Below are 1,153,433 nucleotides of genomic sequence, written 5' to 3' on the forward strand. Positions count from 1 at the left end.
CGAAATTCGTACATTTTACAGAAAATTGGGAAGGGTTGGTAGGTATGCATGAACAATCTTTCTTTTGATTTGTTTATGCCTATGTAGCCAGACCACCCATTTACACAACAGAGACCCAAAAGGTCCTTTCTCTACTTAGTAGGTATGTATGACTAATCGATACAGAATCTAGCCCTTTCGGTCTTTGTAGTGCCAATATAACAAGCCTTCTTTCTCGTGCATAGTCATGCTGTGCCTAGGAGTGCCTTCTTTAGCTGTAACATGTAATTCACCTAGGCTGATGCCATTCTTTTGCTCGGATGCCAGTGACTCTGTCCACATGTAACAGCCGATCAAAGTTCTTTGAGGCCGGTGACAGTAACGACGCTGTCTTGCTTGCAAATGCATCAGCTGGCTCTCCCTGCAGGCGTTAACTTTCACACCCATGCTTTTTGATACACCCTCTTTGAGCTGGTCAGCTGGCAGGATTTCCTCAAACGCTTATTCATCGCTTGAGCCTAGCTCAGCTTCTGTTGCTGAGGCTAGCTCTTTTGCTACTTCTGCTGGGAGCGGCTCTTGCATTTTCAGAAAGAAGCGATGCAATTTGACGAGCTTGGAATTGCGTCAACGCCTGTACTGCGCTCCCTCCAAGTTTCAGTCCCTTCTCACGTGATAACTGATCCAACCGATTCGAAAAAGAGTAAGGTGACTGCAGCAACAAGAATTTGGTAACTGCAGCCTCGGTAACGAGCTCCCCAAACGGCCCACTGATTTTCACTTTTGCCATCGGCAGACACATGATGTGTTCTTCCACAACCTGCTTAATCCACGCTATTTCTCTGGTGAAGTCATCTACGGTCACGTAAGATGGATGGACAGTGTTTATGGTGGTGGCACTGTCTCGTAGCAACCAGCATGGTTTTCCATTAATATGCAGGTCGTGATATTGGCTTAAATGTTCCATGTACTTGTCTCTTTCATCCGTGTAGGAAAAAACTATGCTAGGCTTCCCACAGTTTGCAGCAATATGTCCGAGTTTGTAGATCTTATAGCAGTGGATTGGTCTAAAAGCTTCGAATTTCTTTTTCTGCTTTTTTTGTGCAGTTTCGTCATTTGATCTCCTCGCTCTTTTCCGACACCCTTTTCTCTGCGTCTACATGCTTCGGTCGTTTCCAGCGAAAATTGTTTCCAAGGTCCATTTCGATCGTCCAAACTTCCGTCCTCGACGCTCAGCTTTCTTTGCGTTGCGTACTCTTCGGCTAATTCGGCCACCCTTTCCACAGTGTCTACGTTTTCTCTGTCTTGCACACACAGCTTCAGAGATTGTGGTATAGTTTTGTAAAACTGCTCTAGACACACGCACTCAATAATCATGTCTCTGCTCTCGTACACCTCCATGCTTTTCAACCACTCGACAGCAGAAAGACAGCAACCTCGGTGGCCATATACTTGAAGTGATGTTCATCTTCTCGAAAGTCTATTCAAAATTTCTTGGGAACAACCCTATGTCGTTCCTGACTTCAAATGGCCTTTACAGCCTGTCCATGCGGTATGATTCTGCCACACTTGATCATTCCAGAGACCCTTCACTCACTCGAGACAACTCCAAATGTTTACTTTCAAGGTCAAGTTGCATTTTTTAAAACTTGCTATCTCTCTCACGATCCTCTCTGTCCTGTTCTCTCTCTCTGTCCCGTTTCTCTCTTTTCCTAAAAAGTTCTAACCCAATTCAAATGTCCTCCTTACTGGCTTGTTCAGAAATTAGCTTTAATATTTCCGATTTCATTATTTCTTTGTATACTTCTAGGCCCTATTCCTCACTGACAACCAACAATTCATCTCTCAGCAGTGTCCTCAAATCTATGATTACTGCTTTACTGCCTTCGTCCTGCTTGCTAAATATAACTAGATAAACACAACCTAGCCAACAATAAACAATCCAGTTTCCCTACTGTTGTAAACTGAACAACCACGAAATTAAGCCTAGAGAGTCAAAGCAAAAACCAAGCACTCGCCGCCGACACAGCACCACGTCGCAAAGTATATCCCACCGCTGCCACTAGTTGTAAGAGTTGGGGTTGGACATGTCAAAAGGGGTAGCTGGTCCATGCCACCATCCGACTCATCCACACTAAGGACGTTGTTGAAGGGAAGAATGTGTTCTCATCGAGGACAAGGAGTAATGGATTTATTTACAACATCTACATGAAGAGTGGAGAATGTTACATCTCATCAGTTTAGCATGACTGAAAATGAAGCACACCGAGGTGTCAAAAACGGCTGTTTAAAGCTCCCTCTGTCCTCCCTAGATCCCCAGGCCAGAGAAATTGCTGCCCAACCTTCATCCAATCAGGGCATCCAGGGTCGTCGAAGGACCCGCGTTGAGGGCAAGGGTTCACAAAATCACTCCTGCGCCTTTGTTCACTGTACAGACAGAAAGGAGGGGAGCTTCATAGACAGGAATTGTCACGCTTGGCTCAGGCTGGCACGTCTTGGTTCCTGGAATGAACCAGCAATTAGCTGGAACATATGCCAAACGATCGTGGTGGTTACTGGAGTCTGTGAGAAAACATCGCAGAACACCCTTTCCCAGGAGTTTCTTGCTCCCATTGGTCTGTGATGGCGACAGTGAACCAACAAACCACACTCGATCCGCCAAAGGTGTCTCACCTTGCTGGCACCACAAGGCTGTCCAAGGGGGACGCATTGCCAGCTTCACGAAGCGATTTGTTGCGGTGTCACTATTCCTGCTGGTTGATCACAACACAGTACCACAAAAGGTGCTGAAGTCACCCTTGAAACAAAATGTTTTTTTTTTTTTTAATTTAGACAGAGCCAAGTACTCATACTAAATTATCTCTTCGACATTTCCGTGTACAGCCAGTTCTGTTAAGCAGTTTTTCCCAAACATAAACACTCTGCTACATTACATTCGCTTGTGCATTTAACAAGTCTATACAGCGGGCGTTGTCCTCTTTGCTCTTTTGCTATAATATTTATTATCCTTTGCTATATTATTTATTATCCTGCCATTTGACATAAATATGGGAGTGTCCTTACTGTTGCCGACAGTTCAGCTGACTCTTGCTCTGAAAATAGAGGCGGGTGGTAGCCATGCCAGGTTGGCTTTATTGCCATCTATCAAACCCCGTTAGTAAAGGACCACCACCAGTTAGGGGGTGACATGGCCGGCCAACTACAGCTCCTGTGTAAGAAAAGAAGGGGGTCTCCATAAGACTTATGCAGTCAGGGCTCCAGCCCCTACTAACTCCTCACCTGATGGGCACTCTCCGTTGCTGACAGGTCGTCCACCAGCTCCAGCTGCAGCGAGCCACTCACCAATGGCACCTGCAGAGATGCAGCATTCAGTGAGTTGCAACTGTGGTTGCGGGTGTTTTGACAGACAGTAGGGTGTATTCATGAGTCAAAGCCTAGACAAGCAGTGGCTATGCAGGGTAGAAAAGAAACCCACTTTACAGGGATATAATGACAGGCAATGTTTTGAAAAAGATGTACTGTAATTTCTTGAGGATTTCTATGGCTGACATTTCCTTCACATCCTTGTTTTGAACATTCATTTACATTCACTTTAGAAGCCTGCTATGCTCTCTACTTTGTCAATCTCTACAAGCTTTGGCCAAACTTTCAGTACTGGGAAATTTAAAAGCATTCAGTGCAAATAAATGTTAAAATTAAGACCCATGTTGCAACAAGTGGTGCCTGCTTTGCACCTCCATAGAAATGGCTTCCTCATACTAATGGAAGGTTATGGAACATATAATCAACAGGACGGAAAAATAAATGCAGGAATGGCTCTCCATTGCACCATGACATGCTTGGAGTAGCAAAACATGCCAGGAAGTGACATGTAGGCACTATGTTTTCATTAGATGCTTCCAAACTTTATATGACTGCAACAAAGTTTTAAACATGGATTAGTGGTGTATGGCCTCTGAGACATTCTGCTGCTGCGACAGCATGGGCCAGCATATAGTCTTGAAGGTCATTCCTTTGATACATAGGAATGTCATATCTTGTATTCTGAAACGTAGAACACACTGTGCACAATCTAAAATGCATGAAAAAAGCCAAGTTCATTCTTTCAATTGAATTCAGAGCATCAAAGGTGCGGACAGGTAGTGACAAGCCAGCTCTAAAACACCTACATGTTGCTGTCCGCTCACATAACACAAAAAAGTGGGTGCCAGAAACCAGACGAAACAAAATTTCCAGCATTTTTGGACACCACTGATGTCATTGGTTGTGGTCAGCAAGTTGCTTTGCTATTAACACAGCCCACAGAAGTCACATAACAGCCACGACAAACCAAAGACAATTCATCTGCTTAATTAACAAGCTTGTTTGTCAGTTCTTATAGGGAACAAGAATATGGTTTAATGGCACACCCAGCAAAGTGCATGTACGTGAGTTTTGCATGGATGCCACAAGGTGGCACTATTACAAGGCTAAGGCTATTAGTACTGCATCCCTTGTTTTGCCACTGCCAATTGGCCAGTCACCAAGAATTCCCCCCCCCCCCCCAAATGATCCATGCCATGACGAGTGGATGCATAGAGGAGATGAAGCAATCAGTCACAATCTCCACACATGCTAGTGATCAACGAGGATGCATTTTGTATTTTTTGTTGTTTGACTAAGAAGCTTTTTAGCAGTTCAGAAAAGGAAATGCCTAGAGGTATGTTTTCAGATGCAACAACCACTGGGAGTTCTGGAAAGAAATTTATGGAATACTTATGTCACTGGAACCAAGCTCCAGTGACTTTAGCTAAGGTAGCCTGTCGATACTTTGGCCACCTGGGCTGAAAGGTATCATGATATCATGAGAGGCACATGACCGCTTGATACTGTGCTAGCATGAATGTGACCAAGGGTTTTTTTGATGTCCCTAGTAGCTCAGTCAAGTGCTTCGGTGATCAGGCCAAGGACCGTGCAGTTGGCCAGCACCTTCAGCAAGGTTCAACAGGGTGTCCCAGCTCACTTTGGCCAGAGTTTAAAAATATGCAAATGCTATGTAGCTGGACAGAACAAAGATAATGTTTGTTGTCGCTTGGAGATACTCAAACAATTATTTTTCATCTGCCTAATTAGATGATCAGTTTTAATTAATCAACTTCTCAAATATTATAATTAGATGAAAAGTGTCAATGAGAAAATTGTAGAGCAACACGAAAAGCTCCCAATACAGCTTTCTGTTCCTCAATACTTGCTACACAAAGGTGTTTTTGCGAGTGTGAAAGAAGCCCGCGAATACACACAAAGTGCCTCAAGCAGCCAGTCGCGCTGCAATTTTGCGTGCATTTGTGGGCTTCTTTCACACTAAGAAAAACACTTTTATGTAGCACGTATTGAGGAATAGAAAGTTGTATCAGGAATTTTTCATGTCGCTCTACAATTTTCTCAACATTTTTCATGTAATTTTAATATTTGAGGAGTTGATGAATTATTTATGACTAATCTAATTACCCGGAATGAAAAATACAGTTTGAATATCTCCAAGCGACAGCAAACAAAATGACCTTTGTTCTGTCCAGTTACATGGCACTTGCACATTTTTAAACTCTGGCTAAAGTTAGCTGGGATGCTCTGTATATTGAGTGCTTACATTGACAGGTTGGCTTCAAGAGAAGCGCATCTTGATAGCGAAGGTGTGTTGACACAGATCTTACAAAAGATTACCAGCTTTTGGAGGGGTACTGAGATTATATTTTTGTACCATTAATTTTTTTAAACGTTAAATCAAGGCCCAAGGTTTTTAAACTCTAGAAGAAATAGTGACAAGCATCAAAATGCCATAAACAATTTATTATTGTAACGGAGATACGAAAGGCAGGGATAAAGAAGGGAGGACAAAGAGAAGGAAGAGCTTTGGAGGTCGGACTGCATTACCACCATCGTCCATCTCCCATGAATAAAACCATTTCGTCACAACTATTCGTAACAGTTGTGGTGGAAGGTGCTGGGTAATCGACACCTGAAGACGGAGGCTGAACCACAAGTTCTTCGACAGAGCCTTCGCTTTGCCGGACTTCTACTGAAGCCACCAGGGTTGAACATGGCCAACGATGCAGACAAACAATGGCCCATTCTAACCGCTGTGCCGGCCAGTTCCATACAACAACAAAGAGATGCGCTTCCCTTTCTTGGAAGACCAGACAAAGACGTTGAGGAATGGCTCATAGATTATCAACGGGTGAGCGCTGCCAACAAGTGGAACAGCGCTTCTCAGCTTTCAAACATCGTGTTCCTTCTTAACGGATACTGCAATAGTGTGCTAGTGTGCTTCGACAATCACAAGAAAACGTTAACAACTTAGGGCAGGTTTTTTTCCGAAATCAAAGAATGATTCTGTGATTTCATGACGAAAAAGGGCAGAACAGACACTACTGGAATGCACGCAAGTGCCAGGTGAAACCTGCATGACTGACATTGAGGCTGTAATAAAACTGTAGGATGATGGACTCTGGAATGTCTGAGGAAGACAAAGTCGGGCACATCCTAAAAGGTGTCACCTAGGAAGCTTACTGCTTCCTCATCGCAAAAGACACCCTGGCTTCCATTGCCAACATCATTCGGGACTGTCGCACTTTCAAATAACTTAAGACAAGGCGCATCACGCCGAAGTTTGGCAGGTTAGCCAATGTGGTGACAGTTGCAAGCATAGATAGCAACCAGTTGCTCGATCTTGCATCAATGATCCAACAAATAGTTTGCCTGCACATGCGAGTGACACACCCAAGCAAGCATAGCTCCCGCTTGCCATTAGACTTTGAGCCAAACATTGCATTCTTGTCCTCGTATCCTGGGGCGAGGGGCATTAAGGATTATGAGCTCTCACCTCAACCACAGGCACGTCTCTAGGACAGGGTTCCTACTTATGACGCTTGGCCCCCCCCCCATAACAAATAACAAGAACAGCCGTACTTTTACCTGCAATACTCTGACTTATGATGTCAGGCCATGACAAGAACAGCACCGACCCTACCACCCTATGACCGGTACAATGGATTCCAACGAGCAGCAGAGACATGTTAACCACCTGACAACAAACTTTCTCGTTGCCCACAATGGCCTAGCATTCATTTTGAGGAACATGCTGTGCACCGCAACCCTCCCATGTGCTACAACTGCGGTTCCACAGGCTGTATAGCTCGGTATTGTAAGCAACGCCGTCAATCATCACCAATGTCCTTGCCACATGGAAGCCATACTTCATATGACTTGTGGACGACTGATTTGATTCCAAGGAAGTGTTTCTCGCACAAGACCAGACATCGCGTTCTGCCAGCATCCCAGCGGAGTTTGACAGTACCCCGTTGCTCTTCGTCCCTTGGTGCCGTTCATCCTCACTGCCGCTGGGAAATAGCATCTGTGGCCAATGGATGTGAGGTCACTAGATGGTCTTTGCAAGGAATACCTCTGCCTGTTGTGACGTTCAAAAGCAAAGTGACTGTGTTGATTGACAGAATACCGACCATGGTGATAGTTTATACTGGGGTGACTGTGTCAGTGATGAGCCTCGCTTTCAAGAACTGTCTAGGACATAAGGTTCTGTTTTCTTGGAACGACGCTATTACCTTTCGTGGAGTAGGCAGCGAGCGGCTTTATCCACTTGGTGTTTGTGCTGTGAGTGTTTTGTTGGCTGGGAAATTGTTTGTCGGAATTCCTTGTTCTTTCTCGTTGTTCACATGACGTAATTCTTGGTATCACTTTCTTGAACAATGCAACACTTCTGTGGACTGTGGTAGTGGAAAAATACCATTGAACAAGTTATTTATACCAGCACTTTCCGAACAAAGCCCGCATGGCGAAGACAGGGACACACTCAGTGTTCTTGATAAAGTGATTGCACCATTATGGTAGCTAACGCCTGTTCGTGTATCTTCAACTACCACTGACACTTGTGTTGACCTTGAAGATAGGCCTCTCAGCATAAACTGTGCTAAAAAATGTACTTGTGCCCTGCTCTGTCGTACGCATGACGAAAGCAGTTGCCACATTATGGGCGCTGAACTGTTTCACCGCGCCGGTTGTCCTTCCTCATGGTATGAAAATTGCTCTCTTCGATGAAGCCTCATGCAGTTCAATAGCGGCACTAATTGCGGGCCTCATTACAGCTTGCTCTCCTTGCGATAATTGCCATTCTGAAGAGCTAATGCTTGGTATGATTAGCAAGGCTCTCTGTACATCGGAACGGCAAGCACTAGCAGAGGTCCTTTGCAGGCATGTTGCTGCATTCTACTTCACACATGGACATGCAGCACTTCATTTACCATAGTTCCATGCTCGCCACAGAATAAATACCAGCTCAACAAACCCCATCCGCCAGAAGCCCTACCAAGTGTCATCGTCCAAGCACAGAGTTATTGCAGAACAAGTCAAGGAGATGATGAACAAAGGTGTCATTCAAGGGTCGTCTAGCCCATGACACCCCCCCCCTACAGCACCAGCATTGCTGGTTTGAAAAAAAAAAAGAAAAAGAAAAAAAAAGGGCTCATGGAGATTCTGTTTGGATTACAGACGTCTAAACACAGTGACGAAAAAGGATGTCGATCTGCTACCACAAATCGATGACATCACTGATTGCTTACATGCTGCTTTTTATTGCTGAACACTTGATTTGCGATCAGGCTACTGGCAAGTATCTATGGATAACACCTGATAAAATACCTGATGAAATACCTGATGCCAAGGAAAAGACTGCTTCAGTGAGTCCAGATGGCCTATTCGAATTTAATGTTGTGCCTTATGGCCTTTGCAATGCTCCTGTCACCTTCGAAAGATTTATGGACGCAGTACTATATGGCCTAAAGTGGAAGATATGCATGTGTTACCTTGATGATGTCGTAACCTTTCGCAGTACGTTTGAAGAACATAACGACCACATCAGCCTTGTTTTCGACTGCACTGCAAAAACTGGACTGGTTCTGAACTAAAAAAATATGACAGTTCGGTGAACGTTAAACACTGGTCCTGGGACACTTAGTCGACAAGGATGGCATCAGACCCAATCCTTGTAAGATTGAAGCAGTCAGCTCCTTAAACCCAGCACAGTCAGCATGAGAACTTCATTCATCAATTTGCCTATGTTCGCATTTTCATCGTTTTGTTGGCTAGTTTGCTGACATCATTTACCATTGATAAGTATTCTGTGGCAAAAATGCGGTCTATCATTGGACATCAGAGCGTGACGCATCATTCTCTCAAGTGAAGTTTATACTAACGTCAGCACCCAGGGTGTCTACCAAGTTGACATCTCCAAATGCCTTGAGTTTTCCAGGTATTCCCCGAGTGGCTTTGCGAGATTCCCTGAGTGATGCAGAACTATGTTTTATGTCAAGATGAGCTGAAACCATATCGCCCGATGCTGTTACTCTCCAGTAAGCATATGAAAAAAAAAAGACTGCTTAATCCAATTTGAATACTAAGGAGTAGTGTTTATGTTATTCAAAAAGAGAATAGAAGGAAGGGGTCAGTAAAATGCACAACAAATAAAATGTCTTCGAAAAAAATTGCAAATCGAGTCGGACATTCTCAAATACGAATAAAAAAGGAGATGCATACAAAAGCAAATATTTTCGAATATGAGCTATTTCTATTAACTGATAGCAAGCTCAGTGGTATGAGGCCCAAACTTTGTCACAATTGAGATTCTCTATCAACAGCTCGTAAGTAAACCTCAACTGACCTGACAAAACAAAAACATTTGTTTTTTTAAACACAACACAGAGGCATCGTGCGCGGGCCTCAGTGTTGTGTTTCACTGCTTTAAAGAGTTTATTTTGGTTTGGATGAGGGACACTTGCATCTCGGCATCTGCCAACACCTGTTTTTTTTTTTGCTCAAGCTCCTTCAAAACGGCGGCAGCACGCTTCCTTTCCCGTTCATTCCTCAATGCATAGGTCCTTTCTGTTCTTGCACTCCCTTCTGCCACTCGTTCGCCCCATGGACAATTTGAAACATCTTCTTGGTCAGTTGCACAGTCCACGTCCGAGTTTGCAAACTCCTTAGGGGCCGCGAAAATGTACGAAAAATCGGCCTGTTGGAAAAAAATAAATGCATGTGATTTACTGCCCTTAAGGGCTCAAACCTCCACAGGCACATTCGAAAATGCTCTAACTGCCGGTTGGTACACGTATGAGGCATATCGGTGCTTGTACTGTGACAGGAAATACCGGGTGCACGCATGTATAATTAAAGGGGTGGAGACATAAAAGTTTTTGTTCATGTGTTCTTCAATTCAAGCGTTGCGTACTGCTTCAGGAAGCACGATACACACTGCAGGATTCATATATACCCGAAAAATAATTTAATAATAGCATTATTATACCGAGCGATTTTGGTTTCGGTTTCTGGACTCCGGGTGATGGTATGACATCATAGGAGAGGAAACGCAACACGGCTTGGTCATGTGGGTCACAAAAATAGTGACGGAAAACTATGCTGCGTCGTCTGCTCGCACATACACATGCTCTACCAGCAGAGGTAAAAAACTGGCGATTCGAAGTGCATGTTGCGATTATTATAATTATTGCGAAGAGCGACAACAACGGTAAGAAAATATTGCGGCTTGTGAGAGTTGGTGATTCATTCGGAAGCGCCGTAAGCTTTAGCTTTGAAGTGAACCGGAAAAGGCCTAGCGACGATATCTGCGGCGCCGAACGATCAGAGGCGGTGAGGATGCCGTCAGTGCCAGAGTGACCACTCATCGGTCGCCGCTTTGCCGTACGGCTGCCACATAAATAGATCCCGGGCCCGTCCTCTCTACATCAAGGAAATCTCGCCATTCGCGAGCAAAACCGCCGTCGCACGGCGGCCTGCAAACGGCGTGCGGCGAGTTTCCGTACCCGTAATGTGGACGGGCCTTCACAAGGCCAAGCAAACGAGAGACCGCTCCGAGCTGCCGAACTATGCGACTATGCGAGGAGCAAAGCGGACAACACGAACGCCGCATATCCTAGTCCCTTTCGGAGTCGGCCAGCTAGTGCTACACTCAACATGTAAAGGCCCGTCCGCATGCAGTTTGCCGTTTGCAGGCCGCCGTGCGGTGTTCATGTTGTCCACTTCTCTCCTACTGTGTCCATGTCTGCATGCCTTACCCCTTCTTTGCATTAAGAAAGGGTTTCTATATGCCTGTAGCTCGGTCATAGTGGAGGCTATGCTCGGTCGCTCGGCTCAGCAGGCTCCGTAATCGGCATTTCATCGCTACTCATCATATGTCACATTTTTGTGCTAGTGTGCTATGACGTCAATATTTTCATTTCACCGCTGTGACGTCATAACTGCCGCGCTAGCGATGGGTCTCGACCACGAGAAGGCGCTTTTAATGACTATTTAGAGCTGAATTAAAATTATTTTGAAATATTTGCAGCGCCCAATACCTCGTTGTGGGTGTCCTTGCATACGAAAGCAGCCTACAACATACCTTTATAGCCTCAACATTTGGTGTCCCAACCATTTTATGGAATACATACTGTGTCCCGTGGCAATAGCCCCTTGCCGCGCTTGTTATGCTTCACTGCAGTACTTTTGCGTATGCTTTACCAAGTAACGTTTCTGTACAGAGGCGAAGCTGACTTTTGGAAACCGGCATTATGCAACACACCAGGCTTTCCAAGCTTCTAATCCTATTGCGGGGACAGCAAAGGCGGAGTCCGTGCCATTGCTGACAGCAGTGAATTCTTTCAATAAAAAAACATGGCACCCAACGGCAAGAAGCTTCATAGCGAACATCGAAGCAGCTAGGCCTATTGTTGCTGCAGGGATGGCTATGGCTGCCAGCAGATCTGCAAGCAAGCGCCGGTTTCAGGCGGCGAGGTAATCAAAATGGCAGCAGTGGTGGCTTTGATTAATACCGTTTCGGACCGGTCAAGGTAAAATGTCTGGAAAATAGGACGGTGAAGAGTTCTTGCGTGCGAAATTCCAGACGTTCTGATACGTCAATTCTATGGGGTACGTGGTGGTGCCGCGAAGTCGTCCAAATTATCGGGAATCCTGAAAGTCGGTCGTTGACTGTACACTGGCAACACCTCCAGCCGACGACAGGACGTCAAAGATGATTCATTATGATTCCTGTCTGTTACTCGAGCCAGCATTACCGTGACTTTCGAACCTTTCAATAAAATTACAGCTAATTTTCCCTGACAGAGGAACAAATTCCGTTTTTCCTGAGTTTTTCCAGACTACTCAAGATCCCTGAGAATTCCCGGTTTACTCGGTTGGTAGACACCCTGGGACCCCTGTTGCGTCACTTCGATCTATCATGCTCGACTGATGTTCACACTGGCATTTGTGGAATCGGAATAAGTGCGGAGCCTGTAGAACGTCACAGTGGCACAGAACATGCGCCACTGTGACGTATAAGTCAGCTTTTGTCTAAGCAAACCTGAGCGCAATTATGCAGTTACGGAACAGAAATGCCTGGCAGCTGTTTTCACCATACAAAAGTATTGCTGTTGTCTTTATGGTAGACCATACAAGATAATCAGTGGCCATCATTCTTTATGCTGGCTGGTCGGTTTGCGTGATCCCTCTAGTCGCCTCGTCTGCTGGGTGCTGCGCCTTCAGGAATACGACTTTATGGTGTGTCAAGTACATTCTTTATTTTGGGAAATTCTCGGCGCACGCACACACATGCAGTCTGCGTTCCGTTCGCCACACCGCATGCTGCCGAGCCAATAGATAGGTCTATAGAAGAATGCAAATTGTTATAGATATTATAATAAGTCGGCTCGTTTTTATTGAAGAGACATGTACCCATGTTTACTAAAATGCTCTCTATCAATCGACCTCTCGTGGTGTCGCATTGCGAGTCTCTCCACACCGTGTGGTGAGCCTTAAAATCTCCCACGAGAATGTAAGGCTCGGGAAGCTGGACAGTAAGGTTATAAAAGTCTGTTTTTTCGAGATGATGGTTTGGGGGTATATAAATGGAACCATACAGTGATTAATTTACTAAAAAGAATGGCCCGAACTGACACTGTCTTAAGGGGCGTCTGAAGGGCGACGTGTCGGCAAGCTACAGACTTGTCGGCTACTATTGCTACACCACCAGAGGCGTTAGCCTCGTTGTGGTACTTTCGAAATATGAAGTTTTTGCGAAGACAATTAGTTTTTGTAGGTTTCAGACGTGTCTCTTAAACACACAGCAACTTTGGACTGTGTTTGTGTAGTAGTTCTGTAATGTCGTCAATGTTATGAAGAAGTCCTCTAGCCTTCTATTGTGTCTCCATGATGATAAATGTGTTTTAAGAGATGGAAATTAGCTCACGGGCCCTTTCCAGGCGGCGTGACGCGAGTTTTGTCTTTTTTGGAGCGATCGAAAGAGGCTCGCCGCTCCTTAGGCGCTGGTGACGCCGTATGTGGTGATTCACGCCAAACAGAGCGCTCTTCCGAGCGCTCTGTTTGGCGTGAAGGCCTCGGCACGCTGGACAGGACCTTTGAGGCCACCTGCCTGGAGGTGGATGGCCCCTTCTGCTTGGGTGGCGGAGCAGCACTAGCTGCAGCCGCCGGCGGAGGGGACAGATGGCATCACCGCCGGCTCACTGCATGTGGGCCGGACAGCTGCTGGGAGCCATTGTGGCACCACCCCCTCACGCACCACTTCAGCAAAGCTGTTTGCTGGCAGGTATGACAGCTGCCTGCGAGCCTCCTTAAATGTTGTATTTTCCTTTACTTTGATTGTGACGATTTCATTTTCTTTTTTCCATGATGGGCAGGATCACGAGTATGCGGCATGCTCGCCATCATAGTTGACACACTGTGGGGTGTTCTGGCAGGTTTCAGAGGAGTGTTCATTTTCACTACACTTGGCACAAGTCAGTCGGCCTCGACAGTTCTGTGAACTATGGCCGAACCTTTGACACTTGAAGCATCTCAGAGGATTTAGCCCATATGGCCTAACACAAATCTTGAGGTACCCGGTCTCGGTGGTCTCAGGCAAAACACTAGAACTGAAAGTAAGTATTAGATGTTTGGTCTGAATTTCTTTTCCTTCCCGCCTCATCTTAATTTGTTTTGACACTGATGACGTTCTGATCCCTCCAGCGCTCCAGGAGTTCAGCTTCTGATAGCTCCAGCAAATCAGCATCGGAGACAACAACACAGGTGGTATTCATGGTACGATGTGGGGTAACTGTCACTGGAACATCCCCAAAGGACACTAGATTAGGTAGTTTTTCATGCTGTTTCCGGTGGCGGAGCTCCAGTAGCAGATCGCCACTTGCCATTTTCGATGACTTGTAACCTGGTCCAAAGCCTTCAGTCAGAGATTTCGAGACAAGAAAGGGTGAGATCATTCTCACTATCTTTCCAGATTGATCAGAGTGGCCGACGTGAAAGCAGGGAAAGTTGTGTGTTCAGTTGCCTGAAAATTGAAAGACTTGTGCACCCTCGTTTAGGAGGATGATCAGGAAGTGGGGGAAAAGAAGTTTCCATGAATAAACATAAAAATATGGCAACAGTGCCGACCGCACCACCACGGAGCCCAACGAGGGGACGCGGCAGAGCTTGCATAGAAGTCTGCACGACGCCAGTCGTACGCCGTCACTACAACCAAATATGGTGTGCCCAAGGTTGGATAGCCACACAGGGTTAACCTTTGCCGCCAAGGAGGAAGGAAATAAATGGAAGAGAGAAGGAGACAGGAAAGGCCAAAAAGTGGGAGAGAGAGACGAATATTTGAGAAGAGAGAGATAGGAAAAGGCGACTGCCAGTTTCCTCCAGGTGGGTCAGTCTGGAGGTGCCGTCTATGTGAAGCAGAGGCCAAAGGGGTGTATTGCCTCCGCCGGGGGGCCTTAAAGGTCCAAACACCCAGCATTGACTCAACCCCCAGGATCCCCCTTTCCCCAGACACAGCTAAGCTGCACACAGCTACATGTGGGAGGGTCCAACCCTCGTGTGCTCGGATACGTGGTGTCGCCACACACCAAACGCCTGTTGACGCAGACGCCCCTGCGGGGTGGAAACACTACGTGTTAACCGATATGTACGCAATAAGCTGGTATGGTTTATGTAGATACAAAATGTATTATGTTCAATGGTCACTAAGTTGCGGATTTGGCTTTACTACTTTAGGACAAAACTACTGTTTAAGCGGGTACAGTTTAACAAGGTTTTATTTCTGTACTTAGTGGAGGGTGAAATTTCACTCTTGCTTTGATTTTAACCACCAATCAGATAACTTCCATTTGGTTATTTCTACTCGCTTAAAATCTATTTTTTCCTCCACTGTCCCTAGACCCAAATGCATTGAAAAAGTCCACCCCGCTGCTTTGAGCTGCAGGGTGAAGCCCTTTACAGAAAAGTATCAAGTGTTCAGCTGTTTGCTCTTCCTCTCCACAAGCACCGCATAGCAAGCTGGCGGCTTCAATGTGTGCCCAGAATTATATGCTGCATGATCTGCTTTGTTTTGAAGATGTGGCCTAGTTGAAATGTTCAAGTGAGGGAGAGCATAGCGCATACACTTTAGGCAAGCTTTCCACTTCATGCTTCTTGCTCCTTGACCTCATTATTATTGCGACAACAAATAACCATCAAGTGAACACTGATCATGTGTGTTTATATATATTATAGGGTTTTACGTGCCAAAACCACTTTCTGATTATGAAGCACGCCGTAGTGGAGGACTCCGGAAATTTCGACCACCTGGGGTTCTTTAACGTGCACCTAAATCTAAGTACACGGGCGTTTTCGCATTTCGCCCCCATCGAAATGCGGCCGCCGTGGCCGGGATTCGATCCCGCGACCTTGTGCTCAGCAGCCCAACACCATAGCCACTGAGCAACCACGGCGGGTCTCATGTGTCTTTAGGCCTGTTACACAGCGATTTAGTCAGTAAGTGGACATTTACTGCAATTTACACTGTCCATAAGACTACAAGACTATGAGCTTTACTTCATGTAATAGTTGAATACTTTGCTATCTCTATCAATCTCTCTATATCTCTTTTGGGCAAAACTGCACCTTATTTTGGTGACTTTGGACCGTATGTTCTCCCAAATAGTGTGTTTTTTCCCAACATGCATGAATGAGATTTTACTTATGTGGGTAAATCGAGGATAATTCATATCTACTCACGGTGTTTATTCTGTAAATAAATATAAATAATTCCCATTATTTATTGCATCAACTTGCCAAATAGTAGTGCTTTGCATCTATGGGGTGTTTGTGAGAATTTGCGAATCCATTGTAAAATGGAAACTACTGCAATTATTCATTGTATCAAAGCAACAATGAATAATTGCAGTAGTTTCGTTACAGCGCTGTCAGGTGTCTCAGTCATGTCAGTTAAGCTTGACTGCCAAAGAGAACACGGTCAATGAGAGGACCACAGCATTCAGATCTGGTATGCAGAATTTGCGTATGAAAAGGCACACCTCTTGTTTGGGCAGGGCTGCCTGGCGAAGCACCTGGGCACTGAATCCACGCACCTTGGCTGTCACCGTGAGTATGCCTACCTTCCCGAGGGGCCGCAACACCTGGAAGTCTGTGCCAAGGCGAATGTAAACCTCACCATTCTGCACAATGCTTATGCATGCTTTATATTGTGTTCATCTGGTGTGGTTGCAGATGATTGCTCTTATGCAAACGGTTGCGCTCGTGCAAACAACCTGGCCTCCCACAAATTTCAGCAGCACTGTGATTGCGGACAATTTAAACAAGCGGATATCAACACCTGTTTATGGGTCATCGTAAGTGCAAAAGAATGAGGTATCATGATGAAGTTAGAAAATTTGCAGGCACAACTATGAAATCAGCTAGCACAAGATAGGAGTAACTGGAGATCACTGGGAGAGGCTATTGTCCCGCAGTTGGCATAAAAATAGGCTGATGACGATCTTGAGCAATACTACTGTCATTTTAATGCATCATAGTTGTCAAACAAGTTGCTTTTAAAGCAGTGAAATGGCCACCTATTATTCCAGCTAACTTCAAGCATATGTGCATGCAGCAATCCGTTGACATGCTTAGGCTTCATTGGATGATTACTTTTAAAGATACTTTCACTTCTGTGACATTTTATGTGTCTAGTACTGGATACATCAACAGACAATAGCATTCCCCCCTCAGTGCCAAGAATGCCATCACACGTAGTCGCCAAGGCATCTGATGCTAGTCATGCGAAACAATTACACAGTTCACGCTCTCGGATGAGGCTGTTGTAAATGTCTATTTTCAACATACAGTATTGGTAGAGCACACTAGAATGGGGAGGGGGTCCACAGGAGGCAGTGGCAGATTGAGCAAGTGAACCCAGAAAGTTGAAAATTTGCGGTGGTGGGTGTTGTCATCAATGATGACACAAACTATGGTGCTGCGCATGCTTGTTTTGAACTAAAAGAAATGTGCTCCATCAGAATGCTTGAATAGCTCAAAGCACCAACACTCAAAAGGCAAAAATCAGTGTAGCCAGAACAGTTCATGACACCATTCTATTCGCATTGGTAGCAATCTTTGAAAATTATTTCCTGTCATAAGAACATAAAACCACAGGAGCAAGGACTGCATCCCAGGTAAGACACGAATATGGCAAGCATTTTTATTCTCAAATGACAGTAAACATAGGGATCTTTCATAAACCATAGCATCTCCGAGCATTAAAACACACCAATAAAATTTGTTGTAGAGGCTTGTAGATTGCTGTAAATTAGCCCTTCAAACTCTAGGAGTTGAGCAATAAACTAAAAGGGCTGTAGCAATTTTAGAATGAGTACCCTCTCGTGGAGCTAAAGGAGAGTTTGAACAAACCCTTAGAAGTGCGGCGGTATCCAGCCGAGCCATCCACATGGCTGGTGACGTCTCTGTGGCTGTCTAGTTGGGCTAGCCTGTAGTCCGACAGCTCCCACAACACGTCCAGTGAGCTGACATTGGCCAGTCGATGACCACCGGCTTCTCGCACGACGAGTTCCAGCTCAATGGGACCCCCATAGCTCACAACCTGTCACAACATATTGCACTAGGTTCTTCATACTGCAGGAATGCGCACGCTCAAGTGCCTTGCAGCGGCACATACCTGGTTATTAGATGCAGATGAACTGAGTCGAAGTTCCACTGATGAGGGTGTCACACATGCAAACCTGCAGAGGCTTCTGCTTAGACATGCCATGATGAATGGACAGAGAACTGGGACAAGCAAAGAAAACAATTCACCAAGGCCTGAATGAATTGAAACACCAGTAAGAGCACACAAAGAGTGCTTGTCATGGCATGCTACTAAAATTTCACAGCTAAACAGTGTTTGCCGAGACAAGGAGACAAGCATGCAGATATTTAATACATAATGTCAAAAGTTGTTATGTGTGTCTTGTTATGAAATCAACGGAGCATTTGTCTTTTTTAGGGTGACGGCAGTTAAGTGCTTGAAATTTGGTTTGCCTTGTCCATCCATTCCGTTACACCGACGACTAGCTTGTTGTTATTGGCGACACATAGTGATAATTTCTGTCGTCATTAAGCCACCTCGTCATCGCCCCCAGTGTTGGTACTGCTGCAGCATCAAGAAAAAGAAGAGTTTTCGATAACCACCTATCATTGGGATTTGAGCCAATGGCAGTGAAGCCATTTGCATTTGGAAGTCAAGTGCCCTAACCACTGAGCTACTGCACAACAAGTGCTGGGCTATTAGTGGAAGGCATTATTCTACACACAGGCTCTGTGAGAAGTGGCAGCTGGCATCTATTTTGGAGGCCAGAACATGCATTGGTGTAGCGGACGAGGATTACATTATGTCGTATTGCATAGGAATTGTTCTTGACATGACAGCGGTGTGTTTACGTGCAATTCTCTGTTGCCATGCTCGTGAAAACAATGTCGGTGGCACAGAGGAGGCGTACATGACAATGACAGTGAAACATGGCACATACCCAACATAAAGGATATGCTGAGAATAAAGTGGTTGCTGAAAAACAATGTCAACAGCAACAATGCAGTGACAAAACCCCACTGTATACACAGGATTCACAGCTGCCAAGTGCTCTACAGAGCAACACCGCAAATCTACAGAGAAAATTAAATCTGTCAAATCTCGTAGATGGCATTAAATTATTTCACTTGTGATAACAGTTGCAGTAGAAGTTTTGGCCTCAAACCCAGTCAGGAATCTTAAAACGAGTCATCGAACTGAAAAAGCATGCAGCCTTTAAAAGGTCCCCGGAAACATTTTGGATAAAAGATGAGTGGGGTACAACTACAGTAAAACATTAGTGCCACAGTTTAAGTGAAGCGTATCATATTAAAAAGCTACAAACAGTTACAAGTTACCCTCTTCCTTAGCCATGCTTTTTCCCCTCAACTTGTTTGCCGAGTGATTGGGGCTAAGCTCCACCTTCACTGGCTCTGCGTCATGATGTAACGTTGTGTCATCAACTTCCAGTTGTCTTGAAGCGAGCGCATGATGCCTATCCAACCTCTCCACTAGCCGCCTGGTCGTCGATCCCCTACGAGAGCTATGCAAGTAGCATGCATCCTATTGCAGTGCAGAGTGTGTCCGGTATTCCGATAACCAGAGGCGAGCTGGGTGTTTTGACAGATGGGTGGAGGCGTAAACTAAAGCTCCTCCAAACTACTGCGGCTGGGATGAAGGGACTTAGCGCAAACGCGAGCGGTCTCCACGGTGTAGCCAACTGGTGACGCAGAGCTTAACCAGCCAAACACTGAGCTAGTATTGCTGTAAACAAGTGTAAACATTTCAAACATTTAAATAAACAATGTGTTCACAATGACACACCTGCTAAAAATTTACACCAGCAACAAAGTACAACACACTTGGTTAATGCTATGTTAGCTCTGTGTTTGTCTGGTTGAGCTCTGTGCCACCAGGTGGCTGCGCCGTGCAGGCTGCTAACATTTGCACCTCTGCTCAGCCAGTAAAACGTCCAGGCCCAGTTCGCTCCCTCTTGCGCTTACTCAAATACCGGATATGCTAAATCTCTCTATTGTGGTAGCAATCCTCCAGTGTGAAGTGATGGCCGCAACCACGTAGATGCTGGTGCTGACCGGATACTGACAACCCAATGTGCTGCAGCCACACTCATCAGTGGCATGTTGCCTTGCAGAGGGATGCAATGTGGTAACTTGACATGTCGCGAATTGCTAGGTTTGCAGCCCACAATGTAACAATGTAACAAGGGCAATTCATGGTCCTTGAAAAAGAAACCTCAAGAGTAACACTGACCACGCAGCTCATGTCAACAAGAACATTGTAACACAAGCAGACGACACTTGTTTGCAGTGGAAGTGCTAGAATTTAGTGATAAATTGCTCTTCTGTATTCTCTTTCTGTTACTCTTTCATTTTTAGAAGCAAGTTAAACAACATTCTAACTCTTATGGACAGCATTTGTTCACCACAAATAAAAATTATCGATCACGCGACCTTGGTAGCCAATCGGATAGCTTGAACAACTAACTATGTCAACCGGGAGGGGGTGGCTGAAAACATGGGAGAGTGGCACCGCTGCAATCACTAGTGATGCACATTTTGAAAACCTCCTAAATTACATGTTTTACGTGAGAAACACAGGGATGGCAGGAGATGGAAATTCAAGATGATGAGCAAAACGACAGCAAGTTAAATGCAATAGCCAATGTTTTGACAAGTGGACTTTCTTTTTTCAAGGCGACATATGCTTTCCTCGGCACAGTATATATAGGCAGGCTTTTTCTAAAGGGGATAGGCGGTAAAGCAGGTGGGTGTGGCAATGACCGAAGGTGTGTTCTCAGGGAGGGCGAAGAATTGAGAACAAAGGAGTGCTATGCACAAGGCCAACCAACCAGGTCATAACTTTGATGTACTTACAGTCTTACAGTCAATCTTAGTCAAATTTCCGTTCTGAACGAGAAAGAAAATACAGAGAATTCGGTATGCTAAATTTCAAGCTATAGGCAATAACACTTAGTTTAGTAGCTTAGCGATTTCTTTTCCTCCCTTTTTTCCTTTCTTTTTTCTTTTATCTATATATTTATTCCATTTCAGTAATTTTTTATTATTATTATTTTTTTCATGAGCAGCGCTTTCTGCCACTCCTTTTATTATCTCTTTCAGAGACACGATAGCCCACGACCTCCAGTGAAGCAGATAAAGGAGGGGTGCTGTGCAGATGGCCGTATCACCGACCTTGTGCACAGCACTCCTTTATTCAGAATGCTACACCCTCGCTGCTAACACCTTCGGTTGTTGCTGCACCCACCTGCCTTACAACCCCCTCCACCCCCCCCCCACACCCTCCCGTTTAGAAGAACCCTACCTATATATATTGTGCCAAAGAAAGCCTATGTTGCCTTCAAAAAGACAAGTCCACTTGTCGAAATGTTGGCTACCGATTTCACCTTGTTCTCGTTTTTCTCAACGCTTTATGTGGAGCGCTCATATGCATCACTTAATGATCACAAGGACCTACCATAATAATTCAGTAAGCTTGTACAAGATCATCAAAATCATTTCAGGGTCCCTTCAATAAAGCGACTGCCTCATCACCTGCAGCCTAAATATTGATTTACAAGAAAACTGGATTTAAAAATTGTGTAAAGAGATGAAGTTTGAAGTTCATCTCGAATGACATGATGCAATCACATTGGGCAGGTAGGTACTCCTACTAAATGAAAACAATGAAATGTGGTTGTCTTAAACAAGACAAACGAAAATAAACCTCATGAACCAAGATTATCGAATCCATTATTTTAAATAGTGAAATGTAGAACTTCCTCAGAGCAAAAACAAAAAAAAGCATAATTTTTTTACTCAGCAGCTGCACACAATACGTTGCATAAAGCTATGCATTTAACTGAATAAATATATCTCCATTGTACAGAGGGAGTAAGAGTGGTAAGGAATATCTATCTGTGTAATTCAAATTACATAACATACATTACTATGTCATAGAAAATGTGAGTTGCCTACATCCCAAAGGACAAGTCAGAACTTTATCCGATTCACACTGTTATTTTTTTACTATCATGTAAATATATTACTGTTTAAAATATTATAATACATTTTTTTCAGATTCTTACTTTAAATTAATAGGTTTTTGTTTGAGAACAAGCCAACCTCCAGAAAGTGTGTTATAGCCTCTGTGTCCTTCTCCTGTACCCCGTAGTACGTTGAAGTGGTCTGCTCCAGAAGAGTCATAGAAGATGATGAGGGATAAGAAGAGGAGGAAGAAGATACAAGGGCGGAGAAGATTAAAATGGGGAATGACACCCGTCTCTTTACACATGGGTCTAAGCGAATCACTTTAGGAACGTTACAGTTTGGCACAGCCATCGAAGCAAACGTGTGTTTGACTTTCTTTGTTGACTCAAAGTCACGAACGGGCATATCCTTTAGCTGTTACTAAGTGCAAGGTGAGCCAGCGAAAGACCTTGCCTGGGACGTCACAATGGCCAACCTCGTCGAAGTGACACTGGAAGGAGCTTCTACGAGCCGCGAAGAACTTCTGCAGACGGGATCTGTTAAAAGTGGGCCTGCAGCTGCAGGAGCTTGTGGACTTGGTCCTAGAGCCTTCACATTGACATACCGTTAAGCATGAAACATCGGCAGAGGCGAGCCTTATTTTGAATGTCATCGAGCAACAGCAACGACAGATGATGCATCAGAGTCAACTTCTATCAACTCTGCTCAGGTTGGATAACCTCGAACAGAACGTTGTAGAACCGGATATATTCGTCGAAAGCTTTGCGAGTGCCAACTAGTACTGGCTTTGGTTTTACGAATATGCATGTGAGAAGAATGGGCGGCTCTTTGATGATGAGAAGATTCAGAATATGTGTTGCTACCTCGGTGCCACCACTAGAAAGTGGTATGACATGCAGTTTTTGGATAAGCTACCAGCTCGCTGGAGCAATTGGAAAAGAAATCTTTTGGCGGCTTTCCGTCAAAACCCTGTTGAAAGTTGGGATGCAGCCCTACGCTTTACATACCGATGTGGTTCTTTACTAGAGTACTTACTCGAAAAATGCCGTTTGTTGTATGAAGCGGAACCTAAGCTCATATCACTGGCCGTTACAGTTTCAATTACACAAGGGCCATCTGTAAATGTACGAAACCAAGTTCAGATAAAAGCACCAGTGACATTTGAAGACCTTTCGCAGTGCATGCAATTCTTGTTATCAACAATGGAATCGACGAAAGAACTAGAGGCCTGCAGAACAAGAAATATTCCTAATTCAAGTGAACTGAATGCAAAAGATGGGTATACCGCCTATCAACGAAGGGTTCCTCCACTCAGCCCAACACATAACCTAAAAGAAAGTTCGTATCCCCTTACCACTTGTGTCGAGGGGAGTAGTCAACATGCCACACTAAAGGATCCGACTATGTGTCAATTGTTGCCACAGAAACAAGTCAGTGTCGATGAAAAGCCTCAAATGTATGATACCGTGTACATAGTGTCCACTTGCTTGCGTCGCGTCCCTGTCAAGGTCGATGGCACTGAAATGAAAGCACTTCGACACAGTGGAGCCTCTGTGTCCATAATAAATAAGAGTATAGTGCACGTCAGCCGCCTGCATAGTAGCAGGGTCCTGCATGTTAAGACATACAATGGGACTGTGAGCTCACATAATGAGTGGGCGAGTGTTCTTGAATTTAAAGGTCACAGCATTCAGACAAACGTATTAGTGTTGCCAGATGTAAGTTGTGACTTTCTGTTGTGCCGTCCTGATAGGAAAATGTTAAAGATGAACATCTACTGGGATGACAAAGTCTTGATTGAAGAAAACTTAACAAGAACAAGCTAGAGGTATCTGAACACCTAAAACAAATTTGCTGTGAGGATGACATAAAAACACCATTCCTAGAGTTTTTCTGCAAAGGGAACTACCCACCAGCGATAAAATCTCATGCGGCTCCTTTCGACCTCGCAGCGAAAGCAGTGGTTAGAAGAACTCCATATGATATGTCATGAGAAAAGAAGATATGGTTGAAAGCAGACCTACAAGCGATGGTGAATGCTGGCATCATTCGACCGTCGGTGTCACCATTTGCACTTTGTTACTATCACGTAAATATATTACTGTTTAAAATATTATAATACATTTTTTTCAGTTTCTTACTTTAAATTAAGTTTTTGTTTGAAAACATGCCAACCCCCAGAAAGTGCATTATAGTCTCGGTGTTCTTGTCCGGGACTCCGTAGTATGTGAATCTGATTATTTAAGGAAGAAATAGGCAACGGAAAATAAGACGACGGTCTTCACTGTAGAAGAATGCTGCTGTCAAGAAAATGAGTTCAGAGCCAAAGGAATAGCTAAAGTCTGCCATCTTCTTTTCTTTTTCTTTGCAGGTAAAAAAAATACACAAATATAAGACATGTGCAAGTCCAAAACAAAGTAACACTGGGAAAGTTAGGAATGGCTAAGTATGATGTCATCGCACCAAGAGTAAAAAGAAAGCTGCATTGCAAAGTGCATCACATTTATTGTCCTGTAACATATACACAATCTTATTACTTTTCAGCAATCAACGAATTCTGTCTATTGAAAATTTAGTTTCAGCACATTTCTAGCACCATAAGCATCATTAAAAGCGTACAGCAAACATAAAATAAAATAAAATAAACAGGGTCCTTTAAGAGCATTCTTAAGAGGTGAACGGCGAAAGCGTACTCTTCCTCCTCTTATCATTCGCCTCTTTCTCTTTGCCTCTTCTCTTTTAGTCATTACTGCTCACTACTAAGCATTTTTAGTCATTTGTTATCAACTGTGGTCATTACAAGCCATCGTTAGACACGTTGGTTATACCATGTCATTAGTAGTCATTTCAGTCATTATTAGCCATTACTAAGTATATTTAGTCATTTCTAATCAACTGCAGTCGTTACAAGTTGTTGTAAGACATATTAGTCATTTCATAGTCATTAGTAGTCATTACAAGTCACTTCAGTCATTATTAGTCATTACTGCTCAATAGTAAGCATTTTTAGTCATTTGTAATCAACTGTGGTCATTACAAGCCATCGTTAGGCATATTGGTCATTTCGGATTCATTAGCAGGCCCGGGTGTCTACCAAGTTGACATTTCCAATTTCCCTGAGTTTTTCAGGTTTTCCCTGAGTGCCTTTGCAAAATTAGTGACACAGAACTTCGTTTTATGTCAAGACGGGTTGACACCATGTCGCCTGATGCTGCCACTCTCTAGTAAGCATGTTAAAAATTTTTTTCAAAACCCCACTTTGTAGCAATTGCTACGAAAGGGTGGATGTCCGATTTTCCCTTTATTAATCCCCACTTAATACAGTTTGAATAGAGGGACTAATGTTTATATTATTCAAAAGGAAAACGGAAGGGTGGGGTTAGTAGAATGCACAGCAAATAAATATCTAAATAAACATCACTTACTATAAAATAAGTGACATTCACTCTCAACAGTTGGTAAGTAAACCTCAACTGTCCTGACATACTCTCAGCCCATGCACAACACCTCAGTGTTGTGTTTCATTACTTTAAAGAGTTTATTTTGGTTTAGATGGAGGTGTTCCATTGTTTTTTGAGCTCAAGCTCCTTCAAAGAAGCCGCAGCTCACTTCCTTTCCCCTTCATTCTTCAATGTGTATGTCGTTTCTGTTCACATCCTCCTTCTGCTGCGCATTCGCCCCAAGGACCATTTGAAGCTTCCTCTTAGTTGTACAGTCAACGTCTGATTTTTAGGACTCCCTAGGGGCTACGAAAACATCTGAAAAATGAGGCAGTTAGAAAAAATGAATGCATGTCTTTTACTGCCCTCAAAGGGCCCCTACGCCAGGCCACATATCAAATTTCGGTTATATACTGGAAGTTATGTGCCCTCTAGGGAGCGTTCTGCTGCAAAAAATTTTCAAACTGGTTCATCAATAGTCGAGATAGAAATATTTCAGTGCTGCGAACCCATAATTTCAGGAGGTGAGGGCCATTGCCAAGAGAGACACTCTTTTCACTTGCCCTGTCTAGCCTCCGCAAGCAAAATCGTTTTCCTGCATTCTCCCATACCGGAGCTCAAAGATTGCGTGACGCATACGTCACGGGCCCACCTTCATTTTGTTTTCTCCTTTCTTTTTTCACTGCGCGGTGCACTTCTACTGACTGTGTCGCACGCGAGCTGTTGCACTTGTCTCGTTTCGCGCAGCACGTGATTTTGCGTGCTGCACACGAGAACACCTGACTAGCGGTATAAGCCAGTGCTACGCAAATACTGAGGAAGACAAGCGGATCTGCGTGGTTCGAGGCAGCAAGGTAATGAAAATGGCGGCGACGGTGGTGGCTTTGATTAATGCTGTTTCGGAGTGACAGTCACGGCAAAAAGTCAGAAAGCTCGGATGGCGAAGGGTTCTCGCCTCCAAAATTTCGGACGTTCTTATACATTGACTCTATGGGGGACGTGACGCTGCGAAGCCATCCGAATTGTCAGCCGTCCGGAAAGTTTATCGTTGACGGCATACTGGCAACTCCTCCAGCGGATTACATGGCGTCAAAGAGGATTCATTACAATTCCTCTGTTATTTGAGCCAGCATTACCGTGACTTTCGTTCCCTTTCAACAAATTTACTGCTCATTTTCCCCTGATAGAAGCACAAATTCCTCGAGTTTTCCCCGAGTATCTTCAGACTATTCAATATCCCAGAGAATTCCCGGGTCTCCCAGTTGGTAGACACCCTGATTAGTTGTCATTAAAAGTCATCAGTAGTCATTATTAGTCATTATTAACCTCTACCAATCTCTATTATAACGTTATCATTCACTAACTGTCACTAATAACAATTTTCCATTCTTTAATCTGTCTCAGCATCTAAACACTGAGAAATTGTTTACACAGAAGAACAATATTGGTCGCTTCTATGGCTGGGCAAATATATGAAGTTTCGTATATAAATCAAATACTACACATTAACTATTTGTATTCGAAAAGGAACTATTCAGTATTTTCGAATATGTATTTAGAATTGACATAATATTTTGCAACAACTCAATGTTAAAGCCTGGTTACTGTTCTCAGTCTGCCAAACAAAGTACTGCAAGTATTCCCCCATTTTTATTCATGATTTGCATGCTAATCTTGACACTAACCTACAGACCGATGCTATTTTTCAAGACTATGTAAAAGCGTTCAACAATGTTCCTCACAAATGTCTACTACTAAAACTTTCATATTTGAACCTCCCCTCTAATATCTTTATATGGATAGAACAATTCTTGACTAACCGCTCACAGTACATCACCGTTAACAACCTCAACTCCAATCCTATCCAAGTAACGTCGGGTGTCCTGCAAGGGATTTGCCAACACATGTCTCTAGTAATATTCGCATGTTCACAGATGATTGTGTAATTTATCGCAAGGTTAATAATGCTTCTCACCAAACATCTTTTCAAGACGACCTTGACCACATTCAGGAGTGGTGTGCCAATTGGTTAATGGAACTTAACCCTCAAAAATGCAAAATCTTGTCCTTCACGCGTCGCCGTAACCCACTTCATTTCCCATACGTCATAGCTAACGTCCCTGAACAACCGGTTCTATCATACAAGTACTTAAGCATTACCTTGTGTGGAAACTTGTCCTGGAGCACGCACATTACGAACATCATTTTATCCGCTAATAAAACACTTTGGTTTTTAAGACATCTCCGCCAAGCCCCTAAACATATGAAGTTATTAGCGTACAAATCCCTCGTCACGCCAAAATTAGAATATGCCTCACCCATTTCAAACCCGCACCAAACTTACCTTATAAATGCACTCGAATCAGTCCAAAACAGAGCAGCCAGATTCATCCATTCATCATATTCTTATGACATCAGTGTGTCAGATTTGAAAGCTGAATCCGACTTATTGCCCTTATCACTTCGCCGCCGCATTGCCAGCCTTTGCTTGTTTCATAAATTTTTCCTTAGTTCACTAGGCCGCGCACCCTACATCGTCCCTCCAGCCCGCATATCTCATCACACTCGTCATCCGCTTCAAGTTTCCCGACCTCAAGCCTGAACTACCACCTTTGCTGCGCCATTTTTTGCCCGTACTGCAGCAGAGTGGAACGACCCACCCGACGACATCGCAGCCATCACATGTTCATCCAACTTTGCCAATAATGTTACCAGTCATGTTTTGTTGTGTTAACACTTGCTCACCAATATATATGTACCCACCCCTTATGTATTACCCCTCGTGGGTCTTTAAGGTAATAAAATAAAAAAAAAATCATCAGAAGTGAGACAACAGTTTTCAAAGCAATGCTGAAACAAAATGAGTAATGCAGGCTTCTTTTCTTTTTTTTTTTGGTTTTACGGCAGAAGCCCACGTGACAACCAGGGGCGCAGCCAGAAGGGGGGGTGGCTTATGGGGCTTCAACTCCCCCCCCCCCCCCTCCCGAAATTTTTTCGTGCTGTCCATGCACCGCCAACCAAAACAACCCCCGGCACCGGAAATCATTCTGGATTTTGTCTAGAATGTCTTTTTTACACTCGAAAAGACATCTCTTCGGGTAGATACCGAACTAGGGCTGGGTTTTGTTGCAACGCCCATGCACCGGAAGTCGCATAATGCAAGGAGCCCCTTCCGAGCAAAGTTTCAAGGGCGTTTTGATGAAGAGCGGGCTCATCGCGGCATCTCGTGGAGGCCGCAGAATCTATGGAGCACATGGATTTCAATTCCGAAACTTTATGAGTATTATGTTCTCAAACTTCTGATACGAAAGGTGCATTGACATTTCTAAAGTCGTGCTTTAGATTTTCGATTGCGGAATGTTGTGGGTTTAATGTTGTTATAAAGATTTGACGCCAAAGGTGCATTGACTTCTATAAAGTCGTGCATTGGAACATAACAACAAGACAAGCCAAATCAACCCACTACAGAGAAGTTGACAAAGCATGCAGCGAGGTGCGATTAGACGAAGCGTTGTGGTGGTTCATTTATGCTGTCATGTCACAGAAAAGAATATTAACATTTTTTTTTCACCTGTGCCAAAGCACCTATGTCAAGACACTAAAGCCAGCAAAGGTAACTACGTTCTTGTTTATTTTTATACTGTGACTTTTATTCGCAAGGGCACATTGAGCCTCTTCAGTTTTCTTGTTCTCGCTACTCATGCGCTGCCAGAGCCAGCAAGAGCGCATGCGTTTTCCTCGTGTTTCCCCGATCACCACGCAGCGCACTTCTGTGCACGTTCCTTTTTTTTTTTTTGGTCGAGTGGATTTTCACCTGACAGTGTGTGGGATGCCTTCTGACTAGCAAACGAGAAAAAGAAACAATGGTCGCTCGCTGTCATCACCGTGGGGACTCGACGTATTGCAACGCATTCCCTTGAGCGCAACCTCTCCGGAGAGTCTTGTCTCACCGGTGTACGATACCGAGCAGTATGCGTATGTTTCACTGTGGACCAAGCGTCTCAAGTTTTCTTCAATATATATTCGGTAGCCACATTAGGTGCCCAAAGTAGGCATTCGATTGTGGCCAACATCTTTCCTTTGCGTTTCTTCATTTCGGTGACTCAGCCCTACAAAAGAAAGATTTAAAAAAAAAGAAGACATTGCGGCGCAGTGAAGTGTCTAATGGTGAAAGTAATGGGCCACGGGCTGCTTCAGTTGCTGGATATTCTGATTATATTATTGCGATAGCAATTATATGGACACTTCAAGCACATTCCTGCTGTCCATGTTGTCCAGATTGTCCACGTTGTGCAGTTAAAACAGTACTACAGCCCCTAATAGGCAATGTTTTCAGCAGCTTAGTCAGTTTTGTTTGTTTGTTGTTGCTTAGTGGCTTGTGACTATACCACACACCACAGTGATTGTGACTATACCGTATGTTTTCATCCTGCGCCCTCTTGGGCCTTCTCACATCAAGCCTATGCTGTCTATTTTTCTTTTTTTCTTGGGAGGAGAGGTAGTACTACATGGTGTGGCAGACTAGGAGACTGAAGAAGAGGAGAACAAGGTTCCTCTTGGCACTGCACGCTGATGCTTACGCTCAGTAAAGAGATAATATCTGGAAACTCACCGTGTGCTTTAACAGGGCATAGGCAACAATATTGTGCAATTGTGCAGTGAAAGCATGTGCATTGTGCACTGACTTCATGTGCAAGGGTCTGTGGTGTCTCAGCACACCAAACGCCTGCTGATGCACATGCCCATGTGAGGCCAGCTCCTCATCAACGTCCATTTTAGGTGCTGCAAGTGAGCTTAACCATTGTAATGAAGCCAATCCAGCAATACATCACTCACAATTCGCTTGGTCACTGGCAGCCCCAGCAGGAAGTAGAAATGCATTCATTTTTTCGACACGTGTTCAACTATTTTAAAGCAAAGCTTTCTTTGCCTCTTACTACTTTCCCACTGCTGCTGCTGCTGCTGCTGCTGTGGTCCTGCACACCGTGAACACCAGCCACATTGGAACGTGTTTGAGATGTGGCCATGCCACAGAAATATAAAAGGCATGCACTATTGGTGTTTTGTTTCGTGACATTTGTTTATGAGCTGTCATTCTCAAAATTCCGAGGAGTAACTTTGTCAAGAATGTAAGGCAAGGTATGAGCCACGTGGAGGGCCTGCACTGTTGTGTTTCAGAGAGATTATTTGCCAAACGATGCCTGCTGCGCCAATATCAGATTTTTTTCAACATGGGGCCCTTGACGTTATCGTGTTAGTACATTAAAGGAGTGTGGTATGAAGGAAAGATGACCCGAGAAGCTTGCATCATTTACACTGCGTCATATGTGCACAATGCCCTCTGGACGCTGTAATTAGATGTAACCTCCCCACAAATGTAGTGCAGGAGTAGCCACACTTGTTTCCGTGTTCACCCACAACAGCAATGACAATAGAGAGAGGAGGTGAGGAGAATGTTAGAGAGGGAATAATGAGAGAAAGGAGGCAGTTTTGTGAGCTACAATGCTACAACCCAGAATGGCGCTGAAGCGTGCACTTAGTGCCGAGAAGCGAAGGCTCGCATAAAGCATCGAGCAGAGCAAGAACAACAAGCACAATCAGGGTAGGCACAGTAACATTTCACATCACGTCACGACTGTCGTATGCTGTCAATATCACCACCAAATAACGTCAATGAACGCAAACAGCAGACAAAGCATCGCTTACATCGATTCCCACAGTGCATGGGATCTGCAATTTTTTTCAACCTGTTAAGCTTAAATCACTGCAAGATTCTGCGAGAAGCTGGATTAAAATTTTCATAAGCAAATAAAATAAGTATAAAATCATGTTTAGCTGTCTCCTCAAAAATGTTTGGTAGCAAGTGCCCAGAATGCCATATTGGTATACTAGTGGTGTTGATATGATTTAGAGCTTGCCTGATGGTGACTGTGCTGGAGGCTGGGCTCGGGAGACTGGCTGAGACATTGTTGCCCACAGACAGCTTGAGAACCTGCATCATGGGGCAGCTGCTCAGTATTTCATTTCATTTTCCTGTACTATTCACTCACCAACTCCCCTATTGCCTGGCACAGCACCTGGAACACATGCAGGTCTCCTGCACAATCAAATGTGCTTGTAAGCTGCACTACAGTCTGCCAGGGGCAAGTACTTACTATTTCTGCGATGGGGGTCCACAATGCGCATGACGCTCACGATGTCAGCCACGTTTGGAGACACTGCATGGCAGGCCATGTGGCGTTCAGCGGGTATTGCAAAGGACATACAGAATGCTGCTGCACAGCTCAACAGCTGATTGTAAACCTCAAAAGCAGATGGTATACAGCCGAAACTCGCGGTAACGAAATCCCGCTACAATGAAATGCTCATGACAACGAAATATTTTTCTATCCCCAGCGAATGCCCATAGGATTCAATGCATTTTGTACCTCTCAACAATGAAATGTTGCTGTTGTACAATCCTGCATCAACGAAATTTGCCGGAACGTGACCTTGCATATTACCTACTCATGCAAGGCTAGCAGGCTTGCATTTGCCTGCTAGGACTAAAATTGCGTAAACTACCACCACATTACACTTGCGTGGGTGCCGCCATTTTCCAAGCGCCAGAAGTGATCACATGCGCTGGAACCATGTAATGGCTGCCATCTTGTTTGTTGATCGCCCCTTTGAAGCGGCACGCATGTTGCTACCGACACGTGATAACGGCATTGCACAAATTGCAATGCATAATGTGTGCCTCGATGAGAAAAATGCAGCAAGAACAAGGAAATCCATGTACCACAGACGTGGAAGTGTTTATGGCACTTGAGATGGTGGTTGCAGCATGGAGCGCCATGCATCGGGCCGTGATTGAGCGATCGTCCAGGAATACGCTCGTTTTGGTGCCACCCGGCAGGCATCACATGTGGATTCTGCCCTGGATGTATATTTGTGCGAAGGGGCTGTAATCTCGATCGAATGCTTTTGGATAAATGAGATACGAACCCTTTTGCACTCGGTACTGGATGAGTCGGCACTAAGGGCAACAGCATGCGCTGGAGAAATGTTGCTGCACACAAGGAGCGCTGCTGCTCTGCGTGGGTGCCAAGTTACGCGAACTCTCACAAAAGTGATCGTATCTCCGAAAGCAACTGAACGAGAATACTGTTTCATGGCAGTGCTGCCACTGCTGATAGATATATGCGGCGCACTTTGTACTATCAGCAATGCGGTTCTATATCCTCGAGCAAGCTTGCCAAGGTAAGCTAACAGAATTTTGACAGTAAAGTTTCGTTTTGTGACACATTGCCTATCTGTGCTGTCTCATTTTGCAACAACAAAATTCTTGCGAAAGCGAATTTTTTCACGCTTCCCGCTGATTTCGTTATTGCGAGGTTCAACTGTATCACGCAACTGTGGTTAACCATGTGCAACAGAAAAGCCCTTGTATGACAACAACACTATCCCTTGTTGTTCCAAACTGTATGTAAGCTCTCTCAGAGCGAGTTCTGCATGGGTTCTTGGCCTCTTGGGGGCGGCACTCCAGTTCCCGTCCACGTGGAGATAAGTATCTGAAGTGGAGGAGTTTCATTTCGCCACCACTCCTACAAAGGATGCCAGTCGTGGTAGCCCTTAGCAAACTTGATAGCAACTGTCATTAGAAGCACATAGGTTTTCCTTACAATGTAATTTTACTTTACCCGTGAAATGACAGGACACGAAGTTGAGCATAAAAAGGTTCTACAGTAGGAGCAGGGTTGAGGAGACACAGCCCCCTCCCCATTTTATACACTTGCACTATCCATAATGCAGCAAGCCTTGGCAATTCAAGTTGCCTTGAATTCAAACATGGAGGCAATCCGGAAGTCGACCATGTAGCTTCATCGTAAGCTATCTCAAGTAGGTAGCCTTTTAAATATACAGTCGACTCCCGTTATTACAAAGTTCACGGGGACTGCAAAAAACTTCGAATTAAACGAACTTCCAATTAAGCACAAAACACAAAAAACAGCACTTTATTTGTGGCGAAATCGAGTATTTTCTCTAAGAAAAATAGTCGGTCATCTTGCTTTGCTTCTTCTTGCCGAATCGCGCTGCTGAAAGCAAGTTCTGCAGGCTGTAGATGTGGCGGAACACTTCTTCCGCATTACCTTCAGCGGCAAAGAAGCGCTCCGCAAGAGCAAGGCCCGCAGCTACATAGGCAGCCTTAGGTTGCTGCTCGCCTTCAACGTCATCGTCGCTTTCCTGGGTCGCTTCCTGGGGCCGAATAATCTCTACAATTTTGCTTTTCGGCACCGCACCGCACATTTCGACCGCCTTGTCTACAGCGACGCAATCTTCAAAATTGACGTCCCCGAGAGCATGACCAAAATCACTGCCATCAAGCTCGCTTGTTGACGCTTCCTCCGCTGAAATTTCAGAGGCATCCTCCGAAGAAGCTGCCACAAAACCGCAAGCCCTGAAGCAGTTTGCGATTGTTTCTTGCTTCACACGATCCCATGCTCGCGCCAACATGTGGATGGAACTAAGCAGGCTCACCTCGTACTTTGTGGAGCTATCCATACACAAAATCATGCGCTCGAGGAGGTGCCGCCTGTACACGACTTTAACATTCTTGATGATGATGATGCCTTGGTCCATTGGCTGCAAAACAGCCGTTGTGTTTGCAGGCAAAAATGCGAGGCGTATTGCACTCAAGGCTGGCACATTCACGTGAGCACTGCAGTGATCGACAAGGAACAACACCTTGCGGTTCGAAGCAGCAAACTTGCGGTCCAATTTGCTTATCCAGCTCTTGAAGATTTCGGCCGTCATCCACGCTTTTTTGTTCGCCTCATAGTCCACAGACAGCGTCTGCACGCCTTTAAAACATCTCGGCTTCGCAGCTTTCCCGATCACAAGTAACCGACATCGTTCCGTGCCAGTCATGTTTGCCACGATCAGCACCGACACTCTCTCCTTGCTACGTTTGCCCCTAGCACAGTCGTCGTCCTTGAATGTCAGGGTCTTCTCTGGTTGAAGCCGATAGAAGAGTGCAGTCTCATCTGCATTGAAGATGTCTTCCGGTCTGTATTCGGCGAGATATTCACGCAGCTTTCCGTCCTTCCACGTGGCACATGTTTCCTGGTTAACGGACGCCTTTTCACCACACACGCTCTTGAAAACCAGGTCATGGCGATCTTTAAAGCGCGTCAGCCATCCATCTGACGAAATGAAGTACTCGATCCCCAACATTGCTGCAAGCGTTCGGGCTTTCATCGCAACGATGTCTCCACTGAGAGGAAGTTTGTTGCTCCTGGCCTCCCTAATCCAAACCAGCAGAGCCTTCTCCAACTCTGGGTAAGCGCCGGTGCGCATTTGCTTCCGAGAAGTCTTGAACTTGTCGTTCTCAAATGCATCCATTATTGTGCGCTTGTTCTTGATGTAGTTAGAGAGCATGTTCGGCTTGATCCCGTACTTCCGCGCTATGTCTTGTTTGGCGGCACCTCCCTTCTCAACTTCCTTCAAAACCTCGACTTTCGTTACCAGGTCGAGCGTGCGATAAGAGCCACGGTTTGCCATGGCTATAAACTGCGCGACTAGGCACAGTCTATTCCGAATCACTCGTGGAACAACCTAGCCTACGAGCTTCACGCACAAAGGCGCTCGGCCAACACACGCCTCGACATATGCTGCGCACGCTGCAAGACTAATCTTGCACAATCTCGCCACTGCCAGTATGCAGCGCTGCGTGCACCTATGGCACCCGCGTGGCCTCCGGCGGGAGCCGCTTCGCCTCCCGCCGGAGTTGATCGCGAAGGCCACGGCAGCCGTAGCAATGAATAATCGTGCCGCTCCAAGAAGGATGGCATTGCGGGTGGCTGCGGTGGCGATGACACCAATGCGGAGCACGGAACTGTTGCAACACTTGAAAAATTGCACATTCTACCAAAGAATGACGGTCACCTCAAGGATCCCGGCTGAAAATTAACTTCCAGTAATATTAAACAATATTACTGGATGAGGACTTCGAATTATCGAGCGATTTCTTCTATAGGATTACATGCAAAACTGACGGGACCAGCACTTCACTTCTAATTAACCGAAAATTCCAATTAAACGGCTTCGAATTATCGGGAGTCGACTGTATGTGCACAAGTTGATCAGAAAAATTCGGCAAGCACACTTAATGCTGCTTACGTGTAGGAATGTGAAAGAATTACTGTCCCTTTGGTGAAATGCTTTTTTTTTTTTTTTTTCGCACATTCCTTGAGCACACAAGCTCTCGCTTGCGTTGTAACTGCACCTTGGTAAGGCTAAATCAAAACAGGCCAAGCCTCTCAATGTACTCACTTGCCTGCGGGGAGTTCATAGCTTGAAAGATCGCTCAATAGCATTCAATTGGACATTATTGCTTCTTATTTTACACACTCATGACATGGCACCACCTCCTCTCCATTGGCTGTGCTGTCACATGCCCAAAGACACACAGAGTAGGCCACACCTTTAGTCAGACAGATGACTGCGACGTGACTTGTGTAATGACACATGCACCAGGTACACCTTTAGTCAGACAGAACCATGGAGCCGCCGAGGAAGCGCATCGTGGAGGATAGAGTTCGATTCCCACCCACACCGAAATGTACCAAATTTTCTTTTCAAGGCCATTATTTACTTTGTTTAAAGAAACCTTCCAGAGAAATTTGGCATCAGTCCAAGGCTTTTTTATGTGTTTTAACTCTTTGCACCATCAGGCATTTTTGGTACTATCATTCTGTCATGCTGCAGAGTAAGACGGATTTTCATGTAATGGAGTATATAATACTTTCGCATTAAAGGGAGACTAAAGGCAAATAAGTAGACGTGGATTGCTCAAATACCATTCCAGAAACCTCGCAATGCTTGCTTCGTGTCAAGAAAAGACTTAGTTCATGAGGAAATTGCATCTGAAGGCTCTGAATACCTTTATCACAATTCAAATCTCCCGGCTCCCAACCGGAGAGTGGTGACGTTGCATATGCCATCACCACCATTTTCTGCCGTCAGTGAGTAAAATGGCGCCCAACAGAAGGAGGTACCATTTCTTGCACAAAACGTAAATGCATGGCCATGGAGAAACCAAAACTAAGAGCGGTGGATTCACCGCTGCAGCTGCTTTTCGTCAAGTAGCGTCGGCCATTCGGGCATCTGTGACATCACATGGAAGTGGAATTCTCTTCTACTTTCAGTTTGTGTGAGTTTCACGAGCCAGAAAAACCAACGCAGCACTGTGTGATAAAGAAACTACCGAAACGCGAAAGCTTGGGTGCCGCAGAATCGAGCGAAAACAACACATTTCGACTGCCCGTGTCGTTGTCAAGGGTAATGTCAATGATTTTTTTCTACAAATGAATATAACTAGACAAGTAGCATTCTCTTTTGTCTTAAAATGCAATACAGTAATGTTTTTATAATGAGTGTTTGGGTACTAGAGATAGAATTTAAATGAGGAGTGCCTTCATCATCGGGCAAGTACTTTAATGTCCCAGGAAAGTCTCTACTCGTGTCCAGCATTTACCTCAATTTCTTGCTACTAAGGCAGGCTTCATGATAATATTGAGGCCTTATAAATTCTCGAGCACTAACCTATCATCTTAGCTTGACTTAATATTTGCATTTAGTGTCCCTTTCAAGGTAATGTAAGGTGCAACCACATGCACACAATTTTCGAGCGAAAAGTTTTGTCGTCGTGGAAGGTGATCTGTCGCTGTCACCTGTCACATCGCTGGTTTTTGAGCAGCCAAAAAATTTCACTTCTCGTCCGGAAGTTGGCACGGCAACTTCCACTGTTTTCAAGCTGAGGACAAAGTAGTGGCATTGTCTTGTCGTTATTAGTGAGATCAGTTATTAGTTTTGACAGTGTTAAGCCTGAGACGCCAACAATAGCTGCAAAAGACACTGGCAGCATGGGATGGATTTCTCCTGGCCATGACAGCATAATAAGGCTATTTCTAATACACCTTGGTTAAAACACTAACCTCGCGGTATGCTTGCGATATGTTTATGGGTGCACAAGTACATTTACTTGAACAACAATATAAATTTGTAGCTACTTTTTCTCGCGATGTCGCATCCATGTGGCTGCTCCACGCTGTGATGCATCAGCTCGAGAGGCCTGCCTGTTGCATTGCTTGTCGCTTGAATATAGCGTACCTATGGCTGCCGCTTCATTGAATGCACGGAAAAAAGGAACTAAGTAGAATACTGAATACTCCATTTTGAAAGTACTTGCATAGAATAATTACTAAAGAAAGTATCATGTTGCTCAAAAATTACTTGCAAGTCACTCCACAAATTCCTAGGAAGCAATAATTAAATTAAACGTTATCAAAACTTCATAATTGCACTGAAAATTATTTTTTCTTTTGTGCCCTGTCTGTTGTAAGCCAGGAGCCCAGCAAGCTTCCATTAGAAAAACTCAGTCAGATGATTGTGTTTCCGCTGCCCATACACACAGGGAAGGCCTAACATACACTGCACTTGGTATCCTGCAGGAAGCATAGGCCATGGCCGGGGGCCCCCCTCGAAAGCCACCTCCTTGAGAGCCCCGTAGGAGACTGCCACTGCCTTGGCTGGGTGCACCGCCTGCAAGGACGTTATTGGGTTGCCACAAGCGGTGTGTTTCCCAAAAGAGCTAATAGCTGGGCATGTCAAAACAAAGCACAAATAGTGATGAGCTCGAATTTGCAACTTCAGGAAAACTCACACACAAAGAAGCCAGTTTCATACGTACTTAGAAATGCAAGCAAAGGGAAGGCAAAAAAGACAGCAGACTACAGCGATTCCCTCTGCTCTTGCTTACTGCGACAGCAGCATTCTCCCACAGTGAAGACAGCCATCTTATCGCTCGTCAGCTTTTTCCTCAATTAATTGTGCTCATAAACTATGGGAGACTGGCCCTGATACCAGCTGTTAGAGGGCTGTCAGTTGCAGGATGCAGTCAAAGAAGATCAATGTATTAACTCCAAGTAGGAATTTGAGAAAAACAAAGACTTTTGAGGTGCAGTGAACTCTCATTAAGACGAACTCAATTAAGCCAAATTCTCGCACATAACAAGCATCATGGGAACGTTTGTTTGCTTTTCCACAGACTCAATGCAGAAAAAAAAAAGAAAAAAAAATCAGCTTAAAACGAGACGCCTCAGATGTGCACTTGGGTTAAGATGAACATTCGGAGTGACTGCCACCGCCACCAATCCTGGAGGCTAGGGTGCCTGGATGCGCTGTGCCCGGGCATGCGCGCAAGGCACCCTACTGGAGGCCTGCGGTGCACATCGCCTGTGGATAGAGGCGAAAACAAAAACAGGTAACAAAGAGACAGCAACGTTTCACTTCGTGAACGCGAGTGACACGCAAGCCTATGCGTGCTATAGTGCATACAAAACTATCGGCCCTCGATGCGCCCAGACTGCCTGCATCATAGTTCGTATTCTAGACACGGCTCGCATGGCCACACCATACGCAGCAGCCACCAGAGTAGAATGCCCCCTTGTAAACAGTTGCTTACGAACTAAATTCACAAGCATCGTATCAGCGCCCAGAGGCAAGCATGAACACATCACACTCGATGACCGTGGACCTCTCTGTCAAAATGCTGGCACGAGGTATTGCAGCAGCAGCAGCAGTGAGCGAAGTGAACTTCGCGCTGTCTATCGCTTCAACACAAATTGAGTGGCAAGAACAGCATATGCAAAGCTACAAACCTTTGGCCCACCTAGACTGTGCCCCCAAAGCATATCATGTTCAAGATAAAGCCTGTGCGACCGAAGTACAACACCCGCTCCCTCCACTCCCTGTTGACATGCTTGTGACACTCCCCGGTGACATGGTTACATACCAAAGTAACTACGGAAATCCGTGGGACGTGCACCACGAGTCTGAATGCTCATCCATCTAGTTATCCAACACAGATGTCCTTTGAATTGAATTCTGTGGTTTTACGTGCCAAAACCACGATTTACGATGCATGAGGTAGAGTAACTTCTTATCTGTCGTGTTTGGGTCGGCTCTACAACGGGCCATGTCCTCGGCAAACATTGCAACAGTTTCATTGAGTTTCTGAACCCGTAACTCAATTAGCTGGCGGACACGGTCCCGTCGGTCGACACTCACAAAGGTGTCAAGGAGCTGCTGGCGGAAGTTATTCCACGTCGATAGACTGCCTTCTCAGTATTCATACTACGTTCGAGTGCTATTGCCAAGAGCAAAATAGACATTGGTGAGCTTTTGTTTAGAACTCCACTCACTGATCTTGGCGGAGCGCTCAAACTGATCTGGCTGTCTTCGACGTCTTTAAAGGCGCCACAGTGAAAGCGATCCGGAATCCATGGTAGAAAAAGGGAAAAAGGGAGCAAGGCTCAACCCCCGAGCTCAACCCCCTGCAGGAACCTTCGTCCAGACTCTGCCCATCGCCATCTTTGTTTGCAAGGCCTTGCTCCAAACAAAGCCAAATATCAGACAAAGCCGGCAATATCATTACTAATATGGATGAGGTAGTTCAAGTGACTGAGGAGTTCTAAAGAGATTTATACAATACCAGTGGCACCCACGATGATAATGGAAGAGAGAATAGTCTAGAGGAATTCGAAATCCCACAAGTAACGCCGGAAAAAGTAAAGAAAGCCTTGGGAGCTATGCAAAGGGGGAAGGCAGCTGGGGAGGATCAGGTAACAGCAGATTTGTTGAAGGATGGTGGGCAGATTGTTCTAGAGAAACTGGCCACCCTGTATACGCAATGCCTCATGACTTCGAGCGTACCGGAATCTCGGAAAAACGCTAATATCATCCTAATCCATAGGAAAGGGGACGCCAAAGACTTGAAAAATTATAGACCGATCAGCTTACTGTCCGTTGCCTACAAAGTATTTATTAAGGTAATTGCAAATAGAATCAGGAACACCTTAGACTTCCATCAACCAAAGGACCAGGCAGGATTCCGTAAAGGCTACTCAACAATAGACCATATTCACACTATCAATCAGGTGATAGAAAAATGTGCGGAATATAACCAACCTTTATATGTAGCTTTCATTGATTACGAGAAAGCGTTTGATTCAGTCAAAACCTCAGCAGTCATGGAGGCATTGCGGAATCAGGGTGTAGACGAGCCGTATGTAAAAATACTGAAAGATATCTATAGTGGCTCCACAGCCACCGTAGTCCTCCATAAAGAAAGCAACAAAATCCCAATAAAGAAAGGCATCAGGCAGGGAGATACGATCTCTTCCAATGCTATTCATAGCGTGTTTACAGGAGGTATTCAGACCTGGACTGGGAAGAATTGGGGATAAGAGTTAATGGAGAATACCTTAGTAACTTGCGATTCGCTGATGATATTGCCTTGCTTAGTAACTCAGGGAACCAACTGCAATGCTCACTGACCTGGAGAGGCAAACCCGAAGGGTGGGTCTAAAAATCAATCTGCAGAAAACTAAAGTAATGTTTAACAGTCTCGGAAGAGAACAGCAGTTTACGATAGGTAGTGAGGCACTGGAAGTGGTAAGGGAATACATCTACTTAGGACAGGTAGTAACTGCGAATCCGGATCATGAGACTGAAATGATCAGAAGAATAAGAATGGGCCGGGGTGCGTTTGGCAGGCATTCTCAGATCATGAAGAGCAGGTTGCCATTATCCCTCAAAAGAAAAGCTTATAACCAGCTGTGTCTTACCAGTACTCATGTACGGGGCAGAAACCTGGAGGCTTACGAAAAGGGTTCTACTCAAATTGAGGACGACGCAACGAGCTATGGAAAGAAGAATGATAGGTGTAACGTTAAGGGATAAGAAAAGAGCAGATTGGGTGAGGGAACAAAAGCGAGTTAGTGATATCTTAGTTGAAATCAAGGAAAAGAAATAGGCATGGGCAGGACACGTAATGAGGAGGAAAGATAATCGATGGTCATTAAGAGTTACGGAATGGATTCCAAGGGAAGGGAAGCGTAGCAGAGGGTGGCAGAAAGTTAGGTGGGCGGATGAGATTAAGAAGTTTGCAGGGACAACATGGCCACAATTAGTACATGACTGGGGTAGTTGGGGAAGTATGGGAGAGGCCTTTGTCCTGCAGTGGGCGTAACCAGGCTGATGATGATGATGCTCCAGAGCTCACCTCCCCCCCCCCCCAAAGGAACCTTCGTCCAGACGCTGCCCATCGCCATCATTGTTTGCAAGGGCTTGCTCCAGAGCTCAGCCCCATGCAGGAACCTTCGTCCAGACGCTGCCCATCGCCATCATTGTTTGCAAGGTCTTGATCCAGAGCTCAACCCCGTGCAGGAACCTTCGTCCAGACGCTGCCCATCGCCATCATTGTGTGCAAGGCCTTGCTCCAGAGCTCACCCCCCTGCAGGAACCTTCGTCCAGATGCTACCCATCACCATCGTTGTTTGCAAGGCCTTGCTCCAGAGCTCAACCCCCTGCAGGAACCTTCATCCAGACGCTGTTTATCGCCATCGTTGTTTGCCTTGCTCTAGAGCTCATCCCCCTGCAGGAACCTTCGTTACTGCTGGGGGGCGAGCTCTGATCGACAGCATCTCTGTGAGTGTTCAGTTGAGACGTTCTGTAAGACCGTTCGTTTGTGGGTGGTAGGCGGTGGACAGCTTGTACTCAGTGGCACAAGAGTGGAGAAGGTCATCCACAACTCGAGACAAGAACGAGCGGCCGCGGTCTGTCAGTAACTGTCAAGGTGCCCAACGCTGGAGAATGACGTCGTCAAGGAGAAAATCGGCGACATCAGTTGCGCAACTAGTCGGCAATGCCTTTGTTATCGCGTAGTGTGTTGCGTAATCAGCAGAGATGGCAACCCACTTATTCGCTCTAGCCGTCGTCAGAAAAGAGCCAAACAGGTCAAGGCCTATGTGAAAGAAAGGCTCAGAGGGAACTTCAATTGGATGGAATCATCCGACAGGTGGTAGGGGAGGTTTTTTCCGGCGCTGACACAATTAGCAAGTTGAGATATAAGGACGCACAGAGCAGCAGAGACCTGGCCAGAAGAACCGGCATCGAACGCGGTCATTATGTCCCGAGAACTACCGACCCATCTCATTAACCAGCATTCCATGCAAACTCTTGGAACACGTAATATATTATCACCTAATCGATTTCCTGAAAAGCAACTCGTTCTTCCATCCATCTCAACACGATTTTAGAAAAACTTTTTTATGCGATACTCAACTTCTTTGTTTCACTAACGATTTGTTTGCCACCTTAGATCAAGGATTCAATATTGACTGTATTTCTTAGATTTTGCCAAAGCTTTCGACACCGTATGTCATAACCTACTTATCCATAAACTTAATCAGCTTAATATTGACCCAAATGTGTTGTCTTGGATTAAACAGTTTCTTTCTAATCGAACTCAATATGTCACAACCAATAACTCTTCATCTGCTTTATCAACAGTTACATCCGGAGTGCCACAAGGTTCTGTCTTGGGGCCTCTACTCTTCTTGATTTATATTAATGATCTCCCTAACTGTGTAAAGTCATCATCAATTAATCTGTTCGCTGACGATTGCGTAATATACCGAAAGATCTCTAACCCTGATATTTCAGATAAACTGCAAGGAGATCTTCACCATGTATCACTCTGGTCTAAAAAATGGCTCATGAAACTTAACGCTAACAAGTGTAAATCGATGCACATATCACGTAAAACCAGCAATAGCAATCAGTGTCGACATGTACTGAATGACACTTCATTAGCATCCGTTAACGCTCACAAATATCTTGGCCTTCACATAACTAATGATCTTTCATGGAATATGCATACTAATTATATTACTGCTAATGCGAACCTATGTTAGGATATCTTCGTCTTAACTTTTCCACCGTTCCTACTTCGGTAAAATTGGCACTCTACAAAACCCTAGTTCGCTCGAAATTTGAATACGCATCTGCCATTTGGGATAACAATCAAGCATCACTAACCCTAAACCTCGAAGCAATTCAAAATTGAGCAACTCGCTTTATTTTATCTAACTATTCTCGCCATTCCAGTGTTACATGTATGAAAAAAACCCTGAATCTGCCAGATCTTTCTTTACGCCGCAAATGTGCTCGTCTTTGCCTATTTCACAAGGTTTATCACTCTAACCAGGTGCTCAAGAATCAACTTATCACCCCACCTACCTACACTTCATCCCGTCCTGACCACAGATATAAAGTTGCCGTCCCATCCTCCCGAACGAACAAGTATCACGATTCTTTTTTACCCTGCACAAGTGTCGACTGGAACCACCTTCCTGCTTCCATCATTCAGATCACAGATGTATCTTCATTCAAAACAGCAGTCTACCACACTATCGCTTAACTTTGCCTGCATACCATTGTCTGCCTATTACATTGCTTTGTTATGTACCACTCCTTTCTGTAGTGCCTTAGGGCCTTGAAAGTATGTATAATAAATAAATAAATATGTACACAAAACTCCAAGGTGTCTTGCCATCAGTGCATCGCGAAGTTGTTCGAGAACAACGGATCACAGATGACGAGGAAGGGCAAGGAGCAACTCAGGGCCGTCAGGGTTGATATTGCGGGGGTAGAGGATGCCGTCGTGCAGCATGAACATGCATCACGAACATGCAGCATGTGGTGTCGGTGCTGCCAGATTGCCCTCCAGCGATGATGGACAACGCACGCATGTCGGTCATGTCAGTAAAAGCCATCACGCAGGTCACCGGATCATGCGCAGAAGGACCAGGAGGATCCACGGAATGATGAGAGAGGCAGTCAGCGTCCTTGTGCAGACGTCCAGACTTGTAGTTGACAATAAATTAGAATTCCTGGAGCCGCAAAGCAGAGCGACCAAACCGTCCTGTCGAGTCCCGGAGGGAAGACAGCCAGCAGAGGACGTGGTGGTCTGTAACAAATGAAAACATGAGGCTGTACAAATAAGGCTGGAACTTGGCGACAGCCCAAACTAAAGCCAATCACTCCTGCTCGGTGATGGAATAATTTCTCTCAGGAGGTGACAGCAGGCAGCTGGCGTACGCTACCATGTACTTGGCCCCATTCTGCTATTGGGCGAGAACAGCGCCGATGCCGTGGCTGCTTGCGTCAGTCTGGACTTCAGTCGGTGCAGATAGATCAAAGTGGGCAAGTATGGGAGGGGTGGTCAGAAACCCGATGAGAGCAGCGAACAGATGAGCCTGCTCCAGGCCCCATGAGAATGGCGTATTCTTCTTTAGAAGATCTGTCTAAGGCCGAGCAACGTCGGCAATGTTTTTGACAAAACAGTGAAAGTAAGAACACAGGCCGCAGAAACAGCGCAAATCAGAAGCAAAACGTGGCACAGGGAAACTGCGAACGGCGCAAACTTTTTCCGGATATGGTTGTACACCGGATGTGTCAATGAGGTGTCCCAACATAGTAATCTGACGGTGCCTGAACTGACATACCATGGAGTTCAGTTGGAGGGCGGCATTTTGGAAGACTGCAAGAATGGCAGCGACTCGGGTAAGGTGGCTGCCGAACGTGGGAGAAAAAGCAATAATGTCGTCAAGGTAACAAAGACAGGTGGTCCATTTGTAGCCTCGCAGAAGAGAGTCCATCATACATTCAAATGTCACAGGAGCATTGCATAAGCCAAAGGGTATAACTTTGAACTGATATTAATCATCAAGCGTGATGAGGCCGTCTTCTCGCGGTCCATTTCATAAACTGAAATCTGCCAGTAGCCGGATCGAAGATCGATGGATGAGAAGTATATAGCTCCGTGCAAGCAGTCCAAGGCATCATCAATGCGTACGTGGTAGTGGGCAGATGTCTTTCCGTGTGATCTTGTTTAAATGGCGATAATCGATGCAAAAACGCCAGGTACTATCTTCCTTTTTCACAAGGACGACAGGCGAAACCCAAGGGCTGGCTGATGGCTCGATGACTCCTTTGCGGAGCATGTTGCCCACTTCTGATTGGACGATTCTACGTTCAGCATGCAATACACGATAGGGACGCCGACGATTAGGATTCGTATCTCCAATGTTTATATGGTGGTGAATCACAGATGTTTGGCCTAAAGGCCTGTCGCAGAAATCAGAGGTCACTGTATGATTCGAGCAGGAAATGTATGTCCGTGGCCTGTGCAGAGCTGAGGTCAGGTGCAATCATTTTCGCAAAGTCATCTGTTAAGGTACCAGAGCTGTGAGGTACAATTGGCACTAGTAAGCCACTCTCAGCATTCAGACGCTTAATGTCAAATTCAGAAGTACTAGAAACGCTGGCCAAGAACATGCCAGCTGGAAGCACTTGAGGGCACACGCTGAAACTCAGAAGCGGTAGACCGCCGTCGTTATTAGTAACCGTGACCAGCGTATGAGAAACAGCAACGTTCAAAACCCCATCGATGATGGGGCGAAGCACATATTCACCATCAGGAACTTGTGGCTGTGTGGTCAAAGTGACATAGGTGACTGCATCAGGTGACATACGTACCTAAAGCTGTCTTCACTTGTGTTTAGTACTAAAGGTTGCGTAATCCGGAGTTCCGGTGACCCGATCGAGCGAGAGGCAGACAAAGCATTTGCTCCCCACTGCGGCGCTCTTCAGGATAGCATCGTCTCAGTGCGGGTGACACTATCATCTGCAGGGACAGAGAGCATGTGAAAGCGTGGCTGGCTTCGCTTAATTCGTACCACTTATAAGGTATCGTTGACGTGGCATGAAACCGCACAATTCGTCGCCGACTCCCAAATTCATCAAAGTGAATTGTTTTCTCATACCAATTTACTTTTTTCGATTGCCCGACAATTTGGAAAATCCTGCGGACCTTTTCCGTGTAAGAAAAATCAATCGGTGACTGTACTTATTTGCATAAAAGGCAGAATTTAATTATAAAGAAATTTCAATATAACGAAGCAAATTGCTGATTTTACTTCGTTATATCAAAGTTTAAAAGGACACTAAAGGTTACTATTAGGTCAACGTGGACTGTTGAAATACCATCCCAGAAACCTCGAAATGCTTCTTTCATGCGAAGAAGAGGCTTATTTAAAGAGAAAATGCATTCTGAAGTGTCCGCATACCTCTAGTGCAGTTCAAATCGCCCTCGTTGAAATTGTACGCAGTGACGATGTCCGAGGTGTCAAAGTGTTTCGCGCACACACGCGTATACTTCGATTCGAAATTAAAACCGCCACTTTCCTACCGCGGTATGGCCCGCTTCCATTTCTCGCGCTGCTCCTTGTTATTAGGTAAACAGAACAACGACACCTTTTCGGTCGTGCCCTTGTAGCCGGAACGGCACCCAGGCACGCAACACGTGTTCGGCATCGTTGTCCCACCCCGCCACTTCAACCAAACAGCCCAGCACTCGAAAAATAGCGCAGCACATGCACATAACACACCCGATCACTCAGCTTGCCTCGCACTGCGCGCGCGTTTCGGTGGCACATGCCCTCTGTGGCACAGTGGCGCCGCGTCGCGGCACCTTTGGGCAGCATATGAACCTCTCCCATAGCGTGACGGCGGAGTTTCGTGACCAGAAAAACATGGAAGGACTCTGGCTGTAGTAATCCTGCTGCCCTTGTCGGTGGTGTCTTGCGTCGCTGACAGTCTCGGCATGTCTTGACGTAACGGGCGACGTCGGCGATCAGACGTGGCCAGTAATACCTTTCCTGTATCCTCGACAGCGTCCGGGAGAATCCAAGGTGCCCAGCGGTTGGATCGTCGTGTAGGGCGTGCAGTATTTCTGGACGCAGCGCTGACGGTACAACAAGAAGGTAGCTGGCGCGGACTAGTGAGAAGTTCTTCACGAGCAGGTTGTTTTGTAGCATGAACGAAGACAACCTGCGCTTAAATGCCCTAGGAACAATGTCAGTGTTCCCTTCCAAATACTCTACGAGGCCATTTAGCTCCGGGTCTGCTCGTTGCTGTTTAGTGAAGTCTTCCGCGCTTATTCCAAGGAAGGCGTCATCGTCCTCATGTTACGGCGGGGGATCGATGGGGATGCGTGATAAGCAGTCGGCGTCAGAGTGTTTTCTTCAGGACTTGTATACTACAGTGACGTCATATTCTTGCCGTATGAGGCTCCACTGCGCCAGCCGTCCTGAAGGGTCTTTTGAGTTAGCTAGCCAACACAACGCGTAATATTCGCTGACGACTTTGAATGGCATACCATAGAGGTAAGGGCGGAATTTAGCTGCAGCCCAAATAATGGCAAGGCATTCCTTTTCAGTCGCAGAAAAATTGCCTTCCACTTTTGACAGTGACTGGCTAGCATAAGCTATCACGTCTTCATGTCCATCTTTTCTCTGGATTAGGACGGCACCGAGGCCTAGGCTACTGGCGTCAGTGTGGATTTCGGTATCGGCGTCCTCGTCAAAGTGTGCTAGTACCGGCGGCGACTGCATGCGCCGTTTGAGTTCTTGAAATGCCTTGGCCTGCGGTGTTTCCCACTTGAACTCGACGTCACATTTAGTTAGCTGTGTCAGCGGCTCAGCGATGCGTGAAAAGTCCTTGACAAAGCACCTGTAGTAGGCACACATGCCAAGGAATCTATGCACTGCCTTTTTGTCGATGGGCAGTGGAAACTTGGCGATGGCAGCTGTCTTCTGCGTGTCTGGGCGAAATCCAGACTTGCTGATGACTTAGCCTAGGAAAAGAAGCTCATCTTAAGCGAAGAAGCACTTTTCTGGCTTCAAAGTGAGCCCTGATGACTTGATGACCTCTAGTACTGTCCCAAGCCGCCTAAGGTGATTGTCGAAATTTCCGGCGAAGACTACGACATCAATCCAAGTAAACAAGACAGGTCTGCCACTACAATCCTGCTAACACTGTGTCCATGACACGCTGGAACGTTGACTGCAGCGTTGACTGCAGCGTTGACTGCAGTACAGACGATTTCGTCACCGCGTACGACTATCTCGTCACTTGTGGCCTGCGCACAGTGGAAGACATCGTGGAGGATGTATCGCCGCAGCCTAGAATTTCGACCAGTGATGAAAAAGAAGACGAGTGCCAAAATGGTGATGACCAACCACCGTCGGCAGCCGAAACTATGCATGCTCCCGGTATTCTGTGGCGAGCTGTGACATCCGAGACTGTGCGTGAGAACACTACAGCCCATTTCTTCAGCTTCGAAAATTCTCTGCTGGCCGACCTTGCAGAGAAGAAGACTCAGAAGGACCATATGCGACTTCTTTCCATGTAAATAAATGTTGGTGTTTTTTTTTGTGTGTGTGTGTGTGTCTCATGGTTTTGGGACGGATTTCGCTCGTTTTTTGGTGATACATTTCGGGTGATACGAATATTTTCGCCTCCCCTTGAGATTCGTATCACCGAAATTCTACTGTATTTTACTTTTGTAAGGCTTACTGTTTGAATTTACTTGTAACCCACTCCCCTTTGTAAAGCCTTCACAGGCCTTGAGGGTACCATAAAAGAAATGAAATAAAATTCCATATGCCTCAGTTTTAGGACCTTTAAACCATCTCTTACTTCAAGCTCTGCCCAACCTCCCTGCTCTTCCTGTAAATAAAATCTCTCTGAAGCTCTGCAGCACTTCATTGCAGTCAGCAAATACATCCCGATGGAAGCTCTTTTAGACAACTTCTCCAATTTGTGACCTTTTGTGTATTACTCCACAATCTGCATGCAGGAGGCTGTGAGCAGAGGTGAGGATTACATCATCGGCTAAGTAACTCTGAAACAAGGCACAGGTTGGTTGTCTCTTATAAAGAAGTTACTATTGCATCAACCCAGCATTATAATGAAATTTGTGATGGACATCTTCTCTATATCACTGAAACATTGGCAAATTTCCATGTCCATGGTCAGCGAGAAAGAAAACCAGTGTTGCACTTGCATGCAAACAAAAATCCATTTCTTAGTACGACAGCCCAGGGAAGTGGGTCACAATGACAGCAGCCACCCACCCTCAAGCGCTTGTAGCAGCCGAGCAGCACAGTGGATCGCAGTAGCCCATGGCTCAGGTGCAGGCGTGTGTGCCCAGCCGCCTGGCACTGCAGCCGCACGCTGGTGCAGCCACTTCTCATGGGGGGCCCCCCTGAGCCTGCATAGTGCAGAGATTGCAGTTTGTTTTTGCACTTGGCACCAGTAATCACCAAATAAGGTGCCCTCAAGCTCTTCAGGTTGGAAAAAGGAGAAAGGCGAATGAGGATGCCAAGACAATTACCATATAGAAAGAGCGGCTGTTGACAGCGAGAAGCAAGGATTCCCCTATGCAAGAGTGACTGACTGCTAGAGCATGCAAATTTCGCACAACCTTGCAGATGTCAGTAACTGTTTCACACCACAGATGGTGCTGGAAAAAATAACCAATACATGATTGACCACATTCGATTGCAAACTTCAAGTACTAGCACAGCACACTGATGGGTTCAGATTAACAAAGGTACCAGTCACTTCTCAAAAAAGGGCAATCATGTTGTGCAAGATGAAACTGGATGATTTACGAGGGCGAATCAGAAAGTCCTTGCCCCTATTATTTTTAGCCAAATTACGGTTGTAAACGCGAAGTCAATATATCCATTCCCAGCGGTGGACCTTTCTAGGACTAACCCAGCCTTATCTGCCAGTAGCTCTGCGAAACAGCGCTGCTGTCAGTGGTTGAAGATGGCGGTTGTGCTTCACATGTCCCCAGTGAACAAGCAACAAAGTATGATCCATTTTCTATGGAACAAGGGACAAATGCCCATGGAAATCCACAGGGAAATGCAGCACATGTATGGGGAAAGGTGTCTTGCTTTGAGAAGTTTGAGGTGGTGGTGTTGTGAGTTCACAAAAGGCCGTAAAGACTTGCACGACAATGAGCGTTCGGGGAGGCCGCATGCGTTGCTAACTGCCCTAGCAAAAAAAAAACTGATAGAAATTTCTACAAGTCTCTTAGGAATATGTATAGGTTGTACGGGTCCTAATATGAGTCTGATATATATCCCTACCTGACCCATAGAACTCTTTACCAGACTGGTAGGCAGCAGATAAATCTCACTGTGCTGCCTACAAGACCAAATAGGATGATGTATCAGTCTTTTAAACCCAGATAACGATCATCATACAACATACAGAAATCTAATTGAGGCACTAATAAAGCATCTTTGGAATAGCACACACACCGGTGCCCACATGCCTGAAGAGATGTTTTTAATATGAACTGAATATACAACCCCGAACGCATTGCCTGCCACGTGAACAGATTAACAAACACAGTTGGGATATTAGAGTATCAAATGAAAACGAGCTGTGTAAACTGTGCAATTATCAAAACTTTTTACAGCTTGTATGCAGATATATTATCCTAAACATGTTTCAACGTAAATTAAAGCACACGTTTTCAAAGCACAGCAGCGTTACTTAGTCTGTGAAACTACATTGGGGAAGTTGCATGAGAAAAGTATCGGTCCATTTTTGTAGCAGGTGTGCTCCAGTTCTTTTAATAAAAAATTGCATTTACAAATTTTTCGACGGATGTGCAACATTTAATGCATATCCAAAACAGGATTACTGTTGCAATAAAGCTTATTTACAAAGGCAAAACAAAGCACTTTCAGGACTGTGGATACCAACTGCAGCTCTAACATGTCAGGCTGAGTTTGTGAATGCCATAAATTAGACACTACCAACGTGATTTCATTAAAACTTCTTTCTGGGCTAGTTGCATGATGCATACATGATTTGAAAATTATAACAGCGTTAACACATGCATCCACAAAGGAACAAGGACGAGACACAAGCGACATGACTACCAACATATGACTAGGGTTTATTTTACACTCCATTAGCTAAACAATGAGCAAGCAACTTTAGCCACATTTAAACAAACACATAAGAGGAAAAACACAGACTGAAGTACCAACATCACCATGCACATTTGTGCTTACAGATGCTGCATAGAATGCCATGTCTGATTGGCACATGTTTTTATCATATTCCAACTTCATATCATGCTATTTTCTGCAGACTATGCACTTTTGCATTCGTCCCAAAAGTGTGATATGTGACAGAACACAAGTGAGCTTGTGCAAAGAGAACAAACTGGCATGGCACGCTGACAGGAAGCAAAGAAACAGGAGAAGCATCACTCAGGGTGTCTGCCAAGTTGACATTTCCAAATTCCCTGAGTTTCCCAGGTTTTCCCTGAGCACCTCTGCAAAATTTCCTGGATGAGCCAGAACTTTGTTTTATGTCAAGACAGGCTGACACCATGTTGGCCAATGCTGTCACTCTCTAGTAAGCATGCATGTTGAAAAAAAAAATGAATTAATCCAGATTGAATAGTAAAGAGTAAGATCTATTTCATTTAAAAAGAAAACGGAAGGAACGTGTTAGTAAAATGCACAGCGAAAAAAATGGTAAAACCCATTTCAAATTGAGTCAAACATTTTCAAATACGAATTAAAAGGAGATGCATACATAAGCAAATATTTTTGAACACAAGCTATTTCTATCAACTGATAGCAAGTTCATCGGTATGAGGCCTGAACTTTGTCACAACTAAGATTTTCTGTCAGCAGCTGGGAAGTCAACCTCAACTGTCCTGACATACTCTCAGCCTGTAGACAATATCTCAGTGTTGGGTTTCACTGCTTTAAAGAGTTTATTTTGGTTTGGACGAGGGACACCTGCATCTCGGTGTTAGCAAACACTTTATTTTTTAAGCTCAAGCTCCTTCTAAGAGGTGGCGGCACGCTTCCTTTCCCAGTAATTCCTCAGTGCGTCGGTCCTTTCTGTTCTCATCCTCCTTCTGCCACGCTTTCACCCCATGGATCATTTGAAGTATCCTCTTGGTCAGTTGTACAGTCAACGTCCGATCTTTCGGACTCCCTAGGGGCCGCAAATACATCCGAAAAATCGGGCAGTCCGAAAAAAATGAATGCATGTCTAACTGCCCTTAAGGACTAAAATTGCGACAGGAACGTCCGAAAAAGTTATTAAGGCCTGTCAGTACACTTATTAGGCATATCGGTGCTCGTACTGTGACAGGAGACGTGTGTGCACGCGTGTACTGTTCATGCGTGTATAATTAAGGAGTACATACTGTGTCTCGTGACAATTGACCCTTCCCACGCTTGTTATGCTTCACCGCCTACCACTGCTGTAGTGAGGCAAAGCTAACTTTCGGAAACTGGCGTTACGCGACGCGCTGTGCTCTGCGAGCTTCGAAGCTAATCGCGAGTATTACAAAGGCAAAGTCGGTGCCATTGCGGACAGCGACGAATTCCTTCAATGAAAAACACAGAACCGCACGGCAAGAAGCTTAACAGCGAACGTAGAAGCAGCTAGGCCTAACGTTGCCGCGGTGGTGGCTAAGGCTGCCAGCGGATCTGTGTGCGAGAGTGTCGGTTCGAGGCGTCGAGATAATAAAAATGCCGGCGGTGGTGGCTTTGATTAATGCCATTTCAGACCTGCAGGCAGGGCAATATACATTGAATATATGGAGTACGTGGTGGTGCCGCAAAGCCGTGCGAATTATAGGGCATATCCGAAAAATCGGGCGTCTGGAAAATCGGTCGTTAACTACTCTGGAAATACATCGTGCCGATGACACGGCGTCAATGACGATTCGTTGCGATTCCTCTGTTACTGTAGCCAGCATTAACACGACTTTCGTTCCATTTCCGTAAAGTTACCGCTAATTTTTCTTGATAGAAGCACACATTCCCCGAGTTTTCCCTGAGCATTTCCAGACTATTCAAATTCCCTGAGAATTCCCGGTTTTCCCAGTTGGTAGACACCCTGAATTCCCTATTGGTGCAAGATCTACAGCAATACACCAAAACATGACAATACAGCAATTAATATTATTTAAGCAAAAGTGACTACAAATCTGAGAACTTATTCAAGTAAGAACATGGATATACCATTTTTAAAATCACATATTTATGAACAAAAAGAGCCAAACATCAAGCACACATATGGCAAAATCAGAAGACAATTCTTCACTGGGTGCTAGTTCAACCACTGCACGTCGAAATGTATAAAAGCAGTTTAACCTGTGTAGCCTTCAGCACGCGACAGCAAAGAAGATTATCAGCAATACGCTTCATATATACGCTCCTGACACTGCCCAGGCGGCGCGTCCGAGCAGCGATCGTCAGCGCCTCTTGCGGCACCTTCCGTCAAAACTGACACTGACGGTCCACGCTACTCACGCTGCCCATGCGGATCTGCCAACGTAATCGCATGTTCATGCTTGTTTTGAAACGAACAAATGGCGCAAGTTTTGCTATGTGGTTTCAGACCAATCTCAAGATTACACGGTCGGATACGCCCTGCCATTCGTCGTAAAGGGGAAAAGCTCTACACTGCCGGGCACGTTCACAGCGTGAAAGGAGTCGCCGGTGAGACTGTGCTTGCGAAGTGTCACTCCCAGCAAGGCGAACACAACTGCAGCGTACCTCTGGCTTGAGTACACTCAACTATAATATTATGCTCTGATCAAGCAGCTCAATTGAGTGTGCAGGCATGGCTGAGCTTATTAAGCGTTAGGCATAGGTGTTCTTATCCAACCATTTGAGTTACCGCAGACAAAATGCGTCCTTCCATGCTGCTGTTGTGACACGCTTGCAAAGCCTCATTTGCCAGGGAGGATGGGCACCATATGTTTTAGAATTATTAAAAGGCTCTTTTAAACAACTTGCACAAAAATGTTACTAGACTGCTATGTTCTGCCAAGCAACTGCAGTACTTTGTTTACACTCTAAAACAAAATTACACCCTTTGGGTTGTATCTTGCCACACAACAATAAACGTCATCTGTCTTGTCCTGCGCTGCGAGCCAGGTACTTCCCAGTAACGAATGGCATGCACGTTATCAGCATGACATATCATTCCTGATAGGAAAGTAGCGGGCGCGGCGTTTTCAAGAAATGAAACACAAACAAGGCAGATGACGATTACCGTTGTGTGGCAGATATACACCCTAAGGGGGGCGGGGGCAGGGGGGGTGTACCTTTGTCTAAGAGTACACAACTGCCGAGGCACCGGCACGACCTTGAGCCGTTCCGGCCGCCAAGACTCGGGTGATCGTATTCGGCAACCTGGACCCAAGCAGAGTCACACAACGTGAAGTGCTCAGCGACTCGCGCAAGCCAGAACATCTGCAACCACGACGCAGTGCGCTTCGTACAGCAAAATAAATAGCTCTAAAAGATATGGACAATTTGCAAAAATATGTAAGTCGGCTGCCCCGCAAGACTCTTTCTCGACCAAAAACCTCAGTCTACTGACTACAATAATTTCTAGTGCGATTCCCCAGGAAGGAGCGCAAGCACAAAACCACGGCCGGCCAGGAAATCTGTACAGTCGGAGAGCAGGCAGCCTTAATTACAGTCTTTGACGCAGCAGTACCGCCGTCCCCACGCTATTTCTTCCTGGGCTGTTTTCGATGTCTTGCACATATGCCATTGTAAAACAGTGGTATGAGAACGTTTGCCCGCAGGACGGTGGCACACGTGGTTTAGAAGTTTCGAATCACACGCTGTAATAACAACAATACGTGCGCCAGCTAGATTCTACGTCATCGACTGAAGTTGTATCAGTACCAGAGTTGCGCTTTCGACACTACAGGTGGCACGGCCGTCGCCGGGAAACTCCACTGTCAGGAGCCTATAGTGTTTGGAGTCTTTGATTCAAACCGTAATACACTGTTAAAATAAAATTTTAGAGTTTACTTGTTTCGTTCAGAAAAAAGACAGTGTCTTGGTCATGCCGCCCCAGTTGACGGATAATCTTGCACCAGCTACATGTAGTCAAAGGAGAAAATAACCAAGTGAGAAAGACAGATGCATGGTGTGAAAGTGACGCTGTTGTATCAAGTAGCACAACTGCTTACTTAAAGGGACCCTGAAACGCTTTTGACGATTTTCTACAAACGCGTTGAGTCGTTAGAGTAGGTCCTTCTGATCATTAATTGACACATCTAAGTGCTCCGCGTAAAGCGTTTAATTTATTATAAGGTTTTAAATATGCACATCGCTGCCGATCGCAGCACACTGCTCGGCAGAATTTTAAGCCGCCCCTACCCATACGACCGAAATCACCCATACGACGTCAGTGGGGCGAGCTATCCGATTGGCTGACAAGGGCGCGTGATCGATAATTTTTCCAATTTTATGGTAAACAAATGATCTTCATAATAGTTGGAATGTTAGTTAATTTGTTTTTATGGAAAAAAAGTAACATAAAGAGAATGCACAAGAATAATTTTTCAGTACACTTAAGCACTTCCGGCACACAGCGTGTGTCGTCTGCTTGTGTTACAACGTACTCCATTTTGAAGAGAGCTCCGCGGTCAGAGTCGGTCTCTGTCTTTTCGCGAGCACTATGACTCGACTTTGTTGCCTTGTGGACTGCAAACGTAGCGACTGGCAATATGTCAAGCTGCGACATCGTGTCCTTCTGCAAGGCAGCGTACGAGCGAACTGGCTGCTGCGCATCGGACTGCCGCTATCCGATCGGCGCCAGGATTTGCGCGTTTGTGGCCGTCACTTTACACCGGAAGATTACTAACGCAATAGCGTTTCCCGAGTCCGGTATTAGGGAAAATGCAAGCGCAAGGGGACAGGCCGCTTGACTTTGCCGTAACGGGATGAGCCATGAGATGAGCAGAAGGGCAAATACGAATGGTCTGCACGGTGCAGCCACCTGGTGGCACAGAGCTCAACCATACACAGTAGCAGCAACGAAGTGTATTCTTCTTTGCTGCTGGTGTGTATTTTTCGCAGGAGTGTAATCATGAACACGTTGTTTTTATAAATGTTTAAAATGTTTTACACTTCGTTAGAGCAATATTAGCGCTTTGTTTGGCTGGTTAAGCTCTGCACTAACAAGTGTATGGACCGTGCAGACCGATCAGGCCGCTCACGTACGTCTACGCTAAAGTTCCTTCATCACCTTGAGTTTATGCCTACAGTCATTTGCCGAAATGACCAGCTTGCCTGTGGTTACCGGAATACAAGACACGTTCGGCGCTACGACAGAATGCTCGCAACGCACGCTGCTTTGATAGCTCTCGCTTGGGGTCGACGGCCAAGCGGCTAGCAGAGCGGTCTCGCGCGGGCGGGGGCGGGCTCCAAAACAACCGGAAGTGGACGATGTGACGGCGCATCGTGACGCTGAACCAGTGAAGGCGGAGCTTAGCCCCGCTCGCTCGGCGAACGAGTTGAGGAGGAAAAGCATGGCTAGGGAGGAGGGTAACTTCTAATCGCTTGTAGCTCCATTAATACGTAACGCTTCACGTAAATTGTGGTGCGAATGTTCTACTTAAGCTGTACCCTACGCGTCTACAAAATTTGTCCGAACCGTTTCAGGGGCCCTTTAATTCAGCTGCTTTACATGCCTCTGCATACAGACTGAGAAGTGCTACCTCTTCACCATCTGCTAGTAAAGCACTATTTGTTCACTGTGATCACCCACTCAAGGCAGTCACTTGGTGAAGTAGGGTCCTTCGCTACATGTAAGGACACCAACCCGAAACCATGCATAAGTCTTGTAAAATATTGTCATGTTTTGGGTACTGCAACTGTTCATCAGCAGCTGCATCACTACTGCCAACATGCAGACCATGCAATCCCCCAAGCACCTGCTCAACAAGAGTACAATAATGAAGAGTGGCAAATTGGGCTAGCTGGTTCATTAGGAAAACAAGAAGCTATTGCAAGAAAAAATAAAAGCTGTAGAATTTTGATGGCTCTGGCTTGTTTAATATATTCAAACATCAAAAAGCTGATTCTTACAGAACGCCAGAAAGCATGGTGCGCTGTTACCAACTTCTGTTTTTTAAAGCTATAACCTGTTACTACAAGACATTCATGTACCACGGCTGGAGACATACTGTTCATCGTTACCATGTCTTGAGCATGGGAATTAGTCTCTTTCATAAAGGTTTGGTATTGTCGATACAAAAATATTGTGGTCTATTTCCATAAACACACAAAGGCACATAACTTCGCAGGGTGTTACATAAACTAGTGGCTCCTCTCTTCTGACGCAGACTGAAAGGTGCTTTACATGGAGAATTTCAACAGGAAATAGTTTCTGGCAGTGCGGACTTATTCAAGAATTCGCTCCAGAAAGAATTCTACAAATGAGAAAAAATGCACCTGGGAAACTGACAAATGCACTGTTGTTAGTCTTTGTAGTCCGAGTGTACTAAAGAGAGTGGAATGTTTGTTGGTTGATGACCATTCAGTAATATTCAGTGACATTTGTTGAGTCACACCCACGGTTGTGGACTATAGCCTGTTTTTCACTTTCATCCAATTTCAGGCACAGCTTTCCATTGCCTAACAAAACTGTCTGATGACCAGCCCTCCTCTCCTGTACACCAAGAAAACTGACTGCTTCTGGTGAAAGATTTAAACTAGCTTTAGCTGCCCGCAACTTTCGAGCAAGTACATAACATTCAGATATTTGTAAAGGAACACCATTAGCTCTGCTGACCAGTTTCACAAGTCCATTTCTGCCTTCAAATACAAATGAAGAATGCAACCAAAGAGGTCCTAGTTTAGCCACACTTTTAGGAAGATGCAGCATTCAGTGTACATTGTATGTCATTGCACCCAATCCATACAAAGACTGTGCTCTCATAACAAACTCTGAGAGTGGATTGGATGATCTCATTATGTCACCTGAAGTGACGGTGTCCAGTAGAAATATATAGGTGCCCTCCACAAACTGAAATGTCTGACATTTTTATCTGGCAAACAGCCATGAAGACATGGTATTGAATAATGAAGAACCCACCACTTCCATTCACTAGCTTTCCTGATTGTGAAGTCTGATAACCTTCGTGGTGTATGTGTGAACAAATGTGTTGGGTTGATTGCCAATAACCTCCTTTTTGAAGAGGCTACACTTTGTTGTGAACCAATGGAATCATCTTTTCTCTTTTAAAGGGAAGCTGAAGAGTCTGTTGGATTCAATAAGACGCTCATATACGAATGCGGGAACCTTATAAACCATGTAGGTAAATTTTTTTTTTTCCAATTAGGAGCGACGTAATCGCTGGTTAAAATTGCGCTGTAGCTCCGCTCCCCGTCGAATGCCGCGCGCTGCTGCTGACGCTGACTATGCGAGCGGAGACCGGAAACCGCGGTGTTGTGACGTCAACACTAGTGTTCCGTTCCTTCGCAGCCTCCGCGACCGTGCCTGACCGTGCTTGTTTCTGCGTGCGTGCCATCGTAATTTGCTTCGATCGACCCTGCATTCCTTTGTTGGTGCGTCTGCGTGTATGTAGAGTGGTAGTCAACGTGCGCAGCATCAACTGAAGTGGTGGGCCGATCATGCCGGCTTTCTGTGCAGCCTACGGTTGCACAAACACCAGCGGCCACGACGATGTTGTCTTCCATTACTTCCCACAAGACAAGAAGCTTTTAACAAAGTGCTCAAGAACAACAGTGCTGTGCTCCAACCACTTCCGTGACGACTGTTATCACCAGAATTTATCATTAAAACATGCATTGGGTTTGCCAGTCAAGTCGGCTCGTCTAAGGCCCGGCGCAGTGCCGTCAATGTTCGCGTACACAAGGAGCTCGTCACCGCTGTCAAGGCCAGCTTTCGCGAAAAGAAGGACGCTTGAGGTAAGAACCTGACTGCGTGAACCATTGTTCAGTGTAGTTTAATACGTGTAAGCTAGTGATTGCTACAATGCTTTTTTCAGATAAATGGAGTTTGAGCTGGTGTACCGGTTTTTGGTAACAGTGAGGCGTTACGCCTGAATTAAATGGCGCTTGTACGAGAACGGTAGCAAACGGCACCGTACTAAAAAAGCGTTTCAAAGTTAGGCTTGTGCGCAGCTCTCCCATCATATCACATATCGAGACTGCGGCTACGCTATGTGAAATTCGCAACCGGAGACTGCGTACCGCACGTAATTCTACTCAGAAAGCTCATACGTATGAAGACGTGATACGTAGACGCGTTCGCTTGGTCCTATTTAAGTTCAAGCATTGTAGGATTCATGTGTAGTCCTCTGTGGCCAAAATATGTTAGAAAATTGGCGCGGCACCTTTTTCTTCGTCCTCAGAGCGCCGAGAAAGCGTTTGCCTCGAGAAGGCTTCCGGCTCCTGGCAAATAAAACAAAAAAACTTGCAGCATCGAGTGGCATATTTCAAAATAAAGATGAGGAAATCACTAGATCGGCGAAAGATCGGCGAGATCACTAGATCGCTTTGCAAAAAACATACTCACCAAAGAGCATTTCCAACACGAGGAGATCCCAAGACGTCGCTTTCGTTCGCGTCGAAAGCACTGCTCGCACCAGCATCGTTTGCTTCTTCGAGAGGCCGGCTCTTCGCAATGGGCTCGTACATGTAGGGAGTAACGCCGAACTCCTCAGAAAAACGCAGTCTCTCTAAATTTTCCATTACCGTCTCAGAAAAACAGCACCAAACTACCTGGCACCGCGCTTCATGTGTAGCGGCAGCGGTCGGTTCGGACGAACACTAGTGTTGACGTCACGAGGCGCCCGACCAATCACAGGCGGAAACGAGACGCGCGAGCTGGGCGTGTCCGCTGCTGCACTTTTCGTCGAAATAAAATATATTTGCGCTTTCTTTCGCTCAATTTCGATACGATATTCGAATTCAGAGGGTTAAAACCATTATGTACAGATGTTCACTCATTTTTTCTGGAAAACCTTTCAGCTGTTCTATTTAAGCTGTTGTATGGTGTATATTTGTTGTTTAGGCTTGTTCCAATAATTCTTCCTTTGCAAATCCTGGGCTTCATATTTGATTTATATGCATTGTCTTTTGTGATAATAAAAATACATTATTTCTGGCTCATCTTTTGGGCAATAGAGAAAGCTTGCTTCTCCTCGAAGCACATTACACCTATACAACACACATAGCTACTGACAGACTATAGATCTGGCACACTAATATTAATGCACTATTACACTAATAAAAAGAATACACTAGTAGACTTGTACAAGCAGAATAATGCAGATACATCCAGAATGGAACTAAAATGAATTTTATCAGAGTATCAGTTGTATTGTTTCATAATGCAATAGAAAAAACTGATAGAATTTTTATCAGTTTATCCTATAAGATTTTTTGCTGTGGATGTAATGGTGAAATTGGATCGGTGTGTGCACCTCAAGGAGATTTCCTGGGAGCGTGGCATTTCATATGGGAGTGTTTACAACATCATTCACGGGTCCTTAGGGTACTGGAAGGTTTCATGTTGGTGCCTAAGCAGTTGGATGACATGATGAAAGGCAAGCGATTGCTTTACTGAATCATCTGCAACGGTATGCTGAGGAAGGTGAAAGTTTCCTGGACTGCAATGTTACTGGCAATGAAACGTGGATACTGCATTTCATGCCGGAATCAAAGTAGCGGAGCATGATGTGGAAACATCGGGGTTCACCTGTGACAAAAAGATTGGCTGCAGCTTAGCTCAGCTAAGCATGGACATGCAAAGCGAAAGCTCGGTTTAGCCGGGCTAGGTCTTGGTTTCACTTGTTTGATCCTTGATTTAGCTGTAATTATTATACTTAGGTACACAACCATCGTTAAGCTAGGTATGACGGCTGTGCCTAGGTCGGTGGCTAGACATGACTGTGATTAGGCTTGGGTAGACACGCATTATTCGATGGTGCGATGCCTGTTGTGCCACAGGGAAAGCGCAAGTGCTAGACATGCAAACAGACGTCGTGAACATGCGCAGCGTCTAACCACAAACGAACAGGGCACAATTGCGGTCGCTGCACTAGTCTTGACGGTGCGATGCCTGCTGCATTGCAACCCTCTCCAATGAAGCAGCTCACCAGGCAATAACTGCGGGGTGGTCAGACGCCACTTGGCGCCGACGCCTCAAAGCCTCCCGCTCCCACGCAACGCTCAAAGACGGCCCGGCCTCGCTCTCATCCATGGCCAAGTTCGCACTGACTAGGCGAGCGCGGCGTTCCTCTTAACCAGGCGCGTCACGTGGTTAGGCGGCGACCCGGCATGTGCCTCCGGCATGATGCGTTTCCAAGGCTACGGAACAGCTGTGATCAAATGAAGGTCAAATTGACGGCGACGGTGAAACTTAGCTCGAAGCGGTTAGTAAAAATTCCATTCACTGCCATCTGTTGGGAAAGTGATGTTAATGGTCTTCTGGGACCGCTGAGGACTGCTCGTTCTGGATTTCATGCCATAAATTGCAACCATCAATGCCGACACTTATTGTTCCACAGAGTCACGTGTGCTGGCTGCCATCAGGCAATAATGCCAAGGGATTCTCGATGTGGACAACATGGTTGTCCTCCACAACAATGCAAGGCTGCATGTGGCAATTAGAACTGCCGACAAGCTCCAGTAATTTCCCTGGGAGAGTCTGGACCACCCACCATAGAGTCCGGACTTCACCCCTAATGATTTCCACGTTTTCGGTCCACTGAAGTTCCTGGCAGGACAGCGATTCATGTGCAACGATGAAGCCAAGATAGCAGTTCACGACGGTGGTTCCACAGTCAGCCGGATTAATTCTACCACAGGCGCGTCTCAAATTTAGTGCTGTGATGGGACAAATGTCTAATACCCCTGTCCCACGGGCACCCATGAACTCCGTTGAGCATGAAACTCCCTAATGGAGATTAACGGCAACAGGGTTTCGGCCGTGCTACCGGCACTGGGCGAGCGTTCGACGGGCACTGTGCAAGACAGAAACAACGCTGCTGCGCTTACTTCCACATGCAAGGGTTCACATATGCAGCCGCCGTTAAAGGAACTATAGGTAGTTTTTCTTTAATGCCGCGTGGTAATCCAATAAAATCCCAGCGAGAAAGTGCGCTGTATGTTACCGCAAGGGTTTTGTTTTCCAAGCATAGCGAAGTTAAAAGTGATGCTGGCCACACTGCTCTCTTGCTTTCGTGCATGGTAGAGTGTACTAGAACACGGTATAGTGCGTGGTCAGCATGGGCACTTGGGTTACATTGTTCGACCGGCACCTTAAAACAAATAAAACGGTGCCTTAGAACCGGGACCTTAAAACAAATTAAAAACTCACAGTACATTTCGTACACCACCCTGTGGGGATTGAGGTGCCTTGCTGCATCTCATCCTCCAGCTTGCGCGCTAGAGCTAATTTCTTGCGAAAACCCTGATTCTCCCTCCCAGGGTCGAATCGCTGCGCAAGCGTCACTGGGACACACCCTGATTGGCCTCTCGAGTGGTGGCCTCCGGGCGCCCATTCCACCTGAGCTCTCTTCCGTTGAGCGCTTTATCGCCACTGCAGATGCTCACAGGCCCGCAATGAGTTGGTTACATGGGGCCTTTGCTCCCGTGGCTTCTCGTTCTCATGCTTCGTGGACTGCTTCCTAACTTAGTTAGCCCTAGATGGGTGTACTCGATCAGCTTTGCAGTGAGCCTTTGCCTGTGAGCGCTGCAACTGTCGCACTGTGCTGTATCTTGGGTGAATAAAGCTGTGTTGGCAATCTGGCTAAAGCCTTCTCTGCGCCGTGTCAAAGAGACGACGAACCCTGCCGTATGCCTCTGTGTGTTGCAGAGTGCAGGAACGTCGTGCTCTTTCCTGACTGTGGATCGTAGGGTAACTCTTGTGCATTCTCATCTCCCCAACCCAAGGCAAAAAAATATATATATTGTAGCGAATAAGACAGGCATGTGCTTCAGGCGCATTGTTAATGCCTCGCTCGAGAACAGAGCGAGCGCACTCGGTGCCCGACGCTTGATCAACAGACCTGCCTGTGTATCGTGCAACATTACGGCTTGTTAATTAAAATGCCTTACATATTTGGTGGAAGTTGCTAGGTTTTTCCCAACCCTGGAACTCTGCAGTCGGAAGTTGCCACCCATCATGCCTGAAGACGAAAGCCAAACACCACCACCGGCCTCGCCCACACTTCTCTGTTCAGGATCACTGTGTCAACGGGATCCAGCCATCTTGAGTGGTTCCGACGAAAACGATGTCGAAAACTAGCTCTCATCCTATGAATGCGCGAGTGCCCACAACAAATGGGACGATGCTCACAAGTTGAACAATGCGGTCTTCTACCTATAGGGTGTCGCGAAGGTGTGGTTCCACAACCACGAATCCGACCTTCTCACCTGGTCAGACTTCATGACAAGCTTCACACAAGTTTTAGTTAGGCCTGCGGTGCAAAAGCTTCGTACCGAAGAGCGCTCGCACAACCGTTCCCAGCAGCCCATTGAGAACTTTACCAACTACATAGAAGACGTCATCTGTCAGATAGGCAGACAGATGCTCATTGTCTCATGAACAAGAATGATCCTTTTTAATGTACCTTCGTGAAATATATACTCATTCAGAATGATCACATGGCTTCTGTGAGAATTTGCATTAAAAAAAATGAAAGCATAGCGCTTAGCGCGTGTCAGTGGCACAAGCGCGCACAAAGTGTATCTGGATGACATCAGGTCATCAACCTTTGCAAGTGCGTCAATACAATGACCGAATCCGATAAGATCCGTCATATTTTGAAGGGCATCGAAGATGACACCTTTCAAATGCTCTAAATGCTCCCATCGAAAAACCCGCAGACCATCATCGAAGTTGCAGATCTTTGCCAGAGTTATGATGAACTCCACAGGCAGTGCCTCCTGACCCGGCATTCTTCCATGCAGGATATCTCTGTTTTGAGCTTAACTGCAGTTCCCGACCACGGCCCCCTGCTCTGTGAGATCAAAGAGCTCATCCATTCCATTCCATTCCTTTATTTCAGCATTCATCTTTAAATGTACAAATGCTAGGACAGGAGCAAAAAGCCGCTATTTTAAGCGGCTTGACAAAGGCCCCTGCCCCTACAGTATTTGGCAGCAGACAGTTTGTGAACACTTTTCACGCAACAATACACCGATACATGAAATATATTTTGAAAAACATTGCTAAGGGCATGATAACATGCGTTTTTGAAAACACATTATAACCAACATTTTTTTTTTTCCAGCAATACACGCCTTTTCTTAACAGAAAAAAATACAGATTTATGTAACGTGGTGGAACAATACATTTTTCCAGGTACATAACAATATATGAAAGCACTTTCACATACAAGACAAATACAGAATAATTCTACACTCAAGTTACAATCAATAAAAGGAAATGCATATACAACATACACTAATCTAAATGAAATGAAATATTCTTTCTAATGAAATATTCTTTCAAAATTCGACGTGAAACAGTCCTAAGATCAATGTTTTCTTTTTCAAGACTGTTCAGTAATACCGATATTCGGCACGATAGTCGGTCCTTTCCATGATTAGTTCGTGAAAAAGGCACGGCCCAAGTTTCTTGCTCGCGAATGTCGTATGTGAGGGGATGAGGTTTGCTTAGATTACAAAGATCAGTAAATCCCGTGTGGCCTCGTTTTACGCTTTCTTTATATTTCATAGCAAGATTAAACTGATAATTGTAATGAAATGGAAGAACATGAAACTTAGAAAAGAATGTACTTGTATGACTGCCGTAAGAAATACAAGCAACATGGTGCAGTGCTTTTTTTTGTAAAAGAGATAATGTCTGAATATATATTTGTTGACGTTGTCCCCCATACAAGACAACAATAGTTTGCATGAGAAATAAATATGGTGTTATACAGCAATAGCCATAGTTTTAACGGAAGAACATCTCGAAGCCTACAGAGTGCACCGCATGCCTTTGCCATACTTGTTGCCACGCGTTCCACGTTTTTATCCCACCTTAAATGCTGATCAAAAATCACTCCCAGTGTTTTCACGTCCGCGGTGAAGTCAATTCGTTCTGAACGATAGAATATGTTTAGATTACGATTTACATATTTTTGGGCGGGTGCAAAAAGAACAGCTTTGGTTTTTCTAGAGTTAATCTGTAAAGAATTTGCTTTGCTCCACAAATATAGTTTATCAAGGACGGTGTTGCTAGTTGTGATAAGTTATCAGCATTGCATGATTTGAAGAAGAGACTGGTGTCATCTGCGTATATTATATAGTGTGGTAGGTTACTGATGTTTGTTAAATCATTTATATAGATGTTGAACAGTATAGGTCCTAATATGCTCCCTTGGGAACACCAGCTCCTAAATTCAGGGGGTCTGAGTGTTCTCCTGAGATGTAAACGCATCATTTCCTATGGGTTAAGTATGACTTTAGGATGTCCAGGGGTAATTTACGGAATCCATAATGTTCGAGTTTCTTTAGTAGAGTAATATGATTGATCCTGTCAAATGTTTTGGAAAAATCGATAAATACACCTAACGTTAATTTTTTCTCTTCATAGTCGTACAAGATTAAATCCTTCTGTGTTAGCAGAGCTAATTCAGTCGATCGGCCCTTACGAAACCCAAATTGATGCGGCAATAAAAATTGATATTTTTCACAAAACGACATAACCCTTTTACAGATAACCTTCTCTACGCGTTTTGATATGACAGGGAGCACTGACACCGGCCGATAATTTGACATGTCATTTCTGTCCCCTGATTTGAACAGAGCAGTAACCCTTGCCTGTTGCATTTTTTTAGGGAAAGCACCACTAAACAAGCAAACATTGAATACGTGGGTGAAAGCGGGCACTAACAAGTCTATTGCAAATTTAATTGGTTTAATCTGGAGACCATCGATGTCACGTGCCTTACTGTTCTTTAAGGATATAAAAGCAGAGTAAACCTCGTCCGGTGTCGTAGGCTAAAAAACGCTGTATTTACGCTAGGCGCACCCAAAAAATTGAGAGTGTCTATATGGTGAGCGCTAATAACTAAATTTGTAAAGTGTTCATTGAGACGATTTGCTAGTTCTATACCCTTTAGCTGTTTCCCATTCTCTGTAATCTCGAGCTTTTCATAACGACTTCTCTCGCGATTTAGGAGCTTATTAAGCGCACGCCAAACTAGGTCGCCTTTGGTATCAGCATTACTAAATAGCTTTTCCAGATACTCTTTTTTTGTATCTCAAAGAAACTTAGTTACGAAGTTTCGGTATTTCTTAAATGCAAAAAGATCATCCGGGCTTCTAGACTGCACAAAGTGAGAGTACAAATGGTTTTTTTTACGAATTAGCTTTTTACACACTCACTTGTTAACCAAGGTTTTCGTATCTTTCTAGATGTTTTTACCTTTTTTAGTTTAAAACAACTAGTGTATGTATTTTTAATGATATGCATGAGCGTATCGTAGGCCGTATCAGCATCGTTACACTCGAATACGGGTGCCCAGTTTACACTTCGAAGTTGGTTTCGAAAGTCATTCATTGTTTTTGGATTTATTTCTTGCATGACGAAAGATTTAAATTGGTTTCGGCTTGCCTTAAGTTTGTTAATTTGTTTAGAAAACATGTATATCCGCAAGTGATAACCTAAGTCGGCGGCAATGATACCAGCATTGAAATCTGGCATTGGGCTGTTCGTAATAAATAAGTCGATAAGGGATTTAGACAGGCATGTGACTCGAGTGGGTGTTTTTATCACGTTCACACAACCGAAAGAATCAAGGAGTAACATCAGGTTGCGGCAAACTGTATTCGATTGCAGTAAGTTTATGTCACAGTCACTGCCTATGTTTATGCACAGTCTATTCTGTTAAGTATAACACAGTAATTGTTCTAAAAAGACAGGAAATCTTTCACTATTACCATCAGGTGGTCGACACAAAACAGCGAAAACATAGGATCCACATCGTATCGTAAGCACTTCATAGTCTGGCGTGGTTTTTGAGAGATCTGCAATCAAGTCACATGAAAGCCTTTCTGACACCATCTGCATCACACCTTCGCCACCGCGGTTTGGTCTATTTAGAAAGAAGCTTTGGTATCCGGGCAAGGAAATGACATCATCTTCTGAGTTGTACAATGTCTCACTTATCATTATTATGTCAAACCTGAATGTGAATTCGTTAAGAAATGGTTCTATCTGATCGTGTTTATTACGGGCAGACTGAACATAAAAATGCAAAAAGGTAAGAGAGTCGGCGTAACCAGGACGAACAAGGTTGTGTGGCCCGATCATAGCAAAATAGGATACAAAAAGTGTTCGTTGCTAATCGCCACTAGCAGATTTTAGCTAGGTCTGCCTCGCATGTAACTTTAACAACACTAGACCCTTCCGTTTTTCGCGCGAATACTTTTCCGTCCCTCACCCATACAAAGCACTATTTCATTTCCTTTTTCTTTGCCACAGCCATGCCAAACAGTTGCTTTAGTTGAGGGCACAAATGCTCGTTCACGAAGACAGACTGCTTGGAAGAAAAATTGATGTCTTCTGAGGTGATCTTTGCTTTTCGTGCTTTTTTGATCACAGCATCACGTTTCGACCGACGATTGAAAGACACTACTATGTTCTTATCAGTATCAGAATTCCGCACAGGAACGCGATGGCACGCATCAATATCTTGCTCAGTTATCGGCACGCCAAGCACTTCCCTGACCTTTTGCAGAACGTTTCCAAGGTTCTCATTCTGCAAGCAAGGAACACCTTTCACCTCAATGTTCCTATTTCTTGAATATTGATCCTGTGTCACTATCTTTAGTGAGTTCTGACACACTTCCTTTCTCAGCTGCTCAACCTGTTGCAGAAGAGGCTCCTGTGCTGCTTTTAGGCCGGCATTTTCCTTTCTAAGTGCTTCACATTCTATTTTCAGAGACTCATACTGTTCACTAGTGAATTCTACACTCTGCCTGAGCTCTCGAAGTTCCTTACGGAACTCGCGTTTGAGATCCGCAATTTCCCGTTTAAGTTTGTGATTTCCCATTTTGAGCAACTGCAGAAACACACGGCAAACACGCAAAAGTACGAGTACCTCAGACAAAAGTTGGCAGCAGGGCAGCAGAGCAGAAAAGCAGACTATAAGCAATACAAAAAAGATGATTTCCAACCTGCAGGATAGACGAAACGTAAATGTCAGCTCCTGCTGCTGCCTCTGCTGCCAAATGATGGCGAAGGGCCAGCAATGCTCCTTATAAAGGGCTTGCAGAGCAACCGGCGTGACGTAGATCCACGTGGTTCCCGCAATCAGGTGTAGGCAGTCCAGGCAGTCCAGGCAGGCAGCGATGCAGCCGCTGGGTGCAGTTGCACTCAAGGTTTAGATGCAACCGCCCACCGTCTTCTTGAAGGTCGTTGAGCGTCTGCAGAAATCTGCAGAATAGACGAAACGTAAGTGTCGGCTCCTGCTGCTGCCTCTGCTGCCAAATGATGGCGAAGGGCCAGCAATGCTCCTAATAAAGGGCTTGCAGAGCAACTGACGTGACGTAGATCCACGTGGCTCCCGCAATCAGGCGTAGGCAGTCCAGGCAGTCCAGGCAGGCAGCGATGCAGCCGCTGGGTGCAGTTGCGCTCAAGGTTACGATGCAACCGCCCACCATCTTCTTGAAGGTCTATGAGCGTCTGCAGAAATCTGCAGAATAGACTAAATGTAAGTGTCGGCTCCTGCTGCTGCCCTGGTGCCAAAGTCGCTCGGCAGCTGTCTCTATTCACTGCCGTTCCAAGCTCTACGCCACATTTGACTCCAAACCTGCGACAAATGATACAGGAGCAAGTATCTGAGGCTATTTCGTCCCCGCATGCACCGCCGCCAGCACCTGCACCTGTAACATACGCTGAAGTTGTAGCGCGAACCGTGCCACCGACGTTATCGCCACCACAACCCGCTGTACTATCACGCTCGCCAGCGTTTCCCACCAGGATACGAGCCAACACTGGACTATGGCGCATGCCTGAATACCGCCCAATATGCTTCTACTGCAGCATGCCTAGTCATGTGGCACGGTTCTGTCGCCGTCGTTCATGGCTTCCCTGAGCTGACCAACCTGTGCCACCATACACCCCTCCAATTCCGTTCTCGTCGCCTCGTGAATCACACCCGACTTCTCTATGCACCGCCAACCCTGCCCACGAGCGCCACTCGCCATCTCTCTGACGCAGTTCCTTTTCGCCAATGTGTCGTCGTCCGACTCCTACTGAACAGGAAAACTAGTCGTCGCAGTTCCCAAGACAAGAAGTGCGTCTGTGTCGAACAGCACAAGGCCTCGCTATTCTCTAAAGAACATTAGAAGTAACTGTAGATGGAATCATTGCACTTGCGCTTGTCGACACGGGAGCTGCCGTTTCAGTAATTACCGAAGAACTTTGTCGCTCACTCAGAAAAGTAATGACACCCTTGTCTCCCCTGTCGCCCCGTACAGCAAGCGCACAGCACCTTACCGCTGTTGCTACACGCACTACCCACATCACCATTAGAGGACTCATGTACACAGTCGAATTTGCTGTTCTGTCTTCATGCTCATACGACACCATCTTGGGGTGAGACTTCCTTTCCGATCACAAGGCCGTCATTGAGCACTCTCGCGCCAAAGTCGAATTTTCGCCGCTTCCTGACATCCAACTTGATGGTGCTGATGATTCCGGCACCAAGCTGGTCGTTGCTGACGACAATGCGATACCTCCGTACTAATCTGTGACTGCAACTGCACGCTCCAACGGTGTTACAGGTACGACTGCTCTTTTTACACTGTCGCATATTATTGTGCATCGACGATGTTCTCTTCCCTTGACTGTCCTAACTGTCAATGGGAGCTTCACTGATATGCTTGTCTCCAACGATTATGCCTCACCCCTCACTATGCGTCACGGTGAGTATCTTGGATGTATTGAGCACATCGACTCTATGACCATCTTCGATGCCCCTCTTCATGGCACCTGCTCCGAGATCAGTACATTGGCTTGTAGCCCTGCTTGCCCTGTTTCCACCGGACGTCTTCGACAGTTCTATGGATATCAACCTGAGCCCCACAAAATTTTCCCAGCTTCTCAACCTGCTTCGCAAGTACACCTCTACATTCGATTATCAACAAGCGACTCTGGGCCGCACAGCGATGGTGTATCACGAGATCAATATGGGCGCCCACACGCTGCTGCGCCAGCGACCTTATCGTGTGTCACCCACAGAGTATTGGTAGAACATCGCACGCGAAATGCGAAGGTTGTGGGTTCGGCTCCCATCTGCGGCAAGTTGTTTTTTCATCCACTTTAATTTCCACTAATTGATCGTTTCTTTATTTCATTTATTCAGCACAAGTAATTTCCCCATTGTTTCCTTGGTGTCAGTGTTTGTTGGCTTCTCATGGTATGACTAATAAAAATCGGGCCCCTCGGTTAACCCCCTTTCTTCTCGTTTATTACTTAACGAGGGTCTCGAATCCGGCAACATTGATGCCTTCAGGTAGCATACGTGGGTTTATTGACCAGTTGCCTTCACCCAAAAGATCACGTTCTCGTGACGCCTGCGGCAAAAACAACGTTCCACGTCCGCCGCCAAGGTCTATGAGTGGTGGCGCTGGCTAACACTCCCAAAGTTCTACTAGTACACATAAATATCTAAGAAAGTGGATGGGAAAACGCCGCCACGGTAGCTTAATTGGTAGAGTATCGCACGCGAAATGCGAAGGTTGTGGGTTCGGCTCCCACCTGCGGCAAGTTGTTTTTTCATCCACTTTAATTTCCACTACTAATTGATCGTTTCTTTATTTCATTTATTCAGCACAAGTAATTTCCCCTATGTTGTCCTTGGTGTGAGTGTTTGTTGGCTGCTCATGATATGACCCACAGAGTACCGTGCTATTGAAGACAAAGTCAGTGATATGCTTCAGCGCAGAGTTTTCCAACGTTCTAACAGTCCCTGGGCGTCCCCTGTAGTCACTGTGAAGAAATAGGATGGGTCCAGCCGGTTTTGCTTGGACTACCGCCATCTTAACAAGATAATGTGCAGAGATGTATATCCTTTGCCGTGCAATAACGATGTCCTCAATTTTTTGCAAGGCGTGGAGTACTTTTCCTCACTCAATTTACGTTCTGGCTATTGGCAAGTGCCCATGGCACCAGCCGATCGCCCAAAAACAGCTTTTGTAACACCAGCCGGCCTGTATGAATTTAGCGTCATACCATTTGGTCTTTGCAATGCGCCTGCTACTTTTGAACGGATGATGGACAATCTCCTCCGTGATCTAAAATGTAAAAATGTGCTTAAGTTACCTTGATGACGTGGTCCGTCTTTGTTTCTGACTTTGCCTCTCACCTGTGCCGTATCGAGCAGGCCTTGCAGTGCTTTACTAACGCAGGCCTCTAACTCAATATGAAGAAATGTCGCTTTGGAGCCAAGCAACTAACGATACTCAGACAGGTGGTTTGCAAAGATGACATTTTACCCGATGCTTCTAGACTTTGCACTGTCACCGATTTCCCGAAACCAACAACTCCGAAGAAATTTTGAAGCTTCATTGGGCTCTGCTCATACTTTTGTTGTTTTATTAGGAATATTGCTTCTATCATTGCTCCGTTAACCCAATTTCTGCGAGCTGACACCGGCCTTTCTACCTAGTCCCCATCTTGTGATGACGCGTTTACAACATTGCGCTGTCTGCTCACATCGCCACCCGTACAGTGCCATTTCGATCCAATGGCTCCCACAGAAGTTTACACGGATGCCAGCAGCATAGAACTTGGTGCTATCCTCACTCAGCGCGAAAGTGGATACGGCGAATACATGGTAGGCTATGCCAGCAGGACACTAACTAAGGCCGAATGTAATTACTCCAAAACTGAAAATGAGTGCTTAGCTGTCATTTGGGCCCTTGGAAAATTTCAACCATACCTGCACAGCCGTCCTTTCGATGTCGTTAACTACCATCGCACCTATGTTGGCTGTCGACATTCAAAGACCCATCTATCGGTCTGGCCGCAAACACACCGACGCGGATGCTCTCTCTCGTTCCCTCACGTCAAGTGACAGGACTTGCCTTTCTGCCATCGACTTGGTGTTTTCGTCACCAGCGCTCATCGATATGGCTGCGGAGCAGCGCAAAGTTCTGTGGATTGCAGCTCTTTTGGATTGCCTATCTGACCCCCCGGCAACTCACCCTTGCCGTGCTCTCTGCCGTCAATCTTCTCATTTAACAGTACGGGATGGACTGCTTTATTGCCGCAACTACGCTTCAAACAGTTGTAAGTGGTTGTTCATCGTCCCTCTGCACCTCCGCACAGATGTGTGCTTCGCTTTCCATGCAGACCCACAATGCGCCCACACTGGCCTCTTCAAAACATACACCAGGCTCCGCTTGCACTTTTATTAGCATGGGATGAACAGTTTTCTGCGGAAGTACATCCGCTCATGTTCACAATGCCAACGCCGCAAGTCTCCTGCTTGCCACCCTTGTGGTCCCTAGCAGCCAATCCTATGCCCCCCTCAACCATTCCAACACGTCGGAATCGACCTCTACAGCCCTCTACCCTGTACAGTTGCTGAGAATCAGTGGATTGTTGTTGCCATAGATCACCTCATGCGTTATGGAAAAACAGCTGCGCTGCCAACCACCACAGCCCATGATGTTGCGTCCTTTCTCTTGCAACACTTTGTACTTTGCCATGATGCACCCAGGGAACTTCTCAGCGACAGAGGACGTGTCTTCCTTTCCAAGGTAGTTAACGCACTTGTTACTGCATGGCATACTATCCATCGCACCACTATTGTCTATCACCCGCGGGCTAATGGCATGACTGAGCGATTCAATTGCACTTTCGGTGATATGCTATCCAGGGGCCGTATTCTGTAGCGGTTCGCTTTGGAACCGGTTCGGTCTGGCTGTTGCCATTGGTCGGCACTTCGTTGTCGTCATCCCTGGTGGGCGGGACGACAAATTTTGTTGACGTCACACAGGTTGCCAATCATCTGGAAAGGAACCGGTTCCCTGCTACGAGAGGAACCGCGGAGAAGTGGTTCGCTCGAGGGCTGCGCGCGGTGGCGAGCATGATGTCGAGGGTTGCTAGGGCAACCGTGGCTGCCGGCTAGTCTCGTGCCAGCTGCAAGCCGGCACCTAGATGATACGAGACAGAGAAGGCAATGGCGGCTCCTTTGGTTGTTCTGGCGAGCGCTGAAAGACAACGACGCAACGTGAGGCAATGACGCGACACGTTTGGCATGGCCGAAGAAGAGTTTCGAAGGCATTTTAGGCTCTCCAAAGACATAGTGCGACATCTTTGCGATGAGCTGGAAGAACATCTCGGACCTCAAAGATTTCGTGGTGTCGACACTACGATGAAAGTGCTGTGCGCGCGGTGGTTTTTTGCCACCGGGAGCTTTCCAGTGCATCGGGAATGAAGAAGCGATTGCACTGTCGCAGCCTTCGGTCAGCCGGATCATCACAGCCGTCGCCAAGGCCATTAAAGTTGTGGGCAAAGAAAAAGGATGGGTTAGATTCCCATCCACGGCGCAACAGAAAGCCGCCGTCAGCTGCTGGCCCAACACACACGACGCCTTTGCTAGGTAAGGATGCTCCTCGACAAATGAAACGAGTATTTCGCACTGCCTCGCTGAAACATGAGGACCCAGCTGCCTGTTTTTGTGCGACGACATCGTTTCGATTTCGGCGCGCGAACAAGTCCAAAACGTGAACAAAGCGAGGCAAGTTGTTTGCATAACGTATGGCACACCACTTAGCGACTAAATAAGAAAACAACACAAATAAAATTACAACTCACAGTAGCCGTCTGCGCCGCAAGCCCACATTTACTACTGAAAATTATATTTGCAAGTATTCTATACAAACACGTTTTTTATCAAACCAGCAACATCCTTCAATTGCTATACCGTCTCCCAAGTACAAACAAAAATGATGACGTGATCTTCCGGCAGACCACCGCTTGTTGATTGGTTCCCCTCACGCCGCCCCGTTCCACTTTTTCTCTGAGTGAAGTAATCCAGACGTAACAGCCAGACCGAACTGGTTCCAAAGAGAACTGCTACAGAATACGGCCCCAGGTACATTGCGTCCAACCACACCAACTGGGACCTCATTTTACCTTACGTGACCTACACATACAACACTGCCTCACAGGCTACGACAGGCTTTTCCCCATTCGTCCTCGTATATGGTCGTGAAGCTTCCTGCACCTTCGACACGATTCTCCCCTACCGACCTGACCCATCGGAGCGCATGCCACTGTCTGAAGCTTCCAGATATGCCGAGGAATGCTGCCAGCTAGCCGCTCTTTTATGACTGAAGACCAATGGTAGCAAAAGTTCCGTCACGACGACGACCGACCCACCAGCTCCATATTAACCAGACTCCTTAGTCTGTCTCTGGATCCCTTCCACCATTCCCGGTCTTTCCTCTAAACTCCTAGCCAAGTACCACGGTCCCTACTGTGTCGTGCAACAGCCGCCTCCTGTCAATTACCTTGTCGAGCCTCTCACGCTGTCCGCTGACTTAAGACGCTGTGGAAGTGAGACGGTGCACGTGCAGTGACTCAAACCTTACTATGACCCTCGCTCTTAGCTCCTAAGCCTCGACCAACGCCTCGCTCGAAAACAGAGCTTGCTCGCTCAGTGCCCGACGCTTGATCAACAGACCTGTGTATTGTGACACATTCTAGCTTGTTAATTAGACCCCCTTACAATATATTAAACAATAATGCTAAAATTTGTAGGTGAGTCAGTTACAACGATTTTATTAGGGATATGAACTGTGCTTTGCACAAAGGCTGATAAACCAGTTCCATTGAACATGTGGGCTTTCTTGACTGTTAACAGGTGCTTGCGCGGCAAGGAAAAAAAATTACTTATGTTTCACATTTCAAGACAATAGCAAAGCAAGAAATGGAACATCAACATGAAATTTGAGGCTTTTGTTTTGGCTAGGGTGGGTGAACACAACAGTCAGAGCTGGCACACTGTGAGGTCACTGGTACAGAGGACAGTTCAGCAGGTGGTCTCACTTTCAGCTTTGCCTCTTCTGTTCTCACTGCTTATACAGTGCATGTGCCTGAGATGCTCACCAGATGACCACTGCTGGTCTGAGCACATTGAACCCCCATAGGGTGCCGTGTCCGTGCCCGCTCCACTCCGTGTATTGACACACCACTGCGCACACATGTGCTGTGGTGTGTGTGGTGTGCTGTGGATTCTTCTTAGGGACTTATTTCTAAAAAAATTTACTGCAATTTTTCTAGGGTGACCTTAAAGCGAGAAAAAATATTTTGCGTTGGTATATAGGTACTCTTCATTCATGAATAACAATAAAAAATGAAATAAACTTATAAGGGTTATAAATTTGATGCATTTTTATACACATAGTTCAAGGCCTTAAAAATGCACACACGAGAATATTTTGCAGGACTCAAATGTTCCTGCCCTTACACTAACATGTACATCCATAGCGTAATCGAACTGCGTAGGTGCGCGCACTCAAGAAATATGTGTGGTTCTGTGCCCGTCAAAAAAGCATGTGTGACAAACTTCCGCTAATCTTAATCTTATCGCCAACCAGAGGCAATTAGCATTCGCGAGTGTCAAAAAAAGAAAAAAAGAAAGCAACGGAAACGCATGCACGGTGGCATCCTTCCTATGTGCACCCCTGTGAGAACTAAACGAGCGAGAAAGAGGCAGATGCCCTATGAGCGATTAGTAACGAGTTAGCCATCAGTTTTGCAAATGCAAGAAACCGACACCACCCGCGGAACAAAAGCCAAACCGCCGCCCGCCCGTGCGTGCACCAATGCGCCAGCGTTAGCATATAGAGGCGTGGGAGCAACCTAGTTCTAAAACAAACCATGCAACGAAAATAAAGAGAGGGAGGCACGCGAAAAAAATTCCCTGAATTCCCACATATAGTGGCAGCACATGACAGAAATGAAAAAGTTAGGAAATTGGCGCGCTTTTTAAACGTACAGACAGCGCCGTAAATATACGGCATCGACCATTTTGGGACTTGTTTGTGGCGCCGTATATTTACGTCATTGACCCTCAAAGGGTTAGTAAGTGCTTTTTTGTGCAACTGTGACGGGCGAAAACATATTGCGAAACGAAACTAACAAAAAGAAAGTGCCTCCATGAACTACAATCACTGGCAGGAAAACAGGTTTAACTACTGGGCAACAATTAAAATACGGGAAATGTTGTTTGTTTCATGTTGATGTGGTCACGTGCCCACTGTATATTTGTTCACTGGCGTGGCTGGGTCAAGGGTCAGTGCGATCGACGACTACATAAACCTTCATTGCGCCGATCTAGCGAACAAGGCACTCGAGCAGCATGTAACTGAAGCAGCATTTATCGTTTTGTATGGAGGCCAGCCCACATAGTAAAGATGGCATTTTCTTCCCAGTCTAAATTCTGTTTATTAAGCTAGAGTTAATCACATTCAGCTAGCCAAAAACACACTCAATTCCCTCTTACTTCCAAAGAACCGTGGATAAGCTACATATCTGTGAAATGTGAAGCACACATTTACTGCAAAAAAAAAAGAAGAATGAAAGAAGAAGAAGAAGAACAAGAAGTAGTAGTTTTGTTTATGTACCAACAATGAGAAGGCTAAATTTACATGAAAACTGCCAGAAAGCGGGGTGACAGCCAAGGGACAGTGCTTTAATACTCGCTGTTATCCTGTCCAGATGGGAGGCAAGGACATGGAGGTCTTTGCAAATGCAAAGGCATCGCGGAACTATACTGCAAGCACTGCTACTTTGACAAGCTGTGCCACAGTGAATTTATTCTTTATTTTATTTATTTGGTTGTATTTATATGGTTGTCACAATGATTGGAGCAAAAGGTGATCGAGGGCGAGTTTACCTGGTAGGTGCTTGATGATGCGCTTGTCCACAAGTTCCACGGCAAGCGTCACCTGGCTGCAGTCATCAAATGGCCTCAGCTGCTGGTCGTTGGCTGAAGAGGTCACAAAGAGTGTCACAGTGCTTGACTTCGATGTGAAAACAGCCAAGGACACATTTTCAGTCAATCACCTTCAGTGTACAGCGACCGGCTAAAGTCAACATATGTAATGAACTGAAAGGCACAGTTCCTATAAGCATTAGAATTAATGTATCATCATTATCAAGTGCCCATCACTCCAGTGTGGCCGCGTGTTGGAAATTATGGCATGCAAAGTGAGTGACTGATGGAGAACATGCCTCCAGGCTTTTATCCCCAAGTAGTATGGGCAGTTATCAGAAAATCAGGGCACATATGAAATACCCTACACATCCAGAAGTTGAGGAAAATATATATAGCTATAAATATCACAACTATACAGTATGTGCACATTTCAATGGCAGTAAAAGGACCCTGTGCTATGATTGCGCTTGAATGACTTGATAGCTAACTTTATGCTGTTACTACAAAGTGAAGACAATTATGTTGTCATACCTACCAGCCTATGAACATTAAAAGCCATAATAAGATGCAGACCCAGCACAGTGTTAGAATCTATATAATGGGAAGCTTGTTTCAGTCAGCGAGGTAGCAACAGTAGTGGATGATATGAGCACAGTTTTGCCGCTAGTCACTGTTAGCTGCTTGCGTCCCGAGGACAAAGGTGGTGCACAATTCTTGTCGAGGGAAACTAGAGAGAAGGGGAAAAGCAAACATATAGACCAAACGTCATTTGCTACTCTACACAGGCAGAAAGGGCTTAAGGGAACAAAAGAGGGAAAGGAAGGAGAGCCTCACCCCAAGTGTCGAGGGAAGAATGTTTTGCTCTGGCGGCATCAGCATGTCGTGCCGCAACAATTCTTGCCTAGTGGGCACATCAAAACTTCTCACCAAAATGCACTGCCCGAAGAAGCTGCTTACTCAGCTCCAATTCGAGAAGCACAAACGCAAGCTTGCCAAAGCTGCAAAAATGACAATGAGTGTCTCGGGTCACTCGAACCCTATCTGCTCAGAGCATGTTGGCTTCTCATACGGCAATGATTTGCACAATGCTACATACAGTAGAACCTTGTTGATACGATCCTGTTTCATACAATATCCTAGCACTAACGTTCGCAATCGAGAACATAAAAAATGACCCACGAGAGTTACGCATCTTTTTTTGGCAGTTGACGTTGACACTTGCATTTGTTTATCTTTCTACTGGGGACTGTATTTCAGCCACTGTAAGGAGGTTTATTTACAAGCAGAGCTATGCAACAACAGCCTTGGCCCAAGAGCTTCGGTCGCTAGCTTTCGCTCTCCAGGCTGCCAGACTTTATTGTCTTCTCTCAATAGTTCCTGGCTCTCTTCCCCTCTACATTGGCCTTGGCAGCGAAGAAGAGCCATCCTAGAAACTCAAGGCGATGCGAGCACAAGAGGTTTGTAGTAGGGCTTTAATTGGCTCAAGTGGACTGTTTCACGACCACGGCAGTGCCTGTTGGTGGGAGGTGTCACAGGCTCAACGATGTAGTTCACTGGCGACGTGCATTGAACAATGCGGTAAGTATTGCGATATTTCACTGCAAACTTGCAGGAGAGACCAGGGGTCTGGCACGGAACTGAAAGCCACACGACAGAGTCAACGGGAAAGATAGGGGCAGGTTTAGCGAGGTCAAGGCATTCTTTTTAAGACTTTGTGTCACGGAGGTAAATGAGCATGCTAGTTGGCGGCACTCTTTGGCACATTCAGCGAGTTCTGAGGCTGGGCGGCATTCAAATGCATCCAGGCGGTATGGGAGTATAGTATCCAGTGTGGAAGTAGGCTCAGGTCCATATAGTAAAAAGAAAGGGGAAAATCCAGTGGTGGCTTGAGTGGCTGTGTTATAGGCATAGAAGCGTAGACTGTTGGGCCAGTTGGTGAATCAAGTAGTGTTGTTAAGCGTATGCCATGAAAGGAATCATTAAGACCCAATTAGAATGATCAGAGGCTATGCACATGGAGAGAATATTGTCACGTGGTGGTGACGTTCAAGAACACAGTAGCAATACTGTGAAAGACAAAACTAACTTTTATTGGGCGAACCTGTGCCCACAAAAACAGGCTACACTTATAGCACAGCGATAGCGGCGAACACGGTGGCGATCGTCGAAAATCTCATCAGCGGGTCAAGCGCGTCTGCTTTTATAGATCAGTCGTCGAATGTTCCAGACTAATCGTTGGGACCCGCGTGCTTTCCACAAAGTTCTACACCATTCGCGTCAGGCGATGAAATCAGATAACATTAGGTTCGGCGACAACAGAAAGCGGGTAGAAGCATCTATAACTTTCCAGAAACTTCGGATACATGCAGGCACGTCCCGCGCTGTGCGATAACATTTGTTAGGCGGCGAAACGTGGTCGCCGGATAGAGATAAGTACACGTGCCAATATCACCAAGTATTCGGTTAAAGCGCTCCGTCAAGACATTAGTCTGCGGATGATAGCTTGTAGCGGTGCGATGAATAGTGGTCACACTGACTGAGAAGCTCTTAGACAACTTGCAAAAGAAACATGCGGCCTCCGTCGCTAAGCAGCTCGCGTGGCACGCTGTGGTGAAGAATGAAGCTGCGCAAGATGAACAAGGCAATATCACAAGCAGAAGCTACTGGAAGAGCGGCGGTTTCGGCATAACGAGTAAGATGGTCGACGGCCAAAATAATCCACCGATTTCCCACAGGGGTGGAAGGAAGGGGCCCATAGAGGTCTATGCTGATTTTATGAAATGGGCGAGCTGGACACGGCAAAGGTTGTAATGGGCCAGGTGTGACAAGTTATTTTCCGGCATTGACACTCAATGCAGAAATGAATGTACTTGCGGATGTATGTGTACATTCCACACCAGTAGAATCACTGGCGAAGTCTGTCATAAGTTTTCAAAATGCCAGCGTGCGAGTTGTATGGGTCTGCGTGGAAGTGCATGCACAGGTCGGAGTGAAAATTGCAAGATGTAACAGGAGGCCGTTTCTGACAATCTGGGTGATAGTTGCGGTGGTACAACATGGTGTCCCAGAGCACATAATGAGGTACTTGGCGACAAAGGGCGCAAAAGAGCTGTGGGGATGGTGTCAATGAAGGCGTAGAGAGAACAATGATCAACGAGGTTATCCAAGGATCCTTGTGCTGTTTCGAAGGCATGTCAGTGATATTCATGTTAGTGAAGGAAGTTCTGGAGAGGGAAACGGGTGCAACATCAGAAGGCACGGCGAATGGGAAAGTGCGTCGGCATTGGTGTGCTTGATCCCTGAGCAGTAAATGATGCGAATATTGAATTCCTGTAAACATAGCGCCCAGCGTCCAAGTCAACCCGATGGATCCTTTAATGAAGCCAGCCAACAGAGCGAATGGTGATCGGTGACGACATCAAACAAATGAGCGTACATGTAAGGGCGAAATTTCTGCAGTGCTCAAGCGATTGCCAAACATTCCTTCTCGGTAACCAAGTATGTGCACTCTGCCATAGTGAGGGCACAACTCACATATGCAGCTATGTAATAAGAGAAGCCTGCTTTTGTTGGGCAAGTACAGCACCAAGTCCGATCCTGCTGGCATCCATGTGTACCTCAGTTGGAGTGCTAGGGTCAAAGTGTCTTAGAATGGGCGGTGAAGTTGGGAGACAACGCAATGTTGTGAAAGCCTCATCACACGCCGGCGATCAACCAGACAGATAGCCATCGCCGGTGAGCAGCATCGATGGTGCTATTATGGAAGTGAAGTTCTTCACAAAGCGGCAAAAGTATGAGCACAGACCAAAGAAGCTTCAAAGTGCTTTCATGGTGGAAGGTTTCAGAAATTCAGCAACAGTACGAAGTTTCAGCGGATTGGGAAGTACGCCATTCTTTGAGGCTATGTGGCCCAGTATGGTGAGTTGGCAACCTCCAAACCAGCACTTCTTGATATTAAGCTGAAGTCCTGCGGGCGTCAAACAGCTCAATACTTCGTAAAGATGACGGGGGTGACGATCAAAATCAGGGGAGAAAATGACGATGTCATCAAGGTAGCACGGCATGTCTTCCATTTTAACCCACACAAGACACTATCCATCATCCTTTCGAATGTTGCTGAGGCATTACATAAGCCGAAGGGCATAACATTGAATTCGTGCCGCTCGTTGGGAGTTACGAAGGCAGTTTTTGGGCGATCGGATAGTGCCATAGGGACCTGCCAATAACCAGACCTTAAGTCTAGTGATGAAAAGAATTCGGCTCCCTGCAAGCAGCCCAGGACATCATCGATGCGTGGCAGAGGATAAACATCTTTACACATAATTGATGCAGAATTGGATCGAGCCGTCTTTTTTCTTGACAAGAACAACAGGAAACGACCATGAACTGCAGGACGACTGAATGATGCCACGCTGAAGCATGTCATCCGACTTGTTCTGAGATCACACAACGCTCAGCAGCAGATACATGATAAGGGCGCTGTCATAGAGGCACTTGGGAGCCGATGTCGATCGGATGGAAAACAGTGTGCATTTGGCCTAATGCCGTCTTCTGGCAGTCGATGGCGGAGCAAGACATAATTAAAGGTGGGCGATCCGGCATACCAGTAGAAGGTTTCAGGGCACTAAATTGCAAGTTATTCACATTGTTAAGGCAGAAGATGGAGGATACGTCGAATTCCTGAATGGTGTCTATACACTCTCTATGGAGTAAGGTTGAGGGAAGTGGCAACGGATTCGTGACAAACAAGGATGTAGCGCTGTTGGGCATGTCGAGAACGGCAAATGGCAACGCGAGATTCCTGGGGTTTGAACAGACTCGGAGGTTGTAAATATAACCTTGGAATCACCAACACCGGCACAGGAGATGGGAACAAGGGTTGTACTACTGGGTGGTATGTTCGTATTGTTGGCAACAAACAACTTCACCGATGTAGGTTCAGAGGACACGGAACACGCTGCAGAGAACGCCACCTCGGGATGAGTACAGACAATAACTGCACGATGGCAAGAGAGCAAATCCCAACCGAGGATGACATCATGCATACAAGTCGGTAGCACAAGAAACTTGATGGGATACACAACATCTTGAATGATGAAGTGGGCTGTGCAGGCGGCTGATGGCTGAATATGGTGTGCGCTGGCGGTATGGAGGGACAATCCCTTTGACATCGCGGTGACCTTCCTAAGCAAGTGGCAAAGTTTTATATCTATCACTGAAACGGCAGCACCAGTGTCCACAAGCAAAAGGGTACGAAAGCCATCCATAAAAACTCCAATGAGGTTTGCCGGAGAAATTTGAGGACTTGGAATTTTTCTATGACGACGCAGTTTGTGCGTCAGGAACTGTGGCACAGTTTTCTGCATCAGAAGGGCAGGGTCGACGGCGCATAGGTGACAGAGAGTGACGTCGGGATGGAGATTGACGGCTAGCTGAGGGCAGACATTCAGATGAAGAGGATTGTTGTAGCCACGCTGCGATGTTGAAACATCAAGGATTGTATGCAGACAGGCGCATGGCATCAGCTTGAAAAGGAGGGCGACGGCGACAGAAGCGTACCACATGTCGTGCATAACTGCAAGAATAACACATAGGGCAATTGGCCGCAATGCGACATGGATTTGAAAACTCCACTTCTTCACTTCACTTTATTACCTTAAAGACCTCGGTTAGGGGGTATTACATAAGGGGTGGGTTTACAAATCAAGGTTACAGAGAGTGATCTTCATGAGAAACAAATGTAGTTAAGTTGTCCGCAAAAGTTGACGAACACGTGATGGTTGCAATGTCACGGGGAAGGCCATTCCAGTCTACTGCTGTGCGAAGAAAAAATGAGGCTGCAAAAGTAGTGGTGCGAGCACGTGTGCGTGCGATTGAGTAAGGATGGGACGTACGGGGAGATATGCATGCCGGTGGGATGATATACGGTGCTTGATTGAGGGGACTGTGAAATAATTTGTGAAACAAACAAAGACTGGCGATGCGGCGACGCACAGAAAGATTAGCAAGATCAGTTTTACGTTTTAGGGATGATATGCTTATGTCATATGAATATGAAGAATGGATGAACCTAGTGGCACGATTTTGCACAGATTCTAGTTCGTTTCTTAAGTATGCCTGGTGCGGGCTCCAGATGGGCGCTGCATATTCTAGTTTCGATCTGACGAGTGATTTGTACGCGATAAGTTTTATGTCTGGTGGTGCGTGACGCAAATGGCGCTTTAAAAAACCGAGGGATCTGTTCGCGGATGATATGATATTGCTGTTTTGGGCGTTACATGAAAGGTCAGAGGATAAGGTGACGCCAAGATATTTGTATGACTGAACTTGTTCCACAGTGGAATGGGAGATTAGGTATGAGAATGATAAGGGATTAAGCTTGCAATGAAAGGAAACGAGCTTGCATTTAGTAGGATTAAGCTTCATTAACCAAAGATCACACCACTGTTGTACAAGGTTAAGGTCATGTTGGAGTGCAGTTTGATCAGAAATCTTTGTAATTGTGCGATAGATGACACAGTCGTCGGCAAATAAACGGATATGGGAGGATACATGTACAGGCAGGTCGTTAATATATATGAGGAATGCGAGTACAGATCCTTGGGGGACGCCGGATGTTACAGGGAGGGAGCCGGAACGGCTACTTTTAATTAAAACAAACTGGGAGTGTTTGTTGAGAAATGCTATGATCCATGCGAGAAGGTTAGGGTGTAAATTCAGCTGGGAGAGTTTTAGTATAAGGCGTTTATGTGGTACTGTATCGAATGCTTTTGCGAAGCCGAGAAAGATTGCATCGGCCTGAAGGTTGAGGTCGATATTAGAGTGTAGATCATGAAGAAATATAGCAAGTTGGGTTTCACAAAATAAAGATTTACGGAATCCGTGCTGGGAAGGATGAAAAAAATTGTTAGTGTCAAGGAAGTGCATAATGTGAGAGTATATGACGCATTCCATGATTTTGCATGGGGCACTTGTTAGAGAAATGGGGCGGTAATTTAGGGGGGATTGTTTGTTACCTGATTTGTGGACTGGAATGACCTTGCCCTCTTTCCAGTCGTTTGGTAAGATTCCTGTTTCTAGTGAAAGTGAGAAGAGCATAGAAAAATACACTGCAATAATTTCTTTAGTATTTTTTAACAGTTGTGAGTTAATATCGTCGATACCAGCCGATGATGAAAGCTTTAATTTGTCAATGAGTGATGAAATGCCAGCGACAAAAATTTCAACAGGGGCCATCATTGGTAGTGCCGCAGTAGGTGGCGTAGGAAGAGGCAAGTCGGCTTCTTCAGTGGACACGGATGAAAATGCGATGTTAAAGGTGTCAGCACAAACAGCGTCGCTTATAATTTCGTCTTTATTGCTTGCAAGTGTGACGTCATGTGTTTGTTGCGGGTTTATGACTTCCCAAAATTTTCTAGGGCTAGTTATTAGAATTTTAGCTGTCGCTATGATAAAATGTTTCTTTTGCTTTCCGAATTGATGTATAATAAGCGTCTTCCACAGAATAGTACCTGTCCCATGCGCTCGGACTTCCATCACATTTCGCAGTACGAAAAAGGTGCTTTTTCTTATTTTCGAGTCTTTTAAATTTTTACAGAACCATGGTTTATTTTTATTGGCAAGAAAGCTCACCGTGGGGATGAATTTATTAGTCAGGTCAGTAATTTGTCCTTAAGCACTAGCCAGTTGTCATTGAGGGAACGGGAACCGAAATTGGATTGGAAAACAGGCAGAAAATCTCGTAATTCATTATTAATTGCTTCACAGTTAGCCTTATCGTCCGAGTGAATTGTTTTGCGGAAGAAAGGACGTGTTTTGGGGACGAAATTAAAAGTGGTATGAATGACTTTGTGATCGCTGATTTCTCCTAAATATACAATAGATTTTAAGCTTTCGGGGTTATTCGTTAGTACAAGGTCTAGAATGTTTGAGGATTCACAAGTGACGCGCGTCGGTTCTGTTACTTGTTGGATGAGGTCAAAGTTGAGACAAACATTGATAAATTCGCTTGCTTCAGTATTTCCTGAAGTTGGTAAAGCCTGATTGAGCCAAATAATGCTAGGGAAGTTGAAGTCTCCATAAAGGAGGATGTGTGCATTGGGGTGTTTTTTAGTAAGCTGGGATAATGTTTCATTAAGTTCGAGGGCGAAATCTGGATCAGTTCGAGGGGGCCTGTAGCATACCCCGAGTGTTAAGGCTTCGGGAGGGGCACGACACATTACCCATAGCAAATTTTCTTTTTTTTTAAGCGATTCCAGTTGTGAAGAAGTACTGATTAGAGAGCATGATAGTCCTTTGTTAGCCCTTTCGCTGTCGGACCTTTCTGGCCGTGATGCACCCCCAGTGTCGGCTTGATTTCAGGGAACGAGCATAACAGGGAATGAACATAGCAATTTACTTTTGATTATGATTGGTATACAAATAACATAGTCAATGCAATATGCACATTTCAGTGATCTGCAGCTGTTGTTAGTAAACATCATCATCATCATCATCAGCCTGACTATAACATCCATTCAACATGCGAATCTGACGATGCGGAACTCATCTCTTCCTCGCATGAGACGCTGTCCGAGTCCAAATCCAAGCTCGGCTCGTATCCTGAATCAGAAGAGCCACCGCTCCAAAGAGTAGACGAAGGTCCCGCGGGCTCAGCCATCCGAAAGTAACCGCGCGCAGGGAGGATGCGCTTTCAGTCGCCCGCACAACGGAGAGAAATGGGAGGTTGTGTGATCAAGACAGAGGGAGATGAAAAAAGGCTAAAACAAAGTTCGAAGGGCTTTACGTTTACTGCTGCAAGTCGGAAGCGAGGGTGCGGCGAGAGAGCGAAAGCAGCAATCGAGTCACTCTTTTCGGAGAGGCAACGGCACGTGCGCCTGAACTTTACGTGCCGTAGCACACACACCAACAGAAGAAAAATAAAAACCTTCAAACTAGCAGAGATGGCAGAACAACCCTTGAACCCATAAACACACGTGCGCAACGCATGATCCAGCGAACGCGGAGCCACCACGCCACTCAGCAAAGAGAAAGTGGGGAGTAACAGTCGCACCGTGCTCTTCAATACATGGATTAACACAGGTCGGGGCGAAAATACGAACTTGTAGAAAGAGTCAACAGATGGCGTGGCCAGTCTAGGAGCGCCAGCTTTGCGCTCAGGTGCGAAATTTTGAACGCACGATAGAGAACGTACCGCTACGTCAATGACGCTGTGGGGGGGGGGGGGAGTAGCGCGATGACGTACCAGTACGTCCGTGACAGTGAAAGGGTTAGTGGCGATGAGTACGCCCCCGCCACGTGCATTTTTGCGGTCGTGGCGAAAAATTTTAAAGTTCGGCAAGTCAGCCAGTGCCTCCGTATCTGAAATGTCATCAGTGAGCCATGTTTCTGTTCGTATCAGTATACTACTCCCGGTTGATTGTACTAGATTAGACAGGAGCCCGCGTTTGGGAAGAAAACTACGTATGTTAGTAGAAAGTACAGAAAATGAAAGATTCGCTCTTGTACATTTATGGTGCTGATGGCTTAGTTGCTGACGGCGACATGATCCCTTTGATCGGCTTTGACAATTCCTGCTGCAGTGTCAAAGATATATCGCTGGGCTCCAATATGCAATGTGCAAAACGTGGGGACTGGTGGGCTTAACAGAACTGGTGGTGGCCAAACGGGTGCCAACGTGGAAGGATAGGTTGGTTGACAGGGCAACCCGGCAGTGACGACTTGCGTGTACGACAAGGGTGCAGACACCAGAGGTGGCGGACGAGCAAAAGGCAAAGCGGCAGTGACCTCTTCCTGTGTTACTTGTTGCGTGACTGGGGACAAATGTTGTGCCTGTGCTGGCTCGAGCGTGCTCGATAAAATGGAGCTGTCAGGTAACCTCCTTATACGCTAGCTGCTTGATCTCAATCAACAGGGTATCCTGGTCACCCAGAGTCAATGCGAAGATTGAGTCATTCTGTTCCAGAGGGCATCAAGTTTGGGCGCGTTGCTTGTGTAGTTCATTGAAACTCTCGTACAAGCTGACAACATCCGCAACGGTTTGTGGGTCTTTAGCCAATAACATTTGAAATGTGTCATCAGCTATTCCTTTGAGGAGGAGCTTGATTTTATCTGACTTATGCATTGATGGGTTTAGACGCTTACACAAGTCAACGTCTTCAATATAACTGGTGAAGTTCTCACCGGGTTGGTAAGCACGTTCACGAAGTTGCTGTTCTGTGTGGAGCTTGCATACTGCGGGGCAGCTGAAGATTTCCGAAAAAGTTTACTAGAATGGCACCCAGTTATTAATCTCCGCTTCGTGATTCCGGAACCAGAGACTGGCAACGCCAGTCAAGTAAAATATTACCTTGGTCAGCCTAGTAGCATCGTCCCATTCGTTGATTGCGCCCACCTTCCGGTAAGTTGCTAACCAGTCCTCGACATCTTGGTCGTCAGTCCCGTTGAATATAGGCGGGTGATGCTGAGGTAGCATGCCGGGACAGACGGTGGCTTGAGTCTGGGAGCCTTTTGTGGTGGTTTCTTCTGGCATCGCTGAGGCTGAAGGTAAGGTACGGCTTCGTAGTTCCAGGTTGGGAGACTGGGACATTACCCCCCATGTTTCACCAAACTGTAAGGGGGTTTATTTACAAGCAAGGCTAAGCAACAAAATCCTTGGCCCAAGAGCTTCGGTCGCTAGCTCACCCTCTCTGGGCTGCCAGACTTCGTCTTCTGTCAATAGTTCCTGGCTCTCTTCCCCACTACACTGCTAACTATTTAGCGTTGAACGAATTCTGGGATTGTACGTGCTGAAACCACAATATGATTATGAGGCAAGCTGTAGCGGGGGACTCCGGATTAATTTGACCACCAGGGGATTTTTAACGTGACCCCAATGCACAGGACACAGATGTTTCTGTATTTCGCCCACACTGAAATGCACCCACATCGGCCACTGTGGCCAGGATTTGATCCCACAATCTTGTGCTTAGCAGCACAACACCACAGCCGCTCCGCCACAACAGCGGGTGTACAACTGGCATTGTACAGCTTATGGCATTTTTCACTGGTCGATCTTGAGCGGCCACCGAAATCCTGGAGCGAGTACTCGGATTTCCCCAATCCAAATCTACCAGTGAAGAGCAAAAATGCTCTGCAGTGGATCACACCGGAAGTCTCTGCTCAGATGCCACACAAACCGACTTCGCTCTGTATGATTCTCGTCCTATTTCCGCCCGAATCCATGCCTCGGCAACGAAGCAAGTGAGAGCGATCTGGCGCCGACCAAGTTGAATTGAAATGACCAGTGGAAAGCTCGAACCCACTCTAGATCGATCAGTGAAAAACACCATTAGTGTTATCCCTCAGCGCAAGATGCACCAAGATTATTTGGAATTTACAATGCTACTGTTGATTCTATTTGTTGTGTACGTTCTCACCACACCTTGTTTAATTAGGTGGTATGCACGACCCGAATTGTGCAGTACTCTCTGGGAAGCACGTGGGCAGTAACGATTATGCTGGAACCTTCGACGAGTCATGTATAAATGTTGATGCGCTTGAAGCGCAGATCATATCTTCAACAATCACCAAGTTTGCTCACCACTATCGTTGTGATTGAGTGTTACTTGCCTTGCTGGGCACAAGTTTGCTTAATAAAAAGTCAAATTTGTAACTCACATTTCTGACACTGTCATTCTTCACCGTCACTATGTGACATCTAGTTAAGGTAATTTTGCATTCATGTGCCAAACACCCCTACAATGCCATGATTTAAGCCCAAACCCCGAAGACAGCATAAACGTTGTCCCAGACCACCAAGTTAGCCTCAGGCTACAGAACCTGTCCTCGAAGTTCAGACTTCTACCCGTGACAATGAGGAAGACCAAGACCAAGTAGGGAATTATGATGACGAACCAAGCACCTCAGCAGCCATTGTACCTCTCCGCCAATCAGTGGAGTTTTCAACGACCGTCCCATTTACTGTCACCAGGCAACATGGTCGCCGCAGTACCAACCGTACACTGGCCCTGTTCACTGACTCTGTCATCAGCACGCCCTTAACTGCCAAATTGAGGAGAGTAAAGACTGCCGGAAAGGCCCTCTAATCCGGAAAGCTGGAGGACACATCATAATCCTAACCAGAATCTAGACAGCACGAGTTCATGTTCATGACTGGACTTACCCTGCGACCTTCGTCTTCCTGCAACAATGCTTATAGGACTTTATTCTCGGCATGGACTTCCTGAGCTAACATGACGCAGTCATCAACTTTAAAGTCCAAGTTGATAACTCTGTCTAGAGATCAAGTGATACAGCCCGAACAGGACTCTCAATCATCATGCCCAAAGTGTACTAGAAGATCAAGTCAGTATAACGCCTCGAGCAAGCATCATGATTTCCATCACCACAGAAGCAGCTGGCGACATTGAAGCCATCATCGAGAGCGACCAACAGCTACTGCTCGATCGCGAAAGCAGCATTGCAATGGGTATCGTCCAGTTACGCCAAGGAAAAGCACAAGTAATGGTGATGAACTTCAGCCAGTAATATAAACACCTGAACAAGGGCACGAAAATAGCACACATGGAAGAAGTTACAGAAGTCAGCGATGAGCTTGTCCTCTAGGATTCTACCTAAGCTATATCACCGGTGCATGCTCCCAAACCCCTTTTCGATATTACGGTAAATTTTGACAGGACCATGTGCGCAACAGGGAGACAAAGAAAAAGTGGTAGATTGTAAAGAAGAAGTGGTAGATTGTTTCCTGGAGCTGTGACCTTTGTACCAGCCTGCACAAGTACCCCAAACTCCTCCTTATGTTTTGTATATATTTGTGCACCAGGCTTGCTCTTCGTAATATTTGATGGAGGTGTGGAGCAACAATTTAGAACAGAGCTTCGCAGTGGCCGCCACTTTGCTTATACATCGATTCCGCCTAATTCAACAACGCCTGTGTTGACTGTCATACTTACACATCCACGTGATCCAGTAACCTTTTGTGGCACCAATAGCGGCCAACCTCGACGACTGGCTGGAAATGTATGAGCAGATGAGCAGTCAAAACAAATGGGATTCCACAGTGATGCCGGCAAACAAATTTTTACTTGGCAGGAACAGCACAAGTGTGGTTTAACTACAAAGAACTCTGTGACTGGAATATCCGCAAGCAGAAGCTGCGAGATCTCTTTGGAAAACCACTGCGTCGGAAGGTCGTCACCAGGAGAGAGTTTGCATCATGAGTTCAGACATCCACTGAAGGTTACGTTGCCAATACACAAGACGTGTTGGCATTCTGCCGTAAGGCCTACGCTGAAATGCCGGAGCCTGAAAAAGTCAGGCATGTCTTAAAAGCTATCGCTGATGGCACCTTCAATTTACACATTTGTAAGAACTGTACATTGGTTAATGACATTATCACAGAGTGCAAGCATTTTGAGCAGGTGAAAAGCCATTGTCTCTACCACTAATTTGCACAGCTTTCCCATACACCTCTGTACCCACCTGTCAATGATACATGCACTCCTATGGTTTCTCTTGTTCAGGCTGTTGTGCGCCAAGAACTCGCCAATGTCTGCTTGCAGTCAGTTTGCACCGTGGCCAGTTCCCGGCCAACCGAATGTCCTTCGCTCATGCATACTCAAATCAATGGGTCCCTTGAGGTTCTCACAACATGGCAGAGTGGCGAACCCGTGATTACTGACCTATTTGCTTCAGCTGTTGCCGCGTTGGTCAAATCACTTGATACTGTCGCAGCCACTGGTCCTCGATGCCGTTCTCGAACAGCCATCATCTAAATGGCGTTTTTCACCATAACCAGCCAAAACCCAAGCCGAACCTGCACGCCACTGACAGTAGACCGCATGGCGCTGTCAAACATCGTCGCAGAGTGGCCACCAGTCTCGTTCATCGCAAAGTTGTTGCCCATCGTCTAGGTCACCCCAGTCGCGTCGCCTGTAGCCATCATTCCGACCTGGGCCCATACCTTCGGAAAGCTAAAAGATGCAGCTCCCGGAGGCGACGCTGCATTGTCAGCATCTCCGGCAAAACCTTTCATCCTGCCGACCAGATGCAACATAGTTGATCTAGAAGTTGCCGGTGTATTTGTTCCAGCGCTTGTTGATACTGGAGCCCATAGCTCGGTGATTAGCAACCACCTTCGTTGCCGCCTGAAAAAAGTCCTTACATCTGCTGCATCTCATGCTATTTGGGTCGCTGATGGAGTAACACCCATTATCCTTGGCATGCGCATCGTGCAAATAACTGTTCCTGCTTTCAACACTTCTGTTTTATTTGCTATTCTGAAATGGTGTTCCCATGACTTGATCTTCGGCCTCGACCTTTTATCGGACCATTCAGCAAGGACTGACTGTGCCGCTGGCCTCCCCCAACTCGAGCTGCCTATTCACTGCTGTCCTCCAGAATCAGCCAAGCCTCATTTACATTCTGTAGACTTTGTATGGTTGCTGCCTCAAGCCGCCATGTATGCCTTTGACGTGCTTCCCATCTGTTCTTGATGGTGACTATGTACTGACTCTCAATGTCAATGTTCCCCTGCTACGCACAGTTGCTGTTCCTCATGCTGTTGTGACTATCGCCAATAACCATGTATTTCTTCCTGTTTTAAATTTTGGTTTAAGTATGGAAGTTATTCCGAAAGGCATGTCGCTCGGCAATGCTTCTCCCATCGGCGATACCGCCATCAATGTATTAATGCTCAGTGCACGTCTGCAGCCACTGGCTGTCTGATAATCGCTCAGGACCTGCTCCCTGAACAGGCTGTGGATCTTTGTTGTGTCCTGTGTCTTATAGTAATGTCTTTGACTTTGAGGATGGCCCGCTGAGACAGACTTCCATTGTGACCCATAATATTGACACCGGCGATGCTAGTCCTATCTGCCGACGACCTTATTGCGTGTCCCATGCAGAACGCCATGTTATCCAAGCTGAAGTAGACAAGATGCAAAAGTATAATTGAGCCCTCATCGAGTCCTTGGGCATTGCCGGTTGTCTTAGTCAAGAAGAAAGATGGTAGCTGGCGATTTAGTGTCAGCTACCATCAATTGAACCAGATCACGAAAAAGGATGTGTACTCTCCCTCGTAGATTGACGACATTCACAATTGCCTTCACAGATCGAAATGCTTTCCTTCAATCGACCTCTGACCTCGTTATTGGCAGATTTCGGTTGATGAGCTCGACAGTGAGAAGACCACTTTCATTACACCTGATGGCCTTTACCATTTTACAGTTATGCCTTTTGGACTTTGTAATGCCCCAGCAACTTTCGAAAGAATGATGGACTCTCTCCTTCAGGGCTATAAGTGGTCCACCTGCTTATTTTATCTGGATGATATCCCATTTTCCCCTACATTTGACAGCCACCTCATTCACGTGGTCGCTCTTCTTGAAGTATTTAGGGAGGCTGGCCTTCAACTTCAACAACAAGGGGCACGACACCTACGCCGAAATGGGGCACTTACCGCTGCTGTATTTACAGGCTGCCATTTTATGTGGCGTACGTACTTCGTCCACTGGATGCTGGCTCCCGCCTTCAAGTGCTCTACTCGCATCACCGCCTGGATCTCCATTCAACCCGCTAGACTCGGAGCGCTTCCATGGAATGGGCTGGCAACATGGATCTTGCACCGCTATCATCACAGCGCACGACAGGGGATATAAGCAGCGTCCGTTCACGGCTCGCTTTGGGCACGACACCTACGCCGAAATGGGGCACTTACCGCTGCTGTATTTACAGGTCAGTTACCGCCCTGGCGCTTCATGTATTAAGACTAATAACTATTGCCTCATTGCGGTGTCGTGCCCCGAAGTGCTTTCTGATAAATTTTGCCTGGTGTCATTACTCTTGTCGAGCATATGTCCTTCCATAGGTAGCTGGTTGATTTTACTTTCCGGGGATGTTGAACAAAACCCGGGCCCTGACACAAATGCCATCATGCAAACGCTTGCTTCTGTACTTGAGACTGTGCGCAGACTTGAAGCGGGACAGTCAGCTATTCTAAATGAGCTTAAAGGTGTCAGGGAACGGCAGGAAGCCACATATGCCAGAGTAGATTGCTTAGCTGGAAGGATAGATGCACTCGAAAACACGGTTGCATCTCTCGATAGTGTTCAAATCTCGAAGTCAAATAACGAGTTACGCAGTTTATGTGACCAACTTAACTCGCTCACTTCAAGATGTGATGATACAGAAAACAGAATGCGACGATGTAATGTACTGTTTTTCGGTATTGATGATGAGCAAGGCGAAAACTGGGCTGCATCTGAACAAAAAATAATACAGTTTTGCTCTGAACAGCTTGGCCTTACCATGGTGAACGAACAGTTTGAGCGCGTGCATAGATTGGGGCGTTTTTCTTCTGAGAAACGTCGGCCCATCATAGCACGATTAGCACTCTTTAAAGACAAGCAGAATATCCTCGCACTTGCGCACAAGCTAAAAGGTACTGAGTATTCCATACGTGAAGATTTTTCTTTGTCCACAAGGCAAGCAAGGAAAAAATTAATTGAATTTACCAAAACAAGAAAACAGCCTTTCAAACTTACAACAGATAAGGTTCGTATTAATGACACCACTTATGTTTATGACCGCGCTACCGACACAGTTGTGCCGTCAATCCTGTAGCTAAAGAAGGCAACATTTGCTGGTATAGCTAAGAAATCGCAATCTTCCTTAACGTCAATGCTGTCGTTATCTTACACGAGCATTCGCAGCCTACTAAACAAGCGCGATGCATTGAGTGCTTATTTGGAAGATGGCGATCCCGATATCGTAGCTTTAACTGAGACTTGGTTGCACACAGACATCACTAATGAAGAACTTCTTTCCAACAGTAACAAATACAACATTTACAGGCATGACCGTAGTGGGAAGAGGGGTGGTGGTGTTCTGATTCTATAAAAACCTGCATTTCCTCCTTTCTTGTAGACACGAATTCCCCAGCTGAAATAGTTTGGGTCGCGTGCGCAACAGCCTCTGCCCGCGTTCTAGTGGGTGCATGTTATCGGCCGCCCGACACTGAACACTCGTTTCTCGATGTACTGCGTGAAAGCATTACACGTGCTACTCAACAATGTTCCACGGCTCTTGTTTATCACCTGGGAGACTTTAATTTTCCACTTATTGATTGGCCAAATCTGTCATCATCATGCCACTCCTCTGCTGAATTTATTAGCTTAACGCTAGATTACAATCTAACACAGACAGTCGATCAACACACCCGTGGTCCCAACGTCCTAGATTTAGTATTAACTTCCGCACCTGATACCGTTGGGCCTATTGCTTACATTGATGGCTTGAGCGATCACAAAATTCTTGAATTAGACATTAATATTCCACAAACTTTCTATAAGGTTCAGACTAAAAGTATTAGAGATTACAATAGGGCTGACTATAAGAATATTAATGCTGAATTGGCTATTTTCCTTAGTGAAGTGTTTCTGCCATTCTTTAATTCAAGACCTGTAAACGACAGCTGGGAACTTTTTAAGCAAAAATTAACAGCTCTTGTAGAAAATTACGTGCCAAAAATCGTTATAGCAAATGACAGATCTAATCCTTGGTTTACAAAGCACCTTCAAACACTAAGAAACAAGAAGAAGCGCCTGTATCGGGCGGCCAGAAGGGACAATGAAGCCTCATCTTGGGCAGCATACAGTGATTTTCTAAAATTTTACTGCAAAGAGCTATGCGCAGCCAAAGACAAATATTTCTCACGTGACCTGCCATCTCTTTTAGTCAACAATCCCAGAAAATTCTGGCAAGTCATATCACCAGGTAACACTGTCCGCAATATTGTCCTACATGATGATGGTGAAAACCCTCTGTCTGACGCTGGTTGTCCAGTAGCGTTTAACAATTTTTTCACCTCTGTTTTTACACAGGAAGACTGTTCCACTGTTCCCATAGTTCCCGACTTTGAATATCCTTTTATGGAACCAATAGATATTACAGCAGATGGCATTTCGTCTTTAATAAATAATCTGAAATTATCCACATCTTCCGGTATAGACAATATTAACTCAAAAATACTAAAAAATACAGTTACAATTTCAAGCCAAATTTTGTGTCATATTTTTAGGAAATCCTTATCATCTGGCGAACTACCCCTGGACTGGAAAATCGCAAAGGTTATCCCTGTATTCAAGGGGGATAACAAGTACTCTCCACGAAATTACCATCCCGTCTCATTAACATGCATCTGCTGTAAACTAATGGAACATATCATAGCATCGCATATCTACTGCCATTTAGAATCAAATGACTTTTTTTATTTTAACCAGCATGAATTCAGAAAAGGCTTATCTTGTGAAACTCAGTTGCTTGAATTTACAACAGAATTACATTCCAGCATGAATAACAAACAGCAGACTGACTGCGTATTCTTAGATTTTTCCAAAGCATTTGATCGTGTCGCTCATTGTCGCCTCATCTCAAAAATATCCGCGCTCCGGCTGGATTCATTAACTTTATCTTGGCTCCGAAACTTTCTCTCCTTGCGGCAACAGTTCACTGTTGTTAATAACCACTCATCGCTTACTTCTGACGTTACATCTGCCGTACCGCAAGGCAGTGTCCTTGGTCCTCTTCTTTTCTTTTCATTAATGACCTTCCACAAAACATATCATCGCAGATAAGGCTTTTTGCCGACGATTGCATTTTATACCGTACAATAAAAACATCTGATGACCATTTAGTATTGCAGAACGACCTTAACCTTGTCAGTTTCTGGTGCAGTACGTGGCAGATGACCCTGAACTCAGACAAATGTAAAGTTATGTCCTTCTCGCGAAAACATTCAAACTCTCACTTTTCTTACTTCCTAAAAAACACCGCTGTACCTCCGACATTGTCCTACAAGTACCTTGGCGTTGAACTTACAACTCATCTTTCCTGGAGTACACACATAACAGCTATCTGCGCAAGAGCTTCGAAAAGTCTGGGTTATCTTCGACGGAACTTGCGTAAATCCCCTGCTACAGTTCGTAAATTAGCATATCAGACTTTTGTTCGCCCACAGTTAGAATTTGCGTCATCAGTATGGTCACCACATCAAAATTATTTAGTTGATATGCTAGAAAAAATTCAGAACAGGGCATCACGCTTCATCGCAAGTAACTACGACAGAACTTGTAGCGTGACCAAGATTAAAGCAGATATTTCGCTCCAGCCACTTGAAACTCGTCGCACGATAAGTCTCCTTTGCCTTTTCCGTAGATACGTCCATGGTAATCGACCTCATGTGCTGCCGCTTGAAGTACCAGCGCGCACGTCACGTCGCCTTAACAATAGCCATAGTTTCATGCGCATATTCGGCAATCCACTGTCATTTAACGCCTCAGCACTGCCACGTGTCATAACCGTATGGAACAGACTTCCTGATAACATTGCGAGCATAACAGATCGTGACGCTTTTCGCGAAGAATTTCAAAGTTTCCTGTAGAAACATTGTATAAGGATGTTATTTACCTGCTTTCCTTCCCTGTTTCTGACATTTGTATTTTTTTATTTTTGTATGCATGAGTATATTAGTGTGTTTACGCTCTCTAAACTTTAGCCTAGACAAACATTTATTGAACTTCGCTTTACTTATCTTGTGAATGGCTGTATTGATATTTATATTGTTTACTCCTATACTGCTTTACTTATCTTGTGAAAGCCTGTATTCATGTTTATATTGTTTACTCCTGTTGAAACACTTACTTTGTGTCCCCCCTTACCCAATGCCATTAAATGGGCCTGTAAGGTATTTTAAATAAATAAATAAACTCTTCTAAATGCCATTTTGGACAACGCGAAGTCCAAGTTCTTGGCCACCTTGCCAGTGCTGCCGGTCTACATCGTGATCCTGATAAGATTCACACGGTGAAGAACTTTCCTGTACCCTGCTCAGCAAAAGATGTATGCAGCTTTGTGGGCTTATGCTCCTATTTTCCTTGGTTTCTTAAAAATCTTGCGATTGCTACCCGGCCACTGATGACCTTCTCAAGAAGGACACTGCATTCTTTTGGGGCCATGAACAAGCCAACACATTCTACACCCTCATTTGCTTGTTGACAACGCCTCCAATATGAAGCCGCTTTGATCCATTTGCACCAACTCAAGTTTGCAGAGATGCCAGTGGCCATGGCATAGGTGCTGTCCTCATCCAACAGCAAAACTGAGTAGAGCGCGTTACTGGCTACCCCAGTCACTTCTTGTTGCCTCACAGCGCACATTTTCTAGCCCCAAGCGTGAGTGCCAAGCTCTGGTGCGGGCAGTGGCTAAATTTCACACTTACTTGTTTGGCCACCCATTTTCTGTCAACACTGACCACCATTCCCTGTGCTTGTTATCGTCATTGGAAGACCCGACTGGCCACCTTGGTCGCTGGGCGCTCAGATTTCAGGGCTATTCTTTCGTTGTGATCTACAAGTCCAGCCGCTTACATCTGGACACCGACAGCTTGGCTCTACATACTGTCCATCCTCCTGACAACAAGGAATAGTATGCCGACACTTGCCTTCTGGCCATTTCTTACTTTCGTGACATCCTTACTGAGCAGTGAAAGGACGACTCTTTCTAGTTGATCACTGAACGCTTGATTTCTGGGCAATCAGATCACTCAACTAGAATGTTTGTGCTCCATGACGACATTTCTTTATCAACGCAACATCAGCTTTGATGGACCAGATTTACTGCTAGTTGTACCTCGTCATCTCCATTCTACTGTTCTTGCCGAGCTCCATGACTCACCCACTGCCGGACACCTTGGCACCTCCTGCACTTATGACAAAGTTGGACGTTGCTTCTTCTAGCCAAGTCTTCACCGCTCTTTGTGATGTTACGTTGCAGCTTGTGGCCTCTGCTAGCGGGAAAAGAGGCCATGTGCGCAACCTGCTGGCCACCTTCATACAATCAATGTTCCCAAGGAGCCTTTCTTCCGTGTCAGCGTGGACCTTCTTGGCCCCTTCCCCACATCCATAAAAGGGAACAAACGGAGAGCTGTTGCCACAGACTGTGCTATGTGCTTTGCCATTACATGTGCCCTGCCCACCGGCTGTGCTACAGATGTAGCAGACCTTTTTTTTTTTTTCAAAGGCGTGATTCTTCACCATGGCGCGCCAAGGCAGCTACTGACAGATCGTGGCCGATACTTCCTGTCCCAAGTTGTTGAAGATATACCGAACACAAGATCGCAACTGCATTTCACCCATAAACGAATGGACTGACCGAACGCCTGAATCGCACCCTTACAGAGATGTTGTCGATGTACGTTTAGGCAGATAATCGCGTTAAGAACAGCACTTTGCCCTACGTGACATTTGCATACAATTCCACATGTCATGATACCTCCGGTTTCTCACCTTTCTATTTCTTGTTTGGTCGCCATCCCACTCTGCCTTGCGACACCTTGCTACCTTCGGTGTTGTACAATTGATCATTTTCAATAAATTTTGCAGTATAAACGCAACAATTCTAAGTAAATATGCACGTGTGAAAGCTTACCACCTTCATATATGCAGAAACTTATGATTTCTCAGAAATTCAGAAGATAAAGCACAACAACAGTAACCACATTTCCTTCTTAGTAACTTTGGAGGGAAATTATGGCCATTTCTGGGTGATGAAAGGCCTTTATCTAGTGAAGCATTTTTTGCGTACAGCACCAAGCAGAATTTAAAGTGTCATTTTACTAATGCTGTTGCAGTGTTATAATAAAGAAGCACTTACACAACCATAGTCACACCTTGGGATCAGTCAAGCCAAAATAATTTTTGTTTTACTTTTCTAATACTAGATGAAGACCTACAGTGGTAAACCTTACACATTATTGAGCTTCAAGATTATTAAGGTGCTTATGGATTACTATGTTCTTGGGTCAACTTACGATGACGCCCATACATGGCCACAGCCACCAGCAACTCTCCATCGGGCAACTCGGCTTCGAGCACTGGTGAGCCCAGGGCCTCCAGTTCTACGATGGGGGCAAGTGACACCTGCATACTGGCTGGGGCAAAGTGGCCATCGTGTGCCACCAGACGAACTTGGCCAGGTCCACCTCTTGTCACCAGGGTCGCCACAGTGCCTGCAGCCTCGACATCCGCCCACACTGGTGCTGCCTCTAGCTGCCAATGCACTGGGGCTCCACTGCCCCCATGAGCATGTGCGTGCAATGTGTACACTGGCTCCTTTTCTGGGTCCCAAGGAAGCCATACTGTTTCAGGCTGCACCGACAGTGGCTCCTCAATGGAGACCTCCTGTTCTCCTGATGCCGTGGCACGCAACAGTGCACCATCCTGCAAGGAACTGGTTCTTGATAAATGGATACGGAGGCAGTTCGTTCTAACAGTTTTTTCTTGTCTTTTTTTTTTTCAAACATGCCCAACTGTGCCATGCACTTTACAAAACCAACGAATAATTTTTTTACTCGCATGCATGTCGCAAGTACAATGGCTGGGAACAAAGTTTCCACCTATGACACTATGGCCGGTGCACTTGTGCTCCATCGAAATACAAATCATTAGTTTTGCAAGAAATGTTTTGCTGCCAAGGACAATGTCAAATCTGCCAAGGACAATGTCAAATCTGTTGTAGGCAACAAACAATAAGCGTCAGTTAGTGACAGTGAGGGGGCCAGTTTAGAGATGAGATGGTAGTAGGTAGTAGTTCAAGACTGCGCCCCTTGAGGGCTCAAGTGCATAATGGCAGTGCAGAGGAAGAGCCAACGTCTGGAGGAGGAAAGCATTAATTTCTCCAGAAGCAAACCATCTGCCGGGGCTGCGCACAAATGACACCTCCCCTCTCTCTGCGAGCGCTCGTGTTTAAAAGCTCAGTCTAACTACCCTGAGCCGATCTCAGCCCCCTTCAGCAGAGTCACATAACCACCCAAAAAAAAAAAAAAAAAAGAACAAGTATGCACACATTCTTTGACTGTGCTTGCTTTCTACTGTCCCAACAGAAGCGACACAACACTCCATCACACCCCCCAAGCATTTCAATTGTGCACAGCCGGCAGCCACTGGTCATCGCATGCCTGAGAAGCAATTATTGGTCCCCTGCAAAGGCTCAGGCTGAAAAGTAACACTCAACAGGAATTCCTTTTCCCCTAAACAAGATCCCACAGCCACAGTTTGCCTCTACTAAGCACGCTCCCAAACATTCTTTGTAATCGATCTCCGGAGTGGTTCAGGCAATGGCTTCACAGCAACATAATTTTTTTTTACAACCCTTGTGTGCATCACTGATTGACATCAGCACCACTGCAGCAACAGCCAACACGATGAAGCAGCTTCTTAATACCATTAAAGAATACATTGGGAACCACCGTAACAGCTCCATCCCATAAACTCCCATACAGGCTGTGACGCTTCGTTGAAAGGCTCCCTTCATTGGGAGCTCTGGCTTCATTGTGTGGATGCTTTAAACAGCTGTAATTAACAAAAAAAAAAAAAATAAAGCTCCTCAATTCCCCTTGTTCTTTCTCCCAACAAGAAAGTGTGGTTTGAACAGTGCCGAGATGAAAAAAAATTCATTGTAAAGGAGCGCAAACAAACTAGCCCAGTTCTCTACTCTGACATGAAAAAAATTGTAAAGTGGCCAGTCCTTCAAAAATGTTTGAGAAAAAATACAAGCTCCATTTAATGCTGCAGTTTCTCTGAACCATGCTCAAGCTTACAAGAGTTCAAAACAAAGACCTGAAACTTATTTTTGTATTATTATTACTTACAGTGCACACTAAAAACATGGACAAAGAAGAGAGATGAAACACAAACGCTGTGTTTAAACTTTCTTCTTTGTACGTATTTTTAGTGCACTCTGTAAATAATAATGCAGATGTACTGATCCGCCCAGCTAGCTGCCATATTACAATTACTTTAATAGTCGACTCTCAACACTGTTGCCGAAAGCAATATGCTAACAAGAATGCAGCACTGTGCCATCACATTGTGCCATCTCGCTGTGAAATAGTACACCATCTACTCTCCCAGGTGCATGGTGTAAGAAGCAGCTTAGGTGACCCAGTGACGCGGGCTGCGCGCTAAGCAGAGGGAAGGCTTGGAGTTCTCCTTTCTCCATGTGTCAAGAGAGGGCGCTGGAAACTAGCGCCCGCTGCGTCCACTTTGAGCGTGCCGAGATCACTGACCGGTTGCCGCTGTGTTGTCACCACGTGTTTTCTGCGCACCGTGTTTTGTCAACGCATTTTTTACTTGCCTGTCAGGTATGTCTCATCCTTCGAACTGTTTCATGAGCCTGCATAATAGGAAAGTGTTTCGTACCGTTTTGCAACAGTGGTTACAAGTCTTGCAAACAAAAGTGCTCGCTTTTCAAGCCGCCAAACGAAGAAGCAAGACTTGAAGCGTGGAGACAAGCTATACCTCGCAAAGGCCGCATACTCCAAAGGACAGATCGAGTTTGTGAAAAACATTTCGCATCTCATTTTAACCTGAAGATATGGTCTGCGGAAATTGACGGTCATATCCTGATGTCTGGAACAAGAAGAGCGGGCCTTTTAAAAGACGCTGTGCCGTCAATTTTCGAAGGTGCTCCAAGCTACCTCTCCAGGAAGATTAAAAGCCCTCGAAAGCAAGTGAGACGGCCAAGGCTTCCCGCGGGTGCTTCTGTGAGTAACTTGAGCAGTGACAACAGCAGCGTGCCGACGTCAGCAAGCAACATAGATGTTTCTCCAGCAGACACCACGGAAACGTCTTCCGACGATACCACTTGGGGCGCAAAGTCCAGTGAGAATGACTCATCTCATTCATTGTTCGAACAGCTTTTCAGTGCAGTATCTTGCATTAGCCTACCACAGCCTTCAGGGGCAGCACATCTCATCGATGTAGTAGGAGTGAGGGACGTCGTGTTTATTGACGCTGCGGTGGCACATAGGACAAGCGATGGAACGTCGGTACTGTTTAACAGGAAGGCACTCCATATCAAAAGTGACGTGACAGTCCAAGTCTACATCTTAGACAAGTTGATAGACTCTACTGCAGTGGGGGTAAGTCCCTTCACCACGTCAAGCCTTGAAGTTGAATCCATGTTGAAAGTTATAGACAGCACAGATGTGTGCAGGGGAGGGCCAACTTTAAAGGACTTCTCTGATGTATCCCCTGAATGTGCTTTTGTCAACTCTCAAAAGACCTGGAGGCACAACAAATGCCTCTTGGTAAGGCCTCAAGGTGCAATATGTTGTCTGTGTTCTGGCCTTGCTGACACCCTTAGGATCCACGCTGATCGCCGAGCTGCGCGAGCCAAGCAGGAAATACCTTTCAAGGGTTTCAGACAGTCGATGGCACGTGCCCAGCAACAGAAGCTTTCTGCTTTGCGACATGCAACGTCAGCACTTCAGCGGTAACAAGCACGACTGGCAAAGCGCAACAAGCTGCTATTGGGGCAGATGCAAGTGGCGATGCAGCAGCTAACAGATTTGCAGGAGCAAGAACTCAGTGAGAAGCTGACAGGACTTGATATACAGCCACCACAGCTGCTTTTGATACAAGAGTGTATATCAGCGGCTAGGTGCGCATCAAAAACAAGCAGACGGTATAGAGACGACTGGATTCTGTTGTGCCTTTTGCTGCACATACGAAGCCCGGCCACATACTCTTTTTTGCGAAACAATGACATATTGCCTTTGCCGTGCGTCACCACAGTGAGAAAATATATAAGCATGGTTGCACAGAAGTGTGGATTTGATGAAAACTTTTCCAAAGCCCTCAAGATAAAGGTTGCCGCAAAGACCATGTTCCAGCGGAGGGGAATCCTGATCCTGGACGAAATTCAAGTAAGAAAAGAAATGGCTGTCAACTCGCAGACAATGACATACACTGGCCTTGTTGATCATGGAGAGCAAAATAATCGAAGTAATGAAATGGCAGATCATGGCCTCGTCTTCACTTTTGCTCCGTTCGGTGAAGCCTACTTACAGCCAGTAGCCGTATTTCCATCTAAAGGACCAACTAAGGGGACGCTGCTTTCTCAACTCCTGATCCAGTGCATCGTACACCTAGAAAAAGCCGGAGTGTTCGTCAACGGAGTAGTGTGTGATGGTGCATCCACCAACCGCGCGATGTGGAAGCATCTCGGCATCACTGGTGCACTGGGTGAAGTCCACAATTCCTTTGAGCACCCATTCGATAGCTCTAGAAAAGTGTATGTACTGTCCGACACTCCTCATCTCTTCAAGTGCATCAGAAACAGGCTTCGGGATAAAAAAGTTCTGAAAAAAGACGGAAAACTGATAAGGTGGTCCTGTTACGATGCCCTGTTCATTGCGGACGGCAAGAAATAAGCAGAGCTAAAGGTGTGCCCCAAAATAACATACAATCACGTAAACCCCTTCAAGATGCTGAGGATACGGGTAAAGCTTGCCACTCAGATATTTAGCAACTCCGTGGCTAAAGGAATTCTTTTCTACACAAACATAGGCGCGCCTTATTTAACTAATGTTGAGCCAACGGTCGAGTTCACGCTCTTTTTTAATGATCTGTTTGACGCTTTAAACCGGCGGTTCCCTGCAGAAGGATTAAAACTGGAATGCAAGTATTTCTGTGTTCTAGAATCCGTATCCGAATGGCTGGACTCGTGGGAGCAACAGGTCGTGAGCGGCGAAATCCACAAGGACCTTAATTTTGACGCAGTCAACCACTGAAGGCCTACGCGTGACACTGAAATCTGTGCGCGAACTGTCAATTTACCTGCTGAAGGACTGCGGCTTCAAGTATGTATGGACAGCGAAGATGAATCAAGACCAGCTGGAGTGTTTCTTTGGCATAATCCGGCAAGCTGGTGGTCAGAATGAGCACCCAACGTTCCCCATGTTCCTACAGCTGTACCGCATGCTGAGCTTGTATTCTTTGGTAAAACCGCCAAAGTTTGGGAATTGTACGGTGCCTGATTAAAGCCAAGCCGCCGTTGTGATTCTGACTGATAGCAGAGAGATATATAAGGGGTCAGCAATGCAACGTGCACGAAAGTTGCATGAATTGAAGCAAAGGCTTGACGGACTAATCGATGAAGGAAGCTGGGAGTGTGACAACGTTTTCGATTTAGACAAGCCTGACACAGTCGCAGCTGTAGTAGACTGCATTGTCTACTATGTTACAGGGTCCGTGTCAAGAAAAATTCGCAATGGAACAACCTGCTCCATTTGAAAGGATGCTCTTGAGGGAAAAAAAAGGTCTCACAAATGTGTCTGAAGCCGATCTCGTGAACTGCAAAACTAGGGGCTCGCTCACGCATCCAAATATGCACCTCTTTGACTTCTTCAAATACACCGAAGAAAAGTTCACTAAGTATGTAGGTCACAGGGATGCATACGACAAAAATTATGATGCCGTGCTGGACAATTTCCACTTCACGTTTCCTTGCATTACACACAAAGAAGAAATGCTGGCGAAGTTGCTGCATTACTATATATGCCTACGCATGCGTCAGTGCTGCAGGCAATTGAAGAACAAGCATGATGCAAAAAAGAGCCACGACTTGCGCAAAATGTCAAAGCTTGTGTAAACACGACCTCTTCAATGAAATGAGCATGAACTTTCTTGCTTTTATGCATTTTGTGTGCTTTCATCAAACATATTGTGACTTCTTCTGCTATCGCTTTTTTACTTATGATTCTAATATTCAATCAATAACTGACAAGAAAAAACATGTGTTGATGTGATCTTACGCTAAATATGCGGGGAATAGCAAACAGATATGACTGAGGCTTTTGAACAAGTGGTGTGAAATAAAGTTGATTAAAATATTACATGCGTCATTAAAAAACGTTGTTAGTCTGTATCATCACGCGATTGCAACAGCCCATGCGATCGCACCAGTAGCTGTTCCAAAGTCCTGTAACATCATGTTAATACCACCGTATTGCTCAGGCCTTACGTCATTCAGGCAATATATATTTATATGCAGCCTCCAACAAAACTAAAACACAAGCCGGCAATCATTCCTCTACCTGATTTGTTTCATACTGCATGTGAACTGCAATTTGGGGGATCACATTGATGCCATCGTATTGCTGAGGCCTCGGCTTACGTTATTAAGAAAAAGTAAGTTATATGCAATCTCCAGCGAAACAACAACACGCCGGTACCCATTCCTACACCTGGTTTGTTTCATACTGCACGTGGATTGCAATTTGGGTGTGAGACTTTGTCGGCACAGTGCAACTCATTATTAACATTGTTCAAATGCCTAGACCTCACAGTAAGTACAACCCGTTCGAAAGTCGTTGAAAGCGCTGTGTTGAAATGGAAAATTTCAATGCCTTGAGCAAAGTGCTTCTAACGCCATGAGCGGGGCGCAGTGACAGGGCGTGCGAAAAGCAAAGTCAAAAGGGCGTCAGTTTCTCGCGCCATCTATCGGCACTTCCTAGAAGCAGAGCTTTACCACGGCGCGCCCTGTGACGGCGTCTTCTCACCTAAGCTACTTCTTACACCGTGCCCAGGTGTACACTCAATCCGAGCTCTTGAGCTGGTGATAAATTTCAAAACGGGGCCGGCATTGATGGGAGCCATCAACCAACTGACTACTGTTGTTGTCAGCATCCTTCCTTGGTAAAGTAGAGACTTGGGCTTGGTGTACAATGACAAACAAGACAGTGCACACATGAAAGTGGGTTCAGAGGCAGAAACAGCACTGCAGTGTCATCTTTGCCTTTGTCCTCCTTTTCAGTGTGCACTACTTTTCAACCTATACAGGGCTTTCATGTCACCCTGCCATGTATTGAGGAACACACACAAAAAAAAAGGAAGAGATTCAGAGAGCATATAAACAGGAAAGAAAACAATAAAAAATACACATATGCTTCTGATACACATTTAGGAGAAGCGAATAACATAGCTGTTAACTAGGAAGCTGAAAGATGGGTGACCATCTTGAGTTTGAGCCATTCTGGTGGTGTAAGGGCCAAACTGAATGAATGAATGTGTGTGGTTTAGTGGCGTAAGGGCCAGATATGGGCAAAGAGCGCCAAGACGGTGTTAGTGATTTCGCGGTGGAATGATGAGTTCTGTGATGAAGATGTGACTTGGCTGTAAAGTGGCCTAAAAATAGTCGCTGTAAAGTGCGTAAAATCTACGTGCTATAAAATTATTGCGATGACTAATGACAAATACTATGAACATTAAAATCCATCGTAAAAGAATGACGCAGAATAGAAAATATATGCGATGGTAAAATTACTTGGAGCACTGCTGCCTCGCCAGAGCCCTTGAAACACAAGGGCCTAGAAGCATGTGCTATACCAAAAAGCTATCACAGAGGCATCCTCTGAAGAGAGGACCCGCTACGAACATGCGGGGCTAAAAACATGCAGGACAACATCTTTCAGGAAGCTTAGAACTGCGTTGGTATCGAATAAAGGTTCTGGGCCGAGTAGCATTACGGGATGTAGGGGGATGTGCTGCCGGTATGCTAGGGAAAAATGTTTCCTTCTTTCAGACTCGGCTGCCCGACACTCCAGGAGGACGTGGAGGACGGTCAGCCTCTCCCCGCATCTACCGCAGGTTGGAGGATCATTTTCAGTGAGTAAGAAGTTATGCGTGCCAAATGTTTGTCCTATTCTGAGGCGACAGAATAGGACATCTGTTCGCCGCGATTTTGTTACGGAGGGCCAAGAACCTAACTGTGGCTTTATCATGTGCAGTTTGTTATTTACTTCTGCGTCCCACATACGTTGCCAGTGGCTTCGCAGTTTTCTTCTTAAGAAAGGCTTCAGGTCTGTGACAGGGACCGAAGCAGTAGGAATAACTGAATGCAATGAAATTGATGCGGCCATCTGGTCCGCTAGAACGTTTCCCTCGATGCCCCTATGTCCAGGCACCCAGCATATAATCACAGGTTGGTTGGATATATATGCTTTACACAGTACGGAGTAGAGTTCATTAATTACTGGATTTTTGTGGTTACAGAAAGACATCAAGGCTTTCACAACACTAAGGGAGTCCGTATATGTAACTGATTTCTGGAGTTTTGATTTATTTATATGCTTTACGACCGACAGCAGTGCGTAAGCCTCAGCCGTAAAGATACTAGTTTCCAGACGCAGTACGTCGGATTCCGAGAAGGATGGGCCGACGGCTGCATAGGATACCCCCTCGCGTGACTTTGATGCGTCTGTGTAGAACTACGTGCAGAAGTACTTGTGCTGGAGTTCCATGAAATGCATTTGTATTTAAATCTCTGGAGCCTGTTTTGTAACTTGCATAAAAGATATGTCGCATTGTATCAGCTGCCACTCCCAAGGAGGTAGCAGCTTGGCTGGATGCATTAGGCGAAGCTCGAGGAGTGGAACATGCATTTCATGACTAAGCTCCCTCACACGCAGCGAGAAAGGCTGTCTTACGGAAGGACGATTGCGAAAGAGTGTAGCATGTGTTATATCGTTAACGGTATTAAAACACGGATGTTGAAGATTTGAGTGGACTTTCAGAAAATATGCTTGGCTGATGTATGTTCTCTGCAGATGAAGTGACCACTCATTCGATTCTGCATATAAACTTTGTATGGGACTCGTTCTGAAAGCTCCTGTGGCTAAACGGATACCTAGATGGTGAACAGGATCTAGCATCTTTAGCGCACTCGGGGCGGCAGAATGATAGATCACGGCACCATAATCTAATCGTGAACGAATCAGGCTCTTATAGAGATTAATTAAGCACTTCCTGTCACTACTCCACGAAGTATGGGATAGAAGTTTCATTAGGTTCATTGTTTTCAGACATTTTTCTTTAAGATGTTTAATGTGGGGGACGAAAGTGAGTCTGTAGTCTAGTATAACACCTAGAAATTTGTGCTCTTTGTTTACGGGTATTTGTTGTCCACATAGTTCTAAGGAAGGATCTGGGATAAGTCCTCTCTTTCTTGTGAAAAGAATGCAAGAGCTTTTGTTAGGATTGATCTTAAATCCATTCCTGTCTGCTCACATTGACACTTTGTTCAGGCCATGCTGTACCTGTCTCTCGCAGACTGCGAGGTTACAAGATTTGAAAGCTATTTGTATGTCATCCATGTAGACAGAATAAAAGATTGCCTGTGGTAATGAAGCGCGAAGCGTGTTCATCTTCACGATGAAGAGTGTGCAGCTGAGCACGCCACCTTGGGGTACACCCGTTTCTTGCGTAAAAGGACGTGAGAGTGCATTGCCGACTTTTACCCGGAAGGCACGATTTGACAGATAGCTTTCTATTATGTTAAGCATATTACCGTGGATGCCCATTTCTGACAGGTCTCTTAAGATTCCGTAACGCCCTGTTGTGTCATAAGCCTTTTCCATATCGAGAAATATAGATAGGAAGAACTGTTTATGTATAAATGCGTCCCGGATATTCCCTTCAACACGTACGAGATGATCGGTTGTGGAGTGCCCTTCTCGGAAGCCGAACTGATAAGGATCAAGTATTTTGCTCTGCTCAAGGAAATGAATGAGTCGCCGATTTATCATTTTTTCGAACACCTTACAAATGCAACTTGTGGGGGCTATCGGGCGGTAACTTGCCACTGAGGAAGGGCCTTTACCTTGTTTCAAAACAGGGACCACAATGGCTTCCTTCCATGCGGTTGGAAGGTACCCTACATCCCAGATGGTGTTGAAAAGTGTGAGTAGTGTAACTTGCGTGTCATTGTGTAAGTTTTTGAGCATTTCATACATGATTCTATCAGATCCTGGTGCGGAGCTCTTGCATGCGCTCAGGGCAGCTCTCAATTCGGCAATACAAAAAGGACGGTTGTAAGGCTCATTCTCTCGACCTTTTCTTGTTAATGGCTTACGTTCCTCTATTTGTTTATATTTCAGAAAGGATTGTGTATAATTTGTTGGACTTGACACGCTCTCAAAATATTCCCCAAGTGAGTCTGCCTGGTCTTGCAGTGTACCGCCCTGTGTGTTTACCAGGGGGAGTGGATATGTTTGCCGCCCTCTAATCCTATTAACTCTGTTCCAGGCTTTGGCCTCATCCCTAAACGAGTTAATACTCGATAAAAACTTGTGCCAGCTTTCTCTTCTGGCCTGTCGGCGGGTTCGCCTGCCTTGGAACTTTATTTTTTTAAAGTTCATAAGATTCTCTGCAGTGGGAGAAGCGCGTAGCAACCCCCACGCCTTGTTCTGATTCTTACGGGCGATCCTACATTCGCTGTTCCACCACGGTACACATCGTTTGCATGCCAGACCACTCACTTCGGATATGCATTTTGATGCGGCTTCTATTATGAATGATGTAAGATATTCTACAGCAGCATCAATTTTTAAAGACATATCAGCCCATGAGATGCTAGTGAGAGTTCGAAATTTCTGCCAGTCGGCTGTGTCTATCTTCCACCTAGGAGCTTGTGGAGGATATTGGTTTTCTTTAGACGTTCTTATCAGTATGGGGAAGTGGTCGCTCCCGTAAGGATTCTTCATAACTTCCCATTCGAGTTCAGGCAGTATACACGGGGAAACTAGGCTGAGGTCAATTGAAGAAAATGTTCTGTTGGCGAGAGAATAATATGTGGGTGTCTTCTTATTCAGCAGGCATGCACCAGAAGAAAAAAGGAACTGTTAAACAAGACGACCTCACGCATCTATACGAGAGTCGCCCCACAGGCAGTTGTGCGCATTGAAATCCCCAAGTACAACATAAGGTTCGGGCAATTCATCTATGAAGGACTGAAATTCATGTTTGCTTAGTTTGTAGTGTGGGGGTATATAAATCGAGCAAATAGTGATAAGCTTGTTTAGCAAAACAACTCGAACCGCCACTGCTTCAAGGGTCGTTCGTAGCTGTAAATGTTGACATGCTATGCTCTTTTGGATTACAATTGCAACACCTCCCGATGATGCGATTGCATCATCGCGATCTTTGCGAAAAGTAATATGCTGTCGGAGAAAGTTTGTCTGTTGTGATTTTAGGTGTGTTTCCTGTAGACACAGCACTTTTGGGTTGTGTTTGTGTATAATCTCTTGCACATCATCAAGATTCCTAAGAAGACCTCTGACATTCCATTGGATGATTTGTGTATCCATATTTAAAGAAAATTGGTGCTGTGTTTACGGAAACAGAAAGGATGCCTTAGATTACAGAGCCCTTTCGAGGCTCTGTAACAGGGGTTCTGCCCTTTTTGAAGCGTTCGAGCGAGTCTCGGCGCTCCTTAGGCATTTGGTGCGCCTTGAGGACAGGTGTAGTGTCCATTGCCTCCTGTGAGACGCCGGACAAGCGCTCTTGCGAGCGAGAGGTTTTCCAAGAGAGTCCTGCCCCGGAAGGCAAGACCCCTGCGCCCACCAGCCCGGAGGTCGATGGGGCTCCTTGAGGGATTTGGCTGCGCTGGCCGTTGCCAGCACTGGAAGGGGCCTCGGAGGTTGGGGCAGCCTCGGCTGCGCCCACCTTCGGGGTTGATGGCCCCGCCTGCTGGGTTGGCGGAGCAGCGCTAGCTGCAACCGCCGCGGGGGCAGATGGCGTAACTGCCGACTCACTGCCTGTGGGTCGGACAGCCGCCGGAGGCCGTTGTGACGCTGCCCCCTGACGCGCCACATCGGCAAAGGTTTTCTTGGGCAGGTATGATACCCGCCTGCGTGCCTCCTTGAAACTTATATTTTCTTTTACTTTAACTGTTACAATTTCCTTTTCTTTTTTCCAGGATGGGCACGACCGCGAGTACGCGGCGTGCTCCCCATCACAGTTTACACAGTGGAGAGCATTCTCACAAGCTTCAGATGTGTGTTCGCGGGCACTACATTTAGCACAAGTTTGGCGGCCTCGGCAGCTCTGCGAGCTGTGGCCAAAGCACTGGCATTTGAAACAACGGAGTGGGTTGGGCACGTACGGCCTAACACGGAGCTTGATGTACCCGGCCTCGATTGACTCGGGCAGGACACTTGAACCAAAGGTGATTATTAAGTGCTTCGCCTGAATCTCTTTACCATCTCGCCTCATTTTTATTCTTCTAACATTGATAACATTTTGCTCACTGAAGCCCTCAAGGAGTTTCGCTTCAGTCAGCTCAAGCAGATCATCATCGCTCACAACACCGCGGGTGGTGTTCATTGTACGGTGTGGCGTTACTGTTATGTGGGTCTCCCCGAATGACACTAGTTTCTGTAGTTTCTCATATTGCTTCTGGTCGCGGAGCTCCAAGAGGAGGTCACCGCTTGCCATCCTGGACAACTTGTAACCTGGTCCAAAAACGTCAGTCAAGGACTTTGAGACAAGGAATGGTGAAATGTTTCGCACTGCTTTGTTTGGCTTTTCAGAGTGAATAACGTGGAACCGGGGGAAATTCTGGATTTGGTGTCCGAAAAACTGAAATACATTTTCGGTGCGCCCTCGTTTCAGAGGGCGATCAGGAAGTTTGGGGAAAGAAGTTTCCATGGAAATATATAAAAATTCGGCAACAGCGCCGACTGCCCACCACGGAGCCCAACAAGGGGACGCGGCAGAGCTTGTGTACAAGCCTGCACGACGCCAGCCGTACGCCATCACTATAAAACAATATGGTGTACCCAAGGTAGGATATCCACACAAGGTTAACCCTTGCCGCCATGGAGAAAGGAAGTAAATGGAAGAGAGAAGAAGACAGGAAAGATATAAAGTGAGAGATAAAGACGAAGGTTTGAGAAGAGAGGGACAGGAAGAGGCGACTACCGATTTCCCCCGGGTAGGTCAGTCCGGGGGTGCCGTCTATGTGAAGCAGAGGCCGAAGAGGTGTGTTGCCTCTGCCGGGGGGCCTTAAAGGTCCAAACACCCAGCATCGGCTCAACCTCCAGGATCCCCCTTTCCCCAGACACGGCTAAGCCGCGCACGGCTACACTCGGGAAGGTCCAACCCTCGTGTGCTCGGGTACGTGGTGTCGCAACACACCAAACGCCTGCTGACGCAGACGCCCCTGCGGGGAAGGGCCTAACTGGCAGCATTCTGTCTGAAGTTGCACTCCTGCGGCTAAGCTTCATGGGTGGGCACAAATAAGCAAACCAGCCACATCAACCCAATGGTTCATTCATCTCGAGGCCGTGCTCTTGCCACTACACTCCATGACATCAGCAGGCGCAAGTGAGAAGATCAGCTGTGCCAACACGACGCTGTCTTCACTTTTGGGCTCAGTCACGGGCACATCAGAATTATACCCGTGTCACACGGGCGTTTGGAAGGCTTTTCAACCGATAGTCAGTTGACTCAAAGGTCAAGTTCAAGCTGTTACACAGGCGGTTTCGAAGGCCACAGAGTTAATAGTCTATCGAGTCAACGGAGCACCCTACAACTCTATCGAAATCTCAATGGCCTTTAAGCAACGGAAGCGGAAACAGCGCGAACATGCTCTTTCGTTCACAGTGTGCTCGTACTCACAGTTAGAAATAACAAATCCAGGGCTTCTACCAAGCTGACATTTCCAAATTCCCTGAGTTTTCCAGGTTTTCCCTGAGCACTTTTGCTAAATTCCCTGAATGAGCCAGAACTTTGTTTTATGATAAAACAGGCTGACATCATGTTGCCCAATGCTGTCACTCTCTAGTAAGCACGTTGAAACAAAAAAATGACTTAATCCAGTTTGAATAGTAAGGAGTAATATCTATTTTATTTAAAAAGAAAACAGAAGGAAGATGTTAGTAAAATGCGCAGCAAATGAAATGGTAAAACCCATTCTAAATTGAGTCGAACATTTTCAAATATGTATGAAAATGAGCTGCATATGTAAGTAAATATTTTTGAATATGAGCGATTTCTATCAACTGATAGCAAGCTCATCGGTATGAGGCCTGAACTTTGTCACAACTAAGATTCTCTCTCAGCAGCCAGCAAGTCAACCACAACTGTCCTAGCTGACATACTCTCAGCCTGTACATGACATCTCAGTGTTGGGTTTCACTGCTTTAAACAGTTGATTTGGTTTGGATGAGGGACACCTGTATCTCGGCGTCAGCCAACACTTTGTTTTTTGAGCTAAAGCTCCTTCAAAAAGGCGGCGGCACGCTTCCTTTCCTGTAAATTCCTCAGTGCGGCGGTCCTTTCTGTTCTCCTCCTCCTTCTGCCACGCTTTCACCAAATGGATCATTTGAAGCATCCTCTTGGTCAGTTGTACAGTCAACGTCCGATTTTTCGGTTTCCCTAGGGGCCGCAAAAACACCCGAAAAATCGGGCAGTCCGAAAACAATGAATGCATGACTTTGCCCTTAAGGGCTAAAATTGTCACAGCCACGTCCGAAAAAGCTTTTAAGGCCTGTCAGTACACTTATTTGGCATATCAGTGCTCGTACTGTGACAGGAGATGGGGGAGCACGCGTGTATAATTGAGGAATACATGCCGTGTCCCGTCACAATTGCCCCTTCCCACGCTTGTTAAGCTTCACCGCCCAACACTGCTGTACTGAGGCGAAGCTAACTTTCGGAGACTGGCATTCCGCAATGCGCTGCGCTCTGCGAGCTTCGAAGCCAATGGCGAAGATTACAAACGTGGTGTTGGTGCCATTGCTGACAGGGGCGAATTCTTTCAATGAAAAACACGGCACCGCACGGCAAGAAGCTTAACAGCGAACGTAGAAGCAGCTAGGCCTAACGTTGCCGTGGTGGTGGCTACGGCTGCCGGCCGATCTGCGAGCGATAGTGCCAGTTCGAGGCGGCGAGATAATCAAAATGGCGGCGATGGCGGCTTTGATTAATGCCATTTCAGACCTGTAGTCAGGGCAATATACGTTGACTATATGGAGTACGTAGTGGCGCCGCAAAGCCGTGCAAATTATCGGGCATGTCCGAAAAAGCGTCTCGAAAATCGGTCGTTAACTACTCTGGCAATACATCGTGCCGATGACACGGCGTCAATGACGATTCCTCGCGATTCCTCTGTTACTGGAGCCAGCATTAACACGACTTTCGTTCCCTTTCAATAAAGTTACAGCTAATTTTCCCTGATAGAAGCACAAATTCCCTGAGTTTTCCCTGAGTTCTTCCAGACTGTTCAAATTCCCTGAGAATTCCCGGTTTTCCCGGTTGGTAGACACCCTGAAATCAAACCAAATGCTCTAAAAATACTATATGAGTGTTACTCATTATTCAATAAAGTGTTTTTGCCACTTGACATGTGCGAACACACACGAAAACGGCAGCCGCATCGAGTGGCGCAAACGTTGCCGCAGTTTCGCTACTCAACAACTTAATAACTCAACATATATGTATGGCAATGTATAAACAAATTTTTTTATGTATAAACAAACATAAAAAAATTATAGTGCTTTTAAATGGTTTTAATGTTGTTTAACTTTTTGTGAGATGAAAACAAAAATAATGATCCGCAGCGCCACACAATTTTGTGAGAAACGCCTGAACCACTCAACGGCCTTTCAGAAATGCCGTGTTTCAAAGTGCGACAACTCCTTTGAGTCGATAGAGTTGAGGCCATAGAGTTTCTCACTATAACACCTAGAGGGTAATCTGGCGCCACCGTCTATGGGAGTTTCTTAAGGGGGCACCGTGCCGTCATGGGAATGACGGTATATGTGTCTGCGAGGCTCGTGTTGGCTGGTGTTGTAAGAGGCTTCGTCTAAAACGTGAATCATCATCATCATCAGCCTAGTTACGCCCACTGCAGGGCAAAGGCCTCTCCCATACTTCTCCAACTACCCCGGTCATGTACTAATTGTGGCCATGTTGTCCCTGCAAACGTCTTAATGTCATCCGCCCACCTAACTTTCTGCCGCCCCCTGCTACGCATCCCTTCCCTTGGAATCCAGTCCGTAACCCTTAGTGACCATCGGTTATCTTCCCTCCTCATTACATGTCCGGCCCATGCCCATTTCTTTTTCTTGATTTCAACTAAGATGTCGTTTACCCGCGTTTGTTGCCTCACCCAATCTGCTCTTTTCTTATCCCTTAACGTCACACCCATCATTCTTCTTTCCATAGCTCGTTGCGTCGTCCTCAATTTCAGCAGAACCCTTTTCGTAAGTCTCCAGGTTTCTGCCCCATATGTGAGTACTGGTAACACACAGCTGTTGTACACTTTCCTTTTGAGGGATAGTGGCAACCTGCTGTTCATGATTTGAGAATGCCTGCCAAACGCACCCCAGCCCATTCTTATTCTTCTGGTTATTTCAGTCTCATGATCCGGATCCGTGGTCACTACCTGCCCTAAGTAGATGTAGTCCCTTACCCCTTCCAGTGCTTCGCTACCTATCGTAAACTGCTGTTCTGTTCCGAGCCTGTTAAACATTACATTAGTTTTCTGCAGATTAATTTTCAGACCCACCCTTCTGCTTTGCCTCTCCAGGTCAGTGAGCATGCATTGCAATTGGTCTCCAGAGTTACTAAGCAAGGCAATATCATCAGCGAATCGCAAGTTGCTAAGGTATTCTCCATCAACTTTTATCCCCAATTCTTCCCACTCCAGGCCTCTGAATACCTCCTGTAAACATGCTGTGAATAGCATTGGAGATATCGTATCTCCCTGTCTGACGCCTTTCTTTATAGGGATTTTGTTGCTTTCTTTGTGGAGGACTACGGTGGCTGTGGAGCCGCTATAGATATCTTCCAGTATCTTTACATATGGCTCATCTACACCCTGATTCCGTAATGCCTCCATGACTGCTGAGGTTTCGACTGAATCAAACGCTTTCTCGTAATCAATGAAAGCTATATATAACGGTTGGTTATATTCTGCACATTTCTCTATCACTTGGTTGATAGTGTGAATATGATCTATTGTTGAGTAGCCTTTACGGAATCCTGCCTGGTCCTTTGGTTGACAGAAGTCTAAGGTGTTCCTGATTCTATTTGCGATTACCTTAGTAAATACTTTGTAGGCAACGGACAGTAAGCTGATCGGTCTATAATTTTTCAAGTCTTTGGCGTCCCCTTTCTTATGGATTAGGATTATGTTAGCGTTCTTCCAAGATTCCGGTACGCTCGAGGTTATGAGGCATTGCGTATACAGGGTGGCCAGTTTCTCTAGAACAATCTGACCACCATCCTTCAACAAATCTGCTGTTACCTGATCCTCCCCAGCTGCCTTCCCCCTTTGCATAGCTCCTAAGGCTTTCTTTACTTCTTCTGGTGTTACCTGTGGGATTTCGAATTCCTCTAGGCTATTTTCTCTTCCACTATCGTCGTGCGTGCCACTGGTACTGTATAAATCTCTATAGAACTCCTCAGCCACTTGAACTATCTCATCCATATTAGTAACGATATTGCCGGCTTTGTCTCTTAACGCACACATCTGATTCTTGCCTATTCCTAGTTTCTTCTTCACTGTTTTTAGGCTTCCTCCGTTCCTGAGAGCCTGTTCAATTCTATCCATATTATAGTTCCTGATGTCCGCTGTCTTACGCTTGTTGATTAACTTAGAAAGTTCTGCCAGTTCTATTCTAGCTGTATGGTTAGAGGCTTTCATACATTGGCGTTTCTTGATCAGATCTTTCGTCTCCTGCGATAGCTTACTGGTTTCCTGTCTAACGGAGTTACCACCGACTTCTATTGCGCACTCCTTAATGGTTCCCATGAGATACTCGTTCATTGCGTCAACACTAAGGTCCTCTTCCTGAGTTAAAGCCGAATACCTGTTCTGTAGCTTGATCCGGAATTCCTCTAGTTTCCCTCTTACCGCTAACTCATTGATTGGCTTCTTGTGTACCAGTTTCTTCCGTTCCCTCCTCAAGTCTAGGCTAATTCGAGTTCTTACCATCCTATGGTCACTGCAGCGTACCTTGCCGAGTACGTCTACATCTTGTATGACGCCAGGGTTCGCGCAGAGTATGAAGTCGATTTCATTTCTAGTCTCACCATTCGGGCTCCTCCACGTCCACTTTCGACTAACCCGCTTGCGGAAAAAGGTGTTCATTATCCGCATATTATTCTGTTCTGCAAACTCTACTAATAATTCTCCTCTGCTATTCCTAGAGCCTATGCCATATTCCCCCACTGACTTGTCTCCAGCCTGCTTCTTGCCTACCCTGGCATTGAAGTCGCCCATCACTATAGTGTATTTTGTTTTGACTTTACCCATCGCCGATTCCACGTCTTCATAAAAGCTTTCGACTTCCTGGTCATCATGACTGCATGTAGGGGCATAGACTTGTACCACCTTCAATTTGTACCTCTTATTAAGTTTCACAACAAGACCTGCCACCCTCTCGTTAATGCTATAGAATTCCTGTATGTTACCAGCTATTTCCTTATTAATCAGGAATCCGACTCCTAGTTCTCGTCTCTCCGCTAAGCCCCGGTAACACAGTACATGCCCGCTTTTTAGCACTGTATAAGCTTCTTTTGTCCTCCTAACCTCACTGAGCCCTATTATATCCCATTTACTACCCTCTAATTCCTCCAATAACACTGCTAGACTCGCCTCACTAGATAGTGTTCTAAAGTTAAACGTTGCCAGGTTCAGATTCCAATGGCGGCCTGTCCGGAGCCAGGTATTCTTAGCACCCTCTGCAGCGTTACAGATCTGACCGCCGCCGTGGTCAGTTGCTTCGCGGCTGCTGGGGACTGAGGGCCGGGGTTTGATTGTTGTATTCATATAGGAGGTTGTGGCCAAGTACTGCACCAGGGTGGCCAATCCTGCTCTGGTGAGAGAGTGCGTTACCGGTTCTGGTCACCGGGATCAGGCCGCACTCTAGGCCTGTTTGTGCAATTTTCTCAACACACGTTTTTTTTTTTTTTTTTGTATTTCCCGGTGGAGAATTGCGCGGCACCGGGATTTGAATCACGGTCCTCTTGCACTGGAGACGGATACTCTACCGTCCCCGCAGGAGTTAAATTAAGAATTGAATTATGGTGTTTTGCGTGACAAAAACCACTTTCTGATTATGCACGCCGTAGTGGAGGGCTCCGAAAATTTCGACCACCTGGGGTTCTTTAACGTGCGCCTAATTCTAAGTACACGGGTGTTTTCGCATTTCGCCCCCATCGAAATGCGGCCGCCGTGGCCGGGGTCCAATCCCGCGACCTCGTGCTCAGCAGTCTAACACCATGACCACTGAGCAACCACGGCGGGTCCCACAGGAGTTGTACGCCTCATTTAACCTACAGTGGTGCCCTATTTGATCAGTCAAGGTGGACCAATCTGAGCTCAGTTATACCGCATGGATGGCACTCGGCTAGAGAACCTGGTATTTATGACCTGCACATGTGTGGCCACACATAATTGAGGATATATAATTTTTTTTTTTAGGAGGGTTTCCGTACAGTGATAAAAGGAAGGAAAATACATTAAAAGGGGAAAAAAAGGGAAAAAAAAGGAACATAACATGTGATTTGAACTCGTGATCCTTCAATGTTGCCCGGAAAGGTAGCTCAGTCGGTCGGTTCGTCACGCCAACGGTTACTTTCAAGCGCCAAAGCTCCTGCTCCGAGCCTCATACTTATGTGGAAAGGGACTGATGTTGTCCGCGGCAGTCGATTTTTGCTGATTCTGAGTGGTTGGAAGGCATAATTTCTTGGAAAAATGGCCGCCAGAGGAGCAGCGTGAACTCGAGCGGCTTTATAGACTAGGAAAACTGCCTTAAAATATTTAGACTTGAGGGGAAGCTTCGTTAACAAACTATAACACGGCAATCAGCACTCGTATACGACGAGAGAAATTATTGAGACGTGGAAAATTCCCTTGAAATAAATCTGGTTTGCGAGACAAATGCTTGTATGTATTGAATCTCTTAAAAGATGAGGGGGGAAATATGCGCTCACCGAGAGGGCATCGTCAGCACGAGACCACCACCAGGCGCCTTACGTGAATATGGCTACGCAAATAACGCGTTCTCAAAGTAAAATCTTCATAAAATGTTTCCATTCACGCATATTACATCTTTACTCACCCACAATGCATGACCAAGCGAAGAAAAGCAAGAACAGACGACCAACTGTTTCAAAGCGAGCGCGAACCTTGTCGTCTGTCCTCCAACTTTAGCGGCCCGCTGATACTTTTTACGTAACATGTAGTCGTACACACAATAACAAGTTCTGATAGTTAAACAAAACATGTTTTCGCGTAATAATAAAGTTAAAACAGCTTTTCACGTGCTGTTTTAGTAGAAAATGAATCATTGTGACAGACGGAACGGTACTTGCCAAGCTCGTCTTCAAGGTGTCCTGTCTCTACGAGAACGATGCCAATCCGAAGTCACAATATACCAGCATTCCCATGCATACCACGCGCAGCAGCGCCAGATTTCCCTCTAGGTAATGTAGTGAGAAACTCTATGGTTGTGGCGTTTCAAAGGCCGTTGACTGGAAGGCCTTCCAGATGTGCCCGTGTGACACAGGTATTAGTGACACCAGACCAACATTACAGCTTCAAGCTGAGCTACACAACATCAGAGTGAGTGACACCGAATCAACTATACAGGTTCAAGGAACTTTTGGTAAACGATAGTAACTTCATTCCTATCAGTTTTCTTTTAACCGAAAAATCTCAGCTTGCAGTACCATGTCAAGTTTCGAATGTCAGTTGTCTTGTATGTCTGTTGTCACTCTTCAATAAGCATGCTACTTCCAGTGTCCCACAGCATGCTGGCCCGTCCCCTCTCTTATTCCTGGTATTCAACAAACCTTACCAACAAACATAAAAGCTAATCTTAAACTAGTTGCAGATGACTGTGTCATTTACACGACCACTCAAGCCATGACGCTGTCATCACACTTCAGTGGGTCAGCGGCACATCAACATGGCACTTGATGGTACATGCTCCTAAACGTTACCAAGCACGAATTAATGACCTGCTCCCGCAAAACCTAAATTTATTGGCGTACTTATTGGCGTACTTACTCGAATGTAATGCGGCCGCAATTGTAATGTGAGGGTCTACTACTGGAAGAGGAACTTGGGCGAGTTGATGGTGATTCATGTTTTGTAAATTAACAGTGCAAAACAGACAAGGACGAAGGAAAAGATGAACATGACACTGGCGCTGACTCACAACTGAAGTTTGTTGGGAATTGCGAAACATCCACGGCAAGTTTTGTATGTTTTGTTTCTAGCGCTCTGTATGTTGAATGGAAAAGGAGCACATTCTTACAGAAGTCAGGATTTGTATAGGGTCGACAATGGCACCAGCCTTAAGACATATTTTCTTTAGTCAAGTTGATAATTGCATTGCCAGCAATTTAGGAAGCTTGGCCCTGAAAGGCCCCTCACCAGGCCCCATAGCAAATTTTGGTTATACGCTGGAAGTTGTTACGTGTCCTCTAGGGAGCATTCTGCCACAAAAATTTTTCAAATCGGCTCATTAATAGTCGAGCCAGAAATATTTCAGCGCCGCGAACCCATGATTTCAGCAGGCGGGCTCCACTGGCAAGCAAGACGCTCTCTCCACTCGCCCCGTCTAGCCTATGCAAGCGAAATTTCTTCCCTGCGTTGAGCATAGCGTGACGCGTACGTCACAGGCCCCGCCTTCATGTTTTTTTTTCTCTTCCTCGCTTTATTATTTTTTTTTTTTTTTTGGCGCTACGAAGTTGCGTTGAAGGCGTCGTGTGCGAGCTGTTGCCTCGTTCGTGCAGCAAACGATTTTGCGCGCTGTGTACAAGGAAACATGACTAGCGGTATAATTCAGTGCTACATGAATACTGAGGCAGAACAATAGGATCGCAGAGCGTGTCACGTGCTAGAACACGGTATAAAATGGCATAGTTTCGGTACCTGCACACGTGACCGTACGACCGCTGGAACAAGCAGACGAAGCGGAAGTACATCTCTCTTTCTTCAGTGCAAAGTACTAAAACAAAAGACATGCAGACATTCTGTTTGTGTGTTTTATTATTTTTCTAAACTTCAATTTATCAATTCAAGCAACACATTGCACAGATAACAGATATCGTCTTGAATAATTCTCGAAGTCACGTGTCACCACAAGCGACGTCACACTGTGGACACGATTACGTAGGCGCAGGGGCACGATTACGTCAATGTCCGGCTTGGAGCGTGGCGGCCGTTAAGAGAAAGAAAAGTGGCGTTCGGTTTGAAATTTCAGATCTTTCCACGGCGCGTAGCGATGTAATACTTTGCAGACACAATTTTTATCGGGCAATGTATGCTCTGCGATTGTCAGCTCAATATGGCTAGACCTGGTGAGGGGCCCTTTAATGTCTTTAGGTACGTTAATGATTTCTTTATCGTCACAGAAGTAGAGAACCTAAATAGCAAAGTAGCTGGCATTTTAAAGATATTTCAGGAATGCGGTAAAGGTTTAAAATTTACTTTTGAGTTGCCTGCCAAGGATGAGATTCAATTCCTGGATATTAGAATGAGGTTTTGGGAAGACCATTTCTGTTGGGTATATAAGCCTCGTTTGGCAAAGTCGCTTTTAAAATTTTCCTCAGCACACTCAAAAACAGTAAAAACCGATATTGTTTACGCCACGCTGCACAAGATGTTACAGAAGACATGTGAGCATTCATTGAGGGAGGGTTTGCTTGCCCAGATTCAGAGATTACAAAATGCTGGATACCCAGAAAGTGAGATCTTGAGGGCATGTCATAACCTTATTAAGTGGGTAAAGGGTACTAATAAGGTAAAGAGAAAAGCAAGAAATTCCATGTGCAATAAAGAAAGACCAGTGGTGGGGCCATATTTGCACAAGTTTTCACATTGCTTGAAGAACGTGTCTAGTAGGTATAGGTTATGTGTGGTCATGTCCGTGCCCAACAAGCTTGGTACTATTTGTTCTCGTTTGCACCAAGTCATTGGACCATGTCAAGGAATGCAGTTTCTGTTCCGAGAAGTTAAAAAATACATATGTTATATGTAGATCTTCCATTGTGAAAAGGTTGCCTCTCTTATGCGGGAAGGGTTATGTGGGCCAGACCGGCCGCTGCGTGAACGTTAGATTAAAGAAGCACTTCTGGCTGAGAGGGGGGCTTCGAACCGGCCACGGAGCTTCATGTCTCAGTAAGGTGCCTGGTGTAGTCTCGTGCGGACGCCATCCTCTCAGTAAGCGCGGAGATTATCGTATATTTGACGTAAAAATTGTAACAGGGCAAACACATGCAACCACAAATTGTAACAAGGACGAGGCACAAGCGAGACAGTGCTTGTGTCTCGTCCTTGTTACAATTTGTGGTTGCATGTGTTTGCGCTGTTACAATTTTTATGTCAAGTATGCACCAACTTGCCCAGAAAGAAGTTTTAATGAAGTATCCTATATTCCTCATCTTTTTAAAATTGTTCAATACTTAGAAGCATTTCTCTCGGAAACCATACTTAGTTCAAGGGCATTTTTCATGTCTCAGTAATTTCTCTGGTTGTATTCGAGTGCTGATTGCCATGTTATCTGTTGATAACATAACGCTTTCTGAAGTCTCTAAATTTATTAAGGCAGTTTTTCGCGTGCGTACCATGGCCATGCACGTTTATATCTCCTTCCATTTCTCTACCGCTAGTGCGCTTAAGAACCACAGCGCTGCAATTATGCTTCAGTAATTTTCCTTTTCCTTTCTTTTTTTTTTTCCTCCCTTATACTCGCTCTCTTAACTACTACACGCAGAAACAAATGAACAGCATTCACATTCGATCCCATAAATGAGAAATATATAGATAAATATATATAAACAAAATTATCAGTCATAGCACTCGTAGTACATCCCTCTGGGCCATTCTCTCTCCAAAAGTAGTCATATTAGGGTTATTATAATTAGACAAAGGCATTTCGCTCTCGTGAGCAGCAGTCCTTGGGATAGTTACTTGGGCTAGCTTCCCATGCTAAGCGTGTCACGCTCGGCCCGCACCTGCTTAACCTTTTCCTAGTCTCTAGGGCCGCTCGAGTCCACTCGATTTGAACTAAACAATGACCGCGCAACCTCGGGCGATCGGAACGCACATGATCTATGCCCGGCCGGCTGAGAGGGGGGCTTCGAACCGGCCACGGAGCTCCATGTCTCAGTAAAGTGCCTGGTGTAGTCTTGTACGGACGCCATCCTCTCAGTAAGCGCGGAGATTATCCTATATTCCCTCATCTTTTAAAATATTTAATACTTAGAAGCATTTCTCTTGGAAACCATACTTAGTTCATGGGAATTCTCCATGTCTCAGTAATTTCTCTGGTTGTATTCGAGTGCTGATTGCCATGTTTTCTGTTGATAACATAACGTTTTCTCAAATCTCTAAATTTATTAAGGCAGTTTTTCGCGTGCGTACCATGGCCACACACGTTTATATCTCCTGCTTCTCTACCGCGGGTGCGCTTTAGAACCACGGCGCTGCAATTATGCTTCAGTAATTTCCCTTTTCTTTTCTTTTTCTTTTTTCTCCCTTATACTCGCTCTCTTTACTACTACAAGCAGAAACACATGAACAGCGCTCGCATTCGATCCCATAAATGAGAAAAAAATATATCTGTGTATATAGAAAATTATCAGTCTTGCACTCGTAGTACAGCCCTCTGGGCCGTTCTCTCTCGGAAAGTAGTCACATTAGGGTTATTATAATTGGACAAAGGCATTTCGCTCTCGTGAGCAGCAGTCCTTGGGATAGTTACTCGGGCTAGCTTCCCACGATAAGCGTGCCGCGCTCGGCTCGCAGCTGCTTAAGCTTTTCCTAGTCTCTAGAGCCGCTCGAGTTCCCTCTCATCGATGGGCGGCCATTTTTTCCAACATAGTATGCCTTCCAACCATCGCGGACAACCATCAGACAAAATCAGACAAAGCAGACAAAATCGACCATCGTGGACAACATCAGTCTCTTACCACGCAAGTACGAGGCTCTGGACAGGAGCTATGCCGCTTCAATGTAACCTGGGGCCTGACGGACCAACCGGCTGAGCTATCTCTCCGGGCAACATCCAAAGGTCACGAGTTCAAATCCCCTGTTCTCCTCCTTCTTTTTTTTTCCTTTCTTTATTTCTTTTCTTCTAGTTCATCACTAAAAAAAAAATTCTACTCTATTATTTATGGCCACTCATGTGCAGGTCATAAACTACCAGGTCTCTCCAGATGAGTGCCATCAGTGCGGTTTAACAGAGAACAGATTGGTCGACCTTGACTGATCGAAGAAGGCACCACTGTAGGCTAAATGAGACGTACAACTCCTGCGGTGGCAAAGAGGCAGAGTATCCACCTCGCGTGCAAGAGGACCATGGTTCGAATCCCGGTGCCGCGCAATTTTCCACCGGATAAAAAAATCCACATGTGGAATGTGGATAAAATTGCATAAACAGGCCTGGAGTGCGGCCTAATCCCGGTGACCAGAAACGGTAATGCACTCTCTCAGCAGAGCAGAATTGGCCACCCTGGCACAGTACTTGGCCACAACTTCCTATATGAATACAACAGTCAAACCCTGGCCCTCAGTACCCAGCATATGCAAAGCTACTGACCGCGGCGGCGGTCAGACCTGTGACGCAGCAGAGGGTGGTAAGAATATCTCGGACCGGGCAAGCCTCCATTGGAATCTGAACCTGGCAACGTTCAACGTTAGAACGTTATCTAGTGAGGCGAGTCTAGCAGTGTTATTGGAGGAATTAGAGGGTAGTAAATGGGATATAATAGGGCTCAGTGAGGTTAGGAGGACAAAAGGCATATACAGTGCTAAAAAGCGGGCACGTCCTGTGCTACTGGGACTTAGCGGAGAGACGAGAACTAGGAGTCGGATTCCTGTTTAATAAGAATATGCAAAAGGATAGAAAGTTGGGCGAGTTGGTACGGTACCAGGATATAAGGATATACGGTAACGGTAATAAGGATATAGCTGGTAATATACAGGAATTCTATAGCATTAACGAGAGGGTGGCAGGTCTTGTTGTGAAACTTAATAAGAGGTACAAATTGAAGGTCGTACAGGTCTACGCCCCTACATCCACTCATAACGACCAGGAAGTCGGAAGCTTCTATGAAGACGTGGAATCGGCGATGGGTAAAGTCAAAACAAAATACACTATACTAATGGGCGACTTCAATGCCAAGGTAAGCAAGAAGCCGGCTGGAGACAAAGCAGTGGGGGAATATGGCATAGGCTTTAGGAATAGCAGGGGAGAGTTATTAGTAGAGTTTGCAGAACAGAATAATATGCGGATAATGAATACCTTCTTCCGCAAGCGGGATAGCCGAAAGTGGACATGGAGGAGCCCGATTGGCGAGACTAGAAATGAAATAGACTTCATACTCTCCGCTAACCCTGGCATCATACAGGATGTGGACGTGCTCGGCAAGGTGCGCTGCAGTGACCATAGGATGATAAGAACTCGAATTACCCTAAACTTGAGGAGGGAACACAAGAAACTGGTAAATAAGAAGCCAATAAATGGGTTAGCGGTAAGAGGCAAACTAGAGGAATTCCGGATCAAGCTACAGAACAGGTATTTGACAGTAACTCAGGAAGAGGACCTTAGTGTTGAAGCAACGACAATGTTATGGGCATCATTAAGGAGTGAATAAAGGGAAAATCAGACATCCACCCGTTCGTAGCAATTGCTACGAATGGGTGGATGTCCGATTTTCCCTTTACTCATTACTTCTCTCCACCTTGCGGGTTTCCGCAGAACTACTACGCCAAAATCATTAATTGGTGTGCAATAGAAGTCGGTGGTAACTCCGTTAGACAGGATACCAGTAAGCTATCGCAGGAGATGAAAGATCTGATCAAGAAACGCCAATGTATGAAATCATCTAACCCTACAGCTAGAATAGAACTGGCAGAACTTTCTAAGTTAATCAACAAGCGTAAGACAACTGACATAAGGAACTATAATATGGATAGAATTGAACATGCTCTCAGGAACGGATGAAGCCTAAAAGCAGTGATGAAGAAACTAGGAATAGGCAAGAATCAGATGTGTGTGTTTCTTAAGAGACAAAGTCAGCAATATCATTACTAATATGGATGAGATAGTTCAAGTCGCTGAGGAGTTCTATCATGAGAAGCCAACAAACACTGACACCAAGGACAACATAGGGGAAATTACTTGAGCTTAATAAATGGAATAAAGAAAAGATAAATTATTGGAAATTAAAGTGGATGAAAAAACAACTTGCCGCAGGTGGGAACCGAACCCACAACCTTCGCATTTCGCGTGCGATGCTCTACCAATTGAGCTACCGCGGTGCTGTTTCCCAATCCACTTTTCTTGGGTATATTTGTGTACTAGTAGAACCCTGGGAGTGCTAGCCAGCGCCACCACTCACAGACCTTGGCGGCGGACGTGGAACGTCCTTGTTGCCGCAGGCGTCACGAGAATGTGATCTTTTTTGGGTGAAGGCAACTGGTCAATTAACCCACATATCCAGTTGTTTTTTCATCCACTTTAATTTCCATTAATTTATCGTTTCTTTATTCCATTTATTAAGCACTAGTAATTTCCCCTATGTTGTTCTTGGTGTCAGTGTTTGTTGGCTTCTCATGATATGACTAATAAAAATCGGGCCCCTCGGAGAACCCCCTTTCTTCTCATTTATTACATAATGAGGGTCTCGAATCCGGCAACATTGATGCCTTCAGGTAGCATATGTGGGTTTATTGACCAGTTGCCTTCACCCAAAAAGATCACGTTCTCGTGACGCCAGCGGCAATAAGGACGTTCCACGTCCGCCGCCAAGGTCTGTGAGTGGCTAACACTCCCAGGGTTCAACTAGTACACAAATATACCCAAGAAAAGTGGATGGGGAAACAGCGCCGCGGTAGCTCAATTGGTAGAGCATCACACCCGAAATGTGAAGGTTGTGGGTTCGGTTCCCACCTGCGGCAAGTTGTTTTTTCATCCACTTTAATTTCCATTAATTTATCGTTTCTTTATTCCATTTATTAAGCACAAGTAATTTCCCCTATGTTGTCCTTGGTGTCACTGTTTGTTGGCTTCTCATGATATGACTAATAAAAATCGGGCCCCTCGGTTAACCCCCTTTCTTCTCGTTTGAGAAGTTCTATAGAGATTTATACAGTACCAGTGGAACCCACGATGATAATGAAAGAGAGAATAGTCTAGAGGAATTTGAAATCCCACAAGTAACGCCGGAAGAAGTAAAGAACGCCTTGGGAGCTATGCAAAGGGGGAAGGCAGCTGGGGAGGATCAGGTAACAGCAGATTTGTAGAAGGATGGTGGGCAGATTGTTCTAGAAAAACTGGCCGCCCTGTATACGCAATGTCTCATGACCTCGAGCGTACCGGAACATTGGAAGAATGCTAACATAATCCTAATCCATAAGAAAGGGGACGCCAAGACTTGAAAAAGTATAGACCGATCAGCTTACTGTCAGTTGCCTACAAACTATTTACTAAGGTAATCGCAAATAGAATCAGGAACACCTTAGACTTCTGTCAAGCAAAGGACCAGGCAGGATTCCGTAAAGGCTACTCAACAATAGACCATATTCACACTATCAATCAGGTGATAGAGAAATGTGGGGAATATAACCAACCCTTATATATAGCTTTCATTGATTACGAAAAAGCGTTTGATTCGGTCGAAACCTCAGCAGTCATGGAGGCACTACGGAATCAGGGTGTAGACGAGCCATATGTAAAAATACTGAAAGATATCTGTAGCGGCTCCACAGCCACCGTAGTCCTCCATAAAGAAAGCAACAAAATCCCAATAATGAAAGGCGTCAGGCAGGGAGATATGATCTCTCCAATGCTATTCACAGCATGTTTACAGGAGGTATTCAGAGACCTGGATTGGGAAGAATTGGAGATACAGTCAAACCCAGCTATATCGAACTCTCAAAAGAACGCCTATAAGTTCGATATAGAGCATAATTCAATATAAGCCTGCTAAATAATTGGATGTCATAAAAGCACATACCATTTATAAGATCATTTTATTGGTGAAACTAGCTTAGTTTCGCACGAAGTAGCCCTGCATTTTCTTCTGCTTGGGCAATTTCGCTGCCTGCGACGCACGCACTTTTCCACATGGTCAGCGTCGGAGCAGCTGAGGCCGCAACCTTCCGCATTCGCGCAGAAGCACCAACTAGCGCGAGCGCACCAATCATTTCAGAGGATGTGGGCCAAGGACCGGCGTTGTGTTCCTCATTGTGCCCACTTTCACTTGTGCTCGGTACGATGTCGGCAATGTAGTCTTCGTTTTCGGGCTTTCCTGTGGTCGCGACACCATCATTTGCGCTCACAAACTCGTCCACCGTTGATTCGTCAACAGTTTCCTGAAATTCAGACAGCTCGCTCCGAACTTTGGAAACATCGGCAACGGCTTCTTCGCATTCATCAGGATTTAGTCATCACCGAGCACGCAAAAGTCGGCACGGCTGAAGCAATTTCAGATGAACCACTCGCACACGGCCCTGCGTACGCGTCGGGCGCCACGAGCACCGGGTCGCGAGTTTGGCCGCTTTAGCCGTAATCTCCCGCTTCAAGATCGTGCCGAGAGTGCCCCTAGGAATCTTGTACGCTGCGGGGACATCTGACTTCTCATCGCGTTCGATCCTATTTATAATTTCGAGATTCACGACAAAAGGCGAATTTTGCCGCTTCATCACGGCAACACAGCGGGAGACGGCCTACAAGGCGCACACACAATGAACCAGAAAAGCAGCGAGACAACTCGCACTTCCGCCATCCTGCACGACGAGGGCACAAGAGCCTCTGATTGGCTGTCTGAGCAAGCGCTGCGGGCGGGCCAGGATCATTTTTTGCAGGGGAGTGTCGACGGCTCATCCGAGGTAGGGCGTTCACTGTAGGGAGAGCGGTTGGATGGAGCTGCGCCGCCGAGTTTCTCTGCCACCGTGAGGGAAAGCCAACTTCCGGGGGCACTTTCTGCCGCTTGACGTTCGATATATCGGGAGTCGCTGCTTTTTTTGTTCGATGTAAGCGTAATTTTTGCTATATATACTCATTGTAACTATACCGTGTCCAGAAATTGTTCGATATATAGAATAATTCTATGTAAATGGGTTCGATATAGTCGGTTTCGACTGCAAAAGTTAATGAAGAATACCTTAGTAGCTTGACATTCGCTGATGATATTGCCTTGCTTAGTAACTCAGGGGACGAATTGCAATGCATGCTCACTGACCTGGAGAGGCAAAGCCGAAGGGTGGGTCTAAAAATTAATCTGCAGAAAACTAAAGTAATGTTTAACAGTCTAGGAGGAGAACAGCAGTTTACGATAGGTAGCAAGGCAGTGGAAGTGGTAACGGAATACATCTACATAGGGCACGTAGTGACCACGGATCCGGATCATGAGACTGAAATAATCAGAAGAATAAGAATGGGCTGGGGCGCGTTTGGCAGGCATTATCAGATCATGAGCAGCAGGTTGCCACTATCCCCCAAGAGAAAAGTACATAACCAGCTGTGTCTTACCAGTACTCACGTATGGCACAGAAACCTGGAGCTTAAGAAAAGGGTTCTGCTTAAATTGAGGACGATGCAACGAGCTATGGAAAGAAGAATGATGGGTGTAACGTTAAGGGGTAAGAAAAGAGCAGATTGGGTGAGGGAACAAAGGCGAGTTAATGACATCTTAGTTGAAATCAAGAAAAAGAAATGGGGCATGGGCAGGACATGTAATGAGGAGGGAAGATAACCAATGGTCATTAAGAGTTACGGACTGGATTCCAAGGGAAGGGAAGTGTAGCAGGGGGCGGTAGAAAGTTAGGTGGGCGGATGACATTAAGAAGTTTGCAGGGACAACATGGCCACAATTAGTACATGACCGGGGTAGTTGGAGAAGTATGGGAGAAGCCTTTGCCCTGCAGTGGGCGTAACCAGGCTGGTGATGATGATGTCATCACTAAATTGTATGGGGGCTTAACACTTGCCTTTGCATTGTAGAGAATGTGGGTGCCAACCGTGAGCAGAAGAAACTGCTTGTTTGTTCCAATATAAAGATCAAACCACAAGGGAGATTATGGAAGCTATTCATATTGATAGGGAAAGGGAAAGTGCATCAGCAGACCGTGTCGTCACAGGTAGTGAAAAAGAATTGAGATATTTGGAAGAAAGTGTTTCACGGTAGATTGTTGTTAAGTTTGATAGGGAAGTTTTCTATTGGGTTTATGGTTTTTTATGTTTTGACACATTGGTTTTATCCACGTAATGATGCACTGATGTTTTCCACACGTGTTTTGACAAGTCCCCAGGATGGCGCTGAATGCGCACGAACAGTCGCTTAGTTGTTGACATGTTGGCCTGTGTATATAAATGTGACTTTCCTCAAAATAAACTTCAATGGTGAGTTGCCCTCCATTCAGTTCTTGCTGTCAACTGACAGATGGCAATGCATCCACAGCCCCATCTCCCGTCAATCTCACCTGTCTCAACCGCGCATGGCACAACACTGGATCCAACGTCATCGACACGTACCCGACGGGACATAAAAGCGACGCACCGGCCAATCCTCTTCAGTGGGTCTGGCAGCGGCATGGCAAACGGTTCTTGGAAATATGTGTGTTTCATTTTGCAGGTAGGCCACAATTGTGCTTTCAAATGTTATAGGAATGATAATTGTTTCTTATTGCTGCTTCCAGACCCGCAGCACTTTGTGTGTATTTTTTCTTGCGCACTGCATTCCTTAAGAATTTTGTTGCAACTGTCTGGCAATGTTGAGACTAATCCAGGCCCAAAGTCAGAGGAAATTCTAACAGAACTGTTAGCCAGACAAGCACGAATGAGCGCAGAGATTACCGCACTCCTCTCTCGAATGGCTTCTTTTAAACAGCGTGTTATGCACATAGAGGCATTGGCTTCAACTGCAAACGACGCTCTTCAGCATGTTCATGATCTTGAGAAAACTGTTGATAATCTTAAATATTTCATCACCAAACTTGACCGCAACAACTATGACCTGGAAAACCGATCTCGTAGGAATAATTTAATCATCTACAGCATGGGGGCCATCAAAAGAAACTTCTGAGGGGCTATTAGCTTCTGTATCGAAGTTGCTGTCTTCCAAACTTGGAATCTAATGTGAAGGTATTGAACGCTGTCACAGGCTTGGCACGCAAAGAAATGAAAATACAAGATCTGTAATTTTTAAACTGCTAGACTTTAGAACCAAGCTTTCCATCCTTAAAAACGCCAGAAAACTGAAAGGATCTGATACGTACATAAGTGAAGACTTTTCTGCGTGTGTACGGCAAATTCAGAAGGCTCTCTGGGACAATTCGGATGATATCCGCAAAGAAGCAGATAAGTATAGATTGCAGTACGATTCCCTGATAGTCTACAGTGTTCGTTACACTTGGGATGATGTTTGCAAAAGGCTTGTTAAGGCTCCATGTGCTGCAGTGTTTACGAACACAGAGTGACTCGTTAATGAGCAGAAAACTAACTCTTTTGAACATAAATGCTCGAAGCATGCTTAATAAGCTTGAAGATTTAAATTGGCTTGTAGAGTGCTACAGTTCGTCAATTATTTGTGCAACAGAAACATGGTTCGACAACTCTGTACCAGATGTAGAATTTTTGCCTCCAGATTACTCGGTTATCAGAAACTTATTTATTTTATTTATTTATCAATACTGTAGGTCTTCTGCAGACCCATACAGGGAGCGGGCTTACATCATCATAGGCATGTAATAAGATATAACAAGTTCTCAAAAAGACAAGAGGTAAACATGAGGTAGATCAGAACACTTTCCAACAACAAGTGCATCAATATTATATTACCTACAAGGTTACGCTTCGCGAACGCGAAAACAGAAAATCTAGCATTATGAATCGTATGCTATACATGAGAAAAATGTACACACGAAAATAATACAACACTACAAGATACTTTCTGGTGTTTTACAACAGGAAAAGTAGTTATACAGGGTCCATTAGCTGCTCCACTAGAGAACAAAACTGATCTAAATTTGGATTATTTACAGCTTCGCTTGGTAGCGCATTCCAAGCGTTCACAGCGCGAGGGAAGTAGGAAAACTTAAACGTATTGCAATGCGTATTAAATGGCCGGACGCACTTATCGTGGTTTGTCCTACTAGACCGACGGCCAGGCGGATGAATATAGTCGTCTTTTCCGATTTCGATGTGTCCATTAAAGAGGAGATAAAAAAAACTTCATAGATGCAACATGACGCCGGCAGGAAAGAGTTGCCAAATGCGTTTGATTGCGAATGTCCGTTACACTGTCGTGCCAAGAATACTTTGAACAGATAAACCTAAGAGCCCTATTCTGTAATCTTTCAAGTTTTGATGAGGGTCCCACAATATGCTTCCGTATTCTAATATAGGTCGGACCAGAGTTTTATAGGCAGTTAATTTTACGGCCTGAGGTGCTTTACTCAGTCTTCTGCGTAGAAACCCCAATTGCTTGAATGCCTTGGCGCATGTATCGGTGATGTGCTTATCCCATTTTAAGTCTTGCGAGAATGTGACACCTAAGTATTTTACTTTGTCGACATGTGCCATATTCAAGCCCTTAAGATTGTACGTAAATGATAAAGGTAGTTTTTTCTTGATTAGGCTGATGAACGCTGTTTTAGAGATATTTATTTCCATCCCCCACGTATTGCACCATTGGGCAATGTTTTGTAAAGAAGAATTAAGCTTTAGTTGGTCGTCAGTACTACGAATTGCAGTATAAATGACACAATCATCTGCGAAAAGTCGCCATGTTACACCTGGTTCTGCACAAGAAGAGATGTCATTAACGTATATAAGAAACAATGTTGGCCCTAAAACAGACCCTTGGGGTACACCAGACAAGACGCTTAGGCAGTCAGAATCTACATTGTCTAAACTTACATACTGGGTACGATTTGTAAGGTAAGCCGAAATCCATCCTATTACTTTGCTATTAATGCCAATCGATTCAAGCTTGGCTATTAATTTAGAATGAGGTACGCGATCGAATGCTTTTGCAAAGTCTGTGAGTATTGCGTCAGCTTGAAGTTTAGAATCAATTATGCCAGCGAAGTCATGAGTTATTTCCGCGAGTTGCGTTACCGTGAACAGCCCTCTACGGAAGCCGTGCTGTTTAGGGTACAGTATATTCTTAGACTCTAGGTAGTCCATGATGGCTTTGTTGAGGATATGCTCCATCAATTTGCAACAACAAGTAGTTAGTGATATGGGTCGATACGTTTCCACAGAAAGTTTGTTACCACTTTTATGAATTGGGGTTATTCTAGCGCGAAGCCAGTCTGTCGGAACTGCACCATTTTTCAGGGAAAGCGTAAATATTTTATGCAAAAAGGGGGTAAGTTGTTCTGCATAACGCTTAAGAAACGCATTTGGGATTTTATCTGGGCCCGGGGATTTTTTAACATCTAGTTGTAGAAGCAGGTTCAAGATACCTCGTTCGGTTATCTCGATTTCCGGCATAGCCGAGTCACGTTGAACAAGCGGTACTTGGACTGGGCATGCTTGGGTGAATACGGACTGGAAAAAAGAATTGAATGAGTTAACTATTGTGTGCGTATTTTCAGTAATGATGCTGTAGATTTCCATCTTACGGATTGGACTGTCCGGCTTAGCAAGGTAACGGCAAAATTTTTTCGGTTGCTTGGTCATGAAATCTATTAAGGTGTGTGAAAAAAAGTAATTTCTTGCTTGCCGTAACAAGTTTTTAAATTCGTGGTAATATTTAGTTACTACTGTTGGATCGCATTTACGCTTCCGGATTCTTTTCAGTCTCCGTTTCATATGAATAATTTCTCGCGTTATCCAAGGATTTCTTCGCCTTGTCCTCTTACGTTTCGTAGGTATATAAGTTTTTTCACAGTGAAAAATTGCCGCTTTAAATTTTAGCCATAAGTTCTTGACATCATCGGAAGGTTCAGCGTAAAAATCGTCTAAGTTCATTGCCAGGTAGCCAATAATGCTTTCATCGTTTGCCCTGCAATAATCTTTAATAACTATATGTGAATTTTCAGTGTTACTTTTTGCCAGGCTAAGATTAGGAAAATGAATTAGAATCAATTTATGGTCGGATATTCCATCTTCCACCTTAGCTTCAGTGTCTACTGTGCAGGAAATCAAAGCAAGGTCTAAAATATTAGAAACAAGCCCTTGGATGCGTGTCGGCTGCGTTACGCGTTGGGATAAAGAAAAACTTAACATGGTATCAAAAAAAAAATTACCGACGATTACGTTACTTCTTAAAGCGAAATTTGAGCGCAGCAAATAAGCTGTTTCACCTTTTCGATAGATTGAGGCAAAGAAATCGAGCAACACATGTATGCGCTATCAGAGAATTTTTTTTTTATTTTTCACACGTATTCCTTTAACAAAGACTCCACAAGGTAAGCTTCTGCTTCGGCGGCACGCACCTCTGGATTCTGACGGCGACGGCGCTGGGCCTCTGCTCTGGCAGCTCGTTTAGCAGCAGCAGCAGCAGCAGCAGACGGAGGACTTCCATCGGTCGTCTCACTCATGGCTCAGAAAGAACTGGCAGATAATTTCGCAGTGGCGAACGGCAGCGGCAATTTCGGCTCGGGCGGTGCACATATACAGATCCGCCGCCACCGATCTGGCTCTCTGATTGCCACCGCACAGGGCGAACGGCAGCGGCAATTTCGGCTCGGGCGGTGCACATATACAGATCCGCCGCCACCGATCTGGCTCTCCGATTGCCACCGCACAGGGGTTGCATTGGAGGAGGAGCGAAGAAAGGAATTAAGTTCGAGCCGGCGCTTTGACAACCGGAGACTCGCAGGAAGAGGGGGGAGGGGGGCGGCGTGTACACCCAGCGGCAAACGATGGGGGCAGAAGCGCGCGCAGCAAGCGGACAACACGATAAAGGGAGGAGGGAAGAGATAGCAGCGACTGACTGATGCCGCTGACGCCGATAGTGAGTCAACCCCAGCTGCGGAGTTGGTTTCAGGGACAACGCCGCCGATGCCGACACAAACAATATGATACCCTCGCTTCCGCAGCGCTAAGAACCAGGTCTAGCCGTGGGAAGGTGGTCACGTATTCGTCGACGTGCCGGGGCCTACGTGAAATAACCGGCGCGTCGGCAACTGAAGAGCACCCTATCCGCCACACAAGAACAGGGGGGGGGGACCCTTTCCTCCTCTTTCTGCATGGCGGCGACGGTGTTCTATGCAGTCACGTTATCTTGACTCTCTAGCGGCGTCAGCGGCATCCAGCGGTATCAGTCGGTCGCTGCTAGCGCTGGGGGGATGAAAGGGGGGCGGAGCTGGTTACGAGGCCGACGACAACGCCGACGACAACGCCGACGACGACGCGAAACCCAGGAACGGACGCCAAAGAGCTGCGCTCTAAAAGTCGTTCGCAGCTGTTTACTTCCCTATTGCTGACGGTCAGGTTACCCCAGTCAATTCCTGCCAAGTTGAAGTCGCCAACAAGTACTAGCTTCGTCCGAGCATGCATTTTCTCGAGGAGATAGTTGTGTAATTCCGTAACGTAAGTTTCAGGTGCCCCAGGCTGTCTGTATACTCCACCTATTAGTGGAGGTGTGGTTTGAAATGTGACTGTGCACCAGAGTGCACCAAACGACAGACAGTTTGCTAAAGGAGGGGGTGTAGCTTTGTTTATTAGAAAAGGCATTGAAATTTTTGTATTGCCAGAACTTCCCAATACTGAGTCTGTTTGGTGCCGGATAAACATCTCTGGTTTCGTGACAGTTGTGTGTGCTCTATACCGCCTGCCCGGTTTTGAAAACATTTTCTCGCACATTACAGAATACATAGCGGAACACAGGCTCCATAATTTTAAAATGATCATTACAGGTGATTTTAATACTCCTTGTATCGATTGGAACTTGTTAATTTCAACAGGTCGTGACAACACTGTTTGTGAATCCCTCATTAATATGGCTATATCATTTGATTTAACACAAGTGGTTGAATGTCCAACTCGAGTCAACTCTGTTCTTGACCTTGTTTTTGTTAATGAAGAGTTGTTACAGTGCGGTTTTCAGTGTGATGTAGTCGACAGACTGTCAAATCACAAGGGTGTTTTCATGAAATTTAACGTGGTTTGTGAGCCCCATAAGACAACATTCAATATGGTTACAGATTTTACCCGTGCTAACGACCATGCTATTGTTGAACTGCTAGAGTCGTCTTTCAGAGATTTTGTGTCTGGCAGTGAAACGTGCAGTGTTGATGTTTGTTAGAGCAGTTTCACAGTTTAATACATAGCTGTGTGCTTCAGTTCGTCTCTACAAATGTGCAAAACATAACCCGAAACATCCATGGTACACAAGAGACATAATTAAACTCATAAGACGCATCAAGCGTATGCGCAAGCGCAGCTGGTCACAAAATGAAAACCGCGACTCACTACTTCTTTAACACAAGTCTGAGCTAAAAACAAAAATGACAGAAGCTAAACATTTTTATTTCAACACAACACTTTCAACCTGCATAAAAGAAAACCCATTGAAATTTTGGAAAACAATACTACCCTCTTCCCATGACTCTGTATCCTTCATTATCAACCTTATCATTATCATCCTTGCTCTGATCCCGTAACCATTTCTGAAGCCTTTAATAGCTACTTTCACTCTGTCTTCCATCTTGATGATGGTACCAATCCTCCTTTCACTTATAGCTCGAAACACCAGTTACCCAACCTCGAAGTAAGTTACACTGGGGTTTACAATCTGTTATTAAAAATTGACAACTAAAAGTGTGGGACCAGACACCATACCTAATACGTTCTTAAAAAGGTATTCGGAATGGAGTGCCCGTTATCTTACAGTCATATTCAATAAATCATTGGGCACATCCTCCATTCCCCAGGCTTGGAAAATTGCCAATGTGATCCCTGTGTTTATATCTGGTGATAAACAACAAATTAGTAATTACCGACCGATCTCCCTAATTTCCACTTGCTGCAAGCTTCTTGAGCACATTATTCACAAGCACATTGTCCAGTATTTAACTTTTCATAATCTACTGTCCCAGTGTCAGTACGGTTTTCGATCTGGTTTTTCCACTGTTACTTAGCTCATCTAATTTACTCCCGACATAGCTTCCGCATTAAATATACGCAATCAAATCGATGCAATATTTATAGTTTATTCCAAAGCATTTGACATGGTCTGCCATAATAAGCTTCTTCATAAACTATGTATCACACTTAACGGCAATAATTTACTCAACTGGATAACCAACTACTTATACTTAAGATTCCAGTTCGTCACTTTCAACCATGCACAGTCATCGTCAGCCACTGTAACTTCAGGTTTGCCCCAAGGATCGGTGCTTGGGCCTGAATTATTTATAATTTTTATTAATGATGTAGAAAATGTTATTATTGACACCGCAGTAAAGTTACGCCTATATGCCGATGACTGCATGCTTTATCGTAACGTTGCTAATGCCCATGATCAACAGGAACTAAACAAAGTGTTTTCACTGTTCTGTGAATGGAGTAACGCATGGCAAATGAAAATTAATTTTACTAACACAGTTGCAATGACCTTTGGTAACAAAAAGAATCTGCTGCATTTCTCTTACAGTAATAACGGTAACTACTTGACCCATGTCACCGAGTTCAGTTTAAGTTCATATAACTTAAAGTGGAATGCTCATATTAATAACATTTCTTGGAAAGCACTTCGCAAACTTGGCTATCTCAAACGAACCTTAAAAAATGCCATGAACGAATGTAAATTATCTGCTTACAAATCACTAGTTCGACCGATCCTGGAGTATGCCTCAACTGTTTGTTCCCCTCATCACGTGCACGACATTGACCGTTTAGAATCAGTTAAAAAAAAGCAATACGATTCATCTTCGGCCGGTAAGATCGCAACTTTTCACCTTCTTCACATATGCACACTTTATCTTCGCAAACGTTAGAACATAGGCGCACACGTGAACTTATCATCATGCTGCACAAGATCGTTGACACATTATCTGGCATTCAGACACCCTTCTCATTTACCCGCCGTGGTTGCTCAGTGGCTATGGTGTTGGGCTGCTGAGTACGAGGTCGCGGGATCGAATCCCGGCCACGGCGGCCGCATTTCGATGGGGGCGAAATGCGAAAACACCCGTGTGCTTAGATTTAGGTGCACGTTAAAGAACCCCAGGTGGTCAAAATTTCCAGAGTCCTCCACTATGGCGTGCCTCATAATCAGAAAGTGGTTTTGGCACGTAAAACCCCGAATATTATTATTACCCTACTCATTTGTGCCCTTAAGTGCACATGCAACCCGACGGAACCAACCATTAAACATTGTTTCTTTCAAATCACATATAGACTGCTTTAAATTCTTTTTTCCCGCTAACTGTTGAAATTTGGAATCGATTGGACAGCTTACTTAACGCATTGCCAATTGAAGAGTTCGTTGTTCAGCTGCCAAACAATTTGACCTGTTGATCTGTCTATAATACTTCTGTGTTATCTATTTCTATGCTGCCCATGTTTTTTGTTTTTACTGATGTATGTACCCACTCCTGCTATGCCTCCCTTACGAGACAGCTGTATTTGTAAATAAATAAATAAAAATAAGTTGCTTCCCTCTAGTGACGCCACCGTGAAATCCTTGCGTTGTTTTCAAAATGTGACAGCTAGTGCATTTATTATTTTTTCTCATTGAAGAGAAGTGGCAACACAGTGCATTGCTACACTGCTTGCTTGCATATTGCATTAATGCCATCATTCATTGTGACATGGGTTCTGCATTTTTTTTAGGCGCTGGTGTTAACACTCGAGTATGCATGCATGTCGAATTCTGTCTTTGGCCCATGCCAAACATTTTCTTTCAGACTGCATTCCTAGTAAATATCTGTGTTCATTTGTGCTCTGGCTTATGTCCCCTCTGTTTCTTTCCTTTCTCTCTTTTTCGCTTAGCAGTACTCTATCTGAATTGCCAACATGTCGAAAAACAAAACAATCGAGATTTAAAAGTACAGTACTTTGCAACAGTCATCCCAAAGGAACTTGAAAGATGCTTGCACTATACGAACCAGTCGCTGGCACCCCTGCAGCTCTGCCCTAATCACTGTCCTTCCCGTCCGGAGTGGGCGCACCTGGTAGAGGGTGCCATTCTCTGTGGAGCTGAGCACGTCAAAATACAAAGCTGGTAGGTGGACCTGAACCTGCAGGCCCTGCGACAACCATGCCCTAGACTGTGACAACCTTACTTGTGCACACAGAGAGGCCACTCACCTTGCCAGCGTGAACCTGGTGGTGGTGCTCATCAAACAGCAGCACCAGAACCTGGTATATGCCCTGGCGCTCCAGCACCCAGGACTTCCCTGGGGACACAAACAAACCTGCCAGAAGAAATGCCAACGTATGCTGAAAAAATATTTAAGCCTCCAAAACCTTTCGTGTGCCATTTACCTGGAAATACAATTACTTCAGAATCAAGGTAGGTGCCAAGTTGCAACAAAATTTAAATACATTAGCATAGTTGTCCAACAGACCACATGCAAAGACGAGAAGGTCACGTAATGGTGGAAGGAATTGTTGCCTTTGTCGCCATTAGGAGATATTACCGATTTGCCACCAATCTGCCAGCAAGGTAATATGAAGACTTTTTTGTCAGGCAGCAGTATCCCCACTCTGGTCACACGATGACCACCTGAGCTCAAATGATGAGGTGCTACATTTGACAACAAACCCATCACTTGTGAACATACAAGAAGTGCAGGCATGACATATACCATATACTGCACAACCTTTTAAATTGCATCTATGGTTCTTTTCCTTACTAAAGTGCTTCATTTAATCTAAGCATACCTTTCTAAAACCTAGTAGCACATGCCAAACATTTGTGGCATAGTCGCTGGTTTTCTGTTTGCTTATGACATCATTTTTTAAAAGCATCAAACTGCTCAGACCAGTCTGAACGCTGAAGCATGTGATCCAAGCAACAGGAAAATGGAAAGTAAAATGCAAGCAGGGCGGCTCAGCACAGAGCCCACTAAAAGGGTTTCTTGATAACGAAGTTCCAAGCTATGGCAACTTTTGCTCCGATGTTCACAGACTTGGCATGAGCAGGACAGTAGGCAGACAGCATTTGATTGTTTTATTTGAGTTGAACTTGAAACAGGGTGAAAATAAAGTATTTTTCTTCGTTTCTTAATGTACTGCTTGTGGCAATGACAAGCACATATATATTGCATAGTAGTGAAGTAAAATGAGGTTTTCACGCTTAAAACATAATGCAAATAGGAATAAAAAAAGGTTTTCGACGAGTGAAACTTGAAAATAGGCCATAAAATAAAAAAATTAACATAAGACAACTTTTGGTCATAACAATGTCATAACAATGAAACGTTTAACGGGCCCGGCCCCTCACTAGGTCTGACAATTTTCAGCTAATGATCATGTGTGCTAAGTATTATATCCCTGCGCACCGTGGAAAGAGCCTAAATTTCAAACCAAATGCTGTTTGCCCTTTGCGGGCAGCATGCTCCCAGCTAGAGTGTCTACGTTTATTGCACAAGTGCACCTACATTCATGGCAGTGCTGTGACATCGCTAATAGTGGCACAAGACTTTGAAAATTATTCAAGGCAACAGAAGCTATTTGTTTGATTTTTTCCTTCAACAGATGAATTGATGCTTAGAGAAATAATAAAACCTGCAAACCGAATGTCCCAGTGTCTTTGTTTTATTTCATACCATAGCAAGAGAGACATACTTCCGTTTCATCTGCTTGTTCCCATGTCCTGCAGTCATGCGCGCGGAGAGCGAAACTCTCTCATCTTCTAACATGTTCCACCGTGCGACCATGCTTTGTGATCTACTTCCGTCTGATTTAGTGATCGTGTAGCACTGACTTGTACCGCTAGTCAGGTGTTCGTGAAAAATTGTGCACTGTGCGAAATAAGACAAACGCAACAGCTCGTGCGAGAGACCGTCAGCGAAAGTACGCCACGCAGAAAGAAAGTAAGGGGAAAAGAAAGCCAAGGCTTGTGACGTATATGTCACATGGTCCTACAACTCCAGTATGGGAGAATGCAGGGAAGGAATTCCACTTGCCGAGGCTAGATGGGGGCAAGTGCAGAAGGCACTATGTTGGCAATGATGCTCGCCTTCTAAAATAGTCGGTTCATGGCACTGAAATATTTCTATCTTAGATATTAATGAACCAATTTGAAATATACTTGCGGTGGAGCACTCCTTAGAGGGCACATACCTTCCAGTGTATAACCAAATATTTTATATGTGGCTAGGTAAGGGGCCCTTTAAGGGGTTAAAATCTCGGACCACTATATTGACACATGTACTTTTTTACCGAGTGACCATGTTTCATCGTTTAACAAATGTTATCGCTCAGCACAGGACGCGCCTGCATGTATCGGAAGTTTCTGGAATGTTATCGATGGTTTTATCCACTGTCTGTTGTCGCCAAACCTTGTGTAATCTTATTGCATGCATGCGCGACACGAATGGTGTAGAACTTTCTGGAAGACACGCGGGCACCAGGGATTACTCTGCAACATTCAATGGCTCATGCTGTTGAAAGTCGCAAACGACCACCATACATTGTTGCACCCGTGGTTGGGGGCCTGACGACGCAAGCGAGAGCGAGCGGGTGAACGGGCGAGGGGCGCCCCCCTGCACCGCGTCCCAGCCGGCACCTCTACCCGCAAGCTGATCCGTTCCACCAGCTTTTCGGCGAACTGCCTACTGAGTGCGAGGCGCCGGCGCCCCCGACAGGGACAAAGGCGTCGGTGCAGCCAACAGAGAATGTGGACTTTGTGTTTCATCTCTCTTTCCTTTCTCCTTTCTTCGACCTGTATTTTTTAAATAAACCAGTCTCAAAACAGATCCCAACGAGTGAAGTTCTTTCCTTCGAGGCTCCTGCGTGCACGGCCAACGCCGTCCAGCTTAGTTAACGCGCAGTCGTCCAAGAGCGACAGCAATTAGAGTCAGCCCAGCGGCGCGAGCATTCATTCACACATGTACAAAAGCCAAACCGCTTGAACTGCTGATCAGATTTCCACGACCGCCGGCCGTGTTCACCACTATCGTTTTTTTTCGAGTACAGCCTCTTTTTGAGTGCACAAGTTCGCCCAATAAAACGCTAGTTTTACCATTCACAGTTTTGCTCCTTTCTTTACAATCACTACCACGTGACATCTGGTGGAGGTGCTTTTTCTTCAGGTACCAGACGTCCCTGACAAGCCATGATCCAAGCCCGGACCACAAAGACAACACAAACGTCGTTCCGAACCATCGAGCAAGCCGCCAGCTACAACAAGTGCTCCCAGAGCACAGACTTCTACCTGAAACGACCAAGATTGTGGCCAAGACAACCCCAATGGCAGCTGCAGCATCTGCCATCGTTCTGCAACAGCCCAGGGAGCAACCGACCTTGCATAGATCGTCGTCTGAAGACCTATGAACGAATCGCGACTTTTAACAACTGGGACTCTGACGACAAGCTGCGGTATGTATACTTCGCCTTAGAGGCTGCTGCCAGAAGGTGGTTTAAGAATTGGACGTTGACCCTGACAATGTGGGACCTGTTCCATGGCGGCTTCCTGCGGACATTTACAAGCCTCGTGCACAAGGAAAGGGTTGAAGCTGTGCTAGAAGCCTCAATACAACTATCCAACAAGACCATAGCAATCTTCACCGAGGAGATGACACACCTGTTCAGCCACGCCAACCTGGATATGCCTGAAGAGAATAAAATTCGGTCCCTCATGTGTGCGGTAAAGCAAGAGCTCTTCTCCAGATTGATACGCAACCCGCCCAGCACTGTTGCTGAATTAGTTTCCGAAGCCACAACCATTGAGAAGACGCTCGATATGCAGACAGGGCAATATAACCACCGAAACTATGCCGGTGTTCAAGTACTCGGCAGTGACAACATGCAAGAGACCATCAGAGCAGTTGTTTGTGAGGAACTGCAGTTCTTCCCAAGGTCACAGCCTCAATCACTGACATCGTCAAAGAAGAGGTCCACTGATCACTTGGGGTTACTGAAGTGCAACCGCCAGCGCCACAGCCCCAGGTGGAAGCGATGACACATGCCGCCATCGCCTGTCACCAGATTCCCCCTCCGCGGTGGCGCCAGGGCCCCATGACGCCGTGATTCCATCGCAAGACGCCGCCAACGCCGCCACCCTGCCCACCAGTTGGCCAGCGAAACGCCCCGAGGAAGACAAACATTTTCGTGCTCCTGAACACTGCCTGCTTTACTACAATTGCAGGGAAGCCGGCCATGTGTACCGTCGATGCCCATACCGTGACTTGGGACAGCAAGGGTTTGCTGTCCATGCACCACGTCCACAGCTTGGGGAGCACCCTCGTGACATCGCAGATTACCATGCCGCCACTCAGTGGAGCTCTCGATGACCATCCCGTTCACCATCACCAGGACGCTGCAACGCTACCTGTCGCTGCAACGCTGATCATACACTGGCCCACAGCCTGAGGCCGGTCTGCAAGCCTATATCCGGAAAGCTAAAAGCAGCAATCAATGGAAGTGAGGTTGCTGTTCGTCGAACTGACAAAGATCTTCTGCCACTGCCAAAGACTCCAAAAAGGCTTTTTCGACGACATATCAACAAGCCGCCACCATTCTAACGAAGCCTAGAAGCAAAGAATATGTCGACAAAAGAAGACCTGACAATGTGACGTTTCAGCCGCACATCAACATGACGCAGCCGTGATCCGACGTAAAGATCAAACTGCAACACATGAAAAAGAACCACCGACCTCGATGTGCTTCTCCATGGCCACGCAGTCACCGTTTTAGTGAACACAGGAGCCGACTACTCCGTCATGAGTGGACCCCTCACTGCCAAGTTGAAGAAAGTTAAGACTGCATGAGAAGGCCCTCAAATTCGGACAGCTGGAGGACACCTAATAATGCCAACTGGAATCTGCACTCAAGAATTACCGTTCATGATCAGACTTACCCTGCCAGCTTCATTATCCCCCAACAGTGTTCACGTGAAGTCATTCTCGGCATGGACTTCCTGAGCCAACACGGCGCAATCATCGACCTGAAGTCAAAGTCGATAATGCTATCTGAAGATCAAGTGAAACCGCCGGAGAGCTCTCGTAGTCACCCCGCCTTGAGTGCACTCGAAGATCAAGTGAGCATCCCACCGCGCTACAGCATTATTATTTCCGTCGGCACCGAAACACCCGCACACGTAGAAGGCGTCATTAAGGGCGATCAATGCCTACTGCTCCATCGTGAAATCTGTGTCGCAAGAGGGATCGCTTGACTGCATGGCAGAAAAGCAAAAGTGATGCTGACCAACTTCAGCCAGAAATTCAAGCACATCAACAAGGGCAGGACGATTGCACACCTCGAGGAAATTGTGGAAACCAGCAATGTGTTTGTCTTCTTGGATTCTGTCGCATCTAGCCCGACAACCATAGTTTCCGAACCAGTCTTCGACATAAACACAAGTCTCCTCTGAGTAAGCAGCAACAGCTCAGAAATTTCCAACGATACGACTTCTTTTTGACATCCTTGAGGATTCGACAAACACTAATCACAAAACATCACATAATAACCAAAAAGTGCGCTCGACCACTCCGCCAGAGCCCTCACCAAGTTTCAACATGAGGATGTGAAGCTATAAGGCAACAATTCAACGAAATGCTGCGCGACATCATCTAGCTGTCGAAAAGCCTGTGAGCATCTTCTGTGGTCTTGGTGAAGAAAAAGGACGGAACCCTACATTTCTGCGTCGATTATTATAGACTGAACAAGATCACGAAGAAGGATGTAAACCCTCCCCCACAGATAGACGACACATTGAATCGGTTCTGCAACGCAAAATACTTCTCGTCGATGGATCTTAAGACTCCTTACTGGCAAATAGTAGTCGACAAGAGGGATCAAGAAAGAACAGCCTTCATCACGCCAGACGGCCTCTATAAGTTCAAGGTCATGTCATTCGGTCTGTGCTCAGTGCCTGCAATGTTCCAGTGCGTGATGGAAACTGTGTAAGCAGGGGTGAAGTGGAAAAGCTGTCTTGTCTACTTGGAAAATGTCGTCTTCAGGAATTTCGACGATCACCTTAGGCAGCTTGCGACAGTACTAGAGGTTATCAAGTCATCAGGGCTCACTCTGAAGCCAGAAAAGTGCCACTTCGCTTACAATCAGCTTCTCTTCCTGGGCCACGTCATCGGCAAGTCTGGAGTCCACCCCGACCTGCAGAAGACAGCTGCCATCGCAAAGTTCTAGCAGCCCATCGACAAGAAGGCAGTGCGCAGATTCCTTGGAATGTGTGCCTACTACAGGCGCTTTGTCAAGGACTTTTCATGCATTGTTGAGCCGCTGACACATCTAAATGTGATGTCGAGTTCAAGCGGGAAACGCCGTAGGCCAACGCATTTCAAGAGCTCAAACGACCCATGCAGTCGCCACCAGTGCATGCGCACTTCAACGAGGACACCGATACCAAAATCCACAGTATGGGTACTAGCTGGTCGCTGTCAAAAGCGGAAGGCAATTATTCTACAACCGAAAAGGAATGCCTTGCCATCATTTGGACTACAGCAAAATTTCCCCTTTACCTATATGGCAGGCCATTCAAAGTCGTCAGCGACCATCATGCGTTGTGTTGGCTAGAAAATATAAAGGACCCTTCAGGACGGCTGGCAAGGCGGTGCCTCAGACTGGAAGAATCTGGCATCACTGTAATCTACAAGTCCAGACGAAAACACTCTCATGTCAACTCCTTATCACGCGCCCCTCCAATGACCCTCCACCGCAAGACATCGAGGAGGACGACGCCTTCCTGGGAATAATAAGCGCAGAAGGCTTCGCTGAACAGCAACAAGCAGACCGGGAGCTTAAAGGCCTCGTAGAATATTTGGAAGGGAACACTGATGTTGCCCCTAGGGCATTTAAGTGAGGATTGTCTTAACTTTCGCTTCAAAACAACTTACACGTAAAGAAGACCTTCTCACTAGTATGCGCCAACTACCTCTTTGTTGTTCCCTGAACACTCGGTCCAGAAATACTGCACGCCCTTCATGACAATCCGACTGCTGGGCACCTCAGATCCTCCCGTGCACTACCGAGGATAGAGGAAAGGTATTACTGGCTGCACCTGACCACCGATGTCGCCCGGCATGTCAAGACATGCCGAGACTGTCAGCGATGCAAGAAAAAGGCTAGCGGGGTTACTACAGCCGATCAAGCCTCTTGCCGACCACTTAAGCAGAACGGGATGGATTTGTTGGGACCGTTTTCGTGGTCAACATCCAGAAATAAGTGGATTGTCATGGCAACGGACTACCTCACCTGTTACACTGAAACTCAAGCTCTGCCATAAGTTAGCGCAGCCAAAGTGGCGAAATTCTTTGTCAAAAGCATCCTATTGTGACATGGTGCCCCAGAAGACCTCATTACCGACAGAGGAACAGCCTTTACAGCAGAGCTCACCCAAGCCATTCTGCAATTGAGCCATACAAGCCACAAGAAGACAGCTGCCTGCCAACCGCAGACGAATGGTCTGCGAAAGGCGCCATCTTACAGAGCGCCTCAACAGGACCCTCGTCGACATGCTAGCAATGCACGTCGACGCCGAGCACAAGACGTAGTATGCGGTCCTGCCATATGTAACCTTCGCTTACAACACAACAGTGCAAGAAACAACACAGATCACTCTGTTAAAGTTAGTTTACGGCAGGACCCCTACGACAACCCTCGATGCCATGTTGCAGCATGTCACCGACGAAGAAAATGTCGACCTCACCGCCTCTCCAGCTCGCCGAAGAAGCCCGACAGCTCACCTGCCTGCGCGTCAAGAACCAGCAGAGGACCGACAGCCAACACTACAGCCTTTGACGACGCTACATCGAGTACCAGCTCGGCAACCGTGTTTGGGTTTGGACCCCAATATGCCGACGAGGACTTAGAAGATTTTATGCTGCTATTTCGGACCCTACAAGATCATCCAAATGTGATGTGTGTAGTGCGCGATATGGTGCGGTGGTTGGAGAGAGGGAGAGATAAAACTTTACTATGTCCTTGACGGGGTTAAGGGGTGGCGGGGGTCGGGAGACTAACCCCCAATCCCCCCCTTCCTCAGACGGCGGCCAGTCCTTGCTTTCAGCGGCGTCTTCGGCCATCCGGACGGCCCAGAGCTGCTCCTCTGGGTCCAAGATGAGCAGCAATGTCTCCCACTGCTCGGCCGTAGTTATGATGCGTGTGTTAGTGCGGGAGGTGTTGGTGGGTGAGGCTTTGGGGCATTGCCAGATAATATGATCGAGGTCAGCGCGGGCCTTGCACGCTTTGCAGAGTGGGGAGTATGCATCGGGGTACATGCGGTTGTGAAGCACAGGGTTCGGAAAAGTTCGTGTCTGAAGGAGTCGCCAAGTGGTGGATTGAGACTTATTCGATGTTTTGTGTGCTGGAGGGTAGCGTAACCGCTCTCTGAGGCAGTGCAGGAGAATTTCTCTGAACGTAATCATTCAGTCCCGCGCGTGATCGCGATGCAGAACAGAAGGCTAGTCGGGATCGGAAGACGCAGGACGTGGTTGGAGAGGACAAGAAGCAGACAAGTAGTGCGTGCGCTCAGGCGAATTCCATGCTGGATGGAAAACTACAACGCCAAAGCATGTTCTGCAAGCGTGTTCTGCAGAAAAGAAACAAAGAAAGAAGCCAACCCAATCAGGAGAAACCACAGAGCGCCAAACAGCCAATGAACAAATAAAGAATCGGCCAAAGCGGCAGCAAAGTGAGGCGCGCTGGCAGAAGCGGGGGAGATGCAGGGAGAGTTCCAGGATGCGACGCTAGGAGAAGGTCAGCCACCGGACAGGGAGTTGACAGCCCGTCGGGTTCTGGACCCGAGCCGCCAGGACTTCACCCGACCGGGGGCCCCGCCAACCCGTTCCTTTGCATCACCACTCTACCCAATTGTGAACTGCTGCCCAAGGCCGGTGAGCTTCTGCGCCTGTGGGAAGCACGAGAGCAGTTGGGCTACGGGCCCGAGTTCTACGCCCAGCTGCCTGGCCAGCACGCCGCCGCCATCTGCTTGTGCTGCCAAGCCGCATGCCTTCCTCTCCAAGCCAGAGCTGGCATGCTCTGGTCGCCCGATCAACAGTCCAACACCCCGACCTTTGATGAGACCAGTGCCATTTCTCTCGTCATCTTGTCGCCGCTTCTACATGTCAAGACTATTATGCACCCTTGCAGTCGTGGTCAGCCCAGACTTGCGTATGGTTAACGCCACCCTAGCCCTAAGTGTGCTTTTTGCCGTGATGTCTCCGAGTGTTTATTTTATGTTTTATCCTCTTTCTAGTTGCATTAAAAGTTTGTGTGTGTGTTTTTAAAACAAACGGCTTCGTCCTCAATTGGGTTTTCGGAGGCGGACTGTCAGAACCTTGAACACAAGAACCTGCATCACAACGTCGCATTGGTGCCCTGGAATATGAGGTCGTGCCACACGGCATTTCGCAATCACAGCGCCGCTGCTCACGACCTGAAATAGTCCGTGCTGTGCGACTTAAGCCATTTTACCAGCGCTAGAACTTTGGGACTTTGCACAGCTGAACATTGAATTTCCTTTGGACTTTGTTTCTTTGTTTTGTTAGTTCTTTAGTATGTGTGCTTGTTTTTCGCTTTCCTTTTATGTTTATAGCCTCGGGACGACGCTTTTTAAGAGGGGGGTATTGACACATGTACTTTATCGAGTAACCGTGTTTCATCGTCTAACCAACGTTATCGCTCAGCGCAAGACACCTGCATGTATCGGAAGTTTCTGGAATGTTATCGATGGTTTTATCCACTGTCTGTTGTCGCCGAACCTTGTGTAATCTGATTGCATGTACGCGCAACGCGTATGGTGTAGAAATTTCTGGAAGACACGCAGGCACCAGCGATTACTCTGCAACGTTCAATGGCTCATGTAGAAAAGCCAACACGCTTGACTCGCTGATTAGATTTCGACGACCGCCAACCGTGCTCGCCACTATCGTTTATCTTTGAGTACAGCCTGTTTTTGAGTGCACGAGCTTGCCCAATAATACGCTAGTTTCACCATTTACAGTTTTACTCCTTTCTTCATTGTCACTACCATGTGACAATATTTAGCTGTCATAAATAGGTAGGAGAACACATGGCATTACAATAAACAACATGAACTTGGATGAGGACAAAAAGTGAATAAACATACAGGACAGGTGCTAACCTCTACTCAATTCTATTTTGAGAGGGCACACATTTAAAGAAATTTACAAGATGCACATAATTGCCTAATGCATAGTGAAGGAATGATATACATACGACACCAAAACTTCTTTGGAATAGCCTATACAGTCGACTCATTACAACGGACCGTGACAATCCAACAAAAAAGTCCGTTGTATCCGAAGTTCATAATATGTGAAAGGCCTCACTTCCGAAACTTCCGTCACGATGTCTAACAACTTTATTGCAAAGAGTGAGCAACGAACTTCCAAACTAAAAAACAAGAAAAAGTCACAGTTTCACCCAAAAGGCGAAGTGTCGAATGCAATAGCAAATTAAGCAAAATAAGCGCGGCAGCAGCAGTGAGCGAACTGACCTTGATGCTTTCTCTCGCTTCAATGTGAACTACACATCGAAAGCACCGCACATACGAAGCTACCAGTACTGAGCGCACTTTGTCCACATCGCAGGTCGCTTTCAAAATACGGCGCCCACACAGGCGCGTACTCTGTCCGCATCATAGGTCGCTTTCAAGATACGGTGGCTACGTAGTAAGCAGCAGCCACAGGAGTAGAACCCCCTTTCTCTCTCGCCTCACGCACAAAAAAAGATGGCGCATTTCTGCCCCGCCTTCCCCTCACACGTTTGCGGTATTGAGGTGCAATTGTCGGCTGACCCTCGCAAGCCAGTTGTCAGCCCGTGTCAACACAGCAAAAATATGTTTTATACACCCGTTTTTTGAAAAAATTGCCGCTAATTATGCCGCTGTAGCGCAGTAAGTTAAAAGCGAACTTCGTTGCAATAAATAGAATAGGCAAAACAAATTAAGGCTGAAATATGATCCGTTATATCTAAAAGTTTGTAGCATGCGGGTCCGTTGTAATGAGCGTAGACTTTATGACCAGCCTTTCCTGAAAGAATGCTTCAGTTTCCCTCATAATGCAAAGCAGCGATGCGATAGCTGACGTAATATTGTATGCGGCAAGTATTGCACTGTTTCGTCGGCATCGGTTCAAGTAAACATTCAAAGATGTGTGCCAGTTTTGAAAAGGAACAGCTTTCTTCAATGTAGATTCTAGTTTTGTTGTCTTCCTATAAGAAAGGTGACTACTCGATGCTAGTTTTAGCTCAGCTGCAGAGTGTTGCACCAGCCAATCTTCATTCTCCAGGTGCATTATTCATCTTTGCTGTAGCATAGGCAGAAATGTGCAGCAAGTCATGCCCAGCTTTCTGCAGTATAGGCTGGAGGTAGGCGGTAGCATATGAGGGCTTATTGGCCAGCTGCCTGCTAAATATTCCCGTGCTACTATGTAACGCCAGCGGTCAAAAGGATGTGCGACATCCACTGCCACTTCCATGAATGGTGCTCACTAACACTTCCAGGTTCACATCTTGCACATATTGTCACGTAGTGGTGACGTTGAATAACACAGTAGCAATACTGTGAACGACAAAACTAACTTTTATTGGGCGAACCTGTGCCCACAAAACACGCTACACTTATAGCACAACGATAGCGGCGAACACAGCCGGCGATCGTCGAAAATCTGACCAGCGGGTCAAGCGCGTCGGCTTTTATGCATCAGTCGTCGAATGTTCCAGAGTAATCGCTGGGACCCGCGTGCCTTCCACAAAGTCCTGCATCATTCGCGTGGCGCACACATGCGATCAGATTACACAAGGTTCAGTCAGAGACAGCGGAAAGAAGCATCAATAACATTCCAGAAACTTCGGATACATGCAGGCGCGTCCCGCGCTGTGCGATTACATTTGTTAGGTGGCGAAACGTGGTCGCCCGATAAAGATAAGTACACGTGTCAATACCCCCCCCCTCTTAAAAAAGCATCGACCCGATGCTGCATACAAACGAAATAAGAAAAAAATTACCGACGATTACGTTACTTCCTAATGCGAAATTTGAGCGCAGCAAATAAGCTGTTTCACCTTTTCGATAGATTGAGGCAAAGAAATCGAGCAACACATGTATGCGCTATCACAGAATTTTTTTTTTATTTTTCACACGTATTCCTTTAACAAAGACTCCACTAGGTAAGCTTCTGCTTCGGCGGCACGCACCTCTGGATTCTGACGGCGACGGCGCTGGGCCTCTGCTCTGGCAGCTCGTTTAGCAGCAGCAGCAGCAGCAGCAGACGGAGGACTTCCATCGGTCGTCTCGCTCATGGCTCAGAAAGAACTGGCAGATAATTTCGCAGTGGCGAACGGCAGCGGCAATTTCGGCTCGGGCGGTGCACATATACAGATCCGCCGCCACCGATCTGGCTCTCTGATTGCCACCGCACAGGGCGAACGACAGCGGCAATTTCGGCTCGGGCGGTGCACATATACAGATCCGCCGCCACCGATCTGGCTCTCTGATTGCCACCGCACAGGGGTTGCATTGGAGGAGGAGCGAAGAAAGGAATTAAGTTCGAGCCGGCGCTTTGACAACCGGAGACTCGCAGGAAGAGGGGGGCGGCGTGTACACCCAGCGGCAAACGATGGGGGCAGAAGCGCGCGCAGCAAGCGGACAACACGATAAAGGGAGGAGGGAAGAGATAGCAGCGACTGACTGATGCCGCTGACGCCGATAGTGAGTCAACCCCAGCTGCGGAGTTGGTTTCAGGGACAACGCCGCCGATGCCGACACAAACAATATGATACCCTCGCTTCCGCAGCGCTAAGAACCAGGTCTAGCCGTGGGAAGGTGGTCACGTATTCGTCGACGTGCCGGGGCCTACGTGAAATAACCGGCGCGTCGGCAACTGAAGAGCACCCTATCCGCCACACAAGAACAGGGGGGGGGGGGGGACCCTTTCCTCCTCTTTCTGCATGGCGGCGACGGTGTTCTATGCAGTCACGTTATCTTGACTCTCTAGCGGCGTCAGCGGCATCCAGCGGTATCAGTCGGTCGCTGCTAGCGCTGGGGGGATGAAAGGGGGGCGGAGCTGGTTACGAGGCCGACGACAACGCCGACGACGACGCGAAACCCAGGAACGGACGCCAAAGAGCTGCGCTCTAAAACACCCGTAGCAAAGAAAACAACAAAATAAGGAAGTTCGTCAGCGTCCGTAAAAGGGTTTCAGACGCACCATGTGGACCACTTCAGATCGTGCGCGGCGCCGCTGTGAATGCGAAATTCCGTCTGGCACGACCTCATAGTCCAGTGCGCCAATACGTCGAATGACCTTGTAGGGTCCGAAATAGCGGCGCAATAGTTTCTCACTCAGTCCTCGTCGGCGTATCGGTGTCCAAACCCAAACTCGGTCGCCGGGCTGGTACTCGACGAAGCGTCGTCGGAGATTGTAGTGTCGGCTGTCGGTCCTCTGTTGGTTCTTGATCCGCAGGCGGGCGAGCTGTCGGGCTTCTTCGGCGCGCTGGAGATAGCTAGCGACGTCAACATTTTCTTCGTCAGTGACGTGGGGCAGCATGGCGTCGAGCGTCGTCGTCGGGTTCCTGCTGTAAACCAGCTTAAATGGCGTGATCTGTGTTGTTTCTTGCACCGCCGTGTTGTAAGCAAAGGTTACGTATGGCAGGACCGGGTCCCACGTCTTGTGCTCGACGTCGACGTACATTGCTAGCATGTCGGCGAGGGTCTTGCTCATGCGCTCCGTGAGACCATTCATCTGCGGGTGGTAGGCAGTTGTCCTCCTGTGGCTTGTCTGGCTGTATTGCAGAATGGCTTGGGTGAGCTCTGCTGTAAAAGCCATTCCTCTGTCGGTGATGAGGACTTCTGGGGCACCATGTCGCAGCAGGATGTTCTCGACGAAAAATTTCGCCACTTCGGCTGCACTGCCTTTCGGTAGAGCTTTAGTTTTAGCGAAGTGGGTGAGATAGTCTGTCGCCACAACGATCCACTTATTTCCGGAAGCTGATGTCGGAAACGGTCCCAGCAAGTCCATCCCGATCTGCTGAAAAGGTCAGTAAGGAGGCGTGATCGGCTGTAGTAATCCCGCTGGCCTTGTCGGTGGTGTCTTGCGTCGCTGACAGTCGCGGCATGTCTTGACATAACGGGCCACATCGGTGGTTAGGCACGGCCACTACACTTAAACCTTGATATAACGAAGTTGTCAAAAGCTCGCAATTTTTCGTTACATGCAGGTTTCGCGTGAAGGCTCGTACGAATGATGCAGAAACGAAACCAAATAGCTCAAGATATCCGTGAAGGTGAACTCACTGTTCAAGGATTTATTTTACGCCAAAAAACTGCGTAATTTCCGCTTGCCTCTTCGGCACGAGTGAAGGCACAACACGCCGCTCCAAAGAAGCTAAATCGTGTAGAGCTCCTTCATCGTCCAGCGAGCCGACGAAACGACACATAACGTCCATTGCAATCATCACCTCCTTTGCAGCAGGCAGGTCACACGGACCGGCCTCACAGGCACCACCATCACCGCCATCGGGATTTTGTACGCTTTCAGCTACTGCTGCATCAGACATTTCTTCTGTAGCCATGGCAGCGTTGTCGGCAAACAAAAAGTCAGTCAGTTCAACGTCGTTGGGTACACCACCATTAGTACATAGCTCTTTCCCCGCTTCAGCCACATCAGACGGAGTAGAAAGGTCTTCCTCCTCCTCCTCGTCGGCACCAGCCCATGAGTTTTTGGCTATTCCGGCCTTTAAAAAGCAATTCACGATAACTTATGCCCTGACCTCTTGCCAGGAGGCAGCAAGCATCTCGACTGCTTGATAAATGTCTATCTTCATCTCCCGTTCCAGACGGATGTCAAGAAGTATGTTCAGGATTAGTCGGTGCGGTAACAGCATTTAAAACTGTTAATGGCCCCTTTGTCCAGGGGTTGTATTAAGAACATGCAGTTGGCCGGGAAGTAATGCAGTTCGATATTCGACAGCTGCAGGCCCTCGACGTGGTGCGCCGAGCAATTGTCCAGCAGTAGGCAAACTTGACGGCCTTGCCGCTTGATGTCCTGATTAAATTTCTTTAACCACTCAGAAAATATTGGCAGAGTCATCCACGCTTTGGAATTCGCCACATACATCACGGGCATACGCTTCGTTCCCTTAATACACCTGGGACGGGCACTTTTGCCGACAACTAGCGGGATTCACTTGTCTGTGCCATCGAGGTTGGCACACAGCAGAATCGTTATGCGGAGCTTGCTCTGGCTTTTCGCCGTGGCAGTCATCACCTTTCAATGCTAGCGTGCGGCCCGGAAGCATTTGATAAAAGAGAGCTGTCTCGTCGGGATTGTAGACAGCCGCCTCGAAGTGACTCAGGATTCCAGGCAGCTTGTCAGCCAACCACGAAGCAGCAGCATCGCTGTCTGCGGAGGCAAATTCGCCGCTGATTACTCTTCCGACGACACCGTGCCAACTCTTAAATCCCTGCAGCCACCCATTGCTTGCCTTGAAATCATCATGGCCCAAGATACACGCAAAATCCTTTGCCTTCTGTTGTAAGATTGCGCCACTTAAGGGTACATTTCTGGCTCACGTGTCCAAAAACCATGTGAACATTGCCTTGTCCACATCAGTGTATGGGGACAGCTTCAGTCTTTTTTTTCTTCGGGCTTGTTCCCGACTCCACTGCGTTTGTGATGCTGTGTTCCGCACTCAAAATCGTTGATAGTGTGCTCGCTGGAATGCTGAAACGGTCGGCAATGTCCTTCTTCTCGCCCGCGGAGACTGCATTTAAAATTTCGAGTTTGTCTTCAAAAGACAGAACTTTTCGTTTTCTGGCAGTAGAACTCATCACGACCAACCGACAACGCAGTTACAAGCGGAGACGCACGACTACATGCCGACAGGCAGGCCTAGCACCTACAAAACAAGTCGGACAAACCAGTAGTACCAGAGCACAGTTGACACACGCACACGTGCAGAACGCAGGACAACACTCAAAATGGTGAATGCAGCGCATCCATAGAGAAAGAAAAAAAACTGACGCAGTGTCGTTCATCATCGTCCCTCCCCCTCTCCCTTCCCGCGCCCTGGCAATGAAAGAACCGGCTATCAGCATTGCTTTTCAAGTGAATTCTTACACATAAGTGTGTCTAAGCCGTTGAAACAAATGAAAATCACAAAATAAGAATGCTTGTCCTCAAATCCATACGAAACAAAACAATTCTGCAAGAGAAATCAGCTGCCGATACCAATGCCACCTGGTGTCATGCTAGACAAGCAAAGCCTGAAAAGACTGCTACGTTAGGCACGGAGCGGCGCTAGTCGCCGCCGCCGCCATCAGCATCATCATCATCGCTAACTTTGCTCGGTCGCGGCAATCCCTGGCGTTCGCGTAGCTGCTGGCTCCTTACAGTATTAAAATTCAATAATCTAGAGCATTTCTTTGGCCGAATTTCGCTTAAAAGTGCAAAAAGTAATGACTGATCAGCTTTGTGAGTTCGTTACATCAACGCTAACTGCCGAAACGCGTTCGTTACATCAAAGTCGAAAATACATTGGCTTCAATGGGGGCAGCGTTGGGGAATTCAAAAACTTCATTAAATCCAGGAATTCGTTACATATAGGTTCGTTACATCCAGGTTTAACTGTAATACCTTTCTTGTATCCTCGATAGCGTCCGGGAGAAACCGAGGTGCCCAGCGGTCGGATCGTCATGTAGGGCGTGCAGTACTTCTGGACGCATCGCCGACGGAACAACAAGAAGGTAGTTGGCGCGGACTGGTGAGAAGTTCTTCACGAGTAGGTCGTTTTGAAGCGTGAACGAAGACAATCCGCGCTTAAATTCCCTAGGGACAACGTCGGTGTGCCCTTCCAAATACTCAACGAGGCATTTTAGCTCCGGGTCTGTTCGTTGCTGTTCAGCGAAGTCTTCCGCCCTTATTATTCCAAGGAAGGCGTCGTCATCCTCATCATCTTGCGGCGGCGGGTCTATGGGGGCGCGTGATAGGCAATCGGCATCTGAGTGTTTTCGCCCGGACTTGTAGGATACAGTGATGTCGTATTCTTGTAGACTGAGGCTCCACCGCGCCAGCCGTCCTGAAGGGTCCTTTAAGTTAGCTAGCCAACCCAACGCGTGATGGTCACTGACGACTTTGAATGGCCTGCCATATATGTAAGGGCGGAATTTTGCTGTTGCCCAAATGATGGCGAGGCATTCCTTTTCAGTCGCAGAATAATTGCCTTCCACTTTTGACAGTGACTGGCTAGCATAAGATGTGACCCATTCATGGCTGTCTTTCTTCTGGACTAGGACGGCACCAAGACCTAAGCTACTGGCGTCAGTGTGGATTTCGGTATCATCGTCTTCGTCGAAATGAGCAAGCACCGGTGGCGACCGCATGCGTCGTTTTAGTTCTTGAAATGCGTCGGCTTGCGGTGTTTGCCACTTGAACTCGACATCAGATTTGGTTAGATGCGTTAGTGGCTCAGCGATGCGTGAAAAGTCCTTGACAAAGCGCCTGTAGTAGGCACACATTCCAAGAAATCTACGCACTGCCTTCTTGTCGGTGGGCTGCGGGAACTTTGCGATGGCAGCTGTTTTCTGCGGGTCGGGGCGTACTCCAGATTTGCTGATGACGTGGCCTAGGAACAGAAGCTCGTTGTAAGCAAAGCGGCACTTTTCTGGCTTCAGAGTGAGCCCTGATGATTTGATGGCCTCTAATACTGTCGCAAGCCGCCTAAGGTGGTCGTCGAAATTTTCAGCGAAGACAACAACATCATCCAAGTAAATAAGACACGTCTGCCACTTCAATCCTGCTAACACCGTGTCCATGACGCGCTGAAACGTTGCAGGCGCCGAGCACAGTCCGAATGGCATGACCTTGAACTCGTAGAGGCTGTCTGGCGTGATGAAAACGGTCTTTTCGCGATCTCTCTTGTCGACTTCTATTTGCCAGTAGCCAGACTTGAGGTCCATCGACGAGAAGTATTTAGCGTTGCAGAGCCGATCCAATGCGTCGTCTATCCGCGGAAGGGGTATACGTCTTTCTTCGTGATCTTGTTCAGTCGACGATAATCGACGCAGAAACGTAGGGTTCCATCCTTTTTCTTCACCAGGACAACAGGAGATGCCCGCGGGCTTTTCGACGGCTGGATGATGTCGTCGCGCAGCATTTCGTCGACTTGTTGCCTAATAGCTTCACATTCTCGCGTCAAAACTCGGCAAGGGCTCTGGCGGAGTGGTCGAGCGCACTCTTCAGTTATTATGCGGTGCTTTGCAACTGGTGTTTGTCGAATCCTCGATGACATCGAAAAGCAGTCTTTGTATCGTCGGAGAAGACTTCTGAGCTGTTGCTGCTTGCTCATGAGGAGACTTGGATTTACGCCGAAGTCTGGTTCGGGGACTATGGTCGGCGGGGTAGATGCGGCAGAATCTGAGAGGACAAAGGCATTGCTCGTTTCCAGAATTTCCTTGATGTACGCGATTGTCGTGCCCTTGCTGATGTGCTTGAACTCTTGGCTGAAGTTGTTTAGCATCACTTCCGCTTTCCCTCCATGGAGTCGAGCGATCCCTCTTGCGACGCAAATTTCACAGTCGAGTAGTAGATGCTGGTCACCCTCGATGACGCCCTCTACGTCAGCGGGTGTTTCGGCGCCGACGGAAATAACAATGCTGGAGCGCGGCAGGATGCTCACTTGACCTTCAAGCACACTCAAGTTGTGGTAACCACGTAAGCTCTCCGATGGTATCGCTTGATCTTGTGAAAACGGTATCGATTTCGACTTCAGGTCGATGATTGCGCCCTGTTGGTTCAGGAAGTCCATGCCAAGAATGACGTCTCGTGAACACTATTTGAGGATAACGAAGGTGGCAGGGTTTAGTCCGGTCATGAACAGTAATTCTTGCCGTGCAGATTCCAGTCGGCGCAATGAGGTGTCCTCCAGCGGTCCAAATTTGGGGGCCCTCCCATGCAGTCTTAACCTTCTTCAACTGGGCGGCGATGTGTCCACTCATTACAGAGTAATCGGCCCCTGTGTTGACTAAGGCAGTGACTGTGTGGCCGTCGAGAAGCACGTCGAGGTCGGTGGTTCTTTGTCTGGCGTTACAGTTGGGTCTTGGCGTTGGATCACGGCTGCGTCGTGTTGAACTGAAGCTGGAACGTCGCGTCGTCAAGTCGTCTTTCGTCGGTGTAGTCTTGGCTTCCGGACTTCGTCGGGATGACGGCATGTCATCATTAGGTCATCGAGATGGTTTCTTCGTCGTCTTCGTCGGCGGTGGAGGATCTTCGTCAGTTCGACGAACAGCAACCGCACCTCCATCGGTTACTCCTTTTAGTTTTCCGGATATGGGCTCGCAGAGCGGCCTCGGGCTGGGCCGGTATATGGTCGGCGCTGCGGCGACAGGTAGCGGCCTGGTGACGGCGAACGGGACGGTCGTCGAGGGCTCCATTGAGTAGCGGCGAGGTAGTCGGCGATGTCACGTGGGCGCTCTCCAAGCTGTGGACGCGGCGCATTGACGGCGAACCCTCTCAGTCCCAAGTCGCGGTATGGGCATCGGCGATACACATGGCCGGCTTCTCCGCTGTGATAGCAGAGCGGGCGGTGGTCAGGGGCTCGCCAAATGTCCGTCTTCCTCGCGTAGGTGCGCTGGGCGACGGGTGGGCATGCTGGCGGCAGCGGCGGCTGACGGCGGAATTGCGGCGTTACAGGGCCCTGGCGCAGACGCGGAGGGGGGCCTTGACGGCATGTGACGGCAGGGTAGGTCATCGCTCCTGGCTGGGACTGCGGTAACTGAGGTTGCACCTCAGGAACTCTAAGCGATCGCTGAGCCTCATCTTTCACAATGTCGGCGATCGAGGCCACTTGAGGCTGCGACAAAGGCAGGACCTTGCGCAGTTCTTCGCGCACAATGGCCCCGATGGTCTCTTGAAGGTCGTCGGAACCCCGTCCTTGGACGGCGTACTGTGGCGTGAGCCCCTGGCGCTTATATTGCCGGGTGGGCATCTCCAGAGTTTTCTTGATTGTCGATGCCTCTGTAGAAAACTCAGCTACGGTCTTCGGCGGGTTACGAATAAGTCCGGCGAAAAGTTCTTGCTTGACGCCCCGCATCAGGAAGCGGACTTTTTTCTCCTCCGACATTTCCGGGTCGGCGTGCCGGAAAACACGGGCCATCTCCTCCGTGAAGATCGCGATCGTCTCGTTTGGCAGCTGCACTCTGGTTTCTAGTAGAGCTTGGGCTCGCTCTTTTCGCACAACACTTGTAAACGTTTGCAAGAAGCCGCTTCGAAACAGGTCCCACGTCGTTAAGGTGGCTTCAAGATTCTCTAACCAGGTCCTGGCAGCGTCTTCCAATGCGAAATAGACATGCCGCAGCTTGTTGTCGCTGTCCCAACAGTTAAGCGTAGCGACCCTCTCATACGTCTCCAGCCAGCTTACCGGGTCCTCAAATGTGGAACCGCGGAATGTCGGTGGCTCCCTGGGCTGCTGCAGAACTATTGGGGCTGCTCCGGCTGCCATTGAGGCTGTCTTCTTGGTCGTCTCTGGACAAACTTCTCTGACGACTTCTTTTCTCTGTCTTTGCGGTTGAGGCTTGGATTACGGCTTGTCGGGGGCGTCCGGTACATGAACATAAAGCACCTCCACCAGATGTCACGTGGCCGTGACGTTGAATAACACAGTAGCAATACTGTGAACGACAAAACTAATTTATATTGGGCGAACCTGTGCCCACAAAACACGCACACTTATAGCACAATGATAGCGGCGAACACGGTCGGCGATCGTCGAAAATCTGACCGGCGGGTCAAGCACGTCGGCTTATACATCAGTCGTCGAATGTTCCAGAGTAATTGCTGGGACCCGCGTGCCTTCCACAAAGTCCTGCATTATTCGCAAAGCGCACACATGCGATCAGATTACACAAGGTTCGGTCAGAGACAGCGGATAGAAGCATTGATAAACTTCCGATACATGCAGGCGCATCTTGCGCTGTGCGATAACATTTGTTAGGTGGTAAAACGTGTCCCCCGATAAAGACAAGTACACGTGTCAATATACATATATACCCAAGAATGTGGACGTGAAACCAGCTGTCGCCATAGCTCAATAGTTCGCATTATGCGAAAGTAATGGCTTCAGCTCTCAACAGCAAAAAGTTACCTTATTGTCCATTTTCATTTGTCATTGTTATGCTTACATTCTACTTAAAACAACAAAAATTTGCCTCAATGCTTTCCTTGACTTCATTTTCTGCTGACTTCATATTTTCATGACAAGCAAATAATTTGTGGGGCCGCAACATTCATATAAGGACGGATTACCAGCAAAGCTGTTTAGGCTGCATACATGGGCTGCATACATTATGAAATCATTCATTTTTTTAATACAGCACCCCACTATGCCAACAGAAGTGCTGTCGCAGTAACCGTACCTCCCATGCATATGTCGCAACCGCTACTGCAGCTGCGTCAGACATGCCGATGTGGCAGCTCCGATGCACGTGACGTTATATGACCACAGAAGCCCACACAACATGGACAGGCACCGCCGCCACGCTCTTTCCTCCTCTCATTATTCGTCAAACAAAGCGCATAAGGCCAACTTGCTAGACTAAGTGCACTTTCTAATATATATATATATATATTGTTTCTCTTACAACGCTAAATTTATGTGGTTCTATTTGGACCCAAGATAAACTTACATTTAAAAGTTGGAGTGCTTGAAGCCTGCTTTACCTCCACCGCAGGTCGGCCCGGTATTGCATATTCTCCGGCATCAGCCCATGCATTCCTGTCCACGCACCGTGATACGGGTGTAAGCCTGCCAGGGTGTACCCTCTGGGAACACATGGCCGGTAGTGAACTATCTCTGAAATCGGCGCACACATTCCTGTTTCCTATACGGTCATAAGCCAACCAGGGTACCTACTGGGGAATGCATGCCCGGTACTGCATAATCTCTAGAATCGGTGCACACATTCCTGTCTCCTCTACGGTCGTTAAGCCGCCCAGGGTACCCCCCTGGAAATGCACGACCGGTAGTGCACTATCTCCGGAATCGGCGCACAGAGTCCTGTCTCCTATACGATAGTAAGCCGACTAGGATACTCCCCTGGGAAAGCATGCCCGGTACTGCCTAACCTCCGGCATCAGGGCACAGATTCCCGTCTTTTATACGGTCGTAAGCAGATCAGGGTACCCCCCTGGGAAAGCATGCCCGGTACTGCATAATCTCCAGAATCGGCGCACACATTCCTGTCGCCTATACGGTCGTAAGCCAGCCAGGGTACCCCCGTGGGAATGCATGCCCGGTACTGCATAATCTCTGGAATCGGTGCACACATTCCTGTCTCCTATACGGTCGTAAGCTGACCAGGGTACCTTCCTGGGAACGCATGCCCAGTACTGCATAATCTTCTGGATCGGCGCACACATTCCTGCCTCCTATACGGATGTAAGCCGACCCGCACGGGTGCCCCTGGGAATGCATACTCATGTGGAACTATGGCGTACAGTAGCCGCAGAATAACTCGATTCCGTCGACATAATTGAGAAAGGCTTTTAATGGGCCTGATTCCGCCCATGAAGCCCTGTTGACCGAAGGGAGTCCCTGTTTTTCTTCTCTCGTGCTCGCTGACTCTTCTCTTCCAGGTCCGCCCGCGCTTTCAGTGAAAACATTCCCGACTGCGCAGTGAAATTATGCATGGAGTTCAAGTGGGTATAGCTTTCGGATAGGCCTTGTTATATTAAGACCTCCTTGTTTTTCTGAACTTCTGAAGACTTCAGTCACCCTGGCGAGTTTTCATAGTTGACTGCATGAAGTCTTGGAATGCACGATAATGTCATCTTCCCGGAAGTCTATGGCTGATCGATTGGCCGCGAAATGAGCATATTGTAGTTGTAGTAGATATTCTTTTCACCATGGCTTCCAGAAGTTTTTGGTTAGAAGCTTTTCCATAGGCATGTCGACGAATGGTGTCAGCTCCACCTTGAGTTGCTGTCAACTTCAACAGCATCATAGGGTATAGCAGTTAGTCGTCATCCAAGCAACAGGTCGGCTGGAGTCAATGTGCATGGTTCTCCTACGTCTGTCTCAACTAAAGACCTGGAGTTGATTACAGCTTTGACCTCTGTCGGCACTGTCGTGATTTCTTCGAAATTGAGGCAGGCTCTGCCGAGAATTTTGCGCAGAGAAGTCTTCGCAGATCGGACCAACCACTCCCACCATCCTCCCCACCAAGGACCATTTGGCACTATAAAATTCCACGAGATACCAGTGGAGGTGAGGTGGTTCGCCACATCCTTTTCCGGGAACATGTCAAAGAGTCACTTTAAATGTGCTGACGCTTCTTGAAATGTCCTAGCATTGTCCAAATAGACAATGTTGGGTCGTCCTCTTCGGCCGACAAACCGCTACATGCACAATATGAATGATTCGGACGTCATGCTGGAAACAAGTTCGAGGTGGATTGCTCCCGACATGGCAAATGCGAAAAGTGTAACGTAGCACTTGGTGTCACTATCTTGTGTGCGTGCTAGGAGAGGTTCGGCGAAGTCAACGCCAACAACTTTGAAAGGGTTTGTCGGCACCACCCGGTGACTTGGTAAAGGAGCAGTCGGAGTACCTCCTGGTCTGGCGGTGAAATGTTTGCACACATTGCAGATATGTATAACCTTCTTGGCCAGGACATGCGCTCGACAAATCCAGTAGTGCTCTCTGATCTGGGTAAGAGTTTACACCTCCGTGCAAGACTTGCTGATGAGCTCTTATGGCCGACACAGTGAAGTAAAGGTGATTTGCAGGGAGAATCATTGGGTGTTTCACTCCTAGCGGTAACTTCAGAAGTGACAGGTGTGCACCGACTATGAGGATTCCGTCGGCGTACATAAATGGGCGGAGATCGGCATTGCGCGACGTGGGTTCTAGTGGTCGTCCTTATGTTATGCAGTTGGTCTTCATAGAAGTTGTTTTTGGACGTATTTAACCCAGTGGCACCCAGCCCGAATTACTTGTTGCTTTCAGGTGGCTAATTTCTTCTGTCTTGTTTTGACAACGGTTTGTGAACCTGAACACCCAAGCTATTATTCGCAGTAGGTGCTGAAGCTTGATGAAACGCTCAATACAAATGACTGGACTCTGCACATTTGCTGCTATTACTTGAACTGCTGCTATCTTACTTCTGACAGTGCCGTCCAAGTCCAACAAAATGGACAGTTGGAGAGGCCACTTGTCCATCGATCCGTGTAGCCAGTCAGGACCATGCCACCATCTTGAGCACAAAGTCACTTTGTCTAATGTCCCTCCCCGCATTAGCAAATCAGGTGGATTCTCCAATCCTGGGCAATATCTCCACCAGGATGGTTCTGTTCTGCATTTAATTTCCATGATATGATTAGCCACAAACGGTTTCCATCTTATGCAGTCTCCTCATATCCTGAAGGTGTGCTGAAACACAGTATCTTTTTCAAAGTCTTAGTACAAATTGTCCCCCTTCTCAAGACACTCGTTGAGAGACCTACTACCATTTTCATGCGATGATGCATCAAAAACCACCCGAACTTTTGTGGTCAACACCTGTTTTCTGATTACTTCTTTGTGTGGAATGTAATACATCTTGCCTTGCTCAGGAGGGAGGTCATCAAATATTTTGGCATAGCCTGCTCGTGCATACTCACGTATGATGTCATCGTATATCCGCAGCAGCCCTCTCTGCTTCGTTAGTTGATTAAGAAGCTTCTGCAGCCTTGTGACAGCAACCTGTTTCTTGTCTGAAAGCTCAAATCAGTCTTTCCAAGGCAGTGCCACTTTATATCTTCCGTTTCATTGCCTTAACAACGTAGAACATCGCCCAACAAGAGTCTCCACATTTGATCAGCGCCGATCAGCATGCCGATTCCACTTTTCGTGATGACTGATGCATGTGCCAGTCTACTGGCTATGTCTCTTTCCAGATTCTTAAATAAAGCAACAAAAGACAGTTCCATTTTAGTTTCTTTTATGTCTTGGCATGTATGCGAAATCTCATTGGCACTTAGCACAACCTCGATGTCAGAAAACTTACTTCGTAAGAGCAGCTCCACTATTCATCAGTTTTCTGCCACCTGGTCTGGCGAATGTGTTGAGAGCTATCTTTATCGATATAACACACTTGAGGCCCAGGTATCTTGACAAGTCTTCAGTAACAAATGTCCGTTGACTCCCACCATCGAAGACACCTTGCACATAGCAGCAAGTGTTGTCGATTACTGCCCAGGCTCAAAATTTTTGCAGGAAGAAGCAAGTGTATCCATCGTCGCTTTGTTGTCACCCCTTACCGATGTGCAAACTTTCTCTGTCATTCTTGAGGCCTTGGTACGAGCTCTGAGGGATTTTTTGTGGGTCGCACATACTTGAGGCATGGTCACCTTTGCCCCTCGTGCAAGAGATCCTCCGTGTGCAGTCAAGTGCCCTATGACTTTGGCTGTGCATCGGAAGCACCGTTTATCCTTTGATAGCACTTCCTTCTTCTGTGTCAGAGGCATATCCGCAGGGCACGCTTCTCTGGGGTGCTGTCTTGATGTGCAAAACACACACATATCCTTGCAAGGTTGAGACCCACGAGCTGAGTTCGTGTGGAGGACCGACAACACAGGCTGCTTCAAGTAGCGACTGCGGGATGGCTGGTTTGATGAAAGCTGACCATCGCTGTCACACATAGTCGTCCTCATAGTCACTCTTTCTCTCGTCTTCCCAGTTCAACCGAAAGGAACTTGAGTAGACCATCTAGTCTCAAAGAATCAGCAGCATTGTCCACGGTAGCACTCTGATTTGTGCAGCACATGCACAATGTTGACTGCAACATCTCAGGGTAAGGCCCTAATGATTATGTTGCAGAGCATGGAGGAAAACGACAACCTTTTCACACTCAATGACTCCAGGCCTCGGATGTTGACAAGTACATGGTCATATAGTTGTCGGAGGGCTCTTTTGTTGCTAGATGAATGAACAAGAGTCAACTGTCATAATGTTGCGAAGTATTCCTGCTTCTGGCATGTCTTGTCCCCAAAGCATTTCTGCAGCCTATGGCATCTTTATAGCATCCTTCCATAGTTGGAAGACCTGCAACCGCTGAAGCAGCGTTTCCTTTGAGAAATAGCCACAAATAATGAAACTTCTCAGTGGTGGTAAGACTCGCATTGTTGTGAACAGTCTGGACAAATTGCTTCCAAAATACCGCCCATTTACACAGATCTCCAGAGAAGGGAGCAACCATGAGTTTTGATATCTTGGCTCCCTTCCTTTCTGATGGTGAAGCAATGGTATGGGTAGCCGGCGTCAAACCCTCGGCTGCGCGCGCAGTCGCACTTGAAATGAGGTCCCGCCTACTCATCAACACAGCGAGGGCACACGTCGTGTTACCCTCATATATTCCACGAGTGTTTCGTACTCTGCTTGGAAGTCCTCATCCATAATTAGGCTCTTTAGCTCCACATTTATCTTGTTTAGTTTGTCATTATTTGCCTTCAGCCTCTCAGAGACGAAGTCGAGTTGCTCATGTGTTGCGGAGTCTCAACAAAGAAGCGCACTTGCCTCGTTGATGATCTGACTGTTCAAGGATTGCTGTGAAGTCTGCTTCGCCTTGAGCTTCTCCACTTTCATGCAGGCAACTCATAGATTTCGACTGGTCTATCCTGGGTAGTTTGGCACCAAATTTGTAGAATTGCGGCATACATCAGCTGCAGAATAACTCGATTCCGTCAATATAATTGAGAAAGGCTTTTAATGGGACTGATTCGAGCCGTGAAGCCCTGTTTACCAACAGGAATCCCCGCCTTTCTTCTCTCATACTGACCGAGTCTTTTTCTCCTTTTCCTGGTCAACCTGCACTTTCAGTGAAAACAACAAACAACAACCCGGTATTACACTATCTCGGAGATCGGCACACAAATTCCTGCCACCTATACAGATGTAAGCTGGCCAGGGCAACCTACCCCCCCCCCCCCCCCCCCACCCACCCAGGGAACGCATGCGGGGGATGCATACAGGAGCTAGAGGTAAACAGCTTTGCTGTAAAATCGGGCCCCTCAGTTTTACCCCCTTTCCTCGATCAGTTGGAGTAAACATTTGCAGATGCATGTGGACCAATCTCTTGTCGAGAAGACGTTCATTATAAATTCAGGACAACATTCATTTGGGCTAGATGGTGCATACTTGAATTACGAAGGAACAGTGCCAACGAAGACTATCACAAGTGGGGAAAACGACACAGGACAAGCGCCAACTCCATCTATCTTTATTCACCGAAAATTCAGCAAATATAAGAAAAATCACAGACATGGGCACAATGACCATAATGCATCATCTGCCAAACCGTTCAAGATAGGACATTTCGCTTTTGAAGAGGGTCATGGAAGTATCACTAACACAGTTTTTTCCTCTTTTCTTTATATGGAAGGCTTCCAAAACCTCACGTGCCTTTGTTTCCCTGCTTCTGCCAAGAATCTTTATCTCTCTGAACCGTGGTTCACACTTCTTGCAGTACTGGCATTGTTTTCGTGGCGAATGTTCTGCGGCTCGGTCACACGCAGTGCAAGTTGAGCAATGTTGTGAAAGATGCGCACCTCCTTCTTTCAGCGACCGCACATGTTCAGCTGCACGATCATTCATGCATCTGCCCGTTTGGCCCACATAGGTTTTCCCGCAGGTCAAAGGTATTTCATATACCACACCGGTGCAGCACTTTACAAACTGCTTTCCATGTTTTTTGGTGCAGTTGCTCCTGGAACCCTGGCTCGCGACGCGGGCGCAGAGCTGAGCTTGTTTTCGAGGAGCCGAAAACACCACTGGGACGCCGTGTCTGTTTGCCACCTTTTTCATATTGTGGGCTATCCTATGTATACGGAACCACTTCCGGCTTCGCAGCTAGTTTTTCTTGCGCGCACGGTTTCTTAACCATGGCACCTTTGATTTTTTGCAAGATCGCTTCAGCCACTGCTGTGATAACCGTGCTTGGGAACCCTGCCGAAACCAACCTATTAACTTGCTTGTCAAAACTCGCACGCATTGCATGGTCACATGATTTCACAAGAGCAGACTCAAGACAAAGTTTTGCAATAGAACGTTTTACTGTTTTTGAATGCGCCGACGCATAAGGAAGAAGCTCCTTTTGTGCTCGAGGTGCGTACTGCCAACATACATGATCTTCACCCAAGGTAATGTTAATGTCTAAAAACTGTAATAGCCCCACTTGTGATCGTCTTCGTTGGCACTGTTCCTTCGTAATTCAAGTTCATTATAAAGGCAGCATTCCTCCGCAGTGAAGTAAATTTCTTCCTCTTTCCTGTTTTGCATTTCTCATTTTAATGCAACCTTCATTTAAATTCTTTCACCTCAGTGCTGGGTCATCCCATCACAGCAACTCACGACTTGATCACGCTCTCTAAGCATAGCTTTTTTTCCTTTCTGTAGCGTCGGTGGAGTGGCTAAGATGCAAAACCCGGGATAGCTACTCTGTGAAGCCAGAGCTCTTCTTTATAAACTTACAAAGAGATAGATTCCTGTGATAGACATCAATACAACTTTGGGAGTGAGCAAACAACAGCAATTGCTGTATGACAATCCCACGCCACTGCACGCTACGACGAATACCATTGATATAACAACAAACACCCTCTTTTTGATATGAAACGCTTCCATAAATTCACGTGCAAGCAGGTTACCATGGAACGCAATGACGATGAAAATGAGTTGGCTTGATTTTCTGCCAATGGCTCCATTGCCCCCTTTTATTGCATGTGAGAGAGTTTTGACATTCATATTGCACAACTTAAGTCAGCTGCATTTCACTGTTCAGTTTTAGCTGTTGTGTCTGAAACATCCTTCAGAAGATGGAAGGTAAAAAGGGAACAGAGCCAAAACTTAAAACAAAAAGGCCCAATGTGGTTCCGTGTGTGTACAGTTTCACCTAACATGGAAAACGAGGTAGATATGCACAATTCACTTTTTCTATACCCCGTTATCCCTAGCAGTGTACATGGCGAGGGAATGCTTCAGTCTTCCCTTCTTTCAATTCACAATGTGCGCTTTATCTGTTTTGCTTCTCTTTACCATCATTGTATATGTATTACTGTTATTTCTTGCAGATATGTGAAACTGCATTTATGTTGTTTCTTTTGTGACTCTTCCATCGTTGATTGTGTTGTTTTATTACATTAGTGAACTTGTAATTTGTATTTCTATCTTGCCTAATTTCATCACAATTTGTGTATGTTACATTGTACGCTTAGGAAGTGTAATTTCAAACGTGACCATGTATTATGCCTTTTTTTTTTTTTTTTTTCGTTATGTAACTGCTCCGTGTATAGGGGCCTACGGCTCTGTCAAGCTGTGATTCATGACAGCTTTTACTGCAGGTCTCCCGTGTCTTTTATTTTTATGGGACACAAATAAAGACATTATTATTATTATAAAGTACCCATTGTCTTTTGCACACCGAGCAAGCTAGCAGGGCTGTGCCCATTCATTTCAGATCCACTCAAGAAGTCCCCGTGCAAGAAAAAACAAGCAAGGCCTTATGCTTCCAGCAGCTCGCATGCAGAAGGGTCCATATCTGCTAGACAGGCCACTGCAGTGATACCCGAGCATACGAGCATGAGCTGTCGGTCAAAGTCACATTTACTGACACTGCGTGTCCTACGTGTGAGCCTATGCTTCTAGCATATGAAATTTTGGGAGAACCGGTGACATGCTTGTGTGTGAAATAATGGAAGCGTTTCACATTAAAAAGAGTGATCATGGGTGTATTACAGCTACCCCTGTCACGGCGTGCAGCAACAATGATTCTTTTATTGTGAAAGCAATACTTCTCGCACTTTCGGCCCATCGGTGGTCGTGGCGCCTCCTTACACAGCTGCGCGTCACATGACCGTGTGACGTCACGCCAGACCAAGAGACGGGGCCCCAGCTCGCGGCATCGATGGTGGAGGTGTAAGAGTTGAGGAGGACTTTGGGATGAAAACTTGGGAGGTTTATTTACATTATTTACAGTGAGAGTCAATTAACAGTCTTAAAGTCATTACAGGCAGGCAGCAACTCGGACGCTGCGGCCCGTGGCAAGAAGTTCGAAACAGATGAATCAAGGAATCTCTAGGAATGCTCTAGGAATGCTCTCTTGCTGCTCCCGGTCTGCGTCTTTTAAGCCCTTTGGTGTCTGGAAGACACGTCACGTTCGGCCAATGGGGGAGCCCGCTCAAGTGTCATCATTTTCGGCCAATGGTAGGCGCCTGTGCGATGGTGTCACACCCGGCGGAGAGGGTCGCTGCACGTGTGTTTGTCCGAGGGCTTACTTCTTTCTCCCTGCGGTCTTGCCTTGCTGACTTGCAATGCGCCGTCACAATAGGCGGATGGGGCAACATTGCCAGGTTTTCACGACGCATTACAGCCATCTAGCTTTGGGACCCACTTTACCCGCAACAGTGCCAGGCTCTCGCTTCACTTACGGGAAGAGTCAAGCAGTGAATAGCTCCACCTGCGGCACACTAAGTGGGGGCCGCCAACTTGTTTGCACGTGCTGCGCCTCAGGAATGTAGTATCTGTGCTTCTGCTCTCCTTAATTAGCTGTGGTGCGATTCGATGTGGTCTGGTGAACTCGAAGTAGACTCAAGAAACGGTCCCGTATCTAACAGAGGCAAAGCCTTCCACGCCGCTGCTGCGGCACTACCGAGAGAGGGTGCTCGCTGGTGTGACGTCACGCTAGGAGGATAAATGGGCCTACAGCTCGGCTCCTCGCAGTGGTCGACGCGCTGCCTTGCGCTATGTCGGATGATGTATAGCCATAAGTTTAACAAAGGGCAACCATGTCCACACCATCAGCCAAACCAAGGCGCAGCCAAGGGTATTGCTTTCGCAATCTTCCAGGCTTAACAAAGCTAAGCCTACAGCCATTTCTTTTTTCAGGAAATCCTATTACAGTGAATACTGAATATAACGAACTTCAGGGGACCGCGGTAAATTTTTTGTCATTCTGAAAGACTGTCATAGTGAAAGCCACAAAATTAACCATTCTGCCCATCAACCCATCAGTTCATAAGTTGTCACCACATGAGCTATCCACGAAAACGTCCCTGTTGGCTCTCGGCACGCACTGCTGCTATTTTCCATAAATTCCGCTGCCATGCACCACCGAAGCACCGTATAATAAGAGTGACACGCACATAGAACAGACGCTGAGGCCGAGAAATCTAGACAAAAGGTAGCGTCTTGTCACTTCTAAAGTAAATGTTTCTTGCCTTTTGTTTGCTTTTCACGTTTCTTGCTGTGGACATTGCAACTGGCTTGCTCGAGACGGACGCCTGAACTATGTCGCAGTGCAAGTGTGCTTAAACGACACCATCTGGAAAGTGCAAGGTGCAACCCTGTGGCATCCCTGCGAGTATGGAGGTTACATTTCACCGCGAGCATAGCTAGCATGGCCGCAGAAAGAAGAGCAAAAGAAAGAGGCGTGTGCAGAAAGTAGGGTGAAAGAAGTAAGAGACGCGCCTCCGTTGCTAGAGGACACTTTTCTGGGCAGAACATGCCCTCGCAAAACCTGATGTGTCGTCGCCTCCGCTTGCCCGAATTCTTTTTTCTTTTTCTTTTTCCGGGTGTCGTCTCGGGTTTTCCGAACCCATTTGCTGCGACATCCACTGTCTGTGCCTTGTCTTCTGCTAGCCTACTGTTTTGGCTGCCGTGGATGATACATGAAAATCTAAGAATCCCCAGATTTCAGAATTTGTAGTACTGAGGCGTTGTTAGCATCACAGAGAAACTGAATAACGATCGTTATTCTGAGAAGTTCGGTATTCTGAAGTTCGTAATATTTAAATATTTTTGCATTGAAGCTATAAGAAGTCAGCAGGGGATCTCTGAAAAGTTTGTTAACCTGAAAATTTTGTTAATGTGGTGTTTGTAGTAACGAAGTTTTCGCTGTATAGGCTACCACAACAAATGTCTGGTCATTCTTTTACCATGCACCTGGCCCATTTCTTTGCGTCTGCTTACAGTAAAACTTGGTCATGAGTAATGCCTGTTCCACATGCCTCTTTGCCCTCTGTGTTAATACAATGTTGTTCTTTCCCAATATGAACTAAACAACATTGACTAAATGTTCATTGCTCTCTTCCTTAAGGTGCCGTTTTTTCTGACAGTAATAAAACAGCTTAGGAAACTGTATGGAAGCGTTTCATTTTCATTAAGTACTGTCCAACTTCATAACACAATGAAGGTCTATGCATACAACAGCTTCACATGGCAAAGCGACATTACTTTCAGCTGTTGCTGCACCATAATGCACCATAATATTTGAGCTGGCGATTTCAGCAGACTTGGATACCATCGCTCGACCACCATAAAACTGAAACGCAGTGTCTACATATAAAATCATCAACAAGAGCTTAGTATGTTCAACTGCAATAAATTCACGATGTCTAAGGCCATGGAGTCAATAGAACTACAAAACTACAAAACAAACTGATGTCTGCTTGGCCTCCATATTCCAGTCTTGGACCAAATTTACAGGAATTTGATGCAGCACTGACATATAATTTTTGGGAAAGCAGAACTGGTAGCAATATATTTGTGCCAAACAACCTTTTCAAGGCAACTTGAACGAATGTAAGTCTACATATATTGCCTCATCCTGCAACAGTGACTCCAACATAGAGTGACTTTTTGTGTTGAGTTTTCATATTTCTTTTGTAACATAAAAAGCGATTTTTTCCATTATTTCAGCATTTCAATGTGAGGTAAATAAGCATTGTTAATATTTTTTTGTACCCCTGAGCAAATTAATGTGCAGTGTATGCCAGTTTATCATCCTGAAATTTTCCATTTTTTCTGAAGAAAAACATTTTTTTTTAAACCATTGAATATATCTGGATATTTTGTGTTTATATTTGTATGGCTACTCATCAACTTCAAAGCTCTCCAATTTGACTGACAGCGGTCGAACAAGAAACCTCTCTTGTAATTGTAATTGTAAGCAGCTAGTAAGACAAGGGCCGTAAACAATTTATTAGTCTTATTTATATTTTATTGCAATGGACAGGCAGAGCTTTCCTGGTGAGCTGCTGAATGTAACTACGTGTTCTCCCAAGTGCTCGCTCATATGGTTTGCCAATTTATTGTGTGCTTATGGCATCCATGGTGATAGAGGTGCCGCAACAAGACAACTGCAATAAAAGGATCAAGTGGTCTGTATAGAAATATACTAAGTGCTTACACTACACTAAGTTCGGTGCAATAATCTTTAACCCTTTTTAGGTTTTTGCCGTACATGTGCAGCATCTATCTTTTATTTGATATATCACATTCATTTCATTTCATTTCATTTTATTACCTTAAAGACCCCTTGATAGGGGTATTACATAAGGGGTGGGAATACATTAGTACAAAATTTTCATAATACATAAGTGAACACGCAAACAACAACAAAAACTGCATGTGATAAAGGGTTACATACGTCAGCGCAAATACATAGAACTAAGTAATACAAACTAAAGTTGCACGAGCATATAAGTCTATTAACACAAGTCATTTCTATTCTGAAAAGTGCGCAGTGACACTCTCCATGAATGTACAAGGGCAAATGATGGCGGAGATTTGGTGGGGCAGATTGTTCCAATCTGTAGCGGCATGGCAAAAGAATGAGGCGGAAAAGGTAACAGTGCGCATGCGAGGGCGGCCCACTTGAAAAGTGTGGCGTGTACGACGAGATGTTCGGGCTGCGGGGAGGATATAGGGTGGTTGATTAAGCGAACTGTGATAAAACTTATGGAAAAGTGCAAGGGTTCCAGTGCGCCGGCGCGTACAAAGGGGAAGTAAATTCAATTCTTTCTTTAAGTGAGACATGCTCACGTCATATGAATAATTAGAATGGATGAACCTTGTGGCACGGTTTAGAACGGCTTCGAGTGCGTTAATGAGATATGTTTGGTGCGGATTCCATATGGCGGATGCATATTCCAATTTTGGTCGGACTATTGACTGGTAGGCCAGTAGTTTAACAGGTTTGGGGGCGCGTTTTAGATGACGCTTGAGAAAACCCAGCGATTTGTTAGCAGATGAAATGATGTTACTGACGTGTGTTCGCCAGGATAAGTCGTTAGATATAGTAACACCTAGGTACTTGTAAGACTGCGTAGCACACACGGGAATGTTATTAATTGTGTATTGGTAAGGAAATGGGTCGCGCCGACGAGAAAATACCATCAAGTTGCATTTCTTAGGATTAAGTTCCATTAACCACCGGTCGCACCATTGCTGTAAACAGTTAATGTCCTCCTGAAGTAAGTCTTGATTAGATGTGCTAGTAATTGTTCGATAAATGACGCAGTCGTCTGCGAACAAACGAACGCCGCAAGACACGTGCAAGGGTAGGTCATTAATGTATATTAAGAAGAGTAGGGGTCCAAGAACAGATCCTTGCGGTACACCGGAAGTCACTGGTAGGTAGTTAGATGCGCGGTTGTTAACTGTAACGAACTGAGATCTGTTTGTCAAGAACGCTTCAATCCATCGCAAAATGTCGGGGTGAAGGTTCGCAAGAGAAAGTTTTAGTAGTAGACGTTGGTGTGGTACCTTGTCAAACGCTTTTGCAAAATCTAGGAATATCGCGTCTGTTTGGAGGTTAGAATCTAAATTAGTGTCAACAGTACTGGTTGTTAAGCAGTGATGCCCTCTCTATGGAGTCGCACAAACTACTCATTGGAAATTACGTTTCCACTCACCGAGGCACACTATGCAACTTATTTACTTTCAGGTACTTCCTATCATGGTCGTGCGTGTCATCTCCAAGGCATGCATGGAGGTGATGCTATTGTCTTCCATAGTCACCGCTATGGTGTTTCGAGTAACTTAAATTTAGCCCCATGCAGTCCAAAGTTCAGAGTTTTCTTTTTCTTTGCCATCAGTTGTTGATCCCCCTTGGGTTATGGTTCGTGTCCTGGCGTACATTGGCCTGCCGTCAGTCGTGGGTTTAGTATGGCCGCATGCGGTGCCTCTTGCGGCAACTGCTCAAGAGTTTCTTTTATTTATGTCTAACATATCTTCAGCCATAAACTTCACTGTAAACATTCGTCTCAATCTTTTACCGTATAGTGTGCGTGTGCCTACTGTTGGTGCATGTAAAGCATTTCTTGATAGAAAATGTTATTTGCAATAAATGTTTTTTGTATTCACGTGTTTCCAATCATTTCCTACTACTGAAAACTGTAATTTAAAAAAAATTACCATGGAGGCACGTTTTTTGTGAAAAGGAACAAAAATAAACTTAAGATAATCTGTTTCCTTTCACTGTAGAACTGGCACACACTGACTAGTGGCATAATTTGACAGACATCTTTTTTCACACCCTCATAAGCGATGTAAATAAGCAACAAGTTGTGCAACAAGGTGTCACCAGTAAACCGCTTCTCCATTAGAAAGGGTAGCCATGATTAGAAAGAGGCTCACGAAGGTAGCTTGGTCTGACTACGTGCACATCGGCAGTCCGCAGATTGATGGACGAAGCTGGAAGGCACAGTCAAGGTAGCACCATGGAATGGGCAGAATGAGGTGCTTCAGTGTCAAAGGATACAGGCATCGGCAAGCAGCAGCCGGGTGTGGCCAAGCCCTTGGGCCCAGACGCATGTCCCTTCCACACGAGCCACCTGGTCATCCTCCGTGCGCAGGGAATATGACTGCCCAGGTGCCACTGCAGCTGCACATAGAACAGCACATTCCACAGGGTGTTTGCATAGTTACTGCCACAAAATGGTGCACACTGGCATGCTGCTGCCAAGGTCAACACAAGCTTTAACAAATTCAGCCTAAACAAATTGACTACAAGCGTGGATATGCAGCCAGCAATGAAAGCAAGCAGCACAGCATTAAAGCGCTGCAGCTCTATAATGAAAGATGAAAGCAACCATGTCAGGGTCACCAGCTCCTGACCTGGTCTACTAGCTCAGTGCTGTAGCTCTCCGCTGACAAACTAACTGGGAGGCTATGAGAAAGAAATGGCAAGGTACGTCACAAGTGCTATCAGAACATGTTTACGATAGGGCACAATGGGAGGGCCACAATGAGTACCTCCCAGCACATACACACACCAGAAGTGAAAGTGACACCACACGGTTTAAGGAGGCCATTTACCTACCAAACACATCTAGAGGTTATGGTGCCAATAGAAAGATACTGTTTCAATATGATAGAAACAAGCATAGTTGTATCGCTTAAACAATAAATATTGTTACGTGTGGAAAAACACAGATAAAAGAGGCTATATACAGTGTATTTACACTGCAGCCAGACCACCAGGCCGACACTCGCCAGCGCCAAGGGCACAGACCCACTTCATCGTCGTTCTCGCGGCGGCTCGTCCCTTGAGCATCGCTCGATGATATCGTAATACTACCCCCGGCGGCAAAAGCGCCGTCATGGTGCTGTTAAATATCCAAGGCGCGTGGAGAGTTGTAGGGTTTGAGCGGGGCGACTTGCACTACGTCACTGGTTGTCACAATGGAGGACGTAGTGGGCGTGGCTAGAGCGATTTCGTAGGTGACATCGGTTACTTGGCGAAGCATGCGATATGGGCCTGTGTAGCAGGAAAGCACTTTTTCACAAAGGCTAACTTTACGCGATGGTGACCAAAGCAACACAAGGGTGCCGGGCACAAAATGGACATCACGGTGACGGAGGTCGTAGCGTTGCTTTTGTTTGCCTTGAGAGACTTGTAGACGAGTGCGCGCAAGTTGGCGAGCATGGTCAGCATGGGCGATAGCATCACAGGCATAAGCGCTAGTTGAAGCTGTGGTGGACTGAAGCACAGTGTCCAGTGGTAGTGTCGGTTCATGGCCATACAAGAGGTAAAAAGGCGAAAAGCCAGCAGTTTCGAGACGGGAAGAGTTATACGCAAATGTAATGTAAGGTAGAGCCTGGTCCCAGTCATGGTGGTCGTCTGAAACGTATTTAGATAGCATGTCTGTAAGGATGCGGTTCAAATGCTCAGTGAGGTCGTTCGTTTGAGGGTAGTAGGAGGTGGTAAATTTATGCTGTATTGAGCAGGCACACATGATGCCGTCAATGACTTTGGCTAAGAACGTACGGCCACGGTCTGTTAGCAATTGACGCGGAGCACCATGAATCAAAATGATATCATACAGGAGGAAGTCCGCAACATCAAGTGCGCAACTGGTCAGAAGAGCGCGGGTTACGGCGTAGCGGGTTGCGTAGTCCGCCGCGACGGCAACCCACTTGTTTCCTGATGTAGATTCCGGAAATGGGCCGAGAAGGTCCAAGCCGGCACGATGGAAGGGCTCGGCAGGGATGTCGAGCGGCTGCAGGTAACCAGCGGGGAGCTGTGAAGGCTTCTTGCATCGGCAAAGTTCACAAGCGGCGATGTAACGTCGTACGGAATGGGCAAGCCCCGGCCAGAAACAACGGCGACGTACACGGTCATAGGTTCGAGATAAGCCAAGGTGTCCTGCCGTTGGTGCGTCGTGGAGCTCTTCTAGAACGGTTGAGCGGAGGTGTTTACGTATGACAAGTAGGAACTCAGAGCCGTCCAGATGAAGGTTACGACGGTACAGAGTATCATCATGGAGGACGAAGTGGCGTAGAGTGGCGTCGGCTGGAGAGTGTTCAAAACGGTCGATGAGTGCTGTGATGTAGGCGTCATGACGTTGCTCGTCGGCGAAATGAAGAAGGTGCGACACAGAGAATACACAAGCAGCACTGGTAATATTCGAGGAGTCAGGGTCGTCAACAGGGTAACGCGAAAAGCTGTCAGCGTCTTGGTGCAGGCGGCCAGACCTCTAGACCACGGAATACGAAAATTCTTGTAGTCTCAAAGCCCATCGACCAAGCCGGCCTGTAGGATCTTTTAGGGATGAGAGCCAGCAGAGAACATGATGGTCAGTGACTATGGAAAAAGGGCGACCGTAGAGGTAAAGACGGAACTTCGCAACCGCCCAGACTACAGCAAGGCATTCTCGTTCCGTAATGGAATAGTTGCGCTCCGATGGTGTGGGGAGGCAGCTCGCATAAGCAATAATGCGATCCTGGCCATGCGGACGCAGGGCTAAGACGGCACTTACGCCATGACCGCTGTCATCTGTACGCAATCCTGTAGGGGCCTCAGGGTCGAAGTGGGCGAGAATGAGTGGTGAGGAGAGAAGAGTGACGAGACGAGAGAAGGCAGCGGCTTCTGCAGTAACCCACGAGAATTGTACGCCTTTCTTCAATTAGTGAGGGGTCTAGCAATTGCCGCAAAATCTTGAACAATATGACGAAAGTACGAGCATAGCCAGACAAAAACTTCGAACGTCTGAGGCTGTCTTCGGAACCGGAAAGTCTCGGACAGCGCGAGTTTTGTCGGGATCAGGCTGTACTCCGGAAGCGTCAACTAGGTGGCCCAGAACAGTAATATCATCAACAGCAATCTGCCAGTAACCAGAACGAAGATCAATAGAAGAGAAATAGCTGCAACCGTAGAGGCAGTCAAGGGCGTCGTCTATACGTGAGAGCGGGTAGACGTCCTCCTTAATAATGTTGTTCAGATGGCGGTAGTCTACACAGAAGCGCCACGTGCCATCCTTCTTCTTAACCAACACTACAGGTGACGCCCAGGGACTCGAAGAAGGTTCAATTATGTTTTTGTCTAGCATTTTGTTCACTTCTCTTTGAATTACTCGGCGTTCCGACGCAGCAACTAATACAGTCGTCGGTGAATAGGAGTAGCATCGCCAGTAAGAATCCGATGCTTGACCGCGAGCGTCTGGCCTAAAGGGGCGATCGTCGAAGTCGAAAATATCTTTGTAGGACGATAATACTTGGTAAAGGTCTTCAGCCTGCGCAGAAGACAGGTCCGTCGCAACCATTTTCTGTATCTTGGGATCGGCGGCCGAGGGTGGCACAATGGGCCAGCTAAGCTCACAAGAAGCATCGGTCGATAAGGTTGCCACGTGATGGTCGCCGAGACAATCAACGTTGGCAAGGCAAACCTTGCGGTAGAATTTGCTTTGCCAATACAAAGTTAAAGATAGGCATGAAAGTGCGGTTCGCAGTAATAGTAATTATACTGTGAGGCACGGTAACGTCATACTGTAGTGGAATGTCGGGCAGAGGAGTGACGAGGTACTCGGCCATCGGGGACTGGTGGGGAAGACAAGAGTTCAATATAGGCTATTGATTTTGGCGGCAGGCGAATAAAGCCGGTGGGGCATCGGCGGCACTGGGGTGTGTCAGAAGGTTCTGCGAGAATCGGCAACTCAAGGCGAAGGGTACTGGCACAGCAGTCAATAAGAGCAGAATGCGCGGAGAGAAAATCGAGGCCGAGAATGAGGTCGTGGGGGCAATGAGCAATCACAGTGAAGAGGACAGGAGTGTGGCGGCCGGCGATGCAGACACATGCCGTACACATGCCGATGATAGGCACAGTACTGCCATCCGCAACGCGGACGTCGCGTGCCGACGCTGGGGTGAGGAGCTTGTTCAGTCGTCGTCGGAAGGTAGCACTCATAATAGAAAGATGCGCACCTGTATCAATTAGTGCCGTGACAGGATGGCCATCAACGTCAACGTCAAGAAGGTTTTGGTTCGTGTGTAACATGAGCAGAGGATTTGAGGGCGGGGTGGACAATGCAGCTTCACCTCCAGAAGCTCCAGTGCCTATTTTTCCGGCTGGATCCAGGAGGCGGTAGACGACGAAGAGAAGCGACGGGGTTGGGGCGAACGAGACTGATGGCGTCGAGGTGAGGGAGAGCGGCTGTAGCGAAGGTTTGAGGCAGGAGCATCAGCGGCAATGGGTTCATGGCGGGTGGCATAGGGAACAGAAGGTCCAAAGGGGCGGGAATGAGCGGGGGCGTATATCCGAGGAAGTGGTGGCCATCGGTTGCGGCAGTGACGAGCGACGTGGCCAATGCGACAGCAGTGGAAGCAGATTGGTCTGTCATCAGGGGTGCGCCATTTGGACGGGTTGCGGAGAGATGTGGTAGAAAAGGACTGTCGGGGACGAGGAGGGCCGGTAGAGAACTGGGGAACGCTGGGTTGAGATGTTCAACACACGGAGTTCAGACCCATGTTCTCAAATTCATGTCTGACTACGGCCTGAATCATGGCAATCGTGGCTGCTGGCGGATCGGGAGGCGTCGCGGAGAAAGCTGGCGAACAGGCGGCCTCGAGCTCGTGGCGAACAATACGGGGGACGTCGTCACAGGTGGTGGCCTGACGCGGTCAACCCTCACATGTCGACATAGCAGCGGTCTTGGGTAGCCGCGTGATGTGGTGTGTGATACGGCGGCTCTTAGCTTGTTCAAGGCGATGGCATTCTTTGATGATGGCAACGATAGTTGAGACGTGACCGAAAACAAGCAAATTGAAAGCATCATCAGCAATGCCTTTTAGCACATGCGACACTTTATCTGGTTCAGACATCGTATCGTCAGCTTTGCGGCAGAGAGCCAAGACATCAAGGATGCATGAAACGTACGGCTCTGTAGATGTCTGAACACGAGACGCAAGAGCCTTTCTCACGGCAGCCTTGCGCCCAATGGGGTCACTGAACAGTTCCCTGAGCTTTTCTTTGAAACTGTCCCAACTGTTTATCTCGTCGTCATGCGTTTGGTGCCACACGCGTGGGGTGCCGCCGAGATAAAAGATGACATTGGCGAGCATGATCGTTGGATCCCACCCTGTTATTAGCACTGGCGTGTTCATAGAGCTTGATCCATTCATCAACGTCCTCTCCCTCCAGGCCAGAGAACACACCAGGGTCGCGGTGTTTGGCAACAGTGATGATTGGAGCAGTCAGACAAGCCCAAGCCGTTGCAGAGGCTGTCTCGTCACTGGGAGGCATGGTGACAAGCTCGATGTACCGACGACTCCGGAGTTCCGTGGTGAGGACGGGGATCGCTGACCTCCACCAGAATGTTACGTGTGAAAAAAAGATGAAAGAGGCTATATAGAGGGTATTTACACTGGAGCCAGACCACCAGGCCGTCACTCGCCCGCGCCAAGGGCACACACCCACTTCGTCGTCGTTCTCGCGGCGGCTCGTCCCTTGAGCATCGCTCGATGATATCGTAATAATATCTTTAAGGCACCACACAAGGTTGTGCAAAGACTACAAGGGTCGTTGCACTAGGGTGAAACATTGTACTAACGAATAACAGATCAACGGAAGCCTCAACCTGGAGTTTCAGAAAGCAGACATGTTTTCCTGAGCTAAAAGAAAAGTATAAATGCTGGCCGAGGACCATTCTCTTGCTCATCCATGGCTGTTCACTTCAAGTTTCCAGTTTATCTTTGTCTTGATTGAATCAATTAGGTTTGTGTGTGTACGTAACCGCGCATGCACAGCTACATGCAGTTCCTTGCCAATAAGCACCTTCACACCATGCATCACTGCATTACTTGCTACATGCAGCCTTGTGCTCATTACATTGACTACCTGGTGCTTCAGCTTGCACGTTTCCTCTGTTCGTTTTCTTCAATACTGCCCTTTTAAGTGGTGTCATTTCCATTCTCTTCTGCTGACAGTTTTCTTAGAACATCTGTTAGAAGCAGGCATCGTACACCACAAGGGCCACACTTTCCCGACACTTGCATCCCGCTTGTTTTTCCACTATGGTTATCCACATCAAATCGCAAGTTCCACCATATGCAGGGTGAGAAACAAGACAAGCAGAGAAGGTGGGAAGATGGACCATTTTGAATGCCAAAGTGAGCAAGCTAACAAAGAACCTTTGCTATCCAAGAAGTTGCATCCCGACTGTTTTGCATCTCGGCTGCAAGAGTAGAACAGGTGTGCATATTGACATGCAGGTACACAGCAGTACAGTCACCTTCCTAGTGGACATCAGGCCTGCTGTCTCCATACTGTTGTACACCAGCTAAAAGGAAAAAAATTAAAGTTGAATGCCGGAGTACTATGTGGCAAAACCATGATATGATTACGAGGCTTGCCATAGTGGCGGACTCCGGATTAATTTTGACCACCTGGGGTTCTTTAACATGCACACAAAGCACGGGCATTTTGCACTTCGCCCTCATCAAAAAGCGCTGGCTGCAGCTGGGAGCAGTGCAACACCAAAGCCACTATGCAACTACAGCGTGTGCCAGCTACAAGAAGCTTTGGTCTTCTGTTTCACTACAATTCATGTCCGCTGCGCTGTTTTACTTCTCACACCACTGTATCATTGTTCAGGGTTGTTTCATTGCTCCAGTCGCATTTTGTTACTGTCAGGCTACCCTGCTACATAAGGTGGTTCTAGAAGGGACTGACATCCTGGGCGAAGATGTCATGGTAGCCTTGCATCTGCAAATCAGTGGTGGGCCTTTGCATTGTTTTCACACCTGTCAAGTGCCTGATGGCAATGCCTACTGCCTTAACTGGCCACTCATTCATTGCATGTCTTTGAGGGCAAGCATAATCTCACTAAGAACTAGGTGCATAAAGTCAGAGTCTGTGAAGATTCCAACCCTGTTGCTGCTAAGCTGTGCCGATTACCATTCTCAGTGAAGGACCGGGTAGCAGAAGAATTGAAGCGGCTTGAGAAGGATGTCATCAAGAAATAGATAACTCCCAGTGAGTCCCTCCAACAGAGGTCGTGCAGAAAAAAAATTGGCAGCTTCACCCGACGTGTTGAAAGCTGTGGAGATGGGACAAAGAAAAGCGTACACCGATCAAGTAAAACTTATTAAAAGACAAGATGTTTCGGCTTCCACACGGAAGCCTTGTCCACAATCTGAAAGTAAAACATATTAAAAGACAAGATGTTTAGGCTTCCATAGGGAAGCCTTGTTCACAATACGATTGTGAACAAGATTGTGAACAAGGCTTCCGTGTGGAAGCCGAAACATCTTGTCTTTTAATAAGTTTTACTTGGTCAGTTTATGTCTTTCTTTGTCATGTCTCATCCCAACCAGACAGGCTTTCGTCGAACTATTGATTACTGCAAAGATGGGTTTGAACAAGGCTCACCTTATGAGTAACGGCCAGGAAAAGGCCTGACACTGCTCCACTTCACAACGCATAAAGGTGCTACGGCAGGGTTTGTAGACTCTCCGACACGGTGCAGAGAAGGCTCCGGAGTCAGATCGCCAACAGACACTGGTTTATTTACCCAAGATACAGCACAGTGTGCCAGTCACGGCAGTTACAGACAAAGACTCACCCACAAGACCGATCAAGTGTGCGCCCGCTACGCTAGGGCTAACCGGGTAGCAGTCCACCAAGTGTGAGAACGATAAGTCACAGAAACAAAGGTCCCACGTAACCACCTTGTTGTGAATCTGTGAGCATCTGGCACAGCGATGAATCGCTCAGCGGAAGAGAGCTCGGGTGGAGAGGACGCCCAGGGGCCACCACTTGGGAGGCCAATCAGGCTGTGTCCTAGTGGCATTTGCTTACGCGGCGACTCGATCCCAAGAGGGAGAAGCAGTTTGCACAGGAAATTAGGTCCGGCACGCTAGCCATATCTGCCATGTTGCCGTTACAGCAGCGGTTCCCGGAGATCAAGCTAAGTACAACGCACCATCTACGAGATGAGGCGAGGGAATGCACCTCGATTCCCACAAAGCGAGATGGCAAGGTTTAACATTGCACTTGAACTTCTTGCACAGTGCACAAGCAAATAATGCACAAAGGTGACATGGTGCAACTCAGCACGCAAGACTACTGCTGCTGTGCAGAAGCAACAACGACCTATTAGGCACCCGGCATGTCCTAACATTGGCACAGTGACCTAGTAGACACCAGGCATGTCACAACATTGGCACGGTGAGAACGCCAGCATTGGCATTACCGCTGTCGCAACTCAATGTTGTCCCTCGATGGTACACGAGATGGGACCAACAAAAAGCATCAGCATTTGTCAGTGCCCAATAAAAATTATGAAATATGTTTAGCTTGACATGTACTGGGCGTTACACTTAAACCAGTGTATACACCACAGTGTGGTATGCACACAGCTACTCAGCAGAAGCCCTAATGTGTGTGCGCACAACTCATGCCAGCAGCAGAAATCAGGACGCTGCCATGGCTCAAGCAGTGCCGAATGAGCAGAGTGTCCCGATGCGTCTATTTGGCTTCGTCACTTTTGCAGCCAAACACACTGCACATCTCTAAAGACCTTCTGACCTTCCATGTGAAAACCGCCCTTGTGCATTGACACCACGAGAAGACAACATAGGTGGCACCAATTGCATGAGCGCACCTCTAGTGTCCGTATATTTTCTATTGCAATAGGAACGGCACCGCCCTTGTGCATTGACACCATGAGAAGACAACACAGGCGGCAGTACAACAGTACAACGCCTGTGTATTATATTGTGCCATTTTCTATTGCAATAGGAACGGCTCAATAAGATCCATTGTTCATTCACACAAGCCTAGCAAGGCAATGACTGATTAGTTTGCACTCGCACACACTGAGCAACTGTTGAATAAGCACCACAGAGCGATGTATGTCTCAAAACTGGATTTAGTCGCACGTACCCTCAGGTTGTCCTCACCCCAGAAAGTATGGATCTGATGACTTTTATAACAGGCCGAGGTGTCTACATGTTTAAGCAGGCGTGTTTTGGCACTGCCGTGACACCATCCACATTCCAAACAAAAGACCAAGTAAATTCTGCATGAGTGCAAGGAAATGCTCTACCAACCTGACAGCAGTATTGCGTCTGGAAGCATACTTTAGTGAACTCCTGCAACAAATGCATTTTCAGCATGACCAAACTGCCATTTATGTAGTAGGTGACAAAGTAGGTGACAAAGATCGCTGCCGTACAGAATGTACCTGCACCAGTCAATAGAGCCACCAGCCACCTCAGTCATTTTTGGGAATGTCCGGTGACAAAGATCGCTGCCATACAGAATGTACCTGCACCATTGAATAGAGCCACCAGCCACCTCGGTCATTTTTGGGAATGGCCTTAAGGCTATTCATTATACATATTGTCGAAGTTGTTGAGCCACTCTGAACAGCTGTGAAAAGATATGCCTTTCAGCTGAAACAAATACAAATATCTTGGTACCCATATTACAACAAACTTATTGTGGAAGGCGCATACAAATATGTTACCGCAAAAGCATCTAGCACAATTGGTTACCTAAAAAAGACACCTACGTGAAACCCCTTCAGCCACTCGCGAAATAGCACACAAAACCTTTGTTCGTCCACAGCTTAAATTCGCATGCACCATCTGGTCGCCACATCAGGAATATTTTAAATTTAGAAATAAATTTAATGTAATTAATTTAATTTAATAAATTCTGTTGGCTTCAAGTATATCTAGCTCGTGACGGGCTCGTGAGTAGGCTTGTACACGAGATCAAGTGTCCCTTGAGTTCACTACTCTTTACCTCTTGTATCATAAAACGAGCTAAATTTGTGTGCACATCTCGAACATGTTTCGTAGAAACACGTGCACAGTAGCTCCCACAAGCAAAAGAAAGCCAGTTCTTTCAGTCTAAGTGTTACAGCACTTGTAGCAGGCTCACCTCGAGTAAACAAAGGCAAGCAGTCGAACCCTTGAGCCGTGCCAGGCAAAACCCCAGTTGTGATTTTGGCGGCAACTGCTAGAGGTGCTCTTTCAACTCAGAAGAAAGACCCAGACAAGGTCCAATGCACCTTTAGCTTCAAGCTCCTCTTATACACCGTCTAAGGTAATAAATAAATGAGCCTGAACTGTGAGATGTAAACAGTACTTGGCTTTCTGGTAAGACTGACTGCCTGCTAAGAAATAAAGTACACATCGCAAATGTCCACTGTTTTCGGTGGAATGCAGAGTTTATCAAGTTCCCTGACTGCCCCTAGCACCATCGCGTGGCACAAGGTGGGCTAATGCCCCTACTCACTGCTCACACCATGTTCCTGCTCGAGGCTGAAGCACGCCTGGCAGCCAATGAGCAGGAAGACGACCGATGGCTTGATTCGTACACTGTCCACCACTCGCAGCTCCAGCTGTTGGGGCACCACATGTGCATAGGCTGCATGGGTGGGCTGCACAGATAGCCATGCCGTGCCCACTGCTTGGCCCTGGACAAGGACCGCCCATCCGTGCCGACCATGCAGTTTCACACCAGCTGGCCCACGTGGCCATTCCAACACAAACCTGCAGCACACTCTTGTAAGTCCGATTGACAACCATCCCCAACATACTCTCAGTCATTGGAATTCCATGAGATCTGCATATACGTGGCAGCCCATTCATGTACTGGGCGTTATTTACCATCGCAAAGCAGACAGGCCATTTCTTGGCAGATGCACAAACCAGATTTTACCTGACACAAAGCCATAAGGTGTATTGAACACAAACTCTTGGTTATCTTTTAAGCAGTGCAGGACATATATATGCCGAGCATTTCACACTTATTTTCTCTCAAGAAGTCCTTTATGCAACAGTCATAGTGTCAAACAATGGTAAAGTGCGTTCAGATAAGCACAGTCAGAGGGGGGGGTTCAAACTATTCTTAATTTCAATTATAGTTTTATATGACATACCAAAGTCCCTCCTCACATCTGAATCAAGCAATTTTTTTCAGCGCATGCCTTCGTTTCAGCATGATAATATTTTAGCCGAGACGAGGTGGAAAATGCGACTTATGCAACTGCACAATGTTCCAAATTTGAAAAAGCAACAATTTTCATAAAATTTACTATGCTTTTATCATTTTTCATACCCGATTTAAATAAACATGTTAAAGTAAATACAATAAAAGCAATTGAATACTAGAAAACAAAAAAAAAATTGGCAAACTTGTCTTTTCATCAAGAGGCTAGAAAGGGGCCTTCTCTGGCAATTTCTACACGTGTTTTTTTAATGCAAGTTTCTTTTGAGATATTTTCTGTGCATACTTTGCTATATGCTAAACATGCAGCAAAGTATTTCATTTCTAATCTGTACCATTATTTTTAATTTTGGCAGCAAATGTTGAAACATTAAAGAAATTTAAAACAATTGACAGCTGTGACCTCACATAATCATTTCTGATTATATATATTGTTACGTGTACAAAGACACAGACGGAAGAGGCTATTTACAGGCTATTTACACTGGACTGGAGCCAGAGCGCCAGGCCGACATTCGCTCGCGCCAAGGGCACAGACCCCCCTTCGTCGTTCTCGCGACGGCTCGTCTCTTGAGTATCTTCCGATAATATCGTAATACTACCCCCCAGCAACAAAAGCGCCGTCACGGTGCTGTTAAATATCCAAGGCGCGTGGAGAGTTGTAGGGCTTGAGTCAGGCGATGTGGTCAATGTCACAGTGGAGGAAGTAGTGGGCATGGCTAGAACAATTTTATATGTGACATCGGTCACTTGGCTGAGCACGCGATATGGGCCTGTATAACAGGAAAGCAGTTTCTCACAAAGGCTAACTTTACGCGATGGTGACCAAAGCAACACGAGGGTGCCGGGCACAAAATGGACATCACGGTGACGAAGGTCGTAGCGCTTCTTCTGTTTGTTTTGAGACACTTTTAGACACACGCGTGCAAGTTGACGAGCATGGTCAGCACGGGTGATTGCATCACGGGCATAAGCGCTAGTTGAAGCTGTGGTGGATGGAAGTAGTGTTTAGTAGTAGCGTCGGTTCTCGGCCATACAAGAGGTAAAACAGGGAAAGCCAGAGGTTTCGAGACGGGAAGAGTTGAACGCAAAGGTAATGTAAGGTAGAGCCAGGTCGCAGTCACGGTGGTCGTCTGAAAGTATTTCGATAGCACGTCTGTAAGGGTGCAGTTCAAACGATCAGTGAGGCCGTTCGTTTGAGGGTGGTAGGACGTGGTAAATTTATGCTGTATGGAGCAGGCCCGCATCATGTCGTCAATGACTGACATAAAACGTACGGCCACAGTCTGTTAGCAATTGACGCGGAGCACCATGCATCAAAATGATATCATGTAGACGGAAGTACGAGCATAGTCGTACAAAACTTCGGACGTCTGCGGCTGTCTTCGGAACCGGACAGCGCGAGTTTTGTCGGGATCAGGCTGTACTCCGGAAGCGTCAACGAGGTGGCCCAGAACAGTAATTTGGCGGCGGCCGAAACGACAGTTGGACGAGTTAAGTTGCAGCTCCGCCTTTCGAAATACATCAAGTATAGCTGTTAGACGCTCTGGGTGAGTGTCGAACGTGGGCGAGAAGACGATGACGTCGTCGAGATAGCAGAGACATGTGGACCATTTGAAACCTCGGAGCAAGGAGTCCATCATACGCTCAAAGGTGGCAGGGGCGTTGCAAAATCTAAACGGCATTACTTTAAATTGGTATAGTCCATCAGGTGTGATGAACGCGGTTTTTTCTCTGTCCATATCGTCAACAACAATCTGCCAGTATCCAGAACGAAGATCAATAGAAGCGAAATAGCTGGAACCGTGGAGGCAGTCAAGGGCGTCGTCTATATGTGGGAGTGGGTAGACATCCTTCTTAGTAATGTTGTTCAGATGACAGTAGTCTACACAGAAGCGCCATGTTGTCAGTGCCCTCAATGTGACGTAATATGGTTGTGAATTCCGAAATGTAGGAACGGTAGCAGCGCTCACGTGGTATGTAACAGGATGATGGACGACTCATAGCGTGCACAAGGGGCTTGTGGTCTATAAAGACTAAATGGGTAGCCCTCCAGGTAATAACGAAAGTGGTGAACAGTGAGATAAACAGTGAGTAACTTGTGGTAAACACGCTGTAGGGGTTCTGTGCAGGCTTCAGCTTCTTGGAGAAGAAAGCATGTAGCTGCCATGAACCCCCACTGAACTGCTGCAGAATGGTGCAGAAGTGTTGGAAGCATCAGTTATGATGGCAGCAGGTGCGTTGGATTTTCGGTGTCTGGGCAGTCTGGTGGTAGTGGTGAGGGCAGACTTGACACATGTGAAAGCTTGAGCAGCCTCATCAATCCACAGAAGCACTTTGTTACACTTGGAGCCAAGCAGAACATCTAGAGGAGTCACAATTTGGCATAATCTGGAGGAAACTGTCAGTAGAAATTCAGGAACCCGAGGAATTGCCAAATTTCGTGCTATGGTTGGCCATGGAAAGTCTCTGATGATGTGAATCTTGGACGGCAGTGGTTGAATGCCATTGGCGTCGGCCAAATGTTCAAGGAACTTGAGATCAGGATGACCGAATTGGCTCTTGGCAGCGCTAACTCCTTGACTAGCAAGATGAGAAAACAACTGCAAGTGTTCCAGATGTTCTTGAACAGAAGAACTTGCGGTAAGGAGGTCATCAATGCCTGCAAGAAGGTAAGGCACGCCTAGCATGACGAAATGAATGAAACACTGAAACGATTGGCCAGCATTCCATAGGCCGAAGGGCATCAGGATAAATTAAAAGAACACAAATTGTGAGGTCAAGGCAGTATTAGGGATGACCTCCACAGTGATAGGTATGTGGTGAATGGCCTAATCGAGTTTCATCTTAAAAAATATTGTCGCACCATGCAGCACTACCTTGAGTTCAAGAATGTTTGGGGGTGGATAGCACTCGAGAACCGTTATGTTATTTAGTGCCCGGTAAACACCACATGGGCCCCAGTAGTCAGTCTTCTTAGGCACCACAGGAAGTGGAGGAAGGGCAGATGATGCCAAGTGCGAGCACGTGTTCAAACTCTGTGCAAGCTATTTTTAGTTTTTCTGGAGACAAGTGACGGAGACAGAAATAGATTGAAGGGTCGAAAGCGACGATGTGGTGGCATACATTATGTTGTACCAGCTGTGTCCAATCTGGCAGTTGCAACAAGCAGGGAAACTTGCGGAGCAGCTCAGCAAACGGCGTTTCCACCATGGCAGAAGTGGGCGCAATCAGTGGTGTCGTTAGATAAAGGAACGCCAGGAACGATCAGCTATGTAACAGTCTGTGAGATGGCGGCTCTTTACGTTGACAAGGAGGTCATAGTTGTGCAGAAAGACTGCTTTAATAAGGATACGTCAGACATCCGCAACTAGAAAAATCCAATGAAGCGCTCATCGAAGGCCAAGGGTTAGTGTGACGGAGAGTGAGTACACTGGAATCATGGTGCCATTAATTGCTTGCAAAGATGACGCAGGAGTCACTTTGCGGTCGGAGCATTGAGCGTTACATCGGCTCCTGTGTTGATGAGAAACTGCTGTCCTGTGACTCTTTTATGTAGAAAAGGAGACTCATAAGTTGGTCCAGACACTCATCACCATTACAGGTTGGCCGGCCTGTTTCCTAGCCAACCACAGGATGAGCATCGCTTCTGAAACAGAGATGATAGAAGCAAGCACCAGAATTTGTTGGCGAGGTTGCACAGATCATGTCTAGGTGTCGGGATCGGCAGGAACTACAGCTGTGTGGACGACGAGATGGCGCGAGACCCTGTTCCACTGCATAGATGACATGCTCAAGGTGGTCACACAGAGAGTTAAGAGGACATTGTGGTGGCAAAGAGCAGGCAATGATGTGCTGCGCAGTCATCTAGAGACGATGTGGCAGTTATGATGTTTTGGGTAGCTACTTCCATGACTTTGCCGGTCAACAAGGCAAGTCCGGTCAAATCCATAGGGTAAGCTGTCGCCAGGACCATCTGCACATTAGCCAAAAGCTGTTGCAGGAATAATTCGCGTAAAAGCGCGTCGTCCATGGAAGTCTCATGGAGCAAAGAAGTTGACTAGGGCAGCGGTCCTCGAGTTCTTCAGCTGACAAAAGCTGCTGGATGCAAGAATGCTGGGAAGCTGCTGTGCATTGCAACAAACTTACCTTGAGATTGTCATAGGCAGTGGCAGATAGATTCAACAAATTCAGCACTTCATGCTGAAACAGCGTAGTGAAGCTTTTTGGCTTGAGAACAAATGCCAACAAATTGAAACTGTGATTTGACATGCAGGAACCACGCTGAGGGATGCTGGACCCAATATTGCAGGAGGCGGACGGCAAGGGTCGAACAGGACGAACTGCATTGCTTGGGAGTGCCCTAGCCTTAAAAATTTTTAGTGTCGGTTGGGTCCATGGTCGTTGGTGCCACAAATGTATGGTTCGGATCACGTCTGGTTTCACCTAACTGTTGTGACGGACGACAGTGTGAACTTTTAAGTGTCGACAGGCCTTTGACGAGGGCATACAGGACCGATCAGCGATGTCTCAGACTTCGTTTAATCTGCTGAATGCTAGTCAGTGCTGGCGCGTACCGAACGCAGTACCCGCACTAGAAAGGATGCAAACATCTGCTTGCATCCATGCAATACCAATTCTAGACTTGCACTAAAATACGACATCACAATAACAAGCGAAATCATTCACAGGAACATGTAAAGACAGTGAGCTGCTCAGAACTCATATGACAATCTCATCTACATTCTCACTGGCAGACATTATTCATAGACTTATAAGGAACATGAATAAAAAAACGACACGTTTGGCGATCCCTTCTTTGCATTTTAATCTGCACTTTCTTTAACAACAGAAAAGTACCGACAGTTAACATGGACGTGCTTCGCAAAAAACGTGATGCTCTTCCTTATCTTACAAGAAAGTGCTGACGTATGTTATCCCACACATTTTGAATGCCTCTCTCCATGCCTCTCTCTCTCCACCTGTCGGACGTTTCATCCTTGTCTGTTGTCATCCTGTTTTATGCCTTATGATATGCGGTCTTGAAATAAAACTGAAGGAATACAAACTACTTCAATCTGCCACCCTCCTTTGCCAGTAACATAGTTAGGTGAACGTCCTCTCAATGTTGTAGCGACCACTTGCAATGCAGAGCAACCACCAGCTCAGCATGAATCGTCTTGGCATCTTGTCCTTTCAAATAGAGAAAGCGGATCAATGCACATGTTTCAATTTTCCCAATGGGTGCTGCCATTTTCGTGCCCTAGCGGTGTTGCGCGGTACTATATAAACACAAGTTTTATGTTGCGCTAAAACGACACAGACACACACTCATTTTGATGCATATTGTGCATGCCTTCTATAAATCTATGGCTGCGATAATACAAACTTTATGAACACCCCTTATAATTAGAGTAAGAACATCTGCTTCTGTATAACATAGTACCCCACCTGTACTCACTAGTCCAAAAAAGGCAGCCAACTATCAAGGGCAAAGAATCAGTTTTAAGCACAACATCACTAATTGTCATTCAATAACTGCACGAACTGCCTCTCAGCATCTTCACAGCCAGGCTACAAAGAAGCTTTTTAAGAATGAATGGCTGCTGTGTGGAGTGGAGCTTTACAAAAACACTAAAAAAATTGTTGCAGAAGAAAAATCAGAAGTATGGAAAAATATTAAAATAATAAAAGAATTTGGTGAAGGACTTATGTGCCGCAAGCATGTGTAGCAGGGCGGTTGCAAGAAAAACGCTAACTGAAGCGCAACAGATAAAAAATGCTACATGACTCGACAGAGTGAAACACTAAATGACAGACTACAAGCAAAACTAGCAGATTTTTATATAGGCTGCCATCATGAAACTGAAAACAAAATTTGCATTACCTATTTTGTTTCTGCATTTTTTTAAGACTCTTGTCGTCATTTCACTTCTCAAATTGTGATACTTTGTTTATCAGACACAGAACAGTAAAAAGGCTCTAACAGACAATTGTTGCAAAATATTGTGTTAATTTCTAATATTTGAAAATACCAAACATTTCTTTATTGGATATGAATAAAAATAGGTAGTGTGTAATATTCTATTCATATTTAAAGCTTAGAATACTTTTCCACCCCTAATAATATATATCTTAACCACTTGTTGACAATGGGTGTGTTGCATTCATTAACCCCTGCATTTATTATTCTTGTTCCCAAGAAAACAAACTTCGGGAAGACATGCGGTCTAACCCAATTTTCATAAAACTGGATCAGAGAGCAAAAATTTGGAATTTTTAGTTTTATCCAATAACAAAGGCACTAACTATAACCAAGCTCGCATACGCTTATTCATGAAATACATATCGAAAGAGCCTAGCTCCAGGTCGACTCTAGATCTTGGAAGAGAACTTAGAATACTCTGCGTGTGTGCGTTTAACTACAGAGCAACACTGCAGAAATGAAAATCTTTTTTAGCTATAGTTGGTCGGGTCGTGCGATGACCAACATAGATTCCGTGCATCTCAAGTCAGCCAGTGTTCTCAGATGTTTGAGGTAAAATTTTGTGACTAACCACATCTTTTTTTTCAAAAATTATTGAATATATTCATTTTTTGCACCACTGCAAGTTGCTTCTTACTGAATGCATCAAGCAGCAACCTAATCAAACACAACGCCGCCATGCTACAACAGTACACACAAGAAGCGACAATACTCTTTGCATTTTGAAGAGCTCTGCAACCACTGCCACTCCCTTTCATGCAGCAAAATTTAAGGCATGATACATGATTTTACAAAAAGAATCTATTAGTTTCTTTATTATTTATGGGTGAATGCTTCACAAAACCTTTTCACTGCATCAAAGCAACAGTGGCGCTATGAGAAGCACCGCAGTGAAAGGCTGCGAATACCACATGCCCCAATTTACGTTTAGCTAAATCTAGGTACCCAAGTATTTATGTTCTGTGTTCCTTTTTTCCTTCCAATGTACAAATTTATTTGTTTCTCCTACTATGTAGTTCCTTTTTCTGCCTTGTCATTTTTCTGTAACCCTCCCCTCTACCCAATGCTCCCCCAAGCCTGTAGGGTAAATTGAATAAATAAATAAATAAATAAATAAATAAATAAATAAATAAATAAATAAATAAATAAATAAATAAATAAATAAATCTGCAAGGGAATACTGTACAGCCACTGTGGCAGGCAGATGAACCCACAACATCGTGTTCAGCAGGGGAGCACCGTATCCGCTGAGCCACCATAGTTTGAGCTACTCATGGCTCTGTATTCCATATAAAAATACCTGTGTTCCTTTTGTAACCCTTGAGGTCGTTTATGCTTGCATGGTGCGACATTCTAGAAGACATTAGTAGGGTGCCAAACGCTGTTATTCATTGCTTTCTTTTGGACTTGGAATAGAATAATGGAACATGGTTATTGCATGTAACACATAAGTGATGACAAGTCATAGTACTGGTAAAATTTGAGCGAAAGCAAAGATACCTTTTTTATTTCACTGTGAAAACTATCAAATTTACAAAGTTTTGTGATAGTTAAAATTTTTCCACAGGAAATGAATATACCAGTACATGAGAGAGATTAAATGCACTTTGCGCATGCTTAGCATACAGAAAAGCATGCACAGAAAAGATCTCAAAAGTAACTTGCATTAAAAGAACACATTACGAAATTGCCAGAAAAGGCTCGTTTTTAGCCTCTTGTTGAAAAGACATTTGCCATTTAAGTCATGGGTTTCCCCAGTCAATTGAATTTTCATTACCAAGTTGTGTGGATCAGGTATAAAACTATGAAAGCATAGGAAATTATATGAAATTCTTTAGCCCCGTTTTGTACCTTGTCTCAGTTATGATTTTTTCATGCTTAAATAAAGGCATGTGCTGAAAAAATGAAGTTGGTTTGAATGTGGAAAGAAATTTTAGTATCTCATTTCCAAATATCAAAAAAATAATCAGGGCCCTTGATTGTACTTACCTGAACACGACCAGTAGCAACTTTTTGAACCATACGGAAGCTGTGAATGTTCCCACGTGCTGAACGAGGCGAAATCATGCATCGCTTACACGCACAACCTCTTTTAACCCTGCTACACTGCAAGGTATCTCACAAGCAACACAACCTAAACGCCAACAGCCAATCATGATGATGGAGAGGTAGAGGGGCTCTATGAGGAGACAAAATTAGTAATGAGAAAGGTCAAAGCTCAGTACACTGACATCATACATGATTTGAGTCAAAAGTGGGCAAAAAGCAGGCTGGAGAACAGGCAGTCAAGAACGAAGACTAGTAACAGTAGAGGATATATGTTTGTAGAATTTGCAGGAGAGAATTGTTTAGAAATAATGACTACATTCTTTCAGGTACAAAGTAACATGGCATCCCCGACACATTTCTGGCTCTGTAATTGCTTTTGGTGCATGCAGTTAAGAAAAAAGTATGGCCTTCAAGATCAACTTCTTTTAACCAAAGACAGCTGCCTCTGAGGCCTGGATATTGACGCCACCTATTGAAAGTAGAAAAGCCCACACAGAAAAACAACAAATGAAATGAAATAGACTTACTTTGCACATGGACATATCAGGTAGCATAAAGTGTAGTGATCACATATTAGTGAGGCCCATGGTTATCTTTAATTTGAACAGAGAAAGGAAAAAGTGGTCTGGAGAAAGCAGGCCAACCTGGTAGCAGTCGGAAAAAAAGCAGGGAAATTCAGGCTCTTGCACATGAACAAATATAAGACTTTAGAATATGAGGCTGAGGATAGCCTATAGGCAATGAAAGATATGCTATAAAAAATTTCTAGAGAGAGCTATAGCTGGAAGTCAGGAGTAAGGCACAAAGGCACGAAACAAGCAAGGTGCTTTGAGCAACACGGTATGTTATAAAGAAACAACAAAGCATTGAGGTTTTTAGCTATAGATATAGAGGTCAAATTGAACTGATAAAGCAAAAAATAAGTGCCACTCACAATTAAATTATTGCAAAGACCATGGTAGCAGTATATAAAAGTATAGCAGTACAAAAGTATGGCACTAGCATGGAGACTTGGGTTTACACGAACAAGGTGTATGCAGTCACAAATACACGAAGGTAATGTCATCAATTACAGTGATATGTGAGGGTCATATTAAAAGTAATTAGCAACTACGTACGCCAAAAACATTTACAATGCGTAACTCAAGCAAAACTCGGTCATTTGGTTTTTCAGACCACAGTTCATTTGCACACATGGTTGTCCAATTTCACTGCATATTTTATTGTCTACATATTTTGCCTACTAATAGGGAAATCTGACGCCACCCCTCCCAATGAACTCCACTGCAGCCTTGCTCTACTGCGTGGATTGCCACTGGTGTTTCGTATCGATGCACTCACATTTGATTGCATTTGAGTAGAGTGTGGGTTACGGTGTAAAACTTACAGTGGAACCCCATTGATATGTTCCTCGCTGTTGCATTTTCCCGGCTGCTATGTCATGTTTTCATGGTATTATGTTATGTACTATTTTGTATTTTCCTATGTATTATGTTCCCATTTACTACAGCGCCATTCTGTAATGTTTCCGCATCTTACATTGCATTTGAAAGTGGCTGCCACATAAGCATAACAGTGCAGAGATTGACTCTCGCATGTTGCAACAAGCGACCAAATTGTTGCAACAAGCAATCAATTCATTGCAAAAAACAACTGATTCATTGCAACAAGCTACCAATTCGTTGCAACAAGCAATCGAAGTTTGAAATAAAGTTGCACAAACTGGGCGCTGCACAAAAATTCGGAGAAAGCAACACACAGCAGTTCGCGAAGCATCAGAAAAAGTGTACATCGATTAAAACCTACCGGGAACCACACCCAACAAGTACAGGAGTACATTTATTTTGGGGCCTGCACGAGTCTTATTTGCATTACAAAATTGCCGGTTCTCTTTAGTCAGCATCAACGCAGTAGAACCGTGTTATGCAGTGAAGCGTGCACAAAATATTGCGGTAGGGACCACTGTCACGGAACACCGTACGTGTCCCTTAATTATACATTTGCGCATCTGCCGTTCTTAGTCACAGTACAAGCACTGAGACATCTGATAACTGCACTAGCAGCCACTCGGACTGTTTCTGACATTGTGCTGTAGCGATTTGTGCCATTCCTCACAGTTACGTTTTCATAGCTGGTGCGCTTTGCTTCCATGGTCCCCTTAAATATATATCAATGGGGTTCGACTGTATAGTACTCTTTGGGAGGAGACACTTCTCAGCTTGCTTGCAAGGCATGGTCAACTAGCTAAAGTAGCAATAATGTGCATCAATCGCTCCAGTGACAGCAGCAGCTTAGCCACCTATCAGTGTTACAACGCAACTTCAAGACAGAAAAGGTTTAATTTCCCAGTGGTATAGGTACAGGCGCTTCCCAAGAAATCTGATATGATTGAGGGCCACATGAAAGTAGGTCACTGAGGTGAGGGGCGAGGGCATCGACGGAGCAGATACGGCGACGCAATGCTATGTGCAGATGTTGTTCTCTGGTTGCTCGTGTTAGCCAAGCATTCCTTGTTCGTGCAAGCTCTCACCTGCGTTCAAAGTGAAGTTGCATTGTCCCGTTGCACACATCACCAGACCGATGAACGCGTGCAGTTGCTACTTTATCCGGTCTGTTATGCCTCGCGAGTGTCCTCACCTAAAGAGTAGATATATTATACCATGGTGTGGATGCACTTGCCTTCTGATTCTGCAATTCCCTCCCCTGTTAAATCAGAAGTGTGAGGGTGCACGCTTTCATGCTGCAAGATTATTTTGTCATCTAATGAGCAACAGAGCTTTCACAGAGTTTCAACATATCAAGCTGCCTTTATTGTCCAGGGTGTCTACCAAGTTGGCATTTCCAAATTCCCTGAGTTTTCCAGGTTTTCCCTGAGTGCCTTTGCAAAATTCCCTGAGTGATGAAGAATTATGTTTTATGGCAAGACGGGCTGAAACCATATCGCCCGATGCTGTCACTCTCTAGTAAGCATATGAAAAAAGCTAAAAAAACGACTTAATGCAATTTGAATACTAAGGAGTAGTGTTTATGCTATTCAAAAAAAGAAGAGAAGGGAGGGAGGGGTTAGTAGAATGCACAGCAAATAAAATGTCTTTGAAAATAATTGCAAATCGAGTCGGAAATTCTCAAATACAAATAAAAAGGAGATTCATACAGAAGCAAATATTTTCGAATATGAGCTATTTCTATCAACTGATAGCAAGCTCAGAGGTATGATGCCCGAACTTTGTCACAATTGAGATCCTCTCTCAACAGCTCGTAAGACAACCTCAACTGTCCCGACATACTCTCAGCCCGTAACGACACCTCAGTGTTATGTTTCACTGTTTCAAAGAGTTTATTTTGGTTTGGATGAGGGGCATTTGCATCTCAGCATCAGCCAACACTGTTTTTTCAGCTCAAAACAGTGGCAGCATGCTTCCTTTCCCGTTCATTCCCCAATGCGTATGCCCTTTCTGTCCTTGTCCGCCTTCCGCCACTCGTTCGCCCCACGGACCATTTGAAGCATCTTGTTGGTTAGTTGCACAGTCCACGTCCGATTTTTCGAACTCCCTAGGGGCCGCGAAAACGTCCGAAAAATCGGCCGTTTGGAAAAAATAAATGCATACCATTTACTGCCCTTAAGGGCTCAATCCGCCACAAGCACATTCAAAAACGCTCTGCAGGCCTGTCGGTACACGTATTAGGCATATTGGTGCTCTTACTGCGACAGGAAATACCGGGTGCACGCGTGTGTAATTAAGGAATACATACTGTGTCTCGGAACAACAGCCCCTTCACACGCTTCTTATGCTTCACTGCAATAATTTTGCATATGCTTCACCAATTAACATTTCTGTAGAGGGGCAAAGCTGACTTTCAGGAACCGGAATTATGCAACGCACCGTGCTTTCCAAGCTTCTAAGCCAATCACGAGGACCACAAAGGCGGGGTCTGTGCCATTGCTGACAGCAACGAATTCTTTCAATAAAAAATGCGGCACCCAACGGCAAGAGCCTTAATAGCGAACGTCGAAGCAGCTAGGCCTAGCCTTGCCACAGTGGTGGCTACGGCTGCCAGCGGATCTGCGTGCGAGAGCGCCAGTTCGACGCAGCGAGGTAATCAAATTGGCAGCAGTGGTGGCTTTGATTAATGCCGTTTTGGAGCTGCGGTCACGGCAAAACGTCCGAATAATTGGATGGCGAAGAGTTCTTGCGTCTGAAATTACAGGCGTTCTGATACATTGACTCTATGGGGTGGTGCCGCGGAGCCGTCCAAATTAATGGGAATCTGGAAAGTCGGCCGTTGAGTGTACACTGGCAACTCCTCCAGCCAACGACAGGGCGTCAAAGACGATTCGTTCCGATTCCTGTCTGTTATTTGAGCCAGCATTACCACGACTTTCAACCCTTTCAACAAAATTACAGCTAATATTCCCTGTTAGAGGCACAAATTCCCCGAGTTTTCCCCGAGTTTTTCCAGACTACTCAAAATCTCTGAGAATTCCTGGTTTTCCCGGTTTTCCCCGTTGGTAGACACCCTGTTTTCCAGTAACCTTAGCTCGCAATCATCTCCTAAACAGCACTGTGCCTTATTTTAAACATTTTTGCTGTTTCGCATATTATTACTCACATGTTTTCTTTGACGTGTGCATCAATGTTATTTTTGTTAGCTTCAGTCATGGCAGTCCTAGGGCAACCATTCAGACACTGAATTTCTATGCTGGCCTGGCTACCTTTAATAAGCTTGACCCATCTTTGCACACTACTCAAGCTCCTTCATGCTTACCCTAGGCACACTGAAGCTTATGAATTTCTGAGGCTGAAATTTGCTCTTCCACCAGAAATTCTATCACTGCATATTGATGAAACGAGACACTGTGAGCTTCCATTTGGTTTAGTTTACTAATAGCTAGATCGTGCCCCTAGTTGATGTGAAATTGCTCGCCATGGTTGCAATAAAGATGGTAAGTATCGCATACCACCAAACACTCATTTTTGTAAACTTTCTGATTTGCGTAAAAAAAATAGTTGAGCATTACTTTCAGTATCGCCCTCATAATAGGTGCAGTAGAGAAATGACAATTGTATAGTGCTCAGAAGGGTCACATGGTTGCAATTAGACACAGCAGCAGTTGTGATATGGAAGCATTGTTGTCACAGGTCATAAAATAGTAGTAGGCTTTTGCTTGACAAATGGGAATCTTTATACTTTCAAAACAGGCATTTTAAACTAAGTTTTTGACGGCATGGATCCAGAACTTATAATGTTAATTCTATAATGAGCAATGTGTGCCGCTATAACATAATACAATGACTTCCAAAATTCTTGGTGCAGGGCACTGTTCGAATAACCTCACCACCGCATTCGGAAAATCTCGAATACTGCAACTATTAAAAAGACGCCTTGTTTCAAACTTCAAACCAGTTTTGGAAGGGCCTCAGATGATATCTGGTACCTCAAGTCTAAAGTGTTCAGTGTGTTTTAAACTGTGCATAGGCTACCCCCCTCCCTTCCCGAAAAGAAAGGTAAACAAAAAAAACACATATCACGCAATGTGGCGCAGTAAAAGTTGATCGCGCTTTACAATGATCTATTGAAAAGTTGTAGATTAATGAGCCGATTCGAATTTTTTTTTTCGGCAGAACGCTCCATAGAGGACCATGCAACAACTTCCACCATATAACCGAATTTTGTTGTTTATCTCGGCAAGGGGCCCTTTAAAGTGGTAAATTTTGCTATTGTTTTTTTTTTGTAATCCATCAAAAATCAGTAGAAACCAGAGCTTTGGGGGGGGGAGGGGGAGTGCACGCTGATGCCTTTGTGCAGGCATTCACTGTCATCCGTATGCCTCACCCTTTCCACCCACGACAGCTACATGTTCCAGAGGAACGGGCAACATGCACATCCCCACCATGACCAGCTGCTTTATGCAGCTGCCAGCAGGCTGCGATGCATGTTTATGCTTGCGCTATTGCAGCAGCAGCTTGAGTTTCCACAAACGAAGGCAAATTAGCACTTTTTTCTTTAAAACCAGGCAATTAACCATGCAAAGTGTTGTACTGAATGACATGGGAAGGCGGCACTCGTGAAGCCACCATCTTTCTTGTCTCACCCTCGCACACTTTCACTCACACCTAAAGCACAAAGTGCACAGGCAGCCATAGGACCTCATCACGCTTGGACTTCATACGGAACATGATGCGGCTCCACTTCGGCAGTTGCTGTTGTCATATTGCAAGCGATTTGAGCAGTGTGTTGGCAAGCAGCTGCTTGTAAACCAATCATTTGACCCTCTGCATCTGCAGAAGTTTCCATTTATTACCTCGGCATTCCTTTGGAGTGCAAGAGAAATTTTGTTATATTGAAATTGCATATAAAGACACTTCATTATATTGACGTTCTAAATATATGGTTTTCTATGGAAGCAAGGTAATGAAAAGTTAAATACTTCGTTGTACCGAGAATTTCATTATATTGAAGTTCGTTATATTGAGGCTTAACTGTATATACCTCTATCACGTGACTGGCTTCCCATACTTCACATACACGTTTTTCCACTTTGACACTCCTAGCACCAATGCATTAAAGGAAAAAAACGTCAGGAAATGGAAGTCACAGCAAAAGTCTTCAAGTAACATACTTATTAGCAACTTCATGTGCAACTTGACCTGGGATCTTTTCAGTATGTTCTTCGGCAGTGTACTCCGTACACAAATTCTAGATAACACTTCGATTCCACACTGGAAAGTGAATGTGCACAAGCCCCAAATGCAGAGATGCACAAAACATCCCACATTCGCATGTGCTGAAATGAAATAGTCTGAACTGGCATAGTTCTTGGCCTGCAGAAACAGTCTCTGATGCTGACCTCACGTGTGAACTTGAAAGACTTCGCTCAGAGAAAAAGCCATGTGTCACGTCCTTTGCATGTGCCTTCTTCCACTAAGATTTGGATGCCACAGGCAAGCTTAGACAATGTAGTCAAGATAGGTCAAGCTCAAGGCCATAGCTCAGCTTCAGTAGAATCCATTGTAATACAGTAGACCCTCGTTGATACTATCCCACTACGTACGATTTCCTGACGCCAAAGTTCACGATTGAGAACACAAAACATGACCTAAGAGAGTTACACTTCTTATAGCGGAGCTGTTATATATGCTAGGTTCTGGCAGTTTGTGTGCGTAGGCAAAAAGAATAAAACAGTTTTTTTTTCTATTAAGTATTAGTATTTTTCAGGTTACTGTGGATGCCCGCAAAATACAAAAGGACACCACGTGACATGCCCCCCTGCGCATCGTGATTGCACTGCTCCCAAGCGTTCCGGGTACAAACAAACATAGCATTTAGCCGGGTGTGCTGCCGCTGTGTCTGCTTATCACTATCATTAACTGCCGCGAGGAAAGCACATCGCTGGCGTAAATCACACAGCCAACACCTTCGTCACTGCCGTCACCTTTTAAGTGGCAGCACGCACTGCTAGATGCTATGTTCATTTGTATGCAGAGAGTTTCGGAGCGCTGCAATCATGGCGTGCAAGCAGGTATGTCACGTGGTATTTTTTGTAAAAGCTTGGCAGTTTGGGCGAGTTGGTATGTCATGACTGTTTTAGGCTTGTAGTGCAGCTCAGAAAGAGCAAAAAATAAAGGAGGTAGGGGTAATCAAAGGAATGGAAAACAGAGTGAGCGCTCACTTCCAACTGATGGTTTATTTCGTGACAGAAAAGGCTACTTATACACTCGGCAAACCATGTGACCATCAATAGATTACAAAGAAACGAAGCAACAAAACCAATAATAACCAAGTGACAACATAATCAGACAGCCTGTGGCTGCAGTCGGAGATACGCCAATTCATTGCTTGATAATGATAGCTTACACATGCATGGCCAAAACCAATGATAGCCTTTGCTTCGATGATTTCTCTTGTGAGCTGATAACTACGACCTAGAATGACGCATTGCTCTAAGACAGGTTCGCAACCACATGTTTTGCAGTGCTGCGCAAGAAACCCCCCAGCTGTAATACAATTCTTAGCATTGTAACCATGTTCGCGCAGCCTGTCATTCAGACATCGGCCAGTTTGACCAACGTAACATTTTCCACACTTGAGTGGAAAACAACAAACAACACTATGTGTGCAATTAACAAACTTATTTTTGTGGTTCTTATCACAGCTAAGAGGAGCTTCCTTATTCGGATTAGTGAGCTTGCAAATCCTCATAAGCTTGTTAGGGGCAGAAAACACTACACGAACATTCACTTGCTTGGCGATTTTCTTAAGATTATGTGAGACGGTGTGAATATAAGGAATGATGCTTGTCCTACCCGAGTAGTTGCAGGATTATCTACGTGCTGGTTGTCTTTTTTAAACTCTCTTAGAATTCGTTCTACTACTGACACTTGTAGGGACACGGGATAACCAGCCTGCGAAAGCCATTCGCACTGAGAGGCAAAGCTAGACAAAACACTATGGTGGCACGACTTTTTCAAAGCATTATTAAGGCAAAGGTTAGCAATGCCTCTCTTGACCAACTTATAATGAGCAGAATGAAACAGAAGAAGTGGTTTGTTAGCACGAGGTTCATAGTACCAACAAGTATGAATACCCGAACAAGTTAAACACATATCCAAAAACCGGATTGTATGATCCTGTGGGAGCTTGTAGGTAATGTCAAGGGGTGCAAGGCATTCTTTGACTATTGGCACTAACGTGGCAACCTCAGTCTCAAGGTTAGCCGGAGAACACTGAATACAAAACGAAAAATTGTCCACCATAACGAAATATTTTTAAAATATTAGTCTGATTAAGGGTCACTGACATGGCGACGTTTAGGCGAGCTAAAAATAAATCACTGAGGAGCGGAGCAACGCACTAACTGATGCATACTCCGTTTTTCTGCAAAAAGATGGTGTTATTCCATGATATGAATATTGATTACAAATAAAAGCTCAAAAGTTCTAAAAAGTGATTACTAGACAGCCCAGCGCAGGCTTGTGTTGTTTTAGGCTTGTAGCGCAGCTCTTTCTGAGCTGCGCTACAAGCCTAAAACAGTTATTTTTTGCATTTCAGGGGTGTCTGCAGTAAGCTGAAAAACATTAATACTTAACAGATAGAAAGTTAGAAACTGTCTAATCTGACGTTTTGCAACGCGCTCTACAACTTTCTAATTGTAATTTTTCGCCTAACTTCGTTGCTACAGAAGTTGCTTAATGAAACTTGACTTAATTATCTAATTAAGCAAAATAAATAAAATAGCCTGACACACTACATACAAAAGTGAGCAACATGCATTTGGTTGCGTCATTTTAGAGTGCATCAGCATATTTTTAAACTCTGGATAAAGTTAGTTGAAACACACTGTATGCATCCACTGGTCATCCACCTTCACAGAGTGAAACGACTCCGGTTCTTGTTTTTTTTTTTCTTTTTTTTTTAGCCAGCGCCTACATTCATGGAAAAGAAAATTTTTTGGCACCAACTTCAGTACATCGCCTAACTGCAATCGTATGATACCTTTGCCGGCCACTAGATTCCATGCAAACAAGAAAACAAGCAGCTTCGCCGCAATACTCGCCTATCCGTCTCGCGTGAGAACGCCGGCGTGAACTCAGTTTCTTATTCTGGTAACAGCAAATCACCTCTCATGTCGTCGCATGCCGCGTTCACAGCTATCGCCTCCAACCCTATAACGATAAGCATTTTCGCCTATCTGTTTCGCAGCGCCTTGTGCTGTAAGTGTACTTCACGCTTTTAAGAAACGATAACCCAAGCACGGCACCATTCCTTGCTGCATACTGTGATTGTATACGCTTTCCGGTCGCTAGACATTTTGTAAACAAGAAAATTATGTAGATCCCACGCACTGTGGGAATCTATGTAGGCGAACCGTACCATGCTGGATGCTTTGTTTGACGATAATTAGCGGTGATGTTGACAGTTAAAGCTAAATTTCTTCAACGTTTAGGCTAACACGAGAGTGGTGAGTTGATGTTAAGCGTTACCTTGCGTGCAGCACTGCTGTTTGTCTGCGTAGTACACAGAACACATAGGGAGAGAGGTGTTTGCTTGAGGCGTTGTTGTGTGCCACATTTTATAACCTATGAGACGGTTTAGCATTATCACTGCCTCACATGGCACATCGCATTGTGGCGGAAGTATTAAAGGAATTGAATTATGGGGCTGTACATGCTAAAACCACACTTGCATTGTGAGGCACGCCGTAGTTGCAGACTCCGGATTAATTTTGCCACCGTGATGTTCATTTAATGTGTCCCAAATCTAAGTGCACGTGCATTTTCTATTTTGCCCCAGTCGAAATGCAGCTGCCACAATTGGGATCAAATCCACAACCTCTAGCATATCCACAAAGTTAATGCGACGGGCACAGAAGTGTTGATTTGACAGTCGATCGCTTCCGTAGTGTCTCCTGGACCCTGTGGTGCGCTTTAATTAATGTGGCTCTGCTGCTGCATACCCTGTGCAAGTTGCCCGCTTGACATATTTGCATGGCGTTTATTTTTCAGAAATAGCAGCAACGTACTGTGCCGCACCTTGTACTTAGGCTTACCCTGTTTCCCCGCAACCGCTGCCGTATACAAGTGGGGTTTCCTTGCCTTCTCACGTCACCTCCCCCCCCTCTCTTGTATGGGAACTGCCTTCTCCTCCCTCTCCTTTTTTTCTCCTCTCTACAGTTCTATCTGTGTCCCTTCTGGCCTCTGCAATGCTCCTGAGGGGAGTCACGGATAATTACAGCTGTCAAGCGGCTACTGTGGCGACGGCCAGGTAGCTCCAGAGGGCATTGTGCACATTCGACGTGGTGAGGTGAAAACGAGTTTCTCCTGTCGCCTTTACTCTCAGACTCGCACACACTCTGAACCAGAACCAGCCCTCAAGGTGGTGTGCGTGACAGCAGCAGACCACAGCAGCCCACAGCAGCAGTGGCAAAGTCGAAGGAAGAGGGAAGGAAAGCTTCACTTTAAAAAGCACCAGGCGCATACAATTGATTGAAAACAGTAGTCGCACACCGCATCAGCTTCCCCGCAATACTTGCCCGCCTGTCTCACATAGGTGAAAACACCGGCAAGCAGTTTCATACTCTAGTACAAGCAACTCTCCTCACGGGGTCCTCGCACACCACATTCACTGCTATCGCCACCAAACCTCTTGCAATAGGCATTTTCACCTATTTGTTTTACAGTGTGTGGGGCGTAGTGCACGCTTTTCTTTAGTGGGCGATAATACGACCCGTCCCCCCATTCCCCACTGCAGGCAGCGCTATGTGAGCGTCACGTTTCGCATTAAGCGTAGCACACCAGCTCTATTTCGTTTCGGTTTCCGGTTGCAGTCTTTAAACACTGCTCAACAGGAAAAGAACAAAATGTCTCTCAGGCCGCGGAAGCCCCACCAGCTCGACGCGCATACATGTGTCATGCCTGCCTCGTGCACGCTTCGCTTTACGTAGTTGTCAAATACAAGTGAGTCTGTCAATTCTTTTTTTAGTTCAGATCATACATTTTCTTAGTACGTTTTTTCTTTCTTTCTTTTTTCAGAACATATCAACGAAGTTTTACTGTATCACCAGGATCTCGCTAATGGTTAGCTTACATCACTTAGAGCACAGGAAATAACACTCAAATTGACTTTCTCCATCATGTGTTTTTCAGGAAGCATGCAGTTGGTGCACAATTTGAAAAACACTGAGTAAGAAATCTGGATTCAAATTTTTGAAAGCAAATGAAAGACGTACAAAATCATCTTTAGTGTCCCTTTAGGACATGACCTTAGAGCAACAGCATAGTGATGAGATTTGCAGGAATATCAGTGAGAGAGGCTTTCACATGATAACATTACAAGCACCAGTTGCTACTCTGCCTTGAGTGTTGTTTGCTGCCAAGAGCTGCAGACAAACATTCAGCAGGTCACCATGGCTACGCAGTGGTAATCGACAACAAACAGCAGCATCAAAGAATGGAGCTCAGTACAACGTCCGCTGCTTTTCTGGCACTCCTCATAACTGAAGCTTATGTGCACACATTTCCATGGACTTGAGTCTCAGAGAGTGATGAGCTGATCCGAAGCGAAACTGGCAACAATTATTCGATTTAGTGACAGCCAATGAGAGTTTCACATTGTGAAGAACAGGCCAGAAGACCGAGACAACCTCGAGCTGAACAGGTGTCAAAAGGTAGCACAGTTTTTGGTTGGAGGAACACTACACCTCAGGCTCGCACATTTACACAGGGGCACAGGGGCACGGCCGCACCGCAGTGAGCATGGCGCTCACGAACCACTTCATCTTTCTCGTCCAGGTCCTTGGTTTTTTGTTGCCCCACAATGTCTGCAAACAGGCTCACGGCCCGGCTTCGCTGCTTGATCTTCCGTTTGCCGAAATCCATGGAACACAGCGGATGCGCACCCTGTCCGGCGCAGCCATCGACGAGATGGACTGGCGGGAGAGCGCACCCTACCGCTTCACTTCTACAACTGAGATGGCAGCGATACCAACGGCGTATAAATGGAGCAACTTGTCGATCGTCGGCATTGGGCATGGCCGCACCGCAGTGAGCATGGCGCTCACGAACCACTTCATCTTTCTCGTCCAGGTCCTTGGTTTTTTGTTGCCCCACAATGTCTGCAAACTGGCTCACGGCCCGGCTTCGCTGCTTGATCTTCCGTTTGCCAAAATCCATGGAACACAGCGGATGCCCACCCTGTCCGGCGCAGCCATCGACGAGATGGACTGGCGGGAGAGCGCACCCTACCGCTTCACTTCTACAACTGAGATGGCAGCGATACCAACGGCGTATAAATGGAGCAACTTGTCGATCGTCGGCATTGGGCATGGCCGCACCGCAGTGAGCATGGCGCTCACGAACCACTTCATCTTTCTCGTCCAGGTCCTTGGTTTTTTGTTGCCCCACAACGTCTGCAAACAGGCTCACGGCCCGGCTTCACTGCTTGATCTTCCGTTTGCCGAAATCCATGGAACACAGCGGATGCGCACCCTGTCCGGCGCAGCCATCGACGAGATGGACTGGCGGGAGAGCGCACCCTACCGCTTCACTTCTACAACTGAGATGGCAGCGATACCAACGGCGTATAAATGGAGCAACTTGTCGATCGTCGGCATTGGGCACGGCCGCACCGCAGTGAGCATGGCGCTCACGAACCACTTCATATTTCTCGTCCAGGTGAGGAAGGATTACGGGAAATGTTTTCGTAGTAACAATGTGTTTCTCGTGGTGCTGCCGTGCCCATGGCAAATGTGTTCACTTGTTGCCAAGTATGGTGTTTCCTTAAGAAATTTATTACTCTTGTCTGGAGACATAGAAAGTAATCCTGGTCCTACTATGCAAGAAGTCATGAACGAAATACGCAAAATGGCTGCAGATCTTAACAACATTAAAAGCGAGAACAAGGCGGCTTCTGAATCCTTAGCAACCATTCACGTCAAACTGGATGGGCTGTCGCATATCGAGGGTAGGGTAGGTGACGTAGAAGACAAAATTATACGATTGGAACGAACCGTGACTAACCTAGCACGGCAGGTTGACGACCTCGAAAACAGAAGTAGGCGATCGAACCTAATCGTTTACGGAATTAAGGAAGAGGAGACTGTCGAGCGCCTTGAAAATGAAATATGTGTGAAACTCATTCAAAATAAACTTGGTGTCACTATTTCTGGAATAGAGAGGATTCACCGCCTTGGGGCCACAAAAGAAAACAAGACACGTCCTGTCATTTTTAAGCTGCTTGATTCCAGAGATAAAACTAAAATATTTAAGAACTGCACCAAACTAAAAGGTACCACCATATCAGTCAGCGAAGATTTCTCGTTAAGGGTGCGTAATATTAGGAAACAACTATGGGATAGCTGCAAGACCAATCGAGAAAATAAGGATAAAGTAAAATTGATTTTTGATAAAATTAAGGTTAATGATGACGTGTTCGTTTGGGACGAAGAAAGTGGTGACAAAGTACCATTAAACAGAAAAAAGCAGAACTATGCAAAAAACGGGAACAGCCTGACCAACAAGAAAAGCTAACTATAGTGAACATTAATTCCAGAAGCGTTGTAAACAAAACCGAAGAATTAGAAGCATTTCTTCTGGAGCACTCTCCGTAAATAGTCACAATCAGTGAAACATGGCTGTCGTCACGAATTCCAAGCAGCGGTATCTTTCCACCCGGCTATATTGTCCTGCGTAAAGATAGATGCACCCGGGGGGGTGGTGTTGCAATTTTGGTGAGAGACGACATTCCAACGATGCCCATGCCTGACGTACATGATATAGAAGCACTGTGGTGTAAGATTACTGTCGGTCAATTTGTATTCTTCGTCAGAACTATGTACCGGCCCCCAAACGCCGATTGCAGTATACTTCACGCACTGGCTGATTACATGCAACGTCATCTTCAGGATACTCATAAAATTATACTCACGGGTGACTATAACCTACCCTCAATAGACTGGGCAACGCTCGACGGTGGGACTGCCGATCCTTCCTGCGCAGAAGCACTGCTGGAAATTGTCTTTAACTTTAGCCTCAAGCAGATTATACATGCACCAACATGTGTAACCACGAAAACCAGCAATATATTAGACCTCACCTTCTTAAGCGACAATATTCCCGATAACGCAATCTCTTGGGAAACAGTCAATGGCATTGCAGATCACAAAGCAACCATATGTTCATTAACAATACATAACCGGCCGCGAGCGCGAAAGAAAAAGACTCAAATATACGACTGGACAAATGCCGATGACGTTAGTGTTCTTGACTTCCTAGAAGATCTTACCCAGAATTCCTTCGTTGTTTCCACGATGGAAGCATGCCAACTGATAACCCATGGGTGCTTTTCAGGGCTAATGTTGATCACTGTCTCAGAAAATTCATTCCTAAGAAAATAAAAACCGTACGCAAAACGAACCCATGGATATCAAGAGAGATTATACATTTTAAAACGCAGAATTGCAAGGCTCAGAAAACTTAGAAACAAAAGAACTTCTTTCATCAATTGTACAAGAAAAATTAGCGAACTTTCTCACGCGTTGAAGATAGCAGCGAAAACTGCTAAACAAAAGTACTTAGATGAAACCTTAAATAACTTCATTAAAAAATCCCCTAATAAATTTTGGCACTATCTCAAATCTAGGGTTCCGAAGAAGAGCAACTTATTGCCAACAGAAGCCTTAACCAAGGCTACCCAATTTAATCAATTTTTCCAATCAGTTTTCACAGTAGATAATAACACTATCCCAGACAAGATCGCACAGAGAAGTGACATAGGTGAAGTACCATGTGAGCTAAATATAACGGAAGCGGGAATTCTTTCTTTATTACTTAATCTTGATATAAAAACATCCAGCGGCCCAGATAACATTCCAAATACTTTTCTCAGAAGGTACGCTGAATGGGTTTCCAAATACTTATTGCTAATTTTTACAAAATCGTTGAAAACTTCTGAGGTTCCTCAAGAATGGAAAATTGCAAAAATTATTCCGATACATAAATCAGGTGACGCTACAAGTCCTTCCAACTTCCGTCCTATTTCATTCACTTGTACAGCAGGGAAAATTTTTGAGCATTTAATATTAAAACACATCGTAACTTTTGTTGAAAATCATTCTCTAATTAACCCTGACCAACATGGATTTAGGAGTGGTTTGTCTACAACAACTCAATTAACAGAGACTATTCATGACCTAGCATTAACAATCGATCAGCGAGGACAGGTAGACATAATTTTTCTAGACCTATCAAAAGCTTTTGATCGGGTATCGCATCCAAAACTAATCCATAAGCTGCAAGGAATTCTGGGACACGGTATTCTTACAAAATGGTTAAAAGAATATTTGTCAGGACGTCAACAATTCGTTCATTTCGAAGGCCAATCCTCAGACTACGTTGAAGTTTTATCCGGTGTGCCTCAGGGCACAGTTTTAGGTCCCATTCTCTTCCTTCTTTTTATTAACGACATCGCAAATGGCATTGACGCAACGGTACGCATGTTCACAGATGACTGCATTATTTATAAACCAATACAGACCAAGGATGATCAGGTTGTTCTGAATGACGCACTTAAAAATATAGCAAAATGGTGTCAAGACTGGCAGATGACGCTAAATGCAGAAAAAACTGTCTGCATGACAGTAACGAGAAAGAAAGAACCACTAACCTTTCCATACGAAATTCAGCAAAGAGAACTACATAGGGTACAAGAATACAAGCATTTAGGTATAATTATTTCTTCCGATCTAAAATGGAACAAACACGTGTCATACGTGGCAACAAAATCACTCTCAGCACTTTTTTCCCTCAAATGGTCCCTCAGATATGCTTCACCCAACACCAAACTACTCGCGTACACGTCACTCATTCGCTCCGTTATAGAATACGGCGCCATATGCTGGTTTCCATACACTAAATGTGCCATAGCGAAGTTAGAGAACGTACAAAGAAAAGCAGTAAGATTCATTTATAATAAATACCGTCGTCATGATTCCCCAACTGAACTTCAACGCTTAGCCGGACTCCCAACAATTAGCGATCGTGCTAGATATCTCCGACTAAAATTCCTGTTTATGCTCCAGAGCAATGCCCTAAAAATAGACAAAAATAAGTTTTTAGTACACTCTAACGCTAGAATTACAAGAACGAAACACAATAAACAATTATCTGAGTATAGGTTTCACAATGACACCTTCAGATATTCATACTTCCCGCAAGCTATCAGAGGATGGAATATGTTACCACAAGAAGTTGTCGATTGTACATCTATGTCGATTGTACATAAGCTGTCTAACCATATCTTTGTTGCTACATGATGAAATGTGGTTTTTACATTATGTTCTATTGTCACCATGAATGTGCATTGTCTATATCACTGTACGTGAGTACGTATGCATAAGCTTGTTTTTAAACCAAAGCCAAGGCCTCTTGTAAACGATTATCGTTGAACCCTGTGTGAATGATGTATTTACCCTTTTATGAATGTACCCTTTCCTGCCAAAGCCTTCGTTAAGGCTAGCAGTATGTACCAAATAAAAATAAAATAAAAATTTACAATGGACAGTCATGGCTGGTATCAGGTGTTCCTTTGCTCTGCTCTCCCATGACAACTTTGAATGACTACATCAGCATTGCCGTACCTGAAACCTGAGGGTCCTGAACTGTGGAGTGTGCACTTTCTAAAATTTTGGAGACGCATTTGTGCAGATCTGCCCTTGACATTGCTTTAACTGTGTTGAGCGACTCCAGGCGAAGTAATCAAAGGAGGCAAGCTGAGATAAACGAACACCAAGGTGCTGAGCAGCATAGAAAAGCAGTGGACAAATAGGGCAAGAAAAAGCACCTATAGGCCCACAATGGTTTTTGGCAAATTACACCGCAGAGCACCTGCGTGCCACCAACCTGAGCACAGGCTCCTGCTGCTGCAGGCTCCAGTCAAAAGAGATGCCATCCAGGGAGGAGAAGGTATTCCCTGTGCATAGAACCCTGTCAGCCCCACACATGTGCACTGACATTGCACGCACCTTGTCGATCCTGTCCAGTCACCTGGAGCAGCTGTGGTGAGTCCTCCAGCAGAATCTGTGTGGCACCAACCAGCTTGAGGGAAGCCAATTGGTCAACAACCACAGCACAGCGCAATGCCTCATCCGTGCCTGCATTCAGCATACAGCCCGCTTTCCACCCTTGGACTCGCGATGGAACACCCATTCACACAATAACTGACCTTCAATGAGCATGCTGAACAGTGCAGTGACCAACACATGGCACACTTGAGATACAATGACCAATCATAGATTTAGAGCATAGTTGGAAATAACTCTGAAACCACTTTTCTTGCAATTTCAAATGTTATAAGCATCTTCGTGCCATTTGCAATTGAAACCACAAATGAATTTGCCATTCTTAGCACTTCACTTCCAAACAAATAGTGCATCTCTTGGGTGATGGGTGCAATGCAGTCTTCCTTGGGTCGTCACAATTGGTCATGCTTTTATTAAGGCAAAAGCCTTAGACAGCTCACGAGACAAAAAATCCGATGTCAGGCATTATGGCACCAAAATTCATAGGGAGTCGAACCCACTACCTGTGTCGTTAAGGTGAATTTAATTAAGAGCCTCGACCTATGGCGGGGAGACGAACCCTCGACTATTGGTGGGAGTCAAACGCACCACCTTTGGTTTTAATTAAGGCAACCGAACCTTTGCCCTTTGGTGGGACCAAAATTAAATGGCACCAAAATTGATGGAGCCACCTTTTATGGTAGAACCGACGACCTTTGGTGGGAGAAAAGTAATAGGAAGTAACAACATGTTCAAATGAGAATGTCAAGTAATTTAATGAATGTCTCGTGAGCACCCAGACTTTCGCCTTCCTCTTCAGCATATGCTAAAATGACTATCAACATTTTTGTGAATGTTGACTAAAAAAGACACAAATACAAGCACACACACACACACACACACACACACACACACATATATATTTATATTGTGATGTCACAGTAAAGGATGACTTTTACTGAGCCCGAGAGACAACAAAGGACCCTCGGCACAGTCCACACTGATGACATGGCCACACAAGCGATGAAGGTGAAGGGCATAGATATGATGATAATGTACATATGATGAAGAAGTGCACAATAAATGCCCTCACTAATTTCCCTGAACTAGAGTGGCCTTCCTGGCAGCAGCCTAAAGGTACAGGAAACGTCGCATGAAGGGCTTCATACCAGAAATGTGAACCACTTCGGTAGAGTGGCAACAACAGTCAGTTGAGGCAACAACAACGGTCATACAATAGCTGATGGGAGGTCATTTCCAGGACCATGTATAGGCTAATAAACCAGAATATAAATTTCTCACACAACTCAGGAGTGTGAACTGGTATTCAGAGCAGTACTTCAATGCCAGGCTGGTAGAAAACTATGCGATGAGATGCGTCATAACGATCCTTGCAGTTCTATTGTCTGGCCTCGGTGTTGATGCAGGCACGCTCGTGACAATGGGCGAGGTGGGAAACATAATGTGTACTTGTTCATCTTTACCGGGTGACCGCTTTTCACCGGCTAACAAACGCTGAACATTATTGCTCAGCACAGGAAGCGCATGCATGTAACAGAAGTTTCTCGAATGTTATCGATGGTTTTAACCATTGTCTGTTGTCACCAAACCTTGTGTAATCCCATTGTATGCGCAATGCAAATTGTGTAGTACTTTCCGGAAGACAAGCAGGCACCAGGGCTAATACTCTGGGACTTTCAATGACTCATGTACAAAAGCCGACACCCTTGACAGGCATATGAAGTTTCGATTATTGCCGACTGTGCTCGCTGCTATCGTTTGTAGGGTCTCACACATGCTCTTGAGGCAAAGGAATGACAACACAGTAGTGCAAGTAATCACAAGGGCATTTATTGAACCTTTTATATACTAATGCCTCCTAGCCAAATTGCTATCTACAGTACACGCCGATGGGCATGCAACAAATGGAGGAAGTCTTACTCACCGCGATAGCAAGCGAATGTGTTCACTCCTATGCTGGACACCAACGCCCAATCGTTCACGTGCACGGTCATGAGAGCTATGGTGAATTCAAACAATCATGTTCGTCCATTCTGGCGTCATGCTCCTAAGCCTTTCTCAGGACAATCCCACGAAGCATGCATCAGCACATGCGCGGAGCCTCCGCATTGCTTGCCAACCATAAGCCAAAGAGGAAGAGCCTACTCCCTGCTCTGCCCGAGTAACCCCCCCAATAAGTGACGTTAGCAGTGCAACACTCATGCCATCTCTCGTAATATGCTGCAACCACACTGACCGCCGCTGGCACTTAGCTATGGGAGAAGCCAAATTACAGGAGACACGAGAGTCATGCGGGGAAAACAACACCAGGGGACACGTGGGAGGCGAGCATCCCCACACATTGTACTTAAGTGCAGTGTATATTTTTGTGGGCACAAGGTTCACCCAATAAAGAGTTGTCTTGTCATTCACAGTTTTGCTACAGCGTCTTTGACCATCACTACTACGTAACATCTGGTAAAGGTGCTTGCGGGTTCATGTACCGAACGCCCCTACAAAGCCGTGTTCGAAGCCCGAAACCCGAAGACTGCAACACCGCTGTCCCGGACCATAGAGCAAGCCTCAGGGTTAAAAACCTGCCCCCAGAGCATGGACTACTACCCATGATGACCACAAAGACCAAGCCCAGAGCCACAATGATGGAATCAGCATCGTCAGCAGCCATCATACTTCCGACAGCCCAGGGAATAAATTCTACAGTTTTACGTGCCAAACCCCCGATTTGATTATGAGGTAGGCCATAGTGGGGGACTCCTAGTTAATTTTGACCACCAGGAGATCTTCAATGTGCCCCTGACGCATGAGACACGGACGTTTAGGCATTTCGCCATATCAGAACGGGGTTGCTACAACTGGTATTCGATTCCACGACCTCGTGCTTAGCAGCACAACACCATCATAGCCTGTTACACCATAGTTGCACCAAATGTAACTGCACCTTGGTAAGGCCAAATCAAAACGCGCCAAGCATATCAATGCACTCACTTGGCCATGAGGAATTCATAACTCGAAGGGCTGCTGTGTGCCGTTCAATTAGACATTAATGATATTTATTTTATACACTGACTTTATACAATCATGATGTGGTGCCACCTCCTCACTATTAACTGCGCCTTCAGCCTTCACGTGCCCAATGATACACACACTAGGTCACACCTGCAGTCAGGCAGGTGGCCGCAACATGTTGTGTGTAATGACGCGCACACTAGGCACACCTTTAGTCAACCAGAACCGTAGAGCCACACTGGTGTCAGAGAAACTAGCTTGTCTCACACCCCAGAGGCCCTGGTCCGATTCCCACCGTGACTGAAATTTAGCAAATTTTCTTCACAAAGCCATTAATTTACTTTGTTTACAGGAACCTCCCTAAGAAACTTAATGTCAATCTGAGCATTCTTCTATGTGTTTTTACTGTTTGCACTGTCGGCCATTTTTGGTGCCATCATTTGGTCACGCTGCCAAATATAACAGATTTTCACGTAATGGAGCTGTAGTGACAAATACGGGCACCAGGGGTGCGATCGGAGATGGTTGTTTGGCGCGTTTGTTCTGTTACCGACGCGCGCGATTGGCCTACTCCGCGCCGACGACGCCAGCCGCGGGGCGCGGCCACGTTTTTGGTGACGTGAAAATGACGACACGCTCCTGTCAATCATCCTCTCCCACCGAGCATTTTGTCTGCTAGGCGCCGAACCCGACTGGAGCTGGGAAGTTTGGAGCGATCATACGGCTTCGCATGGCGCGTCTGGTGGATTGGATTGGATCCAACAGGCGGCTGCGACATGGCATGTTTGAATCCAATCCATAGTTTAATTCAAGAAAATGGCGCTTCCGTTGGGAACTTAGGTTGTTGCGCTGGCGTTTCTAGAGGAAGGAGGAGGGCGGGTGGCGGTGCGAAACACGTTTGAAGAAATGGCAGAAAGTGAATTCCGGCGTCGTTTTTGTTTCTCGAAACAAATAATTCGTTGGTTGTACAGAGAAATCAACCCCATCATCGGTGCCAGCGAGCCACTGGAATGATGTTGCTGCCTCTTGAAAAGTGCGCCACTCTTCCCGTCACTTTTTTTGTTTCTTTTTTCTTCTCGCTGTGCGCGACACCACCTAGGGACGACGCAAATAAACTAATATTTATAAATTGCAGTAGTCACACGTACTACTATTTGAAAACGTGTTTGGGCTTGAGAAGAAAAAATACATTTTTTTAGATAAAGATTTCATTCATTTGGAAGACGAGAAACATTTTGTTTTGTAGTATACTGTCTGTAAGCAGACGAAAACGATGGAAGTAAACTTCCGGGGAGGTCACCACTTCCTGATTGGCTGCTCTCTCCGCCCCACTGTCACAAATTTTGCATACTGCAACTTTGTGACATTGCAGCGACTGAACAGAATGCGTATTGAACAAAATATCTCCGATCGCGCCCCAGGAGAAGGCTAAGAAGAAAATGGTGGTCGTTGCTGGTGCTCGCTCGGCCGTTGCCAGTTTCTGCACATTCACATAAAACGCTGAGTGCATCTAGCCCTAAATGCGTATTATAAATTGGTGGAGCGTGCTGGTTCCATTCTTCATCCTGGAACTCCATACCTGGACTCTATACCCAGCATCCGCAATGCATGCCAACATACCACAGCAAGGTGCTGCTGCACTATTGATGGTCGCCAGCTCTGGAGTACTAAGACAGCAAGACCCTGTCATTTTCAACAGCACCTACAAGCACGACGTTGAGGACAGGCTCACTACGAATGAGTGGGTAAGCGCCCACGATAAGTGGGATGACAGCGACAAACTCAGCAATGTGAATTTTTACCTGGTGGGTGTGGCTCAGCTGTGGTTGCACAACCACAAAGCTGATATTGCCAACTGGTCATCCTTTAACACTTTGAGGGTCGAATTATTTTGAAAAAAGCTTTCCCAGGTGGTCAAATTACTTTATTGCGGATCTTGAATGTACAAAACGTATAAAGTCGGGAATAAATACTAAAAAATAATTAGGAACAGCATTTTGGTGCCGGCATCACTCAGAACTGCAAAACGTTCAATTGTATTTCCGAGCGTGGTACTCCTTGAAACACGGGTCTACGCACAGCGCCTTATCGCAGTCTGCACACCTAAAATGTGTGTCTGTTCTCTTGGAGCGAGGAGTTGTGTTGGCGCACACATGACATCTCTGTGTGCGGCTGCCTTGGGCAGAGGTCTGATGCACCCTGTCGCGCAAGCGCGTTGCCGCAGAGAGCGAGAATACCTCGTGAGCGGTGGTGATAAACAAGCTAAGACGTTGGTGATAAACAAGCTAAGAGCAGTGACAATCAAGATACAAATCAACTTCCGCCACCCCTGCGAGAGCGTGCCGACAAAGAGAAAAAGCAGCCTCCGCTGCGATCACGCTGCGGAACCGAAACCGCGTTGCCACTGAGAGCGAGAATACCTCGCGAACGGCGCTGATAAACAAGCTAAGAGCAGCGCCAATCAAGATAGAAATCAACTTCCACCGCCCTGCAAGAGAGTGCCGACAAAGAAAATGACGTTTCGCACGCCTCCGTTGCGATACACGGCGAAACCGAAACCGCCAAGCGACGCGCTGAAGCTTGCAATCAGTTCTGTTTATCTCCCCAAGAAGGTAGCGCAAATTTGAAACGCTTCTTGTAAGTACTAAGAGGTGGCAGCACCTCTCGGTGAGCACGCATCATCATTATGGCGCAAAATGTCAAATGGAGGTTCAGAACCGTACCCGTACGGCAAAGACCTTGCGGGACAGAAAACCGCCGTCATACATGTATGGCAAAAACCTTCAAAGGGTTAAAATGAGCTTCGCGGAAGTTGTTGACCGACCCACTGTTCACAAGCTGCTCCTGGCAGAACAGGGCTTACGCAGTTGCACCTGGCAATCCGGTGAGAACTTCACATCCTACATTAAGGATATTGTCAACCTCTGCCATCGCATCAACCCTGCTATGCCTAAAGCTGAAAAAATCACACACATCATGAAGGAGATCGAGGACGACGGCTTCCAAATGCTCATTGCCAAAAATGTCTGGAGTGTCACGGACATCGTTCAGTATGCCGGAGCTGTGACGAGTTGTGGAAACAGCGCATTCCTACATGCCTCCCGAGTTGTGATAAGGCTAACATGTCAGCATTAACTGTAGGCACCGTTTCTACTGACACCACAATGTTAATGCAGCAAATATAGCAGTTTGTCCAAGAGGAAGTGGCACAACAATCGTCCCTTGTTCCTTACATTCCAGAATCCATGCAGGCGCTTGCTCTGACGCTACAGCAAGCCATAGAGGAGCAAATTTCTGAGGTGCTAACGTCCTACCAGCATCTGCCTGTTTCTGCTCCTCTTACCTATGCTGGAGTCAAACGCAGGCAGTCACCAGTAATGCCACTCGGTACTGATCCTGGACGACCAGCAAATGCCTTCTACGCTGCACATGCACCTGTCTGTCGTCTCCATATCCTTGGCGTACCCCGGACAACAGGCCTATCTGCTACTTCAGTTGTCTACCTGGCCATGTCACACATTTTTGTCGTCATTGTGACTTCCGTACTAGTGCGGGCGAAGAAAATCAAGGCTATTTACATCCTGAGCCACAGCACTCAATCTCCTCCCACTCAACGATGGACACCTGCTCACCGAATTGACGTGGCTATGACACATGTCGGTCGCCCTCACCATGTTGCCGCTCACTTTCCCCTATGGTTCATAGCACCCCACACGTTCAAGCGGAAAATAGCCATCGCAGTTCCAGAGGCAAGAATTGTGCTCGTGTCGACAACTTGAAGGCCTCAATTTCTACCTGCGAATGAAACAACCATGAATATTGAAGGTGTTTCTGTGCAAGCACTCGTCAATACTGGAGCCACTGCGTTTGTTCTTAGTGGGGAACTGTGCCACAAGTTAAAAAAGATAACGATTCCGCTTTCCAGCGTCTCCCTGCGTACCGCAACTGTGCATCACATTCAACCTTCAGTGGCATGCACAGCTCACCTTGTCATTCAGGAATTTCATACATAGTCGAATTTGTCATCTTTTCGCATGTTTACACGACATTATTTTGGGTTGGGAATTTTTTGCTATTAACCACACCATTGTTGACTGTGCGCATGCAGAACTTGAGTTGTCGCCGATGTGTGATGCCTCATCTAACAAGCCACCTTCTTCTCGAGCGGCTGCCGCTGCAAACACTTACCTCCTATGTCTTTTGTTTTTGCGTCACTTTCTTGTGGCTATGCTCCATCTTCCACTGCCCTGTCTGCACCCTCCGAAGCCTTCACCTTTCGCAATACCTTCATCCTCCCTTTTGCAGTTCTCACACTCAAAAACTCGGGAACTGCCATTTACGTCACGAATCGGTTTTCTTCCCCAGCCACCTTCTTCCATGGTGAATGTATAGGTCGGCTTGACGATACTGATTCCGTCTATTCTACTCAACTGCCTGATGATACATTAAGTTTTCTCATCGACAGCACTACTCCTGTCACCACTGCCAATTCATCCTCCTTAGAGGCCTTCCTTCCGTCAATTGATTCCAACCTCCCGCCTGCCCAGTGTACCCAACTCTTGGAGCTCCTCGACCGCTTTCAGACGTCATTTGATCACGCGCAATCTTCCTTGAGCAGCACATCTACCATTGTTCACCACATTGATACTGGCACCCATGCACCCCTATGCCAGCGTCCATGCCGACTTTCTCATGCTGAACACTATTTCATTGATGAACAAGTCAACAACATGCTTCATCTTGGCGTTATTCAGCCCTCACACAGCCCTTGGGCCTCCCCAGTTGCACTGGTGAAGAAAAAGGACTGCAGCATCAGATTTTGCTTTGAGTATAGGCACCTTAACATGATCACACAAAAAGATGTTTATCTGCTGCCCAGAATCGACGACACTCTCGAATGCTTGCAAGAAGCAGAGTTTTTTTCCTCTTTGGACCTTCGTTCTGGGTACTGGCAAGTCCCTGTGAATGAAACTGACCATCCCAAGACTGCATTTGTAACCCCAGATGGTTTATATGAAGCAGGGTGTGAGACCAGGCTAGTTGGTATTTCATGCTGAAGTGACTAGCGCAGGAGTGGGCACAGGGCACAAAAGGGCAACAAGGACAAGCGCAACTTCCAACTGGTGTTTATTGCAGAAAATGTTATGAATATATACTCTCGCGCACTTGACCGCAATCAGTTGTGCACGTGCAAGACAACATGGTCATCACAAGCAGACAAGAGCGCACCATGGCAGGGACAGGGCTTAAGGCTGTCTGCCACAGACAGTCCCCAGAAATGCAAATTCTTTAGCGGTCAATGCTATGGATGGTTTGCTGAGGCAGTTGCCTTCTGCAATAGCTGCTGTCTAAATGAAGAGTCTAACGTTTTCCTGCCTGTGGGTTGCTATTATTTCTGTTCTTTTCAAAGACTGGCTGACATGTCCACTCCTGCAATAGTCACTTCAGCATGGTTTATGCGAGTTTAATGTGATGCCGTTCGGCCTTTACAATGCGCCTGCCACCTTCAAACGTCTCATGGACAACATTCTTAGAGGCCTTAAATGGCACACGTGTCTTTGCTACCTGGATGATGTCATAGTCTTTTCAAAGGACTTTGGCTCCCATCTGACTCTTCTTGCAAGCATCCCTACTTGCCCTTCAGACACTGGATTGCAGCTTAATTTGAAGAAGTGCCACTTTGCCGCCCACCGGCTTACCGTTTCAGGCCATGTTGTCAGCAAGGATGGTGTCCTTCACGACCCTGCAAAGCTTCGAGCCGTCGCAGAGTTCCCCAGGCCGTCTACACTGAAAGAACTCCGTAGCTTTATAGGCCTGTGTTCGTACTTTCGTCGATTCGTGCGTAATTTTGAGTCCATAATCGCCCCCTCAACGCAGCTACTTGCCAACAGCCAAGGCATCTCGGTATGGTCTACCTCTTGCGAAGACATGTTTGCCACATTACGCCATCTGACATCCCCACCTATTCTATGCCACTTTGACCCGGACGCTCCTACAGAAATCCACACAGACGCTAGTGGAGGAGGCCTCGGCGCTATTCTTGCCCAGCGTAAGTTGGCTTCAAAGAGTGTGTCATATCTTACATCAGCCACACTCTCACCAAAGCAGAAACAAACAATTCAGTCACTGAAAAAGAATGTCTTGCAATCGTTTGGGCAATCATCAAATTTCAACCTTACGTATATGGCCGTTCATTTGATGTCGTGACTGAACACCACGTCCTGTGTTGATTGTAGTCATTAAAAGACCCATTTGGTCGCCTAGCTCATTGGGCGCTTTGTCTACAGGACTATGACATCCGTGTTGTCTACTGGTCAGGCCATAAGCATTCACTTTCACGCTCCCCACTGCCCGTTGAGTATGGTGCTCCGTCTGTCTCCAGCCACGATTCTTTGTCTCTTACATTCGCCGACATGCCAGCAGAGCAACGCCGGGATCCTTGGATAGCCTCTCTTCTAGAGTATGTCTCAACCATGCACCACCGACCACTCACTTCGGCGCACTGCTCACCACTTTGGCATCCGCGAAGGACTCCTGTACCACCACAGCTGCCTACCCGATGGCCATAAATGGTTGCTGGTGATTCCTCGCCATCTACGTTCTGACATCTGTGGCACTTTTCATGCGGATCCGCAACGTGCCCATGCCAGTGTATTAAACAGATATGTACATCTACTGATTTGATACTACTGGCGAGGAATGTACCGCTTCGTTCGGCAGTACATCTACTCATGTTCCAAGTGCCAACGCTGCAAGAGCCCACCTCATAAGATAACAGGGCCACTCCAACCATTGGCTTGTCCCTCCCGACCTTTCGACCGTATCGGCATTGATTTGTGTGGCCCTCTACCGCACACCTCAGATGGCAACTGCTGGATCATCGTTGCCGTGTACCACCTCGCATGCTATGCCGAAACTTCAGCGATCCTGGCGGCAACAGCATGTGAAGTCAGCTTGTTCATCCTTCGCAACCTCGTTCTTCAACACAGTGCGCCTCGCGAGCTACTGAGTGACCACGATCATTCATTCCTCTCCGAAGCTGTAGAAGCCCTCCTTCATGAATGAAACATTGTCCATAAAACTACAAGCGCCTATCATCCGCAAACCAGTGGTGTGACTGAACGCTTTAATCGTAATCTCGGAAACATGCTCACCGCGTACATTTCCGCTGACCAGACTAACTGGGACTGCATCCTTCCCTTTGTTACGTATGCTTACAATAGTGCCACCGAGTCTACCATGAGATTCTCTCCCTTCTTTCTTTTTTATGGTCCCGAACATTCCTCGTTTATGGAAACAATTCTTCGACTCTATCAAACAAATCAGACAAATTTTCGACTCTATTCGAAGCTGCCACTTATGCTGAAGAATGTCGTCAGATCGCACGCTCACTTACCACACAGAACAAGCCAGCCAGAAACATAGTCATGACACAAGCTTGCCTTTTCCATCATATTCAGCCGGAACGCTGGTATGGCTCCCCATTCACTCCTCTACTTCCAGCCTGTCTACAAAGTCTAGTTCAAAGTATGACGACCCTTACCGGGTTCTTCAACAGACGTCCCCCATTCAATTACATCGTTGAGCCTATTCAACGATTTATGGACCAATGGCGCCACAGGTGCGAAATTGTTCACTTCGACGAACTGAAGCTGCACTACGACCCACCAGTGCTCCCTGTTCCATAGGTTGCCAGGATGGCTCCTTTCTCGCTGGGGAGTGATTGTAGTGACAAATACGGGTGCCAACAGAAGGCGAAAAAGAAGATGGTGGTTGTTGCTGATGCTCGCGCTCGCTCTGCTCGGCCGTTGCCTGTTTCTGTGCATTCATAAAAAACGCTGAGCACATCTAGCCCTAAACGCATACTATCAGGACATATAATGGTTTTGCATTAATAAATGCAAAAAAAAGGACAAAGTGAAACAACAAACATCAACATACCAGAAGGGCAACAAGAATCTCTAATATTAAAGTGATGTGGAAAATACACATTTAGCTCCATAAATATGGTGTATATTATATACCCTATACAACCGTTAGTGAATGCATTCACTAACTGTTATAGCTAACAGTTACATATGCTCTATAATATATATACCTGCACTCACTGAAAGCGTCAGTGAGTTTGTCAGCCTGACTGGGATATTAGTAGTCATAACTGAGACAAACGAATCAACATTGTCTCTCATGGAATGCTTTTAAAAAAAATTTTGAATGTGTGCTATATTAAAACAGCTACAAGCGGTAAAAAATACCCTGCTCTTAAGCCAAAGCATTCTTCCTGAAATCGTATTCTGTGAAGCATGTCCCACCTCCTTTGGCACAAGATCGTCCTGTAACACAAGTTTAGTACCTCCAGTTAGTCTGAACCAAGCGTGTTCTCTTTCTGCTCAATTTTTTATCATTACAGTGGTAACTGTGGATTCTACAGCAAGCAGTTGCTGCAGTGCACACATCTGCAATGCAGAGATACGCAACCGCTGTAACCCACCAATCGCCGTCCACAGGGTTAGCATCCATACAGCCCCTTTCACAGAGCCTGGCAATTTAGAATAAACGCTTCACGCTGCTCCTTACCTTACTCCCAAATGCCCGCATGCAGGCAGCTGCATGTTTGAAAAATTGTAAAATGTCTGTTTGTATCTTTTCCATCATTTCATCGATTTTTTTCATCATTTTTCATTTGTGTTTATGCCATCTAGCTCATCTACTGTCTGTTTTGAATTACCTGCTGAAATAGACCACATGCCGGAAGTCACCTTTTGTGTCGATGGTATCCGTAAATTATTAAAAGATGTGAACCAGGTTAAGGCATGCGGCCCTGATGACATTCCTGCCGCCATCATAAGGAATTGTGCGTACCATGTTATGCTTTTATTTCACTCGGTTGTTCCAGAAATCCCTCAATGAAATCGACACGCCTCATGATTGGAAATTAGTGCGAGTCGTGCCCATACATAAGAGCGGGGTGCAAAACTCCGTTCAGAACTATAGGCCTGTTTCCTTAACTAGTATATCTAACCTGCAAAATTATGGAGCATTTAATATACAGTTGCGTTATGGCCCATTTAACTAAACATAATCTCCTAAGCCCCAGCCAACATGGTTTCAGGTGTGGTTTATCTTGCAATACACATAGAATTTATTCACGATTTAGCCTCTGCAGTTGATAAGCAACAAGTTGTGGTCTGCGTTTTCTTAGATTTCAGTAAAGCATTTTATGTAGTCACACACAGTCTCCTACTCTCCAAATTAAGAGCATATAACTTGGATGGTAAAATAATAGCATGGATTGCCTAATATTTGTCATTGCAGAAACAGACTGTTGTTCTGAATGGTATATCCTCGCAATGTGCATCAGTTACGTCGGGAGTTCCCCAAGACTCTGTGTTGGGGCCACTATTGTTTTAGCTGTATAGTAATGATATTTCAACTGGTATACAGTCTCCATTCAGGATGTTTGCCAACGATTGTGTTGTTTAAAGTCGTAGATGCCATTTCCGATTCACAAATCCTGCAAGTCGACTTAAATACTATAGCAGACTGGTGTGTGCGTTGGGATATGTCATTAAATATAAATAAGACTGTTCACGTCACCTTCACAAGAAGACGAGACAATCATCTGTATAGGTATAGAATAAATTATTTAACTCTAAACGTAAGCAAGGAATTGAAATATCTAGGTGTGTTTCTTACTTCTGATTTACGGTGGAACAAGCATGTTAACTATATTGGAAATAAAGCAGCATCAGTTTTCGGATTCTTGCGGCGCAATTTTAGTCATTTACCGAGTAACTTAAAAATGCAGTTGTATTTCAGTCATGTACGTTCAATACTTGAATATGGATGTGTTTGTTGGGACCCACAAACATCTGAGCTTAGAAAATAAATTATAAAAAATCCAGAATAGGGCAGTTAGATTTGTTCTTGGTAACTATAGCCGGCAGCTTAGCATGACAGAAAGCAAACTTAAACTTAAATGGCAAGAGCTGAAGGATCATAGAAGGCATATCAGATTAGAGAGAGAGAGAGAGAGAAATAACGTTTATTTGCACCCGCAAAAAGAGCCCCGAGGAGGCAAGAGTCTTCCTGTCTCTTCGGTTTACTCCTCCCCTTTCAGCTGGCTGATGCTCCTTGGAGCTCAGCGGTGTCCAGGGCCATGCGGATGACTTCTTTTTGGTCATCTTCCTTCGAGCTGGTCATTAAAGTCTCCCAGGATTGTCTATCCCTATCTGGTTTATTGTACCTAGGACATGTCCATAGTATGTGGATCATGTCCGCCTTTGCCCCGCAGTGTTTGCAACTCATGTCCTCAATGCTATTATGCCATCTCTTCAGAATGTAGGGGTTGCAGATCACCCCCGCTTGGAGTTGCCTCCATGTTATCTCTTCTTGCTTACTTAGTTTCTTATGCACCTCTGGCAGTGTTTTCCTTCCCATTCTATAATAATCGAGAATTTCGCTGTAAGTGTTTATACCTTCCTCTTTTTGTAGGGGCTCCCTGGCTGTAGAGGCTGCATTGGTGTACCGGTAAATAAGCTCTCGGGCCAATGCATGCGCTTTCTCATTGCCGGGCAAGCCTTCGTGGGCAGGAGTCCATATAAGGTTCACTAATTCTTCTGGAATTGGTCCTTTCTCCAATATGTTGAGCGCCTCCTTGGAGATTCTCCCTGCGGTATAATTCCTGATAGCTGTTTTGGAATCTGACACTATGATTTTCACCCCTTTTTGAGTCAAAGCTAGGGCTATGGCCACCTCCTCTGCAACCTCCACACTGTTTTGCGGGGTACTGCAGCTCTTTGAGTTCTCACCGTTAGCCTGTGTCGTCACTGAGACAAAACCTGGTCTGCTTTCATATTCTGCTGCATCCGTGTAGAACACCCCTTGCTGTTTATCTAGTGATTTTTGTAACGCTTTAACCCTGTCTTTCCTCCTGTCCTGGTGGTGACTGGGATGCATATTCTTCGGGAGTGGTGGTATGCGTATCCTGTCTCTGATTTGTGACGGGATGGATCCCGTGTTTCTTACTTTGTTGTTAGTTTTGTATCCTAGTTTCGCTAGGATTCTCAGACCACCTCTGCTTCGCATTAGTCTCTGTTGCTGGGAGACTAGTGTGGCTTCGATCAACTCTTCTAGGGTGTTTGAAATGCCCATGTTTAGTATCCTCTGCGTAGATGTGCATGGTGGCAGGTTTAGGGCTGTTTTAACTCCTTTCCTAATGAGGATTTCTATTTTGTTTTTCTCGGCCCTTGTTAGTTTAAGGTACGGTGTTGCGTATGTGATCTTGCTGATCGCGAAGGACTGTATTATCCTTAATAGGTTAGCCTCCCTCATGCCTGCCTTCTCGTTGGCTATTCTTCGGAGGAGTCGGCATGTTTGGCTTACGCTCATTTCAAGCTTTCTAATCGTTTCCGTATTTCTTTCATTGTCCTGAATGTGCATGCCTAGCACACGTATAGCTTTTACGTTTGGAATCGCGTCCCCATTAACAGTGAGTTTTATCCCGTGGTTAGGGATTTTCTTTAGCATTTTCTGTGGACTGATGAAGAGAGCCTCCGACTTCGTAGCTGAACATTGAAGTCCGGCTTTTTCTAAGTGCTCTTCAATTATATTGATGGCCTTTTGCAGCGTTTCTTCTATGTGGGCGTCACTGCCTCTATTTATCCATAGGGTGATGTCGTCCGCATAGATCGTATGTTCTAGCCCCTGTAAGTCCTTAAGTTTGTGCGGGAGTCCAATCATTACTATGTTAAAGAGAGTGGGTGAGAGCACAGAGCCCTGCGGTGTCCCCTTATTACTGAGCACTATCCCTTTCTCCTCGTTACCCCCTAGACTGACCGTTACTGTTCTGTCAGTCAGAAAGTCCTTTATATACTCGTAGGTACGTCTCCCTACGTTTAGGCTATTCAATTGTTCTAAGATTGCCCTGTGGTCTACGTTGTCAAATGCTTTGGCCACGTATCAGATTAGAATTTTTCCACAATATTTATTATTCTAAAATAGGTATAAACTGCGAACAATATATTCAGGCACCACACTACATATCTAAGCGACTTGACCACTGTTTGAAGGTCAGGGAATTTTCTTGTAGGGGTGACATCTTCCATTATTCCTTTTTTGTTAGGACTAGTCAAGATTGAAACAGTTTGCCACCAAGCGTTGTATACATGACAGAAAATGATGCTTTTTTCCCCGCATTGAAATAATTTGTTCATGTATTTATTCAAGTCTGTAACCTCTCTGCTGTAATGCCCGATGGGGCGATGCGGGTAACTAATAAATAAATAAATAAATAAATAATTCAAAAGGACAAATTATACTATGTGTATACCTATACTTTCAAAACATTAGTGCAACAGCATCTTTAAAGCATTCCCAATGGTGTCACAAAAGACATAGCATGGACAGGGGCGGCAGACAACATACGGAGAGGCATCACTTCGACCAGTAGGGCTGCAAGATTATTAAAATGCATTTAAATATTACAGGGCTTGTGCAGGGAATATAAACTTGGCCATTAATGTTCCCAAGGGCTTCCCCTACCAAATTATTGCGTTCGTGCACGAGCAAAAACCGTAACTTCAAACACGGAACACAGTAAAACACTGCATTACTCTTCTCGGTCTTCAACTTCTAACAAGAACAAAGATTTCATAAGTGGGTAAAAGTGCAATCAGAAGACAGCACTGTGAAGATATTGCACCAGCTCACATCATGCATAATAACCTGTTATATGAAAATTGTTTATAATTTTCGTATTATAAACAATTAATAACAAAGTTAATAATTAACTAAGTACATCATGCTACAGTTCAATGAATGACAATTCATTGCGGCTACAGCAAAAGGAAAAGAAAAAGCCACGGAAACTTTTTTTCGTGAACACTGGATGTGACAGGCCAGTCTTGCCTAGGCGAGGTGCATGATAACGGCAGGGCGAGGAGGGAGGGGGGTGCTTTCCTGGAGCAGCACAGAAATTTGAGGGGGGGGGGGGGGGGGGGCTCTTGCATGGATGGAGGTGCTTCTGGAAATTTTATGACAAATGTAAAAAAAAACGTAGAGATGCATGCCCCGTTGTTAGGTGAATTACACACACACACACACACACACACACACACACACACACACACACACACACACACACACACACACACATCGCTCCCCTTTGCAATAATCACTATCAGTGTGAATCGCTCCATGTGTTGCAGGTGATTTACACTCAAGTTTCGTGCACGCCATTTGTGGGTATATAACATACTTTTGGAAAGGGCGACCCAACAGGCTAAATACTAGCCGACACACAACAGCTGCATCTCATGCAGACACAGAGAGGCACCCACGTGGCTCACGTGCCACCACAGTGGCTTCCTGGCGGCTGGCCTGGCCCCACACGGCAGACACGCTGGCGTGCTTGGAGCAGGGACCTCCAGTGGACACTGCAGCCACATCAGGCCGGCTCGACTCCCTGCACATAGATAAAGGGGGTAGCTGGTGAAAAATTCAACTGCCTCCTCACTTTCTGAAAGAAATGCCATGGCGACAACACAGCTGTGGCTGTCACTGTGCACACACCGCCAGGGAGAAGGTGGAAGGTAAAATGACCACAAGAAACACATCTGAAACATTACTCTTCCCTTGCAAAGTATCATACTTTTGCATTGCACTGTCCACAAACAGATAGACTGCCATTGTAAACTGAACTTGACCTGAGTGATCCGAAGAAAACAACATTGCGACATGTGGACATCCAATGCTAGGGAAGGTGGTCTATCGTACCTATATAGAAAAATTTGTGGGGCTGCAACATTCATATGGGGACGGACTACAAGCGAAGCTGTTTAGGCTGTTTAGGCTGCATACATGGACTGCACACAATCTGAAACCATACATTTTCTTTTTCATACAAGTGCCACCACTGTCACCACACCTCCGACGTGCATGACATTATAACCACAGAAGCACAGGCCAAGTGCACAGGCGCCGTTGCTACTCTTTTCCCCTCTCATTATTCATCAAACAGGATTTAAAACAAATTAAGCACGTGTTGGCCAACTTGCTACACTAAGTGCACTTTCTAATATATATATAATGTGTGTAGTGTTTCTCTTGCAACGCCGAATTTATGTGGTTCTATTCAGACCCAAGATAGTAAACTTATTTTTGGAAGTTAGCGGAGTGCTTGAAGCCTGCTTCACCTCCACAGCGGGTTCGCCCGATATTGCACTATCTCCGAGATTGGCCCACGCATTCATGTCCACGCACCGTGATATGGATGTAAACAGGCATCTTTTAGAGAAGGCACTGATTTAAGCAACAAAAGGATTGGAACAAAATGACAACAGATGCACCAATTTAAAAAGACTGTTTTAGCTCAGCATATCTAACACCTCACTCCAAAAAAATTACAGTGCATTTACAGAACCATCACAGTTGCATCAACATTGGTCTTTGCATGGATACATCCGCGAAAATCTGTATTCAGAATCAACTGGGGCTTATTACTTTGTATCACCTACTTTCTTCAGCCTTGCAGCCAATCAGCCACTGGTTGTGTTCTCGCCAGAAGGCTCACTGGGGGCTTAACAAACTCAAATGCGAGATCTAAAGTGCTCTCGGTAACACAGGAGGTAGCTGTGCAAGCGTACAAAAATAGCATATAGTGCTCCTTTTGTACAAGAATGCCAGCTTGCCAAAATACAAGGAATACAGACTCCACAGTGGACCATGTCAACAAATCGCAGAAGTTTGACTCAGCACATGAGCAATGTTCACCCACATCGGACCAAACCCAGTCATTCCCTGGTACGGTCCCACAAACAGAAGCGGGCCGAACAATCATGTTCAGCCATGCCGGTGTCGCACTTCAAAGCCTTTTGCGGAGCAGCCTTACAAAGAGCACCAATGAGCACACGGTCAGTCCACACACGACGCATTCCCACAGACCAGGAGGAAAAGGTTAGTATCCAACCTATCAGACGGTGCTAGCATAAGAACACTTGCACCATCCCTCGTCGTACTGTGTAGTTACTGCATCGACTCCCTCCTCCACGAGTATGCTGAGCAAGGAAGCCGAATGCCAGGAGGGGTGAGAACCTTGCAAGGAGAACATCAGGCGATGTGAGAGCCGGGCATTCTCACAGGCTCAATAAAGAAAATGGTGTGTTCGATGATGGAATTCAGCGACAAGCAGCTTCCTCTTGACATTATGCTGAGCGACCGGTTAGTTTTTGGAACGTTCCACAGCATAGCATAGCAACGCTTGTTGGCCGAGAAGAACCTGGCTTCTGAGACTGCCTACTATCTAGCAGTCAAAGCCAAGTCTGCTGCAAAACATCGAAGAATTATGGGAAGTCAGCGTCAGGAAGGCCTTGACATAACAGCCGAAACAGACATGCAACATCATATGTAGTAGCATAAGAGAGGGCAGGATGAAAAGGCTTCAGGCGAGCAGTTGGAACAGGGGTGTTTTCAGTGCTTGGGCAAACATGCTGCATACCACTGCAAGTTCATAAGCACAGTGTGCTTCAGGTGTCCGGGAGAGGACACTTATTTATAGTACCCTCAGGGCTTGCATAAAGCATTACAGAGGGGAGGTGTTAATAAATACAGATAACCATACAAAGAAGAAAACACAGTCAGATAACAGTGCATCGTCCAATGTGAAAATAATGCAAGTTAGAGTGACATAATAAGCATATCATAAAGGTGCAGACGAAATATAGATGCGTGGTATACATAGTGATAGAGTGAGAAGATAAGCACATATAATACACACATCATATACGCACATCATAATACAAAGTATACTGTTTGCAGATTAGGTAGGTGGTACTATGGAAATGACTTATCAACACTACTGGTCAGAAGAAAGCAGAGCTACTCAACACGTGCCAATATATTAAAGTCAAGGTATACTAGCTAACATAAGTAAGTGCCTTATGTCATCAGTGTTAGTAATACAGACTAGTGGATCCGGTAGGCAATTCCATTCCTGGCATGTTTTTGGATGAAACGAGTTACTATAGGTAGACGTTCTGTGGGATGGGATGTCCACTTTATGACAATGGTCCAAGCGTGCAGAAGTAAACGAGGCTGGTTCGATATAGCGTGATTTGAGCGTGAAAATTGAATGGTATATTTTATGGAACAAACAAAAGTGAGCAATTTTCCTGCATTTGGTAAGGGGATATATCTTAAGGGTAAGTTTCATGCTAGTTATGCTAGCTGTGCACTGGTAATTGTTAAGAATAAAACTAACAGAATGATTCTGTACAGCTTCTAAGGTGTTAATTAGTGCTAATTTATGAGGGTACCATATTGACAATGCATATTCTAGGTTAGGTTGAATGTAGGTGACATATAGCTGATGCTTTAGAGCAGAAGGTGCCAGCTGGAAATTGTGCTTCAGGTAGCCCAGCATGCAATTAGCTTTGGATGTATTATGTTCAATATGTCGCTTCCATGAGAGATTATTTGTAATGTGCACTACGAGGTACTTACAACATGATACTGATTCGAGTGAGATGTTAATGTAGTAATTAAGAAAAGTTACTTGGTTACGTGAGATTCTCATGAATTAGCCAAAGCATGCAGGAAGAAAAGAAAGGGAGTGGGCAAGCAAACCAGCAGTTAGAAGATATCTCAAGTTCAGCGCGAACTGAGTATGATTACTTGCTAAGTATTAGCCAAGTGACCAGCGGTTGCCCCAAGTTTATGGTTACCGTGAGCATTGGCAAAGAGTGTCCATGGAAGTGGACTCAGGAGCAGCTAGATCAACTATCAGCCAAAATGCATTCAAGAAAGTGAAGGCGGCAATGAGCATTAAGCTTGAAGAAGCAGACGCTCAGCTCATAACCTGGATTAAGGAAGCACTGGACGTCGTCGGGAAAGCCACTGTTCCAGTCAAGTTCAAAGAGCAAGACTTCCAGCTGCCGAACAATGGTAGCACACCTTTGGGCCGTGATTGGTTCAAGGTTTCGAACATCAATGTAACTGGGCTGCACAGCATCAGCCAAAGTACAGAAGCCGTTATCGACAACTTTCCAGACATCTTCAGCGACAGATTTCCAGGTGCCGCCCTAACGCCAGTGCACATCGAGCTGAAGCAGGACGCCCAGCCAAAGTTTCTGGTACCAGCAATTTGTCGTGAATGATGCTTCAGCAGCGCAGGGTTATTACAGGTAGCTGCATATCTTGACAACATCCTGGTTGCCAGTGAAACGGCAGAGAAGCACCACAAGGTCCTCACTGAGGTGCTCAACCGACTGTCAAAAGTGGGACTGCATGTTCAAGGCACCAAGTGACAGTTCTTCAAAGAGAGCCGGGAATATTCGGACCACCGGACAGATGCAAGGGGCATCTACCTGTCAAAAGCTAAGGTCGATGCTATTCCCCAAGCACCTGCACCACAGAACAAGAAGGAACGGCAAGCCTTTCTAGGTATGGTAAATTTTTACAATTGCTTCCTAAGGGGTCGTTCCGAAGTTGCTGAAGTGTTGTACCACCTACTGGGCTGCATCAGTACGTGGAAGCTGGGCGAAGAACAGCAGTGAGCCTTCGAAGGGCTAAAGACGCTGCTCACATCTGAGTCACCTTTAGTGTGCCTCAATCCTGATGCACCATTAATTTTGTCTTGAGATGCATCACCCGTGGGAGTGGGAGCTGTATTAGCTAACAGCAATGCTGAAGGTCGCAAGCACCCTCTTGTTTATGCATGAAGAACACTCACTAAGATGAAATGCAATTATGCCCAGATTGACCGTGAGGCTCTGGCTATTGTCTATGGCATCTGTCAATTTCACCAGTACCACTGTGGGTGAAAATTCTGCATCTTTACTGATCATAAGCCACTCCTAGGCATATTTCAACAAGAGAAACAGATCCCAGTGGAGCTGTCACCAAATATGTTGCGCTGGTCATTGATGTTATCTGCTTATTACTACAAGCTGGAGCATAGAAAGAGGCAAGATCATGGTAATGCTCACTGTATGAGCAGGCTACCAACACCCAGAGATCGGCAGGACATCGAGCCTCCAGGCGACATCCTTTTGCTAGAAGCAGTGGAGTACCCTCGTGTGAGTGCAGACGTCGCATCAGCCACTCTGCGTGACCCATGTCTGTCCCGTGTCAAGGAATGGGTCATAGCCGGCTGGCCAGAACAAGGTGTGCCTCCAGAATATGCCTCCTCTCAGGTGAAGCATGCAGGAGTATCTCTTCACCACAACTTCCTCTAGTGAGATAACCAAGTAATACTGCCAGAAGAACTGCAAAAAAAAAAATACGTTCTCACCACTCTGCATGCAAATCACCCTGGCATATCAGCCATGAAAGCATTGGCAAGGTGACACGTGTGGTGGCCAAAGATCGATGCCTGGATCGAAGATTTCGTTTGTCATTGCAAACCATGCCAAGACAACAAGCAAAGTATACCCAAGACGCCTGTACATTTCTGGACAAAGCCTGAACATCCATGGAGCAGAATTCACATAAATTTTGTAGGGCCTGTTAAGGACGTTTTCTTTCTTGTTGTCATGGTGCTATCAAAATGGGCAGAGACTGAAATCATGCCATTGCTTCATTCATCAGCAGTGATTGAAAAACTATTAAGAATGTTTGCCTTGTATAGATTGCTGAAGTTGGTGGTGTCTGATAATGACACAGCACTTCAAAGCAGAGAAGTGCGATCTTTCTTGAAACAAAACAGTGTCCGGTACATGTATACAGCGCCATACCATCCCGCAACCAATGGAAGGGCCAAGCACATGGTTTGCAAGCTAATGTGCACACTCCGAAAGCAGAACCAGGGCACAGTAGTGTATAAAGTCTCGCTTTTTATTCAAAAAGCACTTCAGACCACACTCTGAGACCAGGAGAATGCCAGTAGAACTCATGCTGGGCAGGAGTCTCCGTTCTGCCTTATCAAGACTGCAGCCTGACGTTGACAACTCCAGGTGTACTAAGCAGCCACCCTTGAAGAAACTCCAATATGGTGATCCCGTGTACACACGGAACTTCTCTCATGGTTTGAAGTGGCTAGTCACATAGGTGCTAAGGCACTTAGCCATGTCGTGTATGAAGTACAGACTTCGGACAGTTCTGTGCACTGACGTCATTGCAACCATGCGCGGAGAGCATGGAAGACTCTACCGCGAGCCAATCACTCTAACCCCTACTTCAAGCTTCCAGCGACACAAAATACAGTGCCAAGATCACCTGTGCCAGAAGCTTCGAAAGCATGCCACCGGTCTACCCATGAACATCGACTTGTGCACAGTTATGGCATTGACTACTAGAGGGGAAGGAATGTGATAACAGCATGAATTGACTCAGCCGTTTGTCCACCGCACATGTTTTTTTTTGGACCTATTGCAAGCGTGCTGGTAAGCAAAACGTAGTGCCTACATAAACTTGCGTTTTTTGTACAATATAGTTATCTTGCAAGAGCTGCTGCTGTGTCCTTGTAGGTTATTACATTATGAACTCCTCGCGGGCAAGTGAGCATTGTGGGGATGCGCGACACTCATGTGTCCCCTGATATGTTGTTTTCTCACATGGCTCCTGTAATCCGGCTTCGCCGCATGGCTTTACTGCGGCGGTCAGTATGCTTGTACAAGTGTCAGTATGCTTGTACAAGCTCTTGTACAAGTGTTTGCTGAACTGCTAATTTGAAATGCCTTCTGAAGTGACAAAACTGTTGAAAGATTTTAAACAAGAAATGCGAGATATGTGCAGTGCACTCGGGAAAGAACTTCGAAAAGAATATAAAGACCTGAAAAAATCCGTAGATTTCTTTAGTGAACAGTTTGATGCTATGGCTGAGCGCAGTGCAAAATTGGAAAAGGAAAACTCAGCGCTAAAGAAAGAAAATGCCGCACTGTCACAGGAATGCAACGGATTAAAACAACAACTATCTGACCTTGAAGACCGGGTGACAAACCAAGAACAGTACTCGAGGAACCGGAACATTGAGATTAAAGGTGTTCCGGTAAGTAACGACGAGAACCTGCCTTCAATTTTGAGCAAGCTAGGCGACGTGATAAGTGGACCCATTTCTGATTCCGATGTAGACATATGCCATCGTGTGCCAAGGAAAGACAAAAGATGTCCTAACATTGTCGTGCAGTTCCGCTCTCGTGCGAAACGGGAAGCGGTGATTGAAGAGGCCAGGAAGAATCGAATTTTAACCTCTGATTTTGGTTACCAGAGTGCTGATGGTTCCAGTTCTCCCCCGCTATTTATTAATGAACACCTATGCCACGCCTTGAAGAAACTTCTTGGACAAGTTGTTGAGCGAAAGAAGAAAAAAGCATGGAAGCACGCGTGGACAAAGGGCGGCAAAATTTTCGCGCACAAAACAGACACTTCGAATGTACTGCGCATATCTTGCGTTGCGGACATTGATAAGATGAAATGAGGATCCAGGAATACGAACATTTCTTTCAACCGCCATTCACATCGATGGCTAGTAAATCGCTGAACCCTGCAGATGTGACTAAAATTTATCGTAAGAAAACATGCACATCTTTTTTCCTGTTAAACACTCGGTCAGCGCGCAATAAGTCTGATGAGCTGTGTGCCTTGCTTTCATGCTCTGGCTTTCCATTCGATGTCATTATGCTCTGTGAAACATGGTACCGACACGAACACGAAGTAATACAGATACCGGGTTACATAAGACACTACTTAAATCGCTCAGTCAAGAATGGTGGAGGTACTCTTCATGGCCAGAGAAAGCTTCCAGTGTGATAAAATCGACGACTTTACGGCGGTCACACCGGACTTTGAAATTTTAACCGTCATTCATAAGAAAAGCATATTGTCTGTTTTATATCGCCCTCCAGGCGGGAACGTGGCAAAGTTTTTTACATATATGGAAAACTTCTTATCCTGGATAAATGAAAACATTATGAACTTGTCCTGGGCGGTGATATAAATATTAACATGTTGAACAAAACACAGCTGCGTACCGATTTCACTCGACTATTAGAAGCTAATGCATGTTTTAACACAATTACTGCTCCAAGTCGCATTAGCAACGACTGTGAAAGTTTGCTTGATGTTTTTATTACAAACATTGAATCTCGAACTATTAACTCCGGAGTAATCAGCGCTCATATTAGCGATCATTTGCCAGTATTTCTTCTCTTGGAATCGTATGTCTCGGCTAAACAACCAAAGCAGTGTCCCCCATTGACTATTCAAGATATTAATCCGTCTACACTTGATGAATTCCGCACAAAAATATCAAAAATAAATAGGGTCGAGGTGTACAATCAGTCTGACGTAGATGCCGCGTACGAGTCATTTTTGCGTCTTTTCAAAAAGGCTTACTCGAAATCTTTTCATCCTAAAACACTGAAGCCTAGGAAAGCTAGAAAACCTTGGATAACCAATGCACTTCTGAATCTAATCAAGCAAAAAGATGCTCTATTCAAACGTTTTTTGGACACAAGAGACACATGCCATCTATCCGAATTTAAGAAATTTCAAAATAAGTTAACTGCTACTCTTAGACAAGCCAAGAAAGAATACCTTCACAGGTTGTTTAATCCTGAACCTATAAAGCAAACGGATATCACGTGCAGAAACCTTAGCACAGTGCGTAACATTGGACGTCAGCATTCAGAGGGCGTACGAGAATTGATAATTAACGGGGAACGTTCATCAGGCACGCATTTAGCAAACGCTTTTAATAATTATCTTGTGTCCCTCGTAAATAGTTTCCACGATCCACGCTCCGCAGAGTACCTCAATTCCAGAAATTGTGATAGTGCTTTTTTACTTCCAACTAGCGCCGAAGAAATTTATCTCACGTTCTCCGCTCTGCGAAATAGTAAAAGCTGCGATATTGATGACCTGCAAATACGCCCCGTAAAACACGTTTTAGATCTGATATGCCCAGTTCTTGAGCATGTGTATAATCTGTGCTTTGTCAACGGTATATTTCCCAAGTGCATGCAGCTCGCAAAGGTTACAGTGCTCTTCAAAGCCGGTGATAAAAACAAGCTGTCCAACTACAGACCAATATCCATTTTGTCTGTATTTTCAAAATGCCTAGAAAAATTAATAACACTGAGAATGACCGCTTTCTGCGAAAAACAATATTATTACTGACTGTCAGTTCGGTTTCCTGAAGGGTCGCTCGACAGAGTTAGCTCTACTAACACAAAAGGAACTAAACTACAAGCATTTGAGCACAATTTAGTGACACTAGGCGTTTTCATCGATTTTTCAAAGGCCTTTGACAAAATTAACTACACCACTCTGCTAACAAAACTTGAAATTTACGGTTTCAGGGGCCCCTTCCTTGGCTTAATCAAAAGCTATCTGCAGTTCAGGTGTCAAAGGATTTCAATAAATAACTGTATTTCCGATAACTTACCCATTCATTCTGGTGTACCTCAAGGAAGCATTCTTGGACCCTTGTTATTTAACATTTACATAAACGACATAATTAATATTGACACCACTGCCCGATTCATCATATACGCTGATGACACTAGTCTGTTCTTTACATCTGGTTGTGCAAGGGACCTGTTGGCTCTTGCGAACGCTACTTTAAGTGAACTTAATCGATGGAGTTCATTGAATTCCCTGTCTATAAATAATAACAAGACAAAGGCTGTACTTTTTCAACCTAAAAACAAAAATGTCCACATTGACAGCCATTTGCTAATGGGTTCCTCGATTATCAACATTGTGCCATCTATTAAATGCCTCGGGGTCGTATTTCAAGAACACTTACTTTGGAATCTTTATACAGACTCAGTTGCTATCAAAATCGCTCGTGTTGTGGGAATACTAACGAAACTTCGATTTTTTCTTCCCTTGAGCGTCAAAAAATTGCTTTATAACTCTCTCTTCCTGTCCCATCTGAATTACTGTCATTTAGTCTGGGGAAACACCACGATGTCTAACATCACAAAACTTATTCTCTTGCAGAAGAAAGCAGTGCGCGCTATCGCCAATTCTTCATATGACGCTCATACGCAGCCCCTTTTTAGCGCCCTTAATTTACAACCGGTCACCTCCATATATCGTAGTATTTTACTCGAGCGTTTCACTACTTCGAAAAAACAGAACACGAAATTTTTCGAGCATTTATCTCTATTGACAATGAATTCTAACATTTACAACACACGTCACAGAGAAACATGGTACGTTCCTAAAGCGCACACTAACTACGGTCAACAAATGTTACGCCACACACTGCCATCTTTGTTAAACTCATTGGAAACTCAATAGACACCTATCTCTCCTTTTAATAGGCTCATTGTGTATTCCTTTTTTTTTTCTTTTTGCTCTGGTACACACTGACGCCATGAACGCTTAACCAATTTTCTCTGCTTGTCAATAACTTATCATTTATAGATGTGAATTTCAAGGCTGTATTATTTGTGTCATTTCATACTATTTCGCTTCCTGTAATACAATTTCTTGCAGCATTCTATCGTTGATTTTTTTTACCCGTATGCATTTCTGTTATACAATGTTCACTAATGTTAACTTTTTTTTTTCTCATTTATCCATTATTGTATGTTTTTGTTCTCTCTATTGTGCACAGTGCCATTTTTGTAGGGTGTACAGACCCCGTCAAGCCGAATTCATTTGGCTTTTTGTCTGTACTCCTTTTTTTTTTTTTTAATATTTGGGGTTTTACGTGCCAAAACCACTTTCTGATTATGAGGCACGCCGTAGTGGAGGACTCCGGAAATTTTGACCACCTGGGGTTCTTTAACGTGCACCTAAATCTAAGCACACGGGTGTTTTCGCATTTCGCCCCCATCGAAATGCGGCCGCCGTGGCCGGGATTCGATCCCGCGACCTCGTGCTCAGCAGCCCAACACCATAGCCACTGAGCAACCACGGCGGGTGTCTGTACCTGTAAATGTATAGATGCAAATAAACTTGAATTGAATTGCAGGGTAGTGCAAGAGATGGCACGAGTGTTGCTCTGCTAACACCACCTAACGTCGGGGTTACTTGGACGCAAAAATGAGAAGGCTCTTCCTCTTTGGCTCGGGGTCGGCAAGCGGGCGGATGTTTTGCGCATGCGCCAATCCATGCTTCTGCGGGACCGTCTCGCGAGACCTACCATGGAATGGACGAGCACGATCGTTCGAATGTGCCACCGTTCACGTGACCGTGCAAGCAAACGACCAGGTGTTGGTGCCCAGCATGGGACGAACATATTCACTCGTTATCCGATTGCGATGAGTTGGACTTCCGCGATTTGTCGCACGCCCACTGGTATGTTTTGGGGTCAGCAAAACTCAGCTAGCAGGCATTAGACTACGAAAGGTGCAATAAATGCCCTTGTGATTGTTTGCACTACTGTGTTGTCGTTCCTTTGTCCCAAGAGCATGGGTGAGAAACCCACAGCGTGTAGAGATGCTTGCTGCATTTTCATTGGACCTTACCAAGGCACAGTTAGAACGCAGGCAAGAGCTTGCACGGACAAGAAACACAGGCATCTCAGAGCAAAAGCAAGGGTGACATGGTGTGGTGGCACCCTCTCCCCTCACGCAACACCTGGCGCACTACTGCAGCAGCAGGTGTTCCCTCTCGCCCACTCTACTCCATTGAGGCGCACTCGTACCATGGCGTAGCAGCCAATGAGAACTCCATGGAGGGGTGCTCATGACATGGCGTCGCAGCCTTGAGAATTTAGGTGCCGTTTTGCTGCTACAGACAGGACATCAGCTTTTTCGCTCCGTGAGCCATTTGAAGCTTTCGCATCAAAATGTCACAAGATGTGCTCCAACCATAAGGCCACAGGTGCAGGCTTCTAATGCACAATTAATTTCCAGCTTTAACACTCTTCGCTCGTGACAGCAAGTGTCTGATGCTTAGAAACACATGAATGCACTAAAGACTCACAAGGCGACATTTCTGCATGGCAGTACCTGGTGAAAGTGAAATTCCTGAATTGAATATGAATACTCAATAAAGACCACCTTCAAATATTGAATCAAATGCCGAAAACGTTCATTTCTAAGCAAAATGGAATATAAGGTTCATGGGCAGACCCCTCAGTAAAGAAAAAAAGGCTTACTTAAACGAGTTGATTGGTGCATATAATGCCTTTCCTGATATAATAAACTGAGGAGCTCATTAGTCAGTTATTTGGTGCACTGCGGCAATGGCACTAATGAAAGAAGGGAGTAGTGCGTCACCAGATGTGCATGCTGTGTTTGTTAATGGGATCAGTGATACTACAGCTACACAAAAAAATATATCATCATGACTTGCGCATAAAAGCAAGTAATGGTTAATTCTTACCATTGCTATATAGAAGCTAGCGCTCCCTGAGGAATTCTCAGTTGCACTAGTAAAGCTATAAATATTGACAAGTTTAGCAGGTCAAAACAATGCTTCACTTACATCAACTTCCATGGTGCATGAAATCTGCATCTGTTTTTCTGCTCCTATTTCATCCCAGCCAGGATGCATGAGTGGATAATGCACCAAGTACTGACTAGTGCAAAAATTAGCTAAATATCTGGGACAGTTAATTAGTTTTAAACATATCACTAATTGTCATTAAGAAAACATCATTGATTACAGCTTAAGATATAGAGATCTTACATGAATATTACAATTAGGAAGGAACAGCTCCAACTAAGACGATCACAAGAGGGAGAACGACACAGGACAAGCGCCAACTTCATCTATCTTTATTCACCGAAAAATCTGCAAATATAAGGAAAATCACAGACATGCGCACAATGACCATAATGCATCATCTGCCAAACCGTTCTAGATAGGACATTTCGCTTTTGAAGAGGGTCACGGAAGCATCACTAACACAGTTTTTTCCTCTTTTGTTTATATGGAATGCTTCCAAAACCTCACGTGCCTTTGTTTCCCTGCTTCTGCTAAGAATCTTTATCTCTCCGAACCGTGGCTCACACTTCTTGCAGTACTGGAATTGTTTTCATGGCGAATGTTCTGCTGCTCGGCCACACGCAGTGCAAGTAACACAATGTTGCGAAAGTTGTGCACCTCCTTCTTTCAGCGACCGCACATTTTCAGCTGCACGGTCATTCACGCATCTACCCGTTTGGCCCACGTAAGTTTTCCCGCAGGTCAAAGGTATTTCATATACCACACCGGTGCAGCACTTTACAAACTGCTTTCCACGTTTTTTGGTGCAGCTCCTCCTCGTACCTCGCTCGCAACGCGGGCGCAGAGCTGTGCTTGTTTTCGAGGAGCCGAAAACACGACTGCGATGCCGTGTCTGTTTGCCACCTTTTTCATATTGTGGGCTATCCTATGTACATTCGGAACCACTTCCGGCTTTGCAGCTAGTTTTTCTTGTGAGCATGGTTTCTTGACCACGTCACCTTTGATTTTTTGCAAAAGATCGCTTCAGCCAACGCTGCGATAACCGTGCTTGGGAACCCCGCCGAAACCAACCTATCAACTTGCTTGTCAAAGCTCGCACGCATTGCATGGTTACACGATTTCACCAGAGCAGACTCAAGACAAAGTTTAGCAATGGAAGGTTTTACGGTTTTATAATGCGCCAACGCATAAGGAAGAAGCTCCTTTTGTGCTCGAGGTGCGCACTGCCAACAAACATGATCTTCACCCAAGGTAATGTTAATGTCTAAAAACTGTAATCGCCCCTTCAATGAATACATACAATGAATACGCCCCTACATGAATAGACCGCCAGAAACACTAAATGACAAAATACTAGCAAAACTCAGGCTGTCATGTGGGCTTCCCACGTGATGTCAAAAACAAAACATGTATTATCCATATGTTTCTGTGTTGCTTCAAAAACATTTGTTCTTTCATCATCAGCCTGGTTACGCCCACTGCAGGGCAAAGGCCTCTCCCATACTTCTCCAACAGCCCCAGTCATGTACTAATTGTGGCCATGTTGTCCCTGCAAACTTCTTAATCTCATCCGCCCACCGAACTTTCTGCCGCCCCCTGCTACGCTTCCCTTCCCTTGGAATCCAGTCCGTAATCCTTAATGACCATCGGTTATCTTCCCTCCTCATTACATGTCCTGCCCATGCCCCCCCCCCCCAATTTCTTTTTCTTGATTTCAACTAAGATGTCATTAACTCACATTTGTTCCCTCACCCAATCTGCTCTTTTCTTATCCCTTAACGCTACACCCATCATTCTTCTTTTCATAGCTTGTTGCGTCGTCCTCAATTTAAGTAGAACCCTCTTCATAAGCCTCCAGGTTTCTGCCCCGTAGGCGAGTACTGGTAAGATACAGCTATTATACACTTTTCTCTTGAGGGATAATGGCAACCTGCTGTTCATGATCTGAGAATGCCTACCAAATGCACCCCAGCACATTCTTATTCTTCTGATAATTTCCGTCTCATGATCCGGATCCGCCATCACTACTTGCCTTAAGTAGATGTATTCCCTTACTACTTCCAGTGGCTCGCTACCTATTGTAAATTGCTGTTCTCTTCCAAGACTGCTAAACATTACTCTAATTTTCTGCAGATTAATTTTTAGACCCACGCTTCGGCTTTGCCTCTCCAGGTCAGTGAGCATGCATTGCAGTTGGTCCCCTGAGTTACTAAGCAAAGCAATATCATCAGCGAATCGCAAGTTACTAAGGTATTCTCCCTTAACTTTTATCCCCAATTCTTCCCAATCCAGGTCTCTGAATACCTCCTGTAAACACGCTGCGAACAGCATTGGAGAGATCGTATCTCCCTGCCTGACGCCTTTATTTATTGGGATTTTGTTGCTTTCTTTATGGAGGACTACGGTGGCTGTGGAGCCGCTATAGATATCTTTCAGTATTTTTACATACGGCTCGTCTACACCCTGATTCCGTAATGCCTCCATGACTGCTGAGGTTTCGACCGAATCAAACGCTTTCTCGTAATCAATGAAAGCTATATATAAGGGTTGGTTATACTCCACACATTTCTCTATCACCTGATTGGTAGCGTGAATATGGTCTATCATTGAGTAGCCTTTACGGAATCCTGCCTGGTCCTTTGGTTGATGGAAGTCTAAGGTGTTCCTGATTCTATTTGCAATTACCTTAATAAATACTTTGTAGGCAACGGACAGTAAGCTGATTGGTCTATAATTTTTCAAGTCTTTGGCGTCCCCTTTCCTATGGATTAGGATGATATTAGCGTTTTTCCCAGATTCCAGCACGCTCAAAGTCATGAGACATTGCTTATACAGGGTGGCCAGTTTCTCTAGAACAATCTGCCCACCATCCTTCAACAAATCTGCTGTTACCTGATCCTCCCCAGCTGCCTTCCCCCTTTGCATAGCTCCCAAGGCTTTCTTTACTTCTTCCGGCGTTACCTGTGGGATTTCGAATTCCTCTAGACTATCCTCTCCTCCATTATCGTCGTCGGTGCCACTAGTACTGTACAAATATCTATAGAACTCAACCACTTGAACTATCTCATCCATATTAGTAACGATATTGCCGGCTTTGCCTCTTAACGCATACATCTGATTCTTGCCAATTCCTAGTTTCTTCTTTACTGCTTTTAGGCTTCCTCCGTTCCTGAGAGCATGTTCAATTCTATCCTTATTATTCTTTCTTTCTTTCTTTATTGATACTGTCAGCCCTTTCTTTAGGGCCATTACAGGAGTGGAGAAAAATAATAAAACAAGCAACGTCAACACATCTGATTCAGGCAGGGCGTACAATACATCTGAATACAACGTACAAAAAGAAATTACATTACATATACATTGTAATAGGGCAAGCAGAAAAAAACCAGTCAATATACCTTGAGGCATGTAACATAAGAACAACATACACAGATAATAACAAAATCATAAAATAAGATGATTCAGAATGTCAGATCATTAACGGACCACGCTCTCGGAATAAATAATGGCATGCAAATGACTCAGAAAACTATTTAAAGAGGTAGACTGAACTATGAAGTCGGGAAGCATGTTCCACTCTTTTATCATTCTTGGAAAGAAGCTATATTTAAATGTGTCATTATGGGTTACCGGAGGGAGAATATACATGCTGTGGCGATGTCTAGAAGATTCGTTATTAGAAATTTCAAAATAGTTCGTCCTATTAATTTTTATTTCATTATGAATAATAAGGAACAGGAACGTCAGCCTATCATACTTAGTCCTTAATTCTAAGCTGGGAAGATTTGCAAGCTGACATAGTTTTGAAGGGGAGTGAAGTCGACCATATTTGTTGAAGATGAATCGAGAAGCTAACCTCTGAATCCTTTGCAGTTTCTTACGGTTTTTCTCTGTGTAAGGATCCCAGACAATTTTCGCGTACTCAATGATTGGTCTGATCAGTGTTCTATAGGCCACGTTTTTAATTTCAGAGGTTGCTGTGTGTAAATTTCGTCTTAGGCTCCAAACTGCGTTATTCGCCTTCTTACTTCATCTACATGCCTCTTCCAGCTTAAGTCACTTCTAAATAATAAACTCAAATATTTGTGCTCCTCTACCTTTTTAAGCTTGTTGCCATGTATACTATAAGGAAATAGCAGGATCTTCTTTTTTCTTGTAATAGACATGCTTACTGATTTAGTTGGATTTATAACCATTTGCCAGTCAGAACACCATTTCATAATGTTATCAAGGTTGCATTGCAATTTAATTTGGTCACTGGAAGATTCTATATTATTATAAACAACACAGTCGTCAGCGAATAGCCTTATTGGAACAGAAATGTGATGTGTCAAGTCATTAATGAAAATAAGAAAGAGAAGAGGACCTAGGACACTTCCCTGAGGTACTCCGGATAACGCCGCTTGAAGACTGGACCTATGCTCGTTTACTTGAACGTACTGCTGACGGCACTGTAAGTACGATGTAAACCACTTTGTGAGGTTAGGATTCTTAAACACAGTATTAATTTTGAACAAAAGTTTGGAGTGGGAAACTTTATCGAATGCTTTGGCAAAATCCAAATAAATGAGGTCCATCTGTCCACGGGAATTTATTGTTTGTGAAGTGTCATGAACCAATTCAACTAATTGAGTGATCGTAGATAGTCCTTTACGGAATCCATGCTGCACAGAGGATAACAAGTTATGCATTTCAAGGTATTGTCACAAGTGTTTGGATATGATATGTTCCAGAAGTTTAGAGCATGTACTTGTGAGGGATATTGGTCGGTAATTGCTAATGTCTGAAGTGTTCCCAGTTTTATGAACTGGTATTATTCTTGCTAGTTTCCATGTGGTAGGGAAAGACCCATTCAATACTGAGGAATTAAATATTTTTGTAAGGAACTTAGACACCCATTCAGCATACCTCACTAAGAATTCGTTAGGATTATCGTCTGGTCCAGGGCTCTTTTTAGTCTTTATATTGAGTAAAAGGTTTAGAACACCTTCCTCAGTTATCTTAATATTCGAAATGGGAGGGCGGACAGAGAATTCACATACACCTGCTTCATCATCCTTTTTATAAACAGACGAAAAGAAAAGATTAAATTGATCAGCCCTTTCAGCATCATTAATTTCGGAATTAGAACAGCACTGCTTATTGGGCGGATTGACATATCGCCAAAACTTAGCCGGTGCTTCTGAGAGGAACTTCGTCAATGTTACATTGTAAAATTGGTCTTTCGCCTCCTTAATTAGCCGCTTCAATTCTTGCCTCATTTCCCTAATTGAAGTTTCGTCATCTGTATACTTCTTTTGAGAACATGCTTTCCGTTTTCTTTTAATTTTTCGTTTTGCCTGAATGATTTTTCGGTTCATCCAAGGATTTGTCTTTCCACATTTTTTATTCTTCTTAGGAACAAATTTATCCATGAAATGAGTTACTACACTGTAGAAGAAATTCCACAAATCATCAATGCTCACATCCGATTGATGCAAGTAGGTAAATGCATCAAAGGAGCTTTCGAGATAGTCTAAGACACTCGCATCATCTGCGGATTGAAAATTCCAAACTCTTTTTCTTGGGGTTACCCAGTGAGGGGGATGGAGACATACTGAAAGTAGCTATTGGAATCTTGTGGTCTGATATTTCGTCCTCTACGTGGCAATCCGTCAAAAGCCCTACCAACCCATGCGACACTAAAATAGGATCCAAAATAGATGAGATTGTACCACACACTCTGGTGGGTTCTCCTACAATTTGCTCTAAATCATAAGAGAACGCCAAGTCCAAAAGCTGTTCACAACTAGCCACGTTTACCTCCCCGGGTGAGTATGAGCTCCAATTAATTCCCGGTAAATTAACGTCGCCCAGAAGAATGATATTGTCTCCTTCTCGAAAATTTCTTTCCATAAGTTCCCTTAGGCTGTTCATTCCATCAGGTGAAGTATTTGGGGCCCTATATACACCTCCAGTGTAAACTGTTCGATCAGCAAGCTTAGTTTTAATCCATACAGCTTCGATACTATCCGATTGTTCAAGGGTAGTACACAATATGCTTTGCTTAACCAATATGGCTACTCCTCCACCTCTTGCTCCTCGATCCCTTCTAAATGCTTTGTAACCAATTGGCACGACTTCGGCGTCTCTGATATTGCTATGTAACCATGTCTCCATTATGACAATAACGTCAGGTTCATGTTCCAAAACCACAACTTCCAATGCATCGGTTTTGTTTATTATGCTACGCGCATTTATGCTTATAATCTTAAAGCCATCCTGTTTACCTGGTTGGAGTCAGTTGCCAGTTTCAATTACCCTCGAAATTTGGTACCTCAAGTTTTTATCCTGATCCCATCCATACAATATATTATTCATTTTCAGTTTATCAAAGACAAGTTTGGCCCTACGACCTTCTTTTCTTTCCTCGGCACACGAGTCCCACAGTTTCTTCCTAATTTCTACTACAGGTTTGGAGTAATCTTCGCTAATGCTTATCTCTGTATCTTTAAGCTTGGTACAATTGCTCAAAATCTTTACTTTCTCCCTGGAGTCCGCTAGCCGAAAGATGATTGGGCGGTTTCTACCAGGTGTTTTCTTTCAGAGCCTGTGAATTCTTTCAATTGAGCTTACTTGCACCTTCAGAATGCCTCTAAACACTTCAGTGACATTTTTCATCAGTACAACCTCTTTCTCCTGCACGCCTTCTTGCATGCCTTCTCCTAGAACGGTTGTCCAAATCATCAACCTGTCTAACAAGGCTCGTCGCGCTTTCATCCCACCTGTCAACAAGCGCTTCAACGTTTGTGAGCCGGAGCTGAGTATCATCAAAGCTTTGTAGTTTCTGTTCAATTGCAAAAAGTCGTTTTTGCATTTCAAGCATTCTCGTTTCAGAGCTAGCCTGATTTGACTGAACCTCAGTGAGTTTCGACAGGATCTCTTTCTGGTTCTGGATTACATTTGCAAACATCGCTTCCGTTACCGGTCCAGGATTTTCTTCTACGTCGCCTGACAGCTTAAGCAGCAAACCCAATAACGATAGACACACAGAAAAGTTGCATAACACAGTGTGCGGGCACGGCAACACTATAAGACAAAGGTCGTCACTACGGAAACAGTATTTCGTAGTACTAACCTGCACTAAGAGCGGTATGTTGGGTGACATAGTCACGGCTGTGTTGCCGTGCCCACTGAAGCTGTCCCTCGGTGAGCTCCAATTTATAGGCAGCAGCAGGTCCTTGTTGTGGGCGGATACCGTGGTCATTGTGCTCGACGAAGATGCGCAGAAGGTTGCTTCCACGTGTGGCGTTGGCAGCAGTACCGTGCAGCTTTCCGTGAACGATGTAGCGTAATCGCTGTCCGGGTTCATGTGCGTCGATGCGATAATGCCGCAGCGAAGCTCCAAGCATCCACCGTCCGAGAGGGATGTTATCCCGTTGAAGACGAAGGCATTGCACGCATACAAGACCTGCACAAAGAGCGGTATGTTGGGTGACGTAGTCACGGCTGTGTTGCCGTGCCCACTGAAGCTGTCCCTCGGTGAGCTCCAATTTATAGGCAGCAGCAGGTCCTTGTTGTGGGCGGATACCGTGGTCATTGTGCTCGACGAAGATGCGCAGAAGGTGGGTTCCACGTGTGACGTTGGCAGCAGTACCGTGCAGCTTTCCGTGAACGATGTAGCGTAATCGCTGTCCGGGTTCATGCACGTCGATGCGATAATGCCGCAGCGAAGCTCTGAGCATCCACCGTCCGAGAGGGATGTTATCCCGTTGAAGACGAAGGCATTACATGCATACAAGACCTGCACAAAGAGCGGTATGTTGGGTGACATAGTCACGGCTGTGTTGCCATGCCCACTGAAGCTGTCCCTCAGTAAGCTCCAATTTATAGGCAGCAGCTGGTCCTTGTTGTGGGCGGATACCGTGGTCATTGTGCTCGACAAAGATGCGCAGAAGGTGGATTCCACGTGTGGCGTTGGCAGCAGTACCGTGCAGCTTTCCGTGAATGATGTAGCGTAATCGCTCTCCGGGTTCATGCGCGTCGATGCGATACAGCCGCAGTGAAGCTCCGAGCATCTACCGTCCGAGAGGGATGTTATCCCGTTGAAGACGAAGGCAATGCACGCATACAAGACCTGCACAAAGAGCGGTATGTTGGGTGACATAGTCACGGCTGTGTTGCCGTGCCCACTGATTATACTTCCTTATGTCAGCTGTCTTACGCTTGTTGATTAACTTCGAAAGTTCTGCCAGTTCTACTCTAGCTGTAGGGTTAGAGGCTTTCATACATTGGCATTTCTTGATCAGATCTTTCGTCTCCTGTGATAGCTTAATGGTACCCTGTCTAACAGAGTTACCACCGACTTCTATTGCACACTCCTTAATGATGCCCACAAGATTGTCGTTCATTGCTTCAATACTTAGATCCTCTTCCTGAGTTAAAGCCGAATATCTGTTCTGTAGCTTGATCTGGAATTCCTCTATTTTCCCTCTTACAGCTAACTCATTGATCGGCTTCTTATGCACCAGTTTCTTCCGTTCCCTCCTCAAGTCTAGGCTAATTCCAGTTCTTACCATCCTATGGTCACTGCAGCGCACCTTGCTGAGCACGTCCACATCTTGTATGATGCCAGGGTTAGCGCAGAGTATGAACTCTATTTCATTTCTAGTCTCGCCGTTCGTGCTCCTCCACGTCCACTTTCGGCTATCCCGTTTGCGGAAGAAGGTATTCATTATCCACATATTATTCTGTTCCGCAAACTCTAATAATAACTCTCCCCTAATATTCCTAGTGCCTATGCCATATTCCCCCACTGACTTGTCTCCAGGCTGCTTCTTGCCTACCTTGGCATTGAAGTCGCCCATCAGTATAGTGTATTTTGTTTTCACTCTACCCATCGCCGATTCCACGTCTTCATAGAGGCTTTCGACTTCTGGTCATGATGACTGGATGTAGGGGCGTAGACCTGTACAACCTTCATTTTGCACTTTTTATTAAGTTTCACAACAAGACCTCCCACCCTCTCGTTAATGCTATATAGAATTCCTGTATGTTACCAGCTATATTAGTAATCAGGAATCAGACTCCTAGTTCTCGTCTCTCCGCTAAGCCCCGGTAGCACAGGACGTGCCCACTTTTTAGCACAGTATATGCTTCTTTTGGCGTCCTAACTTCACTGAGCCCTATTATATCCCACTTACTGCCCTCTAATTCCTCCCATAGCACTGCTAGACTCGCCTCACTAGATAATGTTCTAGCGCTAAATGTTGCCAGATTCATATTCCAATGGCGGCCTGTCCGGAGCCAGGGATTCTTAGCAACCTCTGCTGCTTCGCAGCTGCTGTGGACTGAGGGCTGGGGTTTGATTGTTGTGTTCATATAGGAGGTTGTGGCCAAATACTGCACCAGGGTGGCCAATCCTGCTCTGGTGAGGGAGTGCGTTACCGGTTCTGGTCACCGGGATCAGGCCACACTCCAGGCCTGTTTATGCAATTTTATCAACACGCAGATTTTTTTTTTTTTAGTCCGGTGGAAAATTGCACGGCAACGGGATTTGAACCACAGACCTCTTGCACGCGAGGCGGGTGTTCTACCTCTATGCCACCGCTGCACTCTTTGTTCTTTCACTTCAGATAATTTGCGATACTTTGTTTAGCATATGGAGAACAGTAACAAAACTTTCACAGTCAGTTGTTGCGAAATATTTGGTTAGTTTCAATATTCAAAAGTACTGAATTGTTAGTTTTCAAGTACAAATATGCATAGTTGGTAATTAATAGTATTTGATTCATATTCAAAACTGAACATTCAGCCACTTAATCAAGCTTAAAGGGATACTAAAGAGAAAAATGATTTGTTCTGCATCAGCAAATTACCTTTCTAAAACACCTAAAACACCAAAAACACCACTCTTACCATGATAAGAGCCTTGGTAAATAAGAAAAAGCGCAAGAACGAAAGACTGGTGGCGACGCCTCCTTGAAGTTCCCGCAGCTGGTCGCTGTGACATCACGGATTTTGATGGCATCTTCTACGGCCTACTGAATTATATAGCGGTACAGACTGGACCACATTGTGTTCTAAAAGAACCGAATATCAAACATGGTAAGTTTTGGGAACATTTACTCAGCCAATGTGGCCCAAATGCGAAAACATACTTTGGTATCCCTGACGTCACACTGTCGTACAGGCGTCGGGGTTTCGGCACGAAATTCAAATACTGATACTTCGACCTTTTCTCATCTGAAGCATAACTGCGAGTCGGCCTAGTTGGAACATATTCATATTTATACTTTTTGTGCGCAAACAAACAGGGACGAAGAATAGGGGCAACACAAGGACGCGCGCTTGTCCTTGTGTTGCCCCTATTCTTCATCCCTGTTTGTTTGCGCACAAAAAGTATAAACTTTTCTCATCTAACACTCACTTATTTTGAAATTACTACCTGCAGGGTTCTGTCTGCCTGCCCGCAGGGCTTTATTAGTCTAAACTGATTTATTGTTTCACTGTAGTGTCCCTTTAAACAGAGTTAAAATGTGCTTACTCATGGCATCAAATATGTATTGTTTTTGAATGTACAGCATGTCAAAGGTACTCATTATGGTGTTAACATCTGAATTTTTACTGCGTGGCTTATTTCCATACACCACACTACACACCATTTTATTTAGAATACTGTTTAAATGTTCCGCTTGTAGGGACAGGCCTAACAGTATATTTTGATATTTAAGGTTTGTAAATTTTAAAACAGTAAGTTTTGATGCTCTTTGTATGGACTACAAAAATATAATGAGTGCATTTTTGACCTGTTAATGAATATATGGTTTTCGTTAGTTTTTTTTTCACCCACCAGTACACTTCATCATAGAACAAATGCACTAAAAACAAACAGGTGCTCAGAAAGTGTAGTGATTGCATTTTTAAACACTTCTGAGCAGGTTATGGAAATGACGTGCTTAACATCAAAAATCAATTAAAATAAACAGATGAAATTATAGTTGAATAGACTAGTCCATGTACATGTCAAATATAAATGGCCCAGCACAGAGAACTTTTCAAGATAATGCCGAGTCAATTAAGCAGGCATACCTGTACAGAGGAGGCAAAAATTCAGCTATAAAAGCAGTGCACACATGCGTAAGAGATCGAGAGTGCGCAGGCGTATGTGGTGAAAGGTCCAGCAAAATCTGCATGCCCATCGGTCATGTTCTGAAATGCCAGACAAATCGTGGACGTGCAAAGCTTCCAAAAAGACGGCACAGCCGCAGCACTCAGCAGTTCTGTGGCTGTGCTATATTCGAGCGCTATATTCTGCAAGCCTTTAGGGAGCACGTTTCAACGTCTTGGGGAAGGGTATCAAAGAAATACGAGAATTTAGGTGGTGACCCTATCAATGCCCTGTGTAACCCTTACCCACATTTTTATGACATTTTCGACAAGCAAATGAAATGTGATAAGTTATGGCTGTTAGCCATTCTGTTTATTTCTTACATAGAAGTTTGGCTTAGTGGCCTTATGACCCTGGTAGGAATTTGGACAACAGTCAGCGGTCGATACTCCTAGCTCGTATGTGTACCACGCTGTCCCTTGGCAACAGTTAAATCACGGACATGGCAATGTATGTTGGCACACATACTCCATGCAGCGTGCGCCTGCGTAGCGACTTTTGTGAAATAATTGGTAAGGTTCCGTAAGTGCCTCTACGCAACCCTGGCGACATCTGCTTGGGTGACCTAGCCCCGGACACGGAAGATGCCAAGCCCGTCTTTCGAGGCACCCTACGGGCGACCATCAATTGTCAATAATGTTTGCAGACAAACACAATGCAGCTGCACTTGATACATCGTAGTGACTGCTCGCTACCGAACCACACAGCGCATACAAGAGAAAGTGGGAAGCACGTGCACGCACCATTCGTAGCAACTACTTTCGTCCGTTTCTAGAAGGCTCAGGGTGCAGTTGCTGGCAGCTTCGTGGCGGTAAGGTAGCAAAATTCGAGTCATGTCCAACCTTGCCCCTTCTGCCGCGCACAACACTACCAAGATAAAAATGCGGGGCGACATGCCCGTCACCAAATGCATACGCGCCATGTTTCGAATTGTCAGCAGGCCCCGCACACACGACCTACTGGAACTCCAAACCTGCACAGATATCCGCCTTCTATGGGAGCAGCTTGCGCCCACTTTCGTTCAACCGATGGCCGTAGGTGGCGCTTTTATAACCTGTTCGTCTGCTACGCGGTGGGCGGCTGTGCGGCGTTGAAATTAGTACGGCAGCTGTTGTGTTGTGACGACCTGCTTCTCTAGTTGATGATTTTTGCTAACGCAGTGACAGTGATGTCACAAGGCTTTGATCGGTTACTTGGCTCCAAAAGTTGACTGCCCGAACCTAGAAAATGTCGGAGCGTGTAGTCCGCTGCTCTCTAAAATAGCGTTAAATAGCCGCTCCTATTGCCTTTTTCATGCAGATTATTATAAATCACATTGTGTATAGAGTTCGCAACGTACACAACAGTTTCATTGTACACCTTGTAAAATTCGCTTCTGCGCTCTTTAGAAACTTGAAGCCACCGTAATGTTCGACGGCAGAACGATTACCACTCATTTTACCTCTTAAAACTTGTCCGTGAATGCGTCGCGAGTTGAAAATGTGAATTATGCACACAGCTTCACTGCGTACGTATCTTGAGCACCACCGTTATGCTGCCGCCGTACCACGCAGAAAAGCTAGCTTTACAGTTTGAAAAGAGTTCCGTGACACGATTTTTAAGGCCTGCAGTGCAGCACGTTTTAAAGCACTGGGATCGCTTAATTTCTTGCAAGCTTTCTACTGAGCTAGACGTCCAACGACATTAAAAACAAGATGTGCTCACCTTCCCTTGAAACAGAATCGATCAGCCTATTGCACATATCGGGCGGAGGACTTATTCGTGAATATATTTACTATACTTTTACCAGATCATCTGCCTTTCACTACTGCACACAGCAGCAAATCCTAATGTCATCTACGACATTAGGCTGTCTGTAATCAACTAAAGAAGGCTAGATTATCCTATGAATTTTTTAAAACAATTTTTCCAGTCTCTTAAAGGGACACTAAAGGTTACCAGAAACTCAAGTTAAAGTGGTAGAGCAATGTTCTAGAACGTCTAAGTCGTCAATATAATCGCGAACAGAGCTTTAGTAACCGAGAAATTGAGGTAAATGCATGACACGATTTGAGACCCCCCAGCGACATTCCGGTACTAGCCCGATGACGAAAGGTCTCCTCATAATTTGTGTTACTAATACTCAACTACTCGTATTAAAAATATCATTTCATTCGATTATAAGCCGGAAAAAATGCTACTTGTCTACGTCTATTCGATTCTAGGAAAAAATAACATTTTGACGTTACCCTTCAGTAATATGGGTGTTCGAAAGGTTTCGTTTTCGCTCGACTCTGCGCCGCGCACGCTTTGGAGTTTCAGTAGTTTCGTTATCGCGTCGTGCTGTGAGGGTTCTGCTCGCGAAACTTTCATTTGGAACAAGCAGCGAGAATGCCACGTCCATGTGATGTCGTGGGAAGCCCTCGTTGCTTTCCCGCTCCGGAGAGCCGGTGTCGAGGCCGCCGTCGTAGTACGCAACGACGCCGGCAGTGCGAGCCCTCAGAAGCAGGTCGCGCTCGTCGGTGCTCAAATCGCTGAAGTTGAGCCCACCATCGCGAGCCAATCTGTCGGTGTCAGGGTCCATTGCGACGAGCGTCGAAGTTAGCGTCATAGAATGAAGTACCAGCTTATGGGCGTCTTGCGCTGGAGTGTGAGGTATAGTAGCGGCGCCTGGTGGCGGTGCGGGAAACGACATCTGGGTCGTGCCAGCTTGGGTCGTATTGAGCCCTGGCTGTGGCGAAGCACGTTTCTAGGCCGAGTTTTCCGTCGATTCGCACATTTTTATGCCCTGTTGCGAGTGCGAAAAGGCTCGTCGCTTCTCATAGACCACGCCGACCACGCTGCGAGCTCGCTGCAGCCTATAGTTTAACGAAAACGGACTCTCCGTGTGCCGTGGGACGTAACGTGGGACGTAATTCGTTTCTCCTTCCGCTAGCCACCATACTCCCGCTTTCGCTCTGCTGTCGGCTCTGTCTTGGCTCTGTTTCTGGCCGCGCGTTCGCGTTTTGCGCAGAAAAGCCGTAGCGCCGTCTGCGGACGCCGTTCTACTCACCGATGGCGCAACGTCACTATGAGACCATGATGTCAGTTCTCCTCGATCGGAGGGCGGGCGATTTGAACTGCGCTAGAGGTACGCGGACGCTTCAGAACGCATTTTCTCTTAAAATAAGTCTCTCCTTGGCACGAAACAAGCGTTTCGAGGTTTCTGGGATGGTATTTCAACAGTCCACGTTGACTTAATAGTAACCTTTAGTGTCCCTTTAAGGAGGCTAGGAAAGGGAAATTTATGCTGTCGATCTAGCATTGCAGCGGCCACCTATGCTCGTTGTTTACATTTCTTGCACCGCTCCTCCTCTTCTAGTTTCACTATTAAAACGCAAAGCATTCGTAAATATGTCTTCTTTTGTATATTTGTGAATTTATTCATTTACCGCCAATAGAAGCGCTTTGTGCCTGCCGAAATGGCAAGACAAGCGCTGAACAGAACGCAGAAGCAGACGACAGCGAACAGGTTATAACTAGCGCCACTTTGCTCGTACGTTCTTTCCCTAGCGGCAAAAGGGGCGAACTAGACTAGGCGTGCTGGAGGAGGGAGATCTGTGCAGGTCTGGAGTTCAGTAGGTCGTGCCCGCACACTCTCAAGTTCCAGCGATCGCCACAGAGGGCGAAAAATCAACCGAAGCGCGTTCCAGCGTTCCAGCATGGTTCCAGCTACTGGCGTTGCGTCTGTCGTACAAAAATCCCCCACGAGACCTGATCCTGGGTGCCTAGGGACAGGATCGTTTATGTATTTTTGAGAAGGCACGATAGTGGCATAGATAGTGGCGCCGAACGGCGCCGTGGGGCGTTCGTCCTCGGCGTGATCGTTCTCTGGACCGTGCGCTGTTCAACATTGCTCATGCGATTGTGCTTGCGTTGCTTGTGTGTTGGTTGTAGGTTCTGTGTTACTTGGCGGAAAGCCGTGAGTAGTGGTGGTGCGGCTTTGGCCTCGGTGAGCTTTGGTAGTACAGAATCTGCGTTTTGTGACCCGTGCTTCCTTGAGAACCCCCGCGGTGGTGACAATTGAAATGTCAAAGTGGCCTAGCGCCTCGGCAGCGAAGGTCTGCGATCCGTGATGTGGCGTCGCCGTGTCCGACTTTGCTTAACGGATATCGAGGGATGTGCTGCTCGTTACAAGTCATGTAAATGCGACTGCGTCGACCGTCCACTCTTCGGCAGAGTTCCGACCACGACCTACTGTATAAAGGGCGACCTGCGCATCCCTTGGTCGCCTACGGCAGCGCGCGGCCGAAGAAATACCACGTGATCATTGAGTAGGGACCAAGCGTGCCGGTAGAGGCCGCCAGTGCTCACCTTCATCTTCATTTATGAAGGGCTTAAAGGGCCCCTGAAACGGTTCGGACAAATTTTGTAGACGCGTAGGGTACAGCTTAAGTAGAACATTCGCACCACAATTTAAGTGAAGCGTTACGTATTAATGGAGCTACAAGCGATTAGAAGTTACCCTCCTCCCTAGCCATGCTTTTCATCCTCAACTCGTTCGCCGAGCGAGCGGGGCTAAGCTCCGCCTTCACTGGTTCAGCGTCACGATGCGACGTCACACCTTCCACTTCCGGTTGTTTTGGAGCCCGCCCCCGCCCGCGCGAGACCGCTCCGCTAGCCGCTTGGCATCGACCCCAAGCGAGAGCTATCGAAGCAGCGTGCGTTGCGAGCATTCTGTCGTAGCGCCGAACGTGTCTTGTATTCCGGTAACCACATGCAAGCTGGTCATTTCGGCAAATGACTGTAGGCATAAACTCAAGCTGATGAAGGAACTTTAGCGTAGACGTACGTGAGCGGCCTGATCGGTCTGCACGGTCCATACACTTGTTGGTGCAGAGCTTAACCAGCCAAACAAAGCGCTAATTTTGCTCTAACCAAGTGTAAAACATTTTAAACATTTATAAAAACAACGTGTTCATGATTACACTCCTGCGAAAAATACACACCAGCAGCAAAGAAGAATACACTTCGTTGCTGCTACTGTGTATGGTTGAGCTCTGTGCCACCAGGTGGCTGCACCGTGCAGACCATTCGCATTTGCCCTTCTGCTCATCTCATGGCTCATCCCGTTACGGCAAAGTCAAGCGGCCAGACTCTGTCCCCTTGCGCTTGCGTTTTCCCTAATACCGGACTCGCGAAACGCTATTGCGTTAGTAATCTTCCGGTGTAAAGTGACGGCCACAAACGCGCAAATCCTGGCGCCGATCGGATAGCGGCAGTCCGATGCGCAGCAGCCAGTTCGCTCGTACGCTGCCTTGCAGAGGGACACGATGTCGCAGCTTGACATATTGCCAGTCGCTACGTTTGCAGTCCACAAGGCAACGAAGTCGAATCATAGTGCTCCCGAAAAGACTGAGACCGACTCTGACCGCGGAGCTCTCTTCAAAATGGAGTACGTTGTAACACAAGCAGACGACACACGTTCTGTGCCGGAAGCGCTTAAGTGTACCGAAAAATTATTCTTGTGCATTCTCTTTATGTTATTTTCTTTTGATAAAAACAAATTAACTAACATTCCAACTATTACGAAGATCATTTGTTTACCATAAAATTTGAAAAATTATTGATCACGCGCCCTTGTCAGCCAATCGGATAGCTCGCCCCACTGACGTCGTATGGGTGATTTCGGTCATATGGGTAGGGGCGCCTTAAAATTCCGCCGAGCAGTGTGCTGCGATCGGCAGCGATGTGCATATTTAAAACCTTATAATAAATTACACGCTTTAGGCGGAGCACTTAGATGTGTCAATTAATGATCAGAAGGACCTACTCTAACGACTCAATACGTTTGTAGAAAATCGTCAAAAGCGTTTCAGGGTCCCTTTAAGGCAAACCTGAGGGAGGAGCAGGAGAAGCGGGTAGCACTGCAGGCGAAGGTTGAAAATTTCGTCAAGGTGGAGGCGGCCCAGGAGGCGGCCAGAGGCCGCCAGTGATCACCTTCATCTTCATTTATGAAGGGCTTAAGGCAAACCTGAGGGAGGAGCAGGAGAAGCGGGTAGCACTGCAGGCGAAGGTTGAAAATTTCGTCAAGGTGGAGGCGGCCCAGCCAGATCGTGGTGTGCACGGTGCCGGAGGTGCCTGTGCGTGACAGTCACGTACAAAGAGCCGTAATGGCTGCCAATGAGGCAATATGGAAAATGAGCCGAGAGAAAGGCTTCGAGGTTGTCGAAGTAAACAGGGAAGTGAGAAGTCGTGGTGGTTTTAAACGAGATGGGATCCACTTCAATTACAGGCTAGCACGAGAAGTGGGTTGGCGACTTGGGGGTCGCGCTGTTGCTTTTTTTTTTAGGGGGGCCGCGAGCGCTCAGGAAGCCGGAGTAGATAGTAATGAAGAAGGTCCCCTAGGGGAACCTCAGAAGAGCATGGCCGTCGATAACAGAAAGAGGAGGAAAGCAAGAACAAGAGCTCGCCATGCAATTGGCTACATAAACATGCAGGGCGGCAGAAGAAAGGAGAAGTGGGCAGATATTGAGGAGCAGTTAAATAGTGCACAAATAGGGGCGTATGCGGCTACAGAAACGCACATTAGAGAGTCGGAAGAGCCGCCAGTGATTGAGAATTATGTTTGGGAAGGGGTGCAACAGAACTAAGTCGGAAAGAAAGGGAGGGGGAGTCGGAATGCTCATCCATCAGGGAGCCAAATGGAAAAGAGTAAATTCACAATGTCAAGAGCATCTTTGGTTATCAGGTACAATGAGTGGGAAAGAAACTTGGCTTGGAGTTACGTATTTGTGGACCGGAATAAATTGCACAGAGAAGAATAAAGAGTTAGTGGAATGCATAAGCGCTGATATTAGGGGTTTCGGGAATGGTGCTGAGATAGCCCTATTAGGTGACATGAATGCCCACATACAGGATTTAGATGGCTATACCCACAATAACGGGAAGTCAATGCTAGACCTTTGCGAGCAACATAACCTCGTGATCGTGAATACAGGGCCTAAGTGTGAAGGACAGATCACGTGGGAAGTGGGCAACCGGCAATCGACCATTGATTACTGTCTGATCACAGAAGGAATTCATGATAAGTTGAGAGAAATGGTCATCGATGAGGAAGGTTTTAGCAGCATAGGGAGTGACCATAAACGCATCATTTTGAAAATGGGATATGTAGTTGGGAAAGAGAGCAACAAAAGCAAAATGGCCAGTCCAAATTTGAACGCTGAACAAATAGCAAATATAGTCACTAGAGTGGAGGAAGAAATTGGCAAGTCGCCAAGTAAGGGGTGGGAATATGGTGAGCTTCTAAGTGTAGTAACGACAGAAATACGGAAAGAGAAACAACATGTTCATTGGAAAGGAAAAAAGAAACCGAAAATTTAAGCTGGTGGAACAAGGAGATACGAGAAGCGATCGCCGAACGACAGAAAGCATCTCGAGAGCACAGGCAGGCAAAGAAAGCGCAGTTGCCACAGGATGAAGTAACCAGTAAATGGGAAATATACCGGGAGAAAAAGTCTATGATACAAATACTGGTGCAAGCAAAATTAAAAGGTGAAAGTGAAAGTTGGTTGTCAGAAATACGTGAGAAAAAGAAGGCCGCACCTAGAATATTTTGGAATCACATAAAATTATTAGGCAGGAAGTCAACAACAATACAACAACATATCCTAGACGAAGATGGACTGGAAGGAGAAGCAGCAATAAATTACATCCAAAAAGTAACAGCCGAATCTTTCCAAGGCAAGGACGAGGTTCTACTTGAAGAAAAAAAAGAGCATGAAAGAGACCCAAGGGGGAAAGGAGCTAGTGCTTACAAATTTAAACTGGAAGAAAGCGGAAGAGAAAATTCCTAAGCGCACAGCCACAGGGCTAGACGAGGTTCCCGTTAGGCTGATAAATGAACTGGGACCAAAAAGTAAGGAAGCTCTCGTGAAAGCAGTTGAAAAAACTTTAAAAGATAGACGAATACCAGACAGTTGGCGACAAAGTAGAAGGAATTTAATTTATAAAGGTAAGGGGGAGAAAGACAGAATTCACTCGTATAGACCGTTGACCATTACATCGGTAATATACAGGCTGGCAATGCAGGCAATCAAATTAAAGCTTCAAGCATGGGCAGAAAATAATGGCATTTTGGGAGAGCTTCAGAATGGCTTTAGAATAGGTAGGCGTTTGGATGATAACTTGTTTGTTCTTACTCAGTGTATTGAAATATCAAAAGCAGAAAGCAGACCGTTGTATGTGGCCTTTTTGGACATTACAGGAGCATACGACAACGTAGACCGCAGCATTTTGTGGGATATTCTGGAAGGGGAAGGCTTAGGTAACGATTGTATACAGCTTTTGAGAGAGATTTACCTAGAAAATACTGTTTGCGTTGAATGGGAAGGGATGAGGAGCGCGGAGAAAGTTCATATCAACAAGGGACTGAGGCAGGGGTGCCCTTTATCCCCGCTGCTGTTTATGATGTACATGGTGAGGATGGAGAGGGCGCTAGAAGGAAGTAATATCGGGTTTAATCTCTCATACAAACAGGCAGGTACAGTAATAGAGCAGCAACTCCCAGGTTTATTTTATGCCGACGACATTGTGTTGCTCGCTAACAAGCAAAGTGATTTGCAACGTCTGGCTAATATCTGTGGACAGGAAGGCAACAATTTAGGTTTGAAATTTAGTGTTAGAAAATCAGGTGTTATTGTATTCAATGAAAACAGTGAACAGACAGTGGAGATACAGCGCCAAGAAATACCTCGGGTAACAGAATATAAATACCTTGGTATATGGATAAACGAAGGCAACAGATATATGGAAACACAGGAAAAAACCATAACAGTCAAGGGGAAGAGAAATGCAGCCATAATGAAGCACAGAGCGCTATGGGGATACAATAGGTACGAGGTCCTCCGAGGTATGTGGAAAGGGGTAATGGTTCCAGGACTTACTTTTGGAAATGCGGTTGTTTGCTTTAAATCAGGGGTACAATCAGGACTCGACGGGAACCAAAGGTCAGTGGGTCGCCTCGCATTGGGCGCTCACGGGAAGACTACAAAGGAAGCTGTGCAAGGGGATATGGGCTGGACTAGTTTTGAAGTGAGGGAAGCTCGCAGTAAAATTGAGTATGAAGAACGGCTGAGGAATATGGAGGAAAGTAAATGGGCTGGGAGAGTGTTCAGGTATCTGTACAGGCAAAACATTGATTCACAGTGGAGGAAAAGAACTAGGAAGCTTACCAGCAAGTATGCGGCCTGTGGGGTGGGCAACACAGCAACAAAGAAGGTCAAGCGGAAAGTCAGAGAGGCTGAATTAATCTCATGGGTGGCGGCAATGGAAAAGAAACCTGCCATGAGTAACTACTTAAGGGGAAAAAACGAAATTAGGAAAGAAACCATTTATGATAACTCAAAGGGAAGCTCATTACTTTTCGAAGCGAGATCGGGATGCCTTAGAACACGCACCTATAAAGCGAGATATAAGAAGGAAGAAGAAGCATGTGCTTGCTGCGGTAAAGCTAGGGAAACAACGGAGCATATTTTATTAGAATGTGAAGACGTCTATCCAGCGGTCGATTTAGGCACCACTGGCCTCCTTGAAGCCCTTGGGTTCAGCGGGAGCAGTGGTAAAGCAAACAGGTCCGCAATAGACATCAGTAAGAGGCGATTGGAGGATTGGTGGAAGAAAAGTAGGGAAACGACAAAAGACGGAGACGTACAAAAGCACAGTTCGCAATAGGGTATCAGAAAATTTGGACGTGGTAGTTCATAGTGTTTTTTTTTTCATTGGTTAATCTAGGTAGGATATTAGGCAGCATAGTAGCAAGAGCTTGGTGGCGCAAGCCACCGCCCCGTTCCAAAGGGGACGCTCATAACATCCATCCATCCATCCATCCACAGCAACGCCCGAAACGCTCCGGCCCTGCCTTTAGGAGTACGGCGATGACGGTAAAAATTCGCAGAGGAGCTGCAGTAAACTCGGCATTGCACATTATTGACAGGGTGCGGCTAGAAAAATCCGCGTCGATACATGCGATACATGCCCCAGATATTTGGTATCTTTCGCTGTGCAGTGCAATGAAATTTTAAACTACGTTGAAGGCGCGGCCGCGCGGCTGCTAGGATTGAAATAGTGTAATCCCTTAGAGCTTTTTTTTTTCCCTCATTGTCTGCTAAAATGTTGGTTAGTGCTGTGGTGCCAATAAGGTCTGGTGCGCACTTTCCGCGCTAGCCGAGGTCTGAGCGCGCCCGCACTTCATTCTCCCGTAGGTTTCGCTAGTCCCGAGCCGGACGCAATGAACGCACTACGTACCGCTTTGCAGGGCCCACGCGTTCCTTTGCTGCATTCGGCAAGTTCACTGAAGTGACGTGCCGTTGAGAGTGCGGCAGAACGTGAGCTGTGAGTGCATGCCACAATCGTAAAAATGTGCTGTTATTGACGTATTTATTTAAGCCACTTTACCAAATGATAACGAAAGTCTACCTTGAAAAATTCCAAGGGCGCTTTATTGTGCCATCACACAGATAGTCACTACACTTTAAGCACTTTTCTGGAGTTGGGCTTTTGAAACGAAAAGCTTCGCGCGAGCCGGCGTATGTCGGAATTGGCTCCGTAAGCGTGTTCGGAGTCGGCGCAGGTGGCCACTGCCGCGCGCTATGCGTCGTCGTTTGACGTTCGCCGCAAGCGCGTGTTTATCGCGGAGGCCGACTATATAACCGCTTGCCAGAGAACAGGCGTGCGCATTCAACATGGAAGGAGAAGAGAGTGACACTACCGATACAGAGAGCTGTGTTTATGGCTGTACAGAAATCGCAAGACAATGTGCCCAACAACGATGAATAAGGAAGATTAATAATCCTGCATAACTTATGGTATATATCATTCATAAGCAATTTGCATCACTACACAAGGCGAACGTATAGCATAACCATTAGCTTACCAAAGCATATCCATAAGTGAAACCATAAGCATATATAACCATAGGCTAAAGCATATGCTAAACCGTAAGCCATATCCATAACTTAAACCATCAGCATATCCATAAGTTAAACCGTAAGCATATTCATAGGCTAAATCATAAAGCATAACCATAAGCTAAACCGTAAGAATAATCATAGGCTAAATCATAAAGCATAACTATAAGCTAAACCATATATACAAGGATCACCGAACCTTTTCGCTTCGAGATATCCAGGCTTAACCTTAGCTAAGCCCCAGCCATTTTCTTTTTTGTTCAGGTTTCAACCATTGGTTTCTAATATCGGTCACGGGGAACTCATGAAATGAAATTCCTCTTGATGCTCGGCCGCTTGACTTTCACAACGGTATGCAGAAGTAAACCATCGTACATGAAGAAGCCGCAAACGCGAAAGCCGGCGCCCACAGGGCTGAGAATCACAGTGTCACTGAAACAGAATCTGGTAATCAAGATCTAGCGACACCAACAGATCACCAAGCACTCAGCTAATCGATTGTTTCGCGCGCGTGCGTTTGCGTCAATCCGTACTCTCGCTGAAAATGCTTGCTGCCCGTGCGTGCGGCCGGCCACGGGGTGGGGGTAGGGGTGTAGCCACCCTAGCACAATGCTTACGCATAGTCTACCTCCCAGAGGAGTTTCTGCGAGATTTTTTGTTGTTGTTGTTGTTCCTGGTCGTTTAATATGCGTCGTGTATGGCGCCAGCGCACTGCTATTGTTTCTGCTGGAAGAGAGATAGTGATGTCAATAAGGAAGCTTGAGCGCAGCGATGATGTGACTCGTGGTGCGAGAAACCCTCCATGCCCCACGATTATCCCAGCTTTTGTAGATCGAAGCGCCTCGCACACCACAACCAGCATTCTTATCACATCCCTTTATCCCCTTATCCAAAGTGAAAAATTTCGTCCAGTGTTGCGTCAGCGTCCGCACGCAACTCTTATTTCGAAGCAGCCTATAGGCGGCTTGTTTTGAAACACCTATTACGACAGCTGGGTGAGCAGATTGTGCGCCCAGGCACAACATCTCCCTAGGCCCACCAAGTACCTACAAGAATCTAGGGCGCTCACCGTGAAGCTTTGGGGAAGAAGTACCTAGAAACGTGGTACACGCGAGCAGCGCATGGCGGCTCAGCGATCGAGCGCTGGGCTTGGGCGTAAATAGAAACACGCCTCCAGCGTGAGGACTGCATTAACAATAAGACACTCAGAAACCTAGACGACGCTTCCATCACAGCCCTCACGGACTTTGCGAACGGGTGTTGGAGAGAAGGAAAACTCCCAGCGTCTTGGAAACATGCCATCGTTAAATTCATCCCAAAACCGGGCAAAAAGCTCACGCTCGAAAACCTCAGACCTATTTCGCTTACTTCTTGCATAGGAAAACTGATAGAGCACGTCATACTAGACAGACTGCAGTCCCACATGCACAAAGAGAATTTATATCCAAACACTATGGTCGGCTTTAGACCACATTTATCAACACAGGATACGATGCTCAGACTAGCAAACGAGGTCCTTTCTCAGGAGTAAGAAAGGAGCACAAGGGCAATCCTAGCTCTAGATTTAACCAAAGCATTTGATAACGTCAAACACAAAGCAATCCTAGATTCTCTTTCACCGTTGAATGTAGGCGAACGAACGTTTAACTACATCAAAGACTTCCTCTCCGATAGAACGGCTAAAATTCAAATTGGCACAATCAAATCCGACACCTTCACTTTAGGAGACAGAGGAACGCCGCAAGGATCGGTCCTCTCCCCCTTCTTATACAATCTAACCCTCATCAACTCATCAAAATGGCACACGAACTCGCCAAAATCCCTGACCTAGAACACTCCTTGTACGCGGACGATATCACCCTTTGGACAACCAAGGGGAGTATCGGCACGATACAAGATACGCTACAACAAGCGGCAGATGTAGTAGTAGAGGAGGCACAAGCCGCGGGACTTGGGGCACAAGCCCCAAAAAATCTGAACTCCTCATCCTACACCCAAAGCGTCAAAGAAAAAATAAAGCGCCTGAGATCAAAATTTACGCGGAAGGGGCAGCCATCCCAGAAGTGGAAACCCTAAGAATCTTGGGAATGCTGATACAGTCAAACCAAAAAAACGACACACTAATTAAGAAGCTGAGAAACACCGTCAACCAAATCTCCTTCCTCATCAGACGCATCGCGAATAGGCGAGGAGGAGTTAAAGAAGCCGAGACCAGGAAACTAATTCAGGCTTTCGATCTTAGCAGAGTCATCTACTCTACACCATACGTCACCCTCACAGTCAGAGAAAGGAACGACGTGGATTCTCTAATTCGACAATCCTACAAAATTGCGCTCAACCTCCCTCGTCATACCCCAAATGAAAAACTAATACAGTTAGGAATTCATAACACCTTAGCGGAAATGATGGAAGCACACCTCACCGCACAATACGAAAGTCTATCAGGAACTGAAACGGGACGTTTCATCCTAAAGAAGGCAAGCATACAATATGAAGGAATCCGTGCACACACCTTGCCGATTCCAAGAGACGTGCACGAACACTTAATAGTCCATCTACTGCCCAAAAACATGCATCCACAGTACGATACAAACAGAAGAAAGGCTAGGGCACAAAAACTTCACGAAAGATTTTCAGTTCAGAAAGATACGGCGCATGTGGACGTGGCAGAACATGCGGACAGAGACGCCTTTTCCCTGGCAGTTGTCGATCATCGAGGTTCTCCCCTCGCATCAGCGACAATCGATAAAACAAAATTTCCAGAGGAGGCTGAAGAAGCTGTCATAGCTTTAGCTATTACCTCCACCACTGCCAAATACATCATCAGCGACTCTAAAACCGCAATTCGAAATTTTTGCAAAGGAAGGGCCCACTCAGCAGCCATCAAAATATTACGAAAAATCTCCAATACCCGCCAGATCACATTGATCTGGGTCCCCGTCCATTCAGGCCGTCCTGGAAATGAGGCGGCGCACCAATTTGCCCGAGGATTCGTAGTTAACCGGGAGGTGCGTTACCTCGAGCTCAGGTCGGCCAAGGAGCGAATGACGACCTACAAAGAAATTACTGCCCACTTTAAGAAAGAAAGACAAATCTTCGCAGAACCACATAGATCTCTCAGTAAAACACAACAAGTCAGTTGGCGACAGCTCCAAACAGACACTTTCTTTAATCCGTACATATACTCCATATGGTTCCCAGAGCAGTTCAGCCCCGTCTGTTCTCTCTGTGGGCACCATAAGGCAGACACACCACACATCCTATACTCATGTAATCAAGACAAGCCGTCGAACAGTCTGCAGCTCTCTACCCAATTGCAGTGGGAGGCCGCGCTGCTCAGCTCGGACCAGGAGGTTCAACTCCGAGTCGCGGAGCGGGCCGAAGAGGTCGCCGAACGACATCGTCGGTCGGCCACCTGGCGTCCGGCCTAGAAGAGGAGCCCACTGCGGGGAGGGGAACGTCACCCCAACCCCCGCCTAAGACCCCTTCTATAATAAAGTTTCTCCTCCTGCACGGGGTGCAGTTTTGTCCTCGATGTTGACCCTCCGCAGTGCACCACCGCGGTGCAAAGCGCACCATTCTGGTTTCGGGGCAACCCCGGGGCAAGGTGATCGAGGACGCTATTACATTTCTCGCGAAACCACGCCGCGTTGCGCGTCACCTGCTGGGTGCTCGGACGCGCGCGCTCGGCAGCAAAAAATATTAAACACTCGCGATGTCTCATCGCATTACCGTTGCCGAAATCATGTTGAAAGAAGTTCATAATGAATTTCGCAAATTGGGCCGTGAAGTCGAATCGGCTGCTTTTACCGGCTTTTCTGAAAATAAACAAGCCTTATAAGGCGCCAGCCAACTGAACTGTTCTCATCAACCGCAGGTACCAGCCGCAGCCCAGTTCTTGCGTGTTTTTTAAAAAAAGGTCACCTTTATCGCTGCCTTCTACTTTTCTCTGATTGGGCGTCGTCGGGCTCTCAGTCGGTCTTGCGAGCTAGACGTCTGGCGATACGAAAAACATGTACGCATTCTCACTGCACTGCAAGAACGCACTGGAGACACGTACGACACACCGACTCATTTGCGATCCATTTGGAGTTTATGAGCACAAACACATTCTCACTTGAGGAATCGTCGTGCGTTATTGAACAAACTTCGGGTGGCCGCGCATCACTACGACAGCGCGCCGGCGAGGAGGCGGAATGTCATTTCTGACTCCGCATTTCGACTCGTTAATTGAGGTGCCAATTTTTACCACGGTAAGTGAAGCTTCACGGAACCAAAGTTTTGTGATAGCTGGCGCACGGTGCAGAACACTACGCGCGTAGAACCGGCCTACATATGCGACCACGTAACACCCGTTTGATGTTTTCGCAGTCGTACGTTTCGTAGAGCCTTGCTGACTCTTGCAGCGCATCCGCTAACCTTCATTTCCCTGCGCTTCTCGCGCGCACAGATAAGATACGCCTGCGGTAGGGAGGATTCGTTCCTTAAGTCAAAGCAGCTGGTCGCTTCTTTCCCATCTTCCAGAATGAAGCGTCGGCTGGCAGGCGCACGGTGCCGAGCGCAGTAAAATGCACATATTCTGCGTAAGGCTCTATATCAGCACGTACATTCAGGTATACCTGCGCAGGTGTGTATGAACCTCGAACGCGTTCTGCTTAAAATACTTCGTGCTGTCGCGAGTACTGCAAGGAACAAGCAACAGTTAAGCAACATATCTGTATTAATATGCACAAAAGCAAGTTGTTACTGAACACGAACTATGCATTCATAACGTACGTTCTACGTACGTGCCGCAAATGCACCATATGCGCTGTCAAAAGCAGGAATCACCGACTGACCTGCAAAGCGTTCATTGTACAGATTCTGAAACGCATCAGTTTCGGCCTGCGATGGCACGTTAGCATGCCTCAAATGAACGTCTCGTCGCCCCTCGCAAGACCTCAATACGCCTCGTGCACCGCCTATAGAGGCGCCACTGAAAGCCACCTAGCGGACGCTTCCAACAGTACACGCGGGAGCAGTAGCAGACGACAACCCTTTGCAGCAAGGTTGGCTGAAGTTCGCGGCTGCGATTTCTCCTTTGTTCGGGTGCCAGGCTGCTTCTTCTGCGGTGACAGCTGTACGGAAGATGCTGACCTCTGTGCGAGCGGGTATAAACACGATATTACCGGTGTTTGGGACAACATGGTCCACATACGTGCAAGGTGTGTCCCGCAGACAAACGCCATGAACCCCATTTACACGACGTGGAGCTCATGTTCACTAGCCGTTAATTTTGTTGAGTGATATGATCTCTCGATGGTTTTTTTTTATTCTACCCTTGCCGCAATGCTGCTTCTGTACCTGACTAATAAGCATCCGTCGTTAGTGCGGACTTATATCAAACAAATCCGCACGGTGCAACCTCTGCATATGCCGTTGTGATTTTTCTGCCGATGAATACATGTGACATCGCCGAATAAAAGCAGTTGAAGTCGCCTCAAGAAGAGTAATTGCCAATTTATTGATGGAAACGCGTACACTAGCCAACGAAGTCGCCAAACACACAGGTTAATAAAAGCGCGCGTTAGTGCTGTACCGCTGATGCAATTCTGCTGCATACGCCGATGATCTACCGTTCCCGCTGCAGTTTGTGCAATTTTAAATTCCCCAAAGGAGCTGCTTCGAAACGTACAAAGCTAAAGACTGACTAACTTTTCAGTGCTTTTTTTATTTTACTAGAGAGAGGTGCCACATGATATATTTAAAGGCCAGTCAAAGTAGATGAGCGCTGGCGGCAAGGCCCTGTTTAGTCGTCTACAGCGTAAGTGTAAGAAAGAATTCAGTTGAGTACAAAACTCGCATGCAAGAAGGGACTACGTTGTGAAACAAACAAATCACAAATCACTGGGCGTGTTAAGTTTGCACAGGCAGCATCGAGGTGTGATGACTTCCCATTCCCAAACGGGACGCGAACTTTTCAGCGAGAAATGGAACAAAAATACCACATGCAGCAGCTATTAGCAATTCTCGCCCTGAAACGGTTCGGTCAAATTTTGTAGACGCGTAGGGTACAGCTTAAGTAGAACATTCGAACCACAATTTAAGTGAAGCGTTACGTATTAATGGAGCTACAAGCGATTAGAAGTTACCCTCCTCGCCAGCCACGCTTTTCCTCCTCAACTCGTTCGCCGAGCGAGCGGGGCTAAGCTCCGCCTTCACTGGTCCTGCGTCACGATGCGACGTCACATCGTCCACTTCCGGTTGTTTTGGAGCCCGCCCCCGCCTGCGCCAAACTTCTCCGCTAGCCGCTTGGCTGTCGCCCCCACCTGGGAGCCACACTAGGCCTACCTGCCCTAACTTCCTACCCGGCAGTGGCAAATAAAGTTGTTTCTCTCTCTCTCTCTCTCTCTCTGTCGACTCCAAGCGAGAGCTATCGAAGCAGCGTGCGTTGCGAGCATTCTCTCGTAGCGCCGAACGTGTCTGGTATTCCGTTAACCACAGGCAAGCTGGTCATTTCGGCAAATGACTGGAGGCATAAACTCAAGCTGATGAAGGAACTTTGGCGTAGACGTACGTGAGCGGCCTGATCGGTCTGCACGGTCCAGACACTTGTTGGCGCAGCGCTTAACCAGCCAAACAAAGCGCTAATATTGCTCTAACCAAGTGTAAAACATTTTAAACATTTATAAAAACAACGTGTTGATGATTACACTCCTGCGAAATATACGCACCAGCAGCAAAGAAGAATACGCTTCGTTGCTGCTACTGTGTATGGTTGAGCTCTATGCCACCAGGTGGCTGCACCGTGCAGACCATTCACATTTGCCCTTCTGCTCATCTCGGCTCATCCCGTTACGGCACAGTCAAGCGGCCAGACCCTGTCCCCTTGCGCTTATGTTTGCCCTAATACGGGACTCGCGAAACGCTATTGCGTTAGTAATCTTCCGGTGTAAAGTGATGGCCACAAACGCGCAAATCCTGGCGCCGATCGTATAGCGGCAGTCCGATGCGCAGCAGCCAGTTCGCTCGTACGCTGCCTTGCAGAGGGACACGATTCGCAGCTTGACATATTGCCAGTCGCTACGTTTGCAGTCCACAAGGCAACAAAGTCGAATCATAGTGCTCGCGAAAAGACTGAGACCAACTCTGACCGCGGAGCTCTCGTCAAAATGGAGTACGTTGTAACACAAGCAGACGACACTTGCTGTGTGCCGGAAGTGCATAAGTGTACTGAAAAATTGTTCTTGTGCATTCTCTTTATGCTACTTTCTTTTTATAAAAACAAATTAACTAACATTCCAACTATTACGAAGATCATTTGTTTACCATAAAGTTGGAAAAATTATCGATCACGCGCCCTGGTCAGCCAATCGGATAGCTCGCCCCACTGACGTCATATGGGTGATTTTGGTCATATGGGTAGGGGCGGCTTAAAATTCCGCCGAGCAGTGCGCTGCGATCGGCAGCGATGTGCATTTTCAAAACCTTATAACAAATTAGACGCTTTACGCAGAGCACTTAGATGTGTCAATTAATGTTCAGAAGGACCTACTCTAACGACTCAGTACGTTTGTAGAAAATCGGCAAAAGCGTTTCAGGGTCCCTTGAAGTACCTATTTTCTAAACACATTTCCAAAAACGCAAACAATATCTAAGATGCCCTCGGGCGAAAAGAATAAAGCTGTTAAAGAAGCACTTCCTTGGTATCATGAAACTTCGCAGCTCAAAAGAATCGACAAGAGTTATGCATGGAGCCACGCATAAAATAGATGTAAAAACATGAAGTGCGCGACAGCTGGTGCGAGGATTTACCGCGCCACATGAAACCAACAATTTCAGTTCTTGCAAACTTCGGTAGCTTTAACATAGAACGCAATGCACTCGTGCAGTCGTGCTGCCTAGCTAGCGCAACGCGGCAAAGAAGCGGAAAGCAATATAAGCGGCAAACAGCATTCCGAACTTCAGCGAAATGCCTTTAAACCTCATGCTGCACTGCAGACGAACTTCGTTGCTCACGCGTCTAACTATGATCGAGTGGGAAAAAACACCGACGAGACAAAGGAAAGGATGAGAACAGGAAATTTCCCCTCGAAGCGACGATCCATTTTTGCTACTGTTGCTCCCGCTGATGAGGCTTTGCCGGGAATGATTAGAACCGTATCACCGGCACGCCTTCAGCGGTATTTGAGCCCCCCACCCTGCAACAATTCTTCTTCGACATTCCCTGAAGCTTTGGCCACCCCACACGTGCGAATGGTGTTGCCTATCTTGCTCTGAAAACGTGAATAAGACAGAGAAGCACGATAAACGACAGAACAAACTACGGTAACTACGGTGCGCGCCAGGCTCCTCTCCCGCGTGTTCTGCGCAAGGCCGCCACCAGTGGCGCGTCCGTCGGCGTGCACGGCGCCTATAGAGGAAGTCGTGGCACGTCGTGGCCCCTCGAACACATCATCATCATCAGCTTATCATCATCAGCAGCAGCACCATCTAGTCTTCTGCCGTCCTCTAGACATGAGCACAAAAATGTTTCCCTTCCTCACTTTCTCTCAGCTCACGCATGCACTGCGACCACGGAGCCTTGGGGGCGACGATGCTCTCGAACGTTATTAGTTCGTGTAAAAGGCATTCATATACCTTCGGCAAATATAAATTGCAACTTTTCTACTCGTGAAAAAAAATGAAGAGCAACCGCTAACATACGGCGAAGCAAAATTTCCGTCTGCGCGTCAGCTAGCATCAATCGGCCCATGTGGAACTGTCAACAAGTAGCTTCAGTTCCTTACAACACCACAGAAATACGCGCCGGGCCGAAACAAAAATGGTAATCACTTGAAAACCTCGTTTCGTCCTACAGCTGTTTTAATAAGGATAGCGCTTGTTTCTTCATAACGACTGCAGAAAAAGTGTGCTTACCTCTAGCCCGCTGGGAAACGGGAAAATTTCGCCCTGCTGTTCGTCCCCGAGTCGCCACACCACACAGCGGCGCAGCACGCCTTGTGCCCTTTCCTCAGAGTTTCCGACATTGCCGGAACGTTCCGGGGGCACAGAAAGAAAATGTTTCACTGCAGAGCATATCGAAAAAACGTGTACGTGCACGGAAAGCGGCAGGAGCAGACGAACAGAATAGCAACCGAAGCGATAAGAGCGACAGCGCCGCCCGTAGGCGACTAAATAAAGATATAGGATGCCGAAAAAAGAAAATAGCCAAAAGCACATTTTATTTCTGCACATCATTGCATCACGTTACTTTGTGCTATGTAGGTTGAGAAGATAGAGCCATATATGCAAAAGTCTTTTCCTTTGGCTTCCAGTGTCATGGCGACGTTTTGTTGCCGATACCGAAACCGTGTCCGAAACTAGCCCCGACGCGCGCGGCGCCGGTTGTTCTCCTCGGATATCCTCAGAACATGCGCAGAACGACCCACAACTTGCGCGCCGCTTTGAACGGCTGTCCATATGGGCTGTCTGCGATCGTCAGCGAAGCGGCGTGAGCGCCGTTCTTTCTTCGCGCAATGCATTGTTAGTCGGCGCCACCAAGGCGCGGATGAAGAAAAAGAAATCTCGACGTCAGCCACGTACGTCGGGCTCCTTGGCCGCGTCCGGGTGCATATGGCAGCGCCAGTGCGTCGAACTATACGCTGTTGCTCTCGCCACCGTGACGTAGCGTGTGCGCACGCTCACGCTACGTCGAACTATATATTTAGCCCTTACGAGGAAGCTTTAGCTCGGGTGCTCCTATCTAAATACATGTAAAAGGAGAATTCGGTTTTCTCGGCAACCACTGCACCAAAATCTGACGGGGTTTGTTGCATTTAAAAGAAACATCTAGTAACTGTTATGGTTTCGAATTTTCGTTTTAGGTCGTCAATTCTTTATTAAATATTGTCAAAAATCGCAAATTTTCGGACAACGAAACTATCAAGTTTATAACTCCGTAACTCAGCAAGAAAGAACGATATCGCAATTCTGTGAATTGTATCTAATAGCACATCTAAAACGGACAAATTTGATATGTTAAACATGAACCTAAAGAAATCTAGTAATATGAAAGTATAGCTTTTGCAAAAACGTTGTACACATCGTAACAGATTAATGTTAACACATGACTTCAGATGGAACTCCCACATAAATAATGTTACAGCGACTGCAATGAAACGCCTTTTCTTTCTTGGAAGACACCTCCGACTAGCACCACCCGATACAAAACTTCTGGCTTACAAAACTTTCGTCAGGTCAGTCCTTGAGTACGCAAATGTTATCTGGTTCCCATACACTAAACAACTCATTAAAAAACTAAAAGGTGTACAAAGGAAAGCTCTACAGTATGAATACAATAAACATAAATTAACAGACTCGCCCACCGAACTACTTAAGAAAGCCGCAATCCTAACAGTAAAAAGCCGAGCTATACTAGCCCGTTCTAAACTTATATACCAGCTCTTACACAACAAGCTTAATATTGATACCTCTAGATACATCTCTAGAAATGAAACACGGCCAACGCAGCATAAAAACATGCAAACACTCAATGAGCATTCCTTTCATACCAATTGCTTTAAGAATTCATTCTTTCCTTTAGCCATAAGAGAGTGGAATAAACTGAGTGAATCCATTAGTAACAGCTCCTCATTAGATATATTTGCTAATTCAGTGGAAAACCATCTCCTTGCCTTACAGCTCTGATTTACATACTCAGGTTTGCTACCGATCTTCATAGCCTAACACTTTAATCTATGAGTGTTCTTTTTGTATGATGCATTATATGCATGACTGCATCCTGTTTGTCATGCTCATTAGGTATTTTATATTGCATGTGTTTTCAGGTGTTTTATTTCTTTTTCTTGTTTGGTTTCTTCTTTTCTCAGATTATTCTTCGTTACAGTATATTGTACCCAAATATAGCATTTGTGATCGAGTACTTAATTCTTTTGTTTAGCCAAACCAAAACCTTTGCAATAACACACTTATGATTATATAATATATTTATATTCTTTGTTCGCAGATACTACCATATGTACTTGCCCTTCCTGTTACCCACCGTGGTTGCTCAGTGGTTATGGTGTTGGGCTGCTGAGCATGAGGTCGCGGGATCGAATCCCGGCCATGGCGGCCACATTTCGATGGGGGCGAAATGTGAAAACACCTGTGTGCTTAGATTTAGGTGCACGTTAAAGAACCCCAGGTGGTCGAAATTTCCTGAGTCCCCCACTACGGCGTGCCTCATAATCAGGAAGTGATTTTGGCACGTAAAACCCCATAATTTTTTTTTTTTGCACTTCCTGTTATAATCCCATGAGGGATTGACAGTATGTGAAATAAATAAATAAATAAATTCACGTAACACATAAATTGACATATCAAATTTGTCCGCTTTCAATGGTCTAATGGATGCTGTTTACAGAACCGCGATATCTGTTCTTGATGCAGAGCTATGAATTTGTAAACCTTATGCCTCTATTTTTTTTTAAACTTTCGAATTTTTGAAAATCCTTTTCATAGAATTCAGGCCCTAAATCGAAATTCCACTTCCAACAGTCACTAGAATTTAACTTTCTCTCTCAAATGCAACAAATTTCATTAAAATCACTCCAGGGGTTATCCCAGAAAAACATTTTTGCATTTTACATGTATTTGAATAGGCCACATCGGAGCTGGGCCCAAGCTAAAGCTTCCTCTTAAGTGGGAGAAAAACATATCACATTATACTAGGGAGTATAGTCCTAGCGAGGAGACAGGTAATCACCTTTTGCCTCTTTGTGTGCATCTTCTGAAATGTCCGAATAAAAAAAAAGTGAAGAAAAAATGAGATGAAGTTGTGGTAATCTGTAAACCTTGATGTCCATGCGCCAAATGCTTAGCACTCGATTCTCCAAAAATAATACATATCTAAGGCTGCAATAGTGTCGCCACACAAACTTCAGCTGCAAGTTGACTACCTGGCATGTTCTAAATAAAATTTTTGCTATAACAGACACTTTTTCATATTCTGTGTCTAACTTTCATGAAACATAGCTTCCCAAACTAATAAAATCATGGGCAATATTTCAGTCAATGCGCATTGTGCACAGTTTGTGCACTTTACTCAATTAAAGTTGTAAACATGACTTCCTTTATAAAATTAGCCAGTGCAATTATGTGCATGCACAATCCTTGTTTCAAAGATGACTGATGCTAAGAGTGCTGGCTAGTGTTGCTGTTAGTCGGGCAAATATGAATGTGTTGATGCACATGTGACGAATAATTCACAAGGGTCTATGGGGTGTGCTGGCAAAAATATACTGTTTTGCATGGTTCTCGACAAAAAAAAAAAGGCAGCACAGAACCATATCTGTCATGAATTTTTAATTAGTAACACAATAAATTATGGCCTTTTTTAAACAAATGCACTTCATGAAATCACTGTTCCAACAAAAATATAAAGAACACATTCATGCATAAGTCTGCTGTCACAGTTGTGACATAAACACGCACATAACCTTAACATCCACAGCAGTGCGTGGGGAAAGGCTGATAAACACATTTAATACAACCATCTGAATGCAGAACCATCACAGTGCTTTTCACTTTTTAATGCTGCAATTGAGACGACTAGGGCGTTTTCCAAACAACACCTAACGATGGGTAACATTGAGGCGTAAATAACAAAAGCACTGAACAGTGGTTCTGGACACAACCTTCCTGTTCTGACAGCCCAAACTTTGCTTTGAGGACGGTGGTGATTGATGAAACACTGCACACACACACAAAAGGAAACCATAAAAAAAATGAAATTGGTGGCTATTCCATTAGCCTGGCACATTGTGAGCAAGACATGAAAGGAGTGGGTCCCCTTTTTCCTGAATGTCTTGCACGGTTGAATATATATTAAAAAAATTCAAAGAGAGAAAAGAACCTAGGAACTGTCACTGATGGAAGCGTCACATTAAAGTTGCGTTGGCGCAAACTGGAAGGGCTGCATTTGTGGCTGTTGAGCATCCACAAAGCAAAAGTGTTGCTTTGTAACCACAGAACACTTTCGGTGAAACAAATGCCACATTTGCCTCTTGCGGAAAAACACTGGCCAGTCTGGTGCATCTCACACCTGGCACAACACAAAAAGTACAGCCGGCTTGTGCAGTAAATTGTGTTCTCAAAAAAAAAAAAAGAAGAAGTGTCAGCTATGTACAGGCTATCACGTGTACACACACTCACACACAAACACACACACATGCACACACAAAAACACACGCGCTGTCACTGGGACGAAAAGGTGTCCTGCACTGCCAGTCGCAAGCCTCAGCAGAACGATTCTCGGCCATCCACTGCAGGCAATGCTGATGAGCTCTCCAATATTGCTGAATGCACATGCGTTACACGAGACGTCAGCAATCCGTGCTGAGGTGTGCTGATGGTTGACAGGGGTGCTTGGCCATGGGTATGGTTGGCCTGCCGTCAACCGGTTGCAGCCTGCACTTAACACGGTCGCCTTCAAAGACCGCCATTACAAGCGCCGGATCGGCAGAGGCGAGGTCCATGGCAGGGTCTGTTTGCTGGTGGTGGTGGAATGCGTGCCGGATAAGAGGCCTTCGGTCGCAGCCCAGGCTCGAGCCTGACTGGTGGCTACTGGCATCCGAGCGGCTTCGCGAGTGGCACTCTTCGTCGAGACCCCGATTGAGCACATTGAAGCTCGGTGCAGGAGGCTCGTCCTGGTCGATGGTCTCGTAAATGTGGTCCAGGTACACGTCTGGGCCGCGGTACTGGCCATACGGCGGCGGATGTGGCTCGTTGCCGTCGCAGTCGTCCGCCATGGAGCCCACCTCACCGCCGCCGTTGTGCCGTGAAAGCACCAAAATGGCATCGCGTGCCCGAGGAGTTGTGTGCGTGTCGAGGGCCTGGCAGGCAGGCATTCTTGTGGATGGACGATCTGAGAAGAGTCAAGACATTTCTTCATTAATCAGATGCAGGGTGAAGTAGAAAAGAAAACATGCAAGGTGTACAGTTTCACAAGCATGACTGCAAAACACTGTCTGAATACAAAATTTCTAAGTGACATGCATGCTGCATCATGGCCTCCAAGGCATGCTGATGCAATCTCGGAAACCGTGGCCAGAATCAGAAAAATAGGTGGTGTCAACCTCCCTTCTGTTAGGATGGGCAGAATTGCAGAATTTTCTACAAAAATTGCTAGAGAGAACTCTGGCACTGGCGATTGAATTTGTACTTGCGGCTCCAAATGTTCTTGTGATTAGGCTTTATCGTTATCAATTTCCAAGCACTCATATGTTTCTAAACATGGCAAGGCATGCGCGTGCATAATCATTGCAAATAGTTGGGCTTACAAGGCAATATGTGGTCGAAAATAATGAATTTGCAAAACTACAAAGCCATTTGAAGACTGTAAGACACAATTGAAGTAAATCTATGTTTCGGTTTGCCATAATTGGCACTTCTGGTAAATTAATAGAAAATTTTATGGATAGAATAGGAAGGTGTCAAGAGCACAGCACTATAGTGGGTAGTGACGCATTTCTTCTGGAAGAAGCGGGGCTAGGGGAGAACCCTGCATCATGAGAGTTTGCTGTTGGGCCATAGATGGCACATGGTATTTAGATGGTATGTAGAATGAGATAAGACAGACAGACATAGCACTGTGGCTAACACTGACAGTATATAACCTTCTGGGCACTCAGGTGCTTGCGTGCATGACATGGGCAAATTGCTCATTTAAGCCTAATGAAATGACTATTTCCCATAATCTCTACATGAAATTAAAGTAGCAAGAAAGCCACTCATACCGTGAGAGGAGGCTTGGTAAGCCAGGGAAAGAAAATACAAATGCAGAAATAAAGAGTAGGTGGCAATGCAAGTTCCTGTGCCATCTTGCCATAAGGTTTTGAAGTTTGAGGGTGTCCACTTGTGCACAGTCAATTTTATTAAAAGTTAACACAGACTATACAATTTATTATAAATGACTGAACTTTTCAAGAACTGTGCCACAACAGCCCAAACATGAACATATACATTGAAGTTTGCGACATTAAGCTCAGAGTACCAGTGCTGGAGTTTCGGCAGAAAATAGAGTAAACAAGTAGAACTTTGACGTTTATTTTCTCTTGTAATAACAAATGAAAATAGAGTTTCGAAAGAATGATTAACCAGGCTAAATGTTAATTAGCATGGGGGAAATACGTACGGGTCTAAGGAAGCCAAAAATCGCTATAAAACTGACTTTTTAAAGCTGATATTTTCAAAATTCATCTCTTTTTACACCAATTTGTAAAGTTTCTCGCTTCATGGATCAATATTTTTGCCGACGAGTAGTAGCTAACCTCATTGTATCTGGTGCAGTTAATGCTGAGTAAAACGATTTCACATATTTAAATGGGAACTCCTGAGGTAATGCTTCCTCTTGAAAATACACGAGCAAAGGACACTGTCAGCTGCTAAAAAGTAAACCCAAATTAAAGGTCAAGCACCACAGTACCACAATGAGGTCAGATTCAAGTGCATAACTAATAAATGTGACGTTTGCCTTATTACAGCACTCCAGTATGAATCAAGACCTTTCCTTGCATGCTATAGTAAACAATACTACATTGGTGTCTTCTTTCACTCATTCCTTATTTGCATATCCAATCAAACTTTCTAAATAGGTTCCGTGCAGTGTGGCATACCTAGTGTGGTCGACCTGACTGAGGATGATTGCGTAACAATGGAGTCCAGATTCTTGGGTGGACACCAAAACTGACTTCCAAGCTGCAAAGGAAAAAAAGGAGGAATTGTGGTGAACATGGTTGCATAACACAAAGTTGCAGAAAGCTGAAACTGATTCTATGGTGGCCTGCATTCTAACACTCATAGCCAACAAGACAATTAACACTGGTGCCACTAAGCCTTTGTTTACAACAAAGACATAGTACAATGTACTTTTGCTAAAGTGTACAAAAACACCTAAATACATAGGGCAGGCAAGACATTTAAGTGATTCTTTTTGGATAACTTCAGCTGCACTGCTAGACATTATTATGTAATAAGACACACAATTAAATATATGCTAATTAACTTGTATGCATATAGGAGGTTGTGGCCAAGTACTGCACCAGGGTGGCCAATCCTGCTCTGGTGAGGGAGTGCGTTACCTGTTCTGGTCACTGGGATCAGGCCACACTCCAGGCCTGTTTATGCAATTTTACCAACACGCGGATTTTTTTTTATCCGGTGGAAAATTGTGCAGCACCGGGATTCAAACCACGGTCCTCTTGCATGCGAGGCGGATACTCTACCTCTATGACACCGGTGCACCTCTCACTTTTTACGCTCCCATAATTGTCCTTCTAACCTGTACTATCTCCTAAAATCCTTCTTAGAGAATCACGTGGTCACTTTCCTATCACAGGCTGGTGAGGTGTCTGCCACACCTACATTGGGCAGCCCTTAAGGCTCACTCCTCACTCCACTGCTGTGGAATATTGTTATTTACGGATTATTTGACCTCCCCTTTCCCCCGGACGTGTTTGCGCAGGCCTACGCCGATGACACTGTTATCGCGCTCTCTGCAGCCAATCGTCGCGCCTTAGAACCTAAAGCATCTCTCACTCTCAATCTCATTTCAACCTGGGCAAAGAGCACTAAACTCACTATCAGTACTGACAACTCATATTTCCTTTACTTCACCAACAGTTACTCCTCTTCCTCTTCACGCACCCGTCTTCCCATTCGCCTTAACGGTATCGCCCTCAAATCTCAGTCTAGTATTAAAATTCTTGGTGTCATCCTTGACACACATCTTACCTTTAATGCGCATGTAACATATCTTCGTACCAAAGCAGACCTTCTTTCTTCCTGTGTTCTCCTGTTCCTTAGAATGCACTACTCGTTGCCTCCCTCTGCTCTTTGTCTCCCCTATCATCAGGTTCTGCTTCCTTCCATAACATATGCTTCTCCTGTCTGGTGGCCAACTTTTCCTACGTCACAGTTTAAACTCAATATTACCTCTATACAACATACTCTTCTCACAATCACCGGCACTTTTCGTACGACGCGTACCTCGTCTCTCCAGGTTTTGACTGATGCTCTACCGCTCCCCATTAAGGCAGGGTGATACGATCTCTCCAATGCTATTCACAGCTTGTTTACAGGAAGTATTTAGAGACCTGGATAGGGAAGAATTGGGGATAAAAGGTAATGGAGAATACCTTAGTAACTTGCGATTTGCTGATGCTTAGTAACTCAGGAGACCAATAGCAATGCATGCTCACTGACTTGGAGAGGCAAAGCAGAAGGGTGGGTCTAAAAATTTATCTGCAGAAAACTAATGTTTAACAGTCAAGAGAACAGCAGTTTACGATAGGTAGCGAGGCACTGGAAGTGGTAAGGGAATACATCTACATAGGGCTGCAGGTAGTGACCGTAGATCCGAATCATGAGACTGAAATAATCAGAAGAATAAGAATGGGCTGGGGTGCGTTTAGCAGGCATTCTCAGATCATGAATAGCAGGTTGCCATTATGCCTCAAGAGAAAAGTGTATAACAGCTGTGTCTTACCAGTACTCACGTACGCGGCAGAAACCTGGAGGCTTACGAAAAGGGTTCTACTTAAACTGAGGATGACACAACGAGCTATGGAAAGAAGAATGATGGGTGTAACATTAAGGGATAAGAAAAGAGCAGATTGAGTGAGGGAACAAATGTGAGTAAATGACATCGTAGTTGAAATAAAGAAAAAGAAATGGGCATGGGCAGGACTGGGGTAGTTGGAGAACTATGGGAGAGGCCTTTGCCGTGCAGTGGGCATAACCAGGCTGATGATGATGATAATTAATTAACTTCTAAACTGGTCGAAATAGACACTACATTGTAATAAAAGATATAGCAGTATCTGTGTATAATGCATACTTATATTTAGATTAACAATACAGTAAAGGTACTAGTTAATTGCCTTCGACACAATGGCTTTCAACAGCAAAGCTGTTGCACGAGAAATGCAACTGTCAAGCCTGAAGGAAACACCCCTTAGTGATGTTGTCAGCGGGCCACAACTATGGCAACCAGAAACGGTGGTCAACTAGCGGTAAGCTGCAAAATGTCACTGTCACTATTCTCTCAGTTGCCAAGCCACAGCTGTGACAGTGTCTCACATTATCAGTAGTTGTGCTGTTCATACTCCCACTTTTTGTCTGGCATATATAATATTGAATGTAGAAAATATATGCTTGGCCTACTTTTAGATTTTCGCAAGGCCCTTGATTGCATACATCCTGATACTCTCCCTTAAGAAGCTTTGCGACTACGGGGTTCGTGGTATTGCGCTTGACCTGTTGAGAAGTTATCTGAGTAATAGGTCCCAATATGTACAAACAAATAACATCTCCTCCAATACATAGACAATAATACACGGTGTCCTGCAGGGATCAATGCTAGGGCCCTTATTATTCATTACATACATCATTTACCTAGCCGATATACATATAATTCTCCAGAACTGGTAATGTATGCTGATGACACAAATTTTTTTCTTCCCGCTCATTACCCGCCCTCCAAAGTATGGTTTCAGTGTGTCTACCAAGTTGACATTTCCAAATTCCCTGTGTTTTCCAGGTTTTCCCTGAGTGCCTTTGCAAAATTCCCTGAGTGACACAGAACATTGACGTCAACACAGGCTGACACTATGTCGCCCGATGCTGTCACTCTCAAGTAAGCACACTAAGAAACGACTTAATCCAGTTTGAATAGTAAGGAGTATCATTTATTTTATTAAAAATATCTGTAGCGAGGGGTTAGTAAAATGCACAGCAAATAAAATAACATTGAAAAATAATGGTAAAACTCATTGCAAATCGAGTGGAAAATTCTCAAATACGAATAAAAACGAAATGCATACATAAACGAATGTTTTCAAATATCCAGTTCAGTCACGAATTATGATCGACTGTTGATACATATGTGTGAAACATAGGTGGTGCTTGAGACTCCACTGAAAGCAAATCAAGGTGATAGAATGACTCTTTGAGCATCTTATGATGAGTCATTATAATTACAGAGCAGCTAAATATTTGAATATGGTAAAGTCAGTCATGCTATGTTTCTTCATAAAAAGGATTAAATCCCCCGCTTGAATTACATGCACAGGTTATTTATTAGCCTCAAGCGTTTCAAGAAAGAAAAAATATATATGTATTTCAAGGTTGCTACCGACATGGCCCATATCAAGCGTCACATAAAACATGGTAATGCCATGACCAAAGTGATACTCTGTAATGATACATATCACTCAGAAGTAAAATGGAAGTAATTTAGATTAACAGAATGTTCAATTTGCCGTAAGCTTGATGTTCATGATCTATTAATTCCTTGCTACCACTGCACAGAAATGGCAAAAATAGATTGCATCTACATATGTGCACGCGGTGATTGAAGGTGATATGAGCTACTTTTATCAATTTATAGCAAGCATTGGTGTGAGGCCCGAACTTTGTCACAAATGAAATTCTTAAGAGCTGGTGTGTCAACCTCAACTCTCCTGACATACTCTCAGCCTGCGCACAACACCTCAGTGTTACGTTTCACTGCTTTAATGAGTTTATTTCGGTTTGGGGATGAGGAAAACCTGCATTCCAGTGTCAGCCAACACTTTGTTTTTTGAGCTCAAGCTCCTTGAAGAAAGTGGCCGGCAGGCTTCCTTTCCCATTCATTCATCATTGCATAGGTCCTTTCTGTTCTCGTCCTCGTTCTAACGCGCATTCACCCCTTGGACCATTCGAAGCATCTTTTTCGTCAGCTGTACAGTCAACGTCCGATTTTTCGGACCCCCTAAGGGCCGCGAAAATGTCTGTAAAATCGGGCAGTCCGCAAAAACGAATCCATGTCTTTTACTGCCATTAAAGGCTCGAATTGCCACAGGCACATCCGAAAAGGCCTACCAGCACGCTTATTAGGCATATCAGTGCACATACTGTGACAGGAGATGGCAGATAACGGTTGGCAGACACCCTGGGTTTACACTTATTTACTGAAGCTTCGTGATTGGTTACATGCAAATAAGCTTAGTTTAAGTATAAATAAAACAAAATATATTCTTTTCAAGGCGATCAACATTGTGGAACGTTATTCTGTACAGATTCGTTAAGATAATACAAAAATCAGTCAGGTTTCTTCTCAAAAATTTCTCAGCCTCAAAACTTGCTTCTGAACTAAGCAAAATTGTTGGTCTGCTTTTTAGGATTTCTAAACTCTTGCCTGTTTGGTTAAAGTTGTCAATGTATAATGTCGTATTGTAATCTCGTGTGAGGTATGACCACGTTTTCAAATTACCATAAACTACTACTGCTACAAAAAAGAGCCTTGCGTGCTATTGGGGGCTATTACGGCGCACCACAAAAATTACGTTCACAACCCTTGTTTGTTGAGCATCTCATACTACAAGCTGACCAAGTGTATTATCTACGACTGTTGCAATACATTCATCAAAACCGTTTGTACTCTGTTACTGACAGTACCATAAATTACAACCTTCGTGAGGTAAAACTACGAGTTCCGCGAGTGCCCACGAATTATAGTAGACAAAAGCTAAATTTTCAAGTACCCAACGCCCTAAACAAGCTTCCCTTTACTGATGATTTCTTTTTATCTGAAAATGTGTTCAAGAAAAACACGAAATGATGTTTGATTGAAGGCGAAATTCAAATGCAAAAAAATGTAATCTACCGTTTGTTTATACATATGTTTCTCTCTATCTATCTTTGTTGCGGACAAGTACTGTACTCGCATTTTTTGTGTCTTAATTCACCAGTCATGTATGCAATGTATTTGTACGTGTATGACTTTGAGTGCTTGCATATTACCTTGCACATGTTTGTCTTTTTCCCTAATTACGTTTCACTATGTGCATTGTAGCGTTGTTTTGACATATTTGTCGCACCTTCTATGTACATTTTTTTGCCTTCATATTATTGCTGCCAACTGTATGGGTACCGGGGCCTTGTCAGGCCTTACCACCTTTTGTCCTGGTCCCCTCTTTTCCTTGAAAAGAAGAATAAACTTCGCTTCACTTCACTAAAATATATATATATATATATATATATATATATATATATATATCAAATAAGACAGAATTAATCATACCAAAAAGTAGCTAGTATCATTACTATATTGTAAATCTAAAAACAGATTCATAGCACATTCTGACGATGCTATAAGTTTTCAGTTACAGAGGTATGACAATATAGTAGATCTTGAAACCAAGTTGAAAATGAATCATATGCTCTTCAAATAGTTTTCAAATATATAGAGACAACTTCTTTCAATGCAGCACTAAATTTTCCCAAGGTTTTACTTAAAACACTTAAATTTCCACCAACAACAAGAGAATTTTAGGGCACTACGCACTGAAATGAGCTCCTATATTACAGTGATTATAATATTTGAGAAACTGTTTTGTTACTACCTTTTAAAGGGACTGACAAACAATTTCTAAGGACCTAGTTTATTATGGTGTGATGCAAAGCTCACCTTTGGTAGTGTTTACATCTGCAACGGTTACTCCGAAAAGCGTGTAGATATTTAGTAAGAAGAATGTTTAGATCTGAAAAGCCTCTAAAAAGTAAGAGTCCCTCCTCCAGCAATGCTAAGAAGTGATAGCGATGTTGACAGCGCGCTTTGCAAATTGTGAAAGCTGCCCATCCTTCTGCTTTCACAGGAGTGAGTGTAACTGTGGTTAACCACCAATGTTTTGCCCTTTTCAACCACTTTTGAAAATAAAAAGGTGGTGCAATAGGTTCGCGTTGTTGTAAACACATTTCTTATATTTGTACTGTGCTTTTCCCCAAAGTACATGCCTACGTCATGGTTGGCTGGCCCCCGTCATCGTTGCTCTGTCGATAGAAGAGCCAAGCCAACTCAACGAAAATGAGGGTGAGAGCAGCGCCACTTTTCTGCTCACTACAAACGAAGGCTTATCTGCACACTGTACATCAGGAAAAACTTATAATAATAAAAAGTATACTGCATTTCAATACTAATAAAGAGACCAGGAACCGCATACACTAGTAGAAGGTCATAGGGTGGACCTCTTATGCAGCTTCATGTTTTTGCCGCGTGGGGCACCAAAGGTCATTTTTCGTGACTTTTAGTGATGGATTAAAAACATAAATCTACATTTAATGAGAAAAACATGGCTTGTTTTAGCCACTACGATAGGGAATAATTCTATCAGCGGCGTTATCTCGATTTGTGTTGTCTCGACTCATTGAACATAATGTTTAATAAAATGGTAGCATTACGAGCGAAGTGAAAGAACCAGTGTACTGCCAAGAGCATTTATAACAGAAATCTTTTTGATAGAATGTGACAGATAAGCCAAGCTTCTAACCATGTGATAATAACATCAGATCGGTGGCACATGAGCATTGGTGGCACATGAGCATTGGTGGCACATGAGCGTCGGTGTCGCATGAGCATTAAGCAGGAACATTGTCCCAAGGCCATTACTGTGCCCACAGCTCCATTAAAGTTTGGGCTGTGTGCTAGACATGTGTACTAGTCAAAGGACGAAAAAAAATGAACCCCTTGCTGTTTCAGTTTTTCCTTTTTCGAGTGCTTGCATGTCGGTGCTGATTATCTGTAACAGTTTGATAAATATTTCGTGTTTCAAATATATCAACTACATATATTCAATTCGAGCGCTGAATCAAATAGATATACAGTCGACTTTCTGTGACGTTCAATTCCCCACGTGTAAGAGGCAGACGAGAGCGAACAACCAACCGACACAGACTCTGGTGATCAACTGGCTTTATTCCCATTCGCACGCTCTGCGAACCATGCCACTAGCCAATGAGATGGTGCGGTGTCGCCATCTTCAGTTCCCCTCTGGAAGCACTACACTCCTCCATACCCACACAAAGAAGGCGAAGGTCTCACGGCGAATAGTGCAGAACGGATTGCCTAGCCCTTGAGCTTCTTTGCACGGGCGGTGTGTGCGGCTGAGAAATGGAGAGTGCTGGAACATCCGGCACGTCCACAGGTGAACCCTCGCTAAGTTGAGCTTCGTGCTGTGCAACTCCGTCCTCACCGTTGGTGCTCAGATGCGGTTGTCCGGCAGGTTTGTGTTGGCCATGTGAACTCCTATCATATGAGCAGCCCTGCGGATTTGCCGCAGCAGCCAGAGGCCCATCATGTATGGCGAAATAAGGGTGCAGGTGCTCTTGATGTCGCCTCCAGGATCGACTATAGGGCACTGTGACATCAGCGATGTGGTCGCCCAATGTAGCAGTCACTATCGCTAGAAGCCGGGGTGGACTGTATCGAAAGTTTTGTGCATTAGACAACGTCCCCTGGTTGCACGAGCGGCGTTAAGCAAGCTACCTTCTCGAGCGCCACTTTCTGCTTTAGTTACCTTGTCAGGACTATCGACCTCATGTCAGGATGCAGTAGAGTCAACACTGTCTTCAGCCTGCTTCCCATCATCAGCTCAGCCAGTGAGCATCCCATAGTCTCATGCGGCGTTGATTGGTAGTTCAGAAGGATGCAGGCAAGCTGGCACTAAGAGGTCCCATGTACTGCCTTCTTCAGCTTCACTTTTGTTGTTTGCACTGCACACTCCACAGAACCATATGATGCCAGGCGATACAGTGGCGGAATCTTCGAAGAACGCCAACATAATCTTAATCCATAAGAAAGGGGATGCCAAAGATTTGAAAAATTACACACCGATCAGCTTACAGTCCGTTGCCTACAAAGTATTTACTAAGGTAATCGCAAATAAAATCAGGAACACCTTAGACTTCTGTCAACCAAAGGACCAAGCAGGATTTCGTAAAGGCTACTCAACAATAGAGCATATTCACACTATCAATTAGGTGATAAAGAAATGTGAAGAATATAACCAACCCTTATATATAGATTTCATTGATTACTAGAAAGCGTTTGATTCAGTCGAAACCTCAGCAGTCATGCACGCATTACGGAATCAGGGTGCAGATGGGCCAATGGGTAGCGAACATGGTCTGCAAACATGGAATATGGTAGCATCTGCCGAAGGTGTACTCAAAGGAATGACTTATATTCATTCTGAATAGGCGTCAGTCACAATAGTAAGTACCGATTTTGGACACTGCCGGCAAAGTCAATGTGAATTTGTGACCACAGCCTCTCAGGAAACAGCCATGGCGTCATTTCTGCCGGCCGCATCGTCCTCTGGTTCTCCTGGCACACACAGCAATGACGCACCGCATTGGTGATGTCTTCATCCAAAGTATACCACCAGACGTGGCTAAAAGCCACTGTTTTCATATTTTCAATACCAGGATGGCCTTCATGGAGTAGATTCAGCACTTGCGGTTGCAAGGTACTAGGAATCACCACTCGTGACCTGAGCAGGATGCAGTCTTCTTGTACACTCATTTGCGTACTGCAATGGGCACGAGGTATTCGTGCAGGGTCCCGTAGGTCTTTTCCAGCACACAGCGCCTCTTGAACTTTTGCCAGCACAGAGTCCTGGGAGGTTGCTTCAGCCACTACAGGTGGCATCAAGACCTGAGGATAGGCACCCTCAAGCATGAATACTTCTGTTGGCTGCTCGACGATGTGCACAGGAACAGGAAGGGGCAGCCAACTCAAACAGTCAGTGTTCGCGATGCTGGATCTGGGTCTGTATTTGAGCTTGTAGTTTTATGTGGCCAGCATCAGTGACCAGCGCAGCACTTGCGGGGAGCATGTCTCAGGCACAGGCTTGTCAGCGGTGAGCAAGCCAAGCAAAGGCTTGTGGTCAGTGACCACCTCAAACTCTCGGCCCCATGCATGCTATCAAAACTTCCTCACTCCAAACACCAGAGCAACAGCTTCTTTGTCCAAATGACTGTGGTTGCACTCAGCTGGTGCAAGACTTCTTGATGCGAATGCGATTGGATGCTCAGCACCCGTATCCACACGGTGCACCAGCACAGCTCCCACTCGATAAGGTGGCACATCCCAAATCAGTACCATGGGCTTCTTCGGGTCATAGTATGCCAAAACTGCAGTGGACACCAGCAATTCCTTGCTTTGCTGAAACGCGCTTTCTTGATCAGCACCCCACATCCCCAGTGTCTTCGCTCCAAGCAGCTGATTTAGTGGATGAAGCACAGTAGATAAGTTCGGCAGAAACCACGGGTAGAAATTTACCAGTCCCAAGTAACTTTGCAGTGAGTGCACATCGCAAGGCCTTGGGGCCTTCAGGACAGCTTCAGTCTTCTCAGGATTGGGGTGGAACCCAGTCGACATGAGAATGTGGCCCAGGTATTCTACCTATGGATCCATAAAGGCGCAATTGTTGAGCTTCGGCTTAAGTCCAGCTCCTTTCAAGCGCTGCAATACTAGAGACAAGTTTTCAAGGTGATCCTCATCATTGTGCCCAGTCACCAGGACTTCATCAAAATACACAGCCATGTGCTGTAGCCCTTGTATCAAGTTGTCCATTTCCCTCTGGAATATAAATGGTGCTGATGTTACGCCGAAGGGCAGGAACGTGTATCAGTACAGCCAAGTTGGTGTGTTGATGGTTAGCAGCTTCGAGGATGCTTTGTCCACTTCCACTTGTAAGTAGGCATCTTTGAGGTCAAGCTTGGTGAATTTTTTACCGCCACTGAGCCTGGCGAAGAGGTCCTCTACATGCGGAATTGGATAGTTCTCGGGCATAGTCACAGACTTCACAGTGACCTTGAAGTCACCGCAGATTCGGATCTGTCCGTTGCACTTAAGAATAGGCATAATGGGGGCAGCCCACTCCGATGTTCTCACTGGCTGCAGCACTCCAACGTGTTCCAAACGGAGCACTTCCTAGTTAACACGATTGATTATCACGAATGGCACAGGTTGAGACTTGAAAAACTTGGACTTGGCGTTGTCTTGTATGGTGATTTTTGCAGCAACGCCTTTGAAGGTTCCAAGCTCGTTATCAAAAACACTGGAGTACTCGTCCAGTACATCCCGAAGCGACACTGCATTCAGCACCCTCGAATTACACAACTCTATGCCAAAGTCCTTTATCCAACTGTGCCCCATGAGGGTCGGGCAACCCCCAGAAACAACGTACAGCACATCATCACACTTGCGGTCCCCAAGCTGAACAGTCACGGGCAGACTACCCAGCACAGATGACAGCTCACCGGAATAAGTTTTCAACGTAACGACTGATGGCTTCAGACATGCTGATGGAAAGACATGACGGACATATTTACTTCCGTGTCAACTTCCATCAGCAATGACGTCCCGTTCACAGCGATTTCCACATTGTACGGCTGAGTCACTTCTGCAGAGCCTTGCAGAGTCTACATTTCGTACACTTGGGGCGCATCCAGCCACTTTGCAGTCTTTTCAGTTTCGTCATACCCGCTGTCACTCATGGCATGCACAGATTTTTTCTTCACAGATGACGGCGCTAGTCCCTTATTGGAGCTCAGTTTTTTTTTTTTTTCTTTACACACACGAGAGAGATGGCTCTTCAGCCAACAGTTGTGACACACACTGTTGAGGCGCTGGCACTGCAACGTTAGATGCCTGCCACCACAGCAAAAACACACAATGGGCGCTTCATCTTGCCTCGCAGAGTCATGTGATACAGCATTGGTTGGCGCAATGAATGACACAGGCGCCATCGAAAGCACTTGTGAATCCTTGCTGGCTGCCTCCATTGCGAAAACGATTTTCTTCGCTACGTCCAGCGTCAGGTCCGGCTGCTCCAGCAGTCGTCTCTGCACAGCTTCATTGTTAATGCCTGCAACGGTATGGTCATGCAGCATTTTGTTACGAAATGTGCTAAAGTTGCAGTCGTCAGTGAGTTTGTTCAATGAGGCAAAGTAGTCCGCAGCCGTTTCACCCACCTGTCGTATTCTTGAGTTGAATTTGAACACGGTAACACTTCCGATGGTTTTGGCGAGAAATGCTTCCCAAGAACATCTAAAATGGTGAACAAACTTGCCTCACACAGTTTCACGGATGCCAGCAGATTATGAAGTAGGGTGTATGTGGCCAAGCCACAACATGTGAGCAAAACAGCTCGTTGCATGTCATCCGGCACATTGTTGGCGATAAAGTACTGCACAATCCGCCCTTGGTATTCTTCCCAGCTCATCTGCGCGTCGAACGGCTCCAGCTTGCCTACGCTCGGCATTTCCGAAGTACAGGAACACAGCCCAGGGCAGCAGTTGCACTAGAAAACAGCCTCCAAACAGCTGAACACATCTTCCTTGTCGCCACTGTGACGTTCGATTCCCCGCGTGTAAAAGGCAGACGAAAGCGAACAACCAGCCAATACAGACCCCAGTGATCGACTGCCTTTATTCCCATTCGCGCGCTCTGCAAACTGCACCATTAGCCAATGAGATGGTGTGGTGTCACCATCTACAGTTCTCCTCTGGAAAAATGACACTCTCGTTACAACGGACTTTGATAATCCGACAAACAACGTCCGCATTATCCGAAGTTCATAATATCCAAAATGCCTCACTTCCGAAACTTTCGTCGCAACATATTCTTGGTATTTAGCGTGAAGTGACACAGACGAAGACTAGAAGAAGGCAGGACTGTCTTCTAGCCTTCGTCAGTGTCACTTCGTGCTAGAAACCAAGAATATCATTATATTGTTTTGTGCGATGTTTTTTGGAGTGAACATTCGCAGATGCAAGTGAGCAACCTCCTTTCAAGAAGTACTTAAAGAAATGCGAGTCATATTCCTTTGTGAAAGGTGCACATTGCAGTGGTGAAGTGGAAAATCTGGGCTTTTCTTCCTTCTCTTACCTACCCGGACTTAGCCAATGGTCTCTACTAAAACAATACTCTAGCTTCTTGGCGCTGGATTCGTTCAACAGATCATCCATCCAATGTGATGTAGCCGCGGTGCTCGTCACGCTTGACAGCTTTGCACTTCGTCAAAATTATTGTTTGTCGTAACCGCTGTGGACGAAACCACGGTCGCTATCGGCATGATCATGGATGGCGACTATGCAATGTTGAGGACACACAGCTGACGCATGCACCAAGTCAAAAGGAAACTACTGTTTGCCACAACCACTGCAGATGAAACTATAGTGTACTAGATTAGGGGTAGTGGGCCGTGGGAAGGCTCCGCGGTGAAGCAATTTTCCCAGAAACGTACAGGTGGCGATGCCGCGCCTTTTATCTTGGCCCTTCATGCATGCGTACGCGTCAAATGTCTCCTCGCCTGGCTGGAAAAACACATTTCAATTCGCTCCACCACGTTCTCTAATACTATACAGAAGAGAGATAAAGAGGGCAAAGAAACCGAGTTGCTTCGTTCTCTTTTCTTGTTCTTTTTTTCTAGGAAGGACACGAGCTCAAAAAGTTTCATTGGTACATGGGAGTCCAAGCACGCACCGGTGGCACCAGTGGCACCAGTGGCTTATCAGAACCTGCACTGAAATGAAAACATTCAGTGTACACACAGGTTTAGTTCTGCAGACAGCGCTTTAGTTATACATAAAAAAATGGGCTCCAATCCATTCTGTGAACGTGGTTGGACAGCGAAGCTGTAAACGACAACCAGACTGATTACCCTTTGCGACGCTATAGGTTGAAATTATTCACGTGGCAGCATTCACATGCACTTTACCTAATTATTACGTTTCGACGGCCTAGCTGCGACTTGGCTTCTGCCGTTACTTCATGCACTACAAGAAATGAGCCAGAGATAAGAGAAATTCGCCGCACCTTGTATGCACGCTGCTCTTCAGGAGTCCTCATATTACATGTGCATGTCATAACACAAATCAGTTGCTAGATGGGTTCTTCTTGCACGTACGAAAGTGTAGTTACATCACTCCCTGCTTCGTATGCAAATGTCAAGCCAGTCAAGCTGCCGTCGGCATGGCAGCTTGCGCAATTGTAATCCTTACAGGGAAACATATGCGGGGAGCGCTACGTGCTTTACATTGCATGTAGGCGTAGGAGTGTCTTATCACCAATTATGCACGTGGTTCGGATGCTTGCCTTAAGCTTGTTCTTCATTAAAATATACGCTGGATGCAGGAGGAGGATGGAACTTTATTATTGCAGACATCGTTGCGCGGCCTATTCTTGGGTGGTTCCCTCTGACAGGGCTCCACTGGCGATCGTGGCTTGCAGGGTTTGGTCGAGGGTCACCAGTTGGCTTCCCAGGTCCAGTTCGGTGAGTCTCGCCTCCCAAGACCCCGTAGTGAGTGCGTGTGCTGTGACTCATGGCAAAATTGCATCGCCCGGACGGTCGGTGCATTCGTGTGTTATGTGTGCGAGTGCCGCTGTGTGGTTGCGACACTAGGGACATGTCCGCGATGTATATCTGTCTGGGGAGATTTTCTGTATGTTGTATGCGCGATTCCAGAGAATGTATGCACTGTTGGCTTCACTTTGCTAAGTGCTCGTATACCCTCTGCCTTACGGAGGTATGAGCCATAGATGATAATAGTTTTCTGTCGATGTTACACCACGAAGAAATCCCAGGATACTAGCCATAGACAGCTTTGCTGTACAACAGGACGAAGACAGTCATGCAGCACCTGCTTCGCTTCTGCCATGGTATGCAAGAGTGGTTCTGATATTGACGTGCAGCAAACATATGTCCGGAGGACAACGTCGCCTTGTGCGCTTCCGGAGTCCATGAAGAGAGTCTATTCGATCATGACAGCATCAGATTGACTGTTAAAAGAGGCGCAAACATAAGCGCAGCACCACCATGGTTGGAAAATTTGTGAACAGCCCACTGCTCTGTCGATTGAGACACATTCCATAAGTCAAACGGCATGTACTGCATGCACGTCAATTGCCGGCCCATCTCCGTTTGAAGCCCATCAACTTGCAAGCAAGGTTTCTTAGACGAGCCACACACTGCAGGTTCTGTGCACATCTTTTATTATTGGAGGTCTTTCGCGTGCTGGCACCTTCGACAGGTACTTGGGAACATTCGGCAGAATGGGCAATACTGCGTCCCGTGAAAGCAAAGGTTTTCCACATGGTATCCACACTGCCTTTCCATCAATGACGTGAACATAGTCTCGAAATATGTACTTTTCTTCGAACTGTAGCTCACACAAAGCGTCAGTCAGCTCCAGGGGCTTATCAGCACGGTGAATGTTCAGATTCCAAACACAGCGCCTTTTGTCGTCCTTGGGGACACCAAACAACTTCGGTGTGTTCTTCGTGCTGCTATACCCACTTCTGCAACCGGGAGCGAAGCAGTAGCTCTTCCGACGAGGCTTCATCATGTCACCTCATCGGTCAGAGAAAAAACTGCACCCGAGATAACAAATGTGCACACAAACCCCAGAACAACACAAATACGTGGACGAGTGCAGGCGCCAGGCCAATGTGCGAGCATGGCGAGCCCCAGGTGAAAGGCTCCATAGCGCCGCCTCGCGGCCGTAAATGCTTTCCTTATTTTCTGCTTCACACCTGCGCATTGCCCGCGCCCCCCCCTTGGCCCACTACCCCTACTCTAGTACACTAAAACAAAATCGCTGTCGCTATCGATGCCATCATGGATGGCACGACTACGCAGTTTTGAAGACATGCAGCCAGCGTACACGCACCAAGTCAACATGAACTGCTGTTTGCTGCAACCACTGGGCCCGAAACCGCGGTCGTTATCGACGCGATTATGAAATGGTACGACTGTGCATTTATGAAGGCACGTGGCCATTGCAATGTTATGCACTGCAGTAAATGCAAGAATAAAGGATTTAGAGACACAAATAGGCACAAGGCATTCCTGCGTTGTCGTCGCACAGAGTTTCTCACTATAACACCTAGAGGGACATCTGGTGTTACCGTCTATGACGGTTTCATAAGGGGCACTCTGCTGTCATGGGGATGACGGTATTGGTGTCTGCGAGGCTTTTGTTGGCTGGTGTTATGAGAAGCTTCATCTAAAACGGGGATGTGGCTACACAAATAACGCGCTCTTAAAGTAAAATCTTCATAAAATGTTTTCATTCACCCATATTACATCTTCCAATGAAGTTTCCTCACCTACAATGCATAACTAAGCCAAGGAAAGCAAAAACAGACGACAAACTGTTCCAAAGTGAGAGCAAATGTTGTCTGTCCTCCAACTTCAGCTGCCCGCTGATACTTTTTATGTTTCATATAAATATAATTGTACATCTAATAACAAGTCCTCATATTTAAACAAAACCTGTTTTTGTGTAATAATAAAACTAAAACAGCTTTTTATTGCTGCTTCTGTAGAAAATGAATCATTGTGACAGACAGAACGGCGCTAGCCAGGCATGTCTTCAAGGCGTCCTGGCTGTCCAAGAACAATGCCAATTTGAAGTCACAATATACTGGCATTCCCACGCATCCCATAATGCAGCTGCACCACATTTCCCTCAAGGTAATATAGTGAGAAACTCTATGCTGTCACACGTACAATTTCTGCTGTTGATTATGGTGATGCGGAATCCACCGTTTCATTTCTGTTGGACGCTAGTGCCTATTTTGCTCTTTTGCATCGCACATTTGCAACGCTCGCCGAGCTCCGAGAGTTGTCAGATGGGGGGCAAATATGTTCAACTTAACGAGAGTGTGATTGCATTAATTAATGCATATGCTTGGTGGGACCACAGGAGCAATCCGAATTATCCGATTTTCGGAATTAACAAAGGTCAAATTAACCAGGGTCGAATGAGGTCTTACCGTATAACGAATTCACCTGTACAATGAAGAAATTCAGGCATCCCCGATGGTTGATTTGTTGCTTTCAGCGAACGTTCATGTAGTGGTGTCACCACTGCCCTCCAGAAATTTAACCAAGGTGTACTTTGCATGATAGCGGTAGCACTGGCACTAGTGACAAACTAGAAGAGCATGGCAATGTCAGAAGTAGTCCCATTGCACTGCTCTAAGAATCGCACAACTCAACTCGTACTCAACTTCTTGTAGCGAATCAGCGTGTGCGACAGCTAACAAATGCATTGTAGTTGACAACAACAGTGATGTAATCGCAACGGACAATCAAGAGTGTCTTCAAGCCAGATAGGGCAGAAAGGATGCGAATGTCAATGAAGGCAACAGTGATGAAGATCCGGTACACGAACAAAAAATTTTGATGACAAGGGAGGCGATAGCAGCATTGGACAATCAGAAACATTAATTTTCGTGGCTGCTGAATTTCGCTGCAGGGCATGCTGTGAACCTTAATGCAATTAACTTGACTGCAGTCATACATTCTGTCAGCAAAAGTGTGCACAAAAGAGTTAGCAACTTATTTCACTAAGTATCTCTTGAATTTATGTTAAAGAAAGGTTTTCTCTTGTTGAACATGCTTAGTCTGCTCTGGTGTGAGCGGTACGGTGTGAAACCTTTATAATGAGTTTACGTGTATAAAAGAGGATTTTGGAGGCCCAGTGCACTTTGTTATAAAGGCATTTGAGTGTATATAGGTGTGCCTTGTGTAATTCAACGTAAGTCTCATACCTTCATGTCACAAAACATGACATCATTACTACATGAAATCTGTTGCAAATCTGAACCTATCAACCAGCAACGAAGCAGAGGGAGACAATTCTGTGAACCAGCCACAGAACCACAGAGTAGCCACAGAGTACCACTTTCACTTGTGACTAATGCATAGTTTGTCACATTCTGGAAGTGCAAACGTAGTGTGAGATGGTGAGAGAAAAGAAAAAAAAAACTCAATTTGATGCAACTTCACATCCACAGGTTGTAGTTGCAGCGTGGGCTGTTGCCTCTTGGCCAAGTGTGGCGTATTTCCTTGTAAATATACTTCTATATAGCTTTTCGTCTGCGTCTGCCTACGTAACATATCTGGTGGAGGTTGACGTTCCCTGTACCTCGTCACGGAGCTTCGCAGTGGACAGTACGTCGGGCCTTCCTTCATGGCTCCCGGCAACGACAACTCGACTCCGCCGGCTCCTGCACCTGCTGCCACTTCGACGACCTACATTACTCTCCCCGCTCCCCGTGATCCTGGCGTGTTCTCGGGCAAAGATGGGGAAGACGTCGAGGACTGGATCAGCCTGTATGAACACGTCAGCCGCAATAACCGGTGTGACCCTACTATCATGCTCGCCAACATAGTCTTTTACCTTGGTGGCACACCTCGAGTTTAGTTTCGCACGCATGAAGATGAGCTCACCAGTTGGGATCCGCTTAAGCAAAAGCTCCGAGACTTGTTCGGCAACCCATACGGTCACCAACTTGCCATGCAGAAGGCATTATCCGGCTGTGTGCAGAGACGTCAACAGAGCCCTACGTCACGTACATTCAGGACATCTTGGCTCTGGGCCGCAAAGTTGACGCACATATGACTGAGTCAGACAAGGTTTCCCACATCCTCAAAGGCATTGCCGATGACGCCTTCAACTTGCTCGTTTTCAACAGCATGGCGACGGTGGATGCAGTTATAAAAGAGTGCCGCCGCCTGGAACTCGCTAAAAGCCGACGTATCAACCAGCAGTTTGCCCGTCTGCCCAACACCCCAGCGACATCTTCCTGTGCCGACGGTCCTCGTCCCAACAACACTGGCGATGTTACCAGGATCGTCCGGCGTGAGATCGAGGCCGCCTATCCAGCTGCCTTCGACTCCAGCTCCTCCAATGCACCTGCAGTCACGGTTTCCCCGATTCAGGCAGTTGTCCGCCAGGAGTTCGAAAACATGGGTCTTCACACCATCTGCTCGGCCCATCGCCCTGATACCCAGCACCTCCACCAGATATGTTACGTAGGAAGATGCAAACGAAAAGCTATATACAAGTATATTTACAAGGAAATACGCTTCACTTGGCCAAGAGGCAACAGCCTGCGCTATCCTCCAATCGTTATCGCAAATACTGTTCCGTAGCAATATCAAGCAATTATTCTATAGAAAGCATAGCAAGTAAAAATAAACTGCACTGCAAAATGCACAGAGTGAGATTTCTATGACTACACTACTTGCATATATTTCACAGCACTGCCTGCTATAATCAAAATAAATTTCAAGTCTGAAGACACTAATGTCAGGAAACCCCCCGTCTACAGATACCGAATAGTTTCTAAGCAGAAAAGGCATCTTATTTACAAAGAGTGAAAAAAGGCATCTTAGCATGTTGGGGATGCAAAAAGAACTTCACAAGACATCTGTTGAAGCAGTGTGCCCCATTTATTCTTTGGTGAGAGGCTAAATATGCAAAACAAAAATGTTAAAATTCTATTATACAAATATGCAGGGCTGTAATGAAAATAAAAGCTGGTAAGACCTAGTCTAAAACCAGCTCATATGCTTTTTCAATATTTTTCCCTCGTAACATTTTATCGCTGTCATGTGTATGCAAGTGCGATACAAGGGATGCTACACCAGCACCACAAATCCCTGTGAAGAAGCGTACACAGCAATAACTGCGGTTAAAAGTTGAGTCTTAAACAGCGACCCATGGCTTAATTAGGCAATGTGCTCATATGCATGAGCACCTAACAAGCTGCGAAATAAAATTTCGCTATTATTTTAACCATTGCACCTAATGTCGACATGTGTGTGGAAAGTATATAGCCATGGCCTACATACATATTATAGTGGTTTTATTTTCTGTTACGGCATTCCCACATGTCACATGAAGCCCTTGCTAGACAGACACTGCCTCTCCCCTCACTGTCTGCAATTATACACCTTTCTGCCTAAATCAGTACGCACAGTATGAGGTAGTCTGCCACAGGATGGTGCTGAGTGGCTCGTGCCATTGGAGTGCGTGAATGAAGGCCGCTCTGAGGACGCGCATTTCTCGCTCCGCAGGCATGATGGCAGCCACAAGCAGTGGTCCACCAGTTGCTTGTACTCCTTGCGTACCTGGGTACAGGGCAACTATCAACAACAATTTTCAAAGCCTGCACACGTACAAAACATACAGACCATGTCTACTGTACGTAGGCATGTGCATTGGTTGTGAATACATTTTGTAGTTTTAACTGAACTGTAGAAATGATAAGCTAGAGGGCAATAGTGGAGCCGAACCCACAACCTCCGCATTACGTGTGTTGCACTACTAATTGGGCTATGACAGCAGCTGCTCCCACGTAATAATCATGGGGTATTTATGTGTGCAAGACTTTGGGAGTGTTACCCTCAGTGCCACTTAAGGCCCTGGTGATGGACGTGGACATCCTTTTTTGACCGATGGCATCATGCAGTATGTGAACTTTCTTTAGGAGCAGGCAGCTGACCAATAAACCCTCGTATGCTGCCTGAAGGCTTCAACCTGCTGGTGTTGAGACTCTTACAATGCTGTTAGCCACAACCATATGAAGCCAATAGATAACAGATAGGACTGGTGACATTGGTCAATGAGGTCTGGTGCAGACTCTTCGGAATGTGTACTAGTTAATAATGAGCTAATTGCTAGTTAATAATTACTTAACCCTTCCCACATTACCAGCAACTTCACTATCACAGTCTAGTTACTTGAGCAACTCTATGTAGTCTTACACAGGGATGCATGCTGTCCCCTCTGGGGCTACAAGTGTGGCCGTCTGACTGCTTTCAGCAGACCACAAGCTTTTCGCACTGTGGTCACACAATTGGTGGCTGGAACCTTTTATGGACGAGGTGGTATCAAAAAGTTCACGGACTGGGTCTACAGAATGGTTTATTGTTTCATAGATCAGCTTAGGTTTAGTGTGCTATGAAGCAGTCCCTGAGGAACTGACTGCATCTGTTGCAGCGCATTTGCCAGTCTTCTAAAACTTTCTTGATGTTGTTTTGCATGAAGTTGTTGAGGACCTTCTGCACTTCTCCTTGTATGATGTCGATCGTGTCAAAGCAATGCCCTTTGAGCTTCAACTTCATTTTTAGAAACAAGGCAATGTCACAAGGGGCCAGGCCGGGTGAGTAGGAAGGATGGGGTACAATTGCCATGGTGTTCTTTGTCGAAAAAAATGAGTACTCCTGAGGGAGGTGTGACTGGGCACATTGTCATGATGCAACAGCTAGTTTCTGTTGCACCAAAGTTCAGGTTGTTTTCACAGGCGCCGTTTTGTAGTCGTCACGGGATGTCACAGTAGAAATCTGAATTAACAGTCTGCCCTTTAGGAAGAAATTCGCTGTGGACTACCCCTTTTTGCAACAAAGTGATGAGCATGGTTTTGGTAGCATTCCTTACTTCCCTTGCTTTTTTGGTCTCGGTGAACTTGGACTCTTCCATCGGGAAGATTGCTGCTTCGTTTCAGTGGTCATACCTGTAAACACACGGTTCATCAGCAGTGATGACTGTCGATGAAGGTTGCGTCACGTGCAGTGGCATGAAGCTCCATGCACACATCAACATGCTGTTGCTTCTTGTTGGCAGTCAAGACTCAGTGAATGAAGTGAGTGGCAATGTGGTGTATTTGCAGATTTTCATTAAGGACTGCTTTCCACTGCACGTAACCAATTTCTACCATTTCACACAGTTCATCAATGGTACGGTGACAATCATCTCGAATCAATTCTGCAATTTTCGTAACATTTGCTTGGTGTTGCACTAGTTTGCGGCTGTCCTGAACGCTTGCCAGCTTCCAATGATCGAGATTTGACTGCCCTTGAACCACAAATGTTACCCAAAACACTGGCAGCGTCCCGTAACAGCATCACTGTATGCCTGATGAAGCATTTTCAGAGTTTCCGTGGTGGATTTACCAAACTTCACGCAAAATTTCATGCAAGTCTGCTGCTTATGTTCTTCGTTCATTTTTCAATACTTTTTCTGACACTTTATAACTCTAGAGCACGTGGTCAGTGAATGACTTCTCCTATTATCCCTGCCACTTGATACATCTACTTGTGTGATATGCTACGTATAACGGCACAAGCATTTACTTTTCTTATTTCCCACATAATGACACAAGTCAGGGAACTTTCGGATAACACCTTGTACATTGTCATGTCTTGACATACATACAGCTTCGTCCATTTCTTGTGACACAGGATGCATATGTAGTCATGTAAACAAGGGTACATGTGCTTTCACTGGCTTTCATAGCAGCATTCAAGCTCGCACTGCTGTAGTGAATGTTGGTCAAGGTGAGCACTGCAGCCACCCACTGTGGTGTCTCAGTGACTCACAGGACTGTGCTGCTGAACACAGGTTTGATGATGCTCAGCTGCAGTGGCTGCATTTGGTGGGGTCACATGAAATGCAAAAACGCTGATATGCTCAGATGCATGTTAGGTGGTCACAATTCATACAGAGCAGTCCATACATAACATGCTTCTATTTGTAAAGCTTTAGCAAACAGCAGTGCAAATTTAGTATGTGTAAGGAAGAAGTACGCCGTGCAGAGCTCCTCAGCCGGATCGCCAGCGCTACTGAAGTGGGGCTCGGGCTAGACGCTGTGTGTCGGGTTAAGCCTACGCTGTTGCATCTTCCTGTCAGCGTCCTTCGTGTTGTCGACAGTTGTGTTGGACTTCTTTGCCATATATGCTACATTCTAATTTTCACTAGGCATATTTTTTTGGCGTTTTCTGGTCTCTCCATGGCTCAACATAACTGAACTTCGTTCTAGTGAAGTTGCATCTAATATTTGTTAAAAGCATACTGATATTGTCAAAAAACGTTTGTGATTAGGGCTATACGAAATAAACGTTAACATGATGCCTCTGATGGGACAACAAAAGGTCTCCTGTCACTTTTGACGGCCCACTGATTCATCTTTACAACTTATTGTGCGCAAACAAACGGGGATGAAGAATAGAAGAAACACAAGGACGAGCGCTTTCTTCTATTCTTCGTCCCTGTTTGTTTGCGCACAATAAGTTGTAAAGATGAATTTGTTCCAACTAGGCCGACTCGCAGTCTTGCTTCGGCCCACTGATGTTGTGTCTACATCTAGCACTTCAACTATGCTATAGTGCGAACATGCTTTTCACCATTGTTATATATGCAACCATGCAATTCAGGTGATAGCACAAGATCAACACATTGGCTCACTGGCTGCGCTCCAGCCAAGTGAAGCCATTGGCCAAAGCACACATGTGCATCAAGAATGTGTTGTTTCAAGTTGCTCTTGCTGGATACTTTGTGCTACCAGAACTCATATTTTGTGTGCCAGGTAAACAAATAATTGTTCCACTGCAAATGATATTGTCTCAATCGGATTTGGATTTTTGGTTTCATTATAGTAGCAGAATATTCACATGGCCAACTCCATTTTAAGTTTACTTCGTTATGTCCATGCTTGTTATATCAATTTTCAATTGTACTTATTTTTCAGTTACTATAGCCTTAAAGTTATAAAGATATTGCAAAAAGGTGGGTACGAAGGGTAGTGCAACTTTTAACAAGAAAAATTTTATGAGCAGAAGAGAAATACTACAGGAAAATATGTATTGAGCTTCATGACAACCATGCAAGTAGAAAGCATAAGACAATATAAACAAGGGACAGAAAAATTTGGAGGATGCTTAACCTTTGTCTTTAAGAGTGGAACGTGATAGCATTCAAAGATCCCTGGCTGCTTTTCACACTTTCCCGGCAACTGCAGCGTACGTAACCATACTGTTTACCAGGAAACGCTCGTGGTGAACTCTATGCACGAAGGCGGGCTCTCTGGTTGAAACGTGGCCTCTTGCATGGGCCACAATGCGCCGGAGGCGAGTGCCATCAGGAAGTGTTTAAAGGAAGTGGACGCACCGCTCCATGGACTTAAGATATTTATGCACCGGCGTGCGCAAATGGCGGACGCCGTCTCCGGTCTATGCATTGTAGAAATGCTGGAAAAGGGGTTTGTTTGAATTGCCGTGTAACAGAATTATGTTTTCTCGTATATTCAAATAACAATCCGAGAGCGTCCATGTCTGCAGGTTGTGTGTAAGTCGTAGTTGACGATTTTTCCACGCATTTTAGCTTGAGAAATTCGATTAGTTTAGTCAATTCCTTGCATCACAGAAAAGACATGGGTATGCATGCCGAAACAACGTCTGACACTGGATGCTGAAATCATATTTTCTGCGACATGGGCTTCTTAATGCTATCGCATTAAAGTTCTAAATAAGTACTGCAGTTGTAGTCGCTTTTAAGCAAAAGGAAAAGTGAGGGCCAATGGGTTTAATTTCAGTGACAGGTCATGTTGGAAACATCGTAAAGAAAGGTACAGCAAGAAATGTGTTTGGTGGTGCTGGACAGTAGCCATCAGAAGGACCCTGCACATGGGGCTGTACTATTGAGAATGAATAATGTGTGGCAACTATCAGATTTAATTTCTCTAAAATTGTTGGCTTTTTCCCAATAGGTAGTAATTTGTGATATTCTTGTCATGAGTAGCCAGTGTAGCCTGCCTATGAACCTTACAGCAGGCAGCATGAGCACATCAACAGGGTGAAAAAAATAATGGCAGGAACAATCTATGATGTTTATCTAAGTTAATTTCAAAACATTTCTGAATACTAGAAAGATGCGAATGTAATGTAATAAAATTTTTTGCTCCTGAACCTCTTCTTTCATGGGTGGTATGGTACTGGTCTCTTCTTTTGACTTTTGCACTGCTGCTGCTGCTGCTGTTTCCTTGCACGCCATGTCGGGGGCGGTTCAGAGTGTAGGTATACATGACAGAAGCGTGGCTGACATGATAGGGGACGGGAGAAACTTGTTTAGACCTTTGCACTGAATAAAATGTGCACAGAGCCCTCTGGAGCTTCCTGGGCGTCACCACGATACCCTCTTAATGACAGTAATTATCCGTGACCCCTTGCAAAAGCATTGCAAAAACTGCAGTACTTACATTTCTACTGACGTGCAACAATTCACAGGGGAGATATGTAGAATGGTAGAGAGGAGGGGGGAGAGGAGGCAGAGGAGGCAGAGAATGGGCAGAATTGACGCAGCCTCGAAACTCATGGCCCTCTTTGCTTAAAACTCGCATACATGGGGAGAAGGCAGGAGAGAGAAAATGCGATGTGAGGAGGCGAGGAAACACCACTACTTGGGTGCCTTGATGCATGTGCTCCCAAGGTACACTAGCTACTACAATAGGCACGACAGCGATTGCGACAAAATGGATAAATTTAAGTTTTAAGGTATGGTACGGTACATTCCTGCTATTCCTGAAAAAATAAACACCATGCAAATTTGTCAAGGGGACAATTGATGCACGGTGTGCAGACTCAAAGCCGTCTTAAAGCATTGTTGCATCTAGGCAACATCATAGCACCACAGAGTCTAGGCGGTGCACTTCAATTCAAAACTTCTGTGCCCACCGTGATAACTTTGCACCTATAGCATTGCTTGAGGTTGAGGGTTCGATGCCGACTACAGCAGCCACATTTTGATGGGGGGTGAAATTCAAAAAACACATGTACTCAGGTTTAGGTGCTCGTTAAAAAAATCCCAGGGGGTCAAAACTAATCCATAATCTGTCACTACGACGTACCTCATAATCCGATTGTGGTTTTGGCACGTACAGTCCCATAATTCAAGTAAAGTTAACACTTCTGCCCCGATGCAATGTGCCGCATGAGGCAATGACAGTACTAATCTTCTCGGAGGTCACGAACAATGGCACACAATGCCTCAAGCAGACACGTCTCACAGTGTGGTCTGTGTACTACAAATACAAATGGCAATGGTGCATGCAAGGTAACATTTGCCATCAGGTCACCACTTTTGTATTGCATTAAACGCTATATAAATAATACATTAGCCATCAACACCACTATTAATTATTGCCAATCAACGTAAACAGCACAGAAAACTACGATTGCGTTGATTCCCACAGTGCATGGGATCCGTATAATTTTTAATGAGAAACTGCAACAAGATTCCATGTCACCCAAACTGTACTTGCTATGTCTTTGTTCGCTACATGCAGCCGTGACGCTATGTGAGTGTGCCTGCACTTTTTATGAGAAACTGCTGTGAGATGCTATGTCTCTGCAAGTGCAGTTTCATCTCTTTTTTACGAACAACTCGTGCAGATGGTTTAAATTTATTGATATATTCAAGGCCTGTGCACATAACCTAATGGTTAAAACACTTGGCTGTTGAGCATGGTGTCACTGCATGGTTCAATACGTGCCACCACCAAACCATGGTCTTTTTTTTTTTTATGTGTGAGCCATTCTATTCGAGCCCAGATCAGGTCAGAATTGGCTTTTCTGGTGCAAGTAGGCAAGTAAATGCTTGGCATTTAGAAATCTCAACTGAGAATCATACATGTTTGTTCCAGCCTTTAAACAGTAACACTGAAACAATGGAAGCCAGTATCACAAAAATTAAAGTGGAAGAAACAAGAGGCACACAGAACATATTATAACTGGTTCAGTTGTGGGAGCAGCACTATAAAAGCAACTTACAAAATGTAGAACAAGCCATGGCAAAACACTGACTGCGCTCTGCAACAGATTCTACCAATAGTGGCGCTGTTTGCAAATGCCGTGGTGGCACCGGACGATAGCTATACGGGGCAACAAATGGCTGCCACTTACTGAACCTTATTGCTAAAAGCTCTGTAGGTCCTGCTGGCATCACACAGGTGGAACATAATGGACTCCATTGGTAATTGTACACTCTAAATAGAACCATTAGGGCCCTGATAACTTACTTAGAGTGCCCCACCCCCCCAAGTCTCACTGGACCAATATAAGTGTTCTACTGGTGCTTTAAGCAAAGCAATGTTTGCAAAAGCACTCACCTTGTCATTCCTGAGGCAGTGGAACACAAAGATGAAAAGGCCCTGTAAGCTGTTCAGGAATGTGAAGAGGTATGCCATTACCACAGATTCAGCATTGAGGTAAAGCAGCCCAAATCCCCACGTCAGACCTAGCAATACCACAAGTACTGCAGCACTGCGAATCCAAACACTGCAAAAGAGCAGAAGACATGTCCCATCAACTCTAAGAAAGGAAAACGAAAGGCAGTTTTCATTTCAAGTAGTCAAATCTACACACCTTGGTGTTACAATAAATATTAAAGATTTGTTGGATCAGTGCTAAAATTCAATATACTGAAGACACAATGTCAAGGCTAAAAATTCCAGCTATCACTACCACAATCACTATCACTATCACTACCACTATCACTATCACTACCAAGGGGGAAAGCAAAGGTGAAGCAGTGTTGATGAAAGCATAGGCGTGCACAAGGTCACCCATAAAGGAGGGGGGGCAAGGCCCATTACTGCCCACCTCTTCTCAAAGTGAAAAAAAAAAAAATAACTTAGCTGCATTAAAGTTGATTGAAGCTACACACACTCGGCCAGGTGTGATGCACCTGTAGCAGAAAGGTAGCCAAGGTGGTAGCTGGTGTCTCGGTTGTAAAAAAAGCTTTGCGGGGAAGCCTATTTCACAACCTTTGCAAGTTATTCATTTGCACCCCTGCCATCCTCCTCCTTTTCTTTTGCACCTGCCTATAGAGGAAGGCACAATACACTCAAGAACATCACAGCCTTTTGCATGTAGCTTCAAAAGGACCTATGTTGCAAGTACTAAATAATAACCGAAGTGCAAAAAAGGGAAAGTATGTGCATTTGGGCAGTATCACTGTGTTGCCCACCTGAGGTTTGCCATATTGGACTGCTCTTTATTCTTGATTGAGCTGGCTAGGCTGGAATGACGGCACATCATGTACACAGCAATGCTGAGAAACACCAGATTTGCCTGTAAAGATGGACAAGAGAAAAAAAGAATGCATCAATTCGTGCAGTGGTATATGTGCATGAGTGTCTCAACAGAGTTGACTCTAACTAAAACAATTAGCTCATTTATAGTCAACTTATCATCAGCTGCAAGATCCAGCTGATCCAACACCATAAACTGGTTCAATTGTGGTACTGTTCATTGGCTGTATATTGGTAAAAACATCTGAACACTTTCTAAGGTTGAAGCTTGGGCGAGTTAGTATGGCATACTTACTTGAGAAAAGTGCAGTGAATCACGTAACATAAAATAATGTAACATGTAACACCACATACACAGACTGCTCTATGTGTGTGTGTGCATGTTCTTCTTTTTTGGTATTAGGCGATTCAATGTGCTTTCTTCTAGCAAGTTCATCTTCTTCCAGAAAGTTTGTTTCAATTTTCCTCTTACAATGAGGAACCTAGATTTGATAGAAAGTTAATTGAGTAGTTTTAGTAAATTTTGATCACAACTGCCACATCTCACTTGTCTGATGTCAGCCATTTGTGACATTATGACTCCGAAAGAGGTCTAATTAAGGAAGCATTTTAGTTAACATCTTTGTTGATATGCCTGGTATATACAAGACTGCTTGCACAATGTAAGCAGGATTTCAAATATGAATTATCAGTTAATGTGATGACCTTCACTTAAAGGGGCCCTGAAACTTTTTTATCTAATTCAAGAAATGCATTTGAACTTAAACTAGACTATTTCAGAAATACTTTGCAGCAACAAATACTTCAGTGTGTTCAGTTCAGAGTTAATGGCAATAAAAGATCACCCTGGATCCCCTTTGCAGTGATCCCACTCCTTCTTCAATGCCTTGCACTGCGAAGGCTATGGTGGAGTGGGACGTGCAGTTCAAGTTTGAAACAGAACGTTAAATAATTGAAGCATATTTTATAAGGAAGGCAAGTGACAAGTGTGTCAGCTGTTTGTCTTTGGCACTGCACAAAAAAGAATCAACATTTCCTTTGAGGCATCTAGGCACGTGAACTGATTGATCATACAATTGTATGCATGAACCGATTGACTTACACAATCTTTTGCATGATGATGTGTGCATGATGTATCTGATGCGCAGTGCACAAAATAGATCATTTGAAATTAACGCCAGTTGGAAGTTCAGCGCCCGTTCTGTCGTATGTGCTCCTTTCGTCTTCATTTTTAGCGTGCTTTTATAGAACCCCTTCTTGGTTATGTCCGCTATCAGCCAATAGCAGCCATCTCTTGGGAATCTTGCATATGACGATATATGCAAGCCACCGGCAGCTTCAAAGAGGGTCAGGAGAAGGTGTCATGTGAAAAGAGAGCATGAGAGAAATATGCGACTTTGTACTTTGCCTGTGAGATCCACACATCACACGACTATAAAATTTGGCCGAGATATTCAAAGCAGCACATGCTATCCACGGACTTCACTTTTTCACCATGCTCGAGGGGTGGCTCAGGACCCTTTTAAGTACAGACTAACCAATAAGGGCTCAATTCTGCGTACAAAGAGTGGAGTAAATTTTCCTCACATGATGCAAGCATTGCCTGCACTACCACTGTGCCCTACCCTTACCACTGATGTGATGTTTTGCACATTACCACTGCATTGTTGGGCACTCCATACAATAAGCTGTCCAGTGTACAAATGAAAACAGGTACCACAAGAATTAGTTGTTGGTTCCTAAAAAAAAATAAAGAAAAGAAACTCATCTTGGTCTGGGATGGACCAACCCTGACAAACCCTGCACAAACCATCTTTCTGGGTTCACCCCTCCGGCACATCAAATCAGGTTAGGTTTTATACTATTTCACACAACAATATTCCAAACTCTGTATATTTTTGTGTGAAATAAAATACAACCTAAATTTTGCATGGCAAGTCTGAAATAACTCATAGAACTGATCTGCCATATTCTGCGTCTCTGTGCTTTAGTTGTTGATTGCCTGTGTTCTTGAATTCCACAAGCAGCTCTGGTAAGCGCTTTCTTCTTGTATGCTTGTTTTTATCCCCGTCCCAGTACTTTTTTTAACACACTTCCTATTCCCATCACACTTGCACAACACCACTTGCTCTGAGGGCTCACCAAAAGAATGGCAACCACAGGGCCGATGAAGCTGAGTATGAAGTAGTTGTCGGCACGGAGCCAGCAATGTTGTGGCGTCCCATAGCTTGCTGGGTCAATGGCGGCTGCCACAGCCACCACGACAGCAGGCATGCCATATGCGAGTGCATAGTACCAGCCGAGACGAGACTTTTCCGAGTCGAATACCTCGATGAGCATCACGTAAAGCTGGAAGCCTTCAAGAAACATCCACAGAAAGGCAGCCAGAAAGAAGTAGTGCAGCAGGCCTGCGACAACGCCACACAAGGTGCGCTGTGCTGTCTGGGAGATGCCAGCCACGAACACCACCTCAGCCACCAGCAGGCACACACACAGATTCTTGTGGATCACCATTCGCTCGCTCTCCAGGCTCCTGCCATGGTGAAAACCATATCTGTTAAGGTTGACCATTCATTAGCAAGTTGCATTTCTTTTGTGCAAACCATGTCTTGTTGATGCCATAGATTTAGTGGACCTTTAAAGCTGCTGTTTATTTTATTTCTTTTTACTTAAGAAGCAATGAAGTGCCTATAAACATAATCTTCTACTCTATGATGAACCAAGATATGCGAGTTCACAGAGCAAATTCAGGGGCAGACATGAAACTGCTGACTTCAAGTAAAGGTTTTATTCAAAAAGGGACGTAAATATACGAAATGACATTCAAAGCAAAGATGCTAGGTGCAGGCTTAAACACGTTCATGAATTTTCTCCAATAAAGGTGGCATGCTCACACAGTGAAGATCTAACCTAGCTATTTCTGCTGCTGCGGTGGTGAACCAGGTGACATTATCTCTGCTCTGCAACAAGAAAGCTTGTCTAAAGACAAGCGCTTGCACACACAAAAGTGGGAGTGTAAAACTAGCCAACTGTCACATGCTTTCTTTACATTGTTGCACTACTCTTCGTTTGTGCAATTCAGAGAGTGCATGAACTTGAAAAAGGGGGTACCAGCGAAACACAAAGGACGCACACACAAGGAAAAGGTGTTAGACACGGACGAGAGTGCCTTGTTTGCCCCGAATAATATTTGCCACAGGGAACATGATTTCAATGTGCAACACCTGCTATGCATTGTAAAAAATTTTTTTGCCATTTCTTGCAACCTCGCATTTCGTCAGTCACTGGAGCTTAGACAATGTGCACAAGACTGGAAGAAGCCCCTTAGCATTGGCACATTCAGCACTTGGGGCTCGTCAATAATGTGCACTACAAAACAAGCAGCAAGTGTAAAGGAAACACGATTGTGTGCATTCCTTGTATTCATCTGTTTAGTGCTTCAGCATACCATTTTTAGGTTGTGCAAAATGTTATGCAAGGTGCAAGTCATCCTTTTCTAGTTGAAGTATTGGTGTGATCACGTGAACTAAGGTAATTTTTTTGTGACATAAACGTGCAGGGAGTACCAGCTCACAAGAGATGAGCATGCTCCCGAAAGAAAGCTGTTTATCATAAACAGGCAGTTTTCTCAGAGCATCTTGAATCATTGTTCCTGAATTTGGTTTAGTTTGTGCATCACACCTTTGCTTTCAGAGTCATGTCTGGGTGTGTGTATTTGTGCTTCATCTCAAATAAAATTAATTGTTGAAGTTAGTGCTTGTGCTGTGTCCTTCCTGCCCACCCCTGCATTTTTTCTATAAGCCACTGACGCAAACTGTCCAGGTTGCTGCCGCATTATGTTTGCCGATTTCGGCGCTTCTGAAGACCAATCCTTGTTCACATCTAACCTTTTATTTATAATGTATTAAACTGGTACAGCCCTTTCAAGATGTCTGCTTCATTAGAAAAGTGAGCCCTCAGCAGCACAGGTGCTAACTGCCGTCGAAGTGAGCTACTGAATGTAAATTCTTCCTCACGTTTGCACAGAGCCCATAAAGCATTCGCTAATTTGAGTAGACAAAACAGCATCAAAGTGCAAGTTTTCAAGAACACGGCCAAAGATCCTTTTAAACATATGCAGAACCACAACATCTTATACGGCACTGAACTCGTGCTACCCATCTCCAAGTGGTCAGTATAGTGCAATGATTGAAGCAGTCTCCTGAAGAAGAGTCATTAAAGAACTGCTTGTGAGCAACGAAGCAAACCATACAAAGGTCACTCACACGACAAAAACTGAATGAAAACCGAAGGTAACTTTAAGAGCGGTCCCCAGGGAGAGCTGTTCAGAGAAGAGTTGCGCTCCTCCGCTTCAGTTAGTTAACGTTTCTGTTAATTTGTGCACCATAGCTTCGACTTCGACATCTTTGTCCATTGTCCTTTGTCCGACACTATTGACTTAGCGAAGCATAATTGCATCATTGGTCTACAGTCGAAACCTACGATAACGAAATCCCACAACAATGAAATATTTTCATATCCCTGGCGAATGCCCATGAGATTCAATGTATTTCGTACCTCTCAGCAACGAAATGTCATCATCATCAGCATCATCATCATCAGCCTGGTTACGCCCACTGCAGGGCAAAGGCCTCTCCCATATTTCTCCAACAGCCCCGATCATGTACTAATTGTGGCCATGCCGTCCCTGCAAACTTCTTAATCTCATCCGCCCACCTAACTTTCTGCCGCCCCCTGCTACGCTTCCCTTCCCTTGGAATCCAGTCCGTAACCTTTACTTTACTTACTAGTAAACTTTACTTTACTTTACTTTACTTACTAGTAGTAAGTAAACATTACTTTAGTTTTCTGCAGATTAATTTTTAGACCCACTCTTCTGCTTTGCCTCTCCAGGTCAGTGAGCATGCATTGCAACGAAATGTCACTGTACTACAATCCCGCATCAATGAAATTTGTCGGGGTGTAACCCCGCATATTACCTACTCGTGTTGGGTTAGCAGGCTCCAATATGTGCTCAAATGCATTGTTTTGCACTAAAATTGCGTAAACTGCCACCACATTACACTTGCGTGGGTGCCGCCATTTTTGTTTACAAGAACAACCAAGCGCTGGAAGCAATCACATGCGTTGAAAACACGTCATGGCCACCATCTAGTCTGTTGATTGCCCGTTTGAAGCGCATGCATATTGCTACTGACATGTGATGACGGTTTTACGCACCTACTAGGCGGGATCGTAGATTGTTGTTCGTAATGCACATTCAGTTTGCCTTCCCCGCAGCTGACGACTGGGCGTGGCCTAGGTCAATTGCGTGAGGCGGAACTGAGCACAAACTGAATGCACATTTCTAACAACGATCGCCGATCATGGCAGTGCACTGCGTAATGCGCGCCTCGGTGAGAAAAATGCAGCAAAAACAAGGAAACCCTCGCCCCACCGACATGGAATTGTTTATGTCTTTTGAGATGGCAGTCACAGCATGGAGTGCCACGCTTCGGGCCGTGATTGAGCGATCGTCCAGGAATATGCATCCCTTGCATCAAGAACGCTGGTTTTGGTGCCACCTGACAGGCATCGCATGCGGACTCGGCACCGAACGTAGTTTTGGCCAAAGGGGCCGTAATTGCGATCATTTGCCTTCGGGTACACGAGATACGATCACTTTTGCGTTCGGCACCAGACGTGTCGGCGCCTAAGGGCGACAGCGTGCGCTGGAGAAATGCTACTGCATGCGCTGTTGCTCTGCTTCCGGTGCTGAGTTACACAAAATCTCACAAAAGTGATCATATCTCTGAAAGCAATTGACCGAGAATATTGCTCCACAACAGTGCTGCCATTGCTGATCGACGCATGCGGCGCACTTTGTACTGTCGACAATGCGGTTCTATATCCTCGAGCAAAGCTTGCAAAAGTAAGCTAACGGAATTTAGACGGTAAAGTTTTGTTCTGTGATGCATTACCTATCTGTGCTGTCCCTTTTTGCAACAACGAAATTCTTGCGAAAGCGAATTTTTTCGTGTTCCCTACTGACATCGTTATTGCGAGGTTCAACTGTATCCACAAGAAGCCCACGTTGTCATGGTATTACGTAGGGAAGTACTGAATAGAATGCATTTTTCTTCTGGTAAAAGCATGCATCAACGGCATGAAAGCAGATGCGGCAGTTGTTGTGGCAGTGACAACTCCGCCAAACTGTGCTAGCTGTGCCTGGCCAAGCACACTGCATCGCAACACACACAGAACGAGTGTTGAAGTGAGGGAAGTGTGCATGAGGCTGTTCAGTGTGCTTATGCACAATTTATCCTAATGTGAAACATGCCAAAACTATAGAGATACGTCGGACCATACATTCCTGAAAAAGTAAATGCCACGTCTGTCACATACCTGTAAAAATGAAGTTGAAATGATATGTTGTATGTACCTTTAGTCACAGCCATAACAGTTATGCTATATTTTGAAAAGTGTGAGATTTAAGCTAACATAGAATCACATGGTGCACACTTAGTTGAAGGAAAATTTGTCCAACTCTGGGATTTGAACCTGGGACCAGGATGATTTATTTCTTCTACCGAAGAGTGCTTTCTGAGAAACCAGTAGGGCTTTCCTTTGCAGCTTCTTGCTACAGTTTGGGTGGGTGAGTTCCTCTTTCATTAACCTTCCTCCCCCTTGCAGGCTTCTGCAGAGGTGATTTGCCATATGATATGTACATATACAGTATCTCTAGTTCTATGTTGTCCTTTTGATGTCCTACTGTAAGGTCGATGAGAGCTAACGCTTTCTGCTTGGACATAACACATCAAGTCTAAATAACACAAAGATGGCAGTGTGTACGTTTCTGAAGCAAACACAAGCGCTGACCTGAAGAACTGGAATGTGATTATGGTGAGGATGAGGCAGACAATGGATACGAAACAGCCAGCATAGGTGATCACTTGAAGAGCCACTTCATTTGAATGCGTGAGCTGTCAAAAGAAAGAAAGTAACAAAGAATCAAGTACAAAAAGACAAAACAGAGCATTGTGAAAAAAAAGACGTCTTGCAATCAGTCTTGCAGTGCAGAAATTTGGACAAGCATGCACAAGGACGCAGCCCATGCTCACCTGGAAGTGCAGCATAAATCTAGAGTAAAACTCATGATTGTTTGCAGACACTGTGGCTGGTTTGTGCTAGATCATATTGAAAAAAAAGAACTGACAGTGTACGTGACTAAACAGGGAGTGGCATTATAGGAGTACTGGAACAAACTTGGTTAAAACATGTTGGTGAGCTAGTTTGTTTGAGTCCATGATAGAGTGTGCAAGCGACACTGAACGAGGACATAGAAAGAAACAGGTGCACTTTGCCTGTCTGAGGCACTGAGTGCTGCCTCTGTGTATCTGTTTCTTTCTACATCCTCGTTCAGTCGCGCTTACACACACTATACTGGGAAAAAAATTTTTAGGCTCCATTTTGTATACTTAATAAGTAGCTATGCTGATCCAATAAGCATGGTAAAGAAACTCATTTGCTCCAGTATGCGAAGATTGTTTAGTTATATGCTCCTATGTTATGACCAGTGGCTGTTTTGATTTCGATGCCAACTTCGTGCCTGTGACATATGAGGGATGCTTGGAAATGTGAGCACAAAGACTTGTAATGCATGCTGGCGCACCGTCCACCGTGCTAGCTGTGCTCCTGTTTTGTCTGCTAGTTTGGGGGAAATCTGTGTGTTGCTACACCACCATGTTACTTCATAGGGCAGAAGTCAACTACACAGTATGGTCCTGGCATTAGAGAGTTTTAGCATATTTACAAACTTCTTACCGCTTGGGGTTTACTGGGTAACCAGGGGGGCAACAACACTGGTAGTGACATCTGGTGACACAGTTGCAAACCAAAGAGCCCACAAAACTAACACTGCAATTTACATATTCTACCTAACTGCCACTGTAAAGCATCGGTAGCAACATAATTGTTAACTTGATGCATTTTTATGACTTCCCTTCAATAAAACTCACTTGACAAAAAAAAAATCGGAACCATTGTAGTTGGACAAATCATCACAAGGTGGTGTTGCCAGCTTTGCTACTGCCAGCCCCAACCCCAGTAACCTGGGGATGTATTCTCGGACAGTAACTTTTGGAGATATCACTTTCAGCACATGCTGTTTGGCTTGTTCAGCAAAACTGGTTGTGCTAATCAGTTGCTTCAGCAAAGCCGTCCAAATCATCCAATGTGTCTTGTACAACATCGTGCGAAAGTGACAGTGAAATTTTTGTGCTGTCAGTGCAAGACACTCTATGCAAGCAGTCCTGAAATGCCTTCTGAACGGTGAGACAAGCCAATGACACAGCACATCACGGAAATCAATTAATGAAACTTGTTACATAATATTGTGTGCAAATGGGATCTAAGCTGATGACTAGATTGATAGGTGGTGCACTTCAGATTCTTCACTTGAATGAACTTCAGAATTTGTGCCGAGCTTGTTCCAAAGTTCATTCCACGCTGCATTGGCTATTGATACTTTACAGATGATACCAATAAGCTAACAGCAATGAAATCTACCAGTTATTTCGAGTCTAAATTTTATGTATCTATTTATTTGAAAGGAAATCATTTTTATTTCTTAAAAACAAGCAGAAACAGTCACTGGGCACATAATGAAGTGGACAGAATGGAAAATAAGGTTGTGATGTCGACAGATCTATGCTAAAGTCTCTGATTAGAATGCCAAGAGGAACACCCTGCATGGCCTCCTGTGCAAGCCAGAGCACAAAATTTTGCCATTATAGTAAGATTTCGTTTTTCTGGAGCTTGCTGCTATTGTATCAGACCGATTCCAAATTTATTTTCAATATTACCAAAAACCTTACAAGTGCTCATGGCAATAATAGTCAATCCAGTAGTCAATTAATCAATTTATAGATAACCTTTTTAGTGCCAGTGGTCGAGGACAGAAGGTAGACGTTGATAACACAATGCACTAACTTCAATGTTAGAGTACCAACTTGCCAACATACAGTAATCAATCAATTGTTTATTTAACATACCCAGGAACAACCATAAGGTACAAGTGCTGGCGCACGAGTAAAGAAAGTAATTAAAGATAGAAATACAAAAAACACATAAGTACACGAAATTCAACCGACAACTGTGAGAAGGCCTAGGTTACGATCAAGAAAAGACAAGCTGAATTCACAACAGAAAGCTGTAGAAAAATACAAAGGATGAGTGAGGGTCAATAAAAAAATTCAGAGCCATCGCAACCTGTGAAAGTGGATGACCGCGGAGCTGTATATAACTATACAAAAAGTAAATGTTGACCATGACCATACAGGGCTTGGCCCGAGCAAGCAGTATCGTTTAGGGTAAATTGCCCATTTTGACATGCGTCATACCGGCCACCTTGCCTGTGCGCAAACACACTTGTCGTTGGACCTGTATTCGAGGTACACATCAACTGCTCTAGCGTTGTGTACGTCTCCCACACCCTGTAGGGCAACATTCGTGTTGAACGCATTGACGTCCTTATTGGAGTAGAAGAGCTGCACAGCACCACCGGGTGCAACAACCAAGGCTTGATAGGTGCTGAAAAATCGACTCTCAATGATGCGCACCTCTTTCGGTTGGAGGGCCCTCCCATCCCCAATTTTCATAAGGATTGCTGAGAATGCGGTGTCCTTTTGACGCACAACCTGCTGCAACAGGAAGTAGGAGAGATGCCCGATTTCGTCAGATATGGGCCAACTCTGGTGCGGTGCTTCCTGTATCGAAAGCAGTTGGATGTATGTTATGTGTGTGGCAAGCTTGGACATCGGGCGGACGTCTGCCCAGCCCCCGATTGTTTTGAATGCCGAGGATGCGGGGCTCAGAACCCTGAAGAGGATCACAACTGTGTGCCTTGTTGCAAGCTTTGTGGCGGACGACACCTGACCGCGGATAAACAATGCAGACAACGATACCAGCTTCCCTACGTCGTGCGTGTTCGACGACAGGAGAGAGCCAGGGCGGAGCTAACGGCGGAACAAGAGGCAGCCGAGATGGTGCAGCTGGTGAGCGCCCGCCAACGCTCTAAGGGACGCTCGCGCTCTAGGAGCCGCTCCAGGTCGAGGCAACGGCCATCTTCTGGGACTCGTACGACCAGGAGCCGATCCGTTTCTATGGAGGCGCGGGTGCGCTTTCCTGCAGCTGGTGGCGGCGGCGGCGCAGCTGGGAGCCAGACCACCTGGGCTGACAAGGTCAAGGGTGGCATCAGCGCCGGCCGAGCGCCCGAGCAGCGCCAGGAGCATGTGGATGGTAATAAGGATAGGGATAGGATTGCGCAATTGGAGAGAGAGAATCGTAGTTTAAAAGCAGCCATTGACGGGCTTATCAAAGAGATAGCTGAACTTAGGAATGGCTTACCTTCCGGTAACAACGATAGCTTAAGACAGACTGGGAAACATGATGACTCTGTTGAGGTACCAAGGTCTGTGGAGGTCGCAGAACAGAACATGGCGGACGAAGAGACGCCTGCTCCGAAAAAGAGGGCCTTATCCTCGACCGTACGGATTCAGGGTAAAGTCGGTTCCGAGCTTAAAGCAATGATGGCGACATTGCAAGAAAGTGTAAATCAGATCATTAGTAGACTGGAGCGGATAGAAGAACGGGAAAATATCACGGATCAGAGATTAGGCAAAATTGAAATATATCTAAACGAGACAGTGGTCCCTGTTATGGAGCGGGAGTGCACTCGGCCGCTAGCCCAGCAGGGTAAGTCGCCGAGTGGACTTGAGCTCAAAACTAGTTCACCAAATTTCCGTGGTCAAGATGGCTCTATTAAATAGTTCATTTAGTATTTGGCAGTGGAATTGTAGAGGGTTCAATCATAATAAGGCGTCTCTGCAGCAGTTTGTTAGAACGCATGGTGTCAAGCCTCAAGTTATCATGTTACAGGAAACACTGACGTCTAACGTGACCTTAACGAATTTCAAAGCGGAAGTTAAGGATAATGAACAGGGCAGAGGACTCGCTATTCTCATTAATAGGAGGTTGGCGTATATTAGACATGATCTTCACATGGCAGATTGCAAGATTGAATATATTATGGTGGAAGTAATCTTAGGTCGGCAAAGGTCATGTCAGAGGAGCGTTTACCTGCTTAACCTGTACAGTAGCCCCCGGGACACGAAGCAGAGTTTCAAATCTCTCTTGACCAAGGCAACCAATCTGGCTAAGGATGCACCGTTGCTTATTGGAGGGGACTTCAATGCACCATATCATGTGTGGAAGTATGTTTATAGCACTATTAAGGGGGAGAGACTATGGCAGCAGGCACTAGACTTGAATTTAACTCTGATTACAGACCCCTCGTATCCCACCAGATGTGGCACGTCGACATGTAGAGATTCGACACCTGATCTCACTTTTGTTCAGGGGGTGGTGGATTCGTCCAGGTCCAATTCTAATAAAGATTTTGGTAGCGATCATTACATACTTATGATTACTTTGGCAGTGGCTAATAAAAAGGAGCGCACATTCAGGATGGTTGACTGGGATGCATTTAGGAAAAGAAGAGCGCAGAGAATCGATGATGAAGGAAATGAGTTGACCTTGGAACAGTGGACTAGTCAGCTGAAAAGTGACGTTGAGGCGTCCACTAAAAAGGTTCAGACCGATATTGACACGGAACACATGGATAGTCGCCTGGCACATTTGTTGGAAGCAAAGCAGTCGATGTTAGCGAGATGGAAGGGTCAGAGATTAAATAGAAGGCTTAGAAAGCGTATAGCAGTGGTTAATCAGGAAATTCAAGACCATTGTCGGGTACTGTGCAAGCAGCAATGGGATGAAGTGTGCAATTCTATTGATGGTCGGATTAAGAGGGGAGGCGCATGGAGTTTGCTCAGACATTTACTAGATGAGACAAACACTAAGTCTAATCAGAGGACTGTGATAGGTAAGCTGGTCCATCAGGCGTGTCGGGACTCCACGGAGCAGGAGTTGCTAAAGGATTTGGCTCAGAGATACCTTCCTTTGGAGACCTGGCACGATACACCTGATGTGGTTTTGGAATATAGTTGAGACGAAAATGCAGCTATGGACGCGGAATTTACTGAAAGTGATATCAGGATGGCGCTGCAGAATCTTAATGGTCGATCGGCATCAGGGCCGGATGGCATTACGAATAAAATGCTACGGAATTTAGACGATGGGTCAATTGAGTTCCTTACGCGGCAGATCAATTGCCTATGGAAGGAAGGCTCTTTCCCGGAAGAGTGGAAACTGGCAACTACTGTTCTGATACCCAAACCGGGCAAGGCCATAGGGCTTGAAAATCTCAGACCCATTTCCCTGACGTCGTGTTTGGGAAAAGTCGCTGAGCATGCCATTTTAAATAGGCTAACGCGTTATGTTGAGGGCAATGGGGTCTTTCCGCATTCGATGATAGGATTTCGGCCCGGCCTCTCGACTCAGGATGCTATGATCAGGATTAAGCATCAGATCCTTGACCGGCGAACAAGGGATACTAAGGCACTAATTGGACTTGATGTGGAAAAAGCTTTCGATAAAATCCGACATTCTTTCATTCTACGGGTGCTATCGGACTTGAATATGGGGCAGCGGCTTTTCAATTTTGTCAAGGCTTTCCTTACGGATAGAAAGACATGTCTCAGGTTTGGGGAGATAAAATCGGAAGTCGTTAAATTGGGTTTCTGTGGTACTCCGCAGGGATCCGTACTCTCGCCTATGTTATTCAATCTGGCGATGTCGAAGTTGGCTAATAGACTGGACACTGTCCAGGATATTGGCTATTCTATCTACGCGGATGACATTACTATATGGAGTGTCGGTGGTAGTGATGGAGAGCTTGAGGCTAGGCTGCAGCAGGTGGTAACGCTTACGGAGGAGTACCTGGGTCTCATGGGGCTCAAGTGCTCCACTAAAAAGTCGGAGTTGTTGATCTTCAAATCTAAGAAGCTAGGTCGTAGGCCGAGGGGTTGGGTACCGGAAGTTGAGCCTTGCATTAAAATTCATACTAGGGAAGGGTCGGTGATACCCAAAGTTGAAGCAATCAGGGTCCTGGGTTTTGTACTTGAAGCGAACGGATCGAACATTAGAACCATTCAGCGTATTACCAAGAAAACGGAGGAGGCCATAGGACTTATAAGAAGGATCTCTAATAGGCATAGGGGTTTAGGAGAAGAAGGTGCGATGCGCTTAGTTCACGCATTTATTATGTGTCATTTCTCGTATGTGGCAGCTATGCTAAATTGGAATAGGGGGGAGAAAAATAAATTGGAAGCATTAATCAGAAAAGCCATCAAGGCTGTGCTTGGTCTGCCTATGACTACGTCAAACGATATGTTGTTACGACTGGGTTTGCATAATACTTTAGATGAAATTGCTGAGGCTCAACGTACCGCACAGAGGGAGCGGTTGCTAGGTACACCAGCGGGTAGGTATATATTACAGTCAATTGAAGAATCGGTGGCTGTGTCGCACGATAGGGCGCCCCTACACGAGTTGAACGTGAACCTTAGGGCAAATATCATGGTTCGTCCATTTCCGCGGAATGTGCACCCCGTGCACAATGTAGGGAGGCGGGTCGCGAGAGCTAGGGCTTTGTTGCGAGAGGCAAAGGATCAGGAGGAGGAGTCTGCGTTTGTTGACGCCGCATGGATTAATGGTAAAAATGCTTATTCGGTGGTGGTAGTAGATGGCAAAGGGAGCGTTATAAATGCTGCTTCCATTTATACCAAAGACCCGGGGGTTGCTGAACAGGTGGCTATTGCTCTAGTACTAATTGATTCTAGAAGAGTTTTGGTGTTTAGCGACTCGTGATCTGAGATTACAGCCTTCTCGAGAGGACTTGTTGCGGAACCGGCTAACAGACTGCTGCAGGGTCGGGATATCACTTCGCATACCGTTACTTGGTTCCCGGCGCACGTGGGGACAGTGGAGGGAGCCCCGCGTAACCTCAACGAGGTGGCGCACAGGGAGGCACGAGGATTAGTGTGCCGTGTACTCCCTGAAGGGGCTGGATCTCCCGCTCCTGAGTACAGGGACCAACTGTTAACCTACAACGAAATCACCAAGCACTATTACTTAGGGCGCAGGGCATTCCCGTTGCCACATCCTCAATTAAGTAGGTCGCAGGCGGTTACATTAAGGCTTCTGCAGACACGGACGTACCCTCATCATGAATAAAATTAATCCGGACTGCGGGGTTTCAGTCTACTGTAGTAAGTGTGGGGGTTTGCTCGATTTACAACACATGCTGTGGCGCTGCTTGGCGTTGGCCGGTGATGGTTCTCGAGGTGAACAGTGGTGGCAGCGAATGCTGCACAGTGAAGTGCTGGCGGACCAACTCAGGGCTGTCCAGAGGGCCCGTGTGATGGCAGAGGGGCTCGGCCTCTCTGTACCGACGTGGGAGCGGCCCGCATCAGTCCCAGACTGATCCCTCAGGACCTAAATAAAGTTCTTCATACCATACCATACCACTTCACCTCTAGGCTGAACACCTTCTTGCGACCACAGGCACGCCTAACGACCTTATTAGCACGAACCAGGGACAGTTGCCATGGATTGCCACACATTATGATGTCCAGACCGCTGAACGACTCATTGTACTTGTATGTGATCTGTACATCATTTGCCTATAGAGTCATACCCCCTACAGGCTCCTACCACCTTAAGCAATGGCTCATACCTCTATAAACGCAGCGCACATGATGATAGTTTTTGTACACGCACGTCATGAAATGCTGAAAACTAGCCTAAGAGAGCTCCACTGTAAAACTAATTAATCAATCCAGCCTTTAGATTTTGTGGCCAGGAAAATCCATGAGGTTTTGATACTGGCACACAGGTAATCGAACGAAAAGATAATGTACGGCTCAAAAAACGAAAAGGATACAAAGGCACAGGGATATGAGGTAAAGAAAAAGAAGGAAAATATGCATGTACAGAAAAGCCATTTGGGCGCAATACTGAGAAAGAAGGGACAAGGAATGTTGTTAAAACAAGCTCTTATTTATTGACATAATAATACTAATAATAATAATAATAATAATAATAATAATAATAATAATAATAATAATAATGTAATGAAGAAAGGAAGAGAATGACATCCCGGGCTCAGCGATCATCATCAAGAGTGAAGGGCATGACACTGGCGCTCGAACACTGCCATCTTGTTCTCCCTATGTACTATTCCGAGCTACCGCCCGTTTGTTGGACTCGTACAATAAATCTCTTTACAATAATAATAATAATAATAACCCGCCGTGGTTGTTCAGTGGCTATGGTGTTAGGCTGCTGAGCACGAGGTCGCGGGATCGAATCCCGGCCACGGCGGATGCATTTCGATGGGGGCGAAATGCGAAAACACCCGTGTACTTAGATTTAGATGCACATTAAAGAACCCCAGGTGGTCTAAATTTCCAGAGTCCTCCACTATGGCGTGCCTCATAATCAGAAAGTGGTTTTGGCACGTAAAACCCCATATATTATTATTATTAATAATAATAATAACACAAAAGGTTTGAAGATGCACACACACATAAAAAAATTAGTTGACTCTGGTATTAGCTCCTTCAGAACGGCGGCAGCAAGCTTCCATTCCCGTTTATTCCTCAATGCGTAGGTCATTTCTGTTCTTGTCCGCCTTCCGCCACTCGTTCACCTCAAGGACCATTCGAAGCATCTTGGTCAGTCGCACAGTCCACGACCGATTTTTAGAACTCCCTAGGGGCCGCGAAAACATCCGAAAAATCGGCCAGTTGGAAAAAAATAAATCCGTGTCGTTTACTGCCCTTAGGGGCTCAAACCGCCACAGGCACGTTCGAAAACGCTCTGAAGGCCTGTCGGTACATATATTAGGCATATCGATGCTCGTACTGTGACAAGAAATACCGGGTGCCTGCGTGTATAATTAAGGAATACATACTACGTTCCGTGGCCCCTTCTCACGCTTGTTATGCTTCACTGCAATACTTTTGCGTAAGCTTCACCAAGAAACATTTCTGTACAGAGGCAAAGCTGACTTTCGGGAACCGGCATTATACAATGCACCGTGGTTTCCAAGCTTCGAAGCCAATCGCGAGGATCGCAAAGGCGGAGTCCGTACCATTGCTGACAGCAGCGAATTCTTTCGATAAAAAACACGGTACCCAACGGCAAGAAGCTGCATAGCGAACGTCGCCGCATTGGTGGTTACGGCTGCCAGCGGATCTGCGTGCGAGAGCGCCGGTTCGAGGCGGCGAGGTAATCAAAATGGCAGCGGTGGTGGCTTTTATTAATGCCGTGTCGGACCTGGGGTCACGGCAAAACGTCCGGAAATTCGGACGGCGAAGAGTTCTTGCGTCGGAAATTTCACACGTTTTTATACGTTGACTCTATGGGGTACGTGGCGGGGCCGCGAAGCCGTCCAAATTATCGGGAATCCGGAAAGTTTGACTGTGCACTGGCAACTCCTCCTGCCGACGACAGGGCATCAAAGACGATTCATTACGATTCCTGTCTGTTACTCGATCCAGCATTACCGCGACTTTCGACCCTTTCAATAAAACTGCCGCTAATTTTCCCTGATAGAGGCCCATGCAAATCCCTGAGTTTTCCCTGACTTTTTCCAGACTACTCAAAATCCCTGAGAATTCCCGGTTTTCCCGGTTGGTAGGCACCCTAAGATGTAGTTGGGCCACTTTCTGTGACAGAGACAGGGTACCGGTAGATACTAACTATATATGTTACGCCCAGCCACGAAGTTTCCAGCAGCGCTTGCGCTGCATGAGGTGACGTTGGAGAGTGTTTTAGATTCGCTATTGTTGATCTTTTTCTGAGTCGGCTTCTGTTCCGTGATCAAGGCAGTGTACTCACAAGTGTCCTCACCATGTCATTTCTAAAGCGATGCAGCATAAAAATAGTGCACAGCTCAATTCATCATCCATAGAGCAACAGCTTAGGAAGGTTGCATTCCGTTCTCAAGCGCATTCTTAGAGGATGTTGTTATGAAAATAAGCGCGACTGGGATATAACTGGGATGCACGCCTACAAGCGGCATTTTTTGCTTTGCGGTCAGTATCGCATGAATCCACTGGTTTCAGCCCCGCCAAGTTGGTTTACGGAAGGGCACTGCGCTCACCTTTGCAAATGGTGCGGGAAACGTGGCAAAGGTGCAGAGAAGACACTACCGTGGTGGAGTTTGTTTTGAATCTGCTGGAGCATCTGTGTAATGCTAAAGAACTTGTGGAGACCAGCATGAAGTCAGTTCAGGCTTGATCTAAAGTGTACTATGATAGGACCGCCCGTCAGAGTTCGTTTCGTATCGGTGACAAGGTAATGTTACCAAGAGCCTCAAGGCAAAACAAGCTCTAAGTACAGTGAGAAGGACCCACTGAAGTGGTTGCAAAGCTCTCTGATGCCAACTATGTGCGCACCTCTGCGCACCTCTTTACGCACCTCTTTACGGAAACGTAAAGAGGTGCGCATTTATCATTGTAACCTAATGAAACCTTATGTGCCAAGAAAGGCAATGGCAAATATGACTCTAAACCTTCTTGAAGAGATGGAGGACAACCTGGTTTGTCTGAGTGGAGGGGGAAGTAGCACTCAAGAACCCCTGAAGAGGACTGAACAGAGAGAGGAACTAAAGGAATCCCAGTTGTCCGATCTCGGCAAAATTATAGCAGAGTTTGATGAATGCCTTGTTGACAGGTCGGGTAAAACTGATTTGACTGAGCACGATATTGAGCTGACGTCTGAGGAGCCAGTGCAATCAAAGGGTTAATTATAAGATCTCTCCTAGGCAGTGAGAAATTCTTGACAGAGAAGTGAAGTGCATGCTCGAATTAGGAGTAATTAAGCCCTCCAAGAATGAATACGCTTCACCTATGATCTTGGTGGAAGCTCCAGGTAAAGACCCAAGACCCATAGTAGACTGTCAGAAATTAAATGGTCTCACCAAGGATCAAGCGTATCCAATTCCGAATATTGAGGAGAGGGTGGAACAGGTGAGTTGAGCAGCCCATGTGACTATGCTAGACCTTACTCAAGAGTACTGGCAAGTACTGCTCACTGAGTGGTACTTGCCAGTCATTACTTGCCGTAATTTGTCGTGCCAGCAGGCAGCTATCAATCGACAATGATGAGCTTCAGACTCCCCAAAATGCTTTTGTTTTTCAGATCTCATGGATAGGGTTCTGAAGGGTTGCGAAGCATTTGCCGTGCCCTACTTAAATGACATCGTAGTCTTTTCTGATTCATGGGCAAACCATCTGGTGCATCTCAGAGTGGTGCTCAGCCGTTTGCATCAAGATGGGCTCACTGTAAAGGCTGAGAAGTGTTCTCTTGCAAGGGCGATTGTGGACTACCTAGGTCACCACATAGGTCAATGCTTTAGGAAACCTAGTGAGGTGTTAAAATATTAGCAGTAGCAGACTATCCTTGACCAAAAACTAAGATGGACATTCGGGCATTTTCGGGGCTCACTGGGTATCATAATCATTACATCCGAGATTATTCAACCTTGGCAAGACCCCTGACTGATGCGTTCCATGGGACAGAAGACAAACGTAGTCTGGGATGAAAAGAAGGAAGCTGGCTTCTTAAGCCTGAAGGCGGTATTGATTAGCCGTTGGTATTGTGAGAGAATTCACAGTCCAGTGCGATGCGAGTGAGCGAGGACTAGGTGCCATTCTCTCCAAGATGGATCACGATGGTAATGAACATCCTGTAACATCCATCTGAGCCGTAAACTGAGCTCTCGTGAGATGGCATACTGTGCGTCGAAAAAAGGATGTGCATGTATTGTGTGGGCCATTCAGAAATTGCAATGCTATCTCGGGCGCACCAAATACACCGTAGAGGCAGACTATTGTCCCCTGGCCTTGCTGCAAACTGCGACATCAAAGAGCAGTCACCTCCTGAGTTGGAGCCTCATTCTACAGCAATATCATGTTGACATGAAGTACAAGAAGGGCAAATTAAATGGAACTGTGGATGCACTTAGTCACTCTTTCTAAGTGGTCCAGGGTTCCTCTTCGCCATTTCTCAAAATTGCTACTGCAGTTTCATTTGTTTGTGTGATTGTGTGTGCAGATGCGTAATGTAGCACACCTGGTTTATCACTACAAGTGAGTCCAGAGAGTTTTGAGTGCATGAATTTTACAAACAGCTACTAAAGAAAAATTGATCGTCACCCCTCTTTTGACCTCGTTTGCTCAGAGGGGGCTGAGTGCTTGCTTGCGCACGTGTTTGAGTTTCAGAGACGGCTCAAAGAATCTGGTCGCCTACATACCCGACAATGTGGCAATCGATGGCAAGTTTCTGGCATCCATCTACAGAAAATGAAGTCGTCTCTCCATGCAGCAGCAGTGACTGCTACCCTCCGTGACTATTTTGGTAGGGACAAAACTGCTATGACTGCAGCAGACAACAGCTTGTTTGTCATGTGCAGGAGTAGCACGTGAGAGCCACGTTGGGAAGATAGTCGGAGGGCAGTTGCCACACGATGCTGGGTGCTGCTATTTTCCTTTAATGAGCTCCCCTTGTTGGAGAAGAAGCTCCACAAGGGGAAGAAAGAGTTGCCACTTCAGGAGAGGCCAAGACGATGTGAAGGGCTCATGGACATTTCCCGGAAGAAAGCTGCCCCGAACTGGTTCTTGCCCTATACTGAGAAGCAACAGAGAGTAATAAATCTCCTCTCCCATTCCCACAGCCGAATCCTCTCTCAGCCTTTGCGCCAGCTGGAACTTGGTGGGCCTTCCGGTTCGATATTCCTTCTGCAACAGTGTTGTTTCTGCTTCGATTGGCTGTCATCCTGGTGGGTTGTCACCCGTGTGTGATTGGCTACTGCCAGGAGAGAGGGTTAGAACAGAGGCGTTATAGTGACTGTACAGAGAGAACACAAACTGCTCTGGGCCATGGAAATGAGGCCCATTCAGTCACTTGTTGCTAAACACTTCACTTTCTTCTGTTTTTCCTATTGAACAATGTAAATAAGTTTTGTTCAAGTGCCAATAAACCTATTGGTTTTCGATTTTCCGACTTCTGAGCTTCTGATTTACAGTGAAGCTGTAGACCTCTACCGTCCAAGGAAATTCGTGGCGTTGTGGTAAGCAAGAAACTCCCCATACGTGAGCCGATCCCGGAGATAGTGCAATGCCGGGCCGACCCGCGGCGGAGGTGCAGTTCACCATTAAGGGGCGCACATACCCAGCTTCACTGGTCATCCTTCTTCGCAAAGTGGAAGAACACAGATTTTTTTTCAACCTGAAACCTCCGCAACACTACCATATGGAGCCGGGTTCGAGATAACGTAGCACCGCAACAGTGCTCATGATTTCAGTAATGGTGCTTCTGGGGAGTATGCACAGAGAAAAAATTAAATTTGTTGCCCTGCCTGTGCAACGTTTGGTTCGTGTACAACACTGCTTGATGTCAAAATATTACCTGAACAGATCTGACATCCATGAGGACAGCGAAGTTTGTGAGGTGGTCACATGCACACACAGTGTGGGTCTCATTGGAAGCTTCAACCCAGCAGCCACGCTCAGACCAATCCCTGAAAAGGCACAGTATAACACACTGTAAGAACATCTGTAACATTGTTTATTATTACAGTCAGCATCTACAGTTTCGTCAACTGTCTCTATACTATATCGATTTGTTTACAAGATGCTTGACAACTAAGTATCGAACACAGATGTTTCGCAATGTAAAGACACACTGTTTGAGCAGAAGCATCAGAATTGTAATATAGAAACATAGCATTTTACTCTAAAGAATCCTCATATTGCCACGAGATGCGCTTGCTTCGCTTTATTGCAAAGCGTGAGCAGTCATGTTGCCTGCATTTCTGCTGTACTTCGTGTGCTTTTGAACCTATACTGTTGTTGCCCTATCTGAGTGCATTCCGAATCTGATGTGTCTAGGTAGCTCCTAAAACATTCACTGTGCTACTCGTGGTTTATCAAGAACTTCCTGCAACACCTAGTAGTCGGCCAAGAGCCGCTCAAATTCTGATTCGACAATCGCTAACTGCGCTCGCTGCTATCACCGCCAACACTTTAGCATTGCTCGATTTCTGGGCACAAGCTTGCCTGATAGACTGTTTACTATTTACAACTTTGTAATTTCTGTCTGAGTGCTTCTTCACTATTGGTTCACCACAACAGCATTTAAAAAGCTTCACTTGTAAGTATTTATCAGGTCGTCAGACCTTTAGATGTCTTGCTGACCAGATATGTGAAAACTAATAAGTTTGAAGCAAGGCATATTAGGCATGTGTGAGAGCATAAAAATTCTACACAGTGAAAAATAAGATAAGTATTTCTAGGTAACCTTTAGAAGCTCACCTTTTGCTGAAGTCCCAGAACACACACTGCGGATCGCTAACATTTTCCTCCTAAAATTAAGAGGCAATAATTTCACACACGACATTGCATGAGAACAAGACAAGAAAGTATGCATGCTATCAGCAACTTTGCAAGCTTTGTTTCATATTGAGAAAAAAGCACATTTGAAGTTGCAATTCCTTTCACATGCTGCCACTGTGAAGTGACTGTAGCTAACAGCAACACCAGTAGTGAACATAAGGAAGGTTTCGAGTGATACAGTGGACTCCATTTAAACAAAACTTGAAAGGACCGAAAAATATGTTTTGTTTATCCTAAGTTTCATCTAGGCAAAGGACATAAAAATCACTAAGAATCATTTTACTAGAAAGGTGCCACACTGTTTTGATAATACTGTGGTGATAAAAGGTGACTTTACAGTGCTCTGCTTCTAATATTGTAGCTCCTTTTGCACAAGGTTAAAGTCCTCGCATTAAAAATATCTCTGCAGATTTTCAACTGCCTCTCTTGCCATCTGGGGTGTGATCAGAGATTGTTATTCGGAGTGCACTTTTGGTTACGCCGCACGTGACTGGCCTGGGCCACGCTGTCGTTGTCAGCCGCGGGGCGTGACCAAGTTTCTGGTGATATCAGAACTGCAACACACTCATGTCAATCATTTTGAAACCGAGCATGTCGTCTCCTAGGAGCAGAATGTGACGAGAGGTGTAAAGTTTGAGCGGTAAAGTGTTCGTGTCGAGACCGGCTTCACATGGCACGTCTGGTAGATTGGATTGGATCCAAATGATGGCTGCGGCTACAGAGTGGCACGTTCGAATTCTATCCATAGTCTAATTCGAGAAAATGGCCCTTGCAATGGAAGCTTTGATTGTTGCGTTGGCATTGCTCGAGAGTGAGGCAGAGTGGTTGAGGGTGCCAAATGCATTTAAAGAGATGGGAGGAAAGGAATTCCGGAGTCACTTTTGTTTCTAAAAATGATCAGTGCGTTGGTTTTGTGTTGAACTTGACCCGATCATCGGGTGCCGGTGAGCCAGTGGAATGTTGTTGTTGCCTCTTGAAAAGCGAGCCACTGCACCTGTTGTTTCTTTTTTCTATTTCGCTGTACGCAACACCACCTAGCGACCACACAGAGAAACTAATAGTTATAAACTGTAGTAGTCATACATATTACTATTTGAGAATGTGTTTAAGCTTGAGAAGAGAATATGCATCTTTTTATATAAAGATTTTCTTCATTGGAAGATGAGAAACATTTAGCTTTGCAGCATACTGTCCGCTTGTAGACAATAAACGAGGCACGTAAACTTCTGGGGAGTTCACCGCTTGCCGAGTGGCTGCTCTCTCTCTCCCATTCTCACAAATTTTGCATACTGCCCACTTTGTGACGTTGCAGCAACAGAACGCTTCTTGAACAAAGGCCTCCCATTGTGCTCCTGGTACAAAACAGTAACACGCACTGGAAGAGTATAATATATATATATGTTTTTGTCCATAAAACTATAGCCTTCACCATGAACTTCAATAATATTTTCAATTTTCTTCTCAGAGAAGGTAAAAAGGGCATCATCTGGTGTCTCTTACTCCTGGCAGAGGGAATGAAGTAACAGTGGCAGTTTGACTCCAAAATCTATACCTACTCCATAGTGCTCTCTTCTTCATCAGGGATCATTACTTGCCTAGCAAAGTACTCATGATGGAAACACCTTTGCAACTTTGACATCTTCAATTTGCATTAAATTTCGAGCAACTGCCTGATGGATTAGATATTCTTCACTCTTCATAGCATCACTAGTATTTCAAATGTTTGTTGGACTTTTCTTGTTCCATAGACTGATGAGGTAAGTGGTACTTTTGATTAAAGTTCCGTTTACCTGGAGTTCAAGAAAGGTTGTGTTTTGCTTAATACCAGTTTATTAACACTGTGCCTATGGGTGGCCAACCAAAGTTGATACCACTGTTCCGTTTATCTGAATTTCCGTTTAAGCATGTTTCGTTTCTCTGGAGTCCACTGTATTTCAAATCAATTAAATCCAATCAAACTTTATTCAAACATTCGGGATGCTGAGGACTGTGGTCAAAAAGCTGCTACACGGGCTTGACTAGGACCACAACCCAGTACAAATGGCAGGAACAGGTACATACAGCAACGTAAGAATGTATCTAAGACAAAAAATAAATAAGAAATTACGCATAATAAACCAAACAATAATCTAAGACATATTTAAACCAGAATCAATGAAAAGGATAAAAAAAAAAGCTGTATCCTAGTCACACAAACTGAGGACTTGAGAGTGGTTGCTGATTTATGAGTATTAGCTCACTCATACATCATTTGATCAAAAGCTTAGGCACCCAAACAAAGGTGCAGATATTATTAGGTACAAAATGAAGAGTCATTCTGGCTTTTTTGCAGAACATATTGTGTTATGGATAAATTACATGGCTTCAAAGGGAAATAAAAAACAGCGTGTCACACTGTATGAGCATGCTATGCTTCTCACAGGCATCAGCAAAGATAAGGAAATCCACACATGAATGGACCAAAGTACTTTAAAGGGAGACCCTGCTGGAGCCAAAAATTGTCCAAAATATCTTTTTTTTTTTTTGCATTTATTTGCTTGAGGTTGGCATAGAGCATTTATTTCTGCTTGACTGTAACTCTGTATCATCCTCAATTGACTTAGCCTTTGCCATAACCACCACGAGCATATCAAGAAATGTTTTTCCTCATTTTCTCAAAACAGCATTTTTGGGGGTGTCACAATTTTAGCGTGACGACATCTCTGGTTTTACTTAAGCTATCACAATATCATTTTTTTCACCAAGGTAGATAATTAGGGAATGCAACAGCCCTATAATGTAAACAAATATTATTGCAGAAATTCTGAAAAAATAATAATTTGTTATGGGTGTTACTATGGGTTCTTACATTAAAAACTTTGACATGCTATAACTTTGCTTCAACTCAGTCTAGAGCATTCATTGTAGTAGCATTCCATACTCTGACCATTCAACATCATTTTTATATGCCAATCTTCATTACCTCATATACTAAAGTTTAGTAAATAGCTCACCTCTAAGCAAGTTATGCAACAAACAGAATGTTTCTAGTTTATCAAATTTACTTACTCAGCAAGGAAACTGATTTTATATCTTAAATTAGCACACTGAAATACATAATTAAACTCAGTGAGTTTCATCAAAATATTCCCAGAAATAAAATAAAACTTAAGGGACACTAAAGCAAACAAATAAGTCAGTTTAGACTGAGAAAGTAGTCTTTGTAAACTCTATATTCATTAATTTCACGCTAAACGGTTGATTATTAGAAGAGAAAATAAGAGTGAAAGTATTATTTTCAATTTGGTGGTGGTATGACAGTGTGATGTTACTGACTTCAAAGCAACTTTTCGTATTTGGGCTATGCGAGCTCAGTTCCTGAAACTTGCCACATGCAATGTTTGGCTCCTTTAGAGCTCAATCAAGTAAACCTAAGCAGATGGCGGCAAAGTCCATGACTTTGCCGCCATCTGCTTAGGTGTACTTGATTGAGCCACCTTGAATTTCCCACGTCACAGCGAGGTGACGTGGGAACTTCAAGGTGGCCCACCCTTTTTTTCTTTTGCCAAGAGTCTTTTCATGGCAAGAGTGGTGTTTCCTGTATTGCAGAAGAGTACAGGTGAAATAATTTTTTGCTTTAGTGTCCCTTTAAGTATGTCTGCACCCTCACAGTGAAAGTGAAATAATTTATAGCTACAGTTGGAAATGCAGTGCAAAACTAAACAGTACCTGGCTGTGCTTGAGTGTAACCAGAACTGGTTGGGAAAGACCGAGGACTCTGCGCCTTCCTAAGGCGGCTGCCACCACCCGAGAGTTGACCATGCGTACAGTGCTGTTTGAGGCGGTGTCAGCAGCTGCCATGCTTGGATTGGAAGCTGACAGAATGGATTCCATTTTGCGGTAGGAGAAGAAGGCCACCTTCACCACTCCTGTGGGAAAGCCACAAGCAACATCCTGTTTAGTGGCGTGCTACTTAATTCCATGACATGACATGATTAAACAATGATACTTTAATTTCATGGATTGAGGCCTACCTTTCTTACCAAAATCAAATGGTTACTGTCAATAACACATGCTCTCATTCACAAGTGGTGAAGTCCGGAATTCCTCCAGTGCTTGAGGCACTCTTCTTAATTTTTACTGACGACATCCCTCACGATATTCCGCTTACTATTAGGTTATCTGCAGATGACTGCATCCTATACCTAGAAATATGCAGTCCACATGACCAGGCTCTTTGAAACGCAGCTTTAACAAAATGAAGGTTAACAAAAAGAAAACGGCGGCTATGACTATAACATGTAAATGACTCGATCCTTTATAGTATGAATACTCTACTAATGGTCAAAAACTATTGTTTGTTAATACCTATAAATACTTTGGTGTTGTACCCAGCAAAGACTTTAAGTGAAATAAGCATGTTGCCTATGTTGAAAAAAGAGCTATGGAGAAATTGGGATTAGTAAGAAGGTCCTTGTGTAGATCCACCCCACAATTGAAGATAAGTGTGTACAACTTTCATCCACCTAATCCTCGAGTACTCATCAGTGGTATGGGATCCCCAAAGCCAAGTAAATATTGTCACGAAGAGGAAGCCCAATGCACAAACGTATGTATAACTATTTACATAGGAAAAAGTTAGGGGTTAACGTTCAGGCTCACAGCCCCCCACCAGTAGACAGTCTACCACTTTCTCTTTGTCTCCCTCTTGTGCACATGGTCCTGCCCAAATGCACTGTAACACAGCCTCCGGGTGCTGGAGCACCATCCCAGTGCTTGTTAGAATGATATCGAACTAAATGAACAGTGTGGCTTTAGGCGGGACACATGGACGACGTCAGTTCATAGCTGGGATGACGATGGCAGGTCTTCAACAAGGGAGATTTCGTAGTTTATGTCAGTTAATTGTCGTGATACCTAGTACGGCTTGGTATAGCGTGACAGCAATTTTTCGGACAGGCTGACGTGCCGAATTGGAGTCCACAGAAGAACGAGCTTTCCGGGAGAGAAGTCAAGGTTTTGGTGTCAATTGTTGAAGCGAGTCTTTTGTGATGCCTGAGCCGCTGTAAATCGATCATAGGCAATCTGGCGAGCCATACAAGACCAACCAACGGCATCATGAGCATATATTGTGGTGTGTCGCGACACTGAAAGTAGCAGGGTGTCAAAAGGCAGAGTGGGATGGCGACAAAACAAGAGGTAGAATAGCGAGAAAATGGTGGTATCCTGATGTGATGAATTGTATGCAAATGTCACATTGGGCAAAGTGCTGTTCTAATCACGATGGTCTGCTGAAACATACATAGACAACATCTCTGTAATGGTGCGATTTAGTCGTTCAGTCAGTCCATTCATTTGTGGGTGATATGCGGTTGCGAGCTTGTGTTCGGTGAAGCAGGAACGCAGTATGTCTTCAACAACTTGGGACAGGAAGTAGTGGCCACGATCTGTCAGCAGCTGCCTTGGCATGCCATGGTGAAGAATCACATGCTGAAGTAAAAAGTCTGCTGCATCTGTAGCACAGCTGGTAGGCAGGGCATGTGTAGTAGCATGGCGGGCCGTATAGTCTGTTGCAACAGCTGTCGAAGCCAACAGTCCTTGGATGATTGAAGAAGGCAGGAGAAGCTGCACAACTGGCTGGGTGGCACTACATGATTCTTGGTCCTCCATGTTAGGCCCGGTTGGATGAGCCCCCACTTGTCAAGTACGTTCTTTATTTCAGGAAATCCTCGGTGCACGCACACACATGCAGTCTGCGTTCCTTCCCGCCGCACCGCACGCGGCTTGCTCCTCCGATTACTTAACTCACTCAGTTCGTTGCCGCGCGCTCACCGCATGCCGACCGCATGCACATGCCGTCCATGTTCTCCCTCCCCGCCACACCATAGAATAAAGAACGAGTGCCTCCTCTATACTTATATAGGAGGCACTGAAAGAACCAACCGCCACACACTGTTGCCTACCGTCCCATGCCTGCTCGTTTGCCTGCTACTCTACACAGTTGCCTACCGTCTCGTGCCTGCGACTCTATGCCACCTGGCATCAGCCCGGTACCCTCACAGCATTTTAAAGAGTGCAGAGCGGCATCTTATGTAGGAAGCTTTAATATAACAATGCAGTCAACTTCCGTTAATTCGACCCTGACGGGGTTAACGAAATTGAACAAATTATCTGGTTGGTCAAATTAAACAAGCTGCAGAAATAATGCCAAAGCACACCACTGAATCATTTGGCAATTTTTTCCTGATTCTGACATGCCCCCAAAACAAATGTACACCCACCACTTTCTGTGCCCAAAGCAGAACTGATGTATAAATGATATATATTAAAGTTGCTAAACAAAGTAGAAATCTAACATGCACCTAATTTTTTGTAAGAATAATGGGTAAAGGTCTAGTAGAGTGTTTCTCAAACTTTTCTAGTATGTGACCCTTTAGTATACTAACTGTGAACACCAACTTGATAGACTTCTGAAAAATTTACTTCTTTCAATAATGCATATACAGACACATTTTAATTTATTTAAAAGAGACTATATCACTACAGAGAGGTACAAAAAATTCCTGTTAATGTTTTTTATCATAGATTTAATCACGTATTTCAATGAACAGGATGTTTGTTCATACAAGCAAATCATTATGTGGGTCTGTGTGGTTCAAGGCACATTGCATGTCTGCTTCAGCATCCAACCTGTTTCTGGCCTTTGATATGATTACTATAACAGTCGAGAAACCACTTTCACCGAGGTAAGCTGATGAGAAAACAACCTTCAAGGTGACTTTGTTGGTCGTGGAGAAAGCACTTTGGCCCAAGAGTGGCTTAATTGTTGTTGTTCCTGGAACTACTCTTTGGCTGCGGTGTTGCTGATGAGTTACAAGAATTCCTCTTGGGAAAACATGGGGAAGGCGTGCGATTGAAATCTAAGACGATGAGCGAAATGAGAGCAAGGTGAAAGCTCTTGTATGTCATCAGTAAGCATGTCCACAGCACAATGGAAAGGATTGCTGGCAAGTTTCAGCTGTAAATTCTCATGTGCATTTATATTATGGAAATAGTGTGTGAACTCTTCTTGGAGGCTTGATAAATGTTCCTTGATGTCTGAAGTGGTTTCTCACCAAACACCTCATTAAGATGTTGAAAGGAAGCTACATTTCCCGTCTCAACTTTCCTTTCCCAAAGAGCTAGTTAATCTAAGAAGGCTTTAATGGCATCTGTGTGCATTATTATGGTGGTATCTGGGCCCCATAGTTGCCAGTCCAGTCTATTCAAAGCTTAGAATGTCTGCCAAATAGGCACGATTACAGTTAAACGGCTCTTGAATGTGCTTTAACAACTGCTCTCCCTGCTTCCTGTGAGCTGCCAGATATAACTGCACTTCATCAAGGAGCTCCAATACACGTGCCATAACATTGCCTTTTGATAACCAGTAAACAGATGTGTAGAAGAAGAGGTCTTAGTGGGCAGATATCATGTCTTCACACTACTGGTGAGACAGCAATCCATCTTGTGGCCACAACTAACATTACATTTTGCAGGACAAACATCCTTCCAGAGGTGATATATATATATAATGCTCGAAGTGTCATTAATAAAATTGATAAATTAGAAGAGATAATCATACTGTATAGTCCAGATATTGTAATAATTACCGAAACGTGGCTACATGCCCAAATGCATGATACTGAAATTGCGCCTGCCTCATATTCATTGATACGCACAGATTGTGACGGCCGAGGAGGCGGCGTAGCTATTATGATAAAAAGCAGTTTAACACTTCAAGAAGAGCCTGGAATAGTTAACCATGAAAGTGCTTGGTGCACAATTCAGTTTGATAATACGTCATTGTTAATAGGCGCTATTTACAGACACCCTGGAGTGCCTGAGGAATACCTTTTGAAAGTGCATGATTACCTACACAGCAAAATTAATAACCGTACAAAGCTCTTATTAACTGGGGATTTTAATCTAGCTGGGATAGATTGGAATAAGTTAACTATCGGCAACAGAGATGCAAGAAACTGTGAGCGCCTGTTTGACATAATGTTTAGTTTTTCTTTATCACAGATTGTTAATGAACCTACGCGTGTCCAAGGAAATGCCTGTTCAGTACTTGATCTTGCTTTAGTATCGCAGTCGATAACACCACACATACGCGTTGAAGAAGGGATTTCAGATCATAAGATGCTGGTTCTAACATTTTTTACTCTGCGTATGAGCGCTGGGTGTAAGACCAAACCATCTCGAATAGCTTTCAAGGACTATAGCCGAGCTAATGATGAGAGCGTTATTGACTACTTAGAGAAAATCTTGGATGGTTCTCAGCTGAATACTGCGGAGGCGTTAATGGCCTTTGGATAAAACTAAAGGAGGCTATAATGCATTGCGTAAATAATTTCATACCTACAAAATTCAAAAGAACTGAGCGGAAAACACCGTGGATCACGCGGAGCATAATTCACCTAAAACGAAAACTAAAAAGACATCGAGGAAAAAGGATAAATTCTGCAGAGATAATAGAGCTCGCATGCAAATTGAAATTAGAAATAAAAGTTGCAAAAGACGACTTCTTTTCAAATAAGTTAACAAATTTCATAAGGAATCAACCGCAAAAGTTTTGGCACTACTTGTCGAAGCCAGAAGGCGTGAGCAGTAAAATAGAACTGGCAGGTTTGGTCATAGAAGACATGCGCGTTGTAGCAAATACATTTAACACCTATTTCCAATCCGTTTTCACACGCTGGCCAATATCGAGTGCGCCCGTGAAAGCCGCTGACACCCGGATGGGCGGAGTTGTGATAACAGAGTCGGGCATTTTAAACTTGCTTTTGGAAATAGACACCAAGAAGGCGCCGGGGCCCGATAATATATCAAATGTATTTTTGAAACGATACGCGCAGCAGCTGGCTCCCTTCTTGAAGATTATATTTTCTGAATCACTGAGTACAGCCTCTCTTCCCAAGGATTGGCTATGTGCCAAAGTAATACCCATTCATAAAGAAGGCAATAAATTACACGTGGAAACATATAGGCCAATATCACTAACCAGTTGCTGCTGTAAATTAATGGAACATATAGTAAGTAAAGCCATCATGACATACTTACAAGAAAATAACATATTATATCCTAAGCAACACGGTTTTAGAAAAGGCTTGTCAACTATAACACAATTATTAGAAATAACACATGACTTCGCATCAATAATTAACTCCAAATTCCAAGCTGATGCTATATTTATTGATTTTTCGAAGGCTTATGATCGCGTAGTGCACTGTAAACTAATCGAGAAAATAAAGTCAATCGGAATTGAACACAATGTCGTAGAATGGATAGCAGCCTATCTGTCAAACCGAACTCAATATGTTACTATAAATAATTATGACTCGGACCAACTCGAAGTTTATTCAGGGGTACCACAGGGGTCCGTATTGGGGCCATTATTATTTCTCATATACGTCAACAACATCGCTGATTGTGCAGAAAATGGAGTAAAATTGCGGCTCTTCGCCGATGACTTGGTAATTTATACAAGCGTACAAGGAATCGAGGACCAGCTTAGACTAAATACTACACTAAGCAATATAGGCCGCTGGTGTGACATGTGGGGAATGGAAATTAATCTTAAGAAAACACAGTATATTACCATAACTCATAGAAAGTCGATCTTTAGGTTCAATTATACAATAATGGGCAACGATTTAATACAAACTGACACAGTAAAATATTTAGGCATAACCTTTACAAGCACGTTAAAATGGAATACCCATATCGATAATACATGCGCGAAGGCCTTCCGAACACTCGGTTTCTTGCGAAGAAAATTAACTGCAGCACCATCCTATGTGAAACCAACAGCATATAAAACTTTAGTAAGACCAATTCTTGAGTATGGTAGCATAGTGTGGAACCCGCACCAGAAAGGACTCTCACAGAAATTAGAAAGTATCCAAAATAAAGCCTTGCGATTTATATACCATAAGTATTCTCGACACGAAAGCGTAAGTGCTCTTAGAAGCCAGGCAGCACTGCCTACCCTTGTTTGTCGGCGTCGTGTGGCTGTCATGAAATTTCTTTTTATGCTATGTAATGACAACATTAATATACATAAGCGAGATTACGTGCAACCACCACACCGACACTCTAATAGAACCTGCCATAATAAACACATCAGGCAGTATCCGACACAGTGCGACACATTTAGATATTCATATTTCCCATGGGCAATTGAAATCTGGAATTCGTTGCCACAGGAAATTATAGAATCAGATTCTGTGGATGGCTTTGTCGCAAAATTGGAGCCATATTTTGGCTGTTCATGAAAGTATTTGAGTGCGTAGTTCAAAGGTAATGCATTGGTTGAGTGATTGGACACTAGTGCACGTGCGTTTGCATACTGCCTTATGATTTCATATGTAAATATTGCAATGTGCTGAATAGTGGTGTTTTATAGATCCACGACAACTACAAGAATATTATACGACTAATATTGCAATTGTTTTTTTCCCTGATTCATGTGAAACAAGAAAAGTGTCTTGTGTTGAATACCAGTGCTGTTGTATGGCAGTTTTTTTTTGCTTTATATATTTTGTTTTTCTTTTCTTTTTTCCTGTTTTTCCCATGCTCATGTGTATATATTACAATCCACTTCTTGTTTGGGCCTGTGCAAAGGCCTACAGTATTGTTAAAAAAAAAAAAAAAATATATATATATATATATATATATATATATATATATATATATATATATATATAGGGGTTTTCTTCAAAGTTCAGCACGCAGGACCCGACGTAAAATACGCAGGAAAGAGACGACGAACTTTTTGGGAGACTTCTTTTTCTTACTTAACGTTTTCGGCTGGTGGACCAGCCTTCGTCAGAGTACAGTAACGCATGGACAACACATACACAGCTTTAAAGGCACCGTATCACGAGCAGAGGGCGCGCTATCTACACTGACTAGACCATACACTGCGCATCATAAATCATTATCATTGCGCATTATAAATGATTGTACATGACACGCATTTTGGAATATACAAAAAATGAAATGCAGATGTGTTCACGATACAATACATACAAACATGACTCTCAAGTAAGTGCCAGCGGTTACAATGGTTATGTGTAGTGAAAACAAAATGACTTACACGTGCAGATACAAAGGCGTGATGTTTGACACATGGCATCTCTAAGTGCAACCTCGAATTATCTAAAAATGTAATATGTTAAGCGTACAACTTCGAGCCACAGCGACATACGTCAAAAAAGCCACATGTAAAATAAGAGACAGAAAAAAGCGCTGAAATCATGTCTGTACACTGTGCGGGAAGTGTATATTTGTGCTCAATCTAAAGTTAGACAGGTTAGTTTTCCTTTGTTTTCATTTATTCCAGACGAGACAGTGTTAAATTTGTGAATCAGGTAAGATTCGCGAAGCTCGCGGTCATGGTTGGTGCGGAATGCAGATTCGAGTATTGTTACTTTGAGATTATTAAATGAGTGGCCCGGCATGTTAACATGTTTCGAGAGTGGTAGATTTGGTTGGGATTTGGCATGTGACCTGTGGTTGTTAAAGCGGATCCTGAAAGGTGTTTCAGTCTGGCCTATGTATTGCATGTGGCAAGTGCCGCACTCGAGCAAGTACACTACGTTATATGAATCACAGTTGAAACTGCCTTTAATAGTAAACATGAATTGGCTGGCTGTGCTGGTGGCAGTTAATGTAGGCGTTATATGAGCGCAGACTTTGCAACGTGGTTTATTGCAGCGGCTGCAACCGGTCGGGTTAGAAGTGGCGATTTTTGAAGACGTTAGTATGTCACCTATGTTTTTCGAACGTCTATACACGACACGAGGTGGCTCAGGAAAAATGGCTTTTAACCTGTCGCTTTGGGTAAGAATGTTATAGTGTTTGCGGAGTATGCCTGAGACCTTAGGGTTAGATGCGGAATGTGTGAGTATCAAATTAGTCGACTGGGAGCCACTGGGCTTGTTCCTGCCTTTAAGAAAGTCCATCCGGTCATATCCTGCCGCTCGGTGTATCGCGTCATCGATCATCTTCTCTGGATATTTACGGTTGAGAAGTTTCTTTTTGAGTTCCTGGCAACAAGAATTAAAATCGCCTTCTTCGGAACATATGCGCTTAAAGCGCTGTGCCTGGCTATATGGAATCGCAGTCTTACAATGACGCACGTGGCTGCTTTCAAAATGAAGAAATTGATGATTATCAGTTGGCTTTTTGTAGAGTTTTGTGATTAGGCGTCCATCGGCAATGGTAATCGTCACGTCAAGGAAGTCTACAGATGACGGTGAGTAATGATGCGTGAATTTGATAGCGGGGTGTGCCTGGTTGAATTCCGCAATGAAGTTTAGGAGTTCCGTTTCGCTATGCGTCCAAATACAAAATATATCGTCGATGTAGCGCTTAAAGTAGATCGGTTTTAGTCGTACACTATTAAGGAACGCGTCTTCGAGCACTCCCATAAAAACATTCGCATAGTTGGGGCCTATTTTAGTTCCCATCGATGTCCCACTAATTTGTACGTAATGAGAATTATTAAATTCGAAGTTGTTAAACTCGAGAACTAACTTAAGCAGAACCTCGAGGGTTGAGCTATCATATATATATATATATATATATATATATATATATATATATATATTATATATATATATATATTTTAGGAAGACAGCCGTTGAAAGAGCATGGGATATATATATATAATATATATATATATATATTTTAGGAAGACAGCCGTTGAAAGAGCATGGGATCTGGAACTGAAAATTCATTGTTGTTTCCACAAGAAGACTGTATATATACTTATATAGTTAAACCCTCCATGAACCGTAGTTTGAGAAATACTGCACTAGAGATACAATAATTATGTGGAAAATGTCTCACCTTGATCACTTAGAGTTCCTAATGCGGTGCAAAGAAAGCAACGTAAATATGGCAGGGGTACCAGTACCAAGCACCAGTGCCTCTCGCTCTCATCCATTGTGGGGTCTTCCAGTTCCGCACAAGTTGTACCAAGCAGAATGCATGTGCACTTGCACCGGCTTTACATTCTTACGTAGTGTATGATTGTTTCTAAGATGGGAAGTTTGCGGGGTGCACGCTGATCTGCCACAAAAAGTGGGTTACATAGTCCATCTTAAACTGTATTACTCAACAAATTCAAGGGATCTCAAGGGAAAAATTAATTCTAGGAACTTCAAGGGCCTTGAAAACCTAATTTTCAATTTCGAGGGTTTTCAAGGGTTTCAAGAACCCAGGCACACCCTGACTGTGTCAAGTGTTACACTGAACGACGCAGACTCTAAAAAGCAATCTTTGTGCAAAATTTGAGCAAAAACAGTGCAGTGCCAGTAAGCGCAAAGTATTTTATTTTTTTAACTCTTTAAGCAAAGTATGCATGTCCCTATTGATATTCATTGGATTATATTCAGGCTTATAGTGTGCATGTTTGACTAAGGCAAAGACAAGCGGCGTGACTATAATGCTGTATTATAAAAATTGAACAGCACACAAGCAACTGGGACCTAAGAAAGACGACACCACGGTGTTGAACTTACAACTATCTTACTGGGAAGTGCAGTACATATATACATGCTCATGATCATGAATCCCCATCTCAAATAGAAGCCTAAATGATTCATAGATTAGGCGAGCAGTGTGTTAGCTCAATGTCGGTTTTCTTACGTAATTATGAACTGCAATTCCTCAGATCAAACAGGCATTAGGCTACAGACATGCGTCATTGGTCCCCATTCTTGCTTGTGTGATGTTTTATTTTCATAATGCTGCACCAACAAACCCAGGTTTCCAGTATCCTGGAGTGACTATAACACCTTTAGTTTTTACTTTTAAACAACTTAATGCATATTTTTGAAATGAACTAAAGCTTGCAGGAGCAAAAATGTTGGCACCCAAATGCTGGTGTTTTAGTACGCCACACAGTTACCATTTCTGGCGCTTTCCAGGAGTGTCTTGTAGGGGAGATAAATGGAATCTCCTGAATCTGACCAAGATGTTCCCCGAATGACAGAAGGGTCAGGAAAAGACATGTCTGTGACACTCTGAATGCTCAGGACTCTGACTGCTGCCACTGGAAAAAACAAAAAAGGGGGGGAATTGAGGTAATTTGCACCACTTCTTCGTTACAGAACTGGCATACTAACAAGAGCAAATGAAACAAACATGCATCAAAGGACAAACCATATACAGGTTGGGGCTAGCCTTACAAAGTGGGAAGTAAGCTTCATCTTAACTTACACTGAACTTTAGAGCTCAAGTCGACCGAAACAACATTCGGTGTACCCTTTTATACTCAAGAACTTCTTTACGGCAATCAGCCCCAAAACAGCTAATCTTGAGCCTGGTGGATGCGAGTGGCACATACATATGCACAGCATGTTTTCTACTCATCTGTTGATAATTTGATCGCATGCAGCATTTTCACTTTCATTTGTTTTGCAAATTTTGTTCCCTGTGCATTTGCATCTTGTTGCACTGAAAGTGATGATTATCAGTCACTAGGTATCAGCTAAAATAGCTTACTGAGTGCTTTCCATAGAGAAAATGTGCCAAACAGCCTCAAATTGTTTTCAACAGAGGAAAGCAAATCACAGAGTTATATGGTACTTACTTAACAAATGGGCAACTCAGGGAGATATTAACAGGTATCACAATGACTGGGAGGATGGCCTACAACAAGGTTTGCAATTCATGGCTCTAAAATGTGCTGTTAACTTCATGTAAGCTTTCCTGTGGATTTTTTTCGTTCTCATCAAAGAAAGTTGGGGCTTACTGATATTGTTCTGAACGCGGCTGTAGTTCAGGTTGTTGCTGTGGCTCTTAACCATGAGCATGGCATTGCGCTCGAGCCCCTCGAGAAGTGAAGATGCTGCAGCCCTCTGCTCCATGGGTGGCAAGTCACCCCAGGCACTGCCTTGGTGGTGCTCCAGAAGGTTGCTGCTGAAGTCCACCACCGACTGTAAGCAAGTGCACATCAGTGGTTTATTCTACCACAAAGAATTGCTCAAGACAAGATGAGATGAGACACTGAAGGAAGACACCTCTCCATGGCAGCAAAGTTTAGACAGGTTACAAAGGAAGACAGTTCAAGTAAGGAAGCACTGCTACAACTGTATACACAAAGCACTTTAAGCAAAAGACTTCCTCCATTTCTGAACACATTCACTGTGACAGAAGTTACAACCACCAGCACCCTTGACTTTGTGTGAAACTCCTGCTATCCTGCGGGAAGTCTACCTACTGTATGAAACAGCAATGACAATTATGTGACAATGATCAACATTAATGTAACACTATCGATGGTAACAATGACAACTACAGTGGTACGACAATGACACTTCACTGAACAATGTCCGAGACAGAGGAGAGCCATTTTTACAAAAGGAACAATGAGAATGACTGCTGCACCAAGCTTCAATGCAAAAGGCTCTTACAGTGGGCACTACCATATTTTCAAGAACTGCTACTCGATGAGCATGTCATTGCTATAGTGTTGTGGTTCAAGCCAACATGATGCAGATGAATCACCAACATTAGACAATCTTGTCACTAGCCTGACTGGTGCATCAGTCTTCTCAAAGTTTGACTTAAGCTAGGGACATCACCAAGTGGTGCTACATAAAGATTCAAGGTACAGTTGAACCCGGCTATATCGAACTCGCAAGAAAAAATGCCTATCAGTTCGATATAGAGCATAATTCAATATAAGCCTGCTAAATAATTGGATGTCATAAAAGCACATACCCTACCATATATAAAATTACTTTATTGATGAAACTAGCTTAGTTTCGCATGAAATAGTCCTGCGTTTTCTTCTGCTTGGGCAATTTCGCTGCCTGCGACGCATGCACTTTCCCACATTGCCAAAAGGAGTCTGAGCAGCTGAGGCCACAACCTTCTGCATTTGCGCAGGAGCACTGAACTAGTGTGAGCACACCAATCACTTCGGAGGATGTGGGCAAAGGACCGTCGTTGCTTTCCTAATTGTGCCCACTTTTATTTGTGCTCGGTGCAATGTTGGCAATGTTTTCGGGCTCTCCCGTGGTTGCGACACCATCATTTGCACTCACAAACTCGTCCACCGCTGATTCGTCAACAGCTTCTGGAAATTCTGACAGCTCGCTCCAAACTTCGTCAACACCAGCAACAGCTTTGTCACATTCATCAGAATTTACAATCATCCCTGAGCATGCGGAAGCCGGCATGGCTGAAGCAATTTCGTATGGACCACTATACACGGCCATGCGTATGCGTCGGGCGCCACGGGCGCCAGGTCACAAGTTTGGCCGCTTTAGCCCTAATCTCCCCCTTATTCTTCAAGATCGTGCTGAGAGTGCTCCTCAAAATCTTGCACGCTGCGGGGACATCCGACTTCTCACCGCATTTGACCCAATTTATGATTTAGAGCTTCAACAACGAAAGGCGAATTCTGCCGCTTCGTCATGGCAACACTGCAGGAGAAGGCCCACAAGGTGCACACACAATGAACCAGAAAAGCAGCAAGACAACTCGGACTTTCACCATCTTGCACAATGAGGGCACAAGAACCTCTGACTGGCTGTCTGAGCAAGTGCTGCGGGCGGGCCAGGATCCTTTTTTTGCAGAGGGGGTGTCGAAGGCTCGTCCAAGGTAGCGAGGTCATGGTAGGGAGAGTGGTTGGATGGAGTGGTTGGAGGGAAAGACAACTTCTGGGGGCACTTTTCTGCCGCTTGACGTTCGATATATCAGGAGTCGCTGCTATTTTTGTTCGATGTAAGCGTAATTTTTTCTGTACATACTCATTGTAACCATACCGCGTCCGGAAATTGTTCGATATATAGAATTATTTGATGTAAACGGGTTCGATATAGTCAGGTTCAAGTGTACATCACAATGCTTACAACACCCATCAGACTGTACCTCTACAAATGCCTGAATGTTGGAAACTATGCTGCAGCAGAGTTATTCCAAAACACAATAAAAAATATGGACACAAGGTGATTTCAAATTACACGCGTTAGCCACCTCCTGTGTCCGTCCAGTTGTTTACTGCTACCTGCGAAAGATAGCGGCAGTGAAGCGGGCAACACAAGCTCACAAGGCATGCGCAATCGGAGCAGCATGTCATCAGTGCGGGACACGAGGGAAGACGAAGAGGTGCAGGACTCTTGCAAAAAGACTGTGGACGTTGTAGCGAGGCTCTCGCTTAGCTGTTTGTTGGGCACAAGTTCGCCCAACGTAATGTGATTAACGTAATATCACTCAACTGCGCATTACAATATCTAGCAAGCATTTCATGAGTGAACAACATAAGTGACAAAACATTCTTATATACGGCAAAACAGACACATAACACTATGACTGTCTGAAGATGGTGCTGCAATGCCTTGAGGGCTATGGACTCTCACTCATCCCAAAGAAAAGTTGCTTCTCTAAACTCGAGTTAACATTTTCTTGGCCATATCATCCCAGAAAAAGGCATCAGACCAGACCCAGCAAAGATCCAGGCGACAGACATGTCACAGCCAAACAAACAGAAGCAAGGAGCCTCCTGGGCATGATCACCTACTGAGGCAGATTCATTCCAAGCCTAGCAAACATGACAGTGCTTCTTCGTAACCTCAAAAGAAAAGACACTGAATGAAGGTGGACTAACATACACCAAGCAGCTCTCAACAAGCTGAAAGAATCCCTGACAGGTAGGCATGCTCAAGCCTACTTCAACAGCAGCAAGTCAACCCATATCATTGTTGACACAGGTGCAGAGGGTCTAAGCACTGGCACAGGAGAATGATGACAACATCCAAATTATAAGGCCTATGCAAGCTGCACACTCACCAATGCAAAGCACAACTACTCCCACATCAAAAAGGAAATCTTGGCTGATGTGTGGGGAATAGAAAATTTCAACATGTATACTTGTACAGCACTCACGTTATGCTTCACAGTGATCCTAAACCATTTATCAGCCTCCTGTCCGATCCTTCTGCTTGAACATCTGCTAGTAGAGCGCTTGTGTCTCAGGATAAAACTCTATAGCTTCTCCTTGCAGCATTAGAAAGGCAAATGAAACCCATCTAGCTACATGTCACATCACCCATTCAAATTTCCTCTGAATGGGGACCTTGTGTGGTGCCATCAGGCATCACACAAGGCACCCTTACTGTCAACCATTGCTGTCAACTAAGAAAAGGCAGTCAAGCTGAAGTTAGGAGACAAGCCCTGTGAAGTGGCTCAGCATTAAACCCTACAAAAATGTCAAGTTGAAGCTTTCATTGTCACATGACGGCCTCTTTCTTCAATACAAAAACCTTCTACTACAAGCCAGCCTGCAACAACATGCAGTGGAGCTTGCCCAGAAGGGACACAAAGGAATTGTAAAAAGCAAGCAACAGCTCTGCACTTGGGTTTGGTTTCACATGGGCAAATTAGTAGAGCTGAGAGTGCATGAATGCATCCCATGTCAATCCTCAGTGCCAAGTTCTCAATGTGATCCCGTGGAGCCAACTCACAGAATCTTCTGAAAGGACCTTGGAAAAACCTAAGACTGAATTTTGGAGGCCCATTCCCCAAGGCAAGTACCTTCTCATACACTATGACTATATTCCCACTTCCCTGTGTTACAAGCTGTGTCATTAACAAATGCAAACTCAACAACTCATGTACTAAGATGAATATTTGCACAAATAGGTGGTTTTCACCAAGTGAAAGGTGATAATGGATCACCCTTCAATTAATTCAATTTTAAGCTGTTCACTACAGAGTTTGGTTTTCCACATCACAACATAACACCACTTTGGCCTGAGGCAAGTGGTGAAGCAGTATGGTTCATCAGAATGTTTACTAAAGTGATCAAAGCACTGCACGTCGAAGGAACAGGCTGAGTTCAATGCATGGATGGCTTTCTGATGTGTTACAGAGAAACTCCACATGCAATGTGAAAGTCTCCTTATGAGCTACTCTTTGACAGGCAGGTCCAGACAGTGCTATCGTGACCTGCATCTGACCCATTGTAAGTTTGTGATGGCGAGGAAGTGCACAAAGAACGGTACTCTTGGGCAATCACTTTTGGAGACAATTTCACTTTCATGAGACTCATCATTGGATGCAATGAAGTACATATGGCTTGCAGTGTTCTTGCCACTGTGTGAAGATAGTGAGTCTAGCACAGTGTCAGAAACGCTGTCAGCTGTGCACATGGATGTGTCTAGTGCCGGGCCTTCTGAAAGTAAAAGAACTTCTGAAAGTGATCGCCAAAGAATACCACCCCAGGATGGCTAAACTGCAAAACTGAAATCCAAACGATATGCAGAAAAGAGGCGCCACAACCAGCCACACAAGGAGACCGTATACTAGCTGTGCTATGTACTACACCATACTATGACCCTGACACCAATATTGTAACAGATGTACAAGGATCCAAGGTCACTGCAAGTAGGCAGGGTATGAAAATAACACAAAACACAAGCTTTTTTAAGAGGGCCCCTTGTGAACATAAGCTTCAAGAATCAGATGATGATGAAGAATCCCTGCTTCCAATGAATGCAGCTCTGGAGGAGAGAACCTCATCACAAATTTAAAACAGTGAAGTGTTGCAAATGGGTCGCAAGCCCCAAGGGTAGCGTTGGCCTGGAAGCCTGGGGCACAGCTGAAAGCATCCGAAGGTCCTGGTAAAGGATGAGTCGACTGCTAACAGAACAACTTGTTTATTCTAGCATCGCAAAAGAGCGGCCGGTCAGGTCGACCGAAGTGGAGAAACGGGAGACCACATTACTCGACTGAATAAATCGAAGCTTCTCTCTTGGCGTCCGGGGGCAGCTGCTTTTATACTCTCGGAGTCGAGGGCAAGAAGGAACGCCTCGGAAGAGGCGCACGTGACGGCGGCGCACGGACACGTTGTGACAAGAAGTGACGTATCCGCCGGTCAGACCTCCTCGCTTCACAGTTTCGCTTCGCTTCACTCCTCTCACCGGCTGCCGCACTTTTACAAGCGTGGGCACCAACATGCACGCACGCACGCACGCACACACACACACACACACACACACACACACACACACACACACACACACACACACACACACACACACACACACACACACACACACACACACACACACACAAAGACACGTGGCATTGAAACATGCCTGGACGCGCTCAGCAGGAGGCGTTGGGACAGCGCTGAACTGGCCAAAACGTCCGCCGCTGTGAACGAAGCCCCGGCGTCCGTTGCATCCGCGCTGTCTATACAGCACGTCGGAGGTGAAACGTAACAGAAGAAACCCAGGAGCAACGAAATCAAGCACAATACCCATCAGAATGTCAAGATGACTTAAGCCAATGTGCTACAGACTGTATGAGTAAATTAAATCCCACTGTTATTTTTTTTCTTCCTCTCATACACCCTGTACATTCTTCAATTTTGTTTTGGCATGTTTGATAAGACAAGGAGGAATATAGCGTCATGGATCAAGCGATGACCAATACAGAAGCCAGCAGTAATCTATGGCCAGAGTAGAAAGGGGACAATAAAGGCATTTTGCAAATAATGGTGGTGTCCATGGCCTTCCCCTATTCATAGTATCGAATCTATAGCTGAGCAAATCAATCTTCATAACCTGCAGTATTAGCTTCTGTGCTGTCTAAAATACACACTTGCAAACCAGAGAGGGTCGAGACCAGGCTGCCACTCACATTCATGAGCTCTTCCACAACTTGCTGCCGCTGGTAACTGTCTGATGCATGGTCCAGCTCATCCTCCATCTTTGAAAGGAGCTGCTGCACTATGCTGGTCGTGTGCAGCAAGTCTCCACCATACAGCGACTTGACACGTGTTTTCTGTGAGAGCTCGCTGCCAAGATTTACCACAGAAGTGCCGCCCTGAATCTGAGCAAGAAAGGAAGAACCAATTTTTTCATATCCTGGACTGCAGTAGTGTGCATCATCTTAACCAGTTAAGTTCTGTGACATACGTACTGGTTTAATATTATCAGATGCAAGAAGTGGTTGTGCACACGTAAAGCCTAAATGATGCAATGAAAGAAAACTGGCTTATTAGTATTCTGATTGTTACTGATATGGCAAATATATGGACACACCAGCGGCAATCATGGCATCAGCAAATGCACGCATGCATGCATGCATACATACACACATGCACAATATGGCGTCCTTGAACATCGAGCCTAATGTAATGCTCCAGGTGGCAGATGAAGCAGTGGAAGAAGGATGATGTCATTTTTCCTACTAGTTCCTTTGACACTATGTGTATATTGTTAGCAGGCAAATGTTTACAGCAATTTATAATGTCTATAAAGCAACCAGTCTTATGTTTTACTCTAATATATTGCTATTACTGTGAATGCTTCGCCCGTCGAGTAAAACTGTGCCTTTCTGTCTCTAGTAAATGTGCTTTCCTGGTCTCTAGGCTACGCAGCAGAGAGAAGTTAATTTGGCATTTTGATGCATACTATAGACATGTTTCTGTTTGTCACGCATATTTTTAGCTATGGTGTCCATGCTGCTGAGGAGATATAACGGTTCTATCACTAAAAATTCATAAAATGAGTTTTGTTAGCATGAAGGCGTCCTTTATGATATCTTATTTATACAACATGCAGTCCTGACACCACAATGGGCCACATTGTTATACTACATTTCAGATATACTGTCAGAATTTCCCAAGAACATTTAGTGCATGATAAATGATAAAAGCTGTCAGCCCTTCCAGAAAAGCTGTCACGTTGCTGGCTGCCTGTGTCTAGCTATGGCACTTTCTGGTACAATGATGTACAACAATTGGTGAAAGGACAAAATCTACTCCAAAAAATAAAGCAGTTCACTGTGCCACTATTAAATCCCACACAGACACTCCATTCATATACAGAAAGTAAACTAATGATAATGGCTTCATGCAATATTTTTTCATTATTGTTTAAGTTTAGGCATAATGATTTGCAAATTACTACATTATGAAAATATTTAAGTCATGTTAAGTTTCTCACCCTCTGTTCCAGGTCACCAACCCAGAAAGAATTGCAGCCACTAAGGTCTGGCCTATCAGACAACCATTTTACAGGATTCACACCACACTGCCACCTTGCATCACCTGAAAGAACAAAGCATGAATTAAAGAACATTAAACCCCATCTTCAACAACAAAACCATTATAGCTATGGTTTACAGTGCTTTTGATTCTTACTTTCTTTTAATTTGAGCCTTTACGTTCGAGACTTTGTATCCTACACTTTTCTGTTTGCAAAATAATGAAATGTCACAGATTCTTAAAGGGACCCTGAAACGCTTTTGACGATTTTCTACAAACGTGTTGAGTCGTTAGAGTAGGTCCTTCTGATCATTAATTGACACATCTAAGTGCTCCGCGTAAAGCGTGTAATTTATTATAAGGTTTTAAATATGCACATCGCTGCCGATCGCAGCACACTGCTCGGCGGAATTTTAAGCCGCCCCTACCCATATGACCGAAATCACCCATACGACGTCAGTGGGGCGAGCTATCCGATTGGCTGACAAGGGCGCGTGATCGATAATTTTTCCAATTTTATGGTAAACAAATGATCTTCGTAATAGTTGGAATGTTAGTTAATTTGTTTTTATGAAAAGAAAGTAACATAAAGAGAATGCACAAGAATAATTTTTCAGTACACTTAAGCACTTCCGGCACACAGCGTGTGTCGTCTGCTTGCGTTAAAACGTACTCCATTTTGAAGAGAGCTCTGCGGTCAGAGTCGGTCTCAGTCTTTTCGCGAGCACTATGATTCGACTTTGTTGCCTTGTGGACTGCAAACGTAGCGACTGGCAATATGTCAAGCTGCGACATCGTGTCCTTCTGCAAGGCAGCGTACGAGCGAACTGGCTGCTGCGCATCGGACTGCCGCTATACGATCGGCGCCAGGATTTGCGCGTTTGTGGCCGTCACTTTACACCGGAAGATTACTAACGCAATAGCGTTTCCCGAGTCCGGTATTAGGGAAAATGCAAGCGCAAGGGGACAGGCCACTTGACTTTGCCGTAACGGGATGAGCCATGAGATGAGCAGAAGGGCAAATGCGAATGGTCTGCACGGTGCAGCCACCTGGTGGCACAGAGCTCAGCCATACACAGTAGCAGCAACGAAGTGTATTCTTCTTTGCTGCTGGTGTGTATTTTTCGCAGGAGTGTAATCATGAACACATTGTTATTATAAATGTTTAAAATGTTTTACACTTGGTTAGAGCAATATTAGCGCTTTGTTTGGCTGGTTAAGCTCTGCACTAACAAGTGTATGGACCGTGCAGACCGATCAGGCCGCTCACGTACGTCTACGCTAAAGTTCCTTCATCACCTTGAGTTTATGCCTACAGTCATTTGCCGAAATGACCAGCTTGCCTGTGGTTACCGGAATACAAGACACGTTCGGCGCTACGACAGAATGCTCGCAACGCACGCTGCTTCGATAGCTCTCGCGGGGGGTCGACGGCCAAGCGGCTAGCGGAGCGGTCTCGCGCGGGCGGGGGCGGGCTCCAAAACAACCGGAAATGGACGATGTGACGTCGCATCGTGACGCTGAACCAGTGAAGGCGGAGCTTAGCCCCGCTCGCTCGGCGAACGAGTTGAGGAGGAAAAGCATGGCTAGGGAGGAGGGTAACTTCTAATCGCTTGTAGCTCCATTAATACGTAACGCTTCACTTAAATTGTGGTGCGAATGTTCTACTTAAGCTGTACCCTACGCGTCTACAAAATTTGTCCGAACCGTTTCAGGGGCCCTTTAAGAGGAAGCTTTAGCTCGGGCCCAACTCCGACGCGGCCTATTCAAATACATGTAAAACGCAAAAACGTTTTTATGAGATAACCCCTGGACTAACTTTAATGAAATTTGTTGCATTTTAAAGAGAAAGTTAAATTCTAGTGACTGTTGGACGCGGAATTTCGATTTAGGGCTTGAATTTTCTTTAAAAGATTTTCAAATATTTGACCGTCTGAAAAAAGAAATAGAAGCACGAAGTTTACAAATTCAAAGCTCTGAATCAAGAACTGATATTGCGGTTCTGCGAGCGGCATCCATTAGATCATTCAAAGCGGACAAATTCGATATGTCATTTTACATTTTACGTGAACTTGTTATGTTGGTTACAAGGGTTCTGCAAAAGTTGTATTTCCCTATTGCTAAATTTTTTTATACTCATGTGTAACATATCGATTTTGTCCGCTTTAAATGTACTATTAGATGCAATTTACCGAATTGTATTATCATTTTTTGTTCTTGAGTTACAGAGTTGTAAACTTCATATAGTCTCGCTTTTTGAAAATTTTCTATTTTTGCCAATTTTTAATAAAAAATTGACGACATAGCTCAAACATTCGAAACCAACAGTCACTAGATTTTAAGTTTTTCTTTAAAAGGCAACAAACCTCGTCAAATTTGGTGCAGTAGTTGCCGAGAAAAATGAATTCTCCTTTTACATGTATTTAGCTAGGAGCACCCGAGCTAAAGCTTCCTCTTAAAGGGTTCGTGAAACGGTTTGGACAAATTTTGTAGATGTGTAGGGTACAGCTACAGTAAAACGCTCACATCCCAATTTGTACAGAGAGTCTCATATTAAGCAAGCTGAAAAATGATTACAAGTTACCCTCCTACATACCCATGCTTTTTCTCCTCAACTTGTTCACCGAGCGATTGGGGCTAAGCTCTGCCTTCACTGGCTCTGCCAACGTTTTTAGACCTTTCAGTCTACAAGCTCCCAACGAGCCGCGCACGAGAAAGCGGCCCCCTTCCGTTTCCACTCACCATGCGGCGCTGCGGTCACTGTCGGCCCGGAGAGCTCGCGCTCGGCAGCGGCTGCGGCAGCCATCTCCGCCGGATGCGCAGAATTCAAATTTGTTGGCCTTTTTTTAGTTGTCACGTAGAAACTGAATTCAGTCTCATGGTTAAATAACTGTTTGGCCTGAGCAGTAAGGGTGAGATAAAGAGCAGGCTGAAGCAAGATCGCGAAAAACTGCGATCGTTTACTTGCTTCGCGCTTTATCTATCGCATCGTATTTGCGATGTTTATCCTGGATAGTTTAGTGCCTGTTGGCGTAACGCTATCAATAGTTCTTGTGAATAGTTCACGAACCATAAAAGACGATTTAAAATAGCCATGTTCCGTTCTGTTTCTAGAACAGTCACGAAATTCTGAGCTCTGTTACCGACGTACGGAGCACACACAGAGAGCAGGGTTTTTCACGTTCACTTTGAGCATTTATTTAAGTGCACACAAACAAACACTGAATGCAGACACACCTGATGCGAAACACGGAAGGAATGCCTACAGAAGACGGGCTTTTTTATTTGCAATGGTGACTTTTTCTCTGCTTTCCAGCCGGCGATTCACATCTCTCGTGTAGAAGTGCTTGCGTGTGACAAAATTCAACACCTGGCATGTAAAAGAGGCCATATGCTCTGCACATCCAAGCCGCGCAAGGTTTCTCAATTCCAACTCGTTCAACACCTCCCAAAACATATCCGCGGAAAGTGGGCCTTCTTTCAATGAAATTGAAACTGCTCTGTTTACAATATTTGTAAACTCTAACATCTTTTTGGTAGGGTGCTTTAGGCAGCCTTGCTTGAAGCTCCTGTACACCGTGGGTATGAGTGACTGCCAACAACTGGCACTGGAGAGCTGATATCCTCTATGCAGGAAGGCATGTTGTACTCTTGCTGAGTTTATGCACCACATAGCCCGAAAAGTAGTAGGAGGTGCTTTCATCTACTTCTCCCTTGGAGTAAATGTGGTCACTGCCACTGTGCTAGGGCAAGTCATTAGGTTCAGAGGCTAACTCAAGAATTCTGGATTTAATCAGGTCATGCAGGTGTGCTTCTCTCGATTTCTTCAGTGTGTCTTGAACTCCTACAAGCACAGCACTCGGTGCACCCTCGACACTTCCACGAAGACCGGTCTTTATAGGTGTGTACAGACTAAGCAGTCGGAATATTTGTGTGAAATTCACGACTGTACCACACAGCGTAAACACGCACACGTGAAAAAAACCACTGCTTTCTACTTTGACAAGGCGGCTGCAGCGGCGGCGACGATAGGGATGGACCGGGCCGGTCGGGCAAACACTGTGGCGAGCGCCACCGCGCGGCAGGAAAGAGAAAGGCGACACTCCGCGCGCCGGAGCTTTCAAACTGAAAGAGAGCTAAAAACGCCGGGCTCTGCATCGTGATGGGACATTATGTCTGCTTCCGGTTGTCTTGAAGCCAGCACCACAAGCCTCTCCAATTGCTCTGCCAGCCACCTGGCAGTCGATCCCAAGGGAGAACTGTCGAAGCAGCATGCACTGCGAGCATTCTGCCGCAATGCCGAGCGCGTCTGGCATTCTGGTAACCACAGGCAAGCTAGGCATTTTGATGGATGGGCGGAGGCATAGAGTTTCTCACTATAACACCTAGAGGGTAATCTGGCGCCACCGTCTATGGGAGTTTGTTAAGGGGGCACCGTGCCGCCATGGGAATGACGGTATATGTGTCTGCGAGGCTCGTGTTGGCTGGTGTTGTAAGAGGCTTCGTCTAAAACGTGGATATGATTGTGCAAATAACGCGTTCTCAAAGTAAAATCTTCATAAAATGTTTCCATTCACGCATATTACATCTTTACTCACCCACAATGCATGACCAAGCGAAGAAAAGCAAGAACAGACGACAAACTGTTTCAAAGCGAGCGGGAACCTTGTCGTCTGTCCTCCAACTTTAGCGGCTCGCTGATACTTCTTACGTAACATATAAGCGTACACGCAAAAACAAGTTTTCATAGTTAAACAAAACATGTTTTCGCGTAATAATAAAGCTAATACAGCTTTTCACGTGCTGTTCTAGTAGAAAATGAATCATTGTGACAGACGGAACGGTACTTGCCAAGCGCGTCTTCAAGGTGTCCTGTCTATCCGAGAACGATGCCAATCCGAAGTCACAATATACCGGCATTCCCATGCATACCACAGCGCAGCAGCGCCAGATTTCCCTCTAGGTAATGTAGTGAGAAACTCTATGGGCGGAGGCATAAACTAAAGCCCCTACATACTACTACTGCTGTGATATCTTTAGCGCAGACGTATGCGAGTGGCCTGATTGGTCTGCACAGTCCAGTCACCTGGTGGCGCAGAGCTTAACCAGCCAACCAAAGAGCTAATATTGATGGAACCAAGTGTAAAACATATTAAACAATTAGAAAAACAACATGCTCACGATTCCTCCTAAAGTTTACACCAGCAGCAAAGTAGAATACTTTTCGTTGCTGCTATATTATTTCTGTGTTTGGTTGAGCTCTGTGCCACCAGGCGGCTGCACCATACAGGCCTGTCATGTCTGCATCACTGCTCATCCCATAAAACACCCAGGCCCACTCTGCTTCCACTTGCGTTTACCGGACATGCGAAAAACTATTGTGGTGCGTAGTAATCCTTTGGCATGAAGTGACGGCCACAAACGCGTAGATGCTGGTGCCGATAGAATACTGACAACCAGCGCTGCAGCCACTATGCTCAGATGTTTGCCTTGCAGAGGGACATAATGTTGCAGCTTGACATGTCGCCGATCCCTACATTTGCAGCTACAATGAAAAGGCAAACCATGGTGCTTGCGAAAAGAGAGATCGAGACCAGCACAGACCGTGCAGCTCGCATCAACACAGAGCATGCTGTAACACAAGCAGACGACGCTTGCTGTGTGCAGGGTGCTTGAGTGTCGTGATAAATTGTCCTTGTGCATTCTTTTTCAGTTACTTCCTTCTTGACAGAAACAAATTAACTAACTTACCAACTATTATGAACAACATTTGTTCCCCATAAAGTTGGAAAAATTATCGGCGACACGCCCTGAGCAGCTAGTCGGATAGCTCGACCTACTGGCGTCTTATATGTTCACCTTGAATCACTTGGTCAAGGGCGGCTGAAAACACAGGGGAATGGCGTGCTGTAATCGATAGTGATGTAATTTTTAAAAACTTATAATAAATTACATGCATTATGTGGAGCACTTAGATGCATTAATTAATGGTCAGAAGGACCTACCCTAATGACTCAGTACATTCGTACAAAACCATCAAAATTGTTTCAGGGTCCCTTTAATTCCTATCCAAAACTGCAATATTATATTATATTATGGGGTTTCACGTGCCAAAACCACTTTCTGATTATGAGGCACGCCGTAGTGGAGGACTCCGGAAATTTCGACCACCTGGGGTTCTTTAACGTGCACCTAAATCTAAGCACACGGGTGTTTTCGCAGTTTGCCACCAGCTAAATGCGGCCGCTGAGGCCGGGATTCGATCCCACGACCTCGTGCTCAGCAGCCCAACACCATAGTCATTGAGCAACCACGGCGGGTTTATCCAAAACTGCAAAGTCATCATGCTAATTCACCGTACTTGATATGTGTTATACTATGGTATTTCGAATAACCCAGGCAAATATTAAAAACTAACAGTGCTTAGTATTGACTGACCTTTGGAGCCTCCAGGACAAGGATAGACTGCTACATCGCCAGCACGAGTCCAGTTCCAGAATATGTCTCTCGCTATGAGTGGCTGGCAATAGTCCAAGAGCAGATCCAAGGCTGTGGATGTTTCGAATGTGGCCGTTTCCATGGCAGCACTTTCTGTGAGAACAGCTGCACAGCAGTCCAGAGGTGATGGCACACACATATATGAAGCAGGAAAGGCATTCTAACTACTATACTGTGAAAGCAAAACACCATCACAAAAAATTGACAAGCACCAAATTTTATGAGCTAAATGTGGGCTAAAAAAACTACTCTTAATCACCTCGAGAACAAAAAGCAGTAAACGGTAGATAGCAGTCACAGGTATAAGTTCAATGAGCACGAATGTGTCAAGGGTGAAAGAATGTATTGAAAAAATTTTGGCTTTGGCAGTGACAAAGATGTTTAGCATAGAATGAAAGAAGAAACAAATAAATGTCCAGCTCACAATGACGGTCGACGATAACGTGATTAGCATTCAAGCAATCTGCGACACACCATGATGTTGAAGTCACACTTATTTAAAACCTGTTGTCACGAAGAGAGTGCACCGTGGGTACCTTTTTTTTTTCCTTTCCGCGAGTGTTGTGGGTTTGTCAATGCGGGGGAAGCCTTTGTGCAGGAATGACTGTGACAGCGCCTCAGGCATGCGCTCCCGCCCGGCCGACGCTGCTGTACCTGTCACTTTGCGCACGTGTCGTGCGCTGTTCTCACACTAGGATGTATCGGGGGGCAGAAATTTATTAGTTATGGGCAACTTTATTGTGTGTGCAGGCTGCCTTTGCGCCCATTTTTAGCCTCTTAAACTATCTATGGCCCTTATTGGATCCTGTTGGCCTGCCTGAGTGGTTGGAGTAGGTCATTGGCGGAGATGCCTGCACCTCCCGCCGGTCCGTGGGTCACTTGAATGCTGTAGAAACTCATTTAAGGAAGAGTCTGAGTAGTTTTGGAGAGCAAGGAGACTGCAGCACACGGTGCCATTTCACCACGGGAGACCAGGCCAGTCAGGCAGGCCGTTGACAATGGGTATGACATTGTTTTGTATGTAAATATGTGTACAGTGGCCAAGTTAAATGCCAAGTTAATAAACCTAGTTATTCAAATGACACCTCTCATCGTCTTCGTACCTGCAGATCTGCGCTTGCCCCTGCTGGAGCTCATCCCCCTTCATCGTCGTCTCCCTGGGGAGCTGATGCGTCAGCACACTAACAGCTGCGTCACTTTGCTACAAAGTGGTGGAGGTGCGGGGTAACAAAGTCCATGCTCTAATATCATGGGCCATGGCAACAAACCTCGGGAACCTAGCTCTAACAGCTCAACTATGACCAAACCCCCTACTGTTCTCGCTACCATGTCCACCCCTTAAGCTAAGCCTTTTGTCGGACCGCCAGTCTTTAGATGCATGCCAGAAGAATCAATCTCCAAGTGGTTGCTTTGCAACGAACATGTAGCCTCCCTAAACAACTGGCATGAAGGAACGAAAGTAAAATTTTTGTATCTGGCATTGGATGGAGATGCAAAAAAGTGGCACACAACTTAAATTTTAATGGGGCCCATAATACATGGGAAGAGTGGGCGACACTCCTCAAAACGTCTTTCACAACTCGTCGCTCAGTTGAGATCGCCCTTTTGCAGCTGCAAAACCGAACGCGGCTACCATCAGAGTCCCCCAAGCAATGTTACTACGATGTTGTGCAGCTGTGTGCCAGAATTAATCCATCTATCATGGAAGAGGAGTGGTTGCGGCACCTCATATGCGGCCTGCGTCCGGACGTGCAGGAGAAAATAATCATCACAAACCCGGACATTTGCTCAACATTCCTGCAAATTCTGCAGCGTATTAATCAGACTGCTTTAATGACCCGTGCGTACCAACCACAAGCTATTGGCACCCACTTCTCTGCTGGCCAGCATTCGAGGTATCCATACGCCTCGGCACCTCTCACTGGAGTGACACCCCCTTTAGTAGCAATGCCAGCCGCCTCTGACATGTCTCACTACCTGCGCTGCAGCACAGCATCATTGCCCGCAAGAGGCCACTGAGTGCGATAGGGACTTGAGGGTGATCGCAAACTTCATAGCCTCATTATCGGACCACCTGAAGGCTATTGAAGAAGGTGTACGTCGTCCTCCAGTGCCTCGGCCAGCGAGAAATTCCTGTGCCGATGACAGGCGTCCATGATGCCAGCTATGCCGTTGCATTGGTCATGTCACGCACCAGTGCTGAACACGGTTTCGAGATGACAGAAACCAACAGAGAGAGCCCAACGATAATCAGGGTGGGCAGCCATCCTGATGAGCCTCGGCTCATTTCCAGCGAGGGACAGGCGGAGGGGGGTCATGTTGCGTTACTAGGTTTAGAGTTAACGGGAAGTGATCACTTCCAAATGAATCTTTAATTATAGACCATTCTAAATCAGGGAAGATAGAAGCAGAGCCGATAGGCAGGTCTATTGACGAGTATGAATTATGATGTGTATTATAATATGTCGGTTCTTTCTTATTGAAGAAGCACGCACTGGAGGTTAAAAGGAAATTTTCAATGAGTCGACTTCTCGCGTCCCATTATGAGTCTCCCCACATCGTGCTATGAGCTTCAAAATCTCCCACAAGTATGTAAGGCTCGGGAAGCTGATCAATGTTGTTATAGAAGTATGTTTTTTAGAGATTCTGGTTCGGTGGTATACAGTATAAATGGAACACACAGTTACTAATTTATTAAAAAGAATGGCCCGAACAGACACTGCCTCAAGGGGCGTGTTAAGGGCGACGGGTCGGCAAGCGACAGATTTAAGGGCTACTATTGCCACACCGCCAGAGGCAGTAGCCTTGTCGCGGTCATTCTGGAAAATAGAGTAATTACAAAGGAAATTAGTTTTAGTAGGTTTCACATGTGTCTCTTGAACACACAGCAACTCTGGATTGTGTTTGTGTAGTAGTTCTGTAATGTCATCGAGGTTATGAATTAGCCCTCTGACATTGCACTCTAGTCTCTGTGTATTTATTGTGATAAATGTGTTGTCTGCTGTGTGTTTGAGAGACGAGGATTAGCTCATGGACCCTTTCCAGGTGCCGTGACGCGAGTTTTGTCTTTTTTGGAGCGATCGAGAGAGCCTCGCCGCTCCTTAGGCGCTGGCGGCGCCATCTGACTGGCGGTTGTGTCCATCGCCTCTTGTGAGGCACTGGACACGTGCTCTTGTGAGCGCTGCGGTTGACGTGAAGGCCTCGACACGTCAGACGAGACCTTTGAGGCCACCGGCTAGGAGGTCGATGGCCCCTTCTGGGGTGGCGGAACAGTGGTAGCTGTAGCCGCCAGGGGGGACAGATAGCCTCACCGCCAGCTCACTGCATGTGGGCAAGCCGTTGTGTTGCGGTCCCCTGATGTGTCACATCGGAAAAAGTGTTCTTGGGCAAGTGCCTCCTGGAAGGTTATGTTTTCCTTTACTTTTATTATCACAATTTCTTTTTCTTTTTTCCGGGATGGGCACCACTGCGAGTACACGGCCATCACAGTTTATACAGTGGAGAGTGTTCTTGCAAGATTCAGAGGTGTGTTCATGGGCACTGCATTTTGCACATGTTTGACGGCCTCAGCAGCTCTGTGAACTGTGGCCGAAACGTTGCCACTTGAAACACCTCAGGGGTTTAGGTACGTATGGCCTAACATGGAGCTTGATGTACCCGACCTCGATGGACTTGGGCAGGACACTTGAACCAAAGGTGAGTATTAGGTGTTTGGTCTCGATTTCTTTGCCATCCCGCCTCATTTTAATTCTTTTGACATTGACATTATTCTGCTTGCTGATGCCCTCCAGGAGCTCAGCCTCTGTCAGCTGGAGCAAATCACCATCCAAAACAATGTCACGGGTGGTGTTCATAGTACGGTGTGGGATTGCTGTTAACTGGGTCTCTCCAAACGACACTAGTTTCGGCACTTTCTCATACTGCTTCTGATCACAGAGCTACAAGAGGAGATCACCACTTGCCATCCTCGACTCCTTATAACCTGGACCAAATACTCCAGTCAAAGACTTTGAAACAAGGAATGGTGAGATAGTTCGCACTGGTTCGTCTGACTTTTCAGAGTGAATAACATGGAAATTGGGGGAAGTTCTGGGTTTGATGTCCGAAAAATTGGAAGGCATCTTTGGCGCGCACTCGTTTCTGAGGGTGATCAGGGAGTTTAGGGAAAGCATTTTCCATAAGTGTAGATGGGGTTTTCTGCAGTGATGCCAACCACCCACCATGAAGCCCAACATGGGGATGTGACAGAAGTTCCTGTAAGGGAATCCCTGCAAACGCCAGCCGTACATCGCTGCTATAACCAAATACAGCATAACCAAGATTGGCTAGCCACACAAGGTTAACCCTTGCCGCCAGGAAACTCGGAAGTGAGAAGAAGTGAAGAGAGGACAGGAAACATTAAAGGTGCGAGAGAAAGACAAAGATTGGAGAGAAGGACAAGAAAAGGCAACTGTTGATTTCCTCCAGGTGGGTCAGTCTGGAGGTGCCGTCTATGTGAAGCAGAGGCTGAAGAGGTGTGTTGCCTCCGCCAGGGGGCCTTAAAGGCCTGAATAACTGGCATCGACTCAACCTCCAGGATCCCCCTTTCCCCAGACATGGCTAAGCCGCATATGGCTACACGCGGGAGGGTCCAACCCTCGTGTGCTCAGGTATGTGGTGTCGCAACATACCAAACGCCTGCTAACACAGACACCCCTGTGGGGCTGCATACACCAATGCGTGCAGCGTCTGAAGAATGCAAGAATTGGGTTGCCTTGCGTCTAGTGGCTTTTACACATCAGCGATTTGAAGGATCTCGTGGATGTAAGTTTGACTGTTGTGAACAAATGCGTCGAAAGCGCTTCGTCCGGGAGACTTCTGCACAAGGCGGCTATTTAGACAAGACAATAATTTTGAGGTACTAACAGACATTTCATTCAAATTAAATAAGGTTGGCCGGGGTTAGGAAATTTCCAAGCAAACATTTTTGTGCATACACATTTGCTACTGCATCATATAGATATGTAATAAGAAATTTGCGAAAATGTATCGAAGTATCGAGATAAAAATAGAAAGTATCGCATTGGATACAATAATTGCGGTAGTGTCTTGTATCTGTGCCTCAAGTACTTATGGCTCGAGTATCTTGTATGGTATCATGATACAACTGCAAAAGTATCTTCGGCCGGCCCTGTCCCTCTGGCGATGCTGATAAAGCTAAATGCAACATGCATCAGATCACTTCACAGCATGCATGGAGCAGCCCTCGAATAGGTAACGGCGACAGAGCAAACTTGACTGAGCCGAGAAACCCAACGGTGATTTGGCTCTCCACCGTATCGCGAAGTGATTCACCCGGGCAGAGGGAGCGCTGCGGGCACGGGCGATATATGATCACGTGATACGCTATCCGCAAGCTTGAATCGACTTCCTCGCTGTGTGAATATAGCTTCATAGAGAAAGGATTCAACAAGAGCGGACACTCCCATTGAGTCCAGTGGCCAAATTGACTGCAGCGCACCAAGCCACCGGCGTTAACACCTGAGCCACACTTCCGATTTCGGTTTTGTGCGCACGTGTTTTGAATGCTAGCTGGTACGAGTTATGCCAACTGTGCTGATCGACTCTTTTTTTTTTTTGCTTTTACAGCTCAACCGCACGCAGTCTTCATGCGAACCGGCCACTCAAACACACTAATGAGCCAGATGATGAAGCTAGAGTGACAGCAATAGAGCGACCATGACGGCATCACGATGACAATAGAACATTGAATGCAATACAACTGAATGATGACGACAGCATGATGAGAGTTGGATCATAAAGCTAGAAGAATGACGATGCAATGACCCCGATGGCATCATGACCTCGAACACATACCTAGTGGCCCAAGTTGTTAGACATCTTGGGCCACTGGGTCGGCATAGAAGGCGTGACGATGACAGCATGACAAGAATCAGATGATGACGACGGAATGACCCCAACGTCATCCCTACCAAGAGCACATGCTTAGGGCCCCCAGCTGGTAGACAACTTGGGCCGCTGGGTCAGCATAAGAGGCTAGATAGATAGGCTCAAATGCCTGAAGTATGCAAAGAATGCTAACAGCATTAATAAACAGCACGACTCTAGTGAAGGCAAAGTTAACAGTAGAGCAACCAGTCTGTGGTACAAGTAGAGGTCATTTCAGCCCTGGCACATTGAGTGCGTCAGTTTATAACATTATGACCTTCACTGCAATTAATATCATTGGTTGCAATGAATATATTAGATATCGAATATAGTGAATTGAGTATTGAATGCTTTTTCTTGTAATAATCTCCTTTTACTTACTGTTACCTACATTGTTTGTTTTTGCGAGCGAGTCAACCGCTGCTATTATCACAACTGCGGGGTACTTCGTAGCTTTCAGGTAATCTGCATGCTGCCGAAAGCTAGCCTTCACTGAGAAAATGCAGGCCCAGCATTTGTGCCTCCTTGACTTTTTTGTGCTGCCTTTACAGACTTTGTAACATGTGCCACCCATGTAGTTTGCTGGTGCTAGGCACACTGTTTAGGTAGCACTACAAACTATTTCTGTACTGTGCAGCTCCATGCTTGCAAATTGCTCTGGTGACGACTGACCCGTGGTGGTGCTACTGGAGCCTAGTCCTTGCTTATCTGGGCTCTGGTAGATGGCTGGCAGCGGTGGGGGCGTCCTTGGTACTGCATTGTCTGCCTGCTGCTCAGAGGCTCCACCCAGCATCGGCGGCAGCAGGTCTCCAGCTCGTGGGTGACTTGAACTGGATGGCGTTGGCCACATGGCACTGCTGGGCGTTGTTAGTTCGGCTGCAGCAGCAATGAGAACACAGCCAAGCACAGACAAGGAGATCTTAAATTTATTCACGGCAATGAGGAAGGTTGAACATAAAATTGCCTGCATAATGCCACTTAACCTTTAGCACAAGTCTCAGGTGGTTAAAATTAATACTGCATCTACATGTACGTGTATCTCTTGCAAATAAATAAATATGCAGAAACCATCGATGATGGTACTCAATGTAAGCAAATAGCCTGGATGAATCAATGAGTGAGCGAGGCGACACTCCCTGCTACTCGGTTGCCCAAGAGCATGTGACCTTTCACTTGATGCCTTTCTGGAATTCCTATGTGGCAGTTGTAGAGAACGGACGCATCCCCTTCTTCCCGTCCCTGGAGCATTGCCCCCACCCCTTCGCCCCGCTTCACTACTTGGTTGGCCGAGGACACACATCTTTTTTGTCAGTGCGTTTCCTTGCCTTCCCTCATCCAAGTATCATCAACATCATCAGCCTGGCTACGCCCACTGCAGGGCAAAGGCCTCTCCCATACTACTGCAACTACCCCGGTCATGTGCTAATTGTGGCCATGTTGTCCTTGCAAACTTCTTAATCTCACCCACTCACCTAACTTTCTGCAGCCCCCTGCTACGCTTCCCTTCCCTTGGAATCCAGTCCGTAACCCTTAATGACCATCTGTTATCTTCCCTCTTCGTTACATGTCCTGCCCATGCCCCCCCCCCGTTTCTTTTTCTTGATTTCAACTAAGATGTCATTAACTCGCATTTGTTCCCTCACCCAATCTGCTCTTATCCCTTAACGCTACAGCCATCATTCTTCTTTCCATAGCTCGTTGCGTCGTCCTCAATTTAAGTAGAAGCCTTTTCGTAAGCCTCCAGGTTTCTGCCTTGTACGTGAGTACTGGTAAGACACAGCTGTTATACACTTTTCTCTAGAGGGATAATGGCAACCTGCTGTTCATGATCTGAGAATGCCTACCAAATGCACCCCAGCCCATTCTTATTCTTCTGATCATTTCAGACTCATGATCCGGATCCGTGGTCACTACCTGCCCTAAGTAGATGTTTTCCCTTACCACTTCCAGTGCCTCACTACTTATCGTAAACTGCTGTTCTCTTCCAAGGCTGTTAAACATTGCTTTAGTTTTCTGCAGATTAATTTTTAGACCCACCCTTCTGCTTTGCCTATCCAGGTCAGTGAGCATGCATTGCAATTGGTCGCCTGCCCAAGTAACCACGGATATCCGTGGGACGTCCACCACAAGTCCCAACGTCCATCCATCCGGATATCCAACACGGACGTCCATGGGACGTACAGGAGAAGTCCATATCCTGTTTTGATGTCCGAAGGATATCCCCACGGGATGTCCATGGGACATCCCGTTTTGAACGTCCGCTGGCTGTCCATAAATAGGCATGTCCTGGCTAGTGAGTTATATATAAACTAACATAAAAATATTGCCGGAAATTTTAGTCTGTTCGTATCATATTTCTTTATTTTTGTTGTCTATCGGACACAGTCCATTACTTGTTCAGAGCAAAATAAATATCTTTCCAACTTGATATATATTCTGCCCACTTTAACATCATAGTATTAAAATACGTTTTTTTTTTCTATCAGGGGGTCATACAAACAATTTGTAGTTTGCTTTAAAAAAATGCTTGTGGATGACTAGCAGAATATATAAGCGCCCATTTGAAGCCACTTGTTCGACCTTGAGGCAAGCACTCAAGTTATCCCTCAATATGAAAAAATCCTGATTATAGAGTTTGGTCCTGACCTCCGAACATGTAACTGGGACTTATACTATGTAGGTTCAGGTTTATCATTGAAACAGGAAGTAAAACACGTTGTTGGGCTAGTTCGTGCATTGTATTAAAAAAAAACAGCAAAAAAAAAAAGACGGACACAGGAAACATACACAAGACAGGCCTCTTCCAGCCTCTTCCCTGTCTTCTCGTATGTTTCCTGTGTGCGTCTGTTTTTGGCTGGTTTTTTAAAACAGGAAGTAGTCTACAGTGTTCAAATTTGCATACAATAATATCATTGCAGATAACAAAAACAAATCTCGAAGGCTACCCTTTTGGTGGCTGCGTGCGTTGAAAGCGATTACGAAAGCTATACTGCGTCAGAGCCGCCATGCATTTACAGTAATCTCACAGGCTATGTTTTTTTGCCCTTAAGGCGCCGACAGCGTTAGCAGAAACTAAAAACTCGAAAATCAGATACCTAATATTCCCAAAATAAGTAAATATTTCACTGTGTAATAATACAATATTTTAAAATATGCACGTTGAAGAGTTAGAACCTTGGCAAAGCAGAGAATGGCAGAGCGCTGCAGTGATCCAATCCAATCCAAGCTCTAGCCATCGTCGCCACGCCATTAGAGCCTAACGCCGTTTTTTATTCTGCGACCATTAAAGGCAGCGGAGCGGCGTTTGTCACTTTCTGTTGCTGAGCTACCAAGGTATGTCAGCTACATCGATTTCTTTTTTAATTCGTTTGGGTATTGAAATATGTTTTCTTCACAGGTGCCAGCATGCCTAGACGACTGCGGGAGAAGCCGTACGCGCGAAAGAGAGCGTCGCTGGAAACAAAGACGATATTCGAGGACTTCGGATCGCACCGGCAGCCATCAGTCAACGGCTCGAGAATTCGCAAGTCTAGAACTGTGCAGTGGCGCATATAGGCCGCACACATGCATTAACATGTGCGGTCGTGCTGTCCCTGCGAACATTTGTACGCCTTGTGATGCTGGCCGCTGCCCCGAGGCGACATCGGAAGTTCAGGACGCTGGTTGTGACAGTACGCGCACTAAGGACAATGTGCCTTGCTTCCCTGATGGATCGACTCTACAGGACACTTCGGATGGTTCACTTCGCTGTGAGAACGGAACATGATCCCTTAGGAGAGGTATACGCACAAGTCAATGCGGGTTCTCTGGTAAGCAGGACCCCGGAGCCTACATTTGCTTTAGCTACCGCGGACTCTTCATCGGCGCGCTTTGATTTTGCTGAAAAACTGTGCATTTGGGCCATTAAGGAAAATGTTGGCATACAGCGGTCACATATGTGCTACTTTGACCCCTCATCTCCCCCAAGTGACGCTCGCACTTTGCTCTCCATGCCCAGGGGTACACAATGTGCACCTGCTTTAACTGCAATGGCTCGTGAGCAAAAAACACTTTTGCTTGCAGTGCTGACTAGAAAGTGCCTTGTCGGAAGCATGTTTTAAGGGCAGCCATGTTTCTTTGTTATTTAACATGAACGGACTGCCAGTTTCAAAGAGTTCTACAATGCAGTTATGGTGCGCATGGCAGAGTTCCCCCTTTGTAGTCGGCATTTTTGCTGGCCCATCAAAGCCCGTTTCAGCAAATGATTTTCTGAACCCTCGTGTCAGTGATCTACAACAGCTTCTTTCGCATGGAATGGTTTTTGAGCAGTGAGTAATTGAGGTTTCGTCAGCATGTTTTGTTTTACGTACACCAGCACAGTCGTTTGTTTTTCGAATTAAAGGACACACTGGGTATTCTGCGTGTCCAAATGCACAGTAGAGGGCACATACAGGAGCAGCCGACTCAGTTTTCCAACAAGATCCTCCACTTTGCGCACTGATGATTCATTCAGGCGTCTGATTGACCCTGACCATCACCTAGGCACCTCAGTCTTGACGCTGCTTCTCATAGACTGCATTGTCTCTGCACCCCTTGACTACATGCACCTTTTATGCCTGGGCATTATAAAAAAGTTGCTTAGCGCTTGGTTAGGTGGTCGTTTACAGGTCCGTCTCGGACCTACAGAGCGCAGACAGTTGTCTGACTTTCCTTCTTTAGCATCGTATATTCCTAAAGAATTTTCTCACAAACCTAGAAGTGTAGCAGAGGCTGAGCGTTGGAGCGTAGTCAAGATTAATTCCTTCATGTCATTTCTGTTGCTTTCGCAGCTTAATAATGCTAATTGATGTCTTCTTGCTCTTTTTTTTTATTCCATGCTGCAAACTCAAATGTCCAAGCAGGGTGGGCAATAATAATTTTTGTTCTGCTGTTCTCTAGCTTCAGTTGTGCTATTGGAATTGCAAATTTTCTTTTTTATCAGTGTATTTATTAGTTCTTTGAACAGTATGCATATATCTGCTTTTTGGTCTTTATATGTATATGTATAAGGAGACAATAAAAGTTTAATTGTATTTGGAAGTTCGTGTAGGTTCATTTCTTGTTTATTTAAAACAAGAATGCATTCAAGCACTCGACCAATGTAATATATATAATGGTCGGGTGCTTGAATGTGTCCCGGCCACTACTGTCGCTTCAGGGTATGTGTATATCTGGAATATCCCCGGATACAAACACACACACACACACACACACACACACACACACACACACACACACACACACACACACACACACACACACACACACACACACACACACATATATATATATATATATATATATATGTATATCCTGAACGTCCCCTGAATATCCATGCTGGATGTCCGCGTCGGACGTACTACGGACGCCAAAACGATTACCTTTGGATTTCCCAGGGACGTACGTCGGACATTCATGGATATCCCACGGACATCCCGAATATCCAGAAAGGACGTCCGTCGGACGTCGCCTGGATATCCGTGGTTACTTGGGTGAGTTACTCAGCAAGGCAATATCATCAGTGAATCGCAAGTTACAAAGGTATTCTCCATCAACTCGTATCCCCAATCCTTCCCAATCCAGGTCTCTGAATACCTCCTGTAAACATGCTGTGAATAGCATTGGAGAGATCGTATCTCCCTGCCTGACGCCCTTCTTTATTGGGATTTTGTTGCTTTTTTTATGGAGGACTACGGTGGCTGTGGAGCTGCTATAGATATCTTTCAGTATATTTACATACGGCTCGTCTATAACCCGATTCCGTAATGCCTCCAGGACGGCTGAGGTTTCGGCAGAATCAAACGCTTTCTCGTAATCAATGAAAGCTATATATAAGGGTTGGTTATATTCAACACATTTCTCTATCACCTGATTGATAGTGTGAATATGGTCTATTGTTGAGTAGCCTTTACGAAATCCTGCCTGGTCCTTTGGTCGAGAGAAGTCTAAGGTGTTCCTGATTTTATTGGCCCATTGTATTCCATATCCAAGTATTTTTCTTTATATATATATATATATATATATATATATATATATATATATATATATATATATATATATATATATACAGGCCGCCATTGGAATCTGAACCTGGCAACGTTTAACGTTAGAACGCTATCTAGTGAGGCGAGTCTAGCAGTGTTATTGGAGGAATTAGAGGGTAGTAAATGGGATATAATAGGACTCAGTGAGGTTAGGAGGACAAAAGAAGCATATACAGTGCTAAAAAGCGGGCATGTACTGTGTTACAGGGGCTTAGCGGAGAGACGAGAACTAGGAGTCGGATTCCTGATTAATAAGGAAATAGCTGGTAACCTACAGGAATTCTATAGCATTAACGAGAGGGTGGCAGGTCTTGTTGTGAAACTTAATAAGAGGTACAAATTGAAGGTGGTACAAGTCTATGCCCCTACATGCAGTCATGATGACCAGGAAGTCGAAAGCTTTTATGAAGACGTGGAATCGGCGATGGGTAAAGTCAAAACAAAATACACTATACTGATGGGCGATTTCAATGCCAGGGTAGGCAAGAAGCAGGCTGGAAACAAGTCAGTGGGGGAATATGGCATAGGCTCTAGGAATAGCAGAGGAGAATTATTAGTAGAGTTTGCAGAACAGAATAATATGCGGATAATGAACACCTTTTTCCGCAAGCGGGTTAGTCGAAAGTGGACGTGGAGGAGCCCGAATGGTGAGACTAGAAATGAAATCGACTTCATACTCTGCGCGAACCCTGGCATCATACAAGATGTAGACGTACTCGGCAAGGTACGCTGCAGTGACCATAGGATGGTAAGAACTCGAATTAGCCTAGACTTGAGGAGGGAACGGAAGAAACTGGTACACAAGAAGCCAATCAATGAGTTAGCGGTAAGAGGGAAACTAGAGGAATTCCGGATCAAGCTACAGAACAGGTATTCGGCTTTAACTCAGGAAGAGGACCTTAGTGTTGAAGCAATGAACGACTATCTCATGGGAACCATTAAGGAGTGCGCAATAGAAGTCGGTGGTAACTCCGTTAGACAGGAAACCAGTAAGCTATCGCAGGAGACGAAAGATCTGATCAAGAAACGCCAATGTATGAAAGCCTCTAACCCTACAGCTAGAATAGAACTGGCAGAACTTTCTAAGTTAATCAACAAGCGTAAGACAGCGGACATCAGGAACTATAATATGGATAGAATTGAACAGGCTTTCAGGAACGGAGGAAGCCTAAAAACAGTGAAGAAGAAACTAGGAATAGGCAAGAATCAGATGTGTGCGTTAAGAGACAAAGCCGGCAATATCGTTACTAATATGGATGAGATAGTTCAAGTGGCTGAGGAGTTCTATAGAGATTTATACAGTACCAGTGGCACAAACGACGATAGTGGAAGAGAGAATAGCCTAGAGGAATTCGAAATCCCACAGGTAACGCCAGAAGAAGTAAAGAAAGCCTTAGGAGCTATGCAAAGGGGGAAGGCAGCTGGGGAGGATCAGGTAACAGCAGATTTGTTGAAGGATGGTGGTCAGATTGTTCTAGAGAAACTGGCCACCCTGTATACGCAATGCCTCATAACCTCGAGCGTACCGGAATCTTGGAAGAACGCTAACATAATCCTAATCCATAAGAAAGGGGACGCCAAAGACTTGAAAAATTATAGACCGATCAGCTTACTGTCCGTTGCCTACAAAGTATTTACTAAGGTAATCGCAAATAGAATCAGGAACACCTTAGACTTCTGTCAACCAAAGGACCAGGCAGGATTCCGTAAAGGCTACTCAACAATAGACCATATTCACACTATCAATCAAGTGATAGAGAAATGTGCAGAATATAACCAACCGTTATATATAGCTTTCATTGATTACGAGAAAGCGTTTGATTCAGTCGAAACCTCAGCAGTCATGGAGGCATTACGGAATCAGGGTGTAGATGAGCCATATGTAAAGATACTGGAAGATATCTATAGCGGCTCCACAGCCACCGTAGTCCTCCACAAAGAAAGCAACAAAATCCCTATAAAGAAAGGCGTCAGACAGGGAGATACGATATCTCCAATGCTATTCACAGCATGTTTACAGGAGGTATTCAGAGGCCTGGAGTGGGAAGAATTGGGGATAAAAGTTGATGGAGAATACCTTAGCAACTTGCGATTCGCTGATGATATTGCCTTGCTTAGTAACTCAGGAGACCAATTGCAATGCATGCTCACTGACCTGGAGAGGCAAAGCAGAAGGGTGGGTCTGAAAATTAATCTGCAGAAAACTAAAAAATTTTTAACAGGCTCGGAAGAGAACAGCAGTTTACGATAGGTAGCGAAGCACTGGAAGGGGTAAGGGACTACATCTACTTAGGGCAGGTAGTGACCACGGATCCGGATCATGAGACTGAAATAACCAGAAGAATAAGAATGGGCTGGGGTGCGTTTGGCAGGCATTCTCAAATCATGAACAGCAGGTTGCCACTATCCCTCAAAAGGAAAGTGTATAACAGCTGTGTGTTACCAGTACTCACATATGGGGCAGAAACCTGGAGACTTACGAAAAGGGTTCTGCTGAAATTGAGGACGACGCAACGAGCTATGGAAAGAAGAATGATGGGTGTGACATTAAGGGATAAGAAAAGAGCAGATTGGGTGAGGCAACAAACGCGGGTAAACGACATCTTAGTTGAAATCAAGAAAAAGAAATGGGCATGGGCCGGACATGTAATGAGGAGGGAAGATAACCGATGGTCACTAAGGGTTACGGACTGGATTCCAAGGGAAGGGATGCGTAGCAGGGGGCGGCAGAAAGTTAGGTGGGCGGATGACATTAAGACGTTTGCAGGGACAACATGGCCACAATTAGTACATGACCGGGGTAGTTGGAGAAGTATGGGAGAGGCCTTTGCCCTGCAGTGGGCGTAACTAGGCTGATGATGATGATATATATTGTCACGAAAAGACAATAGACGATGTACCCGGCGTCGGCGAGGGAGGCGGTTGAACAAGATGGCGTGCAATAATTTAAGCCGGCGTCCTCAGCTTCTACCTCTTCTACTTCAGCGCCCGTCTCTTGCTGAGCGCGTGTTCCAGTCCCAACTTCTTTTTTTCAGCGCTGGCTCGTGACACCTGGCGGCATTACTCCCCCGCCAAAAGAAAGGCATCGACCCGATGCTTACTAAACTAGAAGGAGGAAGTGTGGAATTCGTATGATATCGGATTGGCGTCGCCTTAACGCGCGAAATACGGCTTGAGGCGAATAACATGCACTATCTCTGAGTGGGTGGTGGTGGTAACAACTTTATTGAGATTCTGCTCAGTTATCTGGCAGGCCCGAGTCCTAGGATGGCCCCTCACGAGGAGCGACCCTTTCGGCCCAGGCAACGAGGGCTTTTTGTCGTTTTTCATCCGGCGTTCTGAGCAGCTCCTCCCACGTCTGTTGTGAGGGAGCTGGCAGGAGCGACCTGGGAGGGGGTAAGCCCTCGCACCCCCAAAGAATGTGATTTTGGGTAGCCAATGTTTGATTTGTGCAATTTTGACATATTGGGTTCCATTGCCCGTTGGTAATTATGGATAGCCAATGTGGGTTGGGGAACGATTTAGTTTGGATTCGACGCAGGATCGAGGCTTGCGCTCGCGTGAGGCTTGCGTTTGGAGGCGGGTAAATTCGCCTTTTTTGCTTGTAATAGTTTGTTATTTCCTGGTATGTCGTCGGTGCCTCATCCATGGGATCCGAGTCTGAGGGGCACATCTCCCGGTTGATTAGACCTCGGGCTACCCAGTGCGCCTCCTCATTCCCTTGATTCCCCGAATGGGCAGGGACCCATACGAGTTCAACAGTGTTTTCATTATTAAAGTCCCGTAGGACTCGCGCTGCACATACGCCTATGCTGCCTCTCGAAAAGTTGACTATTGCCCTTTTGGAGTCGCTTATGATTGTTTGCACGGAGGGATTCATGATGGCCAAAGCAATGGCAGTCTCTTCCGCTTCCACGGTGGACGCTGTTTTTATGGTCGCGGCGTTGAGGATACTTCCCTCTCCGGTCACGACGCTCACTACGTAAGTTTGGTGATTTTGCTTTGCTGCATCGACATAAGCGGTGTGCTGGTTGTTTTGGTACCTTTCCTGAAGGGCCTTGGCTCTGGCAGACCGCCTCTTGTCGTGTCTCCCAGAGAGCATGTTCTTGGGTAATGGTTTTATAACCAAACGGCTTTTGACCGCACCGAGTAATGTTGTTCTTCCTGCTGAATTCATAACGGGATTCAGCCCGAGTTTACTTAGAATAACTCTGCCAGTTGCGGTGCGGGAGAGTCGTTCACGTTGGGCTGTTTTATGGGCCTCCACGAGTTCGTCTAGGGTATTGTATATACCTAGCTCAAGTAATCGTTCAGTGTTCGCATACCTCGGGAGACCAAGGGCAGCTTTATGAGCTGTGCGAATGACGCTGTTAACCTTTTCCTTGTCAGAAAGGCGTAGGTGGTAGTAAGGGAAGGAATACACGACGCGACTGATCAGGAAAGCCTGCGTCAAATGGCAGATATCAGCCTCCTTCATACCGCGGTGTCGTGTGGCTACTCGTCTGATTAGGCCACATATTTGGCGGGCTGTCGTCCGTAATCGGACAATCGCCTCAGAATTATGGGTGTTATGTTGAATTAACATCCCCAGGACTCTTATAGTCAGTACGGGCGGAACTGGGCCGTCTTCCATACTGACTCGTATAGGGAAGGTGGCGTCCCTTTCGGAGGCGTGTTTGGTTGATTTATCACGGATGACGAGAAGCTCCTATCTCTGAGCGGTGCTGTCGACGCCGAGGCGACGCGGCACCGTCGGGAATGACTTCATAGTTCACTTCACTAACGCGGCGTATCACTTTGTAGGGTCCAAAGTATCTACTAAGGAGCTTCTCAGACAACCCCTGGCGACGGACTGGAGTCCACACCCAGACTTGGTCACCTGGCTGGTACTCGACGTGCCGATGTCGAAGGTTGTAGCGTCTTGCGTCTGTACTCTGTTGCTTCGCGATGTGTATGCGCGCGAGTTGGCGAGCTTCCTCTGCGTGTTGAGTAAGTTGCTCGGCGTCGGCAGTAAGTGATGCGTCGGTGTCGTGCGGGAGCATAGCGTCTAGCGTGGTCTGGACCTCGCGCCCGTAGACAAGGCGGAACGGTGTGAAGCGTGTGGTTTCCTGAATGGCGGTGTTGTACGCGAATGTAACGTACGGCAGGACTTGATCTCATGTTTTATGCTGGACGTCCACATACATAGACAGCATGTCAGCTATGGTTTTGTTTAGCCGTTCCGTCAGTCCGTTGGTCTGCGGATGATAGGCAGTCGCCTTGCGATGCTGCGTGCAGCTCAGCTCGAATATGTCCTCTATAAGTTGGGCTGTAAAGGCAGTGCCTCTGTCGGTGATGACATGTGAGGGGGCACCATGTCTGAGGACTATGTGCTCGATAAAGAACTGGGCAACTTCGTAGGCCGTGGCACGTTGTACAGCTTTCGTCTCGGCGTAGCGTGTTAGATAGTCCGTGGCGACTATAATCCACTTGTTTCCGCTGGCTGACAAGGGAAAGGGTCCCAGAAGATCCATGCCGATTTGATCAAACGGCGCGCTAGGTGGTGCGATGGGTTGGAGTAACCCCCCGGGCTTCAAAGACGGCGACTTCCGGCGTTGACACTCCCGGCAGCTTTGCACGTAACGCTTCACCGTGGTAGAAAGTCTGGGCCAGTAGTACGTTTGGCGTACTCGTGCAAGAGTGCGTGAAAATCCCAAGTGTCCAGACGTGGGCTCATCATGGCAGGCTAGGAGAATGTCATCACGAAGGGCGGCAGGTATTACCAATAGATACTCTTTGTCGGTGGCACTCGAGTTTTTCTTGTAGAGGACGCCCTGTCGGAGGCAGAAGGTCGAGAGACTGCGAGAAATATGTCGTGGGATTGAAGCATTCTTGCCTTCTAGGTGATCGATGAGAGGGCGTATTTCGGCGTCCTCGCGCTGCCGTATGATCAAGTCTGATGCGGTGAGGGCCCCAAGGAATGCGCCGTCTTCGTCCATGTCCTTGTCGCAAGTTGTGACGGGAGCGCGCGACAACGTGTCGGCATCTTCGTGTTTTCGGCCCGATTTGTAGACGATGGTAACATCGAACTCCTGCAGACGGAGACTCCATCAAGCAAGTCGCCCGGACGGGTCTCGTAAGTTGGCTAACCAACACAGGGAATGGTGGTCTGTCACCACCTTGAAAGGGCGACCGTAGAGATAAGGTCGAAATTTCATGATGGCCCACACAACCGCTAGACACTCTTTCTCGGAGGTGGAGTAGTTGATTTCGGCGCGTGAAAGTGTGCGACTGGCGTAAGCGATGACTCGCTCGACGCCTTCCTGGTGTTGAACGAGTACAGCGCCAAGACCGATGTTGCTGGCATCGGTATGCACCTCGGTGTCAGCGTCCTCGTCAAAGTGAGCGAGGACAGGTGATTCCTGCAGGCGTTGCCGTAACTCGGTGAAAGCTGCGTCCTGCTCATCCGCCCAAACAAAGGGTGTGTCTTCTCGCGTTAGGCGTATGAGTGGTTCAGCGATGTGCGAGAAATTGGCGATGAAGCGACGATAGTACGCACACAGACCGAGAAAGCGGCGTACTGCTTTCTTGTCACGAGGAGTCGGAAAAGCAGCAACAGCAGATGTTTTGTCTGGGTCAGGCTGGACGCCGTCGGCGTTCACGACATGCCCGAGGAACTTCAGCTCTTCGTAACCGAAGTGACACTTTTCTGGCTTTAGTGTGAGATTAGCGGAGCGGAGCGCCTCAAGTACCGCCTCTAAACGCTTCAGATGTTCTTCGAAGGTCGCCGCAAACATGACGACGTCATCTAAGTATACTAAACAGCAGTGCCACTTCAGACCCGTCAGAACAGTGTCCATCATTCGCTGGAATGTGGCCGGTGCAGAACACAGGCCAAATGGAAGTACTTTAAATTCGTACAGTCCATCTGGGGTAACAAAGGCAGTTTTTTCGCGATCTCGTTCGTCAACTTCGATTTGCCAATATCCGCTCTTCAGATCTATGGATGAAAAATACCTGGTTCGCCGGAGTCGATCTAACGAATCATCGATCCGCGGAAGCGGATAAACGTCTTTTTTTGTGACGTTGTTCAACTTTCTATAGTCAACGCAGAACCTAAGCGTTCCGTCTTTCTTTTTGACGAGGACCACCGGCGATGACCAAGGGCTTTGGGATGGTTGTATGACGTCATCGTCAAGCATTTCTTTCACTTGTGCATTAATCACGTTGCGCTCTTTCGCCGATACGCGATAAGGCAGTTGTCGTTGGGACGAGCATCGTCATACGTGATTATTCGGTGTCTCGTGATGGACGTATGGCGTACCTTAGAAGAAGATGCGAAGCACTCCTTGAACCGAAGGAGCAACTCACGCAGCGCTTTCTGCTTTTCCTCCGAAAGGTCTGAATTGATGTCAATATTGCTGAGTGTCTGAGCTGGGTTCTCCTTCGTCACAGACGCACAGCATTCAGCAACGTCTGCTATGGGCTCAGCGAAAGCAATAGTAGTACGACGAAATAGGTGCCGATGTTCCTGGCTGAAATTCGTCACGAGGAGCGCCGAAAGTCCACCTCGAAGCATAATCAGACTGCGGGCTGCACATACACCGTGTGTCAGCATAAGGGAGGAATTGCCTTCTGCAACAGCTTCGCCGTCACGCAGATCGTCGCATACGACCATTACCATGACACTTGCGCGTGGTGGTACCGTTACACTGTCGGCGTAAACTCGAAGCGCGTTACGTCGGCAATTGTCGCGGTTGTTCGCTGCTCTTTCTGTCGAAAAAGTCACTGTGCGCTCCCGGAGGTCTATAATGGCACCATACTCTCGCAGAAAGTCGACGCCCAAGATAAGGTCCCGAGAACAATCGCGGAGTATAAGGCAGCTGGCAGGAAACGTGGACCCACGAATTTGTACTCTGACCGTGCACATGCCCAACGGTGTGACGACATGCCCGCCAGCAGTACGAATTTGCGCTCCAGACCAAGGCGTGATAACTTTTCTAAGTTCCGTCGCTAGTTTTCCGCACAAGATTGAGTAGTCAGCCCCCGTGTCCAATAAAGCACTAACGTGGCGGCCGTCGAGCACAACAGGTATGTCGAGCGAGAGTCTGTCGCTGAGTTCGGCTGCTGTCTTCGTTGAATCGTGCTGAATAGACCGTGCTGGCGTCGATGGGAGGTCTTCGGAAGGGCGATTATCAGCGGCCTCGCCCCCGAAGGTCGCTGTTCTTAGTTTCCCCGGCGAGGGCTTGGCGATCGTCCCTGCGCTGCCATTGGAGGGCTTCTAGGAGCGGGGGAAGAACGCCTGGGGGATGGCGAGCGCGACTGCCGCCGCGGGAACAGTGGCATACTCTGCTGGGTCAAGTATTCTTCAATCGCCCTAGGCCTTTCACCATATCTGGGCCTTGGTGAATCCGCGGCAAAACCTTGCAGTCCGAGACGGCGGTATGGGCACTCGCGGTATATGTGACCGGCTTCTCCACAATGATAGCACAGAGGCCTTCTGTCCGGGGTACGCCAGACGTCAGATTTCCTTTCGGGTGGGCGACGATCCTCCATGCGTTGGATTGGTTGCACAGATGGGAGCGGCGGGACGTATGACGCGGCGTAAGACGTGGCGGGGTCGAAATGGGTCGGAGCTTGGACAGGGACTCGCCTCAAAACTTCCGCATACGACGGCCGCTGCAACTGTGCTGTCACAGGCGGCGCATTGTTGTTAGGAACGGGACACCGGATCGCTTGCTGCACTTCGTTCCTCACAAGGGCAGAAATGGAACCTAGCGTGGGCTGAGGCGGGCAGGTGAGCCGTTGAAGCTCATCACGCACCACAGAGCGGATAAGATCTCGGAGAACGTCCACGTTTCCAAAGGCAATCGCGTCCGTCAGTGAAGCAGCGTTCGCGTGCCTGTCATACGGGGCTGAGCGCTGGTCCGAAGGTGAAGTTGGGTTCATTTGCCTGTCATAGAAAGTTGAGCGCTGGTGTAACATCTTTTCCATCGTGGTGGCTTCAGTTAAGAATTCAGCCACGGTCTTCGGCGGGCTGCGAACAAGGCCAGCAAATAGCTGTTCCTTAACTCCCCGCATTAGATGGCGCAGCTTCTTTTCCTCGGACATGGTTGGGTCCACCCGACGGAAGAGGCGCGTCATATCCTCGACGTACGACGTCACGCTCTCGTTCGGCAGATGAATGCGGGATTGGAGCGCCCGTTCGGCTCGTTCGCGGCGATCAGCATTGGTGTAGGTATCCAGCAAGGCACGACGGAAATCAAGCCACGATTTGATGAGCCCTTCTCGGTTCTCGTACCAAGTGCGGGCACCGTCCTCCAAGCTGAAGTAGACGTTCCTTAACTTCGCCACGTCGCTCCATTCATTTATCTCGGCAACGCGCTCAAACTGGACCAACCAGTCTTCTACATCCTCGAAGATATCTCCGTGGAACACATTCGGCACTCGGAGATTCTGCAGCAGATACTGCGTTGCCGTTGTGGCCGTACCTTGCCTAATGGTCGGTAGGGACGTCGACGTTCCTTCCATACCGGTGTGTGGGGGCGTCGATGTTATTGCGGAGAGATGATCAAGCTCCGGAGGCAATCCTCGGATTCTCCTGCTTGCCCGGTGAACAGGGGTGTCCACTAGGATAGGGCTGGTACTCCTGCTACCAGGAGGGGTTTGTGGCATCGGATAAACCGTACCCCGCACCTCCACCAGTTTTGTCACGAAAAGACAATAGACGATGTACCCGGCGTCGGCGAGGGAGGCGGTTGAACAAGATGGCGTGCAATAATTTAAGCCGGCGTCCTCAGCTTCTACCTCTTCTACTTCAGCGCCCGTCTCTTGCTGAGCGCGTGTTCCAGTCCCAACTTCTTTTTTTCAGCGCTGGCTCGTGACACCTGGCGGCAATATATATATATATATATATATATATATATATATATATATATATATATATATATATATATATATATGTGTGTGTGTGTGTGTGTGTGTGTGTGTGTGTGTGTGTGTGTGTGTGTGTGTGTGTGTGTGTGTGTGTGTGTGTGTGTGTGTGTGATTCTATATCCAGGTATGACCACTGTCAAACTTGGGCACAGACAGATTAGAGACACAGATAGATATATAGGCAGACAGACGTTGGAAAGTGTGTGAAGTGTCCCAATGCCAATTGGATTAAAAGAGGTGACACGCTAAGCATTGTACTTGCAGCACCCACTTTGTACGTGTCCGTATAGACAACCTGAGTCAGTGGGTATGTGGAAATCGGTACATACAAACTGTGTATGTTTCCACAACATTGACAAGTACAGATGTGTCTTCTCTCTGTCTGCACACTTTGTGCAAATTCAAAACCATCTGGCTTGACAACAGAGTAAGATGGACAGGAGTGCCAAATCTGCTCATCTACAAGGGACGTACCATAAAACGCTGATGAGCGATTCATAGCACACTGGCGAGTGGAGGAAGAAAGCAAAGTGGTGAACTAGATGTGCAGTGTCAACATCTCAGAACTGGTCTTGGCAATGGCAATGTAAAAAACATTACAAACCATAGAAAAGCTATGCAATCCAGAGTGTACACTAGAGCAACAAAAGCAGTGATGGAATCATTAACCAAGTAATCATTGTAAGGAAAGAATAAGACATGATTGAGCCGTTGACAGAGGCTAATATCAAACGGAGATGTGTAACGACAGTCTACCTCAGAAACAGTCACAAACGACAAATTAATTTGTATTCAAAATAACTGAAATGCTCATATAAATGCGATATAGGACAAGAAGTGACATCTATGTTATTACATTTAAGCATGTTTAACAGGCGTGGTAAGCGATGGTGCAACATTTGAAGAGCACAGTTGGTGCGAGGATGCGGCACATACCAGTGTTCAGGCGACCGTGTACTGTATTCTGTTCTGTTTCTAATCAATTGCGCTAACGACGTGATGCATGACTGGCTTTGTTTTACTTCTTTATGATAGGCTGGTAACAGCCTGAATTCTAACAGAGAATGCAGTGTGAGTAATTTCAACTGTTTGAATAGAGGCGCAGTGTGAGCGTCTACTGGAGCATTATAGATGCTATGTATTACCTTTTTTTGAAGCAAGAATAACCGGTTTATGTTTGTAGCAGACGTGGTACTCTACACGAGACAGCAGTAGTGTATGTGACTCAGGAAGAGAGCGTTGTGCAAAATAAGTTTGACCTTGCGTGGCAGCGGTCTTAAACTGAAGAGCTCCCCAGTGACTTGTGCAAGTTTGCCTCCAAGGAAGTCGATGTGATCAGTCCATAACATATGGCTGTCAAAAAATACACCTAGCGTCTTCACAGACTGAACAAGCTCAATTCTTGAAGAACCTATTATAGTGATGGTCTCTAAGTTTACACCTTTATTTTTTGGTTGAAATAAAATAGCTTTTGTTTTGTCAGTGTTAATATTTAAGCCATTATCCTGTGACCATCTCTGTATTTTTTCAAGAACAGAGTTTGCGGTTGAAACCAGCTTTGCAATGTTGTTTGATGAAAAATGCACCGTAGTATGATCTGCATAGATGATGTATTTAGGTTCACTATCGGCAAGAACAAGGTCATGTACGTATATATTGAAAAGAAGGGGGCCCAATATGCTCTCTTGGGGAACACCAACTGTTACTTGCTTGAACTGGGAGCAGATGTCATTAATTTAAACGAGTTGATTCCGCTGATTTATATAAGATTTCACTATATCCAATGCAATACCACGAATACCGTAGCCCTCTAGCTTCTTTAACAAAAGTTCATGGTTAATAGAGTCAAACGCCTTACTGAATTCCATAAGAACCCCGAGCGTGAGCAGCTTGTTTTCAAGATTTCGCAATATTAGTTCCTTCTGTGCTAGTAACGCGAGCTGGGTTGACCGTCCCTTTCGGAAAGCATATTGACAGTCAGTGAACAGGTTATGTTTTTCAAGAAAATCTCAAATACGCTGAAATATTATTTTTTCAAGTCCTTTTGAGAATACTGGAAGTATAGAAATGGGTCTGTAATACGATATCACAGTTCTATTGCCTTTTTTAAACAGTGCAAGTACTTTAGCTGCCTGAATTTTGGCAGGAAATACCCCAGATGTCAGGCAGAGGTTGTAAATGTATGATAAAACAGGCAATATAATGTCTAAGACGTGCCTTACAGGTGTAATCTGTATGCCGTCAATGTCACACGACGTGGTATTATGTAACTCAGAAAATAAATGGGCTAGCTCAGATTCAGTAGTAGGATATCAGAAAATACTATCGGGACACCTGACCTGAACATAGCGGACGGCATTTCTATGGACACATAAACCAGCTGCATTAACAAAAAAATTATTCAAACAATCAGGAAGCACTTCATCCGGGATGATAATGACATCTTTAAAAATCTCAATATTTGCATGCGACAACGACGCTCGATTTAGCCTAACATTTAGTTTTTTCCAAGTTTTGCGACTATCATTTTGACAAGACATGAAGTATTCATATTCATAAGAGGTCTTCGCTTTCCGAAGCTCACTTGTTAGCTTAATGCGGTAGCGTTTAAATATGTGTAGATCGGTTATATTACGCAACTTAACAAACTTGTTATACGGCATGCTTTTAAACTTTATTTTGCGAAAGAGGTAGTCCGTGATCCACGGTTTGTGAATGTGCGATGATCGCTTGTGTCTAGTTCGCAGAGGAAAGTTTTCCTGGTAATATGTGCTGAAAATACGCAGAAATTCCTCATATGCTGATTGGGCACATTGTGTGGCATATACATCGCTCCAGTCAAGTAACTGAATCTGTCTGCGAAACGTTTCAAGACGGTTTGGTGTAATCACTTGGCCGGGGAAAAGACGCTGTCCGTTCTTTTCGGTGCATCGTTTGAGACAGAAGAAAATGGGCACATGGTCGCTCAGGTTACACGAAAGAACGCCGGCTTTTATGATAGCCGTTGAAACATTGGTGATAAACACGCGGCATAGGTTACTCGCGTTGGGACGGAGATAACGCTTGAGCAACCATGCGAGTGAAGCAAGATATCAAATTCCCGAGTTAAGCACTTGTCAGCTAGGAGATCAATGTTAAAGTCACCCCCCCCAGATGACGTCATACTTATACGTACAGACATATGCGAAGAAATTTTCGAGAAAACTAAAGAAACGTGCAATATTGCCTCCAGGTGGACGATAAAACACTGAGTAAACACTTCTGCCGTTGAGAATGGACAGAACTTCGTAATCGTCCGTGACACATAAGAACTCTTCGATGTAGTCGACATTAATATTGTCACAAACAAGTAAGCTAACACCACCACCAGAAGAGGTAGTCCTAAATTGGTTGAAACATTGATAGCCAGGTAGATGCCAAACAAGAGAACTGTGGTTGTACCATGTCTCAGATAACATAACGAAATTGAATTTAAAGTTAAGACTACCAAAAAACACATCTAGCTCATTATGTTTGTTTCAAGCAGAATGGCAGTTTAAATGAAAACATTTAGTGGATAGCCAGTGTTCCGAACCGATGAAGTCGAGTAATTCTGTAGGCCACACCCAATCTCCACTTGACATGGTGAACTGACGATATACAGATTGACTCGTCATTTTAGACTGTTTAGATCAGCTATATTCTTTACCCCATGGGCGCTATCTCCTTCTTCCTTCCTAATAAAGATCTTGCCACCACAGAGCTAGACAAAGCGGAAGTCATTTGCTTTTGTCCATTCCTTAGCCTTCTTAAGTAGAGCCCTGTTATATGTTGTCAAGTTTTCCATCACATGTAGGCCAGATTGAAGAGCCGGAAACAATTTTCTTTTCTCTAACCACTTATCTCGAACCGACTGATTCGCAAAACGTATCAAGACACCTGCAATTTTATCCGCTCTAGCTGGCAGCCTGTGGATTGCCGAAACTGACTGATCATTCAGCATGTCTAACTTGAGTTGGGATGCGATAGCGTTTACTTTTGTAAGCAGGCATTCGTCTTGAATGTGCTTAAGACCATGAACTTCGAGGTTCAGCTTTCTGCTCTGATACTCAATGTCATTTACAGAAGAAGCAATGCGCTGCATTTCGGCACCAGAGCCATCTGTTTTTTCGAGCTTTGAAACCTTAGCGGTAAGACATTTAATCTCAAACACGGTTAACCGGTTAACTACACATGGTTAACCCTTGCTGCCTGGAAAACAAGAAGCAAAATTAACTGAGTAGAAGACAGGAAAGATAGAAAGTGAGAGAAAGACAGGTTGGAGAAAAGGACAGGAAGAGGCAACTACCACTTTCCGCCGGGTGGGTCAGTCCGGGGGTGCCATCTACATGAAGCCGAGGCCAAAGGGGTGTGTTGCTGCTGCCGAGGGGCGGTAAAGGTCCGAACACACAGCATTAGCTCAACCCCCAGTATCCCCTTCTTCCCGGACACAACTAAGCCACGCACGGTTAAACGCGGGAGGGTCCAACCCTCATGTGCTCAGGTGCATGATGTCGCAACACACCAAACACCTGCTGACGCAGATGCCCCTGCGAGGAAAGTTTAAGATTTTTGTTGTAAGGTGTTCTCATGAATGACTGGGGAAGGGAAGAGAAAACTTAACAGTTGCTGGTGGATACTACTCTAAGCAGAGAAGTTTGGGAATGTTTTCTTCGCACTAGACAAGGTAATCCGCAGTGCTCAAGGAAGTGCACATCTTAAGGAGGTCTGACTGTGGGCTATGGTATTCTGGCTATGGTAGCTTAGCACAAGGGACACAAACAAAACAACAAAACAGACAAGGACAGTCATAAAAATGTTCAGACTACAACAACAACAACGAAGATAACAACCAAAGCATGCACCGAGTGGAGAAAAATTGGAGGACGCTTAAGCTTCGCCTTCAAGAGTGGAATGCGATAGCGTTATCACACCCTGTTCGTACCGCCCACTCAAAACTATCTACGCAAGCCAAACGTCACGATCGGCATGGACAGCCGGGCCGTGACATGTGTCGGGGCAGCGCCGTACATTGCGAGGAAGGGTCTTCTGTGTTTGCCGCAAGATGACTCTACGTGTGCGCAGAGCGCAGAAGAAATCTAGCGGAAACGTACTTCGCTACTCGTGTAACTGCGACGTCTGTAATTTACATGCTCATAATTACCGATATAAGGCAACACCGCATTCACTAGGGGCGCTTTTGTCCCGCTTTGAACTATCGAACTCATGGTTGAGTGGTAGCGTCTCCGTCTCACACTCCGGAGACCCTGGTTCGATTCCCACCCAGCCCATCTTGCAAGTGGTTTTTTTATTTATGAATTGCCTTCCGGGATTTTTCGCTCGCGGCCAACGCCGCCGACGCCGGCTACACAGGCTTTTCTGCGATACGAGCTCCTTAACGCTGTCGTGTTAAAAGGCGGATTCCCGAAAGATATGTCCAACGAAACAGGAACATCTTTGTTGCACTGCGAAGCGTCGTACACAATGTGAGAATTTGCTGGATCGTAAATGCGAAACATGATGATAATGGTTGGTGGCCATGAGCAGCTAGGAATGTTGTGAACATTACATCAACAAGCGTTACACAGATGTTTAGCAGCCATTGTCAGTGAGTATTCACTTTTTCTCCACACATCTCTTTTAGCTGGTGTGAATGCACATTTGTTTATGGAATTTATTATGAAAGAATGTTCTGTATAGGGCCTGCTACAAGCGCTGTGTAAAATTTAGCTCTATATCTCACCAGGAATGCACTGGTAGTGGGCTTCCAGGTACTTGAGGGTGCCTGGACAAGGGTCGCCAAATACATCTGTCGATGCCGGTAGCGTACAGCCTTTCTTGACGTCGCAACTGAAAGACAGCAGACCCAAACGGTTGGTATACATAAAGTTGTCGAATAACAATGCTGCAAATTTCGCATTGTGATCCTGGATGCCTTGCCATCTGAATGAACTGAATTTTGAGGAGACAAAAGCCATGGCAAAGAACATACCTCTGCTGCATTACCCGGAAGGAGCGGGGGGACATGCAGTCGACGCTCCAGTCAAGCGTGCCATGCTCATTGCAGATGGAGATGGAGAAGCGGCCGTAGTTGGCGCGGATCAGCTGCACCAGGTGGCCCGCATCACACGAGATGCGCAGTTGGGAGCCCTCGCACGCGTACGCTGTCCGGTACCGTGGAGGGTCTGCTGCGCAAATTACCAGAGCAAGCAATGTTTATATGTACAAGAAATATTTGAAGACACACAAATCGCTTGTACATAGAGAAATATATTTCACACAAGTTACACAAGCAGCAGTTTCAGGTTTTTTCTAAAGGCACAAAAAATCTGTAGAGGTAAATATATCTGGATTAATATTATTTCAGTTAATAGGTGTTTTAACGTATTTAAAAACATTGAATTTGGGCAAGTTGGGTATAAAAACATCAAGGTGATTTCTGTGGGAAGATCAAGTGGTTGCAACTAAAGGCTCGGTTCAAATATTAACTGTCTTTTACATGGTATTCCAAACCGAAGAAATCGGAGCTCCTTCTCAACAGCCCGAATAGAAAGGGCCGCAAGCCACAGAACTGGAAACCCCCCACTGAAATCGACATTAATCTCTACACCAAGTGCGGAGGTCCGATTCCCAAAGTCGTGTCCATTCGAATCCTGGGAATGACAGTCGAAGGGACGGGCACAAATAGCATCACCATTCACAAACTAGCAGAGAAGACGGATAGCGTCATCGGTCTAATCAAGCGGGTAGCTAACAGAAGGAGAGGCCTGAGCGAAGAGAATCTGATAAGGCTAGTCTACGCTTTCTTGTTATGCCATTTCACGTACGTAGCGGCCATGCACGTCTGGAAGAGGGCCGAGCGAGACAAGCTAAATGCCATGATAAGGAGGACGATCAAGAGCGCGCTCGGACTACCAAACTACACACGCACCGACCGACTCCTACAGTTGGGTGTTCATAATACACTGGAAGAAATTGCAGAAGCACAAGAAAGGCCGGGCACAGATTCTCAGACTCTCCGGCACCAGGGCGGGCAGACGACTCCTAACAGAGATTGGCATCCCCCTGGCCACTTTCGAAGACGCCTACCAGGGCCTTCCGAAAGAGCAGAAAGACAACATCATCATATCCCCCGCCCCGCGCAATATGCACCCCCAGCGCAACGTAGAAAGAAGGAATTAAGGCCAGGGCGGTGCCGCTCCTACGCCGCACGACAGAACTCCCTGGCGGCCGCTGCGTCGTTGACGCGGCCCAGTATGGCAACAGCAACAATTTCACGGTAACGTCGATCAACCACAGGGGTTCGACTGTTAACGCCGCTTCGGTACGAAGCACGTCGTCGCGTGCGGCCGAGCAAGTGGCCATTGCCTTGGCCCTCCTGGACGACAAACATGCCAATATATTCAGCGACTCCAGGGCAGCCATCCTCGCCTTCAGCGTTGGCGACGTGTGTAAGGAAGCCTGTCGCATCCTCGACGGCAAAAGCATCGCCTCCCACACTCTCACGTGGTTCCCCGCTCACATGGGATCCATCATGGGAGGCCTCACAAACCTCAACGAGCTGGCCCACTCCAAGGCGCGAGGTCTCGCTTTCCGCGACCATAGAGAACTCCGCCGCCGGCCCGCAGTGGTGGAGAAAAGAGATCAACTGACCACATACAATGAAATTACGCAGCACTTTTATCTCGGCAGGAAAGACTTTCTCCTTCCTCACAAGAAGTTAAATAGAGCGCGGGCATTGACCCTCAGATTATTGCAAACAGGCTCGTATCCCAGCCCGGCTTTATTCCACAAGCTTTATCCCGACACTTATGCCACTAGTTCTTGCGGGCACTGCGATGACTTCGCTAGCTTAGACCTTATGCGCTGGCGTTGCCCCTCGTTACGAGGCACAAATCAATGAGGACAAGTGGCTCTCCGCTATCAAGAGCGCCGATGCCGGGGCGCAACTATGGGCAGTCCAGAGGGCCCACGATGCGGCGGTTGGGCATGGCCTGACTGTCCCAACGTGGGAGCGGCCCGCAGCGCGCTGAGTCGCGTATCTCTGGACCTTAATTGAAGTTTTGCATCCATCCATCCATTGCACATGGTAGGTACAACACCTTAATCACGCTAGTTTTCTACATGTAGCAAATCTGGGATATGTGCCTAGTAAGCAACTCAGTAACTGTTCCCTAGTCATATTTCACATAGATTACCTAATCTTGCGGCAAGACAGTGTGGTTACTCTAACTTACTGATGGGCTCATCAACAATCCTTTTTTATTTTCTTCTATTTTAATATTTTCGTCAATGATACCTTTCATTTTCTTGTATAGTGTTGTTAAAGGGACACTAAAGCGAAACAATAAATCAGTTTACACTAATGAAGCATTGTTTGAGAACCTTGCAGGCAGTCATTTGAAAAAAAATAGTTTGATTATTAGATGAGAAAATGAAAGTCCAAGTACTATCAGTATTTGAATTTCGCGCCGAAACCCCAGCGCCGGTACGTCAGCGTGACGTCAGGGATGCCAAAGTATGTTTTTGCATTTGGGCCGCGTTGGCTGAATAAAGGTTCTCGAAAGTTGCCATGTTTAATATCTGGTTCCTTTAGAGCACAATGTAGTCAATCTGTACCGCTATATATAATTAGTAGGCCCTAGAAGATGCCATCAAAATCAAAGACGTCACAGCCCCCAGGTGCGGGAAGTTAAAGGGACAGTAAGGCGAAACAATAAATCAGTTTAGACTAATGAAGCATTGCTTGGGAACCCTGCAGGCAGTCATTTAAAGAAAATAGTTTGATTATTATATGAGAAAATGAAGGTGAAAGTATCAGTATTTGAATTTCGCGCCGAAACCCCAGCGCCGGTACGTCAGCGTGACGTCAGGGATGCCAAAGTATGTTTTCGCATTTGGGCCGCGTTGGCTGAATAAAGGTTCCCGAAACTTGCCATGTTTAATGTTTGGTTCCTTTAGAGCACAATGTAGTCAATCTGTACCGTTATATATAATTAGGAGGCCTTAGAAGATGCCCTCAAAATCCAAGACGTCACAGCCCCCAGGTGCGGGAACTTAAGTAGGCGAAGCCACCCGTATTTCATTCTTGCGCTTTTTTTGGCTTACCAAACGTCTTATCGTTGTAAGAGTGGTGTTTTTGGTGTTGTAGAACGGTAATTTACTGATGAAGAAGAAATCATTTTTTCCTTTAGTGTCCCTTTAAGCAGGCGTCGCCACCCGTATTTCGCTCTTGCGCTTTTTCTGGCTTACCAAACGCCTTATCGTTGTAAGAGTGGCGTTTTTGGTGTTGTAGAACGGTAATTTACTGATGCGGAAGAAATCATTTTTCACTTTAGTGCCCCATTAAGCTTCATTTTTGAAATGAATGGTAAAGATTTCCTATATATAAAATTTAAAACGTTGCCTCAGTGCTTTGCATAAATGATTTTTACAAATGAACATTTTGCCATTGTTATTCAGAATACAGTCAACTTCCACTAATTCGACCCAGATGGGATCAACAAAATTGGGAAATGTGTACAGCAGACCACATTGAACAAGTGGTAGAAAAAACAGCAAAATGCATCGTTGATTCATTTGGCAGTATTTGCCTTGTTTCTAACACAGCCCCGAATCGAAATGCGCACTGACTTCCTATGGGTTCAAAGTACAAACTAATGCAAAAATGATGTTACAGTTCCTAAACAAAGTACAAATTGAACGCGCACCCGATCTTTTAGCAAGAAGAATGTAGCGTGCGTGCCTCCAATTCTGGCAAAAAACAAAAAGAAAGAAAGAAAAGAAGAAGAAAACTAGCATTATCACCATTACTCTCAGAGAGCATTTCACCGCTGTCTACGAAGAACCACATTTCATCCTCCGTACGGTCCATAGCGCGGTTAATATTCCACATTTATCAAACAGACGGCTCAGCAACAACTGCAAGTGGCTGGTATGGCTGGCCGAGATGGTGGCCCACTCAAAAACATGTGACGTGACCTGCTGCTGCTAACTTAACATGTTAAATAACTTTTTTTTGTTCGATGGGTTTGCCGCAAGACATGACATATCATATGTACAAAAAATTTAGCAAGAGGCGTCAAATAAATGAATGCAGCCCTGTTTGGTGCGAGTACTACACCAATGAATTCGTGCACTTGTCAGTTATACCGCGAGAAATGCCAACAAGTGAAATAACTTGTCGTTTTAACGTGTTTTCGTAATCAGAGTACGAAAACACGTTAAAGTGTTGAAATGTTGAAGCGATAAAGCAGTGCGTCGTTGTAACGCTATGCACGAACTCGTTGCGTCACCAACCTAACCATGGTCCGATGGATATTGACATGTGTACTTGTTTGTCTTTATCGGGCGACACGTTTCACTGCCTAACAAATGTTATCGCACAGCACAGGACGCGCCTGCATGTACCGGAAGTTTCTGGATTGTTATCGATGGTTCCATCCGCTGTCTGTGACATGCAACACGTGCAAAGAAACTTCTCCACATAGTGCCTAGGCAGAGTCAGATATTCAAGGAGCAAAGGCCCCAAGATTTTCCCTCTGGCATCCGCTCTTACTCGAGCCTGCGCAGAAACGCCACGCACCGCTGTACTTACTAACAATTGTAAAAATGCAGCCGGGATTCGGCCGTCTACTTTTTAAATGGCCATGGGCGTTAGCCCGATCTTCCACCGAGCTTTCTTTTTGCTTGGGGCTTGGGTGACGCATGGACGCGATTAACAGCAGCCGCCGCAGACAGACCTGCGCTCATGCAGCGCTTTGTTTCCATATATGGTACCGGTGGCGTCATCGGTGACTACGCGCGCTACTCTGGCGCCACCTCGTAGTGGTTCGCTTTTCTTCTCACGCTTTCGCCATACTCTCCTCCCCATGCTTCCGCTCCACCCTCCTCCTCCGCGTTCCACCTCGCGCTCTCATCGCTATTACCGTATTTCAACCCCCGCTGCGCTCCGCCTTCGCTCTTTCATCCTTCGCAGTGCTCGTTCGTTCGGTCACGCCGAGGACGCCGACGCTCAACGCAGGAACGGGCGCCTAAGAGCTGCGCTCTAAAAAGGAATACACGCTGACGACGAAGTGGCGATGCTAGGGTACCAACCCGTTCTTTTATTCCCTTACAGCGAAGCTGTATATGGCTAGCCGATTCGTCCGTCCGTCTGTCGCCTGTACGCCGAAAACTCATCCGGCGCCACCCCAAGCGCATGCGCGAAAAAAAAGGAAAGTGAGGTACGCGATTAGCTAACACCACTTATTTAGCCCATAGATAGCCTTTTACTTAAATCCATGACGTTACGCTACCTCGCCTGAAATTTCAGTTGACAAGGCTGGCGTGAAAGCGGTGACGTCAAAATCACTGTTGCCTACTGGGAGCATCCCCATTAGTTTCTATGGCAGTCGGGCCAGGTAACATGGCGTCATGGATAGGAGTAAAAAGTCATTGTGCTATCTAGGTGGCGTTGGATTAGCTGCGCCAGTAATGACGTCTTTGTTCTCCGTCGCAGCCGAGCGCGCGCGCAGCAGTTTCTCTCCGGCTCCAAAATAGGTCGGCCACGCGTCAGACGTACTCCTTAGGAGCAGGCAGCTTTCGATCAGCGACGCCGCGAGCAGAACCGGGAACGAGATCGTCTACGCCGTGCCGATGCTGCAGCCCGGGCACAAGAAGAAGCTCGCGCAGCCGAGCGCAAGCAGCAGTTGCGTGCCGAGGATCCGGCAGCCTACCAAGCCGTCGTTTAATGAACTGTCGGGATTACCACAGTGAAACGCCGGGGTCGCACGTGTCAGCTTCGCTGGTTAACCATCTGTGCGGAGTACAAATGGTTAACCATCTGTACTAAGATGGGCAGTGACTTTTATTTATGTGTGATCCGTCTCAAAAACTGTTCATGCATCTGTTGCCTAAGCTTTCCTTTTTGATTGCTTGTTTTTTTACCCCTCTGTTTTTTGTTGGGTGCATTTTTCATTAACTTTTATGTGACCAATCCTCCTTGTGGGTGTGAGGCCTGGTTTGATGCAAACACCAACGATTGGACCCCGTCTGTGCAAGACGACGTCAAATGAGCGGGCAACGTGTGGCGAGCACGTGGTGGATATGCTTGGTAGCGCGGCACGCGGCCAAAGAACATCAGATCAAAGAGAGCAGGCCAAAGCGTCGGACGCTATCGATCAAGATATCGGGGGCAATGCGGCGGTCCATGGAGCTCTTTATGCCCTTCTTACATAGTAAGCACGCCAACTGGTCATCCGTCAGAGCCATGACCAACCCGTTCATGTTGTTTACGCAGATTCTTCTATCCGCTGCGACAGCGATAACCGGCAGCCTTCAAGATACGACCGACAGCGTTACCCCTGCACTCCCTTTCATACTCTGTGGAGACTGCGCAAACGGACCACTGCCTCAGCTGGATTCTTGGGCAAACCTTCACCGGAAACCAGCGCACTCAGCTTCCGTTCCACCCGACTACTTAAACATCCTCTTTCCCCGGGATACTCTCAGTGGGCACGCCAGCTGGTCAACCGCCAGAGCCATGACCAACCCGTTCATGTTGTTTGCGCAGGTTAGTAACACATACTCCTCCGTCAAAACGTCTCACCGCTGTCTAGTCCAGCTGGCGTGCCCTTCCAGTGTTAGTACGGTATGTATGTTCGTTAAAATTTTTTTGCTCTCGCTGCTGCTGCTCAGTGGGGATACTGAATCCAATCCTGGGCCCAGTGCTGAGGAAAATTCTTGATGGACAAAAGGGTATGCAGAAGCGATTAAACAACATTGAGTCTAAACTTGAGAACGTGGAAACCATAGCAGTCAAATATGCGGAACTCGGAGCACACTTCGAGAACATGCAACGAACCATACAGAATCTAGAAAAGAAACGAACTGATTTAGAAAGATAGGAGCAGACGAAACAACCTATTAGTCTTCGGCTTTAAAGAAGATGTGAACAAAACACCGGATTCGCTATTGACCACATTAAATGAAGAATTATATTTAAAGCAGTTAGGTGTTCGAGTATTTTCCGTTGAAAGACTGCACAGGATGGGCCGTAAGCAGGCAAAGAAGCACCGGCCTATCATTCTAAAATTTATAGACCACCGAGAAAAGGAAGAAGAAGAGGTGGCCGAAGAAAGCAGATGCACTTCACGTTGGCTCCGTCTTCGTTCAATGATTTTGCAGGGGCGGTGGCTGCCGCGAGCCTAGGCCTATAGGCGCACCTGCGAAAAAAAAAAAGAGTACACGTGGCGCGCGCCCACGCTCGCTCGCAGACGGAAGAAATGGGGGTTCTCATGCAAGGGGAGAACATTTTCCAAGAAGAATTTGAGGCCGGCACGGGCTGGAGTACCGTCGGCTCGAAAAAGCAAGCCGTGGAGAGATCCAATACGAGCAGTTTCGGCGCCCACCTCAGCACCGGCGGAAGGAAGCAGAAGCGCGAGCAGAAGCTGAAACAGCAGTTAATCAAGGCCAGCCGCATGCCATATCTACCAAAGGGTGATTTCAAGATTATCATCCGCCCAAAGGGACGCCTCAAGATTGGCGAATTAGGAGCGGCCCGAGTAGCCTCGTGCGTCTACCAAGCTGCTGGCATACCCGGGGAGCACAGGGAAGACGACACCGTGTGCCTCAACGTACAACAGAACATTATCGTAGTGAGTACCCCCAGTGAAGCCAACGCAGACCGATACCAAAGAGCCGAGCGCCTCGTGGTCAACGGCCAGGCCTATGAGGCCAACGCATATGAATCGGCACCCGACTTAACTTCCAAAGGAGTCATCAGGGGTATACCTCTCGAAGACTCACCCCGGGACATCACCGCCCAGGTCGTTACCCACAAGAATCCTACGGCGATCGCTGCGAAACGACTCAGCAATACTACCACGGTTATCGTGCTGTTTTCCGGACTGAAAGCTCCCTCCTTCGTCCGCTACGGAGGCGCACTCGTCAAGTGCGCGTTGTACAGAAAGCAACTTGACCTAGCTGTGCTTCTAATGCGGCAGACCGGGCCACCGCATGGACGTGGGCCCCAGTCCGCAGGACCGCATCTGTAGAGGCTGCGGCACGGCCAACTCAGGTCTCGACCACCAGTGCAACCCCCTTTGCCAACTTTGCGGGGGTGAGCACTTAACGGCCGATAACAATTGCAAGGCTCGCTTCAAGGCGCCATATATAGTCAAGAGACGATGTTGGGACCCCACGGCATAGCCCCACGCCCCGCACGGAGCGTGGGGCTATGCCTATATGAGAGCCAAAGGCAAGGCTTTATGGGAGGATATACAGGAAACAGGCCTGACCCTCATCACCGACCCCAGCTCCCCCACCAGAATGGGAACAGGGCTGACAAGAGACACCACGCCCGATCTAACATTAGTGAAGAACGCAAGAGGAGCGAGTTGGAATAACATGTTCGAAGACCTTGGTAGTGACCACAGAATTCTCGAAATTATTGGAGAATTTAAACATCGAACCCAACAAAACCTTCAAATGGACGGACTGAGACCAGTTCCGCAAGAATCGAGCCGGAATGACGCAAGCGCCCATCACAGATATTCAACAATGGGCCGAAAAAGTGATGGCTGACGTCAATGAAATAACAAAGACCGTGACGCCAGAATTTCCCGTCGAGAAGATCGACAGCCATCTGGTGCACATGTGGGAGACCAAACGATCGTTTCAAGCCAGGTGGCAGAAACAAAGACACAATAGGAAGTTGAGGAAGCACATAGCGTTACTCAACAAACAAATAGAAGAACACTGCAAAACTGTTAGTAAACAACAATGGGATGAGATCTGCAACGAGATGGACGGACGGATTGGCACCGGTCACACATGGCGCCTGCTCCGACACCTGCTAGACCCGACCAAGACAAAGGCAACACATAGGGAAACCATGCGCAAGCTAATACACACACACGCCAAGGATGAGGAAGAAATCCTTTCCTAACTCTGCGACAGATACGCCCCGCATAGCCCGACTATTCAACACGGGAAATACACGGGAAAAGCCAATTTCTCTCTGGACAGAGACTTTGGCGAGGCGGAAATCCGGGCCGCTTTGCAAAAGCTCAACAGCAAGTCGGCCCCGGGACCGGACGGCGTAACTAACAAGACCCTTCGTAACTTGGACAACGAGACCATCTCCGAACTGACCAAGTACATTAACGATTGCTGGACCCGAGGATGCATCCCCGACCTGTGGAAAAGAGCAAAAATGGTGCTCATCCCCAAACCAGGGAAACCCCCAGATCTGGCCAACCTTCCACCAATATCCCTTACATCGTGAGTCGGCAAGTTGATGGAGCACGCCTTCCTCACCCGGATGAACGCACACTTGGACGACGTGGAAGCGTATCCAGACACCATGCTCGGGTTTCGAGCTCATCTCTCCACGCAGGATGCAATGTTGCAAATCAAGCACCAGATAATCGACAACAAGACAAGAGGTCAGACTCATACACTCCTTCGTTATTAGCCACATTACCTATGTGGCCGCCTACCACAACTGGTACGCGGCCGAATATGCCAACCTTAACACCCTCATTACCTCATTAGAAGAGCACACAAGATGGCACTAGGCCTTCCAGACAGCACCAGCACGGAACTTCTGCTACAGCTGGGCGTCCACAACACGCTTGAAGAGTCGATTGAGGCCCACCAAATCTCGCAACTCGAGAGACTAGCGAAGACACGAAGGGGCAGGAGCATCCTGGACAAACTCGGGATAAGTTATCACAAGCAGCACGGCGACAAGACATCCCTTCCAAGCGCGATCAGGGAAAAGCTGCAGGTGGCTAATATACCTAAGAACATGAGCCCCGAATTCAATCAGGGTCGAAGAGAGAGTAGAGTCAAGGCTTTACTCCAAGCCTTCGGTAGGGACAAGGAAGCGCTGTACGTAGACGCTGCAGAATACAAGGATCGACGTGCTTTTGCAGTGGCCGTCTTCAATACCGACAAACAATTGGTAAGTTCTTGTAGCATACGTGTCAAAAACCCTGAGGTAGCGGAAGAGGTGGCGATAGCCCTAGCCATCATTAACCCCAGTTGCAGATACGTACTCAGTGACTCGCAGACGGCGGTCAGAAACTATGCACAAGCCAGAATTTCGCCGAAGGCTGAGGCTATACTCAAAGCCAACGCGAACTATGCCACCTCCGAAGAGACGGAGGAACGACACATTATATGGTTCCCGGCTCACACGTCCCCCGACACCACCGTACCCAACCTCAACGAGGAGGTCCACCACGTAGCGCGAGGTCTCACATTCCGCGCCCGCGAAGAAGCATCCTCTCTTGGGGTTGGAAATCCAACGGAGGCACGGACAGAGAGGGCCAGAATGACCAGGTACTGTGATATTACAAAATTTTATCAAAACTCAAGGCGTGTTTATCCACCCCCTAACCCCAAACTCGATAGGGTCCAAGCGGTATACTGGAGGCAGCTACAAACAAAGACCTTCCTTAACCCCGTCCATCTCAGGAGGATATATCCGAGATTGTGCGGATTGCTTAACCCAACCGACGGACACAAATGCGAGATAAACTGCGCCTCGTGCGGGGAGGCCCACCCAACCGGTGACCATTCGTGCAAGCAGCGACTCAAACCGGTTCGACCCCGACCCACACCATCATCAGCCCCGATGAAGTCGAAAGCCCCACGATGGTTCGCCTCGGAAGACGAAGAAGAGACCTACAGGGCGGACACTCGCGGCCGGCCGGTCAATACTGAGGAACGCTCCCGCTCCCAATCCCGCTCCCGTTCCCGGTCAGCGAGCCGCGAGCATCGGGCACCACCGACACCCAAAAGGAACCCGTCGCCTCTGGCAAGGAAGCAGAAGCCTTCACACGAGGTAAGCTGGGCGGAAGTCGTCTCTCCCAAGCCACGAAACACATCCACACCGATTGCACAAAATCCAGAATACCAGAGAGCCATTCAGGAAAATAGACAGCAAAAACAGCGTCTAATCGACTACGAGCACAAAATCGAAACTTTAATGAAAAGAGTAGCCATGCTTGAATCGGCACACGCTGCGACCTGTGAGCGATCGCCACAATCTCAATTACCACAGCTAAGCACTCTCACCGGACATCCGCCACTACAAACACAACTGCTCCCCTCCCCCCAAACAACACAGCCAAAGCAGCCTCAGGCGCACTCACCGTCTGAGAGCAACCTGGTAACCCATGACCAAATGCAACAAGCACTGCAACAATCACAACAACAAATAATACAACAAATACAGCAACAATTTCAACAGTTCTTTAAGGAATTCCAAGAATTAAAGAAATACGTTAACGAATCCCTAACCAAGGAACCCAAGCGTAAACGAAAAAGTAGCAAAATACCCTCTCAGACAGATGACGGTAGCATGCTAACTTCCGACACAGACAGCACTATACCCTCTAAGTCCCATCATGGCCCGTAAACCTCAAATGGAAACCGAAAGCATCACGATCTGGTCTTGGAACTGTAGGTACATTAAAAGCAAGCACGCATCCCTCTCGCTATACGTACAGGCGGCGCTAGTACCCCCGGATATTATCTGCTTGCAAGAGGCGGGAGAGCAACCGAAGCCAATTATGGGGTATAAAATACAGTACGACCCCAGCTACCGTAGGGTGGCCACGCTCGTCCGCAAAGATTTGGCAACAACCCTCACAGTGCTCCCCGGTGAGGAAATCCCACATCTCATCACCACGATATGGCCTGTCAAGAAGGGAAGACCTAAACAAGTCGTATGCAACGTATACAGTCCCCCCCGCGACAGAAAGGCTGACTTCGCGTCATTGTTCCGGCACCTACAGGGAATGCTGGAGCACCGCGATCGCCTAATTATAACCGGAGATTTCAATGCAAAGCACAACACGTGGGGCTACTCGACAGCAGACACCAAGGGCGCCAAGCTCTTAGAAGCCATAGAGCGCCACGAATACACACTAATTACAGTACCAGGTACGCCTACTCGAATAGGAAACAGTGCCAGCAGGGACACGACTCCTGATCTCACCATCACCAACGATACCGTGGGAACAAGCTGGAGGGTCCTAGACGACTCACTGGGTAGTGATCACTACATTATCGAAATCACCAGCGCCTCGGCCAAACTACGCCGACCCCTAGGGAAGGGCAAAATTACAAATTGGCCTAAGTTTAGGGAGAGGCAACAGCTCGATTTAGATACAAGTCTGCCCTTCCCGGAACATCAAGGCCGCTTAACGACGATCAAGGAGTGGGCCAAACGCATCAAAGAACTATATGACGCCAACACTGAAGTGTACCAAACCGATACCGACACGCCGGCAATCGACAACCATCTAATACACTTATGGGAAGCATGCAGAGGCCTCACAAGAAGATGGCGCAAACAGAAGCTAAATCGCAAACTTAGACTTAGGATTTCAAACGTCACTAAACAGGCCAACGATTATGCCCTGAAGGTTCACAGGGACAATTGGCGCACGTTCTGCGATTCGCTTAAAGGCACGCTAAGCACCAAAAAGACATGGAACATACTCCGCAGCATCATCGATCCTTCAAACACCAAAACAGAAACAAACACAACCCTACAAAAACTCGTTGGCGAATATCCGGGAACCGAGGATGAACTCATACAGGAACTCCAGCAAACGTACACGGGAATCCGGACCGGGCATCCGAAACCATACCCTCAATATCCGGGAGCTCCGAACGAGATACTTGATGCACCCATCACGTATGCGGAGGTATACGCGGCAGCACAGAGCTTCAAGAAAAACACGGCACCGGGTCCCGACGGGATCACCAACGCCATCTTGAGAAACCTAAGCGATGAAACCCTGCGAGCCTTTACAAAGCAGCTGAACGAAGAAATATGGGCACCGGGCGGAACATTACCCGAGGAATGGACTACAGCTCACATAGTCCTTATACCCAAACCAGGAAAACCGCGCAGGCTCGATCAATTACGACCGATCTCGCTTACGTCTTGCCTAGGCAAGCTTCTTGAACGAATTGTACTCACTCGAATGGAACAACACATGGAAGAACATGGACTACACCCCAATTGCATGTACGGATTTCGGAAAGGCATGTCATCACAGGATGTCTTCCTCCTCCTCAAGGAAGAGGTCCTCAACCCACAACCGGGCAGCAACAACAACATACTCCTAGCCCTCGACGTAGAAAAAGCATTTGATAATATAGCACACGAAACCATCCTAGATGGCCTCGCCGCCATAGGATGCGGAGAGCGAGTATACCATTATGTCGTGGCTTTTCTCAGCCACCGCAAAGCTCGCATCGGCATAGCAGGCGTACAATCGGACATATATGACCTACCGCAGAAGGGTACTCCGCAAGGGTCAATATTATCTCCTTTCCTCTTCAACATCGGACTTAGAAAACTTGCTTTACAACTGGAAAACATCCCAAAACTCGGATGTGCTTTCTATGCCGACGATATCACTCTATGGGCAACCAAGGGTTCATACGGCGACAGAGAAAACACGTTACTCACAGCTATCGGATACATCGAGTCATACCTAACCACAGCAGGAATGAGGTGTTCCCCACACAAGTCGGAGTACCTTCAAGTCCGGCCTAAGCAAACTAAGGAACATCGAGCCCCGCCAATACATCTCGAGATTGCCGGGCACCCTATAAAGCGCGTCCCGACCGCACGCATACTAGGTATGCACATCCAGGAGAACAACGGCATAAAGCTAGCCTCCGAGAAATTAAATCACGTTATAAGAAGCACCTCATCACTCATCGCCAGAGTAGCGCGCAGCAAAGATGGTTTCACAGAGGACGAAACCTTAAGACTGGTACAAGCCCTCGTCATCAGCCGTGTCACGTACGCGCTACCGTATCAAGTCAAGCGCAAAAGCGAGACAGAACGCATGGACACTCTTATAAGAATCGCGTACAAAACGGCCTTACAGCTACCGTCAAGCACAAGCACAAAGAAATTACTAGCGCTAGGCGTATACAACACCTTTGAGGAGCTAGCAAGTGCCACGCTCATAGCGCAGAGGGAGCGCCTCAACAAGACTCAACAGGGAAGACACCTTCTTCAACGGCTAGGGTACCCGCTGACACCTCAGTACTGCAAAGAAGAAACACAACTCTTGCCTAACCACATTAGAGAGAACATTGTAGTAGACCCTATCCCCAAGAACATGCACCCCACCCACAATCAGGAAAGAAGAGCAGCGCGTGCCCGCATGTTGCACAAACGTTGTTTCAGAGACCCGGATACGTACTACACGGACGCTAGCCCGTATCCCTCGTCGCCACGTTGCGGGCTCAAATACACAATCGCGGTTGTCAATCAGGGGAACCTGGTAGCCTCAGCCTCCATCCGCGCCACATGCAGCGCAGCAGCAGAAGCAGCAGCAATTGCTCTCGCACTTCGCGACGCTGAGAGCAAGGGAAGGTCCGCCCGTGTCCTTACTGACTCACAAGCGGCTTGTCGTTTATACCTGAATGGAACACTCCCTATACAAGCCATTCGAATCCTGGGTCGCACACTACAATGGACCCATGGTATCGTCTGGTGCCCCGGGCACGAAGGCCTGCGGGGCAACGAAGAGGCGGACTGCGCAGTTCGAGGTCTCACTAGCCGAGCGGCAGACCACACCGTTCTTCAGCCCCCGACAGACCGACGAGCGACCCACGAGTTATTAACGACAGGTCAACAAATACTACAGGACCAACGGCTCGGAAGAACGCAATACGCTCCCCCACACAAAGCTCTCAATAAACTCCAGGCAAGGGACTGGCGCCGCCTGCAAACTAACGCATACCCACACTTTTCTCGTCTACACGCAATCTACCCAGACAGTTATACGTCCCGAACATGTCCCTGGTGTAGCAACCACACAGCGACACTCGCGCACATAACACACGAATGCACCGACCGTCCGGGCGACGCAATTTCGCCACGAGTCACAACACACACACTCACTACGTGGTCTTGGGAGGCGAGACTCTCCGAACTGGACCTGGGAAGCCAACTGGCGACCCTCGACCAGGCCCGGCGAGCCGCGATCGCCAGTGGAGCCCTGTCAGAGGGAACCACCCAGGAATAAACCGCGCAACGGTTTCTGCAATAATAAAGTTTCTCCTCCTCCTCCTCCTCCGGACATCTACTCAGACGGTAACTGCAAACTATGCGGCAGGGCTCACGCATCTCTTAGACACATTCTCTGGGAATGTGAGGTTATATGCAGAGAAAATGCAGTTTCCTCAGATGAAGCTGCGGTGCGATGGACGGCCGCGTTGCGCGGCTCAAACCTCGAAAATCAACTATGGGCCATCCAGCAAGCCCGTGAGGCGACGAGGAGACAGGATCTCCGGATCTCCTCGGGGGTGGCCTAGGCCCAGGTCACGAATTTGCCGGATTGTCAATAAAGTATAAATAAATAAAGAATAAACACTGCAGTACGCTACTTGCGGGTGATTTTAATGTTCCTTCTATAAACCAGAATAACGATTTCCCTGAGCCCCTCTCAAGTGCTTCTGAACCTTTCGTAGATATAGTAGTGCTTCACAACCTTTCACAGCTTGTCAAAGAACCTACCCGTATTCAAAACAATACACTATCAATTCTGGACCTTTTCCTGGCAAGTACTGCCGTAGTCCGCCGCAACCCGCAAATTCAGGTTTTCGAAGGTATATCGGATCACAAAATGGCGTATCTTACGTTGGAAGTGAATTTTGCTCCACAGATTGAAGAACAAGGAAGAATTAATTGTCCCAGATTTCTTCCGTGCCAGTGATATTGATGTATTCGACGCCCTCGATGGCGCTTTTTCAGAATTTCATGTCATGTGTCAATCAAACGAACATTCTATTGATGATATATGGGGCTACTTCAAGTTCCTGGTTCTGAAGTGTATCCGTGATTTTGTACCTGTGAAGCGAAAAGTGGTGCGGAAGCACAATCCTTGGGTAACAAAAGAAATAGTACGAATAGAACGGAAGCTGAAAATGGCAAGAAAACAACTCAAGCTGCGCCCAGCTGTTCCCGCAAGCGGTCAGCTTCTTGGCTTTCGTATATTATTAGCTGATAACTTAAAGAAAGCAAAAGAATACTATAAAAAATAACACTAAAAATTTGCTTGTCTAATCCCCAGGAAAGTTCTGGCAGCACCTATCGCCAAAAAAGAAAGCTGCACCCAAACTCTGTATCGGTGATAACTTTTTAACCGACAGCGCCGAAACCGCAGATGCGCTCAACCGATACTTCTGCTCACGCGTGTTCACGCGTGACGACGGTATCAGCCGGCACTTCCTATAGCTATGAACACATTCTGCCGATTGGTGATGCCACAATTACTGAGGAAGGTGTGTTAGCACTCCAATGCTTAACCTCGACGCTAAAAAATCGCCCGGAGCTGATGGAATCTCGAATGCGTTTCTTTCCCGGTACGCCGAATGGTGTTCAAAGTATTTAACCTTAATATGCGAGAGATCGCTGTCATGAGCGGAAATCCCAACTGACTGGAAGTACGCGAAAGTCAACCCCCTACCAAAAACAGCAAATCCGTCTCTCCTCACATCATACAGGCCAATATCTTTACTCTGCACATGCGCAAAAACCCTCGAACACATAATTTTCCAGCACATTTCTGCCTTTCTTAACAACGCAATAATCGAAGCAAGACAACATGGTTTCCGGCGAGGTTTTTCTACCGTAACTCAGCTCGTAGAAACAATTCACGACTTAGCGATAGACAAGGCCAAATTGGCTTAATATTTCTCGATTTTGAAAAAGCATTTGACCGCGTCTCTCACTCCAAACTACTGCTTGAACTAAAACCCATTTTAAAGAACGACGCCTTAGTTACCTGGATTAAAGCATACATTTTATTACGGAAAGAAAGTCTTCAAGTCAACGATGCTGCTTCGACACTCGAAACTGTAGACTCAGGCATTCCACAGGAATCAGTGTTAGGGCCGCTCTTCTTTCTTGTCTTTATCAACGACGTCAACAGTGACATTCGCGTCAAGATAAAGGTTTCTGCAGATGACTGCATTTTGTACAACGAAATACGCAATTCAAATGATCAGAATGCTTTAAACACCCCGCTGGCTACAATACAAACATGGTGCTCGGAATGGCAGATGTCTATTAGCCTCAAAAAGACTGTTGCAATGACCATTACTCGCAAAAAGTATCCCTTAACCCCTACTTATAGCATTAACAGCCATTCTTTATCCGTCGTGTCTACGTACAAATACTTGGGAGTAGCAATAACATCGGATCTTAGGTGGAATGAACATGTAACATACATTTATAATAAAGCAATGAAAAAACTAGGCTTTTTAAGGCGATCAATAGAAAACGCTTCACCTGACATAAAACTTTTAGCATATAAAACATTCATCCGACCCGTTCTAGAATACGCTGCGATTGTTTCGGATCCGCACACACAAACAAATATCACTAAAATTGAGAAAGTCCGAAGAAAATCAGCCAAGTTTATTTTCAATTCGTACAGCGGGCGCACATCCCCATCATCTCTTCTAGAAGCTGCATAATTGGAAAACCTTGCAATAAGGCCTTACCCGGACAGAATGAAATTTTTCTTCTTACTCTATAACATTCAATTAGGTACAAATAAAACATTATATATTCTACCGGCTAGCCACCGCTGCACGCGCTCTTATCACAACAAAAAGGTAAGATTTTTCCTGCAGGACCAACGCATTTAAAAATTCATTTTTCCCGCGCAAGATTTCCAAACGGAACGCTGCAGTATCTGCCACAACCGTTGACTGTCCAACGGTTTCATCCTTTCTTTCTGCAACTGCCATGGTTGCTCAGTGGCTATGGTGCTGGGCTATGGTGCTGGGCTATGGTGCAGGTCGCGGGATCGAATCCCGGCCACGGTGGCCGCATTTCGATGGGGGCGAAATGCGAAAACACCCGTGTGCAAGTTAAAGAACCCCAGGTGGTCGAAATTTCCGGAGTCCTCCACTACGGCGTGCCTCACAATCAGGAAGTGGTTTTCGCCCGTAAAACCCCATGATTTTTTTTCATTCTGCACTTTGTGAATAAACCATAGCGTTCATCCCTTGTCTTTACCCGTCAAATTATGATTGTGAAACTGTTTCTTTTATGCTGTTTGTCATGCGCATTTTTGTTCAGTGTCTGCTATCTTGCTTGATCTTATTTCATACTTGTTTTTTTGTTCCAAATGCCCACTCCTGCCTAAGGCCTGGTAACCAAGGCTGGCAGTAATTGTAAAAAAAAAAGTAAAAAAAAATAATATAAAATATGGATGGAGCTATATACCATGCAAGCGATAATTATCCGTGACCAAGGCGTTCGCCAGCACGAGTGTCACGCCTCGAGTTTTCTGTCAGATATTCTCCAAAGTGGGTGAAAAATCTTCGTCTACAATGTGAAATGCGTCGCCGATGGTGGGAACAACACAGCAGCCGCATGCCACATGTACTACGCATGCTTCTTTCGTTAAGTCGCTCTTTGAAACGTCTGGCGCGTTCGGCACGTTTGTCGCATCCTTCTCTCGCTAGCGCTTTGACAAGACGGCATTAGCAGCCTTCGGAATCGGCCCACAGATTTTGTGACTGCACCGTCTTTCGAACCGACCGACATTTTCTGTATAGATAATGGATAGTTCCAAAGTGAGTGAAGCATATATAACATTCTCGCATTAAAGAGCGAAAAAATAAATAAATAAAAGAGTGTCGTTTCGTCGTTTGCGCCACCGCCAACCATGGATTTCTTTTGCCCCAATTTACTACTTTTGTGAACATACATTAAGCACAGAGTAAACCAGAGCTAATTATTGTAGTTTAGCCGCTGCAGTTTTGCCCAAATACACGGTTCAACCGATGCCGGATATTTGCTACAGGAAAGGCGGTTCAAGTGTAGCATCCGAGATGAACGCACAATCTCCACTGGACGAGAGAGGCCCGTAGTGTACTTGACAGGCCGCTCGATTCGAATAACACAGAGACGGGGGACACGCATGGCCTGCTTGGAAAACAACAGAGAACTTCGCGGAGGTCGAACTTTGGACGTGCAGCCAGCGACAGATGCGCGTCCTACGCGAAGCCATCGATTCCGCGAGGAAGCGCGCTCTCTGCTAATGGCACGGCGGCGCAGTGCTGCTGGGGACAGCACGGGAGAACGCTGTGTATATGGCGAGCAACAAATCGTTTGCGCGACCGTCGTCTCCGCGCTGCGAGCGAAGGGGCCGTGCGAAGGGAACGTCTGTCGCTGTTCGTGTCATGCACAGCCAAACTTAATTCGCGTACGTAAAACAGAGACACGATCACCAGCAACGTTTCCTTTGCGCACCGGCCGCTGGTCCACGACCGGCACAAAAATATTTATTCTTTTAAGGAAATGTGGCGGCGCTAGGCCCTTTCTTCAGCGGCGTCCCAAATTGGCTCTGTATTAGCGAGCGATATCGCTGCGCGTAAATGCACTTTCCTAGTGACAAAACGCTGCAACGCATTTATTCAGTTTTCTATACAAAATCCATCCCCGTTACGCTGTCAACCCCCACGAAGCGCTATCCTAGTAAGCGCTAATCGTCCACGCAGTAATACTCGCCACCGCTGGCAGAATCGCCAGATCTATTGAACTCAAGCAAATTCCTTGCGCAGAAATCCGTACATGAAACCACCAGGCTAAGAGACAGCAGAAGAACATAAATTCAAGGGCAATTAGGTATTCCTACGTAGATGAATGCAAAACATTGCGACGTCTCTCCGATGACGCCTCACACTCGTTCGCATACTTGCATGGACGCCCAAAGGAACTTGGCGCAGCTAGTGACTGCGAAGACTCTAAAAAGAGGAATTGCTATGACGTGTTTAGGTTCCGCACTTAGAAAGTCATGCCGCCACCTCTCCAATCTGAGCTTTTCGCAACAACTCAATCGTCTAGAGAAGGCCGGTTTTCCAAAATCTATTATCGTGTCAATATGTGAAGGGCTAGTGAAGAAAATAAAAAAAAGGGGGAAGCACCCGAAACACAGATCGAAAAAGTTATCGGGGCAGCTCGGGGCAGCTCGGGGCAGCTTGTGGCATGTTCGGTAGGAGTGGTCTACGTCATTCCACTTTCGTGCGGCAAAAAGTACTTTGGGCAGACAAGGTGCGATCAGGAATGAAACAGGTTCTAATTTGGCCACGTATTGTAGAGTTTGCTTATGCAAACCTATGTTTGAACAAACGGAAATATTGTATAAAAAATGTGAATCAAATCAACCGCGGGATTGTGGAAGCTTACTTCATGCATGTAAACGCAGCCGCATGCGTCAACCAGACTTCTATCACTCTTCAGAATAAAGAAACTGATTTTTTGAATGGCAAGATAGGCTAACACCATTGTAAACGTCACTTTACACGTGTTTACATTTTCTGTATGTTATAGCCCCTTGTTTGAAAAAATAAACCAGTTGTTAGTCAGCGCTCGTTTTGCGTACTTCCTCTCGTCTTTCGTCCGGGTTGCGCTGCCCACCCATAGGAACATGATCGTCCTAGCCGCTGGCCCAGCACGCTGTCGCCCCTTCGAGCAACAGAACAAAGGCAGAGAGCTTTGCGTTGCACTGTCCCACTGCAGGTTATAGCAATTGCGCTTGGAGAGAAACCAAAACTGCCAAAAAATACTTGTAGACTAGTTTGCCAGTCAACAGAATGCTAATCCGTAGCCTGTACTTCTCACCATTCCCATGATGGCTGAACGATCGCAGCGCCAGATTTCCCTCTAGTTATACTACTATGAAACTATGCCCTCACAGCCTTTCACTCATACGGAACCTGACGGCGACGCCGACGGCAGAAATGCGCCTGGACAGTCCATATAATTGCTATCGAAAGAAAATAAAGGAAATCACTCATGCACCAGCGTTGTGTTGCTAACCTCCAAAGGAAGGACTTGAATCGCGGAACTTTGGCAAGAGTGAGTATACCGCTCGTTACACAATGACAAAAGAAGTGGCTTCAATTCCCGACATAGTAGGCCTTCTCGCACATTATCTACACATACACCGCAACTCACATTCAAACCCATCCCCGCTCTATCGCCCACGTATCAAGAATAAGCGAACGGGCTCACTCTCGAGTCAATGCGCCGAAGCATGGGTGACGGACTACACCGAGAGTACGCGAATGTTCGAAGCTTAACGTTTTGTGACGGTTCACAAAAGCGAATGACCAGCGATAATACGTTTTTGCTGCAAGCTATTACAAAGTACAGAATATCTATACATGTTCCAGGCTTTGTGCGCGACAAGAACACCGCAACTGAGCAGACCTGCTAGCAATTGGGCAGAAAGTGATTCCTGCAGTGAGCGCACCGAGGAACGTTACACGCTGAGTCAGAAACACGACAAGCCGCAGCTTCCAAGTGATTTGCAAACAAAGAAGGAAGAGCAAAAGACGCCGATCCTGCTTTAATTCACGAGCGGAAAGTCTGGACAGCGGACAAGGCGTATAATGAGCTCCGAAAGCGCTCACATCCTCCTCCGAGCGTCGAGTCGTTCGCCCGGCCAACGTCTACGATATGCGGCCCAAAACAGAGGCTGAGCCGCATCCGGGCATCACGCACCGCCAGCACGGAGGCAGCTGACGCAAGCAACAGGCGCGTCACCACAAGATCAAACATGGCGGCGCTCATGGTATCGGCGTGAAAAGGGGTTTATATATGAGCAACAACACATACGTCGTGAAACTGGTATCGGCCGCATCATTTCTGTACTAAACCTATACAGGCCTAGTGCACTCGCCGGCTTCGATTCAAGACAAAAGCGGCAATTCTACTGATTCGAAAGTAATATGGTTTAGTTCAATAAATAATTTACAGAATATTATATGACGCCTACTGCTGCGAACCACCTGCTGGCAGGAATATAACCTCTTATCTCGTCGTTATCTTAGAACTACTTGAGTTCTTAGGTGAAACCACCGCTATAATATGCGACTATAGCCTGTAGCAATTGTGATAATTTCCATGATTCCCTTACTCTTTCGTTTCTCGTAGAGAAGCTTACAATAACTCAGTAAATAAGTAACACAAGGAGGACTCGAGCAAGCAGGAGTGCACGAGTAATAAGGTACAGATGGAAATACGCCGAAAAGAGAACTGGTCTTGGACATTCTCGTTGCATTTTGGACTGTACAGTACTTGCTCAGCATATCGACCAACCATTCCGAAAAAGGTGCACACTTCTGGAACCGCAGTGATTTCAGAAAAGGGCAAGAGAGTTGAGCACCCGAGCAGGCTCCAAACCTCGTCGTATGCACATACGTGTTCGATTTTCGGCTACCTCTTTCGCTGCGCACACTTTGATTCAGTGGTTTCTTGCTGCCGACGAGCGCTGGACTCTTCGGTGACCGGGATCACAGGCTAGCTGCGCACGACAGCGCAGGCGAGTGGCGAGCAAAAAGCCGCCGGGGTCGAGGACCCTCCGCCAGCTCACGCCAGCGCTGGGGTGTCAAAAAACCGTGCAGCGCTTGGCGAAGCTGCGAGGATTGTGCCCAGATAGCCAATAAAACGCGAGATAAACCGGGCCGGAAAGAGAGAAGGAGAGGCAGAGTCCAGGGAGGTTATAACTCTGTGCAGTTATTTAAACGTATACGGATGCGAGGTGAAAGACATGGAGAGAACGCAAAATTCGGTTATGCGCACAGTACAACGGGCAAGGCACATATTTTTCAGGAACTGACGAAGCCCTCGTTTGCCTTTCTCGACTGATGAGTGAAGTCTGTGCAGCACCTTAGCTGCGGGAAAAGGCCGATCGTCCGGTCTGCTTAAGAAAACCGACACGGTGCTTCGAAAGCGTTTACGCGGGTCGCTACTGCAAGTACATTACATAGCAAAGTACTGGAAGCCGGGCAGTGAAGCCGTCCCGACCGTGCACGTATATACGCTTGGAAGTGGTGAAGGCAATGTGTCTTCACTTGAAAACCTATACAAGGACGTCGCTGATTAAAGGTAGCCAGCCGAATTGCGATAAACACGAGTTATTGAAATCGCAAGCGTCTAAAACGGCGTTCGGTAAAAATGCACACAAGAGCACTTGAGCGTTACACCGATGAGGTTCCAGTGCCGTCTGCCTATTGCAGTAAAGGTCGTGGAGAAGCATTCTGTCGGAGCGATACACGACGCCAGTATATATGCGTCAGCCAAAATGGCGAACTGGGCGCGATGGTCATTGTTATAGGAAGGGTCAAAGACGACTCCTGTCTGGCCCTTCCCGCCAGCAATGGAGAGGCATGTTGCGCACAGACCTTCCTAATGCTCCTTCGCATAGGCCAGAATTCTGAGCTCTATATCCTGCAGACCGTGGCTTCTAGTTTGTTTTGTCGCAGGTTGTTGAGGCGGCGGCCGGTACAGATATACGTACATAATTCTCGAATTGTCTCCACGACTTAGTTCCTGCCGGCCGGTGGCCCTATACAGCGCGATGATTCATCGACATGCTTCCGCCCTCAGGCTCTCACGGCGCAGTAGACAGAGCAGTCGTCTCCAACTTCAAATGCCCGCCAGTAACAGAGCTGAGGCATCAACTGCTAGAGCGGCTAGGGAACAGTTTGCGCGTAGTTTGGTTACGGGAGGAAGAAGACGACGACGAGCGATAGGCTCGCTTCCGAACGCCCGTCTGTAATTTTAAGTCTTTTTTAGCAAGTGTAGAGTTCATTTTTACTCTGTGCCTCTCTCTCACCGAACGCCGGTCTGGGGGTCACCGTCCTGCGAGAGAAGCACAGCAAGCGGCTCCCGAAGCGCACCGGACCGAAGCAGCAAGGCAAGCCTCCGCAGTCGGCCGCCCTTCGTGATGCTCTGATGGCATCCATCGCAAGCAATCAGCAATCAGGTCAGCATGTTCCTTCTGTAGACCACAGAGAAGATGAGCAAGCAAGGAAAAGGCTACGTGAAGATGAGATCGACACAAGGGAATCCACAGGAGAAACGAAGAGATGGACCAGACAGCTTTCACTGTTGTCTCTTACAAAAAGAAAAGAGCCGCGGGTGTTCCTGTTATATTCAGGTCAACTCAGCCTGACAGCAGCTTATGGAAAGTAAACCCAAATCTTCTGGCATCTGCGGTCGTGACAACAGCCCAAGAAAAGATACTCAGCCACCGTCTCAACAAGGATGGCAGCCTCATAGTGACATTGTCTACACTTCCTGCAGCCAATCGCCTCCTCACAGTGACAGATCTATCGGGTATTCCTGTAGAAGCTCGAGTTCCACACTCCTACTCTGCCAAGTACGGGAGGATACAAGACGTTCCTGTTGAGTACTCGGATGAGGACCTCAAGGAGTATTTGAGCGAACAAGGAGACATATCTGCTAAAAGGCAAGTTTTGTACGTCCCCAACGAAGATGGCGTAGTAACGGAAACCCGAACAAGCTCGGTCATCCTGGAATTCTCTAAGGACGCCCCTTTACCAAACCGAGTGTCGCTTGGATTCTGCAGTTATCCCGTCACGGAATACATGGGGTCTGCTACTCAATGTTTCAGATGTCGAAGACATGGACATATAGCGAAATACTGTAAAGGCCCCATCCGCTGCAAAATATGCGCTGGTGCACATGCGCATGAGTGTACATCACGTTTCCAGCCTCGGTGTGCAAAATGTGGAGCTGAGCATGCTGCGTCATACGGAGGGTGTCCTAAAAAGAAATCAGCCACGCTTGCACGGTGTTACGAGCGGCCCGCTGAGGTGCAAGTTTTGCCAGCCAGGTGCGAGAGCAGCATTGATTTTTCCTGGAAAGCCACCGCAACCCTCTAGCCACACGGCGTCACTAAGTTTACTGTGTGCGGATGACAATGCCGCGTCCTCGACTCTCCGTCGCAGGAGCCGAGATGAGTTCGACGAACCTGGATTTGTGGCGGAACACGCCACCGCCGACCCGGTCTGCTGTGAGCAAGGTAGTCTCCGAAGGAAGGTAGTTGGAGGCCCCTTCCCACGCACCATTCCTGACGTAAGCCTCGAGTTCTGCGAAGACCACCTGTCCTCGGTGGGGTCCGTGAAACTGGTGCAGAAGCGTGTTCCGGACCGTGAAACCGGTGCGGAAGCCCTCCCGCTGAAAGGCGGCTCGTCTACTGGTCGAGCGTTACCCTCACCTAGTGACCGAGGGAGGACCGAGTGTTTATAAACCGCTGTTGTGCGGCTGCTCAGTGTACTTTCTCTCGCAGTCATGCTAGACTGATGAACTGCAACATCCTTATGTAGATACTGTAAATAAACCCATATTCCTCGTTCTCGATGAGAAGCAGTCCTTCCCTTCAACAACGTGCTCAGCGTGGATAAGTTGGACGACGGCATAGGCCAGCTACCATCTAATTCATGCCCGACTCCAATCCTGACAACTGGTTACGAGCGGTGGGATTGACCTCACACTCCTCACAACGGACAATGGAGCAAATCCAAGGAAAAGTGCGGAAACGACGAGAACCACCACCGAATCCGGATGTGATATATACACCTCCAAACCAATTCCATGAATTGTTGGGGTTGGGAAGAACAGACCTATTAATTTACGGTTCTGCAATTTTTTTCTTCGTTTTGGTAATGTAAGGGGCATAAATTGCGTTCTAAATCCCCTCCACGGACACGCCCCCGTCGCTTCCCGGAGTGCCGGGTGAGGAGGCAGCCGGAGGAGAGAACCGGCGAGAGTGACGTCATTCCCGGGGTGCGTCCCGGCGGACCGACGTGCCGACATGTGCTTGCGTGTTTCCGTCCTGCGCTTTACTAAACGACGCTACGAGAGATCTGCCGCCGCTGACGTTTGCTCTCGTTCGCGATTTTATTGAACTGTGCTTCCTTTCTGTGCTGCGTGAGTGCCTACAGCCAAGGGCGTCCAACATGCCGTCGTTCTGTGCAGCATTCGGATGTGCGAACACAGGCGGCCGAGACGATGTGGTGTTTCACATGTTCCCGAAGGACAAGAAGCTAGCAGCGCAGTGGGTCCGTGCGGTGAGGAGAGAGAATTTAGTGCCGACGAAATCAACTGTGCTGTGCTCAGACCGTTTCCGCGACAGTGATTATCATAGGAGCTTGACAACGATGCGGGCAATCGGTATTCCAATTTCGGTGTTCCGGTGCCCACATTGATGCACTCGAGCAATGCGAACATTTGCAGCCATGGACGTCTGGTAACACAGTTTTAGCTTAGCCGGATAGCCTTACGACCAATGCGGAAACGCGTTGTTGCTGGCGTTGCTAGGCTTGCCTAGCTACATTCGACGTACGGTTGCAGTTGCCCTAAAGTTACCGCGTTTACAACACAGCGATGCTAAAACTGCCTAATATATGTATGTCAACACTAGCATGCAGCACGCATACCGATTCTTGATCGAGCCACAATCGCAAAGTCGTCGAACCATAGTCTGAATATTGCACATATAATCGACCTGCAGAGCCATCTCGATCTGGATGCGTATGATGAGCAACTTCCCTGACTGTACCTCGCAGCACTGTATGTGCGCGCTTTGAAACGCAGTACTGATGTTCGCGATCGTGTATCAACACGCAGAAAAAAAAACCGAACTTTAGACAAGCAGCGGCAAGGTGCTTGACATCGCGGAATTGCACCCGTGTTTACAATCTAATGAGAAGTTACTGCTTCGGCATTCTTCCAGCAGCAAGTTCCCAGTGACAATTTAGCGCGTTTTTTCTCCTGCCATTGCAACGTGCAGCTACATGAAAAAAAAACATACGTACCAGCTAATATTTTCAATGCGCGAGAAGGTGCACACATCGTTTTCGCTGTTGGCACAGTCAACATCGTCGTTGCCGCCATCGTTTTCTGTATCGGCTGTCGGTTCGAACATGTAAGGCGAAAATACAAGCTGTCCGAGACAGCGAGAGCGTTCCGTAATGCTTACAACTCATCTGTGAAGTCAGACCAGAACAGCGTGCTACGCTCTGAAACGACCGCGCCGACCGGTGATCCCCCGTGAATGACGTCACAGCGGTCCCGACCAATCACGGGCAACAGCGGCGATCGCGCGATGCCCTGAGGCGCTGGTGCGCGTTTTCTTGCAATAAAAAAAAAGAAACAGCCGCTTGCGTTTGTTTCCGCCCTTCTTAAACTAGATATTTGTGTTCAGTGGACTAAAAACTGTAGAATGCCGCAGGGAACTCATTTTTTTTTTCGAAGTGTTTCAGCGTCCCTTTAAGCATGTTGCGCGAGTGTACCAATTCCCTTTTATGGTCATTTCCGAGTCTCGCGTCGACGAGAAGTTTAGGATAAAGAGTTATTATTTTCGTCATTAAAGGCGACAAAATGGAATTAGCCGACTGTTCGTTGGATTTCGCAACGACATGCCTGCCTCTGCGATTGACGTAGTACCACATGACAAGAATGAATATATTTGCGCAAGCACAGTGATTGCATCCGAAATGTTTACCCTGATCGGCGTCTACTTGGAACCAGGCTCACCTTTCGACGTGACAAGATTGGAAAACTTATTGACAAACACTCAATCTCCACATATTATTTGTGGTGATTTTAACGCACATAACGAGGTGTGGGGCAGTTCACATACATGTGCTCGGGGTGCTAAGTTGGCGAAGCTTCTTGCAAAATACAATATAGAGCCCTTGAACAATGGCAGCATAACATACCTGAAAAATCCGAAGATTGTTAGCTGCATTGACGTCACATTCGTATCAAGTCAAGTGGTACCTACGTTCGGGTGGTGTACAGATTTCGAGACTCGAGGTAGTGATCACTACCCGATCCTAATCTCTGCCCTTCATTTTCGGACGTCGTCTAGAAAAGTGAAACTGAAGTCGGTAGACTGGGAAGCTTACACAGCAGCCGTACACAAAAAGATCACAGCCCCGACTACGAATGCAGAATTAATACCGACAATAGCTCATTGCCTCAAACAAAGTACCCGCTCTTCCACTAAGCATTGTAATGTACCAACTAACGACGAGGAATTTGAAAGGTTATGTGCCATTCGAAGGCGTGCCGAAAGGAAGGCTCTACGTACCAAGAATATCGAAGACCTCAGAGCTTGTCGACGGGCACAAAGACATATACGGCGTTACGTCACCAAACTGAACCGAAAAAGGTGGAGGGACTTTTGTGGGACACTGGACATACGACAACCGCTGAGAAAAATCTGGCGAGTCGTCAGAGGCATTCGCAAAGAGCCACAACAGCTTTATCCTTTTATCGCCCTCTCCTTACATGAGCGCGCATCCCTGAGACAGGTGGCAGAGCAGTACTGCAGGCTCCTTTCCAACGGGGCGCAACCTTCTCGGCAAATTACAAGTCATCAGCCTCGTCCACCTCGAGCCACCTTTCCTGATATAGAATTACCATTAACCATCGAAGAGCTCACGGCAGCAATCGGCGATGTAAACAAGCGATCATCACCTGGCCATGACTGTGTGAGTTATCAAGCGCTCGCAAATCTATGCCACACATCTCGCCTATGCCTTCTGGAGTACTACAACGCCTCATGGATAACTGGGGAGGTTCCTACGGAATGGAAGCTTGCGAAAGTTATTCCTATATTGAAGCCAGGAAGGCAGCCAACAAATTACGCCTCCTTCAGACCCATATCTCTGCTGAGCTGCGTAGCGAAGCTATTCGAAAAAATGATCTACAAACGACTAAATTGGTTCCTGGGAACTACAAAAGTTTACCCGGAGGAAATGAATGGCTTCCGGCAAGATAGGTCCGCAATTGATAATGTCATTGCCTTGGTCTCATCAATTGAAGGGGAATTGGTCTCTGGAAACGTACCTACTGAATTATTCTTGGACATTAAGGCAGCATATGATTCGGTCTATCATAAAGCAATACTTGACGCTTTGGAAACCCTTGGTTTTGGAGGAAGACATTACGCATGGATTGAAGACTACCTTCAAGGACTACCAACTTTTCATGTGTACCTCGGATGGCCCCACGGCGCTTTATGACGTCGAGAAGGGAGTGTCACAAGGGGCTGTGTTAAGCCCGGTATTATTTAATTAGGTCCTCATCCATCTGAAAAGAAACCTGCCCCGGGGGGTCAAAATCACATTGTATGGGGACGACATCTGCACTTGGAGCACGGCGCGTTCCCGCAATACCACCCAACAACGTCTCCAGAGAGCGCTAGCAAATATATCGGCCTACCTAAATCCAAGGGGTCTGAAATTGTCCCCCGACAAAAGCGTTGCCATGGCTTTCACGCGGAGGTGTATGGAAAAATACTAACTAGTGTTGGGTGGTCGCACCCTTCCATACGCCAAGACGCAAAGGTTTCTTGGAGTGACAATCGATAGGAACCTCACATGGTCGCCTCAAGTGCAAAAACTGAGTGAGAAGATTTCGCCGGCGTCGCACGTATTCCGATTTTTAGCCGGATCACAGTGGGGCAGCAACTGTCGATCAATGGTGCTCGTCCATAAGGCCTACGTCGACGGAACACTACGATACTACCTCCCGATCCTGCACAAAATGTCTCCCACAAGCAAGAGAAAACTTGAGGCAGCACGAAAGAACTGCCTTCGCGTATGTCTTGGCCTTCCGAAGGGGTCGTCCCGCTCAGGAACTGTAGCAGAAGCTGGATGCCTGCCTCTTGAAGTGCTATCTTCGCAGGAGACACTTCGGATTCACCTCCGCCACGTCATTCATACGAAAACTCACTTTTTAAAGGATATTTTTAGAACCCGTGCTACGTCTAGCTTTGGGCAGGCCGTCGGAAGCATATCTATTTCGATTCCTGCTCAAGCGTCACAAATTATGCCACGATACATTTCACCATGGACACTGTCCCCACTGGAAATCGTGCCATATATACCTGGAGTTAGTGCGAAAAAGAAAATGCCTCAAGCAGCGACTTATCAGATAGCTCTGGAATATATGCACAAATAATACGCAGCCGCAACGCACATTTTCACAGATGGCTCTACAACTCCACATCGCTCATCGTGCGGACTTTTTGTTCCCTCTACAGGGCAACGATTCTCGTTTCGTCTTGAGCGTGGGACATCATCTACTTCAGCGGAGCTATATGGCATTAAGGAGGCCCTTGTGTATGTACTTCGACAGCAGCCGCCAATGACATGGGTGATTTTCACGGATTCAAAAGCAGCCCTACAAAGTATGTGGAACAGGCACAAGCGTTGCAATAATCAACCTGCAGCATTTGACATTGCTTATCTTCACCACAGGGCTAAGATTGACAGGGCTAAGATAGATGGTCATTACATAAAGTTCCAGTGGATACCTGGCCATGCCGGCATTTCGGGCAATGAAAGAGCGGATGAAGCTGCCAAAAATGAACTCCAATACCGCAAGTTTAAAAGCCCATTTTTTACAATATCCGACGCTTCAAACATGGCAAAAAATATGCCTATCAAGAAAAAGACAGCATCTGGAATCTGCCGCTTCACCAAGATAACTTCCTACGTTACATTGACCCAGAAATGAGGCCGGAAATTCCACGACCAATTCCTCGACACTTAGAGACATTGTACCATCGTCTTCGACTGAACGTGGCATACACGAACAATTATCTGTACCGCATAGGGCTTACCACTAACCCATACTGTGATGACTGTCGCAACTTAGAGACTATGGAGCACGTATTACTAGAATGCCCCGCGTACCGCGACGAGAGGCAATTTTTTGAACAACAAATGGACATGATTGGCCACGAACCGTTAACGTTACCGAGCATCTTAGGTCCTTCCCGGTGCCCGGTCCTTCAAAACAGCGGCAGGCTTTAGATTTATTGTTCAAATACTTGTCAGAGATTGGTCTAATAGGAAGGCTTTAAAGATTGCACACTTCATATACAAAAGCCTAAATTTACCCACCATGTCACCTGTAAACATTAGTATCAGGTCCTCTCGGACATTTCATATTTATTTTTATTCTCTTTTTCTCTCACTCTCCTCTGGAATCTTTTCATCCCATTCTCTATCCCTATACAGAGTAGCATGCCAGCTGTTATAAACGCGCCTGCAAAATTCTCTGTTTCTCTAATAAAGAGCCCTCTCTACTGTGGTTACGATGACGTTGGCCAAGACGTATAGGGATGTCTTTCAAAAAATATGTCGCGGCGGCCACATTTTGATGGGGGCGAAATGCAAAAACGCCCGTGGACCGTGCATTGGCTGCACGCTAGAGGACGACAGGTGATCAAAAGTAATCCAGAGTCCCCCCACCACGGCGGGCCTCATTATCAGATCATGGGGTTGGCACGTAAATACCCCCCAAAAGTAAATAAAAAACCACGCAGAAACTCCTACGGGAGTTGTCTAAGTATGCGTAAGCATTGTGCGACTTGCTCATCTCCACGCAGCCTTACGTCATTACGAATGTTAGGAAACTTGATCCGACCAGTATAAATGACAGCGCCGCGGCGACACGCGAACCGCTGAGGACGGCGGTGCAAGGTGAATTGATGACGCAAGCAGACTACTGCAGGTAGCGGCGCCAGGTGCACTGACGACGTTCCGATCACTGTAAGCTGTTATCGCTCTCTAGCGCCTTGTCCATCCGGGCCGAAGCGTCATAAAACTTGATCAACCGCACTCCGGCGGCGGTTGATGCGCGGCCTGTATGCGCGGCCGCGCCATACACGGCCGCCTGTGTTATCGCCGCTTAGCTCGTGTTGAAGCGAGAGGCAGCACGAAGGCGAATTCGCTAGCTGCTGCGGCCCCTATCTTGAGAGCGATCGTGTTTCGTGACGGACGGGTTTCCTCGATCGTTGGAAGTGCTCACGCATTTAAAAAAGTGTCTGCACGGAAAAGGTCCTAACGAGGCTGCAGGAATTCAAAGGATCGTGGCTCGGCAAAGCGCCCGCGATGCACTCAGCCAGTGCGCACGCGAGCTGAGAAACGGCGCGCTTCAAGTTTCCTTCTGTGGGACGGCGGCGGACACAAAACGCTGTCCGAGCATTTCGCGAACGTCGCTTGCTAGGTAAGCGGACGGGATCGTGTGTCGCTGCTGACGCGCTCACTGCGGACGCACCGACGAGATATCGGATCGCGAGAAGATGCGCTGAATCCTCTCGCAGACTGCTGTGCCTTTTTGCCGCCGGCGCCTCCTGCCGATCTCGCTCGATTTCTTTCTGTGCCCGAAACGAAATGCTTCCACGAGATATGTTCCCGCCGTTTGACGGCTTTGTCCCTTTGTTCGGTCACGCACGGAGGGTGCGCAGAATTCTGAGGTCGGAGTTCCAGTGTTAAGTCCGAGTATACAGGGTAATGTACACCAAACATCGCACTAGAAGCGGGCCCGGGAACAGTGGTTAATTGCAGTGCTCACGGATTACACGCAGCACAACAGCGTTCTTGTGGTAGCAAGCAAGGACGTTCTGCTTAAGAACTAGAAAAAGAATGACCTTCCACAGGCGCAACACCTCGTGTTCCCAGAGGGTCAGTTAGAACCCGCAAATCTTCTTGCATTCCTAAGAGAGACTGCTTCAAGAAAAAACACCACTACAAGGACGTGGACTAAAATAACAACATGTACGACGGACAGGCGCTTCACATCAAGCTTCTGCTGCTTCAGAGAGACTGGTTTGATGGACATGTGGTGACATACCACAATAACGTTGTAAGAGACGCCCAGACGGAGCAATGGCCGGCCCCAATCGCCAGGTTAAACGCTCCGTTTGCTACTGCTCACCACCACAAGGTTGCGGTTATACTCATTGTCACGACTCTAGCGGTCTGCGTCCAGCGCAGCGCTTCCTTGTTGCTGGGAGAAGGGGGCCAGTGAAAAACTGAAAAAAAAATCGTAGTATATGTGATTCCCTGACATCAACCCAACGGGACTTGGCCTACGGTTGGTAACAAGTCGGGAAGAAGTCGGCGGCCAGACAAGCGAGGGCCATGGTCCGCTCATGCCGGCCCTATTGACCACGTCGGCAGAAGGTGGGGCCTCTTTATGCTTCGCCCATCGCCTTAGGGCGACGGAGTGGCACGGGCTGCTCCCGCAGGTCGGTAAGCGAGCGTGGGCCAACCTCGTTATGAGGTCGGGTGCGGACCCGTACGCTCACGAATATGAAAAACTGCATAAGTTCGCAAATAAATAAAAGTGCTCGCCGGCCGGATTCTAAAACTGTACCACCAATTTGATGATTGATACCTCAACAGGTCGCGTGTAAGCCAGCGCGTCGAAATGTTGCTACATGATTTAAAATAGGTCGGCAAAACTTCATCTGAGACTTTTTCATGCACGCACGGAACTTGTAACACGTTCCTTGGTTCCTGGGAAAAAGATAGATCAATGTATAAACTGGCGGAGTATTGGATAAATTCTCATTAGGATTGCTCTCGGGAAGTTTTTAAGCTTTGTTTGCCGTAGGTTTAACGCCTAACTTTAATTCTGCACTTCATGGCCCTTCATTTTACTGCACTAGGGCTGCTGCTGCTTAAGTGCGAAACCTTGGCAGTCGCGGCGGCTGGTTCGGTTAGCTGGCATGCCAGCATCACGGACGCTTCTGCGACGCCGCACCGTTCTCCCCCTCCACAAAGACACGTGCTCTTGAATGAAAAAGAAAGATATGTTCAAGCGTTAACAAATTCTGATTTGATCGAGGGGCCGGACGCGCGCGTCATCCTGCAGCTAAGCTAGAGACACCGCGGTGTTTTCAGCAAAGGCTGCTTGCGGTGTGATTCCGAGTCGCGAAGCGTAGCATTTAACGCACGTACTTACGTATTATCGGGGACAGAACTGTCCAGGACGCGGCTCCGACCATGGAGGAAGGAAACAAAAAAAAAAAAAAAACTAGGAGGGAGCGCCACGTGATTCTACTAGCCTTCAGCAAGCCAACCTCGTCTGAAGCCGCCCCTCCCGTTCGCCGGGGCCTTGTGCGCGGTGTCTTTTGGGTAGGGATAGCTTTTGGGTAGGGTAGGGATGCTGGACCATTTGTGTTTGTCCGGTACGTGGTAACGATTAGTGGCTTAGCGGCGCCCGCCGTCCAAGGCATAGAGAGAGAGAGAGAGAGAGAGAGAAAACTTATTTTTACGCCAGCGTCCGGCGCTCGACCCGTGTCGGTCGGCTAGCAGTCCTCACCTAACACGTCTCTGACGTGCTGGATAAGCACCGGCAGGAGAATGTTAGTTGCATGGGGTGGTGGAGTGAGCCAGTCCGTCCATGACCGTGGCTTGATGTTAGTGGGAATGGTGGAGAGGGCTGACTGCAGTTTGGGTTGAGTGCGAGGGCAATGCCATAGACAATGCTCTAGGGACGGATATTCCATGCAGTCCGGGCATTTCGGTGGCCCAGGAAGCCTAGAGTTTGCTATATGGTCAAAGGCACGGAGGCGCGTATAGGAAGTAGAACGCGTGGGTTTCTGCTACCACGGGCTCCGTTCTTCGCTTCAAATGCGTTGCCTTGAAACGCGGAGAAAGACTGGGGAGCCAGACACCTGGCGACAGCATTTTCAAAGCATCACTTGCACTTACCACTGCAGTTACTCGGCGCTCTCACATCGAAACCCGTCCAGAGCGTGGTCTATTGTTTCGTCAAATCAGATGTTGTGTACCTGAAACTCCGGTGCGTATTTTCTTGCTAATTTCTGTTCTGCTGTGTAGCGCCTATATAGGATGAGACGAGATCTTTCGCCGGATAGTTATATGTCGCGTGTTTGCTTAGTAAAAGGTTCTGCTGTGGGTCTTTCGTTATTTGTGAAATAAATAGAAAGCATTACGCTTCACTCTAAACGCCGAAATCGTCGTCTTTCCTTGAGATTTACGCGCACTATTTTGTAAGACTCCGTAGTGCGACGTCCTTACGCTTTGAGGCGTGCCTATTAAGTTCTCGCCCGTCTGTTGAGAGGCAGAAGGCACTGAGCAGAACGACGGCGTCGACTGGCACCGTCTGCCATAACAGTGAGCCGGCACGGCATCAAATATGGTCGGGGTGCCCGGCTCGCCAGTCCATCGTTGGGCACAAGATGGGACGAATTTTTTTCACACGGAAAAGCAGTCGCTGCAAACCCTGGACGCTCGCTTGAGCGCCTGCACATGTTTGCAGGGGGCGAAATACATCATATTGTTTCCCAGGAGATGCCCCCAAACGCGACGGATCGCCGTCGGAAGGGCGGCTTGGTTGCCTTCACACGTTTGCAGGGCGAAAGGTTTCCTTCGTTTCCCCGAAACCACCCCGAAACGCGACCAGTCGTCCTTTAGGTGGTCGTCGCGGGTCGTTGGGCATAATGCCGACGCCTTTGTTCGCTACTGCACGCCTGTCTGCTGCTTGCTTAGTACGTAAGACAGACTAGACTGCTTCACACACTTGAATTCCTTCACTCAACCCCGGCGTGCGTTTGCAAACCGACTAATATAAATATTGTAAGCACTATTAACGTACTTCGTCGTTTTCATTTGTACATAGCCATCATCATCTTCCCTGTTCTACTTCGACGCGCGTGAGCTGGGGCCGTTGCCTTTCTTTTGGAATAAACAGCGCTGGACAACTTGATCAGTCTCGGTATTATAAAGTGGTGGAGGTACGTCAAGACCCCGACGTCCTCTCGCGTTTCCGTCCTCCCTGGAGCTCCGTTCCGGTCGCCGCCTGCACCCAGCTACCCCTACAACAATGGACACTTTCAACCCCGGCCCTTCCTGCGCCTCTAACCCTACCACACACACGACCCCGGCTGCGGCGGCCTCTTGGACTGTGACGAGCCCTCAGCGCGATCCCCCTGTCTTTGCGGGACTCCGCGGTGATGACGTCGACGATTGGATCGACCACTACGACCGCGTGAGTTTTTGCAACAAGTGGAACGACACCCAGAAATTGAGGCACGTCGCCTTCTACTTGACCGGCCTTGCAAAGACGTGGTATTTCAACCACGAATCCGACATCGCGGATTGGTCCACGTTTACCTCCAAGCTGCGGCCAATTTTCGCTTCTTCGTCTGGCCGTGCAGAGGCCCCCAAACAGAAGCTGGGAACGCGCCGCCAACTTCCCCAAGAGTCCTACACCTCATACATAGAGGATGTCTTGGCTCTGTGCCGCCGTGCGAATCCTAGCATGACGGAAGCCGAACGCGTTCGCCACATCTTAAAAGGCATTGGGTCTGTCGCGCTCAACGCCTTAATCGTGCAAAATCCGGCTTCTGTCCAAGACATCACTTCAACGTGTCAACGGCTAGACGAGCTGCAGTCTATTCGTCTTCCACATGACAGCAGCGATCCTCAGGTTCTCCATTCTCCAGATCGACGTGCTCTTATCCGCACCATCATCTGCGAAGAGCTTCAACTACAAGACCTAAGGCGTCCACCTGCTGCCTGGGCCCCAACCCCCACCTTCGACTTGCGCGAGGTCGTAAAGCAAGAGTTGACAGCGATGACTACACCCACGACGCATCTTGCTCCGGTAGCGCGCCCCACACCTACCTACGCGGATGTTGCTTCGCTACCCACCCCTACCGTGACCTCCGTGCCTACTGACGTTTCGTATGACCATTTGGCTTCGATGGGAACCACAGCACTTGCTGCGCCATCGTACCCTCAGTGGCGTCCACCTCGTCCGGTTTGTTTTTACTGTGTGGTATGCCCGGCCATATATCTCGCTTCTGCCGCCGTCGCCAGCAGGATGAAAGACGAGGCTATGCTGAGCACGAGAGAGACCGCACTCGCCGATTAGACGCCTACTATCCCGGACCGTACTCGTTCCCTCAACAGCTTTCTCCGTCTCCTTCAGCTGCTCCCAATCTGCCCTATAGTTCCCGTTGGGCCAGACGTCGTTCTCCGTCGCCTTACGGGCGCTCTACATCACCGCTTCGCCCCACTTCCCATTTTGTCGACCAGCACTCGGAAAGCTAACTGTTGCAGTTCTTGGAGGGGGAACTGCTTCTTATCGGTCTTCAAAAATTCCTCCTGTTCGCCCGGCCAACATGCTTTCTGTAACTGTCGAAGGTGTTCCCGCGTCAGCTCTTATCGATACCGGTGCCGCCGTTTCTGTTCTTCGGAGTGATCTGTGTTCCCGGCTCCGTAAAGTAAAAACGCCTTATTTTGGACCTATTTTGAGTGGTGCTAATAATGCATTCATTCACCCCGACGGACAGTGTACTGCTCGTGTTCTAATCGACGGCATACGCCACCACATTGAGTTTGTCATCCTTCCAACGTGTATCCATGAACTTATACTGGGTTGGGACTTCCTACATTCTGCTTCAGCCGTCATTTCATGTAGAGAGGAAGTTGTCCACATCACGGATACAGAGCTTGAACCTGTTACGGACTCATCACTTTCATGCGTCAACTTGACCATCGCTGCACCTGCTTCCTGGTCACGAAGACGTTGTAGCCGTAACATCCAGTCAGATTGCCGACGGAGACGCCCTAGTCGCCCCTTCTTCCCGCTGTACTTCTCGCGGAATTCTCATTGCCACCTGTCTCGTCCGGTTTTCACGTGGCCGCAATCTTCTGTCTGCTTGCAACACGACCCCGGATCCTGTGATGCTGCCCAAAGGGATGACTGTGGCAACCTTGGCCGACACTCAACCTATCTCTATAGTCACGCTTTGCCCTTCTTCATCGCCAGCACCAACCTCAGATTTATTCTTTCCCTCCTCCAGCCGTTCTTGGCTCTGACCTAACAGCCGCGCAGTCCGAAGCATTAATAGTGGTCTTGGCAAAGCACAAAGCCTGTTTCGATAGCTGTTCCCCTGTGTTGAGCCAAGCTCCTGCGGCTACACACCGCATCGAAACCGATGGTTCCGCTATAATACGACGACGCCCCTATCGTGTATCGCCGTCCGTACGAAATGTCATTGAACAAACAGGTTGCTGACATGCTTGCGCGGAAGATAATACGACCTTCATCTAGCTCACGGGCTTCTCCCGTGGTCCTGGTAAAGAAAAAAAGATGACTCCGTTCGGTTTTGCGTGGATTATCGGGCACTCAATAAGATCACACGCAAGGACGTATATCCAATACCTCGAATTCACGACGCTTTGGACACACTACAAGGGGCGGAGTATTTCTCCAGCCTCGATCTTCGATCAGGATATTTGCAAATTCCGATGAACGAGACTGACAAAGCAAAGACCGCATTCGCTACACCGGATGGCCTTTACGAATTTAACGTGATGCCTTTTGGCTTTGTAATGCTCCTGCCACATTTGAGCGCATGATAGACAGCGTACTTCGTGGTCTAAAATGAAAGACCTGCCTCTGTTATCTGGACGATATTGTCATCTTTTCGTCTGACTTCAGCCAACATCTTCATCGATTATGCGAAGTTTTCAAGTGCAAAATGCAAATTTGCAAGCAAGACTATAAAAGTAATGGGTCACGTCGTCTCAATAGATGGTATACAGCTTGATCCCGAAAAGATTAGTGCCGTTCTCCAGTTACCTCGCCCCCAGCAACAGAAAGATCTACGTAGTTTTCTCGGCTTGGCGTCATATTTTCGTAGATTTATACGCAACTTCGCAGCAATAGCAGCTCCTCTACACAAGCTACTGGTTACCAGTGCTTCTTTCACGTGGACTAGCGACTGCGAGTCGGGTTTTCAAGCTCTTAAGCGGCATCTTACTTCCGGACCAGTGCTTCGCCACTTCGATAATCGAGCACCCACCATACTCCATACTCACGCAAGCGCACAAGGTATTGGTGCAGTACTTCTGCAACGTAATACAGCATCTAAAGAGCAAGTCATAGCATATGCCAGCCGAACACTTTCTCCAGCTGAGCGGAACTACACCATTACAGAGCAAGGGTGCCTGGCTATCGTTTGGTCGATTCAGAAATTTCGCCCATACCCAGTGGCGTAGCTAGGTCGTCTGGCACCCGGGGCCCATAGGTCTTCTGTCACCCCCCCCCCCGGGTGTAGCCGGTGGAAAGAGGGGTGTCTTCAGACGATATGACACCCCCCCCCCACCCTACTGGCCCCTCGCACCCGGGGCCCACGGCCCCCCGGCCCCCCCTGTTGCTACGCCACTGCCCATACCTTTACGGCCGCCACTTCACCATCGTCACCGACCATCATGCTCTGTGTTGGCTGTCATCAATGAAAAACATGTCAGGACGCTTAGGGCGCTGGATACTCCGCTTGCAGGAATATGACTTCACTATAACGTACAAGTCTGGAAAACGCCATCATGATGCAGACGCATTGTCTCGCTGCCCACTCTCACTCTCTCCCGGTAACGCGCCGTTGTCTTCCCCACCACGTCGTTCCGATGCTACGCCTGCCTCACACCAACTCTCGATAACGCCCCTGGACCAAGTTACGCTTTCATCACGCTGTGATTTGGTCTCGCTTCAGCAGGCCGACTCATACTGTCGAGCTCTCATGGATCGCCTTAGTGGGTTCGCCGAACCACCCAACAGCCGCTTGCGACGCCAACTTCGACAATTCTGCCTTCAAGGTGGCGTGCTACACCGTTAAGTTTACCACCCAACAGGTCACCGGTGGGTCCCAGTTCTACCTCGCTGCCTTCGCTTGCGGGTATTAGAGGCACTTCACGACGACGTATCGGCTGGCCACTTAGGCTTCCACAAGACTTACGACCGCATAAAGTCCTGCCTGTTTACTACAACCTCTCCCTTGCCTGGACGCACCTTTTGAATTTGTTGGTATTGATTTATATGGTCCCTTGCCGTTGGCAATCTCTGGTCACCATTGGAATGTCACTTCGGTCGACCATTTAACAAGATATGCCGAGACTGCCCCTCTGCGATCCGGCACCGCTTCTGAGGTCGCCGACTTTTTCTTGCGCGCCATCGTCTTGCATGCGCCACGGGGCTCCTCGCGTTCTTCTCAGTGACCGTGGCAAGGCGTTCATTTCACAAGTTCTCGAGGAAGTTCTTCGGGCCACTAATACCGTCCACAAATCTACTTCTACTTATCATCCGCAAACCAATGGCCTTACTGAGCGCTTCCACCGTACGCTGTCTGACATGATTTCCATGTACATCCGTCCTGATCACACTGACTGGGATAAAATTCTTCCTTTTGTGACATTCGCATATAATACTGCTATTCAACGGGCTACCGGCTACAGCCCTTTCTTCCTTGTGTATGGACGATCTCCTTCCACCATATTCGACAGAGAACTATTTTTCGCACCTTCTTCGCCTAACGCGTCGCTTCCAGAAGATTTTGCTGCCCGAGTTGCACATTGCCGTAAATCGCCCGGCAAAGCACAGAAGCTACCCAAGCTGAGCGCAAGCGTTACTGCGACAACAAACGCCCTGACCTACGTTTTCACCCTGGAGACCAAGTCCTGCTTTGGACTCCAGTCCGCACCCCAGGCCTCTGTGAGAAGTTCCTTCCACGCTACATTGGCCCATACACCGTTGTGCAGTAAACATCTGCAGTGAACTATCTCGTCCGCCCAGTACACTCCGTCACTGGCCGGCGCCGCCGGAATGCCGAAATTGTTCACGTCTCGCGGATGAAGCCCTTCACTCCCCGTTTAGATAATCTCTAATCTGCGGCCAGGCTGGCCGCTTCCATGACGGGGGGAAGTTAGTGTAAGCACTATTAACGTACATCGTCGTTTTCATTTGTACATAGCCATCATCATCTTCCCTGTTCTTCTACTTCTTCGCGCGTGAGCTGGGGCCGTTGCCTTTTTTTGGAATAAACAGCGCTGGACCACTTGATCGGTCTCGGTATTATAATATATAAAAAAGTGCGCATATTCCAAAATACCCGCAGCAGAAGAAACCAAAGCGAGCCGACTAAATATACCGCATGCCTGTCTCGTGAGGGCCTATTTCCTATCCTCCCATTCCTCTAAATTTCTGTGACTTCCTACTTAATGACTTTTATAGGCTTGAAGATTCTCACGTGACGCTCCCTCCCAGTATTTTCCTTCCTCCATGGTTCCAACGGCCGGAGCAGGGGAAAAACTAAGGTTCCGGGTGATGATGATGATGATGATGATGATGTGGAAATGGAGGAAGGAAAGAGATAGGAGGGAGCATTACCTCACGCAGCCAGCCTTGGCAAGCAAGCACTCCGTGAAGCCACAGTGGCGGCCAGTGGCGTAGCCAGAAATTTCACTCGGGGGGGGGGGGGGCGGAGGGGCTCACTTTGTAGCTCGGTCTCCTCCTTATAGAAGTTGTCCAGGGATTAAATTCATTAAACATTAATTATACGTGCGTTGCCATTGCCGAAGATGCTGCAAACGAATTCTTGAACGCTACGCACTGTAAAGACGAGTAAAATGTGTATTTGTTCATAAGAGAATATACACGTATGTCTGAAAAATTGTGCCGGAAATAACTGATATCAATGCTTCCATGTTTTCTGTATATTTAATACGTAAAGCAAATATCACACGAGCTTTAGAACTATATAAGTTTCAAACCAGCAAAACAGTGTATGCCGCTGATATGAAGAATGTAAAGGCCATGAAATGAACAAGTTGAGGACAAATATTTTTATAAAGCTTTATAAGCCTCCCTGCCTTTCTCTCAGTTGCATCTCTCTCTCTTTCTCTCTCTGTCATTCAAGAAGCTTGTTTACATTTTTGTACATAAGCAACGACCAGGGAAAAATCTCAATGACGCTGTCCTTTGTTCCAATGTGTTGTGCAGAAGCAGCTGTCACTGGTCGTGTATTGTGTGTAATTGCACCAAAATTATAGTCTCAGCAGAGAGAACATATAGAAAGCATAAGTTCTGCAAAATGTATGAGGGCGACGGAAATGAAAGTGAGCCAATGCGAATATATAACAAACAGGGTACTTTATTTAAAAGTAGCCCCCATGAGCGTTTAGGCATTTGTCCCACTGACTAACTAGTATCGTGATTCTAATAAAACTCCTTGGGTTGTTGCTTCAAAATGTCTCTGACTATTTCACGTCATTGTCCGACACGAATATGGTTCCCTTGAGCTGTTTTTTTTTAATGCTCCAAAATGTGGAAGTCGCAAGCCGACAGGTCTGGGCTGTATGGCGGATGTTGCAGCGTTTCCCACTTGAACTTTGCTAGTTCTGTATTAACCACACCAGCGACGTGGGGACGGGCATTGTCATGGAGCAAGATGACCCCACTCCTCAATTTTCCACGGTGTTTGTTCTTGATTGCGACACGCAGCCGATCCAACGTTTCATAACATGGGAAACGATTGATAGTCTCTGCAGGCTTAGCAAATTCGATGAATAATGGCCTCTGACGATCGAAAAATGAAGTCAACAACACCTTTCCGGCAGAAATGACGGCCTTTGCTTTCCTTAGGGGTAGTGAATTCAAATGTTTCCACAGTAAGCTTTGCCGTCGTGTTTCAGACTCGTAGTAGTGGCACCATGATTCGACCCCGGTCACAATTGCCGACAAAAAGTCGTCACCCTCATCATGATACCGGATTAGATGAGTCAAGGCAGCGCCGAACTTCATCTTCTGGCGGTGGTTCAAAATCTTGGACATCCATTGCGCACACAAAAGCTGATAACCGAGATGTTCATGAATTATGGTGGGACCCGAACCGTGACTGATGTTCACACGCCCTGCCAATTCTTCGATGCTTATCATCTGTTCTTTTCTAATCAGCCTTTGCAATTGTGTTGGAGGTGATTGCACGGTGGCTATGGCCCGGTCTTGGATCGCCCTCGCAACTTTCCCGTCTTTCTTTGATCCGTTTGCTCCAACGCTTTACAGTGGCCAATGAAATGCAATGTTCAACGTACACGGAAGCCGTACGGCAACTAATCTCTTTTTGGGAAACATCTTAATCTGTCACGAACCTCACGACACCCCACCGTTCAACTTTGGAATGTCCATTACGTGACGCAACCATGTTCAACCTAGTGTATGAGAGCATTAAAGAACCTTGATCCTCACACCTGTGTATCACTTTTGTAAATGAGAGATGCCTCTGTACCTCGCGCATGCGTCGCAGATAACGAACCGAGTCATTATTGCGCAGGGTGAGTTGACTCACTTTCATTTGACTCGCCTTCGTACATTAGAAATACGAAGATACAATGGAATACACAAATGCGAAGATACACCTTGATAAATGACAAAAATGTGTAACTGGAAACAAAGTTCACTGCACATATACATAAAACCTCGCAATAAGATATTTAAATATACGTATAACTATGCAATAAATCTACGTATATAAGCAAAAGTCACTATATATGATGCGTCAACCAAGGCAAATAAACATGTTGCGCAACCACAGATTCAAAGATCACCGCCCCCTCCTCCCTCCAATCCCCCGATGTATTGTGCGCGACGGAAGGGGGCGCGCTTCCTCCACGATTTTCTCCCTTGCACACACAAGACTGAGCAACCATCGTCGGCTTACCTATGCCGCCCCCCCCCCCCCCACCATTTCGCCTTCACTGGCACATGCAACATGCCGAGCGCGGTCGCGCTATTATCGCCTTTGAACTTCATAGAGAACATGAGTTCGACGACGACGACAGGAATGCGCCTGGAGTTTCCATATAACTGCTATCGCAAAAATATAAGAAGAGTACCCGGCAATTGAAGCGTCCCGTGGCCCTTTATCCTCCGCAAAAGAAGTAACGAAATCGAACTTTCACCATGCGGCAATTCGCTGCGCCGCAACAATGTCTTTTTTCCTTTGTGCGGCGCAGGCACCGAAATGAAAAAAAAAAAAATAACCGACGCGAAGGAAAGCATGTTGGCCACAATCGAATGCCCACTTTCGGCACCTCATATTGCTACCGAATGAATATCGAAGAAAACGTGAGACGCTTGACCCACAGAGAACCATACGCATACTCCTCGGCATCCTACACCGGCGAGACAGGACTTTCCGGACAGATTGCGCTCAAGCGAACGCGTTGCAATCCGTCGAATACCCACTGTGATGGTGGCGAGAGACCATTGTTTCTTTTACTCGTCTGCTAGCCAGAAAGCGTCCAAAACTCTGCCAGGCAAAGAGCCACTCGGTCAGACAAACGAGTACGCACCGAAGTGCGCCGCGCGGTGGTCGGGGCAACACGAGAAAAACGCATGCGCTCTGGCTGGCTCTGGCAGCCCGCGGGTAACGAGAACAAGAAAAATGAAGATGCTAAATGTGTACTTGCGAACAAAAGTCAAAGCCAAAAAATGAATAAGAACGTAGTTATCTTCGCTGGGTTTAGTGTCTTGACATGGATGCTTTGGCGTAGGTGAAAAAAATGTTCATATTCTTTTCTGTGACATAATGGCACAAATGAACCCCCACAACGCTTCGACTCATCGGACCTCGCTGCGTACTTAGCAAACTTGTCTGATAGTGTGTTTATTTGCTCTGTCTCATTGTATGGTCCGACGTACGACTTTAGAAAACTTAATGCACCTTTGGTGTGAAATGTTTATAACAACATTAAACCCGCAAAGTTCCGGAATTTAAAACCTAAAGCACGACTTTGGAAATGTCAATGCACCTTTCGCATCAAAAGTTTATGAGAACTTTATACCCATAAAGTTTGAGAATTGAAATCCAAGCGCTCCCTGGATTCCGCGACCTCCGCGAGATGCAGCGAGAAGCCCGCTAGCCATCAAAACGCCTTTGAAACTGTGCTCGGATGGAGCTCCTTGGGAGGGGGGAGGGGGGGGGGCGCTACGATGTGACTCCCGGTGCATTGGCGTTGCCGCGAATTCCAGCCCAATTTCGTAATGGTCGCGCTGAGTGAAAAGGACACTCTAGACAAAATCGAGCATGATTTCCGGCGCCGGGGGGTTGCTTTAGTCGGCGGGGCATGACAGCACTAAAACATTTCGGGGAGGGGCTGAAGTCCCATAAGCCCTTCTCATTGTATGGTCCCCCCCTCCCCCTGCTACGCCGCTAGTGGTGGCCCAACACGCCACCTCTTGCGTCGAAGTCAGGGAGCAAATTTAATATTTGCCGAGACGTTTTGTTACCGACAGTTCATATTCGCTGCGTACTCGGCTGGCGCCTGCTAGCTGATCAGCTGCTCTGCCTGTATCTTGGTCACATTTTTCTCTGAATGCTTGTTCCGCTTCGGTCATTTCCTGCAAGGCATATGTTCTGCACTTTGGGCGAGTTGTGAGAGGTTCACAATCCAATGTCAGCGCATTTAGGCTACAGGCATACTTCGGTCGAAGTAAACAGACCGTTGTGAGCGATAAGCGATATGTACTCGTCACATTTTTGACCGAGGCCTTGCCCGTGTGTACTTTGCCCTGTTATGCGATCTTTATTGATTTGCATTGTCGCTGGATCAGTGGCATCTTACGCATGAGGGTTTGCATGCATGCGATTGATCGCACTGCGGGAGAGGAATCATCCGTGCAGGCCAAAGTCGGTGGAGCTTATTGCCTCATGTGACGCTGACTCCTGCAAGAAGCGGCGAGTTGCATTTGCTACGCACGTACTATGCTGTTTTCTCCTGAAACGCGGTGCGTTGTCAATTAATCTGCTCCCAAGAAAAGAAGCAGCAACTGCAAACAGTGCTTGTTCCAGCTTTCGGAGTTTTGAGACCCATATACGGCAGGGTAATGCGGTATCCGCTATGTTCCCAAGCACTGGCCCTCCTTGGAACACCGCGCGCTGCGAACACGAACAAGCGGTAGGTCATCGGACGCATACGATCTTATTACAAAAATGTGTGGGGTATTACGTGTCAAAACCACGATCTCATTATGAAGCAGGCCGTAGTGGAGGACTCCGGAATAATTCGGGCCACCCGGAGTTCTTTGACGTGCACTTAATCCAAGCACACGGGTGCTTTCGCTTTTCGCCCCCGTCGAAATGCGGCCGCTGTGGTGGGAATTTGATCTCGCGATCGGCTTCGGAAAAGGTAAATCGAGGTAAGAAAAAAGAACACCAAAAGAAAAACACTGATGGGCAGTCGTTGGTGCACGTCCGCAAGTGCCGCTCGCCAGCATTCGAGGCGCCTCTTCGTCTGCGCGACTGCGGCTCTGTCTACTCTGCATGCACCGTCCCCTCCACTAGTCGGACCGAAGTCAAGAGAAGCCTCCAGGGACTGCGCAACAGATGGTACAATGCTCTCACACCGTAGCACCACATGTTCAATGTTTTCGTCCTTTCCGCACGCCCGACACCGCACATCACTCACATCGTTGCTTAAGCTTCGAAGGCGCACAAGTGTACGGAGCGCATCAGCTATTGCTTCAAAGAGCAACTTACTCCCAAGGGAATTGTCACGCGCACCTTGCCAATAGTGTTCTTATGACATCGGTACACAGCCAACGTCGACTTCGCTGCCATATTTCGTATCCAACGTCGTCCCGCACTCGTTCCCGCGCCTGTTTTACCCAATCCGCCGGTGAATGTGCACTGATAAGGGAGCGAAACAGGCCGTATTTACTTTCGATATGCGGTATAAGCGCCTCACCCACGGTGTGCGCATGCATGTCGCTGACAAGTAATCAAATACATGCACGCCGCGTCCACCGCTCTCGAGGCATGTCGAGCAGGCGGCCACGGTATGCGATTTTACTGAACACCTCCCGAGCCTCAAATCTCGACCAGCCTAGGTCGTTGGCCAGCGCACCATGGCAGCCGAGAGCTATTCGACCTACCTCTCGCTGGCGCCGCTCCAGCCACTCCCGCGTAGGCGCCGAGAGGCAGAACACAGCATTTGCGAACGTCAGTGCCGGCACGTGAACGATTTTCCATAGGTCGAGAACCATCACAAACCAGTTGCAGCCCCACAGACATCGGCGACCGTCTAGTGATGGTTCGCCTGGTTCCAGATAAAACTTACGTCTCCTAGCTTGCGTGCAAGCGTGTACTCGCTGGCTCCTTCACGCGAGTTGCTGTTCGCCCAGGAACCTTCCGCTAATGCCGCTATGTGGGCATCGGCTGGGAGCGTGACCTGCGTGCAATCCAGTTTATAAACGCACGGTACATGCGGCGTTATTGGCAGCCTCATTGTTTGCACCACTTTCCCATTCCGGAAAACCAATGTTTGATTGTCTGGGCACCGAATATAAGAAGAGACGCAGTCAGCGCCAAGGAAAAAAAAAATCGTCGCCATTCGATGCACGCATGCTTAAGAGGATATCGCGCCCGCTCGGCGAAAGCAATGACAAGTGCCTTGTCACCAGCGCTGCAGCACGCGCAGCAGACGCTTTGAACCGGTGCCGTCATAGCGGCATCTCGCGCAAGGTTCGTGCACTGCATCCTTTGAGTCCTATCTTGCCACACAACGATAACCGCCATCTGTCTTGTCCGCATTTCCTTTCTTTAACGCTGCTAAGCCGGCACTTGCAAGTCACGAACGGCATCCGCGTTTTCAGCACGAGAGAGCATTCTGGACAGGAAAGTAGCGAGCGCAGGGTTTTCTAGAAAGGAAACGCAAGCAAGGCCGATAACGATTATCGTTGTGTGGCAAATATACACCCCAAAGAACGTATATTCGTCTAATGGCATTTTTCACTGGTCGATTCGGAGCAGGATTTATCGCTCCGTGGCAACGAATCCGAATTTCTCTGGTCGATCTGGAGCGGGTTCGCGCTTTGCACTGGTCGTTTCGGATGAACTCGCTCCGCGCCGGATCGTTCTCACTTGCTCCGCCACCGAGGCGCGGATTCGGGCGGAAATAGCTGGCGTCACTTCCGTCTTCAAGAGAAATCGGTCGGTACGCACAACATTGTCTTGCTTCGCAAAACGGCCGCGTTCGGTGCTGCTGTAAAGCTTGCGTTTAGCGATGAGAGCTCGGACGACAGCGATTACGAGGTGACGCAGGTGCTGCACGAAGCCTTCTATGTACGCTGTCCATGCACAATCATTGCGGGCGCGACATGGAAATGACGGACTCTACGACTGCCGCGGTCAAATTACGCACGGGGGGACGGCGACATTGGTTGCCGTGGAAACGTACAGAGCGGAAGTCGGACATAGTTTCCGGAACCGGTTTGTGTCACGTGTACACAGACTTCCTGTGTGACCGCTCGCGAAGCGTTCTTGCGCTCCGCTGGCCGATTCGGATTTGTGAAACCCGAGCGCTCCTTCGATGATTTTGGCGGCCGCTGCAGATCGACCACTGCTCGCTTTGAAGGCTCCAGCCAGTATACACGCTTTCTGGCAAGCTAGCACGCGCATGCGCTCATTCTTGACCTCGAACCAGGTGAGTCATCATTATAGATAGCGCAGCAATGCAGTTTTCCCATGGAGAAAGAAATTCAACAAGAGGGGACACTCTTCAAAAACTGGCAACAGGAAACACGTCACGCCTAGTTTCAACTCCACCCGTTAGTTGACGCGAGCATCAAAAAAAAAAAAAAAATGTGAAATAAACTTCCAGACAAAGTTTTATTTTTTTATTCTTTCCCACTAAATGTGAAAAAGTTTTGCGCGTAACTGAACTTATACTTTGCGACTTATTTTTCTTGCGTTGCCTTGCAGCGGCACGCCAGGCGCGCGTGCATACGTCATGTGCCAGACAAGCCGCAGGAGTGAGCGAGGCCGGCTGCGCATGCGAAGCTCGCGTGCTCGGCGACCCGTCCCTTTTGCATGTAGCCCGTTTTCTGGGCTCGCGGCGTTCTTTTGTGTTCCGTCTGCATTTTGATACAGCACCGCTGCACTACTGGACTACAGCAAGGTGAGGAATCTTGTTTGACACTCTGCGACGCACTTCAAGCACATTTAGGCTTACTGCACAAAACTACACAGTTATCGAAAAACAGCTCCGCCGTCCAAGCCTAGTTAATTTCAGTTAATTACTCGTACTGAGAGATGTTTGCGACGCTTTCTATGAGCCCAAGCATAATTATAACTTATTTCGATAATTTTTGGGCATGCACACCGCACCGGCTTTGTGACGAAAAGCACCTTGGCCGTGTGATGGTTTCGCGTGTACTGAATCTTACCGGGACAAGTTTTGGCGCTTTCTCTGACCGCAGACATTATTGTAACTAATTTCGCTACTTTTTGGGGTACTTTTCAAGCACAGTGGCCTCGCTCGGCGTAGTGGCGCAGTTGGCGAAAAGCAGCTCGGCTGTGTGCCGCAGTTAGTTTCGCGTGTACTGAATCTTATGGTATCTTCGACTGGTCGCCTGTATGCCCCGAAGCAGAGTCGGGTAGATCGGTCGTTTCCCGAGCTCAAAGGTAGGGGACAAGCGCGCAAGCCGAACGTGCGACTCGCTCTCGGAGGAGGAAATTGCTGATGCGAAACCACGTGACAACTGCCAACGTCCGATGTTTCGCCTATCCAAAGCTCCCGGCGCTGCCGGAAAAACCGGCGGACGTGCCGGCGGGACGAACGTTCGTCGAGACGCCAGCACGCAGTGGCCTAGGTTGCCAAGGTTACGGTGGGCCATCGCCAACAGCAGCGACGCGGCGCTGCGATGACGTTTCAGTCTCGATGACTGCTCCGACGACAGGGCTCGGAGCGCCTCAGAGCGCTCCAAGATAGAGGAGAGCAATCGAGAAGAACCAGCCGAACGCAGGGCGCGCACCCTCTTTCAACCAGCAGAAGACAACGCCGCTCGAGAGAGCGCTCCAGAGTGCTCAGAAACGACCAGCCGAAGATAGCATTAGTGGTAGAAGTTCGTGACGCATTCTCTGACCCGAAAAAGTATTGTAATTTATTTCGTAACGTTTTGGGATATCTTGAGGCATGCTCGCCGCGCCTGGGGTTGTGAAGCTGTTAGCAAAAAAAGCAAGCAAGCCATAGTGAGTTATACCCCTGTCACACGGGAACATTTAATGTCATTCGAATCGAATGGCATTCGATGCATCGAATGCCATTCGGTCTCTTGCGGTGGTACACAGTAAAATATAATGTCATTCGCAAATGATAGCAATGACAATCTGGAACAAAATTTGTGAAATTCGAATACATTTTGTGTCTATTAAACGCGTTTAAGAACTTTTGCGATTACGTTTAAAACGGACGAACAATTATTCACAACTAGAAGCACTTCGATCAACACATCCCATATGGCTGAGCGCCGCAACAGACTTTTGATGCAAAGAGTAACAGCGCTTGAGCACAGCCCGTGGTGAAAATATCCTCGCGGCAAAAATAATTATTCCTATTTATAACTCTAAAAAAATATCTTCTGACTTTGCTGATGCACGCATTATTTTATCGCGTTGCGTGTCGCTGTTGTCTATCTGGGGTCTAGAGTATACATTCGGTTCGAAATCGAATGCGAATGAGTTCCCCTAACTCATTCGATAGCAAATGTCATTCGATTCGCATGACATTAAATTTTTCCGTGTAAATCCCGATTAGTGGCATTATATGCGAATGTCATTCGATTCGAATGACATTAAATCTTCCCGTGTGACAGGAGTATTAGTTGTGCATGTACTCAATTTTAGTGGGACAAGTTTGTGACGTATTTTATAGCCATGCAACAACATATACCTTATTTCGGTACTCACGCTTGTCGAAAACGTGACGAGCGATTGCCGAGAGTGATAACACGGGAGTGTTGCATGCGCCGGCAGGACGCGTAAAAGATGACACGGAGGAGCTCAAGAACATGACATTTATGTATTCTGAGCGACTGAAAACAGGCTTTGCACCCACGAATCTGTCTTGAGTGCGACTAGAAGGCATTCTGCAAGCGTGTAACATGGGCTGGCTGAGCCTGTGTTGTAGCCACCTCTGTGTACTTGGCGCACCATCGCGTCGACTGAGGCCAAGTTGTTTTGGAAACGCGCAGTCACCCGTGTATTTGTGCACTTAAAGTGCAAGAAATAATGCCCGGGAAGGGAGGGATGCTTGAAAATCGGATGTTCAGATTTTATGTCATTGTTTGGGAGGAGTCTTTGCTGCGAAATGTGCGTAAAATCATTCACCACTTACGCACGTTTCGCCTCCACAGGCAATACACCTGTTAGGTCAAAAAATTGGAGGACGCTTAAGCTTCGCCTTCAAGAGTGGAACGCGAGAGCGTTCCCGTTGACCCGTCGAGGGGTGTAAGACAACGGGCTACGGCGCAGCGACTACGCGCCCCGCATCGGACGCGGTGAGCGTCGAGCAACGCAGCGTTCGGTGCGACAACGAAATGTGCGCCTGAGCAAGCGACGCACGCCTGAGCCTTAGAAACAGCTCGTTTCTAAGGCAACACCGCGTTCACTAGAGGCACTTTTGTACCGCTTTGGAGCATCGAACTCGTGGCTCAGTGGTAACGTCTCCGTCTCACACTCCGGAGACCCTGGTTCGATTCCCACCCAGCCCATCTTGGAAGTTGCTTTTTATTTATGAAGTGCCTGCCGTGATTTATCGCTCACGGCCAACGCCGCGGACGCCGACACCGACGCCGACGACACCGGCTTTTCTGCGACACGAGCTCCTTAACGCTATCGCGTTAATATACCAAAATGATACATGCTTGTAATTTACTTTCTTTCAGCTGACGGCGTCCGGTGGAGCTGCGTACGGCAACGACTGCTGCTTATAGGTGCCCCAACTTTGTATGAATGTAGAACAAGCCCTGAACGAACATTTATATAGAGCAAAATAAACATTTCATAATTTCAGAAGACGTCTTGCGTTTTCTTTATGAAATTGCACCTGACGGATTCGGCGGAGTCTTGTAAAGGTCATTCGCGATCGTTTTGCTAAGTAATGAAACGATTCCACGCCAAGGCCATGCGGGGTTCAGCAGAAGCGAAAAATAAAATAAAAAAAAATGCCGCGCCGATCAGCGGAGCCGGCGCGGCGTGCACCAACTGGTGTTCAAAACGCGCGCGCCCAAAACTGGACGGAGTTAATACCATCCGCTTGGTGTGCTACAGTCAATTCGGCCGCTGGGCTCTATGGGAGTGTCCGCTCTTGTTGAAATTTCTTTCTCTATGGTTTTCCCCTGATCCGGCCGTGGGAGCCGCGTCCTGGGCAGTTCTGTCCCCGACAGTACATACAGGGTCCTAGCTGCGCGTGTTCGAACAACGATCTTGAGCTCACCGGTGCGCTCTACTCGCTCGAATTTTGCGGAACCATCGCATTTTGGCGTTGATTTCGTTTACTATTATACTTGGCACAGTTAACTACCTGGTTCTTAAGAAAAAAAAAGTAATTTTTCCAAATTTGCCTGCGCTTATGGGCATGTGAGGTACTGCCGCGACAGCGCCAGCACAAACTTGTGTCGGCACCAGCCTGCCGCGCGTTGCCCGCTCCTAGAACAGACGACTCCCTGAAACGCTGCTTTCTGCAGATGACGACAGGCGGCGACACTATTTATGATCGCGCCGTCGCGGCAGCAACTTTATATGGTACATATATGGAAAGATCCATATATCGAAAGATATTTATTTTAAACGGTACTTAGAAAACGTCACTACCATTTAAGGTATGCTTTCCAATTTCTGCAATACAGTGTTTAGTCTAGTCGAGTGCAATAAAACATGTCAAGAAGTTTGAGTGCTTCTGCCAAGTGCAGTTTACAAGGCTTTGTTCAATAAATAGATCAAAAGCATTCGCTGTACTTGTGTGTGCCGACCTTACACTGGTGTGCATGTGCGGTTAAGTTACAGATACATGCAGGGTGCTTTCTTTAGCTACACCAAATTTTTTAAGTGCCTGTGGCAGATAGCACAATTTTAACGCACGATACTCGATTCGTAATTTGCACTACTATGTGTGTACACACAAGTGACAAAGACGACCATCGACGGCACAAAACGAAGCGCAAAAGCGTCTCGAAGAGCGGCCTCCGATGAGTGCAGGTTGTCGCGATCGATAATCGGCGCTGTCCGTGTTCCGTACAGCACAATAACAACAGTTCGTTGGCGCAAGTTGTGGGAGCTCATTCAGTTCGTGCCTAGGTAGCGTCGATATAGTTACGTGCACCTGGAACATTTGCATTGCCGCTGTCATTAAAACCCATTCACTTCCACCCAAGGACAAGAAATCTACGCCGCGACGTATTGTTTATGGATATCATTGTATTAATTTAAAACACGTGCCAACACATTCAGTGTGTAATCTGAAGCTTGATGTGGGGCGATTACAAAACTATATATTGAACAGCCACGCAGCAATATGAGATGCTCACCCGATCTAGGATTAACCCTTGGACCGGGGATTCCTACCAAATATAAAACCAGCGTGGAAAAAACCACTGCTTGCGCTGAGTACGTGCTTCAGTTGGAAGTGCCGCTGGTGCCAGTCCCGTTGCAGAACGGCGGTGTGCCTCGTTAGAACCTCGAGGATATTAATAGCGGAAATTTTAAAAGTACGAGGTCTGCTGGCAGTAAAACACTTGCGTGCCAACTATTTTAAATTTTTAACTCTAATGAGGAATTAGGTAATGTACCCAAATATCTCAACATACAAGTGGCGAGTGTCGTATTGGATACACTTAATCCGCTAGCATCTTGTATATGAAATACTTATCAACTCGTATTTGTTTATATGTGTCCTGATTTTTCAGAGTACCTTTGTCCAGCCCTGCCATATACCCAAATGAAAGCCTCGTTTTAAAAGAACTCTGTACATTTCCCACGCCGTCTTATTTTTTTACTGACTACGCGGTAAAGGGTGGGCATGTCCGATTGACGGTGCTCGCAATCGGACTGGGCGTAACCGCGATGCTGCATCACGCGGTCATCGAGACAATTCCAAAATGCGCTGTGTTGTATCCGCCGTCGTGCCCGGCCCCACTACGCCGCGGGTGCCGGAGAACCGCGAAGTGAAGCGTACAGGCCGTACCTCGAACAACGCTCTTCCTTTATTAGTCCGTGATGAGCGCGCACGCACACATATCCATCCATCCATACAGGTGCATGCGTCACCTGACGTGATAAGGCACGTGCCTAGCGCCATCTAGGTTAGGTAAACACAACTACTGAATACCACATTACCCCCCCCCCCCTCCCTCAGAAACAGTCACTTAACAAATTAACTAGAAACACTATAAGCACTCAATATTTATGATTGTCTAAACCACGATGGTGGTCTTCTTTGCTTTGTCGAACGCCTCAGTTCCGGAACGTCCCTTTCATCCGGTGTCCGAACAGATGGCTGTTGAGGTGGGTCATGGCTTTCCTGCCGTGGCTCGCCAAACGGTGTTGCGTTTTGAGGCGAACAGCTTCTTGCAACTGTAGGTGGTGTGACTAGTCGAGGACAGGGTACCAGCCGATCCCGATCCCAAGTACGGCCATCATTAAGCTTGTAGGTGTCTTGGCCACATTGGTCAACAATGGTGAATGGGGCTTGAGTAGCTCAAAACGCCCCTAGGCCCGCGACCTGGACACCTGACTCGAATCGATTGACCCGTTGTTAACGGAGAATGCTTCGCAGCTCGTCGACGTTCAGTGTAGGACTTACTTGCTCGTTGCTTTTGTGCTACTCTGCTGCGGACAGCTTTCATCGCTACGTGCAGGTATTGGAAAAACTGTTTGCTTGGCCCTCCTACAAGCTCAAGTTTTGTTCTGGGATGACGGCCGTGAAGAAGGACGGAAGGCTTCACTCCTGTGGTGGCATGCGGCGTGAAACGGTAGACTCCGAGGTAGTCAGTGATGGCTTTTTTCAAAGGCCGTCGTTTTCGTGTGCAGACTTGAATGTACTCTCTACACGACTAAACCTTTCTATTTGACCGTTCGCTTGCGGATGGTAGACTGCCGAATACGCATGGGCGATGCCGCGTTTCTTAAGAAAACTGCCAAACTCACAGGCTGTAAATTGAGGACGGTGGTCACTAAGAATCTCGTCAGGATATCCCTCCCTGCTGAAGATGCTTCGCAGAAATGAGATGACAGTTGCGGTAGTCACTTTTGCCGAGAAACAAACCTCTGGCAATTTGCTGAAATAATCAATATTTGTAATGGCAAAATGGCAATCTGCAGGCACATTGGAAAAAGCGCCCACAATATCGATTCCTAGCTTCTGTCATGGTGCCGATGGGAATGCAACTGGCTGCAGGGGTGGTGTCACCGGTTTTGCAGACTTGTCAACTGATTAGCATACCCCGCAAGATGCAATCAATTGTTCTACCTGCTTGCACACAGCAGCTAGGCCACCAGAATTGTTCACGTAGTCACTGCTTTGTCCTTGTTAGCCCCGGATGGAATTCGTGGGCTGCGTCGAGAAGCCGTGCTACGAGGGACGAAGGTACGACGAATTTGTCTCCACCAAGCAGGAGGTCTCCAAAGACTGAGGTCTCAGTCCGCACCCAATAGAACGGAACTGCCTCGGGAGGCAACATCTTCACTGCAGGCCATCCCGACGTCGCCCACTTTATGACCTGTTGAAGCAGAGGGTCCTGCATTGTTTGAACGACAAACTCCGCATGAGTAACGCAAGTTGAGACAACACAAACGTTCTTCTCTCTTCTTCCTCCACATGACCTGGGAGGGGCATCCTTGAAAGAGCATCAGCAACAGTATTCCCGTCACTCTTCTGGAATTCAATAGTAAAGTTGTATGCCATCAGCCTGGCGTGCCACCTTGCAATCCGGAACGGACGTCGACCTACTCCTTTTGTACTCAGGAGTGTGACCAGAGCCTGGTGGTCGGTGCGGAATGTGAAAGGACGACCCCAAAGGTATACTCTCCAATGTTCGCATGCCCACAAACAAGCAAGGGCCTCCAGTTCCCCAACGGAGTACTTCTGTTCCTGTGGGGCAATCCTGCGAGAACCAAGAGCAATCATTACAAGCTCATTATTTCTTGTCTGCTGCAACACTGCTCCCAAACCGATGGACGAGGCATCTGCAGTGACAATAATGTCACCCAGATGATCAAATAGCTGTTAACATCTTGTGGCCAAGGAACTTTTCAGCTGCTCGAAAGAAACGTGCCTCGCATCATTCCAAGTGAATGGGGTACTCGTACGTAGCAACTCGCGAAGAGGCTCAACAAGCACCGCATAATCAGGCACAAACTTGGTGTAATAGCCCACCATGCCCAAGAATGAGCGCAAAGTGCCAAAGTGTCTGGAAGGCAGACGGTGCCGATGCAAGGCCGAAGCAGACGCGTTTGAATCTGTATAATCCACTATAGTGATGAAGGTAGTTGATTCTCTGCTTTCAGGACTCTGCAGGACTTGGTGGTAGGCGGCTGCCAAATCAGTCTTGGAAAAATACCTTGAACCGTGAAGTTCTTCCGCGTGCGGCAGCGGAAATTTGTCGACAACAGTAGCTTTGCTTCGCGCACATCGACACAAATTCTTGTCTTGCCGTTTTTCTTTGCAACTACTACTATTGGCGATACCCAGTCGGACGCATCAACCTTTTATATGACATCGTCATGCTCAAGGCGCTGCAGCACTTCACGTACCGTATCTCGCACCGAAAATGGCATGCACCGTAACTTAGCAGCGACCAGGCGTGATTCCTTCTCTAATCTTGACCTTATGAATTTTTTGCCAGACCTAACTTTCCATCAAACAAGTGCGAACACTGACAAAACAGTTCCGGATAAAGGCCTTGTGGCACTGGCGTAATGTGGGTGCATTGCAATGACATACCGTTCATGTCTAGCCACAGTGCTTCGATGGCGTCGTTGACGACGTAGAAAAGTATGTCGGCATGTCCACCCTGGAAGACAACTGGCGCTGTCAAACACCCCTCTGTGCATATCCTGCGCCTAGAAAAATCGTAAAGTGACACTGATGTCGGCTGCATAGAAAGACATTTCAACCTTGAATACGTGACGGTGGATAGAATCGGGACAGTAGAGCCCGCATCTACGAGGAAATGTATGGGTGCATCTTGCACGAGGACGTGTATTCCTTCTTTGCTCGGCCGCGTGAGAAGCAAGACGTTGAGGTCGCCAGATGTACTGCAGGTATCGACTTCTCCGACCGTGAGGGCCCGCTCGTTTGGCATGCCGCCCTTACAGACACGCTGAAAATGTCCTCGTTTGCCGCATTTTCTGCATATTTCATACCGCGCCTCGCATTTCTTGTAATCTGCAAGATGCTGCGAAGATCCGCCACGAAAAGAAGACTTGTGCTGCTGCGGTAGCGGTTCTGTACGGCATGGAATCTGACCTTTTTGTACCTTTTGAATGCTCGCAGCGGATGACTGCAGCTCAAGCGAGTATTTCGTAGCTTCTTCAATATTGTTCGCAATAGCCAGCGGACGTTCAAGAGTAAGTGAAGTGCATTCTAGAAGTAGGCGCTCCCGAAGAACATGGTTTCTCGTTTTCGCTACAAGTTGGTCACGAATGAAATCGTCAACTTGCTCACCGAAGTCGCAACTCAATGCGAGCTGGCGCAACGCCGTGGCGAACGCTGCTGCGGTCTCCCAAGGCAGTTGGATGCGCTGTCCGAACCTATGCCGCACGAATGCACCCAGCAAAGCTTCTTGGCCGCGGGTGTATACGCAGTACGCGAACTCACAAATGCACCCGCAGACGATTAAAGTATAGCGCGCGACGTCGTAAATACGCCGAGGCATAAAAAAAAAAAAAAAAAACCGGTGCATCGCTGCTGGCTGGAAGCGGTGCGAATCTTTCTTCGGTCAATCATCTCTCCAAAAGGCTCGCACCATTGCGGCGACTGCGATTGGTGGCAGAAAGAAAAATGGCCACAAGTGTCGATCAATCACGGCTGCCGCGGCGCGACACTCGCAGCGACAGAATGTTTCGGGTCTCGGGAGTTGCGCGCAAGACGTATTAGGGTCTTTTAGCGGTGCTACGGAAAGTACGGTATACGGTGCGGTAAGTGCGTAATACCGTACCGGTCGAGGACTGCGCATGCGCGAACTTTACCGAACGGAGTTGCGCGCAAGACGTATTAGGGTCTTTTAGCGGTGCTACGGAAAGTACGGTATACGGTGCGGTAAGTGCGTAATACCGTACCGGTCGAGGACTGCGCATGCGCGAACTTTACCGAACGGAATGACTTTCCGTACGGCATACTAGACGGTAAGTCGCGGCTGCCATCGTGTGTCGTGAGCCGAGCTGCACCAAGCCAAAACAGTGAGAAGCTGATGTCGGCCCCAAAGTCCACGTCTCGCGTGCTTTCTTTTTTACCACGATAATACCAAGGCAAGAGGTTACTTTAAATCACCTTATGCGGAGCGACGAAGTGGCAACAAGTAAACAGTGGCATAAAAAAAAACAGGTAGGTGGCGCCATCTAGTGATGCAGAGTTTACTTAGAGGGGACGCAGAGTTTTTATTGCAGTAACTAACTATATTCTACTTATCTACTGGTGTAGAGTGTCAGCAGCGGTGCAATTTACAAGAAACAAACTCCTTTTTATGTATTGATTAGGTGGGAACACCTATCTAACAAAAGGATTCACGTGTTGCAGGACGAAGTGTCACAAGATGTCGCTACCGGCCTTGTGACTGGCGTCTAAGTTTGCCGTAGCCGGGCACTTCTGTAAAGAATAATGCGTGTATGGACAAGCGAAAGCTTTCTAGTATTCGTCAAAATAAATATTTCGCGCTCAGCGCATAGTTATTGTATTCTGCAAAGCCCCAATGTTAGACGCTATTATCATTATCACATTACCGTACGCATCGAGCGGCCCACGTAGCTAAAATGTCTTCGGTCATCGTGGTAAGTTAGTACGGAACGGTAAATTCCTGAAATATACCGAGTGCAGAGCGCACGAAAGAAGCCGCAACGAGCTTTTCTGTCAGCGTGACTACGCCATCAGAAAAAAACAGCCCTTGCGCTCTATTTGCCAAGGTCGTTTGAAGGGACGGTTTACAATCCCACATCGGATAAGCGACGTCGTAAAAATGTGTGTAGGGAGCCCTGGAAGATGACTGCGAACGAAGCCACCATACACACCGCACCATTGGGGCGTCGTCGTCGCTTTGTGCGACTACACTGCGCAGCCACCGCATTTGGCCATCAGCCGACAGTGGGCCTCTTCGATTTTCGGAGTTCTGGCAACCCGCTGGCAGCCATCTAGTTCCGGTGCTGATAAGAAGTCACGTGGGCTGGGATCCCAAGACAACCCGAACCTGCCCGATGTTTGCAAAATCGAATGCCGGGACAGCTGGCCGAATGCCACCAGCATGGCAGCGCCCGGCGAGGCCGGCGCGCGCTCGGCGTAGTCGGCCCGTTTATGCGTTGCCAGCTTGAAAAGATATCGTTGCATTCAGGGATACGACCATTTTCGCGCGACTCGGCACAGGACGCGCACTGGGCCAACCTCACCTTGTACAGCGCAACAGATGGCCTCCGACGCGTCCGGTGACAAGACGCGAAAGCGCGTGCATGAGTGTATTCTCGAAAGCGATAGCTCGAGGATCCCTGCTCGCAGCGATCGCGTCGCCCACCGGCGACATTGATGAGCTGGCGTTGTGTCACCACATAAAAAGCAGGATGTCGGTTAAGTCTTACACGCATAAAATTTCGTGCCGACCTGCTTGGGCTTCGATTTCAGAAAGTTTGTCGTGGCTGATGGCGCTTCTCATTTTGACTCTAAGGAGTTGGGGACGCGGCTGGCGCGTGAAAATGCACGCCGCCTATGACCAGCGAAATGTTTCACACGAAAAAACAACATTGGTTGCGATCATGAGAGCAATAAGCCAATGTACGTGTGTCTAATGTACGTGTGCCTATTACTGAACCAGTTCATTCTTAGATCAACGTCCTGCAGTTCGGACATACATCGGTTTCGAGCTGCCACCCAAGCATACGACGGAGAGACGGAGCGAACACGGGCTAGCTGCAACGCCTTCGCTGACTGCAGAAGAAGGAGATGCCTCCGCATACATACGCGATATATGTGAAAAGGAACAGTACCAGAGAAAGATGAACCGAAAATGTACACCAATATGTGTGAATTGGCGTCTACGGCTTGCGTGGAACACGATGCAGATAACATGCACGCATAAGAGCGCGGCGCGCTGATCACCGCCGCGAAGAAGCCTTGGAGACAAACGCACACATACACACACAAAAGCTTCAAACGGTTCACCACTGCTCCTATCACACCGCTTCGCAATGCGGAAGGATGCGTTAGCACCTAAAAGATATAAAAAGATAGCCAAACTCCAAGCTACGGAACATGCTCGTGAACGTTAAAGGGCCCCTGAAACGGTTCGGACAAATTTTATAGACGCGTAGGGTACAGCTTAAGTAGAACATTAGCACCACAATTTAAGTGAAGCGTTACGTATTAATGGAGCTACAAGCTATTACAAGTTACCCTCCTCCCTAGCCATGCTTTTCCTCCTCAACTCGTTCGCCGAGCGATCGGGGCTAAGCTCCGCCTTCACTGGTTCTGCGTCACGATGCGACGTCACATCGTCCACTTCCGGTTGTTTTGGAGCCCGCCCCCGCGAAACGTCTCCGCTAGCGGCTTGGCCGTAAACCTCAAGCGAGAGCTATCGAAGCAGCGTGCGTTGCGAGCATTCTGTCGTAGCGCCGACCGTGTCTGGTATTCCGGTAGCCACAGGCAAGCTGGGTGTTTCGGCAGATGGCTGTAGGCATAAACTCAAGCTGATGAAGGAACTTTAGCGTAGACGTACGTGAGCGGCCTGATCGGTCTGCACGGTCCAGCCACTTAATGGCGCAGAGCTTAACCAGCCAAACAAAGAGCTAATATTGCTCTAACCAAGTGGAAAACATTTTAAACATTACAAAAACAACGTGTTGATGATTACACTCCTGCGAAAAATTAACATCACCAGCAAAAAAGAATACGTTTTGTTACTGCTACTGTGTGTGGTTGAGCTCTATGCCACCAGGTGGCTGCACCGTGCAGACCATTCACATTTGCGCTTCTGCTCACCCGTTAAACAGCACAGTCAAGCGGCCAGGCCCTGTCCTCTTGCGCTTGCGTTTGCCCTAATACCGGACTCGCGAAACGCTATTGCGTTAGTAATCTTCCGGAGTAAAGTGGCGGCCGCAATCGCGCAAATCCTGGCGCTGATCGGATAGCGGCAGTCCGATGCGCTGCAGTGAGTCCGCTCGTCTACTGGCTTGCAGAGAGACACGATGTCGCAGCTCGACATATTGCCAGTCGCTACGTTTGCAGTGCACAACGCAACAAAGTCGAACCACATCGTTTGCGAAAAGACAGATCGACACTGACGGCGGAGCTCTCGTCAAGAACGGAGCACGTTGTAACACAAGCAGACGACACTTGCTGTGTGCCGAAAGTGCTTAAGTGTACTGAAAAATTGTTCTTGTGCATTCTCATTATGTTACTTTCTTTTTATAAAAACAAGTTAACTAACATTCCAACTATTACGAACATCATTTGTTTACCATAAAGTTGAAAAAATTATCGATCACGCGCCCTGGTCAGCCAATCGGATAGCTTGCCCCACTGACGTCATATGGGTGATTTCCGTCATATGGGTAGGGGCGGCTTAAAATTCCGCCGAGCAGTGTGCTGCAATCGGCAGCGATGTGCATTTTTAAAACCTTATAATAAATTACACGCTTTACGTGGAGCACTTAGATGTGTTAATTAATGATCAGAGACAGAAGGACCTACTCTAACGATTCAGTACGTTTGTAGAAAATCGCCAAAATCGTTTCAGGGTCCCTTTAAGGACCGCCTACCAGATATCAACTTCCTTGGGGTTCATAGTGAAATATTTAGCGCGCACAATTGACAAGGACACAGTAAAGAGGGACACACGAGCGCTTACTCACAACTGTTTCATTTTCGGAAAGATACAGAACATGTATACCCCAGCTATCAGCGCTGAGCATGTGCTACAAGAGTCGCCAGTAAAACAGAAACAGATTCAAAATAGATTAAAAAGGTTCAACCAGTATTTAAAAAAAGCAAATTCATTTTCAGTGATTGCAACCGATGGTTGGCTGATGCATTTTTCAGCACACTTTTTTATATGAAACGCTTCTTTGATTTCACGTGTTAGTTTGTTCTCTGAAAACAAAATGTCAGTGTCAGAAAATACCGGATCACAATGACATAGATTACATTGGTTCGACAAGTGCGAATAGTTTTCTTTACCGAGAGAACGGTCATGTTCTTTTAGACGGGTGTTTATGCACCGACCGGTTTGTCCTATGTACATGCTGCCACAGGTTAACGGAGGCCGGTACGCAACACCTGTTCTGCGTTTAGTGAATTTTTGATCTTCTTCAAGACCGCAGCTGCATTTTTTTTACCCTATATATTGTCAAATTTATTTGAAATAGCTTGGCAAAGTTGTTGCACCTTGTTAGGAGCGCTGACTTCAACGCCATACCGGCTGGCAACGTACTTTAGCCCATGGGAAAAATAATGGACGTAAGGCACAACCGCAAGGCGCTTTTTGTTCGTGCTAAGCCTGTTCCTTGAATCTGCGGGTTGTACACCCTTTACTATTTTTATTACCTTTTCGGCCGCTCTGACTATAATGTTTTCCGGGAATCCCACTGAAGCTATATAGTCTTGTTACCTGATTGGCACCAACTTCGCCCAACTATCAGTTCTGCTGCAGTTCATTCCCTGGGATTGTCTACCGCATTCCTTGCGGCGTTTGCAGCCAGGTCTATATCGGCGAGTTTACACGGCGACTCAAGGAGCACCAGCGTGACGTCAGAAATGAAGACATCGCTTCTAGTGCGCTTGCCGAGCATGCGCGTACGTCCGGACATCACACTGACTGTCTTGCCGTTTGACTTGGTCAGTGACTGCATACCTTTTTTTACCTAAAGAGATAACACTAGAAGTAAGCAAATCCGAAGATGAAAGTAGACAGTTGGTTGGGCGAGGTAAATTTTAAGTCCTCAAGCGCCCGCGTTGCAATCCGTGAAGTCTCCGCAATGATGGTGGCGAGCGCCCATCGCCTCTTTTAGTTGCCTGCTGGCCAGAGAACTTCCAAAGAGCAGCCAGACCAAAATCGTCCTGGCAGGTTCTAGGCAGCCCGCGGGTCGCAAGAACCGTCCATCCCGAGCAAAACGAACGCCCGGCGGAAGTGCGTGACGCGGTGGGCGGAGCAAAAAACGAAGACGCTCTGGCTGGCTCTGGCAGCCCGTGGGCAGCCAGAAGTACAGTGCCTAGAATACTGTACCAGAAGTGGAGAATCGACAAGGACATAGTGCGGCCGTGCCTGTTTCTTGCGTTACACAGCGCCGAGCACACGTCCTTCACGCCGCTGTGGGCCCGAATGCAGTGGCGGCCACGAGGGAAGAAGGACGGGGCGAAATTCTAATTTTGACAAGCTATATGTGCGTGCACAAAGCGCCAGATTGCACGACAGATAGTGGTAAGGGTCTGGTTTTTTTTTTCTGCACTAATGGGAGGGCGTGTAGTGGTACGCGTTACACGGAACACCAACGGAACAGCCGCCGTTATATCCACAAAGTAACCGAGTAAACGAAGGCGGCGTTCCGTATATCGTACCTGGACGTGTTACCAGGCATTCAACTCTTTGCTGGTTCTCACTGTGCCTACGATAAGCATCCGGGGCGCCTGTCTTCTCGCGAGAGTATCGCTTACTTAGTGGAAGCGATAAAGCCACAAGAATGTGTACCTAAATGGCTGTCTATATGGTGAAACCACTGGCAATCCCCAAAGAATTTTAAAATGATAAATTAAGCTATCAAAGGCTTCTGTGTCTTTCACGTAGCTGTTAATTGCAAAAATGTGTTGGTGTTTGTTGTAACATCCAGCTCCCACAATAAAGAAAACACACACACACACAAAATAAATACATACACTGTACATGCATCTATGGCCTAATAGGTATATACAGCACCGAGCTGCTGCGCTAAATGCCCGTGGTTCAAGTGCAACGTCGGAGACGTATTTTCGTTTCTATTGAGCGACAGTTTCAACTATAGCCCTCACCCCGCCGAGCCCACCCGGCAAGAAACTCGGCGATTCACGCCAAGGGAGGTAAATGAAGCGGCAGCGAGTGCTGCTGCTTCGATGTTTTTTTTTCGCCCCAATGGGAGAGCTCGTGTTTTGCGAACGAAGCGAAGCGGCGCTGTTTGCACAGCTCGGGAAAATGCACGCAGCGACGCATGCAGGTCGGCGATGCAGGTTGGCGCGCGCACCCCTGCTACCCGGGCGCTCGAGGCCGAATGCAGCCGCATAAATCATTTAAATCAAACGCACCGTCCGGGCAAATCATCGCGTGTTTCATTGCCTGTTCTGCAGCACTGCTTCGCCAGCTCCACTCCTTGCCACCGGTAGAAGCACTCTCATTTACGCAAAGCTGGCACTCCTACGACGAGGTCGTGTGACGACGGACCTTTGTCGCCGCGACACAGACGAGAAAGCCTTCTCGCGGGCAGCCATTTCTGCTCGCCCTCGACGCAACCCGAGGAGCGGGGGACGCGAGCGAGGCCCCCGCTCGGTTGCCGATTCCGCTCACATTACCGCCCAGGTGGCGGGACGAGCCCTCCTCTTCATTTACAGATATATCACCGCAGTTGCTCTGCGATAATAGAGAGATTTAGAATAGGGGCCCCAAACGTTTTGGGGCCCCAAAGAAATAGCGTCGAAGCCACTGCGCATGCGCAAGACGCAAACTCCATTTGGGTTTTGCGTTGGGAACGCTATTTCACCGATTTAGCGGGAGCCCAAATAGCGGCCCAAAAGCTTTGCGTCGGCAAACATGGCGGCACCCATCGAAGCGACGGCTCTAGCCTAGCACAAAATTCGGTTCGATTCGCGGTAACGCGTGAAGTTCGCAAGCTAGGAGAAGTGACTGCGGTTATCGCTTTCTCTCAACTAGCGTGTGTTATGAAGATTGACTCATTAGACGCCGCTGATTTTTAATTCGATTGTGGATTTTATGGCTCGTAGGCCTAACGCGGCTAAGCTTGGCTGGTGAAGGCTAGTAAAGTTGGTTTGCTCAAAACTAACCGCAACTAATTGTTTGCTGCTTACAGAATAACCTCTAAATTGTAATTAAACGCGAATACACGCAAGTCAAAATTATTATTCCTATCATAAAATGGTATATTTTATTTAGTTATTTCTAATAGCTTTCCTTTGACGCCGTATTGGCGCTGTCAGCGCAAAACGCTATCCGCAAACGTAAAACCCTATTCTAAAACTCTTCACTCCTACGTGCCCCAACGCTAACAGCCGAAAAGCTCTTTGGGGCCCCAAACTATTGGGGCCCCAATTCTAAAACTCCCTAATAAGTATCAAGGCGTCACCGTCACGATAAAACTAAATTTAGAAATAAAATTTTAAAAATACGTCAGGTCAAAGCACCGCGAAAGGCTGATAACAACGGACCACTCTCAAATTAGAGTTTTAGAATAGGGGCCCCAAACGTTTTGGCGCCCCAAAGAAATAGCGTCGAAGACACTGCCCATGCGCGAGACGCAAACTGCGTTTGGGTTTTCCGTTGGGCACGCTATTTCACAGGTTTAGCGGGAGCCCGAAAAGTTGCCCCAAAAGATTTGCGTAAACAAACATGGCGGCACCCATCGAAGCGACGGCTCTAACCTACCACCAAACTGGGTTCGATTCGTAGTAACGCGTGAAGTTCGCAATCTAGGAGAAGTGACTGCGGTTATCGTTTTCTCTCAACCAGCGTGTGCTATCAAGGCTGATTCATTAGACGCTGCGATTCGGAATTCGATTGTGGATTTTATGGCTCGTAGGGCTAACACGGCTTAGCTTGGCTGGTGAAGGCACGCAAAGTTGGTTTGCCCAAAACTCAGCGCGACTGCTTGCTGCTTACAGAATAACCTCTAAATTGTAATTAAACGCGAGAGCACGCAAGTCAAGATTACTATTCCTGCAATAAAATGGTAAATTTTATTCAATTATTTCTAATACCTTTTCTTTGACGCCATAGTGGCGCTGTCTGCGCAAGACGCTGACAGCGCCACTTTCTTTGTTTGGATTTTGTGGCGAATGGACGTGCTTTTCGGGGCTCCATGGCGAAAAGAGCTTGCTTCTGTTTTTATTTGCTGGTTTTTTGCATTTAAATAGTAATTGGGGGTTTTTTCCTTTTCCTTTTCTTTCCTTTTTTTTTGTCTCGTATTTCGGGTGCGCGGGTGTGCTTCGTGTACATTTGTTTTGCAGGATGATTAGAGCGTCCTTTCGTGCCACGTGTTCCAACATGTGCAGCCGAGTGGGATGTTGAGTGTTTGTAGTATTTAAATAATAGCTTGGAAGTGGCAAGACAAATAGCTATTAGCGGTTTTACTGTGCGTGTTTGGTAGAAAACTGAGAGCGTGGCCGCGTGGTTGAGCGCGTGGGAGAGCGTGTCATACCTTTGGTTTCCGCGACACTGATTGTTCTTGAAACAGTGGTGAGAGTTGCTTTGCGGCATTTTGAGGATTTGGATCCTGTGCGTATTGGTTTTTTCTAAAAGGCAGGTGCTCTGCATTGATATAGCATTATAGTATTTGCAAAAAGCCGTGCAATACATGGCGAGAAAGCCGGTAAAGCAGGCAGTACGGGGGGCGTCCCTCAAGGCAGATGAGGAGACAGGTGAGAATGGAGAGGGCGTCGAATCAACTGGCACACAATGTGATGTCGATACTAGGCTGCAGAAAATGGAGGCTTTCCAGGTAGAGCTTCTCAAACAGGTGCAAGAGCTCAAAAGTGAGCTAAACAGGGAGCGTGAGGCACGGAAGGTAGTTGAAAAGAGACTTGAAGCAGCCGAGGAAAAGCTGAACAGGGCCGCCATTGTGACTGAGAATGTGCGTGACAATGGAAAACAGACCCCCGACGCGACAGGCGCGGGAGGGTCAGAAAAATACGTGGAATGCATGCAGGGTGATGTAGAGTTAGCCGGAAAGAGTGGCACCTACCTTGAGGCCGCCACGCGGAAAAGAGCAGGAGCCCAGGGGACAATGCCCCATGTCGAGTCCAAATCGCGCGGAAAAGGACAAAGGGAAGCAGGGCGAGGTAGGAGAGAGTGAAAGGGTGATTATCGGTGGCGGCTCAAACCTGGCTGAGTGCTCAAAAGCAATTGTGGAGAGGGTGAAAGGCGACAAAAGAGTGGCGGTAGGGACATTTCCAGGGCGGACACTGGGTTCTGTCATAGAGCGAGCAAAAGAAAAGCTCGCGGAAAATTCCCACGTGCGCAACCTTGTCATAATAGCAGGTGGGCTAAATGACGTCCTAAACAGGAAAGGGCCAGGACTACCCCAGCGCTTGGCGAAGGGGGTGGACGACTTGCGCGAGCTATCCCCTCAGGTGCAGATCGTGGTGTGCACGGTGCCGGAGGTGCCTGTGCGTGACAGTCACGTACAAAGAGCCGTAGTGGCTGCTAATGAGGCAATATGGAACATGAGCCGAGAGAAAGGCTTCGAGGTTGTCGAAGTAAACAGGGAAGTGAGAAGTTGTGGTGGTTTTAAACGAGACGGGATCCACTCTATTACAGGCTAGCACGAGAAGTGGGTTGGCGACCTGATGGTCGAGCTGTTGGTTTTTTAGGGGGCCTGCGGGCGCTCAGGAAGTTAGAGTAGATAGTAATGAAGAAGGTCCCCTAGGGGAACATCAGAAGAGCATCGCCGTCGATAACAGAAAAAAGGAGGAAAACAAGAAAAAGAGCTCGCCATGCAATAGGCTACATAAACATGCAGGGCGGCCGAAGAAAGGAAAAGTGGGCAGAGATTGAGGAGCAGTTACACAGAGAACAAATAGGGGTGTATGCGGTTACAGAAACGCACCTTAGAGACTCAGAAGAGCCGCCAGTTATTGAGAATTATGTTTGGGAAGGGGGTGCAACAGAACTAAGTCGGAAAGAAAGGGAGGGGGAGTCGGAACGCTCATCCATCAGGGAGCCAAGTGGAAAAGAGTAAATTCACAATGTCAAGAGCATCTTTGGTTATCAGGTACAATGAGTGGGAAAGAAACTTGGCTGGGCGTTACGTATTTGTGGACCGGAAAAAATTGCACAGAGAAGAATAAAGAGTTAACGGAATGCATAAGCGCTGATATTAAGGGTTTCGGGAGTGGTGCTGAAATTGTCCTATTGGGTGACATGAATGCCCACATACAGGATTTAGATGGCTATACCGACAATAACGGGAAGTCAATGCTGGACCTTTGTGAGCAATATAACCTCGTGATCGTGAATACAGGGCCTAAGTGTGAAGGACAGATCACGTGGGAAGTGGGAAACCGGCAATCGACCATTGATTACTGTCTGATGACAGAAGGAATTCATGATAAGTTGAGAGAAATGGTCATCGATGAGGAAGGGTTTAACAGCATAGGGAGTTTGATGGGGGCGAAATGCGAAAACACCCGTGTACTTAGATTTAGGTGCACGTTAAAGAACACCAGGTGGTCCAAATTTCCGGACTCCTCCACTACGGCGTGCCTCATAATCAGAAAGTGGTTTTGGCACGTAAAACCACGTAATTAATTTTTTTTAGCATAGGGAGTGACCATAAACGCATCATTTTGAAAATGGGATATGTAGTTGAGAAAGAGAGCAAGGAGAGCAAAATGGCCAGTCCTAATTTGAACGCTGAACAAATAGCAAATACAGTCACTAGAGTTGGGGAAGAACTTGGCAAATGGCCAAGTAAAGAGTGGAAATATGGTGAGCTTCTAAGTGTAATAACGACAGAAATACGGAAAGAGAAACAACATGTTCGTTGGAAAGAAAAAAAAGAAACCGAAAAGCTGGTGGAACAAGGAGATACGAGAAGCGATCGCCGAACGACAAAGCATCTCGAGAGCACAGGCAGGCAAAGAAGGCGCAGTTGCCACAGGATGAAGTAACCAGTAAATGGGAAATATACCGGGAGAAAAGGTCTATGGTTCAAATACTGGTGCAAGCAAAATTAAAAGGTGAAAGTGAACGTTGGTTGTCAGAAATGTGTGAGAAAAAGAAGGCCGCACCTAGAATATTTTGGAACCACATAAAATTATTATACAGGAAGTCAACAACAATACAACAACATATCCTAGACGAAGATGAAAACAGACTGGAAGGAGAAACGGAATTACATCCACAAAGCAACAGCCGAATCTTTCCAAGGAAATGACGAGGTTGTACTAGATGAAAAAAAGAGCATGAAAGAGACCCAAGTGGAAAAGGAGCTGGTGCTGACAAATTTAAACTGGAAGAAAGCGGAAGAGAAAATTCCTAAGCGCACAGCCACATGGCTAGACGAGGTTCCCGTTGGGCTGATAAATGAACTAGGACCAAAAATTAAGGAAGCTCTGGTGAAAGTAGTGGAAAGAACTTTAAAAGATAGACGAATACCAGACAGTTGGCGACAAAATAGAATGAACTTAATTTATAAAGGTAAGGGGGAGAAAGACAGAATTCACTCGTATAGACCGTTGACCATTACATCGGTAATATACAGGCTAGCAATGCAGGCAATCAAATTAAAGCTTCAAGCATGGGCAGAGAATAATGGCATTTTGGGAGAGCTTCAGAATGGCCTCAGAATAGGTAGGCGTTTGGATGATAACTTGTTTGTTCTTACTCAGGGTATTGAAATATCAAAAGCAGAAAGCAGACAGTTGTATGTGGCCTTTTTAGACATTACAGGAGCCTACGACAACGTACACCGCAACATTTTGTGGGATATTCTGGGAGGCGAACGAAGGCTTAGGTAACGATTGTCTACAGCTTTTGAGAGCGATTCACCTAGAAAATACCGTTTGCGTTGAATGGGAAGGGATGAGGAGCGAGGAGAAAGTTAATATCAACAAGGGACTGAGGCAGGGGTGCCCTTTATCCCCGCTGCTGTTTATGATGTACATGGTGATGATGGAGAGGGCGCTAAAAGGAAGTAATATCGGGTTTAATCTCTCTACAAACAGGCGGGTACAGTAGTAGAGCAGGAACTCCCAGGTTTATTTTATGCGGACGACATTGTGTTGCTAGCTAATAAGCAAAGTAATTTGCAACGTCTGGCTAATTTTCAAGGGGGGTATGGTATAGCGCAATATCTGTGGACAGGAAGGCAACAATTTAGGTTTGAAATTTAGTGTTCGAAAATCAGGTGTTATGGTACTCAATGAAAACAGTGAATAGACAGTGGAGATACAGGGCCAAGAAATACCTCAGGTAACAGAATATAAATACCTTGGTATATGGATAAATGAAGGCAATGGATATATGGAAACACAGGAAAAAACCATAACAGTAAAGGGGAAGAGATATGTAGCCATAATGGAAGCACAGAGCGCTATGGGGATACAATAGGTACGAGGTCCTCCGAGGTATGTGAAAAGGTGAAATGGTTCCAGGACTTACTTTTGGAAATGCGGATGTTTGCTATAAATCAGGGGTACAATCAGGACTCGACAGGAACCAAAGGTCAGTGGGTCGCCTCGCATTGGGCGCTCACGGGAAGACTACCAATGAAGCTGTGCAGGGTGATGTGGGCTGGACTAGTTTTGAAGTGAGGGAAGCTCGCAGTTAAATTGAGTATGACGAACGGCGGAGGAATACGGAAGAAAGTAAATGGGCTGGGAGAGTGTTCAGGTATCTGTACAGGAAAAACACTGATTCACAGTAGGAGGAAAAGAACCAGGAAGCTTAACAGCAAGTATGCGGCCTGTAGCCTGAGCAAAAAAGAACGTAAAGCGGAAAGTCAGAGAGGCTGAGATAATCCCATGGGGTGGAGGCAATGGAAAAAAAATTGCCCTGAGTACCTACATTATTGGAAAAGACGAAATCAGGAAAAAAACCATTTATGATAACTCAAAGGGAAGCTCATTACTTTTCGAAGCGAGATCGGGATGCCTTAGAATTTTCCTTTCAATAGAATAAGCGCCAAAATTGACGGCACACAAGAATAAATACAGACAGGACAAGGCGCTTCCTGTCTGTATGTCTTGTGTAGACATTGCCTTGTCCTGTCTGTATTTCTTCTTGTGTGCCGTCAATTTTGGCGCTTATTCTATTGAAAGCTATGCACCAACTAGACCCACAACGTGTTTTAATGCCTTAGAACACGCACCTATAAAGCGAGTTATAATAAGGAAGAAGGACCATGTGCTTGCTGCGGTAAAGCAAGGGAAACTACGGAGCATGTTTTACTAGAATGTGAAGACGTCTACCCAGCGGTCGATTTAGGCACCACTGGCCTCCCTGAAGCCCTTGGGTTCAGAGGGAGCAATGGTAAAGCAAACATGTCCGGAACAGACATTAGTAAGAGGCGGCTGGAGGATTGGTGGAAGAAAAGTAGAGAAACGACAAAAGACGGAGACGTACAAAAGCACAGTTCGCAATAGGGGATCAGAAAATTTGGGCGTGGTAGTTCAGAGTGTTTTTTTCTTTTTTCATTGTTTAACCTAGGTAGGATATTAGGCAGTATAGTAGCAAGAGCTTGGTGGCGCAACCCACCGCCCCGTTCCAAAGGAGACGCTCATAATATCCATCCTATCCATCCATCCATCCATCCATCCATCCATCCATCCATCCATCCATCCATCCATCCATCCATCCAGCTGACACCGCCCCAACACAAAAGCACAGTTCGCAATGGGGGATCAGAAAATTTGGTTGTGGGAATGCATTATGTATTTCTTTTCTTTTTTCGTTGTTTAACCTAGGTAGGACATTAGGCAGTATAATAGCAAGAGCTTGGTGGCGCAACCCACCGCCCCGTTGCAAAGGGGACGCTCATAACATACATACATACATAAATACATACATACATACATACATACATACATACATACATACATACATACATACATGCATACATGCATACATACATACATACATACATACATACATGCATATATACATACATCCGCAAACGCAAAGCCCTATTCTAAAACTCTTCACTCCTGCGTGCCCCAACGCTAACACCCGCAAAGCTCTTTGGGGCCCCAAACTATTGGAGCCCCTATTCTAAACCTCTCTATTAACACTGCAACTAGCTTGTGCTACAAAGACGCCTTCTTTCGCGACGTAAGGTACTCAATAGTGATTGTATAATACTACACGCGAGAAATACAGGGATACCAGCCGTAAATGATAACTTTGTGGTTTGAAATGAACCAGCAAAGCGCGATGAATAAAACTAGCCACGGGGAAAAGGAAGTGCGGCAGAACCCATCCCACGATGACTGTCGACGGTAACGCGTGCGCATTGAATCAACACAGCGACACAACGCATTGCCACCGGTGAAAGTAGTTAGGCACGAGACGTGTACTGCAGCGGGAAGCCTCGCTTCCACAAGAGCGCTCGGCGCCATCTAACGCCGCCGCCGCGAAGCCCGGACGGGGCCTCCGAAGTGCATGGCGCGCGAACGCCGAGAAACGCGGCGTTCCCTTCTCGCACTTCCTCCTGGACACGCTGCGCCATCTAGCGGCACTGCCGAGAAGTACGCGCGTGGACTCCGAGACGAAAAGATAGGGGCGAACGCTGGGTATTGATCCCTCGCTTGCCGCACATTGCGGCACTTACTCGATGACTCAAGTTGGCGAAACGTTCATTGAAGAGCGGCCCATAAACACATGGCGCCACATCGCTAAAGCGTTGGCGTGAACGGCGTTCATTGAAAAGCGGCACATGCCCAAGGCATTTGTGGCACAGCCTGCGTCGGGTTCACATATCTAGTTGGCGTCAAAGACATTCATTGAACACGCCTACGGGCACACGGTGAGCCAAGCTCGCATCAGAGATGTTTATTGGAGACGAGCGCAGACCGAGTGGCACATTGCTGCTGCTCCAAGTCCGCGTCAAAGAGTTTTTGATAGCGGCGGTGCCGCCGTGTCTACATGAAAACGCTTATTTGCCAACCTGCACATTTACGCATGTGCGGACTGTAGAAAAGAAAGCTATCCTTCAACAGCTTGACGTGTCTACAATCCCTGTTTCCGCAGGGAGGCAGCAAACATATGCGCACATACATATATCTACATATATATAGCTGTACACAAAACTTCACTGACATGTTTCTCACTCACACTCTGCTTCATGTCAAGAAACAAATGCAAAAACACAGATAAATAACGTTAACAGATATTACATCGAAACCGTATACATCAATTTCAATTCCTTGGATGATGCAGCATTTGCAGCAGCATTTTTTTGTTTCTGCACTTAAGTTTTCTTTGAAGCCTAGCGGGTCTAAAGTGAGATCCAAGGTACGTCATCTCGGCGCAGAGCCGTGTTGTGGGATTCATTTTGCAGTTGCCTGTCCTTGTTGGACGTTTTGGGACGGTGACATCATTAAACAAGTGGTCGCTGCGATCCAAGGCATCACCCCTGGCCACCAGATGTCCTCTTCCTGCCCAGCGGTTGTCAGCGCTGGACAGTCGAGATTTTCCGGGCCATGGAGGCGCTGTTAAGAACGGCCTGCTGAGGTCCAAGTTTTGCCAGCCAGGTGCGAGAGCGGCGTCGACTTTTCCTGGAAAGCCACCGTCAACCTCTCGGCAAACGGCGTCACTAAGTCTACTGTGTGCGGATGACAATACGCCGCATCCTCGACTCTTCGTCGTGGGATTGCCGAGATGAGTTCGAGGAACCAGGCTTTGTGACTGAACACGCCACCGCCGACCCGGTCTGTCGTGAGCAAGGGAGTTCCCCAGGGGACGTATTTGGAGGCCCCGTCCCACGCACCGTTCCTGACGTACGCCCCGAGTTCTGCGAAGACCGTTCGACCTCGGTGGGGTCCGTGAAACCGGTGCGGATGTCTGTGTGTGTGCCCTCCCGCTCGAAGGCGGCTCGTCTACGATGACTCGTCGAACGGTTCTCTCACCTAGGGATCGAGGGAGGACCGAGTGTTTATAAACCACTGTTGTGCGGCTGCTGAATGTACTTTCTCTCGCAGTCATGCTAGACTGATGAACTGCAACGTCCTTATGTAGATACTGTAAATAAACCCATATTCCTCGTTCTCGATGACAAGCAGTCCTTCCCTTCAACAACGTCCTCAGCGTGGATAAGTTGGACGACGGCATGGGCCAGCTACCATCTAATTCATGTCCGACTCCAATCTTGACAACTGGTTGCGAGCGGTGGGATTGACCTCCCAATCCTTACAATATTTAAGGCATTGTTTCCCATAGTTTGAACGTTGTGTTGGTACTAACCAATCCTCAAAGTGTCTTGTAACGTAATTTGTAGCTTTACTCTGAAGTTGAGTTAGAGTACGCAGGTTGCTGATATTTCGATGGATTTCCAGCTTATATACATGACTCAAAGGATATCTGTAGAGATTGTGAGCTGGGATCACACCAGAATTATTAAAGAAGGTTACTGCCGATGCTCTGTAAGAAGCGTTATGTGCGTGGCGGAGATACTTCTTTTGTAACAGGTGAATATGTTCTAGATTGGAGGATGTTGTGTTACCCCATACTAATTGGCAATAGTTTAACTGTGATTGGAAAAGTGAGTTGTACAGCAATAGCTTAATACAAGCAAGAGTTTAACTGGGCACAGCTACTTATACAGGGCGTCTACCAAGCTGACATTTCCAAATTCCCTGAGTTTTCCAGGTTTTCCCTGAGCACTTTTGCTAAATTCCCTGAATGAGCCAGAACTTTGTTTTAGGTTAAGACAGGCTGACACCATGTCGCCCGATGCTGTTACTCTCTAGTAAGCATGTTGAAGCAAAAGAAATGACTTAATCCAGTTTGAATAGTAAGGAGTAATATCTATTTTATTTAAAAAGGAAACAGAAGGAAGATGTTAGTAAAATGCGCAGCAAAAAAAAAAAAGGGTAAAACCCCTTCTAAATTGAGTCGAACATTTTCAAATACGAATGAAAAGGAGATGCATACGTAAGTAAATATATTTAGTATAAGCTATTTCTATCATCTGATAGCAAGCTCATTGGTATGAGGCCTGAACTTTGTCACAACTAAGATTCTCTCTCAGCAGCCGGCAAGTCAACCTCAACTGTCCTGACATACTCTCAGCCCGTACACGACATCTCAGTGTTGGGTTTCATTGCTTTAAAGAGTTTATTTTGGTTTGGATGAGGGACACCTGTATCTCGGAGTCAGCCAACACTTCGTTTTTTGAGCTCAAGCTCCTTCAAAAAGGCGGCGGCACGCTTCCTTCCTGTATATTCCTCAGTGCGTCGGTCCTTTCGGTTCTCATCCTCCTTCTGCCACGCTTTCCCCAAATGGACCATTTGAAGCATCCTCTTGGTCAGTAGTACAGTGAACGTCCGATTTTTCGGACTCCCTAGGCACCGCAAAAACATCCGAAAAATCGGGCAGTCCGAAAACAATGAACGCATGACTTTAACTGCCCTTAAGGGCTAAAATTGTCACAGGCACGTCCGAAAAAGCTTTTAAGGCCTGGCAGTACACTTATTAGGCATATCAGTGCTCGTACTGTGACAGGAGATGGGGGAGCACGCGTGTATAATTAAGGAATACATACTGTGTCCCGTGACAATTGCCCCTTCCCACGCTTGGTATGCTTCACCGCGTAACACTGCTGTATGGAGGCGAAGCTAACTTTCGGAGACTGGCATTGCGCAACGCGCTGTTGCTCTGCGAGCTTCGAAGTCAATGGCGAAGATTACAAACGTGGTGTTGGTGTCATTGCTGACAGCGGCGAATTCTTTCAATGAAAAACACGGCACCGCACGGCAAGAAGCTTAACAGCGAACGTAGAAGCAGCTAGGCCTAATGTTGCCGTGGTGGTGGCTACGGCTGCCGGCGGATCTGCGTGCGATAGTGCCAGTTCGAGGCGGCGAGATAATCAAAATGGCGGCGGTGGCGGCTTTGATTAATGCTATTTCAGACCTGCAGTCAGGGCAATATACATTGACTATATGGAGTACGTGCTGGTGCCGCAAAGCCGTGCAAATTATCGGGCATGTCCGTAAAAGCGTCTGGAAAATCGGTCGTGAACTACTTGGCAATACATCGTGCCGATGACACGGCGTCAATGACGATTCGTTGCGATTCCTCTGTTATTGGAGCCAGCATTACCACGACTTTCGCCCCCTTTTAATGAAGTTACAGCTAATTTTCCCTGATAGAAGCACGAATTCCCTGAGTTTTCCCTGAGTTCTTCCAGACTGTTCAAATTCCCTGAGAATTCTCGGTTTTCCCGATTGGTAGACACCCTGCTTATATGTCGGCGCAATCAAAGAGGTTCGTTGAAGAGCGGTACGCACGTACACATACTCAGTGACCCAAGTTGGTCCGATGGTTGGTTTCGAACCATGTTACCGCAGCGCAGCAGGCAGATCCGATCTCTGACCACCCGGCGACACAGGTAGGCACAAATACGGTTAGATACAAACGCAAAAACATATCCCCGTGGCTCTCGGGAGTCCGAAGGCTACGAGGATTACGAGGGCTAACGGCCCCCGGAAGTCGGCGAAGAACCGTAAGAATAATAATGCATTAAAATATCATGGAAACGCATTTTCACCTTAAGAGGAAGCTTTAGCTCGGGTGCTCCTATATAAATACATGTAAGAGGAGAATTCTTTTTTTTTTCGGCAACCACTGCACCAAATTCGACGAGGTTTGTTGCATTCAAAAGCAAAATTTAAAATCTGGTGACTGTTGGTTTCGAATTTTTGAGTTAGGTCGTCAATTTCTTATTAAAAGTTGGATGAGATAAAGAACGCCCTGCCGCTTCCTCGTCGCCAATCACGATGCAGCCGACCTTGTTCACCGAACGCCCGCTTGAGGGAAGCGCGATACCGCTGCGCAAACGCTCCGCCACGTGGCTTTATTCATATTTAGCGGGCTTTCTTCCATTCATTTTCCAACATTCATAACAATATTCCATTCATCATTCAACAATTTGGAGGGTTCGCGCACTCCCTGCTGCGAAATTATTCAAAAAAATGATCTCACAAGTGTCCCTACAATGGAAAGTAACCATGGTGACAAGTCGCCGCCGTACTATTGGGGACCGACCTGTGAAAGCACCGTGCCAGTCGCAGTGCCCGAAGGAGGCAGTTGCGAAACACGACAAAACACGCGGCACTCGAGGGGGCACGACGACAGTGCTGTGCGAATGACACGGGCGGGAAGCGCCGTCGATCGCGTGCACCGGAGCGGCCGACGCGCTTCGTTGAACTGGTCCGGCGATGTGCCCACGACCCGGAATGCGGCGCGCACGCCTGGCCAAAGCCGTGCAGCGCGAGGTTGTGTCAAAAACACCGCGAGGCTACGGAGAACCAACTGTCGCGCACCAATGCAACACCAGTGGCGACCCGTGTTTTCGCTTATATAGTTGCGTACTTTTCATTGTATTTAGAAAGCTGGTGTTACTGAGTTGTACACGTATCATATTTTCCGGAGCTGCCGTCACGCAAACAAGAAAAGCGTTGTGAATTCCTCCACGGCACACACACGCATCCCTCCGTGTTGACTGCCGTCGAAATGAGGGACCCGACAGATGCCGCAATGCTCTGAAGAGTAGACGCGCGCTTCGTGCGGAATTCGAAGCGGCAGGAAAACGTTAAAAAGGGCCGCTCCTGCGCTGCACTGTTTTGGCAAGCCAGTTCTGCCACGCATATAATCGGACATGGGGGACCGGGCAATGCATACCGCGTCTTCTAGGTGCCGACGTCTAAATTGGTTTTAACTTTCACAGAAAAGTGGGCGCACCTAGCAGGTTGGAAAAGCCTTTTGAGGAACGAATTCCTCACAACAATTAATGTCGATGCAGGTATAGCACAGTCAAGTACGCATTGCTGCAGACATCCCGTTCATACGGCGCACTTGCAATCGATACGACCCAGGCAGCAAGCTGATTTCGGAAGAAAACACAGAGCGAGGTAAGCTGCCTCCGGTCACGAGAGAGAACGCACACTCGCGCCGTCGCACAGGCGCTGACGAGCAAACGGAGGCCGCCCTCTGCAACGCACAGGTCTGGGTTCGCTGCCTATGGCGCTGCAAGCAAACGATGGCTCCGCGAATTGAGGACGCGGTTGGTCGAATTGTGATGACTTTCTTGTGAAAGCTGACAATTTTACTATGCGACTCTGCTTGAGAACGCAACGTAATTATTTTAAAATCAATAACAAGATCACTTTCAAGGTTTATATTAATATAGGTTCAGACAAGTAAAAGCTCCGACAAATTCGAGTAATATTTTGCAGGATATAATTTCGGCCGCTAGGGAAAATTAAAGAAACGTACAAGCGTATCAGCTACATGCTGGCAGCACAAATATAATGATGTGTAGCCAATACTCATTTATCGTGATGTGTCAGCTGAGCTGTCTTCAAGTTGCATTTATACAATGTAACTTGATTTACTTCATCGAATCCCGGAGCAACACATCCTTTACATACTTATGAACAATAACTTGCTTACAGAAACGGGCGCTGAGAATTCTCTGCTTCTCGGCGTATACTGTCAGTTATATAATATATAAGTGACAGTATTTGAGTACATTGGCGCGCTTCTGATGATCCGATTCAGATGCGAATCGCCACGACAGGCCTCTAGGGAAGACCGCACTCGAACGCAGCAGCTGCGTTAGAGCGAGGCCAGCATACAGACTCCTGTGCGTATAAGGTGTGCGAGGACTCACTGTCCCAGATGCAGTCGATTTGGCATGCATCTGCGAAGGATTCTCTTTTTCTATTCTATGGCAACTGACGGGCTCGTATGTGCGGATGTTTGTCACATTGCTGAAGTGTGTTTTCCCTCATCCTGCCTCCGCATGGAGGCTAGCAGGACGTAGGAAATAAACTAAATTTATGAAATGACCAACACGCTGTGTATTTAGCCAGCGCAAAATATATATTTAATGCTTGATTGTGATGATGATAATGACGGTGATGTGTGCCTCTATGCTTTGAAACGTGTGGATAGCTGTACAACGTAGAGCACTGCACGGGCTCGGATCTACCAGACAACCAGCGCCCGGCTCGGCTCGTAGGCCTGACCGGGCCAGATGATGGTGACGATGTATGGCGTTTAAAGGCGCAAGGGCCATTATGGCCAAAGAGAGCCATGACATATATGGTAATGAATTCTGTAATATGTACGAAACATTCAAACTGAGTTGTAAATGTATATGTGGCTGTAAGGAGGCCTAAAAGATGGGTCGTACTGCAAACTGCGTAAAATATATAAGTATAAAAATAATGACAATGGCTCATGATAAAAAAAGGGCATAAAGGATTCGGCATGAAGAAGCGATACGAAAGGATGCATACAAGCACTGCCTCCACAGGGCTCTTGAAGTAAAGCAAGAGGTGAGAGGCACGCGCTGTAAAAACTTACGTCAGTTCAGCTACAGCCTCAAAGGCGAGGCTGTGCTACACACAACTCGGCCAAATGATTTCTAACATATATTGAGCTGATCTAAAAAGCTAAAAACTGTTTCCAGGTTAAAAATAGGTTCGTTACTAAGAAAATGCGGGGTGAAGTGGAATACGCTGTTAAGAACGGCCCGCTGAGGTGCAAGTTTTGCCAGCCAGTTGCGACAGCGGCGTCAACTTTTCCTAGAACGCCAACGCAACCCTCTAGCCACACAGCGTCACTAAGTCTACTGCGTCCGCAGGACAGAGCGCCACGTTCGTCACTCTACGTCGCGGGATTGCAGAGATGAGTTCAATGAACCAGGCTTTGTGACGGAACCCGCCACCGCCGACCCGGTCTGCGGTGAACAAGGGAGTCCCCGAAGGAACGTAGTTGAGGCCCCTTCCCACGCAACGTTCCTGACGTCAGCCCCGAGTTCTGCGAAGACCGTCTGACCTCGGTTGAGGACCGTGAACCTGTGCCGAAGTGGGTGTGTGTAATCCCTCGCGCAAAGAGGCGGCTCGTCTACGGTGCTTGGTCGGCCGTTTCCCTCACCATCGGATCGAGAGGGCACCGAGTGTTTATAAACCGCTATTGTGCGGCTGCTCAGAGTACTTTCTCTCGCAGTCATGCTAGACTGATGAACTGCAACGTCCTTGTGTAGATACTGTAAATAAACCCATATTCCTCGTTCTCGATGAGAAGCAGTCCTTCCCTTAAACAACGTCCTCAGCGTGGATAAGTTGGACGACGGCATGGGTCAGCTACCATCTAATTCATGCCCGACTCCAATCTTGACAACTGGTTACGAACGGTGGGAGTGACCTCACAATCCCCGCAACTGGCTGACGGCGGTGAGACGGACTTTGCAACGTGGTGATGTGTCTGCGGTGAGTGCTTGGTTCTTGCTTTGACTCTCTAGGCTTCGTTTGTGGTTGTTCTGTTTAGAACAGTAAGGTTGCTAGATTGTTGATTGTTAGCTAGGTTGTGTTCTCCTAGGTAGGCGTAGCGAGCAGGACCAAGGCAGTAAAGCTGCAATCATGGAGTTAAGGAGACCGCTGAGAGACGAATTGTTGATTGTTGGTGAGGAACTGGGCCTAGATGTACACAAGGAAATGCTAAAATCCGAATTATTTGAGCTAATTTCCGAACAGGCCAGTGAGGAAGAAATTGAAATAGGGTTGGAACTTCTGAAAAATAGAAAGAAACGGGAAAGAAAGAGAGAAGAGCGAGACAGAGAAGAACGGGACAGAGAGAGAGAGAGAGGAACGCGATAAAGATCGCGAGTTAAGAAAAATGCAACTTGAAATTGAAAGCAAAGGTTTGGAGTTGTCTCAAGAAAGCGAAGGGGCTCTGGGACGATCAAGTGAGGCAGAATCATACCGGATGGACAGGCTATGAAAGCCATTTGAGGTCGGGACCGACATAGGTTTGTTCCTAAGCAATTTTGAAAGGACTTGCGAGAAGATGAACTTCGGTCCGAGTGCATGGCCACAGCGGTTGCTGTCTATGTTGCCGTGTGAGGCGGCGGAAGTAATCGCCAGGCTCAGTGCGGAAGATGCATATTATTATGCGAATGTTAAGGCTAGTCTCCTGAAGAAATACCGCCATTCAGCCGAAGCTTTTCGGCAAAGGTTTAGGAGCACAGGTAAGAAAGATAGCGAGGGGTATCCGGAGTTCGCATATCGCTTAAAGGCAAACCTAGTCGAGTGGCTGAAAAGCGCGGAAGTGTACGAGAGCGGAGACAGGATCATTTAATGTATGTGTCTAGAGCAGTTTTACAAAAGCATCTCACCATATGTGAAGCTGTTGGTGCAAGACAGAGGAAATGTAAACACTGTGGAAAGGGCGGCGGAATTAGCCGAAGAGTGCGCAACGTGTAGAAAGCTGAACGCCGAGGACGGTAATTGGGACGGTCGAAATGGACCGCGGAAACTATTCCCGTTCAAAAAGCGTTCGCAGACTAGACGACCGTAGCCTGTAGACGTGGAAGAAAAGCCCTCAGAAAAGGGCGAGGAGAAATCAAACGGGGATACAGTACCAAAAGAGCAGAAAAGAAAATTCGAATCTTTCAGACCAATCCGCTGCTATAAATGCAACAAACTGGGACATATACCTGTAAATTGCGGAAAGCCGAGCGTAGTTTTTTTTTTCCTACGTAGATGAGAAAGACGAGAATATGGAACTTTTAAGCCCATATCTTTACGACCTGCAACTTAATGGCAAACCATGTCGGGTGCTAAGAGACAGTGCCGCCACGATGGACATTGTCCATCCGTCTTACGTGACGGTAGATGACTTCACCGGAGAAGTAGCATGGATCAAACAGGTTGTAGAAGAACACAGTGTGGGTCTGCCCATGGCCAAAGTCAAAATCAGTGGACCATTCGGGGAGCTAGAGACTGAGGCTGCAGTTTCCAAATTTTTGTCACTGCAGTACCCTTACATCTTCTCGAATCGTTCGAATCAGTTACTGCGCAACAAAGGGCTTAAACTGGGAGAGGCCGTTGTACAGACATAGACGCGAGGCCAAGCTCGTAAAAACGCGTCGCTTTCGGCTGAAAAAGCACAAGCTGCTCCAGCGGAAGCAGCAAAAGAGATGACTTCAATAACCGAATCCGAGCTAGGCCTGAGGGACAAAAACGGTTGAGGAAAGCCTGCCAGCTGACCAGCTCAATGAGAGCATATCACTAGGGTGTCAAAGTTCACGCCTGCAGAAACAGCAAGCTGACGCAATCGCAAGCGAGACAGGGTCGTTATTATCACCGGCCTCCAAGAACTTTGATCAGCTCTTACGTGTGGACAGAGAGTCACTGTGTGATGTGTGGGGCGCGACATAGTGCGGTGATCGGGACGGTCAGGAGCAGACGACAATGAGTGCACGCGCGCCGAGGTGGAAGAAGGAAAACAGCGACGCCGAAGAGCGTCCGGCACGAGAACGCGCGGCGCATGAAAAACAACAAAAAGAAGAAAAGCAACCAATTAGAAAAGACCACGGGAGTCAGGCAGCCAATCGGAAAATGCCAAATCGGCCAGATCAGAAGAAAAGCGTGGTGCGCTGCGAGGACACGCAAGGAGACGAAGGGGAGACGCCAGGAGAGTTCCAGGAAGCGACAGCAGGAGGAGGTCAACCACCGGAGCGGGCGTTGAAGACGAGCCGTCGGGTTCCGGACCCGAGCCACCAGGACTTCACCCGACCGGGGCCTCCTGCCAACCTGTTCCTGTGCGTCGCCCGTCTACCCGAGCGTACCGCCAGCTCCTCAAGGCCGGTGAGCTTTCGTGCTCGTGGGTACGACGAGAACAGTCGGACTACGGGCCTAAGTTCTACGCCAGCTGCCCGGCCAGAACATCGCTCCCGTCTGTCGTGCCGCCTGCTGCCCGAGGCCGGCGTTCGAGCTTCTGTGCCCGTGGGCAGGACAAGAGCAGTCGGGCTACGGGCCCGAGCTCTACACCCAGCTGCCCCGCCAGAACGCCGCCGCCGTCTGCTCGTGCCACCAAGCCGCGTGCTTTACTTCTCCAAGCCAGAGCTGGCCAGCTCCGGTCGCCCGGTCAACCGACGTACACCACGACCTTTGGTGAGACTGGCGCCACTCCTTTCGTCGCCGCGTCGAGACTGTTGTGTGTCCCTGCCGTCGTGGCAAGCCCGGACTCGCGCTCTAGTTAGCTCCATACTAGCCCCAAGTGTGTTTCTTTCTGCGATTATGTCTATTTGAGTGTTTCTTTTATGCTTTCTATTTTCTTCTATTTATTTCAAGCTTTCTTTTGTTCCATTAAATGTTTGTGTGTGTGTTCAAACCAACGGCTTCGTCCTCAATTGGGTTCTCGGAGGCTCCGCCTAAGAGAACCGTTAAAACATTTGAGTGCACGAACCTTTGCCCCCATATTTGAGGCATCACAAATTGGCGTCCACGACAGGACAAAGCCGTTCGTTCGGATTTTTTTTCTGAAGGCTAGGAACTATGGATCGCACACGAGATCTGTTAGCCTTAGCCGAGAGCATGGGGCTAGAAGGTGCGGAGTTGAGGGCATGGTTGAACGAGCAGGAAGCGCGTGCGCGAGAAGAGCGGGCAGGGGAGCGCAATGCTAGGAGGGAGGAACTTGCATTGGAGCAGAAGAACTTACAATTGCGGCTAAAAGTCGCAGAGGTGGAGTGCGCATATGTGGGCGAGAAACAGCCAGAAATTAGTTTGTTTGACTTAGCCATCGTGGCCCAGCGACTGGGTTTGCATGGGGCAGACTTGAACAGGTGGGTTCTAGACAGATGGGTAATAATATGCGAGAAAGCTCAGAGAGAGCGCGAAAGCCTAATGGCAGAACAGGCAGTTGAGAGGAAACGCCTGGAGGAAGAGCTTGACAGGGTGCGCGTTCACATCAAGGCACTTGCAGATGCTTGCTCCGAAGGGACAAGATCCGCGGTTGAGGATGCAGCACAGCAGTGCAGCGGCGAACCGAGGGGTCCCTCCGACATGACGTCAGACCTGGGCGAGCAAAAAGTGTCTCAAGGAGAGACAACTTGTGATCATACCATTGTAGGCAAAGATACTGATGTTAGGTCACAAGACAAGAAGCAGATTGCCTCCGTATCTCAACCGGTCCTGCGCGAGGCCAGCGCAGGCGATGACTGGCTCCTTCATGGTTTAGAGCTGCCGTGCATAGGCCTGGTTGAGGAAGTTAGAAACGAGCACCTGCTACAGGCTAAAGATAGCACGTTGGAGGGTTCGCACCAGGGTCAAGATGAACCTGAAAATACCAGGGCTCCTGAGGAACCGTGTTTGGTTTCCACAAAAAGTATTGAGGGGTCCTTACTTTGTCGCTCGAATCCGACAAAAACTGTTTGTGACACTATGGGCACTTCGGAAGGCTCAGGCCTGGGTACCACATCAACTCATGGCTTTAAGGATTCAGAACATCCTTTGGGCTCTCATGCACTCGTGTGTGGTTCGACCATTGGCACTGATGCTGCAACCACACATTACAACGTTGACTACCTTTGAACGCAGGCAGTGACTTGGTCGACACCATGCAGAGACATCAATGCCTGGAATGATATGGTCACGGACCGGCCAGTGCACTCTGACCGAGAAGATAAATGTCTAGTTAGGTTGATATGGGAAAGGGTCACCTGAAGGAGCCGATGCTTCGCTTATGGCTCTTCACGGACTTTTGACCTCGGACTTGGTGACTTCAACTTGACTGTTTATAGAGTGTTTTGTGATAGCCTTTGATGCTACACTTGTTATTCTATAGAGTTTGTTGTGGTGTTTTTCAATTAGTGTCTTCCGTTAATATCTTTGATCTGTATGCTCAGTGAACTGTGCAACTGTGTGAACTGTGCATGAAACCTTACAGCGCAATCTCGTGGACAGACCATGCCTGTAGAGTTGTGAACTATGTCGCGCAATGAGCGGCAGTTTTTCAAAAAACTTGTTAAAAAAGGGGCTTATGTGATGTGTGGGGCGCGACATAGTGCGGTGATCGGGACGGTCAGGAGCAGACGACAATGAGTGCACGCGCACCGAGGTGGAAGAAGGAAAACAACGACGCCGAAGAGCGTCCGGCACGAGAACGCGCGGCGCATGAAAAACAACAAAAAGAAGAAAAGCAACCAATTAGAAAATTCGCGGCGCTTTGCGACGAAACCTGCGTCAAGGGCGGGAGATAAACATGCACCTTCCGTTCAGCCTGCTAACACGAAGGAGCTCGCAGTAAATGAAAATCCAGGTTTGGGCGAGTTCGTGTATTCATAAGGCCTTCCAACGTCAGTTATCATCAGTCAGTCCGCACTCGTGCCGTCTTTGTTTTCGTTGCTCCGATATTTTCGCGCTGCGTTTAGAAAGTGGCAAGCAGTCCTCTCTCATTCTGTGGCCATATACAGCAACTGTGCAGGCCGAATTCCAGGGCTGGCCGTATACTACCACTCTACATACACGCAGACGCACCAACAAAGGAATGCAGGGTCGATCGAAGCAGATTACGATGGCACGCACGCAGAAACAAGCACGGTCAGGCACGGTCGCGGAGGCTGCGAAGGAACGGAACGCTAGTGTTGACGTCACAACACCGCGGTTTCCGGTCTCCGCTCGCATCGTCAGCGTCAGCAGCAGCGCGCGGCATTCGACGGGCGGCGGAGCTACAGCGCAATTTTAACCGACGATTACGTCGCTCCTAATTGAAAAATAACCCCAAATTTTACCTACATGCTTTATAAGGTTCCCGCATCCGTATATGAGCGTCTTATTGAATTCGACAGACTCTTCAGCTTCCCTTTAACGATGAAAGCGGAAAAGTGTAGATTTGGTTGTTCACAGGTTACTTATCTGGGTCATGTTGTCGGCCAGGGCACGAGACGGCCGGCCGAGCTGAAAATAGCTACGATTGGACAATTTTCTCAGCCGCGCACGAAAACAGACCTTCATTCATTTTTGGGACTTGTGGGGTACTATCAACGGTACATTCCGAATTACTCGCAAATGGCAAGTCCATTAACGGACGCCTTCCGAAAGGGAGCACCGAGTAGCGTACACTGGGATAAGCACAAAGAGAACGTTTTCCAAAGTTTGAAAACGCTATTGGTTTCTCGTCCTGTGCTTCACACGCCAGACTACACAAAGGAATTCATAGTTCTATGCGACGCAAGGGGCAGAGGTATGGGCGTGGTACTTAGTCAGGTCGGCGACGATAACGAGGAGCATCCTATCCTCTATGCCAGCCGTAAATTAATTGTAAGAGAGGAAGCCTACAGCACTTAAGAGAAGGAATGCGCTTGTTTTGTTTGGGCCGCCCAGAAGTTGTGTTACTTGTACGGAGCGAAGTTCATCTTCGAGACCGACCACTGTCCTCTGACATGGTTCAATCAAATGTCACACAAAAATGGCCGCTTGCTCCGACTGAGTCTCACTTTCCAAGAATATATACAACTTCTCCGTTAGATATAAGAAGGCAAAGTTGCATAGCAATGCGGATGGTTTGAGCAGGCTAATTTGAATTCTGCGTTTAAGGGTCCCGCCTAAATTTTAGGGTTACTATTGTTAATTTTGTTAAGCCAAGAGGATCCCCTCTTATTTAGCAGGATTCCCTCCACGATTGCTGAATTTGTCAGCACGAAATTGCTTCAAAAATTGGCATAGCGAATTGCAGCATTTTTTGTTTCTGCACTTATGTTTTCTTTGAAGTCTAGCGGGTCTAAAGTGAGATCCAAGATACGTCATCTCGGCGCAGAGCCGTGTTGTGGGGTTTGTTTTGCAGTTGCCTGTCCTTGTTGGATGTTTTGGCACGGTGACATCATTACACCTGTGGTCGCTGAGAGGCAAGACATCACCCCCTGGCCACCAGCCGTTCTCTTCCTTCCCAGCGGTTGTCAGCGCTGGACAGTCGAGATTTTCCGGGCCATGGAGGCGCTGTTAAGAACGGCCCGCTGAGGTGCAAGTTTTGCCAGCCAGTTGCGACAGCGGCGTCAACTTTTCCTGGAACGCCACCGTAAGCCTCTAGCCACACGGCGTCACTAAGTCTACTGTGTCCGCAGGACAGTGCGCCCCGTCCGCCACTCTGCGTCGCGGCATTGCCGAGATGAGTTCGACGAACCAGGCTTTGTGATGGAACCCGCCACCGCTGACCCAGTCTGCGGTGAACAAGGGAGTCCCCGAGGGAACGTAGTTTGAGGCCCCTTTTCACGCACCGTTCCTGACGTCAGCCCCGAGTTCTGCAAAGACCGTCCGACCTCGGTGGGGTCCGTGAAACCGGTGCGGAAGTCTGTGTGTGTGCCCTCCCGCTCGAAGGCGGCTCGTCTACGATGACTGGTCGAACGGTTCTGTCACCTAGGGATCGAGGGAGGACCGAGTGTTTATAAACCACTGTTGTGCGGCTGCTGAATGTACTTTCTCTCGCAGTCATGCTAGACTGATGAACTGCAACGTCCTTATGTAGATACTGTAAGTAAACCCCTATTCCTCGTTCTCGTTGAGAAGCAGTCCTTCCCTTCAACAACGTGGATGAGTTGGACGACGGCATGGGCCAGCTAACATCTAATTCATGCCCGACTCCTATCTTGACAACTGGTTACGAACGGTGGGATTGACCTGATAATCCTCACAACGCTAATGATACACCGAATGAAAGTTCTTTTTACGCTCAGTTTGTACTTCTCTGCAATAGATGAGGTCACGGAGAACATAAGGCTGTCGGTGTTCAGCACAGGAGCCGAGGGACGAGGCGGATTACCGGCAAGGCGGGAACGAAAAAATATCTTTATTCCAACTCCCCCCAAAGCCCCTTACATACGAGGTCATTTCACATTATAGCGCCACCTCGTGGCCAGAGGTGGCGACGCCTACATCCCTACTTTTCACCTCATATGGGACATGTCTCTACAAGTCTAATCGTCGCGGTAGTCTCACTATACGACCGCTGCGAGTCTGTGTCACCGTTTCCTGCGGGGTTACTTCTGGCTGCGTTGGATCTTGAGGTACGCTGCAGGCTGCGCGATATCGGGAGGGACAGGCGGTGAAGCTGCCAGTTGAGCTGGGGTCGCTTCCGATGAATGAAGTACCAGGTGTCAACGATTACGCTGAAGGATGCCTCTGGGGGTCTGAACTAGGTAGGACCGTGGACACTGAGCCTATGAAAGAACTTCCTCATTGCAGCGTGTGTCAGTGACCCATACATAGTCTCTAGGACTCAGAGGTGCCAATTGGTTTGAAGCATGACGGCGATTGTAGTTCATCGCTTGCCGTGCCTTGTTTCACGAGTCTTTTTCCCTGAAACTCGTGTGGCATGGTAACGACAGCACCAGTTGTTCAGGTAGTTTCGGGAAACAAGTTTGTAACTTCCTTCCCATCAGGGCTTGAGCCGGCGAAATGCTGTTGGGACCGGGCGTGTCACGGTACGACAGTAAGGAAAGATAGAGATCATGACCTTTGAAGAGCTGGTCTTTCACTGTGCGCACCATGCGGTACCTCGGGCAGGTGGTATCGTGACGGAACCGTATGACCATGCTAACTCGGCGAACTCGTTGGACACGAACTGTGGTCTGTTGTCGGTCCGGACGATGTCCGGTATGCCAAAACGGGCAATACAGCTCTTGAGCGCCGAGATGACTGCTGGTGCCGTGGTGGACCCCACGGAGACTACTTCGGGAAACCTAGAATAATAATCAACAACCAGGACGTAATCGCGCCCTCTAAGTTGAAATAGATCGATGCCAAGGTGCTGTTATGGTCTGTCGGGTGTCACTGCGGACAACAGAGGCTCAGAAAGCTGAATTCGAGTCTCGGCGCACATGGCACATTGGGTCACCATATGCTAACACGCATGTTACTGTTAGACCACCAAACAGACTCTCTGGCCCGTTCTTGGCAGCGGCGCACTCCCTGATGCACTTCGTGTAAGAGGGCGACAATGTCCTGGCGCAATGCTGAAGGAATTACAAGTCGTTGGTCCAGCAGAAGGATGCCGTTGTATATGCTCAATCTGTCCCTCTTCTTCTAAAATGGAGTGATGTGCGGAGGCACCTTTTTTTTGTCTGGCTATCCTTTCATGCAACACGCCAAGACCGCAGAGCAGACTCCATCTTGGGCTTGGTGCATGCGGACATCTTCTAGCCGTCTTGCCTACAAGAGGCGGTAATTCCTTAAACAATTCCCTGACAAACAACTCCAGAGTGTCTACCATGCGAGTAGCTGGCAAATCAAAGGGAGCTCCTGACAAAGCGTCCGCCGTAGCTAAGTGCTTTCCAGGCATATATTTCACCACGTACTGATATCGCATCATTTTTATCCGCATTCGTTGTATGCGGGACGGCACGAGTTCTAGGTCCTTGTTACCCAAAAAGGGCGACCAGAGGAAGGTGATCTGTCTCGGAGCTTAGGCCGCAAAGGTCGTACCGTGACATGGCATAAGGTACCGCGACACCTTCCTTTTCTGTTGACTATAACGTGATGCCGTCGGAGTAAGCGCCCTTGAAGCATACGCTACAGCCCGTCGAGTACCGCAAGCTGGTCCTGTAGCCAGGCACATATACGGGGGGGGGGGGGAATCAAGCGGCATAACCCCCGCCCATCCGCGCCCTACTGGCATAACAAAAATAATACACACTCTCGAGCTTACGTCTTTTTGTGGAATAGACGACATCACGACGAAATTTCTAAATAATTCTATTATTTTATAGAGAATTTCTTCACAGTCGTACCTGTATTCATCCTTGCCTCATGACTGGAAAACAGCAAAGATTATTCCGATCCACAAATCTGGCGAAACTCAGGATCCTTTTCACTACAGGCCCATATCTATTACCTCAGTACCGGGCAAAATAATGGAGCACATTATATTTTCTAACCTTGTCAACTTTTTTTCAAGAAAATAAGCTTTTCCCTAAGAGTCAACATGGTTTTCGCAATTTCTTTTCTTATGATACTCGGCTGGTAACTGTTACTAATGACTTACATGTATATCTTGTAAACAGTTTTTTGAGTGATTGCATATTTTTGGATTTTTCGAAAGCTTTTGACAAGGTTAAACATGTATTGCTACTACACAAACTAAGCCCACTAAACATTGAGCCGGGAGTACTTAGCAGGATCCAATCGTTCCTTTCGTCTCGTTCCCCATTTGTTGTAACTAATGACTCCACATCTAACGCGGCTCCATTTGAATCCAGTGTTCTACAAGGGTCTGTCCTTAGTCCTCTTTTACTTTTTAAATATTGCTAGGGATAGTATTTCCAATGACGAAGAGCCGAGCAGTAAGAAGACGACGACGGTTGGAAGCTAGCGCGGGCTGTTGCCTCTTGGCCAACTGCGGCGTATCGCCTTGTAAATATACTTGTAAATAGCTTTTCGTCGGTGTCTCCCTACGTAACATATCTGGTGGAGGTGGACGTTCCCTGTACCTCGTCACGGAGCTTCGCAGTGGACGGTACGTCGAGCCTTCCTTCATGGCTCTCGGCGACGACAACTCGATTCCGCCGGCTCCGACACCTGCTGCCACTTCGACGACCTACATCACTCTCCCCGCTCCCCGTGATCCCGGCGTATTCTCGGGCAAAGATGGGGAAGACGTCGAGGACTGGATCAGCCTGTACGAACACGTCAGCCGCAATAACCGGTGGGACCCTACTATCATGCACGCCAAGGCAGTCTTACCTCGGTGGCACACCTCGAGTTTGGTATCGGACGCGCGAAGATGAGCTCACCAGTTGGGATTCGCTTAAGCAAAAGCTCCGAGACTTGTTCGGCAACCCCTACGGTCACCAACTTGCCCCGCAGAAGGCGCTTTCCGGTCGTGTGCAGACGTCAATGGAGCCCTACGTCACATACATTCAGGAAGTCCTGGCTCTGTGCCGCAAAGTTGACGCACACATGACTGAGTCCGACAAGGTCTCCCACATTCTCAAAGGCACTGACGATGACGCCTTCAACTTGCTCGTATTTAACAACGTGGCGACGGTGGATGCAGTTATAAAAGAGTGCCGCCGCCTGGAACTCGCTAAAAGCCGACGTATCGACCAACAGTTTGCCCGTCTGCCCAACACCCCAGCGACATCTTCCTGTGCCGACGCTCCTCGTCCCAACAACACTGGCGATGTTACCAGGATTGTCCGGCGTGAGATCGAGGCCGCCTATCCGGCTGCCTTCGACTCCAGCCCCTCCAATGCACCTGCAGTCACTGTTTCCCTGATCCAGGCAGTTGTCCGCCAGGAGTTCGCCAACATGGGTATTCACACCATCTGCTCGGCCCATCGCCCTGATACCCACCCGGCACTAATGGTTGAGGATGAGTTTAACGGTCTTTTATTTTGTTCACCCTGTTCCATGCTTTTCGTTCGTCTGCGTAAGAACTGACGCTACTTAGGTATTTCCCCCAACTTTCCCGTATAGCGCGGCGGCATGTTCTTCTGCCTTGCGACTTAATCACCTTGCAGTTATTTAGGTTCAGCTGTGGTTGGGGCATTACGGAGGAGATTCCAAGCCTTGTCTCGCTTTTTCTGGGCTTCCCTGAAATCCTCATTTCACCATGGAAAACGTCGTTTCGAAGGCGAACCCTTTGTTTGGGGAATACATACTGATGCAGCATCGGTAATGAACGCTGTTAGGTATGCTACTGCATCGTCTAGACTAAGTTCACAGATATCATTCCAGGGCAGCTGTGTTAGCTCGCGAAATGTCGTCCAGTCAGCTGAATCAATTTTCCATCGAGGAACGTGTGCAGAGCATTCAGCTTGTTTTGTAAGGTTTAGGAAAATGGGGAAGTGATCACTTCCATAAGTGTTATTAATCCCGTTCCACTCCAGATATGGTAGAATTGTACTGGACGCTATGCTTAGGTCTATAGAAGAAAATGTTTTGTGCGTAGGGCTGTAGAATGTTGGTTCTTTCTTGTTAAGCAGGCAGGCACTTGAAGAGAATAGGATGTTTTCTAGGATGTTTTCTTCCTCTCGCATCACAGCGAGACTCTCCCCACAATGTATTATGTGCGTCTAGGTCTCCGACAACTATGTGTGTCGCCGGAAGTTCATTTATGTAGCTTTGAAATTCGGTTTCATTCAGTTGATGTATACAGAGCTGATAATGATTACCTTGTCAAACAGCACCTTTCGGTCAGCAACTGCCTCTAGGGGCATACGAAGTCTTAATTCGCGGCAGGCAACACCTCTGTCTACTATGATAGCCACACCATCGGATGACACGACAATGTCATTGCGGTCTTTACGAAAAAATAGCGTATTGTCGGAGAAAATTTACTAACGTATGTTTGAGTGTGTTTCTTGAACACACAGCCCCTTTGGATTGTATTTATGTAGTTCTTTAACGTCGCCGGAGGAGACCTCTGACATTCCAGTGCAATACTTGTGAACCCCTGTAGAATGGGGTTTTCGTGCTGTGTGTTCAATAAAAAGGAGTCAGCTCACATAGCCCTTCCTGGGCGCCGGTTTGTCTTTCATTTTTGGAGCGGTACAGAGATTGGCGCTCCCTGAGTGGGTGTTGTTGTGTCCATCACCTCTTCTTACGACGCGCTGGACACTTGTTAGCGGTTTGCTTCGTGAGAGGGCCTCTTCGCAAGAGAGACGAGGCCACAGGCCCGGAAGTCCACGGTTCTGGAATGGCGGAGCAGCCGCCGAGGGGGCGGATGGCGTCACTGCCGGCCCACTGGCCGCACAGCTGCCGGAGATCGCTGTTGCGCTGCCCCCTGACGTGCCACATCGGCAGAGCTGTTCCTTGGCAGATACGATACGCGGCTGCGTGCTTCTCTGAATGAAATTACTTTGATTGTCACAATTTCTTTTTACAGCGAAGCTGTTAAGGGTTGCTTTCCCCAGGATCGTCTCCGTGTGCTAACACAAAACTATCATTATCACGATTGGCTCCAGCCTCTTCTTCCACAGCAGGTTCGTCGACGCGCTACCGCATGAACGCGCTCGTGCCAGTGCTTCAGCGTTCGCCGTCCTTAATTAAGTATTAATTCGTTTAAAACACAAATAGAACTAATGTTACAGCGAAGATGTTAAGGGCTAGTTTCCCCGGAATTGTGTCCGTGTGTTAACAGAAAACACAAATAGGTGGGCCGATTCCGCAGATACTGCAATACCGGGCCGACCCTCGGCGGAGGTGCAGTTCGCCATTCAGGGGTCCACATATACACAGCTTTTTCAGGGTGGAAGAACACTTATAATTTTTTATTGTAGTTTGTTTCGGCAGTAACTCGCGTACGTAATGTGGTCATGTACAAAGGGTTGATGGCCAGAGACCGCACTTCTTTGTTTTGACGAGTTGCCCGGATGATCTCATTTTGTTCTCGCAACTTGCCCGGATGTTCCCCTTTGAGTGCCCAGATAACGGCTGTTGCTTCTGACTCAAGGTCACTTGAAAGTCGCGAAAGCTGGAGCTAAAAGCATTTCATGCTTAAAACAGATCAAGACACACACAGACCGCACAGCTGGCGTCAACGCGGAACACGTTGTAACTCAAGCAGGCGACAGTTGCTGTGTGCCGGAAGTGCTTAATGAATGTAGGGATAGATTGTCCCTGTGCATTTTGTTAGTTTCTTTTTGATACAAACAAATTAACTAACATTCCAGCTATTACGAACAGGATTTGTTCACCACAAGGTTAGAGAAATTATCGATGACGCGCCCTGGGCGGCCAATCGGATAAGCTCACCCTGCTGACGTCATATGGGCACTTCACGTCACTCGGTCAAAGACGGCTGAAAACTGGGCGGAGTGGCGTTCGGCGATCGGTAGCGATGTACGTTTTTAAAACCTTATAATAAATTACACGCTTTACGTAGAGCGCTTAAATGGGTTACTTAATGATCATAAGGGTCAACCCTAACGACTCAATACATTTGTACGAAATCGGCAAAATTGTTTCAGGGTCCCTTTAAGGTGAGATGTAGATGTTGCAACGGACGCAGGCGTACAAACTGCGAAAATTACAAATTTTTACACTGTCGGTGAACGCGGTACCTACGTTCCCGCTGTCCGCCATGGTGCGCCTTTAATCTTCCTAGGTAATATGGCGGCACAACCAGACGTGTCACCGTCCTGTACGGAGAAGAACGGTGTCGATGTATTGGCATCCCCTTGGAAACGGGGCCGTGACAAATATTCACATAGCCTGCTTGAGTTACTCAGGTATGGCACACATCCTTTTCATTAACTAGCATTTTCGTATACGTATCTTTAATCTTTTTTCTCCGCGGCAAAACTTCTCTATCTACCTTGCACCGCTACCTACGCCTATAACGTGTCCGGTCGTATCAGCCTGTCTTTTTTCCGCCAACACTATAAACCTCTCTTGTTTATCTCGACTGCTGGCCGGTCGAAGCTTCTCTCCACTTTAAGTGCAAGCGCTTCTGGAAGGTGCACGTTACCTAGGGATCAATTCCATTAGGATGTGCTGAGTGGTTTCCCGATTTTCGCTGCAGCACGCACGTGCCTCATCTCGTTGCGAATATTTGCTCCGGTATGTTTTTGTCCTTAGGCAACCGGCTCTAGCCTCAAATGGCAAGACACTTCCCTTCGTGTTATCGTACAGATTCTCTCTTCTAATTTCTTATTCTTCTCAAACCCTCAAGGTTTGGCATGGCTGTTGCGGCTGCTGCTACTGGTGGGTCCGTCGTTATCAAGCAGAAATGGACGTACAACAATAGGGCCACAGTTCATAGAAGAGTCCGAAGAATAAAATTTGAAGAAGAGTGTGCTGGCGCCGACAGAGTAATGCAACCTAGCGGCACCTGTGTTCTGCGTAATGAAACAATAAATCATGACATAAGCCCAGGTATACACATAATGTCGGCTGACAGGCATCTATAACGCACACGAACATCTTAAAGGTATTCAAGCGATTTAATTGAGTTCCTTTGATTTGGCCATTGACCTACGGATACCGTTCTTGGCCAATCCGAGAGAATGGATATGTGCCAGTTTGACTCGAGGGGTATACGATCCGCCCCAAATGTACTTTCTTTTTTTTTACGTGCGCGTGTCATACTCGTCCGAGCGTAGCCCCTGTCGCCATCATCGTCATCACTCTTGCCTCGACAAACACATCGTGCGCACATCGTGATCTCGCTGCGCAGTCGTCTCACACTGTGCACCCGCCTGATTTAGTGTTTACACTTCCGCATAGCCTGTGAACGGTGTAGCACATAAGCATACAGTCGCACGAGCATAAAATTGTGACCTTTGCGGAGCCCAGCCTAGCCATGGATAGTGCGGACGAGAACTTTAGTAGCTGGCAATGGAACTGCGGAGGGTTTCCTAACAAGAAGCCACTTCTGCAGCAATATTTAAAAACTCTCACGGTTAAGCCCCAAATCATCGCTATTCAGGAAGTTGCAACTAGTACTCCTATCAAACTCGCAGGTTATCTGGTAGTATCCTCACATTCAGGAGGCAGGGGAATTGCTACCCTTGTCAAAAAAAGGTACAACTGCCTCTCTCGCGACCTCGGCGCAATTGGTGATGGCATCGAGTACGTCATGACTGAAATCCTCAGGAACCCACCCAGAAAGGGCCTCAGAAGAAACAGCCTCTTTAAGGACGAGGGCGAACTCTCTCCTCAAGAGGGCCGTCAGCCTGGCCGGTGGGCACCCCCTTGTCGTCGTCGGGGATTTCAACGCCCCACAGAGGATGCGGGGGTACACCCATGACACGCCCAAGGGACGTGAACTGTGGCAGACTGCCATGGAACTGGACTTGACCCTTATCACCGATAAGGACTTCCCCACTAGGAGAGGCAACTCCGCATGCCGGGACACTACCCCAGACCTCTCTTTTGTCAAGAACGTAAGGGAGGTCAAGTGGGTCAACACGGCTCTAGACCTCAAAAGTGACCACTACGTCATCGAAGTCTCCCTCCCAATTGCCCGCTATAAGACGAGGAAATTCAAGCTGATCGACTGGGACGTTTTCCGCAAGATCAGAGCCGAGCGCGCACCGATGGCCGAGACAGATATTGAAGGTTGGTGCAAAGGGATCAGTGATGACGCCGCGGCGGCAATCAAGGAGGTCGTCACTGAGCTCGACGTTGACAAGATGGATAGCAGGTTGGCGCACATGCTGGAAGCCAAGCAAGCCCTCCTCACGAGATGGAAGGGGCAGAAGCACGACAGGAGGCTCCGCAAGAAGGTTCCGGAGGTTAACAGGGAGATCGAACAGCACTGCAAGAACCTGTGTAAGCAACAATGGGATGAGGTCTGCGAATCCGTCGAGGGTCAGCTCAGATCAGGCAAGAGCTGGGGTCTGCTCAAACATCTTCTCTATGAGGGCAGCACCAGATCCGGCCAGAGACGATCCCTCGCGCGAGCCATCCACCTCACTACGGACTCTACCCCGGACGAGTTGATTGTCGACAGGCTCATAGACAAGTACCTGCCGATCGTGGATAGCTCTGCCCCTACCCAATTCCCGGACTACGCGGGGTGTGCGGTGCCGGAATTGGACCAGGACTTTACCGCGGCCGAGATCCGAGATGTCCTCTTCTCACTAAACGTCAAATCTGCCCCTGGCCCAGATGGCGTCACTAATAGGATGCTGAGGAATCTCGATGATTAGTCGATGGACTTCCTCACTGAAAAAATGAATGAAGACTGGCGCAGTGGACAGGTCCCCACACAGTGGAAGGCGGCCTGCACGGTACTCATCCCCAAACCCGGTAAAGCACCAGGAATAGAGAATCTAAGACCAATTTCCCTGACGTCCTGTGTCGGTAAGGTTGCAGAGCATGCCCTGCTCAACCGGCGCAAGGTGCACATCGAGGCCAATGACATGTACACCCACAATATGATTGGTTTCAGAGCCAGCCTCTCGACACAGAACGCCATGAAGCTGATAAAGCATCAGATCATCGACCGGAGCACGGGAGATACCAGAGCCATCCTTGGATTAGACCTGCAGAAGGCGTTCGACAATATCTCACACGAGTTCATTCTCCAGTCTATTGTCGGCCTCGGGCTCGGGAAGAGGGCCTACGACTTCGTCCGATCCTTCCTTAGCCAGAGAACTGCCGAGCTCAAGATTAAAGGATACCTTTCGCAAGAGATCACCCTCGGTTCACGCGGCAGGCCTCAGGGCTCAGTCATCTCGCCAACATTATTTAACATCGCAATGATCGGGCTTTCTAAGGAGCTCGCGAAGATTCAAGGAATCAACCATGCCATCTACGCAGATGACATCACCATCTGGTGCGTCGGCGGGAGCGACGGCCAAGTTGAAGCCGCCATGCAGAGCGCCATCGATGCGACCGAGCGCTTCCTCCACCCCACTGGGCTCAGATGTTCTCCATCAAAATCTGAGCTACTTCTCTAGAACAAAAGACCCAGAGGCAGCGGCCATCTTGATTGGAAACCGGCGTCCGAAAGCGAAATACGGCTTTTCACTGGTGGCGTGTCTCCGGTGCCCAGAGTGGACTCGCTCCGAATATTGGGGATGTATATCGAGTCTAACGGTTCCAATGGAACCGCACTCAGAAAGATCACCGCCAAGACGGAGAGTGCTCTCGGCCTCAATCGGAGGGTCGCCAACAGGCACCGGGGAATCAAAGAAGACAATCTCATCCGCATTATACATGCTTTTGTTCTCTGCCACCTTTCCTACTAGGCAGCCATGCATAATTGGCACGTTGCAGAGAGGAACAAGCTCAATTCACTCATTAGAAAGGTCTTTAAGCTTGCCCTCGGCTTACCTGCAAGCACCCACACCGAAAACCTGCTGAAGCTCGGAGTCCACAACACGCTCGAAGAGATTATCGAGGCACAAGAGCACTCACAGAGGCTCAGGCTATCCGGCACCCCGACGGGCCGCAAGATACTCGACGAGATGAGTCTCAATCCTGTCGACGAGTGCCCTGATGCCGTGCGGATTCCCAGCGACATCAGGTCTCAACTGCACATCGCGCCCCTTCCCCCCAATATCACCCCGCCAACAACGTCGGCAGACGTCGGGCCAGGGGTACAGCACTACTCGAGCATGTCCGCAATAACCACATTGAGGCAAGCTTCGTGCATGCAGCGGCATATGTCCAACAAGAGGCATTCGCCATCTCCATCGTAGACTCCAATTCAAGGCTCATTTGCTGCGCTACGGTACGCACTTCGAGGCCCGTGGTAGCCGAACAGGTTGCAATCGCGCTGGCTGTGCTCGATGGTCGCAGAGAGGCAATATATAGTGATTCCAAGGCAGCCATTAAGGCCTACCAAACCGGTATGGTCTCCCCCCAGGCCCTCCGCATTCTCCGAAGCGCCAAAGTATCTCTCCGCATTCTCTCATATGGTTTCCCGCTCACTTGGAGTCGCCTAAGGGTATAGAGTTCCTCACTATAACACCTAGAGGGAAACCTGGCACCACCGTCTATGAGAGTTTCTTAAGGGGGCACCGTGCCGTCATGGGAATGACGGTATATGTGTCTGCGAGGCTCGTGTTGGCTGGTGTTGTAAGAGGCTTCGTCTAAAACGTGAATATGGCTACACAAATAATGCGTTCTCAAAGTAAAATCTTCATAAAATGCTTCCATTCACGCACATTACATTTTTACTCACCTACAATGCATGACCAAGCGAAGAAAAGCAAGAACAGACGACAAACTGTTTCAAAGCGAGCGAAAACCTTATAGTTAAACAAAACATGTTTTTGCGTAATAATAAAACCAAAACAGCATTTTACGTGCCGTTTTAGTAGAAAATGAATCATTCTGACAGACAGAACAGTGCTTGCCAAGCGCGTCTTCAAGGTGTCCTGTCTCTCCGAGAACGATGCCAATCCGAAGTCCCAATATACCGGCATTCCCATGCATACCACAGCGCAGCAGCGCCAGATTTCCCTCTAGGTAATGTAGTGAGAAACTCAATGATTGAGGGTTCTCCTTCTAACCTTAATGAGGGCGCACACGAGGCCGCGCCGCCTCAGCAGTCCCCCTGCCCTGCGGGGAACCCTTGCTTACGTTTAATGAAATCACCACACACTACTATCTGTCAAGACGGATATTCCCCCTCCCGCACCCGGCCTTATGCAGGGCGCGGGCGGTTACCCTTCGACTTTTACAACCCCGTGCGTACCCAAACCTCGCGGTTTTTCGTGCCATATACCCTGAAAGATATCCCAGTGCGGACTGCCCTGCCTGTGGACTAAGGGCAACATTGGGCCATGTGTCGTGGGAATGTGAAGCCATCGGCTCCTCCTTCAGCGAGGATAGGTAAGCTGCGCTCTTGGGCAGCCCCGAAAACGACCAAACCCTGGCCGTCCAGAGTGCCCGCGATCGGGCCATCAAGCTCGGCTTGGCGGTCCCTACGTGGGGCTATCCGGGTGGCGCGGGGTCTCCCCTGCGTCTTCTCTGGACCGAAATAAGGTTACTTCACTCACTCACTCACTCACTCATTTGCGGAGCAATAAACAAAACATTCGATGAGATTGCACTTTTCACAGGAGAAAAAAACTGTGCACCTCACCGTCAGTTATCGCACTTAAAGAGCCGCTCGGGTAAAGCTTGGTTTCACAGGGAATTGATTACGACACGTTCGTTGCACCTGTGCATCATTGTTCTTTTAAATCCTTTCATCATTTAGCACCATCGCGGTGGGTAGCCAATCGGTCCGATGAACGTCTCTGCCTCTTTTTTTTAACAAGACGTCGCTGCAAGCTTCCGCGTGTGTACACGCAACACGGCGCGATAGTGCGAGCGCTTCCAAGTGACGTCGCACGGAAGCAGCGGCTACGTGCCACACATCTCTGGTCGATCGCTCGGCGAGTGGCGCCGCGCACGGCGGGCAAAGGCGGAACAGCGCGCCTCGCCTAATTGGGGCGCCGAACCGAGGTCGCCGGCCGTGGCCACGGTATTATACGCCACGGCGGTGGCGGCGTTTTAAGGACCCTCGGTTTTAATGGGTGCGCCGCGGCCAAAAGTAATAAACGGCTTCACTCAACAAGCGGGCAGCAGCTGGCGACGCAGAGCAGCGCGGGTGCTACAGGGACGAAAAAAAAAAAAAAGAATAAACAGGTGGCCCTGGAGTCCTCTTTAAATATTAACAACAGTAGGTTATGGAGGACTACAAAATGAGCGCGACGCGGGAGGAGAGAAAGAAGACGGGCGATACGCAGAGTCTCGGGGAAGGCCGATTATTGTCATTACACATAGGAACGGACGGGTCTCGCGCATTAATCAAGTCGCGGCCCGTAAACTGATTCCCACCTATGGCCGTGAGGTCAGCCACCTGCGCCACACTCTGTCGGGCGCGCTCTGCAGGGCTCCGGTAGGCGACTGAAAATCGGGCCCGCGTGGAGACGCTTGCGCGTACTTGCTGCGCAATAAAGGCGAGAAATCAACGCACAGAATGTGAGCTAGATCAAAGATGTGCATTGCCTGTTGCACAGTGGGAATTCGACGGAGAGCTTTAGAATAGGGGCCCCAAACGTTTCGGGGCCCCGAAGAAATAGCGTCGAAGCCACTGCGTATGCGCGAGACGCAAACTGCGTTTGGGTTTTGCGTTGGGCACGCTATTTCACAGATTTAGCGGGAGCCCCAAAAGTTGCCCCAAAATATTTGCGTAAACAAACATGGCGGCACCCACTGAAGCGACGGCTCCAACCTAGCACCAAACTGGGTTCTATTCGTGGTAACGCGTGAAGTTCGCAAGCTAGGAGAAGTGACTGCGGTTATCGCTTTCTCTCAAATAGCGTGTGTAATGAAGATTGATTCATTAGACGCCGCTGATTCGGAATTCGATTTCTAAAAGCTTTTCTTTGACGCCGAATAGTGGCACTGTCAGCGCAAGACGCTATCCGCAATCACAAAGGCCTGTTGTAAAACTCTTCACTCCTGGGTGCCCCGACGCTAACACCTGCAAAGCGCTTTGGGGCCCCGACCTATTGGGGCCCCTATTCTAAAACTCTCTATTTGCTTTCCGTGGAAACAATAAATTCGTGGGACAGCAGCATTCATACGTGGACGAATTACCAGCGAAGCTGTTTAGCCTGCATACATGAGCTGCACACATTATGAAGAAATGATCTTCTCATACGGGACCCCGCTACGCCGATACAAGCGCTGGCGCGGTCACCGAATCTTCCATGCATACGTCGCTGCTGCAGCCGCGCCGGCACCTCCGACGCGCCCGTGGCGTTAAAACCACAGAAGTGCAGGTCACGTGCACAGGCGCCGTCGCCACTCTTTTCCCCTGTAATTATTCGTCAGAGCATTTAAAATAAATAGAGCGCACGAAGGACCAACTCGCTACGTTAAGCGCACTTCCTTACTATATATATATATATATATATATTGTCGCAGCACTGCGCGACTGAGGCAGAGAACGCAGAAGTAGAGTGGGCGCGCGTGATCTCGGGGTAGTCTGCGCCGGCTGGGCCTGGCCTGTAGCTTCCATCTCGGACCTCGTTTCACCCTGTAAATAAACAACATTCGTAACATCTTTGGTGGAGGTGCTGGGTAAATCTTGGACGACCCTGGACGACCCAGCTCTACCAACTGTCCGACGGAGTAGGCGCTTGGCCGGTTTACCACCACAAGCAGCGGACATGGCCGATTCCGGAGAAGGCAGTGACGACCCCACCTGTGGCGGACCAGATAGCAATCACGCAGGTCAGGCTGGCTACTGGACACCGCTGCGAGAGCCACCCACCTTTTCGGGCAAGGCGAACCAAGATGTCGACGACTGGCTTAAACACTACAACAGAGTGAGTCGCCACAACCACTGGAGCACTACGAAGCAGCTCGATAACGTGGTTTTTTTTCTCGCTGGAACCGCGCTCCTCTGGTTTGAAAACCACGAGAGCGTTCTGACCAGCTGGGACAATTTTGTAGAAGAATTCACCAAGTGCTTCGGGGACCCGATCTCTAAGAAAAATAAGGCTGAGCAGACGCTTTCCCGACGAGCTCAATTACCTGGCGAAACGTGTACAACGTACATAGAGGCTGTTCTGAAATTATGCGAAATCGTCAGCGCTACCATGACAGACGAAGACAAGGTAGGACATCTGCTTAAAGGTATCGCTGAAGATGTTTATAATTTTCTTATAACGAAGGAAGATCTTAGTGCTCCGTCTGATCTGAGGAAACACTGCCGGGCGTTTGGAGCGCTGAAAATGAGAAGGATTGGGCCAAAGTTTGGACGCTTGGACAACGTTACTACTATTGCAAGTGTGTCCGTCCCAACCCGCGACGACATCTCCTCGGTGATTCGGCAAGTGGTTAAAGAAGAGCTTGAACGCCTTAAAGTTGTTGACGACGCTCATGTGTGCCATCAGTGTGCGTTTGATCATCGCTCTCGTGTGCCACCGGCCACCTTGGCACCTCAGAGTTACCGAGAACCTCGCAGGACATATGCTGATCGTACGGAGAGCAGCAACTTGCCACCGCAACCGACAATGATTGATTGATTAGTAGTGTTCATTGGCGCAAGGGCCAGATGTGGCCAAAGAGCGCCAAGTCGATGATGAGTGCTTCTCAATTATATGTGAGTGTTTTTTGCGAGGAGTAATAAAACACGGCTGTATAGTGGCCTAAAATATTCAATAAAAAGTGCAAAATAAGCATGTGGTGCAATGAAGATGTAAAAGGACCTAAATTTATTCGCTCTAAAGTGCGTAAAATAAGAATATCTATATATTAAAATGACAGTGATTGATCGTTTCTCCGATGACAATAGATGTTTCACGAGATAAGGATGATCAGTAAAATTTGTAGAATCTGCAGCACTAGTGCCTCAGCAAGGCCTTGAAAGCAAGGGCTGGGAGACACGTGCTCTAGAAAATGGTTTCGTTGCAGCTACGACTTCCAGGTGGAGGCCGTGCTACAAGTAGCCTGGCCAAATCACTTGTAAGGTGTCCGTTTCAGCTAGAAAGTTTATTACTGATTGAAAAGTAAAAAGGTGTTCATTGCTGAGAAAGAATGCTGGGTGTAACGGTATGTGTTGGAGATAAGCAGAGGGAAAGTACTTTTTTCTTTCTGCCTCTATTTCTGTGCATTGGATAAGAACATGGATAACTGTAAGCCTCTTGCCACATTTGGTACATGTCGGAGGTTCGCTTCCCGTCAAAAGGTAGGAGTGAGTGGCGTAAGTATGTCCTATTCTTAGCCTACAGAGAAGCAGTTCCTTATGTCTTGCTGTTCTTCCAGATATCCAGTTCCCTAATTTTGGTTTGATAACGTGTAGCTTATTCTCTACTGCATTATCCCATTGGTCCTGCCAGTGCTTCCTCAGTTTGTGGCGTAAGAATGGCTTAAGTTCTGTTGCTGCTATGGGTTTATTCGCATCCGTTTCATTAAACACGACTGACGTTGCACTTTCGTCAGCAGCTACATTGCCTTTTATGCCCCTATGGCCAGGTACCCAACATAGGACGATGTTTTGGTTGTATATTAAAGCTAAGCATAGTTCTATGTATAGTTTATTAAAAACAGGATTCCTATGTTTTCGAAAACTCATTAAGGCCCTAATTACGCTTAATGAATCTGTGAAAATGATGGCCTTATTGAGATTTGTTTGTCTGATATGTTTAGAGCAGAGTATTGCGTACGCCTCAGCCGTGAAGATACTTGTGTTGGGATTTAGAGAATCCGAGGTGTAAAAAAATGGCCCAAGAGCTGCATACGCGACACCAGCAGATGATCTGGAAGCATGTGTATAATATTCAGCACAGCAGTACTTCGCTTGGAGTTCGAGGGAGTGTGATTGTATGTGTGCCTCAGGTGCATGTTTTGTTATTTCGACAAACGAGGTATCGCACTCTATGGTCTGCCAATCCCAAGGCGGTGGAATGCGAGTGGGAGGCATTAGGGTATTTTCTGGGAGATGTATGTCTGCTTTTTCTGTCATTGCTTCCAAGCGTAGGCTCAAAGGGGTTCTAATACGTGGGCGGTTACTGTAAAGTCTGGCAGCACGCAGGTCGCTAATGATCGAATGGCATGGATGTTCGGTGTCTGATTTTACCCTACTATAGTATGATAAACTTAAGAATATTCTTCGTAGATGTAAGGACCATTCGTTGGACTCAACGTAGAGACTTTCAACAGGGCTCGTTCTAAAGGCGCCTGTTGCCAGTCGTATACAGAGGTTGTGGACTGGGTCGAGAATCTTTAGGGCGCTCTCTGTTGCGGAGTGGTACACCACGGCTCCGTAGTCGAGGCGTGATTGTACGAGACTCTTATACAGGCTAAGCATACACTTCCTCTCACTGTCCCAGGTTGTTCGAGAGAGCAGCTTGAGGAGGTTCATGGTCTTCAGGCACTTTCCTTTAAGATATTTTATATGGGGAATGAAGTTCAGTTTTGTGTCCAGGATAACACCTAAGAACTTGTGTTCAGGGCTGAAAGTTAGTCTTTCTCCATTAAGGTTAATATCGGGTTGTGGTAGTACGCTTCTCTTGTTAGAAAACAGGACACATGTGCTCTTTTGGGGGTTCAATTTGAAACCATTCTCGTCCGCCCACCTTTAGAATCTATTCAAGCCAAGTTGTAGCTGCCTCTCGCAAATGCTAAGATTGCATGACCTGAACCCTATCTGTACATCGTCCACATAGACGGAATAGAAGAGTGTGCGAGGTAATACGGTGTGGAGGGAATTCATTTTAACAATAAATAACGTACAGCTCAGTACTCCACCCTGCGGTACACCTGTCTCCTGTATGAATGGTCGAGATTGCACGTTGCCAACTCTAACACGAAATGTCCTGTCAGAGAGATAGCTTTCAATTATTCTCAGCAGGTTGCCGCGAATGCCCATTGCAGAAAGATCCCGAAGGATCCCGAAGCGCCACGTAGTATCATACGCCTTCACCATGTCAAGAAACACGGACAACACAAGCTGTTTGTGGACAAACGGTTCCCTGATATACATTTCCATGCGTACAAGCTGATCTGTCGTCGATCTGCCTTCTCTAAAGCCACATTGATATGGATCTAATTTCTTGTTAATTTCTAGATAATATACCAGGCGACTGTTTACCATCTTTTCAAAAACTTTGCATAAGCAGCTCGTCAATGCTATAGGCCTATAACTATTTGCCAAAGAAGGGTCCTTACCCTGTTTCAAAATAGGAATTATGATGGCCTCTTTCCAAGCAGAGGGAATGCGGCCGGACGACCATATGGAATTGTAGAGACAAAGAAGGGTTTTTTGTGTTTCAGGCGGCAGGTGTTTAAGCATTTCATATAGGATGCGGTCAGATCCGGGGGCAGATTGGTTGCACCTGTTTAGGGCTGCCTGAAGCTCTGCCATGCAAAAGGGTCTATTGTATGTCTCGTATTTTATGCTTTTCCGTTCTAATGGTTGTCCTTCTATTTGCCTTTTCTACGTTTGGAATGTTTCAGAGTAGTGCGACGAGCTGGATTTCTGTTCGAAATGTGCGCCAAGATAGTTCGCCTGATCTTCCATGCTGTCGCCTTGAGTATTCACTAAAGGCAGAGAGTAAGACTGTCGACCCTTTATTCTATTAACTCTATTCCAAACCTTTGTTTCGTCCGTGTAAGATTTAATGCCTGATATATACTTTCTCCGACTCTCTCTTTTAGCTTGTCGCCGCGTTCTTCGACCCTGGGATTTGACCTGCTTGAAATTGACTAGATTTTCTGCTGTCGGAGAATCCCGAAGTAAACCCCATGCCTTGTATTGCTTCTTTCGCGCTTTTCGACACTCATCGTTCCACCGCGGAAGACGGCGTTTTGTGGACAATCCACTTGTTACAGGGATACATTTGAAGAAGGTGTCAAGGAGAAAAACCGTAAAATATCCAACCGCAGCGTCTATGGTTAAAGCACACATGTCGTCCCAGGATAAACAAGCAAGCTTTTTGAACGTTTCCCAGTCAGCCGAGTCAGTTCTCCAGCGAGGTAATCGTGGAAGGCATTCATTAGCCATTGGTGTGCTTGGAACTACAGGGAAATGATCACTCCCGTATGGGTTTTTAATAACTTTCCATTTAAAGTAAGGTAGAAGAGTAGGAGATGCTATGCAAAGATATATTGAGGAGTATGTTTTGTTTGCCATGTTATAATGCGTGGGCTTCTTCCCATTGAAAAGACATGCACCTGAAGAAAAAAGGAACTGTTCAATCAAGCGACCTCTCGCGTCGCAGCGCGAGTCGCCCCATAGGTTGCTGTGCGCATTTAAATCTCCAAGCACAAGATATGGTTCAGGCAACTGATCTATTAGTGTTTGGAATTCTTGTTTGTGAAGCTGAAAATGCGGCGGTATATATAGGGAGCAGATGGTTATCAGTTTATTTAACAGTACAGCTCGAATGGCCACTGCCTCAAGGGGTGTTTGTAGCTGTAAGTGTTGACAGGCTATAGATTTGTCAGCTATGATGGCTACGCCGCCGGATGATGCGAGGGCATCATCGCGATCCTTCCGAAAAATAACATACTGACGTAGGAAGTGTTTGTGTTTAGATTTCAAATAAGTCGCTTGGACACACAGCACTTTAAGAGTTAGTTGATTAAGGAGTTCTTGGATATCATCGAGGTTGCAAAGCAGGCCTCTGATATTCCACTGAATAATCAGTGTATCCATATTGAAATAAATGTTGTGCTATGTGTCAAAGAGAATGAACTTGGTTTAGCTTATGTTGCCCTTTTGGGGCCCTGTAATTGGAGTTTTGTCTGTTTTGGAGCGATCGGCAAAATCGCGCCGCTCCTTAGGCGTCAACTGCGCCTTCTGACTCGGTGTTGTGTCCATGGCCTCTTGAGAGGCACAGGACAGCCGCTCTTGCGAGCGGTGTGTTTTCCGTGACAGCCTTGTCTCGGAAGACAAGGCCTTGGAGCCCACCATCCTGGTGGTTGGTGGGTTTTTCTTGACCTCGGAGCTGGGCTGACTGGTGCCAGCACTAGCAGAGGCCTCTACTGTGGTCAAATTCGGGAGAGCTAGGGCAGCCTTCGCTGCTCCCACCTTGGGGGCGGGTGGCGTTGCCGCACGCTCGCTATGCGTGGTGCTGGCGTCCGCCAAGTGCCGTTGTGGTGCTGCCCCCCGACGTACCACTTCGGCAAAAGATGCGGTCTGTGTAAATGTTGATGAGATGCGTTGTCTTGCTTCTCTGAACGTTATGTTTTCTTTGACCTTTATCGCAATTATTTCTTTTTCTTTTTTCCAGACTTCGCATGATCGAGAGTATGCAGGGTGGCCACCATTACAATTGCTACAACGGGGCTCAGCCTTACAGTCATCTGCAGAATGATCGTTGATGCCGCATTTCGCACATGTTAGCCGCCCTCAGCAGCTCTGGGAAGCGTGGCCAAACCTCTGGCATTTAAAACAACGTCGCGGGTTGGGGATGTACGGTCGTACTCTGATTTTGATATATCCAGTTTCTAACGTCTCTGGTAATGTGCTAGAGCCAAAGGTAACTCTCAGGTGCTTAGTTGGCAGCTCCTTGTTGTCCCGTCTGATCTTTATTCTTTGTACGTTTATGACGTTTTCATCCTTCCATCCTTCCAGCAGTTCTTCTTCGGTCAAGTCCATTAAGTCAATGTCAGAAATTACGCCTTTGGACGAATTCATGGTTCGGTGTGCTGTTACACTGACGGGGATGTCTCCAAGTTCTACAAGGCTCGTTAGCTTGTCATGTTGTGTTTTGTCTTTCAATTCGAGTAATAAGTCGCCACTGGCCAGCTTGGTGATTTTATAGCCGCCTCCAATGGTCTCTGTGAGATACTTCGTCACAACGAATGGTGAAATCGTTCTTGCCTTCTTGTCAGGTTTTTCACTGTGAACAACGTGAAATTTCGGGAAAGTCTGAGTGGCTTTGAGAGAAAATTGAAATGTAGCATCGGTGCGCCCCCTTTTAGAGGGACGATCAGTTGAAAAGGGGTTGGAAGTTCCCATGAAATATGTTGAGTATTCAGCGACGATGCCAGTCACACACCACCGAGCCGAACAAGGGGACAAGGCAAGGTATGTGGTGAAACAAGCCCTACCATGCCAACTGTACGTCGTCGCCATAACCACATATGTTATAACCAAGGTAGGTCATACCACACCAGGTTAACCCTCGCCGCCAGGAATGTTGGAAATTATCAGAAGAAACAGAAGACAGGAAAGATTAAAAGTGAGAGGGAGAGACGAAGGTGTGCGAAGAGAGATACAGGAAAAGGCGACTGCCGATTCCCCCCGGGTGGGTCAGTCCGGGGGTGCCGTCTACGTGAAGCAGAGGCCAAAGAGGTGTGTTGCCTCACCGGGGGGCCTTAAAGGTCCGAACACCCGGCATCGGCTCAACCTTCAGGATCCCCATTTCCCCGGACACGGCTAGGCCGCGCACGGCTACACGCGGGAGGGTCCAACGGGTACGTGGTGTCGCAACACACCAAACGCCTGCTGACGCAGACGCCCCTGCGGGGACCGCAACCGACAAGTCTGGGACGCCGACAAGATGCACCACAACGATTTGTTCCGCGGGCTCTTCCCTCCTACAACCAGCCTGAGAGTACGTTTCCACCCATAACACCCATGTCACCGGTGTCACCCGCGACAAGCCGCGACTCCCGCATTTGCTACAGCTGCGGTGTGCCTGGACACATTGCTAGGTATTGTCACAGCCGCCAGCAGCGTGCTCCACGGTTTAATTCCTACACACTCCGCGTGCCCGCTGACGAGCCCTGGCCGTATCCCAGTTCCTTCCAGCGGCTGCAGCAGGGACGCGCGAGCCGCAGTGACTCCCCCGTTTCCGATCGCAGCCTGACACCACCACCGACACGACAACGACGCTCTCCATCACCTCGTCGTCGCTCGTTATCACCGCCGCCGCTGGGAAACTAGCTGGTGCGACCGACGGGGGTGAGGCCGCAATATGTTCATTTCATCAAGACCCCCTTGTGTAAAATTGTTTAAAAACAAAGTGTGCGTTTTAGTTGACAATGTGAGTGCTTTTGCTTTAGTTGACACCGGGGCGGCAGTTTCTGTTACGAGCCTGTCCTTCAAAAATCGTCTTGGACAAAAAGTTATGTTTTCTTGGGATCGGAACGCTACCTTTCGTGGAGTTGGTGGGGAAATGTTACGCCCACTTGGGGTCTGTTCTGTTTCAGTTACGATAGGGGACCAGACATTTCGAAGTGAATTTACTGTGCTTGAACGTACAACGCATGACATTATTTTAGGAATTGATTTCTTGCGTGAGTGGGGGGCAACTTTGCATTGTGGAAGTGACGCGATTTCTCTTCGCCGCGACGCACGAACTTCAATGACAGATAGCACCAGTGATGCCGCAATCGTTCTCTCCGTGTCACAAGATGTGACTTTGCCCCCTCAGACTGCAATGTTTGTACCTGTGAATACTTCTCGCCCTCGTATAGGTTCTTGTTGTGGTTTAGCCGAGCCCGACTATAACAATGCGCTCAAGCAAAATGCGATAGTCCCTCGCTCCCTCGTTGTCACCACTGATGGTTGTACTCGTTTGTGGACAGTGGACGTTTCAACCCAATCCATAACATTGCCGCTAGGACTTAAACTGGCAAGTTTTGATGAACAAGCCATTGTCAGCGTCGGAACGGTCGAAATGTCAACTGCCGAAAAGAAATTCAACCCCAATTCCAACGATGATAATTCTGCTGACTTTAGGCGCATGCTTAACAAGTCGCTGTCTTCTATTGAGCAGTGTCAGCTGGAAGCTGTGCTCGCTCGCTACGCCACAGTGTTTGATTTTGCTCAAGGCCAACGAGCGTCCCATACACCACCGGCGTCTCGTATGCAACACCGCATCCATACAGGGCAAGCAACGCCAATTCGCCAGAAGCCCTACCGCGTTTCACCTTCAGAGAGAAAAGTCATCGCCGAGCAGGTCGAAGAAATGTTACAGAAAGGAGTGATCCAGGAATCATGTAGCCCTTGGGCTGCTCCTGTGATCCTAGTGAAGAAAAAAGACAACTCATGGAGATTCTGTGTGGACTATCGCAGCCTAAACACCGTCACAAAGAAAGACGTGTACCCCCTACCACGAATAGATGACGCCGTCGACTGCCTCCACTCCGCGTCGTATTTCTCTTCTGTTGATTTACGGTCAGGATATTGGCAAATCCCCATGCACCCCTCAGACAAGGAGAAGATAGCCTTCGTGACACCTGACGGTCTCTGAGTTCAACGTTATGCCCTTTGGCTTATGCAACACTCCAGCGACATTCGAGCGATTTATGGATACCGTGCTCCGCGGACTCAAATAGGAAATTTGCATGTGCTATTTAGACGACGTCATTATCTACGGCCGGACATTTCACGAGCACAATCAGCGCCTGTCGATCGTTCTTGACTGTATCCAGCAAGCTGGCCTTATTTTAAACTCGAAGAAATGTCATTTCGGTGAGCGTCAAGCCCTCGTACTAGACTTTCTGGTCGACAAAGACGGCATACGACCAGACCCTGAAAAGATAGCAGCGGTTCGCGACTTCCAACAGCCACAAACGGTGAAAGATCTGCGAAGCTTTTTGGGCGTTCGCTCATATTTCCGGCGCTTTATCAAGAATTTCGCACAGCTTGCCTCTCCCCTCACGTCTCTCCTTCACAAAGACACCCCATACTTGTGGACTGCTGACTGCGAGTCGGCGTTTCGACAGCTGAAATTTTTGTTGACTTCTGGACCGGTACTGCGGCATTTTGATCCGGAGGCGTCAACTGAGCTGCACACTGACGCCAGCGGCGCGGGTGTTGGCGCTGTGCTTGTTCAACTCTGCGATGGCCGTGAGTTTGTAATTGCCTACGCTAGTCGGACACTTACAAAAGCGGAGACAAACTACACCGTTACTGAACTCGAGTGCCTAGCGGTCGTATTCGCCATTCAGAAGTTCCGTCCGTATCTACATGGCCGCGCATTCACGATAGTGACTGACCATCATTCACTCTGTTGGCTGGTTGGGCTGCGTGACCCGTCTGGTCGGTTGGCCCGCTGGGCTTTGCGCCTTCAAGAGTACAGCTTTTCCGTTAACTACAAGAGCGGGCGCTGTCGCACGGATGCTGATTGCCTGTCCCGTCTCCCTTCGCCGCACACTAAAGCTGAGGATGATGACTTCGATGACTACCTAGTTTCCATCTCTTCCGACTTTCCAGACCTGCGTACCTTCGAGAGCGAGCAACGTTGCGACCCTACCTTGAAATGCCTACGGGCAGCTGAACGTAAGCCAGCAGGAACAACACCGTTTACTTTTCGTAATGGTTTGCTGTACAAAAAAAATTACTCGGCGGATGGTCCCCCATTGCTTCTAGTTGTGCCCGAAAATCTGCGCCCTGCTATCCTTCGTTCCATGCATGACGATATCACGTCCGGGCACCTTGGCTTTGCACGCACACTACACCGACTTAGACAGAGGTTCTTCTGGCCCAAGCTCTGGAAAACAACGAAACAGTATGTCGCCAGCTGTACTGTTTGCCAGCGCCACAAGCAAACGACGACGGCCCCAGCAGGCTATTTACAACCAGTTAGGCCACCGACGCAACCCTTTTAAAAAGTCGGCATCGACTTGCTTGGCCCGCTCCCAAAGACGTCAGCTGGCTACCGCTGGATTATAGTATGCGTAGATTATCTTACTCGCTACACGGAAACGGCGGCACTTCCATCCGCCACTGCAGCCGATGTCTCTTCATTTTTGTTGCATCACGTCATACTTCGTCACGGTGCTCCCCGGGTTGTCATCAGTGACCGTGGACGGCAATTCACCGCCGACGTCGTTGAAGAACTTTTACGCCTTTGTGGCACCCGGAAACCAATGGCCTCACGGAGCGGACGAATCGAACCCTTACCAACATGTTATCAATGTATGTCGCTGCTGACCACAAGAATTGGGACGCCGTCTTACCTTTTGTAACGTAGGCGTACAATAGTGCCAAGCACGAAGTTACTGGATATGCGCCGTTCTTTTTGCTGAACGCCCGCGCTCCCCAGAGCTTTCTGGACACTATTCTACCTTTATCGTGCCAAGTAGATCCTTCCATCGCCCAAACTCTGTGTCGTGCTGAGGAAGCACGTCGACTGGCGCATCTTAGGACGTTGTCCTCACAAGGCAACAGCAAGATTCGCTATGATGCGCGGCATATCCCCGTCAGCTTCACTCCCGGTGATTATGTTTGGTTGTGGACACCTGTTCGCAAAAAGGGATTGTACCGCAAGTTTCTCGCCACTTACACCGGACCATTCGTTATACTCAGCCGCTTGAGTGATGTGAACTATGTCGTCGCCAAAGTGACGGCAAGTAATCGGCGTTCACGTGCGACGCAAGTTGTTCACGTGGCCAGACTAAAGCAGTACAATCACAGGTCCCTTAAACTCGCCCAGCGAGCTTCGTCTGCCCCCAGGGAAAATGTCGCAGCACTGCGCGACTGAGGCAGAGAACGAAGAAGTAGAGCGGGCGCGCGTGATCTCGGGGTACTCTGCGCCGGCTGGGCCTGGCCTGTAGCTTCCATCTCGGACCTCGTTTAACCCTGTAAATAAACATCATTCGTAACAATATATATATATATATATATATATATATATATATATATATATATATATATATATATATATATATTATAATACCGAGACCGATCAAGTTGTCCAGCGCTGTTTATTCCAAAAACAGGCAACGCCACAGCTCACGGCCGAAGAAGTAGAACAGGGAAGATGATGATGGCTATGTACAAATGAAAACGACAAAGTACGTTAATAGTGCTTACACTAACTTCCCCGCGTCATGGAAGCGGCCAGCCTGGCCGCAGATTAGGGATTATCTAAGGGCTTCATCCGCGAGACGTGAACAATTTCGGCATTCCGGCGGCGCCGGTCAGTGACGGAGTGTACTAGACGGACGAGATAGTTCACCGCAGATGTTTGCTGCACAACGGTGTAAGGGCCAATGTAGCGTGGAAGGAACTTCCGACAGAGGCCTTGGGTGCGGACTGGAGTCCAAAGCAGGACTTGGTCTCCAGGGTGAAAACGTAGGTCACGGCGTTTCTTGTCGCAGTGACGCTTGCGCTCAGCTTGGGTAGCTTCTGTGCTTTGCTGGGCGATTTGACGGCAAAGTGCAACTGGGGCAGCAAAATCTTCTGGAAGCGACGCGTTAGGCGAAGAAGATGCGAAAAAGAGTTCTCTGTCGAATATGGTGGAAGGAGATCGTCCATATACAAGGAAGAAAGGGCTGTAGCCGGTAGTCCGTTGAATAGCAGTATTATATGCGAATGTCACAAAAGGAAGAATTTTATCCCAGTCAGTGTGGTCAGGACGGATGTACATGGAAATCATTTCAGACAGCGTACGGTGGAAGCACTCAGTAAGGCCATTGGGTTGCGGATGATAGCTAGAAGTAGATTTGTGGACGGTATCAGTGGCCCGAAGAACTTCCTCGAGAACATGTGAAAAGAACACCTTGCCAGGGTCACTGAGAAGAACGCGAGAAGCCCCGTGGCGCAAGACGATGGAGCGCAAGGAAAAGTCGGCGACCTCAGAAGCGGTACCGGATCGCAGAAGGGCAGTCTCGGCATATCTTGTTAAATGGTCGACAGAAGTGAAAATCCAACGGTGACGGGAGAGTGTCAACGGCAAGGGACCATATAAATCAATACCAACGAATTCAAAAGGTGCTCCCGGGCAAGGGAGAGGTTGTAGTAAACCGGCAGGAGGGGATGTCGAGCGTTTGCGGTGCTGACATGACGCACAAGAGGCAATGTATTTGGCCACCGTTGTGGATAGGCCAGGCCAGAAGCAGCGGGTCTTTATGCGGTCGTAAGTCTTGTGGAAGCCTAAGTGGCCAGCCGATACGTCGTCGTGAAGTGCCTCTAATACCCGCAGGCGAAGGCAGCGAGGTAGAACTGGGACCCACCGGTGGCCTGTTGGGTGGTAAACGTAGCGGTGAAGCACGCCATCTTGAAGGCGGAATTGTCGAAGTTGGCGTCGCGAGCGTCTGTTGGGTGGTTCGGCGAACCCACTAAGGCGATCCATGAGAGCTCGACAGTATGAGTCGGCCCGCTGATGCGACACCAAATCAGAGCGTGATGAAAGCGTAACTTGGTCCAGGGGCGTTATCGAGAGTTGGTGTGAGGCAGGCGTAGCATCGGAACGACGTGGTGGGGAAGACAACGGCGCGTTACCGGGAGAGAGTGAGAGTGGTCAGCGAGACAATGCGTCTGCATCATGATGGAGTTTTCCAGACTTGTACGTTATAGTGAAGTCATATTCCTGCAAGCGGAGTATCCAGCGTCCTAAGCGTCCTGACATGTTTTTCATTAATGACAGCCAACACAGAGCATGATGGTCGGTGACGATGGTGAAGTGGCGGCCGTAAAGGTATGGGCGAAATTTCTGAATCGACCAAGCGATAGCCAGGCACTCTTGCTCTGTTTTGGGGTAGTTCCGCTCAGCTGTAGAAAGTGTTCGGCTGGCATATGCTATGACTTGCTCTTTAGAGGCTGCATTACGTTGCACAAGAACTGCGCCAATACCTTGTGCGCTTGCGTCAGTATGGAGCATGGTGGGGGCTCGATTATCGAAGTGGCGAAGCACTTGTCCGGGAGTAAGATGCTGCTTAAGATCTTGAAAAGCCGACTCGTAGTAGCTAGTCCATGTGAAAGAGGCACCGGTAACCAGTAGCTTGTGTAGAGGAGCTGCTATTGCTGCGAAGTTGCGTATAAATCGACGAAAATATGACGCCAAGCCGAGGAAACTACGTAGATATTTCTGTTGCTGGGGGCGAGGAAACTGGAGAACGGCACTAATCTTTTCGGGGTCTGGATGCCATCTTTTGAGACGACGTGACCCAATACTTTTATAGTCTTGCTTGCAAATTTGCATTTTGCACTTCATAACTTCGCATAATCGATGAAGATGTTGGCTGAAGTCAGACGAAAAGATGACAATATCGTCCAGATAACAGAGGCAGGTCTTCCATTTTAGACCACGAAGTACGTTGTCTATAATGTGCTCAAATGTGGCAGGAGCGTTACAAAGGCCAAAAGGCATCACGTTAAATTTATAAAGTCTGTCTGGTGTAGCGAACGCGGTCTTTTCTTTGTCAGTCTCGTTCACCGGAATTTGCCAATATCCTGATCGAATATCAAGGCTGAAGAAATACTACGCCCCTTGTAGTGTGTCCAAAGCGTCGTGAATTCGAGGTATTGGATATACGTCCTTGCGTGTGATCTTATTGAGCGCTCGATAATCGACGCAAAAGCGAACGGAGCCATCTTTTTTCTTTACCAGGACCACTGGAGAAGCCCATGAGCTAGATGAAGGTCGTATTATCTTCCGCGCAAGCATGTCAGCAACCTGTTTGTTCAATGACCTTTCGTACGGACGGCGATACAGGATAGGGGCGTCGTCGTATTATAGCGGAACCACCGGTTTCGATGCGGTGTGTAGCCGCAGGAGTTTGGCTCAACACAGGGGAACAGCTATCGAAACAGGCTTTGTGCTTTGCCAAGACCACTATTAATGCTTCGGACTGCGCGGCTGTTAGGTCAGAGCCAAGAACGGCTGGAGGAGGGAAAGAATCATCCAAATCTGAGGTTGGTGCTGGCGATGAAGAAGGGCAAAGCGTGACTATAGAGATAGGTTGAGTGTCGGCCAAGGTTGCCACAGTCATCCCTTTGGGCAGCATCACAGGATCTGGGGTCGTGTTGCAAGCAGACAGAAGATTGCGGCCACGTGAAAACCGGACGAGACAGGTGGCAATGAGAATTCCGCGAGAAGTACAGCGGGAAGAAGGGGCGACTTGGGCGTCTCCGTCGGCGATCTGACTGGATGTTACGGCTACAACGTCTTCGTGACCAGGAAGGAGGTGCAGCGATGGCCAAGTTCATGCATGAAAGTGAAGAGTCTGTAACAGGTGCAGGCGCTGCATCCGTGATATGGACAACTTCCTCTCTACATGAAATGACGGCTGAAGCAGAAAGTAGGAAGTCCCAACCCAGTATAAGTTCATGGATACACGTTGGAAGGATGACAAACTCAATGTGGTGGCGTGTGCCGTCGATTAGAACACGAGCAGTACACTGTCCGTCTGGGTGAATGAATGCATTATTAGCACCATGCAAAATAGGTCCAAGATAGGCGTTTTTACTTTACGGAGCCGGGAACACAGATCACTCCGAAGAACAGAAACGGCGGCACCGGTATCGATGAGAGCTGACGCGGGGACACCTTCGACAGTTACAGAAAGCATGTTGGCCGGGCGAACAGGAGGAATTCGTGAAGATCGATAAGAAGCAGTTTCCCCTCCAAAAACTGCAACAGTTAGCTTTCCGAGTGCTGGTCGACAAGATGGGAAGTGGGGCGAAGCGGTGATGTAGAGCGCCGGTAAGGCGACGGAGAACGACGTCTGGCCGAACGGGAACTATAGGGCAGATTGGGAGCAGCTGAAGGAGACGGAGAACGCTGTTGAGGGAACGAGTACGGTCCGGGATAGTAGGCGTGTAATCGGCGAGTGCGGTCTCTCTCGTGCTCAGCATAGCCTCGTCTTTCATCCTGCTGGCGACGGCGGCAGAAGCGAGATATATGGCCGGGCATACCACACAGTAAAAACAAACCGGACGAGGTGGACGCCACTGAGGGTACGATGGCGAGCAAGTGCTGTGGTTCCCATCGAAGCCAAATGGTCATAGGAAACGTCAGTAGGCACGGAGGTCACGGTAGGGGTGGGTAGCGAAGCAACATCCGCGTAGGTAGGTGTGGGGCGCGCTACCGGAGCAAGATGCGTCGTGGGTGTAGTCATCGCTGTCAACTCTTGCTTTACGACCTCGCGCAAGTCGAAGGTGGGGGTTGGGGCCCAGGCAGCAGGTGGACGCCTTAGGTCTTGTAGTTGAAGCTCTTCGCGGATGATGGTGCGGATAAGAGCACGTAGATCTGGAGAATGGTGATCCTGAGGATCGCTGCTGTCATGTGGAAGACGAATAGACTGCAGCTCGTCTAGCCGTTGACACGTTGAAGTGATGTCTTGGACAGAAGCCGGATTTTGCACGATTAAGGCGTTGAGCGCGACAGACCCAATGCCTTTTAAGATGTGGCGAACGCGTTCGGGTTCCGTCACGCTAGGATTCGCGCGGCGGCACAGAGCCAAGACATCCTCTATGTATGATGCGCAAGACTCTTGTGGAAGTTGGCGGCGCGTTCACAGCTTCTGTTTGGCGACTTCTGCACGGCCAGACGAGGAAGCGAAGATTTGCCGTAGCTTGGAGGTAAACGTGGGCCAATCCGCGATGTCGGATTCGTGGTTGAAATACCACGTCTTCGCAACACCGGTCAATTAGAAGGCGACGTGCCTCAATTTCTGGGTGTCGTTCCACTTATTGCACGAACTCACGCGGTCGTAGTGGTCGGTCCGATGGTCGACGTCATCACCGCTGAGTCCCGCAGACAGGGGGATCGCGCTGAGGGCTCGTTACCGTCGAAGACGGCGCCGCAGGCGGGGTCGTCTGTGTGGTAGGGTTAGAGGCGCCGGAAGGGCCGGGGTTGGAAGTGTCCATTGTGTTGTAGCTCCGACGGGGCGGCCGGACGAAAGGTTTACGGCATGAGGCCTAAACGCCGGGGCGCGCAGCGCCGCAAGAAATCGTCGGACTGCTTCAGTCGGGGACCAGACAGAGAATGAATGTTTATTTCTGCGGAGGCAATTTACAGCGTTTGGCGCTGAGTGGCGCCCTGACGTAAACGACCCAAAACCGAAACCAAAAGTTAACACAGGATACCACATCACCTCTCCCTTGAAAGGAAAATGCGCTACTCGCTCTCCTCGCAACAAAAGTAAGTCATGAGTCAAAGAAGAACACATGTTAGCACTGTAACACACATGTTTAGTGATGACATATTTACACAATAGAATTGACATCTTTGGTTCCCCATTTAAGAAAAAAGCACAACATGAAAACTGAATATGAACTATTGCACTCCAGTTCTGCAGAGTTTCAGTACCCGTCTTGGGAAGACGATGAGATGCAGCCTTGCACACACAGATCACACATGAAAAAGAATTCACAAAGTACAAAAGTAGACAGTACATACATCTGTGAACCCCCTGGGACAGCACTGATGGGTGGCTCATTCGCCCTGAGCCTGACTCGAGAATGTCTCTGTGGCTGTCGTGGATTGGAGATTGTGCGTACAAGCACTTTAAACTCCCAGGTTGGGATAGTCCCCGCGTAAAGATGCTAACAACTTATTGTTAAAGAAATGTTTTTGGCATGAAAGGCAAATTCGTATGGCGGCTATTACCGTAGTGAAAATGTGCATGCTACGCGTTTATGCTGCAAGAAATGTAATGTACAAGAAATGTATGGTATCCCTTCTGCGGGGATGCTAAGAAATGAAGTGTTCCTACCACTAGGATCCAGTGGTAAATCTGCAGTACAGCAGTAAGTTCAGCGTGCACATAGCACCCTTTATGCTGCCAGAAATCCCCCCATTTGAAGGATACTACTTATGTCCTATTTACCTAACAAACATGTAAGGAAATACTTTTGGCGTTAAGAGCCGAATTCGCATGGGTGGGTTGAAACCTCTGTAGACAGTAACCCAAGGCAGAAATCTACTTGGAAACCTAATCCTTAAACCGTTCCGGAGGTTGTCTATGGCGTGTAGACCTACGGAGGACTGGTTCAGGTTGTAGAGGAGGAACAGCAGAAGTGTTACTAGTACAGGGACTGGAAGGTGTGTCAGAGTCCTGAGTGCCTTCAGGGGCAGTGTCGCACGGACGTTCAGGAGACTTTTCTGCACGGGGTGAACCCGGTGGTGGTGGTGGTGAGACAGGTGGTTGCAAAGAAGTGGTCGCAGCAGGAAAATGGGTACCAGTAGGAACTGGAAGAAAAGGTGGAAAACTATCGTCAAAGGATGTCCCGTCATTGAAATGACTCCTTTCGGAAAGTTTGTTGCTTCACCCTGACGTAACGAGTACTTCACCAGTTTAGACGCATTCCAACGTTTGCCATTTTCAAGCTGGAACGTACGTCGACCTACTTTGCGATAAATCTTGAACGGACCGGAGTATTTAGGACCAGATTTACGTGAAGTACGTATCCTAACAAAATCGCCTGGCTGAAACTGAGGACGGTTGGTTGCGCGACGACGATCCACATACTTTTTAGTATTTTCCTGTTTTTCACGTACTCTACTCTGCACTTCCTGGCGCAACTTTGGAGAAGCAAATACAGGATGAATTGGAGGCATGTTTGCAACGTCCAGCAGAGTTCGTGGTTGTCGACTATGGAGCAGCATAGCTGGAGACACACCGGTAGTCATATGTGGAGTAAACCTGTATATTGCCAAGTATTCTAAGACCACAAGACTGCGGTCTCGCTGTTCCAAAACAGCAATCTGTATGAATTCTTTAATTACACGGTTAAATCTTTCTACCTGGACATTGGCCTGTGGATAGCAAAGAGAAGACAAGATATGCTTAATGCCTCTTTCCCTCAGGAAGTTTTCAAACTGTGCAGAAACAAACTGTGGTCCATTGTCGGACACTATAATATCAGGAAATCCTTATCTGCTGAATATGGACATGAGACTGTGCATGAGTGCTTCCGATGTGACGGAAGGCATAAAAGCAACTTCGGGCCACTTGGAATGATAGTCAACCATGACCAAAGCAAAACGTGCATACTGTGGAGCACGATCAAGAGGGCCTATTATGTCTATGGCTAACTTTTCCCATGGTCTTAATGGCCATTCGACAGGTTGTAATGGAGCAAAAGATGGTTTAGCAGATTTATCTGCTTGTTGGAACACAAAGCAGTTTCCCACAAGTTCCTCAACTTGCCTATCCATGTGAGGCCACCAGTAGATGCCTCTAATATGAGCTTGGTTTTCGTGATGCCTAAGTGACCTTCATGAGCAATGACAGGAGTGTCTGACGCAAGGAAGCAGGAGGAACGATACGTTCACCTCCGAGAAGCAGATTATCCATGTAGGACAATTCGGACTGTACAGCAGCATACGCCTGTAACTCTGGCGGAAGGTCTGCCGCAGTTCTCCATCCTTTTGCTATTTTGTCTTTCAATGCTTGGCACACTGGATCTGCTTGAGTGGCTGCTTGGACTTCATCCTTTGTAATACAAGATGAAACTAAAGACACTATTTCCTCATCTAGTGCTGGTTCGCATTCGGGAAGGACAGGTAGGAGTGACAATGCGTCCGTAATGACATTTTGGTCACCTTTACAGTACTGAATGGAGAATTTGTAATATAACAATCTTGCATTCCACCTTGAAATTCCTAATGGTCGCTGTCCAGGACCCTTTGAAGATAGCAATGCGACTAGAGCTTGGTGATCAGTTCGTAGAGTGAACTGTCGACCCCACAAGTAAACATGCAAATGTTCACACGCAAACAAACATGCCAATGCTTCCCGTTCACCTACGGAGTACCGTCGTTCTGCGGAAGATAACGTACGAGAAGCAAAAGCTACTGTAAAGAGCTCATTTCCGCATCTTTGCTATGCCAACGTCAGAAGCATCAACTGTCACAACAATAGGCAGATGCGGTTGAAACATGCGCACCACCGGGCGTGATGCAAGCACGTCTTTAATTGCCTGAAAGCTGCATTCAGTATCCCGATGCCAGACAAAGGCTTGTCCTTGCCTTAGGAGTTTCCTTAGTGGTTCCACTACGTCGGCATACTGCGGGATAAATTTAGCATAATATCCCGTGAGGCCCAGAAATGAACGTAGAGCCTTCTTGTCCTTAGGCTGTGGTGCCTCCACGATTGCCTGAATTTTACTATCCATCGGCGAAATGCCGTTTGCGGAAATTTTATGTCCTAAGAAAGATAATTCTGGGACACTGAATACGCACTTGTGGTTCAGCTGCATGCCTGCATTACTTATCCTAGACAGGACGGTTTGCAAATTTCTGTCGTGGTCACGTTGAGTGTGACCCCATACAAGAACATTATCAAGGTAGCACAAGGTGCCTGGACAGTCTTTTAAAACAGATGACATGATCTGCTGAAAAGCGGATGGCGCAGATGCCAAACCGAAACACACACGCTTGAAGCGGAAAAGACCGTCATGAGTTATAAAAGTAGTAAGCTCGCGGCTTTTTTCGGACAATAAAACCTGATGATAAGCGGACTGCAAGTCCAGCTTACTAAAGACAGTAGCACCAGCGAGTCGATGCAATAGTTCGTCAGCCCTCGGTAGTGGAAAGGCGTCAATGATGATAGCCTTGTTGGGGTCTCGAAGATCGACGCAAAGTCAAATGGAATTGTCCTTCTTTCGAACGACGACGAGCGGAGAAATCCACTCCGACGCAGTGACTCATTCGATGACATCAGCTGATCCAGGCGTTGCAGCTCGGCGGAGACTTGCTCCCGGAGAACCAGAGGTAGAGGACGCAGTTTCGCTGAGACTGGTTGTACTGAAGGTCGGAGACGAACGTCATGGACGAAGCCGTTTACAAGACCCAATTGTCCTGAGAACAGATGGGCGAACTCTGCAGGAGCGTTGGGTGGAACAGACGGAAGCTGGACGCTTGGGTCAGTTGGAAGTCCTGATACTTGTTGACATGTGAGCGAAGACCCTTGAATACCAATGCCCAAAGCTTTAATGGCGTCTAAGCCCAGAAGAGAAGTGCCTTGGTTCGTGACGTGAAATGTCACTACTGCAGCCTTGTAGCGATACTTGACGAGCACGGAGAAATGTCCTCAATGCGGTATTTCTTGCTGCGAATAATTCTTGAGTCGAAGACTCGAAGGAGATAATGGAAAAACCTTGAAATGTTCTTCGTAAAGGAAGCTGTTCATCAGCGACAGCGTAGCTCCGTGTCCACGAGCAACTTGAGTGTAGTATTCGCAATGAGGACTTCGGCGCGAATTGTTGCCGGACGGTAATACGGCGCTTGAATTGTAAGCACAAATTGGACTGTAGTCGCTGATTCTGTATCAGCAGTAACGGAAACAAGCTGCGTTCGAGCAGGAGACTGTCGCTGCGTTCGGTTCCTCGAACGGCAAACCGAAACGTAATGTCCCACTTTTCCGCACGCATGGCAGGTAACGGCTGTGCCGGACAGGCGGGATCGGATGCGATGTGGTGAGGTGAGCCACATCGGTAACAATGGGGTGCGAACTCTCGACTGGCTTCGCAGAGTTCGGGCCGGGCGTCACGTTGGTCGGTCGCTCGAGGACGCCGTTGATCGCCATCTTAAAGGCGCCGGGTCGAGGGAGAAGGGGGGCGGGGACCGCCATCTTGCGCGCCCGGGCGAGGAAGGAGATGGCTGGCGACGCCATCTTGGCGTTGCGTCGAGACGCGCTGAACAGACGAGTTGCTGAACACTTGAAGTTCCTTGTCAACTTGCTCCACGCTTCATCCGATGTCCTCGGCTTTCTTGAGCGTGAGGGACGATCCTTCGTATAGTAGCCTTTCTCGTACTCTTGTTGATGCGACGCCTTGGAGGATTTGGTCGCGAAGAGACTCGTCGTGACAAATGCTGAAAGCACAAGCAGGCGCTAGCCTTTGTAGCGCGGTGATGGAGTCCTGGAAGATTTCCCTAAGTAGTTGCTTACTGTCTCGGAAGATAATGCGGTGCACCAGGAGATTGGTGCTTTCTTCGTAGTGCTGGTCGAAGATGCGAAGAATGTCTTCGAACGTAGTAGCAGTCTGGTCCGTTTGCGACGCGAGGTTATAGTAGAGACGCTGCCCATCAAAGCCTAAGTTACTCAGCAAAATGGCTTTCTTCCTCTTGTCTTGTAGTGCTTCGCAACCGGTCGCCTGGAGAAACGTACAAAGAGAACGTTTCCATGTGAGCCCCGGTACCGAAGGAGTACCGGGTAATGCAAGGAAAGGCGGCATGGAGGGTGCCAACGCCATGCTGGGCACCGAGAACAAAGGCGGGGTAGTTGCGGTGGACGACGTCGAAGTGGACGTAGCGTCTTGCATGCCGGAAGCAAGAAAGCAGCAGAAGTACAAAAGCAAGGGGATGTAAAAAGTGAGCGGTTTACCTCGTCGCCAGTTTGTTGTAGCTTCGACGGGGTGGCCGGACGAAAGGTTGACGGCATGAGGCATAAACGGCCGGGGCGCGCAGCGCCGCAAGAAAGAGCTGGACTGCTTCAGTCGGGGACCAGACAAAGAATGAATGTTTATTTCTGGTGAGGCAACTTACAGGAGGCAACTTACAGCGTTTGGCGCTGAGTGGCGCCCTGACGTAAACGACCCAAAACCGAAACCAGAAGTTAACACAGGATATATACCACCCATTGTTGTAGGGGTAGCTGGGCGCAGGCGGCGACCGGAACGGAGCTCCAGGGAGGACGGGAACGCGAGAGGACGTCGGGGTCTTGACGTACCTCCACCACTTTATCATACCGAGACCGATCAAGTTGTCCAGCGCTGTTTATTCCAAAAAAAAAGGCAACGTCCCAGCTCACGCGCGAAGAAGTAGAAGAACAGGGAAGATGATGGCTATGTACAAATGAAAACGACGAAGTACGTTAATAGTGCTTACATTATATATATATATATATATATATATAGGGTCCTGAATATTTGGCTACATGTCTTCGAAAAAAGATTTTGCACTCCCCGCTGCAATGTTCTTGCTCAAATTTTGCAGAACGATCGCATTTTGTTGTCTGATTCGTTTAGTATAACACTTGGCACGATTAGTCGCCTGTTTTTTATGCCAAAAATGAGAAACTACTTTCGCCCATGGAAAAAATGGCGTCTGAAAAGGCGGTTCTGGCACTGACTTGTGTCGCCGCCTGCCGGCAGCAGAACGAAGCTGTCGCGTAAACGGCCGATTTCAAAATGGCGTTTCGACGCGCGATGCCGCGGGCCCAATATCTCCTCTGTGGAGGGCCTGTCGTCTAAGTGCTCCAAAATTGTCCGAAGGGCACTCCTCATATGTGGGGCAGTCACATACGAGGTGTTCGGACGTTTCTTCGACATCACGTGCGCTGCCATTTGAACTGTCCGCCATCCGGAATGAGCAGGCGTTTCTGATACTCGCAGGAGGCACGGTAACTCGTCTTCCCGTTGGTTGTAACAAGGTAAAAGTAATCTCATATGCGGGTCCATCGCATATAGGCGCCGTTTGATGAACTCCGGCGTGTTCCACTGAGGTGCCGCGCTGCATCAGTGCTTGACAATGGCACCGAGGTGCTTTGACATTCGCCATGTGCCACACAGGCAGCTCTGTCGGCACTTTGATTGCCAGTGCTCCAAAATTGTCCGAAGGGCACTCCTCATATGTGGGGCAGTCACATACGAGGTGTTCGGACGTTTCTTCGACATCACGTGCGCTGCCATTTGAACTGTCCGCCATCCGGAATGAGCAGGCGTTTCTGATACTCGCAGGAGGCACGGTAACTCGTCTTCCCGTTGGTTGTAACAAGGTAAAAGTAATCTCATATGCGGGTCCATCGCATATAGGCGCCGTTTGATGAACTCCGGCGTGTTCCACTGAGGTGCCGCGCTGCATCAGTGCTTGACAATGGCACCGAGGTGCTTTGACATTCGCCATGTGCCACACAGGCAGCTGTGTCGGCACTTTGATTGCCAGTGCTCCAAAATTGTCCGAAGGGCACTCCTCATATGTGGGGCAGTCACATACGAGGTGTTCGGACGTTTCTTCGACATCACGTGCGCTGCCATTTGAACTGTCCGCCATCCGGAATGAGCAGGCGTTTCTGATACTCGCAGGAGGCACGGTAACTCGTCTTCCCGTTGGTTGTAACAAGGTAAAAGTAATCTCATATGCGGGTCCATCGCATATAGGCGCCGTTTGATGAACTCCGGCGTGTTCCACTGAGGTGCCGCGCTGCATCAGTGCTTGACAATGGCACCGAGGTGCTTTGACATTCGCCATGTGCCACACAGGCAGCTCTGTCGGCACTTTGATTGCCAGTGCTCCAAAATTGTCCGAAGGGCACTCCTCATATGTGGGGCAGTCACATACGAGGTGTTCGGACGTTTCTTCGACATCACGTGCGCTGCCATTTGAACTGTCCGCCATCCGGAATGAGCAGGCGTTTCTGATACTCGCAGGAGGCACGGTAACTCGTCTTCCCGTTGGTTGTAACAAGGTAAAAGTAATCTCATATGCGGGTCCATCGCATATAGGCGCCGTTTGATGAACTCCGGCGTGTTCCACTGAGGTGCCGCGCTGCATCAGTGCTTGACAATGGCACCGAGGTGCTTTGACATTCGCCATGTGCCACACAGGCAGCTCTGTCGGCACTTTGATTGCCAGTGCTCCAAAATTGTCCGAAGGGCACTCCTCATATGTGGGGCAGTCACATACGAGGTGTTCGGACGTTTCTTCGACATCACGTGCGCTGCCATTTGAACTGTCCGCCATCCGGAATGAGCAGGCGTTTCTGATACTCGCAGGAGGCACGGTAACTCGTCTTCCCGTTGGTTGTAACAAGGTAAAAGTAATCTCATATGCGGGTCCATCGCATATAGGCGCCGTTTGATGAACTCCGGCGTGTTCCACTGAGGTGCCGCGCTGCATCAGTGCTTGACAATGGCACCGAGGTGCTTTGACATTCGCCATGTGCCACACAGGCAGCTGTGTCGGCACTTTGATTGCCAGTGCTCCAAAATTGTCCGAAGGGCACTCCTCATATGTGGGGCAGTCACATACGAGGTGTTCGGACGTTTCTTCGACATCACGTGCGCTGCCATTTGAACTGTCCGCCATCCGGAATGAGCAGGCGTTTCTGATACTCGCAGGAGGCACGGTAACTCGTCTTCCCGTTGGTTGTAACAAGGTAAAAGTAATCTCATATGCGGGTCCATCGCATATAGGCGCCGTTTGATGAACTCCGGCGTGTTCCACTGAGGTGCCGCGCTGCATCAGTGCTTGACAATGGCACCGAGGTGCTTTGACATTCGCCATGTGCCACACAGGCAGCTCTGTCGGCACTTTGATTGCCAGTGCTCCAAAATTGTCCGAAGGGCACTCCTCATATGTGGGGCAGTCACATACGAGGTGTTCGGACGTTTCTTCGACATCACGTGCGCTGCCATTTGAACTGTCCGCCATCCGGAATGAGCAGGCGTTTCTGATACTCGCAGGAGGCACGGTAACTCGTCTTCCCGTTGGTTGTAACAAGGTAAAAGTAATCTCATATGCGGGTCCATCGCATATAGGCGCCGTTTGATGAACTCCGGCGTGTTCCACTGAGGTGCCGCGCTGCATCAGTGCTTGACAATGGCACCGAGGTGCTTTGACATTCGCCATGTGCCACACAGGCAGCTCTGTCGGCACTTTGATTGCCAGTGCTCCAAAATTGTCCGAAGGGCACTCCTCATATGTGGGGCAGTCACATACGAGGTGTTCGGACGTTTCTTCGACATCACGTGCGCTGCCATTTGAACTGTCCGCCATCCGGAATGAGCAGGCGTTTCTGATACTCGCAGGAGGCACGGTAACTCGTCTTCCCGTTGGTTGTAACAAGGTAAAAGTAATCTCATATGCGGGTCCATCGCATATAGGCGCCGTTTGATGAACTCCGGCGTGTTCCACTGAGGTGCCGCGCTGCATCAGTGCTTGACAATGGCACCGAGGTGCTTTGACATTCGCCATGTGCCACACAGGCAGCTGTGTCGGCACTTTGATTGCCAGTGCTCCAAAATTGTCCGAAGGGCACTCCTCATATGTGGGGCAGTCACATACGAGGTGTTCGGACGTTTCTTCGACATCACGTGCGCTGCCATTTGAACTGTCCGCCATCCGGAATGAGCAGGCGTTTCTGATACTCGCAGGAGGCACGGTAACTCGTCTTCCCGTTGGTTGTAACAAGGTAAAAGTAATCTCATATGCGGGTCCATCGCATATAGGCGCCGTTTGATGAACTCCGGCGTGTTCCACTGAGGTGCCGCGCTGCATCAGTGCTTGACAATGGCACCGAGGTGCTTTGACATTCGCCATGTGCCACACAGGCAGCTCTGTCGGCACTTTGATTGCCAGTGCTCCAAAATTGTCCGAAGGGCACTCCTCATATGTGGGGCAGTCACATACGAGGTGTTCGGACGTTTCTTCGACATCACGTGCGCTGCCATTTGAACTGTCCGCCATCCGGAATGAGCAGGCGTTTCTGATACTCGCAGGAGGCACGGTAACTCGTCTTCCCGTTGGTTGTAACAAGGTAAAAGTAATCTCATATGCGGGTCCATCGCATATAGGCGCCGTTTGATGAACTCCGGCGTGTTCCACTGAGGTGCCGCGCTGCATCAGTGCTTGACAATGGCACCGAGGTGCTTTGACATTCGCCATGTGCCACACAGGCAGCTCTGTCGGCACTTTGATTGCCAGTGCTCCAAAATTGTCCGAAGGGCACTCCTCATATGTGGGGCAGTCACATACGAGGTGTTCGGACGTTTCTTCGACATCACGTGCGCTGCCATTTGAACTGTCCGCCATCCGGAATGAGCAGGCGTTTCTGATACTCGCAGGAGGCACGGTAACTCGTCTTCCCGTTGGTTGTAACAAGGTAAAAGTAATCTCATATGCGGGTCCATCGCATATAGGCGCCGTTTGATGAACTCCGGCGTGTTCCACTGAGGTGCCGCGCTGCATCAGTGCTTGACAATGGCACCGAGGTGCTTTGACATTCGCCATGTGCCACACAGGCAGCTGTGTCGGCACTTTGATTGCCAGTGCTCCAAAATTGTCCGAAGGGCACTCCTCATATGTGGGGCAGTCACATACGAGGTGTTCGGACGTTTCTTCGACATCACGTGCGCTGCCATTTGAACTGTCCGCCATCCGGAATGAGCAGGCGTTTCTGATACTCGCAGGAGGCACGGTAACTCGTCTTCCCGTTGGTTGTAACAAGGTAAAAGTAATCTCATATGCGGGTCCATCGCATATAGGCGCCGTTTGATGAACTCCGGCGTGTTCCACTGAGGTGCCGCGCTGCATCAGTGCTTGACAATGGCACCGAGGTGCTTTGACATTCGCCATGTGCCACACAGGCAGCTCTGTCGGCACTTTGATTGCCAGTGCTCCAAAATTGTCCGAAGGGCACTCCTCATATGTGGGGCAGTCACATACGAGGTGTTCGGACGTTTCTTCGACATCACGTGCGCTGCCATTTGAACTGTCCGCCATCCGGAATGAGCAGGCGTTTCTGATACTCGCAGGAGGCACGGTAACTCGTCTTCCCGTTGGTTGTAACAAGGTAAAAGTAATCTCATATGCGGGTCCATCGCATATAGGCGCCGTTTGATGAACTCCGGCGTGTTCCACTGAGGTGCCGCGCTGCATCAGTGCTTGACAATGGCACCGAGGTGCTTTGACATTCGCCATGTGCCACACAGGCAGCTCTGTCGGCACTTTGATTGCCAGTAATGTTGCAGTGCCCAGGTTGATCATGACGCGGCCATTCGTCAGCACTGTATAAGCCCCACCGGTTCTTCTAACCTCACTAAGGTCAATGATATCCCAACCAATGCCTGATAGTTCCTCAAAGAGTCCTGCTAGTCTTCACTCGAGAGGGTTCGGGTGTTAAACGTTGCAAGGTCAGTTCCATTGGCGGCCTGTCCGGACCCAGAGATTCACAGCACGATCTAGTCTGACCGCCGCGTTGGTCAGGTGCTCCGCAGCTGCTGGGGACTGAGGGCCATTGGTTAAGCGAATGAGTCATTTGGGAGGGAGTGGCCGAATACTGCACCAGGGAGGCCAATTACTGTCCTGGTGAGGGAGTGTCTTGTTGAAGCTTAGTGCGTCTTCCTAATTTGGTTGTACCTGGATTAGTAAGCCCCACTGCTCTCGGCGTATTTGCCACTGTCAGGCGCCACTCCAAGCCTGGAGATGTAGTGTACTGGGGGAAGTAAATTCGGGAGGAGTTCCGCAAGGATCTATGTTAGGACCAACAATATTCTTGCTGTATATAAACGATATTGTCAACATCCCCCTGACCACAGACATTGTCCTTTACGCAGATGATACAAATGTTTTTTTTTCACATCTAATAACATTTCGTCTGTCACTCGTACTGTTAATTTATGGCTTCAGAATTTGTCCTGCTGGTTAGATGCAAATAAAGTCTTATTGAATGTTAGGAAAACCTAATACATTGTCTTCTCATCCGTTAATAAACCAGTTCACCTTGATAGCTCTATAACGTTTAAATCATGTCCATTAGAGCAGGCTTCAGAATACAAGCTTTTAGGGGTACTATTTCGTGAAAATCTTCGATGGACAAGTCACGTGAATTTTATAAAAGGTATCATTGCTAAATCAATTGGAATGCTAAATAGATTTCGGACGTTGTTGCCGATAAGATTAAAACGGCAACTTTATTTTAGTACTGTACATTCCCGTATACAATATTGTCTACTAGTTGGGGGGGGGGGGGTTACATCAAAGTATAATTTGGAACGACTATACATAATGCAGAAGTATACGATTCATTCAAAACCTATCTAGTCGTGATCATACATCCCCATACTTTGCCGAGAACCGGATATTTCATATAGAAATGTTATATAAACAGCGTTTGTTGGAATTGATATTTCTCGAATTGAAAGCAAATCGTGCGCTGTTTTTCCATGCAAATACAAATACGGAGACACCCATATTATTTCAGAAATAAAAACTTTGTAAAGATTAAAACGAGAACTAGATACGGTATGCCATTATTGAAATGGCAAATTCCGAACCTTCTGAATTGTTATCCGTCGTTTTTAGATACAATGGAGAGTTCTCCCTCTTTGCTTGCCTTCATAAAACTAACTAAAATGTTTTTCCTCCAACAGTTGTAATATTGTTGTACATTTGTTCTCTTCAATCCAATGGTAGTCCATTGGCCTTAATAGTTGTGTGTCTTGTTGATGATGAATGTGTTGACGACTAATTCTGTCATTTTTCCTTACTTGCTTTATCGTGTTTGATACTCTGTACATGCATTTTTAGTTGTATGCGTTTGATATTTTGCAGTGTGTTTTGAAGCATGTTGCGCTCATGTTGTGTGCTGCGCGTGCTGTCTGGTGTCAAAGGCCTAGTCAGGTGGCTTTTAGTGCCGCCTTTTGCCTTGGCACCAAGACAAACCGCTCTTGAGCGTTGTTTTGTCAATAAACAAAAATAAACAAAAAATATAGCCAAAATAAACTTTCTACCTTCAGAAAAACAAACAAACAAAAAAAAACGCGAGGATTCGAACTCCTGACTGTGGCAACCGAGCACCCAAGGTAGCCAAGCCAGATAACCCTGCGGGCTTTCTTTCTGCGGGCACTTTATGCCGGAGAATTCCAGCCAAGAGGACCCTACATGCCTGAAAACATGCTTGAATAACTAAGTTCAAGCCACGTCGAACCTCAGCCACTTTATTGAGTATGCGCCACGTATGCTCCATTATCGCCTATTCGTAACGCTGACGTTCCCGTGTATGACAACCAGTGGCGTAGCTAGGTCGTCTGGCACCCGGGGCCCATATGTCTTCTGTCACCCCCCCCCCCCCCTGCGGGTGTAGCCCGCGGAAAAAGGGGTGTCTCGAGGCGTATATGAAACTGGCCCCATGCACCCGGGGCCCACGGCCTCACGGCAACCCCTGTTGCTACGCCACTGATGACAACCAACTGCACGCCAGCATGCCGCCACCGCGCCGAGAACAATTTCTAGGCGATACACGTCCGGCCACCACATGCATGCGACTTTAGAACGACAGGCCATCGTGGAGGGTGATCTGTCGCTTGTCGCGTCGAAGGTTTCTGCCCAGCCAGGAAATTTCGCGTGTCGCCCTAAGGTCCGCGCGGCGACCGAGTGATTGCGCGACAACATGGCAGCAAGGAGACCGGCCGCTTCGATGTAAACTCGCTCTTGCAACTTGCTTTCTGCCATGACAGCAAAAAGCAAATACCTAATAAAAGCAGCCATCGCTTTGGCTCATCTTAAGCTCGGGGCAAAGTATCGGCGTTGTTTTGTCGTACGAGATCAGTTGTTTGTTTTGAAGCTGTTAAGCCTGAGACGCTACCGAGAGCCGCGGAAGTGTTTTGTATTTTCCCCACCAGATGGCACCACGGCATTTCACGCTGGCGGCACGGAACTAATTTTAACTGGCGATGCCAGCATTTGATGTTGGCAGATAGTAGCATGTAGCACAATGATAGCACAATGTTAAAGCATTGATCTCGTGGTACGTTTGCGATTCCTTTACAGGTACACGATTGTATTTATTCGAACAGCAATGTAAATTTCTGGCTACATTTTCCCGCGATGTCGCGTGTACGTGGTTACCGCTTGCTTGTTTAGAACTTGCCTGACTGAGTTTTGAGTGAGTCACGTTAAATTTCCGCAGCGCTTCGTTTTTATGGGATATTTTACTTCCATGTAATAAAGCAACAACATTACAACAAATTGCGCGACAGCTCTGCGCCCCGTTAGGCGCTCCTGACTACATTGCCTCGGAGGCATGGGTTAGAAATCCACGATGGCGGCGAATGGAAACAAAGCTTTAGTTTTCTTCGGCCTTTGGCGAAACTGTAGGTTTGACGATGACGACCACGGTCATCGTCAGCGCAACGAAATGGATCGACAGACGGACACGACAAGTACAGTTTCCAGCAATCGACTGCCGTCGCAATTACACTTGCACAAATGCAAAGGCAATACAGAATATACGCTTCGTGTGTAAATAACACGAGCATATTTTTACAGTCCGCACGTTTTCTGTTCGGACGAGGCAAAGAAGAAAGGCCCCCTTTCGCCATTGCGGCCAGATATTTATTGCTGCAAAGTCTCCATAAAAGTCCCAATGCCTCCACATAGAACTAACTCAATCTCGATTACGAGAGTCCGCTTTGTCTTGTCTGCCGAATTGTCTGAGCGTGCAGTAATCGGCGCTTAAGTTCATCGACCAGCGGTGACGGATTTGAATGAACGAATAATATGACGAGGCACAGGTGTGTGTGTCGCCTTCTCGTCTCGTCAGTTCGCTATGAACCAGCAACAAGCCTTTAGATTTGAACAGGCGTGCGAAAGAAACAAGTAAAGCACACACAGCGTGAAAGGCGAACGGTACGCATAGTGTGCTTCCACGAGAACGCGAGCGAAAGCAGGCCACGGCGACAGTAGCGAGTTGGAGCAGGCCTTTCCATCGCCAATTAATTAAGCAAGCTTTATTGTGAAGCGCAAACGAATTACCGCCATCTTCATTACATCCTTCGGCAAGGAGGACATTCGTTTTCTCTGAGCCAACATACGAGTGGCCGAGCTACAATAAATGGAGCGAGTATTAGAACGACAGAAAGCTGAGCTAGTTGGTAAGGATTCATTATGCAAAAAAGAAGTGAGGCGTGCAGACAGGAGACAAGAGTAGAGAAGTGGACAACACGAACGCCGACTATCAACTGAAGGGAGCACTGTGGCGAAAAAGAAAGAAGACACAAAACTCATCTGCGCATGCTCAGGAACAGTAACACCACGTGTCAGTCGGGTACACGTGCCGGTCTACGTGAGAGATAACTGTTAAGGCACTTAATCTCTTCCTTATGTAAAGTAAACGAAGGCTGACTCACGCACACACTTCCACCGTTAAAGATATACCATGCCTCTACCATAAGACGCGTATCTTCATTCTTATGCCTGTACAATATCGCGCATTCATCTAACTCTGGCGTGCAGAAAATCAGGTAATCATCAACGTACCGAAATATTTTGATAACGCTATCACGTAAGGCTTTCTCTAAGCAGTTGTCAACCTTACTCAGGTAAATGTTGCTAAGAATAGGGGCAAACTTTGAGCCAATACAAATGCCTGATTTCTGCAGAAAAACAGTATCAGGTATTTCTGCAAAAATCAGCTATATCTGCAAATACCTGATTTTCTGCAATAGGGAAGAATTCGATTCCGCTGCTACCTCAGTAAGTGATGAATTTAAACTTTATGGGGGAGGATTAAAGTTTACCAAGGAATTTCCTCAGCGACGGGTAATTAAGTTTCTTGACATTTCCTTGATCTTCGAACAAAACCATGTTTGTTGGCAGTACTCCCCAAGATCTTCGAAGCCGTTGCTAAACTTTCAATCCAAGCATTCTAAATTAGTAAAAAACGGAATTGACATGTCGTGCCTTAAGTCTTCCCTCACCAGATCCTGCATGCACAAAATGAGCGCCAGTTTTAATGCGCAGGTCCGGCGCCTATTAGAGACAGGTTATCCTAGTGTAGCAGTGGCCACTGTGACTGAGCGCCTAAAGAACTCGGTTTCGAGAGGGACGGACGTGATTACAGAAAGCAGTAATAGCAAAAAAAGAGTAGTGGCTATTCCGTATATTCATTCAGTGTCGCACAGGCTTAAAGTTGCAAGTAGACATGATGTTAATGTTGCTTTCACTGCTCCCAATAAGCAAGGAGCGGGTAAAAGGCAAAAAACGAACAGATATTTGTCCAGTGAAGCACAATAAGAACAACAGTTTTACTGACTGTCGTATGGGTGTGGTTTATAAAATTCCCCTTAGCTGTGGCCAGTTCTACGTAGGGCAAACGGGACGGTGTATCAATCAAAGGCTAATGGAACATACAAGGTCGTTAACCGGTGGGTCGCCTTCTGATCTTTCGCTATATTGCCGAGATTGTAACTGCACGCCAGAGTTAGATGAATGCGCGATATTGTACAGGCATAAGAATGAAGATACGCGTCTTATGGTAGAGGCATGGCATATCTTTAATGGTGGAAGTGCGTGCGTGAGTCAGCCTTCGATTACTTTACATAAGGAAGAGATAAGTGCCTTAACAGTTATCTCTGACGTAGATCGGCACGTGTAACCGACTGACACGTGGTGTTACTGTTCCTGAGCATGCGCAGATGAGTTTTGTGTCTTCTTTCTTTTTTCGCCACAGTGCTCCCTTCAGTTGATAGTCGGCGTTCGTGTTGTCCACTTCTCTACTCTTGTGTCCTGTCTGCACGCCTCACTTCTTTTTTGCATAATGGAGCGAGTATTCGCGTAAGTCGTCTCTGAAGGGCTCGACTGAAAGGCTTTCGTTTAGAGGTGGGCGAATATAGACTTTTTTTCCAATACTAAGTATCGAATATCGAATCGAATAGTCAAATGCGGACGCATTTTACAGCAGAAATATTTATTTCAGTATAAGGATGCCACGTCTGTACTTGCTGTGACGCAAAAAAGACAGCTATCAGGAACAAAGGATCAGATTTATACGCAAGATCGCCAATTGTCAAAAAATTGCGCCAACAGCCTGTCAACATATTTAGAGCTCCATCGCAAGCAAGGTTTCAAATAATGAATTGATGCTTTATGGCTAGCTTTCCGAAGGCGTTACATAAATGATTGTCGGGAAGAAAAAATCGGAAGTTGTGGGAAAAAGAAAGCCGCTGAACTGCTCGTGTGCCGTAAACAAACAGGCCCGTTGTAAGAAAAGCATCACTGCATGTAGCAAAAAAAAAAAAAAAAAGAAAAAACTTCTCCATGAAAAACACTTCTGAAGGCACTAAACGAGACCACAAGCGAAAATAATGTTTGTCTTGTAGGCTTTTACTGCGAAACCGAAAACAACACGCATTACTTTTTTTTTGTATTTCCACTGATACGAAAACTTTTATCGCTGTCACCTCTGATGAATTGCAATACTTTGCTTAGCAGACATAACAGTAGCAGGAGCTTAACAGTGTGCTGTCGCTAAATTGTGGCTAGTTCGAGTATTCGAAGATACCCAATGGCACACCTGACACCCCCCCCCCTCTCCACCAACCAAACACACACTTGACGGTGGGGTAACCCACTTGCCCCGGTATAGACGCCTATGGTGTGTGTGTGTGTGTGTGTGTGTGTGTGTGTGTGTGTGTGTGTGTGTGTGTGTGTGTGTGTGTGTGTGTGTGTGTGTGTGTGTGTGTGTGTGTGTGTGTGTGTGTGTGTGTGTGTGTGTGTGTGTGTGTGTGTGTGTGTGTGTGTGTGTGTGTGTGTGTGTGTGTGTGTGTGTGCGCGTGTGTGTGTGTGTGAGCGCGCGCGTGTGCGTGCGTGCGCAAGTTCTAACAATAAAACCCTTTCAATTGATTGTAAGAACTCGCCCTGTGTTCCTCAGTCGACTTTGTCCCCTCGCTCTTTCCTAACCGTGGTGCCAAGCTACTCCTGCAATATTTGGCTGCGTTCTATGTTGCAGTGGCTGCAATGTGCGGGAGACGGTGGATGAAGAAATGTTGAATGCCAGAACTAGGGGCAAAAAAAAAAGAAACCTGCACACTCACTGCGCATAAATTATGCTTGGGCAATGAGAGCTCGGCAAGAGTGGGCCAAAGGACTTTCCGAGAGGTAGGATTCAGCTCTTCTGGCATCACCGCTGATGTCATCGAAGTTCAACCTCACGCAAACAAATCAGACGGGTCGGGTTTGACAGCGCCTCCCGCACCCGGCTGTCAAGCGTGCCAATTTTAGTCCCGGAGGGCACGTCCCATCTAGCCGCTAATTGGCTCCGGTGTATTCTTGTGGCCAAGAGCAGGGGGGCAATCACGGGAGCGCTGAGCGGGGTCGAAAGCACTGAGGCGCGCCAAGAAGAATCGCCGCCGTAATTCGATCTCGTCAGGCGTCCATTCTCGCCTTCGAAGGCAAAGCACGTGTCAGGGAGCGAGTCTCCATCAAAGTTCACCAGGCCGCGCGGAGAAAGCTGCCACTCGCCGGAGCGCCGCCGCGAAAGGAGGCTATTTCCGGGAGAGCTTCCATTTCGCGCATCGCCCGCGCTGCAGCGGCGCATAAAAGCAGTGGCAATGAACAGAAAATCCGATCGGGTCAAGAGCCAGCTCTCGCGACGCCCGGCTGCCAGAGGGGACGCGGTTCACGTGAAGGAATAAAATACCTGGCCGTAGCAATAATCGTAACGCGGCTTGGCAATAGCCGCTGACTGCGCCCCAGGACTTCCCCCGCACGGGCGCCTGCCAGTATGGCGGGGAAACTTAGTTAGGCCTGCCATCTGTCGAGCGTCTGCCTACTCATTAGTTCGGGAGCTGCTCCCGCCATATCTTTGCTCCTCATTGCGGCGCTTACGTACCTCGCGTCGCTGCTGCTGACGTCCTGGTGGCTGATGCACGGGGGGCTCCTTTTCGCGCGGCGGTGATAAAATAACGAGGTGCCGCCGCAGGCCCCAGCGTGCACTTCAAGGCGGCCAATCTGGGAGGGAACGTGTTGCTCGCCGGGCCTGCGGCCACGGGGGCTGCGCGCTTCGTTTGCATTCCGTCGCCCACGAACATTGCTCCTCTAGGCACACCACCTTTAAGGCCAGAATACATGGAGCGAATATGCGACGAATAGTCGGCGTTCGACGCCCGGCGGCGTACGCGCGGTGCGCGGCGGCGGAGAAAACGTCGTTCGCCGCCGATCCAGCTGGCGCAGAAAAGTTCGTCGGGCGGCGACGATACCGGAAGCGGCAAACGAGCGGCGCCCCAAAGTGAGCCAATCAGGTCTCACTATCCGCCCCGACTTCCGGCTAGGCTTCCCTGCTTGTCCGTGTATCCCGATCCCGCTCTATCGTTCACGCCGGTCTCCCGCTTTTCGTATTCATGGCATCCAAAGCGGCGCGGCTGGAATTTGAAAAGTTAATAACAGCCATGGTTAGACAAGCTCACGTGCGCTACTTTCGGGTCTGCTTGCTTCGGCCGCGCGCGCGTTGAGCCACAGAACAGAGCCGCGGAGTTGGAGGAGCCGAGGTAGGGTCCCTAGCCGAGGAGCCGAAAGTTGTTTACCCGCCCAGTGTTGCCACAACGCATAGCAATGCCGCTTTCTTTAATCTACATCGGCACATGAATGTCTCAAACACATAAAAAAGACTAATAATCATTTCTAAACAAAATTTTACGCGTTTTTAGAGTGTTCCGTAATTCAAAAGCGATAATAATTGTCGTTAAAGTTTTTTTTTGTCAAATGTTTCACGACAGCGCATTTGCCTCGTCTAGCCACACTGATAACAACGCAGCGACTCGCCGGCGGCGCTCGCCGTGCCTTCGCTCCATGTAGCGCAGCCCGACGAACATATGGCGTCGCGTCGCGGCAGATTTTCTGCCGCCCGAACTTCGTCGTGAAAGTTCGCTCCATGTATTCTGGCCTTTAGTCGTGATTCAATGGGAAGTGTCCCGGAAGCATTACGGGAAACAGAGGCTCGTTGGCGCATCTTTGACGAAGCAAACAGAGCACACACGAAGCACAGACAAGTGTACTGCAAAAGAGAGCGACACACACGTTCGTGGACACATTTGCATCCCGCATGTACACTACGCAATAATTCGCCACCGAGGCATTGGTATCTGTTGTTTACTCGACAGTGCGTGTACGACAGCTTAATAATCAACCCTACGAGAGGCTCTCGGCAAAGAGGCGCCAGTGTCGGGCCGCAGAGCTTGGACGCGCCATCGGAGCAGCCCCGCAGAATGATTTAATCCGAAGCAAATCCACACGAAACGCATTTGCGGCATATTTTCGTTGCGTTCGGCAACCACACGGCTAAATCTCAAGCGCCAAGGCAAGACATTCACCAACGAGCAACGTAATAGGCGCACAGAGGGGATCGTAGAAGTATATAATGCTGCAGCCGATGGCGATGTCAAGCGTGGCAAAGGGTAGGGATAGGGCTTTACGGCTCATGAAGACGTCGGACGGCGTGAAGAGGACCGTTGCATCAGTGATGACATCGCAGGATACGGGTACGAGGGCGAAGGTGCCAGGCGGAATATCTGTGTCCTCGCGCACGGCAAGTTTAGAAGGGTGATCATGATCTTGGTGCAATGGTACGTCACACATAAAATTTCACACGGCTTACGGGCCAAAGATTAGCATATTGTCACGTGGTAGTGACGTATAAAGAACACAGTAGCAATACTGTGAAAGACGAAACTAACTTTTATTGAGCGAACATGTGCCAACAAGAAAAAGAACGGCGACAACGGCGAACGCAGTCGGCGATCGTCAAAATCTGATCAGCGGGTCAAGCGCGTCGGTTTTTATACATCAGTCGTCGAATGTTCCAGAGTAATTGCTGGGACCCGCGTGCCTTCCACAAAGTTCCACATTATTCGCGTCGCGCACACATGCAATCAGATTACACAAGGTTCGGTCACAGACAGCGGATGGAACCATGGATTACATTCCAGAAACTTCCGATACATGCAGGCGCGTCCTGCGCTGTGCGATAACATTTGTTAGGCGGTGAAACGTGTCGCCCGATAAAGACAAACAAGTACACGTGTCAATATATAATCGCTACCTAAGCTCCGGAGTGCCGTCCGCAATAAAAAAAAAAAGAAGAACCGTGCCATTTACTCCGCGTTCTGTTACGCGAGGAAGACGGAAACATGAATGGTATGTTGGCCTGCAGTTTTTTCTTCTCTCAGAGTATTTCCGGTAAATCTGAGTACAGGGCGCGATGGGGCCGACATGTTTTATTTGTTTGAAGCGACAAGCAGGACGTTTACATGTTTTTCTTTTTCCGTCTACAATTCGCAAAACGTACTGATGAAAAACTACATGCGCAAAAATACACACGAGGGAGAACAAGAACGAACAAGACAAATATATGAAGAACAAGAAAAATATTTCTTCTCCAAAGGGAACCGTGCAATAATAACATAGTAGAGTGAAAGCCGACAATACGGCCACAATGCACACGCGGTCACCGAGTTGCATTAAAAATCAATAAAATGAAATAAAGAAGAGAAAGAAAGGCATCTATTCCTAAGGCATAAATACCATGTCATATCCAATTATAAACACCATTTGGGCGGTCTGATCGCAAACAGTAGCGCGCGAAGCAGTACGAACGACCCCGCCGGGCAGAATCGCCAGCAGTTTCCAACGGCGCGACCTTGATGCGGCCCAGTCCAGTTCGATCGCAGCGCCGCCATAGTATTTTTCGTCGTCGCGCGCCTCACCGCAAAGCATGCGCCAATCCAGCCGCTCGCCCCACTCAACCGTATTCTAGTGCACTCCAGCTCTGGCTGCCTCACCAAAATACGAAACGATGCCTGCCGAGACGAAAATGGTGAGCCAAGCGGACGCAAGCTGGGGCGAGTCTTGTACGTTCAAAGCGCCACTGCACGCGAAGCGCGGCAAACGCAAGGCGCGCGATACGTGCAGCTTGGTCTTTCGGATGGTGTAGCCCACGATACGCGCGGTGATCGACAAAGAACGCCAAAAAGGTGCAGGTCGCGTTGGCGATGGATACAAGCCGGCAGTATACCCAAAAGAAGAGATTAAATTTCTGAGAAGTGAGCGCCGATGGTCCGACCCTGGCGACGCCTCTCATTCTCGGCCGCCTTCCATTCTCGGTCGCTGCCCTCTCCCAAAAATTCAATCAAGCCCCCCCTGCTGACGCAGCGCGTTCGAGTTTGTAGTTCGCCACGTGGACAACGTTCCTTCGCCGCCTGGTAGCTCGTTACGTCGGCGAATCGTCACGGAACGCGGTGAGGGCCACAAACGGGCTTGCCTGATGCTTGCCGAATGATCGCCGCCTCCCCAGTTTATTATTCGCTCGTTCGTTTTGAAACAAGGTTCGCCGAGCTGAAACAGCTTAGGCGTTTTGAAACACTACGCCACATTTACCAAGAACGTTGAATACATACGTCGACGGTATGTGTCGTGATCAGATGGGGCGAATGTAAGTGTATACAGGAATCTCCCCCAATTCTTAAAGAGCGAAAAAAAGCGCGCGCGAGAGGAAGGCATTGATAATGCAAAGAAGGGGTAAGGCGTGCAGATAGGGACACAAGTGGACAACACGAACGCCGACTCTGAACCGAAGGAAGCACTGAGGCGAAAAAAGAAAGAAGACACAAAACTCATCTGCCCATGCTCTGGAAAGGTAGCACGACGTGTCAATCGGGTACACGTGCCTGTCTGCGTGATAGGCAGTTGTTAAGACATTTGATCTTTTCCCTATTTAAGATAATCGAAGGCTGACTCACGCACGCACTTCCGCCATGCCATGCCTCGACCATAAGACGCCTACCTTAATTCCTGTGCCTGTACAATATTGCGTATTGCTCTAATTTAGGCGTGCAGTTACAATCTTGGCAGTCTTGGCAACGTAAGGAAATATTAGAGGGGGATCCACCGGTTAACGACCTTTTATGTTCCATTAGCCTCTTATTGATACACCGCCCCGTTTGCCCTACGTAGATATAGTCACAGCTAAAGGGAACTTGGCACTGCCCCGGTGTGTCCGATTTGAATGCTGCGCGGCAGTTGATCTTATCGGGCACAGCAAAACCCTTAATTCCAGTTGAGTATTCCCTCTTCCGTAAGTTTTATAACGCCACAGCTGTTGATGCCTATTTGGTTTTCGAACTTGACTGTACGAACGATACCAGTAGAACAGCGAAACAATTATGCAGATTCGACGTACTGCGGAAAGCAACATTAAGCGAAGCCTTAGTGATGAGGATGCCCAAAAGCGCCGGGTTCTTGATGATGGTGATGCTGACACGTTCATTCTATAAACTTTCTGGTGCACTAAAATTTGTAAAGAGCAGAATCTCGTCAAACAGAACACCCTGAGGGACCGGATAAATGTGTTCCGGTTAATAGGAGTTCCGTATACTAAGAAAGATGTACAGGGGTAAAACGCTATGTCAAACAGACAACAATCTCTTAACACAGATATGTCAAGCCCAAATCAGTTAATGTAGCACTAGCTGGTCCCGTGGTATGGGTGCAGTCGACGGCGACGGACTGACTATATATACTTCGCTATAGTTTTCGTTTCGAGCGGTCGCCGGTGACTTATAAAAGCCTCTTGAATTCGGTGGCCGAATAACTAGCGGTCGTGCAGGGGCGTCCAAAATGTCGAACGGCGCGCTGTAAGGCGTCCGAAATTTCGGTTTTACCTGCTTGAGTCTTTACTATGACTTTTCAAGCAGAAGACACGTGATGCGAAAGATGAATGCTGTTCCACTCAACGTGAAAGCTGTCGGAAATACGGAGCACTTATTCGCCAGTGTTTCCAGTGGCGTAGCTAGGTCGTCAGGCACACGGGGCCCATAGGTCTTCTGTCACATCCCCGCCCCCCCTCCCTGATGTAGTCGAGGAAGGCGAGGATATCGACAATTTCCGGGTTTCATACTGGGCGCCGCCCGCAGTGCCAAAGTTCTGTAGGTTGTAGCACCCAAAACGATTTTGTTTAAGACGTTTTTGTTGAGTTAATAATATGACTTTGAGTCCTCAATTCTCGAATTGAAGTGCTTCCTCTATAAGTACTAATTACGGGATTATGAAGGATATGGCTATTACTTATATGCCATATTTTTCGCGCTACCGAGTTCCTAGTAATCACAAAAAGACATAACTTCATAGAATCTCGATCGGGAAATATCCTTACAAAATTCACCTTTCTTTCTTTATAAAATTCTGTGCAGCTGATACAGGCACTGTACTTGTGACATGAAGTCACACAACAACAGTTTTCTGAAACTTTCGAGGGTAAGAAGGAAAGCGTGAAACATAACGGCAGGTATCGCAGCGGCTTCTCGGATCGAGCGGGAGAGGGGAAGTAAAAGCGAGACGGACATCGCGGCGGGCCCGCGACTACAGCCTGTCGAGCCATATGCCGCCAAACTCTTCGGCCGAACCGAGTCTGAAGACGATCCAGAGAATCCCATTCGCGACTTTTGACGGCCCCACTTATGCAACGGCGCTCTCAACGAACGCTTCGCCGTAAACGCGAGCGCCGGGCGCGCTGGTTGAACGCCCTCTTGCTGCTGTCTTTGTTCGTCTTCGCTGCGCGTTCTGAACGGAAGAGGGACCCAAGAGCCCCAACGCCTTACAGCGCCTCACTGTATGTTTCGCGACTCCTGCTCCCAGCATGAACGCACAGCACGAGCGCACCCCACATGAAACGTTCCGCTAAGGCGAGTAGTTTAGCGACCATTTCGCGAATTAAATTTGTTAGCCCGCACATTCGTGCAATTATTTCGTGGGGCGTTGATAGAGCTGTACTCGACAATTCTGCGGCGCAACGCATCGGGTGCCTGAGCTCGGGCTACTGGATACCGGAGCATTTTTTGCAATTTGCGCCCAGTCACGCCGGCGGAAAGAAGGGTGCATTCAGCCTGGGTGCTGTAGCGCCCTCTCTTGACTAGTTTCGGTATCAGCCCGGGTGCTGTGGCGCGCTCTCTAGACTAGTTTCGGTATCAGCCTGGGTGCTGTGGCGCCCTCTCTTCACTAGTTTCGTTATCAACCTGGGTGCGTGACAGCCAAGAGGCTGTGGCGCCCTCTCTAGACGAGGTTCGGTATCAGCCTGGGTGCTGTGGCACCCTCTCTTGACTAGTTTCAGTATCAGCCTGGGTGCGTGACGCCGAATAGGCTGTGGCGCCCTCTCTTGACTAGTTTCGGTATCAGCCTGGGTGCTGTGGCGCCGTCTCTGGACTAGTTTCGGTATCAACCTGGGTGTGGGCCGCCAAGAAGCTATGGCGCCCTCTTTTGACTCGTTTCGGTATCAGCCTGGGTGTTGTGGCGCCTTCTGTTGACTAGTTTCGGTATCAACCTGAGTGCGTGACGCCCTCTCTTGACTAATTTCGGTATCAACCTGTGTGCGTAACGCCCAAGAGGCTGTGGCGCCCTCTCTTGACTAGTTTCGGTATCAACCCGAGTGCGTGATGCAACGACATTGGACGGACGACATCCCGGGCCCCCATCCTCCGCACTTAAAGAAAAAAGAATCAGTGGCGATATAGTGGTAAATGCGAGAGAAATGCGTTAGAATTACGTCGCAGCTCTTTGAGGTTCCGGATCCACGATTAAAGCTGCGTTCACCACATTGCAAAGTGTTGTTCAGGAGCTCACTCGATACGCCTCCTGCCACTTCGAGGAAGGAAGTGCAACTACCGGTGGTCCTCATTATATATATATATATATATATATATATATATATATATATATATATATATATATATATATATATATATATATATCAGCCTGGTTACGCCCAATGCAGGGCAAAGGCCTCTCCCATACTTCTCCAACAACCCCGGTCATGTACTAATTGTGGCCATGTCGTCCCTGCAAACTGCTTAATCTCATCCGCCCACCTAACTTTCTGCCGCCCCCTGCTACGCTTCCCTTCCCTTGGAATCCAGTCCGTAACTCTTAATGACCATCGGTTATCTTCCCTCCTCATTACATGTCCTGCCATTACATAGTGTGAATATGGTCTATTGTAGAGTAGCCTTTACGGAATCCTGCTTGGTCCTTTGGTTCACGGAAGTCTAAGGTGTTCGTGATTCTATTTGCGATTACCTTAGTAAAGAGTTTGTAGGCAACTGACAGTAAGCTGATCGGTCTATAATTTTTCAAGTCTTTGGAGTCCCCTTTCTTATGGATTGGGATTATGTTAGCGTTCTTCCAAGATTCCGGTACGCTCGAGGTCATGAGGCATTGCGTATAAAGTGTGGCCAGTTTCTCTAGAACAATCTGCCCACCATCCTTCAACAAATCTGCTGTTACCTGATGCTCCCCAGCTGCCTTCCCCCTTTGCATATCTCCCAAGGCTTTCTTTACTTCTTCCGGCGTTACCTGTGGGATTTCGAATACCTCTAGAGTATTTTCTCTTCCATTATCGGCGTGGGTACCACTGGTACTGTATAAATCTCTATAGAACTCCTCAGCCACTTGAACTATATTAGCCGGCTTTGTCTCTTAATGCATACATCTGATGCCAATTCCTAGTTTCTTCACTGCTTTTAGGCTTCCTCCGTTCCTGAGAGCATGTTCAATTCTATCCATATTATACTTCCTTATGGCAGCTGTCTTACGCTTGTTGATTAACTTCGAAAGTTCTGCCAGTTCTATTCTAGCTGTAGGGTTAGAGGCTTTCATACATTGGCGTTTCTTGATCAGATCTTTCGTCTCCTGCGATAGCTTACTGGTATCCTGCCTAACGGAGTTACCACCGACTTCCATTGCACACTCCTTAATGATGCCCACAAGATTGTCGTTCATTTCTTCAACACTAAGGTCCTCTTCCTGAGTTAAAGCCGAATGCCTGTTCTGTAGCTTGATCTGGAACTCCTCTATTTTCCCTCTTACCGCTAACTCATTGATCGGCTTCTTATGTGCCAGTTTCTTCCGTTCCCTCCTCAGGTCTAGGTTAATTCGAGTTCTTACCATCCTATGGTCATAGCAGCGCCCCTTGCTGAGCACGTCCACATCTTGTATGATACCAGGGTTAGCGCAGAGTATGAAGTCTATATAATTTCTAGTGTCCTCGTTCGGGCTCCTCCACGTCCACTTTCGGCTATCCCGCTTGCGGAAGAAGGTATTAATTATCCGCATATTATTCTGTTTCACAAACTCTACTAAGAACTCCCCCCGGCTATCCCTATTGCCTATGCCATATTCCCCCACTGCCTTGTCTCCAGCCTGCTTCTTGCCTACCTTCGCATTGAAGTCGCCCATCAGTATAGTATATTTTGTTTTCACTCTACCCATCGCCGATTCCACGTCTTCATAGAAGCTTTCGACTTCCTGGTCATCATGACTGGATGTATGGGCGTAGACCTGTACAACCTTCATTTTGAACCTCTTATTACCTCCTATATATATATATATATATATATATATATATATATATATATATATATATATGCCGCGACAGGAGGTTGCGGTCGGAGACAAATATGGTCGCTCGAACAAGCACAGAGAAGCGCGCACACTAGAAGTTTTCACAAGAGTTTCTCTTCTCGCTTACGTACGCTCATAAGCAGCCACGTCGCCTCGCTATGCACGTGCAGCACACTCGGTGAGTGCTGTTCCCGCGGTTTGGCTCCTCGGTCCATTGTTGTTGCCGCACGCTGTTTGTTGTTGTTCGCGGTGCCATGCTGAACCGAGGCAACGAGAGAAGAAAAGAGACGTTGCGCAGTCCCAGGATGCTCTATCGGGTGTGGCAACCATGAAATGTGCTAGGATGCGTGTTAACATGGCAACAGCGCCACGACAGCACGCCGGAGTAACCGTAATATATGAACGTGGAATATGTATTCAACCACGGAGCGCAAACATCCGCTACTTGGACGATTCGAGCTCTTGCCATTGGCAGCGAGTCGTTATGTCAGGGGAGAGAGAGAGAGAGAGAGTTGAAGATCACGCAATATTTGAGTTGAGGGCATGCATTTCTTTTTTCTTGTATTTTGAGAATTCCCGGCTGAATGGCTTCGGACTGCATGCCCCTGCGCTGCCACTCTCGTTGAATGTATCTCCCCAAGCATCAATCTGCGCAAGCCTCGGCCAGAGTTGCCCAAGACTAACGCCCGAGTTCGGGACAGCGCGAGATGCAAGGCCTCGTGCGTGGTCGTGCCTCGCCGTGTCACGAGCAATCGGCAAGCTCGACACGTGGAGGCCAGCGCTGGTCGGCACCGTGTTGGCCACCACCCTCCTCTCGCAGCGACAGGGCGAAGCGTTTCGACAGGGTTCCCGCCGTCGAGAGGATCCCAGCGTGGAACTTTAATTACTGCCCGGAAAGACGATGACACCAGGAGCAAAACGTTGCCCTGGAAGCAGTAATTACTAATTAGTATTCACGGCTGCGTAATGAGATTGCCCGTCTCGGAATGCGGCAGACAAGGAAAGAAGCCATTGTGTGCGGTTAAGCAGCAGGGAACACAGACGACTCGGTTTCCTCATTAGGTAGCAGAGCTCTCTGCATGCGATACAGGGCAGGCGAGTTCAGGAACTGCTTGCCAGACAAGTTCTCGGAGCGAGGCGACACGCAAAAATCTCGTTGCCCTCAGCGATGTCGCCTCAACACTTGCCATCGCGGACAGTGGAGACAGCCTGGGTGGAGGCGCAACAGACGACGCCGTTGGCAGGTGCCATTTCGCGGAGGGCGCTCGAATAACCCGGAACCTCTCTGGTCGTGCAGGACAGCGGTGCCTACGAACGTCTTAAGCTCAGTCATTTCGTCGAGTGTCGCCCTCATTATCGAGTCACTCACAAAACTAAGCTATAAGCCAACAGTAAGTGCACTGACTATATGCAGTTATGTATTGATAGTCAAGCAATAATCAGATGGACGCCTTTTGGGCAAATAAAGGGCAGCGCTTTATGATAGGACACGAGCAGACGAAACACAGGAGCGATGAATACCGACTTAAATATATTTTCCTATAAGTTTTCGCCACGAATAAATATTGCATAGCTTTCATCACCACACAATATAACTGGCACACGGCCTCCTATTTTTAACATTCTACGCGTTAAGTTGGTGTTTTATGCACCTGCGCAGGCTATACTCGGCCTCGATGACGTTAGCTTTAAAATTCACTTGGCAGCTCCTTGCGAGCTTGAAGATACAGCGCTCTTCCTTACAGGCCAGACACGTCAGTTACTTATTACAGCGACACGTGAATGCTCCACATCGCCCTCACCATGCTATAGGCAAACACTTGCAGCCTCTCTCGCAAACAAAGCAAAGGGCGATGAAACGCGATACAGTGATGCACAAGCGCCTCATTTCTTAGCACTCCACGGCACCATGGGACCAAAAGGTACAAAAGGCTCGTTTACAGCCCGTTTGGGCTGCCAATGAATCGGGAGCGCGGAGTCACGGGTGCGCGCGATGATGCAACCGGTACTGCCTACCCACCAGACTGCACGGTGGAAGATAGCTGCCTGAACGGCGCCGTGTCTGTCTGCAAAACGAGCCGATGGACACTGTTTGGGCTTCACCCTTTTGCTGGCAGGGGCGCTGCAGTACCGGAGGGGGGGGGGGGGGGGGGAGGCGTCATTTCTGCTACACCAGGCAGTCCCTAGAAAAATGTAATGCCTTGTTTATAAACGAAAATGCGTAATTTGCGAAGACATTTAATCTATACAATAGTGTAAATGTAGATGATTTGTAGCTTTATAACGATAAGGAACAATTGAAAAAAAAAGTTGATCACAGATAATGCCTCCAGGGATACGAGGGCTCCTTAGAGAATGCTTACCTGCCGTGGTTGCTCAGTGGCTGTGGTGTTGGGTTGCTGAGCACGAGGTAGCGGGATCGAATCCCGGCCACGGCGGCCGCATGTCGATGGGGGCTAATAACGAAAATACCCGTGTACGTAGATTTAGGTGCACGTTGAAGAACCACGGGTGGTCGAAATTTCCGGAGTCCTCCACTACCGCGTGCCTCATAATCAGAAAGTGGCTTTGGCACATAAAACCCCATATGTTTTTTTTTTTTTTTTTGAGTATGCTTATAGTAGGAATCGGCCAATGGAAATTTTCGGGTGGGCCAACTCAAAATTTGGGAATAACTATGCTTACGCATACTTAGGCAACTTCAGTGGCGTTTCTGTATACTATTAAACATTGTTTTCGTCACGAACAATTGTTATCACATTATTCTAGCGATCGCGTGCATCATTCAGACATTACTATATATAACGCAGGGAAAGCCAAGCCATTCTGCAACACAGCCGGGCAAGCCACAAGAGGACAACTGCCTACCAGCCGCAGACGAATGGTCGCACGGAGCGCCTGAACAAGACTCTCGCCGACATGCTAGCAATGTACGTCGACGTCGACCACAAGACCTGGGATGCCGTCCTCCCGTGGGTAACGTTCGCTTACAACACGGCGGTGCAAGAAACAACACAGATTACGCCGTTCAAGCTGGTTTACGGCAGGAATCCGACGACTACTCTAGACGCCATGCTGCCGCACGTCTGCGATGAAGTGAATCTTGACGTCGCCACCTATTTCCAGCGCGCCGAAGCACGACAGCTCGCCCGCCTGCGAATCAAGCAAGAACCAGCAGAGGACCGACAGCCGACACTACAACCTTCGACGACGCTACGTCGAGTACCAGTCCGGCGACTGTGTTTGGGTTTGGACTCCATTACGCCGACGAGGACTCAGCGAGAAGGTTTTACGCCCCTATTTCGGACCCTACAAGATCATCCGACGCATTGGCGCACTCGACTATGAGGTCGTACCAGACGGCATTTCGCTATCACAGCGACGCCGCTGAAGACCTGAAGTGGTGCATGTTGTGCGACTTAGGCCGCTCTACCAGCGCTAACGAACTTCGGGACTTTGATAGATGAACTTTGGACTTTCTTTCTTTTTTTGACTGTGTTACTCTGGAATTCGTTTTTTTTTTCGTTGTTTTGTAAATTTGGTTTAATGAGTACTTTTCTGTTTCACTCTCCTGTTATGTTTGTAGCATCGGGACGATGCTTTTTGAGAGGAGGGCATTGACACGTGGACTTGTTCTACACGTGGACTTGTTCTACACGTGGACTTGTTCTACACGTGGACTTGTTCTCTATCTTCTATGGGTGAGCGCTTTTCACCGTCTAAAGCAGGAGACACAGTACAATTCGGCGTCCTATCCGACGTGCGGCGCTGTATGCTCCGGCATGCTAAAGTCACTCAATAATTTTAAAGTACGGAAAGGCTTTGATCAAGCCGACGACGCCAGCGATAGGCTGATCGGTGACATGTGACATTGCTCCGCCCCTTTGCCGCCATGAAAGTTCCTGTGCGCCGGGCTATAGTCGGGCGAAGAGCGCGCGTTTCGCCTGTTGTGCTATGCACATTGCTGCGATAATTTCCTTCCGGGAGGGCCGAAATGCCCTGTGCGGTTGGGTGCCGAAACCGGACGGACGATGGCAAGAAGTTATTTTGCATCCCGCGCGGCTACCAGAACCTAACCGGAAGAAAAGTACGCTTGCACAGAATTGGACGGAAGGACTTTGAACCGTAGGTAACTACACGGCTATGCAAGGCAAGTAACACAGAACGATACAAAGGTGCGATAGGAAGTATACACGTGCATGTGTCGAGCTGTGATAGTATTCCACTCGCGCGCATGAATGTTGATGGCCGAAGTTTGTGGAGATTCTTTATTTTAGTTCGTTATGAGCCCGCTGAATAGCTCAGTATGACCAGAGTCAAAAACATGGAAGGACTCTGGTATGACCTAGGATGCGAAGGACCGAAATGCCTTGTTGCTGTGCGGGTGGGTGCCGAAACCGGACGGACGATGGCAAGAAGTTATTTTGTATCCCGCGCGGCAAACAATACCTAACCAGAAGATAAATGTGGTCACACAGAATTGGACGGAAAGACTGCACCGTCGGTAACTGCATGACTATGCGAGTAAAGTAACCTAGAGCGATACGAAGGTGCGAGAGAAAGTATAAACGTGTGTGTGTGCAGAGCTGCTATACTATTTCATTCGCGCGCATGAATGTTGACGGCCGCAGTTTGTGGAGACTATTGATTTTAGTGCATTATGAGCCCATTGATTTAGCAAGTGCAGTGTGACCTAGCATGCACGTAAATAGCGGGGCAGAAGCATATTAACTCGTTGGCAAATATCCGCATCGCGTTACCTGCGATAAAGAATTACAAATTTCAGCAGCGAATTCTACTTTTACACTTTCCTGTGTTTGTGCGCGCGTTGTTAACTGCACTTTACAATACGTCCAAAAAGTCAGTTCCAACTCTGCATATCCTAATCGTATTTTGTGCGCTGCATATGTGAATAAATATATTCCTAAGTGCCTGCATTCCTCTGCTTTCAAAAACAAATACTACATATCCACTGCTACTGGCCACCAAATATTAAAGTATAATACACTATAGCAAAGTACATTACATACAGCTGCGAGCTTGTTCCTTCCAAGTTTCCCTTACGCTTGAAGATGTTTCAGTAATCGGCGATGCCATTTTACTGATGAAAAAAATACAACTGCAAATTGACATAAGAAAAACGCCAGAAGCGATGCACGGATCGCCAGCAAAACGCAGTGCAGTAATAGCTAGGCCAATTCGCGTGCGTTTCGTATAAGGACCCTCTAATTCATACGGGGCTTTATAGGTGCACGGAGGCGAAAAGGCATAAACACAACAATGCGCGTCATGATAATAGTTTACGTGGCGAGGTCGCACGGTTGACGACAACAGTCAACCGCATTCACACACGCGCACACACTACGCTCGATGTTAGTGTGCCGCGGGATTAGATCGCGCTGGCAGCCCGAACACGATCGAGGAGACTCGCTGACACGATCCATACCGCCGCTTCAGGGTGCCACGACAGTTGCACTGGCTCGTAGCACTGAACCACAAAACACAACAGTCGTCGTGTAATCGCTACACGACAGACACACTAAGTGGCTGTTGGCGCATTCATTTACACGCACACACACACACGCACACGCACACACACACACACACACACACACACACACACACACACACACACACACACACACACACACACACGATGCTTAATTGCCGTGAGGTTCGCACGTTTCAGCGACGTTATGTCGAAAGTTCTTCGGTCGAAGAGACTACCAGCCTTCTTTTATACACGACTTCTAAAGTAACCGCTATGTGTACGCAGCACACTTACAAGCAAAATGATTCACAGAGCAAAAGGAATTAAGCGCAAGCATTGAGCAAGGCTCGCGCGGATAGACATAGAATACAGAACCTCCGTGTTGTTCACGCCGTGTTGTTCGCCCGTCAAGTGGGTGAGTGAATAAACTTTTATTTGGTCCAGCAAAGCGCGATAAAACGCGCACCTGGCTAATCCCACGACGGGACTGACAGATCTACTCTGCCGGCCCGATCGCGGGCGCGCTGGACGGCCAGGATTTGATCCTCAAAGACGGGACTTCGCAGGAGCGCGTCCCACTCTTCCTTGGTGAACTTCGGGCCCAGCGACCCGCACTCCCAGAGCATATGAGGCAACGTAGCTACCTCACCACAGGCCACGCAAGAACAATTTGGATAAATCTCGGGATATATGCTATTAAGGGACGCCGGATTTGGGTACGAGTTCGTTTGCAGAAGTCTTAGTGTGACCGCCTGCTGCCTGCTTAACTTGGAGTGAGGCGGGGGGAAAACCCTTCTCTCTAAGTGCTTCGACTCTTTTATGAAATACAAGTAAATCAACACTTCACGCTCTTCTTAACCATATGCAGATAATTTATGCTGTGAACATGTAATTTAATACGAGCGCAAACGAACGAAATGTAAACATGCGGAATCGAGGCGATCAAGCACTCATTCCGCTCTCTTGAGCGTTTTTCTTTCAGCGCTCATTTGAAATTAAAGGACGAGTTTTAGCAGTTCGGGCCCTTCCGTTTTTCGCCACAGTCAGGCCCCAGTAGGTTTTATTTCCGCGCATGTGCATATACTGTTTCACCTCATGAATAGCGCGGCGCCGCGGTTTAGCGTGGGCGCCGTCTGCTACAGGAACTTGCGGCACGTGCGGCAGATGTCGCTACCTTAAAAATTATGGAGGGGCCTTACGGCATGCGGGATACGACGATTCGGGGAACACGGTGCGTGCATCCGAACGAGCGAGCGGCACGTAAGCTCCGCCCAGATCCAGCGCCCCAGCTTGTACGTTCAGAAGACTTGATATCCACGTCGAGAAACCCAATACAAACAACTTTGTATAACATTGCTTCGCTTTACGTGAGCACTGTCAATAACATTATGTCCCTGCGAGTGACACAACACTTCGCAAAGGCGCTTTGTCTACTGACGGCTCCGCTGACAGCATAGGGCCGGTAGGCCTAGCTCGGCAGACGCCGCAATCGACGGCACTTGCGATCCAGCCCGAGCTCGTCGAAGAGCGCTTATTAACGCGAGAGCGTTAAGGAGCTCGTGTCGCAGAAAAACCGGTGTCGTCGGCGTCGGTGCCGGCGGCGTTAGTCGTGAGCGATAAATCCCAGCAGGCACTTCATGAATGAAAAAGAACTTGCAAGATGGGTAGGGTGGGAATCAAACCAGGGTCTCCGGAGTGTGAGACGGAGACGTTACCACTGAGCCACGAGTTCGATGCTTCAAAGCGGTACAAAAGCGCTCCTAGTGAACGCGGTGTTGCCTTAGAAACGAGCGGTTTCTAAGGCTCAGGCGTGCGTCGCTTGCTCAGGCGCACATTTCATTGTCGCGCCGAACGCTGCGTTGCTCGACGCTCACCGCGTCCGATGCGGGGCGCGTAGTCGCTGCGCCGTAGCCGCTGCGTAGCCGCTGCGTCCACGGGAACGCTGTCGCGTTCCACTCTTGAAGGCGAAGCTTAAGCGTCCTCCAATTTATTTTTTGCCAAAACGAATAACAATGTACACTAAGGATGCGCGTAATTAAATACAATTGGTTTACTTGACGCAGTCACTGCGAAGGGCAAACGTGGAAGTGAAGCGAGCAGCCTCGCTGAGACGGTCGGGTGTGTGCAGTCTGCCTGCGAAATGCCCTCGCATCGCGGCTCCCGAACTCGCCAGTAGCTTAGTGTTGGTGTACTAGGCGCTGCTTTGCAGAACAGGCCCACGTTCGAGATGATTTTACTGAACTGGCAACTGTTTCGTGTTGGAAACGAATTGTAACCGTCAAGAGAGAGAGAGAGGAAAAAAAGAAAGAACGGGAGAAACCGGCCCACCGGCGCCGCCTTTGTGGAGGGAACGTCAAAGAACGTCACATGCCAGCCGCGCTGTCATTGGCCGAGGCCAAACGACAGTGCGGTTGTCGGCCGCGTCGGACGATGAAAACCTGCCCGGTTTGTCGCACGCCGAGCGTCCGATGCGGCGCTTCTGCACGGCAGAACACCTTCTCGTTCGCACTCGATTACGGCTGCCGCTCAGGCGCGTGGGACGCCGGATCGGAATTGTGTAGAACTTTCTGGAAGACACGCGGGCACCACCGATTACTTTGGAACCTCGGATGACTGATATATAAAAGCCGACGCACTTGTCCGGCAGATCAGATTTTCGACGATCGCCGACTGTGTTCGCCGCTATCGTTGTGCTTTGAGTGTGGCCTGTCTTTCAGGGCACAGGTTACTCAATACAAAACTAGTTTAGCCATTCAAAGTTTTGCTGCTTTCTTCACCGTCTCTACCACGTGACAATATGTATGTAGAACCTTTAATGATATGCTGGAGATGTTAGCATGGCTGTTCCCCTCACATGCTACTCCAGGTTCTGGGTGATGATTATGATGTGTACATTGATAAACACTGAACAGCACATATAGTACACACACACACACTATATATATATATATATATATATATATATATATATATATATATATATATATATATATATAGCGTGTGATCTGTTGCGTAGCAGTAATGTAAAACGTGACGTACGGTAGAACCTCGTCCCACGTCTTATGCTGCACGTCTATGTACATCGACATCATGTCGGTCATCGTTCTGTTAAGCCTTTCGGTCAAGCCATTTGCTTGCAGATGATATGCAGTCGTCTTTCGGTGCGTGGTGTAACTCAGTTGAAAAACTTCTGCAAGCAGCCTTGCCGTAAACGCCGCGCCTCGATCTGTGATGACACAGGTTGGGGCGTCATGACGCAGTACGATGTTCTGTACGAAAAACTGTGCCACCTCAGAAGCTGTGCCTTCAGGAAGAGCCTGTGTTTCAGCATAGCGGGTTAATTAATGCCTGCGTCACCTCCGCCGCGGGTCGGCCCGGCATTCCACTATCTTCGGTATCGGCCCACATATGAGGATTTCTTAATGCATGCTTCACCTCCCCGCGATCCAGCTGCGGAAGACAACGATGCTGGAGTCAATCCTGATGATGATACTTTTAACATATGGACACGATCCTTTCTTGCAGGTGTCTCCAAAACCCTTCTTAGTGTTCCTTTTTTATCCGTCGTCCTTTCTTGCTTTCGGCAGTCATAGAATTGTGCCGTGTCAACACATTCTTTGTCCATCCTGTCGAGGGGAATATTACAAAACCAGTGGCGTAGCTAGGTCGTCTGGCACCCGGGGCCCATAGGTCTTCTGTCAACCCCCCCCCTCCCCCCTCCCCTGATGTAGTCGAGGAAGGCGAGCATATCGACAATTTCCGGGTTTCAGCACCAGTACAGCCGCCTTGGATACCGCGCACGTTCCCCGGGCCCCCTCTCCTTCGCGTTTCTTTCCCAGAGATCGCGAATGCAACAAATATACACGCTGTTTTTTTCTGCGCCAAATAACACAGGGGCTGCACTGATAACGTGTGACAAGCCCATGTGCACATCTTCTGTCAGACTGTAAGGCTTGGCAGCCAATACAAATGCGGCATCGTGGAAAACATGAATCACGTCACAAGTAACAAAAAATATCTTTATAATAAAGCTTTAATTACCAATTTTAGCGGCAATATTGCATTTGCGAAATTGAAGTCCGACATTCATATCTTGCCCAACAACAACTTCACAAAAATCGTCGTAGGTACTATGGCACGCAGTATTTTGTCAATGGGCAGCCCTGAACGAAAACGAAAATTAAATTGTCAGTGACGCTGATCTCCCCACCCTATTAGAAAACGGTACCTGCCTCCCCGCTGCGCGGGCGCCAATGCAATGACAATTACGAGTTCTCGTCATTCTGATCAATAAAGCCTTGTTTTCATTTGCTGCTATACGTACAAACGTGATTATCCGAGCTGCGGTACCACCGCAAGATTGGGAACAGAATAGAGCACGCTTCGCGTCGATTCTTGGCGTCACCATAAAAAGAGAAAGGCCGCGATGAAGCCCGTGTCGGCGAAAGCTTGCACTACTGTTGGTCTGCACTCGCAATGGCGAGGATTAAGGGATCAACGTCACTGGTCCACTATTTCATATTTCTTTAGCTGCTACCATATACTAGGCGCCGCCCGCAGTGCCAAAGTACTGTAGGTTGTAGCACCCAAAACGATTTTGTTTAAGAAGTTTTTGTTGAGCTAATAATATGACTGAGTCCTCAATTCTCGAATTGAAGTGCTTCCTCTATAGCACTAATTACGGGATTATTAAGGATATGGTTATTACTGATCTGCCATATTTTTCGCGCTAGCGAGTTTCTAGTAATCACAAAAACACATAACTTCATAGAATCTCGATCGGGAAATATCCTCACAAAATTCACCTTTTCTTTATAAAATTCTGTGCAGCTGATACAGACACTGTACTTGTAACATGAAGTCACGCAACAACAAAAGTTTTCTGAAACTTTCGAGGATAAGAAGGAAAGCGTGAAACATAACGGCAGGTTTCGCAGCGGCTTTTCGGAGCGGGGAAGGGAGAGGGGAAGTAAAAGCGAGCCGAGCATCGCATCGCGGCGGGCCCGCGACTACAGCCTGTCGGGTCATACGCCGCCAAACTCTTCGGCCGAACCGAGTCTGAAGACGACCCAGAGAATCCCATTCGCGACTTTTGACGGCCCCACTTAAGCAACGGCGCTCTCAACGAACGCTTCGCCGTAAACGCGAGCGCCGGGCGCGCTGGTTGAACGCCCTCTTGCTGCTGTCTTTGTTCGTCTTCGCTGCGCGTTCTGGACGGAAGAGGGACCCAAGAGCCCCAACGCCTTATGTTTCGCGACTCCTGCTCCCAGCATGAGCGCACAGCACGAGCGCACCCCACATGAAACGTTCCGCTAAGGCGAGTAGTTTAGCGACCATTTCGCGAATTAAATTTTTTAGCCCGCACATTCGTGCAATTATTTGGTGGGGTGTCGATAGAGCTGCAGTCGACAATTCTGCGGAGCAACGCATCGGGTGCCTGAGCTCGGGGTACTGGATACCGGAGCATTCTTTGCAATTTGCGCCCAGTCACGCCGGCGGAAAGAGGGGTGTCTTCAGGCGTAAATGACACCTCCCCCCCCGACTGGCCCCTTGCACCCAGGGCCCACGGCCCCCCGACCCCCACTGTTGCTACGCCACTGCACAGGCCTCTCCCATACTTCTCCAACAACCCCGGTCATGTGCTAATTGTGACCATGTTCTCCCTGCAAACTTCTTAATCTCACCCGCCCACCTAACTTTCTGCCGCCCCCTGCTACGCTTCCCTTTCCTTGGAATCCAATCCGTAACCGTTAATGACCATCGGTTATCTTCCCTCCTCATTACAAGTCCTGCCCCTGCCCCTCCCCCCCCCCCCCCATTTCTTTTTCTTGATTTCAACTAAGATGTCATTACATCGCGTTTTGTTCCCTCACCCAATCTGCTCCTTTCTTATCTCTTAACGTTACACCCACCATTCTTCTTTCCATAGCTCGTTGCGTCGTCCTCAATTTAAGTAGAATCCTTTTCGTAAGCCTCCAGGTTTCTGCCCCGTAGGTAAGTACTGGTAAGACACAGCTATTGTACACTTTGCTCTTTTCTCTTGATCATGAACCTGCTGTTCATGATCTGAGAATGCCTGCCAAACGCACCCCAGCCCATTCTTATTCTTCTGATTATTTCAGTCTCATGATCCAGATCCGCAGTCACTACCTGTGCTAAGTAGATGTATTCCCTTACCAATTCCAATGCCTCGCTATCTATTGTAAATTGCTCTTCTCTTCCGAGACTGTTAAACATTACTTTAGTTTTCTGCAGATTAATTTTTAGACCCATTCTTCTGCTTTGCCTTTCCAGGTGAGTGAGCATGCATTGCAATTGGTCCCCTGAGTTACTAAGCAAGGCAATATCATCAGCGAATCGCAAGTCACTAAGGTATTCTCCACCAACTTTTATCCCCAATTCTTCCCAATCCAGCTCTCTGAATACCTCCTGTAAACACGCTGTGAATAGCATTGGAGAGATCGCATCTCTTTCTTTATTGGCATTTTGCTGCTCTTGTAAGCACTGACAAATGTTGTCTTAGAGCAGCGGCACCTGATGAGTTGGTTGAGCAACTCATTGGTCTTCTTTGTTTGCCCATGAAGACATTTGCTCAGACGACCGATAATGTTCTCTTTCTGCTACATTTTCTGGATGATCGTGCCATCTTCTGGGGAAGTAATACGTTTGAAACTCGAAACAGAGGCGACCACGACCGTAATGGTGGAAACAATAACAAAGACGAAACACGCTACAGCAGCACCACTAGCGACACATCTGCTATAAAAGGAAATATTTTCAACAATATATGACCATGACGTAATAGTTTTGCAGAAACCCGCAAGGTGGAGAGATGTAATTAATTAACAGAAAGAGAGACATCCGCACAATCGTAGCAGTTGCTGCAAAGGAAACCCATACGGGTTCCTCGAAAGAAAAGCCTTGCAATCGTCCACAAGTATGCCTGGCATACAAACGGCTGAATTGCTGAGGAAATTAGCATGACCAAAGCCTATGAATCTGTTCAGCTCACTTATGGCTACATTCTTATCGCACGGACAGTGCTGTACAATCACGTGCAATATGACCGGCAACACCAGTGCACGTGGCCGAAGAGGCTGCGCAGACACAGGGTACGTTCGAGACCTAGCTTCAATTAGCGGCGTCTATCATTTAGCACGCAAGAGCCACCGCGCAGCCCTCGAGCCCCTTCGACCGCGAACAAGGTTGTTGCAAGTCATATTGCACGCGCCTGTACCTCATTCTTCCGGGTGAGCTTAAAAGCCATATCGGCTCAGGTTTTTCAAAGCGCTTAAAATGTCTTCACTTTAATGCCCAGTTAATTGGAAACGAGGAATCGCAGCTATCGCTTTTAATTCAATGCTGCGACAATGTCGTTTGATGTAATTATTATCTCTGAAACCTTGTGCTCGAGTGAAATAGACGTTCCTCAGATATAGCTACCAAACGTTCTTCAACAACTGCTTCTGGCCACGGTGGCGGTGTGCGTGTTTTGTTTAAGAATTAAGACATGTCAGCCTGAGTTACTACCCGTGTTCCCTGTATCTATATATGATTATGAAATTTTGTCCACTCGTGTCGATAACGTGATTTTTGAAATGTCTTATCGGTCACCTTCGTGTTGTGTTTCCAATTTCTTTCGTTTTCTTGAATTATTGTTTTCCTATGCTAATGATAACTGTTTAAAGCTGCTGTTTGATGGTGGCATAAACTTTGATTAGTGTCAGATACACATGCTAAAAATCTAGACATTCTACTGAGAGGAAACGCGGACTCTCCAATGTAATTAATTCACCAACACGAATTACAACTTCCTGATCGTCATTACTAAATGTGTTCATGAAAAATTTTGAAACTGAAAACTTTAAAGCTGGCGTCAATGTTTTTGATATGAGTGACCACTCACCCATATTCCTCTGTATTAAACACACAAGAAAAAAACTTAATGATTTAAGGGAGTGTTTTCAGATTATTAACATCGAAAGCCTCCTTAAATTGAGAAGAACGTTAGAAAATGCCGACTGGACTAGTACGCTTCCCGAAACACGCCCGAACAAAGCGTACGAATTTTTTTCAGACATCATTAAAGTATCTGTCAAGAAAGTTTTCCTATAAAAACGGCAAAGCGCAATCACCGTACCCGCAACCCGTAGATCACACCCGACGCGATGAAGAAATTAATAAGAAGCATAAAATATATCACAAATTTATCAAAAACAATAGAGATCAGTGTACTGAAGGCCATGTCGTCGTTTTATTCCTTCTGTTGTGCTTGTCTTAGGTGCGCTGTTGCGAACTTTACCATGAATCCCAACCAACTGGCTCAACTTGCCGTTCTGTTACTGAAGGCTTTCAAATTCTACCGCAACCACCTGAATAAAGAAGTTGAGCAAGCAAAAAAGGCGTACTATGCTCACAAGTTTTGTTCTACTGGAGGTAGGACGGACATACTGTGGAAAAAAATTAAGCAGTTTCTTTTATCTCACCAATACTCAAAATGAACTTAGCGTCATCAGACATAATGGAGTTGACATATCAGGACAACAATTAGTAAACAATTTCAACCAGCATTCCGTTAACCTTCCAGGCCCGCCATGCGTGCATAACGACCTTAGTAATACCCGTTTAAGCAGTGAGGCCCCGACGAAGAACATCAAGTACTACATGTGTTCCAGGAGCTCAACAATACTACAAGTGTATACATTGACGGAATACAATCAAAACATATTAAGTTTTTCCTAGATATCGCGCTGCCATATATACCTTGTACATTGCTGATGCCATCTTTCCACTAAAGTGCAGATTTCACACGTCTCGGTCACATACAAAAAAAGGCGATAAAAATTACCGGAAATTATCGACCTATCTCTGTACGCCTAGTATTTGCACTTGAGAAACTAAAGTTCGAGAAGGAACGTCATATAACTGATTGACAGTATGGATATTGTAAGCATCGTTCTACAGAGCAGGCGCTATTAGATAAGAAGCACACATTAAAGTACATTGATCAACACAAAATAGTTATCAGCATCTTGGTAGATTTTACAAAAGTGTTTGATCTGTTGAATCATGTACCAATCTGAAAACTTGATTGTTATGGTTCCCGAGGTCACGCAGGATCTCTTGTACGGTTCTGAGTGGTCGCGCGCGAGCTGTCGGTCACGAAGGGTACCGTTGCGTACTCCAGAGTAGCGTACCGTACTGCTGCCGATAAGTAGCGGCGCCTGCCTATTGAAGCTCGACCGACATTACTTATTGGGTAGCGTGGCGTTGTCGGCGGACTGCAGGCATCCGGTAGATCATGGCGACCAAGCAGGGGCGAGACGATTTACTAGTGCGAAGCTTGCACGGTTTATTCAAAGGTAGTTGAAAGAAAATAAGAAAAGCATGAAGTATGAAGTTTCTCAAAAGTACAATTCGGAGCCCCTTAAATGGGCTCTCTACAAGTGTGGGCGGGATCTTGCTTCAATCGATGACACGTGACAGGCACAGAGAGAGGGCCCCTCCTCCTGCATTACCGAGCACGGGCAGGAGAAGTCGATCCTCTTTTCGACGAATCCGGGAGAAGGTCGGGTGAATGACCTGTCGCCCGTGGGCTCCGGCCTAGTAGAAGGTAGGGGGAACGACCTGTCACCCGTGGGCTCCGGTCTAGTGGAAGGTAGGGTGAATGACCTGTAGGGGGAACGACCTGTCGCCCGTGGGCTCCGACCAAGTAGAGGGTAGGGGGATGACGTATCGCCCGTGGTGTCCGACGCCAACCCTAACAGCATCTCCGGCGGGGGAGGAAGATCCCGACGTGTAGGAGCCAACAGCCGCTGTACGAGGGATCGGCGTTTCGGTATCAGGATTCCCCGTAGAGGTCACGAACCCTTCGTTGGTAGCAGGTAGATTCCGGGGAGTGGTCATCCGTCCTCGTGGCGCTCTTGTGACTTTTCTCCTTGGTCCGGTCCGGTGAAATTGGTCTTTGCAAGAAGGTCTCGCAACTTTTCGTCTCCTGCGTGGGCAAGCAATCACCCCAGAACAGTGCCGGACCCACAACCACAAAGCAGCGAGCACAAGGCCACTCTCCCACAAGACACACCCGGCTTTTAACAAAAAAAAAAAAGAGAACCCGCTACACCTTTCCCATTCCCTACGCGCGTCCTCCCCCCCCTCAACACTAAAACCAGCCATTTCTTGAAGGCGTTAGGACGTGGTTATTAAAATCAGCTAACAATCGGCTTCACTTCGGAAAAACATATGAATGCACGAAAAAAAAAATGCCACGGAAACGCGGATGAGCATGGGGCTTTCGATACTCTAGGGGCAACGACTTAAACCGTCGGCATTGCCGTTAAGCTTACCCTTATTGTAGTGAATATCGAAAGTGTACTGTTGAAGAGCCAAGCTCCAGCGCAAAAGACGACCGTTTTTCGTAGACATGGACTGCAGCCATGTGAGGGGACAGTGATCAGTCTCTATGGTGAATCTTGAGCGAGTGATATAGCAAGCTAGCTTCTGTACCGCCCAAACTACGCAGGCGCATTCCTTTTCTGATGCACTGTATGCTTCCTCACGAACTGAAAGCTTTCTACTGGCGTACAGTACAGGGTGTTCGTTCTCGTCATCTCTCTTTTGACAGAGCACCACCCCCATACCCCTGTCACTGGCATCACACTGAAGAATGAATGGCTTAGAGTAGTCGGGCGCGTTCAACACTGGCTGACTCGTTAGTGCGTTCTTCAGCATACTAAAAGCCTTTTCTTTTGCGTCATCCCACTTTACCGTTTGTGGTTCTGTTTTTCTGAGAGCATCCGTTAAAGGCCTCGCAATCTCGGAATACCGCGGAATGTATCTTTGGTAATAACCCGCCAAGCCAAGGAATGATCTGATGTCCCGCTTGGTGCGTGGTTGCGGGAAGTTGTCCATCGCGGTCAGTTTAACCTCGGAAGGCCGACGATGGCCGTGCCCAATTACATGACCTAGATAAGCTACCTCCGCGCGCCCTAATTGGCATTTGGGAGCCTTAACAGTTAAGTTGGCCTCTCGTACCCGACACAACACGGTTCGCAGGTGTTGCATATGGTCCGCCCATGATGAAGAAAAGATAGCTATGTCATCGAGATAGGGAAGTGCAAAGTCCTCCATTCCTCGTAGCACCTGCTCCATAAGGCTAGAGAAGCAATATGGCGCATTCTTCAATCCAAAACTCAGGACTTTCGGACGAAAGGTTCCCATCGGGGAAATAAACGCTGCAAGCCTGATTGCCCTCTCGGTCAACGGAACCTGCCAATACCCTCTGACTAAATCGAGCGTAGAGATGAAATTAGCAGTGCTCACTTTCTCAAGCCTTTCCTCGATATGCGGTATTGGATAAGTCTGGTCCTACGTGATCAAGTTGAGCCTGCGGTAGTCGATACATGGTCGCAGCTCCTTCCCTGGGACCTCAACTAAGATAAGAGGCGAGGTATAATCACTCTCTCCTGGCTCGATTACACCTAGCTCTAACATCTTGTTTATTTCAGCGGCCATGACTTCACGTTGACAAGGCGAAACGCGATAAGCTTTCGAACGAACTGGGTCCGACGAGGTTAACTCGATATCGTGAACGATCGCAGTTGTCCTGCCCGGTGTATCTGAAAATACGTCTTTAAATTCAAACACGAGTTCCCTCAGCTCGGCCCTTTGATTGGGATTCAATTCCGCCTGTTCTACTAACTTAACAATGGTCTCGTCAATGTCTTTTGTCTCCGTCACTGCTGTTAACTCTGGAAAGTCGACAGGCATTTCCTCAGGTTGGTTAAGGGACATGTTCACAATGGCTTCCCTCTGCCTGTAGGCTTTAAGTAGATTGCTATGGTACACTTATGGTGTCCTTCGTTTTCCCGGTACCGTGATTACGTAGTTTGTTTCAGATAATTTCTGAATTATGTCAACCGGTCCTTCGCATTGAACATCTAGTTTGTTTTTCAACGAAGGTTTCAGGATCATTACCTTTTCCCCCACTTCAAAGCGCCGCGTGCGAGCCATCCTGTCATAGTACCGCTTAGCCTTGCTTTGTGCCTTACGCATTTCCTGCCCTGCTAATTCCTGAGAAGCGTGTAGACGGTTCAACAGCTCTAGCACGTATGCCACAACCGAAGGATCGTCTGCGCGGCCTTCCCAGGCTTCTCGAACAATGCGGAGAGGGGAGCGAAGGCAGCGTCCGTAAACGAGCTCTGAAGGTGAAAAACCTGTTGATTCGTGCGGTGCAGTTCGAAGCGCGAACATTGCTGCAGGCAAGCAACTCTTCCACTCGGCTTTGTGCTCATAACAAAGGGCTCGCAAAAGCCGTTTCATGATTGAGTGGATTTTCTCTACCGCGTCTGACTGCGGGTGGTACACTGAGCTATGGATAATTTTAATACCGCACCTTTCCAAAAACGTCGAGGTCAGTGCGCTCGTAAAGACGGATCCTTGATCTGACTGGATTTCTGCGGGAAACCCTACTCGCGCGAAGATAGATAAAAGTGCGTTGACGATCTCCGCCGAGCTTAGTTCCTTGAGAGGTACTGCCTCGGGAAAATTTGTTGCGGGGCATAGTGCAGTAAGAATATGTCGATAGCCAGACTGCGTCGCAGGAAGTGTTCCCACTGTGTCTATTATGAGCCTGCGAAATGGCTCCGTGATAATGGGAACAAGTTTCATTGGCGCTTTAGCCTTATCTCCGGGCTTGCCTATGCGTTGACATGTGTCGCAGCTTCTTACAAATGCTTCTATTTCTCGAAAGCAGCCGGGCCAGTAAAATTCCTGCAATAAGCGGTCCTTTGTTTTACGAATGCCCAGATGCCCTGTCCAAAAGCCCCCGTGAACCAGGTGCAGGAGCTGCTCACGATAGGGATGAGGCACCACGAGTTGGTCGAATTTCACTCCCTTTCGACTGGTGTACTTTCTATAGAGGATGCCTGCCCTCTTTAGGAACTTCACGTTCTGTTTGGCTACACCTTCTTTAGCGTCAGGCCTTAGGTTACGCAGGGTGGAATCTTTTTCCTGCTCAGCAATCAATGTGGCAGGGCTTACATTCAATAACCTTTGCCTGCATTCTGCCTCGCGAGACATTTCAGGCTCTGCTGCTTTCCTGACTTCTTCATTAGCTGGTGTACCTTCCGCATCATCCCCTATAGGGCTGTGCTGTTCAGTACTGGTGGACGAACCCTCTATCAAACCTGTTTCCTCCACTACTGGACCCTCATACACTGCCTTGGCCGCGAGCTCCCGTGCCTTGGAACGAGTTAAGGCTTGCACTATCCCTTCACTAAACCCGATTCCCTTGCGTCGTAGCAAATCCTCAGATTTGTTAGAAAACAAATATGGATACTGAGGCGGTAGATGTGCCGAGACGGCTGCTTCAGTGTCTAGTACTCCAAAAGGTCCTTCGATACGAATCTTGGCCACCGGGAGACAAACACTGGAGGTTTCCACGGCTTGCCTTATCCAAGCACATTCTCCCGTGAACTGGCCTTCCTCTACGTACGACGGATGCACTACGTCCATTGTGGCTGCCGAGTCGCGAAGCACTCTACACGGTTTGCCGTTTACCACGAGGTCTCGAATGTACGGTTCGAGCAAGTTCAGATTCTCTGCGTTACTACTTAGAGACATCAACACTAGTTTGGGATTTCTGCACCCCACGGAGATATGCCCCGTTTGCTGGCAATTGTAGCAAACTACTGGTTTCTTGGCCTCGAAAGCCCTTTTCTTTTGCCTTCCTGCCCTTTGTTCGGGTGACTCCTTTTCTCCCTCGCTTTCCTCGTCACTAGTTTTCACCGAATCTGACCCTTCCATTGTTTTATACCGACTCGACTTTGACCATCGATTTGGCTTGTCGGGTCTGTATTTATTCACCTCCTTCTTAGGAGCTTCGTTGCCTTCGTCCGCACGGCGAGTTACGTACTCCTCAGCGAGATCGGCCACTCTCGAAACAGTGTCTACGCCTGGCCTATCCTGAACCCAGTACTTGATGTTTACTGGCAGCCGGCGGTAGAACTGTTCTAAAGCAACGCACTGCATTGTCTTTTCGGCGTCGCCGAGTGCACCCTCTTCTCTGAGCCATTCCTTCTGGTTTACCTCCAAGGTGTATGCAAAATCTGAATATGACTCACTTTTGGTCTTCTCGACTTCCCTGAACTTTTGCCTGAATGCTTCAGCTGATAATCTATACTTTTTAAGCAGATTTGCTTTGACTTCATCGAAGTCCTCTGCTTCTTCCTTCCCCATGCGGGCGATAATATCAGCTACCTCATGTGGCAGTAACGTAAGCAAGCGTTGCGGCCACGTGTTTCTCGCGAATTTTGCCTTCTCACACGTGCGCTCAAACTGTACCAGAAAAAGACCTATGTCCCCTCCTACTGCGTAGGGTGCCGTCAAGTCTGTCATTCTGCGCTCACTTTCACGTGCCTCTGTGCTAGGTCTTTCGTTATTCTGTGCTTTCAGAAGCTCAATCTCTAGGCGCTTCATTTCGAGGTCGCGCTCTCCTAAAGGCGCTTATGCTCTTCTTTTTCCTCTAGACGCTTACGCTCTTTTTCCTCAAGGCGCTTACGCTCTTCTTTTTCCTCTTTCTCTAGGCGCTTACGCTCTTCCTCTCTCTCTTTAATGCTCTCTAGGCATTCCGTCAGTTCCTCGTCGTCTGCCCCGGTCGCTTCGATCGCCTCAATGATCTCCGGCTTTCTCTTTGATTCGGCAATTTGGAGGCCCAACTCTTTGACCAAGCTCAACAATTCCGGCTTCTTTAGTGCCTTCAAGTTCATGGTTGCCCTTAGTGCTGCTAAACCTTCACTCTATACAACCTTGACGTACTCAAACTTCCGTCAACGGTTTAAAGAAAAATCACTGCAATGTACTTTCCAAAAAATACGTAAAAGCCAAGTGATATCTCAGTGAAGAAAAGCCGTGCACTCACCTTATGCAGTCATGATCCAGACACCTTCCTTCCGAACGTTGTTGCCAGGACGAAGAGGCTTCGATCTTGTAGTTGTCGTCCAAGTTGGGGTCTCTAGGATTCCGTACCCCAATCGCTGCCAGCCAGTTTGTTGCGTACTTCAGGGTAGCGTACCGTACTGCTGCCGAGAAGTAGCGGCGCCTGCCTATCGAAGCTCGACCGACATTACTTATTGGGTAGCGTGGCGTTGTCGGCGGGCTGCAGGCATCCGGTAGATCATGGCGACCTAGCAGGGGCGAGACGATTTACTAGTGCGAAGCTTGCACGGTTTATTCAAAGGTAGTTGAAAGAAAATAAGAAAAGCATGAAGTATGAAGTTTCTCAAAAGTACAATTCGGAGCCCCTTAAATGGGCTCTCTACAAGTGTGGGCGGGATCTTGCTTCAATCGATGACACGTGACAGGCACAGAGAGAGGGCCCCTCCTCCTGCATTACCGAGCACGGGCAGGAGAAGTCGATCCTCTTTTCGACGAATCCGGGAGAAGGTCGGGTGAATGACCTGTCGCCCGTGGGCTCCGGCCTAGTAGAAGGTAGGGGGAACGACCTGTCACCCGTGGGCTCCGGTCTAGTGGAAGGTAGGGTGAATGACCTGTAGGGGGAACGACCTGTCGCCCGTGGGCTCCGACCAAGTAGAGGGTAGGGGGATGACGTATCGCCCGTGGTGTCCGACGCCAACCCTAACAGTACGCATCGGGGATAAAACCGCTTCACCGCGGTGTTCTTTGGGCGAGGTCCATTCTTTTTAATACTCTTATTAATGATATTATGCACATATTTACTCCTGCAAAGTATATAATATACGCTGACGAGTATGCTTTATTTTTCAGGAAATTAAGTAAATATTTTAGTAGATACTGTGAATTCTGCCCTCTCAAATTTATACCAATAGACGCAAAAAAAAAAATAAAGGTTCACAGGTGAATGTCGCGACAACAAAAGCACTTACTTTTAGAGCACAAAATAAGAAAGTTACACTGACAAAAGACATTTGCTTCAACAGTGTTCCCTTAAACGTAGTACCGACATTTCAAACATTGGGTGTTGTATTCATTGAAAAAGAAAATGAGTTGGGATGACGATATTCATTTTAGTACCAGTGAACGGCCGCAAATCATTGGCTCACTTTGTCGACAGCAATAGCAATGCTGGCGTTATATCATTAGCTCTTTAATTGCTGCCTCAATTAGAGCAATTTAGTGTGGGGGAACATGTCAGAAAAAACATTAAAAGGTTGCTCTTATTGCGAAAAAGCTTTACGAGAATAATAGGAAACGTTCCTACAACAACACTCCTCGACCAAGAACTTTTTCCTAAATACAGAATACTTCCGACCACTAAACTGCAATATTTTATTTTATGCCACGCTTTGAAACAAGAGAGTACAAACACTAATACGCTCTTTTTTCATGAACTGTCTAACTTGAACAAAGCTACAAAGTACAAAACATTAGAGGTGTCGATCAGTGGCATATTAGAGCATGCACAACATATGACTGCCAAACACTCGAAAACATAACCACGTCTTGTGAATTCCCTTTGTTACAAATAATAATAATAATAATAATAATAATAATAATAATAATAATAATAATAATAATAATAATAATAATAATAATAATAATATGTCGCTATGCTTGACTTATGTGGTGTTTCTGTTATGTTTAACCGAAGAAATTTGCTTTATATTGAAACCGTGTTCTCCATTTCACCGATCACGGGCTGCGTTCGCGTATAACGAGAAGAGCCGTCTCGGAGCGAGAAGAACGGAGGACACGGACCAGAGGAAACGGGACGTGGGCGCAGGCGAGCGACTCGAGACAGGAAAATTAGAAAATTAACGCGGCGGAGATAATTTGCCGGGCGCGAATCGAAAGCACAGACACGGGGTTCACACAATACAGGAGAGGAGGGCATTGTTTCTCCCACCCGTCTCTCCACAAACGAAACAAAGGAAGACAAAGACTTCATTTTATGCCTCAGAGCGGACGGACAATGGCGCAATGAATGACGATGGCGCGTACTGCACGGCGCAGCTGTCTCGTCCCTGCTTTGGTTTCTTGATCTCCCTGCGCGAGAAAAAGAGGCCGCGATGATCGCAGAGAACAGCAGAGCGCCGACAATGCGGCTTCCATGGCTTTTAACCACAAGGAGCGGTGTGAGCACTTCCTTCTCCATCGATTGGCTGTCACCGTGGCAACGCGTCACACCTGGACTACAGTTCATTGGACGGGTACGTGCGTGACGTCACAATTTTGGTGGGTGTAGGAAAGATTAGAAAAGCAACAGAAAAGAAGGCCCAAGAGAAATTGCGGGCGAGGGAGTGTGGTTATTAAGGACGCCAGGGTGCTCCCGATGCTACATAAGCAAAAGCACCGGGAACATTACAGGCTTTTAAGACGACAGTTTGAGCGCTTGTTTACTTTCTTTTTTTTTTTGGGGGGGGGGGTCACTTCATTTTCTATGGCCGCCCATTTCAGCGAAACGAGAAGAGCCACGTGAGGTGAAAAAGATTTCCAAGTGGCAGGATTTCCTTATTCGCAGGCTTCCATTTTTTTTTTTCTTAAAGTCGCGGAGGGAGAGTTAAATAGTCGCTTCACCCGGAATGCGCGGCAGATCGTTTTCGAAGGGTCGCGCTGGCGACTACAAAGGGGGCAGATAATGCAGATATATGGAGCGCTATCAAAGCAGGGATGGAATCATTAAGCACTCGGAGCCGATCGGCTGCGCGTCGAGACTGCAGAGAGAGCGCCGTGATTGGCCAAGCAACGCCGGAGCCGCGCCGCAGGGCATCGGCGAAATGTTCGACGCTGCTACGACGGGCCGACGACACCTGATGCGCTGCTCAGTTATGCGAGCACATACGCGGCATGCCAACGAGAAAAGAAAGCGCAAGTACATGTGTTTTTAATTGGGAGCTCATAAAGCGCTCTTCATTTTATCTGTGCCTCGCATGTCATTATTATTAATGTTCACTGCTTGAGGAAAACATATAGTAAAGTTTCTCGAAATTCCATTTCATCCCTTCAAGTTTTAACGGAGACGTGGCTTTCTTCCCACATATCCTTGTCAGATTATTTTCTGCCTGACCGTCGATCGGTGCTATACCGCACACCAATGGTGGTTTAAAAGCATCGGAGGCATTCTGATCGCGGTTCGTAGATGCTTGCAGAGTGCGGACTCGAATTGATCAGACGCATGAAATATCTGTCTTGCACTGCGGTGGGGCTGAGCGCTTATACTGTTGGGTGCCTTTTACATATCACCCTCGGCGACTAGGCGTTTGTGCCATGAGCGTCTATCATCAACTAAGGACGCCATCAATTCCCACCTAAAGCGCACATTTACAGTGCTTGGAGATTTTAACGTGCTTAGAATACAATGGAATAGACTGCCAGTATCTCACTGTAACCACTATATTACACAGAAAGGATCTCTTCTCCTGTATTTTATTTCTTCCAAATTGAAACAGCTAAACTGCGTGCCGAAATAGCCTGAGAACATGTTGGACTCGTGCCTGTCGAACATCGAAAATGTGCGTGTCGCCCATGCTGACACATGACTGCTTCCAAGAGGCTCAACGCACACACGAGACTTTAAAAGAAATGCACCGAAAGCATCGCCGCCTCCCCGCCGTGTAATTTCGCCGCTGGTGGTTTCTGTCTTTCTAATGCGGAGTGTGGTCGCCTTTACCAACGTCCGGTAATTTCACTGTAAGAGGTACGTGTGCACGTTCCCCTCAAGTAAAGTATCGGCCGTCACGTTTTCGAGCCCCCAGAGATCACAGAGATGCTAGAGAAAAGAAAAAGCGAAAGGCTGAAATGGAAGGCAGCATTCAAAGAGTACCCGGCAGCTCTTAAAAAAATAAACAATCTTTATGACCGTGATCACATTAACTACATTACCTGAGTAGGAACTGACATTTCTAGAAAAACGAAATATAACAATCTGTGGAAATATGTGCAAATGAGGTCAACATCAAGTAGAACAGATAATATCTCACTGTCGACGGGCAATCATGAAACATCGATGAGGTTTGAAATGCGTTTTCGCAGCATTTACAATACGTTTTCAGCAGAGACTGTGATCCCATTTCCTCCGACCTTCCATTACCAAGAGGCGTTGCGCCGAGCTTTTGGTCGATTAGTTAAGCATGAAGATTAATAAACGAATAAAAAAGCATTCGCAGTGCAAAGCAGCCACTACCATGTGGTCCTCATGGCATTCCTGCGTATTTGTCTAGCTAAGTCATCCATCTCTGTACTTCTGGAATGTTATCGATGGTTCCATCCGCTGTCTGTCGCCGAACCATGTGTAATCTGATTTCATGTATGCGCGACGGGAATGGCGTAGAACTTTGTGGAAGACACGCGGGTCCCAGCAATTACTCTGGAACATTCGGCGGCTGATGTATAAAAAGCCGACGCGTTTGAGCCGCTGACCGGCCTAGGAAACTCAGCCGCTGCGGTGGCATAGGTAATTGGCGCCATCCATCGGGAGGGCGGGAAAGCAAATACGCTTCCCTTGTACGACCTCCTAGATTGGAGCGCGCCCGCGCTCGCCGATCCAGGAAGCCGTGCCCTTTCGCCCCTCCTCTCAGCTCCTTTCCCCTTGCCCTCTCTCGCAACCGCCCTCACCTTCGGCTGTCTCCGCAGGCGCCCGGAGGCCCATCGCGAGCTTAGCCGACTGCATGACGTTTGATGTTTCGTTATCGGCTGTTATCGGAAAGCGTGCGCTGCTGTGCGTTGACCGACGTGGGTAGTTTCGTCAGTTTCGTGGTCCTCGATAGCTGTGTGCTTGTTCTCCACGATGTTTCACCCGTTTCACGACTCGTACCGCTCGTGCATCGTCCAGTGGTGCACGAATATCTCAAAAACAAGTCCTGCAAGGTTGTTCCGGGTGCCTAAAGACAATAGGTGAGCGCACAAACCCAAGGACATCAGAATGCGCATGTACACGAACACAGTCCTGTCCATGTGTGTGCTCCATGAGCTTCCGGACGTCGTTGCGCCTTGATTGTGTTACACTTCCCTCTTGACGGTAGAGAAATCTGACAAATAGACGTTCCTCCTCATTGTCACCTGTTCTATGACTTGTGTTTTTCTGTGCCAAGTCTCATTCTGCAACTTCAGTAACTTGGCTTCCCATTCTGCCCTCTGTGCTTTTTCTGTGTGTCACGTTCTACAAACGTACTAACAGCTGAAAAATTACTGTTCGTGTTTGTGTATTATCTCGGTAATCGCCGATGGGAAAACCGCGCGAACAACCTTCATGTGTAGGCATGATAGCCTTTTCTCTTTTTTTCTGGAAAGCATGAGCACTGCAAGTGTCCTAAAAGCAAATTTTTGCAGTTCGTGTTTATTATACAAAAGAGTACCTAGTAGGTAGGACCTAGTGCCTTAAGTGACGTAATTTTACTGCTAAGCATTGCATTCGGAGTGAAAGAAAAGTCGTGTTGTTGCCTCATTTTACCTTTCTGCGGCCTTTCTGCGAATGTTTTCTATGTGCTGCTGCAAAAGCCGACTACCTTAAATTATGGGGTTTTACGTGCCAAAACCACTTTATGATTATGTGGCACGCCGTAGTGGGGGACTCCGGAAATTTCGACCACGTGGGGTTCTTTAATGTGCACCTAAATCTAAACACACGGGTGTTTTTGCATTTCGCCCCCATCGAAATGCGGCCGCCGTGGCCGGGATTCGATCCCGCGACCTCGTGCTCAGCAGCCCAACACCATAGCCACTGAGCAACCACGGCGGGTGCTGACTACCTTCTGTTCGCCTTGCCACCGTTACTCAAGTTGTGACCAAGTGCAAAATAATGTGATAATGTGTGTTTCAGTTTTTAGTACAATGTTATTTTTGTTCTGCCATGTCTTTTTCATTTCGTTCAGTACTAATGAACCATGTCATGCATTTCATATACTTTCGTGAAGGTTTATAAGTAAGCTCTTGTTTTTTTGTATGGCTGTCAAACAATCTTAGCATTTTATTCTATTTTTTAGGTATTTTGCGTGTCATTGTTTTTGCCATTACCAGTGAGTTCTCCCTTTCTTTAGTTGTCATGACTATGTCATACACGTCGTCCAGTTTTGTGCAATATCTTAGTGCATATATCAGAAGCTCGTCTACATTTTAGTCTTGAGGGCGTTATATAAAAACCTAGTTTTTCTTTTTATATGTGTGTGTACATGAAACAGCCTTCGCGTTTTCTAGCGTTTTTTTTTGTTATTTCACTAGCTGTGAACTTTTGTGTTTAGTATTCATGCATATGTCATGCCCCTTTACCTTTTGTTTATTTTTTGAGCGTGTATCACACCACGTTATAAGAAAAAAATTTTTTTTTTTCGGAAACGATGTCGATAAAGCGAGACCAAAGATCTGTTGTGGTGGAAGTGAAAATTTTTTTTACGTCCCGGCACATGCTGGTATAAGTATGGGCAAGACTGCGTGCGTGCCAACGCATAGCCCACGGCGCACCACGAGCCAGCTCGCAAGCAATGCCAATGCGCGCGCTACGCCGCGCATTGGCATTGCTTGCGAGCTGGCTCGTGGCGCGCCGTAGCGCGCGCGTGCGATAAGAAAAAAAAAAATGCAGAACGCGCCGCGTACAGTCAAAAACAAAAGTAATCGGCGGGCGCCCGCGAAATGGGGGAAAAGGAGCGGAGCGGGTCGGCATAATAAAAACAAAAACAAAAGAAAACGCTAGGGAGAGTGGGCGCCGCGCGGCTGCTGTTCCTGTTGTCATGACAACTTAAAGAATCAAGTGCGCCGCCATTTTGCTAGAGCATCGCCCTCCTGTTAGGGCCGTAATTGAAGGGGACCTTGGCGCTAGCGTCGAAAGAGCGTCTGCTCTAAAACAGCCAATGGCAGCCATGCGGACATTCCCCCCTGGGCCGCTGATCAGATTTTCGACAATCGCCGAGTGTGTTCGCCGCTATCGTTGCTCTTTGAGTGCTTTTGAGGTCACAAGTTCGCCCAATAAAACGCTAGTTTCGATAATCACAGTTTTGCTGCCTTCTTCACCGTCACTACTACGTGACAATATGACAGAAACCTCTGTCCTCAGACCGCCTCTCTTCTGTTTATTCGTGAAATATATCTCAAAAGTCATACAGAACAAGTAGTTCGTTAGCTATACGGACTCCTATTAATATAACGAATGAAATTCACAACATTCGCGTCTTTATCCTACTACTACTATCATAGGAAACCAACAAACAAGGAATGACACGAAGGGTAGCATATGGGAAATTATCTGTAGCTCTTAATAATTTTTTTTCTTCATAATTTCATAATTTATTTATTTATTAGTAAAAATACAGATAATTGCATGTGCGTAGTATACATAAGGAGGTCCCATAGTCAAAGACTGTATCGGGACCTCCTAGCATTGAACAAATAATAAATAAATGGAAATGAAAGGTGGATGAAAAAAACAACTCGCCGCAGATGGGATACAAACCTACGTTTTCGCATTACGCGTGCGATGCCCTTAGAAGGTGAGCTACCGCGACGCCGTTTTCCTATCCACTTTTTCGGATATTTATTATGCCAGTCTACTAAGACGAACCCTGGTGGTGTTAGCCAGTGGCACCGCTACCGGCAATTACAAGTGATGCAGAACATCGTATCTACCGCAGCGTTAAGCAGTATGTGAACTTTTTTTGGTGAAAGCAATTCGTCAATAAAACCCACACATGCTAACTGAAGGCATCAAAGCTGCCGGAATTCGAGTCCCTCGCTATATATATATATATGAGAGAGAGAGAGAGAGAGAGAGAGAGAGAGAGAGAGAGAGAGAGAGAGAGAGAGAGAGATGGGAAACAACCGCGCGGTTATCTCCGGTCTATTTACCCAACAGTTTCCGCCGGTGGACCGTCCTTTTCAAGATGAGCACCTTGTGAGGACCTTCAATCTCGCGACAGTATTCCACAGTGAACGTTGAAGTTTTGCTTCTCAGCAAAGCGAGATCTGAAAACCTCCGATCCCAACGGAACATCGCAGCAAACAAGTCGTACTTGCATTATGTCGAAGCGAGATGACGAAAATGCTAGCCATGACATATTTTTTTCCATTGCTTCGACTCAGCTTAAATCGCAACTCACGCGCACGCATACGTAAAGACCTTAGGTTCCTTGGCCCTTTGGCGTGAAAATTCAGTACGTTTTCTTAAAACGCAATTCCATAACTTGGCCATGGTTAATTCTATACTTTAAGAAATCCAAACGCAGCTGGGACTAGACAAGCTGACGGCGTTGCGAGCGCCTGCGCCTTGTGTTGAGGACGACCCACGACGTAGCAAGTTTAGCCTCCTAACAGTGTGTGTGCGCCTTTGCCATGGGCCGATCCCGAACAATGTGGGACGTTCACGTGGGTATTGCAGTTTAAGAAATTGCTGGCTCTCCCGTAATCCAGAGTAGATGTAACCATGAAATGGCAATCGGCAAAGCAGATTGGTTGGTGATGATACTAGCTGCAATCTTAAAATGGGTGTAGTGCATGTTCGTAACGGTACACACCACCACGTCACACCGCACCTCTCCATACTGTGCACTGGTACATATGGACGCTGTCCAGCTAGAAAAAGAAAACCGGCTAAAGGCGGCACGGCAGGCAGCGAAAGACGCCAGGGAGACCGAGCGCACTCCCATGCTAGTAGGACAAAAGCGCCTGAAGGAGGTGCGACCAAGCCTCTCAGAAAATCTCGATTCTCGCTCCTTGATCTCCACGCAAGAGGTCACGTGTTCGGCCACCACCGAGCAAAGTGCTGACTACACGAAGCGTTCGCTTGCTAAGGCTGACTGCATGGTAATGCCCTCTCCTAACGTTTTCAGGCAAAAGCCTTAGATCTCTATGTTTCAAGGCCGAGGTGTGAGGTACAGAAAATATCACGTGGCCAAAGGAAGGCCAGAAGCGAACCAAAGCATGTCCAGCCGTGTATAAGATATGATTAATGATTCGCAAAGTTAATTAATGATTTCTTAGTGATTGTATTGAGGTGTATTAAGGAGTACTAATGTGGATTTAGGTAGATTAAGGTCGAGTTAGGTGAATGAAGAAGGACTGAAGTGTATTAGGGTAGATTAAGGATGTTTCATATTTAAAACAGCGCCAAGAAACACGGACAAGGGAGGACACAGGACGAGCGCTGGCTACCAACAACACCTTTATTGAAGCCTGCACAAATATATACTATTCGCAACAAGCATAAAGAGAGTGAAAGAAGGAAGGGAAGGCGAGTCATCTTCGGTCAACTCCTGCGCATGCGTCAATAACGTTAAACAGTACAAATGTAGCCACACACATAGTGGACACCGGCCAAACTGATTAACTTCTAAGGAACTTAAGTTCTTTACCACAAAGAGCTATGAAAGGGGAACTAACACAGGTGGCTCCTAGCTGACACATAGAAAATGTCTCAAAGATTTCTCTGGCCATCTGATTGATGCACCTTTTCAACACGCGTGTGTCATCCAGGAGTGGTGAACAACCACACTTTGCACAATGAACAGCCAGATTACTGCCTGTCTTAACCTTGACACGAGCGCATGCCCACGCAAACGATCATTGATACAACGTCCTGTTTGCCCTATGTAAGTGCAGCCGCAAGAGGTGGGAATGGAACACACTACATTGGTACTGCAATCCACAGGCTTGGCGACATGTTTCTTATTGCACAGTCCAGGTGTTCTCGGGCTTTCGTTGACTTTTTGGCACACCCTTCCTAACTTGTTAGGCGCGTTAAACACCACGCTTACACCGGCCCGGCCTGCAGATTTCTTGATGCGCTGGGACACACCATGTATATACGGGATCGCAACAGTCTTGGTTAAGTCATCAACCGCTTTGCGCTGTTTCTTGGGGGAACGAACCTCTTGCAATAAAACTTCCGTCAAGGATGACAGCAGCTGTGCAGGATAGCCACTTGCTTTAAGCCGCTGGACTTCATTGGAGAAGCTGCAGGACATCGAGTGGGGGCAAGAGCGAACGACCGCATTTCTAAGGGCACCTAGGGCGATTGAGCGCTTCACTACTTTTGTATGTTCTTGGCTATTAGCGCGAAGTGAACACGGACACAGAAAGGAACAGACAGGATGAGCGCTCACTCTCACCTAAATTTTTTATTAAAACGAAGAGCATATATATAGGTGATTGCAGAAACGGCAGCATAAGAACATGACAAGGTAAAAAACGTCAGCTAAATATATCAGGAGGTATGGAAGTCAAAGAAGGAAAAAAAAAAAGATTGCTTCAGATTAGTACACGTATTGCGAAGGTGCTGAAATTCGCAATCTAACAGAGACAACAATGCATGGCTAACGCAAGTGTCTCCTAATCTTTTGATGAGGAATGCCTTGATCATTTCCCGTGTGGTTTGGCATTTATGTCTGGAAAGAATTTTTGTGTCTTCAAAGAACGTCAATGACGTCAATACAGTTTTCTCGGCCCCTCGCAAGTTGTCACATGTGCCCTATGATAAATAGGAAACTTGAACAGGGTGGCAAAAAAAGAAAAGATGACTGCGGCGTTAAACATGTGTCCCCTTTAGTGCCTTGAAACACCGGTATAGTTTATCAGATTCCACTCGAGTGCGGGAAAGCTTACATTGGACAGAGCAGCAGGTGCATTAACATTAGACTAAAAGAACACAAACATTCACTAAACAACCCTAATGCATCACATTTAGCGTCACATTGTTTCAATTGTGGTTGTAAACCTTTCTTTGAAGACACAAAAATTCTTTCCAGACATAAATGCCAAACCACACGGGAAATTATAGAGGCATTCCACATCAAAAGATTAGGAGACACTTGCGTTAGCCAAACATCGTTGTCTCTGTTAGATTGCGAATTTCAGTACCTTCGCAATACGTGTACTAATCTAAAGTAATCCTTTTTTTTTCCTTCTTTGACTTCCATACCTCCTGATATGTATAACTGATGTTCTTTTTAACCTTGTCATGTTCTTATGCTGCGGTTTTTGCAATCACCTATATATATGTTCTTCGTTTTAATAAAAATTTAGTTGAGAGTTAGCGCTCGTCCTGTCTGTTCCTTTCTGTGTCCGTGTTCACTTCGCGCTAATAGCCAAGAACATGTTAGCGTACCAACTCGCCCAACTGTCCATCCTTTTGCATTACTTTTGAATGGTTGGATGTGTAGGGGAGAAGGTGTTTTTTGGAATGCGCGGCATACATGTAACACGTGTGCCCCTCCTGGACGTGTAGTTCAAGGTCAAGGAAGCGGATTTGGCCTTTTTCAGGCAATTCCCTTGTGAACGTCAAACCTCGATAGATGCTCCTGATTTTTTCAAACACTTGGTCGAACAGGGTTGTGGCTTCATTAGGGTGGGCAGAAAGGATCACCAGAAATTGCTCCTGGAGGAGACTATCATAGTGCGTAAACAACAAATCACTCATTAGGGGTGCAATGGGAGAGGCTATGCATATCCGGCTCTTTTGCACATAGAACTCTTCATTGTGCAGGACGACGGTGGATCTTAGGTAAACGTGCAGCAGGTCCAGGAAATTAGCGACGTTGGTGCCAACTGCGTTCTGGAACCGGACTTCACTCATCATTTCTGTGCCTTCCGGCACAATGGCGAAGAGGTCATGTTGAGGTAGGGAATAATATAGGTCCTTGATGTCTACCAAGAAAGCATGTGCTCTTTTGATGCTTGACTCCTTTAGGAACTGGTCCACCTCTGTCGAGTTGCGTCACCCTTCACCTTTTGCAATAATACCGCTGCAGTTTCCGCCGCAACGCCCCTCAGCGTGTCCTAATGTGGAATAAACGTGGTTTCTTTCATTCATTCTCCAGGCGCGCCCGGAGAAAGGCAGCACGCCTTTGCTACGCCCGTAATCCTCTTGTATCGGTCCCGTCTTGCCTACTCGCATCCCGTACACTTAGCGCTGTTCATATGCTCACCACTGTGGGGTTCTCACTCGTACCCTTGCGACAAAGGAACGACAACCCAGTAGTGCAAACAATCACAAGGCCATTTATTGCACATTTCATAAGACTAATGCCCGCTAGCCGAGTTGCTATCCACAAAATATGCCGATGGGCGCGCGACAAATCGAGCAAGTCCGACTCACCGCGACCGGACAACGAGCGAATATGTTTGCCCCATGCTGGGCACTAATGCCTGTTCGTTCGCGCGTATGGTGACGCGAACGGTGGCGCGTTCGAACGATCGTGTTCGTCCATTCCGGGGTAGGCTTCGCGAGACGTTCTCGCAGAAGCATGGATAAGCGCACACGCTGAACGTCCGCGCCGCTGCCGGCCACAAGTCAAAGAGAGAGAGCCTTCTCCTTTTTTGTGTCCAAGTAACCCTGCCGTTAGGTGGCGTTAGCATATCAACACTCGCGCCATCCCTCGTACTACCCTGCAAGCATACCGCCCGCCGCAGTAAAGCCACGCGGCGAAGCCGAATTACAGGAGACGGAAGCTATGCCAGAAAACAGCATATCAGGGGACGCGTGAGAGTCGCGCATCCCCGCACCGCTTAGTTGAGTACTTCCAATGCCGTCAGTTGCATAAAGACCTGCATGAATTGTGCTGACGTGCATGTGTTAGCATGAAGGAATCGCTGGCGGGTGTCCGCACATACGCTGCAGCAACACACATGTGCCACGACGCGGTGTTGTCCGCAGCCTCGACGAGCGCCGCAGGAAATCCGCCGGTTTCAGATGCCGCGACGTGGCCGGTCATATCGTCTGCGAGCGCCGGAAACGGGCAGCTGCGCTCGGAATGGCTCGGGGTCGCGCCTCTGAACCTCGGCGCCTATATAGGCATTCTACCTCCGCGCAGGACACGCCGCAAGCACGGAGACTTAATTTACTCAGCGAGCAAGAGGCGTTTTATATCTTTAGGGAACGGATAACGACCCAAATGAATACCGCTGTCTTATTTCGCTGGAGGAGACACGCAAATGTTGCTCTCGTCGTCAATTGCTTTAGTGTCAGTTTTGTCAATGGAAGATCGGGCAGAACGAGCTCGCTGCGTGCGCCACGACCGTGCGCCATAAGACGTTTACGACGAGGAGATAATGCGGACCCCCTCCACACACACAGTTCAGCTGACTGCGGAGCGAGCGAAGGCACTCGCGAAGCAAGGCCGCCTCGATGCGCGGAATGCATATCCATGACTCGGCAACAGGCGCGCCACGTAAGGATTGGCTTGCGAGCCCAGCAATAATTGAGCAAAAGCTTCGTCAACCTCGCTGGAAGGAGCCTGCAAGAGGCATATCTGCGAGCCTTCTCGAATGAACGGTTATTTCCAGGGGTCACAAGCACTTAGAGGAACTCGAGACAAAACGGCGCTACCAGTTCCAGTGAAATCTGCCAGCAAGTCAAATTGACAGGCTCACTACCGCGCCAAGGTGTCAGAACGCAAATAAAAGAAAGAAGCAGTACAGAGGGGATGGGCGCGGTTGCGACGAATGGGAGCGACGCATAAAAGAAAACAAGGCCTGCGACCGGAGTAACAGTCGCCCCGACCTTGAGAGGCGTGCATGCCATTGGGGAAGAACAATCGCGGGCTAATGCCTCCGTAATTGCCGGCCAGCTTCGGCGTCCCAAACAGCGTCGTGGGCGGAAGAGAGCCACACGACGACCAACAGCGGCCAGCCTGCGAGAGCCCATTAATTGCCGATCCCAATCACTGGCAGCCAGCAGCGAATTACACGCACACGCAGGCGCGCACGCATAGACCGTTGGAAGCAGCGAGAGTGCTTGCTGCGTGCGAGGCATGTCGCGTCGGCGCAGTGCGCGAACGCGGCGGCAAATCAGAGCGCCGCGATCGCCCGTGTCCGTCACCCCCAGAAGCGTAGCAAAGGCAGATCGACTCGAGCATGCACTGCGGTGCGAGCGGCTCGCTTTGGTCTTCTTCCCCTGCAGCATCGGTTCACTTCGGCATGCCGGTTTGGGGAGTCGTCGCGAACGGCCCTCTTGCATCACAACAGAAGCACGTTTGCTATCGATCACCGAGTGCTTATGAAACCGAGCCTCCAAGACAGTCTCGGAGTTGTGCGATGCCGTAGAAAACCACGACACTGCAGTGCCCACTTTCCCACCAGTCTCCATCTTGCCAATATAGGTGAATCTTTTTTCACAACGATTGCGGAGAAGCCATATTTCGCCTCTTACCATGCGACCATTAACGTCACCCTGCGCTCCGCGCGGTGTTGCGTCAGGCTATGCTGTGCCATGATCTATGCAGCCTCCGCTGTAAGCAGCAGTGACTTTCGTCTAGCTCGGATGCGTCCGTGCGGTTTGTCAACAGAACCCGCATTGAAACCATTATGGGCTTTCATCATCGATTGTTGGAATGTAAATGAAAACTACTCCAGTTTCATGAAAGAAAGAAAAATAAAGCACATTTGCGTATCCAGTGAACATGTTAGTATCTGTGTGAAGCGGAGCTTTCGTCAAGAGGCAAATGAAACTCTATACTGCTGACGGCAATATGTACAATTGTGTTTACTTTCATCCTATACAACGTTTCATATCACGCGCAATGTTTGTTTATGCGCAACAGAAGTCACAACTTTAATCTCACGCAATGTTTATGCACGGCACTGCCCACAGGCTATGCAGAGACACATCAGGCGTGTCTACGCAGCGAGGACGAAGGCGACGAGACGATCGCATGCATGCACCGAAAAGTGCACATGCGTAGCTGCATTTTTTTTAAGTCTTGCGTCACAACGCCACAGATCCACGCTGGAGGATCGGCCAAGAACGGGCACACACCCAGTGGCACATAACCAATGGCTAAATAATTCAACTAAGTCAATTAACGATGCAGTTAATATAACGCGCTATTCCTATAAGGTCAGTGCAGTACGCACAGTTCGAGTTCTGGTTATGAGCCCGAAGTGAATTTAATGATCCCTTTACGCGCTACATTACAAGGAAGCCTGCAGGTAAACGCACAAAAAAGAACCAATACGGCAGACCCCAAGATCCCTAGGTAATTCATACGGATCTCATGGAACGTATGTATGCCGGATAATGAAGCCGGCAACCAGCTGACCTGAGAAGAGTTACTCCGTGGCCCCCAGCCTCACCTGTCTTATATAACATCATCCCGATAACACCAGAGCTCCTCACGCTGATATAATCACAGTAACGCAATTAACATGCACACTTAAGGACTTAAATTAGTTTGTCGTCTGGAGAGCAACCTAAAGTGTTAATACAGGCACGCTCATGAGACCAACGCCTTTCGAAAAGGGTGCTTCATAGCACTTAGAAGAAATCCTAAGAAGTATCCGTAAGCGCGTCGACCTTTCAACAGCATATTATTATGCATACCGATCGATAGGGCAAATAATTCACCGCAAGATATTCATGTGGAAGCCAGACACACTGCCCACTGCGCCACGCGCAACAGATACTTTGGAGCTTTTCATATTCTCGTATCCGTACATATGTCTAGAAACTTGCGCGATGTTTTCTTGCAGCTCTGTTCCAGTCCATCGAATCTTTGGATCATCTAGAGTTGGTCGCAAGCAGAGGAAAGATTCGCAGCGGGAAACAGCAGCGAGATGAAGCTCACGGATGTCGTAGCAATTCTGCAGCCATTCCGAGCGGGGAAAGCAACCCGTGCGACATGCAGTTGTCACGCTTCACGCTACGATTCCTCACACCTGTCAGCGTGCTGTTCCGCCCTGCAGCCATTTCGAGCGGGGAAAGCCACCCCTACGAGATGCAGTTGTCACGCTTCACGCTCCAAGTCTTCACACCTGTCAGCATGCTGTTGTACGGTATGGTATGAAGAACTTTATTGGGTCCTGAAGGCCAACCCTAGGTTGACGCGGGCCGCTCCCACGTTGGGACTGTCAGGCCGAGCCCTTCAGCCACATCGCGGGCCTTCTGGACTGCCCGTAATTGGTCAGGGAGTGATTCACTGTGCAGCATTTGCCGCCAACATGCTATTGTGTCCTACAGCCATTCCGAGCGGGAAAAGCCACCCCTGCGACATGCAGTTGTCACGCTTCACGCTACGATTCTTCACACCTGTCAGCATGCTGTTGTGCCCGGCCGCCCATCAGAGCGGGGAAAGCCACCCCTTCGACATGCAGTTGTCAGGCTTCACACTACGATTCTTCACACCTGTCAGCAGTCCAAAGTGACCTGTCCACGGCGGAGTGAAGGTCCGTGCAAGGAAGGCTACGCTTCTTGTCACCTGTAAGCCGCACAAACTGGCTACACCACGCAGGGGATCCGCGTCAGCGTGCTTTCCCCCTACTTTCCCTGTTTGTGCCCAGTGCTCTGCGTGCGTTTCCGACCGGGCTTCCCTCGGAGGAAAAGGGCGACCAGCTCACCGATACCACGCGCTCACCGACGCCGGGAATGGTCCCCTGACACCATCTATCTTCTGACGCCGGATTGGTGGAAACCATGAACAATGACGACGTAGGGCACAAAAAGCGGATCTAGACGGCTGTGAGAGAGCACAAGGACGCTCGGAAACAGTGCGACTCGGACATGCAAAGACGCCACCATAGTGTGCTCCGACAGTTTGAGCCGTTTTATAATCTCAATCATGTACCTTTTTGAATATATTCCTTTTTTCTTTCATTCTCTTAAATGTTGCTCGGAACCATTTCTCCTGGCACCTGGCACGGCACCATCGATGGAAACTTCGTTGGCCGCACGGACCTATGACTTCGCAACAACGCTTTTGCTTTTTTTGTATATTAACGCGACAGCGTTAAGGAGCTCGTGTCGCAGAAAAGCCGGTGTCGTCGGCGTCGGCGGCGTTGGCCGTGAGCGATAAATCCCAGCAGGCACTTCATGAATAAAAACAACTTACAAGATGGGCTTGGTGGGAACCGAACCAGGGTCTCCGGAGTGTGAGACGGAGACGTTACCACTGAGCCACGAGTGTGATGCTTCAAAGCGGTACAAAAGCGCCTCTAGTGAACGCGGTGTTGCCTTAGAAACGAGCTGTTTCTATGGCTCAGGCGTGCGTCGCTTGCTCAGGCGCACATTTCGTTGTCGCGCCGAACGCTGCGTTGCTCGACGCTCACCGCGTCCGATGCGGGGCGCGTAGTCGCTGCGCCGTAGCCCATTGTCTTACACCCCTTGGCGGGTCGACGGGAACGCTGTCGCGTTCCACTCTTGAAGGCGAAGCTTAAGCGTCCTCCAATTTTTAACGCGACAGCGTTAAGGAGCTCGTGTCGCAGAAAAGCCGGTGTCGTCGGCGTCGGCGGCGTTGGCCGTGAGCGATAAATCCCAGCAGGCACTTCATGAATAAAAAACAACTTGCAAGATGGGCTGGGTGGGAATCGAACCAGGGTCTCCGGAGTGTGAGACGGAGACGTTACCACTGAGTCACGAGTTTTTTTTCTTTATTGCCGGTGACTGAGCCACGAGTTCGATGCTTTGAAGCATCGCACTGAGCCACGAGTTCGATGCTTCAAAGCGGTACAAAAGCGCCTCTAGTGAACGCGGTGTTGCCTTAGAACCGAGCTGTTTCTAAGGCTCAGGCGTGCGTCGCTTGCTCAGGCGCACATTTCGTTGTCGCGCCGAACGCTGCGTTGCTCGACGCTCACCGCGTCCGATGCGGGGCTCGTAGTCGCTGCGCCGTAGCCCATTGTCTTACAACCCTTGGCGGGTCGACGGGAACGCTGTCGCGTTCCACTCTTGAAGGCGAAGCTTAAGCGTCCTCCAATTTTTTTTTACTGTCGCCACTGCCACGCATTGCGATGGGTGGCAGCGGCGACAGTAACATTTCTCATGAACTAAGTCTTTTTATGGCACGAAACAAGCGTTGCGAGGTGTCTCGAATAGTATTTAAACAGTCCACGTCGACTTAGTATTTGCCTTTAGTGTCCCTTTAGAACAAATTAAAAAATATATATATTTACTGTTATCCAGTTGAAAAAACGTAAAAGTCAGGACAATCGGCCGTCCCGACTGGATCAAGTCGGGATGCAGCACATTTACTCAGAAGGAGGGACTGTGCCACTAAATTCGCAACGGTTGGCAAACCTAGTTACAGGGCGGCCAAGGAGATCCAAAGGCCATCAACGTAATCGCGCGCGGAATGCGATCCGATTAAGGTACGAAATAAGCGAGTACTAAACACGAAAAAAAGACAGAATACAGTCATACAATCGACATTTAATCATCGAATCATTTGAACAACCATGCATGCGGACACCGATCGGCTGACCATTTCTTTCAAGTTCAGGTCTGTCGTCCCTCTCGCCCAGAGTGAACCCTCGTGTAAAGGCGACTACGACGTACCCTGTCACATTCTTGTCAAGAATCGGCAATATCTGCTGGTGGACTACATCTAGCTGTGCTTGGAGAACTTGACGTGGACTCCCGGTCTCAGGTTACGTAAGCATATAGTAACTCAGGCCAATAAACTGTTCACTCGTTCAACCTGACACCATTGTGCCCTGATATATTGTAAGACTCTCGATGTGCCCCCAGTTCAACAAGCAGCATAATGCCTGCCTTCGAGGAAACACAAGCTATAGTGGACGAGAGGCTTCTTCCGCAAGGTGGGGCCACTAGACCCTCCCACGGGAGCCGGTCGGTAGCGTTTTGATTGCGACAATTGGGAAGCGCAGACATTTTTCGGACGTCGTTGCTGGAACTCACTGTACCTCGCAAGCAGCGGAAACGCTAATGACTCCTCCTTGCGGAAGGCGTTTTAATGAGGCCCTCGGGGCCACAGCAACCCGTGCCTCTCTTTCCACACCTGGCCCGACTCGGCCACGGCTTCGAGCAAAGGCTCTCGACGATCACCTTGCTCTCTCGAAACGCGACTCGTTTTAAACCACCCTTCGGCAAGATTTAAAAGATTATTGCGCGAGAAGTTTTCACATTCAAGCTATTCGCTATTAATTTTTTTTAGCTCCATGTTCATTCATGAATTATTGCGAACAACTTTCCAAGTTTAACGGTTGTACTTTGCGCCGTTGAAGTTTGAAGTGATAAAGTGATAATATTATTGTCATCCCCTTTGAAACGGCGCGGGGACCAATAGTCCCTTAGCCTGATTGATTTAATAAGGTTTTACTACATCTATCGATATCTATCTTTTTCCTTATCTGATCTTGATCTGAAATTGCGTATTTAAAACCTTTGTCACTATACTGTACCATTACCTACACTTGTAATGACTCCGGTTCTGTCAAACCTTTCCCTGCTTTCTTCCACCAATACTCGAATCGTCGCTTACTTACCTCGACTGCTGAGCAGTTAATCATTTCCATCATTTTTGAATGGCATTGTTTCTGGAAGTTGCACAGGCATGCAGCCAGCTCCGGCTTTAATTAGTAAGGCATAGTCTGCGTTATCACACAGACTTTTGCTTCTGATTTTTTTTACCGTTTTACAGCGAAACTGTACATAGCTGGCGTTCCCTGTATTTCTCGTGTCCCTGCGTCAACAATAAAAAAAGTTATAGCGCGAGCCGATCGCGGTGATAGTGCAACACCGGGCGGACCTGCGGCGGAGGTGAAACAGGTTTCAAGCGCTGAGTATAATAATAATAATAATAATAATAATAATAATAATAATAATAATAATAATAATAATAATAATAATAATAATAATAATTAAATGAAATATATCAATCAAGATTCCCATGTACTTTTCCTGTTGGTGCGTCAACAATAAAATAGGTGAGCGCGGGTCGATCCCGGAGATAGTGAAATACCGAGCCGACCCGCGGCGGAAAGTGAAGCAGGCTTCAAGCACACCACCCGTAATAACCATAACACCAATAAATAATAATAAATCAAATAAATAAATCGAGATGTATTGTTTTAAGTCGATGGGTACACTGGAATCGTTCGTGAATAGCACACGGGCTCATGAGCAGGAGGCATTGCCATGTACACAAGCAATGGACAAGACATATACAGAGAGATAAACGGAATGGGAAAAAAGGTAGGGAGGTTAACCGGATTACATTCTGGTTTGCTAACCAGCACTGGGGGAAGGGAAACGGAAGACGGAAAAGAAACAGCGGGGAGAAAAACCAAAGAAACTAAAAAAGAAAGAAAGGGAAGGTCCTGAACGTCCATGAGAAGTACAGTCTCTCCAACCAGCCACTCGAACGTAAACATTTCAAAAGTGCCTCCACTATCTCTTCCAAGAGTGTCCGCTGCGAAAGCGGCCGGTCGTCAGCAGGCGCAACACGGTCGCGAGCCTGTGCGTGCTGTGTCGGGGACAATGACAAGGAACGTCTTCGACAGTTTCCTCGTGGCAGCAATGGTCACACGCAGCACTATCCTCCCATCCCATGGGGAAAGCAAACGACTTCGTAAATGCGACACCAAGCCACAATCTGCAAGAGTTGTCCCCGGTCGGGACAGTCCAGGTGGAGGATGAAGTTATAGACGGGGGTCCAGTCGATGTAGACGTGCCTGCTGGAAACTAGGTGTGTTCCACAGCGATTGTAAGGCATCATATGCAAGCACTCAAAGTTTCGCTGCTGCACCTGTTCTTGACAGCGGGATCGGCTCCTGCACGCCGTGTTCACGAGCAGATCGAGCAGCTTCATCGTCCTGTTTATTAATGCGATAGCAATTATATGGACACTCCAGGTGCATTTCTGCCACTGACGTCACCGTCGGCGTCACCGTGAGGTTCCGTATGAGTGAAAGCGTGAGAGGGTGAGCCGGCGAACGCGGTTCAATCTCGCGTACGCGAGCGAGGAACGCGGCCCTCTCCTGTGGCGCGCGAGGCAAGGGTGTTCAGGCGAGGGAGGAAGTTAAAACACCTTGGCGGGCTAGTTGGTTAGAATCCATGGTAGAGTGTGGCCACAAAATGGAAGCCAGTTTTAGAGAGCAGGCGAAGCGCCTGGCAGATTCTGGTTACCCGATGCGTATGCTAACTTCTGTCGCAGAGGGCTTAAGCAAGAAGTGCAAAAACGCGTAGAATGGAAGCAGTGCCAATGCTATAGAGCCAAGAAAGTTGCTGTGGTACCATACATTTATTGCATTTCACATAACCTCAGAAGAATAGCGGCGAAATCGGGAGTAGACGTGGTTTTCTCTGTCCCTGAGCGTCAACAGAAGCTATGCAAACAGGTTAACACAGAGAATAACAAAAGGCACGCATGTTCTACCCAACATCGCAAACAATTTGTAACCTGTACTCATAACGTCGTCTATGCCATCCCACTTTCATGCGGAAGAACGTATATTGGTCAAACCGACAGATGCATCAACGAGAGATTAAAAGAGCATCGATATAACGTCACTAGGGTAATCTCGGTACATTTGGGTATTCACTGCCGAGATTGTTTCTGCAAGCCCATGCTTGAAAGCACTTCCATTCTGTATAAGGCTAATAGCAGGATGACGAGGGAGGTTGTAGAGGCCTACGAGATTGCAAAATTAGAGCAAAAGTGCGTAAGCAAGCTTTCGGTGTCGCTATCGGAAAAGGAGATACGATTCCTCGGTTTATCTTTGTGACCATTGTAGTACGTGTTTTCCCTTGCCTTGCACACGTGTTCGGTTCATCGAAATGCACCGCTCAATGTTCTTTTTTGCTGTTACGTTCGTTTCCGCTCCCACGGTGTATATTTATCGATGCGTGCGAAAATAAAATCTATAGTTAAAACTGAAGCGCTGTGTCTGTGCATCTGTTTCTACGTCCTTGTTCAGTCGCGCTTATACACTCTACCATTGAGGAAGGAGGGACGTTCTGCTCCGGCGGCTGCCAGGGTGTGTCGATGTCGTCATCGCCCGCCATTCCGTACAGAGTGGAGACAACCGCGGCGTCTACTACGGCGTTGGCCACGCGAATCACGGACGCCGTAGGGACCCGTTGTCGGCGCTCGTGTCTTGAAAGCGATCTGCGACGTGGCTAAAGTGTGTGCCCGCGCGGGCCTCATCTTCAAAGCGATCTGCGATGTTTGCAGAGTGCGCGTAGTGGCGGTAGCTTCGCATGCGCTGTGCTTTCGACGTTTCGTACGCGTTGAAGAGACAGATGCACGGAGGTCAATTGGCTCTTGGCTCGTGACAAGAAATGGTTAACTCAGTTTGATCTGAAGTGCCACACCAATGCAAGTCAACAACTCAACAACGGTCGTGTGTACATTTTACTTAGGACAATATTTGTCTAGGTAAGTTTTAAACGAACCGATCAGCGTATATCACAGTAATCACAAAGCTATCATCACTACGATTACCAAGTGCTGAAAATAAATGACGTGGAGGGGTTGGAGAGCGCGACCGACGGTCGAAATCGGACTGAACATGCGGCACAGATTCGTCATTCGGGTGCGCTATTGGGGGTCCCTGAAAAGCAGTTTCGTCGCGGCGTAGCATGGAGTCATCAGTTGCACGTCGACCATAGGACCACGGACGAAAAGGTCGAGAAGATGTGTCGCGATGCCAGCAATGACGCGAAATGTGGCCGACGCCTCCGCAGTGAAAACAGAGTGGGCGCCTATCGACGGTGCGCCATGCGTCGGTTCTCCGAAATTGCGGCCGTCCCGTAGTGTCGTTTTGCAGCGTTGGACAAGGCGCTGTGAACGGCGGCTGGTGGTATGACTGTAGCTGCGTGACGGGTGCGCGCCTCGAAGCCTCCTCTTGCGGCGGCGACCAAGGAGCGACTGTCGGAGGCTGGTGGTACGGCGGTGTGGTTGTAACGGGTGGTGGCCATCGGATAGCGGCTGCGTAGGTCATGGGACGCTGCATCTTGCAGATCTTGCTGATCTTGCAGATCGGCTGCCCGTAACACCTGCCTGATTTCGTCACGCACCACTCCGGCGATTGACGCTACGGGTCTATCCACTGTCGGTGTCAGAATCTTTTGAATTTCTTCTCTGGCGACTTCTCTGATCTATTCCCGCAAGGGGTTCTGATACTCGCCAGTCAGTGCGGCGGCATTGATTGTGGTGCTGGTGGACAGTCGATCTGCATCTCTGATGAAGGGCCCGCTCAATAGCCGTAGCCTCTTTGATAAAGTCAGTGACGGTGACTGGTGGATTCCGCACAAGTCCCGCGAACAACTGCTCATTTACACCTCGCATGAGGTAGCGCAACTTTCTTTCGTCAGTCATGTTCGGGTCGGCTCTACGAAAGAGGCGGGCCTTGTCTTCGGCGAACATTGTTACCGACTCATTAGGTTGTTGTACGCGTAGCTCCATCATCTGCTGGGCACGGTCGCGTCGGTCGGCACTCGCAAAAGTATCTGTGATTTTCTGACGAAAGTCATTCCATGTCGTTAGGCTAGCTTCGCGGTTTTCGTACAAAGTACGGCCGCTGTCGTCAAGGGCGATCTAGACGTGGGAGAGCTTTTGCTGCTCAGTCCACTGATTAATCTGTGCGACGCGTTCATATTTGCCAAGCCAGTCTTCAGTGTCTTCGAAGACTGGAGAATGGAGAACGGTTACTTGCTGTGGACTGGAAAACCGGCTGCTTTGGGGTGCTTGCGTTGGGCTGGTTTCGGCCATTGCGAGATCTGTGGAGCTCCTAGAGAGAGGTGGTTGAAGAGGGGAGAACTCCGGAGCAAGGCCTAGCAGTCGACGACTAAAGCGATGCACGGGTGTTGAAACTGGTGATAACGCGTCCGGGCTAGAGGAACGACTCCCAGAAGGACTCCCGAGCATCAGGCGCGGTCAGTACCCTGCACCTCCACCAGTGTCGCAGTACAACGCGGACAGTAGACAGGGACACGTTCAAGAGCCGCAGCACATATTGTTCAAATACAAAACAGGCCAGAGACACGTCTTCTTCGTCCTCGCCAAATCCCACTGACCCACTAGACGAAATCCGTTAATGTCCCTATCGTCGTTGTCGTCTGCATAGAAGAATAGACGCGTCATTATGCACCTTTGTCCGACCCTGTGCGATGTGCTACAATTTCGCTGCTGGTCAACTCTCTCTAACCCTGACGAGGGCGCGCACGAGGCCGCGCGAGGACTCACTGCCCCGTGGGGAACCCTTGCTCACGTTCAGTGAGACCACCACACACTGCCAAGACGGGTATTGCCCCTCACGCACCCTACCTTATGCAGGGCGCGGGCGGCGACCCTTCGACTTTTACAAGCCCTTGCACATCCTAACATTGCGGTTATTCATGCAATACACCCAGAAAGGTATCACAGTGCGGACTGCCCTGCCTGTGGACTAACGGCAACATTGGATCATGTGTTGTGAGTGTGAAGCCACCGGCTCCTCCTTCAGCGAGGATATGCTGGCTGCGCTCTTGGGCAGCCCCGAACTGAACGACCAAACCCTGGCCGTCCAGAGTGCTCGCGATCGGGCTGTCAAGCTCGGCTTGGCGGTCCCTACGTGGTACTAGCCGGGTAGCGCGGAGTCTTCTCTGCATCTTCTCTGGACCGAATAAAGACTCACTCACTCCACCTTCACAAAATGGAACGGTTCCTCAATCTTTTTGTATATTTCCACGGCCTTCTCTGTTTCAATTATTTGCGTCCAATTTACCGCCGCTGTTTCTCGCAGTTTCTTTTTGATGACTCACTGTTGTTTATTCACACTTTCAATTACCATGTACTTGGTTGCCAACTGTCTTGACCTCTTCTCCTATTTCGTGTCCACGCATTCGAGGTGCAGTGCACTTTAGCCAGAAAAGATCAGAGGACACCTAAGCACTTCTTATGAGTTGTAAATGAATGGCAAAGCATTAATGTCTAATTGAACACCGAGCGGTCCTTCAAACTTTGCTCTGCGAGTAATGTACCATAGCGGCACGTGCGGCCCGCGCCAGCAAGCAGCAGCAGCAGCCTGCGGTGCCAATGCCGCATGCCACCGACGTCCTGGGCGACGAGACCGAGGATGCAGAAGCGGCCACCAAGGCTGCCAGGCCAAAGCTTCCTAGATAGCATAAGGCCTGTGCACTTTGTTTCATAACGTCATGATACCTTGCCCGACTGCCATAAAATCTAATGGGGATGCTCCCGAGTAAGCCGCGGTGATATTGACGTCACCGCTTTTGTCACGCCGGGCTTGACTGAAAATTTCGGTCCAAGCAGCATGACGTCGTAAGGAGAGGTCACAGGCCTTCTATCCAGGAGGAGTTGGCCAGGTGCGCACAGCAGCTAAGCCCAGTAGGAGTGAGAGAGATACGGACCCTGCGCCAGCTTCCGAGAGAGAGGGTGACGCGGATTCGATGCCCTCTCCCCTCACGCAACACCTGGCGAGCTAATGCCGCAGCAGGTGGTCCTTTTCGCCCGCTCTGCTCCGTCGAGGCGCGCTCGTCACGTGGTGTCGCAGCCAATAGGACTTCAGGTGCCGTTTCGCTGCTAGAGACTACAGACGCCGGATTTTTCGCTCAATGGGCCATTTGATGCTTTCGCATCAGTAAATGTGCAGCACATGACAACTATTATGTAAACATACATAAGTTGGCATGCTCAATCACGAGTACTCATACTCGCTCCACACTCACTTCACAGGCGTGAGTGAGCGAGTGTGAGCGGACGTGGGCCGATAGATCTATCGACTTGGAGGGAATACGAACAGGAGTGAGCGCCGTGTTAACTGAGCACGGACGATAGCTAGTGTGAAGAAGAAGAAGTTTGGTTCGACACAGTCGCACTGATGTCTCGCTCCCTAGTGTTTTTGAATTTTTTCGACGTTTTGTCAAATAGATTTGTCGAAGACGTCGGACGACTCGCCAAGGTACCTTCCCTACCGGAGGCCGGGGGGGGGGAGGGGCCTTCGCCTCCCGTCGCTTCGATAGGAGCCGGCAGAAGAGCCCGATCTGGTAGCGGCGAGAGCTCCGTCATGACTACGCCTGACCTGACACCGGGCCAGAGGACACCGACTGACCCTGAGAGCAACCGTGACTGTAAGCGATACAAGGCTACAGAAACAGACGACGAGTCTACGCTTACTGACGATTGTGACATAGCTGACATCACAGATCTGGACGATGAAGGCTTCAGGCTTGTGCGTCACCGCAAAAAGAGGACCGTCGGAATCCCAGTGATTATTACGCCTACCACAGAAGGAGGCGACCTGAAAAAAGTAAATCCCATTGTTCTGTCTACGGAAATTGAAAAAATTCTTGGCGCATCGCCAGTTAGGAGCCGATTTACTGCTCAAGGAGCCCTGCTTCTAGATGTACAAACAGAAGAGCATATGAATTCCCTTCTCAGCTGCAAGTCAATCTCAGGGACTGCAATCTCAGCACGAGTGCCCAATTCGTACCTGCAAAACACGTGCATTATTAGAGTAGTACCGAAGTGGTACACTGACGAGGAACTGTTGCTATACCTAAAACCACAAGGAGTTTACCATGCAAGGAGAGTCACGCGACGCGTCCAAATTTCCGAAGCCGATTGGGAGTCCAGGCGAACCAGCTCCGTGGTTCTTACGTTCGCTCCAAATACAGACCGTCCAGAGAAGATCAACTTGGGCTTCACAAGACACGAGACTATTGACTACGTTGAGACACCACCTCGGTGCTTCAAGTGTCAGCGCTATGGATATGTGGCCAAATACTGACGTGGTGAGCAGTGGTGTAAGAGATGTGGAGGACCGCACGATTTCAAAACATGCGCGTGCAGAGAGAACTTTCTATGTGCAAACTGTACTGGTGGTCATCCAGCTAGTTATAGCAAGTGTCCTACGCGGGCAGCGGCAATAAAGCGTAAGAAAACGTTTGTCTTGGGGCCAACAGGAAACGATGAGAAAAATACGACGAAGAAAAAGACAGAAAATCACAGAGAGTCAGACGAAATGAAATGGACCTCAAAGAGTGAAACTGATTTTCCAAGCCTGAAGCCTTCTCCAGGAATCCAGGACATAGTGGTGCCATCGCGCAGCGGACCGGCTAAAACAGTCAAATCAATGAACAGAGGCCCCGTAGACGAGAAGACTGCTGAACAACCGGAACAGCGAAGTTATGCGTCTGTACTGCAGCGACCCCAATCGCTTTGCGATGAAAACACACCACAGGAGGACTGTCAGCAGGTGCTACGTGCTCTCTTCAAGGCCTTGCGATCACACATAGAGAAGATGCCGGCGAGCTCGATGAAGGAAATGCTCGAAGTAGTCCTGGCTCTCGAGTCAGTGATTCTCAGCTCTGCCTCTTTTTAAAGCACCTAGCAATATGGATGCGGTCAGGACACAATGCTCACCATCTCGTCCACAGGTGCCACTTATTATGCAATGGAACTGTGCGGGTCTTGTGTGTCATTTACCTGAACTGTCGCTTTTCTTACGCAACATGCCTGTGCCAATATTGGCCCTGTCCGAGCCTGGTCTTCCAAGTTCCAGATCAATTGCTGGTTATGTCGCACATGGAAACCAAAGTATTCCGACATTTCCGAATGGAAGCGCCATGCTATATGTGAGACGTGAAATACCACATTACATTCTACCAGTTCAAGACCTTTGCAGCAGTGCTTTGGAAGTCACTGCTGTACAAGTGCGGCTGGGAAACCGAAGCCTCAGCGTGGCCTCCATGTATGTGAGCTCTCGCCTGAAGGTCTCGATGGGAGAAATTATAAGAGACCTCTGCAGCCGCTGCCCAGCTCCTAGGATTATATGTGGTGACTTCAACGCGCACCATACTCTCTGGGGCGACAAGGCGCCTGATGCACGTGGAAAGCAAATTGTTAGTGCTTTAAACACCGAGGGACTCTGCGTGGCAAATGACAAACAGCCAACGTTTTTTCGACCACCGGCCTCTTACAGTGTCATTGGCTTGACGTTACATTCAACGGACATCCTCGCATCGTCAACGACTAGTAAAGATAGAATGGGCAGTGATCATTTTCCTGTCTTCGTTAACATTGCTGGATATAGAACCAACGGCCGAAGATCCTGTCCTGTGATGCATTGGGATACGTACAGGGACGGCCTAAGCGAATCATCTGGAGACCTGTTCGCGGACATGCTACGTAGCAAGAGATTCGCTACCGCTGAGCTGAAGCTACCCGACCACTTCCCCGCTCCGGATCTAAAGCTCAAAAATCTATGCGCTGCCCGTAGAAGAGCGGAACGGAGGCTTATGAGGACGAAGGGCGACCCACCAATGAAGACTATATATAACAGGATTAACGCAGTAATTCGACGTTATACAAGGAAACTAAGAAGAGATCAATGGGCATCATTTTGTGCAAGTCTATCGGTCTTCACGCCAGTTCCAAGGATATGGTGGGTCGTTAATAACCTTGCTGGAAACTTTCGACCAAACAAGCCATTTGAAGCCCTAGCATTGAAGTTAGGCAAGACACTCGCTTGTCTTGCGAATGCCTTCGCTGAAATATACTCTCCCGGAAGGTCAGCCGGCAAAACAAACCCGCCCCCGCCGCTATCGTCGTCTCTAATGGATGCTCCTTTCACACTCAGAGAGCTGGAACCAGCTATGAGCAGCCTCCGACGTCGCTGTGCGGTGGGACCTGACCTTATCAGTAATCAGATGCTGAATAACCTACCGGTTGAGAGACGGCGTGATTTGCTGGCATTTTTAAACCAAGTCTGGGCCAGTGGGGCTATCCCACATTTATGGAAGGTAGCATGGGTGGTACCGGTTCTGAAGCCTGGAAAGAATCCTGCAGCTCTGGACTCATACAGACCGGTATCACTGACCTCGTGTGCAGCGAAGCTAACGGAGAAGATGGCGTGTACAAGAGTCACTTGGTATGTCGAGCAGGGTCGAAAATTACCATCGTGCATGACTGGGTTTCGGCAGCGTCTAAGCGCTCAAGACAATGTGCTGGACCTGCTAAGCCACATAGAACATTACAGTGCGGATGGCCTGTCGACACTTGCTGTTTTCATGGATGTTTCTAAGGCTTACGACTACGTGTCTCAAAGAGCCATCATCAGCCAGTTGCAAGTTATAGGCGTCACGGGCCATCTCTTGCACTTCATACATACGTTCCTCAATGATCGTCGCATCAGAGTTCGTCTTGGCGACACTTTGAGCGATGAAATACGTATATTTCGCGGTGTGCCACAGGGGAGTGTTTTATCTCCCTTACTATTTAACATTGCCATGAGTAGCCTCACAAGAGTACTAAACCATCGAACACCAGTGAAGATATCTATATATGCCGATGATATCTGCATATGGGTCTCCGGCTACCAGCATCGCCGCGGCGCACGAATAGCCCAGGGAGCAGTAAAAGCCATACAGGGCCACTTGGCAACGATTGGATTATCACTATCAGCAGAGAAATCATCATTCGTACTATTTCCTGGAGTAAAAAGAAAATCTACAAGCTTGACGCTGAATTTGGACGGATACCAGATTCGACAAGTCACCAACGTCCGATCTCTGGGCGTTACCTTAGACCACAGGCTACTCTGGCGTCGCGGTGTTGACGACGTTGTGGCGTCATCGTCACCCAGACTACATGCGCTCAAGCGAGTCGCTGGCATACGCTGGGGCAACCACCCGACGTCGATGCTACGGCTACATACAGCGTTGGTTACCAGTCGAATCCTGTATCAGCTACCTCCGATGTCACCCTCAGACAGCCAATACGAGCGCTTAGAAGCCATCCACAGAAAAGGTATCCGACTTTGCCTAGGAGTCCCTCAGACAGCGTCAAACAAGAAAGTGCTCTACGAAGCTGAGTCACGCCCTCTACGACTTCAGGCGTCCCAGGCTCTGATGATCCAGCTCCTACGATTGAGTGAGTCTACGCCCGGTAGAGCCCTCTTACGACGTATAGGTAACAGGCCGCGCTCACATTTTTATGCAGCATTGAACACGCTTCGCGTATTACGATTGCGCTGCTCGAGACAGAGGGAAAAGATAGAACCACCCTGGACATTCGAGGACATCCCATGCAACTTAAGTGTACCACGATTGCAACCAAAGAGCTGCATTCCTTCTGCAAAAGCCAAGTCCTTAGTCCTGGAACACCTGAACACGATTTACCCGAATCACCTACAAGTATACACAGATGGCTCTGTCAAGGCAGACGAAGACCGCTGCACAGCTGCATTCTATATTCCCTCTCTAAGATATACGTGGTCTGGCCGTCTGGACTGTATAGCCTCGTCTACAGTTGTGGAAGGCGTAGCAATAGCTTCTGCTCTGCGGAAATTGAAGACTTTGCCTCCGCAGAATGTGGTTGTCCTTACGGACTCAAAGGCCGCATTACAACAAGTATACCGTGGTTTGCCATCCCTCAAGTTCCCACGCAAATCACTAGCCATCGTGAAAGAACTCAACAACAAAGGCTTCACAGTAAAGTTTCAATGGATTCCTTCCCACATTGGTATCTCAGGAAACGAAAAAGCTGATGCGCTTGCATACGCAGCGCTCTATCATCCTCCCAAAATCAAGGCTCCAAGGAGTAGTCAAGTGCAAAAATCTCACATTCGAAATCACATTGCGTCGCTTTGGGTTCCACCGCATATGCCCTGCGTAACCAAGAGATTACACCGAGAGGAAGCCACACTTCTATATCGAATAAGGACAGGATCTCCTAATACACCGGCCTGGTTATTTAAAACGGGGCGAATCAATTCTCCGAACTGTACGGCATGCAACGAGACAGGAGACATTGAGCACTTTTTGTGGTCCTGCCAGCAATTCCAAGATGAAAGAGACACTCTCCTGAAAAATCTGCAAAACAAGGACCTTCCGCATGCGCGCCTGCAACACCTCATATTTCCCGAGGGATCAGTTATAGCCCGCAAAGAAACTTCACGTCTCGTCATCGAATTCTTAAGAGAGACTGGTTTGATGGCCATATGGTGAAACCCTTCAGCGGTATTGTGCGAGACGCTCGGGCGGAGCAATTGCCGGCCTTGTTCGCCAGGCTAAACCCGCCTGTTGCTACAATTCACCACCACCACCACCACCACAGTGGCCGTATCAGTGTGCGACTGTCCGCGAGTAACAAGTGAGTGGAAACGGCTATGAACGCGAGCGCGTGTTGGTCAACATGCGTACAGGAACGTCAGCGCCGACGAGAGTGAGTAGACGTGAGCGACTCGGCGTCGCCCTTGTGTAACGTTTTGGCCCAACAGACCACCGTTAGACGTCGCTGGCTGGCTCCTGAGCGCCCCGGAGGCCGCCGTTCCCGCGCTTTACACAAGGGTGACGCCGACTGCACATATATAGCCTATACTTGTGAGTGAGTCGAGTGAGTATCCGCTTATTCTGCCGACATATGCAAACATCTCCTCACTTACTCAAGAAACGCGCGGGGGAGGATGCACCCAGAACAACTAGTACGCCCCATCCTATCGGACAAAGCAACTTGGTTGTAAACAGTGAAGTAGTTTTGCGCGATATAGGACTCGTGCGCGAACTGCCTGACCCTGTCCGACGGACCTGCTGTGATCGAGACGCGACCAAGGTCAGGAGCCAACAACGTGCAGCACAAACCGGCTGCCGATGACTACGGGACAGCGCCTGCGAGCGCCCGCGAGACAAGCGGAGTCATTTGTCAACGCGCCGTCCGAGCGCGCGCACTCACACAGTGGCGGTCGCGAGCTTACTTATCGGCGGCTGCGAGGCCGTCGCCATCGATCCGGAGCAATTAACGCGGCGCTACTCCGACGGCCATTACGAGTGATTCCCCTAATCGAGACACCTGCATGCAGCCGCGACGACGAGTACGCCCTCGGGTGGCCACCGACTCGGTGTTGCTCACGCGAGGAGAGACTTCTCTCGTAGGCGGCTACCGCGCAAGCTGCATTACGCCAACGACCGCTCGTTAGCTATTCAGAACCGGAATCTTCCTTCGTGCAGGTGCGTAAACCAGCGACGACGACTGTTGGTGTAAGCGTTTCCATAAGGATTGACTGAAGGAATAGTGGCAAACGTTTGTTGCAGCGAGTATCTTTATTTAGCGTTTGTTGTTTCATTGCGCAACTGTGCAGAGAACAAAGCCGTGCAAATCTGCAGTAGCAACGCAGGTGGCTAATACAAAGAATTCGGCGCGTGTAGTCTCCAGCGCCGGCTTGGAAGTCTCGTCGCCCTCTCCTGCAGCCGTCCCCGCAGGCGAGCTCCTAGAAGAAAAATCGCCTTCACAGCATATTGTAATGCAGCATATTGTACGGTTGCCTCTGCTGCTGAGCCGCACTAATGGGTGATACGTTTCTTCCTTGTCACAAGTGCATTTCTGGCGACAAACCCTATTTGTCTTGCTCTAACAGCCATTACAACTACCACGCCGGTGCGTGCTCTGTTCCAACTGAAAGCAATTACAAAAATAAACGTGAGCAAGCGTAAAGCTTATGGAAACGTGCGACATGTAAAACCGCGAAAAGCTGCAGCCACCACATCACTGCAGTAGAAGGCTCTGAGCCCCAGGGAGATCTTGCAAAAGACCTAGCTCAGATAAATTGGAAGCTTTCCGAGTTACTGAAGATTAAAGCCAAAGTTGATGCTCTCGAGGAAATGGTTGTCGTTGTGAATGACATTGAAGAATTAGTGCATGAAATGTCAAGAAAGTATGATCTTGGCAATTACCGGCCAATCTCGGCCGCCATAAGCAGAAGCCACAGGAGTGGCTTCTGCGTATAGAATAACACAATACACAGTACAGTACAAGAAATACCCTGATAAAATAATTCCATTTTCCAGAGATGGATAAAAACAATTATGGGGATCTAAGGCAGAAAGCCTTAGATGGAGTGCGTTGGCTGTGTGCTGTCCTATATCGTGCTAAAAATGTAACACGCGTTATTGTTGTACTACTGAGAGGGTCTAATTTTGTCAGTCCATGCTTTTGTTAGGCGCTGCAAATATATTTTGCGAGGACCAGCTGTTCATCGCCAAGTGTAAATGATTTCGACTATTGTGGGTAGGCTTTCTCCCGTTCGCCGTCTCGCCAGGATAAAGTGGTGCACTAGTTTGTTGGCTCATGCTGAATTGAAAACTACGCAAAAAAATAAGGGAGATGGGGAGGGGAGGTGCTCATTGACGGAAATCTTTTCTATGTGTAACTTTCGTCCTTGCATACGCTTTGTTTACAAATTAAGTACAGGTTCCACTGTGATGTTTGCGCTTGAGAGCCAGCGGTACCACGTTGTCATAAAGGCGTAGCACCAGTTTCATTGCATGCAGAGATGACAGCGTCATGACGATACGACGAGAATAGCTGACATGATCCGCGCTGATCGCGCACGTTCTCATGGCGCTTGCGTTATCGTCATCGCGGCGCTAACATGAATAAACTATGAAGCTGCACAAGCTCGACACACGGCAGTCGATTGGGTACGCACTTCGAGCAGCACAAACACATCCGAGTTGTTGAATAAGCAGCTACATAGTGCTACACACACGCAAGCACATCGCCTTTCGCGTGTACTGTCGAAACCTTGACATAATCGCAGCCCTTTCACACCGAACAAGTGTTTTTCTCAGAGCCTATAGTTATCGAGGCCTATGAAGCGCCGCACCCGGTTCCTTGCAACATCTCCAGATGGCGCTCGCCTCCGCCGCATCGCGGCACACGCAAGAGGAAGTGGTTTCTACTAGAAAGCTCGCCTTCGTCCATAGCGTTTGCCGCCGGCGTTCCCCGGTAAGCATTACGGTTACATAAGCTGCTGTTACCGGGAAGCATGAGAAGCAGTCAGGGATCTTCGAATGCTACGGCGTTCCACTCAAAGGCGAAGCTTAAAGGGACACTATAGGCAAATATTAATTCAAGTTAGAGGGATAGATTAGTGCTCGAGAATCTCCAAGGCATCAACATTATCGGGAACGGCGCCTTAATAATCGAGAAATTGAGGTAAATGCAGGACATGGTTAGAGACTCCCCCGGGACGTTAAAGCACTTGCCCGATGACGAAAGCACTCCTAAGTTATATTCTGTCACTAGTACTCAACCCTTCGTTGCAAAAAAAAAAAAAAAAAAATCCTTGTATTGTAATATAAGACGAAATAAAATGCTACTTATCCAGTTCTATTTCATTTTTCATACCGGGGCCTTGTTCTATTTCATAGGGGGGCCTTGTTCACTTGAACAAGGCCCCCGTATGGGAGCTGAAACGTCTTGGTTTCTTTTATTTTAATGTATTTGGTCGGCGTCTGCTTTACCCTTGACTACAACCATATACTCCCTCCGTGGACGGCCATGTAATCACAGCAGACGGGAATTCTGTAACGTTTACAACTTCACTGTGAACGAATGACGAGAAGTAAATGAAACTCGGCGTAATGATAGAGTACTCAAAGCGACGAACTTCAGTATGATTCGTTTCGGGATAGCTTCGATAAAACAAGAGTTACATCCGTTTTCTGTAACCATATTGCCTGCGTAGACTGCCATGTAATCATAGCAGACAGAATTCTGTAACGCTTACAACTTGACTGAACTAATGATGACAAGTAAACGAAACTCAGCGTAATGTAGAGTAGTCTTAGCGACGAAGTTAAGTATGCTTCGTTTCGGGATAGCTTCGATAAAACAAGAGTTAGTTCCGTTTTCTGTAACCATACTCCCTCCGTAGACTCCCATGTATTGACAGCCGGCGGGAATTCTAACGTTTACAACTTCACTGTGAACTAATAGAGACAGGTAGATGAAACTTGGCGTAATGATAAAGTCGCCTTAGCGGCCAATTTCAGTATGATTATTTCCAAGATACCTGCGTTAGATTGAGAGCTAAAGAGCATTCGCGAGAAATAGGTGACGAACATTTTTTTCTTGTCGACGCGACGCGTAGATGGATGGACATCGACCACCACGCTGGAAACGCTAGTGGTGACACACTACTCAACGGAGTTGACGCGCGTAGCCTGAAACGGGGGACAAACGTACGAATGACGTCCTATAGGCATTTAGGGAACGGCAGGTCTAACGTTGCAACAGAAGTGGTGAATAGATGAAATGTATTCGCGCATTCAAATACCTATTGCAAGCAAAACAAAAGGCAAGAAGCGCCGAAGTAAAACAACGTGTAGAGCGAGATGCTCAAAGACCTTCAGGATCCGACGCACCTCAAGATCACTCGTCGCCACGGTTATAGCTGGCCGGATCGCCACAAACGTCATTTCTGAGACGCAAGGAGAGAGTGAACAGCACCAGTTTCGTGCCCTGCACGAAGCGCAACAGCTGGCGAGCGAGGTCGAGCAGAGAGAAGGAAAACGCACATGGACGCCTCGCTTCCTCGGCGTACTCGCCTGAGAGCTCTCACATGGCCGCCGACGTAGATTAGAGGAACTCCGAGTGCAGGAAAAGCAAGCAGCCACAATCCCCCCAACGCCTCGGAGAGCCTCTGCCGGTGATCGTCAACGAAGAGAGCCCCGAACAGACACGAAAGGTTCCCCGCGCCTTCGCGAGCCGCGTCGTGAGAGCGTTGATTCCGTCTGGTGAGCCCCGCAGGGCTGCCCGGCCGGCGGAGGAGTGACCGGGGAGTGCGCTTCTCTCCGGGTGGAGCCCATGGCTTGTCTCGCACCTGCGTCACGTGCAGGACGTCGACCTGCCTGCTCGTTTGTACCTTGCTTATTAAGGCGAACGCCTCATCAGTCAGTCGACCGTGGGCGAAAACGCTTCGACGACACGAAAGGTACACAACGGCTACGAGCCCTCGACCTTTGGTGGGAGTCGAAACCGCCACCTTTGGTGTAACGAAGGCCAAGTTAATTAAGCCAGTTCATTAGGATATAGTTAAGGCACTGGAACCCCCCACCTTGGGTGAGAGTCGCACCCTTTTGGAATCAAGAGGGATGACTATAAGCGAAGTACACTAAGCGAAGGCGGAAAACTAAGCGAATTAACAGGGATGACTAAGCGAAGTAGACTAAACGAATGAAGGGGGATGTGTGCGTCATGTACCCATCAATCAATCAATCAATCAATCAATCAATCAATCAATCAATCAATCAATCAATCAATCAATCAATCAATCAATCAAGTTTTATTTTCGCCGCAGACAGTACATTGTTACTGCGAAAATAGGGGGCCAGAGAAAATGCACCGGAACTGGAGCTTTAGCCTTCAAGTCGTTCTTTTAGATTTGTGCTGTTGCTCTTTCTTTCCTGTTTCCTCCCTCCCATCTTCCACTTCTGTGTTGCTATCACTTCCCTTCTGAAGAGTAGGCAGGCGCTGTGCTCCTTCCGGTGGCAGTTGCCAGCCTGCTCCTCGCTTTCCCTTTTCTGTTAAATGCACATATGTTTTCGAAACAAATAATAATAATAATAATAATAATAATAATAATAATAATAATAATAATAATAATAATAATAATAATAATAATAATAATTCGTAGGTAGGTAGGGTTCAATGGGGTCTAAGGTTGAAAGAAGCACTACATCCCCAAGGGCTACTCCATTTAAGTTTATGCAATACGTAAATACAAATCATATTGAAAAGAGCACGTCAGCACGCGACAACGTTGACACATACAAAAGCGAAAGAAAGAAAATCAACAGAGGAAGCAAAACAACGAAGGCTAGTATAAAAAAGTCTCACTGCCCTGAGAGCTGTTCTTTCAAGGCCAGCCTGCCTGACATAAGCCGCTCTCCGTTCCTACACTTGGCAGTGCACTAACGGCAGCCTTCTACATAAGTGTCGACCCAGAAAAAAAAATTCACGTGACAGCAGAACACTCAACAACCCAAAAAATTTAATTTGTCTACAATGAATCGTCTTGTAATGTACAGTTGAGAGGACAAGCTGGTTAATAGTTAACGTATACTGCCTGTGTTTTAACTTTGACGCCAAATTATGTTGCCTGCCATCAAGTTGCAGTCGTATTCGAACATGCTTTACCGGCTTATGTGCTCTGTAAGTGCCTTCTGCCACTTGTGTCGACTGTGACTTGTCTTCTTGCCCGGGTCGAGCGGCCACAGCAGTACTGGCCTTCTCCGTGCCTATGTTTGCGACACAGTTTTACGGCGACGGCGCTCGTTTCGCTTGCCCTTGGGATAATGCGTCAATTAGATCTGTCAATTCAGTGGGTCCGGCGGCAGCATCGCAAACATGCGCTACGAACTTACTTACTTGTTCTTACAGATTGCTGAAAGTGCCTGTTTCCACTATCTTCAATGCTGTGCTCCTTCGGATAGCCGGCTGGTCGATCTGCCCCACCGGACGGTCGACCCTTGCTCAGGAAGCTTCACGTGTCCGTTGCCAACGAAGGCAAACGTGTCAGCCTGCGTGGACTGCTTCCTCCCCTGTTGGCTAGCGTTAACCAGGCGGTACTGCGCATGTTCCGGCACCTCAGCGACATCTAGGTGCTCGCAACAGGATAAAGGACGGACACCTCTGAGGTTCCACTTTAGTGGGTCTGGCGGCAGCATCGCGAACATGCGCTACAAATTTGCCTACTCCTTCTTACAGGTATGCAATTGGTATGGTTGTAAATGCTATAGAAATGATGATCGTTCCTTTCTAAAACTGGTGCAGCGCAACACACAAAGGAAGAAACAAGCCGAGCCGGCCAGATAAAGGAACAGAGCGCTGTTTCTTTATCTGGCCGACTCGGCTTGTTTCTTCCTTTGTGTGTTGCGCTGCACCAGTTTTAATATGCAATACCAGCTCGCTCAACCCTAGTTATCGTTTCTTGTTGCTGCTGCCGGACCCTCCCACGTTCTTTTTCCCGAAAAGAGCTGCCTGTCTTGTGCACATCTTGAAAAGCCTGTTGATTCTTTCAGGCGACATAGAAACTAATCCGGGTCCCATCACTGAAGAAATGTTCGCCGAATTGCTAGTACAGGCTCGCATAAGCAACGAAATATCTGCACTAACCTTCAAAATTGCTCCCTTCGAAGATCGTCTATTTAAACTAGAGTCACTTGTCACCAACGCCACGGATGTCGTTGAGCGCGTGCAGGAACTAGAAAATACTGTTTCTGGTCTCTCAGATATGATCCAAAAGCTGGAGCGGAAGAACAACGACCTTGAAAATCGGTCGCGACGGAATAACTTGGTTATTCACGGATTATCTGAAACACTGAACGAGACACCTGAGGCACTACGCATGCTGACGTCAAAGCTTGACGCCACGTGTGATAACATCGAGCGTTGTCACAGACTTGGGCTAAAATGGACAGGTAAAGATAGACCTGTCATCATCAAACTGTTGGATTTTCGAACTAAATTAGATATCTTAAATAACGCGCGCAAACTGAAAGGTTCAACAATTTACATCAGTGAAGACTTTTCTGCTCGCGTGCAGCAGGTGCGCAGAACCAATGGCAGAATTTAACGGAACTCGGAAAAGTCGCAAAGAAAGTACGGTTGCAACAAGAGCACTTGATTATCGACAGTGTTCGGTACGAGCGGAGCGACGTGAGAAAGTGCGTTGTTAAGGCATCTGATAATATCGCTCCCAGGAATTCCAACTGACTTCCACATAAAAGGAAATTGACACTTGTGAACTTTAATACACGCAGCTTGGTTAAAAAACATGTTTGCTTGAACTGGCTTGTAGAATGTCGCAAACCATTAATAATATGTGTTACTGAGACTCGGTTAAATGGCTCCCTTTCTGAGAGTGAATTTTCGCCTCCTGGTTATTCAGTATTGAGAAATGACAGGACTGTTGGCCGCGGTGGTGGCGTAGCGCTTTTTATTTCTAGAGATATTAAATACGTCTTGCTACCGGAGCATCATGATAGCGAATCGGTTTGGTGCAAGATTTACTTTGGTGGCTTTACTATCGTGATTGGCGCTGTATACCGACCTCCATTTGACGTCAATTCAATCCACGCTGTCACGGATTGCGGTGAACAGGCTACAAAAAAGCCAATTAATAATATGTGGCGATTATAATGCCCCTTACATTGACTGGCGTTCTATTTCTTCTACTACACGTGATCGAGCCATCTGCTACGCTCTAGTCATATGATTTAACACAGGACGTTAGCTCGTGCACCCGAGAATCTGCAATTTTGGATTTCGTCTTCCTGAGTGACGGACTCCTGTACAGCGGATGTGACGTTCTCGAGGGCAGCTTCGATCACAAGACGGTAATTGTCCATCTGGATGTTGCTCCAGAGCCCAATAAACCGACATGACTATTCTCGAGCTGACAATTCTGTTGTTGCCTCGCTTGCACCACACTTTGATGAGTCTCGGTTTTCGATTGATGCCGTAAGTGTTGACTTGTTAGTTGAAATGTTTCACAACATTGTCAAAGAGTGCATAGCTAATTTCGTACCAAAAAAGTGCGCAAAGCGAAACGCGAAGCACCCGTGGTATACTAGAGAGATTATACAGTTGATTTGGCGGATAAAGCGCATTCGCTCAGAATGTCCGAGAAACTCGATGCTAACATCACTTAGACAAATTCTTAAGACTAAAATGCAGCATGCTAGAGATTACTATTATAACAACACTCTGACGACATTCCTAAAAGATAACCCATCCAAATTCTGGAAAACAGTTGTTTCTCCTGTGTCCAACTCAACTTCTACGGTCATTAATGGACAGTCGTGTCCTAATGCTGTCATGATCTCTGAAGCGTTCAATACATATTTTAAATGTTTTTGTTGAAGATAACGGCATTATCCCTACGTTTCACTGTGGTACTGCTTCAGCATGTTTTCCGAAACTTCAGATAACGTTCAGCGGAGTTCACAGCCTCTTGTTAAATATTGATACTAGTAAAAGTGCAGGACCACATAACATTCCAAACACGTTTTTAAAGAGATATTCGGAATGCTGTGCGCGGTATCTGACTATCATCTTTCAAAAATCTGTCGAATCGCAAACTGTTCCCAGTGACTGGAAGGTTGCTCAAGTTGTACCAATACACAAATCTGGCATTAGGCAAACAATTTCTAATTATAGACCAATCTCGTTATCATCTACTTGTTGTAAGCTACTAGAACACCTAATTCATAAGCATATTATAGAGTACCTCAACGATAACAACATTCTTTCGCATCATCTGCATGGTTTTAGATCGGGTTTCTCCACGGTTACGCAAATAATTGAATTCACTCACGACGTTGCCACTACACTTAACAATCGTGGCCAGATTGACGCCATTTTTGTTGACTACTCCAAAGCCTTTGACAAGGTATGTCATGCTAAGTTATTTATGAAGCTTGACACTATATTCAGAGGCATACACGGCAATCACTCGCTTAGCTGGATAACAGACTACTTGCATGTGCGGTCCCAGTTTGTCTCATTTAATCAGGAGCACTCATCTTCAGTCGGTGTTTCCTCCGGCGTCCCACAGGGCTCCGTATTAGGACCACTTTTATTCATTATTTACATTAATGATGTCGAGAGCGTTGTTACTAACACTGCTGTTAAGCTCCGTTTGTATGCAGACGACTGTGTCTTGTAATCTAACATCACGAGCGTCAATGCCCAGGAGATGCTGAATAACACGTTCAATGCCTTCTGCAACTGGAGAAAGACCTGGCAAATGGAAATCAACTTCGATAAAACGGTATCTATGACCTTTTCGAACAAAAAGGAACCCCTGAAATTCGCCTACAGTAATTATGAGAAGATTTTGACTTATGTCACCGAGTTCAAATATCTTGGTGTAGCTTTTTCTTCCAACTTAAAATGGCACGAACACGTCGACTTCATTTGTTCCAGGGCACTAAAGCGACTTGGATATTCAAAAAGAACAGTAAAACCAGCAACCAAGGAATGTAAACCAGCAGCTTACAAATCCCTCGTGAGGCCCACTCTAGAAAATGCATCTGTTGTTTGGTCACCTCACTGCGTATCTGATGTATCAAAGCTTGAGGCTGTGCAGAAGAAAGCTGTTAGATTTATTTGGAATCGATGCGATCGCAATTTTTCCCCTTCTCTGCATGCTGGCCTGCTATCTCCTCAGCCGTTGGCATATAGGCGCACGTGTGAAAGGCTTATAATGTTGCACAAAATTGCACATGCTTCTGTCACTGTCGACGTACCTGTGACATTTGTTGGCTCCTCGGCACGTGTAACGCGAAGAGCCAATCTCTTGAATATTGTTCCCTTTCGAGCTCACTTAGACAGCTTCAAATTTTCTTTCTTGCCATTTACCCTTGAATTGTGGAATAACCTACATACTCTTCTCCGAGAATTGCCACAAGAGCGTTGTGTAGACGAAGTTCGTTTACATGTGACATGTTGACTGTATGAATCAACAGTAACAAGTAACGAGCGTCTGCGAAAAGCGTTCCCGGATGTACCCAGGGTTACCTATCGCCGAAACAAGAACTTTAAAGACATGTTAGTGCACGCAAAAGTCAGCCAGCAGCATTCCCCCGTAATAAAAGCATGTTGTCGCCCTAGGTGCAAAACCTGCAGGCACCTTCAAAGTGACATTAAAATTAAAAGCACCGCAAATAATTATACACATGAAGTCAAATCTAGCTGCACTTGCACAAGTTCGGATGTGATTTATATGCTTGAATGTTCCTTCTGTAAGAAACAATATATCGGTGAAACAGGACAATCAATGAACGTCAGATTAAACGGACATCGCGCGGACACAGCTAAAAAGTTTCCCAAAGCCGTCGTCGAGCATTTCAAGCAACCAGGTCATAACTTTGATGAACTCAAACTCTACATCTTACAGTCAAATTTCCGTTCTGAACGAGAAAGAAAATACAGAGAATGATACGTTATCCATAAGTTCAAGACATTGCAACCAATAGGCATAAACGTTTCAAAGGGAGCTTTAGAATCTATTCGCTATGCTAAACCTCAAGCTATAGGCAACATCACTTAGTTTGATTTCTTGGCGTATCCCCCCCCCCTTTTCCTTTTTCTTCCCTTCTTTTTCTTCTTTTTTCTTTGTAAGCTGGCGTGTGAGACGCCCTTGACACGCCGGCTAACGCGCGTGGGTTGACAGACTGGGGTGAGGGGAGGGGGGGTCCTGGCTTTGGCCTTGTACACAGCGTTTCTTTACTAATTCGACACGCTAACACACTTTCCCTCGTTTCCACGCGCTCCCGCCTCACACCCCCTTCCCTTTAGAAGAACCCCACCTATATATATATACTGTGGCGAGGAAAGCATATGTCGCCTTGAAGAAGAAAAGTCCACTTGTCGAAACGTTGGCTCCTGCATTCACCTTGTTCACGTTTTGCTCATCGTCTTAAATTGCCATCTCCCGCATTCCCCGTCTTTTCTCCATGTTGATTGTATGTTTTCTTGATGTACTTACCCACTGCTGCTATGTCTCAAATCTGAGACAGCAGTATTTGTAAATAAATAAAGTATGATTTGCACATGGCCGAAAGACGCCATTTTGATTTTGCACAATTGCTGCCTCTCATCGACGAGATGCATCGTTGTTTCATACTCGTTAGCTTCGTGTTCGATGCCCGACCATCTGTCCTGAATGTGCGTGCAAGCATCGCAGCGAGAACTTTTGTCTTTCCTCCCCCTTCCATCTTTTCATCCCACGTCGTCTTTCAATTTATATCTTTGGTTTAAGACACTGACTCTTCCGTCCAGGCGACCTTTTCGTCTTTGCGCAAGTATTCTCATCTCTAACCCCCCAGCCAAGGGGGAGGCCAAGGGGAAGGCCAAGGAGAGCCAGAGAGGCGCGCGGAGGGCGAGGGAATATCAAAAACCTGTTACGGGACGCAGCACCATCTGGTGCCGGAGCGGCAGCGGTGGACCGCGACCGGTCGACAGGGGTCGGAACGACCCATTCTCTCTTTCTGCTCCCTTCTTTCTCGGCAATTTTTGTTTTCTCTCGCTTCTTGTTTCGCAGCGCCAGTGTGCTGAGCGCAAAGGCGAGCGAGGACAGAAGGAGGCAGCTGTTGCGTCGCATCGCCCCCGTTTCCAGCAACCGAGCAAAGCCCAAAAAAGTTTCGTCCATTCAAGGACGGCGCCACAATGTGTTCGAACCCAAGGCGAGCCGCGTCCTGTAAACACGAGGAATTACGTTTCAACTGCGGCCGCGATGAAAACAACGCAGAGCTTTATGAAATCCGCCACAACTTGAGTGCTGCAATTGGCACCGCACGTACATCAATGTTCACACGCACACAAACGAGCCATTCTACTCTGTGAAGGTGGATGACCAGCGAAGCTGTTTAGCACGCGACACAGAGGTGACACAGAATTTTGAAAAAAAAGTACGAACTCATCTACTGTCTTCATGGGTGGTCATTATTTGTCGTGATCGTTGGGTCATGATTTTTTGGTCGTGATGGTGGTGACGATGGCGTTGTGGTCGCTATTGCACACACTGATCGGCTCGGTACAACGTTGGACATGTTCTTAGCCAGAGTGAATCTTTGCACGACCAACGGCTCATGCTGAATGAAATGCGCTGCTCGGCAGGCAGCTGCTCGTTTTACAGCGTGCCGCCACCTCGGGGAGCCGGAGGAATTTGGCCGCGCACGCGATCGGAGCGCTGCTGTCCCGAGGAACCACCCGCCCCTCCATCCACGCCGGTCTCGCTCGCTGCGCCGCTCTCGTGAATGTGCAGGCGTGTGTTCGCGCTTTGTGTTAGCGCTTCGATCTCCTTCGTTGTTTAATGTACTGGTGTGCTACGCGACGGGAAAGTGCTTTGTACCACACTGCAACACAGGTTATAAGTCCTGTAAAGAAAAGTTATCGCTTTTTACGCCGCCGTACGACCAAGCCAGGCTTGACGCATGGAGACATGTGATCCCTCGCAAAGACCGGGTACTGCAACGCACAGACCGTGTTTGTGAAAAAAATTTCGCTGCTCACTTTATATATTGAAAACATGGTCCGCAGCTATTGATGGCTGCGTTCTGATGTCGGGCAACAGGAGAGTGCGACTTGCCAAGGATGCTCTGCCAACTATCTTTGAAGGAGCGCCGAGTTACCTGTCAAAGAAGATTAAGAGTCCTCGCAAGCAGTCAAGGCGCGGCACACTTGCCGTACAGCTTCCTCTACGTCTACACGCGGAACCAGCAGTGGAGGTACCGGGGTTCAAGCCCTGCCAGAAACACCAGCAGCTCAGAACGCCGACGGCGAAGTCAACGAGAGCAGCGATGACGTCGTGGCAAGTTACCTCTGCACTTCGTCACCATTCGAAGAAATGTTCTGCGCAGCATTAACTCTGTGCCTTCCGACACCGTCCTGGGCGATGCATCGCATCGACGCGGAAGGGTTCCGTGACCTCGTGTTCCACGACGCCTCTCTGCTACGCACAAGCGGCGGTGCATGTGTGTTTTTTAACCGAAAGTCTGTGCATGTGAAAAGTGACATGGCTGTGCAAGTGTACATATTGGGCAAACCGCTTAAATGCAGTGCGCTAGGCATAAATAATTTTGATGTGTCAACTTCCCAAGTTGAGGATGTTCTAAAAACCATTGAGAACTTACAAATTTGCAGCGGGGGGCCTAATATGAAGGACTTTCCTTCTGTGGCTCCTGAATGTGCTTTCGTTGACTGCCAGAGCAAATGGAGGCATAAAAGATACCCACTGCAGTTACCTGCGGGAGATATACGTCGCGCATGCAAGCCTGTCTGATACTCTCAGTACCCATGCCGACCGGCAAGCTGCTCGAGCGAAACAGCAACAACCACTGAGGTGCATCAGGCTGCCTGTGTCACCTGCCAAAAAACAGAAGGTTGACGCCTTGCGTCAACCTTCTGCTTCTGGGCTGTCTTGCAAAAGTGACGAGCACGGCTAGTGAAGCGCAACCGATTGATAACTAAACAACTTGAAGAGAGCAAACATGAAATAATGAAATTGCAGGAGGAGGATGTCAAAAATAAACTGCAAGCTCTTAACATTCCACCAATGCAACTCCTTCTTGTGCAGGAATGTATATCCGCAGCTAAGTGCACAACAAATAATGAAAGGCGCTATACAGATGACTCACTACTCCTATGTCTCTTGCTAAACATCAGGAGCCCCACTAGTTACTCATTCTAGCGAAGTAATAACATATTGCCCATGCCATGCACATCCACCATAAGAAAGTACATAAACGTGGTTGGGCTGAAATGTGGTTTTGATGAGAATTTTTTTGAAGCTCAAGATTAAACTAGCAAGGAAGACACCCTTTCAGAGTAGAGGGATGCTGATTTTAGATGAATTACAAGTCAGGAAAGAGATGACTGTAAACTCGTAAATCATGACGTATGGTGGTCTTATTGACTATGGAGACCAAGGTGGGCAAAGTAATGAGCTGGCAGACCCCGGTCTAGTGCTCGCCTACGCACCTTTTGCTGACAGTTATTTACAACCTGTAGCAGTGTTTGCTTCAAAAGGAGCAACAAAGGGGACTGTCCTTGCACGGCTGTTGCTGCAGTGCATTGTGCACTTAGAGCAGGCAGGAATTTTTGTTGATGGTGCAGGCTGCGATGGTGCATCTACCAATAAGGCCATGTGGAAGCAGCTCGGAGTAAGCGGCGCTCTAGGACATGTTCTTAATGGCTTTCAACATCCACTAGATGCCTCAAGAAAAGTGTATGTCGTGGTAGACACACCTCATTTATTTAAGTGCATTCGGAATCGTCTCTGGTCCACAATGTCGAGCCAACTGTGGACTGTACCCTCTTGATGAATAACTTTTTTGACGCTCTCAATGATCGCTTTCCCGCAGGAGGCGTTACACTTAGATGTAAAAATTTCCAGTTTCTCGAGTCTGCGTATAAGTGGCTAGATAGCTGGGAGCAGGAAGTTGTGAGGGGTGACATTCACAAAGGTCTTCTTTTAACACACCCTACAGCCGAAGCCTTGCTTCTTACCCTTAAATCTGTTCAGGAACTGCCAGCATTCCTTCTGAAGGAGTGCGGTTTCAAGTACGTGCTGTCAGCCAAAATGAACCAGGATCCCTTGGAGTGTTTTTTTTTTTTAAGACAAGCGGGTGACCAAAATCAGCATCCCGCATTCCCAACATTCCTGCAGCTTTACCGCATGCTTTATCTTTATTCTTTATTGAGGCCACTACAGTTTGGCAACTGTGTAGCGTCCGATAAAGAGCAGTCTGCTTTTCGCACCATCAGTGACCTTACAGAGGTGTTTAAATCTGCAGGTGTTCAGCACACCGATAAAATTCATGTCCTCAAGCAGAAACTGGATGACCTTATCAGTCAGGAAACCTGGCAGTGCGATGACGTGTTTGAGCATGACTACTCGAATGCTGCAGTTATCGACTGCATTGTGTATTATATCACTCGATTTGTATCACGAAAGCTTGGTTCTTGAACATGCTGCACACTTTGTAAGGAGGCTCTGGTTGGACAGAAAGGCATTTCAAAGTCACCTGAAGCCGACTTGGTAAACTGCAAAACGAGAGGAAGGCTCACGCATCCGAATATGCATCTGTTTTTTTCTTTTTCTAAATGCTGAGGAGCACTTGGCAAAACATGCCGACGAAAGAGATGCATATGATCGCACGACTGACGCTGTGCTAGAAAACTTCAAATTTCCATGTGCTGCTCATATAAACTGTATGTATCAAACTCAGATACAAAGTATACGTGACAGACAGTATCGAATTTCTAGTTGCCAAAGACACGCAGACCCTTTGTTTGGCACAGCAGAATAAGGTTGCAAGGGTTATAACAGTTTATTAGCCGTTTTCTGGGCCAAGATGTTGCAACTGCTTCCTGTGAATTCTCTTAAAACACACGGCGTTATTGCCATGATAGGTCACTCGCGAGCGGCGGAAAATAAACTCGGTGTTGTAACACTAGCTACGCTTGACCGCCTACGACGGGCGACCGGGGCCAGTGCAGACACCGATTCATGCGATAGCCGCACACAACTTGCTGCTTCGTCTTCACGGCACATAGAACCGAACGCTGGCTGCTCGTGGAATGATGCGCTTTTATAATGCAGAACATGAAGGTAGCAAGGTCAAAGTATTGATTTTACTGGACAATGTGCTTTGGCCTCGCGACGATGCCGTTGCGAGATTAATCGGGCTTCTTGGCTCAGCCGGGCCCAAGTTGGCAGCGCTATCTGTTGGGGCACTTGAGAAGCAGATCTTTGCCGCGAAGCCCTGTAACCCTGTACAGATAAACCCTGTACGCCTAGTTCCTCCCAAGTTCCTCCTTACGACCTCTAACTCTTACAACATGCACTAGAGCCATTTTAAGATTGTGGCTATAGTATAATCTCCAACCGATCTGCTTTTTTGCCATTTCATGCTTACATCTTTCGATACCGGGAGGCCAGCATCTTTTTTCTAGCTCTCCGCGACAGTACTGCTCAGAATGGGGCTCTCGTGTTTAAATAAATACCACTGATAAAGAAAAAGAATAATATTTGAGGGAAGCTACTAACGCTACCTGGCTTTCGAAGCCATGGGAACACGTTATGGACGATAGCCCTTGAAAGGAAAGCCCATAACAGCGAAAGAGATCCTTACGCTGTCTTCCCACGTTACGCACTGGAATCGAAACTCGAAAACTCCGAACGCCGTGAGGAGCGGAAGTTCGCAACGCATTCGTCCATCTTCGAGCAGGGAGCTGCAGAAGCGCCGCACGTGAGCATATAACAACCGCGGACGACGCGCTTCAGCAAAGAACTGTAGCGCCTAAAGAAGCAACGAAAGCGTGAAATAGCAGCACAGTTCGTGGTCTGAACGGCGCTGGGATGCACTTTCCCCGCGTCGCTGCTCGCGTCAAAACACACAGTTGTTGAAGAAGGCCGGCGGCGGCGTCAGTTCTTGGGCCGCACGCAGCAGAGAGCCCAAATAGCGTCGAACAAAGCGAGCCACCTTCTTCGCTGCAGGCTCGTATCGATTCACGCAAGTCGTTTGTGGCGCGCTCGATGATTTATGGCGGGCGAGACACCAGGCCGAAGGCACCTCGACATGCGAAGGTTGTAGCTCAAACGCGAGGCATGTTGCTGGCGCCTTCTTTCATTGCACCAGGGCGAGTCACGACGAGCTCTTGACGCCGCGTGTATCCCATCCTCCTTTCTGTTGTCCGGTATACGTTCTTAACGCTGTTTTTTTTTGTAATTATGGAGAGCAGTTGACGCAGCGTGTCGCCCTACGTATGTAGTGCTTCACCTTTGATGTCAACGCTTTTAAGCAACGTCCTTTGATTTCGCGGCCAGAGGATTGTCAGTCTTTAATATCGTATAGTGCGCGCATTGTGACCTTCACCGCCAGTGCTCTCATAATCGTCGCTTTTCTTTGCGCTCCCTGACACGCACACAAAAATTAGGAAGGAAACAGAAAGTCCAAATAAAATTCTGCTTTGAAGAGTGAGATCCTCATAGGCCAACATACCACCATATAGTAAAAGACCAGGGAGGTGACTAACGCAGAATAGGACAAACGCAGGCGACAGATAAACAGTGAACCCGACTATGCGCGCAACCATTTGAGATAAGTTGGCTTCCTAATCATGCGCCCGTTGCGAGTTCCCGAGGCCAGAGTCCTGGAGCCTCGAAATGAACAGCTCGCCGATGTGAAACGCAACCCACTGAAGCCCAAGGCGTGCGTCGTAATAATTATCCCAGTTTTTTCGTCATTATTAGCAGCGGCATCACAGCATGCGCAGCTCGGAACAACATGCGTACGCGAGTGCCGACAGAAAGCCAGTCGCATGGAAGAGAATGATGGGCTTGCCAGAACGCACTCGGCGGGACCGCCGTGAATCAACGAGATACTCACAAAAGGTAACGAGTAACACGGGTGAAAGGTTATTTGAGCACGCTGCATCGTCATGGACTTGAAGATTACGCTGTACAGGCTAAATTTTTTAAAAAATTACCTTGAATGCTGTCAAGTTACGCTTCCTTCGACATATAATGTTTTTCTTGAGCTGTATTTCAGTACTTGCCAAAGTTTGTGACCGCCTCATTCTTTGTTTTTGCACAAGTATATTTTCACGCGTGCGCCTAAAATGTGTTACACGGACGCTTACGACATTATGTCTGGTGAGGATGCTTGAAGGTTATCATTTCCACTCGGGTGCTGTTGCGTATGTACTGCAGAAAAAAATTCAGTGCCCTTCCACTCTGTGAAGAAGGATGACCAGCGAAGCAGTGTGTGTGGGCCCCTTAATGGTGAACTGCACCTCCGCCGCGCGTCGGCCCGGCATTGCACTATCTTCGGTATCGGTCCACGTATCGGGAGTGCTCAACGCCCAACATACTTTTCAGCGGCGTCCTTTCCGCGCTTCTCCAGCGAAGCCGCGGCGCCATCAGGGAAACGCGCCGTCCAACCCTGGGGCTTGGAACGCGTTCTACAGAACGCCTCAAGCAGGTCGCGCGAGGCAGAGCGTTTTGCGCAGCCAGAAAACGTGATTCTAGAACTTGGCGCCACCTCCTAACACGTATAAGGGGCTTCGCGGTTAGTCTGCGTCTTATCGTCGGCCACCGCGGCGGTGTATACCCCAGGCACAAAGTGTTACTGACTGGCAGCAGCGTTTCGAAGAGGGTCCCGGATTGGTTCCCTTACAAGAATGTATACTTGAACCGTGTGTACAATTTCTATGCTGGAGTTGCGTCCTTATATCTCTTTGCCACCTACGGAGTTTTACAAGAACGTGTGTTTGGAAGCGTATTACGCACAAGATACAAACCACCGAGGAAGGAAAGCGGTCTGCTCTGAAAGTGTACAGACCATTTCAGGACTCTAATAAAGTTTTGTGAATGAATGAATGAATGAATTCTGCATAAACTCATTTTGCTAAGAATTTTGCCTCGCAGCGCCTTTGCAGAAGCAGCGTGCGCTGGAAAAAATAATGAATAAACTTCGCCATGGCGAGCCGACGCTGGGGAACGGGGCGGAAATGAAAAAGAAAAAAGAAACAGAACAGAAGATAAGCCAGGGTCGCGACGAGGAAGGAGGAAGCCTGGTTTCCTGAATGTGACACTGTCATCTGTCATGGCACTACAATCCTGCCCGTTCGCGTATATCATGGTATGCAGCCTCAGGCAGGTTCCCGTGGGCAATATAACATTTACCGGAAGAGGAAAGAACGTCGGCGAGTTTTCAAGTAAACCGCAAATGTTTTGGAATAGATCCAAGTAAACCGGAACCAAGGAAGGAACAAAGGATCAAGCAATTATTTTTACTTAATTTATTTGTAGTGATTTTAAGAAAGGAGAGGCGAATTCTCTGGCCGCCTTGCCTTGCCTATACACAGGGCGTCCCAGCTAACTTCAGCCAGAGTTTAAAAATTTGCCGATGCATTCTGAGACTACGCGAGGAAATGCATGTCGCTGGCTGTTGTATGGAGTAAGTCACACTATGTTTTGTCTTGAGATTAATTGCATACTTAGTCAAGCTTTTTTAACTTCTGAAGCAACCAAGTGGGGCGAAAAATTCCAATAAGAAAGTTTAGAACGGCTTGCACAACGTCCGATTAAACAGTTTCTAACTTTCTATCTATTAACTATTATGTTTTTCCGCTTACTGCAGATTCCCACGAAATACAAAAACTACCACGTGACACGCCCGCTCAATCGCGCGCCGTGATTGCACCGCTCCCAAGCGCTCCGCGCACAAACGAAAACATAGCGTTCAGATGGGTGCGCCCTACCTGCACGACATTTGTCCCTAACTGTCTAAATATGAACTTAGGCTGGCGACAGACGTGGTTGAGCTTATCTCCCCTGTAGAGGAAGCCACGGAGTTGCTGCACAAAAGCACGAGACAGCCGGGCTTTTGCTTCTCGCGTTGCAAAATATTAAAGTTTCCCTTGCGGAAATCTTAAGCAAAGGCAAACTTCTTTGCAAAGAGGCGGCTAAAGGCCTACAGCGTAAGCCTGGAGAAGCGGTTCGCAAGCACGTGGGCTGACTCTGCTTTTTTGATGGGTGCCCACCTAGACCCACGGTTTAAGTCTTCTTGGTGTTCAGCTGCAACAGTCGAGCAGATGCGTTCTGCTGTGCTAGAGAGGGGGGCCTCTTTTGTTAGGGCAGAACAGCCCGTAGCGAATGCAGACTCCTAAGCAGGGCCAAGCAGACTGATGTTTAAAAACATCAGGCAAAGTGAAAATCTCCACCAAGACCATATGCCTGGATCCATTGCAGGGGGAAATTTTCTTTACCTTACAGAAGGAACTTTCGCGGACACTTAAGCCCTTTACCTAAGACGAAGGCTGGTCGCTTTCCCGCCTCGCAAGGGGAGTTGTCACTGTGAACGCGACGCCAGCTAACGTGGAATGCGTGCTTTCTACGGCATTAATGACAGCGAAGCGAAATCGGCTGTCAAGCACCTCTTTCTAGCACCTGATGATTGTGAAGTGCAACACATAGTTGGGTAGAAGGCAATTGTTTTATCTCAAGTTTTCTTTTTTTTTTAGAACTAGCCGTTGAAGCAGCCGTCATTTACACTTCGGGTTTTCAAAACTAAACGGCGAAGCGCCCATTTAGCTCATGACATTTTGTTGCAAAATTTAGATGAATAAAAGCGTGATAAATAAAGTTTCTTTTTGCAGCTTGCACTGCTTGCGACCTTTATTGCAGCATTCAAAGATCACGAGGACATCTATGCGAAAATACGCTACCACGCAACATGCAACGCTAACATGCTGACCATGCAAATACTTTAGCTATAGCGGGTAGAGATGCCCATGCCTACCTAAATACATGCCCATGTATTGTGGCGAAACGCGGCACGACACCTTTTACTAACGAATCCCGGCACACGTAAAACAAACACGCACCTAACCGCACTTCTAGGGCACACACTGCTTCACCGTAGCCAAGGCGATCGTGCGTTGGTCGACGTCCCACAGTGCAGTAATGGTTGTGAGGTCACTAAAACCACAAGGCACAACAAAGGCCACACAAAATTCACAAACACTCTCTTCCACGTGATGTCAGATGCGTTACGCGGTTATAATCGCAGAGATTGTTCAAAGCTCGTTCATTTGATATCCATGTCAACAGGCCTTGTAGAAAACAAAATGATGGGCAGTCAGGTGACGCTCTTTCCAGCCTGTTTTTATCAGCTTACGAATCAACAGTTTCTTGCTGGATGCCCCTTTGTTTTAATGCATGTCAGCAAAGCCATCAAATAGCTACGTTTTTCATGACCTGTTCACGGCAGTAATATAATGTACATATCAGTGCAATATTTCGATGATATATCGCGCGGGAAATGCATTTCTGTAGTCCCATGACAATGCTCTTCAAGGAAGCTCTTCAGTTATGTTTGGCTAGGGCAAAATTATAACATTTCGTCATTGTTTTGAACTCAAATAACACCTCCGCAAATGCATCTTTACTTCACTTAAATTCACTGGCATTAGGACTTAAAGAAACGTGGCGTGTAGAATAAATTATTTGGCGCTGGGATGAAGTTGACTGGCGCTTCGACTAAAATAGGTGGCGCTTGGAATAATTTCAGGGGGAAAACCTGCGGTACTATTTCAGAGAGCACAGCAATTCGAAAATATAAATTTAAAGAACGAAAGGTAAGCAGGTTAACGAGACAGGTTATCTCGCTCGCACGAGCAGTTGCAAAAATCACTACAAATTGTGGGGATGCGCGACTCACGCGCGTCCCCAGATATCTTGTTTTCCCCCATCTCCTGCAATCCCGCTTCGCCGCGTGGCCTGCGTGACGCCCGCGGCGGTCGATGTGGTTGAAGCGCAGCGCGAGAGATGGCGCGAGTGTTGCGCTGCTACCGGCGGGGTTACTTGGGTGCGGGAGGCGCTCTCTCTTGGGTTCGGGAAGCAAGCGGGACGGACGTGCCGTGCTGCGCGTGCGCCGACCCATGCTTCGGCGAGACCGTCTCGCGTGGCCGCCTTGGACACCGTCCGCGTGACCGTACACGCAAATGACCAGGCGTTGGGATCCAGCATGGGGCGAACATATTCGCTCGCTATGCGGTCGCGGTAAGTCGGACTTCTAGATTTGTCGCGCGCCCATCGGCATGTTTGTGGATAGCAACTCGACTAGCAGGCATTGATCTATGAAAGGTGCAATAAATGCCCTTGTGATTGTTTGCACTACTGTGTTGTCGTTCCTTTGTCCCAAGAGCACGGACCGGTCGCTACCACGACAGCGACGGCTACTTGACCATCCAGTATCTGCCATGCAGAAAGAACGAACAGCGAAGAAAGCTAATTCCATTATAAAAACAAACTGGCGACTTATATAGCAGTAAAGGCGAGAGAAATGCGTCGCGCCTCTTCGAGGTCACGGAACCACGAATCAAGCCGCGTACGGCACATTGAAAAGCGTTGCTCAGGAGCTCACTCGACGCTCGTCCGGCCTCTTCGAGGAGGAGTGCAGCTGACGGCGGGCCGGAGCCGACTGCCGTGAGTTGCACTATGTGGTATGTGCATAGACTAGGGTGTGCCAATTATAATATGCACGAAGATTTGAAAATATGGAAATGCCACGTAAGAAGCAAGGTAATGTTGTTTGCAGACGCTTGGAGATAGATTATTATTTGCATATCGCCTAATTATACAATTACCCTTAATTAATCACCTTTTCAAATATTATGATTCGATGAGCAAATTGTAGAGCAACACGAAACACTCCCCACACAGTTTTATGTTGCTTAATACGTTCTACATAAGAGTGTTTTTCTGAGCACGAGAGAGGCCCGCTAACGCACGCAATGGGCTTCTAGCGGCCAGCGGCGCGGCAATTGAGTAAAATTTGTAGCTGGGCGAGTTGTTGGAATTCGGCTAAAAGGGATGCACACCCGCGGGATGAGGAAGCAAAGACTAAGAGAGGCAGGGAGGAGCAGAGTGGGCGCTAACTATTGGGAGAGCGTGGTGGAAAGAATGCACCGCAACAACGTGTCAGAGATTTCGCACGCGTTGCCAAAAGATAAGCAGAAGTATCGCTGATTGACTGAACAGCAAATATTCTGCCACACAAACGCAGCTTGGACAAGGACAGCAGCTAGCTCCACGAAGGCTGTGCCCAGCATAGTTGTACATCGAATTGAACACTACATATGCTGTTAAGAACGGCCTGCTGAGGTGCAAGTTTTGCCTGCCAGGTGCGAGAGTGGCGTCACTAAGTCTTCTGTGTGCGGAGAACAATACGCCGCGTCCTCGACCCTTCGTCGGGCGATTGCCGAGATGCGTTCGACGAACCAGGCTTTGTGACAGAACACGCCACCGCCGACCCAGTCTGCCGTGAGCAAGGGAGTTCCCGAGGGAACGTCTTTGGAGGCCCCTTCCCACGCACCGTTCCAGACGTAAGCCCCGAGTTCTGCGAAGTCCGTCTGCCCTCGGTGGGGTCCGTGAACCGGTGCGGAAGCGTGTTCCGGACCGTGAAACCGGTGCGAAAGCCCTCCCGCTCAAAGGTGCCTCGTCTACTATAATCGAACGTTTCCCTCACCTATGGATCGAGGGAGGACCGAGTGTTTAAAATGGCTGTTGTGCGGCTTCTCAGTGTACTTTCTCTCGCAGTCATGCAAGACTGATGAACTGCAACGTCCTTATGTAGATGCTGTAAATAACCCTATATTCCGTGTTCTCGATGAGAAGCAGTCCTTCCCTTCAACAACGTCCTCAGCGTGGATAAGTCGGACGACGGCATGGGCCAGCTACCATCTAATTCATGCCCGACTCCCATCTTGACAACTGGTCACGAGCTGTGGGATTGAGCCCCCAATCCTAACAACTGGCTGACAGCGGTAGGATGGACTTTGCGACGTGGTGCTGTGTCTGCGGTGAGTGCTTGGTTCTTGCTTTGACTCTCTAGGCTTCAGTTTGTGGTTGTTATGTTTAGAACAGTAGGGAAGCTAGATTGTTGATTGTTAGCTAGGTTGTGTTTTCCTAGGTAGGTTTAGCGAGCAGGACCAAGGCAGTAAAGCAGCAATCATGGAGTTAAGGACACTGCTGAGAGACGAATTGTTGATTGTTGGTGAGGAACTGGGCCTATATGTACGTAAGGAAATGCTAAAATCGGAATTATTGCAGCTAATTTACGACCAGGTCAGTAAGGAACAAATTGAAATGGGGTTGGAACTTCTGAAAAAGAGAGAAGAACGAGAGAGATAGGAACGCGATAAAGATCGCGAGTTAAGAAAAATGCATCTTGAACTTGAAAGCAAACGTTTGGAGTTGTCTCAAGGAAGAGAAGGGGATCTGGGACGATCAAGTGAGGCAGAATCATACCGCATGGACAGGCTATTAAAGCCATTTGAGGTCGGGACCGACATAGGCTTGAAAGGACCGACAATTTTGAGAGGACTTGCGAGAAGATGAACTTCGGTCCGAGTACATGGCCACAGCGATTGCTATGTTGCCGTGTGAGGCGGCGGAAGTAATCGCTAGACTCAGTGCACAGGATGCATATGATTATGCGAAAGTTAAGGCTAGTCTCCTGAAGAAATACCGCTTTCAGCCGAAGCTTTCGGCAAAGATTTAGGAGCACAGGCAAGAAAGATATAGCGAGGGGTATCCGGAGTTTGCATATAGCTCAAAGGCAAACCTAGTCGAGTGGCTGAAAAGCGCGGAGCGTACGAGAGCGGAGACATGATCATTGAATGCATGTGTCTAGAGCAGTTTTACAAAAGCATCCCACCATCTGTGAAGCTGTGGGTGCAAGACAGAGGAAATGTAAACACTGTGGAAAGCGCGGCGGAATTAGCCGAAGAGTACGCCACGCGTAGAAAGCTCAACGCCGAGGACAGTAATTGGGACGGTCGAAATGGACCGCGGAAACAATTTCCGTTCAAAACGGGTTCGCAAAGTAGACGATGAGAAGAGCGACGAGAAACCTAACGGGGAAACCGTATAAAATGTGCAGAAAGGAAAATTCGAATCTTTTAGACCGATCCGCTGCTATAAGTGCCACAAACTGGGACATATCGCTGTGAACTGCGGAAAGCGTAGCGTACTTTTTTCCTACGTAGATGAAAAAGACGAGAATATGGAACTTTTAAGCCCCTATCTTCACGACCTGCAAGTTAATGGCAAACCATGCAGGGCTCTAAGAGACAGTGCCGCCATGATGGACATTGTCCATCCGTCTTACGTGACGGTAGACGACATCACCAGAGAAGTAGCATGGATCAAACAGGTTGTAGAAGAACACAGCGTGTGTCTGCCCATGGCCAAAGTCAAAATCAGTGGACGATTCGGGGAGTTAGTGACCGAGGCTGCAGTTTCCAAATTTTTGTCAGTGCAGTACCCTTACATTTTTTTCGAATGGTTCGAATCGGTTACTGCGTGACAAAGGGCTTAAGCTGGGAGAGGGCGTAGTAGAGGCATTGACGCGAGGCCAAGCTCGTAAAGTCGCGTCGCTTTCGGCTGAAAATGCACAAGCTGCTCCAGCGGAAGCAGCAAAAGATATAACTTCAATAACCGAATCCGAGCTAGGCTCGAGGGATGAAAAAACAGTTGAGGAAAGCCTGCCAGCTGACCAGCTCAATGAGAGCGCATCGCCAAGGTGTCAAAGTTCACCCCTGCAGGAAGAGCCCGCTGATGCACTCGCAAGCGAGGCAGGGTCAGTACTATCACCGACCTCAAAGAACTTTGATCAGCTCTTACGTGTGGACAGAGAGTCATTGGCAGCGGAGCAAAAGAACGATGACAGCTTAGCTAAATTACACCACACAGCTAAAGAAGGCATTGCTAGGCGCAACGTGACGATACAAGAGAGAGGAGGATTGTTGTATCGGCACTACAGAAATCGAAAGGGTAGGATTCTAGATCAGTTAGTCGTACCTACTAAGTACAGGGAGGACCTTTCGAGTCTCTGTCATGGAAATGGGTGGTCCGGCCATGAAGGCATAAACAAATCAAAGGAAAGATTGCTTATGGAATACTACTGGCCTGGCTGTTCCAAAGACCACAAAACTTTGTAAGATCATGCGACGCCTGCCAGCGCTCGGGTAAACCAGGAGAGACATGGAAAGCTCCATTAAAGGTAGTGCCCTTAATAACAGAACCTTTCAGACGACTTGTGATAGACACGGCCAGGGGCCTCTACCAAAAACAAGATCGGGTTACAGGTACTTGTTTACCATGCTGTGTCCGGCTACGAAGTTTCCAGAAGCAATCCCTCTGAAAGAGCTCACCTTCACCGAAGTAGTAGACGCGCTTTTGAGAGAGAGAAGTGGTTCTTGTGGGAAATGAGAAGAGACTGGCACTATCTTCTGCAACCCATGCGGGAGCACGGCTCAGCGCCAGGAGGGTGGCGGAAATGGGATTAAAAGAAAGAGAGGGTAGGAGGGAGAAAGGTAGAGGGTCGTCCCAGCAGCATCAGAGCAGCCCGGCTGGGAGGGCCCAGTGGTTCGACCGGAGGAGTAGGCTGCTGGAGGTAGACCGTATAAGAGGTGGCCCAGTAGAAGTGAAGTAGTGGCGGGTCCGGAAGCTCGAGGTGGTGGGATGGCCGTTAGGCCATCTGTCTTTGTAGAAATTTCCTATAGTATCGCCGAGAGCTCCGACAAGTCGAGGTACTCGACGACACTTAGGAAGGCTGGTAATTGATTACGACAGGGGAAGAGGATATCTTCCTGTCGTGAACATGGGAGCCCCAGGCGGTGGAACTCTTGCAGAAGTCGGCCGCGGTGCTGCAGGTGAGCAGGGCAGGCCAGCAGGAGGTGGTCCAGAGTCTCTGGTTCACCGCAAGAGGCACAGGCTGGCGAGGTGGCTTTCCCAAGGGGGTGCCGGCGGGCTGCCGTCCAGTAGGAGCCAATTCGTAATCGGAGCAGCAACGAGGCATCCCTTCGTAGGAGGCCGTGCTGTCGAAGAAGCCGCGGAGGCCGGCCCAAGGATATCCGTTTGTCCGGGTGGCAGGCGATGATGTGTCGGCGCAACCTGTGTCTCGAGAAGTCTGCCGCCGTTACAGCAGGGCTCAGGGGGACGCTTGAGTGGTGGGCACTTTTTGCAAGAGTGTCCGCCTCTTCATTGCCCAGGATCCCCACGTGTGCCGGTAGCCAATGCAGGGATAGTGAGCATGCTGCGACCTGAAGGGCCGTCAGTCTTGAATAGAGCAGCTCAACCTCAAGGCTAGCCCTGTCAGGGTTCTGCAGACAGAGCAGCGCCGCCTTGGAGTCGCAGAAGATGGCTGCCGGGGTCGCTGGTAGCTCCTCTGCAAGTAGGTCCACAGCAACGTAGAGTCCTGCTAGCTCTGCTGCGGTAGAGCTTGCATGTCCCGGGAGACGGCACAACTTGCTCTTTTGTGGGGCCGGTGCAACGCAGGTTGCTGTGGATGAGCCCGTCTCCGGTATCACGGATACATCGACGAAGATGTGAAGGTGGTCCCCAAGTCTCTCTTGGAGGAGAGAGGCTGCAGTCTGCTGTAGGGTACGTGCTCGGGAACGGTTCTGCGAGACACCTGGCAGCTCCGTCGAGATAGGGATTGGTGGCCGATGTGGTGGGCGATCCTGTACAACTTTTGCAGGCGTGTCCCCTATGACTTCCTTATAGAGACCACACAGCCGTCCCATGTGTGATGCTGGCCGGGAGCGTAGGCGGGTCAGGAGTGCTTCACCATCTGCGGCATGGTGTAGGCGATCAATGTGTCGTAGTCTCTGTTGCAGGAAGAGTAATGACAGGGGCCAGTATTTGCACGAGTTGGGTTTCCAGCCGAAATTCAGGCGGATCAAGGGTGAGTATTCACCAGCGCACTGACTTCCACATTCTTGCAAAAGTGCGGCGTAAAGTTGATACACAGTTCCGTCTATCACCCTCTGTCAAAGAGTCTAGAGAGGTGGCATTCAGTGTTTATGCGAGTTTTGCGTGCGCTCTGTTACGAGTACAAGGAGGACTGGGAGAACCGGCTGTCGGAAACTTTGTTTGCTTTGCGAACGGTTCCACATGAGGCTACAGGGTTCTCGCCAGCAGAACTAGTGTATAGGACGACACTCCGCTCTCCACTGAGAATGTTAAGAGAGATGTGGGAGGAAAGAGGAGAGTCCAACATTGGTTGAATACGTGCTAAATCTGCTGGAACGGCTAAGCGCAACCCAAGAACTAGTCGAAAGAACATGGGAGTGGCGCAAAAGAACGCCAAGTTCTATTACGACAAGAATGAGAGGCGTTGTACGTTTAACGCCGGAGACCAGGTAATGATCCTCAACCCTTCAAGAAAGAACAAGCTTGAAGTTCACTGTAACGGGCCCGTTAAAGTGTTGCACAAACTTTCAGATACTAACTATGCTCTGAAAATGCCCGGTCGCAGGAAGGAGGTGAGGATATATCCCTGAAATTTGATGAAGCCGTATGTAGAGCGGAGCGGAGTCGTTAACTATATTATCAAAGAGCAGGATGACACTAGTACCAAGTTTAAGGGGTATAAGGCGAACTCCAACTCTGAAATCGGCCTAGAAGAAGTAGTAAAATATTCGGCAAGCTCGCACGCTCTAAGACCAGAGCAGCTAGATGAGCTAAAAGGGGTGTTAGGGGAATATCTCGACAGGTCCAGCAATCGGCCAGGTAGAACCGAACTAATAACGCATGAAATAGAGCTGACATCAACCGAACCCGTAAGATCAAAGCTTTACAGGTTGTCTCCAAGACAAAGAGAAATTATGGAGGCAGAGATACAGCGCATGCTAGAGTTGGGAGTTATTGAGCCCGCTGAGAGTGACTACACGTCACCGCTGATACTGGTAGAAACCCCTAACAAGGACCCTCGTCCGTGTGTTGACTACAGGAAGTTAAATGCCATCACTAGGAATCAGCTGTACCCGATACCCAACATTGAGGAACGAATTGAAAGAGTTAGCGCTGCTAAATACATTTCAACTATAGATCTCGTGCGGGGTACTGGCAAGTTCCCCTTTCAGAAAGTGCCAGCCGCTATGCGGCATTCATTTCAGCTGTAGGCACTTTTCGCCCTCTCGCACTCAGCTTTGGGCTGAAGAACGCGCCGTTTAGCTTTTCTAAATTAATGGATATTGCCCTAAGAGACTTGCAGGAGTTTGCCTTGCCATATCTTGATGATGTAGCAATTTTTGCGGACAGCTAGGAACAACACGTATCGCACCTCAAACAGGTGTTCTCACGGTTGAGGGAAGCCGGCTTAACGATGAAAGCGGAAAAGTGTAGGTTTGGTTGTTCGCGGGTTACTTATCTGGGCCATGTTCTCGGCCAAGGCACGAGACGGCCGGCCGAGCTGAAAATAGCTACAATTGAAGAATTTTCTCAGCCGCGCACGATAACAGACCTTCGTTCATTTTTGGGACTTGTGGGGTACTATCAACGGTACATTCCGAATTACTCGCAAATGGCATGTCCATTAACGGACGCCATCCGAAAGGGAGCACAGAGTAGCGTACACTGGGATAAGGACAAAGAGATCGCTTTCCAAAGTTTTAGAACGCTATTGGTTTCTCGTCCTGCGCTTCGCGCGCCATACTACACAAAGGAATTCATAGTTCAATGCGACGCAAGCGACAGAGGTATGGGCGTGGTACTTAGGTCGGCGACGATAACGAGGAGCATCCTATCCTCTATGCCAGCCGTAAACAAACCATAAGAGAGGAAGCCTACAGCGCTTCAGAGAAGGAATGCACTTGTTTAGTTTGGGCAGCCCAGAAGTTGTCGTGTTACTTGTACGGAGCGAGGTTCATCTTCGAGACCGACCACTGTCCTCTGACGTGCCTCAATCAAATGTCACACAAAAATGGCCGCTTGCTCCGATTGAGTCTCAATCTCCAAGAATATATACAACTTCTCCGTTAGATATAAGAATGGAAAGTTGCATAGCAATGCGGATGGTTTGAGCAGGCTAATTTGAATTGTGCGTTTAAGGGTCCGGCCCAAATTTTCGGGTTACTATTGTTAATTGTTAAGCCAAGAAGATCCCCTCTCATTTAGCAGGATTCCCTCCATGATTGCTGAATTTGTCAGCACGAAATTGCTTCAAAAATTGGCATAGCGAATTGCAGCATTTTTTGTTTCTGCACTTATGTTTTCTTTGAAGCCTAGCGGGTCTAAAGTGAGATCCAAGTTACGTCATCTCGGCGCAGAGCCATGTTGTGGGGTTCGTTTTGCAGTTGCCTGTCCTTGTTGGATGTTTTGGGGCGGTGACATCATTACAAAAGTGGTTGCTGCGAACCAAGGCATCACCCACTGGCCACCAGCCTATCTCTTCCTGCCCAGCGGTTGTCAGCGCTGGACAGTCGAGATTTTCCGAGCCATGGAGGCGCTGTTAATAACGGCGTGCTAAGGTGAAAGTTTTGCCAGCCAGGTGCGAGAGCGGCGTCACTAAGTCTACTGGGTACGGAGAACAATACGCCGCGTCCTCGACCCTTCGTCGCGGGATTGCCGAGATGAGTTCGATGAACCAGGCTTTGTGACTGAACATGCCACTGCCGACCCGGTCTGCCGTGAGCAAGGGAGTGCCCGAGTGAACGTGTTTGGAGGCCCCATCCCACGCACCGTTCCTGACGTAAGCCCCGAGCTCTGCGAAGTGCGTCTGCCCTCGGTGGGGTCCGTGAAACCGATGCGGAAGCGTGTTCCGGACCGTGAAACCGGTGCGAAAGCCCTCCCGCTCATAGGTGGCTCGTCTACTGATCGAACGTTTCCCTCACCTAGGGATCGAGGGTGGACCGAGTGTTTATAAACCGCTGTTGTGCGGCTGCTCAGTGTACTTTCTCTCGCAGTCATGCTAGACTGATGAACTGCAACGTCCTTATGTAGATACTGTAAATAAACTCATATTCCTCGTTCTCGATGAGAAGCAGTCCTTCCCTTCAACAACGTCCTCAGAGTGGATAAGTTGGACGACGGCATGGGCCAGCTACCATCTAATTCATGTCCCACTCCAATCTTGACAACTAGTTGCGAGCAGTGGTATTGACCTCCCAATCCTTACAATGCGTATGGCGAATTCGGATGGCGTTCTACCACAGCCAAAACACTCCTGTGCTTTTCTTACTGCTAAGCGTATATAGCTTAGGTACGACTATAACGAACCATTTGGTACATAGAAGAAACCCAGGGCTTACACAACATTCGTTACGAGAGGGATCAGGTGCAGTTGACGTGCCTTGCTAAAGCGGTAAGGACGGTATAATCGGACACCTCGGGTTGATTTTAGGTGGGCGCACTACATCATCTGCGTGGCACAGGATGTTGGTGGGAACGGCGTGCACGAGGACCCCCGCATTGCCAGGAGGGATCCGCCCCCTGAGCACGGTGGTCGAGAAGAACCGCGCCGCCGAAAGCCGCACAAAGCAAGCAGGCTGAAAAGGCGCGCCGATGGCAAAGCAAAGCGAGGCGACCACTCGAGGCAGTGAAGTGTGGACGGCTAGGCGCATGCGCATGTGCCACGTTCACTAGGCCTACTCCCCGCGCTTTTGTGACGCGCGCTCCCCTCGGACAAACGCGCACCGATTGCGCCCATGGAACCCCCCCCCCCCCTCCCGCACATCTGTCACCTACGACGGTGGGAGCGGGTAAATAAACCGCACGGCCGGGACGGCATTCATGCGTGCGCGGCGCGCTACTTTCTTCAGGCCTGTTAGACACTCCTGTCCTTTTTTTCTTTATTCGCTCTTTCTTTCGGTCTCGCAATTCACTCGGACGCCCTGGGCTGCATTTAGGCGACATGTGGGAGGGCATTCATCGTGCGTTTCGTTTCCACAGTGCGGCGGCCACTGAACGGGGAGCGCACTATGCTGCAGCTCGCTTCGACAGTTCCATTATTAAACGACCGCGCACCTTCCTTCCTTGCTGAGCGCAGAGGCTCATCGCTTTCCCTCGAACTGCGACGCTGCGGCGCGTGCTCATAGGCGGCCGCGAAACCAGAGTCAGTGGCCGAAGGCACGACGTGGGCGATTCCTGCACTTGCGAATGGAGACCCTCTTTGGCAAAAATTTGGCCATTGTACGCAGTTGCTTCCGCGGATTATACGCGTGATTTTCTGTTTCGGAGTGTTGCATTCGGGGCTGCGACTTAAACGCGGCAAAATGCGTCTTTCGTTCGTTTCGAAAACATCGAAAACTTCCAATACTGAAATTCAATCTGAAGCGAATAGCATTAGCGATAGAATATTCGAAAATATCGGATATTCGCAGAAGCCTATAGTTAGTGCTCACGCACATGGACCACATGGCCCTGACGGGTGTGTCCGGCACACTAAGCCGGCCGGCCTGCGCGCACTTGTACGAGGGGGTCATCAGCTGCCCGGTTCTCCCGGCCATAACGCCCCCCCCCCCCCCCGCCGCACGAGAGACCACTCGGGGTGACGACCAACCCGGGTGGACTATATCCAACCTGTGGTGTCGGCCCTCAAGCTGGACTACGAGCCTACCCTCGCCTTCTGATCTGCACAGACGGTCCTGGCCGGCTCTTCTCCGGGGACAATCGTACACATCACCGTAGCAGCCGGGCTACAGGTGTACTTCCAGCTGTTCCAGTACCGAGGCTCTAGTAATGCTCCCCGAAGCCTCCAGAGAGGGCTGCCGCTGACCGCCCAGGCCTCCCTTTGCACGCATCCAGAGGAGGGGCTTCGGCTCAGACATCGTGGTGGCACACACTGTGTAGGACAAAATATCCGAGACAAGAGTAGCGATTCCCCAGTATCTTCTATTCTTCTCGGGAGAAGCTGCCCTTGGCAACAGTGTGGCCATTATTGTTTCCTCGAGTAGCGACCGTGGCTAACCACCCGTTGTCACTCCGATGGCGCGTCTTGATGGCGACTCACAGTAACGACGACGCGATGTCAGCTCCCCATTAATCGCAGGCTTCCGCATTCTTGAACAGGCTGCAGCAGTAAACTCGAAAGCCATCTTTCACCTTTCTGACGCTTCGATCCCCGCGCGCTGTTCGCGTTGAAAAGCGGCGGTCGGCAACAGCAGGGGACGAAGAACTGCACCAAGACGGCAACGAAGAGCGCCACTTCTTTCTGATTGCTCGACGCGGCGTGCCGCATTTTCTTGCGCGGCACCGCTTCCACCACCCGGCTCTCGAAGAGGAACGGCCGAACAATAAAAAAAAAAAAGGGGGGGGGGGAGGCCACTGGTCAGAAGAAAAAGTGCTGAGTTCGCCAGAGGAGGGGCCGGCCTCGCTGAGCGAGCGCGATTTCGACAACGCCGGCTGGAGCGATGGGGCCGCAAAGGAATTGCACACGCAGGCAGTGTCGTGGCTCGGAAACTGAGCTCTGCCTGCAGCTCTTGCGGAGGCTGAATTAAACCGAGGGTTAGAGGACGTGGCAGCTGAGATAACTCACGTTACAGTACAGCACGTCTGCCTGCAATTCTCCCGTCGCGTCGTCTCGAGGTCTCTCGTACACACACAAGACAATGTGCGCCACCCGTGCTGCGTTGTCCGATTGGGGACACACACTTCCGGCACGTACGCGCACTCGGAGGTTTGAAGGCACCGAACAAATGCCCGTCGCTTCAAACAGGAAATGTCGTGTGGAAGAATCACTGAACATTCAGGGTGTCTACCAAGTTGACATTTCCAAATTCCCTGAGTTTTCCAGGTTTTCCCTGAGTGCCTTTGCCCGTTTCCCTGAGTGATGCAGAACTATGTTTTATGTCAAGACGGGCTGAAACCAGATCGCCTGATGCTGTCACTCTAGAGTAAGCACATGAAAAAAAAATTAAAAAGCGACTTAATCCAATTTGAATACTAAGGAGTAGTGTTTATGTTATTCAAAAAGAGAATAAAAGGCAGGGGTTAGTAAAATGCACAGCAAATAAAGTGTCTTCGAAGAAAATTGCAAATAAGTCGGACATTCACAAATACAAATAAAAAGGAGATGCACATAGAAGCAAATATATTCGAAGATGAGCTATTTCTATCAACTGATAGCAAGCTCAGTGGTATGAGGCCCGAACTCTGTCACAATTGAGATTTTCGCTCAACCGCTCGTAAGTCAACCCCAACTGTCCTGACATACTCTCAGCCCACGCACGACGACTTAGTGTTGTGTTTCACTGCTTTAAAGAGTTTATTTTGGTTTGGATGCGGGACACCTGCATCTCGGCATCAGCCAGAACTTTCTTTTTTGAGCTCAAGCTCCTTGAAAACGGCGGCAGCAAGCTTCCTTTCCCGTTTATTCCTCAATGCGTACATCATTTCTGTTCTTGTCCTCCTTCTGCCACTCGTTCGCCCCAAGGACCATTTGAAGCATCTTGGACAGTGGCGCAGTCCACGGCCAATTTTTAGAACTCCCTAGGGGTCGCGAAAACGTTCGAAAAATCGGCCAGTAGGAAAAAAGTAAATGCGTGTCATTTACTGCCCTTAGGGGCTCAAACCGCCACGGGCACGTTCGAAAACGCTCTGAAGGCCTGTCAGTACACATATTAGGCATATCGGCGCTCGTACTGTCACAGGAAATACCGGGTGCACGTGTGTATCATTAAGGAATACATACTGTTTTCCGTGGCAATAGCCCCTTCCCACACTTGTTATGCTTCACTGCAATACTTTTGCGTATGCTTCACCATGTAACATTTCTGTACAGAGGCGAAGCTGACTTTCGGGACCCGGCATTATGCAACGCACCGTGTTTTCTAAGTTTCTAAGCCAATCGCGAGGACCACAAAAGCGGTGTCTGTGCCATTGCTGGCAGCAGCTAATTCTTTCAATAAAAAACTCGGCACCCAACGGCAAGAAGCTTCATAGCGAACGTCGAAGCAGCTAGGCCTAGCGTTGCCGCAGTGGTGGCAACGGCTGCCAGCGGCTGCCAGTGGATCTGCGTGAGAGAGTGCCGGTCGAGGTGGCGAAGTAATCAAAACGGCAGCGGTGGTGCCTTTGATTATTGCCGTTTAGGACCTACGGTCACGGCAAAACATCCGGAAAATCGGACGGCGAAGGGTTCTTGCGTCCGAAATTTCAAACGTTCTGATACGTTGACTCTATGGGGTACGTGGCGGTGCCGTGAAGTCGTCCAAATTATCGGGAATCGAGAAAGTCGGTCGTTGACTGCACACTGGCAACTCGTCCAGCCGACGAGAGGGCGTCAAAGACGATTCATTGCGATTCCTGTCTGTTGCTCGATCCAGCATTACCGCGACTTTCGACCTTTCTAATAAAATTGCCGCTAATTTTCCCTGATAGAGGCCCGAATTCCCTAATTTTTCCCTGACTTTTTCCAGACTACTCAAAATCCCTGAGAATTCCCGGTTTTCCCGTTTGGTAGACACCCTGACATTGTCTGTTAGAGCGCGCTTTGAAATGTGAGGGTCCCGCAAAAGCTATATCTTTCGAATCATATGAGAATCGAAAGCCAAGTCAGCAAATTGAACATAAACCGTGCGTTCAACAATCACCATACGGCGGCGAAGTAATGCCCGGACACTAATGTTTCCCTGTCGCCCTTGGACCTATATTTACTGCGACGACAAACACTATAGTAAGGACATTCCAACGCTATGCAACGCTGAAGAAACCTTGGTCAGTGTCCCCAAACCATCTGAACTTGCTTCCAACCCTCGGTAATTATTTTTTTAAGACATGCACATGGCATGCGCATGTCTTACAGAGACAACATGTACCATACATACGCCCTTGCAGACTTAACGGGTGCTTTCCAAACTTGTAAAAGCGTAGTGGTCCGCGTGCTTATAGATCAGAAGAACCTTACGCACCGTGCGGACAAGTTCGTACAGACGCAAAATTACCGTAACTTCCAGACGCTTGAGAAAACGCACGAAAACAAAGAAATAATAAAGAAAAAATTAGGAACCGTGAGAAAATACCTTTAGCAGTCCTAGCACGCCGACGTGAAAAGAACTGCAAACGAGGGTCGAGGCACGGCCGCTCGACGCAAAAGCACAGGGTGCGGCCCGCTGCGTCGCGCCTGCACGGCGTCTCGGGCTCGGTACAGAAGGGCTCATTACGCCACAGACGCCAACAGATTGTCACAGGGGTGGAAATCTGTTCTTGAATACGCCTGAACGCTATCCGTGACGGTTGCCCGTACGACGCACGGCCGGGTAACGCACTTCCATCGAGAGGTTCTGCTTGAAGCAGTACTTTTATTTACTTCTCGTGAACACGGACGCAAAGTAAAAAGTTTACATAGGGAAAACTTGCACCGCGTTTCCCAGTAATGCAAACTAACTTAGATGAAATAAAAACGCTCATCATAGCTAGCAAATAATCATCAGTAGATTGTTTCTCGCCAAGACGAAGCATACTGAGTGATGCTGGAGCTTACGTAAGGAGTGCGCCCCCTTTTAACTAAGTTTTAACTTTTCCTCTCTCTTGCCAGTGTTCCTGACAAGTATGACTCGACCGCGCCTCCACCCTCCCCATCCTGCTTGGCATCAAAATCATTTCAGGCCCTGTCCATAAAACAAAACAAAAGAATTCTGCCTACATGCTTGGATGTCCACATTGAAGTCATTTGTTGAATTAATTGTTCATTAATTGCTCATTAATTGTTCCACAGGAAGCCCTTCGCGCTCCACACGCAGCAGCTCCTTTGTCAATGTTGTCACACAAACCTCGCCGGTCGAGCGTCCTACAAACTTTTGAAATGTAGCACGACACGGAAGCTTCAAAAGGCCTCTACTTCGAACGATCATACCCTTCATTTGAGCACGCTTTCCATAATACACATTCCCGCAGAATTCGTTCATTGTAGGCAGGCCTTCTTTCCTGAAGTGGCCACTTTGTTGCTGATAAAAACAGCAGCTTTGTCTCTTTTTTCCGTTCTTTGTAATAGTAGTAGTTCTGCTGAAACGCGGAAGGTGGAGAGAAGTAATGAATAAAGGGAAAATCAGACATCCACCCGTTCGTAGCAATTGCTACAAAGGAAACCCATACGGGTTCCTCGAAAGAAAAGCCTCATAGTTGAAGAAAAATTCGTCCTGGTCCGGGACTCAAACCCGGGACCACCGCCTTGCCGCGGCAGCCGCTCTACCATCTGAGCTAACCAGGCGGCTAGCAGATGGCAGGGCGAAGTCGAATTTGTCGACAACACGAAGCGAAGGCAAGCGTTTGACGTAGTAGTTCTGCGGAAACCCGCAAGGTGGAGAGAAGTAATGAATAAAGGTAAAATCATACCTGAACAAAGGACCGAATTTCACACGGACAACCTACGGCCCATCTCGCTCACGTACTGCGTGGGCAAGGTGTTGGAGGACGTCCTCATGTGTAGGTGGCAGGATTACCTGGAGGAGTCGGGACTATACCCCACCACGATCATCGGGTTTCGGCGTTCCCTCGGCCCCCAAGACGCTATGATTCTGTTGAACAAAGATATCATTGACGATGACACTCCTACGAAAGACAACAAGGCCATTCTGGGGCTGGACCTGCAGAGCGCCTTCGACAAGGTGAAGCACTCTGCGATCCTAGCTCAGGTGTCCAGACTCAACATGGGCGCAAGAACGTACAATTACATCAAGGACTTTCTGACAGGGCGGACTACCGAGCTCTGCGCCGGCGATCTACGGCTCCAAGAGAAGAGGCTCGGCAGAGTCGGGACCCCCCAAGGCTCAGTCATCTCGCCGTTGTTATTCAACCTCGTTATGATCGGGGTGGCCAAGCGACTCTCTCGCGTCGAGGGCGTCCGGCACACCATCTACGCCAATGACATCACGCTGTGGGTTCCGGGAGGCAGCGATGGTCGCATTGAGAGCACGCTGCAAGAAGCCGTCGACGCGATTGAGGACCAGCTGAACGGTTCCGGTTTGATCTGCTCACCGAGCAAGTCAGAACTGCTGGTGTTGCCACCAAAGTACGTCAGACGTAAGAAGAGCGAAGCGAAGGATTACGAGGCCATCAAGATCGTGACGAGGAACGGCCACGTGATCCCGGAGGTCGACAAAATCCGTGTGCTCGGCATGATTATAGACAAGCGACGGGGCAACGGCGAGACTATTTCCCGCCTTACAGCCAAGATTACCAACGCAATACGCCTCATCAGACGGGTTGCCAACCGCAAGGCCGGGATGAAGGAGGAAAGCTTGATTCGGCTTGTGCACTCCTTCGTAATCAGCCACGTCACCTACGTTGCAGCCTTCCACAACTGGATGCAATGTGAAAGGAATAAAATCAACGCCCTGATACGCCGAGCTTACAAGGCGGCGCTCGGACTATTCGAGTGTACGAACACCAACAAGCTCCTGAGCCTGGGGGTACACAATACCCTCGACGAAATTGCGGAAGCGCAACGGACCGCCCAGCTGGAGCGGCTCTCTATGACCGAAGCCGGCAGGCGCATACTTCAATACTTGGGCTTCACGCCCGGAGCGAAAGCGGCGAGTAGCTACGTTTCTGTACCGGAAGGAACCCGGCGCCGGGCTCGGGTGGACCTCATCCCGAGAAACATGCACCCGGAGTATAACAAGGAGAGAAGAGCGGCGAGGGCCAAGGCCCTCATCGACTTTCACGCCAAGGACGAGTGCGCAAGGTTCGTGGATGCGGCAGAATACCAGGCACACTGCGCGGCGTTCGTAGCTACCGTCATCGAGGCGTCGTCCGGCGCGACGAGGGCAGCGGCGAGCTTACGGGTCCGCGAGGCGTGTCAAGCGGAGGAGGTGGCCATTGCCCTGGCCATTGCCGACCCCGGGTGCCAGACGGTGTTGTGCGATTCGCGAAGTGCAGTGCGGAATTATGCAAAGGGCAAAGTGTGTGGTGAGGCTGTGCGCGTTCTGTGCTCGGCTGACCTGCAACGACAGAATCGGTATGTTAGAATCAAGTGGTTCCCGGCGCACGCGGGCAACGATGCGTCCGAGAAGCACGATAACCACAACGAGACGGCACACGCAGTGGCGCGAACGCTAACCAACCGCGCCGCTGCAACCGACCGTCCAACGTGGTGTAGTGCCAAGGACCGCATGACGACGTTCAACGAACTTACACAGTTCCACCGTCTGGCTCGAATGACTTTCCCACCCCCGCACCCGGGGCTGAGCCGCGGAGGCGGTGCTGTTCAGACAATTGCAAACTGGTTCTTTACCCACCCCAGTGTTAATGACTCATCTATACCCTAAATTATATGTGAGCGATGTGTGCCGCGTGTGCCAGCGGGAGAGGGCCACCCTGACGCACATCCTATGGGATTGCACCAAGTTCCCCAATGAGGCTTCGACAAGTACAACGATTCCGCCGCGACTCGCGGCTGCGGCGGAATGCTACGACCACGAAAGTCAAACCTGGGCCATCCAGCAGGTCTCGGCGGCTCTTGAAAGACAAGGGCCGAGCGAAACCGACGGAACGTTGCCCCTCAGGGCGACCGACCGCGGGAGTAACACGCGCTGGAGTTGAGTAGAGACCACACGCTGAGAGGACGTCAGGGCCCGCGTCACGGCGCCATTTAGTCATGGTGTCGTTCTGCAGGCGACTACATGAAGTTCTCTCTCTCTCTCTCTTTCATAAATTACGAGGTGTTTTTTCCCTTTCGTCCCGTTCGGACTGCATTTTTTTCTATTCTTCTCCTTGACAGGCAACTTTTTTTTCAGCCTCTTGACTGCTTTCTTTGAATGTTCCTGGACGTCCGCAAGATCTAATGTCGTTTGTTTGGCAGGCCTGGTCAACAGAAAAACTGGCAGCCTCTGGAACTAGCGCTACACCTCGTCGCTGAGAAAGTGCGAGGTACTTTCGATGTTGGGGCTTTCTCCTGAGCTGCTGAAATCATCGCCTGCCTCAACTACTGTGTCATCAGTAAAGTTTCTTCCACGGCATTTTTTTTGGCTGAACATGCTCTTTTTGCAGGTGCTGTGGAGATTTGCAAAACATGGTCGGTACTGCAGTCGGAAGCAGCAGCCTAAGCTTCGTGTTCTTTTTGTAGCCATTTTCTGTAAAGTGCAGGGAACATAACCACAGCAGGGAAGAAGCTTGGGCGTGTTGGTAGTTCAATTGTAAACTGGTATACAGGAAGCAGGAACAGGGGACGAGCACTAACTTTCAACAATTGATTTATCGCAGCTGGTGAGCATATATATACTCACAGGGAAGCCACTGCAACAGACACACTGAAGGGAAGGAAGAAAGGAAAAGCAGTCATGTGTGACTACTATGGCAAAAAATTCAAGAGATTATTTCAGCTTCTCTGACTTTCCGCTTGACGTTCTTTGTTGCTGTGTTGCCCACCTTATAGGCCGCATACTTGCTGGTAAGCTTCCTAGTTCTCTTCCTCCACTGTGAATCAATGTTTGTTCTGTACAGATACCTCAACACTCTCCCAGCCCACTATCATAAGAAGCCAACAAAGATAACAATGATAACAAAGACAACAATGATATGACTAATAAAAATCGGGCCCCTCGGTTAACCCCCTTTCTTCCCAGCCCACTATGTGGATGGATGGATGGAAGGTAGGAGCGTCCCCTTTCAAAAGGGCCGATGGCAGTTGCCACCATGCTCAGATTTTTATTTTGCCTTTTATTTTTATCTGTGTTGTGTGTTATAGAATTTCTCGATTTTCTTTAAATACGTCTTCCTACCCTTTTAACCTTATGTCACCTCTCTGCTTTTGAGCCACTAATCCTCCAATCGCCTTTTGCTAATTTCCACCGCATATTTATTTACATGACTATCATCTCTGAACCCTAGGGCCTCAGGAAGGGTGACTGTGGCCGCATCGACATCGGGATTGATACCATCACATTCTAGTATGAGGTGTTCCATCGTTTCTACATATTTACCACACACAGTACATGTGTCTTCTTCTTCGTTAAATTTCTTTTTATAGCTCCGCGTTCTAAGACATCCTGATCTAGCTTCAAAGAGTAGGGCACTGCCTCTTGAGTTATTCTAAAACGCTCCCTTCCTGATCTGCTGTTTCCAGTATCGATATAGTTCTACACTATGCTTCTTTTCCATTGAATTTATCCAATTTTTACCTTCCGCATTTTTAACCTTAAAAAATCAAAAAATGTCATTCGAGATGTCAACGCCACCTATCGCTCCAGTCGGGAGATACCCGCAACGACGATATATGGCCTCTGAGATCCGAACATCTCGCAGGGCAACTAAATCTGTAACAAACGTGCGCTGCTTAGCGCAGCGTACGCCATAAGTTGCGTACGCTAAATTAAGGCTGTATATTCACTCGTTTCATGACTGCGTCGGTTCTACCCATCATCTACCCCCTCTCTCCCCCTCCTCTCTTCCATTCTATCCAGCTTGCCTCTGGATTTGCACGTTGTCGAAAGGTAAGCGCTTGCAGGGGGTCACGGATAATTACAGCTGTCGAGAGGCTAATGTGGCGACGACCCGGGAGCTCCAGAGGGCATAGTGCGCATTCGACGCGGTGCGGTCCACACGAGTTCCTCGCGTCTCTTCTCTGCCATGCTCCTTCTATGTATATACGCGCTCTGAACCATCCCACGACGCGGTGTGCCGAACAACAACAGCCACAGCAGCAGCAGTGGGAAAATCGAAGGAAAAGGCAAAGAAAGCTTTTCTTTAAAACGAAACTGTGTCACATACAAACAAGTACTGTAGTAAAAGGGTGCTCCGACGCTTGCGAGTGCGTTTCTTGTTATCTATATTATTCTTATGTATTTATTTATTTATTGTAATAAGAAATTTCGGACCACCATGTGAAAGAAAAGAAACAAAACAAATCAAAGATGTTAATCATTTCAGAGCTACATGAAAAGTAGCAAACTGGCCGATATGGTATTGGTTACTTAAAGAAAGCGGTGGCGCAGAGGTAGAGCATCAGCCTCGCGTGCAAGAGGACCGTGGTTCGAATCCCGGTGCCGCGCAATTATTCCACCGGAATAAAAGAAATCCGAGTGTTGATGAAATTGCAATAACAGGCCTGGAGTGCGGCCTGATCCCGGTGACCAGAACCGGTAACGCACTCCCTCACCAGAGCAGGATTGGCCACGGTGCAGTACTTGGCCACAACCTCCTATATGAATACAACAATCAAACCCCGGCCCTCAGTCCCCAGCAGCTGCAACTGACAACGGCGGCGGGGAGACCTGTGACGCAGCAGAGTGTGTAAACCTCTGGGAGGATTTGGAGGGAATGGTGGGCAGATATAATAGGGCTCAGTGAGCCTAGGAGGACACAAGAAGCATATACAGTGCTAAAAAGCGGGCACGTCCAGTGCTACCGGGGCTTAGGGGAGAGACGAGAACTAGGAGTCGGATTCCTGCTTAATAAGGATATAGCTGGTAACATACAGGAATTCTATAGCATAAACGAGAGGGTGGCAGGCATTGTTGTGAAACTTAATAAGAGGTACAAATTGAAGCTCGTACAGGTCTACGCCCCTACATCCAGTCATGATGACCAGGAAGACGTGGAATCGGCGATGGGTGAAGTCAAAATACACTATACTGATGGGCGACCTCAATGTCAGCGTAGGCAAGAAGCAGGCTGGAGAAAAGTAAGTGGGGGAATATGGCATAGGTTCTAGGAATAACAGGGGAGAGTTTGCAGAACTTTGCAGAACGGAATAGTATGCGGATAATGAATACGTTCTTCCGCGAGCGGGATAGCCGAAAGTGGACGTGGAGGAGCCCGAATGGCGAGACTAGAAATGAAACAGACCTCATACTTTGCGCTAACCCTGGCATCATATAAGACGGGGACGATATATGGGCGAAATACGCAGAGATAGTTCAAGAGGCTGATGAGTTCTATACAGATTTATACAGTACCAGTGGCACCCACGACGCTAATGGAAGAGATAATAGTCTGGAGGAATTTGACATCCCACAAATAACGCCGGAAAAAGTAAAGAAAGCCTTGGGAACTATGCAAAGGGGGAAGGTAGTTGGGCAGGATCAGGTAACAGCATATTTGTTGAAGGATGGTGGGCAGATCGTTCTAGAAAAACTGGCCACCCTGTATACGCAATGCCTCATGACCTCGAGTGTACCGGAATCTTAGAACGCCAACCCAATCTTCATCCATAGAAAGGGGACGCCAAAGACTTGAAAAATTATAGACCGATCAGCTTACTGTCCGTTGTTTACAAAGTATTTCCTAAGGTAATCGCAAATAGAATCAGGAACACCTTAGACTTCTGTCAACCAAAGAACCAGGCGGGATTTCGTAAATGCTCCTCAACAATGGACCATATTCACACTATCAATCAGATGACAGAGAAATGTGCGGAATATAACCAACCCTTATAGATAGCTTTCATTGACTACGAGAAAGCGTTTGATTCAGTCCAACCCTCAGCAGTCATGCAGGTATTAGGGAACCAGGTTGTAGACGAGCCGTATGTAAAAATACTGAAAGATATCTATAGCGGCTCCACAGCCCACCGTAGTCCTCCATAAAGAAAGCAACAAAATCCCAATAAAGAAAGGCGTCAGGCAGGGAGACACGATCTCTCCAATGCTACTCACAGCGTGTTTACAGGAGGTATTCAGAGACCTGGAGTGGAAAGAATGGCTTCGCGGTCGCAATCACGGACAATAGCGGAACTTGCGTCGCGAGCGCGACGATACGCACGGAAGAGACGGAGGCGGCCGCGGAAGCAGCGATAGCCCTCGCGGATGCCGAGGTGATAATAAGCGACTCGCAGGCAGCGATACGCAACTACGCTAGCGGCCGGATCTCCCGGGAAGCGGCCCGCATTCTCCAAATTCAACAGGGCAATATTTGCCGCAAAAACGACAGTTTTCTCGCATGGACCCCCGCCCACTCGGACCCTCCGCTCCCGGGAAACGAGAGGGCCCACGCCACGGCTCGAGGACATACATGCCGAGCCGCGGCGCCCGCCGGCAATCCCGACGTCTCGCCCACCGGAGAGCGATGCGGGAGTGGACGTGGGGGGATCGCATGACCACTTTCAGAGACATCACGCAACACTACAGATTGAACAGATGTAAATACCCACCACCGCACGCCAAACTAAACAAGAAACAGGCGGTTGCCTGGAGGCAATTGCAGACACACACATATCCTAACCCGGCGATCCTTCACCTCTGCTACCCCGACATTTATCCGTCCGACGACTGTAAAGCGTGCGGAGCCAGAGCGACGCTGCAGCACATGCTGTGGGCATGCGCCGGTAGCCAGCAGCAGGAGTCCCCGACGAACGGGATAGAAATGGCAGTCTCGAACCGAGGGGCGCGTTGGGAGGCGGCCCTGCTCAGCCACGACCTCGCTGATCAACTGTGGGCCGTCCGGCACGCCGAGGAAGCCGCCCGAGTCCAAGGACTCGAGGCCGTCACCTAGGCTGGGGTGCTTATGGCCCAACCCCGCCCAAATCGCCGGGCATATTCAATAAAGTTTTCACTACTACTACTTGCGATTCGCTGATGATATTGCATTGCTTAGTAACTCAGGTTACCAACTGCAATGCATGCTCACTGACCTGGAGAGGCAAAGCAGAAGGGTGAGTCTAAAAATTATGAAACTTGCCAAGGTTGACGACTGGGCGTGTTCGTATAGCATATTAGAGGTTGGATTGCGCAACATTTTGACGAGACAGACAGAAGAGAAACATACACCACAGCGCGCTTAAAAATTAATCCGCCGAACACTGAAGTAACGTTTAACAGTCTCGGAAGAGAACAGCAGTTTACGAGAGGTAGCGAGGCACTCGAAGTGGTAAGGGAATACATCTACTTAGGGCAGGTAGTGACCGCGGATCCGGATTATGAGACTGAAATAATCAGAAGAATAAGAATGGGCTGGGGTGCGTTTGGCAGGCATTCTCAGATCACGAACAGCAGGTTGCCATTATCCCTGAATAGAAAAGTGTATAACAGCTGTGTCTTACCAGTACTCACCTACGGGGCTGAAACATGGAGGCTTACGAAAAGGGTTCTACATAAATTGAGGCCGACGCAACGAGCTATGGAAAGAAGAATGATGGGTGTAACGTTAAAGGATAAGAAAAGAGCAGATTGGGTGAGGGAAAAAACGCGAGTTAATGACATCTTAGTCGAAATCAAGAAAAATAAATGGGCATGGGCAGGACATGTAATGAGGAGGGAAGATAACCGATGGTCATTAAGGGTTACGAACTGGATTCCAAGGGAAGGGAAGCGTATCAGGGGGCCGCAGAAAGTTCATTGGGCGGATGAGATTAAGACATTTGCAGGGACAACATGGGCACAATTAGCACATGACCGGGGTAGTTGTAGAAGTATGGGAGAGGCCTTTGCCCTGCAGTGGGCGTAGCCAGGCTGATGATGATGATGACTTAAAAGAAGAAATAAGAAAGTGTGCGTAGAACGAGGGACACGGTAAAAGCGTATATATGTGTTCTGTATTCCCTTGCGCACTTTCTCGCTTTTCCAGAGTAAGAAGCAAATAAGGAGAAATGAAGCTTTCTCAGTTTCAACATTCCGATGTGTTCCGAACGGCAACGCACAGGGCGCAGCTATAATGCTCTACAGTTTGGCTGCGGCAGCCGTGTTCAGCGTGAGTCGCAGAGGCCACCGTCTTCACTGCGAGGCAGACGACGAGCTCCCGAGAAGGGCGCACCTTCCCACGCGCGAGTCCATGCTGTCCCTTGGGATCCAGTCCGTAACCCTTAATGACCATCGGTTATCTTCCCTCCTCATTACATGTCCTGCCCATGCCCATTTCTTTTTCTTGATTTCAACTAAGATGTCATTAACTCGCGTTTGTTCCCTCAACCAATCTGCTCTTTTCTTATCCCTTAACGTTACACCTATCATTCTTCTTTCCATAGCTCGTTGTGTCGTCCTCAATTTGAGTAGAACCCTTTTCGTAAGCCTCCAGGTTTCTGCACCGTAGGTGAGTACTGGTAAGACACAGCTATTATATACTTTTCTCTTGAGGGATAACGGCAACCTGCTGTTCATGATTTGGGAATGCCTGCCAAACGCACTCCAGCCCATTCTTATTCTTCTGATTATTTCCGTCTCATGATCCGGATCCGCCGTCACTACCTGCCCTAAGTAGATGTATTCCCTTACGACTTCCAGTGCCTCGCTGCCTATTGTAAATTGCTGTTCTCTCCCGAGACTGTTAAGCATTACTTTAGTTTTCTGCATATTAATTTTTTAGAACCACTCTTCTGCTTTGCCTCTCCAGGTCAGTGAGCATGCATTGCAATTGGTCCCCTGCGTTACTAAGCAAGGCAATATCATCAGCGAATTGCAAGTTACTAAGGTATTCTCCATTAACTTTTATCCCCAATTCTTCCCAATCCAGGTCTCTGAATACCTCCTGTAAACACGTTGTGAATAGCATTGGAGATATCGTATCTCCCTGCCTGACGCCTTTCTTTATTGAGATTTTGTTGCTTTATGGAGGACTACGGTGGCTGTGGAGCCGCTATAGATATCTTCCAGTATTTTTATATATGGCTCATCTACACCCTGATTCCGTAATGCCTCCATGACTGCTGAGGTTTCGACTGAATCAAACGCTTTCTCGTAATCAATGAAAGCTATATATAAGGGTTGGTTATATTCTGCACATTTCTCTATCACTTGATTGATAGTGTGAATATGGTCTATTGTTGAGTAGCCTTTACGGAATCCTGCCTGGTCCTTTGGTTGACAGAAGTCTAAGGTGTTCCTGATTCTATTTGCAATTACCTTAGTAAACACTTTGTAGGCAACGGACAGTAAGCTGATCGGTCTATAATTTTTCAAGTCTTTGGCGTCCCCTTTCTTATGGATTAGGATTATGTTAGCGTTCTTCCAAGATTCCGGTACGCTCGAGGTCATGAGGCATTGCGTATACAGGGTGGCCAGTTTCTCTAGAACAATCTGTCCACCATCCTTCAACAAATCTGCTGTTACCTGATCCTCCCCAGCTGCCTTCCCCCTTTGCATATCTCCTAAGGCTTTCTTTACTTCTTCCGGCGTTACCTTCGGGATTTCGAATTCCTCTAGACTATTTTCTCTTCCATTATCGTCGTGGGTGCCACTGGTACTGTATAAATCTCTATAGAACTCCTCAGCCACTTGAACTATCTCATCCATATTAGTAATGATATTGCCGGCTTTGTCTCTTAACGCATACATCTGATTCTTGCCAATTCCTAGTTTCTTCTTCACTGTTTTTAGGCTTCCTCCGCTCCTGAGAGCATGTTCAATTCTATCCATATTACACTTCCTTATGTCAGCTGTCTTACGCTTGTTGATTAACTTGGAAGTTCTGCCAGTTCTATTCTAGCTGTAGGGTTAGATGCTTTCATACATTGGCGTTTCTTGATCAGATCTTTCGTCTCCTGCGATAGTTTGCTGGTATTCTGCCTAACGGAGTTATCACCGACTTCCATTGCACACTCCTTAATGATGCCCACAAGATTGTCGTTCATTGCTTCAACACTAAGGTTCTCTTCCTGAGTTAAAGCTGAATACCTGTTCTGTAGCTTGATCTGGAATTCCTCTATTTTCCCTCTTACCGCTAACTCATTGATCGGCTTCGTATGTACCAGTTTCTTCCGTTCCCTCCTCAGGTCTAGGCTAATTCGAGTTCTTACCATCCTGTGGTCACTGCAGCGCACCTTGCCGAGCACGCCCACATCTTGTATGATGCCAGGGTTAGCGCAGAGTATGAAGTCTATTTCATTTCTAGTCTCGCCGTTCGGGCTCCTCCACGTCCACTTTCGGCTATCCCGCTTGCGGAAGAAGGTATTCATTATCCTCATATTATTCTGTTCCGCAAACTCTACTAATAACTCTCCCCTACTATTCCTAGTGCCTATGCCATATTCCCCCACTGCCTTGTCTCCAGCCTGCTTCTTGCCTACCTTGGCATTAAAGTCGCCCATTAGTATAGTGTATTTAGTTTTCACTCTCCCCACCGCCGATTCCACGTCTTCATAGAAGCTGTCGACTTCCTGGTCATCATGACTGGATGTAGGGGCTTCATAGAAGCTGTCGACTTCCTGGTCATCATGACTGGATGTAGGGGCGTAGACCTGTACAATCTTCATTTTGTACCTCTTATTAAGTTTCACAACAAGACCTGCCACCCTCTCGTTAATGCTATAGAATTCCTGGATGTTACCAGCTATATTCTTATTAATCAGGAATCCGACTCCTAGTTCTCTTCTAGCCGCTAAGCCCCGGTAGCACAGGACGTGCCCGCTATTTAGCACTGTATATGCTTCTTTCGGCCTCCTAACTTCACTGAGCCCTATTATATCCCATTTACTGTCCTCTAATTCCTCCAATAGCACTGCTAGACTCGCCTCACTAGATAACGTTCTAGCGTTAAACGTTGCCAGGTTCATATTCCAATGGCGGCCTGTCCGGAGCCAGTGATTCTTAGCACCCTCTGCTGCGTCGCAGGTCTGACCGCCGCCGTGGTCAGTTGCTTCGCAGCTGCTGGGGACTGAGGGCTGGGGTTTGATTGTTGTGTTCATATAGGAGGTTGTGGCCAAATACTGCACCAGGGTGGCCAATCCTGCTCTGGTGAGGGAGTGCGTTACCGGTTCTGGTCACCGGGATCAGGCCACACTCCAGGCCTCTTTGTGCAATTTTATCAACACGCGGATTTTTTTTTTTAATCGGGTGGAAAATTGCCGGCACCGGGATTCGAACCACGGACCTCTTGCACGCGAGGCGGGTGTTCTACCTCTACGCCACCGCTGCACTATCACGGGCACCGCAATTAGAGCGTGTGTCTAATTTCGCGTCGTGAAATCGAGCGCTAAACTACGGGGACGGCGCAAAATACGGAACAGACGACGCCGAAAGGATGAACACGGCGCCGAGCGTACGTCCTTTCTTCGTCCCGTGTTCCGCCAATCTCGCGCCGTCCCCTCACTATCGCGCCATGAACCCACTAGCCCAAGCCGCGACCCTTGAAATCGAGTGGTATACGATGCTCAGCGTCCGATCAACGCAGTGCTCCTCCTGATTCCAGGCTTTATTGCCAGTCACAAGGAAATTTGAACCTTCCAGTGTAAATACAGTTGTGTGTACACCTCTTGCTTTCCTGTAGGCTCGTCTTATTCTGCTCTGCTTTTTTAAAATCGCTAGCAGCTAACAGGAAAACGCGATGGAAGCAGCAGCTCAGGAGCATCATCGCGCAGAAAAACATTCCCAGCTTTTTTTTTTTCTATCTTGTTTTACGTTATGGAAACGAACATACACCAGTTCAAATCAGTCTGCACCATTACTTTTTCGCTGCGGGGCTGAACTGGAACCGTTTTCGCTTGAGCCGGCAGGAAAAAAGTTTCAGCTCGACATTCCGTCTAAAACTGGAAAAGCTATAGCATCGTCGAATTCATAATTCAACCTTTGCCGACACTCGAGTGACCCACGGTAGGATTGGGCTGGCTTCTCACGAGTGCCGCCCGCCAATTAGGGGGATCAGCGCGAGACTCGGCGGACGGCTATCCCGAACACAAGGAACACGAACACAATGAATTTCAAGGGGTGATTGTGTGGTGTAGCACGAGTACATGGTCACAATAGCCGGTGCACTCACCGCCTCCTCCCCTCCTGGCCCACGACGCCTCCACGCAGAGGTGCAGGAGCAGCTGCAGTCCCGCGCACAGCCGTCTCCTCATGGCCGCCTCTGCGAGGGATGACACAAGGCATGCGCTTTGCTCAAAACTCCTGCTTCGGTCTGAAAGAAGCGCACACACTGAGAATTCACTTTTTCCTTCCCCCTCACGCGGTGCGGAAAGGACGCACGTTCAGGCGACGGCCCGTGTCGAGGAAGCGACAGCCAACGCAGCGGTGACAACCAATCCTTCCGAGCGTCTCGCAGGCCACAGCGGTCACCGCGAACACGCGCGGTGACGCCGGTCGCTCGCTGCGCTGACCAACACGCGCTTCTTCGCGCGAGCTCTTTCGCAAGAGCGCGCCGACACTGCGACCGCTCGAGTGGAGAGCCAGCGGTGCCAGCCGTGTGCTCCTACTTCCGACCAAGCTGCCCTTCTTGCCGCGACTCTTGGTGTCTCGTTTCAGTCGACACGTACAGTATAGGCGGCTACTCGTCCGAGGCGACAGCAGCTGGTGTACAAACCACATTCCGGAATCGATTCCGGTGGGAGCCGTATCGTTGTTGCCCTGGCAAGCTGGCGCCAATGACGACGCTTCGAGATTTACGCTTTCATCTCCCTCAATTGAACTCGGTAGGACAAACGCGACTGTAACGCGCGTTTCAGCTCTCCGGTTTACGGCCCTGCACCAGGCCGCCACACGGAAATTTTTGGTTATACGCTGTTACGTATACCCCCTAAGGAGCCTCCTGCCGCACGAATTTTGCAAACTAGTTCATTCATAGAAGAGAGCGAAATATTTCAAATGCCGCGAGCCCACGATTTCAGGAGGCGAGCCAATACCGACACTCTTCGCACTTGCCCACGTCTAGTCTGCGTTCCCTGGAGCGTAAGAAGTGGTAACGCCACGTGACAGCGCCCGGCTTCCTTTTTTTTTCTCGGGCGCTCTTGCTGCGCGGCGCACTTCCGGCGACGGTCTCTAGCGCGCGAGGTGGTGCATTTGCCTCATTTAGTGCAAAGTAATATTTTTTTTTTTTTTGCGCGCTGTGCACGAGAATACTTGATACCTGTCCCTCTTGCTACGGCACGGAGTAAAACAAATACTCCCAGACATTACGTTCGTTGGTTTTATAATTTTTCTATACTTTATATCGTCTAGTAAGCAACAGATGAAACTAACAGCTGCCTTAAATAATTCTCGAAGACACGAGCCGCGACGCCCCGCGAATCACAACGACAGGCCCTATCCGCCGCAGGGGCTCCCTCTGAAATTTTGGCTGTTTTGGGTCAGCGCCCATTGCCACGCTCGTCTGTTTATAGAGGGGCAAACGTGGTGAGGGGCCATCACAGTAAGCCGGAATTCCGAGATCAGAGCAGAACGTCGCTTGCATGTCGCTTCCTCATCCGTTTATCAGCACACCACGAGCAGGTCAATGCCATGCCTTGCAGCTTGCACTCGTTCTCCCTCTTTTCGACCCAGAGGGTTCCATTACTGTGAGGGTACAGCGTGGACACAACTGTTGTCCCCAAGTGGTTGCAAGACGACGTTCGCTGTAAATTCCATGTAAAAAGGGGAGGCTGGGCTCTCGACAGTTATGGAGGTAGGCCAGCCTCCCTCGGTTTGGAGTGTGTTCTGTGAACCGAAAAAAAAAATAGTAAACACAGCCTTGTTGATATTCAGTTCTTCAGTTGCCCTCTGAAAACAGACATGTAAATAGCTAAAAAAAAGATATCGATTTTACGCAGGAGCGAGCGTGTGTTCGATCGTTATGCTCTGAAAACGAAAACATGCCATCGAAGCGATTAATGACATAAGTTGTAAGGGCACACCGCATGCTTTAGTATTATTAATTTTAGCTTGAACATATATCTTAAACACTTGCTTGTGACGCCAAGTAGATTTCTAGAAGAAGCCGAAATTACCTGCATGAGAAATAGGAATGTTAAAAAGGTTGGCTATGCGCTTCATAGAAGAGGTTGAACATCGAAGTCGGGAAATAGAGAGGTCACGTGTGCGTAGGAGAACTCGTAAGACTAGCACGACTTTTGACATACCCATCTTTAAATTTTGCTACGAAATATATTGGCGTTCCTTAACAGGTTCCCAAAAGCGCCAATTTCGCAGATTTTGACCATTTGAACTGGAACAGAGAACCCATTGAAGCAGCGGAACAGCTCTGCCACAAGCGATTAAAAAAAAATCCTATGCAAGCTAGAAAAAGAGATTGAATAAAATTAAGAAGAAGAACCATCCGGTATGCATACACGGGAAAAGAAAACGGTGCAAACAAGGGAGGGTGAAAAAAAAAAAGAAGAAAAGCGGGGTCGACTGCCGGCTGAATTTATTTAGGAAGGACGACGGTCGTACTCAGAGTTTCTCACCATAACACCTAGACGGAAATCTGACGCCACCGTCTATGGGAGTTTCTTAAGGGGCACCGTGCCGTCATGGGAATGACGGTATATGTGTGTTCGAGGCTTGTGGTGGCTGGTGTTGTAAGAGGCTTCGTCTAAAACGTAGATATGGCTACATAAATAACGCGTTCTTAAAGTAAAATCTTCATAAAATGTTTCCATTCATGCATATTACATCTTTACTTACCTACAATGCATGACCAAGCGAAGAAAAGCAAGAAGAGACGGCAAACTGTTGCAAAGCGAGCGCGAATCTTTTCGTCTGTCCTCCAACTTTAGCGGCCCGCTGATACTTTTTACGTATCATCTAATTGTACATGCAATAACAAGTTTTCATAGTTAAACAAACATGTTTTTGTGTAATAAAGCTCAAACAGCTTCTTACGCGCTGTTTTAGTAGAAAATGGATCATTGTGACAGACGGAACGGGGCTTGCCTGGCTCTCCGAGAACGATGTCAGCCCAAAGTCACAATATACCGGCATTCTCATGCATACCACAGCGCAGCAGCGCCAATTAATATCGTGAGAAAATTTACGGTCCTACTAGTCTTGCACGGTTCGCCGTAGGCCGACGGACACCGCGGGCGGACACGCGCTGCGCGAGCATGCGCCGACGCTGAACTCCTGCGCAGGCGCGCTCCGTGGCACGACGCTGACCGACGTGACGGTGCACTTTAGGAAAACAAATGATTGGACAGCTGCATGTTCACTAGATGGTGAAGGAATCACTTCGCAACAAACCTTGGGTTACGGCCGATCGTGAAGGTACTGTCAAGGCCAATCCCGAAGGAAGGCGGTGGAAGGCCGCGTGATATACGAGGAACGAGCGCTTATTGCTGTATGCGACGTGGCGTGACGCAACCATCTTGCACGAGCGAAGGAGAGTGGTAAGGTTCTATGAATGCGTCTGGAGAGCGCTAAGTTGGAGGGGAGGGACAGCGATTCGAATTTCACCTGAAAAGAACGCTGCGCACTTCACTGCAACTACGTATAAGCGCCGGCCAGTGCTCTCATCGCTGGAGTCGCCGAAGCCGGCACCAGGATACATTACATCAACTGGCAGCGCAGAAACCAAAGTTGGTGGCCAGGACGATAGGTCAATCGGTTATCTGCAGTTACGCGATCGTAATCGCGGTGGCTTCCGAATTTCGGTTTGCCGACATACAGTGGCCCGTCAGACACATCGCTCAACTGCTTGCAGTTTCGTTCGCACCGTGCTCCTCTGAGCAGATCCACATGCGAACGCTGTGAGCTGTCTTAGTCCTCACAAACGCAATGTTAGAATGCTCACCGAGGCAGCTCCTCTTCGCGCCGGCAATGCCAGGAAGGCAACTTTCTTGAAACGCGGGCGGCGAAGGACAGGCGTACTGTTTCTTTTAGCCTGCCAGTGAGCACAGCTGTTGACAAATATACGGCACTTAATTCTCTTCAAGGGCAAAAAGCGAACTGATGCTGAAGAGCCGCCACTGAGCGCCGAAGACTTGAGCCGACATCATATTTTTGGCCGGGATTTATCTATGATGCGAACGCCGAACCGCCGTCAGTAAAGCAACGCGCCGGGAAGGAACCGACCGACGGCATCGCCGCACTGGTGGGCATTTCTGCGGCCACTTACTATTCAGCCTAGCGCGCGGTTTTAATTGGGCTGATTAACAAGGAGGCACGACCACGCGAACACAAGGCACGTCTGCACTGCGGGGCGCGCTTCGCAACAGTCGCCGCGCAGTGCAGCTGCGCACAGCGCGTGCAGAGGGGACCCGCCGAGTTTGCACGACATGCATAACGTTATAGCTTGGCGAGTGGCAAGAATGAGGCGCTGTGCAAAGGCCGGCACAGAGGAGCCGAATCGTCTCGCGACGTGCCGAACACGGTGCGTGTTTCATTCCGTAGCACAAGCTGTCCCTGCATGCGCTCGGCTCGGGCAATAAAAACCACTCACGGATCGTTGAAAGCTTTTCAACAAGCACACATTCACGACTCTGCTTGCGTTGTCGCGTGTTTCGCATTGAAGCTCGTAAACACGTGCTCTCCTGGATCGTTCGCAACCGCCAATGCGACGATATAGACGAAGGCCACATGTCCTGCTGACACGGCTTGGCTTCGCGCACGGGAGTCGTCAGGAAACCGGCTGACCTGGACTCGAGCGGGTCCACAGGCGGAAGAGCGCGACCCCGAGTCCCTCTGCTTTGCGCTCGCTTCTCGTGCGGTGCGTGAGTGCTTGTGCTCCGTGTGAAGAAAGATCGAGTGCAAAGCAGACGGCTGCAAGGAAGTCACCCCGTCCTCTAGAAAGGAGGAGGGGAACCGTCGTGGTATGTACGCGTGTGTTCGTGCGTGGTGCGTATATAGATCGGGAAGGATTAGGAATAAAGATCAACGGCGAATATGTCACAAACCTACGGTTTGCAGATGACAGCGTCCTGTTCAGCAACGCTGGCGGCGAGTTGCAACAAATGATTGAGAGTCACAACCGGCAAAGCGTAAGCGTAGGGTTGAAGATGAATAGGCAGAAGACGAAGGTAATGCTCTATTGTCAAGCGCAAGAAAGACGCTGGACGTAGAGAAGGTGCGCATACCACCATAATGCTCGATAGCATGGCAAGAGAACAAGAATGTAAGATCGGCAGTCAGTCTCCGAATCTGTGCAAGAGTGCGTTTATCTAGGTCAGAAGTAAATGTACAGAAGAATAAGAATGCGTTGGAGCGCATACGGCAGGCATTACCAAACCCTGACCGGCAACTTACCGCTATCCTTGAAAAGAAAATTGTAATATCACTGCGTTAACAGGCAAAACGAGAAGAAAGCTGGTTAACCGAGAGGCCCGATTTTTATTAATCATATCATGAGAAGCCAACAAACAAGGAGGAGGAGGAGACAAAGGGGAGTAATGACAGGGAGGTTAGCCAGTGTAAGTACCGGCTGGCTACCCTGTGCTGGGGAAAGGGGTAAAGGGAATAAAAGGAGCCAACAAACAAAGGCACCAAGGACAACATAGGGAAAATTACTTGTACTTACTAATTGAATTAAAGAAATGATAAATTAATGGCAATGAAAGCGGACGAAGAACCAACTTGCCGCAGGTAGGGAACGATCCCACGTCTTCGCATTACGCGTGCGATGCTTCGCACGCGTAATGGGATGAAAGGATGACCCGTGGCCCAAGGAAACTAGACGCGCGGACACTTGGAACGCCGACGAAGAGAGGGCGGTACGAACATCCGATCGTACGATCCTTTTGGAGAAGCACCAACCCGTCCGGGAGAGCACCTCTTGCGCCGCCGCTACCAGCGACGAGTCAGCATCGAGGCAGACGTCGTCGGTGCGCTCAGATATCCTGGGAGCCCGGCAGGGACCCGAAACGAGCCTGCAGCTGCAGCCGCCTGCGGCTGTTCCAAGAAGCTCGCGATCGGCAAAAGCATCGCGCGAAGTCTGTGCGCGATGGTTGATTTAGGTGAGCGGAACGCGTTCCCCAGTAGCTTGCCACGGCGTGCGGAAGACTGGTCAGTGGCCGCAATTTCTTCATCATCATGTTACCTGACCAGACGAACTTTCGTCGAACTCTTGACTAGAAATCTACACAGAAACATGCACACACACGCAGGCTTGCCTTGAATAAAGGAAAGTTACCAACAAGACAGATAGTTATATTAATCGCGTAGAAAACATAAACAGCCTTTTCGAAAACCTCTGGCCTTCTGCCTGGTCCCAGCTGTGACAAGCATTACAGGTCCCCGAGTCCACCACCAGGAATCTACGGGGTTGTGTGCGCTCGGACCTTCTCTGCACTACGGCATCGGCACAATGGACGGCAGCCACAGACAGCTTCGCTGTAGAACGCGACGCACGATGCATGCGGGTGCGTGCTATGGCGCGCGCGACGGAGGGTGCTGCACTCCGGCAGGCGCTGCGGCAGCCGCTCGTCAAAGGGAAAGGGTGAGGCAAGCTCAATGCGTCGGGCACAATGCCCGTTCCGCCTATCGGAGGGCCGGGCCGCTGGTCTGCAGGTGTACAGTGCGGAAATGTCATTCTACCGAAGCAAACGCAGCGCTCGCTGAAATGTGCTGCCAAGTGTACCGAGCAGACGAAGCGTAAACATAAACCTGCCACATATAGGGAGCGCTCGCCGTGAGCACTTTCTGTTCATTTTCAAGTAATTTTCGCCTGCTTTATGACAGAACCTGCCAGTAATACAGGGCGTCCGGAAAGTAACCGTGCAGTACGAAAATAATTGTAAATAAGATTGCAGTTTCAGATGCGATGTGATAGCGCAGGACCGGTAGTTCGTCTGATAACGTCTGTGGGGTGCACTAGTCAAAGGACGGGCGTATGAGAACAGTCATCCCAAACTGGGCCGAAGCTACAGACATCCATTACCACGCAAATTGTTCAGATAACACGAGCAACCTTGTGTATTAATATGACGCGTCGTGTGTTCAAGCCGGTGATGGACATTTGCAGCGTCTCCTGTGGTGATCACTGCACTGCCGTAAGTAAAACTTGACACCTACAGACTCCATCCTCACGGAACAGGTACTACTGTTCGGATATATCGAAAAAGTTTCCTTGTGCCGTTGCTCATCTCCTCTGGGCGCGGACCGCTTCATCGGGGAACGTGCAGCCGTACACGCCGCCTGTGGTGCGGCCGAATAATTAGCACGCGTGTCTGCAGACGACGAGGCTCGGGCATCGAAGAGCGTCGGGGCGAGGCTTTGCGCGATCTGTCCGGGCCGAGCGAACGTCCCGGACGCTTGGCTAACTAGCACGGCCTGCAGAACTCGGCGAGCGCGAACGGTGAGCGCCCACGACAGGAGAGATCTTTCGGGGCCCTCCCGTTAATCCAGACGCTTGGCGGAAGTGCCGAGGCAGCTGCGTCCCCTTTAATTAAACTCTCCCAGGTAAATTACAACGAGATTAGGGAGAACGTCCCCCTCGCTTTTTCTTGCTTCTGCGCCTCTCGCCAATAAGCGAGCCCGAACACGAGCTCTTAAAACAGTGTGCCGCCGGGGCACCGCGGGGATGAAGAGACGCGCGCGCGAGCCGAATTAATCCGGCAGCACGCGTCGCGCACTTGCGTGCAGCTCGGCCGAAGCGGTGCGCTGCACGAGGCGCAGCCGTCGACCTGCCGATCGATCCCGGTCCGACCGAGGCCGTCGCACATCGGCTGCAACAACTCAGGCTTTCTCTCGCCTCGCGTCTCGGCTGCTGTCGGACCTTGCGATACTCGGACAATGTCACGCATTGCGGATTTAACAGTACTGCGCGCGCTCTCTGCCAGCAAACGGATTTCGCTTCCTTTCTTTATGCGCGTGACAAACGGTCACTTCGCGGCGCAATGCGCAAGACAACCGGCGTGCCTTCCGACTTCGACTGACGAGTGCCGTCTGGACATTCGGCCTGTGCGTTTGCGGGCCCGGTTCGAGATGCCCGCATGCAGACTTTGCCGACCTGCACCGAACAGCGGCGGCGAAACAGTCGTGCGGCTCCGGGAGAAGCCGGCGTGCACCGCCCCCCGTTCTGCTGCTGCTGCCGCGGGGAGTCGCTTCGGCGGGGAACGCAAACACGCGGCGGGGTAGGCTGCAACCGCTCGAGGAATGTGCAGGCGAAAAAAAAAAAGATTTTTCTGTTCGCTTCCTTTCTCTTTGTGCACGCTCGCTGCGGCGTAATCCGACAGCTTAGCATGGGGAGCAAAAGGCGCCGAGGACTCGGAGAACAGCTGCGCGCCCGCGAGAAGCTGTGAATGGAGAACTGAAATGCACTCGCGGCAGCCCGGAACGGCTAGAAAACAGCGAATATGCAAGACAGGGTGCGCCATAAAGGAGAAAAGAAAGTATTGCTCGCACGCTCTTTCGGCTTCGCGATAACCAACACTCGGGTTGTAACACGTATACCAGCAAGTCCTTTGATATTTCCACTTTCGCGACTCCGAACAAACTGCGCTTTCTTCTTCCGCCCTATCCCGAAACTGAAACCAGGTTTCAAGCTCAAGTTTTCACGTAGGAACGTAGCCGGTGATCACACAGCGCACACAGGAAGCATTCAACCGGACGAGCGTCAGGTTTGCCACCCTACACGGGCTGTAAGGGAAAGCGGGATTAGAAAGATTAGATTAGACTAGAAAGAGGAAGACTGTGAACAATGATAAACTATAGAAGTGGGATGTACCCGAATAAGAAAAAAAGAAATGTGTCCTGGCGGTGTGCACGAGCTCTTCCCTCCCTTGTAAGTTTGCTGTCTGTGGTCGATGAGGCTAACATAATTGTGCTCGGGTCGTTGCCACCGGAAAACACGCACCACAAAGTTACCCCGCCTTGCAAGTCGGCCGCCACGCCAAGCAGCCCAGCACGCGGCGCTATCGCGTGCGCCGGCCCGGAGTCGTTGCGACGACAGGGTGCTACTCTCCCGCGACGCGTCCACTCGCGATCGTGGACACCGCGGGACAGGCAGGGACGCGAATCCATGTCCAGACCACGAGAACCGGGTGCGCGACATCGCGAGCAACGCTTCTTTCTTTTTATCAGCGAACGGAGCGAGGAACCTGCCCCTCGAACAAGGGGACAGAGGTTCTTCACAGACTGTGTCGGCTATCCCGATTGCGCAGTTTTCGCATAGCCGCCCTCGACACGGCTGAGGCCTGCCAGGCGAACGACGCGGATGCCCGAATATCTACGAGGCTTATCCTCTGGCCACCTCGGTCTCATGTCTGCACCCCTGACATTGTCGCACAGCGAGACAAGCGCAATGAGCAGCCAAGCAACAAGGAACACGCAGTGACGCCGTGCATCGTTTTTATTTCTCTCATCCCGAAAACAAAATTTGTGAGATTGACCCAGGGCAGCTTAAGCAAGATAATATGAATACACATGCATACGCAGTTGGAATACTCATATCAAGGAACAATGTGTTCCGCAATATATAGCGCTATCTCATTCGCACGACGATCGTTGACCTCGAACGATATATTCGTGAACGGACGATTCACATATGTCGCGTGTCTCGAACGGTACACTTAATCTGCAGCCAAATTTTTACGAACACGACTATTACTTTAGCAGCACTATGAAAGAGCAACAAACAGCTAGATCATTTTTGTAGCCTTTCGCGCCTGTACTAATTAGGTGAATCAGGTCGACCGAGGAGCACTGGTGTGCGACACGGCAAGCGAAAGGACACGTTCTTTGCAGTGACGCGCGCTTTCAGACATATGCGTTGTATAGAGGCGAAGTTTCCACAAAATGAACCACGTCAGAGAATTCGTCCTTTCGGGGCCGCACCGCGTACGCGCCCAGTCGTCCCATCCAGCGGGTCCCATCTGCCTAAACTGCGCGCTTTCTCTCTTGAGAGTAAAACATCTTTATTAATAATATTTTAATGGCGAGAGCAGTGTGGGAGGAACCCTCAGTCCAGGGTCCCTAAGATGATTCCGGCGATGTTTCGAGCCCGTTGTATCACAGCTCGGAGGACCTCGGGAGGTCCGTCGCGGAGGGTATCGTCCCACAGCTCTTTGTTGCGTAGGGGGAAAGGAGAGTTGGCAAGGGAGGAAAGAGGTTTGCAGTGCACTCAATCGTGACGTGGAAGATTGTGGGCGAGCTGCCATAGCCAAGGCAACGATCTGCATAACAGTGTGGGTAGAATTTATTGTGAGACAAGATTTGGAAAAGTTGCGGTTTGTAACTGGCGTAATGCCACTGCTTTCTCCCGCGAGAAGGACGGCGGTGGTGCGGCGTGAGTGCGACGAATGCGTGTATAATGACGGAGTATGTCTTTGTAACGGAGCAAGGGATCCCCCTACTCTGAACTAGTCGCCTCACCACGCCGAGTCGCCCGGAGGGAAACTTCTCAGGCAACCGCATGTGCGCGTTCGTTACCCGGCAGCGAGGTATGACCAGGGGTCCAGAGTAAGTGGATGCGGGGAGGTGTGGTTGGTGTATTTTGCGGAATCTGTGAAAATTTGGTGCGCCGCTCTCGGGATGCGATGTCCTGATAGGAACGCCCGGCATGCCTGTTGCGAGTCCGTCAATATATACACTTCCTAAGGAACACGGATGGCGTATCGAATTGCAAGAGCAACACCGAGAATTTCTCCGCAAGCGGCATTTGTTCCGCGCATTGCAGCAGAGTTTCTCAGGGATTCGGTGCCATCTGAAACTACCGAGGTATAGCCCTCTTGAGTGCGTGATGTGTCCGTGTATAAAGTATGTGTTTCCGGAATGTTTGCAAGCATGCGACCAATGTATCGTACACGGGCTTTGCGCCGCCCTTTGTCATGCTCGGTATGCATATTACGTGGCAATGGATGAATACTTAGTGCTTGGCGTACCGCTGACGACAAGATCGTTGGACGGGTTTCAGACTCAAGGGGTGGGACAGCGTATCCTAGCCGTGTGAGAAGATGGCGGCCAGTAGGAGTGAGTAGGAGGCGCTGGCGATGGCTGACCCAATGTGCCTCTAGCAGCTCGCCTAGTGTGTTATATGTCCCTAAGTTAAGGAGACGGTGTGTGGAAGTATACTTCAGGAGGCCATGGGCCAGCTTCGTCGCTTTGCGAATCATTGCGTCTATGCGAAGTTGTTGCGCTTAGGTCAACTGCTGAAATGGGAGATGGTATGTAAGGAGGCTGATCACGCATGCCTCCACCAAGCGCAGCAGGTCCTCTTCTCGAAGGCCCGAGCGCCTGTTGGAGACCCTCCGGATTATGGCCAGAGTTTGCTCAATCTGTCCAGATAGAAGGGCAACAGTATAGTTAGACCTGCCATCCGCTTGGACGTGTAGGCCGAGGATACGAGCACGATTAACCTATGTTATCGGTGTGCCATCCACGTGCACAGTGATAGGGGTAGTAGAGGAACGGCTCCGGGGGCGAATGATTATGAGCTCCGACTTTTCCGGAGCACATCTTAAGCCGCATTTTCTCGCGTACTCGGAAACTGCGTCGACTGCTTGCTGCAGTCGGTCCTGGATGGCTCAGTCGGAACCCCGTGTCGACCAGATAGTAATGTAGCCCGCATAAATAGCGTGGGCGACATCAGGGATCTGGTCGAGTAGCCGGGGGAGGCCTGCGAGCGCTTGAATAGAGTCGGGGAAAGAACTGAGCCCTGGGGTGTCTCACGTCCTACAAGGCGGATCGTACCGGATCGATGCGGTCCCATTCCTGCGGTGGCTGCGCGATCTCGAAGAAATGCGCGGATATAGTTGTACATACGAATTCCACAGTGTGAATGTGCAACATTGCGATGGATGAGGTCATGTTCAACATTATGCAATGCCCCTTTTAGGTCTAAGGCGATGAGTGCTCTCGTTTGGGTGGGCGACGGAGGTCCTATGACCTCCTCCCGCAATCGTAAAAGCCCATCTTTGGCAGACAGATGAGCCCGATATCCGAACCGAGCGTTAGAAAAGAATGATTTTTCTTCGAGGGAGGGCTGTAGACGCCGCAAAAGTACATGCTCCATGAGCTTACCAATGCAGGATGTTAGGGAGATGGGTCGTAAGTTTTCAACTTTAACAGGCTTGCCCGGTTTGGAGACCAGTGTGATGTCGGCGTGTCGCCATGCTTGGGGAAGCATGCCCTTGCGCCAACAATCCTTGAAGATATGGGTGAGGTGATTAATATCTTCGTCACTGAGGTTACGAAGGGTGGCGAATCGGATGTGGTCGGCTCCCGGTGCCGTGTTGCGGCGTAGGTCTTGTAGGACCACCCGCACCTCGTCAGATGTGATGTCTGCATCGAGCAATTCGTTCGCCTCGCCTACATAAGGATAGTCAGGGTACTGCGGCGGCGAGCCTGTGGGTATGAAATGCTTCTCTAGCTCTCTGAGGAGTGTCGAGTCAGTGCCCCTGTACTCGTGCATTAGGATGTGCAGCTGTTGAAATGTTCTTCCCTTTGTTGTGGTGGGATCTGTGAGTGAGCGAAGAATCGACCACGTTTTTGCTGTGCTCAATGTGCCTGAGAGGCGATCGCAAAATCATCGCCAGTTATTCCCCGTAAGGATCTCTGCATACTCCTGAGATTGCCGTGTAATTTGATCTATACGTTTCCTAAGTTTGCGGTTGAGACGTTGTCGTTTCCATCGTCGTGTCAACCCTCTGCGGGCGTTCCAAAGATGAAGTAAATGCAGGTCTATGTCTGGTGTCTCGGTTGTGGTGCGCAGTGTGCTCGTGGTGGCCTCTAGATCTTGTGCGAGAGTCAAGCCAGCGTTCGTACCCTTGGCGCTCAGGTGGGTCATGGCGACGTTCCCTGCATTTCGCCCAATCCGTTATACGCACATTTCGCTGGGGCCTGCGCGCACCCCGTAATGACAAGGTGGTCGCCACAATGTAGTGGTCACTACCAAGGTGCTCCTCTAAAGGCCCGTGCGCAACGACAGGGCCAGTATTGCGCACAAAGGTAAGGTCAGGGCAGGTGTCACGAGATACGCTGTTGCCTATCCGAGTGGGGTGCTCTGGTTCAGTAAACAGTGTGTATCTCACGTTACAGATGGCATTCCATAAACGGGTCCCTTTAGCCTGCGATTTGACGTAACCCCATGCAGTATGCGGAGCGTTAAAGTCGCCGGCCACCACACAAACCCGTTAAAGCCTACCAAATTCTGTTAGTAGGTGCTGAAAACAGTGCGTTCGCGAACGGGAGGAACTGTATGCATTGAGTATAAACAGACACTCGCTGCATTTACCTTGCGTAATTATTTCCAATATTTGGTGAGGAATGTCAATGTTAGTGGTATGCATGCGACATGTAACATGTTTCGAAACTAAGGCTCCCACAGGAGGAGAGACACCCGAGAGCGTGCTGTAGCCGGATAAAGAAGGGGTGCAATTGACTTCCTGTAAGAGGATGACATCGGGAGGGTTCGTGGATGTGGCGATATACTGCTGTAGGGAACCTCGTTTTCCGCGGAATCCCCTACAATTCCAAGGCCACACCACTAGTTGCTCCGCGTTACGCGGCGCCATCATCATCGCGAGAGGAAGCAGGCGGTCGTGCATAGGGATGCGGGCGCCGGGTGCCCACATTTGAAGGTTGCGGCCGAGAGCCTTGGTCGGAAAGCGCGTTTTCGTTGTTACCGCTAAGCTCAGGAGCTTGCATGCGTGCGAAAGTGCACTCTATACATGATTTCACTTGCTCCGTAATCCCTATTCGAAGGTCCTCTATTTGGCGTCCTATCCTGTCCAGAGCCGCCTGCGTACTAGTGCTCATGTCTGCCACCAGCGCGTCCATTTGTTTTTGCAGGCGCTCACAGCGCGCCTCCCTGTCGGGACGTAGGCGGGCCATTTCTATTAGAGGATTGGGATTTGGTAACGAATTGGTAATAGGGGAAGGGGTAGGGAGAGATTTACGGGGCGGAGCGAGCTGTGAGGGACCCTCCGCCCGACCTAACTCCCGAGGCGCCTCCATTGCTGTTTTCTTCTCCGGGGTCCGCTGCAGCCCTGAAGGGACCAAGGTCACCTTGGCTGGGGCGTTGGTCTGCAGGGCCTTCTTGTAGGGTTGTTGGGAAGATGGGGAAGGAGGGCCCTTCTCTGGGAGGCGCACCGATGCCTCGCGGGATCGGGACCGAGACTTGGAGCGGGTCCGGAACTTGCGACGGGATCTCAAACGGGTCTCCGACCGGACTTTTGTGGCCTCCTTCGTTGGGGCGCGCGACGTTCGGGTCTCCGCCGTATCTGTAGTAGTGGTCGGGTCGCTGGAGGATTGGAGTGCGCGCTGCTCTTTCTCGAGAGGTTTCCGCACCCAAGCGTTGTTCAGTGTCTGCCTAGCACGCCGCGGGCAGTTTGGATCCGCTGTAGTGTGGGTCCCGTCACAGGATCTGCAGTGTGGGGTGCACGGATGTGACGGGGTGGGGTTGTCAGTCCCGCACGTCGCGCAAATGACCCCGTGCGGCGTAGGACAGTAATCAGCCCAATGGCGGAGCTTATGACATATCTTGCAAACCAGTTGGCGGGGTCGATGGGGGCAGCAGCGGAGTTCTGCACCATAGAAACGCACGTAGCGAGGCACTTTAACTCCTTCAAATGTTACCAACGCAACGTTGGTTTGACCCATCATTCGTGCTTGAAGTATTTGAGTTACAGGAGCCACAAGTTCTTCCACTAGCTTGGAAGACGGTGTACCGGGCAAAAGGCCAGGAACAATTCCCTTGCATGAGTTGTCTGGGGCCGCAAAATATGTCGTGATGGGATACACCCACTGACCAAGGTTCAGCTCCCTCACCTTGTACAATGCGTCGGCTACGTGTGACTGGGGTGTGCTGATGACTGCCAAGTTCTGCTGAGGTAGCAGTCGGAATATGATGTCCTGACGATCCTCGGTGGTCAAGCCGGCTGCACTCCATAGAGCACAGGCGAGTTCTGGGCGCGTCCACTTATCGAGACAAAGTCCTCCGTGAGGCCGCAGAATTATCTCTTCATCGTGCAAAGGAAGTTGAGGCAGGTTCTGATTCCGAATGCGCTTGCGTACGGTAGGCTGGGAGGCGTCCGGAATGCCCAAGATGTTCTCAGAGGGTTGCGTCTTAGCGCGCGTTTGACGGATGCGTCGCTTATGTATGACTGTCTTCCAACAGCCCCCTGTGTCGTCGTCAGTTTTGTCATCGTAAATGTTCGGGGCAGCATCTTCCTCCATCCTTTCCCCGGTCGGAGTGTCCACCTCTCGCTGTTGGGAGGGAAAATTGGCGACGATGGGATCGGCGGCCACTCCCGCGGGCGTCTTCGTTGTTGCTGAGGAACGCGCGGCGGCGCTCTCCCTCGCCGATTGCGTCTTCTGCTCTTTGGAAAATGACGTTGCGGTAGATAAATGCTCCATCGAAACAGAGCGGTGAATTGGCCGAAGGCCCTTTGCACGCTCGTTTAGGACATGGGCCTCGGAAGAGCTGGTCGCTTGGCACTCTTGGTTCATGATGTAGAAAACACGCCACGGCAGCTATGGCCCCGGCAGGGGCTGCCGCGTTGGAACTGCTTCAGAGCTGTAGAGGCGCGGGGAGTGGCAACACAGTCTCGGGAAGAAAAGGCCGTCGGTGGGAAACGGCGAGAAAGCCGCTTCCCATATGACTCCTGGCGAAAGCGGCCCGGGCAAGGGCGGTCGGTGAAGGTCGCGTAGTCTCGGTCGTTGCGGAGCGCGCCGACGACAGGTCCGTTGTTAAGAATGGCGAGCTGCAATGCAAGATTGCCACCCAGTTACGACTGGGGAAAGCAACATCTCGGGAGCATCGCCGCGAACTTCTAGCCACAGCGTGACTAAAACGACTTTGTGTCGGGGAACAAGACGCGCATAACCCACTCTCCCTCGCTTCAGCTAGGATGCGTTCGATGAAGCGGGCTTTGTGCTGAAACCGCCGCCATCCTCTAGCCTCATCGCCGTTGTGACGGAATGAGTTCGGCGGGCGAACTATTGTGCCCAAACTCCCCAGCGCGGACCTGATCTGCTACGCGTGCGCGAGCTGCCGCGGGAAAGCCGTTTTTTGTTGCTTCCCACGCGCCGACCGGGACGCAGGACAACGAGCTACCCAGAATGGCTCCGAGCTACCCGGAACGGCTCCCCTCTGACGTCGGTTCCGGACATTCGCCCGTGGGTGCCTTTGTGTGTGTAAACTGTCCTGCGGGGCGGCGGCGAGTTTACAACGAGTAAACGAACGTTTGCGTCACCTTGTATCGCGGGAGGACCGAGTGTTTAAAAACTGCTGTGGTGCGAATGCTCGAGACACTTTTCTTAAGCAGTCATGTTGGACTGATGCACTTTTCTCAAGCAGTCATGTTAGACTGATTTAAATACTGTAAATAAACCCATATTCCTCGTTCTCGATGAGAAGCAGTTCTTCCCTTTATCAACGTCCTGAGCGTGGATAAGTTGGACGACGGCATGGGCCAGCTACCTTCGAATTCATGCCGAACTCCAATCTTGACAACGGATCACGAGCATTGGGATTGAGCCCCCAATCCTGACACCGTTCACTTCGGCCGACCGATTGGAACACCCGCGCTCTCGAGGATGCACGCAGAGCGGGCTGTGAAACGCTTCCACGGGTGGGACTGCCCAGAGTCACTTTGGAGCAATTCTTGGAGCAAGTAAAATTTCGTTTGGGAGCACTTTGGAGCAGACAAAATTTCATTTTGGGAGCAATTTGGAGCAGATCAAATTTAATTTGGAGCAGTTTGGAAAAGGACAATGTGAATTTTGGTGAAGTTATGGAATATGACAGCGCCTTTCTGAACCATGATGAAACAGAATAAACCGACACGAGCGCTGTACTCCAATTGTTTTAAGCAGCGTCTTAAGCTGAATTCTGAAGCAGAGTACTCTGACACCGAAAGCGTGTAGTGCATGCAGATTTTGGCAATAGTACCCGTAGATTTGTAATTATAAATTGCAATCACAAAAACACGCATTCTGCAATAGTGGGTCAGAAAATTCGAAAAGTAGCCCAATCCAGCTTTTTATACTCACATTTTTCTTTAGTCTCGACAGTGTGAGTGAAGTGCTTGCAAATGCGCTTCATAGCATATATATGGACACTCCGAGAGCATTTACGTCGTCGCCTTGACGTACCGCATGGAGTGCAAGGGTGACTAATACATCGTGGCCGCGTGCCGTATGCTGCAAGTGGAAGCGTGCCAGGGTGAGCCGACGATGGCGGATCAACGTCGTGCGCGCAATTAAGGCACCACGGGGGGAGCGTGATACTCCAGCGGCTGCTGCTTTGAGAGCATGGAGGAAGGAAACTCCATGCTTGAGAGCGATCCGCAATGGGGACACAGCGCATGCGCCAAGTTCTGACCACAATTCGTGTGCGCTGTGTTTTCGTCGCTTCGTGTCAAAGGCACGTTCACACCGAAGGCGGAGCGGACAAGCGGTTCCGGCAAAGCGGCCGCGTATTTTCCGCTTCGCGGAAAATACGCGGCTGCTTGGCCGGATCGCGCACGGACCGTTTTTTTCCGCGCGGACAAGGACCGATTTTTTCCGCGCGGACCCGCAGCCAATCAGAACCCGGCACGGCGGAAGCGCTGGTGAACGAATGTAAACGAATGTCTTTCTCTGGGCTTTTTCCTTCTGCTCTTGAAAAGCGTGAAAACGGCAAGTTGGGCCAGTTTGTTGGGATTCATAGTAAGGTTTGTTACAGCGCAACACAAGACAAGGACAAAGGAAGGTATAAAACGATGACACGGCGCCGTGTAGTTGCTTTATAGCTTCTTTTGTCGTTGTCTTGTGTTGCGCTGTAACAAATCATGAAAAGCGACGGGACAAGTGGCGAGTAAAATGCCAACGATATCGTCTTCTTCGTCTGAGCTCATCATTTTTCAGAAGTAGATGGCGGACGGGAGCGCGCCAACCCACGACGAAAAAAATATCAAAAGTGCGCGTACAAACCCAAAGTGCCGCGAGATGGCGGTACGCCCCTGAAATTGCTAAAGAAATTGCGAGATGCCCCGCCTTCCCGGCGGCGCGGGCAGCCAGACAACCCGGCTGGTCTGAAGAGGGGCGGGCGCTCGCCGCCTCGCCGCTTTGAAAATCCGCTTGTCCGCTTAGACGCTCCGCTTTCGGTGTGAATGTGCCTTAAAGCAAGAGGCAGCACGAAAGTAAATGCGCCCGCTACTGCTGCTGCGCTTCCTCCAGCGTTTTGACGCACGTGGTGACTGAGTGAGAAGCGTTCACCTTTGCTTGTGCGCCCGTGAAGCCACGCTTGTTAATTTAGTTAGTAAGCGAATGAGTCCAAGTTTACACGACCGATAAAGCTACTATCCTTACTTCGCATAGCTGTCTACTAATTTGCTATCGCTGTCGATGCTTCGCCAATCGGTCGAATCTACGACTTTTTTTATGAAAAGGTGGAAGTTCGGACGAGTTGGTGATTCAATATCGAAATCTTTGCGCAGTGCAAAAGGCGAGGCCTGCAGCGCCTGCGTTGTGTTCTTCCTTCAGTTCGCGTCTTTTGCGCTGTGCAAGCATGTTTTTTATGAAAGCCATTTTTTCATTACAGCTAGCCGAGGGCGATTCCAAAGCATCTATAGGGCTCAACTTTCTGGTATAACGTAAAACCAGTCCAATTTGTTTTTACTCCAAATCCGTCATTAGCCATTCGTTATAGGTCATAGTGGCTCAGGCCTCGTCCATACCTGACATAAAAACAGACTGGAATAGTTTTACGTTATACCGGCCCTGCCGATAGAGAAGCCCGCCCGCTGAAGCCGCTTCAGCGGATGTTTTCCTAATGTCCAGTATAGGGTGTCTCGATGTAGCCCGCCGCCCCGTACAGACCATTGTACTGTACTATTCTGTACTGTACTGTACTGCAATGTACTGTACAGAGTACTGTACAGAGTACTGTACAGAGTACTGTACAGAGTACTGTACGGTGAGGCGGGCATCGAGGAACCCTAATAGAGACTTTTAGAATATGGGCCCCAATAGTTTGGGGCCCCAAAGAGCTTTGCGAGAGTTAGCGTTGGGGCACGCAAGAGTGAAGAGCTTTAGGATAGGGATTTGCGTTTGCGGATAGCGTCTTGCGCTGACAGCGCCACTACGGCGTCGAAGAAAAGCTATTAGAAATAATTAAATAAAATATACCATTTTATGATAGGAATAATAATTTTGACTTTCGTGTATTCGCATTTAATTACAATTTAGAGGTTATTCTGTAAGCACCAAAGAATTAGTTGCGCTTAGTTTTGAGCAAACCAACTTTACTAGCCTTCACCATCCAAGCTTAGCCGTGTTAGGCCTACGAGCCATATCCACAATTGAATTCAAAATCAGCGGCGCCTAATGAGTCAATCTTCATAACACACGCTAGTTGAGAGAAAGCGATAACCGCAGTCACTTCTCCTATATATATAGCTTGCGAACTTGACGCGTTACGACGAATCGAACCCAGTCTGGTGCTTGGTTAGAGCCATGGATGATGGAAACTAAGGAGAGGCCCTACCCCCTCCGTGCGATAGGAGAAAAGTGTGGAGGAAATGACGTAGTAGGTTCTCCTTTTTTTTTGATAATGTTTTTATTTCTTTGCTGTAGCGGCCATGGCTTTCGGACCACAATGGCGGCATTTTTAATTTTGTGTGCGCTCACATGCGTTGTTGCGTAGGTTTCGTACCGTGGCAAAGGCGCCGTACGGGCAGGTTTGCGTTGGTCTCCGTGTTTTGTTGCGCTGCGTTATCTGGACCATGCTCTACCGGATGTTGCTGTGGCCAGGTGGGACAGGAGGAACTAAATTTCGTGAAATGAACGCGCATGCAACGCTGCACGCAATGTACCGCGCCACGGCAACGGACAAAAGAATACCCACGGGAAAGTTTGCCCTCTTTGGCGGAATCATGCTAACGTGGTAACGATTGTTTTGTATTGTTGCGGGACACGCGCATCCGAGCAGCCCGGTTGCGCGCAGCGCGGCGTGGTTTCGCGAGAGATGTAAACAAGAGAGGAGAGCTGGCCCGATAGGCGGATCAACGCCATGAACAATGCCAACTTCCGGCTTCACTTTAGCTTCACAAAAAGTGACGTCAGTGCCTCTCCTGAGATTCCTTCCTCCGTGGTTAGAGCCGTCGCTTCGATGGATGTCGCCATGTTTGCCGACGCAAAACTTTTGGGGCCGCTATTGGGCTCCCGCTAAATCGGTCAAATAAGGCCAAACCCAAATGCGGTTCGCGTCTCGCGCATGCGCAGTGGCTTCGACGCTATTTCTCTGGGGCCCCTATTCTAAGACTCCCTAGTTAGCGTGCAGCGCCCTCGGCCGCGCTGCTCGGCCCACTCGACCGTATTCGCCCTGAACGCAGCCGTCCTGGCCGTTCCGACAGTGGTGAACGTAAGTGGCCTATAATACTCATTGGATGAGGCAAGAATAGAGCCAGCAGCAGGGTTTGAACAGTCAAAACGGCAATCTACATGAGAACTGGCAGCCGGATCAAGTAGTGATCTATCTAAATATACCAAAAAAATCATCTACATATCTAAAAACCTTCACAACGCCAAAATCACCCAACCGCACAGTAAAAGCTTTGTCACATCGAGCTAAAAGCAGGTCACTTAATATGGGCGCTATGCAAGAGCCTATGCAAACACCCTGCTTTTGCAGGTAAATGTTATTGTGTAGATTGCCGTTTTGACTGTTCAAACCCTGCTGTTAGCTGTATTCTTGCCTCATTCAATGAGTATTATAGGCCACTTACGTTCACCACTGAAATTCCAGCGCAGGGCAATATCAGGTTTTTAGACTTGCGTTTGCATTTGAAAGCTGAACACGTGTGTTGGGTATATGAGCCCAGAGCTAATAAGCCGCCCTTGAGGTACAGTTCTGCACACTCTAAACTCATAAAAAGAAGTATCGTATGTTCTTTCCTGTCGTGCGCTCTATCTAAGTCATGTGCTCACTTGTTGGATGAGGGCTTTAGTAAGCAGGTGGCTCGTCTGGATGCAGCGAACTATCCGAGACATATCATTATCTCGGTTGCTGAAGGCCTGCATCGTCAAACTAACTTCACGCATGAGCGATGAGCAGAGAGCGGATGACGAAAGGAAAGAAGAAAGGGACAAACGAAAAGTGGCGGTAATTCCCTAGTTTCATAAGGTTTCCCACAACCTAAAAATGGTCGGGCAACGTTCTGGTGCAAACGTTGTGTTTACAGCACCTAACGAACTCTTGAGGCTGAGTGTGTTGAGCTGTCCAATGAGGAAACGACAGCCTGGTTGCGCTACCGCGCACAAGGATCCTTTTGTTAAATGCACTCGCAATGTTGTGTATAAGATCCCACTTTCGTGTGGGAAGTACTACGTGGGCCAGACGGGCAGATGTTTAAACGTGCGTCTGGCGGAGCATAGTAACAAAGTGGAGAGCATCGCATTAGATGGGCATCTGGCTGCCCATTGTAGAAAATGTGACGCGAAGGCACCATGCTTCCCGCTCTTGAAACAAACTGTTGTTGTCTATCGCCAGAGGAATAAGATTACGAGGGAAATTGTGGAAGCAGCTGAGATAGCCAGAGCAGGTGACGAGTGCGTTAGCACGCCGTCTATACTTTTATCAAGGAAAGAGCTTGAATTTTTTGGGCATAGTAGTGACATGGACTGCTTTTCCTCCTTCCCTTCAGTGTGTCTATTGCAGTGGCGTCCCAGTGAGTATATGTATACTCACCAGCTGCAATAAATAAATTGTTGAAAGTTAGCGCTCGTTCTGTGTTCCTGCTTGTCCCTGTGTCATTTTTTGCGCTATGTATCGGAGTCAGTATGTATCCCACCAACACGCCCAAACTTCTTCCCTGCTAAATTGACAATGGAACCTAACAATAGCCGACAGTATTGGGTTTATCTGAAGGCTTTGCACTGCGTAGCAACCACAATGCACAGGCACAATGCACGGACTGCAATCGTCAAGTTCCATATCGCTGATCGATCTTATGCAGACGTGATGAAGAATCAATTGACCCACTTGCATTTACTGCGAAGTAGCCCCAACTATGAGCAGCAAGGCTCTGGCGAAGGCTAACAGCAGTGCGCGGGCACCAAATGTGCCATTGCAAAAGTTTCCTTGAACGTCGCAATTTCAGCGACGCCTTATCGAGCGCTGTCCAGGTGTGCTTCTGTGTTGTCTGTTTTTTGTGCACTGAATTTTTTTTTTCTGAAGATATCAACAAACCCCACCGGGGCACGAATTTTTTTCTTTCTCTTTCCGTTTTGTTTTTATTATCTTTAGAGGGCAATCACTACTACCGGAAAGCTGCACTGAATTTAAGTGAGTGAGTGAAAACTTTTATTGAGTCTTAAGAGTTTCGCGGTTACGAAGACTCCGTCGTCTTCATCTTCTTGGCGCAGGCGACTTGAGACTTCTCTTCAGCAAGACGATCGGCTGTCCTATCCTCGGGACACCGATTGCGACTGTCGCACTATGCTCGTGGCTGAAACAAAACAGCACGAAACATCTTGGTTCGTGCATCCCACGAAACTGTCCCCCCTCCCGCGCGTCCGGGAGAACGCCTAGCGCAACGAGCGTGGCCAGCACGCCGCTCGGTCGCCCTCTCGTCCCGTTCTGGCGAGGAGAAAGCACGCGCTTACGCGCGCTACGCAAGCGACGCCTCTGGAAGCGCCGGTGCGTAGACGAAACGCCAAGGCGACGCCCTCCCCTCTCCGCGGCGGCCCGCTGGTACGAGAGCTCAGCACGGCCACCCACACATCGCAGCCGAGCAGGCAGCGTTGCAGAAGCTCAATCACCTTGCTTCGTAGAGACGAATTCCGAACCACGCATACCGTACCACCCTTCTACCGCCAAAGTGGCTCCTACCTTGTCTTTCGTTCTTTCGGAGTTATTCCTCGGAATTTTGAGAACGCAGCCCACAAACAAATGTTATGGAAAAGAAAAACGCCGATAGCGCATAGCTTTTAAGTGAGCTCTTCTCAGACTGAAACATTAAAAGTGCGAAACAATAACCGTAAATCAACCCACGCAAGAGGCCGCGTTTCTACCAGAAAGCTTGCCTTAGTGCATAGCATTCGCCGCCAGCGTTTCCGGGTAAATGTTACGATTACATATACTGCAGTTGCCGGGAAGCATGAAAGCAGTCAGGAGAATGTAAAAGAATTCGTTTTTCTCGGCAACCACTGCACCAAATTTGGCGAGGTTTGTTGCATTTAAAAGAAAAACTTAAAATGTAGTGACTGTTGGTGTCGAATTTTTCATTTAGGTCGTCAATATTTTATTAAAAATTGACAAAACTCGGAACTTTTCAGAAAACGATACTATCAAGTTTACAACTCCGTAACTCAGCAATAAAAAAATATATCCTATTTCTGTGAATTGCATCTAATAGTACATCTAAAGCGGACAAAATTGGTATGTTACACGTGCAACTGCAAGAAAAATTAGTAATATGGAAATACAGCTTTTGCAGAACCCTTGTACACAACGCAACGAATTCACGTAAGATATGGATTGAGATATTGAATTGGTCCGCTTTGAATGATCTCATGGGTGCCGTTTACAGAACCACGATATCTGTTCGTGAAGCAGAGCTATTAATTTGTAAACTTCGTGCTTCTATTTTTTTTCGAACTTTCAAATTTTTGAAAATTCGTTTAACGAATTTCAGTTCCTAAATAGAAATTCCGCTTCCAACAGTCACTAGAATTTAACTTGCTCTCTCAAATGCAACAGATTTCATTAAAATCGGTCCAGGGGTTATCTCGGAAAAACGTTCTTGCGCTTTACATGCATTTGAATAGGCCGCGCCGGAGTTGGGCCCGAGCTTCCTCCACCAAATTTTTTCAATACGCCCATGGGATCCGCATATGGTTCTTCTTGAGCACGCACCGCCTAATAAAGTTTTTCTGTCTGTCCGTCTGCTTGCCCACGGCACTTCACACACTGCGAGGCCCAACAGAAACAAGAGCGCGCGTGCCAGGCGAGCCCACAGCGAGCGTCGTCCTCGCCATACTGGCGCCAGCAGCGCGACGGAACTCGGCGCCCGTACGTTCGCACCGGCTCATAAAAAGGAAACAAGCGGCGCGTTCGAGAAGCGCGCGCACGAAAACAACGGCTTTTCCACGGAAGGAACAGCGCCGCGGGCACCAGCGCGTGGCGCCATCGCATCTCGCCGCCGCCGCATGGCCGCTCCGTGACATCGGCGGCAGCCAAGCCGCAAAGGGTTCCACGCACGCGGCCCGCAAAAGAAAACGTTGCGTGGGCGAGAAAGTGGGCGATCCAACTCCACTGCGAGCCAAAGGACGACGCGTGTGCACTGAGAGAAAAGAACACGCGCTTCCCACACTGAAACGCGGTTACGAGGTGGACGATTATCTATGGGCATCCATATTGGCTTTTCCTAACTCGTGTAGTCGTCTGTTCTATTGCTGCAAGACTACTGGTGCAACATCACAGCTGCACGTCGCTCTGAAACGCAGCTATGGAACTCGCTACGCGCCCCACGGCCCTCGCCGTACAATATGCGTGCTAGCAGACAACCTGCTCCACCGCACCCGCAAAACTACGGCTGCTCGTCCCGCCGCCGAATGTCCCGGTAACGCGCTGAAACGTTTGCGTGCACTGGATCGACCCACCCACGCCTCAGATGCCTCCGTGATGGGCCCGCTTTACAAACCGTGTTACAAAGCCGACGGCGCAGTTCTGATTGCGCTATCGCATTGAAAGGGAAAGCAACGAGCCTGCGATGGGCACAACTTTGGTTTCTTTTAGGATTTATTTCGGCCATAACGTACAATACGCCCCCGAGGAGAGGCTAAAGGGGGCAGATAAATCATGCCTCCATTTTCCCGGGATTACAAGTCGTTTCACCGGTGGCGAATACGCAAAGCACATCATTCTCAAAAAAACACCGCTCGCTAGAATTAGTACCACATAAAAAAGACAACAAAATGTACACCAACACTAATGACAAAGAATTGCACTAAGTATTTAGCAGTAAATGAGAAACAGAAGACGCCGCAGCCAGAACAAAAACATCATTAGTAAATCAGTAAGAAACAGAGCAAATCAATTTATGCCAATTTATATGTTTCTGTAATTATTCAAGGTTATAGAGAATGAAAAAAAAAGCATCTTTACTCTTTTCTTAAACATCGACACACTAGTACTTTCTAAAGCTATCTCCACAATCGATTGGCACGTATCACACAGGGTTGCGATTTGGTGATGTAAACATTGTTTTCCATAATCGGTTCTAGATCTAGTCGTGGACAATGCGACAACACGTAAATCATATCAGGGTGTCTACCAAGTTGACATTTCCAAATTCCCTGAGTTTTCCAGGTTTTCCCTGAGCGCCTTTGCAAAGTTCCCTGAATGAGCCAGAACTTTGTTTTACGTCAGGACAGGCTGACACCGTGTTGCCCGATGCTGTCACTCTCTAGTAAGCATGTTGAAAAAAAAAAAGACTTCATCCAGTTTGAACAGTAAGGAGTAATATCTATTTTATTTAAAAAGAAAACAGAAGGAAGATGTTAGTAACATGCACAGCGAAAAAAATGGTAAAACCAATTCAAAATCGAATCGAACATTTTCAAATACGAATGAAAAGGAGAGGCGTACATAAGTAAATTATTTTTGAATATGAGCTATTTCTATCAACTGATAGCAAGGTCATCGGTATGAGCCCTGAACTTTGTCACAACTAAGATTCTCTCTCAGCAGCTGGGAAGTCAACCTCAACTGCCCTGACATACTCTCAGCCCCTACACAACATCTCAGTGTTGGGTTTCACTGCTTTAAAGAGTTCATTTTTGTTTGGCTGTGGGACACCTGCATCTCGGCGTCAGCCAACACTTTGTCTTTTGATCTCAAGCTCCTTCAAAGAGGCGGCGGCACGCTTCCCTTCCCGTTAATTCCTCGGTCCTTTCGGTTCTCCTCCTCCTTCTGCCACCCTTTCACCCCATGGATCATTTGAAGCATCCTCTTGGTCAGTTGTACAGTCAACGTGCGATTTTTCGGACTCCCTAGGGGTCGCAATAACATCCGAAAAATCGGGCAGTACGAAAAAAATAAATGTATGTCTTTAACTGCACTTAAGGGCTAAAATTGACACAGACACGTCCGAAAAAGCTCTTAAGGCCTGCCAGTACACTTATTAAGCATATCGGTGCTCGTACTGTGACAGGACACGGGGGTGCACGCGTGTATAATTAAGGAATGCATACTGTGTCCCGTGACAATTGCCCCTTCCAACGCTTGGTATGCTTCACCGCGTAACACTGCTGTATGGAGGCGAAGCTAACTTTCGGAGACTGGCATTACGCAACGCGCTGTGCTCTGCGAGCTTCGAAGCCAATCGCGAGGATTACAAAGGCGGAGTCGGTGCCATTGTTGACTGCGGCGAATTATTTCAATGAAAAACACGGCACCGCATGACAAGAAGCTTAACAGCGATCGCAGAAGCAGCTAGGTCTAACGTTGCCGCTGCGGTGGTGACTACGGCTGCCAGCGGATCTGCGTGCGAAAGTGCCGGTTCGAGGCGGCGAGATAATCAAAATGGCGGCGGTGGTGGCTTTGATTAATGCGATTTCAGAAATGCAGTCAGGGCAATATACATTGACTATATGGAGTACGTGGTGGTGCCGCAAAGCCGTGCGAATTATCGGGCATGTCTGAAAAAACGGGCGTTCGGAAAATCGGTCGTTAACTACTCTGGCAATACCTCGTGCCGATGACACAGCGTCAATGACGATTCGTTGCGATTCCTGTTACTGGAACCAGCATTAACACGACTTTCGTTCCCTTTCAATAAGGTTGCAGCTAATTTTCCCTGATAGAAGCACAAATTCCCTGAGTTTTCCCTGAGTATTTCCAGACTATTATAATTCCCTGTGAATTCCCGGTTTTCCCGGTTTTCGCGGTTGGTAGACACCCTGCATATGCTATATCCCTCTACAGATAAGCATTACTGAAAGTATCGAAATCCTGCTTGATTTGGTAGAATATGTAAACTGCCAAACTCAAGTTATAGGAATGAAAAAGATTGCAAACACGACAAGTCTCGAAAACATTTGATTTGACCTCCTGGGCCTGCACACAACGCTCGTAGGGCTCTTTTATAAAGTGAAAACATTTTAATAAATGAATCAGATTTATTGCACGTACCTCATACTGCGTTACAGTATACAAGATGGGAATGACCGAGATCAAAATATAATTGTTTCTTAACTTGCTGTGGAAGACGATGCCTGATACGATAGATTACACAAATAGATCTGGCCATTTTCATTCTAATATAATTGACATGATCAGTCCACCCTAGGTCGCTGCAGAAGCATACGCCCCGAAACCAACAACTACGCACTTGTTCAATATGTGAGTTATTGAATTCCAATTTGATATGATGACTGAATGGTTTGTTTTCTTTTTGGATGAAAGAGCATAAGCTTCGTTTTTTTTTCACATTCAAATGAGGCTAGTTGACTAGACAGTCAACTGAACAGCTGGTTCCGCCAGGCATTGCACAGCTGTTACAGTACTTTAAGATTAGAACCAGAAACAAAAATACATTTGCATCATCAGCATACAGCACAATGTTAGTAGTTAATGGAATGTCGACAATGTCATTAATACATAAAGTAAAAAAAAAAGACGTCCCAGAATTAAACCCTGCGGAACACCAAAATTAGATTTTACACCATGCATCTGAGTACACAGGGGTCGTTCAGTTATATAACTCCTCACAAGTGCATTCGCAACTCCGCGAATGCCGTAAATGTCTGATTTTGTTAGTAGTATTAAATGATTCACAGAGTCGAAGGCCTTACAAAAATCTAGAAAAATTCCTACAGAAAACAGTCTATTTTCAAAATTGTTAATTATGGTATTTTTGGTATCTACCAATGCTGTTTGAGTCGATTTACCGGACTGAAAACCATACTGTTGTTTACAAATTAAAATTTTAACATGTATAAAATTGTTTAGTCGATTAAAAAAGTACGCGATCAGTTACTTTCGAGAAAATTGGCAGTACTGAAATTGGACGATAATAGGGAAGACAGCAAGTTCATCCTTTCCATGTGAGCACGTGTTCCTGAAGGCATTAATGATCCTAACCACTTTATCTGTTGATGTAGGTGACAAAAATATAAAATCGGCACAACAGAAGGGTAAGTATGATGCTATAGTCCTAGGTAAATCAGTGGAAATAGACGCATTGTACGCTCCTGCTGCTATAAAGTGATCAATAGGTTTATTAGCAAGTAGGACCCCAGAATAGGTTACTCCATTGATCCTTAACTTCGAGGGGAAGTCTTTTTCCTTGCTCCCTATCATTCAGTTGATACTTTGCCAAAGTAGTTTAGGACTGTGCAAGATAGACGAAAACTTATTAATATAGAATAAATACTTTGCCTTCTTTAAATCTGAGCTTAATTTGTTCCGGAACTTCTTAAACTCAATTAACTCATCCGGACTTCTTGTTTCCAAAAAGCGAGAAAACATTTTATTCTTTTGTTCAATTCCTTTCAAAAGTGCTCCTGTCAGCCATTCTTTTCTAGCCTTCCTATGCTTTGTTATAGTTTGTGTCGGAAATGCAGTGTTCATAGCATTCTAATACTTTCTTTTAATAAATATATCTTACGCACAACTAGCGATGAGTTTAGAAGGGCCTTGCAAGATACGGAACGAATAATAATTTTTAATATTTGGGGTTTTACGTGCCAAAAGCACTTTCTTATTATGAGGCACGCCGTAGTGGAGGACTCCGGAAATTTTGACCACCTGGGGTTCTTTAACGTGCACCTAAATCTAAGCACACGGGTGTTTTCGCATTTCGCCCCCATCGAAATGCGGCCGCCGTGGCCGGGATTCGATCCCGCGACCTCGTGCTCAGCAGCCCAACACCATAGCCAGTGAGCAACCACGGCGGGTGATATGAAATGAGGAAGATCGGCAGGAGAAGATGGAATAACAATCGATTTAATCAAAGATGGAGGAGACATAATGCTTGGAAAACTGGCAGCTCTTTACACGAGGTGTCTATCGACTGCAAGGGCCCCAGACAACTGGAAGAACGCAAACATTACTCTAATCCACAAAAAGGGAGACGTTAAAGAATTGAAAAATTATAGGCCGATTAGCTTACTCCCAGTATTAAATAAACTATTTACCAAAATAATCTGCAATAGAATAAGGGTAATACTGGACTTTAGTCAACCAAGGGAACAGGCTGGCTTCAGGAAGGGATACTCGACAATGGATCACATCCACGTCAATAATCAGGTTCTCGAGAAATCCGCAAAGTATAATAAGCCTCTCTGTATGGCTTTCATAGATTACGAAAAGGCATATGATTCAGTGGAGATACCAGCAGTCATAGCGGCATTACGGAATCAAGGAGTACAGAACGCTTACTTAAATACCTTGGAAAATATCTACATAGGTTCTACAGCTACCTTAATATTACACAAGAAAAGCAGGAAGATACCTATAAAGAAAGGGGTCAGACAGGGAGACGTAATCTCTCCAATGCTATTCAAGCTATTGCACTAGGAAGGCTTAGAATCTAAGTAAAGATCAACGGCGAATGTCTCAGCAACCTTCGTTTTGCGGATGACATTGTTCTATTCAGCAACAATGCAGACGAGTTACAACAAATGATTGAGGACCTTAACAGAGAGAGTGTAAGAGTGGGGTTAAAGATTAATATGAAGAAGACAAAGATAATGATAAATAGCCGGGCAAAGGAACAAGATTTCAGGATCGCCTGTCGGCCTCTACAGTCTGTGAAGGAATACGTTTACCTAGGTCAATTAATCGCAGGGAACCTTCATCATGAGAAGGGAATTCACAGAAGAATAAAAATAGGTTGGATTGCACACGGCAGACAATACCAGCTCCTGACTGGAAGCTTACCATTATCATTGAAAAGGAAGGTGTACAATCAGTGCAGGTTACCAGTGATGACATATGGGGCAGAGACTTGGAGACTGACAAAGAAGCTTGAGAACAAGTTAAGGACCGCGCAAAGAGCGATGGAACGAAGATTGCTAGGCATAACGTTAAGAAAGAATGAAAGAAGTTTGGATCAGAGAGCAAACTGCAGGAGAAAAAAATGGAGCCTGGCAGGTCATGTAATGCGCAGGTTAGATAACCGTTGGACGATTAGGGTTACAGAATGGGTGCCAAGAGAAGGGAAACGCAATCGTGGACGACAGAAGACTAGGTGGGGCGATTAAATTAGGAAATTCGCGGGCGCTAGTTGGAATCGGTTGGCGCAGGACAGGGGTATAGTTGGAGATCGCGAGGAGAGGCTTTCGCCCTGCAGTGGACATGAAACAGGCTGATGATGATGATGACGCACAAAGATGCACTAAACGCACTAAACCAGTTGAAAGTTATTACCGCCCGTGTTGTTTATGTGTTCTCTTCCGCTGTCCCCGTCTTTAGTTGCGCTCAATATGATATGCAGTAAACACCAACTAGGCCAAACTAAAGTTCTTCTGCACAAAGATGAGTTTGCTTCATTGTATACGTCAGCCCAATTGATAGTAGACATCAAATTACAAAAGCGGGCGACACTGTTCTCATCATAAACTCTCCGCAGGCGTGTGAGAGCATTGATTCTCGCTTTCTTCGGAAAGGTTGAAAAGAAGGGCAAATAATCAGATTCCAGATGAAAATACACCTGACATATCGCAATCCGGAGGGTAATTAGTAAAACACAGATCTGGCAATGTGTTGTGATTATTAGTGTTGTACTATGCGCGTGGGCAAATCAATAACATTCTCGTAACGATTTGACAGCATTGTTTCACTCAACCTAATCTCTTGGGGGTCATCTTCAAGCAAGTGAACAAAAAAATCACCTAAAAGAATGATGCGTAATGTATTAAGGTTTGCATGCATCAAAAAGGAATCAATGGACAACGTGAAAGCGTGGAATGTTGTGTGTTCGGTTGCCCGAAAATTGAAGGACTTCGGTGCGTCCTCGTTTAAGAGGGCGATCAGGAAGTGGGGGAAAAGAAGCTCCTATGAATAAACGAAAAACTCAGCAACAGCGCCGACCGCCCACCACGGAGTCCAACGGGGAGACGCGGCGGAGCTTGCATACAAGTCTGCACGACGCCAGTCGTATATACGCCGTCACTACAACCAAATATGGTGTACCCAAGGTTGGAGAGCCACACAGGGTTAACCCTTGCCGCCAAGGAGGAAGGAAGTAAATGGAAGAGAGAAGGAGACAGGAAAGGCCAGAAGGTGGGAGAGAGAGAGACGGTTTTAGGAGAGAGAGACAGGAAAAGGCGACTGCCGGTTTCCTCCAGGAGGATCAGCCTGGAGGTGCAGTCTATGTTAAGCAGAGGCCAAGGGGTGTGTTGTCTCTGCCGGGGGGCCTTAAAGGTCTTAACACCCGGCATCGGCTGAACCTCCAGGGTCCCCCTTTCCCCAGACACGGCTAAGCCGCGCACAACTACACGCGGGAGGGCCCAACCCTCATGTGTTCGGGTACGTGGTGTCGCTAGGCACCAATCGCCTGCTGACGCCCCTGCGGGGGTGGGAACACACACATCTGCAAAATATCAAAGGGGAATATAGCTAAGAACATACTTAAAATCAATTTTGAAGTACGTGCGCGCAGCCAGCCTCAATACGCATCACCTCGCGACATCGAGGAAGGATTGTAAGCAACCGAGAAAACGGGCGTCACGAGTTTGCGCTGCCGTCGGGGCGGGCCTCGCGAGCAAGTTTCTCGCCGCTCCGATCAGCCCGGTGCTTTTTTTGTTTGTTCGTTCGTTTGTCTGTTTTGCGCCGCTCACGGCAGCACAGAAATCAGCTAAAATTTCTTTCCGACACGAAATAACTCAGAGTAAAGTGAGCTCGAAAGCGTGCATGTTATAAAAGGTTGCGCGAAATAGTAAATCGTTGGCGTGATTTTGACTCGCAAGCGGTCAGCGCAGCCGCCGCTGCAATCGTCCTTGCGAAGCGGCTCGCCTGGCTAACGAATATAGGTGCTTTATTACGAGCTGCGGACGGATCGCAAGGGTCGTTTGCCTCGGATCCGACGGCTTGCTTGTTCGCCACCGTCGGTGTCGATAAGCGGCAGAAGTGGTCCGAGTTCGTGGGCGCCGCTGGACGCTTATAGAATGGACCCCGTTGAAGAGCAGGCAGATTTGCTCATTTCGAGCGTGCCTGGTATAAACAAAACCCACCGAGCTTAGAGCAGCCCAATCATCTTCCACCAAGACTACGTAACCCCAAACCTGATTGCTGTGGCGGCTTTTACCCCGCCTTGTGTCCTGCTGCAGAATATGCTTTATTCCCAAAGCGCCCTCGACGACGTATTACTTGCAGCGGTGCATGCACACATTGAAAGCTGTCGCTGGCCGCACTTTCCGAGCCGTTGCTTTGTGGTGGATCCAATCAAAAGTGGCTGGCCACGTCTAACACGGTGGCAACTCCCGCCTGCAGGAAATAGTCGCCGCTGGAGGACGAAAACGAGGACGACGATCACGGCAAGGACGTCGCAAAGCACGCGCAAGCATAGCAGACGAACTAGCAACACGAAGCTCGCGCGCCGGCGAGCGCGCTGGCGTGCGCACGTCGCAGTTTTGTGCGATCACGTGGCCAGCTGCGTTTACATTCCTTCTTTGGCCATGTCGTTGCTCTCTGAAATCAAAACTTGGACTGGTCGCAACAAACAAGATTCCAAATAATTACCTGTCGCGCTCTGAAGCAAATGATGTTTCGTGCCGTGATTAACGGGTCATTAGCCACTTATTGCAGCAGAAAAAACAAAATGGAACATTTTTGAGTCAGTGCTGCTTTGAGAGCTGCGCTCTAAAACGCCACTTGTTTTCCTACTATATGAGACACACAACGACCTATCGATGTTGTTAAGCGGCGTCGGCTGCCAGGGCGAAAGTCAAGAAAAGTTTCGCCTTCCTTTTCAAGCGAAAACTGAACAAACCGCGGCCCAGTTTGTGCCACGTGTGGCTTCGAGGAACTGCGACGCTCGAAAACGCAGTGCACGCGGCCACCGCCGACAGTGACTGACGCCTTCCGCGGAGGTCGTCGGCAGAGGTCGCGGAGCACAGCGAGACCCTGCAGTGGCGAGGAGGGAAATGATGACGGACGATGCGGCGCCGCTCCCCAACGTCTGCGGACAGCGGTCGCTAATGGGTGACCACATTTGGGCCTCTCGCGGGGGACTTGGAAAATTTCCCGCCGAGGGCCATCGATAACCGAGGCGGCGACACCTCGTGCCACGCGCTCACATGCAAACACGCGGCACGCGGCTGATGAGGTTCGGCGGGAGCTGCAAGCGCAGAGACTGCACCACACGGCGTCACGTATTTCGTTACGAAGTAAGGGCCGCTCATTGAGGACGACGGCCTCCGCAGAGGTGAACTATCGGTCGTCAACCGCAAACATCACATTACATGTGAACTTTTTTTTTTTCGTTTTGATGGTGGGCAGATGCGCACTGTCTTCAAGTGAAGGGCCACCGTGAATGTCTCGCAGGCGACCGCACCGGTGGTCATTGTGCTCCTGATTACGGGAGCAACGTCTTGGGAGCGAGGCCGAAAGGAGGCCGCGCCGCTCTCCTCGTTCCCGAGGAAAAGTGGTGCCCGTAGTCGGCACGGCCACTAACGACGCGCGAAGAAGAGCCAGGCGTGCGCAGCGCGGGCAGCAGGCCTCACCAGTGCCCCGCGTGTCGCCAACAAAGGGTTCTCGAAACACATCGGGTGCAACGAGAGCGAATGCGTTCAATGCGAGGCACCATCGCCCTCTCACCGGTAGGTCTCGCTGAAAAATTCTCTTGGGCTACGACGGTTCACCTAAACGGAGGCTTCTATATCCCACGTGCGCAAAAGTGGCGTACTTGTAACAGAATTCTCGGGTACACTTTTGGCAGTGAGCTCAGTTCACGCATCACCACAGCGGAGCCGCTGAACTGGTGGCGTTTCCCAGGCTGCGGTCACTGTAGCCAAGACTGGTGCATTCCTTCGCAAAACGCCAAACGGCAGCGCTGCGATAACCTCGCACCTGTGTCCTTCACCTGTAGTATGGGGAGCAGCCATCGGATCCAATATAACCCAGTTAAGAACAAAGAACAAAATATTAGACAGTGCCGCCAATGCGCAGCGGAGAAAACCCTCCTGTCAACAGCTATTGTACGAAATTAAAAAATTAAATTATGGAGTTTTACGTGCCAAAAGCACTTTCTGATTATGAGGCACGCCGTAGTGGAGGACTCCGGATATTTCGACCACCTGGGGTTCTTTAACGTGTACCTAAATCTAAGTACAGTCGCGATCAATTTGAAGGTGATCGCGCGAGCATCGACGGGCGGGCCTTCCAAGCCGCATAGCGGCCGATTTCGGAACTGCGAAGATAAAAATTCGCTGCCTTCTTCCCCTTTTATGCTCTTCCAGGCTGCAACCGTCACCCCCAAGACTAACTCGCAATATTTTTGTTTGTTTCCCTTTCATGGCAATGATGTGTGTGCGTTGATGTCTCATGAATATCTTGGCTAACAATCACGCCTCTGTGCAAAAGCTGATAAAGTAATCGAAATGAATTCGCAGGTTGTCACGTGAAGGGTGACGGGAGTGACAGCTGCTCAGGGAACAGCAAAAGAGAGAGAGGGGAGCTATCTGATGCTTCCCTCTCGACTGACGGCGATGACGTAATGTGGCGCTGCACCTAGTTTCAGTCGCCGCTCGAGCGATCACCTTCAAATTGATCGCGACTGTACACGGGTGTTTTCGCATTTCGCCCCATCGAAATGCGGCTGCCGTGGCCGGGATTCCATCCCGCGACCTCGTGCTCAGCAGCCCAGCACCATAGCCACTGAGCAACCACGGCGGGTTATTGTACATAATGACTGGTGCGAATGACCTGTAATGTACATATATAAATACGAGATTACTGTAACAGTTGCGAATCCAGAAACGTACTACCCGTACTACCGAAACTGTCTGTGCATGGGACCACCGCCTTTCCGGGGCAGCCGCTGTTGGCTCTGGAGGACAATCCCAATTGCTGTCCCCCAGATTTTTTGGACCTTGCCGTTGAGTGCGGGAGTTGGCCGAAGTTGAGGAGGACTTCGAGATAAAAACTGGAGGTTTATTTACATTATTTACAGTGAGAGTTCAGAGAAATTAACAGTCATAAAGACCTTACGGGCCGGCAGCAACTCGGACGCTGCGGCCCGTGGCAAGAAGCTCGAAAGAGATGAATGAAGGAATGCTCCCCTTGCTGCTCCTGGTCTCTGGCTTTCAAGCCCTTCGGTGTCTCGAAGTCACGTCACGTTCGGCCAATCGGCAAGCCCGCTCAGGTGACGACATTTTCGGCCAATCGGCGAGCCCGCTCAGGTGTCGTCATTTTCGGCCAATGGTAGGCGCTCGTGCGATTGTGTCACACCCGGCGCCGAGGGTCGCTCCTTGGGCCCCAATTGTCCGAGGGCTTACTTCTCTCTGCGGTATGCCTTCCCGGCTTGCAAACGCCGTCACAATAGGCGGATGGGGGCGACGTTTCAGTGCTGCAAAGCAGCTTTGCTCGGGACCTGCGTTACCTGGAACCGTGCCAGGCTCCCGCTACACTTTCGAGAAGAGTCAAGCAGTGAATAGCTCCACCTGCGGCGCACGAGGTGGGGGACGCCAACTCGTTTGCACGTGCCGCGCCTCGGGAACGGGGTAGATGTGCTTCTGCGCTCCTTAATTAGCTGTGGCGCGATTCGATGTGGTCTGGCGAACTCGAAGGAGGCTCAGGAAAAGGTCCCGTTTCTAACACCGCTCTACCATCTGAGCTGACCAGGCGGCTAGCAAATGGCAGGGCGAAGTCGAATTTGTCAACAACTCGGAGCAAAGGCAAGAGTTGGGCGTAATAGTTCTGCGGAAACCCGCAAGGTGGAGAGAGGTAATTAATAAAGAGAAAATCAGACATCCACCCGTTGGTAGCAATTGCTACAAAGGAAACCCATACGGGTTCCTGGAAAGAAAAACCTTGCAGTTGAAGAAAAATTCGTCCTCCTCGGGACGAATTTCTTCGGTTTTCCTTATATATAAGTTTTCGAATCTATATAACTTATAAATCTGGAACAAATTGTGAGCATATATTTCTGGCCATAGAGAGTACAGTAGTGAAAAAAATGTTTATTGATGTTATAACTTAATTACTGTACAATTAAATAATTAGTAAATGGTCACCTAAACTATCCACGCTGAAACTACGCCAGCATGCCAACACGCAACTGCGGGCGTTGCATTAAATTTACCGCATTCTAATAAGCACTTAGAGGCGTAGTAACTCTGCGTAGCATATATAATACACTGGGCATTGCAGGCATAGGCCTATTTACCGGGCTGGCTGGGGAGTGTGCCGCCCCCCCCCCCCCCACTGTCAGAAGTGGTGGGGCAAAGTGTGCCGTTTGCTTCAACCCCTCGCCCCACCCCCAACTCACACAATTTTGAAAGCGGGCACTTTTCGCTACACGCTGGAAAATCCAACAAAACACCATGTGAAGCCAAATTTTTTTTGCGAATGCATTAGCCACGTCAGTAATGCTTTCCTTCTTCACGCATTCTCTGTTGGGGCAGAGAGGATTGCCTTCCGAGTCTCGCCGCGAAGAGCCGTAGTAGACGACGAATGGGGTGCGTATAATACACGCTGGCACTGCAGAGGAGGCTTCGGGCAGTTCCAGCCACAATAAATGTCACGTAGCGATTTTTCCATCCTGCCCAGTTTTTTGGGACCGCTTAACCGTATTTGAAAGCATAACAGTTAGCTAGCTATATTCAACTTAAGGGCGCGGGATTGTAAATTATCATAATCAGCCGCGCCCCACGATGCCGTGCCTAATGGCATGAAATCTTTGGATTATCAGATACCGGAAGTGTATATATCAGATACCGTATATATATATATATATATATGTTAGTACGATATCATCGAGCGATGCTCAAGGGACGAGCCGCCGCGAGAACGACGACGAAGTTAAAGAAGATCCGGCGCGCGCTTCGGCTTCGAACGTCCCACGTTCGCTGCGGCTTCCGTCACTTGGCCAGGTTTTGGGTGATATTAGGCTTTACTAATCTTATTTGTTGAGCTCTCACTGATTCTAACGCCAGCTTCATCCTAGGCTGATGGCCATAGACTCCCCCGGCAGGGGTTTTTCCCCGTGGGCGGCCTCTATTCCAACGGATGAATTACCTCTAGATTTGTTCATCCGCAGTAGTGTGAGCAGCATCGCGCGGCTCTGGTTCCTTCAAATGGAGGCTTTATATGTCTGACCAACCCCCAGGCGATCCAGAAATCTCTACATGCTGCTACCTCTTCATACCAGACCATCACGGAAGTGAGGCAGTTCGGCCGCGGAGGTATCATGTGTCGATCGTCAGACCAGTCCTGTGTCGCGGATTTGCTTAAGTGCTCATCATTCGCGTCATTACCGGTGAGTACCTACATCCCTGCTCACCTCGCCTGCACTAACGGAATAGTCAGAGGTGTCGATGCTGATCTTTCTCCCGCTGGAACACTAGGGAGATTGTCTGGCACTGGAGTAATTACTGTTTACCGATGCAATCGAGTGGTAGACAATAAGCGGGTCCCAACAGAATCGGTGATCGCAACTTTTGCTGGAACTTCCTGCCCATCAGAGCTAAAGGTGTGGCCCCTTGTGTTCAGAGTTGAACCACTGGCGCCGCGTCCGATTCAATGCCGTAATTGCTAGCGATACGGCCATAGTACGGCAGGGTGTAAGTCAAGACAACGTTGTTGCGCATGTGGGGAAGAACACGCTCAAAGTGATTGTGGTGCCCAAGAAGAGCGATGCTGTCTCTGTGATGGAAATCAACCAGCCAATTATTTAAATTGTTCTGTTGGGGCTCAAGAATTACAGGTGATTGAAATAATTGACCGACGACGCTGCTTTAGGATGGAGGCCATGAACATTGTGAAAGCAAGGGCATCTGGCTATGCGGGGATACTAGGCAGACAAAATCTTACCACGGACCTATCACTTACTGCAACTATAGAGGCCGCTGTGGAAAAGACAGTTACAAAAGCTATGGAAAGGTTGGCAATGAGCCTTGGTGAATGTATCTCACAGGCCGTTTCTGGTCATTTATATCATTTGATGCAAACTACCTACTCAGCTCCTGTAACAACGCAAACAGTTGATCCTGAGCACCAAACTAACCATAAAAGATCAGATGCAAATCCTTGCAATAATGATATTGAACTTTCAACTCCTTCTTCCACGGGCCCTACAACTTGTAATCTGATTAATACAGATTTGGAGATGACAGAGGTGGAACAAAATGTTCGAGCATACAAAAGAACCATGTCTTCTATTAATGAAGACTCCTTTCCCGGTCCTCACTCAAAAGCTAAGAAAAGTCAGTCCAGTGTTGTGCTAAAGGAAAACATTTTACAGAAGGCAGTTTCGAATGCGGCTCTTTCCAAAAAATAGGATCACTAAAAGTGCTTCAGTGGAACTGCCGCTCTTTATATTCTGCTTCAGTAGATTTTACTTGTCTAACTACTCAACTTAATCCTGATTTAATTATGTTACAAGAAACGTGGCTAAATTCTGAGAAATCTTTTCAAATGAAATTCTACAGATCATTTCGATTAGACCGTCCTACAAGAGGTGGCGGATTAATTACATTTATCTCATCTAAAGTTTGCCATAAGGCTAAAATTTCATTTCAACTTTCTACTCCAGAGTGTGAAATCCTAGCGATAGAGCTGGTTCTCCCGGGATGTTGTCCCTTTACCGTAGTTAATGCATATTTTCCATCTGGCGTACAGGACACTAGCCCACTGGATAGCGTTATTACCTCTTGTGGACGTGACATTGTAATCACAGGTGATTTCAACTGTCACCATATCTCATGGGGTTTAAGAACAGATTTGTGCGGCACCCCACGGTGGAACTGGTCGTTGGACAATCGACTAACGTGTATAAACTCCGGATCTATTACGTTTGTTAGAGGCCAATCTTACTCTTCACTAGATCTTTTATTCTGTGGCCCGAGTCTCTCCATAACTTCTTGGTCAACTATTGATTGTTCGACAAGCAGTGATCACCTTCCAATAGTGTTTGACGTTGCACGTCCGGTAACATTTATGAGTGACGAGGTTAGAACTTTCATAAATTACAAAATTTTTAAAAATATGCTTACGAAATGTTCTTTCATCTCTGTCTGATGCGCCTGCAGAACAAAAAACCACTGTTATCTGTTCCGCTTTGGAAAGTTCTCAAAAAAAAAAAAAAGGCTCCCCCCCCCCGTATTTGAGATTAGATTGAATAAAAGAAATTCTTACAGTCCTTGGTGGAATGAAGAATGCACTCGAGACCACAGGAAGAGAAAAGCTGCTTGGAAAAAATTATTGCATAACCAGAGTCCCAAGAATTGGAGTGACTATAAATTTTTTCGAGCTGTCTTTAAACATACAGTTTTTAAAGCCAAAGATGAATTCGACTGTAAGCTTTTTCATTTGTTGTCTAACAATAAAAATAAGCGTGCATTGTTCCGTTTTCTCCGCGGTAGAAAAGTTCTTCCGCGTAAAATTAATATTGACTCCATAATCTTAAGTAGAGATGAAATGAAACAATCACTAGAAGAAATCGCGAAGGGATTAGAAATTAGATTTTCTTCTGTCTTGCCAAGTTGTTCTCGCTTATGGAGGGCATCAGATGATTTTACAGAAATCTCCATGTTAGAATTGGCTGAAATCGTGGAGCGACTTCCAGATTCAGCTCCCGGCGTGGATGGGGTAACATCTACTATGGTCAGAATTTTATTTAAGGAAGCTTCTGATGACCTTTTAGCTATTGTAAATTACTCAATTCGGTTCTCATGGATTCCGTCTGCGTGGAAAATTGCTAAAGTCATCCCTATTCTTAAAAATCATGGGGAAGGATATACAATAGATAACATTAGGCCAATTGCGCTAACTTCAGATTTGGTTAAATTAATTGAAAGAATTCTATATGCACTATATGAAAGAATTCATATGCTATATATGTATATATTCTATATACAGAACAAAAACTTGCTTAACCCCTGCCAAATTGGCCAAATTGGATTCCGACCATCATGTTCACTTTGGCACGCTCACGTGGACTTAGAAAGTAGAATAAAATTAGCACGGCGACAGAGGCAAATAAGTGCTCTTGTGACATTGGACATTTACAAAGCCTACGACAGTGTAGAACACTTAATTTTATTAGATATATTGCGAAATCTAGAGATTCCAAACTATTTTTCAAACTGGATTGGTGAATCTTTAAATGGAAGAACATTTTACTGCTGTCTAAGAGGCGTTTTCTCGAGTATATATAATCAATCACGAGGTGTTCCTTAAGGAGCTGTCACTTCACCATTACTATTTAATATTCTGATGTGTTCCATTCCTCTTCATCAAGATGTGCAAACATACGTATACGCGGATGACATTGCTTTCGTCGCATCGGACAGTGATATTCACTGTCTATATTATCGACTACAGAACTACCTCAATACCATAGAAACTTGGTTAAACAAAATTCGCCTTTGACTTAACGTTAGAAAATGCTCGATATTGGTTTTCCCCCTTAGCAATCCCGTTAACATATCGCTATCCTATCGCCTCGAGGCTATACCTCAAGTGGAGTAGGTGAAATATTTAGGTGTAGTATATGACGGCTCCCTCAGCTGGCTCGGCCATATTGACCATATATAGTTAAAAAAGGAGTGCGAGCCGTTGGTATGCTACGTAAGCTGTGCAACAGTCGGTCCGGAATGCGGAGAGATCCGCTTTTAATGATATACAAAATGTATGTGTGGCCCATTTTAGAATTTGGATGTGTTTTATTTTCTGGTGTTCCAGCTTATAAATTACGTCCCCTTGTTCTACTTGAGCGGGACGCCCTACGATTGTGTTGCGGATTACCGAAATGTGTTGCCAATAACATACTACACCAAGAAGTCAGGTTGCCCTCAATATTGTGTAGATTTCGTTTACTGACGGTGCAAACAGTTTTAAAATTGTATGAATCCCCTATTACAAGATTGCAATACATATTCATTTCCCAGCCTGCGCTATGCTTCGGAGTACACTGGCATCGTTTTCATACACCACAGGTGGTCTTCGTACAAACATTGATAAATCCCTTAAATGTACGTCTCTGGGAGGTACCGCCTATTTGTGATGTGCGAGAGAACCTACAAATTATATATGATGACATCTACCCAAATAATGCAAAACATCTCTCTTATAATATATTAAACGGCCTATTACAGGACCATTTATTGAGTTTATCTATAAGTACGGTCATTGCGACAGACGCCTCACAGTGTGAAGAAAAATCTGGAATTGGCATTTTCTCTCCCGCTCTAAACTGGTCATTTGCAATCAGGATTCCGGACTTTTATTCCGTATTTTTGGCTGAGTTTCTAGCTGTGGTCCTAGCCTTACGCAAACTAAATTTGTCAACATCGGCGGTAGTAATAATAACAGATTCTTTATACTTATGTTCCTTGCTCACAGCAAATGGTGTCACAAACCTTTTACGTACATTTCATTCTCTAGTGCCTGCCCACATAAATTTAATTAGATTGCTTTGGGTGCCTGGACATAAAGGATTAGTCATGAACGAAATGGCTGACAGTCTCGCGAGAGCGGCCCTCAGTGGCCCTGTATTACTATTACTTCCTCCAAGAGCTTACCTAACGACTACTAGATTCAGGAGATATACAATCATTAAAGACTTTTTGAACCCAGCTGTAGCTAATTTTTCAGAATATCGACACCTCCTATTCCCATGGCCCAAAAATTCCTTTCACACCAGAAAAACTGAAGTCATCTTTACCCGATTACGTTGTCGAATACCAAAATTAAACTTCTATCGTCACAGGGCTGGTCTGGTGCCCTCCCCTCTGTGCCCAGTCTGTGGAGAAGATGAAACAATAGATCATTTTTTCATATTCTGCCACCGTTTTATTTCTTTAAGAAAAAATATTCCAGAATCTAGATTTACACAGCTTGGTTTAAGCTTTTCAATTATAAATATCCTTTCTCTAAGAGCCTCCTCTCTTGGAAGGTGCCACAGGGATATTTGCTCAACCGTGGAGGAATTTATAATTGCTACAAAGAGATTGTCTTGAATTCTTAAACATTTTATTTTTGTTCATTTCCTCCAGTTAACTTTACTAATTTTAGTATTTCATAAAGATTGCCTAATTTCATCCAAATCTTGGCCAATCCCCCACAGTGGGTGTGCGCCATCGCATAAGCAATACCATACCATACCATACCATACCATACCATACCCTTGGCGCGAGTGAATGTCGGCCTGGCGCTCTGGCTCCCGCCAGTCCAGTGTAAATAGCCTGTAAATAGCCTCTTTCGTCTGTGTCTTTCTACACGTAACATTCTGGTGGAGGTCAGCGATTCCCGTCCTCGCCAAGGAACTCCGGAGTGGTCGGTACATCGAGCTTGTCACCATGCCTCCCGGTGACGAGCCCGCCTCTGCAACGGCTTCGGCTGGTCCGACTGCTCTAATCGTCACGGTTGCCCAACATCGCGACCCTGGCCTGGAGGGACAGGACGTTCACGAACGGATCAAGCTATATGAACATGCCAGCGCTAATAACAGGTGGGACCCAACCATTATGCTCGCCAATGTCATCTTTTATTTGACATACAAATTGTTACAGCGCAATCACATGCAACCACAAAGTATGAAGGACGGGACACAAGCGCTGCTTGTTTTAAAGTTTACAAGTTTTAAACGAATTTTACAAGCATGCACTTGGGTTAAATTTTACCCACGAACTACCTGACGCAGAAGTCTGACAGTTTTCAGACCTGAAAACAGCGCTTGTGTCCCGTCCTTCATACTTTGTGGTTGCATGTGATTGCGCTGTAACAATTTTTTTATGTCAAGTATGCACCAACTCGCCCAGAAAGAAGTTTTAATGTCATCTGTTATCTTGGCGGCACCCCACGCGTATGGTACCAGACGCATGACGATGAGATAAGCAGTTGGAACACTTTCAAAGAAAAGCTACGGGAACTGTTCGGCGACCCCATTGGCCACAAGGTTGCCGCGAGAAAGGCTCTTGCGTCTCGCGTTCAGACATCTACAGAGCCGTACGTTTCATACATCTTCGACGTCTTAGCTCTATGCCGCAAAGCTGACGATGCTATGTCTGAATCAGATAAAGTGTCACATGTTCTAAAAGGCATCGCCGACGACGCTTTCAATTTGCTTGTTTTCGGCAACGTCTCGACAATCGACGCCATTATTAAAGAATGCCGTCGCCTTGAACAAGCCAAGAGCCGCCGTATCACACACCACATCACGCGGCTACTCAACACCGCTGCTACGTCGACATGTGAGGGTCGACCGCGTCAGGCCACCACCTGTGACGACGTCACCCGTATTGTTCGCCGCGAGCTCGAGGCCGCCTGTTCGACAGCTTTCTCCGCGACGCTTCCCGATCCGCCAGCAACCACGATTGCCATGATTCAGGCCGTAGTCAGACAGGAATTTGAGAACATGGGTCTGAACTCCGTGTGCTCAACATCTCAACCCAGCGTTCCCCAGTTCTCTACCGGCCCTCCTAGACCCGGACAGTCCTTTTCTACCACATCTTGCTGCAACCCGTTCGAATGGCGCACCCCTGATGACAGACCAATCTGCTTCCACTGCTGTCGCATCGGCCACGTCCCTTGTCACTGCCGCAACCTATGGTCACCGCCTCCTCGGATATACGCCGCCACTTATTCCCGCACCTTTGGACCTTCTGTTCCCTATGCCACCCACCATGAACCCACTGTCGCTGATGCCCCTGCTCCGAACCTTCGTCCCGACCCCGCCTCTTCTCTTCGCCGCCTATATTATATATATATATATATATATATATATATATATATATATATATTGAGGCTATCGAATTTCATTGTGTAATCACCACTTGTCCAAGATATGTTGGTGAAAATGATCTTCAGGAATATCGACAGTTGGGCGAGTTGGTGACCAATAATTTTGGCAGCAGTTGTCCTGTGTGGTCTTCCTGCACTTTTGTTTTGTTTTTGTTCTGTGCGTCATGCGTTAAGAATAAAACGACACTGTCGAATGTGGACAGCTATCACAACACTTCCTCGAATTTTTTTCTATCGCCATGTGTCACTTCTGACAACTGTTAATTTTAGTTTTAGGCTGTTTCAACATAAGAGTTACACTAGCGCACGCTCCCTGGCAGAAGACAAAAAAAGATAGAGATTTCATATTTGCGAGGAATGGGGGTAACCTTTTGGGCGATACATATTGAAAGTTTGAACTTTGTAGGTCACTTGCGTGCTTTGAGAATAATTACTAAATACCTGCTTTCTTCCAACTTTTATGCGTTACAGAAGGCCTTTAGTTGCTTTTCCTGGTTTCCTCTACAAACTGTGATTCACAATGTTTATTTCGTTCAAGTAGGAATCGTGTACTGTGTTTACGAGCGATAAATGCTTAATTTGTGGGGGCTTCTTGCAGCCTTGTACAAAGTTACTTATTCAAGCGTCCCAAGGTGATATGCTGTCGTTACGCCAAATGTTTCCCAGACTCCAAAAACAACGGCCCAATGTACGAACTTGAAATTCGGTGAAAATTGGAATAGCTTTTAGTGCAATGCGTTCCGAAACCTTCACGCGTTTGTTTTAAATGTGCCGTTGCAAATAATTACTGAACCTTCGTTTTTTTTTTCTCTTACCTTTGTTCGTCATACGAGGCTTGCAGTTTGTTTCTCCGGTGTCTCCGGCGAACCAAGCAAGGCGCCTCGTTCACATTCGGCGAAATTTAGAGGCACGTGCAATGTGCGGGCAACGTTCAAAAAAAAAAAAAGTGCGTCAAACGCACAGATCACGTGCGCAAGCTGAGCGTCACTAGCGCGCTTACACAACGAGCGACGTAAACCACTTCTCCAACCAAGGTCAAGTATTTGCCAAGGAACAGGGATATCGCTGCTCCAAGTGCGTGTCGATCAAGTACAGGTTTTGTAAAATATATTAAACGAATTATAAAGCTATAAAGCAAACATTCGAAAGTGTCGTGCTGCCGTTGTCAGCTACGTTTCCCAAAGTCTCAAGAGTACTCTGCACTTCACAAACTTAATATTTAGAAGGAATGCGCGGAGCTTAAGTGGAATGTGCCGCGAAGTTCTAACGTTTCTGGTTACAAGAAGAGTTACGAAGAGTTATTGAAGTCTCGTTTCCTGGTTCTCTCTCTCTCTCTCTTTTATTTGTGATAGGCATATCTGGTTCGCCTGTTGTCCTCACTGATCGAAACAAGTCAGCTTCTTTATGCTTGGTGATAATAAGGACAACGTAATGGTTTAAGTTCAAGGTGGGTGGGTAATTGATGCTGTGGTAATAAACTACCAACGTAAGTGCTCTATAGCACTTACGTTGCTCTATAGCGTTATGTGTGTCTAACGTACGGGGCAGAATTTAACCCGTTGCCCTGGCAGAATTACAAATGCTGCCGAGACCAAATTTAGCACAAATGGGTGGAACGCTATGAAAATCTCGGCGCGAAGGTAAATCAGTTGGATCAAACGCAGGTGCTGTAAAATAAAGAAAAAGAAGCCTTAATCAAGTTTTAGGACGTGTTATATGGCCGCTATCAGCTATGGTTCGCACTGTCGCGACATAGCTGTAACTTATAACATGTTTACTTTTCGTGGAAATGTGAGGGTGCTCATGGTAAGCGCCATGTCTGACAATTTCTTTTTACGTTCCTGGTTCAGTAGGAAGTCCTGCAAATGATCACTGTACCTTCATTTTTTTCGCCTTGCTTTCAAGAGTCATAAAATGTTCGTAGTTGGTTTCTGCGAGGTTCTCGGTGAACTAATGAAGGTACCTTGGTGATGAGAGCAGCATTCCGGGCAAGTTGGTAATCCATTACACAAATGATATTGCGCAAAAAAAAAAAACGATACGGATGCAAGAGAAGACGTTGCGCTTGGTGCTTGGTGGCGCGTTGTTTTTTGTTGTGCAATATCATTTGAGTACCTTGGTTACATTTGGCGAAAGTAAGGGCGCGTTATGGGTAATGTGTAGGCTAAGTTCAAAGTGAGGGCACAAATTACGACATTTGCAGTAAATTAAGAATGCATGTGATCTAGAGCTTTAACAAGGGGTTTACGAACAACGCAGAATTGATCTCGCTGCTTGGGGGACCTCGGAACTGTTAGGAATGGCCGGACGGGGTGGCAAGGTGCCAGCTATTTCAGCCGGCTGCACGTGTTCCAATCCAACCAGAGCGGGCTCACTTCAGAGAACTGCGAATAACCGGCAGCCACGTGGCGCGGGGTCAGCTCAGGAAAGTGCTACCCGGCGTGCCACCCGGGACGGAGCAGAGTTCTACGAAGCCCCTCTGACGTCGGCTCCGGACCTTTACACCTGCGTGTGTATGCGGCACTGAAACCTGTGCAACACGTGTATGTGAGCCCGCCTCCTCCAAAAGGACGGGTCATCTTCAATGACGTCGAACTATGACGTCGAGCGGAGAGGATATAAGCAGCGATTGTCGGCTGCTAGTGTGTGCTCGCTGTCGTGCTCGTCGGCGTGAGCTGAGTGCTCGTTGTCGTGCTAGAAATGTACTCGTGAGCTGTGTGCTCGTAAGCTGTTTGCTGTATGTTAGTCTTGCGGGCTCTATATGGGAGTCACGCTAGACTGTCGATGTATGTCTCGTCTAAGATGTAAATAATGTAAATAAATCCTGTTCACCGAGTTCCTCTCTACGACCGTCAACTCCTTCAAATGGTGGCAGCGGCGAGGTCGTCCGACGACTCCTACATCTGGTTGACAGCGGTAGGATCGTCCGACGAATCTAATAGAACACAACCGAGGTAAAATACAGCAAAAATATGGGGGGGGGGGGAAGCTATGCTATCAGCAATAATTAATGCTTTGGCGAAGTAAAATATGTGTTGATAAATTCCCGGCCTTCAAAAATTCCTAATAAGTGCTCGAAAGCGTTACATGTGGGAAACGTTTCAAACGCAACCGAGCAATCTACTAAGCTGTAATACATGAAACTAAAGCTCTTATTGCAACAGTCCGAAAGAAACAGCTTCCCTGGAAATGTGTTCGTAAATCTGCAGGGTCGCAAACATCTGCTAACGTTTTCTTTTTTCTTCTTTTCTTATGAATATTGTAAGTCATTTATGTTGACAACTATGATGTTTATAACCTCAACAAACCATTTGCCTTAATTAGCGATAAATTCGTACTGCAGACTTATGCGCGAATATTATTAGTTGTTCAATTACTAAAATTGTAGCAAATGTCTAGATTTAAAAGCGCGGTACTGCTGCTACCATGCGGGGTCAGGGACCTCTGTCAGGCACTAATTGCCCTTTGTCATTGCATCATCTAGAGATTTTACATAATTTCAGGTAATTTATTGAAGTAATTTTTGGTCCACCGAGGATTACCTTGTGCGACTGATAATTACGTGTATGACTGGTAATTACAAAATTAACTGACGGACCACATTTACGGGCTCTTTTTCTTATTAAAGTAATTATCTTCAATATATCATGCCATGAGTTGGTTAGAGCATCGCACGCGTAATGCGAAGACGTGGGATCGTTCCCCACATGCGGCAAGTTGTGTTTTCACCCACTTTCATTGCCATTGATTTATTATTTCTTCAATTAGTACACGTAATCTCCCCTATGTTTTTCTTGGTGTCTTTGTTAGCTTCTCATGATATGATCCCTGGCTCTGGACAGGCCGCCATTGGAATATGAACCTGGCCACCTTTAACACTACAACGTTATCTAGTGAGGCGAGTCTAGCAGTGCTATTGGAGGAAGTCATCATCATCATCATCATCATCATCCTGGTTACGCCCACTGCAGGGCAAAGGCCTCTCCCATACTTCTCCAACAACCCCGGTCATGTACTAATTGTGGCCATGCCGTCCCTGCAAACTTCTTAATCTCATCCGCCCACCTAATTTTCTGCCGCCCCCTGCTACGCTTCCCTTCCCTTGGGATCCAGCTCGGGCCCAACTCCGACGCGGCCTATTCAAATACATGTAAAACGCAAAAACGTTTTTATGAGATAACCCCTGGACCGATTTTGATGAAATTTGTTGCATTTGAAAGAGAAAGTTAAATTCTAGTGACTGTTGGAAGCGGAATTTCGATTTAGGGCTTCAATTTTCTGAAAACGATTTTCAAATATTTGACCGTTCGAAAAAAATAGAAGAACGAAGTTTATAAATTCATAGCTCTGCATCAAGAACCGATATCGATGTTATGTAAACGGCATCCATTAGATCATTCAAAGCGGACAAATTCAATATGTCATTTTACATGTTACGTGAATTTGTTACGTTGGTTACAACGGTTTTGCAAAAGTTGTATTTCTCTACTATTAAATTTTTTTATATTCATGTGTAACATATCAATTTTGTCCGCTTTAGATGTACTATTAGATGCAATTCATAGAATTGTATTATCATTTTTAGTAGTTAAGTTACAGAGTTGTAAACTTGATAGTTTCGTTATTTGAAAATTTTCGAATTTTGCCAATTTTTAACAAAAAATTGACAATCTAACTCAAAAATTCGAAACCAACAGTCACTAGATTTTAAGTTTTTCTTTTAAATGCAACAAACCTCGTCAAATTTGGTGCAGTGGTTGCCGAGAAAAACGAATTCTCCTGTTACATGTATTTAGATAGGAGCACTCGAGCTAAAGCTTCCTCTTAATGACCATCGGTTATCTTCCCTCCTCATTACATGTCCTGCCCATGCCCATTTCTTTTTCTTGATTTCAACTAAGATGTCATTAACTCGCGTTTGTTCCCTCACCCAATCTGCTCTTTTCTTATCCCTTAACGTTACACCTATCATTCTTCTTTCCATAGCTCGTTGTGTCGTCCTCAATTTGAGTAGAACCCCTTTCGTAAGCCTCCAGGTTTCTGCCCCGTAGGTGAGTACTGGTAAGACACAGCTATTATATACTTTTCTCTTGAGCGATAACGGCAACCTGCTGTTCATGATTTGGGAATGCCTGCCAAACGCACTCCAGCCCATTCTTATTCTTCTGATTATTTCCGTCTCATGATCCGGATCCGCCGTCACTACCTGCCCTAAGTAGATGTATTCCCTTACGACTTCCAGTGCCTCGCTGCCTATTGTAAATTGCTGTTCTCTCCCGAGACTGTTAAGCATTACTTTAGTTTTCTGCATATTAATTTTTAGACCCACTCTTCTGCTTTGCCTCTCCAGGTCAGTGAGCATGCATTGCAATTGGTCCCCTGAGTTACTAAGCAAGGCAATATCATCAGCCAATCGCAAGTTACTAAGGTATTCTCCATTAACTTTTATCCCCAATTCTTCCCAATCCAGGTCTCTGAATACCTCCTGTAAACACGCTGTGAATAGCATTGGAGATATCGTATCTCCCTGCCTGACGCCTTTCTTTATTGGGATTTTGTTGCTTGCTTTATGGAGGACTACGGTGGCTGTGGAGCCACTATAGATATCTTCCAGTATTTTTACATATGGCTCATCTACACCCTGATTCCGTAATGCCTCCATGACTGCTGAGGTTTCGACTGAATCAAACGCTTTCTCGTAATCAATGAAAGCTATATACAACGGTTGCTTATATTCTGCACATTTCTCTATCACTTGATTGATAGTGTGAATATGGTCTATTGTTGAGTAGCCTTTACGGAATCCTGCCTGGTCCTTTGGTTGACAGAAGTCTAAGGTGTTCCTGATTCTATTTGCAATTACCTTAGTAAACACTTTGTAGGCAACGGACAGTAAGCTGATCGGTCTATAATTTTTCAAGTCTTTGGCGTCCCCTTTCTTATGGATTAGGATTATGTTAGCGTCGTTCCAAGATTCCGGTACGCTCGAGGTCATGAGGCATTGCGTATACAGGGTGGCCAGTTTATCTAGAACAATCTGCCCACCATCCTTCAACCAATCTGCTGTTACCTGATCCTCCCCAGCTGCCTTCCCCCTTTGCATGGCTCCCAAGGCTTTGTTTACTTCTTCCGGCGTTACCTGTGGCACTTCGAATTCCTCTAGACTATTCTCTCTTCCATTATCGTCGTGGGTGCCACTGGTACTGTATAAATCTCTATAGAACTCCTCAGCCACTTGAACTATCTCATCCATATTAGTAATGATATTGCCGGCTTTGTCTCTTAATGCATACATCTGATTCTTGCCAATTCCTAGTTTCATCTTCACTGTTTTTAGGCTTCCTCCGCTCCTGAGAGCATGTTCAATTCTATCCATATTATACTTCCTTATGTCAGCTGTCTTACGCTTGTTGATTAACTTCGAAAGTTCTGCCAGTTCTATTCTAGCTGTAGGGTTAGATGCTTTCATACATTGGCGTTTCTTGATCAGATCTTTCGTCTCCTGCGATAGTTTGCTGGTATCCTGACTAACGGAGTTACCACCGACTTCCATTGCACACTCCTTAATGATGCCCACAAGATTGTCGTTCATTGCTTCAACACTAAGGTCCTCTTCCTGAGTTAAAGCTGAATACCTGTTCTGTAGCTTGATCTGGAATTCCTCTATTTTCCCTCTTACCGCTAACTCATTGATCGGCTTCTTATGTACGAGTTTCTTCCGTTCCCTCCTCAGGTCTAGGCTAATTCGAGTTCTTACCATCCTGTGGTCACTGCAGCGCACCTTGCCGAGCACGTCCACAGCTTGTATGATGCCAGGGTTAGCGCAGAGTATGAAGTCCATTTCATTTCTAGTCTCGCCGTTCGGGCTCCTCCACGTCCACTTTCGGCTATCCCGCTTGCGGAAGAAGGTATTCATTATCCTCATATTATTCTGTTCCGCAAACTCTACTAATAACTCTCCCCTGCTATTCCTAGTGCCTATGCCATATTCCCCCACTGCCTTGTCTCCAGCCTGCTTCTTGCCTACCTTGGCATTAAAGTCGCCCATTAGTATGGTGTATTTAGTTTTCACTCTCGCCACCGCCGATTCCACGTCTTCATAGAAGCTTTCGACTTCCTGGTCATCATGACTGGATGTAGGGGCGTAGACCTGTACAATCTTCATTTTGTACCTCTTATTAAGTTTCACAACAAGACCTGCCACCCTCTCGTTAATGCTATAGAATTCCTGTATGTTACCAGCTATATTCTTATTAATCAGGAATCCGACTCCTAGTTCTCTTCTATCCGCTAAGCCCCGGTAGCACAGGACGTGCCCGCTATTTAGCACTGTATATGCTTCTTTCGGCCTCCTAACTTCACTGAGCCCTATTATATCCCATTTACTGCCCTCTAATTCCTCCAATAGCACTGCTAGACTCGCCTCACTAGATAACGTTCTAGCGTTAAACGTTGCCAGGTTCATATTCCAATGGCGGCCTGTCCGGAGCCAGTGATTCTTAGCACCCTCTGCTGCGTCGCAGGTCTGACCGCCGCCGTGGTGAGATGCTTCGCAGCTGCTGGGGACTGAGGGCCGGGGTTTGATTGTTGTGTTCATAGCAGGTTGTGACCAAGTACTGCACCAGGGTGGCCAATCCTGCTCTGGTGAGGGAGTGCGTTACCGGTTCTGGTCACCGGGATCAGGCCACACTCCAGGCCTGTTTGTGCAATTTTATCAACACGCGGATTTTTTTTTTAATCCGGTGGAAAATTGCCGGCACCGGGATTCGAACCACGGTCCTCTTGCACGCGAGGCGGGTGTTCTACCTCTACGCCACCGCTGCACCACTTGGAGGAAGTAGAGGGCAGTAAATGGGATATAATAGGACTCAGTGAAATTAGGAGGCCAAAAGAAGCATACACACTGATAAAAGGCGGGCACGTCCTGTGCTACCGGGTCTTAGCGGAGAGAGGAGAACTAGGAGTCGGATTCCTGATTAATACGAATATAGCTGGTAATATACATTGGATTGGATAGGAGGCAACTTTATTTATGCCTGCAGTTGGGCGCTCCCCGACGAGGGCCTACGTCATCCTCGAAGTCGCCGTTACTCGGCGCGGGTCTCCGCTCGCCGTTGCCGGCTCGCTGGGTCCGTGCCTTTCGAGCGCTTCGAGGACCTGCTCGACGGCCCAGAGCTGATCGTCTCGGTCGTAGCTCTTCGCGGCTGCCGCGAGCCGCGGTGGGAGCATTCTTGATTTTGCTTCATCTGGAATTCCTGTAATATACAGGAATTCTAAAGCATTAACGGGAGGGTGGCGGGTCTTGTTGTGAAACTTAATAAGAGGCACAAAATGAAGGCTGTACAGGTCCCTACGCCCCTACATGCAGTCATGATGACCAGGAAGTCGAAAGCTTCTATGGAGACGTGAAATCGGCGATGGGTAGAGTGAAAACAAAATATATTACACTGATGGGCGACTTCAATGCCAGGGTAGGCAAGAAGCAGGCTGGAGACAAGTCAGTGGGGGAATATGGCATAGGCAATAGGAATAGCCGGGGGGAGTTATCAGTAGAGTTTGTGGAACAGAATAATATGCGGATAATGAATACCTTCTTCCGCAAACGGGATAGCCGAAAGTGGACGTGGAGGAGCCCGAACGGAGAGACTAGAAATGAAATAGACTTCATACTCTGCGCTAACCCTGGCATCATACAAGATCTGGACGTGTTCAGCAAGGTGCGCTGCAGTGACCATAGGATGGTAAGAACTCGAATTAACCTAGACCTGAGGAAGGAACGGAAGAAACTGGTACATAGGAATCCCATCAATGAGTTAGCGGTAAGAGGGAAAATAGAGGAATTCCAGATCAAGCTACAGAACAGGTATTCGGCTTTCACTCAGGAAGAGGTCCTTAGTGTAGAAGCAATGAACGACAATCTTGGGGGCATCATTAAGGAGTGTGCAATAGAAGTCAGTGGTAACTCCGTTAGACAGGATACCAGTAGGCTATCGCAGGAGATGAAAGATCTGATCAAGAAACGCCAATGTATGAAAGCCTCTAACCCTACAGCTAGAATAGAACTGGCACAACTTTCGAAGTTAATCAGCAAGCGTAAGACAGCTGACATAAGGAAGTATAATATGGATGGAATTGAACATGCTCTCAGAAACGGAGGAAGCCTAAAAGCAGTGAAGAAACTAGGAAGTGGCAAGAATCAGATGTATGCGTTAAGAGACAAAGCCCGCAATATCATTACTAATATGGATGAGATAGTTCAAGTGGCTGAGGAGTTCTATAGAGATTTATACAGTACCAGTGGCACCCACGACGATATTGGAAGAGAGAATAGTCTAGAGGAATTCGAAGTGCCACAGGTAACGCCGGAAGAAGTAAACAAAGCCTTGGGAGCCATGCAAAGGGGGAAGGCAGCTGGGAAGGATCAGGTAACAGCAGATTTGTTGAAGGATGGTGGGCAGATTGTTCTAGATAAACTGGCCACCCTGTATACGCAATGCCTCATGACCTCGAGCGTACCGGAATCTTGGAACGACGCCAACATAATCCTAATCCATAAGAAAATGGACGCCAAAGACTTCAAAAATTATAGACCGATCAGCTTACTGTCAGTTGCCTACAAACTATTTACTAAGGTAATCGCAAATAGAACCAGGAACACCTTAGACTTCTGCCGAGCAAAGGACCAGGCAGGATTCCGTAAAGGCTACTCAACAATAGCCCATATTCACACTATCAATCAGGTGATAGAGAAATGTGTGGAATACAACCAACCCTTATATATAGCTTTCATTGATTACGAGAAAGCGTTTGATTCTGTCGAAACCTCAGCAGTCATGGAGGCATTACGGCAACAGGGTGTAGACGAGCCGTATGTAAAAATACTGAAAGATATCTATAGCGGCTCCACAGCCACCGTAGTCCTCCATAAAGAAAGCAACAAAATCCCAATAAAGAAAGGCGTCAGGCAGGGAGATACGATCTCTCCAATGCTATTCACAGCGTGTTTACAGGAGGTATTCAGAGACCTGGATTGGGAAGAATTGGGGATAAAAGTTAATGGAGAATACCTTAGTAACTTGCGATTCGCTGATGATATTGCCTTGCTTAGTAACTCAGGGGACCAATTGCAATGCATGCTCACTGACCTGGAGAGGCAAAGCAAAAGAGTGGGTCTGAAAATTAATCTGCAGAAAATAATGTTTAACAGTCTCGAAAGAGAACAGCAATTTACAATAGGTAGCGAGGCACTGGAAGTGGTAAAGGAATACATCTACATAGGGCAGGTAGTGATGCCGGATCCGGATCATGAGACGGAAATAATCAGAAGAATAAGAATGGGCTGGGGTGCGTTTGGCAGGGATTCTCAGATCATGAACAGCAGGTTGCCATTATTCCTCAAGAGAAAAGTGTATAATAGCTGTGTCTTACCAGTACTCACCTACGGGGCAGAAACCTGGAGGCTTACGAAAAGGGTTCTACTTAAATTGAGGACGACGCAACGAGCTATGGAAAGAATGATGTGTGTAGCGTTAAGGGATAAGAAAAGGTCAAATTGGGTGAGGGAACAAACGCGAGTTAATGACATCTCAGTTGAAATCAAGAAAACGAAATGGGGCATGGACAGGACATGTAATGAGGAAGGCAGTAACCAATGGTCATTAAGGGTTACGGACTGGATTCCAAAGGAAGGGAAGCGTAGCAGGGGGCGGCAGAAAGTTAGGTGGGCGGATGAGATTAAGAAGTTTGCAGGGACGACATGGCCACAATTAGTACATGACCGGGGTTGTTGGAGAAGTATGGGAGAGGCCTTTGCCCTGCAGTGGGCGTAACCTGGCTGACGATGATGATGACGATATGATTTGAGAGTTTTAGAATAGGGGCCCCAAACGTTTTGGGGCCCCAAAGAAATGGCGTCGAAGCCACTGCGCACGCGTAAGCTGCCTTTGGGTTTTGCGTTGGGAACGCTATTTCACCGATTTAGCGGGAGCAGAAATAGCGGCCCCAAAAGTTTTGCGTCGGCAAAGATGGCGGCACCTATCGAAGCAACGGCTCTAACCTAGCACTGTGAGGCTTGGGCTGAACGCAGGAAGACTCGCATAGTAGGGTAACGGTTTAATGCGGGTTAAGGTTACATTGAACACACCGACTAATCACTCCAGCGGCAATGGCTTGACTGACGCCCATCGCGGGCAAACAGCGAAAACAAGCGAGGCTCCCGGAAACGGAAGCAGGACTAGGTAGGTGACGATGTCGGTGCGGCTACTTGTTGCGCAGGTCACGTTGCGCCATCTGTAGCAGCCCACACCAACTGGCCAAGCCCCATCGCGTCACTCACATTCCACCCCCGTCCGGATGACCAAGTCCCTTGGTCTAACTTGGCGTCCATATAGTCACTCAAGCACGAAGTCTCGCAAGTGACGGGGAAGGTGGCGCACACGCTGTTGGCGCTGAGGCTGTGTTTGGTGGATGGCAGTTTCGTCATCAGGGACTGTAGTGGCGGATGTTTCCCCTTCAAGGCTGGACGAAAGGTGTGCCACAGGAGATGACGGAGGCACATACAACTTAATTTGCGAAACATGCACAGTTCTTGGCTGGTTAAGCAGGCGAGCTGTCATTCCTGACACACGCAAAGCCTTGAATGTGGATGCAGTCAACTGCTCAGTGAGACGGTAGAGCCCTCTAAAGCGCGGTGCCATTTTCTCGTGGGGCGCTGGCGCTTGACGTTTGATCCATACTAGGTCACCTACTGTGAAGCTATGAGAGCGATGGGTACTATCATAGTGGCGTTTGCGGGTGGCTTGAGCTGCTTCTGAATTGGCAGATGCCTCTGAACGTTGCGCTGTTACATCAAGGACGCGCTCAACAAGGCCGGTTTGTTGGAGCGACCGTTGTTGCTGGAGAGGAACCTTAGGCACGTAGCTGAAGAGTAACTGGAATGGCGAAAAGCTGGTGCTCGAATTCACCGAAGTGTTAACTGCAAAGGCTGCTTCATGGAGCTTTGCAGGCCATGATAAAGGTTCCAAAGCACATATTTTCCGTAATACTGTAAGTAATGTTCCATTGCTTCGTTCAACGAGGCCATTCCCTTCAGGTCGGTAGGCTGTTGAATAGTGCAGCTCAACGTTATGTAAATGCATGAACCGCTTGAACTCTGTCGACTCAAAGGCCGACCCATGGTCTGAGAGACAGTGGTCAGGTGCACCATAGCAATAAAATACTTTATGCAAAGTCTGAATAACTTCGCGTGCCGAGGTTGACGGAACGGCTCCTGGAGCAATAAAGCGAGTTGCAAAATCAATCACGTTCAGTATGTACCGTGATGAGTTGCTGGGAGGCATAGTTATGTGGTCGATAGCAATGCTCGAGAATGGAACATCTGAAGTTGGCATTTTGCCAAGAAAACCAACACTTCTTGAGGTTGGACGGTTATACTGCTGGCAGCATTGGCAGGACGACACGTAGCTCTTGACTGTCTTTTCCATACCTGGCCACCAGTAGCGGTCTTGCACTTTGTGTAAAGTCCGCTTGACGTCGAAGTGACCTGCACCATCATGTAGTGCCTGGAGAATGGCGGGACGCAATGACGATGGCGCTACAACAGCATATGTTCCTGAAGGTGTCCGATGGTATAGCACGTTGTCGATTAGGTTGAACTCGGCCGGGGCAGCTCCATTAGCAAGGCTTTGAAGAATTGCACTGCATTCGGGGTCTTTTTCTTGAGCGGTAACCAGCGCTTGAGCGGAGTGTGTGACTGCACACGAAAGTCTAGACAAATGGTCAGCTACAACATTCTGCCGTCCAGGCAAATGTCTGACCGAGAAGTCAAATTCAACCAAGTCCATGAGCATGGAAGTAAATCTGCGAGATGGTTTCACACACTTCGTCAAGCAAGCAACAGTCCAGTTATCTGTAACTAGGACGAACTTGATTCCGATTAGATACTGACGAAATTTCACTGTTATTGCCCAATGTACTGCGATGCCTTCCCACACGTTACTGTGAAGCTTGCGTTCGTCTAGCGTCAGGGATCGGCTAGCATAGGCAATAACACGTTCTTTGCCATCCTGAAATTGTGACAACACTGCTCCTATGGCTTCACCAGAAGCATCAGTGGTTACTGTTGTTGCTGCATATTGATTGAAATGAGCAAGTAGCGGTGGCTTTGTAAGGGCTAAGCGAATAGCTTGGAAGGCACTTTCGCATTCTGGGGACCACAGAAATGTGGACGACTTGACAAGGGCTTGAAGAGGGGCTACCACTTTAGCGAAGCCCTTGATGAATCGACGGTAAAAGCTGGCTGTCTGTATCCAGGAAAGGACTTCCTTTTGGTTTCGGGGAGTTGCGATACGGTACATGGCAGCTGCTCTTTCTGGATCCGGGCGATGGCCTTCGCTTGAAATGATGAACCCAAGAAATTTGATGCAAGCGAGACCGAAGGAACATTTCTCAAGTGAGGCCTTAAGTCCACTGGTATGCAGCAACTGGAGGGCCTCTTCCATCAAGTCTGCGAATGTGGCGAATGACTCTGCATAGATAAGGATGTCATCGAGGTATACTCGTATGCCGCTTTTATCCGGGCGAGGCTGAAGGTCTTGGAATACCAGTTGCATGGCTCGCTGAAATGTGGACGGTGCATTCTTTAATCCGAATGGCATTCGGGTCCACATGTAAGTTCCGTGGTGGGTGATGAATGCGGTTTTCTCATAGTCCTGGGGTCTCAGGCTGACTTGCCAGTAGGCGCACTTAATGTCCATTGTGGCGAAGTAGGCGCAGCCAGCGATGTCCTGAATGATGTCATCCACCAGAGGTAGGGGGTGCACAACCTTGATCGTACGTTCATTAAGTGGAATGTAATTCACACACAAGCGTTTCTTTCCACTGCGAGACACCACAACGACTGGGAATGCCCACGGGCCAGATGCAGGGAGGATGATATTTTGAGCAAGAAGCTTTTTAATTTGCCTTTCGAGGAACTGCCTGTCTTCTAGCGTATATCTGTAAGGGCTGCGGCTGTACGGCACGGTATTGGGCAGCAAATCAATGCGATGTTGAGTGTCAGTAAAGTGACCAATGTCATCTTCATGCCGAGAAAAGACTGCATTGTTCTTGGCCAGTATGTCAGCAATGACAGACTGCTGTTCAGGCGAGAGCTGGCTGCCTAGGCTGGCTGGTGGAAGTTCGGGGTGGATGGTCACAGGCACCGTAGTGCACACTTGTGTGGCAGCGCTGCTTTCCAGCGGCACTGTCTTCGCCGCCAGAACTTGCCAGGGAGGCTCTTCTGGCGAAGGTATGGGTTCTCGTTGTAGACAGTCTTGTAACGTTGCTTCTGCCGGCGCAAAAAGTTTTGAGCGGGCTAAAATGACGGCATTGGCCATTCGCGGGACCAGACGCTGAGTGGCTAGAATCATTACACCCGTGGCTGGATGTTGTAGCTGAGTGGGCTCTGGTGGCTGGAAGATCAAGCGGGCTCGCGCTGCCAAAAACCAGTCTTCACCCAGAATAAGGGGTAGGACGTTGTTCTCCAAAACTGCTGCCTCAACCACACCAGTGATAGGGCCAATAGTTATCTTAAGGAGGGCGGACCCAACTGGTAGCGCTGTACCACCTCCAACGACGGCAAGAGGGAAATTAGTCCATGGCAAGATCATTGCGGAAGGTAGGATGGCTTTAGAAATCAATGTCACGTTCGAGCCAGAGTCCGGATATGCTTCATGTTCTCCGACTCCTGCAATAGCCGCCGTGAAAAATGGACATTGATGTTGGGAGCCTTCAAGTTTTTCAGGCATACTGTGAAAGGCCCGTGGCTGTTGGGCATCAGGGATGGTTGACTGTGGTGCCCTGTTGCTACGCGAGGGACATGCCGACGCCAAATGCCCTAACTCTTTGCACTTGTAACAAGTTGCTTGTGCGATGTCTTGGCCGCTCCGGAATGCTGGGGCCCCATACTGTGCAGAAATGGCTTCGTATCTTCGTTCCTGTTGTTCCTTGGGCAACTCGGAAATGCGCTGTCTTGGCTGGGCTGTTGTAGCTGTTGGCGTAGCTGGTGGCTGGAAGTTATATTGCTGACGTCCTGAATTGCCACTTTGAAATGAACGAGGGGGTGGCTTCTGTGGAAGCAGCGGTTGCTTTACGCTTGCCCTGTCATGGGCACGTTGAGTGCACTTGTCTAGGCTTGTGCACGTGGACATGAAGTCACGCACTGTTAACGGCCTATTAGCCGCGATGGCAGCAATGACATGTGGTTCTTGAAGACCTTGTAGGAGGTAATCAATCTTCTGGGCGTCGGTAAGGGTGACGGGGCAGCTTTCAACTACACGCAGCTTTGCGTAAGCGTACTCTTGTAGGCTCTCGCCTGGGCCCTGTCTGATCTTTATGACGCGTTCCTGCCATTCGATGAGGGTCAGCTCCGATGAAAATGTTTCCCTCAGGGCGGCGCTCCATGTTTCCCAAGTTGAATGGTGATTTCCAAAAGTGAGGTGCCAATTACGAGCTGTGCCTTTCAGTTTACTTGCGGCAATGAGACGGGTGGTGGCGTCGTCCCATGCGGCAAGCTGCTGTACCCGGCGGACGTCATTGAGCCAGACATTAACATTTTGTGCTGGAGACTGATCGAAGTAAGCAATCGATGACGATAGGTCTGGCAGAGTGGTAACTGTAGTCGAGGGGCGTGGCATCTGCTGAAGTAGAAGTGCCAGACTTTCGAGCGTCGCGGTATCAAGGGTCAAACCTGAGTTGCCGGCGGTAAACGCCCTCTCCACGCTTGACCGTGGCGTTGCCTCGCGACGTTGGTGAATGTCAGCTTCGAGGCGCTGAATGAGCTCTTCTTTAGAGCCGGTGCTCTCTAACTCGCGCCGGGCCAATTCATCGCGGATAAGGTCGACTCCGAGCCGCGACATGGTCGTTGAGTCAAGCTCCTCCCAAATAATTCCTGGCATGATGCACCGCAAAGCGAGGCTGGGCGCACGGGAGACTAGGCGAGTGAGCGCTAAGCCACAGGTTGTGCGCGGGATTCAAGTTAGTTCCGGGCTAGTTGTGAACATTCACGGCAGTATTCATCTAACGGCCGTGCTTTTCTTCTGATGCAGAGTGAACAGAGACGAGCGGTAAAATGGCTGAAGTATCTTCAGGCGTGAGTCTTCGGCGGCGTGAGGGCGCGACTACAATGCCGAATGCGGCTGAAGAGGCGTACTGACCGTCGTTCTTGCGCTGCCGTGGCTGAATGGCTTGGCAGAGGTTCGGGGTCGACTGCGCCAGATGTGAGGCTTGGGCTGAACGCAGGAAGACTCGCATAGTAGGGTAACGGTTTAATGCGGGTTAAGGTTACATTGAACACACCGACTAATCACTCCAGCGGCAATGGCTTGACTGACGCCCATCGCGGGCAAACAGCGAAAACAAGCGAGGCTCCCGGAAACGGAAGCAGGACTAGGTAGGTGACGATGTCGGTGCGGCTACTTGTTGCGCAGGTCACGTTGCGCCATCTGTAGCAGCCCACACCAACTGGCCAAGCCCCATCGCGTCACTCACACACCAAACTGGGTTCGATTCGCGGTAACGCGTGAAGTTCGCAAGCCAGGAGAAGTGACTGCGGTTATCGCTTTCTGTCAACTAGCGTGTGTTATGAAGATTGACTCATTAGACGCCGCTGATTTTTAATTCGATTGTGGATTTTATGGCTCGTAGGCCTAACACGGCTAAGCTTGGCTGGTGAAGGCCAGTAAAGTTGGTTTGCTCAATACTAAGCGCAACTAATTGTTTGCTGCTTACAGAATATCCTCTAAATTGTAATTAAATGCGAATACACGAAAGTCAAAATTATTATTCCTATCATAAGATGGTATATTTTATTTAATTATTTCTAATAGCTTTTCTTTGACGCCGTAGTGGCGCTGTCAGCGCAATACGCTATCCGCAAACTTAAAACCCTATTCTAAATCTCTACACTCCTACGTGCCCCAACGCTAACACCCGCAAAGCTCTTTGGGGCCCCCAACTATTGGGGCCCCTATTCTAAAGCTCTCTAATATCGGGCCCCTCGGTTAACCCCCTTTATTCGCGCGCGCACACACACACACACACACACACACACACACACACACACACACACACACACACACACACACACACACACACACACATATATATATATATATATATATATATACACGCTCATTTCCAAGCTCAGAGGCTAAACTGTGCTACTGAGATGATTCGGGCGGTAGCCCAGAGACCACGTCGGCCATCGGAGCGCTTCTCCTCGGACGTCACCTGCCGGCGAACACGAATAGCAGCGATCGAAAACAGCGCGAAACAGCGCGCTGCGTTTCCGCTGGAGCTTATATGCCAGGCGTGCTGATCGGCCTGAGTAAGGGAGGGGATGGGGGGGGGGGGGTTGTTGCAGGCCATTCGGCTGAGCACGCACGCCGGCCCGCGCCACGCGAGCCAACGAACGGTTCGGCGCGAAACAAAACGGCGCGTACCGAGGAAGACGAGGCAGACCGGAACCGGAAATGAGCCATCACCGTGGCGCGGCCAACTTTCGTCGCAGCCATCGACGTCCGCAGGCGCCCGATGAGTTCGCCGGCTCTGCACGGCGGGATGCAGCGGCCGACTGGCCCCGCCCGCACAGGTGTTTGAGCACCTCCGAACGGAACCGTGTTCACGCCCGTGCTTATAAGCGGGCCAGTGTTTATCAGCTTTACGAGCGCCGAAAGCTCCTGTCACCGGGCGGTCCTTTCTCTCGGGAGAAAAGACGAGAAACCGGTCAATCGCGGTGTTCCCCAGGGACGTATTCTGGGACCATATTTATTTTCACTATACATTAATGATGTCCCAACCACTGATAATATCGGTAAACGTATAATTATGCGGATCACACAAGTTTATTTTCTCCGGGAAATTCAGGCATAGACTTAGTAAATAGAGGTAATGAAGCGCTACCTAAATGAAATGACTGCGCTACTCAAAGCCACTTCAAAATTAACATTAATAAAACTAAGGCCGACTTATTGCGATAACGAAACAAGTCTGTTCAGCTTGCTCTAAGTAAGTTAAGTGACATAGAAATAGAGCTGGTACCACCTATAAAAGCCCTGGCAGTCTAGTTCTGTGAACACATGACCATGGTATGTCCACACAAACTATAGTAGTAAGTTGACTAGAATGACTGGCGTAATGCGTCGCATTTCTTTCATGACACCCTCATACAGTCTCTAGAGGCAATACAGAATCGCTCAGCCCGTTTCATTCTCACCAACTACCAAAGAACTGCGAGTGTCACTAGCATGAAAGCTCTCCTACACCTCCCGCTGTTATCAACCCGTAGAAAACTATCTCGCATATATCTTTTCCATAAAATCTACTACCACAACACCCATTTACGTTCTACCTTTGTTCAACCACCACCATACATTTCATCTCGCATTGACCACCGCCAAAAGGTAAACATTCCGCACTGCAACACCGTCGGTTTTTCATATTCATTTCTTCCCCAAACGATCAAAGATTGGAATAACTTACTCGCATTACTTACAAGCATAACGGACACCAATAAGTTTAAAACCACAATACAAAGTTTCATGTTGTAAATTAATGTTGCGTTTGCTTGTTCTATATAATAACTGCTCTTATGCCATAATTTTAAGTTATAGCTTGTATTTTGGTAGGGTATGTTCTTTTCTTTCTTTCCTTTCTCTTTTTGTTATGCCATGTATTTTTAACACGCTTAAATGTTTCTATTTACCAATCTTATTATTTTGTATACGATGTTTTTGCGATGTTGTTGCCTTCCTTCCTTATTTTGTGATTTGCCTCTTGTATTTACCTTGCCCCTCCCCTCTGCAATGTACAGACGTACCTTGAGGGTATAATAAATAAATAAATAAATAAATAAATAAATAAATAAATAAATAAATGCCCTGCACTTGTCTATATGCTTCCTTACAACGCGCTTTCTTTTTTTTTTACCAATAGTTAACTATGGATTGCTGGTTTGGGTTAGAACCCAGGAGGAAACTATCGGCAAGCTTTCAGTGCTGCAAAAGCATGTGGTTAGATTAATATGCAAGGTTCTATACCTTGTCACAGTGCGGACCTTCTTATAAAACATAGTATTATTAAGGTCAATTCTATGAACACCTATAATTTGTGTCGCCGGTACAAATTTGGTTCAGTTAATAATATCGCGCTACCGACACTTGCTGGACTAAAAACCAATATAAGAATATATAACACAGGCAAATCGGAAAAATGGCAAATAAAAAAAAAATGTTGCACAAATTATGGCAAACACATGCTACAGTTCTCGCTACCCACATTAATAAATGCAATTAGCAGAGAACAGCTCTTTCCCCTCTCAGAAATTTAATGGAAATAACTACGGAGAGTTGCAGGAAATAACATCTTTACCGTAAACTCATTCACGTTTGCACGAAATCTTGCCGATTGTTTATTTCACTTTGCTGTTTGTCGGAAATATCGTTTCTATGAGTTTCTGACACGTGGCATACGCAAGCATGCTTTGTCTGTACGTGAGCCATGTACAATGCATTGTATATATATCTTTTTTCTTGTTGCAGCTATCGTTCTACCGACGTGGTCTTCTACAACATTGTTGCAAATAAACTGAATTGAATTCAATTATTGCAAAGACAGGAGCCTTCAATTATTGCCAGGAGCCTTCAATTCTGGTTTCCGAATAATATGGCTGATAAATATACAAAACGAATTATAGCAGAAGGCGACATTCTTGGTTCACATGACCAAATCAACCGAAAATACATAGGCGGTGTCACACGCAGCACACGCCACATCACAACGGGCCACCCAGGTCGTGGAAGGGCAGCCGCATCTGGCACTGTCGCATCGACGAAGCAAACCGCACGAAATGTTCGCGCGGCATTCTGCAACAAGGCGGGAATCTCGCTCGTACGCAGACGCTCAGAATGGGCAGCCCACGCTCGTCAGTCACCTCTCACAGAGGCCGAGGCGTGGGCGACGACCGAGCCACTCGCCCCGTTAGCGTTCACTGGCGTTCGCGTCCATCACCGGCTTGCAATGGCGTCGCGACACCCCGGACCGATGCAACCAAAGGGCGCATTTCACCAGGCACCAAAGAAGACGGCGACTCTGGCAGGAACGGACGTCGACCAGCGCACAGTATGCGCCGTGTCGGCAAGACTTGATGGGCGCCGCGATTTCGAGGAAAGTTTCTCTGTCGTCGGCGAACGTGCATCGAAACGCGTGCTCTAACGCGAGCTGGCACGCCTCGGCCGCCCTGAGCCACTCGGGGGTCTGCGGTGGCTGGCGATCACCGAGAGACTCGTCAAAGAAAGCGGCAAGTCGAATAAGGTTTGCGCAGCAACGCACCACTGTTGTCCGATTTACAGGCTGGAAAGAAACTCCCGAAGGCGCAGTGATTGTCCACGGGGGTTGTGGCCGAACCACGGGAGGCGGGTCACGCGCGCGAGGCCACGCCGAGCAGCTGCGGCAGGCGCCGCCCACACGCGGCCGCGTCGGCCACTCGGGTTCAGCAGCGCACGAGACGGTTGTACATCGTTAAGCGAAACACAACATGGACGAGACAAGACCCGTCCTTGTGCTCTTCTCGTCCAGGTTTGTATTGCGCAGCATCTTTCCTAACACTCCGGTCTGTTGGAGCCTGCTGCCTTATAACACCGTCAATACACAAGACGAAACCGAGGCAAAGTGTCCTACATGTGTGGCCACCTCAGGCCCGGTTTTCGAGATTTCCAGCTGCAAGGCGCTCAGGCGATCGTTCGGCAACCATTCAGTTCGACAGACTTCGGGAGCCCACGGTAAAACCACAAATGGGGCAGTGCAGGGCGAGACGGCTTGGGCCTCTTTCGAAGCAAGAGAAGCGCAGAGTAAAACCACTTTCCAAGAAAAGTTCGGGGGCATGGATGAGAATAAAAGCGGCTCTGTGCCTGAAAAGCATTGACACGGAGTGGAGGAAGAGGTCAAGAAAGTTGGCAACTAAGTACAGGGAAATCGAAAGTGTAAATGGATATCAACGAGTAATTAAAAAGAAAGTGAGAAAAACAAGAGACAGTAAATTGGATGCGAAGAGCGGAAAAAAGGAAACGACCCTGCTTAAGAATGCGAGAGAGAGAGAGACAGGAAACATTTATTCAATGATAAAAGTAGATAATTCTCGAGGAGGAGACCTCGAGAGCCCCACTGGCCGCCCGTCCAACCTGGTCGATCAGCGCCCCCCGACGCGTGTTGTGCGCTGCCAAATCTGTGCCTCTCACGTGTGTTGCCCAGGTGTGCACCAGGGGCATGTCGATATGACCTCGGGAATGTGGCGTGCTAACTTTTTTAAGTGGGGATAAACCCCTGGTTGAATTTTTTCTCCAATCGATGGCCTCCTCTCCTGTTAAACAAGAATGGCAAGAAAAAAATCAGAAAGGAAAATCCGTACGGTAACACAAAGGGCAGTGCGCCGCTACTTGAGGCTCCAGCCGGTTGCGCAAGGACAAAAACGTACCGGAACAAATATTCGGAACTAGATGAGGCATGTGTATACGCTGCAGAAAACATCTAGAAACGCCTCAGCACATCCTCGTGGAATGCACAGGTATTCACCAAGCGAGATTTCTAGCTAACGTACAGCTTTCAGAAGCACGTGGATTTAAAGCGGCTGGAAGCATGAACCAGGGAAGTGATTGATACGACTGGATCTGTTAGAGGCATAGGTAGATAGAACAAGGTAGATAGAGAAGTATTGAAGGAAAAAATCATTATGGAGATGTATACAAAAAATGCTAGAAAGAAAAACATGCATAGCATACGTGATTATAACCCAAGGTGACTACTTGTCCCTGCCCCGTTTCAAAGGGGATGCGTTCTTGTCTCGTTAGTTCTGAGGCGCTTTTGTCCTTTTAAGCTCTCGAGCATTCAGTTTTCTAAACACGGCAAGGCCTCCCCGCAGAGCCATAATAATTGCGAATTTCTTCAATAAATTACCGCACAGCACCTTCTGTGCAAAAACAAAATATAAGTTAAAGAGACTGCTAAGGCGTATCTGTTCGTAAAGGCGTACTTGTTCCGTTTATTTACCGTTATTGCTTGCGTTCGTGCATGTGATTGTCCAATTCCTTTGCACCATGACGGTCAGTCTGGTATATGGTTATGCATTATCTCATGCTAATTTTTGTTCACACGCATTGCTGTGCTTCTGTGTTTCATTATGCTCAATGAAATTTCTTTTCATAGACACTGTATAAATTCTAATAACCTTTTTTGGTGTTCTATACTTGGGTTCGCTGCTTATAACTGGTCTATCAATGTACCGTGTATGGTTTTGCTGCCTGCCAGGCGCTGCCGCTCAAGCCTTCAAAGGCTTTGGCAGGCCTGTATGAATGTACTGATTTGATTATTGGCAATAAAGGTATTATTATTATTATTATTATTATTATTATTATTATTATTATTATTATTATTATTATTATTATTATTTCATTTAAAGCGCGATATCTCGTTGAGAACGATCAGTTCAACAAGTCACAAAGCCGCTTGAAGTTATACGGACGGAGCCTATAGGCAAATCCATGCGCTGCCCATCATCGTCAATCCTCCGCTGTTCGATTAACGCAACGCCGTTCTGGTCGGAGTTGCGTTAACTGTCTTCTGCAGACGAATCTACTTCCCGACCGGGCGAGATGTCGTCGCATTATTGATCTCGATGTTCACATCTGTCTAAGCGTGTATTCGCCGCTTTTATGGTATACGTGAAGGGTATAAATAATATTTCGTTGTGTTGAAAAAAAAAAACAAGGAAGACAATATTGCAGTCGGGATTGTATAAGACTGCGATATGGCATTATCTATAGTTGCACAGCAAGCACGCGTTTACATTTCCTTAAGTCTTAACAATTTCGATCACGAAATCCTTATACACCGCATCACACACATTCCAGGTTAAATGTTCCCCGAAAGCAACAACTTTTTTTTTTGATTGGGGCCCTCGATAATACTGTTTTCCTACGTAAGTAACACAGAATTTATCACGATTCCTTTTTTATTTCGGGCTGTAAACAGAATACCCTAATATTTAGAATGTTTTTTTGACGCTGGTTAGCACTTACCCAGCGGCCCAAGTGGCACAACACGTTGCATCGACCTTCAACACTAGGCAATTTTCACTTGAGAAAGAATAAAAAAAAAAACAGCAGCATCCACACATAAAACTAAGTGTTGTGTACACAGTATATTATCAAAATCGTTGATGTACAGAATAAATGAAAGCAGCGCAATGCCGGAGTCTTGAAACGCACTCACCATGCCTAACGGCTCATAACTTTGAACGAGATCCAGCTTTTTCACTAAAGGGACAACTTGCTAACTAACTAGTAACTAAACGCAGTCATCGTCATCATCACCACCATCATCATCAGCCTATTTTATGCCCAATGCAGAACGAAGGCCTCTCCCTGCAATCTTCAACTATAGCCCTGTGCTGCGCCAACCGATTCCAACTAGCGGACGCGAATTTCCTAATTACATCGCTTCGGCCGTCCTCGACTGCGTTCCCCTTCTCTTGGTACCCCTTCTGTAACCCCAATAGTCCAATGGTTATCAAACCAGCGCATTACATTGCCTGGCTAGCGCCATTTTTTTTTCTCTTGATGTCAATTAGAATGTCGTCTATACCCGCTTGCTATCTGATACAAACCGCTTTCTTTGTCTCTTAACATTATACCTAGCATTCTTCGTTCCATCCCTCTTTACGCGGTCCTTAACTTGGTCTCAACGTTCTTTGTCAATCTCCAAGTCTCTGTCCCATATGTAAGCCTCGATAAAATGCACTGATTGTACACCTTCCTTTTCAATGATTATGGTAAGCTTCCAATCAGGAACTGACAATGTCTGCCGTATGAGATCCAACCCATTTTTATTCTTCTATGAACTTCTTTCTCATGATCAGGGTTCCCTGTGATTAGCTGACCTAGGTGAACGTATTCCTTCACAGACTCTAGAGGCTGAATGGCGACCCTGAACTCTTGTTCCCTTGCCCGGCTATTCATCATTATCTTTGTCTTCTTCATATTGATCTTCAACCCCACTCTTACGCTCTCTGTTAAGGCCCTCAATCTTTTGTTGTAACTCGTCTGCAGTGTTGCTGAATAGAACAATGTCATGGGCAAACCGAAGGTTGCTGAGATATTCGCCGTCGAACCTTACTCCTAAGCCTTCCCAGTTTAATAGCTTGAATACTTCTTCCAAACACGCAGTGAATAGCATTGGAGAGATTGTGTCTCCTTGTCTGACCCCTTTCTTAATAGGTATCTTCCTACTTTTTTGTGTAGAATTAAGGTAGCTGTGGAATCTCTGTAGATATTTTCCAAGGTATTTACGTAAGCCGTCTGCACTCCTTGATTACATAGTGCCTCTATGACTGCTGGTATCTCTACTGAATCATATGCCTTTTCGTAATCTATGTAAGACATATAGAGAGGCTTATTATACTCTGCGGATTTCTCGATAACCTGATTGACGACATGCATGTGATCGGGTGCACCAGGCTCGAATCCCGGCCACGGCGGTCACGCTTCGATGGGGGCGAAATGCGAAAACAGCCGTGTTTTCGAGAAAAGAACCCCAGGTGATCCATTGTAAAGTATCCTTTCCTTGAAGCCAGCCTGTTCCCTTGGCTGACAAAATCCAGGGTTGCCCGTATTCTATTAGAGATTATTTTGGTAATTATTTTATATAATACTGGGAGCAAGCTAATGGTCCTATAATTTTTCAATTCTTTAACGTCTCCCTATTTGTGGATTAGTATAATGTCTGCATTCTTCCAGTTTTCTGGGACCCTTGCAGTCGATAGACACTTCGTATAAAGAGCCGCCGGTTTTCCAAGCATTATGTCTCCTCCATCTTTAATTACATCGACTTTGTTCCATCTTCCCCTGTCGCTCTTCATCGTTTCATGTCTTGCAGGGCCTTTCTGACTTCATCGCTAGCTATAGGAGGAGTTTCTGTATCCTATTCATTATTGTTTCTAATGGAGGTATCCTGACTCCTCTGGGTGCTGTACAGATCAGTATAGAATTCTTTCCCTGCTTTTACTACACCTTCCAGATTGCTGATGATATTACGCTACTTATATTTCAGTCCACACATCTAGGTTTGTCCTATGCCAAGTTTCCTTCTCACTGATTTCAGGCTGCGTCCGTTTCTTGCGCCTTTTTCAGTCTTTCTCGCGTTATAGTTTCGAATATCAGTTATTTTCGCCTTGTTCATCAGTTTTGACAGTTAGTTCCGCCTGTTCTATCTTACCTCTTGAGTTCGACACTTTCATTTTTTGTCGTTTCTTTATTGGGTCCTTTGTTACGTGGGAGAGCTTGCCTACTGGTTGCCTTAGTGCCTTCCCTCCCACTTCAATTGTTGCCTCGAAAGCCAGCCTAGTTACGGTTTTATTCATTACCTCTTTGTCAACTTCATCTCTGTTCTAAGGCTGCATATTTGCTTGCAAGTACCAGCCTAAATTTCTCTGCTTTTACCCTTACTACTCCTAAGTTGACCTGTATTTTCTTGACCAATTTTACTCCTTCTCTGTTCAAATTGAGGTGAATCCTAGCCTTCACTAACCTATGATCATTGCACTTTACCCTACCTATCACTTCTACATTCTGCACTGTGCTGGGATCGGCAGAAGGTATGAAATCAATTTCATTTGTTGTTTCCCCATTAGGGCTTTTCCAGGTCCACTTTCTGTTGCTACGTTTCCTGAAAAAAGTGTTCATTATTCTCAGCTTACTCATTTCTGCGAATTCTACCAGCATCTCTCCTCTAGTGTTCCTAGAATCGACACCGTAGTTTCCAGTTGCTTGTTACCAGGAGCGTAGCCAGGGGGGGGGGGGGGGGGTGAGTGCTTATGGGGCTTCAGTCCCACCGCTCCCCGAAATTTTTTCGCAATGTCATGCCCCGCCGACCAAAAGAACCGCCGGTGCCGGAAATCATGCTCGATTTTGTCTAGAATGTCTTTTTCACGCTCGAAAAGACATTTTAGCGCGAACATTGCAGCAATCGGGTTGGATTTCGCGGCAACGCCTATGCACCGCAAGTCACATATTCTAACGCCAAGGAGCTCCATCCGAGCACAAATTTTCAGAGGCGTTTGGATGGCGAGCGGGCTCGTCGCGGCATTTCGCGGAGGCTGCGGAATCTATAGGGAGCATGAATACTTTGTTAAGCGCAAAAAGACAGACACAAGAAAGACGACAGGACAAGGCGCTTGGGGGGGAGCACTTGGATTTCAATTACGAAACTTTATGGGTATAATGTCCTCATAAACTTTGGATGCGAAATGCGCATGGACATTTGCAAAGTCGTGCTTTAGATTTTGGATTCCGGAAAACTATGCGAGTTGAATGATGGGGTGCTATAACGTAAAACTATTCCAAACATTTATATTCCTAAATTCTACACTCAGCCCTCTGCGATGGGACAAATACTTTTTTTGGACCACCCCCACTTCAGCCGTCTATCACGCGACGTCACGAAAAGCGCGTAGGTCCCCATCTGATATGGCGTGTACACAATGATTATGCATGGTTTGACCGAACAAAAGAAAAATAGTTATTTCTGATTCGACGCCTTTTCGCCATACCCCTTGGCTACTCGTCAAAAGATTTCGGGGTGCACCCACTTCACCTGTCTCTCACGCGACGTAACAAAACTGCAAACACTCACCGCGTCAAAGTGACGTGTACGCGTTAAAGATGCATTAATATGCCGAACAAAACTGAATGTCCAGCTGCCCCGTTCCGAAAGGAATAAAAGATGGCTGCCGCCGATCGTTCAGGCACTGGACTCGCACCTGCCAGAGAGCACGGGTTTATTTGCGTGTAATAAAGGTTTTTGCGTATCTGTGTAACGTTTTCGAGCATTTTCGGCACGCTTAGGACGTCGTTCTGCCTACTATTCTTTGCTGACGATCCGTTTTAGCGTCATTGTTAAGCTTCCGTTGCATGCCGCCGCTATTGTCGACGAGCCACCGCAAGCTAAGTAATGGAGAGCGGACCAATCGCAGATGTCGGCACCACCCTCTTCTCCGGTTATCAATTTTCAGTACAGTGGCTCGGCCCCATCAAATCCCTCTCCACTTGAACGTGCTCCTCGCCTCTTGTGAGCCAATTAGATAAGTCAAGCTGCTCGATGTAGGCAATGTTATTCGTTTTTCAAACAAAGGGACCTCCTATGAACGAGGAGACCGCTTGATTGGTCTGTTCAGACAACCCTGTGGGTGACCGCCCGATGCTTGCGTCGACGGTTACGCAAATTTGACGTCAGGAAATTGGAATTAGCACATATTGGAATAGTTTTACATTATAAGGCCCTCGTTATAAACATATGACGCCAAAGGTGCATTGACTTTTCTAAAGTCGTACATCGGACCATACAAAGAGACAAGCGAAATCAACACACTATCAGACAAGCTGACAAAGCACGCGGCGAGGTCCGATGAGACGAAGCGTTGTGGTGGTTCATTTATGCCGTCATGCCACAGAAAAGACTATCAACATTTCTTTTCATCTGCGCCAAAGCATCCATGTCAAGACACTAAAACCAGCAAAGGTAACTACGTTCGTACTTATTTTTCGACTTGGACTTTTATTCGCGAGGATACACTGACCCTCTTCAATTTTCTTATGCTCGCTACGCGCGTGCTGCCAGAGCCAGCCAGAGCGCATGCGTTTTTCTCGTGTTACCTCGACCACCAGCAACATGTTTATTTACTGTGTTTGACGCTTCATATATAGTGAATTTTTCTTAGATACGTATATTTATTGGAGAATTATATGTATATTTAATTATCTTATTGAGAGGTTTTGTGTATATGGGCAGTGAACATTGTTTCCAGTTATACTTTTTTGCCCTTTATCAAGCTGTTACTTCGCATTTGTATATTCCATTGTATCTTCGCATTTCTAATGTACGAAGGCGAGCCAAATGAAAGTAAGCCCACCCACCCTGCGCAATAATGGCTCGGTTCATTATCTGCGAGACATGCATGTGGCACAGAGGCATCTGTTATTTACAAAAGTGACACGCAGGTGTGAGGATCAAGGTTCTTTAATGCTCTCATACACTGGGTTGAACATGTTTGTGTGACATAATGGACACTCCAAAAGTTGAACAGCGTGGTGTCATGAGGTTTTTGACAGATGAAGATGTTTCCCAAAAAGAAATTAGTCGCCGTGTGGCTGCAATATACTTTGAGCATTGCATTTCATTGGCCACTGTGAAGCATTGGAGCAAACGGTTCAAAGAAGGACGGGAAAGTTGCGAGGGCGATCGCAAGACCGGGCCATAGCCACCGTGCAATCACCTCCAACACAATTGCAAAGGCTGATTAGAAAAGAACGCAGGATAAGCATCGATGGATTGGCAGGGCTTGTGGACATCAGTCACGATTCGGGTCAAACCGTAATTCATGAACATCTCGGTTATCGGCTCTCGTGTGCGCAATGGATTCCCAAGATTTTGAACTGGCGCCAGAATGCGGAGAAATTCGGCGCTCTTGACTCATCCAATCCGGTATCACGATGAGGGTCAGCACTGTTTGTCTGCAGTTGTGACCGGGGACGAATCATGGTGCCACTACTACGAGCCTGAAACACGAAAGCAAAGCTTACAGTGGAAAGATTTGAATTCATCGCCCCCAAGAAAAGCAAATGTCGTCATTTCTACCGGAAAGGTGTTGTTGACTTTCTTTTCGATCGTCAGGGGACATTGTTGTATCGAATTTGCTAAACCTGGAGAGGCTATTAACTGTTTCCGATATTGTGAAACGTTGGATCGGCTGCTTGTCGCAATCAAGAACCAACTACGTCGAAAATTAAGGAATGGGGTCATCTTGCGCCACGACAATGCCCGTCCCCACGTCGCTGATGTGAATTATACGAAACTGGCTAAGTTCAAGCGGGAAACGCTTCAAAATCCGCCGTACATCCCAGTCTTGTCGCCTTGCAACTTCCACATTTTGGAGCATTTGAAAAAAAAAAAAAAACAACGCTTAAGGGAATTAAATTTGTGTCAGACGATGACGTGAAAAAGTCAGTTACAGACTTTTTTTGAAACAGCAACCCAAGGAGCTTTATTAGACGCGAATCACGCAACTCGTTAGTCAGCGGAACAAATGTCTAAATGCTCATGGAGACTACTTTTCAATAAAGTACCCTGTTTGTCATATATTTGCATTGGCTCATTTTCATTTGACTCGCCCTCGCATATTTTGCAGAACTTCTGCTTTCTATATGTGCTCTCTATTGCGGCTATAATTTCGGAGCAATTAATCCCAATACACGACCGGTGGCAGCTGCTCCTGCGCAATACATTCTAACAAAGGACAGCGTCAGTGAGATTTTTCCCTGGTCGCTGCATACGTACAAAAATGTAAACAAGGTTCTTGAATGTGAGAGAGACAGAGAGAGAGAGAGAGAGATGCAAATGTGAGAAAGGCAAGAAGGCTAACAAAGTTTTTTTTAATATTTGTCCTCATCTTGTTCATTTCATGACCTTTGCATTTTTCATATCAGCGCAATGCACTGGTTTGCTGGTTTCAAACTGATATAGTTTTAAAGTTCGCATGATATTTGCTTTACTTCTTAAATATACAGAAAACATAGAAGCATTCATATCAGTTATTACGGGCACAATTTTTGAGACTTACGAGCATATTCTTTTATGAAAAAATTCATATTTTACTTGTCTGGACAGTGCGTAGCGTTCAAGAATTCGTCTGCAGTATCTTAGGCAATGGCAACGCGGCTGTTATTAACGTTCAATGTATTTCATCCCTCGATAATTTCTATAAGAGGAGGCCGGAGCTGCAAAGTGAGCCCTCCCTACCCCCCCCCCCCCCCCCCCCCCCGCCGAACGATATTTCTGGCTACGCCACTGCTTGTTACCCCCACCCCCCAGCCTGCTTTTTCCCCACTTTCGCATTGAAGTCGCCCATTACTACAGTGTTTGCACTTTTGTCATCGCTAATTCAACATCTTCATAAAAGTGATCTACTTCCTCATCATCGTGACTGGATGCTGGAGCGTAGGCTTGTACTACCTTTAAGTTTGATTACGACTACTGCTACCCTCTCATTAATGCTGTAGAATTCGTCAATGTTGCCCGCTATGTCCTTACGGATTTAGGAATCCTATCCCGTATTGCTTCTTCTCTGGGAGACCTCTATAGCAGAGGAGATGTCCGTTATTAGGCAATGTAGAAGCCTCACTAGAGATTCACCCAGAGATTCTTAGCACCCTCTGCTGCGTTGCAGGTCTGACCGCCGCCTTCGGCAGGTGCTCTGCAGCTGCTGGGGACTGAGGGCCATGGGTTAATTGTAGGAATCATGAGGGAGGAGTGGCCGAATACTGCACCAGGCAGGCCAATTCCTGTTCTGGTGAGGGAGTGTCTTTGTTCAAGCTTAGTGGCCCTTCCTTATTTGGTTGCACCTGGATTAGTAGAGCCCCACTCGCTCTCGGCATCTTTTGCCGGTGTCAGACGTCACTCCAAGCCTGCAGATGCAGTGCACTGGAGGAGGTGGAACTAAAACTCACCATCGTCAGAAAAAAACAAATAAACTTAACGGAAGGATTCAAACTTCAGACTACGGCAACCGAGAATTCGACATCGCTCAGTCAGGTATTCCCGTAGGCGGCGAGGCTACCTTATCGCCGACAAGTACAGCCGAGAGGACCTTTCATGCCTAAACAATTCTTTGATTTATACGCGATAGATGTGTTTTGCCGTAGTTCCGGAATCTGACATGGCGCAGGCGGCCGTGAACTGGGCTAGGCAAACTATACAGGCGTTCTGACGATCTCGGACAGCACTTAAAAACGAGGACCCGTCACAATAATGGTGAAAGTCGTCGCTGCTCTCAACCGAAAGGCGAAAATTAGCACGGCGTATTTTATCAGAGGGGGCACAGGGTGCAGCCTCTTTAATACGACCTTTTTTTCAACTAAAACAATATTGACGCGTGTATTCTATGCAGACGACGACGACGATGGGAGCACTAACGGACTCCACCTAGTGGGTCAGAGTGAGATTGGTTGATGACGAAGAAGACGTGTCCCTGCTCGGTTTGCTTTTGAACAGATTGGTCCTGTTGTTCGTGAAGAACGTCTTCCTGTGTTCTGTCCGCGTTGTATCGCGACACTGGTGGAGGTGCGGGGTACAGACCGCGGCTGATGCGTCGGAGTCCTTCTGGGAGTCGTTCATCTAGCCCGGACGCACTGTCGCCAGTTACGACACCCGTGCATCGCTTTAGTCGTCGACTGCTAGGCCTTGCCCCGGAGTTCTCCGCTATTCAACCACCTCTCTTCAGCAGCTGCACACATCTCGCAATGACCGAAACCAGTCCAACACAAGCACCCCAAAGCAGTCGGCTTCCCAGTCCACAACAGGTAACCGTTCTGCATCCGCTGGTTCCCGATCGCTATCGCGGAGCAGTCTTCGAAGACATTGAAGACTGGCTGGACAAGTATGAACGCGTCGCACAGATTAATCAGTGGACTGAGCAGCAAAAGCTCTCCCACGTCTATTTCGCCCTTGACGACAGTGGCCGTACTTGGTTCGAGAACCGCGAAGGTAGCCTCACGAGCTGGCATGACTTTCATCAGAAAATTACAGATACTGTTGCGAGTGCCGACCGACGCGACCGCGCCCAGCAAATGATGGAGCTACGTGTGCAACAACCTAATGAGTCGGTCACAATGTTCGCCGAGGACATGGTACGCCTCTTTCGTAGAGACGACCCGAACATGACCGAAGATAAGAAGTTGCGCTACCTCATGCGAGGTGTAAAACAGCACTTGTTCGCGGGACTTGTGCGCAATCCGCCAGTCACTGTTACTGAGTTTATCAAAGAGGCTACGGCTATTGAGCGGGCCCTTCATCAAAGATGCAGGCAATACGATCGACTGTCCACCAGCACTACAATCAATGCCGCCGCAGTGACTACCGAGTATCAGAACTCCTTGCGTGAGTTGGTCAGAGAGCTCATCAGAGAGGAAATTCAAAGGATCCTGGCACCGACACTAGATAGACCCGTCGCGTCAATCGCCGAAGTGGTGCGTGATGAAATCCGGCAGGCGTTCCCGGTAACCGATCATTAAGAACACCAACGACCCCTGAGTTACGCCGCCGCTGTCCGATGTCCACCACCGGTTGCAACCACATCACCGTACCAACAGCTTCCGACAGCCGCTCCTTGGTCGTCGTCGCAAGAGGAGGCTTCGAGGCGCGCAGCCGTTATGCCGCTTCAGTCATACCGCCAGCCGTCGTTCGCCGCGTCTTGGTCAGTCGGCTTCCCAGTCGACGCTACGGGACGGCCGCAACTTCGGAGAACCGACGTATGGCGCACTGTCGATAGGCGCCCACTTTGTTTTCAGTGCGGAGGCGCCGGCCATATTTCGCGTCATTGCTGGCATCGTGACACATCATTTCGACCTTTTCGTCCGTGGTTCTATGGTCGACGTGCAAATGACGACGCCATGCTACGCCGCGACGACGCTGCTTTTCAGGGACCCCCATAGCGCACCCGAGTGACGAATCCATGCCCAATGATCGCTCCGATTTCGGCCGTCGATCGCGCTCTCCAACTCCTCCACGTCAGATGGCTTCCCCTACTGGACGTACTTTTGCGGAGCTCTGAGGACGAAGGTCGCCCAGCCGCCATCGGGGAAACTGAAGGCGGCGACCTCTGGGGACAAGGTTGCAGGCCCGCCGCAAGACACTAAAGAGCCCCCAACATTCTCGCTGCAGAACGACGTGAAGCCGATAAACACTGAGGAAATTGTGAGCGCCGACATTGATGTTTTCGTGGATGGGCAACCGGTGACAGCGTTAGTCGACACTGGCGCAGACTTCTCTATAATGAGTCAGGAACTCGTCCTCCGCCTGAAGAAAGTAAAGACGCCATGGACGGGACCTCACATAAGGACGACAGGCGGCCAATTACTGATGCCTACTGGAAGATGTACTGCTAGAGTTAACATCGGGGACTCTTCTTTTGTGGCCGCTTTCATCGTCCTTCCTGTATGGTGCAAAGATTTGATTATTGGAATGGACTTTCTAAAAGAATATGGCGCCGTAATTAACATTCCAGACCGCATGGTGACGTTTTATAAGAGCTCCGGTTTAGTCCATTGCTTATCGCCGCAACACAACTGCTTTCGTCTAACAGAAGACGACGTCGTCATCCCCCCTCGATCGTGTGCCCCTGTTTCAGTAGCATGCGACATACCGTTTCGTTGCGAAGGAGTTGCCGACCAAATAACCTCGTTGTTGTTTACTCACGGTATCTCGGTCGCACGAGGAATCGTGAATGTCACCGACGGGCGCACAAACCTATTGCTAACAAATTTTAGCACAGAGCGACGGCACCTCCCGAAGGGCACGGTTGTGGCTTATTTTGACGGCGTTGCAGATATTCGTGGCTGCTGTTCACTACTCGTAGAAGCGCCTACGCGAGCCCCAGCTCCTGTACTTGACGTTAGCACTGCTTTGTCGCAGCACGAACGAGAGCGGCTTCTTACGCTATTGGCCAAGTTCAACGACTGTTTTGCGTCGACGTCCAGCGTCGGTCGGACGCCTCTGAAAAAGCACCGAATAATTACAGAGGATACGGTAAGACCAATTCACCAAAATCCATATCGTGTGGCACCTAGAGAACGTGAAGCCATACAACAACAAGTGACACAAATGCTTGAAGATGACGTGATCCAACCATCAACGAGTCCCTGGGTATATCCTGTAGTTCTAGTCAAGAAAAAAGACGGCACCTTGCGTTTTTGTGTGGACTACCGAAAGGTAAATAAGGTGACAAAGAAAGACGTATACCCGCTTCCCGGTATAGATGATTCACTCGACAGGCTTCGACAGGCACGTTACTTCTCTTCAATGGACTTAAAAAGCGGATATTGGCAAATCGAAGTAGACTCGAGAGACCGTGAAAAAACTGCTTTCGTGACGCCAGATGGCCTATACGAATTTAAAGTCTTGCCTTTCGGTTTGTGTTCTGCCCCTGCTACGTTCCAACGCCTCATGGATACTGTACTTCCGGCTCTGAAGTGGAAAACCTGCTTAGTGTATCTCGACGACGTCATCGTGTTCTCCGCAACGTTTGAAGAACACCTCGAACGGCTTGAAGCGATTCTGCAGTCCATACGGTCCGCCGGCCTCACCCTGAAGCCGCAGAAAGGCCACTTTGGCTTCGAGGAACTGCAGTTTCTCGGTCACGTCGTCAGCCACGCAGGTGTCCGGCCGGAGAGAGGGCGCCACCTGCTGCCGTAGTGACTGGCCGCACTCTGTATGGGCTCCGCATTTCGAACCATCAACGAGCGGTTCCCCTGCCTTCTCACCACCGAAAATACCATCAAACGACGCAGCTCGGCGAGCGGCATCGATCGAGCCCAATTTCTGCAAGATCTGGTGAGATCCTCACATTTTATTGGCTTTGGAAGTTCTGGACCACCGACGCCGCCGCGCTGAGCCTTACCTGCGTTCACCTCGCCAGCCTAGACGCGGGCGCGCGTCCTTTCCAACGCCCATTTACTCCGCTCAGATGGAGACCGACGACACCCGTTCCCCTGACACGATGGACGCCGACGCTTCGTCCGGTCAGGCCGAGGACGACACCAACTGGTTTCTCGTCGCTCGGAAAAAGAAACGCTTAGCAGAAGCTACTGCGAACTTGCCACCTCCTCCGACACCCGAAGCACCGCGCAAGAGGAACGCGCGACTCCCGCCACTGCCTGTCGACGACTACAAGATTGTGTTCCGCCCGAGAGACGGCCTGAACCTCGGTGCATGGCCTCATACTTCTGTTGCCCGAGCCATCGGCATAGCAGCGGGGCTGGACAGCGCCGTGCTCAACGAGCTCATCATTCGTATCCGCACTGAACAAAATCTTGCGGTGCTCAGCACACCGGACGAGAACCTCGCGGCACGGCTGCAGAAAGTTCGATTCATCTCCATGGGCGTCACTCAACACGCCGTCCAAGCGTACGTAGCCGCCCCAGACAACTCCTACAAGGGTGTAGTCTCAGGACTTGAGCCCAACACCACTACGACGACGCTGCTAGAAAACCTCCGCTGCTCAGAAGCCCCTGTCTTACACGCTCGCATGATGGGACCTACGAATACGCCCTGATCACATTCTCCGGCACCCACGTACCCCGCTACGTCCGTATGTACGGAGCAGAACTCCGCTATCACGTATACCGACCGCGCCAACAGGTGTGTAGCTTGTGCTTATCGATGGGCCATCGGGCGGACGTCTGTCCCACGCCCGACAAACCCCGTTGCCCGGCGTGTGGCATCTCAAACTACCGAAGGAACATGAGTGCACACCTAAATGTATTCACTGCAACGGCACTCATCCCGCTACTGACCCTCGCTGTCCATCGCGTCAACTGCCGCAACACAACAAATCGCGTGTGCTTCGTGAAAAAAATAAACATAAGGACGAGCGCCCCCCGCCCGGATCAGCGCAAGGCCAGCCTGGGACGACGACTCAGCAGAGCGCTCAGGAAAATATGACCCAAGTAGCAATGACACCGGGGAACTCTGTGGAGAACCCCTGGGCTAGAGGACGCAGCCGCAGTCGCGGATCACCCGGGGATCGCCGCCAGACTGACCGGAGTCGCTCCAAGGGCCACTGCAAGGGCCGGACTCCCAGTACCAGCCGTTCGAGGGACCGCGGCCATAAAGGAGATAGATCTGCCAAGAAGGAGCAAGCGGTAAGCTGGGCAGCGCAGTTCCCACCTCTGTCTCCCTCTCCACATCTCCACACCCCTTCAGTCACACAACACGTTAAACATAAACCCACGCCGCAACCCATGGTTACCGACAATGAGCCGCATCTTAATGACTCTGCACAAACCTCTCGCACCAACTACTGTACACAACAAGCACTGAACGAAATGGCCGTCTCTCTAGAGACAGAATTGGTTGCCATAATGCAGGCAGAAATGCAAAAAAATGAAGGAGCTCATTATGGCTGAAGTCACGGCGCCACTTCAACAGCTAATACAACAGGCCCTGCAACCTGCTGTCCAGCAGATAGTGGCCGATATTAAACAACAAATAGCGGCTTCACTTGGCCAACTTTCAATCCCTCCGCCTTCATCCAGACGCTCCCTGTCCCCTTCACGTGAAGCACAAAGATCACATCCTTACCTTCGTCCTGCCCGATTACCGTCACCGGACCGAAAACCCGCCTTACTGGGCCCGGAACACTCACTTCCCGGCACCTCCCAGGCCGATGAGCCGCCACCCGGACAGTCCCCGGGTATAAAACACAAACAAATAATACTTGATCATGGCCAGAAACCGTAAAGGGACACGCGCTACCCCCCAACTCCTAAGCGTGTGGCAATGAAATTGCAGGGGCTACCGCCGGAAACGCGGATCCCTTACGCAATTCATTGCCACACAGCCCCATCCCCCCGATGTAGTAGCGTTGCAGGAAGTGCATTGTGCTCCTACACTTGCCGGCTACAACACACACACAGACACAATAAATAGCAACACACCACACCTCACAGCCACTTTAGTGTCCAAACATTTGACAGTTATCGAACACACTCTCGAAACCTCACCCGTACCGCATGTACTTCTCGAATTGGTCCCGTGCTCTCGCTCCCATAGCAGCCTGTTTGTGCTTAATATCTACAGCGCACCTAATGCGAGGAAGCATGAGTTCGGACATCTTTTTCCACATCTATGCAAGGTGGCTAAACAGATGGTCATTGTAGGCGACTTCAATGCCCCGCACCCGGCCTGGGGTTACCAAACAGAAACAGCGAAAGGACGCCGGCTTGCTCAAGTTCTTGCGTTACATCGCATGACTCTGCTGACAGAACCAGATCAGCCAACACGATTAGGCAACAGCGTAAGCAGAGACACGTGCCCTGATCTCCCCATGGTCAGAGGGGTAGGTCAACACTCTTGGCGCAATCTCGTGGAGAACTTGGGCAGCGACCATTACATTCTAGCTACTGAACTGCAGGTACAACCAACACGCACTCCTGAACGTACTGTTAAGCTAATCAATTGGGATAAATTTAGGCGTAATCGGTCCTCCCTAGCTCCTCAGGACACCCTCTCCCTTCAGGAGTGGATCAAACAACTCCAAACTGATCTAAAAAGAGCAACTCAACACAGCACTGCGACAACAGAGACACCCGATGTGGATCTCCATTTGCTCCATCTTTGGGAGGCCCGTAGAGCCGTAGACCCGGCGGTGGCGGCGGCAAAAACATAATCGGAAAGTGCGTCTGCGTATTGCCCGCCTAACTACGGAGGCAGATGACTACGCGAACACCCTCACTAATAACAATTGGCATAGCCTTTGCGATCGCCTCAGCGGCACGCTAAGCACACCTCGGACCTGGTCGCTACTCCGCGCATTATTAAACCCTACGCAAGCCAAAATACACACTAGCAACAGAGTCCGCACCATCCTCCACAAATCAGGCCTCGATGACACTACTCTACTTCACACTCTACAGCAACGCTACATTGCTACAGGCAACCGCCCCACCTACAGAGACTAGCCACACATAGACGCCACCTCCCTAGACGCCGATATTACAGAAGCCGAGGTTAGGGCGGCCTTACAGGGTATTAGGCGCAACACTGCACCCGGGGCTGATGGTATTCAATACACACTCCTACGTAACCTAGATGATGGGGCCATTAAAGACTTAACTGCATTCTACAATGACCACTGGAGGAATGGCACACTTCCACAGGAATGGCGCTAGGCGGACATCATGCTAATTCCTAAGCAAGGCAAGCCACTGTCCCTCCAGAATCTCCGACCTATATCCTTAACTTCATGTGTGGGTAAACTCTTCGAGCGCGTTGTACTTTCGCGGCTACAACCCTTCCTCGAAGACAGCCAATTCTTTCCGGATACACTCTTCGGCTACCGCGCTAACCTCTCTGCGCAAGACATTTCGCTGCAGCTTAAGGAGGACGTAGTGGATGGCCCCACTACGGCACAAACCAGAGCTATTCTGGCCCTGGACCTCAAAGGGGCTTTCGACAACGTCTCCCACGATCTGATTCTCGACAATCTGGCTTCTCCCCAATGCGGCACACATACCTATAACTATGTCAGAGCTTTCCTGTCGGACCGCACAGCCACTATTGGCATAGGAGAGCTCCGGTCGGACGTCATCGCACTCACAGGTAGAGGAACACCACAGGGCTCGATCTTATCGCCCACCCTCTTCAACGTGGCTATGGCTAAGCTGGCCCCCTTACTAGACTAGATACACACCATCCGGCACGCTCTCTATGTCGACGACGTTACGATCTGGGCAACCCAGGGATCCGACGGGGCCATCCAGGATGCTCTCCAGGAAGCTGTGCGTGTCGTGCAGAACTATGCAGCCACTGGAGGCCTTTCCTGTGCAGCCGAAAAGTCCGAATTGCTCCTCGTGCACAGGCGGCGCGGCAGAACCGACGAATCCCCTAATATCTCCCTGTTCTTACACGGCAGCCCCATCCCTCAGGTAGCTAGACTCCGCATCTTGGGCCTCCACATTCAGTCGGATAGCAAAGCCTCGCACACTACGCACCTTTTGGGTCAGCAGATAGCACAAGTCACACATATGATAAACCGCATTACTAATCGTAGAAGAGACCTTCGCGAGAAAGATGTCCTCCACATAGTACAGGCTCTGATAATCAGCCGGCTCACATATCACCTCCCCTATTACAATCTCACCCTCACTCAAACTCAGAAGATGGACGCCCTTCTGCGGAAGGCAGTGAAAGTGGCTCTTGGGCTGCCTCCACATGCTTCCACAAAACGGTTTCTTTAGCTTGGTATCCACAACACCGTAGGCGAGCTTTTGGAGGCTCATCGCAATGGTCAGCTCCAACGTCTCAGACGCAGCTGTCAGGGCTGCGCTATACTTTCTCGCCTTGGCTACCCTGTCCCTGAGACACCCACACACGTCCCACAATATCGCCTCGCTCCTGCTCTACGCGCTAGCATACAAGTAGCTCCAATTCCCCGCAATATGCATCCCGAGCGACACGCCGGCCGTAGACGCGCCCGAACTCAGGCCCTGGCACGCATTTTTGGAGACCGCACCACAATTACACCGGTTTTGTACACGGACGCGGCCCGCTACCCAGAGAGGCGGGACATGTGTTTAGCTGTAACTGACAATACAGACGCGCTTAGGGTGTGTGCCACAGTTCTAACAACGTATAGCTGCTCAGCAGAGGAAGGGGCAATAACCCTGGCCACTGTCCATGCCTCGACCCTCTCCGCACAACACACCCCCATCACCATAGTGACAGACTCGCAGGCTGCCTGCCGGGCCTTCGCGCAAGGACTCGTGACTGCACACACACATCGAATTCTCTCCTCTGTACCCCCTCCCACGTTACACAGGGTGCGTATCGTCTGGACTCCTGGACACGCCTCTCTCCATGGTAATGAACGCGTTAATGCGGTAGCCCGAGGTCTGACTGGCCGGGCACCATCGGAACAGCTGTCCAACCCAGACGACGCACCGTCAGAACCCCTACAATACACTGAGACGCTCGAGTACTACCGACAAAGTCGCGATAACTATCCCCCTCCTCATCCTTCGCTTAATAGAGCAGATGCCGCTGTCTGGCGGCAACTGCAGACCAATTCATTTCCTTCTCTCCACATGCTACATATCTTTCATCCCACCCTGTACTCTTCCTATTGTCCCCACTGAGGGGCCAAACCCACGGTGTATCACTCCATATGGGAATGCCCTAACCCTTCAGGTGTTCCTCCTATACCCAATCCTATCCCTTCCTGCTCAGCACAAGCCAGCAGGAACAGCAACGGCTGATCCAGCGGGCTCGCGAAGTCGCGCATGGCAATGGAGCCCTAGACTGAGGGCCCCACTCATCGAGGAAATTTTCTACTCGCTTTACGAAATAAATGTTTATTCTCTCTCTCTCCGGCCGGATCCTGAAAAATTGCAGCCGTAGCACAGTTTCCCGTACCATCTGATAAAAAGGCTGTCAGGCGCTTCCTCGGCTTCTGTGCCTATTACCGGCGGTTTATTGCAGACTTTGCGCGCATTGCGTCGCCGTTAACTCGCCTGACGAGAGACGACGTTGCTTTTGTATAGGGCGACGAAGAGCAAGGTGCATTCAACGACTTGCGGCAACGTCTCCAGACACCTCCAGTGCTTGCTCACTTTAATGAGGCTGCTCCTACATTGCTTCACACTGATGCCAGCAATGTTGGCTTGGGAGCTGTTCTTGTGCAGTGGCAAGAGGACACAGAAAGAGTGCTTGCCTATGCAAGTAGAACACTCTCACGTACAGAGGCTAATTACTCCACAACTGAGAAAGAATGCCTCGCCGTGGTATGCGCGGTTATGAAATTTCGCACATATTTGTATGGCCGCCACTTCACTGTTATCAGCGACCACCATTCACTATGTTGGTTGACAAACCTTAAAGATCCTTCTGGACGACTAGCGCGTTGGAGCCTAAGGCTGCAAGAGTTTGACATGACTGTCACGTACAAGTCGGGGAAACGACATACGGATGCTGACTGTTTGTCTCGATCGCCGATAGAGTCACCTGCTCCGCCCGAAGAAGAAGACTCAGCATTTCTTTGTGTTATGGATACATCCGCCATCGCGCAACAACAACGGGACGACCCTGAGTTGCTTGAACTAATCGATTACTTGGAGGGAAGATCTGCGAAACCCCCTAGAGTTTTCACAAGAGGACTCTTGTCGTTTTGTTTACGGGCCAAGGTCCTTTAAAAAAAATTTTTCTTCGACCGGGTCCCCCTATCTGCTTGTCATTCCTGCAGCGCTTTGTACGGAAGTACTTCAAGCTTGCCACAACGAGGTAACTTCTGGTCACTTAGGCTACACGCGAACATTGGCCAGAGTGCAGCAAAGGTACTACTGGCCGAGACTTACCACCGCCGTGAAACATCACGTTCGCACTTGTCTCGACTGCCAGAGGCGCAAGTCGCCTCCGACGAAACCAGCCGGCCTCCTACAACCCGTCCAGGTCCTTCGAAGACCATTTGACCAAATCGGAATGGATATATTGGGTCCGCTTCCTACTTCTACTGGAGGGAATCGCTTTGTTATCGTCGCAACCGACTATCTCACACGTTACGCTGAAACAAAGGCAATCCAGAGCAGCACAGCAGCCGAGGTGGCGCGCTTTTTCATTGAGCATGTGTTGCGACACGCTGCGCCAGCCGTCGTAATAACCGACCGAGGAACCGCATTTACGGCTGCACTTTTAGATCACGTCTTGCTACTAAGTGGAAGGGCGCATCGGAAATCAACCGCCTACCATCCACAAACCAATTGGTTAACAGAACGCCTAAACAAAACAAAGACATGCTCTCCATGTACGTGGATGTTGAACATAAAAATTGGGACGACATCCTACCGTATATCACCTTTGCATATAACACGGCGAAACAAGAGACGACGCGCATGACTCCGTTCACACTTGTTCACGGACGGGATGTACGAACGATGCTGGATGCGATGCTCCCACACGACTTTGACGACACTGATACGGAAACCGATGTATTTACGCAACGCGCAGAAGCTCGGCAGCTCGCGCGCTTGCGGATCTGCCAGCAGCAAGACTACGACGCAGGCCGCTACGATCTTCGCCGTAGAATAGTTACCTATGACGTAGGCGACAGAGTGTGGGTTTGGACACCGATACGGAAACGAGGCCTCTCCGAGAAACTGTTAAGGCGATACTTCGGACCATATCGGGTATTGCAGCGCCTCAGTGATGTCACCTACGAGGTCTTTCCCGATAATCCCAACTGTACGCGGCGCCGCACACACCGTCCTGAACTTGTGCATGTTGTGCGCATGAAAGCCGTACGTGAGCGAATGACTATGCTAGCGGCCTTTACATTCCGCAAGTGACATTTATTGTCTAGCATCGGGACGATGCTCTCGTAGGGAGGGACAAGTGACGCGCGTATTCTATGCAGACGACGACGACGATGGGAGCACTAACGGACTCCGCCTAGTGGGTCAGAGTGAGATTGATTGATGACGAAGAAGACGTGTCTCTGCTCGGTTTGTTTTTAAACAGATTGGTCCTGTTGTTCGTGAAGAACGTCTCCCTGTGTTCTGTCCGCGTTGTATCGCGACAATATGTTTTATTTAATCAAATAAAATTCCAACAAAAAAGTTATCTTTTTCCTATTTTATCTTTGGCAAATAAAAGTGCATCTTCTGCCATTTTATTTAGAAGCCACAGTGTTTTTTAGTGATTAGATTCTGCCAAGAAAAAAGAAAACGCTATTCTCTTATTAATGACGTACTCAGCTACTCTAGAAAGAACGGGAGCAGGGAAGTGGAGCGATACCTATTTAGGTAATTAACCGGTCTACCTTAGCACAGTGCTAAAGCACGCGCTACTTCCACAGATTCTGGAAAGAAAAGCACCTGTTGACAGCCTGACGTTGCTTACATCAGCTACGGGTGCACTGATGAGTTCTGCAGCGGGTTTAATTGATAAACTGTGAATGTCGTCGTAAGAATATGCCTTGTTTGACGTAGGAGACATAATCATATCGAAAACCTCCCATATATAGCGCCAGGAATATATTGGACGGCACAGATTGTACAGGAGATCCTCTTCCAACGATCGCAACAGGCACACGAGGCGACGTGACTGAGTGAAGCCGAGTGTGCCTTGTTTACTACAGCCGCAAGAGAGAGAGTGCGCTAAAATAATACAATATAAAGAATTAGCAGATTTGCGACAAACCTTGGAGCCGGCGATGAGCTCTCTCAAAGTTTAGAACGGTATTCACGTACACATATGTTAGCACATGCTAACAGTTCACCCAAGCGTGGGTTCACATGGGTAAACTCCATGAAGACGGCATAACCAGCGATGGCATTTCAAACTCCTTTAGGGCCCTCAGGTGTGCGATGTCGCAAACATCGTAACTGATTATATATATATATATATATATATATATATATATATATATATATATATATATATATATGCGTGTGTGTGTGTGTTAACCCATATCTGCTATACTTGTTCTTCGCATGTCTGTGAGTGCGTCCGAGCGAAACCACCATATTTTGACAGCAGGGGGCGGGAACATAGCGAAACAGAAAACAAGAGGCGGAGAGATTAACGCTGGTCGTCTCGGCTACTCTACAAGGGGAGCAAGAGTACAAGATATCAGGATGAGAACACATGAAAAGAATCTGTGCGAGAGGGCCCCAGGCAACGGCTATAGTTTTTCACACAGTCCCGATGCTTCAGGACTATTTCTGAAACAAATTAGGTTACCGCAGAAGCCGCGGCCGCTAAGTGCCGTAGGAGCAGTGGAAGTAGTCACACATGCGTAAAAATGAAAGTACATGGCCATGAAACAACACGTGTCAGCCACGGAAGACGCATCCCGACGAGTGACGCGCAGCGGACGTCGTCGACAAACGCGGCACCCACCCACCAGGTGGGAAGCCACAGAAACGCCACACCGCACCACCTGCTCAAAGGCATCGCGTGACAGCACGCGCGATACCGCAATTCCAGAATCCGTGACTGATACTAGCAACACAATCCCAATAAACAAAGACGGCGGCTCTCGGCGCTGTGCTCAAGTTTCTGTATTGTGGCGTCGAATCCAAGTTCCGTCCGCGCCGAAAGGGATGCGGATCACCGTGCGCCAACCGATGGTCTCGAGGATTTCAGCGACGAAATGGCTGCGCTGTGCGTGCCCGCCTACAGCTCGGCAAGCCGGGCTACAGGCGGAAGCCGGCTTCGAAAGGTGGAAGCACGTGTGCGCGGCCCCACTGCTGACGGGTACTCGAATTTCATGGGCAACTACGCGCTGCCGCTTGCGTTGCTGTGTAACGCATAGCATCCCACAATATGCAGGCAGTAACGTATGCCGTCCTTTCAGAAGCTAAACACGCACATGGCTCAATGATGGAACGATTGTTACGATCGACGTAGCCAAGGCTATAGGCAGCATTTACAATATACCTAGGCGGTGCATTAACTACAGGGCGGTAGTCAACGCTAAAATACTAGCAGGGACCCACCGTGGTTGATGAGTGGCTATGGTGTTGGGCTACTAAGCACGAGGTCGCGGGCTCGAATCCCGGCCACGGCGGTCACATTTCGATGGGGGCGAAATGCGAAAACACCCGTGTTTTCGAGAAAAGAACCCCAGGTAGTTCAAATCTCCGGAGTCCCCCACCACGGCGTGCCTCATAACCAGAAAGTGGTTTCAGCGCGTAAAACCTCATACTTTTGTATTTTTACTTGCAGGGACAACACCTTTTACGAAGTGTGGTGTCCATGCTACACCTATATTGAAAGGGCGGTGCCTGTGTTATACCAACATAGAAAGGCTGTCGTTTGTTTTACACCCATGTCTTAAAGGGTGGCTTTTATTTAACACACATAGACAAGGTGTCGTCATTTTAACACCCTTTCCTTTGTGGCGTGTTCCTTAGCACCGTTTGCTTGGGATGTAGCAATACACCCAATGAAGGGTGTCACTCATGGAACAATTCATTTACACCCTTAAGGGTGTCAAAATTTTTAGAGTGTGCTTGGTTTTTGCTTCCACTCTAGGCTTAATTTTGTGGTCATTGAATTTGAACTAGATCATACTCAGTGCCTTGAATCGAGGCACTGAATAATCTCAAAAGCAGCAAGTCATCGAGTGTACTCGCCGAAATGCGAGACAACTGTTCCAATTAAGTGAACACAAACTAACGACAATACTTCGGTAACAAAGCGTTGTACTCGTAAGAAAACAAGACGATGAGCTCTCCAGCGCACAAGCCCTGGGCTTTGCTACGATGCCGATCTGCTAGTGCACAGAGCGGCAGGCTAAGATTAGCGGAGCGCTCGACCGGCTACCGCTCGCGCTGTATACCCCGCCTGAGATGTACGCGCTCATTGTGGCGTTGCCTGGCGTCGCTCGTTTCGGATTGCCGACTTTGCCCTTGAGCCGAAAGCCGATAAAAAACATCTCGGCTTCACTCCGAAACAAAATAATAATTTACGTTTCGGTTACATTTTCGTTCCGGTTAAAAATATCTCTTTTCTTTTTTCGTTCCGTTCCACTATCTGCCCTACAGCACCCGAACTACGTTTTAGTGCGCAGCGCCAAAGGCGTGCCGAGTCTCGTATAATGTAGCGCAGTGTGGGCACGTTGGTAATATTCCATATTTAAGAACTGTGCAAGCGCAAGGAAAACACGGACGAAAGAAGGCGCACTTACCTTTCTTTCGTCCATGTTTTCCTTGCGCCTTTCTTGAAAAACGAGGCTCGATCGGCGGCACAGGGGTCCTCCCTCAAATGGGCTGCGCGAGCGGCCAAGTAAGCGAATCAGCATTGCCGAAGGAACGACGCGCCTCCCGGTGCGCGCACTTGTTTGTGCATTTACGGAGCGCTCGTTGTTACGCAGCACAACAGGCACGGGTATACTCGTCGCGTGCGCTCTCCCGGGTTGAACCACGTCAGGCGATGGCGTATATAGTTTCCGTGAAACAGAAATCTGCGAGAGACACCGAGAAAGGCCGCTGTTGGAGCTCACACAACCGGGGCTGACGAGATCAGGAGCCAGGAATTGTGTTTTCCGTAACAATGCAGCTCGCCCTTCCCTGTGGACGAGGAAGAAGGTGCGCCGTCGGTTCGTTGCGCCCACAAACTTGACACTGCGCACTTATAGCCATTCCGATGAGAAAGGCATTTGTGAATGCGTACTGCAAGCCACAGACGACATAATCAATAGTTCGATGAGCTAGTATTGGAGAGAGAATGATTACAAGTTATGCACATCCTATGGAATGCAGTGCCAAGTATTCGAGAGGGAAACTGGTGCTTTACAACCGTCTCTCCTCTTTGGTTGGTTTGCTCGAGCGGTATCTAACCACCTGTGACCTGACGGTCGGTCAAAGTATGATAAGCGCCGCCGAAAGAGACCGTCAGGAGACACATCTGCTTTCGGTCCCTCTTGGCCGCAGTGGCGGGAATCACTGCGTGCCGCCGCAGCGGCTTCCGTTCCCGTCTGCATCGCCGTAATGGTCGCCGTGCGGGAAAGCCCCCGGGGAGCCGAGAATGACCGACTCAGCCGGGGAACATAATCGCTCGCTCCGAAATCGTGTCACGCGAGGACCCGACCACGTGACGGCGGTGTCGTATTGCGCGCGCACCGTTCGGGCGGCGCCCGCCGGGTTCCAGCCTGCGGATGAAAGCTGAAGCATTTAGCTTCTTCTTCGTTATTAGGTTGTAACGATTATTTGTCTGGATTTTAATTACTACATTTACGGCAGACATGTCAACGTTAGGAGTTCAGCGAATTTCGATTGCATGACAGGCGCTATATTTTGCGCGGCTCTTTTACCCGGGGACACTAAAGGCGAGAAGTGAGAAGGTCGGGGACAGAGAAGGCAAAGGCGTCAGAAGAAGCGGAAATGCAGCCGAACCAAATCAAGCCGCCGAGTTTTGAACGTTGCAAGGCTCAAAACCAAAACGTATCCCTCCTGATCGATCGTTCAACATCCGGACTCCAGACCTACTCGCGTCCATATGCCAAGCAACATAAATAAATAAATAAATAAATAAATAAATAAATAAATAAATAAATAAATAAATAAATAAATAAATAAATTATGGCGTTTTACGTGCCAAATCCACTTTGATAATGAGGCACGCCATAATTGGGGACTCCGCAAATTTGGACCACCTGGGGTTCTTTAAAGGGACACTAAAGTGAAAAATGATTTCTTCTCTATCAGTAAATTACCGTTCTACAACACCAAAAACGCCACTCTTATAACGATAAGACGTTTGGTAAGTCAGAAAAAGCGCAAGAACGAAATACGGGTGGCGACACCTACTTAAGTTCCCGCACCAGTGGGCTGTGACGTCTTGGATTTTGGTGGCATCTTCTAAGGCCTACTAATTATATATAGCGGTACAGATTGACTACATTGTGTTTAAAGGAACCAAATATTAAACATGGCAAGTTTTGGGCACTTTTATTCAGCCAACGCGGCCCAAATGCGAAAACATACTTTGGAATCCCTGACGTCACGCTGACCTACCGGCGCTGGGGTTTCGGCACGAAATCCAAATAAGGATACTTGGACCTTCATTTTCTTATCTAATAATTAAACTATTTTTTTTTAATGACTGCCTGCAGGGTTCTCAAACAATGCTTCATTAGTCTAAACTGATTTAGTGTTTCGCTTTAGTGTCCCTTTAACGTGCACCTAAATCTAAGTACAGGGGTGTTTTCGCATTCCACCCCCATCGGAATGCGGCCGCTGCATCTGCAAAGCAGTTGCGTCAACGCAAAAGTGCGTCATATTTGCATAATCTTGGCTTTAATATTTGTGCAAACGCGAAAGAAAGCTATGCAACACCGATTCGCCACACATGTGTGGCATATGCGTTCAACTTTGCCCGATAGGAAAATATGGCAGGCCTACGTTCGCAACGATACGGTATATCCGTATAGCGCAGCGAAGAGGACACACGAGATTCTCGAAATCGGAGCCGCCTCGGCGCTTCTCGCACGGAAAAGGCGGCGCGGTGTCGGCGGCAGCGACCAGACGTGGCGCCAGTGAGTGCACGTCCCCTTCTCGAGCCGCATGTTGTGGCACTCGAAAACTTTCTTCTTTTATTTCAGAGAGAACGGGACGCCTTAAAGAAGCATCGTTCCGGCACGTTATAGCAAGTGTCTGCCCGTCTGTCAGTATTATAAAGACGACGTGCGCTTGGGCTCGGGCGCGAGCAATTCATTCTGCGACTCTACGTGCCAAAACCCCGATTTGATTATGAAACAAGCCGTAGTGGGTGACTACGAATTAATTTCGACCCCCCGAGGTACTTTAACGTGAACCCAACAACACACCGTACACCGGCGCTTATCCGGCCGCACACACAGACAACTGCCTCCAGGGCTGCGACCTCGTGTTTAGCAGCGCAACGCCACAGCAACGACGGCAGGTCGGGCGCGAGCGAGGTGGGCGCGAGCAGAGAAGACGAAGCATAGGCGAAGAACCACTGTCATCCATTCGCACAGGAAAACCAACCAAGAGGGCCCGCCTCCTTTCTTCTTCAGAGTGGCGCAGCGGTACAGCCGTAGATCGTAAGCCGTCCGCGCTCGGCGTTGCGATTCCTTCCAGCCGTCGGAGCCCCACCACCGTCGCATGGCGCACGCCGCACCGTCCGAGGAAGGCGTCCAAGCCTCCTCGACGTCTCGAAGGCAGGTTTACGTCTTGTAGAAGCCAAGCTGACAACTACTTGAGACGGTCAGCGGTTGCGGCGCGCTTTCACCTCACAGTTGTGTCCCCTTGGCATCCTCCCAGAGAGATACCTCCACGCCATCAAGGGAGGCCGTCCACGCTTCCCTGCTGGTAGATCCCGCGGCCACGAGTAAGTCTGCAGACGCCGCCTCCTCCGGCAGCTGGACAGGGGCAGCCTGGCGGAGATCACGCGCCGCGGCTTATCGCAGCCGGCGTTTCGCGTATTTGAAGATTACCCCACCCTTTGTGCCGGCGCAATCAATGCATGACCGGACCACAAAGGATGACTAGTTGCAGCAAAGCGAGTTCGTGGTGCGGCATGGGGCGAAAGTATCAAGCCTGGGATGCATGTACCACGGAGTGCAGCGTTCGATATCTGCTGTCGTCGGCAGGACTGCCTGCAGTCAGTCCAACCAGCACACTTCTCGGGGCGGGGCTCGCGAGGGGCACAACCTCGATTTGAGCAGCTGACCGGCTGCATCACGTCCAAGGTGGCAGAGGGCACCGTGATCCACGGCTCTACAGACTACAGACCGCTACTATACAGCTGGCAACATGCAAAACTGTCTCTGAACTGAGTGAGACCTTGGTGCTCGTTAAAGAACGCCGGGAGCCGTTCACCGTATGTGCACGGATCCGAAACATTAAAACTCCATACTTTCAGAAGCGTATTTACGGACATAGGCTACGCGCATATATGACGACGCAGTATATATATAGCCCCGACCCAGAGAAGGCGACCTCCAGTGCAGTAAAAAAAGGAGCCATGCTTCCCTGCAGGCGCGAAGGAGCCCAAATTATGTTCACTGCGGCATGTACACATGCACGACGAGTGACGCACGCCGTGGGCCGCAAAGGTGCCAGGCCAGCCCGAAGCAGGCAAGGATTTCGCCTGGGCTTTTGTCGATCACATCGCGTGCCCGGAAATTCGGATGCATTGACGGTCTTGCGCGCCAAGCACTAACGCACCGACCGACGCTGGGAGCACACCATGGAAAAGTTACGAGAGAGAGCATTATACGTCACGCAGCGAACCCTCCCATACATTTGCTCAGTGGTGGCCCAACACGTGACCTCTTGCGTCGAGATCACGGAGCAAGAATTGAGATTCGCTGAGGCGTTTGGTACCCAGTAGCTGTGCCATTAGTTTTTATTCGGTGTGCGCTTGTTCGGCTGCCCTGCCGTGGCTGTGCCTGCATAGCGGGAACACTAAAACAAAGTGCGCACTTTGACGTGCGATCACGTGTTGGGCCATCAGGTTTGGCTTCAATCGCGTTGCGGTAGCTTGGCCTCCTCCGTAAGAGGAAGCTTTAGCTTGGGTGCTCCTATCTAAATACATGTAGAAGGTGAATTCGTTTTTCTCGGCAAACACTGCACCAAATTTGACGAGGTTTGTTGCACTTAAAAGAAAAGCTTAAATTCTACGGATTTCTGGTTTCGAATTTTTAATTTATGTTATAAATTTTTTTATTAAAAATTGGCAAAAATAGTAAATTTTCAGCAAACAAAGCTATCACGGTTAAAACTCTGTAACGCAAAAATGAAAAACGATATCACAATTCCGTAAATCGCATCTAATAGTACATCTACAGCGGACAAAATTGATATGTTACAAATGAATCTCAAACAATTTAGTATTATCGAAGTACGGCTTTTGCAGAACCCTTGTGTACCACGCAACCAATTCACGTAAGATACAAATTGACATACCAAATTTGTCCGCTCTGACTCTTATGATAGATGCCGTTTGAAGAACCGCGATATCTGTTTTTGATAAAGAGCTATTAGTTTGTAAACGTCGTGTTTTTTTTTCGCACTTTGAAATTTTTCAAAATATTTTAAACAAAATACAGGCCCTAAATCAACATTCCACTTCAAGCAGATACTAGTATTTAACTATCTCTCTTAAATTCAACAAGTTTCATTAAAAGCGATCCAGGGGTTATCTCAAAAAAGCGTTTCTGCGTTTTACTTGTATTTGAATAGGCCGCGTCAGAGTCAGCCCCGAGCTAAAGCTTCCTCTTAAACAATTTGTCGAGGAATTAAATACATGAATAATAACTGCATTGCCGTTGCCAAAGATGCTGCAAACAAATTCTTGAACGCTACAGACTGTCACGACAAGTAATATATGCATTTTTTTCATGAAAAGATATACTCGTATGTGCCAGAAATTGTGCTCAATATAACTGATATCAATGCTTCCTTGTATTTGTCTATTTAATAAGTAAAGAAACTATCACACGATCTTTAGAACTATATCAGTTCGAAACCAGCAAAGCAGTACATGCTACTTATATGAAAGATGTAAAGGCCATGAAATGGAAAGCGGAAAGTTGAGGACAAATATGTAATGAAACTTTGTCATTGAAGAACCTTCTTTACATTTTTGTACATATGCAACGGCCAGTGAAAAATCTCACTGACGCTGTCATTTATTCCAATGTATTACGCAGGAGCAACTGTCACCTGTCGTGTATCGTGAGTAATAGCACCGTAATTATTGTCTCAACAGAGAGCACTTATATAAAGCCGTTCTGCAAAATATACGAGGGCGAGTCAAATGAAAGTGAGCCAATGCGAATATATGACAAACGGTGTACTTTACTTAAAAGTAGTCTCCATGAGCATTTAGACATTTGTCCCATTGTCTAAGAAGTCGGAAGATTCCCGTCTCATAGAACTTCTTAGGTTACTGCTTCATCAAATCTGCAACTGACTTTTTCACGTCATCGTCCGACACGAATCTATTTCCCTTGAGCTGTTTTTTTTCTTTTTCATTTGTCCCAAAATGTGGAAGTCGCAAGGCGACAGGTCTCAGTTGCATGGCGGATGTTGCAGCGTTCCCCACTTGAACTTTGCCAGTTTTGTATTATCAGCGACGTGGGGGCGGGCATTGTCGTGGGACAATTAAAAATTAAATGATGGGGTTTTACGTGCCAAAACCACTTTCTGATTATGAGGCACGCCGTAGTGGAGGACTCCGGAAATTTCAACCACCTGTGGTTCTTTAACGTGCACCTAAATTTAAGCACACGGGGTTTTCGCATTTCGCCCCCATCGAAATGCGGCCGTCGTCGGCGGGATTCAATTCCGCGCCCTCGCGCTCAGCAGCCCAACACCATAGCGAGGTCGTGGAACCAAGATGACCCCATTCATAAATTTTTCACGTCGTTTCTTCTTGATTGCGACACGCAGCCGATCCGATGTTTTACAATATCGAAAACGATTGATAGCCTCTCCGGCTTTAGCAAATTCTTCAGTAATGGCCCCTCACGATCGAAAAAAAAAAAGTCAACACCTTCCCGGCGGAAATGATGGCCTTTACTTTCTTTGGAGCTAGTGAATTCGAATGTTTCCAATGTAAGCTTTGCCGTCGTGTTTCAGACTCGTAGTAGTGTCACCTTGGTTCGTCCTAGATGACAATTGCAGACAAAAGGTCGTCACCCTCATTGTGATACCAGATCAGATGAGTCAAGGCAGCGCAGAACCTTTTGGCGGTGGTTCAATATCTTGGGCATCCATTGCGCGCACAAGAGCCGATAACCGAGATGTTCATGAATTATGGTGTGAACCGAACCGTGACTGATGTTCACACGCCCTGCCAGTTCATGTATTCTTATCCTCCGTTCTTGTCTCATCAGCTCATCAACCTTTGCAATTTTGTTGGGGGTGATTTCACGGTGGCTTTGGCCCAGTCTTGGATCGTCTTTGCAACTTTCACGTCCTTCTTTCAACCGTTTGCTGCAACGCTTCACAGTGGCCAATGAGATGCAATGTTCAACGTACACGGCAGCCATATGGCGACTAATTTCTTTTTGGGAAACACCTTCAGCTGTCAAAAACCTCACGGCACCCCGCTGCTCAACTTCTGAAGTGTTCATTACGTCACGCAACTATGTACAATCCAGTGTATGAGAGCATTAAAGAACAGTTACCCTCACACCTACGTGTCACTTTCGTAAATAAGAGATGCCTATGTACTACGCGAATGCCTCGCAGATAATGAACCGAACCATTATTGCGCGGGATGGCTAGGCTCACTTTCACTTTACTCGCCCTCGTTCATCAGAAATGCGAAGATACAATGGAATATACAAATGCTTGATAAAGGGCAAAACAGTGTCACTGGAAAGAAAGTTCACTGCACGTATACACAAAGCCTCGCAACAGGATATTTAAATATACGTATAAGTCTCCAATAAATCTACGTATCTAAGAAAAAGTCACTGCGTATAATGCGTCAAACAAGGCAAATAAACATGTTGCGCAATCAGAGATTCACAGAATCCTAGATCCCGCCCCCCATTCCATCCACTCCCCCCGATGTATCGCGCGCGACGGAAAGCGGCGCGCTTACTCTCCGCTTTTCTCCTTTGCGCACACAAGACTGGGCCACCATCGTCGGCTCACCCATTCCATCCCCCCCTCCTACGCTTTCAATCGCACACACAGCATGCGGCGCGCAGTCACGACGTTATCGCCCTTAGACTTCATACGAAGCATGAGGGAGACGGCGAAGCAAGAATGCGCCTGGAGTGTTCACATAATTGGTATCACAATTATATAATAATAGTATCCGGCAACTGAAGCGTGCCGTGGCCGATTACTTTCCGCAAAAGAAGAAGTAACAAACTGTCACTATGCAACAATTCGCGGCGCCGCACCAATGTATTTTTTTTTCTTTTGTTGGGCGAGGGCACCACAATGAAAAAAAAATCTCAAAAGAGAGTATTTTGGCCATAATACAATGCATACTTTTGGCACCTAAGGTGGCTGCCAAAAGAATATTGAAAAAAAAGAAAAACATGAGAGGCTTGGTCACCGAGAACCATACGCATAGTGCTCGGTTTCCTACACCGGCGAGACAAGACTTTTCGGAGAGGTTGCGCTTGGGCGAACGCGGTGCAATCTGTCGAGTCTTCACAGTGATGGCGGTCAGCGTCCATTGTTTCTTTTTCTCGTCTGCTAGCCAGAAGGCGTCCAAAACTCTGCCAGGCGAAAATCCACTCGGCCACAGAAAACCAAACGCGCACAGAAGTGCGCCGCACGGTGGTCGGGGCAACACGAGAAAAACGCACGTGGTGTGGCAGGCTCTGACAGCCCGCGGGTAGGGTAGCGGGTATAAAGAAATTAAGAGGCTCCATGTGTCCTCACGAATCAAAGTCAAAGTAGAAAAAAATAAGAAAGCGGTTACCTTGGCTTGCTTTAGTGTCTTGACTTGGATGCTTTGGCGTAGGTGAAAAAAAAAATGTTGATAATATTTTATGCGACATGAAGGCACAAATTAACCACAACGCTTCGTCTCATCGTATCTCACTGCGTGTTGTGTCAACTTGTCTGAAAGTGTGTTGATTTGGCTTGTCTCGTTCTATGTTCCGATCTAAAACTTTCGAAAAGTCAATGCACCTTTGGCGTCAAATGTTTTATAACACCATTAAACCCACAATGTTCCGGGATTGAAAATCTAAAGCACGACTTTGGAAATGTCAATGCACGTTTCGCATCAAAAGCTTATTGGAACTTTATACCCATAATGTGTCAGAATTGAAATCTAAGCACTCCCTAGATTCTGCGGCCTCAGCGAGATGCCGCGACGAGCCTACCCGACACGCCTTTGCAACTTCGTGCTCGAATGGAGCTCCTTGCGTTACGATATATGACTCCCGTTGCATGGGCGTTGCCGCGAAATCCAGCCCCATTTCGCAATGTTTCCACTGCAAGTTTTTTCGAGCATGAAAAGGACATTATAGACAAAATCGAGCGTGATTTCCCGCGCCGGGGGTTGTTTTGGCCGCCGGTGCATGGACAGCACGACAAAAATTCGGGGGGAGGGGGGAGGGAGGCTGAAGCCCCATAAGCCCCCCCCCCCCCCGGCTACGCCCCTGGCACCATTCATGCTACAAAATGTGGAACGGTAGAAGGAAGACGTGTGCGGTAGTTGGCTGCAAATATCGGCATATGAAGTAATGGAATTAATATGTGTAGCCAAGTGTTACGGACCACTGCTACATAAGGACTGCCTGTGCTGTGGGCCCTTTGCGGTCCTCGGTCTTCTCGTGGATAAAAACAAAAATTTGGGGACTGGTTCGCACTAGTGGCGCGAAGACTGGGCAAACAGCGAGTCTGGCGGCCCCACCTATAGGCTATTCTTGGTTTGGCCAAGTTTTCTGCGTGGTGTCGTCGTTAGCCCCCCAAAGAGCAACAAACACTCGGTCAACATATAACGGTTTCCAGCAAGTACGGACGCGAGCACAGGAAGTAGAAACGGAAAGGACAACGCTGGTTGTCCTGTCCAGCGTTGTCCTCTCCGTTTCTACTTCTTGTGCTCGCGTCCGTACTTGCTGGAAACCGTTATATGTTCACCATGCACCAACTGGCCCAGCAAACTACTCTACTAAACACTCGGTCATCAAAGTACGTACAATGTGTTGTTTTCGAAGCGTGTCGGTTCTTCGCGCCGAGCTTCGTCTTCTTCGGTCGCCCCATGTTTCGCTTCGTCGGCTGTTTTGTCGGCGTGGAACTGCTTTTATAGCCCCGTGGTGACGCCACGGCTTAGATCCGCATCTGCGCATGCGCAGCCTTCGCTCGGCGAGGTTTTGCTGCGCACGTTCGCCGGCCTAACCACTGTTAGATACGGCACCTTTTCCTGAGCCTCCTTCGAGTTCACCACACCACATCGAATCGCGCCACAGCTAAGTAAGGAACGCAGAAGCAGATCTACCCCGTTCCCGAGGCGCGACACGTGCAAACGAGTTGGCGTCCCCCACCTAGTGCGCCGCAGGTGGAGCTATTCACTGCTTGACTCTTCCCGAAAGTGTAGCGGGAGCCTGGCACTGTTCCAGGTAACGTGGGTCCTGAGGCAAGACGGCTGCAATGCACCGAGAAGCCCTGGCAGCAATTCCCCCCGTCCGCCTTTGTGACGGTAGTTGCAGACCGGGAAGGCACTACCGCAGAGAGAAGTAAGCACTCGGTCAATTGGGGCCCAAGGAGCGACCCTCTGCACCGGGTGTGACACAGCACAGACCAAGAGACCATTGGCCGAAAATGACGCCAGCTGAGCGGGCTCGCCGATTGGCCGAATGTGACGTGACTTCGAGACAACGAAAGGGTTAAAAGCCAGAAACCGGAAGCAGCAAGGGGAGCATTCCTTCATTCATCTCTTTCGAGCTTCTTACTACGGGCCGCAGCGTCCCAGTTGCTGCCGGCCCGTAATGACTTTATGACTGTTAATTTCTTTGTACTCTCTCTGTAAATAATGTAAATAAACCTCCAGTTTTTCATCCCGACGTCCTCCTCAACTTCGGCCAACTCCCGCACCCAACGGCAAGGTCCCAAATCTGGGGGACAGCAATTGGGATTGTCCTCCAGATCCAACAACTAGTGGCAGCGCTACGGATGAACCTTCGTCGAGAGAAATCCTAAGTAACTGGGAACAGCGAAGAAGAAAGAGCCTTCGACCCAGAGAGTCCTGAGGAACCCGGAACAGCGACAAAGAGCTTTCGTCCCGAGAAGTCCTAAGAAACTGGGAACAACGAAGAAGAGCGAGCCTTCGACCCAGAGAGTCCTGAGGAACCGGGAACAGCGGACCAATGAACCAGATGGCAGGGTGCTGCAACCGTAAGTGAGCGTGTGGTTTTTTTCCTTTTTGATTCGCCAGACTTCAAATGTTGTGTTTATTTTGATAGTTCTAGGAATCGGGAATTTGTTGCATATTGTGTGTTTGCACAAATTAAGGAAAACAGTTCTAACCACCAGTCGGGGCAGCTGCCATGGATCTAAGAAGGTTGACGAAGTTGGACTTGTTGTTGGTGTGCGACGATTTGGGAGTTGAGGCGGACGAACAGATGAAAAAACCAGCTATCATAAAGGCGATTCAAGATAGTGGCAATGATGATGAAAGCATTAAGATTGCCTGGGAGGTGATACAGAAACCACGCAGTGTGAGCGTCGTGAACGTAAGCGTTAGCGCCAAGAACTTACGATTAAGTGTGAACGTCAAGAACGTGAGCGTGAGCAAAGGTACCAGGAAGAGAAGGCAGCATTGGAAAAACAGATACAATATTTTCAGCAGTTAAAGGAATAAAAACAACGCCTGTCTGAAAATTCTGTAGACAGTACAGAGCAAAATAACGAGGAAGTATCTAGCGGATTTTCGCTAAATGCCAACGAGAAAAGTAGTGATCAGCGGCCCATTCAGAGGCGAACGGAAAGGGCTAGCTGCTAACGATGCCGTAGTGGCAACAGAGGCCGTTAAAGGCCGTAGTGAGATCGACGAGGTGCTGTGCCAACAGAGGACTATAGAGACAGCTAGGCCAGCTGCGAACATATTGGCACAGTTACCGCGCGTGTGCGTCGCTTGTATTGTTAGCGAGGTTGCTCACAAGGTAGAGAGTGCTGCTGACCCGAAAGACGTGAGCACCTATGTCGAGATAACTGTGGAGTCGAATCTGCGTGCCGAAGTGCAGTGCCAGCTGGACGATGCAGTTGAGGGCAGCTCTCAGGATTGCGAGCTGCGTAGCTCGAGAGAAGACAACTGCATTGTTCAGGGATCGGTGCAGCTCTCCGCCAGTCAAGGTAGCCAAGAGACGGATGATTTAGTTAAGGATCATTCGGACTGTGCAGGCAAGAGACCGATCCGGGCCGACGAAATGTGTACCGACCAGCACGAGGCGCGAGAAGGCGACATGAAAGAGAGTTCGAGGAAAAAGCGCCGTAGAAAGAAGCGCGCTAAAGCTCGGAATGCGGGGGCTAATGTAGCGCAGCCAAAGACGGCGAAAGACGCAAAAAGCCAGGGTGCAAGGAAAAGAAAGATGCGGTCGTTGTTGACGATGTTGACGCGTCAAAGACGTTCGAGCCACAGGTCAAAAAGTGACCGAGAAGCATGTTCTACACGGACGTGGACTAAGGGCACGGGGCAGTTATGTTCCTTGTTGGTCCTTCGTTCTTCTCGAAGTTCAGCGTGTAGTACAAGAAGCGCAAGGTGGCAAGACGAGACCAGGTGGTCGGGAGTCGCGACGCGGTCAGTCGAGCTCGTGATGAAAGATGGGCGCCAGGACGCAAATTGGCAGGAGACTGTAACGTCTTGAAGGAACTGATAGTGAGTCAGCCCTTTTGTTGTTCCTGGGTAGCCGGAATAGCTATCAAACCGCGACCACCTCGGGTACGGCTCAAAAGTATGAGTCAGTCGTAAGCATTTGGAACGGGAGGCCAAGAGAGCTTCCGTAGAAGTAAAACGTGTCATTTTGTTTTATTTCTGAGCATTTGAAAATTTCGCGATTTAAGTTTCTTTCAATATGTAAATGCATGAGCTTTGTTTGTGTTTTTGTTCGAGAAGCTCCGAGATTGGAAAGATTCGTTTTGTGTAAACATGTAGTTTCGCGAGGGTTCTTTAATGAGTAGATCTGCTTTCTTTGTGTGTGTGTGTGTGTGTGTGTGTGTGTGTGTGTGTGTGTGTGTGTGTGTGTGCGTGCGTGCGTGTGTGTGTGTGCGTGCGTGTGTGCGTGTGTGCGTGCGTGCGTGTGTGCGTGCGTGCGTGCGTGTGTGCGTGTGTGCGTGCGTGTGTGCGTGCGTGTGTGCGTGCGTGTGTGTGTGTGTGTGTGTGTCTGTGTGTGTGTGTGTGTGTGTTTGTGTGTGTGTGTAACCTGAGTGTCAAGGTTATTGGTGAGAGGCCACGTGTAACGCGCACGTGTATTCTTTTATGTCCTTTTTATTTTGGAAGGTTAAGCGCGTAGATTTTCAGTGAGTGCATGATTTGCACTAACAAGCGTTCTTAGATCCTTTAACGCCTGCCCCGTGCGGACGGAATGAAGCAGATTTTTGACTGCGTTGCTCGTGTGTGTTGAGGGCAGCCGTATTCTGACTTCAGTGAGCGTGCGTAGAACGAGTTATTAGCCGACGCATTTCTTTAAGGGTTCTGCGGAGTGCGTAAGTTACGCAAATTAAGTTCTTGTTTAGGTTACGTGTCCTGCAGGGACTAAAGGAAGAAACGTGAGTAAGCGTAATGAAAAGTTTGCCTACGACGCAAGTACGCGTTCGGAATATAGACCACAAAGCTAGCGCGCTTGTGATTACGTACTTGTGAAGATGGCCAGACTGTTCAGTGGCAACAGTACGCGAGATAAGTACGCCACTGCGCTAGGGTGAGAAGAGGCTGTTCGCGAAATTAGGCCACTTAAGTTATGTTCGGCTGTTTTCGTTATTTGTTTGCAACGACAACGACCCTTTGTTTTGCTACAACAATAACGCTCTGGTCTTGTCGGCATTCGGGAAGGAATGGATAGCAGTTCAGAAAGATGGTTGCAACTGCTTTATCGAAATTGGGGAAACAAAAGATCAGGGTTCATTTTGACTTAGTAATAGCCTGGCGAGTCAATGGTGCAGAGCCTGCGCTTACGCATGGTGCAGTGTTGTGTTATTTTGTTTGTTTGACGTACGTTCTCCAGGGCCGAGGATCCCGAAGTTCGTCACACGAGGCTCGACACCAGTACCCTACAGGTTCTTTCAGCGTTCCTCATGGCCAGCGAATTGATTTCACCGGCCATTCCGAACTTTCGGGGCGAGGAGGAGCTGTTAGATACGGGACCTTTTCCTGCGCCTCCTTCGACTTCACCAGACCACATCGAATCGCGCCACACCTAATGTTGAATTCCAATGGCGGAGTCGGAGCAAGTTTTTCTGCTCGTTTCGGAGCAAGTTTGTTCCAATGACTGAGTGAGGGTGGGAGTAAGGTGTTCCAATGATTGAGTCGGAGTGGATTCAGAGTGGGAGTCACTTCGTGGAGCAGAAAAAGATGCTCCGCCAAAATCGGCGGAGTGGAACGGAACTCTGCGTGACGTATTTCCTTTACTACGTTTGTCTGCTGGGAGGCGCCACCTGTCACAACTCGCGAGGAAGCAAAAGCTGATGCATGCTTGGCGAGATATCCAGTCCGCACTTTTAAAAAAACAACAGGTGAACGGCGCTGAAGAGACAAGCGACCGGTGCGGCGGTGCTGGGAGCAAACAGCGGAAGGAAATGACAACACGCAAGGCATCCTGGGTAACTCGGCGATAGAAGTTCCGCTTCCGCCTTGCTCCGGCGGCGCAGGTTGTGATCCACTCGCGGATTTGGAGGCGTTGCTCTACGCCAGAGTCGAGTGCTCGCTCGCGGAGTCCGTCGGCTGCTCCGACTCCGCCATTGGAATTCAACATAAGTAGGGAACGCAGAAGCAGATCTACCCCGTTTCCGAGGCGCGGCACGTGCAAACGAGTTGGCGTCCCCCATCTAGTGCGCCGCAGGTGGAGCTATTCACTGCTTGACTCTTCCCGAAAGTGTAGCGGTAGCCTGGCACTGTTCCAGGTAACGTGGGTCCAGAGGCAAGACGGCTGTAATGCACCGTGAAGCCCTGGCAGCAATCCCCCCTGTCCGCCTTTGTGAAGGTAGTTGCAGAGAGGGAAGGCAATGCCGCAAAGAGAAGTAAGCACTCGGATAATTGGGGCCCAAGGAGCGACCCTCTGCACCGGGTGTGACACAATCGCACGGGCGCCTACCATTGGCCGAAAATGACGCCACCTGAGCCGGTTCGCCGATTGGCCGAACGTGACGTGACTTTGAGACACCGAAAGGGTTAAAAGCCAGAAACCGGGAGCAGCAAGGGGAGCATTCCTTCATTCATCTCTTTCGAGCTTCTTGCCACGGGCCGCAGCGTCCGAGTTGCTGCCGGCCCGTAATGACTTTGTGACTGTTAATTACTTTGTACTCTCGCCGTAAATAATGTAAATAAACCTTCAGTTTTTCATCCCGACGTCCTCCTCAACCTCGGCCAACTCCCGCACCAACGGCAAGGTCCAAAATCTGGGGGACAGCAATTGGGATTGTCCTCCAGATGCAACACCACCAGCTTAAACATCATCGCTGTTAAAATTCACTCATGCGCAATCGTTCTATCGTTAACGTCCAAGGAAAGGACTTGAACCACGGAATGTCGGCTACAGCGAGTGCTATTCGTTAAACAGAGAAATGGGGAGTAGCGACACTTTCCAGCATACTAGGTTTCTCACACGTTACCTACACACATCCACCCCAACTCACACAAAAACTTGTGCCCATCTGTCACCAACGCCTCAATAATAGCTGAATGTTCTCACTCTTGAATCTGTGCGCCGAAGCGAGGTAACGGCGACTATACCGACAACGCACGAGTGTTCGAGGCTGGACGTTTCGTGATGGTCCACAGACTAGCGATAATACGTGTTTGCTAAAAGCTAATACAACGTACAGAAGACCCACGTTTTAAGCCTTGAGCGCAGCAACAACAAATCTGTCGCAACTGATCACACCCGCGAGCGATTAGGCAAAAAATAAACCAGATTGTGACCGCACCGAAGAACGCTATACTAGGTCAGAAACATGACAAGCCCCTTGGTCAGTGTTTGCGAAATAAGAACGAACAAAACATAGTTATCCTGATAGCCCCGTTCGTAGTGCAAGCACCGTATACCTTGCTCGTGCAGTTTGCAGAAGGTGTAGTAAGCTCTGAAAGTGCTTGCATGTCCTCTGAAGCCAAGGCTTCGTGCCGTTCCCACAGTCACCGGCTACCATATCCGCCGGGTTGGCGAGCCGTATGCCAGCGTCGTGCACATCTAGCGTAAACAAAGGGGCAAGGGAGCATCAATGGACGGGCTTGATCAAACATGGCGGCGCCCACGGGATCGGGTCCACATGTGCGGAGCCGCACGGCGACGGCGCGAATTCGCCCGGATTGTCCGTATAAAGGCCCGTTCACACTACTACAAAAATTCGGCGAGCGAAGCGGATTCGCTCGCCGGAAAAAAAAGGAGAGCGTGTTCTCATCTGTTGACGCGCGCATCGGCGGATCCGCCACCGCTTCTCGTTTTTCCGCGACGACAGCGAGATCTCGCGGCAGTTTCTTTTTTGGTTTCGTGACTTCGCGAACGAGACGAGAGTTCACGTGAGTGCCTTTCGTTCGCGGGCTTTTGTTGCGTCTGCTTGTATTGTGCCGTTGCTGGGCTTCCAGCTGCGAGGTACTGAGCACAGCCCGATTACAAGCTGTTCAGAAGACGAGGAAATGTCGGAAGAAGCAGAAATTGTCACGATTCTCCTCTGCGACTCAATGATGGCTATGCTTCAAGAGCTGCGACGGGCTGAGCAACCAAGATCGCGGCGGCGACGGTGGTGGGTCCGCCAGTCCTTGCAGGAGCGGGATAGGTTGGGACAGGCTGGACAGGTTATCAAGTAGAATGAAGCGAATTGATGGACTGTTCGCTTTCAATCCCGCTCTTTCGAGCCGTTCAGCATAGCACCTCCGATAATTTTTAACGGCTATTTACTGTGCTCTGCTGCAATACTCATCCGCCGTTATTTCTTTGGCTGACCACTACACAACCGCCGTTACCCGCGGCAATAATTGCCGGGCATCGGCTGTCGCCGCAGATCATGAATCGGTAGAAACACTTTAGGCTAACCGTTGTAGAGCAGAAAAGTTTCTATTGTAACACTGCGCTACTATCGCGGTGCCATCAGTGTCGCGCGTGCATGCCTGCGCAGGCATTCGAACGGCGCACGAGCTCAGCATGCACGTCAAAAACGCAACTTCCGGCGGCGGCGAAAGCGGAAAAAATGGGTCTTGGACCGATTGCCTTCACCACGCCGCTTTCCGCCCTCCTCGGCGTCAAAAGCGGCCGAATCCACTTAGCTCGCCGGATATTTCGCGTAGTGTGAACAGGCCTTAACTTCTGTCGCAATACGCCAGCGAAATTTGCTTTTCGAAACACGAAATAGTTTAAGTACTCATATGTGATGTTCCTGTAGCGTGTTTTCGCATGGAGCCGAAATTCTGTAAACTTGACAAAACTCACTGAACAGTTGAAAATTCTTAATCTTTTCTGCAGCTATACACTTTCTATGATTCTGAAGAACGCGAGAGATATGGTGAAAGCAAGGTTTCAATCAACGGGATAAAGTGGCGTCTGAAAGGGTTAACACACTTGAACCTTGGCCAAGCCACCAGGTGAGCCAGTCTTCGAGGCAAACCAACCGTGATTCATCTTCCTGCAAGGGTACTGGAAATTTAGGATTGAAGTCTTGTGCGATAGACTGACCTATCCAACGAGCGGTGACGTTTATAAAGAAATGCTTAAGTTTTTCAATCGCCTAATGCAGGCGACAGTTTCACTAGGATATAGATGGACTGAACTTGATGCTGCGATGAACTGCTTATTCACGTGCATGTTTATCCCCGCACGGTATAGAAAGTTGCTCGCCATCGCCGGCACGCCTGGCTGTAGATCTGCCCGTAGCCTGCACCCTCCTATTTCGGAAGCTTCTGAGCAGACGCGGTTTCTTTTCACCATTCAGCGCAAATGTCCAGAGGTCGCTGCCCAAAGAAAGCTTGGCGCTCGGTAATGGCAAAAATCAAATGCACAGCTTCTTGTGCAGCGTCTGCGAGAATGAACGCTCCCTGAGACTAACAGCCGCGTTGGACAATCTTACGTGGCAGCCATCCTCCGCGAATGCGAGCCACAGGGGCGGTCCGTCGGCCTCGCTTCCTGTCCACTTTTCCGGAGCGGGATAAGTGGGCACGGCGAGGTGTAAAACAATGCGGAATAGAGGGATGCTCGCACGGTGTGCGCCGAAACAGCGCGCAGAACAAAAGATTTCTTGGCCTCAACACACGACAATGGGACGATCTACGCAGACGGCCCCCTTGCGAAGATCGGCTGGCCCAGTGTGTCGCACAAGGTGCCTCGGGGAAAGACATCGCTGAGATGGCGGCACAAAATGAGTGGGGAGACAATACCTGCGCACGACCAAAACGGTGTGGAAGCTGCCAGTGGCTCAGACCCGCCATGTGGCGAGCCGACCGCAGCGCGATAAACAATGGTCGCCGTACGCACATCCACTCAGGGATGCCGTCCCTCATCGCAGAGGTCATCCCCGCACGCCTGCCGCTGTACGCGGGCGCTGTTCTGCGGACGACGGCGAGACAAGGCGGCGCGCATCAGTTCCGTCGGCCGATTACAACCCGCGAGCATCCGAGTTGACTGTGTTGCGAATCACACTTGCGAACACACCGTTTGCAATCGCACTGAGCTATAGCTATACACTGCTGTCATCTACAGTCTCTCGAGCTGCGCCACGTTCCCGGTCGCGAAAAAGCGTGCAGCTTGGTTGGCATTAAACGGCTTTCCTTGACGCGACATGACATCCGGTGCGCGTTCTGTGGACGTGTGCGCCGCATCACAGTGCCACGAAGCCAGCATAAGCATCGGTTACTAACATTTGTTATCGAGTGTACTATCAATTATCGTTAGCTTCGGCGAATGGAGTTTGGACGCGCCTCGTACCGTGGCCGCGAGGTACACGCAAGAGAGCTAACGCGGCCCTTGCAGAGCCGGCAAATCAGTACAGCGCGCTGTTCTCGAGCTCCGCCGCCGGACGCAAAACTGGACCGAAAATGGTGCGCGCGATAAACTGCATTACAAGGCCGTGCACAGACAACGGGAAGGCCTCGAGCCAACACGCGTCCCACGCTCGTTGCAGTGTCTCACTGCGGGGGTAACATGCATCGCTGACACGCGCTCCACCACACGGCGCGCCATGCGTGGAGCGCTCGTTCTAGCGTCGCCAGCAGTTCGCCATTTCGCGAAATGACTGAACATGCCACCCGCCACTTGAAGTGAAGTGGTACAGATTATATGGACTTGTGTAATGCACAACTCCTACTACTCCTGAATGCACAACTCCTAAGGCACAACTCCTGAACTACTCCTCAACCTTCCCAGTTTAATAGCTTGAATACTTCTTCCAAGCACGCAGTGAATAGCATTGGAGAGATTGTGTCTCCTTGTGTGACCCCTTTCTTTATAGCTATCTTCCTGCTTTTCTTGTGTAGAATTAAGGTGGTTGTGGAATTTCTGTAGATACTTTCCAATATATTTACGTAAGCGTTCTGTACTCCTTGATTACGTAATGCCTCTATGACTGCTGGTATCTCTACTGAATCAAATGCTTTTTCGTAATCTATGAAAGCCATATAGAGAGGCTTATTGTACTCTGCGGATTTCTTGATTACCTTATTAATGACATGGATGTGATCCATTGTAGAGTATCCCTTCCAGAAGCCAGCCCGTTCCCTTGGTTGATTAAAGTCCAGTGTTGCCCTTATTCTATTGGAGATAAATTTGGTGAATATTTTATATAATACTGGGAGTAAGTAAATGGGCCTATAATTTTTCAGTTCTTTAACGTCTCCCTTTTTGTGGATTGGAATAATGTTTGCATTCTTCCAGTTTGCTGGGACCCTTGCAGTCGATAGACGCCTCGTATAAACAGCTTCCAATTTTCGAAGCATTATTTCTCCTCGACATTTGATTAAATCGACTGTTATTCCATCCTCTCCTGCCGCTTTTTCCCGTTTCATGCCTTGCAATGCCTTTCTGACCTCATCTCTAGTTATAGCAGGAGTTTTTGTATAGTGTTCACTATTGTTTCGAATAGAGTGCTCCCGAGTCCTCTGGGTACTGTGCAGGTCAGTACAGAATCCTTCCGCTGCTTTTATTATACCTTCGAGATTGCTGATGATATTACGCTGCTTATCTTTTAGTGGATAGATCTTGGTTTGTCCTATGCCAAGTTTTCTTCTGACTTATTTCAGCCTTTCTCACGTTATAGTTTCGAATATCACTTATTTTCGCCTTGTATATCAGTTTTGACAGTTCCGCGTGTTCTATCTTACCGCTTGAGTTCAACACTCTCATTCTTTGTCGTTTCTTTATTAGGTCCTTTGTTACTTGGTAGAACTTGCCTACTGGTTGCCTACTGGTTGCCTTGGTGCCTTGCCTCCCACTTCAATTGCTGCCTCTGAAGCCAGCCTCGTTACGGTTTCATTCATCACCTCTATGTCATCATCATCATCATCTCTGTTCTAAGGCTGCATATTTGCTTGCAAGTACCAGCCTAAATTTGTCTGCTTTTACTCTTACTGCCTCCAAGTTGACCTTCTTTTTCTTGACCAATTTTACTCTTTCTCTGTTCAAATTGAGGTGAATCCTAGCCCTCACTAACCTATGATCACTACATTTTACCCTGCACTATTTTACCGTGCAACATCCTGCACTATGCTGGGATCGGCAGAAAGTATGAAATCAATTTGATTTCTTGTTTCACCATTAGGGCTTTTCCAAGTTCATTTTCTGTTGCTACGTTTCCTGAAAAAAGTGTTAATTATTCTCAGCTTATTCCTTTCTGCGAATTCTACCAGCATCTCACCTCTAGCGCTTCTAGAATCGACACCGTAGTTGCCAATTGCCTGTTCAGCCACCTGCTTTTTCCCCACTTTTGCGTTGAAGTCCCCCATTACTACAGTATACCGCGTTTGCACATTTCTCATCGCTAATTCATCATCTTCATAAAAGTGATCTACTTCCTCATCATCGTGACTGGATGCTGGAGCGTAGGCTTGTACTACCTTTAATCTATACCTATGAAGTTTGATTACGACTACTGCTACCCTCTCATTAATGCTGTAGAATTCGTCAATGTTGCCCGCTATGTCCTTACGGATTTAGGAATCCTATCCCGTATTGCTTCTTATCTGGGAGACCTCTATAGCAGAGGAGATGTCCGTTATTAGGCAATGTAGAAGCCTCACTAGTGATTCACCCAGAGATTCTTAGAACCCTCTGCTGCGTTACAGGTCTGACCGCCGCCTTCGGCAGGTGCTCTGCAGCTGCTGGGGACTGAGGGCCATGGGTTAATTGTAGGAATCATGAGGGAGGAGTGGAAAATACTGCACCAGGCAGGCCAATTCCTGTTCTGGTGAGGGAATGTCTTTGTTCAAGCTTAGTGGCCCTTCCTTATTTGGTTGCACCTGGATTAGTATAGCCCCAGTCGCTCTCGGCATCTTTTGCCGGTGTAAGGCGTTACGAGAATCTTGCAGAGGTAGAGCACTGGAGAATGCCAAATTAAAAAAAAAAGAACACGGGGAGGAGGGAGGATTTGAACTTCCGACTACCGCATCCTAGCATTCGACATAGCTCAGTAAGATAATCCCGCAGGCGGCTGGGCTACCTTCTCGCGTAAAAGTACGGACCTGAAGGCCCTACATGCCTAAGGGATCCCCTGATTTGTCCGCCCTTTGCACGATATAGGTTGCACGATATAGTGTCAATATTGCGTGGCCCTAACCTATTGTTTCCCGAATTTCACGCATACACGCGGTCTTGAACACGCGTAGGTACACGATATATTTTCGCTGAATTTGAACAGCGCTTAACACTTGTGAATAAAAATGAAAAGGGAAAAGTTTTCTGCGCTTACCGTGAGGCCCCGAGTATTGATACGGTATTGACAGCAGTATTGATACGGCGGCGCGACTCACCATTTTGAATAGCTACCCGGGTGCGCTAGTTTTCGGACGCCAAGGGCCAAGCAGACGCGACGAGCGGATGATACGCGACCCGGGGCCTCTCGGTAAATTCACATCAAATACTACAGGTTCACAAAAGCATGCGTAAACACTAATATTGAACACTGTGAACATGGCGCTGACTGCAATCGTGTGTTCAGACATCCTCTTGTTAATATAGTACTAGATGGCGACTCTGTTAGACTAAGAGTGTCGTAAATTTTGTTATCTACCGAGTGTTATTCTTACACATCCATGACATGATTTCCTTATTGAACTTGAGTGTTCAGTGGGCAATCGCACTGTCTTTGCCCCCTTTCTGGCTCCTCTACGTTCATCGTGAGCTTACGCAAAACTCAGTTTGTAAGTGGCCGACGCGACATGTGCTCTACTTACTTGCGTGTCGTAACCAAGTGCGAATTTCTTTTTGTCGTTAGCGATGACTGTCGCCAACCGGAGGCAGAAGGAGTTTCCACGAGAGGATTGTGTGCACATCTCCCGCAGCTGGAAACACGTGAATTATGACTTCTCCGGAAAAAAGGGTCCGAGAGGGGGCGCGCCCGACACGAGCCGCAGCGCCGATGATAACTCGGCTTCGCTGCGGTTGCCTCGGTCCGGGGAGAGGGAGCGCACCAGCGCGCGCGGAGCCAACGACCGGAAAAGCACTGGGTCTGCGTCTCGTGGCCACACGCCGACGGAGATCGCGGTGGCTGCGCCGCAAAACATTTCTCGATAGAGCAGCGGAGTGGTTGACGTTGACTGATGTACTTCCTTCTGTTGTGTAGTTTCGACTACAACACAATTAAGTCTCGAAACACGTGGGTATTTTGCGTGTCGCTTGATCGAGAATACGGCAATAGAAGTCGTGGCCCACTAAGAAGGCTAATGATATTACCACAACAAATGTTATATGACCATGTTAGGTCAAAGCAAGAAGCCATAAGAATGTTCCAAGTTAGAAGAACGAAGCTTAGACAAATCCCACCCGTCTTTGGCATGTCGGACGAAGCTTTGTAACGGGGGCACGTGTATGCAGACACTGCAACGCCAGACTTCTATGCAATAGTTCTACTACGAAACTCTCTAGAATAGGTTGTGCTGAAAACCAGATGGCCATGATGTTACTTCCGGTGCCTGAAGTACACAAGAGCGTGGCCTTCGATATTGGCTACCGCTCCTTAATATATATATATATATATATATATACGCAGGAAAGAGACGACGAACTTTTTGGGAGACTTCTTTTTCTTACTTAACGTTTTCGGCTGGTGGACCAGCCTGGTCCACCAGCCGAAAACGTTAAGTAAGAAAAAGAAGTCTCCCAAAAAGTTCGTCGTCTCTTTCCTGCGTATTTTACGTCGGGTCCTGCGTGCTGAACTTTGAAGAAAACCCATATATATATATATATATATATATATATATATATATATATATATATATATATATGTGTGTGTGTGTGTGTGTGTGTGTGTGTGTGTGTGTGTGTGTGTATGTGTGTGTGTGTGTGGTTTTAAGTGCAGAAACCTCGATCTGATATGACACATGCCGTAGTGGGGCACTTCGGAATAATTTGGACTACTTAGTGTTCTTTAGCGTACACCTAAATCCAAGCACAAGGGCGTTCTTACATGTCGCTCCCGTCGAAATGTGGTCGCGCTGCCGGGATCCAACCCATAACCTCGGGCCTTAGCCACATCGCGGCGGGTCTTCTGTTGCAATTCATGAGAGCACCGTCGCCGGGACGTGCGATGTAGACAACACCGACCATCCACGCGTCGAGCACGCACGGTCCAGACAGGGCCAATAGAGAGAAAACTGTTGGTGCGAAAGCGTCAAATGGCCCACTGAGCGAAGAAGCCGGCGTCTGCCGTCTGCAGCAGCGAAACGGCAGATAAATTCTCACTGGCTGCGACGCCACGCCACGAGGGCGCCTCGACCGAGCAGAGCGGGCGGAAGGGAACAACTGCGTCCCGCTAGCGCGCCAGGTGCAGCGTGAGGGTAGAGGCCATCGTCGCGGCGCCACGTCACCATCGCTCTCGAAAGCCGGCGCGCATCTCTCTCTCACCCCACTTAAGGGCGATTTATGCTGGAGCCGCCCAGCGCCGCAAGCCACACTGCATGCGTGCAGTTGTGCGAAGAATCGCTCATGTCGCACACTTATGCACAGATTTCGGTTTACACTGTGTATACACAACGGAAAGCGTAGCGGAAAGAGTCTTTGACGCGAGGTTAAAAGGGGAAGAGTTTGCGAGCCTTCGAAAAGTGCAAGCACTTGTTCGCGGCGCTGTACCACCGTTAACGATACTCGACTGTTTTCGACTTTGATGTAAGGAACTCCGCCCTGCGACTCGTGTTGCAGTATATCGCACAACATCCCATAAGTGATAGACCGTAACGTATGTCCTGGCTTAAGGAGCTAAATACGGATATTGCGCTCTGATAGAACAAAAACTGTTAAGTTACCTGGTCAGTGTGTCTCGGGACAAAAACCAATGAGAGATGCGTTTGTGAGTCGGGCTGTACCTTCCTCTTTATAGTGAGCCGATTCGTGTGATAAGGAAGGCTGCGTTAATGGCACCCTTGTTCGCGCTCCCAGTACGCAGTGTTGATGGAGGTATGGTCGGCGCCTGCGCACTCTTAAGAAAAAGAGGGAGGGGAAGGAGGAACGTGTCGCGCCCTCTTGCGGCAATCAAAAGGGGAGGAACGCTTCTTGCGTAGCCGCCGCCGGTGAGCCGAACACCGACTACAATAACTTATTTTCGACGGAAAATAATGCCAAGTAACATAACCTGAGCTCTAAAAGTTTCATGACAAGCTACCACCGGTGTCAAACCCCTAGCTCGAACGGGAGTTGCGATACGAGAATAGTTAAACGCGAAAGCAGCGTCCTGCTGCTGTCGCACGGCGATACGAGCCCGCACTCGGGCATCTCGGCCTAGACACCGCAGATATCAGCCAGCCTCTCTCGTTTTGATGCGTGATATCAGGATGAGGAGAAGGTTCCTCGTATTCGCCAAAGAAAGCTTAGCGAGATTTTTTCTTTTCTTTTTTCCAAATATCAGTAACGTACACTACGCTTATGACGGGTAACTTGTTTTCCAGCTGCGAACTAGCACTGTTCGTAGGCCTAGTCGCATCCATTGCTTCGTTTCGCTTGCCTGGAGCCATCCCTGCTGGTTTTGAAGAGTGAGAGACCGTTCCTCCTATGCATGAGGGAGGAAAGTTGCTCCATTTAAAGACGAACATGAGAGACATCGCCGTTTCTCCCTTAATGGAGCAAGGATCACTCTTTTTTTTTCTTACGGTATGGGAACACAGCAGACACCAGCCGCGCATAGTAAATTTGAAACCCCGGTGAAACGTGAGAATAACCAATCGGACCAAGTTTTGTTTTTTCCAACAGGAAGAAGCGAAATAACGAGGATTTTCTTTCGAACAATGACACTTGTATTAGCGCAGATGCATGACGGGAACGAATCGAGCCAGCTGCGATAGAATGTAGCGGTGTTCACAGAGTCCGAGAGCAAACTAACGGCCTGCAAGGGCCAGGCCAACGCTCCAAATCTCGAACGAGCACTGTTTGTAGTCGCTTCCAAATTCCTCGCGAGCAAATAAACTAACAACTGACCGCGCTAAATTAGCATATTCTGCTTACACCGCTAACATAAAGCATGCCACGAAAGCGATACGGCGCCTCGCAGCATCACGTGTCCGAGCTAGTACGTTACCACTCCAGCTGCCGGAGCCCGCGGACAAAAGTGCATTGGCGAGGACGTTCGCGATGCTTAAGGCATTACGTAACACTAATGCTGGGGCAGAAAACTAAACTAACCAAACGAAATGATGCTTAAGCGTAAATCAGCAATTTATTATCAAAGCCCCTTCTTCAACAAAGCGCAGTCCACGATCTGAAATTTGATTTGAAACATACTTTAATATATATACAAAAAGAAGGCAATGGTCTACTCGCCGGGAATAAAGAAGTCGACGCGAGTGAAGTGTTTCGAACAAACTAGCATGGCACATTAGTCGCCTTTTCTCAATGCGCAAGATCCACGTCGGTCTCCGATGCTCGTCATCTGCTTCTTTAGGGAAACGACGACATCACATATTGTTGTCTTTCCACCGCGATGCATGACACGCATAATTGTACACAACAAAATTCTGTCGACATCCGTCTTTCTTGAGGCTTGTGCGCGGCGTCCTCACGGCGATACATTCAGCACGTGCCGTGATGACCGACTTTCTTTCGCTCCAAGCCTGAACCGGGATCGGCTGTTACTCGGCGCGGCCGCCATGTAGCGAACGATTACTCGGAGCCGCGCGTACCGTAAGGCAAACGAGTCGTCGCGCATCAGAGCGCGCAGCAGGTTTTAGTGATTCCGTTCTGAAAGCAGAGTTACGGCAGGGCAGCCCAACGAATGCGCATCGATTGAAAAAACGGAGAACGAAACATTCTCGGCCTATATACGCAGAGTCTCAGATGTGACGTGTTAGGCCGACACTGCGAGAGAAAAAGCGAATTGCTTCAAGGAGAGTTCGCTTGCCAGGGTTGGCTGCGTGATGTGCCGGAAGCTCTCGGGAAACTCGAGCCCTTTCCCGGGAGGCCGAATCCGATTTCATTCAATGGAATCAATGAACGCATTAGTTAGTAGAGTGCGCAGAAAGAGAATTCGTAATAATATTGGCAATGTGCGTCGGCATGACTGCTTCTCGACACCGCTGCTATTTGATGACGGTCTAATTGGTGCCCACACCTCGCTATGAAAATCTACATATACGTAAGAAGCTCGCAGAGGGATTTCGCTACTGGGGACGCTGCGTCAGAACATTCAGGAAATGATAACGGGCCGTTCAACGGCCAGGACCCATCGAGCGCTGATTACAAAATAAGAATAACGAGTGGCCACTATCTGAAATACCTGAGCACGGAGCCGGACTTGGAAAGCTGGACAACTTGGATTTTAATTATAGTGGCTTTTGCAGCACAAGAAGAGTTGGCATTCAAAGGATTGGTCATAACCTAGAAAACCAAAGCGCATGGACAGTTTAACCAAACGTTCTGGGTGCGGTCCAATAATTACAGTTGCTTTTCGCTTCCCGTATTTGTATATTGCAGTAAATTCTATTTAATTTTCGTAACAATATGTGGAAAACAAGAGATTATATCTCAAAGCAACAACATGTGGTTTCTGGTGGCGCGTCGCTTCTGCAATTGCGCGGCGCGTGCACGATCGGACGCGACCTGGTCGGGCGAGGAGCCGAGCGACCCTGGCGTGTGTGCAGTGCGCAGACTCGGCGGGCCTTTCTGGGAGCCGCGGGCCGGCGACGGCAGAGCAGGCCCTTTGTGACGAGGCCCAGCTTGCGCATTGTGCGCGATGTATGCGCTGCGTGCGTGCAGCAGCCTGCACCCCCAACCGTCCTTTTATGCCTTCGTATTTAAGGCTGCCCTACATATTTCTACTCGGCGGTGGTCACCACGGTAACACTTAACATTACCGGACAAAGTCAAGCAAATATCTCTGCGCGTAGCCGAGCATCATCTAGGACTCTAAAGACAGGCAAGCAGGGCAGGAATAGTCGAGGCCTGGGAAAAAAAGAAAGTTGCGAACTACAGACTTGCATTGCAAGTCACGTTGAAGGCACTTCCTCGATAGGCGACGAAGAGAGCCGCACAGCCCGCGGGCTCACTTCGGACCGTCTGCACGGTCAGCCGTTGTGATCAGCACAGCTGTTTTGAATTCCGCTCGTCGCTTGGGGCTCGCGACCAATAACGCGAGGGAAAGGGAAAGCCCGCAAGCGTGACTGCTCTGGAAAGGATTGACGAATAACCTGCTATAGACCAGAACTCGATAGTCTCGAACCGGATGGGCTGAGCGCATACTGTTAAGAACGGCCAGCTGCAGTGCAAGTTTGCCAGCCATTTACGCCAGCGGTGGCAACCTCATCTTGGAACGCCGCCGCCAACCTCTAGCCACGGCGTGACTAAGTCGACTTTGTGTCGGGAACAATACGCACGTCCTCCACTCTCCGTCGCTTCAGCTAGGATGCGTTTGACGAAGCAGGTTTTGTGCTGAAACCGCCACCGGTACGCTCTAGCCTCGTCGCCGTTGCGACGGAATGAGTTCGGCGGGCGAACTATTTTACCCAACTCGCCAACGCGGACCTGATCTGCTACGGGTGGGGGAGTTGCCGCGGGAAAGTCATCGTAGGCTCCTTCCCACGCGCCGACCAAGACGCAAGACAATGTGCTACGCGGACGCGCTACCGGGCAGGCTCCGAGTTCTACGAAGCCCCTCTGGCGTCGGCTCCGGACCATTGCACCTGTGTGTGTGTGTGCGTGTGTGCGTGTGTGCGTGTGTGCGTGTGTGCGTGTGTGTGTGTGTGTGTGTGTGTGTGTGTGTGTGTGTGTGTGTGTGTGTGTGTGTGTGTGTGTGTGTGTGTGTGTGTGTGTGTGTGTGTCTTGGAATCAAGGGGGGACCGAGTGCTTATAAGCCGCTGTTGTGCGGACGCTCAACACACATTTCTTAAGCAGTCATGTTGGACTGGGACACTCTCTCAAGCAGTCGTGTTAGACTGACGTACTTTCTCTCGCAGTCATTCTAGACTGATGAACTGCATGTAAATATTGTAAATACACCCGTATTCCTTGTTCTCGATGAGAAGCAGTCCTTCCCTTCATCGCCGTCCTCAGAGCGGATAAGTGGGACGACGGCATGGGCCAGCTACCTTCGAATTCATGCCGGACTCCAACCTTGACAACGGATCACGAGCGATGGGATTAGGCCCCCAATCCTGACAATACTCCGGAACCCAGCCACCGGCCGTCATCTTCCCTGAGCTGCCAAGACGCGTTCGCGTGCATGTAGCGTGTGTGTCTTACGGGGTGTTCAATGTGTAAATGTGTCTGTGCCCGCAACATCCAAGTACAGAACATCATCGGGGCGTCACTGCGTCATATATGGATGTCCAAATAACCAGCGAAAACGAAGCAGATTGCAGAGCACCGTTTGCGACGAACACGCTGTACGTCGAGAGCTGTGCCGCTGTGGCATATTCAGCCATGCATGTCCTTTTTTCTCTGTATATGTGTGTCTGTGCGTGTCTCTCTATGTGTATGTGTCTGTCTACGGGCCTCGATTACTCGAAGGCATGAGGTGGGCTTCGCACAGCGGCTCTCGCCATAGAACTCCGCACCTGATTCCGAAGTAAATGCCGCGAAAGTGTTCGTACCGCTACAAAGTTCTGGCGCTCATGACAATCGAACTCGTGCGTAACAGATTGAATTCCGTGCACTGGCGTTAGTGGCCACGAAATTTCGCAATACCTTTCAGCAACTATTCGAAACCTTTACGTGTGAAAGCTGGTTTGTGTTGCTTATCGTAACTACTAGCCAGAGGCCAAGAGCAGTGATGCTTGTTAAAAAAGTATGCATACATTGCACAGTAGATCCGACACGGCTGAACTAATGTTAATTCATTCTTCCGCCGTCCCGAGACAAAAAGGGGACACATCTGGGCACCCGCGCACGTGCGCTACGCTTACTCGAACCTAAGGGATGCCGCCTGTGTTCAAGGTGCGGGCCGCGAGATTTTTCCAGGCACTACAACGCGGACGTAAAGTGTTTCGCGTACTGCAAGGCTTTTACTAATTCATGACGTATTGTCAGACGTGCAAATCAAGGTGGAATAGCCGCAGAACCAATGTTTTCGCATGCAAGGGTAACACGGACTTATCCGAACGACCCGCGCCGCCTGCGGACGCTGCGCCTTTCCGATTTGCAGCACAATCTTGCCGACACGCTGAAGTTCCCTAACTAAATTCGCTAGCTAAAATTCACCATCCCGTCCTTCGTGAGAACCTGAAAGAAATGGCAAAGCGCAAGCACTGCGTCTATCTGCGGTCGCCTCGCTTGGCAGCTCGGAGCCGTTGGAGCAGCAGGTGGCGCCACTCAATTTTCTTTGTGTGTGTGCGTGTTCTGGTGTACAGATTAATGGGAGCTTTCGGGGCTACACTATATATCGGTCACTCGGCCTACAAAGAAGCGCCACAACGATTGCCAGAGAAAGAATGGCTTTTATTGCCGTCCCACAGGAAATAGCACGGATTCAAAATTAAAGAAAAAGAAAGACGGAAGGAAGATAAATAGATGAAGCCGCGGAACAAAACGCGCAAGCATCGAAACACGGTCAAGAGGAGCCTCGTTCTCGACAAGCGCACTCCGGAGAATTTTCGCGACACGAAACGACAAGCGGCGCCGCGCAGAGCGGCACGGCCAAAGAAAGGTGCAGGAAGGGCCGACCAGTGTCACTCATTAACGCCGCTCGCCACTTAGGGTTAAACCGAAAAACAAAAGAACAGCAAGAAAGTAAAAAAAAACGACAGAAGAGCGCGCGTCAAGACGGAGAAAAAGAGCACCATGCTTCAGCGGCAACGGTGGCTGGGCAAGGGAACGCGACGAGGCAGGGGGGTTGGCTTGAAGTGCTTGTCAAACAAGCCGGGTGCCACGGCGGCGCTATACGCGACGACTGTCATATCGATCAACCGGATGTCACATTGGAGCTCTTTCTCGAGCCTATGGCCTTTTTTTATTAGTTTTGTTCTGCGCCCCGCCTGCTGCTCTTCGTCGCCACATGCGGGAAGAGGCGTGCCCAGCCGGATGACAGAGTAACGGGCTCTGCCAGAACTGCGCAAGAGACGGCGTCAGTCGCTCGGCAGAAAGGCACCGGACTGTTCACATCACACTCTTCTGCTCTTAGCGACCACAGATTCCTAATTCTGCGGTTCGCCGATGCTAGCGTAGTATCAAGAGCAAAGAGACCGTGGCGCTTAAATCCACGTCTCCTAAAAGACAGGCAGGCAACCGCAGAGGTATCATCCATTCTATTTCGATCGCTTCATAACACAGCGAATCTAAGTGGCACGGAATGGGATGACGTGAAGGTCAGGGTGCGTGAGTGCTTCAGGTCTTGGGGCAAGCGTCGAGCGCGCGAGGAGCGTGAGGAGATCAAAATCGTCTCCGACGCGATCCTCCTGCTCTCGAGGCCACTGTCCGGCGGGCCTGGTGTTGCTTCGGCGCTGGCCTCACTCCGAAAGGAGCTTCGGATTCTCCAGCAGCGGCGCTGGGATGGCTTGAGGGCCACAACCCGAGCAGAGCTGTGGGAAATGGAAGCGTGGTGCAGCAGAAACGTCCTACGTAAGCATCTTTCAAGGAAGAGCACAACTCTCTCTTCCCAATAGATCCAAGCGATGGTAGCATAGTCGACTCACCAGATGGGTTTCTTGCACTGGCGAAGCAGTTTTACATGTCCTTGTATGCCGAACCAGTTGCCTCTCCAGCTGTCTTTCCGTTTGCTTTACCAGCTGAGCCGCCGCAAGTCTGCGACTCAGCCATAGATGTGGGCGAGCTATTTTCGGCCTTGAAGTCTATGAAGCGTAATCGCAGTCCAGGATCCGATGGTCTTACAGTCGAATTTTATGTTAAATTTTGGACAATGTTAGGGAAGCCGTTCACATCACTGGTAAACAGGTTACTCAGTGAAGGGACTTTGTCAGCGTCTCAACGAGAGGGGCTAATCACTCTCCATTGTAAGGACGGGTCGAGGAGCACCGATCTGAGAGCATGGCATCTAATCACGCTTCTGAACTGCGATTAAAAGCTCATAGCAGAGTGCCTGTGTACACTACTCACACCAGCGCTCAGCACTGTTTTGGGTCCATACCAGGCATGTAGTGTCCAGGGGCGCTCTACTCAGCTTCACGGTTTAGGAGTGAGGGACCTTCTCCTGTGGGCAAACACCAGGAAACTTCCAGGTATTCTTTGCTCCTTTGATCAAGAGAAGGCTTTCGACATCACTAGCCATAGGTACCTTTTCCGTGTTTTGGAAGAGGCTGGTTTTAGTGTGGGTTATCGGCAGATTGTCCAAGCTTTGTATTCTCGACCGACTTCTGCTGTTGTCATACGGGACCGCGTCTCGGAGGCGTTCATTGTGGGACGTGGTGTACGGCCGGGGGACCCCCTCTCACCTACCCTCTACGTACTCGCTTTTGGAACCGCTTCTGCAGAGGTTGTCCTGTGACAGCAGAATTGGCAGGTTCTTCCTCCCACCAGGTTCCCCTCCAGTTGCACTTTTTGCCTACGCGGATGACTTGTCCATTGTCGTCCCGGATGAAGCATCAGCCTGCAGCGTCTTGGAGGTCATGTACAGTTACTGCAGGGCGAGCGGTGCAAGGTTGAATAGGTCGAAAAGTGCAGCCATGTACTTGAACTCCACTCCGTCCAATCCGCAGCCCGTTCATGGTCTCCCCGTGAAAACGCGGCTGCGCATTCTAGGCTTCCAATTCGAACCAGATGGTCTCTCTCCTGAAAACTGGCTACAGTTTAAGGAGAAGCTTGAAACCAGGATTCAAGAATTCAGCGCGTTGTCATGTCCATTGACTGCTCGAGCGACAATCCTGCGCTCACTTCTGTTTTCGTTCCTGACGTATGTGGCGTGTGTTTCTCCTGTTCCAACCCGAATCAAGCTTATCTTGGAGAGGGTCCTCTTTCGCTTCCTTTGGAATGGTACAAATGGTTGTGCAGCTAGGCGGGTGCTCAAGGTGCCTAGGGATAAGGGAGGACTCGGAATTCTTGACCTGGGCATCGTGGCTACTGCACTACACGTCAAATGGGCCCAGGTCGCTCTTGAATATGAACTCGGATATGCTCCTGACTCGAAGCTTTACCTCGCTTTTCCTTAGCACCCGACTCCGCTTGTTTTCGCAGAGCACATTTTCCCACTGTGTTCCTCACTCAGGTACCCCGTCCACCATTTATGCGGCGGCTGCCAACTCTTTGGTAAGACTCTGCACGGTTCGCCCCGACATCGACGTAGTTTCAACTCCACCCCAAGAATTAGTAGACATCCTCACCCCAGGCCTCCCCCCGCATTGCCAAATGTATGACCTGTCCATTCACAGGCCAAACTGGAAGCTCATCACGGCCAGTTTCCTCGACGCTAGGTGAGCCACGTTCATGTACCGCCTGGGGCGACGGTGCCTGCCGTTGGGCTACAGGCCCTTCACATCCGTCCCGGCTAGCGGAGTGTGCCCGTTCTGTGGCGCTCGTGAGGACCCGGTTCATGCCTTTGCGCAATATTTGCTTCCTGCAGCTCTTCTCCGTAGGATTGCTAGTCTTTTTAATCTCCCAGGCGTTCGTTATCAGACAGTTCGATTTTTGCACCCTTTGCCTAATCAGGCGGTGAACCAGTTCGTGCTTCTCCTCGACGAGTGCTCCTACAAAGTTTGGTTGGCACGCCGCGATGCAGTTTTCGGGGGTCGGGCACCGGGCCTTCACGAAGTGCTTACTAAAGCACGGAAGGAGGTCTGGTTCCATCTCACCCGGGAGCGGCACCGCTTAGGCGAGAGGAAGTTCCTCGAAGTGTGGGCCCGTCCTGCAGTGATTTTTGATGAGTCAGGTGGAAAGCTATCCATTAAATTATGATGCATGCTCCTAAGGTCGCTCGACTCGGCCGTGTGTGCCAGTCGATCTGCGGGGTTTTGTTTGGTTCAGTGGAACCCAGAGCTGGAACCGGTGGTGGCGCACCCTTGGGTGGTCGCGCTGCTCCGCGGACGGCTTTGGTGCTCTTTATGGTTGTATGCCTTGGCCTCTTTTGCCTCAAGGCAGTCCGAGGGTCACTCAGGCTTGTGTCCTGTAAGACCGACATGGCTGTTTGTGTGTTGGGTGCAGTAACTCTGTGTTGCTGCACCACAATAGCCCCCTTGTCCGGGAAGGACTGTTGGCCCGAACCAAAGCCCCCCGCCCAGTCAACCCGGGTTGAGGGGGGGGGAACCGGGATCAATGTATTGAATGATGCTGGGTTGATGAGTACATGAACGCTCATGGACGCGGCGCCTTCAAAGGTGCCAACTCTTCTTCCCATCTGACAACGGTTCCGGAGTTGGCTCGGTGGGTTTCCCATCTACCGTTTATGGGGCGACTGCCAATTCTGTGGTATGTCTCCGCAAGGTTCACCCCGGCATCGATGTAGTTTCAACTCCAATCCAAGAACTAGTCGATTGCGACAGATTGCTAGTCTTATTAGTCTCCCAGGTGTTCCATATCAGAGTGTTCGTTTCTTGCACCCATTGCCTAAGCATGCTTCTTGTCGAGTGCTCGCACCAAGTTTGGTTTGGCACGCCGTGAAGCGGTATCCGGGCGTTCACGAAGTGCTTGCGAAAGCACGGAAGGAGAACTGGGCAATCCGAGGCTCTCCCAGGGTCTGTCAGGCTCGAGTCCTGCAAGACCGACACGGCAGTTTGCTTGTTGAGTGCAGTAACTCAGTTGTGCTGCACCACAGCAGCCTCCTTGTCCAGGAATGACCGTTGGCCCAAACCAAAACACCCGCCCAGCCAACTCAGGTAGAGGGGATGGTGCCGGGGTCAACGTACCGAATGACGCTGGGTTGATGAGTATATGCATGTAAGCTCCGGAACGCGGCCCCTCCAGGTGCCAAGTCCCCTTCCGATCTGACACGGCACCCAACACATTCGCAGTATTCGAGTGTGGTAATGTTTGCTCACAAATTAGCAACACCATGTCTAAAATAGTTATTATTTTACTTTTCTACAGAACGTAAGCGGTTAAACAAAAGTGCCGCTGCAGTTTGCACTCCTGGGAGAAAGCGAGTTAGCGTTCAGCACGAGTTGCAGAATATGCTGTCGTGAATGCGGAAACGGTGATTTATACTCGTGGTCGATGTCCGTCCCTGTATAGGACAATTAATTTGGCGATTGGTCAAAAGTTCACAAACACAGCCGTTGCTTAGCCGTATCTTGTCTGTTAGGAGAGCCTTTCTTAAGACACTGAATGGTAGCACCAAGTTAGTCTAGACAGAAAGTATTGCTTCGAAAATAGTTCTGGTAATTTGTTTCCCCGTCTTATTGTGTCGATTACACGGTCCAACGTTTCAAGGAGCTTCTCGAGAGCGACCCTTCGCCACCGTCCCGCCCTCCATTCGAGTCACAAGACTTATGCGACATTCTCCGTACCTCTCCACGAAGAACACGTCTTCATTTTTTCCTTCTTTTTTTTACGAGCAGCAGTTTGGAACAGCAATGCCAGCATTCGTTTCTGTCGTCTAGATGTGCAAACATCTCCCTGGAGGCACCAAAAAGTTTTGCTCCGAAAGTTTTCGTCAGATTACTTGGACGAATACTTATGCTGTAGTAGTACCTGCTGTCCGGCGAGGTGACGCATGCCAAATAATGATCAATTTAGCGCCATCAACACGATCACCGAGGGGCAATGCAAAGCGCTTGCCCCGTCTTTATGTACTCGTCCCCTATGTGTGATCGTATTTTTGGCATTAAGTTGATCATTATTTGAATACTTTTGCGTTGTTAGTACCCCTGACCTTTCCTTTTAGAGCACATAAACTCCTTCACACCACACCAAGCATCCAATTTACCACGGAAGAGGGGAAACTGGACATGTTGCCTTCTTCCAAGTCCTCAAGACGTTCGCCCAGCGATGTCTATAGGACCCGCAAATGTGTAAAAAAAAACATTTGCAGGTTCGACTCGGCGCATCCTACGACTGTGAGCAAAAGCGACTACGTCGCAGTTGCGCTCTTGGTCCGCATCGCCTCCGCGGCTGTGGACTGCAGCGCAAGCAAGACCTGTGCGGCTGCCCTCCACAGCTGCTGAGGACTCAAGAACTGCGCTCCTCAGTTTGCTAACCGCGAGAGAGAGAGAGAGAAGAGGAGCAGCAGCAGGCGGCCGTCCCCTGAGAGCAAGGAATGGCAAGAATCTTTAGCACATACGATGTAAAAATCGCCCAACGTGGCAAGAAGAAAACTAAGACAACAGCTAACACGGGTAAAAGACTCTGGAAATGTTAAGGTCTCCGGAGGTAATCTACAAGATAGCGCGTGCACGAATTATGCCACGTCCTGCACAGGCGAAAGTGGAAATTGTATGAGAAGGATTAAGCAGCAGGACAACGACGTCGTCAGAAAAGGCCGGATACCAGCTAAAGCACTTTGGCGCACCCTCACAAGCCACACCATTGACTGGTGGGTGTTGTGCCGGTGTAACCACGACAGAGGAGGGTGCATCTCTCTTACGCACTTGCTCTTTGTTCACTCATTCGACACAACAACAACAACGCGCGCGCCATAAAACGGACGCGGGGGTTCCCGAAATGTGCACGTGGACCCTGCGCCACCTAACGCATAAATAAATAATCGATCGGACCCTCTCCCGCTCCTCTTCAGTGGGAACGTGGGATCCGCAGTGGCCGTCCCGTATGTTTGTTTTCTTTCATCCTTAGCCAAATTTTGACCAAAGCATATTTATGGCTCGGTAAAAATTTTGGAAAACTCGCCAAGTTGCGCCTCTGGATTACCCTTTGGAATGTTTCCAACTTGATAGGCCCGAGCAGACGGCGCCAAAATCCGTGACGTCACAGCACCACTTCCCGTATTTCTGGCTTGCACATTTTTCTGGCTTACTCTTCTCACGGTAAGAGCGGCTTTCTTTAAGTCTTTGGTACTGTAGAAGTGCGGTTGACCAATGCAAGCGAAATTATTACTTTTTTCCATCTTTAGTGTCGCTTCAAGAGCATGAGCATGTGCGCGACGGTGCGCGTGCATGTTCGACCAAGGTTGAACACGAAAGCGCTCGCGCCAGGCTTCGTTCACAGCAGAGGATTAGCAATGACGCGTGAGGCCACTGGTTCATCTGAACGCAAAGTTCCGAGAGAAGCACATGCGATGAGAAACAGTAGGTAACATATTAGGAGCAGCAGCAGGCAGACAACCACGCGGCAGGCACGCACCCCCCCCCCCCCCACACACACACAGAGGAATGGCGTACCTTTAAAGCACGTTAAAGCACCGAGAGAGAGAGAGAGAGAGAGAGAGAGAGAGAGAGATGAAAGGTAAGGCGGTCTGGGGACAGCCGAGTCAGAGATTCAAAACTCAAGCCCGGTTCGCTCGTGTGAGGACCAGCCGCAGGGTTTTCGAAAGCCTCGCCTTACATGTCGGCCGGGTGGCCGGCAACGTGCACGACCGCAAGACGATAAGGGAGGGGGGGGGGGGGAGGGGCTCACGCGCGCGCGACGAGTAATCGCCACTGTGGGAGCCGGCCAAACAAGTTCCCGGACTGTGCATAGCTACCAGGCTACGCAAGGGAGCAGCGGCCTGACGCCGGTCCCCGTAATGGCCGCTTTTGACGACGCGTTTGCGGCCAGATTAGAAAGAGCTGCCCGTCCGAACCGAGAATGCCTCTTTTTGCCTGGCACTCCCACGTGGCGCATTCCATTTGTTCTTTTTTTTTTTGTTTTTTTTTAACAGCCCTGTCGGGTCATACGTAATTTTCATTCGAGGGTTAGAACAGCGAAAGCGCACGAGACAAAGGCTGACGCGTCTTCGTGCGTCACGCTTTGAATTTGCATTCCGCAAGTTTTCAAACGAAAGGCCAGCTTTTCTGTTGCTCCCCTTAAAAGTTTGCGTGCAAAAAGCAATAAAGGACAAGAGGAAGACTATCGAAACCGCCACTCTGCACGCAGTGTTGAGAGGAACACCTTTAAAGTGCATTTATTTACCAACTCGGCAATGATTTGACGCCGTTGGGAAATACAACAGTTTAGCCACCAAACTTCCTACGTCACTATTGGACAACAAGCAACATTTATGCACGAGCCGTGCTGCCCAACGCGGGACCGTCTGATGTCGACTCGCTTTGTGTTTGCGGTCGTCTGTTTTCTCTCGCCTCCAAGTGGTGCGATCTCTCCTCTCTCAGGGTTTCCAGTGGTGCCAATGTATGTGGCGCTCGCTCACCAAGTGTAATAATATCCGGTTTGCCGCGTACACTCGACAGGTTCTGCCGCACGGCGCGCTGCGTTGGCGCGGGGTCGAAAGGCGAGAGACAAATGTTTCGCGGAAGTCGGGCGAGCTCCACTGCTCGCCGCGACTGTCTGACTGGTGGTGAGAAATGGCACCGCTTCGAAACTCTTTTCTTTTAAAACAAAGCGTTCTTTGCCTCTTCGACTTTCCCAATGCTGGCGTGGGCTGCTGTGGCTGCTGCTGTCGCGCGCTACCGCATGAGGGTGTGGTTCAGAGCGTGTATATAAATGACAGGCGCGAGCAAGAGAGGAAAGACGACGGGAGAAACTAGTTTTCCCCCCACCGCGTAGAATGTGCACAATGCCGTCTGTAGCTCCCTGGCCGTCGCCATCTTAGCCGCTTGACAGCTGTAATTATCCGTCACTCCCTTCAGAAGCATTGGAGAATCTGCAGCGCTTCCCTTTGTACTGACGTGTGCATGAGGCCTGAGGGGACGCAGATAGAACTGTAGAGAGGAGAAGAAGAGGATAAGAGGCCGTTCCCATGTAAGAGAGGGAGAGGAGGTGACGTGAGAAGGCAAGGAAACCCCACTGCTATACGACAGCGGTTGCGGGGACACAGGATATAAGTCTAAGGTACGGTACAGTACATTGCTGCTATTTCTGAAACATAAACGTCATGCAAATATGTCAAGTGAGCAACTTACGCAGGGAGCGCAGAAGCAGAGCCGCATTAAATAAAGCGCACCGCAGGGTCGATGAGACACTACGGAAGCGGTCGACCGCAAATCGACACTTCTGTGCCCGCCGCGTTAGCTTTGCGGCTATGGGATTAGTAGAGATCGTGGATTTGATCTAAATCGCGGCAGCCGCATTTCGACGGAAGCGAAGAAGAAAAGGCACGGGTACTTATATTTTGGGACATGTTCAAGGACATCACGGTGTCAAAATTAATCCAGAGTACGCCACTACAGCGTGCCTCATAATCCGAGTGTGGTTTTGGCACGTACAGCCCATAACCCCAATTCAAGTTTAATACTTCTGCCACAATGCGATGTGCCATGTGAGCAGCGGCGTGGCAACGGGGGAAGGGGGGGGCAGGGGGACCGTGGGCCCCGGGTGCAAGGGGCCAGTGGGGGGGGGGGGGGGAGAGGGGAGTGTCATATACGTCTGAAGACACCCGGAAATTGTTGATATCCTCGCCTTCCTCGACTACGCCCGGGGGGGGGGGGGGGGAGTGACAGAAGACCTATGGGCCCCGGGTGCCAGACGACATAGCTACGCCACTGCATGTGAGGCAATGACAACGCTCAACCTTCTCAGAGGTTATAAAATATGGCGCACAACAACGCCTCATGCAACCACCTCTCCCTGCAAGTGTGTTCTGTGTACTACGCCGACAAACAGCAGTGGTGCACGCAAGGTAACGTTTAACATCAACTCACCACAGCCGTGTTAGCCTAAACGTTGAAGAAATTAAGCTTTAGCAGTGAACGTCACCGCTAATTATCATAAATCAAAGCATCCAGTAGGAAAGCTTCGCTTACATCGATTCCCACAGTGCGTGGGATCTGCATAATTTTTTCAGCCATTCGTTCGTGGGGGCATCTACTTTTGAACATCTACAGCCCTGGTTTAATCTCGTGCGAAGAAGAAATTCAAGCTCGAAGCATAGTCACAGCGCTACAAGAAAGACGATACATAAACACGAAATGCACAACACGGCCACGGCCGCTGATTCTTTGCATTTCACGTTTGGTCTTTCTTATACAAGCAGTGCAACTAATTTTCATAATGGCTGAAACCAACTTGGTCAGCTTTTAACAACAGGAAAAAAAAAAAACCAAGGGCAAGTCGTAGACCACGAGAACGCCTCGCTCCATGCTCCACTCTCTGCGAGTTTTCTGCCCTTTTCGTGTGGCGGCCCGACTTGCCTGCTGCGAAATACGGGCTCACAGCAAACAAGCACACGTCGCTGAAGTAAGTGTTCACGATTTGGCGGTTCTGGCACAGGGCCGCGTGAACCGTGCGGCGACTCCAAGCACCGCATCCATAAGTGTCATAATAATGGCAGAGCGAGAGACACACGAACGTCAACGTTTTCCTCCGTGCTGGCACAGAACTGCCGCCGAAGTGCTCCGGTACAACACTCCCCGGGTAGAAAGGAGCCAACCTGGCGAAGCAACCTGGCGATGGCAGAAGACAGCAGAGGCGGGGCGTAGCACGGTTTAAGCCGTCCGACATGAACGCCCCCTCGGAAACGAGTGTCAGGAGCTGGCTGGACCGGCTCGATGACAGTGCACGGGCGGCGTTTGCCCCAGGACTCTGTAAGGACCGTGGTATTTGGACAAGAGCTTGGCAGAAAGGCCGAGAGTGGTGGAAGGAACCCACAGCCAAACTCCGGGGGAATTGTGGGCAGTAGATGCAGGGGCGTCACGGCGAGATTTTTGACGGCACTGGTCTTGCGTGGTAAACGAACGCGCCAGCTGACGGCATTCTTCTGCATAAGCAGCATAAGCTTCAGAAACGGCAGAATTGCGTCTATGCAGCATGACGGTTCACGTCCATAGAGAAGAAAAGAAGGTGAGAAACCAGTGGTAGCATGGGGGCAGAGCTATAAGCGTAGGTTATGAATGTAAGTACCCGGTCCCAATTCGTGTGATCGTAGGACACGTACATCGCCAACATGTCGGCAAGGGTACGATTGAAACGTTCCATCATGCCGTTAGTTTGAGGATGGTATAGGCTGAGGCGGTGATATGTACAATCTGACATTCCTGTAGGAAGGCTTCAATGACGTTTGAGAAAAAACACACGGTGGCTCAGCAATTCCCGTGGTGGACCTTGTCGCAGAATGACGTGATGAAGAAGGAAGTAAGCAACGCCTTTTGCGGTGGCGTTTGGCAGCGCCGATGTTTCAGCATACGGTGTGAGGTGATCAACGGCGACAATGACCCACCGGCTGCCATCAGGAGCGTTCGGAAGGGGACCGAAAAGATCGACTCCAACGCGGTCGAATGGTCGGGCAAGGCAATGGCTGTAGACGACCGGCGGTGCTGTGAGGAGGTGTCTTGCGGCGCTGACATGTAGGGCATGACCGAACATACAGGCGAACGTAGCGACACATGCCGAGCCAGTAGTACGGTAGGCGAAGACGGGAGTACGTCCTGAATGTACCAGCGTGACCACATTGGAGGTCATCGTGGAAAACGCTGCAAATGTCTGAGCACACATGACCAGGAACTACAAGGAGCCATCTGCGGCCGTCGGTTGAGTAATTGCAACGGTAGGATCCGGTAAGAAGCTTCGAAGAATCGGGTAACATGCCTTCTTTCGAGACTACGTGGCCTAATATAGCAAGTTTACGGACGCCAAAATGACACTTTTTTTTTTTTAAGTTTAGCTCTAACCCTGCGGCAGTGAGACACTCGAGAACTTGTTCAAGGCGAGTGATGTGAGGAAAAATCTGCAGAAAATACTGCTATATCGTCTAAGTAGTACATACAGGTCTGCCATTTGGATTCTCTGAGAATAGAGTCTATCATCCTCTCGAAAGTTGCAGGCGCGTTACAAAGGCCGAAAGGCATCACATTAAATTCATATAAACCATCATGGGTGACAAGAGCCGTTTTTGGGCAGTCGGATTCAGCCATGGGCACTTGCCAGTAGCCGGAGCGCAGATCCAGCGACGAGAAATATTCGGCTCCTTGAAGGCAATCAAGGGCGTCGTCAATACGCGGTAGCGGATAGACATCCTTGTGTGTAATCTTGTTTAGTCGGCGGTAATCGACGCAAAACCTGATCAAACCATCCTTCTTACGCACCACCACGACCGGAAAAGCCCAGGGACTGCGGGATTCTTCAATCACGCCACGTTTCAGCATATCATCGACGTGGTCGCTAATAACGTGGCGTTCGGTCGGTGATACCTGGTAGGGACGCTGGGGCAGTGGAGCATCGTCACCAGTGTCAACACAGACGTGCACCCCAAGGAAGGTTGGTCGAGGACAAGAGACGCACGAAAACGTTCAAGTAGTTGAACGACTTGGCTGCACCGGGCTCGAGTGAGGGCGTCATCTATGCTGCGCAACAAGATGTCGTGGTCACGTTCGGTGTGTGCGGTGACAGAAGTGATTGCATCAAGAGGCAGCAGTGCCACATCAGAAGATGCCTGCGATGGGAAAATGAGGTGAAAAGTGTCCATATGGCCGAGGAATTCGCCGCGTAATAAAGTTGAAGGGCAGGGAAAGGGATTGCACGCGTAAACTGCGCCGCAACCATCGGCAAGTTCAACGCCGGCAAACGGAAGTACGAGGTTCCGGCGACGGCGTAGAAAAAACACTTGAATCGGTGATAGAGCAGCAGCGGATGGACAATAAGGCGGCAGAGAGCGGAGAAATGACGACGTCGGGAGCGACGACCACTTTAGGTGACGAGCACGTAGGGTCTGCGGTTATTTATTTATTTATTTATTACATACTGCCAGCCTGGATGTCAGGCTTTAGGCAGGAGTGGGGTACATAACTATACAGTATATAGGAATACAACGTACATTTGGTCGAGCAAGCAAGGAATTAGAAGAACCCACATAAGCTATACAAAGCGGAGTATACAAGCAATATGCCACGACAATGTGAAGTATCGTTAGCTATTGCGGAATGCACTTAAGAAAGAAGACACCGTCGAACACAACCCCGTTAGCAGGTAGGTTATTCCATGTGCGAATTGTGCTCGGGAAAAATGAGGCTTTGAACACATTTGTTCTGCACAAGAACTCGCTCACCTTCTTTGAATGGAAAGAACGGGTTTGTAGCTGGGTAATTGAATGAAAATATTCATTTTTGTTTATTCCAAGTTGGTTATGGTAAATTAAGTAGAACATTTTTAGTTTTTCCTGGTGCCATCTTACCTGTAGGGTCTCTAAATTGGCTGTTTGCAAAAGGGCTGATCGGGATTTTTTCCAACTATAACAATTATATATGAACCTGACGCATTTTCGTAGGACATTTTGAAGTTTGGTAATATTGCACTTTGTGTGTGGATCCCAAACAATTGCTGCATATTCTAGAATTGATCTAATGAAAGTTTTGTACGCGAGCAGTCTAATTTCTGTAGAGGATTTACTAAGGGTTCTTAAATATCCAAGTCAATTGTTTCATTGCCTTATTTACAGTGTACGTTATGAGGTCATTCCATTTCAGATCTGATGTAATTATGACTCCTAAGTATTTGTATTTTGTAACCTGAGACAATGTGCTGTTATCGATGTTGTAGCGGAACTTCAAAGGATTAACTTTGCGTGCCACAGTCATAGCTAGTTTTTTTATAATTAATGAACATTTGCCAAGTGGAGCTCCAGGCTTGAATTTTACGTAGAGACATATTTAATAATTCCTGATCGTCGTGGCACAAAATCTCATGGTAATGTATACAATCATCGTCAAACAGACGTATTTTAGCTGATATATTGGCAGCAATATCATTTATAAATACCAAGAAAAGTAATGGTGCCAGGTCGGAGCCCTGAGGTACACCGAACTCTACAGGTACAGGGTCCGAACTGATTCCATCAATATATACTGTTTGATGCCTGAATGATAAGCATGCCGCTAGCCATGCGAGCAATGTACCATTTTTCAGAATAGGTTTAAGTTTCAAAAGCAGTTTTTGGTGACACGCTCTATCAAAAGCTTTCTCGAAATCCAGAAATATCATGTCTGATTGCCCCTATCTAATGCTGCTGCGAGGTCATGGACAATCTCTAATAACTGCGTTACCGTGGAATGTTTGCGACGGAAACCATGCTGTCGGCTATCAATAATGCAGTTTTCCTCAGCAAAAGTGGAAATATGTGCGAAGATAATGTGCTCGAGCACCTTCGCACATGCACATAATAAGGAAATAGGCCTGTAGGAAGAGACAAGAGCCCGGTCGTCGGTTTTGGGTATCGGTGCGATTTTAGCATGTTTCCAATCGTTCGGAAGTTCAGCACAGGACAATGATTTATCAGATATCAAGCATAAGTACTTTGCGCACCATTCAGCGTAACGGAAGAGAAAAGAAGCAGGAATGCCGTCAATTCTCGGTGACTTTCTGATATCTAGATTGAGCAGAAGTGTCAGTACACCCTCTTCACTAATAGGTAGATTATTTATTGCATGAATTCCGTCAAAAGCATTGAATGGTGGAATTACGTCATCATCCCTGGTGAACACGGAACAGAAGTAAAGGTTTAAAGCATCCGCCACGTCCCTTCGACCCGTTACAGCAGTGCCATTTATGATAAGGTTTGAAACTGATTGCTTCTTTGGCGACAAGTGATGCCAAAATTTTGCCGGCGACGAAACAAGAAACTCTTTTAAACGTACACTCTGATAATGGTCGTCACTTTTTTTATATAGCATTCTTGACAAGCAGTCGCAGTTCAGATAACTGGTGTGTGCCCTCAGGGGAAGGTCGTTGTAGAAACCGTTTCCTTGCTTTTTTGACTTTGCGGCCTGCACTGGCTATTTCTTTAGTCATCCATGGCTTGCAAGTACGTTTTACAACTTTTTTGTGTGGAATGAAATATTTTGTGCAGTGCATGACTAAATCTTTGAATTGCAGCCATAACGTATCAACGGATATGCCATTGCATTCATATTGGAAAACAAAGGAAGAGAATGAATTGTCCAATGCATCGAGTACATCCACATCACTTGCGCGAGAGAAATGGAGTACAAAGGTCTCTGTCGGTTTCAGTTTTGAAACTTTCATCAATTACATTCCAAAGTACACTATCTTGTGGTCTAAAATCCCTTAAAAAATGTGCACGCTCGGATTCATACGAATAACTGTCATTTACGAGGAATAAATCTAAAGTTGACGCACTTCCACCGCGAACACGAGTAGGCAGTTTCACTAATTGCGTTAAATTGTGTAGCAGAACTATGTCAACAAAGGGCTCCGCAGTAGGAGAGGGTGCATTTGGGAACTCATTATCCCAATCGACATCTGGAACGTTAAAATCACCTGCCAACAAAATGCTACAAGATTGGTTCCTATATTCGCATAGAAATTCATTCAGGTTTTCAAGAAATGCAGGGCTGCAGTTTGGAGGGCGATAATACCGCAATTAGAAGATGAAAATCTTCAAGAACAACCTTTACAACAACGCTTTCCATTCCAACAGGGTCATGTAGTCTGGACACATTCAAGCATTCCTTAAGAAGTACGGCTACGCCCCCACCTGGGGAATCTCTGTCGTTACGGTAAATTACATACCCTGCTGGAGTGATTTCGACATCGTTGATACCTCGATGTAACGAAGTTTTAGTAATAATTAAGATCTGTGGGCTATGGACCATAACAATACTTTCCAGATCTGCTGTTTTGTTAATTATACTACGTGCGTTGAGGCAACAAAATGTAACAGGAGAGTCGAGTCATGTCTTCTCAGACGCGAGTGAACGCGCAACGATGGGCATGCCCTATTTTCGTTTGGGTACTGTCCCGTCGAAACATTTCATTATCAATGCGAACTTTGTCGCATATCAACTTGACCTTTCCTCCCTGCCTTCTAATATCAGCCGTATTGTCCCACAAGTATTTTCTTACTTGCCTCGTGGCTGCCGAGAAGTCTTCACGAACAGATATGTTCTTTTCTTTTTTTAGCTTGAAACAGTTTTGAAGAACGTTCACTTTTTCACGGTGATCAATAAGTTTAAGAATGACGGGTCTTGGTTTATCTGGTTTCTTCCTGCCAATTCTGTGTATCCTTTCTACGGAAAATACCTGTACGCCTAGAGTAGTTTTGAACAAGCCATCAAGCACATCTTCCATAAGTGACGTAGACGTTTCGTCGCGGCGCTCAGGAATGCGAAACACAATTAGGTTGTTTCTCCTACTTCTGTCTTCAATGTCGACTAACTTTCTTTCCAGAGTTGTAATTGTTGTTTCCATATCAGCTATCCTCGTGCCTACCTCCTTTACTATTGCTGCTGGTTCCTCCACCTGCTTAAGCTTTGCCTCGATTGCGTCCAGTCTTTCCTGCATACTATTCCGACCACCTAGAATTTGCAGTAGCAGCTCAGCAGCTCCTCAGTGTTCGTACCGGGAATAACCTCGACATCACTACATAGCATCAGCAATGAAACCAAAATATCCTGTACATACAGGTACACCGCACAGACACTTTCGGGGCACGCCAGCAGGACCAGGCAACGGTTGCCAGTTTTTACAGTGGAAGAATTATTACTGACCTGCGCAAAAAGCCGGAACAGGTTTGACATGGTGTTGACCGGTGGCCCGCTGACCTGCCCACTGAAGTGATCAGCGTACAACGAGCTTCTTTTAAAGGTCGTGGCCGCGGAACTTGGGGGCGGTGCCGTCCAAGCGTCGACGTAATGCGGCAGTCTTGGCGCGCAGACTCCGTAAAGTCTGGCAGTGGTGACACGTGTTGCTCCATCGTAGGGCCCTGTATCGTTCATGTGGTCTGCGACCGCCTGTACGGATACAGGGCCAGTTGTGCACGACCGCAGTCGACTACAGCGTGATGTTCGAAAAAGAAAAGGCCCAGCCTAAGGTAACATCATGCGACGCACGCGATAGGACGACAAATTGGACGACATACGCCGTCTTCAATAAAAACACGAGCCGTGCACGCGGTCAAAGGCATAACGTGATGCAAGCTCGCCGTTCGTAATGACAGGTCAGGAACCGGTATGGTCACTTTTTTCAGTTCACTTATCACAGAAACTGCAGCTCCTGTGTGGACAAGAGCTTTGGTCGCGACTACGTCGATAAACACTGTGATTTCATTAGGGGGCAAAGTATGAGGCCTTGAAAATTCGGCGACGGCAGGGTTCCTGCCTCAGGAACTGTGGCTGTTTTACCTCGGCGGACAATCGGACCGGTAAAAAGCATGGGGCAAATGGAGCGGCGACGAGGTGAAGGCGACCGACGTGAGCTGAAGGTGGCACGGCGCGAATAAGAGTCCGAAGCGGTCAGCGTCAACATGGCATTCTGGTCGTTGAGGTGTGTATTCAAAGCGGTGCACGACGTGACGAAAATACCCTATACACGGCGGCGACAGTGGCGCGCAACATGCCCAGCGATACCGCAGGTGTTGCAAGATGGCCCGGGAGGTGGGTGCGCTGGTACGTGAACCGGGCGTTCGGGACGTGGCCGCGAGTAGAAGATGGTGACTGGGCTGCTTAGCGCTGGCGGCGGTCGCGCACATGAGCGAGTAACGGCTTCAGCGCAAATGACAGGCCCTGTAACGTGCGCTGGCGCCGCAGGGGTTGGCAGTGCCTCGGCGACTTCCCAATGACACGACGGAGCGGATTGTCCAAGGCGGTCTCGGGAGCAGATGCTGTCAGGATTGGGGGCTCAATCCCATCGCTCGTGATCCGTTGTCAAGATTGGAGTCCGGCATGAATTCGAAGGTAGCTGGCCCATGCCGTCGTCCAACTTATCCACGCTGAGGACGTTGATGAAGGGAAGGACTGCTTCTCATAGAGAACGAGGAATATGGGTTTATTTACAGTATTTACATGCAGTTCATCAGTCTAGCATGACTACGAAAGTACGTCAGTCTAACATGACTGCTTAAGAAAGTGTGTGTCGAGCATCCGCACAACAGCGGCTTATAAACACTCGGTCCCCCCTTGATTTCAAGGGGACGGAAACGTTCGTCCAGTCATTGTAAACACGCCGCCTCTCCCCAGGACGGCATACACGCACGCACGCACACACACACACACACACAGGTGCACGGTCCGGAGCCGACGTCAGAGGGGCTTCGTAGAACTCGGAGCTGACCCGGGTAGCGCTGCCGGGTAGCCATTGTCCTGCGTCTTGGTCGGTGGGTGGGAAGGGGTCCCCGACGACGTTCCCGCGGCAACAACACCCCCCCCCCCCCGCTCGCGGCCGACCCGGTTGGCGGTGTCGTGTTGCGGCACAAAGCCTGCTTCGTCAAATCATTCAGTCCCAATCACGACGAGGCCGTTTAGTTACAATGGCGACGAGGTGACGCCGTGCTAGAGGTTTGGAGCGGCACTCCAGGAAAAGATGACGCCCGTTGGCGCAACTGGCAGGCAAAACTTGCACGTCGTCGGGCCGTTCTTAACAGCGCCACAAGGGAGAGCTGGCCGCCCACTTCCTCACGGATGTACTGCTGAATTTGCGGCAGCAGGACGGAATATTCAGCTCCAGTATGTGTGGTTTCCAACGCTGAAATTTCCGGGGATTGCTCCCCCCTCCCTCCCCCCGCGTCGCGATGCGCAGCTGCAGCATTAACCGCACGCCTCCTCTACAAAATAAAGGAGGCCATGCATTCATCATTTACACGCACGCTGTTCGTTGTATACACGTGACAGTTGAAACGTATGTTTTATTTTACTCGTGTTTGTTTCATTAGCTGCACAAGAACTGCGTGACGTGTACACGCGCAGCAAAGAACGGCTGGATTGTCGTGCGCTCGCTATCTTCGTCACCCCCCCCCCCCTACCTCTCGGTCTCGTGAAAGATTTGCACGCACCCACGGCTTGCCGCGTCCGTTTTCGGATCGCTACGTCCGTTGCCAATTGTCGCGCGACTGCTTATAAAGTAGCGCATCGGCGCGCCTTGGTCAGCCCTCGCTGGACCGCGTCTCGAAGAGGAGGAACACATTGCGGTGCGAGAGAGAGGCCGGCCTACATACCGCAGAGCGCCTTCCCGCAGAGCACGTCTAATCGAATGCAAATTAAATCCGCGCCGCGGTTCGCCCTTGGGCGTGGTCCGTCCACGCGCGCGAGATGCGATCGGGCAAACTACGGTGGAAACAACAAATTTTCCCACGTCCGGACAGGAAGTGAGCGGCCCCTTTACTCGGGGACTTTCGGGACAAGAAGGACTCTCGCGAAACGAGAAGGCCGCGCGCTGTGTCCGCACTTCGAATGAGCAGAAGAGGGCGACACCCGGCAACTGCGCAAATCACCAAGCACGAAAATCGCGCTTTCCAAGTGCACAGCTTCGTCACGAGTCGGTCAGAACCCCGTGGGCGGGTGCTTGACGCGCGAGGCGGCAGTACTTCACCGCGAGTTTCGCCGACGTTCGAACGATGGGATGTTAAAACCGCTATTGCGCCCATGATACGCTCTCCTGTTGCAGCAGGCGTGAGCGGCGTCGTAAAGATTCGCGCACTGGCGCCGCGGCGTCGTGGCTGCACAACGGCCTGCAGCTCGAGCGACGCTGGGGGTTGTGAAAGTTGTCGCGGGTCAAAGAGGCTGCTGTCAACGGTGCACGCTATATAGAGAACCTCACGACGACGCCAACGGCAGTGACGACGGAAAAAATTCTTTCGGAGAGTCCGTCGCTATCGCAATAAATATAGGACGGAAGCTTCGTCCGTCCTTTTCGTTATACGTTGTTGCAGTAGAAAGAGACTAGTTGTGAGCAACAAATTCACATTTAACCAACAACTATGTCAAGGTACAGTTTCGTTACCGCCGCAACAAGACACGCACTCGTTTCCGCGTCAGCAGCCAATGTCCACCTCATGAACGCCCAGTTCCGACGTGTCCATTGTTCAGCAGATGTCGTGCGCGCAGCGCGTGCTTACGCTGCGGGCAAAAGATTGCAGCTCTATTAGTTCTTTGAGGCGGAAGTTGCTCGGGTATACATCAAGGAAACAGCTATTTCTCCACGTGAGAGAAATGAATGAATGAATGTGTGGTTTTTATTGGCGCAAGGGCCAGGTATGGCCAAAGAGCGCCACGCCAGTTTTAGTGACTTCGCAATGTAGTGATGGATTCTATCACGTTGAAGTGACGTGGCTGTAAAGGGGCCTAAAAGATAGTCGCTGTAAAGTTCGTAAAATCTACGTGTAGTAAGATTATGGCGATGACTAATGACGTGTACTATGAGCCTTAACGTACATTGCGAGGAATGTTATGATATACAAAACATGTCAGATGGAAAGATCGGCCTCAGCACTATGGCCTCACCAGAGCCCTTGAGACGCAAAGGCCTGGAGGCATGTGCTATACAATACTGCTATCGGAGCCGCATCATCTGAAGAGACGAAGCGTTACCAATGTGTAGGACTAATAACATGTAGGACAACATAATTGAAGAAACCAAGGACTGCTTTGGCGTGAAAAAGCGGTTCTTTGCCAAGGAACATAGCCGAGCGAAGTGAGGTACAATAGCGGTATGCCAGAGGAAAATGCTTCATTCTATCAGCTTCGGCTTCCCGACACTCCAGTAGGACGTAGAGCACGGTCAGTCTCTCCCCGCATCTACCACAGGTTGGAGGTTCATTTCCAGAGAGTTGAAAATTATGGTTCCCAAATGTGCAACAGTGCGCAACAAAATTCGGCCAGCACAACTGGCTATCAAACCAAGAAAATTCAAAACCGGTGAAAACTCACCACGACCCTTGAACATGGAATTGGGAATGAAAAGATCAAACATATATTTCATGACAGTGGAAGTCTCTGTTGAGAGCGGCTGTTCTCTATCAGCCTCTGGCCGGAAGGTTTCCGACCTTCAGCGCGGCTCTTGAAGACCCTGCGAATGACGACATCGCACGACCTTCGTCGTGCCTCGTCTGCTCGCACTTGAACCAGACGGTTGCTCCAGGGCGCTTGCAGTTTGCAAATACGAGTCGGAATGAGTGAAAATAAGGACCCGCAAGCGAAGCAGGCTTGCGCAACTATAAACGCCGTTACCTCTTGAACGTTATTGCGTCGCGCCCGCAAAGTGCCAGGTGGATTTTGGGAAGCATTGCATCGACGCAAGCAAAACCTAGCCCGAAAATTTCACAACAAGCAGTGAGTCGACCGGAGCAGATGCGTCCCAGAAGGCACGAGACCGGAAGTGCGCGTCGTCTGCTCGCCGCCGAAGACGCCTCGCTGCAGGAGCCGTGGCGTCGAGTGGCTCACAGGGAGAGTGGAATTAACTCGCCATCAACGCGAAAGCTGCCACGCCTCGTTTGCGTCGAGCAACGCTACCAATTGTTCCTTGAGCGCCGCAGCCACGCGAGGGAGGTCGTTGATATCGCTCCCAGTACACGCCCGTTTGGCTGACAATGGCACAACATCGGTTAGCGCGCCAGCACAGTCGCAGACTTGCGAGCGGCAGTATCTCGCATCGCGCGAGAGCCTTATCGAACGCGCGGTCGTGCGCTGGAGCTCCGCCGCGGCGAGAGCAAACGGTCGGCACTCGACTGCGGGATGCGTCAGAAGCCAAAGCTCGGATAGCGCGCTCTCTGCACGCGTGCCGTCGCGCTCCACTTGAGGCGAAATGTTTTTATTCATTCACGACTGTTTCCCGTCGTTGTGACGAAACAGGTCAAGGCGGTTTCTTGGAGAATATTTTTCCGGCCTACAGGACGTTCTCTGTACCGGCCGATTGTTGGTGTTCAATAAAGGCGAATTGGCTCGCGTTCATATTGTTACGGGGTTAAAAACAGTCAGACGTATATTTACAGGATATTTACAATAATTGTAGCAGCTGACAAGATGGTAGACAGCGCGCGAAGTCCAGAGCGTCGTCTTCTTCCCCCCAAAATGAAAACATCTTCTTCGTCAGCGTGTCACATGAGCCCCGGCGGCTGAAGCACCGGCTCGGTGCTGGTTAGGAGGCGAGCGAGTGATACAACTTAAGACGTGCGACCTGGACCACGTCGGGGCGATGCTGACCCACGGTTGGCTCAAGAGGGGCCATTTTGTACGCGACGTCAGTTACTTGACGCAAGACACGGTAAGGGCCAGAGTAGCGTGAAAGTAAGTTCTCCGAGAGGCCAACGCGTCGCAACGGTGACCAAAGGAGAACCAGGCCGCCCGGTGTGTAATGGACGTCAAAATGGCGGACGTCATATAAACGCCGCCGATTCTCCTGCGACTCCACAAGTCGACGTCGGGTATTTGAGTATGGCTTCACGGGCGTACTCGCATGTGGAATTCAGACTAGCAGGCAGAACGGTGTCGAAAGGTAGCGTAGGGTCGCGGCCAAACAAGGGGAAGAATGGAGAGAAGCCTGCGGTGTCATGGCGAGACGAATTATAGGCGAAGGTAACGAACGGTAGCTCAACGTCCCAGCTGCGATGGTCAGCGGAGACAATAAGTCTGACTGCCCGTATCTTATCGTGATCAGGGCGTACACCAGAAGAATCAACGAGATGCCCAAGCACAGAAATTTCATGACGACCGAAGTGGCACTTGAACGAACTTAGTTGTAGCCCCGCCTGACGGAAAACAGATAGGATCGTCGATAGGCGTTCGAGGTGTGTCGCAAAAGTCGGATAAAAAACGATCACGTCGACCACGTAACATAGGCAGATGGACCACTTGAAACCGTGCAAAAGGGCGTCCATCATCCGTTCAAATATGGCTGGGGCATTACATAAACCGAAAGGCAGCACTTTGAACTGATACAGGCCATCGGGAGTAATAAATATGTTGCAACAGAACTGCTTCTTGGCCTAGTTGGTGCTTGCTAAAAGACATGTTTTTTGCCGCAATTGAACACACACAAAAGGAAGACACATAAGGACACCACGGGCGGCACTTCCAACTGAATTATTTTGGGCTGCGACCCAGGAATATATATATATACATACACGCATGCGCGGGCTGTTCACAGATTTACGTTATCCAGCGGTCAAACAATCTAGTTTCCGATTTATAGAGCACGATAGATGTATCGCTAATGCAATCTGTACCTTTATTTTTTATATAGCAAGCTTCCATCGACTCCTGTGCTGTTTGTAATCTACTTCTGCCAAGAATCCTAATCTCAGAAAACCGTGGTTTGCACATGCAGGCCTTGCAGTGCGCAGGCAAATGTGCCACGCCATCTTTCGTTAGATTTAGTTCGTGTTCCCTGGCTCGTTCCCTGTCTTTATGTGTCTTCCTTTTGTGTGTGTTCAATTGCGGCAAAGAAAAACATGTCTTTTGGGAGTAATAAAAGCTGTCTTCTCGCGGTCCATGTCATCGACGGCAATTTGCCGGTAGCCGGAGCGAAGGTCGATGGCCGAAAAATATTGTGCTCCATGCAGGCAATCCAGGGCATCGTCAATGCGTGGTAGCGGACAGACGTCTTTCTTTGGTACCTTGTTGAGGTGTCGATAATCGACGCAAAATCGCCAACTGTTGTCCTTCTTTTTAACTCGTACAACAGGGAATGCCCATGGGCTGCAAGAAGGTTCGATGATGTCTCGAGAATGAATCTTGTCAACTCCATGTTGGATGATGTGTCGCTCAGTAGGCAAGACGCGGAAGGGTCGCCGATGGATCGGGCTTGCGCGCATGACCGGTGTGATGTCCAGAGCGTCGTCGTCTTCAGAGGAAAGATGAAAAGATGAAAAGACCAAGATGAAAACATCTTCTTCGTCAGCGTGTCACAATATGTAGCTCCCTAAGTAATCATTCATTGTGTGAGAAACATTGGCAACACTATATGCTGAATACTTAACCCCACGTAAAGTTTATTAGTAAAGCCTAATCGGCAACAAAAGCGGCAAACATCCTCTCAAACTTTCGAGCACGCTTTTCCACAAGCGGCGCTTCGATGCCACAGCGGCGTCGCGGCCGATGCTCACATCTGCACGTTCGTTCCCGTGCCTTCGGCGCGTTGGCTGACGCCGATGTTGTGGCCGCGGGCAAAGGGCGGCCGACGTCGGGGCCTTTCACAGCGAAGCTGTCTGTGGCTAGGATCTGGAAAATTGTGTGTCCCCGAGATGTTGACAAAAACAAATCATCGTGTGGGTCGATCCTGGTGAGGGTGCAGAAAGGGTACAAGCTCAACAACACATATCCCCGTGGGGTCGGAGACCTGTAACGCGCCCTTGAACTACCCTTGTCCCACGCGGGACCCAAAGAGGTCCCAGGCAAAGGGGTGAGAACAGACGTTTCTGTAAAAAATGTTTTGCAGAACTTTTTCAGAAAGGACTGTTAAAAAATTCTCGGCGCCACCCGCGCGCGCCACTGCTCGTCGTCGTCCAAAGCTCATGACTCCAGCCCAGAATTTCACTTCTGCCGTCGTAATGCCGCGTTTACGGGGGCGGCACGAGCTTAAGGGGCTATGAGCCATTCATTGTCTTACGCGACGGTCACATTTAATAACAGAGGGGATATACGCGAATGTATGTGCGTACCTATATCGCCACGCTGGCCACAGCTTAGGGCAATAAATATGTTCGTACCTTTGTTCAATATTATGGGTCACCTCCGTCACCTGTATTCAACCAATATATAGCATAACCACCATATAAGAAATTAATATAAATATTGAGCAATACAGCAATACAGATTTACGTATGCACTGAACGTACGTATTTATTGATTTACTGTGAGAGCTTTTCAAATAGGAAAGCTTTAAAAATTGCATCCTTCCTATACAAAAGCTTAAATTTACCCGCCATGTCACCTGTAAATATTAGTATCAGGTCCACTCGGACATTTCATATTTACTTTTATCCTTTTTTTTTCGAACTCTTTTCTGGAATCTTTTAATCCCATTCCCCATCCCTATACAGAGTAGCATGCCAGCAGTTATATACGCGCCGGCAAAATTCTCTGTTTTTCCAATAAAGAGCCCTCTCTCTCTCTCTCTCTGTGAGAGCTTTTCAACGAATATATAATTTGTGTAATAACTCACATGACTGATGCATGTCAACATTTTCCAACATTCCCTCGCTTAAAGGCTCCACAAGGGGCCTTTAAGGGTATAACAAGTGGCGGTGGTGGTGGTGGTGATGACTATGATATACGCAGGATTGCAGCACAGCCTGTCCACTGATCCAGTCGACAAGATTTTCGCATAATAATAAATAACTAGATCCCTAAGAATGCCCTCCCCCAGTTCCTCCGCCTCAAAAAACTAAAGAAACATGCGCCAGCACGTTTGCCTGCGTGAGAGCCCCTGCCGATATAATGTCGCGGTCAGTGACCGGCGCCATACAGCATAAACAGACAAGTCATTCTGCCCGATTCGGAGTTCACTTGAGAAACAGCCAGTAATTTTTTGCTCCCAAGCATCCAATTAACTAACTAAAACTAAATCGCAAGCTTTCTTTTATTTGCTATTCTAATCGTCAAGATTTCAATGAGGCAATTGTAAAGAATTACGAGAGACGACAAAAGTAGCCATTCCCAGCTAGGTACGCATATCACGTGTGTGTTTTTGTTCCGGCCAAGAAAGCGCCCCGAAGAGAAGTGTCTTTATACACACGAACGGACAAATTTGTATTCGTAGAAAATATGACATAACACGTTTCGCGTACTTACGCTTCGACCGGGGCGCGGTCGAAACGTAATTATACGAAGTATCCATACCCGTGCACATATGTATAAAAATAACACCCGGTATCGCAGAAAGAAAGTATACAACAGAGCCATTACCTAAGATGACTAAAATAAAGTTATGACGGAACTGCCGTAAAAATTCCGACATACACTATGTTGTAAATCCAGCGTTGAATGAATACCAGTAGCGGCAACAATTGGCTAACATTTCAACGCGTACAAGACCATTGACACGACTGCGAAGAGCTAAACGACGCCCCAAGGACTCGCCCAGGAAACAGCAAAATTAAATTATGGGGTTTTACGTGCCAAAACCGCTTTCTGATTATGAGGCACGCCATAGTGGAGGACTCCGGAAATTTCGACCATCTGGGGTTCTTTAAAGTGCACCTAAATCTAAGTACACGGGTGTTTTCGCATTTCGCCCCCATCGAAATGCGGCCGCCGTGGCCGGGATTCGATCCCGCGACCTCGTGCTCAGCAGCCCAGCACCATAGCCACTGAGCAACCACGGCGGGTACCCAGGAGAGAGCAGCAGCAGAGAAACCCCGACGGGGAGTGTCCTTCCTCCTCGGACAGTGCGACACGGTGGCGCACAGCTACGCGCGCGTCTTTCGGGGCAACTTGGAAGCCCCGACGTCAGATGACCGCAGTGACTGCAGGCTTGGCCGACGCGCAGTTGAGAGCCCCGCGGTTTGCATCGTGCGCAGACACTGTTCGAAGGAGGACGTGAACGGCGATGTTGCTATGCGGTAGAACGAAGCCAAAAAGTAAACCTGCAGCAAAGAAAGCTTTTCGGGCCGGATACACACGCAGTCCACAGCAGCCAGCGCAAAGGCGAATCGACGGCGCTTAAAGGGACACTAAAGGTTACCAGACAGTCAAGTTAAAGTGATAAACCAATGCTCTAGAACGTCTAAGGCGTCAATATAATCGCGAACAGAGCTTTAGTAACCGAGAAATTGAGGTAAATGCATGACACGATTTGAGACCCCCCAGCGACATTCCGGTACTAGCCCGATGACGAAAGCACTCCTCATCATAATTTATGTCACTATACTCAACTATTAAAAAGATCATTTCATTAGATTATAAGACAGAAGAAAATGCTACTTGTCTACTTCTATTCGATTCTAAGAAAAAATAACATTTTGACGTTACCCTTGAGTAGTATGGGTGATCGAAAGGTTTCGTTTTCGTTCGACTTTGCGCGCTCGACTTTGCGCCGCGCGCGCTTTGGAGTTTCAGTTGTTTCTTTATCGCGTCGTGCTGCGGTTGTCCTGCTGGCTCGCGAAACTTGCATTTGGAACAACCAGCGAGAATGCCATGTCCATGTGATGTCGTGGAATGCGCGAACGGTCCGCGGAACTTGGCCAAGGGCAGTTGCAGCGGCGAATCCAACGTTACTTATCACTGTGTGCCAACGAGTGAACCTCTGCGTTCGAAGTGGTTAAGTGCCGTACCTCTGCCACAGCGCGCTGGCAAAGAGCCGAAAAATCACGTAGTGTGCTCGCTGCACTTTCGTCCAGAGGATTACGAGTTCAACGCCGACTTACTGAAGTCGCGTGAAGTGCCTTTCAAAGCAGTCCGTCGTCGTAGTAGTACGCAACGACGCCGGCAGCGCGAGCCCTCAACAGCAGGTCACGTTCATCAATGCTTAAATCACTGAACTCGAGCCCAGCATCGCGAGCTAATGTGTCGTTGTCAGGGTCATCCATTGCAACGAGCGTCGAAGTTGGCGTCATAAAATAAAGAACCAGCTTATCGTCGTGCGCTTTCCCTTCCGCTAGCCACCATAGTTCCGCTTTCGCGCTGCTTTCGGCTCTGTCTTGGCTCTTTCCGGCCGCGCGTTTGCGTTTTGTGCAGAAAAGCCGTAGCGCCGTCTGCGGGAGCCGCTTTACTCACCGACGGCGCAACGTCACTATGAGACCATGACGTCAATACTCCTCGATCGGTGGGCGGGTGATTTGAGCTGCGCTAGAGGTACGCGGACGCTTCAGAACGCATTTTCTCTTAAAATAAGTCTCTTCTTCGCACGAAACAAGCGTTTCGAGGTTTCTGGGATGGTATTTCAACAGTCCACCTTGACTTAATATTAACCTTTAGTGTCCCTTTAAGGCGCGGGCCAACAACCGCCGCCGCCGGTGCCGCTCTCTGTGCGCGTCGCCATTGAACGAACACGTCGCGGGCCTCGATCAATGCCTCGGCGGTTGTTGTCTTGTCCTCGGTTTTGATGGGCTGCACCGTTTGTAGCTTTGTCTTCGTCTTATTATTAGGCGGTCACAAGACCTCGGACACGATGTCTTGTATTCTTTAACATTCATCTATGGTAGCGCCACGTGCCGTGACCGGCCATACCTTATACCTGGTCATTGTTTTGCTTTACTCTTGCCACCTCGTTCTTCGTTTCCTCTTCTGTCCCCCTCCCGTTAGCTGAACATCCTGCACCTTTCTTCGCTTACAAATGTGTACATATGTTTTCACACGATATAATAATAGCAATAATAATAATAATAATAATAATAATAATAATAATAATAATAATAATAATAAGTGAAATGACTTGGAGCTTCAATACCAGTTGGCCCAATGTCGCTCCCCTTTTGCGCGTTTATGCAATCCGTACAACTAACGTTCACACACACGTACGTACGCCGTGCTACAGTTACACGCCTAGCCTGTGCAACGGCACCGTATTCACGCTGCACAAGTTAACGCGGAAGCGGACCCACCCAATGCCGAAAGTGGCACTGCCTTCTCCCATCGTGCAGCAACACTCAAGAGGCGGTGACGGTGAGGTACCGCAACTGCGCCTCTTGGCGGGGCTCGTCGCACCTAGTCGCACCGCCACCACCGCGCACGCGCGAGGCCGACAAGCTCCGCGCATGCGCTCTGCCGCTCGCTGCGTGCCCGGGGCGCGACAAGCAGCGCGCGAGTGCAGGGGCAACAAGCAGGCGACGCCGCAACAGATGGCGAGACCATTCCTCGCTCGCATCCGGTCCGACTGCCGGGCAATTTCGGACGCCTCGGTGGAGCTCGGCGGCGTGCCACCGTGCTTCTTGCCTCATCTCCGATGCGCTCGGCTATAATGTATAGGTCCCGCGCGAATCGCGTGAAAGCGCTCACTCTGCCGTTCTTTTTTTTTTTTTTTTTAACCATGCGTGTTCATTTGTGCAATTCGCGTTTGCGAAAAAGAAAGAGAGAAAAATACCGGGCTCCAGAAAAGCTTGTATGCGTTGTTAGGTTCCTTGAGCCAATCAGCCTACACTGGTTCTTGTTATAAAGGCACCGTACACCTTTCTGCGATATATCAGCGTGGCATAGCATTCTCGACAGGAAAGTGACGAGCGCAGAATTTTCGAGAAAGGAAACGCAAGCGAGACAAATGACGTATTATTGTTGTTGGACAAGCTCCAAAGGGAGCAAGCATTCTTTAACAGTGTTGGATCAAGACGAGAAGGAACTCCACAAGCGCTGGACTCGCACGTCGAGAATCAGACGAGCAGGATACCCGAGCAGAGTGAAGCGTCAACTCGTGGAACGCTCGACGCCTCCACAAGTGCCAGCGCGCGACCGGAGGAGGGCACCACGCTTCGCAGTTCCGCACAAATACGGGCTTCGGCATCCGGCGTGAGCGAAACGAGCCAGGTAGCCGCGTCAAAAGAGTCGGACGACGGCCCCAAAAGCCGCCCGAAACTCACGCGTCCGTATTGTTTTGCGGCTAGAACGCAGACGGCGTTCGGGCTGCATCTGCACGCGAAAGCATTGCAGCGCAGGCGTGGAAGCAATTAGTGACAGCTTTTGCGTTCCTTTTCTTTTTTCCCCTCCGTTCGCACGGCTGTCGTGAGCGCAGGGAAGATCCGCACAAGAAGCTCACGGGAACAAATGCGTCGGGTGTTCCCAAACACACAATTATTTTTTCGGTACGATCTTATGTCTCGAAGCGAATGTTTATATAAGTTGCATATTTGCGCCAATTATTCGGACTTTAATAAACTAAGGGCGCCTTTACGACGTACCGCCTTTTAAAAATATTGGTTCTGGTTTCGCCTTGCATGCGCGTCTTGCGAGGAAGTCGAGCACTGGTCGCAGCAGCAGCAGGGACGCGGTCCCCCCCTCCCTTTTCGCCAGAAGGTGGAGAACCGGTTTGCACAACGCCTCCTACCGTGCACGGCCCGGCGGCGGCAACGCCCCGCTTGGCCCCGCGAGGTCCATGGCGGCCACTCGGCGAGGTGGATTTCGCCTCGGCCACTTGACGTGCCCATTTCGCAGATGCGGGCCGACTCGGCCCGTGTTTACGCGAAATTTGGCCCAAGAAAAGCTGCAACGAGCACGGGCGACATTATGCCGGAGGTTCAATTTGCGGACTCCGCGCACTACTCGCTCGCTTTTCGACGAGTCTGCGCACAGAGCCCGCTGCGGCGTCTGAACGAGTCTCGGCGAACTTGTTTCAGCCGGGTGCGAACGGTTCATGACGAGCCCACCGTGCACGCCAGCTCGCCTGGCGAACGTGATCCGACGCACCATGTTCGGGGAATCCGCCAGAGCGTGCGAGCCATCTGAATAAGGTGATCGCGTCCAGTAAACGAAATTTTATAAGTGCGAGGCTGTACTGCAAACGGTGTGGGCACTGCAAGATCGTTGAGAAAGGTTATCCAAGTTTGGGTCATTTATGCAGTGCGTGCGCGATACCCCCTTTAACCTCGAGCGCCTTCCGACACGCTTCAAGTCTGAGCCCATTAATTCGGCAGTCAGAATGACTCGGTGATTTCGCGAATATCCTGCGAGCCCAAGTGAGTTTGGGTACTAAGCCTTCCCGAGCAAGTTCGGCGGAGTCTGAGTGGGCTAGGCTGAATGTCACCTTGAAATCGGGACAAGGCTCTCTATATTTTGCCGACCTATGTATGCCAGTTTTCGTTTCGCGATAACCTCCCGGGAGACGTGCTGGGCGTCGGCGAACACACTTGACCTCAGCGCTGCAGCCCCGTCGGCCCGAAGCCTCGTTGGACGACTGGTGCGTGCGAAGACCGTGGTCGTCTGTTTCCGACAACTGCTTCGAGCGTGCACGCCACTTCCTCGGCGGCGTGAAACGGAGGACACCGAAGAATGGCTGCAACGTTCGCATCAGCGCGTGTGGTGTCGCTCTATGTTCTTCATCGCCGATTTCGAGACGTGGGCTTCGACCGCCCCCCACTGCGAGCGCGGTTGGGCGCCGCCGACGAGTCATGCCGCGGAGCGAGCGACGGGGCGGTCGACAGGCTCGGCCACACAGCCGGTCACGATAAACGGCGGCGCGCACAACGTTGCCCAAGGGCCGCATTGTTTATCGCGCACAATGAGCTCCGCGGACCAGGAGGCGCTGCGTGCAAACCACTCGCGCGGCAGCGACGCCGTTGTGTTCGGCCCTCTTGGCAAAGCGCGGACGCTCGTCGAATTGCTGTCGCGCTGGTAACAGCAACACACTAGAGGAACGTGTTCGTAACGTTCTCGAGTGGCCTCGCACGGTTAGAGCGTGCTTGGACAGACACTGATGTGCGAGAACGGGCGTCCGATTCGAGCCCACGCTAGCCAAACTGCACGCAGCTAGCACTACGCATTCCGCGCTGGTGGAAAGATAGCATTCTTCTTTACTTTCCCGCGCGGATGATGGATGGTTTAAAAAATGTTGAAGACGCAACGTTAACTATATCGCGAGCACGCACACAGAGTAGAGCACGCAAAGCGCGTCCTTTCTGTCAACGCGCATGGACAGTGCGTTGACAGATTGCCCGCTTAGTGGAGAACAACTTTCCGCGTGCATACATTCATTTCCAATAAAATTACGTTGTTTGCGTGCTTGACCTGCACGAAATATGACCCAACAACGTGTAAGAAGTCTCCACACACACTGCGCTAGCGATGTCTTGCATGCACGCTTTAAAAGAAAACTGAAAGCCGTCACTGAGCGAGATAAATGTTCTAACTGGCCGACACGATTAGCAACAAGTGGCATGTGAAAATAAACGCGGAGATTCGCACCGTCACAAGCTGTAACGCGCATGGTTCACATCAAGGAGATGAGACCAGCTTCGCGGCTGCACACCGAGAGCCACAAAGGCTGCGAGGTTTTCTGAAAGACGTGAATCTCTCGCGGCCACGAGCTGCGTGCCACATCGGCGACGCCGCCAATGTCGCGTAAGTACGCGACATTCGCGTATTTGCATTACGTGCACAAGTGACATCACTTGGCATGGCAATACAACGGCACGACAACGGGCATCAACCAATCTCACTCGCGTACCGATTCGGGCGAGGTGTGGTCTGGCCCTCGCTGGATGCCCGACCAGTTAACACCAAGTCACTGGCGCACGCGGTGACGAGAAAGCTCGTTAACCGCGTCGATCCGCTTCGAGTGAAAACCGGCACAATATGCAGGCGCTTACTTTGGACAAACGTATCGGTAAGCAGTAAGCGCAGTGTGCTATTTTCTGAGGCTAAAACAGACAAGCCAGGTATGCCGTTTGGAACCACAGTCGGTGAAAAAGGAACATGACGAGAACAAATGAGTGAGTTTAAAAAAACAGTAGAGCTCAGAAATTAATGCCTCTTTCGTCACTTGGAATAGCTTCGACGTGGTAGAATGCCTAGAGGAGTTCGGTGGTTATGTTTTTCCAGAAGAGGCGATGCTGTTCAGCGAGAGTTGAGTCGTACAGACGTGGCGCGGTGGATGTGAATTCTGCCAAAATGTCAACGGGCATTCGAGCTGTTGTCGAAAGGGTAACTTTCGCCACGTTTGACGAGAAGGTGTTTTTGCAAAGCAGAGGTACTGGCATAAGCTCGTGTGTAGCACCCATTCACTGTAACGTTTTTGTCGCTCTCAGGCCAAGCGATCACTTACAGTTTGGACGAGGACACAGTTGTGGCCGCTTTCACGGATTCATCGAGTGCTTACGTAAACACGCTATACGACGATGCACCAGAGCGTGGTCACTGGCGATTTTGAAGTTTTTAGCGGACACAGGGCGAGGGTACATCCTTTACCCACTGGTTTTACACATAGATTAATTTAACGGCTTACCGTGGGTGGTCCCTCCTTGCCATTTGACCGAGCGCAGTCAAACTGTATAAGAGCGACTGCAAGCATGTCCCTCGAATTCGCGTTGAAGGAAAAACAAACTTTTAAGGCAAGCCTTAAAAAAGAAATGAAATTTCGATGCTTTCTTCTCTTTTTCTTTGGCTGGCTATCATTGTTCTGTTATTGTTGCTGTCATGCACGGCGCCACTGCACGAAATAAAAGAAAGCGGCAGCAGTCGATGACAGCGCGCGTAATGTGATCGGCTGCCGCCAGACTCGGGATATCAGCTGCTTGCAGGCTAGAATCTAGGTGGCTGTGCAAAATAGGGTAGTGTTTACGTCTAATGAGCCGTCGGCATGGTCTACATTAAATATCCTGCAAGATGTTCTGCGTAGGTCGAACAGGAGCGCCCTTATGTTTGCTGGTTCAACGGTGGTTTCCAGCGACATAAATTTTGAACATAAATTTGAACATAAATTTTGAACAAACATCGTAACGCGTGAGCGACTGGAGGCATAGAATAAATAAATGCACAGACAGTACCGACCGCCAGACTGCACTCAAGGGAGACGAGCTGTCTGGACCTGAAACTGTAATCTTTTGATTAAGATCTGTTGTCGTTCGGTTGTATTGCAACCAACGTCGTTTCTGCACATACGAACACGCATGTGGTATACGTATATGTCGGAAAGAAACTTGTCGGTAGTGCTTGTCCTGTTTGGTGCGCATATATGGGTGAGAAAATAGCATCTGCTGTGCACCAATATACTGCCACGCAGACAAGAAGATCTTGAGCCGCCATGGACATAGCAATGTGTCGCCGCGTTGTTGGTATAGCTCGCTGTGTTCACTAACCCGTGCGGGCCTCAGAACGTCAACTTTTTGACTCTGTACTACACTCTTGGCGAGTGCTTGTTTTAATTTCATCCTAACCGACTCTCAGTGCATGCGCGATGTGTAGCGTGTTTTTGAGACTATATGTGACGTACTATAGACCTTTAAGGCGAAGATTGAGAGTCGATGCTGAAATTTATTTATTCACGCCATTTTACTTGCTTTACCATTTAAGCTGTAGCACTGACGCAAACAGGAAAAAAAACTCCGGTTTGGCGCGGCCGTCACAAATTCGACGAGTGCAGCTCGGATGCTTGCAACGGTACGCGGCAGGAGATGGCGATTATCGCGCCAACTCACTCGCGAGCAAACCGAGTCGCTTTTGGATGCAACGCCCGCATTGGAGCCGTGCAGGCGTTTCCAACTGTACCAGCACGCTTTCGATACTGCACGCAGCACGGATCGGTATCTATAGGGCTGCTGCTAGCGAGAATTTTTTTTTTTTTTGGGGGGGGGGGAGTTTTATTTTTGTTAATTTGAGTAACGTTGGTTAGCTTCCTGTAAGCTAGCAGAACATTCAGGCCCATAACGGCAGTGGTATTTTCACGAGAAAATAACGGGACGGGAACATCTGACAGTGGAGCTTTTCTCACCTTGTATGCAAGGGACATCTACGGATCACGCAGCCGTTGTTTATCCTTGATTCACCGAATTCACAGACACAGGCGACTTCACCCGCCGTTTAAATCCTGGTCATTTCTGCGTCCCGCAAGGTCTGCCGAGCTCTCAGATGTTCGCATTCATATTGAACGAAGAAGCGCGCCCGACTTCTGGGAGCGGAGCAGGCGCCTGTAGATAGACGGTGGCTACCTGTTGTGCACGTTCCGCGCCCACTGGTGAATTGACTGGTCTAGGCAACAACGCGCACTCCCTGTCGCGAAAGACAGCGCGTCACCGGCCGCACATTCACTGTCACACACTTATGCACGACTAAGACGGTTGTCGATCACTCGCCCTCCGGTGCTTCGAAACGACGGAGAGTTCCTTGCGCTGGCAAGTGGAAACTGCGATACGCCACCGATGCAAGTCCAAGCAGAGCTGCAAGGCAGACTTGAAACTCGCGCACACACAGCCACAAACGCACACACCCGACAGGCGAGGCCGACGGGCAGTCTGTTCCCGCAACGATGCCCAAGCGAGAAGCGTCCACGAGAGGCGCCGTTGTCGCCTGCCGCCTTCCTTCTCACTCGCGCGGGAACCACTCTCAGCCAATGATACAGCGCAATCTTCAAAGACCCGCCGTTTCGGGCTATCTGATTGGAGGAGAGATGTTCTCTTCCCGCCTGAGGTGTACGGCATGGCGGGCGAGCAACAGAAGGCAAGCGCTTTCCCAAAAGCAGCAGCAGACGAAGCTCTGCCTGCAGGAGTCGTCGCTTTCCCGGCTCCTGTCTGTTCGCAGGCAGAAGGTGGGGTGTCGCCTCGCTGGAGTACCTGGTTTTTCTTTATTGTGCTTTGCTCGGCGCAGCGGCTTGCTCTGCTGCAGCTCCCGTTCACTCGTCTGCTTTGCGATCTCTTGTTTGGCTTCACCGCCCTGTTGTGCGCGGCGTCAATCCCCTCCCGCGGCTGATTTCCCCGGGCCGCGCGTCTCGAAGTGGCAGAAAACACTACAGCGTCGTCCAGGTTAATCAAGCAGACATGCATCTCGGCCGCCTGCCACCCCCCAGCGCCTTTACGCCGTGCTCGCGGTCTGGGCTCCCCCTCTGGGTGCTCTTTTTGGGGCCGGCTACTTGCTGCTACTGCAGTCCGGAAATGAAAACGTGTTGCGGCGGTTTCTACGCTGGCTGCGGGGAGTCATACCGCGAGCATCTGCGCACGCCACAGTCGTCGATCCTCGTTTTCGAGCCGTCATCCGCCCCCCGCGCAACATGCTTTCGCTCGGAGCTAATAATGAGCGGGGAAAGCTACTCGTTTTCGGCTGCGCGCGGATGGTGACGCGGCAGAGCTCAATTGCGCAGACTGCTGTCCTCTGCGGTAACGCGGACAACATTGTCGACTGCGGTTTCTCAGTTTTATGGAACTGGTTTAGCTGGGGAAAGGGACGGGGTGGTAGAGCGCAGCTGCTGCTGCGAGTACAGAAAAGCTGGAACTAATTCACAGAATTTATATTTGCAGGAAATGGGCGCCTCGTCAGGGGTGATGTGCGGAAAGCTTTTGAAGTATGTGAAGTCATTAGGGGCTAGATTAAAGGTGCTATCACTCTCGTTTTCTGCCTTTGTTGAGGTATTATGTAAAGTGCTTACAATGTTTTCTCGCTGCCCTGAGAACAAGAAAGGTCGGAGCAATTTCATATCTGTAGACGATTGGAGCCGTGTTATGTGCGAGGCTGACGAGAGCTTCGAGTGTGTGGGTTAATTGCGAGCTTCGGGAATACTTTAATAAATCATCGTTTTCTTCGTTATGCGAAGTGAGTATGCTTTGTTTGCCACGTGTCCTGCGAGAACTAAACATGGCAAAAAACTAGCAATTTGCATAGAGATGGGTGCAAGTTCTGAGTGATTTCCAATGAAAGGTTGAACTGCATATGATAAATACAGCCTTTGCAGAAAATGATTTGATTGAAAGCGCGTCTTCTGAAACGTGTAAGGTTTGCCGAAAATAGTGAAAGAACTGACACTCTACGGTGCTGACATTTCGAGAAAATAACAGCGCCCTGCAGGTAGTGTGTAGACAATGTTTCCAGAGCGTCCGTTATTTACAGGCATCTTGAAAAATCCCTCATGCAAGTTATCGAAGTCATTACAAGTCCTCATAGAAATGCACGTAAAACCGAGTTCACATTTAGTGGAAATGGAGGGTATGGTTTGGGTGATGTGCGGCGAAAGTTTAACGTCTATCTGCAAATAGTTAACACTGGTTTCCTCAATATTTTCAGGTGTTATTTGCCGTTTTCACGCAGCAGTTTGTTCTAGAGAAGCGGGATGGCCCTTTCGGTCCCGCGCCGCATGGGTCATATGAGCTGGACAAGTTTAGAAGTGAGGGAAGCTCACAGTGTAATTGATCACGAAGAACGACTGAGGAATATTGAAGGAAATAAAATGGCCTGGGAGAGTGGTTCGGGTATTTGTACAGGAAAAACATGGATTCACAGTGGAGGAAAAGAACTAGGAAGCTTATCAGCAAGTATGCGGCCTGTATGTAGGGTGAGCAACACGGCAACAAAGAACGCCAAGCGGAAAGTCAGAGAGGCTGTGATAATCCCATTGGGTGGAGGCAATGGAAAAGAAACTTTCCCTGAGTACCTACATTATCGGAAAAGACGAAATCAGGAAAGAAACAATTTATGATAACTCAAAGGGAAGCTCGATCATTACTTTTTCAAAGCGAGATCGGGATTTCTTAGAACACGCACTTATAAAGCGAGATATAAGAAGAAAGAAGAAGCATGTGCTTGCTGCGGTAAAGCTAGGGAAACGATGGAGCATGTTTTATTAGAATGTGAAGGTATCTGCCCAGCGGTCGATTTAGGAATCACTGGCCTCCTTGAATCCCTTGGGTTCAGCGATAGCAGGGGGAAAGTAAACCTGTCCGCAACAGAGATTAGTAAGAGGCGATTGGAGGATTGGTGGAAGAAAAGTAAGGAAACGACAAACAACGGAGGCGAACAAAAACAAAGTTCACAATAGAGGTTCAGAAACTTTGGTTATGGGAACTCATCGTGAGTTCTTTTTTTTTAACGTAGGTAGGACATTAGGCAATAAAATAACAAGAGCTTGGTGGCGCGACCCACCGCCCCGTTACAAAGGAGACGCTCATAACATCCATTCATCTGCATGTCACCGCAGCGACAGCGCACGATTACGAAACCATTACCGCTTCGGCGCCTTGCTTCTGTGCGATCAGCTGTCGGAAATGCAGCTAAGTTTTCGCTAACGCACTCTGCTTCAATCATGCTGGATTGAATCATGTGTGTTGAAGACATGTGCAGTAGTTGGCTGCAAAAATAGTAACTGGCACATTAAGGAATTGAATGAATCTGCGTGGCTAAGTTCGCGGACCACTGGTGCAACTGTCCGTATACGTATTATAGGCACTTCGAGATGTACGGCTTCCTTCGAGGATGCAGAAATTTTCTCATCCGCCAGCGCTGTATCGCTAACCTTCAAAGAAAGAGCTTCAGCCCCGGAACGTCGGCAAGAGTGAGTATACCGCTCGTTAAAAAAAGGGAGTAGCTCCGCTTCCCGTCACTGCGCGCTTCGCGCACATTATCCACACTCATCTACTGGCACGGAATCGCACGCCCACTCTATCGCCAACGTGTCATTAAGTGATTGGGCGGAAACTTGAATATATGCGCACCATATACGCACAACACACGACGGACTACACCGATAGCGCACGTATGGTCGAAGCTGAATCTTTCGTGACGGTCAACATGAGTAAGCGAGTTACTTGCGATAATTCATCTTCGCTACAAGGTATTGCAATGCACAAAACGCTTACGTTCCAAGCCTTGCCCATAGCAAGACTAAATCTATCGGAACTGAACACACCCGCGAGCGATTAGGCAGAAATAATCAGATAGTGAATGCACAAATAAAGTTTACTGAGTCAGAAATGTGACAAGCCGCTGCTTCAAACGTCTGCCAAATAAAGAACGAAGAGCAAAACACGCTAATCCTGAATCAATTCATGAGCGGAAGTTCGGATAGCTTAGAATACATATTTAGCCTCGCTTTTAAAGCAAGCACCATATACGCTGCTCACGCCGTTTGGCCACGGCTTAATCAGCTTCCAAGGCGCATTTTCATGTTCTCTGAAGCTGTGCCTAAGGCTGCGTGTCGTCCACCCAGTCACGTGACTGGGTGGACGACGCGAAGCTTTGGCCATAGCTACGATATTACGTCTACGATATCTCCCGAAACAGACGTTTTCTAGGCCGCACCTGCGTCATAGACACCCATTGTAAACGTGTAAACGCGGAGGCCGTTGAAGCGAGTGATGGACGCGTCCCCACGTGATCAAGCAAGCCAGCGCCCACGGGGCGGCCGCGAGCTTCTCCTCCTCTCTGACTTGTGCAAGACCGGCGCGGCGTTGTTTGAATGTGCTGCAGTCGCGTGCTGCGGAACGATGTGAAGAAGTTTTAGCACATTCCCCGTGAAATTTAGGTGATGTCAGTCCATACGAGGTCGTCGAAGAACCACTGTACAGCCTTTCACTGCAGCTGTAACTTGACTATGCGGCAATTTCACTTGGCTGCTCAAACATGCGACGCGCACCATCAGCCGCGGTGTGTGTGTGTGTGTGTCGTGAACTATTTTGCCCGTAGCGGTTTTCACTCGACTAAGAACCGCGGCGTCTGCAAATCGCCAGCGTGAATTCAAAGGTCTTCTCAAATCTGATCGCTTGACGTAAGAACTAAAACATGAGTGCACGGCCTAATGCAGCCTAGGAAGGTCTAAGCGCCAATCGGTATAGTATGTCTGCGTCAGCCACCGGCATCGATCTCACAAATTTCAAGCCTATATTAGACCTGAAATCGCCATGCTAAGTCTACCTTAGCCTCCTGTATGATGTCGATGGCGTTGCTCAACACAGCGATTGGTAAACGCGAGCATCATATTGTCACGGGACAGTTATCCAAGCACGCGGACGAAGGCGCAGCGAAAGGAGGGCGATGAAGGCGTGCCTCTCAGATCGCGTGTGGACATGGCCATGTCGCCTATTGTACATATAGCTACTGTGAAAAAGTCGCAGCTTCGTCCGAATGTCAAGCATCGATTGCATTAGCAAATTGGTGGACAGCTATCCGAAGTGAGTATAGTGGTTCTATCGGTCGTATAAACTTGTTAACATAGGCATACTTACTAAATTAGCAAGCGTGGTGTTACGCGCACAGAAGCAAACATGAACACATCTCACTCGATGACCGCGAAAACTCGCTGCAAAACACTGCAGTGAGGAAACGTGGCAGCAGCAGCGAGCGAATCGACCTTCCTGCTGCCGCTCGCATCTAACGCGAACTAATCGGCGAAAACACAGTGCAGTGCGGTCTGTGTACCCGTCGCAGATGGCTTTAAAGATACAACGGTCCGGCCCGCCCGGAGTAGAACGTCCCTCCCTTCCCCCTGCCTACCCTCCCTACGAAGCCTTGCTCGCGACGGAAGGCGGCGCGTTTCTTCCCCGCTATTCACCGTTGCGTGCACAAGATCCAGCCGCAATCGCCGAATTGTCCTCGCACGCTTTCACTCGCACATACAGCACACGGCGCGCGGCAACGATTTTATCGTCCTTGGACTTTACACGCAACCTCACAGCGCCGGCACAAATGCTCCCGAAATGTCCGTATAATCGCAACAATACATATTTCTCCTCTCGCCTTCCTTGTTACGTTTTGGTTGAGGTGCTGGATAACGCCTCGTGATACCCAAGGAAATGGCGACGCAGACTGCGCTACTGAACAGTCAACCCGAGTCATCTGCTGTTGCTTCGCCGACTGCGACAGCATCGGTCACCTTAGCGCACGTTCGTGACCTCGTTACGTTTACCGGAACTGGCAACGTCGACGTACAAGACTGGTAGAACTGTTATGCGAACGCGTCAGTGCCTCCAGCCGCTGGTATATTCGACATTGGTGCTGGCAAAGCTTGTGTTTCACTTGGAAGGCACAGCGCGCGTGTATGTGGTACGACACGCGCGAAGCGCGGTTCACAAGCTGGGACCTTTGCAAGCAGAATCTTCGAGATCTTTTCGGACAGCCAGATGATTGTCGGCGCGCAGCAAAACAAGAAATCGCCACTCGAGTGCAGTCAACTATACGGGATCCTATACATCGCCTACATTCAGGACATTTTGGCCCTTTGTCGGAAGGTCGATGACAAGAAGTCGGAATCGGACAAGGTTAGTCACACATTGAAATGTATCGTTGACTGACGATGCTTTTAATTTACTCGTCTTCAAGAAGTGCACCACACTGGCTGACGCAAAGTGCCGGTGGTTTGAGCAAGCGAAGAGTCGCCGAATCCAGTGGAGTTTCATCCGATTGCCTAACGCTGTATACCGCAAGTTGATCTTGCGAGGATCTCCGGCTGCCTCGCCAAGCTTCTCCAACAGAAGACGTAGTGCACATCGTCCGACGCGAGATAGAGGCAGCGTCCCATACTGCTTTTCATAGCCACGAATATCGACGAAGCATTGCGCTAATTAAAACAATTGGTCACCAGGAGAAGTATTCTGTAAGAGTCCACCTAGTGGACTGTCTATTTCGGCCGTTCCTGATTGGCTAGGGCCACTCGTCTCCTCCTCGCTCGAACAGCTGCATCCAATCAGCAGCGGCCTAAATGGACAGTCCACTATAGGTGGACTCTTGCAGAATACCACCCCAGCATTTGGATGACGCTGGTGTTAGCCCTGTTTGTGCGCTCAGTCGTACGGCCGTGCACCCATCGTCCATTCGACCCCGGCAGCCCACTTATCGGCAATATCTCGACCCGGTACAGTTCACATGACGACAGGCCGATCTGCTTCAATTGCAGAGGGATTGGCCACGGCGGCCGCATTCGGATGGGGGCGAAAACACCCGTGTACTTAGGTTTAGGTGCACGTTAAAGAACCCCAGGTGGTCGAAATTTCTGGAGTCCTCCACTACGGCGTGCCTCATAATCAGAAAGTGGTTTTGGCCGGTAAAACCCCATAATTTAATTACATTATTAGGGATTGGCGACATTGCGCGCCACTGCCGCAATCGGACGTATCCACCACGCCGGTCCTTCTTCAACACTGGGCGCCAGGAATCCCGATGCTCGACATTTGAGGAGGGCTCTCAATTGCACCATAATGACGCAACCGTGCCCGCACGGAGTTCCAGCAGTTTACCGCCACTATGTGATCGTCGATCACGCTCCCCACTACTTGGTCGGTCCCAATCGCCAAATTCTTCCGGACGCTTCCTCGAAAACTAAAGGATGCAGCGTCCGCAGGTGCCACGGCATTGGCTGCGCGAGCCGAAAATCCTCTTTTGACCGTGCCATGACTCGAAACCTCTTAGACGTTTTCCAGTCGTCACATTGCAACGATTGGACGATCGGCCGTTGTCTGCGCAGGTGCTCCTTGAAGACCGTCCCCATCACTAGTCGGCCCACAAAGCTGCGAAGGCACTTTTGTCTTTCTTGGGGGCGACTGGCCCAAGTGCTTTGAACGTCTTTGACTTGCTCAGGCCTTCCACGTGCATGCGCGAGCTCACCGTGGCTTTCCTCCCCCTAACCTCCCTCTCTCTACCTGACCTTTCTATCCCCTCTTTCCCGTGCCCCAGAGTAGGGTGGACAATCACACGCATTTCTGGTTAACATCCCTGTATTCTCTCTTTCTTTCTTACTCTTGCTCCTCAGACGTGGAGGTAGACAGTGTGAAAGTGTCGGCGCTAGTTGATACAGGCGCATGTATATCGGTAATGAGTTCTCACCTTCGCCATTGTCTCCGCAAAGTGCTGACACTTCCTACTTGTATTGGCGTACGAGTCACCGATGGGCCTCCCGTCGGAATGTGCACCGCTCGCGCGAGCATCGCTGGACACAGTTTCATAGTTCTGTTGGCCGTCCTGGACCAGTACTCCCTTACGAACTAATCCTTGGCAATGATTTCGTGTCGTCCCACTCAGCCCTCATCGATTGTGCCGCCGATCTCCCATAGTTGGAACTTCCTCTGTAGCTCCAGGATGCCGCCGATAAACCATTCACGCACTTGTGTTCCGTCGAATTTGTTTGGCTGATGCCGAAGGCCTCTACGTTTGTTACCGATCCTACAGGTACCGGGCGGCGACTATGTGCTATCACCGACGCTAGACGTGATGCCTCAGCGCACCGTAGCCCTGCCGCGTGCGGTTGCTGACAACCGCACGTACTACGTTCCTCTTTCTGACACCGTCACACAAGTCTTACCGCGAGACATCAGACTGGCGAGTGTATCTGCCCTTGAAAGACACGCCCACTTTGCTGCTGATCCCGATACCGTCTTGCCGTCCTCGCACCAAGGCACTGTCCAAGCCAGCCGACAACATCGATAAAATAATAGCAACTGACCTTTCTGCGTTCAACTTTCAGGATCTGCGCCACTTGCTAACGTCGTACCTGGACGTATTTGGACGTCATGTCGTTCGCAAAGAAGTCGACAAAATACTCGAAAATGAGATCATTGAGCCTTCCATGCAGCGCTTGGGCTTTCCCTGTTGTCCTCATGAAAAAAAAAGGATAACAGTTGGTGTTTGTGCGTCGAGTATTGCCACCTGAACAAGGTCAATAAAAATGCTGTTTATTCATTGCCGCGAATTGACGACCTTCTTGACTGTCTCCACAGAACTACGTATTTTTTCTCGATCGACCTCCGTTTGGGCTATTGGCAGATTGCAGGGCACAATAATGATCGGGAAAAGACCTCGTTCGTAACGCCATAAGGTCTTTATCAATTCAAGGTAATGCCTGTGGCCTGTGAAATGCCACAGCGACATCCGAACGCATGATGGACTCCCTTCTTCGGGGCATGAAATGTTCAATTTGCCTATGCTATACTTCGACGATGTCATTGTGTTTTCATCTAACTGTTCAAGTCATTTGCACCGTCTGTCAGTGGTTCTCGATGTGTTCCGGGGCGCCTGCAGTTGAATCGTTCTAAATGCAATTTCGGCCACCGTGAAATTAAAGTCCTTGAGCACCTCGTTGACGGTGCAGGTATCCGGCCAGACCCTGACAAAGTTCAGGAAGTGGTAGATTTTCCCATATCACGGTCCATGCATGAAGTTCGCAGTTTTTTATTTATTTATTCAACGTACCCCTAAAGGCCCTAACGGGGAGGGTATTAATAGGGGGGGGATACAATCATTAATAACGCTGTACACATTAGCAAAAGCAACACAGAGCAAGAATAAAATATAGCAGTGAAAACGTAAAGCATCATACGAAAGGAAATGATGAACAAAATAACAATGAACAAAATATTATTACACATTTCCATCACAGCGAAGTAAATCTTCCAATTTGTTGTGTCAGTTTCTGTGGCGATATGCGATGGCAAATTGTTCCACTGAATGATCGTGCGAGGAATGAATGAGTTGGTATGAGAGGACGAACGGCACTTTACGCGTTTAACTTTGAAAGAATGATCACGTCGTTGAAAGATGGCATGGGGTGACTGAAAGAAATCGTCGTGAGGAGATGGGTGGTGATAAAGCTTATGGAAAAGTGTTAAGCGAGCAAATTTGCGGCGATATGATAGGTCTTCCAGTTATGCACGCTTTTTTTGTTTTGAGACGCTTATATAGGATGAGTAGTCTGAAAAAATAAAACGAACAGCAAGGCTCTCAAGGATTCGATGTTAAAAACGTAGGCCTGATCGGGGTCCTAAATCGACGCAGCATATTCAATTTTAGGGCCTATTAGAATAGCGTAAGCAAGCTTTTTTACGTCGACAGTGTAATGTTGTTGGGTTGGTTGCGTTGGGATTTTAGATGCGACGGCACGAAGCCGCGAGTGACATACTGCATTTTTTGAGAACAACTCTGGCGGTCACGACTGGCCTAGCCTTTATTAAAACTGTCGGATTTGTAGGGGGCGCCAGGAGATACATAACACGCCCCTTTTTGAGTGACGATTACAACAATAAAACACGCACTCCATGACGTTCAGTTCTGAAATCTGGCCGGTGGCCGTATGGCTCTTCCAGCCCTTGTCACGTATGTCGAAGCATGTCTTGCTTCTTCAGGATAGTTGTGAGGCGTAGCATTGTTGGCACTTGTTGGCCCCGATTCATCCAGGGCGTAGTCTTCTGCTGTACGAGTGGCCTCACGGACCACCTGAGTGCGTGGCCTCGGGTGCACACGGTTACGCACATAAATTGCTCCACTTGTAGTTTGCACTGCGTAGCGCTTTGGTTGAGGACCAACCTGTGTGACGACTGCATTTTTCCAGTCATTCTTGTGCCTCACCCATACAGGTTGATGTTTCTTCAGAGGTGCAAGTATGCGAGTGTGGTTGTCTCCATATCTGTGCTGTGCACTCTGTCTGCGTTTGAGAAGCTTCTGATGTGCATCTGTGGGGTAGTGTGGTTTCAGATTATGGGGCAAGGTTGGTATGAACGTTCTCAATTTCCTGCCCATTAGCAACTCTGCTGGGGAAGATGCTCCAATGGTTGGGGTGGCACGGTAGTTGAGGAGAACCAAAGACAGCTCTTTGTCATCGCTGTGCGACTTGATCAGCATGGACTTAACAGTCTGTATTGTTCTGTAGACTTGCCCATTGGACCTCGGGTAGTGGGGTGATGATGGTTCATGAGCAATATCCCATTCTTGCAGGAATGCTCTGAATGCCTGCGAGTCAAACGGTGTTCCTTGATTAGAGATAAGCACATTGGGGAGTCCAAAACGTGAAAAGATGTCCTCCAGGACTAAAATAACTGAAGTTGCTGTAGTGGTTTCCATACGTTTCACTTCAACGTACTTTGAAAAGTAGTCAACAGCAAGGATATATGCATTGCCTTGACAGTGAAAGCAATCAATTGCCAACTTTTCCCATGGTCGTGCTGGCAGATCTCTGTCAAGCAATGGTTGCTGAGGGTTTGCCTTCTAGGTGGATTGGCAGGTGTCACAGCTTGAGACAAGGGTGGCAATGTCCTTGTTGAGTGTGGGCCAATAAACACTCTGGTTTGCTAGTCCTTTACAAGCCACTACGCCACGATGTGCCTGATCGAGTTTCTCAAGAACATCAGCCTGGAGAACTCCTGGAATGACAAGCCGTTGACCACAGCAAATAAAGCCGTCTGTGATATACACTTCACTCCTTATGTGAAAGCATGGTCTTGCCATAGGATGAACATCACTAGGGCGATCAGGCCATCCTTGTTGAATGTACTTGGTTAGTTGTTGCAAGACTGAATCCCGACTTGTTGCTTCCTGGATCTGCTTGAGCTTGGTGGGCGACGCTTGAACCAGACTGGACACCAACAGTCCTGGATCACTGTCTGCAGTTCCCATCTTGGATTCGGGGTTTGGGGATCTTGACAAGGCATCAGCCACAGTTAGCTGTTTCCCCGGTACATACACTAGTTTAGTGCTATAGCACTGTAGCCGGAGCAAAAGTCTTTGCAGTCTTGGTGACATTTTTGTTAGATCCTTTGTCTGCAGTCAACAAGAGGTTTGTGGTCTGTTTCCACTGTTACAGAGCGTGCAAAAGTGAAATAGTGGAACCGCTCACATGCGAACACCACAGCTAGAAGTTCCTTCTCTATTTGAGCATAACGTTGTTGGGGAGGTGTAAGGGCTGCAGAAGCATATGCGATTGGTCTGCCTTCCTGCAAGAGAACCGATCCCAGGCCGTATGAGCTGGCATCTGTTGAAATTGTAATCGGCTTGGATGGGTCAAAATAACGCAACACAGGTGCTGTTGTGAGCTTCTGTTTGATGAGCTTGAAAGACTCTGTGTGCTGGCTTGTCCAGTGCCACGCTACATCTGCCTTGAGAAGCTCACGCAGACGACTGGTAGTTGCCGAAAAATTAGGGATGAACTTCGTGAGATATGTCACCATTCTTAAGAATCTTTGCAGTTCTGACTTGTTTGATGGAAGTGACATGGCCTCAGTCGATCTGACCTTGCCAAGATCTGGGGATAGCCCATCTGAGGAGAACTGGTGACCCAGATATTTAATGAATGAAAGTCCTAACTTCAATTTTGATTTGTTAAGCTTCAAGTTGTTTTGTCTAGCTATGGTCAGAACAGTTCTGAGATGGACTTTGTGTTCTTCTGGAGTCCTCGAGGCAACCAGTATGTCATCAAAATACGGCTTCACAACGGCCTGTCCTTCAAATACCTTGTCAATGGCCTGCTGGAACAGCTCAGGGGCTGTCTCAAGCCCAAACGGTACTCGAAGAAAACGGTAACGGCCCCATGGTGTTGCGAATGTGCAAAGCCGTGAACTTGCATGATCCAAAGTCAGTTGCCAGAAAGCACTCTTGGCATTGTTTGGATCCCACCGATGGCATCGGTTGTTGGGAACTCGGCACTGACGCCCGTGGTTGTACCTGGGTCGCAAGCCCCAAGGGTAGCGTTGGCCTGGCGGCCTGGGGTACAACTGGAAGCATCCGAAGGTCCCGGCAAAGCATGAGTCGACTGGTAACAACAAAACAACTTGTTTATTTTAACATTGCAAAGAGTTGGCGGTCAGGTTGACCGAAGTAGAGAGACGGGAGAGCACTTTACTCAACAGAAGAAATCGGAGCCCTCCTTTTGGCGTCCGGGGGCAGCTGTTTTTATACTCTCGCAGTTGAGGGCAAGAAGGAACCCCTCAATAGACGAGCACGTGATTGTACAATGGGCTAATGGTGACGCACACTGTCGTAGCGCCGCCGGTCAGGCACAAAGACTGGGAGGAGAAGGTAACTTCGGCTCTCGTAGCGCCTCTGGTCGGGCACAATGACTGGAAGGAGAGGGTGACCCCCTGCTGTCGCATCGCCGCCGTTCGGGCACAATGGCACATACACTCACACACGCACATGAAGACACGTGGCATCGGAACATGCCTGGAAACGCCTGGAAACGCCTGGCGGGGAGCGTTGCGGCGACGCCGAACGGGCCAAAATGTCTGCCGCCCCGCCGCAGTCGCGCCGGCAAAACCGCGCGTCGCAGGCGAAACGCAACAGACCGCCCCGCCGGGGGAAGGAGATCCCGATGGACAGGGGACTGCATCCGCTGTCCGGAGGGATGTCGCTCGATGATGCTCATAACCGAAGTCGGGCGTCCCTCGACGTTTCTTGAGCGCAGCGCACAGAGAAGGCCTCGTTCTCTCGTTCAGGTTCGCACGGGACACTGCAAAGTGACTTCGGGAGAGTTCACATTTTTGTTCTCGTTCCCGGCAAGCGTTAGAACTACGCTGAAACTCAACCGCTCAGTCAGCAAGCACGGCACAACCCTCACTAAGCCCTGCCAGGCTCTTTCCCCTTTTTATACCACTGCCTAGTTCCTTACAGTAGTCTAACATCACTCAGAACGCGTCCACAAATTGGAAAATTGCACTAGAAAGCATATCATCACTTTGAAACACTAAACAAAAGCAATATGTTAAAAAAAATCCTGCCTCAGGAAGAAAAACATCAGTAACAAACAATTTTGAGGCTGATTCCTACGTTAGGGGCTTCGACTTAAGCCATCGGCGTTACCGTTGAGACTCCCCTTTTTGTAACGCACCTCAAAGGAATATTGTTGTAAAGCGAGGCTCCAGCGCAGGAGGCGGCCATTTTTGGGAGAGATGGTCTGCAGCCATTGGAGAGGGCAGTGATCCGTCTCAATGATAAACCTCGAGCCGGCTAGATAGCATGACAATTTCTGAACGGCCCACACGAGACATGCACACTCTTTCTCGGTGGCGCTATACGCCTGCTCACGACTGGTCAGCTTACGGCTAGCATACAGGACGGGGTGTTCTACTTCTCCCTTTTCCCGTTGGCACAGTACAACGCCCATGCCTCGCTCACTAGCATCGCACTGAACAATGAACCCTTTTGTATAGTCTGGCGATCGTAGCACAGGCTGGTTTGTTAGGGCACTCTTTAGGGCGCTAAAAGCTCTTTCCTTTGTCTCGTCCCAGGCGACTGTTTGAGGCTCTGACTTTCTTAGAGCATCCGTCAGGGGAGCCGCGATATCAGAGTACCTGGGGATGTACCTCTGATAGTAGCCGGCGACACCTAAGAACGACCGAATATCGGTCTTTGTGCGCGGTTGCGGAAAGTCTCGCACAGCGGCCACTTTTATTTCAGAGGGGCGGCGACGACCCTGACCAATCACGTGACCGAGGTAGACAACCTCGGCCTGTGCTAACTGGCACTTAGGAGCCTTTACTGTCAAGCCCGCTTCGCGCAGGCGGGTTCGCACTGCCCGCAAGTGTGCCATATGCTCAGACCAGGATGCGGAGAATATCGCTACGTCGTCTAGATACGGTAAAGCGAATTCTTGCTGTCCCCGCAACACTTTATCCATGAGGCTTGAAAAACAGTATGGCGCGTTCTTCAAACCAAAACTCAACACTTTAGGACGGAATGTTCCCATTGGTGAAATGAACGCCGCATACCTACTAGCCTCTTCTGTAAGTGGAACCTGCCAATAACCCCTGACAAGATCTAGGGTGGAAATAAACTGAGCGCTACTAACTTTCTCAAGGCGCTCCTCGATGTTAGGGATCGGATAAAGTTGATCCTTAGTGATGGAATTAAGCCTGCGGTAGTCGACGCAAGGACGAGGTTCCTTGCCCGGTACCTCAACTAAAATCAAAGGGGAGGTATAATCACTCTCACCTGCCTCAATAACACCGAGCTGTAGCATTTTCTTTACCTCAGCCTCCATAATATCGCTCTGGCGGGGTGACACCCGATACGCCTTGGATCGTACTGGCTCTGGGGAGGTAAGTTCTATATCATGAGTAAGTACAGAAGTCCTACCAGGCCTCTCAGAGAACAGACCTTGAAACTCTTGTAATAGCTGGTGTAGTTCGGTTTTCTGCTCGGGCGACAGCGGTGCTTTACTGATAAGGTCACTAATGACTTGACCGGTGTCTTCCCTGTTCGTCACTGAGCCTAGTCCCGGAAGCTCGACCGGAAGCTCTTCAGGAACGTTTACCATCATGCACACCACTGCTTCCCTTTGTCTATAAGGTTTGAGCAGATTACAGTGGTAAACTTGCTGTGCTTTCCGCTTTCCTGGCAGACTTACCACGTAGTTAACGTCCGACAGTTTCTGAACAATTCGTGCTGGGCCCTCCCACTGCACGTCTAGTTTGTTGTTTAGCGATGTGCGCAATATCATGACCTCATCGCCCACCTCAAAACGACGGGCCCTGGCTGTCCGATCATAATAAACCTTGGCCCTCTGCTGGGCCTTTGTCATTGCTTCACCTGACAACTCCTGTGCCCTTCTTAAGCGTTCGAGGAGCTTAAGTACGTACTCCACCACGACTGGGTCGTCGCCCCTACCTTCCCACGATTCTCGAAGCATGCGAAGCGGAGATCGAAGCCAGCGACCGTACACCAGTTCAGCTGGCGAAAACCCCGTAGCCGCATGCGGCGCGGTCCTTAAAGCAAACATCACCCCAGGCAGACACAGCTCCCAGTCAGTTCGATGTTCAAAACACAACGCTCTCAACACGCGCTTCATGACGGAGTGGAGCTTCTCAACGGAATTCGACTGTGGGTGGTACACTGAGCTGTGTAGCAGCTTTACCCCACACCTTTCGAGAAAAGTTGTCGTCAAAGCGCTAGTAAACACTGTGCCCTGATCTGATTGGATTTCCGCAGGAAAACCAACTCGCGCAAATATGGACAGTAGTGCATTGACTATCTCAACTGAGCTGAGTTCTTTAAGCGGCACTGCTTCAGGGAACTTTGTCGCTGGGCAGATCACAGTCAAAATGTGTCTGTACCCCGTGGCTGTTACCGGCAGAGGTCCCACTGTATCAATAACGAGCCGTCTAAAAGGCTCCGTAATGATAGGTACCAATTTCAACGGCGCCCTCGATTTGTCCCCTGGTTTGCCCACCCGCTGACAGGTGTCACATGACCTCACGAAGTGGTCTGCGTCCCGAAAACACCCTGGCCAATAGTACTCTTGCAAGAGACGGTCCTTAGTTTTCTTAACTCCTAGGTGTCCGGACCACGAACCCCCGTGTGACAAGCGCAACAGATCCTGACGATAGCATTGAGGCACGATCAGCTGATCGAACTCCACTCCTCGGCGGTCTAGATACTTCCGGTACAGGACTCCATCTCTTTCCACAAAACGCGCAGTTTTCCTGGCGATACCTTCTTTGACATTGCAGCGCACGTTTTCCAGGCTGCCATCCTTTTTTTGCTCGGCTATCAAAGCCGACCGGCTGACTTTTAGCAACCTACACTCTTAAAAAAAAGGTAGTCGCAAGCGACTCTTTTCGGGGTGTATCTGCTCGTCGCACATATGATGACCTTTTGGGTGGTAACCCGTACTCTCTTGAAAATACAGTGCAGGCGACTCCCTCACAGTACCGGTGACTCTCTCCCGCAAGACCTACTGAGGTGTATGTATTACTCCCAAAGCAGGAGTTGATGCGAGTACCTCAGTGGTCCATGCAAGTACCCCTTGGTAGTCAGCGATACCCCTTTGGAATGGCAACAATGACCCTTCCTAGGGTAGTCATCTGAAGACTCACAATGGTGGTGTACATGACTACCATGGCAAGAGTTGCTTAAGCTACCTTTTGGGTGGTAACACGTACTCTCTTGGAGACACAGTGTGGTCGACTCCCTCAGTACTGGTGACTCTCCCGCAAGAACTACTGAGGTGTATGTATTACCCCCAAAGCAGGAGTTGATGTGACTACCTCAGTGGTCCATGCAAGTACCCCTTGGTAGTCAGTGGTACCCTTTGGAATGGCAACAATGACCCTTCCTAGGGTAGTCATTTGAAGACTCACAATGGTGGTGTACATGATTACCATCACAAGAGTTGGTGAAACTACCTCCTGGTACTTAACCAGACCCCTTGTAGCAACTGCTGTGACCTCTGCCTGGGTAGTGAATAGACTATCTCTACACTAAGATGGAAGCTCACAACATAATAGATTTTAGTTTGCATGTGCAACAAATGCGTAGTTATTCAGCCACCATTATATGTTATGATAAACTGCAATACTATAAACAACTAAAAAAAACACTGAGCACATAACACTACATTGAGTGAAACACCAAGAGCAAATATTTCGCTACTATCACTGTATTAACCTCAAATGAATCAATGGACTATACCTGGCAAAAACAGAAGACAACAGTCTGATTTGCTAAATTGGAATCAATGGCCAACCTTGAGAAACATTATGCTTCAGTTTACAAAGCATACTAAACAGCTGCAATATGTCCAAACTTATGAGGTAATTTAGCATTTCAGGCATTTGAAAAAGGATTTAATCCTTTGCCATGACAAAGGACTCATTTATTTCAATATGCCATGGAGGCATACATGGACAGAGGAATTAAATTTCAATATTGATATTAAGCGACAAATTTACAATCTCACCAAATCAAAGCAATCATACAGCATTGATGCTAATGGAAGAAAAGAAATATGCCTAAAGGCCAGATAAATGCAAAACCCGACATTATAAATAGCGCCAGTTCAATATCCTCGTGGTGCCGGCATAGTAAGTACATCCCATAATGTTTCAAAAGTGCAACTTCTTGGCCGTCATTTCATCCAATTTGTCAAAAAAAGACTATTGTCTCACCTCCTAAATGTTTCCATTAGCACTGCCTCCATGTTTGCGTCAAATGCTGCCTGCTCCGGTTAAGATCTGAAAGAACAGCACAACTGTTAAAACTTTGTAAACATTTTATTCAATAAGAACATGAACACATTACAGTAACCTTTAGCAAGAGCACATATAGTAATCACAAGGAACACTTATTTCTTATAAGCAGAGAATCCAGTTTACAGCAGGAAGAGAGGAGCCAGAGAATAGCTATAATGCATCCGTATATGTTCTCTTTGAACGAACCATAAATGGCCTTGCCATCAGGGCATATCACAAGCCCACACACGTGGATACACAATAGGCAGAACATATTTAAATAAGTATAAGAATATATGTATAAGTTCATTTTCCAGATTCAACTGGAGGGTAGGTTTTTGGCAAAAAGCTGCCTGCACAGCTTGACTGTCCAGAAAACCCCTACAAGCAGTAGCACAAGAGTGGTGCAGGAAATCTTCAACAGACACACATAGAATAGTCACATTCAATAAAGAGAAACATTCACTATTTATGCATACAGAGTCTATTAATCTTTGCACAAAATTTGAACAGTAAAATCGAAACGCTGAAATGGTCACGCATATGTTCAGAAATAATAAAAGTAATTACCAAGCAAACATGCAGCATCTACTAGCAGAGACATAAAATCACATTTCAACAAAATATTTCCGCAGCTCTGCTTTGGTATACCTTTTTGTATGTTTATACGTGTTTAGAACATGGGGCAGGTTATAAGACAACATTTGAAATTTATAATTAGCGCAAAAACATGGTATATTCCATGTATTAATAGGTCTTATGTGTATGTTAGCACGACACATGTCCAAAGATGCCAGAGTAGAATGAAAATTGGCAGTGGATGCCATTGAGAAATAAATTTTTTTTAACAACTTAGTTATACAAGTGATTGACGCGGACAGTGTTATGTGCTTCAAAAGCACACTTGGAGGTAGTTGTATAGTCAACATTAGCGATTATTCGAACAATTTTCTTTTGCAATACGAGAACATTATTTATGTTTGTTTTGGTCATTGTGGCCCATACTAAACTGCACATGTACATTGTACATGGCTTCACTTTGCTGTAAGTAATTTGAGACAACAGCTGTCTTCCAATAATGGGGCTCACTGCTGTGAACTTATAGCATAATGCCCTCCAATGTCACATTTTCACATGAAATCTACAGAATGTTTCTATTATACATGAATGAAATGCAAGCTGTGATTCTATAGGGGAATGGCACTGAGCTAATGCCTACTAAACAATCTGCGTAAGTGTGAATGACAGCATCATTAACAAGACTACCCTGCTGCTTTGCAAGGAGTCACTCCACCTCAGTAACATCAAAAGCGGGTTGCGCTCATCACGGAGATGAGACAAAGTTCCAAATAAGGGCCAGAATTATGTAGTATTGTTTATTGATCAAATAATGCTCACTATGTTCTGTCAAGTTAAAAATGCCACAGAAAACAGCTAATTATAATGGCCGCCGGCAACTCAGTGCTGTGACATACCACGTCTAGCGACTGCCTCATAACACATTATCCTTATGTAATACTCTAATGGCACTTTCCTTTTGCAGCAAGCAGTTAAAGTATTAAAGTACTGCAATGCACTTGCAAAGCAGTTATTTCCCCATAGTGGGATCAAGACCACATAATAAAAAGTACACCACAGGTACAGCATAGAAGTGTATTCTGCAGTACTGTATAAGTGCTGAAACTTCCTTCTTGGTACTGCTGAGTGATTTTCATGCTGCCTAGTTCCTGTTTCGTAGTCTCACAATGATTATGGAATGATCAACACATTGTGACTAGAGTCGCTAAAGTTATACATTCACATTCATTGGAACCACTTTATTTGTTTAACCCTTTAATGAGCACGCATATAAATACAAAACAAATTATTTTATACCTAAATGTGCAAAAGACATTGAGAATAAGCATAATCAACGAAAATAAAGGATATTTTTTAGAAACTCCTTTAGTAGTATGGGGGAAGAAGTGGGCTTCTCCCCAAGCGACATATGGCTGCGTTTGGAATCTGTACAGAGAGCTCTTTGCATTGTGTGTCTGAGGTCACTACAGCAGATCTTGCACTGGTCTGTCTCCTCTGACCGTGCTTTCCAAAGGAAATGAGTCCCATGTCCTTTTTTTCCCATCCTGTGTTCCTGCTCTAAACCGACAAATGACACTTGCTGCCATTCAGTGTTGGCTCAATACATTTAACAAGAAACTTCTTACTCAATGCCAAAAATCAGCAAGAAAAATTTATATTTTTTGGTATGCTGTATGCAGAACTCATCAATGAAGGGTTAAAACAACTGAAGTGTCAGAGCAGCATAGCCACACGCTTTTCACTACATCTTAGTATGTATATCAATATACATTACAGTACGAATGCTGTATTACTAGTCTATAAATGCATTTACCACTACATCTTGAACTAATGTTTCACTCTAGGTTCAAGGTGGCGATGCGATATATTTTGCTTCTTTGATCACCTACAAAATCTATGACAGCATTGCAGATATAGTTGCTATAGCTGGATTGCATGTTTGCATTTGTTAAAGAAAAAGTGTAAATGAAACGAACAAGTACATCGAGAGAAGCAACTTAATGTTTCAACTAAGCCACATAACAAAGAAGGAGAGTCAGTTTATCTAGTGAAATATGCATGCAAACTTGCAGCTGATCACCCGTCTTCAAAATCCAGATTTTGAGCATGTGTCACAATTTCGCTTGCCTTTCTTGCTTTCACTTCTGCATCGACTTCAGAACATCCTGGTGGCATTCACTTTCGCATGTTTTTGTACTTGTTTCTTGGGCACATATACCATGAGAACTGGAATGAAATGAAAGAAATTGACTTTACATACCTAATCAACAGTTCAATGACTTCCAGTTTTCAGGTTTTTAAAGAAACTGCAAACACAGCACAGTTAAACATGGAGTTGCCCTAACCTTAGCTTGCTTTTTGCACTGTTTCCTTCATGTTCCAAAATGTACCAAGTGAGCTATTTTAGCACACCTTCCAACACAATATCTGAGAATTACTTTCAGTATTGGTGTTGGTCAAAACTTTAATGCATGAAAACGGCTACAGGTACAAAAATGTATTATTTAACCAAATACATATTTAGCTGAGCATGCAATTAATTTTACAAGAGGTGGCCATATGCATGCCAGATGCAGAGGTGCTGTTGATATCTTCATATTCAGTTGAGCTGCAAAGCTTTAAAACCACCACATCTCTACTCAATCACAAGCACACAGACCTGAACAGCTGCAAGCAAGGATGGCCATAAACTTTACAAAGTAGTAAGAAAGGCTTTGGCAGCATGCTTAATGTAAAAAAAAATTATGGGGTTTTATGCGCCAAAACCACAATCTGATTAAGGGGCATGACGTAGTGGGGCACTCCGGAAATTCGGATCACCTGGAGTTCTTTAACGTACACCTAAATCTAAGTACACGGGTGTTTTTGCATTATGCCCCCATTGAAATGCGGCTGCCTTGGCCAGGATACGCTTAACATCTAAAAGTGCAAAAGAAATAATAAAAAGTTATAAGAAAATGCTATTACATGGCCAAGGTGCAATGTGTCGCTCAGAGCTGGGTACTTGCTTACGAGGCTCCTTGCAGCAACATTGCACAATTTATTTGGGTACCTGATGTTTAAAAAAGCATGCATCAACCTTCGACATCAAACAATACACAAAAAACAATATGCAACATTTCCATGAAATAATATCAAACAGTTGAACTGTGAGTCATCAGATGGGAGAATTTAAGTAAACTGCACCATGAAAGCATTAGGTATGTGACAAGACCGAGGTTAGAGAATTGATCAGATGGATTTGACACAGGACAGGGGTAACATTTAATCCTTTTGTCCTGCAATAGCCAAGATAAACGGATAATCATGACCAGAGTTCACAAACTCTTAAAATACTTTCACCAAACAAGATGTTATAAAAGGTTTTAATTAATATTTCAAATTAGCTTATTACTGAAACATGCACACAAGGGAAAATTAGCCATGAATACAAACTTGAAGGAGCATCTCCTATAAGAATTTACAAGGGCAGCTTATTAAGCTAGTTGTTGATCCATTATCGTGAGTGTACAGTGCAAAGGTTAAACGAGGACATAGACACAAGCACTGACTACCAATGGAGGTTTTATTGCTGAATACACACAATAGTGATACAGCTATCTGAAAAATAACTACTAAAAAGAACAAAGCAGACCATCAAGAGGCACACGAAGAAATGTAGAGTTGCGTAAAAAATGCTGGCCGTAGGTTTGACTTCCCAGAAACTTGAGCTCTCTTTCAGATAAGGCAATGGATGGCTTGTTGATGCATGCACTCGGCTCCCATGCCAATTGTGCTACTTCAAGTATGATATGGGTAAGACCATCCCTGTGCTTGTGAATAACTGACATTCTTTCAAACCAAGGAGTGCAGCCACGCATGCTAGTATGATGTGCCAAAAAAACTTTCTCTGCCATTGCGCACATTATATGCATGTTCGCACAACCTCTCATGAAGGCATCTGGCAGCCTGCCCCATATGAGAAGCGCCGCATGAAAAAGAAATTTCGTACACAACATTTTATGTGGATTCAACATGCCAAATCTTGCGCTTGACCTTGCAGATGCCTTTCTGACTGCCCTATCAGAAAAAGAGCTAAAGTTATTCTGGAAGTCACGTGAACGGCCTGTATTTGTGATGCAATCATATTTTTTTGTATCTCGATTTCCAGCATAGTTCATTTTTTGGCCACTCGTCTGCTTTTCTTGTTCTATCTTCAGAAGTTAATGTTTTTCAGATAGCTCTTTCACTTGCTTGTGTAAATTCGGCACATTGAATAATAACCTCTCTGTTGACAGTCGGCACTTCTGTCTATGTACCGTTTACCTTTGTGGTGTACACTACCTATAAGAACTGTAACCAGCAGCTAAAGAAGCTTTATTCAACGCGCCATTCTAGCGCCCTCGCCCACTCATTAACCCAAGACTCATGGCAAGGAAACCACGGAGGATATTGCTCCATTGAAGCATGACATAAATTATGACTGAGTGTTAACCTTCCTGTAGCTTTCATGACTGTTTTTTGTGAAGGAAAAGGAATGGAAGTAGAAGAAATGCTGCTGGTGGTAACCGAACTCGCAAATTTGACATGACGCATGCAGCACTGTACGAATTCATCTAGCCACAACTGTCTTTCCATCCAATTCAGTTGGTATTTGTATACCTGCATAAAATGTAGCGCTGCTAGTGTCAGGGTTCATGTTGTTCGCCAGAATAAAGAAAATGGGCTCAGGGCTGCAATGTCGACATTGCCATTGAATATTTAAATTTCGAGGTTATGAGTGAACTGTAATTCAGAACTAGTCAACGATGTATCAGTGATAAAAAAATTTCGAACCAACAATGCCATATACACTGCTAAACACTTAAAAAGGCACTGCACAATTTGGACATTGTTCACTGCCCCAATGCAAAGCTTTAGGAAAACAATTTTTTTCCCCTCGGTTATCGAGCGTTTTCAAGGGGAACTACGCAGCAACTAAGTTATAATCATGAATTAGACAACTAAAACTTGTTTTGATTATAGACACCTTCCACTTGCCTTAGTGACATAACCGCATGAGAATGGAGCGTAATACACTAATTAACATTGTGCTTACCATTCATATTGCAATACAAGGTTGGGAAAAATGCACGACTGAACATAATTGAGACATTACTGTGGAATGAATTCTCATTAAGTACATTCTATCCCAACTTTATTTACATCTGCCATAGGTTGGCAAACTGATGCATGAGTCGACTCACTCAGACTGATCTCAAAAGTGAGTCTCAGTGAGTCCGACTAAGTTGAATTTCTGTAGGTCTTAGCCCGAATAAACCCGGCTGAATAGAATTTTGGTGAGTGTGAGTTCTCATTATTTTGCTGACCAATGCATCCAGGTAATTGTTGTGACTTACATTGTCGGAGATGACGAATTGTAGGCAATCCATTCAATTTTCTTTTGAAGATTGTCAGGCATGCCTCCTGCTGTAATATTTCAGAGGTGTGCAGCAACGTCAATGGGCATCGGAGGCAGTGTCTACGTTGACTTCCTTGTACTCCTTTGTACTCTTTTCATTCCTTGTACTCTCCTTTGACTGCATTCTCCGCATGTCGAACTGCACTACCACACAGCCTTAAAAAGAGAAGTATTCATTGAAATCAACAACAAAATCCAGTGCTAGAAAAACATAAGATGTGGTATCACAGACTATCACTCCACATGCTCAAATTTACCTACTATATAGTTAGTGACGAGCTAAGAATACAGGAAGGGCTCTTGATAAATATGGGCACATTTGCCATAGCAAATGGAGCCCATTGCTTTTCAAGGATAATGATGTACGAACAGCAAAAATCACTGACTGAGACAACTGACTCGTTACAGCATGAATGGGCTGTTAAAACGAAATTTAAAGAGGAATTTTATCACCCCCTATACAGATACCTCCTTACTAACACACCATGATCCCTCTCCCCCTTTTCGCATTGGTACCATGCACAAGGAAGGCGCATTATTGGTCCCTTCACAGACATTGGTACCATGAGCAAGAAGCTCCCCCACCAAGGTGAAATAAGCAACCATAGTGACGCACCTGCAAACATTCCTTCTGAGGAAAACTTATTGCTAGCTAAATCGTCTACACAGGTATTGCTTTGTGAAGGACAAATACTGGGCCATAAAGTGCCAAGACCAGACTAGCATTGTCTTGGGACCAGAAACAGAGAACAAAAGCAGGTCATATGAAGGCCAAGGATGATTTGATAGAACAAAAATATACTAGAACATTCTGGTTCTCAAATACACAAACTAGACCGCTTGTGTTTATCCAAACATTATTAACTCCCTATCACATTTCTGGTGGCTAATGAATTAATATTTCAATGAACGCATTTTTTCTGATAACTTCTTGGTGCCTTTGCTTATAAGCTTTTTTGGTGAAACATGGCTATTATTTCAAACAGGAAGTCAAATTTTCCCTCAGCATTACATAAATCTGAGCTACTGAGATAGATACAAATGTCAAGGTCGGAAAAGACTTTGAAGGATGATACGGAAGGATTGAGGAGTCGCAAACATGATTATGCTTCTTAAGCTCTTCATATATCATCAGTTATATTTGGGCTGTCTAGACTGCACAAAATTAAAAAAAAATATTTTGCAGCTTTTTGTTTTTATGTTTTCATAAATACAACTCATTTGTCATATCTATTAGTAGCAGAGCATTCCAATATTTAACAAGGACAGTGGTATGCTATAAAAGTGGAACTAGGACTATATAGATACATAAAAATATTAGGGGGAAAAAAACGTTTTATTTTTACATAGTGGAATTGCCCCTATGGCATGCATTTATTTGTTTACTAAATTCCCATGAGCTTATTCCCCAAAGTTAAGATACAACCAGGGGCAGAAAAAAGCTTTAGGACAGGAATGAGTGTCCCTTGCTACTACTTTACTGAAAGCAAACAGGTTCATATTTATAGGTGAAGGTGGCCATGTGCTCACATACGTTTGCACGCAATAGTCAAACAAGCTTGCCCATTATTATTCAGTCATACAGTGCAGAAACTGTCATTCAATTCAGTTCAAGCCACAGATGTATCACTGACATAGACGTCACATTTCATGTTGATGAAACAGGCCTCCATTAATTCCCATGCAGACAATCTTTGCGTTTACCAAGAATGCGGATGTGGAAAAGATATGGCTCACACGTGCAGTAATTGCAGTGCATAGGCAAATGTGCATTAATCTTATTCCTGGCAGACAGCTCATGTTCCCTTGCCAAATCGTTGGTGCAACAGCCTGTCTGGCTGATATGCACCTTGCCGCAATTAAGTGGAATTTCGTACACCATACCGACCGCGCAAGTCACATATGGCCTTGTATGATTTTTACCACAAAGGGTCAGCTTCTGTGGGTCTGAGATGCGTGGGCACAGGCCAGTAAGCTTCCATGGAGCCAAGAAAATAATAGGTACTTTGTACCTGCTGGCCACTTTCTTTAAATCGTGGGCCACTTCATGCATGTATGGAACAACATGCAGCCTTTCCTCCACTAGTGGCTTGGCAAGGGGCATCCAAGCGTTTTTTGGCTGTGACGCTCGCCTCCTTAAATCATGGGTTTGTGGAACTGCAATATTTCTATCTCAGCTATTAATCAGCCAATTTGAAAATTTTTGCAGTAGAATGCTCCCAAGAGGGCACCTAACAACTTCCAGCGTATAATTAAATTAGCTATGTGGCCTGGTGAGGGGCTCTTTAAAGTACTGCTAATAGCGATATTATAGCTTTCCAGCATACGACAGGTTTTAATGTTATACAGAGTTAATGCATGAGTACAGATTAAATAAGATCGGGTGCATACGGCTTTTTTGGTGCCTATGATGCTTCGGTGTGGCTTGGAGAGACAACCAAGTTAATCAATGCTCCATCACACACCGTCGTGCTTTCACCCATGTCGACGTAGCACTGGAACCGGTCGTTGGAAGATCTGAAAGCACACCCAGATGGTTTATCAATAGTTTTGCACATTAGAAGTGAAGCTGTGGGCACTGAACAGGCACTGATTAATTAAACAGCCTTTTTTTTATGGTTGCTGTACTGTCCCAAACAGGTTTGTTATTTAGAGCCATCACAGCACAGCACAGCACTAATCCTGCTGCCCATAGGTGAGCTAAGTACAGGACGCATTAAGCTAACAAGGCTAAGCTTATTTATGCAATGTCAGCAACCACCAGTGTATAAGAACAGATGATTTCACAAAGATAGAACCATATTGCTGATTGCCCAAGGTTTTCATAGTCCTATTGCTGAAAATGCCAGCAATTTTTTTTTCCTCAGTTGGTTCAATTTAACTTCATTGCTGTGTGAATGTTGCAGCGCACAAATGACGACAAAGATTGAACAGGCAAACAACAAGTCCGTTTTCGTCGCCTTGCCTGTTTTATTAGTTAAACGCTGAAGAAATTTGCAGAATATGGCATACTGCGACCAGTTATGCTAACTAAAGCACCATTACATTGACTGAAGCTGTTACTACTCCCTCTCCTACCAGATAGGGAAGCGATTGCACACCTTACCCCAATATCAGTAGTAAACCAACTGCAGAAGTTTTCAGAAGATGGAAGTCCTGAAAAGGCTAGTTTCCTTGCGGCTTCTCGACACGGCAATAATTATAGTTGAGCAACGTTGTGTTCGTACGGGCAAGTATGCGCTACACTTCTCAATTTAAGGTCAAGTGCATTGGCTGCGACGAAACAAAAATATTAGTAGTTGGCAGCACAGTGAAGTGACACAGAGCAATTTCCTAAGACTCGATCTGTCAGTTCAAAGCGCGGCAACCGAAGTTATTAATCGTGCTCGACATTTCCGCTACGCATACTGTTGCTACTTTGCCCATATTTATTTATTTATTTATTTATCATACCCTCAAGGTACGGTTGTACATTGCAGAGGGGAAGGGGCAAAGTAAATACAGAGGCAAATCACAAAATAAGGAAGGAAGGCAAACAACATTGCAAAAAACATTGTATACAAAATAACATAAAATGAACCAAACAATGACCAAATCTTCTTTGCGCTCCATAACGCGCAGTACATTTACGCTCACCTGTATTAGAAGATCGTTGCCTGTCATCAGGCGCACGAACCCTCCCGTCCGCAGGCTTTCGTGGAGGTCGGCGAGTTTCCGGGCGCCTGTGAGCTTCACGATTTTCTTTGATGGCTCCTGCGAAACGAGGCAAGCCGCTTCTTCCGCACCAGTCGGCGAGCGTTCAGTTGAAGCCGGATCGGACGACATACTGCCACCGTTGTCAGATTTCACAGGCGCAACGCAAGCAAGAGGCAAACCGCTCCTTCCGCACCAGTTGGCGAGCGTTCAGTTGAAGGCGGATCGGACGCCATACTGCCACTGCTGTCGGATTTCACAGGCGCAACGCAAACAAGAGGCAAACCGCTCCTTCCGCATCAGTCGGCGAGAGTTCAGTTGAAGGCGGATCGGACGACATGCTGCCACCGCTGTCAGATTTCACAGGCACAACGCAAACAAGAGAGGAATGCCACTCGCGTTTAGATACTCGTTCACCGCCGTAGATAAACAAGGTGCCGTCAGAGCCATAGCCGTGCTTCTCATAGTTGCGAATCCAAAGTCGAAGTAAATACGAAAGCCGTAAGTCATGTGCTGGATCCTGAATATTTCGCTGCGCGCGTTCGCAAAACAGTTTTCGCTCACCGCTGCACTATCCTTGCTCAAATTTGGCAGAATGACCACATTTTGGTGCCTACTTCGTTTAGTATAACACTTAGCACAGTTAATTGCCTGATCTTTGTTTTAATGCAAACTTGCCGGCGCTCATGAAAATGCGAGCTGCTTCCGCGATGGTGTACGCATAAACTTGTAGCGCTGCCTGTCGTCAGCTGCAGAAAGCAGCATATCAGGGAGCGCTGCCGCGTGTTGCCTGCTCCTGGAACAGGCGACCGTCCTCCGTTAGACGCTGCTTTTTAAAGCTGACGGCAGGCGGCGAAACTGGTTTATGCTTGCGCTCTTACGGCAGCTGTTTGCAGCCTCAAGGGCACAGGCAAATTTGCGTTTTTTTTCTTACAAGCAAGGCACTCAACTGTGCCAAGTGTAAAGTCGACGCCAAAATGCGATCGCTCTACAAAATTTGAGCAAGAACAGAGCAGCCGTTTGCACGTTTTTTGCACAGGGGTTTGCAGAACAGTGCACAAAGTTTGCACATTCCATTGTGGCCGCAATGATGGTACAAACAGACCACAACGTTTTTAGATTCTAAATCTAAAGCGTTGACAGACCACCACGCCCCACAGAAGCCTTCGTACGAGGCAATACCCCTCTAAAGGACACTGCTTCACAGAAGCGGTGCCTTTTCGGACTGTTACCTCAGATTTTCGCTTCTAAAATTATAGAGGGAAACGAAGGCTGGGAGGTTTACCTCCTATTCAGGGAAGTTGTAGGCATGCTTTTGTATGATGAGCTTCCCTCAGAGTCTCTTGTTTATATGGAGGTGAAAATTCAAGAATTTCTCCGTTCATTCGTTACCCGCTACCCAGAAGCCCGCATAATCCCTAAATTACATTACCTTGTGCACTACCCACGCATGATCTCTTTTCGGACCACTCAAACAAATCTGGCGTATGAGGTTCAAGGCTTCAAAGATGAAAAACTTCAAAAACATATGTAAAACACTTGCAGAGCTTCACCAACTTTCTCAAAGCTATGAATTCCGTGAGATTGTCTTCAACCAACGCCACACCATGTCAGGCCTGAAATCTGTGCGAAGATCTGTTTTACATACGTGCATTGAGGAGCGCCTGCCTGCAGGTAACGTATGGCAGGCGAAGTCAGTCACTATGCCGCAAATGGCATACCATGTGGGAGATGTGCTTTTAATGACCAAGGGAGACGAAATTGACTTATGGGGTTTTACGTGCCAAAACCACTTTCCGATTATGAGGCACTTGTAGTGGAGGACTCTGGAAATTTCGACCACCTGGGGTTCTTTAATGTGCACCTAAATCTAAGTACGCGGGTGTTTTCGCATTTCGCCGCCATCGAAATGCGGCAGCCGTGGCCGGGATTCGATCCCGCGACCTCGTGCTCAGCAGCCCAATACCATCTATAGCCGCTGAGCAACCACGACGGGTAAGGCAGACGACCCACAATTTGGACAGATTGCAGGTATTTTTGCGGCTCAGGATGAGGTTCTGTTCTTGTTAGACAAGATGGGACTTGTTGAATTCAGGAGACATCGATAAGCACGTAAGGTATCTAAACGCAATGTAGTCTGTGCGGCGCAGCCAGAAGATGAGGTATTACCAGAGTTCCTCGATCTTTATCTGGCAGGGAAAGTGGTACCCAGATGTGAATTAGTGGTTTCATTAAAAATTGTAATATTTGCTTAGCTTTATGTTATGAACTCTAAGTGGGTGTACTTCACAGTTTGTGTTCTGTTGACGTTGTGTGTATATTCGTGTTGTATTTTTTTCTTGTTTTTTCCATTCTGTGCATGGGCAATCAATATTCATGCACTCCCCCCCCCCCCCCTTAAGGTATCTTTATGTACAAAATACATATCAATGTACAGTGCGTTGCATAAATATACCAACCAGTGTTATTACTTTTGGAGTTTGGTTATTGTACCACCCTGCTTCAATTATTTCTTACTGAAAAATTAAAAAAACAATTTGCCTTTCTTGCTATCCTGATTATGCTGTAATACAGCACTGCATGAAACGCATTTTACTTTTTGCGGCTATAGAGTTGAACTCGGGTAGTTACATATCGTGCTCTTTCCTTTGGTATAGTCAATCAGTTATTTGATTGAGTGAACCAACGAATCCACATTCACTGCAACCTATAACATCATATGTGCCTTTCACTGACTCCCTTCAAGCAGCATGGGAGTCATCCATTTCATGCGTCATTCCCGACTTCGTTTTGTGACTACCCTTGGAAAAAAAGGTAGTCAGCGACTGAAAAAAGAGAGTCGAGGTAGTCGTGACTCTCTTTTGACTCTCTTTTTTTTAAGAGTGTATTAAGTCCGTCTGACGTAGGCGCGATGAGAAAATCAGTAGATAGCTCTTCTAACTTTCCCGCATCGGGATTTTCCTCACCGGTATCTGGTGCCTTTAACGTTACAGACTCAAGTTTATTCAGTTCGGGCGTGCTCTGAATATCAGCTTGCTGCGCCTCTGACCCTTTTTCGTTGTTTGATAATGTCGGCCCCGCAACTACCGCCTTTGCAGCGAGCTCCCGAACCTTCGATCTGGTTAAGGCCTGAACACTAGCTTCACCAAACAAAAGCCCCTTCTCGCGCAGGAGGTGATCGGACCTGTTTGAAAATAGGTACGGGTACTGGGGGGGCAGCATAGATGACACTGCCGCCTCCGTCTCAAGCGCTCCGAAAGGTCCTTCAATAAGCACTTTTGCTACCGGCAGACACACGCTATGAGCTTCCACGGCTTGCTTGATCCACGCGCACTCGCCCGTGAACATATGGGGTTCTACGTAAGACGGGTGAACTACATCCATCGTAGCTGCGGAATCGCGAAGCACTCGGCACTCTTTCCCGTTCACGAGGAGGTCTCGCATGTAAGGCTCGAGAAGCTTCATGTTCTCGTCAGTGCTGCCTATTGAAAAAAACACAACTTTTGGTGTTGTTTCCGGACACTGCGCCGAAAAGTGACCCGGCTTCTGGCACGTATAACAAACGCGCGCTTGCCTCATCTCGAACCGCTTTCTGCGTTCGGCTTCGGCTGCCGCCGTCTCCTTAGGTTCGGTCGCACTGCTTCCACTCGCATCCGCACTACGCGTGTTCCCCTTTGCTCTCATGGGTGTGAACTTCGGCCTCTCAAACTTCGAGCCAAATTCACCCTTTTGACCGTCCTTAGCTCCGCGAGCCCGACGCGTCACAAACTCCTCGGCTAGCTCAGCGGCTTTAGCCACCGTACAAACGTCTGGCCCATCCAAGACCCAGTATCGCACGTTCTCCGGTAACCGACTATAAAACTGTTCTAGCCCGAAGCACTGCAGAACTTTATCGTGGTCACCAAACGCTTTCTCTTCTTTGAGCCACTCCTGCATGTTTGACATAAGCCTATACGCAAACTCTGTATATGACTCACTTCTGCCTTTCTCATTTTCCCGAAACTTCCGACGGAACGCCTCCGCAGACAGCCGGTACTTTTTTAGGAGACTCGATTTTACTTTGTCGAAATCCTCTGCCTCCTCTCTATCCAAGCGAGCGACTACGTCGGCCGCCTCGCCGGGTAACAAAGTGAGCAAGCGCTGTGGCCACGTTTCCCGAGAGAACCCCTGCTTCTCGCACGTTCGCTCAAAGTTAACCAGGAACAAACCAATGTCCTCTCCAAGCTTAAACGGCCGCATCAGGTCAGTCATTTTGAACAATACGCGTTCTCCTGCACCGTGTGCCTGACTTCCATTACGAGCGCGTTCCATCTCTATCTCGAGACGCTTCATTTCCAACGCGTGTTGACGGTCGCGCTCTTCTTTTTTCTCTTGTTGCTCTCGCTCTTTCTGTTCTTTACGTTCACGCTCTTCTTTTTCTTTTTGCTCTTTAAGTTCGCGCTCCTGTCTTTTTGCAGTCTCCCTCTCCTCAATGGTCTCAAGGCATTCCGACAGCTCGTCATCCTCAGCCTCTAACTCAAGAATAGCCTTTAGCAGTTCAGGTTTTCTTAGTTTGTCTGAGACATCCAGACCCAACTCTCTTGCAAGCTCCAACAATTTCGGTTTGCGCAACGACTTCAAATCCATGGCTGCTCTGAATGCTGCTTTCTCTACTGCTTACTATTGTCTTGCCGCAAACTAACCCGGCAGCAACGACAACCACAATTACCAGCTCTGTTTCTGACACTAACAAAAGCCTGGCAAAGCTCAGAAGAAGAAAGTCCCGCACTCACCAAACCTCGCAGCCAAGAGTCCAGCGCAGTCGTTCCGCTGCAGGCAACCAGTCATCACACAGGGCTCGTTGCACTGCTCCCGGATCGTCGTTGAGCTGCTCAGCATACAGTCAACTGCATATCTTCGCTGCTGGCCTCCGTTGTCGCGATCTCACCGCTGGCAGACAGTTGTTTGGATCCCACCGATGGCATCGGTTGTTGGGAACTCGGCGCTGACGCCCGTGGTTGTACCTGGTTCGCAAGCCCCAAGGGTAGCGTTGGCCTGGCGGCCTGGGGTACAACTGGAAGCATCCGAAGGTCCCGGCAAAGCATGAGTCGACTGGTAACAACAAAACAACTTGTTTATTTTAACATTGCAAAGAGTTGGCGGTCAGGTTGACCGAAGTAGAGAGACGGGAGAGCACTTTACTCAACAGAAGAAATCGGAGCCCTCCTTTTGGCGTCCGGGGGCAGCTGTTTTTATACTCTCGCAGTTGAGGGCAAGAAGGAACCCCTCAATAGACGAGCACGTGATTGTACAATGGGCTAATGGTGACGCACACTGTCGTAGCGCCGCCGGTCGGGCACAAAGACTGGGAGGAGAAGGTAACTTCGGCTCTCGTAGCGCCTCTGGTCGGGCACGATGACTGGAAGGAGAGGGTGACCCCCTGCTGTCGCATCGCCGCCGTTCGGGCACAATGGCACATACACTCACACACGCACATGAAGACACGTGGCATCGGAACATGCCTGGAAACGCCTGGAAACGCCTGGCGGGGAGCGTTGCGGCGACGCCGAACGGGCCAAAATGTCTGCCGCCCCGCCGCAGTCGCGCCGGCAAAACCGCGCGTCGCAGGCGAAACGCAACAGCATCAAGGACAGAGAAGACTGTTGAGCCTTTCAGGCTTGCAAAAAACTCTTCTGGTACTGGTATGCGGTAGTGTTGCCTTTTTAGTGCTGCATTGAGGTTCCGTGGATCAAGGCACAACCGAACAGTTCCGTCTTGTTTGGTTATCACCACTATGGGATGGACCCATTCACTATGGTCTGACTGTCGCGTGATTACGCCATTCTTCTCCATGCGCTTCAGCTCTGCTTTGACCTTATCCTCGAGTGCACTAGGTACTCTGCGAGGAGCACAAACTGTCGACACTGCACCTTCACGCAGCTGGATGCTATAACGTCCCGGAAGCTGGCCGATTCCTACAAATATGTGAGGGAAATCATTCAGTACTTTCCGAAACTGTTCTTGCAACACTGTGTCAGTGGATTTTGTCGTTGCTTGAAAGGTCTTCACACGGGAAAGCAAGACCAGAGTTGTGCATGCGGTGGCCCCTAGTATCGGCTTGAGTGGCTCCTTCACGAGCAGAAATTTCAGATGGCACTCCTTGTTGTTTAGCGCACAAGGCAGTTCACATTCACTGTCTATTGGAAGCTGGTGGCCACTGTACGTAGTCACTTTAGCTGTGGTTGGTTTGGTAGCTGGTCTGCACGGCCACTGCTTGAACATATGCTTCGGAATTATGTTGACGTCCGAACCGGTGTCTAACTTGAATGTCACCTCGTGTCCATTAACACTGACACTTTCGCTCCAGTCTGTTGCGTCGGCATTGACACTGCACGTAGTCAAGCAGCCCAAGTATAATTCCTCCAGCGAGTCTTGTTGTGGATGCTCATGAAGCGGTCCGACTCGCGGTCGATGCGCTGCTGTCTGCCGACGTGGCTGCTTGCACAGGTGCGCGAAATGGCCAAGTTTGTCGCAGTTGTAACAGTTTCTGCCAAAAGCTGGGCACTGTTGTGGAGGGTGCGAGGTTTCGCCGCGCGAACATTTACGATTAGACCTTTGAGACGAGCGATGAGGCTTGTTGACTTCGTGGGCTTCCGATTATACGTGTGAACGGCATTCACTTCTGGCTGCTGATCCCTGGTTACGATCTCTTGCACATGTTTCTTTGATATTTCCGCTGCCTTGCACGCTGAGACGATTTTTTTTCCAGAGTGAAGTCGCGCTCCCCAAAGAGCCGTTCGCGGAGAGCTCCATCGCGGATTCCAACCACCACGCGGTCGCCGATGAGTCTGTCGCACTTGTCACCAAAGTCGCATTTCTGTGCCTGTCGTCGAAGGTCAGTAACAGAATCGTCAATTGACTGACCTGGCTTTTGTACCATCGAGTTGAACACCGCCGCTGCTTGTATGACGTTCTTGTACGGGCGATATAACTCGTCAAACTTGTCAAGTATGTATTTCACTGGGTCTGCGTCTTCGTTTCCGGCGCCAGGGTCTGGAGGGAACGTCTGTGCGATGAGACGAGCATGCGGGCTAAGTACATGAAGCAACAATGCCTTCCGCGCTGATTTAGGCTTAGTGTTGTACTCACAAGCCAGTTCATATATGGTGCATGCTTCCCGCCATTCTTCCCATTATTAGGGTTGGCGTCTGACACCACGTGGCGAGAGGTCATTCACCCTACCTCCTGAGCCGGAGCCCACGAGTGACCTCATCCCCGTCGCCTCTCATGGTCGTGGCATCGTGTGTGCTTACCTCATCCCCTCCCCCCCCCCTGAGCCGGAGCCCACGGGGGCCCTCTCTCCGTGCCTGTCACGTGTCATTCGACGGAAGCAAGGTCCCGCCCACAACTTGTAGAGAGCCTATTTAAGGGGCTCCGAAATGTGCTTTGGGAGACTTCATATATATGAGACTTCATACTTCATGCTTTTCTTATTTTCTTTCAACTACCTTTGAATAAACAGTGCAAGTTTCGCACTAGTAAATCGTCTCGCCCCTGCTTGGTCGCCATGATCTACCGGACACCTGCAGCCCGCCGACAACTCCATGCTACCCAAAAAGTAATGTCGGTCGAGCTTCGATAGGCAGGCGTCGCTACTTCTCGGCAGCAGTACGGTACGCTACCCTGGAGTACGCAACAAACTGGTGGCAGCGGTGGGATACGGAATCCTGGAGACCCCAACTTGGACGACAACTACGAGATCATAGCCTCTTCGTCCTGGCAACAACATTCGGAAGGAAGGTGTCTGGAGCATGACTGCATATGGTGAGTGCACGGCTTTTCTTCACTGAGATATCACTTGGCTTTTACGTATTTTTGGAAAGTACATTGCAGTGATTTTTCCTTAAACCGTTGACGAAAGTTTGAGTACGTCCAGGTTGTATAGAGTGAAGGTTTAGCAGGACTAAGGGCAGCCATGAACTTGAAGGCACTAAAGAAGCCGGAATTGTTGAGCTTGGCCAAAGAGTTGGGCCTCCAAATTGCCGAATCAGAGAAAGCCGGAGATCATTGAAGCGATCGAAGCGACCGGGGAGACGACGAGGAACTGACGGAATGCCTAGAGGGCGTTAAAGAAAGAGAGGACAAAGAAGAGCGTAAGCGCCTAGAGGGAAAAGAGGAGCGCGAGCGGGCAGCACGTGAGGCCAAAGAGCGTAAGCGCCTAAAGGAAAAAGAGGAGCGCGAGCTGGCAGCACGTGAGGCCAAGGAAGAGCGCGACCTCGAAATGAAGCGCCTAGAGATTGAGCTTCTGAAAGCACAAAATAGCGAAACACCTAGCACAGAGGCACGTGAAATCGAGCGCAGAATGACAGACTTGATGGCACCCTACGCAGTAGGAGGGGACATAGGTTTTTTTCTGGTACAGTTTGAGCGCACGTGTGAGAAGGCAAAATTCGCGAGAAACACGTGGCCGCAACGCTTGCTTACGTTACTGCCACGTGAGGTAGCTGATATTATCGCCCGCATGGGGAAGGAAGAAGCAAAGGACTTCGATGAAGTCAAAGCAAATCTGCTTAAAAAGTACAGATTATCAGCGGAAGCATTCAGGCGAAAATTCAGGGAAGTCGAGAAGACCAAAAGTGAGTCATACTCAGATTTTGCGTACACCTTGGAGGTAAACCTGAAGGAATGGCTCAGAGAAGAGGGTGCACTCGGCGACGCCGAAAAGACAATGCAGTGCGTTGCTTTAGAACAGTTCTACCGCCGGCTGCCAATAAACATCAAGTATTGGGTTCAGGATAGGCCAGGCGTAGACACTGTTTCGAGAGCGGCCGATCTCGCTGAGGAGTACGTAACTCGCCATGCGGACAAAGGCAGCGAAGCTCCTAAAGAGGAGATGAATAAACGCAGACCCGACAAGCCAAAACGATGGTCAAAGTCGAGTGGGTACAAAACAAAGGAAAGATCAGATTCAGGGAAATGTAGTGACGAGGACAGCGAAGGAGAAAAGGAGTCACCCGAACAGAGGGCAGAAAAGCAAAAGAAAAAGTCTTTCGAGGACAAGAAACCAGTAGTTTGCTACAACTGCCGGCAAACGGGGCATATCTCCGTGGGATGCAGAAATCCCAAACTAGTGTTGATGTGACTAAGTAGTAACGCAGAGAATCTGAACTTGCTCGAACCATACATTCGAGACCTCGTGGTGAACGGCAAACCGTGTAGAGTGCTTCGCGACTCGGCAGCCACAATGGACGTAGTGCATCCGTCGTACGTAGAGGCAGGCCAGTTCACGGGGGAATGTGCTTCGATAAGGCAAGCCGTAGAGGCCTCCAGTGTTTGTCTCCCGGTGGCCAAAATTCGTATTGAAGGCTCTTTCGGAGTACTGGACACTGAAGCCGCCGTCTCGGCACATCTTCCGCCGCAGTATCCGTATTTGTTTTCTAACAAATCAGAGGATTTGCTAGGACGCAAGAGACTCGGGTTTAGTGAGGGAACAGTGCAAGCCCTAACTCGTTCCTAGGCAAAGGAGCTCGCGGCCAAAGCAGTGTATGAATGTTCAGTGGTGAAACAAACAGGTTTGACAGCTGATTCGTCAACCAGTACTGAACAGGACAGCCCTATAGGGGATGAGGCGGAATGTACGCCAGCTAATGAAAAAAACAGGAAAGCAGCGGAGCCTGAAATGTCGCGACAGGCAGAATGTAGCAGCAAGTTATTGAACGTAAGCCCTGCCACAACGATCGCTCAGCAGGAAATGCGTAAGGCACAAAGCAATGCTGAGTATTACTATGACAGGAAGGCTCGCACGCGACACTTTGAAGTTGGGGAAAAGGTAATGAACCTGAAAACCTCGTTGAATAACCAATCTGAGGAAATGCCTGTCGACTTTCCAGAGTAAACAGCAGTGACGGAGACAAAAGACATTGACGAGACCATTGATAAGTTAGTAGAACAGGCGGAGTTGAATCCCATTCAGAGGGCCGGACTGAGGGAACTCGTGTTTGAATTTAAAGATGTATTTTCAGACACACCGGCCAGGACGACTGCGATCGTTCACGACATCGAGTTAACCTCGTCGGACCCAGTTCGTTGGAAAGCTTATCGCGTTTCGCCTCGTCAACGTGAAGTCATGACCGCTGAAATAAACAAGATGTTAGAGCTAGGTGTGATCGAGCCAGGAGAGAGTGATTATTCCTTACCTCTTATCTTGGTTGAGGTCCCAGGAAAAGAGCCGCGGCCATGTATCGACTACCGCAGGCTCAATTTAATCACGAAGGACCAGACTTATCCAATACCGCATATCGAGGAAAGGCTTGAGAAAGTGAGCAGTGCTAATTTCATTTCTACGCTCGATTTAGTCAGAGGGTATTGGCAGGTTCCGTTGACCGAGAGGGCAAGCAGGCTTGCAGCGTTTATTTCCCCGATGGGAACCTTTCGTCCAAAAGTCCTGAGTTTTGGATTAAAGAATGCGCCATATTGCTTCTCTAGCCTTATGGACCAGGTGCTACGAGGAATGGAGGACTTTGCACTTCCCCATCTTGATGACGTAGCTATCTTTTCTTCATCATGGGCGGACCATATGCAACACCTGCGAACCGTGTTGTGTCGGGTACGAGAGGCCAACTTAACTGTTAAGGCTCCCAAATGCCAATTAGGGCGCGCGGAGGTAGCTTATCTAGGTTATGTAATTGGGCACGACCATCGTCGGCCTTCCGAGGTTAAACTGATCGCGATAGACAACTTCCTGCAACCACGCACCAAGCAGGACATCAGATCGTTCCTTGGCTTGGCGGGTTATTACCAAAGATATATTCCACGGTATTCCGAGATTGCGAGTCCTTTAACGGATGCTCTCAGAAAAACAGAACCACAAACGGTAAAGTGGGATGACGCAAAAGAAATGGCTTTCGGTATGCTGAAGAACGCACTAACGAGTCAGCCAGTGTTGAACGCACCCGACTACCCTAAGCCATTCATTCTTCAGTGTGATGCCAGTGACAGGGGTATGGGGGTGGTGCTCTGTCAAAAGAAAGATGACGAGAACGAACACCCTGTACTGTACGTCAGTAGAAAGCTTTCAGTTCGTGAGGAAGCATACAGTGCACCAGAAAAGGAATGCGCCTGCGTAGTTTGGGCGGTACAGAAGCTAGCTTGCTATATCGCTGGCTCAAGATTCACCATAGAGACTGACCACTGTCCCCTCACATGGCTGCAGTCCATGTCTACGAAAAACGGCTGTCTTTTGCGCTGGAGCTTGGCTCTTCAACAGTACACCTTCGATATTCGCTACAAAAAGGGTAAGCTTAACGGCAATGCCGACGGTTTAAGTCATTGCCTCTAGAGCATCGAAAGACTCATGCTCATCCGGGTTCCCGGGCATATTTTTCGTACATTCATATGTTTTCCGAAGTGAAGCCGATTGTTAGCTGATTTTAATAACCACGTCTTAGCGCTTTCAAGAAATGGCTGTTTTAGTGTTAAGGGGAAAGGTGTAGCGGGTTTTCTTTTTTTAAAAGCCGGGTGTGTCTTGTGGGAGAGTGGCCTTGTGCTCGCTGCTTTGTGGTTGTGGGTCCGACACTGTTCTGGGGTGATTGCTTGCCCACGCAGGAGACGAGAAGTTGCGAGACCTGCTTGCAAAGACCAATTTCACCGGACCAGACCAAGGAGAAAAGTCACAAGAGCGCCACGAGGACGGAAGACCACTCCCCGGAATGTACCTGCTACGAACGAAGGGTTCGTGACCTCTACGGGGAATCCTGATACCGAAACACCCATCCCTCGTACAGCGGCTGTTGGCCCCTACACGTCGGGATCTTCCTCCCCCGCCGGAGATGCTGTTAGGGTTGGCGTCTGACACCACGTGGCGAGAGGACATTCACCCTACCCCCTGAGCCGGAGCCCACGAGCGACCTCATCCCCGTCGCCTCTCATGGTCGTGGAATCGTGTGTGCTTACCTCATCCCCTCCCCCCTCTGAGCCGGAGCCCACGGGGGCCCTCTCTCCGTGCCTGTCACGTGTCATTCGACGGAAGCAAGATCCCGCCCACAACTTGTAGAGAGCCTATTTAAGGGGCTCCGAAATGTACTTTGGGAGACTTCATACTTGAGACTTCATACTTCATGCTTCTCTTATTTTCTTTCAACTACCTTTGAATAAACAGTGCAAGTTTCGCACTAGAAAATCGTCTCGCCCCTGCTTGGTCGCCATGATCTACCGGATGCCTGCAGCCCGCCGACAACGCCACGCTACCCAAAAAGTAATGTCGGTCGAGCTTCGATAGGCAGGCGTCGCTACTTCTCGGCAGCAGTACGGTACGCTACCCTGGAGTACGCAACACCATGCGATTTGAGGAGTGTCACCAGGTTCGAAGTGAGCCGGGGGCTGGATGAAAACGTTGGCCATTTTGTTGATTTCAGGCGTTGCGGGGACGATCTGCTTACACTTCTGACACCATGTTATGTTGTTTGGGTTGGTTGCGTTGGGATTTTAGATGCGACGGCACGAAGTCGCGAGTGACAGACTCCATTTTTTTAGAACAACTCTGGCGGCCACGACTGGCCTAGCCTTTGTTAAAACTGTAAGATTTGTAGGGGGCGCCCGGAGATACATAACAGATAGGAGCACGTTTGAGGTTACGTTTAAGAAGACGAAGTGAACGGTTAGCAGACGCAAGGGTGAGGTCGACATGGTGATGCCATGTTAGGTCACCCTGAAGGTGCACCCAAAAGTACTTATAACTTGTTGTTAGTTCTACAGTACTGCTATTAAGGATGTAGTGGTTGGAATACGAGATACGTACGACGAGTGAAACACATGTTTAGCTTTAGAAACGTTAAGGGTCATTAACCAGGATGAGCACCATGTGCTTACTGCATTGAGGTCCGTTTTAGGGATTGGCGGTCAGTGTCATTGGCAATGTTACGGTAAATTACGCAATCGTCAGCAAGGAGTCGAACTCTGCAGGACCCTGTACAGTCAGGTCCTACCCAGTCACAAACCCTACAAAGTCAGTGTTTTCCTCTGCTCGTATTTTGGTCGTTTTGTACAAGGTTTTGCAACTATCGCCCGGTCACTTGCCGACCTTCTTAAGAAAGACGTGCATTTCTCCTGCGATCCATCACAAGCTTCATCTTATGAAGATTATATATTATACATACAACCTTTGTACTTTGACATTGTATTTTTGCCCTGTAAAGCAGTAATACTCAAAGGGGATCGAAAAAAAGGAATCCGACGACTATTTGAGAGGACACAATTATCGTAAAACGGGTTAGTGCGCCCTTTACGGCGTGATAAACAAGACTGAAAGAAAAAGAGGTCGCTGTTTCTCCCGAAACGCGAAGCATTGATTGCGATAGCAAACTAGTAGACAGGTACGTACGAAGTAAGGATACTAGCTTTATCGGCCGAATAAACTTGTAAACATTCGCTTAATAATTAATTAACAAGCATGGCGCCACGCGCGAACGCGAACATGAACACATCTCACTCGATGACCAAGAAACTCACCCCCTTATTCAGAAATGCAACTTAAGTTGGAGTCCACGCTTGACTTGGTTTTAATGAAGACTGGCGTTAACGTGCCCAAAGGCGCTCACTGCGTTTCCTTCACTGCGTTCGCGATAGGCGTTATTTAGATCAAGTCAAGCATGGGCTTCGAGATGCACTTCTGCGTGCGGCGGTCAGTGTCAAAACGCTATAGAGCGAGGAAGAGCGGCGGCAGCAGCCGGCGAATCGGCCTTCGTGTTGCCTCTCGCTCCAACGCGGACTTAAGCGGCGAGAACACGGCGCCCACGAAGCCGCGAGCCCTCGGCGATCGCGCTCGTCGCCTTCGAGGCCCACGCGGCTGTGAGATACGCCCCCGGAGTGGAACCCGCGCCTTGCGCACGAATGAATGAATGAATGAAAAAACTTTATTTTCACAAAGGAGGTGTACCGGCGAAGGTGGAGCCCTCAGACTGTCGCCATCGTCGGCTCACGCTCGCACGCTTTCACTCGCAGGATACGGCGCGCGGCGACGACGCTATCGCCCTTAGACTTTATACGAAAGATCACGGCGACACTGACGACGGCGGTCGAAATGCGCCTGGAGCGCCCACATAATTGCCACAAAACAGTTGTAATGCTCTTCCACAGCAAAAAAAAAAAAAAAAAAGGAACACAAGGCCTACCGCCGCTAACCCCTCGCTACGACCGTGCGCTGGTGTATATAGAACAAACAGAACACAGCATCTACCACTGCTCGGAACGTTCGCGCAGGCCGCAGGCGGTCGCTCGACAAGTGTGGTTCACGCGGTTACGGTACGCTGTCATAATAAAAGAAGTCGCAGTTTCGCCTGAAATGCGAAGCATCCAGTACGATGGATGTAGAGAGCTACATCCATCTCTCTACTAAATTAGTAGAGAGCTACACGAAGTATAAGGATACTAGTTTTAGGTGACGCGTAAGCTTGTGAACATTCGATTACTAACTAAATTAACAAGCATGCACGCGCGCACAAGCAAACGTGAAGACATCTCACACAGTGACCGCGCTGGAGCGACAGAATTCGAGCGTTTGTGCGGGTTTGGCCGCGCACACTCGGGCCTTCTGCGCGTGAAAGGGGCACCGTTGATCATTACAGGAGAATAATGAATGTTTGACAGCATGAAAATAATAGTCCAAATTTTTGCATACTAATTTTTCGTCTACAAACTTAAGTGAGGCGCTCACGAAAAAAAAGAAAGATTACAAGTGCGGGGTAATTTTCTCACCAACCCTTTCACAAATTGGAAAACCATGAAATATCCTTTTGAAAACGTTGATTCCGCGTAAGTGCGGATTATTACTCGAAATACAGAAAAAGAAATGGAAGAAAAGGTAACCTTTGACCATGTGTACAACGTTAAATAGCAGTAAACTAGGTGGACCCATATAGTATACGTCATACAAGTCTTAAAACATAGTGCCTTCAATAACTTGTCTTCATTTTTACAAGTTGACTTTCGTCGGGGGTTTTCACGTCATTGAATTCACTGGTGACGCCAGCATCGCTAGAACCGTCGCTGTGAGCCAGCGTATCTGGACCAATCAATATTTCGTCTTTTCGCAACGGTTGGCGGTGCTTGCATGATACATGCAAGCACGTCATGGGTTGCGCTCTTTTCCAAGGCTTCGATGCCTAATTTGGAGCATCGGGGAAGATCGTTAATGGGACCGGCGTCGTTTTCCAACTGTGGCCCATGGTGTGGAATTTCGGCTAGCTAAGCACGCTTCGGAGTGCTGCTGGCAGATTTCAGCGGCATCATCCAAATCCTTGTCACCACTTTTGACCTTTCGCCCCACTGTTGCAGTGTCTCCTTATTTCTAGGGCTCTGAAACAGACTTGTGCACGATTCGCATATTCAGACACCACCGCTCGCCGAATACCTCTAGCCGTGCCTCATGGATGGATGGATGGATGATTGTGGCTCAACCCTTTGAATCGGGCGGCGGCGGCGCGCGCCACCTAGCCTTTAATGGTTCTATATGCATGCATACCTATGTATTTACTCCTTTACTTCTGCGTTGATATTGTCCACCAATCAGATAGCCTCCGTTTAGTTATTTCTACCTGTTCAAAGTCTATTCTACTTTCACTGTCTTTAAAACCCAAGGCTTTGAATAGTTCCCCGTTAGATTCAACTGCAGGGTGAAGTTGTTTACAAGCAAGTATCAGGTGTTCCGCCGTTTCCTCCTCCTCTCTACACGCCTCGCACACCAAATCTATCTCCTGGTATCTGGCTCGGTACGTTTTAGTCCTCAGTACACCTGTCCTGGCTTCGAACAACAATGAGCTTCCCTTAGAGTTATCGTAAATATTTTCTTTGGCTATTTCTTGCTTAAACGTCCTGTATGTCTCCAATGCCGATTTGGTTTGGATCTCTGTACTCCACATACCCCTCTCTGCCTCCTTAACCTTTTTCTTGACAGATGATTCCTTACTTGTTCCCCCGCTACTGCCCAAGTATTTGCTTGTCAATTTTCTAGTTCGCTTCCTCCACCTCGTGTCAACATTCCTCGTGTATAAGTAACTGAAAACCTTCCTAGCCCACCGAATTTCCCCCATTTTTCTCAATCGCTCCTCAAATGCTATCTTGCTACTAGCCTCTCTGCCCTCGAAAGAAGACCATCCCAGATCCCCCTGCACTCCAAGATTTGGTGTCTTGCCATGTGCTCCCAGAGCGAGCCTACCCACACCACGTTGCCTAATTTCCAACTGTTGCCGGGTCTCTGTTCTAATACAAAGAACTGCATTGGCAAAAGTCAGGCCTGGTACCATTACCCCCTTCCATATCCCTCGTACTACCTCGTACCTATTGTAGTTCCACAGTGCCCTACTCTTCATAATCGCTGCACTTCTGTTACCTTTAGTCGTTAGATATTTTTCGTACTCTGTCAGATACTCAATGCCATTATTTATCCACACCCCAAGGTACTTGTATTTATCGACTATCTCCAGCGTGGCCTCCTGTATCTTATGCTCGCCGCAAATGTTATCATTAAAAATCATGACTGCTGATTTTTCGTTGCTAAACTTCAAGCCTAACCTGTCTCCTTCTGTACCACACATGTCCATCAATCCCTGCAGATCTTCTGCATTGTCAGCCATTAATACAATATCATCCGCGTACTTCAGTCCTGGTAATGACTGTTCAATCAATTTTCCTTGTTTGAAAATTGATAGGTTGAAGACGAGTCCGCTTTGCTGTATTTTGGCCTCTAGACCTTGTAGGTACAGCACAAACATCAGAGGTGACAATGGGCACCCCTGCCTAAGCCCCCGCCGAATCATCGCAGGCTCCGAAACCTGCTTTTCCCATTGTATAATCACCCGGTTACCTTTATAGATATCTTTTAAGAAATTGGTTACTCCATCTTGCACTCCTAAAGTTTCCAGAATGCCCCACAAGCCCTCTTGACGTACACTGTCATAGGCTCCCTTGATGTCCAAAAAAGCCAGCCATAGGGGTCTGTGTTCCTTTTCAGCTATTTCAATGCACTGTGTTAGCGAGAACAGATTGTCTTCTAGCCTCCTATGCTTCCGGAACCCATTTTGTAGCTCTCCAAGTATCCCCTCGTTCTCTACCCATGCCTGCAGTCTGTCCTTTATAATCTGCATAACCACCCTGTAAACCACTGACGTCACTGTTATAGGCCGGTAGTTATTTATGTCAGCTTTGTCCCCCTTTCCCTTATATATTGCCACGACCTCGACACAGCTGACAGCCACTCGGTGCAAGTCGGTGCCACATGCTAGGCACGTTGGGTGGCTCCGAGAAGAAGAGAACGACGGAGGTGCCAGGACAGCGATAGATATAAAAGATCTCTAGCGTCGACCGCAGTCTTTTGTGGTTTTGTCTGTGACAAACTGGTGGAAGTGCGGGGTACGCGTCTATGTACTCTGACCCCAGGAACAGGGAGCGGACAACCTACGCAAAAGCCGACGGCTTCAAAGACTGCCTCCGGAATACGGCCTGCAAGATCTGCCGAGGATGTCCACCACTACCGCAAGCCAGACACAGGAGACGTACGGTACGGGACAGCCTCCTGCGTCGCTGGTTCTCCACACCCCACGCTGGCCGCGGCCGTTCCATGGTGAGCCTTTTGAGGACGTGGAAGACTGGCTCAACGACTTCGATCGTGTGGCTGACGTCAATTATTGGGACGAGCAGAAAAAGTTAAGGAACGTGTACTTCGCCCTAGAGGACTCTGCCCGAACATGGTTCGCTAACCACGAGCCATCCATCACCACCTGGCAAGAATTTCAACGGCAGATACGCGATACGTACAGCAGCCCCGCAAGAAAAGAGCGAGCAGAGCAAGCCCTTCAGAATAGGGTTCAAAGGCCGAACGAAAGCGTAGCCATGTTCGTAGAAGACATGTCGCGGCTTTTCAAGAGTGCTGACCCTGTCATGACAGAAGCGAAGAAAGTACGCCTACTGATGCGTGCAGGAAAAGAACAGCTGTTTGCTGGACTGATGCGAAGGCCTCCAGCTACAGTAGCTGAGTTCGTCAGTGAGGCGACAACAATGGAGCGAGCCCTTCAACAACGCTCCTCGGTCTACGATCGCCAAATCAACCTGGTATCAGCATCTTCTCTCTCGTTACCCTATGACACCGATGCGCTTCGAGAGCTTGTGCGTAGTGTCGTGCGTGAGGAGCTCGACCGGCTACAGGGAGTGCGATTTCAACCCACCGTAACATCCCTCACAGATATCGTCCGCGAAGAAGTTCGCCAGGCAGCACAGCCATTCGTGCAAACCAGACCTGAAGCCGCCCCCGTACTGACTTATGCGCAAGCAGTGAGGCTACCTGCGCAACCCGGGAACCACCGTAACCCGCCTTCTTCTGAAGAACCGCTGTGCCACTTCCAGGGCCAAGGTTCACGTACAAATATGTACGGGTCCACGAGCCCCCGAATCAATACGCGAAAGTCAGACGTGTGGCGCACACCTGACTATCAGCCACTCTGCTTCCACTGTGGCGAAGCGGGCCACTTGTACCGTGCCTGCTACTACCGAAGAATTGGACTCCAGGGCTATCACCCCGGCGCTCGTCGCCCACGTGAGGGAGAGCGTCCGAGAGAAATCCAGCAATATCTGGCCAGTCAACCTTCGTCGCCGTACGCGCAGTTCCCACTGGTTGAACAGTCCCTGCCAACGACCCGATCTCCGTCTCCGCAGAGGCGCCAGTCACGATCACCACCTCCTCGACTATCGGCGTCACCTAGCCGCTACAATACGTTCTCCGCTTCCGTGGGCAACCGGCCCACGAGCCCAAGTCGGGGAAACTGAGAACAGCGACCTCCGGAGGTGGGGCCGCTGTCCAACGCACTTCGAAAGATCCTCCGCTGCGACACCCCGACGACGACGATAACGACGAAGACAACGACGACTGCGTACCTTCGACACCTTCCTTCGAAAACCGTGAGCCTGTTTCAGCCGACATACTCGTTTCTGTCGATAACCACCCGGTAACCGCTCTTGTCGATACTGGCGCCGATTATTCTGTCATGAGCGGACAACTGGTTACGGCACTTCACAAGGTGACGACACCGTGGCCAGGACCTAAGCTCCGTACAGCCGGCGGTCATGTCCTCACGCCGATCGGCAAATGCACTGCGAGGGTACAAATTCGTGAGGTCACATTTGTCGGTTCATTTATTATACTGGAAGAGTGCTCTAGGCAGGTCATACTCGGCATGGACTTTCTTCGGGAGTACGGCGCAATCATAAACCTTCGCGAGTTGCTTGTCACATTTTCCAGCGAACACGCAACTATTTCGGACGACTACCACCCACAGTCCACGGTGTTACGCGTTTCGGGTGACTGTGCTACTTTACCACCTCGGAGAACTGCGTTGATCACCGTAGGAACAGACGATGATCCTCCCCATCTCGGAATCGCTGAAGGCAATCTGTCAGTCTTGTTGGCTTGACAGGTTTGCGTAGCCCGCGGCATCTTGCAGCTGTCGTCACGGACTGCTCAGATTTTAGTGACCAATTTCAGTCGTGAATACCAGCACTTCGCCCCACGAACTGCCATCGCCTATTTGGAGCCAGTCAGTGATTTTCCCGCTTGTTTAACTGTAGGGCAAACTGATGGAGATTCTAACTGTGACGTACCAGCCAACAGCAATATTGATGTGAATTCTAAATTATCGGGTCAACAACAGGCTAGCATTCGAAGCCTTTTACAGTCTTTTGCGGACTGTTTCGCTTCAACATCGAAGGTCAACCAAACGCCTATTGCGAAACACAGAATTATTACAAATCCCAATGAAAGACCCGTGCGCCAACGTGCTTACCGTGTTTCTCGTAAAGAGCAAGACGCCATCCGAAATCAAGTCCAACAAATGCTTACCGACGATATCATACAGCCCTCCACCAGTCCATGGGCGTCACCTGTGGTTCTGGTGAAAAAGAAAGACGGCACACTGCGTTTTTGCGTTGACTATCGCAAGCTTAACAACGTTACGAAGAAGGACGTTTATCCCCTTCCCCGCATCGACGACTCTTTGGACCGCATTCGAAATGCTCGATACTTCGCATCGATGGACCTTAGCAGCGGCTACTGGCAAATAGAGGTTGATAAGCGTGACCGTGAGAAAACCGCATTTATTACGCCTGACGGACATTACGAATTCAAGGTCCTTCCTTTCGGATTGTGCTCTGCGCCTGCTACTTTTCAGCGCATGATGGACACGGTTCTATCAGGTCTCAAGTGGCAGTCATGCCTTGTCTATTTAGATGATATCGTTGTCTTTTCAGAAACTTTTGAGCAGCACCTCCAGCGCTTACACGCAGTTCTAGACGCAATTCGTACTGCTGGCCTGTCTTTAAAGCCTGAAAAATGCCATTTCGGGTATGACGAACTCAAATTTTTAGGCCATGTCGTCAGCTACGAGGGCATTCGACCAGATCCCGACAAAACCATTGCTGTTGCTTCGTTTCCAACACCTTCGAACAAACACGAACTCCGCCGTTTTCTAGGGCTTTGCGTATATTATCGACGCTTCGTGGCCAACTTTTCACGAATAGCCGAACCGTTGCAACGGTTGACTAAGGATAATGTTCCGTTTGTCTGGGAGCAGGACCAACAAGAGGCCTTCTGTGAACTCCAGAAACGTCTGCACACACCTCCTGTTCCAAGACACTTTGACGAAGACAGTGACACCGAGTTGCACACGGATGCCAGCAACGTTGGCCTTGGTGCCGTCCTCGTACAGTGGCAAGATGGAGCCGAGCGCGTCATTGCGTATGCAAGCCGCACTTTGTCTCCAGCTGAAAGGAACTATTCACTACGGAGAAGGAACGCTTGGCCGTTGTGTGGGCAATTGCTAAGTTCCGACCATATTTGTACGGCCGATCATTTCGAGTTGTGACAGATCACCATTCATTGTGCTGGCTCGCCAATCTCAAGGATCCATCTGGCCGTCTTGCACGCTGGAGTCTTCGCTTGCAAGGATACGATATGACGATAGCGTTCAAGTCCGGGCGTAAACACACCGACGCCGACTGCCTGTCACGTACTCCACTTCAACCGTCGCCATACGACTTTGATGAAGAGGACGCATTTCTGTCCATTATCACAGTATCAGACATCAGCAAGCAACAGCGCGATGATTCAGAACTCCGGCCTCTCATCGACTACCTTGAGAACCGTCTACCAGAGCCGCCTCGCATGTTCATCCGCAAATTATCCTCGTTTTTTCTCCGAGATGGCGTTCTCTACAAACTTGGTTTTCACTCGACTGCAACCGCCTGCCTTCTTGTAGTGCCGTCTTCACTGCGCGACGATATCCTGCGGGCCACTCACGACGAGCCATCTTCGGGCCACTTGGGATTCGCACGGACGTTTTCACGCATCCGCCAAAAGTACTTCTGGCCTAACCTTCGCCGTGACGTAAAGCAATACGTGAAGACATGCCGCGACTGCCAGAGACGCAAGACACCACCCGCGCGTCCGGCTGGCCTTCTCCATCCCGTGGATCCTCCGCGGATCCCTTTTCAGCAGGTTGGCATAGATTTGCTTGGGCCATTCCCCACGTCGAGGGCTGGTAACCGTTGGATTGCTGTTGCCACAGACTACCTTACACGTTACATTGAAACCCGAGCACTCCCACGAGGCACTGCTAATGATATTGCTACCTTCTTTGTACATGGTATCGTACTCCGCCACGGTGCTCCAACAGCGGTTATAACCGACTGGGGCACAGCATTTACAGTGCAGCTCACAGAAGATATCATGCTTCTCAGTGGTACAGTTCACCGCAAAGCCACTGCTTACCATCCCCAGACGAATGGGCTCACAGAAAGGCTAAACAAAACGATCGCTGATATGATTTCCATGTATGTTGACGTCGACCACAAAAACTGGGACGACGTTCTCCCATACGTTACGTTTGCATATAATACTGCCGTTCAAGAAACTACCGGCTTCAACCCTTTTCGCTTAGTACACGGCCGGGAAGCTGTTACAACGTTGGACGCAATGCTTCTACCCACCTACTGTTCTAATGTTGTCACTGATGCTGCGGAATTCGCTCGATGTGCCGAAGAGGCACGCCAGCTCGCACGAATGCGTATCCGCCACCAACAACATAACGACGCCGACCGGTACAATCTTCGTCACCGCGACGTCACTTATCAATCCGGTGACAAAGTATGGGTGTGGACACCGATCCGCCAGCGTGGTCGGTCGGAGAAACTTTTGCGCCGCTACTTTGGACCTTATAGGATCGTTCAACGACTCGGCGACGTCACATACCAAGTGATTCCTGAAGGAGAAGGCACCACTCGCCGTCCCCGACGCCCAGGCCTGTCCGATGTCGTTCACGTCTCTAGACTGAAGTTATACCACTCCCGCTGAACGCAAAGCTCCGCACCTCTCTCACCATCTACGTCTGTCTTAACAGTATCACCGTCGCTATCTCCAGTGCGTCAATGTTCCGCATCGAGACGATGCTTCTAGGGAGGGGGGTAATGCCACGACCTCGACACAGCTGCAGCCACTCGGTGCAAGTCGGTGCCACATGCTAGGCACGTTGGGTGGCTCCGAGAAGGAGAGAACGACGAAGGTGCCAGGACAGCGATAGTTATAAAAGATCCCTAGCGTCGACCGAAGTCTTTTGTGGCTTTGTCTGTGACAATATCATTCTCATCCTACTTAGCCTCCATTCGTCAGGTACTTTACCATTCACTAGCATTTTGCTCACCACCTCCCTCAATGCTTTCTTAGATTTCGGGCCCAATTTCTTTATTAACATAATTGGAATACCATCGGGGCCTGCCGCTGTGCTACTTGGTACCCTCTTCTCCGCCCTTTCCCACTCTTTTTGTCCAAGCGAAAGCAGTGGGTTGACCGGGCTATCCCTCTCCGACGTACTGCATGTACCATTTGTCTGTTTTGTAAATTTTTCCCTCATCATGGTTCCTATATGCTCCATTGCCGCCTCTCCTTCTAACCGAGTACCTTGAGCTGTTACTATATACCTCTGCTCTAGGCTTGTCCTATTACCCAAGGAGTTCAGATGTTGCCAGAATTTTCTAGCTGCCTGTTTATCTTTTTTATTGCTTATTTTTGACATCCATTGAGACCCTTTTGTCTTGATTTTCTCGTTCATCAAATAACATGCTTCCCTTTTGCATTTTATGTAGTTTACCCATTTCCTCTCTACTTCTGCTTCAGGTTCTCCCTTACTTTTGGAATACCTGTGTTCCCTGGAGGCTTCCTGACGTTTCTTTATGGCCTTCTTAACCTCTTCACCCCACCAGCTCTTGAGTTTTCGTATCCCTTGCCTTGTTTTCCTGACTCGCGCCTTACCTAGCTCACGCTCAAATAGTCTCATTAACTTTGGGTAAGTCCAGTCAGTTTCAGTACTCTCTGATATTTCCTCTTCAATTTGTTTGGCCGCTATTTCCACTTCGTCTTCTGAGTAAAAAATCACATCTGGCGTTTCCTCGCGCGTCGTTCGTGCTTTAGTTTCCCTCTTAAAACTCAACTTGATACGCTTGTGGTCGCTACCTATACTTCTGGAGCCCTGGTCATCTATAATGATGGCTCCTAATCTATCGTACATCCTATGTGACATCAACGCATAATCTATTGTCTAGTGTCGACCCCCTACCTCCCATGTTATGATCCCGTCACACTTTTCAGTAGAGTTACAGACAACTAAGTTAAGCCTCTCCCACATATCCAGCAGCATGTTACCTGTGGAGTCTGTGTACCCATCCATATCTTCAACATGCGCATTCATGTCTCCTAATACAATTACTTCACATCCTTTTCCTAGCTCATTGATGTCCGCTGCTATACAGTCCAACATTTTTTTGTTTTCCTCTTTAGCATTTGATCCTGTCCAAAGGTATACAAAGCCCAGAAGTGTTTTCGCCCCTGCTACTTTTCCTTCTAGCCATAAATGCTCCTTGCATTCCTGTTTGACCCTTTGCCAATTTGTATTTTTATGAATGAATGCTCCAATTCCCCCACCCTTTCTGCTACCCTGCACTCTGTTGCAGTATTCCCATGCATAATCAGGGTTACAGGGCGGTTGTTCCATGTCCCTAAGATGTGTCTCTACAAACCCATAAACCATTAAGTTCTCCTGCCTTAGTTGTTCTTCGATTTCCTCCCATTTTAGCCTATTTCTGCCACCTTGCATGTTAATGAACCCTATGTCTGACTTAATTTGGCTCTTGCGCTTATTCCTGTCACCTCTCCTACAGTACCGATGTTCGCGTGTTTGTAGCTCCTGCCTCGAATCGTTCACGCCTACACTGCTTCTTTCAGGGCTCTGGGTCCCCCTAAAAAAGCTGTTGCCTGGCGACCCATCCTGCCCCCTATCCTTTTGCCAGTGGCACCACTGTAGTGAATATCATCCTGCACAAAAGGTCGGAAGCCGGTTCCGTACACGTCCCTGTTGACCTCCATCACGCTGTACCCGAGTCGTCCGCTCAGACTCCTAATGACCCGATTGGCCTCAACCACCCTCCTTTCTACCTGGTAAGCCTGGCCCTGGACCTCTGGGATAGTGCATATGGTCACATGCACCCTCCCGGAGGCCTCTCTAAGCTTACTCAGCCCAGTCTCAATGTGCCTCTCAAGGTCCTGGCTTCTCCCCTTAAGCACGTCATTGAGCCCAGAATGCATAATGACCAAGCTGTCGCTCTCCGTGCTGACCCCAATTACTTCACGCGCCTTGGTCATTGCTTCCGCCATACCCTTGCCCGCTTGCACCTCCACCTGTACTCGCCCGTCTGCCTTCACTCTCGCCATCACGCCCTGTTCGGCCCTCCCCACATTGGAGTCCCCTATCACCAGGACCCTTCTACGTGCAAACCGTTCGACTACAGCCTGTGCCTGCTGCCCCTCCCTTTGCGCCCGCTGGCGCCCCTGTGGCTGCAGCGTCGCCTCACTCGGGGCGCGCTGTGCAGCTTCACTATAACTACGCCGTTTCACCGGCGGCGAGCTCACGACGGCTTGCTTTGGCTCCCTGCCTCCCACTTCGCCTGTAGGGGCTACACTACTTTCCGAGTTTTTGCCAACACTTTGTTGTCCAGACCCGACCTTCTCCGCTGCCCGCGTCTCCAGCGCGTCGAGCCGCCTTTCCAGTTCGGCGCTCCTTTCTTTTTCTGCCTCAAGCCCGGCCACGGTCCTTACTAACTGCGCGGCCTGGGCCGCCTCCACCTTGACAAAATTGTCAACTTTCGCCTGCAGTGCTACCCGCTTCTCCTGTTCCTCCCTCAGTTCTGCCTTAAGCTCGTCGAACTTAGCCGCCCAATTCCCTTCCAGTTTTTGGACGGCTTCCCTGACGCCCTCGCACGACCTGCACGTGAAGCTAGACCCCTCCGCGTCTGCTAAATTCTGGAACTTAGTTTCGTCGAGGAAGCACCATCGCAGGCACTCGTCGCACTGCACTTGCTCCCCGTCCCCCGCGGCCTTCGCGTTCTTCGATTTCATCGCTAGGCCTACGTCCCGAGGCCCAACGAGGAACTTCGCCAAATCACTCAAGCAAAGCCGACCTCGACCGCTATCCCAAACTAAAATAAAGAATTGTCACTCCCTACCCCATGCAAGAATCTGAGGAGCTAGCTGAAATAATTAACGAAGCCTATCAATAGGTCCCTCCTACCAACTAGGCCTAACGGGGGAGCCGCCAGACCTAGACAAAGCCGGTGCGTTTGCTACTCTTACCAAGAATTCAAAATTTGCGCCCCTACTCCATGCAACAGAAAATACTTCAAAACACTAGCTAATAAAGATAAAAAGGTACTTAGCTACGAACGAAGTCGCTGAAGCCTCGACCACAGGAGCGTCCGTACCACCGTCCGCACCGTCCGCCAATCAGAAGACAGAGCGCGGCGCCCCCTTACGGCGACGTAAAGAAACAATTCGAGCCTTTCACTACCGTGAAAAAAAGCTGGAAATTGTGCCAAATTTACAGGATTTTTCTTTCGCTCCGATTGTACAGCTTTCTGTTGTGAATAAAACGGCATGATTATTTCAATTCAATGAGGCTCCTTTATTTCACAAATTGTGTAAGAAAAGTAGTGGGCCCCGGGTGCAAGGGGCCAGCGGGGGGGGGGGGGCGTGTCATGTAGGTCTGGAGGCACCCCTCTTTCCGCCGGCTACATCCAGGTGGGGGGGGGGGGTGCCAGAAGACCTAGCTACGCCACTGGTCACGAGTGACATTATATGAAAGGCGATACACAAATAGCACAACATGGAAAGGTGTGGCCATCTAGTGTCAGGAATAGCAACTAGAAGCAATAGGACGAGTTAGTCGTAGGTTCACTATGTGACTAATTTTTGTTTATGACTACAGTCGTCATTGGTTTATTGGTATAAAATTTCATGACGAATATACTCGTCCACGGGACGTAAAGGGTTTATACGACTGCTGCCAACATTAGTTTCCAAAAAAGACAGGCAACAAGAACGAGAAAAGACCTTAAACGTGCAAAAGCAAATAAAAAGAAAAATTCATACACTAAATAAAGCAACTTTCACAAACTACTCACTTCCACGTTGTAGCTTGCACGTACGGTACGCATGCAAACATAACATGCAGAAGGACAACTGAAACTACTACACGAAAAGCCTAATGAAGTGCAGAAAAGTACACGGCAAGCTGTATGCCCCGAGGTGAGCGGCAGATGAAACGAGTCACATACGAGGTCTAATCGATTCAGCAAAGTTTCTCTGCACCTTCTGCACCTACTCACGGTACGCTGCACCCAGGCCTTCAATTCCCCAAGGTGCAGCGGTGCACCCTGCACCGCCGTGCACGATTGAACGGGGTGCAAGGCAAGGTGCCGCCGCGGTGCAGTGCACCCTTGAACCCTGCAGCGAGTGGGTGCAGCACGGCAGACCATAACTGGCCCCCCCTGCACCTTTTTTGTTTGTGGTGCCGCGTACCTTTTTCTGAATCGAACAAACCTACGGTGTCGGCTCCGGCGTGCTCGGTGGGGGTCCTGGGAGCGCTATTAGAGTTGTCGGACAATCTCGCCGCTGCCACTGCCTGGGGTTGTAGGTCGTAGGGAGGAACTCGGGGGGACAGGGTGTACATGGTTTATTTACAGTATTTACATTTGAAACAAGAGATACATTCGACAGTCTAGCGTGGCTCCCAAACGGAGCACGCAAGACGAGCATACAGCACACAGCTTACGAGCACGATCACAGAGCCCGATGACGAGCACGATGACGAGTATGATCACAGAGCACACTGACGAGCACGAGCACACTCTAGCAGCCGACAGCAGCTGCTTATAAACACTCCATTGGTCCCTAGTTCCTTAGGTGAGGGAAAAACGGCAGTTCACCACCGATTCGCAGCGTCCAACGTCAACGCCAGTCGACCCGCCGGTTCTCCATTGTCTTGAGTCTTGAAAGGCGAGTCTAAGTCCCCAAGCTGACCCCCGCAGCGAGGCCGCCGGTTGTCCATTGTCTTGCGTCCTGTAGTCGCCACGAGTGTCAGCAGACTGTGACGAATCCTGGGGCCCACGTACCGCAAAACACCCTCTTGTTAAGGAAGCTCTTCTTGCTGCAGAGAGACCATATCGGCGGTGGGGGGTTCAGTAACAATAGTTGGTCCCCCGATCGCGTTTAGTCACAACGGCGCCTAGAGGGTGCTGAAGCGGCACCTCGAAGTCCCTACGACATGAGTCACCGTAGCAACGGTGATATGCTTCCATGGTTCTCTTCGGGGAAGCTCGCAACGCTCGCAGCTGCAGCTGGCTGAGAAAACTTGCATGTTGTCACCTCGGCAGGCCACTCCTAACTGCTCCTCCATGGCCCGGAAAATCTCGCCTGGCCAATGCTGACAACCGCTGGGCAGGAAAAGAATGGCTGGCGAGCAAGAATATGGCTTTGCTCTCTGCAACCCCTGCGCACTTGGAGTGCCTTAAACCATCTCAAAACAACCGGCACAGAAGAGTTGATCCCGGCAACACAATACCGCTCAGCGTGCAAACGCCAAGAATCAGCTGTTAACCCACCAGGCTTCCTAACAAAATTTCAATGCAAGCCGCTCAACTGGGAACCCCAAATTGTGCACCAAAATTTCCTGCCGCCAAAGCGAGCGTTCACGTTCCCCTTCAGTTCGACCAAACCTGACCGTCGCTCTGCACAAGAGTAAAGGTTTACGCAGAACTAAACCGAAGGCTCTCAAAGACCAATACCCAAACATAACTTAAGCAGCCTAACTTCACGAACAGCCTGTTCTTACCCTATCGCAGTGGCGTACTTATCGCACTTACTGGTGCCACTGAACAGTCTGGTCAACTCCACAGGCACGTAATCACCATCGCGCTAGCTTTGTGGTCTTTATTCAGAACGCGTACTTGCGTCGTACGTAAGCATTTCATCAGGCTTACGCACATTTGTTCCTTTAGTCCATACAGGACACGTTCCTTAAACGAGCAACCAAACTTGCGTAACTTACGCAACTCAGAGGAACCTTTAAAAAAATGCGCCTTCTAATAACTAGTTCCACGCACGCTTACTAGAGAAGTCAGAACGCGGCCGCCCTCAACACATACGAGCAACCCAGTCATAAGCCATCTGCTTCCTTCCGTCCGCACAGCACACGCGCTAATGGAACTACGAACGCTTCTCAGTGCAAATTGTGAACTCTGCATACCTACGCGCCTAACCTTAAAAAATTCAAAAAACACTTATAAAGGAAAGACGGTTAATTAATACACACGCGCGTTACCAAGGGCCTCTCAACGCTAACCTTGACCTTCAGGTTATACTCACACACACACAAAAAAGCCTATCTACTCATTAATGAACACTCGCGAAACTGAAGTTTTACCTAAAACGCATCATGCAAATCTCGGAGCTTCTCAAACGAAAACATACAGCAAGCTCATATCTTACATAGTTAAAGAAATTTTTAGTCTCAAATCGCGAAAATTTTCCAATGCTCAAAAATAAAACAAAACAACACGTTTTCCTTCTACGAAAGCTCTCTTGGCCTCCCGTTCCAAACGTTTACGTCTGACTCATACTTTTGAGCCGTACTCGAGGTGGTCGCGGTTCGTTAAGCTACGCTGGCTACCGAGGAACAACAAAAGGACGGACACATTATCAGCTCCTCCAAGACGTTACAGTCTCCCGCCAATTTGCGTCCTGGCGCCATGCTTTCACCACGAAATCGACTGACCGCGTCGCGACTCCTTACCACCTGGTCTCGTCTTGCCACCTTGCGCTCCTTCGCACTACATGCTGCACTTCGAAAAGAACGACGGGACGACGAGGAACGTAACTGCCCCGTGCCCTTTGTCCGCGTCCGTGCAGAACATGCTTCTCGGTCCCCCTTTGACCGGTGGCTCGAACGTGTTTGATGCGCCAACGTCGTCAACGACGACCGCACCTTTCTTTTCCTCACGCCCTGGCTTTTTGCGTCTTTCGCCGTCTTTGGCTGCGCTTCTTTATTTACCGCTTTGCAATTTTTACCGCGCTTTTTTCTACGGCGCGTTCTCTTTGAACTCGCTTTCATGCCGCTCTCTCGCGCCTCGTGCTGGCCGGTACATATCTCTTCGGCCCGGATCGGTCTCATACCCGCACAGTCTGAGTGATTATCATTTAAATCTACTCTCTCTCTGCCTCGACTGGCGGACGGCTCAACCGACTCTGGAACAACGCAGTAGTCTTATTTCGAGCTATGCAACTCGCACGCTTGCGAATTGCCCTCTACTGCATCGCCCAGCTCGCGCTGTGCATCGGCACACAGCCCGTCGGTCTCGATCGCTGTCTCACGCGCACAGACTGAATGATTAATAACTAAATAATCCCTATCTTGGCTACCTAGACTTGCGGAGAGCTGCTCCGATCCCTGAACAATGCAGCTGTTTACCCTTGAGCTACGCAGCTCGCAATCCTGCGACTTGCCCTCAACTGCATCGTCCAGCTCGTACTTCACTTCGGCACGCAGATCTGGCTCGACATGGGTGCTCGCGTCTGTCGGGTCCGCAGTATTCTGTACCTCGCTAACGATCTTGTTAACATTAGATGCGACGCACACTCGCGGTGACTGTGCCAATTCATTCACAGCTGGCCTAGCTGTCTCTACAGTGCTCTGTTGGTACAGCACCTCGTCGCTCTCACTACGGCCTTTAACGGCCCCTGTTGCCACTAAGGCCTCGTTAGCTTCTAGCATTTTGAGTTCACCTATGAACGTGCTGCTAATCTCACAGGTACTACTACTTCTCTCAGCTTTTGACCGAAATCTGCTATCTGCTTCCTGCCACTTTCGCTGCGTCCAGCCTACAGATTTCTCAAGCCGTTGTTGATTTCGTGCGTTTAACTGCTGCAAATCTTGTATCTGTTTGTTCACTGCTGCCATTTCTTTTTCAAGCTCTTGCCACTTTTTGCTCACGCTCTTGGCGTTCTTGCCTAATTGATTCCCGTTCCTGTCTTTTGCTTAGAATTCGGCTACCTAGTTTTTCGATGAGTTTCAAATCATTGCCACTTTGCAAAATTGTCTTACGAATTTCTGATTCCGTCAAGTCCTCGTCTACCTTTACCTCGACCTCTTCACACAACCACAACAGGTCAGCTCTCGTTAAACCCATTAGGACCATGGTCGCTACATTAAGCTTTGGCTCTGCTGTCCCACAATACTTGCTGCGATGCCCACGCAAATCAATATACAAGTAAAAGATCCCCAGCGAATCAAATCTACACATACAGAGAAATTAAAGCCTGGTAAATCTTACAGCCAAAACCAAACGCTTACCCACTGAAGCAGCACCATATCACCAGTCCTTCACCGCCGTATCCAGTCAGTTGCAAGAGGTGGTCAATCTCAAGTCGCCTCCAACTTGATCGGGATACCGGTCGGTCACCATGTGCCAAAGTCCGTGAGCTGCCGTTGCTGTCTACGAGTCGTAGGACGATCTACGAGCCGTAGGCCGATCTCACCGCTGCCATTCAGTTAATAAAGTTGTCGGACGATCTCGCCGCTGCCACCAGTTGAAGGGGTTGTAGGTCGTAGGGAGGAACTGGGGGGGACAGGGTGTACAGGGTTTATTTACAGTATTTACATTTTAAACAAGAGATACATTAGACAGTCTAGCGTAGCTCCCAAACGGAGCACGCAAGACGAGCATACAGCACACAGCTTACGAGCATGATCACAGAGCCCGATGACGAGCACGATGACGAATATGATCACAGAGCACACTGACGAGCACGAGCACACTCTAGCAGCCGACAAAATCTGCTTATAAACATTCCATGGGTCCCTAGTTCCCTAGGTGAGGGAAAAACGGCAGTTCACCGCCAATTCGCAGCGTCCAACGTCAACGCCAGTCGACCCGCCGGTTCTCCATTATCTTGAGTCTTGAAAGAAGCGTCTAATTCCCCAAGCCGACCCCCGCGCGTGGCCGCCGGTTGTCCACTGTCTTGCGTCCTGTAGTCCCCATGAGTGTAAGCAGACTGTGAAGAATCCTGGGGCCCACGTACCGCAAAACACCCTTTTGTAAGGGAAGCTGTTCTTGCTACAGAGAGACCATATCGGCGGTGGCGGGTTCAGTAACAATAGTTGGTCCGCCGATCGCGTTTAGTCACAACGGCGCCGAGGGAGTGTTGAAGCGGCACCTCGAGGTCCCTACGACATGAGTCACCGCAGCAGTTTTGATAGGCTTCCATGGTTCTCTTCGGCGAAGCTCGCAACGCTCGCATCTGCAGCTGGCTGAGAAAACTTGCATGTTGCTACCTCGGCAGGCCATTCCTAACAGCGCATATGCAACGAGAGTGATGAGTTTTGCCTCCACGTGAAATGCCCGTCGGGATGATTTGAAGAAAAAGCTTGTGTTCGGTCATTGCCGAGCGCGAACTAACGTAGCTGTTGGAGTGCCACAAAGCCTTCAGCAACTTCTGCGGTCCGCGGCAGGGTTGCCAGATGGCCCCAACAAAAAAAGATAACCAAATGATCTCAAGATGTAGCTTAAAAATAGACGGACCCTAATTTTTTGTGAGTGAGAAGTAGCCAAAAACATAGCCACAACGTCTGATCACGTTTCGCACATTGTGCAAGGAAAAATATACAAGGAAGCATTGCGTCACGCAGCCAGCCTTGGCAAGCGAACGCTCCGTGAAGCCACAGTGGTAGCCCTGCACGTAGCATTTGTCTGCCCGTTCTTGTTTCCGATAGCCGCGCGAGCTGAGCGTCCTCTGTGCCTCGGCGATTTCCTCCAGAGTGTTATGCACTCCCAGGGCCAGGAACTTATCGGTGCTTGTGCCGTTGAGAAGTCCGAGTGCTGCGTGACCTAGGCCTGGGGCCAGAGGAAAGAGTACCCGAAAATACAGAAGTGCCTGTACCGGACGCAATTAGCAGACGGCTACGGGTTAGTGCGGTGCCAAGAAACATGAACCACGAGTTCGACAAAGACCGGCGGGCGGCGAGGGCCAATGCGCTCATCGATCTCCATGCATGCCAAAGACAGGGGTGCCGTGTTTGTGGAGGTGGCCATCGCCTGGCCATCGCCGACCCCGAGTGCACGACTGTGTTCTGTGATTCTAGGATAGCAGTGCGAAATTACGCCAGAGCAAGGGTGTGTTTTGAAGCCGCGCGTGTGTTGCGTGCGGTCGATCTCGCAAGTGAAAATCGGTGTGTAGTGAGAAAGTGGTTTCCGGCCCACATGAGCAGTGATGTGTCGGTTCGCGGCAACGCAAACCACAACAAGACGGCGAACGCGGCGGCGCGAGGACTAACCAACCGTGGCGCTGCTACTGCGGTCGACCCGTCGTTGTGGTGGGAAACCAAGGACAAGATGACTTCCTACAACGAAATAGTGAAGTGGTACAGACTAGAGCGAAGGACTATGCCGCCACCTCGTTCGGGCTTGACCCGTAAGGAAGGAGTTCTATATCGTCAACTTCAAACGGGTTCGTTATTCACCCCGGTACTGATGAGGCACGTGTGTCCAAGTGTTTATGTAAGTGACCTGTGTTGTGTGCGTCAAAAGGAAAGAGCCACTGCAGCTTACATCCTTTGGGACTGTGCTAAGAATCCGCTCGAAGCTGCAACGATAACAGCGATCTCGCCGCGGCTCGAGGCCGCAACGAGGTGCTATGATCAAGATGTCCAAGCCCAGTCCGTCCAGCATATCTCGGCCGCCCTCGAAAGGCATCGACCGAGCGAAACCGGAGGAAGGCTGCCACCCCAAAAGAGGGGCAGGTGCGGTCGACCAAAGGGAGTAGTGCTGCCGCGGCCGAAGTAGAGGCGCCACACGCCGCGAAGACGTTATGGCCGCGTCACGGTGACGCCTCCCTAACAGGGGAAGGCTAACCGTTCTGCAGGCATTCATAACAAAGTTTCTTCACTCACTCAGCCCAACACGTGGCCTCTTGCGTCGAGATCGCGGAGCAAGAATCGAGATTTGCCGAGACGTTTCGTTCCCAGTAGCTATTTTATTCGGTGCGCACTTGTTCGGCTGCCCTGCCGTGGGTCTGTCTGCTGAGCGGGAACACTAAAACCAACCACGCACTCTGACGTGCGATCTCGTGTTGGGCCACCAGGTCTGGCTTCAATCGCATTGCGGTATGCTCCCTCCTATCGTTTTCCTTCCTCCGTGGTTCTGCAGGTCTCTTATAGATGGTGTCCAAATCTCACCGCGTATTTCCGACTACGAAATTACCTCCGTCGCTTGCAACCAGCACAATTACACGGGCCTCAAGGTCTACGTAAAGAATTCTAGTGAGAGCTGCCCATGGAGAACGGAAAATTTTGAAAAGAAAAATATGGTGTTTGCCATTTTTTAGATTTCAGAAAAGATTTCGACCTGATCAACCACCACATACTAATTCAGAAGCCTGAATACTATGGGCTTCAGTGGCAAAGTGCTTTCTTTATTAACTTCTTGCTTACAATATCGGACACAGTATGCCGACATTCATAGACATTGCGCAGCCGTAAAACAAGTAACTTCAGGAGGTCCTCAGGGGAGCATCTTAGGTCCGTTCTTGTTTTTAATTTATATTAATGATATAGTTAATATAGACAAATCTGCTATGTTATATACGCCAACGACACATGTGTTTTTTTCTCTCGACAGACAGGCATCGATTTAGCTGAACGAGCGAATAGAGCATTGGGACTAATAAACACCTGGGCAAATGAAAATGATCGAAAAATTAACGTTAATAAGACTAAGGTAGTGATCTTTCACCCACGTCAAAAGTTTTTTGATCTTCCATCCCTTGTAATCAACAGCACTGCAATTGAAGTCGTTCGTCATTTTAGAACTTCGGGAACCATTTTCAGGGAGAATATGTCGTGGGACGACCACGTTGCCTTTGTGGAGAAGCTTTCGCGCACGGCTGGGTATTTGCGTCACTATTGTTCATCTTTTCCCATTTCAGCCAATATACTGCTCTACAATTCCTTGTTTTCCTCGATCATGAATTGCGGCGCTGTGGTCTGGGCAACGACAACAGTTGAAAATATTGAGAAACTATCGCGCTTACAGAGACGTGTAATCCGCATAATAGCTAAGGCCCCTTACTATTCGCACACAGCAGAGCTTTTTACTAGATTTACCATTATCTGTGCACATTCTTTATACACCTATAGACTGTTCCGTTATTACAAGTCGGAAATAGTTAAGCACGATAATTCATTAGCTGAATTAGCCGGGCTTACAGCGCACCATCCTGTGCGTTGTAAATCCCTAAAAATGAAAAGTTAATGTAAGCCGCACAAATTACGGAAAACAGATGCTGAAATTTCGCCTACCGTCAATCCTGAACGAACTGTACGAAGAACACACCCCAGATGTGATAAATAAATCATTCAGAGATTTACGTAGAATATTTCTGTAAGCCGAACAAAAATGTACATAGCAATACGCTTGACTCTTTCCCTGTTCTGTGTCATGTGTATAGATGCCAGTGTTTTCTTATCACGCATATTTTGTTCTCAAGCATACTTAGTTTTGGTGCAATGCGCATTGTCCTAGCGTTTCTCTATTTTCTTTTCTTTTTTAGTTTCTTTTTTGAGTCTTTTCTTTGTTTCACGCATATTTGTGTACACCAGATCATTCATGTTTCCCAGCCTGACATTGTTCGCCTTCTTTATTTATATCACATCTTTTGTGCCCATTTCTGTCCGTGAGCAGCTGCGTCCTGCAAATTCACTTCCCGGATTTTAACATGCCGCGTTTTCCCCTGTATGCCTTGTAAGGGGCACGGACCCGCGTCAAGCCTTTTCAGGGCATTTTGTCCGTGCCCCTAAGCATCTCAGGATGCTTGAATAAACTGATTTGATTTGGTTTGATTTGAAAGCGTAGGAGCAACGGTCTGATTGATTAAGGTTTATTTCTAAACAGCGTTCTGGATGTACAGTTGGTAACTATGGGAAACCTCCAACCCATCTCGCTCACTTCATGCTCTTGCGAAGTCATGCAGCATGTATTTCATAATCGCGTGTCAAGTCACACCGAGCGACATTGCCTTTTTCCTTACTCCTTGATTGGATTTAGACCTTCCCTCTCCGCAGAGAATGCGGTGCTCCTATTGAAGAAATCAATCTTTGATAACCGCACTAGAGACGTGATGGGTGTCCCGGCCCTAGACTTGGCTAACGCCTTTGACAGAGTCAGACACCAACACATCCTAGGTGAGATATCCCGGCTCAATCTTGGCAGTAGATTTTTTAACTTTACTAAATCCTTCGTTCGTGAACGCATGGCATTGAATTGGGACGGTTAGCGAAGGGCCTTTCTCTCTAGGTTGTCTCGGCACATCCCGGGGATCGGTGCTGTCATCCCTGCTCTATAATATTGCTATGAACAGGCTCTCCGGGAGGTTATCTGGCATCCCAGATGTCCGGCATGTCATCCATGCGGACGACATCACCATCTGGGTCCCTGGAGGGTCGGTAGCCAGATTAGAGGAAAGCTTACAAGAAGCTGTTAACATCACAGATGATTTCCTCGCTAGCACTGAGTTGACGCATTCTCCCACAAAGTCAGAGCTACTCCTGTACAGGAAAGTAAGACAAGGAGGCAATACTAAAGGATTAGCACCACTGGACACGCAATTCCTATTCAGATACAAACTAAAGTCGGTACCTGCATACCGAGAGTTGATTCTGTGAAAATCATAGGGCTAACTATTAATTCCAAAGGCCATAGTAGAGAAAGTCTGAGTCGTCTAACAGAACAGGCAAACAGTGTTCTAAAGCTCATTGCTGGGGTAGCTAGCCGAAATAAAAAATTGAAGGAGGACAATGTCTTCCGGGCCTTTCAGGCGTTCTTCCTAAGTCACGTACCTTACACTGCACCTTACTTAGAACGGAAAGGAGCTGAAACAGCTAAGCTTGACTCTCTCATTCGAACGGGACTCAAAAACGCCACTGGACTGCCACAGTCTGCTAGCACGGAAAAGCTGCTGGCCCTGGGAATCCACAATACTATTGATGAGATTATTGGAGCACATTGCATAGCCCAAATCACCCGGCTCTCTGCCACTAAACCTGGCCTTAAAATCCTGGAGGAGGCCGGCAATGAACCCCGGTATAGCCCGGAACCCACTCAATCTCTCACCAAAGATACCAGGTCTGACTTCGTAACAGACCCTGTACCCCGGAACATTCATCCTGTGTATAACGTGGGCCGGAGGAACGCACGAGCAAGGGCACTCTTACAAAATTTACATCAACACAAGCTAGATGCGCTTTTTGTCGACACAGCACAGTAGCCCACAGGGGAAAGGTTCTCCATAACAGCGTTGGACGTAGAGGGAAAAATCATTAACGCAGCTTCTGTAAGGGTCAAGACGTCCCATGTGGCAGTGGAGAATGCTATCGCTTTAGCTAACAATATTTACTCGAACTAACGCTCGGCCATCCGCGCCTTCTCGTCCGGATTGGTAGCGGAAACAAGTTAGATCCTTCGGGATGAGGACTTCACAGTCAGACTGTCCACTTAAGGGACATCACTGGACCGAATGGGATTAAACCGAATGAGGCTGCACATAGGTTTGCGCGTGACCTCACGAACCCCGCAGCCGAACCTGGGCCTCAGAAAGTCCCATAGATCTAGGAAAGGACCGGCTCCATACATATCATGAGATTACCACTCATTATAAGCTTAGCCGTAAAACCTTCCCCCTGCCACACCCCAAGCTTGACAGGGCCGATGTCTCTACGCTTAGAATGCTACAGACTGGATCTTACCCTACTCCTCGCTTAATGCTCTCACAATCGATCAGGAAATTCACAGGAATGCCGCAATGGCGGATGCGAATGTTGTAATTTTGAACACATGCTCTGGCTGTGCCCAGCCTTAGAGGCCTCTTCACTTCAAGCCAAAGACTCCTGGGAATCCGTCCAGAAAATATATAACAACTCCAAGCCCTCCAGAAGGCCCATGATGTTGCGGTGGGTCTCGGCCTGCCTGTCCTGCCATGGGTGAAACCGGCTTGTCCCGGGTCCCCCTGGACGTGAGCTCTTCAGGACCTCAATAAAGTTCTTGTCATGTCATGTCCTAATGTTCGTTCACAATATCACTCAAGTTGTCTCTTCTAGCACGCTGAAGTTCTTTTTTTTTGTCATTTCCAATACCAACGTTCAAAAGGCAGATACAAGGCACTCTACACTTGACTGTCATCTTTTGGCGCTGAGACTGAGTTGCCTGTGCTTCATTCAACGCCAGCCATCCGTGAGGTCCGCGGCACGTCCGGCAGCGTCCAAGCCGGTAGCGTCCGGCACAGCGCGAATGGCCGAGACGAGACTTGCGATGAGGTTATGTCTGTGACAGGAAACTGTTGCGTCCATATAGACCTATGCAACGTACGGGGTGGTGCGGTGTGGTGTGGTGGCGTCTGCCGTTGCGAACACGCATTACACCCATTTTAAGATTGTGGCCAGTATTATCTCCACCCATTCTGCTTAGCCGCTAACCATTTCATGCTAGGTAGTGGGGGATTCCGGATTAATTTTGACTACCTGGGGTTCTTTAACGCGCACCTAAATCTAAGTACAAGGGTATTCTTGCATTTCGCCCCAATCGAAATGCGGCCGCCGTAGCCGGGATTTGACTCAGTGACCTCGTCCTTAGCCGCTAAGCAAACCCGGCGGGTTCCGATTAGTTGGAATTAGACAGTAAAGAAATGAAGCCTTCCTTGCCTTCATGGTTACTACTAACTGGCTGTCGTCGTGCCGAGCAGACGAATCGGGACGTTTCACACAATGCGTCATGGAAGCAAAAAAATGAAAAGAAAGATGCTAATACAGATTGAACGCAAATGTTGGAACCTATTCAAAACGAAACTATTCAAAAGAAGGAAGCGTTAGTTCGGGGCTCCCGTATAAACGCATGTGAAATGAGAAGTCGTTTTTCTCGGTTATCACTACAGCAGACTGGATGAGGTTCTTACATTTAAGAGAAAACGCTTAAACGTAGTGACTGTAGTAAGCGTGTTTGTTTTTTCTGCTGTCGATTTGCTTTACAGGAATTGTGAAAAATGCAAAATTTAGTAAAACGAAACTATTAAGCTACCCGACACGGTTGCTTAGTGGCTATCGTGTTGGGCTGCTAAGCACGAGGTCGCGGGATCGAATCCCGGCCACGGCAGTCGCATTTCGATGGGGGCGAAATGCCAAAACACCCGTGTACTTAAGATTTAGGTGCATGCTAAAGAATCCCAGGTGGTTAAAATTTCCGGAGTCCCCCACTACGGCGTGCGTCATAATCAGATCGTGGTTCTGGCCCCACAAAACCCCATAATTTTTTAAAAACCTATTAAGCTTATTATTATGTAATTGAGCAATGAAAAACGATATAAAATTCTGTAAACTGCATTTAATAATACATCTAAAGCGAACAAAAGTTGATTTATGATACATCCCTGTGAAATATATTAATATTTAGTAAACAGGGCATTTGCAAAATCCTTGGAAACATTGTTACAAGTTCACGTAAGCTGTAACTTAATATACCGAATTTGTCCACTTTAAATCCTCTAACATATGCAGTTTACGGAAGTTAGAAATATGTTTTTAGTGCAGTTAAGGATTTGTAAAATTCGAGCTTCTATTTTTTAAACTTACTGATCTTACGTAAGTTCTTAAAAAATACCAAGCCCAAATCGAAATTCCAGTGACTGTGGGAAGCGGAATTTCGACTGACGGCCTGCATATCTTTACAAAAATTTGCAAAATGTGTTTCATTTACGGAGTTGGAGAGTTGTAAACGTGATAGTTTCGTTTTCTCAAATTTTGCAATTTTCATAAAATGACCGGCCGTGGTTGCTCAGTGGCTATGGTGTTGGGCTGCTGAGCACGAGGTCGCGGGATCGAATCCCGGCTTCGGGGGCTGCATTTCGATGAGGGCGAAATGCGAAAACACCCATGTGCTTAGATTTAGGTGCACGTTAAAGAACCCCAGGTGGTCGAAATTTCCGGAGTCCTCCACTACGGCGTGCCTCATAATCAGAAAGTGGTTTTGGCACGTAAAACCCCACAATTTTTTGTTTAATATTTATGAAATACATAAACGGCCCGACTAAAGGATAAGCTTCCTACAGTCACTAGATTCAAACTTTTTCTTGAATCGAACAAATCTCGTAAGGATCGGTGTTGCGGCTGCCGATAAAAACGATTTTTCCGTTCCCGCGCATATGGAGAGGGGCCCCCGAGCGAAGCTAGGGGGCTCCTATCTAAATAGATGGGAAAGGAGAAATCGTTTTTCTGGGCAACCAGTTCCCCAAATTTGATGAGGTTTGTTACACTTAACAGGAAGAGATAAAATCTAGTCACTTTTGGTTGCGAATTTTCGATTTAGATCATCCATATTTTAGTAAAAATTGGCAAAGTCACAAATTTCAGGAAAACCAATCTTAAGTGGACAAAACTGATGCATTATACATGGGCCTCAAATGAACTAGTAATATGTTAGTAGATATTTTGCAAAGCACTTGTAAACAATGTAACAAATTCTTGTAAGGTATAAATTTACTTATCAAATTTGTACAGTTTGGGTGCTCTAACGGATGCAGTTTACAAACAAGCGATGTGTGTTTTTGATGCAGAGGTACGGATTTGCAAACTTCTGGTTTCCATAGTTTTCAAGGTTGACAATTTTGGAAAATTCCTTTTAGAAAATTCAGCCTCTAAATCGAAATTCCGCTTCAACAGTCAAAAGAATTTACCTTTGAAATACAACAAATTCCATTAAATTGACCTAGTAATTATCTCGGAAAAGCTTTTCTGTGTTTTACATGAATAGGCGGTATCTGTATCATGCCGAGCTTGTCGAAGTGGTACTCGAGTGGAAGTCGTATTCGAGTGAAAGTGGTATATCGGTATTTATAGCGTACTCGGTACGTCAGAGGCGGAGGGGTGCTTTTTTATCGTGCATCCGACAGCGGCATGATGACTACGGCCGCTGCGCATGCAGGAGCAAACAGCATCGGAGTTCGGCCCGAGCTAAAGCTTCGTCCTAAGTAAAGCGGTTAATTAAATGTTTTGTAGGTGCACATTTATGCAAAGCACGGAGATACTGTTCACGTGTATACCAATGGATCTGTCACACCACATTCCTCCACTGCAGCCTTCGTCATCCCACACGTGATCATCGTTCGGCGGTTTAAACTAGACCATATATGTGAACATCGAGTGCCGCAGAACTCGTTGCCATCCGGGAGGCGCTTCGATTTCTCTCCGAGGCGCCTCCTCGCGCACGGACGGTATTCTGCGATTCCAAGCCGGCTCTTCAAACCGTTGACTGTGTCCTCAGAGGGGGGCCCGTATTACTCAAGAGCTCTAGAAATTACAGAGCATCTCGACCACGCAAATAGAAATGGCCACAATATCACCTTTCAGCGGATATCTGCACGCTATGGCGTGATAGGGAATGAACAGGCAGACGCTGAAGCGAAAACTGCGCTAAATAATGATTCTGATGTACACATTGCGTTCTCACGAACAAACACAAATGCCCTACTTCGCTGCGTAATACGCAACTCTACGTTGTAGCACTGCACCCCACCAGATCGACGACACTAGCGAGTGCATAAATGGAAATAAAATTCCGCATGCTTCACAAGCTCGAAAGGAGCCAGACAAGCATGGTGCGCCGCATTGGCAATGGTGTCGCATTCACCAAGCGTTATAGACATCTCGTGGGTTGCAGTGATACTAGCCCACATTGTAAATACTGTCAGGCACTAGAAACACTTGATCCCATATTTTGCGTTTATCCCGCGTACCCGCAAGAACGACAGCAACTGGTCTCATCCATTGCAAGCGTCGATAAGAAGCCGCTATCACAGACGAGTTTCTTTTGTGTCCTTAATGCAAACAGCGCAGCCTTGATTACCCAAGTACCGCTATAGCTTTTTCTACGAGCCACTGCGGCTACAGCTTTAAGAGATGCCACAACGTTGTGAACTTGTGCACACACACCCTCTCCTCACGTCATCGTCATCATCATCATCATCCGTCGGCGCTTTTCCTCCCTTTTCCCGCAGTGCAGAGCAGCAGGCCCAAGCAGCCTTTCTGCGAATAAATGTCGCTCTCTCTCTCGGTTTACGGCTGCACGCATCGAGTAACATTTAGGAATTCTGTATCACTTGTGCAAAAGTAGGACATTCTGGAGGGTTGGCCAAGGACGGTCCCATCCCCGATGGCACATACCAAATGGCTGGTTGAATAAACATACACTCGCCAACTGAAAAAATTCAAAACACAGATTGACGTTTCGGCGCCCAATACGGGTGCCTTGTCCACAATGACCGAAGGCATGGTGGTCTTTATTATATACGCGTCGGAAGACGTAATGCGCTTGCGTACAACCCAGAGAGGGGTCCCCGTGTCCGGTTTATCGTGTTAGTAGTAGATTGTATGCGGAATGATTCAAGGAGCAATCGGGATGATAATTTTTTCTCTCTTTCATTGCTCTTCGCGAAAAGCATGGACGGTCCGCCGTAACATCGAAAGAGAGAAAAAATTATCATCGCGATTGCTCCTTGAATCATTCTGCATACAATCTACTACTAACACGATAAACCGGGCACGGGGACCCCTCCCTGAGTTGTACGCAAGCGCATTACGTCTTCCGACGCGTATATAATAAAGACCACCATGCATTCGGTCATTGTGGACAAGGCACCCGTATTGGGCGCCGAAACGTCAATCTGTGTTTTGAATTTTTTCAGTTGGCGAGTGTACGTTTATTCAGCCATGTTCTTTCTTCGCCAGACGAGTTTTTGTCAAACCCTAGACTTCATACCAAATGACTACATCTAAGAATGATGTAGATCAAACAATTCGTGAAATATAATTGAACACTCTATTAACAGATGGGACATAATTCTGAGACGACGTTTGTTCATATTTTATGTGGGAATGTTACGTAATGGGGCATGTTCATTCTGGAGGAGTGGTCAAGAACCCAGTGCAACATACTGAGCGGTTAAATCAGACTACAATGTAAATCAGATAATCCGTTAAATTCAATTCGCCATTCAATTAATAGATGTGCGTGGTTTAGAGATGCATGTGAGCCAACATCATATGCGAAGGTTCTATGTGGGAAGTTCTTTTGTTATGCCGAACAGAGCTGGACGTACATGGCGAGAATACAAAGTTTAGATGTGTCCCTCCATGGGTACCTTCATATAAACTTTGCATACAGTATACTGACAAAAAATATTCGGTAAGAGAGCCGCCACAGTCAGGCAAGGGACTCGCATAAAAGCGTCACATGAAAAGAAGGTAACAAATTTGTTTGCATTTGCAGAATCGTAGCACCATTTACAGCGAAACTATTTATCTTAAAGAAATGGGTTAAGAATTTCACTTGCCAGGAAATAAACCACATAATTTCATTGGCCAGGAAATAACATATTTTAAAAAATTACGGCAGAAACTCCAACGGAGTTGCCTAAGTATGCGCAAGCATTGTGCCACTTGCGCATCTCCACGTAGCTCGGTGTCATTATCGATCTCGTCAAACTTGATCCGACCGGTATAAACCTTTATCGGTCGTTATCAACCATATCGGACTAGATCCGTCCCTCATCAGTTATCGACTTTATCGGACTCAATTCGACCCTTATCAATCTTTATAGGTCGTTATCAACCTTACCGCAATCGATCCGATCGTTATCAACACTGATCTGTCCTTATTAATCTTGTCGGGCATGATCCGACCCTTATCAAGTCTTGTGTGTTCTTGTCTAGATTATCGGTCTTGATCTGAACCTTATAAACCCTTATCAGTCCTTATCAACTTTATCAGAATTGCTCGGACCGTTATAAGCCCTTATCGCTCTTTCACACCTTATCCATTCTCATCGATACATTATCAACCGTGATGATACCCGCATAACAGTGACAATGATGTTTATTTTCGCATCAGCACAGTGTAATGGTACGAATGGGCGTGCGGAAAAAGCTGTCATTTCGACAGGTTGACAAAGCCGCTCATCATATGACGTAACCCCTCATCACTCCTGCTTATCTGTCTGGGTTGCTGACAAGGAAATTTATTTACCCGTAGGCACGCTTACAACTGTTGCATGAACGAAAAGTACAATGTAAGGTACAGAACATGTAATACATCATACTTGATGTAAACAAAACAGATTAGCAAATGAAATAATAAATGGTGTCTGCTTGACACTGGCTTTGCCACACACAACAACAACAACAACAGCAACAACAACAACAAAACTCATTATAGCGTCCACGCAAAAGCATTATTGTCAGCCTCGAATTTATGAAAGGTACCCGGGGCACATACAGATACAGTGTCAACTCAGGCAACAGAATTGAGCGTTATTCTGTCTGTAGAAATACTTTGCCTAGGGAGACGGTTATGTACCGCGTAGACCAGCGGCGAAGGAACTCTGCTTCACCGAGTTTGAACACATGTTCTTCAAGATGACCCCATACTATCACCCGTAGTTTTCGCATTCTGGGGTACATTGCTCTATTTGACTGGACGCAAAGCGCATGAGCCCTCAGAGACCGGTTGAATTTCGTAGCGTGAAGGAACGCTCACACGGAAGGCGCATCACGAGACCACCTAAACGAATCAGGGATGTGCCGTACTTTGCATTAAATTTTCGCAAAATTCGAATTTTCCTAATATCTGCAATGCTCCAGGTCGGGTCTACATGTGACCCTAGAGACGGCTTTTATTCCACTATCACCAAATTTTTCAACAAAGCCTTCAGAGAAACTGCTCTTCTTTGACACTTGTTTCGTACCGCCGGTACAACACATTAATATGGTTCAGATTCTATAGGCGCGGGTGTGTATCCTATTTGGTAAGACAGTCGACTTGTGAGTGTGGGGTCATAGATTCGAAGCTCGCCGACATTTTAACGCGATAGCTTTAAGGACCCCGTGTCGCATAAAATAGGGCGTTGGCGTCCCGCGTCCAGCATCGACCATCGTTTCGGCAAAAATTACAGAATGGGTGCGAAGAGAAGGGAAACGCAGTCGAGGACGGCAGAAGACTAGGTGGGGCGATGAAATTCGGAAATCCGCGGGCGCTAGTTGGAATCGGTTGGCGCATGACTGGAGTAATTGGAGATCGCAGGGAGAGGCCTTCGCCCTTCAGTGGACATCAAATAGGTTGCTGCTGATGATGATGACGATGATACCCAACCAGGCAGAGCCTCTAGCGCAAGGAAGTTACTGAACTAATTGAATTTCTCAAAGTAAGATACGTCAGAAAAATCGTAAAGTACGACTTATACACAACCTACAGACATGATAGCGTCGGACTGTAATTTGAACATCGGAGAGAACATAATTCTGTTACGCGGAAACTCAAAACACAAACCCCTTTTTCCACCGTTTCTACCATTCATAAAACGGCCATGCCTCCGAGATTTGCGCGCGCCGGCGCGCCTGGTTCCTTGCAACATCTGTAGATGGCGCTCGCCTCCATGCATAGCCCTCGCCGCCAGCGTTTACCGGTAAATAATACAGTTACATCATTTGCAGCTGCCGGGAAGCGTGAGAAAAGCTGAAGGATCTTTGGATGCTATCGCGCTCCACTCTTAAAGGGACCCTGAAACGATTTTGACGATTTTCTACAAACGTACTGAGTCGTTAGAGTATAGGTCCTTCTGATTATTAATTGACGCATCTAAGTGCTCCGCGTAAAGCGTGTAATTTATTATAAAGTTCTAAAAATTTACATCGCTGCCGATCGCAGCACACTGATCGGCGGAATTTTCAGCCGCCCCTACCCATACGACGTAAATCCCCCAATTGACGTCATATGGGCGAGCTATCCGATTGGCTGCTGTTGCGTTTCGCCTGCGACACGTGGTTTTGCCGGCGCGACGGCGGCGGGGCGGCGGACATTTTGGCCCGATCGTCGTCACCGCAACACTCATCGCCAGGTGTTTCCAGGCGCGTCTGCGGCGATGCGACCGCCTAGGGATTTCGTTCCAGTCATTGTGCCCGAAACAGGCGATGCCAAAGCAGGGATCTCATTCCAGTTATTGGGCCCGAAACAGGCGATGCCAAAGCAGGGATCTCGTTCCAGTCATTGTGCCCGAAACAGGCGAAGCCAAAGCAGGGACCATCTTCTCGTTACAGTCATTGTGTCCGACCGGCAGCGCCACGACAGTGTGCTGCGCAGCGCCACGACAGTGTGCTGCGCAGCGCCACGACCAGGTGCTACGAGATCGTGCGCAGCGCCACGACATGGTGCTACGGCATCGCTACGACAGTGTGCGTCACCATTAGCCCATTGTACATTCACGTGCTCGTCTTTTGAGGGGTTCCTTCTTGCCCTCAACTGCGAGAGTATAAAAACAGCTGCCCCCGGACGCCAGAGGAGGGCTCCGATTTCTTCTGTTGAGTGAAGTGCTCTCCCGTCTCTCTACTTCGGTCAACCTGACCGCCAACTCTTTGCGATGTTAAAATAAACAAGTTGTTTCGTTGTTACCAGTCGACTCATGCTTTGCCGGGACCTTCGGATGCTTGCAGTTGTACCCCAGGCCGCCAGGCCAACGCTACCCTTGGGGCTTGCGACCCAGGTACAACCACGGGCGTCAGCGCCGAGTTCCCAACAGATCGTACCAGCAGTCCAGATCCCAAACATCTGGTTGGCAGCGGTGAGATCGCCTACGACTTCAAATATCTGGTTGCCAGCGGTGAGATCGCCTACGACTTCAAACAACTGTCTGCCAGCGGCGAGATCGCGACAACGGAGGCCAGCAGCAAAGAGATGCAGTTGACAGTATGCTGAGCAGCTCAACGACGATCCGGGAGCAGTGCAACGAGCCCTGTGTGACGACTGGTTGCCTGCAGCGGAACGACTGCGCGGAATTCCTGCCTGCGAGGTTAGGTGAGTGCGGGACTTTCTTCTTCTGAGCTTTGCCAGGCTTTTGTTAGTGTCAGAAACAGAGCTGGTAATTGTGGTTGTCGTTGCTGCCGGGTTAGTTTGCGGCAAGACAATAGTAAGCAGTAGAGAAAGCAGCATTCAGAGCAGCCATGGATTTGAAGTCGTTGCGCAAACCGAAATTGTTGGAGCTTGCAAGAGAGTTGGGTCTGGATGTCTCAGACAAACTAAGAAAACCTGAACTGCTAAAGGCTATTCTTGAGTTAGAGGCTGAGGATGACGAGCTGTCGGAATGCCTTGAGACTATTGAGGAGAGGTCAAAAAGACAGGAGCGCGAACTTAAAGAGCAAAAAGAGAAACATGAGCGCGAACTTAAAGAGCAAAAAGAGAAACAGGAGCGCGAACTTAAAGAACAGAAAGAGAAAGAAGAGCGTGAACGTAAAGCAGAGAAAGAAAAAGAAGAGCGTCAACACGCTTTGGAAATGAAGCGTCTCGAGATAGAGATGGAACGCGCTCGTAATGGAAGTCAGGCACACGGTGCAGGAGAACGCGTATTGTTCAAAATGACTGACCTGATGCGGCCGTTTAAGCTTGGAGAGGACATTGGTTTGTTCCTGGTTAACTTTGAGCGAACGTGCGAGAAGCAGGGGTTCTCTCGGGAAACGTGGCCACAGCGCTTGCTCACTTTGTTACCCGGCGAGGCGGCCGACGTAGTCGCTCGCTTGGATAGAGAGGAAGCAGAGGATTTCGACAAAGTAAAATCGAGTCTGCTAAAAAAGTACCGGCTGTCTGCGGAAGCGTTCCGTCGGAAGTTTCGGGAAAATGAGAAAGGCAAAAGTGAGTCATATACAGAGTTTGCGTATAGGCTTATGTCGAACATGCAGGAGTGGCTCAAAGAAGAGAAAGCGTGTGGTGACCACGATAAAGTTCTGCAGTGTTTCGGGCTAGAACAGTTTTATAGTCGGTTACCGGAGAACGTGCGATACTGGGTCTTGGATAGGCCAGACGTGAGTACGGTGGCTAGAGCCGCTGAGCTAGCCGAGGAGTTTGTGACGCGTCGAGCTCGCGGAGCTAAGGACGGTCAAAAGGGTGAATTTGGCTCCAAGTCTGAGAGGCCAAGGTTCACGCCCATGAGATTTAAGGGGGACACGCGTAGTGAGGATGCGAGTGAAAGCAATCCGACCAAACGTAAAGAGACGGCAGCCGAAGCCGAACGCAGAAAGCGGTTCGAGATGAGGCGAGCGGGCGTTTGTTATACGTGCCAGAAGCCGGGTCACTTTTCGGCGCAGTGTCCGGAAACAACACCAAAAGTTGTGTTTTTTTCAATAGGCAGCACTGACGAGAACATGAAGCTTCTTGAGCCTTACATGCGAGACCTCGTCGTAAACGGGAAAGAGTGCCGAGTGCTTCGCGATTCCGCAGCTACGATGGATGTAGTTCACCCGTCTTACGTAGAACCCCATATGTTCACGGGCGAGTGCGCGTGGATCAAGCAAGCCGTGGAAGCTCATAGCGTGTGTCTGCCGGTAGCAAAAGTGCTTATTGAAGGACCTTTCGGAGCGCTTGAGACGGAGGCGGCAGTGTCATCTATGCTGCCACCCCAGTACCCGTACCTATTTTCAAACAGGTCCGATCACCTCCTGCGCGAGAAGGGGCTTTTGTTTGGTGAAGCTAGTGTTCAGGCCTTAACCAGATCGAAGGTTCGGGAGCTCGCTGCAAAGGCGGTAGTTGCGGGGCCGACGTTATCAAACAACGAAAAAGGGTCAGAGGCGCAGCAAGCTGATATTCAGAGCACGCCCGAACAGAATAAAATTGAGTCTGTAGCGTTGAAGGCGCCAGATACTGGAGAGGAAAATCCCGACGCGGGAAAGTTAGAAGAGCTATCTACTGATTTGCTCATCGCGCCTACGTCAGACGGACTTGATAGGTTGCTAAAAGTCAGCCGGACGGCTTTGATAGCCGAGCAAAAAAAGGATGGCAGCCTGGAAAACGTGCGCTGCAATGTCAAAGAAGGTATCGCCAGGAAAACTGCGCGTTTTGTGGAAAGAGGTGGAGTCCTGTACCGGAAGTATCTAGACCGCCGAGGAGTGGAGTTCGATCAGCTGGTCGTGCCTCAATGCTATCGTCAGGATCTGTTGCGCTTGTCACATGGGGGTTCGTGGTCCGGACACCTAGGAGTTAAGAAAACTAAGGACCGTCTCTTGCAAGAGTACTATTGGCCAGGGTGTTTTCGGGACGCAGACCATTTCGTGAGGACATGTGACACTTGTCAGCGGGTGGGCAAACCAGGGGACAAATCGAGGGCGCCGTTGAAATTGGTACCTATCATTACGGAGCCTTTTAGACGGCTCGTTATTGATACAGTGGGACCTCTGCCGGTAACAGCCACGGGGTACAGACACATTTTGACTGTGATCTGCCCAGCGACAAAGTTCCCTGAAGCAGTGCCGCTTAAAGAACTCAGCTCAGTTGAGATAGTTAATGCACTACTGTCCATATTTGCGCGAGTTGGTTTTCCTGCAGAAATTCAATCAGATCAGGGCACAGTGTTTACTAGCGCTTTGACGACAACTTTTCTCGAAAGGTGTGGGGTAAAGCTGCTACACAGCTCAGTGTACCACCCACAGTCGAATTCCGTTGAGAAGCTCCACTCCGTCATGAAGCGCGTGTTAAGAGCCTTGTGTTTTGAACATCAAACTGACTGGGAGCTGTGTCTGCCTGGGGTGATGTTTGCTTTAAGGACCGCGCCGCATGCGGCTACGGGGTTTTCGCCAGCTGAACTGGTGTACGGTCGCTCGCTTCGATCTCCGCTTCGCATGCTTCGAGAATCATGGGAAGGTAGGGGCGACGACCCAGTCGTGGTGGAGTACGTGCTTAAGCTCCTCGAACGCTTAAGAAGGGCACAGGAGTTGTCAGGTGAAGCAATGGCAAAGGCCCAGCAGAGGGCCAAGGTTTATTATGATCGGACAGCCAGGGCCCGTCGTTTTGAGGTTGGCGATGAGGTCATGATATTGCGCACATCGCTAAACAACAAACTAGACGTGCAGTGGGAGGGCCCAGCGCGAATTGTTCAGAAACTATCGGACGTTAACTACGTGGTAAGTCTGCCAGGAAAGCGGAAAGCACAGCAAGTTTACCACTGTAATCTGCTCAAACCTTATAGACAAAGGGAAGCAGTGGTGTGCATGATGGTAAACGTTCCTGAAGAGCTTCCGGTCGAGCTTCCGGGACTAGGCTCAGTGACGAACAGGGAAGACACCGGTCAAGTCATTAGTGACCTTATCAGTAAAGCACCGCTGTCGCCTGAGCAGAAAACCGAACTACACCAGCTATTACAAGAGTTTCAAGGTCTGTTCTCTGAGAGGCCTGGTAGGACTTCTGTACTTACTCATGATATAGAACTTACCTCCACAGAGCCAGTACGATCCAAGGCGTATCGGGTGTCACCCCGCCAGAGCGATATTATGGAGGCTGAGGTAAAGAAAATGCTACAGCTCGGTGTTATTGAGGCAGGTGAGAGTGATTATACCTCCCCTTTGATTTTAGTTGAGGTACCGGGCAAGGAACCTCGTCCTTGCGTCGACTACCGCTGGCTTAATTCCATCACTAAGGATCAAATTTATCCGATCCCTAACATCGAGGAGCGCCTTGAGAAAGTTAGTAGCGCTCAGTTTATTTCCACCCTAGATCTTGTCAGGGGTTATTGGCAGGTTCCACTTACAGAAGAGGCTAGTAGGTATGCGGCGTTCATTTCACCAATGGGAACATTCCGTCCTAAAGTGTTGAGTTTTGGTTTGAAGAACGCGCCATACTGTTTTTCAAGTCTCATGGATAAAGTGTTGCGGGGACAGCAAGAATTCGCTTTACCGTATCTAGACGACGTAGCGATATTCTCCGCATCCTGGTCTGAGCATATGACACACTTGCGGGCAGTGCTAACCCGCCTGCGCGAAGCAGGCTTGACAGTAAAGGCTCCTAAGTGCCAGTTAGCACAGGCCGAGGTTGTCTACCTCGGTCACGTGATTGGTCAGGGTCGTCGCCGCCCCTCTGAAATAAAAGTGGCCGCTGTGCGAGACTTTCCGCAACCGCGCACAAAGACCGATATTCGGTCGTTCTTAGGTGTCGCCGGCTACTATCAGAGGTACATCCCTAGGTACTCTGATATCGCGGCTCCCCTGACGGATGCTCTAAGAAAGACAGAGCCTCAAACAGTCGTCTGGGACGAGACAAAGGAAAGAGCTTTTAGCGCCCTAAAGAGTGCCCTAACAAGCCAGCCTGTGCTACGATCGCCAGACTATACAAAAGGGTTCATTGTTCAGTGCGATGCTAGTGAGCGAGGCATGGGCGTTGTACTGTGCCAACGGGAAAATGGAGAAGTAGAACACCCCGTCCTGTATGCTAGTCGTAAGCTGACCAGTCGTGAGCAGGCGTATAGCGCCACCGAGAAAGAGTGTGCATGTCTCGTGTGGGCCGTTCAGAAATTGTCATGCTATCTAGCCGGCTCGAGGTTTATCATTGAGACAGATCACTGCCCTCTCCAATGGCTGCAGACCATCTCTCCCAAAAATGGCCGCCTCCTGCGCTGGAGCCTCGCTTTACAACAATATTCCTTTGAGGTGCGTTACAAAAAGGGGAGTCTCAACGGTAACGCCGATGGCTTAAGTCGAAGCCCCTAACGTAGGAATCAGCCTCCAAATTGTTTGTTACTGATGTTTTTCTTCCTGAGGCAGGATTTTTTTTAACATATTGCTTTTGTTTAGTGTTTCAAAGTGATGATATGCTTTCTAGTGCAATTTTTCAATTTGTGGACGCGTTCTGAGTGATGCTAGACTACTGTAAGGAACTAGGCAGTGGTATAAAAAGGGGAAAGAGCCTGGCAGGGCTTAGTGAGGGTTGTGCCGTGCTTGCTGACTGAGCGGTTGAGTTTTCAGCGTAGTTCTAACGCTTGCCGGGAACGAGAACAAAAATGTGAACTCTCCCGAAGTCACTTTGCAGTGTCCCGTGCGAACCTGAACGAGAGAACGAGGCCTTCTCTGTGCGCTGCGCTCAAGAAACGTCAAGGGACGCCCGACTTCGGTTATGAGCATCATCGAGCGACATCCCTCCGGACAGCGGATGCAGTCCCCTGTCCATCGGGATCTCCTTTCCCCGGCGGGGCGGTCTGTTGCGTTTCGCCTGCGACACGTGGTTTTGCCGGCGCGACGGCGGCGGGGCGGCGGACATTTTGGCCCGATCGTCGTCACCGCAACACTCATCGCCAGGTGTTTCCAGGCGCGTCTGCGGCGATGCGACCGCCTAGGGATTTCGTTCCAGTCATTGTGCCCGAAACAGGCGATGCCAAAGCAGGGATCTCATTCCAGTTATTGGGCCCGAAACAGGCGATGCCAAAGCAGGGATCTCGTTCCAGTCATTGTGCCCGAAACAGGCGAAGCCAAAGCAGGGACCATCTTCTCGTTACAGTCATTGTGTCCGACCGGCAGCGCCACGACAGTGTGCTGCGCAGCGCCACGACAGTGTGCTGCGCAGCGCCACGACCAGGTGCTACGAGATCGTGCGCAGCGCCACGACATGGTGCTACGGCATCGCTACGACAGTGTGCGTCACCATTAGCCCATTGTACATTCACGTGCTCGTCTTTTGAGGGGTTCCTTCTTGCCCTCAACTGCGAGAGTATAAAAACAGCTGCCCCCGGACGCCAGAGGAGGGCTCCGATTTCTTCTGTTGAGTGAAGTGCTCTCCCGTCTCTCTACTTCGGTCAACCTGACCGCCAACTCTTTGCGATGTTAAAATAAACAAGTTGTTTCGTTGTTACCAGTCGACTCATGCTTTGCCGGGACCTTCGGATGCTTGCAGTTGTACCCCAGGCCGCCAGGCCAACGCTACCCTTGGGGCTTGCGACCCAGGTACAACCACGGGCGTCAGCGCCGAGTTCCCAACCAATCGTACCAGCAGTCGGATCCAAATACTGCCCAGGGCACGCCATCTATAGGTTTTCCACCTTTATGGTGAACAAATGATGTTCGTAATAGCTGTAATGTTAGTTAATTTGTTTCTGTAAAAAGAAAGTAACAGAAAGAGAATGCACTAGAACAATTTCTCACTAAGCTTAAACACTTCCGGCCCACAGCAAGCGTCGTTTGCTTGTGTTACAACGTGCTCCATTTTCAAATCAAATCAAATCAAATCAGTTTATTTTTTCATCGCAAGGATGAGGGCAGGCTCGGGATAAAAGTGACATCAGTCACTTGAGGGGAACCCGAGCCTCCCTGATACATGGAATGCATTGAGGACAGACGAACAAAATTCGTTCATAGCAAGAAGGGGCTAATATTTACAACTCGTAATACACATAGATTCATCATGAACTGAAAATATAGATATACAGATTCCTTTACGGTTAAATTATACAGTATAATACATGAAGACAGATTCCAATATACACTGAAAGTTTAGTTAGTGATAAACAATATTGCATTGATTTCATGATAAAAGGGCTTCCCTAATAACACGTATGCCACATTCTTCAATTATTATCTTTTTTTTAATTAATTTGTTTAATAAAACAGGAACAGTGAAGCGGAGCATTTGTCGGCCAAAGTGTGTTCTGCACAATGGAATGATCCAGTGTTGTTGGTGACGAGTAGGGTATGGGATAGTGTACGGTTCAAGTTGAAAAATATCCAAAAAAGCTCGATTGCTATTGAGCACGGATTTCTTATATCTTATTGCTAGGTAATACTCGTAAAGCTGATGAATTGGGATAATGTTAAACCGCTTAAATAATTCACCCGTATGTGCATAGTAGTCAACATTAGCAATGTGCCTTATCGCTTTTTTCTGTAGTTTGTATAGACTATTAATGTTCGTTGCTGTTGTACTTCCCCATACCAAAAAACAATAACTGACATGCGATAAAAACAAGCTGTTATAAAGTGTTATCTTAACGGAAACTGGAAGCAAGGAACGCAGTCGTGCAAGTATACCTACACATTTGGAAATATTAGTTATTCGTTTATTAATTTGTGGTTCCCATGACATTATACAATTAAAAAACACTCCTAAAGTTTTAACCGTCTCTACAATTTCAATCGTCGCGCTACCTAAGCGTAAGGCATCGCGTGGAGAAGTAAGCTGCATCCGCGAGTGAAAAATAACTGCTTTTGTTTTTGATGCGTTAATGACTAATGAATTTTGCTCACTCCATGCATACAGGTTCTCTAATGTAGTGTTGATAAGTGAAGTCAATGCACTCATATCATTACCGGTGAAGAAAATGCTAGTGTCATCGGCATAGATTATATATTTAGGTTTGTCATTAATTTTCACAATGTCGTTGATGTATAGGTTAAAAAGCAGCGGTCCTAAAATGCTACCTTGTGGTACCCCAGTGATTATTGGCTGAAGAGAAGAGCAGTAATTGTTAATTTTTACACATTGCGATCGGTACTTAAGATATGATTTCAAGAGTGAAAGTGGGATGCCACGAATACCATACATTTCTAGTTTTTCAATTAAAGTGTAGTGACAGAGACGATCAAAGGCCTTGGAAAAATCTATAAAGATTCCAATGCAGAGTTGCCTATCTTCAAAAGATTTTAGAATTATTTCTTTTTGGGCTAGTAAAGCAGTCTCAGTCGACCTGCCCTTCATGAAACCGTATTGCGATTTTGTTATTATGTGAAATTTGGTACAAAAGTTTATAACTCTTTTAAAAATAATTTTTTCAAAGCCTTTTGAAAATATCGGTAATATGGAGATGGGTCGGTAGTTCCCAAGGTCATTTTTGTCTCCTTTTTTATGTAGCACAGTGACAACAGACGTTTGCATTTGTTTTGGAAAACAGCCTGTCGATAAAGACAGGTTATAAATGTGAGTGAGCACAGGAGCTATAATATGGATTACATGCTTGATCGGAGATATCTGAAAACCGTCTATGTCACGTGCGCTGGTGTTCTTTAGTGTAGAGAACGTTAACACTATTTCTTGATCGTCAGTTGGTGCGAAAAAGATGCTGTTCGTTTCTGTAGTCTGTGCACGAGTTACCGTTGGCTGTAATTGTTGCTTTGGCTGTCCAACGTTTATGAGAAAGTGGTTAAATTTTTCAGCAAGCTCTAGATCTTTAACAATGCGGCCATCTATTTCTATTTCCGTAATTCCTGGGCAAATAGGGGTCCTGTGAAGTAACGTATTAAGCTTTCTCCAGATGTTTGCGCTCCCATTGCAGAAGTCTGGATCGAATTGTTGACTTAAATAATTTCTTTTTTCTTTCCTAATAAACGCATTTACTTTATTTCGGAATTCTTTAAATATTTTAAGGTCTGATATGTCTCTAGTTCTTAAAAACCTACTAAAGAGTTTCGTTTTCCTTTTGATCATTTTTAAACATTCTTACGGCATTCTTTTACAACCTTTTCTTTGAAATGCTTCAAATAAATTTGTTTAAGGATAGCTATGAATGTCTCGTAGGCTGAATCTGCAGTTAATGAAAGGTAGACTGTACTCCAATCTGTTTGGGAAAGACTTGTGCTAAAAGCAGCCAAGGTAAGAGGCGTGATGTCTTGAACTGTTCTAGTCGGTAACTCCGTCGGCTTTTTGGTAGTACTGTCTGTCATAAAATAAAGTGCTAGGTGGTCGCTTATATCGCAGTACAGTACACCTGACTCCACGTTATCTTTGTTTATGTTGGTAATAAAAACATCAATTAAAGTTGCTGAATTTGGTGTGATACGTGTGGGGGTCTCTGTTACTATCTCGTAACCATTTGACACAACCATAGCCACAAACTCAGTTACGAGGGGAGAAGACTCTAGTACGTTGATGTTGATGTCGCCACCAAGAATTAGTCTTAAATTGTTGTCGTTTACGTAATTGAATAATTGTTCAAGAACACTGGTGAAATTATTGACAGATGAATCAGGTGGTCTGTATATGACAGAGTAAACGTAATTTCGTGACGTTAGAGTTAAGCATTCAATGTCGGAATTAATAAAAGAAAATTCTGATACAATTCGAGAGTCTGTGTCGTTCTTTACTAAAACAGCAAGTCCACCCCCTTTTTTATTCGTACGGTTGAGGAAGTAAGTGTTATAGTTATCGTGCCTGTAAACCTGGTCTTCTAGAGTATACGAAGTTTCCGTAATCATTATGATGTCAAAAGTAAAAGAAAATGTGTTAAGAAAAGCAGATAGTTCATCTTCCTTGTGTCGTGCTGAACGAATGTTTAGGTGAAAGCAGCACAGTTTGTCGCGAAAGCGACTCGCTACAAGATTATTTACGTCACGAGATGATATCGCCATGGCGAAAGAAAAGATGCACCACAACAGCGCACAGCGATTCTAAGCAATCTTTTAAATGTCACATGCTTCACACGAATGTGCAGAACACGCGAGTTTTCATCTTTCCGTGCAAGAATGCGCCCATCATTCGTCCACACAAACTTCCAGTTTGCTGTTTTCTTTTTAGCTATTGCCATGCCAAGAACTTGCTTTAAAACTGGGCACAAGTGTTCATTGATGAACACAGGCGTGTTAGAGGAGTGGCCAAGATCCTTTGTCGAAACGCGCGTTTTCTTTGCTTTTTGAAGCACCGAATCGCGTTTGGAGCGACTCTTGAATTGGACTACTATGTTCGGGTTTGAAGTGGAATTTTTTGCAGGTACACGGTGACACTTTTCAACATCATCTTTCGAGATGGGAACATTTAACAGTGCGCCAATCTCATGAAGGGTACTAGGAAGGTCCTCATTAGCAAGTTTGGGTATTCCCTTAATTTCAAGATTACATTTGCGAGAATATTGTTCTGAGGCAGTGATCCTCTGATCCTGTTGAGACATTTGTTTCCTCAAAGCTTCGCACTCAGTTGTTAGCTTTTCATTGATGCTCCTTAGAGACTTGTTGTCCCTCTCAAGATCAACGTTTCCTCTCTTTAATTTTTCGACATCCTCATTCAAAAAGCTCACACTGTTTTTTAGGTCTCTTATTTCCTTCCGTAGTTCTCTCTCAATTGCAGATTTGAATTCAAGCATTTCTTTTCTCATCTCTTCTCGAAACTTTGCTAATTCGCTCATATTCACAACACCAAATTATCACTTTGGCAGCAGAGAGGCAGCAATTGAATTATACTTGTGCAGTAAGAAAATGATTGCTAACCTGCAATAACCGAAAACAGGCGTGTAAGGAACGAACTTTCGCTGCCCTCGCTGCTGCCAAGTGAGGTTCAGGGCTCCAATGCAGCAGGTTTTATAGGAAGGTTCCCCTGGCGGTGCCTTGCGTCGGTAGTGTCCCTGCTTCGTCAGGCAGTGTTCGTGCCTCGGCACGTGTCGATGCGTCGATTTGCCTCTCGATACGTGTGGTGCAGTCAGCAATCGTGGCGGTGCAGTCAGTAGACCACGTGTAGATGCGTCGATTTTGCCAGCGCGCCGTCAACTGCAATAACCGAAAACAGGCGTGTAAGGAACGAACTTTCGCTGCCCTCGCTGCTGCCAAGTGAGGTTCAGGGCTCCAATGCAGCAGGTTTTATAGGAAGGTTCCCCTGGCGGTGCCTTGCGTCGGTAGTGTCCCTGCTTCGTCAGGCAGTGTTCGTGCCTCGGCACGTGTCGATGCGTCGATTTGCCTCTCGATACGTGTGGTGCAGTCAGCAATCGTGGCGGTGCAGTCAGTAGACCACGTGTAGATGCGTCGATTTTGCCAGCGCGCCGTCAACTGCAATAACCGAAAACAGGCGTGTAAGGAACGAACTTTCGCTGCCCTCGCTGCTGCCAAGTGAGGTTCAGGGCTCCAATGCAGCAGGTTTTATAGGAAGGTTCCCCTGGCGGTGCCTTGCGTCGGTAGTGTCCCTGCTTCGTCAGGCAGTGTTCGTGCCTCGGCACGTGTCGATGCGTCGATTTGCCTCTCGATACGTGTGGTGCAGTCAGCAATCGTGGCGGTGCAGTCAGTAGACCACGTGTAGATGCGTCGATTTTGCCAGCGCGCCGTCAACTGCAATAACCGAAAACTGGCGTGTAAGGAACGAACTTTCGCTGCCCTCGCTGCTGCCAAGTGAGGTTCAGGGCTCCAATGCAGCAGGTTTTATAGGAAGGTTCCCCTGGCGGTGCCTTGCGTCGGTAGTGTCCCTGCTTCGTCAGGCAGTGTTCGTGCCTCGGCACGTGTCGATGCGTCGATTTGCCTCTCGATACGTGTGGTGCAGTCAGCAATCGTGGCGGTGCAGTCAGTAGACCACGTGTAGATGCGTCGATTTTGCCAGCGCGCCGTCAACTGCAATAACCGAAAACAGGCGTGTAAGGAACGAACTTTCGCTGCCCTCGCTGCTGCCAAGTGAGGAGAGCTCCGCGGTCAGAGTCGGTCTCAGTCTTTTCGCGAGCACTATGATTCGACTTTGTTTCGTTGTGGACTGGATATGTAGCGACTGGCAATATGTCGAGCTGCGACATCTTGTCCTTCTGCAAGGCAGCAGACGAGCCGAATGGCTGCCTGCAATTTCTGGCGATCGGCGCCAGAATTTGCGCGTTTGCGGCCGTCACTTTACATCTGAAGATTACTAACGCAATAGCGTTTCGCGAGTCCGATATCAGGGAAAACGCATGCGCATGGGGAAAAAGCTTGGCCGTGTAACCTTGCGTCGTTTCGCGGGATAAGCAGAAACGCAAATGTGAATGGTCTGCACGGTAAGCCACCTAGTGGCATAGAGCTCAACCACACACAGTAGCAGTAACAAAATGTATCCTTTGCTGCCGGTGTAAATTTCTCGCAGGAGTGTAATCATTAACACGTTGTTTTTGTAACTGTTTAAAATGTTTTACACTTGGTTAGAGCAATATTAGCTTTTTGTTTGGCTGGTTAAACTGTGCGCCAACGGGTGGCTGGACCGTGGAGACCGATCAGGCAGATCACGTACGTCTACGCTAAAGTTCCTTCACCAGCTTGAGTTTATGCCTCCGCCGTTCCGTCGAAATGCCGACCCAGCCTGCGGTTACCGGAATACCAGACACGTTCAGCGCTGCGACAGAATGCTCGCAACGAACGCTGCTTCGATAGCTCTCACTTGGGATCGACTAACAAGCAGCTGACGGAGAGATTGGAAAGGCTTCGCGCGCTCGCTCCTAGAGAAACGGAAGTCGACGACACGGCGTGCCGTCATGACGCAGAGCCAGTGAAGGCGGAGCTTAGCAGCGATCACTCGCCGAACGAGTTGAGAAAATGGATGACAATGGAGGAAAGTAACTTGCAATGATCCGTAGCTCTCTTAACATGAGACGTTTCACACAAATTGTGGTGCGAATGATTAGCTGTACCCTACGTGTCTACAAAATTAGTCCGAACCGTTTCAAGGGCCCTTTAAAGGTGAAGCTTAAGCGCCCTCCAAGTTTGTTCCTTTATAATTTATTGTTTGTTATACATTAATTTCTTTATAGCAATTCGTCTTACGTGACATGCGAGTTTCCTCGTGAGGTAGGCACAGAAATGCTCACGAATTAGAAGTTGCCTCAATATAACTCACCGATAGGAAAGTTCCCGCTCACATAAAGTTAAAGCACTTTCTTTAGAACATTTTCACAAAGGCCTTACTTGGCGTCGAATGTTTGAACAGAATCGCCTCTCTTCCGTACTCGCCTACGCTCATTGCTCGCGTGAGAAGAGCGTGCCATAAACTCTTCCAAGCCGAAAGTTGCCCCGACCACGAAGACCCTTGTCTTTGGCTACAGATTGACGCTGATTCGACCACCATTGACCACCTTAATATACTTCGGTGTTGTACTGCTTGTCAGGTTTGCTTCCTTGGTTATTTTAACACTAAAGTGGTTTATGCCGCGGTCCAGCGTCAACTTCCTGTACGGATGTGACGTCTGCGCAAACGCGTAAAGTATGCTCTCGACAGGGATGGCGCCGCCATCTAGGAGTGGTTAAAGCCCCTAAAACTTCGTAAAGTAGCGACACTCTGCTCCTCCGCCTTCATTCCTCCTCGTTTCTCCTCTCTTTCACACTCGCTCCTCGACTGTGGCACCGCCTACACTGCTCGAGTGTAGCAACGGCGCCAACATGCGCTCCTCGCCACGCCGTAGACCATGGAAGAAGGAAACTGAGAGGCCCTACCCCCTCCGCGCGCTAGGAGAAAACTGTGGAGTAAATGACGTAGTAGGTTCTCCTTTGTTTTGCTCTTTTTTATTTCTTTGCTGTAGTGGCCCCGCCTCTCGGGCCACAATGGCGGCTTTATTATTGTTCTGTGCGCTCATACGTGTTGCTCCGTAGGTTTCGTACCGTGGCAAAGGCGCCGTGCGGGCAGGTTTGCGTTGGTTTCTGTGTTTTGCGGCGCTGCGTTATCTGGACCGTGCTCTACCGGATGTTGCTGTGGCCAGGTGGGACAGGAGGAACTAAAGTTCGTGAAATGAACGCGCATGCAACGCTGTACGCAATGTACCGCGCTACGGCAATGGCAACGGACGAAGGAATATCCGCGGGAAATTTTGCCCTCTTTGGCGGAATCATGCTAACGTGGTAACGATTGTTTAGCATTGCTGCGGAGCGCGCGGGTCCGAGCAGCACGGTTGCGCGTAGCGCGGCGTCGTTTCGCGAGAAATGTAAACAAGAGAGGAAAGCTGGCCCGATAGGCGGAGCAACGCCATGAGCAACGCCAACTTCCGGCTTCACTTTTGCTTCACAAAGAGTGACGTCAGGGCCTCTCCTGAGTTTCCTTCCTCCGTGCCGTAGACGCTTCTCGAGCAAAAGTGGCGCTGATGCACGGCGCGAGGGCCCACGTGATGCTATTAGGCCAATAGCGACGTGGTGTCGGCCTCGGCCAGAGCACGCGAGGAGAAGGCGGCATTCTTCAAAGCGTGGCACTACATTATGAAGTTTAAGGGGCTTTACGAGCGGTGAAGCAGAGTACTGCATCATGACACTAACGAGTGCCGACGGTGAGCGCTTCGGCAGTCTCAGCGCAGCGGAGGCTCCAAGGCGGTGTAGCCTGGTGTAGGCGGTGTAGGCCTTCTGCTGAGGTGAGGACGCAGTTTCCGCACGTGGTTTGTCTTTCGCGTCTGCTTAGCCTGTGACGCCTCGTTGCCTACGGAGCGCAGCTTCAAGATGCACTAGCAGTGCTTACACGCCGCCTACTGCTCCGCTTGCCATTGCACCAACTAAGAACATCGTTGCGTTAAGCGGCACAGAAAGGCCACAACATCGAGGGCGAACCTCGCTTTGGACCGGCGAGAGACGGGCCAGCGTAAAGCAGAACGCGTTCAGGCGTTCGCGACGCACGCTGCGAACTCTGGCACTCGCATTCCTGAAGCTGAGCGCGTCGCCACTTAACTGGCTCCCCGAGACCCGGGAGAGACGGACCGAAATGCTCGTCGCCGAAGCGACTCGGCAGCCGGACGCCGCTCGCCAAGCAAACCTGCAACACGGTCGCCGACCCGCAAGTCGTGCGCCTTTCGCCGCATCGGACCGCGAGTTCCCGAACACAGCTCGTTGTGAAGACACGTTTCACTTTCGTCTTCCACCCTATGAACGAGAGATCAACAATATATTTTTGTTATATCTGCTGCGTCAGGTTATGACGCACGCACAGTAGACTTGCTGTTGGCGGCTTCTTGCAAAATTTGCGCTGTTACAGAGCTATCTACTAGGCCCCTAGTCATGCCTCGAAAATCATAGCGCAACTTTATCGGGACGAGTGCTGCAGTTACACTGCGGGAAAACGAGCGAGTTAGTAACTTGCCGTTCTCCCAATTTAGTGTTTTGAGCTCATTCCATTACATTCGCATATCGAAGGTTATCTGCATACGACGGCGATGTCGTTCCGGTGCAAAGTCTCCAGCCGTAATCACGTGAAGGATCGACCCTCACGCGGCGGCCGCCAGCCGAATGACTGTAAACGACGAGCACACGGCTTCCCGCAGCACGGTCGCCGGTTCACTCTGGGCGAGTCCGGCGAGGCACGGAAGGCGCCGTACTGCGACCACCTGCATCGGTGTCCTTAAGGTGCGCCCAAAGTGCGGGCGTTCTTGCTCACGGATTCCGTCGGGAATAGAATCGGCTCCGAACGGTGACACGAGTGTGTTCGAGCGAGCATCAAAGCTCATTGCTCCAGTGCAGCACTGCGGACGTCGTCAACGCTACGAACAGCTGGCTTTCGTGGGAAAGCCGAGTACGTGACGAAAGCGAATGTTTGAAGGCGCAGTGGTAGAGCGGCATGTTCATATCTTGACGCCACATGACGTGCGATAACCACAGCATAGGGGCGAACGTGTGCAACTTGTCAGAAAAGGGTAAATTGACGTAACGAGGACAAACCTTGATCCAAAACCCACAATGGTCATCTCATTTAACACTACTTTGTCACTCTTGCGAACGTACCGCCTTCGTTGAAAGTGAGCAGAGGCACAGAAAGGAAAGATTGCGGGCATTATTGACATTTTGCTCTTGGTTCTGGGCGCATTCAGCCCCCCGTCCTTACATATACATGCTTGTTCGAGTACGAGCATGTCCCTGCCTTTCAAAGGGGAGCTCCACGTTATGTTTATCAGCTCACCTCCACTCGCCTTGCGCACGCCGGAAAGAAACGGGCACAGGGACGCATTTCGAGAGGCGATTCGAGTCACGTCCCATTGCGGCGGCCAGCACAGCGGTCCGCTGACCATTGTGTGTGGCCTGTGCCACCTCTCGCTCCACGGGAGGCGTGATCTTGTTTAAGGCGCGCCTCCACGCGGTATTCATGAAGCCGCTGGCGACGACGTGCCGGGTCGCGGCGCCGCGAGCCTTGTCTCTCCCGAGTCTCGGCAGCCCTGCTTTGGACCGAGCGCGACTGCATCGGCAAAGACCTTCGCGGCCCAGCTTGAGCGTCCTCGCCCCGTCCTTCACGAGCTGGCAGCTACGAAGAGGATGCGCATTTAAGTCGCCACAAGATCAACACAGCCGCTGTGGAATTGTTTTCGCAGCGATATTGTGGCGATTTAAATGTGAACGTGCGTATGCGTGCCTTGGCGCGCGATAGAAGATGGTGCCCCGCCTTCCTCCCTTGCTCGCGCGAGATCGAACCACTCTCGTCGGCTCACTCTCGCACGTTTTCACTCGCACGGATATTATACGGTGCGCGACCACCCGTGGCGGCCACGATGTTACCGTACTTGGAATTTATACGGAACACCACGGCGACGCCGACGACGGAAATGTGCCTGCGGTAGTCATATAATTACTAGCACAATAAAAAACAAGTAGAAATTCGTAAAGATAGTGGATACACGCAAAGTCCTTCCAGCGGCCAGTCGCGTGGCAATTTCGTACGTCTTGGTGGGCTTCTTTCACGCTCAGAAAAACTTTTATATAGCACGTATTGAGCAACAGAAGTCTGTATCGGAAGTTTTTCATGTTGTTCTACCATTTTCTCATTGAGACTTTTCATCTAAATATAAAATTCGAAAAGTTGCATAATTAAGTCTAATTATGTAATCAGGTGGAATGTGAAAAATAATTTGAGTATCTCCAAGCGACGGCAAACAACACTGCCATAGTTCGGTCCAGCTACGTGGCATCTGAATATTTTTAAATATTGGTGCATGATAGTTGGGACAACCTGTATAATATCCATCATCATCATCAGCCTGGTTATGCCCACTGCAGGGCAAAGGCCTCTCCCATACTTCTCCAACTACCCCGGTCATGTACTAATTGTGGCCATGTTGTCCCTGCAAACTTCTTAATCTCGTCCGCCCACCTAACTTTCTGCCGCCCTCTGCTACGCTTCCCTTCCCTTGGAATCCACTCCGTAACTCTTAATGACCTTAACGACGCCATAATATCCGGCCTGTCTATATTTCGCTGCAAATAAAATAATTCCGTCGTATAACATGTATAACATAATTCCGTCGTATAACTAATATTTATACCTTGAAAACCCCACTTCATATCTCACGCACATGGTTCATGAGCCAATCACATCAAGAGTGCTTCGCTTTACGCAAATGTCCACTGGAGTAGAATCTGCCTGTTATTTAAATTGTTGCGATAGAGCGTTACCACGAACAGCCTTCTGCACCCCCCTCTCCTTTGGCACAACTCGCTCTTGGCCAAGGGTAAGTGCCATGGGAATGCCTCGTCATCAGCACTTTGCATCAAGTGCCGGCAAGACTTGACTACCGCTGAGCGGACGCAGGAAAAAGCGACGCCATTATTGACAAGTTTAGAATATATGTTTATAGCTGAGCGGGTTTACGGGACATCGGCACTAGCAGAGACGGCAACGAAGCGCCGCACGAAAGGAAGAGCTCGTTCGAGGATGGACGGATGCTATGAGCGTCCCCTTTGAAACAGGGTGGTGGGTTGCGCCACCAACCTATTGCTTTTATTTTGCCTAATGTCTTATCTATATATTTTTTTTAGAAAACACACAAACACAAATAATTCCCACCATCATCAACTATTACTGGGAACTCTGTTTTTGTACGCTTCCGTTGTTTGTGGCCTCCTCACTTGTATGCCACAAAAAATCCAATCGCCTCTTACTAATCTCTATTGCGGGCATGCTTACTTTTCCCCTGCTATCCCTGAACCCAAACATGTTTGCGTGAAGGCCTTTTCCTTTAAGGAGCAACCCCCCCCCCCCCCTCCACGTTTATGAGGTCTATTCAGGAAAAAAAAAACTTTAATAACCAGGTACGTAGAGTACATCGTATTCGGATATGTACCAGGTTTCGGTAAGCATGATTACTTCAAATGCAAATGTAAAAGCTGAAAGGAATTCTGTTATATCGTCATGCTTTTTTCTGGAGGATTGTGCGTTGCAGTGGAAAAAACTTATGTATCGGCCACTCTCTCAGTAGGTGACATCCTGCTGCCTGATCATAGCAGATGTAAAGATAACACGGCATTGCGAGATCCAATACGCGGCACGCAGAAGAAGACGAAGATCTCGCGCATTGCGGGAGAGAACACGAGGTTCCTGCGCGATCGTTTTTCAGTTTGCCTGCAATTAAACGTGAAACGATCTTGTCTCGTGACTGTCTCAGAAGCTGGTGTTCGAATCGCAACAGTGAGTTATCGGGGCTTTGGCTAAGTGTCGGGCGGATTTAGTCCAGTTTTGTAGATACCAAGCAGGGTTTTAAGATAAATTTATATTGTCTGATACGGAGATAGTGCCACAAATGTCGAAAAGTTCTCCTGGGGACGGCACGGGGCGATCTCCGGCTTGGTCGGCCTCCCTACCACGTGATCAAATGCCTCTTGAAGCTTTCTTTCGTAGTGGGGTGAACAGCGTTCCTGTGGCGCTGGTGCCTTTGCACGGAGGAGCCATCCGGCTCAACAACCCGAAGGCAGTGCAGGTGGAACTTCAGGCGGCAACGCATCACTACTTGCACATCCCTGATGTACGACAGTTTGGCAGAGGTGGGATTGTTTGCCGTTCGCCAGACCAGGAGTGTGTGTACGACTTACTTAAGAGTCATCATTTGGATCGATGCAAGTGAGTGCCGTCATTCCCCCGCATCTTGCCTGTACTAAAGGCATAGTTCGTGGTGTAGACTCCTCTTTAAGTCCGGCAGAGACCCTAGAAAAGCTCTCCGCGGCTGGGGTAATTGCTGTTTACCGGTGCAACAGAATGGTAGACAATACACGTGTCCCTACTGAGTCAGTAATTGCCACGTTTGCAGGTACGTCTTGCCCTACTGAGATAAAGGTCTGGCCTCTAATATTTAGAGTTGACCCCCTTGCCTTGCGTCCATTACAATGTCGCGATTGTTTGCGCTATGGTCACAGCATGGGTGGTTGCAAATCCACCCTTCATTGTTGCGTCTGCTTCGGGAGCCATTCCGCTAGTGATTGCTCAGCCGAGTCGGACTCTTGCTGCCTCTGCGGTGGAGCCCACAAAGCTGATTGCTCAAACTGCCCTGCGAGAACTCAAGAAGTCCAAATAATGGAAGTTATGTACAAAAGGCGCTGCTCACACCAAGAGGCAACTGCGGCGGTAAAGGAAAGAGCCCATGGTTATGCGAGTGTGACAGCACGACACCAAGCTGTCGTTGATGGAAGCCTGTCAGAGGTAATTGCACAAGCTATTGAAAAGTCTATGGCTAAAATTATGGAGCGCATAGTAGAAAGCGTCACGGAATGCTTTAATGGACTGGTATCCTCAAAGTTAGAAAAATTGAGTGCTACTGCCCTGCCATCATGCTCTGACATGAATGCTTGTTTAGCCCACTCTCAGGAAAATGGGGCAATTCAGTCCACAACCCATATAGAGCAAGTCAGGCCTCTTCCAGGTTCCTCAAACAAGGCAACTAATAGCCCAGACAACTCTGATTATCAAGATACCTCAAACATGGAAATTCACGTGAGGGCACAGAAAAGGAGGTGTTCTCAGCTTGAGGCTACCGCTTCACACTCAGTTAGTAAATCCAAGAGAATCCTCCCTGCAGTCAACCCGAAAGGTAATATATTGGAGGAGCCTGTGGCCTCTGCGGTGCTCTCATCACTGGAAGGTAGATGAGGGTGCTGCAGTGGAACTGCAGATCAGTATTCGCTGCTTCTACTGATTTAAACGTTCTATCTTCTCAAATTTCTCCAGATGTAATTTTACTGTGAAGCAACTGACCACGGCGGCGGTCAGGCCTGCGACGCAGCAGAGGGTGCTAAGAATCACTGGCTCCGGACAGGCCGCCATTGGAATAAGAACCTGGCAACGTTTAACACTAGAACGTTATCTAGTGACGCGAGTCTAGCAGTGCTATTGGAGGAATTAGAGGGCAGTAAATGGGATGTAATAGGGCTCAGTGAAGTTAGGAGGCCAAAAGAGGCATATACAGTGCTAAAAAGCGGACACGTCCTGTGCTACCGGGGCTTAGCGGAGAGAAAAGAACTAGGCGTCGGATTCCTGATTAACAAGAATATAGCTGGTAACATACAAGAATTCTATAGCATTAACGAGAGGGTGGCAGGTCTTGTTGTGAAACTTAATAAGAGCTACAAAATTAAGATTGTACAGGTCTACGCCCCTACATCCAGTCATAATGACCAGGAAGTCGAAAGATTCTATGAAGACGTGGAATCGGCGATGGGTAGAGTGAAAACTAAATACACTATACTAATGGGCGACTTTAATGCCAAGGTAGGCAAGAAGCAGGCTGGAGACAAGGCAGTGGGGGAATATGGCATAGGCACCAGGAATAGCAGGGGAGAGTTATTAGTAGAGTTTGCGAAACAGAATAATATGAGGATAATGAATACCTTCTTCCGCAAGCGGGATAGTCGAAAGTGGACGTGGAGGAGCCCGAACGGCGAGACTAGAAATGAAATAGACTTCATACTCTGCGCTAACCCTGGCATCATACAAGATGTGGACGTGCTCGGCAAGGTGCGCTGCAGTGACCACAGGATGGTAAGAACTCGAATTAGCCGAGACCTGAGCAGGGAACGGAAGAAACTGGTACATAAGCCGATCAATGAGTTAGCGGTAAGAGGGAAAATAGAGGAATTCCAGATCAAGCTACAAAACAGGTATTCGGCTTTAACTCAGGAAGAGGACCTTAGAGTTGAAGCAATGAATGACAATCTTGTGGGCATCATTAAGGAGAGTGCAATGGAAGTCGGTGGTAACTCCGTTAGGCAGGATACCAGTAAACTATTGCAGGAGACGAAAGATCTGATCAAGAAACGCCAATGTATGAAAGCCTCTAACCCTACAACTAGAATAGAACTGGCAGAACTTTCGAAGTTAATCAACAAGCGTAAGACAGCAGACATAAGGAAGTATAATATGGATAGAATTGAACATGCTCTCAGGAACGGAGGAAGCCTAAAAACAGTGAAGAAGAAACTAGGAATTGGCAAGAATCAGATGTATGCGTTAAGAGACAAAGCCGAGAATATCATTACTAATATGGATGAGATAGTTCAAGTGGCTGAGGAGTTCTATAGAGATTTATACAGTACCAGTGGCACCGACGACGATAATGGAAGAGAAAATAGTCTAGAGGAATTCGAAATCCCACAGGTAACGCCGGAAGAAGTAAAAAAAGCCTTGGGAGATATGCAAAGGGGGAAGGCAGCTGGGGAGGATCAGGTAACAGCAGATTTGTTGAAAGATGGTGGGCAGATTGTTCTAGAGAAACTGGCCACCCTGTATACGCAATGCCTCATGACGTCGAGCGTACCGGTATCTTGGAAAAACGCTAACATAATCCTAATCCATAAGAAAGGGGACGCCAAAGACTTGAAAAATTATAGACCGATCAGCCTACTGTCCGTTGCCTACAAAGTATTTATTAAGGTAATCGCAAATAGAATCAGGAACACCTTAGACTTCTGCCAAGCAAAGGACCAGGCAGGATTCCGTAAAGGCTACTCAACAATAGATCATATTCACACTATCAATCAGGTGATAGAGAAATGTGCGGAATATAACCAACCCTTATATATAGCTTTCATTGATTACGAGAAAGCATTTGATTCTGTCGAAACCTCAGCAGTCATGGAGGCATTACGGAATCAGGGTGTAGACGAGCCGTATGTAAAAATACTGAAAGAAATCTATTGCGGCTCCACTGCCACCATAGTCCTCCATAAAGAAAGCAACAAAATCCAAATAAAGAAAGGCGTCAGGCAGGGAGATGCGATCTCTCCAATGCTATTCACAGCGTGTTTGCAGGAGGTATTCAGAGACCTGGATTGGGAAGAAATGGGGATAAAAGTTAATGGAGAATACCTTAGTAACTTGCGATTCGCTGATGATATTGCCTTGCTTAGTAACTCAGGGGACCAACTGCAATGCATGCTCACTGACCTGGAGAGGCAAAGCAGAAGAGTGGGTCTAAAAATTAATCTGCAGAAAACTAAAGTAATGTTTACAGTCTCGGAAGAGAACAGCAATTTACAATAGGCAGCGAGGCACTGGAAGTCATAAGGGAATACATCTACTTAGGGCAGGTAGTGACTGTGGATCCGGATCATGAGACGGAAATAATCAGAAGAATAAGAATGGGCTGGGCTGCGTTTGGCGGGCATTCTCAGATCATGAACAGCAGGTTGCCATTATCCCTCAAGAGAAAAGTGTATAATAGCTGTGTCTTACCAGTACACACCTACGGGGCAGAAACCTGGAGGCTTACGAAAAGGGTTCTACTCAAATTGAGGACGACGCAACGAGCTATGGAAAGAAGAATGATAGGTGTAACGTTAAGGGATAAGAAAAGAGCAGATTGGGTGAGGGAACAAACGCGAGTTAATGACATCTTAGTTGAAATCAAGAAAAAGAAATGGGCATGGGCAGGACATGTAATGAGGAGGGAAGATAACCGATGGTCATTAAGGCTTACGGACTGGATTCCAAGGGAAGGGAAGCGTAGCAGGGGGCGGCAGAAAGTTAGGTAGGCGGATGAGATTAAGAAGTTTGCAGGGACGGCATGGCCACAATTAGTACATGACCGCGGCTGTTGGAGAAATATGGGAGAGGCCTTTGCCCTGCAGTGGGCGTAACCAGGCTGATGATGATGATGATGAATTTTACTGCAAGAAACCTGGTTATCCCCTGAAAAACAATTTTCTCTGCGCAATTTTAGGTCCTTTCGCCTAGATCGCCCGTGTAGAGATGGGGGACTGTTAATTACGGTCTCAAGCAAGTTTTGCCACAGGGCAAATACATCATTCCAGCTGAAGTCTCCAGAACGTGAAATTCTAGCAGTGGAAATTATCCTCAGAACGACAGAAAGCTGTGCTAGTTGGTAAGGATTCATTATGCAAAAAAAAAAAGTGAGGCGTGCAAACAGGACACAAGAGTATAGAAGTGGACAACACGAACGCCGGCTATCAACTGAAGGGAGCACTGAGGTGAAAAACGAAAGAAGACACAAACAACTCGTTGACAACTGCTTAGAGAAAGCCTTGGGTGATAGCGTTATCAAGATATTTCTTTACGGTGATGATTACCTGATTTTCTGCAATAGGGAAGAATTCGATTCCGCTGCTACCTCAGTAAGTGAGCAATTTAAACTTTATGGGGGAGGATTAAAGTTTACCAAGGAATTTCCTCAGCGACGCGTAATTCAGTTTCTTGACATTTCCTTGATCTTCGAACAAAATCGTGTTTGTTGGCAGTACTCCCCAAGATCTTCGAAGCCGTTGCTAAGCTTTCAATTCAAGCATTCCAAAGTAGTAAAAAACGGAATAGCCATGTCGTGCCTTAAGTCTTCCTTCACCAGATCCTGCATGCACAAAATGAGCGCCAGTTTTAATGCGCAGGTCCGGCGCCTATTAGAGACAGGTTATCCTAGTGTAGCAGTGGCCTCTGTGGCTGAGCGCCTGAAGAAGTCGGTTTCGAGAGGGACGGGCGTGATTACAGAAAGTAGTAATAGCAAAAAAGAATAGTAGTGGCTATTCTGTATATTGATTCAGTGTCGCACAGGCTTAAAAAAGTTGCAAGTAGATATGATGTTAATGTTGCTTTCACTGCTCCCAATAAGCTAGGTAAAATATGCGCTGCCGTACAGAATAAGAAGGAGCGGGTAAAAGGCAAAAAACGAACAGATATTTGTCCAGTGAAGCACAATAAGAACAACAGTTTTACTGACTGTCGTATGGGTGTGGTTTATAACATTCCCCTTAGCTGTGGCCAGTTATACGTAGAGCAAACGGGACGGTGTATCAATCAGAGGCTAACGGAACATACAAGGTCGTTAACCGGTGGGTCGCCTTCTAATCTTTCGCTACATTGCCGAGATTGTAACTGCACGCCAGAGTTAGATGAATGCGCGATATTGTACAGGCATAAGAATGAAGATACGCGTCTTATGGTGGAGGCATGGCATATCTATAATGGTGGAAGTGCGTGCGTGAGTCAGCCTTCGATTATTTTACATAAGGAAAAGATTAAGTGCCTTAACAGTTATCTCTCACGTAGACCGGCACGTGTACCCGACTGACACGCGGTGTTACCATTCCTGAGCATGCGCAGATGAGTTTTGTGTCTTCTTTCTTTTTTCGCCTCAGTGCTCCCTTCAGTTGATAGTCGGCGTTCGTGTTGTCCACTTCTATACTTTTGTGTCCTGTCTGCACGCCTCACTTCGTTTTTGCATAAGAAATTATCCTCCCTATCAGTAGGCTATCTCGTTGCTCAATTTATACTTTCCCTCGGGTGTGCAGGATACACACCCACAAGACTCGGTTATGGCAAAATGCGGTAAAGATATAGTTTTGGCAGGTGACTTCAACTCTCATCATATATCATGGGGATCCAGGACAGACCTGTGCAGTTAAGCGTCTATGGGAATGGGCAATAACAAATAAGTTTTCGTGTCAAAATTCGGGATCAGTTACATTTCTTCGCGGACAGTTTAGATCTGTGCTGGATCTTACATTTTCGGGTCCAGGTCTTCCCACATCCGCATGGGAAACGGTGAATTTCGGCACAACCTGCGATCATGTTCCTGTTGTGTTTGAAGTGGTAGGTCCGCAGTCCACCGGGGAGGTTCTAATCTACTATTTTGTGGATTACCGTACATTGAAAAATGGTTGCAGACCACTTTCAAATCAATTGAAAATTATGCGTTGAAAGCTGAGGATATTTGCTCAATCATTGATACTTCGCGCAAAAGATCAGAGTTCCAGTTAAAGGCACGCAAAAACACTGCTTCTACAAATTGGTGGAATGAAGATTGCTCGTGAGGCTACAAGCGACGTACAGCTGCATGGAAACAACTCCATGCATAACCAGTCTCCGAAAAACTGGAGCAACTATAAATTTATTGCTGGAACATTTAAAATAATGGTGTCTTAGGCAAAAGACGATTACAATGTCCGACATTTCGAATTCCTTCCAAAAGCAAATAATAAGCACGCATTATTTCGGTTTTTAAGATTCCAAAAAAAATGATTCGACGCCCCTTGATGGGAATCGGTAGTTTTAACCATCAGTGAAAAAGCTGAGTTTCTAGATGTAATTGCGACAGGGTTAGAGACCCGATTCGCTACCTCTCTTCCCTTCGCTCCTCAGGGAGAGGGCACTTCAGAAGATTTCGAACAGTTTTCTATGGCAGAATTGTCCCAAGCCGTTTCCTGTTTACCAGCTGCAGCCCAAGGTCCCGATGTACTCACTACCAAGATGATTAAACTTCTCTTTGAAGTCGCTCCTAACGGCTTGTTAGATGCCGTAAATTACTCAGTACAATATGCATGGGTCCCTCCTGAGTGGAGAATTGCGAAGGTGATTCCTCTGCTGAAAGACCAAACCAAAGGGTATGTCCTAGACAATATTCGGCCTCTTTCTCTAACATCAAATTTTGTAAAAATAATAGAAAGATTATTAAACGCACGTATGTTTAAATTTGTGACCACAAGAGATTTACTAAGCCCCTGCCAAATTGGATTTAGACCAGGGATGTCGATTTGGTGCGCACATATCGACCTAGAAAGCCGAATTCAGTTGGCTCGTTATCAAAAACAATATGCAGCCCTAGTTACATTAGACGTTTCTAAAGCATACGATAGTGTGGAATACCCTTTATTAATAAAGAGGATGCAGGATATTGGATTGCCTGACTACTTCGTGACGTGGACTGCAGAGTTCTTGCAGGGCAGGGAGTTTTACTGTGCACAAAGTGGAATTTCATCGGGAAAATTCAGACAAACGCGCGGAGTTCCTCAAGGCGCAGTTTTGTCCCCGCTGTTGTTAAACGTCCTACTCAGCTCCATTCCTTATCATCAGAATGTAAGCACGTACGTTTACGCTGATGATATAGCGTTTTTTGCTTCAGCAAGTGATATTCAGTCACTCTACGAATGCTTACAGGAATACTTATGCGAGCTAGAAGCATGGCTGGACAGTATTCGCTCGTTCCTTAATGTAAATAAGAGTGCCGTTCTTGTCTTTCCCCTACAAGACCCAGTTACTATATCCCTTTCATACCGCCATTCCACTATCCCACAAGTGGAAAAAGTCAAGTACCTTGGAATTATTTATGATGGAAATCTTAATTGGCGGCAGCATATTGAACATATAACTTCAGAAGCTTATCGTTCAATGGGGATATTAAGAAGGATAAGCAATAATTGATGGGTTTTGCGCAGAGAAACACTCATAATTATTTACCGCATGTATGTACAACCTATACTAGAGTTCGGCTGTGTGTTATTCTCCGGCGCCGCGGCTTACAAGCTACGCCCACTAGTTTTGCTGGAACGGGAAGCGCTTCGTTTATGTCTGGGGCTACCAAAGTTTGTAGCCAACGCTGTGCTCTACAAGGAATCACGATTACTTTCACTTGAAATTAGATTTAAAATACTCACCGTTCAAACATTCATAAGGGTCTATGAATCCCCACTAAGAAGTCCATCTTCATCAAACAACTAGACCAATTTTTTGGAGCCAAATGGCCACGGTTTCACACGCCACAAGTTATTGTATCACAATCGTTATTGAATACGTTAGACGTAAATATAAATGATGTAATCACGGAAAAGAGCATCTCAAATTCACTAGTTATTACTTATGATGACTTATACCCAAATAATGCAAAGCAGCTTCCCTCGCATATTCTTAACGGTTTACTCCAGGATCACTTGAATCAGCTCCACACTAACGTAATCATACCAACGGATGCTTCGCAGAGTGAGGAAAAGGCAGGAGTTGGAATTTTGCATCATCATTGGACTGGTATTTTTCTATTCGGCTTCCCGACTTCACTCCAATATATCTCGCAGAATTCCTAGCTATGTCCTAGGTTTACGAAAGCTACAATCTGCCAGGACAATCGCGGTAATATTCACAGATTCTTTGTCGCTGTGCACCTCACTTACTGCTCCCGGCGAGTCACACATATTAAAAAAATTGTACTCACTGGCTCCAAGTCATTTGCGAAGTTTACGATTGATATGGGTACCTGGGCACAAAGGCATATTTATGAATGAGGTGGCAGACAGCTTGGCCAAGGCTTCTAGCAGTAGCCCGGTGCTTCCCCTTCATCCAACGATGGGTTTTATCACGTCCGTCAGGTTCAGAAGATACATCCTTTTAACATCACAATCAAAGCTTAAATCATCCTTGGAATTGCACCACCTACAATTCCCTTGGAGCAGGAAATTTTGCAAAACAAGACAAACGGAAGTCACATTAACGAGACTACATTGTCGAGTCCCATCTCTAAATTTTTACATGCACCGATCTGGTCTGGCAATATCCCCATTGTGCCATTTTCGCAACGCATTAGAGACGATTAAGCACTACTTACGGGAATGCCGGCGTGTCTCCTCCATGAGGAAAATGACATTAGAAATTACAGTGCGACAGCTCGGCCTGCCATTGAACGCACCGGTACTGCTGTCTTTCGGAGCGTCTGTGCTTGGGCACTCACACAGGAATGTGTGCTTCGCCTTAGAAAAATTTATTATTGAATCAAACCGATTTCATTGGTGACCGTATTATTCTTTTCATTCCTCCGCTATTTCCTCATCTATATTATAGATAATTTTTTTTCTCTTCATACAATGAGTCTACTGAGCCATTTTCAATTTTCCTCGTTTAAATTTATGTAACAAAATTATAGATTTTCAACTTCATTTCCTGAACACATAAACAAAGTCTGCCCGACTCTTGGCCAATCCCCGTGAGTGAATATGCGCCAAACTCATCAAGGACGACATCATCATCGTCATCATCATCATCATCATCATCAACATCAACAACAACATCATCATCATCATCATCATCAAGTGTTCTGCCCTGTTTTATCAGTTCTGCTGCTTGTGAATCGTGACACTGGTGGATGTTGTGCTGGGTAAATGTTTGGGACACCTGTCAACAGCCCCACATCAAGCCCAGAACGTTTTCCGCGTGTCGAAACATCTGTTCACCACGCCAGCCGTCGCCTACTAGGCGTATAAGCCCAGAATTTTTGGTCCCCTACCAGGAAGTCTGCCTGTTACCACGAGTGCCTAAGCCATGGCAGATCCAGGCTCTGCACAGGTGACTCTTTTTCACTCCTCGATCTCCCGTGAGCTTCCATGGCAACGCTACGAGGATGCAGAAGACTGGCTTGAGGAGTATGAGCGCGTACCCAAGTATAATGAGTGGCATGCTGGACAGAAGCTTTCCCATTGTATTTCTCTCTTGAAGACGGAGCCCGCACATGGTCCGTAAATCGCGAGAGAATCTGGCCAAGCTGGGATGAGTTCCGCCGCCAGTTCCTCCATACGTTCGGGAGCACCGAAAGGCGAGACCACGCGCAGCGCCTTCTCCAATCACGGATTCAAAAGCCGAATGAAACTGTTGCCATGTTCGCTGAAGACATGGCTCGTCCTTGTCGTCGTGCAGACCCCGATATGCCCGAGGCAAAAAAAGTCAGCCACCTCATGCGCGGCGCAAAAGAGTAGCTGTTTGCCGGTCTTGTGCGGAACCCGCCGACAAGCGTCGATGAACTTGTTAAAGAATCGACGGCCACAGAGCGCGCGTTACACCTACGCAGCCGCCAGTATGATCACCTGACCAGCGCTGGACCGGCAAGCGCCGCAGCAGTGACGGTCACAGACGAGGGTTCCTTGCACCGGCTGATACGCGAAATTGTTCAGGAAGAAATTAAGAAGCTCACTGCCACGCCAAATGAATGCACAGTTGCTTTCGTCGCCAAAGTTGTGCGCCAAGAAATAAAGCAAGCGTTTGCGGCTCCCGAGCCGAATTCCCAGACGTGGCAGCGCAGCTACGCAGATGATGTCCGTCGACCGCCACCGCCGATGCCGACGCCACAGTATCACCAGCAGTCAGCACCGGCATCACCTTGGTACCATAAGGAACAACCGACGCGACCACCACTTCGCAGAACCGTGATTTGGCGCACAGCTGACTACAGGGCCTTGTGCCTACACTGTGGCAAAGCGGGCCACATCTGCCGTCATTGCCCTTATCGCGTCGAAGGGTACCAAGCGTTCCCATGCACTGCTTCTCGTCGTGCTTTTGACGGCAGCCGAGCGAACATCGACGCGAATTCGACGATCTGGCAAGCCGATTCGCTCGGTTACCGGTCGCGCTCCCCTTCTCCGAGACATCGTTTTCCAGCTGCCGGACGCAGTTCCACCCACGTGACACGAGGGCGATCTCCCGGGCCACGTCAGCCGCGACATCAATGGGGAAGGTTGCCCCACGTCGAAGTGCCGAAAATCCACAATTACCGTCGAACGAGAAGCCGATACAGCCGGATGATTTGACGACAGGCGAGATTGTTAGCACCGATCTTACTGTATCAATTGACGGCTACGACGTGACGGCGCTAGTAGACACTGGCGCGGACTTTTCGATCGTAGCTGAAAAACTGGCGGACAGACTTCGCAAAGTGAAAATGGAATGGTCAGGGTTGCACATTAGAGGTGCTGGAGGCCAGCTACTGAAACCGACTGGCAAGTGTACTACAATGGTCAACATAGGGGATTCGTCATTCGTCGCAAATTTTGTTATTCTCCCCGACTGCTGCAAAGATGTAATCTTAGGTATGGACTTCTTACGCGAATGCGGCTCCGTCATCAACATACCAGAAGGTATACTAACGTTTTCTGGGGACGAAAGTGCAGAACTATGACGCAAGTGTTTGCGCATCATAAACGGCGTGACCGTACCACCGTTATCTTGCCGTCCTGTTTCGTCAGGCGCGACACAGAGTACGATGGGGAAAGTATTGCCGAGCAGATAATTATGCTTTTGCTGGCTCAGGGTGTTGCCACGCCCAGACGTCTCGTCAAAGTAACGCATGGGAAAACAGAACTACTGCTAACAAACTTCAGAAAGCAACGACGACACATTGCAAAAGGCGCAGCAGTTGCTTACCTCGACGAGATGGCGGAATTCGGCGAATTCTTTGCATTACAATAAGGAGAGCAAGACGGTTCGGCAGCGTTACCTGTTCTTGACGTGAGCGCGAGTTTATCACCAGCGGAAAGGCAGCGCCTTGTGGACCTGCTTCACCACTTTCACCATTGCTTCTCGTCGACATCCAGAGTTCGTCAGACGCAACTGACGAAACACTGGATTATCACGGAGCAGACAGCGAGACCAATCCGACAAAACCCGTACCGTGTGGCACCAAAAGAACGCGAAGCGATCGTGAAGAAAATGCTCGACGACGACGTTATCCAACCATCAAAAAGCCCGCGGGCATCGCCGGTAGTGATGGTCAAAAAGAAAGACCGCAGACTACCGTAAGCTGAACCGGGTGACAAATAAAGACGTATCAAGGCCGATCCAAATAGGCCGCGAAGCTTCGGGCGGAAAGCGGTTCAGTACCGATTGTCACCGACATCAGTAAGGGGGGTAATGGGAGCAGCGATTGAAGCGCGACTATGTTTGGAGGGAACAAACATTGGGAAAGAAAAACGGATTTTTTAATTCAAGCGAGACACAGTTAGATTCATTCAACCAAAATAAAATTCCTGGTCAATTTTATATATTCGTGACGAGTTAAAAATATACAAGCTTATTCAATTTTATTATTATTAATAAATGCATTTATTTTCGGCGCCCATCGTTACAGGGGGCGTTGACGCCACTATCACTCGCAATCCAATGTACGTCTTGAAATGGGCAGAAAGGCGCACTCGTAAAGTTCACCTTTTGAAATGCACCCCCCTCGCAGTTCGTGCTTTCTTGCTTGTCGAGGTTTGTCTGAATTTGGTGACGCGGGTCGCTTCATCGCTTCTTAATCTGTTCAGTCAAAAGTAGTGAATTACGACCGCCAGATAATTGTGTAGTTGTTTTCGTGCGACTGCGCCGGCCGACGAGCTTGGCGTCCGACGGTAGGATCAGCACTCTGCACCTAAAGCTTTCGTCGGCCTCCAAAGAAAGTATGTTCTGTGCAGGGGTGCGATTTCGACAACCGTACGGCTGGCTTTTCCTGCATCGCTTTCCACGCTGAAAGCTCCAAACGCCCATCAAGTCCAAAGGCAGGGCATTTGAATATATAGCTCCAAAAGCAGGCCAACAAAACAAATTTCGCGCCTTTGAAAACAAAATGACGTCACTTCTGCTTTTAACGGACATGGCGTTGAAGTTGAAGTTGAAGTTTATTTTCACCACTAACAGTACAGTGTGTTTTACACAGAAAAGTTGTGGCGTGGAAAGTGGGAAAAAGCTGCGCTGATGCAGCTTGACTAGCCCCACCTCCCATCCGTACAAAGCAGCAGAACGACAGCACAGCAAACTTCATACAGTCTTAACGTATGATAGAAAAATAAAAATAAGTATAAACGTGTACAATAATTCTCAAGTATACATAAATATATGCGCCCTTGGGTGCCTACAAGTACATCAATCATTCACGCACAAAAAAACAAAAACCAACGACATGTAAATTATTGCTAGGTAACATAACATTAAGACATACTGTGAACAGAAAGGAGGGCTTTTGTTAGACAGAATTTTTCTAGGCTTGTAGCAGATTATGTAAACATGTTGAATAGCTCCCTGCCTGAAAGGACACGCAAGTGATCTTCTGTAAGCTTGAATGTATTGAGTACGTGTGGAATGGTGAATTTTAACATTTGGAGACCATAGTTCGTTCGTGTTCGGGGAATGTGCCAGTGTTCAGAATTTCTGATGGGACGCAATGAAATGTTCGGCTGTAATTGCGCTAAACATCTTAGGTTTAGGCTATTTCTACGAATTTCTGATCTTAACGACAACAACAATTGATGTTCATAAGCAACACTGAATTTTAAAACCTTAAATTTCATAAATAAATGTGATGTATGATCTCTATAGCCTAAATTGGCAACAGCCCGCAAAGCACACTTCTGAAGTGTATATATCTTTTCCTTTAATGTTTGAGTTCCAGATGCCCATACCAACTGGCAGTAGCGTAGGTGGGAACTAAAAAGCGCATTAAAAATATGAAGTTTCTGGGGAACCGGCAGAAACGACTGACACCTCCTTAGAATACCTAAGGCTTTTCTTAGTTTAATACATAATTCTTCAACGTGAGAATCCCACAGCATATGTTGATGAAAGATAATACCTAATGTTTTGACAGTCTCTGAAAGTTCAAGTTCAAAATTATTTAGTAGCAGTTTATGTGAGTACTTGCAAGCCGTTCCTTTCGCGCGGAAAAGAACGGCCTTGGTTTTAGAGATGTTGATTTGTAATGAATTACGACAAGACCATTCGGATAATTTATGTAAAGTTTCATTAGCTGCTCGAACCAACTCATCTAGGTTTGCTCCTGTAAAAAATAAGCTCGTGTCATCTGCATAGATAATGTATGTTATTGATCGATCTATGTTTACAATATCATTAATATAAAGGTTAAATAAGAGAGGGCCTAATATACTTCCCTGCGGTACACCACGTTTGATTTTTTTGGGCATAGATATTTCCCTATTTATTGACACACACTGGTACCGGTCGCTAAGATAGCTCCTTATTAAGTCGAGTGTAACGCCTCTGATGCCATAATAGGGCAATTTTTCTAACAATGTTTGGTGATCAATCGTATCAAACGCTTTTGTAAAATCTACGAATACGCCTAGTGTGAGCTTTCTTGCTTCAATGTTGCCTAGTATGACCTCTTTCTGATGTAGAAGTGCTGTCTCTGTCGATACACCTGACCTGAAACCGTATTGTGCCGCTGTAATCACAGAATGCATGTCTAAAAATTTTGAAAGTCTAGTGAAAATAATTTTTTCCAGAGCCTTTGAAAATACTGGCAATACCGATATTGGTCTGTAATTACTCATTTCGTTTTTGTCGCCACTTTTGTAAAGTACCGCGACCTTGGCTTTTTTCATACGCTGACGGAACAGACCTGTGTTTAAAACAAGATTATATATATGGGTCAAACAAGGTACTAATAAATCGAGGACAAAAATAACTGGTTCCATTTTTATGCCATCAATGTCTTCGCTTTTACTTTTTTTAAGTTTCATTAAAACATTAGTTACCTCAGATTGTTCTGTGGGGCAAATGAATATTGAGGGTGTTATTGGCGTGGGTAAATAACTTAACGCATTCCCATCGTGAGTACTGTCCGATAAAGAACTAAAGTGGTCGTTAAATTTATTGGCCAACGCTTTTCCCTTAAATACATGTTTGTCAATTTTAAGTTCGTTGACGCGGGGTGCTTGTTTACGTAAAAATATAATTGTATTCAGTGTTTTCCACATTTGTTTGGTGTCTATGATGCCGTCGAAGATAGTAAAGTAATAATTACGTTTGGCTTGCCTTAATATTTTGGCAAGACTGTTTATGTAAGTTTTAAACATGTTTAGTGCATCTAAATAGCGATTTTTTAGGAACACCTGGTACAGCTTGTTTTTTGTACGTATCATTTTTAAGTGACTTATTGTTATCCAAGGTTTACGTGCGCGTTTTGGCTTCGTCATTTCTTTGTAAGGGAAGCATCGTTTATAGAGAGAGGAAAAAATTTCAATGAAACGCTCATATGCGGCATCAGCCGAAGAGCACGCAAGAACCTCGTTCCAATCAGTCATGACGAGTTCATCTCGGAACTGAGACAGTGCAACCGTGCTGATGTCCTGATATATTATTTTCGCAGTGATATCTTCTGCCGAATGAGATGTGTCAGTGACTAAGTAAATGGGCAAATGGTCACTAAGGGTCACATTAATGGTACCAGAAAATAGGGCATCAAGTGATAGGTTGGTAATGAAAAGGTCTATAAGTGTTGCGCTGTTTGCAGTAATACGTGTAGGGGCGGTTATTGTATTCGACAAGAAATGAGAATCAAGGATTGCAGACAATTCACTTTGCTTGGTGGATTTAACCAACATATCGATGTTTAAGTCACCTCCTAAAATTAAAGTGTATTGATTTGCATTAACATACGAAAAAACAGCATCTATATACTTGAAAAACTCGCTCAAATTACCATCAGGTGGTCTGTACACCACAGCAAACGGAAATTTGTCGCATTTTAAACAAATAATTTCAATATCAGCTGTGGACCATGACAGATCATCGAGGTAGTCGCAGCTAATACACAAGTTTACAAACATGCAAACACCGCCACCCCTTTTTGATTTACTATTCAAATAAACAGCCCTGTATCCGTCCAAATGTATAGTGTCATGGTCATTATACCATGTCTCAGTTAGCATTATAACTCAGAAAGAAAACCCAAATTCGTGTAAAAACATACAAAAGTCGTCATATTTTCGACGTGCTGACTGCATATTCAAATGCATAAAAGTTAAAGGCGATTTACATATTTTCACAATATCGGACATCAGAGTGGTCGGACTGATACAGGATACACTCATTGATGGTTTGTATGGGTCAGCATATAAGTAGATACAGTTTGATTTACACGCAATATTATGTATACATGACACTGCAATAAAGACCTGTATTTATAAGTAACATACTGCGAATACATACATTATTTTTTCTTCCGCCGGAAGTGTTCCCACCACATACAGATGGCGCTAAGCCCCATGAACCGCCGATGGACCGCCATGTTTTGAACGTATAGGCTCCTATGGAAGCTTCGCTAGCAGGTAGTTTACGTTGGATGTGTATCCATTACCGCGTATCGACGATTCTCTCGACAGGCTGAGGCATGCCCACTACTGCTTGTCAATGGCCCTCAAAAGTGGCTATTGGCAAATTGAGGTTGACGAGAGAGACAGAGAAAAGACTGCTTTCGTAACGCCTGATGGGCTTTACGGATTCAAGGTTTTCGTTTATGCTCAGTTCCAGCAACTTTTTAGCGACTCTTGGATATGGCTCTGTCAGGCCTGAAGTGGCAGACAAGCCTCGTGTGCCTCGATGACGTCATAGTTATTTCGGAAACGTTCGAGGAACACCTGAGACGGCTGCTGGCGGTTCTACAAACAAGCAGAAAAGTGTCACTTTGGTTTCGAGGAACTCCAGTTCTTAGGTCATGTTGTGAATCATCAAGGCGTCCGCCCTGACCCCGACAAGATCGCAGCCGTCGCAAAGTTTCCAACGCCAATGGATAAAAAGAAAGTGAGGCGTTTCCTAGGTCTCTGCTCGTATTACCGAAGATTTATAGCCAATTTTTCATGCATAGCTTCACCGCTAACGAGCCTTACAAGAGAAGACGTTGCCTTCGTATGGGGCAAAGAAGTACAAGCAGCGTTTAATGATGTCCGACAATGCCTGCAAACACCCCCTGTACTGGCTCACTTTGACGAGGACGCTCCTACCACGATTCATACGGACACCAGCAACGTAGGTCTGGGCGCTGGGCTCGTGCAGTGGCAAGACTCAGCCGAGCGAGTCATTGCATACGCAAGCAGCATGCTCTCAAGTGCTGGGTCCAATTACTCAACCACAGAAAATGAATGCCTTGCCGCTCCTTCAGTGTTGTCAGCGATCCGTCCGGTCGACTAGCGCGTTGGAGCCTAAGTCTTCAAGAATTCGATATGACAGTGTTGTACAAGTCCGGACATAAGCACTCCGACACCGACTGCCTTTCAAGGTCACCGATTGAGCAGGAAGTCATAGAAGATGACGAAGACATGGATTTTATAGGTGTTCTAGACGTGGCCACGATTGCCCGTCAGTAGCGGGAAGACAGCGAACCGTTCCGCTTATTGATTTTTTAGAAAGCCGGATTACAAGCGTGCCCAAAACATTTACAATGAGCTTGCCATCATTCTGCATCCGTAATGATGTTCTTTACAGGAAGGACTTCTCTGCAAGCGGAAGCAGCCGCCTACTTGTCCCAACGCGCCTCCGTCATGAGGTCTTGCAAGACTGCCACGATGAACCGGCATCTGGCCACCTCGGCTACACGTGAACACTGGCCCGAGTCTAAGAGAAATATTACTGGCCAAGGATTGCCACCCTTGTGGAACGTTACGTGCACACGTGCCTCGATTGTCAGGGACGCAAGCCACCATATACGAAACCAGCTAGGCTACTACAACCAGTCCAAGTGCCCACGACCCGATTTTCCCAAATCGGCATGGACCTTCTGGGACCATTCCCGACTTCCCATACCGGCAATAAGTGGGTAATAGTTGCCACCGATTACCTAACACGCTATGCAAAAACCAAGGCGTTTCCAAGCAGCACCGCAGTCGAAGCAGCGCGATTCTTTATTGCAAACGTGTTTCTGAGGGACGGTGCACCAGCAGTGATAATAACGGACAGAGGGACTGCCTTTACGGCTATACTCCTAAATAGAGCGCTTAGCCTTAGCGGCACGGCTCACCGAAAGACCACAGCCTATCACCCGCAAACGAACGGCCTAACAACGCTTGAACAAGACTATCGCCGACATGCTGAGTATGTACGTAAACGTGGAACAAAAAAAAATGGGGTGACATCCTGCCGTACATCCCATTCGCTTACAACATCGATCAACAGGAAACAACGCGAAAAACACCATTTAGCCTTCTTCATGGCGGTGAAGTGACGACGATGCTCGATGCGATGTGATACAGGCACGGACGATGAAGCTTTCTCTCAACGTGCTGAAGAAGCGAGACAACTCGCCCGAGTCAGAAGCGCCCGACAACAGGACTACGACGCTCGACTCTACAACCTACGGCGCCGATACATCACATATCAGCCAGGCGACAAAGTGTGGGTTTGGAGTCCCATCCGTCGGCGAGGGCTTTCAGAAAAGCTCCTCAGGCGGTACTTTGGTCCGTACAAGGTTGTACGGCGCGTCAGCGACCTGAACTATGAGGTTATCTCTGACAGTCCTGCTTTCTGCAGAGCGAAGCAGCGTTCACCAGAAGTCGTGCACATAGTGCGCATGAAGCCCTATTGTTCCGAATAAGGTGCCCACACCTCGTCTGATACATCTTCCTGCCGCTAGGTGAGCATCGGGACGATGCTCTCTCTGAAGAGCGACAAATGCCATATCCAATACGCGACACGTAGAAGATCTCGCGCATTGCATAAGAGAAGACGAGGTCTTTGCGCGACCCTTTTTCAGTTTGCCTGCAAATAAAGTGTCCTGTCCTGTACAATTGACACAAATGACAAGGAGCTGGTTAAGCATCTTGTCACTGAGACCGCCTAATAGACAGAGGTGTTGAAGCGTGTAGTCGCTGAATTTAAGCTTCTAGCTGAGCGCAACCTAACGTTTAGGGGCAGTGAGAAGATTTTTGGTTCACCGAGAAATGGCAATTATATAGGAGTGCTTGAGGCCATTACCAAGTTTGATCCCTTTCCAGAGGAGCGCATCAAACGCTACGGGAACAAAGGAAAAGGTCACCCACCGTATCTGTCAAAAACCATTTGTGATGAATTTATCGAGCATACGGCAAAGGCTTTCAAGGGAACGTCTCGTTGACGAAGTGAAACGCGCAAAATACTTCTCTTTAATTGTTCATTCGACTCCAGACCTTACTCACGTTGATCAGCTGTCAGTTGTGTTACGATACTATTTAAATGGGAAAGTGTACGAACGCTTTCATGGATTTGTTCCAATTGAATCGCATACCGGCTTGTATCTTTTCAATACCGTGATGTCCCTCTTGACGACCAATGATATCTCAATTGATGATTGCAGGGGCCAAGCTTATGATAATGCGAATAAGAAGTCAGGAAAAAAGAAAGGAATGCAAGCTCAAATCAAACACCTGAACGAATTGGCAGTCTACGTCCTGTGTGCTGGTCATTCACTGAACATAGTTGGCGCGTGTAGCGTTGACAGTTGCCTTGAGGCAGTCAAATTTCTCACTGTAATTCAGAAACTGTATGTGTTCTTTGATGCCTAACCTAAGCGATGGAGGTATCTTTTGGACAGAATGGGCGGAACTGGCCAGCCACTCGTTTTGAAAAGTCTCTCTGAGACCAGGTGGTTAAGACACGCTGAATCATGTAAGGCCATTCTGAAAAATTTCAATGCAGTCTTGTGTTGCCTTGAAGCTATATCAAAGAACGAGGAAGAAAACGGTGACACTTGGAACGAAGTGCACTCTCTCTTCAAGAAAATGACAAAACTAGAGACTGCATCCCTGGCGATTTTCTGGAGTGAAATCTTCGAGCGCTTTGACAAAACGAGCGTAGCACTTCGGAAACCAGGCCTAAACATTTCAACTTCTGTAGACCTGCTGATCTCTCTAGAAGGCTTTGTTAATTCTTTGCGACCTCTCTTTGATACCTTCCAAGAGAGAGCACGCACGCTAAGTACCAATCAATGTTATCAGGATGAGGGCAAACGCATCGTCGTGAGTAAGCGCCCGGACGGAAAAAGCGATAGTGCGCTACAAGGCAGAAAAAAGTTTATCGTAGAGACCTACAATGTTGTACGTGAGATTGTAGGCTCTGCTTTGCGAATGCGAAAGGCTGCCTACACTGAACTCTGCGAAAGGTTCGGATTCTTAAAATTGCTGACAGAAGTTTGGAGCGAGGCCTCTCTAGCACAGCAGGCTGAGAAGTTGGTGAAAACCTACAAAAATGATTTGACGCCAGCATTTTCCATTGAAATAGTTCAGTTTGCGAACTTCCTGTAGAGCTCTGTGTGCCAGGACACGAGTCACCTGGGAATAATGAAGTCGCTGCACGAAAGGAAGCTTACTGATGTGTTTTCGAACCTTTGTATTGCTTTCCCATACAAAAATGCATACATACTTTCTTTAGACTTCTTTCCAACTTTCTATCAACTTTATTAACATCCTATGTACTTTTACTTCCTATTAACGCTTGTTACAAGAAAGTTTGTAGGATTTGTATTGACTTTCGTTTGAAGAAAGTTTGTTAAAAGAAAGTTTAAAGGAAGTTGGTAGGCTTTGTATTGACTTTCGTTTGAAGAAAGTTTGTTAAAAGAAAGTTTAAAGGAAGTTGGTAGGCTTTGTATTTACTTTCGTTTGAAGAAAGTTTGTTAAAAGAAAGTTTTTAAGAAGTTAGTAGGCTCTGTTTTTACTTTTGTTCGAAGAAAGTTTGTTAAAAGAAAGTTTTAAAAAAGTTGGTAGGCTGTGTTTTTACTTTTGTTTGAAGAAAGTTTGTTACAAGAAAGTTTTAGAAAAGTTGGTGGGCTCTGTTCTTACTTTCGTTCGAAAAAAGTTGGTTTAAAGAAAGTTTAAAGATTGTTGGTTGACAGTTCTTACTTTTGTTTGATGTGCACGTGCTCATTCATATGTAAAACAAAGAAGCAGTTCAACATGAAAGATCAGGAATAGGATAATGACTATGAATATACCAGAGCGTCTTAGTGATAATTTCTTCCTGCAGTTTAAAAGAAAGCGACGAGACAGAATAGTTACTGCTGTGAAGCAAAAGGCAAAGAAATCCTTGTTGCACAAACTAATGAGGTGATCAAGTCAAACCTGCTAATTGGCAATTTAAAGCACAATCACGATGATTGATTTTTCATTAATTCACAGTTCTCTTGCAGTGGTGCATGCATGTCCTAATTATATACTAATTATCGTTCTAATTATAGTACTCATCGTTTAATGATTTGAACACTATATATAATGCTTAACAGTTGTTAGCGAAATAATAATTTATTTGCATTAATTAGTTCCAGGTTAATCAAGGTAGCACCACTTCAATTATAGAAATACTATTTTAATAAACCGAAGAAATGTCCTGCGATATAATTTTGGAATTTCTATGGGGCAGTGAACCTAGGGCCTGCAAAGATAATCATCATCATCAGCCGCAGCAGGCTGTATTACGTCCACTGCAGGACGAAGGCCTCTCCCTGCGATCTAGCGCCTGTAAATTTCCTAATTTCGTCGCACCACTTAGTCTTCTACCGTCCTCAACTGCACTTCCCTTCTCTTGGTATCCATTCTGTCACCTTAATGGTCCAACCGTTATCTAATCTGCGTATCACATGACCTGCTCAGCGCCACTTTTCTCTCTTAATGTCTATTAGAATATCGTCTATACCCGTTTGCTCTCTGATCCAAACAATCAATTTTTCCAAAACCATCCCCCTCCAATAAGGAAATTATTTCATGGAAAAGCCATGCTTCTATCTCCCTTGTGTTATGCAAGCATACTGCTACACATGAGCACTCATGCTAAGCACTTGCCGTGGGAACCATCAGAAATTGCATACATGACTGCAAGGTGTATCACTGTGTACATGGGCTGACTAGCTTAAAGCTTAACATGTGGTATGGAAAGCCACAGTTATAATGGCCATTGCAATGCGTTTTTCCTCAGAGTTAGCAGAGCAGAGTAATTGGGGCACCATAATTCAGCTGGTTGCCTGCACTTACTTCAGTACAGACAATTATTCATCACCAGGTAATGAAAGTGAGCATTACAGCCTTTATGCGTTTTCTGCAGAGCGCTCATAATGACCATATAACAGCAACACAGGATAGCACAAGATTACGTAAACAGCAGAAAAGAAAAGGCATGAGAAGTTTATCACTAACACTAAATAAGCACCAAGAAGCTACTTTAAGCTTGTTTAGATCCATAGTCCGTATACAAGCCATTTCAATGAACAAATCTCACACTGAAAGAAGAGAGCCCATAAGTAGGTACTTATCATGGACTCCCAAATACGTTCAATTCATATTGGACCAAATCGACTCCTTTCATCTCACCGCATTCCTTGTCACGACACTGTCACATAAATGCAGTTTTGTTGCAAAATGCACCACATGGCTGGAGCTACCCTCCTGTCTCGTTAGTCACCTAAACATACACAAACTGTTTTTACAGGTCGCTTGCTAACTTATTCCAAGATGCAGTACCATTTTTTTGCATGCACATGTGTTCAGCTACTAGAGTTTTTTCCGTACTAGCTTACTTACCAGTTGCAGTGCAATGTTGTTTGTGGGAGTTGTATCCCATCATGCATTCTGCCTTTCATGATCGTATATTTGATTATACTGCCGCTTTATTTTCTGTTGTATGCTTCAAAGGTGCAAAAAATAATTGGACAAGTTAATAATTTGATATCCTTGGAGGTAATAGTCCCTTGTAAAGAGATCTCCACATATATCTGCATATAACGTGCACAAGTTGACCGAAAGGTGATTTCTGATGCTACAGCAAGACCATGACTACCATGATAACTTTTCCTTTGTTGTGAGGCATATATCAGCTAATATTAAAGGATGTTGATCCTCTATGTGCACGTGCCGAAAAATGAATGTCACACAAGAAAGGAATTTGATGTCTCATAACGAAAGCAAACCAACCCTCCTTTCCCAGAGAAAAACTGGTGTTGATAACCAAAGAATACATCTGCTCACAAATATATGTCCAAGAAAACTATTGCTTAAGGAATGGCACAGTCCAAGCAGTATCGGTTATTCATCACAAAAGAAGATATAGTACAAGTTTTCCACATTGTTGCAACACCTACTCATATACTAATGCACTTAAGCATTCAATCACAAATCATGTGATAATGTACAAATACAGAAACAAAGGTACAAATATTCAGAATATGTATCTACTCTTGTAAGGACCCTGAATTTGAGGCACATAAAAAGAAAGTTCTCCAAACAAAACAATGGTCTGTACCAGACCAAGCATGGAATAAGTAGCCGAATTTGCAGAAAGCTCACATGGGAATTTACTGAAATGTGATGGTGGAGAAGTACCTGCACACATTGTATACTTTCTCGCAAAAGGCAAACCTCTGGCACTCTTCATCATTTGCAAAATATACAGGCTCTGGAACACTTACTGAGAACAATAAAATTTGCCAGCTGCCAAATAAAGCAATCAAGGTCAGCATATTATTCTTTTCTGCCAAACAAAAAGCCTGAAATATTGCTGCTGATCAGTAATGCCATTTTCTATGCATCCCACCATCCTTGAAGCCCTTCAAAGACGCAGTGACACAGCTATGGTGTGTCAAAAGCTTTACACAAACATGTGAACAAGTGAAAGTGAAGTCGAGGTTTTGACGGAAGCCCGTCTGGTCGGGAGGCATCATGAAGAAGGGTAAAAAGAAGGACACCGACCACTGAATGAATACAAGAAAAGACGTTTCGGCTCCCCTGACGGGAGCCTTGTTCACAATGAAATCAAGGACGTGCGATACAATATTTATATGGCTTTAAAATATGATGTAAGCAGCGCGTGTAGATGGGGGGGAGGGTTCCGTCATTCCGGTTGAGGGTGCTATCTGTCATTTGGATTAGGAGGGATTCCAAGTGGTGTTTTGATGTCAAATTTCTTTCTTTTTCTAATATCTTGGCGTTATCCCAATCAATCCTGTGGCCCAAGTCATCTGCATGCTCTGCCAAGGCGTTTGAGGCGACTTTTTTCTTTTTGACATCGTTGATATGCTGCTTCAACCGCTGTTCGAAATTTCCTGTCTCACCGATATATACGCAGTCGCAGTCTTCACATGGAATCCCGTAGACGATGCCAGGAAACTTAGTCTTTGGAAGCTTGTCTTTGACGTTTACCAGCCGGTGGCGTAATTTTTGGGACGGTACGTGAGCAACCTGAACGTCATAGCCGCGTAGAACGCGGGCTAAGCCCTCGCTCACACCGGACACATACGGTATGGGGGCGCGTTTTCTTGGGAGCACACAGTCAGGCCTTGGGGGCTGAGACAGATGGCGTTCCACCGAGTTCACAAACGACCTCCGGTAGCCACATGCCGAGAGATTACGGTGAACCTCTTGTAGGTCGGCAGCCCGGCTTTGTGGCGTTGTGCAGATACGCTTGGTTCTGCCGACAAGAGAGGCTACTACCGATCTCTTCTGGTTCATCGGGTGTACTGAATTAAAATGCAGATACCTGCCTGTGTGTGTGCTCTTTCTGTACACGGTAAATGCCAGACTGCGCCTGTCACGTTTTACGAGGACACCCAGAAAAGGAAGCTCGCCATCTTTTTTTTCCTCGACTGTGAATTGGATAGACGCTTCAAGCGTCTATCCAATTCACGTCTTTCAACGAAAGGGAATTCTGTACCATTGTGAACATAACAAACGCCCTAGGAGTAGCATGTCAGGGCCGATGACAAAGGCACAAAGGTGCAAAACAGTACAAAATTAAAAGCACTTCCAAATACATTCCCATATTCAATTAGACTCTAGTACATACTCTTCATTAATACCAGACAAGATCATTTTACCTGAGTGACCCAGAAAAATGCACTTTTGCGCTTCCAAAGCATCAACCATAACATGTTCATCAGTTTCACAGACAGTCACGAAATGGACAGACTGGCAACCACCTATGCAAGAAAGAAAAGTGCCCACAACACGCAGTTTTTGATCTTGAAATGCACTTTGGAACCAGAATTCACATCACTATTGGAGATAATATTCATTACTTGACCAAACAAGCCAGCACTTGTGACAACATAAGAATTTTTTCTTCGCGACTTGTCCATTGAGCTCACACAGTATGTAAATGCACCAATTGTTTCCTTCTTGCAGGTCATGAGGCCTCCTTCTGTGCTTCCCTTTCCATACAATGCCACTGTGCCCTTTTGCACACAACTCTTTCGAAGGCTGTAACCCTTAAGTAGAGACTTGACAAAAGATTGAAAGTACTCGCTCTTCCATCCATTATTCATAGGCACAACTTGTTGAAGAGATGTTAATATAGCAAACTTCTCAATAATCTGCATATGGGCATACCTGGTGCCATTTACCAGGCTGACAAGCCTCCCATTCATTGACTCAAAAGGAAAGGCAGAGAAGCCCCACAGTGGCCCCCACTGATCAACATGGTCCACCATATGGACAAGGATATGAGCATTGTAGGTCATGCTCTCTTGGCCATAGAGCTCCTGATTGTCCTTCAGAAACTGCACCATGACCCGCTTAACTTTCATAATTTTATCCATAGGAATGGATGACTGCAAGCAAAAGTGCATGACGGCAACAAACTTCATCCAGTTCTTATAGTATCTGCTGGGTAAAAAACCCTTCAATACCACTGGAGAGAAAAAAAGAAGCCAATCTCTCCACTCAGATGCCTTCCAGTCTTGTTGTCTCCCACAGGGAGTCAGTTGGCTCAACCTGGCACTGATCTCTTGCAGGTGCGATCCAAGACTAAATTCGTTCTGCCTCTTGTGGCTGAACCACATAAAGGCTGTGGTGCGAACAAATCCATTGCAGACAGCATGCACATCATCATCATCATCATCATAATCATCATCATCATCATCAGCCTGGTTATGCCCACTGCTGGGCAAAGGCCTCTCTCATACTTCTCCAACTACCCCGGTCATGTGCTAATTGTGGCCATGTTGTCCCTGCAAACTTCTTAATCTCATCCGCCCACCTAACTTTCTGCCGCCCTCTGCTACGCTTTGCTTCCCTTGGAATCCATTCCGTAACTCTTAATGACCATCGGTTATCTTCCCTCCTCATTACATGTCCTGCCCATGTCCATTTCTTTTTCTTGATTTCAACTAAGATATCATTAACTCGCGTTTGTTCCCTCACCCAATCTGCTCTTTTCTTATCCCTTAACGTTACACCTATCATTCTTTCCATAGCTCGTTGCGTCGTCCTCAATTTAAGTAGAACCCTTTTCGTAAGCCTCCAGGTTTCTGCCCCGTACGTGAGCACTGGTAAGACACAGCTGTTATAAACTTTTCTCTTGAGGGATAATGGCAACCTGCTGTTCATGATCTGAGAGTGCCTGCCAAACGCACCCCAGCCCATTCTTATTCTTCTGATTATTTCAGTCTCATGATCCGGATCCACAGTCACTACCTGTCCTAAGTAGATGTATTCCCTTACCACTTCCAGTGCCTCACTACCTATTGTAAACTGCTGTTCCCTTCCGAGACTGTTAAACATTACTTTAGTTTTCTGCAGATTAATTTTTAGACCCACCCTTCGGCTTCGCCTCTCCAGGTCAGTGAGCATGCATTGCAGTTGGTCCCCTGAGTTACTAAGCAAGGCAATATTATCAGCGAATCGCAAGTTACTAAGGTATTCTCCATTAACTCTTATCCCAAATTCTTCCCAATCCAGGTCTCTGAATACCTGAATTGAATACCTGAATACCTGAAGCATGCATATAATCTACAACAAATGTGCTTGGAAACTGTATGAATGCCATGAAACACAGTACATTCGCACCTTTGATGCCACAAGACGGCTCCCCGCTCCTGTGCGCCTCATCAATATGCCTAGCAAAGCTCTTTTGCGTCCTCTGCTTTGGTGCAGGCTCTTGAATTGGGTAAATGCGGGCATGGCCTCGTCCTCTTTGGACAACCTGACCACTTTGCTCGCACCACGCACAGCCATGAGACCCATTAAACTGTGTCATATTCATGACGATGCAGCGCGCCACAGTGTCAAGAGTGCAAGGGCCCGGATAAACATGACATGTTTCTGTCATTCCAGACTCGCTTGTCCAGGAGTTTCCTTCAGAGGAGAGGCGGTTCATCGTTTCCACAAATGGCTTAAGAAAGGCATTCACGTGTGGCTTGCCGTTTCCAAACCACAAGCCAAAAAGCAAAAGCTTGCGCACTCTTTCTTTGAAGGGTAGCTCATTCACCTGCAACAGCAGGGGCCATACACTATGTCCAGATGACTGGAACAATGGCGCACCATCTGTGTTCCATGTTAATGATATGTCTTTGTCGGTTATAGGCAAAGTGTTATAGGCTGTGCTCTCAGTGATGTCCTTGACATTATAGGATGCACCTCTTCGGTTCTGCAATAACTTGCCGCTTAAAAGTATGTCCTTGACTTGGGCATCAAGGTCGAGAGTAAGAAAAAAGGAACCTACGCCTAAAAGTGCAGAGATGCTGTGCACTGATGTACACTAAGGACACGTTACAGTAACACTTGCACAAGGCAGTTGTGCAAGGTATTCACCACAGTCAGTGCAATAAATATGTGTGCTACGTTGACAGTCAAGTGCCGAGGAGAAGTTTTTAAAAAATAGGTGCTGTGTTTTTGGAAATGGAACACCTTGAGGCATGTGCGCATCAATGACCTTCAAGAGGCTTTCTGTGGCTTCCTTAGATGAATGGTGCCGCAGGCTGTGGGCCATTACCATTATCAGAGATTGCCCCCGTGACAGCTTTGATTCAGGGTACAGCAGGACATCCTGGGCAAAGAGAAAGTACAGGAACAGTATGTTTACATGATCAACTAGCTTTTTAATAATTGTAAAATTAATGGCAACACTATCAATAGTAATTACTGGGCAAATGTGCGACAGATTGTTGATGTCCAATGACGTGATCATCGTTATGGCAGATTTCTGACAGTTTTCACTACAGTTGCACAAATAAATTGCACTAAATAAAGCCGCAGCCATACCATGCTCAAGGGACATCTAAACATGACAGCTGGTATGATGCCACGGCAAATTGCCTATAAACAATCAACTAAAGAACTACACGTTGTACTTTGTTTAGCCAGGCTTATGAGGATCGTTCAAGTCGAAAGCATACTTTTCTTTGAGCAACAAAGTGCTCGCAGAACTACCTTTTTCAACATAAGCATTTTCAATGTTGCTGCACTTGCGACTCTTTGAGCAGTACACAGCTGACAGCAGTATAAGAACTTCAACAGTCTACTGAACATGACAAACCATAGATATGCCCACTGCAATTGTCGTCCAACCACATTCATCCTTGTTCCAATGTTCTCATGTGATAGAGGTATTGAAGTAACAAAAACGCTACTACACAAATGCTGTATGGACTCTCCAAATTGACGCTGACCTACAAGAGTTAGACAAAATTTGTCATTCAGAGCAAAGTATCTTACTACTGCTGGAAAGGGAATTCACAAACGTTTCGTGAAATGAAAGCTTTGCAGAAGTTGGAAGGTCAACGAAGGAAATCGAACACAGGATGGTCACCTCTGCGCAATGCACGAGCTTTTCCACATATTTCATAGTGCAGCTGACTACACCGGCAAGGGGCTTCAACGTGCTCGAAGGCATCTGGGATCAGTAATTAAAAGGTTGTTAAGGGCACCTCTTTATGATTAATATACCTGCACACACGAATTGACTTTTACGAATAGGCTACGAACCTGGAAACTGAAATGGTTAAATCAAGGTCAACGTGTTTTTTTGTTCCCTAACCGTAAAAATTTCCCTAACCTTAAAAGTAAAAGCTAAACAAAATCTCCGTATATGAAGTACCGCACTGATGAGACCGTATAGTAAGTAAACAAAATAACATTAATACTGACCATCTCATTTCTCGTCTGTTCGGCGTCCTCGATTCCCTTGGTGCTTTCTTCGTCATCTGTCGACGAGCAGTCGTGCCGGTGCGTGTCAGCAAAATTTTGGTTCCCGTCGCTTGAGTACACAAAAGGATTTTCGCCAACGTTACTGAAGCTTTCATCGTGACAGTTCGAATCGGCAAGTGGGCTGCTTGGTGGCGACGAATCTCGATCGCAGCACGTATTTTCCGAACGCCGTTCGTGGGCACTTCGCGAGTCCTCGTCGCTTTCCGAAGCGGACGTACCACTGCCAGCACCGCTTGCATTGTCCAAACTTTTCCTCCTACATTTGGTTCGGACTGGGACCTCGCAAGCGCAATCATAAAGATATTTCTTATATCTTTTTCTGCGCGGCATTTCTGGAGGTGATAACGCCAATACACACCAAGACAACGCTAACAATGCGGACTGACACAAGGCCATGCACGGCGCGGCTGTAATCTGGCTGCATGGATGGGTGGACGGATGATTGAGGCTCAACCCTTTGAATCGGGCGGCGGCGCGCGCCACCTAGCCTTGAATGGTACTATATGCTGAATGGTACTATATGAATTGCACCATAAGCAAGCATACCTATTTATTTACTCCTTTACTGTTGCGTTGATATTATCCACCAATCAGATAGCCTCCGTTTAGTTATTTATACCTTTTCAAAGTCTATTTTACTTTCACTGTCTTTAAAACGCAAAGCTTTGAATAGTTCCCCGTTACATTCAACTGCAGGGTGAAGTGCCCCGCACAACAAATCTATCTCCTGGTATCTGGCTCGGTACGTTTTAGTCCGCAGTACATCTGTCCTAGCTTCAAAGAAAAATGAGTTTCCCTTAGAGTTATCGTAAATAGTTTCTTTGGCTATTTCTTGCTTAAACGTCCTGTATGTCTCTAAAGCTGATTTGGTTTGCATCTCTGTTTTCCACATACCCCTCTCTGTCTCCTTAAAGGGCCCCTGAAACGGTTCGGACAAATTTTGTAGACGCGTAGGGTACAGCTTAAGTAGAACATTCGCACCACAATTTAAGTGAAGCGTTACGTATTAATGGAGCTACAAGCGATTAGAAGTTACCCTCCTCCCTAGCCATGCTTTTCCTCCTCAACGCGTTCACCGAGCGAGCGGGGCTAAGCTCCGCCTTCACTGGTTCAGCGTCACGATGCGACGTCACATCGTCCACTTCCGGTTGTTTTGGAGCCCGCCCCCGCCCGCGCGAGACCGCTCCGCTAGCCGCTTGGCCGTCGACCCCAAGCGAGAGCTATCAAAGCAGCGTGCGTTGCGAGCATTCTGTCGTAGCGCCGAACGTGTCTTGTATTCCGGTAACTACAGGCAAGCTGGTCATTTCGGCAAATGACTGTAGGCATAAACTCAAGGTGATGAAGGAACTTTAGCGTAGACGTACGTGAGCGGCCTGATCGGTCTGCACGGTCCATACACTTGTTAGTGCAGAGCTTAACCAGCCAAACAAAGCGCTAATATTGCTCTAACCAAGTGTAAAACATTTTAAACATTTATAGAAACAACGTGTTCATGATTACACTCCTGCGAAAAATACACACCAGCAGCAAAGAAGAATACACTTTGTTGCTGCTACTGTGTATGGTTGAGCTCTGTGCCACCAGGTGGCTGCACCGTGCAGACCATTCGCATTTGCCCTTCTGCTCATCTCATGGCTCATTCCGTTACGGCAAAGTCAAGCGGCCTGTCCCCTTGCGCTTGCATTTTCCCTAATACCGGACTCGGGAAACGCTATTGCGTTAGTAATCTTCCGGTGTAAAGTGGACGGCCACAAACGCGCAAATCTTGGCGCCGATCGGATAGCGGCAGTCCGATGCGCAGCAGCCAGTTCGCTCGTACGCTGCCTTGCAGAAGGACACGATGTCGCAGCTTGACATATTGCCAGTCGCTACGTTTGCAGTCCACAAGGCAACAAAGTCGAGTCATAGTGCTCGCGAAAAGACAGAGACCGACTCTGACCGCGGAGCTCTCTTCAAAATGGAGTACGTTGTAACACAAGCAGACGACACACGCTGTGTGCCGGAAGTGCTTAAGTGTACTGAAAAATTATTCTTGTGCATTCTCTTTATGTTACTTTTTTTCCATAAAAACAAATTAACTAACATTGCAACTATTATGAAGATCATTTGTTTACCATAAAATTGGAAAAATTATCGATCACGCGCCCTTGTCAGCCAATCGGATAGCTCGCCCCACTGACGTCGTATGGGTGATTTCGGTCATATGGGTAGGGGCGGCTTAAAATTCCGCCGAGCAGTGTGCTGCGATCGGCAGCGATGTGCATATTTAAAACCTTATAATAAATTACACGCTTTACGCGGAGCACTTAGATGTGCCAATTAATGATCAGAAGGACCTACTCTAACGACTCAACACGTTTGTAGAAAATCGTCAAAAGCGTTTCAGGGTCCCTTTAACGTTTTTTCTTGACGAATGATTCCCTACCTGTCCCCCAACTGCTGCCGAAGTATTTGCTTGTCAATTTTCTAGTTCGCTTCCTCCACCTTGTGTCAACATTCCTCGTGTATAAGTAACTGAAAACCTTCCTAGCCCACCGCATTTTTCCCATTTTTCTCAATCGCTCCTCAAATGCTACCTTGCTACTAGCCTCTCTGCCCTCGAAAGAAGACCATCCCAGATCCCCCTGCATCCCAAGATTTGGTGTCTTGCCATGTGCTCCCAGAGCGAGCATACCCACACCACGTTGCCTAGTTTCCAACTGCTGCCGGGTCTCGTGCTCTCATACAAAGAACTGCATTGGTAAAAGTCAGGCCTGTAATCATTACCCCCTTCCATATCCCTCGTACTACCTCGTACCTATTGTAGTTTCACAGTGCCCTACTCTTTATAATCGCTGTACTTCTGTTACCTTTAGTCGTTAGATATTTTTCGTACTCTGTCAGATACTCAATGCCATTATTTATCCACACCCCAAGGTACTTGTATTTATCGACTATCTCCAGCGTGGCCTCCTGTATCTTAAGCTCGCCGCAAATGTTATCATTAAAAATCATGACTGCTAATTTTTCGTTGCTAAACTTCAAGCCTAACCTCTCTCCTTCTGTACCACACATGTCCATCAATCCCTGCAGATCTTCTGCATTGTCAGCCATTAATACAATATCATCCGCGTACTTCAGTCCTGGTAATGACTGTTCAATCAATTTTCCTTGTTTGAAAATTGATAGGTTGAAGACGAGTCCGCTTTGCTGTATTTTGGCCTCTAAACCATGTAGGTACAGCATAAACATAAACATAAAGCCCCCGCCGAATCATTACAGGCTCCGAAACCTGCTTTTCCCATTGTATAAGCACCCGGTTACATTTATAGATATCTTTTAAGAAATTGGTTACTCCATCTTGCACTCCTAAAGTTTCCAGAATGCCCCACAAGCCCTCTTGAAGTACACTGTAACAGGCTCCCTTGATGTCCAAAAAAGCCAGCCATAGGGTTCTGTGTTCCTTTTCAGCTATTTCAATGCACTGTGTTAGTGAGAACAGATTGTCTTCTAGCCTCTTATGCTTCCGAAACCCATTTTGTAGCTCTCCAAGTATCCCCTTGTTCTCTACCCATGCCTGCAGTCTGTCCTTTATAATTTGCATAACCACCCTGTAAACCACTGGCGTCACTGTTATAGGCCGGTAGTTATATTTATGTCAGCTTTGTCCCCCTTTGCTGGCTTAGGCTTATGCTGGCTTACGGCGAAGCCTAGCGTAATAACCATCGTGGTTTAACCAAGCCAGTGCCAAGATTACCCACCAATAGTCGGAAAACCATGTTGAATTCGGGCAGTTTCCAATATTTTATTCTCAACATAATATTATATCTGCAATTAATGGTCCCTTTCAAGCGTTGTTTTGCGAATAGTATTGCCATTAGAAGAAAAGTGACGTTGCCGTAGTTTAGCTATATTTAGCGGAAGTGCTCAATGTTATATTAAATCCGATTCAATCCAATCCGATTGGAGTGTGTCGAAAGCGCCATATTTGCTTTCGTGCGTTCGAGTGGGGACTGCAGTTGGAGTACATTTCACCGCAGTTCCATTCTAGTCAATGTGTTGTGCAGTCATGAGGCACATTCTAGTCTTGTGGGAAGAAGAAGAGAAGTGGGACGTGTATCCCATAACGTCTATTTCGGACACTAGTATAGGACTGGAGCTGATGCGCGACCCGACCAGCACCTTGAAGCGGCTCCAGGGCGATTTCGTCCATGTCAAGTGGGATTCGACAAAGCCGGCAACACCAGCCAAAATCTTGGCCGTCGGTAAGTACTGCAACTGCTAAAGCGAGCAAGACGTAGGCTATATATTTCAAAAAGGCACTAATCCTGCAGTGGCCGCATTCTTTGTCGAGATTTTTTTCCGTGTTTCAACGTACATGAATGCATTTCGCTGTGGTGCAGGCAGTACGTTGGTTTTAGGGCAAACTTTAGAGCCCGCCTTGTTGCGGCCACGGTGGCGAAAGACTAGTAAAAATATCGGTGCAGTTAATGACCACCATGAAGGTGCGCGTGTGATCTGATTGCATCTGCGACATGAAATATATTTTCGTAAGAACGGGCACGAGACGTGTCCGCATAGGGTGGCCACATGCTGCCCGTTGTCACAGGCTCTACCAAATACCTCTCTTAGACAGTCCGCGCTACCATAGCGATTTAGTTATTCCTCAAGGAAGCTGTCTTTGCATTGTTGTAGAAGGACAATTATTTGTAGTTTGCAGCGTAAGTTATATGTAATCTATGCATGATTTAGCTTGAATTCAAGTGCAGCTACGGCAGTTCAGCCGCAAGCACAATATATTTTTTTATTTATTTACAGAATACTGCAGGCCAACTTGTGACCCAGGCAGGAGGGAATTCGTTCATACAGTAATGCAATTAAATACGTTCAAAGAAAAGAAGTGCATATGAAACATGAAATACATTGAATCATATGAGGTACATTGAAGGATGATATAAATGCATAAAAAACATTCAACAAGCATACAGTGCAAGGGATTGAATTGAAAGGAGAGAAATATTTACAGCACCAGTTTACACAGTTCTTTGTTTTTTTTTTCATGCTAACACGTATGAAAGTACTCACGCGGTCACACGTTTATTTGAAGTGCAGTTTTTCAATGGCATGTAATATGTTATTGGACAGGAATACATCGGCTGTGAAGGCTCAGTGAAGTTAGGAGGCCGAAAGAAGCATATACAGTGCTAAATAGCGGGCACGTCCTGTGCTACCGGGGCTTAGCGGATAGAAGAGAACTAGGAGCCGGATTCCTGATTAATAAGAATATAGCTGGTAACATACGGGAATTCTATAGCATTAACGAGAGGGTGGCAGGTCTTGTTGTGAAACTTAATAAGAGGTAAAAAATGAAGATTGTACAGGTCTACGCCCCTACATCCAGTCATGATGACCAGGAAGTCGAAAGCTTCTATGAAGACGTGGAATCGGCGGTGGGGAGAGTGAAAACTAAATACACTATACTAATGGGCGACTTTAATGCCAAGGTAGGCAAGAAGCAGGCTGGAGACAAGTCATTTGGCGAATATGGCATAGGCACTAGGAATAGCAGGGGAGAGTTATTAGTAGAGTTTGCGGAAAAGAATAATATGAAGATAATGAATACCTTCTTCCGCAAGCGGGATAGCCGAAAGTGGACGTGGAGGAGCCCGAACGGCGAGACTAGAAATGAAATAGACTTCATACTCTGCGCTAACCCTGGCATCATACAAGATGTGGACGTGCTCGGCAAGGTGCGCTGCAGTGACCACAGGATGGTAAGAACTCGAATTAGCCTAGACCTGAGGAGGGAACGGAAGAAACTGGTACATAAGAAGCCGATCAATGAGTTAGCGGTAAGAGGGAAAATAGAGGAATTCCAGATCAAGCTACAGAACAGGTATTCAGCATTAACTCAGGAAGAGGACCTTAGTGTTGAAGCAATGAACGACAATCTTGTGGGCATCATTAAGGAGTGTGCAATGGAAGTCGGTGGTAACTCCGTTAGGCAGGATACCAGCAAACTATCGCAGGAGACGAAAGATCTGATCAAGAAACGCCAATGTATGAAAGCATCTAACCCTACAGCTAGAATAGAACTGGCAGAACTTTCTAAGTTAATCAACAAGCGTAAGACAGCTGACATAAGGAAGTATAATATGGATAGAATTGAACATGCTCTCAGGAGCGAAGGAAGCCTAAAAACAGTGAAGAAGAAACTAGGAATTGGCAAGAATCAGATGTATGCGTTAAGAGACAAAGCCGACAATATCATTACTAATATGGATGAGATAGTTCAAGTGGCTGAGGAGTTCTATAGAGATTTATACAGTACCAGTGGCACCCACGACGATAATGGAAGAGAAAATAGTCTAGAGGAATTCGAAATCCCGAAGGTAACGCCGGAAGAAGTAAAGAAAGCCTTAGGAGATATGCAAAGGGGGAAGGCAGCTGGGGAGGATCAGGTAACAGCAGATTTGTTGAAAGATGGTGGACAGATTGTTCTAGAGAAACTGGCCACCCTGTACACGCAATGCCTCATGACCTCGAGCGTACCGGAATCTTGGAAGAACGCTAACATAATCCTAATCCATAAGAAAGGGGACGCCAAAGACTTGAAAAATTATAGACCGATCAGCTTACTGTCCGTTGCCTACAAAGTATTTACTAAGGAAATTGCAAATAGAATCAGGAACACCTTAGACTTCTGTCAACCAAAGGACCAGGCAGGATTCCGTAAAGGCTACTCAACAATAGACCATATTCACACTATCAATCAAGTGATAGAGAAATGTGCAGAATATAACCAACCCTTATATATAGCTTTCATTGATTACGAGAAAGCGTTTGATTCAGTCGAAACCTCAGCAGTCATGGAGGCATTACGGAATCAGGGTGTAGATGAGCCATATGTAAAAATACTGGAAGATATCTATAGCGGTTCCACAGCCACCGTAGTCCTCCATAAAGCAAGCAACAAAATCCCAATAAAGAAAGGCATTAGGCAGGGAGATACGATATCTCCAATGCTATTCACAGCGTGTTTACAGGAGGCATTCAGAGACCTGGATTGGGAAGAATTGGGGATGAAAGTTAATGGAGAATACCTTAGTAACTTGCGATTCGCTGATGATATTGCCTTGCTTAGTAACTCAGGGGACCAATTGCAATGCATGCTCACTGACCTGGAGAGGCAAAACAGAAGAGTGGGTCTAAAAATTAATATGCAGAAAACTAAAGTAATGCTTAACAGTCTCGGGAGAGAACAGCAATTTACAATAGGCAGCGAGGTACTGGAAGTCGTAAGGGAATACATCTACTTAGGGCAGGTAGTGACGGCGGATCCGGATCATGAGACGGAAATAATCAGAAGAATAAGAATGGGCTGGAGTGCGTTTGGCAGGCATTCCCAAATCATGAACAGCAGGTTGCCATTATCCCTCAAGAGAAAAGTGTATAATAGCTGTGTCTTACCAGTACTCACCTACGGGGCACAAACCTGGAGGCTTACGAAAAGGGTTCTACTCAATTTGAGGACGACACAACGAGCTATGGAAAGAAGAATGATAGGTGTAACGTTAAGGGATAAGAAAAGAGCAGATTGGGTGAGGGAACAAACGCGAGTTACTGACATCTTAGTTGAAATCAAGAAAAAGAAATGGGCATGGGCAGGACATGTAATGAGGAGGGAAGATAACCGATGGTCATTAAGGGTTACGGACTGGATCCCAAGGGAAGGGAAGCGTAGCAGGGGGCGGCAGAAAGTTAGGTGGGCGGATGAGATTAAGAAGTTTGCAGGGACGGCATGGCCACAATTAGTACATGACCGGGGTTGTTGAAGTATGGGAGAGGCCTTTGCCCTGCAGTGGGCGTAACCAGGCTGATGATGATGATGACATCGGCTGGCAGAGAGTTCCAATCATTTATTGTTCTAGGAAAGAAGGAATATTTAAAGCAATTTGTACTCGCGAAAATAGGGGTTATCTTGTCGAAGTGATTAATTTCTGGTAGCTCTAGCTGGTAGCGGCTGGAGACAGGGTGAATGACCAAGTAGTATTTCCCTTTTCCAAAGGCGGGAAAGCAATGATAGGCGTGCTACCGTTCTTTGGGATTCTAGGGTGGCAATATTGTTTTCATTAATCAATTGAGAGGGGGCGTCATAACGTCCATAGCAGTTATATATGTAGCGGACGGCAAGCCTGCTTATGTTTTCCAGTTTTTAATACTTTTTTTTCGTGAATGGGTCCCAGACGACGGAAGCATATCCTAATCGCGACCTTACGAGTGTGTTGAATGCCAATTGTTTCACGGATGGAGGAGAATGTTTCAGCTTGTGTCTCGGTAGGCCGAGTTTACGTCGAGCAGACGCACAAACATTATCAATGTGTTGCGACCAGGTTAGACGATTGTTGATGGTTACACCCAAATATTTAAAGAAGTCTGTTTCAGAGACCGTGATTGATTAATAGTGTATTGATATGCTAGAGGGTGTTTTTTGTTGGTAATGCGCATAAAAACTGTTTTTTCTTCATTAAGTTTCATTTTTCAGGCGTCGCACCAGTCAGAAATCGCAGTAAGACTTTTACTCAGGATCACTTGATCACTGGCATCTTTAATCTCTTTGTAATGTAACCAGTCGTCTGCGAACAATTTAATACTCACACTATCGTCTATTAAATGCTCACAATATCGTCAGTTGGAGCAGTTATGCATTCCTTGATGTCCACCTGTCATTCTTTTGTGAGCTACCTGATATAGACGGGCTTTTGAAGCTTGCTTACGAAGTCTTGCTCCCATAAGCAAACTGCTAGACCAAGCACATTGTCTTACTTTGAATATCTGCAGCTCATATAATTACACCGTTGAGGTATGAGCTTGAATTTGAGTGCTTCCAGGAATGTGGTAGTGGAATTCGCAACGTGTTTCATTTTTTAGGGGTTATTGGGTGGGTATTTTCAATTTCGAAAAAATCAACATTCCAAAGCAACTTCAATGCAACAGCATAATGAGATTCCCCTCATTGGACCATTATGTATAATGTTTGCAATTGTACCACATTCATCGCAGTGGTACCACATCGCAGTAACCACATGTGTTCACAGTGGACGCACTTCCCTACATACATTGCTGACGGCCATGACTCTCATCTGTAATAGTACCACATTATAATGACTGAGAACTTCCAGCTTACAGAAAACTGAAATTGATGTGGCTGCTGTGTGCCACTTCTTGATGAGAAAAAAAAATATACCAAACAGCAACACACTTACCCCTGTTTTGTTAATAGAACCACCCATAAATATTGTGTGTTCCGGTGCGAGGGAGGCCTAAGTGAAAGTAAACAAATAATAAGGTGGCATGCGTGCAGCTGACAACTTCAAGGTGCTGTTCAATTTGCAGTATATCATAAATATGCCTACACTCCAATTCGGCTGTACTACAGAAATGTCATGCAGTTGCTACATCATTGCTAGTAGATACTTGAAACTGAACCATGTGCTTCGTAAAATGCTGCTTCCACTCCTCGGGCGTTGCGTTATGTGGAAAGTTGTTTCATTTGATGTTCATTTTGCTTGTCAATTCAAGTCAAGTCAGTTTTATTTACATCATTATGATGTGGGTAGGCTCAGGCAAAAAGCGAACGATTTTCGCTTGAGGAAGCCCGAGCCCCTCTACATGGCGTACAGCAAGGTCAAAAGTTTTAAAATAAAGTACAAAATCCACACACACTACATAACAGAATATAATACAAGAAATTCAGAACAGTCGATATAAACTCTTGGTACATGCTCATTAATACACAATGCATAGGTGTTCACAGAGATGAAAATGTCCTTTCCATCACACTTTAACGCAAAGGGAATACAGCGGAACAATTCAGAAAAATTGTTATTAGTGAAATTCAGAACAATGGATATAAACTCGTCGTACATGCTCATTAATACACAATGCATAGGTGTTAACAGAGATGCAAATGTCATTCGGATCAGACTTTAATGCAAAGGGAATACAGCGGCTTACAAAAAATGATTTCTTAGAGTTTGTGTACTAGATGTTTAAAGAGAAAAACGTTCAAATATGTATTTATTTAGTAACCTTGTAACTACATGACGCATCATCTGTCGACCATGTTCTGTACGGCAAAAGGGAATGGTCCAACGTTCGTGTTTACGAAACGAGTATGGCGTTGAGTTTGCTTCGAGGGATGACAATGCTACCAAGAAGTTGTCATTGTGAAAAATGGATTTTTTATATCTTACGGCTAAGAAAAATTCGTATAGCTTATGAACGGGTATGATTTTGAATCGCTTAAACAATTCTTCGGTGTGTGCGAGGTAGTCAACATTTGCTATGTAACGTACTGCTTTCTTTTGAAGCATGTGTATTTTGTGCAGGTTAGTTTGAGTAGTAGTGCCCCAAACAAGGAAACAGTAGTTAACATATGACATGAATAATGTGTTGTATATTATTAATTTAATCGATACAGGTAGATAGGAGCCAAATTTCGCGAGCATTCCGACGCACTTTGATAAATTGGTTAAAGTGGAGCTAATATGAGGGTCCCAGCTCATGTTCTTGTTAAAGAAAATTCCTAGTATTTTTACTGTGTCTACTACCTCTATAATAGAATTGTCTATTTTTAGCCTAATGTCTGATGTAACGATGCTCTGCCGGTAATGAAAAAGTACCGCTTTTGTTTTCTTACTATTTATTATCAAAGAATTTGCTGCGCTCCATGATTTCAACTTTTCTAATACGCTGTTTATGCTTGAAATGGAATGTTATTACCCCTAAACAAGAGACTCGTATCGTCTGCATACAGAAGATATTTTGGAAGGTTGCTGATATCTGTTATGTCGTTTATGTATATAATAAACAGTAGCGGTCCTAAGATACTTCCTTGTGGAACTCCAGTGGTTATTGGTTGAAGGGTCGAAACATGCTGATCTATTGTTACACATTGATATCGATGCTGTAGGTAGGACTTTAGTAGACAAGCTGCAGTGCCACGGATTCCATATCTTTCTAGCTTAGTGAGTAGTATTTGATGGTTTAGGCGATCAAAAGCCTTCGAGAAATCCACAAAAACACCTATGCATATCTCCCTGTTTTCAAGTGCCTCGAGGATTATCTCTTTTTGCATTAGTAAGGCTGTTTCAGTGGACCTGTTTGGGCGGAAACCATGTTGTGACGGATTAATGAGGTTAAGCTTATTGCAAAAGTTCATGAGTCTTTTATGAATTATTCTTTCTAGGCCCTTAGAAAAAATCGGCAGAATAGAAATAGGTCGATAGTTGGACATATCGTTTTTATCGCCACTCTTGAAAAGTACAATTACTTTGGAAATTTGCATTAATTTGGGGAAGCAACCTGCTGATAACGCCAGATTATATATATAAGTCAGTAGGGGGGCAATAACATTCAGCACATATTTAACTGGAATAATTTGTATGCCATCAATATCGCGTGATTTGCTATTTTTCAACGAGTTGAAGCTATTACATACCTCGCGTTCATCTGTCGGATCAAAATAAATGCTGCGATTATTCCTAGGAATAGTGCTGCTCAGAGATTGAGGGTTTTGAGAACTGCTGACAACATCTTTAAAAAATTTGTTAAGTTCTTCGGCAAGCTCTGTGCCATGTATGCGGCGGCCCTGAAAAACGAGATCTTTGATAACTGGCGACGATGGGGTTCTGTTTAGCAACTTGTTTAGTTTTTTCCACACGTCTGCACTATCCTATATAATGCAGGGAGCCTTGCCTCTATGGAAAAGAAGCGGAACAACCGTGCGGCCGCACATGGTTCCGCTTCAACTCAAGACTGTGAGAGCGAGGACAGGGTAAACATAGTTTTTAAAAAACTCCAAATCCTGTGAACTGTTATTCCTGTAACGTATGTGCTACAGACACCACCTGTTATCTGTTGCTATCAAGGAACAGCAGTTGCAGCATTAGAGCCATGGTTGTAAGAGTGAAAACAACAGTCACAGATCAAACAGCAGCTGGCACAGATTTACTAGAGCATTGGACAGGTAGTCGTTGTGGCTTAGGATCATACTAGTGGTCTACTGCATTCCACTTAATCCTCTGAAAAATTTATTTTTAAATGAAGGGCCGCTGTCTGTAACTTTCCAACTAAGACTTTCAAGTTTCTCGCCATGCTTGAACCTTTGTGTCATCTAATTACTGCTGTGTTCTTTAAAGAGAGTAAAGAAAAAATGATATCACTTGCATTAGCAAATTAGCTTTCTACTATACCAGAAAATGACTCTCCAACTGTGAATAGAGCGGTAAGCCAGAAAGAACGTTAAAAGGGAACATGGCATATTTCTGCAATATAAAAAAAAGTGTCACTCCTACTGCGAGAAGAGTAGTAATAAGCCAGAAATTGCCTTAAAAGGAAACACGGATGGCCACGCCACCTTGAAGCTTGTCATTACGTCATCGGTGTTGACGGCCTAGTTAATTGTTTGTCGGGGAAAATAAGGCAACATAGTGCTCTAAAGGAGATAAAAGATTAAACATATCATGTTTTAGAAATTTTCGCTACGCCAGTACGGTCTAAATACAAAGAGATGCTTTGAAATTTGTGGCGTCACACTAATGTACAGGTACGGTGTTCAGCATGACATTCAAAAATTGAAACTTTGACCGGTATTTTAGCTTCTAATAGCCAACCCATGACTGCAAGATTTGTCAAATTTCAGTTTTAAGAATGCCTTACGAGTGCAACTGATTTATTGTTACTCTTTGGTGGCCCTTTAACTGCAGCTCAAGAGCCACATGTACTGTTAGAACACAAGAATTACTTCTTGTTTTTTATAGAATATTTTTGCAAGTGGCTCTTACTGCATGGATTTGATACCTGCTGCACTTGACTAGCAAGGAATCTTTCTTATGCCTGCACAGTGGTCCTTGTGTACGCACATAGTCTGTTTAGCAACAGCTGTTCTTTATTAATGAGAAATGCAGGATCCAATAAAGACTGATGAGCTTTGTTGGCCTTAAGTGTAGTGGATGTCTGGAACTTCCATTGCAGATTAATTGGCAAGTAAATGGCTGTGGGCTACTAAAACCTGTTTTGCTTGCAAATGTTAAGGCATGCTGTTCTTGTCAAAATAAACCAGGCCAGAACCCAAATATGCAAGTGGTAGAAATTCAGACAAGCACCACTTTTAAGAAATATCTCCAAGAAATGTGTGGCAAAACACATTGAGGTCCATCTTCATCACCCTAGCTCTGTACTGTGCATTGGAGGCTATGAGATGCATTGCTAAATTAGAACAGCTCTATGTTAGCGAGCAAAGCATTTCAACTTTTCCTGCTACTGCACATTGTTTAGTGCAGAAGACTAGTTGACAGAGTGTCGACTGAAGGAAAGAGGGTGCTGCCTGATTCAATGCTGCATACTATAGTCTTTGCTGTATATCAGAGTTAGTGAGTGTGTGTATTACTTCTCTGCATTAGTTTTACTTTTTGTCTGCTCTGGATGTTTTTACAGTGAGAAATTGCAAAAGATACATGAGCACTTTGCAGCCATTCAAACACATTCACATCTCATTACTAGCGCATGTATATGTCATAAGAGTTGGCTGGCTTCATTTTATTACATTATGGCATCTACAGTTTTATGTTAACAAGTTAATAACCCTGTCCAAGCACGTAACCTATTAATAAAAAACCAGAGAAGAATTTAGGATAGATGGGCTCAGTAAACTTAGGAAGTAGAAGGGACACCGATGCCAAGAGAAGCATAGGGAAAATGAACTGTTCATTTTCATTTGTTTAATGATGGTATTTCAGATTAATGAAATGGAGGAGAAATTGCTTGCTGCTGCTGGGGACCTAACTCGCAACCTTTTCATGTTTGGTGCAATGCTCCACTAATTGCGCTACGCTGGATGCCACCCAATCTACCGCTTTCTTGGGTATTTATGTACATGAAAATTGTGGCACAACTAAAGATGTCTGTGTCACCTTTGCGATGAATTTCAATGTTGATGTGATTACAATTGAAGCAGTGTATCGCCGCACCATATTGCCACCTCCGAAAGGTGTCGCGGATGAGGCGAGTGGCCATTTAGTGTCGCTGCAACAAATGTCCTGCGTGGCGCGGGTGGCAATATACATTCAGACAAAATTGTTTTGTTCTGCACAGAGCGGTGAAATTTTAACTGACTTTTTTTCATTGAAGAGCGGCACATACTAATTGGCCTATATGATTTGTAATGGTGGATAACTGAGGGACTGCGGAAGTGCTGGCTTTGCTTAACATTCATTGCTCTCTCTGGCGCTTCTGTATGTGCTGCTGTTTGAATGGCTGTGAAACAAACTATAGCGTATTCAATGCAAAGAAATTATGTATTCATTGGAACACCTGCTGTTTATTGTGTGATGTATAGTGATGGGAGAAACCAAAGCCAAGTTCTAAGCAAGCCCTTATTTAAAATTTTTGGCATGCTGACAGATTTCAAGATGTGGTTCATGGTGAATACATTTTACATACGTAAAATACCGAGCAAGCCCCCTCCCCCCTGGGAAAGATATCCCAAGAAAGTTTGTGCGAGGGGGCGTTGTGGCCTTGCTTGATCGTGGACCGAAATTGAAGAGCTGTCAGTCCCAGATCTAGTGGGATAGGCCTATACTGTCTTCTCCCAGCGATCGCAGGCTAGCCTGGCTTGCTGGTTCGCTTCCATACGCATCGACAAAATCAAATGTATTGCAATTTAAGTTGCAATGAATAGCGTGCAGGGGACGAGACAGTAAAATTCAGATACGAACAGTGTGAACAGCATGATTGTGCACACGTGCTGACCAACATGGCGCTTTATTACAAGCTGCATGCAGTCCTGTCACAAGCGCCACAGGTCTCCAATTCGACGGCCCAGTGAGTTAGATCTGCCGGCTGTTTGTCATTGGCGGCTGTGAACGGATTCGACACTGCAGATGTGCCTTTCACAAGTCACGTTTATATTGGCATCTTTTGTTTAAGATGAGAAATCTGTGCAGACACATTTGTTTTCACTTTATTTGCCAAGTCGTTCAAAGCGTCCATGCAGGGGCGCTGGTTTTGCACAGAGCTATGCTCAGCTCGCTCATGCGTGTCACGTGTCGGACTCCAACCCATCGTACAACGGATTGCATGCAAAATCGCACCATGTGTCTCGCGCTTCATTTGCATTTGAAAACTTTGCCCGCTTGAACAAAATGGCGACTGATGAAGGCTATGGCTACACAGATACTTGGCTATTGTGAACTATCGGGCCTCGGCAGAAATGCAGCTAAACAATAAATTTGTTTCTTAGTAAATTGCGTCATTTTATTTAATTTAATATGCAATTTCGTAAAAAGTTCAAAAAAAAAACTGCAGCTAAGCAGTCCCGAAAATGCATGAAGTAGTGGACTGGCTGAAGAAAGGGAGGAGTGCTTGCTCGGATGTTAGTGACCATTTCAAATCGCTCGAAAGTAAAGGGGGGGGGGAGCACTTGCTTAGAATTTTATGATAGTGCCTGAAGCCAGAAAATGCTGTTTGCATTTCATTCCACTGGTTTTTTACACACTTTACACTTTCAGGATGACCAGGCCAAGGTCATATTAGAACTGCAGGCCACTGTAGAGCGGCTGGAAACTGAGCTGCGGCAAACAAAAGCACAGCTTCAGCAAGCTCAGGACTGCCTTGGTAAGTGCACACTTTTTTTTAAATGTTGAGGTAACATTGTTGTAAAAGTGCTGCAGTCTTCTCTGAAGTTATTGTAAGTGGCCACCATCAAGAGCACAACAAAAATCACTAAGGGATGAAGGCCCCTTCCTGCACTGTATTTAGAACTGTGCCTGTTCTTTCGAAAACATGCCCAGCATTGTCTGTAATCTAGTTGAAGAGCTAGACTTGTGGTATCTCCAACAGGCAATTTTTGAAGAATAATGGATGTTGTAAAAAGATGTCCAGTGTTTATCCAAGTAAAGGTGAATTACATTTTAACGTGATGCTGCTTGCTAGAAATGCACAGGTTATTTTTCGACACTCAGAGTCTGCTTGCCACACTTATTTTGCCATTGCGATAGAATCGTCTTGGGGTAAATTATTGCTTGTATTAATTGTGCTCAACCTTGTTAACTTCGTGTGTAGATATAGTTTTGTAGTCATAAACAAGCATTCATGTCTTCACCTCAGTAGAAATGCTATTCCCAACCACAACGAAGGCAGTTACATTATCGCCAATATAAGCCAGCTGGTGACTAATCGTCCACCGCAATGTATCCCGCAGATTTGGTGCTAGGGTGTGAGCTGTAGTGGAGTTGCTTTTCATTCTAGGCAACAATGTTTGTGACATTACATGGCTTCCACAGAATCAAAACAAAATTTCTGCTCACTGCAAATGCTGCCAATAAATCCGAGCAAGGAAGAAGGAAATAAATTAAGAAATGTAGCAGGTCTTAATAAATGCGTTTGAGAAGTTTGCAGGCTGTCCTGTTTAAAGATATTGGCCTTAAGTTGAAAGGATGATGCGCATTGCCAGATTTATGTAGCGGAACCACCATAACCACTTTCCATTTGTCTGGCAATGTAGAAGTCTGTAAAGAGTGTAGAAAGTATGATGGAGCTGTAAACTATTGTATTTTTGAACTTTGAGTTTACATTACCATTACCTGCAGTGTTAGAAAACTTGAAATTTTCAAATGGCACGACACTACGCATTCTATAGAAATGAAGGCTATTATGAAAAAGGTGCTGTCAGGACAGACAGGTGGACTAGTTGGTATGACATTATCTACACAGTAGTGCAGAAACACATGGACGAAATAAAAAAAACGGGACACAGTGCTATCAACTGAGCGTTCATTGCACAATAGCAGATATATATATATATATATATATATATATCACTGCACAAAAAAGGAAGGGAGAAGGAAGACACAAACAAATCAACCCAGCAAGATGAAGACACACAGGCAGCAAATGTGAGAAAAACATATCTTTCTCCAATTAGGAGACTGATGGGCAACTAACACAATCCCTATTCCTAATCTCTGCAGCTTCTACTATTTCTCTGGTGAGCTGGTCAGGGTGTCTGGCCAGCGATCGAATGCAATTAAACAGAGGCTTGCATCTACAGCGTGCGCAATGTTCGGCAAGGTGGCCTGATAGGGCTACATTTTCAACGTTCCTGTGCTCACGTAATCGCTCATTGATGCATCTACTTGTCTGTCCCACAACTCTTTGCCACAGTCCAACGGGATGCAGTAAACCACCCCTTCAACACAAGAAACAAATGGTTTTCGGTGGGTCTTGTTGCACCCACGTGGCTTGCATGTATCCGCGTTTACCCTTCTGCATAAACAGACAGCTTTGAAGGAGCAGAAAAACTGACATCTACGCTGACACATTTCCCAATCTTTTTCAGATTGTCACTAGTCTCATGTAGGAAGGGGCAAGACGATTACTTTCTTTTTTACGTCTGTCACCTGGTCAGTGGCATTGCAAATTTCGTCCTTTAGAATGCTGCCTGCCACGGTGGTCAATATATGCAACGGTAACCTGCATCTTACAGATGTGAGACTATGTACTGAAAACTTCTCCTAACCAAGTGTGGGCTGGACTTCAAAAGGGCGCTTTTGAAGAACAAGTTGACAATACCTCACTTCACTAGCTTTGAATGAGCTGATGAGTATGCAAGGATGGGTTTTTTGCCTCTTGTTGGTTTTACGAGCCTAGAGGCAGAAAACTCGTACTCGCATACTCACCTCATTCAAAGCTAGTGAAGTGAGGTATTCTCAATTTGTGCTTCAAATACACCCCTTTGAAGTCCAGCCTGCACTCGGTTCAGAGAAGTTTTCAGTACAAAGTCTCATATCTGTTAGATGCAGGTTACCCGTTGCATGTATTGACCACCGTGGCAGGCAGCATAATAAAGAAAAGAACGAAATTCGCAATGCCACTGACCAGGTGACACAAGTAAAAAAGAAAGTACAGTCGGACCCGACTGTATCAAACCCGTTTATGTAGACTTATTCTATATATCGAACAATTTCTGGACAAGGTATAGTTACAATGAGTATATATAGAAAAAATTCCACTTACATCGAACAAAAATAGCAGCGACTCCTGATATATCGAACGTCAAGCGGCGGAAAAATGGCCCCAGAAGCTGGCTTTCCCTTGTGGTGGTGGGGAAGCCCAGTACAAATGAAGAACCACTTGTACCTGGCCATGCGTACGCATCGGGCGCCATGAGCACCGGGTCGCGAGTTTGGCCGCTTTACCCCCAATCGTGCTGAGGGTGCTCCTCGGAACCTTGCACGCTGCGGGGACATTCGACTTCTCATCACGTTCGACCCGATTTACGATTTCGAGCTTCACGACGAAAGGCAAATTTTGCCGCTTCATCACGGCAACACTGCGGGACAAGGCGCAAACACAATGAACCAGAAAAGCAATGACACAATTCGCACTTTCGCCATCTTGCACGACGAGGGCACAAGAGCTTCTGATTGGCTGTCTTAGCAAGCGCTGCGGGCGGGCCAGGATAATTTTTTTGCAGGGGGGTGTCGACGGCTCGCCAGAGGCAGCGCGGTCACGGTAGGGAGAGCGGTTGGATGGAGCGCCGCCGCCGGGTTTCCCCGCTACTGCGAGGGAAAGCAAACTTCTGGGGGCATTTTTCCGCCGCTTGACGTTTAATATATCAAGACTCGCTGCTATTTTTGTTAGATGTAAGCGTAATTTTTCCCTATATATACTCACTGTAACTATACCGCGACCATAAATTGTTTGATTAGTCGGGTTCGACTGTATTTCATGCGAAACAAAGCAAATTCCATCCATAAAGTGGTTGTATAAATGGTATGTGCTTTTATGACATCCAATTATTTACCAGGCTTATATCGAATTATGCTCTATATCGAACTGATAGGCGTTTTCTTGCGAGTTCGATATAGCCGGGTTCGACTGTAATCATCTTGCCCTACCTACATGGGATTAGTGACAATCTGAAAAAGTTCGGGAAATGTGTCGGTGTAGGTATCGGTTTCCCTGCTCCTTCGAAGCTTAGTTTGTGCACGAGTGTAAACACCGATACACGCAAGCCACATGGGTGCAACAAGACCCACCGGAAACCATTTGTTTCTTGTGTTGAAGGGGTGGTTTACTGCATACCGGTGGGGCTGTGGCAGATGGCAGAGTATGTGGGACACACAAGTAGATGCATCAACAATTGATTACGTGAGCACAGGAACAACGTTGAAAAACTGGCCCTATCAGGCGACCTTGACGGACATTGCGCACACAGCAGATGCAAGCCTCTGTTTTAATGCATTCAATCGTTGGCCAGACACCCTGACCAGCTCACCACAGAAATAGTAGAAGCTGCAGAGATGAGGAATATGGATTGTGTTAGTTGCCCACCAGTCTCCTTATTGGAGAAAGAAATGTTGTTTTTGTCACATTAGTTGCCTGTGTTGGTTCATATTGCTGGGTTTATTTGTTTGTATCTTCCTTTTTTGTGCAGTGACATATATCTGCTCTCGTGCAATAAACACTCAGTTGATAGTTAGCACTGTGTCCCGTTTCTTTCTTTTGTCCATGTGATTCTGTGCTACTGCGTAAATAACCAGTGTCAGAAATTGTTGAGGTAGAAAGGGGCATTGCAGCTGTAATCACTAGGAACAGCATCACCAGCAAGTGAATCGCTTTAAGAATTGGCCGGCCTAGTCAGATCAACATGCGCACCTTCAACCAAGGTACAAATCACTTTTTCATAGTTTTGCTTTCTTTTTTTGCAGATTCCTCAAGGATGGTGCGAAGATTGAAGCACATTCTTGACCAAACAATTGGTGCCTGTGGTGCCATTGGTGGCGGTAGTGTTGAGCCTGGCACAGTCGTGTCAGCACCAAAAGTAAGAAGCTGATGCGATTTCTTGGGGCAGACTGTTGTGTGCGTGATTGACCCGTGGAAATTACGATATAGCAAAAGCTCAAAGGGTCAATTTCGTGTTTTCTACAGTCAAGTACAGCATATATTAGCTGTCTTTCTGTCATTTTATCTTATCAGAACCATTCTTACTTAGAAGAAAATGCACAAACCCTTGCTTTTCATTTTATTATTAGGAAAGCCTTCTGCATGGAGCAACTATTGCAGTCTCTCACATGTTGTACTCTTCATTGTAGTGCAAGTGTGGATGTGCAACATTCCTTTAATATACACATAGCCTTCATTTGTAATGCACCATGTGCATTTAATTTCACTCTGCCTTTGTTCGTTCCCCAGTGTAGCTAGGGTAGCAAACTGAATATCTGTCTTTCAGTTAATCTCCCTGCCTTTCACATCTCATTTCTCTCTCTCCAGTGTACTAGCCAGAAAATATGGAATTTGACAAATTTATCCACGACTTTCTTCAATATGGAGCATTTATTCTAAGGACCTGTTCAGAAGTTATCTGTAAAATACAGTGCAGTAGACTATTTGTAAGACACTATTAAGATGGATATTCTATAGCCGAGCAGCCCGCGCAGCTAGGTCTAGTGCGAATCACTTCAATTTTTGTGAAATGTAAAATCATTAACAAAAAATAGTATTTCAAGGATCTTTCAAGTTTGCCTTTAATGTTGTGTGTAAAGCTTAAGTGATGTCACCACATTTATTGGCAGTTAGTGTAGCTCTGGTTGTCCTAAACTTCAGATATCCGTACTACAACTGATTTATGGCAACTTTGCTTCTTTTAGGTCAGTTCTCCCAACTGTACAATTCCTACATATAACAGTTCATATTCTGTGCAGCAGTACTACTTCAACACTTGCATTACATTGATTGCACATGCGTTTAATTCTGCTTCTATACAAAAATGGAGCTACTTCATTTCTGAACCAAGCGACAAGACTTTCAGAAGCTCCTGGCCCCCCTCACAACACGGACACTAAATGGAAACATTAAAAAACCTTAGTCGTATGATTTATTCCTCCAAAAATATTTTCTTCATTTATTTGGCAGCAAAACTTTGGTTAAAGAAAATGAAACAAAACTTTTTTGTTCTGAACTTCACACCTCATTATGGCCATGGCAAAGAGAGCATGTAATATACCAGGCTCTGCTTCATTTTTGCATGTTTTGGTTGCTTATTCTCCAAACGAAGGGTCCTGTCTTTTCTAGGTCGACTACTGTTCTTTGAAGACAATGTAACCCTCCTATAGTGATCAACAGCTCAGTGTATGTCGCTAACCGCAATCAACTTTCATGGCATCGCCACACACTTTACGTTGCCTTTGGTTTCACAAGCTTCATCGTATGGTACAAATTGCTTATTTCATATATGGAGAGACAAACATGATGTTCTGTCATACTTTAGTGTTTCTCCTTAGTATTTCAAGGCATATGCTGAGTCCTTGTGCTCAAAGCACTTGTCGAATTGGGCTTCAACAACCCAACGCACAGGCCTATTTTGTATATAGGCATTCTCGTCTGAAAATGGCATGTGCTCTATGATATGCCAATTGCCAACTTGTAAGGCTAATCTGGGGTCGTATTCTGTAGCGGTTCGTTTTGGAACCGGTTCCTTTTGGCTGTTGCCATTGGTCGGCGCTTCGTTGTCGTCATCCCTGGTGGGCGGGACGACAAATTTTGATGACGTCACACAGGTTGCCAATCATATGGAAAGGAACCGGTTCCCTGCTACGAGAGGAACCGCGGAGAAGTGGTTCGCTCGAGGGTCGCGCGCGGTGGCGAGCATGATGTCGAGAGTTGCTAGGGCGACCGTGGCTGCCGGCTAGTCTCGCGCCAGCTGACGAGCCGGCACTTAGACGAGACGAGACAGAGACGGCAATGGCGGCTCCTTTGGTTGTGCTAGGTTGTGCTGCTGACGAACGCCGAAAGACAACGACGCGACGAGAGGCAACGACGCGACGCGTTCGGCATGGCCGAAGAACAGTTTCGAAGGCATTTTAGGCTCTCCAAAGACATAGTGCGACGTCTTTGCGATGAGCTGGAAGAACATCTCGGACCTCAAAGATTTCGTGGTGTCGACACTACGATGAAAGTGCTGTGCGCACTGCGTTTTTTTGCCACCGGGAGCTTTCAACAGTGCGTCGGGAATGAAGAAGCGATTGCACTGTCGCAGCCTTCGGTCAACCGGATCATTACAGCCGTCGCCAAGGACATTACGGTTGTGGGCAAAGAAAAAGGATGGATTAGATTCCCATCCACGGCGCAACAGAAAGCCGCCGTCAGCTGTGCTGAACACACACGACGCCTTTGCTAGGTAGGGGTGCTCCTCGACAAATGAAACGAGTATTTCGCGCTGCCTCGCTGAAACATGAGGACCCAGCCGCCTGTCCTTGTGCGCCGACATCGTTTCGGTTTCGGTGCGCGAACAAGTCCAAAACGTAAAGAAAGCGAGGCAAGTTGTTTGCATAACGTATGGCACACCACCTAGCGACTAAATAATATAACAATACAAATAAAATTACAACTCCCAGTAGCCGTCTGCACCGCAAGCTCACATTTATTACTGAAAATATATTTGCAAGTGTTCTATACAAACCAATGTTTTTTTATCAAACCAGCAACATCCTTCAATTGCTATACCGTCCCCCAAGTACAAACAAAAATGATGACGTGATCTTCCGGCAGACCGCCGCTCGTTGATTGGTTCCCCTCACGCCGCCTCGTTCCACTCTTTCTCCGAGTGACGTAATCCTGACGTAACAGCCAAAAGGGACCGGTTCCAAAACGAACCGCTACAGAATACGGCCCCTGCCCGTAGCAGTACTGCACACACACGTGCAAGTTTGGCTGTTGCCAACCACTGAGTGTGCCATGTGAACTAGCTAGTCTGCACGAGCCTAGAACATTTGTGACGTGATTGTAAGTAGATGCTGCACATGCAAAACGTACACTGATATGTGGATGAAACGCTGTTGGTACTAACCGGTGCGGTGCAATATGTTGCAGAAATCTTGTATAATCCTGAATGATGATCACCTAGTCAAGTTCAACTCCATTATTTCAAAGGCTGTAAGATAATTTCAGCCTGACGCTCCATCTGGCACACCCTTCCGACACCTTACTCATCCAAACCACTAGCATGGTGAGCTGCCTGTGATGTTGATGCTGTAAGGACCAATGCGCAATCTGCTGCAGCAGTGCATGATTGGGAGAGCAGAAGACATACGAACAAATGGGCTGAAGCCAGGAGCAGGAGTTCTTGTTTTAATGTGTGTGGCTGAAAGAGTTGAAGTGCCCCAAATGAAAAATTGGTTAATTAAAACGAAAGATGAGTTGTTGCACCTAGCCAATTTCAACACCATTATTTCAAAGGCTGTAAGATACATTCAGCCTGGCATTCCATCTCGCATACGCTTCCGACACCATACTCATGTAAGCCACTATAGCATGGTGAGCTACCTCTGATGTTGATGCTGTAAGGACCAATGCGCGATCTGCTGCAGCAGTGCATGATTGGGAGACAAAAGACATAAGCAAGGGTTATTATTTTAATGCATGTGGCTCAAAGAGTTGGAGTAATAATAATATTTGGGGTTTTACGTGCCAAAACCACTTTCTGATTATGAGGCACGCCGTAGTGGAGGACTCCGGAAATTTTGACCACCTGGGGTTCTTTAACGTGCACCTAAATCTAAGCACACGGGTGTTTTCGCATTTCGCCCCCATCGAAATGCGGCCGCCGTGGCCGGGATTCGATCCCGCGACCTCGTGCAAGAGTTGGAGTGCCCCAAATGAAAAACGGCTATTTAGTACGAAAGAAGAGTTGGTGGCAAAGCTTACATAATTGCTGGATTTCGCTGCTGAGGTGCGGCATAAAATAAAGTCAAAACATGAAACACTGTTCACTTCTGAATAGTAAAATGGGGCAGCAATTGTCGCAAGTTTTACGTGAACTGGAAAGGCTAGATGCAGCAATGCCGAATGAAGCCATCACATATCTACTGCATCCTGACTCACTGGAAGTGTTTGAGAGACCTATAAGTATAAAGCACAGCTTTTGTTGCAAAGTCGCCTATGTTACTGTATCATAGCATGACTTACAATAGACCATATGAATAAGATTATCATTTGTCGAATATTATAGCAGTGGAAAGACAAATGGCTTTAGTTACAAAGCATAAAAACTAGAACTAATGTTTGCTTTCCGTTTTCAGGTGGACCTCGGGGAAGGCATTCTACTGGACGAGTCTGCCCTGACAAGATTGCGGCGAGATGCCAAGAACTCGGGGTCAAGATTTGCCCGGGGTCTGCTCAAAGTTCTCTTCAGCTCGGAAGAGTTGGAGAACAAGTCTCTTTTGGGGCGGCGTTCAAACGCCCACAAGGGTGCCGCCCAAAAAGAGGCCTTGGATCCGAGACGTGTGAATGCCATGGATCCTGAGTATGTGTGACTGTGCAGTCAACTAGCATGTTTGCTTTATTTTGTAATTTGAATTTAAAATCTTGTGCATGACTCCTCTGTGCTGTCCTGCCTATATACACTGACAGCTTGAGACATATAAGGCTAAACTAATTCTTTTTACTTTTTCTCTTCCCTTAGACTACACAGCAAGGCATTTTGATGCCACAACACGTTGTCATCCATGCTTGCGCGTGGATATTGAAATCTCTTTAATAAATCCTAGTTTTCAGAAAGATTGGCGTGTTTTCATATATATATATATATATATATATATATATATATATATATATATATATATATATATATATATATATATATACTACCCATGTTGAAGGTTACATTGGAGCAGCACCAGAATTGAAAAAAAATGCTGGAGAAATTTGCTTAAATGTCTCCAGCACATTTAAAGCATACTAAATTGTTTCTAGAATGTTTCTAGGGTGAGCAACAGAAAGTCAGCAGAAAGTTACTAAAATGTTTCTAGATCGAGCAACAGAAAGTAAGCAGAAAGTTACTAAAATGTTTCTAGTTCGAGCAACAGAAAGTCGGCAGAAAGTTACTAAAATGTTTCTAGATCGAGCAACAGAAAATCAACAGAAAGTTACTAAAATGTTTCTAAGAAGTATGAAAATGGTCAGTAAATCCTGCTTTTAGTGTCTAAAGGATGTTCATTCATTGTCTAAAGAAAGTTTGTAAAAAGGGTTTCAATTCAATATCGGTGGCCAATAGTCGATTGGATGTTGGTATGAAGTACATAAGAAGTTTGAAAACGGTCTAAAGAAATTCAATAGACTGTTGGTAGGTTCTAGTAACATTTGTCTAAAGAAAGTTTATTGAAAGTTACTAGAAAATTTTGTAAGGGTTGCGAATGCACTTATGCATGCCCGTGGCAAACTGTGAGACCGAACGATCGTTTCCCAAGTTGTCGCTTATAAAAAATCACCTTCGTTCGAGCCCCCTTGACGACAAGGTGAACTCGCTTGCTATCACGTCCTCCGCGATCTATCCTTCGAACAGACTATATCTAATTTCGCCAATGCGAAGGCGCGAAAGATGCCATTTTAAAACAGGACTGTTTGCGCTATACATGAATATTTCCAATAAGTTCGTTGTGACGCCTCCCGGCCTCCACGTTGCCAATGAAACGCTGAGAAATGTAACGTAAGATATGCAAACCTTCGTTGTTCGTTTCTTGTTTGTTCTTCTTGTGATATTTAGCGTGCTTATAAAAACTGTATTTTTTATAGTGCCACGTTTATTTGGTGTCGTCCTTGCTTGTCTTACCTTTAACGCAAATATTTTCAAATAATGTTTTGTAATTACAGTTGGTAATTTCCATCTGTATCCTAGTGTATTTTTATGGTGTGTGTATTGCCTTAAGTATTGTATATATTGACACGTGTGCTTATCTTTATCGGGCGACCACGTTTGGCCGCCTAACAAACGTTATCGCGCAGCGCAGGACGCGCCTGCATGTAAAAAGTTTCAGGAATGTTATCGATGGTTCCGTACACTGTCTTTCACCGCAACTTGTGTAATCTGATTGCATGTAGGCGCGACGCGAATAGTGTAAAACTTTGTGGAAGACACGCGGGTCCCATCGGTTAATCTGGAACATTCGACGACTGATCTATAAAAGCCGACGCGCTTGACCCGCTGATCAGATTTTTCGACTATCGCCGACTGTGTTCGCCGATCTCGTTGTGCTATAAGTGTAGCCTGTTTTGTGGGCACAGGTTCGCGCAATAAAATCTAGTTTTGCCTTTCACAGTATTGCTACTGTGTTCTTAACGTCACCACCACGTGACAATATGTATTGCACATTTATAGAGTAACGTGTATGACGATTACTGTAGTCTGATGCTTGAATTTTAATAAAGAATGTTTTGGATACCACCATGCGTCTCCTAACTGGATTAATCTTAGTGATGCAAACAAAGCCTAGCGTCAGAAGGATCGACATCTGAGCTGTGTTGTCTTTTCTACGTTCTTGTTCGTCTTGAGTGCACTAAACTTTTCCTTAAAGCCTAGCTTTTGCTGAAAACAGAATGCAGATTAATCACAAAGCAAATATATTTGTTTGTCCCGCCCTGTCCCGTTTTCTTCTCTTGTGTGTTTCTGTTTATTTGGCGTCTTCATATTTTATAATGAATATTTGTTGCTGTTTACAACAGCATGCGTTTCAAGCAAGTTTTGTTGTTTTCCTTATAATAACAACAATAATAATAATCCAGTTGATCGCTCTTCGTTCTTTTTAATTTGGTGGAATTAAAAAGAAACATGGCATATTTCCAGTAGCGTAGCAGGCGACAGGGGGAGGGGGCAGTATAGGGAAAGGGGGCCTGCATGCGCATTAGCCCAGGGCGCCCATTTTTCTTAATCCGACCCTGCGTCTCTCTGCTTCCTCTTCTGCTCCTATCGCCGATCTCTCTGCGTGGAATGAGACCCTTTTGACGGACGTCCGCACTGCCACATCCACACTCCCTGCAGCACCACACTCCCCTACGGCAGACAGAGGTCTGCTGCGTCTTTGGGAGGCATCTCAGGCTGTCCACCGCCGGTGGAAGGCTCAGAAATACAATCGACGCCTGCACCTCCGTTCGGCCCGGCTCGCGTTGGAAATGGAGCAGCACTGCTCCTCTCTTCTTATATAACAATAGGGCCAGCCTTGCGACCGGATGGCAGGCAACATGGGTCTCCGCGACACGTTGTCGCTTCTCAGGGTGCTGCTAGACCCTACACACACCAAAGCTTCCTAGCGCAATGATATCTCCGATCTCCTCCATTTCTCTCCACTCACCGATACTGCCTCCCCTGCGGCCCTCCAGGACCACTACCTGTGCACCGACCTCCCTACTCCTCTTCCCTCCTACTCCGGCTCCCCAAACCCCGACCTTGAAGCGAACATATCCGTCGGCAAGATTCGTGCGGCGCTACTCACACTCCGCACCACCTCGGCCCCGGTGGCGGACCGCGTCACTAACAAGGCACTTCGCAATCTAGATACCCCCTCCCTCGAAGCTATTACTGACCTTATCAATACACATTGGCAGGTTGGCACTCTTCCTTCCTTCTGGACCCATGCACGCGTCTCATTCATCCCCACACCCAGCAAACCTATTGCCCTCGAACACCTCCGCCTCATCTCTCTCACCTCCTGCCTCGGCAAGCTGTTCGAGCATGTCATCCTGGCCCACCTCCAGGGCCTCTCTGGATCGAGTCCGGACTTGTATCCGGACTCGATGTTCGGTTTTCTTCCCCAGTTGTCCACCCAGGATGTCATACTCCAGCTTTCCGAGGATGTCCTACACCCCTACCACCACAAACGCACTCCAGCTATCCCCGCGCTGGACCTTACCAAAGCATTCGACAATGTACACCACACCACCCTTCTCGACGTTCTCTCCTCCCTCCATGTAGGACACCGTGTCCATGCTTATGTCACCGCTTTCCTAGCCCACCACACAGCCGAAATCTCATATGGCCCACTTTCTTCTCTTTCCTTCTCCCTTGGCGACACGGTTACCCCCAAGGCTCTTTCTTGTCCCCTCTTCTATTCAACATCAGCCTCTTCCCGCTGGCACGGGCTCTACGCGCTATCTCAGCTTTGTCTCATGCTTTCTACACCGATGACATCACCCTCTCGGTGACCACCGGCAATCTCGGCGACATGGAGACCACTCTACAGGCACATGTGGACGCGGTAGTGGCTCACGTCCGGGCTACTGGGTTGAGCTGCTCCCCGCCCTAATAGGAGATTTTTCTCCTTCTGCCTCGGCCGATGGCCCCTTCGTCGCCTTCTCCACTCACCGTTTTCCTTGACGGCACACCCTTTCCTCTCGTCTCTACCCTCGGACTCTTTCTTCAGTCCAATGGCAAGCACACCACCATCATCACTCGACTCACAAACACTGTACACCACACTATCCGCCTCATACGCCGCATTGCAAACCGTCACCATGGAGTGCGCGAACACGACCTCCGCGCCTGGTACAGGTCTTTGTTCTCAGCCACTTCATTTATTTTCTTCCCTATCTCTACCTTTCTCGTACCGAGGAAGACAAAGTCAACAGCCTGATTCGCCAGGCGTATAAGTTGGCCCTGTCCCTTCCCACATCTATCTTGACGGCTCGGTTACTGTCGATGGGCGTCCACAACTCCCTTAAGAAGCTCACGGAGGCCCATCGCACGGCCCAGCTCCTCCGTCTCCCCCGCACCCGCCCGGGTCGCGCACTTCTCTCCACTCTTAAACTCTCCCCTCTTTTTCCTATTCCCAAATCACTGCTGTTGCAAATGGGTCGCAAGCCCCAAGAGTAGCGTTGGCCTGGCGGCATGGGGCACAGCTGGAAGCATACGAAGGTCCTGGCAAAGGATGAGTCGACTGCTAACAGAACTTGTTTATTCCAGCATCGCAAAAGAACGGCCGGTCAGGTCGACCGAAGTGGAGGGACGGGAGACCACGTTACTCGACGGAAGAAATCGAAGCCTCTCCCTTGGCGTCCGGGGGCAGCTGCTTTTATACTCTCGGAGGCGAGGGCAAGAAGGAACGGCGCGCAAGATGCCCACGTGACGGCGGCGCACGGACACGTTGTAACAAGAAGTGACGTATCCGCCGGGCCGGCGCCGGTCAGACCTCCTCGCTTCACAGTTGGGGAGCTCCTCTCCCCGGCTGCCGCGCTTTGACAAGCGTGGGCACACACACACACACACAAACGCGCGCGCGCGCGCGCGCGCGAAGACACGTGGCATTGAAACATGCCTGGACGCGCACAGCAGGAGGCGTTGGAACAACGCTGAACTGGCCTAAATGTCCGCCGCTGTGAACGAAGCCCCGGCGTCCGTTGCACCCGCGCCGGCTATACCGCACGTCGGAGGCGAAACGTAACAGACAGCCCCGCCGGGAGAAGGAGATACCGATGGTCAGGGGACTGCATCCGCTGTCCGGAGGGATGTCGCTCGATGATGCTCACAACCGAAGTCGGTCGTCCCTCGGCGTTTCTTGAGCGCAGCGCACCGAGAAGGCCTCGTTCTCACGTTCAGGTTCACACAGGACACTGCAAAGTGACTTCGGGAGAGTTGCCATTTTTGTTTCTCGCTCCCAGCAAGCGTTAGAACTTCACACAGGACACTGCAAAGTGACTTCGGGAGAGTTGCCATTTTTGTTTCTCGTTCCCAGCAAGCGTTAGAACTACGCCAAAACTCAACCGCTCAGTCAGCAAGCACGGCACAACCCTCACTAAGCCCTGCCAGGCTCTTTCCCCTTTTATACCACTGCCTAGTTCCTTACAGTAGTCTAGCAGCACTCAGAACGCGTCCACAAATTGGAAAATTGCACTAGAAAGCACGTCATGACTCTGAAACACTAAACAAAAGCAATATGTTAAAAATCCTGCCTCAGGAAGAAATCATCAGTAACAAGCAACTTTGAGGCTGATTCCTACGTTAGGGGCCTCGACTTAAGCCATCGGCGTTACCGTTGAGACTCCCGTTTTTGTAACGCACCTAAAAGGAATATTGTTGCAAAGCGAGGCTCCAGCGCAGGAGGCGGCCATTTTTGGAAGAGACGGTCTGCAGCCATTGGAGAGGGCAGTGATCCGTCTCCATGATAAACCTCGAGCCGGCTAGGTAGCATGACAATTTCTGAACGGCCCACACGCACACTCTTTCTCGGTGGCGCTGTACGCCTGCTCACGACTGGTCAGCTTACGACTAGCATACAGGACGGGGTGTTCCACTTCTCCATTTTCCCGTTGGCACAGCACAACGCCCATGCCTCGCTCACTAGCATCGCACTGAACAACGAACCCTTTTGTGTAGTCTGGCGATCGTAGCACAGGCTGGCTTGTTAGGGCGCTCTTTAGGGCGTTAAAACCTTTTTCCCTTATCTCGTCCCAGACGACTGTTTGGGGCTCTGTTTTTCTTAGAGCATCCGTCAGGGGAGCCGCGATATCAGAGTACCTGAGGATGTACCTCTGATAGTAGCCGGCGACACCTAAGAACGACCGAATATCGGTCTTCGTGCGCGGTTGCGGGAAGTCTCGCACAGCGGCCACCTTTATTTCAGAGGGGCGGCGACGACCCCGTCCAATCACGTGACCGAGGTAGACAATCTCGGCCTGTGCTAACTGGCACTTGCGGGCCTTGACTGTCAAGCCCGCTTCGCGCAGGCGGGTTAGCACTGCCCGCAAGTGTGTCATATGCTCAGGCCAGGATGCGGAGAATATCGCTACGTCGTCTAGATACCGTAGAGCGAATTCTTCCTGTCCCCGCAACACTTTGTCCATGAGGCTTGAAAAGCAGTATGGCGCGTTCTTCAAACCAAAACTCAAAACTTTAGGACGGAATATTCCCATTGGTGAAATGAACGCCGCATACCTACTAGCCTCTTCTGTAAGTGGAATTTGCCAAATAACCCCTGACAAGATCTAGGGTGGAAATAAACTGAGCGCTACTAACTTTCTCAAGGCGCTCCTCGATGTTAGGGATCGGATAAATTTGATCCTTAGTGATGGAATTGAGCCTGCGGTAGACGACGCTAGGACGAGGTTCCTTGCCCGGTACCTCAACTAAAATCAAAGGTGAGGTATAATCACTCTCACCCGCCTCAATAACACCGAGCTGTAGCATTTTCTTTACCTCAGCCTCCATAGTATCGCGCTGGCGGGGTGACACCCGGTACGCCTTGGATCGTACTGGCTCTGGGGAGGTAAGTTCTATTTCATGAGTAAGGACAGAAGTCCTACCAGGCCTCTCAGAGAACTGACCTTGAAACTCTTGTAAGAGCTGGTGTAGTTCGGTTTTCTGCTCAGGCGACAGAGGTGCTTTACTGATTAAGTCACTAATGACTTGATCGCTGTCTTCCCTGTTCGTCACTGCGCCTAGTCCCGGAAGCTCGACCGGAAGCTCTTCGGGAACGTTTACCATCATACACACCACTGCTTCCCGTTGTCTATAGGGTTTGAGCAGTTTACAGCGGTAAACTTGCTGTGCTTTCCGTTTTCCTGGCAGACTCACCACCTAGTTAACGTCCGACAGTTTTTGAACAAACCGTGCTGGGCCCTCCCACTGCACGTCGAGTTTGTTTTTTAGCGATGAGCGCAATATCATGACCTCATCGCCCACCTCAAAACGACGGGCCCTGGCTGTCCGATCATAATAAACCTTGGCCCTCTGCTGGGCCTTTGCCATTGCTTCACCTGACAGCTCCTGTGCCCTTCTTAAGCGTTCGAGGAGCCTAAGCACGTACTCCACCACGACTGGGTCGTCGCCCCTGCCTTCCCACGAGTCTCGAAGCATGCGAAGCGGAGACCGCAGCGAGCGACCGTACACCAGCTCAGCTGGCGAAAACCCCGCAGCCGCATGCGGCGCGGTCCTTAATGCAAACACCACCCCAGCCAGACACAGCTCCCAGTCAGCTTGTTTTTCAAAACACAATGCTGTCAACACGCGCTTCATGACGGAGTGGAGCTTTTCAACGGAATTCGACTGCGGGTGGTACACTGAGCTGTGTAACAGCGTTACCCCGCACCTTTCGAGAAAGGCTGTCGTCAAAGCGCTATTAAACACTGTGCCCTGATCTGACTGGATTTCCGCAGGAAAACCAACTCGCGCAAATATGGACAGTAGTGCATTGACTATCTCAACTGAGCTGAGTTCTTTAAGCGGCACTGCTTCAGGGAACTTTGTCGCTGGGCAGATCACAGTCAAAATGTGTGTGTACCCCGTGGTTGTTACCGGCAGAGGTCCCACTGTATCAATAACAAGCCGTCTAAAAGGCTCCGCAATGATAGGTACCAACTTCAACGGCGCCCTCGCTTTGTCCCCTGGTTTGCCCACTCGCTGACAGGTGTCACATGTCCTCACAAAGTGTTCTGCTTCACGAAAACACCATGGCCAATAGTACTCTTGCAAGAGACGGTCCTTAGTGTTCTTAACTCCTAGGTGTCCGGACCACGAACCTCCATGCGACAAGCGCAACAGATCCTGACGGTAGCGCTGAGGCACGATGAGCTGATCGAACTCCACTCCCCTGCGGTCTAGATACTTCCGGTACAGGACACCACTTCTTTCCACAAAACCAGCATCTTTCTTGGCGATATCTTCCTTGACATTGCAGCGCATGTTTTCTAGGCTGCCATCCTTTTTTTGCTTGGCTATCAAAGCCGACCAGCTGACTTTTAGCAACCTATTAAGTCCATCTGACGTAGGCGCGATGAGCAAATCTGCCGATAGCTCTTCTAACCTTCCCGTGTCGGGCATTTCCTTTCCAGTATCTGGTGCCTTCAACGCTACAGGCTCAATTTTATTCAGTTCGGACGTGCTTTGAATATCAGCTTGCTGCGCCTCCGACCCTTTCTCATTGTTCGACAACGTCGGCCCGCAACTACCGCCTTTGCAGCGAGATCCCGAACTCTCGATCTCGTTAAGGCCTGAACGCTAGCCTCACCAAACAAAAGCCCCTTCTCGCGCAGGAGGTGATCGGACCTGTTTGAAAATAGGTACGGGTACTGGGGGGGGGGGGGAGCATAGATGACACAAGTGCTCCGAAAGGTCCTTCAATAGGCACTTTTGCTACGGGCAGACACACGCTATGAGCTTCCACGGCTTGCTTGATCCATGCGCACTCGCCCGTGAACATATCGGGTTCTACGTAAGAGGGGTGAACTACATCCATTGTAGCTGCGGAATCACGAAGCACTCGGCACTCTTTCCCGTTCACGAGGAGGTCTCGCAAGTAAGGCTCGAGAAGCTTCATGTTCTCGTCAGTGCTGCATAATGACAAAAACACGACTTTTGTTTTTGCTTCTGGACACTGCGCCGAAAAGTGACCCGGCTTCCGGCACGTATAACACACGCGCGCTTGCCTCGTCTCGAACCGCTTTCTGCGTTCGGCTTAGGCTGCCGCCGTCTCCTTACGTTCGGTCGGACTGCTTTCACTCGCATCCGCACTACGTGTGTCCCCCCTTGCTCTCATGGGTGTGAACTTCGGCCTCTCAAACTTGGAGCCAAATTCACCCTTTTGACCGTGCTTAGCTCTGCGAGCCCGACGCGTCACAAATTCCTCGGCTAGCTCGGAGGCTTTAGCCACCGTACTAACGTCTGGCCTATCCAAGACCCAGTTCCGCACGTTCTCAGGTAACCGACTATAAAACTGTTCCAGCCCGAAACACTGCAGAACTTTCTCGTGGTCACCAAACGCTCTCTCTTCTTTGAGCCACTCCTGCATGTTTGAAATAAGCCTGTAGGCAAACTCTGTATTTGACTCATTTCTGCCTTTCTTATTTTCCCGAAACTTCCGACGGAACGCCTCCGCTGACAGCCTGTACTTTTTAGCAGACTCGACTTCACTTGGTCGAAATCCTCTGCCTCCTCTCTCTTCAAGCGAGCGACTACGTTGGCCGCCTCGCCGGGTAAGAAAGTAAGCAAGCGCTGTGGACACGTTTCCCGAGAGAACCCCTGCTTCTCGCACGTTCGCTCAAAGTTAACCAGGAACAAACCAATGTCCTCTCCAAGCTTAAACGGCCGCATCAGATCAGTCATTTTGAACGATACTCGTTCTCCTGCACCGTGTGCCTGACTTCCATTACGAGCGCGTTCCATCTCTACCTCGAGATGCTTCATTTCCAAAGCGTGTTGACGGTCGCGCTACTCTTTCTCTTTTTGCTCTTTACGTTCGCGCTCCTGTCTTTTTGCCGTCTCCCTCTCGTGAATGTTCTCAAGGCATTCCGACAGCTCGTCATCCTCAGCTTCTAACTCAAGGATAGCCCTTAGCAGTTCTGGTTTTCTGAGTTTGTCTGAGACATCCGGACCCAACTCTCTTGCAAGCTCCAGCAATTTCGGTTTGGACAACGACTTCCAATCCATGGTTGCTCTGAATGCTGTCTTCTCTACTGCCTACTATTGTCTTGCCGCAAACTAACCCGGCTGCAACGACAACCACAATTACCAGCTCTGTTTCTGACACTAACAAAAGCCTGGCAAAACTCAGAAGAAGAAAGTCCCGCACTCACCAAACCTCGCAGCCAAGAATTCAGCGCAGTCGTTCCGCTGCAGGCAACAAGTCATCACACAGGGCTCGTTGCACTGCTCCCGGATGGTCGTTGTGCTGCTCAGCATACAGTCGACCGCATATCTTCGCTGCTGGCATCCGTTGTCGAGATCACACCGCTGGCAACCAGTTGTTGCATCTGGGTCGCAAGCCCCAAGGGTAGCGTTGGCCTGGCGGCCTGGGGCACAGCTGGAAGCATCCGAAGGTAATGGCAAAGGATGAGTCGACTGCTAACAGAACAACTTGTTTATTCTAGCATCGGAAAAGGGCGGCCGGTCAGGTCGACCGAAGTGGAGAAACGGGAGACCACGTTACTCGACTGAATAAATCGAAGCTTCTCTCTTGGCGTCCGGGGGCAGCTGCTTTTATACTCTCGGAGTCGAGGGCAAGAAGGAACGGCTCGGAAGAGGCGCACGTGACGGGGGCGCACGGACACGTTGTGACGAGTGACAAGTATCCGCCGGGCCGGCGCCGGTCGGACCTCCTCGCTTTACAGTTGGGGAGCTCCTCTCGCCGGCTGCCGCACTTTGACAAGCGTGGCCACCAACACACACACACACAAACACACACACACACACACACACACACACACACACACACACACACACACACACACACACACACACACACACACACACACACACACACACACACACACACACACGAAGACACGTGGCATTGAAACATGCCTGGACGCGCACAGCAGGAGGCGTTGGAACAGCGCTGAACTGGCCAAAATGTCCGCCGCTGTGAACGAAGCCCCGGCGTCCGTTGCATCCGCGCCGGCTATACCGCACGTCGGTGGCGAAACGTAACACTGCCCATCCCTTCCTATGTCTCCTCCCTCCTAACCGTTAATCCCCTCCCTAAAAATATACATCGAGAACACCACCCCTCCCGTGGAGCAGCGCGAGCATCCATGCTCTGGCGTCAGTACGAACGGCAGGCCGCCGTGGCCTATGTGGATGCTGCCCCGTACTAGCGCTACCCAGCACACACCCTTGCCGTCACTGACAATTCGACCTACTCTTACTGTCTCAGTCTACACTTCTACCTCTGTCGAGGCCGAGGAGGCAGATATTGCCCTTTCCATCACGCAAACCTCTGCGAAGCACATATTCAGCGACTTCAAACCTGCGGTCTACAACTACGCGGTTGGACGGGTGGCACACCCGGCCATCGGAATCTTGCGTTCCGATACCGTTCCCTCTCGCCCTATCCGAATCATCTGGGTGCCTGCTGACGCGGCCCATTCTGGTAACGAGCCGGCCAATTCCATCGCTCGAGATTCGACTGACCGAGCAAGCCCGCCCCGCCGGGAATGGATACGCGCGACGCGCTCGTCACGTACTGCGAAACCACGTTGCACTGTCACCTCTCTCGTCTCACCTTCCCCTCTCCGCACCAATCCCTTTCCCAGCACCACCAACAGTTGTGGCGCCACCTTCAGGCCCACACCTATACAACTCCCGCACGTCTTGCCTTCCTCCACCCCGGGACGCACTCGCCGGCCTGTCGCTTATGTGACGGCTCCCGCGCCGCTTACGCTCACGTCTTATTCTGCCCAGCACACTTGCCCCTTGCCTCTTGGCACCTAACGAGTCCGCAGCAGTGGGAGGCTGCTTTGTCCAGCACCGAGCCGGATCTCCATACATTTGCAGCAGTCGTGACTAACCAAGGACGAACAACCACAACATCACCCATACAAACGAAATCAGTTGCAACGGCTGAAGCTGTGGCCACAGTTATGGCCATACGCGCCGCGGGAGCTAAGGGCCAGTCAACCTGCGTGCTGACGGACTTGCAGGACGCCTGCCGCTTCCTTATTGGGGGGGGGGGGGGAAGGGGGCTTTACCGGGCCGCGTCTTCCGCATCCTAGGAATGGAACTTACTATGGATCATTGCGTTACCTGGTGCCCGGCGTACACAGGGATAGCGGGGAACGAACGGGCGGTCCACTTGGCTCGAGGCATGACAGGCCGAGCCGCGGGCCGTATCTCCCAAGAGTACATACACCTCGACGCCCGGTGCGCCAAGACAAATCCTCAAATTATAACGACTAAGTAGGCGAACCAAAGCCCCTTCTCACTCAGACCTAGACAGGAGGCAAGCACGGGACTTGCGCCGTCTCCAAACAATTTTCCACATTTATACAGGCTACACAAAATGTACCCAGACAAACATAACAACAAATGTCAGTGGTGCGAAGGAACACCATCATTGGAACATATAACATTCCAGTACGCGTTACGCCCGGCGGATGCCACCTCGCAGCTGCTAGACAACACTCTCCATAACTGGTTGTTAGAGGCTCGACTCGCGGAATTGGAATTGGGAAGCCAACTGGCGACCCTTGACCAGGCCCAGCGAGCCGCTGTAACCAGTGGGGCCCTGGAAGAGGGGCTCCACCCACCATAACAAAACTACCTCTACTACAATAAACGTTTACGTACTCTGCCCCCCTCCCGCCCCACCCCCCAACTTCGGCTGGTGAACTGGCGGAGGACGTCGCGACTAGGCATGGCCTGGAGGCCACAAACGGCAGCCAGACGGCCGCCCACAACACTGCTTTTTAATTTTTCTTATTTTCAGCCTTCTCATCAATAAAAGTTTCCCACCACCACCATGTGGCTAAAGCGTGCGCCCGCGCGGGCCTCATCTTGAAAGTGATCTGCGATGTTTGGAGAGTGCGCGTAGTGCCGGTAGTTTCGTATGGGCTGTGATTTCGACGTTTCATTCGTGGTGAAGGGAGACAGGCATGAAGGTCAATTCGCTTGCTGCTGCCGCAATTCCTCACTGCAAAATCTTCACAGCGAGTTTCCGCGCTCATCGAGCGAGACGTGTTGATGTTTACCTGTGCGCACGTGACACCATGCTGGTTAGTGTAGTTACAACACGTTGATAGGTTGGTTGGTTTGGATCAATGATAGAATATGTTAGTGCGTCTGAACATGGATGTAGAAAGAAGCAGACACACAAAGACAGCGCTGTCTCTGTGTGTCTGTTTCTTTCTACGTCCACGTTGAGTCGCGCTTACATATTCTATCATTGTTAATTTAGTTAGCAAGCGAATGTTAACAAATTTATGCGGCCGATAAAGCTACTATCCTTGCTTCGTACAGCTATCTACTAATGTGTTATCGCAATCGGTGCTTCGCCTCTCAGGAGAAACTCCTAGTTTTTCCTCACCTCAACCGCCAGGTTTTAGAGTTGAGGGTTCCTGGGCAAATCATCTGCTATGACCTTCACCTTCGTTCGCTTTTCACACAGCAGCTGAAAGATGAACGATGAAACAATGAACGATGAAAAGCTGAAAGATTAAAAAAATGAACTATTTTTTATGACAGGACAACTGTGACGTCAGAGGTAGCAATTAAGGAGGTTCTCGAGTTGACCGGTGAGCTTGCTGCCAGAAAGTTCTTGACCAAGCTTGGACACGACGTTGAAGCATTGAGCGACACGTACTATCCTCTATCCTGGATTACTCTGGGACACGACCCGCCACATTCCTTGACAACGTCGGCAACCACGCTGGTGAAGGACCACAAAGCAAAGCTTGGGGCCCAGAAGAGGCAACTTTTCCTTTTGGGGTGGCATGGACTGGCTGCTCAGGTTCAGTGCTGAACCTTTCGCTGTGCCGGGCTTCTTCTGTACCAGAGAGGGGTGTATCTGGCACCACAGCCACTCTGTAATTACTGGTTGGATACTTTCATTCAACTTAGGAAAATTCCCTATCGAAAATAGAAATTACGGCAGAACTCATCTCACGATGGCTGCCGAGGGTAATGCAAATAGCCATCGAGCAATGTAGCGACAGATTACATTCCTGAAGTTACATTTATTTAACAGTTGTAGTGGTAATTCTTAGTTTCGTTGCTGCGGCCATACACCACGTCTTTCCGCTTTGCTACGGCATTCACTTGCCAAGGTTGACCATCAGCATGTGACGACGACTATATGACGCCGACGCAGTCACAATGAAATAACAATGGCGCAAGTCCTCGTACGGCTCGACGTTGAGGTGGTCGAAGTGGCGTCCCAAGAGGTGGACGAAGCACAGAATGAAAGGCATAGGCCATAACCGAAATCCTTGTCGAATTGCGACAGCTTACTTCGCTACTGTCCGCGCACGCAGTTCTTTCGCACGAATAACATATCGACAAAGGCATATAATGACAACGGCATGACGACAACCACATGTAGATTTCTAAATTATAGCTATGGAATAACTACAACGTGACGACGACGACATGAGGATAATGACGACGGCGTTATGAGGGCAACCGGATGAAGAAGCAGGAATGACGACGGTATGACAAGGATACATCACAGCGTACATGTGACGGCGACGCAAAAACGACGACAGCATGACAACGGCGGCATGATCACGATTAAATGACAGCACGATTATGATAGAATGACGACTACAGCATAACAACAATGGGATGTCGATGCTGAAATTATGACGCTGGTGAAAGTACAGCCTGACGACGATGACACGGCGACAAGACTATTACGATGATGGCGTGCTGAGAGTTGGATGGCGAAGTTACAATGATGACGATGGACCTCGACGTCATCCAGATGACGGTCTGACAACGAATCTATGACGATGATGCATGACAATGGCATGAAGATAATGCCATGACGACGAGTGTACGATAACAATTTCGTGACAATGATTATATCCCAAAACCTGTATGGCGACGATGGCATGACGATTACGGCACGAGGAGAGTTGGATGACGAAGCTAGAGTGATGGTGATGGCACGATTACGATGGTATGATGAAATCTCGGATGAAGAAGCGGGAATGACGACGAAGACGGCATGACAAATGTTGCATGATAGTGACTGTCCCAGGACGACGCAATGAAGACGATGGTAAGATAGAGGCGGTATTATCACAATTAATTGAGGATAGTATAATTCGTCGGATGACGAATTGCAATGACGATGATGACACGACCACGGCGGCATTACGACGACGGCATGATAACGACTGTCTGACGACGGCGACATCACAAGGATAGCCTAATCACGAAAGAATGCCGATTACAATGCAATTAAGAAAACAGATCGACGTCGCTGGAACGACAAAACCAGTATGACGACGACGAAGGCGTGGCAATTGGGTGACGTTACTGAAGTTATGACAATGATAAAACTACAGCGTGACGACGACGGTAAGATGACGACTGTGTGATATTCTTGGCACAATGACTATGGCATGAGAAGGGTCGGTCAACAATGCTTGAATGACGACAATGTGACGATCACGACGGCATCACCACCCAGAACACATACGTAGCGGCCTAAGCTATTAGGCAACTTGGACCACTGGGTCGGAGTAGAAGGCGTGACGACAACCATATGTTGACAGTCAGATCACGAAGATGGACTGATGACCATTGAACGACCACGATGGCATCATTATAGCAGTGTGACAACGAATGCAAGCAGACGACTCTACAACGATGGCGTGATGATGGTGGCATCACGTGTCGGATGACAAAACTGGAATAACGACGTTGCAACGACTACGACACCATCATGACCACAAGCCCATACCTTGTGGACCAAGCTATTAACGAAATTGGTCCACTGAGTCGGAGTAGAAGGCGTGACGACGTCGGCATGACGAGAGTACAATATCGTGAAGCTGGAATGACGGCAACGTAACGACTACGACGGCATCACGGCCAGGAGCGCATGACTAGTGGCTCAAGCAAGTAGACAACTTGGGCCACTGGGTCGGCATAACAGGATGGATGGATGGACGGATGGATAGGCAGGCAGGCAGGCTCAAAACGTTTGAAGTAGGCAAAGAAGGCTATCGGTACGAAAAGCAACCGCACACTCCATATACAATAATCCCATATGAAAATATGAAGATATATGATGGAGATCTATCATAAGCCCCATATGAAGGAAGGGAGCATACTTTATATAGGATGCTCATACTCGTATCATAAGGGGTTATCGGACATGATGCCTTAGCGGTATTTAGGTAAGGTACGCTGCAGGTGCTTCTGCTCCAAAATGGAAAGCGTATGTTCCAACAACGCACCTACCGCACTTGCGTGTCTGTCGTAGACAGTTCGCGCTGCGGTACCGCAGCACTTTCAGCGCGAGCCAAGCACTCGACGCGCCCGAAGCTGTGTTGCGTTCCGCACACGTGCCGACGACTATCTGACGGTCGTTCTCGGCGACTGAGAGCCCGTTTTTCCGGTCACGTCGAGAGAAGAACCAATGTTTGTGTAATGACGCCCGCGTAGCTAGTAGGCGGCAGCACTAGTGCGCGCGACTCTGTTATCCTCTTATTTTTTTTTACCTGTTTTACATTCGTACTCTTTCGCGCGTGCCTTCGCGACAGTCGTACGTGCATACACTGCACGGCGTCCGACGCGGGCTCCGTTCCTTCCTCTGTCGCACGCACAGAGCGTTTCTTCATTCCTTTTCTATGGGACACACATTATTATTCGGGCAGGTGGGATTGTGCGATGAAGAAATTATAACAGAACCCCGACAGTAAGTCCGAAATCGGGGTGCCGTGTTGTAGCAGTAGTCTGAGGAGGATTCAATACCTGCGTAGATAGGTAGCTATACCTAAAAGTAAAATTCCGGAAGAACCTATCCCACAATGAATGTCGGCGTTAAAGCGCTTGAAGCATTGTAAACGAGACACACCGCATTGTCATCACGCGTTATGTAAGGGGCGTGCACAGCAGCCGGGCTCCTGTCTTTCACGCTTCCCTTTTGGACACGCTGCACCATGTAGCGGCCCCGCCGGCAAGTCCACGCCTGGTGCGTAGTCAGACAAGATTGTCGATGTATCTGTGGCGCGGGTTCGACGATTCCGCCCAGTACTGGACACGACTTTAGAAAAATTATTTTGCCGTTTAATAGCGGCCGCCACCCAGAGAGAGAGAGAGAAAGAAAGAGAGAGACGGACAGACAGATGAAAGTTTGTCAAGTGTTCCAAGAATGCTAATCGCATAATTAAAATGTCAACTGTTCGCTTCATGCTCTCGATGAGTTTAATGGCAATACGCTGGGCGACTCCTATAGGGACTATTAGATTCGTCGGACGATCCTACCGCTGTCATCCAGATGTAGGAGTCGTCGGACGACCTCGCCGCTGCCACCATTTGAAGGAGTTGAAGGTCATAGAGAGGAACTCGGTGAACAGGATTTATTTACATTATTTACATCTTAGACAAGACATATATCGACAGTCTAGCGTGACTCCCATATGGAGCCCGCAAGACTAACATACAGCAAACAGCTTACGAGCACACAGCTCAGGAGTACATTTCTAGCATGACAACGAGCACTCAGCTCCCGACGACGAGCACACACTAGCAGCCGACAAACGCTGCCTATAAGCTCTTGGTCCCCCCTTGATTCCCAGTGGACGGAAACGTTCGTCCAGTCATCGTTCGACGTCACCGTTCGACGTCACCGTAGATGACCCGCCCTTTTGGAGGAGGGCTCACAAACACGTGTTGCACATGTTTCAGTGCCGCACACACACAGGTGTAAAGGTCCGGAGCCGATGTCAGAGGGGCTTCGTAGAATTCTGCTTCGTCGCGGGTGGCGCGGCCGAGTACTACATTCCTGAGCTGACCCCGCGCCACGTGGCTGCCGGTTATTCGCAGTTCTCTGAAGTGCGCCCCGTCCGGTTGGATAGGAGCACGTGCAGCGGGCTGAAAGCTGGCACGTTGTCGTCCCGTCCGGCCATTCCTAACAGGACCAAGAGCAGTGACCAGGGTACATTTCACGGCCCTATAAACCGGTGGCACGTCGGCAATTTCTTGATGACGGCTACTTTTGTGGAACGCTAAGCCAGGTCCCATTCCTTAGCCAAACAGCATGACATGAATGCTGTGTTGCTCAAGCTGCTGCAAACATGTTTTACACGAACCGGAAAATCTATAGTTTCTGCTTCACGGCACACGTTAATGCACAAGAAAGCACGACATAAAAATTGATGCGTCTTAGCAAAGCAAACCCTGGATATGCAAAGCCATAGCTTGGTTTAGCCTGGTTAAGTCTTGGTTTCACTTGGCTAAACATTGATTTAGCTGTAAGTATTACACTTAGGTAAACAATCATCGTTAAGGGCCCGTACATGGTCAGTCCGCCCATCCGTTCCGCCCTCGTCCGCCCGCGTGCGGACGCCCAAAAGGCGGAGGGTGTCGCAAAATTCGATGCACGCTCAATCCGCACGAGCGGAACGCACGCGCACTCCTATTGGGCGACGCGGCCTGTTGACAGCTGGCAACCGTTCGGCGGAGCAAAGGTGTTCAAGGTTGGCAACGACCTTTGACAGCAGACGACACTGGCATATTTTTGCAGATGTGATTTCAAGTTTGCGCGTTCCGGTGAAAATGCGACTCTAGGCTGCCACATTCTGTTCTGCAGCCGTATGTGTTGCATTGGCACCGTCATCCTTCTTCGAAACATTGCACAGTCGTCTGATCTGCGCCACCGTTTACAGATGCATTGCAATCGCATCACGTCGCAGCGCGCGACGTATTCTCGGATGATTACTTTCAGTGCGCGCTGCCTTGGCTGGTTGAACAAAACCTCTCTAATTATCCAACGTGCTGCGTTCTGCGTCACGCGAAACTGATAGTGTCGCCGGAAGCGGGGTGGCGCGGTTTCTGTAGTGCTAGTGACAGCTTGCAAGAATAGGGAACACACGCACATCTGTCGCGGAATGCATTTGCGTAGGTCGCCAAGACGCACCTTTTTACCACTGAGCACGCGTGTGAGGCTCCGAGTACAGCTTGCTGATACGCTTGCTCGTGCTTTTTTTTCACTCTGCCAATTTTAAGAGAGTGCTTAAAGCAGTTGGATGCATGGAATGCCTTTTCCTTAAATGATGTACTCAGCGATGACAAGTTCTCACCGTGTGAAAAAAAAGTTGTGCCTAAGTGGTTAACTTCATGCAGCAAGGAATTGAAGGTTAAGCAGTGAGTGTACAATTCCTTATGAATGGCTTAAAGCAATATGTATGTATAGTGGTGACCTTATGCAGATATATGCATGATCATGAGATATGTTTCCAAGGGGAGTATTTATTTGAAAGCATATAATTTACATTGCTGATAAGAAAACTTATTTTGAGTGAAATCAAACAATTGCATTCTTTCTTGCCAGCCTGGGTGGCCAATATGTTGCCACCTTACTACTTAACATACCTAATTTAACATTTCAACAATGTACAAACGTTACCAAAGCACACAAAATTAAGCAGTACCTTGACAGGCATGCTCCCTCCTTCACCCATGGCACCAAGCAAGGATGTTCGACTTGAGACTGTTTGTTTGATACTGCCAGGGTCATACATGCATGTTCTATTTTGATTGCTCTACATATAAAAAATAAGCTCTACTCAGGTTATACGAGTTAGTTTGGCATGGGCTGCATGTTGTTTATGTATTTATGTAGTAACAACCTTGCTAGCTCATGCACAGCCATATTTTAGGAAAATGAAAAATGCATAGCATAACATAAACAGCTGGCCAGTGCCTGTATTTATTTGAAAGCAAACCGATATTATCAAGCGTAGCTTAGCAGTGAGTTCAGTGACCTCTTGTGGTGTGAAAAGGTTGATGTAGTTAGTAGTTTTGTGTTTGTCTTTCTTACTTAGTTGCTGTTTTAACATGCACATGACAATGAAATAAAGGCACATAGGGCAGAAGACAGGGCCACACAAAAAGCGAGGAAACATTCATTGCCATTTTTTTTATTTCCATAATAAACCAGTGAATAGTTCCTTAGGTTCAGTTCTGTGAATAATGCACAAGGCGTTCTGCGTAAAACTGAAAGATTGTAGTGCTCTATTGCCTATTCACTATTCGGGTAGCCAAATAAACGATACTCCCATTAGCACTGTGAGAGCACATAAATTTGCAGTGAAGCGGTCGTAGTGGCTCAGCCTCTGTGCCAAATGTAAAATTGTTCCAAAAGAAAACATGCATACTGGTGAATTGGGTATGCATTCACATATACTATTCAAATCCACACATCACAAGTAATCTTTCATTCCTTGGCACATTTCTCACCATTGTACAGACTTTGTTTCAGCGCTGTGTGTGTGCAGTAATATAACTTGGTAAATCAAAGCTGTGGTTATTCAGTACACTGAAAGCAACATTGCGTGTGGGTTAGATAATATAATGCTCCTACATATGGGTCAGCTTAGTATTATCAGCCGCTTTGTTTACTAGTTCACTGTTACGCCTGAACTACACGGTGCCACTGGACAATGCTGTATCCCTGCAGGCACGCTAGAACAGCTTGGCTATGCACAAACAACCCTTTACATCGCACTTAGATTAAGGTGGTGTAGATTTGCTGTCATAATGTGCTTGTAAGCATAACTGCCGAGCATTCCAAAAAGTGTTTGACATGTAAGAGTGGATGCTCAGGTTTGCAGGTGTGACGTTTTACATTTATAGTGCAAGGACACACCGATGAACAGGAAGGATACCACACAAATCCTCGTGTTGTGACCTCGCAGTCACAATGCGAGTAGTTTTCTGTGGTTTTTAGCTATAAACATGTGAAGCAATCTGTAACTTCAAAACTATATTAAGTAAACTGAGACACCACGAAAAGCAACATAACACTAAGGTGTACACATTTTTTTGTGACATGAGCTCCTTTTGGTGCAGGTCAAATATGTAAACACGCAATTTTAGGAAGTAGGAAGCCTATCCAATATAAACAAGAAACTTGCAGGCAAGGTAATCACGACAAACCAGCTGAGACGGTGGTACTATTCTACTTGTTTTCCTTTGTGATAGCACAAGTGTTCCCACTTGTGCTGCTGGATGGTTGTGACTGATATGCTCGCGAAGGTTTGGGTCATTCACATTTCAAGGGATGAGTAACTGTTACATACGTGAATCATCTTCCTCTGCCTATATCAATGACTTAACTATATGTGGCAGGTTTAGCTGTGTGATTATTGGTGTAGTTGAAGTGATGTATCACACATAGTTTCCGCGCACTACCCAATTGGCGAAAAGCATGCAGGAATTGGTCTTTGAGCTATTGGTTCAGTGGTGGCTTTCCACTAAACCGACTGTTGAATAGGCAGATTTCACTTCATCAAAAGGCCCATGTGAAAAATAGCCTAGAACTCATGATGCCAAATACTGTCACCATTTTTGACTGAAGAACAACACGTTACAGAACAATGAGCAGTGGAATTAATCTCACTAGTATCCAAAGAATTGCAGCTGCATTCAGTATTTCACTGCTGGTATACTAAACACAAACCTTTATATGAGTTGTTTGGATGGCATAATCAACACGATCCCTCTAATGGGCTGTGGCAAAAGCTAACTAAAAAGCTGCTACCCCAGGTACTGCATTGGCCCAAAATATGGATTCTCACATGCAGTGAATTGGTTTACATACAGGTATCAAATGTAACTGTACCATGTGATAAAATTTCAATAAGATCAGCTGAATACCACATAGAACATCTTTAATGGGTATAGCTGGTGCAACGTGCCTTGATATTAGAAGTTGTGCTGTTTTATTCACACACACATGCACATACATGCAAGGTACACATACATTTGTGTTCACGTGTTACTGTGTGCATCAAATGAACAGCACCACTTATACTACAAGCCATAAAGATAAATAAATTTTTCATGCCAGTCTAATTTCTATTAGCTACGCAGTGATTTTTTTTTCTCACATGCAGCAACTCAACTCCGTGCATAAGTTAAGGCATGGGTGTTATGCCCAGAATGTCATAAAATAAAGAAGTGACCATGTGTGCGGGCCTAAAATTGATGGTTTGGCAATATCTTGTCTTGCTGGCCAGTAAATTTCTGTCAAAAAAGAACATTTCAGCACACGGACAAAGCAGTGTGGCTAACATAATATAGGGAGCAGACACTCTGCCTGCAGAGTCACTTGAAAATTCTGCCAGCAGTTCGTGCTCATTGGCTGGCTTCGGTCACATAACTAATGCTTACATAAGTGTGAAAATTCGTGTTCAGGATAAACTCATAGCAGCCAATAGGCACGTTTTATATTGTGATAGCAGCTGACTTCTCAGGGACAACGCACTGTGGCCATGAACATGCTAAAGAATGACAAGAGGCGAGGTGCCCCTTTCTATAGTCTGGCAGCGCAGCTGAAAACGGTTCAGTTAATGAGTGGAACCGTGGCCTATTCAAAATAAAGATCAGTCAGATAGCCACTTATAGCGTCCATCCCACACCCATGAATGATAGGTAGCAGTAAACTTACTGGCAGATGAAAGTGCACTAGAAAAACATTTAATGGACATACTTTACAGGCCCAAGTCAGTTTAATGCACATTATTTGCTAATGACTGTTGGCAGAATGAACACAAGAAAAGAAAATAAAGCACTTATCAGGCATATAATGCTGGCACTTGTGCTATTGTTCGCTTTAAACTGAAGGCTCGTGACAAAACAGGCGACACAAACCAGATAATCAAATAGGGTGGATAAACAAAGTAACCACGAACTTTCGCTTACCCAATTCTGCCTGCATTAGTAACGTGACCGTGGCTGGCCAATGAGAAAGAAAGCACTCTGGGCAAAATTTCTTTCACGCAGTTCTGCTGGCTGCTAGCAGAATATTATATAACACCATACCTGTGACACTTACTTACTTGTTACTACTCGTCCTACGTGTTCATTTTTACATTCATATTGCTTTTTGTCAGCAAATGTAAAATTTTTAGTTAATAAGAAGGTAGTATCCAGTTCTTACCAATAACATATTCATCTACCACGCCACTGGTGTCTTCACAAACAGACTCTGTGCTTAGTCACTAGTCAAAAACAAGCAGCTCAGATTTTTGGCTACGTAAGCTGCTTGCATCACAAAATATAAAGCATTTTACTCCATCAAATCTAGAAATTCTTGATCTTCACACTAGTGTCCACATTATGAAAATCAAGGCTGCCAGAAATTTGCATTCATGACATTAGTGCTTCCAGGCGCGTCCACATTTCACGACAGCGCTGAACGTCTTGACGTATGCAATTATGATGTTCCCTAATTTCCCCCCACCGATAGAAGCATCTTCAACCATGCAATAACTACTTTTGAAACAAACGACAGATGTACGAGGCAGAAAAGGCCGGTGTGATAGGGCTTATCTGTAAGGGTACCAAATATGAAAACGCGATCGGCAACACTTCTGCACAGTTCACTTCTGAGCAAACGAACATCGCGTAGTACGACCACTTCTACACCCAGTAACGCTGCAACACATCGCGCGTATATATCACGATTTGTAGCTTGCAAACGCACTTCATAACAGCAAGAGCACAGCTCGAACGTCGCGGTCACCACGGCGCATCGCAGCCGGCAAAACGGCTCACACGCAGTATAGCACACGTAGAATGGCAGCGATAACGAGGCGATAAAAACTTATCGCTACTTATCGTATCATTACTTCTGAAAGTTGCGAAGGGCTGGCGTTCACCACTCCGCGGCAACGATCCGCATACACAGAGCAGAAACCAAACGTGTACGCTGGGTGCGCCAATCGGACGCTACTTATTTCGCTACGCCTTGAACGTGTGCGCTGCTCAGAATGCACGTGTATGTGATGGAGTTCTTGTCTGCGACGCACACGCGAAGCATGGCACAAGAAATCACGAAGTCGACGGCTTCAAATATTTCTTCCGACGCTCTCGTAAACACAACACACACTTCCTGCTGTCCGTCTGTTTCTGTTGGCGATCGCACGCACTGATGAGGTCTGGAAGGGTACACCGGCTTGCTGCTTTCGATGACTATCTCCGCGGGTGCCAGATAACTCTAGTAAAAATCACAAAAAGGAGAAAAAAAGAGACTGTTTCTGACGCGGCTGTAGCCTAGGCCTTGCGTCCCCGCTTCGCTTCGAGCACGCGCCATGTTTGCTGTGACGACAGCCGAACCATCCGGGTCGGACCAGCCAATGAGAGACGAGCCGGCGTGCGGAGGGGAAAGTTGCGTCCGCTCCTCGCTCACCAGCAGAGAGCAATCCGCACGCGGCCGGACGAGGGCGGAACGGACGGCCGGACTGACCATGTACGGGCCCTAAGCCAGGTATGACGGCTGTGCCTAGGTCGGTGGCTAGAAATGACTGGGATTAGGCTTGGGTAGGCACGCATCATTCGACGGTGCGACCCCTGTTGTGCCACAGGGAAAGCGCAAGTGCTGGACATGCAAAGAGACGCCGCGAACATGCGCAGCGTCGAAACACAAACGGGCAGGGGGCGAAGGTGGTCGCTGCACTGTTCTCGACGGTGCGACGCCTGTTGCATTGCGGACCCGCTCCAGTGAAGCAGCTCGTCGGGCGATATCCGCCGGGTGGTCAGAGGCCACTTGGCGACGACGGCTCAGAGCCTCCCGCTCCCGCACAACGTTCAAAGACGGGCCCGGCCGCGTATTTACAATTGCTAGTAGGTACAGGCGCCGACAAAAGTGGTATACTCCTCGCAGTCCACGCTGCGGGCGCCGAAGCAACGGCAAACTGCATCGCAACGCCATCTACAGGCAGCATCTGGGATCATGTCTGCCGATAATAAAGGGCACCCATTGGCTCCCAGATCCAGATGCCGCCTGCTCTTTAGGCGTTCACGTTGGCTTTCCAGCTCCGCGTAACTTCGTGTACAGCTTAGAATTTCTAGCCGGATGGTTATACAAATTCAGTAACGGCAGCTTTTGTTTCATTTTTTGATTACTATTTCTTTAGAAAGTATCTGAAGGAGTGTTAATGCTGTGCGTTGACGACTGTGAATGTATCGCGTCCCCTACAATTAGGTACGCAACATTTGTCAAGGGCGTGTCGCAAGATCTTGTTGCGAATGGTTGTAAATAACACGTTTACGATCGAATGACGACATCTTGACTTACAGCAAGCGCTCAGCCTAAAGAATCCGCGCCGCCCTTACCATGTGAATTCGTGGCGCGTATCAGCAATGACGTACAAAGGCTGACGGAGCTCACTGCTCTGAAGGTTCGAAAGTGTATTACAAGCTACAGTGCCGCCAACGTGCGTGCTTGCCAATCTAAGCGCGCGCAAAGGCTCAGAGGTGGGCGCTGGTGCTATTATGTTTCTATTATGTTTCACGTCGACAGAAATACCGCGGCCGATCATCGAGTCGGGACTCTGCATACATAAGAAAATGAAATAAGTTTTTAGCATTCGTGCGCGAAGCGGGATCGCAATAACAATGCTTGACTCAATCTCAAACAAGACCACTGTAGGCTTCAGTAATCTTTTTCAGGTTGATGACTTATCACGAATAACACTTCATCGCGCGTTGGTTCATCCGTTTACTAAGTGACGTACTTGTCGCGAACCGAGTTGCACTGAGGTGCATGCATTGAGGACGGTTGCACTCCCTCCGAAGTAACATTTGCGAGACATGACTTTATTATTGAAGTCATGATCGCACAAAGAATCCCTCCGCCATGACGCGGCCGAAATTGCGGCAAGTGAAATGATGTTTTATCTATAGGTCAAAATGATATGAAACGGCATTCGAGTTGGAAGTTAACAGTTTATTTTCAGCATAGATGCATTACAGATTTGCCTTTGCAGTCAGAAGTCCGCGTGCACCATTTATTGTCTCATTGCGTAAGCAAACGCACCAGCCTAAGAGTCCTACAGCAAGCGCGTCGCAATTAGGCATAGTGACTGTAGAAACTAATAGTGGAATGAATGAGCAAGCGAACGACTACACGAGCGCGCGAACTAAACGAGCGAGCAAACGACTAAGCACGAACGACGACTAAACGAGCCAGGGAACGGGCCGGCGACCGCACGTTTTCTTTGCGAGTGCTCCACCGCCGAATCTTGAGCTTCGCACACTTTAAAGCTCACCCGAATTAGCACATACTTCTCAATTACCTATGATGCTGTCGCTGGGTGACGAACGAACCGCGTGACACGGTTTCGGGAGAGCACGCACGCTTTTCATCGGTGCCTCTGTATTGCAAATCCGCCGGCCGACCGCCAACGAGGAACACGAACAAATGAGGCAAAAAAAGCTATTCTATCTAAATAAGGATAGTAAGTAATCACAAAAGGCAGAGAGTTGCTCTTCTGAGGCGCTTTCATGATCTTAAAAATTTCGTAATCATGCTATCGCACGCAACCTCGCGTGCCCAGGAACTCAAGCCGGTTGGCGTACAAAACAATTAAGCGCACCAAATACGACTAAGACGACGACGTAGTGCGTATATAAAGAAAGCAGACGTTGCGTAAAAATCGCGTTATAGCGTGCGTACAAATGACAACATGCACAGTGAACTGCGCAATATCTACTACGTTATTGCCCGCAGCACAATACGCATGCCTGGCGCATACTATACTCTGAGAGACTCACAGCTTACCTCGCATAGTCGCGCGGAAGAAGTTGGTCGGAAGTTCTCCCTCCCGATTCGGTGAAGCCATGTCTTTCTTCTTAACCCGTCACGCTTACTGGACGGTATCGCGAGCAGATTCTTGCCTTTGCTAAAACTATATTGGCATCCGAAGACGCAGCAGGTCATGGTCACAGAAAATGACGTGAAGCGACGTCGCACTTGCCACAAAACATCCTTCAAGGCGTTCACAAAATCAAAACAACACAGAATAGGAATGGAAGGAATGGCGCCAACAAGCGCCGCTTCTCGACCAAAAATGGCACTGAAGCGTGACTGTAAACAAACGAAGCCGGCGCAAGGGGCCACGTGATGCCATTAGGCCAATAGCGACGCGGCTTCGGCCAGAGCGCTCGAGGAGGAGGCGGCATGCTTCAAAGCGTGGCACTATTTTACGAAGTTTAAGGGGCTTTAGCTGCGCCGGCGTGAGAGCGCCGCATGCGAGGCAAAACTCAACTAGCGGGTGGTACGCCTCTCCTATCTCTCGTTCGCACCGGCTTGCCTGCCTCTTGCACTGCAAGTGTTTGGGCACGCTTCGTACCACGCGCGGTGTGTGCCTACGTGCGTGTGCGTGTACTTTTTATTACAAGGACGACGTACACGCTTCTATTTGCCTTTAAGAAGATCGGTACGCTCGACGATTATTTTCATGGCTGCAATGCGGCAAAAGGGCAGCGTCTGCTTAGCCATGTAAGTGACGCTGTGCAGGTAACAGGAAACGACGTCGTATGTGCCGCCGGAAGAATCGTCGGCACATACGATGCGTGTTAGCTAAAGTCATTTTTGCAGTTTCCCACAAAATGTTTGCTACAGATCCGTGATGTCTCTGATGGCGACAACGGACTTCCATCGACACTGTGCGGAAATGAACAAAATATATCGCCGCATAGCACAAGTACGACATGCGCACACAGCTTTAACTAGTACGTCCCCTACAATACAGAATAAATGCAGCAATGTAAATAGCTTGGCCATTTCTTAACTTTGCACAAGAGACGGAAGTTGAAAGTATTAGTAATCATTTCTGCTTCAGCAATGCCCGCGCGAGCAAGACGCGGGCGTGCATTGTCCAGTAACTCGATCGATCGGTGCACTTGTGATGGAGGATTGAACTCCGGTCATGTTCAATGCATCGTGCACATATTCAATTTCTCGGCACGCGTGAACTTCAGCCACTGCTAGCGCATGCAACAGGAGTGGTTTCCATTCTTGGGCAGCGCACACACAAACGAAACACGAGAAAGAAGACAGGACAAGTGATGGTCGAACAAATGAAAGTTTTTATGTGAATAAAAGGATTATATACCAAGTAATCATGAAGTTCATGCGGGTTACATAGAAAAACCGTCATACATTCACGAGTGATCAATGAACGAGCTCGCTTCGTTTGCCAGTTGTTTACTTCGTTCGGCGCACCGCAGTAATTCCATGTCTGTGATCGTCTGCTTTTTTCGTACCATTTTCTTCTGAATCGGCAGAATTTCGCTGGTGGCATCAACCCTTTCGTGTTTACATTGCTGTCGTGACAGTTAACAACACAACAATAATTTGCGGTCATCCGAAGAGGTGCCGTTGCATACAAGAGACATATCACGCGCAGCGCAAACTGAACGCGGGCGCGACCGTGAAGGGAAGCGGCGGTGGAAACCTACGCCCGTTGGCGGTGAAATCATTCGCCAGGGAAGAAACGAGCGCTGGCGTCTAGGATGAAACTTGGCGTGCGGACTGCAAAGGCCCCCAATTTTCTCTCTCGCAACAGCTTTTTACTCGCGCCTGCGCAGAAACGTCGAGCGCCGTGAGAAACGCCACGCCCCGTTGTGCCTACCATAGAGTTTCCTGCAACAATTAGTAGAGGGAACTCTGGCGCTGCAGTCGTTGCACCACCATTGGAATTATGGGAAGTACATGGATTTGCCTGTTCTTCGTGCTTGTGGATTCATACGTTCTTGTGGCTTTGTATATTACGCTATATCAATCTTATTGTCGCAAATTTCAGCGCAATCTATGCTCTTCGAAGTGCAGAAGACGCCAGGAACACGCACAATTGCTAATAATTGCAAGGATTGAGCTTGTCCAGCTGCACAAATCGAAACGCGCCAAGTGTCTCACGGCACTGGCATACCTGCAATGAATTCATAAGGCCGTTTCATTCGGGTGTCGATACATGCGTCCGTGGCTTAAAGGGAAGCTGAAACGGTTTTCAAGTTTCATGAATTGCTGGGGTTGGGAAGAACAGACCTATTAATTTACGGTTCAGAAATTCTTTTCTTTGTTTTGTTAATATAAGGGGCGGAAATTGCTTTTTAAATCCCCCCCGCCCCCCGGACACGCCGCCGTCGCTTCCCCGTGTGCCGGGTGAGGAGGTAGCCGGAGGAGAGAACAAGCAATTGTGACGTCATTCTCGGGGAGCGTGCCGGCGAATCGGCATGCTGGCATGTGCTGGCGTGTTTCTTTCCGTCCTGCGCTTTACTAAATGACGCTATGAGTGATCTGCCACCGATGATGTTTGCTTTCTTTTGCGATTTTCGTGAACTGTGCTTCCTTTCTGTGCTGTGCGAGTGCCTACAGCCAAGGGCGCACAACATGCCCTCGTTCTGTGCAGCATTCAGCTGTGTGAGCACAGGCGGGCGAGACGATGTGGTGTTTCACATGTTCCCGAAGGACAAGAAGCTTGCAGCCCAGTGGGTCCTTGCGGTGAGGAGAGAAAATTTCGTGCCGATGAAATCAACTGTGCTGTGTTCGGACCATTTCCGCGACAGTGATTATCATCGGAGCTTGACAACGATGCGGGCAATCGGTATTCCAACTCCGGTGTTCCGGTACCCACATTGCTGCACTAGAGAAATGCGAACATTTGCAGCCATGAACGTCTGGTAACACAGAGCGTAGCCGGATAGCCTTACGACCAATGCGGAAACGCGTTGTTGCTAGCGTTGCTAGGCTTGCCTAGCGACATTCGATGTACGGTTGCAGTTACTGTAAAGTTACCGTGTTTACTACACGGCGGTACTAAAACTGCGTAATATCTGTATGTCAACACTAACATGCAGCACGCATACCGATTCTTGATCGAGCCACAATCGCAAACTCGTCGAATCATGGTCTGAATATTGCACATATACTCCCCCTGGCCATCTCGATCTGGATGTGTATGATAAGCAACTTCCATGACTCTACCTCGCGGCACTGTATGTGCGCGCTTTGAAACGCGGTACTTATGTTCGCGATCGTGTATCTACACGCAAAAACCACCGAAATGTAGTTAAGCAGCGGCAAGGTGCTTGATATCGCGGAAATGCACCCGTGTTTGCAATCTAATGAGAAGTTAGTCATTCGACTTTCTTCCAGCAGCAAGTTCAAGTGACACTTTAGCACGTTTTTTCTCCTGTCATTGCAACATGCAGCTACATGAAAAAACATACGTAGCAGCTAATATTTGCAATGCGCGAGAAGCCACACACATCGTTCTCGCTGTTGGCACACTCAACATCGTCGTTGCCGCCATCGTTTTCTGTATCGGCTGTCGGTTCGAACATGTAAGGCGAAAATACAAGCTGTCCGAGACAGCGAGAACGTTGCGTAATGCTTACAACTCATCTGTGAAGCCAGACCAGAACAGCGTGCTACGATCTGAAACGGCGGCGCCGACCGGTGATCCCCGTGAATGACGTCACAGCGGTCCCGACCAATCACGGACAACAGCGGCGTTCGCGCGATGCCCTGAGGCGCTGGTGCGCGTTTTATCGCAAAAAACAGCCGCTTGCGTTTATTTCCGCCCTATTTAAACTAGATATTCGTGTTCAATGGACTACGAGCTGTAGAATGCCGCAGGGAACTCATTTTTTTCGATAAGTGTTTCATCTTCTCTTTAATGGTTTCAATATCAGGCTTGTGTGCTAGAGTTCCTGTGTTCGAATCCTGTCGTCGGACAATTTTAATGATGTTTATTTAATTATTTATTGCGCAATACACTATTGAAAACGACGAGTTTACAAAGTCACAAAGCCGTTTGAAGCCAAACGGACGAAGTTTAGCCAAATCCATGTAGTACTTCCCATAATTTCCATGCTATTGTACCGCTCCCATTGCAGCTCCCGTAGACACTAGCGCCAGAGTTCCCTCTAGTAATTTTTGTACGAAACTCTATGGCGCCTACTAGCAATTCTAAAAGCGCAGCCCCACCTCGCTGTCTCGGTACCGCAGCGGCTAGATACATTTTTAATTAATACTACGCTAGGTCTAACCACTCGTCGCGTATGCGCATGATTCTTCCGTCGAAAACGCTTCTTGCTTCCGTCGTCTGCTGCGTACAAGCCGTCGTCTGTTTCATTAGGTAAGATGCGTGTCCCCGGGAACAGGAATGAGTCATCGTATGTTGGCGCCAACGCGCTTGTTTTCTACCTTGAGACAACATAAGCGACCTACCAGTGGCGATAAGCGCGCGTTCTAGGCCACGTTATCGCTATCTCGTGAAACGCAAGTGACTCAGCCCGACTCGGCTGGCTGAGAAATGGCCGAATATCACCGATAGCGTTGCGCGCGCCAGAGATATCCACTAGCGTGACGCAAGCGCCGGCGCTGCCATCTCTTGTTCACTTCACTGGTTACTCGCACCGCGGGAGGAGTCTTCAAGGCGCCGCCTTGCGTACATTTCTTTTTATAAATTATAAAGACGCCGTTGTCATAACTTTTGATTGTGCGAAAAGGCATTAATCTTGATTGCAATACAAATACAGCAGTGAAAAATGGACAATATTGCCGCAAATTTGCTGTGTTCAACCAATATCATTTCGTATAAACGCGTTCTTTAAAAAAATCATGGCCCTAAATGCCAAAAGCCAACATCGGCCGAGAGCGATGCAAGTACTCTGAGCACGCGTAATGAACAAAAGATTTTCGTGGCGCCAAACGACGGGGAAAATGTGGCGATACGCATTCCTCTCGGCTGCCATTGCATATGGCTGCTCATTAGCACAATTCGCGCGGCTCGTCGCACCAAAAATTATGGCGGGAAAGTCTCAGCAATGGCGGCCCAGCGCAACGTCACGCATCGTCAAAATGACGTTTACGAAACAACCTTTAATGTGACGCTCCTCACGGGATATTCCTTGAGCCAATCAGCAAGCTGGCATGGCGCATATCTTGGATTGCCACCACTTATTCGCGAAATTGCAGATGCATTGCACCGGCTTCTGTACGCTACCGCTCAAAAGCTTTTTGAAGCGCTAACGGCGCAATATAGCTGCCAAGGACCAAAAAAATATATTAGTCCATAACATTTGCAGCTCGACGTCACGCTTCGTCATCTTGATGAAAACGCAAAATTGCATTTTGCAAAACTTCTGCTTCCCGGCACAAATTTCAAAGCACGTGACCTCTCGACAGCCAATCAGAGAGTTAACAAGGCGGATAATGGCAGCCGTGCAGCCGCCATGCGTGTCGAGAATAGCGGCTCCGTTTTCAATCCGATTGGTTTCGCTTTCACTGTTTAACTCTTTCTGTAGCGCGCCCATTGGACATAGTTATGCCGATAACGATAGTTTGTAACGCCGCTTTCAAGACCTTCCGCGCTGCTCACGGACACACTGCACCATTGGACGCGAGTGAGGAGAACCACATTTCTGTTTTCTAAGAAGTTAGATTTTTTTCACGCCAGGCGGTAATATTGGAATGCGCTCCGAAGTTCGGCGATCGTCAAAGTAGGAAGCAAAGGTGGCCGCCTCCGGGAGGGGTGCGTGCGCTTCGAAAGATCGCAGATGTCGCGATTCCCGTGGGTCTGCGTCTGATTTTATCGATGGATCGAGTAGCAGCGAGTCTCGGGATACTGCCTATTTGTCGGACTTTGTCTCTGATAGCGACGACGGTACAAAACAGCCCGGAACATGCGCGGCCGCAGCCCGACACGCCCTGCTGTAGTGCTTGAAGTTAAATTTTTGTATTGGGATACCTGCGCAATGAAAAATTTTGCTTCTTTCGAAGATAGTGCCCATTAGGCGGTAATACATTTTGCATATCTCGTAATATTTGTTACATATTTTTCTTAGTAGACACAAGCGTGTCTTTACAAACATTGTTCAATTTTATCCCACAATCTTGATTCTGGCAATTTGTCTTTTTTATGACATACATCTCCCTAACAAAACCTTTATGCGTGAAAAGTGCATTCATTCTGCTCTTTGTTGATGTATTACGTAAAATATTTAGCGCAGCATTTCCTTCAGCAAAGAAAAAGAAAAAAAGATCTGGCGTAACCTACAAAATACACCTATTTCCCCAATGGTAGGGAAAGAGTTAAAGGGACACTAAAACGAAACAATAAATCAGTTTAGACTAATGAAGCATTGTTTCAGAGCTCTACAGGCAGTCATTTAAAAAATAGTTTGTTTATTAGATGAGAAAATGAAGGTCCAAGTATCAGTATTTCAATTTCGCGCCGAAACCCCAGCGCCGATACGTCAGCGTGACGTCAGGGATTCCAAGGTATCTTTTCGCATTTGGGCCGCGTTGGCTGAGTAAAGGTTCCCGAAACTTGTCATGTTTAATATTTGGTTCCTTTAGAACACAATGTAGTCAATCTCTACCGCTATATATAATTAGTAGGTCCTAGAAGATGCCGTAAAAATCCATATCACAGCCACCAGGTGCGGGAACTGAAGTAGGCGTCGCCACCCGTATTTCGTTCTTGCGCTTTTTCTGGCTTACCAAACGTGTTTTCGTTGTAAGAGTGGTGTTTTTGGTGTTGTAGAAAGGTAATTGACTGATACAGAAGAAATAATCTTGCACTTTAGTGTCCCTTTAAATGCCAAAGCAGTTGGACAGGAAAAATGAAAATACGTAGCTATTACCGCAGAAATGCTTAACACTTAGGAAAGCGTGATTCGCAGGAACGTTGAATTGCTAGACAAAATACTGTGTCGCTGTTACGGCCGCACTTGTCGTCTGCTCCCACTAATGCCGGCGTATAATCACTACTGCGCTCGCCTACCACCGCTTTCATCAAGCTTTCAGTGAACGACTACATCCTCACTGCATATAAAAAATTCGGATAAAAAATGCTCCATGGCGCATTGCGCGTTACCACTTCTTGATTAGACACTCTGACCGGTAAGCTTTTCACTGCATTAAAATATAGGTACCATGAAAATTGCTTCTTAGTCCGTTTAATCTTCACCTTCAAGAGTTGAACGCGATAACATTCAAAGATCCCTGAATGCTTCCCACGCTTCCCGGCTACTGCAATTTATGTAACCATAATGTTTACCTGAAAACGCTGGAGGCGACCTATATGCGCGAAGGGGAACTTTCTGGCTGTTTTTTTTTCAACCCACTATTACGGCAGGCGCCGCCGCTGCCGCGGAGGCGAGCGCCATTTAGATGGTGTTGCGAGGGACCGAGCGGGGCGCGCCGCTCCTACTTGGCGGTAACCGCTTGTTTTCGTTTTTTCCTCTGTCCCCTGTGCCGCTTAGCACTGCACCACAAAGCCTGACGGAAAACCTACTAGCCCAAACGATCACCCTTCTAATAAGACGTCGAGCGGCAACTCGTAAAAGGGTTTGTGTTCGAGGTTCCGCGTAATGAACACATATTTTCTCGTATATTCAAATTGCATTTCCACGCTACCATGTCTGCAGGTTGAGTGTAAGTCGTACTTTACGAATTTTCTGGCGCGTTTTACTTTGAGAAATTCAATAATTTCAGTAACGCATAAGCGCCAGCCGAAGGGCCTACGTGGTTCGGGATCCTTTTTCTCGCACATACAACGGCGCCGACGCCGGATTTTCTGTGACACGGGGCCCCTAATGCTATCGCGTTAAAGTTCATCTCGCTTGCAAAGGAAAATGGCAATAAAGCTTGCCATGAGAAACGCGGCGTGGGTCCAGAGCTGTGCGCAGCGCCATACTTCAACCAGACGCCTTCGCCGTGGACACACTGGAGCGTGTCCCGTGTTTCCCTTCTTTCATGCTGGCGCCACGATCGCCCGACTCCATTGCTCTCCGTTTCTGAGCATAGCCGTGTTAGTACCATGTACTGCGAAACACCCTCCACTCCCAGGCTCATCCCTATGCCCGGTGATCGGTTGTCGGGATAAGACGAAGGTGAGACGACATGAGGCGGAAATAATCAGAAGAATAAGAATGGGCTGGGGTGCGTTTGGCAGGCATTCTCAGATCATGAAGAGCAGGTTGCCATTATCCCTCAAGAGAAAAATGTATAATAGCTGTGTCTTACCAGTACTCACCTACGGGGCAGATACCTGGAGGCTTACGAAAAGGGTTCTACTTAAATTGAGGACGACGCAACGAGCTATGGAAAGAAGAATGATGGGTGTAACGTTTAGGGATAAGAAAAGAGCAGATTGGGTGAGTGAACAGACGCGAGTTAATGACATCTTAGTTGATTGAAATCAAGAAAAAGAAATGGGGGGCATGGGCAGGACATGTAATGCGGAGGGAAGATAACCGATGATCATTAAGGGTTACGGACTGGATTCCAAGGGAAGAGAAGCGTAGCAGGGGGCGGCAGAAAGTTAGGTGGGCAGATGAGATTAAGAAGTTGGCAAGGACGACATGGCCACAATTTGTACATGACCGGGGTGGTTGGAGAAGTATGGGAGAGGCCTTTGCCCTGCAGTGGGCGTAACCAGGCTGCTGCTGCAGATGATGATGAGACGACGTTACTGGCGTAAATGTTAGCATGGTGAAGCGCGGTGTAAATTTAAGTGCGTCAAGGATAAAAGCCATCGGCTCAGAGAACGATATGCAATGAGGGGGGGGGGTCATTTCGCCCAAGCACGCACAGCCGCGCTGCCGACTCAGCCAGTTAAAACCTTGCCTTCAAGATTTGCTTCTACTCGACGAGAGTCACCTCTGAAGAGAAGATTCAGGCTTCACTTATTGTCCAAACAAAGCCAAGTCACAGATTTTCAGTAGCCCAAATCATAGAGTTTCCTACAAAAATTACTAGAGGAAACTCTGGCGCTAGTGTCTACGGGAGCTGCAATGGGAGCGGTTGTACCATCATGGGAATTATGGGAAGTACATGAATTGGCCTAAACTTCGTCCTTTTGGCTTCAAACGGCTTTGTGACTTCGTAAACTCGTCATTTTCAACAGTGTATTGCGTAATATATAATTAAATAAACATCATTAAAATTGCCCGACGGCAGGATTCGAACACAGGGACTCTAGCACAGAAGTTCGATATTGAAACCATTAAGCCGCGGAGTTTTTCTTTCTTTATTTCCAGCTTGGCTACAGGCCTCAAAAGTGTTTGTGATCATAGATCACACTCGTTTTATATGCGTCAAAGTATCAATCACTGACACCACAGCTTCATCACAGTCATTCATCTTGTACACGTCACGTATCCTCGCAACCATTTCCACAAAATATTCATACACAGTTCGGCCTTTAAAGGAGTACTGACACAAAAATTTGAAGTCGAGATAACTTGTGAGATCGATTTAGTTGGTCACACACACATCGTCTATAAAATATCAGCAGCGAATATCGCTTAGAACATATTTAAAATCAATTTTAAAGTACGTGCGCGCAGCCAACCGCAAAACAGAGCACCTCGCGACATTGACATCACCCGGGATTGTAAATAGCCAAGAAAACGCTACGTCATGTGGCTACGTCACGAATTTTCGTTGGCTGCCATGCGGCTTACGCGTGCTCTTCTCCTCTGTTGTTGCTTGTTCTAGCTGTTGTAGTGGGACGCTCTCCGTGTCGCTCCAACTGCAGTTTTTGTCGTGTCCGTCGGGATATTTCCCACACTATCAGCTTGATTGCGCTGCACTGACCACGCACGAATTGCGAGTACAGCACCATGCCGCGTACATACTGCTGCGTTGACTTCTGCGGAACATATTCAGGGTTGGGTATAACTATGCATAGTTTTCCCCACGATACCCTTCACTGGCAGAAGTGGACCGAGTTCGCGACTCCCACATGCAGGAAATCGTCGCTGCTGGATGACGAAAACGAGGACGACGACGACGATGATGGCGAGGACATGGCAAACCACGTGCAGGCTTAGCAGACGACTAGCTAAACGAAGCTCGCGTGCCGGCGCGCCGCACGCTGGCTGCGCGTCAGAGCATACGTCATGGCTTTTTGCGAACACGTGACCACTTTGTTGACACTCCCGTTTGGCCGTCTGGTTGCTCGCTGAAACCGAAAGTTGAACCGAAACGTCATCGGCATAAGCTAGAACACGTACTTCACAGGACTGTATCTTAAACCCCCTCATTTCTGTACTATTAACTATTTTTCTACAGAGCGGCTCCAAAAATAAAGCAAAAAGTAAAGGACCATTAAGCCACGGACGCATGTATCGACAAGCGAATGAAATGCCCTTATGAACTTATCGCGGCCATGCCAGTGCCTTGAGACGCTTGGCGCGTTTCGATTTGGCCACCTGGCCAAGCTCAATCGTTGCAATTAATAGCAATTGCACGCGTTCCCGGCGTCTTCTGCACTTCGAAGGATATAGATTGCGCTGAAATATATGACAAGAAGATTTGTATAGCGTAATATACGAAGCCACAAGAACGTCTGAATCCACAAGCACGAAAATCAGAAAAAATCCACGTACTTCCCATCATTCCCATGGTAGGACAACGACTGCAGCTCCAGAGTTCCCTCTAGTAATTTTTGTAGGAAACTCTATGGCCCAAATATAGCCACGTAGCCAACTCGCCGAAGCCGACGCCAAACTTTTTTTCTGTAGCCTAATTTGGATATATATAGCCAAACCTCGAAACACTAGGATATATTGGCCTCGAGCGTCACCCATAGAGAAAAAGCCCCACCACTGGAAAAGCTTGCGCCACCGTCGGGGTGACGTGCAATTAGGGATCACGTGGGCATAGCGGCCACGTCGGCTGCTTCGGGAGCGCCGAAGCGAGCTGAAAACGAGAGCTGAAATTCCCTCGTACGCTGCAGTCCTCATTTAGTGGCAAGATTTTACCGCTTCGAGTGTCTCCTTTACAACGCTTGAAAGCACTACAATGCGTAGTGGCTGCCTTTGAAGGCGCGCAACATGGTAGGCTACTGCTCGGTGCCGCAGTGCCGGACGTACGCAACGTAGCCCGGTGTCAACCTTATTCACACGCAGCCCCAGGACAAGAGGCTGCATGAAGCTTGGCTCGCGAAACATAAAACCGGCAGTCATCGGCTACAACTCGGGTATGCGGCAAGCACAGACGCGAGGAAGATTTCTGCTACGGGGCCGGGTCTGCGATGTTCGGAAAACGCGCACTGAGACGCTTGCCCGAGTCCGCTGCCTAACTAATGTCATGACGGTTTGGTCTATGAACTTGTCAATGCTATAGATACTGGCAAGTTCACTGGAATGTAAAGGGAGCGGTAAGAAGCGCATTAAAAAAAGTATGGAATATGGTCAAGTTTGTGTTATGAATTAATGCGCTGGATTACAAAAACAAGCAGCGGGAAATCGCACGCTGAGAACACCGATAAACATACAGTGCGACACAACTCGAGAAATAATATTGAAACGTCCAAGAATTTAGAAGAAAAAAAAAAGATTAAATCGTCGCGATGCCACATCATAGTCCCTGCGTAGGCGTCGAAATCTCTACAATGAAATTGTTTTTGAACAGCTCTGATAGCGTCCACGCAACAATGGTTGCTTGTATACTGTCAAATGCTCATATTCTGCTGCCTAAAGCTCATGGCACGGTGCAAAAACGCGCACGCGGCGAATGCGAAATAGTGCGCGGACAAGCATGCAGACGCGCAGTCGGTCGCTGCGAATCTGTGCGATCGCTGCATTGAGGCTTCATTCTATTACGCTCCATTTAGTTATACAAACACTATAAAAACATATTTCACATAGTTTACTCTCAACGTTTACCTCCCTTTCACGCAAGAAGCCCGTTCGGGCGACTCCATCGCGGCGACCGCGCGCAGTGGTGTTCACTGTACGTATTCGGTAAAGAGATAGCATCTGTAAACGATTCTGCGCTTTCGGTTTGCCCAAGATTATTATTTAGACAGTAAAAAACTTCTCTAGTTTCGAAAGTACTTACAGAAATGACCGGGAGAGCTCGCGCGTGGTGTTTTCAGTCAGCGCTGGCAGCAAAACCTATGAGGAGCGCGCCGCATGATCCCTCATACTACGCCAGCGAGGCGCTTCCGACACATGGCAACTCCCTAACTTCTCGCCGCCAATGCCGGTGCGCTACGCGTTGTTTGATCAGTCTTGCCATGGAAGTTATCCACGAAGAGTCTATATCTGAATCTAGTTTCTCTACTGCTTCGGAACAGTTAAATTCTTAGGCGAAAGCTAAGGAAGCTAGGAAGCATGAGAGAAATAGGTTGCAACGTGCAACAAGTCTTTGTTTTTAACAGAGAACATGATTAACATCAGTATAGCGGAATTAAACAAAGCAAGTCCAAGCTAAGCCAAGTCCAACATCAAGTTACACCACAGGCAGAACTACAAGCGTAGCCATGCAGATATTGCTCTCGCAATTCAACCAGGTTTAACCAGAGCTAAACCACAGCCAATTTTTTATGGTGTTTAACTTGGCAAAACCACTTTCTGATTATGAGGCACGCCGTAGTGGGGGGACTCTGGAAATTTGGACCACCTGGGGTTCTTTAACGTGCACCTAAATCTAAGCACACATTAGATGCACACATCTAAGCATACATTGCCAAGGCTGCGGCGTAGCTGCTTTCAAATGAAGGTCAATTTCGCGGCGACGGCGAAACTCGGCTCGACGAAGTTAGCAAAGCTTTCGCTTAAAAAATAAAGAGTCCGACGATTACGATACTCGCCAATGCGAATTTTGAGCGGCGGAGATCGATACGTGTTTTCTTGTCGTTATATATCGACGCAACGAATTTGATGCACTGGAAGCGTAGCGCGGGAAAGACGATCGACAAAGACTAGACAGGACAAGCAGGGGGCAGGAGGGTGGGGGCGTCATAGCGCTTGTCCTGTCCAGTCTTTGTCGATCGTCTTTCCTGCGCTATGCTTCCAGTGTAACTATGTATTACGAACCAGCCCAAGCCACTACTCTTCTGAAGAATTTGAGACCGAAAACCCCCCCACAGACTGGCAGTGGGCCAGTGTCGTCAGCACTTTCGCAGAGGGAGCGGCAATGTCGGAACGCTGGCATGATGAGCGGCATCGGAGCCAGTTGTGGGAGAAAACGACGACGAACGCGCGAGGAGTGGCACACGATTCTTCTCTTTTTACCTGCTGCCGCGCGATTCAATGTCGATCCCCAGTAGTCGGTTGAGCCATATGCATAGGCACCAAACCAAACCAAACTAAGGGAAGCTCAGCCCATGAACGGGCGCCTATGAGGTGCGCTCTAGAACAAAACTTGTTGCGATTCAGTGCTCCTTAGTATATGAGGAAAATGTTTGCAGGGGCGCGCGGTTCAGGCTGGACACTGTTCAAGGTAGCGAGGACCAGCGAGCTTGAGCCTGGCGCACCGTGGACGAAGTCTTAATGACGTGCAGCTGCAGCATTCGCGGCCGTGCACGAGCCGCGCAAAGCCTTGAAAATATTCAACGACGCGGCGTGTTCCGCGCAGGTCGGAGACATAAAATTTGTGGCAGAAGGCGGCGGAAGGAGGGGGGAAAAAAGGAGGGAAAATAAATCAGAAGCCGCGCGAAGCAGGCGCAAAAAGCAATTACCGTAGTGAAACCATTAGAATCACGCTGGTCTATGCGATCTTCAAGATGAAACACATGCGCGAGCGCACCGAGGCTGGCGTGCGAGAAAGTTTTGATCGTGCAAGAAAACGGTGTAACGCTCAGTTGCCTCAACGTCCGTCAGAACTCCTGCTTGGAGCACAGGAGCGACCTCGCTGTAACGCCGCGATGGTCGTCTCTGTTGAAGGGGAATTACAATGGGGGAAGACGAAAAAAGTGCTCAAAATGACGAACAGCGTCAGAAGAAGAGCGATCACGGTTCGATGTAAGCCGCGTTGCACAGTGCGAAGGGAGTAGGGACTTGAAAAAGAAAAGAAGAAGAAAAAAAAAAGAACACGTGCTCTCCCCAGCGCTTACCGCTTTTCAACCGCATTTTCTTAATCGATTCCGCGTTGCGCAGTCACGGCGCTCATCATTTATGCTCTCGACGTTTTATTCCCGAAACCGGCGGGCCCCGCTGGAGATGGGGAGGGAGCAACGAACAATTTCAATATTTGCATTCCTCGAATTCCCCACTACCCTCTCTCGTCTGGCGAGGCTTTCTCATTGCAAGCTGTCTGGAAATATTATTGTTTTCTTAGTTTTAATACCTTTGACTCGAGAACGTGCCTTTGAAGTTGGGCTTTCTTAAAAGAGGGGAAACATAAAACACCAAGATTACACTAAGTCATCCAAGTAGAGAAAGTTTGGCGAACATTTCACCGCTTACCCAAGCTTCAAGTTGCTCCTCGAAGCTCCTTGGCGGAGAAGTCTGTGCTGATGTTCTGCTGAAGCTCAGTGCCGAGTGCATGGGAACAGTTGTCAGACACCTGCATGCGGACGTATGCTCAAGGCCCGTGTCGCATGCGAGTATGCGAAACGCAAACAGAAAACAGAGCCGTACTCCAGCATCGACAGGACTGCAGATCACTGTGGCGACAGGGCGGATTATTCTACGTTATGCTGTCATAGAAAAAAGGAGTAGTGAGGGTTTTGTCACGGCGATTGAAATAATGACACCGAGGCAGCCATTTTCCGAGAAGATTGCTCACTTATCAGCATATTAACTGCTTTTGCGCGAAACGCATCTTTATAGCACAGGTCTGTTTATGGGCTTCCAAAGGAAATTCTGTAAATTATCTATTGAGATCTTACACGAGGGAGCTGGAACATGCGTAAATTAATTTACCGGAACCTGTTAGTGACAATCGGAGTTCCGCACCGATTCTACAGGGAACCTGATAATGAACTTCTGTTCAGAGTGATGTATTTCTGTTATTTCTTTGGGCCTTATAAAAATTCAGGCTTACGTACAATGACCCTTGCAAACGCTTTAGAAACGGACGTATGTCATTATTTAACAATGTTTGGAATGTGGCGAGAGCGCATGTAATTTATCAGAAGGGAAAAATGGGTAAGCATGGCTAATTCTCGTGTCTCTGCTGTTGTTCTATTAGTTCCCGCACCGATTAATTAGCCGCGTATATAAGTGGCCCTCATCCGTTAAAAATGGTATCCAGTTCACCTTAGGACAGTATTCTGTTAGCATCCAGTTGAGTTGTGATAATTTTTCGGAGGCTCTCTGAATGTCAGCAAAGTCTGCATAGCTGGGGCGATAAATGCGTCCGCCACCCGTCTTGGAACGTTTGCTTAAAGACACAATTCTTGGCACGCTACAGTAGCGTATGTCAATATTCGGCATCTTTGATTGAAACGTTACTGCTAGTAATCGTGAGGAAAAATAACTAATTTCAATAACAACTTTGTCAACAGTTTACCAAAACAGCGGTTGTTTCACTAAACAACGGAATATTTCGCCCTACGCTCGGAGGTGCATCAAGCAAATCGAAGGAAAAGTATTCTAAGCAGGTTAGAGCAATAAAGTGCGAACTTAGGCCAGTTGGTACATGCAGCATAAAAACGAGTGACAGGGCAATACATAAGAAGACGGATGATGCGCTGTCCGTCTTCTCCGTCTTGTGTCTTGCGCTGTTGCTCGTTTCTTTTGACCATTTTTTATGCAGTTTAGAACATCTTTTAACAGCGGAGCTGTTCAAACTATTGGCGGCGAGCTCCACCACTGGAAAGGCTGGCGCCACCGTCGGCGTGACGTGACATGAGGGATCACGTGGACACAGCGGCCGCGTCGGCTGCTTCGGAAGCGCCGAAGCGAGCTGAAAACGAAAGTGTAAAGTCCCAGGTGCGCCGCAGTTCTCATTAATGGCACGTTCACACCGAGGAATCCGGCGTCTACAGCGAATGGAATTCTCCTGCCGCCGAAAATCGCGTAGTTCACACTGCTTGCGGACCGCGCCGCCGGAAAGACATACAAGAAAGGCGTGGCATATGGTCATGTTTGTGTTAAGAATTAATGCACTGGATTACAAAAAAGAAGCAGAGGGAAATCACACGCTGAGAAGACCGATAAACATACAGTTCGACACAACTTGAGAAATAATATTGAAATGCCCAAGAATTTACAAGACAAAAAAAGATTGAATCGTCGCAACGGCACATAAGAGTCGCCGTAGGCGTCGAAGTCTCTATAACGAAATTATTTTTGAACAGTTCTGATAGCGTGCACGCAACAATGGTTGCTAGGTGCTGTCAAATGCTCATATGCTGCGGCCTAAAGCTCACGGCACGGTGCGAAAACGCGCTCATAGCGAAAAGAAAACATTGTGCGTGGACATGCCGGTAGACGCGCAGTCGGTCGCTGCGAACCCGTGCGATCGCTGGATTGAGGCTCCATCTTATTATGCCCCATTTGGTTATACAGACAGCCCACTATAAGAACATGTTTCACATTGTTTACTCTCAGCGTTTGGCTACCTTTCACGCAAGAAGCCGGTTCGGGAGACTCCATCGCGGCGACCAGGCGCAGTGGCGTTCACTGTACGTATTCGGTAAAGAGATAGCGTCTGTAAACGATTCTGTGCTTTCAGTTTGCCCAGGATTATTATATCGACAGTCGGAAACTTCCCTCGTTTTGAGAATACCTACATAAATGTCCAGGAGGGCTGCCGCATGGTGTTCTTATTGAGCGCCGTAGGCGCAACCTATGAGGAGCGCGCCACGTGATCCCTCATACTACGCAAGGGAGGCGCTTCCGACAGATGGCGACTCCGTAACTCCTCGCCGCCAATAGTTCCGCCGTGGAGCGTTACGAGAAAACTCAGCCCAGCTGTGCGCCGCCTCGCGTCGCCTAGCAACCACATGGGAGAGCATCTAGCAACGTAACCTCCTCGTACCCCACGCACGTAGAGCGGAGTCGTGCCGTCACAAGCGAGTAAAAGCTCGGAACAGCCGGCGCGGCGACACATCTCTCGCCTCCTCTAGTTGGTGCGTACGTGCCATGAGAAGACCGAAGAAAGTTCGGACGCCCAAAGGAGAAGCGCCTTACCACGAAGAGCGCCGTACTGCCGAGTGAGAAGCGATGCGTCGCCGCCGAGCTGATCCGGAACACCGCGCCGAAGCTGCGGCTGAGAAGAGGCGAAGCCGAGTCGAGGATACCGAGTTTCAGTCTAACGAACGCGAGAGTCGCCGCCTGAACGCTCGACGTCGCCGAGAAAGCGATCCAGACCTGCGACTGCTCGAAAACTTCCAGCGTCAAGCCCGCCGAGACAGCAACATGGCAAAACCTAGCATAACGTCGCAAAACCTACGAACAGCTTAGGCAAGCTGCGTAAAAGCTAGCTGATCGCAAGCTGCGCTGTTGACTCCAGCCGTGCACCACTAGTGCAAGCTGCTCAGGTTTTTTTTTTGTTGTATGGAACTGAATAAGTATGTCGTGTTGAACAGGCGCAACGATAGGCGCGAAACGCGTGAAAAAAAAAAAAATGGTCCTGCAGGTGCCGATAATTCCAGCGGGTAATCATGGCGCTCGCTCGGGAAGCATGAATGCATTGTAAAAAAATAAAACAAGGAGAGAAAAATAATTTTTTGCGCTTTCGGCAGAAAGGAGAGCACGATATGAAGCTCGGGTGAAAAGCGTTGCTCTTTTCCACACACTGAAGAGGCAAGACGCGGAAATAGAAAAACGAAAGAAAAATTAATTCATTTTTTGCATACCAAATGCCCGCTGTCGACGTTTTTGCATTTTTCCTGCAAGGGGGGTCTCTGCTTTCGGCGACACATCGATTCTTCACAGCTCGGCCGCTTATTTATGCATATCTATAGCTCACCCTATCCGATTGGCTCAACTGCTCTCCACACGACGCCAGCGCAAGAGGCGAAAGTCCCTCTGCGGACGTTTACACACACTGTGGAGCGCAAACGCGTTTAGCTCGTCGTACATACAGCGCGATTGAAAGTGGAAGGAGAGAAATGAACGGGCCTGCCCGCAATACGCGCCTTTGCTGACGGCTTAGAAACGCCAGACACGGCAGTGGGCGCATGGAAAACAAGAAGGTTCGCACTGATAGTTCCGCCGCAGGTAGCATGCAGTCTCCCCCAGCCAAGGGTAACGGAACGGCGCACCAGGGGCGGTGGCTTCCTTCGGGGAAAAAAAGATGGCAGTGGCTTAACTCGGCTATGCCAGGATATACGTAGCGAAAGCTAAGGCATAGCATGGTTAGCCTTGGTTAATCTTGATTGCAAGTCCAGGTTAGTCTGGTTCCCTAGCTATGTTGCGGGATTTATCCCGTCGTTCGGCGCGCTGTTCGTCTGTTTCCTGGGCGATTCGTTTCCTCTTCATCTCGTTCCGATGTCGATTCCAGGCCTCCTCCTGCTTATCAGTATTGTTGCCGTCCATACTGCCGCCTCAACTGTGGTTGCGGCGCACGCGATTTCTCTTTTTCAATCCTCCGACATGTTATCAGGCATGCGACGCAGCTGGCGAAGCGAGCGGAGGCGAGCGCAACGACGAGGAACGCGGTGTGACGTTATGTGCCTCCTAGGAGCACGGCCACAGCGAAATCGAAAGTTCGCGACCACTAAAGCTTTTGTTAAAAAAAAAACGAAGACACTTTGTCGAGATTAAAGTGTAAGACGGCGGAAGCCTGACACCATTGCCAATGGCGATTTGTTGCGTCGGAAACACCACGGAGGCACACAACTCGTACACTGTTATGTGAATGTTTGTTTGTTTATTAAATGCCTGCAACGTCGTTCTGGACCAAGTGTCTCTGAATGTAGTGTGTGGCCGCGTGGAACTGTTGCAGCGCCGTATATGGATCAGGAGGAGACGCGTCTTCCATGGCGGTGTCGGGGTGTAGTTGGCCATCCTCATCATCCACTTCGCTCGATTGACTTGTACTTCCTCGGCTTGCCGCGGCAAGATGGCGGTCACGGCGCTTCCGAGATTCATTTGCCTTGGTACCCGGAGATGCAGCGAGTCGCTACAAACGCATTGCCTCTCTTGCGTTGGCCCGTCGCGTCCCTGGACTCTGTGGTGTCGGACGCGCCTCGCCGCCCTGATGCATGCGACGCATACACTCAGCCTCTCTTGAGCGCCGCTTGCGTTCAGCGGCTGCCGCACGTCGCGTGTTGGGAGACACTGGTTTGGCCAGGCGAGGCATCCTTCCCACACGATACCGCAAAGTAAACTGCCGCCACCGCCGCCGCCACACCACACCCAAGCAGACGGTCGCCACGCGCGCCTCGCTACAGTGACGTCAGGCCACACAGCGCCCAATCGGGCGGCCACCTCAAGCGCCTGACGACAGTGACGCCAGGGCGCACCGTCGAACACACGGCCGCCACGCGTGCCGATGTGATGAGGCATCACGCGCGGCGCCGAACCACCCCGACACCCGCGCTTGACGACAGTGACCTCACGCACGCGAGCCAATCAGGAGGCGCACACCTGCGCCTAGCGACATTGACGTCACGACACAGAGGAGACCAATCAGGAGGCCGGAAAGCTGTGACAGTTTCTGCCAACGGCAGATGATTTTGACAATGAGCAATTAAAGGCTTCCGCCTTAAAAGTAGGTCGTGTCACATTAGTGTGCTGCCATGTCGCGCCGGGCATGCATTGGAGGCTGCCACGACGTTGCAACGTGAGCTGGAACATTCTTGCCAAAGAGAGCCGATGCTTTGCAAGTTTTATGCATGCTGCCAGGTTTCGAAGAGAATGACACACAGCATCGCGGAGTCCCTGTGCTCGCTACCATGCTGTTTACTTATTTTGAACGATTTTAAACCAGTGCTTTCTCTCCAGACTCCCCCCCGGCGGACTGTTTTGTGGTGGCGGACACAGATGTTGCTGGGAGGTGATGGCGGCTTGGCTTTCGGTTGACTTCACATGACTGTAACTGACAAATTACTTTCGATCACTCAGATACTCAGCAATCCCAGCAACTATTAATTCGGGGTAAACGTAGGCGCCGAAGCCTGAACACTAGTTTTAAATGACATACAAGATCGAATGCTTTCATAAAATCCAAGAATATTGCGTGAGTCTGACCTGACTTATCACTTGAACACCTGACGAGGGCTGGGCGATTGCACGAAGCACCCTTCTAAAACCATGCCGAAACAGGGCAATTATATTGTTACCATTTAAAAACTTCGTTATGTAATTTGCGATGACGTGTTCCAGAATTTTAGAGCATGGCCATGTCAGAGAGACAAGCCGATAATTTGACATTGAAGCGGAGTTTGCTTTCTTGAGGACAGGAACGATTTGAGCAGATTTGGAATGGATAGGAATGCCACAAGATAATAAGGATCCTCAGAAAATTACGAGAAGCAATTTAGCAGGTACTTGAACATAAAGGCGAAGAAAGGGATTCAGTATATCGTCAGGCTCAGGTGACGCTTTTACATTTAGGTTGAGGAGTATCGAAAAAATACGGGTTCCGATTGTGACATAGTGATTCCATTCGTTTAGAATAGAACGTTGTGAAAGCATTTATTGAAATGTTCAGCAATACAATGTCTATCACAAATAGTTACGCCATCATATTCAGTGCTGTCAACTGCTTTCTTTTTGAAAGGCGCTGCCAAAATTTTCAAGGTGAATCTCGAATGAAATCAGCTAACGTGTAATTGAAGTAATCACGTTTGGCGCTAGAAAGTGCATCGTTCAACATTGTCCGCATAGCTTTCATCATGTTCTTATTGGCTTTTGTTCGTTTAAATCTATTCAGTTTTTCCTTAAGGCGCCAAATGTTTCTCGCTATCGAAGGGTAATTTTTTACTTGTTTACTTTATTCGGTATGAAGTTAGCCAAACAGTATGTACATAAGTGTTTAAAGTGCTCCACAACAAACTGCCATCATTCCCTTGAAAGCACCCGCCGTGGTTTCTTAGTGGCAATGGTGTTCGGCTGCTAAGCACGAGGTCGCAGGATCGAAACCCGGACATGGCGGCCGCATTTCCATGGGAGCCGAATGAGAAAACACCTGTGTACTTAGATTTAGGTACACGCTAAAGGGACACTAAAGGTTAATAGTAAGTCAACGTGGACTGTTGAAATACCATTCCAGAAACCTCCAAACGCTTGTTTTATGAGAAGAGAAGACTTATTTTAAGAGAAAATGCGTTCTGAAGTGCCCGCGTACATCTAGCGCAGTTCAAATCGCCCGCCCTCCGATCGAGGAGTGGTGACGTCATGGTCTCATAGTGACGTTGCGCCGTCGGTGAGTAAAACGGCGCCCGCAGACGGCGCTACGGCTTTTCTGCGCAAAACGCAAACGCGCGGCCAGAAACAGAGCCAAGACAGAGCCGACAGCAGCGCGAAAGCGGAACTATGGTGGCTAGCGGAAAGGAAAGCGTGCGACGATAAAGTGGTTCTTCATTTTATGACGCCAACTTTGACACTCGTGGCAATGGACGACCCTGACACGGACACATTGGCTCGCGATGCTGGGCTCGAGTTCAGCAAGCACTGATGAACGTGACCTGCTGCTGAGGGCCCGCGCTGCCAGCGTCGTTGCGTACTACTACGACGGCAACTGTATGTCATGGCTGTACATATTCGCACATTTGTAGCTTTTCCCTTGTGAAAACCAAATGCCGCACTCATCGCCCCGTCTTCGACCTGGAGTTGTCCTTGCGCTTCGGAGAATGCAGACAAGACCGACGGAACAGCGCGACGGGAAAGCATTGCTTTGAAAGGCACACCCCACGACTTTAGTAAGTCGGCGGTGAACTCGCAATCCTCTGGACGAAAGTGCAGCGAGCACACTATGCGATTTTCTGGCTCTATGCAAACGCGCTGTGGCAGAGGTACGGCACTTAGCCACTTCGAACGGACAGGTTCACTCGTTGGCACACAGTGATAAGTAACGTTTTATTCGCCGCTGAAATTGCCCTTGGCCAAGTTACGCGGACCGTTCGCGCACCCAACGACATCACATGGACGTGGCATTCTCGCTGCTTGTTCTAAATGCAATTTTCGCGAGCCATCAGAACCAGTGCAGCACGACGCGATAACGAAACAACTGAAACTCCAACGCTCGCGCGGCGCAGAGTCGAGCGCGCAGTCGAGCGAAAACGAAACCTTTCCACCACCCATACTACTGAAGGGTAACGCCAAAATGTTTAGAATCGAACAAAAGTAGACAACTAGCATTTTCTTCCGTCTTATAACATAATGAAATGATCTTTTTAATACGAGTAGTTGAGTACTAGTGACATAAATTATGATGAGGAGTGCCTTCGTCGTCGGGCTATTACCGGAATGTCGCAAGGGGGTGGGTCTCAAATCGTGCGTTGCATTTATCTCAATTTCTCGGTTACTAAAGCTCTACACGCTATTTGACGCCTTACACGTTCTAGAGCATTGCTTTATCACTTTAACTTGACTTCATAGTAACGTTTAGTGTCCGTTTAAAGAACCCCAGGTGGCCGAAATTTCCGGAGTCCCCCACTACGGCGTGCCTTATAACACGCCAGCGTTGTCATAGTGTCCCTCGCGCTCGTGCCACTGCTCTCGCGTTTGTCATCTTACTCAGCTGGCTCGGATGCCGCTCATCATGCCAGCGTTCCCACACTGCCCCTCGCGCTCGTGCCACTGCTCTTGCGTTTGTCGTCTTCTTACTCAGGCGGCTCCGATCAAAGCCACCTAGAGAAAAAATATTTTTTTCTAGGTGGCTTTGCTCCGATGCCGCTCATCACGCCAACGTTGCCATACTGTCCATCGCGCTCGAGCCACTGCTCTCGCGTTTGTCGTCTTCTTAGTCAGCTGGCTCCGATGCCGCTCATCATGCCAGCGTTCCCACACTGCCACTCGCGCTCGTGCCACTGCTCTTGCATTTGTCGTCTTCTTACTCAGGCTGCTCCGATCAAAGCCACCTAGAGAAAAAATATTTTTTTCTAGGTGGCTTTGCTCCGATGCCGCTCATCACGCCAACGTTGCCATACTGTCCATCGCGCTCGAGCCACTGCTCTCGCGTTTGTCGTCTTCTTAGTCAGCTGGCTCCGATGCCGCTCATCATGCCAGCGTTCCCACACTGCCCCTCGCGCTCGTGCCACTGCTCTTGCGTTTGTCGTCTTCTTACTCAGGCGGCTCCGATCAAAGCCACCTAGAGAAAAAATATTTTTTTCTAGGTGGCTTTGCTCCGATGCCGCTCATCACGCCAACGTTGCCATACTGTCCATCGCGCTCGAGCCACTGCTCTCGCGTTTGTCGTCTTCTTAGTCAGCTGGCTCCGATGCCGCCCATCATGCCAGCGTTCCCACACTGCCCCTCGCGCTCGTGCCACTGCTCTTGCGTTTGTCGTCTTCTTACTCAGGCTGCTCCGATCAAAGCCACCTAGAGAAAAAATATTTTTTTCTAGGTGGCTTTGCTCCGATGCCGCTCATCACGCCAACGTTGCCATACTGTCCATCGCGCTCGAGCCACTGCTCTCGCGTTTGTCGTCTTCTTAGTCAGCTGGCTCCGATGCCGCTCATCATGCCAGCGTTCCCACACTGCCACTCGCGCTCGTGCCACTGCTCTTGCATTTGTCGTCTTCTTACTCAGGCTGCTCCGATCAAAGCCACCTAGAGAAAAAATATTTTTTTCTAGGTGGCTTTGCTCCGATGCCGCTCATCACGCCAACGTTGCCATACTGTCCATCGCGCTCGAGCCACTGCTCTCGCGTTTGTCGTCTTCTTAGTCAGCTGGCTCCGATGCCGCTCATCATGCCAGCGTTCCCACACTGCCCCTCGCGCTCGTGCCACTGCTCTTGCGTTTGTCGTCTTCTTACTCAGGCGGCTCCGATCAAAGCCACCTAGAGAAAAAATATTTTTTTCTAGGTGGCTTTGCTCCGATGCCGCTCATCACGCCAACGTTGCCATACTGTCCATCGCGCTCGAGCCACTGCTCTCGCGTTTGTCGTCTTCTTAGTCAGCTGGCTCCGATGCCGCTCATCATGCCAGCGTTCCCACACTGCCCCTCGCGCTCGTGCCACTGCTCTTGCGTTTGTCGTCTTCTTACTCAGGCGGCTCCGATCAAAGCCACCTAGAGAAAAAATATTTTTTTCTAGGTGGCTTTGCTCCGATGCCGCTCATCACGCCAACGTTGCCATACTGTCCATCGCGCTCGAGCCACTGCTCTCGCGTTTGTCGTCTTCTTAGTCAGCTGGCTCCGATGCCGCTCATCATGCCAGCGTTCCCACACTGCCACTCGCGCTCGTGCCACTGCTCTTGCATTTGTCGTCTTCTTACTCAGGCTGCTCCGATCAAAGCCACCTAGAGAAAAAATATTTTTTTCTAGGTGGCTTTGCTCCGATGCCGCTCATCACGCCAACGTTGCCATACTGTCCATCGCGCTCGAGCCACTGCTCTCGCGTTTGTCGTCTTCTTAGTCAGCTGGCTCCGATGCCGCCCATCATGCCAGCGTTCCCACACTGCCCCTCGCGCTCGTGCCACTGCTCTTGCGTTTGTCGTCTTCTTACTCAGGCTGCTCCGATCAAAGCCACCTAGAGAAAAAATATTTTTTTCTAGGTGGCTTTGCTCCGATGCCGCCCATCATGCCAACGTTGCCATACTGTCCATCGCGCTCGAGCCACTGCTCTCGCGTTTGTCGTCTTCTTAGTCAGCTGGCTCCGATGCCGCTCATCACGCCAACGTTGCCATACTGTCCATCGCGCTCGAGCCACTGCTCTCGCGTTTGTCGTCTTCTTAGTCAGCTGGCTCCGATGCCGCTCATCACGCCAACGTTGCCATACTGTCCATCGCGCTCGAGCCACTGCTCTCGCGTTTGTCGTCTTCTTAGTCAGCTGGCTCCGATGCCGCTCATCACGCCAACGTTGCCATACTGTCCATCGCGCTCGAGCCACTGCTCTCGCGTTTGTCGTCTTCTTAGTCAGCTGGCTCCGATGCCGCTCATCACGCCAACGTTGCCATACTGTCCATCGCGCTCGAGCCACTGCTCTCGCGTTTGTCGTCTTCTTAGTCAGCTGGCTCCGATGCCGCTCATCACGCCAACGTTGCCATACTGTCCATCGCGCTCGAGCCACTGCTCTCGCGTTTGTCGTCTTCTTAGTCAGCTGGCTCCGATGCCGCCCATCATGCCAACGTTGCCATACTGTCCATCGCGCTCGAGCCACTGCTCTCGCGTTTGTCGTCTTCTTAGTCAGCTGGCTCCGATGCCGCTCATCACGCCAACGTTGCCATACTGTCCATCGCGCTCGAGCCACTGCTCTCGCGTTTGTCGTCTTCTTAGTCAGCTGGCTCCGATGCCGCTCATCACGCCAACGTTGCCATACTGTCCATCGCGCTCGAGCCACTGCTCTCGCGTTTGTCGTCTTCTTAGTCAGCTGGCTCCGATGCCGCCCATCATGCCAGCGTTCCCACACTGCCACTCGCGTTCGTGCCGCTGCTCTTGCATTTGTCGTCTTCTTGCTCAGGTGGCTCCGATGCCGCTCATAATGCCAGCGTTCCCACACTGCCACTCGCGCTCGTGCCACAGCTCGCGCGTTCGTCGTCGTCTTCTCCCACAGCTGGCACCGATGCCCGTCATCATGCCGGCGTTCCGATACTGTCCCTCCTGCCCTTTCCACTGCTCACGCATTCGTCGTCACCATTTGAACTCATTTGGACCTTTCCATGGCGTTGCGTGTGCACAATGCCCTTCTGAGCTTTCACGGCGTCGCCACTTTAGCCTCTTGACAGCTGTAATTAGGCGTCACTCCCCCGCAAAAGCATTGCAGCTAGTGCAGCGCTTACCCTTCTTCTAACGTGCAAGTCCAGAGTGGAGGTCTGCCTAATGGTAGAGAGGTGTCAGGGAGAGGAGACAGATTGCAAACGTCCCATATGATTTTCACACGCAGCAACTCTTTAAACAATTTAAGGTTATAAATGTCCATGATATTTATAATTATCGTTTACTTCAGACATACTGCTCAGCCACAAAAAAGAACAACTCTTTTTACAGCGAGATTTCAGAATTAAGAGAAAATATTGCCGTATACACTACGCGTCACCACAATATTTGGCACATACCTACTCCTCAAAACAACTATGTGAAACAATCAATCGCTTTTACTCTTCCAGCTCTGCTAAATAATTTTGCCAACAAATCTGTAGATGTGTCACAGTTGTCGAAAAAAAGCAATGCGAGATCAGTTCCTGTGAACTATGATGCATTTATTTATCTATTTTCATATATATTGCTCATTAATGTGAAGCTTTCTTTTGTATTTTGCAAAATGCTTAGGTTCCGTTGTGCAATCATTGTCCGTACATCTGTATGAAATCAGTCATTTGTATGAATATTGTCTCAGAACTACTGCTGCTGCTGCTGTGTAAAGGGGCAGCCACCTTGTCAAGCTGCTAATCTCAGTAGCTTCTTGTGGCTACTCCTTCCTTGTGTTTTGTTCAAGGAGAGTAAAAATTCAATTCAATTCAATTCAATATTGGTTAGAATTGACGCATTCGGGAAACGAGTGAATGACAGCGTTGCCAGTCTTCGCTTGCAGCTTCCATACGGGGGGGGGGGGGGTGGAGAGGGAAAAGGTGACGTGAGAAGGCCAGGAAATGCTACTACTACAGACTCGACAGCGGTCGCGGGCAAACTGAAGGTACGGTTGGTGCGTTTCTACTATTTCTGAAAATTTATCAAGCGGAGTACAGACGCAGGACATGCCAACGCAAAACTGCTTTAGAACACCGTAGGATCTAGGCGACACTGCAAGGTGATAAATAAAAATAAAAAATAAGAAAGGTCGCACATCAAATCAACACTTCTGGGATCGCCAAGGTAGCTGTGCGGCTGTGGCATTGCTCGAGCACGCGGGCTCGATCCAGACCAACGGCAGCCGCATTTAGACGGAGGCGAAGCAGCACAACACTCGTGCACTTCGATTTAATTGCACGTTAAAGAATATCAGGGTGTGCAAACTAATCCGAAATCCACCACTGTGCCGTGCCTCATAATCCAATTGTGGTTTTGGCACATACCGCGCCATAATTAAGGTTTAGCAGTTCTGACACGATGCAATGTGCCATTCGAAGCAATGACAATGCACAACCCTTTCAGAGGTAATTAACAATGGCGCGCTACAAAGCCTCAAGCAAACACATCTCCCGTGTGTACTGGCTACTGCGCAGACAAACAGCAGTGGTTCGTGCGAGGTATTTTATTTATTTATTTATTTTTTTATTTATCACAATACCCACAGCGCCCGTAGGCATTACAGAGGGGGGGGGGGGGAGAAGGAAACGAAGAACCAATAAATAAAGCAGGCAAAACAAAACATATACCCGGAATGCTTTCATACTCGCACATACACACCAAAACGCAAAAACACTTATCTTACTTCAGTGGACGTACAGAGTTTGAAAATACATCATTTGATAGAATCAGTGCGACATCGGATGGTAGCTTGTTCCATTGGCTTATGGTTCTGGGGAAAAATGACATTTTAAACGCGTCAGTTTTGCAGGCTATTTCTTTAGCCTTATTTTCATGGTCCAGCCGTTGAGAAACGTAATCAGGCTTGGAAAAATATTTCCCTGGATTTATACCTGTTCGAGAGTGGAATGAATATGTTATGAAAGAGTTTCAGTCTGAGATATTTCCTGCGTTGCAGCAGTGACTCCCAACTGAGGCCTTCTTTTGCTCTTGAAACACTGAAATTCCTAGTGTAATTTGAATAAACAAAACGAACGGCTATGCTTTGAATTCTTTCTAAACTGTTCACGACACGTGCTGTCCACGGATCCCACACTGCACACACATAATCCAGAACAGATCGGACATTTGATTTGTACAATGATACCTTTGTCTCCAGTGGCAACTTTTTTGCATTTCTGCGCAGGAAACCTAGAATGCGGCATGCTTTAGATGTGATGTGATCAATGTGACGGCTCCAAGAAAGAACAGGTGTGAAATAAACGCCGAGATGTTTGTGCTCCTGAACCGATATTATCATGGTTGAACTTAAAGAGTGACAGAAGTCATGAGGGGTTCTTTTCCTCGAGAAACGCATATGAACGGTTTTTTTTTTCATGTTAATGTGCATGTGCCACTTGTTGCACCACTCATTTACCTTGTACAGGTCGTTTTGTAAAACATTGCAGTCATGGGTAGTATGAATAGTCCTGTACAAAACACAATCATCGGCGAATAGCCTGATTTGCGATGAAATACCGGAGCAAATATCATTTATATAGATAAGAAATAAAAGTGGTCCTATGACTGATCCTTGGGGCACTCCAGAGGACACATCAACTTCACGGGATGTTTTGCCATTAAGCACAACTTTTTGTTTTCTTAAAGTTAAGTATTCTTTTATCCAGCTAACAACCGTACTGTTTATATTATATATTTTCAATTTTTCTATAAGTAAAGAGTGACGGATAACATCGAACGCCTTCTTGAAATCTAGAAACAAACAGTCAACAGAAAACCCTTATCCAAAGCTCCTGCGAAATCATGCGTCAGCTCAAGCAACTGTGTTGTACAGGAAAATCCACTGCGAAATCCATGCTGCTGGGGACTGAGCAAAGAGTGCACGTTCATGTGGCTCATAACATTACTGTAAAGCACATGCTCAAGTATCTTACATGCAACGCCGCTAGTAAGCGAGATAGGCCGGTAATTCAAAACACTACTTCGCGGTCCACCTTTATGCACAGGGACGACATTGGCAAGTTTCCAGTTATCTTGTAAAGATATTTCTAGTAAAGATTTAGTACAGATTACACGCAGATATTTGGACACCTCCCGTGAGCACAAAGAAAACAGTGCTGGTGACAAAGCATCAGGCCCAGTTGCTTTAGACGCATTCAATGTTCTGAGAGCTGCCTCTATTCCTCGTTGGTCGATCACGATATCGTCCATGGGCTCACCCACCACTTGGGTGGATCGCGCCACAGTGTTTTGAGTGTCAACACGAGCAGCATACACAGAACTGAAAAACGAGATAAAGCACTCGGCTTTTTGAATGTCGTTATGGATGGTAGCACCGTCGCTATCAAGCGCAGGTATTGATAATACATCTTTACTGTTCATTTTAAAGAATTGCCACAGTTCTTTCGGTCTTTTCTGTATACGCAGGTGGAACGTGCTAAAATATGTATCTTTGGCTGTCTGCGTAGCTACCTTTATCTCTTCAGTTTTGTTTTTGAGTTTATCTTTAAGCTTCGACGAAGGGTTTTTCTTATAAGCAGCGTAAACGTGAGCTCTCTGCCTGGCCTTGCATTTCACGTGTCGAGAACACCACGGCTTACTTTTGCTACGCCGCGCAGTCATAACCCATGATGGGACATATCTTTCACGCATCTCGAGCAACTTGTTCTTAAATACTTCCCATAATTCTTCCATATTCATGAATTTAGCCTGTGTCTCAATTACATCATAGTAGGAAGCTAGAGCCAGGGTCGTTTCACTGACACGTGCTTTTTGATAGCTAATAGATACGCCGTGGACCACTGTTAGCAGCTCTCACATACTGCAAATTCATATCGCACAATACACCTTGGTGCTCGCTTATGCTCGGCAGCACTACTGTAGAACGCACCGCCTCTGGCGTGTTAGTGAAAAATAAATCTAAAACATTTTTTGCTCGTGTGGGCTATAGTACTAGTTGTGTTAGCTCGAAGAGGCGACATATCTTCAACATTTCCCCACTTGACTGGCTGCAAGCGCTGGAACTGCGATCTGCCAGAGACCAATTGATTTCTGGAAGATTAAAATCACCGCCTGTAACTAGATAATCGGTGCTCACTGTTTCCATTGCGGCGGTAAGCTCACCTAGAATATTAACTTTGCTTCCTGGTGGGCGATAGAGCGAACATACCGATAATGACCTGCCATTCTTCAATCTAATCTCTACCCACAACATTTTACTTTGACTGCATTCAATATCAGTTTCCCGGGAGCACATTGCCGCATCCACTATAATAAGAACGCCGCCCCCGAAACGATTTCGGTCTTTACGGTAACAAACAAAGCCCCTGAGAAATACTTCATTATCCTCAACGTCAGCATCGAGCCAGGATTCAGATCCAAGAACGACAGGTGGTCTAGACATATCAACGAGGCTAGAAAATTCATCACCTTTATTTCTTATGCTTCTGCAATTCACAATAAGAAAAGAAAGCACCGACCCATCCGCTTTCAGTTCCTGTCAGTCTGCTTGTACAACTTGGTCCAGGGATTCATTATAGACGTATTTTACCTTACTTATGTAAAGAGTAGTCAACTTGAGGTTTACTTTGTCAGTATTCACTTGATTCGCCTTAGCATAATCCCACAATCGTTCCCGCTTTTTGCGCGCGCTCTCAGAAAAGTCCTCTGAAATACTAATGTCTGAGCCCTTTAATTTCCTCGCGCTTGATAACACTGCCTGCTTTTCTTTAAACGAAAGAAACTTGACCATTATTGGCCACTTTTTATTAGGATTATGCCTTCCAAGACGATGTGCTCTCTCTATTGATACGTTTTCACATTGAAGCTTCGACTGACAAATTTCTAAGATACGTTCCTCAGCCTTTTCATACGTTTCGTGTTCATCATCTTTCACACCACAAAAAATTAAATTGCACCTCCTACTGCGGTTTTCAAGGTCATCAACCTCATCTACAAGCGCCTTTAGCTCAGCTTGTTGCACTTGGCAAATTTGTTTGCATCCCTTTACGACGCTGTGCAGTCCCTCAATTAGTAAGCGTTGTTTCTAATTTAGTCATACGTTCGTTTAGGTCTGATATGGCAGAGTTACTTTCGGCTTGGTGTTTTTCAATAGCACAATGTGTAACATCAACTCAGCACTCTCCTATTGAACTAAACATTGAAGAAATCAAACTTTCGCCATCAACATTACCGCTAATTATCGTCAATCCAAGTAACAGCACAGGAAGCTTCGCTTATATCGATTCCTACAGTGTGTGGGATCCGCATAATTTTTCTTCTAGGGTTTAGAGGTCTCCCACCTTTGTTTAATGCAAGAAAATAAAGAGTCGAAAACATCATGTTAGTGCGCCTGTAACTGACGTACACTTACGTTGGAAGGGCAGCGAGTGACGCCGAGTTTGCCCGTTGCAGCGCTCATCAGCAGACGCACAGGAATAGCTACGACTTGCCTATATTATATGGTTAACGTTGAGTGGCTCGTCTGTACAGATCGTAAACGTACCAACTTTGAAAAACAGAATAAAGGCAGCTGGCTTCCTCATTACGTGTTTTCCGGCGTTGCGCAGAAGTTGCAGCGGGACCTAAAAAAAAAATTGGAGGACGCTTAAGCTTCGCCTTCAAGAGTGGAACGCGACAGCGTTCCCGTCGACCCAACAAGGGGTGTAAGACAATGGGCTACGGCGCAGCGACTACGCGCCCTGCATCGGACGCGGTGAGCGTCGAGCAACGCAGCGTTCGGCGCGACAACGAAATGTGCGCCTGAGCAAGCGAGGCACGCCTGAGCCTTAGAAACAGCTCGTTTCTAAGGCAACACCGCGTTCACTAGAGGCGCTTTTGTACCGCTTTGAAGCATCGAACTCGTGGCTCAGTGGTAACGTCTCCGTCTCACACTCCGGAGACCCTGGTTCGATTCCCACCCAGCCCATCTTGGAAGTTGCTTTTTATTTATGAATTGCCGGCCGTGATTTATCGCTCACGGCCAACGCCGCGGACGCCGACGCCGACACCGACACCGACGCCGACGACACCGGCTTTTCTGCGACACGAGCTCCTTAACGCTATCGCGTTAATATTTGATGGCTATTGTTGGAATCGTACCGCTGGCACGAGTTGTTGGGAACTCGGCGCTGACGCCCGTTGTTGCACCTGGGTCGCAAGCCCCAAGGGTAGCGTTGGCCTGGCGGCCTGGGGCACAACTGGAAGCATCCGAAGGTCCCGGCAAAGCATGAGTCGACTGGTAACAACAAAACAACTTGTTTATTCTAACATCGCAAAGAGTTGGCGGTCAGGTCGACCGAAGTAGAGAGACGGGAGTGCACGTTACTCAACAGAAGAAATCGGAGCCCTCTTCTTGGCGTCCGGGGGCAGCTGCTTTTATACTCTCGCAGTTGAGGGCAAGAAGGAACCCCTCTATAGACGAGCACGTGACTGTGCCGCTCGGGCACGATGGGATAAGGTGGCGCAGCCGTCGTGCCGGCGCCGCTGGGGCACAATGGGAGGAGAAGGTGGCTCACACGTCGTGTCGGCGCCGGTCAGACCCCCTCGCTTCACAGTTGGGGGGAGCTCCTCTCCCCGGCTGCCGCGCTTCGACAAGCGTGGGCACCAACATGCACATACACACACACACGCACATGAAGACACGTGGCATTGGAACATGCCTGGACGCGCTTGGCAGGGAGGCGTAGCGGCGGCGCCGAACGGGCCAAAATGTCTGTCGCTTTGAACGAAGCCCCGGCGTCCGTTGCATCCGCGCCGGCTTTACCGCGCGTCGTAGGCGAAACGTAACACTATACATCCACAGTAGAAATATTCCTCCTCTTCTTAAACACGGCGAACTGACGCCAAGCTTTGCCACACAGATGCCGTCAATTCGCGCGTGCATAGTGAGATGACCGCTCAATGTGGCTTCATTTGCGAACAAAGCTCCCGTGCGGGTGGAGCCTAGACCATATTCTGTTTCATTTCTTCAGTTCTTCTTTTTTTCGCGATTGGCATCAATTTTCACCTTTGAATATATTGTTGCGGGGATGTTGGGAGTATAATACTGTATTTACAATGTATATACAAGTAGAGTCAATGGGGTTAATGTGGCTGACTAGTAACAACACGCAGCAGCCAGCGTCTCACCGATCTTCTTCCTCTCTCTTCTTTTATCCTTCCGTAACAGGATGCCCAAGTGCTGAAGCGCCGTCTCGGCGCATGGTAGGCGAAGAATTGCGAGGAAAGTATGGCTTCAGCCGCGAAACGTGCATGACGTCAAGAGGCGGCGGACTTGAGGATGGATGAAACTGTAACGGTACGACCGCGTAACTGACGTCGTTAACTTGACGTAGGACCTCATAAAGCCCTGTCTAGCGCGAGAGAAGCTTCTGGGAGAGGCCGACCCGACGGCATGGTGACCAAAGCAGCACCCAAGCACCTGGGGCGAACTGAACAACGCGATGGCACCGCTCATAACTCTCTTTTTGCAGGCTAATAAACGAGACCTGGTGACGACGCTCCATGTCAGCGCGATAGATGACTTCACGAGCGTACTCAGTGACAACACGTGGCACAGAAGGTGGGATGGTGTGGCAATACCTTTGTTATCGCGTAGCGTGTCGCGTAATCTGTATGTTTCAGCGATCCACTTATTCCCTCTAGTCGTTGTCGGAAAAGGGCCAAGGAGGCCAAGGCCTATGCGAATGAAGGGCAAAGTGGGGTCGCGACCATACAAAAGATAAAAGGGTGAATATCCTCCGGTGTCATGTTGGGACGAGTTATATGCGAATGTCAAGTAGGCCAGCGTGGCGTCTCAGTCGCGGGGATCGTTGGAAACGTACATCGACAGCATCTCTGTGAGTGTTCGTTTGAGACGTTCCGTAAGACCGTTCGTTTGTGGGCGGTAGGCGGTGGACAGCTTGTGCTCAGCGGCACAAGAGCGGAGGAGGTCGTCCAAAACTCGAGACAAGAACGAGCGGCCGCAGTCTACAACTGCCGAGGTGCACCGTGCTGGAGAATGACGTCGAGGAGAAAATCGGCGATTTCAGTTGCGCAACTACTCGGCAACGCCTTTGCTATGGCGTAGCGTGTCGCGTAATTAGTAGCGACAGCGATCCACTTATTCCCTCTAGTCTTTGTCGGAAAACAGCCAAGCAGGCCAAAGCAAGCCTATGTTATTGAAAGGTTCAGGGGGAACTTCAATTGGATGGAGTCGTCCGATAGGTGGCAGGGGAGGTTTCTTCCGGCGCTGACATAATTCGCAAGTTGCGACATAATGACGCACAGAGCAGTAGAGACCCAGCGAAGAACCGGCTTCGTACGCGGTCGTTTTTACGCAAAACTACAAGGTGTCCCGCCGTCGGTGAATTGTGAAGTTCTTCGACAGCGACGGATCACAGATGACGAGGAAAGATAAGGAGCAACTCAGGGCCGTCAGGGTTTATATTGCGGCGGTAGAAGATGCCGTCGTGAAGCACGAACGTGCGGCACGTGCCGTCAGTGCTGCCAGTACTCCGGCGATGATGGACTGCAAGGATTCGTCACGTTGCCGTTCAGCGCGAATTTCGGTCATGTCAGTAAAAGCCATCACACAGGTCACCAGATCATGTGCAACAGGATCGGGAAAATCCATGGGGTGACGCATGAGGCAGTCAGCGTCCTTGTGCAGATGTCCAGATTTATAGCTGACAACAAATGAAAATTCCTGGAGCCGCAAAGCCCAGCGACCAGGCCGTCCTGCGGGGTCCCGGAGGGAAGACAGCCAGCAGAGTGCGTGGTAGTCTGTAATGACCCAAAACGTGCGGCTGTACATATATGGCCGGAACTTGGCGACAGCCCAAATGAAAGCCAAGCACTCCCGCTCGGTGATGGAGTAATTTCTCTCGGCAGGTGACGGCAGGCGGGTAGCGTAAGCTATCACGCACTCGGTACCATTCTGTTGTTGGGCGAGAACAGCGCCGATGCCGTGGCCGCTTGCGTCAGTGTGGACTTGGGTCGGTGCAGATGGATCAAAGTGGGCAAGTATGGGAGGCGTGGTCAGAAACCCGATGACAGCGGCGAACGCGTGAGCTTGCTCAGGGCCCCTTGTGAACGGCGTGTTCTTCTTAAGAAGATCTGTGAAAGGCCGAGCAACGTCGGTGAAGTTTTTGACGAAACGGCGAAAGTAAAAACATAGGCCGACGAAGCAGCGCACGTCAGAAGCAGAACGTGGCACAGGGAAACAGCGAACGGCACGAACATTTTCCGGATCTGGTTGTACACCGGATGCGCCAACGAAGTGTCCCAACGGCGCCCGAATTGACATTTCGTGGAGTTCAGTTGGAGGCCGGCTTTTCGGAAGACCGCAAGAATTGCAGCGAGTCGGGTAAGGTGGCTGCCGAACGCGGGAGAAAAAACAATAACGTCGTCAAGATAACAAAGACAGGTGGTCCATTTGTAGCCTCGCAGAAGAGAGTCGATCATACGTTCAAATGTCGCAGGAGCATTGCATAGGCCAGAGGGCATGACTTTGAACTGATATAAGCAATCCCGCGTGATGAAGGCCGTCATCTCACGGTCCATATCCTCAACTGATATCTGCCAGTAGTCGGATCGAAGATCAATAGACGAGAAGTATTTAGCTCCGTGAAAGCAGTCTGAGGCGTCATCGATGCGTGGCAGTGGGTAGGCGTCTTACGCATCAGCTTGTTTAAATGGCGATAACCGACGCAAAAACGCCAGGTACCATATTTTTTTTTTCACAAGGACGACCGGTGAAGCCCAAGGGCTGCCTGATGGTTCGATGACCCGTTTGCGGAGCATTTCGTCCACTTCTGATTGGATGACTCGACGTTCAGCATGCGATACACGATAGGGACGCTGACGAATAGGATTCGTATCTCCAGTGTTGATACGGCGGTGCACAACAGATGTTTGTTCTAAAGGCTTGTCGCCGAAATCAAAGATGTCAAGGTACGATTCGAGGAGGAGACGCATGTCCGTGGCCTGTGCAGAGGTGAGGTCAGGTGCAATCATCGTCGTGAAGTCATCCGTTAGAGAAGCAAAGCTGTGAGCTACAATTGGTGCTAAGAAACCGCTCTCGGCATTCAGACTTTCAATGTCAAATTCGGACGTATTAGAAATGCTGGCCATGAATATGCCCTCTGGAAGCACTTGAGGCCACAGGCTGAAATTCAGAAGCGGAAGAACGACGCCGTTATTAGTAATCGTCACCAGCGCATGCGGAAGAGCAACGTTCCGATACAAAAGCACGTCGGTGATGGGGCGAAGTACATATTCACCGTCAGGAACCTGTGGCTGTGCCGTCAAAGCGGAGTAAGTCACTGCCTCAGGTGACAGACGCACATATTGAAGCGAACACAAGTGCGGTGGAGCGGTGCTCGGAGCATCGGCGTCTTGAGGCAGTGTCAACTGAAGAACGCCGGTTGCGCAGTCGATGAGAGCGGAATGATAGGATAAAAAGCACAATCCAAGGATAATGCCGTGAGGGCAGTTGTCGATCACAGCAAAGAGAACAGAAGTAGGGCGGCCGGCTATACTTATGCGCGCAGTACACGTTCCAAGTACAACCAGCACGCCGCCGTCGGCCACACGAAGCACTCGGGCAGCTGCTGGGGTGAGGGCCTTCTGTAAACTTCTACGTAGGCTAGCACTCATCACAGATAAGTGGGCTACAGTGTCGACGAGTGCTTGGACATGTAAGGTGTCTATTTTAACGTCAATTAGACTTCTCTTTGTGGGCACAGACAGAGGATTTGCTGCAGTAGTAGGCAATGCAGCACCACCTCCGAGGGCTGCATTTCTTAGTTTTCCGAAAGGGTGCGGTCAAAAGCCACAGGGGACGAAAGGCGACGTGGCTGCGGCGAACAAAAAGATGGGCGACGCGTTTGCGGTGAACGAGACTGGTGTCCGCGCGGCAATGGTGAGCGACTGTACTACGTGCTCCTAGCAGAGTTGTCGGCGCTGTTAGACTCGGCGATGGGCGAAACATTGCGGGTATTTGCGTTAAAACGGCTCAGGTTAGTCGGCGTGCGAGGTGTTGAGGGCCACGAGTTGCGACAGTATCTGGCGACATGACCAATGCGGCGACAGGTGAAATATGTCGGCTGTTCGTCCGCGGTTCTCAGCTCAGTCGGGTTGCGATAACGCGGAGAGAAGCGTCGGGGTGGAGCGAAAATAGTAGGAGGGCGTTCGTTAGCTCTGGGGTTGGCGACAGCACAGGCAGAATGTAGGGCAATGTTTTCAAGTTCCTGTCGAACGATGACTTGCGCGAGGGGAACTCAAAAAGGGGTCGTATCAGGGCTACGCGAACAGAAAGCTGCGGGCGACATCGCGTCCAGTTCACGTTGAACGATTCGCACCAGGTCCTCTGATGGCGACGCACGCTGCTGTGTGGGCTGATCTTCACACGTCGACGTCGCGGTAGTATTGGAAGTCTGGTGAATGGTTGCAGGATGCGTCGGCTTTAAGTCTGCTCGGATTGTCGGCACTCTTTAACGATAGCATCAACTGTAGAGCAGCTTTTGCACATGAGCAGATTAAAGGCGTCGTCAGCCTGACCTTCTCAGCTTCTGTCATGTCATGACAGGCTTTACGACAAAGTGCCAGCGCGTCCTGGATATACGAGACATAGGACTCCGTGGGGGATTCGGCACGGGAGTCCAGTTCCTGCTTTGTGCAATTTATACGGCCGGTTGGTTTGCCAAACAACTCTGTCAACTTCTCTTTGCATCGGTCGGTCCCAGCTGGTCAGCTCCTCTTCATGGTTTTCGAACCACACCTTTGCCGTGCCTCTTAGGTAGAACAACCCGTTAGCTAGCATAAGCGTAGGGTCCCATCTGTTGATTCCAGTCACACGTTCGTACATAGCCACCCACTCTTTCACTTCGGCGCCAGCAGTCCCGCAGAAAGTTCCGGGATCCTTGGGTTTCACAACCACAACCGAAGGGGACAGCGCCGTAGCGGGCGATGATGACGTTGCAGGCGGCAGCGACGTTGATCCTGGGTGCTCACCGTCATTCATGGTGGGGACGGTGATGCGATGTTCAGTGCGGAGCTCCGTTTCTAGCCGTGGTACCCCGCACCTCGCACCGATATGTTATGGGGATGTTGATAGTATAAGACTGCATTTACAATGTATATACAAGCAAACTCAACGCGGTTAAGGTGGTTGACTAGTAACAACACGCAACAGCCAGCGTCTCGCGATCTTCTTCCTCTCTCTTCGTTTATCCTTCCGTAACAATATCGACAGCGATTGTGTCCCTTCGCAAATATTATGAAAGCAGATCAGTTGCGTTTTCACAAGCGTTTGAGAACAAGCGAACGATTTCTAGAATGGTGTTTTCCAAAAAGAAAAAAAAGTGCAGGCCGCGCCCATATCGCAGACCCTTCCACCGACAAAACCCTCTTATTTGCCAGCAAAACCCTCTGAATTGCCACGCGTTAATGCCTGCAAAACTCTCTTTATTGCCAAGCGTTCGTAGTAATGTGAGTGGCAGAAAGAGCCGGTTATGTCGTAGGCACCATTTTAACGCGATAGAGTTAAGGGCCCCACGTCGCAGAAAATCCGGTGTCGGTGTGAGCGGAGTGCCCTTGCGCAGTTCAGACCTCGGAATCCGGACGTGGGCAGTCCAGCAAGCCCGTGAGGCGGCGTTCAGGCAGGGCCTTGACGTTCCGCCGTGGGAGACCTGAGCCCGGGTCGCGTTAAACCTTGCCGGACGTACAATAAAGTTGTATCCTTCCATCCGTGTATATGCTACCCCTTGCTATATGACATGCTGTATATGCGGGTTATATTGCCGCACCATTCTATCACTAAAGTTTCTTATGCCTTGTCTTACATTTTTGACAATGTTATTCCTCGGAATTTTGAAAATCACAGCCCACAAACAAATGTCACGAAAGAAAACACTGACAGCTCATGCCCTTTATGTTAAATCTTCTCAGTCTCCGCGATCGGCCCACGCAAGAGGCCGCAGCCGCGTTCCTACCCGAAAGCTCACCTTCGTGCATAGCGGTCGCCGCCACTTTTCCGGTAAACATCACTGCCAGGAAGCGTGACAAGCAGTCAGGGATCTTTGAGTGATATCGTGTTCCACTCTTAAAGGCGAAGCTTAAGCGCATTCCAAGTTTTTTTTAATACCACATATTCAGAGTAGCAGCGCGTCAATGTTGTGTTACACTCGCCGTGGTTGCTCAGTGGCTATCGCGTTGGACTGCTGAGCACAGGGTCGCGGGATCGAATCCCGGCCACGGCGGCCACATTTAAGTGGGGGTGAAATGCAAAAACACCCGTGTACTTAGATTTAAGTGCATGTTAAATAACCCCAGGTGGTCGAAATTTGCGGAGTCCTCCACTACGGCGTGCCTCATAATCAGAAACTGGTTTTGGCACGTAAAACCCCATAATTTAGATTTGATGTTGTGCTACAACTGGATGGAATTAATTGGAGGAGCATAACTTGAATTAAGGAGCATCCCAATAGGAAAGCCCGAACTTGATAGTGATGCTACTTTCACCCAGGAATATTATTGTAGTCATGACAAAAGTGGCATATGCTCCTCGAACGCAAAGTGTTCTCATTCATTCTTCACGACAGGCAAAGTGCAGGACTTAAATGACGGAGTAAATGCGCTTGACTTAAGTGTGCTCGCTGTTAAGGTGCGCAATGGAACAAAACACCGAGAGCGAAAATTGTCATTAACTCACGCTGTTGAAATGGCGCTAAGGTATACGGCATTGATTAACAAGGGAGGAGAATGAAAACGGTGAGAAGCTCATTTGAAGGCAAAAATACCACGGTTGATGATACCGAATGGTGTCGATATATCGCGCTTGCTTGAGTCCTGTCATTACCATCTTCCTTTCGAGAACAAACCGTCCTGGACAGCACCTCGCGCGAAGATGAACAACAAGGGCACTCAGAATGCCTAGGAGGGCAAGCAGATTGTGTTAGGCGCGTAATTCACAAACCTCTCGGCCCCAGCGTGGCGAAACCGTGCCCAGGGTTCTGCCGATGGCGCGGCAGAGGGCAGCCAATCACGCCGCGCTGGGGTGCGAGAGCGACCGAGCCGTGCTCCCCCGCAAGGGCTGCGGAAGAGAGTGCCCCCCACAAGAACAGCTCCTCTTCGAGAGCTGCCTGTTGGAAAGAACGATGCTGAGACTAGACGAGCCAATCCGCGGCAATGACGTCGCAAATTTGATTCCACGAGACGCACGAACTCAAGGAAAAATAGAAGGCGGCCCATGGCGACGACGGTTGCTCTAAACAAAGGTTGCCCACAAGTAATTGCGCCGCCGACCACACTGACTGGGCTACACGAATCAAGAGTGATTACTTGCCGGTCTGACGGATCCGAGGGCGAGCATGCAGCGTTCGCGCCCGTTTAACTGTCGGTCTTCACGAGCCAAAATCACGATCTGAGGCACCACGTACTCCGTGGATGCCCATACGGGGCTTCCTGACGTGCCCCGCCTCAATCTAAATACATTTTTTTCGCATTTCACCTCCATTAAGGCTAGAAAGACAAATGAGAGCCGTGTTTGTCGCATTGACGATGACCTTACTGTTTTCAACTAACTGCCTGTATTCTGACTCTTAAATGTCATTACCGTCCACCATGGATTCTTGCCTGTCAACATGTGCGCTGAATGAATTCATGTCGCGCGACTACCATTAAATTATTCACTTCAATGCTAGAAGTCTCCGCAAGAATTTTGATGATTTTCAGCAGCTGTTTTCGACACTTAACAACACCTTTTCGATAATATCTTTGTCTGAACGCTGGCTTAGTAATGATGACAATGACTTATTCTGCTTTAACTCATACACTTCTGAGTATTCTGACAGAGAAACGAGTAGTCATGGCGGTTCACCTATATTTGTCTCATTTAACATTCCATATAAACGACCGCCTGACTTGGAGTTTAATATAACTGTGAATCTGTGTTTGTTGAATTTGATTCCCCCGTCTTCAGTATAGGCAACAAGAATTTAGTGTTTGGCTGCATTTATCGCTTACCTTCTTTAGTTACTGACTTCTGTAGTACGCTTAATCAATCCATGGAAAAAATATCATGCGCTAATCGTAACGCAATAATCATGGGCGATATCAACATTAACCTCATAGACACCAATTCATCTAATTCTAATTATTCAAGCCTCTTCCATAGTTTTGGATATGAATGTTTAATTTCTCTGCTTACTCGTTGTCCTAACATTGCTGATGGCGCCTTTATTGATTACGCATTATCGAACTTAACAGATCCACCTGATGCTGCCATTGTTACCACCGATATTACCGATCACTATCCTATCGTTCTACGCCTGCGCAATCACTCAGCCTTATCTAACACGTCACTATACGGAGCTGTACTCGACAAAGAGATGTTCCTTGCTAGCGTAGCTAAAACTGACTGGTCGGAAGTCGTATAATCTAACGGACCTCAGAAAGCTTTTTCGCAGTCTTTAACGACACTTTCATCGCATTTCAACTCCCAATCTCATAATATAAAGTGCAGAAAAAAAAGGTGTCATCGCCACAAAATCCATGGCTTACAGATAGCCTTCTGAAAGCAATGCGGTTTCGTGAAAATTTGTATAAAATATAGAGAAGCAACCTTTCAGTGCTAAACTAGTTGCCCGTTACAAAAAATGCCGTGGATATACGGAATAACCGCGACTTCTTTTGTAAAGCGTGGAAGACTGAGAGGCATTAGTTATTGGTGGTGACATGCGCTTCAACAGGGCTTCAGCAACGATAACGAGGACAAGTGTTGGGTACCCCGCGTTCCTGAGGTGAAGTGCCTGATCAGAGAAGCTGTCGGCCATAAGCTCTGGGGAAGACTTGCTTAACGAATTGGACAGACACAACTTCGCGATGCCCCTTTTTACCAGCTTTGAGTGCGCTGACGCATACGGGAGCAGCGCCTTGTTGGCACGAGGCTCGTATTTCCAGTATATACGCTTGTCTCGGAATAAAAACCTGATGTAGAGAAAGCGTAGGCTTTAGTTAGACGACAACTCACGAGTTAAAACTAAAGGTGGCAAGCCCTGACGTATAAAGGATAGTGCGCTTGCAGCTAGCGTCTTGCAACGCCCAGACCGGCAGTCAAGAAAAATAAGAAAAAATCATCCACGTACCTGAAGGTTTTTACGATGCTAAACTCATGAAGGCGGCTGCTGAGGCCTCCTGTCCAGTTCAGCTAAAAATAAATTGCTCAGAAGGGGGACGATACACGAGCCGACAAATATCCCCTCCTTCTGTATGAATGCCTGGCCGCACCACTGGATAAAAGTCGACTGAAGATAAAAACTGAGCAGTTAAAAAAACCCACTACATGACATCCCCGTTTCATTCAGAAAGGCAACACTTCCAAACCTATCATTGCAGTGATGTGCACATGAGAGCAGGCAAGAACGATGTAAGGAATACAATAGATCCTTGATGTCAACTGAAAACGCCCCGAGGTTCTCGTGCGAGGATGACCTCAGGTAGTCTAGGACAATATCAGAGTTCCTGACAAAAATGTGTAGTCAATGTGGAACAGAGTCAGCGATGTCTGCAAAAATAGTGCTGCAGACTTCTGCCAAGTCTGCCAATAGATTTCTGCCCCTTTCAGAGACGAAATCTTTGAAAGGGGTGTAAACCTCATGTGTTTTAACACTGAAAAACCCATCGAGGCAATCTAGATTACGTGGTCAAAACACGTTGGCGGGCTAGTTGGTTAGAATCCATGGTAGAGTGTAGAAGTGCGATTGAACGAGGACGTAGAAAGAAACTGATACACAGGCACATCGCTTCACTTTCAACTGTAGATTTTATTTTCGCACGCATTGATAAATATATAACGCACGAGCGGAAATAAACGTGACAGCAAAAAAAGAACATTCAGCGGTGCATTTCGATGAACCGTACACGTGTGCAAGGCATGGTGAAAACATGTACTGCAATGGTCACAAATATAAACCGAGGAATCGTATCTCCTTTTCCAGACGCTGGCGTAAAAATAAGTTTTTTCTCTCTCTCTCTCCTTTTCAGATAGCGACACCGAAGGCTTGGTTACGCACTTTCCCTCTAATTTTGCAATCTCGTAGGCCTCCACAATCTCACTCGTCATCCTGCTATGAGCCCTATACAGAATGGAAGCGCTTTCAAGCATGGGCTTGCAGGAACAATCTCGGCAGTGAATACCCAAATGACCCGAGATTACCCTAGAGTCGTTATATCGATGCTCCCTTATAAACCGAGGAATCGTATCTCCTTTTCAGATAGCGACACCAAATGCTTGTTTACGCCCTTTTCCTCTACTTTTGCAATCTCGTAGGCCTCCACAATCTCCCTCGTCATCATGCTGTGAGCCTGGCGCAACCACACGCAGCACGCGATACGCGTCTCGCTACGCGTACACGTAAGCGTACGCGTCTGCGTGCGCGTACGCGGGTGATGAAGGGCGTCCAGCCACACGATACGCGCCCACGTGCGCGCTTCGCTGCGCGTAGCACAGGGCTGACAGACCAGCGGCCCAGCGGTGGCGGACACGGTCGTCTTTGGCTTTGAGAAAAGTTTATCTTTAATTTCATTATGGCTAGCCATTCTTACTTAATTTATCAATGTTAGAGCTAGTACATTGTTTTTAAGTTGAGAAATGCACACTGTTCGTTTCTACACATCCTTATGACAAGAAAAGCTACATCAATGATCAACATCACGCGCGCTAGCGTCTGCTTGCTTACGACTGCAGCTGACATCTGCGCGCGACCACGCACGACATTGCTATCGAGCTTTCGCTTAGCCGCTTGCTTCGCCGGCATCAGCGTTCTCTTCCCGCAATGTACCACATGAGAAAGCTTTTGCTGCTGCTCCTCTTGCAAAGGCGGCGGGAGCGCAGAAAGCGTCTGCGGCGACGTTGGTGGGTCCGGCCAGTCTTTCAACTGCGTAAAGAAGAAGGACTTTACGGCTGTGAGTAACTTCTTTCCTTTCGATGATCTACAGTGGTAGAACTAGGAGCCAGTGTTTGGACATGGGGGCTTATCTTCGTTAGGACAGCAATTATCAGCGTTTTTAAGTGCGCGCATAAGTGAAACGGTTAAAGTAGTAATGTGGGGATCGTACTCGCAGCGCGCGAACGCCCAATTCGCAGAACAGCATCGCGTCGTCTGTACTAGGATAGCAATAGGGGCTTGTTGGTACGGCATATCTTATTTTGTTATAGCTGTGTGTGTCAGATGTGCCTTCTGTTGTCCGTGTCAAGCTTGCGCTATAACAAAATAAGATAAGTCGGTACTACGTGCGTCCAGGTTGACAGCACCGATCGAAACGATAACGTGACGTACGCGAATAGAGGGAACGACAAGAGCAGGGTGTAGTTCGGAAAGCGCGAAAGCATAGGCGAAGATCGGGCTGATTAGCCGCCGGAAGCATACAGATCGTATATTGGATACGTGGTGACGACACCTCACGACGTTTCAACGTCCGTCTGTCTAACCCGTGTATGCCGTACGACATACGGTCACTAATTGTTCAGCTTCAGAGGGGAAGAAGCACTTAATTCTACTTAACAGACAATTTGTAATACTAATTTGGAGCTCCCTTCATTATTAACAGTAGACCATACCATTTACACAGAGCTTGTGTAGCACCCTCTTTTCTTTCACAAAATTTGTAAGGATTAAGTTTTGTAATACATTTTCTGCTATTCGATATTTTATTTTATATACAGATTATTTTTTCTTCATTTGATTCGATATTCGATTCTAAATCTACTTTTCGGTATTAGCACACCCCTACAAAAAGCTAAGGACTGCTAGTTATATTTGTGCCATTAGTATAGCACATAGATTCAAGAACACCTTTTTACACGTGTTGGTTGTCTTATATGAAGCTTGTGGACGAGATACGATTTCCTATATTTCCTGTCTCTCAGATGTGTGACTGTAGAATATGAAGTGTAATGTAATTAAATTGTGACCTGGGGGGCAGGTTAAAATTCTGTGCGACTAATTTCGGAAGTTTCTTGGCAGTGGCCGCACGATTTTTAATATACCGTTGACTGGCTCTCCTGTTTGCCGAACCACTGTTTGTATTCAAGCATATAAACAAAGCAGGGGGTAAAATTAATCATAGCTAGTGGCCATACATGTGTGTCAGTGAAAAGTGTACAGCTCCTGATACCTGCGCGCGTATGTGGGCAGGGCATGGTCTTGCTGCCAGGTAATAATGCGCCATTTTTTACAGATGCAACGGATACGTCAGGATGACCACGGATTTTTCTACAAGTTCTTTCGCAAGGCGCCGCAGCTCTTGGACAAGCTATTGCGCTTTGTCGCAGAGGACCTCACACGGCAGCACCATATTCGAGAAACCCCTGGAGCCTGGAGACCGACTCGCTGTAGCATTGAGGTTTGTAAAGGACAGTTGCCCCTAGAGTAATAATGTGCGATTGGAGGAATACAGAAAACCGTTTCTTTGTGATTTAATGTATCATTTATTTTATTTACATATTACTGCCCGCCACCTTTTGGCAGCCAAATAAGGAAGGGGTCGCAAAACATTGAAGCAAAACAAAAGAAAGACGGAAACGACTGACAATGAGCGTGCATAAAAAATGCTAATACATAATAAATATAATATAGTAATACTAATCTTTATTGCTCTCTTTCCGCAGAATACCGATTTATACACAACTAAATATTTATTAACTCATCAACAAATAAAAAAAATGGGGCACAAAATGCTGATACAAAACGAGAAATAGTAATGATGGTACTGACAATGCGCGTGAAAAGAAATACAAGAAAAAATGCTCGCATGATCACAGAGACTGAAAGTTTCCACTTACTGCATCACGAGCGTAGCCGTTACGGCTAACTTAATAAAAAAACTGCCATAGAATGGCGTCGCCCAAAAGCTACCTCAGTGCTTTTGACCTTGCGAAACCTGTAAAACATGCACTGAGGAATGCTCGCACATGTAGTATTAAACAAAGGTGTTAGCTAACCTACACAAATTAATTTTAATCGTATGTCACCCGAAAAGGGCACCTACAGCCATGGAGATCATTGTCAAGAAAAATCATGTCATCATAATTAGTATTCAAACAATTGAGACATGGGTATTAATTTTTTTTTTCAACTTGCATTCCAGCTACTTGGCATCCCCGCAAGACACAAAAGACGTTGCCTTGACTTACTGTGTAGGGATTGAGGCGGCTAGACTCTGCAATGGTGTGTAAGTCGTATTGTGGCGATCGTGCCTGCAAAGTATTGAACAACTGCAGAACAGCACGACAGCAGCAGAAATTCCTTACATTTTTTTCAGGTTAAGAATTTTTTTAAAGCTCACATGCTGTTCACGGCTCACATCAGGTAGCCCTGCTTCCTGCCAGAGAAGCAGGGTCATACGTATAAATGTCTCATTTACGCACTGCCTTCAATGTCACTGATTACGTAAAAAGTCTTTGGCCAAAGATCCCAATGCAGAACATGCAAAACCAACTCTGGAACTGAGCCACGGAACACTAAAAAAATGCAAGGAATGTGACTTGTGGACGATGGTTGTGGGAGAGGTAGAGGTTGTCTATGTTGGCAGTGAACCTCGCCTCCTGGCTAGGTGGTGGCAAGACTTTACCTTTTCTGCTATCTCTTCTAATAGTAACAAAACAATTTGAAAAATGCTTGCGCTGTTAGAACGCCCCGACATGCTTTACAGCTTGCAGCGTTTAACTGAAATTTTCAATGGGGACTTGTTGAAGGTCCATTACATTTCTTTTTCCTCACAGGCATGTACAGGCATCTGTAGATGCAAGCACAAACTCTACACGCACAGGTGGTGAACTCAGCAAGGTTCACTGCAGCAAGACAGGCTGAATGATTAAGGACAGATGAAAACGATAAACATCTGTCTTCAACAACAAACCATTAGTTGCAAGTCAGTGCTTGTTTCTCTATCGTAGGTGTGTTGCTAAAACATGTTCACACGTCTCTACAGCAGCAATGGCCAACCAACCAGGCCCACAGATATCAACTTTATGAAATTTTTGAATAATAACACACAGAAACTCGTATACAACACAATGTAAAATGAACAAAAAAGAAGAGCTGAGAGGCTTTGATATGACAACAACAGACAAGGAAGCATAGTAGAGAATAAAGGAAAATAACTGTCGTTTTATTTATACTGTCGACATCACAAGGAGAAGGGAAATGAAAGTGCACAACATATAACTTGCCACTGGTGGGAGCTAAACCCGAACCATTTGAGCTACAGTGGAGGCTATTTCACCATCAATTTCCTAGAATGTTTATGGGTACTAGATTAGGCTCTGGAAGTGTTCTTGCACGAGTAACACTGGCTAACACTACCAGGGCGAGATCTAGTACATGCACGAACATGCTCAAGAAAGTTTGCAGAGGGATATCCATTGCTGCAGCTCTACTGGTAAAGCAATGCAAGCATAATTCAAAGGTTGTGGGTTCGTCTCCTATTAATGGGATGGGAAGTTACCTTTTCATATACTTTCATTTTCCTCCTTATTTCTCCATTTCAATATGAAGTAATTAAATTCATCAATGATTTCATTTTGCTTCATTGTGTCTTGGCTTTATTATACAAAAGGTATACAATAAAGAACATTAATCTTTGAATTAGTGTACTACTTGCATCAATTTAATTTTCATAACGAGATGCTTTTCCTCACTGAACCCTCTCATGTGTTTGAGCAGAGAGACCGCAAAAGTTTGAGCTCGTCCTGTGGTTTGCATCTTTTGATTGTACTTGAAACATTGCCTTATTGCTCTAATATTACCTGACTCTCATCTTTCTTTTTCCTTTTCCTCCGTCTTGCCGTTGTCGCTTCAGAAACAGTGCTTCCCAACGTATCCAGCCTGCGACTGCCTACCGAAGCAGCAATGCTTGTGACTGCGGTCTGCTGTAGTGTGCCTCAGAAGTCTCAGGAACCAGAACTTCTCGATGCATCGATGATTCAAGAGGTTCCAAAATGTCTTGAAACTCCACAGACTTGTGCGACGCCGAAGACAGAGTCGATGCTGGCGCTTGTGACTCTTCACCCGACGGCGATGGCAGTTCAAGTGTTGCCAGATCGGAAAACTGGCTCATTTTTTGTTAAGATGTCTGCAGCGCTTCCCTCCTCACCCTATGGGGGCACTGGTGGAAGGTTGGTGGATGTCCTGCATGTGAGCGTAATAAGGTTTGCACATATTGTGACTGTGTAAATAATGTGCCAGTCTGAATGCAAAAATATATGAAGGCTCAAGTCCGTCCATATTTGCTTTAAGGTGTCATTTTATTAGAGAACGCCGAAGCTCTGAGTCAGTTTCGTAGGGACAAAAGTGGCTTGCCTACACAACCAGAATGAACAGTCTCTGCATGAACTTAAGTGTAGCTTTCATATTTTTTTCTGTTTTTGCTTCTGATGCATTTAAGTAGTTCTTATGAGATCTCCATGCCTAAAGCCTAGTGATACCTTGTACTTGAAACAGTGCATGAAATCTGGAATGTCTCAGTTTCGAAATAATTAACAGCAAGCATTCCACTACATTTAATTAGTAAAACCACTTAATAAATTTCATGTTGAAAGACCTACGCTTGTACTTTCTAAACATACAGTAGTAGTATTTTTAAGTCTTGCTTTAGCGTAAGGCTCTCTTCTGTTCTAGTTTTTCTACTTGAAACGTTCTTGGCTTGTAACTTTGTTTTCCTTTCATTTGTTTGTAAACATCTCATTCTAATCTGCTTTTATTAACTGAATGTACGTCTAAACACAGTGTGAAGCTGTGTACGTAGTAGTCAGTGCATTTGTTGTTTGTATTTATGAAGTTACGTGTAACAATGTTTGTCATCTTGCCATCTACCTTGTAAAGGGTGTTTTGGCCCAGTAAAGCAGATCTTAGCGGGCAAACCCTTACAGAAGGTTTCTTAAAGCTAAGCTTTTTCTGCCTCTTCTCTGGACTTTCCCACCGTTGCCCCTACTGTCTTGGCAAATAGCTCTTACTGAATGCCTCATACTGATATTAATGTAGTCGTTGATCCATTGTCATCTTAGCTCACTGCTGGCTACTGTCTTGCACGAGTGACCAGCACCGGACATAGTGCAAATACCGAATATAATAATGTAACTAGATCACGGTGTTGGCATGTAAAATTTCAATAATCACTTTTTGCACAGTGAAAATGTGTTTAACTGGATCATCTAATCTTTCCTTCGAAATTTTGCTAAGCAGGAACAGCGTTCTCCACAAACATCGTGAAAGCTTCGCTTAAACCAGTAACCACAGTACTTCGGATCTGCAGAATAACCGCAGGCTGATAATTAGGTAAGGACACTGCTGAGCAGACACAAAAACAAGCATTATCAATTACACAGCTGACAATGTCGTCAGTACTATGGTGTATTTATTCCTACAGCATGAGGGCACTGAATGAATCCTTGAGCGAGCCAGGTAAATTTGAGGGTCTGTGATGAAGCACCGATTTGCACACTGCTGGCAAGCAACAAAATGCAAAATTAAAGCTGTTCGTTGCAGTGCTCAAGACACGTGAATATAGCAACATTCAATACTCGGCTAAATACTGCCTATTGACTTGCACGCTGCCTTCTAAGATCAGCGCTGTCAGGATTGGGGGCTCAATCCCATCGCTCGTGATCCGTTGTCAAGATTGGAGTCCGGCATGAATTCGTAGGTAGCTGGCCCATGCCGTCGTCCAACTTATCCACGCTGAGGACGTTGATGAAGGGAAGGACTGCTTCTCATCGAGAATGAGGAATATGGGTTTATTTACAGCATTTAGAAGAAGTTCATCAGTCTAGCATGACTGCGAGAAAAAGTACGTCAGTCTGACACGACTGCTTGAGAGAGTGTCTCAGTCCAACATGACTGCTTAAGAAAGTGTGTCGAGTATCCGCACAACAGCGGCTTATAAGCACTCGGTCCCCCGTTCGTCCAGGCATTGTAAACAGGCCGCCTCTCCCCGGGACGGGTTACACACACACACACACACACACACACACACACACACACACACACACACACACACACACACACACACACACACACACACACACACACACACACGCACGCACGCACGCACACACACACGCACGCACGCACGCACGCACGCACACACACACACACGCACGCACGCACGCACGCACACACGCACGCACGCACACACAGGTGGAATGGTCCGGAGCCGACGTCAGAGGGGCTTCGCAGAACTCGGAGCCGGCTCGGGTAGCGCGTCCGGGTAGCACATTGTCTTGCGTCTTGGTCGGTGCGTGGGAAGGAGCATTCGTCGGCGTTCCCGCGGCAACTCCCCCACTCATAGCAGAACAGGGCGGCGTTGTCGTGTTGCGCACAAAGCCTGCTTCGTCGAACTCCTTCAGTCACAACGGCGACGAGGCCAGAGCGTAACGGTGCCGGTTTCAGCACAAAGCCTGCTTCGTCGAACGCATCCTAGCTGAAGCGACGGAGAGTGGAGGATGCGCGTATTGTTCCCGACACAAAGTCGACTTAGTCGCGCCATGGCTAGAGGTTGGCGGCGGAATTCCAAGAAGAGGTTGCCACCGCTGGCGTAAATGGCTGACAAACTTGCACTGCAGCTGGCCTTTCTTAACAGTGCCTCCATGGCCCGGAAAATCTCGACTGTCGGCTGGTGGCCAGGGGGTGATGCCTTGGATCGCAGCGACCACTTGTGTAATGTCACCGCCCCAAAACAACCAACAAGGACAGGCAACTGCAAAATGAACCCCACAACACGGTTCTGTGCCGAGATGACGTACATTGGCTCTCACTTTAGACCCGCTAGGCTTAAAAAAAATAAGTGCACAAACAAAAAATGCTGCATTTCGCTATGCCAATTTCTGAAGCAATTTCGTGCTGACAAATTCAGCAATCATGGAGGGAATCCTGCTAAATGAGAGGGGATCTTCTTGGCTTAATAAAATTAACTATAGTAACCCCAAAATTTAGGCGGGACCCTCAAACGCAGAATTCAAATCAGCCTGCTCAAACCATCCGCATAGCTATGCAACTTTCCCTTCTTATATCTAACGGAGAAGTTGTACTCTTGGAGAGTGAGGCTCCATCGGAGAAAGCGGCCATTTTTGTGTGACATTTGATTGAGCCACGTCAGAGGACAGTGGTGGGTCTCGAAGATGAATTGCGCTCCGTACAAGTAACACGAAAACTTCTGGGTGGCCCAAACTAAACAAGCGCATTCCTTGTCTGAAGCGCTGTAGGCTTCCTCTCTTACATTTGCTTTACGGCTGGCATAGAGGATAGGATGCTCCTCGTTATCGTCGCCGACCTGACTAAGTACCACGCCCATACCTCTGTCGCTTGCGTCGCATTGAACTATGAATTCCTTTGTGTATTCTGGCGCGCGAAACACAGGACGAGAAACCAATAGCGTTTTCAAACTTTGGAAAGCGTTCTCTTTGTCCTTATCCCAGTGTACGCTACTCAGTGGTCCGTTTCGGAGCGCGTCCGTTAATGGACTTGCCATTTGCGAGTAATTCGGAATGTACCGTTGATAGTACCCCACAAGTCCCAAAAATGAACGAAGGTCTGTTTTCGTGCGCGGCTGAGAAAATTGTCCAATCGTAGCCATTTTCAGCTCGGCCGGCCGTCTCGTGCCTTGGCCGACAACATGGCCCCGATAAGTAACCTGTGAACAACCAAATCTACACTTTTCCGCTTTCATCGTTAAGCCGGCTTCCCTCAACCGTGAGAACACCTGTTTGAGGTGCGATACGTGTTGTTCCCAGCTGTCCGAAAAAATTGCTACATCATCTAGATATGGCAAGGAGAACTCCTGCAAGTCTTTTAGGACAATGTCCATTAACTTAGAGAAGCTAAACGGCGCGTTCTTCAACCCGAAGCTGAGTTCGAGAAGGCTAGAAGTGCCTACGGATGAGATGAATGCGGCATAGCGGCTGGCACTTTCTGAAAGGGGAACTTGCCAGTACCCCCGCATGAGATCTATAGTTGAAATGTATTTAGCAGCGCTAGCTCTTTCAATTCGTTCTTCAATGTTGGGTATCGGGTACAGCTGATCCCTAGTGATGGCGTTTAACTTCCTGTAGTCAACACACGGACGAGGGTCCTTGTTAGGGGTTTCTACCAGTATTAGCGGTGACGTGTAGTCACTCTCAGCGGGCCCAATAACTCCCAACTCTAGCATGCGCTGTATCTCTGCCTCCATAATTTCTCTCTGTCTTGGAGACACCCTGTAAGGCTTTCATCTTACTGGTTCGGTTAATGTCAGCTCTATTTCATGCGTTATTAGTTCAGTTCTACCCGGCCGATCGCTGAATCTGTCGAGATTTCCCCTAACACCTCTTTTAGCTCATCTAGCTGCTCGGGTCTAAGAGCGTGCGAGCTTACAGAATGTTTTACTACTTCTTCTAGGCCGATGTCACAGTTGGAGGTCCCCTATACTCCTTAAACTTGGTACTAGTGCCATCCTGCTCTTTGATGGTATATTTAATGACTCCGCTCCGCTCTACATACGGCTTCATCAAATTGCAGTGATATATCTTCACCTCCTTCCTGCGACCGGGCATTTTCAGAGCATAGTTAGTATCTCAAAATTTGTGCAACACTTAAACGGGCCCGTCCCAGTGAACTTCAAGCTTGTTCTTTCTTGAAGATTTGAGGATCATTACCTGGTCTCTGGCGTTAAACGTACGAAGCCTCGCATTTCTGTCGTAATAGAATTTGGCGTTCTTTTGAGCTACTCCCATGTTCTTTTCGACTAGTTCTTGGGTTGCGCTTAGCCGTTCCAGCAGATATAGCCCGTATTCAAGCACAGTTGGACTCTCCCCTCTTTCCTCGCACATCTCTCTTAACATTCTCAGTAGAGAACGGAGTGTCCTCCCATACACTAGTTCTGCTGGCGGGAACCCTGTCGCTTCATGTGGAACCGTTCGCAAAGCAAACAAAGTTGCCGGCAGACAGTTCTCCCAGTCCTTTTTGTGCTCGTAATAGAGCGCACGCAAAACTCGCGTAAGCACTGAATGCCACGTCTCTACACTGTTTGACTGAGGGTGATAGACAGAACTGTGTATTAACTTTACCCCGCACTTTTGCAAGAATGTGGAAGTCAGTGCGCTCGTGAATACTGACCCTTGATCCGCCTGAATTTAGGCTGGAAACCGAACTCGTGCAAACACTGTCAAAAGCGCGTCTACTACTTCTGTGGAGCTGAGCTGTTTCAGAGGGATTGCTTGTGGAAACTTTGTAGCCGGACACAGCATGGTAAACAAGTACCTGTAGCCCGATTTTGCTTTCGGAAGAGGCCCTACCGTGTCTATTACAAGTCGTCTGAAAAGGCTCTGTTATTAAGGGCACTACCTTCAGTAGAGCTTTCCCTGTCTCTCCTGGTTTACCAGAACGCTGGCAGGCGTCCCATGATCTTACAAAGTTTTCTACATCTTTGAAACAGCGAGGCCAGTAGTATTCCATAAGCAATCTTTCCTTTCATTTGTTTATACCTAGGTGGCCGGACCACCCATTTCCATGACAGAGACTCAAAAGGTCCTCCCTATACTTAGTAGGTACGACTAACTGATCTAAAATCCTACCCTTTCGATCTCTGTAGTGCCGATACAATCCTCCTCTCTCATTTATCGTCACGTTGCGCCTAGCAATGCCATCTTTGGCTGTGTGATGTAATTTAGCTAAGCTCTCATCACTCTTTTGCTCGGCTGCCAATGACTCTATCCACACGTAAGAGCTGATCAAAGTTCTTTGAGGCCGGTGATAATAACGACCCTGTCTCATTCGTGAGTGCGTCAGCTTGCTCTTCGTGCAGGTTTGAACTTTGACACTCTAGTGCTACGCTCTCATGGAACTGGTCAGCTGGCAGGCTTTCCTCAACCGTTTTTTCATCACTCGAGCCTAGCTCGAATTCGGTTATTGCAGTTATCTCCTCTGCTACTTCCGCTGGAGTAGCTTGTGAATTTTCGGCCGAAAGCGACACGATTTTACGAGCTTGGCCTCGCGTCAATGCCTGTACTACGCCCTCTCCCAGTTTAAGCCCTTTTTCACGCAGTAACTGATTTGAACGATTCGAAAAGATGTAAGAGTACTGCAGTGACAAAAATTTGGAAACTGCAGCCTCAGTCTCTAGCTCCCCGAATGGTCCACTGATTTTGACTTTGGCCATGGGACGACACACGCTGTGTTCTTCTACAACCTGTTTGATCCATGCTACTTCTCCGGTGAAGTCATCTACCGTCACCTAAGACAGATGGACAATGTCCTTTTAGCACACACACACACACACACACACACACACACACACACACACACACACACACACACACACACACACACACACACACACACACACACACACACACACACACACACACACACACACACACACACACACACACACACACACACACACACACACACACACACACACACACACACACACACACACACACACACACACACACACACACACACACACACACACACACACACACACACACACACACACAGGTGCAATGGTCCGGAGCCGACGTCAGAAGGGCTTGGTAGAACTCGGAGCCGGCTCGAGTAGCGCGTCCGGGTGCGCATTGTCTTGCGTCTTGGTCGGCGCGTGGGAAGGAGCCTTCGTCGGCGTTCCCGCGGCAACTCCCCCACTCATAGCAGAACAGGGCGGCGTTGTGTTGCGCACAAAGCCTGCTTCGTCGAACGCCTTCAGTCACAACGGCGACGAGGCTAGAGCGTAACGGTGGCGGTTTCAGCACAAAGCCTGCTTCGTCGAACGCATCCTAGCTGAAGCGACGGAGAGTGGAGGATGCGCGTATTGTTCCCGACACAAAGTCGACTTAGTCACGCCGTGGCTAGAGGTTGGCGGCGGAATTCCAAGATGAGGTTGCCACCGCTGGCGTAAATGGCTGGCAAACTTGCACTGCAGCTGGCCGTTCTTAACAGTGCACAGAATCAAAAGAAACTACTTGCATCTTTTGTGTTTTGTTTTTGTGTGTGCATCATGCAAGCCCTTTTCTTTTTACTCGTCCTGCTAATTTGTATGTGATATTCTCTGTATTTCTGTCTTATTCTTTATTGTTAGGCTCTTATGTGCTATTTTACTTGTTATTTTGTACCTGTATTTCTGCTTTCTCTGCTCCCCACTGCAAAGCCAAACTGACTTTTTGGGTACCTAAATAAATAAGTATACAAAGCTATCCTTGTACTGCTTGTATGTCCCCTTACCGGATCACATTTAACAAAATATGCGATAATCGGAGCAGCGATGCCGCACAAATATTTTATGGCCAATTGGACAAAGCTGAATAAAATGCATACTGCGCGTCGATTTACTTGTGTAAGCACAATTTTGAGTCGATTCCCATATGTGCGGTGCATTGCCAGCTATAATAAAAACATACGGCATCGCCGGTCGACGTGGTAAAGGGAAAGCACTAGAATCCCGTGTTTCATTTTTAACACTCCGGCTAAGATGGAAAATTCAAAATCACTTACGGTCTACACTCCACTGTGTAGTGCGGGAACATCATTTGGTCGAAAAACAGCCATATGACGTCGTCCTGAACGTCGTCTTTTCTGTCTGAAACGTCTTCCCCGGCGCCGAAATTTATTCTCCAGGAACTTCCATCAATTCTGCAGCTCTGTGGTAACGTCATCTGCACAGATGAAACGCGTTTTCGACATCTGCGGGTCGCCTGATGAGATAGGCAGCTTTTACCGGTGCTACACAGGCTTTTGATCGCGATCGAGCGCGATCAAATTTCTCGATCACGATCAGTTCTACGCAGATTGCGCAGTACAGGCAATTGTGATCACAAAATCCGATCCCGATCGGGTTCGATCGCGATTGAAACTGCTCCGGTATGACGCACGCATAAAATTCCGAGCACTCACCTGTTAGGCAGCGTTGGGCATGCCGATCCACGACTACCTTGTCATGTGCTTGTTCTTGTGGCGCTTGTGTTTCGCCTGCTGCCAAAGCGCAGGTCGAGCCTCAAAGCAAGCGATCAGCGCTTCGTTGTTGATCGCGTCCATAGCCTCTGTGCTCTATCGACACGAAACCAGCAGCGACTCCCAGCGTCTCCGCACGATTCTGAAACTTCAACAACCTTTCTGAACCACCGGAAGTGTACATGCGGCCCACGTGACGTCCGTGCACAAGCTGCCACTTCCGTCGCGTACGCTCAAAATGACGCCCAAGATCAAGACCTCCTTGACGCGCGCGATTCCTGCGCGTCTGCCCTCTGTAGACGCGTAGGGCAGGCGCGTACGGCCTCGCAGACGCGTGAAGCGTAGCCAGGCGCGCACGATTCGTCGCGTGTGGTTGGGCCTTTATACAGAATGGAAGTACTTTCAAACATGGGCTTGCAGGAACAATCTCGGCTATGAATACACAAATCACCTGAGATTACCCTAGTGATGTTATATCGATGCTCATTTAATGTCTCATTGATGCATCACAGTGACGTCATATCGATGCTCTCTTAATCTCTCATTGATGCATTTGCATCAGTTGAATTCGGGAACTATGGTCATCGGGGTAGAGCCGGCAGAATTCGAGAGGACAAACACATTGCTTGTTTGCACAATTTGCTCGATGTATGTGATCGTCGTGCCCTTGTTGGTGTGCTTGAACTCTTGGCTGAAGTTTGTCAGCATCACTTTTGCTTTCCCTCCGTGCAGTCGTGCGATCGCTTCTGCGACGCAGATTTCACGGTCGAGAAGTAGACATTGATAGCCCTTGATGACTTCTTCTACGTCTGGGGGTGTTTGGCCGCCGACGGAAATGACAATGCTGGAGCGAGGCGGGATGCTGACTTCGTCGTCAAGTGTACTCAGGGCACGCTGACTGGACGACTTCTCCGTCGGTATCGCTTGGCCTGTGGGCAGCGTTATCGATTTCGACCTGAGGTCGATGACTGAGCCGTGTTGGTTCATGAAGTCCATGCCGAGAATTACGTCTCGCGAGCACTGTTGAAGGACAACGAACGTCGCAGCGTAGGTGCGGTCATGAACTGTAATTTTCGCCGTACAGATTCCAGTCGGCGTTATAAGGCGACATCCAGCTGTCCGAGTTTGAGGGCCGTCCTATGCAGTGTTGACTCTCTTCAACCTGGCGGCGAATAATCCACTGATGACGTAGTAATCGGCTCCAGTGTCTACAAGCACGGTAACTTCGTGGTGACCGAGAAGCACATCGAAGTCGGTGGTTCTTTGTCTTCCGTTGCAGTTAAGAGGAAGCTTTAGCTCGGGCCCAACTCCGACGCGGCCTATTCAAATACATGTAAAACGCAAAAACGTTTTTATGAGATAACCCCTGGACCGATATTGATGAAATTTGTCGCATTTGAAAGAGAAAGTTAAATTCTAGTGACTGTTGGAAGCGGAATTTCGATTTAGGGCTTATATTTTCTTAAAACGATTTTCAAATATTTGACCGTTTGAAAAAAATAGAAGCACGAAGTTTATAAATTCATAGCTCTGCATCAGGAAAGGATATCGCGGTTCTGTAAACGGCATCCATTAGATCATTCAAAGCGGACAAATTCAATATGTCATTTTACATCTTACGTGAATTTGTTACGTTGGTTACAACGGTTTTGCAAAAGTTGTATTTCCCTATGATTAAATTTTTTTATATTCATGTATAACATATCAATTTTGTCCGCTTTAGATGTACTATTAGATGCAATTCACAGAATTGTATTAGCATTTTAGTGGTTAAGTTACAGAGTTGTAAACTGGATAGTTTCGTTTTTTGAAAATTTTCGATTTTCGCCAATTTTTAATAAAAAATTGAAGATCTAACTCAAAAATTCGAAACCAACAGTCACTAGATTTTAAGTTTGTCTTTTAAATGCAACAAACCTCGTCAAATTTGGTGCAGTGGTTGCCGAGCAAAACGAATTCTCCTTTTACATGTATTTAGATAGGAGCACTTGAGCTAAAGCTTCCTCTTAAGTCTTGGCGTCAGATTGCGGCTGCGCCTCTTTGAACTGTGGCTGGCACGTGGCGCCGTCAGGTCTTCTTTTGTCGGCGTAGGACTTCCAGGCGTCGTCGGGGTGGCGGCGTGTCGTTGCTGCGTCATCGAAATAGATCTTGAAGTGTCAGCGTCAGCGGCGGAGGATCTTCGTCATTTCGACGTACAGCAACGGCACCTCCATGGGTTGCTGCTTTTGTTTTCAGGATAGGGGCTTAAGGGCCGTCCGTAGGGGTAGCGTCCTGGCGACGGCAAACGAGAAGGACTCCGTGGTCTCCACTGTGTTGCGGCGAAATAGTTGGCGATATCACGAGGCCGTTCGCGAAACTGTGGACACTGCGCGTTGTTACAGTTGGCGTGTGACACCCCGGCCAAAACGGATGCTCAACCACCATGCCTCATTGAAACGGAGGGTGGATTCCTAATTTGCTGTGGTTGTCTCGAGTGGATGCCGGTCTGGACGACGCCCCGCAGTGTTCACAGGCCCCTTTGTGTGTGTGCGTGAAAACCCTATCCGCGAACCGGACAGGACCCCCGGGCTGCCGCCAGCGGAGGCACGCTGATGAAGGCGTAAACTGAAAGAATGGATCAGTCGCCCATCAATAACCAGACGCCCTTTCCGCGAACCAACGACGCGCGAAAGAGAAGGGATCAGCTGCCTACGATTCACAGGACCCGCGGGCTGCCGCTAGCGGAGGCATGCTGGTGAAGACGTCAACTGGGAGGATGGATCAGTCGCCCATCCACAATCAGACGTCCTTTCCGCGAACCAAAGACGCGCGAAAGAGAAGGGATCAGCTGCCTACGATACCCAGGACCCGCGTGTTGCCACCAGCGGAGGCAAGCTAGGGAAAACATCGTCCTGGGAAAGTGGGTGCCGCCGCCAAGCCCCGTGGGACTCAATGCATGTCACCTGACGTTGACGTGAGCAAGATCCCGCCTATGATTTTAGTGGGCCTATTTAAAGGGCCCCACAATGTACTCTTTAACTTCATTCTCTTCTCATCTTTCATGTATGACATATATATAGGTGCAATTTTATAACCATGATATGCGCGAGGCACAGAGATGCATCGAGGCAACTGTGACAATCTGACGCATAATCAAAATTGGCATAGGTAACGCAATTCCTTGTCATGAAGAGTGTCTTGTCTTCAAGGGGTTGCGCCACTTCATCTCGCGGAGCATTGCAAGTCGTGCGGTTGTCGCCCCGAGTAAAAAAAAAAGCTAGTGTGATTTCTAAACACACAAGGCGATTGAGAAGAGAAATCGCCGAGGCCCACAATATAAAGATTTGGGACAAAGCATGTATCAGCGAACCGTCTATCCCCATTCATGAAAAGGAATTGCGTTACCTATGTCAATTTTGATTATGCGTCAGGTTGTCACAGTTGCCTCGATGCATCTCTGTGCCTCGTGCGTATCATCGTTATAAACTGGCACCTATATATATGTCATACATACCTTCAATTAAATATCAGTTGAGAGTCAGCGCCGTGTCGTCGTTCTTATACCTTCTTGTGTCCTTGTCTTGTATTGCACTGTAAAGAACTACTATAAATTGTCTCGTCCTTGCCTGGTCGCCGTGGTCTACCGGACACCTGCAGCCCGCCGACAACGCCACACTGCTCAATGGTAACGCCGGTCGAGCTTCTAAAAACGGAGTCGCAACAACTGTCGGCAGCGGTGGGATACGCTAGCCTGGAGAACGCAAGAGCGTAGACAGCGAAGCCTCGCAGTCTGAAGTCGCGGGATAGGTGCTCCGATCTTCGTCTTTATCTCCTACTTTTTGACCTTTCCTGTCTCCTTCTCTCTTCTTTTTACTTCCTTTCTCCTGGCGGCAAGGGTTAACCCTGTGTGGCTATCCAACCTTGGGTACACCGTATTCGGTTATAGTGACGGCGTACGACTGGCGTCGTGCAGACTTGTACGCAAGCTCTGCCGCGTCCCCTCGTTGGGCTCCGTGGTGGGCGGTCGGCGCTGTTGCCGAATGCATACATTTTTTCATGGAAACTTCTTTCCCCTCCCTTACTGATCGCCCTCAGAAACGAGGGCGCACCGAAGATGTCTTCAAGTTTTTTGGACGCGAAACCCAGAACTTTCCCCACTTCCATGTTATTCATTCCGAAAAGCCAAACAAAGCAGTGCGAAACATCTCACCATTCCTTGTTTCAAAGTCCCTAACTGATATTTTTGGTCCAGGTTACAAGGTGTTGAGGATGGCAAGCGGCGACCTCCTCTTGGAGCTCCGTGATGTAAAACAGTATGAGAAACTACCGCAACTAGTGTCATTTGGAGAGACCCCCATAACAGTAACCCCGCACCGTACAATGAACACCACCCGTGGTGTTGTGTCAGATGATGATTTGCTTGAGCTGACTGAAGCGGAACTACTGGAGGGCTTCAGCGAACAAAATGTGATCAATGTCAGAAGAATTAAGATGAGGCGGGATGGAAAAGAGATTCAGACGAAGCACCTAATAATTACTTTTGGATCAAGTATCTTGCCCGAATCAATCGAGGCCGGGTACATCAAGCTCCGTGTCAGGCCGTACGTGCCAAACCCACTCCGATGTTTCAAATGCCAGCGCTTCGGCCACAGCTCGCAGAGCTGCCGAGGCCGCCAGACATGTGCAAAATGCAGTGCCCACGAACACACATCTGAAGCTTGTGAGAATGCTCTCCACTGTGTAAACTGTGATGGGGAGCACGCCGCGTACTCGCGGGCGTGCCCATCCTGGAAGAAAGAAAAGGAAATTGTAACAGTTAAAGTAATGGAAAATATAAGTTTCAAGGAGGCACGCAGGCGGGTATCGTACCTGCCCAAGAAAACCTTTGCCGATGTGGCGCGTCAGGGGGCAGCGTCACAACGGCCTCCGGCGGCTGTCCGACCCACAGGCAGTGAGTCGGCAGTTACGCCATCTGCCCCCGCGGCGGCTGCAGCTAGCGCTGCTCCGTCGACCCAGAATGAGGGACCATCGACTGCGAAGGTGGCCGCCGCCGAGGCTGTCCCAACCTCCCCGGCCCCTTCCAGCGCTGCCAACAGCCGGCGCAGCCAAATCCCTCAGGGTGCCCCATCGACCTCCGGGCTGGTGGGCGCAGGGGTCTTGCCCTCCAAGGCAGGACTCTCTCTTGTAACTTCTCGCTCGCAAGAGCACGTGTCCGGCGCCTCACAAGAGGCAATGGACACAACACCTATCCTCAAGGCGCACCAAGCGCCTAAGGAGCGGCGAGGCTCCTTCGAACGCTTCAAAAACGGCAGAACTCCCGTTACAGGGCCTCGAAAGAGCTCTGTAACCTAAGACATCACCACCGTTTCCGTAAACACAGCACCAATTTTTTCTTTAATATAAATACACAAATCATTCAATGGAATGTCAGAGGTCTTCTTAGGAATCTCGATGATCTACAAGAACTCATCTACCAACACAATCCAAAAGTGCTGTGTTTACAGGAAACACACCTAAAACCAAAACACACAAATTTTCTTCGAAAACACGTTACTTTTCGCAAAGACCGCGATGATGCTCTCGCACCATCGGGTGGCGTTGCCATTGTAATTCAAAAAAGCATAGCGTGTCAACGTTTGCAGCTACGAACGGCCCTCGAAGCAGTGGAGGTTCGAGTTGTCCTGCTAAACAAACTCATCACTATTTGCTCACTTTACATACCCCCACATTACAAACTAAACAAACCTGAATTTCAGTCCTTCATAGATGAATTGCCAGAACCTTATGTTGTTCTTGGCGATTTCAATGCGCACAGCTCCCTGTGGGGCGACTCTCGTACAGACGCGCGAGGTCGTCTCGTTGAACAGTTCCTTTTTTCTTCAGGTGCGTGCCTTCTAAACAAAAAAGAACCCACATATTACTCTCTTGCAAACAGAACCTTCTCGTCAATAGATCTTAGTATAGTTTCCGCGTCTATACTGCCCGAACTCGAATGGGAAGTTATGAGCAATCCTTACGGGAGCGATCACTTCCCCGTATTGCTAAGAACATCCAAAGAAAATTAATTTCCTCCACAAGCTCCTAGGTGGAAGATAGATATAGCCGACTGGGAGAAATTTCGAAATCTATCTAGCATCTCATGGGCTGATATGTCTTCTCTAGAAATTGATGCCGCTGTGGAGTATTTTACAGCGTTCATAATAGATGCCGCATATAAATGCATATCTGAAGGAAGTGGTTTGGCATGCAGACGGCGTGTCCCGTGGTGGAACGACGAATGTAGGATTGCTCGTAAGAAACAGAACAAAGCGTGGGGGTTGCTACGCGATTCCCCCACTGCAGAGAATCTTATTAACTTTAAGAAAGTAAAATCTCAAGGCAGGAGAACCCGCAGGCAGGCCAGAAGAGAAAGCTGGCAGAAGTATTTATCGAGTATTAACTCGTTTAGAGATGAGGCCAAAGCCTGGAACAGGGTGAATAGGATTAGAGGGCGCCAAACATATTCACTCCCTCTGGTAAACACACAGGGCGATACAGTGAAAGACCAGGCAGACTCACTTGGGGAGTATTTTGAGAGCGTGTCAAGTCTAACAAATTATTCGCAATCCTTTCTAAAATACAAACAAATAGAAGAATGTAAGCCACTCATAGGAAAATGTCGAAAGAATGAACCATACAACTGTCCATTTAGTATTGCTGAGTTCAGAGCTGCCTAGAGATCATGCAAGAGCTCCGAACCGGGTTCTGACAGAATTATGTATGAAATGATCAAAAACCTACACAATGACACCGAAGTTACACTACTCACAATTTTCAACACTATTTGGGCTGCGGGATACTTTCCAACTGCATGGAAAGAAGCAATTGTGGTCCCTGTTTTGAAGCAGGGGAAAGACCCATCCATGGCGGCAAGCTATCGCCCAATAGCTCTTACAAGCTGCCTGTGTAAGGTTTTTGAAAAAATGATTAATCGCAGACTCATACACTTCCTTGAACTCAATAATATACTTGATCCCTATCAGTGTGGCTTCAGAGAAGGCCGGTCGACAACAGATCACCTTGTACGCATTGAAGGATATATTCGGGACGCATTTGTACATAAGCAGTTTTTCATGTCAATATTCCTTGACATGGAGAAGGCATATGACACAACATGGCGCTACGGCATCTTGCGAGACTTGTCGGAAATGGGCATCTGTGGCAATATGCTGAAAATAATTGACAGCTATTTGTTGAATCGAATCTTCCGAGTGAAAATCGGCAACGTATTGTCGCGACCTTTCACACAAGAAACAGGTGTACCACAGGGAGGCGTGCTGAGTTGTACGCTCTTCATCGTGAAGATGAACTCGCTTCGTGCTTCGCTACCACCTGCCATTATTTATTCTGTCTACGTTGACGACATTCAAATCGGCTTCAAATCCTGTAACCTCTCAGTATGCGAGAGACAGGTGCAACAGGGCTTGAACAAGATTTCCAAGTGGGCAGACAAAAACGGATTTAAAATCAACCACCACAAAAGCTCTTGCGTTCTTTTTACAAGAAAGAGAGGCCTGTTTCCGGATCCTTCCTTAGAACTGTGTGGACACCAAATACCTGTCAACAAAGAGCACAAATTTCTGGGTATTATACTTGATTACAGACTCACTTTCATTCCACACATTAAATATCTGGAAGACAAATGTCTAAAAACAATGAAATTAATGAAACTTCTATCCCAGACTACATGGGGTAGTGACAGGAAGTGTTTAATGAACCTATACAAGAGCCTAATTCGGTCTCGATTGGATTATGGTGCTGTAGTATATAACTCTGCCGCCCCGAGCGCGCTAAAGATGCTAGACCCTGTTCACCATCTAGGTATCCGCTTAGCCACGGGCGCTTTCAGAACAAGCCCGATTCAAAGCTTATATGCCGAATCGAATGAATGGTCTCTCCACCTACAGAGATCATACATCAGCTTTACATATTTCCTTAAAGTACGCTCCAATCCTGAACATCCATGTTTTCATACCGTTACCGATATGACGTGCGCTACACTTTTCAGCAATCGCCCCTCCATAAGACAGCCTTTCTCGCTGCGTGTGAAGGAGATTAGCGATGAAATTCGTGTCCCACTCCTCGAGCATCGCTTAATGCACCTAACCAAGCTCTTACCTCCTTGGGAGTGGCAGGTGATACAATGTGACATATCCTTTATAAATATTACAAAGCACGCTCCTGAGGCCGAAATTAGAATGCATTTCCTCGAACTGCAGTAGAAACACTCCTGCGCAGCGTACTACACAGACGCTTCGAAGTCAAATGCCGGGGTATCCTATGCAGCCGTCGGCCCATCCTTCTCGGAATCCGATACACTGCATCCGGAAACAAGCATCTTTACGGCCGAGGCCTACGCATTACTCTCTGCTGTGAAGCATATAAGAAGATCAAAACTTCCAAAAGCAGCGATCTATACAGACTCTCTAAGCGTCGTGAAGGCCCTAATGTCACTCTACAAACATAAAAATCTTGTATTCAATGAACTATATTCGGTATTGTGTAAAGCGTACTCATCTAACCACAACATCATAATATGCTGGGTCCCTGGCCATAGGGGAATCGAAGGTAACGTTCTCGCGGACAAGATGGCCACGTCAATCACATCACAAGCTGTTAACCCTACCGCTGATGTGCCTGTCCCAGATTTGAGGCCTTTCTTACGAAATAAACTGCGACATCACTGGGCACGTGGGACGCGCAAACAAATAACAAACTGCACGTTATAAAGCCCCAGTTAGGTTTTTGGCCCTCCCCAACAAAATCTCGGCGAACAGATGTCCTATTCTGTCGCCTCAGAATAGGACACACATTTGGCACCCATAATTACCTGCTTACTGAAAGTGAACCTCCAACCTGTGGCAGATGCGGCGAGAGGCTTACCGTCCTCCACGTGCTCCTGGAGTGTCGGGAAGCCGAAACGGAGAGAAAGAAACATTTTCCGCTTGCTTACCATTATAATATCCCTCTACACCCGGCTATGTTTCTCGGCAAGGAACCGCTTTTTGACACTAAGGCAATCCTCAACTATTTAAATGATGTCGTACTACACGTTATATGCCCATTAAATTCGTAGAGCATCCTCGCTCCAGAGGATGCCACTGCGATAACAGTCTTGCATAGCACATGCCTCCAGGCCCTTGTTCTTCAAGGGCTCTAAGGAGGCAACAGTGCTCTAGCATATCTTATAACCATATATATTTTTAAACATCGTATCATTCTTTTTAAATGCACCTTAAATGTTCATAGTACACGTCATAAGACATCGCCATAATCTTATTGTACAGATTTTGCGCACTTCAGCGCGAACATCTTTAAGGCCCCTCTACAGCCACGTCACACTAACTTCATCGAAGTCATGATTTCATTGCAAACTCATTAACATGGACATGGCGCTCTTTGGCCATAACTGGCCCTTGCGCCATTAAAAACCACATATCATTTGTTTGGAGCATGCGTCGGTTGGACTGCCTGTTCCTAATTTTGAGTGTTTTCTCGATGGCTGTTGCTTCGCGAAGAAACTCTTCGACAGTCTTCGGTGGGTTTGGTATCATTCGAGCGAAAGGTTCTTGCTTCACACCACACATGAGCAGGCGGACTTCCTTCTCCTCTGACATTTCCGGGTGGGCTTGGCGGAGTAGACGGCTTATTTCTTCTGTAAAAATGATGGCAGCGTTCTAGTTAAGTAGCTGCACTCGGGCTTCCGATAGAACTTCGGCCCTTTCTTTCCGGACGATTCTCGTGAAGGTCGTCAGGAAGTTACTGTGGAACAGGTACCACTTTGCTAAGGTTGGACTCCGGTTCTCTAACGATGTCTTCGCGGCATGTACCAAGCAGAAGTACACATGGCCTGGCTTATCCTTAGAGGTCCAGTTGTTGAAGGCTTAGGTTCTTTCGAAAGTCTCCAGCCAGGTTTCCGGATATTCCGACGAAGCTCCTCGAAAAGGGGGCTCTCTTGGTTGCTGAAGCACGATGGGGGACACTGGGGCTGCCATGGTGGTTGTTGACTTGGCCACGATCTTCCTGGTCGTCTCAGGCAAAAGTCCGTGCTCCGGGGTGTTGTGACTTCGGGGGCCGATCTGACGGCTCGTCTCCGGTTTTGCCTCTAAATTAGTTTTGCTTTCGAAGCCGGAAATCTATGCAAGGCCTCAAGCGAACTAAACAAAACACTGCAACTCTTTCAGAATACTTGAAGAATGGTCCTTAGCAGTCGCGTGTGCGAGAAAGGTATGGCGATGCGAAAGCCAAACATCGGGCACTCACCACCTCCAATGTAGCTGACGCCAGTCGTCCTCGTGGCTGTCGTTGAGCGGTGTAGCGAGCGTTATGTGGCTTCGAATCCTACAGCTTGCTATCCACTGTTGTGACTTCGGGGTGGACGACGAAAGACGGACTCTTTCCGCAGACGAAGAAGAAACGAAAGACTTTGTACAATATTTACAGATAGTGGATGATAGTGTACAGGCAGCAGTAAGAGCGCATCAGACCGACTGGGTGGCTGGAAGCGACTATCTCCGCTCACAATGGGCCGGTTCTCCCTTAAATCCCTTCGGCGACCCTTCGTCGGGAGGAACCAGTTTGGACGTGTTCTCGTCGGCACGAACCAGGCGGGGCAGGGTGATGACGTCACCAGCGTCAGAGTCTTGATTTGTCGCGGAGATGGCTGGGCGCCGCGGAGATGGCTGCGCGCTTCTTGAAGTCGCCTCCCGTGTCGAATTCTCTCGATTCGTCGCGGAAAAGTGGGAGCTCTCGTCTCGTGGTAGCCACGTGGTGCTCGTAGTATGCCCAGCAGGGGGCAGTCCTCGAAGCCTGCAGCTATCTTGCTGGTCCTTGGCGAGATCGGTGTTGTCTTTAGAGTTCTGGCTTGGATCACGGCTTGTTGGGGGCGTCCGGCGCATGAACGCAAAGCACCTCCACCAGATGTCACGTGGTAGTGACGGTGAAGAAAGCAGAAAAATTGTGAATGACGAAACTTGCGTTTTACTGGACATGTCTGCGTGCTTCGCTGCAGATTACCTCACTATGTGAGCACATCCCATATACAGTAGTGAACAGAACTATATGACATTGGTCACGTGGCAGTGACGGTGAAGAAAGTAGCAGAATTGTGAATGGCGAATCTAGTGTTTCATTGGGCGAACTTGAGCCCTCAAAAACAGGCTACACTCAAATCACAAAGATAGCGGCGAACACAATCTAAGATCGGGGAAAATCTGATCAGCGGGTCACCCGCACCGGCTTTTATACATGTCATCGAATGTTCCAGAGGAATCGCTGGTGCCCGCGTGTCTTCCAGAAAGTACTACAGAATTCGCGTCGCGCATGCAATCAGATTACACAAAGTCCGGTGACACAGACCGCTGATGGAACTATCGATAACATTCGAGAAAAGTCCGATACATGGAGGCGAGTCCTGCGATAAGCAAGGAGGATAAAGAAAACCTGCTGGAGTGGAAGCCGCCTATACCGGCCTATGGGCTCGGGTGAAGCCGGCGGCGGCCATCTTGCGGCCTGCCAACAGCTTCGCAGCCGCTCTTCGCCGACTTTTCCAGCGGTTTTTAATTGCTGAACGGATTTTCAAGTTTTAATGCAACATTGTGGGCTATGAAGCAAGCCATAGTGGAGTTCTCCGAATCGCAAATACCAAAGTACTCCGTCATTTTTTCCATTGTGTTCGCATCAATATGCAGTTGCTGCAACTTAGAAATAAAGACTCCCTGACAACGCGCGAGCGCTTCGTTGAAGAAATTAAGAAGTGTTTTGTCGACTACGCCAAAGAGTCGATGAGAGCCCGTCCACCGATCCTTCGTTTGCTATACAGCAGATCACGCGTGAAGACCTGTTGCGATACCAGGTACCTGCGCGGAACGCCATGCATCATCATCATCATAACAACCACCACCATAATCATCATCATCATCATCCTGGTTACGCCGACTGCAGGGCAAAAGCCTCTCCCATACTTCTCCAACTACCCGGTCATCTCCTAATTGTCGCCATGTTGTCCCTGCCAACTTCTTAACCGCATCCGCTCACCTAACTTTCTGTCGCCTCCTCCTACGCTTCCCTTCCCTTGGAATCCAGTCCGTAACCCTTAATGACCATCGGTTATCTTCCCTCCTCATTATATGTCCTGCCAATGCCCCCATTTCTTTTTCTTGATTTCAACTAAGATGTCATTAACTCGCGTTTCTTCGGTCACCCAAATATGCACTTTTCTTATCCCTTAACGTTACACACATCATTCTTCTTTCCATAGCTCGTTGCGTCATCCTCAATTTAAGTAGAACCCTTTTGGTAAGCCTCCAGGTCTCTGCCCCGTACGTGAGTACTGGTAAGACACAGCTGTTATACACTTTTCTCTTGAGGGATAATGGCAACCTGCTGTTCATGATCTGAGAATGCCTGCCAAACGCACCCTAGCCCATTCTTATTCTTCTGATTATTTCCGTCTCATGATCTGGCTCCTCGGTCACTACCTGCCCTAAGTAGATGTATTCCCTTACCACTTTCAGTGCCTCGCTACCTATCGTAAACTACCGTTCTCTGCCAAGACCTGTTAACCATTACTTTAGTTCTTTTCAGATTAATTTTTAGACCCACCCTTCTGCATTGCCTCTCCAGGTAACCGAGCAGGCATTGCAATAGGTCCCCTGAGTTACTAAGCAAGGCAATATCATCAGCGAATCGCAAGTTACCAAGGTATTCTCCATTAACTCTTATCCCCAATTCTTCCCAATCTATGTCTCCGAATACCTCCTGTAAACACGCTGTGAATAGCATTGGAGAGATCGTATCTCCCTGCCTGACGCCTTTCTTTATTGGGATTTTGTTGCTTTCTTTATGGAGGACTACGGTGGCTGTGGAGCCGCTATAGCTATCTTTCAGTACTTTTACATACGGCTCGTCTACACCCTGCTTCCGTAATGCCTCCATGACTGCTGAGGTTTCGACTGAATTAAAGGCTTTCTCGTAATCAATGAAAGCTATATATACGAGTTGGTTATATTCCGCACATTTCTCCTTATTGATAGTGTGAATATAGTCTACTGTTGAGTAGCCTTTACGAAATCCTGCCTGATCCTTTGGTTGACAGAAGTCTAAGGTGTTCCTGATTCTATTTGCGATTACCTTAGTAAATACCTTGTAGGCAACGGACAGTAAGCCGATCGGTCTATAATTTTTGAAGTATTTGGCGTACATTTTCTTATGGATTAGGATTATGTTGGCGTTGTTCCAAGATTCCGGTACGCTTGAGGTCATGGGGCATTGCGCATACAGGGTGGCCAGTTTTTCTAGAACATATCTGCCCACCATCCTTCAACAAATCTGCGGTTACCTGATCCTCCCCAGCTGCATTTCCCCTTTGCAGAGCTCCCAAGGCTTTCTTTACTTCTTCCGGCGTTACTTGTGGGATTTCAAATTCCTCTAGACTGTTCTCTCTTCCATTATCGTCGTGGGAGCCACTGGTACTGTATAAATATCTATAGAACTCCTCAGCCACTTGAACGATCTCATTCATATTAGTAATGATATTGCCGGCTTTGTCTCTTTACGCATACATCTCATTCTTGCCTACTCCTAGTTTCTTCTTCACTGCTTTTAGGCTTCCTCTGTTCCTGAGAGCATGTTCAATTCTATCGACATTATGCTTCCTTATGTCAGCTCTTACGCTTGTTGATTAACTTGGAAAGTTCTACCAGTTCTATTCTAGCAGTAGGGTTAGAGGCTTTCATACATTGGCGTTTATTAATCAGATCTTTCGTCTCCTGCGATAGCTTACTGGTATCCTGTCTAACGAAGTTACCACCGACTTCTATTGTACACTCCTTAATGATGCCCATAAGATTGTCGTTCTTTGCTTCAACACTAAGGTCCTCTTCCTGAGTTGAGGCCGAATATCTATCTGATCTGTAGCCTGCTCCGGAATACCTCTATTTTCCCTCTTACCGCTAACACATTGATCGGCGTCTTATGTGCCAGTTTCTTCCGTTCACTCCTCAAGTCCAGGCTAATTCGAGTTCTTACCATCCTCTGGTCCCTGCAGCGCACCTTGATGAGCACGTCCACATCTTGCATGATGCCAGGGTTAGCACAGGGTATGAGGTCTGTTTGATTTCTAGTCTCGCCATTCGGGCTCCTCCACATTCACTTTCGGCTATCCCGCTTGCGGAAGTAGGTATTCATTATCCGCATATTATTCCGTTCTGCAAACTCTACTGTTAACTCTCCCCTGCTATTCCTAGAACCAATGCCATATACGCCAAATGACTTGTCTCCAGCCTGCTTCTTGCCTGCCCTGGCATTGAAGTCGCCCATCAGTATAGTGTGTTTTGTTTTGACCTTTTATTAAGTTTCACAACAAGATCTGCCACCCTCTCGGTAATGCTATAGAGTTCTTTTATGTTAGCAGCTATATCCTTATTAATCAGGAATCCGACTCCTAGTTCTCTTCTCTCCGCTAAGCCCCGGTAGCACAGAACGTGCCCGCTGTTTAGCACTGCATATGCTTTTTTTGTCCTTCTAACCTCACTGAGTCCTATTATATCCCATTTACTGCCCGCGAATTCTTCCAATGGCACTGCTAGACTAGCCTCACTGGATAGCATTCTAGCGTTAAACATTATCAGGTTCAGATTCCAATGGCGGCCTGTCCGGACCCAGAGATTCTTAGCACGTTCTGCTGCGTCACAGGTCTCACCGCCGCCGTGGTCAGTTGCTTCGCAGCTGCAGGGGACTGAGGGCTGGGGTTTGATTGTTTTGTTCATATAGGAGGTTGTGGCCAAGTACTGCACCAGGGTGGCCACATCAGGCCGCACTCCAGGCCTGTTTATGCAATTTTTTCAACGCGCGGATTTTCTTAAACCGGTGGAAAATTGCGCGGCACCGGGATTCGAACCATGGTCCTCTTACATGCCAGGCGGATGCTCTACCTCTACGCAACCGCTGCAGGACTTCGGTGGCAACAACGTGATGCTTATTACTCGTAACACATGGCGACTGCAGCACCCTGCACTTTCTGGCAGCCATCGGTATGTGTCACATACGTAAACCACAGAGGAGCTTCATGACCACTGTTGCGTTTCGCCTGCGACACGTGGTTTTGCCGGCGCGACTGCGGCGGGGCGGCAGACATTTTGGCCCGATCGTCGTCGCCGCAACACTCATCGCCAGGTGTTTCCAGGCGCGTCTGCGGCGATGCGACCGCCTAGGGATCTCGTTCCAGTCATTGTGCCCGAAACAGGCGATGCCAAAGCAGGGATCTCATTCCAGTTATTGGGCCCGAAACAGGCGATGCCAAAGCAGGGATCTCGTTCCAGTCATTGTGCCCGAAACAGGCGATGCCAAAGCAGGGACCATCTTCTCGTTACAGTCATTGTGTCCGACCGGCAGCGCCACGACAGGGTGCTACGAGATCGTGCGCAGCGCCACGACGGGGTGCTACGAGATCGTGCGCAGCGCCACGACAGGGTGCTACGAGATCGTGCGCAGCGCCACGACAGTGTGCGTCACCATTAGCCCATTGTACATTCACGTGCTCGTCTTTTGAGGGGTTCCTTCTTGCCCTCAACTGCGAGAGTATAAAAACAGCTGCCCCCGGACGCCAAAAGGAGGGCTCCGATTTCTTCTGTTGAGTGAAGTGCTCTCCCGTCTCTCTACTTCGGTCAAACCTGACCGCCAACTCTTTGCGATGTTAAAATAAACAAGTTGTTTCGTTGTTACCAGTCGACTCATGCTTTGCCGGGACCTTCGGATGCTTCCAGTTGTACCCCAGGCCGCCAGGCCAACGCTACCCTTGGGGCTTGCGACCCAGGTACAACCACGGGCGTCAGCGCCGAGTTCCCAACAGATCGTACCAGCAGTCCGATCCAAACATCTGGTTGGCAGCGGTGAGATCGCCTACGACTTCAAACAACTGTCTGCCAGCGGCGAGATCGCGACAACGGAGGCCAGCAGCGAAGAGATGCAGTTGACGGTATGCTGAGCAGCTCAACGACGATCCGGGAGCAGTGCAACGAGCCCTGTGTGACGACTGGTTGCCTGCAGCGGAACGACTGCGCGGAATTCCTGCCTGCGAGGTTTGGTGAGTGCGGGACTTTCTTCTACTGAGCTTTGCCAGGCTTTTTGTTAGTGTCAGAAACAGAGCTGGTAATTGTGGTTGTCGTTGCTGCCGGGTTAGTTGCGGCAAGACAATAGTAAGCAGTAGAGAAAGCAGCATTCAGAGCAGCCATGGATTTGAAGTCGTTGCGCAAACCGAAATTGTTGGAGCTTGCAAGAGAGTTGGGTCTGGATGTCTCAGACAAACTAAGAAAACCGGAACTGATAAAGGCTATTCTTGAGTTAGAGGCTGAGGATGACGAGCTGTCGGAATGCCTTGAGACTATTGAGGAGAGGTCAAAAAGACAGGAGCGCGAACTTAAAGAGCAAAAAGAGAAACAGGAGCGCGAACTTAAAGAACAGAAAGAAAAAGAGGAGCGCGAACTTAAAGAACAGAAAGAGCGAGAGCAACAAGAGCGTGACCGTCAACACGCTTTGGAAATGAAGCGTCTTGAGGTAGAGATGGAACGCGCTCGTAATGGAAGTCAGGCACACGGTGCAGGAGAACGCGTATTGTTCAAAATGACTGACCTGATGCGGCCGTTTAAGCTTGGAGAGGACATTGGTTTGTTCCTGGTTAACTTTGAGCGAACGTGCGAGAAGCAGGGGTTCTCTCGGGAAACGTGGCCACAGCGCTTGCTCACTTTGTTACCCGGCGAGGCGGCCGACGTAGTCGCTCGCTTGGATAGAGAGGAGGCAGAGGATTTCGACATAGTGAAATCGAGTCTTCTAAAAAAGTACCGGCTGTCTGCGGAGGCGTTCCGTCGGAAGTTTCGGGAAAATGAGAAAGGCAGAAGTGAGTCATATACAGAGTTTGCGTATAGGCTTATGTCGAACATGCAGGAGTGGCTCAAAGAAGAGAAAGCGTTTGGTGACCACGATAAAGTTCTGCAGTGCTTCGGGCTAGAACAGTTTTATAGTCGATTACCGGAGAACGTGCGATACTGGGTCTTGGATAGGCCAGACGTGAGTACGGTGGCTAGAGCCGCTGAGCTAGCCGAGGAGTTTGTGACGCGTCGAGCTCGCGGAGCTAAGGACGGTCAAAAGGGTGAATTTGGCTCCAAGTCTGAGAGGCCAAGGTTCACGCCCATGAGATTTAAAGGGGAACACGCGTAGTGCGGATGCGAGTGGAAGCAGTGCGACCGAACCTAAGGAGACGGCGGCAGCCGAAGCCGAACGCAGAAAGCGGTTCGAGATGAGGCGAGCGGGCGTTTGTTATACGTGCCAGAAGCCGGGTCACTTTTCGGCGCAGTGTCCGGAAACAACACCAAAAGTTGTGTTTTTTTCAATAGGCAGCACTGACGAGAACATGAAGCTTCTCGAGCCTTACATGCGAGACCTCCTCGTGAACGGGAAAGAGTGCCGAGTGCTTCGCGATTCCGCAGCTACGATGGATGTAGTTCACCCATCTTACGTAGAACCCCATATGTTCACGGGCGAGTGCGCGTGGATCAAGCAAGCCGTGGAAGCTCATAGCGTGTGTCTGCCGGTAGCAAAGGTGCTTATCGAAGGACCTTTCGGAGCGCTTGAGACGGAGGCGGCAGTGTCATCTATGCTGCCACCCCAGTACCCGTACCTATTTTCAAACAGGTCCGATCACCTCCTGCGCGAGAAGGGGCTTTTGTTTGGTGAAGCTAGTGTTCAGGCCTTAACCAGATCGAAGGTTCGGGAGCTCGCTGCAAAGGCGATAGTTGCGGGGCCGACGTTATCAAACAACGAAAAAGGGTCAGAGGCGCAGCAAGCTGATATTCCGAGCACGCCCGAACTGAATAAACTTGAGTCTGTAACGTTAAAGGCGCCAGATACTGGAGAGGAAATGCCCGACACGGGAAAGTTAGAAGAGCTATCTACTGATTTGCTCATCGCGCCTACGTCAGACGGACTTGATAGGTTGCTAAAAGTCAGCCGGTCGGCTTTGATAGCCGAGCAAAAAAAGGATGGCAGCCTGGAAAACGTGCGCTGCAATGTCAAAGAAGGTATCGCCAGGAAAACTGCGCGTTTTGTGGAAAGAGGTGGAGTCCTGTACCGGAAGTATCTAGACCGCAGAGGAGTGGAGTTCGATCAGCTGGTCGTGCCTCAATGCTATCGTCAGGATCTGCTGCGCTTGTCACACGGGGGTTCGTGGTCCGGACACCTAGGAGTTAAGAAAACTAAGGACCGTCTCTTGCAAGAGTACTATTGGCCAGGGTGTTTTCGGGACGCAGACCATTTCGTGAGGACATGTGACACTTGTCAGCGGGTGGGCAAACCAGGGGACAAATCGAGGGCGCCGTTGAAATTGGTACCTATCATTACGGAGCCTTTTAGACGGCTCGTTATTGATACTGTGGGACCTCTGCCGGTAACAGCCACGGGGTACAGACACATTTTGACTGTGATCTGCCCAGCGACAAAGTTCCCTGAAGCAGTGCCGCTTAAAGAACTCAGCTCAGTTGAGATAGTTAATGCACTACTGTCCATATTTGCGCGAGTTGGTTTTCCTGCAGAAATTCAATCAGATCAGGGCACAGTGTTTACTAGCGCTTTGACGACAACTTTTCTCGAAAGGTGTGGGGTAAAGCTGCTACATAGCTCAGTGTACCACCCACAGTCGAATTCCGTTGAGAAGCTCCACTCCGTCATGAAGCGCGTGTTGAGAGCGTTGTGTTTTGAACATCGAACTGACTGGGAGCTGTGTCTGCCTGGGGTGATGTTTGCTTTAAGGACCGCGCCGCATGCGGCTACGGGGTTTTCGCCAGCTGAACTGGTGTACGGTCGCTCGCTTCGATCTCCGCTTCGCATGCTTCGAGAATCATGGGAAGGTAGGGGCGACGACCCAGTCGTGGTGGAGTACGTGCTTAAGCTCCTCGAACGCTTAAGAAGGGCACAGGAGTTGTCAGGTGAAGCAATGACAAAGGCCCAGCAGAGGGCCAAGGTTTATTATGATCGGACAGCCAGGGCCCGTCGTTTTGAGGTTGGCGATGAGGTCATGATATTGCGCACATCGCTAAACAACAAACTAGACGTGCAGTGGGAGGGCCCAGCGCGAATTGTTCAGAAACTGTCGAACGTTAACTACGTGGTAAGTCTGCCAGGAAAGCGGAAAGCACAGCAAGTTTACCACTGTAATCTGCTCAAACCTTATAGACAAAGGGAAGCAGTGGTGTGCATGATGATAAACGTTCCTGAAGAGCTTCCAGTCGAGCTTCCGGGACTAGGCTCAGTGACGAACAGGGAAGACACCGGTCAAGTCATTAGTGACCTTATCAGTAAAGCACCGCTGTCGCCCGAGCAGAAAACCGAACTACACCAGCTATTACAAGAGTTTCAGGGTCTGTTCTCTGAGAGGCCTGGTAGGACTTCTGTACTTACTCATGATATAGAACTTACCTCCACAGAGCCAGTACGATCCAAGGCGTATCGGGTGTCACCCCGCCAGAGCGATATTATGGAGGCTGAGGTAAAGAAAATGCTACAGCTCGGTGTTATTGAGGCAGGTGAGAGTGATTATACCTCCCCTTTGATTTTAGTTGAGGTACCGGGCAAGGAACCTCGTCCTTGCGTCGACTACCGCAGGCTTAATTCCATCACTAAGGATCAAATTTATCCGATCCCTAACATCGAGGAGCGCCTTGAGAAAGTTAGTAGCGCTCAGTTTATTTCCACCCTAGATCTTGTCAGGGGTTATTGGCAGGTTCCACTTACAGAAGAGGCTAGTAGGTATGCGGCGTTCATTTCACCAATGGGAACATTCCGTCCTAAAGTGTTGAGTTTTGGTTTGAAGAACGCGCCATACTGTTTTTCAAGCCTCATGGATAAAGTGTTGCGGGGACAGCAAGAATTCGCTTTACCGTATCTAGACGACGTAGCGATATTCTCCGCATCCTGGTCTGAGCATATGACACACTTGCGGGCAGTGCTAACCCGCCTGCGCGAAGCAGGCTTGACAGTAAAGGCTCCTAAGTGCCAGTTAGCACAGGCCGAGGTTGTCTACCTCGGTCACGTGATTGGTCAGGGTCGTCGCCGCCCCTCTGAAATAAAAGTGGCCGCTGTGCGAGACTTTCCGCAACCGCGCACAAAGACCGATATTCGGTCGTTCTTAGGTGTCGCCGGCTACTATCAGAGGTACATCCCTAGGTACTCTGATATCGCGGCTCCCCTGACGGATGCTCTAAGAAAGACAGAGCCTCAAACAGTCGTCTGGGACGAGACCAAGGAAAGAGCTTTTAGCGCCCTAAAGAGTGCCCTAACAAGCCAGCCTGTGCTACGATCGCCAGACTATACAAAAGGGTTCATTGTTCAGTGCGATGCTAGTGAGCGAGGCATGGGCGTTGTACTGTGCCAACGGGAAAATGGAGAAGTAGAACACCCCGTCCTGTATGCTAGTCGTAAGCTGACCAGTCGTGAGCAGGCGTATAGCGCCACCGAGAAAGAGTGTGCATGTCTCGTGTGGGCCGTTCAGAAATTGTCATGCTATCTAGCCGGCTCGAGGTTTATCATTGAGACGGATCACTGCCCTCTCCAATGGCTGCAGACCATCTCTCCCAAAAATGGCCGCCTCCTGCGCTGGAGCCTCGCTTTACAACAATATTCCTTTGAGGTGCGTTACAAAAAGGGGAGTCTCAACGGTAACGCCGATGGCTTAAGTCGAAGCCCCTAACGTAGGAATCAGCCTCAAAATTGTTTGTTACTGATGTTTTTCTTCCTGAGGCAGGATTTTTTTTTTAACATATTGCTTTTGTTTAGTGTTTCAAAGTGATGATATGCTTTCTAGTGCAAGTTTTCAATTTGTGGACGCGTTCTGAGTGATGCTAGACTACTGTAAGGAACTAGGCAGTGGTATAAAAAGGGGAAAGAGCCTGGCAGGGCTTAGTGAGGGTTGTGCCGTGCTTGCTGACTGAGCGGTTGAGTTTTCAGCGTAGTTCTAACGCTTGCCGGGAACGAGAACAAAAATGTGAACTCTCCCGAAGTCACTTTGCAGTGTCCCGTGCGAACCTGAACGAGAGAACGAGGCCTTCTCTGTGCGCTGCGCTCAAGAAACGTCAAGGGACGCCCGACTTCGGTTATGAGCATCATCGAGCGACATCCCTCCGGACAGCGGATGCAGTCCCCTGTCCATCGGGATCTCCTTCCCCCGGCGGGGCGGTCTGTTGCGTTTCGCCTGCGACACGTGGTTTTGCCGGCGCGACTGCGGCGGGGCGGCAGACATTTTGGCCCGATCGTCGTCGCCGCAACACTCATCGCCAGGTGTTTCCAGGCGCGTCTGCGGCGATGCGACCGCCTAGGGATCTCGTTCCAGTCATTGTGCCCGAAACAGGCGATGCCAAAGCAGGGATCTCATTCCAGTTATTGGGCCCGAAACAGGCGATGCCAAAGCAGGGATCTCGTTCCAGTCATTGTGCCCGAAACAGGCGATGCCAAAGCAGGGACCATCTTCTCGTTACAGTCATTGTGTCCGACCGGCAGCGCCACGACAGGGTGCTACGAGATCGTGCGCAGCGCCACGACGGGGTGCTACGAGATCGTGCGCAGCGCCACGACAGGGTGCTACGAGATCGTGCGCAGCGCCACGACAGTGTGCGTCACCATTAGCCCATTGTACATTCACGTGCTCGTCTTTTGAGGGGTTCCTTCTTGCCCTCAACTGCGAGAGTATAAAAACAGCTGCCCCCGGACGCCAAAAGGAGGGCTCCGATTTCTTCTGTTGAGTGAAGTGCTCTCCCGTCTCTCTACTTCGGTCAAACCTGACCGCCAACTCTTTGCGATGTTAAAATAAACAAGTTGTTTCGTTGTTACCAGTCGACTCATGCTTTGCCGGGACCTTCGGATGCTTCCAGTTGTACCCCAGGCCGCCAGGCCAACGCTACCCTTGGGGCTTGCGACCCAGGTACAACCACGGGCGTCAGCGCCGAGTTCCCAACAGATCGTACCAGCAGTCAGATCCAAACACCACGTGAGGGCACATTTACGCCCGAACACCGACTTGCAGAACAACCTCGCCCGGACAGGTTTGCACGTTATTTCTGTGCAGCAGGCTCAGCCGTTTCACTCTGCTTCACGACCCCCCACGGCTGAGCGCTTCGAGGAGCAGTTCATCGATCGTCGTTTACCTGTGTGTCATAGCTGTGCAGCTTGAGTCACTTTGCCAGGTACCGCAATCGCCGCCAACCACCGAGTTTCGACCGATCGACGACGTCTAGGTGGTACCGCGCTCCCCTCGGCTAAACGTATACGCCATCGCACAGATATCCAGTAAACCTGCCTCACCAGCACCCGGAGCTCTACCCGGAGCCGCTGCGGAACCGTTCTCCGATCACAGCTTGACAGCCGCTCCTCACGTAAGCCGGTCGCCCTTTCCGCGGCGTCGCTACCCGTCGCCACCTCCGGAAAGCGTGGCCGTGGGAGGTCGCTGGACAACGTTCGATAGAGATACCTCCACGCGTTTGTAGGTTTAAGAATAAGGTGTCTGTATTAATTGGTGGAGTTTCATCAATGGCCTTAGTGGACACGGGAACAACCATTTCAGTGATGAGTCCTGCTCTTAAAGCCTCCTAGGACGAAAAGTGATGTTTCGCGGGGTGAGGGAGGAGTTGTATCATGTCGGCGTGTGCAATGTAGACGTTACCTTGGGTGTTCAAATATTGACGCAGAGTTCGCTGTTCTACCTCATTGTACGCATGACGTAATCCTGGGCCTTGATTTTTCGAAACTGTTTGGTGCCACTGTCGACTGCAGAACGGGAGAAATCAGTGTAGGTACGAGCTTTTCTGCTGCGTTTATGGAAGGTCCACCGTATCATGAAAGTACGCTTTGTGTATCCAGCGATACAGTTGTGCCTCCGTTATCCGCAACGTGTGTTTCAGTCGCCTGTTTTCCTACCGACGTTTGACGCTGCCGTGGAGCCCGTTCATCTGTGTTGCATCAAGAGGAATGTGCTGATATCGTATTACACGCTGTCAATTGTTCAGGCACACACTAGCTTATGGACCGTAAACTGTTCCAGTGAACCTGCAACACTACCACAGGGTATGAAACTTGCCGCCTACCATGAAGATCAAGTGCTGTCGCTCGCCATTGTTGCAGAGGCCCCTGATTCTGCGGGTGAACGCCATTTCGTTAATTCATGCCCTGCTGCGCACTCCTGCATTATAACTATGGTGAACAAGTCACTCAGCTTTAAGCAGCGTCACGAAGTGGCGAATATTTTGCTAAAACATGCCCGACTGTTTGACTTTTTCGCAGCAAGAAGGGCCACCATCGTTTCCTCCTTCTCGTATGCACCATCGCACAGATACAGGATCTGCCCGACCTTTGGGACAGACGCCGTACAGAGTCTCACCATGGGAACGCAAGGTGATCAACGGCCAAGTCCGCGAAATGCTAAATAAGAATGTAATCCAAGAATCCTGTAGTCCATGGGCAGCGCCAGTGATTCTCGTTAAAAAGAATGATAGTACATTGCGATTTTGTGTTGACTACCTCAACACCATCAATAAGGAGGACACATCCTCTTCCACGTATTGATGATGCTATCGATTGCCTTTCAACAGCGTCTTACTTTTCATCTCTTGACTTGAGGTCGGGGTACTGCCAGGTTCTTATGCCCAAGGCAGACACGGAGAAAACAGCATTTGTAACCCCAGATGGACCTTTTGAATTTAATGTGATGCCGTTCAGGCTCAGTAATGCGCCTGCAACTTTCCAGCGCTTTATGGACAACATCCTGCGTGGTTTGAAGTTGAAAGTATGTATGTGCTACCTAGATGATGTAGTGATCGTCGGGCGCACGCTCAGTGAGCACAACGCACGTCTCGATCTTGTGCGTATCCAGCTTTTCTGGACACGAGGGTTTAGTTCGAGTACTACCACGGGGCGTACTGAACTATAGCTTTTCAAACTTCCCGCGGTGACGAGTGATGGCGTGAACAAAATAAAAATAAAATTAAAAGCTATTCCTGCGCATTGAACTTCGCCACAATGCTTGTCCCGCCGGCGTTGTCAGTATTCTTGATCAAGCGTAGCCGCTCGTCGTCTGGAAATAACATCATCCTCAGAGCGTTTAGTCGCGACGAGCGATGATTGATTCTGGGCTTTTGATGCGGTTCTTTTCTTTTTCTTTTCCTTTCCTTTTATTTTTTGATGCTACGGAGCAAACAAGGTAGGGTAACCGTCAGAAGCATTCCGTAGGAGCGTTTCTTCAGTGGGCGCACATTTTTAACGTCCGAACATCGCGCGGCATCTACGAGAGGCGCCGTCGTCGACGGCTTTTGATTTTGACCTATCGGTTTCGTTAATGTGCCCCCAATTATATCCCTACCGACTTGGCTACCAGCACTCATGGGCTACCGCAACAGCTGCAAATAGAGATGTGCTTAAGTATAAAGACATATACATGGATATGTTAATTTTGCACATAAAAGTCACGACCCAAGTATTGAGCCAACTGGCTCTGTGTCGTTGTCCGTTAGCATGCTGTAGCCGAAGCTGCTCGTAATATTACGTCACATTTACTGGCCACCAGGCCAAGTACACCCTTGGGTATGACGTAAACAGTACTTGAAGGTAGTTCCCAAAGTAGTCTCCTGTCACGGTTATCCACGCGCGTGAAGTAAGACCGCTATTTAAAATTATTGTGGAGTAATATATGCGGGATTTGTCTGTTCTCCATATTGTCTACCATGTTGCCGTTCCGCCTTTATAGCCGCAATGTAGACTAGCAGGCATCGAACACCATAAAGGCTACCCACATACTCAAACACCCGTGCACAACTCCTGACACTTACTTGTATTCAAGAGTTGTGCTACTGCCAAGGACATCCTTAACGAACGTTACATAATACATTATGGGGTTTTACGTTCCGAAACCACGATCTCATTGTAAGGAACGCCACAGTGTGAGATTCTGGAAAAATATGGACCACTTGGGATTCTTTAACGTGCGCCTAACCCTAAGTGCACGGGTATTTTCGCATTTCACACCCATCGAAATACGGCTGCCGCGGCTGGGATTCGATCCCGCGACCTCGTGATTAGCAGCCGAACCCAATAAAAACTGAGCAACTATGGAGGGAAAAGAATGTTGGCAGTTCGAGGAAGGTGACAGTGTGCACGTGACACGTGCCCATCCTCATGCGCGAGAATCAGTATAAGCCTTCGAAGAATGACACTGTAGAGCGCACTGTATTTAACGTGATTGAGTCCGCATCCAATATTTTAGTCCCGAATCACGCTGTAACGACTGACGACTAGGCATCTCGCTTATACGTGCAGTCGCCTGACAGCTGCCGGGCGCTGGCGTCGGCCACAGGACCTACTTGACCTCCCCTCAACACTTGCCGCCATTCTCGCCTTATTTCGCAGCATCACGTTTCAGTCGAACTACTGCAACAGCCCATTTATTTGTGCCAAAATTTGGCCACCCTGTCCACCTTATGGGTTCTTATCTTTAGGTCATGTTTAATATTTAGGCTAATGCTACCCTGAGATTTCCAGCGGTTTCACCTTTTCCAAAATGATCGAATTTTTGTCGGCCTTTGTTCATATTTTGGAGGATTATTAATAGACGTTGAAACCATGGCACGACCCCCTGACCACGCTGTTCAAAAAGTCATTTTATTTCCCTGCGGTCTTGTGAAACCTTCTGGCTTCTTGCCGTTCATCAACCTCCTGATTTCCGTGTCACTTGTATCCCACTTTGACGACTACAATCCCAAGGAAGTTGGCAATGATATAATGGACATGCGAGTGAAGCCGTTTAAATCAATTCTACCGTAGACATGACAGCTGCTTTTGCTCACTGCGAATGCAAATATTTTATTAATGTGCGGCATTCTTAAGCTTATAAATCCATAGTCTAAAAGATTATGCGGATCCCACACACTGTGCGAATCGATGTAAGCGAAGCTTTCTGTGTTGTTTGCTTTGATTGACGTTAGTTAGCGGCAATGTTGACTGCGAATGTATGATTTCTTCAGCGTATAGTGCAATACGAGAGCAGTGAGTTGATGGCCCAAATCTTGCCTTGCGTGCACTACTGCTCTTTGTCTGCGTAGTGCACAACACACAGGGAGCTGTGTTTGCTTGAGGCGTTGTTGTGCGCCATTGTTTGTAACCTTGTTGTAAGGGTTGAGCATGTTGATTACTTCACATGGCACATCGCATCGAGGCAGATGTTGGCACAATTATGGTGCTCCACGTGCAAAAACACTGTCGGATCATGAGGCACGCCGTAGTGGCGTACTCCGGATTAATTTTGATACCCTGGTGTTCTTTAACGTGCTCTGAAATCAAAGTGCACGACCGTTTTTGCAGTTCCCTCCCGTCGAAATCCAGCTCTCGCGGCGGGGATCGAACCCGCGACCTCGAGTAATGCCATAGCCGTCAAGCTACCGCGGCGGGCACGTAAGTGTTGATTTGACATGCGACCAGTTCAGTGGTGTAACCTGTACCCTGCGGCAATTGCGGCTCTGCGTCTGCACGTCCTGCTTCAGTCTCGACAAATTTGCACGGTGTTTCTTTTTTAAAAATGGCAGGCGCGTACAGTACCATGCCTACAGTATGCCCGCAACAGCTGTCGTGTCTATGGTAGTAGAGAAGTAGGTCAGACCATTAAAAAGTTGTAAAAAGAGGAATAATAAAGACCAGCATAAGTTCCGCATTGAAACAATAATGTCAACACATGATGAAAACGAGCTTTCTCAATCAGACTGACAAGTTTGAATAAGCAGGCTATCAGTCTGTCATTAAATCAGAGCGCGCTCACACTTTGAAAGAAATAAAAACGAAACAAAACAGGCAGATCAACCGGTGAGATAGTCGTAAAAATAATAACATTGCTGTCGTTCCGTGCCTACATAGAACATCACACGAATTAAAACAAAGAGGCACTAGGTATAAGGTTTAGGTTCTTTCTTCAGCGAAAAACAAACTTCAAACAATTTGTTCGCGTATTTGCCAGTAGCCATCTCTCCCCCCCCCCCCCCCCCCCCAGTGCAATATTAAATATACCCAAAAATTTGTAGACTGGGCGATCGGCATAGTATATATGATCCCGTTTAAGTGCAGTAAAGTTTACGTAGACCAGTCAGGGCGTTGTATCAACGCGAGGCTAAGAGAGCACCTGGCGGCCCGTGATTCATCAAGAACGACCCATCTAGCCGCTCACTGTAGGGACTGCGGCTGTTATCCTCTCTTCAAACATACTTAGATTATGTTCAAAAGCACTAACCAGTTAACCTGTGAAATAGCAGAGGCCGTCCACATAAAGGAAAAAGGAAATAACTGCGCCAGCCACCCCTCGGTCTTGCTGCATGATAAAGAATTCAAGTTTCTTGATAGTTAGAAGCCTTTTTTTTTACATTTTTACTTTTAACGTTGCCTTTCAAGTGATTTAACCCGAGAGCCTTGTAGCGCATGCTCAGCCGCTCTACTCGGTTTTTGTGCGCATATATTTGTTTCCTTTCAATAAAATTTTTCAATTGCGAGTAAGCGCTTCGTCGTGTCCGCTCTCTTCGTTTCTCGTCTTTGTGAGCTTCTACAGTTTCAAGATAAACATGTAGAATTGAGATTTCGAACGTTAAAAAAATGTGGATAAATGAAAATATGGACGCCTCCACATCTTCCACATAAATATCCGCTCCCAAGGTTCTAATACAAATGTTACTGAACGATATGTTGTGAATTATTTTTCTGAAACACATTATTAGTGACAAAGTATACCGGCCTCGTTTTATAGATAGACTGAGAAAACGCCACGTCGTTCGCTACGCTCATAGTCGTTTTAATAAAAAAATCGGTATAAACTAAAACGCCCTGCGTATATGCAGAAATACTTTCCCGAACTTAAACTGAGCTTAGAAAATACCAGTATTACATTTGAATGACTAAATCAGGCCATCGTAATTAGAAGACATCATGTTTGGAGCTACGCTAACACCTACTTTGGACTGTCACAAAAGCATCGGTATGAAGCTACAAGGACGATCTCACGCGTTGTTTTTATTTTTATATAAAAAATATTTTTTTTTAATTGTTGGCGAGTGCACGTTTTTTGGCACGAATATGTTTCCTCGCCAGCCGAGTTTTCGTCGAACACTTGACTATGTTGGTCTACGAGAGAAGCATGGAACTGCGGCCATAACGCAAATCCGTCAGTTCGTGAATTTGAAAACGAGACTTGCCTCGTTTCAGTGCCACCTACAGTTAGTTCAACACGCGCTGCAAGATGCATGGACTCATACCGCGGTCTCTGCGGTTCCCGATCCTTGTCAAGACTGCCATGGGGAAGCGGACTATTGCCAGAGCCGAGGAACACCTTCTACAGGCCCGCATCCTCGAAACAAAGGCAACAATCAAACTCCTGGAGAACGACATCTTCTTCGCTAAACGTCAGCTCGAAAACTAGCTGCCCATCGAATTCCACGGTGTTCTACTTCACGTCAACAGCACTGCTGCCGCCACGCGGGAAAAAAAAAGGTCAGCATGCCAGGATTCCAAGTTATCCCTTCTTTTACGAAGAACTGCCGATAATTCGGGCAGACTAGGTGTTCAGAACTTATCTTCGTATAGGCTCGACCCGGCAGAGCATGCTCTGCTCAGCCGCGGCCTTAAGTACAACGTCGGCGCCGTGGAACAAGCGCCGTTGAACAACAACTTGCGCCGTGGAACAAGCGGTACGACTTGTTCAGCCCAGTCTACTCGCTCGCGTGCAACTGGGGTCGTCTCGAAGGTTGAGAGGACAAATCGTACGACGCTGCCGGCAGCAGAAAGAAGCGCGTTGAAACGTTTAAAAGAAAACGAGGACATAGTAATGCTCCCCGTGGTCAAGGGAAATGCCATTGTGGTTTCGGACCGTGTGGACTGCGTCAACAAGATAAATGGGCTGCTCCAGGCCACGCCGACCTATGCCAAACTGGCTAGGGATCCAAAGAAGAAGGTGGAATCGGAGCTCCAGAAGCTGCTTACTGAAGTTTTCAAGTTGCACGCCATTCACGCCATTTCAAGTTGCCATTTCATGCACGCAATTTTTAAGTTGCACACCCGAATGCACGCCATTCGAATCCCACGACATTTGCCGCCTTCTAAAATTTTGCCTTGTGAACACGTACTTCGTCTTTAGCAAGGATTATTATAAGCAAGTAATCGGCACAGCACAGCGATGGGAGCCTCTGTGTCCGTCGTTTGCGCCAACATTGCTCTAGAGGATCTCGAAAGTGCCGCCTTATCTTCATTCGGGACGCGACAAAAGCTGTTTCTAAGATACATGGACGACTGCTTCTGCATTATCCCTCGCCGGCAACTCAACAAATTTCCTCGAGCACCTAAATTCCTTCAAGCCGAGTATACAGTTAGCGGCTGAGGAGGAAAACAATGGGCGAATTCCCTTCCTGGATGTCCTCGTAGAGAGGACTTCAAGCGGCTTGAGGACTAGTGTGTACAGAAATCCAACGCACACGGGAAAGTACCTGAGCTTCGACTCGACGCACCCAATTAGGCAAAAGCGATCCGTCGCAGCAGCACTCTTCTCCCGGGCATTCCGCGTCTGCTCCAGCCTCACGAAACGTAGGCAAGAGCTACAGGTTGTGAAAAGGGACCTGTTGAACAATGGTTACCCTCTGCAACTGCTCAGAACGCAGGAGCGCAAAGCAGCGAAGCCCCGCCGGGAAACGGCGAAAGAAACAGTGAAGCGCGCGGCGGTACCTTACGCAGTGGGAACAAGCGAAGCCCTTGCACGAATTTTTAAAGGCTACGGTGTTCGAATCGCCCACGTGCCTTCCCGAAAACTTGGCCAACAGCCGATTCGCCCAAAAGATCCTTTGCAACACACGGACTTCGCGGGAGTGTCGTACACCGGCGAGAGCGGAAATTTCAAACGGCGCTTGAAACAACACGTGAATGACGTCACCAAGGGCCACACAGCCGCGAACGCCCTGGCGGAACATCACGAGCATACCGGACACCTCACTGGGACTCGGCAGCCATCATCGCAAAAGAGAAGCGCTTATCTGCCCGTTTGCTTTTAAAATAATTTTACATCCAGTCATCTAGACACATGTAAACAGGACGCGGGGTAATCTTCCCGAGATATATATCCGAACGCTGCGCCACCTCAGCCATAAATAGTCAATTGTGATCAAGGGACCCGTACGGGGCCTGAAACGTCATGTTCTTTATTTTTCTTTTATTCTCGGCAAGTGCACGTTTTTTTGGCACCAGTATGTTTCCTCGCCAGACGAGTTTGCGTCGAACACTTGGCGACGTTCTTATATCCATCTAGTATTGACCAGCACAATATTTTACTTATCAATTCTTCACAGAATACGTATAGACACAGACAGACCGCGCTCTACCATTAGAAGAGCTCACGAGGCAGTCCTCCTAATGCATAGTTTATTCCGTGACATGAACTTTCGACTACCTGGAAGTGTTACCGCCATTTTTTCATCATTGCTTTCAAATACCAACATTTTTAGCTCATACGTTGTCCTTCGCGGTGACGTCGATAATGATGAAAGGAAGCGATGTTGGCAAAAGACTGCGGGCGTCGCCTCGCGCAAGCAGCATGTAAAACACACACACACACAGAGAAAAATAAAGCAGATATTTAAAATGGCTGTGCCATAAATGTGATACACACAGAGCAAAATGACAAAAGCAGACACAGCGCCGTTCTGTCGCAAGAAGAAAGGGATGACGACCAAATTGGGAGAAAACCCACGAGGTGAGCCACGCTTAAAATGCAAAACTTGAAAAAGCGCCAGTGGAAAGCACAAGAGAGGCTCCTGCGATGGGAGCGCATTCGCGGCGCCAGACCGAGGAACGTGACTGAGAGCTCCTTGCGCAGCTGCACGGAGGCGGCCGTAGAAATTAATTACGGAACCGCTTCCTTTGTGTTTCTACAGTTGCAAATCGTGGCCTTCTTTTCTTTCAGCGGGCCCCGCCGCAGAGCCAGAAGAGCTCAAGCGGCGGCTGATTGGAGCGCGCCAGTGAATGGGGACAGCCGGTGTGTGTGAATGAGGCGTGTCTTGCCGGACCCCATAAAAGCAAATACAAAGAGCGGTCCGCTTCGGCTTTAATCATTTCGCGGGGATGCGAAGAGGACAGCCGCCTGGGAAGCGCTACTGAAACAGGGCGTTGTGTGGACACCGCACCCTAAACCGAAGAAGAAAGACTTTGGAGAAAGCATTGTAAGGTCTAGGCATTCGTTCCTTCCACACGACGAGTGTAAGGTACCCTTGAGCAACAAAGGCAGGCGCAAAGCCACTTGTGACCCGCAGTTGCTACGGAAGACCATTAGTTGATCGAACAAATGTGAATAATAGCCGTTGTGACCACGCACAGCTTGCATGTTATGGAGCCATTCCGTTCCGCTTATCAGATAGACGACGTCAATAACCAGCACGAATGAGTTTTCTGTCCTTCATTAGGTCCTAATATAGTATATCTCACTGCGGTAACAAATGGCTAATGAAGCTGAATTGAACAAAATCTAAAATCATGAATATTTGCTGCCTTTGCACCCCTTCCGCTTCTTTCGACCATTTTATTAAAGAAGCGAAATTAGAGCATGTCTCAATGTACATGCCAAATTTCAAATAACCAGTAACCTATCGTGCCATCTACATAGAGCCTACATTACCAGCAATCGTACACGGGGCACCTACGTCGACATTGTCACCAAGCCCCTGCACATTTTCTGTCATACGAAACACTAATTCTCTCAAAGTTGGAATATGCTGCAGCTATAAGGGACCCTCCCCTAAACGCATTAATTGGCGTTTTACAATTCCTACAATACCAATATCCACAAATTACTCTCCCGGTCTATACTCTAATTCAACTGTCATGTTAAAGGGACACTAAAGGCAAATACTAAGTAAGGCAAAAGTGATAGGTTAGTGCTCTATAATCTCTGAAGCGTCAATATTATCGCGAAGAGAGCCTTAGTAATCGAGAAATTGAGCCAAACGCACGACACGATCAGAGACTCCTCCGGGACATTCATGTACTTGCCTGATGACGAAGGGACTCCTCATTTAAATTATGTCGCTAGTACTCAACCACTCGTGATAAGAACATCATTGTATTGCACTATAAGACGAAAAAAATAGTGCTTGTCCAGTTTTGTTTCATTTTTCGAAAAAAGAACTCGTTAGCGTTACCCTCGACAACAGCGCAGCTGGTCCAAAAGGTTTCGTTTTCGCTCGACTAGGCGCCACCCGCACTTTCGCGGTTCAGTAGCTTCGTTATCGCGTAGTGTTGCGGTGGTTTTGTTGGCTTGCGAAGTTCGCACAAACTGCAAAAGTAGTCGGGCCCTTCCATGTGATATCGCAGGATGCTCGAACAGTCCACCGCGTTGACCAAGAGCAGCTGCAGCGGCGAATCCATCGCTCTGTCTTGGCTCGGTTTGTCCATGGCCGCGCGTTTGTGTTTTGTGCAAAAAAACCGTAGCGCCTTCTGTAGGGCGCCGTTTTATTCAGCGGTGGCAACTAAGGGCGGTGATGGCCCATGCAGCGTCACCACTCCCGGGTTGGCTGGCGGGAGATCTTAATTGCGATAAATGTATTCGAACCCCTCAGATGCAAATTTCTCGTAAACTGAGTCTCGGCACGTAACAAGCGTTGCAAGGCTTGGGGAACGGTATTTAATCAGTCCACGTCGACTTAGTATATGCCTTCCAGAGCCCCTTTAATAAAATATTTTCGTGGCCTTTGAGACTTGGCAAAACAAAGCCAAATCATTCCGCCATTCTCTTTTCAAGTTTTCTCCCACAGTCAAGCGTCAAACCCTTAGGCGTCAATTAATGTCAGAACTGTAGCATTAGCCGTTAGGGAATAGGCGTGTGTGTGTGCGCGCGCAGGAAATGCTAGTTTTAGACCTCTGCCGAACGCGGTGTTTCGTGCCGACCGTGTCATTCTCGTCCGCTGCGCTTATAAGATAACCTGGGAATGGGTTTGGGAGTGTTTAGAAGGCAGATTGTAATGTATTCGCGTATGGCGTGAACAACAGTGTTGCCAGTGGCCGATCGATCGCTCGACAGCTGCTTCGCTGCTATGGAAACTGCTCGAGTGTGCCAGTCGCGCTTGCATCGGGAAGACGCAGCGCCGACTAGCATTGAACATTGCGCGGCATTTCGTGCAAGCGGCGGCGCCAGCTGCAGTAACCCTGCGCTGTTACTGCAGACGAAGTTGTAGCCTGGCAGCCATTGCCGACAATTTATCTGCACTGGTAGATATTGTATGCGCGGTGTGCGTGACGAGCGGTCGTGTGCAACCGCGGGCCAGGCAGGCGAAGCTCGCACACAGCACCACTCCGCGCCAAGCATCTGTCGCAGATCTTGCAGTTCACGACAGAGCGCGTCTTTCCTTTGCTCTCCTAATGGTTAAATACATAGCACTGAGCGATCGCCGGCCTCTTGGCAGAACGGCGGTGTCTCATGCGTGCTTGCACCCGACTCAGAAGGCGTTTATGGCGAATTCGCAGTGCGCAAACTGCTCGCAGTAAAACGTCCATACAAATGCGTCGAAACTACAATGAAATTTATTATAGCAATGAGAGACCTTTCTTTTTTCAATTCCCAAAACATCCATGTACCACATATTCCCATCGCTCCCGCTGCGAATGAGTGTCGCCTCTAAACAGGAGTACGCTGACAAAGTTGAATCGTATACACGTAAAACGAAAATTGTTAATTTAAGGTACAAACGGCGCAGCTTCAAACTGCATTCAAGAATCGCGTGCCAGTACGACGAATTGAGATCAAATAACGCGACAGAGTATTTCGAATATTCGGACTGTCGCGGGATAAAAGCAGCACATCTAGACCTAGGTCTACACACAATAACGTTTCCAAAGGTTGGCACAGGTAGTGATGGAAATTATGGTTTTGTCAACGGTAGGAATAAAACTGAATGTTATTAAATACACTCCAAGTTGGAAGCTTCCTGCTTGTCCCGATGTTCAACCACGCTTTTCAACTCTCGTGAAAGTGCTAAACGATTCGCGGTCTCATTTATCTTAGTGTAGCGCCGTGGTTGTCACCCGCAGCCCACGGCATGGCTGATGAAGCGGAGCGCGACCTAGCTATGAGAAACGGCTAATCAAAGCTTTGTCCCACTTCAACGAAGCATAGTCGCAAGATGGGCCGCTTTGGGACCGGCTATTCCGAAATATGATATACGCCTCAGGGAAAAAGAAGGCAAGGTACAAACAAGCCATACACATTACACATAAGTCAAAGGCCCGCTATAGTATGACTGCGGGCCGCAGCGCCGGAAGCACGGTCTAGTTGCCTGGTACAGTCACAACGTCGTCACGCAACTTTTGTAATTGGTGTAATAGGGCGTGAGAAATATATGAAGAACAGAACATTAAATAGCGTCAAGAATAAACCAATGGCAGCTGAGCCGTATTTCGGCGATCGCGTCACCCTAAGCACGCCGTACAAAACGCGCCCTTGGCTGCGTCAAAAGGACGTTGAATGTTGGGAAAGACCTGCAATTTTCATCCTCCCGGATGTCTGTTCGTACTGCACGTCCGTGCCATAGTCGAGAACACTGCGGCGTGGGTGGGAACGAGCTCAGAAGAATCGTGACTAACGATTAGCCACCCTTACAGTCTTTCATTTGGCTGGTAAACCTCGCGAAATATTGAATGTGTAAAGGGTGTTTATTCGGGTCGTAGAGAAGCAGCGACCAACGCGGCAACAGCAACTAGGGCGCAGCCAGTCAACGAACTGGGTATGAGCCACGCGATGGTAACGGGGCTTTTTAGCCTGCCGATCTTCTTCGTCGCAATCACCCCCGGAATTGAAGAGTAGCCATCCTGACGATCTAGGAAAAGGTGAGCGGATCGTAATACGGCTTCAGCCAGTCAATGTGCGCAGCATCTCGTCCCCGACGACGCAGATCGGGAGATGGTGACACGGGACTGACCACGTAATAACAGGTGATGGTTGCGCAACCACGCGGTACGGCCCGTGGTACTTCGGGAGGAGCTTGGACGAAGGCCAGGAGCAGCAACAGGCGGTACCGAAAGCCACACGAGTGAGTCGATAGGGAAGGGGTGAGGGGGTTGGCTGAGGTCATGCCGCTCTTTTTGGCGGCACTGTTGAGCAGACGTCAGAAAAGGGGCCAGTTGTCGGCATTTCTCGGCGTACTGAGCAGGGTCCCGCAGGTACAGGAGAACCGTATCAATGGTGCTGGAGGGATGGCGGCCCTAAAGAAGAAAGAATGGTGCGCCATGGCGGAGAATAAAGTTGTTCAGAATGAATGAGGCGGCGTCTTTTGCTGATGCGGCAGGCAATAAGGCGGCGGTTTCAGCATAACTGAGGTTATGCTGAAACCTACGCTCTTTCAAGGTTTCAGCATACTGTGTCAAATGACATACGGCGACAACAATCCATCGGTTGCCAGCGCCAGTAGATGGAAGAGGCCCGTATAAATCAATGCCGACACGGTCGAATGGCTGAGCTGGGCAGGGAAGCAGCTGGAGAGGTGCGGTGGAGAAATGCGGTACACATTTGCGGCGTTGGCAGGCAATGCAGGAGCGCACGTACTTGTGGACGAGGTTGTACATCCCTCGCCACTAATATCGTCGCCCAAGCCGCGTGTAGGTTTTCGACACTCCGCCGTGACCACACGGCGGGTCAGAGTGTAAAGCGGAGCATAAAGGTTACCAGAAAGTCAAGTTAAAGTTATAGAGCAATGTTCTAGAACGTCTAAGGCGTCAATATAATCGGGAACAGAGCTTTAGTGAACGAGAAATTGAGGTAAATGCATGACACGATTTGAGACCCAGCGACATTCCGGTACTAGCCCGATGACGAAAGCACTCCTCATAATTTGTGTTACTAATACTCAAATACTCGTATTAAAATATCATTTCATTCGATTATAAGACGCAAGAAAATGCTACTTGTCTATGTCTATTCGATTCTAAGAAAAAATAACATTTTGACGTTACCCTTCAGTAGTATGGGTGGTCGAAAGGTTTCGTTTTCGCTCGACTCTGCGCCGCGCACGCTTTGGAGTTTCAGTAGTTTCGTTATTGCGTCGTGCTGTGCGGGTTCTGCTGACTCGCGAAACTTTCATTTCGAACAAGCAGTGAGAATGCCACGTCCTTGTGATGTCGTGGGAAGCCCTCGTTGCTTTCCTGCTCCGGAGAGCCGGTGTCGAGGCCGCCGTCGCAGTACGCAACGACACCGGCAGCGCGAGCCCTCAGCAGCAGGTCGCGCTCGTCAGTGCTCAAATCGCTGAAGTTGAGCCCAGCATCGCAAGCCAATCTGTCGTTGTCAGGGTCCATTGCGACGAGCGTCGAAGTTTGCGTCATAGAATAAAGTACCAGCTTATGGTCGCGCGTTTCTCCTTCCGCTAGCCACCATACTCCCGCTTTCGCTCTGCTGTCGGCTCTGTCTTGGCTTTGTTTCTGGCCGCGCGTTTGCGTTTTGCGCAGAAAAGCCGTAGCGCCATCTGCGGACGCAGTTCTACTCACCGATGGCGCAACGTCACTCCTGCATCAGAGGGCGGGCGATTTGAACTGCGCTAGAAGTACGCGGACGCTTCAGAACGCATTTTCTCTTAAAATAAGTCTCTTCTTGGCACGAAACAAGCGTTTAGAGGTTTCTGGATGATATTTCAACAGTCTACGTTCACTTGATAGTAACCTTTAGTGTCCCTTTACCAGGCATCAGCGTGAAGTTCTGTAGGTGCGCTTGGATCAAAATGGCGCAAGATCGGCGGAGACGTGAGTAGGCAACGGAGAGTCGTAAAGGCATCATCGGAGGCTTCCGACCAAGCAGAAAGTTCATTGTCGCCTTGTAGGAGTTAGTTTAGTGGTGCGATCACAGTAGCAAAATTGCGAACGAAATGTCGAAAATAGGAGCATAGGCCAATGAAGCTGCGTAGTGCTTTTAAGTTAGTGGGCTTCGGGAATTCGGATACGGCGCCAAATTTAGCAGTATCAGGAAGGATGCCTTCTTTGGAGACAACATGGCCTAATATAGTCAATTTTCGAGCTTCAAATAGGCACTTTTTTTAAGTTAAGCTGCAGCCCAGCATAGCCCAGCATTCTGGAGACAGGTCAAAATTTGATGGGTCGCAAAATCAGGGGAAAAGACGACAACGTAGTCGAGGTAGCAGAGACAAGTGTGCCACTCCAGGCCGCGCAGGATGCCGTCCATCATGCGTTCAAAAGTGGCGGGTGCGTTGCACAGACCGAACGGCATTGCAGTGAATTCATACAAGCCGTCTGGGGTTACAAAAGGCAGTTTTAGAACAGTCAGCGTCCGCCATGGGCACCTGCCAGTAGCCAGAACGGAGATCTAAGGAGGAAAAATCTCCGCTCCTTGCAAACAGTCAAGGGCGCCGTCCATACGTGGCAACGGGTATACATCCTTTCGGGTAATCTTGTTAAGCCTTCGATAATCCATGCAAAATCTATGGTTCAGTCTTTTTTTTTTAACTAGGACGACTGGCGATGCCCAGGGACTACTAGAAGGCTGGATGACACCACGTTTCAGCATATCGTTCAACTGGTCATTGATAACACGTCTTTCGGTCGCCGATACTCGGTAGGGACGCTGCAGAATGGGTGCATGGCTCCCAGTCTCGATGGTGTGCGAGACAGTCGTTGTGCGGCCGAGGGATGTTGCTTGGCAGCAAAAGGAAGAAGAGAAGCCTTCGAGCAAGTGATGAAGTTCATCGCGCTGCGTCGTCGTAAGGTCACTAGCTGGCGTAAAAGACCGCGGCAGTGAATGAGGAGGCCATGCCTCGAGAGCGGCAAGATAAGCGGAGTCGTCCGTCGTGTCAAATATTGAAGATGAGGCCAGGGGTTCTGCTCTGCCAAGGCGTTCACGGCAGCGTAAAGTAATTGGTTCGGCCGATGGGTTTGACACGCGCGTGAGAGAGGCGCCAATTTTGAACTCGAGGACGGCGAACGGCAGTGGTAGTGAACGGCGGCGAACTAAAGTTCAGACGGAGCGAAGAGTACTGTTCCCTCATCTACAGAATCACAAGAGATACTGACCAGGGCGGAAGACCAGGCAGGTATAACGGTGTCTTCAGAAACGGCGATTTTGTGACAAGGATCCCTCTGGTCAGTGATAATATCTCCCGAAAACTGAAACAGCTCGATTTCGGCGCAGGCGCAGTCGACGATCGCATGATGGGTGGAAAGAAAGTACCAAGCTAATATGACGTCGCGTGAACAAGACGGCCACACGATGAATTCTTTTATATAGAGGACCTCCTGAATGACGACACGAGCGGCCGTGCAGGCGCTCGTCACGCTGCGCGTTGGCAGTCCGAAGAGACGGTCCCGAAAGCGGCGTCGTCACTTTTCCTATCTTGCGGCAAATACGGGCATCTATCGCTGAAAGCGCAGCGCCGGTGTCGACAAGTGCTAGCGTCAATGTTCCTTCTATTCCGACTTCAATAACGTTTTTCGGGGAAGTGTGAGGCCTTATACATTTCGCAGACACCGCAGTTCTCGCCTCCTGAACTGCGATATTTAGTTTTCCTGGCGCAGAGGGCTCCACCGACGGTGCATGGGGGAAAGGGAGCGGCGGCCAAGAGAAGGTGATCGGCGAGCGGAGAATGCGGTCTCGACGGCAGGAGACTCAAATGTGTCCGAATAGTTGCGGCGTTGTTGGAAACGTGGCGCATATGGACGCACATTGTTGGGGACGTTCGGTGTAAGGAGGCGACAGTGACGTGCTGCGTGTCCAGCACGGCCACAATAAAAACAAATCGGACGATTGTCTTCCATGCGCCAATGATCTTGAGGTCGTGCATACTGCACCAATGGCCGGACTGGAGCGGATACGGGCTGGCGCAAAGGCGGGCGAAGGGGACCGTAGGTCTGTGGTGCAGGCCTCGAAGCGACTTCAGCGTACGTCAGGGGAGCGGCAACCGTAGCTTGCTGGAGAGAAGGTGGAATGTGGTCGGCTACCTGCGCCTTGATGACAGATCGGAGAGTGGGCCCCAACGGAGAATTCGACTGGCCGTGTGTAAGGGGAATCAGAGAAAGCTGACGAGCCACCTCTTCACTGACGAACTCCTTGATCTGTAGCAGCAACGACATGTTATCCGGAGAAACAGCCAAGCTCGACATTGAAGTCGCCTGAGGAGAAGATGGGCGGGTGGCTATGCGTTGTCTGCGGAGTTCGTCGAAGCTTTGGCAGAGACTGACGAGTTCAGAGACTGTCGCCGGATTTTTCGCCAACAGCATCTGGAAGGCGTCGTCTTCCATGGCTTTTAAGATATGGTGGATCTTCTCGACATCAGCCATTGTGACGTCAACGCGGTTGCAGGGGTCGACAACATCTTGTATATAACTGGTAAATGTATCCCCGCACTGTTGCGCACGACTGCGCAAACGTTGCTCGGCGCGACGCTTGCGAAAGGCGGGGCGCCCGAATGCCTCCGTCACGTTAGTTTTGAAGGCTGTCCACGTCCTGCGATCACGTTCATGGTTGCGTTGCCACACGCTGGCGACACCGCTCAAATAAAACGATACGCAATCCAGTTTTTTTGTGTCGTCCCAGTGGTTGTGGATGCTCATCCGGTCGTAGTCAGCGAGCCAGTCTTCTACGTCATGGTCTTCGGTACCGCTGAAGATGGGTGGATTGGATTGGAGAAACTTTATTTATGCCTGCAGTTGGGCGCTCGCGCGCCCCGACGAGGGCCTACGTCATCCTCGAAGTTGCCGTTACTAGGCGCGGGTCTCCACTCGCCGTTGCCGGCTCGCTGGGTCCGTGCCTTTCGAGCGCCTCGAGGACCTGCTGGACGGCCCAGAGCTGATCGTCTCGGTCGTAGCCCTTCGCGGCTGCCTCGAGCCGCGGTGGGAGTGTTCTTGATTTAGCGTCTTCTGGCTATTTAATGCAGTCCCACAAGATGCGCGGGTAGTCTGCGGTCTCCCTCCGGCAGACTCTGCACATATCTGTCGGATATGTCTCGGGGTACATGCGATTCATCAGTTTCGGGCTCGGTAGCGATCCGGTCTGGAGCTGTCTCAGTACTACCGCCTCCGCTCGACTCAGTCTCGGGTGCGGGGTTGGGAGAGTCCTCCGAGCCAGGCGGTAGGCCTTCGTGATTTCATTGTAATCCATCATGCGGTCCTTCGTTCCGAACCACGTCGGACGGTCTGTCGACGGGGCGCGGTTGGTTCGCGCTCGCGCCGCTGCGTGTGCCGTCTCATTATGGTTCTCATTGCGTTCCGACGCGTCGCCCGCGTGCGCCGGGAACCACTTGAGTCGTACTTTTCGTTCTTCTAGTTTTACCGCTCGCAGTACGCGCTCAGCCTCCCTGGAGATTTGCCCTTTGGCGAAGTTTCGCACCGCCTGTCTTGAGTCACTCAGCACCGTGTGGCAGTCTGAGTCGGCGATGGCCAGGGCGATGGCTACCTCCTCCGCTTGTTCCGCTCCGGCGCTTCTCAGGCTCGCTGCCGTCCTCGTGGCGCCGGTTGACGCCTCTATGACGACCGCTGCGAAGGCGTTCCCTTGGTATTCGGCCGCGTCCACGTACCGCGCGTGTTCGTCGTTGGCATGCTGGTCGATGAGAGCCTTGGCCCTCGCCGCTCTTCTTCCCTTGTTGAACTCGGGATTCATGTTCTTCGGTATGGGGTCGATTCTGGTCTGGCGTCGGACCTCTTCGGGGACGGAGAGCTTCATCTCCACCTCGTTCGAGCGTCTAATTCCCAGATCGTCCAGTATCTTCCTCCCAGCTTTGGTCATGGACAGCCGCTCCAGTTGAGAGGTCCGTTGTGCTTCGGCTATTTCTTCGAGCGTATTGTGTAGCCCAAGTTGTAACAGGCGGGTCGTGCTTGTGGACTCGAACAGGCCCAGCGCCATCTTGTACGCTCTTCTGATGAGCACGTTGATTTTGTTTCGTTCGTGTTGCAGCTATCTGTGGTAGGCTGCAAAGTACGCGACGTGGCTGATGACGAAGGATTGGACGAGCCTAATTAGGCTCTCCTCTCTCATGCCAGCCTTTCGGGAAGTGACTCGTTTGAGGAGTCGAATCGCGTTGGCTGCTTTTGCCTTGAGAGGGGTGATGGTTTCGCTGTTTCTTCCGTGCTTTTCGATGACCATGCCTAGGATCCTAATTTTGCCGACCTCGGGGATCACGTTGCCGGATTTGGTGACGATTCTGATTTTTTCGTTTTCGCGTTGTCTGGTCTTGCCTCTGCTGTTTTCGGTAGGTGGGAGTATGAGAAGCTCCTATTTGCTCGGCGAACATCTCAGTCCGGTGCCTTCCAGCTGGTATTCTATTGCGTCGACGGCGGCTTGTAGCGCGCCCTCGATGTGGGCGTCACTGCCACCGGTCACCCATATCGTGATATCGTCCGCGTAGATGGTGTGCCTGACGTCTTCGATGTGCCCGAGCTTTTCGGCCACTCCGATCATTACCAGGTTGAACAGCATCGGCGGAATGACGGATCCCTGCGGTGTGCCGGTGCTCCCAAGCTTCTTCTCTTGCGTCTGTAGGTCGCCTGCTCGTAGCTCGACGGTCCTGTCCGTGAGGAAGTCCTTGATGTAGTTGTAGGATCTTTCTCCCATGTTGAGCTTGGAGACTTTGGACAGAATCGCCGAGTGTTTCACCCTATCGAAGGCGCTCTGCAGGTCGAGCCCTAGGATTGCTTTGTTGTCGCGAGCGCTGCCGCCATCATCGATTATTTGGTGTTTGAGCTGCAGCATCGCGTACTACGTGCTGAGGTGCTGTCTGAAGCCGATCAAAGTGGCCGTGTACAGCCCTTCTCGTTCCAGGTAGTCTTGCCACCTGTTGAGCAGGACGTGCTCCAGCACCTTGCCCACGCAGGACGTGAGCGAGATGGGCCGGAGGTTATCCGTATCCGGCGGCTTCCCCGGCTTGGGGATCAGGATGGTCTTGGCTGTCTTCCACAGCTTTGGCAGCGCGCCCGCTCTCCAGCACTTGTTGTAGTATTTTGCGAGCTTTTCAATCGAGCCGTCATCGAGGTTCTTGAGCGCTTTGTTCGTGACGAGGTCCGGGCCTGCTGCCGACCGGCTGTTGAGGTCGTGCAGGGCCGCGCGTACCTCCTCGACGTCGATGTCACGATCGAGCTTCGCGTTAGGCAGGCCGCTGTACGGCACGTGTTGTTCGGTAGGTGTAGTCGGCAGGTATTTGTCGTTAATGCGCCTGGTGACTTCGTCGACGCCGTGTGCTGAGACCGCCCGATGTATGAGCCTGGCGAGTCTGTCCCTTTGGTGCGACTTGGTCTTGGTTTCGTCGAGCAGGTGCCGCAGTAGGTTCCACGTCTTCCCGCTATGCATCTGCCCGTCTGCCGCGTTGCAGATCTCGTTCCACTGTTGCGTGCAGAGAGCGCGGCAGTGATCCTCGATCGCTCGGTTCAGCTCCGCCACCTTCTTTCTCAGTCTGCGGTTAAGCCGTTGTTTCTTCTAGCGATTGAGTATCGACGGTTTGGCCTCGATGAGATGCGCAAGCCGGCTGTCTAATTTGTCGATCTCCGTGCCCGTTTCAATCTCTTTGGTCGCGTCGCGTACGCTCTTGGTGACTTCGGCCGTCCACGAGTCGATGTCTTCGATCTCGTCGTCACCGTCGCTCTTCTGGCTTCTGGCGTCTCGAAAGGCATGCCAGTCTATCCATCTGTGTGTTTCGATGCTGGTGTCGTTGTGTTCCGGTATGCCGATTTCCACGATGGTGTCGTCGCTGCCTAGGTCGATCCCCGTGTTTCTCCAGGTGATCGCGCCCCGGATGTCGTTCTTGACGAACGTGAGGTCCGGAGTGGTGTCCCGGGACACGGAGTTGCCAATTCTTGTCGGATGTGTCGGGTCCGTGATGAGGATGAAGTCGAGTTCCGTGGCGTCTTGGTACAGGTCGCGGTCCTTTGCTGTGCACTTGTAGCCCCAGGCGGGGTTCATCGCGTTGAAGTCTCCGCACGCGATCAGCGTGTTGCGGCCCGCTGCGGTGCTGGCTCTGTGCAGTAATGTCTTGAAGCTCTATTTTCTCTGAGATGGGTTGCTGTAGACGTTGAGCAGAAATATGCTTCCTTTTCTCTTCTTGCCCGGAATGATTTCGGTGAGCGTGTGCTCGATCTTGATATTGCTTTGCAGCTCATGTTCGACGAACGTGAGTCCCTTCCTGACCAGGGTGCACAGGCCTCTGCCGTCGGGCGGTCCCTTGTGCACTCTGTAGCCGGGTAGGGACGGTGCGTCGGTTAGTGTTTCTTGTAGTAGTATAACGTCTGGCTTGCGTGCGGCATGTACGATGTGCTGTTGGATGACTGCCTTCTTCCTTCCGAAGCCGCGACAGTTCCACTGCCACGCGGTTATACCTGCTGCTGCTGGTGTTGCGTTGGCGGCCATGATTGCGTTGGCGTGTACGGGGCTACCTGGTTGGGTGGATGTTGCGTGAAGAGGGCCGCAAACGTCGGGTGGCTTACCATCGGCTGTAGGGTCCTTTCGATGCAGGCGACTCTGTTCCTGTTCTCGGCTTGGTAGGTCTCCATTGTTTGTTTCAGTGCTGTCACTGCTGCGATGTTTGTCGTGATTAGCTGTTCGAGCTAGCGGAATGTCGCTTCGAATTTCGCTTCGAGGCTGTCGATGTGATCGTTTTCTGTTTGCGTGCGAGTGGCCTCGACGGCTCGCTTCTTCGGTGCCAGTTCCTCTATGGCTTTCTCCTTGATGTGTGTTCGTTTCCTCGAGTGTTCGTCTCCGCACAACTGACATTTTGGGGTGCAGCGATGGTCTTCTGTAGGGCTCGCGATTCCGCAGGCCAGGCACGTCTTGATTGTGGGGGTCGGGCACACGTCCTTGCGGTGTCCCACTCGGCCGCACTGCTGGCAGACGTCGATCTGTTTCTTGTAGAGGCGGCACGGTATCAAGGTGACTCCGTATCGGACGAAGTTCGGTACCTTGGGCCCCTGGAACACCACAATCACAGTGGTCGTGCTTCCAATCCTTGTTGCGGCCACTGCTAGCGGGTTCCTCTCGTTGACGATGTTTCTATCGAGCTCTTCGGTGCTCGCGTCGATGGCGATGCCTCTGATGATGCCCTTTACGGTGTCGTGAGGTGCCGTGCGATATGCGCTGACCTCGTAGGGTTTGCCTTGAATAGATATTTCCTGGATTTTAGCGTACCTTGCCGTGTTGTCTTCGTTCGGTGTACTTACGACCATGATGTTCTGTTGTGTTTTGGGGCAGATGGTGTCCGCGGCGCTTTCCTCGCTCGTGAACTTGGCCACAGCGAGTATGGCCGCAGCGATGGTGGTGGTGCCGGTCTTGACAATGTCCAGTCCCCCTCTGGGTCTAACAACTATCTTGCTTTCTTCTAGTGGCATGGCTGGCATGCGTGCTGCCTTGATGGCCGAGGCTCTGACGTTATTGTAGAATTTCGACCTCGCGCTTGTTTGACCCCCGCCGGGTCCGTCGGGCTTGCCGCTGGCAGGGGTCCGCTGGCGCAGCCTCGACATGCGTTCCCCCGCGAGCGTCCATCCGGCGTCGCTGTGGTATTCCTCGGGTGATATCTCTTTTCCTTGAACTTGAACGCACTTGTGGTTGTCCACGATCATTGTTGTTTGAGAGGGCGCCTCCATCTCGGAGCTGACGAGCGGCAGCCACCGGGATGTACGGCAGGCCGCTGCCGGTGCGACGGTGTCGGGCCGAGTGTCCGCGGAACACGCCTAAGCCTAGCAATCCTTCGCACGGCGGCAGTAGAAGTAGTCACGAAATGTGGCAAAGAAAAACGCACCTCTGGGGTCAGCTGGTATCTGTCGATGCCGCTCGCCTTCACGGACACATTGGTACAAGCAAAACTTTGGTTCGAGGTAATTATCACTGCGTAATTGGCTAGCAATCATGGAGCCGATCTCTGACTAGGGACGAGCACTTCTTCGTCGTCGTCTACCGAGCGTTGACGCAACGGGCCGGGGCAGACCACAGTAGTCACCGGGGCAGCGGGTTGTAGTTGCGGTGGTCCTTCTTCCGGCATAATGAAGACAGGCTGCAGTGTCCGGTTGCGAAATTCCAGAATTCCTGTTGTACCCAGCAGCTCCACCAATTATAAAGGTGGTTTATTCGGGTCGTAGAGAAGCAGCGACCAAAGCGGCAACAGCAGCTAGGGCGCAGCCAGTGAACGAACTGGGTATGAGCCACGCGATGGCAACGGGGCTTTCTAGCCTGCCGATCTTCTTGTCAAAAATCGAACAATTTCAGATCTTAGCACCATGGTGACGTAAGACCGGCACAGTGTATTGTACAAATATTCAACTCGAGCTGCTTCCGCCTCTCGATTCGTTGCCACTCTTGCAGATATTTTCATGTAAGACAATACAGCTTGTCACAAAGAAAATACCGCATGCATGTATGTCGAAAATATCGAAATACATGCGCTGTTGTGTGCAGTGTAACTGTGTACTGTGGTTGCAGCGAAATAGCGTGAGCGAAATGGATTGTTACGAACAGATGGCGCGTGCACAGGGGCAAAGTAGCTAAGGAATTCTGGGATCGGCTGGAATCACCACCAGCAATAGAACTTCGGTAAGAGATCCGATACATGGCCGTGTTAGAATATGCTGCGACAACCTTAATTGTCTTACAGCTTGTCATCTGTAAGACAACCTAAATTACAAAAGACAAAAGGAATAGGTGGGAATCATCTAGCTTATTCGCATAAAAAAGGGTCAGCGGAGAGCTACTTGGCCTCCGAGATTCCGAACCGGCTTTACGCAATATGTATTCATTTTACTGGAATGCATCCTGTAAACGCAGGAAAACAAGGGACAAAGAAGGAACACACAAGACTCCGCGCCTGTCTTGTGTGTTCCTTCTTTGTCCCTTGGTTTTCTGCGGTTACATGATGCAGTCCAATAACGACCACCGACTAGCCCGCTTATCCCTGTTAAATTCATTTTACTCCCAAGCTACATTCATCATCATCAGCAGCAGCAGCAGCCTGGCTACGTCCACTGCAGGGCAAAGGCCTCTCCCATACTTCTCCAAATACCCAGGTAATGTGCTAATTGTGGCCAAGTTGTCCCTGCAAACTTAATCTCATCCGCCCACCTAACTTTCTGCCGCCCCCTGCTACACTCTCCTTCTCTTGGAATCCAGTCCGTAACCCTTAATGACCATTGGTTATCTTCCCTCCTCATTACATGCCCTGTCCATGCCCCCCCCCCCATTTCTTGTTCTTGATTTCAACTAAGATGTCATTAACTCGCGTTTGTTCCCTCACCAAATCTGCTCTTTTCTTATACCCCCCCCCCCTTAACGTTACAGCCTTCATTCTTCTTTCCATAGCTCGTTGCGTCGTCCTCAATTTAAGTTGAACCCTCTTCGTAAGCCTCCAGGTTTCCGCCCCGTAGGTGAGTACTGGTAAGACACAGCTGTTAAACAGTTTTCTGTTCAGTGATAATGGCAACCTGCTGTTCATGATCTGAGAATCCCTGGCAAATGCACGCCAGCCCATTCTTATTCTTCTGATTATTTCAGTCTCATGATCCGGATCCGCGGCCACTATCTGCCCTAAGTAGATGTATTCCCTTACCACTTCCAGTGCCTCGCTACCTATCGTAAACTGCTGTTCTCTTCCAAGACTGTTAAACATTACTTTAGTATTCTGCAGATTAATTTTTTAGACCCACCCTTCTGGTTTGCCTGTCCAGGTCATCGAGCATGCATTGCAATGGGTCCCCTGACTTACTAAGCATGGCAATATCATCACCGAATCCCAAGTTACTCAGGTATTCCCCATTAACTCTTATCCCCAATTCATCCCAATCCACGTCTCTGAATACCTCCTCTAAACACGCTGTGAAATAGCATTGGAGAGATTGTCCCTCCCTGCCTGACGCCCTTCCTTATTGAGATTTTGTTGCTTTCTTTATAGAATACTACGGTGGCTGTGGAGCCGCTATAGATATCTTTCAGTAGTTTTACATACGGCTCGTCTACATCCTAATTCCGTAATGCCTGCATGACTGCTGAGGTTTCTAAGATTTCTATAGCGGCTCCACAGCCACCGTAGTCCTCCATAAAAAAAAGCAACAAAATCCCAATAAAGAAGGGCGTGAAGCAGGGAGATACGATCTCTCTAATGCTATTCACAGCGTGTTTACAGGAGGTATTCAGAGATTTGGATTGGGAAGAATTGGGGATAAGATCTGATGGAGAATACCTTAGTAACTTGCGATTCGCTGATATCGCCTTGCTTGGTAACTTAGGGGACCAATTGCAATGCATGCTCACTGACCTAGACAGGCAAAGCAGAAGGTTGGGTCTAAATAATAATCTGCAGAAAGCTAAAGTAATGTTTAACAGTCTCTGAAGAGAACAGAAGTCTACAATAGTTAGCGAGTCACCGGAACTGGTAAGGGAATACATCTACTTAGGGCAGGTAGTGACTACGGATCCGGATCATGAAACTGAAATAATCAGAAAAATAAAAATGGGCCTGGGTGCGTTTGGCAGGCATTCTCAGATCATGAACAGCAGGTTGCCAATATCCCTCAAGAGAAAAATGTGTAACAGTTTTGTCTTACCAGTACTCATATACGGGGCAGAAACCTGGAGGCTTACGAAAAGGGTTCTACTTAAATTGAGGACGACGCAACGAGCTATGGAAAGAATGATAGGTGTAACGTTAAGGGATAAGAACGGAGCAGATTGGGTGAGGGAACAAACGCGACTTAATGATATCTTAGTTGAGATTAAGAAAAATAAATGGGCATGGGCAGGACATGTAATAAGGAGAGAAGATAACCGATTGTCATTGAGGGTTACAGACTGGATTCGAAGGGAAGGGAAGCGTAGCAGGGGACGGCAGGAAGTTAGGTGGGCGAATAAGATTAAGAAGTTTGCAGGGACAACATGGCCACAATTAGAAATGACCGGGGTAGTTGGAGAAGTATGGGAGAGGCCTTTGCCCTGGAGTGGGCGTAACCAGAATTATTATTATTATTATTATTATTATTATTATTATTATTATTATTATTATTATTATTATTATTATTATTATTATTATGGAGAGGTTGCGGTCACTGACCAAGTCATAGTGAAAATAACACAGAGACGTTTCGGGACCCGCACGTGTTCCTTCATCACACTAAAAGCGGGCAAGAGCCGCAAGTCGTTTTTATGCCAAAATGTGACACGTAGAGAACAGGTGTAGTTGGCAGGCAGATTTCCATCAGTCCTGTTGATACTGTTGTCCGGAGTTTGAATTAATAAAGAGTCTAAGAAGAGTCATCGGATTACTTTCCTTAGCTATTATAGCCGCGTTTTTTTTCAATCAATGCTGTGACTGTGATTATCGGCTTGTTCGGCAAGGGCATTCGAGGCTTTTTTCTTGTTGGAGACGTCCCTTTGATGCTCTTTTTATCTTATCGTGACTTTATCGGTTTCGCCGATGTAACTGCAGCTGCAGTCTGCACATGGTACCTTGTAGATGACACCGGGGTAATTCTTGCTTTCAAGCCGATTTTTTACGTTAACAAGCTGATTTCTGATCTTGCTGGATGGCATGTGTGCGATTCTAAGATCGCATCTTGAGAATACGTGGCCAAGAGCTTCGCTGACGCCAGGCATATAAGGGACGCCAGCGCGTTTCATGAACGAGTTGCCTTGAGGCGCTGGGCTATTCGAGCCGAGGACAATGACCTCTGGAACACTGACTGGCGTCGTATGCTATTCGCACCGCATAGCCCATGCCATGGTACACGCAACTTGCGTATTCCAAGATTGTGTCACAAGGAAGCAGTATACAGTTTGTGAACATACGTGCGCGCTGGCGAGATAGCCTTTAACTATAACTGGATAAGTTAACCGCGCAATGGACCTTGTGATGCGATAGTAGGTTTAATAAATCATAGGGAATCAAAGGAGAGAAAATAAAGATAGAACGCAAATACACCTACTCACACGGAAATGTACGCAGCAGTGACCACGATGAAATACCTAAATGGAGAGTGGAGCTTTATGGTTCCGCCAAAGAAACAAAAACAAAATCGTATTCACCATCGTCCATTTGGCTGCAGCAAAGCACTCGCTGTAGAAGTAATAGCTTGAGGCTTTGGAAAACAATACCGACACGTGCGCTTGTTTACCGTGTGACCACGTTTCATCCTCCAACAAATGTTATGGCCGAGCACAGGGCGCGCCTGCATGTATCGGAAATTTCTGGAATCTTATCGATGGTTCTATACACTGTCTGTTGCCACCAGACCTTGTGTAATCTGACTGCATGTACGCAGGACGCGAGTGGTGTAGAACTTTCTGGTAGGCACGCGGGCACGAGCGATTACTCTGGAACCTCCGATCAGTAATGCATAAAAGCCGACGCGCTTGACCCGCTGATGAAATATTCGACGATCGCTGACATTGTTCGCCGCTGTCGTTGTGCTTTGAGTGCAGCCTATTTTTGAGAACACAAGTTCGCCCAATAATTTCGCCATTCACATTCTTGCTGCTTTCTTCACCGTCACTACCACCTGACACGATGGTGGAGGTGCTAGTTCGTTCATGCACAGGACGCCCCCGACAAGCCGTGAAGCCCGGACCGAAAAGACAGCAGCAACGTCGTCCCGGATCATCGAACAAGCCGCCGGCTGCAACAGCTGCCCCTGGAGCCCGGACTTCTACCTGAGACAACCAGAAAGATCTTGGACAAGACAACCCGAATGGCTGCCCCAGCGTCCCCCATTCTGCTGCAACAACCTCAGGACCCACCAACCTTCCACAGATAATCGACTGAAGACCCAGAGTCCTGGCTGGAGACTAACGAAAGAGATGCCACGATCAACATCTGGAACTCCAACGACAAGTTGCGGCATGCATACTTCGCTTTAGGAGACGCCGCCAAAATGTGGTTTGAGAACCGAGAGTCGACCCTGACAACATGGGACCTGTTCCGCAATGGCTTCTTGCAGACCTTTGGGAGTGGCGTGCGCAATGAATAGGCCGAAGCTCTCCGAGCAGCCCGAGTGCAACTTCCCAACGAGAGCATCGCGATCTTCATGGACGAGACGACTCGCCTGTTCAGACACGCCAACCCCGGCATGCGAGAAACGAAAAGAAGTTCACTTCTTGACGAGGGGTTCTCAGCAAGAGCTCTTCACCAAATTAATGCGCAACCCACCCAAGACCATTTTTGAATTTGCTTCCGAGGCCACAACCATCGACAAAACACTCGAAATTAAGAACAGCCAGTTCAACCGACGCACGCTCCCAACGAACCACGTCGAAGTTCAGCCATTGGGTACCGACGGCCTATGCGAGACCAACAGAGCATTCGTGCGAGAGGAGCTTCAGAGGATGTTCCCAAGAGCGCAGCCTCAGGTTGCCTCGATCGCTGACGTCGTCGGCGAAAAAATCCAGCGGTCATTGGGACTTCCCGAAGGGCAGCCGGAATCGCCAAAGGCCCAGCCTGAAGCTATGACCTACGCCTCTATCGCCTGCCGTCAACGTAACCCTCCGCGCCCGCTCCAGGGCGCCGTCGCGACGCAGTTCCGTCGACCGTCGCCGCCGTCACCTCCAGCTCGCCCACGCGTCGTCCAGCGCAACTACCCAAGCAAGACAGACATCTGGCGTGTTCCTAAACACCGCCCGCTCTGCTACCACTGCGGAGATGCGGGCTACGTCTACCACTGGTGCCCATACCACGGAATAGGACTACGAGGATTCGCCGTCAACGCGCCGCGCCCACAAATCCGTGAGCGGCAACAACGTTGTGAGCGGCCACGTGACATCGTGGCGCGTTCGGTCGCGTTTGCCGTCACCTGGCCGCTACCTATCGCCGCAGCGCCGACCATACGCTATCCCAGCCCGGGGCCGGTCCGTCCGTCCATATCCGGCAAACTAAAAGCAGATACCAATGAAGGTGCGGTTGCTGTTCGTCAAACTGACGAAGCTCCTCCACTGCCGACGAAGTTGCTGATAAGACTGTCTCGACGACATATCAACGAGACTCCACCATCCCGACGAATAGAAGCAAACAATACGCCGATAAAAGAAGACCTGACGAGGCGACGTTCCAGCCACAGGTCAGCACGACGCAGCCGTGATCCGACGCCAAGACCAAATTGCAACGCACGACAAAGAACTACCGACCACGACGTGCTTCTCGACCGTCACGCAGTCGCCGCTTTAGTGGATACAGGAGCCGAGTACTACGTCATGGGTGGACCTATCGCCGCTCAGTTGAAGAAAGTTAAGGCTGCGAGGGAAGTGCCTTCAAATTCAGACAGCTGAAGAAGACCTAATAACGCCGACTGGAGTCTTCACGGGCAGAATTACCGCTCATCACCGGATTTACCCTGCCACCTTCGTTGTCCTCCAGTTTTGTGTCAAATGCAGGTGTCTTATGAAAAGGCAAAATCGAATGCAGCAAGAAAGATATATAATTACTCGAAAGCTAATACTGCAGAAATAGACTTAGCGTTAGAAGCTTACTTTCTGCTTGACGAGGCCTTGTGAGAAACTTGCAGTGTTAATGATCTGTGGCTTAGTTTCAAAAACAAAATGTTAGATTTACAGGAAAGGTTTGTTCCTTCATGGGTGCAGTCACCAAGGCGTTGGAAGAATAAGCCACGGTTCAATCCTGATTTACGACGCCTTCATAACAAACGCCAAAGAGCGTTTAAAAGATATAAGAAGAATCGAAACTCCTCGACGAAAACAAACTTGGAGGCGGCTAACAATGCTCTACAGATGGCTGTTGCAAAAGCTAAAAAGGGCTTCCTTGACTCCTTCTCGTCAAGGTTCCAAAAGAACCCATAGGAATTTTGGCGATACGTCAAACGCAATGGTAAAGATAATGTAGGCATTCCAACCATAGCGCACAATGGCCACATGATAGATGACAGTCTTGAAAAGGCAAACTCCTTTAATGATTTTTTCAGTTCGGTATTTCGGCCCAGTACAACTTGTGACATCCCTTATCAGCCAGTTCAGCTTAATCCTATGGCACCCATAGAAATAGATGAAAGGGGAATTACTGCATTACTTCAACGACTAGATGTGTCCAAAGCTGGAGGCCCTGATGGTTTGTCCAATGGCCTTTTAAAGTTGTATGCCGAATCCGTATCTCCTTTTTTTAGCTCTCCTATTCAAGAAATCTTTGCTCACTAGTGCTCTTCCTACAGATTGGAAGGTTGCCTACGTGGTCCCTATTCATAAGACCGGGCCTCGGGAATTGGTCTCTAATTACCGTCCTATATCCTTAATAAGTAATGTCTGTAAAACTCTAGAGCACATCCTATATACGAACATAATGAATCATCTCAATCCCTTATTAAATCCAGATCAGCTCGGCTTCCGGCAAGGGACATCCTGTGTTACACAACTAACCGAGTTTGTTCATGAGGTATGCGAAGCTTTGGATCGTTGTAGCATCATTGACTGCATATTCATTGATTTTAAAAAGGCTTTTGACGTAGTAGATCATGGTCTCTTAGTCCACAAGTTGCGCTGTTTAAATGTGAATGAGAAAGTTGTTGAATGGATTAGGGAATATTTATGTCTAAGGTGTCAATATGTCACAATAAAAGGAGCTAAATCAAATGTAACTTCCGTCACGTCAGGCGTCCCACATGGGTCAGTTTTGGGACCGTTGCTTTTTCTTGTGTTTATTAATGACATATCAGAGAATATTACTTCCCACATGCGACTCTTCGCTGATGACTGTGTAGTCTACAGAGAAGTGAAAAATTCCCAGGATTCACGTGCTTTGCAGGAAGACCTAAATACATTGCACCGGTGGTGCGAACAGTGGCGCACGAAAATAAATTTGCAAAAAAAAGTGCACATGTGCTTCACGAGGAAAAAGAATGTACCTAATTAGGTCTATAACATAAACGGCCACTTCTTGGAAACTGTTCTCGAATATAAGTATTTAGGTGGGTACATTACCTCAATAGTATGTTGGCATCGACATGTTATGTTGCTGGGAAAGCCTGGGAAAGCATTTTTTCTGCGCACAACACGAGACTGGAATGGCCTGCCCGCCGAAGTTGCCACTATCATCGACCCACTTGCATTCAAGCGACTCATCGGAAATATCTCTTTGTAATTTGTAGTATCTCTTTGTCACTAACTCCCCACTCCCTCATGTAATGTCTCAACAGAGACCTTTGAGGAAATGAATAAATGAATAAATAAATTGTAAAATGTTGGGTTCTTGCGCCGTAATACGAGAATGTTTCCGCAAGACTCTAGGGATTTACTATTTAAAACGTATATTAGGTCCGCGTTGGAATATGCTTGTACTGTATGGGACCCGCCATACAAAAATTAGAAAGAATCCAGAACTTAGCGACCCGCTATGTTTCTGGGAATTATAGTAGATACATTAGTGTGTCTGGCATAAAAGAGGAATTAGAATGGGAACCCCTTGAAGTAAGAAGAAGAAAGCTAAGGCTTAAATTTTCTCATAACATATATTAGTATAAGATTGCTATTCCTAGGGAGAAGTACATTTTTTATCCACACTACACATCCGAGCGGGTTGATCATAACCATAAAGTGCGTGAATTCAGGTCAAGAACCGATATGTTCAAGATGTCGTTTTTTTCCGCACACTGTTCGAGAATGGAGTGCTTTATCTTCATTTCTTGTTGATATCACTGACAAGGAAGTGTTTGCATTGTCATGGTGACTGCCTTTGTAATATATTTTTGCACAACCTCCCCCCCCCCGCCCCCACTGTAATGCCACTGTGGCGCTGTGGGTAAATAAATAAATAAATAAGTGCTCACGAAACGTCATTCTCGGCATGGACTTCTGAACCAACACGGCACAATCATCGACCTGAAGTCAAAGTCGATAACGCTATCTGGAGATCAAGCGATACTGCCGGAAAGCCTTCGTATTCACCACGCCTTGAGTGTACTAGAATATCAAGTGAACGTCCCGCCTCGCTCCAACATTGTCATTTCCGTCGGCACCGAAAAACTTGCACGCGTAGAAGGCGTCATCGAGGACGATCAACGCCTACAGCTCGATTGTGAAATCTGCATCGCAAGAGCCATCGCTCGGCTGCATGGAGAAAATGCGAAAGTTGATTTTCATCAACAAGGGCATCACGAACGCATACCTTGACGAAATTGTGGAAACCAGCAATGGGTTCGTCTTCTCAGATTCTGCCGCATCTAATACGACAACCATAGTTTCTGAACGAGATCGGACATCCAAGTCTCCCCCGGGGTCACATCTTCATATTAAGCCTGCTTACGCCCACTGCAGGGCAAAGGCCTCTCCCATACTTCTCCAACAACCCCAGTCATGTACTAATTGTGACCGCGTGTTCCCTGCAAACTTCTTAATCTCATCCACCCACCTAACCTTCTCCCGCCCCCTGCTACGCTTCCCGTCCCTTGGAATTCAGTCCGTAACCCTTACTGACCATCGGTTATGTTCCCTCCTCATTACATGTCCTGCCCATGCCGATTTCTTTTTTTGATTTCAGCACAGATGTCATTAACTCGCGTTTGTTCCCTCACCAAGTCTACTCTTTTCTCATCCCTTAACGTTACACCTATCATTCTTCTTTCCATAGCTCGTTGCTTCGTCCTCAATTTAAGTAGAACCCTGTTCGTAATCCTCCACGTTTCTGCCCCGTACGTGAGTACTGGTAAGACACAACTAGTTATACAATTTTCTCTTGAGGATAATGGCAACCTGCTGTTCATGATCTGAGAATGCTTGCCAAACGCACCCCAGCCCATTCTTATTCTTCTGATTATTTCAGTCTCATGATCCGGATCCGCGGTCACTACCTGTCCTAAGTAGATGTATTCCCTTGCCACAACCCCAATTTTTCGACGTCATCGGGGTTGGGCAAACACCAATTGCAACGCATCACACAATAACCGAAGAGTGCGCTCGACGACTCCGGCAGGGCCCCTACCGAGTTTCAACACGAGATCGTGAAGCTATAAGGCAACAAGTCGACGAAATGCTGCGCGACGACATCATCCAGCCGCCAAAAAGCCCGTGGGCATACCCTGTGGTCTTGGTGAAGAAAAGGACGGAACTCTAAGTCTCCGCACCGATTATCGTCGACTGAACAAGATCACGAAGAAGGATGTACACGCCCGAGAGCCGCGCATAGACAATGCGCGGATAGAGAATGCACTGAATCGGCTCTGCAACTCAAAATACTTCTCTTCAATGGATCTCAATACTGGCTTTGGCAAATAGAAGTCCACGAGAGGGACCGAGAAAAAAACCGCCTTCATCCCGCCAGACGGCTTCTATGAGTTCAAGGTCGTGCCATTCGGTCTGTGCTCGGCGCCTGCAACGTTCCAGCGCGTGAAGGACAGAGTGTAAGCAGGGTTGAAATGGCAGACCTGTCTTGTCTACTTGGATGACGTCGTCGTCTTCGCCGGGAAGTTCGACGATCACTTAGGCGGCTTGCGACAGTACTAGAGGTCATCGAGTCATCAGGGCTCACTCTGAACCCCGAAAAGTGCCGCTTCGCTTATGATGAGCTGGTGTTTCTGGACCACGTCATCAGCAAATCTGGAGTCCGCCTCGACCCGCAGAAGACAGCTGCCATCGCAAAGTTCCAACAGCCCATAGACAAGAAGGCAGTGCCTAGATTCATTGGTATGTGTGCCTACTACAGGCGCTTTGTCAAGGACTTTTCAAGCACCGCTCAGCCGCTGACACATCTAACTAAATCAGATGTCGAGGTGAAGTGGGAAACGCCGCAGGCCGACGCATTTCAAGAGCTCAAACGACGCATGCAGTCGCCAGCGGTACTTGCGTACTTTGACGAGGACGCCGATGCAGATAACCACACTGACACCAGTACCCTAGGCCTCGGTACCGTCCTAGTCCAGAGGAAAGACGGACTTAACGGGTAGCTTACACTAGCCGGTCGCTGTCAAGAGCGGAAGGCAATTATTCTACGACCGAAAAGGAATGCCTCGCCATCATTTGGGCTACAGCAAAATGGCGGCCTTACCCATATGGCAGGCCATTCAAAGTCGTCAGCGACCATCACGCGTTGCGTTGGCTAGCGAATGTAAAGGACCCTTTAGGACGCCTGGCATGGTGTAGCCTAAGATGGCAAGAATATGACATCACTGTAATGTGCAAGTGCGGACGAAAACACTCTAATGCCGACTGCCTGTCACGCGCTCCCATTGACCCTCCGCCGTAAGTCGACGAGGATGACGACGCTTTCCTCCGAATAATAAGCGCGGAATACTCCAATGAACAGCAACGAGCAAACCCGCAGCTAAAGGCCTCGTCGAGTATTTGGAAGGGAACACTGACGTTGTCCCTAAGACATTTAAGCGAGGATTGCAGGACCTTCTCACTAGTCCGCGCCAACTACTGTCTTGTTGTTCGGTTCGCGCTGCGTCCGGAAGTACTGCACGCCCTAGATGACGATCCAACCATATGATCCAACCGCTTTGCACCTCGGGTTCTCCCGGACACTGTCGAGGACACGGGAAAGGTATTACTGGCCACGCCTGACCGTCGACGCCGCCCGTTACGTGAAGACATGCCGAGTCTGTCAGCGACACAAGACAACACCGACAAGGCCAGCGGGATAACTACAGTCGATTAAGCCTCCTTGAGGACTATTTCAGCAGATCGGGATGGATTTGTTGGGACCCTTTCCGACGTCAACATGTGGAAATAAGTGGATCGTCGTGGCGACGGTCTACCTCACCCGCTTCGCTGAAAGTAAAGCTCTGCCGAAAGGTAGCGCCGCTGAAGTGGCGAAATTCTTCGTTGAGAACATCCTGCTGTGACATGGTGCCCCTCAAGACATCCTCACTGACAGAGGAACGGCCTTCACTAACAGAAACCATTTTAAAATACAGGCGCACAAGCCACAGCAGGACAACTGCCTACCACTCGCCGACGAACGGTATTACGGAGCGCCTGAACAAGACCTTCGCTGACATTCTAGCAATGTACGTCGACGTCGCACGCAAGACTAGGGATGCCGTGCTACCGTATGTCACCTTTTCTTACAACACGGTAGTGCAACAAAAAACACAGATCATGCCGTTCAAGCTGGTAAACGGCAGAAACCGTGTGACGATTCTCGACGCCATGCTGCGGCACGTCACCGACGAAGAGATTCTCGACTTGGCCGCCTACATCCTGCGCGCCCAAGAAGCCCGACAGCTTGCCCGCCTGCGCATAAAGAACCAGCAGAGGACCGACCGTCGACACTGCAACCTTCGACGTCGATACGTGGAATACGAGCCTGGTGACAGTGTTTGGCTCCAAGCTTTTACGTCGCTATTTTGGACCTTACAAGATTATGCGGCGCATTGGCGGACTTGGTTATCAGGTCGTGCGCGACCGCATTTCGCAATCACAGCGCCGCCCCTCACGGCCTGAAATAGTCCATGTTGTGTGACTTAAGCCGTTCTACCAGCGCTAACGAGCTTTGGGACTTTGCATAGCTGAACTTTGGACTTTGTTTCTTTGTTGTTTTGTTACTTTTTTGTATTAAGTGTACTTTTGTTTATCGCCCTTTTTAGCATCGGGACGATGCTTTTTGAGAGAGGGGTACACGTGTACTTGCTCATCGTGTGACCGCGTTTCATCGTCTAACGAATGTTATTGCACAGCGCAGGACCTGCCTGCATGTATCAAAATTTTCTCTAATGTTATCAATTGTTCTATCCACTGTCTGTTGTCACCGAACCTTGTGTAATCTGATTGCATGTATGCGCGACGCGAATGGTGTAGAACCTGTGTAGAATGGTGTAGAACCTCCTGTAAGACACGCGGGCACCAGTGATTACTCTGGAACCTTCGATGACTGATGTATAAAAGCCGACGCGCTTGACCAGCTGATCAATTTTTGACGATCGCCGACTGTACTCGCCGCTGTCGTTGTGCTTTGAGTGTAGTCTGTTTTTACACAGGTTCGCTCAATAAAACACTAGATTCGCCATTCACAGTCTTGCTGCTTTCTTCGCCGTCACTGCCACGTGACCAACATTATATGCTTCCGTTCACTACTGTACATGGGGTGTGCTGACATAGTGAGGTAATCTGATGCGAAGCACGCATAAGCATCGCCATTTCTTACAGCGAAGCTGTCTATGACTGCCCTCCGGAAAAATCGCGGCGGCGAATAGAAAACGCCTTGCAGCAAAGCCAGCTTTCTCACGAATGCTCTGTAGCTCTGAATCTAATGTCGGTACCTTGGAAAAATTCATACTGAAATTGGCCGCTAAGACGACTCTATCATTACGTCGAGTTTCATTTACTTGCCATCATTAGTTCACAGTAAAGTTGTAAACGTTACGGAATTCCCATCTACAGATGGAGTATGGTTACAGAAAACAGCTGTAACTCTTGCTTTAGCGAAACTTTCCAGAAACCAATCATATAACAATAAGCCACTAAGACTACTCCAACGTTACGCCGAGTTTCATTAACTTTTCATGACTACGCAGCTTACAGTGAAGTTGTCAATATTGTCGAATTCCCGTCTCCTGTCAATACATGAGCCTCTACGGGAGCGAAACGGACAGTCCCATGTTTGTCCCCTAGAATGAAACTCTAGTCCTTCCAAGTTTCATTCAGCTAATCAATTAGGACGCATGCTCAAGCGCAAATTATAAAAAAAAACGTGTTTTGTTTCATGCACTGCTTTGGACGCGCCCCGGTCAACGCATATCGTCTCTCGCGTCGGAGCTGGGTTTAATCGCCACCTGTGTCTAAACGGCGCTCCCATGCAGCGGCGTCGAGAACAACTGCGGCTTTAGAGCGGCGTCGTAGAAGCCCTTCGGCGGTAGCTCTCTGTATGTATGACGTAGGGCGTGACGTAGTGCGCACCTGACATTTCTTTGTATTTCGCATAAATGACATCTATACATAATTATATTGTAAGCGCTATTTGTGCATATCGCCGTCGTAATTTGTACATACGACTCATCATCATTTTCTGTCTCGTGTGTTGCTTGGGCTCTGTCTCGGGCGGCTTCTCTTAAAAGCATCACATCGGTCGACGTCTCACCACATGTATAGTTACATACCAACAAACTCTATCCCAACGTAACTTATACAACCATAGCAGCTTCACTGGTCAACGACTTTCACAGGGTGGAATGGCTCCTCATTTTTTTTTTCGAAATGTACCTCTTGCGCGTATGTAGTACGCGTTATGTCGCAGTACGTTTCAAATGTGGGGTCTGCTTTAACCTAGCCGTCACGACGTTGCGTGTTTTCAGTGCCCGGCCAAAGTGGCTCAACTGAGGCTCCGCTTGCACGTTGCAAAGGGCTCCGCCTAACGTGAAGCGCGTCATGCCCTCAGAATGGGCAGGGAGCGGAAGAGCACAGCGTCCGGCTCGGTGCCTCCCTGAGCAGCTGACGCGGCAGATAAAAGGGCAGGAATAAAAAATACTTAGCGACTAAACGACCCGTCCGACACCCAGCACCGAAGAATGAAAGGCTGACTGGGTGGCGCCGGCGTTACAGGCCTCTCACGCCCTAAATTCAAAGCGCCAGGCGATGCGTGCACACACAGCAGGCGAGCAAATCGCCCTTGTAAATGGCTCACCGTAAAACGGCTGTGCGCAGTGCAGCGGGCGGCCATTGGCAGCGCGCCCTTTGTTTGTTTGCGTTTCCCTATGCGACCGCACTGGCGTCGCCGGGGCCCAAAGCTCGTTGCGAGGCGCAGTAAAAACGTGTGTTCGGTTCTGTGCGCGTGCCGGTCGTAACTGTTCTTTACAAGCTGCTGACACGGACGCCCCAATTTATCGCCCGCGCCACGTCTCTGTTTCCCCGGCACCCCGCTCCGCGGCTCGCATCGTCGGTCCGTGCACGCCAACGTCTGGCCCCGGTCGGGTCGAGGAAGGACGCACTTCTCTCCGTTCTTCCCACGCCCACTGCACCTTTCGCATTCTCCCACAAAGAAATGGCGGTGACATCGGATTCGCCCGATGACAGCGCAATCATCGCGCAAGCTTAATCGGCACAAAAGTCCTATGGTTATTTCCGTTGAAGGATAACTACTTCCAAATTTAATAGTTTCATTATTCATACCCACCTTTTCTATAGGACATTTCAAGAGCAAGCTGTCCACTTCAGCGAACTCACCTGGCCGCATTGTCTACATTTTCCTTTCAAGGTGCTTCGCTATGGGCCGATATAGGTGCGCGCATGGCAGAGGCGCATAATGCGTGCAAACAATCAGCGAAAGCAATCGGCGGCGTTCGTGTCGCGCTTCTGGGATAGAGAGGTTAACTTTCACAAATATAAGAAGAGCGCTATCACTTGCGATGTCCGGCTAAATACGCGGCAGACACGACGCAAGATATTTCACTGCGGTAACAATAGCATCAGAAGGGGCCACTTTCTGTTACGCCCTCTCGTTGTATACGAATGTGCCGCGCTCACTCTTCACGTGAAGGCATTGGTACGCTGACGATATACGTGTAGGAGTTCCTTTGGACATTTCCGCCTCCGAGTGCATTTTCACCGTGCACGGAGAAAAAAGTGCGATAAAGAGAATGAGTGCTGGCGCATACTTAGCGTGTCATTCTTGAGCTAGATTGCGGGGATCCAACACGTGATGCGACGGTCCAAGTTTCTGAGTGACGCCAAGAACTGCCTCGCCTAATTCATATCTTCGTACATCAGCCGTAGTAAAGTCCGTAGCCGCAGCGTACGTAGCCGTAGCGTCCTTGGCTCTAGTGACCATGGTATCCATGCGCTACGGTGGTCGTAACGTGTCCCAGGTGCGAATGGAGACTTGTGCTGTGGCCACGGTGGTAAACGCTCCATGATCGCGACACGAAACAATTAAGCATTAAAATATTTAAAATGACAAATTAAGAAGCAATTCAAAATTCAAATAATTATCGAAGAGTTCATCACGCGCAAATCCTTCCACTCGCGTTGTTCCCTAATAGAATTACAATTGTGAGCAAGCACCCGGCTCTCCGTGTCGTACATTGTCGCAGCCTTTTTTTTTTTTGCTAATAAAGGTTATGCAGGGCACTTATTTATAAAACAAGTGCAGTGGCGAAGCACGTCAGCCATCACGGCTTTCAGTTGGACTTGGCGCTTGGCTCGTCAGAGTTTCAACAAAGACTATAAGGTAATGTCGGCGTAGTATAGCATGTAAAACAATAGCACGCCAAATGCATCGCACTAGGGCGGAAGCAGTTAAAGATGTTCATACAAGGGCGAAAAAAACAAACCTGTTGAGAAACCGACATGAAACTGCATTTTGGTAACTGCGCCAACTGCAATGGTTCAACAAACTTATTTATTTACTGTGGGGATGCGCGACTCTCACGCGTCCACTGATATGTTGTTTTCCCCGCATGTCTCGCGTCTCCTGTAATCCGGCTACTCCGCGTAGCTTAGTGCCGGCAGCGCTCGGTTGGGTTGCAGCTCATTACGAGAAATGGCGCGAGCATGGCGCTGCTAGCGCCACCTAACGGTGGGGTTGGTCGGGCGCGACAGGGAGTAGGCTCTTCGGCTCGGGCTCAATAAGCGGCGCGGACGATCCGCGCGTGCGCTGACCCATGCTTCTGCGAGACCGTCTCGCGGGGCCCCGGTGGAACGCGCGTGACCGTACGCACGAACGACCAGGCGTTGGTGTAAAGCATGGGGTGAACATATTCGCTCGCTATCCGGTCGCGGTGAGTCGGACTTCCCCGATTTGTCGCGCGCCTATCGGCATGTTTTGTGGATAGCAACTCGGCTAGCAGGTAGTAGTCTATGAAAGGTGCAATAAATGATCTTGTGGTTGCTTGCACTACTGTGTTGTCGTTACTTTGTCCAAGAGCACGGGCGAGAACCCCGCATTACTTCCAATCGCTGAAAACATGTTGGATGGGCGAGTATAAAAACTAGAAGAAGCGCACAATAACCTTCAGCAGCAAGTACAGAAAACAGCTAGTTATAAAAACGGCAAGACAAGAAAAAAAATTGAGGAGCCATTCTACACTGTGAAGGTGGTTGACCAGCGAAGCTGCTATGGTGGTACAAATTATGCTGGCATACATCTTTGTTGGTATGTAACCCTACATATAATTATGTCTATATCATTTATGCGAAATACAAAGAAATGTCAGGCGCGAACTGCGTCACGCGCTACGTCATACATACACAGAGCTACCGCCGAAGGGCTTGTAGGACGCCGCTCTAAAGACGCAGGTGTTGTCGACGCAGCTGCGACGGAGCGCCGCTTAGACTCAGGTGGCCGTTAAACCAAGCCTCGACGCGAGCGACGATATGCGTTGACCGGGGCGCCGTCCAGAGTAGTGAACGAAACAAAACACGTTTGGTTGTAATTTGCGATTGAGCATACTTCATAGTTGATTAGCTGAATGAGACTTGGAAGGACTAGAGTTTTATTCTAGGAGACAAACATGGGGCTGTCCGTTTCCCTCCCGTTGAGGTCCATGTATTGACAGCAGACGGGAATTCGACAATATTTACAACTTCACCGTGAACTACGTAGTTATGAAAGGTTAATGAAACTCGGCGTAACGTTAGAGTGGCCTTAGCGGCTAATTGCCATATAGTTTGTTTCTGGATAGTTTCGATAAAACAAGAGTTACAGCTGTTTTCTGTAACCATACTTCCGCCGTAGATGTCCATGTATTGACAGCAGACGGGAATTCCGTAACGTTTACAGCTTCACGGTGAACTAATTCTGACAAGTAAATGTATGTTGTTTTTTCTCGATATACCTGCATTAGGTTGAGAGCCGCAGAGCGTTCCCGAGAAAGTTGGCTTTGCCGCAAGACGTTCTTTGTTTGCAACTACGCTTTTTCCGGAGGGTAGTCATAGACGGCTTCGCTGCAAAAATTGCCGAACAAAGAAGTTACTAAAGAAAATTACGCGGATCCCACGCAGTGTGGGAATCGACTATAACGAGCTTTGTATGCTGGTTGACTTGAGTGACGATAATTATCGGTCGTGCTCACGGGGAATGTTTAAATTGTTCAGCGTTTTGTGCAATACGACAGCGGTGAGCTGATGGCAGATGTTACCTTGCATGCACCACTGCTGTTTGTCCGCGTAGTTGAAGAACACACAGCGATAGATGTTTGCTTGAGACGTTGTTGGGCGCCATTGTTCATAACCTTCGAGAAGGTTAGCATTGTCATTGCCCCACATGGCACATTGCATCGTGGCAGAAGCATTGACCTTTAATTGAATTATGGGACTGTACGCGGAAAAAACACAATCGGATTATGAGGTACGCCGTGGTGGCGGACAACGGATTAATTTTGACCCTCTGGGTTCCATTAATGAGCACCTAAATCGATATGTATGTAAGTACACGAGCGTTTTCGTATTTCGCCCCGGTCGAAATGTGGCTGCTACGTTCGGGGTCGAACCCGCGGCCTCGAGCAATGCCACAGCCACATAGCTACCACGGTGGACAGGAAAGCGTTGAATTGTCTTGCGACGCTTACAGATGCTACGGTGGTTTTATGCGGCTTTGGACTGCACGCCGTGCATCAGTTGTCCGCTTGACAAATTTGCATGGTGTTTATTTTTCAGAAACAGCAGAAACCATAGAATTTCATATTAATAGAACTAGAGGGAAATCTGGCGCTGCGATCGCTCAACCATCATGGAAATGATGGGATGTACAGGCTACGGATTGGCATTCTGTTGACTGGCAAACTAGTCTACAAGTATTTTTTGGCAGTTTTGGTTTCGCTCCATGCACAATTGCTATAACCTGCAGTGGTACAGTACGACGAAAAGCTCTCTGCCTTTGTTCTGTTGCTCGAAGTGGCGATAGCACGCTGGGCCAGCGGATGGCCCGATGTTTATGTTGCGGTGTGGTGTCGAAGCTCTAACGAGAAAGCGACGGCATCGTAAATGCTGAAAGAACATGTTTTGACCATCTGGACCTTGGTTTGTTAAGTGTGTTAGGTTGGCGCTGTGGCGTTACGTGCTTTATGAAACTTCAGAATAGCAAAAAGAAGGCACTACTGATACAAGACATAGATACCTCCAGTGGCTTGACAATCAAATTTTATTGAGGGCTTCATTATGCATTGCTCGTTTATGTGCTCATTGAAATGTGCGTTTTAGGACTTAGAGAACATAAACTTACTTGTGGTAGGAAAGGTTGCTGCTTCCTGGGTTTAGTCTAGTGTCACAAGATGGGTAAGTGCAAAGACACGCCCTAACGCTTCGGAAGCGCTACGTCAATATAAGATATAATGAAGCATACGCGTAGGACGCCACAAGCGTCTTAGCTATACCATTGCAGCAGATGTTCTTAAAAGTACTTACGACGTTCAGCAATCATGACAGCCGACGCAGCCTTTCGAAAGAGCGAGAGAGTTCGCAAGTGCTTGTCGTCTGCGAGAAATGTCTCGCGTTCGCAGCGAGCAGGTGTAGTAGCCAGACGACACTCGTAGCATTCCTCTAAAATGCGTAACACTTTCTCACAATGTAAAATTTTTATTTCCATAAATACTTGATGAGTATTTTTATTAAGTACACGCACGATTGTTATTGCTGTTGTAAAAATAAATAAATAATTATTATCTTGTGCTAAATAGGGAACAGAATTGCCGAAGCATGCATACGCTGCTGTGCCCTGGTGGTAAACCGTTCTTGAATCTCAGTCATACAAAGTTTATGTAATGTGTTGTACATTATATAAGATACTGCAGAAACAAAATTAGATTTTACGCGATAATATTTAAGTATAGCTTCGTTTACTGCGCCGCAAGCAAACGCCACTAGTCTAAATATCGAAGTCAATCCGAAGCCTGTACTTCCCATCATTCCCATGTAGGTTGAGGCAATGCTCAGGAGAGCCCCCGTAGACACTAGCGCCACATTTCCCTTTAGGGTATTTATTTAGAAACTCTATGGCAGAAACGTACCGTGCCGTACCTTGAACTTACATTTATCCAGTTTGCCCGCAATTGGCTTCTGTGAAAGGCGTTTCCTCGCCTTCTCACTCGGCCTTTTATCTTTACCGCCCTCCCCCCATGTATGCGACTTGCGAGTGAAGAGCGCCAAGGCTGTTTATTCACTCGTTTCGTGGCTGCGTCGGTTGTATGCATTCTCTGCCCCCTCTCCGACATCCTCACTTCCATTCTATCCACCTCCCCTCTGGACGGTTGCGCGTTGTAGAAAGGCAAGCGCTGCAGTTTCTCCAATGCTTTTGCAGGAGGTCACGGGTAGCGTATTACATCAGTTTATTAGGTGACGACTGCATTAGTAGAACCTCGCTGCGCTCACCTGAAAAAGAATTTGCATATTTAGGTCGGTCACGGTAGATGTTGTATCTTGTCTTTTCATGCTCTGTGATTAGTGATGCTGTTGCTGCGCATGCTCTGCTGACCCTGCCGGGAGTACGCCGTTTCTAATAAAGCTCAGTTGATAGTCCAGTCGTTGTGATGTGAACCTCTCTTCTTGTCTTTTGCGGCTGTTTTTCCACCTCAACTATGTACCAACTAGCCCGGATTTCAACCCTTGTGCTAATTACAGCCGTCAAGAGCTCATTAGGCGACGCCTATCACTGTGCACAAGCGACGCACTGAATATGTCCAAACGAGCTTCTCGTGTCGACTCTTCTCTCTGCCACGCTCTTTCCCATGCATGTACGCGTTCTGAACCACTTCCCGACGCGGCGCGAAAGACGGCAGCAGTGGAAGAGGCAAAGAAAGCTTTGCCTCAAAGTGCCCCTCACCAGGTCTGGCCATCTCCAGCTGACAAGCGCAGAGCATACATTGTACAATAACGACAGTGTCTGCTAAGTATTACATAGCCACGCGCCGCGGAAAGACCTGAAATTGCACACCGAACGCTTCTTTATTCAGTCCACGCGAAAAGATTAACATTGCTTGAACAGGCCATTTGCCACTCTTTCAACAAAGCGACTTGTCGTGGAGGCAATAATTGCCGCAGACGTTCGATGGAAACACGCAGCCGTGAAATTGCTAGTGGACGTGTAGAGTATTACGACAAAAGTCCAAATGTTCAAAAACGAGAGCGTGTGTTAGTACCAGGAAGGAGGGGGGGAGCTGCAGCTGCGTCTACAATTTCAAGTGGTAGTAAGAACACGAAACAGGCACGTCCTCACGTGTAAGCAGGGCCTGTAAATCCCTAGGGCCTAATTTTTCATGAGAACAGGAAGAAGAGGTATGCTGCTTTGACAATTAAAACACAAGCAATAAGGAATTTAGGAAAAGGGTTAGCAGACAGTGCGTTACATTACGATAGACTGATATTCGAACTCACTGCTTTCATTTCACATTTGCTCTACCTCCTCGATCCCATCGGCGGCCGTACGGCGCTGCACTGCTCAGCAGGAGGCCCATGGGTTCGACACCCAGCTACGGCGGCCGCATTTCTAGATTTGCAAGGCAGTAAATGCTGGCAAAGCGCGCTTGTGGTGTGCAGTCAAAAACACCAGACGGTGAACACACAAATACTCAGGGTTCCACTAGGTGTCGCTCATAGTCGACTTTCCAGCTTCAGGACGCTAAGTCCCGCAATTTAACATGACCCTACACTTCTCACACTGCTGTGCACTGGAAGAACCACGCAGCGTTATGCATATTGACACGTGTACTTAACTTTATCGGGCGACCACGTTTCGCCGCCTAACAAGTGTTATCGCACAGCGCAGGACGCGCCTGCATGTAAACGAAGTTTCTGGAATGTTACCGATGGTTCCGTCCACTGTCTTTCACCGCAACTTGTGTAATCTGATTGCATCTATGCGCGACGCGAATAGTGTAGAACTTTGTGGAAGACACGCGGGTCCCAGCGGTTAATCTGGAACATTCGACGTCCGATCTATAAAAGCCGACGCGCTTGACCCGCTGATCAGATTTTCGACGATCGCCGACCGTATTCGCCGCTATCGTTGTGCTATATGTGCAGCCTGTTTTGTGGGCACAGGTTCGCCCAGTAAAAGTTAGTTTTGTCGTTCACAGTATTGCGACTGTATTCTTCAACGTCACCACCACGTGACAATATTTATAACAGGCATTACGGCATCAGGGTGTAGACGAGCCGTATTTAAAATACTGAGAGGTATCTATAGCGCCTCCACAGCCACCGTAGTCCTCCATAAAGAAAGGCACGAAATACCAATAAACAAAGGGGTCAGGCAGGGAGATACGATCTCTCCAATGCTATTCACAGCGTGTTTACAGGAGGTATTAAGAAACCTGGATTGGGAAGAACTGGGGATCAGAGTTAAGGGAGAATACCTTAGGAACTCGCGGTTCGCTGGTGATATTGCCTTGCTTAGTAACTCAGGATACCAACTGCAATGCATGCTCAGTGACCTGGAGAGGCAAAGCAGAAGGGTGGGTCTAAAAATTAATCTGCAGAAAACTAAAGTAATGTTTAACAGTCACGGAAGAGAACAGCAGTTTACGATAGGTAGCGAGGCACTGGAAGTGGTAAGGGAATACATCCACTTAGGGCAGGAAGAGACTGCGAATCCGGATCGTGAGACTGAAGCAATCAGAAGAATAAGAATGGGCTGGGGTGCGTTTGGCAGGCATTCTCAGATCATGAAAAGCAGGTTGCCATTATCCCCCAAGAGAAAAGTGCATAACAGCTGTGTCTTACCAGTACTCACGTACAGGACAGAAACGTGGAGGATTACAAAAAGGGTTCTACTTAAATTGAGGATGACGCAACGAGCTATGGAAAGAAGAATGATGGGTATAACGTTAAGGGATGAGAAAGGAGCAGACTGGGTGAGGGAACAAACGCGAGTTAATGACATCTTAGTTGAAATCAAGAAAAAGAAATGGGCATGGGCAGGACATGTAATGAGGAGGGAAGATAACCGATGGTCATTAAGGGTTACGGACTGGATAGCAAGGGAAGCGAAGCGTAGCAGCGGGCGGCAGAAAGTTAGGTGGACGGATGAGATTAAGAAGTTTGCAGGGACAACATGGCCTCAATTGGCCATGTCCAACAACAACATGGCCAACAACATGGCCAACATGGCCAACATGGCCACATAACCGGGGTAGTTGGAGAAGTATGGGAGAGGCGTTTGCCCTGCAGTGGGCGTAACCAGGCTGATGACGATCACATGCAGGCTAACAGAGAAAAAATATCGGGAATGATCTGCTCATTTGGCGTGCATATAGCAAAACACACGCAGTATGCGGAGTTGGAATAATTGAATCAGAGCCTTCCGGCCCTGAAAGTGCGGAACGTAAATTCAACAGAACGCACACGAGCAAAGTAATTATCCCATCTAGAATCAATCCGAACTAGAATCAGATCAAGCGACTTAAAGCAGCACGATTCTCTGACTGATTGGTGACATCAGTCCCCGAAACCCTTTTACAGCATGTAAAAGATACCAGCGCCACAAGGGAGGAAGAAATTACCAGAACCGTAAGACCTGCGGTGATTCCTTATGTTCATGACGTATCCCATAACCTCAAGAAGGTGGCAAGCCGGTAGAGCGTACCCATTGCCCTTTCTGCCCCCGTCAAACTGGTTCGGCTCTGCTCGAGAATTACTCGCGAGGAGACCGGTTGGCAAGGCTGTGGCAAGAAACATGACGCATCTTACTGGAAATGCAACACGCGTGGGTGGTGTACGAAATTACCCTTGAGTGCGGCAAGTCTTAAAGCGGACAAACTGGACGGTGCATAAATGAACGAGCTAGGGAACACGAGCTAAATCGAATGACAGATGACGTGGCAAATTTCCAGCGCACTGCAAGGCCTGCATGTGCAAACCACGCTTTCATGAGATTGATATTCTTGGTAGAAGGATGAATCAAACAGCACGTGGCTAATGGAAGCTTACTATATAAAGAAATAAAGGTTAAACTTGCATAAGCGACACATCTGTCTTGCTCTACAAATCGTGAACGAGCTTGTTCGACTGGTGGATAACATAGGTCTGTGAACAGCCTGCGTATGCGTGTACGTATATATATATATATATATATATATATATATATATATATATATATATATATATATATATATATTCCTGGGTTACCGCCCAAACTAAACCAGTTGGAAGTGCCGCCCATGTTGTCTTCTATGTGTCTTCCTTTTCGTGTGTATATTAACTTGCGCAAAAAACATGTCTTTTGGCAAGCACCAACTAGACCAACAAGTAGTTCTGTTGCAGCGTAAAAAGCTTCGCTTACATGCAGTCAAGTACGTAGCATTTTTTTCGGGAGGGGGGGGGGGGGGGGGGGAGGGGCATCCCAAGGTAACTTCTCTATGCAAATGAGGGGGGGTACCTTTACTTGTACAAATGCGAATAGCGTCCAGCATTCGCCATAAAGACGCGTAAACCCGCAAAAGCGACGTGAAATAAGGTATATCTTACAGATAGGCCTGTGAGATACACCTCTCCTTTTCTTGGCCAACAAGAAACCACGTCAAATGGACTCGCGTAGGAAAGAAGCGCAGGAAGAACACTGCCAAGAACAAGTAAACAAGCGAAAGTGTAAGATAAAGATTACTATGGTAGAATACAACTTAAAACTGCAGTTGGCAACCAAGGCACACAAACCGCACGGGGTTGTGTTGCTCCGCCAGCCACTGACAGAAGCAAACAAAATCTTTGTCGTGCGGTCTTTTCAACATGCCGCCGTACTTGATGATACCTGATCGTAGGAAGCAATGTCGTGTGCAACAGACGAAAGTGTATGGATTCTTTGCATTTCATGCTTCAAAAGCCTGCGGGGCAGTTCATTTCACTGCTGAACCCATTTTACTCATGAAACTTCACTGTCAACTGAAGTGAAACTTGACAATAAATAGTTTTAGAGAAGCAAGCATTTTATTTCAATTCAATAAAGAATTAGGCTTTCACCGTTCCGCTATAATAGGCAAAAAAAAAAACGTATAAAATCACGCGCTAATAATTTTGTTTTTGTGGTTACCGCCTTATTTGGGTAACAGGAAGGTTTGAAGTACGAATTATTTGCAGCTTCGCGAGGAACGATGGCTGGTGCTTGTGAGGGCTTGGGCCGGGCTTCACTGCAGATTTTAGTTGTATCCGACTATAGCAGCGTTTTTTTAATTAGCTCTGCAAGAATGATAAATGTATATTTGCGGAACAATCACTGTTCTTTTGGATCCATCGTTTACTGCTCTACCAAGTTATGTGCCATAACCGACTCGTATTGTTAGTTGGGAAGTTGCGTAATGATGTGTGGCCGCCACTCCCGTACAACGGCTTACAGCGCAGGACGCTGCGGTACTAGACGTACTGCGCCCACCGCGGAAAAACTACAAAAACATCTACATAAGCACAGCAGAGAAGTGGGTACGCCAGGCGGCTTGACTGAGAACTGTGGAAGCGTCATTTAAAACACACGGAATCGTTCTCCACTTGCAGCCGCGTTTTCTCTACTTACTTTTTAGATAAAGATATGTTGATCCATAAATATTTTCGTAAACAACGGTTACATTTGCTAATTTTAATTTTTCCTCCCTGTTTGGCTGTTGCCTTGGCTCTCTCCCTTATTAGATCGCTTAATTTATCAGCTCCTTGCGACTCTTGTTTCCAGTTGCCAATTTTGCACGAAGAGTGCTGCACAATTAGAGAAAAACAAGACGAGGTAACGCGTGATGGTCATATTGCTTATGGGTTTAAGGGTTATGGCAGGGTTTGATGATGGACGCTGTCTAACATTATCTTATTTTCCACCTTATTTATTTATTCATTTATTTCTTATTTATTTATAGAATACTGTCAATCCCCCATGGGGATTTTTACAGGGGTGAGCAACAAGTCACATCAATGAACACTACTAATACATTCAATAGAAGAGCACACAATGATTGGAGGCTATTCAAGAAAATAAGACACAAGTCGAGGTACTGGATGCGACCATCTTAACCAGTATAAACAACATTCTCAATATTTTTGCTAGTAACGCCTTTGGAATGAAGTTCACGCACGAATTGCCGCAAGATGGTCGCATCCAGTACCTCGACTTGTGTCTTATTTTTCATGGAGCGCGCGTGTGCTGGCAGTATAAGCCACGGTCGAAAAAACAAATTATTAATTACCAATCGGCCCACTCCACGCTCGTAAAAAGAGCTATAGCAAAAAACTGCATCCGCTCTGCTCTAGAGAAGTCATGCGTTCTTATGTAACGTTTTTTTTTCTTTTTTTTTTATTGGTTCCTTATGACTACACTGCCTTGTTGAACTAAAACAAAAAACACATGTTTTGTAAATGTTTTTCTTTTTATGTATGCTGTACCTGAATGTACACTTGCTTTTCTTGTAGCCCCCCCTATGTAATACCCTCCTTCGAGGGCCTTTAGGGGTATTGTAAATAAATAAATAAATAAACAACAAGTTCATGACAGCGTCGACGCCCAGCTAAGGCGTCTGGAGAAGGTTGGGTTCCACGGAGAAATCGTGGCCTTGTTGGTAGAGAGCCAGATTCGCGACGTAAAGGTTGGTGGGAGGCGCAGGCTGAAAAAAGACGCCCGCCCGCTAAAGCGCCCTGTCGTAGTGCCCTATTGGCACCAGGTTTCTCACCGCCTCAAGAAGGTTGGCGACAGGTGCGGGGTGCGTGTTGTGTTTTCAGCACAGGAAAAGCTGGGACGAATGTGTCGCCTAGTAAACGAATCCCAGAAGAAGCCAGCCTGAAAAATAAAGCACACCAAACCCCTCGTTGAATGTGACGTCGGTGTTGTGTATAGTATCCCCCTCGCCTGTGGGAAATGCTATATTGGCCAAACCGGGCGCTGTCTGAATGAACGCTTGCTAGAGCATCGCAGGAATGCTACTTCACTAAGTGGCGCTGGTCATTTAGCCGACCACATTCGCCGTTGCTCGCACAAGCCAGCATGCAAGGCGTTTTTCGAACGAACACGTGTGTTGCGCAAATATAGCAATCAGAAAAACCGGGAAATTTTTGAAGCATTTTGTATCTCCAATGAAAACGATTACTGTGTCAGTGCTCCTTCTGTTGTACTCGGGAAAAAAGAACTTGATTATCTCAGGGCAAACGGGTGTGTCGAATCAGCTAGGTAGGGCAGGAGATGAGCAAGGTTGTACTGAGTGATGTAAAAAAGAGACGGAATGGCTTTTTCACCTTTTTTTCACTTTTTGCTTTTATCCCTTTCTTCTTTTGGTTTGACACTTCTGATGACTGTTGCCTAGACCAAGGAACTATTTTTGGGTGGTCCTGCACACTAGCAGCCCCCCCCCTCCCTCCCCCTAAGTACATAAAGCCCTGTTTTCCATGCATAAAATTCAGTTGAAGCCTAGCGTTCGTGTTGTCTTTCTCTTCTCGTCCTTGTTCATTTGTGCGCTGGAACGATGTTTCATAATACAACAAGCAAGCCGTTAATTTCTTCCCTTCGAAGGATTGCATGCCTTTTGCACCTGCCTTGCAAATAATCGCACTTGGAGGGTCCCTTAAATGCCTGTAGGCAATTAGAGTTGTCCGTGACAGATAAGTGTCAACGATAGAGACTACGGCGTTGACCACGGAATAGCGCCACACTGGACAGTTTTGGAACGGCGCTTGTCGCCTTACCTACGTTAAACGCAAGCACCCTTGATTGGCGTCAGGGTGCGCGGCCCTTCAAGACATTTAGTGCAACGTACGCAAAACTTACGTAACGAAGCCGTTAGATGACATCCCGCCATCTGGTGCCTCTTGCCAAAGATATACGAGCAAAGACAATTCATTAGCAACCATCCTGTTGTTTTTTCTATGCCGACGCGTTCGTCCGAGTTGATGGCCGCATTTTATAAGCGAGCACAAATGACGCGACAGGTCTTTGGATGGCCGCGCTATGTGAAGACGCGCGGTATCTCAGCCCTCCCGCGGCGTTTCACTCACGAGTCTTCTCAAAGAGCGGAGTTGTTGGCAGGCACAGTGACGCCGACTAGCGAATAATAGCATGCGAAAAACAACTTACGCATAAGGCACGGGATCGTGGTATGGACAGCGCTTGGTCTAGTAACACGGTCTGGGGAGGGGCAGAGAGCGCTGGCGGCCGCCATCTTGAGCATCTTGCCGGCGCTCGAGCACTGCAGCACCAGCACCGTGAGCGGCCGCAGCGGCAGCCTGGACGAGAAGACGAAAGCCTTGGCGCGCATGCGCACTCCGTCCTCGTATTGAGCGTCTTGCGTATTTCATCTACTTCCTTTTTCATTATGTTTACTTTTTTTATCACAATAAGAGATCCAGAAGCTGCTAACCCTACTTCGCTTATATATAAAGAGAGAGAGAGGATGTCCCAGGTAACTTGAGCCAAGAATTTAAAAACGAAAGGAGTGTCGGAAGGGAATTGAACTGAGCGCATACTATTCGCAATAGTCTATAGAACTAGGGCAATTTGTTCCCCATAAATCAGTAATTAATTAAGTTTAATTACCGAATGTTTTAATTATTGGCTGAGGACCCGAAGTATGATACGCAGACTTGTACAGCACCTTCAGAAACCACCGATCGAGCTGTTTCATGTACGATACGTCTCACGTAGTCCTTTTTTTCTGGGTTGCAGAGAAAGCCCGCGAAATATGAAAAATAAAAAGAAAAGAAACATGCGACGGGAGCCCTTGCACAGTGGTGTCGTGCTGCTCTCAAGCGTGCGTTCGGTGAACAAGGTTGGCTCCCGGCCGCGTTGCCGGGAGCCAACCTTGTTCTGCATACTGTATGCTGCAGCCTGTTCTGCAGCATGCGTCCTGTTCTGCAGCATGCTGCATGCTGCAGCCAACCGGGAGCCATGCATGCTGCCGGCCGAGCGTGGAGATAACCAAACGCCCTGCCGCTTTCCCGTCGCCAGTCACGATGCAGCCGACGCCATGACGCTACGTGTAAACTCCAAGTGCGACAACACCTTGGGCGCACACCGTATGCTTTGAGTGCGAGTGAAAGTACGAAGGTGAGCTGACAAGCATGGTGGCTCGACCTCGCGTGCGCAAGGGAGGAAGGGCGCCGCCTTCCTATACGGCCGCAAGGCAACTGGTATATGGCTCCCGATATAAAACTAATTGTCTCATAAATAAAAAAGTATATCGTCAACTATAGAAGACGTGGTTACCGTGACTCTCGTAGGGTTAGTAATGTGGTTCTGAAAGAGATAGTATGATATGAAGTTTTGATGCTGAATATTGTTATGATCGGCGACGTTAATATTAAGTTATCTGAGTAATATCACCTTGTTACACGTGTTTTCAACATTCGCGATGGTACTTTCCTGTTTTGCCATGAATGGCTGAAATTTCGAGTCGAGTGACTTGTATGTATATCGCGGCCCATAAGCAGCGTTGTGGTGCGTCGCGTAGGCCCTACCTTGAAAGCGATCTGCGGCGGGTACAGCGTCTAGGCGTGCCGAGGGTTGATGGCTTCGTGTGCGCTGTGTTCTCGCCGTTTTGCGTTGACTCGAGAGGCAGCACGAAAGGAAATTCGCTCACTGCTGCTGCCGCTCTTCCTCACGCTAGTGTTTTGACAGCTAGTGTCCGCGGTCATCGAGTGAAATGTGTTCATGTTTGCCTGTACACACGTCACACCATGTATGGTAGTTTAGCTAGTAAGCGAGTTTTTATAAGTTGATACGGCCGATAAAAACGCTATTCCTACTTCGTATAGCCGTCTAATAAGTTGCTATCGCAATCGCTGCTTCGCCTTTCGGACAGTATACTGCGACATTCTCACGGCGTCCTAACATCTACGTACGTGAGTTACCGCTATTAATATTTACCCCAAGTAGCCTCTCTCCAGCGAGCGCGGTCGTCATGCTGCAGAAAAGTAGCACTGCAGTGGTGAACCAAAAATTCGGTTTGGCAACAGTTCACTTAGGATGCATGTAACTTGTTCTCGTTTTGCTCATCGGTGTAGTCTGTGTCCGTGCGACTTCGCGCTACAGTCGGAGATCATGTTACCGTACCAACTCACCCAACTTTCTATCCTTTTGTAACTTCACAGGACCATATCGTATGCACCATTCGAAATGATGGCTTGACCAACGTAGCATTTCCGTAATATGCACGGGGGCAGCTTCGCTTGGTGGGTGCGCAGAAGTTACGCCATGTACTACGGCCGAGAAGCTCATTTTTTACGCTATCCCTGACCTTTTACTCCGCCGCTCTGACCGCCGATCACATGTCGACAGACTGCGTTAGACATTAATTTATTACGGTGTAGTGAGCAGCAAGTTCTTTCCTTTTGTGCTTGCTCGCTCGTTGGTTCGTCTCGTCGTCCACTTAATAAACAACAAATTACTACCGCCGTTAATTTCCCCTTCGTGGACGTGATCCGCGGTCGGGTGTATAACGCGCTTGCTGCCGACGGGCCATCCGGTGTGAGGGCTGTTGGTTCGAAACGAGCAAGTGCGCGAGTGAATATGTGACGACGCGCTTCATCATACTTTATAGGGCAGCCGTTTACAGCGGTTTACAAACACAGTGGTCACAGTGCATGGATACATATCGAAATGTCTCCGTGCGCTATGACGACTGCAGGTGTAAATCACTGTTTAAGGATTGTTCCGTCATGTTTAGAAATATGATACGGTTACGCGAGAAATTCTCCGAAGCAAGCTTGACTGCAAAAGAAAGTGTCAAGTGCGTCAGCGCCCCGTCGATTGCTCTAAGCTGAAAAGAAAGTACATATCTGAAAAATTTTGGTTTGCGCGTGAGAGGATTTCTACTCGTTTTGTCGGTACAAGTACCACGCTCTTCTGAAACAAAAGAAGTTGATAGTTAGCGGGCGTCCTGTCGTCTTTCTTTTCCGCGTGAATCCAGCGCTATAACCTCAAGTATTGCAACGAGCAAACTAGCCCAAAAATCTGCACTCCTGGATTACATTTATTGGCCCACCTTAAATGTTGCAATAACATCACAGCCCTATCAGAAACTTGGTTAAAGAAAGCGCATCTCTAAACATACCTAATTACAACATTTTGTGTCCCCCAGGAATTGCTGAACCTAGACGTGGTGATGTGGCACTGTACCTGTCGTCGGAACTACAGAAAACAAAGTCGACGACGTTTCGGCTGCAAAAAGGAAGCATTGATTGCAATAGTAAAGCTTACGACAACAACACAAAGCAAGGTTAGTCGTTTCACTGGACGTACAATTTGCAGTTAACATTCGCTCACTAGTTACATTACCAGGCATTGTTTCACGCGTGCTCGGACAAACAAGAGCGGATCTCACCCGATGAGCGCGAACGCTCGCTACGACAGCACTGGCGCGACGAAGAGCGGCGACATCTCGACGTTGCCGCAGGGGAACGCAGCGCACACCTCTGCGCGCGCAGCCGCGCCGCCCCCTCTGCGCGCAAGACGCCGTCGTCCTCGCCTACAACACGCGGCAGGCGCCTTGACCTTTATGCGGGACACCACGGCGACGGCGAAAATTCGCCTGGAGAGTCCATATTATTACGATATCATCGAGCGATGCTCAAGAAACGAACCACCGCGAGAACGACGATGAACTTGGTCGGTGCGCTTGGCGCGAGCGAGTGTCGGCCTGGCTGCCTGGCTCCAGTGTAAATAGCCTGTAAATAGCCTCTTCTGTCTGTGTCTTTCCACACGCAACATTCTGGTGGAGGTCAGCGATCCCCCTCCTCACCACGGAACTCAGAAGTGGTCGGCACACCGAGCTTGTCACCACGCTTGTGAAGTTTGCCAACGACGCAAGAAACCTTTCGAGCTCCCCGCTGGTTACCTACAGCCGCTCGACATCCCTGCCGAGCCCTTTCATCGTGTCGGCGTAGACCTTCTCGGCCCATTTCCGGAATCTACGTCAGGGAACAAGTGGGTTGCAGTCGCGGTGGACTACGCGACCCGCTACGCCGTAACCCGTGCTCTTCCGACCAGTTGCGCAACTGATGTTGCGGACTTCCTCCTACATGATATTATTATGCTATTATGCATGATATTATGCGATGTCAATTATCATAACTATTCTTGTACAGTTGGTCCCGATACAGTCTTTGACTATGGGACCTCCTCCTGCATACTAAATACATGTAATTTGACCCAAATTCTAACAATAAATTCTGATTCTGATTCTGATTTGGTGCATGGTGCTCCGCGTCAATTGCTAACAGACCGTGGCCGTACGTTTTTGGCCAAAGTCATCGACGACATCATGCGTGCCTGCTCAATACGGCACAAATTTACCACCTCCTACCATCCCCAAACTAACGGCCTCACTGAGCGCTTGAACCGCACCCTTACAGACATGCTATCCAAATACGTTTCCGACGACCACCGTGACTGGGACGTGGCTCTACCTTACATTACCTTTGCATACAACTCTTCCCGTCTCGAAACTGCTGGCTTTTCCCCGTTTTACCTCTTGTATGGCCGCGAACCAACGCTACCACTGGACACTGCGCTTCCGTCCGCCACAACTTCAACTAGCGATTATGCCAGTGATGCAATCGCCCATGCTGACCACGCTCGCCAACTTGCGCGCGCTCGTCTACAAGTGTCTCAAGACAAGCAGAAGCAACGCTACGACCTCCGTGATGTCCATTTTGTGCCCGGCAGCCTCGTGTTGCTTTGGTCACCTTCGCGTAGAGTTGGCCTATGTGAAAAACTCCTTTCTTGTTACATAGGTCCATATCGCGTGCTCCGCAAAGTGACCGATGTCACCTACGAAATCGTTCTAGCCACGCCCACTACGTCCTTTGCTGTGACAACCAGTGACATTGTCCACGTCGCCCGACTCAAACCCTACAACTCTCCACGCCCCTTGGATATTTAACAGCACGGTGCTTTTGCCGCCGGGGGGGGGGGGGGGGGAGGTAGTATTACGATATCACCGAGCGATGCTCAAGAAACGAGCCGCCGCGAGAACGACGATGAAGTTGGTCGGTGCGCTTGGCGCGAGCGAGTGTCGGCCTGGCTGCCTGGCTCCAGTGTAAATAGCCTGTAAATAGCCTCTTCTGTCTGTGTCTTTCCACACGCAACAATATAATTGAGTAATACTACACCATGGAGACGAGAACTGGTGACTATATGCTGCATTATGTGGAACTGAAACGCAAACTTATAACAGAGGGAATACACGGGGAACGCGCGAGACGGAAATTGAAGACGATGAGCAAAACAAGAACAAGGTGAAAGCAGGAGCCTTATAAACTTGCTCAAAGTTTCAGCCATTCATGGCAAAACAGGAAAGTACCATCGCGAATTTTGAAAACACGTGTAACAAGCTGATTTTATGCAGATAAATTAAGTTAATATTAATGTTTCAGATCTTAACAGTATTCAGCATGAAAACTTCATATCATACGATGTCTTTCAGAACCACATTACCAACCCTACGAGAGTCACGTCTTCTATAGCTGACGATATACTTTTTATTTATGAGACAATTAGTTTTATATCGGGAGTCATTCCTGAAATCATGACGGACAATTTCCCTGACTTATATCCGCGTACTCATAAATAACTGCAACATCCCATTCGAACAAATCGCTTGACAGAAAGGTGGGACTACCTCAAAAGTAGGAAACGTTAAGACGAAATAACCTGCTCTTAGATTAATCACGCCGACAAACAAGCATAAGATAAATTCCTTACTCTATTACATCCCAGCTGCGTTAAAGAAAATGCAAGCTCACGTAGAGAAAGGAAATTTTCGATCCCTATTTGGCCCTGCATGACGGACACAATACCTTTAGCGATTAAACAAAATTATCATTGGCTCAATGACCTGAAGCAAAACAGAGGCAGCGATCATCACCGTTCTCAATATAAGGCAGCGCGCAACCTCTCTCCTTTATTAATGCGTAAGCGTAACAAGGAAAAGAACAGTAGAATAATCATAAGAGCAATATGAAGTTGTGAGGAAATTTGGGGAATTCTTAATCATATTACAAAGTCAATAAAACAGTGCATTATACTTCCACGTAGCGACTCATTAAGCGCTACTGACGCAGATCTTGCCGAATCATTTATTGACTGTTTGGTTAACACAGGCACGCCGTACAAACAGTGTGCCCCTGATACAGAGTTTTCCCTCGTCCTCAAATTAACACATTTGTTTCCTCGTACACAAATCATAGATAGTGCAAAGCTTATGCAGGCGAATAAAGCCACAGGTCACGGTGATGTGCACCTGCGAGCTCATTGAAAGAACATCTTAAGCCTAGTGCTAGAAATTTGCTCAATCCCTTACAAAAAAAAAGAACTCCTACCAACTTTATATTTACTTTACTGACAATCTATTTACATTTACACTCTAGTAACATTTGTTTATACACGGTCAAAAGACTTCCTTCTTACTTTTGTATAAAGAATATTTTAAGAATAAAAACAGGAACAGCGCAATATATATGCTGCTTCTGCAAATAAAGGATTTGGTTGCTAGTCAGCGCTCTGTCCTGTTTACTCGCTCGTCCTGTGTTGCGCTGTTCCTGTTTTTATTCTGAAGATGAACCAACCAGCCCCATTGAACACACTGCTAAAGAATATATTAAGAACCCCGTCAAAAGACTTCCTTCGTACTTTTGTATAAAGAATAGTTTTAATACACCGTTAAAAGACCTCCTTTTTACTTTTGTATAAAGAATATTTTTAATACACCGTTAAAAGACTTCCTTCTCACTTTTGTATAAAGAATGTTTTAATACACCATTAAAGGACTTCCTTCTCACTTTTCTATAAAGAACATTTTAATTACGCCGTTAAAAGACTTCCTTCTTACTTTAGCACATAGAATGTTTTAAGTGCCCCGTCAACATGTCTTCTAGATTTTGTCTATATAACAACTTTAGTACTCAGTCGAAAGGCTCGTTACTTTTGTGTAAAGAATGTTTTACTCATCATCATCATCAGCCTGGTTACGCCCACTGCAGGGCAAAGGCCTCTCCCATACTTCTCCAACAACCCCGGTCATCTACTAATTGTGGCCATGCCATGCCTGCAAACTTCTTAATCTCATCCGTCCACCTAACTTTCTGCCGCCCCCTGCTACGCTTCGCTTCCCTTGCTATCCAGTCCGTAACCCTTAATGACCATCGGTTATCTTCCCTCCTCATTACATGTCCTGCCCATGCCCATTTCTTTTTCTTGATTTCAACTAAGATGTCATTAACTCGCGTTTGTTCCCTCACCCAATCTGCTCTTTTCTTATCCCTTAACGTTACACCTATCATTCTTCTTTCCATAGCTCGTTGCGTCGTCCTCAATTTGAGTAGAACCCTTTTCGTAAGCCTCCAGGTTTCTGCCCCGTAGGTGAGTACTGGTAAGACACAGCTATTATATACTTTTCTCTTGAGGGATAATGGCAACCTGCAGTTCATGATCTCAGAATGCCTGCCAAACGCACCCCAGCCCATTCTTATTCTTCTGATTATTTACGTCCCATGATCCGGATCCGCCGTCACTACCTGCCCTAAGTAGATGTATTCCCTTACGACTTCCAGTGCCTCGCTGCCTATTGTAAATTGCTGTTCCCTTCCGAGACTGTTAAGTATTACTTTAGTTTTCTGCAGATTAATTTTTAGACCCACTCTTCTGCTTTGTCTCTCCAGGTCAGTGAGCATGCATTGCAATTGGTCCCCTGAGTTACTAAGCAAGGCAATATCATCAGCGAATCGCAAGTTACTAAGGTATTCTCCCTTAACTCTGATCCCCAATTCTTCCCAATCCAGGTCTCTGAATACCTCCTGTAAACACGCTGTGAATAGCATTGGAGATATCGTATCTCCCTGCCTGACGCCTTTCTTTATTGGGATTTTGTTGCTTGCTTTATGGAGGACTACGGTGGCTGTGGAGCCGCTATAGATATCTTCCAGTATTTTTACATATGGCTCATCTACACCCTGATTCCGTAATGCCTCCATGACTGCTGAGGTTTCGACTGAATCAAACGCTTTCTCGTAATCAATGAAAGCTATATATAACGGTTGCTTATATGCCCATTAGTATAGTGTATTCAGTTTTCACTCTACCCATCGCAGATTTCACGTCTTCATAGAAGCTTTCGACCTTCTGGTCATCATGTCTGGATGTAGGGGCGTAGACCTGTACAATCTTGATTTTGTACCTCTTATTAAGTTTCACAACAAGACCTGCCACCCTCTCGTTAATGCTATAGAATTCCTGTATGTTACCTGTTTTACTATACATCGTCAAACAATTTTTTTTTCTGAAGGACATGTATTTTCAGTAGGTCCACAGATCGTACTGTTTGCCAAAAAGAATTTAGAATGGGAAGCAACTTGAGAGATGTTAGTAAATTTTTCTAATACACAATAATGCCGATATATGACATACTCAGGAATCAAGCTCTTTGTTTTAAATCATATTCCCAATCCAAGTCGGTAGCGAATTGTTGACGGAGTGCGCTACTAAAATGTTTAAAGAAATATGTTCGTAAACTGTTAGAACTAATCTTTTTAAAGGTTCTACTGGACTACGTGAGCATGCGGTGACGTCAGCAGACTTCGAGAAAATTTGCTTGCTCTACACCGCCTCACCAGTGTGATGGCGCAGTACTGTGCAGGCCGCGCACCCTTTGCACAGCTTTATCCCAGCCTTGGTGCAGGTTAATTAAAACTAAATTAAGCTATATCAAATTAAATGCCGATTTACGCTTAAGCCGTGACACCGCTCCACTTGCTGCACGCGTGCGGTCGTGCGGAAAACTGCACATTTCGCACACTGGTTCACAAATTTTGGTACACACTGGGCTCGCACATGCAGTGTCAAGGGAAATGTGCGTGCCAGTCTGCGAAATTTCCACCCGACCGCACGCGTGCGGGCAGTCGGCCGGTGTGGCTCGAGCGCAACTCGGCCCTTGCCGCGCACTGCTGTTGCAAGGCCCCCGCTTGGCATTGCAACGAGATAATCAGGTCGCTGCAGTCCGCGATATAAATAGTGCGCCCTAAGCTGGGACGTGTCAGCACAGTAAAGTCACGATATTTGTTAAAAACGAAGAAAAAGATCTGAAACTCACGGTAACAGGGCGCTGGAACGTTGCTCAAATATCCGGAAGGCTGCAAAATACAGCTGCTGCTGAGTGAGAGCGAGTGTGGACCTGGTAAACGCACAGGCCGAACAGAAAGAAAAGCTCAAATCTTTGCAAGTGACATCTTTCTGTGAAAAAAGTTTGAAATATCCATACTGCATAGAAAAACGTTGCTTTGTTCGCGTCTGTATTCGCACGTTTTCGTCCCTGCCTCCTACCGACGGCTTCTGTACGTTAAGAGAAACTAATAGGATGTTGCATCAAAGTGAAGGCAAAGCAACTATGTCAATTGATCTGCTTTACGGCGATGGTAGCTTGTTATGTGAGAAAACAGATCGAAAAGGGATAATTATACACTGTTAATATTCAGTGCTTTCGCTTCCCAACACGGCGACAAAATTCTCAGCTCCGACAAGGTGTTGCGGCGCCCTTACGACATCTCTAATTATGACATTCTGGATACCAGGAGCCAGGATATCAAAGGCCACGCTTTTGTCGTGCTTCGGGCGTCTGAAAACCGCTAACGTCATAGCCGCCACGTTTCGGACATCAATTTAACTATAAGAATATTATTTTTATAGTTAAATTGATGTTTAAGCATTACTTTGCGCTGGGCGCCATAAAGCAAAAAATTGTGTTTGAGAGCGGCAAGTGCCAAAGACGTTTGTGCGCAAAATAGGATAACGACATAAGTTACCCTAAATGATTGCATTTTTCAATTTTTCTTACATCTTGAGAAAAAAGTCGGTTTTAAGAACAATAATTGTCTCGAAAGATATATTAGCCCCAAACACACAACAAAATTGAGCCGGCGGTCTTGTCAGTTTTTTTTTTTTTTTCAACCTCGGCCCTGAGGTACATTCCTCCCCCTAGGTACAGTTCCCAGAAAGGGGTGCGCAGACAAAGGCCGCCGCACCTGTCACCGAGAGGCGAGGAATGTTTACGTATCAGTCAACCTTCGCAAGGTAGGAGGGGTGGGGAGAGGGGTCATGATTCGGCGTAAAGAGGGGCTTTAGTTCCGCGGTGGTCAATGCGAAGCGGGTGGACGTAAAGAACGTCACATGCCTCTCCCGCGCATGCGCACAAATTTGACAGTCGAGGCAAAGAAGGAGATCATCGCAATCGCCATCAGTTCCTTTGCGACGCCGGCGTGGTACGGTCGGAGCGATGTCGGTGTTTGGTCGCTTATTGTGGCAGCAATCTAGCTATTTTTGCTGCTGTTTACGCTTAATGCTGTGTTGTGGCCGATTAATCAATGCAAGCCAACTGGCAACGCGCTTGTGAAGCCCACGGAGCTTTCTTCGTTCCGTGATGTGAACGTTTATACAACTTCTCTGCCAGCTGCGATGCAATGTCGTGTCAAGTGAGTGAATATTGGCACTGTCCGTGTTTTAACCTGCACGAATAGCGAACAACTTTTCCTCAAGGCAGCACTGCGCCGAAGTTTTGTCTGTCTCGAAATTATAAAAAAAGAAGTGTGTTCTTTACCATCATTTTGCATAAACATATCATTTTGATGTTATTTTGATTTCAGTTTCTTATGCCGCATTTTGGCAGGTTATTATAGCGCGAACTGTAATGCCGTTACGATTTAAGAACGATTTTCTTACATTTGTGAGCTGTCCCGCGTCATGCGGTTCGCTTGAAGTTGCTATAAACACGAAGCGTACAAACAATACGTTTTCACAGCATGCCGCGATGACTTAATGTGTGGTAAATATTGACCGACCATGTCCTTGTTCTTTCCTACTCTAGCTGTACAGGATGAGAGATAGTGAAATATTGAGCGTATGGTTTCACGGTTCACAATGACATGTTTCAGTGAACCGGTGCACTGACATAGGGTGCACTGGTTAGACAAGCGCGACTGTGAAAAAAAAAATCATTCGCACTTGTCTAACCACTGCAACCTCTGTCATTGTGAATCAGTATTTTTTGACGCTGATATTTGGTTTTCGAGTAAAAATAAATGAAAACGTGAAATTACAGAAGCATTCCCTATAAGAAGGCGTGCTTGAAAATACATCAGTCAGCCATTGGTTGCTATCACTGACAAAGAATTTGTATTCTTGAGTACTGCTTCAAATTCTGTAATCTGTGTATATAAAAATGGATGACTCGTTTTGCACATGCTCGGTGCAGCTAGCTGGCGCTTTTACGTTCTGTGTCTTTCCAAAAATAAACAGTTGTGAATAAGCGCTCGCGTGTCCACCGTATCTGCTTCCGTGTTTATTGTGCGCCTTACAAATTTCACCACGAATAAACCATGTAGTTCACTTTTTGAGTGAGTAAATTATTTTTGCAGATAATTGGTTAAGAAAACATTTTGGGAAACTGAAATTATTCAGGCCACAACTTTGGGGGCTATAACAATAATATTAGGCTGTTCCCTTTTTTTGCGGAAACGACCATGCACACTTTCCTAATTTTAATAGCACGTAGTAAATGCAACGCAGCAAAGGATATGCATTGCAAGATGTGCCCCATCCTTTTCTCTGCAAGTAAACGGGGATGACGGTTACAATTTTAGCATTCGTGTGAACTTCGTGTGTACCTTGTTAAAAAGCTGTTCTATATATGTGATGTGCTAACCTGAACATGATGTTAACACTGACCATCTTGTTTCTGTGCAGTGTTAACTCTGCAAACGTTCTGAGAGACATCAGCTCTGAGTGTAAAAAATACATTATCATCGATGCTTGCTAGAGATTATGCTGCAGCTGCCATGCCTTAATCAACTAAGTCATTATTTATTCATTATTTTTATTAATTTCTCTATTACTTTTCTCACAATTCTGTGTAAATATTCTTGTGGGAATAAACTTCTTTTAGTGCAAACTTTCATCTGTTTTCCATGTACATGCACCTTCTAGGTTGCATACTGCCTTTTACCAACATGTTCACACATACTGACAAATGTTTACACTATGCTACTATAAGTCGTATCTAGGACAAATGTTACTAGGGGGATAGTAAGACGTCAGTAGCAAGTACATAAGCACATGTAAGTAAAATATTGCCACAGTTTTACTACAGAGCCTAAATACTTGTGTTGGTTGACGGTTACTAGAATGTTTACAGATCATATATGAGCATGCTTCAATTGAAGTACGGTGGCCAATTCTTGATAGGATGTTACTAGGGTGTATAAAGACAAATGTTAATAGGTGATTGGTAGGAAGTTGGCAGAACGTTTACAAACATTCTTCAATTGGAAGAATGTTAATATTGCGTATAAAGAAGGGTTGGTAATAAGGGATTGGTAGGAAGTTAACAGAAGATGTATGAACATTTCTCTTTTGAAGGCATGAGGCTTATAGCGCGTGAAAAAGACAAGGACGAAAGTGAGACGTGTCTGTATGTGTCACGTCTCACTTTCGTCCTTGTCTTTTTCACGCGCTATAAGCCTCACGATGTCTTACCAACAAGCATAAATCACTGCTTTACAGTATCTTTTGAAAGAATGTTACTAGGGTGTATAAAAACAAATGTTCATAGGAAATTGGTAGGAAGACATCCTATGAACATGTTTCTATTGGAAGTTGGTTGCCAATTGTTTCTAGGGTGTAGCTAGAGCGTTGTTAGGATGTATAAAGACAGCTGGTAGGATTTCAATTGACTGTTGGTAGGTTCTAGTAACAAAAGTCTAAAGAATGTCTAAAAAATGTTGCTAGAAATTTTTATAAGGGACGCGATCAGGTACGCATCCTGACCGGCTCAAAATCGGAAGAGCATTAGCAAACGCAAAGAAGATAACCAAAAGGACTTGGCAAGCTATAACTATTTTGCCCTGCATTAATACGCTCTTTGAAAACTGATTGTAAAGCGCGTCACAAACTAGCTTGAGAAATACTTCATACTTTCAACGACGCGGTTCTCGAACTGGTTATTCTGTCGCAACTATCGTAAGCCCTCCCCACCCCACCACCCCCTACAGAAATTATAAACCAAGCACTTCACAAAACTACTTCGCACTCGGCATATTTTTAGATATTAGAAAAGCATGTGACTCGGACTTTTCTTAGCAGTTATTTAAGAAATCGTGAATAATATGGGGCAGTTAGAAGAACCTTCACTAAAGACAGCGAGAACAGGCGTACCACCGAGGGTCGGTACTGGGCCCCCGTACTCTTCTCTCTTCATGAACGATTATCTTAGGTCACTCAGATTTCCTTATCCTATCTTGTACGCAGACAATCATGCTCCAATAATTCCGAGACAGTCAGGACAGGAAGCACAAGAAATGCTCGAAGTGAGCTGCAAAATATTTTTGCACGGTTTGCAGCCAACACCCTTGTTTCGAGCTCAAAACAGACTCCAAGGAATAAGTCTCGACTCGTCACTATACTGCGGACCACATATGAACAAGTGACTAAACAAATAGTTTTTGGTTGTTATATACCTTATTAAAGGAGCGCAAACGTTCCCATCCTAAAACATTACGTCCTTTTCTTTCAGCACGTTTCGTTGCCCCTTAACACATTGCATAAAATCGTGAGGCTTCACTTACGCCTGGTACATTCCTCCTTTCATCAAAATTCAGACACGTGCAGTGGAAATAATTGCATATACCACTATGGGCGCGCACGGTGCATAGTGTTTTCTCCAATTAACCATAATACCGCTTATCCAAGCTCTGGACTACAGCAAAGCTATACTGGTGCACAGAATACTAACCACGAAGAAGCCAAATCTCTCATCAATATTTGCAACGCCTGCAGAAGATAATATCCAGGCTAAGCGTAAAAAATTCTTCTTGCTGAAAATTCATAATGCATATGGTAAACGTTCCCTACCACAGGGGTGTGCAAAAATATGTAATTAATTTCCTACCTTCATTAGAAAACTTCCAAATATTGTTCCATTAATAAAACCGTTGGGTTGTAAATTATGCTAACATTTATGTTATGGACCCGAAACAAGCTATATACATTAAGGATCCAGATGATACTGTGCACCATACCGTATTACACTATACCGGAATAAATTGTTTCTTTTTCTTGCGCGGGAGCTAGCATATGCATATTTGCCTAGTCGAACAATACAGGGTCGGACCTACACTGTAAATACTAGCAGTCCTTTCAACAGTCTTGATTTTATCATTTTTTGACAAGCCACTGGCGTCATTCCGACCAATAGCTTCTTTTACGGTGAACAAGGTAAGAAGATTACAGTCGTGAATACCCCGAAAAAGAAACAAAAATGATCTCTCGTGTTAACAAGGCTATTCAATTGACTGCAGTGTGTAATATGTCGTGGTGTATGCCCAGGCCGTCATTTTGAGAAATAGAGCTGTCGAGATATTTACTGCCATTTATTGCCCCATTGTTTACTGTGTATGATAACAATGATATATATTTTGTTAAGATTCAATAATAGCTTTCTCAGCGCGCGGTTGACAGTTCAAGACTGCCTAATGAGCTTGCGCTGTTACACTTACACCACGTTCTATTGCGATAACAGTTATATCGACACTCCAGGCGCATTTCCGCCATCGTCCTCACCGTATGATGTCCAAGTGCGATAACATCGCGGCCGCGCGCCGTATGCTGCGGGGGCATGTGAAAACGTGCAAGGGTGAGATAAGGATGGTAAGTCAATCTCGCACGTGCAAGGGACGAATGCGCGGAGGACGCGCGGCGTCTTCCATCGCGTGCAAGGCAGCAGGGTTCTACTGCGGCGGCGGATGCGCTTGGCGCGGCTGAGCCCCACCTCGAAAGCGATCTACGGCAGGCACAGAGTCTGCAGGTGCGCCGAGGACTGACGGCTCCGTCTGCGCTGTGTTCTCGCCGCTTCGTACTGAAGCGAGAGGCAGCACGAAGGGCAATTCGCTCGCTGCTGCTTCCGCTCTTCCTGACGCCAGCGTTTTGACAGCGAGTGTCCGCTGCCATCGACATACGTTCATGTTTGCATCTGCACACGTGACACCATGCTTGCTGCACAAAGCCACGCATATATTGGTCACTTTCCGTTCAGGTAGGTTCCGCCTACTTTCCTTATTAAAATAATTGTAAGCAATCAGAAGTTGCACCAACTGAAGACAGCTCAGAGAAAGGCAAGCTGGTGAGCGCACAAGAGCAGGAAGCGTTAAGACAATGTATACATACTAATCTCGCATCTGTGGTCATGTTCTAAAACTTTCACAGAACGACTCATCCCTTTTCTGAGAAATGCTTCGACAGCGCTCGACGGGACAGGATAGAAACTTACGCAGCTAAGCTAATCTTGAAAGCACGCGTCCGAGCAGGGCTGAAGTAGACACTGGCTTTTCAAGAAATGAGCGCCAGGCTCTTTAACAATACCCACGCTTCATCTCAGAATCGCCAATAAGAAAAACGTAAAAAGGAGAAAGTGTAGTCTAAGCACCAGCGAAGAATGGAGACCCAAAGAGACGAAACAAAGAACGGAAAGAAAGAAGACAAACAAGCTTGCTTCGTTGTGGTTGAAACAGAAAATGCAGAAAGACGAAAAAAAAAATGCGCCTGCGCACGTACAGCAGCCGCGGCAAGTGGAGCGTCGAGCGCGCAGCGACGAATGCAGATGAGAGGGCCGCCGATGGCTTCTCGCGGCGTGTGCCACGGGTTCGTTCGCGAGTATCGCTTCCCGCTTGACTCGGGAGCAGACGAGGGGCAGCTGCGCACAGCGGAGAACGCTCGCGTGTCGCCGACGAACAAGTGAGGTGTCGACCGGGGGAACGCATAGTTGGCCAGGGGGAACACGCGCATGCAGGAAGCAAGCGGACAACGTCGCGCAGGCACGCCGTCCTCAGAAAGTGCCTGCATTGCCTGGCGGGACGAGGGGGACAGTGTTGAAACGTCGTCTGCACGGGCAGTAAGTGATCGCCAAGTGGTCGCGATGTTTTGGAAAGAGAAAAGCGCTTACCCAACATAGAGGCAATTACTCTGCGGTGGTGAGGTGCCTATGCTGCGCTTCAGACAAGTACGCTGTGGAAGCTACGCAAGAACTTCAGCGGCGAAAATTTACCACTCGGCGCGTTCTGTCCAGGCTTCGCTGCACGCCGTTCGCTCGCGCGAGGCTGCCGCGACGAGCTGCAAATAAAAAGCCCAGAAAATAAGGCTAACTGATTTAAAACAACGTATTAGTAGCCGTATACAGCCGTTAGTTTGCTTTATTGCTATAGCAATTATATGGACGCTCCAAGCGAATTTTTGTCATCGTCGTCGCCGTGAGGTTCAGTGTATTTATGTATATGTACGCTATATGTCATGTCGTGCTATATGACGTGGGGTACACGCGGATTATGTCGCCACACCATTCCGTCACTAAGGTTGCTCATACGGGGTCTTACATTCTCGACAAAATTATTAATCGAATTTCGAGAATGGCAGCCCTCGAGCAACTGGGGGCGGCAGCGGCAATGTCGCATAACCACGCATGACTTGTTTTACAGACTCTGGCGCTTATCGTCAGCAATGCGGAGCCCAGTTCAGCAACGGGGAACGTCACCTGGATGAGCCGATCGGATCGTCAAGCAGGAGCAACAACTTGCAACTGAGAGCGGGCATATAAAGCCAGCACTGCACTCGGCTACCTTCAGTGGGTGCTGCACCACGGCAGCGGCAATGGCGCATAACCACGCATGGCTTGTTTTACAGGTTGGTTATCACTTTGACGTAACACGACTACGGCCAAATTGCCAATGTCTATGGTTGCTGCCGCTCCCTGTGGAGTGTTTTGTAGTTTCGAGCATGTGGTGGCCAAATCTAAAGGTCTTGCTTTCCGCATACTGTTAGATACGGGACCTTTTTCTAGGCCCCCTTCGAGTTCCCCAGACCACATCGAATCGCACCACTGCTAAGTAAGGAATGCAGGAGCACGTATGCCGCATTCCGGAGGCACGACACGTGCAAACAAGTCGGCGGGCCCCACAGCCGGTGGAGCTATTCAATGCTTGACTCTTCCAGAAAACGAAGGGATAGCCCAGCATTGTTCCAGGTAACGTGAGTCCCAAAGCCAGACGGCTGTGATGTACCGGGAAGGCCTGGCAGCGTCGCCCCGGCCGCCTTTGAAGAGGGCATTTGCAGGCCAGCGAGGCCATACCGCCGGGAGTAGGGGGCTCTCGGACAATTGGGGCCCAAGCGTCGCCCCCGTCCGCCTTTGAAGAGCGCATTGCAAGTCAGCAAGGCAAGACCGCAGGGAGCCGCCGCATGTGACACCACCGCAAGGGCGCCTACCATTGGTCGAAAATGGCGTCATCTGAGCGGACCCTCCCATTGGTCGAACATGACGCGTCTTCCAGACATCGAAGGGCTTAAAAGAGAGACCGGGAGCAGCAAGGGCATTCCAGAGATGCCTGGAGCATTCCCGGATTCACCTCTCTCGAACTTCTTGCCGCGGGCCGCAGCGTCCGAGTTGCTGCCGGCCCGTAATGACTGTACGACTGTTCATTGACGTCTCTCTGTAAATAATGTAAAATAAACCTCCCAAATGTTTCATCCCGAAGTCCGTCCTCGACTCCTACAACTGGTGGAAGCGGTGGGATCGCCTCCAACTCCTACAATACGCAGAAACAAATCCTGGCCCAACTGTGGGAGAAATGCTGAAACAAATTTTGGATAAGCGAATTCAAATGGACAACAGGCTCACCAATTTGGAAGAGAGCCTTGTTAAAATTACGAGTCAATGTGCTCGGGTGAAAATTCTAGAAAAAGCGGTTCAACACTTTAAGCGAACAGTTCAGCATTAACAGCAACGACTAATTGATTTGTAAGACCGGGCAAGACGAAATAATGTTATTGTATTTGGTGTGCCCGAGACTGAAAACGAAACGCCTGAAGACTTCGAGCAGCAAGTTGTAAAAAATACACATATATATATTTTTTAGAAACGGCGTCACGGTTTCATCAGTTGAGAGAATGCATAAGCTTGGTCAAAAGAAACCATCACGCGACAGACCTGTTATCCTAAAATTGTACGATTACAATGAAAAGGTGGCAATCTTTAAGAACTGCAAGAAACTCAAAGCAGAAAAAATCAGTGTTTGTGACGACTACTCGCCGGAAACAGTCGCAAAAAGAAGACTATTTTGTAAATCGGATCAGTGTGATAAACGCGATGGCGCAAAGGTCAGTCTTGTTCACGATAAGCTTTTTATCAATAGCATTGCTTGCACATGGGACTTTGAGCAGAATGTGCACGTGAGACTGCGCAATGAACCGCCACTTGCTATCGAAAACGTTGACTGACGCTCAAGGCAGCCCGAAATAAGATTACTTAACGTTAATGCCCGGAGCATAGTAAATAAGGTAGGACAGCTTGAATACTTGTCATGGTTTCACGACGCAGAGCTAATTGCCATAACAGAAGCTGCACAGTGACGTCAAGGACCAATGAGGTATTTCCAAGTACTTACAATGTAATTCGCAAAGATGGAGCAAAGCGAGGCGGTGGCGTGGCGTTTCTAGTGAAGAAACCACTCAGATATGAAACTGTGCTATCCATAAACGGGCATGAAAGTGTGTGGTGCAAACGATTTCTTGACAATACCATTTTGATAGTGGGCGTCATCTATAGAGCCGCCGGAAGCCCTGTTGAATTTTTGTGTGCGCTTGACCCGCATTTAAATACTATAGGGATGCCAGAATTGCGTTAGCAGGGGATCTTAATTTACCAGGTGTCGATTGGGATGCGACAATTACGGGGCCAGTGGAAAAGCCTAGCGCTGATAAGGTTATAGAGGACGCTTAAGCATAGCTTTATTCATGTAGTTAATGGGCCGACTAGGGCGCAGGGGCAAGATCAATCCACGCTGAATTTTTTTGTTTTTTCACTGACGGAACATTTAATTATGATGTCAACCCCCCCCCCCCCCCCCCCTAGAGGATGGTATATCAGATCATAAAGCAGTTGTAGCAACTTTAAGTATATGAAAGACGCAATTAGAAAAAAATCCTCTGTATATATGCATAACTTTAATCGGGCTCACGACACGACGGTTATTGACTACTTAGCACATGTTCCTGATAATATGCCGGTCGATAATGACATAAATAGTGTTTGGAGATACTTTGTATCAGTTGTTCGCACCTGTTTAGAAAAATATGTGCTCAAGAAAATCAAGCGCATAGGAAAACTCAGTACATATGGGCAACTAGAAACATTATTCATTTGAAGCGGCGACTGTACCGTGCACGTAGAAGGACGCCAAGGCGATGTGCAGAAATAGCCAGTCTCAGTACGCAAGTTAAAAACGAACTGAAAGGTGCGAAGGCGGCATTTTTTTTAACAACATTGGTGCATTACTTGCAAAACTCGCCTCAAAAATTCTGGACTTACTTATCTGGTTCTACGTGCAAAATTAATGAAATTAAGGCAGACGGAAACATCTGTTGCAGGCCAGCTTTGATCGCACAGGCTTTTAACATAATGTTTAACTCTGTAGTTACACCTGGCAGTAATAGGCACCCCATAAATGCGAGCGATAGTTTGTTGCCGTGTGAAAGTACAGATCGTATTGTACTTTCTCGAGGAGGCATTTTAGCGTTGTTTTTAAAACTGGATACCACGAAATGTTGTGGCCCCGATGAAATACCCAATGACTTCTTGAGGCGTTATTGCGAATGGACAACACATTTTGTGTCCACAATTTTCGCAATGCCATTACCTATCGGAGATGTGCGGGAAGATTGGCTCCTTGCACGCATTGTGCCTATTTTTAAGCGGGCAATAAGTCACTGGCGGGAAACTATCGGTCAATTTCCGTGACATGCAGCGCGTGTAATATGTTAGAACACAGAATATCGAAACATCTCGTTGAATATATAGAAAATAACTTATCCTGCAGCAAGCAGCATGGCTTTCGCCAACGTTTGTCAACAGTGACGCAGCTTTTTGAAGTGTCTCATTCTTTAGGCGTCGCAATAACAAGGAGCAAATTGATATTACAGCAATGGATTTTACAGCGAAGCTGTATACCTCTACCCTCCAAGGAAATTTTCGTGTCGTAACCAAAAAACTCCCCATACGTGGGCACAGGGCCGATCTCGAAGATAGTGCACTGACGGGCCGACCCGCGGTGGATGTGAAGGAGGCGTTAAGCACTCCCCATACGTGGGCCGATCCCGAAGATAGTGCCATGCCGGGCCGACCCGCGGTGGATGTGAAGGAGGCGTTAAGCACTCCCCATACGTGGGCCGATCCCGAAGATAGTGCCATGCCGGGCCGACCCGCGGTGGATGTGAAGGAGGCGTTAAGCACTCCCCATACGTGGGCCGATCCCGAAGATAGTGCCATGCCGGGCCGACCCGCGGTGGATGTGAAGGAGGCGTTAAGCACTCCCCATACGTGGGCCGATCCCGAAGATAGTGCCATGCCGGGCCGACCCGCGGTGGATGTGAAGGAGGCGTTAAGCACTCCCCATACGTGGGCCGATCCCGAAGATAGTGCCATGCCGGGCCGACCCGCGGTGGATGTGAAGGAGGCGTTAAGCACTCCCCATACGTGGGCCGATCCCGAAGATAGTGCCATGCCGGGCCGACCCGCGGTGGATGTGAAGGAGGCGTTAAGCACTCCCCATACGTGGGCCGATCCCGAAGATAGTGCCATGCCGGGCCGACCCGCGGTGGATGTGAAGGAGGCGTTAAGCACTCCCCATACGTGGGCCGATCCCGAAGATAGTGCCATGCCGGGCCGACCCGCGGTGGATGTGAAGGAGGCGTTAAGCACTCCCCATACGTGGGCCGATCCCGAAGATAGTGCCATGCCGGGCCGACCCGCGGTGGATGTGAAGGAGGCGTTAAGCACTCCCCATACGTGGGCCGATCCCGAAGATAGTGCCATGCCGGGCCGACCCGCGGTGGATGTGAAGGAGGCGTTAAGCACTCCCCATACGTGGGCCGATCCCGAAGATAGTGCCATGCCGGGCCGACCCGCGGTGGATGTGAAGGAGGCGTTAAGCACTCCCCATACGTGGGCCGATCCCGAAGATAGTGCCATGCCGGGCCGACCCGCGGTGGATGTGAAGGAGGCGTTAAGCACTCCCCATACGTGGGCCGATCCCGAAGATAGTGCCATGCCGGGCCGACCCGCGGTGGATGTGAAGGAGGCGTTAAGCACTCCCCATACGTGGGCCGATCCCGAAGATAGTGCCATGCCGGGCCGACCCGCGGTGGATGTGAAGGAGGCGTTAAGCACTCCCCATACGTGGGCCGATCCCGAAGATAGTGCCATGCCGGGCCGACCCGCGGTGGATGTGAAGGAGGCGTTAAGCACTCCCCATACGTGGGCCGATCCCGAAGATAGTGCCATGCCGGGCCGACCCGCGGCGAAGGTGAAGGAGGCGTTAAGCACTCCCCATACGTGGGCCGATCCCGAAGATAGTGCCATGCCGGGCCGACCCGCGGTGGATGTGAAGGAGGCGTTAAGCACTCCCCATACGTGGGCCGATCCCGAAGGTATTGGAAGAATGGGCCGAGCCGTGGCGAAGTTGAAGCAGGCGTTAAGCATTCCCCATACGTTTGCCGATCCCGAAGATAGTGCCGAGCCGACCCGCGGTGGAGGTGCTGTTCGTCATTAAGGGGCCCACACACACAGCTTTGCCGGTCATCCTTCTTCACATAGTGGAAGGGCACTGAGTTTCTTCTTTTTTCTTTTGAATGCTTTTGATCGGGTGTGTCACACAAAACTTATTGAGAAATTGTATAACCTTCGAGTTAATAAACAAATTGTATTACGAAATTGTATCACCTAATCTTAGCAATTGCTACGATTAGATGGATGTCTTATTTTCCCTTAATTAATTACTTCTCTCGACCTTGCGGGTTTCCGCAGAACTATTACGTGAGAACCCTTGCCTTTGCTTTGAGTTGTTGACAGATTCGACTTCGTTCTGCTATCTGCTAGCCGCCTGGTTAGCTCAGATGGTAAGCGGCTGCCCCGAAACAGAGGTGGTCCCGGGTTCGAGTCCCGGACCAGGACAAATTTTTCTTCAACTGTGAGGCTTTTTTTCCGAGGTACCCGTAGGGTTTCCTTTGTAGCAATTGCTACGATTAGGTGGATGTCTCACTTTTCCTTAATTAAGTTTTATTGTATTCAATAAACAGACAGTATCAATACATGGCCAAGAAATACCTAGTGTTAAAGAATATAAATGCCTTGGTATGTGGACAAACGACAGCAATAGATATATGGAAATGTAGGAAAAAACAATAACAGCGAAGGGGAACATAAATGCGGCCATAATGAAACACAGAGCGCCATGGGGATACAATAGGTACGAGGTGCTCCGGGGTATGTGGAAAGGTGTAATGGTTCCAGAACTTACATTTGGAAATGCGGTTGTTTGGTTGAAGTCAGGGGTAGAATCAGGACTCGATGGCAAGCAAAGGTTAGTGGGACGCCTCACAATCAGCGCTCACGGGAATACTACAAATGAAGCTGTGCAGGGTGATATGGGCTGGACAAGTTTTGAAGTGAGGGAAGGTCAGAGCGAAATTGATTTCGAAAAAAGACTGAGGAATACGGAATAAAGTAAATGAATTGCGAGAGTGCTAAAAGCATTTGTGCAGGAAGAATATTAATTCACAGTGGAGGAAAATAACTAGAAAGCTTACCAGCAAGGATGTGACCGGTATAGTAAGTAAGTAAGTAGTAGTAAGTATTCTTTTTTGTCTAAGCTGTCTAACCATATCTTTGTTGCTACATGATGAAATGTCGTTTTTACATTATGTTCTATTGCCACCATGAATGTGCATTGTCTATATCGCTGTACGTGTGTATGAATAAGCTTGTTTTTAAACCAAAGCCAATGCCTCTTGTAAACGATTATCGTTGAACCCTGTGTGAATGATGTATTTTCCCTTTTATGCAGGTACCCTTTCCTGCCAAAGCATTCGTTAAGGCTAGCAGTATGTACCAAAGAAAATAAAATAATTAACATGGCAACAAAGAACGTCAAGCGCAAAGTCCAAGAGGCTCAGACAATCTCCAGGGTGGCGGCAGTGGAAAATGAACCTGCTATGAGCAACTACCTAAGAGGAAAAAACGAGATCAGGAAAGAAACAATTTATGATAAAGCGAAGCTTTTTACTTTTCGAAGCGCGATCAGGATGCCTTGGAACGCGTAGTTATAAAGCGAAATACAAGGAAGAAGAAGCATGTGCTTGCTGTGGTAAAGCTAGGCAAACGATGGAACGTGTTTTATTAGAATGTGAAGATATCTGCCCAGGGGGTCGACTTAAGCCCAGCTGGCCTTCTTGAAGCACTTGGGTTCAGCGAGAGTAGAGGGAAAGTAAACATGTCCGTAATAGAGATTAGTAAGAGGCGATAGGAAGATTATTGGAAGAAAAGTAGGGAAACGACAAAAACGGAGGCGTACGAAAACAAAGTTCGCAATAGTGGTTGAGAAAGTTTGACGACAGGAATTCCTTGTCTGTTTTTTTTTTTTTTGTAAGGATAGGTGTAGTACATTAGCTAAAATAACAATAAGAGCTTGGTAGCGGAATCCACTGCGCTGCCCCGCTTCAAAGGGGACGCTCATATAGCATCCATCCATCCATCCATCCATCCAGCCCGACGAATGCATGAATGCTCAGCTATAACCGATTCTTTTTCCGTTCAACCGCTGCGGCCGGGCAAACGTATACGAGTAGAGCGGGGAGCAGAACACATGCTGCTAAGACTGTCCAATCTATAGCGCTCTTGATTAAACAGTAGGTGGACCTGTCGACGTAGCAGAAGACACCAATATCCCTCAAGATCTCATTGTGCCTACAGCATGAGAAATTTTGTGCGTGTGTCTGCTACGTCGTTCCCTGCTCGGGAACAGCTTTAGTAGTGTTCGTCGACGGTTACGGCTAGAAAACCAACGGCTGCGAGTAGTACGTCATATTTGCGGAGACGGCCGAGGATTACCCAGCGAAATATGAACTTCAGCACTATTGGCGACACCGCACAGCGCGCGGGCGTGAGCCTTATGGCAGTGCGCTCATTGGTTCCTGTGGGCCTTCTTCTTCGGCTCTGTTGGACTGAAGTAGTGGCGCGTACTACATTTCTTGGATTCCAAGCTCAAGGGTTAGTAGGTTGTACTAACGCAGTCTTTTCCATGTACATATACCTCAAGATACCGCATTTTCTCGTCTAAGGTTGACGCACCATTTCTGGCCTTAAGGCACGTAAGTCACGCCGGCCGTGATCAAAAGACATGTTTTACTGCATTAGGGAGATTATATCTTTCGATCTGTTTTAAAGTACACACAAAGATGAACCGTAGCACAACGGCTGATTCACAAATACGTGTTGTAAATGCCAAGGTCCAACTGCAATCCTGAGGTCTAAGACGTATTTTGGATTTATGAGAGCAAAATAGAAGAATAAAGAAATAGGCAGGGGTGCTGACAATACAGAGAATACGCTTTTTAATATCCTGAAGTGGGGAAGCCGAAAGTGGAGACAACAGCTAGAGGACAGCATTGCACCAGCATTTCCCTGCACAGCACCTAGGGGGAGTTTACATACCCTGTTGTTTTTCATGAGGCATCCCATTAATTTGTAACGATTTCTTTATAGCGCAGCTCTTAGGCGGTTGTTCCTGCGGCGAGCGTCGGTGTCCCTCGTAACCGAGCGAACGAAGGGGAAAGAGCGAAGGCGGGGCGCAGCGGGAGTCGAAGGACAGCGGCAGCGAAGAGAACGCGAGGAGGAATGTGGATGAGGGGCGAAGCGTGAGAAGAAAAATGTAGTGCCGCGCAAGATGGGCTCTGCGGCAACGATGGCTACGAGATGGCGCCCGAGTAGCGCCTGTTCACCGATGACGCCACCGATGCCATATACGGAAACAAAGCGCTGCATGAGCGAAGGTCTGTCTGCGGCAGCTGCTCTGAATCACGCCAACGCGTCACCTACGTGCTGCCTCTCGAGATCTCCCGATTAGCGAGGCAGTCGCGCCACATTTCGCTCCGTTTGCAACGTGCCGCATTAGACAGATTCTCCGCGCCAGCCAATATATCCCGAAATGAAGACAAGTATGGAACATGGCGGGAAATATCAAGCGCCGACCAACCGTTGAGTATGGAGCAGCGCTAAAATTTCGCATTAGGGAGTGTCGTAATCGGCGGTGAATTTTTTTTACACACGACGGGAAATATTGTTTTATAGCGCCGGGAGAAGGGCATGTGCGCGAATGAACAGATCGTCCATAGCTGGCTTGTGGTGACTTGTGGTGGATACCAGGACTTGGACGCCATTAGTAGGAAGTAAATAGATGCTCCCCTTTTGGCTTATATTTCTTTTGCTAGTTTAGTTATTGAGCGAATGGTTTGGATGTGCAAGGTGCCTACGCTTGTACATATTCAACCAATCGTTGAGTGTAGCAGCTGTAACTTCGTATCTATACGTGTGAGTGCCACGTTGGTCGTCGTGTCTGATATCAAAGCTCCGATGCGCACCTTCCGCGTGTGTGTACAACGTTGGGCACGGATTCGACTTCCCCATGGTTATGCAGAGGGCATATTTCACGTAGTCTTTGTTATTTAGTTTCGTCTGTTCATAAATAGGACTTCAGTACTTGTGTTAAGGTAGATAATCGTTGGAAGTTTTCATCATGACTGTGGAGTCGTAAAAGTTGCTAGTCCTATGCCACACATCAATGACACAAATAAAAAAAATAATGACGGCCGCTTCTCCTCGCCCCCTACCCCCCTGAGATTTAGGCACCTCGCTTCCCCTAATCTGAATTCCTGGGGAAACCTTTGCGTGGCGCTGCACTGTTACAGAAATTGGCGGGAGCAAAAGGTTGGCTCTTTTTTACAGGCCGCGAGGAGCAGTATTCTGCCACTGGATTTCCCGAGCGCTGCTGTCGCTGCAATCCGTTTACCCGGCATTCGCGTTGCATTAGGAGAGTTGATGCAGTTCAAAAGAGATGACATCGATTCAGCAGCAGAGGTATAATCTGGTGATTTGCATAAGGCGCAGGCAAAATATTATAGCTAAGGGGGGCAATAAACAGAAACCAAAGGTGCATTTCGCCACAGCTGCGTATAAAGCGTGGCGTAATACGTGTTACGCTGCGCAGCTCGTCGCGGCGTGCAGCTTTAGGCCGAACGGGTCAGCGAAGTGCAAACTGACGGGACATTGACCAGTGGGCCCCGGAGATCACGGCGCGAACGATGTTGGTCTGCTACAACAACGAGGATGAAGATAGTATAGAACAATATGTGTACTGGTTACCTGGTCTATATTTACTAAACAGCCATAAAATCTTTAGAAACTCGTTCACATGCAACGCAAACTCCCAGGTGCGGTAAGAGAAACGTGCTGGCAGGGACAGCAGAAAGCGAAGCGTCGTTTCCGCCTTTGTTGTGGGGATCACCTTACCGGCGGCAAGAAATAGAGTGGAAAAAGCGATGGCAGCTAAAGTGAAGAGAAAAAGGACCGCGAGCGCTCGTGCCGGGTGCTGTCGCGCGAACTGGAAACCGATGACCGTGACATTCCGTGCCGTCTCGGGCCGAGCGCGGCGGCTGGCGAGCGGGCACCGCGGAGAGAACGAACTTGTTCCTTGCCGGCTGGTGCCGCACAAGGAAGAAGAGACGCGTATATCGATCGTAAACTGAGGGGGGGAACTGTATTCTCTTCACTGACACGGCACTGACACTAGTGACTGCTGCTACGCGGAAATAAAAAATACGAAAGGCCTGTGCAAGTTCTCTAGTGTTCTGACCTAGGCTCTGGTTATCTGGAAAAGCTACAGTAAATTTAAAAACAAAAATCTCACTTCTATTGTAATTATTGGGTCACTATAGAGGATTCAACTGGCGTCATTATTTGAACAGCTTCGGCCAGAAAGCCTCCGCTGACTAAATTAAATTATGGAGCTTACGTTGCTCCGCAATAATGGTGTGCTTCTCGCCAACTCTTTTGCTTCCAAAGTGCAGCATCCAAACGTCCAGCACGTATGTATGTAAAATTAAAGGGAAAAAATTTCGTTGAGTCTTTTATTGAGAATTTCTGAGATGTATCGTATGCGCTAAAACATCAATGCCGCTAAAATCTCGAGCAGTTGTTAAAGATGACCAAAACTGTATACACTCACGTGCCGTCTCAGCTGGCTGGTTAGGTGCGGAATGAGCCACAGCCTCACGCGTGCGTGACTTCTCTGTCCATACTAAATAAAATTGCACCGGAAAGCGTGTTTTTTCGTGTCTATAACTCACCCCCTTACATCCGTAGTGCCACGCGCTAAGGCAAGAGCAAGCAACAGTACCAGCAGCCAGACACGAAGGGACGGTTCTCTAGCTGGCGCGCGATCCCTTTCTGACTTCGTCGTCTTTTTCGCCGTTTTTGCCCGGCACGCAATGCTGAACACATTATTCCCCCTCCCAATGAAGCATCGACTCGATGCTCAAACACAAGACGTACACGGAAAGTACAAAAATGAGTTGAGACAAAAAAAAAATAAAGGGAACGCGCTAGCACACACATGGACATGCACACGAGGCAAAAAAAGAAATGTGTTCAGTGGTCGGGGAAAAAACGGTTCGAGTTCTTTAGAGGAGGACGCGACTACAGCAAAAACAAAAAAAGTTTGTTTCACCAGTACACTAAATAAACATCACCATGTAAAATACGGCTTGAGGCGGACGACATGTATACAATCTCTGCGCGTGGTAATCGGTGCTTGGGCTATGGCGGGTCTCCGTCTGGCATCACTTCATAGTTCACGTACCTTACACGCCTTAGTACTGTGTACGACTGCTGTACTTGCTCAGGAGTTTCTCGCTGAGGCCTCGCCGTCTAATGGGGTCCAAACCCAAACTTGGTCACCAGGCTCATAGGTATCTGGTGGAGATTGTACCTTATTGCATCTGTACACTGCTGCTGTCTTATGTGCACACGGGGCAGTTGACGTGCTTCCTCGGCACGCTGAATGTACTCCTCGACGTCAGGAGCTAACTGGTCGAGCTGATCGATGTATTCATACGGAGTCATGACGTCTAGCACAGTTCAAACATCTCGACCATAAACGAGGCGAAACGGCTTGAATCATGTAGTTTCGTGCGTGGCAGTGTTGTACGCAAACGTTACGTACGGCAGTATTTCGTCCCACGTTCTGTGCCTCACATCCACATACATAGAGATCATGTCTGCCAGTGTTTTGTTTAGTCTTTCTGTCAAGCCGTTAGTCTGAGGGTAGTATGCAGTGGCTCTTCGATAACTCGTGTAACTCAACTTGAAGATGTCGTCCGGAAACTTTGCCATAAATGCCGTCCCTCGGTCTGTGATGATGAATGACGGTGCACCATGCCGAAGCACAATGTGATGCATAAGAAACTGGGCAACTTCAGATGCTGTCCCGCGTGGTAGTGCCTTCGTCTCAGCGTAATGCGTCAAGTAATCAGTTGCAACAATGATCCACTCATTGCCGGAGGATGACAAGGGAAATGGTCAAACTTGATCCAACTTCCAAATTTCAACCTGATCAAACGGCGTACGCGGAGGGTCGATGGGTTGTAGAAGGCCTGCAGGCTTGAAGGGTGGTGACTTGCGGCGCTGGCATTCACGGCATCCTTTCACGTAGCGTTTGACGAAAGCAGTCAATCTAGGCCAATAGTAGAGTTGTCGTACATGTTCAGAGTCCTTGAGTAGCCCAAGTGACCAGATATCGGCTCGTCGTGGCAGGCTAATAGGATGTCGTCACGGAGGGCTTGAGGCACTCCTATAAGATGTGGTTTGTCGCCGGCACTTGTGTTTCTTTTGTATAATATGCCCTCTCGTAGGCAAAACGACAACCGTCGCGAAATAGGGCGAGGAATGGAGGCGATGCCGCCTTCTAAGTGGTCGATGACGGGCCTCATTTCCGCGTCCGATCGCTGTTTAGCGAGCAGATCCGACCTGCTGAGGGCTCCCAGGAAGGTACTGTCGTCGTCCTCGTCAGGATTCTGAGATGCAACAGGTGCTCGTGATAGCGTGTCAGTATCTTCATGTTTTCTGCCTGACTTGTATACGATGGTGATGTTACATTCCTGGAGTCGCATACTCCAACGTGCCAATCGCCCAGAACGGTCTCGGAGGTTGGTTAACCAGCACAAAGCGTGATTATCGGTCACAACTTTAAATGGCCGCCCGTAGAGATACGACCAAAACTTTGTAGTAGCCAAAATAAGCGCGAGGCACTCCTCTGTGGTGGAATAATTGGACTAGGCGCGTGACAGAGTGCGGCTCGCGTAGGCGATAACTCGTTCAGTCCCGTCTTGGCGTTGCACCAGGATAGCTCCGAGACCGATATTGCTGGCGTCAGTGCGTACTTCTGTGTCAGTATCCTCATCAAAATGACCGAGCACGGGAGGAGAAGACAATCGACGTTGTAGCTCCGCAAAGACGGTCTGTTCTTCATTAGTCCAGAGGAATGGCTCATCGTCACGCGTAAGGTGAAATGGCGGCTCTGCAATCTTCGAAAAATTTTCAAGGAAGCGTCGATAATATGCACACAAGCCCAACAATCATCGGACACTTTTCTTGTGGGTTGGAGCTAGAAAAGCAGCCACGGCAGCAGTCTTCTCGGGATCGGGCCGAACACCTGCTGCGCTCACGACGTGACCAAGGAACTTCAGTTCCTCGTAACTGAAATGACATTTCTCTGGCTTGAGTATAAGTTCAGCCGATCGAATGGCTTCGAGTATATTCCGAAGGCGTCGAAGGTGCTCGTCAAAAGTTTCTGAAAAGACGACAACATCTTCGAGATAGACGAGGCAGCTTTTCCATTTGAGATCAGCGAGAACGGTATCCATCATTCTGTGGAATGTAGCTGGAGCGGAATAGAGGCCGCAAGGGAGTACTCTAAATTCGTAAAGGCGGTTCGGAGTCACAAAAGCAGTTTTCTTGCGGTCCCGCTCATCTACTTCAATTTGCCAGTAGCCACTTTCAGGTCAATAGAGGAGAAATACTTCGCACGCCACAGCCTGTCCAGAGAATCGTCGACACGAGGCAACGGGTACACGTCTTTCTTTGTGACGTTGTTTAGGTTCCGGTAGTCAACACAAGACCGAAACGTACCATCCTTCTTTTTAACAAGAACGACTGGCGATGACAAGGGAACGCATGAAGGCTGTATTATGCCGTATTTAAACATTTCGTTCAGCTGCGTTTGAATCGCATGCCATTCGGTCGAGGAAACACGATAAGGCTGTTGCCGTATGGGGGGCGCGTCGTCATAGGTCATGATACAGTGTTTCGTAATCGATATCTTCGACGACCGTGAAAAGCAAGATCTCTAGCAACAGCTCGCGCGAAGATTGTTTGTTCTCTTCAGGAAGCGTTGGACTAATGTCGACGTTGCGCAGAGGTGCTTCAGCAGTGCCGATTGCCTCGGAAACAAAACACTCAGTGACATCGGCGATCAGGTCGGCGTAGGCAATGATAGTACCGGGGAAAAGGTGCTGGTGTTCGTAGCTGAAGTTCGTGATAACAACCTCACAGAGACCATCATGGAGATCGCAAACACCTTGAGAAAGCAGGGGAGAGTGATTGCTTTCTGCGACCGCTTCACCGTGTAAGAGTCTGTCACATGCCTCTTGAACCACGACACTTGCCCGCGCTGGTAACGTGACAGCGTCATCAATGATACGAAGAGATGCTCGAGGGTGGATGGTGTTGGTAGTCGCTGCGGCGCACTTTGTCGAGAAAGTGACGAGGCGTTGTCGAATGTCGATGATAGCTCCGTGCTCCCTGAGAGAGTCAAGTCAGTTTTATTTACATCATTATGATGTGGGTAGGCTCAGGCAAAAAACGCTTAATGATTAGGTCTCCAGAACACTGAGGGAGAATGCTGAAGCTGGCAAACAAACGTAGAGCCGCGAATCTGTATTCGTGCCATGCACATGCCGAGTGGTGTGACGATGTTCCCGCCAGCTGTACGAACTGGCGTTTGATTCCGAGGCGTCGTCACTTTCATCAGAAGGGTGGCCAGTTTTTCGCTGATTATAGAATAATCCGCTCCAGTGTCCACTAAAGCAGTCAATTCGAGATCATCGAGCAGTACAGAAATGTACAAGGAAATTCTTCTTCCTTAATCAGCAGGTACTGTCGTCGTCGATGTATCGTCGGTCCACGTACGCGTCAGTAGGGGTCCTTGAGCACGTCCAGACGGAGCGGCCTCGCCCCCGAAGGCCGCTGTGGTTAGTTTTCCCGGCGCGGACTGGGCGACCGACCCTGCACCACGCTCTAATACGTACGGCCAGTCGGAGAAAACCGCAGCGGTGAAGGGGAACGTGACTGGTGTCGAACTGATGGGGATCCGCGCTGCTGGGCAACGTATTCTTCAATTTCAGGAGGACGCCCCCGAAGCTAGGTCGCGGCGAGTTTGCTGAGAATCCGCGTTGTCCGAGCTCTCGATATGAGCACTGTCGGTAGACATGCCCAGCTTCGCCACAATGAAAGCAAAGGGGACGGCGATCAGATGCCCGCCACACGTCTGATTTCCTTGGGGCCTGTCGGTGGTCCTGATAATACGAGGTCGCTTGGACGGGCTGTAGCATGGCCAAGCACGCGGTGCGAAGCCGGGATGAAGTTGGGGCAGGTTGCTTTAAAGCTTGCGAATATGACATACGGGGGCTGTCAGTTCTTAGCGGTCGAACTTCTGTGTTGAAGGGTGGTTGCCTTAAGGCCGCCCCACATTCAGCGTTTCTACCGGCGTTTTTTGGCGTTGCGTCTCCCGGCGTGGTCGCATGAACGGCGCCAGAGAGGGCGTCCAGCCACACGAGCGGCACGCGGACCAGCGCCAGCGCAGCGTCGCACAATGTGACCAGATTTATTTTACCAGATACCTCCTAAGCTAATTGTGTAATATCAATGAAAAGAGCTGTCATAAGTATTCTTCAATGCAATACTTATGCCTTTTGCATAGTTTTACGCTAAATAAAATATTCAGGGCTGTGTAGAAAAATTACACAAGGCTAAGCTTCAGAAAACTGGCAGCAATATCGGCGTGAACATCACGAGCGGTCGGCGCGTCGGCGTGCGAAGCTGAGCATCGAGGGTTCTTTATTCTATGATAGAGGGGGAAGTAGGTGCTTTTTATTGCTAGACGCCATACGCCACATCACGGAAAGAAGGCAGCAGCTTTTGCTGCTAAAAAAGAAGCTCCTGCTTCTCATTTGGTACACCCGGCAGGACGATGGCGGCGACTTCAATCCACAAAACTTTTTTAACACGATTCTTGTGTTCCTTGTGTTTGGTCTGCCACAATATCGGCCTTGCTTCTACAATGGCTATGAGAAGCTCGTTATCGATGTTCGCCGGTAGCATGATTGAAGCAACCAAACAAACAGCAATGACGGCGCGAACTGCGAATCTGCGGAAGTTTCTTGCAAGAGTTGCCAGCAGCGCGGCCACGCCCTGCCATGCGCTGATTGGTCGGCGCTGTCGAGCCGCTTCCGACGGCGGCGGCGAGATCTGGTGTCCCTTGAGCACGACGTTTTGGCTTGGCGCCAGCCTCAGCGTCGACGCCGAGCGACGACGGGTGACAAAACGCCAGAAAACGCCGGGAAAACGCTGAATGTGGGGCGGCCTTTAGAGCATGCTGGACTTCTTCACGGAGAACGCTGGACAGAGAGCTGAGCGTCGGCTGTGAGGGTACCGACAGTTTCTGGAGTTCTTCGCGGATTACAGAACGAATGAGATCTCGAAAGAAATCTGCGTAGCCCCCTTGAGGAGCTCCGAAGAAGTCCGTAGGTGAGGCAGCGTTCACTTGGCGTTAGTACGGTGGTGCCCGCTGCCGAAGAGTCTGTTTCATTGTGACGGTCTCGGAAAGCAATTCTGACACAGTCTTGGGAGGACTGCGCACGAGACCGGCGAACAGCTGCTCTTTCACTCCGCGCATCAGGTACCGCACCTTCTTCCGACATGCTTGGGTCGGCTCGTCGAAAGAGACGCGTCCTGTCCTCGAGATACATTGCGACACCTTCGTTCGACATTTGTATACGGGACTGGAGATCACGCTCAGCTCGCTCTCGGCGATCAGGGCTCGCACATGTCTCAAGAAGCCGGCGTTTGAATTCTACCCATGAAGTTAGGGCATCTGCACGGTTCTCATACCAAACACGTGCGCCATCGTTAAGGCTGAAATATACGTTTTTCAGTTTGTCTGCGTCATCCCACTTGTTGAATGCGGCAACACATTCACAGTGCACCAACCAATCTTCAACATCCTCATGTATGGCGCCGTGGAAGGGATTCGGCGTTCGCGGATTGAGTAGCGTACAATGAATCGGCATTGTGCCTTCCATAGCAGTTGGGGTGGTCGAAGCTGCCATTTTTTTCTGGGAGGAATCCAAACTCAGGGGCTTGTCCTCGGATCCTTCTGCTGGCGCGGTGTACAGGCGTAATCAACGGTACGGGGCTGGAGCTCCTGCTGCTCGGAAGGGTTCGATGCGTAGATTAGATTACCCCGCACCTCTACCAGTTTGTCACGCGCTAAGGCAAGAGCAAACAACAGTACCAGAAGCCAGACACGAAAGACGTCAGACACGAAGGGACGGTTCTCCAGCTGGAGCGGGATCCTTCTTTGACTTCGTCGTCTTCTACGCCGTTTTTGCTGGGCACGCAATGCTGACCGTTTGCTAGCTCAAAACACCATGTTGCAATAGAAATGTTTGTTCAGGCAAACTAATACATCCATTTGAAAGGGTGAGTTTTTGCCAGTCGGAAATGCTTTCGACCACACCGCTGACATAAGTACAAGGAATAATAAATCATCTTGAGAGTATTTGGAAAGATTGGTTGCTCTTTTTAGACGATCACAAGGAAGAAGACGGGAGGGCGGCAAACTAACAACTGAGGTTTATTCGAGGGAAACACTTAAATATCAGTTCCTGACAGCGCACGCACCTTGTGATCGTCTACAAAGCGCAACCAATCTTTCCAAATACAATGAACCAACTTGCCCAACAACGCATCCTGCTAAAATAATCTTAAAAGTGTAGTAGCCCCTCTAGCTGCTCTGACAGGGTTACGCCACGCTTTTCAGGGCTTCAGTTTAGGTATAGAGAAACACGAAGGTGAAACAATTTAAGCGAAGCTAGCAGTCAAATATGACAGCTAGGAAGGAGAGGACAGTGGCGTCTCTGTCCACTTTAACGAGGACTGGGGACGCGCCGCCTCCACAGTAAATGCAGTATTGCTCCGCGCGCACCTGCGAACGTTTATTCCGAAGGATACTGCACGAAAGAGCGCATGACTTGGAGCGCAAGCTCTAGCCCCTATGCTACACCAGAAAGAACGTGCGCCTGAAGGACTACGATTGGCTGACGCGCTAGGATTTGCTGGCGATTGAGAGCTGCTCTATAGAACAACACTGAGCTGAAACAGCGTAAACGAAGCCAGTGGTAAAAACCGAAAGGCACCAGGGTAGGAAAAAAAAACTACGTCTTTCCGCCACCTCAGACGCCATGTACAACATACATGGAGTAGTAGATTGACACCCCTAGCCTACTGTGATCATACGACATGCTCGAAAAACGACTTGGCGCCAAGTGCTGGAAAATACATTTTACTTGCTTGAAATGTTCAAGTGCCCGAGCACCCTTCAGTTTAGTTCTGCAAGGTGTATCTTCCGCGCAAAACAACCTTTTAGCATCCGAAAATGAATAAGAAGGCGCAATACGGCTGCTCCGCTAACGAACGCCCCCATTTTCGAATTCTTTCAGAGAAAGCGAGGTTGCAAAATTGTTGTTTCGAGATCCAATCCAACGTCGAGGGTGTCATTTCGCTTAGGGTGTACTGTGCTAGCGGCCAGATAGACTGTACCGGCACCCACTTTCAGAGCAATCGGACACAATCAGCGCAGACGTTAGCTTCAGCTATGGTGGGCAGGCAACAGCAGCGGTCGGCTTGGAGCGAGAGGAGCTGTTCATGCATCGACTGTAGCATAATGCCCGTCTCGACCGAGCCCTTGCACTAAGACCTGTAGATGACAAACGTAGCACTCATGAAGTTGCCATCAGATTGCATTATTATCAAAACGACGTGCCAAAGTGACATGCTCTCCCTTGGTAACGTTCTCATGACCCGTCTTCAACGCTACACGTATCAGCTGTACTAGTGGGCCTTGCATAAGCGTATGATGTCTTCCCAGCTCGTGAGTAACTTCGACGATTATAAATGTACATGCCTCAGTTCCTGTCTTGAAATGAGACAAAGTTTTCAATTAGGCACGTGCCAACTCCGATACAGCAGCGGCTGGTAATTGAAAGATCGCATGACAGCCACGATCAGCAAACCTCTTGCGGCGTGATCAGCTCTGTCAGCTCAATTTTAAATCTTGTATTTTCAAGGAACTTGGCTCTCATGGATCAGATGAATGACCTCCTCTCGGTGACGTAGGCATCTCAAACGCAGAAGGCCCTTGTCGAAACGTTGGCTTCATCTCTGTTCTACTAATATTCATTACGTAGAGGGCATGGTCATCTTGCGGTACGACAGATGATCACGCTCCAGTGTGTCGAACCGCAACCAGGGTATCGAACCAAAACTGGACGGAAAATAGAAAACTGGTAAAAAGTGTTATTTTTATTCGAACTGCAACTGGCCAAAATGTCACGATTTTTCCCAGTGCGGAGCCAAAGCGAAAAGAAAAAAAAATAACGGTTTTCGGTTCAGGATGGCCAACATTTCTGGAGCTTGTCATCCGCGCATTGCCTGCACCACTGGCGAAACTACGCTATACTCATTTGTAAATACATAGCACATTACCCTGGTTTTTAAAAACTATGGCGTTTTACGGGCCGAAACCACGAGCTGCTTATGAGGCACGCCGTAGTGAGGGACGTCAGAATAACTTGGACCACCTGGGGTTCCTTAACGTGCACCTAAATCTAAGTACACGGGCGTTATCGCATTTCGTCCCCATCGGAGTGCGGCCAGGATTCGATCCCGCGGCATCATGCTTAGCAGCCGAACACCATAGCCACTAAGCAACCACGGCGGGACCCCTGGTCTTTGAAGTAGCAGTGCCATTACTGCGGTTTTCAACGTATCGTGTTGGGACGCAGACACATTAGCCGTGCACTCGTGAGCATTTGTGATTGATGCTTGTCAAATAGGTTTCCGTTAGCCGATGACCCCTATATCACCGTTGAAATAAAGAGGCGCTTCCTAACTGGGTGGTGGCTTTTAATCGCACAAGTTAGCGTAGGTACAATAGAAATTAGATGTCACTTCTGACATACGCTTCCACAACACAATTTTCACATCGCAGCTTTCTTTGCCTGGTTTGCCGGGTTGTCGAATTTTTCTTATTTATGTTGTTTTATTTATATTGCCGACGTACAAACGCATATACAACTATTTACAAGGGGAAAAGTTAGTGGCAAACGCGCAGGCTGGTACAGCTCCAGTAAAGTCTTACTGCGGCAGTCACTGACATTTATTGCGAACGATCGCGTCCATTTATGTATTTTCTTTTTCTCAATGCACCTTTTGGTGGTGCATAAGGTAGTGCAATCGCGGAGCCAGCATATATAAGCTCAATGTGTAGAGAAATTGAGCCTGAACGTTGTTTTATGGCTTTACGGCACATAACTGTATCAGCAACAGTATCCGTGCGGTGGATGGCACCTGATCGAGGCTACACAAGGCCTCTGCGCTAAAACGTCGGTCTAGGGTAATGTGAACGGGCGAAAAATTCACCGACGATTAAGGTACCCCTTAACGCGAAGTTTGAGCGCAGCTCTATACGTGTTTTCGTTTCGCAATATATTGAGGCAAATGATTTGAGAGATACATATAGCAGATCCGGCAAAAGTGGAAAATCTGATCTGCAGGTCAAACAAGTAGGCTTTTATACATGGCCCGTGGACGGTTCCAGTGAAATCGGTGATGCCGCGTGGCTTCCAAGAAGTACTACACAATTCGCGTCGCGCATACAATCAGATTTCAAAACTGCAAACCTTGACAACCAAAACAAGCGAAACAATCGATGTGTGCCGCCATTGTGGAGTGGGGTCGAGCTTGTTTACGCTAGGACGCTGGCTGCCAGCGCAGTAAAATAGTCGAAGCAGCGGTGTTAGGAACGGCCTGCCGAGGTGCCAACATGTAAAGTTTCTCAGCCAGCTGCAGCAGCAGGGTTGGCGTTTTCTGGGAAGCCACCATTATCCTCTAGCCGAACGGCGCCACTAAGTCTACGTTGTGCGGAGGACAATACGCCGCGTCAGCGACTCTCCGTCGCGGAAAGGCCGAGATGAGTTCGACGAACCAGGCTTTGCTACTGAAGCCGCCACCACCGATCTGGTCTGCCGTGAGCGGGGGAGTTCCCAAGGGAAGGTAATTGGCGACACCTCCCCACGCGCCTTTCAAGACATAAGCCCCGAGTTCTACGAAGCCCGTCTCATCTCGGTGGGGGCAGTGAAACAAGTGCGTAAGCGCGTGTGTAAGCCCTCCCGCTCAAAGGCGGCTCAGCTTCGATGACTGGTCGAATGGTTGCCTCACCTAAGGATCTAGGCAGCACGGAGTGTTTATAAGCAGCTGTTTGCCGGCTGCTAGGATGTGTTCTGCGATCGTGCTCGTGAGTTAGGTGCTCGTGATCGTGCTCTGTGATCGTGCTCGTGAGCTGGGTGCTCATGATCGTGCTCGTGCTCTGTACAGTGTGTTTGGAGCTTCGGGCTCATTTACTGTATGCTTCGTCTTGCGTGCTCCATTTGGGAGTCACGCTAGGCTGTCGAATGTATCCCCTGTTGGAATGGAAAAGTATGTAAACCCTGCTCGCCTAGTCCTGTCCCCACCCCTCGAATTTCCTCCCAGTACGTCCGACAACTCCTACAACCGGATGCCAGCGGTGGGATGGTCCTGAAATCCTACAACTGAATGGCAGCGGTGAGATCGGCCTACGGCTCGTAAATGGGCCTACGACTCGTGAGACAGCAACGGCAGCTCACGGACTTTGGCACGTGGTGACCGACGGGTAACCCGATCAAGTTGGAGGCGACTTGGGATTGACCACCTCTTGCAACTGACTGGATACGGCGGAGAAGGACTGGTGATATGGTGCTGCTTCAGTGGATAAACGTTTCGTTTTGGCTGTAAGATTTACCAGGCTTAAATTTCTCTGTGTTTGTAGATTTGCTTCGCTGGGGATCTTTTACTTGTATACTGATTTGCGTGGGTATCGCAGCAAGTATTGCGTGACAGCAGAGCCAAAGCTTAAAGTAGCGACCATGGTCCTATTGTGTTTGACGAGAGCTGACCTGTTGTGGTTGTGTGAAGAGCTCATGGTAGACGTAGAGGAGGACTCGACGGAAGCAGAAATTCGTAAGACGATTTTGCAAAGTGGCAATGATTGGAAACTCATCGAAAAGTTAGGTAAACGAATTCTAAACAAAATACAGGAACAGGAATCAATTAGGCAAGAACGCCAAGAGCGCGAGCGAGAACGTCAAGAGTGCGAGCGAAAACTGCAAGAGTGCGAGCGAAAACTGCAAGAGTGTGAGCGAAGATGCCAAGAGTGCGAGCGAAAATGCCTAGAGCGTGAGCAAAAACGGTAAGAGCTTCAAAAAGAAATGGCAGCAGTGAACAAACAGATGCAAGATTTGCAGCAGTCAAACACACAAAGTCAACAGCGACTTGAGGAATCTGTAGGCTCGACGCAGCGAAAGTGGGAGGAAGTCGATAGCAGATTTCAGTTGAAAGCCCAGGAAAGTAGTAGTACCTGTGAGATTAGCAGCACGTTCATGGGTGAACTCGAAGTGCTAGCAGCTAACAATGCCTTAGTGGTGTTGCAAATGGGTCGCAAGCCCGAAGGGTAGCGTTGGCCTGGCGGCCTGAGGCACAGCTGGAAGAATCCGAAGGTCCTGGCAAAGGATGAGTCGACTGCTAACAGAACAACTTGTTTATTCTAGCATCGCAAAAGAGCGGCCGGTCAGGTCGACCGAAGTGGAGAAACGGGAGCCCACGTTACTCGACTGAATAAATCGAAGCTTCTCTCTTGGCGTCCGGGGGCAGCTGCTTTTATACTCTCGGAGGCGAGGGCAAGAAGGAACGGCTCGCAAGAGGCGCACGTGACGGTGGTGCACGGACACGTTGTGACAAGAAGTGACGTATCCGCCGGGCCGGCGCCGGCCAGACCTCCTCGCTTCACAGTTTGGGAGCTCCTCTCCCCGGCTGCCGCGCTTTGACAAGCGTGGGCACCAACATGCACACACACACACACACACACACACACACACACACACACACACACACACACACACACACACACACACACGCGCGCGCGAAGACACGTCGCATTGAAACATGCCTGGACGCGCTCAGCAGGAGGCGTTGGGACAGCGCTGAACTGGCCAAAATGTCCGTTGCTGTGAACGAAGCCCCGGCGTCCGTTGCATCCGCGCCGGCTATATCGCACGTCGGAGGCGAAACGTAACAGTGGCAACAAAGGCCGCTAAAGGCCGTAATGAGAGCGACGAGGGGCTGTGCCAATAGAGCACTGTAGAGACAGCTAGGCCAGCTGTGAATGAATCGGGACAGTTAGCGCGCGTGTGCGTCTCATCTAATGTTAACGAGGTCGTTAGCGAGGTACAGAGTACTGCTGACCCGACAGACGCGAGCACCCATGTCGAGTCAGATCTGCGTGCCGAAGTGAAGTGCCAGCTGGACGATGCAGTTGCGGGCACTTCGCAGGATTGCGAGCTCCGTAGCTCAAGGGAAGACCACTGCATGGTTCAGGGATCGGTGCAGCTCTACGCCAGGCTAGGTAGCCAAGTGAGGGATGATTTAGCTAGGAATCATTCGGACTGTGCGGGTGAGACAGCGATAGAGACCGACGGGCTGTGTGCCGATGCACAGCGTGAGCTGGGCAATGCGTTCGCAAGAGTGCGAGTTGCATAGCTCGAATAAAGACTGCTGCATTGTTCCAGAGTCGGTTGAGCCGTCCGCCAGTCGAGGCAGAGAGAGAGAGAGAGTAGACTTAAATGATAATCACTAAGACTGTTCGGTTATGAGACCGACCCGGGCCGAAGAGATGTGTACTGGCCAGCTTGAGGAGCGAGAAGCCGGTATGAAAGGGAATTCAAAGAGAAAGCGCCGTAGAAAGAACTGTGGTAAAGATCGGAAAGCGGTAAATAATGTAGCGGAGCCAAAGAAGGCAACAGACGCAAAAAGCCAGGGCATGAGGAAAAGAAAGGTGCGGTCGTCGTTGACGACGTTGGCGCATCAAACACGTTCGAGCCACCGGTCAAAAGGAGACCGAGAAGCATTCTGCACGGACGCGGACAAAGGGCACGGGGCAGTTACGTTCCTCGTCGTTCCGTCGTTCTTTTCGGGGTGCAGCATGTAGTGCGAAGGAGAGCAAGGTGGCAAGACGAGACGAGGTGGTAGGGAGTCAGTGACGCGGTCAGTCGAGTTCGTGATGAAAGCGTGGCGCCAGGACGCAAATTGGCAGGAGACTGTAACATCTTGAAGGAGCTGATAGTGTGTCAGCCCTTTTGTTGTTCCTGGATATCCAGAGTAGCTTTCGAACCGCGACTACCTCGAGTAAGGCTCAAAAGTGTGAGTGAGCCGTAAACGTTTGGAACGGGAGGCCAAGACAGCTTCCACAGAAGTAAAACGTGTTGTTTCGTTTTATTTTTGAACATTTGAAACTTTTCGCGATTTGAGACGAATTTCTTTCAATATGTAAGGTATGAGCTTTGTTTGTGTTTTCGTTTGGGAAGCTCCGAGGTTAGAAAAAGGTGTTTATGTAAACATTTAGTCTCGCGAGGTGTTCATTAATGAGTAGATAGGCTTTCTTTCTTTTCTTTGTGAGCAACCTGAAGTGCCGAGGTTATCGGAAGAGGCCTATGGTAACGCGCATGCGTATTAGTTAACCTTCTTTTTTATAAGTGTTTTCGAATTTTTTAAGGGTTAACCGCGTAAGTTTGCAGTTAGTGCACAATTTGCACTGAGAAGCGTTCGTAGTTTCATTAGCGCGTGTCCTGTGCGGATGGAGGGAAGTAGGTGGTTTATGAATGGGTTGCTCGTGTGTGTTAAGGGCAGCCGTATTCTGACTTTTCTAGTGCGCGTGCGTAGAACTAGTTGTTAAAAGACACATTTTTAAAGGGTTCTACGGTGTGCGTGAGTTACGCAAGTTTAGTTGCTCGGTTATGTTACGTGTCCTGTATGGACTAGAGAAAGACATGAGAGTAAGCGTGATGAAACGTTTGCGTGCGACGCAAGCACGTGTTCGGAATAGAGACCACAAAGCTAGCGCGTTTGTGATTGCGTACCTGTGGAGTTGGCCAGACTGTTCAGTGGCACCAGTACGTGACATAAGTATGCCACTGCGATAGGGTAAGAACAGACTGTTCGTGAACTTAGGCTGCTTAAGTTATGTTCGGGTATTGGTGGTTGAGAGCCTTCGGTATAGTTCTACGTAAACCTTTACTCTTGTGCAGCGCGACGGTCGGGCTTGGTCGAACTCAGGGGGAACGTGAACGCTGGCTTTGACGGCACGAAATTTTTGGGCAAAATTTGGGGTTCCCAGTTGAGTGGCTTGCATTGAAATTTTGATAGGAAGCCTAGTGGGCTAACAGCTGATTCCAGGCGTTTGGACGCTGAGTGGTATTGCGTTGCCGGGATCGACTCTTCTGTGCCGGTTGTTGTGAGATGGTTGCAGGCATTCCAAGTACGCAGGGGTTGCAGAGAGCAAAGCCATATTCTTGCTCGCCAGCCATTCTCTTCCTGCCCAGCGGTTGTCAGGACTGGCCAGTCGAGATTTTCCGGGACATGGAGGAGCTGTTAGGAATGGCCTGCCGAGGTGCCAACATGTAATGTTTCTCAACCAGTTGCAGCAGCAGGGTTGGCGTTTTCTGGGAAGCCACCGTCATCCTCTAGCCGAACGGCGCCACTAAGTCTACGGTCTGCGGAGGACAATACGCCGCGTCAGCGACTCTCTGTCGCGGAAAGGCCGAGATGAGTTCGACGAACCATGCTTTGTTACTGAACGCGGCACTGCCGACCTGGTCTGCCGTGAGCGGGGAGTTCCCGAGGGAAGGTAACTGGCGACAACTCCCCACGCGCCTTTCAAGACGTAAGCCCCGAGTTCTGCGAAGCCCGTCTCACCCCTGTGGGTGCAGTGAAACCAGCGCGTACGCGTGTGTGTAAGCCCTCCCGCTCAAAGGCAGCTCGGCTTCGATGACTGGTCGAACGGTTGCCTCACCTAGGGATCTAGGGAGCACGGAGTGTTTATAAGCAGCTGTTTGTCGGCAGCTAGGGTGTGCTCTGTGATCGTGCTCGTGAGCTGGGTGCTCGTGATCGTGCTCGTGCTCTGTGCAGTGTGTTTGGAGCTTCGGGCTCATTTGCTGTATGCTTGGTCTTGCGTACCCCATTTGGGAGTCACGCTAGGCTGTCGAATGTATCCCCTGTTTGAACGTAAAAATATGTAAGTAAACCCTGCTCGCCTAGTCCTGTCCCCCCGAAGTGCCTCCCCACGACCCGACTCCAACCCTTACAACTGGTGGCAGCGGCGAGATCGTCCGAGAACTCTTACAGCGGGCACTGACGCCCGATTTGGTGACCGCTGTGTCAGACAGACTGTCTCGCACCTGCGGCGCTCGTGCTAAGTCAGTCGTGGCGGACCATAGCTTTCTCGCGGCTTACGGCGTTGTACCTTGTAACTAACATCACAGATGTTTCTGTAGGAGCAGTAGCGACCGAAGTAGAACCTACCCGCCGTGGTTGCTTAGTAGCTATGGTGTTGGGCTGCTAACCACGAGGCCGCGGGATCGAATCCCGGCCACGGCGGCAACATTTCAAAGCAGGCGAAATACGTAAACACCCGTGTAGTTAGATTTAGGTGCACGGTAAAGAACCCCAGGTGGTCGAAATTTCCGGAGTCCCCCACTACGGCGTGCCTCATAATCAGAAAGGACTTTTGGCACGTAGAACCCCACAATTTAATGTAATTTTTTAGTAGAGCCTGGGCCGCATATATTGAATATCTAGAAGGCAGAGTGCCTTAGCAACCGCGGTTGAACGCGAGTGGCTGAAAGTGCGCCAGTGACGATGACGGACTGAGCGCCGCAGGCGCGAGAAAATCTGTGCGGCGTACTTTGAGAGGCAAAGTTCTGACTGGTGCTGCAGAAGTTGCGGGACGCGGTAGTGCTGAACTTAACGTCACCAGTTGGCGGCTGGACGTAACTATATTTATTCAATCGTGTGTTTCACTAATTTAACAACGTGTCATTATTTCGTATTATTGGCGGCGCCTACAGGACACTAAAGCGGCAACGGGGACACCAAAGCTAGAACCGCGCGTACCACGGGCGTATGAGATCGGCTCTCCGCTATCGCGGACATGCAATTTTTTTATGTGAATACCCCCTGGCACGCTTCGGCCTCCGAGGCCCCAACCCACGGGCCGCCCTGCTTCCAGCTTCCGTCGCCCCGCTACCCGTTGGGTGACCTGGAGATCTTGCGCCGCCTGCTTTACTCTAACCTCAGATGCTCTCCCGAGGCCTCCGTTTGCCGGTTACATGTGCCCTCCTGGAGCAGTGCTTGTAAAAAATCCAATCTATCATCGCATTGAAATAAAGCGACTCGCGACTTATACAACGCCAGTCCGAATCTTGCCGCTTCAGACACAGCAATCACCAAACGGGGCGCCCGTACCCACTGCCTCGCCACGCGGGCAGTCAGCGGCGGAGCGTAAACAAACTCGATCGCACTCCGCAATGCCGACGTGTCACGGGTACAAACGCATACAACACGCGCTAAGAAACCTCCTCCGTAACGCCTAGGCAGAGTCAAGGAGCAAAAGGGCCACATTTTTTCTCTCACGCCCGCTCTTACTCGCGCCTGCGTACAAACGGCTGGCGATCCCTCAAACGAACGTCTCGTATTAGTAGAGTGTCTTGCATAGAGTTTCTCACTATAACACCTAGAGGGTAATCTGGCGCCACCGTCTATGGGAGTTTCTTAAGGGGGCACCGTGCCGTCATGGGAATGACGGTATATGTGTCTGCGAGGCTCGTGTTGGCTGGTGTTGTAAGAGGCTTCGTCTAAAACGTGGATATGGCTACGCAAATAACGCGTTCTCAAAGTAAAATCTTCATAAAATGTTTCCATTCACGCATATTACATCTTTACTCACCCACGATGCATGACCAAGCGAAGAAAAGCAAGAACAGACGACCAACTGTTGCAAAGCGAGCGCCAACCTTGTCGTCTGTCCTCCAACTTTAGCGGCCCGCTGATCCTTTTTACGTAACATGTAGTCGTACACACAATAACAAGTTCTCATAGTTAAACAAAACATGTTCTCGCATAATAATAAAGCTGAAACAGCTTTTCACGTGCTGTTCTAGCAGAAAATGAATCATTGTGACAGACGGAACGGTACTTGCCAAGCGCGTCTTCAAGGTGTCCTGTCTCTACGGGAACGATGCCAATCCGAATCCACAATATACCGACATTCCCATGCATACCACAGCGCAGCAGCGCCAGATTTCTCTCTAGGTAATGTAGTGAGAAACTCTATGGTGTCTTGTATCACGAAGATGGAGGAAGGAAACTCAGGAGAGGCCCTGACGTGTCTTTGTGAAGCTAAAGTGAAGCCGGAAGTTGGCGTCGTTCATGGCGTTGCTCCGTCTATCAGGCCAGCGCGTGCGTCCGAGGTTGTGCGCAGCACGCCGCGCTGCGCACAACCTCGGACGCGCGCGCTCCGCAGCAATACTAAACAATCGCGATGTCTCATTGTATTGCCGTTGCCGAAGTCATGTTAAAAGAACTTCATAATGAACTTCGCAAATTAGGCCGTGAAGTCGAATCGGCTGCTTTTACCGGCTTTCACGAAAATATACAAGCCTTATAAGACCAGCGAACTGAACTGTTCTTATCAGCCGCAGGTACCGGCCGCTGTCCAGTTCTTTCGTGTCTTTAAAGGAAGGTCACCTATCGCTGCCTTCTACTTGCTTTTCTCTGCTTGGCCTTCCTGGGGCCCTCAGACAGACTTGCGAGCTAGACGTTTGGCGATACGAAAAGAATGTACGCATGCTCACTGCACTGCAAGAACGCACTGGAGACACGTACGACACACTGACCCATTTGTGATCCGTTTGGAGTTTATGAGCACAAACACATTCTCGCTTGAGGAGTTGTCGTGGTTTATTGAACAACATGCGCGTTACATGCTGTAATGCCGTATGTGCCGCGCGTCGATGCCTTCAAGCTTTCCTTTCTTGTGAAAACTATAGTCGATTGGAACAAATTTCACGCATATGTATTCATTGAAACGCACACAACCGAATCATTTGAGCGTAAACTGTCATGTGTTTGCTGAATGCATTGTTTATATATTGCGGAACTGGTGTTACGTGTTTGCGGAAAATTCTTTTCCCCCACCCCTGTAACAGCCTGCAAGGGCTAACAGTATTGGAAATGAAAAAATAAAATTAAAAAAAAAACTCCGGTGGCCGCGCATCACTACGACAGCGCGCCAGCGAGGAGGCAGAATGCCATTTCTGACTGCGCGTTTAGATTCATTGACTGCGGCCTGAGGTGCCTTCTTACCACGGTAGGTGAAGCATGACGCAACCTTGCGATAGCCGGCGCACGGTGCCGAACAGTACGCATGTAGAACGGCCTACGTGCGACCATGGAACAGCCGTTTGATGTGTTCGCAGGCGTACGTTCTGTGGAGCCTTGCCGACTCTTGCAGGGCATCCGCTAACCTTCACTTCCTTGTGCTTCTCGCACGCACAGATAAGATACGCCTGCGGTAGGGAGTATTCGTTCCTTAAATCAAAGCAGCCGCTTCTTTCCCATCTTCCAGGATGAAGCGTCGGCTGGCAGGCGCACGGTGCCGATGGCAGCAATATGCACATATTCGGCGTAATGCTCTATCAGCATGTGTATTGAGGTACACCTGTGCAGGTGTGCATGAACCTCGAACGCGCTCTGCTTAATAGAATTCGTGCTGTCGCGAGTACTGCGAGGAAGAAGCAACAGTTAAGCAACATGTGTTTCAATATGCACAAAAGCAAGTTGTCACGTAACACGAACTATGCATTCATAACGTACGTTCTACGTGCCGCAAATGCACCATATGCTCTGACAAAAGCAGGAATCACTGACCTGCAAGGCGTTAATTGTACAGATTCTGAAACGCATCGGTTTCCGCCTGCGATGGCACGTTAGCATGATTCCCCCAAAGAGGGCAAATTTAAGTTTCCCGCGGATATTCCTTCGTTCGTTGTCATTGCCGTGGCGCGGTAGATTGCGTACAGCGTTACATGCGCGTTCATTTGACGAACTTTAGTTCCTCCTGTCCCAGCTAGCCACAGCAACATCCGGTAGAGCATGGTCCAGATAACACAGCGCAACAAAACACGGAGACCAACGCAAACCTGCCCGCACGGCGCCTTTGCCACGGTACGAAACCTACGGAGCAACACGTGTTAGCGTACAGAATCATATCAGAGCCGCCTTTGTGGCCCGAAAGGCGTGGCCGCTACAGCAAAGAAATAAAAAAAAACAGCAAAAAAGAGGAGAACCTTCTACGTCATTTCCTCCACACTTTTCTCCTAGCGCGCGGAGGACGTAGGGCCTCTCCTCAGTTTCCTTCCTCCATGATCACGAACATTTCGTCATTTTCTTCGAGGCGTGACGTAGGAGCGACGCGTACAAAATGACGCTGGTGGATCAGTTTTGCTTTCGTAACGTGACGCAAACTTGACGTTTTGGCTAAGAAACTGAAATGAAGGCACCGAACCTAACGTTCTTCATAAAGCAAAACACTTTTCCTGCTCACCCAGCTCAGATTGGTCGGCCTTGACTGATCGAGGAAGGCACCACTGCAGGTTTAATAAGGCACACAACTCCCGTCTCCCTAGTGCTGAGGCTCATTGCGTTCCCGGAAAAAATACGAGGTCAGCTACCTCCACTTCGCCCCCCCCCCATTCCCTTCTTCTCATTAGCTCTAGTATAATCACTGTCCAAAGCTGCAGAAAGGAGGAAGACACCACTCACAGCCGTCAAGGGCTTTGTGCGAATCTCACCGTGACAGCGCGACTGAACATTCTGAATAGCCACCCGGGAACTCGAGTGTTCGGACGACAAGAAACAAGCAGACGCGACGAGCGGTTCATACGACACTCGGGGCCCTTGGTAAGCGCTGAAAAGCACAAGTGTTTTATGCACAAGTGTTAAGCGCTGTTCAAATTTAGCAAAAGTATATCATGTACCCAGGCGCGCTCAAGCCCGCGTGCATGCGTAAGATGCGGGAAACAAGAAGCTAGGGCAACCGAGAATTGACACTATGTCGTGCAACCTATACCGATCAGCAAAAAACCCACAAAGGGCGGACATATTTGCCCAGCCGCCTGCGGCATTATCTTACTGAGCTGTGTCTTAGGCTCGGTTGCGGTCGTCCGAAGTTCAAATCAGCCCCCCTATTTCTTTTCTTTTTCTTTCTTTTTTTTAACGACGGTGTATCTGCGTATGACACCCTCCAGTGCACTACATCTGCAGGCTAGGAGTGGCGCCTGAAACCGGCGAAAGATGCCGAGAGCGAATGGGGCTATACTAATCCAGGTACAACCAAATTAGGAAGCCCCACTAAGCTTGAACAAAGACACTCCCTCACCAGAATAGGAATTGGCCTCCCTGGTGCAGTATTCGGCGCCAACTTCCCTAATGAAATTATCTCCTCAATGAAATGGCCCTCAGTCCCCAGTTGCTGCGGAGCATCTGACCAAGGCGGCGGTCAGACCTGTAACGCAGCAGAGGGTGCTAAGAATATCTGGGTCCAGACCGGCCGTCAATGGAAACTGACCCTTGCAACGTTTAACACCCGAATCCTCTCGAGTGAGGCAAGCTTAGCAGGACTCTTCGAAGAACTATCAGACACTGTTCGGGATATTATCGGCCTTAGTGAGATTAGAAGACCTGGTGAGGCTTACACATTGCTGAATAACGGCCATATCCTCTGACATAGAGGTCTCCCGTATAAGATGCAATACGGTGTAGGATACCTAATCCATAAAGACATAGCGGGCAACATGGACGAATTCTACAGCATCAACAAGAGGGTAGCAGTAGTCGTAATCAAACTCAATAAAAGGTAAAGGGTAAAGATAGTTCAAACCTACGCTCCAACATTCAGTCACGACGATGAGGAAGTAGATCAGTTTTATGAAGATGTTGAATTAGCGATGAGAAAAGTGAAAACGCGGTATACAGTAGTAATGTGGGACTTCAGTGCAAAAGTGGCGAAAAAGCAGGCAGGTGAACAGGCAACTAGCAACTACGGCGTCGATTCTAGAAACGCTAGAGGCGGGATGCTGGTAGAATTCGTAGAAAGGAATGAGCTGAGAATAATTAACACTTTTTTTAAGAAACGTAGCAACAGAAAATGGACCTGGATAAGCCCTAATGGTGAAACAAGAAATGAAATTGATTTCATACTTTCTGCCGATCCCAGCATAGTGCAGGATGTGGAATCGATAGGTAGGGTAAAGTGCGGTGATCATAGGTTAGTGAGGGCCAGGATCCGCCTCAATGTAAAACGAGAAAGAGTAAAATTGTTCAAGAAAAAACAGGTCAACTTAGAGGCAGTAAGGGTAAAAGCAGACAAATTTAGGCTGGTACTTGCAAACAAATATGCAGCCTTAGAACAGATAGATGAAGATGACGACATAGAGGTAATGAATGAAACCGTAACGAGGCTGTCTTCAGAGGTAGCAATTGAAGTGGGAGGCAAGACACCAAAGCTACCAGTAGGCAAGTTCTCCCAAGTAACAAAGGACCTAATAAAGAAACGACAAAGAATGAAAGTGTCCTACTCAAGACATAATGTAAAATTCGCGGAACTGTGAAAACTGATCAACAAGGCGAAAGTAAGTGATATTCGAAACTATAACGGGAGAAATACTGAAGAAGCCGTAAGAAATGGACGCAGCCTGAAATCAGTAAGAAGGAAACATGGCATAGGACAAACCAAGATGTATGCACTAAACGATAAGCAAGGTAATATCATCAGCAATCTCTAAAATATAGTAAAAGCAGCGGAAGAATTCTATACTGACCTTTACAGTACCAAGACGACTCAGGAGCGCTCTATTCAAAACAATAATGAACAGCATACAGAAACTCCTCCTACAAATAGAGATGAGGTCAGAAAGGCCTTGCGAGCTATGAAACAAGGAAAAACCGGCAGGAGAGGATGGAAAAACAGTTGATTTAAACAAATATGGAGGAGAGATAATACTGGGAAACCTGGCGGCTCTCCATAAGAAGTGTCTATCGACTGCAAGGGTCCCAGAAAACTGGAAGAATGCGAATATTATACTAATCCACAAAAAGGGCGACGTTAAGAACTAAAAAATTATAGGCCCATTAGCTTACTCCCAGTATTATATAAAATATTTACAAAAATAATCTTCAATAGAATAAGGACAACACTGGAATTTAGTCAACCAAGGGAGCAGGCTGGATTCAGGAGAGGTTACTCTACAATGGATCGCATCCATGTCATTAACCAGGTTATCGAGAAATCCCCAGAATACAATAAACCTCTCTATATGGCTTTCATAGATTAGGAAAATGCATTTGATTCAGTAAAGATACCACCAGTCATAGAGGCATTTCATAATCGAGGAGTACAGACCGCTTAGGTAAATACACTAGAATATATCTACAGAGATTCCACAGCCACCTTAATTCTACACAAGAAAAGTAGGAAGATGCCTATAAAGAAAGGGGTCAGACAAAGAGACACAATCTCTCCAATGCTATTCACTGCGTGCTTAAAAGAAGTATTTAAGCTATTAAACTGGGAACGCTTATGAGTAAAGATCAACGGTGAATACCTCAACAACCTTCGGTTTGCCGATGACATTGTTCTATTCAGCAACAATGCAGACGAGTTACAACAAATGATTGAAGACCTTAACAGGGAGAGTGTAAGAGTGGGAATGAAGGTTAATATGCAGAAGACAAAGATAATGATAAATAACCTGGCAAGGGAACAAGAGTTCAAGATCGCAAGTCAGCCTCTAGAGTCTTGGAGGAGTACGTTTACCAAGGTCAACTAATCACAGGGAACCCGGACCATAATAATAATAATATTTGGGGTTTTACGTGCCAAAACCACTTTCTGATTATGAGGCACGCCGTAGTGGAGGACTCCGTAAATTTTGACCACCTGGGGTTCTTTAACGTGCACCTAAATCTAAGCACACGGGTGTTTTCGCATTTCGCCCCCATCGAAATGCGGCCGCCGTGGCCGGGATTCGATCCCGCGACCTAACCCGGACCATGAGAAGGAAATTCACAGAAGAATAAAAATAGGTTGGATCGCATACGGCAGACATCGGGAGCTCCTGAATGAGAGCTTACCGTTATCATTGAAAAGGAAAGTATACAATCAGTGCATTTTACCGGTGCTGACATACGGCGCAGAGACTTGGAGGCCGACAAAGAAGCTTGAGAACAAGTTAAGGACCGCGCAAAGAGCGATGGAACGACAATGCTAGGTATAACTTTAAGAGACAGAAAGAGAGCAGTTTGGATCAGAGAGCAAACGGGCACAGACGATATTCTAACAGACATTAAGAGAAAAAAATGGCGCTGGGCAGGTCATGTAATGCGCAGACTATAGATAACCGTTGCACCATTAGTGTAACAATGGGTACCAAGAGAAGAGAAGCACAGTATAGGACGGCAGAAGACTAGCTGGAGTGACGAAATCAGGAAATTTGTGGGTGCTATTTGGAATAGGTTGGCGCAGGACAGGGGTTATTGGAGATCGCAGGGAGAGGCCTTCGTCCTGCAGTGGACATGAGTAGGCTGATGATGATGCTGATGATGATGATAATGAAAAATAAAGCAGCTAGCTCAAAGCGCACGGTTGTTCCGACGAAAACGCTTCTCGCTTCCGTTGTCTGCTTCATTAGCCAGGATGCGTATCCCCGGGAAATGGAATGAGTCATCGTATGTTGGCACCAACGCGCTTGTTTTCTACCTCGAGACAACATACGCGACCTACCAGTGGTGATGAGCGTGCGCTCTATGCCACGTTATCGCTATCTCGCGAAACGCAAGTGACTAAGCGCGACTCTGCTGGCTGAGAAATGTTCGCATATCACCGATAGCGTTACGAGCGCCAGAGGTATCCATTTACGCACGCAAGCGCCGGCGCTACCATTTCTTGTTCACTTCGCTGGTTACTCGCACCGTGTGAGGAATGTACAGTCGCCCAAATCTTTAACTGGTGTGCGGGAGCGGCGACTTTTCCGGGCGTTTTCCGGGCGTCATCGCCGTATGACGCGGCGAGGCTGGAAACAGCCTAGTAGACGATGGGCCCAGCTGAGCGCGCTTTGTCCGCATGCGCTTAGCCTCAGACTGTTTCCAGCCTCGCCCCGTCAAACGGCGCTGACGCACGGAAAAGTCGCCGCTCCCGCACACCAGTTAAAGATTTGGGCGACTGTACAGGCTCGCCCACTCTTGGGGTGAACACGGCTCACCGTGGCAGCGCTCCGCGGGGCGTCAGTGCGTCCGGCGCGGCGGCGCATCGAAGCGAAGCGGCGCAGGCGCACACGGACCTCGGGGAGGCGCTTCGCGTCGTCTGCTACAGCGCTGGAGCGCGCTGCTGCGGCTTTGCTGTCAACTACACTTCGCTAGACCCAAGTGACTGAGCGACCGAGGCGGCGTTGCGGGAAGGCGCACTTCACTAACTGGAGCATATTCCAGTTGGTTCGGTCTACAGCTTGAGAACAGCCTGCTTAATCAATATACATTAACAGAAACAAGCTTCTCACCACATGTTTTTATAAGTGATGAGGGTAAAAATAGTCATTTTTCCCCGCTATTGATTAGGCTGGGGCGTAGAATCGACGCTTGATAGTCGTGTCAGAGACGTCACCCAGCCTGAGGCTGTTCTTAATTTCCCGAACGGTGGAGGTCGGGTTTGCAGCAGCCGCCGCAACAATGGGCATGTATTAGGCTTCAGTGGCCACTCTTTGCCGGGCTTTACGGGGAGCATCCGCAATTCTTCCATCCTTCTCGTAAGCCTGGACGATTCGATTCACAGTTTTCAGTGGCGTTTTTGTCATCTGCGATATAACGCGTTGAGAATAGCTTTGTAGGCACAGATGTACAATGCGTCGTCTTTCTTTTTCCGGTACCCGCGACATGGCTAGTTTCCGAAAGTGCACCGAGGAAATAAAATTATCCTGCACTGTCACAGTGTTTCTATCGCCGAAGTGCCATGGCAACCAGCAACCGAACAAAATGCAATTCATCATGCAAGTCGACAGAAATGCGTTTAATGGAAACAGCTCTGGTGTTTCTCGATTTGACGAGTTATCCCAGAATCTTTAACTCGTGAGCGGCCAGTCACTCTCTTCAGCAGCCGTTGGCTGCACCGCATCACCATATTAAGCTAAGATTGGGTAGCATGACCTAAGCAAAAAAAAAAAAAAAAAAGCGGGGGGGGGGGGAGGGGCTCGGTGGTAGATGCGGCTGACGCGCATGGTCAGTTAAAAAGTAGACTGGCCCGACCACAGCAATCTAGCTTGGACCGGGCTTCGCTTTTACAAATTTCGAGCCCGTTGGCCGACCACCGGCACGCTGTCGGCAGACGACACCGGGCCGGCCTCATGACCGCCGGTTTAATTATCGTAGCCGCGGTCATCCAACAAACGGACCAGCCACTTCCCCGCGACGGCAACAGCATCGCTTGTTCGCGGCAAGGGTTCCTGTGCCGTATTCATATTTGGGCTTTACCCACTGAGCCTCGCCCCCCCCCCCCATACCCCTAGAAACAAAAAAGAAATCAATTCGTCCTTGTCTCCAAATTTATCCGATGCCCACCTATATGGCGTAACGCAGGGGCCATGTATCGCTTCGGGACGTATACCGCACAATTAAAAAATTATTATATGCTAGTGAGAATACGCATATGACCTATTCCGAGGAAGTACTGAAATGAAATAGAAGCGAATAACGACTTAATTACCCGGCAAGACGCAATTTGAGCGAGAAAACAGACGTGTAGATTATAGATTTTCCACTCCAATTATTTATTCAAAACGGACAGAAACAGAATTCACATGCGGCGTGCATTGACTCCAAGGAGAAAAAACAAACAACCAAGAAACGACGGCGCCACATGTTTTACTTCACCTAATCAATGTAATCAAATAATTGAACGACGATTCCTCTAATTGAGAATATTACTACTCGCGTCAGGTAGCCGTCAAAGGACTGGCACCGCTTCGGTGATTTTACCCAAACTGTGACAACAAAAAAGAATTTTGTTTTTTTATAGGATGTAGAAAGATGAAAAGGGGGAGTAAAATTGCCGCCAAATCAGTTGCTATGCCGGGGAGAGCACTTTCCTACATCGCGTAAAGCGCTCTATGCACCCCTACCAGCGACATTAACACGTCAATAAGAGAGTCGCGAAGTAGCGGATGTCACTTCTTAGTTGCTATCGAAGTAATATTATTGCCCTCCTTAATCGTAAAATCGATGGCAAACATGACGGTGCATGATTGAACAATCGCTCTCTAACTTTCTGCGGAAGTTATTGCGAGTTTCGGTCGCTTTCTTAGTTCAATTAAGCAATTCGTTCTAGCATCAAGACATGCGCGAAACGGCGCACTAGGCTCCCCCATCACATGATGATTCCAACGAAGAAGAGCGCGCCTAATAATTTTCTCGGTATGCACTACACCAAGTCTGGTGAGAGTAAGATAAAATGGCCCCAGCCTAATAAAGAGCGCGAAAAAATGACTGTATTTTTACCCTCATAACTGATTAAAAACGTGCTAAGTGATTTATGGGGTGAGAAGCTTGTTTGAGTGCTCCTATCTAAATACATGTAAAAGGAGAACTCGTTTTTCTCGGCAACCACTGCACCAAATTTGACGAAGTTTGTTGCATTTAAAAGACAAACTTAAAATATAGTGACGGTTGGTTTCGAATTTTTGAGTTAGATTGTCAATTTTTTATTAAAAATTGGCAAAAATCGAAAATTTTCAAAAAACGAAACTATCAAGTTTACAACTCTGTAACTTAACCACTAAAAATGATAATACAATTCTGTGAATTGCATCTAATAGTACATCTAAAGCGGACAAAATTGATATGGTACACATGAATATAAAAAAAATTTAATAATAGAGAAATACAACTTTTGCAAAACCGTTGTAACCAACGTAACAAATTCACGTAAGATGTGAAATGACATATTGAATTTGTCCGCTTTGAATGATCTAATGGATGCCGTTTACAGAACCGCGATATCGGTTCTTGATGCAGAGTTATGAATTTGTGAAGTTGGGCCCGAGCTAAAGCTTCCTCTTAAGAGGAAGCTTTAGCTCGGGCCCAACTCCGACGCGGCCTATTCAAATACATGTAAAACGCAAAAACGTTTTTATGAGATAACCCCTGGACCGATTTTGATGAAATTTGTCGCATGTGAAAGAGAAAGTTAAATTCTAGTGACTGTTGGAAGCGAAATCTCGATTTAGGGCTTGCATTTTCTTAAAACGATTTTCAAATATTTGACCGTTTGAAAAAAATAGAAGCACGAAGTTTATAAATTCATAGCTCTGCATCAAGAGCAGATATCGCGGTTCTGTAAGCGAGATCCATGAGATCATTGAAAGCGGACAAATTCGATACGTCATTTTATATCTTACGTGCATTTGTTACGTTGTTTACAAGGGTTCTGCAAAACCTATATTTCCATTTTACCATATTTTTTGACATTCATGTGTAACCTATCAATTTTGTCCGCTTTAGATGTACTATAAGATGCAGTTCTCGGAATTGTATTATGAATTTTCATTGCTGAGTTACAGAGTTGTAAAGTTGATAGTATCGTTTTTTGAAAATTTTTAGTTTTTGCCAATTTTTAATAAAAAAATTGACGACCTAAATCAAAAATCCGAAACCAACAGTCACTAGATCTTAAGTTTTTCTTTCAAATGCAACAAACCTCGTCAAATTTGGTGCAGTGGTTGCCGAGAAAAACGAATTCTGCTTTTACATGTATTTAGACAGGAGCACCCGAGCTAAAGCTTCCTCTTAATGTATATTGATTAAGCAGGCTGTTCACAAGCTGTAGACTGAACCAGCTGGAAAATGCTCCGTTGAGTGCGCCTTCCCGCAACGCCACATCGGTCGCTCGGTCACCTGGGCCTAGCGAAGTGTACTTTACAGCAAAGCCAGAGCGGCGCCCTCCAGCGCTGTAGCAGACGACGCGAAGTGCCTCCCGGAGGTCCGTGTGCGCCTGCGCCGCTTCGCTTCGATGCGCCGCCGCGCCGGACGCACTGGCGCCCCGCGGGGCGCGGCCATATATAGAGTCACAGGAAAAAATGTCTGCATACCGCAAAGGTTGGGATTTGACTGGCAACACTGAGCGGCCACCGCCATATACCTCCCAAGCCGACTGCGTCGCGGGAAGGCCGCCGTGTTGGAAGAGCTGGATATTCGGTGGCACATCGGGTTGAGTGTTTACTGAAGTACAAAGTGCCCAGAGATAATGGTTATTAAGAACGAAAATAAAATGTTATGTTGTGCGAAGTAATGCAGTGTGCAGTCGGTGGTTGTTGTGCACGCCGATCGTGTTTACTGCTGGGACTGTGCTACGATTGTGGGCCGCAGCTTAGCGCTGCTATCGGGTGCTTATGCACGCGTTTTTCTTTCCCTGCCGCGGAGCGAGCTACGAAGGAAACATTTCGTCACTTCGAGCCGGAAAGAGGCAGGCTTGTGCTTTTGGGCATGAACATTGTGAACCGCCGTCGGCTTCTATTGAATGTTTCCAAGAAGGACGAAACTAACACCTGACAGTGTGACAGCACGTACGTTCATTGTATAATTTCACAAGCTAAATCGTATACATCTAATTTAGTTTGTAAACGGATACCGCGCGTTTACGGTTCTGCAGGGCAACTTTGTCCGCCGTATACGCACGACACACTGCGACTGCCGTGTGTGCACCGGTGTTTGGCCGTGATCGTAAGACGATCTGTGCACAGCAGGCATAAAAACCAACTTCGATGACCATTTTGAGCACTAAATCTTGTGGAAGGCCAATATGAGCCATTTGCTTGATTGCAGCAACGTATATTTACTTCTGTACACTAATAATGAGCGAGAGTCTGCTACATTGCGATTTATGAACGCGGCTGTCTAGTGCGTTCGTGAGCGGCTACTCTTCTCAACTTATTTATGACTGTTTTCTTAGACTGCCAAGATTTGCTGCCTGTGTAAAAAAAAAGAGCGGAAACGCCCGCTGGTGACGCAGCATCTTTTTAGAGCGCAGCTCTTTGGCGTCCGTTCCTGGGTTTCGCGTCGGCGTCGTCGTCGGCCTCGTAACCAGCTCCGCCCCCCTTTCATCCCCCCAGCGCTAGCAGCGACCGACTAATACCGCTGGATGCCGCTGACGCCGCTAGAGAGTCAAGATAACGTGACTGCATAGAACACCGTCGCCGCCATGCAGAAAGAGGAGGAAAGGGTCCCCCCCCCCTGTTCTTGTGTGGCGGATAGGGTGCTCTTCAGTTGCCGACGCGCCGGTTATTCGTTGTCCCTGAAACCAACTCCGCAGCTGGGGTTGACTCACTATCGGCGTCAGCGGCATCAGTCAGTCGCTGCTATCTCTTCCATCCTCCCTTTATCGTGTTGTCCGCTTGCTGCGCGCGCTTCTGCCCCCATCGTTTGCCGCTGGGTGTACACGCCGCCCCCCTCCCCCCTCTTCCTGCGAGTCTCCGGTTGTCAAAGCGCCGGCTCGAACTTAATTCCTTTCTTCGCTCCTCCTCCAATGCAACCCCTGTGCGGTGGCAATCAGAGAGCCAGATCGGTGGCGGCGGATCTGTATATGTGCACCACCCGAGCCGAAATTGCCGCTGCCGTTCGCCCTGTGCGGTGGCAATCAGAGAGCCAGATCGGTGGCGGCTTGACATAAAGACAAACAGCAATTTGCTAACACTTATGCGGGAGAACATCCCGTTCCTCTCGCTCGTAACGCGTCCCACGGCTGTGACAACCTCGCGAGGCACTTGTATAGATCTCGTCTTTGAGAATCAAGCATTGGTGTACCAAGTCGAACATATATCAGTCTATTTCTCCGACCACAAAGCTTCCTTCATGACTGTCAAGAACTGTTAGTGGAGTCTTTGTTAAAGGAATACGTGTGAAAAATAAAAAAAAAATTCTGTGATAGCGCATACATGTGTTGCTCGATTTCTTTGCCTCAATCTATCGAAAAGGTGAAACAGCTTATTTGCTGCGCTCAAATTTCGCATTAGGAAGTAACGTAATCGTCGGCAATTTTTTCCTAAGTTACATAGGCGATGTATAAAATTCTTGTGCTTTCAGAGCGGCTTATGTAACATGCATAGTGACAGAGTGAAACTAAAGCTACTGAGTGTTCTGTTTCGTATTTCTTGTTATGCATCAACCACAACATTAGTTGGGTATTGTTTGGGATCGCACCGCTGGTACGATCTGTTGGGAACTCGGCGCTGACGCCCGTGGTTGTACCTGGGTCGCAAGCCCCAAGGGTAGCGTTGGCCTGGCGGCCTGGGGTACAACTGGAAGCATCCGAAGGTCCCGGCAAAGCATGAGTCGACTGGTAACAACAAAACAACTTGTTTATTTTAACATCGCAAAGAGTTGGCGGTCAGGTTTGACCGAAGTAGAGAGACGGGAGAGCACTTTACTCAACAGAAGAAATCGGAGCCCACCTTTTGGCGTCCGGGGCAGCTGTTTTTATACTCTCGCAGTTGAGGGCAAGAAGGAACCCCTCAAAAGACGAGCACGTGAATGTACAATGGGCTAATGGTGACGCACACTGTCGTAGCGCTGCCGTAGCACCATGTCGAGCACGATCTCGTAGCACCCTGTTGTAGCGATGCCGTAGCACCATGTCGAGCACGATCTCGTAGCACCCTGTTGTAGCGATGCCGTAGCACCATGTCGAGCACGATCTCGTAGCACCCTGTTGTAGCGCTGCCGGTCGGGCACAATGACTCTAATGAGAGGATGATCCCTGCTTTCGCAGCGCCTGGTTCTGGCACAATGACTGGAATGCGAGGGTGATCCTTTGCGGTCGCATCGCCGCAGTCGCGCCTGGAAACACCTGCCGATGAGCGTTGCGGCGACGACGATCGGGCCAAAATGTCTGCCGCCCCGCCGCAGTCGCGCCGGCAAAACCACGTGTCGCAGGCGAAACGCAACAGACCGCCCCGCCGGGGGAAGGAGATCCCGATGGACAGGGGACTGCATCCGCTGTCCGGATGGATGTCGCTCGATGATGCTCATAACCGAAGTCGGGCGTCCCTCGACGTTTCTTGAGCGCAGCGCACAGAGAAGGCCTCGTTCTCTAGTTCAGGTTCGCACGGGACACTGCAAAGTGACTTCGGGAGAGTTCACATTTTTGTTCTCGTTCCCGGCAAGCGTTAGAACTACGCTGAAACTCAACCGCTCAGTCAGCAAGCACGGCACAACCCTCACTAAGCCCTGCCAGGCTCTTTCCCCTTTTTATACCACTGCCTAGTTCCTTACAGTAGTCTAGCATCACTCAGAACGCGTCCACAAATTGAAAAATTGCACTAGAAAGCATATCATCACTTTGAAACACTAAACAAAAGCAATATGTTAAAAAAAAAAAAAATCCTGCTTCAGGAAGAAAAACATCAGTAACAAACAATTTTGAGGCTGATTCCTACGTTAGGGGCTTCGACTTAAGCCATCGGCGTTACCGTTGAGACTCCCCTTTTTGTAACGCACCTCAAAGGAATATTGTTGTAAAGCGAGGCTCCAGCGCAGGAGGCGGCCATTTTTGGGAGAGATGGTCTGCAGCCATTGGAGAGGGCAGTGATCCGTCTCAATGATAAACCTCGAGCCGGCTAGATAGCATGACAATTTCTGAACGGCCCACACGAGACACGCACACTCTTTCTCGGTGGCGCTATACGCCTGCTCACGACTGGTCAGCTTACGACTAGCATACAGGACGGGGTGTTCTACTTCTCCATTTTCCCGTTGGCACAGTACAACGCCCATGCCTCGCTCACTAGCATCGCACTGAACAATGAACCCTTTTGTATAGTCTGGCGATCGTAGCACAGGCTGGTTTGTTAGGGCACTCTTTAGGGCGCTAAAAGCTCTTTCCTTTGTCTCGTCCCAGACGACTGTTTGAGGCTCTGTCTTTCTTAGAGCATCCGTCAGGGGAGCCGTGATATCAGAGTACCTAGGGATGTACCTCTGATAGTAGCCGGCGACACCCAAGAACGACCGAATATCGGTCTTGGTGCGCGGTTGCGGAAAGTCTCGCACAGCGGCCACTTTTATTTCAGAGGGGCGGCGACGACCCTGACCAATCACGTGACCGAGGTAGACAACCTCGGCCTGTGCTAACTGGCACTTAGGAGCCTTGACTGTCAAGCCCGCTTCGCGCAGGCGGGTTAGCACTGCCCGCAAGTGTGTCATATGCTCAGACCAGGATGCGGAGAATATCGCTACGTCGTCTAGATACGGTAAAGCGAATTCTTGCTGTCCCCGCAACACTTTATCCATGAGACTTGAAAAACAGTATGGCGCGTTCTTCAAACCAAAACTCAACACTTTAGGACGGAATGTTCCCATTGGTGAAATGAACGCCGCATACCTACTAGCCTCTTCTGTAAGTGGAACCTGCCAATAACCCCTGACAAGATCTAGGGTGGAAATAAACTGAGCGCTACTAACTTTCTCAAGGCGCTCCTCGATGTTAGGGATCGGATAAATTTGATCCTTAGTGATGGAATTAAGCCTGCGGTAGTCGACGCAAGGACGAGGTTCCTTGCCCGGTACCTCAACTAAAATCAAAGGGGAGGTATAATCACTTTCACCTGCCTCAATAACACCGAGCTGTAGCATTTTCTTTACCTCAGCCTCCATAATATCGCTCTGGCGGGGTGACACCCGATACGCCTTGGATCGTACTGGCTCTGGGGAGGTAAGTTCTATATCATGAGTAAGTACAGAAGTCCTACCAGGCCTCTCAGAGAACAGACCTTGAAACTCTTGTAATAGCTGGTGTAGTTCGGTTTTCTGCTCGGGCGACAGCGGTGCTTTACTGATAAGGTCACTAATGACTTGACCGGTGTCTTCCCTGTTCGTCACTGAGCCTAGTCCCGGAAGCTCGACCGGAAGCTCTTCAGGAACGTTTACCATCATGCACACCACTGCTTCCCTTTGTCTATAAGGTTTGAGCAGATTACAGTGGTAAACTTGCTGTGCTTTCCGCTTTCCTGGCAGACTTACCACGTAGTTAACGTCCGACAGTTTCTGAACAATTCGTGCTGGGCCCTCCCACTGCACGTCTAGTTTGTTGTTTAGCGATGTGCGCAATATCATGACCTCATCGCCCACCTCAAAACGACGGGCCCTGGCTGTCCGATCATAATAAACCTTGGCCCTCTGCTGGGCCTTTGTCATTGCTTCACCTGACAACTCCTGTGCCCTTCTTAAGCGTTCGAGGAGCTTAAGCACGTACTCCACCACGACTGGGTCGTCGCCCCTACCTTCCCACGATTCTCGAAGCATGCGAAGCGGAGATCGAAGCGAGCGACCGTACACCAGTTCAGCTGGCGAAAACCCCGTAGCCGCATGCGGCGCGGTCCTTAAAGCAATCATCACCCCAGGCAGACACAGCTCCCAGTCAGTTCGATGTTCAAAACACAACGCTCTCAACACGCGCTTCATGACGGAGTGGAGCTTCTCAACGGAATTCGACTGTGGGTGGTACACTGAGCTGTGTAACAGCTTTACCCCACACCTTTCGAGAAAAGTTGTCGTCAAAGCGCTAGTAAACACTGTGCCCTGATCTGATTGGATTTCCGCAGGAAAACCAACTCGCGCAAATATGGACAGTAGTGCATTAACTATCTCAACTGAGCTGAGTTCTTTAAGCGGCACTGCTTCAGGGAACTTTGTCGCTGGGCAGATCACAGTCAAAATGTGTCTGTACCCCGTGGCTGTTACCGGCAGAGGTCCCACAGTATCAATAACGAGCCGTCTAAAAGGCTCCGTAATGATAGGTACCAATTTCAACGGCGCCCTCGATTTGTCCCCTGGTTTGCCCACCCGCTGACAAGTGTCACATGTCCTCACGAAATGGTCTGCGTCCCGAAAACACCCTGGCCAATAGTACTCTTGCAAGAGACGGTCCTTAGTTTTCTTAACTCCTAGGTGTCCGGACCACGAACCCCCAAGCGACAAGCGCAACAGATCCTGACGATAGCATTGAGGAACGATCAGCTGATCGAACTCCACTCCTCTGCGGTCTAGATACTTCCGGTACAGGACTCCACCTCTTTCCACAAAACGCGCAGTTTTCCTGGCGATACCTTCTTTGACATTGCAGCGCACGTTTTCCAGGCTGCCATCCTTTTTTTGCTCGGCTATCAAAGCCGACCGGCTGACTTTTAGCAACCTATCAAGTCCGTCTGACGTAGGCGCGATGAGCAAATCAGTAGATAGCTCTTCTAACTTTCCCGAATCGGGATTTTCCTCTCCAGTATCTGGCGCCTTCAACGCTACAGACTCAATTTTATTCAGTTCGGGCGTGCTCTGAATATCAGCTTGCTGCGCCTCTGACCCTTTTTCGTTGTTTGATAACGTCGGCCCCGCAACTACCGCCTTTGCAGCGAGCTCCCGAACCTTCGATCTGGTTAAGGCCTGAACACTAGCTTCACCAAACAAAAGCCCCTTCTCGCGCAGGAGGTGATCGGACCTGTTTGAAAATAGGTACGGGTACTGGGGTGGCAGCATAGATGACACTGCCGCCTCCGTCTCAAGCGCTCCGAAAGGTCCTTCAATAAGCACCTTTGCTACTGGCAGACACACGCTATGAGCTTCCACGGCTTGCTTGATCCACGCGCACTCGCCCGTGAACATATGGGGTTCTACATAAGACGGGTGAACTACATCCATCGTAGCTGCGGAATCGCGAAGCACTCGGCACTCTTTCCCGTTCACGAGGAGGTCTCGCATGTAAGGCTCGAGAAGCTTCATGTTCTCGTCAGTGCTGCCTATTGAAAAAAACACAACTTTTGGTGTTGTTTCCGGACACTGCGCCGAAAAGTGACCCGGCTTCTGGCACGTATAACAAACGCGCGCTTGCCTCATCTCGAACCGCTTTCTGCGTTCGGCTTCGGCTGCCGCCGTCTCCTTAGGTTCGGTCGCACTGCTTCCACTCGCATCCGCACTACGCGTGTTCCCCTTTGCTCTCATGGGTGTGAACTTCGGCCTCTCAAACTTCGAGCCAAATTCACCCTTTTGACCGTCCTTAGCTCCGCGAGCCCGACGCGTCACAAACTCCTCGGCTAGCTCAGCGGCTTTAGCCACCGTACAAACGTCTGGCCTATCCAAGACCCAGTATCGCACGTTCTCCGGTAACCGACTATAAAACTGTTCTAGCCCGAAACACTGCAGAACTTTATCGTGGTCACCAAACGCTTTCTCTTCTTTGAGCCACTCCTGCATGTTTGACATAAGCCTATACGCAAACTCTGTATATGACTCACTTTTGCCTTTCTCATTTTCCCGAAACTTCCGACGGAACGCCTCCGCAGACAGCCGGTACTTTTTTAGCAGACTCGATTTTACTTTGTCGAAATCCTCTGCCTCCTCTCTATCCAAGCGAGCGACTACGTCGGCCGCCTCGCCGGGTAACAAAGTGAGCAAGCGCTGTGGCCACGTTTCCCGAGAGAACCCCTGCTTCTCGCACGTTCGCTCAAAGTTAACCAGGAACAAACCAATGTCCTCTCCAAGCTTAAACGGCCGCATCAGGTCAGTCATTTTGAACAATACGCGTTCTCCTGCACCGTGTGCCTGACTTCCATTACGAGCGCGTTCCATCTCTACCTCAAGACGCTTCATTTCCAAAGCGTGTTGACGGTCACGCTCTTGTTTTTCTTTCTGTTCTTTAAGTTCGCGCTCTTCTTTTGCTTTTTGCTCTTTAAGTTCGCGCTCCTGTCTTTTTGCAGTCTCCCTCTCTTCAATGGTCTCAAGGCATTCCGACAGCTCGTCATCCTCAGCCTCTAACTCAAGAATAGCCTTTAGCAGTTCAGGTTTTCTTAGTTTGTCTGAGACATCCAGACCCAACTCTCTTGCAAGCTCCAACAATTTCGGTTTGCGCAACGACTTCAAATCCATGGCTGCTCTGAATGCTGCTTTCTCTACTGCCTATTATTGTCTTGCCGCAAACTAACCCGGCAGCAACGACAACCACAATTACCAGCTCTGTTTCTGACACTAACAAAAGCCTGGCAAAGCTCAGAAGAAGAAAGTCCCGCACTCACCAAACCTCGCAGGCAGGAATTCCGCGCAGTCGTTCCGCTGCAGGCAACCAGTCGTCACACAGGGCTCGTTGCACTGCTCCCGGATCGTCGTTGAGCTGCTCAGCATACAGTCAACTGCATCTCTTCGCTGCTGGCCTCCGTTGTCGCGATCTCACCGCTGGCAGACAGTTGTTTGAAGTCGGAGGCGATCTCACCGCTGCCAACCAGATGTTTTGGATCGCACCGCTGGTACGATCTGTTGGGAACTCGGCGCTGACGCCCGTGGTTGTACCTGGGTCGCAAGCCCCAAGGGTAGCGTTGGCCTGGCGGCCTGGGGTACAACTGGAAGCATCCGAAGGTCCCGGCAAAGCATGAGTCGACTGGTAACAACAAAACAACTTGTTTATTTTAACATCGCAAAGAGTTGGCGGTCAGGTTTGACCGAAGTAGAGAGACGGGAGAGCACTTTACTCAACAGAAGAAATCGGAGCCCACCTTTTGGCGTCCGGGGCAGCTGTTTTTATACTCTCGCAGTTGAGGGCAAGAAGGAACCCCTCAAAAGACGAGCACGTGAATGTACAATGGGCTAATGGTGACGCACACTGTCGTAGCGCTGCCGTAGCACCATGTCGAGCACGATCTCGTAGCACCCTGTTGTAGCGATGCCGTAGCACCATGTCGAGCACGATCTCGTAGCACCCTGTTGTAGCGATGCCGTAGCACCATGTCGAGCACGATCTCGTAGCACCCTGTTGTAGCGCTGCCGGTCGGGCACAATGACTCTAATGAGAGGATGATCCCTGCTTTCGCAGCGCCTGGTTCTGGCACAATGACTGGAATGCGAGGGTGATCCTTTGCGGTCGCATCGCCGCAGTCGCGCCTGGAAACACCTGCCGATGAGCGTTGCGGCGACGACGATCGGGCCAAAATGTCTGCCGCCCCGCCGCAGTCGCGCCGGCAAAACCACGTGTCGCAGGCGAAACGCAACAGTATGCACCGTAGCATTTCAACTTAAAACATAATATGTATGCTGACTTCAGTTCATTGCTTGTGCTCGGCTTACAAGCTCAAAATTTGAAGCATGTGTTGTGAATATCACCTTGCCATTGGTTTCAAGCTCGAAATGCGTATGTATAAATGAGCAAAGGATAAGTGTAAAAAAGGAAGTATCATGCGCCTCGTATTGACCATGTTTTTATTGACTGCGATCGTCACGATCTGCGAAAACCAAGTGCCATATGGGTCGAGTGACTGCAGGCGAGAGCGCGCTCACGTGCGCGGAGAAATCATGCGAGTACCTGGTGCACGTGAGGACGCGAAATTCTCGCGCGACAAGTGTGCCTTCGCGTGCCACGAGCACGGAATAACCGCGTGTGTCGAGCAACAAACGCGTACACGTGTACCCGCGTCAAGCGTGCAAGACGCGAACGATCCCTGCAATGAACTCCCGGGCCCTCCCTGCCGGGCTGCTCTGATGCTGCTCGGACGACCTTCAACTTTTCTCCCTCCTACCTTCTCTCTTTAAATTCCATCTCCCCACCCTACTGGCGCTGAGCCGTGCTCCCGCATGGGTTGCAGAAAATAGTGCTAGCCTTTCCTCCTCCTACCCCACAAGAACCACTTCTATATTTTCGTAGCATCGCTAACACCACGTGCACTTCGCTTAAATATCTTTTCAACTAGTGCCGAAAAGCAGAAGCTAGGTGTACTTATACGTCGCACACGCGGGTGTTTTTTGTAGGCTTGAAGTCGGATTCCTGATTAATAAGAATATAGCTGGTAACATACAGGAATTCTATAGCATTAACGAGAGGGTGGCAGGTCTTGTTGTGAAACCTAATGAGAGGTACAAAATGAAGATTGTACAGGTCTACGCCCCTACATCCAGTCATGATGACCAGGAAGTCGAAAGCTTCTATGAAGACGTGAAATCGGCGATGGGTAGAGTGAAAACTAAATACACTATACTAATGGGCGACTTTAATGCCAAGGTAGGCAAGAAGCAGGCTGGAGACAAGGCAGTGGGGGAATATGGCATAAGTTCTAGGGATAGCAGGGGAGAGTTAGTACAGTTAGAAGAACGGAATAATATGAGGATAATGAATACCTTCTTCCGCAAGCGGGACAGCCGAAAGTGGACCTGGAGGAGCCCGAACGGGGAGACTAGAAATGAAATAGAGTTCATACTCTGCGCTAACCCTGGCATCATACAAGATGTGGACGTGCTCGGCAAGGTGCGCTGCAGTGACCTTAGGATGGTAAGAACTCGAATTAGCCTAGACCTGAGGAGGGAACGGAAGAAACTGGTACATAAGAAGCCGATTAATGAGTTAGCGGTAAGACGGAAAATAGAGGAATTCCAGATCAAGCTAGAGAACAGGTATTCGGCTTTAACTCCGGAAGAGGACCTTAGTGTTGAAGCAATGAATGACAATCTTGTGGGCATCATTAAGGAGTGTGCAGTGGAAGTCGGTGGTAACTCCGTTAAGCAGGATACCAGCAAACTATCGCAGGAGACGAAAGATCTGATCAAGAAACGCCAATGTATGAAAGCATCTAACCCTACAGCTAGAATAGAACTGGCAGAACTTTCGAAGTTAATCAGAAGCGTAAGACAGCTGACATAAGGAAGTATAATATGGATAGAATTGAACATGCTCTCAGAAACGGAGGAAGCCTAAAAACAGTGAAGAAGAAACTAGGAATTGGCAAGAATCAGATGTATGCGTTAAGAGACAAAGCCGGCAATATCATCACTAATATGGATGAGATAGTTCAAGTGGCTGAGGATTTCTATAGAGATTTATAGAGTACCAGTGGCACCCTCGACGATAATGGAAGAGAAATTAGTCCAGAGGAATTCGAAATCCCAAAGGTAACGCCGGAAGAAGTAAAGAAAGCCTTGGGAGATATGCAAAGGGGAAGGCAGCTGGGGAGGATCAGGTAACAACAGATTTGTTGAAGGATGGTGGACAGATTGTTCTAGAGAAACTGGCTACCCTGTATACGCAATGCCTCATGACCTCGAGCGTACCGGAATCTTGGAAGAACGCTAACATAATCCTAATCCATAAGGAAGGGGACGCCAAAGACTTGAAAAATTATAGACCGATCAGCTTACTGTCCGTTGCCTGCAAACTATTTACTAAGGTGATCGCAAATAGAATCAGGAACACCTTAGACTTCGGTCAAGCAAAGGACCAGGCAGGATTCCGTAAAGGCTACTCAACAATAGATCATATTCACACTATCAATCAGGTGATAGAGAAATGTGCGGAATATAACCAACCCTTATATATAGCTTTCATTGATTACGAGAAAGCGTTTGATTCTGTCGAAACCTCAGCAGTCATAGAGGCATTACGGAATCAGGGTGTAGACGAGCCGTATGTAAAAATACTGAAAGATATCTATCGCGGCTCCACAGATACCGTAGTCCTCCATAAAGCAAGCAACAAAATCCCAATAAAGAAAGGCGTCAGGCAGGGAGATACGATATATCCAATGCTATTCACAGCGTGTTTACAAGAGGTATTCAGAGACCTGGATTGCGAAGAATTGGGGATAAAAGTTAATGGAGAATACCTCAGTAACTTGCGATTCGCTGATGATATTGCCTTGCTTAGTAACTCAGGGGACCAATTGCAATGCATGGTCACTGACCTGGAGAGGCAAAGCAGAAGAGTGGGTCTAAAAATTAATCTGCAGAAAACTAAAGTAATGCTTAACAGTCTCGGAAGAGAACAGCAATTTACAATAGAAAGCGAGGCACTGGAAGTCGTAAGGGAATACATCTACTTAGGGCAGGTAGTGACGGCGGATCCGGATCATGAAACTGAAATAATCAGAAGAATAAGAATGGGCTGGGGTGCGTTTGGCAGGCATTCTCAGATCATAAACAGCAGGTTGCCATTATCCCTCAAGAGAAAAGTATATAATAGCTGTGTCTTACCAGTACTCACCTACGGGTCAGAAACCTGGAGGCTTACGAAAAGGGTTCTACTCAAATTGAGGACGGCGCAACGAGATATGGAAAGAAGAATGATAGGTGTAACGTTAAAGGATAAGAAAAGAGCTGATTGGGTGAGGGAACAAACGCGAGTTAATGACATCTTAGTTGAAATCAAGAAAAAGAAATGGGCATGGGCAGGACATGTAATGAGGAGGGAAGATAACCGATGGTCATTAAGGGTTACGGACTGGATCCCAAGGGAAGGGAAGCGTAGCAGGGGGCGGCAGAAAGTTAGGTGGGCGGATGAGATTAAGAAGTTTTCAGGCATGGCATGGCCGCAATTAGTATATGACCGGGGTTGTTGGAGAAGTATGGGAGAGGCCTTTACCCTGCAGTGGGCGTAACCAGGCTGATGATGATGATGATGATGAAGAAGAAGAAGAAGTTCTCCCGGCCGATCCTGTGTAACCACGCAGAACGACGCTCTCGGTCATTTTTGCCTGTCGGAATCTAGAAAAAAGTTTTTCCAGACTCAGTTCGGTTGCTGCATCCGAAGGCGCAGCAGCCAGGCATGATTTCCTTGCAGTCAAATGCGAGCGCGACAATCCGCGCACAAACACACACACACACACACACACACACACACACACACACACACACACACACACACACACACACACACACACACACACACACAAAAAAAAAAAAAAAAAACTTAGGGAACCTGCGCTGCCTGCGCTCTAACTCAGCCGCCCGCCCGGCGCTTGGAAGGTATATGGCACCGCAGAGGTCACATGGTACGGTTAGGCCAATGAACGCGTCGGTGGCGCGGGGAAAACGAATGCGGTACTCTGAAATTTTTTCCAGTGATTCTACGCGTCCACGGTGAGCCGTGTTCACCCTAAGAGTAGACGAGCCTGTACGTAAGGCGCCGCCTTACGTACATTCCTTTTTATAAATTAAAAAGACTTTCGTTGTCCTAACTTCTGATCGTGCGAAAAGGCATTAATCTGGGTTAGAATACAAACGCAGCAGTAAAATGTGGACAACGTTGCAGAAAGTTTGCTATGCTCAGCCGTGGAACCACCATACGTGTGGAGAATAGAGCCTAAGGCTCCATTCTACTCAAAGATTGCACTTCCCACGACCAGTGCGCAAAACAGCCGCCACAGTAGCAGAAGCACGCCGAATCCGAATATGACGCTGCGCATATCTCGGATAATTCCGTTTAGGGAGGTTCCGGGTTTCTTTTTTTTTTTTCTTACGATCCATCCTGGAATGAGCTGTACAATCCGCCGTCAGCGGCATAGCCATGGCCACAGTGGTTACAACATGACTCGCAATGTAAAATATATTTTCCCATGAAGGTGCACTTCGTTGACAGAGAAGGCGAATTCGTTTAAAGAGACGGGCGACTGTACGTAAACCAACTTGATCATGAAGATGCGTCACCTTAGGAGGCTTCTTCCACTGAAGCGCAGTGCGCACAGAAAGCCAAGGGTGGACGGCGCCATATAATGGAGGCCCCAATTCTGTTCCACTCGGGGTTGCGTTCTTCTCAACGCCAGCTTTGGTGCATGCAGCCCAGAACGGCATAGCCGGCGAGTTCTCTTACGCTCGGACCGCCGCGAGGAATCATGGCGCACCTGCCACCGAAGATGTGGTGTGACTGCGGGCATAATGGATTTCCCCAAGCCCTTGTTTTGCCCCACGGCTGATGTTAGGCTCTGGCGTCGCCCTCGAATACACTCCCCGGCACCCACGCTCGGCTTCGCCCACTTCCCTCGACTGAGAAGGAGCTCGGCTCGAGTGAGTCCTGTCTGAGCAGCTTAGTCCTGCGCGAGCTTCCGCTGCCAGGCACAATTTGCGTGCAGCAGAGTCAGACGCACGACGTCTCTCGCGCTGCGGAAGGAGCCTCGTCGGTTAGCAGCGACCACGTCCAATACCACACGCCGGATATACAGGGTGTTTGACGTAATTTTAACCGAGGATTTAAAAAGAAAATGTGGTCAGCCGCAGCTGAATGACACCAATGACATATGGTGTACCGTCGTGTGGCGCTTCAGGCGTAGTGAGCGGCTGCGGCTTTAGGCATCGTCTTGACAGCACGTGTTTGGCGATGGCACACGGAAAGGTAGCGCCGTCGTTCATAATGAGCGATAGGCTCGACGCACGGTTGAAAGCCCGGCAATACGATCGCGCACGAGCGCCGTCACGCGGTTTTATTTAATCTTTGGCGGGCTTTCTTTAAACGTCAATTTACTCATGAAATGGGTGTTACACAAGGTGGTGTGCTGAACTGCACCCTGTTCATTGTAAAAATGAATTTCCTATGTAGGGTTGTACCACGCACAATGTGTTATTCTGTGTATGCGGATGACGTACAAATAGGGTTTAAATCATGCGATATTTCTATCTGTGAGCGACATGTACACCCGTGAGCAAAAGTATACGGACCACGGGAGCGCGTGCCAAACTGCATCGACGCGCCTTCTACCGACGCGGTGCCTGCTGTCGAGAGGGCCGGTAGAGCAGCGGTGCGCATGCGCGTCCCATCATATCTGCTGGCCTGACATGTAGCTTTGCCTGACGTCGCTGTGGTGCTCGTAGACTAAACGTACACTGGGCGTTGTTTTCGCTGCTCCGTCGCATCTGGGCCATTGTTTTACGCAGCGACTGCGGCTGGGCTGGCGCGCGCGTCCGCCGCGCTTCCCTTTCATTCTTTCTTTGGGGGAATTATCGCACGCCGCACTGCCTTCTTTGACGCCTTTAAATGACTTGCACAAAGTGGCCTTCTGCGGCTTTGTGTTATCTCGAACTGTTCCAATGCTTGCTGCCGCAGGTAGAAGCACGGTTTTGCAATCGGTGTCCGCCGTCGCGTTAAGAAATAGAACTGAGCTGCAGGGGCTACTATGCTCCACAAGCAGGATGCCAAAAGGAGAAATTAGCGGCACCGTACTGCCTTTATTTCTTCAAACCATTCAACAAGGCTTGAACAAGAAATGCACGCGAGGGTGCCACTTCAGTGCCACTTCAGCGGCAACGCTGACACATGCGCGAGAATATAAAATCAGGTGCAGCTGTGCGGTGCACGCTGCCGTGAAGTTCCAGTTACGGTTGCCACCTTGCGAATCAGGTCCAGGTTACGGACCTGAATCACTGGTCGGGATCTCCTCATGGCCTCGCGTTACGAGTGGATACCACGGCAACTTCGAGGCGTCATCGTCGCCTATGGAAAATTGACAGCGTAGTGAAATCATGCATACAGTTGTGAAAATTATAATCTACGAAAATAACAGCAACACGTTGGCTCGTCCTAAGTGCCCTCAAGACCGCAGTCTGTCGATGGTCACCCCGACCAGTGCCCTGAAGCCCATATGCAAATCTCGTCTACCCCATATACGGAGAGCTGTACGGTTTTACAGATTCAGATTTATGGGTTTAAAAAAAAGTAGTTACAACATCAGAAAAAATTGGAGGACGCTTAAGAGGAAGCTTTAGCTCAAGTGCTCCTATCTAAATACATGTAAAAGGAGAATTCGTTTTGCTCGGCAACCACTGCACCAAATTTGACGAGGTTTGTTGCATTTAAAAGACAAACTTAAAATCTAGTGACTGTTGGTTTCGAATTTTTGAGTTAGATCGTCAATTTTTTATTAAAAATTGGCGAAAATCGAAAATTTTCAAAATACGAAACTATCCAGTTTACAACTCTGTAACTTGACCACTAAAAATGATAATACAATTCTGTGAATTGCATCTAATAGTACATCTAAAGCGGACAAAATTGATATGTTATACATGAATATAAAAAAATTTAATCATAGGGAAATACAACTTTTGCAAAACCGTTGTAACCAACGTAACAAATTCACGTAAGATGTAAAATGACATATTGAATTTGTCCGCTTTGAATGATCTAATGGATGCCGTTTACAGAACCGCGATATCCTTTCTTGATGCAGAGCTATGAATTTATAAACTTCGTGCTTCTATTTTTTTCAAACGGTCAAATATTTGAAAATCGTTTTAAGAAAATATAAGCCCTAAATCGAAATTCCGCTTCCAACAGTCACTAGAATTTAACTTTCTCTTTCAAATGCGACAAGTTTCATCAAAATCGGTCCAGGGGTTATCTCATAAAAACGTTTTTGCGTTTTACATGTATTTGAATAGGCCGCGTCGGAGTTGGGCCCGAGCTAAAGCTTCCTCTTAAGCTTCGCCTTCAATAGTGGAACGCGATAGCGTTCCCGTCGACCCACCAAGGGGTGTAAGACATTGCGCTACGGCGCAGCGATCACTTATGAGGCGCCCTGCATCGTAATTTGCACCCATCAATCACGCGGTGAGCGCCGAGCAACGCAGCGTTCGGCGCGGCCAACGAAACGTGCGCCTGAGCAAGCGGAACGAACCAAAGAACTCGGTGTCTCGGAGGAAGGAACTATCTACGCGATCCAAAGGTCGCGATCGGCACGGAAAGCCGGCCGCGACGCGCCATGAAGGTCGACGCGATCATGGGGCTGACGCCTCAAAGGGATCGTCCTCTATCTCGCTTGGGAGCACCACGCAGACGCATGACTCCTCGGAAGCAGCTCGGCACACATCGCAGGGGACGCTTTCCCACCAGACGCGCTATGGCGCAGCGATCACGCCAGAGGCGTCCCGCATCGGACGCTGCACCTAGGAATCGCGCTGTGAGCGGAAAGAGGAGCCACGTCGCCAAAACGCGAGGTTTCGAGTGAAGAGTGAAGTTGGAAGGGGAGAGAGCGAGAAGACTTATTAAACGCAAGGGTAGTGGTTCATCCTCGCACCGGTCCCCGCACGGCCCGAAGGGGAGAAGCGGGCGAGTGGCGCGTCACGTGTCGGGGCAGCGCCGCACAGTGCGAGGACGGGGTCTTCTGTGTTTGCCGCAAGATGGCTCTGCGTGTGCGCAGAGCGCAGAAGAAATGTAGCGGAAACGTACTTCGCTACTCGTGTAACTGCGACTTCTGTAAGTTACATGCTCATAATTACCGATATACACCGCAGTATAACTTTCTGCGACACGTTTCTGAGGCAACACCGTATTCACTAAAGGCGCTTTTGTACCGCTTTGAAGCATCGAACTCGTGATTGAGTGGTAGCGTCTCCGTCTCACAATCCGGAGACTCTGGTTCGATTCCCACCCAGCCCATCTTGCAAGTTGTTTTTTTATTCGTGAAGTGCCTCCCGGGATTTATCGCTCACGGCCAACGCCGCCGACACCGACGACACCGGCTTTTCTGTGACACAAGCTCCTTAACGCTATCGCGTTAATATACAGACGAGGGTCCCAAAGTGAAATAACTGTACTGGGACACTCGGTTAATCATAACATTATTAAACGTAATACCTATAGACAGCAAATGAGCATTATTATCAAATAACATCGACAGATCCAATGCGTTATTACACATTTCATTTAATATCAAGCAAACACGAGAAAGCACGTTATAAAAGAAAGTCGGGAAAAAGCATGCATGAAACACAAGAAATGACTTGTGAGATGGAAGTGAAAGATACACCGCCAGATCGCAGTACAGTTATCGGAGGAAATGATGTTTAAGGTAATTTTTAAAGATTTCAAAGGAAGTGCAGGGTTTTATAGTTGATGGTGACTCATTCCAAAGAGAAATTGCAGCGAACGTAAATGTTCTTGCCATAATTGGTATGAACCACGGGCAACAAGAAATTTAACAGATTTGGCTATGTTTTTATTCTGCAAAAGGTTAACTGCAATGAACACGAACGTCAGGTTATTATGAAGGAACTTGTGAAATAAGACGAGTATCTTGAACTGGAACAAATTATTAACAGGCAAGATATTCTACGCGCGAAGTAACACAGAGGTACTGGGTTGCATGGAGCTAGAAGTGATAATGAGTATTGACTGATTTTGGATATATTGAATTCATGATAACTTACAAGCGTACGTGTTGCCCCATGAAACAATGCCGTAATTAATGTGACTATGAATGAAAGCATAATACAACGCTAGCGACGCCTCACGAGAAAAAGGATAGGGCGAGCTTTGATTAATGGACGGATACCAAACGCAGTCTTCTGCTTGAGATGTTGAAAGTGACAGCGAAATGTAGGTTTAAAACAATTATGTATGCCAAGAAAAGTAACATCGCTGCAAACGGGTATCAAATTAATTGCAAGCTTTAGTTCAGGAATAGAAGTTAGGCGCCTGTGAGCACATTTAAGCAACAGAAATTTAGAGTTTAGGGGATTAAGAACTAAGTAATTGTTGCTACACCATTTCATAATATTACTCCATGCAATATTTAACTTTGAAGTAAGAGAAGCAACAGATTTATCAAATTAAGATATGGTTGTGTCATCTGCGCATAAAACGCCATGAACGTAGTTGGAGGAGTTAAGGGAATCCGAAAGATCAGTAATATAAAGAAGGAAAAGCAAAGGACATAGAACTGATCCTTGTGGTACACCCTGGTTAATACATTTTGTTACAGAGAAAGTATTTGCTACATGTACTCTGTATGGCCGGTCAAGTAAGTAATATTTTAAGAATGTTAGCTCAGGACCGGTTATAGCATAAGAGTCAAGTTTATTAAACAGGAATTCATGATTAACCGTGTCATAAGCTTTACTGAAAAAAATACAGATCCGACTATGTTTCTAGAACCAATACATTTTCTTATGTAGCCAGTTAGAGACAGCACATCTAGATTAGTGGAATTTCCAGGGCGTAAACCAAATTGGTTGTTTTTCAGCAACCTAAGCTTCCTTAGGCAGTTATTAAGATGATCAAGAAATAATTTCTCAATGAGCTTACTAAGGCAGAAAAGAACTCAGGGTGTCTACCAAGTTGACCATTCCAAAGTCCCTGATTTTTCCAGGTTTTCCCTGAGCCCCTTTGCAAAATTCCCTGAATGAGCCAGAACTTTGTTTTATGTCAAGACAGGCTGAAACAATGTTGCCCGATGCTGTCACTCTCTAGTAAGCATGTTGAAAGAAAAAAAAACGACAATCCAATTTGAATAGTATGAAGTAATATCTATTTTATTTAAAAAGCAAAACAGAAGGAAGGTGTTAGTAAAATTCACAGCGAAAGAAATGGTAAAATCCATTCCAAATTGAGTCGAACATTTTCAAATACGAATGAAAACGAGATGCATACATGAGTAAATATTTTTGAATATGAGATACTTCTATCAACTGATAGCAAGCTCATCGGTATGAGGCCTGAGATTCGTCACAATTAAGATTCTCTCTCGGCAGCTGGGAAGTCAACCTCAACTGTCCTGACATACTCTCAGCCCATACACAACATCTCAGTGTTGGGTTTCACTGCTTTAAAGAATTTATTCTGGTTTTAATGAGGGACACCTGCATCTCGGCGTCAGCCAACACTTTGTCTTTTGATCTCAAGCTCCTTCAAAGAGGCGGCGGCACGCTTCCCTTCCCGTTAATTCCTCGGTGCGTCGGTCCTTTCGGTTCTCATCCTCCTTCTGCCACCCTTTCACCCCATGGATCATTTGAAGCATCCTCTTGGTCAGTTGTACAGTCAACGTCCCATTTTTAGGACTCGCTAGGAGCCGCCAAAACATCCGAAAAATCTGGCTGTCCGAAAAAAAAATGAATGCATGTCTTTAACTGCCCTTAAGGGCTAAAATTGCCACAAGCACGTCCAAAAAAACTCCCAAAGCCTGTCAGTACACTTATTAGGCATATCGGTGCTCACACTTTGACATGAGACGGGGGTGCACGCGTGTATAATTAAGGAATACATACAGTGTCCCATGACAATTGCCCCTTCCCACGCTTGTTATGCTTCACCGCCTTGCAATACTCTACTGAGGCGAAATTAACTTTCGGTGACTGGCATTACGCAACGCGGTGTGCTTTGCGAGCTTCGAAGCCAATCGCGAGGATTATAAAGGCAGAATCGGTGCCATTGCTGACAGCGGCAAATTCTTTCAATGAAAAATACGGCACCGCACGGCAAGAAGCTTAATAGCGAACGCAGAAACAGCTAGGCTTAACGTTGCCGCGGTAGTGGCTACGGCTGCCAGCGGATCTGCATGCGAGAG

The 1,153,433-nt window shown here is 47.7% G+C and overlaps 3 protein-coding genes, 1 long non-coding RNA gene, 1 other non-coding gene and 1 pseudogene across 11 annotated transcripts; 3 read left to right on the forward strand and 3 right to left on the reverse strand.

The window, feature by feature from the left end:
- Window positions 1-2,768: 2,768 nt before the first annotated feature.
- LOC142559716 (nuclear pore membrane glycoprotein 210-like) lies at window positions 2,769-251,289 on the reverse strand. 4 transcript variants are annotated; one of them, XM_075671286.1, is made up of 23 exons: window positions 251,054-251,289; window positions 227,155-227,279; window positions 210,752-210,880; window positions 210,630-210,699; window positions 184,485-184,741; window positions 174,222-174,344; window positions 174,098-174,154; window positions 138,815-138,921; window positions 138,613-138,753; window positions 98,765-99,173; window positions 76,855-76,947; window positions 59,490-59,602; window positions 59,308-59,365; window positions 49,214-49,350; window positions 37,820-37,931; window positions 31,502-31,564; window positions 31,397-31,443; window positions 31,265-31,338; window positions 18,011-18,074; window positions 17,746-17,935; window positions 16,374-16,483; window positions 3,256-3,327; window positions 2,769-3,184 (listed from the first exon to the last, which is right to left on the reverse strand). In XM_075671286.1, exons 1-23 carry the CDS (start codon window positions 251,230-251,232, stop codon window positions 3,176-3,178), a joined length of 2,739 nt encoding a protein of 912 aa, XP_075527401.1. In that variant the 5' UTR covers window positions 251,233-251,289; the 3' UTR covers window positions 2,769-3,175. The 4 variants fall into 4 exon arrangements, with proteins under 4 accessions (XP_075527401.1, XP_075527402.1, XP_075527403.1 ...); XM_075671287.1 differs by lacking the exons at window positions 59,308-59,365; window positions 59,490-59,602 and having other exon boundaries at window positions 251,054-251,288; XM_075671288.1 differs by lacking the exons at window positions 59,308-59,365; window positions 59,490-59,602; window positions 76,855-76,947.
- TRNAS-CGA (transfer RNA serine (anticodon CGA)) lies at window positions 126,432-126,504 on the forward strand. The gene has a single exon. It is a non-coding gene; the product is annotated as a tRNA-Ser (tRNA).
- Window positions 227,851-228,063, forward strand: LOC142562628 (U2 spliceosomal RNA; annotated as a pseudogene).
- A 22,261-nt stretch (window positions 251,290-273,550) lies between the features above and the next one.
- On the reverse strand, window positions 273,551-778,415 carry LOC142559719 (latrophilin Cirl-like). 4 transcript variants are annotated; one of them, XM_075671296.1, is made up of 20 exons: window positions 777,897-778,415; window positions 625,733-625,822; window positions 381,600-381,792; window positions 381,351-381,457; window positions 360,285-360,488; window positions 353,625-353,789; window positions 347,146-347,249; window positions 345,836-346,027; window positions 339,936-340,119; window positions 339,090-339,233; window positions 328,859-329,058; window positions 325,070-325,119; window positions 324,165-324,276; window positions 310,608-310,711; window positions 305,892-306,282; window positions 303,686-303,789; window positions 302,826-302,994; window positions 295,861-296,013; window positions 276,877-276,958; window positions 273,551-275,126 (listed from the first exon to the last, which is right to left on the reverse strand). In XM_075671296.1, the coding sequence occupies exons 2-20, from the start codon at window positions 625,812-625,814 to the stop codon at window positions 274,585-274,587; spliced, it is 3,282 nt and encodes a 1,093-aa protein (XP_075527411.1). In that variant the 5' UTR covers window positions 625,815-625,822; window positions 777,897-778,415; the 3' UTR covers window positions 273,551-274,584. The 4 variants fall into 4 exon arrangements, with proteins under 4 accessions (XP_075527411.1, XP_075527409.1, XP_075527408.1 ...); XM_075671294.1 differs by having other exon boundaries at window positions 295,861-296,028; XM_075671293.1 differs by having other exon boundaries at window positions 305,892-306,303.
- A 113,355-nt stretch (window positions 778,416-891,770) lies between these two features.
- LOC142559720 (uncharacterized) lies at window positions 891,771-899,084 on the reverse strand. The gene is made up of 2 exons (XM_075671298.1): window positions 898,630-899,084; window positions 891,771-897,529 (listed from the first exon to the last, which is right to left on the reverse strand). Exon 2 carries the CDS (start codon window positions 895,542-895,544, stop codon window positions 894,684-894,686), a length of 861 nt encoding a protein of 286 aa, XP_075527413.1. The 5' UTR covers window positions 895,545-897,529; window positions 898,630-899,084; the 3' UTR covers window positions 891,771-894,683.
- Window positions 899,085-1,093,713: 194,629 nt separating this feature from the next.
- On the forward strand, window positions 1,093,714-1,101,055 carry LOC142559426 (uncharacterized). Its single transcript, XR_012823108.1, has 3 exons — window positions 1,093,714-1,093,983; window positions 1,094,564-1,094,768; window positions 1,100,981-1,101,055. It is a non-coding gene; the product is annotated as an uncharacterized LOC142559426 (long non-coding RNA).
- Window positions 1,101,056-1,153,433: the final 52,378 nt, after the last annotated feature.

The sequence above is a fragment of the Dermacentor variabilis genome, chromosome 10 (genome assembly GCF_050947875.1).
Source record: "Dermacentor variabilis isolate Ectoservices chromosome 10, ASM5094787v1, whole genome shotgun sequence".
Lineage (NCBI taxonomy): Eukaryota > Metazoa > Arthropoda > Arachnida > Ixodida > Ixodidae > Dermacentor > Dermacentor variabilis.

Coding starts and splice junctions, on each gene's coding strand:
- LOC142559716 (XM_075671286.1), bottom strand. CDS start 251,232: ATGGCGCGTATGCATTTGGTGACGGGCATGTCGCCCCGCATTTTTATC. Junction 138,754..138,814: donor ACCAGGTTCACGCTGGCAAG/GTGAGTGGCCTC, acceptor TGGTTGTCGCAG/GGCCTGCAGGTTCAGGTCCA. Junction 16,484..17,745: donor ATACCGCCGCACTTCTAAGG/GTTTGTTCAAAC, acceptor GCCTTGGCACAG/ACTTCCAGGTGTTGCGGCCC.
- LOC142559719 (XM_075671293.1), bottom strand. CDS start 625,814: ATGAGGAGACGGCTGTGCGCGGGACTGCAGCTGCTCCTGCACCTCTGC. Junction 360,489..381,350: donor CCACTACCAGTGCATTCCTG/GTGAGATATAGA, acceptor TTGCTGCTGCAG/CCGAACTAACAACGCCCAGC. Junction 325,120..328,858: donor TTACACTCAAGCACAGCCAG/GTACTGTTTAGT, acceptor TCTTAATTTTAG/GAGGAAAATGTTAGCGATCC.
- LOC142559720 (XM_075671298.1), bottom strand. CDS start 895,544: ATGTGGTTCAGCCACAAGAGGCAGAACGAATTTAGTCTTGGATCGCAC.